This window comes from Neodothiora populina (assembly GCF_041146345.1).
Source record: "Neodothiora populina strain CPC 39397 chromosome Unknown canker_contig_3, whole genome shotgun sequence".
Classification (NCBI taxonomy): domain Eukaryota; kingdom Fungi; phylum Ascomycota; class Dothideomycetes; order Dothideales; family Dothioraceae; genus Neodothiora; species Neodothiora populina.
The window spans coordinates 1,045,541-1,981,150 of record NW_027191417.1 but is presented as its reverse complement, the minus strand read 5'-3'; the positions used below and the strand labels follow the sequence as shown (position 1 = coordinate 1,981,150).

The 935,610-nt window shown below is 51.1% G+C and overlaps 281 protein-coding genes across 337 annotated transcripts; 138 read left to right on the top strand and 143 right to left on the bottom strand.

The window, feature by feature from the left end:
• Nucleotides 1–5,519: 5,519 nt before the first annotated feature.
• On the bottom strand, nt 5,520–5,876 carry AAFC00_005039 (uncharacterized protein; the record flags this gene model as incomplete). Its single annotated transcript, XM_069344767.1, has 1 exon — nt 5,520–5,876. One exon carries the CDS (start codon nt 5,874–5,876, stop codon nt 5,520–5,522), a length of 357 nt encoding a protein of 118 aa, XP_069197205.1.
• Nucleotides 5,877–6,889: 1,013 nt separating this feature from the next.
• AAFC00_005038 (uncharacterized protein) lies at nt 6,890–8,451 on the top strand (the record flags this gene model as incomplete). Of its 2 annotated transcripts, none has more annotated exons than XM_069344766.1 (4): nt 6,890–6,911; nt 6,966–7,250; nt 7,300–7,674; nt 7,766–8,451. In XM_069344766.1, the coding sequence occupies 4 exons, from the start codon at nt 6,890–6,892 to the stop codon at nt 8,449–8,451; spliced, it is 1,368 nt and encodes a 455-aa protein (XP_069197203.1). The 2 variants fall into 2 exon arrangements, with proteins under 2 accessions (XP_069197203.1, XP_069197204.1); XM_069347787.1 differs by lacking the exon at nt 7,766–8,451 and adding an exon at nt 7,734–7,765.
• An 11,836-nt stretch (nt 8,452–20,287) lies between these two features.
• Nucleotides 20,288–21,137, top strand: AAFC00_005037 (uncharacterized protein; the record flags this gene model as incomplete). The annotated part of the gene is made up of 4 exons (XM_069344765.1): nt 20,288–20,372; nt 20,422–20,567; nt 20,626–20,898; nt 20,961–21,137. The coding sequence occupies 4 exons, from the start codon at nt 20,288–20,290 to the stop codon at nt 21,135–21,137; spliced, it is 681 nt and encodes a 226-aa protein (XP_069197202.1).
• Nucleotides 21,138–30,452: 9,315 nt separating this feature from the next.
• AAFC00_005036 (uncharacterized protein) lies at nt 30,453–31,712 on the top strand (the record flags this gene model as incomplete). The annotated part of the gene is made up of 3 exons (XM_069344763.1): nt 30,453–30,667; nt 30,721–31,090; nt 31,143–31,712. The coding sequence occupies 3 exons, from the start codon at nt 30,453–30,455 to the stop codon at nt 31,710–31,712; spliced, it is 1,155 nt and encodes a 384-aa protein (XP_069197201.1).
• Nucleotides 31,713–33,385: 1,673 nt separating this feature from the next.
• AAFC00_005035 (uncharacterized protein) lies at nt 33,386–33,948 on the bottom strand (the record flags this gene model as incomplete). Its single annotated transcript, XM_069344762.1, has 4 exons — nt 33,386–33,439; nt 33,503–33,550; nt 33,605–33,806; nt 33,902–33,948. 4 exons carry the CDS (start codon nt 33,946–33,948, stop codon nt 33,386–33,388), a joined length of 351 nt encoding a protein of 116 aa, XP_069197200.1.
• A 5,466-nt stretch (nt 33,949–39,414) lies between these two features.
• On the top strand, nt 39,415–42,614 carry AAFC00_005034 (uncharacterized protein; the record flags this gene model as incomplete). The annotated part of the gene is made up of 2 exons (XM_069344761.1): nt 39,415–41,466; nt 41,517–42,614. 2 exons carry the CDS (start codon nt 39,415–39,417, stop codon nt 42,612–42,614), a joined length of 3,150 nt encoding a protein of 1,049 aa, XP_069197199.1.
• Nucleotides 42,615–43,134: 520 nt separating this feature from the next.
• Nucleotides 43,135–43,644, bottom strand: AAFC00_005033 (uncharacterized protein; the record flags this gene model as incomplete). Its single annotated transcript, XM_069344760.1, has 2 exons — nt 43,135–43,536; nt 43,594–43,644. 2 exons carry the CDS (start codon nt 43,642–43,644, stop codon nt 43,135–43,137), a joined length of 453 nt encoding a protein of 150 aa, XP_069197198.1.
• A 1,037-nt stretch (nt 43,645–44,681) lies between these two features.
• AAFC00_005032 (uncharacterized protein) lies at nt 44,682–45,074 on the bottom strand (the record flags this gene model as incomplete). Its single annotated transcript, XM_069344759.1, has 2 exons — nt 44,682–44,793; nt 44,953–45,074. The coding sequence occupies 2 exons, from the start codon at nt 45,072–45,074 to the stop codon at nt 44,682–44,684; spliced, it is 234 nt and encodes a 77-aa protein (XP_069197197.1).
• A 719-nt stretch (nt 45,075–45,793) lies between these two features.
• AAFC00_005031 (uncharacterized protein) lies at nt 45,794–46,762 on the top strand (the record flags this gene model as incomplete). The annotated part of the gene is made up of 1 exon (XM_069344758.1): nt 45,794–46,762. The coding sequence occupies one exon, from the start codon at nt 45,794–45,796 to the stop codon at nt 46,760–46,762; it is 969 nt and encodes a 322-aa protein (XP_069197196.1).
• Nucleotides 46,763–47,406: 644 nt separating this feature from the next.
• Nucleotides 47,407–48,685, bottom strand: AAFC00_005030 (uncharacterized protein; the record flags this gene model as incomplete). Of its 2 annotated transcripts, none has more annotated exons than XM_069344757.1 (7): nt 47,407–47,555; nt 47,611–47,658; nt 47,715–47,875; nt 47,932–48,138; nt 48,194–48,467; nt 48,528–48,602; nt 48,655–48,685. In XM_069344757.1, 7 exons carry the CDS (start codon nt 48,683–48,685, stop codon nt 47,407–47,409), a joined length of 945 nt encoding a protein of 314 aa, XP_069197195.1. The 2 variants fall into 2 exon arrangements, with proteins under 2 accessions (XP_069197195.1, XP_069197194.1); XM_069344756.1 differs by having other exon boundaries at nt 47,407–47,564; nt 47,620–47,658.
• Nucleotides 48,686–50,492: 1,807 nt separating this feature from the next.
• Nucleotides 50,493–51,702, top strand: AAFC00_005029 (uncharacterized protein; the record flags this gene model as incomplete). The annotated part of the gene is made up of 5 exons (XM_069344755.1): nt 50,493–50,523; nt 50,584–50,769; nt 50,818–51,296; nt 51,345–51,400; nt 51,459–51,702. The coding sequence occupies 5 exons, from the start codon at nt 50,493–50,495 to the stop codon at nt 51,700–51,702; spliced, it is 996 nt and encodes a 331-aa protein (XP_069197193.1).
• A 926-nt stretch (nt 51,703–52,628) lies between these two features.
• AAFC00_005028 (uncharacterized protein) lies at nt 52,629–54,508 on the top strand (the record flags this gene model as incomplete). Its single annotated transcript, XM_069344754.1, has 6 exons — nt 52,629–52,825; nt 52,881–52,934; nt 52,995–53,456; nt 53,508–53,878; nt 53,929–54,216; nt 54,276–54,508. 6 exons carry the CDS (start codon nt 52,629–52,631, stop codon nt 54,506–54,508), a joined length of 1,605 nt encoding a protein of 534 aa, XP_069197192.1.
• Nucleotides 54,509–54,968: 460 nt separating this feature from the next.
• AAFC00_005027 (uncharacterized protein) lies at nt 54,969–56,251 on the bottom strand (the record flags this gene model as incomplete). Its single annotated transcript, XM_069348218.1, has 3 exons — nt 54,969–55,684; nt 55,732–56,051; nt 56,109–56,251. 3 exons carry the CDS (start codon nt 56,249–56,251, stop codon nt 54,969–54,971), a joined length of 1,179 nt encoding a protein of 392 aa, XP_069197191.1.
• Nucleotides 56,252–56,847: 596 nt separating this feature from the next.
• On the bottom strand, nt 56,848–57,709 carry AAFC00_005026 (uncharacterized protein; the record flags this gene model as incomplete). Its single annotated transcript, XM_069344753.1, has 3 exons — nt 56,848–56,866; nt 56,916–57,649; nt 57,701–57,709. 3 exons carry the CDS (start codon nt 57,707–57,709, stop codon nt 56,848–56,850), a joined length of 762 nt encoding a protein of 253 aa, XP_069197190.1.
• Nucleotides 57,710–58,679: 970 nt separating this feature from the next.
• AAFC00_005025 (uncharacterized protein) lies at nt 58,680–58,961 on the top strand (the record flags this gene model as incomplete). The annotated part of the gene is made up of 1 exon (XM_069348217.1): nt 58,680–58,961. One exon carries the CDS (start codon nt 58,680–58,682, stop codon nt 58,959–58,961), a length of 282 nt encoding a protein of 93 aa, XP_069197189.1.
• A 315-nt stretch (nt 58,962–59,276) lies between these two features.
• On the bottom strand, nt 59,277–60,621 carry AAFC00_005024 (uncharacterized protein; the record flags this gene model as incomplete). The annotated part of the gene is made up of 3 exons (XM_069344751.1): nt 59,277–59,477; nt 59,530–59,755; nt 59,816–60,621. The coding sequence occupies 3 exons, from the start codon at nt 60,619–60,621 to the stop codon at nt 59,277–59,279; spliced, it is 1,233 nt and encodes a 410-aa protein (XP_069197188.1).
• Nucleotides 60,622–62,101: 1,480 nt separating this feature from the next.
• Nucleotides 62,102–64,179, bottom strand: AAFC00_005023 (uncharacterized protein; the record flags this gene model as incomplete). Of its 2 annotated transcripts, none has more annotated exons than XM_069347786.1 (4): nt 62,102–62,918; nt 62,979–63,149; nt 63,204–63,945; nt 64,005–64,179. In XM_069347786.1, the coding sequence occupies 4 exons, from the start codon at nt 64,177–64,179 to the stop codon at nt 62,102–62,104; spliced, it is 1,905 nt and encodes a 634-aa protein (XP_069197186.1). The 2 variants fall into 2 exon arrangements, with proteins under 2 accessions (XP_069197186.1, XP_069197187.1); XM_069344750.1 differs by having other exon boundaries at nt 64,005–64,140.
• A 3,496-nt stretch (nt 64,180–67,675) lies between these two features.
• On the top strand, nt 67,676–68,472 carry AAFC00_005022 (uncharacterized protein; the record flags this gene model as incomplete). Its single annotated transcript, XM_069344749.1, has 2 exons — nt 67,676–68,277; nt 68,343–68,472. 2 exons carry the CDS (start codon nt 67,676–67,678, stop codon nt 68,470–68,472), a joined length of 732 nt encoding a protein of 243 aa, XP_069197185.1.
• Nucleotides 68,473–69,091: 619 nt separating this feature from the next.
• On the top strand, nt 69,092–70,577 carry AAFC00_005021 (uncharacterized protein; the record flags this gene model as incomplete). The annotated part of the gene is made up of 3 exons (XM_069344748.1): nt 69,092–69,628; nt 69,679–70,249; nt 70,309–70,577. The coding sequence occupies 3 exons, from the start codon at nt 69,092–69,094 to the stop codon at nt 70,575–70,577; spliced, it is 1,377 nt and encodes a 458-aa protein (XP_069197184.1).
• A 2,516-nt stretch (nt 70,578–73,093) lies between these two features.
• Nucleotides 73,094–74,005, bottom strand: AAFC00_005020 (uncharacterized protein; the record flags this gene model as incomplete). The annotated part of the gene is made up of 2 exons (XM_069344747.1): nt 73,094–73,617; nt 73,684–74,005. 2 exons carry the CDS (start codon nt 74,003–74,005, stop codon nt 73,094–73,096), a joined length of 846 nt encoding a protein of 281 aa, XP_069197183.1.
• Nucleotides 74,006–75,708: 1,703 nt separating this feature from the next.
• On the top strand, nt 75,709–77,346 carry AAFC00_005019 (uncharacterized protein; the record flags this gene model as incomplete). Its single annotated transcript, XM_069344746.1, has 1 exon — nt 75,709–77,346. One exon carries the CDS (start codon nt 75,709–75,711, stop codon nt 77,344–77,346), a length of 1,638 nt encoding a protein of 545 aa, XP_069197182.1.
• A 607-nt stretch (nt 77,347–77,953) lies between these two features.
• On the bottom strand, nt 77,954–79,190 carry AAFC00_005018 (uncharacterized protein; the record flags this gene model as incomplete). Its single annotated transcript, XM_069344745.1, has 3 exons — nt 77,954–78,292; nt 78,355–78,969; nt 79,053–79,190. The coding sequence occupies 3 exons, from the start codon at nt 79,188–79,190 to the stop codon at nt 77,954–77,956; spliced, it is 1,092 nt and encodes a 363-aa protein (XP_069197181.1).
• Nucleotides 79,191–82,244: 3,054 nt separating this feature from the next.
• Nucleotides 82,245–82,760, bottom strand: AAFC00_005017 (uncharacterized protein; the record flags this gene model as incomplete). Its single annotated transcript, XM_069344744.1, has 1 exon — nt 82,245–82,760. The coding sequence occupies one exon, from the start codon at nt 82,758–82,760 to the stop codon at nt 82,245–82,247; it is 516 nt and encodes a 171-aa protein (XP_069197180.1).
• Nucleotides 82,761–85,250: 2,490 nt separating this feature from the next.
• AAFC00_005016 (uncharacterized protein) lies at nt 85,251–90,811 on the bottom strand (the record flags this gene model as incomplete). Its single annotated transcript, XM_069344743.1, has 2 exons — nt 85,251–90,675; nt 90,729–90,811. The coding sequence occupies 2 exons, from the start codon at nt 90,809–90,811 to the stop codon at nt 85,251–85,253; spliced, it is 5,508 nt and encodes a 1,835-aa protein (XP_069197179.1).
• A 743-nt stretch (nt 90,812–91,554) lies between these two features.
• AAFC00_005015 (uncharacterized protein) lies at nt 91,555–93,870 on the top strand (the record flags this gene model as incomplete). The annotated part of the gene is made up of 1 exon (XM_069344742.1): nt 91,555–93,870. The coding sequence occupies one exon, from the start codon at nt 91,555–91,557 to the stop codon at nt 93,868–93,870; it is 2,316 nt and encodes a 771-aa protein (XP_069197178.1).
• A 3,284-nt stretch (nt 93,871–97,154) lies between these two features.
• Nucleotides 97,155–97,746, bottom strand: AAFC00_005014 (uncharacterized protein; the record flags this gene model as incomplete). Its single annotated transcript, XM_069344740.1, has 3 exons — nt 97,155–97,259; nt 97,396–97,520; nt 97,689–97,746. 3 exons carry the CDS (start codon nt 97,744–97,746, stop codon nt 97,155–97,157), a joined length of 288 nt encoding a protein of 95 aa, XP_069197177.1.
• Nucleotides 97,747–98,539: 793 nt separating this feature from the next.
• AAFC00_005013 (uncharacterized protein) lies at nt 98,540–100,999 on the top strand (the record flags this gene model as incomplete). The annotated part of the gene is made up of 2 exons (XM_069344739.1): nt 98,540–98,783; nt 99,144–100,999. The coding sequence occupies 2 exons, from the start codon at nt 98,540–98,542 to the stop codon at nt 100,997–100,999; spliced, it is 2,100 nt and encodes a 699-aa protein (XP_069197176.1).
• Nucleotides 101,000–102,188: 1,189 nt separating this feature from the next.
• On the bottom strand, nt 102,189–103,900 carry AAFC00_005012 (uncharacterized protein; the record flags this gene model as incomplete). Its single annotated transcript, XM_069344738.1, has 2 exons — nt 102,189–103,689; nt 103,788–103,900. 2 exons carry the CDS (start codon nt 103,898–103,900, stop codon nt 102,189–102,191), a joined length of 1,614 nt encoding a protein of 537 aa, XP_069197175.1.
• Nucleotides 103,901–104,879: 979 nt separating this feature from the next.
• Nucleotides 104,880–111,474, bottom strand: AAFC00_005011 (uncharacterized protein; the record flags this gene model as incomplete). The annotated part of the gene is made up of 5 exons (XM_069344737.1): nt 104,880–104,987; nt 105,048–106,955; nt 107,119–110,939; nt 111,023–111,127; nt 111,366–111,474. The coding sequence occupies 5 exons, from the start codon at nt 111,472–111,474 to the stop codon at nt 104,880–104,882; spliced, it is 6,051 nt and encodes a 2,016-aa protein (XP_069197174.1).
• Nucleotides 111,475–112,258: 784 nt separating this feature from the next.
• AAFC00_005010 (uncharacterized protein) lies at nt 112,259–113,885 on the bottom strand (the record flags this gene model as incomplete). The annotated part of the gene is made up of 4 exons (XM_069344736.1): nt 112,259–112,846; nt 112,898–113,152; nt 113,205–113,264; nt 113,322–113,885. 4 exons carry the CDS (start codon nt 113,883–113,885, stop codon nt 112,259–112,261), a joined length of 1,467 nt encoding a protein of 488 aa, XP_069197173.1.
• A 1,672-nt stretch (nt 113,886–115,557) lies between these two features.
• On the top strand, nt 115,558–116,721 carry AAFC00_005009 (uncharacterized protein; the record flags this gene model as incomplete). Its single annotated transcript, XM_069344735.1, has 2 exons — nt 115,558–115,611; nt 115,843–116,721. 2 exons carry the CDS (start codon nt 115,558–115,560, stop codon nt 116,719–116,721), a joined length of 933 nt encoding a protein of 310 aa, XP_069197172.1.
• An 851-nt stretch (nt 116,722–117,572) lies between these two features.
• On the bottom strand, nt 117,573–120,629 carry AAFC00_005008 (uncharacterized protein; the record flags this gene model as incomplete). Of its 2 annotated transcripts, none has more annotated exons than XM_069344734.1 (1): nt 117,573–120,629. In XM_069344734.1, one exon carries the CDS (start codon nt 120,627–120,629, stop codon nt 117,573–117,575), a length of 3,057 nt encoding a protein of 1,018 aa, XP_069197170.1. The 2 variants fall into 2 exon arrangements, with proteins under 2 accessions (XP_069197170.1, XP_069197171.1); XM_069344733.1 differs by having other exon boundaries at nt 117,573–120,326.
• A 1,649-nt stretch (nt 120,630–122,278) lies between these two features.
• AAFC00_005007 (uncharacterized protein) lies at nt 122,279–123,991 on the top strand (the record flags this gene model as incomplete). 2 transcript variants are annotated; one of them, XM_069344732.1, is made up of 1 exon in its annotated part: nt 122,279–123,991. In XM_069344732.1, one exon carries the CDS (start codon nt 122,279–122,281, stop codon nt 123,989–123,991), a length of 1,713 nt encoding a protein of 570 aa, XP_069197169.1. The 2 variants fall into 2 exon arrangements, with proteins under 2 accessions (XP_069197169.1, XP_069197168.1); XM_069344731.1 differs by having other exon boundaries at nt 122,630–123,991.
• Nucleotides 123,992–125,045: 1,054 nt separating this feature from the next.
• Nucleotides 125,046–126,657, bottom strand: AAFC00_005006 (uncharacterized protein; the record flags this gene model as incomplete). The annotated part of the gene is made up of 2 exons (XM_069344730.1): nt 125,046–125,828; nt 125,914–126,657. The coding sequence occupies 2 exons, from the start codon at nt 126,655–126,657 to the stop codon at nt 125,046–125,048; spliced, it is 1,527 nt and encodes a 508-aa protein (XP_069197167.1).
• A 1,221-nt stretch (nt 126,658–127,878) lies between these two features.
• AAFC00_005005 (uncharacterized protein) lies at nt 127,879–129,630 on the top strand (the record flags this gene model as incomplete). Of its 2 annotated transcripts, none has more annotated exons than XM_069344728.1 (4): nt 127,879–128,199; nt 128,289–128,495; nt 128,554–128,714; nt 128,766–129,630. In XM_069344728.1, the coding sequence occupies 4 exons, from the start codon at nt 127,879–127,881 to the stop codon at nt 129,628–129,630; spliced, it is 1,554 nt and encodes a 517-aa protein (XP_069197165.1). The 2 variants fall into 2 exon arrangements, with proteins under 2 accessions (XP_069197165.1, XP_069197166.1); XM_069344729.1 differs by having other exon boundaries at nt 128,757–129,630.
• Nucleotides 129,631–130,323: 693 nt separating this feature from the next.
• Nucleotides 130,324–132,729, top strand: AAFC00_005004 (uncharacterized protein; the record flags this gene model as incomplete). Of its 2 annotated transcripts, XM_069348216.1 has the most annotated exons (5): nt 130,324–130,508; nt 130,567–130,883; nt 130,929–131,803; nt 131,852–132,318; nt 132,375–132,729. In XM_069348216.1, the coding sequence occupies 5 exons, from the start codon at nt 130,324–130,326 to the stop codon at nt 132,727–132,729; spliced, it is 2,199 nt and encodes a 732-aa protein (XP_069197164.1). The 2 variants fall into 2 exon arrangements, with proteins under 2 accessions (XP_069197164.1, XP_069197163.1); XM_069347785.1 differs by having other exon boundaries at nt 130,567–131,803.
• Nucleotides 132,730–134,874: 2,145 nt separating this feature from the next.
• On the bottom strand, nt 134,875–135,474 carry AAFC00_005003 (uncharacterized protein; the record flags this gene model as incomplete). Its single annotated transcript, XM_069348588.1, has 2 exons — nt 134,875–135,259; nt 135,332–135,474. The coding sequence occupies 2 exons, from the start codon at nt 135,472–135,474 to the stop codon at nt 134,875–134,877; spliced, it is 528 nt and encodes a 175-aa protein (XP_069197162.1).
• A 2,425-nt stretch (nt 135,475–137,899) lies between these two features.
• Nucleotides 137,900–140,677, top strand: AAFC00_005002 (uncharacterized protein; the record flags this gene model as incomplete). 3 transcript variants are annotated; one of them, XM_069344725.1, is made up of 6 exons in its annotated part: nt 137,900–137,937; nt 137,987–138,530; nt 138,583–138,800; nt 138,853–139,044; nt 139,099–139,317; nt 139,375–140,677. In XM_069344725.1, the coding sequence occupies 6 exons, from the start codon at nt 137,900–137,902 to the stop codon at nt 140,675–140,677; spliced, it is 2,514 nt and encodes an 837-aa protein (XP_069197160.1). The 3 variants fall into 3 exon arrangements, with proteins under 3 accessions (XP_069197160.1, XP_069197161.1, XP_069197159.1); XM_069344726.1 differs by lacking the exon at nt 137,900–137,937 and having other exon boundaries at nt 138,000–138,530; XM_069348215.1 differs by lacking the exon at nt 137,900–137,937 and having other exon boundaries at nt 138,522–138,530.
• Nucleotides 140,678–146,510: 5,833 nt separating this feature from the next.
• Nucleotides 146,511–147,771, top strand: AAFC00_005001 (uncharacterized protein; the record flags this gene model as incomplete). Its single annotated transcript, XM_069344724.1, has 3 exons — nt 146,511–147,429; nt 147,485–147,678; nt 147,751–147,771. The coding sequence occupies 3 exons, from the start codon at nt 146,511–146,513 to the stop codon at nt 147,769–147,771; spliced, it is 1,134 nt and encodes a 377-aa protein (XP_069197158.1).
• Nucleotides 147,772–149,103: 1,332 nt separating this feature from the next.
• Nucleotides 149,104–150,573, top strand: AAFC00_005000 (uncharacterized protein; the record flags this gene model as incomplete). The annotated part of the gene is made up of 5 exons (XM_069344723.1): nt 149,104–149,110; nt 149,179–149,222; nt 149,406–149,552; nt 149,611–150,449; nt 150,516–150,573. 5 exons carry the CDS (start codon nt 149,104–149,106, stop codon nt 150,571–150,573), a joined length of 1,095 nt encoding a protein of 364 aa, XP_069197157.1.
• A 1,072-nt stretch (nt 150,574–151,645) lies between these two features.
• Nucleotides 151,646–153,258, top strand: AAFC00_004999 (uncharacterized protein; the record flags this gene model as incomplete). Its single annotated transcript, XM_069344722.1, has 2 exons — nt 151,646–151,979; nt 152,033–153,258. The coding sequence occupies 2 exons, from the start codon at nt 151,646–151,648 to the stop codon at nt 153,256–153,258; spliced, it is 1,560 nt and encodes a 519-aa protein (XP_069197156.1).
• Nucleotides 153,259–154,729: 1,471 nt separating this feature from the next.
• On the bottom strand, nt 154,730–156,559 carry AAFC00_004998 (uncharacterized protein; the record flags this gene model as incomplete). Its single annotated transcript, XM_069344721.1, has 1 exon — nt 154,730–156,559. The coding sequence occupies one exon, from the start codon at nt 156,557–156,559 to the stop codon at nt 154,730–154,732; it is 1,830 nt and encodes a 609-aa protein (XP_069197155.1).
• A 1,254-nt stretch (nt 156,560–157,813) lies between these two features.
• On the bottom strand, nt 157,814–159,446 carry AAFC00_004997 (uncharacterized protein; the record flags this gene model as incomplete). The annotated part of the gene is made up of 3 exons (XM_069344720.1): nt 157,814–158,305; nt 158,366–159,285; nt 159,356–159,446. 3 exons carry the CDS (start codon nt 159,444–159,446, stop codon nt 157,814–157,816), a joined length of 1,503 nt encoding a protein of 500 aa, XP_069197154.1.
• A 937-nt stretch (nt 159,447–160,383) lies between these two features.
• AAFC00_004996 (uncharacterized protein) lies at nt 160,384–162,823 on the top strand (the record flags this gene model as incomplete). The annotated part of the gene is made up of 4 exons (XM_069344719.1): nt 160,384–160,428; nt 160,500–160,526; nt 160,578–162,303; nt 162,366–162,823. The coding sequence occupies 4 exons, from the start codon at nt 160,384–160,386 to the stop codon at nt 162,821–162,823; spliced, it is 2,256 nt and encodes a 751-aa protein (XP_069197153.1).
• Nucleotides 162,824–163,081: 258 nt separating this feature from the next.
• On the bottom strand, nt 163,082–164,599 carry AAFC00_004995 (uncharacterized protein; the record flags this gene model as incomplete). The annotated part of the gene is made up of 3 exons (XM_069344718.1): nt 163,082–163,138; nt 163,266–163,973; nt 164,447–164,599. 3 exons carry the CDS (start codon nt 164,597–164,599, stop codon nt 163,082–163,084), a joined length of 918 nt encoding a protein of 305 aa, XP_069197152.1.
• A 257-nt stretch (nt 164,600–164,856) lies between these two features.
• On the bottom strand, nt 164,857–166,102 carry AAFC00_004994 (uncharacterized protein; the record flags this gene model as incomplete). 2 transcript variants are annotated; one of them, XM_069344715.1, is made up of 2 exons in its annotated part: nt 164,857–165,835; nt 165,891–166,102. In XM_069344715.1, the coding sequence occupies 2 exons, from the start codon at nt 166,100–166,102 to the stop codon at nt 164,857–164,859; spliced, it is 1,191 nt and encodes a 396-aa protein (XP_069197150.1). The 2 variants fall into 2 exon arrangements, with proteins under 2 accessions (XP_069197150.1, XP_069197151.1); XM_069344716.1 differs by having other exon boundaries at nt 165,891–166,084.
• A 2,735-nt stretch (nt 166,103–168,837) lies between these two features.
• AAFC00_004993 (uncharacterized protein) lies at nt 168,838–169,809 on the top strand (the record flags this gene model as incomplete). The annotated part of the gene is made up of 1 exon (XM_069344714.1): nt 168,838–169,809. One exon carries the CDS (start codon nt 168,838–168,840, stop codon nt 169,807–169,809), a length of 972 nt encoding a protein of 323 aa, XP_069197149.1.
• A 1,025-nt stretch (nt 169,810–170,834) lies between these two features.
• Nucleotides 170,835–171,771, bottom strand: AAFC00_004992 (uncharacterized protein; the record flags this gene model as incomplete). Its single annotated transcript, XM_069344713.1, has 2 exons — nt 170,835–171,332; nt 171,394–171,771. The coding sequence occupies 2 exons, from the start codon at nt 171,769–171,771 to the stop codon at nt 170,835–170,837; spliced, it is 876 nt and encodes a 291-aa protein (XP_069197148.1).
• Nucleotides 171,772–174,753: 2,982 nt separating this feature from the next.
• On the top strand, nt 174,754–176,392 carry AAFC00_004991 (uncharacterized protein; the record flags this gene model as incomplete). The annotated part of the gene is made up of 3 exons (XM_069344712.1): nt 174,754–175,029; nt 175,110–175,181; nt 175,235–176,392. 3 exons carry the CDS (start codon nt 174,754–174,756, stop codon nt 176,390–176,392), a joined length of 1,506 nt encoding a protein of 501 aa, XP_069197147.1.
• A 2,614-nt stretch (nt 176,393–179,006) lies between these two features.
• AAFC00_004990 (uncharacterized protein) lies at nt 179,007–180,228 on the top strand (the record flags this gene model as incomplete). 2 transcript variants are annotated; one of them, XM_069344711.1, is made up of 2 exons in its annotated part: nt 179,007–179,353; nt 179,565–180,228. In XM_069344711.1, 2 exons carry the CDS (start codon nt 179,007–179,009, stop codon nt 180,226–180,228), a joined length of 1,011 nt encoding a protein of 336 aa, XP_069197146.1. The 2 variants fall into 2 exon arrangements, with proteins under 2 accessions (XP_069197146.1, XP_069197145.1); XM_069344710.1 differs by having other exon boundaries at nt 179,163–179,353.
• Nucleotides 180,229–180,717: 489 nt separating this feature from the next.
• Nucleotides 180,718–182,019, bottom strand: AAFC00_004989 (uncharacterized protein; the record flags this gene model as incomplete). Its single annotated transcript, XM_069344709.1, has 2 exons — nt 180,718–181,671; nt 181,768–182,019. 2 exons carry the CDS (start codon nt 182,017–182,019, stop codon nt 180,718–180,720), a joined length of 1,206 nt encoding a protein of 401 aa, XP_069197144.1.
• Nucleotides 182,020–184,565: 2,546 nt separating this feature from the next.
• AAFC00_004988 (uncharacterized protein) lies at nt 184,566–186,093 on the bottom strand (the record flags this gene model as incomplete). The annotated part of the gene is made up of 4 exons (XM_069348587.1): nt 184,566–185,208; nt 185,280–185,508; nt 185,574–185,894; nt 186,009–186,093. 4 exons carry the CDS (start codon nt 186,091–186,093, stop codon nt 184,566–184,568), a joined length of 1,278 nt encoding a protein of 425 aa, XP_069197143.1.
• A 561-nt stretch (nt 186,094–186,654) lies between these two features.
• AAFC00_004987 (uncharacterized protein) lies at nt 186,655–188,386 on the top strand (the record flags this gene model as incomplete). The annotated part of the gene is made up of 3 exons (XM_069344708.1): nt 186,655–186,945; nt 187,137–188,216; nt 188,288–188,386. 3 exons carry the CDS (start codon nt 186,655–186,657, stop codon nt 188,384–188,386), a joined length of 1,470 nt encoding a protein of 489 aa, XP_069197142.1.
• Nucleotides 188,387–190,114: 1,728 nt separating this feature from the next.
• On the top strand, nt 190,115–193,118 carry AAFC00_004986 (uncharacterized protein; the record flags this gene model as incomplete). The annotated part of the gene is made up of 5 exons (XM_069344707.1): nt 190,115–190,191; nt 190,252–190,688; nt 190,746–191,065; nt 191,114–191,394; nt 191,498–193,118. 5 exons carry the CDS (start codon nt 190,115–190,117, stop codon nt 193,116–193,118), a joined length of 2,736 nt encoding a protein of 911 aa, XP_069197141.1.
• Nucleotides 193,119–193,492: 374 nt separating this feature from the next.
• Nucleotides 193,493–194,715, bottom strand: AAFC00_004985 (uncharacterized protein; the record flags this gene model as incomplete). Its single annotated transcript, XM_069344706.1, has 3 exons — nt 193,493–193,957; nt 194,048–194,517; nt 194,652–194,715. 3 exons carry the CDS (start codon nt 194,713–194,715, stop codon nt 193,493–193,495), a joined length of 999 nt encoding a protein of 332 aa, XP_069197140.1.
• Nucleotides 194,716–195,500: 785 nt separating this feature from the next.
• Nucleotides 195,501–196,593, top strand: AAFC00_004984 (uncharacterized protein; the record flags this gene model as incomplete). Its single annotated transcript, XM_069344705.1, has 2 exons — nt 195,501–195,852; nt 195,905–196,593. The coding sequence occupies 2 exons, from the start codon at nt 195,501–195,503 to the stop codon at nt 196,591–196,593; spliced, it is 1,041 nt and encodes a 346-aa protein (XP_069197139.1).
• Nucleotides 196,594–197,747: 1,154 nt separating this feature from the next.
• On the top strand, nt 197,748–199,226 carry AAFC00_004983 (uncharacterized protein; the record flags this gene model as incomplete). Its single annotated transcript, XM_069344702.1, has 2 exons — nt 197,748–197,977; nt 198,035–199,226. 2 exons carry the CDS (start codon nt 197,748–197,750, stop codon nt 199,224–199,226), a joined length of 1,422 nt encoding a protein of 473 aa, XP_069197138.1.
• Nucleotides 199,227–200,343: 1,117 nt separating this feature from the next.
• On the top strand, nt 200,344–201,846 carry AAFC00_004982 (uncharacterized protein; the record flags this gene model as incomplete). The annotated part of the gene is made up of 6 exons (XM_069344701.1): nt 200,344–200,362; nt 200,433–200,479; nt 200,546–200,692; nt 200,780–201,571; nt 201,627–201,704; nt 201,760–201,846. The coding sequence occupies 6 exons, from the start codon at nt 200,344–200,346 to the stop codon at nt 201,844–201,846; spliced, it is 1,170 nt and encodes a 389-aa protein (XP_069197137.1).
• A 2,980-nt stretch (nt 201,847–204,826) lies between these two features.
• On the top strand, nt 204,827–206,287 carry AAFC00_004981 (uncharacterized protein; the record flags this gene model as incomplete). Its single annotated transcript, XM_069344700.1, has 3 exons — nt 204,827–205,736; nt 205,794–206,191; nt 206,240–206,287. 3 exons carry the CDS (start codon nt 204,827–204,829, stop codon nt 206,285–206,287), a joined length of 1,356 nt encoding a protein of 451 aa, XP_069197136.1.
• A 2,061-nt stretch (nt 206,288–208,348) lies between these two features.
• On the top strand, nt 208,349–209,398 carry AAFC00_004980 (uncharacterized protein; the record flags this gene model as incomplete). Its single annotated transcript, XM_069344699.1, has 1 exon — nt 208,349–209,398. The coding sequence occupies one exon, from the start codon at nt 208,349–208,351 to the stop codon at nt 209,396–209,398; it is 1,050 nt and encodes a 349-aa protein (XP_069197135.1).
• A 468-nt stretch (nt 209,399–209,866) lies between these two features.
• Nucleotides 209,867–211,043, bottom strand: AAFC00_004979 (uncharacterized protein; the record flags this gene model as incomplete). Its single annotated transcript, XM_069344698.1, has 3 exons — nt 209,867–210,009; nt 210,071–210,852; nt 210,925–211,043. 3 exons carry the CDS (start codon nt 211,041–211,043, stop codon nt 209,867–209,869), a joined length of 1,044 nt encoding a protein of 347 aa, XP_069197134.1.
• Nucleotides 211,044–212,823: 1,780 nt separating this feature from the next.
• AAFC00_004978 (uncharacterized protein) lies at nt 212,824–214,526 on the bottom strand (the record flags this gene model as incomplete). The annotated part of the gene is made up of 4 exons (XM_069344697.1): nt 212,824–213,234; nt 213,316–214,262; nt 214,359–214,397; nt 214,454–214,526. 4 exons carry the CDS (start codon nt 214,524–214,526, stop codon nt 212,824–212,826), a joined length of 1,470 nt encoding a protein of 489 aa, XP_069197133.1.
• A 541-nt stretch (nt 214,527–215,067) lies between these two features.
• AAFC00_004977 (uncharacterized protein) lies at nt 215,068–216,093 on the top strand (the record flags this gene model as incomplete). The annotated part of the gene is made up of 1 exon (XM_069344696.1): nt 215,068–216,093. The coding sequence occupies one exon, from the start codon at nt 215,068–215,070 to the stop codon at nt 216,091–216,093; it is 1,026 nt and encodes a 341-aa protein (XP_069197132.1).
• Nucleotides 216,094–217,023: 930 nt separating this feature from the next.
• AAFC00_004976 (uncharacterized protein) lies at nt 217,024–218,857 on the bottom strand (the record flags this gene model as incomplete). Its single annotated transcript, XM_069348586.1, has 6 exons — nt 217,024–217,226; nt 217,279–217,742; nt 217,797–218,072; nt 218,123–218,426; nt 218,602–218,671; nt 218,732–218,857. 6 exons carry the CDS (start codon nt 218,855–218,857, stop codon nt 217,024–217,026), a joined length of 1,443 nt encoding a protein of 480 aa, XP_069197131.1.
• A 2,938-nt stretch (nt 218,858–221,795) lies between these two features.
• AAFC00_004975 (uncharacterized protein) lies at nt 221,796–222,985 on the top strand (the record flags this gene model as incomplete). Of its 2 annotated transcripts, none has more annotated exons than XM_069344695.1 (3): nt 221,796–221,922; nt 221,982–222,346; nt 222,449–222,985. In XM_069344695.1, 3 exons carry the CDS (start codon nt 221,796–221,798, stop codon nt 222,983–222,985), a joined length of 1,029 nt encoding a protein of 342 aa, XP_069197130.1. The 2 variants fall into 2 exon arrangements, with proteins under 2 accessions (XP_069197130.1, XP_069197129.1); XM_069344694.1 differs by having other exon boundaries at nt 221,877–221,922.
• Nucleotides 222,986–223,801: 816 nt separating this feature from the next.
• AAFC00_004974 (uncharacterized protein) lies at nt 223,802–225,136 on the top strand (the record flags this gene model as incomplete). Its single annotated transcript, XM_069344693.1, has 1 exon — nt 223,802–225,136. The coding sequence occupies one exon, from the start codon at nt 223,802–223,804 to the stop codon at nt 225,134–225,136; it is 1,335 nt and encodes a 444-aa protein (XP_069197128.1).
• Nucleotides 225,137–225,593: 457 nt separating this feature from the next.
• AAFC00_004973 (uncharacterized protein) lies at nt 225,594–226,900 on the bottom strand (the record flags this gene model as incomplete). Of its 2 annotated transcripts, XM_069344691.1 has the most annotated exons (5): nt 225,594–225,658; nt 225,713–225,922; nt 226,165–226,268; nt 226,360–226,559; nt 226,841–226,900. In XM_069344691.1, the coding sequence occupies 5 exons, from the start codon at nt 226,898–226,900 to the stop codon at nt 225,594–225,596; spliced, it is 639 nt and encodes a 212-aa protein (XP_069197126.1). The 2 variants fall into 2 exon arrangements, with proteins under 2 accessions (XP_069197126.1, XP_069197127.1); XM_069344692.1 differs by having other exon boundaries at nt 225,594–225,922.
• A 2,373-nt stretch (nt 226,901–229,273) lies between these two features.
• AAFC00_004972 (uncharacterized protein) lies at nt 229,274–230,267 on the top strand (the record flags this gene model as incomplete). Its single annotated transcript, XM_069348585.1, has 2 exons — nt 229,274–229,727; nt 229,792–230,267. The coding sequence occupies 2 exons, from the start codon at nt 229,274–229,276 to the stop codon at nt 230,265–230,267; spliced, it is 930 nt and encodes a 309-aa protein (XP_069197125.1).
• A 1,341-nt stretch (nt 230,268–231,608) lies between these two features.
• Nucleotides 231,609–233,048, bottom strand: AAFC00_004971 (uncharacterized protein; the record flags this gene model as incomplete). Its single annotated transcript, XM_069344689.1, has 3 exons — nt 231,609–231,641; nt 231,719–232,092; nt 232,151–233,048. 3 exons carry the CDS (start codon nt 233,046–233,048, stop codon nt 231,609–231,611), a joined length of 1,305 nt encoding a protein of 434 aa, XP_069197124.1.
• Nucleotides 233,049–234,805: 1,757 nt separating this feature from the next.
• AAFC00_004970 (uncharacterized protein) lies at nt 234,806–236,241 on the bottom strand (the record flags this gene model as incomplete). Of its 2 annotated transcripts, XM_069344688.1 has the most annotated exons (5): nt 234,806–234,812; nt 234,976–235,319; nt 235,378–235,636; nt 235,698–236,040; nt 236,115–236,241. In XM_069344688.1, the coding sequence occupies 5 exons, from the start codon at nt 236,239–236,241 to the stop codon at nt 234,806–234,808; spliced, it is 1,080 nt and encodes a 359-aa protein (XP_069197123.1). The 2 variants fall into 2 exon arrangements, with proteins under 2 accessions (XP_069197123.1, XP_069197122.1); XM_069344687.1 differs by lacking the exon at nt 234,806–234,812 and having other exon boundaries at nt 234,972–235,319.
• Nucleotides 236,242–240,414: 4,173 nt separating this feature from the next.
• On the bottom strand, nt 240,415–241,957 carry AAFC00_004969 (uncharacterized protein; the record flags this gene model as incomplete). The annotated part of the gene is made up of 2 exons (XM_069344686.1): nt 240,415–241,770; nt 241,853–241,957. The coding sequence occupies 2 exons, from the start codon at nt 241,955–241,957 to the stop codon at nt 240,415–240,417; spliced, it is 1,461 nt and encodes a 486-aa protein (XP_069197121.1).
• A 1,462-nt stretch (nt 241,958–243,419) lies between these two features.
• On the bottom strand, nt 243,420–243,800 carry AAFC00_004968 (uncharacterized protein; the record flags this gene model as incomplete). Its single annotated transcript, XM_069348584.1, has 3 exons — nt 243,420–243,518; nt 243,634–243,738; nt 243,798–243,800. The coding sequence occupies 3 exons, from the start codon at nt 243,798–243,800 to the stop codon at nt 243,420–243,422; spliced, it is 207 nt and encodes a 68-aa protein (XP_069197120.1).
• A 727-nt stretch (nt 243,801–244,527) lies between these two features.
• Nucleotides 244,528–245,998, top strand: AAFC00_004967 (uncharacterized protein; the record flags this gene model as incomplete). The annotated part of the gene is made up of 3 exons (XM_069344685.1): nt 244,528–244,558; nt 244,628–245,087; nt 245,200–245,998. 3 exons carry the CDS (start codon nt 244,528–244,530, stop codon nt 245,996–245,998), a joined length of 1,290 nt encoding a protein of 429 aa, XP_069197119.1.
• A 505-nt stretch (nt 245,999–246,503) lies between these two features.
• Nucleotides 246,504–247,595, bottom strand: AAFC00_004966 (uncharacterized protein; the record flags this gene model as incomplete). The annotated part of the gene is made up of 3 exons (XM_069344684.1): nt 246,504–247,183; nt 247,291–247,372; nt 247,425–247,595. 3 exons carry the CDS (start codon nt 247,593–247,595, stop codon nt 246,504–246,506), a joined length of 933 nt encoding a protein of 310 aa, XP_069197118.1.
• Nucleotides 247,596–248,244: 649 nt separating this feature from the next.
• AAFC00_004965 (uncharacterized protein) lies at nt 248,245–249,243 on the bottom strand (the record flags this gene model as incomplete). The annotated part of the gene is made up of 1 exon (XM_069344683.1): nt 248,245–249,243. The coding sequence occupies one exon, from the start codon at nt 249,241–249,243 to the stop codon at nt 248,245–248,247; it is 999 nt and encodes a 332-aa protein (XP_069197117.1).
• Nucleotides 249,244–254,324: 5,081 nt separating this feature from the next.
• On the bottom strand, nt 254,325–255,902 carry AAFC00_004964 (uncharacterized protein; the record flags this gene model as incomplete). The annotated part of the gene is made up of 2 exons (XM_069344682.1): nt 254,325–255,752; nt 255,807–255,902. 2 exons carry the CDS (start codon nt 255,900–255,902, stop codon nt 254,325–254,327), a joined length of 1,524 nt encoding a protein of 507 aa, XP_069197116.1.
• A 1,296-nt stretch (nt 255,903–257,198) lies between these two features.
• Nucleotides 257,199–260,676, top strand: AAFC00_004963 (uncharacterized protein; the record flags this gene model as incomplete). Its single annotated transcript, XM_069344681.1, has 2 exons — nt 257,199–257,538; nt 257,645–260,676. The coding sequence occupies 2 exons, from the start codon at nt 257,199–257,201 to the stop codon at nt 260,674–260,676; spliced, it is 3,372 nt and encodes a 1,123-aa protein (XP_069197115.1).
• Nucleotides 260,677–261,912: 1,236 nt separating this feature from the next.
• On the top strand, nt 261,913–264,231 carry AAFC00_004962 (uncharacterized protein; the record flags this gene model as incomplete). Its single annotated transcript, XM_069344680.1, has 2 exons — nt 261,913–264,017; nt 264,075–264,231. The coding sequence occupies 2 exons, from the start codon at nt 261,913–261,915 to the stop codon at nt 264,229–264,231; spliced, it is 2,262 nt and encodes a 753-aa protein (XP_069197114.1).
• Nucleotides 264,232–266,258: 2,027 nt separating this feature from the next.
• AAFC00_004961 (uncharacterized protein) lies at nt 266,259–268,127 on the top strand (the record flags this gene model as incomplete). Its single annotated transcript, XM_069344678.1, has 2 exons — nt 266,259–266,772; nt 266,851–268,127. The coding sequence occupies 2 exons, from the start codon at nt 266,259–266,261 to the stop codon at nt 268,125–268,127; spliced, it is 1,791 nt and encodes a 596-aa protein (XP_069197113.1).
• A 1,313-nt stretch (nt 268,128–269,440) lies between these two features.
• On the bottom strand, nt 269,441–270,964 carry AAFC00_004960 (uncharacterized protein; the record flags this gene model as incomplete). The annotated part of the gene is made up of 3 exons (XM_069344677.1): nt 269,441–269,484; nt 269,566–270,202; nt 270,335–270,964. The coding sequence occupies 3 exons, from the start codon at nt 270,962–270,964 to the stop codon at nt 269,441–269,443; spliced, it is 1,311 nt and encodes a 436-aa protein (XP_069197112.1).
• A 725-nt stretch (nt 270,965–271,689) lies between these two features.
• Nucleotides 271,690–273,456, bottom strand: AAFC00_004959 (uncharacterized protein; the record flags this gene model as incomplete). The annotated part of the gene is made up of 3 exons (XM_069344676.1): nt 271,690–271,807; nt 271,882–272,023; nt 272,079–273,456. The coding sequence occupies 3 exons, from the start codon at nt 273,454–273,456 to the stop codon at nt 271,690–271,692; spliced, it is 1,638 nt and encodes a 545-aa protein (XP_069197111.1).
• A 1,951-nt stretch (nt 273,457–275,407) lies between these two features.
• Nucleotides 275,408–279,787, top strand: AAFC00_004958 (uncharacterized protein; the record flags this gene model as incomplete). The annotated part of the gene is made up of 1 exon (XM_069344675.1): nt 275,408–279,787. One exon carries the CDS (start codon nt 275,408–275,410, stop codon nt 279,785–279,787), a length of 4,380 nt encoding a protein of 1,459 aa, XP_069197110.1.
• An 839-nt stretch (nt 279,788–280,626) lies between these two features.
• On the bottom strand, nt 280,627–281,115 carry AAFC00_004957 (uncharacterized protein; the record flags this gene model as incomplete). The annotated part of the gene is made up of 1 exon (XM_069344674.1): nt 280,627–281,115. One exon carries the CDS (start codon nt 281,113–281,115, stop codon nt 280,627–280,629), a length of 489 nt encoding a protein of 162 aa, XP_069197109.1.
• Nucleotides 281,116–281,591: 476 nt separating this feature from the next.
• On the bottom strand, nt 281,592–283,530 carry AAFC00_004956 (uncharacterized protein; the record flags this gene model as incomplete). Its single annotated transcript, XM_069344673.1, has 2 exons — nt 281,592–283,358; nt 283,477–283,530. The coding sequence occupies 2 exons, from the start codon at nt 283,528–283,530 to the stop codon at nt 281,592–281,594; spliced, it is 1,821 nt and encodes a 606-aa protein (XP_069197108.1).
• A 466-nt stretch (nt 283,531–283,996) lies between these two features.
• AAFC00_004955 (uncharacterized protein) lies at nt 283,997–285,562 on the bottom strand (the record flags this gene model as incomplete). Of its 2 annotated transcripts, none has more annotated exons than XM_069344672.1 (1): nt 283,997–285,562. In XM_069344672.1, one exon carries the CDS (start codon nt 285,560–285,562, stop codon nt 283,997–283,999), a length of 1,566 nt encoding a protein of 521 aa, XP_069197106.1. The 2 variants fall into 2 exon arrangements, with proteins under 2 accessions (XP_069197106.1, XP_069197107.1); XM_069344671.1 differs by having other exon boundaries at nt 283,997–284,524.
• Nucleotides 285,563–286,540: 978 nt separating this feature from the next.
• Nucleotides 286,541–288,040, top strand: AAFC00_004954 (uncharacterized protein; the record flags this gene model as incomplete). The annotated part of the gene is made up of 5 exons (XM_069344670.1): nt 286,541–286,576; nt 286,637–286,669; nt 286,727–286,821; nt 286,874–287,967; nt 288,018–288,040. The coding sequence occupies 5 exons, from the start codon at nt 286,541–286,543 to the stop codon at nt 288,038–288,040; spliced, it is 1,281 nt and encodes a 426-aa protein (XP_069197105.1).
• Nucleotides 288,041–299,033: 10,993 nt separating this feature from the next.
• On the top strand, nt 299,034–300,630 carry AAFC00_004953 (uncharacterized protein; the record flags this gene model as incomplete). Of its 2 annotated transcripts, XM_069344669.1 has the most annotated exons (3): nt 299,034–299,056; nt 299,114–300,468; nt 300,524–300,630. In XM_069344669.1, 3 exons carry the CDS (start codon nt 299,034–299,036, stop codon nt 300,628–300,630), a joined length of 1,485 nt encoding a protein of 494 aa, XP_069197103.1. The 2 variants fall into 2 exon arrangements, with proteins under 2 accessions (XP_069197103.1, XP_069197104.1); XM_069348213.1 differs by lacking the exon at nt 299,034–299,056 and having other exon boundaries at nt 299,196–300,468.
• Nucleotides 300,631–305,269: 4,639 nt separating this feature from the next.
• AAFC00_004952 (uncharacterized protein) lies at nt 305,270–307,598 on the bottom strand (the record flags this gene model as incomplete). Its single annotated transcript, XM_069344668.1, has 6 exons — nt 305,270–306,298; nt 306,356–306,941; nt 306,994–307,119; nt 307,169–307,317; nt 307,377–307,515; nt 307,588–307,598. The coding sequence occupies 6 exons, from the start codon at nt 307,596–307,598 to the stop codon at nt 305,270–305,272; spliced, it is 2,040 nt and encodes a 679-aa protein (XP_069197102.1).
• A 1,476-nt stretch (nt 307,599–309,074) lies between these two features.
• Nucleotides 309,075–309,874, top strand: AAFC00_004951 (uncharacterized protein; the record flags this gene model as incomplete). 2 transcript variants are annotated; one of them, XM_069344666.1, is made up of 2 exons in its annotated part: nt 309,075–309,277; nt 309,337–309,874. In XM_069344666.1, the coding sequence occupies 2 exons, from the start codon at nt 309,075–309,077 to the stop codon at nt 309,872–309,874; spliced, it is 741 nt and encodes a 246-aa protein (XP_069197100.1). The 2 variants fall into 2 exon arrangements, with proteins under 2 accessions (XP_069197100.1, XP_069197101.1); XM_069347784.1 differs by having other exon boundaries at nt 309,228–309,277.
• Nucleotides 309,875–310,484: 610 nt separating this feature from the next.
• Nucleotides 310,485–311,749, top strand: AAFC00_004950 (uncharacterized protein; the record flags this gene model as incomplete). Its single annotated transcript, XM_069344665.1, has 2 exons — nt 310,485–311,118; nt 311,181–311,749. 2 exons carry the CDS (start codon nt 310,485–310,487, stop codon nt 311,747–311,749), a joined length of 1,203 nt encoding a protein of 400 aa, XP_069197099.1.
• A 3,977-nt stretch (nt 311,750–315,726) lies between these two features.
• AAFC00_004949 (uncharacterized protein) lies at nt 315,727–316,218 on the top strand (the record flags this gene model as incomplete). Its single annotated transcript, XM_069344664.1, has 3 exons — nt 315,727–315,739; nt 315,791–315,931; nt 315,986–316,218. 3 exons carry the CDS (start codon nt 315,727–315,729, stop codon nt 316,216–316,218), a joined length of 387 nt encoding a protein of 128 aa, XP_069197098.1.
• A 1,670-nt stretch (nt 316,219–317,888) lies between these two features.
• Nucleotides 317,889–318,367, bottom strand: AAFC00_004948 (uncharacterized protein; the record flags this gene model as incomplete). Its single annotated transcript, XM_069344663.1, has 2 exons — nt 317,889–318,110; nt 318,260–318,367. 2 exons carry the CDS (start codon nt 318,365–318,367, stop codon nt 317,889–317,891), a joined length of 330 nt encoding a protein of 109 aa, XP_069197097.1.
• Nucleotides 318,368–320,811: 2,444 nt separating this feature from the next.
• AAFC00_004947 (uncharacterized protein) lies at nt 320,812–322,144 on the top strand (the record flags this gene model as incomplete). Its single annotated transcript, XM_069344662.1, has 2 exons — nt 320,812–320,857; nt 321,432–322,144. 2 exons carry the CDS (start codon nt 320,812–320,814, stop codon nt 322,142–322,144), a joined length of 759 nt encoding a protein of 252 aa, XP_069197096.1.
• Nucleotides 322,145–323,118: 974 nt separating this feature from the next.
• AAFC00_004946 (uncharacterized protein) lies at nt 323,119–324,060 on the bottom strand (the record flags this gene model as incomplete). The annotated part of the gene is made up of 3 exons (XM_069344661.1): nt 323,119–323,500; nt 323,568–323,919; nt 324,027–324,060. The coding sequence occupies 3 exons, from the start codon at nt 324,058–324,060 to the stop codon at nt 323,119–323,121; spliced, it is 768 nt and encodes a 255-aa protein (XP_069197095.1).
• A 1,184-nt stretch (nt 324,061–325,244) lies between these two features.
• On the top strand, nt 325,245–326,861 carry AAFC00_004945 (uncharacterized protein; the record flags this gene model as incomplete). Its single annotated transcript, XM_069344660.1, has 1 exon — nt 325,245–326,861. The coding sequence occupies one exon, from the start codon at nt 325,245–325,247 to the stop codon at nt 326,859–326,861; it is 1,617 nt and encodes a 538-aa protein (XP_069197094.1).
• Nucleotides 326,862–327,830: 969 nt separating this feature from the next.
• AAFC00_004944 (uncharacterized protein) lies at nt 327,831–330,164 on the top strand (the record flags this gene model as incomplete). Of its 2 annotated transcripts, none has more annotated exons than XM_069348212.1 (3): nt 327,831–328,192; nt 328,260–328,371; nt 328,437–330,164. In XM_069348212.1, the coding sequence occupies 3 exons, from the start codon at nt 327,831–327,833 to the stop codon at nt 330,162–330,164; spliced, it is 2,202 nt and encodes a 733-aa protein (XP_069197093.1). The 2 variants fall into 2 exon arrangements, with proteins under 2 accessions (XP_069197093.1, XP_069197092.1); XM_069344659.1 differs by having other exon boundaries at nt 327,981–328,192.
• A 1,419-nt stretch (nt 330,165–331,583) lies between these two features.
• Nucleotides 331,584–333,515, bottom strand: AAFC00_004943 (uncharacterized protein; the record flags this gene model as incomplete). The annotated part of the gene is made up of 1 exon (XM_069344658.1): nt 331,584–333,515. The coding sequence occupies one exon, from the start codon at nt 333,513–333,515 to the stop codon at nt 331,584–331,586; it is 1,932 nt and encodes a 643-aa protein (XP_069197091.1).
• A 1,252-nt stretch (nt 333,516–334,767) lies between these two features.
• Nucleotides 334,768–344,540, bottom strand: AAFC00_004942 (uncharacterized protein; the record flags this gene model as incomplete). The annotated part of the gene is made up of 2 exons (XM_069344657.1): nt 334,768–338,008; nt 338,065–344,540. The coding sequence occupies 2 exons, from the start codon at nt 344,538–344,540 to the stop codon at nt 334,768–334,770; spliced, it is 9,717 nt and encodes a 3,238-aa protein (XP_069197090.1).
• A 1,285-nt stretch (nt 344,541–345,825) lies between these two features.
• On the top strand, nt 345,826–346,999 carry AAFC00_004941 (uncharacterized protein; the record flags this gene model as incomplete). Its single annotated transcript, XM_069344656.1, has 3 exons — nt 345,826–346,194; nt 346,266–346,490; nt 346,559–346,999. The coding sequence occupies 3 exons, from the start codon at nt 345,826–345,828 to the stop codon at nt 346,997–346,999; spliced, it is 1,035 nt and encodes a 344-aa protein (XP_069197089.1).
• A 1,510-nt stretch (nt 347,000–348,509) lies between these two features.
• Nucleotides 348,510–350,404, top strand: AAFC00_004940 (uncharacterized protein; the record flags this gene model as incomplete). Its single annotated transcript, XM_069344655.1, has 4 exons — nt 348,510–348,799; nt 348,868–349,864; nt 349,918–350,082; nt 350,144–350,404. The coding sequence occupies 4 exons, from the start codon at nt 348,510–348,512 to the stop codon at nt 350,402–350,404; spliced, it is 1,713 nt and encodes a 570-aa protein (XP_069197088.1).
• Nucleotides 350,405–359,932: 9,528 nt separating this feature from the next.
• Nucleotides 359,933–362,287, top strand: AAFC00_004939 (uncharacterized protein; the record flags this gene model as incomplete). 2 transcript variants are annotated; one of them, XM_069344654.1, is made up of 2 exons in its annotated part: nt 359,933–361,393; nt 361,475–362,287. In XM_069344654.1, 2 exons carry the CDS (start codon nt 359,933–359,935, stop codon nt 362,285–362,287), a joined length of 2,274 nt encoding a protein of 757 aa, XP_069197086.1. The 2 variants fall into 2 exon arrangements, with proteins under 2 accessions (XP_069197086.1, XP_069197087.1); XM_069348652.1 differs by having other exon boundaries at nt 361,475–362,277.
• A 3,472-nt stretch (nt 362,288–365,759) lies between these two features.
• AAFC00_004938 (uncharacterized protein) lies at nt 365,760–367,046 on the top strand (the record flags this gene model as incomplete). The annotated part of the gene is made up of 1 exon (XM_069344653.1): nt 365,760–367,046. One exon carries the CDS (start codon nt 365,760–365,762, stop codon nt 367,044–367,046), a length of 1,287 nt encoding a protein of 428 aa, XP_069197085.1.
• Nucleotides 367,047–367,387: 341 nt separating this feature from the next.
• Nucleotides 367,388–368,372, bottom strand: AAFC00_004937 (uncharacterized protein; the record flags this gene model as incomplete). The annotated part of the gene is made up of 2 exons (XM_069344652.1): nt 367,388–368,262; nt 368,348–368,372. The coding sequence occupies 2 exons, from the start codon at nt 368,370–368,372 to the stop codon at nt 367,388–367,390; spliced, it is 900 nt and encodes a 299-aa protein (XP_069197084.1).
• Nucleotides 368,373–372,621: 4,249 nt separating this feature from the next.
• On the top strand, nt 372,622–374,393 carry AAFC00_004936 (uncharacterized protein; the record flags this gene model as incomplete). Its single annotated transcript, XM_069344651.1, has 3 exons — nt 372,622–372,730; nt 372,798–373,144; nt 373,200–374,393. 3 exons carry the CDS (start codon nt 372,622–372,624, stop codon nt 374,391–374,393), a joined length of 1,650 nt encoding a protein of 549 aa, XP_069197083.1.
• A 1,538-nt stretch (nt 374,394–375,931) lies between these two features.
• On the bottom strand, nt 375,932–376,957 carry AAFC00_004935 (uncharacterized protein; the record flags this gene model as incomplete). The annotated part of the gene is made up of 1 exon (XM_069344650.1): nt 375,932–376,957. The coding sequence occupies one exon, from the start codon at nt 376,955–376,957 to the stop codon at nt 375,932–375,934; it is 1,026 nt and encodes a 341-aa protein (XP_069197082.1).
• A 343-nt stretch (nt 376,958–377,300) lies between these two features.
• Nucleotides 377,301–377,957, bottom strand: AAFC00_004934 (uncharacterized protein; the record flags this gene model as incomplete). The annotated part of the gene is made up of 1 exon (XM_069344648.1): nt 377,301–377,957. One exon carries the CDS (start codon nt 377,955–377,957, stop codon nt 377,301–377,303), a length of 657 nt encoding a protein of 218 aa, XP_069197081.1.
• Nucleotides 377,958–379,078: 1,121 nt separating this feature from the next.
• Nucleotides 379,079–379,549, bottom strand: AAFC00_004933 (uncharacterized protein; the record flags this gene model as incomplete). Its single annotated transcript, XM_069344647.1, has 1 exon — nt 379,079–379,549. One exon carries the CDS (start codon nt 379,547–379,549, stop codon nt 379,079–379,081), a length of 471 nt encoding a protein of 156 aa, XP_069197080.1.
• Nucleotides 379,550–381,243: 1,694 nt separating this feature from the next.
• AAFC00_004932 (uncharacterized protein) lies at nt 381,244–382,211 on the top strand (the record flags this gene model as incomplete). 2 transcript variants are annotated; one of them, XM_069348211.1, is made up of 3 exons in its annotated part: nt 381,244–381,455; nt 381,506–382,087; nt 382,142–382,211. In XM_069348211.1, 3 exons carry the CDS (start codon nt 381,244–381,246, stop codon nt 382,209–382,211), a joined length of 864 nt encoding a protein of 287 aa, XP_069197079.1. The 2 variants fall into 2 exon arrangements, with proteins under 2 accessions (XP_069197079.1, XP_069197078.1); XM_069344646.1 differs by having other exon boundaries at nt 381,370–381,455.
• Nucleotides 382,212–387,892: 5,681 nt separating this feature from the next.
• AAFC00_004931 (uncharacterized protein) lies at nt 387,893–389,872 on the bottom strand (the record flags this gene model as incomplete). Its single annotated transcript, XM_069344645.1, has 4 exons — nt 387,893–388,084; nt 388,257–389,252; nt 389,311–389,507; nt 389,677–389,872. 4 exons carry the CDS (start codon nt 389,870–389,872, stop codon nt 387,893–387,895), a joined length of 1,581 nt encoding a protein of 526 aa, XP_069197077.1.
• A 1,333-nt stretch (nt 389,873–391,205) lies between these two features.
• AAFC00_004930 (uncharacterized protein) lies at nt 391,206–392,752 on the top strand (the record flags this gene model as incomplete). Its single annotated transcript, XM_069344644.1, has 10 exons — nt 391,206–391,292; nt 391,353–391,390; nt 391,445–391,515; nt 391,571–391,608; nt 391,671–391,689; nt 391,754–391,870; nt 391,931–391,953; nt 392,005–392,042; nt 392,097–392,234; nt 392,293–392,752. 10 exons carry the CDS (start codon nt 391,206–391,208, stop codon nt 392,750–392,752), a joined length of 1,029 nt encoding a protein of 342 aa, XP_069197076.1.
• A 1,115-nt stretch (nt 392,753–393,867) lies between these two features.
• Nucleotides 393,868–394,618, top strand: AAFC00_004929 (uncharacterized protein; the record flags this gene model as incomplete). Its single annotated transcript, XM_069344643.1, has 2 exons — nt 393,868–393,889; nt 393,951–394,618. 2 exons carry the CDS (start codon nt 393,868–393,870, stop codon nt 394,616–394,618), a joined length of 690 nt encoding a protein of 229 aa, XP_069197075.1.
• A 622-nt stretch (nt 394,619–395,240) lies between these two features.
• Nucleotides 395,241–397,508, top strand: AAFC00_004928 (uncharacterized protein; the record flags this gene model as incomplete). The annotated part of the gene is made up of 2 exons (XM_069344642.1): nt 395,241–396,125; nt 396,186–397,508. The coding sequence occupies 2 exons, from the start codon at nt 395,241–395,243 to the stop codon at nt 397,506–397,508; spliced, it is 2,208 nt and encodes a 735-aa protein (XP_069197074.1).
• A 3,464-nt stretch (nt 397,509–400,972) lies between these two features.
• Nucleotides 400,973–404,960, bottom strand: AAFC00_004927 (uncharacterized protein; the record flags this gene model as incomplete). The annotated part of the gene is made up of 5 exons (XM_069344641.1): nt 400,973–402,973; nt 403,028–404,124; nt 404,217–404,264; nt 404,375–404,454; nt 404,530–404,960. 5 exons carry the CDS (start codon nt 404,958–404,960, stop codon nt 400,973–400,975), a joined length of 3,657 nt encoding a protein of 1,218 aa, XP_069197073.1.
• A 1,049-nt stretch (nt 404,961–406,009) lies between these two features.
• Nucleotides 406,010–406,732, top strand: AAFC00_004926 (uncharacterized protein; the record flags this gene model as incomplete). The annotated part of the gene is made up of 4 exons (XM_069344640.1): nt 406,010–406,057; nt 406,163–406,259; nt 406,561–406,655; nt 406,712–406,732. The coding sequence occupies 4 exons, from the start codon at nt 406,010–406,012 to the stop codon at nt 406,730–406,732; spliced, it is 261 nt and encodes an 86-aa protein (XP_069197072.1).
• Nucleotides 406,733–409,937: 3,205 nt separating this feature from the next.
• On the bottom strand, nt 409,938–411,982 carry AAFC00_004925 (uncharacterized protein; the record flags this gene model as incomplete). Of its 3 annotated transcripts, XM_069344637.1 has the most annotated exons (9): nt 409,938–410,479; nt 410,530–410,978; nt 411,044–411,152; nt 411,212–411,264; nt 411,320–411,404; nt 411,458–411,600; nt 411,652–411,718; nt 411,779–411,849; nt 411,927–411,982. In XM_069344637.1, 9 exons carry the CDS (start codon nt 411,980–411,982, stop codon nt 409,938–409,940), a joined length of 1,575 nt encoding a protein of 524 aa, XP_069197069.1. The 3 variants fall into 3 exon arrangements, with proteins under 3 accessions (XP_069197069.1, XP_069197070.1, XP_069197071.1); XM_069348210.1 differs by lacking the exon at nt 411,927–411,982 and having other exon boundaries at nt 411,779–411,887; XM_069344638.1 differs by lacking the exon at nt 411,927–411,982 and having other exon boundaries at nt 411,779–411,863.
• A 6,782-nt stretch (nt 411,983–418,764) lies between these two features.
• Nucleotides 418,765–420,600, top strand: AAFC00_004924 (uncharacterized protein; the record flags this gene model as incomplete). Its single annotated transcript, XM_069344636.1, has 1 exon — nt 418,765–420,600. One exon carries the CDS (start codon nt 418,765–418,767, stop codon nt 420,598–420,600), a length of 1,836 nt encoding a protein of 611 aa, XP_069197068.1.
• Nucleotides 420,601–425,018: 4,418 nt separating this feature from the next.
• AAFC00_004923 (uncharacterized protein) lies at nt 425,019–425,772 on the top strand (the record flags this gene model as incomplete). Its single annotated transcript, XM_069344635.1, has 2 exons — nt 425,019–425,073; nt 425,147–425,772. 2 exons carry the CDS (start codon nt 425,019–425,021, stop codon nt 425,770–425,772), a joined length of 681 nt encoding a protein of 226 aa, XP_069197067.1.
• Nucleotides 425,773–426,054: 282 nt separating this feature from the next.
• On the bottom strand, nt 426,055–428,001 carry AAFC00_004922 (uncharacterized protein; the record flags this gene model as incomplete). Of its 2 annotated transcripts, XM_069344633.1 has the most annotated exons (5): nt 426,055–426,718; nt 426,794–426,825; nt 426,892–427,600; nt 427,678–427,715; nt 427,777–428,001. In XM_069344633.1, the coding sequence occupies 5 exons, from the start codon at nt 427,999–428,001 to the stop codon at nt 426,055–426,057; spliced, it is 1,668 nt and encodes a 555-aa protein (XP_069197065.1). The 2 variants fall into 2 exon arrangements, with proteins under 2 accessions (XP_069197065.1, XP_069197066.1); XM_069344634.1 differs by having other exon boundaries at nt 426,055–426,825.
• A 1,043-nt stretch (nt 428,002–429,044) lies between these two features.
• Nucleotides 429,045–429,720, bottom strand: AAFC00_004921 (uncharacterized protein; the record flags this gene model as incomplete). The annotated part of the gene is made up of 3 exons (XM_069344632.1): nt 429,045–429,385; nt 429,484–429,600; nt 429,678–429,720. The coding sequence occupies 3 exons, from the start codon at nt 429,718–429,720 to the stop codon at nt 429,045–429,047; spliced, it is 501 nt and encodes a 166-aa protein (XP_069197064.1).
• Nucleotides 429,721–431,676: 1,956 nt separating this feature from the next.
• On the bottom strand, nt 431,677–433,305 carry AAFC00_004920 (uncharacterized protein; the record flags this gene model as incomplete). Of its 2 annotated transcripts, none has more annotated exons than XM_069344630.1 (2): nt 431,677–432,229; nt 432,287–433,305. In XM_069344630.1, the coding sequence occupies 2 exons, from the start codon at nt 433,303–433,305 to the stop codon at nt 431,677–431,679; spliced, it is 1,572 nt and encodes a 523-aa protein (XP_069197062.1). The 2 variants fall into 2 exon arrangements, with proteins under 2 accessions (XP_069197062.1, XP_069197063.1); XM_069344631.1 differs by having other exon boundaries at nt 432,287–433,239.
• Nucleotides 433,306–437,679: 4,374 nt separating this feature from the next.
• AAFC00_004919 (uncharacterized protein) lies at nt 437,680–440,460 on the top strand (the record flags this gene model as incomplete). The annotated part of the gene is made up of 2 exons (XM_069344629.1): nt 437,680–440,304; nt 440,356–440,460. The coding sequence occupies 2 exons, from the start codon at nt 437,680–437,682 to the stop codon at nt 440,458–440,460; spliced, it is 2,730 nt and encodes a 909-aa protein (XP_069197061.1).
• Nucleotides 440,461–441,498: 1,038 nt separating this feature from the next.
• Nucleotides 441,499–442,982, bottom strand: AAFC00_004918 (uncharacterized protein; the record flags this gene model as incomplete). Its single annotated transcript, XM_069344628.1, has 2 exons — nt 441,499–442,847; nt 442,898–442,982. 2 exons carry the CDS (start codon nt 442,980–442,982, stop codon nt 441,499–441,501), a joined length of 1,434 nt encoding a protein of 477 aa, XP_069197060.1.
• A 4,137-nt stretch (nt 442,983–447,119) lies between these two features.
• Nucleotides 447,120–448,214, bottom strand: AAFC00_004917 (uncharacterized protein; the record flags this gene model as incomplete). The annotated part of the gene is made up of 3 exons (XM_069344627.1): nt 447,120–447,628; nt 447,678–448,099; nt 448,156–448,214. The coding sequence occupies 3 exons, from the start codon at nt 448,212–448,214 to the stop codon at nt 447,120–447,122; spliced, it is 990 nt and encodes a 329-aa protein (XP_069197059.1).
• Nucleotides 448,215–450,897: 2,683 nt separating this feature from the next.
• On the top strand, nt 450,898–452,205 carry AAFC00_004916 (uncharacterized protein; the record flags this gene model as incomplete). Its single annotated transcript, XM_069348209.1, has 1 exon — nt 450,898–452,205. The coding sequence occupies one exon, from the start codon at nt 450,898–450,900 to the stop codon at nt 452,203–452,205; it is 1,308 nt and encodes a 435-aa protein (XP_069197058.1).
• Nucleotides 452,206–454,308: 2,103 nt separating this feature from the next.
• Nucleotides 454,309–455,673, top strand: AAFC00_004915 (uncharacterized protein; the record flags this gene model as incomplete). Its single annotated transcript, XM_069344625.1, has 3 exons — nt 454,309–454,396; nt 454,471–455,046; nt 455,111–455,673. The coding sequence occupies 3 exons, from the start codon at nt 454,309–454,311 to the stop codon at nt 455,671–455,673; spliced, it is 1,227 nt and encodes a 408-aa protein (XP_069197057.1).
• A 333-nt stretch (nt 455,674–456,006) lies between these two features.
• AAFC00_004914 (uncharacterized protein) lies at nt 456,007–456,891 on the bottom strand (the record flags this gene model as incomplete). Its single annotated transcript, XM_069344624.1, has 1 exon — nt 456,007–456,891. One exon carries the CDS (start codon nt 456,889–456,891, stop codon nt 456,007–456,009), a length of 885 nt encoding a protein of 294 aa, XP_069197056.1.
• A 956-nt stretch (nt 456,892–457,847) lies between these two features.
• AAFC00_004913 (uncharacterized protein) lies at nt 457,848–459,076 on the bottom strand (the record flags this gene model as incomplete). Its single annotated transcript, XM_069348583.1, has 3 exons — nt 457,848–458,675; nt 458,742–458,837; nt 458,906–459,076. 3 exons carry the CDS (start codon nt 459,074–459,076, stop codon nt 457,848–457,850), a joined length of 1,095 nt encoding a protein of 364 aa, XP_069197055.1.
• A 1,276-nt stretch (nt 459,077–460,352) lies between these two features.
• Nucleotides 460,353–462,865, bottom strand: AAFC00_004912 (uncharacterized protein; the record flags this gene model as incomplete). Its single annotated transcript, XM_069344623.1, has 3 exons — nt 460,353–461,693; nt 461,756–462,024; nt 462,085–462,865. 3 exons carry the CDS (start codon nt 462,863–462,865, stop codon nt 460,353–460,355), a joined length of 2,391 nt encoding a protein of 796 aa, XP_069197054.1.
• Nucleotides 462,866–464,025: 1,160 nt separating this feature from the next.
• On the bottom strand, nt 464,026–465,594 carry AAFC00_004911 (uncharacterized protein; the record flags this gene model as incomplete). Its single annotated transcript, XM_069344622.1, has 3 exons — nt 464,026–464,913; nt 464,970–465,439; nt 465,591–465,594. The coding sequence occupies 3 exons, from the start codon at nt 465,592–465,594 to the stop codon at nt 464,026–464,028; spliced, it is 1,362 nt and encodes a 453-aa protein (XP_069197053.1).
• A 1,474-nt stretch (nt 465,595–467,068) lies between these two features.
• Nucleotides 467,069–468,228, bottom strand: AAFC00_004910 (uncharacterized protein; the record flags this gene model as incomplete). The annotated part of the gene is made up of 3 exons (XM_069348582.1): nt 467,069–467,553; nt 467,604–467,838; nt 467,893–468,228. The coding sequence occupies 3 exons, from the start codon at nt 468,226–468,228 to the stop codon at nt 467,069–467,071; spliced, it is 1,056 nt and encodes a 351-aa protein (XP_069197052.1).
• A 705-nt stretch (nt 468,229–468,933) lies between these two features.
• On the top strand, nt 468,934–469,887 carry AAFC00_004909 (uncharacterized protein; the record flags this gene model as incomplete). Its single annotated transcript, XM_069344621.1, has 1 exon — nt 468,934–469,887. The coding sequence occupies one exon, from the start codon at nt 468,934–468,936 to the stop codon at nt 469,885–469,887; it is 954 nt and encodes a 317-aa protein (XP_069197051.1).
• Nucleotides 469,888–470,156: 269 nt separating this feature from the next.
• Nucleotides 470,157–471,094, bottom strand: AAFC00_004908 (uncharacterized protein; the record flags this gene model as incomplete). Its single annotated transcript, XM_069344620.1, has 2 exons — nt 470,157–470,427; nt 470,481–471,094. The coding sequence occupies 2 exons, from the start codon at nt 471,092–471,094 to the stop codon at nt 470,157–470,159; spliced, it is 885 nt and encodes a 294-aa protein (XP_069197050.1).
• A 2,252-nt stretch (nt 471,095–473,346) lies between these two features.
• Nucleotides 473,347–474,114, top strand: AAFC00_004907 (uncharacterized protein; the record flags this gene model as incomplete). The annotated part of the gene is made up of 2 exons (XM_069344619.1): nt 473,347–473,520; nt 473,602–474,114. The coding sequence occupies 2 exons, from the start codon at nt 473,347–473,349 to the stop codon at nt 474,112–474,114; spliced, it is 687 nt and encodes a 228-aa protein (XP_069197049.1).
• A 2,052-nt stretch (nt 474,115–476,166) lies between these two features.
• On the top strand, nt 476,167–477,798 carry AAFC00_004906 (uncharacterized protein; the record flags this gene model as incomplete). The annotated part of the gene is made up of 1 exon (XM_069344618.1): nt 476,167–477,798. The coding sequence occupies one exon, from the start codon at nt 476,167–476,169 to the stop codon at nt 477,796–477,798; it is 1,632 nt and encodes a 543-aa protein (XP_069197048.1).
• A 928-nt stretch (nt 477,799–478,726) lies between these two features.
• Nucleotides 478,727–479,795, top strand: AAFC00_004905 (uncharacterized protein; the record flags this gene model as incomplete). The annotated part of the gene is made up of 2 exons (XM_069344616.1): nt 478,727–478,979; nt 479,128–479,795. The coding sequence occupies 2 exons, from the start codon at nt 478,727–478,729 to the stop codon at nt 479,793–479,795; spliced, it is 921 nt and encodes a 306-aa protein (XP_069197047.1).
• Nucleotides 479,796–483,137: 3,342 nt separating this feature from the next.
• On the bottom strand, nt 483,138–485,483 carry AAFC00_004904 (uncharacterized protein; the record flags this gene model as incomplete). The annotated part of the gene is made up of 1 exon (XM_069344615.1): nt 483,138–485,483. One exon carries the CDS (start codon nt 485,481–485,483, stop codon nt 483,138–483,140), a length of 2,346 nt encoding a protein of 781 aa, XP_069197046.1.
• Nucleotides 485,484–486,018: 535 nt separating this feature from the next.
• AAFC00_004903 (uncharacterized protein) lies at nt 486,019–488,436 on the bottom strand (the record flags this gene model as incomplete). 2 transcript variants are annotated; one of them, XM_069344614.1, is made up of 4 exons in its annotated part: nt 486,019–486,806; nt 486,864–486,962; nt 487,017–488,337; nt 488,434–488,436. In XM_069344614.1, 4 exons carry the CDS (start codon nt 488,434–488,436, stop codon nt 486,019–486,021), a joined length of 2,211 nt encoding a protein of 736 aa, XP_069197044.1. The 2 variants fall into 2 exon arrangements, with proteins under 2 accessions (XP_069197044.1, XP_069197045.1); XM_069348208.1 differs by lacking the exon at nt 488,434–488,436 and having other exon boundaries at nt 487,017–488,346.
• Nucleotides 488,437–489,564: 1,128 nt separating this feature from the next.
• On the bottom strand, nt 489,565–491,160 carry AAFC00_004902 (uncharacterized protein; the record flags this gene model as incomplete). The annotated part of the gene is made up of 5 exons (XM_069344613.1): nt 489,565–490,049; nt 490,118–490,844; nt 490,908–490,996; nt 491,053–491,073; nt 491,130–491,160. 5 exons carry the CDS (start codon nt 491,158–491,160, stop codon nt 489,565–489,567), a joined length of 1,353 nt encoding a protein of 450 aa, XP_069197043.1.
• A 999-nt stretch (nt 491,161–492,159) lies between these two features.
• AAFC00_004901 (uncharacterized protein) lies at nt 492,160–492,841 on the bottom strand (the record flags this gene model as incomplete). Its single annotated transcript, XM_069344612.1, has 2 exons — nt 492,160–492,469; nt 492,522–492,841. 2 exons carry the CDS (start codon nt 492,839–492,841, stop codon nt 492,160–492,162), a joined length of 630 nt encoding a protein of 209 aa, XP_069197042.1.
• A 917-nt stretch (nt 492,842–493,758) lies between these two features.
• Nucleotides 493,759–494,806, top strand: AAFC00_004900 (uncharacterized protein; the record flags this gene model as incomplete). The annotated part of the gene is made up of 2 exons (XM_069344611.1): nt 493,759–493,900; nt 493,959–494,806. 2 exons carry the CDS (start codon nt 493,759–493,761, stop codon nt 494,804–494,806), a joined length of 990 nt encoding a protein of 329 aa, XP_069197041.1.
• A 1,214-nt stretch (nt 494,807–496,020) lies between these two features.
• Nucleotides 496,021–496,754, top strand: AAFC00_004899 (uncharacterized protein; the record flags this gene model as incomplete). Its single annotated transcript, XM_069344610.1, has 3 exons — nt 496,021–496,114; nt 496,222–496,524; nt 496,600–496,754. 3 exons carry the CDS (start codon nt 496,021–496,023, stop codon nt 496,752–496,754), a joined length of 552 nt encoding a protein of 183 aa, XP_069197040.1.
• Nucleotides 496,755–497,811: 1,057 nt separating this feature from the next.
• Nucleotides 497,812–499,653, bottom strand: AAFC00_004898 (uncharacterized protein; the record flags this gene model as incomplete). Its single annotated transcript, XM_069344609.1, has 4 exons — nt 497,812–498,275; nt 498,695–499,117; nt 499,294–499,357; nt 499,546–499,653. The coding sequence occupies 4 exons, from the start codon at nt 499,651–499,653 to the stop codon at nt 497,812–497,814; spliced, it is 1,059 nt and encodes a 352-aa protein (XP_069197039.1).
• Nucleotides 499,654–501,726: 2,073 nt separating this feature from the next.
• Nucleotides 501,727–502,703, bottom strand: AAFC00_004897 (uncharacterized protein; the record flags this gene model as incomplete). Its single annotated transcript, XM_069348581.1, has 2 exons — nt 501,727–502,172; nt 502,220–502,703. The coding sequence occupies 2 exons, from the start codon at nt 502,701–502,703 to the stop codon at nt 501,727–501,729; spliced, it is 930 nt and encodes a 309-aa protein (XP_069197038.1).
• A 1,056-nt stretch (nt 502,704–503,759) lies between these two features.
• Nucleotides 503,760–504,192, top strand: AAFC00_004896 (uncharacterized protein; the record flags this gene model as incomplete). The annotated part of the gene is made up of 2 exons (XM_069348580.1): nt 503,760–503,981; nt 504,040–504,192. The coding sequence occupies 2 exons, from the start codon at nt 503,760–503,762 to the stop codon at nt 504,190–504,192; spliced, it is 375 nt and encodes a 124-aa protein (XP_069197037.1).
• Nucleotides 504,193–509,888: 5,696 nt separating this feature from the next.
• AAFC00_004895 (uncharacterized protein) lies at nt 509,889–512,611 on the top strand (the record flags this gene model as incomplete). Its single annotated transcript, XM_069344608.1, has 2 exons — nt 509,889–512,451; nt 512,508–512,611. 2 exons carry the CDS (start codon nt 509,889–509,891, stop codon nt 512,609–512,611), a joined length of 2,667 nt encoding a protein of 888 aa, XP_069197036.1.
• Nucleotides 512,612–519,160: 6,549 nt separating this feature from the next.
• Nucleotides 519,161–523,057, top strand: AAFC00_004894 (uncharacterized protein; the record flags this gene model as incomplete). Of its 2 annotated transcripts, XM_069344606.1 has the most annotated exons (2): nt 519,161–519,399; nt 519,493–523,057. In XM_069344606.1, 2 exons carry the CDS (start codon nt 519,161–519,163, stop codon nt 523,055–523,057), a joined length of 3,804 nt encoding a protein of 1,267 aa, XP_069197034.1. The 2 variants fall into 2 exon arrangements, with proteins under 2 accessions (XP_069197034.1, XP_069197035.1); XM_069344607.1 differs by having other exon boundaries at nt 519,161–523,057.
• A 1,115-nt stretch (nt 523,058–524,172) lies between these two features.
• Nucleotides 524,173–531,018, bottom strand: AAFC00_004893 (uncharacterized protein; the record flags this gene model as incomplete). Of its 3 annotated transcripts, none has more annotated exons than XM_069344603.1 (3): nt 524,173–524,321; nt 524,379–526,203; nt 526,255–531,018. In XM_069344603.1, the coding sequence occupies 3 exons, from the start codon at nt 531,016–531,018 to the stop codon at nt 524,173–524,175; spliced, it is 6,738 nt and encodes a 2,245-aa protein (XP_069197031.1). The 3 variants fall into 3 exon arrangements, with proteins under 3 accessions (XP_069197031.1, XP_069197033.1, XP_069197032.1); XM_069348207.1 differs by having other exon boundaries at nt 526,255–531,003; XM_069344604.1 differs by having other exon boundaries at nt 524,173–526,203.
• Nucleotides 531,019–532,832: 1,814 nt separating this feature from the next.
• AAFC00_004892 (uncharacterized protein) lies at nt 532,833–534,297 on the top strand (the record flags this gene model as incomplete). The annotated part of the gene is made up of 3 exons (XM_069344602.1): nt 532,833–532,895; nt 532,961–533,971; nt 534,031–534,297. 3 exons carry the CDS (start codon nt 532,833–532,835, stop codon nt 534,295–534,297), a joined length of 1,341 nt encoding a protein of 446 aa, XP_069197030.1.
• A 3,773-nt stretch (nt 534,298–538,070) lies between these two features.
• AAFC00_004891 (uncharacterized protein) lies at nt 538,071–539,626 on the top strand (the record flags this gene model as incomplete). Its single annotated transcript, XM_069348579.1, has 2 exons — nt 538,071–538,137; nt 538,194–539,626. The coding sequence occupies 2 exons, from the start codon at nt 538,071–538,073 to the stop codon at nt 539,624–539,626; spliced, it is 1,500 nt and encodes a 499-aa protein (XP_069197029.1).
• Nucleotides 539,627–539,940: 314 nt separating this feature from the next.
• On the bottom strand, nt 539,941–541,231 carry AAFC00_004890 (uncharacterized protein; the record flags this gene model as incomplete). 2 transcript variants are annotated; one of them, XM_069344601.1, is made up of 2 exons in its annotated part: nt 539,941–540,924; nt 541,220–541,231. In XM_069344601.1, 2 exons carry the CDS (start codon nt 541,229–541,231, stop codon nt 539,941–539,943), a joined length of 996 nt encoding a protein of 331 aa, XP_069197027.1. The 2 variants fall into 2 exon arrangements, with proteins under 2 accessions (XP_069197027.1, XP_069197028.1); XM_069348206.1 differs by lacking the exon at nt 541,220–541,231 and having other exon boundaries at nt 539,941–540,918.
• A 1,551-nt stretch (nt 541,232–542,782) lies between these two features.
• Nucleotides 542,783–544,190, top strand: AAFC00_004889 (uncharacterized protein; the record flags this gene model as incomplete). Its single annotated transcript, XM_069348578.1, has 4 exons — nt 542,783–542,845; nt 543,067–543,124; nt 543,366–543,898; nt 544,020–544,190. The coding sequence occupies 4 exons, from the start codon at nt 542,783–542,785 to the stop codon at nt 544,188–544,190; spliced, it is 825 nt and encodes a 274-aa protein (XP_069197026.1).
• Nucleotides 544,191–544,439: 249 nt separating this feature from the next.
• On the bottom strand, nt 544,440–545,296 carry AAFC00_004888 (uncharacterized protein; the record flags this gene model as incomplete). Its single annotated transcript, XM_069344600.1, has 4 exons — nt 544,440–544,595; nt 544,660–544,886; nt 544,941–545,120; nt 545,176–545,296. The coding sequence occupies 4 exons, from the start codon at nt 545,294–545,296 to the stop codon at nt 544,440–544,442; spliced, it is 684 nt and encodes a 227-aa protein (XP_069197025.1).
• An 840-nt stretch (nt 545,297–546,136) lies between these two features.
• On the bottom strand, nt 546,137–546,910 carry AAFC00_004887 (uncharacterized protein; the record flags this gene model as incomplete). 2 transcript variants are annotated; one of them, XM_069344598.1, is made up of 4 exons in its annotated part: nt 546,137–546,201; nt 546,264–546,380; nt 546,460–546,532; nt 546,596–546,910. In XM_069344598.1, 4 exons carry the CDS (start codon nt 546,908–546,910, stop codon nt 546,137–546,139), a joined length of 570 nt encoding a protein of 189 aa, XP_069197023.1. The 2 variants fall into 2 exon arrangements, with proteins under 2 accessions (XP_069197023.1, XP_069197024.1); XM_069344599.1 differs by having other exon boundaries at nt 546,460–546,910.
• A 478-nt stretch (nt 546,911–547,388) lies between these two features.
• On the bottom strand, nt 547,389–549,167 carry AAFC00_004886 (uncharacterized protein; the record flags this gene model as incomplete). Its single annotated transcript, XM_069344597.1, has 2 exons — nt 547,389–548,813; nt 549,027–549,167. The coding sequence occupies 2 exons, from the start codon at nt 549,165–549,167 to the stop codon at nt 547,389–547,391; spliced, it is 1,566 nt and encodes a 521-aa protein (XP_069197022.1).
• Nucleotides 549,168–549,694: 527 nt separating this feature from the next.
• On the top strand, nt 549,695–550,934 carry AAFC00_004885 (uncharacterized protein; the record flags this gene model as incomplete). Its single annotated transcript, XM_069344596.1, has 3 exons — nt 549,695–549,916; nt 549,983–550,242; nt 550,301–550,934. The coding sequence occupies 3 exons, from the start codon at nt 549,695–549,697 to the stop codon at nt 550,932–550,934; spliced, it is 1,116 nt and encodes a 371-aa protein (XP_069197021.1).
• A 433-nt stretch (nt 550,935–551,367) lies between these two features.
• Nucleotides 551,368–552,936, top strand: AAFC00_004884 (uncharacterized protein; the record flags this gene model as incomplete). Its single annotated transcript, XM_069344595.1, has 1 exon — nt 551,368–552,936. One exon carries the CDS (start codon nt 551,368–551,370, stop codon nt 552,934–552,936), a length of 1,569 nt encoding a protein of 522 aa, XP_069197020.1.
• A 466-nt stretch (nt 552,937–553,402) lies between these two features.
• On the top strand, nt 553,403–554,351 carry AAFC00_004883 (uncharacterized protein; the record flags this gene model as incomplete). Its single annotated transcript, XM_069344594.1, has 2 exons — nt 553,403–553,413; nt 553,472–554,351. 2 exons carry the CDS (start codon nt 553,403–553,405, stop codon nt 554,349–554,351), a joined length of 891 nt encoding a protein of 296 aa, XP_069197019.1.
• Nucleotides 554,352–554,918: 567 nt separating this feature from the next.
• Nucleotides 554,919–556,079, bottom strand: AAFC00_004882 (uncharacterized protein; the record flags this gene model as incomplete). Its single annotated transcript, XM_069344593.1, has 1 exon — nt 554,919–556,079. The coding sequence occupies one exon, from the start codon at nt 556,077–556,079 to the stop codon at nt 554,919–554,921; it is 1,161 nt and encodes a 386-aa protein (XP_069197018.1).
• Nucleotides 556,080–556,807: 728 nt separating this feature from the next.
• Nucleotides 556,808–561,666, top strand: AAFC00_004881 (uncharacterized protein; the record flags this gene model as incomplete). Its single annotated transcript, XM_069344590.1, has 2 exons — nt 556,808–561,250; nt 561,310–561,666. The coding sequence occupies 2 exons, from the start codon at nt 556,808–556,810 to the stop codon at nt 561,664–561,666; spliced, it is 4,800 nt and encodes a 1,599-aa protein (XP_069197017.1).
• Nucleotides 561,667–562,109: 443 nt separating this feature from the next.
• AAFC00_004880 (uncharacterized protein) lies at nt 562,110–564,925 on the top strand (the record flags this gene model as incomplete). The annotated part of the gene is made up of 4 exons (XM_069344589.1): nt 562,110–562,238; nt 562,368–562,682; nt 562,739–564,530; nt 564,582–564,925. The coding sequence occupies 4 exons, from the start codon at nt 562,110–562,112 to the stop codon at nt 564,923–564,925; spliced, it is 2,580 nt and encodes an 859-aa protein (XP_069197016.1).
• Nucleotides 564,926–565,625: 700 nt separating this feature from the next.
• Nucleotides 565,626–567,703, top strand: AAFC00_004879 (uncharacterized protein; the record flags this gene model as incomplete). The annotated part of the gene is made up of 8 exons (XM_069344588.1): nt 565,626–565,725; nt 565,931–566,064; nt 566,149–566,490; nt 566,547–566,628; nt 566,686–566,889; nt 566,943–567,109; nt 567,165–567,523; nt 567,607–567,703. The coding sequence occupies 8 exons, from the start codon at nt 565,626–565,628 to the stop codon at nt 567,701–567,703; spliced, it is 1,485 nt and encodes a 494-aa protein (XP_069197015.1).
• A 517-nt stretch (nt 567,704–568,220) lies between these two features.
• On the bottom strand, nt 568,221–571,283 carry AAFC00_004878 (uncharacterized protein; the record flags this gene model as incomplete). 2 transcript variants are annotated; one of them, XM_069344586.1, is made up of 1 exon in its annotated part: nt 568,221–571,283. In XM_069344586.1, the coding sequence occupies one exon, from the start codon at nt 571,281–571,283 to the stop codon at nt 568,221–568,223; it is 3,063 nt and encodes a 1,020-aa protein (XP_069197013.1). The 2 variants fall into 2 exon arrangements, with proteins under 2 accessions (XP_069197013.1, XP_069197014.1); XM_069344587.1 differs by having other exon boundaries at nt 568,221–569,684.
• Nucleotides 571,284–571,754: 471 nt separating this feature from the next.
• Nucleotides 571,755–572,175, top strand: AAFC00_004877 (mitochondrial 54S ribosomal protein mL41; the record flags this gene model as incomplete). Its single annotated transcript, XM_069344585.1, has 2 exons — nt 571,755–571,949; nt 572,056–572,175. The coding sequence occupies 2 exons, from the start codon at nt 571,755–571,757 to the stop codon at nt 572,173–572,175; spliced, it is 315 nt and encodes a 104-aa protein (XP_069197012.1).
• A 1,027-nt stretch (nt 572,176–573,202) lies between these two features.
• Nucleotides 573,203–576,180, bottom strand: AAFC00_004876 (uncharacterized protein; the record flags this gene model as incomplete). 2 transcript variants are annotated; one of them, XM_069344584.1, is made up of 3 exons in its annotated part: nt 573,203–573,969; nt 574,019–575,579; nt 575,749–576,180. In XM_069344584.1, 3 exons carry the CDS (start codon nt 576,178–576,180, stop codon nt 573,203–573,205), a joined length of 2,760 nt encoding a protein of 919 aa, XP_069197010.1. The 2 variants fall into 2 exon arrangements, with proteins under 2 accessions (XP_069197010.1, XP_069197011.1); XM_069344583.1 differs by lacking the exon at nt 575,749–576,180 and having other exon boundaries at nt 574,019–575,453.
• Nucleotides 576,181–578,235: 2,055 nt separating this feature from the next.
• AAFC00_004875 (uncharacterized protein) lies at nt 578,236–581,356 on the top strand (the record flags this gene model as incomplete). Its single annotated transcript, XM_069344582.1, has 2 exons — nt 578,236–578,504; nt 578,554–581,356. The coding sequence occupies 2 exons, from the start codon at nt 578,236–578,238 to the stop codon at nt 581,354–581,356; spliced, it is 3,072 nt and encodes a 1,023-aa protein (XP_069197009.1).
• Nucleotides 581,357–581,875: 519 nt separating this feature from the next.
• On the bottom strand, nt 581,876–583,638 carry AAFC00_004874 (uncharacterized protein; the record flags this gene model as incomplete). The annotated part of the gene is made up of 8 exons (XM_069344581.1): nt 581,876–581,917; nt 582,015–582,063; nt 582,156–582,209; nt 582,299–582,573; nt 582,646–582,826; nt 582,905–583,102; nt 583,163–583,474; nt 583,538–583,638. 8 exons carry the CDS (start codon nt 583,636–583,638, stop codon nt 581,876–581,878), a joined length of 1,212 nt encoding a protein of 403 aa, XP_069197008.1.
• A 1,220-nt stretch (nt 583,639–584,858) lies between these two features.
• On the top strand, nt 584,859–586,708 carry AAFC00_004873 (uncharacterized protein; the record flags this gene model as incomplete). The annotated part of the gene is made up of 2 exons (XM_069344580.1): nt 584,859–586,349; nt 586,415–586,708. The coding sequence occupies 2 exons, from the start codon at nt 584,859–584,861 to the stop codon at nt 586,706–586,708; spliced, it is 1,785 nt and encodes a 594-aa protein (XP_069197007.1).
• A 612-nt stretch (nt 586,709–587,320) lies between these two features.
• Nucleotides 587,321–588,579, top strand: AAFC00_004872 (uncharacterized protein; the record flags this gene model as incomplete). Its single annotated transcript, XM_069344578.1, has 3 exons — nt 587,321–587,488; nt 587,595–588,305; nt 588,472–588,579. 3 exons carry the CDS (start codon nt 587,321–587,323, stop codon nt 588,577–588,579), a joined length of 987 nt encoding a protein of 328 aa, XP_069197006.1.
• Nucleotides 588,580–590,097: 1,518 nt separating this feature from the next.
• Nucleotides 590,098–592,016, top strand: AAFC00_004871 (uncharacterized protein; the record flags this gene model as incomplete). Its single annotated transcript, XM_069344577.1, has 2 exons — nt 590,098–590,393; nt 590,471–592,016. The coding sequence occupies 2 exons, from the start codon at nt 590,098–590,100 to the stop codon at nt 592,014–592,016; spliced, it is 1,842 nt and encodes a 613-aa protein (XP_069197005.1).
• Nucleotides 592,017–593,680: 1,664 nt separating this feature from the next.
• AAFC00_004870 (uncharacterized protein) lies at nt 593,681–595,612 on the bottom strand (the record flags this gene model as incomplete). Its single annotated transcript, XM_069344576.1, has 4 exons — nt 593,681–595,035; nt 595,116–595,336; nt 595,400–595,469; nt 595,540–595,612. The coding sequence occupies 4 exons, from the start codon at nt 595,610–595,612 to the stop codon at nt 593,681–593,683; spliced, it is 1,719 nt and encodes a 572-aa protein (XP_069197004.1).
• A 1,465-nt stretch (nt 595,613–597,077) lies between these two features.
• Nucleotides 597,078–598,711, bottom strand: AAFC00_004869 (uncharacterized protein; the record flags this gene model as incomplete). Of its 3 annotated transcripts, none has more annotated exons than XM_069348205.1 (3): nt 597,078–597,887; nt 597,952–598,091; nt 598,153–598,711. In XM_069348205.1, the coding sequence occupies 3 exons, from the start codon at nt 598,709–598,711 to the stop codon at nt 597,078–597,080; spliced, it is 1,509 nt and encodes a 502-aa protein (XP_069197001.1). The 3 variants fall into 3 exon arrangements, with proteins under 3 accessions (XP_069197001.1, XP_069197002.1, XP_069197003.1); XM_069344575.1 differs by having other exon boundaries at nt 598,153–598,645; XM_069344574.1 differs by having other exon boundaries at nt 598,153–598,600.
• Nucleotides 598,712–608,600: 9,889 nt separating this feature from the next.
• On the top strand, nt 608,601–610,583 carry AAFC00_004868 (uncharacterized protein; the record flags this gene model as incomplete). Of its 2 annotated transcripts, none has more annotated exons than XM_069344572.1 (7): nt 608,601–608,769; nt 608,823–608,914; nt 608,968–609,378; nt 609,432–609,826; nt 609,887–610,002; nt 610,056–610,313; nt 610,375–610,583. In XM_069344572.1, 7 exons carry the CDS (start codon nt 608,601–608,603, stop codon nt 610,581–610,583), a joined length of 1,650 nt encoding a protein of 549 aa, XP_069196999.1. The 2 variants fall into 2 exon arrangements, with proteins under 2 accessions (XP_069196999.1, XP_069197000.1); XM_069344573.1 differs by having other exon boundaries at nt 608,637–608,769.
• A 245-nt stretch (nt 610,584–610,828) lies between these two features.
• AAFC00_004867 (uncharacterized protein) lies at nt 610,829–611,557 on the bottom strand (the record flags this gene model as incomplete). Its single annotated transcript, XM_069344571.1, has 2 exons — nt 610,829–611,191; nt 611,279–611,557. 2 exons carry the CDS (start codon nt 611,555–611,557, stop codon nt 610,829–610,831), a joined length of 642 nt encoding a protein of 213 aa, XP_069196998.1.
• Nucleotides 611,558–615,090: 3,533 nt separating this feature from the next.
• AAFC00_004866 (uncharacterized protein) lies at nt 615,091–615,773 on the top strand (the record flags this gene model as incomplete). The annotated part of the gene is made up of 2 exons (XM_069344570.1): nt 615,091–615,504; nt 615,573–615,773. 2 exons carry the CDS (start codon nt 615,091–615,093, stop codon nt 615,771–615,773), a joined length of 615 nt encoding a protein of 204 aa, XP_069196997.1.
• A 223-nt stretch (nt 615,774–615,996) lies between these two features.
• On the top strand, nt 615,997–616,824 carry AAFC00_004865 (uncharacterized protein; the record flags this gene model as incomplete). The annotated part of the gene is made up of 1 exon (XM_069344569.1): nt 615,997–616,824. One exon carries the CDS (start codon nt 615,997–615,999, stop codon nt 616,822–616,824), a length of 828 nt encoding a protein of 275 aa, XP_069196996.1.
• Nucleotides 616,825–617,105: 281 nt separating this feature from the next.
• Nucleotides 617,106–618,166, bottom strand: AAFC00_004864 (uncharacterized protein; the record flags this gene model as incomplete). Its single annotated transcript, XM_069344568.1, has 2 exons — nt 617,106–617,881; nt 617,944–618,166. 2 exons carry the CDS (start codon nt 618,164–618,166, stop codon nt 617,106–617,108), a joined length of 999 nt encoding a protein of 332 aa, XP_069196995.1.
• Nucleotides 618,167–618,940: 774 nt separating this feature from the next.
• AAFC00_004863 (mitochondrial 37S ribosomal protein mS37) lies at nt 618,941–619,355 on the bottom strand (the record flags this gene model as incomplete). The annotated part of the gene is made up of 3 exons (XM_069344567.1): nt 618,941–619,027; nt 619,087–619,166; nt 619,223–619,355. 3 exons carry the CDS (start codon nt 619,353–619,355, stop codon nt 618,941–618,943), a joined length of 300 nt encoding a protein of 99 aa, XP_069196994.1.
• Nucleotides 619,356–619,680: 325 nt separating this feature from the next.
• AAFC00_004862 (uncharacterized protein) lies at nt 619,681–622,369 on the top strand (the record flags this gene model as incomplete). Its single annotated transcript, XM_069344565.1, has 2 exons — nt 619,681–620,119; nt 620,178–622,369. 2 exons carry the CDS (start codon nt 619,681–619,683, stop codon nt 622,367–622,369), a joined length of 2,631 nt encoding a protein of 876 aa, XP_069196993.1.
• A 3,385-nt stretch (nt 622,370–625,754) lies between these two features.
• On the bottom strand, nt 625,755–627,317 carry AAFC00_004861 (uncharacterized protein; the record flags this gene model as incomplete). Its single annotated transcript, XM_069344564.1, has 2 exons — nt 625,755–625,924; nt 625,988–627,317. The coding sequence occupies 2 exons, from the start codon at nt 627,315–627,317 to the stop codon at nt 625,755–625,757; spliced, it is 1,500 nt and encodes a 499-aa protein (XP_069196992.1).
• Nucleotides 627,318–628,017: 700 nt separating this feature from the next.
• AAFC00_004860 (uncharacterized protein) lies at nt 628,018–629,151 on the bottom strand (the record flags this gene model as incomplete). Its single annotated transcript, XM_069344563.1, has 3 exons — nt 628,018–628,420; nt 628,524–628,820; nt 628,892–629,151. 3 exons carry the CDS (start codon nt 629,149–629,151, stop codon nt 628,018–628,020), a joined length of 960 nt encoding a protein of 319 aa, XP_069196991.1.
• Nucleotides 629,152–630,020: 869 nt separating this feature from the next.
• On the bottom strand, nt 630,021–633,412 carry AAFC00_004859 (uncharacterized protein; the record flags this gene model as incomplete). Its single annotated transcript, XM_069344562.1, has 4 exons — nt 630,021–630,568; nt 630,624–630,759; nt 630,813–633,095; nt 633,212–633,412. The coding sequence occupies 4 exons, from the start codon at nt 633,410–633,412 to the stop codon at nt 630,021–630,023; spliced, it is 3,168 nt and encodes a 1,055-aa protein (XP_069196990.1).
• An 853-nt stretch (nt 633,413–634,265) lies between these two features.
• Nucleotides 634,266–636,242, top strand: AAFC00_004858 (uncharacterized protein; the record flags this gene model as incomplete). Its single annotated transcript, XM_069344561.1, has 1 exon — nt 634,266–636,242. One exon carries the CDS (start codon nt 634,266–634,268, stop codon nt 636,240–636,242), a length of 1,977 nt encoding a protein of 658 aa, XP_069196989.1.
• Nucleotides 636,243–636,600: 358 nt separating this feature from the next.
• On the top strand, nt 636,601–637,714 carry AAFC00_004857 (60S ribosomal protein uL18; the record flags this gene model as incomplete). Its single annotated transcript, XM_069344560.1, has 3 exons — nt 636,601–636,609; nt 636,757–636,788; nt 636,853–637,714. 3 exons carry the CDS (start codon nt 636,601–636,603, stop codon nt 637,712–637,714), a joined length of 903 nt encoding a protein of 300 aa, XP_069196988.1.
• Nucleotides 637,715–639,132: 1,418 nt separating this feature from the next.
• AAFC00_004856 (uncharacterized protein) lies at nt 639,133–643,070 on the top strand (the record flags this gene model as incomplete). Of its 2 annotated transcripts, XM_069344559.1 has the most annotated exons (3): nt 639,133–639,199; nt 639,265–641,681; nt 641,739–643,070. In XM_069344559.1, the coding sequence occupies 3 exons, from the start codon at nt 639,133–639,135 to the stop codon at nt 643,068–643,070; spliced, it is 3,816 nt and encodes a 1,271-aa protein (XP_069196987.1). The 2 variants fall into 2 exon arrangements, with proteins under 2 accessions (XP_069196987.1, XP_069196986.1); XM_069348204.1 differs by lacking the exon at nt 639,133–639,199 and having other exon boundaries at nt 639,231–641,681.
• Nucleotides 643,071–644,655: 1,585 nt separating this feature from the next.
• AAFC00_004855 (uncharacterized protein) lies at nt 644,656–646,512 on the bottom strand (the record flags this gene model as incomplete). 2 transcript variants are annotated; one of them, XM_069344558.1, is made up of 1 exon in its annotated part: nt 644,656–646,512. In XM_069344558.1, the coding sequence occupies one exon, from the start codon at nt 646,510–646,512 to the stop codon at nt 644,656–644,658; it is 1,857 nt and encodes a 618-aa protein (XP_069196984.1). The 2 variants fall into 2 exon arrangements, with proteins under 2 accessions (XP_069196984.1, XP_069196985.1); XM_069348203.1 differs by having other exon boundaries at nt 644,656–646,227.
• Nucleotides 646,513–647,653: 1,141 nt separating this feature from the next.
• AAFC00_004854 (uncharacterized protein) lies at nt 647,654–650,202 on the bottom strand (the record flags this gene model as incomplete). Its single annotated transcript, XM_069344557.1, has 5 exons — nt 647,654–649,134; nt 649,191–649,485; nt 649,543–649,627; nt 649,805–649,947; nt 650,149–650,202. 5 exons carry the CDS (start codon nt 650,200–650,202, stop codon nt 647,654–647,656), a joined length of 2,058 nt encoding a protein of 685 aa, XP_069196983.1.
• Nucleotides 650,203–652,077: 1,875 nt separating this feature from the next.
• Nucleotides 652,078–654,222, bottom strand: AAFC00_004853 (uncharacterized protein; the record flags this gene model as incomplete). Of its 3 annotated transcripts, none has more annotated exons than XM_069344556.1 (1): nt 652,078–654,222. In XM_069344556.1, the coding sequence occupies one exon, from the start codon at nt 654,220–654,222 to the stop codon at nt 652,078–652,080; it is 2,145 nt and encodes a 714-aa protein (XP_069196980.1). The 3 variants fall into 3 exon arrangements, with proteins under 3 accessions (XP_069196980.1, XP_069196981.1, XP_069196982.1); XM_069344554.1 differs by having other exon boundaries at nt 652,078–654,180; XM_069344555.1 differs by having other exon boundaries at nt 652,078–653,166.
• Nucleotides 654,223–655,121: 899 nt separating this feature from the next.
• Nucleotides 655,122–656,081, bottom strand: AAFC00_004852 (uncharacterized protein; the record flags this gene model as incomplete). The annotated part of the gene is made up of 3 exons (XM_069344551.1): nt 655,122–655,651; nt 655,714–655,764; nt 655,826–656,081. 3 exons carry the CDS (start codon nt 656,079–656,081, stop codon nt 655,122–655,124), a joined length of 837 nt encoding a protein of 278 aa, XP_069196979.1.
• Nucleotides 656,082–657,297: 1,216 nt separating this feature from the next.
• On the bottom strand, nt 657,298–663,310 carry AAFC00_004851 (uncharacterized protein; the record flags this gene model as incomplete). The annotated part of the gene is made up of 2 exons (XM_069344550.1): nt 657,298–657,360; nt 657,416–663,310. The coding sequence occupies 2 exons, from the start codon at nt 663,308–663,310 to the stop codon at nt 657,298–657,300; spliced, it is 5,958 nt and encodes a 1,985-aa protein (XP_069196978.1).
• An 861-nt stretch (nt 663,311–664,171) lies between these two features.
• On the top strand, nt 664,172–664,983 carry AAFC00_004850 (uncharacterized protein; the record flags this gene model as incomplete). Its single annotated transcript, XM_069344549.1, has 6 exons — nt 664,172–664,213; nt 664,264–664,332; nt 664,384–664,442; nt 664,506–664,695; nt 664,753–664,861; nt 664,916–664,983. The coding sequence occupies 6 exons, from the start codon at nt 664,172–664,174 to the stop codon at nt 664,981–664,983; spliced, it is 537 nt and encodes a 178-aa protein (XP_069196977.1).
• Nucleotides 664,984–665,478: 495 nt separating this feature from the next.
• Nucleotides 665,479–666,628, bottom strand: AAFC00_004849 (60S ribosomal protein eL8; the record flags this gene model as incomplete). Its single annotated transcript, XM_069344548.1, has 4 exons — nt 665,479–665,679; nt 665,738–666,247; nt 666,310–666,387; nt 666,626–666,628. 4 exons carry the CDS (start codon nt 666,626–666,628, stop codon nt 665,479–665,481), a joined length of 792 nt encoding a protein of 263 aa, XP_069196976.1.
• A 1,054-nt stretch (nt 666,629–667,682) lies between these two features.
• AAFC00_004848 (uncharacterized protein) lies at nt 667,683–669,595 on the top strand (the record flags this gene model as incomplete). The annotated part of the gene is made up of 4 exons (XM_069344547.1): nt 667,683–667,917; nt 667,970–669,144; nt 669,196–669,470; nt 669,535–669,595. The coding sequence occupies 4 exons, from the start codon at nt 667,683–667,685 to the stop codon at nt 669,593–669,595; spliced, it is 1,746 nt and encodes a 581-aa protein (XP_069196975.1).
• A 377-nt stretch (nt 669,596–669,972) lies between these two features.
• On the bottom strand, nt 669,973–671,325 carry AAFC00_004847 (uncharacterized protein; the record flags this gene model as incomplete). The annotated part of the gene is made up of 1 exon (XM_069344546.1): nt 669,973–671,325. One exon carries the CDS (start codon nt 671,323–671,325, stop codon nt 669,973–669,975), a length of 1,353 nt encoding a protein of 450 aa, XP_069196974.1.
• Nucleotides 671,326–672,029: 704 nt separating this feature from the next.
• AAFC00_004846 (uncharacterized protein) lies at nt 672,030–674,112 on the top strand (the record flags this gene model as incomplete). Its single annotated transcript, XM_069344545.1, has 2 exons — nt 672,030–672,529; nt 672,714–674,112. 2 exons carry the CDS (start codon nt 672,030–672,032, stop codon nt 674,110–674,112), a joined length of 1,899 nt encoding a protein of 632 aa, XP_069196973.1.
• Nucleotides 674,113–674,246: 134 nt separating this feature from the next.
• AAFC00_004845 (uncharacterized protein) lies at nt 674,247–676,286 on the bottom strand (the record flags this gene model as incomplete). The annotated part of the gene is made up of 1 exon (XM_069344544.1): nt 674,247–676,286. The coding sequence occupies one exon, from the start codon at nt 676,284–676,286 to the stop codon at nt 674,247–674,249; it is 2,040 nt and encodes a 679-aa protein (XP_069196972.1).
• A 796-nt stretch (nt 676,287–677,082) lies between these two features.
• AAFC00_004844 (uncharacterized protein) lies at nt 677,083–678,479 on the top strand (the record flags this gene model as incomplete). Its single annotated transcript, XM_069344543.1, has 3 exons — nt 677,083–677,126; nt 677,189–677,483; nt 677,538–678,479. The coding sequence occupies 3 exons, from the start codon at nt 677,083–677,085 to the stop codon at nt 678,477–678,479; spliced, it is 1,281 nt and encodes a 426-aa protein (XP_069196971.1).
• An 829-nt stretch (nt 678,480–679,308) lies between these two features.
• On the bottom strand, nt 679,309–681,025 carry AAFC00_004843 (uncharacterized protein; the record flags this gene model as incomplete). The annotated part of the gene is made up of 2 exons (XM_069344542.1): nt 679,309–680,577; nt 680,627–681,025. The coding sequence occupies 2 exons, from the start codon at nt 681,023–681,025 to the stop codon at nt 679,309–679,311; spliced, it is 1,668 nt and encodes a 555-aa protein (XP_069196970.1).
• A 5,491-nt stretch (nt 681,026–686,516) lies between these two features.
• AAFC00_004842 (40S ribosomal eS12 domain-containing protein) lies at nt 686,517–687,237 on the bottom strand (the record flags this gene model as incomplete). Its single annotated transcript, XM_069344540.1, has 2 exons — nt 686,517–686,896; nt 686,964–687,237. 2 exons carry the CDS (start codon nt 687,235–687,237, stop codon nt 686,517–686,519), a joined length of 654 nt encoding a protein of 217 aa, XP_069196969.1.
• A 2,730-nt stretch (nt 687,238–689,967) lies between these two features.
• Nucleotides 689,968–690,958, top strand: AAFC00_004841 (uncharacterized protein; the record flags this gene model as incomplete). The annotated part of the gene is made up of 2 exons (XM_069344539.1): nt 689,968–690,172; nt 690,348–690,958. 2 exons carry the CDS (start codon nt 689,968–689,970, stop codon nt 690,956–690,958), a joined length of 816 nt encoding a protein of 271 aa, XP_069196968.1.
• Nucleotides 690,959–691,636: 678 nt separating this feature from the next.
• On the bottom strand, nt 691,637–693,100 carry AAFC00_004840 (uncharacterized protein; the record flags this gene model as incomplete). Its single annotated transcript, XM_069344538.1, has 1 exon — nt 691,637–693,100. The coding sequence occupies one exon, from the start codon at nt 693,098–693,100 to the stop codon at nt 691,637–691,639; it is 1,464 nt and encodes a 487-aa protein (XP_069196967.1).
• A 1,845-nt stretch (nt 693,101–694,945) lies between these two features.
• AAFC00_004839 (uncharacterized protein) lies at nt 694,946–696,661 on the top strand (the record flags this gene model as incomplete). The annotated part of the gene is made up of 1 exon (XM_069344537.1): nt 694,946–696,661. The coding sequence occupies one exon, from the start codon at nt 694,946–694,948 to the stop codon at nt 696,659–696,661; it is 1,716 nt and encodes a 571-aa protein (XP_069196966.1).
• A 1,605-nt stretch (nt 696,662–698,266) lies between these two features.
• AAFC00_004838 (uncharacterized protein) lies at nt 698,267–699,096 on the top strand (the record flags this gene model as incomplete). Its single annotated transcript, XM_069344536.1, has 2 exons — nt 698,267–698,377; nt 698,434–699,096. 2 exons carry the CDS (start codon nt 698,267–698,269, stop codon nt 699,094–699,096), a joined length of 774 nt encoding a protein of 257 aa, XP_069196965.1.
• A 2,062-nt stretch (nt 699,097–701,158) lies between these two features.
• On the top strand, nt 701,159–702,631 carry AAFC00_004837 (uncharacterized protein; the record flags this gene model as incomplete). The annotated part of the gene is made up of 1 exon (XM_069344535.1): nt 701,159–702,631. The coding sequence occupies one exon, from the start codon at nt 701,159–701,161 to the stop codon at nt 702,629–702,631; it is 1,473 nt and encodes a 490-aa protein (XP_069196964.1).
• A 953-nt stretch (nt 702,632–703,584) lies between these two features.
• Nucleotides 703,585–704,472, bottom strand: AAFC00_004836 (uncharacterized protein; the record flags this gene model as incomplete). Its single annotated transcript, XM_069344534.1, has 1 exon — nt 703,585–704,472. One exon carries the CDS (start codon nt 704,470–704,472, stop codon nt 703,585–703,587), a length of 888 nt encoding a protein of 295 aa, XP_069196963.1.
• A 785-nt stretch (nt 704,473–705,257) lies between these two features.
• AAFC00_004835 (uncharacterized protein) lies at nt 705,258–708,607 on the top strand (the record flags this gene model as incomplete). Its single annotated transcript, XM_069344533.1, has 2 exons — nt 705,258–705,562; nt 705,613–708,607. The coding sequence occupies 2 exons, from the start codon at nt 705,258–705,260 to the stop codon at nt 708,605–708,607; spliced, it is 3,300 nt and encodes a 1,099-aa protein (XP_069196962.1).
• A 4,644-nt stretch (nt 708,608–713,251) lies between these two features.
• AAFC00_004834 (uncharacterized protein) lies at nt 713,252–716,314 on the bottom strand (the record flags this gene model as incomplete). The annotated part of the gene is made up of 5 exons (XM_069344531.1): nt 713,252–713,444; nt 713,535–713,737; nt 713,797–714,185; nt 714,245–715,630; nt 715,762–716,314. 5 exons carry the CDS (start codon nt 716,312–716,314, stop codon nt 713,252–713,254), a joined length of 2,724 nt encoding a protein of 907 aa, XP_069196961.1.
• Nucleotides 716,315–718,484: 2,170 nt separating this feature from the next.
• Nucleotides 718,485–721,095, bottom strand: AAFC00_004833 (uncharacterized protein; the record flags this gene model as incomplete). Of its 2 annotated transcripts, none has more annotated exons than XM_069344530.1 (3): nt 718,485–720,658; nt 720,714–720,863; nt 720,930–721,095. In XM_069344530.1, the coding sequence occupies 3 exons, from the start codon at nt 721,093–721,095 to the stop codon at nt 718,485–718,487; spliced, it is 2,490 nt and encodes an 829-aa protein (XP_069196959.1). The 2 variants fall into 2 exon arrangements, with proteins under 2 accessions (XP_069196959.1, XP_069196960.1); XM_069347783.1 differs by having other exon boundaries at nt 720,930–721,065.
• A 1,552-nt stretch (nt 721,096–722,647) lies between these two features.
• Nucleotides 722,648–723,041, top strand: AAFC00_004832 (uncharacterized protein; the record flags this gene model as incomplete). Its single annotated transcript, XM_069344529.1, has 3 exons — nt 722,648–722,655; nt 722,715–722,784; nt 722,844–723,041. 3 exons carry the CDS (start codon nt 722,648–722,650, stop codon nt 723,039–723,041), a joined length of 276 nt encoding a protein of 91 aa, XP_069196958.1.
• A 1,089-nt stretch (nt 723,042–724,130) lies between these two features.
• Nucleotides 724,131–725,486, top strand: AAFC00_004831 (uncharacterized protein; the record flags this gene model as incomplete). Of its 2 annotated transcripts, none has more annotated exons than XM_069344527.1 (5): nt 724,131–724,214; nt 724,410–724,446; nt 724,528–724,581; nt 724,705–724,841; nt 725,073–725,486. In XM_069344527.1, the coding sequence occupies 5 exons, from the start codon at nt 724,131–724,133 to the stop codon at nt 725,484–725,486; spliced, it is 726 nt and encodes a 241-aa protein (XP_069196956.1). The 2 variants fall into 2 exon arrangements, with proteins under 2 accessions (XP_069196956.1, XP_069196957.1); XM_069344528.1 differs by having other exon boundaries at nt 724,410–724,450; nt 724,532–724,581.
• A 524-nt stretch (nt 725,487–726,010) lies between these two features.
• On the bottom strand, nt 726,011–728,040 carry AAFC00_004830 (uncharacterized protein; the record flags this gene model as incomplete). Of its 3 annotated transcripts, XM_069344526.1 has the most annotated exons (3): nt 726,011–726,392; nt 726,449–727,508; nt 727,566–728,040. In XM_069344526.1, 3 exons carry the CDS (start codon nt 728,038–728,040, stop codon nt 726,011–726,013), a joined length of 1,917 nt encoding a protein of 638 aa, XP_069196953.1. The 3 variants fall into 3 exon arrangements, with proteins under 3 accessions (XP_069196953.1, XP_069196954.1, XP_069196955.1); XM_069348651.1 differs by having other exon boundaries at nt 726,449–728,040; XM_069348577.1 differs by lacking the exon at nt 727,566–728,040 and having other exon boundaries at nt 726,449–726,906.
• Nucleotides 728,041–729,526: 1,486 nt separating this feature from the next.
• On the top strand, nt 729,527–730,857 carry AAFC00_004829 (uncharacterized protein; the record flags this gene model as incomplete). The annotated part of the gene is made up of 5 exons (XM_069344525.1): nt 729,527–729,593; nt 729,647–729,922; nt 729,983–730,022; nt 730,098–730,680; nt 730,753–730,857. The coding sequence occupies 5 exons, from the start codon at nt 729,527–729,529 to the stop codon at nt 730,855–730,857; spliced, it is 1,071 nt and encodes a 356-aa protein (XP_069196952.1).
• A 128-nt stretch (nt 730,858–730,985) lies between these two features.
• Nucleotides 730,986–731,971, bottom strand: AAFC00_004828 (uncharacterized protein; the record flags this gene model as incomplete). Its single annotated transcript, XM_069344524.1, has 2 exons — nt 730,986–731,849; nt 731,939–731,971. 2 exons carry the CDS (start codon nt 731,969–731,971, stop codon nt 730,986–730,988), a joined length of 897 nt encoding a protein of 298 aa, XP_069196951.1.
• A 1,386-nt stretch (nt 731,972–733,357) lies between these two features.
• AAFC00_004827 (uncharacterized protein) lies at nt 733,358–734,324 on the top strand (the record flags this gene model as incomplete). The annotated part of the gene is made up of 3 exons (XM_069344523.1): nt 733,358–733,634; nt 733,724–734,178; nt 734,238–734,324. The coding sequence occupies 3 exons, from the start codon at nt 733,358–733,360 to the stop codon at nt 734,322–734,324; spliced, it is 819 nt and encodes a 272-aa protein (XP_069196950.1).
• Nucleotides 734,325–734,388: 64 nt separating this feature from the next.
• On the bottom strand, nt 734,389–736,415 carry AAFC00_004826 (uncharacterized protein; the record flags this gene model as incomplete). Its single annotated transcript, XM_069344521.1, has 3 exons — nt 734,389–734,642; nt 734,697–736,133; nt 736,358–736,415. 3 exons carry the CDS (start codon nt 736,413–736,415, stop codon nt 734,389–734,391), a joined length of 1,749 nt encoding a protein of 582 aa, XP_069196949.1.
• A 714-nt stretch (nt 736,416–737,129) lies between these two features.
• On the top strand, nt 737,130–738,611 carry AAFC00_004825 (uncharacterized protein; the record flags this gene model as incomplete). Its single annotated transcript, XM_069344520.1, has 1 exon — nt 737,130–738,611. The coding sequence occupies one exon, from the start codon at nt 737,130–737,132 to the stop codon at nt 738,609–738,611; it is 1,482 nt and encodes a 493-aa protein (XP_069196948.1).
• A 187-nt stretch (nt 738,612–738,798) lies between these two features.
• Nucleotides 738,799–739,527, bottom strand: AAFC00_004824 (uncharacterized protein; the record flags this gene model as incomplete). Its single annotated transcript, XM_069344519.1, has 2 exons — nt 738,799–739,240; nt 739,382–739,527. 2 exons carry the CDS (start codon nt 739,525–739,527, stop codon nt 738,799–738,801), a joined length of 588 nt encoding a protein of 195 aa, XP_069196947.1.
• Nucleotides 739,528–739,930: 403 nt separating this feature from the next.
• Nucleotides 739,931–740,532, bottom strand: AAFC00_004823 (uncharacterized protein; the record flags this gene model as incomplete). The annotated part of the gene is made up of 2 exons (XM_069344518.1): nt 739,931–740,365; nt 740,431–740,532. The coding sequence occupies 2 exons, from the start codon at nt 740,530–740,532 to the stop codon at nt 739,931–739,933; spliced, it is 537 nt and encodes a 178-aa protein (XP_069196946.1).
• A 1,617-nt stretch (nt 740,533–742,149) lies between these two features.
• AAFC00_004822 (uncharacterized protein) lies at nt 742,150–743,202 on the top strand (the record flags this gene model as incomplete). Its single annotated transcript, XM_069344517.1, has 3 exons — nt 742,150–742,180; nt 742,252–742,818; nt 742,925–743,202. The coding sequence occupies 3 exons, from the start codon at nt 742,150–742,152 to the stop codon at nt 743,200–743,202; spliced, it is 876 nt and encodes a 291-aa protein (XP_069196945.1).
• A 1,139-nt stretch (nt 743,203–744,341) lies between these two features.
• Nucleotides 744,342–744,666, top strand: AAFC00_004821 (uncharacterized protein; the record flags this gene model as incomplete). The annotated part of the gene is made up of 3 exons (XM_069348201.1): nt 744,342–744,358; nt 744,453–744,587; nt 744,645–744,666. The coding sequence occupies 3 exons, from the start codon at nt 744,342–744,344 to the stop codon at nt 744,664–744,666; spliced, it is 174 nt and encodes a 57-aa protein (XP_069196944.1).
• A 423-nt stretch (nt 744,667–745,089) lies between these two features.
• AAFC00_004820 (uncharacterized protein) lies at nt 745,090–745,857 on the bottom strand (the record flags this gene model as incomplete). The annotated part of the gene is made up of 2 exons (XM_069344516.1): nt 745,090–745,726; nt 745,808–745,857. 2 exons carry the CDS (start codon nt 745,855–745,857, stop codon nt 745,090–745,092), a joined length of 687 nt encoding a protein of 228 aa, XP_069196943.1.
• Nucleotides 745,858–746,849: 992 nt separating this feature from the next.
• AAFC00_004819 (uncharacterized protein) lies at nt 746,850–748,026 on the top strand (the record flags this gene model as incomplete). Its single annotated transcript, XM_069344515.1, has 2 exons — nt 746,850–746,914; nt 746,967–748,026. 2 exons carry the CDS (start codon nt 746,850–746,852, stop codon nt 748,024–748,026), a joined length of 1,125 nt encoding a protein of 374 aa, XP_069196942.1.
• Nucleotides 748,027–748,628: 602 nt separating this feature from the next.
• AAFC00_004818 (uncharacterized protein) lies at nt 748,629–749,606 on the top strand (the record flags this gene model as incomplete). The annotated part of the gene is made up of 1 exon (XM_069344514.1): nt 748,629–749,606. One exon carries the CDS (start codon nt 748,629–748,631, stop codon nt 749,604–749,606), a length of 978 nt encoding a protein of 325 aa, XP_069196941.1.
• Nucleotides 749,607–750,222: 616 nt separating this feature from the next.
• On the bottom strand, nt 750,223–752,404 carry AAFC00_004817 (uncharacterized protein; the record flags this gene model as incomplete). The annotated part of the gene is made up of 2 exons (XM_069344513.1): nt 750,223–752,072; nt 752,221–752,404. The coding sequence occupies 2 exons, from the start codon at nt 752,402–752,404 to the stop codon at nt 750,223–750,225; spliced, it is 2,034 nt and encodes a 677-aa protein (XP_069196940.1).
• A 970-nt stretch (nt 752,405–753,374) lies between these two features.
• AAFC00_004816 (uncharacterized protein) lies at nt 753,375–754,713 on the top strand (the record flags this gene model as incomplete). The annotated part of the gene is made up of 2 exons (XM_069344512.1): nt 753,375–754,149; nt 754,247–754,713. The coding sequence occupies 2 exons, from the start codon at nt 753,375–753,377 to the stop codon at nt 754,711–754,713; spliced, it is 1,242 nt and encodes a 413-aa protein (XP_069196939.1).
• A 537-nt stretch (nt 754,714–755,250) lies between these two features.
• On the bottom strand, nt 755,251–756,897 carry AAFC00_004815 (uncharacterized protein; the record flags this gene model as incomplete). Its single annotated transcript, XM_069348200.1, has 6 exons — nt 755,251–755,401; nt 755,459–755,641; nt 755,699–756,242; nt 756,361–756,653; nt 756,723–756,732; nt 756,804–756,897. The coding sequence occupies 6 exons, from the start codon at nt 756,895–756,897 to the stop codon at nt 755,251–755,253; spliced, it is 1,275 nt and encodes a 424-aa protein (XP_069196938.1).
• A 1,312-nt stretch (nt 756,898–758,209) lies between these two features.
• AAFC00_004814 (uncharacterized protein) lies at nt 758,210–763,279 on the top strand (the record flags this gene model as incomplete). Its single annotated transcript, XM_069344510.1, has 4 exons — nt 758,210–758,387; nt 758,496–758,745; nt 758,812–761,956; nt 762,017–763,279. The coding sequence occupies 4 exons, from the start codon at nt 758,210–758,212 to the stop codon at nt 763,277–763,279; spliced, it is 4,836 nt and encodes a 1,611-aa protein (XP_069196937.1).
• Nucleotides 763,280–764,269: 990 nt separating this feature from the next.
• Nucleotides 764,270–765,655, bottom strand: AAFC00_004813 (uncharacterized protein; the record flags this gene model as incomplete). Its single annotated transcript, XM_069344509.1, has 1 exon — nt 764,270–765,655. One exon carries the CDS (start codon nt 765,653–765,655, stop codon nt 764,270–764,272), a length of 1,386 nt encoding a protein of 461 aa, XP_069196936.1.
• Nucleotides 765,656–766,475: 820 nt separating this feature from the next.
• AAFC00_004812 (60S ribosomal protein eL22) lies at nt 766,476–767,007 on the top strand (the record flags this gene model as incomplete). Its single annotated transcript, XM_069344508.1, has 2 exons — nt 766,476–766,490; nt 766,633–767,007. 2 exons carry the CDS (start codon nt 766,476–766,478, stop codon nt 767,005–767,007), a joined length of 390 nt encoding a protein of 129 aa, XP_069196935.1.
• Nucleotides 767,008–767,517: 510 nt separating this feature from the next.
• Nucleotides 767,518–769,674, bottom strand: AAFC00_004811 (uncharacterized protein; the record flags this gene model as incomplete). The annotated part of the gene is made up of 3 exons (XM_069344507.1): nt 767,518–768,887; nt 768,941–769,413; nt 769,475–769,674. The coding sequence occupies 3 exons, from the start codon at nt 769,672–769,674 to the stop codon at nt 767,518–767,520; spliced, it is 2,043 nt and encodes a 680-aa protein (XP_069196934.1).
• A 5,456-nt stretch (nt 769,675–775,130) lies between these two features.
• Nucleotides 775,131–777,030, bottom strand: AAFC00_004810 (uncharacterized protein; the record flags this gene model as incomplete). The annotated part of the gene is made up of 3 exons (XM_069344506.1): nt 775,131–776,270; nt 776,330–776,905; nt 776,974–777,030. The coding sequence occupies 3 exons, from the start codon at nt 777,028–777,030 to the stop codon at nt 775,131–775,133; spliced, it is 1,773 nt and encodes a 590-aa protein (XP_069196933.1).
• Nucleotides 777,031–777,595: 565 nt separating this feature from the next.
• AAFC00_004809 (uncharacterized protein) lies at nt 777,596–778,089 on the bottom strand (the record flags this gene model as incomplete). The annotated part of the gene is made up of 2 exons (XM_069344505.1): nt 777,596–777,715; nt 777,787–778,089. The coding sequence occupies 2 exons, from the start codon at nt 778,087–778,089 to the stop codon at nt 777,596–777,598; spliced, it is 423 nt and encodes a 140-aa protein (XP_069196932.1).
• Nucleotides 778,090–778,444: 355 nt separating this feature from the next.
• Nucleotides 778,445–780,811, top strand: AAFC00_004808 (uncharacterized protein; the record flags this gene model as incomplete). Its single annotated transcript, XM_069344504.1, has 5 exons — nt 778,445–778,875; nt 778,947–778,979; nt 779,035–780,461; nt 780,556–780,616; nt 780,718–780,811. The coding sequence occupies 5 exons, from the start codon at nt 778,445–778,447 to the stop codon at nt 780,809–780,811; spliced, it is 2,046 nt and encodes a 681-aa protein (XP_069196931.1).
• A 1,989-nt stretch (nt 780,812–782,800) lies between these two features.
• AAFC00_004807 (uncharacterized protein) lies at nt 782,801–784,727 on the top strand (the record flags this gene model as incomplete). 2 transcript variants are annotated; one of them, XM_069344503.1, is made up of 2 exons in its annotated part: nt 782,801–783,166; nt 783,219–784,727. In XM_069344503.1, 2 exons carry the CDS (start codon nt 782,801–782,803, stop codon nt 784,725–784,727), a joined length of 1,875 nt encoding a protein of 624 aa, XP_069196930.1. The 2 variants fall into 2 exon arrangements, with proteins under 2 accessions (XP_069196930.1, XP_069196929.1); XM_069344502.1 differs by having other exon boundaries at nt 783,125–783,166.
• A 765-nt stretch (nt 784,728–785,492) lies between these two features.
• AAFC00_004806 (uncharacterized protein) lies at nt 785,493–787,883 on the top strand (the record flags this gene model as incomplete). Its single annotated transcript, XM_069344500.1, has 2 exons — nt 785,493–785,522; nt 785,592–787,883. 2 exons carry the CDS (start codon nt 785,493–785,495, stop codon nt 787,881–787,883), a joined length of 2,322 nt encoding a protein of 773 aa, XP_069196928.1.
• An 813-nt stretch (nt 787,884–788,696) lies between these two features.
• AAFC00_004805 (uncharacterized protein) lies at nt 788,697–789,134 on the bottom strand (the record flags this gene model as incomplete). The annotated part of the gene is made up of 2 exons (XM_069344499.1): nt 788,697–789,010; nt 789,068–789,134. 2 exons carry the CDS (start codon nt 789,132–789,134, stop codon nt 788,697–788,699), a joined length of 381 nt encoding a protein of 126 aa, XP_069196927.1.
• Nucleotides 789,135–789,659: 525 nt separating this feature from the next.
• Nucleotides 789,660–790,644, top strand: AAFC00_004804 (uncharacterized protein; the record flags this gene model as incomplete). Of its 2 annotated transcripts, XM_069348199.1 has the most annotated exons (5): nt 789,660–789,676; nt 789,865–789,877; nt 789,991–790,120; nt 790,253–790,513; nt 790,574–790,644. In XM_069348199.1, 5 exons carry the CDS (start codon nt 789,660–789,662, stop codon nt 790,642–790,644), a joined length of 492 nt encoding a protein of 163 aa, XP_069196926.1. The 2 variants fall into 2 exon arrangements, with proteins under 2 accessions (XP_069196926.1, XP_069196925.1); XM_069344498.1 differs by lacking the exons at nt 789,660–789,676; nt 789,865–789,877 and adding an exon at nt 789,679–789,687.
• A 1,169-nt stretch (nt 790,645–791,813) lies between these two features.
• On the top strand, nt 791,814–793,208 carry AAFC00_004803 (uncharacterized protein; the record flags this gene model as incomplete). Its single annotated transcript, XM_069344497.1, has 3 exons — nt 791,814–792,097; nt 792,285–792,934; nt 792,988–793,208. 3 exons carry the CDS (start codon nt 791,814–791,816, stop codon nt 793,206–793,208), a joined length of 1,155 nt encoding a protein of 384 aa, XP_069196924.1.
• Nucleotides 793,209–794,289: 1,081 nt separating this feature from the next.
• AAFC00_004802 (uncharacterized protein) lies at nt 794,290–795,615 on the top strand (the record flags this gene model as incomplete). The annotated part of the gene is made up of 1 exon (XM_069344496.1): nt 794,290–795,615. One exon carries the CDS (start codon nt 794,290–794,292, stop codon nt 795,613–795,615), a length of 1,326 nt encoding a protein of 441 aa, XP_069196923.1.
• Nucleotides 795,616–796,509: 894 nt separating this feature from the next.
• AAFC00_004801 (uncharacterized protein) lies at nt 796,510–798,209 on the top strand (the record flags this gene model as incomplete). The annotated part of the gene is made up of 3 exons (XM_069344495.1): nt 796,510–796,778; nt 796,836–796,973; nt 797,027–798,209. 3 exons carry the CDS (start codon nt 796,510–796,512, stop codon nt 798,207–798,209), a joined length of 1,590 nt encoding a protein of 529 aa, XP_069196922.1.
• Nucleotides 798,210–798,512: 303 nt separating this feature from the next.
• On the bottom strand, nt 798,513–799,986 carry AAFC00_004800 (uncharacterized protein; the record flags this gene model as incomplete). The annotated part of the gene is made up of 2 exons (XM_069344494.1): nt 798,513–799,703; nt 799,810–799,986. 2 exons carry the CDS (start codon nt 799,984–799,986, stop codon nt 798,513–798,515), a joined length of 1,368 nt encoding a protein of 455 aa, XP_069196921.1.
• A 1,008-nt stretch (nt 799,987–800,994) lies between these two features.
• AAFC00_004799 (uncharacterized protein) lies at nt 800,995–804,148 on the top strand (the record flags this gene model as incomplete). 2 transcript variants are annotated; one of them, XM_069344492.1, is made up of 4 exons in its annotated part: nt 800,995–802,211; nt 802,275–802,984; nt 803,132–803,875; nt 804,051–804,148. In XM_069344492.1, the coding sequence occupies 4 exons, from the start codon at nt 800,995–800,997 to the stop codon at nt 804,146–804,148; spliced, it is 2,769 nt and encodes a 922-aa protein (XP_069196919.1). The 2 variants fall into 2 exon arrangements, with proteins under 2 accessions (XP_069196919.1, XP_069196920.1); XM_069344493.1 differs by having other exon boundaries at nt 802,275–803,875.
• Nucleotides 804,149–805,040: 892 nt separating this feature from the next.
• AAFC00_004798 (uncharacterized protein) lies at nt 805,041–807,344 on the bottom strand (the record flags this gene model as incomplete). 2 transcript variants are annotated; one of them, XM_069348198.1, is made up of 5 exons in its annotated part: nt 805,041–805,689; nt 805,746–805,911; nt 805,969–806,262; nt 806,345–806,932; nt 807,059–807,344. In XM_069348198.1, the coding sequence occupies 5 exons, from the start codon at nt 807,342–807,344 to the stop codon at nt 805,041–805,043; spliced, it is 1,983 nt and encodes a 660-aa protein (XP_069196918.1). The 2 variants fall into 2 exon arrangements, with proteins under 2 accessions (XP_069196918.1, XP_069196917.1); XM_069344491.1 differs by having other exon boundaries at nt 805,969–806,136.
• Nucleotides 807,345–807,947: 603 nt separating this feature from the next.
• Nucleotides 807,948–811,669, bottom strand: AAFC00_004797 (uncharacterized protein; the record flags this gene model as incomplete). Its single annotated transcript, XM_069344490.1, has 7 exons — nt 807,948–808,115; nt 808,177–808,268; nt 808,362–810,560; nt 810,617–811,040; nt 811,099–811,320; nt 811,384–811,428; nt 811,487–811,669. The coding sequence occupies 7 exons, from the start codon at nt 811,667–811,669 to the stop codon at nt 807,948–807,950; spliced, it is 3,333 nt and encodes a 1,110-aa protein (XP_069196916.1).
• A 1,034-nt stretch (nt 811,670–812,703) lies between these two features.
• AAFC00_004796 (uncharacterized protein) lies at nt 812,704–813,758 on the bottom strand (the record flags this gene model as incomplete). 2 transcript variants are annotated; one of them, XM_069344487.1, is made up of 2 exons in its annotated part: nt 812,704–813,566; nt 813,653–813,758. In XM_069344487.1, 2 exons carry the CDS (start codon nt 813,756–813,758, stop codon nt 812,704–812,706), a joined length of 969 nt encoding a protein of 322 aa, XP_069196914.1. The 2 variants fall into 2 exon arrangements, with proteins under 2 accessions (XP_069196914.1, XP_069196915.1); XM_069344486.1 differs by having other exon boundaries at nt 813,653–813,707.
• Nucleotides 813,759–815,743: 1,985 nt separating this feature from the next.
• On the bottom strand, nt 815,744–816,992 carry AAFC00_004795 (uncharacterized protein; the record flags this gene model as incomplete). The annotated part of the gene is made up of 4 exons (XM_069344485.1): nt 815,744–815,787; nt 815,840–816,396; nt 816,470–816,812; nt 816,875–816,992. 4 exons carry the CDS (start codon nt 816,990–816,992, stop codon nt 815,744–815,746), a joined length of 1,062 nt encoding a protein of 353 aa, XP_069196913.1.
• A 2,572-nt stretch (nt 816,993–819,564) lies between these two features.
• Nucleotides 819,565–821,749, bottom strand: AAFC00_004794 (uncharacterized protein; the record flags this gene model as incomplete). Its single annotated transcript, XM_069348197.1, has 3 exons — nt 819,565–819,923; nt 819,975–821,381; nt 821,437–821,749. The coding sequence occupies 3 exons, from the start codon at nt 821,747–821,749 to the stop codon at nt 819,565–819,567; spliced, it is 2,079 nt and encodes a 692-aa protein (XP_069196912.1).
• A 1,986-nt stretch (nt 821,750–823,735) lies between these two features.
• On the top strand, nt 823,736–825,501 carry AAFC00_004793 (uncharacterized protein; the record flags this gene model as incomplete). Its single annotated transcript, XM_069344484.1, has 4 exons — nt 823,736–823,988; nt 824,041–824,482; nt 824,537–825,314; nt 825,367–825,501. The coding sequence occupies 4 exons, from the start codon at nt 823,736–823,738 to the stop codon at nt 825,499–825,501; spliced, it is 1,608 nt and encodes a 535-aa protein (XP_069196911.1).
• Nucleotides 825,502–826,213: 712 nt separating this feature from the next.
• Nucleotides 826,214–827,222, top strand: AAFC00_004792 (uncharacterized protein; the record flags this gene model as incomplete). Its single annotated transcript, XM_069344483.1, has 2 exons — nt 826,214–826,504; nt 826,566–827,222. The coding sequence occupies 2 exons, from the start codon at nt 826,214–826,216 to the stop codon at nt 827,220–827,222; spliced, it is 948 nt and encodes a 315-aa protein (XP_069196910.1).
• Nucleotides 827,223–827,464: 242 nt separating this feature from the next.
• AAFC00_004791 (uncharacterized protein) lies at nt 827,465–828,478 on the bottom strand (the record flags this gene model as incomplete). Its single annotated transcript, XM_069344482.1, has 4 exons — nt 827,465–828,059; nt 828,179–828,239; nt 828,298–828,324; nt 828,382–828,478. 4 exons carry the CDS (start codon nt 828,476–828,478, stop codon nt 827,465–827,467), a joined length of 780 nt encoding a protein of 259 aa, XP_069196909.1.
• A 1,062-nt stretch (nt 828,479–829,540) lies between these two features.
• Nucleotides 829,541–831,396, bottom strand: AAFC00_004790 (uncharacterized protein; the record flags this gene model as incomplete). Its single annotated transcript, XM_069344481.1, has 3 exons — nt 829,541–830,342; nt 830,402–830,904; nt 830,968–831,396. The coding sequence occupies 3 exons, from the start codon at nt 831,394–831,396 to the stop codon at nt 829,541–829,543; spliced, it is 1,734 nt and encodes a 577-aa protein (XP_069196908.1).
• Nucleotides 831,397–833,832: 2,436 nt separating this feature from the next.
• AAFC00_004789 (uncharacterized protein) lies at nt 833,833–834,873 on the top strand (the record flags this gene model as incomplete). Its single annotated transcript, XM_069344480.1, has 1 exon — nt 833,833–834,873. The coding sequence occupies one exon, from the start codon at nt 833,833–833,835 to the stop codon at nt 834,871–834,873; it is 1,041 nt and encodes a 346-aa protein (XP_069196907.1).
• Nucleotides 834,874–837,015: 2,142 nt separating this feature from the next.
• On the bottom strand, nt 837,016–837,719 carry AAFC00_004788 (uncharacterized protein; the record flags this gene model as incomplete). The annotated part of the gene is made up of 2 exons (XM_069344479.1): nt 837,016–837,597; nt 837,654–837,719. The coding sequence occupies 2 exons, from the start codon at nt 837,717–837,719 to the stop codon at nt 837,016–837,018; spliced, it is 648 nt and encodes a 215-aa protein (XP_069196906.1).
• A 1,787-nt stretch (nt 837,720–839,506) lies between these two features.
• AAFC00_004787 (uncharacterized protein) lies at nt 839,507–843,724 on the top strand (the record flags this gene model as incomplete). Of its 3 annotated transcripts, XM_069344476.1 has the most annotated exons (4): nt 839,507–841,235; nt 841,317–841,630; nt 841,709–842,422; nt 842,906–843,724. In XM_069344476.1, 4 exons carry the CDS (start codon nt 839,507–839,509, stop codon nt 843,722–843,724), a joined length of 3,576 nt encoding a protein of 1,191 aa, XP_069196903.1. The 3 variants fall into 3 exon arrangements, with proteins under 3 accessions (XP_069196903.1, XP_069196904.1, XP_069196905.1); XM_069344477.1 differs by lacking the exon at nt 842,906–843,724 and having other exon boundaries at nt 841,709–842,467; XM_069344478.1 differs by lacking the exon at nt 842,906–843,724 and having other exon boundaries at nt 839,507–841,630; nt 841,709–842,467.
• Nucleotides 843,725–849,585: 5,861 nt separating this feature from the next.
• Nucleotides 849,586–850,182, bottom strand: AAFC00_004786 (uncharacterized protein; the record flags this gene model as incomplete). Its single annotated transcript, XM_069344473.1, has 1 exon — nt 849,586–850,182. The coding sequence occupies one exon, from the start codon at nt 850,180–850,182 to the stop codon at nt 849,586–849,588; it is 597 nt and encodes a 198-aa protein (XP_069196902.1).
• Nucleotides 850,183–853,039: 2,857 nt separating this feature from the next.
• On the bottom strand, nt 853,040–853,654 carry AAFC00_004785 (uncharacterized protein; the record flags this gene model as incomplete). Its single annotated transcript, XM_069348196.1, has 3 exons — nt 853,040–853,094; nt 853,147–853,324; nt 853,624–853,654. The coding sequence occupies 3 exons, from the start codon at nt 853,652–853,654 to the stop codon at nt 853,040–853,042; spliced, it is 264 nt and encodes an 87-aa protein (XP_069196901.1).
• Nucleotides 853,655–854,085: 431 nt separating this feature from the next.
• Nucleotides 854,086–855,002, top strand: AAFC00_004784 (uncharacterized protein; the record flags this gene model as incomplete). Its single annotated transcript, XM_069344472.1, has 2 exons — nt 854,086–854,412; nt 854,478–855,002. 2 exons carry the CDS (start codon nt 854,086–854,088, stop codon nt 855,000–855,002), a joined length of 852 nt encoding a protein of 283 aa, XP_069196900.1.
• A 292-nt stretch (nt 855,003–855,294) lies between these two features.
• Nucleotides 855,295–855,838, bottom strand: AAFC00_004783 (uncharacterized protein; the record flags this gene model as incomplete). Its single annotated transcript, XM_069344471.1, has 2 exons — nt 855,295–855,614; nt 855,676–855,838. 2 exons carry the CDS (start codon nt 855,836–855,838, stop codon nt 855,295–855,297), a joined length of 483 nt encoding a protein of 160 aa, XP_069196899.1.
• A 273-nt stretch (nt 855,839–856,111) lies between these two features.
• Nucleotides 856,112–856,956, top strand: AAFC00_004782 (uncharacterized protein; the record flags this gene model as incomplete). Its single annotated transcript, XM_069344470.1, has 3 exons — nt 856,112–856,292; nt 856,366–856,511; nt 856,567–856,956. The coding sequence occupies 3 exons, from the start codon at nt 856,112–856,114 to the stop codon at nt 856,954–856,956; spliced, it is 717 nt and encodes a 238-aa protein (XP_069196898.1).
• Nucleotides 856,957–857,825: 869 nt separating this feature from the next.
• Nucleotides 857,826–858,911, bottom strand: AAFC00_004781 (uncharacterized protein; the record flags this gene model as incomplete). The annotated part of the gene is made up of 3 exons (XM_069348195.1): nt 857,826–858,129; nt 858,195–858,376; nt 858,690–858,911. The coding sequence occupies 3 exons, from the start codon at nt 858,909–858,911 to the stop codon at nt 857,826–857,828; spliced, it is 708 nt and encodes a 235-aa protein (XP_069196897.1).
• A 1,309-nt stretch (nt 858,912–860,220) lies between these two features.
• On the bottom strand, nt 860,221–863,671 carry AAFC00_004780 (uncharacterized protein; the record flags this gene model as incomplete). 2 transcript variants are annotated; one of them, XM_069344469.1, is made up of 3 exons in its annotated part: nt 860,221–861,909; nt 861,968–862,774; nt 862,847–863,671. In XM_069344469.1, 3 exons carry the CDS (start codon nt 863,669–863,671, stop codon nt 860,221–860,223), a joined length of 3,321 nt encoding a protein of 1,106 aa, XP_069196895.1. The 2 variants fall into 2 exon arrangements, with proteins under 2 accessions (XP_069196895.1, XP_069196896.1); XM_069344468.1 differs by having other exon boundaries at nt 862,847–863,215.
• A 2,602-nt stretch (nt 863,672–866,273) lies between these two features.
• On the top strand, nt 866,274–868,890 carry AAFC00_004779 (uncharacterized protein; the record flags this gene model as incomplete). 3 transcript variants are annotated; one of them, XM_069344466.1, is made up of 3 exons in its annotated part: nt 866,331–866,565; nt 866,645–867,037; nt 867,083–868,890. In XM_069344466.1, 3 exons carry the CDS (start codon nt 866,331–866,333, stop codon nt 868,888–868,890), a joined length of 2,436 nt encoding a protein of 811 aa, XP_069196892.1. The 3 variants fall into 3 exon arrangements, with proteins under 3 accessions (XP_069196894.1, XP_069196892.1, XP_069196893.1); XM_069344467.1 differs by having other exon boundaries at nt 866,274–866,565; nt 866,645–868,890; XM_069347782.1 differs by having other exon boundaries at nt 866,645–868,890.
• A 1,655-nt stretch (nt 868,891–870,545) lies between these two features.
• AAFC00_004778 (uncharacterized protein) lies at nt 870,546–871,609 on the top strand (the record flags this gene model as incomplete). 2 transcript variants are annotated; one of them, XM_069344465.1, is made up of 2 exons in its annotated part: nt 870,546–870,570; nt 870,981–871,609. In XM_069344465.1, 2 exons carry the CDS (start codon nt 870,546–870,548, stop codon nt 871,607–871,609), a joined length of 654 nt encoding a protein of 217 aa, XP_069196890.1. The 2 variants fall into 2 exon arrangements, with proteins under 2 accessions (XP_069196890.1, XP_069196891.1); XM_069344464.1 differs by lacking the exon at nt 870,546–870,570 and adding an exon at nt 870,726–870,867.
• Nucleotides 871,610–874,798: 3,189 nt separating this feature from the next.
• AAFC00_004777 (uncharacterized protein) lies at nt 874,799–876,209 on the top strand (the record flags this gene model as incomplete). The annotated part of the gene is made up of 7 exons (XM_069344463.1): nt 874,799–874,919; nt 874,972–874,999; nt 875,061–875,281; nt 875,340–875,426; nt 875,483–875,524; nt 875,576–875,835; nt 875,889–876,209. The coding sequence occupies 7 exons, from the start codon at nt 874,799–874,801 to the stop codon at nt 876,207–876,209; spliced, it is 1,080 nt and encodes a 359-aa protein (XP_069196889.1).
• A 95-nt stretch (nt 876,210–876,304) lies between these two features.
• AAFC00_004776 (uncharacterized protein) lies at nt 876,305–877,846 on the bottom strand (the record flags this gene model as incomplete). The annotated part of the gene is made up of 3 exons (XM_069344462.1): nt 876,305–876,827; nt 876,880–877,483; nt 877,540–877,846. 3 exons carry the CDS (start codon nt 877,844–877,846, stop codon nt 876,305–876,307), a joined length of 1,434 nt encoding a protein of 477 aa, XP_069196888.1.
• A 1,529-nt stretch (nt 877,847–879,375) lies between these two features.
• Nucleotides 879,376–881,226, top strand: AAFC00_004775 (uncharacterized protein; the record flags this gene model as incomplete). Its single annotated transcript, XM_069344460.1, has 1 exon — nt 879,376–881,226. The coding sequence occupies one exon, from the start codon at nt 879,376–879,378 to the stop codon at nt 881,224–881,226; it is 1,851 nt and encodes a 616-aa protein (XP_069196887.1).
• Nucleotides 881,227–885,927: 4,701 nt separating this feature from the next.
• On the top strand, nt 885,928–887,022 carry AAFC00_004774 (uncharacterized protein; the record flags this gene model as incomplete). The annotated part of the gene is made up of 2 exons (XM_069344459.1): nt 885,928–886,263; nt 886,324–887,022. The coding sequence occupies 2 exons, from the start codon at nt 885,928–885,930 to the stop codon at nt 887,020–887,022; spliced, it is 1,035 nt and encodes a 344-aa protein (XP_069196886.1).
• A 569-nt stretch (nt 887,023–887,591) lies between these two features.
• AAFC00_004773 (uncharacterized protein) lies at nt 887,592–890,565 on the bottom strand (the record flags this gene model as incomplete). Its single annotated transcript, XM_069344458.1, has 3 exons — nt 887,592–888,466; nt 888,521–889,310; nt 889,369–890,565. The coding sequence occupies 3 exons, from the start codon at nt 890,563–890,565 to the stop codon at nt 887,592–887,594; spliced, it is 2,862 nt and encodes a 953-aa protein (XP_069196885.1).
• A 592-nt stretch (nt 890,566–891,157) lies between these two features.
• On the bottom strand, nt 891,158–893,178 carry AAFC00_004772 (uncharacterized protein; the record flags this gene model as incomplete). Its single annotated transcript, XM_069344457.1, has 7 exons — nt 891,158–891,241; nt 891,298–891,454; nt 891,508–891,611; nt 891,667–891,955; nt 892,008–892,024; nt 892,083–892,302; nt 892,358–893,178. 7 exons carry the CDS (start codon nt 893,176–893,178, stop codon nt 891,158–891,160), a joined length of 1,692 nt encoding a protein of 563 aa, XP_069196884.1.
• An 890-nt stretch (nt 893,179–894,068) lies between these two features.
• Nucleotides 894,069–895,655, bottom strand: AAFC00_004771 (uncharacterized protein; the record flags this gene model as incomplete). The annotated part of the gene is made up of 2 exons (XM_069344456.1): nt 894,069–895,222; nt 895,280–895,655. 2 exons carry the CDS (start codon nt 895,653–895,655, stop codon nt 894,069–894,071), a joined length of 1,530 nt encoding a protein of 509 aa, XP_069196883.1.
• A 529-nt stretch (nt 895,656–896,184) lies between these two features.
• AAFC00_004770 (uncharacterized protein) lies at nt 896,185–897,877 on the bottom strand (the record flags this gene model as incomplete). The annotated part of the gene is made up of 3 exons (XM_069344455.1): nt 896,185–897,514; nt 897,567–897,680; nt 897,741–897,877. The coding sequence occupies 3 exons, from the start codon at nt 897,875–897,877 to the stop codon at nt 896,185–896,187; spliced, it is 1,581 nt and encodes a 526-aa protein (XP_069196882.1).
• A 1,258-nt stretch (nt 897,878–899,135) lies between these two features.
• Nucleotides 899,136–900,179, top strand: AAFC00_004769 (uncharacterized protein; the record flags this gene model as incomplete). The annotated part of the gene is made up of 3 exons (XM_069344454.1): nt 899,136–899,557; nt 899,685–899,793; nt 899,895–900,179. The coding sequence occupies 3 exons, from the start codon at nt 899,136–899,138 to the stop codon at nt 900,177–900,179; spliced, it is 816 nt and encodes a 271-aa protein (XP_069196881.1).
• Nucleotides 900,180–900,810: 631 nt separating this feature from the next.
• AAFC00_004768 (uncharacterized protein) lies at nt 900,811–903,710 on the bottom strand (the record flags this gene model as incomplete). Its single annotated transcript, XM_069344453.1, has 3 exons — nt 900,811–900,846; nt 900,905–903,374; nt 903,445–903,710. The coding sequence occupies 3 exons, from the start codon at nt 903,708–903,710 to the stop codon at nt 900,811–900,813; spliced, it is 2,772 nt and encodes a 923-aa protein (XP_069196880.1).
• A 1,154-nt stretch (nt 903,711–904,864) lies between these two features.
• Nucleotides 904,865–906,420, top strand: AAFC00_004767 (uncharacterized protein; the record flags this gene model as incomplete). The annotated part of the gene is made up of 3 exons (XM_069344451.1): nt 904,865–904,902; nt 905,001–905,166; nt 905,254–906,420. 3 exons carry the CDS (start codon nt 904,865–904,867, stop codon nt 906,418–906,420), a joined length of 1,371 nt encoding a protein of 456 aa, XP_069196879.1.
• Nucleotides 906,421–907,831: 1,411 nt separating this feature from the next.
• On the bottom strand, nt 907,832–909,495 carry AAFC00_004766 (uncharacterized protein; the record flags this gene model as incomplete). The annotated part of the gene is made up of 8 exons (XM_069344450.1): nt 907,832–907,980; nt 908,083–908,241; nt 908,301–908,655; nt 908,761–908,834; nt 908,889–908,934; nt 908,986–909,115; nt 909,174–909,279; nt 909,330–909,495. The coding sequence occupies 8 exons, from the start codon at nt 909,493–909,495 to the stop codon at nt 907,832–907,834; spliced, it is 1,185 nt and encodes a 394-aa protein (XP_069196878.1).
• A 2,561-nt stretch (nt 909,496–912,056) lies between these two features.
• On the bottom strand, nt 912,057–913,016 carry AAFC00_004765 (uncharacterized protein; the record flags this gene model as incomplete). The annotated part of the gene is made up of 2 exons (XM_069344449.1): nt 912,057–912,808; nt 912,872–913,016. 2 exons carry the CDS (start codon nt 913,014–913,016, stop codon nt 912,057–912,059), a joined length of 897 nt encoding a protein of 298 aa, XP_069196877.1.
• Nucleotides 913,017–913,557: 541 nt separating this feature from the next.
• AAFC00_004764 (uncharacterized protein) lies at nt 913,558–914,040 on the top strand (the record flags this gene model as incomplete). Its single annotated transcript, XM_069344448.1, has 1 exon — nt 913,558–914,040. One exon carries the CDS (start codon nt 913,558–913,560, stop codon nt 914,038–914,040), a length of 483 nt encoding a protein of 160 aa, XP_069196876.1.
• A 77-nt stretch (nt 914,041–914,117) lies between these two features.
• AAFC00_004763 (uncharacterized protein) lies at nt 914,118–915,068 on the bottom strand (the record flags this gene model as incomplete). Of its 2 annotated transcripts, none has more annotated exons than XM_069344446.1 (4): nt 914,118–914,204; nt 914,415–914,639; nt 914,697–914,899; nt 914,957–915,068. In XM_069344446.1, 4 exons carry the CDS (start codon nt 915,066–915,068, stop codon nt 914,118–914,120), a joined length of 627 nt encoding a protein of 208 aa, XP_069196874.1. The 2 variants fall into 2 exon arrangements, with proteins under 2 accessions (XP_069196874.1, XP_069196875.1); XM_069344447.1 differs by having other exon boundaries at nt 914,957–914,963.
• Nucleotides 915,069–915,659: 591 nt separating this feature from the next.
• AAFC00_004762 (uncharacterized protein) lies at nt 915,660–916,488 on the bottom strand (the record flags this gene model as incomplete). Of its 2 annotated transcripts, none has more annotated exons than XM_069344445.1 (2): nt 915,660–916,140; nt 916,301–916,488. In XM_069344445.1, 2 exons carry the CDS (start codon nt 916,486–916,488, stop codon nt 915,660–915,662), a joined length of 669 nt encoding a protein of 222 aa, XP_069196872.1. The 2 variants fall into 2 exon arrangements, with proteins under 2 accessions (XP_069196872.1, XP_069196873.1); XM_069347781.1 differs by having other exon boundaries at nt 916,301–916,482.
• Nucleotides 916,489–917,233: 745 nt separating this feature from the next.
• On the top strand, nt 917,234–918,148 carry AAFC00_004761 (uncharacterized protein; the record flags this gene model as incomplete). Its single annotated transcript, XM_069344444.1, has 2 exons — nt 917,234–917,354; nt 917,457–918,148. The coding sequence occupies 2 exons, from the start codon at nt 917,234–917,236 to the stop codon at nt 918,146–918,148; spliced, it is 813 nt and encodes a 270-aa protein (XP_069196871.1).
• A 224-nt stretch (nt 918,149–918,372) lies between these two features.
• Nucleotides 918,373–919,859, bottom strand: AAFC00_004760 (mitochondrial 37S ribosomal protein uS7m; the record flags this gene model as incomplete). Its single annotated transcript, XM_069344443.1, has 3 exons — nt 918,373–918,734; nt 918,859–919,414; nt 919,575–919,859. 3 exons carry the CDS (start codon nt 919,857–919,859, stop codon nt 918,373–918,375), a joined length of 1,203 nt encoding a protein of 400 aa, XP_069196870.1.
• A 534-nt stretch (nt 919,860–920,393) lies between these two features.
• AAFC00_004759 (uncharacterized protein) lies at nt 920,394–927,712 on the bottom strand (the record flags this gene model as incomplete). Its single annotated transcript, XM_069344442.1, has 3 exons — nt 920,394–927,191; nt 927,249–927,423; nt 927,477–927,712. The coding sequence occupies 3 exons, from the start codon at nt 927,710–927,712 to the stop codon at nt 920,394–920,396; spliced, it is 7,209 nt and encodes a 2,402-aa protein (XP_069196869.1).
• Between the last annotated feature and the right edge of the window lie 7,898 nt (nt 927,713–935,610).

Below are 935,610 nucleotides of genomic sequence, written 5' to 3'. Positions count from 1 at the left end.
CCCTAACCCTAACCCTAACCCTAACCCCAACCCTAACCCTAACCCCAACCCTAACCCTAACCCCAACCCTAACCCTAACCCTAACCCTAACCCTAACCCCAATACCCTTAAATTTAAAGGAGAAACGTGGTAGTCCCTACTACACGGGACTTAGCGGCAGCATAAGGCGAGATATACTTTAAAGAACGGCCCGACACGAATACCACTACAGCCGTGAATAGCACCTTTATAGCAAGACCGGTCCACTTAGTGCGTTGCAGATATAAATAAAGTAAGGAGACAGCTACGTACAGCACAGAACTACGGGCCTATAATTGTGTATAACGACGCTTCCGTGCAGAATGAGGTAAGCGGGTGTGCAGTAGTAAGAAAGGTCGGTTCGTCCATAATACAAGTTGTAAACAAGGCGACTATCGGATGGGCTAAGACATGCTCGGTCCTATCTGCGGAGCTATAAGCGATAAAGATAGCGTTAGATCATATCCTAACCTTGCACGGTCCGAACCGTAAGCATGTAATTACCACAGACAGCTAAGAGGCACTTTAAGCTATAGTAAAGGGCAACGGTATTAAGCGAGGCAGGGAAGCACTTTAAGGCACCCTCTAAACGCTTCGAGACGCCGAACAGAGTAGACTTAACGTGACCTTTATTTAAGTACCAGCACATACAGGAAATGCAGGAAACGAATGTGCTCACTAAGCTGCTTAGACTACTACAGAGACAGGCACAAAACCATTTAGAAACTCCAACATCCGAATTAAGGAGAGCGGGGTAGTCTAAACACTCCTCATTAAGGACCTTGTAGAACAAAGGCGTTTAAAAGCCCAGACACTAAGAACGAACAAATAAGGTTAATACACATAAAGGCTAAATGCAGCTCTCTTAAGCAAGCACACGCTTAAGCTTTACGGAGCGCTAAACTCCGAGCAAGCGGGTATTCTTGTACAAGCAAGAACGAACTATACTCATCTCCGATCCTATTTAGCAAAGATCGGAGTCGAGGAAAGTAGTAAATGCAAATGCAGGCAGGAAGATAAGATAATAGCTTACGTGCTTCTCCGGTGCTAGCGCTAAACAAGTATATAAGCAGAACTTAAGCAGATAGGAGGGAACAGATAAAGTGACTTGTCCTTTCTACTAGGAGGGTATAGTAAGAAACGAGAAATGCACATAGATTAGCTAGTAGATAGCCCGCTCGAGTAGTAGAGACTGAATTTGAAAATGGTGAAAGCGACGGTCCGGTTTCTTTAACAGATAACTAGGATGGCAGCTATCCCTCTACAGTAACAGGAGGGTGGCGATTAAGGAACAAGGGGCGTTAAGGTTCTTCTTTTATTATCCGTGAGGCTAAGCAACAGACAAGAAAACGAGGGAACGACATTGGACAGCTCATACGGACGATAAGACCGTGAATAGCTTGATAGACTAATCAATACTGGGTAGAAGAATGAGTGTAGTGTAATAGGTTTCAAACTGAACCTGACGCAGCATTAGATGCAGCAACTATTAAGGCGCTGAGCTCTATCCGCCGATTGTCCACTTTCCTCCACCAGTCCCTCCGCATGTGCTTACTCCGCCTCCTTGATAGATACCAACAATATGTCCGTTTGGTCGAAAGAAGGTCACTGTAAGAGAGACCCCAGTCCCTACAACCCAGACGGATTCTGCATTGTCGATGTCGTTAGCGTCGTCAAACCACAGCGTGCCCCAGTAGACCCCTCCTCCTAAGGTGAACAAGCCGCCAAGCTGGGTATGCGCAGTCTTAACTCCCGCCTGGCCGCTCGCCTCGACTGTGACTGTCATCCAAGCTAGCGCGCACGCAGCTGTTGCTTTGATCTTCGTGATGGAATTCTTATACGCGAAGACAGCTGGAACTAGAGATGCAGCCATCTTATCCGCGACCCACGCACGACCGCCTTTAGTAGATATGAGTTGTTCCAGGAAATCTTCCTTCTCCTTTGTAGTGCTATGATCTTTGGCAGTCTTATGGTATTTGTTAAGATCGAATGATTGGATATTACCTTCCTTAGTAGGAAGGTCTGGATGTGATACAAGAGCTGTAGTAGGACCGCACATTGCGATTGTTTTGAGGAGTCGCTTGTCTTTGATCTTTGCAGAGGAAGTTGAGGGTGAAGGTAGTGTTTGAATATTCGTGGAATGTTCACGCATATTTATACGTCTGTGTATTCAGCTCATAGCAAGTGTGGCCGATCATTCACTTGTCCTAGTAGGCAAGTGGCAGCTGACTCTACGTGTGATGTTAGAATTAAATTTGTGGCTAGTTTAGTGAAGTAGAAGCGCTTGTCGCTTGTTCTTTTTTGCATATAAAGACGTATCCTGTCTGAGCACAAGGTTTATCGACTTAACTTTCAATCCTGTCTTAGCTAAATCAAATTTCAGCTGGATCGAATACATTCACTAGCTAGATAGGAGGATCAAATTCATAGTGTTAGAGCGAACGTAGGCTCACACTGTGTTCCCTGAACATCCTGTACAGTAGCTAGCTGAGATCATGCTTAGATCAAGGACCTATAACTCGATGTAGCTAGCTAAGAGCTTCTCCCTCGATAGTACGCACGTTTTGATCTGTGGACAGCTGAACGCTGTATCATTGTTGCAGACTACTAGAGTACCAGATTACTCCAACCACAAAGCTAATTCAGCAAATGGCTGTAGCTCTATATTTACATCAACATTTGCAGCACAGTCCCTGTGCTTGTGCTGAGAAGTATTCTGCCTGTAAGAGATCCAGTCAAAGGAGTTGAACTTCGAAGTCAATGATCTGGTCAGACGTTCTGATTCCTGTACAGCTTTTTAGGTCCGAAGTTGTATAAGCAACCTAAGGACTAGCAAGCTTCCTGGACTAAGATAGAAATAACATATTCTGCAGATGTCGTTCCAGTTGAATTCAAATACAAGCTATGTACAGGTTTACACAGAAATGAGCTGTCCTTAGAGCCTCCCTAGGAAGGCACACAACCTGATAGGATCGCCAGAATCCTTTCTGTGCTGACGCAAGAGACAATTCACGCTACTTGGCAATTTACTATCAGTACTTAAGAGTAAATCCTAATTTGAGACATGTAAATGAGATACGAGCATTCAGCTTTGTTGCTCGCTAGCGAGATCGCTTGACTGATTGAATGTCTCAAAACAGGTTGCAAACGCTCACTCCATCTGCTATAGCTGAGCAGAGCTGGAACATATCAGGCAGTACTGGAACATTGTGAGTCAGCTTAAGATAGCAAATAGTCTCTGCAAATCGCGCCTCTAATATACTCTAGACCAGTTCAGGTACTTATTGGGAGAGACCTAACTCAGCTATTCCACTCCAAATTCTGCAGGCTGATGATCAATTTATCAGCAACAGCTGTATCTGCTGAGACCTTATTTTCGAGAAGCTGATTTGTGAACTCTAGCTCGACACTATATCCAGGTTTCAAAGTTGAGCCTCCTGTTACTATAGTAACAGTATAGGCTGGGAGATTGTTGAGTCAGACTATAAAAGTGAGTATACTTGAAAGCTTGCTGCGAGTCACAAGCTTCTAGTGGATGTACTTTTTAGAAGATACTTCCGACATCCTGATAATTTTAAGTGACATACTATTGCCCTACTAGTCCTATATAAGGAAGCGTTAAGGGAGTGAACGACTATACTGGGGATCCTCTGTATGGGGACAGGAGCTGAACACTCGCGCTATTGAAATTCTTGCATAGCAGTTATATCTTCTGTTCCTAGCTATGAGCACACCTGCTATCTTACCTGCGCGTTCCTAACCAGTATCAGGCCAGTACTAACGATTAGACCTTCATTAGGAATTATTTCAAGAGATCTGGACCGAAAGCTAATATACATAGGTATGAGGGCCAATATTACCGCACTATGGTTTCAGTCGAGGCCATATAGTTCCCTGTTACCAAGGAGCTGTGGCTTGCATATTCAGCCTCTAACTGACATCTCCCTCAGACGCAAGCCTTTCTTTGCAATGATTGGCTACACAAGAAAGGGCTACGCAAATGTGGGGCAGTAATGCTGATAATTTTCGATCTAGCAGGCTTCGGAAGCACCATCTTGCATACGCGGCCTGCACATCTCTAAGAGTAACCGTTGATACTTCAGCTTGTCTCGGAGCAGGCGTACAGAACATGCATTGCTAATGTTCTAGATAGCCTAGACGCTGGCTGTCATGAGTACCAGCTCGAATGAATCTTAGAATTAGACGCTGCAGCTTGCTAATGGTCTAACAAACAAGCTTAGCCATTAGATACCACGCACATAAGTATGTCAATCGATATGTACAATGCAGATGTGTTTCTAGCCGACTTTTCCAGTTCAACCCACGAGCCACATCTGTAATGCCCTAGCCACATCCCAGCATCACTCACTTAGACTTGTAGCATCTACTTACATCCTTTGTCTGGCCTAGTGGACAAGTTGATATCGGTTTTGACATGGTGACACGGATATGTTTTGCAGTTGTATCGTAGATGAAGCTGTTTTATGTACACTGTAAGGAGGATTAATGCTTTTTCCTAGGACCCCGCAAAGGCGACCTGAGCGTTTAGATTGGATTCTATCAATTGTGTTTCAAGGTACCACTATATCATCCTGATCAGTACATGCCTCAAGCAGCGGGGACAGGCCTAGTGTAACACATCTCGGTGTTCTCAGGCAGCTGTAGAAGATTTCAGCGACTTTACTATATCGTCGTGACATGATGATAACAGCACTGATGTCTTGACCTCGCCTGTCTTACAAATCCTGAAAGGAGTCTATAAATATGGAAGCTGAGACATCGTGCTCGAATTAGCTGTATCTGACACTCAAGTCGCTCTGTTATGTAGGTCTTCAGTTGCCCGACCTCTATTAGGGGTGGGGATCCATCAGATACCGTTTGTCACGCTGTTCTTAGAGCATAAATTAGCATTTGCTGAGTCCTTGGCTGTCAGGGTTCGAAGCATACTGAGACAATGCTATGTGTCTACGATTCATGTCTGCTTCCTCGCAACATGTCGCTTCTATTATGCATCGATCATACACAGCCACCTAAATGTTGAGATCATACACGGCTTGAAGTACGTGCTTAAAACGCTCCGGTTTTGCAGGTATTCATGTAGTGAAGTTGAATTCCTAGCCCTCGTGGCCGCTGATACTATAGAGGAAAGCCGTGGGTTTGCCCTAAAGTCTTTGGGAATGCGGGTTTTCAAGGGAACACCGCAAGATTTAGTGCACTGACGCAGCTTCGTCACAGGTCTATCTGTAAAAAATTCTCGAGGTTGCCTCCAGATAATAGTACTTGTCTGTAATGGCAACGAAGGAACTAGGGATGAAATTTGGTTGTGCTATACTAGTGAGGTTAGAGTACTGGGTGGACAGGCGGTAGCGCTTATGCAGACTTAACTTTCTAGCATGTATATCTACACTAGTGCCAATGTCATCTTTTCCTTGACCAACGCTCCAGAACTAACAGTCCGTCCGCTATATGTATCATATATCATATGTCATGAGCACAACAGATCACAGATTCTCCTTGGCCTTCTTCCTCAACTCCTCCACAACGCGCTGTGCCTCCTTCACCTGATCGGCAGCTGTGGTGTCGTACTCCGCTGTAGCCAGCTTGGCATGCGTTGAATGCTTTTGAATCCATTCTTTAAGGCCAGGACTCTGAGGCTGTGAATTGACTTGCAGAACCACATTAAAGTTCTTAGTAGAAGGATTGTATCTGCCAGCATCGATCTGAAGGTCACAGAGATGATCTTGAGACCTCGGTGGAGCAATGCGACTTCCTTCAGGGGCGGAGGGGCTGAATTTGGATGGGAGATTCTTGATGCTGCTGATCAAGCCAATACCCTTGTCGACACCTTTACGTGACATGCTAGGACATTGTTAGCTTGAGATAAGACATTAGGATAGAGGGGTGATAAGACCTGTTCTAATTTTTATTTTTTTGATGTTTGAAACTCGATGAGCCGACAGAAGGATGTGAGCTTGAATGCGGTGAATAAGGCGGTGCGTACAGGCTCTACTTATACAGTCATGTAGGCGGATCCTGAGCAGTGATGAGATACCATCAGGTACCATTTGTCCAAAGTTATCATCGTAAGTTCAATGCTGCACCTAAAGATAGGGCCTACAATTCTATTGTTAGGGCATATAGAGCGCGCGCGAAGCTGCGTTCAATTAGGAGTCGACCGCCGTTCGCATGGTTCGTAACGTTTCTCTTTATGACTTGATTGAACCAATAGAACAATGTCGGAGCATCATTACTAGTGACTGGCTATCAGGCGCGCGCTTGACATGTCGCAAAGTGTGATAGTAAGTGATCTACGACTGTTGTATTGGCTACGAGCATTTACCGTGCGACATGTACATACAGGAAGATGGGCAGTGTTTCAGATCAAAGCTATGAACGTTCAGACAACAAGTCAGAGCGCTGAATATCAGAGCAAGATGCATCTTATGCGTTCACCCCTCAATCGATGTTATTCTGCCATGGTGAGATGCTGTGTCTAGAGTACGCTGATGGACCCTGCACTCGAATATCACGTGATCCTTGTTTAAGGTCAGCTTGTAAGCGCCGAAAATAAGCCCAGCCCTCGTACCTGCTTTCCGAACAACAATGTCAACCATTCGATTGACTTGCGTATAGATTGTTGTCGCCCCTCAATTTTTCCGAGGCAATATCATCATCAAACTTGCTAAGCGTATCCATCGTATGACTGGGGTGTAGTAATAACATGCATCTACGTCGAGTCGCTTGCTCTAATCATACTCCACTCATAAGACACAAGGGTCATCCTCGATCTGTGATCCAGTTCTTGTCGCGACGATGCTTGCTTGTCACACGTAGATTCATAAATCATAGCCAAGATCAAGTGCTTTCGCAGATGGATGGAACGCAATATCATGGTAAATATACCCAAGTCACATTCTTGCGTACGTGTCTTTCTGATATACGTCCAGTTCCCGAGCTCTACAATTACACCCGTGGCCGATGGCTGATTGACGACATATTGGAGCGAAATGCTCGATATATCTATTTCAACTACAGTGAGCTCTGTGCCTTGGTCATTACAAACTGTCCAGGTGCCGAGGGCATTACCAGCATTGAGAAGAAGGAAGGTAGCAATGCTCGAGTATTCTTGTTTACCCTTGACAATGGGGGAAAGGTGGTCGCTAAACTCCCAACTTCGGTGGCTGGGCCGAAGCGCCTGACAACAAGTTCAGAAGTGGCTACCCTTGAGTACAGTATGTTCATAGCGTACCACATGTTGAAGCGATACTGAATGATCTACAGTGCGACGCAAGGCAAATATACCAGGTCCAAAAATCCTCGCTTGGAGTGATGATGCCAACAATCCTATCGGATGCGAGTACATTCTTATGGACTTTGCAGCTGGTGTCGAACTGCGTAGAATCTGGTTCGAATTAGACAGCACTGTGCAGATTGATTGCATCGTCAAGATTACCGAGAAGTTAGCGGACATGGCGCGGTTAGCTTTCCCCGCTTATGGGAGCCTCTACCTACGAAGTTCATCGGCGATGGACTCTGAAAGCCTAGTCCCAATTGATGAAGAGTTCTGCATTGGGCCTATCTGCAACAAGACCTACTGGGATTGTACCGCCGGCGAGAACAGGTATTATGAGCACGTAGCTGCGGACCGTGGACCATGTAAGTGGTGGCTCTTTCTAATGTTGACCGCTCGCTGAGGGGTTCGGTTTCTTATACAGATGATGACTGGGTTCGCGCTTACAGCACATAGGGAATGATCTTTCTTCTTTCGTTGATGGCCTTATCAACGCTGGAGTATCAAGGCTACCGCCAACCGAGGGATGTGATCGCCGCGCTAGGCGAAGATGTCAAGGGTCGGTGTCAGAACATCGAGAGCTTTTACATGCAACACAAAGAGTATTACATAATATGCTGGATGATGCCCGCATACGTGATAACGCTACTCCAATCCTCGTGCATCCTGACCTTCACATGTCCAACATTTTTGTCATTCCCGATGATCCAACACAAATCACCTCGATCATAGACTGGCAATCTGCCAGTATCGAGCCTGCATTTTTGTGTTCGTTACCCATCTTGAACTTCGCCCTCCCCGCAGACTACTTGGCCTACATTGAAGAGACAGAGAAAGGTCGAGAGATGACGACCCCGCAAATATGGACCGCTACACTTGAAGCATGTTTGTACAACGTGCCACATATTGGACCACTCATGCAAATTGATAGCGAAATATTCGAGCTGTTCAGGACGTGCCATCGTACTTGGAGAGACGGGACAGCTCTTCTCACATCCGATCTCATTGACTTGACCAATCGATGGAAATCTCTAGGATTGCCGGGATCTTGCCATTACACTCTTCCTACGGGTGAAAAGCTGAAGGTCCATGAAGACCGGTGGGCTGAGTTCATGGACTTCCAAAGGCTTCGCCAGGAATGAAGCTCCAAGTTGGCAGCTGACGATGACGGCTGGGTGCCGGCCGAGCGCTGGGAAGCCACGCAAGAGATTCATAGATTGGCTTATGACACTATTATGGAGTCGACTAAGGAGCCAGATACAGACATGACAGAGGATGACTGGCGAGCAATATGGCCTTACGACACTCCGTACTAGATAGAGTGTCTCTAAGCTTAGAGCTTTGTTGAGGGTTTGGATCAAATCTGTATGCAAACTATCTGATTACTCTATATGACTTCTCCTTGTAACAGTGTTAACGAAGATACTATATGCGGATAATCCCGATCGGCATTTAAGTAAGCTCCATCCGGGAGCGACATCATAGGCTTGAGGGGCCCCGACAAATGGGGGAACATCACACGCCCCGCGGCTTCTGATCGTCGAGTAGGGCGTGTGCGAACTCATACTAGGGATGGGAGCCAGACTACCTTAAGTAAGCCTGCTTGTAATGCTCGCAGTTGAGTTCCAACATCAGAGACATAGACTCGGGATTTCGAATTACATTGGCGTCTCCAGAGTTTGGAGCCATCCAAGACTTTATTTAAGACTCTAATAAGAAAAGGTCTTTTGTGAGCGTATTGGATTAAAGAGCAGCCTTGAACCCTAATTCATTAACAAATGCAGTTTAACCTTGATCCGCAAAACCATGTATAGGGTGCTGGATGTGAGATTATCGGAATAAACAGAAGGTATACATCGAGTAACAAGATTATTGTATGATAGAATTATATAAAGACAGCTACGCTATCTGTAAACCTGATCGCCTCAATGTCTTGTTCCCCTATGTTTCACGTTGCTAATAAACTTTGGGGTCAACTGAGAAGGTTGTCTAAGCGACCCTAGACCATTTCGTTCTGTTCTGACTGGACATCGACTGAATTCAGCTGACTAGGCAGACATTTTCTGAGGATGTTGTCTAGATCTGAAGTGTATCAATTAGAAGGCATATCCTACATATTTTCAACGCTAAATAGGGTCCTTTATCTGGTCAGTCATCCGCAAGTATAAAGAAACTTGTGCGGTCAAGAAGGTGAAAGCTGTGAGCGATGTCACGATAGTGAATATGACTGCTACCTGTGTTAACGTCAACTTTGCCTCGAGAGGAATTGATTAAGAGATCAATCGCGGCCCTTAGCATTATGGTCCCACCAATGAGCCGTTGCATGAGCATGCCAAGTTGCACTCCATACAAGTATGAAAATGCCAATGACCATACACAGAGCGCTCAATAGTAGTAATATAACGCATAATTGCCATATGTAGATCTGCATTTTTCTTCGTACTTGACGACCTTGACAGTCAGGAATCTGACTTTTCAATACTCACCGGATACACTCAGCAGCATCGCGGTGGGAAGAAAGGCGATGAAGGCGGATTGTTTGATCTGCGGCTGTGAGGATAGATGCAAGCCCAAATATTATTCCGCAATACCAGCTACATTTCACAGACCATGGGTCAACCGACCCGCTAGGTAATATAGTTGGCCACGAGCCTGTTGAAGTAAGACAACCTGTGAACAGAGCGGCCTAATTTTGGCATTATTCTCTGAGCCATAGCTAATTTCAAGATGTATTACCACAATGCCAACAAAACTCAACTCGGCCAGCTTATGATCGCGCCACCTTCCGGTGAGTTCGTCTTGACGAGCAGCGCTTGGCTCATTCAACAGATGGAACATAGGTTCGTAGACAATGTTTCTTGAAGAGAAAACCCCATCATAAAAGAAATGCCAGAATGTGCGCCGAGAAGTCGTATATGTGACTCGAATATTGAATCGAGAAGCGACCTCCAACAGCCAAATTGGTGCTTGCCACGTCATATTCCTGGATTCACGTCCGTCTTGACCGCGAGCGCTGCAGACAACGGTTTACCCGAAAGGATGTTGGTGCAGGTTCAAGAGAACGTCAAGGCACTACTCAAGGTCGCGTCTACTTCCGAGAGAACCCATGTTTTTCTCGACAACTCGAGTGAACTGTCCTCAACAGATTTAGAAGGGAAATCAGAAGGCTGAACCCAAGCCGCAGTTCTGTCGACAGATTCAACCGTAACAACTTTCCCTCCCTTAGTGATCGATTTGATCACCTGACTAGACACGTAATTTGCTGACATGATTTGGAGCACAAGTCGTAAATGAAGGCAGAGAATGTGAAAATATGAAAGACGTGCAGCAGAATTCGCAGGCGAGGTTGATATGTGAAGTTTCGCCACCAGAACGAAGAGATTTGGAGACTGCACAAGAGTGAGGCGATGAGACAAAGTTGGAAATGGACTTCAGCAGGTTTGATGGAAAGCCGAAGATCACATTCTCTTTATGAAGCTGATTTATGTCAGATCAAGCCGCCCGACTGAAGAAGTGGTAGACAAACTCGTTATTGGCCGGCCGATCTCTTACTCTGCCGACATGGAGGGCCTCAAGGGTCTGCTAAGACACCTTGAAGATAGTCAGCATCCCCCCTTGTAGATTTCTCGTTCCGCCAGCGCTCCTCAGTAGTTCCCCGACATGATAACTACGACGCAGTCTTAGGTCATAAAGCATTTAAGGACAGCCGAGATTAGTATTTACGCAGTATATCGAGCACCGCGTAGCTGTAGCGTAGCTTCGGCGTAGCTTCAGCTCTCCTTGCTTGTACTCGATTCCGCACGTATATTGAATACAATACAACATCTGCAATATGACTTTTACAGAGATTTGCCGCAAAGGGTTTGAAAATAAGCTATTTATCACTCGTACCCATGAATTTCAAGGAAATCGGCTGAGAAAGTAGAATCAAGATAGGGTCAACGCAAAATTACGATGAGGGGACCCTCTCACACTCCCCCGCCGACCCGCGCCTGCGAAAAAGACACTTTGGGATTCACCGAAATTAGCGAAAGGGCTCGTCCTAATTTTACCTAGGGGTTGTCTGATTGTGTAAATTGTAGGCTTGTAATTAGGATGTAGTAGCTTTTCTTCTTTGAACTAACGATTTCTGTTCGACGAGATCTTGACTGTATGTTTGCTTGTCGCACCACTGTTCCCTGGCGTTCCTCAGCTAACTGTTTTAGATGCTATGTGGTATTTCAATAGTGCAGAGGTAGTCTATATAGTTTGTGGCGGTCGCGCTAGCCGACGGACCATACCGAGACGTTGACCTGACGTGTTGACGCCCGACTACGAGTGGGGAGAGTAGAGCTGAGAAGTTCTGACATACTATAGCTTACTGCAGCAATAGTATTGAAAGGGATTGCTCCGACTCTTGACCACAGTACTGCTATGTTTGGCTTAAAGTCCTGTAAGACACCATCACCTGCAAGCGAAGTAGGATATCAGTACTGTTAGAGCGAAAACAATGCACTTAAGGCGATAATGCATGGATCGAGCACCTTCGTACTTAATGTTGTATATCGTCGCAAGCACAGAGGGTCAGGCCAGCTGGGCAGCTGAGAAGCGTTGGCAGTGACTTTGTCTATCCCTATACACAGGTGCACTCGATATGGATCTTACCAGTGATTACAGTGAGCACTTACTAGCTCACAAGCAAACTTCTCAATCTGATACTTAGCTCACCTGTGAGATACGTGAGCTCTAGACACTCTCTATGTATATAATCGGTCAGTTTTTGCCCGTCTCTATAGTTTGTAGCCAACTCAAGTTATAGATCTCATATGTATATAAGATGAAATTGGCTACTCACATAGTAAGCCCCTACTTCGCTAGATGACCGCGAATTATCAGCAACAAGCGTTAGCAACAGGCGAGGGATACCCACGCTTATCGAGATGTATGAGCGCTGTCGCGCATTGCCACATCAAGCTAAAGCCCTGGTCTATCTAGACGCCGCTGTGGAATAGCTGTAACATAGAGTTTCGATATTCTACTGTAGTTGCAGCGACGGAACACGTTTGTATCGGATGCTTACCTTGAGCTATACTGTCCTTTAAGCCTCAATAGATTGACTATATTGCCGTTGGAGAGACCAGATTGAGACTGTGTCCAGGAACACCATATACAAATAGCAAGCTAGAAGGATTGAGGAAAGCTATACTATCGAGAACGTTGTTATCCCGTATATGACCGACTGCAGTACGAGAATATGTCTTCTTATATATTCATATGCTTTCCTAAACTATAAGGTCGAAGCAGAGCTCTCCTTTCTATCTAGAGGTCTATCTCAACTTCGCCTATCCCTACCCCCAAGTCGAATCTTGCTGTATTATTGGCATTAGTGTGCTTCGAATGCCTATAATCATGCCAGTCATGGTCTTCTATAAAGCCTTCTTCTATATACTCGGCCTATGTACGCTACTGGCTCAAGTATGTTGCTGGAAGTTCTTAGCTATCTGTTCCGAGACTGACGCGCTAGGCCATGCCCTTGGACCTAGGGCTAGTAGCCGCTACCAAAGTTGAACCTTGTGACTGCACTGGAACAAGAGATGAGGGTGTAGAGGGTATAGGTTATATCTGTGGTGATAGTCGCTTAGGCCCTGTAAATTTACCTAAAGATCAGCCCGTGTCAGATCTACTGTATCGCTACAGCCGTTTCGGGTCGTTAACGCCCGGCAAGTACCTTGACAAATGGTGGAATGACACGGCTCATGATTGGATATGGCCCGAGAAATCTGGGTATCTCCTGGACAAGGAACACGCGCCGATCAAGGCACGAGCGATCTTGAGGAAAGGAACGGCGATAGATAGATTTGGCGGCGAGACTGGTAAGGAAGTCCTCTATATCGCTAGTTCAAAGACTAACATCTCGCAGGAGTCTTCGTATCAGTGGCAAACTCCCCATACTCGCAACGAGCGCTTCCGCCTAACAAATTGAACAACGGCAGTGATCCTCGATTATATCCGAGCAATTATCACATATATCTTGTAATGGCGGACCTCGAGGTAGAGACAGGTCCAGTATTACCGTGGTTCGAGCAGCCTGGTCTTGGAGCACAATTCTTCTTAGGTCCACCTCTTGTCGATCACATATACGAACTAATTGAAGGTGGTCGACTCAAGAGGCTCCATGGCCCTGAGGAAGGCCAAGAGAGTTCTCAATGTAAAATATGAGCAAGTTCACAACAACATTTTACAACAAACTATGCTTAAGAAGATTACTATAGCTAGTGTTGAAGAATCTCCAATCTACGTAGCACTAGAAATTTCACATCGGACTTGACTCAAATCGCTGCAGAGGAAAGGAAAACCCATTGGAGAAGAACATCTATGGCTCTCTTTTTACCGTTTCTTATCTTAACACATCAGCTTTCCTCTCCATATTCATAGTCTTTAGTGTGTCACCATTCTGCTGATAGGTTAGTACAGTTGTTCTGATCTTAGGGCTCGATTGCACTTTGTTTACGGTGTTTCGAAAACCCCAGCCCTACCTCGCGGTGTAACGCGACCGCTATCACACCAGCAACCTATCTCCTCCAGTTGCTAGCTTTCAGTTCCCTTACCACCGATACCTAAAGCGCTGGCAAGTAAATAGGCGCCAGTGTGGCCCTTTCTCCACGGCGAGTCGTTCGGCTTTACACTTGCTTACCTAAGTTGGTCCACCGCTTTTCCTCCGGAAGGGTGCATAAGTACTACGATAGTGCTTCTTTATATCTCGCTCGTTCAAAGTGACTTTTGCACAGTGTGTATACCTAAAGCCATTCTTTAGCTTCAGGAACAGAAGAGCATCTTTATTTAGCAGGGGTACCGCGATTAGCTTATAAGCAGGGTCAATGAGACAGCAAGGTTGTTAGGACGGGAGTTTATTAATAAGAGCAGAAACGCTCGTACAAAGACCCTTGGAAAAAGGTGCAAAGTGATCGACAGGAAGGGAAGAGATGTGATTGGCGGTAAGCTCCCATGAGGGTAGGCGGGGATTTGGTATACAGTGGAGATCTCTAAAAATAGCAACAAGATCCTAGCTTGCCCTTAAGGCAGATCATACCGGAGCAAACCAGATAGCGGCTGATACACCCCACCAACGACGGTGTTTCCCACAAAAGAAGTCAAAGCTTGGATGATAAGGTCTCCAAGGTCACCCTCGGTCATAAAATCCGCCAATCGGGGGTAGGTACACCTGGCCGAAGATTGAACAGCTCTAGCCTTGCGATATCCACCCACCCGATGTTGCGAGTAGAAAAGCTCATCTGGGCGTGGGCGAACGTGTCTGCAAATCCGCTAAGTTGCATATTTGGAGGCCAGTAGTCGACTACAGCGCTGGGAAATGCATTCTGGAAGGCAGCTTGCTGTATATAAACGTTGATGCCGAACGCCGCACTTGCGTCTGCTCCTCCCGTGAGCTTCTTGTATCGCTCGTACGGCGATACAAATGTGTGATAGCCCATAGAGGTGAAATTGGCTGCGTGGAATCCATAGAGCATCGTATTCTGGTCAGTCGTTGAGAGAGGGGTGCCATCTTTATGTTGTGTATGTTCAACAAGTGACTGCGTGATTCAAGTATATTGGATTCTCAAGGCAAGGGTACCAAGTGCCTCTGCAAATACAGTCTTAGATTGCAGCTGTGTGAGTAAGACCGCCAAGAGGACATAAAGTCAATGGGGTATCGTGTATTTGATTGCAAGAGTGTTGACTCGAGTTCATTAATAAAGGTTGGCATATGGGATGAATAGCCCACCAGTGTTGGAGCAACTGCTTTATATGTCAGTCTGTGGTCAGACTGAAAGAGTCGAGAACGACCAAGCGCATTTCTCTTCCGTATTGCTTGATCAAGTCCAACCGCTCGTTGGTAGGATATTGACGCGGAGCTAAGGTGTCCGAGTCTAGATTCAAGTTCAAGCTTATGAGGTCATCGAAATGAACACACTTTGGGATCGCACGATCTAAAGTGTCAAGATTAGTGCGATCCCACGAAGAATTTCCAGCAGTAGACAATAGGTATAACAGTGGTTTTCCAGGCGTCGGACTGTCTCCATTCTTGCATCATCCATAGTTAATCCAAATAGAGCCACAAACTGCTGATTGTCGGCGACTCCGAGCAGCTGAAACTACATCAAGGGAATTTCAGCTACACTAGCTAAGACATCTTGTTGCAGCTAAGTGAAAGACTTCGAGACGACAGGATGAGATAATGATTGTATGCGCTGTATATCTTGGGAGTGAAATGGCTCGTACGTGCCGAATAACGGGGCAGCTCCCACGTTGCCGGGCACCGCCTTACAGTTCTCATAAATCGATGTCTGTATATATCGCAATACCGCTGGCTTACAGTACGCTCTAACAGATGAAAGGTTCCTACCAGTCTATGGTTAAGGTTCATGATAACGTTGAAGCCGTTGAGATCTCCACTGTGTAGCGGATCACGTTTCATAAGATGTATTAGGGTTAAGTCAAGCCTCAGCGGCCGTTGAAAAGATAAGACAAGTGCAATTGTCTCGAGGGATGATATGTCTTTCAGTGCGTTATAACTAACTACTTGCGAGAGCTCGTGGTGAGCCACGTGTATAAGGATCCCGCCTTGGTTTCCGGGTGTTATGGAAGTCTTCTGAAGCCAATAAACTTATCTTGTGCGAGACGGATCACTGCATATACTAGATAGGAATGTTCAGTGCGCCTTGCTCAATGACATGCTGGTTCTCATATGCTCCAATCTTCCGCTCCAGAGCCGAACAGGAAGCTAATGTTGATCATGATTCTACCCCTAGTATCGATCTTGGTCAACGTACTGAGACCAATATAGCGGTGCAGTGAGATGCTTGATAGTGTTGCTCAGTCCTTTCGATCTAAGCAGAGTAGGGCAAGTCGAGGTTGAATATCGCGTGGTGGTCTTGCGATTGATGCTCGACCTCTTCTACTCCTTGCTATCCCGCTCAAGTCGACTTTTAGTGTTATAGGCCTATCATCAAGAAACAGCGATTAGCCTCAATGGACAACATTGAGAATGGCCTCGGTAGTCACAGTGTACTCAATATAGGCGCTATGAGACCCTTCTCAATACGCCCACTATTGAGAGCTTCCAACTTCGGGGTATCATTCGCTGCTATAGTCACGAAATACCTCGGTAAGAGTATAAGGGTTTCCAACAAATCTACTGAGAAAGCCGCCTTTTTCATGTATCCAAATCATCCCGATTTTTGGGGGTTCTTTCCGTGACTGGACTGGATCTGCCCGCTTCGACACGAATGAGATAAGATCAGAAATCGGGTTTAACTATAATGGGGGAGGAGACTTTGTCAAAAGGCGCGATTAGCGTGCAAAAGTTGCGAGCTTTTCTCGGGATCCGGGCGTGTGGCTTGCGCTTCGTGCAAGTCACACCCGTGACATACCCTTCCTTAGTATCACAATGAGCATAGTCAGGCCGAAAGACATGCTCTCTCCCCCATGATCTTCTCCACCTGTCTATTTGGCGCATGTCGCATGGTGAGTACCATACAGATTAGCACTCTCACTACTAGACTCGACTCAAAATGGAGTATATGTCGTGATACTCAGGCCATGTTGTTACATGGATAAGCAATGCGCTCGTGAAATCGTTTCATTGAGAACCGCACAGACTCATCCTATCCTCCATGAGTGAGATAGGTCAGAAATTGGTGGTGATCTGAGGCAAAATCTTGTCTGAGTCTTACCAGTCTATGGTTGCTCACCATCACTCCTGCATCCATACTTACTATATCTGGCATAGTCGCAAAGTGGGGGTAAAGGCGCTGGATCCGCAGTAACTCAAAGCTACGAAGTCTCACCTATCGTACCTCGTATTGCCCATACAATATCAGTAGTAGCTGAAGAGGTGTATATGTCGGTAGCAACGGCACGCTTATCTTCAACATGTATGCGTGATGCTTAGGTGCTTAGGTGTAGGTTTTGGCCTGAAGTTTCCCTTAGCGCATGCGATTGATAATACTCAAGCACCACTCAGAGACAAGTTTCTTTGTCGGAATACAAACATCGCATATGGTTACCTGTGTGTGATTAGTGATCACAGCAATGCTGCTGTGGCGCATCTTGAAACATCAATCTTGCTACTGAATCTTGCTAGATACGATTTCATTAAGCTTAAGGAAACATCTTGCTAGGAAGATGAGATAGGTCTTATTAAAGGATCGCGATTGGCGGCAAAGTCCAAACTCCCCGGTGTTATCCTAATGTCAGTCTCCGAATCATAATCAAAGACTTAGCAAGTAAAAGTGACACTGGTCTGCTCACTTGCAGGTTTTCTTTCCTGTAAACACATCTTCAGTAAGAGTCACGAGCCGGACATTACCACATGGCATATAAGAGCGAGAAAATTAGAACAACAATGTAAGGGTCCGATATGGAAGACTTAAGCAAAACTCAAAGACTGATTAATACATCTGCATTCTGACATCCACCCCGGATAAACCCCCCTGGGAGCATCTGTGCCCCACTCATTGATCGTTTCTGACAAATTCAGACACTGTCCAAGGCCGAGAATTTCACTCCATTGCCATTCTTGACTTCCAACTTTGTGATGACGGTCAAGACCCCATTGATCTCAATTTGAAACTTGTCCTGGTTATTCTGAGTGACCTTAACATCCCAGGTGGATGAGTCTCCAGAATCGGCACCTTCGAATCAATCTTCAAGCTTGCTCCGATCTTGTTGCGATCGACCGTGGTTCCTGGCTCGAAAAGTCTAGTACCTACAAAGTAAGTGAGTCTAAGAAAGAGCTGACTGTCGAGATTGGGTTCCACTTCATAGGTCTGGATAGGGACCACATCGCGAGGGTGTTTGGGATCGTCGACGCCTACACCGATGTAGATGTTGTCTGTTGAAATCCGATCAGCATGCGAGAGACGATCTCATCCGTCCGAGAATGAGATGGGACTGACTATATGAAGTATATGTTTTCTGTATAATCATCATGAAAGTTGGCTTCCTCGTTGGACTTAGGCTCGTCGGGCACCGCATACCCAAAGCGAAACGATTTTTTGCGTTCTCCTTCGGCAAAAGAAAAATTGCGCTTCTCCGGCGAGGGATTGTAGCGAAACATTGAGTTTGGAGTTAATTGATCGTCCCAGAAGATGACAAACTAGATCCGTGTGAATAAAATTAACACAGCAAAGCTGGCAGAGAACAGTGTTACCTCATGTGATGGAGTTATTTGATCATCAGTGATCGTGACATGCACGTCAGAGTCCACGTAGATGGGGTCCCATCGGTTTACTCCAGTTTTGCACGCGCAAGAGGACCTCAGCGAGCTAGGTACACGGCCCAAAATGAAAGAATCAGCTGCAGATGCTTGTCCCTCTGCTCCCCCTTGGAAGTTTGAGGAAGCGACTGGTTGAGCTGCTTCAATTATTTCCCCAGTATACCTTGCTTCTTCCCCATACTGAATCCCAACGCCATTCGTGGACGCGGAGACCTTTCCAAGAATCAGTCTAGGAACAAAGACAAAAAGCAACCTAATACATCTTACATGAAGAAGAGGTTTATATGCTTTCGCACAGAATACCCGGAATTTGTCTTCCCATTCGAATCTATTGTAGACTTGCAGCTTTTCCTGCCGTCCAGTCTGATTGATCGAAGCGCCGAGAAAAACAGTGGTATATATATTATTGACTGGAACATTTGAGCTTCGGTGTTCAATACTTCATGCTGCATCTATTACCTTTCCGTGCAACACACAGGTTGTCTGATGGCCGTAGCTTCAAAATCTTCACATCTATCTGCAATTGCAAAGTATAGGTAGACATCGAGACAATTAAAGTGAGCTCTGAGCGAGATCGATCAAGGATACAGGCGGGGGTGCTGGAGACTGGGACAGTTAGGGATCTTGATACATCAGGCTCGGCCTCTAGCGAGCATCTGGCTTCTAGTAAATATTGACAATGATGCCGTTCCAGCCATCACTGATTCATATATTGAACGATTGCTGGGCCTCAATAGCGTTGGATTCTGAGAGAACGTTGTATGCATGATAAATGTTATCCAGCTGAGTTAACTAGTGGCTGCAAGATAGTTGCTACATGCCTGAAAAGCTCGAAAGAGTCATTGTAGCGTATTGATGCTCAGCCGTATGCGATGCTACTAGTTGTAACTGGGCTACAACAAGCTACATGATCCCTGAATGAGACTCGCGCTTTGGAATTGTTGGTCGTCGTACCGTTTTCTCTCTTGAGAAGTTGGCTGGCCTTGGCGGAAGCCTTGATTTCCCAGATCTCGATTGTCGTAGCTTTCCTTGACTCCATTCTTGAAGTCGATAAATTGCGCTAGGAGTATCGATATGATTTCGCTAATTGCATCCGGTGTTCACTGGCATTGGCTAAGTTGCCAACGCTGAGATATAGGGCTTTGAGACTAGCTCTAATAGGACTGCAGACTCTTTGATTCTCAGTCCGAGTGTCATACTGCTAATCTATGTCTGGACATCACAAGTCCCACTCGGCTACTAATACAGAACTCAGTACTCAGCTGATATCCCCAGCATTGAATTATTAGAATGGCTTTTCATATCATCTGGATCAAGTTCCAGACTATCACTGCAAGCGAGTACCGCAAGTTTGACCTAAGCTTGACTCTTCTCCTCACCTGTATCAAAACGTTCAGTGGCCTGGTCCAGTCAAGGTTCACTTCGATGATCACATCTCTCTGTCACCGAGCGAACAGACTTATCAGATCTCTTCTCAGAACGGCACATCTTGGACTATTGGATGTACTATTTATCGGGTGGCTGACTGGCTGAAGGTACTTCTACAAGAAATGATGCTTCGAATATCTCGAGACACCAAGTGATCGATAGATTGAGCAGCTATAAAGCCCAGGGCGACCCCCTCCGTTTACTCCATCAAACAAACCTGTTCCAACTTCAGAATATCAGCTACCAAGTCTCTGATCTTTTCTATAGCCTAGTCTCGTACCATCAAGTCACTCACAATGTCCAACTACACCTTCACCCTTCTTATTGACAGTCTCATCCTCAACGAAGGATCGAGTGACAACTTCTGTATCGCCAAGAAAGGTAAGCTCCAATTGGAGACAGTCGGGTAGCTTTTTTTGACTGGAGATAGTGGATGGAACCTTTACGACTGTCTTCCAGGATGCCGCGATCAAGCCAAAGAATACTGGTCAGAAGACCTTGATCACCCAAAATGACTTCCAGTGGCAGGATCGCTATCGCGTTTTTTGCACCGCCACGTACACTCATGGCATGCTGGTTAGCTCATCACACTGCTACAAAACATACCTGTAAGCTGACTATAGACTCTACAAAGGTCAGAAGCGCTACGAACAATGTCGAGGTTGCTTTTGGACAGGAAACTATCTACCAGGGTAACACATTTACCGATGCAGCGACCGCTAACAGAGACGATTTCATCAACGCCAGTGGTCTTCAATCCTATCAGGATTCATTCTTGGCCCAGAAAATTCCCAAGACACTTCATGCCGCTGTCGAGTGCTTTGTAGGTGGAGCTTGGGCATCGGTCTACGTCGATCCTGATAACCATGTTGGAACCATGGATAAGCAGTTGACTCCCATGAACGAGGTAAGTACATCGGTCATTTTACACAAGACAGGTTCAGCTTCAGAGTCGCTGATTTGTGTTAGTACATGTTGTTCTGGTCCAGTCGTGTTCAGACCAACTCTATGATCGACGAGAGCAAGTTTGAAACCCCGTTCACATTCAACTTCGACAACGGTGTGAAGAACAAAACCGTCCGTTACGGCTACGCAACTCCTGACAAGCCCAGCGCCAATGAGGACCCCAACTTCTACGCTGCTTAGGGCATTAGCTTCGAGGGTTTTGGCCAAAGACATGAACCTGCTATCTTTGACTTGGTATCCTTGACAGTTCCTGTTCTCAAAATAGCGAATAGCTTGCTCGACGTTTGACAGCGAGCTAGGGAAACAGTAATGCAAACCCTGAATTCTATTGATTTAATTTCTCTGCATCCTCGCTGTCCATTTTGCAGCATCTAGTGATCCTGGTCTCGAGATTGAATGCCTATATTCGAGATGAGCTTGTCGCGCACCTTTGGCATGTTCACAAACGGATTAGCGTTGGAATTCCAGGAGGTTGGTCCCACTGCAATGAGCTCTGTTTCAGACCTGAACTACCGAGAGGTGTGGCGCGATCTTGAAATGACTAAGATAGGCTGGGAGTTGCTATATACTGCGTAATGTCAGTACATATGTCAGACAAGTTTCAGAAGACGCAATTCTGCTTTCAACCCTCGACCGATCACACTAGAGACGCGTATCGTTAGGACCCAGACTATACATGATAGACATCATTGCCAAGGGCTGTGTCCAATCTTGGAAACAACGTAGGTTCTGAGTCGGATACAACGTTGATCCTGGGCCGTGCTGGAGCGGGGAAGCGGGACAAACACTCGCGTGCAAAAGTATCTGTTACGCCACGTTTCCTTGCGGCTGACGAACGTTTTGTCCTATGACTTTCCTGGACTACGCTTGATATTGTCCTGCAGTGTGTTCAGCTGGGCTGGAATGTCTCAGAAGCATATCTATCGAATCCCCACACAGGGTGAGGTCTTGTAGCTAGCTGACGCTTGTCTGAATATCTGCGCTATTGGCCGCAGAATCACCTATGCAGCTATTGCACTGTCTTGTGTATCGCTAATATGGCACATGTTTGATAGAATTACGTGCAGTCATAGTTCGGCATGAAGTTGGAACCAATAATCTACTGATGGTGAGCCTTATCTGGAGCTCTGGATCATGAACGAGGTCTGGCTGCATCCATATTCCTACACTACGGGACACGACGAGTATCCCGGTGTTGGTTACATTATTAGTAGTATCCAACGCTGTTCAGCTTCATAACGCAGATTTGTATAGAGGGTGTTTCAACAACAGGTAAAGTTCGACATGCTGTATCAATGAGTACGCTACTACTCAATAGTCCAGACACCACGGTCATCAAGAGGGCAAGAGATTCAGGAATTACTGTTCTCCATATCAGTTCTGTCAGACTGCATGTCTATGCCTTTACTGAGCTTCGACATGTTCCCTTACGATGCAATGTAGTACGAGAGTTCGGCCCCAACAAAGGTAAGGCAGATATAATTCCTTTCTAGAAGATATCACGCTTGCAATCAGGCTATTGCTTTTCCCTACGACGAGTCTGTCTTCACATCAGTATCGAGGCTGAGTACACAAAATCCTAAACTAGAGAAACGGCACTCCATCTTGTACTGTACTCTTCTATCGGCCGTTCCAGCTCTGGTAATGGCCTTTGCGTCAAGGCCATATTCGATCAGCTTTAGTCTGGATACTCCTTAATTTAATCGTGTATATCGATATTGCTAAAGCGGTAGCTCGATTTCCGTGCAGGCTAGATGTGCTCTTCATAGTGTATAGAGCTTAATTTTCAAACACAAGGCTGCCATGTTCCGAATACCTGCATGAAACCTGTTGCCAAAAGGATCTATCATAGAAGACTTTCTCGTCCCTTTACGATATAGGCTGCCGGTCATGACAAGAGTTTGATGACCGGTGTGGAAATGCACACCAAGCCCCTCATAATGTGATCCACGATCGTATAGCATGATACTGGGTCTAGGATTCGTTATTGGGCGTTTTACATACATTTTTCGAGTGGCTTAATAGAAGGCTCAGCATAGATGTAGCCAGCGCTGCACCAAAGATGTCTCAGCGCGCTTCCGTTGCGTGCACGAGTTCAACGAACCTTGTGGTATTTAATATCGGTAATGACCACCTGAGCACCGGCCTTCCCAGACTCGCGCCAGGCCATTGACTAGACCTGTCATGTTATAAGTTCGCCAATCCGTTAATGTATTGATTAAATCACCATTTCTACATTTTTGCTTTCACATTTTGCAAAGCTCCTGGAGCATTTTGAATATTCCATCGCTCAAAAATTTGATAACATGGCATCTTCCATGAGCGGAGGTGCAGAGGGCCCACGTATGTATCTCTAGTAGGACATCGGACAGTGGAGAGAATCGTGTTTCTACATCTGACCTTGTTTTTCGGTCTATGGCTTATTGTATATGGCTATCACTGACCACTGAATGCATGCAGAGCTCCCTATCGACCACAAAGTCGTGGAATTCTACCATGATCAAATACAAGAACAAGTCAAAGACGCTCTCGAGTCTAGTGGAAATCTACTGTGGACATCTTTCACCCTCACTCATACCAAGGGAGTTCCAACCATCAGAGTTACAGCAAAAGAGACTGATCACCCTGACTGGGAGAAACTGGTAAAGAACCTCCAGAATGCGGTCAAGTCCGCGCCTGAGGCTATTTCTGTGGAAGTGGTTCAAGCTGAGCTTGAGCTACTTACAACGCAGTCAGTCCCCTTCAAGCCTTTTGCTTTAGGTGATAGCACCGGTATCCAGGGTGTTCCAAAGGGTTCAGGAACTATAGGAGGATATCTTGCTCTGACAAGCCCTACGGGCGGCGCCGTATGTGCACACGTCGAGTGGAGATACAGCGCGACATGACTAAAGACCTCAACACAGCGCATCTATGGCTTGACCAACAATCATGTCGTCAATGTCTCACCGACTACTCAGAAACAGAGTAAGCAGGAATGTCGACCGTAACCTTTACTTTGGTTACTGATCTTCGATAATAGGTCCAGATCCAACTCAAGTCTACAACACAAATACAATCATTGTTCCGAGTAAGGAGGATTTGGACGAAACTGCAACAACGAACCCTGATACTCCCAAAGACAGCTTCAAGCTGGGAACCCTGAAATTCGCATCCGGAAGACAAGTTACGTCTGCAGCACCCTTTCACCTACTCGACTGGGCTCTTGTAGCCGTTAGTGACGGTGTCTATGATGCGGAAAGACTTGCGAACAAGAAGGTCTATAAAGTCAATTATCAACCTGCAAGTATACCACTTTTTGATCCTACTATTCTCTGCTGAATTTGGTCTACAGGGTCTCACTACGCGTGTCCCTACTATAACGGGCCCTGTCATAAACGTTGGGCAGATCCAGGGTGGCATGAGAGTATGGAAATACGGCCGTACGACCGCCATCACTGAGGGCTTGGTCAGTCAGACGCTTGTACAATTGGAAATCCCATCACTTGATATCTGGAAGGATCTTGATGTGACCAATTTGGGTCATGCTACAACGACATCTGAATACGTCGTGTACTTGCCCAATGGCGGCAGTGACTTTTGCCGAGCAGGGGATTCTGGATCCTGGGTTCTGGATGCCCAGGGCCTACTTGTCGGTCTGCTATGGGGTCAGATCAATGGCTATTGCCTCGTCACTGACATTCATGTTATTTTTGCGAGCATACTGAGCGTTCCACAATTAGCAGGCTACCAGATTGGAGTCCTTCTAAATTAGGGGCAACGTATTACAAAGATTCAAGGCTAAATGGCAAGTTCAGAGGATACTCCAGGGTAATGCGGTATTATGAACTGAACAGGAGACCTTCACGTTTCCTACAATTCCTACGTCCTGATCACAATAGTACTATGCTGTCAGATTCTCTTGAGACACTATATATCGGTCAGGGAGGGAGCTATACGAAGCCCTGGGCCTTTTGTTGTGAGCTTCTTCAGGGATCTTCTGATCTTCATGCGCCCTCTTGGTTACTGCACATCCATCTCTTTGAACATAAAGCTGCTGAGATCGTAGTCGTGCAGTCAAAATGGGAATGGAGAGAAGACTCATTTCTCTTGAGCGTGCGTCTGTGTTCCCCTTGTAGGTCACCGTCAACTCGAGATCATTATTCCTGCCTCGCTGAATCGCGACTAAGTAGGGGAATAAACCATTGACTAAGACGACCGACCGACAGCAATCGCTCGCTATAACTTTGCAACCAGATATGATCGCCCACACCCTTTGACGAATGCACACATGCAGTCGAAGAAGCAACATGTACCACAGTTTAAAGCAGAGCAGCATAAAATATGAAAGTCGTGGATGGATACAAAGTCTCTCAATGTACAGCGATGATGATCACGTCAACTCAGCTGTGTGAAGCTATGTCTCTTACATTAATGCGCATGAGCGAGGTTGTGCCTATCAAGCATGTCAGTACATCCGTGTAAAATTACGACAGCTACCACTTTCTTGCGCGCGAGCTTAACAACAAAACTGCAACAAACATAGTCTGGAGCCAGGCATTCTCTTATACACTGGTCATGAACGCTTTTTCCTAATCGCACATTGTAATTATCTCTTCTGAAACGTCCTTAGGTCTTCGTGCTGCCTAACGATCTATGTCCATCAAGTGTGTGCTGTCTTCGTCTCTGAACCACCATCGACATCCGCCCAATAAGATTGAAAAGGAATAGCACGAGCACCTGTAGTAGAAGATGGGAAAGGAAGGAAATTCTTATGGCTCTTATCATCGCAATTGGTTTGTATTGGTGCCATGGGGGATCATATGCAATACTGACTTCACCCTCGGATAGGCTAAGGTGCGGGCGAACGAGTTCCTTCCAAGTTACGGGTTAGCTCACTCTACACCACACACGCGGGAGATACGAGATGCCCGAGCACGAGTATGTCTTGAGTAATTTGATTATTAAGTCGTAATGTTTTCTGTGTTTCCTTTTGCTTATCGCGTAATTTAATAATCGTAGCATTATTTAGTAGGGATAAGTTCTGAGGGCAATCAGTCGGATAAAGATGTGGGCGAGGTGCTAAGCCAATGCCAGTCCTAAACGTTGCAATTCATGCGGTCGTGAACCCTCAATGACGCATGGTGGTTCTAGTCCATAAAGAAAACGCCGTTCATAAACGGTCGCCCTGATCCTACAACACTCCTGCCGAATCTGCACAGTTCGGTGCCTCAGTGAGTCTGGCAACCTGCTGACCGCCGAGAGCAAGAAAAGCAGACTCGTGCGATACGCTCTTTAGCCTTGAGTGATTACAGGTAGACAACAGAAAGCAATACATTCGCCGCACAAGTGTTAGACACTTTTTGAGAAGTGTGGCTTGCTAGGCGTTGTGCCCTAGCTACGCTAAGGCTTCCACCCGAAAGATCAATAGCATATTGGCCAGTACTGGTTGTCTGGTTAAGTCCGGCGGGATCCGGTGGGCTTACAAGCATTGACCCAGCTACCTTCTTTCTCTGACAGGAACGAACAGTCATGCGATTGGACCCATATCGACATTAGGTTGTGCTTCAGTAGTGCAAGGTTGGTATCTACCAGCGAAGATAATGTTTTGGCGAACAGTGCATCAAATCAGTTCACGATGGGTCCACATGGTATTTAGCAAGTGGTAACCACATAACAGCCATCATAAGTGCTCGGAAGAAAGTACCGGATGTCATGAACATGGTTAGAGAAGACGACTTTAATGGTCTTCTCAATAGCATGGTTCCACTACTGCGCTCTATCCTTCCCGAAAAGGTACTGCAGGGTAGCTTCCAGATGATTCGCCTCACAGCAGGACCAATCGTCAGCATAGGTGACCCTGTCATCTCTCCTGAATTCCTCGTTAAAGCCGTTGTCCCTATCAAGTTCGAGCGAGCTCAGCTGGACATGACACTGCGTCTGACCCCAGCAGGTAAAATCGTCTCCTTACGCCTCTCTCCGCAGCATGCTCTAGATCAAGGCTTATCTTGGCACCCTCCTGCTTACACCCAGCCATCAACATTCACAGAAGTCGATGTTAAACTTGGAAAACAAGGCTTCAAGGTGCCAGGCACATTGACTTTGCCAGATACTGTTGGAAGACACCCATGTGTTAATATGCTTCCGGGATCTGGACCATGCGACCGTGACTCGACAGTTGAATCAACGAAGCCCTTCAAGGATATCGCTTGGGGTCTCGCAAGGTCTGGTGTTGCGACGCTTCGCTTTGACAAGGTCACGTTCGCACGTAGAATGAAAGTCGCATTACTGCAAAAACACTTTACCATCAGCGATGCATACATGAACCACGCCCTTGATGCGGTGCGTCAAAGTCTTGTACATCCAAATGTCAAGCCGAAGTCAGTCTTCGTGCTCGGTCATAGTCTGGGCAGCCTGATAGCATCCCGCGTGGCCGCCACGGAGCCCGAAGTCTCAGGGTGTATACTTCTGGGACCTCCAGCCCTTGGTCTCCACCATTCTCTGCTTAAGCAGCTCCGCGCTTTTGCAGCAGAAGATGATCCATCCGGCAAGACACCGCAGCCCATCATTGATCAGCTAGCGCGTCAGGCAGAGTTCATAGACAGTCCTGATCTGACCTTGTCGACACCTGCGGCAGAACTGCCGCTTAACATTGGTCCCGCTTATTGGCTGGATCTGCGCAAGTATGATGCAATTGAGGACTGCAAGCATCTCGAGAAACCAATCTTGATCATGCAAGGTGCGACAGATTCTCAGGTCAGCCTGGAAGACCACTGTAGCAAATTCTCAAAGGAGCTCAAAGGAAAATTCAACGTTACCACTCGAGTGTATGAGGAGTGCAACCACCTCTTCATCGCCAGCAAAAGTTCTCTTGGGGCGATAGAACACAATCAAGCAGCTAACGTGGAGAAACAAGCTGTGCAGGATATTGCTAGATGGGTGACAGATCACTCCCACCTTGATCCGCACGTTTGCAATAGTGCTTGACTATCTCATGTGATGTTCGTCATGGATTATATTACTTCACTGTTGGGATAGAATTTTATAGAACCTTGCTCGATCATCCCTCGGAATCCACCTATTGCGCGCAGGACGTACTTGTCCTGAACCTGCACTCTAACCCATTCGCTCCATGTTTCTAAGCCCATATCTCTACAGACACTATTCTATATATGGATTGATAGAGTGCACTGATCAGAAATACAAAAGGCCCATCAGAAAGCATAGGCAGTCTGGACGATCTATTATAGATACGTGCTCGTTGAGCAGGCTGATAAGACAGGGTGACTAGAGGTATGTTTGTATCACAAGCTCGTACTAATGATATTGTAATAATCGTTCGATTAGGTGCCACCGTTGATATACCATGTACTTCGGATCACGGTCCATTGGGCACAGCTATTATACCAATCTATCGACATCCTTGTAACCGCGGAAGGTAACTTCACCCTCACATGGACTCTTCCAAGGCAGTGCAACAAAAGATATACGATCTCTGTGCCACGGTAGCTGCGTAGCTCAGGCCATAGTGATTTGGCTTACTCGTAGAAGCAATAGGGTACATGACCGAGGAACATGAGATATGTTGAAACTAGACCTACCTTGAGGTGGGGTGAGGTACGGTCCTCAAATTCTTTGTAATATAATCCTTCCGCATGGTTCAATTCGCAAGGCTGATCGAGGACGGAGATAAGTATCTCCGAATTGAGCTGTACCTCGGCAGCAAATGACGGTCTTGGCATCATTCCTTCTCAAGGTAGAATAAGGTACTGTATGTACGGATGTCGAGCAAGGTTCTGACGGCTAAGCACCGACGAGATCACAAGCTTTCTGTTGTTCTCTAGTTGCCATATGTGGGTTTACTTTACTAGACCACCTTCGACTCCTGCCTGGACTCAACTCAGATTGTCCAAATGACCGACCTCATCGAAAGCGCAAAAGGCAAGGGAGACGTTCGCGAACGTGTGTGGGAGGCTCTTCGCAAAGTCGCACGGCCAGATTCGCGGCATGACTTCGACTTCAGCAACTTCATCGCGGACTTCGATGGCTCGGCCAAAGCCACGGACCGACTTGTAGCTTTGCCGAGCTACAGACTTAGTGACATCCTCTTCATTACGCCAGATAATTGCCTCGAGGACCTTCGCGAACGGGCGCTTGATGACGGCAAGACAGTCCTGGTTACGACCTATGGCATCCGTCGAGGCTTCTGGATACTGGACCCCCGCGAGATGATTCCCCAAGATCATCGTTACGCGGCGATGTTGGACGGCATGGAACGTCTCGGCCACCCAGTGTCACTGCCTGAACTCGCGTCTCGTGGCTGGCATATACCACTCATGGTTACAGGCACTGGCGCTATCAACACTCAAGGAATACGTCTTGGGAAAGGTCATGGATTCTTTGACCTTGAGTGGGCGATGTTGTATAGCTTAGGTGTCGTCAACCAAGACACTGTTGCTGTCGCCGTAGTGCACGAATGTCAGGTGTTGCATGAAGATATGCACCCGGAACAATTTGACACGGTCTGTGATGTGATTGTGACTCCATCGAGGGTGGTTGAGATTGCAGATGTCTACAAGCCCACCTGTGGGATCATCTGGCCGCTGTTGCAAGCCGATATGATGAAGATGATACCTCCGCTGCAGGAGCTCAAGGCAATGCAATTGTGAGCATTTTCAAACTGCCACTGCACAGACTAGGTCGCGTTAGATTTTGATCAATCGAGAATACTGCAACCTCAACTTTCGGCCGATTAGTCTTGTGGCGATGTCGCATCGTCGCGGCCTCCTTGCTCTGCTTTGCATTGACCAGGCGCTATGTGGTAGTGATTCGGTATGAACGGCGTCTCTGCCTTTGACTTATAGTACTGTTCATGACACACCTACGCACTCTTTTCTTGAAGTGCCAGTGTACTCCGTAGAACAACATGTCTCCACTCCAGGTCTCTTGGTATCTGGTCTTGGCAATCTTGGCGGAAGTTTCGTATATAGTGCTTAATCCGTCTTGGGTAGTCGACACGCTCCCCCTTCGTCTTATTCTTATCGTATTCACGGGTGTTTGGAGGCATCTGCGATATTGTTTCAGCCTCATACCCCGGAGTACCGGGGAAATACAGGTATACTTCCAGCTTTTGACATGTACATAGGCAAACTTGGGTATCACAGACAGGCGTGCTGTTAGGATGAAGTGGTCCCAACTCAAGGCTAAAACATGAAACGAGCATTGTAACAAGGTAGGCTGACTCGCAGAGTCATGGATAGCGATCGTCGCTGTCGTCGTCACGCTCTCCACAAAACAACAATCTACTGCAATATTCCTGACCACGAGATTATGTCGGTGTAATCTTGGACTTTCTCATCCTTGTTCAGATCAGACCGAGTATGCAAGCGAGCTGTGGAGGCCACTACAAAGTAAACATATAAGACACGATCAGCATGGTAGAGCGCAGATGGTTCGGATTATCCTCATCAACATAATCGTTCTTTTCCAACTTTATACATTCTTTATCCAATTTTCATCATGAAGTACACGGGTCTCGCAGCTTCGGCCACTGCCTTGATGGCAGGCCTTGCTTCCGCCGCCTCGTCTGTGACGGGTGTTGTTGGTTCTCCCGAAGGCTTCGGTTCGGGCACCACAGGTGGTGGCAGCGCTTCGCCTGTGTACCCTTCCACCACGGACGAGCTGGTCTCGTACCTTGGTGACAGCTCACCTCGTGTCATTGTCCTGACGAAGACGTTAGTCACAAGCATCAGCGACCTTTTACATACCCCACTGACAGCAAGAACAGTTTCGACTTCACTGGCACTGAGGGCAAGACTACCGCCAGTGGCTGCTCACCCTGGGGCACTGGCTCTGGTTGCCAGCAAGCCATTAATAAGGATGACTGGTGCAAGAACTATGAGCCTGATGCTCCTACCGTTGGCTCTATCACTTACGATGCTGCTGGTACTCTTGGCATCACTGTCGCATCTGACAAGTCCCTCGTTGGACAAGGCAGTGCAGGTATTATTAAAGGCAAAGGACTCCGCATCGTGAACGGTGCCGAGAACGTCATTCTGCAGAATATCCAGATCTCGGACATCAACGAGGAGTATGTCTGGGGTGGCGACGCTATCACTCTTGACAAGACTAACAATGTCTGGATCGACCATGTCACTGTGAGTTAAATTATAACTACATAATGTTGCAAATACTGACATAATAATTTAGACCGCCAGAATCGGCCGCCAGCATATCGTTCTCGGTACCGAGGCTTCCGGCAGTGTTACTATCTCTAACTCTCACATTGACGGCTCTAGCAAGTGGTCTGCCACTTGCGACGGGCACCAGTACTGGGCTCTGTACTTTGATGGCTCTGGTGATCAGATTACCTTTAAGAACAACTACATTGATGCAACCTCTGGTCGCGCACCTAAGGTTCAGGGTAACACCCTTCTTCACGCTGTTAACAACTACTGGAGCGACAACTCTGGCCACGCTTTCGAGATTGGCACCGGTGGATATGTCCTTGCTGAGGGCAACGTCTTCGAGAGCGTCGACGCCCCTATCGAGTCCGGCGATGTTGGCAAGCTCTTCACCGCTGATGACGGCTCTGCATGTACCACCTACCTCGGCCGCACTTGCGAGGCCAACTCCCTCGTCAGCTCTGGTGCATTTAAGCAGGCCGATACCGACTTCCTTAGCGACTTCAAGGGCGCTAAGATCGCTAAGGCTACCGCAGCTTCCTCTGTGAAGTCCTACGTTACTTCTAACGCTGGTGTTGGCAAGCTTTCCCAGTAGATCACTTGCGCGAACCGGACCTGAGTCCGTGGTTGATCTGCTGTGAAGCGCGGACCACGATATAGCTCAGGGTTTACGTCCCAGACCATTTCTTGTGTTGCTTTTGTTCTTCAAGACTGGGCTTCTGTCCACGTATTATACCTTTGTACTTCATATCCACCGTCAAGACTCAAATCAAAGAGCATTGGTTTCAAAATAATCCTTCGTTCTATTGCCTTTTGCATCTTCAAAAAGTTCTTACTCATGTAGATACCACTATAAGGACTCACTTGATACAGCTAAGAAAATCATGCTTTCCAGTCGTGATGTGATAGCAACAAAATCACTTGTGCGCCAGACCATGAGACGTCTGGGAGCTTCCACTCATGTAATCCAAGCACACACGGTAAATCACGACCTTACTACTTCGAAACCAGCTACCTAGATATGTAGCAGAAAGAATTATCATTCAGTAGGCAGCAACGCAGTACGGGGTTTCAAAACACTAAAACAAGTTAGCCATGTAGCTCACGAATAACGACACGCCGAAAGCCGGAGAAATGATCTCTCGACATCCTCTGGCAGGACTTGATGATACATGAGAATCCTGAGCGGTATTTGTTATTCGGCTTTGTTATCAAGCATTGCTGAGAAGCTGATAGAGCTATTGTATCTAGAGCGTTGCCATGACATAGAATCTCTGACTAAGCTGGTTCATTCATCCTGGCAATGCTCCTGTATGAGGGTGACTGATCCACTGGAACGCGATATTGAAACATTTTCCGCAGACCCATGCTATGAGTGGTGCTTAGGTTTTAGATAGGCATGTCGCGGATTCTTCTTCTACGATACTCGCCTTCAGCTGGATTGGCTGTAAGAAAGCCTCGCATAAAAAATCCTAAGTCGAATCATATGCTGAAGCATTTGAAATGATGTGCTTGCATGCATGACCACTCGACCCTACGATACTTTGGGGATATTGGCTCGGCATATGTTCTGTCATGGATTGGCACACTTGGGCAATTATCAACATCATTGTAGTTTTTTCAATTTATAGCGATGATGAATGATTGATGACATTAATTGAAGTCTGGATGAATTACTCGGGTCCGATCAGGGATATAAAGCCCAGAGGTTGGCATGGTAGCAGTATATAGCAGTCAGTCCCCCGAGCTACACTTCTATTCTGTTTTGGGTACCATAGTCAGTATACTTGTGGTTCTGGGTGATGCTGTACTCCTTATACGGACATTAGACAAAGTAGTCATCAGGCAGGGTAGAGTTACTTGTTCAGTATAACTGTCTAACTTCATATACTGCTTGTCAAGTATAGGGTAGTGTCTAGCGGGAATTGCTCATTGAGACTTAGAAGCACTTTCACTTGACAAACGCTGAGCCATTTGCTAATATACATAGCTCGGGTATATAAGGCGACTTCGGGTGACAGTGAGTTCCTACACAGAGATCGCGACAGCGACATGGCCGATCTCCAGAATGCCGTCCTCGCAACCTCAGTAAGTTCTTCAAACTGAGTTAACCTCCATAACAACAGCGTCTTGACTGGATTAATCAAGAAGTGTCTTGTTTGAGTCGAGGTCCAAGTGTAGTACAGTTTGAACCTGAGAAACCATTTCTGCATGAGCAGCGCTGCTGATGATCCCATAGAACAACCGCTCAGTCGAGTGCCACGAGATCTAATCCGCCTCCGAGCCTTGAGCGCCACACTTCTTGTTGCAGTAATAGTTCATCTGAAATTCAAACACAGTCAGTTGATTGGCTTCGTATCGAAGTACTGCAGATAAAAAACTTACCTCATCGCCTCCGATGTGGCCAGCGGGAGACGAGCATTGAAATCCGTCCTACATTGGTCAGTCACTTTTGGAGTAATAGCATTTTTGTTTGGCGTATCTTACAAAAGCACAGTCAGGACACGTGTCCCACCATTTGCCTCCGGTATTGCGGGCTAGGTACATGTCACAGGCGCATTTTGTGGCATCCGGGAGGACTTCGTATCTCTTTGCCCAGTTATAACTGGGGCTGAAGCCAGTGCCTCCAATAGGAGCCGACTGTCGGCCTGTCACGCAGACAGCGACTTTGTGGGTATCTGCAGCGACCCTGCAACGAATGGATCAGTCGACGAAATGTCATGCATCAATTGATGTGGACGGAGAATGGACGGGTCGACGTAGAGTCGCACTGCTATTACTCACCCTAAGGAGAAGAGGGCAACAGCGAGAGAGACAATAGTCAATTTCATTTTTGTTGTGTGGTGGAACTGATGTTTGATAGACGAAGGATGGGAGCGAATTGTGACGGGATTTATAGCTTTTGCTCAAAAGGCGGCCTTGACTATACCTGTTTGTCTTATCTGGTGATATCCTTTACGATTGATGAACCATCACGTCAAACTCTATCGTGGCAGGGATATGGTCTGCGAAGTTGCCGTTTTGCAGACATAAGCTATACTCGTATACAAGCTCGGAGCTAGTACTCACGTTCCATAGCGATACTTGCTTCGCCTTCGATTTCTCAAAAGAGTTGACCGACGACTACAAATTGCGAAGGAATTGCGAACAAATAAAGAGCATCTTTGTGGATCAGCTGTATGATCTTGGCATATCTACGAAGATACTCCACCACTGATATATAAAGTGACAGTCTATGCCTCACTATCATCGCAACACATCTCAGAACTTCACAGGCTTCAGAACTACCGTCATTTCCTCAAGGAACTTCGTCAAAATGCACGCTTATATTCTTGCCGCAATCTCGCTCGCGGCTTCGATCACCGCATCCGCGACCCCCGCTCCGAACATTCCAAGCGATGTGCTCTCTGACAAAGTTATGTCACTTGATTCCGATCGTTAGTGACTACAAAGACCTTCCATGGAGCTTATTTTACTGACGAACATCAACACAGTGGGAACCGTTAGCAAGGAGGAATGGCTTTCCAAGCTTTCCGCCGCTGGTTTTCTCCTCGAGAAGCCCGAAATCGACAAGGAGTTTATGAACTTCACGGCCCCCGTCGATTTGTCGCCAGAGGGCTCTTTGGAAAAACGCCAGAGCTGTGAGAACACTATCTCTATCGTCACCGACAGGACTCAGAGGTTCGTGGACTGGGATGTGCAAATGTCCCCCGTGGCCTGCGCTACTGGAGCCATGGACATTAGTGTGACATCAGGCTGTAAGTCCAACAACATCACTTCCTACATGTAGCTCGGAGTATAAGTTAATTCTGGGCCAAAACGTGTAGTCTCCGTTGCCAACTCTGTCCAAGTCAATGGCGGAGGCAGCCCTACATTCATCAAGGATAGACTGGGAGCTTCTTTCGGCGTATCCTTTAGCCGTACCTGGACTACTACAACCTCGATCCTGACAAAGGGAACGGTCCCGGATGGTTCTTGTGGTGTGATGATTACCCAGCCTCTCACAACCCGCCGATATGGACGCACTTTCCAAGGCTGCATTGGTAGTACCAAGCAAATTGGTACCTGGATGGCAGACGACCATGGCAAGGGTAGCTATAACGGCGTTGAATGGATCTCCGGATCCATCGGTATGTGCGTCAAGAAGCAGACTTCTCCCCCTCTCACTCGCTGCAACGGATCAGGCGAATTTGAGTAAGCGATGGCCGACCCTAGTTCGCGTGCTTTGCTAGATACCTTCAGAGAGTCTGATCCTGAGTTTTCGGGTGCCGGATGGCTCTCTAGTATGTCGATGTTGGGCTTTAGGACGAAACAGATAATTGTATAGTTTACATTAGCTTACTGCGTACGGATGCCATGTCTAAGAGGATCACCATACTATTCATTGTCTACTGATGTTCTTGCCGGGTTTAGAACAAACTTACTTCGATGCCATATAAGGCAATGAGCTCCTCTGTATTGTCGTCGTCGTTGAATTAGACTTAGTAAATGACGGTGATGCTATAAAAATTGCTACCAAGACGTAGTACTTGATGCCACTTTTGTTCCACATGCAATATGGGTGGCGTACGTCAAGCTATATTTATAACCACTCAAAGTAGCATCTCATGTAGATAGAAAATCGCAATCTCACACCGAGATGCGCTAGGTCTTGGATTTCGCATAACCATAAAACAAGCTTTGCTTGGCTGACCACTTTAAATAAGAGGTATGGCTGTGGACGTCCTCGCAATCAGCCTAATGATAAGAGGCAACCAGAACACCACTCAAAGCTGATACAATGGGTCATTGTTGCTATGCGTCTTTTCCTAGCATAATTCCGGCAAAGGCTTACTTGTATAATCGTTCGACCTGGGGCCCCGGTTTCTGCGGCCGATTGATACTCGATGCTCTCCGGTACTTAGTTCTAGCGGTACAATGTCTACTGGATTCACTAGTGTTACTCCCGGTGCAAGGAGCGGGGGAGATACTACCGAAGCCATTACAACTGATGTCCACGAATGCTATCGTATCTGCGAGAGGTCAGCGATTGGGGCATTGATTCCTAGAATATTGGCACGCTATGTTCGCTCGCATCAGCCTTGTACTGTCTTGATAATATGGCGTGCTGATCCAAATGCTACAAACAGTATACTGGTGTGGCGTATCAATGCGTTGCTTCTGCATGGTTCTAGCTCGGTAAGATCTCCAGGGTCAAACACGCAAGAAGATGAGATGACTCAGGGCAGCACGGCAGTGTAAGGCAGTGGGAGGCAATGTAGGCGGTGGGCGGTTTCAGATAAGCGAATGTGATTGCGATTGCCAGCTTCGGAGGAGCCTTCGAAATACGAGGCATATCTGATTGGCGGAACATTTGGTTGAAACGATTGTGGCCGTTATACCAGGCGAGTTATAGACGCTACAGACGACTGTCGAGCCATGATTGGTTCGCTCTAGTATTCTTGGCGGCTGCTGCGCACGTGGCACGAAGCCGACGCCGCGACATTCCCAGTATTCACGAACACAGACACTGTGGACACGAGTAAGTGGCTTGCTATGGCATTGCTTGAGCACGTCTTGACACAAATTAAAGTCTGTGAGTTTGATACCCCATGCTTGTCAGCAGCGTTTCTACTGTACCAGTGGAAATGCTTTGACTAGATCCAAGACACCTGCAATATCTCAATCACGTGAGGATACAGTCAAACCCACCAAGCTAAAAGCTGAGCCCTCCATGCCGATATTATCCCCACCATGCCAAGCTACACCTTGCCAAGACCCCACCATAGCGGGAACCCACCCCACCAACACCTTCGAAAATGCTTCGATGTTCACACAAAACACCTTCAAACTACTTCCAAACCAGTTTGAAACTGTTTTTGACTACTTACAAGTGATTATTGAGGCCATATACACTCATTTGGACCCTCCATTCAATGAAGCTCCCTTCACTTTCGACTTACCTATTTATAAGGCACTTATGAAGTAATTGTCAAGAACATATTACGTTTACTAAGACAGTCGTTTCGGTAACACTCCCTTCACTTTCAACTGAATAAGACTATAAACCACTTTCTAACCAGTTCTAAACCATTTACAAACCGATTGCTAACACTACTATAAATCTGCTAACACCTTCTTTACCTTCACTTTCACGCTCAGTGTATAACACTTCCTTCACTTTCACCTGCTTTCTTATATATATAATCCTTTCTAAGCCACTTTCTCTTTCCTTTCTTTCCTCTCCACTACTGTAACGGAATAACTAAGTGTAGCAACGTATGGTCCTCCTATAGGAATAGATGTCCTATAAGATCAAGACTAATCGTTGCCTTCAATAGGCAATGAGGGGACACCCCTCTCATATAGTGAATACCGCGCATGCGGCCCGCATGCTACAAGCATGCGGTACTGTAAGCGGGGTTCGGACAAAAGGGTCGACGCCTAAGGCATCTAGACCCCTACTTAGCGACCCAAAGCACGGGTCACCTATGCTATTACAGGATGTGTCTGCAAGCCCTCGTTCTCGACGTATATACTCCCAATCTGCAATAGAAAGTGATGTAAATGAGTAATTAGATAACGATGGCTTAAGGAATTCGCACACTTTAGCGCCAGTACAAGTGTATTTTGTTCGTGTACAAGACTCATAATTCAGATATGGCGACTTGCACCCCTTTGGCCATACTGTTTTCTTCCGCGAAAGTTGTATCTAAATGGTTTGTAAATAGTTTGGAAATGGTTTGGAAGTGGTTTGAAACTTACATCTAAGTCCTTTGTGACATGATTGTCCTCTGTATTATGAAGGTCAATAAGGTATGCATAGCCATCCTGATGTGTCGCTGGATATTCTGGTAAGGTGACAACATGTTCAAGAATTCGAGCATATAAAGGATTACGAGTGCCGTTCGTAAGTGTTACAAGCTCTGGTTCAGGCTGAGGCTAGGTAAGATATTAGTTACAAACCAGTTTCAAACCAGTATCAAACCTATTACTAACTAGTTCTGGACCACAAACTTCTTGAAAGATATGTTCATTTCGCCATAAGGTATCTTCGCTTTCGATGTTAGCAGGGGTAGCTTCTACCGCTCTATTTTGTACAGAAGACATTTCAAACTAATTCATAACTAGTTTTCAAGTACTTTGTAAGTAATAAAGAGGACAAAAAGCAAGCTGAATTGAAAGTCAACCCCACCATGACTTTGAGCGACCCTTCCATGCCAAGATTTTGAAAAGCTGATCCCACCATGCCAAGCTACGTCTTGGCGCCAAGTATGGTGGGCTCAGCTTTTAGCTTGGTGGGGTTCACCGTGTCCTCCAATCACGTTGGCGTGGTGCGTGGCGTCTCGTTCCCATCTCATCTACGTCACCTCGCTTTTGCAGTGCACCTTGATGGTGTGATGTGGTATGGGCTCATGGGCCCTTGGATGTAGGATGACCTACCGACCACCTCAATGGTTTTGTGACTGATATCAATTACGTTGAGAACACTAACGGAAAATGATGCATACGCGAGCGACTACAAAGCTGTTAGTCTAATAGCAATCAACATATCGGTCCAGGGCCTCAATGCAGAGATGACTTAAAAGCTGTCCATAGGGAAATCATGCATTGATATCAACAAAATTGTCCCTGAAGCCTATGTCAATGCTTTCCATAAAAATGTAAAGTCTGTCTCTAAGGGTTCGCGTGTCGAGAAGGAATATCTGTCGCTACTTCGCAGTGGTCCTTCACTCGATATGAAGACAGAATCTGCAGTGTAGTGCGTGCACCAGAGATACACCTCAGTTGTGGATTTGTTTACAAACACCCCGTGCACTTCTTGCCTATTATCCGCACTATCAGGCACCTCATGAGGGTGGTCAGCCTGTCTGTAGTAGATAGTACGACGGTTCTCACGGCTTCAGGGCAGTCAGTGGATTCGTCTCGAACTCTGCATCACGCAATGTGGCACGATCGGTGCACATCAACGTGCCTACTCATCATCCGAGCGGATGATCTTGCATGGAGTGCTACGGAAGCCCCATGAATTTGGCTTATGAGATGGCGGGTAAAGGCGGAAGCGGAGAGATGGAGAGGCGGATTCGCGTCCGGAGGCGGCACAGGTATCCGCGTGCAATGAGGGGACATGGAGTTGAATAGGCGGGGTAAGGTATGCAGTATCCTCCCTTGACCACAGTACAGTGCCAGTATACCTGTGTGTATCACAGCAGGAATATGCGTAGTCAGCCAAAAATATAGTTGATACATCCGGTAGGATATATAAGCAGTGATTATGCTCTGTATAATCCACATACACGACTACTCGCAACGAAGAGATGGCCGCACAAATAGCACGACCCGCGGGCAACACGCCATACAGTGACAGTATCAGCACGAAACCCCATACATCGTTCATTGAAGACATCGACGCGGTCAATCCTCACAGCGAAAGTGTTGAGGCTATGATGCCTTCCACTGTCGATCAGCTCATCAGACTTCGTTCAAAACAGTTAGGACACGACCGTCCCATTGTGGCATATCCCGAAGATGGAACGAGATATACGAACTATACACCTGAGCAACTTGACCTAATGGTCGAGAGTATGGCAGTGCATTATTCTCAATCAGTCACTCAGCGATGTAGTTCAGACGATCCAGTTGAGGTCGTGGCTGTTCTAGGCCCATCTGATCTTGATTATATGATCAGTTTCCTGGCCATATCCAGACTTGGCCATTCTGTGCTCCTCCTGTCAACCAGAATCACCGATGAAGCACATATGTCCCTGCTTGAAGCAACGAAAGCCACGACCTTGTTGTACCATACTTCACATCAGTCGACTGCCGAGTCACTGCGTGTGCGCAGGGCAGACCTGGAGACAATCGAGATTCATCGATGCGCTGCTCTAAACACTCATACCAAGCTAGGCCCAGCATACATGGATCCGGCGCGGGAGTCTGGGAATATATCATTCATCATACACTCTAGTGGATCGACTGGCCTTCCGAAACCGATATACCAAACACATAAAGCGTCATTGTATGCTTATTCAGTGAGCTTCGAGAGAGTTGGCCATATCACTCTGCCGTTGTTCCACAATCATGGCTTGTGCTGCTTATTCAGAGCTATTTGGGCTCGGAAGAAGATCTACATCTATAATGCGCGGCTACCGCTGACCAGCAGCCACCTCGTGGCGACACTACAACAGCATCCCGATATCCGTATCCTTTACGCTGTCCCGTATGCTCTGAAATTGCTCAGTGAGACTGATGAAGGTGTTGCGCTCTTGCGCAGGTTGGACATCGTCATGTTTGGAGGCAGTGCCTGTCCGAAGCCGATTGGGGATAAGCTTGTCGAGAACGGCGTCAATCTAGTGGGTCACTATGGAGCGACCGAGCTAGGCCAGCTGATGACCTCTTTCCGTGATCATCCATCTGACAATGGATGGGACTGGCTGCGCGTCCCGTTGTATCTCAAGCCATATCTTCGTATGGAGAATCGCGGATCTAATCTCTACGAGTTGTGCATCAAAGATGGCTGGCCATCAAAGGTCGCCACCAATCGTGACGATGGCTCATATGCGACGAAAGACCTTTTTGAGCCTCATCCCGATAACCCTGATACGTGGAGATACTATGCTCGTCTAGACGACACGATCGTATTAGAAAATGGAGAGAAGGCGAACCCGTTGGCACACGAGGGTGCCATTCGGCAAGATGAGCAAGTCGCCGAGGCAATCGTCTTCGGGGCCAACAAAGCGCAGTTAGGTGCTTTTGTGATTCCGGCGCCCACCTCAACCATGGCCGAGCCAGAGCTCATAGATCGAATCATGATTCATGTAAAAGAGGGCAACAAATTGGCGCCCGCATACGCTCAGCTTTCAAGAGACATGATCCGAGTTCTTCCCCAGGATACCAACTATCGCCGAACCGATAAAGGCACTGTGATCCGAGTTGCGTTCTATCGCGATTTCGAAGATGAAATCAATGACATGTACACAGAGGAGCAGAGCGGATCGCTTGTGCTCCCCAGAGAAGAGCTGCTGGAATTTCTGCGGAACGAATTTTCTTCGAAGATCGCACTAAGGAGCAACGAATCGCTCTTGGATACAACAGATCTTTTCAGTTTGGGGATTGACTCTTTGCAAGCGATCCAGGCTCGAAGTTCTATTGTACGGTCCCTCAAAGTCAATGCAAAGGATCTCGGTAGGAATTTTGTCTTCGACTTTCCCACCTTGAGCTCCATGGCCGATGAGCTACTTCGCATTCAGTCTGGTGCGCCCAGATCACAAGAAAGGACTGTCGAGGAACTGATGGCAGACATGATCGAGAGATATAGTCAATTGAGCATACATCGGCCTGTTGAGAGAACAGCAGATGGTCACTACATCGTGCGTACAGAAACGCAGATTGCATTCGTTCCTCATGCTGATAGCTGTAGATTCTAACAGGAGTGACTGGTTCTTTAGGCGCACATGCAGTAGCGATACTGGCGCGCCATGAAAATGTCCGTCGAGTATATTGTCTTGTTAGAGCCTCGAGTGATCAGTCTGCACGAGAGCGCCTTGAACATTCACTTCGTGAACGACGTCTACTAAACACTCTTCCTTCGACGGCTATGATGAAGATGGTTGCCCTGCCATCTGACTTGAGCGAAACCCGGCTTGGTCTGACACCAGAACAATATGATACGATCTCCGATAATACTACCCACGTGCTCCATTTTGCGTGGTCTGTCAACTTCAACAAGGGGATATCGAGCTTCGAGAAGGACTGTATCGCTGGCGTGCACAATCTTATCAACCTATGTCTCGAAGTTAGGCGGCCAGTACCGGCATCATTTAACTTCTGTTCATCGGTGAGCGCTACAGTACGCACACCTGGTGGCTTCGTACCTGAAGCACTTCCCACGTCATTGAGTTATGCGCAGGGGATGGGCTATGCGCAGTCCAAACTCGTGGCTGAAAACCTCTGTAACATCGCTATGAAGCAGACTAATATGAAGGCTCGAGTGTTGCGTGTCGGTCAGATCATCGGGGACACTGCCAACGGTATCTGGAACGAGACAGAGGCGATCCCGTTGATTTTTCAAAGCGCCGAGTCCACGGCGTCGTTGCCGAACCTGGATGAGAATCCTGCTTGGCTGCCAGTCGATGATGTTGCTAAAACTTGCATTGAGATCACACTGTCAAGCGCTGGTAGTGGAGTCATGAATATTGCTAACCCTCGGACGTTCCACTGGACTCGAGATCTGCTTCCATTGCTTCGGTCGGCGGGGCTCAAATTCGACATAGTGGATCGAAGAGAATGGATTCGTCGACTGCGTGCCTCAAACCCTAACCCGAAGAAAAATCCCTCGATAAAGCTAGTGGAGTTCTTTTCTAGCAAGTATGATAACGATAACATACTGTCGTCTATCCAATACGCGACAGATTTGTCTAGAAAATTTTCTACCACGTTACAAGAAGCACGAGTCATCGACGCTACGTTGGTCCGAAAGATTGTTGAGTATTTGGAAGGTAGATGGAGTTCATGTTGATACATAGTGTTGATTGATAGTACAAGAGCTGCAGACTCGCAAATCATCATCGGGTGATAGTAGTGATCTATCAAGATCAAACTGAGGAATTTCTATTATAATTTACCTCTCCTGAATACTTGAACGACGCGTGTGCTGCAGATTCGCCTCTGTCTCTGGATACGAAGAGATGAGACCAACTTCCGGAGATTCGTATTCGACCTATTCGGCCTAATACCATCTATATATTGTGGTGACATCCTTCGAGTGCTCGATAGAAGGCTGAATAACAGACCTAAAACCAGCCTATGCGATGGACAATCATGCGTTACGGGAATCATGGTTGATCAGGTCATTTTCCAAGCTTGGGAGATTCCGTTCCATTGCACAACTAATTTTACAAAGTACATGACGGTAACAAAATTACATTTTTTGCCAATTGCACAACCATACTGAGAAGTTTCTGCCCTTGGATACGGAGAACATGAGCTGCCATTACCATAAGTAAGATATATTTTGTCAGTATTATGTATAGGAGGGATTATGAACTTGGTTCATTATAGAAAGAAAACGTATCCAGCTGGAGCCAGAGGTCTAGCTGAGCCGGAAAGTCAGACCCATAATCACTCTCGGGGAGAATAGATTCAATCAATCTCCCAGCTCCGTTGTCAACGGGAGCGCCGTATGTCGGTGCATCAGAGGACTGTGGGTTGTCTGGCAGTAACAAAGCAGATCGTACCTCCCGTTGTAGTTCCTCGAGGAGAATTCCATAGCGAAGACTGGGCGCATTGTACTGAGTCACATTTGCTAAATGTGCTTGTACGGTCTCAGCTAGCTTGAAGAGGGTAGTTTCGTCGTGACTGAACTGCACGCTCAGAAGCCGACCGTGCTTGCGTTGCATGATCCATACATAGGTTATAGATAGAGCATTGAACGTAACATACTGGACAGTACCACATTAGCATATGCTCATTCGTTCACATAGAGCCCGGCCACGAACTTGGGTGTTCCACAAGGCAGGATATAGATCGCTCTCCGCTACAAGATCCATAACAGTGTCGAATACAAATTTTGCCGCCGATAGACATTTCTCGACATACGGTTGGACTGAACTCGCCGATGCATCTGTTCTCAAAAGAAGGGGTCTATTAATAATCATAACTGCGTGAGCCTTAGCTAATTGGAGGACGTTCAACTGCCGCCGGAAGATTGGAATGAGGCTTGACGGATGAATGGACCCAGATAAGAATGTTGGTGTCTGTTCATCCCATGTATCTAAATCAAGATCCAACTTGCGTACTGCTTCCAATCGGTATTGCGGGTCTCGATGGTGAGTGGACGTCTGCTCTTTGAGTGCATCTTTGACTATACGAGTCAGCTTAGCGTGCATGACAGGTGCCGCTGAGACACAGTCCCTGGATATAGCATGTGTGATGAATGAGGTAGGGGTAATGTCTCTATCATCAACCTGTTCTGGGTACCTCTGGTCTACATATGAGTCGTTGACATATGGCGGTCGACCAAGCATGACACTGAGGTATGTGTCTAGGGTATGCACGACCCAGAAAGATCTCTTCTGACATTCTCTCAAGATGTTGTCAACCCGACCGGCATCGAAGGTATGCTTTCGATGTATACCAAGAGCCACGACAAGCTGATATGTGGTACCCAACGTGAACCAAGCCTGATTTAGTCGCGATGTGTTGAGCTGGTACAGTGAAGTAGCAAGTCTCGCCTGGACAGACTCCAGCCTAGCTCTACCCTGCTCCCCAACGATCATATTCTGTGCTGCTTGATAGTACCTCTCTCCGGCCTGTAGTGGCGAGTTGCTGCCACCGTCCGACTCGTGATAATCAGTAGCATCAGAAAGACAAGCTATAGCGAAGACCGTGAGTATCAACGCCTGACGTATAGGCCGTATCCTGCTAATGCCAGACGTCTGTTGTTCGTAGTAAACCTCCACCCACCTGTCAAAGGTAGGCCGATGTAGGAACCGGTAAGTCGGAGCCGCGAAATCAAAATAGCGGGCAATCCAACATTTAGCAACTCTACGGTCGGGCAACTCGAATACATCGAGGCTGAGGGTGGTCACAGATTTCCGATCGCCAAAGACGAACACAGAAGAGCTATCGTGCGGGTCCTGCTGTGCGTGTATCTCCGCCTCTGCGACACCAGATCTTCGCCATGCCCGGCGGAGGAACTAGCATTGATCAGTCAAATTACGCGATATTCTAACATCAGGGTTGGCAGCTTTGTAGATCGACTTTCGAAGTTGGTAAGAGTGATTCGCCTCTGGAATTGCTACGACCTGTGATCGGATGGCTCGAGAATTTTAGATCAACTTGCAAGATCAACTTACAGCAAATGGTGAGGTTGGCCCTTGGTATTGTCCAGTGGAAGTAATGTCTTCGCCGGTTGGTGATGCAGCACGAGACGGTAGGTTATAGGCATCCACTGCTTGCCGACAGTCGGTAAGGCCATTTGCTGAGTTATGTGAATGTTGACTATGCGCAGAAATGCTGGAAATTGTCTCTGTGTTCGCAGAATCCACCAAGTTCGCTGCGACAGCCTTTTGATGTCCATGAGTGGAGTCAAACCGACATTGCACCCGCTGGATGCGACATGATGAACAGGGTGCATCACCATCACAACGTCGCTTCCGTGATTTACATCGATCGCACGCTCGTTGAACCCTACGTCGCTTGTGCCTTGTTTCCACTGTCGCTGAGCTGTCTAAGTCAAGTGAACCAATCCGCCGTAGTGAAGAAGCTGGGAGGCTGCTTCGGTCACCTACATTGCCACGGTCAGTAGCGGCATCAAGTACCCTCGAGTGGGTTATGGACATCGGGTGCGGATGTCCACGCGGCGGTATTCGCAAGTCTGGCTGCGGCGGTGTGAGAAATTATTACTGATTGACCGCGATGCTACAGTAGCACCCCCGGTGGTGACGAATGTCGAGGCGGAATCTGAGGCGGAATCTGAGGCGGAAGTCGTGGCGGAAGTCGAGGCGGCGAAGCCCAACAATGCGGATGTAGGGCAACTACCCCTCATGTCCCCATGCGCAAGGGAAAAGTTATCCCCGCACTCTTCAGCATATCAATTCCGCGGCAACGCAAGTCCATGGTGTCTATAAGTAGGTATGACAGAGAATGGCTTTGTGTCTGTCGTCAATGTTCTCATACCTGTTTTAATCTCTCGCAATGCTGGCTGAAAGTTTCCCACTCAACACTGGGGCTAAGATACCAGCGGTCGGCTTCGGGACGTGGCAAGCTGCACCTCATGAAGTGGAGAAGGCTGTAGAAGAGGCATTGAAGCAAGGTTATCGCCATCTCGACTGTGCTGCGATATACCAAAACGAAAACGAAGTTGGCAGTGGTATCAAGGCATGCGGCGTAAACCGCGAGGAGATATTTGTCACCGGAAAGCTATGGAACACGAAGCACCGACCTGAGGATGTAGAAGCAGCTTTGGACGATTCACTCAAGGACTTGGGGCTCGCATATCTGGACTTGTACCTGATGCATTGGCCGGTCGCTTTAGCAGCGGGTGACAAATGGTTCCCCATCGACGAAGACGGTCTCTTCAAATTGGAGGACATTGATCCAGCCGAGACTTATAAGGCAATGGAAAAGCTGCTCACCACTGGAAAGGTCAAGGCTATCGGTGTCTCAAACTTCAACATACGGCGTCTAGAAGACCTGTTAAGCAAGGTCAACATTGTTCCTGCAGTGAACCAAGTGGAGGCGCATCCATATTTACAGCAGCCTGACTTGTTACAATATTGTCAAGACAAGGGCATTTTACTCGAAGCATACTCGCCTCTCGGCAATAATCAGACTGGAGAGCCCCGCACGGTTGATGATCCTTTAGTTCAATCATTAGGCCAGGAAATTGGAATGGACTCTGGCGTTCTACTCTGCAGCTGGGGTGTTCAGAGGGGCACTGTGGTCCTTCCCAAGAGTGTTACACCACACAGAATCGCATCAAACTTGAAGGTGCAAGAGCTTTCAGCAGATGTCTTTGATAAATTGAACGGGTTGGAGAGGCACAAGAGGTTCAATTTTCCAGCCCGTTGGGGCTTTGACATCTTCGATGAGATGGGCGAAGCAGAGGTGAAGCGAGCGGCTAAAGAGGCCGCACCTGCCAACAAAACAAAATTTAGTACTTGATCTATCCCGGACAGACAAGCAGAAGAGACGTGGGACAGAGAAGATTATGTAGCTTACTAGATATGACCTAACACATCGTTTCGTGCTCTCGGTGGGACAATTAAACATTGGTGTGTCGCGAACTGTTGCTTAGAGCGTATAACTTTGATTACTCAATTATCGAAGTCAAACATCTACCGTATCACATGTGGCGCCGCCAGAACAGTATCATATGAGGTAAGATCAAGAGTCCAAAATTTGGTGAATCTAGCGGCTATCGGACTTACTAACCTGACTCCTAGCATAAATTATCGAGTATCGCTTGCACGGCTATTCGCGTCGTCATTTGTTTGTGGGCTCGGTCTTTGTAGATATCATGAGCAGTGTCCTCTATAGTACCCGACTATCATATACAGATTCTGCCCATGTCGTACCTTGTAGGCTGGACGTATAACTCATTCACTATAGTGTATAATCATTCCCTCTGGCGGTTGCGGTTGCCCGTGTGGCTTTCTCTTCAAAGGCTGAAACTCCGTGACAGCTTCTTCTTTTCTTCGCTACAGCGGTGGTCAGCCGCCCACGTAATTGTTCACTGAACACCAAAGTTGTCGGCGGCTCGATGAGTGGTATACGTCGCTCGGTCGTTGTGAATCAGCGCAAAATACTCAGGTCAATTTTATGTTTGCCTTCTTCAGTGCTTCTTCTCGTGTAGCGGGCATAAGTGCACCAGGGGGTGGTGTGTTCTTGCTCTTGAATTCATCTGACATTTGCTCGAATGTCACCCACTCCACTCCTTCGTGCTTGTTGATGTGCTCTACGATGACTGTTAGCGAAATAGTAACATTAGGAAAGGAAGAAGGATCAGTTACCAATGATACGTTCGTGCATAAGTACGACGTGAGGTCTTCCACTGACATCTGAAGGTATCCATTAGCATTTGATCACATGGACCATGGATTCTAGCAAATCATACCGGGATGGATCGTCATTGGGAAGATGAACTCGTCAAATTCACGATAGTAGTAGTCAAAATGATCCATCCAGATCTGTTCGACGTCTCTTGGGTTCACCCAGCCGTGACTGTTTGCACTGCCCTTGATGAACATCATTGGAGGCAAATCGTCGATGTACCAACTGCCATCAGTCAGCATCTTCCATGAAGTTATGAATAGCCGTAGGCGAATTATTACCTGCCAGGGATCTCTACCAGGCCTGTTGTTTCACCCTGCACCAGAGGCTTCATCCATTCTTCGGCTTTCTTCGTGTAGTCTATCTTGGTCCAAGAATCGCCTGTTCGAAGCCAATACATCTGGCAATCTTCGTGGCTCATAGAGTGGTCGTACTCGATTCCGTAAGATAATAACAACTCTGTTCCCTCTTTGCTTGTTTCCCACCAACTTATGGAGTCAGCTTCGGGCAATGGCAGATATGTACCGGATCATAGCTACTCACGGGGCCACACTCCCACGTGGAGGCTTTCCACAAAACTCGGTGATCATCTTGTACGTCTTGTCCAGTACATCGCGTTGTTGTTCAAAAGTCATGTCCGCAGGGTTTTCGTGACTATAACCATGGAGTCCAATCTCGTGACCCGCATCTCTGACTGCGGCACAGTCTTCGGGAAAAGATTCCAAAGTATGGCCGGGAATGAACCAGGTGGCCTTGATTTTGTATTTATCGAACAGTCGTAGGACACGTTGAGTACCAATGGTGCCAGCCCAGATACCTGCCAGCCGATCATGAGCTCCGAATGATCACTAAGATTTGACTGGTATTCATGATTTACCTCTGCTGATATCGCTTGTCGAGTCCTCACCCCCGTAGCTGCCTAACCAGCCTGCTACTGCATCGATGTCCACACCTATACCAAGTCAGTGTGTGCATCTCATCGCTACCTTTGAGTAGATACCTACCATATCCAACGAGAACTCTCTTCTTGCCCATGGTGTCGCTAAAGTCCGAAATCAATCTCTGACAAAGATCCTTGGTTTGTTATGTATCGCTTAGCCACGTATCTTGTAGTATCTTACTCTGCAATGTAGGATAATCAAACTTGTTGATCAGAATCGAAAGAAAATGTTTACATAGTACACAAAACCCCACTGAGGGGTAGAGTTGATAAGAATAAAGTGGGGAATCCATCCGGGCCGCGCGCGAAGCTCCCCGCTCGCTTGGCGAGCTTCGCCGTGCGGAGCTTCGCTTGCGATCGTTCAGCGCTTCGGAGTGACAATTGCAGTGAGGCAAGTATGTCCCTGAAACATCGGATTGGGGGGCTTCCATATCCTCACAGTGGTTGCTGTCAGCTAACATGCACTGTCCGACGACTGCGCTCCTTATGCATTTGGTATACCGAAGGCATATTAGGTGTCTACGTAGGCAGGGGTTCGTTGGAGTAATCAGAGTATGCCTGTCCTTATCGTTATCTTCCAAGCCAAGGGTGGGGTGACTAAGGTATTGATTGATCTGCCGAGTCGTCGAGAGCTACAGTAGCTCGGGGTTCTGTACGTCATTACATTACTCGCTGCGCATCAAGGCACACTCGCGCGTCAATTGCGGCGTGCTGCTGCTGTAAGAGACAATGTGCATGTTTGCGTAGTGGAAATGGTTGGCGTTTGGGGTTTCGATGTTCTGCGCACAAGGACCGTCAAAAGCTGGTTCAGTTGTTCGCAAGTACACCAGCAGTCATAAGCGAGAGTTGCGTTTCTGCTATCGTCCGACGTCACTCAGGTAGATGACTGTTGATTCAGAGCTTTGACGAGAGTCGTTGAGCTGTCGATTCTCATTGCACAGCAAGCGGCCAAGAAAGAAGGCCTTGCAGTTGTCGTGATTCTTGTGTTCGCGAAGGCTCATCCAGTCGCCTCGTTGGAAACTTCAGAACGTTGCTCGTTCTATGGGGTAACGCAGATGCCCAGTGACTCGTGTAGAGTGATGAAATCGATTCGACTCCATGTTGCCTCCAATCTATTTGGGAAGAAAAGCCGGCACGAGAAGCGCTTCTTTGGCTTTTACTTCTCGGACAGACGTGCCTCGACCAATCGCGACATGTCGAAGCCAGAGACTCCGTACAACAAATCTGCTGAATGCTTGCCATCGACCTTCACAAGTTCTCTGCAATTCCTAGCTGAGTCTCGCTTCAATGTGTTGAACCCCGAATCTAGCTCGAGACCCAGCAACAACAATCTCCACGTGGCTCGGGCCGATCGGCGAACGTGTTGACGTTCAATACCTGCATAAGGTAGCCAGGATTGCGCTAAAGAGCCTGATTTGGCTCCCTTGTTCTGGGGAGCTTACTTCGACATGTTGTGAGTGCATCCCCCACTCTTCTTATCGCCTGCACTCACAACTCGCACGCAAAGCAGGACAGTAGAGGTTGCCTTCCTCGACGAGCATCTGGACATCACACCTTCTGACAAAGTACAATGAGACAGCGACATCCAATGAGCGTCGATAAGCCGATATGGAAATAATGAATGCCCGCATACTACCCCACGTACTGATAAATTCCCTGAGAAATCCGTAGTCCAGTCCCCATTTTTCTTCGAAGCTCGGGTTGAAATGGTTGCATCCACCTCAAGGCTGTTCGTATGAAACCCGTCATATAAACCAGCCGTGTAATTATTTTGTCTCGATAGCAACATCTATATATGAAAAAATCCTTTGCTCGAAACACTACTTCTACTGTCTCATAGTCGAACATCAATTGCCCTTCTATTTACATTAGTCGAGTTTGTAACATCCCAACATTGACATCATGCCTGCTCCACCTATTCTCGATTTCTCTCGTATGTAGTTGCTTTAATACAATTGCAATCGCATCCCTCGCCAAGCTAACATCCTGGCAGCGTTCTATGGAAACGATGAGGCAGCTAAAGCTAAACTTATCAATGAGGTCAGGAAATGTTGTTTGCACAACGGATTTTTCCAGATCGTCGGTCACAGAGTTCCCCTTGAGCTTCAAGATAAGGTCCTTCAACTGGTGAAGGACCTTTTCGCTATGCCTCAGGAGGAGAAGGAGAAAGTCCACAAGGGTAAGCTTCTCGTCGTAATCAAGGAACCAGGGCTTAACATATACACAGACAATACCACGTGGAATAGAGGTTACGAGCGTATGGGCTCGCAAATTCTCGAACAGGGAACTGCGCCAGATCTCAAGGAAGGCTACTATATCGGAGAGGAAATCTCGAAGGATCATCCCTATTTCGTGCAAAAGAAGCTCAATAGCGGTCCCAATCAATGGCCTGAATCCTTGCCCAATGTTGACGACTTCAAGAAGACATCTATGGAGTACTACCACGAGATGCACGCCTTAGCTCGTGACGTTCTTGCTGTCATTGCTCAGACTCTTCATCTCGATGCGGACTACTTTAAGGGCTTCTGTACAGATGCGGTCGCCACTCTCAGATATCTGCACTATCCTCCACAGCCTGCGGACTCAGATGAAAAGCTATCCCGGGGAATCGGAGCGCACACCGACTTCGGTTCTGTTACCCTTCTCATGCAAGGTGAAGTGGATGGTCTACAAGTCTATGAAAAAACGACAGACGAATGGCTCGACGTAAGTCTCGGCGTCCATCAGTGTAGAACGCATAGCTAAATGAGACAGGTCGTGCCAACAAGAGGGGCTTATGTAGTGAATCTCGGCAACATGTTCATGCGATGGTTAGTAGCTCCGACGGTCAAGTCCTCAGCGCGTCATTAGCACTAACAAAACCATCAGGGCGAACGACAAATACATCTCTAACCTGCACCGCGTGATCAACAAGTCAGGCAAAGAACGCTATTCGGTGCCTTTCTTCTACAGTGGCAATCCTGATTACACCATCGACTGCTTACCAAATTGCCAAAAAGATGATCAAGCCCCTAAGTATCCTCCCATAACTGTCATGGACTGCGTTGGCGGAAGTTACAAGGCTAGTTATGGTGCTGCGGAGGCATTCAAGAAGGTTGGAATAACCGCCTAGACGAGTTGCATCGTTATCGTTAGTAGCTCTGGGAGACAATACAAATTTGCGTTCTGGTTTCGTGTCATACTCGTCGTGTGGTGAAACACGGGAGCGGAAGAAATCATCACTTACCAAGATAGTCGTACATTGGTATCTAACGAGATATACATTTCTTGTCACACGACTTTGCCAAACCTTCACCACGCTGGTGACGTGAATAACTCTCAAGTAGATGAGGACACGACATCCTCTACGGTGAAAGACGATATGCATGCGCGAACTTCGCTTGTATAACTTGATACTATGGGTGGCGATGTAACTGCCACTCGGATTGGTGACAATTTGTGGGTGGTAATCAGCACATCTGGCCCTTTGCTACAACGATGTCGCTTCAAGGAGCATGTGGCTAGCAATATCGGACTATGAATGGCAGATACTCGCGATCGTGGGTTGTGTATCAACGACTATTGAGAAAGTATCATGCATCCATTTAGTAGTCTTGGTGCAGGAACAGGTGGGGCTCTTTCCCGTAGACCTTTGGCGCTCAGTCGTAACTACAACACTTAACTTTGGGACCGTAGCAAGAGTCTAGATGTACTGTGTATGAAAGCAAGAGTGGTGTCTGGTCAGCATTCTTTGTCATGGGATCTCGTACCAAGTACTAAGGTTGTTGGGTATCTCCTGGCGCCCAGATATTCCTCTCAGCTTAACTACTCCGAGCGTTACCACCCCCACCTTTCCAGGATCGAATTCTACATACGGACTGACTGAGTCGTACAGCTCCATTCTATTTGGCTCGATAATTTGATAACGAGTGATATCATCACAAAGGAGGTGCCGGCGCACGCAAGTCCTACTTGTCCTACTTATAAGACGTTCACCACAAGTCTTTCTCTGGAACGTTGGCTTGTTATTGACCTACTATCATCCCACGGCTCAGCACGATGGCATTCCAAGATCCCAAGAAACACCAGCTCAATGAAGAGAGCATAGAGACTCCTCCCACGTGTGAACTTGGTGTTATGACCGATATAAGCCAAGATCAGGGAGCGAAAGTGTTCTATGGTTCATCTATATCCGAGTCATATCGCATCAAATCTGAATTGGTCGGAAATGCCATGAACGAGATTGGCATGGGAAGGTAAGTCAATTGGTATGCTTCTTTGATACCATTCTGGAGCTGATCGTCTGCAAAGATATCAATGGGAATTGTTCGTCGTGAGTGGATTTGGTTGGATCACCGACAATTTGTGAGTTACCTCCCAGTCCGTGTGACACTGTCCCACAGTCATCCTCATAGTCATGCACAGCTGGTCTCAAGGCATTGGATCTATCCAGCCTTCTGTTGTTCTCGAGTTCGCCGGTGTTGGCAGAGTTAGCTACAGCTCCGTCGCATACTATGCTGGTCTGATCTGTGGAGCTTTCTTCTGGGGAACATCAAGCGACTTTATTGGACGCAAGCCTGCATTCAACGCTACACTATTCATTGGTGGAGTTTTTGCGTGTATCGTGGCAGGGATGAGTAACTTCGTCGCTTTCTGCGTCATGTGGGCCATAATTGGTACTGCAGCTGGTGGAAATGTGCCTGTGGACTCGATGATATTCTTGGAATTTGTCCCCGGCTCCCACCAGTACCTTCTAACGGCTCTTTCGGCATGGTGGAATCTAGGTCAGGTTATTGTCTCCCTAATATCCTGGGTGTTCCTTGCCAACTACACATGCCCAACAGACTCGACTCCGGAAACGTGTTCTCGAAAGGATAACATGGGATGGTAGGCGATAGCTTCATGGCCTACTTTTGCATCATTCTAATGTTCTCATAGGCGCTATACCATGATCACACTCGGCGCTTTGACCTTGACTTTCGCTTTGATTCGCATGTTTGTCTTCAAGATGCCTGAGTCGCCGCGCTTTCTTCTGTCCAAGGGCCGTGACGCAGAAGCTGTCGAGTCAGTCAACTATGTTGCCCGCCGAAATGGAAAACCCGAGCCCTTGACCCTCGAGATGCTACAAGATGTCGACAGATCTCTAGGTCATGATGTTTCTGGAGATGTCTCGGCTACAGGATTGACAAGGCGTGAGATCATCAAGGACAGTCTCAAAGAGTTCAAAGGAGTCAACTACAAGAATTTGTTTGCAAATCGTCTACTTGCACGTCATACCACAATTATCTGGCTCGTCTGGTTGACCATCGGTATGCAGAGGTGCATCTCATACTATCATTCGTGTTGCTGACTTGCACAGGTATTGCATACCCTCTCTATTTCAATTTCTTGCCTGTATACTTGGCCCAAAAGTTCACCGAGAACTCCTCTCTGTACCTTACGTACCGTAACTACTGTATCACATCCGTGGTCGGTGTAGTAGGGCCTATAACAGCTGCTTTTGCAGTGAATACGAAGGCTGGGCGCAGATGGATGATGGGTGGCTCTGCAATCGTCACCGGAATCTTTCTCTATGCCTATGTTGGCGCGACTAATCCCGCCGGCAATTTGGCGTTCTCGTGCATCACAGGGCTGTTCGCCAACTTTGGTTCGTACACTACGCCACATATTGATTGAGATCACATGCTAATAACTTTTCCATTCCAGAGTATGCTATCATGTACGCCTTTACCCCAGAGTCTTTCCCTGGGCCACATCGTGGTACTGGAACAGGAACCGCGGCCACTCTTCTGCGTCTCGGAGGATTGTGTGCAAGCTTGATTGGAACATACACCGATTTCTCTGTTGCTCCCATATATGTAAGCGCAAGTTTGTGGATCGTCGTTGGTCTGATCTCCTGTGGTTTACCATTTGAAACACACGGCCGCACGGCACTTTAGAGCTTGAATCTGTGCGACAGGGCAAAACTGTACGAGACAACAGCAGAACAATGACGAGAGATAGCGGATGGCTCGATGACGCTCTTAGGTAGACACATTGTGTATCGCTCGCGTGGAATTTGGAGGAAATCGGATTTTGCTCGCGTTGATAGTATATCACAACCTCGGGGGATCAATATACTCATGGATCTTCACATCAAACCATACTTTCGAGTCATCATATCAGGATATGATATACCTTCCTAGATAGTATTCAACTCTTGAGAGTATGCAGTAGAGGGATATCATAACCGGAATTGGACAGTGTCTGCAGAAATATGTCAACTATTTATTGTACTCTAACATGTCTGATTTGATATGACCCATGCAATCTTGGAAACTGGTCTTGATTATCTAGGGTCTCTACCTACCGCTTACTCGCGCTACTGGTTGGGACATCAGATTCTGTCCAAATCCTAACTCAAAGTCGCGCGACCCCGAATCCGTCGCGCTTTGCGACAGCCAGACTGCTTTGTCTTATGTTTCGGATATTGGTCACACCACTCAAGACCATAGTTCTGTATAATTCTCTCTCCAAGATATTCGCTACAGTCTCCACTCCCTTGCTGCCGTTGTAAGCAAGACCCCATAGGACTGGGCGGCCGATAAGGACGAGGTCTGCTCCCAGCGCCACGGCCTTGAAAACATCACTGCCTCGTCGCACGCCTCCATCGAAGACGACTGGGATTCGCCCACGAACAGCTTGAGCGATAGCAGGCAGAACTTCGATCGTTGATGGGATACCATCAAGCTGTCGACCACCATGGTTGGATACGATCAGTGCATCAGCTCCCCATTTGATAGCTAGCTCTGCGTCCTCCTCAGTCATGATTCCTTTGAGAATAATCTTCATATCAGTAACACTTCGCAACCATGAGATCGACTCATGCCATGTCAAACACGGGCTATGGAGAATCGGACCGGCCGTCTTGATGACCTCTTCCGCCTCGGCAGCGGTACGCGCGTCAAGGAGCAAGCGCTCATATGTTGGCCGCCGCGGAGTCGCGGAATCAGCATTCTCGGGAAAATTCGCGAGGCTCAACCCCTCTGGCAGTACCAGCGGTGTCTTACGCTCGTTGATCCGATTTCCTAGAATCGGTGTATCCACCGTGAGCACGAGTGCTTTGTATCCCATTGCTAGCATATATCAGCGTCATCTCTTCAATTTAAGTAGAGGAACTGACCAGAAGCTCGTTTGATGAGTGAGATGCTTTGCTGTGGATCCTTGGTCAAATAGAGCTGGAACCACTGGTCAGGGGCTTCTTGTTTTCGACAACGGATCTGAGCTATGTCTTCGAGGCTTGTTGTAGATTGAGATGAGAGCGTCATGTTTAGATTCAAGTTTGCAGCAGCTACGGCAACATCTGTCTCCCCCGCCGGACCAGCAAGCTTCTGCATGGCGCTTGGAGCGAAGGCGATAGGACAAGGATAATGTCTGCCAAACACTGATACTGAGGTATCAATATGTGATACATCCATCATTACTCGAGGTCGGATGAGCAACCTATATCCCTCAGTATTGGCACATCTGCAAGTTCCTATAGCCATCCTATAGCCATACCTGTCGAACATGGCTTGGTTCCGTGCCAGCGCTTTCTCTTCGTCGGCGCCGCACGCATAATAGTTGTAAACATTGCTTGGTAGCTTATGTTTAGCGATTCCTTGTATCTCGGCAACTGTTATAGGATCACCGGTTTCTTCCATATTGCACAATTATCGTCGACGAGGCGGAAAATAAACTTGACTTCCTCGAATAGCTGACTCTACAGTCCTTTTCGTGGATGAATGACACGAATATGTAGTACAGGATTCTCTAGATTACTGGTTTCGACCTAGATTGTACTTCTCTCATACTTGGGCTTCAACTGCTTACATCCTGGACTCTCAAACCCAGATAGGACCACCCCCCCCCCCACTTTTGGTCGATCAATTTGCTACACATGTTCACTGATCAGAAGCGACACATTCTAGTTCATAATAGCTGTGGATACGATCATCCCGCCCAATGAGTTCTTTCATGTCCCGTCAGCCCGCCAATTTAGTACGGTTCAAACATGCTATGCAGCCGTTTACGGAGTGCTGTACACCAGGAGGTCATCGGGGACATTTAAAGGAGCACAATCCTGCTAGGAAGCTCGGTCGTTACTATCTACGTGTTGCATAGCCATCGAGATTCCTACTACAGGATTGTGTCTAGCGCATAAAAAACGTGTTCATTCCATTGATTTTCCTGTGATCTCAGTCCCGAAAATATCACTATGTGCACAGCGATCACTATATCGATCCCAAGTATCCTCTTATTACCATTGTAGAACGCCCCTGGAAATAGTTAGCTTCCATGGCACCAACATCATCTCATGCGACGTACCCATCGATGACTATATCTTGACTAGTGATATAGCTGCTAGCGTCACTCGCTAGAAATACGCATGCTCCTCGCAGATCTTCCGGTACACCTACCCGGTCACTCATAATCTCCTTCCTCCAGGGTTCGAAGATGTGGGGGAAGGCTGCCGTCATTTCGGTCCGGATGTAACCAGGAGAGACAGAATTGACTCTGATCCCATACGGTGCCAGTTCGACCGCTACCGGAGGCACCATGGCCTTCACGGCACCCTTGGTAGCACAGTACGCGGATGAGCATTGCCCACGGATAGCCCTGTATGATGCAATCGATGCCACTACGATAATGGAGCCTTTTTTCGTTTTGTTTGCAATCATCATCTTGGCCGCCATCTGGGTAGTGAAGTAAACTCCTTTAAAATTGATGTTTGCAAGCCTGTCGAAATCCTGCGGCGTTGTGTCAAGGATGCCCACGTCTTTGTTCACACCAGCACATGGTACGCAAATGTCGAGAGCGCCGCCGAACTCCTCTTTGAACCGGGCGAAACCGGTTTCTAGACTCTCAGGCGAGCTGACATCTACGTGATAATGCGCGGTTTTAACTCCGTATTTCTTTGAGAATTCACCGAAGGCTGCATCCGGGTTTATAACATCGAAGATTGCTACATCTGCACCTGCTTCGGCAAGTGCCTCCGCGAATGCAAGGCCACATCCACGAGCGCCACCTGTGACGAGCGCCGTTCTTCCCTTCAATGAAAACTGCGTGGCGTTAGTCGCTTGTCAATTGTATATATAGGTGGTAAGCCCTACAGCAGACATGTTGTTATGGTGTGACTTGAGGCTGTATGTTTTCGACGTGAATTACCTTGAGGGAGTGCCTGTAACAATGAAGTATAAGAATTATTAATTATTTGTTGCATGTTGTCTTCTCGGTTTGGATCACAGTTGGGAGATCATGTCCCACTCTTGGAGCTCGGCTCCTACAATGCTTCTTCGGCGGTCAACATCTTGAGATGGGATACATGTCAATGAAGAGACCTGCTGCAATGTTTAAACACCATCTTTGCAAATCGTTATTGATTGACACGGCTACTATGGTACAAGGAGATACGTCGGGGAAGAAGTAGTAGAGCTACATGACTATAACCTTGTCCCTGTATTTTACTGGAAATCACGACTCCCAGGTTGCAGTAGACGGCCGCACATACAGTTCATACGATTGAGATGGCATCAGACAGTTTCCTATCCACGATGTGGCCGCAATTATGGTGCGGCTTATCAAAAATGGGGGCTCCTACACGATGGGCTGCTCGGCTTTACGCACAATCGCCGAACCAGGGTGAGGTTACGTGGGAGACATTCAACCAACAAGCTTCCCGACAAGAATGGGCAATGACTGTGGTTTCATGCTACTGACAGTGGGTGGAACTAACGATGCTAAGAAACCAATGTGCGGTGGTAGAAATGGATCCTCACATTTAATGAGTTGCTTGTCAACTTTGGGACTAAGCACTAACATTCGAGTCGTGCCTCACAATCGTGGTCTTCATATACAAGCATACCATATTTGACCAGCTACATACTCTTCAATTCATTGTACTCGATACTTTCATCCAAAAGTACGTTTTGTTCGATATAGTCTACGGATTATCCTTGGCTTATACATATGTTGACTTGTCCAGTGTCCGACCAATCGCAAATCACAGAGCTTCTGCACTCTTATGGCAGTGTACTAGCATCTCGTTCGATTCGAGAAGTCCTCTCTCTTTATACCACTGATGGTGTCCTCATGGCTCCAAACTACCAGCCGGCAGTCGGCCAAGAAGCTCTGAAGTCATCTTATGAGCGAATCTTCTCAACCATCAAGCTGGAGATCGATTTCACTATCGACGAGATCGTCATCATGGATGAATCCTGGGCTTTTGCCAGGACGACAGCAGAGGGAACTAAATTCTGGCTCAAGAAAGATACCCAGGAAAAGCATCACAACCAGGAAATCTTCATTTGCCAAAAGGTCGATGATAAGTGGAAGATCGCGCGGTACTGTTTCTCGAGTATGAAGCCTCTTTAGGTCAGGGGTTAGACTTATGACAGTATCCAAATCTACTTGCGGGCCTTTCAGTAGTTTTACCCAATCGAAGTTCTGTAAGACTGGGTGACTTTGACCACATACATGCATTCATCGCTCCGTAGACTCCATCATCACTGTAGAAGTGCTTTTAGATACATGTGCACTATGTAATTTCTAACAGATATCATGCCGCTTCGTGAAGCTTACATTCTCACCCATCATATGCTAAGTAAATGCTGGACACAAGCTGATCATTTTTCCAATCTTGTGTAATGATGTCCTGTTGGAGACAAGACCCCGATAGATGCAAAAGGTTTACCATGCCAGCTCCGGCTTGCTCATACAGCTCGACGCCTCGAGCTTGGAGCAGAACATTTCCTCCTCGCTCGTCTTTGACGTGTCGCCGTTTGCCGGTTTTGGTAACGCCGGCCAGATCTGTTGACCGCCCAACTGTTCTTCCATCTTCCGATGTTCCATCACCGCAGATCTCACAGAGTTCTGGAAATATATAGGTCCCTATTGCTAAAATCAGTGAGAGCACAGGACATCGCAGCATAGAGCGATTTACCGATTCTTTATCTGGGTGGAGCTCGCCATTGACGAAGACACCAGAGTTGAGGTTCTCTTGCGCGGCTGTGCAAAGATCCTTGTCTTCCTCCAAGACCTGCTTGTAGAATGCATTGATATTTGCAAATTCCTCATCAGTGGCATTTTTGTGGCGATAGACCTCATATTCGATTTTACTTGTCGTTGCAGTGACAGGTAGCATCCTTTGAATATAGAAAAAATTGTCGCTGTCGAGAGAGTCAATCCCCATCCTTCTGCAAGCCGTATGACATCGAGTACAAACTTACGTGATGGTCACCGACGTTGTCGGGTAGAAGAATGTGATAGCACGACGAAATTGGGCATCTGTCGCATTTTTGTTGAAGATATGATGTTGCATGTGTCCGTCCTTTGGCTCGACTCGGTATTTGGTGAGATCGGAAACTCCAGCAATGAGAGGATGTGACGTAGCGCAATGGTAGCATTCATTGTAATTGTCGATCAATGCTTTCCAATTCGCATTCACGTCCATCTCCCAGTAGTGATCGAAGGTGAATTCTTCGCCTATATCGAATTGTGCAAAATTTGGTTGTTCATCAACCCCTCGAAATCTGTCCTCCCATTTGATTTCTGGCTCGCCGGCTTGCAGGTTCACCCAGATGAAGCCCGCCTTATCGACATGAACATGGATGGGAAGTAGACTCTGTTGGCTCTTGTCGAAATCCTTAACTGTTTCGAATCTTGGAGCTTTGGACAAATTGCCTTTGAGGCCATATGACCAGCCGTGGTACTTGCAGCTGAGAATGCTGGAATTGCCAGATTGTGCTTGGACAACAGGGTAGGCGCGGTGGCGACACACATTGTGGAATCCATTGATCTTGCCATCGCGATCTCGGACCAAAAAGAAAGATATGTTTGCCTGGGAGAACGACATGTAATCACCCGCCTGACGGAATCTCAGAGAGTGTGTGAGAATTAGCCAATTCTTAGAGAAGATGGCACGGCGTTCGAGTTGATACATCTCAGGTGAGCGGTACCATGACGCAGGCAGACTTCGGGGTGCCTCCTCCTTAGCCTGCTCTTCTTGCGAGCCACGGGAGAATAATCGCCACATGATTGATCGTTGATTTTCTTTGCGACTGAGGGATCGATATAATGGCAGGCGAGAAGTTCAACTTGTATATTTGATATCTCGCGTCTAGCCAGGCCTCTACAGTATGCCCTGAAGTAGCTATCAAGTCGCTGACAGTCAGACAAGTCGATAATTAATTGATTGACACTGGGCATTAGTTCTCATGTCTTGAGACTATATCCTATGGAATTCGGACGGAATCACGCCAAGAGTGGGGATGATTGGGGGCATCCGGATAAGATGTCCCGCCACCGTGATAGGCAAGAATCTATTCAGCCACGATAACATTTGGTGTAGACAATACTTCTTTTAGTGATGACCAGGGGACCTGAGAATCACCTGTTAAGTCTAGTTCATCCCCATCGCATGCCGAGATCGAACCTTTAGTCCATCACTTGCCAGAACAAAACACCTACGTATACACTGCATGAGGGCAGAGTGGAACACAATTTAAACAAAGGTGCAGTGACAGCAACATGACTTGGCTCAATCAACCTATCCTGATCGAAACCACACATCTCATCTCAACATAGCTGGAAGCCGTGTTCACATACAATCGACCAAGGCAGAAATGTGGAACTTGTTTTGTAGAAACCTCATCGTTTTCGAGTTTTCTTGAAGTGAGGCAAGTGGTATTGAAAGACCGTCAAACTCAGTAGACTTAGCGAATCTTGCACATGTCACTCGATTAGTGATTATCATTTCTTCTAGAACGAAGGTTCAAAGAGAGAGAACAGCATATCGGATACTTCGCCAAGTTGCACTAGACCAAGCTTCCCCACTACTAAGCACGCCACACAGCCACCCGACTGTCGATCGACAGGTCTCCTACCGTGGAGGACACGCCCCCACTCTCGACGACAATGGTGGGCATCCAAATTTATCATGTATGCCACCACTTCACGGATGTTGACAGACGTACCCACAGCGTGATAAGGCATGGCGAATTAGAAACGTGAAGCAATTATTTTGCAAACAGGTAGGCATTATTTACATGCGAGTCTACATCTTCCACTTTTCGAAGAATGAAACACGCAAACTCCAAAACAACCAACGCCCAATGTAGGCAAAATAGGTGTCCTCGTTTGAATCATGCAGCCTGGCTAGCCCTCAACCGCTTTCATGGTTGAAGCCTTCTCATCGAAATGCTCCTATAAGCTCATATAACTGTCTTGGATTGGGGTATCTCGCAAAATCACAACTTATCTGCAATGTAACTTTTTTGGTCATTGGTTGTAACGTCGGACAGAAGCAATGTGTCTCTTCTTGTACGAGCTCTCAGTATTTAAATTTGGTCTCGATCAAGATTAAGCTAGAAAGAACATCCGGATAGTTCAGTATCATCAGACATCCGAAGAACGAGCCGCCTGCGGTTCGATTGTGGTCGTGCAGCGTCGACCGCTGGCTCATCGCGACGAGCGTCGCATCGTGGCCACTTCATCTCTCGGTATTATAGCTAGTGTTACCATAGAGATGGGAACATGTCAAGGCCTCCGAATTCAATTGGTGAAGAGGACAATATCTCGTTCAACCCGAGATCCATGAGACTCAACGTGGGATCTACCGTCGGCAATCCAGAATCTGTCTCACTTCCTGCTTTCTGGGTAGGCCCCTCTGAAGCAGATTTCTTTAATGATGTTGCCCAAGTTCTGAAGGAGCTGTAATTGGGCTCGATCACCTGATCCATGTGATCGCCCGGTGTAGTACCCTCAGCGCTGTTTAGGGGTTTTGCAGCGATCGCTAAAGCCTCTAGCACGGCTACCTCGGCTTTCGCACTGTCATTGCCCACCATCATCTCTTTTATCATATCCATTCCGTTCGTCAGAGTATCTTGGAGTTCGCAAGATTGTTCATTGAGCGCCTCAGCGATAATTGCTAGCAGAGCAGCTCGACAGGAGCTGAATTCGGTGTACGAAGACCCTGCTAGTCCAACGCTACCGCGCAACGATTCACAAAGCTTTACGATAGCGAGAGCACCGTTCACACAATCTTCGGCTAGCGATACCCAAGGACGAGACGTTCGAGCAGCTTGCATCGAATTGCAAGCAATGGTACGTTGTCTGTGGAACAAGAAAGGTCGACCCATATAAATCTGATTCAGGTGGTAACTCATCATAAGATGAACGTTAGGTCGAAAGAGAGGGTGCGTGGGGGTGAATTTGTTGTAAACGACTTCCTCTGGAAGGCTCTGCCACCAGCGTCCCATCTTTTCCTTCAGTCCGAGTAACCTCGAGATATACTCAGACTGGAGTGTTTTAGGACACCGCCGTAACAAGTTTCTGTGAGACTGTGAGATGGTGCTGTGCTCATAGGAAGGCGTTTGAAGACGTCTGACTTACATGGCATGAGAGATATCCTCCAGATAATTGGTCAGCTGTATTATTGCTGACAAATTTTGATACTTATTCGGGCCGAAGCATGTCTGGAATTCTGGAACGTCGACAGGAAACTCTGCGTCTACATCACTTTGAAGCACAGTTGCAGGTCGCCCATGCAAGATGCTGATACGTCTATATTGAAGTCAGATATTTTTGTATGTCTCAAAAGCGCGATGGATCACTTACTTGTCTAATGCATAGGCTGACCACCACAGTCGTCTTTGCAACTCCGTGGACTTCGCATCCAGATCAGATCCTGATAGCTTCCTGTGCATACCGTTCTGCACACACATCTTGACAGAGAGCCCGAGATAGGTGTACCCAAGACCTTGCGCATCAAGAGGTAATGTGTATGCGGCGAGTAAGAGAAATGCTTGAGCACTCTCCACAGAGGCAATTATTGTAATATCAGGGATGAGTTTACATGCTTCATGGTAAAAGCATACACCTATGCCCCCCTGGGGCGATTCCTCAGCCGTGCGGTCTTGTTGTTTTGTCATTCCTGAATCTTTAGGAGTGGCTTGGTCGAGATGTGCGAATTGTGTGCCAATCGCCAGAACCATCAGGAAAGTACAGAGCGTGGGTGTGTCATCTTTAGATACTACAAAAGTCTTGTCATAGAAGTCGTGCATCTTCCTGAACAACCACTCTTCCTGAGCGAAGAAGTGGTTGCTTTGTCCGACACGTAAGAAAATCCGAATGAGGAATTCAGCGATCGGTCGGGGTGGCAAGCAGGCAAGCGCATTCTGGGCTGTTGGACCCGGCAGGTGCAATTGGGAAGCTCTCCAATAGCCACGACTTGTAAGTGCCCTTTTCAATTCAAGACGAGGCTTCATAGGCATCTCAGCATCATCGCAAGTAGATCGCTGGTCAATTCTTTGCTGCACTCGTTGAGAAAAGTTCCAGTGTGAGAACTCTCCAGAGTAGTCTAACGTACTATTAGCTTTGGCACCATGATCACGATACCTTTGGCTCGAAACCACCCACGTGCGGTACTGCTAGACAGCTTTTTGACTGTGAATCTCTCCTCCGAGATATCAAGATTGTCGATCGGGTCTTGACCTACAGTTTCTCTAGGATCTTCTAGCTTCTCCGAGATGCGCCGTAGGCTAGGTACATCCATTGGCACACGGCCAAGGAAATGAGAGATGATATGCTCCATGTATGAGGACCTGATATCCACGACATTATTTCGTGGGGAAGATCTAGATTCACTAATCGCTAATCTCAATAATGATGAGCGTCGAGCCATAAAATCGGATATCTTACCCGTTCCCGATACCTCGGTCTTTAGACGTTGAGAGGCTCGATGCGGCACTATAAGTGCAGCTCCGTTGCAGGCGAGAACATCTCTGACATGGTGAACCACCACGACATCTTTCTTTGACGGCACGACAATTATCACACCTTTCCGCTGTTAGTCATACCCTCGAGGTGAGGATGCAAACCCTTACGCGCGGGTGGCCCTCTGGCGGTCCGATTCTGGTACTCTTGCTCGCGATCGTTTTCGACGTCTGAGCTGTTGATCGCTGCTGGTGTCTCCAAGGGATTTACCCGATTCCATCGACGAACACTTGACTTCTTCCATCGCTTCTTATTTAAAGTAGTAAGATACGTCAAGGTCATCTATGCATTAAGGGGGAGCAGAGCTCGAAGTCTTATGGTGGGGGAGAGTGTGGGGTTCGCCTATCGCGATAGGCCTCGTCTGCATATCTGTTGTGCAAACGTATGCATCAGGGTACAGTATACCTGGTCTTCATCACTCAACCATCAGTGCCCGATAAGGCTGTTCTTGCACAGGTATCTTTACGTATTGGCATATCTCTTGACTTTCGGAAATGCTAGGTTTCGTTATCTGGTGCTCTGACTGTTGTCTGCACAAGTGGTAGATTCAGATTTGTCTACCATAAGTGCTCCCAAAGATCACAAATGACATATAATAAAGAATGGATGCGATGTATCACTCACAGCCGCAGAAATACTACAGAAACGCGAAATGCCTCTAGACGTAATTTAATCATCATGTCATTCCATAGTCCAAATTCCCGTAACGTGGTGACTTGGCTTTAGCCAATGACGATGTCCTTGACCTTGGCCCAGACATCGGCTTTGCCTGCAGGCTCCCCGTTCTCTTTCTCGGCCTTCTCGATCTCTGCCCGTATGCGGTCTTCCTCGTCGAAGACAAGTGCATCCTTGAAATTCATCTCGGAAGGCTTGACGATCTTGGTGCGGTACCATAGCTAAGAGAGCAACAGTCAGTATATGGTCATACCAATATCATCGTACAATGATGAGCTCACCTTGTAACCAATATAGTCCACAATAAATAGGGGCACCGCTAGGTAAGAGGAGAAAAAGCTCGTGGCGGAGGGCTTTCCTCCTAGCGGCCACACGGAGAGGTAAAACTCGCAGCCGAAGATGAATAACAGAATCACTAATCCCAGGTATTGAAGGTATGGTGCACCATGCGAGATGAACGGCAGGGTTTTGTGTAACACTCCCTGGGCCTTGAGACCCTGACGGAATCGTATGTGGGAGATGTAAATGGTCGTCCATTGACAGAGCCCTGCAATAGCAGTCTACTTGGTGTCAGTAATGTCGCGTGTACCTTATCGGTAGGTAAACTCACCAATGCTGTGAACCAACCGTACACCTCCGTACCAGTTGAGTCACAGTTGAGATAGCAGAGTCCGCCTCCAATAGAAGCGCTTATCGTGAGTGCAACCCAAGGTCTACCTGCTTTGTCTTTGCGGCCAAATATCGGATGGATCAACTTGATGTCAGAAAGAGCAGTCAGACTGCGACTGGCGACATAAACACTTGTGATGCCACAGCTTATCACAGTGAGGAAAATGAAGCCATTGATGGCATGAGCCAACCCCATCACATTGGCTCTTTTGATGGCGATAACAAAAGGGCTACCAAGTGTGCCAGAATTGTTGATAAGATCCGGGTCATTGGCAGGTACGCACATGCCAACAAGCCATATGTTGACAACGAAGAAGAGAAGCATACGCCAGAAGACTGGCTTGACCGTCTTTTTGATCGTTCTTCTTGGGTCCTTGGCTTCTCCTGCGATGGTGGCAATGTGCTCGGCTGATTGAGATATTAGCCCAGAGTCAACTCACAACTAAGAATATTGACTTACCACCGCCGAAACTGAACGCGGCCTGAACAAATGCTTTCGCAATACCCTTAATTCCATTCTTGAAGGCGCCTGGGTACTTCCAGTAGGTAAACTCGATGGGGCCATGGGTAGCAGGAATGCCACCAGAGGTCATGATGAACATGAAGAATATGACAAGAATAATGGCTAAGCATTTGATAAAGGATAGCCACAGCTCAATATGCCCGTATATTCTGACGGGGAAGAGATTGGCAACGACGAGAACGAACAAGAAAATGGTGATATAAGCTGCCATGGGAACGACCTCGGTTTCTGGCCAGAACTTGAGGACCGATATAGCGGCTGTGATTTCAGCTGGGATAATCATCGTCCACTATATCGTAGTCAGCACCTGTCCCTATCCAATCAAGACAACTTTGGGGATCGTACAGCAAACCAGAAGTTGACTCCCTCAGCGAATCCAAAAGCAGGATCGACGTACTCCGCACATTGGCGGATAAATCCTCCGTGGACTGGTTTATATGCGGTCATCTCACCGATAGACATGTACTGGACGTAAACGATGATCCTACTGGAGTCAGTATCGCGTTGAGTAGCATATAAATCATACGTACGCAACGATACTGTATGCAACAGCAATGCCACTACATCAAGGGTCAGAACGGCTCAATGCAAGGACTGCTCTTGCTAAGACAACCATACCCTGGTCCCGCTATACAACAAGTCAGTGAAAGGCTACATTAACGTGATGAACCTGATGTATACCATATTTCAGTGCTGTTCCGGTTCCCACCCAGAGCCCTGTACCGATACTGGAGATGCAAGTAAGTATCGTGGTTGGCGACTCACGCATCTCTGGTAACACTCACCCAGCGCCGAATGTCATATACATGATCTGGCGTTTTCCCAGAGCCCTATGATATCCAGCCTGATCCACCAGGTTGGAAAGATCAGCTGTGGTACCATTCTCGCAGTCTACTACTTCTTCTGGTTGACTCTTTGTGGTGCTGTCGAAGGCATATTTCGAATCCATCCTGCGTTGTACTTCCTTTCCTTGTGATGATCTTGAGCTGGGAAAATTGACGAAGATGGAGGACTGAGATCAAGAGACAGGAAGGTGCTGAACAGCGCCTCTAAATGCTGGCTCTGATCAATCATAATGGCAGCACACTATCAGTGCTATCAGTAACTTCCACTTGGCTATGAATGCATGTACTGTATAACGCAGCATAATCATCCTGGCCAGTATTGGGAAAAGATGCACCGGCCCGGGTGCTCTGATAGTAATGGGTTCCTGGTGTCAATGCTAAAAGAATGGCCGGCATCTAAGGCGCGGCTCACCGGCCCGGGCTAGCTTGGTGATAGGGCAGGACCTACCTTATGATAGCTCGAGGCCTACTTCGATACCTTGCAATGATGGGGTACTTTAGGGAGACATTTAGTATAGATATAACTGTGTCTTGTGAAAGTTGCAGCTATCTTCCAATCCTGATAGTCAGATTTTATCAATATATTTTTACAAGATTGCAATATGTCCCCAACACAAAAGCACGTTGTTTTCGATATTGTTGGCACCCTTGTCAGCTACGACAGATTGTTCAATGCTATCGATACGCGACTCGGCGATCGACTGCGAGCAGAATGTATCAAGCCGAGCTTGCTTGGCTACACATGGATTGAGGTTGCCGAGAGAGAATACACATATCTCAGTCTTTCGGGTGTCTATAAGCCGTTTGCAGAGGTCTTTGAAGCTATCTGGTATCGAATGCTCTGGATGGCCGGTATCAGCAAGCCTCGAGAGTTCGCCACTGCTGACGATCTTGCGTTCATCATGACCGAGTATCAACAGCTTGAGATGAGACCCGGGGCTGCTGAATGCGTGCAGAAATTGAGAGATGGTGGCTTCACAGTGTGGGCTTTCACTGCCGCAGACATCAAGAGGGTGTCTGGGTACTTTGCACAAGCTGGAATCGAACTACCTTCCGAGAACTTGTTGTCTTGTGACACAGAAGGAGTGGGAAAACCAACATTGGACGCGTATGTCCCATTATTCAACAAACTCAAGCAAAGCAGCGATCAGGTTTGGTTCGCTGCTGGCCATCAATGGGATGTATCGGCTGCCTCAAGAGTCGGGTGAGTCGCCACGACCTACCTTCAATGCCGTGAGCACAAGAAATGGACTTACTGACAGATCTCAGCTTCAAATCGGCATACTGTACCATCTGGGAGCAAGAACCCTTGACAAATTTGTTTGGAGAAATGGATGTGACTGGAGTTACGTTGCCCGAGATGGCCGATAAGGTTGTGGCGGCAAGCTCGACTTCATGATAAACCCCGCTCTTGGCATTGAGAATATGATAAGGCATTTATCAAGGCACTAGGTAGTAGGGTCGTTCATATAATTCTGAAATAAACCAAACTCACTTTGTCTATCATGGCTATCAGACTTAGAAGCTGTTTTGTGGTTCACCCCAGGAATTTAAAATATAGGGCCTACGAAGAGTGCACACCGTAGGTCAACAACTTATTCTTGTCCTAAGGTAGTTGTCGCATCAAGCAAGATCGTCACAGTACGTTCTTAAGCAGCAAGGATAGGTAGCGATCAGTACTACAGATCACGTTCACGAACCTATATCGAGATGCACCTATCTATATCTTCGTTTTGATGTGGATATCTAGCAACACTTGTATCTCGCCCTCAGGGATGATGGTTGACACTTTATGCGGACAAGGTGGGGTACGAGATGTGAGCCACCGGGCCGGGTGGCGGCCTATCTTCAAAGACAGCCTGATAGGTCTGGGTAACGTCCAACCACACGTGAATCGGCTAAGTGTAGCAGGTGCAAGAGCAAATGATTCCATATATATGACAGCATTTTGAAAACGCGAAGAACGTATAATTACGTAGGTCACACCTGCCCAATAATTAGCATAGTTATCCGTCACAATGGTGTCTACTTCTTCGCCGCATCCAGATGGTATGGTGTCGTTCTGGCGGGGCAATCCGCATGCTCTAGATGACTATCGTTCAACACCGGATCTACCTGCGGAGATTGATGTGGTGATTATTGGTGCCGGCTATGCGGGAGCTTCGACCGCTTTCCACATTCTAGACCAGAGTACAAACCAGACGCCACCGTCGGTCTTGATCTTGGAAGCACGACAAGCATGCTCCGGGGCAACTGGAAGAAATGGAGGCCATCTGAAACCGGATCCTTACAACCATGTCGCCTCTATCGCGGCAGAGTATGGCTACGAAGCGGCTGCTGAGGTGGCAAATTTCGAGGCCAGCCATGTGCCGGCGCTGAAAGCTTTCATTGAGAAAGAGGAGATTGACTGTGACTTTGTCGTTACTAGAGCTATCGACGTACAGTTGAGTAGTGCACATCGCGAAAGATTGAAGGCTGGATACGAAAAGCTGCTCCATGCTGGTGTGGAAGCTACCAAGAATGTGTTCTATGCATCGGAATCTACAGCCGAGGGCGTAAGTTGGCGCAACCAACAGGCATCATGGGCGTGCTAACACTATAGCAGTTATCCGGAGTCAAAGGGGCAAAGGGTTGCTTCAGCTATCCAGCTGGTCATCTCTGGCCATACAAGTTGATAACGGGGATCCTTGCACGCGTTCTAGCCCGAGGAGTGAACCTGCAGACTCACACTCCAGTAAGCGCTGTTTCAGAACAGCAAGATGAAAGTGGTCGTTGGGTAGTTCAAACACCCCGAGGCACAGTGAGGGCGAAAAACATCGTCTTCGCCACCAACGCCTATACTTCGTCGATTCTACCACAGTACAAAAACAAAATTGTCCCAGTGCGAGGAATCTGCAGCAGAATCGTTGTGCCTGATCCGGCTCCGTTACTTTCATTTACGTATACGCTAAGGTGGGGCCCTGTCATGTACGACTATCTCATTCCCAGAGCAGACGGTAGTATTGTAGTCGGTGGCGCGCGGACTGCGTACCTGGAGAACCTAGACTCCTGGTACAATAACGCAGATGACAGTAAAGTCATCGAATCTGCAAAGTCGTACTTCGATGGCTACATGCAGAGGAACTTCAGAGGATGGGAGAACAGTGGAGCAAAGACCAACCAAGTCTGGACGGGAAGTAAGTTTTCTCCTTGTACACTCAAAGTAACACGAGTCCATGCTAACGCATAAGCATAGTCATGGGATATTCGTCCGACTCGCTACCACATATAGGCAAAGTACCAGGAAAATCGGGTCAATTCATTCTAGCTGGCTTCACTGGCCACGGAATGCCAGAGATCTTCTTGTCTGCCAAGGGGGTGGCCGCAATGCTTGTGAATGATACTTCCTTCGGGGAGACCGGCATTCCAAGACTGTATAAGACAACACAGGCACGTCTTGACAGCAGCGTGAACAAGATCCTAACTTCAGTCGAGGATGTCATTAAACCACAACCAAAGCTCTGATCACTTTGGGCGACGGAGCCGCTACTTAATAGCACATGTGTGGACAACTTGATCACCAAGAATCCAAGTAAGGTAGATTGAGAATACAACTGACCATCATGATACAAATCATTCACTCTTTGTCGTTTATTGCCAAGATGTGAACACATGTAATGGTATGTTGCCATGTTGTATTGTTAAAGGACAATCAAAGCTTTATACAGTTATAGAGGTATTCAGGCTATTGACGGGACATGGCAAGTGGAGAGAATATGCATAGAATCTTGGATATTGGAGGACAGACACGATCATGCCACTACAGTGACCAATGGAGACCCGGATTTCATTCTGGAGACAATATCAATGTGGATATCGAGATGAATTGTAAGCAGTGTAACCCCGTATACCACCGAAACGTCTTGCAATTATCCGTGTAGATTATAGGGACCGTTGCCAGATGGCAGTATGTGCCGGAGAATAGTAATTCAGACTTTTGTATCGATCTTGGCCATGGCGGAAATGATCCTTTGCACACTCACTTACAGTACAAAGTTTCCCCGGCATCGGAAGGTTCATCGTCTTGCATCAATGCCAACGTGAATTAAAAAGCACGCTTGACGACACCGAGCCCCACCAGGTTCGTATTCAGGTATCTGCCCTGGTATACGATCCAACGCAGACATGGTGCATTCAGGACTATCCCCAAATATCTCGACCCCATATTCTCCCCACACCAAAACTCGTATCCCCACGACCGAGGCTTTCCACATCCAGCGGAGATCTACAAACAAGGATGGAATTTTCGGTTATTCAAGACAACTTTTTTACAGGTACTGTACAAAGGTATAGTGATGTGGTAACTTTATATCTTGCATGACATCGATGTCGCATTGTGACTGCTGCAGTGACACGAGACGCAAGACACACGAGGCCCTGAACCTAAGGATACGAATACTGACGATAATACCATGAAGATCACAGCAGCATGCATGAGCATTCTGAGATGCAGCGAACAGATTCACCCGGCAGAATATGCTACTCTGTCGAGCAAGTGTTCAGTATATAGACTCACACGAGTCCCAAGTTCTTTCTTCAGATTAGAATCATCACATAATCTAAGAAGATGTTCGCTACCAAAGTCCTTACCAGTATTCTTGCGCTGGGCACAACCGGCACAGCATCAGTCATACGAAGACAAGACAACGATGCGAAAGTTAGCTATTTCTTTACTTCATTCCCCGTACAAGATGAAGCCATATACATGCATCTGCCCAATGGCAACGACCCTCACTCATACCAACGCCTGTCCATCGACGGGTCAGAAGCAATCCTTCGCAGCAATGTGGGCACCCAAGGAGTGCGCGACTCACATATTGTCTCCTCGCAAGACGGCAGCAAGTTCTGGCTCACAGCGACTGCCCTGAACGGCAATGGCTTCGGCAACGATTTCAACGCCGCGAGCAAATTCGGTGGTCGAGGAATCGTGATCTGGGAATCCACTGACCTCGCCACCTGGACAGGGCCTCGCCTGACAACCCCTCGTCAATGCGACCGCCGGCAATGCATGGGCTCCATAGTCATATTGGGAGCCATTGATGGATGCTTACGTTATCGTCTTCGCCTCTCGATTCTGGCCTGACTCCGACCCCCAACGCACCGGGCCCGTCCCGAACAACGTGCTGACGTCCGTCACCACGACGGATTTCCAGTCCTTCACCGAGGCTCAGACGTACCTGTCGCCCGGCTTTCCCGTCATCGACGCCACAATCCTGCATATGCCCGAAGAAGGCGCCAATGTGTGGTACCGATGGGTCAAGAGTGAAGTCGACTACAAGATCTTCCAGCAAAGGTCCACGAACGGCATCCTGGGCACGTGGACCAACGTGGGCGGTGCACCAGACGATGCGCGCGTGCAGTTTGCATCACAGTACGAGAACAACGAGGGACCGTTGATTTTCCGCGATAACCTCGATGGCTCCAAGTTCCACCTGTGGATCGATGAGAATACCCTCGACTCGTATATCCCTGGCTCGGCTGATACTCTCAACGATATCAATGCGTGGACTGCAGACGGGCTTTATGGTTTCCCGCAGCATGTCAAACACAGAAAGGTGTTTGCGGTCAATCAAGCGCAGTATGATGCGATCAAGACGCGATATACTGTGGTGGCATAGCAGAGTAATCGATTGATAGACTAACGAGAGTTGCCCAGGGTGGCGATGGACTTCCAAAAGGCACTGGGAAATATATGATCTGACTGAATGCCAAATCATACATGCCTGAAGTTGTTCTCCGATTTACTTATCCAATCTCCATCTTGATGAATGTTGTAAGCTTTAGCGTGAATCGAAATTTACATGTCCGGCAACGCAACTATTGCATATGCTAAGCTATCTCGATGTTGTATGCTGATGCTTGTGGAGCTCTACTGCAGTACCTTACGCTCATTATGAGAATTCTTTACAATAACGAGAACAAAGGGACAAGACACCAGTGAGCGCAGCATAGAGACAGTGTCTGATTTTGTATACATCAATTTACGGAATATCATCGTCCTCGCCGTGGAACAATCGCAGAATAGCAGCAGCGACCATCTCACCATCATGCTCGAGCTCAGCAGTCTCCTTGGATATCTCAGCATGCTCCTCATCCTTGATGCCTCCGTTCTCCACACGCATGTCAATCTGTCTTCGAACCATATCTTCGTCGAAACCCAAATGTCCTTGACTCGTGAACAATTTGTCCTTGAGATAGACGCCCTGGACCTGAGTCTTCTCCGTGCTTCCCCACACGTGGACTTTGCTGTTCTTGGGGAGCAGGTCAGTAGTGGACGGTGAAGGAGCGTTGGCGACGTGATCTTGATGCATTTGATGGAGATGCAGGATGTCTTCTGATGTTCGGAAAAGCTTTTGTCCAATTTCTGTCAACTTGACGGGTGTATGTGCTAGTTCCCATTCAGAGCCTTCTGTCGGCTCTACTGTTGAGCCGAGCAGACGACATAGTAGCTGGTGACCGAAGCACACTCCGCTGAATCTGATGTCTGGTCGATGGAGCCATAGTTCTGTATTATGATCAGTTGCTGGTTCAATTGACCATAGTTTTATTGCTCTACGTGTTCACGACTCACCTTTCAATAAATCTAGCAATTTCAGGATCCACTCATCGTCCCCATGAGCATCGTACATACTGCCAGTGATGAGAATGGCATGAACATCCGTCAAATCATCTAGCGAAGGAAGGGAGCCACCCTTTGGCTCTACCACAAAGCGCATTGCTGTCTCGATTTCTAAGGGTGGGGTATGGTTGTCTCCTGCGGTCTTGAACAGGCGATCGAATATTTGACCGAATGAGCCTTTGGTCTCTGTCGTGTCCGGATGAGGTTCGTCCGTTTCGAATACCATCATCCTTACTTTGTTGGGCGTCTCCGAGCCGGAGAAGTTGTGCGCCATCTTGCACTTTTTGAACACAGAAAGATGTACTATGTTATGTTTTGGATGTGGCTGCTACGGAGGTAGAGACAAGTCTTGTCCCGGGAATGAATTCTGCTCTCGAAAACTTGGACAGGTTGAATGAACAAGACTGTGATGAATGCCTCAACTGCAATGAATTTGATGATTTCAGTCTTGTTTCCTCTATTATCTCACAAATACAATACTCGCCTTAGGCAGGGGCCAGACGAGGAGGACATTGGAACAATGAGACAGAAAAACATCACTACGTCATCCATACCTAAATCCCACGTAAACACAATTTACGTAAAGGCCAAGCAAGTTCGTATGGACATGAAATGCTTGGGACCTGTTGCCAATGTGCTCCGAAAGGTTGTGTGACGGACAAGTGAGAGATCAAGATGATGGTGGCGGCTGGAGAATGACTACAAGTTGAAAGCGTGATATCAAATTTGACAGTGCCCGGTGGCGAGTGCAGTGACAAGTCTTACATGACTGCTATAGATTGCCGTCCAGGCGGACCTTTGAAAAGATGACCTTTTAAGCCGTTAACAGGACATGACCATCATGATTCGGCTCGTTCTTGCTACGATAAATATATCGTCGAAGCTGCCTTGGTGGTCGTGAATCCAACCCATACCAGGAAAGCCGGCCCTGGTTGTCAATGATCAAAGTGAGAGTTGTTGGCCAAAGATGCTGCCACAACAATTGCATATCATGACTCGTGACACCGACACACTCCTATGAAACAGGCCATCCTATGGAATAGACCATCCAGGCATCTGCAAGTTCTTGCATCCCAGACATCGAACAACTCAAACAGAGCCATGAATTCAAGCGTCGACACGCAACGGCCGAGTGAGAGAGAGAGACAGAGAGAGTGCGCACCGAATATCCCGTGTCCAAACGCCGCCGCCCTGGAATCACATTCAATTCTTGGCGCGCGGGAAATGCAGTCGCTCTCGGCGCTCGCAACGACGAGGTCACCAAACATCAAGGTCACATTCCCGCAATCTGCATGTGATGGCAAAAGACCTCTTCCGACGACCGGAAGGACACTCGTTACTGCTTGCAATGAATCCGCATCTCACTGTCGCATCTTCATGCCCCACGCTCGCTTGGCTTCGGATCCGCCGTGGGGTGGGGGCGGGCGAGAAGAGCCCCCATCTGTGTGGCTGTGGAACGAAAGAAGCCACTTCCGGGTGGTTTTCGTGTGATGGTTCGTCGGAAGTGAGCACACTGATAAAGATGGATTGACGATGTCTTTCGAGATCTAATCTGATTGAAATGGGAAGAGGGAAACCCGGGTGGACTGGTATAGCTACTCGATTCTTGTTATCTGACTTCCTTGCTGTACGACCTATAAAGAGTCCTGCCAGAGGAAGTAGTGCGCCTGTGCCTTGCGTGTGCTGCTGACGGTCCTGCATCCGATAAGATGTGACTCACCTTGCGTTGACTTATGCCTTTGCATTCTCTCGCTCCTACTTGTCGGCTTAGGGTTTCTCTTGGGTCAAGATACGTTTGTATAGATAGCCGCGCGTCGACGATCTGAGCCCTGAGTTGATCGAGGCAACAGGATCAGTAGTAGGTGGTAATAAAGGCGCATGCATCCTGCCTTGCAGACTCTAACGCTGCACTTCACATGAAAACTCATGCCAAAATAGCATCAGCAGTAACATATCATCAAGGTCATCTTCCATAACATGGGACGGCGGACACTGTTACTGCTGTCCGGACTGCCATGGCTGACTGCAGCAACTACTCTGCCTCAGCATAGAGAGAAAGATGTACCTAGTGCTAGCATTAGCAATGCTTACCATATCTTCAGCTCTATCCACGACTCAATGAGGCAGTTTGGATCCTCCTTGAACCATAATGGCATGGGAGTGTTTATCGCTCATGTTCCCGAGGGCACTGAGCTCTATCATGGCACCAGTAGTCCTTATCCTGTCAATGGAACTGAGTGGCTCGCATTTGAACCCGAACATGCTATGATATTCTCTCGTCCACGACGCCCACCACCAGGTGTAGGAGAACCGCCAGAGCATGGTCCTCCAAGGGACAAGTGTCCCCCGCGCCGTGATCCTCAGGAAGATGAAATGACGAAAAAGCATATGAAGCCCAAAGATCCGTCAATAGACGAAAATCCGCGTGGGATCATTGGTGCACTAGGACGACTCTTCGGACAGCAGACATCCTTCGAAGCCGAGGACGTAGCTGATACGCTCAACACCAAGGAAAAGAAAAATGACGACGAAGAGGAGAAGTTCGGCTACGTTCACACGTATCGCACGAAGCATGCATTACGTTTAATGTACCTCGACGGACAGTCGGCTGCGAAGTCCGACAAGGGCACTCTCGATGTCCAGGATATCGTCATCCGCAACGTGAGTGGTGCTTCACCTCACGGCATGTGGGAAGAAAAGCTGCGGGCGTCTGAGATGTGCCGCATGGCGCAAGCAGATTACCAGGGTCACATTGATGGCATATTGCGCATGGAAGGAGGGTTCGAGATTATTCTGTGTTCATTCGCTACGCACCTCGATGTCGTGCGCATCACAGCGGATAGAGGTAGTGGCGAGGGTTTCGGTGGTCACGATGGCAAGGCGGAAGACCTTTTCAGCTACTATGAGGCTGTCGCTGCAAGATACGATGGTATCGGAGCCGGGAGAGTAAGACTCGATTACGACAACCCTGTCACCTTGTTCGCTTATCCCGAGGCCATGTACTTCGACTCCACAGGTCGACCAAGAGTGGATAATAGATCGACCGAGACTCTCGAACGAGTGAGAGCAGACATCAAGAAGATGGTGCTCACACCTCACAGCAAGGACTCCGACCACGCACCGACGAATTGGCAAGACATTACGGACCAGATCATCGCCAGATACGCAGACAAGATCGAGTACATGACGTCTGGCAAGGTCGCAACACTGAAAGCTCTGAAGGGAAGCATCGATCAAGCCATGCGTCCCTTCATTGACTACAGTGCTCGAAACACCTCTCTGGAAATCGGGAGATGTACACGACAGTTCTGGCCGAGCGGAGTCGAGGCTTCATCGATTGCTAGTCTGGCAGTGCGAGACACGTATGAGCATCTGTGTTCCTCACTCGCCGCTGCCGCTGGCGAAGATGACTACGATGGCGCCCTTGCCACAGTCAAGGAGCTCAAGCAAAGTCTCGGCTGGACGACATGGAAAAGATGTCGTGGGTGTGGCGTTCACGAAATCTGCTTGCTTCCTATCTGGCCTGTTGGTTCGGAGGAAGACTTCATTCAGCCTCAATGTGTCTCGAGCGACACGATAGAAGATCGCCGTGGCAACTACTGGAGAGATCGGTAAAAAGGACCCTGCCATTCGCAGTGACGCGATGTGATGCAAATCAATGTATGGAACCAGATCTGTCCTGCTTAGACTCGAGATCCGGTGTCCGGCCTCGTAGATACAACCGATGATGCACTCCGTTCCCCTCTCCTGCTTGATTCGGGCGGAAGATGATTGCTTCTTGATTAGGCTAGTATTAAAGTTTCTAAGTTAACTGCAACAATTAGCGAATAATGTTGCGACGCCCGCTGCCCTCAGGCAAGCGGCGAAGTGGAAGAGAAATAAACCCTTTTACCCAACTCTGCCCGCTTATGAAGGTGTGAATATACAAATGAAGAAAATCCATCGAGTGCGAGGAATCAGAGGCTCCTCTTGCCCTTTTCCCGCTCATGATGGACCTAGACGCGGCCAATGCGGATATATCCTTCTCCCTGTATTTCTCCGTAACAAATACCCGCAAAACATTACACCCGTGAATTACTGCTTGGACAATTATTTTTTTCTTTGTCTAGTGGTGAGCGCGTTACCCTGTGGGTGAGCAGTAAGCCAGTACCATTTCTTTGCGACACCATCGGGCATGACATGACACTCGTTCCTGAAACCATCAACGGTCGTGCGTTCCATTCTACTTGCGCAGACCGAAGACAAGACCCAAGACGAGGGCGAGGATACAGCAGATGATGACGACGATCCAGAAGCACCACCACTTCATCTTCCTGGCACGGCGCGCGGATGCGATTCCCTTGTCGAGCTGTGCGTTACCGGCTTCGGTGTCCTTCTTGACGTTTTCGGTGTGCTCCTCGGCCTGCTGGACCATGGGTTCTTGGATGATGACAGCTTCGGCGAGATCCTCAAAGAGCTTGTTGAGCTCGATGAGAGTGCGCTCGATCTGTTGGATGTCGTTGTGACGGGCGCGGACAGCGCCAAGGACAGTGGATGCGGTGGCGGTGCGGTTCGTCTTGAGCTGCAGAGACACAGGGTATCAGTATCGTGAGGCGGTTCGCGAAGCTCAAGTCACAAACTTACAGCAGTCTGGAAGACGCCCTCGTTGCCCCAGTCGGCATTGGCAGCTTCCTGGACCTCGGTCTCGGTGGCTTCGGGGTTGACGATACGGTACTGCCTGGCGATTTGCTCACGGTATCTGCGCTCGTAAGAAGCCTCCTCGGTCCTGTACTCCTCCAATTGCTTCTTGAAACTGGTCTTGAGTTGGCCACTCTGGCTGTCCTTCATGTTGTTGCGTCCTGATCGCGCCGCATCGGTCTCAAGGAACTTGATCTGGTCCTTGATGGATGTGTTGAGGACTTGAGTCTGCGTGACAATTGACTCGAGAGCCGAGTTTGACGAACTGTCCGGGCTGGAAAGAGTGCGCTGGTGGGCGGAAGCGATCTGGCCAATGTACGAGGTGAGAGTGCGGATGTCTGCCTTGACAGCCTCGACACGAGCGAGGAAATCGGCGTTGGAGAGAACAGTCGACGTGTGTTGGTTCATGGGCGCCTGGCTGCCATGGGCTGGACCGGTCTGAGCGGGCACGGCTGACGCTGACTGAGAGACGGGGGCCTGATTGGAGCTGTAGCTGGAGTCTTGGGTAGCCTGCGAGTAGTTGGACTGCTCGTGGCGGATCGGAGGGGGTTGAAGCGCTCCCTGTGGAAATCAATTGTCAGCATCGCCGTGCGCAATTGCAGCACAACGCAAATCATCGTCGAGGATCAAAGGGTGCGACTCACCGTCTCGCCGTAGCCGTCTTGTTGACCGTAGCCATCGTTGGATCCGTAAGGGTTAGACGCGCCATAGCCTCCACCGGCGCTGTTGTTGTCCTGGCCATACGGGTTGCCGCCGTAGCCCGAATATTGATTGTAAGACATGTCGGCCTCTGCTGAGTGTCGCAATCCGAGTTGTTTGTGTTTGCAGTCGCGCGACGACGTATGCAGAGAATAGAATCAGAGTATCGATTGGATAAACTTATTGAATTTGCAGGTGGTCTGTAGACGGATTGATGCGACTGATGATGTTTGTTTCAGACGGCGAGATAGAGATTGATGGGGGGGGGGCTGGATTGGTGGAGATGGGGACTGAGATGAGATGATTAATTATCGTTGGTGTATGGGGGAGAGAGAGAAAGGCTTGGGATTAATTCAGAAAAAGCCAAGGATGGGAGCGACGTCGCGGGCGCTGATGTAACCGAGCAACCAGTAGACAGAAGAATGAAAAAAAAAAACAGCTACCGGGGACAGGGACTGAAGGGCAATTACGGTATTGATAAGGCGCGGTAGAGTGTCGCAAACCGACGGCGATGATGATGATGAAGTATCGACGGAAAGAGCGGAAGGGGAGAAGACAGAAGAGGGTTTAAGAGTGAGGCAGAGAGAGACTCAAGAATGGCGTGGGGAAGAGGCTGCCTAGACGACTTGAAGGCAGGGCGGCGCAGCAATAGTTGCAGTGAATACACCTCAGATGGAGAAGCAAAAAGTGTTCTCGACTGGTGGTATGGCAAAAGCAGTCCGGGGATTCGCTTAGCAAGAGATCGAGAAAGCAAATGGAGAATTTACCAAAGGGCTCTTCGCTCACCCTACAAGCAGCACAATATCACATTATTACAGCATTAGGCAGGGAGCGAGCACAATACACAAGAACCATACGCACATGCCCTTGCCTCTCCGTCCAGACCAGACCAGGCACACGCTTCCTCACGTTGCCCGTTGCCATGGGATCTACAACTTTGTGTCAATCACACCCACTCAAAACGTCGCTCGCTCAACTGCTCAGACCTCTTTTATTTGGCCCTCTCGTGTCGTGTCTGTCCCGCTTTTCACGGCCCTACCTTACTTTGTGCGACTCTTTTACTCTGTCGCGCCCTGCTTTGACTTTCATTTGCGTGAGGAAGCGCCAATCTCAATTCACCCATGAATCCACTCTCCCCACCACTGTCCAACTCTCCCCATCCGAAACGTCGTATTAGCCACCGCCACAACCTGCGCAATTTCCCGCGCCTCATCTCATCTCATCTCATCTCACAGCCTTATCTTTGTTGTTGGTCAAGCCGGATTTCTTCTCCATGACGGTTCCGTTAACGGAAGCCTCCAGGCCGACAGTATTCGCGACTCAAAATCGCCTCTATCGTTCCACTGTTGCATGTGTCTGCCCGATCAAGTATACTGTGCTGCAGCTTTACGAGAGGATCAGTGTTGCGAAATCTGTAGCCTGCAAAGAACAAGTGGGAGCCTGAGAGGTTGACGGCATTAAGGTGAAAGATTCAACAAACCTGGCCACGATCATGCCACTTTATGGTTGGTCGTTAGGAACTCTGTTTCAACAAATAAACCAACCTCAGAACTTTGCACAGCGTTGCTTTCTTGGTTTGACTTTACATGTACGGTCAAGCCACGAGAACGAAATGCGCATTGCAAAGGCAATATATTTGAGGTATGCCTAAGGTACCTCACTCTACTGTGCGCACAAGCACAAGCGCGAGTACAGAACCATCGTGACCTTGGCTTCGCATACAGAAGAAACAGTAGAGTGACCTTGGTCAGAGTGTAAGAAAAAGAAGCTGATAGTCGACCTGGCCTGGCAATCGTCGTGTACGATCCAGTAGTACTTGTATACTGACTGGCGCCTTTCGACCCGTAGCAAAGTACCGAAAACTGCCTTTGCTCTTATGCCCACCAACCAGCAAGGCCTGGACAAGTAAATCAAAAGCCGACTGATCGGCTACTTGCTAAGGTAGGTACGGTCCAAGTACCTTGAGGCGGCGGTACAAAAAAAGTTACTTTTATACCTTGTCTTCGAGAAGAGGTGACATGCTGGAAGCACGCGGAAGGAAAGAAGTCCAGAAGGAGTAAGGTAGTCGGGCCGGCATCTGATGTACAAGTAGCAGGACAGAGAGCCGGAGAGAGGGCAACGAGTGTAACAGCTTTGCTCTTTTCTTGTTCCAGACAAGGACAACGTCGTGTACATGCACAGTTACTGTAAGTACGTACGAGTTACATTTACACGCAACATGCTAAAACGCTGCCTCGGCACGAAGTCATTCTTCCTCTTCCGTTTCTACCTAGCCTTTTAGTGTCGTAATGATACTTGTATATGCGACGAACGCTTCTGGGAATAAATTAGGAAACCCACTGAGAAGCAAGTGGGGTGAGTGAGCGTGTGGTGCGAGTGCGGGTGCGACATTACCTTGAATTGGTCATGGATGTGAGATCGTACGTCACCACTCCGGTCCCACTGCCAGTCGAGTCGAGTCAAGTCAAGTCATTGGACCCTTTTCCTCCCTCACAAAAGTCGTAATCAATGCAATGAAAGAAAATAAATGGTTTTTTCAGGGCAGATGATTCACTAGTAGCAGATCATCACTCTCGCTGCCCCCCCCCCCCCAAGCCCCAAGCCCCAAGCTCTCGATAGAAAGTCGGATGGCCGAAAGAGATCGCCCAGGGAAAGGAAGAAGGGGAAAACACAAACTAAGTAGCATGTGAACAATCTAGTATATCATTTCTTGAGATGAGAAAATTACTACTTCGGAGGTCTACCACTACTACAGAAACAAGAAACAAAGGTGAACTAAGTATAAGCCATAAATATCCACCAGTCAATACCTTATATACAGAAAAGTGGTCATTGACAGAAAATGTACAGAACGGGGAATCCGCAGCAAAAGTCTTCCCTGTCGCTGCGTCATAGGTATGAGGCGACTTCTTCGTGCTCGCCCCACCCGCGATTAAAGAGACGCTGCAGAAGTGTAAGAAGAGAAGGTAGTCGCAGCCAGTGCTCCAGATCAAGGGTAATAACAGGGAGTAAGAAAACAAGAACCAAAAACAATCGTGCCATCGTGATGTATACCCGTGACGCCGTAACCCGCTCAGCGGTCGAACAATACTCATAAGCAAACCCCAGACGAAAAGATAATGATATCGTTCGGACGATCACATTTCAAATTCGCCCAGGTCGCGCATAAGCACAGCCATCTCCGCGCGTTTCGCAGCCTCTGCGAGAAGGTTGAATCCTTGCAAATAAGGTGCCGTTTCCGGCACGCCTCCGCCATGGCCTCCTCTCTGGCCCTGATAGCCAGGGAAAGCTTGCTGCTGGGGTTGTTGCGGTAATGATTGGAACTGCTGGTTGTTGAATGATTGAAATTGTTGGTTGTTAAAAGACTGTGCGGATGCTTGCATGGTAGGACCCTGCATGGGAGCGAAGTAGTTGTCGCCGCAACACGGTTGACGTTCTGCCGTGGGCGAGGGTAGAGGTGCTGAGCTCATTACTGGTGATTGTCGTGAATGCATGTTGGTTTGACTCGGCGATGTGCTTATCGAGCCCAACGATGAGAGGCTGGTTGTGCTTTGGAAGGTAGAGTGCATCGTGTTGGGAGAGTTGACTTGAGGATACGACGGCCTCGATGCCTCGGGATGAAGTTGGAAATTCTGGCTATATCTTGAATCCATTTCGAGTTGAGAGATGATATCGCAGCAAGTTTAGAGTTGGGTGGTGCTGGGTAGTGAGAAGTGTCGTGGAGATGGGACGTCAAGAGACGAAGTAGGAAAGTCTACAGCGTTTTGTAGAAGAAGGGTGTGCAGATGATCAGGAGTGATGACACCAAGCTGACAGCCACAGGGTGGTCAAGTGGGCGGTGATCGACGGCACAGAAGAGAGTAAATCGAAACGATAACCACCGGGTTCAGAACCGAAAAAGTGGGATGGGTGGCTGCGAGGTTGCTCTAGACTTGACAGGCGACAGGCGAACGGATGATAGTCGGATTGGGGTGACTGTTGCTTTTTTGGAGACCTTGAGGGGGTGCGGTGTAGCGGGCGCGGGGATCAAGTAGTTCAAAGACGGCAGAGATGGGCAAGAAGCAAGGTCCAAGGATGTAGGGGGAACTTGTATGATAGGCAGAAAGCAACTCCAGCAGAGGGTGTGATGGATGAATGGGGCTTGACGCGGCGTTTGATGGGCGACGACTTCCGACAGATCGGGGAAGAGTCTGGGGATCTGGGGTTTGGGTGATGCAGGCCAAGATAAGGCAAGTATCAATGTAGTTCCAATGGTTAAGAGTCACGGCAGGTAATGGACCGGTTAAAGTGGGCAAAAGATCAACAGGATAAAAAGGTGGTTTGATGGAGACGAGGAGGGTTACGAAGGCGAAGAAATGACGGAGGACTCTCTGAGAAAGGGACGAAGTAGGAAATGTGGAGGGAAATAGCAGCAGCAAATACTCACGCTATCCCCACATCTAGCCCCGACTTTTCTTCCAATCTCACGCGATTGGGGCCCACCGGGAGACTCGAGCTGCTTGTCGATGAGTCGCGGAAGAGGAATACGGGACCCGCTGTTCTCTGCGAAATCGACGGAGTACGACTCTGGTAGTTTCTCCAGCGAGACTACTCCGCTAGCGCAACGCTCAATTACCCGACACCGACCGAAGACCGAGGTGCATGCGTTACGGGCGGGCGGTTCCTCTCGGTCCGTCAGGGAAAAAGGCCAAGAAGAGATAAAAAGAGGGAGAAAAAAACGTCGTGGACGAAGTGTGGAGGTGAGCTGGGTAACACCGTACAGCCGCCTTGAGGTTCTGGGCACAAATTACCGTCCACAATGGCACGAATAGCCGGGTGTACACTACCATCGTAGCAGCACATTTCTCCGAGAGCACAATCTCCTCGCTGCTTAGCCTCGACGACCAACAGGGTCGCAGTGATCCGTACGTAAAACCCCGACAGAAGATGATGCTACCGAGGCTGCTCCAGCCGAGAGTTCTTTTGTTATGCCAATTCAAGCAATGTTTAGAGTCTATTGGCATTTTCCAGTAGGCGATGGTAATGATCATGATGACGATGATGTCGGAATATACAATAATCCAAGTCGCTACTGTTGAGGTGTTGACCTTCGAAAGGTACCTTAGATATCGCGGAAGGTATGGCAAGAGTGGAATCCGTATGCCAACTCTAAAGCACTTTTGGCCTGATGTTGGCACTTCTGAAGCAACGATGGAGCCAACAATAGCATCATTCAGATTGATGATGAATATGATAATGACATGTGTATGCGTATGTGTGATATAGCCACCTTGAGTAAGTCAGGGTTTCATTGAAGGAAGTAGCTCTTACGAGAACGAGAAAGAGGCCAGCTGAGAGTCTGTACACCGGCTCTTAAGCGATCTTGTCGTGATGTTTGCACTTTTGAAGTAACGATAATCTTGATTATACAGTACGTCTAAGCACACATACACTTGTGATCTAGCAACGCACCTTGGGTAAGGTACCGCAAGGGGAAGTGCCCCTCTCTTATGTTAAAGAATAAGGAATGTGTTCTTTGGGAATAAACCGTGGCAGCAAAAGAGTGTGTGCACTTTCCGTTTCAGCGAGAACCATGGAAGACGAGGTTCGAGCTTCAAGAAACCACATTTACGCGACCGAAAAATCCTTTTAACCATTAACATACCCATCTGTCGAGTTCAGAAAAGATATCGCAGCAATAAAATTGCTAAACAGCAGACTGCCTCGTTGGATAAATAGGATAATGATTGAAGAGGGCAAATTGTCATGTTGAGAACAGGGTCGCCCTCGAAATTCGGGGGGTTTGTCACATGGAAAATCATAACACTGACAAACATGGTAATGCTCATTTATATGTTCCAAAAAGGACTCTGTCATACACAGATAGAACAACCAGAAATGCAGACTTTCGAAAACGTGCTGAGAAAGCAAAGCAAAAAGAACGCCCAGCACCACGCTTTAGAGTAACATAATGCCATCCCTGCCTGCCCGCCGCAACACCGCATTCATCTCTCTTGATATGTCAGGGATATAACCCCTCTCGTCATGACTTTTGTTGTTCTGTATCTACTCATCTAAACTTCCAATGTGGTTTATTCAGAAACCTTTCGAGGAACGCATGAAATCATGGTACCATTCACTTGCGTACTGAGTCCACTTGCCAATTATCCAGTCAAGCACACCATAGCCGCCTCTAGCTCGGCCAGAACCCGCTCTTCAAGTCGGCTCTCGCCTTTGGACGCCGAAGCAGGCTTCTGCTTGGCCCATTCAGCTTCACGATCGCCAACGGGCACGACTCGGTCCCGTAACGATCTCCTCTCACTCAGCATGCTCTCGACTTCTTCTTTGGCGCCTGCTCGGTCGTATAGGAGACTGGGTACCTCGTCCGCATTGAGTCCGGCTGCGGGACCGACCACCTTGAGACGCTCAAAAATCAAGCTGATCAACGACAATGAATGAGTCTCAGCCGCCATGCCTAGCGTGACACTGCCAGCGAAAGGTTGGCGGATGGTTGGCTGCCTGTTTTCCAAGCCGGTCTCGGCACGCTTGAGCTGCTCTGGAAACGAATTCAGGAAGGCACCAACCTCAGCAGCAATTGGTGGTCCGACTGCCTCCAGAAGATTGAGACATAAGGGAACCAGACCTCGGGACCAGATACTGAACATTCTTGCTGGTTCATCAAACGGTCCTTTTCCGCCCGGTCTGCGGAAGTAGGAAGAGAGGTTTGCAGTGGAGATGCGCGACAACACGCCATCGACAGCCATTTGCTCGGCTATCAGGGGAACACTGCTGAGTTCGAGCATAAACAAAACACTCAGCTCGCCGTGCACAGGGTCTCCTGCCTGGGAAGCCGCAGCCAACTGGTCGGCCCACGAGTACAAGCTGGCAGCATATCGTGTAGTGCCTGCGCTCGCGAAGATGGCTGCAACAGAGGCGTGGGAAGCTGTCACGCCCGGCACGCGCAGTATACTCTGTATCAAGGCAGTCAATAGCACAAAGTCAGCCGGCTCGGTTGATGAGACATCTTCGTGGACAGCACCGCAAAGGGCGCGAAAGTTCACTGTGATGACTCTCTCAAGGATTTCAAGTAATGTCGGTATGGTGGATGGCGAGCCAGATTCGGCTTTGTTACCTGCAGTCGACTTTCCGGGACCTGCTTGCGGCGTGGGGTTGTAGATTTGAGGTTGGATGGCCAGAAAGAGTACACGAAGGAGGGTACGGTAGTAGTCTATTTCCTTGAGGGTTGAAACTGTCGCGAAATCTTCGCCGTGCGTTCTCACGGCATCCCAAGCAACTGCTAGCAAGTCTTTGACTCGTGACTCCGAGGACTTGATCACCGTCAGGCGCTGAAGTAGCACGAACGCCAAGTCGGCTCGTATTTGTGCAATGTCGCTGAACAGTGCGGTAGGAACCAAAGCTTCCATGTTCGCCTTCAAGCAGTTCGAAGCAACGATAGCCAAGTCGTTTTGGAGAGATGCGTTATCTGCAAGGAACTGTCCAAGTCCAATGGCAAGAGCCTTCCAGCTCTTGAGCAGATTCACTTGAGATTCCACAAGCGATAGGTTCACGTTTGCTCGTGCGAACTCATCATGGAAGCCAGAGCGGCGACCCCAAGAGGAATCAAAACCCAGCATCTCTCCAGCAATCTGGCAGTCATAGTAGTAGTCGCGTCCAAACTCGACGCCGCAGATGGTAGTGCGCTTGAATCCCTGTAGAGAGCATTGCGGGAACTTTGCGGTGAAGTTTTTGGCGAGATTTTGATGCAACGAGTGGTTGTAGCCATCGACAGACACGCCATTGTCACGAAGATAATGGAGCTTGGCCGCTACGGTCTTGGCAGTGGAAGTATCTCCTAGCTGGCGCGCGTTGTATAGATACCTCGCAAGAATGTCGACGATCAGAGCGGCCATCTGGTTCTCGTTGGCCACTCTAGTGACCGCCTCCATGTCTGTGGGACGAGTGTTGAGGGATAGATCAGCGATCCAACTAGTCATGTTGTTGATTGCCTCGGTGTGTCTGCCGATACCGTTCGTAGCCCATGACCAATGGTCCTGTGCGCGAGCGATGAAATTGAGGATAGCAATGGCTCGCTTGGGCGAGAGCATGTTGATGTTTGCCAGCTGGTCCAGAGCATGGGTGAAAAGAGGTTTCCGCACTTTCGTGGGAGAACTGTCCGCGGTCTTGTCCCTTAGCTTATCTCTAGGCGTTGAGCCGGTGAGTAGACACACGGCGAGCCATTGTTGCTTGTTGCTGACCACGGCCGAGAGCATATCCCAGATTGCTGCTTCGGTATCGACGTCTTGCACGGGCGAATCTAACTCTGCAATAACTGCGAGGAAGCACTTCATGGCTTCGGAGCCAAGATGGCCGAGGAGAGAAGCAGGTTCACCCTCGCCTGCGCCTAGATTACGGACGAGCGAAGTCATGAGCGTCGCGACGTGCTTTTTGAAATGATGGCGTGCAGCAAAAAGTCTGGAGATCAACGGCATCGTCTGCAGTAAATTCGTTGCGAGATATCGGATCTTGCGATTCGTCATCTGGCCGACGTCGAGAAGAGTAGAACAGAAAGACAAAGCCGAGATTGTCTGATCTCGATCGCGCTGCTCATTGGAGATATCTGATGTGATGTCCGAGTCTGCAATGGCAGACATGAGCACGGTGAGTATGGGGTGGAATGTCAGCTCGTGGGGGTTCTCTGTCAAGAAAGCCTTCAATACAACATCGGCGGCTTGGGCAAAGACACCGGTCAGTTTGGCGGAAACTGCCTCTTGATCGTCCACACCATATGCGTAGCGAAGCACGTTGTTCATGGCCCTCAGAATCCGGGTGTTGATCTCACATCGTTCAGACTCGAAGACAAACTTCCAGCTAGGCAAGCTCTGCAGCACGTCCAACATGACTCTCTGGAGGGCGGCAAGAGTAGTGCTCATCATCTTGTCCGGGGTCGATGCGGCAGGGCCACTGCGGGCCTCGAATCTGGTGATGGTCTTGGAAGTGCTCTTGCGCGAGACCGATCGCGCGAGACCGTCATGAATCAAGGCCTCATATAGACCGACGCAGCAGCGCAAGAAGTCGTACTGTCCGAGTGGAAGTTCGGAGGCGGTCACTATAGCCACCAGGGCACCAGAGCCATCGCTGTTCGATAACAACTTGGAGCGGTTGAGTAGCGACCAAATGCGCTCTGGATGCACGAACATGACGGACTGGAGGAAGCGTGCACAATGTACCAGAAGATACAGGGAACCTTCGGTGGCGGGTTGGTCGACTTGCACTTGCAGCTCTTCTTCGAAAATGTCGAAAACGACTCGTACGATGTCCTGGTTGGGGTTCAGACCATCGTTGAGAAGAGTCAGCACGCGAGCAGCGGTGGAGGTGTCATCCGAAGGTAGCGTTTCGCGCAGTAAAGAATCAGCCAAGGCGATGATCTCGGCTGCCGTCTCTTTGTCTACCGGAAGTTGAGTTGTGGCATCGACGGTGTTGGTACTCGACAGACGAGTGGACAAGAGCAAGCCCAGGTACTCGAGCGGCGAATGTTGTAATTGCCAGCGCACGACGAGGGGCTTTCCGGCGCTCAGGACAAGACCGATGGTACCTGCCGGGACGGAGTGAAGAAGGGTGCCGGTGGTGGTGCCGTCGTCGCCAGTTCCGGACAGCAGGGCTCGGTAGCCTTTTGAGCCCTGGAAGGTGAACAATGGTGAATCGGTGGTGAGCTGAATGCAATTATTGTACTCGTCCTCCTGCACGAGCTCGTAGCCCTCAAAGCCGAGGGGCAGAAGCTGAGTGAATGTAGGCATGGACTCGAGGATGGAAAGCGCTTCCGACGTGCCACCTGAATGGGAGGCTCTGCTCTGGCTGATGGACAGCAAACACTTTAGGAATGGTCGTAGCTCGTAGGCGTAGCGTTGCAGAAGCTGAACGAGGAAACGGCCTCTCGACACTTGAGTGTCGGCCAGGAAAGCCTTGACAGGCTGTGCAGGGCCGTGGGGTCGATGATGTAACAGGCTGGGAGGAAGGGTGTCGTAGGAAATGACGGAGAGGACAGCCTGGACCAGATCCGGACCATACTGGAAGAGGGGAGATCCTTCGCGGATCAGAGAGTATATGGCGAGCTTGGCGCAGATGACAATGTGAAGGTCGGAGGACGAGGGACAGGTCAGGAGCAGAGCCTCGGAGATGGAAGTCATTGTGTCGAAGGCCTGTAGCTCTCCGACTGCACTGTTGCCCATGATTTCGATGACATCATCTCCCGGCACTGTGTCTGTGATGAGGGCCAGACGGTCGGAGAAGTTTGTGGCAGGACCCCTCGAGCCTCGCATTGATGATCGTGTCGGCGGTCGCTCGTTGTCGCTCGAGTCTTCCAGTTGTCCCTCTGAGCGTGCGGCCAGATGGAAATCGCGGAGAGCCTGACAAACGATGCTCCAAGCCAGGATGGGCAGAGAGGCGTGTCTGATCTTCTGGGCGACAGCACCGAGGATGGTGTTTGTGATCAGCCGTACACATTGATCGTCGGACCAATATGACTTTGCGCCAGCGGAGGAGGCTTCCTTGGAGGGTGTCGTCGTGGACGAAGCGGATGTGCGCAAGAGTTCGATGATATCTCTGATTTTGATGATCGAGGTGGAGATGAGCGCGACGAGAGACTGCACGACAAGGAGAACGGCAGGGTCGTCGGCAGCAGGAGGGAGCTCCGAGAGGAAGAGGAATTGGTCCATCAGGTTGAACCAGGCGCTGACAGAATACGCATCGGTGATGTGAGGCGATCTGAAAGTCAAGATGAAAGCCATGCGCAGAATCGACACAATCTGACCAGACATGAACTTTGCATATAAAGTGGCGAGCTCGGGATTGTCAGCATACATCCTGGGCCACGACGCAGGATCGGCCAGCCCTGTCAAGCGCTGCCTGAGAGCATCGCAGCACTTGGCAAAGAAAGTAGAGGGTCCATCAGCGTCAGGATCTGATCTCTGAGCCTCCCAGATGTGTTGAGCGGCGCGCTTGAGGTGTGGACGAGAGAGGTTGGCGTCGACGGTCGGGTGGAAGTCCTGACCCAGGTGGTGGCCCAGAAGGGAGGCCGAGAGGGCCAGGAGACTCGTGGCTTCGGTGTATCTGGTGAGCAGCAATCGTGCGCGTCTCTGCTCCTGATTGTCAAAGGACGACGTCGTCTGACTCTCCTGGTCCAGGATTGGTTGTGTCGAGGCGCCGAAGGTGGCGTCGGCGGTGACGTTCTGCACACTGAGTCTCTCCTCTTCTGACCATTCCGACAGCAGTTGCGCCGCAGCTCTGTTCTGCCATTCCAGCATGACAATCCGCAGCGCGTCGACTTGGCCGATGTTGGCTTCTTTCGACAGCCACAGGGCGTCGTCCTTGATCTGGCTGATGTCGTAGTGGCCGTTGGACGAGGGCAGGACGTGGATGGCGGCCGTCTTGGTCTCGAAGTCGCTTTTCGTGTGCGGCGAGGGCGCGGCAAAGGCGTCCAGAGGATTCGACAGGACAGACAGCACAGTCGAGTCATCGAGGAAGGCATTGAGGGTCGAGGGCGAAGGGTCGGAGCCGAGGAGGGCGAATGTCCGGTATGCGGATTCCCATGATCTGTGCGCGTGTCAGTGACTTGACTCGGATGGAAAAGAAGGCGGCGCATGTACAATAACGGCTTCTCCCCGCTGAGGCATCGGTCCAGCGCAGGGAAATAGACGGCCGACGGAGACGGGGACGGAGACGGGGCCATGTTTGTGTTGGGATCAAGGAGAAGGAGAGGATCAAGTCGACATCAGAAAGAAAGAGATCTGTTGTTCTCTCTTCATCAAACCAGACTTGTTGACGCGGCACGACGCGACTTCCCGAATGATTTATTCCTGTGTCCGTATTCTCGGTGTCTCTCTCAATGTTCTGAAGGGTTGATGATGATGATGATGAGATGGAAAGAGACTCGGTGTTTCCTGTGTGAACCTGAGGTACAGTAATCAGTTGCGTCCGAAAGAGGCAGTAACACTCGAGTGAATGTCAAGGTCCAAGCTTGCTCTTGCCTTACTTTTCAAAGTATTGTTGATGGAGAAGGTAAGATGATACCCTTATATGACAGCGTGTAGAGATAGAATCGGCTGCCTCTTGCTCGTTGTTGATTGTAAGGCAAGTAGATACAAAGAAAGACTACCTAGTCTGTTGCTGTCGAGTGTGACCCGGTTTTGAGGACAGGGCATGCAATGTAAACCCACGGTGAGGTGTTTCTGTATACACGCAAAGGGAAGCTTCACTTTCACATTCAGCCCTACCGAGCATGGGTCAAGGAAGGAGCAAATATCAAAAAGAAGAAGCTGCGGGGAGATCCAGTCATCCCCGGCCCAATCAGGAAGGTATGCCGCCAATACCGTCACCAGAATCCAGAAACCTTTCCAATCCACCTCGACTATCTCTTTCTTTTGTCTCTCAATTGCTTTCAAAGGGAAAGGAAAACAAATCCAGAACAAAGCCATGTCCAGCCTCGAGCTGATCGATTATTCGCCTCAACACCCTTCGCCCGCCTCGCCCATCGCTACCGCCTCGAACCTCGTGCTGATCGACAACTATGATTCATTCACCTGGAATGTCTACCAATACCTCGTCCTAGAGGGCGCCAAAGTCACCGTCGTGCGCAACGATGAGATCACCCTCGAGGACCTCATTGCCAGAAACCCCACCCAATTGGTCGTGAGTCCCGGTCCCGGTCATCCAGAGACCGACTCTGGCATCAGCAAAGACGCCATCCGGCACTTCAGCGGCAAGATCCCCATCCTCGGAGTCTGCATGGGAGAGCAGTGCATCTTCTCGGTCTTTGGTGGAACTGTGGCCAAAACTGGCGAGATTCTCCACGGCAAAACCTCCCCGATCGCCCACGACGGCAAAGGTGTCTACGCCGGCGTTCCCCAGGACATTCCCGTCACCAGATACCACTCCCTCGCCGGCACTCACCCTACCCTTCCCGAATGCCTCGAAGTCTCTTCCTGGATCTCCAGCGGTCCCGACGGTGGAAAGGGCGTCATCATGGGCGTCCGACACAAGGAGTTTGCCATTGAGGGAGTCCAATTCCACCCGGAGAGCATTCTGACTCAGGAGGGAAGATTGATGATGAAGAACTTCCTTTACATGCAGGGAGGCACCTGGGCGGAGAACCAGCAGCTGCAGAGGAAGACGGCGGAGAAGGCGCAGTCGGACACTAACGGCGGGGGAAAGGTGGACAAGCAATCCTCGATCCTGGAAAAGATCTTTGCGCGCAGACGAGAGCGAGTGGCGGCGCAAAAAGAGGTTCCTTCCTTGAGACCCGTAGATCTGCAAGCCGCCTACGACTTGGACCTGTCGCCTCCTCTGATCTCCTTCCCTGACCGTCTTCGTCAATCTCCCTTCAAGCTCGCCCTCATGTCCGAGATTAAGCGCGCTTCTCCCTCAAAGGGCGTCATTTCGCTCACCACATGCGCCCCCGCCCAGGCTCGCATTTATGCTTTGGCCGGTGCCAGTGTCATTTCTGTTCTGACCGAGCCCGACTGGTTCAAGGGCAGCATCGACGATGTCAAGGCTGTGCGTGCCGCTCTTCAGGGCATGCCGAACCGCCCTGCCATCCTGCGCAAAGAGTTTGTCTTTGACGAGTACCAGATCCTCGAGGCCAGACTCGCCGGAGCGGATACCGTTTTGCTCATTGTCAAGATGATGACCCCCGAAGTGCTGGCGAGGCTCTACCACTACTCTTTGTCTCTGGGCATGGAACCCCTGGTCGAGGTGCAAAACGAAGAGGAGATGGAGATTGCCGTCAAGCTCGGCTCCAAGGTCATCGGTGTGAACAACCGCAACCTGGCCAACTTCGAGGTCGACCTCGATACCACTAGCAGACTCATGAGCATGGTGCCCAAGGAGACCATCGTCTGCGCACTCAGTGGCATCGCTTCTTCGAAGGATGTCGAGCCTTATCAAAAGAACGGCGTCGGAGCTGTCCTCGTTGGCGAAGCACTCATGAGAGCCGAAAACACCGCACAATTCATCTCAGATCTGTTAGGGGGAGACAAAGCTACACTCTCTCCACCTGCATCTGCAAAGTCTCCTCTGGTCAAAATCTGTGGCACTCGCACCCCCGAAGCCGCCGAGGCTGCCATCACCGCTGGTGCAGATCTGATCGGAATGATCCTCGTCAAGGGCCGGAAGAGATGTGTTTCAAATGACACTGCTTTGCAGATCTCCAAGACTGTGCATACGACCCCCAGAGCCGGCTCAGATCTCTCAGTCACATCAGAATCATCTGCTGTAAAAGCCACTAGCTTTTTCGAGCACACGGCGAAACACTGCTTCACTCACCCACGCCACGCACTGTTGGTCGGTGTCTTCCAAAACCAGCCTCTTGATTACATTCTAGAACAACAAAAACTATTGGATCTGGACATTGTACAACTACATGGATCCGAGCCGCTCGATTGGGCGTCGCAGATTCCTGTACCAGTCATCCGTGCATTCCACCCCGGTGACGCTGGCTTGGCGACCCGTGGCTACCACTCTGTGCCTCTCGTCGACTCTGGCGCTGGCGGAAGTGGAGAGCAAGTCGAGATCGCAAAGGTCAAGCATATGCTGAACACCGACGACGGTCTTCGCATTGCCCTCGCTGGCGGACTCAACCCGGATAATGTGCAGCAAGTTCTGAACGGTCTAGACAAGGCGAGAGATCAAGTCGCTGTGGTCGATGTCAGCAGCGGTGTCGAAGAGGCTGGTGAGCAGAGTGTGGCCAAGATCCGCGCATTTATCGCTGCCGTCAAGGCTAGATCAGTTTAGACCTATGTTTGGGTTCACGCATATGATATCGCAATACACTGCGTGCGAAAAGTTCGATTCCGTCTCTTGTATAGATTTCCACTTTGTTTCTTTTTTTCGTTCTTCTTCAGCTAGCTCAGAAGGTCTTGAGAACTTTACAGTCCCTGTTCACTTTCCTGCCATGTTTTGGACTTGCTTCGTGTGACCTTTTTTTCATCCTGTTCTGGATCGGCATCGTGCTTGTAGTCGTATCACCTCAAATTCTACTTGAGGTACAACACGCTGATCAGTGGAGATATAGAACTATCAGGTTGTTCACCGCAATGATATTGTCCATGCTATTGATCTCTGAGTGAGCAACCTGTCTTTGAAAAGTCTCCTTCCATCAGCAAGCGTTTTTGTCAGCCATTATGTGTACTGATTGTCCAGTGCTGGTCACCACCGCGCTCATTGCTGGCTTACTTCCACCAAATTTGAGTCGTTGATGCTTCAGAAACAGCCTAAGGTAGGTATCCGATCATGGAACAGTCGTTCTCAGTGACTCAAGGTTTCTCTCGTCTGGCGTTCACTTGTTCATTTCCTCCTCACTCCTCTACTATCACAATGGTACTCACGTCAACACTTTCGAACAGTCCTTCTCGCAGAACACTGTACTCGATCGACCATCGTTTGGCCTCACATCGACCTGCATAACAGATATTTTCCCCCAGTCCCTTATTCTCTCTCTTCTACATCTTCTTCCTGTTCATCATCAACATCCACATCCCCAAGACCGAACCTCAACACGGAACACCATCACCAAAGCAACTCAACATGGGCAAACACGCCACCCTGCTCAAGGGGGCCAATATAGTCATCACACCAAATCTACCAAATACCAAACAAGTCATCAAGCGATGGATCGAATCAGCCGGCGGAGCGTTACAGACTTCTGTCGTCTTTCCAGAAGATGACGACAACGACAACAGCACCACCCACTGTGTTGCTTCTGAGCAATGCTGGAAGGAGAAGAGCAGTCACGGTATTTCTACGTTCTGCTCTGGTCAACATTGGTGCAAAGAAACAGACTAACCACCTCCCTTTTCTTCCTTTCAATCAACAGTATCCGAGGCCCTGGAGAAGCCAGAAATCCACATAGTCAGCTACGACTGGCTCCACGAGACTCTGACCACCGGAAGCAAAAAGTCCGAGAAGCAACACTCCTGGCGGCGCATCGAGAAGTCGGCCAACAGAGGCCTTGCGCTGGAGCAGAAAGCGGCCGAAAAGGTCGAGAGAGCCGAGAGCCGCAAGAGGAAGAGACTCGAGGAAATGGAAGAGAAGAAAAAGAAGAGCGGGAGAATTGATTATGTCCAGGCGTTGGCTGAGCATGTGGATTTGTTCGTCGGTGAGGAGGAGAGGGACGAGAGGGCGCTGAAGGACAAGCTGCAGCGAAAGAAGGACATGGAGGCCGAAGTGCTGAAGATGAGAGAAAAGGAGGAGTTGAGGGAGAAGAGAAGGGAGGAGAAGACAGGGGGTGGCGAAGAGGAGACTTCCAAAGCTGAGAGTGAGTGTGGGTTTCCTGCTTCTTCTTTTCTTTTTCACCCGTCCTCCCTCTTCCTCCTCATACTCAGAGGACAGAGAACAGTACTGACGACCCGAACAGGATCCACCCCGACCCACCACATCTACAAAGACGAAGCCGGATATGAGTACGAGATCAACATCACACCACGCGCCACATCTTCATCTCCGACCTCGACCGATACCCACCCCCTCATCATCAGCGTAAGTATCAACTATATCTTTCCCTTTTGCCCGTCCGAAATTCAAAAACTCTGACCCATGTACCAAAGCTCTACGAATCCAACACCAGTAACCCACATACCTACGCAACCTGCACTCGAACCCTGCAGTCCCCTTCTACTCCTATTTCAGCTGCGTCCAAGTCAGCATCGAAGGCTTCAATCAAAGATTTCCCATCAACGCTCTCTTCGACTTTACCCACCGCCCTTCGAATCTTCAAGGCCAATTTCCAGGAATGCACTGGAGGCGTGGCATGGGAGGAACGCTTTGAGGTTTTCGGTGGTAAAAATGGTGGTCATCGTGATGGTGATGGTGCCATCGGAGAAGGCGGCAACGAAGAAGCGCTTGAAGAAAGCCGTTCAGCCACTGATGATCATCAGATCAAGGATTCTTTGGCTCGCGATGGTCGTCATGAGCAGTCGAGCACGCGTATACCTGGACTCGCATGGCAGAAGATGAGTAAAGCGACTGGTATGCAGATGCAGGACACAGAGAGAAAACAAATCCAGCAGGGTGCGAAAGTCGCCATAGACGCTGTCGCAGGAGGCAGAGTGACCAACAATGGAGACGACGAAACAGACGAAGACGACGACGATGGACCTGTCATGGCGGCCATGCGCAAGCGACAGAAAACAGGAAAGGAAGATGCGAACAGTCCACGGGTCGCCTATCCTGATCCCGGCAAGGACGACGAGGAAGAAGCACTCGAAGACGAAGACGAAGAAGAAAAAGGTACAGACTACAACAGTAGCCGCAGCGACGACGAGGATGACGGCAGCAGCAGCCATCAGGGACAGCAGTACACACACTCTCATGTCAACGACGATGAAAATGGCAAGAGTGACGAGGCGACGACTATGATTGAGGAGGACAAGATGGACCAAGACCAAGATGGCATCTTCGACCAGATCATGGCTGAAGTCACTGGTCATGACGGCCACGCCTTGGCTGGCGATGATTACAACGGCATGAATGCTGGTGAGGAGTGAGAAATTGAGATCATGAGAACAGAGACAAGGGAGATGATGGCTTGGGTCGGCTGAGAGCAGGCGGAAAGAACAAAGACAGCTGCTTGGACCAGAGTAACATCCAACACAGTAGTTGGCATATGTTATCTCGAGTTCCAGCCCGATGGACTGGTCTTGCTTCTTGACTTACGGTAGCCCCAGGAACTATAAGGTCCGGAATCAGACATGAGAAAAAGCGAAATGAAATCGATTTCCGACAGGACTTGAGTTTTTAGAACTTGATGTTTCGTTTTCGTTGACGACCTTCCACTCTCTCTCCCTTCTTTTACCGACGAACATGCTGGAGTAAGCACGGGTATCTTGACTGCAGGAGAGCCAGCCCAGCCCCTCGGTATATATGGGCAGAGATATATACACTCTTTTCTCACTCGTACATTGGGCAAGTACTTGGTGCTGCTGGTTCCTTCCCATCCAGACCCGATCAATTGATAGTATTCTTTTCTTTTCTTTTTTTCGTGTCTCTTTCCTCGCATAGCAAACCACTCGTGGTCCTTCTCAGTTGGATCTCTCACCACCCTTTGCAGCTCTGAGCTCGTCCATCTTGGCGACACGCTGCTTGAACTCCTCGTACTGGCACTTCTCGTAAGTGTGTCGCTCGTTCTGTTGGATGATAACCCCGAAGGGCTCGCATTAGTCTCCTTCTTTCTCCCGTGTCTCCCGGATTCAATCGCGTACGCGCGCACATAAAGTGTATCGATATGTACCAAGGACATCAGACAAAGAGGAAGAAACATACCTCGCACTTCCAGGGAAGGTAGTACTCCTCGTAGCGGCATCGGTTCAGAGGGATGAGGAGGTGTGCGCATGAGTCTCTGTAGGGAATTGGAAGTCTGGCCTCGGACATTTGACTCCTCGTTGCGGCTATTTTTGCCCAGTGTCAGCCTTGTCTTCTTTCGTTGAGTTTTTTCTGGTCATGCGATTATGAACAACAGCGACGACGAAACTTCGAGGTTCGGGAGGACGGAATGAAGTGAATAGTGGGTTGACAAGGACGCTGTTGCTGTACGGGAACGAGGCGGAGAGTTGTACGGTTTGAGGGACCATTGCCGAGCCCGACGGCGCTCTTGATGTCTTCGACGACAGTCATTTTGATTGTTGTTGTCGAGAGGGAGTGGTGATGAAGGTTGTGGTGGTGGTAACAGACTCAACAAGCCAATAGCATGCGTGGTGAATTGAATTACACTGCTGATGCTCCTTCCTCTACACTCCGACTTGACGTTCCCACAGGGCAAGAGCAGCTCGGGGCATGGACCAGGCCAGGGCAAGAGCGAGAGCAACAGGGCAGGAGCAGGGCTGGGTCGGCGCTTCGGAGGCTAGGTACTGTGCAACTGCACTATACAGCAAGGTACATCAAAGTCAGCCCTGTGCCCGCGGCGCGACACGTACCAAACACATCACTTTACGCGTCTTCCAGTCCCATCCCTCGATTCCATCATCGCTTCTGCAAGTGCTGCCGCTTTCCTGACTCCACCCTTTGACTCAAGATACCCACACTTGGACAACTCGGTCCAGTCGTCCCGCGTCTCTGGTAAGGCGCTGCAGGTAATGCATCGCCGTCCGTGCTCTTGATCGTATCGAGCCTGTCATCAACACATTGTGTGAGGTACTCTATTGTCATCTTCCACTATAGCCTTGCCCTTCTGCTTCTTGTCGCGCATATCGTCGACGACAAAGAGAAGGAACGAAGCATTCTTTGTTTCCTCTAGGATCTGGCAACAGAAGCGGCTTCCCACTTCTGGCCTGCCTCTTACCCAAGGCCCGTGTCGCACCTTCTTCGAATCGCTCAAATCAGCCACCACCTCGACGACCTCGACGACTGACGACTGCCCAAGTCGCGAGACAGACTTCTGCTCCTTCCCTTTTCTCTCATAGCCTTCACGATGCCACCCTCAACCGCCGCCCCGGACAATCGCATCTACTCGGCCACATACAGCAATGTGCCCGTGTACGAGTTCAATGTCGCTGGAAACCATGTCATGCGCAGACGATCAGACGACTGGATCAACGCAACCCACATTCTAAAAGTCGCCGATTTCGACAAGCCTGCGCGCACAAGGATCCTGGAGCGCGAGGTGCAGAAGGGTGTCCATGAGAAGGTGCAGGGTGGTTACGGCAAATATCAAGGTTGGTGCTTTTTCTTCTGCCTTTCGTATTGATTCTTATGCGATCATTGTTCTATGTCTGTTGCGTGACGCCCATCTTCCATTGTCCATCCAGTCTCCTAGTCGTATCATAAGAAGAGAAGGAGAGTGAGAAGAAAGAAAAAGGGAACAGACATGCCCATCCACGTCTTTGCTCCTCTGCCCGTCACTGCTCTCTTTCACCTTGCGCACTTGAAGATTCTCTCAAGACTTGTCATGTCTTGCATGCCTACCAATTATTCCCTAAACCGTCGATCTGTTGATCAGCGAAATCCCATTCTTGCTCTTGCACTTTCTAGAACCTGCCCACTTCCATAGACATTTCTTGACACCTCTCAAACAGGCACCTGGATCCCTCTTCCCGATGGCCGGAATCTTGCAGAACGCAACAACGTGCTCGAGAAGCTGCGCCCCATCTTCGATTACATCCCAGGCGACCGGAGCCCTCCACCTGCTCCCAAGCACGCCACTGCCTCTTCCAAACCCCGACAGAGCAGGCAACCAGCTGCGCAACGAAGGATGCCTGGTAAGTCATCTGCGGCTGCCCGGAAAAAGGCTGTCAACATTGGCCAAGAGCAAGCCTTGTCACACATCTCCGAAGACTTTGACCTTGCTTCCGAGACTCCTGATAATGTCACCATCGCCTCGGAATCTTTCATAGACGACTACGCCGAAGGCCCGCACTTCAACAGCACTCGCAAACGAAAGCGAGGCGATGACGTCTTGTCTATTCATGACCAGCAGCATCAGCTTTGGGCTGACGAGCTGCTGGACTACTTTATGCTCCAGGAGCCCGTGTCAGATCCCTTCCATCGGCCGCCTACCCCGCCTACTCATGTTGACCTCGACCGGCCAATTGACGACAAAGGTCATACCGCGCTTCATTGGGCTGCTGCCATGGGTGATTTGGACGTGGTCAAAAGTCTGATCCAACGAGGCGCGAGGATTGATTCTCCCAGCAACAATGGCGAGACACCGCTGATGCGTGCCGTCATTTTCACCAACAACTTCGACAAGAAAACCATGGACAAGCTCGCTGGCTGGCTGGTCGAGACTGTTCCTAGCGTCGAGTGGTTTGGTAGCACCGTCTTCCATCACATCGCTGCGACCACCTCAAGCAAGTCCAAGTACGCTTGCGCGAGGTACTACCTCGACTGCATTCTCAACAGAATGGCCGAACAGTACACTCCACAGTCCATCACAGACATCTTGAACAAACAAGATCGAAATGGAGACACGGCAATCACAATCGCTGCAAGAAACGGTGCGCGCAAATGTGTTCGTTCCCTCATCGGACGAAATGCCGCTGTCGATTTACCCAACGATCTGGGTGAAACGGCAGACGAGCTGATAGTTCAGCTGAACCACCGTCGCCGCAATCGCGCAATGTCTTCTTCTCCATTCCAACTCGACAACGGTCTGTCGCTTCTCAGCCAGAATACCGTTCTTTCTGATCCTGCACATCCTAATCCTCTGGCGTCATCGGTTATGTCAACGGCGACAATAATTCCCCAGCAAGTAGTCCCGCACAAGAGTGAGGCTGCGACAGCCTTGACTCAACAAATCTTCCCTCTACTTCTCTCCAAATCCGAGACACTAGCAAAAGCATTTGACGCTGAGATGGGTGAACGAGAGGTCGAGGTGGCAGAAGCGGAAAGAGTGGTCGCTCTCCGCAAGGAAGAGATCGAAACTCTGAAAAAGGCACGCATGGATCTAGCGGTACGGAACGCGCAGTCGGAACAAGAAGACGTCGATGTGGACGCACAACTCGAGCGAGAACTCGATCGCTTACGCGAAGAGTGCGAAGGGTGGATGGAAGAAGAACAAGTGCACGAACTGGAAAGCCTATTAAAGCAAGAACAAAGTCGACAGCAAAACCACAATCACAACAATAACGACGACGACATGGACATGAGCATAGACATGGACAGCAGCAACGGCATGAACAACGGCGACTCCAGCAGCAACATACAGGTTTCGTTGACATTACTCCGCCAGATCCAGTCGCTGTATCAAGACCGAATACGTCTCGTCAAAGAAGTCGTCGAGCACCAAGCAGCGGCGGGTCTGGGCGAGCGACAGGCGGATTACAGAAGATTGATCTCGGGGGCCCTGGGCGTCGAGGACAGAGATATCGAGGGCATGCTGGGCGACATCCTTGCTGAGCTCGAGGAGATCCACGGACTGGGCATCGCTTGATTTGATGCCTTGTTTGGGATCGAGTTGTGTCTCTGTTGCTTTTGCGTAGCGAATGGAAACGAACATTGTACAATGAACCTTTTCTCCTTCTCTTCTTGGTTTCTTGTTCTATTATCGCATGCGTGATTTGTTTTCAACAAGTATATGCGTGTGCAGTAGATTGTATGTATCAAGTATATATCTCTCTCCCCCCTGGATCTGGGGGGGGCCAACGATCATGTGTATCATGCGCTACATCTATCACGAGCAAGACAACAGAACGAATGAGAAATCGATGAGCAGAGAGGAGAATAGGAATCTCATAAAAGGTCTATGTTCTTGTGTTTTCCTTAACCTTTTCCTGTTCGCCTTCTGTTTCCAGACTTTGAGAGAAGCAGCATTCCCGAGTCTCTTCTATTCTTGGCCTTCTCCTCTTCATGCCTAGAACTTTTCTCATTTTGAACTGTTTTTTCTTCTGAGCAGAGAGCATCCTGTTGTTCCCTTTTCCTTCTTCTTTCTGTTCCTTATTGTTTCCATGTCCCTTCTCCTCCCCTGGCCTTGTACAGGATTTCCATGTTAGGAAGAGAAAAAAACAATGCGCCGCCAGTCTCCAGTTCGCCGAGTCCTGCGTATCCTGTTTCTTCCAAGTAGTTGCTCGGCCAAGGTCAAAACGACTATGAGAAAAGCCATCGTCCGTAAGACAGAATTGGGAGACGGAGCTAGAGTCGGTCGATGATTTGCCATGTGTATAGACATGGGTTCATGGCATTGTGTAGACTGCTTGGAGTCATGTAGCATCAGAACAGGCTCGAGTTAAGACGATTGTGGTGTCCATGTTGTCCAGGGTTTTCTTAGACTCTGTCCGAGAGACTCTGGGACTTTGTCCGAGAAGAGAACAAAGCAGTGTGAGAATCCAGGGTCGATGCCGGCCAGGCTGATGAAGTCCTGCGGCTGACCCATGTGCCTGACGTTATCGATCAGGCTTGTGGTCGAGCAGGTGAACCTGCGCAACGGCGTAGACTGTTGATACTCTCAATTATGCCGCGCATGTACAGGCGATATTGCCGTCGAGTATGCTCAACAAGGACATTTGGTTCTTGTCGTCAGAAACCAAAAGTCGAAGTAAAGTTCCATCTCAGAGTGACCATTCATCAGGGTGGGCGGCTATGCTGATCCGGTGATGGAATCACTGTCTCTTGCTTTCGAATCTTCATCCCATCCCGCCACCCCAACCAGGGTCTTGCTGTGGCGGCATCTGATACAACATCTGAGGATCGAGCATGGGATCGTTTCCAAACATCAAGTCCTGAGGCGACATCTGCGTCGGATGGTGTTGTTGCTGTTGCTGCTGCATCGCCGACCACTGCGGTGCTACGCCATTCGCTGATTGTGCGAACGAGCTAGCTTCCGTCATCGCCGGTAGATAAGGCGAAGCTTGCGTCGTAGATGGACCGCTGCTGTCACTGTTCCTGCTACCTCCACCACCGCCACCACCGCCACAGCATGACTTTGCGGCCGGTCTAAGAGCTGGCGGTGGCATTGATTGCGTTGCTTGCATCTGAGGTAATGTTTGCACAGCAGTAATGAAATCCTGCGCATCAAGGTGGCCATCTCGTCCGCAAGCACGTGACCACGCACCTCCGCGACCAACATCTTGCATGACCTCGGGACAATTCGTGCATGTACACATTGTAGAAGCGCAGCGAGGGCAGGGGAACTGTTGTGTGGGTGCTGATGCCGGGAAAAACATGTTTACTTGTGGTCTTGCTCTCTTGCTGGAACAACAAGACTGACTAAGATTTTCCATCGCCGCCGGCGGCTGTGCTGGATCAAATTGTGCTTGTAGAGACAAGTCTGCATCGAGAGTGAAGTCGTGTGTCATCGGAACAGGCTGGAAATATTGCGGCATTTGGTTTACAGTGGCAAATTGGCCTTGCAGATTTTGCGTCAAAAAGTCTTGATTTGTTTGATTAGGCATGACTCCAGGATCAAGGTGCATTTGCTCGAGACCAAGAGCTCCAAAATGTGCGTCGTGGACCGGGACAGAATGAGGTTGTTGGTAGGACATGTATTCAGGCCGAGGCTGGAGCCACGACATCTGAGAAGGTGATTGCTGAAGGATACCATTTCTTGCCATGTCAATCCGGGTGTTGCTGTTCGGCGGTCGATATAGCGCATTCGATGCTGCAAACTGTGTGTCGGACTGCGATAGGTTACGCGCCGGCGGATCCGATGGGAAGTGTGGGTTTACGCCAAAGATCGCTGCGGGCGGTGTCTCTGCAGGCCAGGGATACGAATCCGAGACGGGAGTTCCGTCATTGGCACGACTATCAGATCCAAATACGTTCAACGGCGTTGACAGCGGGGTCGACACTGAAGAGACAGATCCATTGTTGGTCAAAGACGTATCATGATCAGAATAGACCGACGAAGGCGCGTACGATATTGAGCGTCTGTTTTGAGCAGCATCCAGGTCCTCCCGGGTATCGTACATCTGGACAGATATTACTTGCCGTTGCTCGACTTGGTCCCATTGTTCGTTGGTCAGAACACAGCACAGTGTCCGCTTAGACAAACAGTCACACTGAGCGGATTTGGGATGGCCACACTGTCTGGCCGGTCTTCCCGGCGCAGGCCGTCTGAACATGATCTTCCCCCTGTGCTTCCTCGGGTCGCATAGTGGTGCACGATGTCCATCGATGCATGTTTTGCTGCGTTCAAGTCAGTAGACGTCGCGAGATACAACACGATACAGCGTGATAGAACCAAAGCAAGAAGAGTCATGTGATTTGTAGCGGGTGGCACTGACCAGGCGAATTTGTACACCTCGCCGTTGCGAGCATTTCTCAATGTGATGAGGTCTTTACCTGCAGGAACCTTGACTGCATCAGTTGGGTTGTCCTCCTTCTTCATAGCCACCATGACAAGGACGCCGCGAGTCGCATATACGATGATCAATGAATATGAGTGAGATTGAGTTAGAAGAGCTATAAGAGGGCGCGCAGCCCGCCTTCCGGTCTAGGGCAATATGAGTTGTTATTTCCCCCTTTACACAAAATCTAGTGACACTGCGTCAGAACAGGTGCCGAATAATCGTCGTATATGCAAGCCGTGAGGACGTGATTTTCATCCATCCAGGAGAGTTAATTCAGGCACGCATTCAAGAAGGGAGAATGACTATTCACGAGGCTGAAGATTAGGTGGGATGGAAACTTGCTCAAGTGCGGGCGCTATTTAGGCGGCATCCTACAATGTTCACGGTGAGACAACCGTTCTTAGCCGGGACCTGCCTGGATAGTCACTGGAATTTCGAATGGTACAGTATGTACGAACAGCATTCCTATATGTTTGCTTTCGATGCCCCTTTCGATCCGTATTGATGTAGTCAAGAGATCATGAGTACGTAGAGTAGAGGTGGTCGGTAGAAGACGGAGACCTTGATGGATCACCGAGGCCTCCCCGATTGGCTCAGATATTTATGCTTTCCCAAATTTAGAGCGGGGGGACTTCTTCTCGAAGCCACGCTCAACGGTTGACAGGACCTGGACCCTGACGAGCTTTGGATCCTACTCTCAGTTTCTTTTCTTGGCCTGCAGTAAGGTACCTCAGAGACATGGATTATCTGGACCAATTGCATGAAGATGATATACACAGAAAATTCCCAGCTTGCGGATCTCAGAAGAGGGCTTTCGATTTTAGAAATTCCTGGTTATGTGTCTTGCTCGGCTTTCTATTTACTATTACGATGAAGCATTGCGCGTCTCTTCGAGATGACCTACGTATACCTGCCACCAGCTCGGAGTCGATTACTCAGGTCGTTGTCACTGGTAGACTAGAATATCGTGTCATGCTCATAGCCACAAGAGATGCATCCACGTTAGCACTCCTCTCGACTTATCCCTCAAGCGACGATAGCCCTGTAGAATGCCGCACTCATTTCCGCGCCCTTCCTAGCATATCCATCTCCAGCGGTAGGCAAAGTGTCCAAGACGCCCTTGTCGAATCCACCCTGTGGATGCGGATTAGTCATGTTCTCTCGAAGGTGTCGGTACGGTCTCAAAGAGCTTACCTTTTCCTCTCTCGCAACCTTTTCGCTCTCGGTCCTGACGGCAGAGCTTACCAGTCCAACTGCGACTCTCTCTTCCAAATCCACGCGAGCCTTGTGTCTCACAGCAAGCATACCAGGTAGGGCTCTGGCGAGGCGCTCTAGTGTGTACTTCTTCTCCTGCAGATGCCTGTCTGTGCTTGTCTTCTCGAGACTCAGCAGGTGAACGTAGTCAAAGTATACCTGTCCGCCGAGCTCCCATCCTTCAATCTTGACGTCGGAACCAAGGCCTTCGAAGCTATCGAGGAGTATGCGCAGACTGTCGTACTCCTGTGCTACAACTGCGCGAGGGCCGACGATACGGCAGAGGACTTCGTGGGCCTCCTCGTAGGCATTAGCTCGGAGTAGGTAAGTTGCCTCGGCAGTGTGATCTTCTTCGACGGAGCGTGCATGGAGTGCACGAGCATGCCAAAGCCAAGGAGCTGGCAGCTTGAGATTGTCCGTCAATGCTGCAGGTAGAGCGTCTTTACTGGAGGCAGCATTCAGTGCCGGGGCATGGCGACAGAGCATTGAGCGGACATAGTCAACGCGGGCAACGGGTGCTGTGAGATGCAAGAGTGCCTTGAGTGCATACGTGAGCTCATCGTTGATCTCAAGCTGCGCTGAAAGAGACATAGTAAGGTCGTCCAGAGTCTCATCGGTGATGTCGGCTGGTGTGATGATGTCCTTGCTGCGTAGCAAGCTGGCGAGTTGCCAGGTCATGCGGCCGTCGAGTGGATTCCCTGATACCGAAGCTGGTGCAAGGAGATCTGTCACAAATGTACGTCCACCGACGCTGGGCTTTCTGGCGTAAAGCTTCAACAAACCAAATAAAATGTCTTCCCTGCTTTGTGAGTCCACATCATTCCATGCCGGAGCAACTTCCTTTTCCGTGAAGAATGGGACAGGAAGAACACTCTCTTTGCCGGACGCAACATCGTCGGCGTAAGAATGGACGGCATCCGCAAGCGCGTCGGGCTCGTGGTCACCATACCAGAGTCGAAGTCCGAATGAACGACGCCAGTCGAGACCAAATCTTGACGAGAGATTGAAGGTAGGGGCCCGGTCTTCGGATGCGCCTGTTTTGCCTTCACTGACGCAGACGTTGCCCGCTGCAAGGTCATATATTGCACGGATTGGTTCCGACATCTCGGAGAGAACATTCTGCGCTCTCCAGGAATTGAGCTGCTTCTTCATCATGCCTCTCGAAGCTCCATTGCCGGGCATCTGGGAGATGAGAGTAGCGAGGCGTAGGTCATCACCCTCAATAAGCGCAGATGTCGCCTTCTCAACATCGTTACCAGCTAAGTAGGCGAATGCCTTTTCTTCAGCCGAAGCTGCGTCTTTGGCCGCAATACCTGCGTCTTCTTTAACAAGCTCTGCCCAGTAGGCTGACAAGGCGTCGGATCGGATGCGACCTTCCAGGGATGAGATTTCCTCTTCCGATAGACCTCGAATGTAGGCGCTGCAAGAAACGGACACCGGATCAAACAAGATGGAAGCGACCCTCCACACAGCTTGCTCGTGTCTATTCTGCAGATTGTCGATCTCCACGACTCCAGCCAGTGCGGCAAAAGTCAGATCGCTCGGAGTCTCAGCCATCGGTGCTCCTGACACCGCCTCAACGCTTGTCTGATCCATCTGCAATTTAAGAGACGGTGTTACAGCGTTGTCGCCGGCAAACTTTGCGAACCGAACACCTTTGCCGTTGGACACTACAGGTTGCTTCGTGCGGGTCATGACTCCTGTCACAGACGACGTGCTGCCAGGAATCGCATAGACCAAAGTGTTGTCGGTCGCCCAGCTGGGTTTGAAGGAGGTATGGAAGTCTCGCTCTTTCTCGCTCATGTCGGCGAAAGCATCATCAAGCTTGGAACGTTTCGCATAGGGCCACTAGAATGGGATAAAACTTAGCATTTGGTCTGACTATGTATTCGAATAAAGTGATGAAGGAAGCAAACAGTAGTGACTACGAGTGCTGTACGTTGCAACATTATACAGCTCGAGTAAAAGCAAATTGTGTCAACGATAAAACTGGGGTGGGGGATAGTCAAACCTCAAAGCCTTTTGCTCCAGCCGAAGTCTTGAGCGGGTTCCCTGTCACAGATGCAGACGGCTCCCAGAGAGAGTTCATGATATCCATGGTGGTGCTGAAAGCTTTGCCTGCGACCGAAGCAGCAAAAGTAGCATTTTCTGGGGCACCTGCACCCATGACGCTGGCCTGGCGTTCGCGCAGGGCGTGTCGATCCCGCTTTTGGGGTGATACTGTCCGTTGCAATTGCTCGGCCCAGTCGTCGGTGAAAGCCAGGTCTTTCTTGGGTGTGCCAGGGGCAAAGAGAGTAGAGGTTTTAAGAATGGACTTGGGCATCATAGAAGCACCAAACCTTCCGTGTGGTCCAGGCTCGACGAGGGGACCGACGATGTCTTGTTCCGTGATCTCCTCCTCTATGGGACGATCTTCAGCCAGGACAGCCAGAGCAGCGGCATTGCCAGGGTTTGAGGAACGAAAGGGGTCCTCAAGCTCCGACATGCCGCGCTGCTCTAAAAAAGAGCTATCGTCGTCCTGAGCATCGGATTCGTCAGCCATGTCTTCATCGTCGTAGATTGACTGCTCGCCATCGAAGCCGCCCGGCAGGTTCTTAGACGGACCTTTTTTGAAATCGAATGTATCATCAGGGTTCGACTCCTCCGCACTCATGTCAGAAGTCTCGTCGTCGAGCGACACTGCCATCTGCGGCTTTGGGGTCGGGTCGGCTTCCATGGTGTATTCGGTCTCGCCTTCGTCATCTTCTTCGTCATCATCCAGACCGTAGGTGGTGAAATGGGGCACGCGGAAGATCCAGATACCAGTCTCAGGATCGTAGCTGATGAATTCGGTGTTGGTGACGCGCTTGAGACGGTCCAGGTGTTTGTCGTAGCGAGGACCTTTGCGTTCGTGCACAGGACGTCTGCCACCTTGAGATCGAGGCCAAGAGTTCTCGAGCGTGATCGTGGAAGGGACATTGAGGCCCTTGCCCACCGGTGGCTTGTTGACGCCATCCGAGTAAACTGTGGCGGAACGGACATTAAGCTTCACAAGACCGCCGGGGATCTCGTCGAGAGGCACAGTGGTAAGGTCGACGTCGTCGAACTCGATTTTGCCGACGCCGTTGCGACCAACGGTGAAGCCGTGCACCTTCTTGATCTGTTCCCTGGACAGGTTGCGGAGCTCCTGAAGATCTGGCGACATCCAGTATTCACCGGGGGTCTGATCTCTCTGCGACTTGGCAGTTTCTGCTGTCGCGTTACGAGAAGCCGCAGGGGCTGGCTCATCCTCCGGGACGGCATCAAGCTCGTTGCTGCGGATCTGCTCCATCTCCTGGCGCAAGGGAGTACCGTTCGTCTTCGAGCCGTTCGTCGCCGGAGGAGGAGAGCGCGCCGAGTCTTGGTCCTCGATCTCTTCAGGCTCGGTGGTTCTGACAAGAGCGCTGCTGGATGCGCTCTGAGGGAGACCGTTGGCGGTGTATCCCTTGCCGTCAGCGGCGCTGAAGCTCACGCGTTTCGGGTTCAGCGAGGAGGGCTCGCTAGACGTGCCGTCTCCGAATAAATCGGTTCGCAGGTTGCGGTCAATCTTCAACCTACGAATACTGCCGCCCGCATAAGGCCGACTGTTGGGGGTGAAAGCACCGGGTGCCAGGACACTGCTATTGTCGCCTTCGCTACCGTTCAGAGTGCTGCGCAGGTTATTTGTGCTGAAGCTCTTACCGAGCGAGCGACTCAAGCCACCGGACTGCAGAAGACTGCTGCCGAGACCGTTGGAGGTGAAGCTCTGGGCGCTACCCGGAGTGCCATATGACTGGTAGGAAAAGCCATATCCGTTGGATCGTTTCTGTGGTGTGAGCAAACGCAGGTTCGCACTCGGGTTGATCTTGAACTGAGGCAGAGGAGTGGGCTTCTTCGCCGACTTCTGGGCACCAGACAGAGGTGTTGCCAGAGGACCGACGGGTGCGGACGAGGCACCGAGATTCTGAAACAACTGGTCGTTGCCGTAAGGGTTGGTCAGGAGAGTTGCGGCGAGCGACTGTTGGCCTTGTTGTGAGTTGGCAAAGGCGCCGCCTTGCTGCTGATTGTTGCCGCCGCCACCAAAGAGAGAGCCGCCAGCATTGTTGTTCTGGTTAGTCGATCCCCCAAAGAGAGAAGAGCCTCCGGTGTTGTTCGTTGAAGTGTTGAGACTGCCGCCAAACAGGCCTCCAGGCTTCTGCTGGTTGTTGTTGCCACCGAACAGACCGCCGCCAGTATTCTGTTGCTGGTTATTTTGGCCGAGTCCTCCACCGAAGAGACCACCGCCTCCAGTGGTGCCGGTAGTGTTGTTGTTACCTGCACCGCCGAACAGACCGCCGGTAGCAGGCTTTTGACCGAAGAGACTACCGGTTGTGCCTGTCTGTTGGTTGTTTCCTCCGAAAAGACCACCGCCCGTGTTTTGCTGGGTCTGGTTGTTCTGTCCGCCGAAGAGGCCACCACCGGTGTTAGCTGTGCCTGCGCCTCCGCCGAACAGAGAAGGTTTCTGCTGGTTCTGCTGGTTGTTCTGTCCGAAGCCGCCAGTCGCACCACCGAAGAGACCACCTCCCGCGGCCGGCTGTTGCTGCTGTTGCTGCTGGTTGTTCTGCCCGAATGCTCCTCCGCCACCAAACAAACCGCCGCCAGTGCTAGGCTGCTGTTGTTGTTGGTTGTTGGTTGCGCCAAAGAGACCGCCGGTCGCGGCAGGCTGCTGCTGCTGCTGCTGGTTGTTGGCCGCACCGAAGAGGCCAGAGCTGGTCGAGGTGTTGTTGGCGCCACCAAAGCCAGTCGAGGGAGTGGCTGCGGCACCGAAGCCACCGGTGGGATTCGTCGAGGCGCCAAAGCCAGAGCCAAAGGCGGGCTTGTTCTGCTGCTGATTGTTGGCGCCGAAGAGACCGGTGCCCGTGTTTGCAGCGCCCGTGTTGGTCGAGCCAAATCCGCCAAAGCCAGTGCTGGGCGTGGTGTTACTAGCGCCTGCAGTGCCGAACAGGCCTCCGCCAGTGGTGCCAGAGGAGGCAGGAGCGCTGCCGAAGAGACCGCCTGTCGCAGGCTTTGGCGCACCGAACAAGCCACCGCCACCAGTGTTGCCACCAAAGCCTCCCGCAGCAGGGGCAGCGTTGCTCTGGCCAAAGGGAGAAGAAGCAGCGTTGTTGGAGCCAAACAGACCGGTGCCCGTGTTGGACGTGCTGGTGGCGCCGAAACCCGTGCTAGGGGTTGTGTTTGTTGCGCCAAAGCCCCCGAAGCCAGTGCTTGCACCAAAGGCGCCCGCTTGTCCATTGCTGTTGCCAAACCTGCGCCCGGCGTTGTAGTCTGCCAATCTCAGCTCTTCGAAACTAAAGGCCTGGTAAGGCTGCTGGAAGGTGATGGACTGGTAATGCGAGTTTGTGCTGGACGCGGCATCTTTCTCGACGTGTGCGGCGAAGGGAGTGGTGGCGGTGCCGTTGTTCTGTGGAGTCTGACCTGCGGCCGGAGCACCGAAGCCAGTGGCGCCGCCGAAGCCAGTGGTGGTGCCGGTGTTAGCAGCACCTCCAAAGCCGGTCCCTGTGTTTGTAGCAGCTCCTCCGAATAGACCTCCACCGCCTGTCGTGCCGCCAAAGGCAGGTTTGTTGGCTGTCGAGCCGAAGAGACCTCCTCCACCGGCGGCGCCGGTCGCTGAGCTGCCAAAGGCCGGTGTGGAAGCTGTGTTGGAGCCGCCGAAGCCTCCAAAGCCAGTGCCTGAAGTCGCCGTGTTGTTGGCGCTGCCGAACATGCCGCCTCCGGTAGTCGTCGTCGAGCCGCCGAACGCGGGCTTCGCTGCGCCGAAGGGAGATGAGTTGTTTGTGGTGGCGCCAAAGCCGCTGCCTGTAGTTTTGTCCGTCAGTCACGATCCTGGGAAGAGAGAGAAGAAGAAGAAGAAGAAGAAGACAAGAAAGAAGGCGACGTACCACCGAAACCACTGCCTGTGTTGGTGGCGCCTCCTCCGAACAGACTCGAGCCTGCCGCGGGTTGGTTGGTGTTACCGCCGAAACCGGTGTTTGTAGATCCAAAGCCTGAGGGGAAGCAGAGATGGCTGGTCAGCGCCCGTTATGGCTAGGATGGTCTGAGGATTGGCGGTGGAGATGTGGATGGAGGGTGTGAGGTCGAGGGCGAAGAGGGAGGGGTGAAAGTGAAGGTGAAGGTGAAAGACAAGCAGGAGAGGGGGAGAAAGTGCTCGTGTCTCGTGTCTGTCTCGTGTCTGTCTCGTGTCTGTCTCGTCTCTTTCTTGATCTGAATAAAATAAAGACTCACCACCAGTGCTGTTATTGTTGTTGGCCGGGCTGCCGAAACCACCAAAGCCAGTGCTCTGGTTGTTGGTCGAGCCGCCAAATCCACCGAATCCACCACCGCCGAAAGACATTGTCGACTCGGGACGCGCCTTCTCTTTCTGCTGCTACCTTCAGACGGCGAGTGCGAAGGAGTCAAAGGCGTGTCGAATGCGCCAGTTGTCAATATTAGTCGCGATTCAGAGTCCCGATCGACTAGTGACGCGTGGAAAAGAATGGACGATAACTGTGGAGGTGATGATGATGATGATGGCGAGGATGGAGCTCATTCGAGGACTGTGGTAGCCAGATCTTCCTTCCTTCCTCTGCTCGCCCTTGTGACTTCCCTCTTGCGAAAGTACGCAAGATCTATACAGAATCGACCAAGGAAAATGAGAATCAAACTGCGCGCGGCGACAAGGAGAGAAGAGTGGTGGTGTTGGTGTGGTGTATAAAGGTCACAGCTAGGTACAGAGTCGATAATTATCGGCTGGTGATCGCTTCACTGCGACTTCCTCACAAACTACTGCACCTTCCACTTTATGAACGCTCCGGTCTGTCTTGGCGTTGGCCGGACGCGGCCTGTGCTTTGCTCCTCTACCTGCTCTCTACTGTACCTTACCTTACTTATGACTGCCTCATGCTGCGGTATACAAAGCATTCCATTGGCCATCAATATTGTAGGATATCATTGGCATTTGTAATTGCATGAATGAATCGAATCGTCTAAACCCTGGCTTCTGCTTCGAAATGCGTCAAGGTAGGCATCTACACTGCTCTCAATCCACCAGGCTTCCGTAGGCAACAGCTGCTTCTCGTCATTCAAGGCAACTGCCCTCAATACTCTGCCTAGACCACCCCTTCCACTGATAAAGGCAATCACACGGTATATCTCCATCTCGCGTCCTCGTCTCCTTTCCAGTCCACCCCGTAACTGTCAACTTTCGCTTCCACCCCTGATGCCTCCCTTGCCTTATTCTCTCTCGCGAGCACCAGCCAGGTTATACCTGCTATGATTGCATTTGCAGCAATGTATCCCAGCGCGAAAGAGTGGCCGAGCAGATATCTGGGTGCTGTCTCTGTCCTGTACAGCTGCGTTCCTAGCACCGCTCCCAGATTTCCGATGGTGATCTGCATGGCGCATGCCGTTGCTCTCTTGGTCTGTCCACTCACGTTGATTGCCGGCCAGCTGAGCACGAGTGCCGTCGAGGGATATATTCCCGCTGCTGCGAAAAACGTTCCCACATACGACTGCGCTGGGTTTTGCTTGGGGTTCTTGTTCGTCAAAAGGATGATATAACCAATTGCAGCGGTCGCAGACGATATCATGATGAACAATCCACGCTTGCGGTACCGTTCCGAAATCACTGCCCAGATGACGGTGAGGATTGTAGCCAGAGCGTACGGTGGGATGGTCAGAAGCTGTGCCTGTGCCGCCGTGTACCCTAGCGCGGCGATGATGGATGGCTGCGACCGAGTTAGCCGTGTTCACTAGTCCATACCTCAGGGACTACTGACCAAGAACAGTGAGAGTGTGTAGAGCGGGAGACTGCACGTGTGGAACAAGGCGCAATACAACCAGCACTTTGGATCCTTGAATGCTTTGAAGACTTCGGACCAAGCAAAGGTCTCGCTGTTGACTGTGTCGCTGTCCGCACTGAGTCGCGCATTGAGGAGAGAGCGTTCGTCTACAGACAAAAACTTGACCTTGGCAGGCCAGTCTTCGATGAACCAGTACCCTGCAAAAGCCACCACGCAGGTCAGGATGCCTTCCTGTCAGGTTGTAAGCAAAGATTCATGGCGCTTCGACATGTATGCGGCTTACTATGATGAAAATCCATGCCCAGCCGCTCACGCCTGCAGTGCCTCGCATAAATCCGATGCCCTGTCGCATCCATTAGCCTTTCATGTATTCACACAGGTATACACATCATGTACTCACGTATGCCAGAATGCCGCCGAAAGCGCCTGCCAGAGACGCCGCGCTGAAGAACAACGCCACGCGATATGTTCGTTCGCTGCGCTTGTACCACATGGACAGGTAGAACACCACTCCTGGGAACAGCGCGCCTTCGGTGATACCCAGAAAGGTTCTCACGACATAGAAGCCCTCTTTACTGACGACTATACCCTGCAGAGTAGCAACAATACCCCATATGAATGTCACCAGAGGCAGCCATATCCTAGGACCGATACGTTTCAAGATAATGTTCCAAAGGACCTCGAAGGCGATGTAGCCGAGGAAGAAAACAGTGAGACCGGTCAGGTATTCGTTTCCTGTCATACCCAGATCCTTGGTCAAACCTTCGAGTCGTGCGTTGGCTACATTACTTCGGTCGAGGAAACTGAGAAGGTAGAGGACCGAGACGCCAGGAAGAAGCCTTCTGTCCAATTTTCGGAGCAGTCTTTTCTCGTCTGCAGTGTTGGGTATTATGTCGGTCTCAGAAGAAACACTAGACAAGGCCTGAGGAGAATCATCCTGTCGGTTCTTCTCGAGTTCTGCCATGACTGATGGGAGGAGCGAAAGCGAAAGCGTGGCACGTGGAAGATGAACAATCGATCTGCAACGAGACAGAAAAGACAGGATGCATACAATCTTATATATGAACCACCAACTACACGGCTGGGATATACTTTGCTGATTACCTCCATCTTAAGTCGACGACTGGAGGTCTAGACGAGCTGAGCAGCATGGGAAACCCGTCTCAGCGATAAGGGAGGCGCACCCATCTCAGCCCCAACCCATCAAACGCGTTAGGTCCCATGCTGGACAAGCATACAAGCAGCCAATCCGACGAGATTTTACGTCAAAATGACCTAAACAATTTCGTGCCTCGCAGGTGTCGCATGCTCGACGTTGGCAATGTCGTGATTTGACGATCTTCCCCATGGGTAAACTCAGTTTTGGTAAGCGACATCCGCCTGCGCCTTTGCGGACCATCTCCGACCGCTATGTGTCAATGAGATCTGTGGCTGCTTTGGCGGGATCGCACGTGTTGGATTCGATCGTAGCTGTTGCATCTCACGATATCCTTCCAGTCTGTGGAGCATTTGACAGATTTTGTCGGTTCTAGAACGTGTCGCTAAGGGGGGGGGTGGGGGGGCCGAGTCTGTCGCTGTATGGAGTGAGCAGTATCGCAGCATAAGGTATCTCTCGGCGCTGTGGCTTGGCACGACCTTCGCTACTGTTTCGTAAGAGGACAAGAAGTATTTTCAAGCAAGCACCTTACTCTATTGACTGTGCTGCATCTATGGTGTATGCAACCATCATATTGATACAAGACTGCGAGACGAGCAGGAAATCCTGAGTATATCCAAAGACAGTGGTTCAGCCGACAGTCAACATCCAAGGCATAATGAATGACAAAAAACTTCCTCTAGTTTGGTAGGCGGCGTATTGTCGGAGCTGCTCTTGTCAGACGACGATTGATGCCACTTTTTGCGAACTGGGATACGCCATTAGATGCTGATACACACGGTGTTCTTCGGACGGTACAGCGACTTGAACATGGCTGTATACTCTACTCTACAAGCACCATGGCTGCACTGTACCAGAATCCGCTAGCTAGGGGTCTCACGGCTAAATCTGAAGCTCAAGTCAAGACGCCGGTGGTCCCACTCTGACCCCACGATCTCTCCCGTCGCCCGCCATCTGGACAGAGGCGACTGCATATATCAACACCCACTGTACTAATTGCAGAGTACAGATGATGTCGAAGGCGAACTTGAGTATGCGAACGAATCTCAATATCCCTACCTGGAACTATCCAGTAGATCTCCACAGCGCAAAAGCTGTTTTGGCATTGATACAGCAAAGAAAGCAGATCGTAGAACCTCGGAACAATTCGTCATTCAATAAACCCCCCCACCCCCCCCCCCCCTGTCTATCCTGTATCCCGCCAAGAGCTTATCGCTTGCCTCGGTTGTTTGTTGCTTCAACTTCATGTCGTCGCTTTTATGATGGTCGATGGGATGGAGGACAATGTGATACAGTGGTTTCTTTTCTCTCTCGTATATATTGGAGATAGTTACATGATTACTTGACTTGTTGCTGGACATAATTGATCAAGTGGTGAGATCTAAGGTTGTCACGACTGTCCTTCTCGCGAGAAACGAGTACGATTCTTAAGTCCTTGGTCTTTTCTTTTCGTCGCTGTGAGATCAGTATATTGAGACATATGTCGTTGCCGCAAAGACCCAAAGTGGTCTTGTTTGATATTGGCGGGGTTTGTGTATGTCTCTACCCTTTTATTCTTTCGTGTTTCTAAGCAGATGAGATGATGATGGGAGAATGGAAGATGTACTGGGTGGATGTCCTTTCGTCCACCACTGCGATTGAAGCAAGAAGGTCACCTAAAGCAGAGACTATCTCCCCACATCCGCTCTACACATGCCCGTATCACTTTCCTTCCCATGCCCCTTGTATCACCACTCACCAGCTTAACAAGAAGAAAAAAAACCAGGTCGTCTCCCCCTTCCAAGCAATCCTGGACTACGAGATATCGCACTCCATCCCCCAAGGCTGGATAAACCACGCCATCTCGGCCTCGGCCCCAACCGGCAGCTGGCAGCGTCTCGAACGAGGAGAAATCCCGCTCGACGCGGCCTTTTTCCAAGGCTTTCTCTCCGATCTGACGGACGAGGCGGCGTGGACGGCGTTTCACCGCAAGCAGAAGCGACGACTGGGTGGTGATGAGGCGGGGACGATGCCGCCGGTGCCGAGGAACATCGATCCCGAATGGCTGTTCTGGGAAATGATGCGGGTTTCGCGCAGCCCGGATCCGAGCATGTTTCCTGCTCTCGAGAGACTGCGGAAACACGCCGACGCTCTTGTCTCGTCCTCCTCTTCACGACTGCAGAACGAAAGAGACCAGAAGCAGCCGCTCCTCATCGCCGCGCTGAGCAACACCGTCATTTTCCCTCCACACCACGTCTCCAACGACGCCAGCACGCCAGAAGGCAAGCACACGGCGTATCTAAAGTCTCTCTTCGACGTCTTTGTTTCGTCTGCGCATGTCGGGCTGCGCAAGCCTGACGCGGAGATATATACGTACACGATCGACAAATTGAACGAGTACGCTGTTGAGCGTGGCCTTTTTGCACCTGCCGAGGCTGAGACGGGTGGCGGTGGTGGTCAGAGGATCAGAGCGCAGGACATCGTCTTCCTAGATGATATTGGCTCTAATCTGCGCACGGCGAGGGCGCAGGGTATGAGGACTGTCAAGGTCACGCTTGGACGGGTGGGCGATGCGGTGAGGGAGCTGCAGGGGGTTGTGGGGGTCGATCTTTCTTCTTCGTCTGCTGGTTCTGATGATGATGCCGGGGTGAGATCGAAGTTATGATCGATTTTGTTCTTGGAAAGGAGGTCTGTGAAGATGGGGACTTGTGGCGGACAGAAGTAGGGTTGCTCGAGTGTATAGATACATTGCTGTTACTCTGGTAGACTCATGCACGACACGCTACTCCTGTAACGATCAAGTCTCCCGTCGATTCCTTCTCACCTTCTTGCTTTGCCATCAGAAGATCGAGTTTCAATCCAGCCACGAATGTGTGTCTCAAGCCAAAGTGCAAAAGAAGGAAAAGTAAAATAGTGGAAACGTCAACTAATAAGTGACAACGAACCAGAAGCCGTATGGAAAAAAGAAGAAGAAAGAGACAATGTACGGCGATGAAATACATCACGAACCCCCTACCTATTCCCTTCGCTTGCTCTGTTTTGATCAAAAGAAGAAGAAAATCATTGGCGATAAGGACATGAACGGAAGGAAAATCCAAGGATGAGACGAGTCTTTATGATACACAGGCGATTGCGGACTATACTGCCTTCCTATTTACTCCACTTCACCTAGACGTCCAAGTACCTTGGACACCTGCTCCATCCGAGAGAGGTGACTGCCTTGTTGTATAACTCCCAAATACCTTAACAAACCATAAGAAAGCGAGCTTTATTTTTCGCGCTCAAGCTAATCAATACTCCCTACTCTACGCCCTTGCAAACAATTCCCCGCTTGCGCGATCAAGACACCTTGTCTTCTTCTGCATGTTATTCGCCAAAACTTTCGCTTCTTGTCGTTATTCCATTAATCAAATCCCCACAGAAAAAAAGTCAAAAACATTACAGTAGAGAAACAGAAAAAAAGTTCGTGGTCTTCTGGATTTGTTTTCTTCACATGACACGCACGAATGCAGAGATCTAGTCTTGTAGACTTCCGTATCCACTGTCCTTTTCTTCGCCTTCGTCTTTCCAACCCCCTACACGCTTGCTGACCACAAGAGCCGCGTCGACCACGAGCCTTTTCTGGGACTTGCTCAATCCGGCGTGCTTGCCGGCTCGAGTCCCGATCCAGGTCCTCAGGCCACACGCCAAGTCGTCGACGCCGCGCTTGCCGGCGTTAAACAGCACAGTATCGTCGGTGAATATGCGGAGCACCTTGTGCGATGCAACGGCGGTGAGAAGAGTCAACGATCTCGGCGCGAGATGCATCGCTGAGACGGCAGATGCCGCGTGGACCCGAGCCGATGGCAGAGACGAGGGCGACGCCAGCGACAACACCTTGGCGAGGGTCAATGCAATGTGAATATCAGGTGACACCGGGGTGTGCGTGATCATGTTCGACGGAACAGCTGATGATCTCGTGTCTGAGAGTGCACACGAGCCGAGCGAGGGTTTGGCGGGGAGATTGGCGAGTGTCGCTGCGATGTTGGCCTCGCGGTCCGTGTCGCAGAGAACAGCCTTGACTGCGAGAGCACGAGTCTGCGTGGCCGAGACTGGAGGCGCGACCTTGTTGGCCAGCTCAACCAGGTACTCGACGTCACCTGCGGCATTGTTGTCGACATCGATGGCACGGGTCAGGGCGGCGTCGATGGTCGTCGTAGAAAACCAAGCAGCGATGGCATCGACCGGAGACCGTATCGCATGGTCCTCGACGACATTGTCCATGGTCAGGTTGGCGATGGTCTTCTCCGCGCTTGGTCTGTTCCATGCGAGGTTGTATGCTCGTTGGATGATGTCGTCTGTCAAGACATCGTCACAGCCGAGCTCGATGAGAGCGGCAAGATGGTCGGGTAACATGTCGATCTTGTCGTCAATGATCTGCTGTTCGGTGTACTCACCAGCAGCCAAGGCGTGCTGTTGGGCGCGTGCAGACTCCCAGTAGATCCGACCGACCTTTGCGGTGAAATCACGGAACATGAAGAGGTTGCCATATCCGGCATTGGCGAGCTCCCAGAAGAAGATGCGGAAGTGAACAGCCTTTTGCATGAGACGGATGGGCGAGTCAGGCAGAGTTCCCGAAACCATCAGGGTCAGTAACAGACGGTAATAGCTGACTTCAGCATCGCCGCCGGCAAGCTGAGCATCGATGGCAATGTCCCAAGCCTTGATGCGGGCAGCCTCGTCTTCCTTGTTGTTTCCAGAGATCATCGTGTAACTCTCGGAGCCTATGAGTCGACGGAGGCTGAGCTTCAGCATCTTGACGGCGACCGAGACAACTTCAAGTAAGAAGTGACGCGGCATCCAGACACTCTGAACCGCAGTGAGCCATGCTTTTCGACGCACTTCGACTGGAGAGGCAAGCGACGGAGCGGCACTGAGGCGCACATGCTGAGGCGCCTTGGTCTTGGTCCTCGGAGCGGAGGTGAGAAGCGGAAGCAGTATATAGAACATGGCACCAATGACGAGGCACATCTTGGCCATTGGGAAGAAGATTTGGGCGGTGGAAGCCTGTCCACTTCCGAACATGCTAGGCGCAGCGAACAGACCTCTGCTGGATGTCCCTTGACTGTTTTGCTCCTGCTCGTGGAATCCCTCCATGACCATCACACCAGCGAGAGAGCCGACCATGAGCTTGCCCATGAAGCCGTTGCCGCCTTGACCGTTGACCATGCGCTGTTGGCCGGCTTGGACAGTGTCGGCTTGAGCCTCGAAAGTAGGTGAGGTCTGTTGTTGTTGTTGTTGTTGTTGCTGCGACTGCTGCTGCTGCTGCTGCTGCTCTTGTTGCTGTTTCGGTTGATGCGGCTGTTGTTGTTGTTGTTGTTGTTGTTGTTGTTGTTGCTGTAGCTGCTGTTGCGCGTACTGTTCGGCTTGTGCTCGTCTTCCGGCAGCAGCCATGTGCGCGGTCGAGGGTTGTCTGGACCTGGTCATGGATGGTGTGAACAGGCCGTGCCCGGCAGCAGTCTGGAGATTCTGCACGGCGCTCGTCTTGGCGATGTTCTTCTCCAGCGTCAGAAGACGTGCCTTTAGCGCCTCCATCTCGTTTGTGACGTTTTTGTTGCGCTTCTCGAGATGTTTGATGTATTCGGTGGCCTTTGCCAGCACGGTGGCCTTGTTGAGCTTGTGGGCCGGGGTCAGACCCTCGAGATCCTCGGACTCGTCGGTGCCGCTCGGCCTCGACATGGCTCTCAGGCTGGGCACACTGTCGCGCAGCTCTTGGATCTTGTCGTTGAGGTTGTTGCGGTATCGCTTCTCGATGACGTTGTGCGATGTCTTCTTGACGGGCGGACCGTCTTCGGGCGAGACGTCGGGGAGGTGCTTGCTCTCGTCGTCACTCGACGACTTTCTCTTGCGTCCGCTCTTCTTGCGAGCAGGAGGCTGCTCGGGCGCAGGCGACATGGACGAGACGCTGGTGCGTGGTTGGGCAGTGGACGACGCCGGGCTGCTCTTGCCGGTCGTCGATGGTACGGTCGCGGCATAATTGGTGGAGAAGTCATTGCTCGGAAGTGAGAAGGGCGAGGTCTGGACCGGCTCAGAGGGTAGGGAGGGTGCAGGGAACAAGGGCTGATCATCATTGGCCTGGAGATGGTCCAGAATGGGCTGGAGGTTGGTCTCGGGATCTGCCGGCGGTTGTGCGAATTGCGTGTCTGGCGCGACAAGGGCGAATTGAGCAGTGTTGGTGGGCTTGAGGTCGTCAAAGTTGAAGTTGGGTTGGTCGAAAGAGAAATCAAACATTGTCGAGTCATCGCCGACGATCAAGGGTGGCGCCAGCGTCTCATCTCCGGGCAGGGAAGGGAATTGATCCGGATTGAAGCCCAGGTCCTGCATGGGGGAATTATTTGACGTCTTTGTCGAACTGTCGGGAGAGAAAGGTTCGGTTGTGGGATCCCATCGCAGCCATTCTTCCCAATCGTTGGGGTTGTTGTCCAGACCGTCCATGGAGACGCCAGGCGCGGCGGCTATACCAAGGTCCTCGAGGTTTGGCCAGTCATGCTGCAGCGCGTTGGCGGCCTGCTGCTGCTGCTGCTGCTGGTCCATTTTGATTGTTTGTTGGATCAGTGGATTTTGTCAGTGTCTCATGTCCTGATATTGTGGAAAAGGCGACAGCATGCGGATTGTATATCAAGAGTAGAAGAAACTAAAGGAAGAACAGAATAGAATCAGGTACGAGATGGGAGTTGCGAAACACCAAAGAACAAGAGAGCCGGCGCCGCCTAACGTCGCTCCGTCGATCATGCTGAAGTCAGACCATTTCCCATCTGCATCTGCCCATCTGCACTGTGACACGCCGCCGACAAGGGTCTAGGGGTTAGATTGGTGCAATTCAGATAAAACGATGACTCCTCGACCCTTGTTTTTCTCTGCCATACCCTGAACATACCCTGAACAAAGAATCAAAGAATCATCCCGATAAGAAACAGGCCATTCCACCGAAGGCTGCTGCGCCCCCCCACACACCCGTGCGTCGGAAGCTTCGATGCCGGCGCGACCCTTGTGGATGCTAAATGGTTGGACCATGACCACTTTTTTTTGGCAGCAGGCAGCAATCATGTACTTTATTCTGGTTGACTAGACTGTCCAGGCAGCAGAGTTAGACTGGAAGGTAAAGACAAACACACAGGATGGCATCAGCGGTCACCTTCTGATGACAGGCAAGATGTGGATTGCAGTACGCGACAACTGTGTCCCCAGCATGGCTTGGCAGAGAGGAATGACTCGCTGGACACGGTGAATCTTGCTCGTTTCAACTCGTCTGTGATTTGGTTGCTTTGATTGTATATTCGAGTCTGTTTCGGTCCCGACCGCCATGCTCGCACTCGCTGTTCTTCAAGACACGGATATATCGCAGGTGATTCGGCGGCTGAAACCACGCTGGTGAGAGGGGTTCTTGTCACCTTGTTTTGCAGCGTCTCTCAACGTTCTTTCTGGGACTCCACGACTAAAGTTGCAGGCTCCGAGTATCGTTTGTTATATACTATATAGTCTCTTTGACCTCGAATGGGTATCTGTAAACAACAAGACGTGAAAGAGAGAGGACGTTTCAATCTCCGAGCATGGATGCCCAACACAAGGTACCTTATGGTAGTGACTCGCGTGCTGTCCAGTCGAACGGACAGGGTTGCCCTCCGTGAAGGCAAAGAGACATAAAGCGGACGATGGTGGCGTCACAAGACAAGAAATATACGCATTCGCCAGACACGTGTGTCGTGACATTGGTTCTGGTCTTGTCCGTCTCGTCAAAAGCGAAGGGCTAACAATAATCGAACAGTTGTCTTTCTTTGCCCCCTTTGCGACGCGTGAAATGTGGCTGCGTGGCACTTTAGGGCCGACGTCAGCAGCCAATTACGAGCTGAAGTACACATGCACACGATTCAACAACATTGAGGAAAAGGGTCATTCGCATCTTATCTGTTTCTTTTTATCTTATCATCTGGCTCTACAGCATTTCATATCCGGCCATTCAGAGAGCTGGTCAGTCGAACAAGTGTGCGCGTGGGCAGTATACTATAGATAATAAATAGACAGGGTGGAGATGAACGGAGAATAGGTGTCTCACTGGCGGCTCCCCCCCCCTCTCCCTCTATCACTGTATCTGAGATACACACTATCTTTTCTCGCATACACACACTAGGGTTGCCCTTATCATATCTTAGGCACAAGTACCCTACCACCGCTAGACCGCTTGTATGCCTAGAGTCACTCCTCCGCCGCCACCTGCTCCTGGTCCTTCTCCCTCATTGTTACCACCGCCGCCATCTCAGCCACCACGCTCCTCCCCCTTGTTGGCCTCCTCCCTGCGCCCTTACTCTAATCAAGACGTCGAGTCGGCGTCCAGTAGCCTCGTGCACCTGTCGCAGTCGTCGAATGGACAGCCGCCTTCGAGGAACTCGAGTCCCTTTGTAGACCTGCCACACCCGGACCATTGGGCCGAAGGAGAAGAACAAGAAAGAGAGAGCGACCGAGACTCGCAGGACTCGCAGGACTCGCAGGACTCGCAGGACCACAGAGGCAGAGGCAGAGGCAGAGGCACAAGAGAAATGCCTTCAGATCTGAGACCCGCCGTTGACAGGCAAAAGGCGCATCCCAATCCACATTCCCATTCCCAGCCTTTATTGGCCGCAGACCGAGACAAATACCAGGACTACTCCTCTCCAGATGGCCCCGTCCTGCGCACCCGTCGCTCGACCTTCAGAGAACGAGACCCCGAGGTCGAGGCCCGCGCTGCCACGAGGAAGAAATACATCTACGCTGCCTGTTTCCTGATCATGAGTCTGATTTCCTTCACCATCCAGACCGAGACCGCCGTCTATATCCAGCACAATCTCAAGTGGAACAAGGCATACTGCATGCTCTACCTGACCCACGGCTCGTGGTCACTGCTCTATCCCACCCAGCTGCTCATCATCCGCCTGCAGAAATGGAGCATGCCGTGGGACGCATTCTGGCGCCGACACAAGCAGCTCTTGCGCCAGACCGCCCAGATGGTCGAGCACCAGACTCTGCACATCCCGCCTCATCTGCACAAGAAGTCGCCCGTGCCTTATTTTGTTCGCACCACCGCCTTTGTCACATGCGCCCTGACCGTGGCCGGAGGCAGCTGGTATGTCGCCGTCGATCTGACCACCGCCAGCGACTTGACCGCCATCTACAACTGCTCGGCCTTTTTCGCCTACGCCTTCGCCATCCCCATGCTGCACGAGAAGCTAAAGTGGAGCAAGATCTTCGCCGTCGGCGTCGCCATCGTCGGCGTCCTCGTCGTCGCCTACGGAGACAGCAGCCCGAGCAAACACGGCAGCAAGAGCGGCGGAGGCGCAGGCGGACCCGACGCCCCGGACAAGGACGAAGCCAGCAACCGCGCCCTGGGCAACATTGTCATCGGCGTCGGCAGCGTGCTCTACGGCTTTTACGAGGTTCTCTACAAGAAAGTCGCCTGTCCCCCCGAAGGCTGCAGTCCGGGCCGAGGCATGATCTTCGCAAACACCTTCGGCAGCATGATCGGCGTCTTCACCCTCTGCGTGCTCTGGATCCCCATTCCGATCCTGCACTACACGGGCATCGAGCCCTTTGCCCTGCCCCGCGGCGAAGCAGCCTGGATGCTGTTTATTTCCGTCCTCGCAAACGCCACCTTCTCGGGCTCCTTTCTCGTCTTGATCTCCCTGACCAGTCCCGTACTCAGCTCCGTCGCTGCACTGCTGACGATTTTCCTCGTCGCCGTCGTCGATCAATTGCTGCCTCCCCCGCTGAACAGCCCGCTGAGCGGCGCCGCCGTGGCGGGAGGTGTCCTGATCATCGCGGCCTTCTTGCTGCTCAGCTGGGCGACATATGCCGAGATGAGCGAGGAGAGGCGGAAAAAGGCCGACGAGGCCGACGTCGAGAGCGATATCGAGTCCGTGATCTGATGACTTTTCCTTTGTTGTTTCGTATCTTTTTGCATATTGAATGAATCTTCTTTATCTGCATCGGTCTTTTTTTTTTATTCTTACATTTGCATTTTGCATTACTCGCCAAGGAAAGGTGTCGGGGCTGCAAAACTCTCTCATATTTCCTGGCTGGTTCCTTCTGTTTGTTCATAAAGCATATCCCGGGGATGCATCTAGACAAAAGGGGAAGGAGCGCAGAGACAGAAAGAGGAGAGCGGGGTCCATGGGCACTTATCCCCTCCCCCCTCGAACCACAATCTTTCATTTCTTGTCGTTGAAGATAAAGGACACATACAGTACCCTTTCCCCAGGCGCAGGCGCTTGTTTGTTTTCTCGTTCACGCATGCAGTACATAAGGGTCGATCCCGAGGACGTTGTTCGCCTCGCCGCCTTTCCTCACACATAGGAGGGTACCTTACATGGCACATACCACATAATAGGTACATACCAAAAAATAAGAACGAACTATAGGGGAGATGGAACCAGATGGCTGTGCCTGTAAGGGTACACTTTCTTGGGTGACCTAAAGCTGTGTCTTGGGCTGGAGTCGAGTCGAATGGAGTACCTGAATTTGGAAGCTGAGGATAAGATCAGGATCCGTCGAGTATACTACGGTACCTTATGTACAAGAGTGATACAGACGCGACAGATAATGAGCAACATCTGCAGCCTTTGTACACTGCATCGACGTTCCTTTGTATACCAAGGTACTAGTAGTCAGTGCTTTGAGCTTCCTTCCGCCTTGCCTTCTCTTCTCCTTTTCCTTACTTTTTATCACTCTTGCCTAAACACACGTGAAGAAGTGAAATGAGAGATTTGGAGATGACTTGATGAATACTTGGTAATTCTGAAAGAAAAACCGGGTATATGAATATATAAGTAGATGGATATCATGAAAACGTGAACAATCTGCTTGGCATAAGCGTGCCCTCTCCTCTTCCCTTTCTCTTCCTCTCACCCAGCCACACTAACAACGCACGACCTGACAACGAATTAAAGGATAAAAGAAAAAAAAAAAGAACAAAAAAAGTCATTAAGCGGAAACAGACCAATCACTGTGATGCGGGCCCTTGGCGAACCTCCTGACTGGCTCCGTCTTGAGATCATACCCATGCGCACCAAAGCAGTCCAGCTGCGCCTCCATGAAGTTCGTCGGCAGCGTCTCGCAAGACATGTACTTCAGATACTCGAGCGACGCCCCGAGACAAGGAAGGTGGGCGTTGACCTCCAGTCCAGCAATGACGACCGACTTCAGCGCGGGCATGCAGCGGCGCAGATCGCGCGACACGTCCTCGCCGCACAGGGGGTGGACTTTCTTTGTTGAAGCCGAGTAGTGGCGCTCGAGGATGTCCGTGATGTAATCCGAGCGGATGATACAGCCGGCGCGCCAGACGTTGATGACGGAGGCAAAGTCGATGTTCCAGCCTTCGCGCTCGTCGGCGCGCGCCATGAGGTCGAGACCCTGTGCGAAACACGCCAGCACGGAGGCGTAGACTGCGTCATGCAATTTATCCAGGAAGGCGGCCTTTTGCTTCTCGCGCGGGTACATCTGCTCGGTTTCGAGGACGCCGATGTATGGCTTTATGGTGGCGCGCAGGGACATGTCCGAGGAGGCGAGGCGGAAGTTGTGCGCTGCGGCTAGGGAGGGCGCGGGGACATGTGCTGTGATGGCTTCTTCGTTGGCCCATACTCCTGTGCCCTCGGATTCGTTGGCGTCTTGCACTACTGCGTCCCGGATGTCTGATAGCAGGAATCCGCCTTTGCTGTTCTTGGTGCGGCAGATCGGTCCGCTGATTTCTACGAGGAAGTTGTTTTTCTGGTGTGGTTGTTGTGTCAGTCTGATCCATGAAGAGTAGGGAGAGTCATATCTGTTGTGGGTTGGGGTGAATTGCAAAACTTACCAGCGGCCCTTCTGCGCACCACGAATCAAACATGCTGCCAATGGCATCTCCATCCATGCCCACGCAAGTCATCAGCTCATACGCCTCGGCCAGCGCTGACATGATGCCGTGCTCGATGCCATTGTGGATCATCTTGACATAATGGCCACTGCCTCCCTGTCCGATGTGCGCAACACATGGACGGCCCTGGGGATCTCTGGCTGCAATTTTCTGCAACAGAGGAAGAAGCAGCGACACGGACGCCGTCGAGCCTCCAGGCATCATGGCAGGACCGTAGCGAGCACCGTTGAAGCCCCCCGAGATGCCCATGCCAACGTAGTGGACACCGTTGGGCTCGAGCATGGACTGCCGCTTCTGCGTGACACGGTAGTCTTCGTTGGATGCATCGACAACAATGTCTCCTGCCTGGAGATGGGGCGCCAGGGTCTGGACTACCCCGTTGCCGGGACCGCCGTGTGGCAGACTGAAGATAAAGACCTTGGGCGATCCGAGCGAGCTGCAAAGAGTGTCGTAGTCCTTGCAGACGATGATCTTGTCTGAGAGACCGGACTCCTTGGCCTTGGCAGCAGTGTTCTGCATGCTCTGTTCCGAGCGATCATGGATCGAGACTGTGATTCCGTTGGATGCAAGGAGAAGGGCAAACATGGAGCCCATGACTCCCGTGCCAATGACGCCGATCTTCTCGATGGTCTGAGGCAGGTGGCCATTGCCATTGGAGAAGTCGTTGCTTGTGAGGTGAACCATGATGTGCAATGGGTATCAGGGTACAATCTGATATGGATTTTCTTACAAGGCACAATAAATTTATGCCAGAAATAGTGCTTTGGATATGCTCTGAATGAACTTGAGATGAAATGGACTTACCCATTCACTTACTTGGCAACTTCAACATTATTATATCAATCACTACTAACCACCATCACCCCTCATGATTCAAGGATGAATGTCGACCTGTCGCCCTGTGATCGTGATCAAAAGAATCCTGCGCCGCAGCAGGGTGACGGTCGACTTGGTCGACAGTTGCCCATTGGGCGTCGTATCGGGATATCACGAAACTGTTGCAGATGCATCGAATCTTCCACCCCTTGGATCTCACTTCCTCTCGGGGTAGATGAGTGTGGGGATATGCGGAGGAGACACAGACCATCCTTCTGGGTCCGATGGGCTAAGTAATCAGTGGAAATGACACATGCCAAAACCTTATTCTTGGCGGGTGTGGAGTTGGGAGTGAGTCTGGGATGAGGCTGATATTATTGCAAGGGCCACTGTCGATTATGGAGGTGTCTCAATTGTGTACAATACTTGTAGAGACAAGCGGGTCTCTGCAGGTGGTCGAGATCACTTCTCGTCTATGTACATGAGCGGTCGTCATGGACCGTAGGCACTTGGATGGGTTTCTGCTATTCGCTTTCTTACAGGCATTCTTGACAAGCCGACATCTACTGTTGGGCAGGCCACTTCTTCGATTCCCATCACAAAATGCACAAGGCAAGGAAGGTACAGGAAGTAGTTGGCCGCAATTTTCCCCCACGGCTCACGTTTTCGGCCTGTTTGGTCTTGCAGTCTGGGACGAGCTAGTGCTTCTTGCAGTTTAGTGCTATACCCTTTTTCACGGGAAACATTTGCGGCGAGTGTTTCTACCGTCACGTGTAGTACCAAGACCAGCCGAATGCTTGGCCTGGGTGAGTCTGACCCTATCCAATAACGTCGGCTTGGGCGACTCCCACCCTAGTGGCCCATAGTACACAGTGGTACTATTCTAGATGCACGGTAAATCTGGTCTACACTTGCGGCCGTTCCGACCAGAGGTCCATGCAATGGGCCACGGCACTTGATACTATATAAACCGTGATAGTCCCCCCACGGGGTACTCCACTTTCTCCCCACCAGCATCTCCAGATTTTCTCTCTAAACAGATTGGCCCATTACTCGAGCAGAGGCGAATAAGCGAAAATCTCCACAGCAATGGCCGCCCCTACCAGCAATCCTGCTCTATCGGAGAAGGACGTCAACATTTCTGCAGAGAAAGATGGCGCTCTATTTTGCGAAGATGTGGCCTCGATCAACACTGCCAACAGGGTCCCCGAGCTGTTGAGGGATCTCGCCCCCGAGGAGCGACAGCGCCTGGAAAAGAAGTTGGTCCGCAGAATCGATCTTAGATTGCTACCAATGTTGGTTATTATGTACATTCTCAACTACCTCGACCGCAACAACATTGCCAGTGCCAAATTGGCAGGCAAAGTCGGCATGGTGGAGGATCTCAACATGACTTCAACTCAATTCAATGTATGTTTGCCACATCACCAAAAAGATAGGGGGAAAAAAGGAAAAGAAGAAAAAAGTCGTTGTGGGCATTTCCGCTGACCAGGAACCAGACCTGCGTTAGTATCCTCTTCGTCGGTTACATTCTTATGCAAGTTCCTTCGAACTTGTTGTTGAGCTACATGGGAAAGCCCGCAATCTACCTTCCTACCGTCATGATTGTTTGGGGTATCATCTCTGGATCAATCGCCGCAGCTCAGTCATATGGCGCAGTCGTTGCTATTAGATTCTGCTTGGGTTTCGTCGAAGCCGCCTACTTCGTGAGTCCATTCAATCGAGCTCATTTGTACCGATCACATTTGCTAACACCGAATTCAGCCTGGATGCTTGTTTTTCCTTTCCTGCTGGTACACCAGAAAAGAGCTTGCTTTGAGAACCGCAATGTTGTACGCTGGATCTCTCATCTCCGGAGCATTTTCTGGTCTCATTGCAGCCGGCATCTCCGATGGTATGGACGGAGTCAAGGGTCTTGGTGCCTGGTAAGAATCGCATGTCTCCCTACAATAGCTCCTTGCTAACAGCAGAAACAGGAGATGGCTGTTCATCATTGAGGGCGCTGTCACCGTCGCTGTCGCTTTCGCCGCATACTTCATCCTTCCCGACTTCCCCCACACCACTACCTGGCTCAGCGAGCAAGAGAGGCAGCTCGCAGTTTACCGCCTGCAAGAGGACGTCGGTGTTGCTGAGACTGAAGATGAGTCCGGTAGCTTCTTCCACGGCTTCGTTCTCTGCCTTAAGGACCCCAAGACATACATTCTTCTTTTCGTCCTTCTCGGCATCACTTCCAGCGCCAGTGTCACCAACTTCTTCCCGACAGTGGTCGCAACTCTCGGATACAGCCACGTCCACACTCTTCTACTGACCGCACCTCCTTACGTGCTCGCCTTCATCACCGCCTCATTTAACGCATGGCACGCGGATAAGACTGGAGAGAGATTTTACCACATCGTCCTCCCCCTTATTGTGTCTGTTGCCGCATTCATCCTTGCTGCCGCAACCACTGCTACCGCTCCTCGCTACGTTGCCATGATGTTGATGCCCGCATCTTTCTACATGTCTTTCGTGGTCACCCTGGCCTGGATCTCAAACACACTTATGCGCCCCAAGTCCAAGCGTGCTGCATCTCTCGCTCTTATCAACTGCTTGAGCAACACCACCAGTATTTACGCTAGTTACATGTACAAGGATACCATGGGTCCTCGCTACATTATTGCGTTCAGCGTCAACTGCAGCACTGCCGTCATCGCAATTGTTGCGGCTCTTGTCTTGAAGATCACCCTTACTAGACTAAACAAGAAGCTAGATCGCGGCGAGTACGTCGAGGGAGTCCCCATGGGAGGACCTGCTGCGGGCAACGGAGGCGGTGAACAGAAGGGTTTCCGCTTCTTGGTCTAGGGACATTACCCCACGCTATCACGTTCCATGTTTTCATCTTTACCTGCAATGACATTACGCATCGAGCCGCGTATATGAGTTATGTATATAGTCGAATGACGAGAATCATCTTTTGAGACCAACCTGAAGTCACTGCACGGCTCTGCTAGGTTCATCAGAAGTGCAAAATCTCATGTCGATATGTGCTGAATAAAGTTCTTCCGTCTGAGTAATCGAAGAAGGTCATGTTTCTCGTACCTTATCTCGTTCAAACACCGACACCGTATTCGTATCTCACTGCACATGTTGACAAGGACTTGAGGCTTAAACGCAGGCGAACCCTTATGTCACAAAGGCTATATCGGATGATGCTTAATCACGTTATAGGTGTGTGGCTCGACACCGTATTTCAGCAATATGTCATGGTAGTCTGCTGCCGCCGCCTCCGCTTGTCTATTTGCGAGCTTCCGCCATCACATTCGAACGACCTTTTGTCCAAATGATCAGCATGAGATTTGTTGCGCACTGCGACATTTGGTCGATCCCGAAGCCAACGTGATGGGTGGAAGGAGGACTCGGTATTGCCCCGCATTCTACCGTAGGGTCCATTGAATAGAGACAGTCGCGTGTCCGAGGGTGACTCTCACCCCCCGATCAGATGGACTCTATCGCCCTTGTATAACCAAATTGTGACAATAATTGGTCCGGCGCATCATGGCTACGCGCGCGACTCCTGCTCCTACGAAGCGGTCTGCGCATCAGGAAGATAACCTAGCTTGCAAGGAATGTCGTAGGCGCAAGGCGAATTGCGATCACAAGATACCCGAATGCTCGACTTGTAGACGTTACAGACGGCATTGCTTGTATGACAAACATAGCCGCACGCCTCTGACAAGGAAGTACGAACTTTTCAAGACGCTTATCGGATAGAATGATGGACTGATATGCCTGCAACAGACATCTCACAGAGGTTGAGCACCGTCTCCAGCGAGCCGAGGCCATCCTCAAAAGGCTGTATACGGAGGATCAGGTTACTTTTTTGCTTGATCAGGATGTGTCGGGAGATATACCCGTGCTTCCCCCATTACGCTCATCAGACAATGGGACACCAAGACAGTCAATGTCGGATGGGGGCCAGTTACATGCGACTCCAACCAACCAGCAGCATGATCATTCCATAGAGCCTGTGAAAATCGAGTCATCGCAGTCATGGTGGTCGACCCCTACAGAACATGAACCCTATGTTTCCTCGCCTTCGGTCAGACCGGATGCAAGTCCAGCAGGGGGTGAGGGTGTTTATCCATCAACTGACTACTCAGACGAAGAGTTCGAGTGGGATGAACAGGAACAGTCGTCTGCCGGTCTCGGATCAGGTGACTTTGCGCCACCGTCAGCAGGCGGAGAAGAGGGCGTGAAAAAAATCATGGATGGCATGGCTACTCTCACTGTAGATGCTGCTAACTACGGCTATCTGGGCACGGCCTCTGGAGCCTCGCATCTGCGGACTATGTGGATGGAGACGGGCAGAGGGCCAGCGTGGGATGCCGACTCCAGGAACGAGCGTCAGCAACATATGCAACAGCTGTTGAAACAGTCTCAGAAGGCGTCGATGACATCCATAGTCCATGCTCAGGCTTTGGTAACTCGGGCCATGTCGGACGCCTTTGTTGATGCATATTTCAGCCTGTATCATCCCACCTTTCCTGCACTGCATGAGCCGACATTCCGGGCACAGTATGCTAATGCTATTCCTCGTCCGAGCCAAGGCACATGGCTTGTCCTGGCGAACTTGGTTGCTGCGACTGGAGCCTTTGTATCCAGCACAAGTTCACAGGATGATACCGATATTGCCATTTTCAGGACTGCAAAGCAACATCTCTCGATGAACTGTCTAGAAATGGGAAATATTGCGATGGTACAGATCTTTGGTTTGACAGCGCACTATTTGCAGAAACGTAACAAGCCAAATAGCAGTTATAGCTATGGAGGTCTTGCCCTTCGTCTTGCGATTGGTTTGGGTCTTCACAAGGAGCTCGGGGGTCAGAAGATGACTACCTTGACTCGAGAGATGAGGCGGAGAATCTGGTGGTCTCTATGTGTGCTGGATGTAGGAGCAACGATTACTTACAGCCGACCGCTCACGTGGCCGCAAGAGGGCATAGATGCGGCACTGCCGAGTAATTCTCATGAAGATGTAAGTTTGTCAAACAATGCCGATTCTGACATGTGCTGACTCTCATAGCATCTTACCTCGGCCACAAATATGCTGCCAATTGAGGTACAGGAGGCGACTGTTGCAACGTACATTCGAGAGCAAGCTTCCTATCATCTACATACGATGATGATCTACAATCGCTTGATCAGCAATCCTCCACCGAAGGCCGATCAGCTTCTGTCACTTGACGATACTGCTACTCACACCTGGCTGCAGAAAGTGCCGCCGTACTTCACCGATGATGCTGGAATGACTATCGATCCTCGATTCGCCTTGGTACAAGGCATCAATGCTTGGCGTTTCAGAAATTTGAGAATCATTTGTTATCGACCATGCTTAGTACGATGGGCGCTTCAGGCCGAAAACGAAGTGCTTCCATGGGACGAACAAGCAGCCACTGACAGATGTCTCCAAGCTGCTCAGGAGTCCATTACTCACATACAGAACTTCTGGAACACCAAGTATCAGACTCGACTGACCGCCTTCTACGTGCTGTAAGTTCAATTTCTAGTTTTCTGTTGTGTTCAGTAACACTGATCGATGAATTTAGATACTTCCTCTTCCAGGCTGTCCTGATTCCAGTACATTGTCTCCGAAGTAAGCCGCAGTCACCGCTTGCACTGGGTTGGCGCTTGCAGATAGAGGCGACACTGGAGGTGATACAGTCAATGACAAGCATGAATCCGAGCGCAGGGAAATGTCGCGATGTGATCCTCAGCCTATGCGGTTCTCATCTCCGTGATTCGAATACTGAGATGTATGATCCATCCATGGCGTCCATCTTCGAACCTACGTGGGACGCCACCAGTTGGATGGCAGGATGCGCGCCGACCCTCATCAATGAAGACCTGTGGGCTGGAAGCCTAGATCACACCGAATTCAACTTTGGCAATCCGATCGGATAGAGCCACACGAGGACGAGGGCGAGCTTCAATTGCTATTGAGGACCTTTGAAGCATGTTCCAGCAGCAATATTGTTTCGATCAGCGCCTCTGGATTCATCTATGACAATGTCATAGAAAATAGACTTGCCAACCGGCTTGCCGTGTTCCTGCACGAAGCAGCTTACTGCAATGTTGAAGTCCGTGATGTTGAAATCCGCGAGGAGCTCACCTGCGATGCAACATCGGGCGGGTAGAGAAACAGGTCAATAATCATGGATACTTGACCTCACATCGTGTCACGTGCACTATGCCTTCACATGCAAGCAGTGACTGCCACGGAAGTGCGCTACGTCAATTACTACACTTCGAGTATACGTCCCCGACGGGCGTGCTGTGGTTGTTGGGCAGAATCGATGTCTCAGCTCTTACGAAAATGGTGATGCTGTTGTGGCTGTTCACATAAGAGGAAATACTGTACCGGAAGACAATCACTTTATTGCTTATGTAGATGTGTTGGTTGACCAAAGCAACTGTGGTATATTGACATGTATTGATGGAGGGAGGTCAGCAATAGGTCTCGAAGGATGTAGGCAAGATACTGTATATAACATGAACATTGACCGTTCAAGGCCGCTGTTCGACTCTAAGACAATGTGTACGAGTATGTGTATGGTCGCGGGCCGCCAATCTTGATGTCGAAGGCTGCATTGCTGGGCTTGCTGTGTTGATCATTTCTGTACATCGAAAGTGACATTTGGGCAACATCCCGGTTCTCGGATTAATATATTTCAGAAACCAGTAGGTCCGTAATCGCATACGAAGCTACACGGATGTTTCACCTTCTCGGCCCATCTAGATAAAATCAAGTATACCACAAGAGAAAAACAATAGTGACTGAGAGCAGAAAATTATTTTTACATATCAGACAAGCTACGTCTGAACATGAATCGCGCAAGGAGATGATTGACGCAGACTAAACCATTTGTTCTTACTCTGCATGGAAAACGCTGGATATCCCACGTGCTACACAAATGTACATCTCTAGACCCCGCGGAGGGACATGGAGAAAGTCGTTTGCATATTCCACGGTCACGCATTTCACCGAAGCATATAACATCCGGGACATGGAACAAATGATCTCTGCATTGACCCAACCTCCGCTTATCAGCAATACGCATCTCGACCCTCGACAGTAGTGCAGCAAAAGCTTCACAGAATAAGTGCAACCCACAACGGGGGAAGCTTCCACCATTCTTCTTTCTGTTTCTCACGCGTCGCGCGGAACTCTACTGTACCTTGGGTTTCTCTTCGTTTTAGAGTTTGATGAAGAGCACAGGATCCCGCTTTCACAGCACTAGTGGCTTTACCCCGGCGTATCACCGTCAGCCACCAACCAAGGTGGAAGGGGAAATCGAGCAGTTCGCCCGTAGCCCGCGGGAACCAGTTTTGGGCCCCGGGACCATTCTGTCGGGTCCTTGTACACAAATAAGGTGTAGTGAGACAATATCCTCGGTAGTTGATGTTTCTAGACCTTCATAGGGTTGCGCAGAGATGCATTACGAGAGGGATCTTGAGAGGGCGAAGAGCAATGCCGAGGTTTGAGTTCATAGCCTGGACAAAGATTATCGTTCGACCAGCAGAGTTATAATGGATCAGTGGGGACGACTCTTGAGACCCACGCGAAAGAGAGAGAGCGCTTGGCAGGACTGGTCGCTTGCAGGAGTGTGCGTATCTTGAGATACAGAAGGGAAGACCTCGTTTCGAGATGTCCAGGAAGTCCATGACGCACACTTCCTTGAAAATGATCGTTATGGTGTCGTGCTTGAGGTTATGCGAAGGCTATTCCTCTGCGTTCAGATATTTCCTTCAGCTGCCACGGAGCGGAAGGGAGGGGAGGCTGGATGCTTGACCATGACTCTTTGCGAAGCTATCGCGTCGGGTTCAGTTGCCTCAGTCTTGACTGATCTTCGAGGTGCGATGGAGTTGTTACTTGGAGGGAGATGTCGGGAGACACAGCAATCACATAGGACTGGAAAACTGGGTCGTGATGATTTTGATTCATTTGGTTATATACAAGGATACTGCAGTTGGCCACGCCAATCAAAAGAGATTAAAAAATTGTGTATGTGTGAAGCTAAAAGTGTTTTGACTGATACAGCTTGACCTTTACGGTGTCGTGACCGTTCTGTCGTCCCAGTCCTTGTCGTATACTTTCACACTGTCCACATCCTGACGGCTGTGGCTCTGAATATCGTATGTGGTCTGTACGTAGACTACGTTGTCCTTGCCCATACGGACAAGATTCTCCTGCGATGAAGTGCTATTCGCGCGCCTAGGAGTTATGCTCTTCACGGTTGTCGTGCCGAGTTCAACGTCACATCCGCTGAGACCAGATGATTTGTAGCGCTTGCTGTTCGTGGGACGCGAGCCCGCCGAAGGAGGAGACGAAGGATCGTATTTGCCCGAAGTCCAGAAGGTCCTCCTGAAAATTGGTCGCAGGATTGGGATGTTGATGGCGAACAGACCAATGATGGTTTCTCGAACTCCCCATCTGAGACAGTGTTAGGCAACTTTTCAAGTCAAGGGCTTCGTTTTCGCCCCATGCCTCTCACTTGAGACCCACCTGTTGATGTTACTGGCACTCGGTTCGGCGTCTAGCGAGTAGACGACACGAATGATAGCAGCTACGATGACGAAGACGCCGGACGAAAGAAGCAAGGAGATGATGAGCTTCTGGCGCAGGGGGATCTTCAGCTTCCAAAGCATTGGTGCAGGAACGGAAAGCAATGCGATATCAGTACCGATGTTGAGCGCAGCCACGACACCGAAGAGTTGAGGTCGGAATCTGCACTTCCATGGCGGTATAGGAACTACCTGCCAATTCAATTGTATCCTGTCGTGATTTTGGTAAGCCACACTGTGTCAAAGGAGTGGAAGTGGCTACTAACGGATAGCATCCTAAGGAAATAGTAAGGAATACTGCAATATATGCGGCTCCACAAACCCAGAACAAGTAGTTGACCAGTCGATTGTGCAAAGAGCCAAGGGTCAAACGTTTACTATACGGATAGTTAGTCTTAAAGACAGCTGGGTAGAAGGATTAAAAGCTCGCACTAGAAGAATAACATTGTGAACTTCATGCACCAAATGAGAGTCGTATAGCTGTACCTGTACCTAGCGATTTAGTGTATGTTCATTGAACGCAAGCAGGATTTCAGCATCATTCACCATGCCGTGAGCTCTATCCTACTGCCATATTCTAAGCGACTGATGTCGCTGGCCGTAAGGCTGGGTATCATGCTCTCGGTAACATCGATATTCTGACCCGTGTGAACTGGATTCCAATGCATTAGAGAAAAACCCATAGTTTGGAGTCCCTTCAAGCATTCGACTCACAGACAATGGTGACACACGCCGCGTCCAACGTATAGAATAACAGCGTCTGCAGGTTTGAGTCAGCTTCTCGCTATAACATGATAGATATCACTGTTTTGACATACAAGAATTGTTATGTAGTCATCGCCTTGGAAGCCTCTCAAGCCGACAGTCCTGATTCGGACAATGAATCGGCTAAGGATGATCAGAGCACCCAAGATGTACCATGTCTGCGCAAGCTTGGTCAGATACCTGTCAGGTAGGCAATGATTGTACAACGCTCACCCAGATTTCGTATAGCTCAGTATCCATTGTGAAGGCTGGGATCGAAGGCAGGAATCGAAGGGTACAAGAAGACCAAACAAATATTTGCACGCCTGCATAAACGGGTAAAATCCTCTCGAGGTGGGTAAAGATACGATATATGTAAAATATGAGAGCGTATCTGAAACGAACCACTGAGTGCCCTGCGAAGCACCTACCGCTTTGGTCTAGCGATACTTTCCACCCAGTAATGAGATGAGAAATCGACATCCCCGCTAGATGTGCCGTTGATACTGTGCAGTATAGATCTGTTCAAGGGCCCCACTCGAGATCTGCCTTTGAGCTAAAGCGGGAGTCGAAACGAAGGCGCATCAGTGCATCTGTCATTGGACTGTCCAATTGCAGTTCGTCCAGGGTACTAGTCAAAGCGTAAAGGCCTTCGTGAATAAGACTAGGTCTTTAGAGTTACTGTACCATATGGCAAGACCCATGGAAGGAGAGAAATTCGGTCATACTTCTTTCCACTTGCCGTTGGCGAAGGGAAAACGACGCACCCACCGTACTCGTACTGTTTCACGATGCATGAGGATTTCAATAATGCTTATAAGGCAACGCATACTTACGACAAAATTGAGACTTTTGTGGCACATTTTCACGACATGATGTAAGACCCTTTGTTCATTGTGTGCCTACCTTAGCTCTGATGTGGTGAAGTCAATCAGTTCATGTAGCCCGGCAACATGAACGTCGGTACGAGGCGTTACACGCAAGCCGCTAGGCTCGTATATCGGCTTGTGCAGAATATCCACGATGCGGTGATCGCCTAGGTGTAGATCGATTAGAGTCCGGGACCCTGGGTGCCGCAGTTGCCCGATCTTTCCTAAGGCTAAGTCTCCCGTGATTATGCTGAACAACATTCACAAGTCTTAATCTATTGCAATATTGGACCAGAGGGGTGTACAAATCGCAATGGTGCCTGGGTACTCCCAAATACGCTATAGTTAGATGTGCACTGCAGATGGAAGTTCCGAATGCGCTTTTATGCAACGTTTTTGTCTAACTTGTTACACAAACCACATTTAGCGAGCTGTGTCCTTAATCCGCAGATAGTCCCTGCTTAGTCCACGTGTATCTTATACTGTACCCACCCATGATCTTCAGGAACACTGAGTTTTTGCCTTATACTGCATTATAAAATGTCATGGCATGTAGCTAGAATCAAGGCACACGGTAGTTGAGTGTGATAATGAGATCGCATTATAGGTGAGTATGATGACATCATGACGACAGTGATCGACACTCCGCCTTCCGCGGTTTCCTCAAACGACTTCATGTTTGTACACAGTAATATGCAACGACTGCTATTGATGCTATCACACTAGGCAGCGTGTCGCATAAGGGAAATTTCACATCGACTACCCTGGTAATTGGGGTTTGCATTACGAGGAGTTTGCTCTATTCTGGACAGGCAACAGCACCTACAACTACAATCCGATCAAGCGTGGACCTGAGAACAACAGAAACTTTCCTTTGCCTAAGAGGCAATCCCGATATGGGCGTAAGCACGAATGAAAATTGCCTGTCCTCAAAGTGAAACCCTCTCAACCCTTGCAAACGGCTTTTTGCTGAATAGGAATAGGATAGAGAATGCAATGGGTCCAGCGCGCGAATGGCCTGCAGGCCTCCAGAATATATCTGCGTTCGTGGAATCTCTACAATCTGCAGCTGCTATGTTTGTGGGACACGATCTTGTTATGTTGCAAAACAAACCCTGGGCGCAGTTGCTGGGCACTCCTACTGAACAAGGAGGACCGCTGAAAGATGTAGTCCCTGAGGAACTTGCAGAAACATTACGATCAGCCATGAATGGAGACGTGCCTTCGAGTATGACCGTGCAAGCCTTTGATGTTGAGGGTAGACAGCACCTTCGAGATTGGCCTGTATTATACAGTCCATTCACCGTTGGTGAAGCGAATGGCATCGTAGTCCAAGTCATCCACCCACAAGGAGAACAACAAAACGCGGACAACCAATGTGATTCTGGTTGCCACATAGGTGGTCATGCAGAACAGCACATGCACGAGATGAATCCGTCGAAAGGAAACTTCGATTCCAGCCCAACAAATCAACGAATTTCTCTCGATCGTCAGCCATTCTTCCAGAAGTTTGCAGAGATGCTTCCGGTGCGATGCTCCTCGATTACTAGCCGTGGATATATGTTCTGACTATAGATAGACTGGACTGGCAATACTAGACCACCAAGCTGAGGCATTGTTTGTCAACCAACAATTTCATGAGTTGACTGTCCACGGAGGGACCGACAAATCATTCAAGAAATGGCCCAAAACCATCCATCCGCAAGACTATGATCGAGTCATGAATGCATACCGCGAGGCCTTCGAGTCTCGGACTGATCTATCTACCGAATTCAGAGCATATGGGAAGGAAGAACCGTAGGATATGCTTGCGACCGATCGCCATCCATGCAGCTAACATTGAGACCAGGTGGAGACTTTTCCTCATGCGTCCTCTTGAGGATGAAAATCTGGAGAAGGCTAGTCTGAAACGCTATGGTGGTTTCATCTGTGCTGTGGTCGACATTACAAAGATCAAGGCTGCCGAACTCTCGGAGAAGAAGGCAGCTCGGGACGCTCAAGAACGTAAGCGACAACAAGAGCGTTTCATCGACATGCTGAGGTGAGTGGAATAATACTTGCTAAACTTCTCGTCGTCTGATCTAAAGTCGTCCAGTCACGAAATCCGAAATCCGTTAGGCGCGGTACTCCATTGCCAGGAAGACATTCTTGAGGCGATTGATTATGGCAAGATCAGGTCCGACACGATAAACGTCGATGATATCGTAGAAGCTTGTGAGACTATATCGATATGTGTGGGACATCAGAAGACACTTGTCGACGATGTACTGTCCTTTTCGAAACTCGACGCCTCTATGTTATCACTTGCCCCAAAGTAAGCAGTAAAACTTGTCTAGTTGAGATACCAATAGACACTGATCTAAATAAATAGGGACACCCAGCCGAAGCGGCAGATGGCGGACTCGTTGAAGATTTTCCAACCCGAGCTGCGAAAACGCCACATAGGATTCGACTACCAACTTGATCCCTCCTACAATAAGCACAAGGTGGAATGGGTCAAGGCCGATCTCGTGAGGATCAGTCAAGTGCTTGTGAATCTGATGACCAATTCCATCAAGTTTACCGCTAAGAAAGAGGGGCCTAAAAAGATTGCTGTTGACGTTGGAGCATCCATCGAAAGACCAACGTCATATCCCCCTGATGTTGTGTATTTCGAGTTGGACGATCAAGTCACCCATATGGACTCGACACACAGCGCCGAATGGGGCAATGGAGAGGCATTGTATATCACGGTCGCGATACGTGATACGGGCATAGGAATTTCCAACGAGAACCAGACGAAGCTCTTTGATCGTTTCAGGCAGGCCACTCCGAAGACCGAGGAGATCTATGGCGGCAGTGGGCTTGGCCTAAATATCTCGCGGAAGATCTGTCAACTACATGGAGGAGAGATAGGTGTCAGCTCCAAGGAAGGAAGCGGTAGCACATTCGCGTTCTTTTTCCGTGTGCGACGATGCGAGACTACTCCTCCAGATGGGGCAAGTATGAATCAAGAAGAGATGCAGAACGGCCTGCACATTCCGGAGGAGATACAACAAAAGGACCTAAAGGACAAGGATGTGCCAGAATCCCTAAAATCGCCACGAGTGGAACCTTCGTCGAACAATGATGATAGATGGAGTCACACAGCAGACATTGTGTCCAACATCCCTCGAAAGCCCGACATCGATCAAAATGGGAAGAATGTCAAGGACAAGGATGGGGACACTTCGCGCAATCGCCGCACCCAACTGACAGATCGCACGAAAGGAGACCAGCCTTTCCTGAAGATCTTATTTGTTGAGGACAATCTCATCAACCAGAAAATTCTCAAACGCAAGATGCAATCAAAGGGCTTCGAAGTCGTGACTGCGAACAATGGCAAAGATGCTGTCGAATCTTACAAGGCCGCGATCGGCCCAGGCGCCACGTCGCCAGCGTTCGACTGCGTTTTGATGGACCAGGAGATGCCAATCATGGACGGCAATGCAGCTACGAAAGCTATTCGAGAATACGAGACCGAGAACTCCCTGCCCAGAGTTCGGATCATAGGCGTATCGGCGAACGTGCGACAAGAACAGCAGGCAGACATGAAAACGGCCGGCATGGACAGCGTGCTTTCCAAGCCTTTCAAGATTGACGAACTCGTCTCCAGGATCAGAGAGGTTTCCAAAGAGGCCGAAAACAAGACCTGATTAACATCCTAGCTGCACGCGTTCTATACCTGGAGAATCCCTACCCCAGAGGTACCATGCATGTAGGAGTAGACACACTTCACAGCGCTACGATATGAGTACACAGATACGACGTAAGACGATCGATACGACACGCAAGACTACAGCAGAACAAAACAGCCTGCTCTGGTCCTAAATCTAGAAAAGCGAATACCCAAAAAAAAAGCTCACATCACAGCTCAATACAGTATGACCAGCCAATAGATATGGATAGATTTTGTTTTCTTGGGAAATGTCATGTTTGATACTTGGCTTGTTCAGTTGTAAATACCTCGTTTGTATCATATTCGTCAATCTATTTGTCGATTAATTCGATATATGCTCTACTGTTTGGTGATGGCCAATTCTGGTCCACTTCGCATACAAGTAGACAAAACCTAGTGGTCGGAGACTCGGTACAGCAAGATGCATATGCTTGTTGAGAGACGCCCCCTCACAGTGATATATGATATATCACCACGGCATCGGGCGACCTGGGCAGTGGCGACGCACCAAACAGATAGTACAGCATCATTCAAGGCCAGAGTAGAAAAGGAAAGAATTACGGATATAAGCATATAAGCCCCCAATCTATCTCGAGATTCTAATCTGCTGCAACTGATCCCTAGCCTCATAATGGCCTTCCATGCGCCACCTCAAGCCATCATAATACGGCTGCAACGCAGCACCCACTTCCGCCTGCCACCACTTATCCTGCATACTCGCCACAGCGCCATTATCGCCGCCACGATTCGCGTGCGCGAAATGCAGATTCCACCTGGGGTTCAGGCGCTGCCAGGGCATGCTGCCGTCGGGAGCGTGGGCGTGGTTGAGCAGCTCCGTGCGGTCGTCGATGTGTTCTGTGTCGAAGATGTTGATGCGGTGGGGTTTGGGCTTTTGGTGCGCGGATAGCGATATGTAGTGCTTAAAGGCCTTCTCCGAGGGCCGCAGCAGCATGAAGCCTGTGTCGAATTCGTCGGCGTTTGGTCCTGCAATCGCGGCCAGTAGGTATCTCTGCGGTAGGTCTTCTTTGGAGTCGGCCTTTGTGGGTTTCGAGTCGATGGTCTTGCTCTCGTCGCTGTCGAAGACGCCATCAAGACATTCATTGACGATCGTCGCGGCGTCGAGGAATAAAACGCGATCGAAGCCTTCGAGCTGCCACGCGCGCAGCTTGGTCATCTCGTCTCGCCACTGCGGCGTCAACCTGCTGGCGTGCTCGGTGATAGTGACGTATTGGATTTCGACAACGTGGGCGCCGTCTCTGGCCAGGCGGATGCGCATCGCTCTGGGCACGTCTGGAGTGACGAGCACGATGAATGGGATCCTCGCTTGCGTTCTCGTGTCTGGTTGGTGCAGCAGTTGGTAGCCTAGGAGACGCGCTGCCACGAACCAGAAATTGCTATTATAGTCCTCCGCACCAGGCGTAGCATTGATCATGGTTCCTGAGAGGAAGGTGGCAAATGTCAGACGATGGTCTGTTTCATTCACTGCGTCTGTAGATTTGTCTACGGATATGGGTGTCGTGGAGCTCGTTTCAGCAGAAGAGACTTCAGAAGAGCCCTCGGCCTCGACTGCAGTTGGCTGGGCTTCGTTGCTATTGTCTGCTATTGATTCGACCTCGGGAGTTGGAGACGGTGGCGAATCCGACGGCAACGAGGCAGGAGGTGGTGTTTCGCCTTCCTGGTGCAATCCTCCTAGTTCTGCGCCTGCTTGCACCGCGTTGTGGACAATATCGACAGCATTCTGTTTCGCCGTTTCACTGACATAGCCCGAGTCCTTCAGCAGATAGATCGTGTAGATGCAGAGCACTACAGCCACCGACGACAACAGCATACGCCGAACGAATGGAATCATCATGCATAATGCGAACTACAAATGCGCGAGGACGGAGCCACGATATACGTTTGTTACTGCTTTTTCACTGAGCAGCGAACAGCATCGTACGCAGACTCTTCGCCGGATGAGTACCGTGAGACAAAATCGAAAGGCATTGCTCGGTATAGATAATAATGTTGCGATAAACGAGGTATCGGACAGGGGCGGTATTAACCTTTCTGCATAAACGTTATATTGTAAATTAGTATGGGGCAGATCTAACGTCGCTCTCCACTAGGCTAGAACACATCGCCCCATAATTGATCGTACAATATTGTTATCGCTTAGCTTTAAGTCCTAACATTCTTCTGATGTCGTTTTCCAGCTGCCCTTTATCTACACTAACCTTCGTTCTGTGCGAGTCGTTATTGGCAGCTGCTTGCGACCGCTTCTGCTTTCGTACAACGTCCAATATAGTCTTTCTTAGCTTAACGTCACTATCTCCCTTATCAATGTTATGCATCTCGGACTCTGTGTCCGAACCACTTATACTGGCTCGCGGTACTGTGCGATGCCCCACAGTTCTCCGTACACGTAGAGACCGCGTTCCGTGATTTCGTTTGTCGCGTGCCCGATCCCTTGTCTTTGCATATCCCGAATCTAGTCATGATACAGTCTTGCTGTGCGATAGCCTGGATGGCTCCGGTCCTTTCTGAGCATTATCGTGTAGATTATCAACACCGTCCTGGAGATCTTCAGATTCGATACCCGAGCTTCTCGATGTCGTCAAGCTGAGTCGACTGAATGGAACGTCAATCTTAGTCTGATTGAGCTGGTGAAGTTCGGGATTATGGGTATCATGAGTGTCCAGCGTCAGTGATATACCCACCTCAGAGAGGGCGCCAAAGTGGTCATTGTAGACTTCCTGGATTGAGGTAGCACCAGTCGGGTGATTGATGGCTTGTGGCATCGAATCAATAGTGCTTGGGATAGTACCAAAATCAGCGGCGCCGTCCCACGCAGCCTTCTCATCGAGAGACAGACTCGAATCTTTGGCAGTCGAAGCAGTCGGTCCGATGTAGAACTGAACGTGGTCTCCAGGAGAGACGACACTTCGCAGCGCAGATTCGGAATCTTCGAGCTCAGGATCAAGGAACGAGAGAAATGAGTCTTCCTGCTGGGCTTGTTCTTCGGGTGTATATGACGTGTCCGGATCAAGCGAGAGGAGTCCAGCCTTCTTGCCCCACCCACCTCCACCGGAAAGGACTTTATGCAGTCTGACTCGGTGTTGTAGTAATGATAATGGCGAGTGAGCCGCAGATTTGACCCAGCTTTGGTCATTGTCTTTCCACCGCCGCGTCAGATCCTGTGGGGCAAGAACATCGAGCATTGTGAGAGAGTAAGAGGCGAACACCTCCTTAGGAATCACGAGTGCCCAGACAGAGACAGTCTGAGGGGGAATACTGCGAGCCTTGAAGTAAGATTGCACCGAAGTTTCGAGCTCTTGAGATGCCAGAATGGTTTCGTCTGTTGACTCCGCTTTGGATACAGTCGCATTGGCTGATAATCGGCGGACAATGTTCCCCATACAAGCAACTATAGAACGCGCAGGAGTCAGAGGCACAAGCGGCGCAGTCAGTACCAGGTCATCGCTGTGTGCTGAGAATGGTAGCCGGATGGTCTGGTCATCGAGGTGTTGTGAGGATATTAGTTTGAGCTCTCCACTCTCTTCTCTGTCGTATCGACTATGGATCAGTGTCGAGGACAGTCCATTCTGGAAGACGGTGTTGGCCAAAGGCACTTGTACAGAGTATGACAGAGTTGAAGTCTCGGCCGATTTGCCTTGATTCTGCGAGGATTCCTTGTGTTTTCGATCGGTCGTAATGCTGAAGGTCAAACTCCGGCGAACTTGTAAGGAAGAGGCTAGGTCTCTAACGATGCGATCTGCTTGACCCACATGGAGGTCGAGAAGGCCAGGCGCATCACCAACATCGTCAGTGAACATGTAAGCAAGTCCTTCAGACCCAGCATCCTGCAGAGGACTCTGACGACAGGACGGGCGTGGCAGTCTATCGACAACAGATATGATGGTGTGTATCCCCTGTGTCGCCTCATGTCCACGGTCAGAGTATATCCGTTGCACAGTGCGCTCGAAAAGTTTCCTGTTCGTTTTCGCACTTTGTGCATAGGCTGGGGTGACAAGGAAAATGAAGAGGGCGAAGGACTTTTGAACCTGGTCAGGGGATAGTTGAGGGATTTGGTCACATAGTTGGGACAGCGCAGTGTTATGGGGATTCGCAGTCAGAATGGTACAGGCGCGATCCTTCTTGCCATAACGCCTTTGTCTATTCCGTAAAGAGGTATGCTGGGAATTGCCGGAGACGTTGTTGAACCCATGTTTCCCGTTGCTCTTCTTTACAGAAGACTTGAGGTTTCTGACAGTATATGATTTTTGCTTCCTGATCAGATCCGATCGAGCATTGAAGAGGCTTGTATACTCAAGACGATCGTCGACGGGAGTAGCCAGTCTTCTGCAAGCCGCGACAGAGAAGCGACGAGATATGGAAGCTGTGCATAAGGTCGAGTGCGCGCAGGAAGAAGCGCGGATGCTATTAGTCCATGTTGTAAGGCTCGTCGACATTCCCGCCGGCCTACACCTCGGCATTAAATGGGTAGCGGCGGTTGTGATAGATATAGGCTATTGTTTAAGGCAGGAATGCCGGAACAAGAGGCGCTCAGGGCAGTCGATAGCTGCAGTGTTTCGGTTTCGTGACGAGAACGGAAAGAGCGAGGCGATGGCAAAGCTGTGGTGTCACAAGTGCTCTATGTACGGATCTGCGTCTCTGGCTCGGGCAGGATAGTGATATCAGGTATCAAGGCATTATCATGAGGGAGAGCAGCAGCTAAAGATTCGTAACTCCGACACGTACTACTGTCTGTGAAGAGTTGAGAGGCACGGATGATGGAATCGCATAAGAAATCGAATCTCAATGGGTTGACTTTTCAGACATACAAGTACGTAATCATTGCTCCAATAGTAAGTATAGATTGTATAGCACCTCCGAAGCTGAATGCGGAATGGACCCAATTGTGATTCGCGCAGGCAGATGAACCCCGATATGCACGATTCATGGAATAGATGATGCCAAGGCCACATCTTATTTCGCCTCAGATTGAGCAGGGCCAAGACGAGTTTCAGCGACTGCGAGAGGCGACAAAGAGTCCAAAGAGAGACAGAAAGATGGTAGAGACGGGTTTCAGCATCAGCCCTACAGCTTTACTCCACACAATCTGCTGGTGCCTCGACATTGACACGTCTTTGGTCGGCAAAAGTCTACTGTATGGCCTGAGGCGTGCAGCAAAGAAGCTACTTGTATAATCAATCCCCTTGCGTTCCTAGTACAATAATTTGACCTTGTCTCTCCCCAGTCGACCAAGTGCGGAGTCTTCTTGCTAGTCACTTCAGGCATAAGGCTCGCAACAGCCGTAGCTCGTGAGATAGTCTTTTGCATCAGTAGCAGTAGCAGTAGCAGCAGCAGCAGCAGCAGCAGCATTCGAGCTGCTTGGGAAATGAGTTTGTCTTGCTCAACACTCGGATAGCAGCCAGCGCTCGGCTCCCCTTTTGCTGCCCTTTCAGTTCGTGACTGTTGTCAACACTTTCCAATCGCAATCAACCCACGCTGTAAGCACTAGCTCGACCCTCTTATATTCTCTCCTTGTTCTTGTTGTCGATATATATTTTTCTTGGTCGGGGTTTTGTCTTTTTCTTCTCCCTCGCTGTATTTTCTACATTGTCTTGATTACGTTTCACGATCCTCCATCTCCGCTGCAGCACAAGTACAACAGCTCTGGGTCAATCCATTTGTCCCATGTCTGGACGCTGACTTCCACAAAGCTTCGGCCCCCCCTCGACCGCGTCACCCTCGCCTCGTCCGTCCTCCTTCCTAATCCCTCACAACCTCACTGCTGGGCTCCTGCCTTTGCACCCGCCAGATCAATCATGGCGGTCGTGCGTTCGCTTCGTCGTACCAACCCAATCACCATTGTGCTGGCCGGTTTACTAGCCATTGGTTTCTTGATTTTCATTTTCTCCTCCGATTCGACCGCGCCTCTTCATGTGCCTGGCGCACGACAGCTACTAAAATCAAAGGATGCCGCGTCCAATGCGCTGTCGCCGCCGTCGCTGCCCTTCTTCAAGTCGACTCTCAAGGCTGGCGAAAGATCACCCCCGCCTCCTGTCGTGCATTATCACATGAACAATGTCACCAACACCGCCGATCCCATCGGCAAGAGCGAGAGCGTTCTCATTCTCACACCTCTTGCGCGCTTCTACCAAGAGTACTGGGACAACCTGCTTGCTCTCTCTTACCCTCACGAGTTGATCAGCCTGGGGTTCATCATTCCAAAGGGACGCGAGGGCAACGAAGCTACAAGGTTGCTACAAGAGCGCATCGCCAAAACCCAGTCAGGCCACAGCAGCAAGCGCTTCGCCTCCATCACCATCCTGCGTCAGGATGAGGAGCCGCCACTCTCGTCCCAGAGCGAGAGCGAGCGCCATGCCATGGCCAACCAAAAGGAGCGTCGCGCCGCCATGTCGCGCGCTCGCAACGCTCTCCTTTTCACCACACTCGGTCCTACAACGTCTTGGGTGCTCTGGCTCGACTCCGACATCATAGAGACACCCCCTACGTTGATTCAAGATCTCGCCAGTCACGACAAGCCCATCATTGTTCCCAACTGCTTCCAGAGATACTACAACAAGGAGAAAAGTGCCATGGACGTCAGACCTTATGACTTCAACAGCTGGATCGACAGCCAGACTGCGCAAAATCTTGCCAACAAGATGGGCCCAGACGAGATTTTGTTGGAAGGTTATGCCGAGATGGCGACCTACCGGAGTCTCATGGCTTACATGAGCAGTACGTGCATTCTCACGCCTTGTTCAGACTGATCATTGACTTGACATTTCTACAGATATGAACGGAGACCCTCGAGAGATCGTCAACCTTGACGGCGTTGGAGGCACAGCGCTTCTCGTCAAGGCCGACGTGCATCGCGACGGTGCAATGTTCCCTCCCTTTCCTTTCTACCACCTCATCGAGACTGAGGGATTTGCCAAAATGGCTAAGCGTCTAGGATGGAGTGCGTGGGGTGTGCCCAATTACTATGTAAGACGCCTTTTTCCCTGATGAACCTTTCTACATGTCGAAGGTACATGAACTGACTGTGCTGTCATCCAGGTATACCACTACAACGAATGATCGATCTAATAGAGAGTATATCGAACTACTTTCTGGTCTAGTGGCAGGCAAGCGAAGCAATGTTACCAGCGTGCGAATGCAAGATTGTTGATTATGGCAGCGATATACGCAGGGAGTCGAAGTTTTGACTTGGTCGCAAATTATGGTGCGGCGTTGCAAAGCATAGAACAAGCAATGGCGTGCATACACTCACGCGTACCTTGATACAGAACTATGCACACAACCGTGCGGGGCCGGAGGAGAAAAAATAAGCGAGCAACATGGATCGCTGCATTGTATAGATAGCCCCTGTCAGATATAAGGAAAAAAAGGATAAAAAAGAGTCAATAACGAAGAAGTCATTGAGTTGCAATTCATGTTGTGATTTCGTAATGCAGCGATGCGACTGTTTGAGTGCAGGTAGGTGCCTAAGCAGCTGTGCAGGTTGGCTTCACTGTAAACACAGCCCCTTTTATTTCGGGAGTGGAAGCAATCCAGCAGGGTGAGCGTCAGGAGACACAGTTCGGGCGACGTTACACTGCAAAGCAAAGAAAAGCAAGCGTCGCTTCCCGCATACGACTATTTCAGATCAATGGCGTGTTGAAGTGACGAGATGACGGGACTAGCCTCCTGCAAATACGAGATCTGGATACAAGGCGACCTCGAAAATGTCACGAGTAAGCAGACTTTCAGACTTTTTGGACAATGTGGTAAATTTAGAAGCAAGGGGTGGAACGGATGTACCGCAGCTGTAGTGTTAGTACTGCACTGTACCTTAGCAGGAAGCTTTACCTTCGTACCTACCTTAAAGCACCTTAGCGGCTAGGGTCGGTCGGCGGCGTAGCATATCTTGGGCCGGACTGGTGAGACTGGAATTGGGGACAGTACAGAACAGCTGGGCCTGAATCTGAATTTGAACTTTCTGTTAGAGCTACTTGTCCTGACTGAGCCTGACCTGTCGCTCGCCCCGAGTCTCTGCCCCCCAGTCCCTAGAAAAGCAGCAGAGAGAGGCGCCCCCCCAATTGCCCTTTGCCCTTTGCCCAAGGGGCCCACCGCTTGCCCACACGAGTCGTCAGCGCCATCCCGCCCCCCTTCTATTCAAATGCAACTTGTTGTCTCTCCACCCTCAACCCCCTTTGCCTTTTGAATCTTTTTCTGTTGTCTAAAGGAACCCAATTCTCCTCCTCCCACCGATTGACCATCCAATTCCATTTCCATTGTAATAATTCCGTACACTCTTTTCTGTCGCTTCATCTAGCTGCGATCAATCAATTATCTTACGGCTTGACCACTTTTCCCGTCACTGCGCTCTACACAACAAATACCCCGCTTAATCAATTCCATTTACTCAACATGAAGGGTAAGTTCCATGTCGTTGTTATGGAGGTTCTGCAATCACTCAATCATGTATGCTGATTGTGCTCCAAGCTCTCATTCTTGTCGGCGGTTTCGGTACCCGCCTCAGGCCTCTTGTACGTTGACACGCCTGCCGTCTGTCTGATGGTCAGATGCGCGCAAGCCAGACAGAGTCTCCTCATCTTCAGCAAGGAGAGAAAGCTTCAAGAGAGGAGACATGTCTGCCGTCCGCGCTCTTGACGCAGTCGGCCGAGCAATAGCCACCACAACATCCAAAACAGCGCTGACCAAATGGCAAGACCCTCACCCTTCCGAAGCCGCTGGTCGAGTTCGGAAACAAGCCCATGATTCTCCATCAAGTCGAGGCTCTTGCAGCTGCCGGCGTCACCGATATTGTTCTCGCTGTCAACTACAGACCCGAGATCATGACCGCAGCATTGAAGAAGGTAAGGAATCGGGAAATGTAGAGGACATCGCAACGCTCTCATACTGACCAATCGCTAGTATGAGGAGACGTACAACGTCAGGATCGAGTTCTCCGTGGAGACTGAGCCTCTCGGTACTGCGGGCCCCCTCAAGCTCGCCGAGAAGATCCTGGGCAAGGACGATACTCCTTTCTTCGTTCTCAACTCGGACGTCATCTGCGAATACCCCTTCCAGCAACTCGCAGACTTCCACAAGGCCCACGGCCAAGAGGGCACCATTGTCGTGACCAAGGTCGAGGAGCCCTCCAAGTACGGTGTCGTGGTCCACAAGCCCAACCACGCCTCAAGAATCGACCGTTTCGTCGAGAAGCCCATTGAGTTTGTTGGCAACCGTATCAACGCCGGTATCTACATCCTCAACCCCAGCGTTCTCAAGAGAATCGACCTCAGACCCACATCTATTGAGCAAGAGACTTTTCCCGCCATGACTCAGGATGGCGAGCTTCACTCTTTCGATCTCGAGGGCTTCTGGATGGATGTCGGTCAGCCCAAGGATTTCCTTTCCGGAACATGCCTCTACCTTTCATCTCTCGCTAAGAAGGGCTCCAAGGCCCTGACTTCCAACTCAGAGCACTTTGTCCACGGCGGCAATGTTATGATCGACCCTACCGCCAAGATTGGCAACAACTGCAAGATCGGCCCTAACGTGGTCATTGGCCCTAATGTGGTCATTGGCGACGGTGTGAGACTGCAACGCTGTGTGCTTCTCTCTGGCTCCAAGATTAAGGAACATGCATGGGTCAAGAGCACCATTGTAGGATGGAACAGCGTCGTCGGCAGATGGGCGAGACTGGAGAACATCACCGTGCTCGGAGACGACGTCACGATTGGTGACGAGATCTACGTCAACGGTGGAAGGTATGAACATTTGTCCCATGGTTTCAACTTTCGAGCGAAGCAGAGAACTAATTTTCATTGTCACAGTGTCCTTCCCCACAAGTCGATCAAGCAAAACGTCGAGATCCCTGCTATTATCATGTAAAGTAAAAGCACGGAAAAGGCAACAAACACACAATACCCAACCAGTATTATCTATTTTCATCATCTATAGCGTTATGGAAGCCCAGAAAAAAAATGGTCAAAAAGTCGTTTAAACTCTTACTCTGAGAAGTTGATTGGAGACATGGCTGTATGAGGGAAGATTCACACCAGCATATACGGAAGTCGGCGTTTGGGGAGGTCCTTCTGGAGAAGGGTTTCAATTGACTGGGACGAATCCGGTCGTCGGTTATTTTATTTCCCCGCTGGGTATATTGAATGTAGCATTCATACCTCTTCTGGTCCATTGCGTGTTTGCTACGCTAATCGTCTTTTTCTGTGAGTCTATCCTCTAGTCACTATCATTACTCGTGTGATAACAGAATGTGTGCAAATAACATTTAGTGTTGATGAAGACTCGGGTATTGACAGGGCTTGGCAAGGGGTACAAAAAGTCTAAACCATATAAACCTTTCGGATACAAGGCTCGCTACCTGGTCTCTTCTTCCACAAGTAGGACTTTGACCGTTGATGTCTCCACTGCTACTTGACTTCTGTACACTCTTTTTTGGGTCGATATGGACACACGAAGCAATACGAGATAGAGCATACCACTGAATCTTGTCAAATGAGTCATTGCATTGTGACAAAAGCATTCGGTCTCGTTCTTTAAATCAATCAGATGTCGTCTTCAAACTCTGTTCCTGCATAGTAAGTACAGCACTGAGGGCCATACTTTGGCCATTAGGGAGAGCCGTTACAGACGCTATGCATTGACTATTTGAGCACACATGCAACGGTTTCAGGAGTTAGAGATAGCTCTTGCCCCCTCCAGCCCAAGAAGGGGCTTTCTTGTAGAAGTAGACAGCTCTAGCAGCGACACGGCCGGTAAGAGAAGCTCGATCTTGGTGCGCTCTCGACTTTCTTCGCTCTTTCTTAAAGTCACAGGAGAGTTTTCCCTCTCTTATAGGTGCCCACGCGACACGATCTTCACTGTGCTCGTATAGTTCGACACCGGGTCCCTGTCTCATTCTTTTTTGTCGAAGCTGCGCAACGACACTTGGGGTCATATAATAATGTTTACGCTATCGTTGATCGCCTTGTCGCTGGCTCTGCCGACAGCGCTGGGTTCATCGCTCGAAAGCAGACTCGTGAATAGCACATCGCTCGTCTGCGCAACGAGGTATGCAGCAGCTCTACCATTCGGTGGGATACCTACTGCCACCGTCGATGGCGTATCCAACCATGGGCCGGTCATGTATCATATTACCTGGACATCGATTGTGACTTCGACTCCAAATGTGTTCTGGACCAGGTCCACCGAGTGCCGGACCAACACTACTTATGTTATTGAAGAACCGAGGACGGGAGTATATAACACGACTACAACGATATTCGAAACAAAAACCCGTAAGCTCTATCGCTATCGATTCATGCATGTGAGGTTGACATTCTGTGTCTAGTATGGGATCATGTGACGACTTCTGGCGTTGATACTGTTTTTATCACTGGTACCAGCAGGACGACAACTTGGGTGCCAGCTCCTACTGGATTCAAGCCCATCAGAGATACCAGAGGTGGCTGGCGGGATAGAGACAACCCTCGTCTAGGGCAAGCTCAGATTGGCCACCCGCACAAGGCGCGCGAGGAGCCTGCCAAAACAAGCAGCATTTCCACTAAATGTAGAAGACCGCTTGTCTCGAAATTTCCCGTTGCTGTGGAGTGTACGGAACTGGTTCAGCACTACACCAAGCAATATTTGATCGCCACTGCAGATTGGGCTAGCAAGTCAGTCTTGCCTGCTCAAACTTCGTACAGGGATACTACCACACTGTTCGCTGCGGAGACGTCAACGATCCTGAGAATGCCGAGAGTTAAGCCTACGAAGGCGTCTACTACCTCGTCGGAGACTTCTGCAGAAGCTTCATCATCGTCATCGTCGGCCGCAGCCGCTGAGGATGGTGCCCGTGACAACTACTCTGACCTGTTCCGCGAAATCGGACGCCGTAACCTAGATGAGGAATTGAACCACGCTGCACCAGCGCCTTCCAAAAGGTCGGAGCCCGAGTCAACCTCGATCATAACAAACACATTCACGACGACACAGACGCCATTTACTGTGAGGTCCACCTGGACCGGAAGTGAGATGCGAACGACGACCAAGTGGACGAATGCGACTCACACGGTGACGGCACTCGCAGCGTGTGCGCCCACCAACATGATGTACTTTAACCACAAGCACAAGCGTATCAACGGCATTGCCCCCAATATTCACGGCAGTCAAGTCGAACACGTGATACCCAGCGTTGCCAACGAGTACGACTGTTGTGCTGCTTGTGTCGGTGGTGATCTACCCTGCGCCTACTCGCTGTTTCAGCTGGAAGGAAGAGATAGAGGGAGATGTCTGTTGTACGTCTCCACGAGTTCGTCCTCTTCCGGTGCGCCGCTAGATCAATCCGTCGTGTCTGGTCGCGATGCAAAAGAAGCGAGGAGCGAGGGAAGTAGCGGTAGAGCAGTGGTAGTCAAAGACGAAGGGGAGGTCGGATCGGGCGGGTCGATGTGTAAGACCCAAGAGGAGAATTTTGGAGTTGTGACGTATAGAGGCAGGAATGGACAGGCTGGGTATGTGGCCAGTAATGGAGTTTGCGGGTACTTGGGAGATGGAGATTTGGTGTTTCCGTTGATGTGATTTTTTTTGATTTTTGATTTTCCCTTCTTCCTCTTCATCCTATTATCTAGCTATTATTTTCGAATCATACCCCTTTTATTTGTCTCTTGATTTATTTCCGAGTGTGTTACCATAACCCGATCTGAAGGTCCACTTGAGCGTGCCTTGGATGGAGAGTGAAGTGTATGATTCGCACCATTACCTGGCTGTATTTCGACCTCCGAACGAATATGTTTCCCGTCATTTTCTGTCATTTTCTGTCCTGACTTAACGCACCCACGCCACTTCAAAAGAAGTCCATCAGTCCAATAAACATCAGAAAGACGACACGAATTCAAAAGTCCTCTACGAAACCCCAATCTGGACCGAACAAAGAAAACGAGATCCGACCAGAGGGACAGACAGGGTCGCCCTCCATTCTCTTGTTATAGAGGAACCCCAGTATATGAGCTCAGGACACGAGAGCACAGCCATGCCCGCCCGCACAAGCAAGATACTTCTGTACGCACATCTCAAGCATCGACTCCGACACCAGAGACAGACGGATGGCAGGTGGTACAGTGCGTGAGTGATCTTATCTGCCCCCATTGGCGCTTGTGGAATTCCGCCTAGGATGTCGTGCGCATGCGGCGAGCGCGCGGAGCGATAGTTCTTCGATTGGAAACAAGTTTATAAGAGGTAGGAAATGCGAAAAAGCCATGAAGCAGGCCGCGTGGCCCAATGGCAAGGCGCTTGACTACGATTCGGCTGAGGAGCTTCGTGCTTCGGTTGAGGCGGTATCAAGAGATTCCAGGTTCGACCCCTGGCGCGGTCAATTCTTTTTTTCTTCCTCGCTCTACTTTTCTTTTGCTATGGATTTTCTGCTGCTATGGCGTTGTTGCCTTTTCTTCTGCTATGGCTTTCTTTGTTGATGTTGATGAGAAGAAAAAAAAGATGGGAGGTGGGTTTTGCACTGGTTGTTGGTTCTTCGCGGTCGGACTTTTGTTTCTGCGTCTTCTTTGACGGTTGGTCGAGGTGTGCTAATTGCTTGGATGGTGGTTCTCGTTTATTGGATGTGTTTATGTGATATATGCAGAAAGATAGACCATGCAGGGATATGTGATGATGGTCTTGGAGAGGCAACCTGTGTGGTGTTACCTTAGATATGCAGGTGATATATGTGAATATGTAGGTAGACAAGTAAGCTAGATATATAGATGGCATCTCTGAATTATGCTGCTTCTTTTACTTCTTTGGTTGCTTCCTTTCCCTGTTCTTGTCCCTTTCTCATGTTCGCTCCTCTTGATTACGTCTTGGTTCTCATGATCATAGTGAAGAACGACATGACAATGGACTCGGAGATTGAACGTCCATCCAATAAGTACTACCATTTCCTCCTTCCACTCTCTCCTTTTCCATCTTCCACATCAAGCGAGGTAAATGGGGGAAAAGAACTCCCCAAGAGGAGAACAATGCCAGTATTGCGTTTGACAACAGTATGCATGCATGACCACTACTTTTCGAAAGCAGATGGCGCCACAGCAATGACCACAGCCAGACTGGTCACGATCAAGCCCGCGCTCAGCACAGCGACAATGACGATACTGCCTCTGCTGGCGGGAAACTTGCCTCTTATCACATAATGCTGACTCTCGAAATATCGATGGAACCCCAGCGCTAGGATCAAGAGAGAGATGCCGAGAAAGGTCGCGCCGAGGGGTTTGCCTACTTGTCTGAGCCGGTGGTAATCGTACTTTGACGTCGACGAGTATTGCTCCCGCGGTAACAGCGCCAGAGGGTCTCGGAGGTTCGTGGCAGGGGTGAATTGGAGATGCGAGAAAGAAGAGCCTGCGGCACTCTTGTCTGCGATGGATGTGTTGAGTCGGAAAAGCTGCGTCACTGCTATGCCGATACTAGCGAAAGACAGCGACGTCCGAAGCCACGCCAGAAAAGTACGTTCGAGAGCTAAATGGTCGCGTGCGACACTTCCTTTGTTCTCGAGCTCGATGCTGCCGTAGAACTCGAACACGCTCTTCCACCACCCGGACCAGCCTTCTTCGTCTTCCCCGTCCTCTTCGTGGCCATTAGTCCCTGCTCCACCATCGCTGCTGATTCGTCTGTCCGACGCGCAAGAACCACCGTTCTTCGCCGCAGCTTTATTGGATGATCTTCGTCTTCGCTCTACTGGGCTCAGGTCTCGTGCCCCGGGTACTTCTTCCTCGGCTGCGCCCTCGTAGCCTGGAAATCGCACGTCTTCGTCATCATGCGTTTTGGCGAGCCCTGCGGAAGAAGGTATGGGCTGGACAGACATGTTCGTGCCATACCCCAAAGAGCTGGTGGCGCCGAAACCACTGCTTTTGTTGTTGTTGTTGTTGTTGTTGTTGTTGTTGACTCGTGAGAAGATGGCAGTGTTCTCATCCGCGCTGCTCTCGACGTCCTGATGGTCTGAGTCTTTCAAGAGGTCTTTGCGTGATGACCCGTGTGGGCTGATTGCCGGGCTGTCACGTTGTTTACGTGACATTGTATACGCGCTATAGACCCCTACACCTGTCTCAGGAGAAGGACGCAAAGAATGGGCAGGCGAAAAAGTTACGCTCCTGGTTCTCTCTGGAACAGCATAAGGTGACGAACTTGATGTGCTTGATACAAAAGCTGGCGCAGGAGAGGACGATATCCGATCCAATGGGTTGATGGGCCGCTGTCTCGGGCTATGTCGTGGGCTGAGTCCAGGGCTCGAATCGTCACGTAGTAGAGGACTTTTCCGTCGCACTTGAGTCTGCACAGACGAAGTGTTTCTCTTTACTCGTGGGCGGCGTCTGCTGCCACTTCCGTCACTGCTCCCTCCGGAGTGAGAGGTCTGGCTTTTGGTATAGACAGGTTGCTCTTCCTGGCCAGTCGGCAGAGTCGCAGCAGCTATATTTGCGTCTTGTGCCGTGTCTGTTACAGAACGGCCGTTGGAGTGTTCTTTGCCCGGCTCCGAGGCCCGCAAAGAATCCGAAGATTGCAGCCTCTGAGGAGGCCTATAGCCAGGGGGTAATTTAGGAGGAAATATTGGCTCCTCCCCGTCGTCCTCACTGGTAGTCGGATAGTGAAACTCCCTTTTCCCAGGTCGATCACTACTGTCCTTGGCCGCTGATTTCGACCACGATGCCTCGACCAAAGCAGGCAAGGGCGTCGACAACTCGGCAGAGGTACGTTTTACGGGATCAGATGGACCCGGTGTGGGAGTAATGAGATCGCCTTCCTGAGCATCTTCTGACTCTGAAGCCTCCGTTGCGGACTGGGACTGAGACGTTGTGTCTTCTCGCTCAGACATGGAGACGGGAGTGCATGGTAGAGGCATGACGTTGGATCAGAATATAAAGAAGCACGTGCGGGTAAGGCATGCAGGACAGACCGAACATGGAACTGGTGCCCTCGTGCTCGCCTAGCTGAACAAGGTGAAACAGATTCGAACTAGGTTTCGCTGCTGCTGCGTGATGAAAATTGGGGGATTTGCCCAGACTGGGCGATGTCGTCTTGCGTGTACCAAGGATCACAATGCAAAGCCGTGGTGGTGTGAGATTGCGTGATCGAGTTTATGCTTCCTGGGCTCGAATGTGGTGGCTGCTCGCTCATATAATAAAGTGAGGTAGAGTGCTCGCTTTAGATTCCAGATCTTTTGCGTAGATGCACAGCACAGCCAAATCAGATCGTTGGCAATTGAACAATGTATAGCACGTTGTTTCCACGTTTCGGCATCCCAAGGCAAGCCAACTGCTTCCCTGTTATTACTAATGCCAGATCGAGTATGTAGTCAGTCCCATCTACACTCGGCACAGATATATATCGACCAGAGAATCAGCTTCGCCGAGCAGCAAGCTTCGAAGTTGTCAGTATATAAGTCCCAAGTCCAATTCTGTATTCATATGTTGAACGGGAGGAGGTGATTTTCAATTGAGCGCAGAGAGAGAACACTGAACAAAGATTCGAGTGCGAACACTGCAACTAGTTTTGGTCGTCCACGGTACGCGTATAGGTTTCAGCAAAGAAGCGGATACGCGAGCGGATGTCGCTGATCTACGAACAGCAGATCCCCGCGTTTTCAGAGCAGCTGTCGGAGGAGGGAAGTCTGAAGATGCACATGCATAAAAAGTACAGTGATAAGCCCGACAAGCTCCCCCTCCCCCACTACGAACATCCATCCCACTACGATACGAAAAGATAAGAAACCGACTGGAACTCTCGCGAATCAGGAAATACTCTGCACATTAGTTGTGTCTTATTATGCTTTTCTGAGCTTGTTGAATCTAGCAGAAGACCACCAATCTCATAATCTTTTCAGATAAAGAAGCGGCCCGGCGCGCGCGGTCGCCCTTTCGAAATGTGTTGCCCGCGATGAGCTACGTAGACGATAGATGCATCTGTTAGTCTCCCGCTATCCCTCAAGGCGGTGAGTGTTCGTCGGCAACATAGCGACTACCACATGGCCCGAAGACCAGATGGGCGGATCGAAGGCGCTGCTATTGCTGTCCCATTGCGATGTATCGAGTCATGCTCCACCGTTCCGTCATTAAAACGCATCAGTCATGCTAGTGACGTAGCCACGATCAGGCTCCTAGCCCTCCATGCCAACCTCGGTGGTAGATTTGGAATTCCTCGAGCTCTTGATGATGGACTTGACCACGCGCTCGACCTCGTCCCAGTCTTCCGTGTCGAGTTTGGTGGGGTTGATGTGCAGTTCTTCGCAGATGGACTTGAACATGGACCAGCTCTGCTGGTCGTGTACGAGGGTCAGGGCGACACCGACTTTGCCGAAACGACCGGTACGACCGACGCGATGGAGGAAGGTTTCGGCGTCTGGAAGAGGGCGGCGACCACCCGAGGGGTCAGGTCGGTCGGGGATGTCGTAGTTGATGACCATGGTGACGGACTGCACGTCGATACCTCGGGCGAGGACGTTTGTGGTGATCAAGACCTTTGCCTTGCCCTCGCGGAAGCTGTCGATGACTCTATCACGTTCGACTCCCTCGAGGCCGCCGGTAAGTGTGACCACATGATGACCTTCACTCGTCATGCGTTGCTGTAGTTCGGCGGCGGTATCACGACGCTATACCGAAACATTAGCTTTTTTTCTCTTCCTGTGACATGTGACGGAAAACAAAAATACCTTGACGAAAATAATGGACGAGGCAATGGTCATCAATCCGTAGAACTTGATCAGAGCATCGTACTTGTCCGAGTCTTGGCTGACATCGAGATACATCTGCTTGATACCTTTGACGGTGAGTTCGGTCTGCTGCAAAGTGATGCGATTGGCATTGGGGGCGAAGAGCTCGGCGAAGGCCAGGACCTGCTGGGGGAAAGTGGCAGAGAAGAGGACGGTCTGGATGTTCCTCGGAAGCAGGCCCTTGACACGCTTGCACTGATTGCCCAGACCCTGCTGGTCGAGCATGTTGTCGGCCTCGTCGAGGACGAGGATCTTGATGGCCTGAGCCTTGAGTTGTTTCCGTCCGATCAGGTCCATGACGGTGCCAGGAGTGCCGACAATGACGTGACCGTGAACCTCCTTGCCGCGCATGCTGGGGTCAGGCACAGCCTGGTAGGTCTCGAGACCCTGCATGTGCTGACCCATGATTTGCACGACGCCGCAGATCTGTCTGGCCAGCTCACGCGAGGGGGCCAGGACGATGGCCTGGGGCGAGCGGAGAGTGAGGTCGACGCGAGAGAGGATATTCAGGACAAAGGCGGCCGTCTTGCCGGTACCGGATTGCGATTGACCGATGAGGTTGGTGGGAGGGTCCTTGAGCAGCAGGGGCAGAGCGCGCTCTTGGATCTTGGAGGGCTTGTGGAAGGAGAGAGTGGCGATGCCCTTTTGCAGGTCGTCGGAGAGATTCAGATCGCTAAAGTCCTTGATGGAGTACAGAGGGTCGTCGGGGTTGGCCTGAAGGTCGGTGAGCTTGACATTGACGTCGAACTCTGGCTCGAGGAGTCCGGTGCTGCCCAGCTGGAACTCTGATGCGCCATCTGCCTGTCCCTCCATGCTCTCTTCTGCCCAGTCGGTGACTTTGTCCGAGGTCAGGTTGCTAGCTGCAAGGTCGAGGGTGAGTCAGCGACATTGAGAGAAAGAGAAGGCAGGGTGAGACAGAAAGACACTGACTACCGGGAAAGGCCATGCGGTCACCCAGCGGAGGCGCTGCCGCTGCCGCCGCCGCAGCCGGAGCAGCGTCTGTCGCTCGCTGCTCAGACATTGGTGAGGTATGTGTGGATGTAGAGAATTGTGCAGTCGTATGCAATCGTGTGCAGATAGTGCACAGCGCAGTGGTTGGCCGACTCTGATTGTGTTTGTGAGGAGCGTGAGATTTTGTCTCAGCGGTCAGATGCAGAGTAATGCGCGCAGGGCGGGCGTGGGTTGATGAATGAGACAGAGAGATGGAAGGCGAGTATAGAAGATACAAAGGTTTTGTGTACAAAGTAATAATAAAGTGGGTTAGGGTACGAACACCTGCTGTAGCTAAGGTTACCTTTGGTAGATGGAGGGGCAGATAATTGCTTGTACACCTACAGAGGGAGCTATCTCGCTTCGCATTAAACAACAACTGGAACCAGCAGCAGCAATTGATCAACCAAGATGGACGGCAAAAGAGGGGTCTCGCCGGTGCTCACAGCTTCTTCTCCCTTTTCTGTTTCAGCTGTTGTTGGCAGTGACTGGTTTCGGCAGCTTCAAGATCATGATCAAGGTACAGTGGCTACGATAGAGTGCAATTCAAAGTAATTAGGTCAGGTATCCGTACAAGACTCCCCCGGAAGTCCAAGGGAAGACTAGACCATTCACAGTCAAGTCGGGCCGCAAAGCAACGCGAGATGGTGTAATGATTCCTTATAGGGCTCTCTCTCTGTCTCTCTGTCTCTCTGTGTGTCTCTGTGTGTCTCTGTGTGTCTCTGTGTCTCTGTGTCTGCCCCACTCCGCCTTGGAATCCCCGAGTCGGTGTTGGTCGTTGGCTGGACTGGATATAGACCAGAAGTGTGTCTGTCAATAACACCATAACATACGCCTCCTGAGAGTGTACATAGACTCTGCTCCACTCCACTCTTCTGTACTCTCTGTGATTCACCAATCGTACCCCGTCTCTTGTTTCATGCATGATATCAGATAGGTATCCCCGATAGAGGACGAGCGATTGTGTCATGGCGGAGATGGACATTGTGCCGCAGTTTGGCGCTGAATTGAAGGTTTGATATATATCCATAATACAATCGTAGGCGGTCTTCTGCATGTCTCTGACCTTCTTCTGTTCATACAGGATGGCTTCAAGCCCGTCAACAGCTGGGTAGTTTCTCTCACTTTTTCCCCCAATGAGCACTTCACTGACTCCTGCCAGGTGTCCAATGGCATAGCATGGCTCGACGACATGCAGTCCTTCTACCGCGAACGCAGCGCAATCGAAAAGGAATACAGCCAGAAGCTCTCCGCTCTGGCCAAAAAGTACTTTGAGAAGAAGATCCGCAAGTCGAGCACCCTCAGCGTCGGCGACACTCCCACCGTCACCCCGGGCTCCCTCGAGAGCGCATCCATGACCACCTGGACAGTCCAGCTCACCACGCTCGAGAACCGCGCCGAGCAGCATGATCGATTCGCCGCCCAGCTTGTCCAGAGTCTGGCCGACCCCATCAAGAACCTCGCCAACCGCTACGAAGACCTGCGCAAGCACCACGCCGACTACAACACCAAGTTGGAAAAAGAGAGAGATGGCTCCTACAACGACCTCAAGAAGACAAAGGCCAAGTACGACGGCGTCTGCCAGGAGGTCGAGAACAAGCGCAAGAAGATCGAGAGCAGTTTCGACCACGGCAAGAACAAGGCCCAGGCTTCGTACCAGCAGCAGCTGTCCGACATGCGCAACATCAAAAACACCTACCTCATCGCCATCAACGTCACCAACAAGCAGAAAGAGCGTTACTATCACGAATACGTCCCGGACCTACTCGATTCTCTGCAGAGTCTGTCCGAGACTCGTGTTGCCAAGCTCAACTCCTTTTGGCTGACTGCGGCGAGCCTCGAGACCCAGACCCTGACTCAGTCGACCGACCTGCTGAACCACTTGTCTTCCGAGATCCCTCGCAACAATCCCGTGCTCGACTCGATGATGTTTGTGCGCCACAATGCCTCCGACTGGCAGGACCCGCCCGATTTCCAGTTTGAGCCCTCTCCCGTCTGGCTCGACGACGACACCATGGCCGTCGATGAATCGAGCAAGACTTTCCTGCGCAACATTATTCTCAAGAGCAAATCCGATCTCAATCATCTGAGGCAGGAAGTCGAGGCCAAGCGACGGGAAGTGGAAGGAGCGAAACGTGTGCGACAGGCAATTCGGGAAGGCAAGGACAAGCGTGACGAAGTCGAGGTTGTCAGGGCTCAGTTTAATCTGCAAGAAATAATGCACGAGGCAGAGCGGAAAAAGATCACCGCCGAGGTCGAAGTCAGCACTATAGCTTCCGTCGTGGGAGACCTCAGCATAGGTGCCCAGAACCACGCCTTCAAGTCGCAGACCTTCAAGATCCCCACCAGTTGCGACTTGTGCGGAGAGCGCATCTGGGGCCTGTCGGCAAAGGGCTTCGAGTGCACGGATTGTGGCTTTACCTGTCACAACAAATGCCAGATGAAGGTGCCGGCCGACTGTCCTGGCGGGACGGACAAGGAGGGCAGGAAGAAGCTCAAGGCCACGCGCCAAGCCGCCGCCCAAGCTGCACCTTCGACTGTCGCTACTTCCAATGCCACTGGCTCTACCGATTCCGTCAACGATCTGCCCCGACTCGATAGAAGTGACACGATGGGCAGCATGAGCACTCTGAGCTCGGGTTACGCCCACAGTGCTCAACGAAGTGTCTCGGGAGCGACAATACCCACCACAGCCTCGACGCCAGGGAGATCAGACACGGTCAAGAGGAACCGCGTGCTTGCTCCTCCTCCGGAAGAGTATGCCAACGGCTCTTCTCATTCATCGTCAGGAGAAGCCAGAGGGAGAATGGTTTACTCGTTTGCCGGCAGCGGAGAAGGAGAGCTGAGCATCAACGAAGGGGACATAGTAACCATAGTCGAACCAGACGGTAAGCGCTTTTCGTTTCTTCTCCCCGTCCCCACAGCACTCATCTAACGCGCAAAACCACAGACGGAAGCGGCTGGGCCAAAGTCCGTTCATCGACGGCAGGCGAAGGCCTAGTGCCATCATCCTACATGGAAGTCCTCCCCGCGCAATCCACCTCTCCCTCGCCTTTCGGCGACGACCCCTCCCACAACAGCAACAACAACAACAACAACAACCACTCAGACCTCGCCATCCGGCCCCAATCAACAGCCAGCGCCTCGACCGTGTCTCTAACAGGCAGCATGAACTCCGGCGGAAAGAAGAAAGGCCCAGCAGTAGCGCCCAAGCGCGGCGCCAAGAAGATCAAGTATGTAGAAGCGCTGTACACGTATGCGGCCGCGGGCGAGGGCGAAGCGAGCATGGACGAAGGCGAGAAACTGGTGTTGATCGCGCCGGATGCTGGGGACGGGTGGTGCGAGGTCGAGAGGCAGGGGGATAAGACTAGGGGCGTTGTTCCTGCTGGGTGGGTCAGGGAGGTGTAGACCTTGGCGTCTGCCCCCATTTTTTCTTATTTTTCTTATTTTTTTCTGCTTTGGGGAAGAGGGGCTGTTGTTTGTTTGAGCTGGTTTCTTGTCTTATTCCCATGCTATCATCTGCTATCTCCTAGCAGCATTCCCCCCTTTCATCCATCATCAGTCTATATAGGCTTCGACTCGGGGTCTAACTCATCTTTTTCCTACAAGGACAACCCAATAAATATCCATCCATCAATCAGTGCTCATCACTCTCAAGGACAAGGTCTAGACGTGCTTCCACCTCAATTCGTAGCCGTATACTGTTCGTCGGAGTAGTTCGTCCTGTTTTTACATTAGTCTTGATGCAATGTGAGAAGCGGAGAAGAAGGGGGTCGATAGCATAGGAACAAGACGATGGGAGACAAGTAGAGGGAGGAATAGGGGAAGGAAGAGAAAAAAGAGAACTCACGCCACGGTCCTCCTCAAACATGACTTTATCCATGACCTTCTCGAAGATCTTCTCCACCACGAACGCATTTCCTTCATCTTTCTCCTCGCCCTTGTCAACACTACTATCGCCATTCTCAGCCGCGCCGCTAGAAGCGGCCAGCTCGAAGAACGAAAGGTCTTTCTCCAGTAGCCACGGCCTGTACGGCGTGAAGAAGACGAGTGCTCTGGCGTCTTCAGACCGAGTCAGCGTCTGCTGGACGGTTTGTAGCAGACGCGTGTGCTCGGAGTGGTTGAACAACAGGTCGGCTAGGATCAGGATGTCGAATTTTCTCTGGGGGGTTTCTGACTCGGTGGTTGTCGTCGTCGTTGTAGTGAAGGATGTTTTGTTTGAAGGTAGCATAGAAAGTAAAGGCTCGACGTTCGCGCCCCACAGATATCCTCGCGCCTCGATCCTCGATACCTCCCTTCCCGCCACTGCTGACGTCGTCCTCGTCGACTCATCAGCCACCCCCTTACAGTTCTCCTCAATATTAAACTCCAGATTCTCAATTAGGTCCGCGTCCGGGTAATCCGTCACCAGCACGTATTCGGCGCCCAAGATGGCAGACATGAGGGACGGAAGGCCGGCGCCGGCGCCGAGTTCGAGCACTGTTTTCGAGGCGATGGTCGAGGGGTGCGATTCTAGGTAGTTTGCGAATACCCGGCCGGCGTTCCAGAGGTGGTGGCCCTGTTTTTTTGTCTTTGGTTTGCATGGATGGCTTTGATATGGAAAGTCAAGGGGTGGAGAAATGATTGGTTTTGGTGGCGAAGGGCAAAAGGAAAATTGAAATGGTCTTGGATATTGTTCTTTCTTGTGCGAGCTTGGGGGTGTGATATGGCGTTTGGGAATAAAACAACGCCACGATGGCAAGAAAGAAATGGTAGATTGTCTTGAGAGCGAAACACATCTAGTGAAATAGATTCTCCTGCCATAGCAGCCAGGCATGGACTTCACCAAAGAAGATTGTGCAGTAAAAACATTGTCCCTCCAGGAAAGAGACGATTGTGATCATAGCGGAAACAAACGTTCATTACGATCAAAGCACAAAAATGGACAACTTCCTCCTTTTTCTGAATCACAAAGTCCGCTACGCAAGACGAAAAACCAAGAAAATCACAAAGAATGTGGAAAGAAAAACATAAAAATATAAAAGGACCTACCCATAGTGGATTATGCCCTACAAGGCGTAAGTTCAATTCTCGTCCACTCAATAACTTGTGAGACTCGAACGTCGGCTGTTTTTCAGGCTCATAAAAATCTTCTGGTTCGTGAAAGAGACCATTGTCCTCGACTTCGCTTGATGCGTCCGACATGGTGTCTTCCAAAACTTGCTCTGCAAGTGTTCTTTTATAAGATAGAAATGTACTGTATGATAGAAAAACCAAAAGAACTAAATTGATGGTCGGTTTAATTTTTGATGGAATCACTGCGATTGGGCTGTTTTTAGGTGTATTTTGCGGCAGTTCTTGGTCTTGGCAGACCCTAATCGGGTAGCATATATTTGAGGATGGTCCAATAGATCGACTACTACAGTCGATCTTTCAATTGAGTTTCGTTCAGATATGAATGTCTAGTTATGCTTCGGATAGACCGATAGTACACCTTGCGCGATGTTTGCTGCACCCAGCATGATGCCATCGGGACACTGAGGACCAGGCGCTGTCAGATAAGCATCCTCCACGAAACGATCCTGTATAGCTTGCCAGACGTGCATGCCGCCATCTTTAACGTCCAGTACCGCTTCGATATTCTCAGATTTGATCAAGCCGACGAACCGGGCGATATCGTCCAGCATGATTTCTCCACTACCGGCACATACCCAGACTTTGCATTGGATTATATCTTTCCATGAACGCCCATCGATCAGTGGACGGGAGAAGTCCGCATACCAAGAGGAGCTTCCTGCCTCTCCAACTACGACCCTCCCTTGCATTCCCAAGTCGTCCGCATCGACAAAATCGTTGTACTTGTTACGAACATATGAGCCACTTCTTGATGAACAGAGCACATCTATCCACGGAGACACAAGGATAACTCCAGCACCAGGACTGGGCAGACGGTGAGACGCCAGCATTGAGAGGAGACAGAGTGAAAGATGACCGCCTGCAGAATCTCCTTGAAAGGCGATTCTCGAGGCATCGACCCCAACCTCGCGGAGCAGATACTTGTAACCCGCTACAGCCTGATCAATAGGCTTCGGAAACTTCGCCTCGGGCGTAAGCGAATAGTTGAGTGACAGCACTCCAACAGAAATCCCCTTCGTGGCGAGAATTTCTGCAATTCGAAGAAACGACACGAGGGACGCATCACAAGCTCCGGTACGATAGGCGCCGCCGTGCATGTAGTAGATGACCAAGTCACAGGAGGCAGGGGCTACCGCCTTACCAGGCGGGCCCTTCAAGAGCCATTGTGCTGAAAAGTCCGCCTGTCGAACGTACTCATCGTGTACATTGGCCTTGTTCTCGCAAAAGCGTGGTTTCTCGAGGACCCCGGCTATATTGGGTGAAATCATAGCTCTTGATACCGTGATTGGAAAGTGGGGCAGGACACTGGGGACAATGTCAGGTCAAGTGCATTCGTCCCTGGGGTTGAGAGAAGTCTCACCTTCGGGCTAGCCAGGTAGCAAGGCCGCGCTTGAGTGAGTATTCATTATGGCCGATGTTACTAAGTCTATGCAATGTGAACACAGACAGCTGCCATGGCACTAGCAACAAGGCAAGTCCAGTCCAGGTCTTGTCTACGAGAGGCACGCAACCGAAGCCGGGATTTGGATCGTTGATCTCAGACTTATGCGACATGGTGGCAGTCAACGACATGTGTTTCTTGATGATGTCCTGATCTCTGTGTTTGCAGACGCACCATGAATGTCGTCGAGTTGTTGAGTTTCGCTCGTAAAGTCAATTCAGCTAGCCCACGTTTTCACGGGAAAAGCTGCTGCCTTGATGACGATTCGAGCTTGCATCCTTCAAGCATCTGGACCATCTTCAAAACGATGGTGGCTTCGGTCTTATCGACTTTCTGAACATCCATTGGGAATTACACATAGGACTGGACTCGTACATTTGAAATCCGCCAGACTTGCTTACTGGCAAGGATGCAATCCCAGATGTATTCCTATGTAGTACCGTTCGAATTATCTCCGATGAAAGGTCCGACAGTATACGCTAAGGTACCTGAACAGTCAACAACACTGTCATTATCCACAAAGATATAGATCAGCTTACTATTAGCAAACCTTACATACTTGGAAAAGGCAGTAATGCGAATATACGACTGCCTCGTATCACTGCCTTCCAATGATCCGACACCTCTCAACTCCCAATCACGCTAAGCCTGGGCACGTCGGTAAAGAGGTCTCGAGTTACTAGGGAACCTAAGAACGAACTGAAGTGTTACAAACGACAGTTCACCTGTCTACCCATGGCTGAGAACCACCTGAAAGTATCATAGGTCGGAGGCTACCCGATTCGAGGACGGCAGAGGGATTCTGTATAGCCGTCGCAATCACATACTAAAGAATAAAGTAGACGGTTTGTCAGAACTTGATTCTGATAGTGCAGACCATGCTGTTTGTTAAGGCTATCAATACATGCGCAAGCCACCCTGTCTTGCACTTTAAGTACCGGCGGCCTATTGTCCAAGGTTGAGTGGAGGGTCATCTATTATACAGTACTTGCCTAAAGCTACTTTGCCGCATTTCCCAGCAATAGAGATTGAGGACGACCCACCATCTATTGCTGCACGTATAACAATGATATATCAGCTGCAGTGCGGGATTATTATTTCTCGAAATGTGCCATGCACATCAGCAGATACACAAAACATGAGCGTTGTAGGATCAGACAAGTGAAGTGGATGAATAAGCTTCAAGCGAAAACATTCTCAGGTCGGGGGTTTACAATAAAGCCGACCTTCACTATGCCCGTACAAAGGCCGCAGTCCTCGGGGCGAGCTTTGTCGCTCACTGCGCTGGTGAATCTTCCCTGAAGAGGCAGCCGCATGTTATGTTTTCAACCGACTCGCTCGGGATGCTCTGCCGTTATCGCGCTCCGTTATGTGAACAGCATCACAGACAGTGGGTCGGTCAGTGTTGTTATTTCCCCTGATAGCTTTACTGTATCAGAGCTAGCTTCACTGGTGCGGTCCCTAGGCCGCAACTCCGCCGAGCGATTAATCTTCAACACTAGAGACCTTAAAGAAGTGCAATTATGCTTGAGCTTCGTCCATGCTTTTACAGTCTAGAACGGGAAGTCTCCCTCATACATCTCAACTCATCCGTGTACCTCTGATCAATACAGCCGTTCGAATGCTTCTTGCCGAGCGAGATCATGTGCAGCGGCCTCGCACACACTAAACATCTTGAGCAACTTCGTGGCATCTGCCTGGGCAGACATGGATATTAAATATTGAAGGTTATTGCATCACTCTCTCTCAGCCGTTCCTTAATGCCGTCGCAGTCTTAGCTCAAGCCAAGGGGGCCGAAGGCTGTATCTGAGACGACACTGATTCGAAGCAGAGCAGACCGCGGAGGGTCACGCTTGTTGGCGCTATATGCGTCTGGCGTGACAGAGGATTGGATGGAAGAAACACTACTCTAGGTGCGAGACGATCAATCTGAAACCCCACAGATGTCCTGCACACCAGACCCTGACTCGCAGATCCGCCATGATGCTGGGACCTTCGCAAGGATATCATTCTCGACCCCAACCTAGAAACCACTAGCCTCTGCTTCGAAAGTTCAATAAGTCAGGTCCTCTCCTCAGCAGTACAGACTACCCTTCGCTAGTCGATTACCTGCGGGCCGCACCATGTATCCAAAACTGGTGGCGGGGCCTCCTTGCACACTACCAGAATGCCCGATGGCCCCATCACATCTGGGCCGCTCACCACCTGCAAGCATTTTCTACCACTGCTGTCTCGTGAGTTACTATGGCCTTCTCGGCTCGCCGGCCTGTCGATGAGCTTCACCTCAATCTGACAAGACAACGCCGAGGACTTGAGGTGGGTCCTTAAGACATCTCTGCTATAGGCTATCCCCCCTACGAAACAAAGTGTGCTACATCCTTGAGCAAGCAAGATCTTTGAGACAAGCGTCCAGCAGCTGCATGAGGCGCTGCACGAGGTGAGTGTCTTTGATCTATTATCTTCTTTCCTCCTTCCATTCTCGATACAGACAATATTTGTCACCGTTTTCTTTCACCTAGAGTTCGAGTCTACATAGTCGTCTAGAGCGGTTGCTTCGTGAGGGCTGAAGTCCAGTAGCCATGGCCAACGCGCAGGAGGTTGTGCTTGCAGCGGCACCTCCAGAGCGAACGGTAGCAGCACCTAGGCAGTTTCATTTTAGGGTAGTCCGTTGTAAGCGAGCACATTGCAATACTCAGACTTCATCTATAACTTCATCAAAGAGATTGTCTAGATGTATAGAGGTGTGTCTGCTCTGTTGTATAAAAGGTAGGTTCATTCTGCTGTCTCAGATCGCTTCCTCTTGCTATCCTCATCCGCTCTACTCTTTGTCCATTCAGCATCTTTGAAGTAGCTGAAGTCTACCAAGATGCTTTTCTCTCTTCTCGCCGTCCCTCTGGCCCTGGCCTCGATGGTCGCTGGCTATGCTAATCCCATGGCTTGCTCTGGTGTGTGCACCAACACCCACGACCCTGCTCTCATCCGTCGTACTTCAGATGGAGAGTACTTCCGCTTTGCCACCGGTGGTGGTATTGCCATCCACAAGGCCTCGTCCCTGACTGGACCATGGGTCTACCAGGGTGAGGCTCTCTCGGGCGGCTCCAAGATTGACAACTCTGGCGCAAAGGACATGTGGGCACCGGATGTCTCCTATGTCGGCGGAACTTACTACATGTACTACGCCGTGTCAGCCTTCGGCACTCAGAACTCAGTGATCGGAGTCGCAACATCCAAGACCATGGAAGTCGGCAGCTGGACCGACCACGGCAGCGCAGGCATCTCATCCACGACCGGCAAGCCCTACAACGCCATCGACCCCAACCTCTACGTCGGCAGTGACGGCAAGTACTACATGCAATTCGGCAGTTTCTGGACCGACATCTTCCAGACGACGATGAAGTCCTCCCTCACCGGCACCAGCGGCTCAGGAGCAACCAACATCGCCTTCAACGGTTCTGGTACTCACTCCCTCGAGGGCTCCTACATGGTGTACCGCGACAACTACTACTACCTCTTCTTCTCGTCGGGCCAATGCTGCAACTACGACACGTCGCGCCCGGCCAAGGGCGACGAGTACAAGATCATGGTGTGCAGATCAACGAGTCCGACCAGCGGCTTCGTCGACAAGAACAAGGTGTCGTGCCTCAACGGCGGCGGCACCGAGGTCCTCGCTTCCCACGACCACGTCTACGGCCCCGGAGGCCAAGGTGTCTACAACGACCCCAAGAACGGCTGGGTGCTCTACTACCACTACGTCGACACCACCGTCAGCTACCTCGACGGCGACAAGAAGCTTGGTATCAACAAGATCAGCTGGAGCGGTGGCTGGCCCTCTGTTTAGGAGATTCAAGAGATTGGAACAAACATGAGAAAAAGACAACGTCGATATTGTTCTGGAGACACTGTCGTCTTGTCTGGCGTTCGTTCTCTTTGTGGATAACTTATTCTTCTTCTTCTTCTTCTTCTTCTTCTCTGCTATCTGGTTTTTGAGAAACAGACTCTTCGTTCCCTCGATGGGCCCCCCTGTCTTTACTTACACTATACGTATAGTATGCCGAGTTTGTCATAAGAAAAACATGACTTTGTGGATCCATGAGAATTGTTCCTGAGAAACGAAAAGAACCCTTCCCTCTTGTCTGCTATACTACCATTGTATTGCCAAAGTGATCACACTTGTCTGATGATGCCTTTTTATTCCTGCTACTCGAGTGTGATGTCTCAAAAGTAGAATGAATTCCCCCACGGACTTGCAGCAAGGTATTCTATTTCATGAAAGTGCGTGACTTCCCTTTCTGATCTCGACTTTCCTACCTGCCAGACCGTACCCGAAACTTGCGAGCACCCTCACTCGAACAACATCAAAGAGGAAAGAAAGGAAGGGTCTCGACTCCCAGATAATGGATAACAATCATTACAAGACAGTGCCTACTGAGGTATAAGAGAGACAGAAAAGGAAACAAAAAGGGACGCCATGGAAAAACGCCGTCGCTAGCTAAAATGCTTCGAGCTTGCTTCGAGTTTGCTGCCAAACCAATGTCTTCCAGAAGGGTAATAATAGCAAGAGAGAGAGAGAGATTCCCAGATACGTGATTCGTGTCTCCTGCTTTATTGCGTGCGGAGCTTTTCCTCGTGGGCTTTATCTCCCCTTTCTTGCTCTAGGAGGTGCGAGGTGATGCTGGAAATTCGTCGTGTCTTTGCGAGTCTCTCGTGCGATCATCCAAGTGGGTTGTGACAGGCAAACGCCCCGCCCTGGAGAAGACAGTGAGCACTGACAGGCGTGTCGATGGCCAATACGCCACAGCCGTCGAGGTAAGACCATATAGTAGTATAGGGAAAAAAGCCAAACAGCGTCAATCGGTTCAAAATTCATCCTAAGCAAATCCCCACAAACTCATCCCGACTGATCGCGCCATCGCCATCGAGATCGAATTCCTCGATCATGGCGATCAATTCCTCCTCCTGCAGGCCCTCGCCCAACTCGCGCGCCACTCTTCTCAGATCCGCGAGATTGATTGTGCCCTTGCCGTCTGCGTCGAAGAGATCAAAGGCGCGCAGGATTTCTTCTCGTGGGTCTCTGTCGTGGATGCGCTGGGCGGCTATCGCCACAAAGGCCGAGTGCGGGAGGACCAGGCGTGTAGGGCCCGAGAAGGTCGGTTTTGCATTTGGGTTGTTCGGTTGCGCGGCGGCTGCTGTGCCTCCTGCAGCAGCGGCTGGGTTCGCAGAGAGTGATGATGCGGGTATGCCGTGGGATTGCAGGATGGCTAAGATCTCTGATTTGGGCAGGTCGAAGCCGAGGGCTTTCAGGGCGACTTTGAGCTCGTGGTAGTCGATATGTGAGTCTTTGTCCAGGTCAAAGAGGGCGAACTGTGGGACTATTAGCCGCAAGTATTTGAGGAGAAAAAGAAAAAGAGGAAAAACAACTCACGGCTTCGTTGATCTCTTCTCTCTGCTCTTCACTCAGCGCCTCCAACACCCCTCTCTCCTCAATCTCCCTCCTCTCCCTCTCCGCCCTTTCGATCCTCTCGCGTTCCAACCGCGCCGCTTCCCTCTGTTGTTGGCTCTGCCCGCTCGCGCCGCCGAATGCGCCTCCGCTTCCCGCACTCCCGTAGACTCCACTGCCCACTGGACCATAGGGATTCGTGCTGGCTCCTACTCCCGAAGGTCCACCTGCGCCTGTGCCTTGCGCCGTGGGTGCCCCATACGGGTTTTGCTGCTGTGGATTCGAAGATGTGTTTGCTGCGCGCGCGCCGAGAGTCGAGGTGTAGGGCCGCGACGGGAATGTTGGATGTGCTGATGTCGCCATTGGCCAGGCGTGTCGATGTGTGTAGTTGCTCGTGAGGATGAGGGATGACTGAGACTTGCTTACTCGGGTCTTTTGCTGTCTTTAAAGGGCCAGGGTCACTCTGAGTCGTTTACTGGGAAAGCCTGCAGGTGAAGGTACTGACATGTGGTTCGGGGTGGCCAAGCAAGAGCATGTATACAGATCCGGAGATTGGGCCAAAGGTCAGTCTGATGGTTTCTGGTTTCTGATATGCAAGAGTTATTCTGTCTTGTTTTGGTGATTGTTTATGCGCGTCTCTTTCTATCGGATTGGCGTGTTGTGAAGTTGACGCGACTTTCTGCCAAGCCTGCTGAAGTGCTTCGCTTGCACTTGCCGATTCTGTCATTCCTATCAACCACCCACGCTTGCACTTGAGGAGCTGCTTTCTCCTACTTTTGATGACTACCTTACAGTACAACATGTTCTTGAACTTCGGAGTGAAGGCCTAGATGGCCGAATCATTTGTAGCTAATCAATTGACCTTGACCACCCCAGCTTCGTCACAACTGGCATCGCCTTCCTCAGCTGTGTCATTGCCTTGCTGCTTGCTCTATCCTTCTGCTTTTACCCACCGTACCGATATCAAAGGGCCTGTACCACGATAACAGACTATCTCCTATGACTCTGCTTCAGTCTAGCATTCTCTTGTCTCAACCTGCCAATCTCTAGCTCTCTGCTATGCAAGGTCTTTTTCATCTCTCCCAACGTAGTCTCCATTTCCCGAACATATCGCGTAGTCGCATCCTGCTCTGCAGAATGCCTCTCGTCGAATACATCCCGATACGATGTGTGAGAGTCACGATTATGCTTCAGCGAAGATGTAGATGTCGTGCCCATGTCATCACTCAGACTGCGCGCAGATATGAATGGGCTTTCTTGAACATCCGCTATCTCAGTTACCGCCTCCTGCTGAGATGAACGGCCACGATCGCGAATCCTGCCTCGCATGTCGATAAGAGTGATGCCGTCGGATGGTGTAACGTTCGCGAACATGCTCTTGCCTCGGTCTCTCACTGGCCGAGGTAGTGAGAAAGAGGTAGTGAGATCATTTTCCAGTTTCATCCGTTTATGATGTGGTGAAGCATGTGTATCGAACGGGACTCCCTGATATCCACTCCTCTCACCAGTGAAGTAGTATTTGCGACCTTGTCCCTTTTTGCCAACGAACACCCACCCGACTTCTTGGGGTCCACGGTCGTCGCCACGGTCGACCATCTGTCCTCCATCCTCGATAGAAACAAGCGCTGGGCGGCCTCTGTTGGGCCTAGCTTGCTTTACGGTACCCACGGTGGAGAAGTCGTGAGACCAAAATCTGCCACATTGCTTTGCGGTGTAGGCGCTACTCTGTATGATATCGTAACAAGCCTTGTCGTCCAATATGACATACTTGGGTGGCGAATTGGCATCGCCGCCTATAGGACCGACATCATGTTGAAGGAAGCGAAAGCGCTCCGCGTGACGAGTAGTACCAGGTAGCTCACCATTGCGCGAGCCGTCAAGATCACCAGGTTGCCAGATGTCGCGTAGCACACCTTTGAAATCACGATACACATGGCGCCGGGTCTGCGAATCTGTTCGAGACAGCTGGGTTGAGCTTGGCGAGGAGCGGTATGATCGTTTGCGAACAAGGCGATGGTCTTCCATCTGGCTACCTGTGTCCTTGGAAAATCCCGTCGAAGAGCGAGCGTCCAATGTAGTTGGCTGGGAACAGAGCATTAGCAGTCAACACGGGGTGGGGGCTTTCGGGGAGTGATCGAGGCTTGAGGTGTCACTCACGTTGTTTACGCCATGGTTGCTTCCTGTCTCAAGTTTGACATGGGTCCGTGGCGAGACCAGGGGCTCATATAGTGGTGACTTTCCATAAGGGAGATGCGCATCCAAAGGGACAGAGCCCAGCTCGCGATCACTCGCAAGTCTGCTGCTGTAGTTTCTTCCTCTCTTTTGATTGGTCAGAGGTTGTGGAGGACTCATAGGTTCAAATAGTGGTGACTGTGTAGAAGGGAGAGGTGGGTAGAAAGGAGCGGGCTCAAGGCCGTGACTAGGCTGAGAACGACGAGATCCTCGCGCCTGTTGTTCTCCAGCAGATCCCCCTCCTGTCGTCACTGCATCTGTGAAGTAAACCCCTGAAGCCATGCTGCTTATCCTTGATGTATGTGAGTGTGATCTAGGATGGACAGATCTGCTCTTGATAAAATAGGAAGTGCATGTACGGATATGAAGCTCTCGGATGACGAACTGAGAAGTAAATGATGTGACGTTGTAGAAAGAGAAAGGAAGCCCGCCGCGTAGAGCTCGTAGTGAGAGGAGAACATGTGTCACATTATACGTTTACCACTGAGATTAGTATATCTCGACATCGCGGCGGGGCACACACCAGCCAGGCAGCCTAGCAGGCCGGCGCAGCCTCAAACTTGAGATTTAAGACTTCAGGTTCACCACAAAAAGCACTCTACATGCGGTGAGATGAGCCAGACCCAACGCGCAGAGACTCACCGAAAAGTCACTCACACAGAATGTGCCCACTCATATAGGACAAGCATTGTCAAGGGAAAAAGTCCCTGGAGACAAGCTGCAGTCAATACATCATTGTATACAATCAATCGAAAGGATCCAGTTGCTACCGATCACGGTGCAAATATAGAGACATATATTTCTGATTCGCAACTCGATAACAACGAATGGGTGTTGCTATATCCCTGTGCATCGACATCGAATAAGCAGTCGAGCAGAGGTCAAGGACGTGATGATGACAAAAGCCGACCAATCAGAAGCTTGCAAATGTCGATGATGCATTGACCTCCAACCTTCTTCCCGGTGGCACTTTGGGAAGGCGGACATCGACATCGACATCGACATCGACCTCGACAACTGTGCACCCTCTCTCTACCACCACATCACGGTCAATTGACCACACCGAACTCTCTTCCATTCTCTCTGTCTCATCTTCATCTCATATTTGGCAAGATGTTATCTCGACAGGCACCGGCACAAGCCATTTCGGCGGCGTCGCACCGTATTCCCTCCTCCCTCTCCGCCACCTCCAAACTCGCCAGCGCACAATCCGCAAGAGGGCTCGCCACTGTCCAAGATGCTCCTCCCGTCAACCGATCACGAGGACTCAAGGATGAGGACCGCATCTTCCAGAACCTCTACGGCCACCACGGCACCGACCTCAAGAGCGCGATGAAGTATGGAGACTGGTACAAGACGAAGGAGATTGTTCTCAAGGGCCACGACTGGGTATGACTCGTCCTATATCAGATCAATCGTCATCAGAACGATTCAGAGAGAATACAACAGGTGCTGATATCAATCATTAGATCATCTCAGAGATCAAGGCCTCCGGTCTTCGTGGCCGTGGTGGAGCTGGTTTCCCTTCTGGCATGAAATGGGTATGTCATCTGTCTCACAAGCAACAAGACATGCACAACTGACACTGGCACAGTCATTCATGAACTTCAAGGACTGGGACAAGGACACCAAGCCCCGCTACCTCGTCATCAACGCCGACGAGGGCGAGCCCGGAACCTGCAAGGACCGCGAGATCATGCGCAAGGATCCCCACAAGCTCATCGAGGGATGTCTCGTCGCTGGCCGCGCCATGAACTGCACTGCTGCTTACATCTACATCCGTGGCGAGTTCTACCACGAAGCCACCGTCCTCCAGCGCGCCATCCAGGAGGCCTACCAAGCCGGTCTCATCGGAAAGAACGCATGTGGCACTGGCTACGATTTTGACGTCTACATTCACCGTGGTATGGGTGCCTACGTCTGCGGTGAGGAGACCTCCCTCATCGAGTCTCTCGAGGGAAAGCCCGGGAAGCCTCGTCTCAAGCCTCCATTCCCTGCCGCTGTCGGTCTTTTCGGATGCCCTTCCACCGTCACCAACGTAGAGACCGTCGCCGTCGCTCCCACCATCATCCGTCGTGGTGCCAACTGGTTCAACTCTTTCGGCCGTGAGCGCAACGCTGGAACCAAGCTTTTCTGTATCTCTGGCCACGTCAACAACCCTTGCACCGTCGAGGAGGAGATGTCCATTCCTCTCCGTGAGCTTATTGACAAGCACTGCGGTGGTGTCATCGGTGGCTGGGACAACCTCAAGGCCGTCATCCCCGGCGGCTCTTCCACTCCCATCCTTCCCCGACATGTCTGCGACGACCAACTCATGGACTTCGACGCCCTGAAGGACTCGCAGTCTGGTCTTGGTACGGCCGCCGTCATTGTCATGGACAAGAGCACCGACGTTGTCCGCGCCATTTCCCGTCTCTCCAAGTTCTACCACCACGAGTCATGCGGACAATGCACTCCTTGCAGAGAAGGTTCCAAGTGGACCGACCAGATCATGAAGCGTTTCGAGGCTGGCACCGCCCGATCCCGCGAGATCGACATGATGCAGGAACTCACCAAGCAGGTCGAGGGTCACACTATCTGCGCCTTGGGTGAGGCTTTCGCCTGGCCCATTCAGGGTCTGATCAGACACTTCAGACCCGAGCTTGAGGCAAGAATCGCCGACCACGCTCGACGAAGCGGCGGCGAGGCTCTTGCCGGTGGTTGGTCACATAACGCAGCCAAGGAGGGTCTCTTGATCGCTCCCGGACAGTAGGCTGTTCCTGTCTCCCGAACTTAAATGGAGTAGGAAGGAGGGAAAGAGCGAATGTGAAAACATGCACCGAAGGAGTTGACTGATGAATGCATAGGGCTCCTTGTAGATATCTCTTTTTTCTTGCGCGCGTTTTTTTCGAATAGTTTTGCTCACATAACATATGTATCAAAGGGCGTCTTTTCTCACTTTAAAGATATGTTTCCAGCTCATCCCATTCGACAAAACAGTCTTTATGGTCTTAATACGCCTACTCTCGAGACTTGCGATCTGGCTGGACAGGAGTATTGGAGGCGAAGAAATGCATAATCACGAAATGCAGGAATACAAGCCAGAACAGATAGACAATCCACACTGTCAATGTCGAGGAATCGCGGTTCTTTGACCGAAGTAGCATCACCGCCGGCAGCGACGCATTAGCTACGGAAAAGGCCTGCATCTTCCTCTGTGTTATAGTTTCTCGAGGGTCTGTCACAGCCACGGGGAATTCTTCTGGTTGATACCAGAGTATCTGTCGTTCGATTACCAAAAAAAAGTGCTGAAACGAATCAAAACTCTTTTTGTCATTATAGCTAGCTAGCTAGCTACCTTGCTGTCACCTCATGATCACCCAGTGCAGTGTTTGAGCACACTCTAGGTGTACTTAGAGTACCTTATCCCTCACGAGAGCCTATATGAGTTCACTGTGCGCGAGATCACACATTCCTACTCGGCAGAGTGAGGTGACGTCTGAGAGTGACAGCTCCTGTCAGCTGCATGAAGCAAGGCGAGCAACCACAGGTCCATCATCAACCCCGCACAAGAGCCAATTCTGCCATGTAGCGACCACGTGCTGTGTGTATCGTCAAGTCACGACACATGCAGAAGAGCAGAATCACGCTCAACGAGTAATTGATCCCCTCGAAGAAAGAAAAGTGAGCTGATTTGATGAGAAACATGAAAACCAAGCACGACGGACTCTAGCCCTGTCCCGATTCTGTTTTTTGTTTATCTTGCGATAAGAAGGAAGCAACATTAGAGTCTGGATCTGGCTGTTTGTTGTATCGTGAATCCTCTAGTGTCTTGTAAGGCGTTCCCTGCAGAAGATGGCTTTTGTCTTTTAGGCTTTTTTCAGACGCGGCACGACAGCTGCCATACTCATGCGCCCTTGTTGAATAAGGGCAACACAATGCGGCCGGCACTGATATGCTTAGTCGACCATCTCCCCCATTGCATACGCACAAGAAACTTAAAAGCGATAGGATGGACGGCAGTTGCTGTGACACACAGAAATACGATGCTGTTGCTGCATACTGCATGCAGATATCGCATACCTTATTCAGAGAGCTTGTTGTCTCATCATGCAATACAAACAATAATATACTCCGAGGTAGACTTTTGCCATCGTAAGCAACATGTTGAACCAGGCTGAAACGTGGGGGGCATTGTGCTAGCTGTGTGAGAAAGCTAAAAGTATGCCCCTACGAGTCCATTGCGACGTCGTCTGCTTCTATATCCGCACCGTACGAATACGAGCCCAAGTATAGAAACCAGAAACAATCGACGTGAACCAACGGATGTCCTGACCCGGATCGTCTGCGTTCCCACAGTTGATGGAGAGAAAGGTGCTATCAATCCATCTATGTTTCCGCCGTCGTGCGTAATCAGTAGGCGAAAAAAAAAAGAATCAACCCCGATAACACCGAGACAAGATCGGCACGCGAAACGGAACGAACGCTTCGATCCCAAGGCGGACTGCACTTCCGCCATGCTGTCGCAACAAAGTGTTTTACAGTAACTCCGTACCATTCGGCTGCGCAAGCGATGCGCGATAAACGGTGGACAAGTTTATCCTACTTTTGCTTATCCAATCACTCTATTTTGTAGTCACCACAACCACAAAAGACCAAAGTTTCCATTCCAGAGCTTATGACATGCGGCAAGCATACGCGGCGCACCGACACGCTCAGACTTGGTTTGGCTTGGGGTTCGTTGGAAGATGCCATCACTTTGTCTCGCCCCATCCTGGCATGACAGGACAATACTGTATCTCAAGGCCCGCCTTACCCAGCGAACCGGCGTTAGCGCCGGAGACGTTCGAAGAGAGTGCGGGATGCATTATGCAAACTACAGGGATTGTCCGATAGCAGAAAGCCATTGGAGGCGCTGACGTGACAACGCTTATATTCGACCCTCTAGGTCCGATCGGGGAGGGAGGGAGATGAGGCGGACTGCGGGATGGATGCACTTTTAGACAAGGGTCTGCGTTGGGTTGTCGCAGTGAGGTGGAGTAGGTGAGTCCCATGTCGTCGCACTAATCTACGGCCATTATTACCACCGCCGCTGCTACTATTGCCTGCTCGTTCTTCCTCTCTTGCAGTATTGCGTCTGCCTCTTTCCCTTCATCCGTTTCCTCGTCAGTGATATGCATAGTCCGCTATAGCCAGCCGATTCAAACCCCGAACACCCCGCGCGTGACACCAGTATATTGTAGCAGGCTACATACACGCTAATTATCACCTGCCCGATAACGATTGGGTGCGACCGCTCGTTCTCTACCATCCCTCCACCGCCACTCTATATCCTGTCGTCAGAGTCAGCAGAGAGCAAGAGTGCGAATCTCTGCGTCGGCATCCAGATGCCGCAAACGACCACCACAGTAGGCGCGTACGAGTATTCACGATCCCTGAGTGTCGCACACAAGCGACGTCTCATAGGGACGCATCGCCCGTCGCCGCAACAGGTGTCGCCGGTCAGCGACGCAGGATTTGACTACTACAGCAACGACAGCAAGATGAAAGTGGACAGCCCTAGCGCCGGCATGGAGAACGACAAAGCTTTAGTGTTTGATGATGAGCAAGCGATCGCCAGCGACTCTGAGCAGGACCCGGACTTCGACATAGAGGCGCCGCCGTATAAGCGTATTTGTCGAGGCACGGAAAGTGCCTTGTCTATGGCCTTGAGAGAGACGAACATGATGACCAGGTGCGTAACTTTCGGTCTTGTCGCATTCGTCGTATTTGTTCGTCTTTTGCTTGATTGCATCAATCACCGCCCAAATCCTGCCTGCCTCTCCCCACGGGGCAAGAATGTCAAATTCAGAACTGCCGTCCGCGGAGCTGGTATTTTGTGCTTCACCAGCAGCCTGACTCAAGATTTTATCATCTCAATACTGACTTATGTGAATTATCCACAGCTTTACTAAGCCCGTACTCATTCGCGTCGGTCCATCGAGTTCATCTCAGGACTTCCACATCCATGAAGCCCGCCTGGTGCAGAGCTCGCCTTTCTTCGCCGACGCCTTTGAGAAGCTCCGCCAGGGAACAGAGCAATCGGAATTGCTCGAACTCGAAGACGACAGTCCGATAGTGTTCCAATTATATGCGCAATATATCTACAATCCATCCAGCATCGCCGACCTCGACCTGACTGCGAACACAAAGAGTAGTCTCTACGAAACTTATGTCGATCTCCTCCAGGCATACATATTCGGCGAAAAGGTCCAGAACACCGACTTTCAGAATGAGGTCATGAACCGCATTTTACGATGCATGGGTGACATGCACCGAACAAGAACAATCTCGTCGTCGGAACAGATCGTGCGGCCCCTCATAGAGCTTCTCTATCCTTCTTTACCACCGGACTCGATCGGCAGAGGTCTCGCCGTCGAGACGTTCATAGTGCTGTGGAGCCATTCAGACAAATTGCAATTCTTCGTGCCTGATCTGAGTCGAGAACTCTTGACCGAGATTGCCGAGATGCTGTTGAGTGGTGACAAGGACCACATTCGTGATGCCTGGGCACAGGCTATCAATGGAGACTATTCGTACTATCATTCGGCGCGAAGTGATGAGCATTGACGGTCGTTCGACCTTCGGGCCTGTGGAGTGATCGATCTAAGTTTAACCTCATATGAATGAGCGATCTTTTGAGCGAAGGCGCAATGGTGTTTGGCGTGTTACTGGACGTGCGAATGATACCCTTGGGGCATTGTTTGGCTGTCGTCTTTCGGCTTTGAATTTACTACTTTTTCTTGGTGGATCACGATCTGAAGTATGCAGACAATATGGTCATGGGTGGAACACACAGACAACTGGAAAAGGCGAAACCAAAAAGATAGACCGCTGGATTTGTTGGATTTCATGACTGCACGACTGCACCACTGGCGTCAGATCGCTGTGTAGACCAACGACATCATTCCTGTCATATATATTGCCCGCCTGAACGCCCGCTCTTTTCGGGGTCTTCGGGACTTCTGCAACAACATCCCCTTGGTTCCCGCAACGAACGATGCATCAGGAAGCGCAGGCAGATCACAAGCCACGACTTCGCCTTCAAATCCAATTACTTCATCGAGTCTTCATCAGCCGCCTCAATTCCTCGGTGAAGACGGCTTTCCTCCGTTGGGCTGCCTCGTCATGCCTATTCTCGACGTATGGTGTACCGGCTCGTTGGTAGGCTGCGAAGTTGGCTTCCTTCAGACGGAGTACATCAAGCACAGCATCGTATTTTCCGGCCCTGGCAGCGATTTCCTGGCACCAAAAAGACCCATCTCGGTAGAGCTGCCTCGCGAGCAGTTTCGAGTTCTTAGTGTCGGAATCTGGGGCGCGACTGCTGTGTCCTGAATATGGGCAGGGTTCACATTCAAGCCTTACCACTTGCAGGTTGTGGCACAAGGCCAACGATGTCATGCCGGCATGGTTATAGGCTTTGTGAACGCCTCGGCCTTCGCCCCAGTGATGGACGACGAGCTCACGGAGTTGACTTCGCGTCTCGGGACCGAGTGTCGAGATGAAAGTATGCAGAGCGTACGTGTCTTCCAGGTGTATGGGTTGATGGTAGAGAAAGGTTATAGCCTCGTCGTGGATCTGACGGTTGACGGCCAAAAGAGCAGGACAGAGCCTTTTCTTCGGGATGTGGACCTGATCAGCTTGCTCGACAGAGCTCTGGTTCTGATTTTCATCGATGTCTTGTGCCTCAGTCATCTCCTGATCGACAGCCTTTTTCTGAGCTTCCTGGAAGTCGCGACGCTCGCGATCATAAGTCCAGAAGTGCTCGCTCTCGCCTCGCACCGCAACGCGACGAACATTTTTGTGTTCCCGAATAATCCGGAGCTCATCCTCGCCAGCCGTGAGACAGTGCTCATAGATCTCATTACGGAGTTCAGGCGGCAAGCTGAGGAAGGGGAACACGCCCTTTCGTTTCTTCTGATATTTGTTCTTGTTGTCCTTGACGGCGACGACTTTTCGCTTCTTGCTCTTCTTTGCTTTCTTGCCGAAGGGATGAGTGGGGTACTTTGGGTTCTTATACCCTTATTTAGTACGGATTTTTTTTGTAATACACATACATGCAGAGCATACGAAGTCATGATTGCTGGGCAGAGAAGATACATTACTTACAAACAATCTATGATCAACATGGTCCCCGACTTCATCTTCGTCTTCGTCGTCGTCTTCGTCATCCTTGGTTTCGTCCCCGTCGGTATCGATATCCATGTTATCTCCGTCCTCGTCAAGTGCGATGTTTGGCTCCTCGTAATACGAGACTTGGTTTCTCTTCCTCTTGCTTCTTCTCGTTGGCGTTGTCGTCGTTTCTATAGACGGCGGTGATGGATCGTTGGTGAGCATTGCGGTCGATAATAGTCCTTCCATTTCTGGAATTGGAGAAGGCAATCGATTGATTTGAGAAATATAATGTGCACGGTGATTTCCTCGTTTCTAAGTGAACCTCTGCGGTAGCAACTGCGACGAATTCTTCAATGGATCACAGACCAAAGCGATAGAAGCAGCGTAAAGCAAAGTAGAACAACAGCGCAGTATATACGTCAAGCCAGTATCAGATTCCAATGATATACCTAAAGATATGACAGTACAACATAGTAACACACAACAGAGCAGCAAGCAAGACTACCTTATATATACAACCCACCATACCACCGCCCCCCCTCGCACTAGACTAAGACGTCAAACAAGAGCCACCCCACTGACTCGAACCCACCCAGTAATCCCATTTCCTCGACTGGCAGCCTGCCAATCTGCGCCTTCTTGCCATTCTTAGACGCGGGCGTTATAGTAGATCAAGGCAGCAGCAGGCAGCCAAGCCCCGACCGGACGTCGCAGGGCTCATGTTGTCCCATATTAAGGTGAGGTAGACAGGGCCCTATAGGTAGCAGGCGTGGGTGAGTTGTCGCGTGGGCTAGGCGCGTGGGCTGGTTACCTTAGGCGTGGGTCGCGAGGCAGCAAGGCGGGTCGTGCGTGGCTGCGTGACTGCGCGTTTGGGCTCGCGTGCACTGGGGTCGCGCGGAGTCGCGCGTGTTTACCTTAGCTTATATACAATCACACTTATCGGCGAGTCGAGCGGGTGAAGTAATCGGGAGACAAACGACTATATGGTGTAAACAACACTACTTTGGCTACTGTCTCTGGACTTAATGCTAAGGTGTGGTGATATTGGTATGATTCTGCTGGGAGTGATTTTTGTGGATCGCTGAGTCACTGTTTTCCCTGCTTCGATATCAGATTCATGCGTGAGATATAGCTAGGTCTAGTGTGGTAGGCAGGCCTGAGGGAAATGGCCTCGAGTTAGAGATAGGGATATTTCTTGTTCAGAGTGAAAAGAGTGAGACAGGACGGATATTGATCTAAGGTAAGATGCAAAACAGGTAATCAATCGAGTCGATTCATTTCTGGTCAGCTGGACATATAAGGAAGTGCGAGCTGTTTCTCATTTGACAGACTGTTACCGAGTATGCGTAGTGAGTCTACCAGGTCTATCAAGTCCATGTTGTACCGAGAACGCGAGCAGGCACAAATGTAGTGGAAAACCGTCAGACGAAACACAGATTGCAGTGAAAAGAAGAGCATCAATCAGAAAATTGAAAGTAAAGAAGAATTGGACATTTCTCGTCTCCGCCGAAGATGCTGAAGCCGCAGAAGAAAAACCACGAACAGTCAAAAGCAAGAGCCTATCCCCAATCCATCATATTTACGCCCCTGAACAAAGTGTTCATCCCACCCAAAGTCAGAGAAATCAGTCCACGCGCAACATATGCCACACATCCCCCTTTCCTCCTCGAATCCCCTATGCCCCACCACATCCTCCCGTGAAGCCACGCAGAAAAGAAGAAATCCATCGCCGTTGACCTTGCACCATAAAACTCCATTGTTCGCCCGACTACTTGTATCGAATGCCCATGGTCATTGATCGTACCGCAAGTTGAAACGCCGTGCCGGATAAAAGAAAAGAAAAAAGATGCGAAATTACGAGATGCGACAGATCGGACTTCCACTTGGGGTCTCGTCATGCAATGGCTTGGACCATTGCCATGCGCACGTATCTGTCGTCGCTTTCTGTTTGCTATGCTGTGCTGTGCTGCAGCAATTCGTCCATGGTATCATGTGCTCGCGATGCTATGCGAGATGAAAATGCAAAACATCATTTGACTGGAACCGGAGAAATGCATGTTCCTTGATTGCAAGGATGAAACGTTGTACAGGTAGACTCGAGCGATCAAGACTGTCGCGTGCGAAGGGTCGAGCCGTGTGAGCCAACACGGCCACTTGTCTTGCGCACACTGGTCTTGCCTTCGGTGCTACGGCGGAGCGTGCTGCTCCTCTTGCCTACACTCAGACCACCGGGGCCGCTGTTGGTCTTGCTGCTTGGAGTCTTCGGCCGGCGTGAGGGAGATTCCGTGATCTGGGCAAGCTTGGCGTCTTCCCCGTCAACAAGACGATTCTCGACGTCGCTGTTCTCCATATCCCACTTCGTCATTGTGGTAGTGGTGGTGGTGCAGCTTACAGCTCTGCGTTTGCCGCTTCGGCTGACCGCGCTACGGGCGCCAGGGGACTGGCTCGGTTTTCGTGAAGTCGTGAGCATGCGCAGAGCGTACTCTTCCTCGCTCTCGCTGTCGCCAATGGTCGTTCGCTGCATGCTGACAATTTCGGTATCGGGGCGAACTTCGAAGGGCTCATTCTCGCTCTTCACGGCCTGCTTTCGCGAGCCGATGAGACCATACGCCTTGCTGGTCTTGCGTGGTTGGCCAGGTGTCGGGGCCGGAAGGTTTTCGTCGTTCACACCAAGGCTGCTGGCAAACGTCGACGGTTGCTGCTCGTTGACATGAGCGATTTCCCCAAGAGCGGAGCGCTTGCCACTGCCGCCGTTGGGAGGAGTGAAGGTTTGACCGTTGCTGGCAAGTCGTCTAGCAGCTGACCTGGTGGGCGTCGAAGGAACCATTGATGCTGCAATTTTTTTCGCGCATGGTGTCCTCGAACCACCACTCTCTGAAAGTGCCCTGGTTGAGGTGCAGCCAATGCTGCTGAGGACCGACGACCATTCCCGGGCGCATGAAGCGCATGTACGCAATGATCTCGTTGGCAGTGAATCCGTGTCTGTAAATGAGATAGGCACCAATAAGACAGCCAGTCCTGCCTAGACCTGCCTTGCAATGGACTGCGATGCCCTTGCGCCTCACGTTGATCATCTCATGCGCAAGGTTGACAAACTTCTTCACGAGGCTCAATGGTGGACAGGTACCGTCATCGAAGATCATATCCAGATGCTTGATGCCCAGAGATTGAAAGTATGAAGCAGAGTACAATTCAGAGTTCAGGCGAACGACAAGACCAATGCCACGCTCGACGAAATGCGACAGCACGTTCTTGAAAGGCTGAGGGATTGTAGTGTTGCGGTGTAGTGACGAAAGCGATCGAGGCAGGGTGGCGTAGAGGGGGTCGTTGGGTGTGATGAGGTGAGCTGGTTGATGTTGAGGCGATGCAAAGGCAAGGAAGTGTGGCGATATCCAGTTGAAGTCTCCCATGTCTACTCGCTCGTACTTCTCATATCTATAGATCACAGGTGTTAAAAGTGGCGTCCGCGTATTGAATTGATGCCAAGAGAATGAGGTCGCGCTTACTCTTCGAGGCTGAAGTCCTTGAGACCGCAGAGGCCGGCTTCCTTGGCCTTCCACACACCGTACACGACATCTTGGATAGTCAGACCATAATCGGCTTGACTGTAGCCGGCATCGCGGAACGGCATCGCTGGGGGATCCATCTGAGCGATTGGCGCAAGAGCCAGGTGTGGGGGCCAGTTCTGGATAAGAATCATATAACAGGCCAAGATGCATGCGGCGTTCGCACGACCTGCAATTGATCTCGGTCAGTACGATAAACAACGAGACAAAAATAAAGCGATGATGTTGACACACTTCTCGAGTCAGGGTTGCTCCAAAACACGACAGCCCGGTGCTCGTTCTCGGGATCGCCAAGCACTTCATGAAGCATAACTGCAAAGCGGTAAAGGTGACCAATGTGGAGTGGGCCAAAGTCGGCATGGAATGCATTGTAGAGGAGATGCTTGTCGACAGAGAAATAGACGGGAGGGTGTGATTGTGTAGAAGCCGGTGTTGCTGCGTGTTGAGCCCTGGACGAGCGCTTCGAGGGAGATCTGCTCTGCTTCGCAGCAGACGAGTAAGGGAAAGGTGTGTGAGCGTTGGGAGTATGCGTATATGCAGCCAGATAAAGTCGATCTGGTTTTATTCATCAGCCTCGTTAATTCATTGTGTTGATTGTTGCCTTGTGTTTTGTTGATAATATATGTGATGCTTCGCGCATCTTATCGAACACCGACACGACCGACCGACCTTGGATGTACTCGATCACTTGTCCATAACTAGTCGCGGCAGCTGGCGACTCATCCACCTGCGACGATTGACGCTGGTGACCCATGTTCAAATAATTCTTGCTTCACTGAGCAAGTCCTTGTTGCCTCTAGGTGGACAGCTCTGTATATCAAAATGCGACGATTGTTTGACCCTTGCAGACTCGCGACGGGAACGCGGGAGTGTAACTGAGCTGAGCGTGTGGCGGGGCAAAAGAAGGCGAAGTGAAAGCAGAGGAAGTCTAGCGCAGCATCAAGGAACTGAACCTGAATGTTTTAATCCTCCTGCTGATACCAAAGAATAGTAAGGATGGTTATGGAGAAGAGATATCTTGGAAGCGCTGCTCTCTTTGAGAAGATGTCAATGTTGTGCTTCTCGTTTGTTGTTGTAAACATCCGAGACCCATGCTTGACCTGCCAAGACCAATGGCGCCTCGACTTGCACATTCACCCGCCACGAGCTTTTGCCCCGTGCTGCCTCGTGCTCTTAGTTGCCTCTGCAACCACGATTCGATCAATCTCGAATTGCCTATCCACCGTCCTGCTACTGCATCTGCATACTTTACAGCCAAAACAACATCTCTCCTGTCGCCACACGTCATCGTCTGCTCAGACATCCGTGCTGCCTCATGATTCTCCAGGGCAAGACAGAGGGTTGGCTCAGATCGCCCGTTGACGCTCTGCCTGTCTGGGCTGCTTTTAATGGAGTTTCTTTCAACAACATAAAGATTGCCCCTATACCTGGCTTGGAGGACAGAGGCTCCACCGTCGTGGCTCAGCGTCAATTGACCGGCGGTTCTGAGCCACCGCTGATGGTAGTCCCACAAGACCTGATTCTGTCCCTAGAACGTATTCGCGAACATGCCAAAGCCGATGGCGACTTTCGTGCTGTACTAGAAGGCTTGGAAGACTTCGGCAGGGTAGGTCTAATATGCTCTCTTCTACCTTCCTCTTCTCGTCACATGTGTACATTGAACCCGGTGAAGCATCCTACATTATGGTCGTCGTCAGCGCAGACTATGTAGCGCATGCGTCCACGAGCGGCTTCAGCGCGTGGATGCAATGATATCACATCTGTATAAAGGACCAGGTCGGGCTGACCGCGCGTCAGACCGCTCGAGGCGCTATCCTCTCCTTCCTGCTCATGCAATCTTTCACTGTCTGCTCTTCGATGGAGCCGAGACGGGGAGTGTCCACCCCCTTCGCGGAATATGTCAAGTTTTTGCCGCTGGAGTTGCTCCCGACTTTCTGGAATGATTCCGAACGTGACTTGCTTCGTGGCACTACTCTTGCCCCCGCTATCAATGCGAAGTTGAACTCATTATACCGCGAATTTGACCGATTGCGCGCGGCCACCGCAGGTATCCCCTGGTGCGTAGAGTCATGGTGGAACGAGGTAGATGGGCTCCTATCCTTTGACGATTGGCTACAAGTCGACGCCATGTATCGCTCAAGAGCACTCGAGTTTCCAGGCGTAGGAGATTGCATGGTACCAGGTATTGATATGTCTAATCATGCAAGTGGAGAAAAGACCGGTGCTATCTACGAAGTTGATGATCAGGGAAATGCCTTGCTGTTGCTACGGGAAGGGACAACCATCAGTGCCGACAGCGAAATCACGATAACATACGGGGACAACAAAGGTGCCTGTGAAATGCTGTTCTCCTATGGCTTCATCGAAGACGATATGCACACCGCTCGGGAGCTGTTCCTAAGTCTATCGATACCCGAGGATGATCCTCTGGGGCATGCCAAGACGATTGTCGCCGACTGTCCTCCCGGCTTCAAGATCGTCGATACAGAAGATGGCATAGCATGGGAGGGCGACTATGTCTGGCTTCTTTGCGTCAACGAAGAAGACGGTTTATGCTTCAAGGTTCAGCAAACCGTCCAAGGCGAACGAGAGCTTGTGGCCACATGGAAGAACGAAGAAATTGATAGCTTCGCAAATCTGAAGGCCATCCTGGAAGAAGATGATATGTGGAATTTATTCCGTCTTCGAGCCACCGTCATCCTGCAGGAAAGGATAGCTACGCAGCTCACTGAACTCTATGGCTGCGAAGACAGGGTGAATCAAGTTGATCATGGCGAGGAAACCGAGGTGAGAACTAGAGTATGGCAGCTTACAATGAAACTTCGGGACCTGGAAGGGCAATTGATGGAGAAAGCATACAGCTATTTTGAGGATGTGGTACGTGCAGAAGTTCTTCAGACCCTGAACAAACAATTCGCGCCACGCAATTTACTGATGTTCCATGTTAGAAAAACGAGCTCGCACAGAGCAAGACTGTGGCTGAATACCTTGCCACCGTATCGTCATCTGCCAACCAGGTCGAAGAAGGGATCGAGGACTTTTCCTGATGCAGAAAGATCTCTGGGCTCTCAAGTGGCCAATGTGAGTCGTCGACAGTTGAAAAGGGTCACCTATAGTGTAGTACATGACCAGTAACGTAGCTGATAAAGTCGAATGAGATCTACCTGTACCTCACCATAAACGACGTTCCACTGCTGATCTGAGCAACGGCAAATGGAATTGTATATAACGGAGCTGGGACTGGAACTACCCCACATTAGTGCTCATAGTCTGCAACGGGGGACTGGTGGATCCACCCCGCAGGGGAAAGCTTGTCGCACATCAGAACCCTCTCTGGTGTACTTCCTATGGCACTGCAGCGCACAGCACAATACAAGGTTACCGGACGAAAATTGAGCACATATCTACTTTAAGTTATTCAATTCCTCGTGGAATTGGCACGCTGGTATCCGAACAAAATCGTACTCTTCTGTTCAGCTCTAGGCTCATTGGTCAGACTTCTAGAGAAGTGAAAGCAATGCATGCCTTATCTTGTGCCAGAACTCAGACTTGAATAGCTGCCAGGATTTCGCTGTACCATCACACGGACTAGAGGGTCAAAGGTCAAGCTAAGCGACCAAGATAGATACATTCACTACTAGGTTACCATATGGTACCAGTGGAGGTAGAGGGTACGTATTCTGTCACACGCATAACGGCCAGGAAGACAGGCCACTTAGACTCATAACTGGAGGATCGCGAACGAAAGGAAACGCACACAGTCAAGCCATGATTCGTGTTCAATGCCTAGAGCACGTGCGTATTTCGACTCCCTTTTGATCGAGCTGGCTACCTTACCTTATGATAAAACATAGATGGCATCTGACTAGGAATTGCAGGATATTCGCGATCTTCGCAGCATCGAGCAACAAGAACGCAGTGTGTACATGCGATAATGTCATCAGCTAATGGTTTATAGCCATACGTCCAGTACATGCACCATGTGGCTCCATGCACATCCGCCATATCGGGCAGCTACGGAGAGGTGGACCAGTGATAAGTGACAGAGGATCGTTTAAGCTCATCAGCTTGCGCGATTCGGAAACGAGTACCGGCCGACGAATAAGGGGGAACAGGCATATTCAGAGTTTCATAATCTTCGGCGCTGGACGCTGCATATCATCCCCGCAAGTACCAAGGAAAATGGAATGCTTTGTTCTGGTCAGCAGGCAGATCAGACCAATCACCCTTGCCTATTCTGATTCACCGATACAATTCCGAGGCTTCCCAGTGCCATATCGGGAATGGTCTCCCACATTTGCATTTACGCTAAAGCCAAATGGCGTCTGGGGCATCTGCGGCACTGACTCCCCCAGGTTTCTTCAGGAAAACGGCAAGGCGCAGATGATGGGCGATGCCCGTCGGACTATTAATCATTGAACTCTGCTCACCTCTTGACACGACCTCTTTTCTACGTTCTAGCTAGTCTGACTGTCCAGCTCGTCATATCTGACTCGCTCTCGATCGACTTTGTGTGGTTCCTCATTGAGAGTGAATTGAGAACCCAGAAACCTGAAAGGCTGCACATCATTACCAGCACCGAGGCAACCCCACCTGACTGGCCAGTGGTTATCGACCGCCCACCCTCGATAAGCACCGGCTTGTGGCCTCGATCTCTCAGCCCGTACCTTTAACTAAAACGTAACTTACACGAATGCGTAATTCCGTCTCTGTCTTTCCATACTCTTGTCCCTATACCTACCCTTTCCGTTTGACCCGCCTCGCACCTGCCCATCATGCCAGGCATACTCCCCATGAAGGTCATCAAGGTTGGCAATAACGCCCAAACGCGTATTGCTCAAGCCTGCGATAGGTAGGTTGCTGGCGCCTTCCACATTAACAATTAGTCTTGGTGCTTACTGCCAATCATCAGATGTCGAAGTAAGAAAATACGATGCGACGGCATCCGACCGTGTTGCTCGCAGTGTTCGAGTGTCGGTTTTGAGTGCAAGACCAGCGACAAGTTGAGTCGACGAGCCTTCCCGCGAGGATATACCGAGTCCCTCGAGGAAAGAGTACGTGCGCTGGAAACGGAGGTCAGAGAGTTGAAAGATCTTTTGGACGAAAAGGACGAGAAAATCGACATGCTCTCGAAACTACATTCACATTCTGCCGCGAGCACGTCAAATCATTCATCACAACGCTCATCGAAATCACCCCCGGCTGCGTCACCTGCACATCTTTCCTCTGCACAGATCCGGGAGACTCCGGCTAAGGAGTACATATTTCGGGTGCAGCAGTCACCGTACCTGGAAGGCCAGGGACCTATGTCGTACTTCACCGGAACGTCAAGCAGCAGGTCGTTCTTAGGTATGGCTCATTATTCGTTAAATTTCAGAAATTACTCGAAAATAACGGATTTTGTAGATGCGTTCAAGCAAAAGGCGCAGCAATGCGGGCGAGATACTTCCGATATCGTAGCAGACGGCTTACTGACAGACAATCGACCCATCAATGTGCGCGATCCGTTGTCAGAACCTGTCACTTGGAAAGCTCCCCCAAGACTTGAGTCTGATAGACTGATCGCTGTTTTCTTCCAAGAATGGGCACCGTTGTTTCCTGTGCTACATCGACCTTCTTTCCTCGAGCTCTATCAGAGATACATGCAAGAACCTGAAAGCATCACTGATAACTGCAGCCATGCACTGCTCAATCTCGTTTTCGGAATTGCTGCACTATCGACAGGCGTATGTCACATCTTGGAATTGTACCACACAGAGTACTGACAATAACAGATGCGGGATACCCCCGATTTTCTCTCCATGGAGGCACAATGGCAAGCCGCCATCGACTCCATCCTCACCCAGCACAGCATGTCTACCTTACAATGCTTGATCCTAGCTCAGATCTACTGCATTCAAAGAGGCGACTACGACAGGCTTCTGATGTACAAGGCCTTGGCCGTTCCTCTTTCATCAAGGCTTGGCCTGCACCAGTCTCAGACGCGTTTCGCCCTTGGCACACTGACTTGCGAGACTCGTAAAAAGGCGTTCTGGACTCTCTACACAATTGACTGGTAAGCAGGCCCGGAGTTTTGTCTTCTTGTCTTGCCCCGTGACCAACATTTTACCCCGCTTCGGATCCCCACACGTCAACGTTTGCTGACTCAAATCGATCAGCTTCTCGTCAATTACCCTTGGTCTTCCCAAGCTGCTCAAGGATGATGATGTTCACTGCGAATATCCTGTGGACGCCGATGAAGAGTATATCGAGGAGTCGGGCTTCAAGGCCCCCTGCCCAGGCGAACACACTAGACTTTCGAGTGCACTTGCTCTCTTCCGCGCCGCGCGGATCTTGTCCCGTGTGCTCGAAGAAGTCTATCCTGCCCTGCCTTCGTATAACCTGTCTCTACAGAAGTTGGCCTCCTTGAGTGAAGAACTCGATGAATGGCAGCAATCCTTGGCGCCTCATCTTCGCCTACCGTTCGCCCAGGATAGACCGAGCACTGGCACCACTAGCAGCCGGTCGCCTCTGCTTTCGCTCACCTATCATTTCATCCGGTCGCTTATCCACCGTCCTGCTGTGATTGCAGGTCTTGGCAGTCGAGCCTCCTCCTCAATGTTAGCCTTGTCATCATCCAGTAAACATATCATTCAGATTCTGGCCTTGCTGAATGAGCGTGGATTGGCCTTTACTTTCTGCCTTAACAAAGATGAGGTCATTGTGCTTTCCGGGCTTGGTCTGCTGTACCAGAGTATCGATCTCGATAGCAGTAGTAAGCTCTACAAGGACATGCAGAAAGTGATGGCGGCTGCATCTGGCATGCTCGAGACCAGCAAGTCTTCATGCGCAGCTCGCTTTGCTCGAATCACTCGAGCGCATCTGCCACTTCATGCGCCTGCTTCGAAACAGCCCCACCATTCACTATCACGCCATAACTCGGATGGCCACCTTCCAAGTCCGGATCTGTTCACAATATCTGGACCGGAACAGAACAAGCTACAGAAGGCCGCACGACGCCTTGGTATCCCAATTGATGGTCGTCGAGCAACCTTCCCGATCATTGCCATGTACAGCGAATCAGCTCAAGCACAGAGTCAGCCTAAACTGGCGGCAACTGCAACGCCAATCCAAATTGCCCGATCTGAGCCAGCTCGCAGTCCCTCTAGTCTCTTCGTCGCTCCTGAGGCGACTCGTCCTTCCGCACCTCCGGCTGTCAGTGCATCCGTACCGACGCCCCACCGCAAGATCAACCTGGACTACTTGTCTTTCAGCAACGCGCCGACTAGATTGCAGACTCCTGATCTCATTGGCGACGCTGGAAAGGCGCCTGGGCCGGCCATCAAAACCGAGCCTACCGACTGGGAGCGGCTCCTGGGTAGCATTGATGGTACTCACACTAATATCTTCGATAACATATATGGCGGACCAGCAGTCGAATTTCTAGCTACGCTAGATCAAAAACAGAAGGCAAACACATCGAACCCAGACATTGTCGAATCCGGGTCGACAGAGTCTCTTCCATGGGGCTCGCCAGCAGACCTTCAATGGCACATGAATACTGGAGCAGACGCGTCTCAAACCGGGTCGTTCGGCGAGTTCAAGGCTCAGCCGGAGAGCGTCTTCAGTATCAGTACCGACGACGGCTCTGGCAATAGCGGAGAGGAAATGTACCCTGGCGTCAGTGACTGGCCCAGCGTTGGCAGTTCCAACGACGCGTATCCTGGTATCATCATGCCTCACTTCGGCCCTTCCGATGATGCTCTGTTGGGAGGTTGGGAAGCTACCGCTGTGATGTGAGCGACGACGAGAGAACAAAAGGGCGAAGGGAGTGTGCGACGAAAACAAACAAATGTGGTAATGATCGATTTGGCGCTGTGGAATACTTTGACAATCGTTTCTGGTATAGGGGAACATGTGATATGGCAGGATTTGTTTCGGGTGGGGCGTTCATCGGGATGTTTGGATTGGCGTCCACTGGTTGAGATTCCCCCTTGAGATTGTCATATAATCTTCTCGCGCACATGTCAAAATACACTTGGTTATAACAAATCTCGTTCGTTCGTACATTGGTGCACTTGTAACGACTGGCTAGATCAGAGCGAGGTATGTAGGTATTTGTAGATTCAAATTGTTCGACATAAGGTCATGGGCTGCATTAAACTTGTACAAGATCAATCCTGCACGATCATACGCAGATCCACCCGTTCTGTCGAGTGTTGTTCTTGTTGCTGCCCAAGCTCATACGCCACAATCATATTCAACCACGTAGCCAACCTCAAAGCCGCCTTGCCCACCTGCGTCTCCACGATGCCAAACGCACCCTGCGCGTACCCATTCGTCAACAAATCAACTGCATCCGCACCTTTACTGTCGTCGCCATCGTCGCCTGGTCCACGAAGCATAAGGTACACATACTCGCACGTCCACCGATTCGACTCGCTAGCCCACTCCAGCGCACACTCGACCGGCGTCGCGGGGTCGGCGCAGGACAGCCATGTCTGCGACGGAGGAGGGTTGAAGTCGTCGGAACGGATGCGCGAGATCAGATGTGCGAAGAAGGGGGACAGGGAGTCGTGGGGGAAAGTCGTGTGCGGTGCGAGGTTCGCGTCGGAGTGGAGAATGTAGGAATCCCAGACCTTTTTGGCCGGCTTAGTCGTTGTCTTTCTTCTTCGCGGATCTGTGAGGGAAGAAGGGGAGAGGAAGGAGGTGGAGAAAGAAAGACTTACGGCGTGCAGTTCGGTGTTTTGACCTCCGTAGACGACTCGCACGAAATTACCTCCTGCTGCTCTGCCCGAGGCGTGCAGCGGCTGTGCGACATCGCCTATGAAATGCGTGACCCATTTGAGTGCTTGCGAGCACTGGATATCAGAGCCGTCGACAAGGTCTCCGGATATGGCGCGTGAGACACACCCGCGCAGTATCGCGGTCTGGTTGGCGATGGCCGCCACTACACATCCTTTGGGCGGACAATCACGGGCGAAGTCCAGACTACACAGGGAAGGCGGGTTGTCCTCGGAGTCGATCCAGTGCCAGGGGTAGGAGAAGCTGCCGTTAGCTGTGTGGGCGTAGCCGTCTGCCCACGCTGCTGCTCGGCCTATTGAGCCTTCGTAGTATGGCTCTAGGATTCTCTGGATGATTGCTGTTGTCTCCGGGGTGAGAAAGGCTTCTGCTGCGAGACCGATCTGGTTATGGACATCTGTGACTCTGGCGTGAGCGTGATGCTGGCAGGAGCAGCTTACGAAAGATTATGTGTTCTTATATGGCGGCATGGACGAGGAAGACAAGACAGAAAGAAAAGCAAAGTTGCTGGGGGAGACAATCGTTACCTACCTGTACCCCAGGCATTCACTGCAGAGACCAGGAATGTGGCGATAAGAACGGGCCTTGCAAGCATCTCGGGCAAGGTCGAGTATCTTTTGATACCTATGACTCGGAGTCGGATATGCTCGCGGTCAGGCTACTACAAGGAAGACGATATGTATGTCTTCCAGCGGTGGTACAATCTACCACTACAATTGAAGAGCGAAGCGAAATATGAATATAGTAGAAAGCCGATGCCCCCACAGCTATTCGATGTTGCTCTCGCACCACACTATCTTCTTCTATACGATTGTTCTGTGCCTTGTGACTGCAGTGGCAGATGTTGTTGTGACAGCACCCGTGTGTACCGGATGTGGGGTCGCTCCAGACAACGACGCACGCCAAGAGATTGTTACAACAGTGCAGAAGCTTAGCTCGCAGGATTCATGTCTCATATATCTCGCGTTCAACAACGCATTCTTCGCGCAAAACATGCATAGTATTAACTGATAGCGGGTCACAGATCAACAAATAATTCACAGCTCATGCGTTGTCTCGAGATGATGTTCCTCGACACGGGAGCATGGCGAAATTGATTTCTAAACACATAAGCAGGACTCGCAGAAGACGCTCGCTATCGCCATGTCATCATCTTATATCCGGCAAAGTCCACACAATATGCCGGACTTTATGATCGTCTCCGTCTTTACCCCACTTCCCCTCGTCGATATAAATGATTGTGCCGTCACCATTTACCGTCAGAAGACAAAGTAATTCATGCGAGTAACCTGTATCAGGCCAACCTCAGCACGTTTGATCTTCCGCAGCACTCTTGTCAATCTGCCCTCTAGTCGAAGAACAATCACACATAACAGCAACATGCTTATCACAGGAACCGGCAAGCCCAGGGTCATCCTGGGCACCATGACCTTTGGCCCCGACACCAACACCGGAGCCAGAGTGACTAGTCTTGACGAGTACAACAAGACTCTCGATTATCTGCAATCACAGGGCTATAACGAGATCGACACTGCCAGATCCTATGTTGGCGGCAAGCAAGAGGCTTGGACCAAGGATGCAAAATGGCAAGACAGAGGCTTGACTTTGGCCACCAAGTGCTATCCGCATGAGCCGGGTCAACACTCCGCTGAGCGCATCATTGCTTCCCTGGACAAGAGTTTGGAAGAGCTTGGCACGAAATGCGTGGATATCTTCTACCTGCACGCTGCTGGTAAGTACGGGAATCAGTTGGTGTTGGAGCTTTTATTGACGCTCTATCGCAGACAGGTCGGTTCCCTTCGCCGAGACTCTCGAGGCTGTGAATAAGGCTCACAAGGACGGCAAATTCGTCCAGTTGGGCCTGTCTAACTACACTGCCTTTGAGGTTGCAGAGGTCGTCATGACATGCAAGTACAACGGCTGGGTGAGGCCCTCTATCTACCAAGGCATGTACAACGCCATCACCAGATCGCTGGACGCAGAGCTCATCCCAGCCTGCCGCCGCTATGGTCTTGACATTGTCATCTACAACCCCATTGCTGGAGGCATCTTCTCCGGCAAGTACAAGTCCAGTGACGTTCCCACCGAAGGCAGATACAGCGATTCTGTCGGTAAGATGGGGCAAATGTACCGCGCAAGGTATTTCAAAGACGCGACTTGGGAGGCTCTGCGTGTCATTGAACCTGTGGTCAAGAAGCACAACCTCACCATGGTGGAGACTGCGTTCAGATGGTGTGTGCACCACAGCGGCCTCAACATCAAAGACGGTGGTAGGGACGGCATCATCATGGGTGTTAGTAGCTTAGATCAGCTCAAGACAAATTTGGCCGATTGCGAGAAGGGTCCATTACCGGAGGAGGTGGTCAAGGCCCTGGATGATGGGTGGCTGATCACAAAGGCTACGACGCCGAACTACTGGCATCTTGACCTCAAGTACACTTACGACACCCAGAAGGCCCTTTTCAAGGCATAGATACAGTACCTTGGCTACGATGCATAAATGACAAACATCACTCTTCACAGATAAAGTCTAAGTCGGATAAGATGATCCTAGGCTGTTTCACGACTTGTTGGCATTACGACAAGCATTACTTGGAGAAGTCTATGTGACCGTACCCTCTTACCCACCCTCGTGTCCTTCCAGGTTGTCTGCACAATGTGCCACTTGATAGACACTGTGGCTGAATTACCTCATTCGCTAATCCTACCTTACCTACAAACAACGATGATCGAAAACAAGCTACGAACCCGGGATAACGCAAGCCACAAACGCAGCAAAGAATAGCATGATCTTGCAGATCGGTGGCACCTGCAATTTCCGATTTCGATTTTTCACAGTGCTCCAAAACCTGAAAACAACCTCGATTGACGTACTCGCAGCCTCATATGGCATGTAAACATGACCCCCCTCAGACAGGGTTGCCCTCTGGATCGTGGCTGGTGAGTAGTCCGAGCTTATTGCCTCCTTATGACGCGCGTGGATCAAAAGTCTAGAAGCCGGCTTGGCCATCATGTCCGGGCTCAGCCAGGAACCACATCTCCAAAACAGGGACCGACCTACGCTAAGCCGTACCGAGCCACGCAACTCTACGTCAGGTAATCCACCTTTAGTTAGCGGTAGAGAATTGCAATTATGCTCCTCACAGGTAGGTCAAGTGTCTCAATGGTATTAGATGAGTAGTGCAATATGATCTCCTGGCCGAGGCGGTTCTTGTGGTACCGGCAAAGGCACTGGTCGAGGGGTAGCCGAGCGCGTGATCGCTGGGAGGAATGGTCGATATGGCGACATATACAGTACAGATGTCGAGCATAACAGGGAAAATAACCCCACAATTGTAAACGACGAACGTCTAGCTGGAACGCATCCCATTCTGCTCCATCGCCAAGAAATTGCATCACTTAGAGCGGGGATGACCACAAAAAACAGGATCACAGGTAGGTGAGGTATGACTGCATCTCGTTGTGAAGCAGCATGAGAATGGTTATATAAAGGGGGTGTCTTGGACCGTTCATCTCGGTTCTCATTCCATATCACAGAAGACATTCACAGTTCACAATCAAGCAACTTTCTACCTTTACACAAACAACACAAATACTCTTTCACAGTCAAATCACAACATCACAATCATGGGTTTCCTACAGAAAGTCGAGGAGAAGCTAGACCTCAAGTCCGAGGCAAAGAACGAGCAAAAGGCCGAGAAGTTCGAGCAAAAGGCCGCACAAGACAGCTCCCAGAAGAAGGAGCTGAAGGACGAGAAGAAGGCCGAGAAGTTCGAGCAAAAGGCCGAGAAGGCTGAGGACAAGTACGAGCGTGCTGCAGCCAAGGACAACCACGGTTCAACTGGTGTGAACACAGGGTAAGTCACTGTTAAAGAAGTTTTTTTCAAGGTCATGGTATTGACAGTATATCTCAGATACGGCAACACCACCACTGGTACTCACGGTACCACCCACAACAGCACACCTGGGTACGGCAACTCCACCACGGGCACCGGTCTCGACAACAACTCGGGATACGGCAACACCGCCACTGGCACACACGGTAGCGGCCTCACTGGCACCACTGGCACCACTGGCACTCACGGTAGTGGCCTCACTGGTACTCGCGGTACCGGCCTCGACAGCACTACTGGATACGGCAACACCACCAGTGGCACTCACGGTAGCGGCCTCACTGGTACCACTGGTACCCATGCCCCCTCGCACAACCCCATCAGCAACAACGGAGGCTTCAACACCAACCACAGCGACCACCTTCACGGCGAGGGACTTCACCAGACTGGTGGTCTCGGTGGCCCCGAGCATTTCGACCAGCACGCTGGCCACCCTACCAGAGACGACTTCAACGGCGGTGTCAACCCCTCGAAAATTGCCGGCTTGACCGAGCACTCCTCGGGAACTGGCATTCACACCATCGGTGGTGGACACGGAAGCACCCAGCACGGAATTGGTGGTACTCGCGACGAATTCAGCACTGGTACTCACCACCAGGGCGGTCTGACCGGCAACAGCGGATTGACTGGCAGCAGTGGCCTCACCGGCACTGGCCCCCACCACCAGAGTGGCCTCACTGGCAACAACGGTCTGACCGGTACTCACAACCAGAGTGGTCTTACTGGCAACGACGGTTTGAGCGGTACTGGCTCACACCACCAGAGTGGTCTTACTGGTAACCACAACCAAAGCGGTCTTACTGGTAACAATGGCTTGACCGGCACCCACAACCAGAGCGGTCTTACTGGCAACAACGGTTTGACCGGAACCAGCAACGAGTTCGGTAGCAACAAGCACCACCAGGGCGGTCTTACTGGCAACAACGGCCTGACCGGCACTGGCAACGAGTTCAGCACCAGCAACACCCACCACCAGGGCGGTCTGAGCGGTGCCAGCAACGAGATTAGAGGCGCTGAGCACAGCTTGAGTGGCAACCACAACCACCAGCAGGGTGGTCTCGGCCAGAGTGGACTCAACGAGACCAGGAACGAGTTCGGCGGTAAAAACAGCGGTGTCACTGGTGCTGGTCACCAGAACCACGGCGCTGGCTACGAGGCCGGCAGAGAGGTCGAGCGCGGTCTTGAGGGTCGCACCGACCGCCAGGGCTTCTAAACGCGAACCTTTTTGATATCCAGTCCACGAATTACGATGCATAGCATAGCTTGATAATCTTGTATATTTATATATATTTATATAAATAATTGTATGACTATACGTTCTGCATATTTTTACTTGACACGTTTCCCCTGCGAACACGGGTTTTGATGCACAGTGGGTGTTGGAAGTCGCGAACCCTAACATCAGAGACTGGCTCCATCTTTCCCTCACAAAAGCCGTATACAAACTGCAGAGAACGAAGATCGGAGGGCTTATCCAGTGGCATCAGGGGTCACGAACTCTGACACCCACTGTGATGGTTCGCACACTGATGTGATGGTTCGCACACTGATATGATCGTTCTGTTTTGACCCAGCTCATCACCATCAGCAGAGCTAGACAGTTGTGTACCTTATCAACAAGGATATAAATACGTGCATATAGATCACGGCTTGTATACACATAGTGCCCATCACGTCTTACGTCCAACACAAAATACGTGTAGCCAAATCTCTTCTTCAATTTCCTGTTGCGACAAAGCAACAGAGACAATCAATGAAAAGAACTCCAAACTCATGAGAGAGAAAAGAAGATCAGATGTGATAAGTTGTTCAAAAATTCCCTGCCGATCCGAAGACCAACAGAAGCAGTCAGTTGATAGTTTTCAACTAGCAAAAACACGATCTCGGACGAATCCTCACTGATACGCGTAATGCCCGTGCACTTGGATGAGAAAAGAAAGAAGAGAGAAGAGAGGAAGAGGAAGATGCAAATGCAGGTTTATATAGCCCCAGCGCGGAGGCTGCAGGGCTGAAAGATTCGGTCCGTGTGTCGGTCGATTTCGAAAAGCTTCCACTCACCGCCTTTGCCCCATTGGGAGGCTGCGACTTGGCGAGTCGGCTCAGGGCTGGGATGACGCGGGGCTTGGCACCAGACACCGACGTCCGGCGTCCAGCGTCCAGCGTCCAGCGGGGCGGCGGCTGGGGGTTCGTGGATGCAGTTGCATACCGTGGCTGTCGTCAAGTCAGGTGCTATACCATCTATCAAGACATTTGTTGATTGTTTGAATTGGCTCTCACTCTTTGAGCTGTGCTTCCTCTCTGCTCTTTCTTGTCACTGAAGAACACAAAACATGGCCGAGCTCCCAATTGGTACATTGCATCTGTCCCTTCAGCATTGCTGCCTGCCCTGACAGCTTGCTAACGCGTATACCTTATGCAGTTCTCGATGGAGGTACCGGTTTCCTCAAAGCTGGCTATGCCGGTCAGGTATGGAGCTGACATGTGTCTCACTGATGAAGAGTTGACAGTAATACTGAACGGACATGTCTATAGAACTTCCCGGACCACCAATTCCCCTCGATTGTCGGCCGACCCATCCTCCGAACGGAAGAGCAGACGTCGGGAGACATCCAGCTCAAGGACATCATGTGCGGTGACGAGGCAGCCGCTGCGAGGTCAATGCTACAAATCACTTATCCTGTATGCGCCTACCAACCTAGCAAAGAAGCAGAACAGTTGTCGTCTGGAAAGAGCCCCCTTCGAGACTAACCGAGCATCGAATCACAGATGGAGAATGGTATCGTGAAACGATGGGACGATATGCAACATCTCTGGGACTTTACTTTCTACGAAAAGATGAAGATCGACCCTACCGGCCGCAAGATCCTCCTCACCGAACCGCCCATGAACCCCCTCCGCAACCGAGAACAGATGGCCCAAGTCATGTTCGAACGCTACAACTTCGGCGGTGTCTATGTTGCCATCCAGGCCGTGTTGGCACTCTATGCCCAGGGTCTTTCCTCTGGTGTTGTTGTCGACAGTGGTGATGGCGTCACTCATATCGTCCCTGTGTACGAGAGCACCGTGCTCAACCATCTCACGAGAAGACTGGATGTCGCCGGAAGAGATGTCACACGTAACCTCATCTCGCTCCTCCTCCGAAGAGGGTATGCTCTCAACAGAACCGCCGACTTCGAGACCGTCAGAGCCATCAAGGAAAAGCTGTGCTACGTCTCATACGATCTCGCGCTGGATCAGCAGCTCAGCGAAGACACCACCGTGCTAGTCGAGTCATACACTCTTCCCGACGGTCGTGTCATCCGCGTTGGCTCCGAGAGATTCGAGGCCCCAGAGTGTCTGTTCCAGCCTCACTTGGTCGATGTGGAACAGCCTGGTATCGCCGAGTTCCTCTTCAACACCATCCAAGCAGCAGACGTCGACGTGCGATCCAGCTTGTACAAGGCAATTGTTCTATCTGGAGGTAGCAGCATGTATCCCGGTCTGCCAAGCCGACTGGAGAAGGAGCTCAAGCAACTGTGGTTGACGAGGGTACTGGGAGGAAACCCGGAGAGACTGAGCGTAAGCTTTCTTCTCTATGACATACAAGCTTCGACGATGCTGACGTGCTCTACAGAAATTCAAGGTCAGAATAGAAGACCCGCCGAGAAGAAGACACATGGTGTTTTTAGGTGGCGCAGTGCTCGCCAACATTGTAAGTCAAGACGACTCTAACACTATACATACAATCGCTGATGTTGCATCTGCAGATGGCCGACAAGGAGAGTATGTGGATATCAAAGGCCGAGTGGGAAGAGGAGGGTGCTCGAGCTCTAGAGAAGCTAGGCGCAAGATAAGACTGGTCCAGAGTAAGAAGAGATCATCTCCTTTGGTGTATCAGTCAGTGTGTCAGCAGATTTTGCAAAGGTGGAGAGAGGAAGAACATATCGATGCGATTGAAGGAGAGAGACGAAGCTTTCGGAAGAAAAAACCAAAGAGGCAGGCAAAAGCAGGCTACTGTAATTCGCATACAACCCCCCACCGCCTCCTATTTTTCTTGAAATTTGCTTCATAGAGCGACAAAGGACAGTATTAGAAAGTGGCATAAGCACGAGGTTCAAAGGTTTTGTCTTGAGGTTTGTAGCTGAGCTTCAATCAGCAGTGATGTGAGCGTTTCACTGCATTATCAATGCCATGCCTATAGGTATAGATAATCACTAGAACTCTGAAGATGCAACATATCTTGCGACAAATACGCATGATGTAACAGCAGCAGGTACTCGATACCATTATGCTACTCGGCACCAAAAGATACACAGTGATGCCACGGGGCTTATAAACAGGTCGCGTAGACGTAGCACATGACACGAAGTAGGGCGACCCTGTCCACCATATCAAGCATGATTACAGCAGGAGTGCCGCTCTTTCCAACCTACTCGTGCCAGCTCGAGCTGCTGTCTTAAGAGGGATCATCGATGCTTTATTTTACATGCTGAGTCAATACGTATCCACTTGAATAAAACAATCAACGTGTTATGATGAGATAGCAGGGCATCTAAGCCTCGGTCCTGTACGGCGAGGGGAGTAAAAATACTGAATATAAATGCTACATTTAAAGCAGCAACATTATGATGAAAACCCATAGAACAAGAAGGACAAGAGCATGCGTTCGAGAGCGCACACATACACGCAAGGTCCGACAAGTGGTCGGAAAACACGGATTGCGCATCGTCGAGCATAGTTAAAAACGAAACAAAAAGTCAGACTGGCCACTGCCCCCAAAAGACCCGCGACTGGCGTGTGGGCTAACCTCACGAACAAAAGGGATATAGGGATGTGCAGGTCGTGCTGTACTTGATGTGCTTGATGATCGTGACAGCAGGTGATTTTCTGGCCATCCCCCTCGGGGAAGGAGGAGGAAGAAGAAGAAGAAGAAGAAGAAGAAGAAGAAGAAGAAGAAGAAGAAGAAGAAGCGCAATTTGCAATTTCAGGATCTCGTGAGGCTGGCTGGCAAACTCGTGTGCGTGTGCGTGTTGATGATGACGAAAGCTGAGACAAATTTACTGTAGATGAACATCAGAGTTGATCTCTGCTGCTGTTGTTGCTAAGCCTTTTCTTCTTTTCCTCGTTGTTGTGATACACTTCTCGATACTTGACCCCTGCTATACCGATGTAAAACGGTGGCTTTTAGGGCTGCTGTTTTTTGTCTATATGTACGCCACGGATGACGATTCGGACAGGCATCATTATTGAGTAAAAAAACTCTCGACGCTCCGCGCCGTCAGCCGTATTAGCTCCACACACACTGCCCTCGTTCAATGGTAGACTTGTCGATCCGCATCAACCTCTGGGGCGCAGGGACACATTCCACGAATGTTCGCCAATTTTAGTATCTTGGAAGCATGGCAAACAGGGACAAGTGTGGAGTTCGCATCCACTCACAGCCGAGGCATCGCTCGAGAACGGGACCGTCATGCCAGAAGTATACATATATTGTACAATAGTCTGCCGCATGCCGCATGCATTTGCCCGCCTTGCTGCTACTGTCACTTTTCGGCATCTGTTGACCGTTTTTGCTCGACTCTTGAGAAAGACAAAGGGTCGTCAACATTTCAGATACAGGTGGGTTTCTGGCTCGGCTTGCATAAATTAGTCAGGAACAAGTCTGTTTGTGCAGGCGTGGCAGATCACTTTGATTGGTAGTGATCACATACAAACTTCGCGCCGTCGCTGATCGCGCCGTTGTTTGGGGAAATTTGCATCTCTTTGCCTTCGCAACCTCGAGCTGCATGTTATTGCTTCGATAGATGTATTGACAGTGTCACGCGGTTTCTCTGGTGGTCGACATTTGTGCACCAGATACAACGTTAGCCGTCACTATGCGATTAGTATGTCGTCAATCACAAAGACAGGTGAACTTGTAATGGATGGATGGAAGGTGTAAACAAAAAACAAGACCGAGACGTTGTTGTTTATCTCCAACCACGATTTGTTGCTCGCTTGACAGGATGGTGTCACGCAGAAGGTATATTGGACCGAAGTATAGCATGCATGCAAAGACCACACTCGACCTCGCCACGCACGCAACACATAGATCACTCACACAGCCGGCAATGAGTTCCAGAGCTTCTTACGAGTCACATCCCCCAGAAGGAAGTCAATTGGCAAGAAGGGCAGTGCATATGGCGATACGTGCCGACGATTTGCATGGCAGACGGGTCGAAGAGATTAGCTTGGCAGTTGTAGGCATGTACGCCTACCCCTTTCTGTAAGGTAGGTAGCATTAGACAATGGGACGATCGAGTCCATTTACCTTACTTGCACTACTATTCATTTTTGGCTTCTGGCTTCTCGATTCACCCATTCTCCCAACACTGGAAGCAAACGGTCTTCACAACATCAACCGTTGCGCTCCCGGAACTTTCTGTCGTTTCCGTTTCCCCCCTCTCAAACCGCCAATTCTCTTGACCCAAGACTTGCACCTTCCCTTTAATTCTCTTCTTTCCTTCTTTGTCGCGACCCGTCTCAAGCAAGTACGCATGTCGTAGGATCCAGTCCTTTCGCCCACCGCCCAGCGCTCACCTAACCACAGGACATTCCACCAGGAACAATCACCCATTGACGTTCCTATTCATTCTTTTGGAATAATCACCGCGATAATTCACGCCCACGCTCGTTACATTTCCAACACGAAACTCCCTTACAGGCCCACCGTCATTATCAACAACGACCTAATCACCACTTGACATACCTCGTCGCATTACCGGATCCTCGACACTTTGACCTTTCGCCCAACCACAGTAACCATCATTATTATATAATCCTTAGTGTTGAATCATGAAGAGCCAAATTGTTCTTCTTTCCGCAGCCATTGGCCTTGCTGCCGCTACTCAGCACCGCCATGGCCACCAACATGTTCATGAGAAGAAGGAAGCCACCCCAGTCGCCGATGTTGCTTACGTGCCCGGACCTACTGTTGTCATGTACTCTCTGAACGGACAGACCATCTCCGAGGATGAGGTCATGGAGGGCATCAAGAACGGCACTCTCATCTGGGCCAACGGCGCCCCTCAGCCTGCCAGCGAGGTTTCCAGCTCCTACTCGGCCTCCTCGACTGTCTCGAGCTGGTCCAGCAGCGCAGCCGCCAGCACCACTTTCGCCACCAGCGCTTCGGTCGCACAGTCAAGCTCCGCTGCCTGGTCGTCTTCGTCCAGCTTATCGTCCAGCTACTCGTCCAGCTACTCGTCCAGCACTTCGTCCAGCTCCGCCGCTGCAAAGTCGTCCAGTGCTTCTTACTCGACTTCATCGTCCGGCAGCTCTGGAGCGGACACTCCCTTTCCCGATGGAGAGATCGACTGCTCTGATTTCCCCTCGGATTACGGTGCCATTCACCTCGACTACCTTGGTCTCGGTGGTTGGACTGGTATCCAGGACCCTGGCGAGGGCCTTCTTCAGGGTTTCTCTGATATCATGACCATCGCCAGCGGTCAATGTACCGACGGCAGCTGCTGCAAGGAGGGCTACTACTGCTCCTACGCCTGCCCTCCCGGTTACCAGAAGTCTCAATGGCCCACGAAGCAGGGCTCTACTGGCCAGTCGGTCGGTGGACTCCTCTGCAAGAACGGCAAGCTTTTCAAGACCAACGAGGACTACGACACCATCTGTATCAAGGGTGCTTCCGCCGTCACTGTTCTTGTTCGCAACGAGATGGAGAAGGACTCTGCCGTCTGCCGTACCGATTACCCTGGTAAGAACAATACCTGAAGTGAATCATCGCGCTGCAAGACTAACAAATCCGTCACAGGCACTGAGTCCGAGACTGTTCCCCTTTCTGCTGAGGCTGGCTCTACCACTAACCTGACCTGTCCCGATGGCTCCAGCTACTACAAGTGGGGAAACTCCGCCACTTCTGCCCAGTACTACGTCAACCCTGCCGGTGTCTCCGTCAACGATGCTTGCCAATGGGGTTCCAACGCCAACCCCTGGGGTAACTTTGCTCCCGTCAACCTCGGTGTTGGTTACAGCAACGGTGCTGCATGGTTGTCCATCTTCCAGAACTACCCCACCACCTCTGCTGAGCTTGACTTCACCATTGAGATCGAGGCCACTGATGGCAACATGAGCGGCAAGTGCAGATACTCCAACGGCCAGTTCTGCAGTGGCTCCAACTACAACGACTGCAACACCAGATCTGGATGCACGGTATGTCTATGGAATCATTTTTATGACACATGTCGCTAACTTGTTCAGGTCTCCATGAGCTCTGGAACCGCCACCTTTGTTTTCTCTTCCTCTTAGAGAAGAGCACATCCCGTGCCACTGGGGGCCAAAGTCGACTATAGCGACATGTTTTGAACTTTTTATGTCATCTATCTTTTTCGCGCTGGGGACATCAAGTGCGCTGCCAACAACAACCTTCTCGATTACCATTTTCCGGATTTGATAAACCCATCTCAAAGTGGGAGTCTATACGTTTACAATCACACCAGCAATTCTCGTCTCGCCTCTACGGTTACGAGGTCGAGTGCAAATTAGTGAAACAGCTCGTGCCGAAGAAGCAATTCATATGTACTGTAAAGTTTGCAAGCTCTGACAGTCATACATGACCGTTGCAAGCATCTGTTGTGGTTACCAATCTCAGCACGGCGACCCAGCTCTACTAGGACCTGTGTGAGGAGGACATGTCTGTCTGCGACTTCGATGCCATGAGGGACCATCTGCAGGAATTTGCGTGTATGCCATATCGCCTAAGTTGTCTGCAGAGGAATATTTTCAACACTCAAGTCCTTTTGTTTATATGGAAGGTGTTTACTTTCCGTTTTCTTACTTTCCTGATGATGGGTTTCTTCTGACGGATCATACCGTTTTTTCGTTGCTGGCATACGCCTGCGACTGTTCTTTTCTCTATTTTTCTTTTCTGCCGCTGTTATACTGATGACCTACTACAATCTGTTTCTCTCTTTTGCCTGGGATAAATTTCCAGCTGCTGTTTCACCTTTGCCGCGCAACTTCTTTGCTTTGTCGAAATGTTTTCCTTTACCATCCTACGCAACACACGTACACACACATATCCGATCAGCAATCTTCATCATGTTGCTGTTTCGGTCGTCGGAAGTAGTAGTCGTTTCACTCTTCCGTCTGTCTCTGTATATAATGCTTTGAATCTGTAATGTGTTTCTGCTACTCTCTACTCTCACCCTTGCTGTCGGTCTTATTTGTTCAATGATGACTCATCGCAATAGTATATTCCTAACACTGTGAAGCTCTCGAGGACGATAGGGGGAGTATCAAGCGGGTTCCTGCCTCAGGACCATGAGGTACGCACGTGGGAGAATTGCATGCATGCGTGCGCGTGTGTCTGTCCTGCAGCTGCGCGTGTAGATCAGCGATACATGTCGTGGCACGAGGGAATGCAGGCACAAATGCATCTAATGCAGGATTGGGATGGAAGAGTGAGGCCAAGTCATCTAAGGTGCAGTACTACATAACGCAGATACACAGGTTCGAGTACAAGTGAGTGAAGCTGTCACCGAATGCGCTTGTGTGATTTACTATCATCTATGTTGTTCGATCCGTCTCTTGGGTTTCACGTTCGTACTGGGTCGTGGTAGAGTGCTTTGACCTATTTTAGCAATTGTGCTGCTTGATTGTTTACGAGCCACTTCTACATTCAATCGCAGCTGCTTTCGAGAGCCTCAGCTCAGTCTTCAATCACGTGAGCATACCTCTCGTCGCGTCCCTGAGGAGGCTATGAAGACAGCGTTCGCACTATACAACAAGAGGTCCATGGCCCTACGATAGAGCCGTGTCGATATACTCCTAGGACCACAACAGAGACAAAGAAAAGCAGCCGCGACCGCACAACAATCGAGCCTCGGAGTTACTGTAGCCTGCTGGGCACCTAGTATCTCCGACGAAACGTCATCTTTGGACGATTGAACCCCCACCGACCGCGTCGATGATGCACTACAATAATATCTATGTCCATCCACTACTACAATGATACTTTGGAAAAGCTACAGTAAGCTAAGCTACACAGCTAGGTACTCCACAACAGATTGATCTGCTTGAGGCGGTTCATAGAGTGATAGCAATAGACCTGATTTATGCTGACGTGATTGGTTGGTTTGTGCGTGCACTAGCTGTCATATGAGCTTGTTGACCGGTCTTGATGAAATTGTCTTACATCGTCGTGAACGGCTGCGCTAGGAAAATATATAGACTCGCTCCAGTGAACAGGACAGCCACTTGAGCTTACCGACAGCAGTATACTTACCTTGTTAGCGATTTAACAAGCAAAGTGATACATCATACGACCACCCCACAGAACAAAGAGCTGATCACAGAGCAACCGCCACAATGTCCACGACAGAGCAGTCTATAGGAGAAGAGCAACCGCAACAGCAGTTCGGCTGGTTCACATACGCAAAGTACAAGGCCGCAGCGCTGGCGATGCGAACGACGATAAACGTCGTAAGCGGGCCTCCAAACCCTCACCCAGATGCCACTATCCAAGTGCCCACACGCTCCGAAGGACGGACGATGAGCGTGAATGTATACTATCCGCCTGAGCTCACGCAAGCATCACCCGAAGCTCGGGGCGAAGCGGCAGAAGAGAAGACAGAGCAAGCGGCAAAGACCAAATACCCGATCCTGATCAACTACCACGGCAGCGGCTTCACGCTCCCGCGTCACGGCGAAGACGACGATTTCTGCCGCCTCATGTCTTCGCGCACGCAGCACATCGTCCTCGACTGTCCCTATCGCCTGGCGCCCGAGCACCCTTTCCCAGCCGGCGTCCACGACGTAGAGGACCTGATCCAATGGGTCCTGTCCCCGTCCTGCAGCACCTCATACCCGACATTCGACACGTCCAAACTCTCGATATCAGGCTTCAGCGCAGGCGGAAACTACGCCCTGGTCGCCTCATCCTGCGACGCCATCCCCTCGATCCCTCGCGACACCTTCCGCGCGACTCTGGTCTTCTACCCGTGCACGGAAATGAGCATGCCCGGCAGCGAAAAGAAAAAGGGCTTCGACGAGTCCATGGACCCCGCCATATCCCCCGGCATGAGCGATTTCCTCTATGACATGTACATGCCGCCCGACACGGACCGGAAAGACCCCAGACTGTCGCCCATGTACGTCGACGACATGAGCGGGTACCCCGGGACCGTACTTGTCATCACTGCCGCGGGCGACAGTCTGGGGCCTGAGGGCGAGAGGTTCGCGGATAGACTCATCGTGGCAGGAGGAGAAGCCAGTGAGAGGAAGGTCGTCGTCAAGCGCATGGAGAAGTGTAATCATGCTTTCGACAAGGCGCCTAAGCCTGGAAGTGTTGAGGAGAAGGCTAGGGATGAGGCGTATCAGTTGTGTATTGATACGTTGTTGGCGCTTGACCGTCAGTGATTGGTTCTCAGGCTCGTTTTCATACATTGGTCTTGTTCTTGGGGTTGGCCGAGTCCTGTTGGCGTTTACGTTCAGAGTGTTCCGCTGTAGCTCGCTTGAGCTCTTGGAATCGAAGTGTCTACGAGAAACGATGATGCAAGTTTCAAGACTGCCCTACCTCCTCCGTCAAGCGTTCCTTCCTGTTCGGGTGAAATCGTGCATGTGATGGATTCCCTGCACGAACCATTGGGGAAGTGGAAGCTTAATATGAAGAAGTGTCCAGTCTGCCAAAGGCACCGATCACAAGCAAGAAAAAGCAGAAAAGTCAAGGATTTTGGGTATATGTGGTTTCCATTGAAGGGTATCATTCAGCTAAGGAAAAAGAAAAATACCATGACACCTCTTGCTCTTTCTTCCTCACTAGCTAATAAAAAGCTAGATCACTATCATCCCATCATGGCGGTCCTTCTGCTGCTGCATTGCAGAGACCTATGATTGGTACTTCTTGTGAATGTCAATGACCTTCTGCACCTCATTGTAACTGCCCAAGAAGATACCAGACTTGTCGTGGATGTGCTCGGGGAGAATGGTCAACATGCGCTCCATCTTGCTGTTGACTGCTTGGCCACCGGCTGTAGGAAACAGAATGTCAGCGTTGGAAGTGCAGGCAAGAAAGAAGAAGACGAAACATACCTTGCTCGAAGACCATGGCCATGGGCGCGCACTCATACAAGATTCTCAGCTTGCCCTTTGCACTCTTCTTGTCCGCTGGATAGGCGAAAATGCCTCCGTACAGAAGAGTTCGGTAGGCATCTGCCACCATGGATCCAATGTATCTCGCGCTGTAGGGCTTTCCTGACGCCTGCGGCTGCTTCAACGATGCAATCCACTCGTTCACAGGGTCCGACCACCAGCACGAGTTACCCTCGTTGACCGAGTAGATGGCTCGCTCCTTGGGCATTCTCATGTCCGGGTGAGTGAGGATGAATTCGCCGAGCGACGCGTCCATAGTGAAGCCGTTGACGGGGCCGTTCTTCATCGTCATGACAAGCTGGGCTGAAGCACCGTACATGGTGAAACCTGCGGCGACGAGATCGGTGCCGGGCCTCAGTAGGTCCTCCTTGGTTCCCTTGGCGCCCTCGACGAGCTTGTAGATGCCGAAAATGGTACCGACCGACACACCAGCGTCGAGGTTGGAAGAGCCATCAATGGGGTCACAGGCGACGGCGTAGCGGGCATGAGGGTTCTCGGCAAACACAATGGGCTCTTCTTCCTCCTCCGAAACCAGGATTCTGACTCGGCCCGAGTTCCTCATCGCACTGATGAAAATGTCATTGCCGATGACATCGAGCTTCTTTTGGTCGTCGCCGGTGGCATTGGATGCACCCGCGAGACCCTCGAGGTTGATTAATGATGCTCGACGGATGTAGTATGCGATGGACTTGAAGGCAAATTGCAGGGCATGGCAAAGTAGACTGCGGGGTAGCGGGGCAACCAGAGGTCAGCATTTCGTGTGATTTCGGGATCAGAAGTCAGAAGAAACATACGTGAAGTCGCCGGTTGCCTCTTCGTGCTTGGTCTGCTCCTCAGTAAGGAAAGTTGTGAGAGTGGTGATGTTGGTGTTGACGGCCTCGTCGCCGACAGCTCCGCCTTTGTTTGCAGCCATGATGATCTAGATTTGATGAATGTTGCGGGGGAAAGACGTCGCGGGGTAATCTGAACTTGAGGTTCGAGAGAAATACGTGTAGATTGTAGTAGAGGACGAAGAAAGATGAACAATGGAACCAGAAAGTCACACTCTCGAGTTTTGTCAGGAAACAGTAGCAAGAGGTAAGATGAACGTCACAGCTGTTGTTGATCGATTTTGCGGATCCTTTGGTAACGTCAGAGTGGAGAAAGGGCAGGGAGATACAGCAAGCTCAATGTAAGACGATCACTCGATGACTTGGAACAGCAGAAATCAAATCAAGAAGAAAAGATGTCAGGGAGGTTGCAAGTAACAATATGTATATTCAGCTTCCGGAAGCAATCAGGAAGCTCTGGTAACTGTTCACAAACCCCCGACAACGACCTTTACCGAGGTCACCCATGATTTAAATGGTGGATAGAAGGGTACGGGGGCCACAGACGTCCGCCGGGTTCACGATGCGGGATTACTGGAGAAAGGCTGCTGCTCGGGCTGCTGTGGCACAGGAGTGGACAGGGCCAGTCTTACTCCCGTGTCCGTATCTTAGCTGCCACAGTACCGTGAAGCTACTTGTACGCTACGCTTGGCCTTACTCCGTAAACTTGGTAGGGAAAAGACACGGGGAAAATGGAAAATCACCGCCATGGGCCCCGGTTCATCCCGACTTGGAGACTTGTGGAGCATCGCTTTTGTGCTTGTCTGCCCTGTTCTCGACGATCTTTGGTTTGTTTTTCTGGTATGAAGAGGAGATAGAAAATCATCTTTCTCAGTCCATCAGTTTCATCTAAGCTATCATGGTAGCAATATTTGATGCTGCCATTGCTTCTTCTTCTTCTTCTTCTTCTTCTTCTTCTTCTTCTCACACAGTGGTCTATCGACTCGGTGTCTGTTGTCTTTCGGCGTCTGCTACACCGGCAGAGCGCAACGAAAGCACGGTCTCACTACTACCCGAGCAACAACCATCTTTATGCGTGCAGAAGCGCAGCGCAGCCCAGCAGTGGAAGAACTTCCGTCGTCGGCTAAATTCATTACAAGAAGCGGCGGCGCAAGAGCGTCTCGCGCCAACTCCCCTCCTCTGACCAGTTCTAGTGCAACGAAGGAACCATTCATTGACTTTTGCGGCGAGACATTTGAACATGTGCCTGAGGAGATCAGAGCAGCCGAAACTCGGGCCATTCGGGACTTGACAATGATAATAGTTCCGGATCCGAGACATGTCCATGTCTATGGTTGTCTCTTGCTGTGTACAGTACTGTATGCATGGCCTCATGATCAGGATAGCTGACTGTTCCAGAGGCAATTGACGGACGGTGACGATGCTGCTGCTGCCGGACAAGAGACTTCCGATGCTTGTGCTGCTTTCAAAGCTTCCAAGCTTCACTTTGGTCCATGCGTGCTTGTTTGCTGCTGCGGATTTGTCATTGCCAGCTTCTTGTGACGATGAGAGTAAAATGCATGTGAGTTGAGCGGACATTGTCACGGTCGATTGTACGAGATATGTATACAGGACGTGTTACTACTATAGTGAGGAGGGTCGCAACAAGACGAGAGCTTGTTAGAGAAGCTCATATTCAAAATACCAGACGCCCTATTCCGACTTGACGCGTTCTTCGTGGTATGGCACCAAACATCATGCATGATTCACATCTGAGATAAAACAACGCCGCGGAACGCCGAAAACACCTTGCCTGGACCCCCGGGTCCGAACGGTGGTGCACCGCTTCCCTGTGATAAAAAAGTCCTGACAGTGCATGACATACTACCTCCCGGTGACTCCATCTGTCCTTGCGTCGTCGCCATCATTCTCCGCCCCTGCGGAGCCGCCAGTCAGATAGTCTGCTTTCTCGGCGTCTTCATATTCCTTGCACAAATCCATTACCACTTCTCTTGCCGTGTCGAATTCACCCAGCCCGTCTCTGAATGGCTCCTCGCGCTTGTATTGCTCCAAAAAGGCATTTCTCTTGCGTAGACGATCGTACTGGAAAACAATTCGCTTGAATAACGTCGAGATACCAGTGTGGTTGGCGAGCATGAGACCGCTGACCTTTGGTGTGTACGGAGTTGCAGTGTAGGGAGAGGTTCGAGTGAGGGCTACTTGTATCGAAGCCGGTCCCCAAGGAATAAAGGTAGCGAGACGGCGTTCGCGGATGCGTAGGAGGGATTTGTGAACCTAAAGAGCAAAAGTCATGTCAGCTCCATTCGCTGTGGTAACGTGTGTCCACTGTAATGCTGCATAACATCAGATACTCACGTCAGTCGGGTCGGCTTCACCCATGATGATGTTCAAAATGGAAATGTAGCAGCTGTTCTTGCCAGGGCTGGCGCTGACCATCCTGTTCTTCGGCTGTAGAAGTCTTCGCATGACCTCCAGAACCGTCGTCCTTCTCACAGTCTTGGCAGCCTCGATGTTCTCGCCGGTGAAGGGAGTGTAGCTTGTCTGCAGGAAATGGCATCTGGGCGTTGGGATCAAGCTAGCCAGTATGCCGGCCAGATCGTTGTGCATGTATCCAGGGTATCGTAGAGTCGTGGTGCTCGCGCTCATGACTGTAGAGACCAGCTGGTTCGTCTGCTGGAAGCTAGGTTCTTGCACGTGAAGAGTGTCGGCTGCTATGCGACTGAGTGCTCCGTTGTCCAGAACGATGACGGAATCGGCATTTTGCGTGAGGCGACGAAGCGAGAGAAGAGAGTTGTATGGCTGGACAACGACGTCTCCTGAGTTTTGGGTATCAGGAAAGACGGAGTATGTCTGAATGATCTTCTTGGGAAAGCGGTCGTTCAGTCGCTCAAGCAGGAAAGAACCAAGACCACTTCCTGTACCACCAGCGATAGAGTGCAGCAGCATAAAGCCTTCGAGAGAATCACTTCCGTCTGCCTCGCGATCGATCATGTCGAGCACCTCGTCTTGCACGCTTTCTCCCATGGCATATCCTGCCGCCCAGTTGTTGCCTGCGCCTGTGCCATCCTTGTGCACGTAGAAGTTCTCGGGGTTGTAGATGTTCTTGTAGGCTCCGGTCTGAATACCATTGATGACACGCGGTTCTAGATCCAGAAGAATGGCACGTGGAATATATCGAGTGTCGTCGGATTGATAGAAGAAGACATCCTTTCGGTCGCCGCCCTCGGTTGCAAAGTCTTCGAGATTGCCGTCTTGGTTGATTCCGTGCTCGAGACACAGCTGTTGCCAGAATTGGGATCCCACTTGGAGGACAAGTCAGTACACTGTAACCTTTGCTCCACTCCAATGCTGTCCAGGAAAGCAGCAGCAGCAGAGGTGGTCTCTGTCACATGACATACCGCTATTGCCGCATTGGCCTGCTTGCAGTGTGATGATTTCTCTTCATTTGAGTCAGTATATGAAGTAAGGCGAGCTCGTAACACAAACTACTTACCGCGGCATAGCTGCTGTAGCGCATCGCAATTGATGATAATGTGATATGCTTCGTTTATCGCAAAGAAGTTCATTTTGGGGGAGACGCGTCTGAGCGCGCGCTTGCCAAACTCAACTTCCCCACATTGCCCAATCTGTCCATCTCACGACTCCCGTCTTAATCTCTCTCCTACCTTGATTAGACCGTGGCTTCTCACTGCATCATCGTACCTGTTATGCCTTGTTCTCTCTATTAAATTGCTTCGAGTCATGTCTCTCTGTGACATCTGATAGTCTTGTCCTCTTTTTCTCTTCGCTACACAGATACTGACTACCCTAGGGTCGAAAGAGACGTCACATCTCATATAGTGACCATGACCACAAAGTCGGGTAGATGCGCATAGTAGACGTGCACGGTACCTATGATCTCTACCATTTCCAAGGAGTCCGTTGTATACACATAAATGTATTATGTGACTCCAGGCATCCAGACATGCACGAAGGAACTGTAAAACACCTATGACGTATGAAAAGTGAAGCAGCCCGGAAGGATGCTACCACTTGTCTACCGTTTGACATATATGATTCTCGAAACCTCTCCTTGACACTGCTGCACTGTCTTGACATCGAACAATCATGCCTGCGCTCTGTCTCTCCGACGGCGCATCTCAAGTGCTAGAACAAAACTACCACACCAACACCGATCTTGGTAAATGGCGTCTCTACAGCATCATCAACACGACAGATGAGACCATGACTGAGCTCTGTGATGCCGCTTTGAAATCCTATAACGACGAGGTACTGCACATCCCCGAAGAAGAGCTCCAAGACCTTATATTCATCGAAACAGCCCACGAAAACCGACATTGCCCCGGAAAAGACGTCCAATTCATCTTCGATGCACATATCAAGTCACTCAAGACAATCCTTGAGCAAGACGACAATGGTGAGCCCGCAAATGACCACCAGATTTACCCTTTCGGGTTCGTGGCCATGACCAAACCAGACTGGCGAGAGAGCGGCCTCACAGTTGTCCACTGCGACAAAGACCGTGGCAAGTGGAAAGTCCGCCGCTGCACAGTTCCCTTCAAAGACTTCGGTCTTCCCCTAACAAGCCTCGCAATGGGCGACGAATACTTTGATGAAGTCATAGAGCAGTACCGCCACATGAGAGACTCCAACGAGGATCAAGACGATGGCCCCGACAACCAGGGCGGAGCAGTACCGTATGGTGAGTGGCAATTCGCCGTATTCGGATCCGCCGTGCCACCAGCTTTGTCAAGCGCGACAGCGCTTGGGGATCCTCGCGCCGATTCGTTTCCCATAGAGGAGCTGTCCCTTGATATGATTGGTGCTGGAAACATGACAGGAGAACAACTTCTGGAGAAATTCCCTGTGGATGTCGCGAGAGCGAATAACCCCATCTTGCCCAACGGGCGCACACGTCCGCTACAACGACATCCAAGTCTGTTCATCGACATTGACAAGTCTTTACCTGATGAAGATGGCGTCTTGATTGTCAAGATGGACTGGGACGAGGATGTGAGCAGATCAGAGGATCCTCTGAGAGAAGCTGGTCGAAACAGTCATGTCGAGACGCGGCAATGCGAAGCCAAGTTGGCATTGTCCACTATTCGAGCCATGGCCAATGAGGGCAAGTAGATATCTGCAGTAGGCTTTTGACGCGGCCACCACGTCGATGGGAAAAGGACTTGGTCTACTGGTGACAAAGAGCTCGTCTGTCTGCCGTCGGGTTAATGCCTACGTATGAAGCCCTGGACAGGTGCAAGACGCAATGCTATGATTGAATGATCTGCATTAGAAACTGTACTATCGTATAATATTAAACCTCCAGAGCTGAGAGTTTCCGTGAATCATGTTTGCCATAAATATGCTACCTTTTACCACAGCGTATCAAAATTACACCCCGTCAATGGCGACAGCTGGTGAAAACTCGATGCCTTACTTGGTCCTTCAACCAGTCGTCAAGTGTCTAGGCAGCTTGGGCTCGTCCTCCAGGTACGGCAGACTAGCCTTTCCACGCGCAAGATCATTGACCCACCGCCCATTACCTTCGAGCTTGTCACCCCTGCCTAGGGTATCCGCGAGATAGAACCACGACAGCGCATTTCCCACCGTGCCGACTTCGTCGCTGACGTGTGCAGAGGCATAGCCACTCATTTCCTTCCAACGCTTCTCATCAGTGAACAAAGTATGCAGGTGCTCGGCCACTGCCTTATGATCGCCTGGCTCGACGATGAATCCTGATTTCTTGTCCTCCACTTGCAGAGGTATGCCGCCCGCTTTTGTCGCGATGATGGGCACTCCTTTGTGTAGTGCCTCTGATACCTTGACTTCGAAGCCTTCTCTGGTGGAGAGCTGGAGAGCGACCTTGGCGTTGCTCATCAGCACATTCAAGTACTGGTCAACGGGCCCCAGCCGCATGACGGAGATGTCTTCGGCTAATTCGGGATATTCTGTCCCGATCAGGTCCATGGTTTGATCAAAGATCATGGATGCATCCGGGTCGTCGATTGCGCTGTGGCCTGCGAGTACGAGTTGAGGGATGTCTTTGATGTTGGCGTGCTTGTATTAGTTACGGCGTAGCTCGCCGTAGGCACGAACGACTGTGTCGATGCCCTTGGCGGGGTCGAATCGAGCGATCTGTACGATGTAGTCTCGGGCTGGGAATGCGAGCTGCGGCTGTTTGCTCTCAATGCAGTGGTTGTTGTACTCGCTCATATAAAAGATGGAGTCCTGAACCGAAAGCTCCTTGTTCAGACCATCAAGCCAGTCTAGTCGTCGTTAGCATAAAGTCAGTCTGATCCATCGAAAGTCCGGACTTACCTGTAGTTGCTGGGAGGTACAAGACCTTTTCCTTCGAGACCTTTGCAGGCACAAAAGCCTTGACTGGGTGAGCCACGAACAGGTCTGCGTACTTTGCGTACGACCATAGCCAATCAAAAACCTTTGCTGTTGGGCTGTCTGGTTCGTTGTCCACAAGATCTGCTCGAATCTGGATATGAGATCTGAATATGACAGGTCTATCGGGGTCGGCTTCCTTGGCCAATTTGCAGATATATGGCATCTGAGGATCGTCGACGATTACGATGTGAGCTCCGCCGTCCTTTACAGCTCGAAGAGGCCCCCGTTTACTGAGCCAGAATCGCTGCGCGTTCACCTCTGTCCAAGCACGAATCGTCTCCGCTTGATCGTCACTCAAGCATTCCTCTGGACTAGCAACGCCTTGGAGGATGTTATGGTTTGTCTTCGTGATGCGGAACACTTCCGGCTTTGGTTTGGGCACAAACCTATAAATTGTTTAGATTCGATTTATCGATGTTGTGCAGACTCGGTGTTCTTACCATTGCATATGGACTCCTGCGAGGCGTGCAAAGCGGACCAGAGCATGCCTCATCAAAGCGACGCCACCACCTTGGGGAGTGCTGTTGAAGAAAGCAATCCGGATCTGATCGCGCTTGAGACCCGAAATATAATGCTGTATTGCTTGCCAGGTACGTGGGCCCACAGACTTCTCATACTGCCCGATAGTCGCCAGCATTGCCTCGCCGCCAACATCAACGTCAACCTCGTTGCGAAGACCTATGGACAGACGTGGCTGGTTATTGGGACCGAAGCGACTGGAAATAAATTAATACCATGCTCCGAACTATGGTTACATGGGACTTACATGACACATTTTCGCGCCATTGAATCGGCTTGTTCATCAACATCGGCATCATACTGAAGTGCGTACGTCGGTTGCGTATAGTCAGGTCTGAAGACCAGCGTGACGATGTCCAGCTCTGCCCACATCCTAGCGGCCAGGCATGGACAGATCTCAAGTGTTCCATCAGTGAGCCCAGCGCCGAGGAACTTGTAGCGCTGCTCGGCCTCGTATTTGCGGAGACGGGCAATCACATAATCAGAGAGTTCTTCAGCAGCAGAGTGTTTCACGGGAATGCTATGCCATGCGTAGTCCATGTTGTAAGTACCTGAAGGACCATCAGCCTCCTTGCTTGACGCAGAATTCGTTTGTAATGCATCGTGTTCAATGCGAGGGAGAAGACCTCCAGATTAGTAGAATCAAACATTTGCCTTATCCTCCTTCTGCCAAAGTACGAAGTAGGAGGTCCTTGAGACAAGAGAAGTTGTTGAGAGCCGACGTACCATCGTGAACAGAGAAGCCGACATCAATAGTGCTGTCGAGTCGCTTTGCTACAACACCAAGATACATTTTCTGTGGATACATGTCAATATGATAACTGCCAAGGGTGATTCATGGAACGACAGAGCACACCTCGTATCGCACATCTTGAGTAGGCGCGTTCTCGTCCGGTCTCAAACCATAAAGTCTTTTGACCTGTTGTTCCGGGGGCTGTGCCTCGAAGTCATGGTGGACGTCCTTTACCTGTGTCTCGACCATCTTGCGGAGTCTGTCGATGAAAGTCTTCGCCAGTTGCTCAGATGCCTTCAAAGAGCTGATGTAATTGTATCATTAGTACTACATACAAGAGCTGCTAATGCTCTGATGAGGGAAGTAGAGAAGCTCGGAGGGAGCGATGGCTGCTGTCTTATAGCCAGCAGAGGAATGGGCATACCGTCCAGCGTTCCATTTCGAAGGTGGTAGATCCATGACTTCGGGTACGACTTGTGACGGTGTCTCGTTCGCCAAACGTGTCTGCTTGCTAATGGGGGACAGTTTGCTTGCTAATGAGGAATGGCGTTGGTAAATGATCTAGTACTAGGTAGATGGACAATACCCGGCAGACCAAAAAATGTGGTTTCAGATGTTAATCGGCAGTTTGCTAACCTTGCGGTCTGCACGAATTGTTATAAAAGTCCATGTGCTGCATACCTGCTAGGTGGAAAACAGGATTGTGTCAATGACATGTCATTTCGCGCTGACGTTTTAGTGAATCAAGCTCGTGAAGCCTGTGCGATCAGGAGATCTAAACTGCTGCTTCATGCGTGGATCACCATCCAATAAAAAGCCACAGCATGTGTCGAAGGAGTTGGTTGATGGAATACAGTGGAATGTGGAAGCAGGGCCCCGCGTTGCCAGCTTGGCAAATCACTCTTATTCCATTGTTATCGTCTATCGGATCCACCTAGCCATGAGTAGGTAGTAGATGGAGGAAATAATCATTACAAGGTAACACAGTAAGTAAGAGTAGCACACTGTAGAACAAAACACATGGATCTTCCGAGCCTCTTTGGACACAGTGATTGAGCTTCCGGGAAACGCCCCTCGAATGATGGAGCACATATTTGTATGGCTGGCATGATTTATGTGGCTGTACCTCACGATGTGGAGGGGAATATCTGCAATGTGAGGACTAGAATCTGAGCAATCTGAGTCTCCTGGCGGCGCTTCGGCACATCGAATCTTCGAATTCAGGTGTTTGCGATGGGATAGAAACCGTAGCAATTTATCGTGGAAAAGATTTGAGCTGCATTGGTCTCCTTCATGTGCAGAGCCGGCGAGCATGCAGGACATGTAAGGCTAGCTGATATTGCTGAGGTTCGCGACGGCCGCTTGAACCGTCTTTCTGCAACAGAATGGATGGACTGCATAGCGACCAAGAGAGTTACGTGTTTTTCGAGGTACCACAACACGAGCGTACGGAGACATGATTTCAACATGCACACTGATCCGAGCGCCTGCAGATTGTCCCCACGCGGCGCGCAGGTACGATACGACAACCGTATCTGCTGTGCAGCATATTTGGGATAATTCGGGCTCTAGAGTCGACGAATGCTAACACATCAGTCCACGCTCAGTGGAAATGCTTCTCTTCGCACCATTGCTATGTATTGCAAGGAATGTACTGCTTCCTCAAGAACGTCACGCATTCTCTGATAGCTGTGGCTCGATCGAGTATCTATCCTTGTAAGACGGCCTGCTCCATATCGCATCCTCGAGACGGCCTGATCTTCATCTCGGAGAATGCCATGGGTTGTGGCAACGGGATTCGGCATAAAGAACAAACAAGGATTCGGCTTTCCAGTTCGAGGGTGATCTCTTCCTGTATATAAGCCAGACCTACATGATCAGATTGTGCTCTGCGTTGTACATGCATAAGTGTGAGGTCAAACATCGGCGCCTATTGGGACGACTTGCACTTGAGCAAGAATGAACTGTCGGATTTCGGCGGCCGAAACATCATTATGCCGTTATCCGGTGACACAGAAGCTGCGTCAAAATCATTACTGTGTGTTTTTATTGTGAATGTTTATCTTTGAACACGTAATCTCTGATAGCCACATGACATTCAGGATTACTGAGTTGACCCCGCACGTGTTCAACTGCAAAGCAACACAATTTCTGATTCGCCCCAGCCGTGTGAGCTTACTGTACTATGGGTAGCAAGATACGATAGCTAAACCTTCGTGCGATCCTTCCTAGGATCCCTCGCCGCCCGCAGAGAAGCACTGGAAGACGCCTGCAGATACTTACTCTACTCAAGCCACCTTATGATAGTTGAAGGTGTAAGTGTTTCATCGCTTGGAATGTGAGACATGAATACAGCAGCAGTTGCTGATAGTGCGGGCGCCTGTTGAAACATATCGTTTTACTGCAGGGACGGCGAGCCGATAGTACTGTCCACATTTCGCAATGCTTTTTGGTAGGCTTTTGGTATCGAGCTCATTTGTGCCCCATGGATGGGACGTGGCGTGCGTGTTGCGATGTATGTGCGTTTACGACCCTTGTGTTAGGTACAGCACTAGGCAATCGCTTGGGCTGCGATCGAGGCTGCGGCGAAAGGTCTGATTCGTTGCAGAGAGGGCGTGCACTCATGCCGCCTATGGATGCTTAAAATCAACCATAAATACTAGCGTCGCGCCAAATCAGAGCTTAAATCATGTGGTCAGCCGCTCCTTAAAGGTCACTGACCGCCGTTCAATCGTTATTGTCTCAGGAGTTGCCGCCTTTTCAAACTGTGCTTCAAGTCGCAAGCCGTTTATAGGGACCGCTGGAGCCCTTTCTCTTTGAAATCTTCCTTTCATCATCTCCAACTTCTGCAGACTGGTCGCAGTTGCTTCCTCCATCTCTTTCGGGAACCCTCGATGTGACGTTAATAAAGTTGATGCGATTCCGGCCCAGGCTAGCTTTGGGGTAACAAGACGTTTCAAATACTGGCTACCCGCGACACATCCGTGTCATATAAGATTGAGAGGATATTGCACCTTTAACCATTACCTCTTCGATATATTAGCTATCCCACTCGGTAATCTCCACCTGCACGAGGTTCTCTTATATATCATTCCTCGCAGTCAATACGATAAGACAATTTCCTGGCTCTTTACAACTTTGGAAAAGCAGATACATATTATTCGTTAAGGCATCAGCATTCACAACAATGAATAGATCATTGGAGACAAAACCACTTCTGGACCAATTCTCTGCCTCAACTACTTACGTTCCTCTGGGAGCGCAAACAATGTCAGATCCATCGGGGCTGCGTCCTGATAAATCAATATCATCTTGTAAGTTGTTCTTGTCAGCCTTCCTATTTGAATCCGTATCAGTGCTTATAATCTTCTAGGCCCGTTTACTTCCACAAAATATAATCATGGACGGCAATTTCCCCAGGCTATCGCTCATCGCGGATACAAAGCAGCATATCCGGAAAATACCATGGGCGCGTTCGCAGGTGCTGTCTCAATAGGTGCACATGCGATCGAGACCGATGTACACATTACCAAAGACAATATTGTTGTATTATCACACGATGCTACTCTAAAGCGCTGCTTTGGTCGGCCGGAGAAGCTGCTGGATGTCGACTGGGACTTCGTCAGTACACTATGGACAGTCGACGAGCCTCGACAACGGATGCCGCGGCTTTTCGATCTCCTTCACTTCCTGGCGAAAAGCGAAAATGAACACATTTGGCTGGTTTTAGATCTAAAGGTCAGTCAGAATCTCTCTACCAAGGAACCCTTCATTTGCTCTTGATCATTTGATGGCACCCAATAAATCATGCGGCCTTACTGACTCCTGTCACTTATTCAGATGGACAATGATGCAGACAATCTAATGCGCCTAATCGCGAAAACAATCGCATCGGTCCCTGCAGCATTGCATAAGCCCTGGTCTCAGCGCATTGTACTAGGTTGCTGGGCAGCCAAGTATATCGACCTCTCTACACACTACATGCCCGGCTTTCCCATCACTCACATTGGTTTCAGTCTAGCCTACGCACGACAATTCCTAGCTGTACCGAACTTATCATTCAACATGCTGCTACCAATACTCATAGCACCAGGAGGCAAGAAATTCATCAGGGAATGCAAGAAAGCCAAACGGCCTGTGCTAGCCTGGACTGTGAATGCCGAGGACAAGATGAAGTGGTGTATCCATCACGAAATCGACGGTGTGCTGACAGACAATCCCAAACTGTTTCTGGACGTGTGCAGAAAGTATGATGGCAGGCAGGATGAATCACTTGGCTGGCGACTGTGGATTGATATCATCAAGGTTTGGATCCTCGCCTTCATATTTGGAGCCTTGTACAGGAATAGGTTCACTATAAAACAGCGCCTGCGATAGGAAAGGTCACTTGCTGAGCAAGTTCGAGCGTTGACGGCCGTATCGAATGAGATACTCACGACTGATGACTTTGATAGATCCGTTAGATTAGACTGACAATACAGAAGCCGAACATCACTGGTTCGGACACAGGCCATATGTTCTCGTTTTAATTCCAAATATAAAATTTATTCTGGTCTGGAAAGGACTCAGACGATACTTGAGACTACTTGCCTAATCTGAATATTTACTCAGCCCAGTGGTGTGGCTCTTCAATACGAAAGTGATAGAGATAGTGCTGTGGTACTTTGCTGTCTACACCTCTTCACCACTAAGTGAAAGAGTGAGTTTCCTCAACCAGAGGACAAAGTGAGCATCACTACCGACGCGTTCCAACGGCGAGTAGTGCTTAGGAATCTGCTGCGATCTAGCGAAGCGATAGCGAGGCATCACATCAGGCTCATTGCGACATAAGGGCGCGTTCCGGCATTATTCTCTCCATTGACCACACTCCCACTCACAAGCATCTATGTTTGTCACCCTGAATCTTTTGTCATCATACAATACAAAGGCCTTCTAGGACAAGCAACAGCATCGTCCTCACCAGGATCCAGGGCTGGCTTCCAGAGTTGTCTCCTCACTTCACGGAAGCAGTCCACGGCTTCACCCCGTCCATCACTTGACTACTACCATCTTCACTCTTTCTCTTCCTGCGTTCTTGCCTTTCCAGTAGGAAAAGCCCCGAAGCAACAGCCTAGACCCACAAAACTCACGCATGAAACAGATCCCCTGCCTTGCTCATCTCATCCATCCTTACCAGCTCCCTAAACCCGAAAAATGGCACTCTACGAACTCCGACAAGCAGGACCCATCGGGCTCGGCCTCTTCGCAAAGCGCGACATACCAGCCGGCACGCGCCTCATCGAAGAAGAACCCCTCCTCGCAGTCCCACGAGACGCAGGCATGACGAATCTCGTCCTGCGGAGCTTCTGGGACTTGACGCCCGAGCAGAGGGATATGTATATGATGCTTTTCGCTCGTGAGAAGGACGAGGACGAGGACGAGGGTGAGAATGGGACTGAGTGGAGTGATACGCGGGAGCTGGGGCTGGTTGACTCCGACGATGGGAAGGGGGCGGCTGTGCCTGGGTCTGAAGACTGTGGCGAGGAGGACGAGGTGGTGGTGGATGATGATTTATTGGAAGGTGCATTGGGGGTGTCTGATATGGGGAATGTCGCCGAGGTTGGGATGGAACCAGGTTCATCTCAGCTGGATGAATCCAAGCAAAGCGACATAGCCGTCGACTTGGATAGCGCACAGCATGGCGGTGTCGGCGACCTCCTGGCTTACGATGAGAGCCCAAAGCCATCTCACTCGGGCTCTGGCATCACGGATGCCTTCGAACCTCTATCAAAAAGCAACAACCCAGCCACAGCAGCATTCCCCTGCACTCAATCCCCCGACCCCCCACCAACCTGCCTAGCAGCAACAATACTAAACATATTCGAGACTAACGCCCTAGGCTGCGAAGTCACCCCACCCTCCACCTCCTCGGACCCAAGAACACCTCCCCGAATCTACGCCAACATCTGCCTCACAGCCTCGCGCCTCAACCACTCGTGCCTCCCCAACGTCTTCTGCTCCTACAACAACGCCAGCGGCACCCACGTCGTGCACGCGACGCGAGACATATCGCGTGACGAGCAGTTGCACAGCAGCTACATCCCGGGCACGTACCAAACGACGAGCTCCAGACGCGCGGCGTTGGCGAAATGGGGGTTTAGATGTGAGTGCCATGCGTGTTCTGATCCGAGGCGTGCGCGCAGTGATGGGCAGAGGGAGAGATTGCGGGAGTTGCAAGCTGTGTATGATGCCGAGAGACAGTCTTTCAACACCGATATGACGCAGGGAGGCGTGGGGCGCGCGATGGAGGCTTTGGAGGCGATGATAGGCATCATGGAAGCGGAAGGGCTGGTCGGGCCCGAGGTGGGCTATTTGTGTGGTCGGCTGGGGATTTGCTGTATCGCTGCTCGGAGAAGCCAGGAGGCTGTGCTTTGGTTGGGCAAGAAAGTTGAGATTTTGAGGTGTTGCTACGGGGAGGATAATCCGGTTTATTTCCGGGAGGCGAGGTTGCTCGATATCCTGCGTCTGAGACTGGGCAGTGACCTGTGAAGATGAGGATGGGGCGGATGCTGATACAGCTGGGGGGCGAGCTGCAATGGAAGTCATGCTTGGTGATCGTACGACTAGATGGGTTGCGCATGATGACAGCTGAGACTGCGGTCATGGCCGTCGGTCACTATCAATAGTGATTGAGACAGCTCGGTCAGAAAGCAGATAATGGTATATTGCTTTCTTATTTCAATTGGAGGAAGGTCTTACGTCATTATCAGATGAATACAACAATATTGTCGATGGTCGAAAGTCGATCACATAAGGTAGTTCTGAGTCTATAAGCTGTCTTTTACACATCAGCAAATGACAAGTGACGACCACACGTTCCAAGTATTATGAGATCAACGGCGCGGAGGGGGGAAGAGCAAAGACAGAAAGAAGACCAGATACCTTGGCCACCGTCTCAACCGACCAGCTCCGCCCAGACAGACAGACAAAATTCCATGATGGCAAATCACCTGATACTCCTGACCAACTCCCTCAACTCCCCGCCCTCAACCCAACTACTCTCTCCAGACCCTCCCGGTCCCACCGTACCACCGACCGCACCTCCAGTGCCTCCACTCCCAGCACCAATTCCCCAGCCCTCGCCGACTTCCCCAATCACTCTCCCTGGCTTGCCCGCCACAATACTCCCTGCGGGAATGACCATGTTGGGGGGCACGACTGTGCCGGGCAGGATCTTGACGTTTTCTTTGACGATTACGAAGGGCGATAGGATCGAGTTGGCGCCGATGTGCACGTGTGAAGATATTGAGATTGCCGAGATGTGTGAGTTCGGACCTATGGTGGGTTAATTTTGCTCACTTTCCTCTCCTTTCCATTTCTTTTTCAATCGATGGAATGGGAATTTCTGAAATGCTCTCAGAGGGATGTGTGACGAGAGAGGGCTTATCGGTAAATGACGGCAGGAAGAAAACGAGGGAAAGCGAAGATATCGTTGTAGAAGAGGGTTGCCCAAGGGATGGAGGTAACTAAGACCGCGAAGTAGACCAGGACATTGAGTAGACTTCTCGAGCACATACCTATAAAGACATTGTCGCCGATACGCATGGGGTAATAGCTCATCTGACCTCTACTGACACGAGCCGGAGGCCGGAGTGTGGTTCCAGTGGCGACCACCGTGTATCTGTAGGTGCACAGGATCAGTCATCCATCAACTCTTCAAGAAGCTTATAGCCTCTCTCGTGCTCCACGGATCTGACTGAACGCCAACTTACCGACCAATACTAATCGCAGTAGTAGGTGCTTGCTGCCCACCACTCCCAGCACCAACACCTCCTCCCTCGGCGGCAGAATTGGAGAAGCGATGCAAGTCTCCGCGCATGTATACATCTGCCATGATGACTGTGCGACCGCCGAGCATGATGTTCGGTTTGCCTTCGATCTTGGCTTTGCGCGAGATTTTGTTGCCCGTGTCCTGTGGGAAGGGAAGAAATGGAGGTACATATTAGTTGGGGTTTGAAATGGCTGGTGATTGTGGGTGGTGCAAGGAAAGTATAAAAAGTGTGTTTTGGTGCTCGAGGTATGGTTGCATTTCCTTCTTTTCTCCCAAGTTGGTGTACAACATCATGGCTGTTGTGTTCTTTCTGTTTCTGCAATGGAGACAAAACATGGACAGTCTCTGCATTTAACAGATCTTTCGCGGCGCAAGATAGATTGAGGTGGTGTTGTTTACTGAATAGTAAAATAAAAACCTACCGTTTCGATGTACTCGGACTTGGTCGACTTGCGCGCCATAGGCGCAGGACGAGAAGACATGGTATGTACCACCTGATGCAACGCCTTGTAATTTGCAATTGTGTGTTCACAGCTATACTACATCACTCTGACCATGTGAGAATTGTATCCGAGGAGATGCGCATGCTCTCGCCTACACGTTGTTTGGCATTAGTATGGAGAGCAGGAAGCGAGTCTTTGTCTCCATGCTTCGGTTGCAAGGTACAAGCACGTTAGCAACATGGCCTAAGGTGGCCAGCCACTGCGTCCTGACCGTTTCTTCTCGTCTCCGCGCCGCAATCAAGCGCAAGACAACGTGGAGCAAGAGGGCCCGCCAAGACCTGTGGCGCATCGCTAGTGGAGTCATTGGATATGGGACTACATTTGGTCGCTCGACAATGCATTGTGTTTGCTGAATCTCAACTCAACAAGAATCATCGCTGCTGTGTATTTGTGCTGGTATAGCAGTGCCGTCTGACTTCTATCTCGTGGGTGGCGAACTACTCCCGATGAAACAAGACTGTATTGACGATGCAATGACCATGCGATAGTCCTCGACTTACGACATTCGGTGATCGTGTACATGGGAGGAAGTGCACTGGTTCCAATTGATCATAACAAAGGCGACCCGCCGTAAATTGTATTTGGCGGCGCCTACTTTGAAAGTCGGGCTTCATACAGCGCCCGAGCAACCATTTGCCACATCAGTGCTCAGTTACCCAGCGCAGGTCGCAGCCATGATAGCAATGGCACCCACAAAACACTTCCAAAGTGTCTCGCTGGCCGAGAAAGGACTTTGTGAACCACAAGATTACTTAGACCAAGTGTCAAAGAAGAAACCTGCCAAGCCCGTCTTCAAACTCCAGAGCTGGATGGCTGAATTGGACGATAACTTGCCAGTCTCTGCGCTCTCAATACCCGGCACACATGACAGTGCAGCCTACACTTCGACCTTCCCGTTTGTGAGCACTCAGAACATGCCAATCAAAGCCCAGCTATATGCTGGAGTGCGCTACTTTGACTTTCGGTGCGGCCTCATCAATGGCTCGGTCGAGATGGTCCACGGTACAGCGACGTTGGGTCTGAAACTCGTAGATATACTGTCAACGATCTATACTTGGCTCGACGGTCACAAGTCAGAGGGCATAATAATACAGATCAAACAGGATCGCAAGTCCGAAGACAAGAACAATAACGGCAAGGATGGAGGGGGCGATCCAGTAGGCTTCGCGGATAGCATACGTGAGATCATCGCGGCGAGCGCAAAGTACTGGCGTACGGAATGCACGACGCCTTCACTAGGTGACTTACGTGGACGTATACAACTCTTCCGACGATTCAGATCCGAGGTTCGTAAAGACGGCATTGACAGTAGAGAGATGTACCGGGACGATGACACTTCATCTCTGTTGTTCTATGGCATCAATGTCACGCGATGGCAGGATAACCCCCCGCAGCCTTTTATGATTTACACAGGTCCAGGCCACGTGCTGCTCACGATACAAGACCACTACTCTCCGACCCCAGCCATGGCGTTGCCGCAGCTGGTTATACAAAAGGGTGGTGATGTGGCACATATGCTTGAGCTGGCGTCGAAGGATCCGGATCCCAGACACTGGTATGTCAACTTCGCATCGGCATACGAGTTCAATGTGTGGTATCAGATCAACCCACGACAGATTGCATTGGGTGCGTATTGGTACTTTAGGGGATGGGTGGACGGGATCAATGTTCGATTGTATGGCACGCTCAAAACACTGAGAGAGGATTGCGACGAGGGAATGACACGACGGTACGGTATCGTGGTCATGGACTTTCCGGAGTTGCCAGAAGATAAACTTATCGAGTGTGTGGTGGCGTCGAATTTCCCAGCGCCCGCTTGTACACCTCCACCTCCTGCGATGAGGAAGTGGGGTTTACTGTGCTTGCTGCTGTCAGCTGTAGCGGCAGTACTGCTACTTTTGCTGCTGCTATCCCCTACAATTGCTGGCGACAATATCTCAGGCAGTTTCGCGTGGCACTCGGGCAAGGGCAGGTGCATCTGAGGCGACTTTGCACGGATAGTCAGAAGTATGGACAATGTATACATGAGACCAAGCAGAGATGGGAAATGAAGAGTGATGTCATGTGGAGATCAGATGATGTTCGATATAGGTACTATAGTCAAGGGTGGATGGCCCGATTGCGGAAGACAGCGGTAGGCGCCGAGCGAGTTTGCATTCGGAGCAAACACAAGAATTCGTGATTATCTGCAATCTGCACCAAACCGGGCGGCAAGTGCTGCTGCTGCTGCTGTCACGATCACTCAATCACGGCCCCGACTGCTGTTCTTCCACTTGACACACCAACCAAGACTGTGTGCAAGAGAAGGAGAAGAAAAGATCGAAGGAGCAAACAGAACAGATCGGTCGAGCCATGTTCTCGTCACAACTCGGCCGCGTGACTCGCGCCGGAGCAGGCAGCTTCATACACGCCCTTCCGCACACCACGTCGACCGCCCGCAGCGTGAATGCCTGCGCCTGCGCCTGTCTGGCCACTTGCGCCACCTCGCCCTCTCTGCAGCCCAAGCAGAGACGTCTGTCTTCTTCGTCGTCGAAAGCCTCGTCTTCGTCGTCCAACAACGGCAACAGCAATGGCGCAAAACCCTTGACCACCGATTCTCCTGCTTCTTCGTCGAGCAAAGAGAGCGGCAACGAGACAAAGAGAAGGGCAGGCGGCAGAAGAGGCAGGGATGCTGCGGCGCTGAAGTCGAAGAAGTCGGTCGGAGCGGCGGCAATGGCAGAAGTGAGCGAGTCTGGAGAGGCTTCTGCTGACGCTGCCTTTGACGCATTACCGAGGGTTGCTGCCACCGCACATCTGCATCCCCAGGGTATGATTGACTCCCCTTCTCGTTTCTTGTATTCTTTTTGTTGGCCACTACTGACTCGTGACAGATCTCTCCCTCTCTTCCTTTTTCTCCCTCCACCGTCCTCTCGCCCTGTCGACGCCACTCCCGCCCATCACCACCCAAGAATCCTTTGCTGCCATCTTTGACTCCAAGGCCAAGCGTGCGTCCGCCGCGCAGAACCCCGGCGATGTCATCTACACCCTCTCCAACACCCTCGACGCTCTCGAGTCGCACACGGACCAGCAGCAGAGACAGGAGGACGCGGCAGATCTCCAGTGGCAGATCATCCAGGAGTCTCCATCCAACGCCGACGGCGTCAAACACCTCGACGGCGCACCCCGAGCCAAGACCCTCGAGGAGATGGTCGGCCAGCTCCGTCCCTTCATGACCCCCCTCCTCCGGCCGCTGCTGCCGCCGTGTCGAAATCCAACAAGCAAAAGGCTTCCAAGCAAGCGTCAAGCACCGCCGAAGACGTCGACGCCGACAACACGAAAAAGTCCTTCCAGACCACCATCACCGTGACCGAAAACACCTCGTCGGACGGCGTCAAATACTACACCGCCAGCACCTCGCCCATGGTCCGCATCGGCCTCGCTCCGTCATCACAACAGCAACAATCAAACACGCCCGTCCAAGACGCCCTGGCCCAGCGACAATACCGCCACCCTTTCCTCGAGCGCATGCGTGAGAGACAGCTCGAGTACGAGGACTACCGCGCCGAGCGCGACGAGGAGAGAAGCATGCAGCTGATCAGCGTCAAGCGCCAGAGGAAGCTCAAGATGAAGAAGCACAAGTACAAGAAGCTGATGAAGAGGACGAGAAACTTGAGACGGAGACTGGACAGGAACTGAGCGTTTTCTCTTTCGTTTTTTTTTTCGTTCCTCTGCTCTGACTCCTCTCTCTCTCTCTCTCTCTCTCTCTCTCTCTCTCTCTCTCTCTCTTCCTCTTTCCTCTTTCGCATCAACTAACATATATATAAACGCCAACATCCACCCGCCTACCGAAGTAGGCCGCTATAGACAGGACCAAGGAAGAGAATGTTCACCACACCACAAACACAATTGGAACACACACATGATAGCATTCCATCGTCATCGAAGGAGGGCATGGCAGTCGTACCCTATGCGCAACTCGTGATTCGCTTCTTGTCTCTTCCTTGGCTTAGCCCTGATGAGATTTCGTTTCGGTATTTGTTAGTAGAGTCAGGTAGGTATTAGGCAGTGAGGCCCCTCCTTCATTCGTGATGATTTAGTACCTGGGGAGACGCAAGGGAAGGAAGGAACATTCACTACCTCTCATCGGGTAAATTTGCTCCGTGCCTTCCCTCCAGGTACCTTAATTACCTGTTTACTTTACTGTATCAAGCCTACCTTAATCCGTCAACCATTGTTCATGGATCACATTGCATTGCCATCCGGCTTACAATCGTCCCATCTAGGAATAAAGAACTGGTCAATGCTGGGAGATCATAAAGATCCCTCAGATAAGTCAAGTATAGAAACACAAATCTCCGACCCACAGAATTTATATGCCAGCAGCAGCGAAAGTACAAAGCATGCGGAAAGTGCGTGATGAGAACTTTGTGTGTATATATTTCGATTATGGTTCCAGTGGATTTGTTTCGCCTCTGAAGACCTAGATAAGTGCATCTGACCAGTCGCCTATCAAGGTTCCAAGGTTTGGTATCTATTTTTCTTTCTACTTCTGTCCCCCCTTGCCTTCTCCTTGTATATATGGATCGGGTTGCTTGTGATCGTAGCCACAATCTCGAGGTTGCATATCGACAAAGTCCGCTTGTGGACGCAGGTAGCCCCTTTCATCTCTCTCGCTCTTTGGGCTCGTAAAGTTCGTCGGCGACTAGACTTATGAACTGAACATGTGTTTGAATTTCTCAATCTGTATTGTGAAGTTGTGTCAGCCATGAGCCCAGAGAAGACGGAAAGAGAAGAGGACACAAAAAAAAAGAGGCTTACTTTTGTGGAAATGTACTTTTCCACCTCCTTGCCCTGCACGCCCTCCTTACCCCCCGTCCTCCAAGCAAGCGGCACCATGCCGACCCTCTGTCTGACCAGTACCTCCTTGCCAGGCCCTTCGACCGCCCGCACCTTCTCAGGGTTGTTGGTAAGCAATCTGATTCCGCGCTCTCGTTCGCGACTGCCTAACGGTCCACCGAGACCGAGATCGACGAGCATGGCGGTCGCGAGGCCGTAGGATCGCGCGTCGGCCGGGTGGCGCAGGAGCAGGTTCGCTTGCAGGGTGTCGTGGCCCAGATCTTGGAGGTTGTAGGCTTTTAGTTTGGACAGGAGGCCGATGCCTCGTCCTTCTTGGCGGAGGTAGATGATGACGCCTGGAGTTTGTTAGCTGCGAGTCTTGTGGCTGAATGATTGAAAGAGAAAGAGACACACCTCCGTAAGGGGAAAGACTCATTAGTCTGGCTGCTTCGTCCAGTTGTTCTCCGCAGTCACATCGTGCTGACCACACGGTTTCGCCAGTGTAGCACTCGCTGTGGATGCGCACGAGCGGAGCCTCTTTCCAGGGATCCGTCGCTTCTTCCTTTTCCGCTTCCTTTTCTTCGTCGTCCTTCTGCGGGGCCTGCACGGGGCTCATAGGTAGAGTTCCCGCCGTATTGTCCGTCGCCTGTGCTGCTGCCGCCTGTCCATTGTTGTTCGGGACAGCAACACCGGCCTCCCGCTTCAGAGCCTCGATGCGCGAACTCGTCCTGCCCGGGAAAAGAGTCCCGACGTACGCACCTCTGATCATTCGATCCTTCTCCGTTTCGCCCTCGCGCGGTGCGTCGAGAGACTTGCTTCGCATGTATGGCCCAAAGACAATGGCCAGGTGCTCCTTGTTGTCTGCATTGTTATGGTAGAGATGGAGGAACATTTCCTGGCCCGTTGTCGTCGGGATGCGGGCGCGCACTTCGCACGACACTTCCGGCAGAGGGTCCAGCTTGGAATTGGTCGTGTCTTCAGGCGTCGAAGTAGCATCAGAGGAGGCGTGGGCGGCGGCGTCGGTCGTCAGAGAAGGATCTATTGGTGTAGACGAGGGCGGGGTGCTCAGATCCAGGGATCCACCGGGTGTGGTGGGAGGTGTGAACGCTGGACTTATGATGGGAGGCACAGAGTAGGATTGAGAGGGCGAAATGGGTGTAGGTTGGGCAATTGATGCGTCATGTCGCTCATAAGGCTTCACGCCCGCCTTGTCGGCGCTGTCTTCGGTCAGATCGTAGTCTGACACTGTACGGCCTAGAGAAGTGCTGTAGTCAGGCCGCGGCGAGGCGTGCGCTGGATATTGGGGCGACATTGTCTTTTTTTTTTGGGGGGGGGGGGGGGGGGTTGATTATTCGAACAGAGATTCGACGAAACCCGGCGCTTCTTTTGTTTTTGAAGAGGTTGAAGAACAGGCGCAGTGCAGGTATAGTATGGACAAGAAATCAACTCCGATAGCAGACAAGCGTGTACAGTCAGTATAATATGTGGCCCCCTTTCAGTTCTCTCGCGCGCAACTCCCGGGGCTCCGAGTGACGATACTTTGATCTGATGTCAGAGGCAAGAAACAGACAGATGACCAACCAAGTAACGTTAGGGAAGACAAGAAACTCAATTGAAGTGGATGGAAAGAGCAAAAGAATGGAAGAGGAAAACAATACAGTCACTCAAGACCAAGAAAGTGACGGAGTTGATCTTTTAGTAGTGCAGTATGGCGTGCGTTATGAGTATTACTGTACAATCTTTATATTACTGACGGTATGTAAGCAAGAGAAACGGAGAGGACCCTCCCATGTGACTAGACCCCAAACCTGACCGACCAAAGCACAATGGTCTACGGCTTTCGATAAGCGGCTACGGCCCCCCGGCTGCTAGGCATCCCTATTGCTAGTACTGATGGCGGGATTATACTATACGAGTACCTACCCGCGGATCTCGTCTGGTCTTCCTCCTCCTCGGTGTAGGCCAATAGCGGACATGATGCCGCGATGTCGCTGTACTATGAGTGTACAGCGTTACACTGCGCTGCGAAACTCCCCACTATCCCTCCCATCCCCCTCCCACCTTTGCCGCAGATCAGATAGAAAGACACCGAAACTCCGAGATGCCGGCCCTGGGCTTGTCTCGAGGCGAACCCTTAAAGCGATGAAGGCTGCGTGCTCTCACGCCGTTATCTGAAGTCTACTGACATCTTCATCGTTATATGCAGAACACAAAACAATTGACTCGTTGGTCAGCTTTTCGTCCCTTAATTGATCGTATTCCCTGGCCTATCGAGAAGCATGTGGAACACCAATTGTTCGTTAAGATTTCCGTAGTCTGCCTAAGCCCGCTTCCGATGACGAAGAACCAAAACGAAGGGGTGACCTAGGTAATTAGGGTCTTCTTCCCTCACGTTTTCCTTGCTGCGGCGTCTACGGCGACGGAATGTTTCATGGTCGTTGTGATGTGGTCTCATACACACGAGTGATCGATTCTAAAACGCCTTTCTATCCGATCATGTTTCTCACATGGCTCGGAGTATGCACAAGTGCGGTTTCACGCGTGGCACTGTCATCAGCTTGCTTACGAGCAAGGAGTAAACGGTTGTATATGCCATTTCCTTTTCGTGCGGTATGGCTCTTTACCACCAGACGGCCAGCGAAGAGAGGCAAGATGACTGAATGCCAAATGGATTTCGAAATTACTAGTACAAGGTTTTGTAAGGGTCATGGTGTCCAGATTGCGTCCCTGCATCCTCTCCTCATTGCCTATACTGAACCCCTTCCCCACTCCCAATATGGTACCTCAAGGTGCCCTTTGTTTTAATATAGGTAACAAATGATGCAAAAACAAACCACCCCTCCCCGCAAAACGACTCGACTGCATGCTTTCAAGGCAAGCAAAACCAAAGGAGACCATCCTTGGTGATCAAAACGCCTCTCCGACACCCGGAATATCCTTGACGGATTGCGCAGAAGAAAAAAACACTGGCTGATATTCCTAAAAAAAACCTGAGCGCCAAAAAATGCATACGAAAACGAAAGAGCAGAAACTCTGCAGATGTTGGTAGCCGCTTTTGCTTCCCAACGCTCAGGTTCTGTTCAAGTCAATGTGTGATTGCTCCAGATCATCGGTGAAAACAAACATATAGGCGTTATAGTGGCGCAATGGGACTAAGGTCAAGAAAACAAGGTTTCTACAAGAAGGGTGTGGTCATGGAAAGGACGAGGGTGGATGCATATGCATAAGAATGCACTCACAGCATCAGCGAATGCAGGTTTCGCTGTACAATCATGTCTTGCACGCTGCGCATCGTCTTCTCGAGCAGATTCGTGTCGGTGGCGTTGGTGTAGTGCACGTAGACCTCCTTGTTGTGGTCGCGCACCATGTTGCGGAACTTGTCTGCGAAGAACTTTTGTCCTGCTTGCACGTCGTCCTCGCTTCCCGTGTAGTCGGGAAAGTGCTCGCTGATTGGCGACCGTCCAGAGCCGACTTTTTCTGAGAAGAGATCGATCTTGTTGAGGAAAAGCACAAGACCTGACTTTTCAAAGTATTTGCTGTTCGCGATCGACTCGAAAAGCATCAGAGCTTCATGCATTTGATTCTGTAAAGCATTTGTGTCAGCCTCATCGGAGAGCGTACCGTTGTAGCAAATGCCTTACTCCATTCTTGTCTTCAATCAGCACATGGTCGTAACCGCTCACTGCCACCAGGAACAGCACAACTTGCACGTTGTCGAAGACATGGATCCACTTCTTTCTCTCTGATCGCTGTCCACCAACATCGAACATCTTGTAGATTAGGTTCCCGGTCTCGAAGATCGTCTCACTGATACCAGTCGTCCGCAAACGTGCGCGAAGGATGTCTTGGTCGTCGGGTAGATAGTCTTTGGCGAAGAGGCGGTTTAAGTCGTTGAGATAGCTAGAACAACATGTCAGCACGACTGACGATTCTCATGTCATCGCACAAGGTCTTGACTGACTATTCGAGGTTGTCATGAAGGGCGTATTCGTGACCCTTGGCAATTGCCGATTGCACTCCCTGATCCGCCCATAGTTGAGTGAAGGCATGCATGCAGTCCAATGGCATCGCATCGTTGGGTCCAATCTCAGGGTCGGCGCAGACAAGCTCCATGTATTTGATGTTCTCCGGAATTGCATATCGAACGTCGTGCTCCTCCATTGCTGCTTGTATGCACTGGAATGCATGTAGGAGATTGCTGAAGATGGTAACTTTCCACTGCTTACGTTCGGACGTCGGGAAGCCCTTGGTGTGGATCAATCGCATCTGCTTGAGCACTGTTGATTTACCACTCTCTCCAGCTCCTGTTGTACGGTGCACGAGTCAGTCCACTTATGCCTTCTGTGGAAATGATATTAGTTCTGCATTCTATACATACCTAGAAGTAGCATCTTCACTTCTCGCGCCTGGCGCTTCTGATCCGCCTTCAATTGCTTTTCGATCTCGGCATTTTTCCGCGCATCCGGATCATCTTGTTTTGAACTACCAAAGCACATGATGCCCATATGGCCGGTGTTGGTATCCTTGACGCTGGTCGAAGTCTGAAGTCGATAGCCGTAGCTTGTGTTGTAGTTCTCTCACACTACAATCTATGGGAAATTTTGACCGACTTGAGTGCTGATTGCTCAGGAATGTCGGACACTTCTAGCTGTGAAGCTGATTACTGCAGCCTTTTTTTTTTGTTATAACCAACGCTTGTTTTGCGGAGTTGGTTTATAGTCTAAGGATTGAACGGCGGCGAGGGAGGAAAATTGATAGCAGTAAGCCAATGGTAAGAAAGAGAGCAGTTCTGACAGATTATGAGCGTGAAAGCGAACAAAGAACGTAGACGAGAGACAGATGGATCGATGCGTGAATACAAGAAGAACGTGGATGGAATGCTTTACCAGCGAAGATGCGCTACATGTGGGGTTCTTCTCATACCCACCGTACCAGGGTCAAGGAGCTAAAGAAATGCAACGGGCGCACTCTAAATTGGCCTGCCGCGCCGTGCTCTCTTTGCCCGGTTATCGTGGTGTGAATTAGATTAATGGGTGAGCTTAATGGGAGAAATTTAAGTTGTGGCTAATCACACCCGCGCAGAGCTCAAACCACTTCAGCATGGCCTCTACCACGCATCCGACGCTTTGTGAATATTCATCTGATTGTTTTTGCCTTTTACGCTGCGACTTTGTCCTTCACCCTTTGTTGTTGATGTGTTTCAGGATGCAGGACTTCGAATACTCGTGACCATGACACCAGCAGCCTCCTGTCACTTGCTCCACAAGCTCTGACATCAGACACCACTGCGGTCACTTGCAGATGACCTGAAAGCCATGCGTCGACCTGCCAGATTGCGTGCTGTCTATACTAGTTGTGGCAGTGATCTACGCACGTGCATACGAACTAGAGTCATGTATGGCGATGTGATGGACATTAGAACATTCACCTGCAGTCCCGACAGGTACGACCGCCTATGATAGTGCTGACCAACCAGCCGCTGCCGAGGAATTGCCTTTTGAAATGCGGCGAGTCCGCCCTCAGAAGGTTTACTCCCACCGGCAAGGTCCCTGCATTTCTCTCAGCATCTTGGTAGCGGTCAATAGGCTCATACGGAAAGTCTTCTCGAACTGAGGAAGCTTTTGAAAAGAGCGTTTCATCTGCTGTATAGGGTCGTTCCCCGCCTGCGTAAGTGCGGTCAATCCAATTAATCGATACATCATTAATGGGCACCAAATTGCTGATGGATCTTCACATCCCAAAGCTTTCCACCTGGTATCTGCTCCTGTGTCCCTCACAGCAGGGTTCATTCTCAAAAGGAGGGAAGTCCTTTACAGGCTGTCGGGTCAAATGGGGACCACCCCCACACGGTGGGTACGTCCCGCTAGGAGTTTGAAGGTGGTACAATTCAGCTTTCCAAAATTGAGACACCACTTATGTCGCTGTGATCGGATCATCCGTCAATGACCGTGAGTATACCGGTAGTCTTGATGTTTTCTTTCGGGTCAAAGTGCTGCCAACTGTAATTCAGCCTTAGATCCGCACCCGCGAATTACAGGTGACATGACTTGTGCTCAACCCAGCATTGAGCAGTCAACCTTGTATTATACTAGGTCCGTTCGCTTAACTTTTTGATCCAATGAATAAGTGTCTCACCACATGCAGGCCTTCGCAACTGACAATGTATTTTGGGTTGTGACAAGCCGCCAAGGTGACGTTAATGGCCGCGCATATTTCACTGGCTGTGATATGAGGTTTCACGCAGAATTTGTTGTAGTGATGAGCCATCCAGTGATAGTGGAGCTTCAAGGGGCGGCTTGTTGCGATCTTGGTAGCATACAGTACCTAGGTTCACATGGCCAGCGTCGGCATGGTATTGACAGAAGAGTTACCGAGCACTCCTGATTGAGCGCTCTCAGCTCTGCCGTTACTGTCGTTGTTGCTGCTGCTTCTGAGAATCCAATAGAAATGCCCACGTCTCGCAATCCCAGTACCTAGACCTCACAGGTTCCTTGTCAAGTACTGGCCGACTGGTTCGAACAGGCGACTGCCGGTGACGCCCATGTTTCGCCCGAAGCATCGTCATGCTAAGGCCCACAGAAAGTCACCCTTGCGCCGGCTTCTGCGTTCGATCCAGTTTTCAGATAGAGTATTTCGCATTCAAAACGCGCTTCGGTGCTTATCAGACTAGTAGATCCTTCCGGCTTCCATGCAGCCACCACGTGCACCAAGCTCTGCCATACAGAGTCATGACCACGCTCGAGCTAACCACACAAGTGGCGCCGAGGGTCCGAAATGGTGAAAGCTCCCTACAAATAACGAAGGCTTCACCATCGAGACACAGGAAGATTTACATTGACACCTGAACATGGTTTAAGCACGCACAGCGGCGTCGCTCGATACTGCTTAGCGAAATGGCAGATGTTCTGTGGCGTGGGAATAGCCTCGGTAGAATGGTGCGTTGACTGCAATCAGCTAGAATGATTCAGCGATGAATCATGTTGATCCGGCGTAGAATACAGTCCACCCATCATCAGGAGATGTACGACATATAGCTCTTGTTTACACTCCGCACTACAAACCCATAGAACACACAAGTATGGACAACCCTTCCTTACAACCCAGACATCAGGCAGCACGATAGCGAACTCGCCAAAATTACACAATTCTTCATAGGCAATTTCCGAGGCCACAATCATTGCGTGTATGTCGAGTTGAGCATCGACACTGTCTTACTTGGCCAGCCATACCGGAGAACCGTATGTGCGTGCTCGTTTCCTGCGGATGATTTTCTCTTATTATCGAAATGGTCGATCTGTGAACAGGCCATTGGCCTACCGGTCGGTTTTTGGGGACGATCGTCTGGGTGGAGTGATGCCAGTGTCGTGGCGAGATATGCTCTCCTCATCCTCGGCCTCTACAGTACAAGCCACAGTCGCCCACATACCCACTTTGCGTGCGCATCGAGGTCGATTGGCTGATGCCTCCGGACTTATCTGGGTAGAATATTCAGCATCATCGAATCGTGAAACCCCTTGCTTCATGCCACTCCATGGTTCAATAGGCTTGCTATACACATCTATTAAAAGACGAATTTTGATCGTCCAGGTCGACTCTTGGAAGACCTTGTGTCTGTATCAGTATGAAACGGGGACCCTCATCATGAGGGGAAAGGTGCCCAAGTGATGGACATGGTCCCGACTGAGGCTCATGCTCACGCTATTCGTTCAATTTGTCATGACCTCTACTCTCGGTTGGCGAGTTCGGTCAGGACAGAAATCCCTGAACTCCAAATAGGCAAAGATCATGCTTGCAAGGGGGGGACTTGTTGCCCAATCGAGTCATCGTGTGCCGTGCGACAGTCGTCTAACCATACCTCGTAGGTTCGCGTAATTGGTATTTATACCATCCCAATTAAAATTCATGGGACCCAGGATGAACATGATGTGGTAGCTACCCATTGTGGAGTGACTGCGAGCTATATAGCCGCCGAGACGTTAAAATCATCAGCACGTGACACTATCCCGAATTTCAAACTCGGCTCAGCTTCGATAGTATAACGGTTAGTACGGAGGTCTCATATTATGCATGACTTGGTCCAAGACTAGGAAATCCTTAGATCTGAGTTCGATTCTCAGTCGAAGCAATATTTCTTTTGTCATGCAACTCTATACATCAGTAGAATTATGTCTTTTGGCAAAGCATGCCTTTTTTTCTTTTTTTCTTCTTTTCCATATCTTCAGCAATACATGTCGGCCATGTTGTTGACTATGTGAAAAAGTATGTGCTGGGCACACATACACAACGCGCACGATATTCAAGTCAGATCTGTGAAAAGTCTCGGTCTTCAAACTGTCACAGGAAGATGACAGAACGTGGTGCTTGCAAGGTGCTGCATTTATGCTTCCAGACTCTTGTATCGAGGATCATCGATACCACGAGGTACAGTACCAATGGGCGCTAAAAAGAGCAAAAGATTGCAAAAACATCAACCGCAAAACGTACGACAGCAGGGATTCCCAGGTAGTCACCTACCCTAGTACTAATCTGCCGGTCAACTGCTTATGTCTGGCAGAGCGGACGGGATGCCCAGTTCTCAGCTGCCTATGGTCGTACGTGACAGTAGGTGGAAAAAGCGGCTTCATAAGGCCTGGTTGTTTGAGATGTGTGGCGTCATCTACATTACTACTTCACTCTGATCATAGTTCGTCTCTCTTTCTGCTCGTTGGCGAACCTCTTGGTCTCAGTCTATACGCCATGACACCGTGTCTGGGTACCTCTGCAGTCACTGTACCCATGGCATCAACGACCCCGACATTCTTGCCGAACAAGATCGACTTATTGGCTGCAATACCGTCCGCAAAGCTAGTCTCAGTTGCGTTCCAGTAGTGGTTCGTAACATTCATTGCAGCCATGGTGCTGTTGCTTTCGAGAATCATGTTCGCAGTACTGTTTGGCATTCGGTTGGCCCAGAGGTCATACACGTCCCAGCTCTGCTTCACCTCGTCGGACTCGGCGCCGCCGCTGTCGACAAAGATGTCGGCAAGAGTGGCGTTCATGCTCATGGGTGAGTTTGCGCCGTTCAGCAGGACGAGGATGTAGTCGCCCTGGGAAAGACTACCGCTCCACATGCTGATTTCGCCCTCCCCGTTCTCATCTGGGTCAAGAAAGTAGCGCCACTTGCGAACGATTGATGAGCCGGAGGGGTCTTGGCTAATGGCTAGTATGGCCGGATTGGTGTATATACTGTATGCGTTTGCGTCCAGAGCTCTCACGTCTGTACCAATGATCATGGGTGATTTGGTTGCGGCCCACATAGTCATATGAAGTTTGTATTCCTCGTCGTTCATGCCACCGTTGCCAATCTCAAGCATATCTAGATCGGACCAGGCTCCGGGTTGAGACTTTGAAGGGAATGCGGCTTGCTTGTTGAGAATGTTCATGACACTGCAATGGAAGCCAGGGAGGTTGCAGTCGTAAGCCTCCGTGCAAGGGCATCGAGGATCGGGACGATTGAAGGAGTCGGTGATGTCGCCAGACATACGCCACGAGTTTGCTACTGTCTGTGCCCAATTCCAGGGGCTGTCCTCACCCCAATTGCACATGGAATAGAGGATGGGTCGCCCTGTAGCATTGAGCGCATTACTCATTGTCTTGTAGCGAGCCTGAGTGATCTGAGGGGTGCCGCTCTGACCTTCGTTATAGCAGTTGTCGTACTTCAAGTAATCTACGCCCCAGCTTGCAAAGGTCGCAGCATCCACGGTCTCGTGTCCGAGACTACCAGAGTACATACCGCAAGTATAGGCGCCAGCATCCGAGTACATGCCAAACCCCATCCCGAGGGAGTGGATATGGTCAGCGACATACTTCATGCCGTTTGGAAACTTTGTCTGATCCGGGTTGAGCATTTCATTACTCGTGCGACCATCTGACCAGCAGTCATCGAGAACGACGTAGTGATAGCCAGCGTCGCGGAAACCGAGATCAACTAGGGTTTGGGCTGTACTCAGGATCAATTCCTCGTCGACATCACAGGCGAACGTGTTCCATGTGTTCTGGCTTGATCGTCAGTCTTGGTGATTCATGTTTCAAAGTGATCACCATATTCAAGTCTGGAAGGTGTACGAAACAACTTACCCAGCCCATCTGCGGCGTCAGAGCGAGTCCATTTGTGACAAAGTTAGCAGCTGCGGCTTCACTCGCTAGCAGCGCAATGCTGCTCCAAAGCACCTTGGTAAACATGACGACAATATCTTAAGTGCAAAGTCTTGAACTTGACCGCCAGAAGAGGGCGCTCTTCGCTTCTTATATGCTGCATCTGTGGTGTGACTGGTGTATACAAACCCACATTATGGCGGGGTAGGAACAGGCGGGGCAGTAACATGCATAGTGGGTTCTGACCGGATCATCCAGTATATCGGTCCGAGTGTGTCATTGAGGATAGAGGAGGCTGGAAAGGAAGACCTGATCGACAGTCGCGCACGAGGCAAGTCAAGGTACACCTTGAATGACCCACATGTAAAGGCTAATTGGAGATGGGTATTGAATAGAAATGACTGTCACATACAAGACACCAGAAACTTCAGTAGTGATTAGTGAGAGTTGAGAGTTCTGCAGGTCGCATGGTAAGTGCTTTCCGCTGTCTCGCGTTCCCAATGATTGATTGATGAGACTCCCAATCACCATGTACAAATTTATTCTGCCATGGACATCTACTGTCGATCTCGGCATGGCATTTATCCTTACCAGGTACCATAGTGACGTAGTACATGCCAGGTGACCTTGTGGGGTAAGATCTCGGGAGATCCTTGTGGGGGAAGTGGGGATTTGTTCGCGGAGAATCGAGAATATATTTGTCCTGCGGAGGTCTTTCGCGAAAGTAGGACCGGACGACCCATGGTCGTCTTAAAAACCTGCAAGACAGTGGGTCCGGGACTTCAGTGTTGTAGGCGGTCAAGGAAAGCCAGAATCTACTAATCGTTGTGCTCACGATTTGTATCCTGAAGCAAGCTTGTTCTTCGTAGATCTAGTTGTAGTATATCTCGCCATGAGCGAAGCTACCTCGTTTATACTTGGAGACTAAAGCATACTCCAGGTTCGCCTGATATGCGTTCAAGGTCTAGAAGCCATGAGTCTTCAAGGACTTTATGCCGAGACTGCAAACACCGAGGTGAAAGGTTCTTGAGCTAGCAAGTAGACCTGAACTTCTGACAATCATCTATCTAATATTCTTTTCTTTACCCGTGATCCATCAGCATGTTCTGATACTCCATGTTCTGGTCTCAGATACAGGCCGTCAACGCACTTGCCTGCAAACACATTGCCATCACTCTAAAAGTCGCATGACTCAGCAATCAATTGTGCAAGTTGCTCCAACGCTGTCTGATCATCCTGATCGAATCCACTTTTCACAGCGCAGTCGATGTCGATGATGGCAACGACCTAAACATCTTAGTCAAGGCTACCTTGGAACATGATATCCCGGCATGAGAACCATACCTTTCCGTTCTGTATGACAGGAACGACAATTTCACTTTGTGAGTCGCCGTCGCATGCAATATGTCCAGGGAAGTCGTCTACGTCCGGCACCAGCTGCGTTTTCGCTTCCTTTGCAGCAGCCCCACATACACCTCGCCCGAAAGCGATGGTCTGGCATGCGACTTTACCTTGGAAAGGACCCAGTATCAAGTTACTTGGGTTGGATTTATCCAGCACATAGAATCCAGCCCAGTTCACCGCATTCGATGGCGCAGGTAGAGCGTGCAGGGCGTGCCAGAGAAGGGAAGCTGCATTTGCAAGATTGCTATGAAATCCAGTCAGTTATGTGATTCAGGCACGCATTCCTAAGTCGACGACATACCAGACCTAGGTTCAGTCAGCTTCTGTTTCTGCGTCTGTAGAGTTCACTGCTGACTTACCCAATTTCTCTGTTCGAAAAACAGCGCCCGCGCTTGCTCTAGAACCTGAGCATACGCATCCTTCTTGCTCACGTTGGTGTCAAAATTCGAGGCATCTGCGTGTACCTTTACGATTCAGCCAAGTCTTCCTGGTATTAATGTTATATTGGTTCCGAAACCCGTACCATTTTTGTCAACGATGTCTGCCTTGTGTGCCTGGCGCAAGCATAAATTTGAGAGGTGAAGATTCACATGAGAAATGAAGCAAGCTTGGCGTCGGCGTCAGGTCGGCCGGCTTCACACATCTGATCACCTCACAAGACGCTTCGCTGATCGCAGACACATGAGATATCGAGTCAACCAATAACATTGACTCGGTTTATTCCATGTAAATAGGTGACTGCAAGTACGACGAGCACCATGAATGCAATCTTGTCCCCCCTGGATTGTATGGGGATTTGGTCACTGCATTTTCTCATCCTGTCGAATTTTGTCGCCATCAATGAGGTCGCAACACAATAACGCTGGATTACGAGACTGGGGCGCTCCACGCTACGATTTATCTCCCGGACACATGTTAATTCAAACGCTGCTCGGTTCAGAGAAGACGGTTCATTGAGAGCTATAGGGAAATAGAGTGAACGAGGATGGCCTCAGGCGTCTACCGAAGACAGGGCTTGGCGGTCATATGAAGCCGAGGCGCCTCGGTCATCGACTCTCCACACTCCCTCCACACTAGAAAGAGAGATACATCATCATCCCCGGACTGTCACAAGCGCGCAAGGAGGGACAGAAAGTACAGTAGTAGAGTTGATTATCTTTGTTTTCCTATCCTCATCTGCTTTCTCTCATCCATACATTCTTCCTCCACTTTTACCTTTTTCCATTTCAACGAGTTCAAGTATAAACGTCAATATGGCCAACCAGACAGGCAAACCTAGCATGGGTAAGAACGACCACTGATCAGTTCCGTGTCGAACTATATACCGAAGCTCAGTCTGATCTCGTACGATAGCTCAAGAGCGACTGTCTCAAGTTTCTTCACATCTTCGTGCTTCCGAGGTAGATCTGCCTCCAAACAAGAAAGCCATCCTAGAGAAGCACCCAGACGACATTGTCGTCACCGCATGTCTAAGGACTCCCCTCACCAAGGGCGGCAAGGGTGGATTCAAGGACACAGCGGCGGCGGACTTACTACAAGGCGCATTCAAGGCTCTGATCGAGCGTAGCAAGATGGACCCTTCTCTCGTGGAAGACATAGCGGTCGGTTCTGTGCTCCCTCCAGGTGGAGGCGCGACTGAGTTCAGAGCTGCCGCTTTGGCTGCTGGGTTTCCAGATACCGCTGCAGTGCACTCCTTGAACAGACAGTGCAGCAGTGGTTTGCAGGCTTGCGTTGAGATTGCAAACGCGATCAAATGCGGCATGATTGAGATTGGCGTTGGCGCGGGCGTCGAGAGCATGAGCTCGCAATATGGGTTCGTTATTTTACCTTTTTCTTTTTGTCCTCTTTTACTTTCCCTTCCAGCTCGTCATCACTCTCCATGCTCAACATATACCCCTGTGCAGTCTGCTTACCAACCGTCACAGCCCTGGCGCAGTCACCGAGTTCTCGGATCTTCTAAACAACAACAAGTCCGCCGCGGAATGCAAGGTACCCATGGGCGTGCTCTCGGAGCACATGGCCAAAGACAAGCAGATCACACGCAAAGACCAAGACGAGTTCGCCGCCTCGTCATACGCCAAAGCCGCCGCAGCGCAAACGGGCGGCCTGTTCGACGAGGAAATCGTGCCCCTGACAGTCAAATATACGGACCCCAAGACGGACGAAGAAACGACCCTAACCGTCAGCAAAGACGACGGCGTACGTCCCGGCGTGACGGCCGAGTCTCTCTCCAAGATCCGGCCCGCGTTCGCCAAAGACGGCAGCATCCACGGCGGCAACGCCTCGCAGATCAGCGACGGCGCCGCCGCGGTCCTGCTCATGAAGCGCAGCACAGCGGTGAAGCTCGGCCAGCAGATCATCGGCAAATACGTGACCGCAAGTGTCGTCGGCGTGCCTCCTCTGCTCATGGGCATCGGACCGTGGAAAGCCATCCCCGTGGCGCTGGAGAAGGCAGGCATCGCCAAGGACGACGTCGACGTCTGGGAGATCAACGAGGCGTTCGCCAGTCAGTGCCTGTTCTGCGTCAGGGAGCTGGGCATCGATATGGCCAAGGTCAATCCCAAGGGCGGCGCCATTGCGCTCGGTCACCCGCTTGGTTGCACGGGTGCAAGACAGGTCAGTACGTTGCTGTATGAGCTCAAGAGGAGAAAGGAGCAGATTGGTGTGACTAGTATGTGTGTGGGTACCGGTATGGGAATGGCTGCTGTCTGGGTTGCCGAGTAGTAGTGACAGCAGGCGACTACATGGGCCTCCATTACTAGTCTTCTGCAAACGGTTCATCGACCCTCGGTATCATTAGACTCCTCGACAGATACGTTGCGTATATAACATGGTTTTGACAACGACCGACGTGTGATGAGAACACCCAACCTCCATTCTCGAGTGCATGATGCAAGTGAAAAAGGTGGGCGTGTCGATTCGCCTTCTATGTTCCCGCCTAGGGATGCGTGCAAAAGAATTACATGTAAGATCCCAGTCTGCCTGTAGCTCCAGAACTCAGGCGTGAGTGATTGGGGACGAAAAACGCCCGGTGGGTATCCATTCCTTCGCTATACCAAGTGTTGATGCAAGATAAGTCATGTCTCTAAGCGTTCTGCGAACTTCTATCTGGTGTTCGAGGCCGAGCGTGCGAGATGTTGTCTCTGAATGATGATCCGTGTCGCTTTCGGTAGAAGGATGTCCCGGTCATGTTGCTGGTTGCAGTGTCGAAGCACGTGTGATGTGTCTCTCACATCAACCCCAAACCCATCATGCGGCCCCTCCCTCTAGCCAGCGCCCCAGGCCCACCATCGCCATCTCTTGCATCCCCAGCAGCACCATCTCTCCTCTCTCCTCCTCCTCCTCCTCCTCCTCCTCCTCCTCCTCCTCCCTCCTCGTCACTCCCGCTCTCATCACTACTATCCCAATCGCCGCCGTGCCCGTTCCCATCCTCCCACCCAGCCATACGTCGCAATATCCTATTCTCCTCTCTGAGCCCCTGCAAGCGGCGTCGATTCTTCGTCTCGCCCTCGCCAACCTCCTTATACGCGCTGCGAACCCCCTCAGCCAGCCTTCCCAACCCCGCCTGCCAGGCCTGATGCACGAGCTGCGCCTGCACCGTCTCGTTGCGCGCCTGCTCGAGCAGCGAGTTATAGTGAGCGTGCAGCGCGATGGTGTGCGACTGGGCTTCGTAGGCGTGCTGGCGCAGGCGCGCCGTCGTCTCTTGCAGCGCGGACTCGTAGGCGCTCAGAAGCGAGTCTTGCGATGTGGATTGGGTCTCGAGGTCGGCGATGGCGGTCTGCGCGTGCGCTAGGGCGTTGTTCAGGTAGGCGATCTGCGCTTGTTGTGGTTGTTGCGGTTGTTGGCTGGCGTTGGTGGTGGTGGTTCTGGTTGTTGAGGTCGAGGGTGACTGCTGCTGGGGGTGTGATGCTGTGAGAGGGTTGGCGCGTCAGTAGGCTGCAAGGCATGGCATGCTGCGAGGTTCCAGCATGTGTCGTGGTAGTGGTGAGCTGGATCAAAGGACAGCAGTAGCATACCAGAGTCTCCATTGACGAGTCCATTCTCCTGCGGCGGCAGGAGCGAGAGGTGCTGCACTTGCACTTGCGCTTGCGGTCTGGTCTGTGACAGAGATTAAGATCAAACACCGGTCAGAAAGTGCAATACCGCATACCTGTGCCCTCGCGATACTCTCCCTCAAGTCCTCGTATTTCTGCCGGTTCTCCTGCAGTTGACTGCTCAATTCCTCGACCAGCTTCCATATGTGCTGCACGTCGTTGTGGTGGCCTGCGTTTGGCAGTATCCCGCCTCCTGGCGCATATGGGACCCCCACCCCGGGGTTCATGCCGTTGGGTGCTGCCATCATTTGGTGCTTGTTGTTGTTGTTGTTGTTGTTCTTGTTGGGCTTTCACGGTCCCTTGTCATATGAGTGGCTATGGAGAGGGGTGAGAGAATGAACGGGGTCTGGAGAAGTGCAAGCAGAAGCACGCGGGTGGTCAACAGAGATGTATGTTCAATATAAGATCATCTTTACTCTGGAAACTAGTCAAGTAGTGACAGATGGTCGGGCCAGAGTCGAGATTCGGAGTCTGGGGTTTAGCTAATTAATTACTGCTAGTTGAGGTCGACCCTCGTGTTGAGTTTCAACTTCGCCTCTGAGCTGAATCACATCCATAGCAACTGTACTGTCAGAGCCATTTGGACCGACGGGCGAGATGCATCCAGCATGACGAATCATCACATCCGCTTGGCCTTGTTGTTCTATCATTCGCTGAATTAATCATTTATTAATGCTATGGATTCTCCACGAATCACTGAATCTCCTTGGCAGCGACTAACCCACCATCTAACCCATCGTCTTTTACTCATATAGCCACTCCGAGTGCTGCTTTCTGCCCGCCACCTCACCTTCAGCTGTGACTTGTACAACCGAGCCACTAGGACTTGTGATCACCGCCAGTCCGTCACAAGCCATATCTGCTGTGATGGATTGCCTACGTAGACTTCGTGTCCGCTCTGGCCTGGCCAAGACCGCTTGCATCGATCTCTGCTAAGGTATCGTAACGACTTCGCGAAGCCTCATCTCTCGCGCCATGCCCGGCAGTGTCGTCTACCTCTTGTTCCGAATGCGCTGTATGTAGGTCTTCCTCATCTATGACTTGTCCCTCGACAGAGTCATTGTCCTCGATCTCCCTGACATCCACCTGCAAGCTTCTCCTGCGCCTTGGCATGGGGCTTGCGTAGCCACCATGCTCCTCCTCCTGCGCGTGAGCTCGTTCTTTGCCCTTGCCTAGGACTGGGACAGGTGTAGTTATGGACGAGTCTCGGGATCTGCTACCTGCGAATGAGCCTCTCCTACTTCTTGGCATCATACCTTTGCCCGTGATAGAGTTGTGGTCACGACCAGCAGGCGGACCATGCAAGACCAGGGAGAGCAAGTCATCAGAAGCAAGCTCTCTTGACTTATATCCTCGTGCGCGCAGCTTCTCGTCTTCCAACATCACCCGGTCCGACTTGTCTGAATTATTGCTCTCTCGCAACTCCTTGGCGACTCGTCGGAAGTACGCCGTATCCTCCTCGTTGTGGCTCTTGTTCCGCATCGCTCTTCTCATTTGTGTCTGCAGATCACCTTCGAGGTTTTCCAGCAGCGTGTCGTTGGCAACAGCCTCGTTGTCAGTGAGAGGTACTTCGTCCTTACAGGCGGCGCGCTCTCGAGCTAGACGACGTTGCATATCCTGCATGAGTTGAGCATCTTCGTGGGGTGCTACTTCACGAACCGTTTGCGACATCTCGCCTTCCGTCGCCGGAGGTGGAGGTACATCATCCTCATAGCTTGGAGGGGATGTCTCCAAACCCCCAGATGTAGACATTGGAATATTGGCCCGATCATCAGCAGTTCTGTGTGCATCTTCCCATCTCTCGCTCTTGTTTCTGGTCAGCACGTTTCTCACCGAATGAGCTAGTTTCTTTCCTTTCTCTCTCAGGTCGTGCATGTCGATGGGGATTTTTGACAATGGCTCGCCATCAGATGGGTTTATCCTTCCAGATCGCAGCCGAGAATTGCTCGGCCCTTCCATAGGATCACTAGGGCCGCGTGTGCGAACAAGTGGTGGTCGTCCAGAGGGTGAATTCATCTGACTTGTCGATGGTCCACTGGAGGAGCTTCGAGATCGTAAGCCTTGTAGTCTACGTCGGAAGCTCAAAAACCGCTTCCCATGATCAAAAGTATCTGGGCTTCTGGCTTCATCGCGAAGGATCCTGTCAAGCTCATCACTGTTACGACCGTATAGTCGCCCAAGATCCCACTCGATCGGATCGATGGGTGGCGCCTCGCCGTGGTATGACCCATCCTTAGCGCTCCGTCTCGGGCCATAGTGCCGAACATATTCTCCGTAATGCATCCTGGCAGGGTCTGCCTCGTGAATAGTGTACTCGTCCGGTGGACTACTCACTTTCTTTACCGATGTAGTGCTGGTTCCCCTGCCTTTTCCTTTCCATCTAGCACAACTGGGTGGAGTAGCAATGACTTCGTGCCCGCGGCGAGGTCCTGACAATAACCTTGTGCCATACAACGCACCAGATCTCCCAAGCGACCCTCCGATTGAGCTACTCTTTATGTGACCGGAGCGTGGTGAGCCAGAAGATCGTTCAATCCCTACGATTGACACGCGTTCGTTAGGTTCAATAATTTGACTCCTTGCTCCTTCTTCTTCGTCACCGTAGCGTAGAAATTGTCCGACATCTGCAACAGCAAATCGCCGAGAGATCCTCGTATCGAACGGTGGACTTGTAGACTGGTCGAGGATTCTCGCTTGCGAATGTGTCACTGTGTGGAATGTGTCTTCTTCCGCTTCATCTTCGTTTTCGGTATCACTGATGCAGTTCTGGGCATTCTCGTCATGGTCGGAGTCTTGGTAGTTTGAAAATTGTTCTGCTCCGCCCCGAAGTCTTCGAAGCTGAGACCACTGTACAGTACCGGTGATCCTGCCTGATGATTGCGGACCGGTCGACGTGTCCAGATCCAATGAGGGCTCCTCGAAAGACTGATCGTAAGTGCCTCCTCTCAAGTGAGCATGTCGGTTTCTGTTCACTCGGTTCTCTGTGCAGGGTATTCCCAGATACCAGATACTGAACGAACCGTCCGGCTGGTGAACCACCGTTCCTCGTTCAAGGTAGGTACGTGCACTATTGTCCGTAGGTATCGTTCCACCGTATAACGATGTGCGAGAATCAGACAGACTGCCAGCCCTAGAATGCATGTCTTCCCGAGAGTTCGCCAAAGCCGAATCTGGCTCGTTATGACTATGATCAATCACTTGTGATGCAAGAGCAGCGCCGTCACTACCAGAAAAAGCCGAGTCGATGCCTCTGGAGGCAGTATCATCTCTTGTCCATTCTAGAAACCTTGAAGGAAGAGGCGATGACGATGCTGCATTAAACGATGGCGGGCCCGGACTACCACTCCACTGTCCGCTGACTCGTCTCCTCATCCGAATCGTCCTCATGCCTTGTCTTCTAGACCCAGGGCTTGCCTGGAATTCGTTCGATCGTGGAGGAGATGACTCTGGAGTGTGAGGCAGAATGGATCCTTGCGACAGATTCCGATATTGTGGACGAGATTGATCTCTTCGTGGCTCTGGGAAAATCTCATCGCGGACATTGGTCGAATCAGTCTGATTTTGTGTAACACTGGTGAGCACCAATGAGGCATATTCCTCGTCATTAGGTTCTATCCTCTCTGGACACAGGTCATGTCCAGGACCATTTCGGGATACTGAGGCACGAATGATTGCTTGCAATGGACTTGAAAGTGGCGAGTATTCTTCCGTGGAAACAGTGTCTTTGCTTGCCGCAGAGAGATTGATTGCGGTACTGCGTCGATGCATGAGATGTGGCCTAGTCGCCTCATCGGTTTGTGTAGACATCATTGGTTGTTCGTCTTGCATAGGAGACGTGGCTATACTTGGCATATCGACTCCAGGTAGACTCCCAGCGCATGACCCTTCAGCAACAACCTCTGTCTCCAGGATTGAGCGCAGCGTGATCGTGATCGCATCTGGTGAGCCAACAAGCGTGGTCAATTTGGTAGCTTTTGTTATACTTGGATTATGAGCAAGAGTCTGACCACAGGCCCTGGTTCTCATGTATGGACTGTGTAGGGCTGAAGAAGACCCAAGACCTGGTGTGTGTATACCCAGAGGTCTGGCAGAACGATCAAGTCGCTGCATGTCTACCTTAACCTTGCCTGTGTCTAATGCTTCTTGAGAGATTTGGCTTTCGCGTGCTCTAGGTTCATTGGATCTACGTGAGTGCTTACTCTCGACTTTTCCTATGCGCTTACTTTGCCTCAAGTTGGCGGAGACCCTGGTCGAATGATTGATCTGAGACCTACTGTGGGACTTCAGAGCCCTGTTGCCTGAGTGATACCGCAGTCGTTCCGAGGTGGGCTTGTCGAGAGCAGCTGGTATGTCGCTCGATCTTCCAGACAAGGCGTCGTCATCTGCAATGTCGTGGGGGCTTCCTGACCTGGTTGTCTGCAAGGTTGCCGTGACTTGTGAAGGTCCAACAGCGACATCATCAAATGATTGTGGGTGCATGACTGGCTCAGGAATCATACTTTTGCGATGGTGTTGTACCTCAGTTCGCTCAGACAATGCGCTGCGCCTGTGAGCCTTCTTAGCCAACAGAGGACTTCGCTGGAGTGTTTTATTTGAGGTTAGATCCGAGGCTTTTGTGCGTGCCGCAGGTGTCGCTTCAGTCCGTTTCCTTCTGACTCGGTCTCCTCCAGCATATAGCGATCTGAAAGGCGATACCCTGGGGCTTGCGTCGGGCAGAGCAGAGGATTGCGCAGCCTTAGGCTCTTGACGGGACAGTAGGTTCGTTTCAGTGCCGTCCTGGCTAGTATTTTGCTCAGTGTCGATAGAGGTTTGTGACATTTCGCGCCTCAAATTATCACTCTGAGCTAATGTTTTTTGCCTTGCCATTTCTCGACCGTAGACAACTTCTGCGGATGGCAAAGTAGCTCGTTCATGGACGGATACTCGTTGGGCTGCATTCGGAGAGGGCTCTCTCTTCACCAGTTGCTCTAAGATATTTTCTGGTGACAATTCAAGTTCGGTATCAGGTATGGGAGCATGAATCCATCCTCCTTCATGATCCGAGGATTGGTTCTCTTGCAATGGATTCCTTTCCGTACGAGCACTTGTTTTTCGACGATGATCCTTCTTCGACAGTGGGTCGTGGGTGATTACATCTCTGTCTATGAAGGATTTGGGCTTTGACTGTGGAACATCGGCCACTCCCAGAGGGGAAGGCAGACTAAGCACGACATTTGGAGGCGCTAGTTTCTGAGCGGAATCCGTTGAACTCAAGGAGTCTGCGCTTGTGTCGCTATGCGCATCACTGTCTGTTTCCCAAGACTCGCTTTCGTGTTCTACACGTGACCGTAACGGACGTTCCTCATCAGATGGGGTCAGAGCCTCTTCCCAGAACCCAGGCGAGAGCTCATCACTCGAGCCACTCATTGCTTTGAGATTTGGTTTTGAATGTGGGCTCACGATGCTGACGTTTCTGACGTGACTGCACGTAACATGCGCCTTCTCACTGGCTTGTTCTTTAGGCTGTGGAAGATCGTTCTGGGCGGCGTAAAGTGCCTTCGTGAGTAGGGACGGGAATTGTGATATGGCACGTGAAGCTTCTCTTTTGCGTGCTTCAGTGTGGTCTTCTTCCTGAAACGGCTCTCCTTGCCACGTTGAATCGTGTCGGTCGTCGGGAAATTTTGCAGTCACGGCTTTCTGTTTACCTCTGCGCTTTTCGCTCATGGGCTCAGGGGCCACCGGAAGACTCGGTGCAACACTCTCTTGTGCTGCAATGGCACCACGTCGAAGCTGAACATAGTTGACATTCGAACCCGGGCCCGTCAACGTGAGGGGTGGTGAAGTAGGCCGAACGCTATCAGCGCCGGCCGTTTTCGAGGCCACTCTGGAGCATGACGCGGTAGTTGCAGGGGCGCTTAATTGCTTTCCTTTCCTGACTTCATACTCGATCAGAGCCTCTCTGAACGGCGGTTGAACAATTTCGGGACATGGAATGGATGGAGAACCCCAATCCTCATCGTTCTGTGGACGATGCTAGAAGCCCCGGGTGACGATGGACAGATTTTCCGGAATCAGGTTTACGGGACCTGCTCGTTTCAGATGTCTCAACAACGTTCTTAAGGTTGCGCTGATAATGTCGAAAGACGATGTAACTGGCAGATCGTCCATAGAATCCTCCAAATACCTATGGTCATTGCGTTTAATCGTCGAGCCTGGTGGATGACCCTCAAGCCATTCACTCAGCGACGATACTGCTCGGCTGATGGGGTTTCGAGTTTGTTGTATGGCAGATGTAGATTGATCGAGAGGTAAAGCTTGTGCTGCATCACGAGCAGTCCTTTCGTCTAAGCTAGTTGGTTCGAGAAACATCGGATGACCGTTTCGCCGTTTCGTGAGGTGGATGAGTAAGGACAAGGATGTATCTGTTTATAAAGGGTGTATGCAACTTGAATATGCTTTGTAACGAATATGTGTTGTATCAATTTTGCTGTGATATTATGAATGGTGTATGCTATGGGCTATATTCAGAGATACGGGGACATCTGCACTTGAGAAGACTTACAAACACCTGGCATCAGAGTGACCACCTGCATCGAGGCAAGAACGACCTACAACTCCTGCTGAGCTCGTCAAAAGTGACCTTGGAGTACAACCTTACGTACGTGACCGGATTATGCCTAAATACCTACAGTAGGTAAGGTAGGTAGGATACCCGAATAGCTAATACTTTCGGACCGCCCTGCGCACGCAAATACTCGCAGATCAAGGTGCCTGATCTACCTGTACCAAGATTAGTGAGGAGACGCATGGATGGCAGGCGGTAATGTTACTGAGTTGCACCATTACACATGGACTATCTCGACACATCAATCAGCGGTTGAATGTCGATTCGTGCAGCAGTATATAGTCGTCTCGTCACCAGATCTGAACAGCTTGATCTCTCTGGATGTGAAGAATTGATCATCAACCATCCCTTTTCAGTCGACATTTCGGCTGCTGCTCTTTCGACCCCATACCTCGTCTACGTCCGCTTTGCCTTTAGTTTCTGGTACCCTCCATACAACAAATACAAAAAATATCGCGGCGAGTCCGGCAAAGACAAAGTATACTTTGCCTTTCCCGAGCTTCTCGTTGACGATAGGAAAGAACTGTGCCACAACAAAAGTTGCTATCCAATTGGCTGCCAATGCCCAGCTCTGCGTTGCTCCCACGGCCTTTGAGTCGACGAGTTCTGATGACAATATGAAAGGAATTGGCCCGAGGCCGATTCCAAATGAACCGACGAAGGTCAAGACAGCGATGGCAGAAAGCACCTCCAGGCTCTTCATGATACCAATGGCAAGCAGTAAGGACGAGATACCCATGCCGGTGATACTGAGCAGAAGGCAAGTCTTTCGACCTAACTTGTCCGGAAGTGGTGCAGCGGCAGTAGTGATGATGATATTGAAGCCAGCAACTGCTACAGTCAGGAGGGCAGCATTGGCTTTCAGTAGATCGGATAGTAGGGACACGCCGTACATGACAATGCTGTTGATACCCAGCAGCTGTTGTGCGACCATGATGCCCATGACTGCAAATACAGCGGGTCGCGATTCAGGACTCATCAAGACGCCTATGACACCGATCATCTCTCTTTCTGCTTCGTTTCCAACATCCTTCATTGTCGTCTGAGAAGCTGCACTTGGCTGGGCATTAGGGTTGCTCGGCTCACGTTCTTCGTTATGCAAGAGACTCTGCTCCTCATCATGCATATCTTCGGCGCTTTGGAGGCCCCAGCCAGTGATCTCCTCGTCCACATCAGCCTCGTGGCCGCGGATTTTTCGGAGGATGGCCTTTGCCTTTTTACCCTCGCCTCGTTCGGCAAGCCATTTCGGACTCTCCTGACCTGCAAGGGCAAGACCGATGGCTTGTGCTAACCCAATTGCGCCTCCGACAGCGAGGATGATTCGCCACATTTGCCCTTTGCTCAAGAAATAGCCAAGTAGCTGCGCAATGAATATACCCATGTTGATCATGATCTGGGTGAAGGCGCCAAAGAACCCTTTCTCCTCAGGTGGTGCGATTTCCGAGATGTAGAGAGGCACGATTACCACAGCCGATCCAGCACCCAGTCCGCTTATGAGTCGACCAGCTATGAGCAGACCGATGTTGCTCGCGAAAAGGCTTAGCACTGGCCCAATGACGAATGGTATCGTGGTCATCAACATCGTCCTGTAGCGGCCATAGCGGGCGGAAACAGGACCTGAAGCTAGGGCTCCTAGTAATCCTCCTAGTGTAAATATCGAGGAAACAAGTCCAAATTCGCCAGAGTTCATAGGTATGCATTGCGGTAAAGATGGAGAAATAGCCAAGGATAGCGACTTCTTCTTGCAAGTAATGACATCTTGGGGTGCATTGAGCTCAGCCTGGCGAGTTTCATTAGATGATGCTCATCGAGTCATACTAGCACAATCACCTACAAGATGATACCCGAACAGAAGAGGTCCAAGGGTAGAAACAAGAAGTAGTAAGATGAAGTAAGCTGTGAGGTCCTTGAACCACGACTCTGGATTCATAGCTTCGAGAAAGTATGATGAAGCCTTAGCTACCTTTCTATCAAACAAACGGCCAGCAAGAAACAGCTAGGTAGATTGCTCAGCAGGGCGGACAGTTAATCAATTCTTGTGCATTCTTACATCGGATGACAAGTCCAATTCCCACTCGAGTCGTGGTTGTAACTCAAATTCCGATTGTTGTCGTTCCAATTCGAGGTACGACAGCACTAATAGAAGCAAAGTAGAGTGAAGCTACTTGGACAGGTAGGGTAATTATGGTAAGATCGGCCACGCTCCTTTATAATGTACCTCGGTATCACATACCCTCGTAGTGACGTGTGTGCTCGAACAGTCTGGGGCAAGTCACCTTTCTACTCAGGACCGTCAGGTCATCTTGTTTAATCTGCACAACTGCTTTTGGTCAATTTCCTCTATTCTACTTTGACCATAGATAAGATATTCTTACCTCCTTGCTACCTATTTTAAATATTCCCAGGGTAAATTGCATTGGTCTAGGCCTACGTACAGATTCACTGCTGATACGGAGGTCACCGGGTCAAGCGCCGATTAAGGGACGACAAGTCGTTCTCTGCTGCTTATAATTACCTACATACTGTAAGTAGACGCCACGGTCGACCTTCGTAGATATTGTCATCAAAGTGTGTGAATGCGCATAATGTATATATAGAACAGACAGACTTCAGGACATTATTGCGACGAGTTGAGCCGCCAAAGTCAACATGGATAGATATACTGGCAGGTGCTACGTTAAGCATACAGCTAATCTCAGTATCACCAAGCCGTACGGGGTTTCGCTCTTCGTTGGCAGTAATGGACACTGGGGCTAGCACTTCATTAGACGCACTTTCTGTTGATCGCTTGCTTCTCTATCTCATTGCTCGGCCTTATAGTTCTATGGTTAGATCGCCGCGGCAGTCGACTTCTAAGCGCCCAGAAGAACGCCATGCATATGTCACAACAAACAGAGGATTTGATTGGCCGTCTTACTTGCAGCATCTCACCACTATCCCTCCCGTACATCCACTTTCTGACGGGTGTTTTGCAACAAGCCAAAATAGCAACAATGTCCGTCCTTGTCGCTTGTTGGACTTCTTTAGCCAATAAAATGATCTGTAGGTCATCTCGCCATACATATCCGGTTGCATGAAGAAAGCTTGTTCGACAAACAAGGCCATAATAAGATGCGCGCCATAACGCGTACTTTGCCTTCTCTACTTGTGGCAGGGTCACTGTCTCTTCCGCCTCTATTACTCTTTTCCTCCCAAGTAGAAGGATTGAGGTTTGCAAACGACTAATATGAGCAACCAATATGATGGTCGTCCTTCACCAACTCAATTGAACAGTGGCTTCTCATCGCATGGACGCCAGCAAACTGGACCATCACGCTTGATGACTACGATAATTGACAGAGCTCATGGACCTCTGTCGAATTTATCCACTCAGGAACCACATGCTGGAACTCCTCTAAGCCCGATGTTCTCTCCGTCGCGGCCTCATTTCGACGAATCTGCATATACGTCGTCAAGAACGTATAACCCAGGGCAGTGGTCCCACCCAGGTTATGCAGAAAGCTCGCGAGCTGGCTCTGGCGCCTCCGCATCCAGAGGGAGCACAAGAGATGCTACTGGCATGGAGAGTAAGTCACCATAGTTCTTTTGTCTCTCGATACTCTCTCGTTATATTGAGGCTCCGAATACTTCTTAGCGTGACATTCATGTTAGTTCTATTGTGACTTGTTTTAGCTTCAATGCCTTCTCCGCCACCCCCTTATACACCTCCGGCGGGCAATGATGCTACTCGACCGCAGCGGGCGTCGACATTTGGTAATGAAGTCCACGTATCCTCGCCACTTGCAAATAGTTTCACGACGACTCATCCTAGCAACCCGCGTTCATCTCCCCAGTTGCAGACACGTGCAGAGTTTCCACCACCTCCATCAACGTCGATCCGAAATGATCGGGACTCATCTCGCTCTAGGTTCAGGTTTCAAACCTTGACAGCCATGGTCAAACGTCCAGAAACTCATGAATCGCCTTCGCAGCCAAGCTCACCGATGATGCCTACAACAGATTACAACCCAAGGCCCCCAGCAGGACGCAGGGCGATATCTGCTGGAGCCATCAGTCTACCGAGATCCTCCGTTTCAGGAGGTGACAACCAGCCTTTCAATCGAGTATCTCCCGATTCTGGTCGGTGGGAACCAGGAATGCCTCTGCCACCACCACCGCCAGGACCGCCACCAGCTATTTCTGTGAGATCACACAGTCTGAATCGCTTCGGCCAACAGCCATCCACTGAGTTTCCTGACACGCAGTCAGTGGCGAGATCAACGGCTCCTTATAGGACATCCAACACGGGTGTGTTACCCACTGTTCCACCGACTCCAGCTGGCTGGGTAGAGGATGATCCTATTCCAGACTCGATGGTGAGAGCTGAAGTTGCACCAATAGCTGCTCAACCAGATCCAGCGCCTCAGCAACCAATTTCTTTGATCAGACGGCCGGCTAGGAGGGACCCTAGTGCTGACAGCATTCTAGAAAGGAGGTCAAAAAGTAGAGCTGGCAAGGACATCTCTACAGATACCGAGTCAGGTTCTAGTGGTGTACGCAGGAGCCCAGCTATCGAAGGGCCAGCATTCCGCAAGCCTAAGAATCTTGTTCTTTCCTCGGCGGATCCGCTGCTGGAAAGAAGACTTGCCGAGCGCGAAGAGCGGTCATCCCCTCAATCTGGCGGACGTTCTAAAGCGCCTTTGAGTATCACAGCCCTTACGCCCCCATATACGCCTAGCCCCGATCTACAACGGCGACAAGCAAAGGCTGTAACTTCTGGTATCGCTCACCAAGATGTAACTACTCCAGGTTCGGATGCCTTTGCTCAAGCCAGTCTGGAGAGGTTTCACATGTTCATACAGCAAGAAGCATCTTCTCCCACCGACAGGATTCGGCTGGAGCTCTTTGCAAATTTCATGGTCCAGGAATCGCGCATCAGACGAGATCGTTACAATCATGCATTTGGTTCAATGGCGGGCGAGATCATGGAATTGACTAGAGATATGTGGAGGTCGACCATTGGCCATAGTTCTCCAAAGCAACGTCAATCGCTGGATGAGCTGGTGCACGAGGTCAGTCGTATGGCGGCCTCACCAGGAAGCGCCCATAACTCTGCCGCCATGGGTGACAGCTCTTGCTCGTCCGCAACGGAGCTTACACCTGCAACGGACACTGACTCGTTGTACGATGCGGATGAACGACCCGAAAGTCGAGCACCCCCCGCATCATGGGGAGAAAGATTCCAGCCATCACTTTCGCCGATACGCTCAGTACCTAGTATGGCCATGAGCACTGTGGTAGGTGAAGAAGGATCACGTGGACGCTCAGCCAGTCGATGGTGGGAGGGGAGTGGTGAGGGATCGGTTGGCAATGGTGGTCGCAAGTTGGAGATGACGAAGCAAGAGAGCAAATATATGAGTCTTCACCCCGATGAGCTTATACTGGCCGCTCAACCTTCGCCGAGTCAGGGCACACCCACACCGGGTACTAACGACAAGTCGTTCGGGTATGCGCCTGAAGAGTATCCCCCAGAAAAGACGAACCTAGGGGAAGGGAGCCCCGCCACCCTTGCCAGGCTCGATCATGTTGATATGACACCGTCAAGAGTGTTACATGCACCTGGAAAGCAGTCGCTCATTCCCTCATTAGATGTTTCAAGGCTTGTGACACTACCTCCGCCGTACCCGCGTCATTATCCTGCACTTCAGAATAATCATCCGTCGCTAAGTAACCTCCGGGCAAAGCATCGCGAGATTGCAGAAATAATTAAAATGCGGCAATCCAGCCCGCAAGTCGAGCACGCCTGGCAGCATACTGCGTATACTGAAGTGGTAGAGTCCTGCGAGGCAAGCATCAGAGAGCTGGTCAGACAACTCGATGAATCCTGGAACACTCAACAAGGGGTTGTTGTGGCACAAATCGAAGGGGACGAACGGCCGGAGCTGCTCGAACAGCTCACGTTGCTCAAATGGCTCTTCGAAGCAAGAGAACAGCTTCGGAGGCAAGAGTATGATCAGGCGACGCAGGAGATGAGAAGGCGGTCCCAAGTCTACATTGAGCAATGCCGGGCAGCAGGTGAACATCGACGGCAGGCTGAAGAAGAGGGGAGGTTAGGCTACCACCTACAACAAGCCCAACTCTATTTCGCCAGGCACGCGAAGCAGCGCTTTGATCAGCTTTTGGAGATCGTAGACCAACATGTTGGTCGCGGAGTTGAGATCCAGCTCTCTGCATTCTGGGACATTGCACCTGCACTGGGCGAGGTGGTACAAAAGATCCCTGCTCAGGACAATTATTCTCTCGCAACTTTGAGAATAGCGATCCCTCCCGAAGAATTTGTCGATAATCCAGGTTATCAACATTATCCGCTACAGTACCTGATGCAAACACTCACGCATGCGAAGAAGAGCGCGTATCAATTCATCGAAAATCAGACCAACCTCTTGTGTCTATTACATGAGGTGCGCACTGCAGCAATAGCGGCGGAGACCAAGTTTTCAGAAATTGGCAGGGTCGTGAACGGCGAGAGGGTAGATGTAGTAAAGGCAGAACTTACAGAGGTCAGGAGACGTAGAGAGGAGCATGAAACAGGCGTGCTACAAGAGAGGGTTGCTTGTCTAGAGGATCAGTGGGATAGTGCGCTAGGCAAGGACATTACAGCTGTCATGGGGAAAGCAAAAGCTGTCTTACAGGAGCAAGGAGGCTGGGAAGATATTGATGTTTGACAAGATCCGTTAGGATGATTTGTTCATGGCACTTTTTCATCACTTAACAGACAGCGAGGACGGCATCGTTTTGTTGGATACTATCTGTAACACAATAGACTGAGCGCAGGCTCGCTCGTGATTATGATGTACAGGATCATAGGACGGATTTGAAGATAAGACAATAACATCTTTCTCGAGAGCACACTATGGTGATCAGTCACATTTCATGTGGGTGCTAGAGCGCGCTGACCACTGCAGCTTCCTAATTCGCCAAGTGGTGCTGCTTCCTCGCTACGGTTATAGTTCAGCACATGCAGTAAAGAAGAGAGGAAGCGTCACATTCCACCGCCAACCACAACAAAGACCGGTTCTGGTTTGAAGTCATTGTTGAAATAATTGACATGCGGAAAAGGAAGAAAAAGGCCAGCCATCTGGACAGATAGGATGTACAAATAACACGAAATACATGAAATACAGGTCGGCGACAAAGAAGCCAGGCGAGGAAACCAGCATCACATGATTACTTGGCGGTAGGTCATAAAAAGCCAGATGGTCCAAGCGTCCCAAAGCAGCACAGTTTGGAGAGGATGATTTTTCTTTGAGCAGACTTCGTTTCTTTCACGCAAGTCATATCCACATCCCTCAAGGTACACACGCTCCAGTGCTTCTTTGCACTTCTTCCCCTTTTCTTAAGACTCGTAACATCCCAAAAAAAATTTGAAAAGAAAACCAGAAAAGCCCATTACTTCTGCAACGCCTGTTGTTAGAAGGTTCCCATCACCCAAACACACGAGTCGCTTCGGAAAGGATCACTTTTTTAACCTCAATATAAAAAAGGTGCGCATATCATAGACGTGTCCACGATCGGCGAAGCTTTTGCGAGGACATCAAACATGAGAATAATAGTCGAGCTTTCACTCGAGAATGGCAATGGTCTTCGTCCAAGACAGTGCGCGCACTTGCACAATCATCCCCGCGATCAGCGGTCGGGTTCCTGATGAAGGAGAAATTCTTCATCTGGGTGCAGGCAGCCATGGCCTTGAGTGCCTTGATTTGGCAGTAGCCACGCACCTGCCTGTGAACTGCCACTGCTATTATTGTCTTTTTGCATTCTCCGCAACTGAGCAGTCTTCGCAGGATGTCGAAGCTTGATTTTGTTTCTACGCTTGGTTCGCACACAGTCTTATGCAATTTACTGACATTTGACAATTGATCAGAAAATCGATACTTTTTAGAAAATCAAAAAAATCCACAATGTCTGACGTCCAAGCCGCAACTTCCCCAGCAGGCGCTGCTGCGCAGCCCGTCTCTCCTGCCGCCGATGTCAACGGCAGCGCTCACGCAAGTTCCGGCGACAATGCATCGGCCGCTCCTTCCACCGCTCACTCCAACTCGGCCTCGCTTTACGTCGGTGAGCTCGACACGTCCGTCACCGAGGCTATGCTCTTCGAGCTCTTCTCTTCCATCGGCCAAGTCGCTTCTATCCGTGTCTGCCGTGACGCCGTCACTCGTCGCTCTCTCGGATACGCCTACGTCAACTACAACAGCTCTGACGACGGCGAGCGCGCCCTCGAGGAGCTCAACTACACCCTTATCAAGGGCAGACCCTGCCGCATCATGTGGTCTCAGCGTGATCCCGCCCTCCGCAAGACCGGCCAGGGCAACGTCTTCATCAAGAACCTCGATGCCGCCATTGACAACAAGGCTCTTCATGACACCTTTGCTGCCTTTGGCAACATTCTCTCCTGCAAGGTCGCCGTGGACGAGCACGGAAACTCCAAGGGATACGGCTTCGTCCACTACGAGACCGCCGAGGCTGCCAACAGCGCCATCAAGAGCGTCAACGGCATGCTTCTGAACGAGAAGAAGGTCTTTGTCGGCCACCACATCCCCAAGAAGGACCGCATGAGCAAGTTCGAGGAGATGAAGGCCAACTTCACCAACATCTACGTCAAGAACATTGACAGCGAGGCCACCGAGGACGAGTTCCGCGCTCTCTTCGAGAAGTACGGCGAGATCACCTCGGCCTCCCTCGCCCGTGACCAGGAGGGCAAGAGCCGCGGCTTCGGTTTCGTCAACTACGCAAACCACGAGCATGCCTCCAAGGCCGTCGACGAGCTCAACGAACTCGACTTCAAGGGACAGAAGCTTTACGTTGGCCGCGCCCAGAAGAAGCACGAGCGTGAGGAGGAGCTCCGCAGACAGTACGAGGCCGCTCGTCAGGAGAAGGTCACCAAGTACCAGGGCGTCAACCTCTACGTCAAGAACTTGGCCGACGACATCGACGACGAGGAGCTCCGCAAGATCTTCGAGCCCTACGGCTCCATCACTTCGGCCAAGGTCATGCGCGACACCCAGCCCGCCGACCGCGTCGCTTCCCCCGCCTCCAAGGATGGTGAGGAGAAGAGCGAGGGCGAGGAAGAGAAGAAGACCGAGGAGAAGACCGAGGAGAAGGCCGAGGAGAAGACCGAGAGTGAGGAGAAGAAGGACGAGGACGACAATGTTGACGGCCTCACCAAGGACATGGACAAGGTCAAGATTGGCGGCGAGCTCCGCATCCTCGGCAAGTCCAAGGGCTTCGGTTTCGTCTGCTTCAGCAACCCCGACGAGGCCACCAAAGCTGTCACCGAGCTCAACCAGAAGATGATCCACAACAAGCCTCTCTATGTTGCTCTCGCCCAGCGCAAGGACGTCCGCAAGAGCCAGCTCGAGGCCTCCATCCAGGCCCGCAACCAGGTCCGCATGCAGCAGCAGGCCGCCGCCTCTGGTGGTATGCCTCCCCAGTTCATGCAACCCCAGATGTTCTTCGGTCCCGGTGGCCAGCCCATCATGCCCGCCCGTGGCCAGATGCCATTCGTCCAGGGTGCTCCCGCCGGACAGCGCTTCCCCCCTCAGGCCGGCCGTGGCGCTCCTAACGCCCAGCAGATGCCCCAGATCCCTTACGGTGTCCCTCCAATGCAAAACTTCCCTCCCCAAGCATACGCCAACCCCCAGGCCTATGCTCAGCTCATGCAGGCCACCCAGGCTGCCATGGGTGGTCGCGGCGCCGGACGTGGCGCTCCTATGCCCGGCATGATGCCCGGTATGCCCCCTAACATGATGGGTCCCGGTGGTCCTCAGCGCGGCGGCATGGCTCCTCGCGGTGGCATGGCTCCTCGCGGAAACTTCCCTCCTCAGCAGCGTGCCTCTATGCCTCAGCCTGCTGTTGACATGAACGCCCTCAACGCCGCTCCTCCTGCTCAGCAGAAGCAGATGCTCGGTGAGGCTCTTTACCCCAAGATCCACGAGCAGCAGCCCGAGCTTGCCGGCAAGATCACCGGTATGCTCCTCGAGATGGACAACGCCGAGCTCCTTGAGCTGTAAGTTTTACCTTTTGCTATTGCCGTTTTCTCACAATGATGCTAATGCTTTGACAGTACCACCGATGAGGCCGCCCTCCGTAACAAGGTTGACGAGGCCATGCGTGTCTACAACGAGTACGTCACCACCCAGAACCCCGAGGACGGTGCCGCTCCCACCAACGGTGAGAACGCTGCCCCTGCCGCTGAGGAGGGTGCCGAGAAGGCCGAGTAAAGCAGCGACCGGCACATCGGACTGCGTGCGCGCTCGTCGGTCCGGTCAAAAGCGTGACCCGGCGTGGAGCTAGGCACTCCATCAAAAGTTACATTCTCTCTGCAATGATTATGGCGGACGTATCCTTGTTTTTTATTTAAAGGCGTCTATGATTGCACGATACCCCAAACACTTTTATGACGACCGACTTTCCCATTCTATTCTCTTTTTCTCCAACAACGTTGAATGTGCTGGCGATTGTTTGTACTCCATGAGAGCAGCCCGACCGGATCAGACCGTGACTGGATCTTCAGCGCAGGCGATTCCGATCTCGGCCGTCTTTTCATGGGTTTCCTTGTGGCTCTGGAGTTTACGGCACATTCAACACCGCGGTCGGTGGTGGCGTCTATGGTTTTCATTGTCGTCCTCGCAGAGTACAGCTTTGCAGACCATTGCACAGATCAGAAAAAGGGACCATGTCTGTTAGCACATGTTTTCGGCTTTCTGGCTTTGGACTTGGATGCGACTGTACTCGCAGGCGTCATCGCATAACACTGAGGACATGCGCAATGGGGATATTCTTTCTAACGGTCTCATATTTCCTCTATCGTACTTGGCAAGAGATGGAAGATGGTGATATCCTTAACATTTCATATCTACCACACGGTGTGACTTGAGATGGGCAGTAAAACTATCAGAGCATCATGTCAAAGCGGAGGGTTCACGACGGGATTCGGCACGATTTCCTCCAGAATGGTCAATCAACATTTGTACAGTCTTATTCGCAGGTCCATTGCAATGTGAGATGTCGTTCGATGACAAAGCTATGTGGCCGAGTACACTTGCACTCCGTGAGACACTTCCCTGACACGGTCCAGGATGTGCAGTCAAATCTGATGCGGCTCATGTACGATGATGATGACTGATTAGCTGTGCGGCGGGAAATGCTAATAACCGTTAAAGTGGAGTAGCGGAGGATGCACATGTCAGTGCTGTGGCGGCACTGGGCCATGATAATGGCGATTACAACGATGTCACATTAGACCGACACGAGGAGCAGAAGCGGAAGGTAAGGTTTGAGAATGGTGCCAGACACCATTGAGCTAGAGCTGCGACACTTCCCCGCCATACTTCGACCGACTTGAACTTCTTCCAGCAGCCCACGAGAAAGTCGACATTGTCTCGAGCGAGTGTTTGCTGCTGACGTGCATGATACAGTGCTTGTACGGTGATGCAGCCACATGTCAGGTACGGTGAAACAAGAGGGCGTAGGGTCCAGAGGATGGACAGGGTCATAGGTCCAAAGTTGCCAGATATCATGGCGAAACGGAGTTTTGGCCTGTCGATCTCAGCTAACCTTGCATGCCAACACTCAGACGGCCCCGGGCCGCGAGTGGCTGGGAGGCTATCACAAACCATCCCAAGCGCATGGGACTAAGAGAGGGGTCGGACTGGTCAGTACAGGACGGTGGCAGCAGTAAGGTAAGGTAAGGTAGGTCCCCCGGGGCATCTCGCACTTTTCTAATCTCCTCTCTTGATCATCCTTCGATCTTCTTTTCTTCTTCTTCCCGCATCGATATCGCTACAATTGCAATCATTCAAAGTAATAGGTGAACCCGCGTTTATATATCAAAGCTTTCCTCTTAAGTCCCCATTCGTCGTCCACGAGGCTGCCGTGTCACTTTCGCGATCGCGTGTACCCTTATCGCCGGCGCATGCGCATCAACCACGAGTCACTCGTCAACTTGGACTATTCGTGTCGCATCGCATAGCGCCATATCGAATCCCCTGATCCTCTCCCGATCTTTTTTCTCTTTGTTCCAACTACACTTTTCCGTCTCTTTGTGCGATCGACAATCAAACAACACGGTCGTCGTCGTCTTCGTCGTTGCTATCAGTCATCGCTACCACCACCCTTCCTATAGCTACCCCACAAATCAAATCAAGCGTCAACCAAGCAATCAATCAATCAATCAATCCATCTATCTATCAATCAGTCAAAGAAGAAATCCCCCTCTCACCGCTTTCCCGTTGCCTAACATTATAGCATGACCACAAGCACAAGGCTTCTCTACGATTCGCATCCATCGGTGACAGCTTCAATGGAAGACTTTGAATCGCGCGACATGTCTCCCGATCTGCTGAATGTCACGTCCAACTCGCGTCTCCAGTTCCGGAGTCCCGTCACTTCAGTGTACTCCGACATGTCCGAAGACATCCACCGAGGCTGGTCACCGCCTCCGTGGCGCAAGCACGGAACAGGGTGGTATCAGCATCAGTCCGGACTAAAGTCACCGCCGCGGAGTCGTGAGACCAGTCCACTACCAGAAGAGGATGAATGCATCGTCGACGAAGATGATGATGATGAGGACGTCTCCATGACTGCAGCTCGTATCGCCTTACCCGAAAGTCCACTCAAGGGCAGAACTCCTGAGCGCGATTATAGTCCTGCAATAAAATCCATTCCAACCAAGACCGACTATCTCACTCCGCCGCTCAGTCAAGAAACAAGACATGACTCAGAACCACCACGATGGCAAAACACGGAAAATAACAACAACTGTATGTCGCACTCGTGAGAGAAACATGACCCAAGACATAGACCTCAGAGGCTGATATGTGCGTTTGTGTGACTGATAGATATACGCTTCTCAGTGCGCGCCGATGTGCAACACCGCACCGAACCCATTGAAGCTGCAGTGACCTACGTTCGCAAGACGTATTCCAACATGACCAAGTCCAAGTATTCTACCTTTCTCACCTTCGTCGGCGCTCTGCTGGCCATCACTATTGCCCGCGCACTCTTTCGAGAACCCGCTCAGCAACCCCAACCTGATCTCGTCAGGGTTGCCGGATTGGCCAAGTCGTTCGAACCTCTCATGTATTACAGTGAGAATGGACACACTCAGGTCGTTCAGTTAGGCGAGACTGGCGTTGCTGTTTGGGACCTTGGCGAATCTGTGCGCTCCACGAACATGACTTCTGGACCCATCATCGTGCGCGAGCTGGACGAGCTGTCGGAGAGTTTGAAGTCTTTGGCTCAAGAATTGACGCGCTTTTTCGCTTCGGTCGATGGCGATGTGGATAGCATCCTCATTGTCATGGAATGGGCTCAGCGCGAACTCAACAAGCTATCCGCAGCCAATGGCCATTCCGCATCGCATCTCTCTCTTGCCTTTTCGAACTTGCACACTCTGCTCTCACGTCTGGGGATTTTCGAAAAAGCAAGCACCGGCGAACCTACCGCACTCGGTGCTCTTGTCACCGATTTGTTCGGTCGTACAAAGGCGCAGACCACCCGCGCCACCCTACATCGAACATTCAATGAGTTCCTGTCTGTCTTGGAAGAGGGCATTAACAACGAATTGACTGCAAGCATATCGCTATTTGCACATTTCGAAGCCATTGACCGTCAGTTCCTGAATCTCCAACGTACCGTGATTCGCGAGACCGACGCTCAGGAACGAGAAGAATCCGAGCTCCTCGCTTCCCTGTGGGCACGCGTGATTGGACCCAACAGCAGTCGCCTGCGCAAGTTTGACCGAAACAAGGCGCTTCTGTCTTCGCTGCGTGAACGCACAATCACCAACAAGCATGTCCTGGTCGACCACAACGGTCGTTTGCTTCAACTCCGCAGCAATCTCGAGATTCTGCGTAAGAAGCTTGTGTCACCACTAGTCAGAGCGAATGACAGCAGCACTTTGACCGTCGAGGAACAGATCGAGGGGCTGAGAGGGACGTACGAAGGCCTGAGAGGAGCAAGAGAAGCACAGAAGAGTAGACTCATGGGTGCCATCCACGAAGCTGCCATTGCAAATTTCCCAAAGAGGATCGTCTCCGAAAGGGAAGCTTATGGCAGTGGTGCCGCTTCCTCGACTGTTGGAGATGGCTACGCAATTGACGGCAGACGCGGCTGAGACTACGAGCGATGATGTGACTAATGAAGGTTTTACTTCTGGATCGCATCAAGTGGTCTGCTTTGCGATTTCCCCGACTCGGCATTCGACTTGGCTGCGGAAGCTAAACGTCTCTGCGGTCCCACGACCATTCTCTGGATATCGATATATCGGAGGTTTCTTGTGCGGCTTCATCAACGAATTTGTTTCGCCATTTTCCTGAACCTGTTTCGGTCTGGCAGTAGCAATAGTGGTGTACAGAAAAAGCGTTGAGATTCTGTGGCATGGGAGATTGATTCGTCATCTTGGCCCATGGCGATCGAGGGAGTTTCGTCCAGGCGAAGATTTCACCGTCATCCTTTCTGAGCAGGTGTTTTTGGCTATCTTCTTTTCTTTTGTTCTTTCCTTCTCGCATGGAGTGGAGTTCAAAGGAAGCAAAAAGAGAACCAGGCATTCTGCACTTTCTGATAAGGTATCATGCGCATCGCATGGGATGGATGGTTGATTTGAATATCGATTTGGTCAACTATCCCAAACGGCGTATGCATCGGCACAGCGAGCCGAAAGGGTATTACGAGGTGTTGTGTACGGAAAAGTGGGTGTTACGTGGTTGTGAATCACTTCACTTCCAAATCATCTTCAGCGGCGGAGTCACAGAGGGTGTGTTTCGCATCGCATTGCATCGCATGCATTTCAAGGTCGGATGGATCCCCTTCACATGGTTGGAGTTTTCCGCGCTTCGCGTTTGGATATTCCTCGCTTTGCAGATGACGGGAATTAGGTACGTCTGGATATGGACAGTACAGTACAGGACAGTACATGACAGCAAGGTAAGGTGCAAGTGGGGCGTGGGGAACGCTGGGATCAGGGGACTGGAGTACTCGGCGCTTTGTTTTTTAGATTTGTTTTTCATTGAAATTCTGTCGGGGGGGCACTTGTGGCGTTTGATTAGGTGTTTTGGGATTGTTACCGGACTCGTCTACTATCCTGTGACATGTCCCGAGCTCGCATTATCGAATGAATGAAACACTTCAATCAAGTCTTCCTCTTTCGTTCCTCTTTTGTGATAAAATGACGACACTCGTGACGTTTCACTCGTCCGATGGGTCCAGTGAAGAGAGCAATTGCCTGCTCTCGTGAAGGTAGACGTTATTATATCGATAAAACAATACGATACAGTAAGCACATGCATGCCTGCTCTGTCACGCCGCTCGATAGATGCATATATGTTCAAGCAATAGCCCTTCCTAACCCGTTAATGATATCAGTCCTCGACCACACAATTATTTTCATCTTCGCCCTCATCCACACTCAAGCAGCATCACGGCGGCCCGTCACTTCTTGATCTCAGAAACAATAGCCATCATAGCCGCAACAACTGCACGCATCAAAGTCAGCTAACCCTTTGCTCGAATGGGGAAAATAAGTCACAACGGAACCAAAAAGCAAGGACACTTACTCCCGCCCGTAGTAGCAATATAAGTAGCAACGACCCAACTCATCTCGATCCTCTCCGTGCCCTCCCAGTCCGTCGAGTTGAGTCCCAGTCCGACCGCGAAACTGATGAGAACAGGCAGGAAAACCACGACTGCGATGCGCCGCGGCGACCACGCTAGGATGATCTCCAGCGAGTAATGTGGGTGGGGTCGGAGTTCTTCGCTGTCGTCGTCGGTGATGTTTTTGTTGTCTTTGTGGGCTGCGGTGGTGGTGGTGGTGGTGGTGGTAGAGGAGGGGAATCTACCCAGTGCAGCGCAAGGATCGCGGTTGCTTCCGTTCAGGGCCTCGTGGATCCATTTCGCCCACTCGGTGTTGAGTTTGCGAGCGTCTGGATCGTTGTGTTTGCTTTTCCGGCCTCGGCTCCACCACTGCTTTTTGGGTTCTTTTTCGTTGCTGGACTCGGAGGTGTTGTGGTGGTTGAGGGACGAGAGAAATCGAAAGGGAGAGGTCAGGCACTGGATGAATGAGGGCAACGAGGGGTGGTCGAAGATGTCGGTCCATGATGCCCAGGAGGAATATGCGAGCTGGAACTTGTGCAGGGCGTCTATGGATGTGGCATCGAGTTTTATGCGGTGGTGCACGCCGGTTTGGGGATCACACTGGGTACGGTTTGTATCTTTAGTTTCTGCTGCTGGGGTTCGTCCTTTGCAGTCTCTCTTGCCCTCACAGGTAGGAGATACAAAGAACGGGCAAGGTATGGTTGATAAGGAGGAGAAAATGGAAAAACTTACGCTGAACACCTTGAAATACTTGACGTCCTTGAGACTAAAAAACGCCGCCAGCCCTCTCAACCGAATGATAGAGCAGTAGACACTACAAAACAACCTCGCATCATCTCTGATATCCACCAGTATCTCCTGCGGCCGTCCATCGACACGGTTGAAGATACCCAAGACAACATATTTCCCAGCATCTTCCGTCTCTCGCTGCTTTCTGGCTGCTGACGCAGAAGAAGACGAAGATGGCGAAAGTGAGGTAGCGATGGCAGTACCCTCGTCGGATCCGTCACCGCGGAATAGGGGAAGCTGCTGGGCCTCTGTAGCTTCCACGAGGCGTGGGCGTGGTCGGTTCGACACCCTGCAACAGCGCGAAGTGCGTTCGCGGTCGAAGGTCGGCGCATGTTTCAGTGTCGTCACCGGGACCATATTCTCGTCTTCGTCGTTGTCGTTTTGCGTGTCGCTGTCGTTCTTGTTGAAGTGGTGGGTTTTGACACTCCCGCTTATAGAGGATCTCTCCTGCCTCATCGGCGCCGACTGACTGGCATTGTATGGACTGGGACTCTTGGAGTCGTTTGTTCTTGATGGACCGCCTGGCGATATGGGAGACGGCACGTAGAAATCTTGGGTCTGTGGCATGGACATCTTCTTTTTGTTTTTTCAGGCGCAATTGGAGGAAGATTGAGGGAAAGGAAACAATCAGAGTATACAATGACTTACGCAGTATATGCTGAGCTACGTAGAAACACAAGAAAATTGCCTGTCTTATACCTCATTCTGGTGGCTTTGGACAATGATCCCATGGTATGTCCACCCTAGGCCTTCCATCGATAGTATGCAGATATAGAGATCTACCAGACTCCAGGAATAAGGCAACTGCAGCTACATGACCCCCCGAAAGAGAATGTGGCTCCAGAAGCCACACGACTTACAGCCTACATCCATCCATGTGACGATGTCTCGACAGCCAAAATAGCAACATTATTAGCACGCAGGTAGTGTTGGCTGCATCGCCTACAAGTTGAGGCTGCTGATTATAGTATCTACAGCGCGCAGGGGCTTGGCGATCCCTTGGCAGACATATACTTGTATGCGGTGAAACCCCTCACATGTGGGGGCCTGAGGATGCAGAAAATGGGTGGCCTTATTGAAGGATCACTTTTGCAGGTCCCGATATGAAGGCCTCAGCTTTGCCTGATTAGATGTTTGCAATCTTCGACACTTTACCCTTATCCATAGTCATAGGGCACGGCCAACTTTTACTTGATCAACAGTATCTAATCCATCTGGGAGCTCACATGACGAATAGCTTCACAGTGGTCGATATTTAGTTCTGTACCTAAGTTTTTATACTATATATACTGAATTGTCTAGATGGCAGGTGCTGTCCATGCGTCCCTCCTGATCTTCATGAGGTTGCTTTGTTTATGAGGAAAGCTGATTTCCCTTTCCTTGAAGAAACCCACGTCTTCGCAATATCTCTTGAGTCTGTGTATCCGTTAGCAGACTGGTCTCAAATACGAATAGGCAATCAAAACAAATGATCTGTCAACATGACTCACTTTACGTTATCAACTCTCGGCTCGAGCATGACACACTCTGTGCGGGAATCGGCTAGAAAGCAGAGGTGCACAAGAGCAGAAAGCCAGACCTTGACTCTGTGGGGTCCTCTGAAAGATTGCTCGCCTACTAGAACATGTATACCTATTCTTGTGTCAGCAAGCGAAGGACAGTATAGGCCTTGTCCTGAGCGGCTCACCTCTGTCCCAGTCGTTGACATTACCACCAAGATAGCTGCCGAGTCTGTCCTCCTTGACCCAATAGATTTCAAAATAGCCGAACGGCTGACCATCAAACAGTCCAATCACAGGGAAAGAGTGCCTGCTCTGTAAATTGTGCTTAAGAAACTCTTCTTGGTGACTCAACGGACCTTCCTCGCCCCACGAGTAAGCAACTCGCGGATCGTTCATCCATCTATGCAGGAGCTCAGAATCGGTCAAGTCATGACTGAGCGCTCCCAGAGTGGGTACGTGAGAATCAGATGCATAACTCGGGCTGCTGACGGTCGACGACCCATTTGGCAGTGCGGGACCCCCAGACGGTAACGCCGGTTTAGCAACTGGTCCGGCATGAAAGATAGGACGCGAGGAGCTGCTCGCAACACGGAAAGACAAATACTCGTCCAATGATGCAATGTACCGAGTGTAGAACGTCTCACCTTGCCGTTGGGCCTTTGGTCTAAGCGGGTGGCGGACGTTGTTAGTGAAGATATACTGAGCCGGCGCAGGAGGATAATAAGTCGGGAGGTGAGAGGAAGACTTGAACTGGCCCGGTGGCTGCCACAGCCCAGATCTTACAGCAGTCGGGGACGTAGGGGTCTTGTCTACAGATGCATCTGACTTGTGCCCACGAGGCTGGCTGGAGCTAGCAAGAGGTTCTCCAGGTGCCGAAGATCTGACTTGAGGAGAGAGAGTGAATAGATAGATGCGTGGATCCAACTGCCAGAAGTGTCTACGAGAGACAAACATCTTTGACCATCCCTCAGGAGTGTTGGGGTCCGTTTCCAGTCCGACGCTAGTTTCCTCTGTAGCGATCAAGCCCATATGTTCGAGTTTCTGCATGAGTTGGCGACCCTTGAAAATGCCTTCGCGGCTGATGTTGAGCCGCCATTCACCTCTGGGTCGACCATCCTCGGGCGTATCTTTCGAAGTAGGGTTGATCATACGTGCGTCTGGCTCAGGCTGGTGGAAGTACCAGTACAAGGTAGCCCACAGCATCATCGCTATCTGACGAGTCGGGGAGGAAGCAGGGAAAAGTTTCGATTTAGATTCGCTCGAGGCGGGATTAGAGATGGAAGAAAAGAAAAGATGGTCATTTTGCAGCGTGGGTTTCCGATAAGCATGAACATGATGCTTGCGCTTCACGGAACCAGAGAATGGATCTATGGTTCCAAGGTCATCACCAGACTGGTCGTCTTCGTCCCGGGGTTCATCCTGAGTGCTTATGAAGATGGTCCAACCCGGGGGAAAAGGACAGTCTTGGGTATTGGCATCTAACGATTTGAAATAGAGACCTCCGAAGACGGGGGTGACAGTCAGATTGTAGCCATTAGGGAGACGCACAACACCTGGAGCCATAGCTATCGAGCTTGACAAGAAAACAGTCTTTGTAAACTTCGAGCCTGGGAATGAACCTGGTTGCGGTGCTTGTGAACTCGATCGGGCGGCGATCGATAGGCACAATCACGACAAGCTACAGTGCTGTGGCTTGGCAAGATGTCGAGGGAGGTTAGATAAGGTATGTAGATAGCCCACGCATACACACTAACTGATGGAGGACGTCGACGAGGATTAACTTCCGAAAAGAGACACATTCAGCTGTACGTTCACTGTAAAAATTTGCAGGACGATCAACGCCCAGCCAGATAACTAATAGGCCTGTCTTGTATGGTTGAGAAGAAGTTCGCTCCGCAAATTGATCGGCGGGGTTCATCAGTGACGAAACTTGGAGCTTTGGCCTCTTTGGACGTTTTCGTTAACCCACCCAAGGTTCGACGCGACGGCTGTGGGTGCGGGTGCAGTTGGTGTAACCGCGATCCAGAAGATAAGGTACTGCGGCAGTGATGGGAGACGGGAGTGGCTAAGACTTAAATGCTTGTGTGGGTGCCCTGGTGATCAGCCAAAGCACAGTTAGAGAAACGATGATTCGAGCTGTTCTGGCCGGGTAAATTGGTTGTAAGTTGTGTGTCGATAATTCCGTCTCAGCAATTGCACATGCTCGGCCACCGCTATAGTTTGTAGAGAGCATACTTGATCTTTACAGTGCTTACAGTAGACTAACGCAACTATCTCGTGTCTGGACATGGCGCTCTCTTGTAATGAGCCACAAGGCTAGGGCGGGCGGGACGGTCGGGCGCTGGGAGTCTTCTCTTTCCAGCACACCTCATTCGGGCAGACTACACTGCGCTGTACACTAGGCCAAGAGGGCCGGAAGCCCAAGGGCACACATGGTGGTGGAGAGAGTTGGGGTACGTGACATGACGCGGTGACACTGGATCGGGATGCGGGAGAAGGCAGACATCAGTATCACTCATCATTCTCCCATTGCAGCAGGCATTTGTCGCCTCGCAGGGATCAACAGGACAGGGAAGTTGGCTGATTGATAAGTTACCGCACAGCTAGCTGCAGCAAGGTTTCGATCACAGAATGATGAATCGTGAATGCTGGATCAAGATACGGTAGGTGACGGGTCTGTGACTTGTGCTCCGGCAGTGGTGGCAGAGCAGGGCGCGGAAGGTGGAGTGAGCACAAAAGCACAGGCATCTTTGGCTGCAAGTACTGTACAGTAGTCGCTTCGCAACTTACGAGGACTATTTTTGTGTTCAGTAAGTGTTACGGGAATCGAGCAAGCATTGTTCAAGCAAGCAAGCAATACTGGAGCGTGCTAGCTAGGTAGGTACCTTACCTTACAGTGCCTTGGTTGCATTCATTCGTCAACATTATTGCACGGCCACCACTGTTCTATTGTTTTCTGTCACAACATGTCATTGCAGTATAATCGGGTTGCTAATGCGCAATAGTCCAGAGGCGCATTCATGCACAAAGCATTGTACTTTATAAGCATCATTTAGGTTCTCGGTCCCGATAAAACTACAGGTGCTTGTACCAGGCGGGGCAGAAAAAGGTCTCGTCTAACACGTTCTTCCCATATCTCACTAAAAGCGGCCTGCGAGTTTCACATGCAGCCAAGGGTGTTGTCGAGCATATTCCAATCCGGACAGAGGGTGAGGTGTGGATCCCTGTACTCGTAGCATCAGATTACATTTTCGCCTGGCTCGAGTTCGACTCTACGCTTTCTCGCTCAGCAGCCAGCGAGTGTTGTTGAAGCGCAAAACCAACGAAACAGAAACAAGAAACGCGACCTGCCTGCCTTGGTTTTCTGTATCCGTCGGTGCCGCATCCATTAATTTGAGCGGCGGTTGTCTGACTTGGATCGATACACGCGAGAGTGATGTCTCTACCGAGGAATTCAACGCATCCGAATGTCCATTCCAATGCATTTTCCTCTGAAATCAGAGACCGACACATCATGGGCTTCTGGCGCACTCCGCAAATGTATCCGTCGGCCACAGGGAACAATAACGTTGAACAACAGCAACAGCAGCAGAGATATATGAGTGATAATAATAACAATAATCATCACCATCTATATCAATATCAATATCAATATCAATATCAATATCAACGTCATCAACATGAATCTGGCAGTCACGACTACGAGGACCAAGACGACAATGATCATCATTATGATCGCCATGATCACCGCGACCACGGCGGCCAACAATATCAGCATTCTCAGTCGCCGTCGACCTCTTCTGTTTCGCAATTTCCCCCCATCCTCCCTCCAATACCGCGTGTGGCCTCTCAGCTCGACTCATCAACCTCGTCCGATGCACGACACGACTACAAGTCTGGCCAAGAGCAAGCTCGTCTCCCGACGACGGCGGAAGAGAACAGTCGCGATAGCATGTTCGGCCACAGACTGTCGTTTGACCAATCAGCAGCACTATCACCGCCATCACTACTGCAGCAAGCATCAAGGACATCGTCACTGTCACCCGCACAATCATCGCCGTCGCTTGCCTCGGACGGAACATGGTCACATTATCCCTTGGACCAGACACAGAGCCACAGCCAGCAGAGCTACCATCACACAATGAACGACCCACCAAGATTGACTCGTCGATCCATCACCAGCCCCGACTTTTCTCTTTCCTTCAAGAGTGATCATAATCTCCTCCACACACAGTCCCCGCGGGACTCGGTCTCGCCCAGCTCGGCGCGGTCGGCCAGCTCCACCACTCTCGGTGTGCCCTACAATTCCACCACGGCGAGGGAAAAGCCTCGTTCTGGACAGCGGCCTCTTGCTGCCACTGCGACCGTCAACGGCGTTCCTCAGCACTTGAGCAAGACGACAACAACAACGACACTGGCCCCCAACACCTCCCGCCATGAAGCTCCTCCGCCCTCCAAGAGCAGAAGAGGGCTGAATCTACTGAATCCTGTCAACCTGCTCATGCGGAGACGCTCGAGTCAGCAGGTTGAACCAAGCGGAGACAAGGCTCCGGCCAAGAGTCTTGTTGTGCCTCCCATGGACCTGCCCGACGATTACGACCCTAGGATCAAAGGCAAGGGGGTCCACGACTTCAGCGCTCCCCGAGGGCCGCGACGTAATCTGTCATACAATGATGCTGTTGGTGGTGCTTCGCCACAACTTGACTCCAGCAAGGACGATCATTCCACCTCCCTTGATCCCATCCAGCAATCGCCTCCCAGCCATTTCTCGGCTGCGTTTGACCAATACACTCACCAGAGGGCCAAGTCGGCTCAACACACCCCTGTCTTTGTTGAGAACTTCGAGTCGCCTTCGGATGAGCGGGGTCCTTCCGCAGTACACGCGGAGCTACTGGCGAGCAATGCCTTCTTGGCACGCAACTCATGGCAGAACAACCAGGCAGAAACCCCTGTAGGACCGCCGCCATTCGGCAGGAAGAGCCAGCAGCTGGACGACAAGCAGATTGGTCCTATCTTGCAGTCTAACAATCGTTTCAGCAACCCCGTCTCTGTGTCTTCCGATGGATCCGACACCAATCCCTTCGATGCTTCTCAATCTACCACTGCTAGAACTTCGGCACAAAGTCGCACCTCCCCAGAGACGCTGCCAACAACTAGCTCGAGGCCCGATAGTGGTGAGACTCGCAACCACGAACAGCAAGCAGGCTCGACATCATCTCGACGCTCGTCGTCTTCGCCCCCACAGCGCGAATCACCGGACCTGCGGAGTGGTGAGATTGCAGACCGCGAGAGTCGTAAGTCTGGTCACCTTCGCCATCTACCCAGCAGCGCCTCTCGCTTCAGTTTCCAGATTGCGAGTATGGATTCTCTGGCTGAGGAAAAACTGCTCGAAGACAAACACAAACAGCGTCATTCGACCCAGCAGACATTTCCTGCTGTCGTCGACGTAGACTCTGACGAGGATGAAGACGACTTCTTCGACGAGGATGCCATGTATGACCACGATGAAATGGAGGATTTCAACGAGCCCGAAGTGCTTGGTGGAAATAATGTTTTCCAGACTACTCACAATCGGCCTGATCCTGCATCGGGTCTCGCTGTCGATCTGTCAGGCCTGCACTTTTCCGAGCCAGGCTCTTCCCTGTCAAACAATTCACCACGAGCATCGCAGCAACTCACTTCTCCAGCTACACCGAAAGATTCCAACCGCTTGTCCGAGCAACAACTGGCCGTGCACACAGCAAGGTCGCCTCCCTTTCAGCTTGCCTCTCCCGATATTCCCGCGAAACCTGCCAGCCCCATGTCTCCCAACTCTTTCTACTTTGACGATGGCATGATTGATGACCTTGAAGACGTCCGCGAAGGGCCACATGATCGAGACGGCAACGTCTTTGACGAGGATAGATTTGATGACGATACATTTTTGAAGCGACCACCACCTGAAGAAACTCCCGAGATTACCATTCCACCACCTCACAAACTCGATGCAACCTCGAGTACTTATAACATTAACGGTTACGATTTTCTAATGCATAATCCCCGCGACCCGCGTCTCGGGCACTTTACTTCAGACTCGCCCTGTTCCGAGCCGTCACCGCAAAGAGACGAGCGAGCTGCCTCCGCTCTGCCTGGTGGTAGACAAAGCACTTATGGTCAAGACGGTCGGGGACCAAGTCCACAAGACAGCTTGTCGGCATATCACAGTGCTCTGGCAGAGGCAGCGCAAAAGGCTGCTGCTGCGGGTCGCTTTATTCGACACCCGAGTACAGCAACATCAGCCTCCAGACAATCTCTCACCGACGATGAACCATCAGAGGTTGCTGAGAGGTCAGAGAACAATTCGAGCAACTACGATCACGATCGTTTGTCATCGGCCTCGACCTTCCAGACAGATGAGAGAGAACCTGCACGGGTCAACTTCGATTTCGGTTTCCAGAACCAGAACAACAACATGCGCAACTCCACCTTTTACGACACAATGTTGTCATCTGAGGTACCCACCGATGCGTATGACTACCAGTTCCAGCCTGGCGACGACTACGATGACTTTGACGATGCAGATCTCATCGCTGCGGCGAACGCCGAGGCGCTGTCTGCTGATGATAGCGGCATGTACAGTCAAGAGTTTGGCTTTTATGCAAAGCCTCGTCCCGGCGGTGCAGAAGGCGAGAGCGACGTTCACGGCGGCTACTTTGGCCAACCAGGGATTGACATTCAGCGACAGAAGAGTCTCAGGGAACCCAATCTGACTCCGATCACCGAGCGGAGCGAATTCAGCACACGCAATAGCTATATTGCAGGGGGCAGCATCATGGGCGGACCTTGGTCGCCGACATCCTACGCTGGCAGCGCACAGGGTATGCCGAGTCCTGCTCTTTCGGCTACCATGAGCCTCGCCCAACAGCGCGGCATGAGTCCTCACTCACGAAGTCGCGTGCCGGACACAGACAACTTGACGCTGGCGGAGATTCGAAAGGGACTACATGCCAATGCCTATGCTGGGAGCGTGGGCAGTCTTAACAGTGACTTTGGACCAGCTTTGTCTTCTCCTGTCGCCGAGTTTGCAGGTCGCCCATACAGTCCCGCTTTTCAGAACGCAGCGCCAAACTTGTCAGCTGGAGCCAATTACTATATGCCACCACCTCGCAGTGGCATGCCCTTGGTCAGCGGTGTACCTATGGCATGGCAACGCAGCACAGACAGTAATTCTTCCTTGTCTTCGTCGAGTCCTGGTGGCCCTGGCTCACCACCTGCGCCTGCCACTGCCGCATCGACATCACCGCAGGTCACACAAGCACAGGCATTTTCCTTTTTCGACGGCCACGATGCGCCTCCGCCCCCCACGAACGGCGGTAGTTTCTTGAGTGTTGTCAACGAGGAGCACGACAACAGTGTGACGCCGAGAAAGCAGCAAGAAAAGGCACCGTTTTCTCCGTCTTCGTCGCCGGCAGGTTTAGGACCGCCCGCACAGCCTCAGACACCAACAACAGCACGCAAAGCTCCGCCGGCTGCTATCTCCACGCCTGCGTATGCCAGCATGTCCAAGGCTTCTCAGGGGTCGCCGTTGAGACCAGATGGTTATTCTGGGGATCCTCCTCCGTACTCGGTGTTGGCTCCGAGGTCAGCCAACGAGCAGCAGATGCATCGACCCGAGCAGCAGCAAGACCACGAGCAGGCGTGTTACTCTCCACTTGCGTCTCCGCGTAGCGTGACGAGCGGACAAGGCCATGGACACAAGAGAGCAAGCAGCGCGGCAGCCGACACGGTGACGTACGTGCAGGAAAAGGATGCGACGACGGGCACGAAGAGATGGGTGATTGAGCGGAGGAGGACCAGCCAGCAGGGGTTTCCTGAGTTGATTCACAGGGAGATTGTCGAGGGCGGACGGATATAGGAGTGCGTGGCTACAGTGCTGCAATGGATCGAAGACGTCGTCGATGTCTGATCTTAGGTTTCGCCGACGTTCTGGTAAACGACGATAAATATGCTGCCGGGCTTGTTGTTGTTGTTGTTGTTGTTGTTGTTGTTGTTGTGGTGGTGTTGGTGGATGTTGTTCGTGTTCTTGTTCGAAAACAAATGGATGAAAGGAGGGAAAAGAGGAAAAGTACACACTCGAAAGATTGATCGAAGACCTATTGTCGCAACGATCGATTGATTTGATTCATCCATCCGAATTTGTGGATTTTCCTCTTTATTTCTTTTTCTCGGGTGTTGTTTTACAACTCATCTCACAGGCGAAACCCTCTCCATTTCTTCTCTGATTTCTATCAGTCTTTCCAATGCAAGCGAGCGAGCGAGTCTTTTTTCTTCTTAGTTTCTGCTGCTGTTGTTGCTGTAATCTGTTCAAAGGAAAGAAAGAGAGAGAGAAGGATGAATAATACACCCCTCTGCCCCTGTCCAGTCTGCTACCATCTCTGATTCTCTCGGTTGTTGCTGTGGTCGTTGGAGGATTTGGAATACATAGATTTACTCGGTTGTTTTTATTTTTATCACGTATAAATAATATGGGAAATGTATGTATACATGCTAATCACCAACACCTGTACTTCGACCTCTCTTTCTTTGTAGGGTTCGGGTAACAACAATGAAGATGATGAAGACAATGGTATATACCAAGACCCAAAGTGATGGTTCATCCACGTCTTCGGTTAGTCGATCGGACATTCCGTCTCTGATTTTCTCTCTCTCTCTCTCTCTCTCTCTCTCTCTCTCTCTCTCTCTCTCTCTCTCGTTCTATTTATCAACCTCAACAGGCAACTCCATGCCCACGCGCCTCGCAGAAAGCCTAACCCTCTCCTCCTCATCCATGTTCGCGCCAGGATTATACCGCTCCAGCAAACTCAAATACTCTCTCTGCGCCTGGACATAGCTCACGAACTGCTCTGCCTCGTGCAGTCGCTGCGCCTGCGTCTTGGCGTGGATCCCGCTCTCGGCGTTGAATTTACTGCTTGGAGACAAGGGGTCGGAGAGGGTGGCGGTCGTCAGGGGGGAGGTCGGCGTGGTGCGCTGGTCTGCTGCGCTCGCTGGGGATGAGGTTGAGGGCGGGGAAAGCAGAGTCGTGCGGATGTGGGTTTGGAGTGGCGAGGGGTGCGACAGTAACGAGGCGGGCCCGGTTCTTTTGTTTGAGGGAGTGAGTGAGACGCGGTGGTGCGAGGGGAGTTCGCGGAGCAGGCGGCGGTAGAGCGAGCGCAGGTGCGATTGCGCTGCTGCTGCTGTTGCCATATTCTGTGGGTTTTGTGCTGTTGGTTGGTTGGGCGCGGGTTTGTGTTTTGGGGTGGTTGTTTTCTTCTAAAGCGGCGGGTAAGAAGGTCAAGGTCGGTGGTATAGAGTCGTCTTCAACTGTCTTTGGCTATTGTAGTCCGAATCCAATGTAGATTGAGAGTAGAGAGAGATATCCAGCGACTTGGCAGCCCGATTCGTCGTGTTGTTGTTGTTGTTGTTGTTGTTGGTGGTGTTGTGTATTTCTAGAGATCATTGGCTCATTGTAGCATCGGAAAAGCCCGCCAAGAAAGACTTGATCGTCTCACTTGCGGAGGTGAAGCTCGGACATAAGAGACATAAAGAAGTGAATAGCAGAATATCAGAATATCAGAAAAAAAGGTGTAGGTGGTCTTTACGACTGTCGTGGTCATCATATCAGTAGTAGGGAGACAAGAAGAAAGATGGGACTGGGCATCAAAGATACGCGAGACGAACGATCAACTGTAGAACCCTTCGTCTCCTCCTGCATCTGCAGCACTACTTCCCACAACACCGACGCTCCCCAAGTCCAGCCCTGATCCTCGTGCAATCTTCCTGCTGAGTGCCATCTTCAAAAACAGCTCTCGAGCGAGACCTCGAGTCAGCCTGGTGAAATCAGCCGCGCCGACCCTGCCGGCGCCGACAGCCCTCTGCAGAACCCACAGCAACTCCCTCAAGGCGGCCGTGTCGGCCTCGAGGTCCCAGAGCTGGTTGTGAACCAGAGTCGGCGCAACGAGGACATGGTCAATGTCTGGCTCTGCCATCTTGGCGCCGTCTGCCATCAACACGTCACACTGCTCCATCGACGCGCGCAGAATGGCTTCGTTGGAGCTCAGCGTGCGGTCGAGATGTTCCAGCTGTGCTTGTTCCGATTGCAGACGGTGGCTGGCTTCTTGCATCGCTACTCCCTGGGCTCGGAGGGCGGGCACGGCAGTGGCATTTTGTTGCATCTGCGCCTGCGCTTGACTGACGAGAGACTGCGACAGCAGCTGGAGAAGATGTTCCTTTTCTGGATTCGGCGGGATTGGTGGGGGTGGTCCCGTCTGTGCGGGTTGGGTCGGCAGAGTGACCTCGAATGGATCTGTCAACAGGTCTGGAGGTGGTCTGGCCGGCTGCGTGATGGGGTTAGGTTGCTGGTATATCTGTTGTCGAGGTAGCTGAGACAAAGGAGGCTGCGGAGGGTATTGCTGGGATGGGTACTGCTGGGGTGGCTGATGCTGATACTGCGCTTGCTGCTGCTGCTGCTGATAGTGTTGCTGTTGCGGCTGCTGATAGGGGAGTTGTTGTTGCTGCAATTGCTGCTGGTTAGGGAAAAGGGGCGGCGGCGGCTGCTGTTGACCATGTTGTGCGTATTGCTGCATCTTGTCCGCTCCACTTGATGGCGTCAACGGAGACACGGGACTGTCCCTGGCATAAGCATACATGTCCCTCGGCTGAGCCTGGGGAGGTACAGGCGGTAGAGGAGGGCCATCCATCCCAACGCCAGGACCAGGGGAAGGTATAGGAGTAGACTGATACTGTTGGTGCTGCTGCTGATGATGCAACTGTGGTGAATGATATCCCTGTGTGTTCCTTTCGTGTGGAAGGGGTGGTAGAGGTGGACCATTCCCGTCCGTCTGCCGCAACGGCGTTCCTGCTCTTACTTGTTGTCCAGGCTTGGGTGGCTTGGGCGGCGGATTGGGAGGAACGGGCATCTCTACCGGTGCAGGGTGAGCCACACTCCCTGACCTCTCTTTCGGAGGCGGCGGCGGTCTCTGGGTCGGAGACGAGAGTAATTGTCGCTGCTGCTGCTGTTGCAATTGTTGTTGCTGTTGCAGCGGTCTGGCGACGACCGGCGGCTCCCTGGCAAACACGTCCTGCAACACCCTCAAAAACTCGACGATACTAGATCTCTGAGGCCTGACGCTCCAATCCCTGAGATAAGGATGATAGACTCTGCCATCGACACTGACGTGCTGACCGGGCCTGATCATCATATTCTCGCCCGGCACGACAAACACCAAGATGCCCTCGACATCCTGCGGGTGACCCTGCGGCACCCAGATCTTGATCGGGAACCTGTACACGGTGCCGCGAAAGCTCACGGGCAAGGTGCCGGAGAGACACAGCAGCAGAGCCGGCTGGCCGTTGTTGTAAGTGTAGACGTCCGTCCGTGGCTGCAGCGAGGGAAACGCAGAGAGGGCGGACACGGCGTCTGAGTAGGTGGCTTGCGCATTGCGGTATTCCTGCACGAGTACGAAAAAACGAATTCTTCTCTTAGCTTCTTGCTTTTTGATGTAGCGGCAACTGCTCTTTTATAGATGGGACGAGAAGAGAAAAGCAAAGAAATGAAAGTGCAATTACATTCTGAAGTGCATTCCAGAGCCATCGTAGCAGCCCGTCGGGCAGCTGGGCCATGACTACTACACCGACCTCTTATCTCCTGCGACACGCTTTGCACTGTCTTTGTTCTCCGACAATCAAACACGATCATGTCACGTCGGTCGCTTCATTGGCTTTTTGGGACGAGTCAATTGTTCTGGTAATTGCTGATCGTCATGTAAAGCTACCTTGGACATATCTACCTCAAGTAAGGCGGGCGGAGGTCAACTTGGCGGGGGCGGCGGCGGCGTGGGGAAGTGGAGGCCATTCTTGTCATACAACCTCTACCCACTCCTTTATTGATTTATGAGACAGAAGACAAGAATGCTGGATGAGATAGAGCTCTGTGTTTTCTCCATTATCGTACATGTATCAAAAGTAAACCAATTCGTCATCCCGGGTATGCTTTGCTTTGCTTCTTGCTTGCTACAATGACCGTGTCCCCTTCTCTTAACGCCAAACATAAATCCGCTCGGACCACACATCCGCGACCTCTGTGTTTTTAGTGCTGGCTCCACTCGATCGTGTTGAGATCGACGCCCTCCTGCACCAGCTCCCACAGGGGACTGAGCTCGCGCAAAAACGTCACTCGCTCCTGCACAGCCTTGAGCACGTAATCGATCTCCTCATCCGTGGTGAACCTTCCGATGCCGAATCGGATACTGGAGTGTGCGCTCTCGTCACTGCTTCCGAGCGCGCGCAGCACGTACGAAGGCTCGAGAGACGCACTGGTGCAGGCAGATCCAGAGGAAAGAGCAATGTCCTTGAGCGCCATGAGAAGCGACTCTCCCTCGACGTAGGCGAAAGAAACGTTGACGCAGCCAGGGTAGTGGTGCTCGGGCGATCCGTTGAGCGTCGTGTGTTCCATGGACAGGAGACCGTCTTCAAGACGCTTGGAAAGCGCAGAGATGCGCTTGGTGTCGTACTCCATCTCCTCCTTGCAGATCCTGGCAGCCTCTCCGAATCCAATGACAAGAGGCGGCGCAATGGTTCCACTCCTCAGACCTCTCTCCTGTCCGCCACCGGACATGATGGGCTCGAGTCTGACTCTCGGTCGTCTCCTGACGTAGCAAGCACCGATGCCCTTGGGACCGTATATCTTGTGGCCAGAGATGGACATAAGATCAATGTTCATCTTGTTGACATCGAGAGGGATCTTGCCCACAGCTTGGGCGCCGTCGGTGTGGAAGAAGATCTTCTTGGAGCGACACAGCTTTCCAATCTCCTCGACTGGCTGCACCACTCCGATCTCGTTGTTGACGGTCATGATAGACACAAGCATGGTCTCGGGCTTCATGGCCTTCTCCAGCTCGGCCATGTCGATGCGTCCATCCGACTGGACGGGCAGATATGTGATTTCGTAGCCCTCGTCCTGTAGGTATCGGCAGCTGTCGAGGACACACTTGTGCTCGGTCTGGCAGGTGATGATGTGGTTCTTCTTTCCGCTGCGCTTGAAGAAGCGAGCGACTCCCTTGATGCTCATGTTGTTTGACTCGGTGGCGCCAGAGGTGAAGATGATCTCTTTGGGGTCGGCTCCGATGAGTGCGGCGATGTGGGCTCTGGCCTTCTCGACGGCCGAGTCCGTCTCCCAACCGTAGGCGTGGGTGCGCGAGTGGGGGTTTCCGTAGAGACCGGTGAAGTATGGAAGCATGGCGTCCAAGACACGAGGGTCGGTGGGAGTGGTGGCCTGCATGTCGAGATAGATGGGACGGCTGCCCTCGTCCATGATGGTGGCCTGCTTGAGAATGCCGGCGGTAGGGCTCATCATGGCATCGGCGCTCATGCCGGTGGTGGGCATGGTGGCGTCCTTGGGCTTGATGCCGGTCTCGGCGAGGAAAGCCTTCTGGTCTGCCTTGATGGTCGACTCGACACTGACAGAGGCATTCTTGGAGCTGCTCTCGCTGACATAGGTCCTGCGGTCGGCGAAGCGCGAGGTGGCGGCGAGCCTGGGTGCCTGGTGTGCCTGGTGTGCCTGGTGTGCCGGGTGTGCCCATGCATTTGTGGTTGAGAGACGTCTGGATGAGTGGCGGAGGGCCTGCCTCGCCACCGAAGACACACTCTGTGACATTTTGGTGGATGTCGTTGTTGTTGTTGTTGTTGTTGTTGTTGTTGTTGTTGTTGTTGTGGTATTTGATGAACAAAATCCAGGATAGATGTGAAGAAGGCGACAAAACAATATGCTTTGTACGAGTAGTTGCAGACAGACAGGCCCAGATAAGGTAAGCTTCCACAGTTCCCTGACAATTGCGCTTTGCTGCTAAGCTACTTTGGGCGACGAGGCTTTGCTTCAGCTTTCCATTACGCACCGCGCATCATTACCTGACTACTTCATTGGGTAGGTGGATACAAGTACTACAGGAACTTCGGACTTTGACCTTCCGTCCGTCGGTCTCCGAGTCGCCGTTTTCGGTTCATCTTGCTGTCTATTTCACCTGTGCACTAATTACAGTACTGCCAGAGACAAAAGACAGGAGGATAAAGCTGTTAGAGAAAGGAATGGACGAGTGATATGACGTGATGCCAAGTCAGACAGCCCACCATACCTTGCCTGTGTCAGTTTACCTTAACAAACGGCAGCCAAGACATCCCGGAAGACGGGCATCAACTGCAAATATTAATATCAATAGGTGCCAATTCGAGGCACATACGGCATGAAAGTAATGTGTGTTCCGCCGGATAGTCTTTCACTATACCTACCTAAGGTAGTCATAGTCATAGTCATACTTGTAGTCGCTGCCTGCCTCAGCAACGCCCAGTCTCCAGTCTGCGCCGAGTCGATCCTACACATCATCGTCATAACCCAAAACGCATAACAGATACCTGAACCTGAGCCAAGATAACATAGACTCCGCCCCATAAACCTACCTAACTTTACTGCACATTCCAACCCGCAACATCACATCTTGCTTCGCATCTTGCCCTTGATTTTCTTTTGATTCTTTGCCATTGCTCCCGCAGCAGAGCACATCTACACACAAACACACCCACAGTCATAGCCCTCGACTTCCACGCGCCTCGACGGCTTGAACCGCATTGAGCCGTCACAATGAGTTGGAAGGGCTTCTCCAAGAGTGTTGTGCGGGTATGACTTGCGACGACACCTCCTCGGATGGAGAGCATTCGACTGACTCACTCGTTCTAGGCACCGCAAACATTCAAGCAGAGGTTTAACATGGTACTGCCCCCCTCTCTTTCTCACTCTCTCCTTCGCCTGTTGACGCGTTGATCGCAGGGAGAAATCACCAAAGATGCCGTCTACGTCGACGCCGAGCGTCGCTTCCAAGAGTTGGAGGTCGAGACAAAGAAGCTGCACGATGAATCTCAAAAGTCCGCCGCCCTTGGCCAGAAATCCAGAGAGAAAAAGCTCACCTTTCCGCAGATACTTCACCTCGATCAATGGCATGCTCGACCATCAGATCGAGTTCTCAAAGGCCTGCGCCGAGATCTACAAGCCCATATCTGGCCGCATGTCCGATCCGGACTCGTACGTCGTCGATGGCAATCCGGAAGGTATCCGCGCCTGCGAAGAGTACGAAGCCATTGTGCGCGACCTCAAAGCCGCCCTACAGCCAGAGCTCGAGATGATCGAGAACCGTGTCGTCCGTCCCGCAGATGAGCTATTGGTCATCATCAAGCAAGTCCGTAAAATGGCTACCAAGCGCGACCACAAGCAGCTCGACTACGACCGGCACCGAGCCTCGCTCAAGAAGCTGCAGGACAAGAAAGACAAGTCGCTCAAGGACGAAAAAGCTCTGTACAAGGCCGAGAACGACGTCGATGTTGCCACACAGGAATACGAGCACTTCAACGATCTCCTTAAGAACGAGCTCCCGGAGCTTTTCCGTCTCGAGCGCGAGTTCATCATCCCCCTGTTCCAGAGCTTCTACTACATGCAGCTGAACGTCTTCTACACTTTGCACGAGAAGATGCAGAGCATCGACATTGGATACTTTGATCTCACCCTCGACATCGAGGGCGCCTTCGAGAAGAAACGTGAGGGCATTCAAGAGAAGGCCGAGGCTTTGACAATCGTCCATTTCAAGACCAAGGGTTTGGGCAAGACCCCTGGCGGCAAGCTCGCACTCGGCCCGGGAACGAGCAAGTACGGCGAGAACAAATACGCCACCAAGGCCTCCGAGGCTGCTGGCACTGGCACTGGCGCATCGAGTCCTCTACGGGATAGCTACGACAACCCTCCGCCGCCCTACACTGCGCCTAGCGTTATAAGTCCGCAGAACAGCGGTCTCGCAGCAGCTGCCAAGGCAAAGGCCGCTCCGCCACCCCCCAAGAAACCCAGCAGATTCAGCGGCGTGCCTCAGGCCGAGACTGTCACTGCCTTGTATGACTACGAAGCCCAGGCCGAGGGAGATCTGAGCTTCAGCGCTGGTGATGTTATTGAAATCATCCAAAGAACGAGCAATGACAACGAATGGTGGACGGGCAAGATTGCCGGAAGGTCGGGACAATTCCCAGGTGAGTTTTCTTCTGCTGATCATGGCATTGTTGATCTAACATCTACCCAGGTAATTATGTGAAATTAAACTAGACTGTCCGACTCGCCCGCTTGTTCTGCTTCTTTCACCCATCGACTTGGGCCCTGCATATATGTTTCCTGCTGGGTCATTCCCCAATAATCTAGTCGCTTTGTATCCAGTCAAGCCATTATTTCAAGCTTTCCATCTAGATATTGGCAAGTCTTCGGGACGCTGAAGCCCTTTATTACTATCACTTATCCGTGTCTTTTATCATTGTTTATTCATTCGACAAACCTGCCAAGGTCGATGACCAGCATTGTTTGGTGTCGCTTGTTCTATCGATCTGCTTAATACTCTTACCTGCCACAAGATAGCACTTGGGCGTTGTCGGGAATTGGTACAGTGAAAACATATTTGACCAATGAGCATATGATAACTCATGCATGGCCCTGGCGACGCGGCCATTAGAACTAAATAATGGAAGAGAAAAGCGCATTTATTTACATGACTACCGCATGATAGTACAGCAATGACCACGAAAGACAATCTCACAAACTTCAGTCAAAAGTGGTCGCTTCGTGTGGCAACATCATTTATACACGCCTCGATGAGGCTTCCTCATAACGGCCTAGCGCGGCACTGCCGAGGATGACTAAGCCTGAAAGCTTGGGCCCGACCCGCAACGCTTGCATACAAAATTCAGCTGCAACTTTTCCTCAACATCATCAACACACCATTGTCCATCAACAGGCGCGACTGAAAAATCTCGCATAAGCCCTGCATGGCAATGGTGTGGTCGCCTGATCAATTCGTAAGTTCCTCACGTCTCCGCTCGCAATTCACTTGCCTGCCCTGTCCTCCCACACAACATCACGATGATTTTGTATACCGCATAAACTAGAGTCTTTGATCTCCATTGGAGAACTGAAACGCATTTGCAAGCACGTCAGTCTGATCGATGCTCGATATATGTTGCTCGTCACTGTTCACTCGACCAAGGCTTGAGTATTTACTGACAGAGTCTTCATCAGATCAGAGCAAAGCTTGGCTTCATCTAAGAGTTGGAACGTTGTGGGGATGAGAATCCATGTCGACTCGAGTCTTCACTCAAAGTGCAGCTCGCTTCTCCACTCATTTGTGTTCATCATGTGAATGCTGTGCCTTTTGTTAGGTCAACAGCTAGAACCACTTGCTCATGGCAACCGCATATGTCGCTGGCTTGCCCTGAGACAACATCATAAAGGTACGCGTACACTGCATCTACTATTCAGCCCACTACCCCCTTCTGAGGATGAACAATTGTGTATTATATACGCTGGAAATTACCGACCGAGATCCTCGGATCGCTGGCGATATCAAATGGCTATTTCTGATCTTTACTATTCGCATCACTATTTTTACTGCTCAATTCATCTTTTGGGCCTTGACTAATAGCTAGAATAGGTATGCAGACCACACTCGTCCATCATCTTTCCTTCTTGTGATGAAACGGCACTGGGCTCCGACACAAACCACATGAGCCGATATGCCTATTTTGTGACAGGCCTAGAAAACCTCGTCCACTGATTACCTCAATCTTACCACTACCTTTTGCTATTGACCTATTTTGGGCCAAAGCTGACGTGAATTGGATTCAGTATGGAACGGCAATCGTCATTTTGTCCATGTAAGCATGCGAACGGACACCCTGGTCCTGCAAGGTGCATACGAACAGCGTGTTACCTCTATTTGCGTCCATTGAATTGCTTGATGGCCTTCAACCGGCCGTCACTTGACGCAGTTGTGCTCGCATCTTCGTCTTGCTATTCAGCTCACTAGCTGGCAAGCGCGGGCACGGCATCTCAAATGGTAAGCTAAAATTGTTTGCACATGCTTTCTCCTTTTTTTATGATGAACCCTTTAGATGACGAGTCGTATCCGCGTTAGCGATGCCGACACAATCTTTTTTTTTAACCATTCATGCCTAACTGATATTCTCTGTTGCACTACTTTCTATCGTTGATCTTTCGAGTATGCATGAAGCTTACAGTTATTGTAGGATTATCTCGAGAGCAACAACGTCTTTTCTATACTGGTGATGTGGGTGATCCCTTAGCCAGTGTATATAATTACTGAAATGGTATGGAGTTTCCTCTTCCCTTCTGCCTTTACTCTTCATGATGATATAAATATACCAATGACAAGCATATGTCCGACCACCTTGACCGGTGGATAAGACGAGAGTGTTTTGTCTGATTGACATCAATTAATTGATGCTCTGCACGCAAATTGGTTGTGACCACGTCGCTGACCCGATTCACAGTTTTTCCTTCACCACCTTGACTTCAGGCTATGTTCCATGTCTGATCTGCACCTAATGGTAAGCCCACCCCTTTTCCATTTCTTCTCATGCACGCTTCAAATGATGAACAATTTTCAATCATCTCACGACGGTCAACGTAGCCACAAGTTGGACATTGACGAAATCAGCCTGTGACAAGGCTTTAACCTGACACTTTTTGCCCTTTCTTCTCCAGTCAAACCGTCAGATACATGTGCAAGGGGTGCATATGCTAACATCATTCGCAGTGTCTTTTGTTCTCTGACAGGGAGCATATGTGCAGGGAAGGACGTGGCTTTTGGTTTAGGTAAATGATAATGTTATTCCTGTTCTTCCACTCGACATGATCCATTTGTAATTGTTCCTAGAAACACGACAAGTCCCCGTGCTTTAGTTGTTGCTCATATATGTAGGCTGTTTCTTTGTGCATTCGATACTTGTGTATGTGTTAGCATGTATGTGCATGTTGTTAGCCGTATATGACATGAACCTTGATGAATGAATATACCACAACAGTTAAAGGAGCACCAGAATCTACTGTACTTTTCTTCTGATGGACCTGGACAAACATCCATAAGAGCCGAAGCCTTACTCTCAACTCCATCGAAGTCTTCAGCTCACAAAGATAGTAGTCGAGTGTCACTACACGGTATACTGCTTGTTGATATTCTCCAGACATCTCGTGTCCAAAGTCAGTATCGTGCGAATCGAGGGACAGGGTCGCCCAGCTTCCATCCCTCGCATGCATATATGTTCCAGAATATGTATCGGCGTGAATTATCTCTCTGCAATTCCTGTCAAACATAATGCCTGTGCCACGATGCCTTTCGGATTATCGCACTATATAGGTCATCTATGCAAGCGTCTGGACACTCTTGGTGGATATGTTCTCTGGAATGCGTCGGGACGACATCTCATAGTGCTGATTTCGGGATATCCAGTAGCTTTTGTTTCACTGTTAACTGCTCGACAGGGGAAACTCTGGCTATCGCATAGGACTTCATTATGATGAAACCGGAATGTCCCTTACTCGAGCAGCGTGAGCTCTTCTGCACCTTGCTAAAAGTAGATACAGGTATATTCTCCATGCTCAATCCCTCCCCCCTCATGTCAAAATCAAGCAAGGATAGCTACTACAACACTGACCGATGCATGGAGAAGCCATGCAGCACCGAATCATTCATGTTCGAGTCCTATACCAAACCCTTTCCCCGGAGTAGAGGGTGTAATTGCCTTGTTTCTACGATTGACTTCAAGTCCTGCAGGTGAGCTGACCCTCGACCTCGAGTGCGAGGTCGAAGAGAGGGGGAGACTGAACGAACGATACCTATCCGTCTCTCTGCCAGCATAGACACGCTTGTGCATGAAATACTGCCAGTGCTCGCACACTGGAAACAACCACAAATTGCACCAGACGTACTTGCACTCTGTTCCGCAATCTCGATCCTTCCTAGCGGACATCCGACATCGACAGCTCCGAGTACTTTACTGTAGGACGATGGATCCACCGCTCATCCCACTATACCCACGCTAAATGACTGTGGTATCAGAACAGGAAGGTCTACAAAGCACGTACGTACCTACACATACTTACACCGGCAAGAAGAGCACACACAGAAACACGCTCACGACTATTTCCACAAACTTCACACACGACGCGATTCATGAACCACGAGCCATGCAGACACCGTCCGTCCCTGCAGGATGAAGTAGGCAAGATACGGTAGGTAGGTAGGTAGGTAGATAGGTAGGTAGCTAGGTAGGCAGAGGTTAATTCTGCACTCGAACGCCATGCCATGCCATCCTTCATCCCACGCGAAGAACTTCCCGCCATCGCCCACATACCGTACAAGTACATACAGTAGCTCAAATGGCGATAGCAGGCAAGACAACGCGAGGACCAAGGGGTCCTCGTCCGCGCCACCACAACGGGTAGACCAGTGCAGTGCAGTACAGTAGTTATTCCCTCTCATCGTTATTCCCCCCTAGATGCAACCCTCGAAAAACCTCACCCTGTGGCGTGGTGCAGCAGCCGTCTCCACCAAACGTCCATGTATTGGAAGCAGTTGAACCACATAACCCCGACAGGAGGAAAGAAGCCAGTGCCTCACGCGTCATCGCTGTGGGTTGGGCGGCGCATATACCTTGCCTTAGCTGCAAGACAGGAATAAGGTAAGGTATATACTGTACGTTGGTTTTAATATGCGTGAAAGAATAGGCGGAACTAGTAGGATCAGTCATGCAGACTACAGAGTTCGGAGAAATCATGTTACGCCGACCAATTGATCGAGAGAGAGATAGGCCTACTTACCTTACCTTGCTTTCATGATCAGGATGAAGAAAGGGGTGATGGACTTGCAGTAAGGTACATTTGGGAGGCACACAAAACTTTGGCATACTATTGTCTTACGGCGTGCGCCCCGTTCCCGGGTTTCGCTTAAATGGCAGAAAGATGTTTCTCGGTTTCTGTTGTACAGAGGGCATTGTACAGATGGCGCGGTATGGCGACGTGTGTTATGAGGGTTCAGATCGCAAATGCTAAAGCTCCCCACTTCCCCTTTCCCTTTCATCTAGGCTGCTGGGACAAAGGACTTTGGGTGGCTACTCTATCTCATACCGTAGCCTACTGTGCCTCTTGGAATCGTGATGTTTAGATCTGGTAACACGGTAACCCTCTCTTCTGTCTCTTCTCTTCACGTAAGCCCCACAAAGGTATAATATAGTACATCATCTACACTTCCCAACGCAGAGAATTGCGATCAACACTCTGTCATAGTAGCAGCGATATGAAGAGGTGTAAGCAATGATGCCGCCAAGAGGAAGTCTTCCTTGCAACGCAAAGTCGTGGCTGACCTTCTTTTTCCCACGAGATCTACAGTTCGACGTTTCGCCAGCGAGAGTGGATAACGACAGTGCCGCGCCAGCAGCGCATTTCAGTTGTATCGTCGACTCGAGTTGCACATTTGGCGAAACAATCTCTTCTCGCGCTCCAATCTCTCTTCAGTTTCCCGTTGTTTGTAATCAACTGCACTTACAGCACAGTAGTTGGCTCAGCTGATAGGAAACAGTACTCCGTACCGACTTGCGAATGAACACAGGACAAACAAGGCCTACGTAAGCACAGGAACAGACAGATGATCGCAAGTCCGTCTTGCCGATCAGATCCAGTTCCGCGCTTCACGTACGACGGTACGAACTCCACTCTGATTGTCGTTCCGATTCGAATCGTGCCATCTAGATGTTGCGACGGCATGACTCTCTTGCTCCCCTTTTTCTTCTTTCTCGCTCTCGCCCACCAACTCACCTCTTCGAGACACCCAGATCAACCATGATCAGCGATCTGAGTACTTGGTACCTGTATAGTCAGACACGGCCTGTGATTCGCGAGTCATTCCCGTCATACCGATGAGGCCGGCTTTCTGTGCTTCTACAAGCACCCTTTCCTTTATTATTTCTAGTTCTCGGGAAATAAAATGAAACGGCACTGGTGGCATGTGGCCAATTGACAAACGCTCTCACTAGCTCGTGGAGGAAAGCCGAAAAAGGGTCCAGCGGATGGGAATGTGGCGTCGAGGCCGTTCGCGGTAGTGCGTGTCTCAGGGAATTGCCATACTGGAAGGGATCACCATCAGCAGACTGGAACAAGCAGAACAATGTCGAGGGTGAATTGGCTGTCACATGTCTTGTTGGCAATGACTACTGTTGTCTTGTACTCGTCAGCGTTAAACAATGAGCCCATGTGTAAAAGCACCATGACGATGATGTCTGTTCGATACAGTATGGCAGTGGGGCTCGGCCCATATCGGCTGCTGTCAACCGACCGGACCCCTTCGTGCTCCCTCTAATAATCTTCTTTCGCTGTTGCCCCATTGGAAGGCGAGACAGCTGTTTTGAGGAATACTGTAGCACCTCGATACGGTCCATAGTACCGAGGCACCAGAGGACAGATCATTCGACTTGTTCTTTCAGCAAGTTCCACAGCTTGCCACGTCCTCGCAGTCCAAAAGGCAGGGAGGATTGGCAGCGCAAGCCTGTTCATAAGCGTGAGCACGGCTCACATGGCGGATTCATGCATTTCCGTTCTAGGCAGATCTGACATCTCTTGGTCTCACATGTGGAAGTCGTCCTTCTCAGGGTCTGTTGCATTTTCCTTTGGCGTGTATACCTTATGTATGGCTCGCAAGCACGGATCTCCGTTGCAGATGCCCAAGTGTGCTGTACCTGAACCCAATGGCGGTCCGAGATTAGCGGAAAGCGCTGTCTCTGGCCTTTGTGCTTATCACAAGGCATTTTGGAGACCATGACCAGGTTCTGTATTCGTGCTTTTTCCACACCCAAGAAACGCCCTGAATCGTGTGGCCACGTTGAATCCCGCATATAATTGTACTGTCGATTCTAGCTTTCTTTTTGTCTCTTGTTTATCCATCTTCACGTACGTCACATTACCATCAAACAACTAGCGCACGACTCGCGGGAATAGACGTGATAATGGGAAAAAGCAAATGAGTCGGGTTGTGCGGTGATCCTTGCCCGTCTTGGTATCTCCAGTGCCTAAAGAAGCGAACAGGAAAACAACCGCCCGCGGGCTCGAGTAAGAGGTCTGTCACAGCCGTTTTGCCTGTCCACTACTTTGTTCATGGAAGACGAGCAGACTGGTTGCAAGGAAAATCCGTGGGGGGACTTATTGGACACGCGGAGGCCGTCGTCGGTGCTCACATGAATGTAGACCAAAAGATCATAGATTAAAAAAAGCATGAGCGACATCGCAGTGAATCAGGTTCCATTCATTAGCACTGCGACCGGGCGTCGTCTTAACATTTGTGGACCATGATTTCAGCAAAGCGTGGATCAATGAGATTCAAGATCCCATGCTTCTTTGATCAGCTCACCACTCGTGCCATGTTTGTAGTATTCGTCTGCAGCGTCAAGGTGTGGGCCTGAGCCATCCGTGCTTGACACCGGACTTTCTAGATGGAAGATGGGGCAAAGACTCCAAGCGTGATCCTGGGTGTACTGCTGACACAGACGCCCGTGGCCCCAATCATGAAGCCCCGCAAAGGGTGCAGAAAGGTAATCTCGCCCCCTCTGGCTTAGTTAGATGATGCAGCCATCACGGGATCGCCGGCAATCGCAATGTGCGACCAGGGGGTACAGCGTAGGGGAAAAGGATACGCGTGCAAAGTACAAGTAAGGTTAACGGCAAGACGATAGTGAAGATATGAAACGTCGACGCTCAAAGTAACACAGTCGAGATGTACAGTACGGTACTAGAAGAGCCACAGACACTCTTCTTCTTCACCGATAGTCAGCTGCGGCAGTGTCACCATGAGTGGTATAAACAGGGTATTTTTGTACTTTGGGAAGGAACAGATCTCAGATCATTTTGATCTCGCCCGATCGTAGAACGTGTACCTTGGTGATCGTGAGTGGTGACCCCGGATCATAGCAGTGATCTGGTGAGATACTTTTCTCTGACACACATGTCGACCGCGAGATTCCGACCTGGTAGATCGCAGCAGCTCGCAAGCATGTCCCTATTCTAAGCGAGGGACGATGTATGGGTCACATCGACACGGCGAAGGTGTGGATCTCGCTGGAAGAGAGATGCCGAGGTCATTAACAATAGGTTGGCAAGGAACACACAGTCCATGGACTATTAGACTGTCCTTCCACATGCATGAAAATGTCCGATACGGTTTGCGGCAGTGGCTGAATCGAATCGCTATTGCGATCGGGGTTCGAAATCTGGAGGAAGACGACCGTTGCGAGACAATAAAACCCTGAGAGATCAAAGTTTCGAGTACGTACTGTATAGGTAAATAAGCAAGAACGTGGCGTAAACCATATGGTGGCGAGCACACACCCTGGACGTAGGTTCTCTTGTATTCGCTACTATCGTCTCCCATACCGCTGTAACATGCTAGAGTCCAGGGGACTCAACGACTAGTTTACATGTCTCAGCGATGAAGTAGTTGGTGGCAGGAAGAGTCTGGATACTCTAGCCGAGTACGATAGAAGTACACGGAGAGGTGAGACATTTGCCTGCGTGGCTAGTTCATCTATGGAAATACAGAAACGAAATGCGAGAGTTTCGAAACGTTCACAGACGTCGTATTCGTGGAACTACTGCAACGCGCTTAACATGTCCCACGACAGGCGGAGCATCATCAAGGAGAAGGAAACTCTACGCAATGCAGAAGAGGGCGGTATTGCCTCCGGGCTCTCGAAAGCAGGTCAGGACAATTGAGCGACAAGGGCAATTGTGCGTAAAGTTTTGCGAGGAAGGTTTGTTGCTGCCATTGCATTGAAATGCGTTCAGACACTGCGATGATACCTCGACACAAGATGGACCAGTATCAAGTGCACTGGTAGTGAGTATCGCGGAACGAGAGGTTAGGATCACCATTTGATCATGTTTAAAATTGATCATTGAACTTGTATCGAGCACGGAAACACTCAAAATCGTGTAGATTGTGTCGAGAAGAGGTGGAATGCTGCAAGCAGGCCCCACGCCCCACACGTGTGGTCTGCGGTACGGAGATCTGGATCGTGCTTATAGAGTTTATGAAGCAGCATCGCTCGAGGTGATTTGGTCTTAACTATGCCACAGGCCAGCTTCCAGAAAGCAACTGGAATCTGCAGCGAGTGCTATAGGTGGCGTGACGACACCTATCATGGAGGCACGGGGACTTCGCCCGTGTTACATCTTCGGATTTACGACATAGTGTAGAGTATGGGCACCAGGGACGGATTGCGGAAGAAGACAAATGGGAAAAGGTAGCGACCGAGCTGATTGAGCCTTGACGAGAGCTAGGAGCGTGCTGTAAGCACGTGGGACCGATTCACGCTTGACCACTATTGGACTGACATGTCGCTGTGGCTTCATGAGCACTGGTAATCCTACCACAGCATTAGCACCCGGGTTCTGTCAAGGGATGGCGTTTACTAGAAAGCGGTCCGTCCGAATGACTCGAAACGGGAAGAAGGATATACTTGGAGAAACCTCGGGTGGCTGTCGACCTGAAACCATGTCGAGAATCGAACGCAAAGCGCTTGCATGAGCATTATGTGCAACGTTGCACTTGAAAGGAATAACGTCCTTCCCTCAGGAGCGTAGATGTGCACAATGGTTGCGGCAACTGCAACGAATTGCCGACGATCTTGTGATGAAATCTACCTCAAGTGCCAGTCTAGCGGGGTCTGCTACCTCGTCATTGGTAGAGAACGCCCAGCTGCCACACAAGCCCCATTTTATTAGGGACGCCATCTGGCAGCTGCATGCACGGGTAAAGCAGTGTTAGATGGGCTCGATCGGACAGCGATGCGCTCTCGTCCATGCGATGCTCCGCTCCGCCTAGCTACGGAACGGCGTGATCCGTCCATTGAGAGGCCCGCTTTCGTCGAAGAGGACGTCAGCGTTGCCGCTAGATCAGATCACCGATCTCGCACTAGCACGTTTGGAGATAGCGAGCGTAGCAAGCCAACACAAGTGGACGCGGAATTGGCAAGATTGACCCTGCAGTGGCACGCAACGGCGGTTGCGGCCCATTGTCCTTTTCTCATGACAAACCTTAGTAAATTCGGTTGCCAGATGTTGACCAACGAATGTATACGAAGTATATGAAGGGGAGCATGACCGGCAATTCGGAAGAAAGTAGCAAGATAAGCGCGACACCTGTATAGAACTGTACGGAAAATTGAGCAGATCCAAGATCGCAATCGTGCTCTTGACTCGAACGGGTCGCATGTACGACTAAGGTTCGCTGGTGGCCTGGCGGAGCCGATTGGGTGTCGATGGTGGAGTAATGATCTAAGATACTCAGATACCAAATGAAGAACGTGTTTTACACGGCCGCTGGTGCATCATACAGAGGCAAGCGAGAGACATCCGGCAACTTTTGCCTTCCAACACTAAAAACGTTCACAGGCCAATCTATGTACCGTCGTGCTTCATACATTAGCACCGGAAGCCCTTTTTTTCTTTACCATCTGGTCACCTAAGATCCTCCTGTATGCTGGTTTGGACCCCGACCAGGTCCGCGCACGATATAGTTGACGCCAACCGTCTGTCAATCCCTGTCCTCCTGGTTGATCCACTCGGCCTGTCGCATTCTTGCATTATTGCCTGTGCGGACACTACTCACCTAGTACTCTACTTTGGAACTCTGGCTTGCGGTCGGTACCCTTGCCCGGGCCTTACTCGACCTACTACCTGGACGCTTAAACGTGATCGTTTTCCCGTTCATCGTGATCGCTCAGCCTGCTGTAAGTACCTTGCTGTGTACACGCTACCACTCGAGCCAACTGCACTTGCATTGCTCTGCACTGTACGAGTACATCCTGGCTTGTCATCCTCCGCATCTGCATCAATCATTCTCTCTCCCTCGCAGAACTTTGTTCCGCAGTTGCATTTCACATTGTTACGATTCGCCTGCGGCCCTTCGAAACCCACTCACTTTTTATCACTCTCTTTTCCGAAGAGCCGAATTGACTCGTCACAAATCTACAGCCTTCCTATCTTGACATATCGGGAAAACTCGAGCGTGCTTGTGATGACTCGTGATCTCTTCGCGACTGCATCATAGCGCTATACTCAAAGTCCGAAAGCACTTCCAAGTGTCAAATCTGGCCCCCAATTCTCGTTACTTCTAGGTAGCAACAGTACGGTGTCTGTGGTGCTGTCTGATTACCAAAACACTGAAAACTCTCACGTCACGGCCACTGGAATTGGTTCTTTCATACCTATGGATACCGCCGACCAACATAGGTAGGCAATTGTTGCATTTTCCTCACCATCCAATATTCGCCTGACCACAGTGCACAGGGCTTCTTTGCCCCCATTGAAACATTTCGATTTTGATAAATTGAAGCGAGAGGAACACGACTACCAGAGTCGAAACACGAATATGACACCCGTCACTGCCACGCCATCGTCGACGGTCCCGAGTCCATCTTACCAATATCCGACTGGTCCTCCACCGCCTTACAGCCACCCTACCTCTCAGAACTCTCATAGTGCTCCACACACTCCACCGGATGCACGTAGATCGTCTGGCGACGATGTCCATGCCAAACAGTCATTGCCGTCAATACACGAGGCCCTTGGTGTGGAGCAACCACGTTCTTTCCCATCACAACCTTCGTACTCTTCCGCGCCTCAGCAAGCCTATGCGGCGCCCGCGCCGCCTTCGCCGCCTATCTCGCGGAAATCTTTTGCCATGGAACCTCCGCCTCTACCTGCCCATCCTGCTTCCCATGCCTCTTCGTACTCAGCTGCCCGTCGCAGCCCTAATCCTCAGTATCCTCCGGAAGTCAGCCCACGAACCGCACAAGATCACTTCGAGAGAGTTCGCCCGCCCTACATGGCTGCACCTCCTCCGCCAGTAGTGACGGCTTCGCGCAATGAATATTCACCTGTGCCCCTACCTAACTCCTACCCTCAGCCCTTTCAAGCTGCCGATCCTTCTCCTGCCGCTGAGCGCACATCGCAACATGCCTTGTCGATGCCGCCCCCTCCCCCGCCGTCGGCCCCAGCACCCTTCTCTTTTGGCTACTCCAGCTATCAACAACATCGTCCAGCCTATACTGCCCCATATGCCGCGCCTTCATCGGGATCTATATACCAGCCATCAGTATCACAACCTGCTCCTGCGCACCCTATCACAACTCGACCGAACTTGGCCGACCCTGATCGCGTGTATGGCGAGTCTGTGAAGCGCCATCTAGACATGTACGACTTTGAGGCTGCTCTAAACGAAATTGCCGATGGCAGCAGTCGAACACTTGATTTCAGCAGACAACTGGGAGCCAAGATGCACCAAGCTCAAAGATCGGGTCCAATCGCCGGTACTCTACCTAGTCTACACGAGATTGACGATATGATGGCAAGATCTCGCAACACGCTTGATTGTCTCGGCCGTATGCGCGAGACCGTTGTAGCCCAGGAGGCTGCGTATTGCTATGCCCAGGAGCAGCATCAGTACAAGTCCCAGGATGAAAGCAAGCGTGACTCCGTGCATGACGAGTCAAAGCTCGGCGGATTCGCTGGCCCCGAAGCCAAGAAACGCAGAGGTCGTGCTGCTCCTCCCGGTCGCTGTCACAGTTGTCAACGTGCGGAAACACCCGAATGGAGAAGAGGCCCAGATGGTGCCAGAACACTTTGCAACGCGTGCGGTCTTCGTAAGCTACTCCCTTCACGACGGATCAATTAACGAGCATGACTAACAATCGTCAGATTACGCAAAGCTGACCAGGAAACAAGGCACCCAGAAGGCTGCCATGGGTGGCTCTAGCTTGCGCCCCAAAGCTGGCTCTTCGGAACAACCAGACGCGAGCAATTAAATCATCTAGCCCACTTACTTAGAGTCCATAAGTCGTTGGGCAAAATCGATACATGCCTCTGCCAACAACCCCGGCGAGCGGCAAGATCAGCATCAGATTATTTACTGCTGGCCTGATCTTTGTACAAACCTCATTCGACAATCAGCACACATTTTACGGAGTCAAAATAAGCGTGTCTGGTCTTATTAGAGGCCACGGAAATCCTTCCTCAAAAGGCCTTTTTAGAGGCTCTCATCAAGCGACATTAGCGAGCGTGGGGTTATTAGACCTTTGACATTTCATTGCGTTTTTATGATGGGGCACGGAACTATACACGCATCATGGCCAGCTTTTAGGCTGCGCCCTTTTCAACGACGATACCTTGCATTTGGGAGAAAGAACTTGGCGTTACGGACAGTGGGTTTACATTCGACGGGCCTGGACGATTGGAGGCCTGAGATTTCTAGCAGGATATGTTCTTTGGTTTACCGTTCCCATGAATCGAACATGCGATCTTCGGACACGCGTCGGCTTGACTTTTTATTAGCATAGTGAATGATGACACCCAAAAACCTTGACCAGTGTGGTCCTGCTTCATCTGCTTGCTTCCGACGAAAATGTTCAGCTCTAAAATCATACTTACCAACGACACCACACTCGTCTTCCGGCTCTGCTTGTTGAATCGCACACCTTCACAATGATTATCACTGGGCGCATGATACTTGCCAGCAATTCATTCAGACCCAGAGCTGCGGGTCTACCATTTGGGAATGGAGCAGGCATAGTGGTCTGCATGGCCACTCTTGCCCAGCCAGCTTCTCAACTCGTCAGAGCTTGCATGAATTAATCTAATCCCGCCACCCCTCTTTCCCTCGAAACGGAAGTGACAGCCGTCAAATGGAAAACCCCCTTGTGCTCACTTCGAAGGCAATCGTTGCCGGTGCATATCTTAGCTGTCGTTAATAATCCACGCAACTGCCGACAAATGCTTCACGCACGTGAAGGACTATAATAAAAAAAAATAAACGCAGAAGCGTATGCATATACAATACTCCGCTATAAGCCGCGTGGTTGTGTTTCCAATCATTGCCTATTTTATTACCGGAGCCAGCTGCTGCTGTTTCTTCATTCGCCATTTTGAGTATTGCTATCATTATCGGATGTGCGCTTATAGTCCAACGGGATTGCTGCATGCTTGCTCGTGTGCTGGTTCGAAACGATCCACTTGTCATAGGTGTTTGGGAGGGGGTCTGCCTTCTTCCGCCCTCCAGACGAGCCGAACGCGAAAACCCGAGCTTTTGCTTACCTACAGTACCTGTCCTGTGTCTTTGATATTCGCAAGCCACGAATTTCATCATATCGACCGAGTTACGACCATTGCCTTCCTCCCAAGAAAACCCCAAGACAAGCACCAGAATGTGGTGCCTCCAAAGGCAACCGATCTTACGACCGCAGAATCCACAACTTTTTATTGCTATTATGATATATGAAGCCAATCAAAAGTGTAACTCTAATCTTACCCACCCGGATACACATCCGCACTCAGATCAAGTGAACCACCATCCGGACCGGGGAATTTTTTTCCTTTGTTCGAATAGATGAAGAAGGAATATGAGCGGACGCACCAATCTGTGGTAGCACCTCGTCAAAGCTTGCCTGGTCGTCGGCCAATCATTAATGAATCCATCGCAGATCGATAGAAATGAAGCGCAGAAGCATCGAGGAGGGTGTGTGGGACACTCAGCGAATGAACGCGAGACAAGGAAATAAACAACTGCCGTATTGTGAACGGCTTCGCGCGTGCAGTAGTCTCAGATCTCGTAATCTCTGTATGATCTTGATGCTTAGCTCGATTGGCACCGATGTTGCACTTTTAAGGGAAGAAATGTGGGCAGCACTATTTACCATGAATCTTAAATCTCGCGTTCATATCTCGATTTAAGCTTCACTGTGCTTATAGAAGTTGTCAAAGTCAAAGTCGAAGTAAGATGATCGTGACTCGAACGTTAAACACAGAGAGTTTCACGGCAGCTTGCGCTAGACGCTATTGCTCATCACGAATCGAAGGTGTACAGTTGACGTACATCTAGTGCGTGGTGTCAAAGCAAATTGAAGTGGAACTGGTCATGTAATCGGAGAATCACGAGTTGTGCAAGGTACTCCGTACTCATGGGTTGCATAAAGGATCCCTTGGGCATCGGCAGACGTCAGGGTCACGACGGACGGTTAACGGCAGGCAGCGACTCGCAGGCAGCACGAGGAAGCCAGCGATCCCATCCATGCCTTCGCGCGTGGCGAATGAGATCCAAAATGGCGTCGCTGTTCATGGTAAGCCGGCTTTAAACAAGCCTTGTTACTGTTTAATGCGGTACGAGTACCATATACGGGCGCCTCCCGCTTACTGGTCCGATTATTCCCACTTTGTCGACACAGTGTTCGATAATCATATACCCTGGCGAGCCTGGGATGGCGTCCCCCATGTCTTCTTTCTAGACAATCAAAGCCTTCCGAGGTCTCCGAGTGCTGGGTCAGTCGCCCACTTTCAATGTACCCCTCACCGCGGCAGCTCGGTCTCACCAGCTCGAAGCGACTCTGTTCTCAACAGGCGACGGCGGTCATTCCGAACCATGGCTTTGGGACCTCGCAACTCTGTTCGCGAGAACTCTGGCTGCTCTCTAGCATGTGTGAAAAAGATGGCTGATGATGGGACTTCTTAACGACATCGATTATGCCTGCTCCGACATGGGGTTCTGCAAACCCTGTATCATTTGTCAACGGAGGTCGTCCGAACAGTAAGGTAAGGTATGTGCGGAGTCGATGACGCTACCAATATGTGAGGAAGGTCGCTTAGCTCACCTCTCGTATCTCATGTGCGCTCCTTCCTCACTATTTCCTGCCATCTATTTTCTTATCTCTCTCGAGGGCATCGTGTGGATCTCATCTCGGGCAAGGGTAAGATTGAACGGACACAGTGCCTTGCAGCAGTCGGCCCCCCCTCACCAACGCGAAGGAGCACTACGGAATCTTATCTCTGCTGCCACATGCTAAAGCCATAATGACAAGGCACAAGGGCTGAGTAGGTATTGTACAAGTATCTCGACGACTAGTCACTATCTAAGGTACCCCTTGCACGTGTAGACGTGTAGACAAGTAGGTACTGTACCTAGGTAGTCTTTGTGTTCGCTTGGAAGCGCCACAGCCGTAGAATCATAGAAATGGAATGCAAGCATGCCACGCTTCGCGCTACCACCACTAATGGCCTGTCAAGTCTCGAATTAACGAGAGAAACCAACGACCCAGGTATGCCACGGCTGTAATCTAACCAAGTGGACGGTACCATAACACCAAACGGAGGCGGTAACGCCCTCCGCTTCTCACTGAAATACACTCAACTCGCGACCGCCGAGACCGAAAGACGGACCTCGTCATAGGCGGCCTGAACTCCAACTCTGCGAGAGCGCTGCGTTCTAACATGGAGCAGCCATGTTCAGTATGCATCACAGCTTGCTGTCACACCGCTTAAAACAACTGTGTACTCCTGAACAGTGGCTCCTGAAGGGCAACAAGCTACTGAAGACTCGTGTTCGTGGTTTACGGTATGCAGCCGAGCGTAATCGGAAGATAGCAATCCCGATGATCTTTGCGAGGACGATGAAGAGGAAAATAAATCTCCGTATTTTGCGACCTGCATTCTGCGTCCTGCGACATAAACCGTAATGGCATGGATCACATATGTCTGAAAGATCAAATGCAGTAAGCGAGCCATAGAGGACCATGCATGAGTCACAAATAGCCGCTCCTTACATAGGTATGTGAGGTCTGCTCACCCGGAGAACTGGAGCAGAAAAGTCGGAAGACCAGAAACCATGCGAGGTGGGAGTTGCGACAAGGGAGCAAACAACCCAGTGATTTGTCACAAAACCAGCAAATCTGGCCACGGTGGTTCTTATTACAAATTCCTGACCGACACCTTGTCCCGAGGGAAAAATGATGATGCTGCTGCTGCTGCTGCTATGAGTAATATAAGAGCTGGCTGCAGCGTGCGCTATATGGCATGCATCAGACTCCTTACTCTCGCATGCATGACTGCTTGCGAGACAGCTTCAAACCAAATAGAGATGCGGGGCGAACACCCCTCTGACCCCCGTTACTTTCGCTTTTCTGTTTCCCGTGCTCAGTCTGCGAGATACTGGGTTTAAGGTGTGCTTATACATACGCACCACTGCATGAGCCGGGACCTCAACGCCTCACATTCCAAAACACTGGGTTGACACGTGTAGTTGATGCGTGTCGATTTGCATCCTGCAGTCGATGCTCGGTACTGCCAGCGCTTACCTTCGCAGACGCGCGCGAGTATGTAGGTATGGGACGTTAGCGTGTTCCTTTCATAAGAAAGTAAACCGACATACAGTAGATCAGTCGCTCGTGGAGACAAAAATTATTCCACACCGGAAATGAAAGATATGTCCAATTCGTGTGGGAAGGCACCGCTGTAGCTACTAACGTGTAAAGGGAAAATAATGGATACTCTCCTCGCCCAGGTATAGTACTTCAAGTGCAATGAAGCACCAATCTAACGGACAAAGACTCTAGGGGAAAGCGCTGGACGCAGGGTTATGCATGCTTTTAATCGCGAATAAATGTCGGCCCTCTATGCCACTCAGGGCGAGTTGCAAGGTGTTCTTGCTTTGCCGAGCATCTCAAGTCCTAAGCCGTCTCGGCCTTCATTCACAGTGATTTCCTCGACTGCTTTCACCAAATCATAGCTGACGTTCTCGCTCACTACACTGTCCTTCTTGTACTCTGGGTGGTCATGGACGAACTGCCTGATCCACTTGGATGCCGTCCACAAGGACCCATTGGCACGGCCTCTGATGAGTGCAAGATACTTTGCAATCTCGCAGCGGGTCTCAACGTCAACATTCATGCTGCTCAGGTAGCTTTCGATAAGCGGAATTAGGCCTGGGAACCCGCCGTGTCTACCAGAGGTGCCGTTACTACTCGTGCCATTGGTATTGTTCTGGCCGTTGATGATTTCATCCACAGTCATGAGCTCGTATTCGTCGTCTACAGAAAGCTGTGGCGTTTGCGGTCGGCTCATGGGGTTTGGAGTCGATGTACCAGAGCCACCTGATCTTGGCTGTCTAGGTGGCAGAGGGTTTTTCCTGAAGTAGAACTTCTGAGTGTTCACCGCATCTCGAATGTGCGCAGTCTCCATATTCTCGGTGGTGCGCGGTATGGGGATATAAAAGTTCAGATCAAAGCTGAGGATGGCTCGTGTGATGAGTACAAGGAAGACAGCAAAAGCGGCGTTCTCGAAATCAGTGATTTGGATCTCCATAGGTCGGAACTCCACACGCCAGCCAATGTCGTTTCCTGGAGGTGGCGGTTTGAAACGCATGTGCTGCCAATTAGTGGACTGAAGGTTTTCGAAATGGTCTACCTTGTCGAGATCGAGATGCTCAAGATCTTCATTAAAAACCACAATCGGATCGCGGATGAAAAGATGAGCAAAGTGCGTTGCAAGACGATCGTCCATGCCGCCGTCCATGAGCTTGCGCTTCATGTCTTCGTCAATGACAAGATCCGGGTCCAGATACTCCTTTCGCAGACGAGGGTCTTGTGATATGTACGTGGAGTTTGAAGCATATCTTGATTTCGGAATGCGCCAGCGGTCGTTCTTTAGGGGCTATGAAATGTCAGTAGGAGATCTCCACCAGGGGCACCATACTATGGCTATGCGTACCTTTTCGCCCAACTCCTCAGGTGTTCGATCGTCGACTGCTCTGCTGATCTGGTTCCATCTGACATCTGTGTCTGCAAGAAAGCCTTTATATATCGGCGTTGCAGCGGTCAGAGCAAGCATGATGGGTCCGATGGGACTGAGCTGGTCATACATCTTTCGACCTTCTTCAATGTTTTTCGCCTGGAATGTTATCTGGAGGCAACAGCTACCCATGCCGAAAGCCATGGCATCCATATAAATGTGGTTGTCCTTCACAGCTCCATTACGAACATCATCGTCCTCGGGCCACTGATGCAGGCCAAAGTCCACTGTGGGATCCTTGAATGGCCAGACAGTCTTTTCATCTCTGAAAACAGGCACATTGATCTCCACTTTCCTTCCTCTTCGTGACCTGATGTTGGCAGCTAGTGTGGGAAATCGAATATGAGGGTTGGCAATCTCGTCCGGAAGGAATTGTGACCTTAGCTTGTCGCCGTTCAAAGGGTACTCGGGCGTAATCGATCTGTCTTTTTGACCTAGCCTTGGGAATGTAGTCAGAGTAATAGGGAACTCGCTAGGTTCCATATGCTCTTTTGCGATGACTCGTCTAGCGCTATCAATAACGTGAACTCAATATATCTGCGGCCAGTCTTGCTCACCTCCATTTCATGTCTTTCTCCACATCAAGGAGATCCCTGAACTCTATGCCCCATGGCTTGCCGGGAGTGGTCTCAAGCATGAAGCGGCCAAACTCTGGGTGGAAAACAGGTGCGGTCTTGCCTTTCCTGTGTCAAGTTTAGTCACGTATCACAGTAATCGCGAATTGACCCTTACTTGGCCTCTCCACATTGCAGGTCAGGCACGCCTCCGCCCTGTGCAAGGAGTTTTTCGTCCTTAGCAAGGGCCTCCAGAATATCAGCCTGGCGTAACGAGAGCCTGACTTCGTGCTTCTCATCATCGTAACAAACAACCAGGTATTCGATCTGAGGAATCGTCAGTGGTTGTGATGGATGGATAAGTATCTTATCCATGTGCAACACACCTCATCACCCCATAGCATCGCATCTCGTTCCTTGCCCTTGGCCCTGTTCCATGTTGCCAACAATTGTTCAATTCCCCACTCTCTTACTTGGCCAGCAACCTTCTTCGCTTCAGGCCATTCCAGCGGCGTTCCTAATGCTCTGGCAGAAGAATATGATCAGTGAACCGAGTCTACGGTACCACTTATACAAGGGAGGGTCGTGGCTGCTTACAAAAGACCCATGTTTATGGAGTTCTAGATCTGCCGCGCCAATAGTGATGTGAAAGTAGGAAGGAACGAAGTAATTCACAGGTTGAAGTGTCGCGTCAATGTTCCTCCGACTGGAACGAATGTCTGTTGCCAGACCCAGTACTTCGAATACAGGGAACAGCCAGTTTTGGCTCAACTAACTGGCATGCTACCGCTACCGCATGATATCTCGTGTGAAGTTGAGGTAGCGGGGTTCACTTGAGATTTTCTTCAGAGCGTTATTCAGGGTACAGTGATTCACAAGCGCATCTCCGACATGCGCAGGTGTAGGTGTATGGATAATGTGCGATCGAGAAACACACTCGTACAAATGTAAATAAAACGATCGGATACAGACACAAACCACGAGATCACAAACGTGGGTCTCTAAAGATGCCTGAGGCTTACAAATGTTTTTTTTCTGTATGTCGTGATGATGCAATCCAATCTAGACCGTGGTTGGTCAGGTTTCCCTGCGTTGGCGAGGGTAAAGCTGCCTATTCTGCCTTATCAGTGAGCGGTCGGTAACTGTCTACGGCCTCGGCCAACAGAGTACGGTATGATTGATAAATGCCTCTATTCCATAAACTACCGTCACTGAATACACTGTGCTTCACTCGGAGAATTTCCTAATCATATGAAACCCACCCAACTGTTTTCTCAGGATCTGCCCGACATGCAAAGAACAATCGCAGTTCTCACACATCGTCTGCATTGCGATGCGTGGAGCACGCCTAACAGAAGTGTGACCGATAGGTACTGCACACGTGATAGCTCTACTCCCAGTACAGTAGAAGGTGCCAAGCACAAGGTGGGTGGGGCGGACGTCGGTGCCATGTCCGTAGCGGTCGCCCGTGGATCCTCTTCGTTGTCGTTCTACAAGCGTCCAATAAAGCTAACGTGAATCTCGTCCTTCATGTCTACCTTACCTCACGGGTGATTAAGAGATCGCCTATGGTGTTGACATCGTCAAGGTGATCTCCCTGCATACAAATTCTCGTCACTCTAGCCGACCATAGATTGAGTGAGCCCACAATCATTTGAGTCCTTCATCTCCTTCCTCTGCCTTGGAGTTCAAGCATCGATATTGCCAACAGTAACGCAGAAATGTTTTCCAGCACGACTCGATAGTATTTAAGATTCTCTCACCCTGTTTTAGCATCCGGATTGTGGCAAGATAAGTATGCATGATACTCGGAGGTCATCATACGCCCTTCGACCGGAACACTTTAGTCATACATCCGATTGTCATCATCATCCTCCGCGGCCAAGCTGCGATCCGGAGGTAGGCGGCTGCAAATCACACATGACCAATTCCTATACTGTCCGATCTGATTCGAGTGCGTACGTCGCGATGGTGCTTAGATATAATGTCAGATCAGGCTGTCGGTTTGAACCATTTCACTTCTCTTGACCTTTGTGATCGGCCTCTGCGGATCTTCTAAGCCTTGCCAGTTCTGCTCTGATCATATGTCTGCCTTCTCTCTCGCAAGAAACTGTACTTCTCATCTGGTGGTACAGCCAGTTGATCTAAAGTTGAACCCACCGGAGAGTTACTTCTTCATTCAAGATGGTCTCATCATCTCCTGCGGAGCTGTTTATGCTCTGTGCTACTTGTTCTATATGAGCCGAACGTACCGGGACAAAACATGTGCGGGCGCCATCGAATATACGTACGTTGAACGTATGATAGAAACCAAATCGTCCCGCAGCTGACAATGCTCGGGCATAGTTGCGGGACTATGGCATACGAGCTTTTCTATGCATTCGCTACCACGTCTACACGGTTTGAACTCTTGAGCTTTCTAATGTGGTTCATCCTGGATTTCTCCTTTGCTTCAGTGGCCATCTCATCATCCATACCACCCGCGAGGAGGCGGACTGTTGCGACTAGGATGGTCTTCGGGGTGTTAATAGGTATATGCATCTTATATCAATTGACCCAGATGTTCCCAGACGAGCGTGAGCAGAAGACCGCTTACTGGACTGGCATCCTGCTACAGTTTCCTATAGGATGGGGAAGTGTCTATCTTCTGCTTAAGCATCGCAGTACGAAAGGGCATTCGCTAGAGATTTGGGTGACCCGCTACCTAGGATGTTACACTGCCTATGGCGTGTTCATCTGGCGCTATTTGAACAACCCCGAAGGCTGGACTTACGTCGGTTCTCCCTGGAGCTGGTGGATAATAGTCCTGACGTTGATCCCTGAGACCATATATCCCTTCGTCTACTTATGGGTTCACAAGCAAGAGAAGGTGAAGATGGCATAAGTTGAACACAGGCCAGATATGATATACACTCACAGTTCAACATTATTGCAACGAATGGACGTACGGCTCACGCATCATGATGATTCCGCCAGTATCGAGACTCGACCCAGATGGAAGAACTCATGCTATATATGCAGAACCCTGACCACAAACTCCAGTGTAGCCAACCAACGCACCACATTTCTCCTACGCCGATTTTTTGGTCACCAAATCGACCTCTTACCGTTGCTTTCGATGCCAGTCCGATCTCCTTTGTGCGAACCGAGTGGAGCACTGTACTGTATCGCACCGTGTACGGTCCTCCTACAACGTCCTCATAGATCCGAGGGCTCATGCCAGGTATATGAAAGTAGGCAACCTTAATCTCCCTGCGACGTGTGCAAAGTGAATCGGCACTTGGGTTTGCCATACAACGTATAAGTGTGCATGCTCTAGATCGAACTGCCGTTGATCAATTTCGCCTATGGCTATGCGGGGCAACGAAGAACCCCGCTTGCTTGCTGATGGCTTGCGTTGCCCTATGCTGCCCGAGCCTCTATATATCTATACGAGAAGTGACAACACAGACCTTTTGAGAGTACTCTAATCTCACACTCAAGAGACAATAAAAATGTCTGCTCCACGTAATCCTCCATTTCGTGCAGAGCACCTGGGCTCTCTGCTCCGACCACAATTTCTCCTTAACAAGCGTCACGCAGTAGTGGCGAAGAAAGCATCACAGAGCGAACTCGGCCCGCTCGAAGACGAAGCTGTCAAGGAAGCTCTCGCATTACAGAAGGACTGCGGTTTCCATGCTCCAAGTGATGGAGAATATCGTAGACATATGTTCTGGGGTAGCTTTTTCCCCAGTCTCCATGGATTCAAGGAGATCAATGGACCAGATCCAGGCATCTTCCGACAATACGCACCTGATATTGCTGCCTTCTTGGAAGAAAATCATGTTCCCGGAGAAACCGTCATCTGCACGGGAAAAATTAGTCATACTGGAGAAAGCAGTTACATGAGGGAATTGACATATACGAAAAGTCAGGTCCCAGAAAGTGAATGGGGAAATATCAAACTTACCTTGGCGGCTCCGAATTGGTATCATTTCAGATACAAGGAGGGCCTGGCGTATCCCAAGGACGTGTATTCCACAGATGACGAGTACTTTGCCGACATAGCCAAAGCTTACAGACAGGAGCTTCAGATCCTATATGATGCTGGACTTCGCAATGCTCAGGTCGATGACCCCAATCTCGCTTGTATGAATCGCCATGAACTCAAGCGTACAATTATACGACTAATCATGGGACTTTGACTTTAGATTTCTGCTCAGAAGCTATGCTCGAGGGCTGGGCGAAAGACCCTTTGAACACCAAGACTGCCGATGAAATGTTCGACGCTTATGTGAAGTTCTATAACTCTTGCTTCGAACGACCTGCAGGCTTTCATCTGGGTATCCACCTTTGCAGAGGTAACTTTGTCAACTCGCGCCACTTTAGCGAAGGTGGATATGATCGCATCGCGACTAAACTTTTCACTGAACTCAATGTTGGCACGTTCTACCTCGAGTATGACACGCCTCGCGCTGGTGGCTTCGAGCCCCTCAAGGTGCTGCCCAAGGACAAGAATGCTATACTTGGCGTAGTGACATCGAAGTTTCCGGAGCTGGAAGACCACAAGAAGATGGTCGAGAAGGTCTACCAGGCTGCGGATATCGTGGCCGAGGGCAGTGGGCAGACTAGAGAGCAGGCTTTACAAAGAATGGGTGTCTCTCCTCAGTGCGGATTTGCTTCTCATTCCGACGGAAACCTACTGAGTTGGGACGATATGAGGAAGAAGCTCAAGCTTGTCCGAGCAGTTGCTGATGAGGTTTGGCCTGGTCAACCATGATCAATCAGAATCAGGCCGTCCAGCACTGTTGACTATACTCTGAATTGACCCTTCCCTAGAGGAAAAGCCAGTTCTGTAGTGACATACATTTTGGAACAAACACACATTTGCGTGGGACAGTCAATGCATCTTGGAAATTATTGTACATACTGTAGCATCAGTGATCGAAGGCTATGAGACTTTGATGTGCAAGACCTCCATCTGAAGAACTCTTAACGTATCAATGTGGCGAGGAAGAATAGTGCAGAGAACCCGCAGCCTGTCGCGGGGATGATCGAGGAGACGCAACCTAGCGGATAGTGCGGATCTTGGTCAGAAAATGTATTTGCACTACTGCACGGCAATGAAGCAAACTCGGCCCATGTCGGTCCTGATGAATCGAGTAAAAAGTATGCGAGTGTGATAGTCAACGCAGAATGTGCGGTGTGCAGTTTTTGCATGGGTGGGTAATCAGTTTCCTCGTATCCATATACTCGTCGCGGATGATGTGTTGTGCAGAACTACTGATAGATTCGGACCCTCTCGACCCCACTGGTTCGTCAACATATTGTCTATCAGGGTTTTTTGAACCAATGATTGTGAAACACATGATCCTCATTTTGAGTTGTGGATCTTGGTCGAGCCATGAGCTAGGCTCACAATGGTCTGTTTGAGTGCGCAGCTCTATGCGAAGTCTCAGGGAGACACAAGGTGTATCATCCACCATGGACGTGACAATAGACGCACCTATTGTACTTGATAGCCGAAGCTCAAGTACAGTATACGATTCAGTATGCAAAGTGCGCGGACTTGATCGAAACCCTGCCCATTCTGCTTTATGGATCAAACTATCGATATTCGACCAAGTGCTGTTTCCAACCACAGTACAATATCCAACCCTGGAAGCGAACGACGCAATGTATACCATGACTGCTAGAAAGTTTTCACAGATCTGATAATACCTTAGTCTTCTCGAGCCAGCAGAGAAAGCACGTAGAAGTGATGCTGACTGTGTTCTACGTTGGTACAAGTATATCTCTATGACGTTAATCGTGCTAAGCTTTCATCCCTCAGTCCTGCCCTCCAGCAACATCCGGCGTTGCCGCTTAAATTTCGTCAAAGTTATCTTTTGTTTCTTATGTACTCATAAGTCCATTTCGGACTGATGTCAAGGGATGCGGATGGTATGATGATTGTCATGAGCCCTGCGGTCCGCCGCGGACTCCCGTGCGGAAATTTTGATCTTAAGACTGCCCCTTTCCTCACATCAGTGTAGACCAGGTAATTTCATGATATACCGTGCTGTGTCGCATCCTGTTCAACCAGTTCAATCGCCCCTCTTATCAGCATATTGTCGAATCAAACGTTGAGCGTGCCGACGGACCTGTGAACCTCTGCTTGGAAGTTGGATATCCTGATCTTGAAGGGAAATTATCTTGTCGTGCTCGCCTTCATACTCCAACCAAACATGACAGCCGATGCGACCGCAACATCAGGGACGCACAGACGGAGTCCCGTCAACACCAGACTACATCGACAGCGGGTCCTCCTAACGAATGGCAGTTTCCCCGTAGCTATTGACCTAGCTCGACAACTGCATTCGGCGGGTCACATCGTTTATGTCGTGGATCCCCTAGATTATCATCTCTGCAAGTTTTCAACTGCCGTGCGCAGGAGCAAACAGGTAGTTGCGCCTCATGATGATCCCAAACTATACATACAGGGCGTAAAGGATGCTGTGCAAAGATGGAGGATCGACCTCATTGTTCCGATCCACGAGGAAGTGTTCTATCTTGCGGACAGCCAAGATCCGGAAATCTTAGATATCCTTTTCGCTCCTCGCTTCGAGTTACTGACGAGATTACATGACAAGTGGGAGTATCACAAGCTCATGCAGCGCCATGGGATGGATGTCCCTAAGGCTTACCTATGTAAGAGCTGGGAGGACGTGGAAAGGCTCCCAGTATCAAAGTACAGTAATGGACTTGTCCTGAGACCCTGTCTTGGACACGCCTCATCCACGGTCTACCACTTGGCGCCCGACGCGCAGTTGCCCGATAGTATTGACATCGGCAATCACAATTGGCACATTGCGCAAGAAAGGATGACAGGCAAGCAATTCTGTAGCTACAGTATTGTCCGACAGGGTAAGGTCATGGCCACTGGCGTCTACCCTGTTCTCGAGACTGCCGACAGCACTTCATCAAAAATCTTCGACGAGACAAAGCATGCCGGGATATGCAATTACGTCGACACGATCGTTTCAAAACTCGGCGAGTTCAGTGGCCAGCTTTCATTCGACTTTGTCGAGGTCGGAGATCGACTACTCACACTTAGATGCATCCCGCGTTCCACAGCTGGCTTACATCTATGGACTGGAAAATCCGATCTCGCACGAGTAATCACCGACCCAACACAACAACATTCGAACCTCCCAATCGTTCCTCCAAAATGTAACCTTAACCGCCAACGTAATGCACAAACTACGCCGGGCATGTTGATGTGGGGCCATGAGGATGCCACCTTCTCTACCTATGTTCGACATATGCTACATTTTCTGGGCACCAAAGATGTGGTTTGGAAGACGGGAGACATGCTCCCAGCAATAGCCCGACCTTTCTTATTGACAAAATACTACTGGATGTGCCACGAAGCAGGGTTGCAACTGCCAGAGCTTTTTCAACGATATGTCTTGTGGGAGCCAGAATGGGACGAGCGCGATCCAGATGGTTGCCAGCTGGGTGACGTTAGAAATCTGATGCTCAGAGCAGACGAAGAGGAGGAGGGTAGTCGAAAGACAAAAGGAAAAGACAAGGAAAAGGGAAGTGGCCGTAGTTCGCCGGCTCAAAGTGATGCAACGACTCTGTTTGATACCGATCAACCTGCTGTTTTGCCAGAGGCCCACGAGGATTGGAATAGCATGAGAGCTAGGATGCGGCGTTCGGAGTCGGCAAAGCGGCGATCATTGTACAACAACGGCATCGCCATGCCGCTCCCCGTGCATTGAGTTTACTACATAATTACAACGAAAAGCATACATGAAATAACGATAATAGTAATCATGATATTAATGAAACCCACACACCGGTGTGTGATATATTACCCAGCATCAGCATCTTCATCTGCTCGTCGCCAAGTGTACTTGCACGTGTCTTACGCAAGACGATACTTGTAGCGACACTGACCGGTGGCCTATTCGCAACTTTTGAGCGAGGCAGATGAAGCCGAGGCGTGCACGCCTGCGCCACACTCAGGGGCGGCAGCAGAACGCCACAAACGCTCGATGAGCTTGTCAGAGCTTGTGCTCTGTAGACTTTCTTGGAAGGATGCTTTTTGCAGATAAGCTCTCTCAGACCTTGGCGCGATCTGTGCCATGCGCGGGGCTGTGTGTGATGATGAAACCTTTGTTTACTGGTCTACGTAGCTGTCATCTATACGATATCGGCTTGCAACTGGCCAGCGTTCCAGGTTGCCAATCTGGAGCTTCTCTACATGTAGAGCGTGTCTGAGCAAGCGACGGTGATCCTGACCGGTCCATTGGCCTGTGATGCTAGACTCCGCAGGTCGATGAAATCATAAACCATGGTTGCGCCGGCTGGCGAACCCTAACTTGCACTTGATTTGTACGTATAGCATGAGTTAGGTCGCTGTGTAAAACGCCCTCTGCGGGGCTTGGCTATGGATCCACGTCATGTGTGGCTTCAAACACAAACGACAGTTGTCGCCTTCGTCACGAAGCAGGGTTCTCTTTGGTTCTAGGCGCTCACCGCAATTGCTCCTGGTGATGTGCTGATAATCCACTCCTGGTGGGCTTGGTGGGGCAGCTGTTACAAAGCTAAGGTCAGGTACAGGATACCTTTTAGCTCAAGGACGAGTACATAAACCTCGTTGACAGCAGCTCAAGGCTCTTTCTTCTTTTCCATCACACAGCATCATACAGCTACCAAACACATCTCTACACATCACTCAACCCCAAAACTACCAAAACTACCATCATAATGTTCGGCTGGGGTGAGTTGGGATGAACACGTTAGCTCTCGAGGCAGCCACTGACCTTGACAGATAACTCCAAGGACTCTTACGAGCAGGCCTACAATGACGACGGCCAGCCCAAGAACGAGAGCTCCCTCTCCCACGAGGTCCTCGCCGGTGGTGCATCTTTCGCTGCCATGAAGGCATTCGAGGACCGCCAGCGTTCTGAGGGTATGTCTATCTCATGACTATTGTGTATATTGTACTGACATATTAACTCCTTAGGCAAGCCTATCGAGCACCAGTTCGCCAAAGAGCTCATTGCTGGATTCGCCGGTGCCGAGATTGACAAGCTCGCCGAGACCAAGGGCGAGGACGAGTGGGACAAGCAGAAGGCTAAGCACGATGCTAAAAAGAACGCTGAGGCCATGTACGATGAGCAGTACGGCCAGTACGATCAGTACGACCCCAACTCTCAGCAGCCCCACGAGAACATGCAGAAGTATGGCAACTGGTAAATGCGTTGATCGCACACCAGAATCTCATCTGATAGTTAGCCTTGATGGTTGACGCAGAGCTGCAATGAGTCGAAAGGAAATGATATCATGACCAACAAGATTCGAATCTAGCCTCGCAACTATATGTTGCTGAGTGAGAATGAAAGATGAACTTCAAAAACCACCACTACTCAAATATCTTGATATCACATGTCTTGGCTCGTATTTCTCCGCAATCTGTAAACCTACCCTACCAACGCCTAGGATCGTTGCTTCCTGACCTGTTGTACCATGACTGCTCGTATCGTATATTGCGAAAGCAATCGCTTGTGTGAGAAGAGACATCTCCGTTATGTGCCATGTACATCAACTTCAGTAACTGTCATTTCGGCCAAGAGTTCAGAACACGCCCACAGTCACTTGAAACATACTCCTACAGATTGACATCACTACTACGAGACCATGACAATATTGTCATTGTGCTCCGACTGCTGTACATTGTGGTCTTGGCTTCTCAGAAGCAGGCCCAAATGACTAAATATCGGTCTCTCCAGATACACTTGGATCTGGCAGAAATTGGACAACTCTGCCTCATTCAGGCGAACATATAGCATACGTGTTGTTTTCTAAGCACAGCGTTCCCGCGGCCATTGTGTGCATACAAGCACGCAAGGCTTTGATGTTGTGTACGCAGAGAAGCGTACTGTGATATTTTCCATGGCAATCACAGAGCTACATCATGGCCTTTCTTTGACATGGTTGACGTTGCACAGGTGTAGCCAGAGGACGGCGACAGTGGTCAGACATGTAAGCGCTATCGAGGTATGAGAGATCGGCGTCTTGTCAAGTCCTACGGCCAACTTTTCGTTCTCATTGTCGAATCGGTCGATCTGTCAGGAGGTCAACAATTCCATTTCGCGATTTGAGGGCCACGGTCGAGAACGCCGCACAGCGATGCAGCGAGATATGCCAGGTTTATGCAACGAAGCCGGTGATATGATGTGACGTCGGAGCCATCGAAGCCATCGAAGCATTATTCACATTTGCCTATCCGGTCATTCAGCACTATGGTATGGGGGCGAGAAGATAACGCTGATGACTTCATCTTCGATCTGATCTCGTCGACGTTTCATACTGTAGATGGTCGTCGTTCAGGCGTACTGCGTGATGCATGCGCGGCTCACGTGCCCTCATGTGATGCCAACTTGGGTTTTGTTAGTCAAGCAATGTCAGACCACAATGCCTCAGGAGCATTGGTCACGCATGCATGGCGAAAAAGGTCATACAAGGGTGACCAGTGAGATTGGCAGGATGATTGCTGAGATAGAGGCGACGACCGCGAAAGACGTGTTGAGAAGACCAGCATTCCAGCCAGGCGGATCGGCTCTCGACGCCCTCGTCGGTAGACCAGATCTCAAACAGTCCACGGTGCGTTGCCTTACAGATGTCACCAGCGTATAGATTAAACACATCCCGAGCTGCGAAGCAGTGGACCATGGTAATGGGATGCTTCCATTCCTTGTTTTACGTGACCAACCCATGATCTGCTAAGCTCATTTGGATGGTTTGCGCCCTTATATAGAAATATGAGGCATCCAAAGCGGTAGAGCGTCTCCGAATGATAATTTGCTATGCTGGCTACCCGATTATAATCGCTACCGTGGACTTGGTCCTTCCGACGAAATCGACGTTCAGGCCTCTGCAGGCGCTTCGAAGTACATGGTAAGTGGAGGACGCTCAGCCTTCCCCTTGACAACTTCCTTGAGCGCAAAGTGGGCCTGGCATTCTTCGTCATAGTACTTCATATCTTCCAAGCTCGCGAAACTTGTCTGGGCGCAGATAGAGTATCCTTGAGTGCGAGGATCATCGAGAGTTTTGCCGGCCACGCAACGCAGTATGTAGTTCTTGCCACCCTGGCAATAATGTCAGATCGGTTCCAAAGCCCGTCAGAGAGTGGCACGACAGACACGCACGAGGCAATGACGAGTATGTGAAACTCGGCGGGCCATTGCTCGAGCGCGTGGCTTTCTGCTGCAAGGGAGGGGAAAGGGCAGGGTCACACCTTAGTCGCTTTTTGCTGCAGCTGTGTGTACTGATCCATAATCGGCTGGATGTTCGCAGGCTCCGGGATCTTGAACATCGTCACTCGGTGAATGATTTTCGAAGCCATTTTCGATTCTGTGCTATATGATGATCTGGGAGACGTTGCAATCTCCTTTCTTTCCCTCAAGGTGTTGTGAAGAGTGGCGTCACGGTCGTACAATGCAACAAAAGCAGGTCACAAGGTTGAAGAAATGCAGACTGGGTTATATCCAACGACAGGCACACAGTGCTTTCTTACATCTTCAGTGTCAAGTGTCAGCACTCACGGGTAGCCATGGTCCACCCCACCATTTCCCCCGCTTTCCGAGACCAGTGGCCGAGTTCGGGATGTCTCGGAATATCCCTCAGCGAGCGATTGATAGGAGTCACTCCAGGACCGGATTCACAATTCTCCACACGATCATAGCCTTCGTGAAGACAGTCATTATCTGCACTTCCTGATTGTTCATGTCCTGTGCTTCTTTGTTGAGGTTCAAGAAGTGATCTGTCACTTTCATACAGTATTTGACCTGCGACGGCGGCACTGCCTCTTGCTTAAGCGGAGATCTAGCCGAGCGTCTAGCAATATGACTACTGCCCATCTCACGATCCTCGACATAACGTTGGCGCTGCGAGGGGTACACACCGCTTTTCAGGCATACACTAGCTTGGCTGCTCGCAGTCCCCTCAGACTCGAATGAGCACTACCATGAAGGATGTACAATGCTGTGTATGATGTTGCTCTCTTCCTCCGCCAGACCAGCGAGAAACCTTCGCCAGGTTGTAGCATGAGCTATATACAGATGTTTCAGTAACTGCTCACGACAATGCAAGCAACCGCATGCGCGTGAATGATGCATTTCCTGTATCGCCACTTCATGCACCATCAGAGTACCTGACAAATCACGGCTCATGGCCATATTGGCTGGAGTCACCGCTTTGCACGAGGGAGGCTGATGGCAGAGATGATCTCCACCCAGGTCTCGACATTGCATTGGCAACTTGGACGATTTGGATAGTCTTGGCCTCAGGCCGCGACGGCCCCTACTCACTCGACCACGAAGACAACTTTATGAGGTCCTACTCAGCAGAAAGCTTGCCAAGGCGAGAGAGAGAGCTCTCCAATGGCCTGTTGTGCCGCAGTGCCTCGATATCGACCGTGACTGCCAACACACGCTTGCGTCGTGAATACATGTCACTCAGATCACGTAGCCGGTCGCACGCGAATCACACGACTGTGCATCATCCCACTGCCCAAAGCATACGTTGACTTGGAAGCCCATTGTTATGTACCTTGCGAAAGCTATTGACTAACAAGCAGCCATATTGCACGGCGAACGTCCAATCGTCTTCAGGACTAGTTGACCGGTGCACCAAGTATGCTGACTCGGTAACGATCCGAAGATCTTTTCGAGGTTATCTCTTCCAATACTTTCCATGCATTGCAGTAGCTCCCGTAGGATCCCATGCTTCCGCCGAAATAGCACGCACCTTGGTCCTTTTCGGCTGCCTGACGAGTAAGCGCACCTTACGTACACCCCAACAGCTGTCACTCTGCATCACTCTCCTCCCTCTCTGCTGTCCTGCACTGCTCGGGTTGGATTGCAGCAACGGTAGCAGCAACGGCAGCAGCAGGTGCAATTTGCATGCACATCATTCCCGCAGTACTGCTTGTGTGCTGCGCACGCTTCATTTGGGCCACGTACTGGGGGCAAGCGGCCCATACTGCGAGGCATGTGCAAGGATGTGGATCGGCACGCCCACCCATGCCCACTCTCTACGTCGTACTACATGAGGCAGCTCGAGCAGTGACCACGAGTAAGTCGGTCGAGAATCGAGAAGAGGACATACCTCTCTGGCTGACCTCGCGACCGCCAACACATCGTTTCCTCCGGCTGGTATCAGAGCTTTTCTCTTGTTGTCGCAAATGCAGCAATGGTGTGAATCTTGCTTCACGCATGACAAGATTTGAGTGGTCCTTCAATTTGCGAGATGCAGGAGAAGGGGTAGGTTCGGGAGGTAAGAGAAGCATGCTGTATCATTGCCAAGTCCCCCTCGAAGAAGACCGTTTCTCTGTTGTCGCTGCTGCTGCTGCTGCTGCAAGCTATTACAATCTTTCTAAGCATCTGCCTCATCCGTTGCCTATTTCTAGTCCGTCCTGCATCATGACTTTATCAATCGAGTTTTGTAGGCATTGACACATGGGGCCGCCTCTTCTTCCGCAAGCCCATTGCTGAAAAAGATTCTCTCTACATTTGCTGGACACCAGTGTGGTTACCCATCTCGTCACTACTCACTTACTCTATCAAGCCACTCCCGTTCGCCTCTTGGGCCTCTTTGCTGCTGTGTGACTACTGGAGGTAGTCGATTGCCCAATTCGAGCCCAATCTCGACAATAGTTCCTCGTATACAGGACGCCTGCTTTGTCCATCATCGCCCAAGATCATAAGCCACCGAAGCGCTGGGAGCCCGAAGCGGTGCCCGAAGACCAGGTTGTTGGCACTCGATCGAGTACAAATCACCAGATTCACCATGAGTCTCGAGTGCGAACGTGGGTTCTACCAGATGTATCTTGGCGGTAAGCTTTATACATTTCTTTTTGCTTTTTTGCTATTTGTCTTCTGCTCTTGTTCGTCGATGCATGCCATCCGTTCGAGCATTGTCCGATCGCCGGTCCCCTGAGCGAGAGTGGAGATTGACACGATCCGTACACCTGGGGGTCTATGCACTTCCACGTGGACACCCAGCGCTCCCCACGTGGCAATGCACGAGAAGCCCTGCAATTTATGGTCAAGATGGCAAAGCAGCGCTGTTATTGCTGCGCACCGACATCATTCCTGAGGGTTTGTGTCAATTGAGTTTTGTTCTTTTGGCGATCCGGCTCGCTGTATACTGCAATATGCTTCCAATCTGTCTCAAACGACGCTATGTTCGTTACACAATGCGAGTCACTTTCCATGTTTGTCTCATCGGCATCAATGCATGATTGAAGAGCCCGGATAGGGCAAGAACGAAGCCAACCCTCCAAAGACCAATATCTACCCAGTCCCCAGAACACTGGGTTCGACTCGCAAATCCCCGCTCGCTTGCTCTATCATATCAACAAACCCCTAGATCGTACATCTTCGCTGACACATCAATGAAATGGACAGGTCTATGCGATCGACGCGCGTGGCCAAAACCGTACTACCAAGCCCACCAGCCACAGCCAGGCTACTGGACCTGCATCGTGCGGGTCAACAACCGCGAGTACAGCACCGATGTGGCATACGCTCGCAAAGACCTGGCGCAGGAATCCGCCGCCACGCGCGCTTACATGATTTGCCGCAACTTTAGCGTCAACGACGGCATGTATCCGGGCCAGAGACTCGAGGCTGGCGCGCAGGGTATGCCCGTCGCTATCGGGGCAGGACGCAAGACAGCAAAACAAACCACTGCTGCTCCCAATGGACCAAGCACAACAACTTCTGGGCGAGCGTTGACGGGTACAGGAGGTAGCGGCGGGACAGGGTCATATGTACAGCTACTCGAACAATCGACGCGTTGTGCAGACGGGAATCCAAACAGACTAGGAGGAGGCAAGAAAAGAGACAGCTACGACAACTACAGCGAGCACATGAGCAGCAGGGATCGATCGTCGACCAGCGGCTCGTCATCATCTGCAGGCGGCGAGAGCCCAAGGAGTGTGGACAGCGCCATTGCATTCGGCAAACAACACCAATTGAATGCTGCGGTCGCCGCCGCTTCGTCTGCTGCCACGACGAATGCTCCACCACAGCCGCCTTGTCGATGTCGCAGGGGTCTTGCGGTCTATAAACATGGCATGTGCTGCATGTGCCTGAGAGATGCGGGCTGGCGGGCGTGAAAGGATGGGGACGAAACGGGACTGTTCCCCTGCATCACAGATGCAAAAGGATAGGGGAGATATCTATTCGTGAATGGGGTCAGGGGTATGACGTATATTGGCTCACGCTCGTCCCGGCGACACCCAATTTTCTGTTCTTTCTGTTTGACGATGGCATAACGACAACGACTTGATACATGAAATTACGATCACGACGGCATGAATTACCTAGGATGTGGCGAATGGAAGGGTTTTCCGAGTTTGCTGATAGGTCCGGGATATTCAGGGCGTGCTCGTTGGAGGGGACAAGAAGAGAATACGATCTGAAGTTCGTTCGCTTCACAAGTCATGGCTTGCTCCCATTATGTTGCTTCGGGCGGTTTCGTTCCTTCCGATTCGTGCTTGCTCCTCATTCGTGAAGCGCATTCAGGTACGGCACGTGCTTACCTCCGATAGTCAAGGTAAGGTATCTTAGGTAGGTAGTGGTTAGTATTCGATGTTGGCTCTCTCTGTTCTCTCCTTTGAAGACCTAGTGTCAATGGAAACATGTCCGAAGACTGAACACTTTTCTTTCCTTCCTTCCGTAATCTGCGGGACAAGCATTTTACGTGTATTGAGAGTCGGATACGGTACGTAGATTTTGTGGATAAGACTCTCAATATTGAAGTATTACAATTACACAAAAGACGAGAAACAACAGCCGACACATACAATACAAGTTCTCGACAGTGTGTCCAGATGTGTCCTTGCCTCTGGTATGTTACATGAAGTATACAAACAAATTTCTCGCTTCTTTTTCCACACCAAAAGCCGTCTCCTATACTAGATCCAACACGAAAAGAAAAGAAAAGCAAAAACATTGGGTATCTGCAAAACGGGCTGGAGTGCTTCCCTACTCCTCCATCACCAAACATGCATGGAAGAAACGAAGAAAGAAAGAAAAAGACGAAAAACCAAGAAACCCAGTGCAGCAGCAGGACTGCGGCTCACAAGCCTTAACGGAAGCAGGACTTGAGAAGATAGAAAATCTTCTTCGCGAGCGGCATGTATTTCTTGGCCTCGCCAGCATAGTCGAAATGTTCCTGCGGCCCCTGCTGTTGCTGGTGATGCTGCTGTTGTTGGCCGCCATACTGCGGGTTTCCACCGAGGGGATAAGCGGTCTGGTATTGAGGCTGGCCGTATTGCTGCTGGTCGTAGTTCTGAGGCGCGCCTCCGTAGTTGGTCGGAGGTCTGGCTTGGCCGCCGGTTAAATCGACGTAGATGCGGCCTTCGTTTTGCTCCGTGTGGTAGTTGAGCCCGAGGTCTTTGCAGATGTTCTCGACGGCAGGCTTGATCTTTTGGATGTGGTTCGCTGAGTGGTTTCCTTTGCCTACGATGCTGCAGAAGGAACATCAGTAAGAGAAGGGAGAAGAGGTGAGGGATTGCTTGGAATGTGATGACTTACACGTGCAGGTGGCTCTGTCCCGTCTGCTGAGCGTACTTGATGCGCTGCGTCACAATCTCCTCGGCTTCCTCGACAAACTGGCCGTGCAAGTCAATCGTATCGCCATCGACGCGACCGACAGCATTGTTCTCCCGAAAGATATAATCGGAGGCCTGTTTGTTGTATTCGTCGGCCTTTGCAGCGTACTGCTTCGACTTTGTAGACATTTCGTGCGCGGTCGCGCCATCGCCTCGCTCGTATGCTTTGCGTGCCTCGGCTGCGTAATGTTGATGCTGAGATTGTTCGCTGCGCGCCTGGTCGCGCAGGCGGTCGTATGCTGCTTCTGCGTCTGCGGATTGAGAGTGGTTGAAGGCTGTGTGAATTGAGGTGTTTCGTCAGTTCAATGGGCTCACATATCCAGGTGTATATATACATCTATTCGCAGCGCAGCAAATGCGCCGGGAGCGAGGGCCAGCTTACCGCTTCCGCCAATGCGAGTGGGTGCGTGCGACATGATAGCGATACCGATCACAGAGGGAGCAAAATGTGAATTGCAACAAACGAAGAAAAAGACTGTAAGAAATACTCGAGCGAGCGCAAAAAGGAAAAAACCAAGTTTCAGTTTGCTGGTCTCTTGTCTCGTCGAAGGCCGACAGAGCTCTGGTCACCGTTGATCATTTAAAACCAACAAGCGAGGCTGAGCTTAAATCTACATCTCGCCCGCTCCCGGTCCATGAACCAATCATGCTATACTGCGCCGCCGCATGCTTCTCTCTAGATCGAGCCTACTCTAGATCGAGAGAGACAGAGAGAGAGAGAGCCACAATGCCTTAGCCACACCGGTATGCGGGGAAAAGAGCCAGAGAGACAGAGAAGAGCTTGGCCTCAACCTGTCGTCGTTCGTCTCTCACAGCCACTCTGACACGGCCTCCCCGAACGTTCGCCAGGGTTCATGGTTCATCACCGGTGTCTCGAGCTCTACGCCTCACGTCGTGGCACGGTCTTGGGGGACCTTATGACAGTTCTTGCCATGTGCATGGAGCCACCAATCCACATGGGATCCGGGTGCATGCGAGCCTCAAGATCCACAAGTCCGACTCTTTGCACAGTCATGTCCGTCGAAGGGCGGAAGCTGGGAACCACGGAAGCATACTCGGCATACATGGACAACCGAACAATCAGCAAGCATATTTGCCGAACGAATGCTCTCCGGGCTTTAACGGACTTTGTAGCGAGAACAGGGTCTCTCGAGTGTGTCGCATGACGAACCAACCCAACCCCGTTTGCGACTTTTCTGTCGGAACGTTGATCACAATAGCAATAATCGCAGACATATCTTACTCATAATCACCTATCTACCATTCATTGTATCTTTATTTGGGGGCTTTGTGCAAGCATACTCTCGAAGTCTGCACCGGAGAGTTCTGCTTGTCTGTCTACTCTCGTTGTCTGTCTTCTTCACGTGCTGCCCAGAGATTGCATACGATAATAGCAGCCCGACAACTAAACAAAGGGATGGGCTCTTTGGCGCTAGGACAACAATACTAACAGAGAGCATCGATACTCGAACCTTGTGTCATTCAACCCAGTCACCTCAACCTTATGCCACTCACAAACTCCGGTCGCAGAAAGGTCCTTTTCGCACGCAAAGCCTCAACCACACCACGCTACAACGACAACAAGAACGACGACGACGGAATGTCGTCGGAGACAGCGACGCCTTCGTCGCCGAGCAGGCAACTGGCAGCGCTGTTAGAAACCAACGCCCGCATAGAAGAGCTGTCGTCTGCTTCGGAGAACGAGGCCGCCGCACAAGTCCTCAAGGGGGAAGTGGTGGAGCCAGACAATCAGAACACAGAAGAGCATGACGAGTTCGAGGACGACTTCACAGACGAGGACGAAGACGAAGACGAAGACAAAACGTTCGGCGGACAGAACATACACGCTTGGATGGCGGCCAAAATACCCTATACCCATGTCCCTCACCTCTTCTCGCACCCTTCCCTGCTGCAGGACTCGCTCGTCACGGAATCGTCTACGAAACAGCAAAAAGTCATGCGCGAGTGCATCAACATTTTGACAAATACGTCGGAAGCGCAAGAGATCCAAGACCCGAATTCGCATCGTCTGCCTAAGCTGCAGCGACAGAAACACATCAAATTCCTCAGAAATGTCCTGGGAGATTACCCGCCGCCTTTCCAGGTCATGGATGCCAGCAGACCATGGCTGTTATATTGGGCACTCGCCGGATTGAGTAGTCTGGGCGTCAATGTCAAGACATACAAAAAGCGTTGCATGGCGACCTTTGCCCCTTTACAAAACCCAGACGGCGGCTTCGGAGGTGGTCACGGGCAGATGAGCCATTGCGCCGCCAGCTACGCCGCTGTGCTGTCGCTGGCAATAGTCGGTGGCCTGGAGATGGTGGACAGACGAGGCATGTGGCGATGGCTGGGCAGCGTCAAGGGCAGCGATGGCAGCTTCACCATGGCCGTCGGGGGAGAAAAAGATGTCAGAGGCGCCTATTGCGCAATGACGATACACACGCTACTGCATCTGCCTCTGGATCTCCCACCGGACTCGCCCGCAAGGAAGATAGGCGGCGTGACTACATTCACAGACAACCTGGGAGAATGGCTCGGTCAATGTCAGACGTACGAAGGCGGCATAGGCGGCGCACCAACAAACGAAGCACATGGCGCCTACGCCTTTTGCTGTCTCGCCTGTCTCTGCATCCTCGATGCTCCTTACCGCTCCATTCCCCGTTATCTCAACCTTCCTCGTCTCGTTTCGTGGCTCACATCACGGCAATCAGCTCCCGAAGGATCATTTGCCGGTCGAACGAACAAGCTCGTCGACGCCTGCTACTCACACTGGGTCGGCGGATGTTGGAGCCTCGTCGAAGCCGCCGTCGCTGGCCCTACCGGTGAAAGCAAGAAAGCAGATGAGCAAAGACTCGGCCTGTGGAGCAGAGAAGGCCTGGTGCGTTACTCCCTCGCCATCTCACAGACGAAAAAGGGCGGGCTGAGAGATAAGCCCGGCACCAGACCCGATGGTTACCACACGTGTTACTCGCTGGCTGGGCTCTCGGCCGCTCAGAACCACTATGTTTACGATCAAGGACTAGAAAGCGGGACGGTCTCGGATGAGTTGTCTGCTGCATTCAACTGGCGCGCCGAGAAGGCGACCGAAGCAGAGCGCAAAGCATGGTGTTTTGACGAGGGTGATGTGGTGGGATTTGTGCATCCTGTCTTCGTCGTGCCTATGGAAGCGGTTGAGAAGAAGAGGCTGCAATTTCAGGACAAGGTTGGATTCTGAGGCAGATACGTCCGCGTATAGATAGCTCTGCGTATTCTTGGTCAAATCTGCCATGTCATAGACCAAGTAAGAACACAATAACCATGAGCTAGCGCGTCAGATCATCCATCCCCGCTAAAACGATGCAGAATCTCTTGGCGAACGCAAGATCCAAGATGTGTTCCTCTCCCCTCGTGACCAGGCGCGTTCTCGCGTCTCGTCTCGTCTCGTGCGGGTACGTGTCCGAAGTACCGTAGCCGTACCGTAACTTGCAAAAAGAGGCGTTCCTTCTTACCACACTCACTCACACCGCCTTTAGATATGCTTTACGACAAGACGGGTTGAGAAGAAAATCTGTCCTGGTTGAAAATATAGATCTAGATTGGTGGTTTGAAGAGGTAAAATAGATGTGATGGATCCATCAGAAATGCAGTCCTCGAACGTGACAGCGCACGTTCTTCCGTGGAGTCTTGTGCAGTACAGGTCGTTATTTATGCTGTGTCGATAGTGGCCGCCAGAGTGGGGATATGCAACTAGGTGCCTACAGTAGATAGGTAGAAGAGAGACACGGACAGAGAAAGAGAAAGGAGTAATAGGCACAGACAGCAAGGTAGAAAGGGTCCCGCTCTCGGAATCTTGGAACGGGGCACTGGGCGAATCGTCGTCGCGTCGTCCTTTCTGGGGGCGCGTCCAGCGTCGGACCCCAAAGTCTCTCCATAGATTACGAGCTAGACAGGCACAACTCGCGGTTGTGGTTCTTCCTTCCACGCGAACACTGGATTACTTTTTTCAGTTGCACGATAGAAGAACAGAGAGACGAGGTTGTATCATCGTGGTATTTGTCGTTGATCACTCGCTTTTTCCTGCCTCGGTCTCCATTCATAGTCCATAACGTGGTTCGTCGTTGACCGCGCGTAGGCGAGTGTGTGAGGGCAGCAGCGATTAGAGAAGACAGAAAGAGGAAACCGCGACTTCCTCAATCTCGCCAATATGGCAACAACAGCAATCGCCACAGCAGGAGGCACTGCTTCTACCTCTGCCTCTGCCACCATCACTGCTCCCCCACCATCATCATCATCATCATCATCATCATCATCATCATCATCATCATCATCAACAGCAGACCAGATTGCAGCAGACATGGACGATGGAGACGAGAGAACGACACGACCAGTCTCCATCTCGCCTCCGAGTCTGGCTCAAGACCCCAACCTCAATGCCATTCGCGAAAAAGCATCAGAACCAGGATCTAAATATGCGTTTCTTGTTCACTCTACCGACTCGCTCAAAAATGGAGAGGATCCCAGTATCGATAACAAGCCGCTTGCCAGACAGAAGAGGAGACGGACGAGGTAATTTGAATTGAATTATGGAGTAAATCCCAAGTCTCTTGTACTGATATACGACTACCAAACATAGTCCAGAGGACCAAGCAGTACTAGAAGCATCATTCTTGCAAAACCCCAAACCCGACAAGGCGGCGCGTATGGCATTGGTAGACAGAGTAGCATTGGGCGAGAAGGAAGTCCAGGTAAAAACCCACAAACATTGGGAGAAAGTCCTAGCTCTGTTACTTACACGCGTCGTGAACACCAGATCTGGTTCCAGAATCGTCGACAAAGTACACGTCGGAAACAACGTCCATTGGAAGCACACGAGATTCCCGCCCTGGCGTATGGCGCCAATTACAGCTCACCATACAGTAGCACAACTCCCGGAACGATATCAAAGTCGACACGCGAAGACGGTGCTTTTATAGATGATAGTCCCGCTGCGAGACTGCCGCGAGGTCCCAGAGCTGATGGCGATGTGACCACCAAAGATAAAGAAGAGGCAGGCGCCGAAACAGACGCGTCAGCTCAAAAGACAGACGACCAAAAGGCATCGACTTCCTTTTCTGACCTCCCTGCTGGCTCACAATCCTTCTTCCCGCCTTCGTCGCAGGAGTCAAATAGCGGCCGCTGGCTGTCGAGTCGAAGAAGTGCTGCGCCGTTCAGGTCATTCCACGAGAGCATGTCACAAGTCACCGAGTCGGATTCGTTGCCTGCGAGTCAAGAAAGCAACATGGATCCACCACGCCACGGGCCCAAGAAGTTCATCTCCGCCATCCGTCTGTCTTTTGGTGCCGACGGAAGTGCAATCCTCAGAAACGGCGACTCGCCATCCCCTCCACGAAAGCTGCTTCCTCCACCGGCGAACCCTGGCGAAGTGATCCCTGGTCCGAAGCTGCACCTCACCCAGAGCTCTGCGAGTCTAGTCGAATCTGGTAGTCAGGACAGCGCCAAGTCTCAGTCTCTTCGACGCGTCTCAAGTTTCCGCAGCCACGATTCGAGAACATGGGAGTTTTTCTGTGATCGCGATGTCCGTGGCGAGCTCGAAGAACGCGCCGAGCAGGAACAGAGTGGGTCGGCTGCAGACGCCATTAAGCTGGCTCGTTCGAACAGTGGCAAAGTTCTACGAAGATCGCTGTCCAACAAACGGACCATCACACCCTATGCCGAAGTCAGTTCGGCAAAGCGGGTCAAGATAGCTGCTGCGGCTCCTGTACCTGCTACCACATCACCAACCCAAGAGCCAACATCGACAACAACATCGCCTGCTCTGCATCCTCACACTACTCCCTACAAAGAAAATCACTCGGTACAACCACTTCAACCCAAGAGTGCATCGGCACGCAACCCCCGACGTTCTCTTCCATCGTCTCAAACACCAGGGCACAACAAACTTTCATCTTCTGTCCAACAGCACAAGACGCCCAAACTCAAGCAGACACCCACATTCGAGTTCCCAACCACGGATTCGGACAAGGAAAACTGGAGCCCTGAACGTCATCTGCATTTTATCAATAGCATGATCACCTCTCCTGCCGTGCCCCCTACGACTACCTCGAAGCGCAATAGAAGTAACATCGGTGCTGCGGCGAACACACCCCTCCGCAGGGGAATCACGCCGAGCAAAGCTAGCGTCGTCGGACGTGGCGGCGTTGAGCGAAGTAGTGGCGTAGGTCGACGACGCGAGAAAGGGTCCGCTGCCGCCGTCGCCGCCGCTGCTGCTGCTGCAGCCGCTTCGAGGCACGAAGATCACAACGCACACGAAGGTGACGACACCTCGGAGAACGACGAATACGACCATGAACATGGCGACGACGACGAAGTCACGAGATTCATGAGCGGCAGTGGTCGTGCCGGCAGCAGAGCAGCAAGTCAGAGCGGTGGCGGACACTACGAAAGGAGCGGGAGGAAGAAGAGCGACAGCGTCAGTGAAGAGGAAGACCTGGATTGCGTTCAGGGATTATTGAGTCTCAGCCAGGGTGCTTGGAGATGATGATGATGATGATGTTGACGAAGATGACGATGACAATCAGGATTTCTGTTTTCTAGTCTTGTCTCTGCCGTCTCTGGTTTTGCTTCATTTGCTCAGTGGGCTAGTCTTTTTTATTTTGTCATAGGTGGGCGGCTCTGTTGTTGTTCATCTGTCGATATTCGGCTGTTTGAACTCATGAGTGGAAGACGGATCATTTTTGTTACTTTTCTGTTCGGATGGTGATTGGAGAGGGAAAGGGAATGAGGGGGACGGAGGCTTGGAAGGAAGGAAGGATGGCAGCATGTACTTGATGCTTATCATCGAGCCGGACGTGAAAGACGAGGCGAGGAGGGATACAAGACCCGGTCCTCACGACAGGCGGATGAAGAACGATTCATCCTTTGCGCCTTCTGACTTGGCATAGTCGATGTCGTGGGAGAGGTTTATAGATGATCAGTACACAAAGCACATGCATGCAGCACGAATCACAGCAGCATGGATCAGCTCGTTGCACGAATCAGCATGAGTTTAGATGGCGGCTTAGCATAGTAGGATATCAGAATAATCAGATGTGAGGATCATCAGCCATAGGTAGACTATCTACCTCTGTTCTTTCTTCAATTACCACTGTCATCGCCGCTGCCACTACTGAAGATCACCTGACGAGACCCGAGTCTCTCTACTCTACTCCACTCGAAGTCGAAGTCGATTCACGGTTAGACTTGAAGGTTCAAGAATCCGAAGAAGCGAGACTCGGTCATCTTCGCTTCCAGACATTCACTCACTCACTCACTTACTGCATGTCAAAGACATTCATGACCAGAAGTCGTCTTTTTCAATCGCTTTGACATCTGTTTCCTTCGTCGATAAGACTACTTTCTTTCATTATGTTGATTGATTGACCGATATATCATAAGACACATGACATACACATACACATACACATACAGCCGAGTAAATAAAGAACAAAACAAGAAGAGAAACATCCTCGCGTCTCGGCTAGTTGATGATCGCCGCGCCCTTGCTTTCGAGAGCCGAAAATAGGAAGCCCACGGGCCCGCCTGATAAGACGAAGTTTGTCAGTGAGAAGTCGGTTGCTGCTGCTGCTGCTGCTGCTGGATTGGCGATGTTGGTCTTGTTCTTGTCATTACTGTTGCTGCTGCTGTTGTTGACATTAACGCCAGCGTTGGCCATGACGCTGTTCTTGTCGTCTTTGTCGGCGTCTCCGTTGCCGTCGAGATCATCGTCGATGGCAGCAGCAGCAGCAGCAGCGGTGTCCGTCTCTCCGTCAAGAACCTCTGCACTGTCAAAGCTTGCATCTTCGTCACCTCCTGCACCACTTTCCCCAACCCGCTCGTTCTCGCCGTGGGGACTAGGTGTCTTTCTCGGCGTCACGGTGTACAAATCATCGTCGTCGTCATCATCGTCTTCATCCTCGGTTCATTCCTTGATCTTTCCCTTTTCCGATGAAGCGTCTTTCGCTGCTGCTGCTGTTGCTGCTGGCGCTTTGTCTGCGTTATCGTTAGGAGTAGCGGCGGCGGCGGCGGCGGCGGCATCCTTCTTTGCCGATCTCGACTCGAGTTTTCGTGGTTTCTTCTTCTCGCCTGTGCTCTGCTCGATCAACTTCTTCGGTGGTGGTCTGTTCGTCGGTCTTGGTTTGCTTGGGGTGGAAGAAGCTGCAGCAGCAGCTGCTGCATTTGTTGGTGTTGACGACGACGACGCAGACTTGGGGGTGTCGGTGGGTTTCTTCTTGCTTGCTATCGGTGATGCAGGGCTTGGTTTATTCCTTTTCGTCTCCGGCTTCTTGTCTTCTGTGGCGTCTCCATCGCTGTTTGACAAGGAAATTTTGTCTGGCTGGACAGATGATCGCTTCGACCCTGACGCTGTCGACGAACCCAGTTTCTTCGGGTTGGCTTTCCTCGGTCTCTTAGTTGCCGGCCGCGCCGCTTTCGCATCTTTCTTCCCACTCTCCTCGACGTCGTCTTCAGAGTCGCTTTCGGGCGTTTCGACGATGAAATGTCCGTCGTTGATCTTCATCTCCTTTCCGTTGATGGGGATCAGGTCTTGAGGGCAGGCACTCATGACGACAACGACATCCCTCTCGGCGCGCATCTTCACGTATCCGCCCTTCTTGACCAGACCCTCGGGACTAGCGAAGCCGAGCTCGCCCTTTTCGCCTCCCCATGGTACATACATAAACAGGTTCAGCGCAGCAGGGATGGAGTTGATGGTGACATCAGCCCCGATCCCCTTGGCGCCCTTGAGTCCCGCACGTTCGTTGAGCTCTTTGAGCGCTAGCACAAGATTCTCGGCGCAGGAGCCGTGCTCTTCCCAGTTCTCGATGCCCATCTCTCGGTAGCGCTGGGGGTCGCAAGCGGCCATCAGGGTGTCGTGCACGCCGCCGCTTGTGTCTTCTGTCAGTGTCAGGAGTTTGTTGCGCAGATTCGAGACGAGTGCATCTCCGGGACGCGGGACCAGATGCGCATTCGCCGCTCGTGTGTGAGGCAACGACAAGTACTCGGTGGAAGGATAATCGTTACGTGTCGAGTTCCACGCGCTATACCCTGCGTAGAGAGAACTCGCAGTGCCTGATCCTGTCAGCGCAGAAAGCGAGGCGGCGCCCACGGGAGTCTTGGTGAAGTCGGCGAGCTGCTCTGTGTAGGACTTTGACGTGTCTCGTTGGTGTGTAGAAGCAAAGGCAGAGATGGCGCTCTTGCCTGGTAGATAAGAAGTGAAGCCCTGTCCTGTAGACAGATAACTGCCCCATGTGCGAGAGTTTTGTTTCTGTTGCGCGTCGGTTGTCTCTTCCTCTGTTTCTGTGCCGGTTGCCTTCTCAGCCTCGTCGCCCGCGGGTGCTGCTGCTGCTGCATCTTGCTTCTTGCCGCCACCGCGCAGAGAAGGCAAGTACGACGACCATCCCGCTTTCTGAGCCTTATTGCCCTCTGGGTGTTGGACTTGCAGCTGCTCATTCTCGCCGATGCCTTTTGCAGTCGCTGCTTCTGCCTCTTCCTGCGAGGGCAATCCCATGTCCTTGCTCTGACGACCCTTCTTCACATTCGCGGACTCGGGGGCGGCTTTCTTGACACTATCCTTTTCTTTCGCCTCATCCCGCCCCTTGGCTTTCTCTGCCGCGTCTCCCTCCTTCTCGTCCTTGTCTTCTTCCACCTCGCCATTCAGCCCTCTCCTAACGCCCGACGAGTCCTTGAGCGACTCCGGTGGGTCGGGAAGTGCAAACGCCCAAGTATCAATCACTTGAGTCCCGGAGGTGCAGAAAATCTTTATCGTACTGCCTTTTGGCACAAAGGTAGCTGTGCCGTGCCTGGCGGGGATAGCCTGCAGGTTGCTGTGATCTTCTTCTGACGACGACGACATGGTGTTTCTTCGTATATGGATGCTCCTGTAAATAAAATGTGAAGAGATGACTCGGGAAATGGTTTGGGTGGCGTTGGACTTGGTGAATAGCTGTCACACCGACGAAGACTGAAATAAGAAAAGGAGTTTTGGGAAGGAAAGAGACAAGAAAGAGATGCGAGGCAGGTATGCAGGCAGGACATTAGAATAAAAACAGGGTCACAGACGACAATGATGGAACCGACCATGACCACCACCACCACTTGGGCAAGCTAAGGCGCGAGCTACAGCACAGTACACCCGTACGTACTGTACAGCAGAGCTAGTTCCAACCCTGGAGTCCACAACAACACACTACCCGTACGGAGAACACTCTTCTGTCGCCTCCAACCCTACGGGAGTGTGCGTGACGGACGGACACTATAGTGTGCTCTCTCGATAGATTAGCTGACAAACCACTCGATGTGCGACAATTACATCCATCCGTCCTTTCCTATACGATCCGATGCTACACTCGCACGCAATGCGATAGAGAGAGAGAGAGACACACAGCTGTGGCTTGCCCGCCTCTGGTGCGGAGAGAGAGCCAGAACAGTCGCTGCACAGCTAGCTACCTAGGTACCTAGCTGCAAACCCGTTTCCCTGCACTACTACGCAATTGTGCGTCGGGAGATCGGCTCATCTTGCAGGGGTGGTGTTTGCAGGGATCCATTCGGCGATGGAAGGATTTGTGTAGTGCAGGGCAGGTGGTTTCCTACACAGATCTTGGACACACTGGAATGGCGAGAGCTGACGTGCCTTGGCTATGACGTGGGAAGCTATCCGGCATTCAGATTCGGATCTACTCTGCACTGTACCTCGCCATACTGTATCTTAGGCTTAGGCATGCTCTGGGCCGCTGCGGCTTGCTCGACTGTGGAGCCGTAACCGACACCCTTCATATAGTGATCATATAACAAATTGCACTGCACCGAGTATGCTCGTTTACGGTACGGTCAACGCAAGCACTGAAGATCCGAAAAAGCTATACGACAGTAAAACAAGTTGAAACTTTATCTAAGAGAATACTACAGAACAACAGAACAACAAACAGAAAATACACCTCAATTGCCAGTCGCTATGCCTCAAGGAAAAGCCATCAGAAACTCATGGTGTTGTCGCCAGTCTCTTAACGCATGCAATCATCAGATCATGGTTCTTGTCCCTGGCTGATATGGTCTGGTCTTGTCGTGTCCCAAAAACTCTGATACCAGAAAGAGCCTCATTCAATCTCTCAACTCTTGGCGTTCCACCTCTCGTTGTAAGCGTTGACTGCAATGGCGACTTGCTTATAAAGCCAGTTCCTGCTCTGCTCATCCGCAACCGGAATGAACGGCCCATTGTTGCCTCCTTTGCACACAATGCTCATCCCCGTGCGCTCTTTGCTGATCGTCTGAATATCCTTGAGCAACACCTCCCATTCCGTTGTCAATTTCTTCGTTTGCACGAGCATGATGCCATTGTAGGTCAGCATCACCATCCGCGGTGTTCCGGCTTGCGTATCACCTCTTCCACTGCCACGGCCGGTCTGCTGCTGAGAGGCTGCACCACTTGCGGCGCCCGACTGTAGTTCCAGATGAGCAATGTAGTCCTCGTTGAAGTACTTGCCATTGTCGAGCGTCTTCAGCCAGAACTGACCGAGCGACTCGCGCTGACTGTAAGGGCGAACAATTCCGTCACGGCCAATGTAGCGAGTCAATCTGACACGATCCAGACCCTCTTGATCGAAGACTGTTGTCGTGTTTCTCACCCCCTCGGCAACGTTAGATGCGAGGTCGAAGGCTCCTAATGCAGGTTTGGTTGCCAGACCGAGAAGGCCTTTGCCGACACCCTTGGCAAATCCACCGAGTCCTTCCCTCTCAGCACCCTCCAACGGGTGCCGGGCCAAACCGCCAATGCCACTTGCTAAACTGTTCGCAAAGGCATTGCCACCAGACGTGATACCGTACAATGCATGCTTGGGCCTGTTGCGAGAGCGCGACATGCGGCGCTGATCCTGGAACTCCTTGTCCATCGAAGCCGCTGCAAGTCCCTTACTGATACTTCCCGTGAATTTAGCCATGCTGTCAGAGAAACCAAAGACACTCTTCTTGACGAAGCTGCTAGCACCCTTGGCGATGCCAAGACCAAGATCTTGAGGTCGGTCGGTCATGACCAGACCATTGTATGGCTCATAGAAAATGTCCGCAACACCCGAACTGATGTTGTTGAAGAGGCCGACTGGGTTGCCCAAGAAGTCCGCTGAACCAAGCACAATGTGAACTTGGCTCAAAGACTCCTGAACGTAGTGATTCTTGATGTTGGCAATCAATGTGTCCACAGAGACACGCGCGTTCTCCAACAAGAGAGCATTGTAACGGATAGGTGCATCGTTCACGTTACCGATGGACATGGTCAAGACGTTGACAGCAAACATCAGAGGGTTTGATGATGAGCTTCCAGTGTCCTCGGCGTTGATACGCTCAGTTCGAACGAATGAAAGATCGAACTGCATTGGCTGGAGATGCAGTAGCTCAAAGTAGATGTCTTGTCCCGACTGCTCTTGCTTTGGTTCTGGAATGTCCAGCGAGTCATCCGCCAATGTACCTTCCTTCTCCTCAGCTTGCAATCCAGGAATCTTGGTAAAGTCCAACATTGCGAAGATGAAATCCTCGTCTATCTCGATTGTCATTTGTTGCATAAGGAAAGTAAAGTACTTGATGTAGGTCACACCATAAGAATCGTCCTTCACGCGAGTAATGGCTGCCTTGAAAATAGGATGCGCTTCCATCTCTTTACCAGTCTTCGGCACCACACTGGGATAGAAGAGCAAAGGAAAGATGCCGCCATACAATTGGTTGTCAATCTGTATCCACTTGATCGTGGACGATACAGTCTGATACAGCGGTGAGTCCTTGTAGGAAAGATCAATGTCGCGGAAGGTGATGTAAATGAGCTCTCGGAGCTGTCTGTTGATGAGTGAGATGCCAATGCCCGAGAATCGGATCTGCGCACTAAGTGTGACATGGTCGTCGAGATCCTTGACTTCGAAGCCAGTAGCAGTGGACGCGTTTGCCGAGCCAGCCCGCTGTTTGTACAGACTCTTCGAAGGCTTGTAGTTCGACATGACAAGAGTCTGTGTGGGCCCATCGGCAACAACGTTGAGGTCAATAACCTTTTGTCTCTGCTGTTCACCAGTGGGCGGCAGCTTCATGGGGATGAGATTACCGATTTCAGCTAGCTTCACATATCTTTCTTTGCCTCTGGCAGATATCACGAGGTTCTTATTCCTCGTAGCTGGATAGTCCCACGCGTATGGCATGATACTTCGGGGCGGCAGGCGGTAACGGATCGGCTTCCAGCCTGAGTTTCGATCCTCCTCATCTTCGTCCACATTGGGGTTGGCTTGCCAAAAGACATATTCCACGTCGCTCTCGTTGCGCATGGAGAAAGGCCAGTGTTTTGTCTCGTTACTAATGTGCAGGAAGATCGTGGCATCCTCCATGAGGACCTCGATCCTGATGAGCTTCTGACGCTCCCCAGCCTTGGAAAGCTTGACGTGAACGCTACCGACGTTGCCAATGTTGAACGGAGAAGACCAGTTGTTGTTTACGCCAGGCCAGCAGAGGCATAGTTGCTGTCCGGTGGTTTGCTTCAAGAACCTGAGAGGGTGCAGCTCACCAGTCTTCAACGTGGTCATATCAGATGATCCTGGCTCGCGTATGTTGATGTCTTGACCTAACCTGTTGTTCACTACGAATCGAGGTGCTATTGTAACAACCTTGGTGAGCTTGTACTTGCCCTCACCTTCTTCAACTGTAAGTCCGCAGTGCATCTCTGCTCGTCCAGACTCTGCCGGAAGGCCTATGGCGGTTGTCGATCCAATGGCGTCGAAGCTGACAGGTTTGCTCCAGGCGGAGCTGCCTACTTTGATCATAGCACGATTCTTCTTGTCGTCCGTCGGGAAGGAGAACATGAACGGAACCGGCTTGCGAGGCTCATCGTTTCGGCCACCATCGTCAGTATTAACGAATGTGGCTTGCTGACCAGCAGCCGATTTCGTGGCACCAAGGAAGGCCTTGCTCCGGACGTCCAGTTCTAGTCCAGTCCTGTTAAGAACAACATATGGACTGTAGACAGTGAGCTTGAAGGCACCGCCACTGTTTGGAATGTTGAAGTAGTGAAGCTTGAGTCTCAGGGAAAGACCGTTGTTGTCTTTTACAACCAATGTCCTTTCCCGGCGGAAGTCGTCTCTCTCAGAAGAATTGATGATTCCAAAGTCGCTCTGTTTGAAGGGTGTGTCTTGCATGTCGATACTGAGTAGAAGCAAATGTGATAGCTCTACCACATGGACTGGGCTCACTCCACCCTTGCGAAGGAAGTTTGTCCAATCCTTCTTCGTGTTCTTGTCATAGATGCGGTACTTGAAGTCGAAAGGTAGCAGATTCTGTATCTCGACTGGAGCGGAGAGACGGATACGCATGTATGGGTACACACTGGCTCAGAGTTAGCTTACTTCAGCATGCAATACAGCGAAACAAAAGAAACTTACGCGGTCAATGGGTCAGTCTTATCGAAGACAGCCTGCATCTGGAAATAGAACGGAGGACCTTGATCGCTCTCTTCACCTTGGCAAGTGATTGTACGGACGGGCCGCTTGAGAAGGTCCTTCCAGAACAAGCGCTCGTTCGACCAAGTATAGCCGAAGCCCTCGCCGGGGCGTACGACAAGCGAGTGCATAAAGGCGGCACCGACAGGAGCCGGACGACCCTCTCCTGGAGCAATCTTTTCAATCTTTAGCAAGTGACCTTCTTCAGGGCTGTATATGCCGAGCTCTATGGGAATCTGGGTGTGATTTTCGACGTGTAGTGGGGAACGTAAAGTAATGTACTTGACGTTGTCCGCGCCGAGTTTGACTTCGACGAGCAGACGATGTTGCACCTTCTCTTTGCGAGGCTTGAGATTGAAGAGTGTCTCGCCCTCACGTTGGACGGGGATCTTGTCAATGCTGTCGAATCCGCTGCCCTCCAGTCTCACACCTACGACACCAGTGGCGCCTTCGGGAGATAGTGTCTCTCTGGTAGTTGTAGGGTCTTCGAAGCGCCACGCTATCTCTTCGCCGTCGTCCATCTTAGCAGCTGCACCATCTTCATCACCATCGGTTTGAGCCCACACGTTTACCTCGAAACCAGTATAGTTCCGAATGCGATATGGAGCGTCAGCGCCACGAGGTTTTGATAAGATGTCCTCTTCTGTGTTTAGATAGGTAAGGGCTTTGGTTGCCAGATCTATTGTCGCAGATGTGACTGTTACCTCCATGGACTTTCTTGAGTAGAGCTCCACGGCCAGCTTATCAGGATGGAGATTCTTCGCCATGTGGAAGCCCAGAGACCATGGCTCGATGATAGGCTCCCAGGTGGACTTGGAGAAGTTGTAAACGTTGATAAAAGTGTCCATTGCCGTGTCTGCAGTCATCGAACCACTCCAATCGCGAACTTCAACAGCAAATTTCTTCACGCTCCAGTCAAGTATGGGCAGCTCGTGTAGGTCACCAATAAGAACGACTCGAACACCTTCCATAGAAACAGTCATCTCCTCTCTCTTGAGCACTGCAGAGTCTTGTGGCTCGGGTGCATCCCGGATCGCCTTCGTGGCCGATGATTTGTTCGTGGCAATCGTCTTCGCTAGAGGTTTGGAAGATGCGGGCTTAGCAGACTTAGGCTTCGTCGAAGGTGCCTTCACCTGATCTATCTTTGAAGGACCCTCTTTGGCTAATTGATTGTCATCGTCACCGCCGGAAAGCGCTGAGGCTCGGTTGACAATCTGCTGTACCAACAGAATATCACGCAATGCAAGACGAAGGACAAGAGGTTCGATGTCAACGTTGATGCTCATCAGAGAAGATTGCTTGTCCTGGGTACGCATGTCGATCGAAGTCTGGATACTGAAGTCGTCAAGAATCCTGAGTTTGTTCTTTTCGAATTGATCCATTCGGCAGAGGAACATGCCAAGCTTGTCAACCTGTAGCGTAGTCACATGCTGCTGAGACACAAGAACCTGTTTTGTCCCTAGCACTATTGCCTCCGACGTCGTTATCGATGGGTTGGCAATGAGAATGAACTGCGCATCAACAACGTTGACGCGGTAGGATATATTCATCGGGCTCTGCTGCTGACCAGTAGTATCGGCCTCCGCAGGGACGTTAAGGTCGTTGGGCGATTGAGTCGAGAGGCTCGCAATCTCGCTTTCATCGCCCATGATTGACGCTTCTTCCTCATCTCCGACCTCGAGAGGCTCGTCAACTGCAAGTCCTGCGGTGATGAAGCCTTGAATGGCAAACAAGTAGTCGAGGGAAATGATCACCCTCGGGCTGTCTATTGTCAGGAGTGCAATCAGGTTTCGCTCTTTGCCGCCCGATATAGACACGCTAGCCATGAATTGCTGCTTCACATCAGTATTGATCAGTGACATGATCTTGCGGAACTTGTTCTTGTCACGAGTCCTGGTATCGGTGATGGTGAACGACTGAACGAGTAGTTCCGACTCCATTGATCCATCGCTGACCATGCGTAGCTTAACACTGGTTTCGTTAAGCGAGAACTTGGACAGACTTGCGGCCGCGACATCGCCAACCGGCTTGTCGGACTTCCCAGAAACGAGCTCGAGTCCAACCGCGCCGACTTTGAAGACAAGATCTAGCTTTGTCCATGCATCTTCTGGCGAGCCAATCTCGGGTCCGAGGTTTGCGGGAGATTGCGCTTCTTCTGGACTCTTGTCGTTATCTTCCGCAGCTCCATCTGTGAGTGCTCGTGCATTCTGAACCGTGGTGCTAGGAAGCTCTTCTTGGAGCTCTTCCACGACATCATCGTCAGTGTCGGTAGCGAAGGCTGCAGGAACCGATCGGGACAGCTCAAGCATGAACTTAAGCTGCGCTTCCGTCACTCTCAGGTTGATATTCGACATCGATCCTTCAATCTCAGTGTCTGGTCTTTTGCTTCCGGCCACGTGTTCAGCGCTTGTGATCTTGAAGTCAAGATCTACCTTGTCGATCAATTCGAGCTCCTCTTCCCCGTCATCACCATAGCTGAATTTCGAGGTCAGCCTGATGTTGTTTACGCCAGCAGACAACTTATTGGCGACTGGTGAATGCTCAGAATCGTCCAGAGGTAGAAATTCGTTCTTGGCATAGAGCTCTCCAAGGTATGCTGTCATCACATCGTGTCCTGGGGTATCGGTGACAACCATTCGAGGGAAGGCCACGATTGGAGTGTTAATCCTAATGTCAAAATGCATTTTACTGGCTCGCTGCTGTATATTCTCAGCATTCTGAGCCGCGGCCTGGCGCGCAGCATTGAAGATGGCCTGCATTTTGCCAAACTTGATTCCAAACTCCATGATCTTGCGGAAAGGTTCAGTCACGAAGTTGACCTTGATGGAACCTGACTTGAGATACACAGACGAATCGTAGCCAGGGTAGGCTTCAGACTCAGCATCGAAAGTTTCGTAGCGGAAATCAGCAAGCTCGTCTCCCTGGATCGAGACAAGTTGTCGTAACGATGACTCTTCAGATACGCCTTGATTCACATCGTCGATCAAGGAGAGGTTTCCAAGCCTTGCACCGACCCTCATGGATTTGCCCATCAGAAACACACCGACCTCGGCCGAGTTGAGTGTCAGCGTGGCTAGGCGAATGCCGTCGTTGTTGAGGATGATTGCGATACGCTTGAGCTGAGCCTTGACGCGGATCTTATCACTATCTTGGGCTGGAGCAGGCTCCTCAACTTCGTCGGGTACGTCCTCCACCTGCTGTGTCTGAGGAGCATCCGGATTGGTGAAAGTAATCATGACAAAATCGAGCAAGGTGAGCAGAGTCTTTCTGGTGACCAGCAAGTTGATAGTGGACATCGTAGCATCAATGTTGGTGGCAATACCCTCATACTTGGACATGAACTCTGGCGAGTCTTTATTGACCTTGACAAATTTGAGTGAAAAGAGATCCTCTTTGTTATCAGTGGACAAATCTTCGGACGAGATCAGATTCCTGAACTCTGGGGTCGGGTTCTCTTCAACGTGATCCTCGACAGCCAAAGTGCGCAAACGCACATCAGCTACCATGTCGAATTGTCTCTGATAAAACTCCAGGTCAAAGTGTTCCGCGATGAGATCCACAAGGAGCTGATCAGGCATCTTGCCCTCAGGGTCGGATCTGTAGAGAGAGCCCTGCAACTTGTCTACAGTAAATTTGAACTCGAAATTTCTTTGATGGATGTTGGGCTGGCTGCCTTGCTGTGCGTCCTTGAAAATGTCGCTCTTGGTTGCAGTCTCATGCTCGCCTTCTTCCTCCATGACAAGTTCGTGCTGTTGAGCCGAAAATTGGAAGGACTTCGATCGCGGTCTCCCGCTTACTTCCTTATCGATCACGCTCTTGGATCGGGGTCTGTTAGTTTGCTGTTGCGGAGTAGTCCTTGACTCTTCGTCGCTGTCGAATTTGGGGATAGCGACGTCGAGAAGCTTCATGAGCCGTTTGTACTTGGAATCGGATACGGAAGCGTGTAGCACAGGAAGGTGTCCGTTGATGCGGAATTTGGTCAGGTCTACGGCTTTGGGCACGATGCATGTCTCCACCGTGAAGTCCATGTTGATGCGATCAATTATGTGTAAGCTCCTGTCACTATGATCCACATCAAGTTGCTTCTTGGTCTCCTCGATGGAAGAGCCCAAAAGGACTTGCGTCGAGTGCAGCTTGACTCGGAACTTGTCGTACATGAGCTGTTCGAGACGTTTGTAGTCCTCCTCGCTGTATTGTTGCGCCTGCTTTGATTGAATCTCGTTCAAAGTATCCTTGTCAATCAGATCACTACGCACACTGATGTGACCCGCGTCAAGAATCATGCATATCGAAGCAGACTTGGTGACGGAGTCCGGAACGATGATAAGAGGGGCCTGTAGATCTAGCTTGACATCAACAGTCTTGTGCTCTTGCAGTGCGTACTCGAGTCCTGCTCGTGTTTGTTGACGGATGCCTTCGACAGTCGCGCCAGCCGTCTCCATTAGAGCACCGATTGACTCCATATGGCGCTCTGGAGGCTTGAAGAATTTGGCAACTTCCGACACAAACCTAGGGTTGTGGACGAATTCCATACCCTTTAGCTTGACAGTAAGCGCGCTGTCCGCGTGGCCGTCCAGGGGATTCTTTTCGAAGGCAAGAGCGAAGAACGGATCAGGAGCATCCTCACTATCATCATCCTCGTCGTCGTCTTGGTCCTCCTTGAGCTGCTTTGCGCTGTTGGGGTCACCAGAAGACCCGTCTTCCGGAAGCTCGTGGAACCTCTCGTCGTCTGGCACAGGGGATTCCTGCTTGATGTGTAGCATCTGAGTGAAAAGATTGCCCTCAGTTGTACCATCGATCAATTTCATTGTCTCGAGACTGAGCTCGGCAAACATGGAGTCTGTCCTCTGGAGGAACTTGGTATCGAATCCCTGGAAAATCAGCTGAAGCATCTCGTTGGCCCTGCCATGAGGGTCACGCTTCAAGGTGAAGCTTCCTTCGCGCAGACTCATGTCGACCTGCAGCTTGACGGCCTCCTTGGGCATATCTACAGCGTCGGTGATGGTTTTCTTTTCATCGAAATCAATAGCATCGTAGAGCTCCTTGCGTTGTTCCTCGGTCATCTGAGTCTCATCGTCGTGTTGCTCCTGTTGACCCTTGCCACCCCACACCCACGACGTCCAAGACTGTTTGGCGGCAGGCTTGACACCAACATTCTCCTTGCGCAGTTGTGAGCGAGCAAGGGAACGCCAAAAGCGAAGGTCTTCGTAGGTCAATTTCCGTTCGAGGGCATCCATGTCCTGGGACTCTTCGGGGGTGAACTTTTCCTCCTTTTTCTTCTTTTTGAAGAGAGCAATGTACTGGTTGCGGTCATCGCGACGTTCCTTGAAGTAGTCCCAGCTCCAGCGGCGATTGCGATCATGGATCTTGTCGAGAACTGCCTTACCAGCGAAATGCAACCAAGCTTTTGGGTCTTCCTTTGGCGACTTGACCGGTTGCAGCCTTCGGTATTCTTGATGTCTGATGAAGTAATGGAACAAGTCGACCAGCATCAGGGCATCGCGATACTGGTGATCGTCGAGGACAAAGCCGAGTTCGTTAAACAACAACCTGGCCTTGACTTTTGGCCTGTCTGTCTTGCCCGTCTTGTCCATTTCCAGTCCTGCGCGACCAGTGACGGGCTTCAGGATGTACTGATGGCTGCTCAAGTCCGTATCATCCTTCTTGGCTATCATGTCCTTGAACTTCTGGAGGATGTCGTCATGATCGATGCCTTGCTCTTCCGATGTCTGCGAGCCCTTGCCCGAGCCGAGCAGGGTGGTGTCAGTATCCCAGTAAACGGCGAGAGCGCCGAGTGTCGCAAGCTTGTGAGTGGTGGCAGATGCGGTCTGGATGAAGGTGGGCTTCCAGTTCTCGTCGGTGCTGACAGCGCTGAGCTCTGAGAGAGTCAAACCAGCAGCGAAAGGATGGCCGGGGGCAGAAATGGAGTCTTCGTAACGGATATGTACGTTCTTGACGGAGATCTGGAGATTGTCGACGATGGCGGTGACAAGACTGGCCGTGAAGGTCTGGTTTTTCTGTTGCTCTTCGGCGCTCATGCCTTCGGTATTGCGCTCCTTCAACAACTCGACGCTGTCCAGCTTCTCCATCTTGAGAGCATGGGCGCGTTTGTCCTCCTCTTCAGCATTGTATTCTTGGTCCTCTTTGGGCGCGGCGAGGACGTAGACATCTTCTATCCTCACATGCACGGGTTTGCCTCTGAGGTTGGACCACGGGATGGACAGGGTCAGCTGGCCGAGATGGCCTTCGATGACATTCAGAGGCAGATGTAGCTGATCCAGCGCTTCTCTCCTCAGCTCGAGGTTCTTGAGTTTGACATCGCCAGACCAGATACCGACGTTGAGCTGCTTCGGATCAAAGTTCCGGACGTACATGCCCAGGAACCTGTTGAGCAGGTTCGCCACGAGTCCTTCCAACATCTTGTCGCACGATGGCCGTCACCCTGGCCGGGGTGCAACGAGTGTGGATTGGTCAGTATATTGTAACGGAAGCCAGATCGCTAATCCAGGTTGTCAGCCGATACTGTCGACGATGGCTTTGAGATCTGTCCGGACTAGAAAATGGAGTTCGTCTATTTCTTCCTGGGTGCTGGAAATACAGACTGTGTTTGTATCGTAGAATGCAGCTGCAGCCTGTAACGACCCGAGGAGGGCAGGTGCCCGAATATGAGGTCACTTCACCTTGAGGCAGGCTAAGGTACCTTACCTTACAAGTACAAGTACACAGGCATGTACTGACTCGAATACGACGGAGCGTTGACTTGTGCGGTTGCACAAACAAAAGATCTTGGGTTTGGCCGTGGAATGATATATGATCAATCTTCTTGAGTGGAATCGTGTGACTACGTGTAGACGGAATACAAGTCCAGCAAAAACAACACGACTTATACCAATATCCAGAAACAGGTTGGACAATTAACTCATCGTTGTTTCCTTTCTTGAAACGCCGCCTGACCTGATTCGAGCCCCCCACCAACTCAATTGCGCTTTCCCACTTTGTACCCTAGTGTCCAGTGTGCCGCACACAGCGTGGCCGTGAGCTTTACAGTCCACACCGATCAATGGTGTGAGCTGCAATCGTCCGCTAGGGCACGCCCGGGCAAGATACTTCACAAAGTTATGCGTAGAAGCGAGCAAAGTACGCCTCTTGACCTCAAGTACTTCATGACTTGAGGTCATGCTGGCGCATCAAGCCTGCCATCTGCAAGATTCCAAGACGAGGCTCACTCTGCGTGCTGTCAAGCCGGAAATCGTCTCCACGCACACGCGGTTCTGACGTCATGGATATCGCGTCCAACGAGCTTGAGCACGGGCGCATCAAAGTGACGAAAGCAAAACACCTTGACCCCTCAGCATCCGGGCACTCGCTTGGGGGTGAGTTTTGGAGTTGCAAGAGAGGAAATAAGTGCAGCAGCAGGTGCTTTTCTAGTACTGGACACTGAAGCTAGTAGTAGTAGCTGTCTAGGTGGACCTTATGTAAACTGAAGCAATTCTTCCCATCGCATTAACCTCGTCCTACTTTCGTATACCCCGCCAGCCACTCTATACCTTACCATACCTTACCTCATCTCACCCTACCTTGACTTACTCGCCATAACTTCTCGCGTGCCTGTCACTGGTGAACCTGTTTCTCTTCTCATTGTCTCTGCTACAACGATTGACTTATCGTGAATTTGGTACCATACCTTCTTGCGCGACGCTCATAATGCTCCGAACAAGTGCTCCGAGATCGGCCGTTCGCGCGCTCAACTCCATCACCACCGCCTCGACTCGATCATCCATCAATGCATCTCTCCGACCTACCCAGTTCACATCGAGGCTGTGTACTATCAGCAAAGCGCGTCCCAATGCAGCCGTCAAACCATTGACCATGGCAATGGCGCGTCACCAGTCGGGTCCGCCATACGACAAAGTCGACAAGAAGGCGGAAGAGAGCCTGGCGGAGAAAGCCCTCAAGGCTACCCCAGAGACCGTCTCCGTTGACTCTTCCACTCACCCTGTCTTCGGAGAGGTCGGTCTCAAGGAGGAAAAGGACAAGGACGCCGACATGATGGCCGGTGTCAAGGCTGATCTGGTTCGTCCCCTACATGACTGTTGCTGTGGACATTTTCGCCCTACTCATGCTTATCGTGATCGTTGTTCTAGGCGACTATCAGAGAAACCTTCTCCCTGCAGGATGTGCCCAGACAGGCCTATGTTGTCGGCATGGCCGGTGTTTTGCCCTACCTTGCTACTTCTCTTTCCACCGTATTTTGCGCATACGAGATCAACCATGCCCACGCTCATGGCTCGGGTGTTCTGCTGAGCGATCAGACCGCCGAGCTTCTTCTTCATGTCATCGAGCCTTTGCAGGTCGGATATGGTGCAGTGGTGAGTATTATCCCCTCTTCCCACAGTCTTTCTATTCAGCGATCGGGCTGCTGCTGACTTTCGCACAGATCATCTCTTTCCTCGGCGCCATCCACTGGGGTCTCGAGTGGGCCGGTTTCGGCGGCCACCAGGGATATCCAAGATATGCCATCGGCATCGTTGCACCCGCCGTCGCATGGCCCACGATCCTCATGCCGGTAGAGCAGGCTCTCATCACCCAATTTTTGGCATTTGTCTTCCTCTACTACACCGACAGTCGTGCTGCCCAACGAGGATGGGCGCCCTCGTGGTACTCTGTGTACAGATTCGTCCTCACCTTCATCGTAGGCGCATCCATTGTCATCTCGCTGGTGGGCAGAGGGCAGATTGCGGACAGGGTAGGCAAGCTGCCGGGACCAGCCGACCGCATCAAGGCTCTCAGAGACTCTCAGACCATGCAGGCGGAGAAAGAGGAGGCAGAGAAGAGAGCAAAGCAGATTGCTGCAGACGAGGCTGAAGATGAGGAGTAGAAGTCCCAACATCGCAGGCCTCGTCACTCTCGTCCGAAGGAGAAATTGTCTCGCGCCCGTGATTCGAGCGAAAAGTAGACGTTATCAGCCCCCTTGGGTCGAGCGTCTGCATTTGTATCCTATGTATAGCTGAATCCGAAGTCCCATGATCAATAATTCAATTTTTGCCCCCCTGTCTGTAATTTGGAACTGACGCCTGTCCGGAGAAATTAGTCCAAGAGGCACAGCACTGGACTGTCGGGGGGAAGTGCGGCGGCGCTCTCGAACCCTCGATGCACGACTTCGTTGGGCTCTATCTGGATAAAATACAATGACTTTTGTATCATGGGACTATCATTGGTCGAAACTCGGGGCAGCAATCAACTCGTCTTTCTCCTTCTGGCGCTCCCGACGGCTGTTCTTGTGACTCTGGTCTCTCTCCCGTCCTGCGCCGTATCTTACCACCGTGCGTCGAAACGGTTTCGACGATCCTACTGATCGGCGCTCGTCTCTGCGGCGCCAGCAAATTTTGGTTCTCTGCTGATCACCGAACCTGGGGTACCGAGCGCGCGTTTGTTGGTGCAGCAGAGGAAGAGAAGGAAAAAAGTGTACACGCGTACGGCAGTTCAGTAGTGCAGACGGCGAGCAAGCGACGGGCTTGGAACTTTTCACAATAACCTTGCCTTGTCGACTAACAGCTCACAGAAGTGTACACATGACTGAACACACAGACATTTTTAATATTGGACTCGCTGGCATCTTACGGGGTGGTGCTTGTGTACAGTAGGTACAGTGTGCACCCGGCAATTTCTCCAGATGCCAGATCCGACCGCACCGCTCGCGGCTTTGCGGGCTCCACAGATACAACAATCCATGGGTGATTGTCTCCGGACGGAGGTACAGTAGTAGAGCACGAAGATACAGTACCTTAGTGTGCAGTAAAAGTAGTAGAACGTTCGCGGAGCCTCCTCGCGCGCCGGCCGAATTCATCCTTCCCCATGGAGCGCCGCCGCCATCTCCAGAGAAGGACCGAAGCAAAGGGCAGAAATCCGAAATCAGGATTGGGTTTGGCTCCTGCTTTTTGGCTTTGGCTTTGGCCTATGGCTTTGGCGGGGCTCGTGGGTATCTTTTGGTGGGGGATTTCATCATACCTTGATCACTGAAATACCAGGTCCACTGTCCACTCTGTCCATTATTCGTACAAAACCAAAAATCGGTCCCTTCCCTCCCTGTCAATCCGTGTTTCTTATTATTCATTCCTCCTTGCATGATACCCTTTCTCTCCTAAATTTTTCCGCTTTGTCCGCCAACCTTCTGCCTCCGTATAAACATCTTAAACAGGGTTTCACTGTTTCAGCGCATACTGCTCTGCAATTTTCGCACGGGGTTCACACAAGTACATCTAGTCGTTTTTCCACACATAAGACTCGCTCTGCTGCACTGCTGTCGTCTTCTGTATCTCATATTGAAACTAAGCGATCCAACGCGAAAAGTTCATCTGTACAGCTCTTGTCCTTGTAGAATAGACACAATGGACGGCTCACATGCCATTCCCATCTTGGGAGGCAGTCAGGAGATCGACCATGACTTGACCAAGGCCGGCGCGGGCACGAAGAAGCCCAAGATCAGAACAGAATCGCACAGCGCAACCAGACCGCCGTTGAACAGATTCACTACCAGCCATGAGAATATTCTTCAAGAGTACTTCATCGGTGCCATTGATCAAGGTACCACGAGTACCCGGTTCATCATCTTCAATGGCACTGGTGAGCCCGTGGCGATGCACCAGCTAGAGTTCAAGCAAATATATCCCGAGTCTGGGTAAGTTTCTCTGATGTGTTTGTCGACTCAATGTATAGAAGTGTGGTTGACTAAGACCATGACAACAGCTGGCACGAACACGACCCTTATGAGTTGATCAGCACGGTGAATGAGTGTGTCGAGATTGCGACCAAGAAGTTCGTTGAGATGGGTCACACGGTTCAGGATATCAAGGCAATTGGTATCACTAACCAAAGAGAAACCACTCTGGTGTGGGACCGTGAGACTGGTGAACCGCTACATAACGCCATTGCCTGGCCCGATACCAGGGTGGCACACCTTGTCCGCGAGTACAAGGCGAAGAAGGGTGACAAGGACCTGTCTCAAATCTGTGGTCTGCCATTGTCAACCTACCCTTCCGCCATGAAGTTGGTCTGGCTGTTGGAACACGTTGGGAAGGTCAAGGAAGCATACGACGCTGGCCGTCTCTGCTTCGGAACGGTAGACACCTGGCTGGTTTACAACCTCAATGGCGGTAAGGAGAAGAATGTCTACGTGACGGACTCGACCAATGCCTCGAGAACAATGTTCATGAACCTCCACACTGTCAAGTATGACGACGAGCTCCTTGGCTTCTTCGGTCTCGACCGCGAATTGCTCAATCTGCCCAAGATCGTGCCTTCTTCCTGCCCCGACTCTTACGGTACCATGGCATACGGCCCACTCAAGGGTCTGAAGATTGCTGGTGTCCTCGGCGACCAGTCTGCGGCGCTGGTGGGCCAACAAGGCTTCACCCCAGGCTCGGCCAAGAACACATATGGAACAGGTTGCTTCCTTCTCTACAACGTTGGAGAAAAGCCCACGATATCTTCACACGGCCTGCTTGCAACTATCGCATACGACTTTGGCAGAGCACGAAAACCCGTGTACGCTCTCGAAGGATCAGTCGCAGTCGCCGGTTCTGGTGTCAAGTTTCTGATGAACAACTTGGGCTTCATCGCACATTCAGACAAGGTTTCCGAACTGGCCGCAACTGTTGACGATAATGGAGGTTGCGTGTTTGTTACCGCTTTCTCGGGTCTCTTCGCACCTTACTGGATCGATGATGCCAAGGGTACCATCTTTGTACGTCATTCGGAAGTCATCACATATACTGGCAGTCACTGATTATAGCGCAGGGCATCACTCAGTTCACGCAGCGTGGCCACATTGCACGCGCAACGCTCGAGGCAACATGCTTCCAGACAAAGGCTATTCTGGATGCTATGGAGTTGGACAGCGGACACACTCTCAGCAACCTGGCTGTCGATGGTGGCATGTGCAATTCTGATATTTGCATGCAGGTTCGTTCCATATCACGCTCCTTTTTGCACTTGCCTCTCCGTGCTGACATTTGAACTTCAGACACAAGCGAACATCATTGGCATCCCGGTGGATCGCCCATCCATGCGTGAAACCACCGCCCTCGGAGCCGCTATTGCCGCAGGCTTCGCCGTGGACATCTGGTCCGAGTTTAGCGAGCTGAAGGCCATCAACCAGAAGGACCGAACTATTTTCGAGCCCAACACGTCGCCAGAAGAGAGTGAGAAGATGTTCAAGAAGTGGGAGCGTGCCGTCAGCATGTGCCGTGGCTGGCTAGACGTCGACGATGAGGAGAACAATTAAGACAACCTAAGATATATACTCAAGAGGTGGTAGAGGAAGTCTGATTTACTGGTGGAGCGTTTAATGTTGGAAACATGTCTTCTTAGGATACCCAACTGGTCGGTAATGCTGGTGTCTTGGTCGAGTAGAAGCCGATGAGCGGCTGTTAGAAACATCTGTGAATTGTGTCGAAACTATTGTCATGAACAAACACGCTGCCCTGCACCTCACTCTCATCATCGCGAGTCTTGCGTCTCGAAATCCCCCTGATAGACGGTGGAGATGTTGGAGCTAGTTCAGTCAAGACGTGCATGCTGTATACTTGCGACAGCTGGACGTTGAAGTTAACTTGAAGTCTTGGCTTTGACATGAAACAGCGGTCTACATGGGATAGCATACCGCGAAACTCAAACACTGCTATTCGATCTGTGTGACCAAAGTAGGCTCTACCCCCGTCACGATCCGCATCTTTTGTTGATTCGGAATGGCACCCGACGGATATTGCGCTTGCTCTCTCCATGGCATCAGGCTGGGATCCACCCTGCTTGGCCAGCAGCAAACTTCGTCTCGTTCCATCTGGGAACGACAGCTCGCAAATCAATTCCACCAACCGAGTGCGCGATCTCGGCGCAGCCCATCCAGCAGGGCACACGCTGCGTACAGTACTGCAGGTGGGTCGATCACCAAATGTCCGACGACCCCATTGTAATCCTGGGGTCCTTGGGTCCCCAGCTTCATGGGTGCCGCTGCCGCTGCTGCTGCGAGCACATCGCAGAGTGAAAACAGAAACGTGTACACCAACGTGCCACGAAATCATTATCGACGACATGTCACGTCACACGTTGGCGTTGTTGTCGCACGCTGTCACAGATACCGCGACAAGGCAGATTATCCAGCAAACAAGCGACACCTTTTGGCTCTTTCCCACGATCTGCCCAATCAATAACTCTATATTGGCTAATCGCGCCATTTCGATTCACCTACAGACCGTGATCCACCTGCTGGTACTGAGCCCAGCTTCGCAATGTCGCATTTACGGGACTCCTGATTCCTGGAGTGCTGGCCTCTGCTGGCCGCACTCGTGGTTTCCACCCGTTCCATCACTGCCCCTCTTCCAGACCCTCTCTCTGTCTTTGGCCCCGCCATATCGCCGGTGGTCATCTTCGGACATATGATCAATCACTTGTAACGATCGCGAAACCGGATACAGGCTGTCGTACGCATCAACTCGGTTTCATACCCCATGAGCACTAGACCATACGTGGCGTCCGCGGTTCTCACTTCCGCAATTGTCAGGGATTTCTATCCACCGTTATCGATCAGAGTTGCAGTACTAGGGGCGACAGGTAGGTATGAAAGGTTGGACCGGAAACTTTCTTATATCCCTATGCTCCGCAGCCTCGTTGCAGAGAAGGATATATCTCAAGAGACCTGTATACGCTGATTCGTAGTCTGACACCGAAATCACATTTTCCTTTTCAATCACATTCTTCTTCCTGCAGCATCGCTTTTTTGCTATCCCGAAAGAAGTCTACAAAGCAAAGTCGCACCGCATACGCCAGTCATCATGTGCGATTACACTCAAGTCGAGTTCAGATGCCGCCACTGCCGTTATACTGTGCGAGCCTGGTGTGTCAAGTATCAAGAAACGCACAAGCGCTGTCCACCAAACATCGTCGCCATGTATGTTTTCCTTACATCATGCCGTCATTGCATTACGATGTCCCTTGCATATGCTAGCCCCGCAGCTAACATGGAGATCAACAGTGAATACCGACTCGAAGAACTCTGCAGTAAATACTCCCAACTTTTTTTTCTTATTAGCCTCATCGTTCTTGGCAATATCCGAATAGTGCGAGAGAGCATGTTGAACTGATCACGACTTTCTCAGGCGACTGCAAACCCCCCTCGAAGCCGAAATACCCTAGAGAAAGCGTACGCTCGCCAAAGGGCAAACGGACATGACAAGAAGAACGCGATCTCGCAGGGCCTAGTTGTCCTTGTGACGAGGATTCGCAGATCATGGACAATGATCCCGATAGTTGTTCGATAAGTCATTCGCTATTTATATTTTGTATTACCTAGATGTTAGATGTTGTATACCCAATTTTTATTTTGCTTCGTTAAAAGATACTGTGTTTTCGCTGTCATACGCGATGCCGTTTGTGATTCCCGTTCCCCTAGTATTACGGATCTGTTCTCTCCCGAGATGATAGATTGATACGGTAGTCCTTGTGATACAGCGCGATACCCACAAGCTATAACAGGATGGATATAAGACGAGCGGTCTTGGCTCAAGCTCATGCCCCTCCTCCTCCTCGAATGAGTCGATCGAAAGCTAAAATCTTTTGGAATGTCGCCTCCCGTTATACCTTTTCTCCTTCCTTCCTCCCGCTCTCCCAAGCAATCTGCCTCAGATATATTAAACGCTCTGACTCAAAGTAAGTGGATCCAGATATCCTCAAGCTTGCAAAAGCATGTCGGAATACGTTCGACAGAGGACATCCGGAAGCATGCTTGGTACGTACTCGAGGAAGCATAGGCAAGATACCTTACCTACACTGCAAATACAATGCACAGATGATGAACGATGTCCGACCGCAGCGGATCGCCCTAAGAAACAGCCCAGCCAGCCTTATGAGGAGTCAGGGACGGGAGAGAAAGCAAGGGGACCGAAGGGCCGGCTCGTCCGCTCGATCGCGCGCGTGCGGGATTGCGGATGCAGGTCCCGGGCTGCGCCACCGCTCGAAGCGTCCCGTCCGGGACTTTTTATTCTGGGTCTGTATTGCATGTACGTGTGTATGTGCATCGCATGTGTGCATGCATTGTTGTTAAGGCAAGGCAAGGTAAGGCAGGTAATCAGGTACAAACCCGATTCCACAGACTTGCTCCTCTGGCGGCTCTGGATAGGCTCGCACCTTTTCTTCCTACTACTGACCTTCGGTCAATTTGAAACTTCGATCTCGAGGGCTGATCTGTCTTGGGTAGGAAGAGGTCGCGTGCTTCACTATAGTGATGTGATAAGAACGATGTAAGGTTTTCCACGTCTGTTCTTTTTGGCTCTGTCTTGGTATCTGCGCTGAACCTCGGTAGTTGTAGTGATCATTCTCACGCGATCAGCAAGACAAAAAAAGGGAGGGGCAAATGTGACGGATCTCTTTCTTTTTCTCTTTGCCTTCTGTTGTTATGTCTATCTGCCGAACCCCAGTGCTTACGTGCATGGGTCAATGGGTATATTGTGCCCTATACTACATCCGCATTCCGTGTACAAGTAACGCATTGTGGACTTCGCAAACATGGACGACGCATGAATGCGAATCCTAATAAGGCACGATTGATGTCTAACTTTTGCCAATTCGGACATGGCTGCCGGCACTTGTTCGCATTACATGAGGAAAAACAGCAAGATCAGGGGAGACGGATGGCCGGTGTCAAGTGTGGTCTTTGCTGCGAGTGTGTCAGATATCCCATCTATGCGAGTGCAGGCGCATCCGCTGCTTTCCTTCCGCACGTACGAACGGTATATGCACAGTCACTATACAGGGAAGGAAGGCCTGCAGGCATCATCTTTATCGAACTACAACGAGATACAGTACGTATACATTACTGGTTACCAGGTTTCGTCGAGAGACATAACCAGGTCGTTGGGTCATTTCCTACTCCTTCTCATTCCCTCCTACATTGCATTGCATTACATTGCCTACTTTGTTGCGTCTCGGATGAATCCTACCGCTTGTTTCTGCTTCTGTCTTGGTTCATCGGCGCCGGATTTCTGGAAAGACGTAGCCACGCGGCCGTGCTGTCGGGAGCTTTCTCGGTCCTGTATACCGATGTTTCTATGATAGAAGGCGTTCGTCATCACGACGAGGATCCCTGTCATCTTAGGCATGCCCCCATGCAGTGATTTTCATCGTATATTGTATTCGGGGGTCCGAGTACCTGGAGATTTCGAGAGGCCGAGACACGGCGGCGCGCGCGCATGCACGCACGCTCTTTGAGCAAGTCGATGCCAATGCGATGGATGCAGAACGATGACTACTCTCCATGCTTAGATGCAACGGGAATTGCGGGATGGCTCGCTGGCTTGCTCACCTGCTTGCTGTCGTGGGACGTGTGATTCGACATCGGCATCGTGGCTGATGGGGCGATCCAACATGCGGTCTGACATGGACTGAACCATCGACTCTTGCTTTCGCTAATGCACGTCATCCGTGTTGCTACGCCTTTCGTGTTCACTTTTCTTGTGCCGAGTTTATGCGGTCAGGAAATGTCTGATCCGCAGTGGCGTTCGGTCGATCGCGCAAGCATGTCCATATACCTACTTCACTTCATGCTGAAACCTCTGTTTCGAAAATCGCATCATCAATAGGGAAGATTGGAGCAGTTCACATTACATGAACTTTTGGCTCGTTCGTCAATGCACTTCTATACCATACGAAGCAGCAATCAACCGCTACTCCATCCCGGCCGAATGTCACTTCCCTCGAATCATCTTGATACACGTACAGAATACTGCTATGGAAACCGGATACTTACATTTCCCAGCGCGTGCACACATCCGTTCGTTTTCACCGTCCGTCCCTCTAGTCCTGCACCACGATAGAATCAGTCCTTTTGCCTCGGGAACATATACCGAAGCATAAAAGCCGAGAGACCCGCGACGTCAGACTACTTACCTGCCTTGATATACATATATACACAATAGTAGCAGTAACAGCAGAGCCTCGCGACGGGTGATTACATGCCTCAGAAAGGTCGACCCCTCGGCTCGCGGTCTCCCTTCAGTTCCTTTTTCTCGTCGCGATGGGAGGAATTGGAAGAGGGTCGGGGTGTAGGCCTCTATGTATGAGCAGGGATCTTCGGATCAGACTCCTTGAGGTATCGTGCTGACTGCTCGAGATAGACCTATCAGCACACGTTGACTTGGCAGAGAGGTGTGGGAGGGAAGTTGGGTAAGTGTTTCGCACACGCGCAGGTGTGAGACAAGATGATGGCGTAGAGCCAGAGAAAGCAAAGCGTAATCGGTAAGTTCCAAGCGTTCCAAAGGCGGATGTATGCTCAAGTTGGTACCGAGTTGCGTAGGATCTGTTTCTGTTGATCTTTCGTGTATGAGACGTACCTTCAATTGACAACGATACCTTAACATCACTTTGTAGAGATGATCGGACGGTTGTAACTTAGACGATGGTGCATGACGGCTGTGGCTGTATAGGGTGGTGTTCTGCTAGTGCTGGCGAGGACTACTTGTAGTTATTTGTGTCTTCGCCAGGTACCCTTCACGCATGGCCGTATCATATATTGAAGAAAAAAACTTTCTTCTCACTGTGGCTTCCATAAGTTCGTAATCGCATGATTTGTGAATATGCAGTGTAGAGAGGAAGCATTATAAGGCTGCGAAATGGAAGTGGTGCAATATGCTTTCCAAGGGGACTGCTAATGTGGTTTCGGTGCAACATGCTTTCCAGAAAGACTGTCGATAATCAAGATCGCAGGAATCTGTCTTCTTTGCTTCTTGAGAGCGTGAAGGGCCGACTAGAGGCAGGAGTTGCTTAGTTGCTGAGGCTGGACGAATGAGCATGACATGACAATATACTGTAGGTGGTGGTTCATGATAGAGCTGTCATCATATATACCTTCAATGTGTCCTTTCACGAGTCCGAGTGACAATTTGTTTGAGTTGCAATAGACGTGAGTCTACAATTAGTTTTATCGCTGAGCTCAATGATATATATACCTGATCTTACATACCTGATCTTACACCATCATCCTGCCCTTCTTAACTCTGCACTACTTACTTTTGAAGACATACAAACCAATTCATCATCCATAAACAAAACATCAATCACTCTCACTTTGCACCCATACCAACCAGCAGATATGCCACACATATACCGCCGCCAGAAGTCCCTGCCAGGCTTCGAGCAAAGGTGTCGCAGCTGCGGCAAGCTGGACCACAACCGCCTCGTGACGCGCCACATCTCAACACCTGCGCCCAGACCAGACAAGGACCTTCTGACCGCCACGCTGATGCTCAAGACGATATCCATGGAGACGACCATAATCGACAACTACACGCTCGCACGAGTGATGTTGCTCAACAGCCGCAGGGAAGTAATCTGGGACACGTACGTCTACGACTTTACAAAACCTCTGCGAGAGATCAGGTGTGTTGTGCACAAGAAGACCGGCGTCGAGATATGCAAATTGCAGGCTTGCAATGGAGCTGTTGCTTTCAACGTCGTCAAGGATAGAATGATGGATCTTATGCGCGGACATACTATCGTCACCCACGGAGGTAAGAATGATCTTTCAGCTCTACGCATCGGAGCTTCTGATTTCGCGGCGATGAAACTCCGCGGCTGGCGCGATACCCAGCAGTTTGTAGCTTACAGAGATGAGAAAGACAAACGTGTCCCTGGCGCAGGCTTCAAAGCCATGTTCTTGAGGAGCAAGAGAGTCTATATTCACCGTGCTGTTCATGATGCACGCGCGGATGCGATCGATACCTTGGACTGCTACCGTTTTGGTAGAGAGCAAATCGAATTGCAGCAGAGGGATATGCATGAGCATTTCGAGCTATACATGCGTGGTGGATGGGTTGAAAGAGCTTGCAAGGGAGATCTGGACTGTGTTGTTGGTGGGCGGGTTTTCTGGGATGCTGTTGAGCTCAACGTCAATATCGATTCCAGTGATAATGATGAGGACTGCAGGCAATTTGGACTGGATAAGCAGGAACTTCAGACGGCCGATCTCTCACCCACAGTGTTGAAGCTTGAAGTCATGAACAACGAAGTTCAATATGACTTGCGCCAGCCCTGCGAGCGATGTATCCCAGATAACTTTCAGGTCGTCTCGTACAAGAGGAACAAGAGCGTGAGACAGACGGCATGGTCGGAACCAGGAGTCGGCATTGTGGCATAGCTTTCTGAAGCTCAAGAACATTGATTGCTATTCTTTGCACGCATGTACAGAGTCTGCTTCCTTCCATTACTGTTAGCCTTTCTCCTATTGAAGCCGCATATAGCTCAGTCGATAGTTCTCTTGTCCGGCTGTATGATTTGCCTTCCGCGAGACATTATAATGCAGTATAGCACGTATATTAACGTTGGGAAGTGAGCTTCCAGGTCACTTGACCTTCAGACATGTACAAGGAACGTTCGACGCTATCGCTATACTCGCCTAGGTGGTCGTTGTTGCGTTGGCGGCTCTAACGTGAATAGAATTTTTCTTTCTTTTCCATCCGCTCGGTCCTTATTTAAAGGCACATTTCAGTGCATGACTCGAGAATGTGGAACGACGTTGGTTTTTAATGATCAGCCGCGGCAGCGAGGCGAAGCAGCACGGTGGTCAAGACTGTCCTCTGGTAATATGGAGCCAGGACCGTCTGCCCCAGGAGCCTGTGCGATTCCGAGAGCACCATATTGGATGACATGAAACGCGAGCAGCCAATGTTAATCTTGATGCGGATGGGTATGATGCGGCATTGACTGGTCCTTCCATAGAGTCTAAGATGTTTGAACAGGCCCGATCGGCCGACGGGTAGTCGAATTGATTAAATTCGTTCCAGTCTGAAGCAGGCCTTATGAGACATGGTGAGCTCAGGCATCTGGCAGCGCTGTAACAGTATAGCGTTGGCAATGCATGCCAGACCGCTCTCGAAAGAAAAATATTGAAGTGATACTGCAGAATAGGCCGAGTGTTGTCCTTGACCATGACAAAGACTCCATTAATTCAAGTACCACCGAGACCGCACCCTGCCACACTCGCTCGAGTGCTAGTAAACTTCTGGGGCGAGAATCTAGTGATTCCTGCTCGCGGATTTGGAGCGCGAGACGGTGAAGTGTGATACAAACGATGTTGTGTTACCACATGGAAGAGTTGATGTCTCGACACATTTTGTGGCGTGGTAAATTGATTACCTACCGAAGCTACGCTAGTCGCGGACACTACTAGCAGTCTGTGAGTCTTGCGGCGATATGCCAATGACTTGCCCAATGCGTACATGGCATTTGTAAGGTGACACGGTCTGCGAATTCGAGCTTGATATCAGTATCATATCTCTAGCCTCTGATCGTCAGAGGATTTCATTAAAATCATAGTTGGTGAGAGAAGCTCAAAGACAATCCACGAACGATCTCTGGCGTTGACCATTCCTGCAAATTCGAGATCGACGATGTCCACTTGCGTCACTTGGGTCCTCGGGGCGTTGCTTAGTCTTTGCATTGTACTATAGCAGTGGTGGGGCCTGTTCACGACGTCTGTGTAAAAGTCTAGACCAGTGCGAAGCCATTGTGTGATTTTCTGAACCCAAGGCAGGTTTTACAGTCGAACACACTCAACACCGTTCCTCCAGAGTGGAAAGTCGACCCGCCAGCATACACTGGACCTCAGGTACTGTATGTTGTCCTGATTGCTATACTTGACTCATGATGCTACCTTAATCATGGAGAAATGACTTGCGCGGCTGCCCCTTTTGCACGTGCTTGCTTGAAGCTTCCTATGAATAGCATTGTCGCTGCGCCGCGGAAGGTGGAAATTCGTAGACGCGTCGCAAGCAGTCAGCAGAGACCAACCTGAGGCTTGGATCCATCCACGTGGTGAAAAAAAGTCATTTGAAAAAGATTGCCAACGAAGCGATACGACATTAATAATCGACAAGCTTGTCGCCAGTGAGCTGGTATGCGAATTGGTAGGACCGCGGTTCACGGTTCATTATTGATGATCCTCAAGGCGCATGTGCAAGCTGCAGCGAACCCCACATTCTGGCAGCCCAAAACAAGCGAGCCGCTTGAGGAAAGAGTCGAGTAAGAAAGCCACAATTGCCACGCCGGTTGTGGCCACATCCGGCAATAACAGGTCTCGGATAAAGGCACAAGGTACACAACCCTGCATGTCAGTCAGGTATCTTACTCGAGTATCGCATCGCTGTATACCTGTGTTTGACTTCATACTACAGTTCAATAATCTCTACTTTGCTCGCAGAGATCAACTCCAGAAGCAGGATAAATGTCCACTACTTTTTCCAATCTCGTCTACCCCAAGCCGGAGACGGGTGTTATGGTTCCAACCGGTGTTCGCCCCGGTCTTATGCCGGTCCCTTTGGAAAAGCGTTCGAAAACAGTGGTCCCGTCTCCAGATCTTGGTGAACAGTGCGAAGCTATTGGCCCTATCCATATCAAACCCTGAGAAAACAACGCGCGCATGGCACCGCTAGATCCGGGTTTGACAGATTTCCTGCGTATGCGACCTTAAAGTCGAAAGAGGGGGGCTCTGCCTATTTCATATGGAGTTCTTATCACTCCACTGCATGTGTCTTTCCTTACTTCGTGGTGAATTACTCCTTCGCTTTTTTCGCTTCCATGTCCTCGTGTCCTCGAGTCCCTGAAACTCTCTTTGCCGGATCGAAACGGGACAGTTGATTTACATTGTCATGTCTGTCACGGCGTGCCAGTAATCCTTTTTTTTGTATTTGTTCATGTTGAGAGCTGCGCTTTCGATTCTAAAAGTACCCCAACAAACATACCTTACTCACAGTAATTGACCCCCAACATGGAGTCAAACCCGTTTGGGGATGAGAGGGCCACATCTTCGGCCCACTCCTCGGACACTGCAGTCGATGCGGACAGTCCGGTCAACCCTGAGACACATCCCGCACGCTCAGATCAAGCAACAACTGCAACACAATCAGGGGGCGTTCAAGAAGACGCCACCCAAACAGACAATGCACAAGCAAAGACAACTACCCACACAGATGAGACCCAGACGAATTTTACAAGCAACCCCAACGAGGAACAAGCAAATTCGTCTCAATCACAGTCACAGGAGGCACAACCAAGCCGGTCCAAAGTAGACCTAACATTGGAGCTGCCAAGACCATTTGTGAACCGAAGTACAACATTTCCACCTCCTTTGAGTGGTGGTGCTCCTAATGAAGCAGAGAATGAAAACAAGGAGGAAACCGCCACCCGTCGTCGGGGAGCAACATTGTCCTCGGTGAGACATTCCATGGAACCTGGAGACAGACTTGATGCCATTCATGAAAATCATGCTATGAATAATGCGCAGGCGGAGACAGGCTCAGTCAAGAGCTCATCGATGGGAAGTCGAGTGGCTGGCGGTCGCAGCGCTTCCGGCATCAGTCGGCGTCGTACCAGAGGCTTTACCCTCAATCGGGCGCCGACTAGTCTTGTTCGTCGGCCCACAGCAATCGCATCTGGTCGTGCTCCGTCTATGATCTCGGACCAAGAGATCCCAGGCGGTTTCACGTTGGCAGGACCAGATATCCAAGCAGCCCAGAATCAGCCATATATTGACCCAGCCTATGCAGCCCTCAATCCTGCCTATGTTCAGCCAACCAACAACCGTCCAGTATGGGGTCTGGCCAAACCCTTACCCCGTGTGTTGCGACCAGGCATGGTGCCTACGCCGTCAGAGTTGAATCTGAGTGGACCTGGTGAGAGCGGGCAACAACAGCAGCAGCAGCAGCAACCGGCAGAAAGTAGCGCGTCCCAGTGGGATGTGGATGACATCGAGAAGGGAAAGCCTTCGCTACGACGCGCTGGTACTTTCCAGGCTGTCAGTGATCTGACCGCCCAGCGTGAAGCGCGGCTGCTCCGCCGTGGTACAATCACCTCAGACGCGCGGACGTCTGTCGATGAGCAAGGCGGTCGATCCAACAATGGTGTGGAACCATTCCCGAGCTTCCCACAGTCTTTCCCACAGGCAATGCCTACGCCCATCCAGGAGACCGAGGAGGAAGGTCCAAATTACTTTGAACGGATGAACTCTCAACCATATTCCTTCAACCAGAGCGCGCGCCGCCCGACCATAACAAGGTTCGACGACAACGTCTCCGAAGCCGACACGGCCATGGAGAACGACGAGGAATGGCCGGCTCTTACTCCATATGATATCAAAATGGGAAACCCAGATGATGAGATTCACAATCATCATACCCATTGGTCAATCATTCGGACGAGGTACAGAGAGCCACTTGCGGAATTTCTTGGTGTAAGTGATTCGACTTTTTCGTCATCCTCTTCCGTCCTACTCACACTATGACTTGTCGCTGATCATTGTGTGTGTTTACAGGCTCTCGTGCAACTCACCATCGCCTTTTGCGCCGATCTGTCAGTCACCGTCTCCAATAACCCCAACAACTTCTCTGCCTCCTATGCCTGGGGTTTCGCGTCCATGACCGGCATCTACATCGCTGGTGGAATATCTGGTGCTCATCTCAACCCTGCCATCTCTCTTTTGCTGTGGGTCTACCGAGGCTTCCCTCTGCGCAAAGTACCCGCATACATATTCGCCCAAGTACTTGCGGCTTTCCTCGCAGGCTTGATAGCATTTGGTCTCTACCGATCAGCCATCATCGAGTATGCAGCTGGACTCAACCTCGGCGCATCCGGGACCGCAGATTCATTCATCACAAGTCGAAGACACGGGACTGTGGACGCGGCGACGGCTTTCTTCAATGAGTTCGTCGCCACTGCATTCCTCGCAGTCGCTGTTCTTGCCATGGGAGATGACAGTAATGCACCGCCTGGAGCGGGTATGTCGGCTCTCGTCCTCGGTCTTGTCATCACAGTCCTCTGCATGGCTTTCGGATACAACACTGGCGCAGCAATGAACCCTAGCCGAGACTTTGGTCCGCGACTCGCTCTTCTCGCAGTCGGATACGGTGGTCACTTGTTCAGGAATGGCTACTGGGTCTATGGGCCATGGGTGGCAACCATTCTAGGTGCACTCGTAGGAGGAGGCATGTACGACATTGCCATCTTCGTCGGTGGTGAGAGTCCGATCAACTATCCTCGCAAGAGAATCTGGAGAGCAGGACACAAGTTCAAGAAGAGAATGCACAAGAGGCTTAGGCGCGAAGAGATTCCTGATGCGTTGCGTTGAGTCTGTTCGCTGCCTTTGTATTTCTTGTATCGCACAATCTTCTTTTTGCTTATACCCCTGTGATCCTGCACAGCCATGGTTCAATCTAGCCTAATCTCATCTCGACGTCACCGTCGGGGGTTTGTCTCACAAGAGTCGACTTCAGACCTCAAATGTTCACTGTCATCCACGTCAACATCAACATCATCAGCATAAAAAACACCGACTCAAACGATTGCATGCCCGGCTGGTCCGGAGCAGCATCAAAAACCTCGTCATTACTGCACTGCTTCCACCGTGGAACCTCCACTGCTCCCATCACCACCAAAAGGAAGGACAAGACTTGCTCATAGAAAGATTTGAGCATGAGCAAAAGCCACCAAAAGCGTCGCCCCTCTTCTCCTCGGACTTTTGGAAGATCGCACACCAGACACATTGGATTTGTCAAAGATTGTCTGCCAAAATCATTTCGTATTTCTTTTTCTCTCGTCACTAGACTGTCAGCATGCGATAAATCCCCTAGACTGTTTTGACTTTCACTCCAAATCGCCATTCCTCCAGACTGTTATTCTTTTCTTCGCCAGAGGGGCAAACGTCTAAAAAGATTGCTATCAGTTCGTTGTTTGTTTGTTCTTCGGTGGTTCCACTCCTGGCACTGAAGCCACCGCCACCACCACCACCACCACTCAAAATTACACGTTCTTTTGCCTGTTTAATCTGCCTGTCTTATCTGCTTGTCTTTTTATTGTCGTGATAACACGTCGTGTGCTTTCTGTCGTCTATCTCTAGACACAATCCTCTCTCTGCATCTGTCTTTACTTGGTCCATCATTTAGCGTTGCCGCTTGCTCGCTATCGTCACTCTCTCTTGGTTTTACTTTTACTCGGCTTGTTATAATGACTCTCTCGCGCTCACTTTACATCTCTTTCCATTCTTGTTCTTCTGCTCTAGATTGTTACGATACTTAGATAGAAAGAACGACTGATTTCTCCTCCCACTTGATTTTAAGAGGGGAGGCGTGGAGAACTAGACTCTTTGTGTTCCCTTTTGGATTTCTGCTGGTGATGTGTACATGGTTACTCATTTGTGCGAGTAAGTGGGTGAGTGAGTAGGTGACTTGAATATTCAGGCGATCTGAGATGTGTATACGTATGCATGTTCTTTTTCTGTTGTCTATATTACACATACACACCGCGGTGTGTTTCCATATCGACCTTCGACTCTTTGTCTACATCTACATCTAGCTCCAAATCCATCTCTATCTCTATCTCTAAACCCCTCCACATCCATCCACCCCATCCCCACTTTCCAACATCATCCAAGGAAACCTCTAACACCATCCCAAAAAAGAAAGAAAAAACAGGAGTCCAACTTATTTCCCAAAACAGTAATTCTAGGAAGCAGAAGGCGCAGGCGGCGGCATAGGCTTATCAGGCAAATCATGTCTCCGCACCCCATTCCCACCGCCATTCGCGGTGGTCCTTGTTTCGTGACGGAAGATATCAGCGTCTTCGAGACCTTTGCTCAGCGCCGTCGATGCGGCTGTCGAGATGTTTTTTGACGTTGCTTCCTTTGATGTTGTAGATAGAAGCGAAGAGTGGGAAGAAGTGGAAGAAGTAGAAGAAGAGGGAATAGCGAGATAAATAGCTAATGGACTCGCTATTATGAGTGTAGACAGCAGGGGTCGGCGAGAGAGGTTTAGGAGGAGGGAGGACATTCTGTTTCTCTTTTTTCTTCTTATCGCCTTCTTGCTAGGTGGAAGGGGCAATGGATGAGTTATGGTTTTGGTGGATCTTCTGACTTGATGTCTTTCAACACAGAGAAACTGCGTCGAGCTGCGAGTTTGATCTCGAGGCTGTTTAGTCCTTCTAGTCCTTTAGAGAGTAGTTTTTGGGGGATTGGTTCAAGTGGGCTTGGTCTCGTCTGGGTTTTTTCCCTTCCTTGTGGAGATAAAAGAACAGTAGACTTGTGATTCAAGCGATAGACTGCCGTATCGACTATGTCTCAATGGTCGTCGTGGATGTTCTTCGTGTACTTTCACGCAGCCCAGAGCAAGCAATTGTGAAGATTCAATCGCCTGCCAGTTCAAGGAGCCTCGACTAGAAGAGGGTCTATTCAGAGGAGTACCCGAGTGAATACAATAGAGAGACAAGATTGGCTATTGTTCAAACTGGTCGTAGAAGCAGTGAGTAATAGTAAAGCGTGCAGGGGCAGCGTAGATGAGATTAGATTCCTCTGGCTTGAAAGGTCTAACAGTAGTAAAGATGTGTCAGGAACGGATATCTGGAGACTAATTCGCGTCTAGCCTCTAGAACCACTGTATCCTTTCATCGTCTTCTGTCGCGAACCTTTGTTTTGACTCAATAACCAGAGTCACTTTCAGGCATCTCGGTTTGAACCGGAGAAATAGGTTACGGCACGTCCCCAAGACAAGAGCGGACGTCTCGGCGGAACGTCCATGCATACGCCACACCCGACGCCAGGGTTCTGTCCTCTCCGTTCCAAACCTTTTTCTTCCTACCTTACACTAGCAAGGAAAAAAATCGATGATTGGCAGAAAGAAAAAGAATGTTTCAAGAGCAGGCTTTAGTAATTAGGAATAGCCGAAGGCGGGGCTCGAACCCGCGACCTTGAGGTTGTCTCTTCATAAGAGCCACACGCTCTACCGATTGAGCTACCCCGGCAGGTCATTTGATCTAGTTCTCTGTGAGAACTGGCTGCTTGCTGCTTGATGGTTGTTATGCTGTTGCCAGAGTATATATACCTTTGTTTTAGTGATGCCAGGGTCTCGCAAGGTGGCCATCACCCCTTGTCCATGGCTAACATGTCACTCGACCTCATGCGACGAGTGTCATGTCGTCGATTGGACTGGACTGGAGAAAGGTCTGTGACTCGCAGTCGACTACTGGTAGGCAGGAAAGGCTATCGTTGTGGCGGATCAGGGTATTGGCAACAGCTGATGCTGATAGTCCGAGACTCAATGCTCTGTGTCGTGATACTGAGTCTTGGTTCAGCAGACGATGCATTCACTTGCAGAATCGACGAGTATCTGGTTAGGTTTCCCGTGTGGTCTCATGTGGAAGGATGAGACATGTGGTAGTGATAGTGGCTAGATAGTCAAGTAAGCAGTCAGAGCCGCCTCCTGGTATGCAGTGTGCTCAATCGCTATGACTAGGAAGCCCATGAGACGGACCCGCTGTTGGTCGACATGACTAATCATCATATATCTTGACAAGAGCGTGAGTTGAGTATATCGCTGGTGTTCCATGTCTGTGTGGTGATGAGGTACAGATGGGTGTGCAATCACAAGTAGATGACGACGTCGGCGTTAGTGAGCATGCAATCCCCGAGTGCTTGGCACAACCATTTCGAGGTATCGATAGCAGAATGCCTGAGGCAGACAGAAGCTATACTCTGAATTGTTGATCCCCCTCCTTGTTTCTTTGTCTGGCTCTTGTCTGTGTGAGTGTGTATTGCAAAAGTGAACAAGAAGATGCCGACAGCAGTGTCACCCCCCGACAAGCAAAAGGTGCCCGACCTCAGCGCACAGCTACCAAAACTCGTCCCACGTCGACGGCCCAAAGCATCACAAGAACCACCACTGAACCCCCCACCTCCGACGCCAGCACTGGTCGCTGCTCCTTCAGAAGAAGAGTTGAGAGAGTGGAGATTCCTCAAGCCGACTAGACGTATTCTATCCCCAAAGGACCACGAGTTGTTCCTCAAATCATCCACCAATGATCTCGTGACGGCATTTGTCTTCACCCTGTCCGACTCGATCCAAGACACGACCATCAGCCAAGTCAAACAGAGACCGCAGGACGCCATCATCGACACTCTGCTGCACATGCTCGATGAAGCAGAGCAGATAGTAGCAGAGTGTCCGCCCGAAGACACGGGCTCCCGATTCGGCAACCCAGCCTTCCGCAGCTTCCTCGACAAGACCGAGACCAAACTCCCCGAATGGCACTCGGCACACCTGCATCTGCCTTCTGAGCCCTGCATGCAAGAAGTCCAGACCTACCTCCAGCACTCGTTCGGCAACTGGACCAGAATCGACTACGGCAGCGGGCACGAGCTGAATTTCATGTTATGGCTCCTATGCCTGAACCGCCTGCACCTCCTCCCCTCGACCACCTTCCCGCACCTCGCCCTGATCGTCTTCCCGCGCTATGTCGCCCTGATGCGCAAGATCCAAACAACATACTACCTCGAGCCCGCCGGCTCGCACGGCGTCTGGGGGCTCGACGACTACCAATTCCTGCCCTTCCTGTTCGGCTCCAGCCAACTCTTACACCACCCGCACATCCGGCCCATGTCCATCCACACGCAAATGATCCTCGAGGAGTGCGGCAAAGACTACCTGTATCTCGACCAGGTGTCCTTCGTCAACAGCGTCAAGAACGTCGACGGGCTGCGCTGGCACTCGCCTATGCTCGACGACATCTCGAGCGCCAAGAACTGGGAGAAGGTCGATGCGGGCATGCGCCGCATGTTCGTCGCCGAGGTCCTGGGCAAGTTGCCTGTCATGCAGCATTTTTGGTTCGGCAGTTTGGTGCCTGCTGTTGAGGGCATGAGTTCTGAACATGGTGATGAGGCGGGAGCGGTGCACAGTCATGTTCACGCTGATGGGTCTACGCATATTGTCGGTGCTGGGGGAGAAGAGCGCAAGACGTGGGATGATTGCTGTGGTATCAAGGTGCCGAGCGCTGTGGGCGCCATGGGTGAATTGAAGAGGTCGGGTCAGGATATGGGACTGAGGCGGTTGCCGTTTGATTAGTCGTGTCTGGTCTGACTCCTCTTTCCTCATGTAAAACTTCTAGGGGAGAGTAGGAAAAACATCACGATTTCATGAACCATTTGTCTCCTGTTCTTGTCTGTGTCTGTCTGCATCTGTCTGCATCGACACTTACCCCACCTTCCTTCTCGATTCGTCCTTGTCTTGGTCGATGTATACCTTGCATTTGCAGCAACATTGATCCATTTTTACAAATCAAATTGCGTATAGAATATCACGCCACATGTAAAGTCGGGTTGATAGGCAGGTGGTTCATCTTCATTCTTTCAATCTTTGACTGTTGTTGTCGTCCATTCTTTTTCGTTCTGCTCCCTTCAAACAAGCTAAACCTCGAACTTAGGCATGTATTTACCGCGCGCGAGCTCAAAAGCCTGCTTCTTCTCCACCAAGCCCCTCGACACCTCCGTCTCCGGGTCCAGCTTTGTCCTGATCTCCTCGCACTTGGCCTCGTCACCAAGAATGCTGTAGAGAACAAGCGCATTAGCCAGCGCATCCTGGTTCTTGGGTTCCTTCTCCAACGCCGTCTGCAGCGCGACCTCAGCCTCGGGGTAACGACCGAGATGCAGCTCCGACACGGCCTGAGACACCAGACTGGCCACGCTCGTCTGCGAGGGCGACTGCGCCAGTTCCTCGAACACATAAAACGCCTGCTGGTATTTCTGCTCGCCGCCCTCGCGCATGCCGATCCAGCTCTCGGCCAGATTGACGAGCAGGGCGTCTTGGGCGAATGAGCGCGCGCCGCGGGCTTCCTTTGCGGCTAGGTCGGGCCGGTTCTGCGAGAGGTGGATCTGGATGATCAGGGCGACGGCGTCGAGGGATCCATCGTGGTGCGCGAGCAGAGCCAGCGCCTTTTCGGGCTCTGAGGCTGCTGCCAGAAGGGTTCCGCACAGCAGTTGCACGCTCAGATTGTCGCTGTGTGATTCCGACAGCGTCTCGGCTGCGGATAGGGCGGCGCTGCTGTCTTCTTCTGGAGAAAGATACTCGGCCAATGCGCGCACGGCGGCCAGATCGGGAGTGGACTTTGCCTCGGACGCTGAGACGGACGATAACACTTCACTGTACTGTTGGAGAGCGAGTTGTGCACGCAATTGGAGAATGCGCACGGCGAGGTCGTTGTCGGCGCTGAAGGATGATGTGTCAAAGTCGATCACTTCTTGGTATTGTGACTGGTGGAAGGCTGTGTGGATGTTGACCAGCTCTTCAAGGGGGGCAAGTCAGTATTCTTGTCTCAGATTTGCTGTCTTTATATATGTCGTTTGTTTCTTTTCCTGATCTCTACTAACCTCCTTCTGCCGAGTAGGGATCCATCTTTGGTTGTGTACCGGGGAGGGGAAGGTGCTGGAGGTGGTGTATGTGTCAACCTTCAGTGACTTGATCCGATGCAACTTCTTCTGCAATCTCGGACTTTCAATGCAGCTACTATCGATCAATGAGAGATTCGCGATTTGAAAAAGGGTCAATGATGTTCTGTGTATATTATATCTATACCTAATCAGGCCAAGTATAGGAGTCGGGGAAGAAGGACGACGTGGAAGTCAATAATAAAAACAAACGCTGCAAACAATCTACATCTTATCTTATCGCCGCAAACTCGCATTCTGGCACTGGAGCAACCCTGTCCAAAGCGTGGACTTGCACTCTATGATGATGCATCTATTGTGCCTTTCCAATCGGAGGTTCATTTTGGGTACAATTCACATTCGCAATCGAAAGCTTAGCTGGGTGATGGATTGACGACATGGGGTGTCCAGACCTGGTGTAGTCGAAGACCTGGCAAATGAGCACGAGCAGTATGGTGATTAAACTACAGCATACATACAGTACCTAGCCTGGAACAGGATTAGGTCAATGCCCAGAGCACATCGCTGCCAACGACTCCTGTACGGCACGAAAGGCACTCCATACTTGAGCTATCGAGTATTTTCCATTGTAATAATAAACCACAATTTTTCCGAGCCAGATGGTCGTCTACGGCAAGATCTACTCATTGACCGGGTGTTCCATCGCGTACTGTACAATCATCTTGCGAGATACGGTATGGTCCCATTCATCTTTCATGTATACTGTATAGTACTTGTAGGTACAGTACTGTAGCACAGCTTGTCATCCATGAATCAGCGTCATGCACCGTCCTGATCGTGTCAGCATGACTCAAAAACGAACCAATCCGGGTCCACAGATGCTACTATAGCGCCCAAGCACACGATGTTATCACAACCACAGTGCCTCAGTAGCGCAGACAAACCCATGGGCCCCCCTACTCCAGCCAAGTGAAAGCATGGGGATTTTGTCTCCCATCGATGGGCCTTCTGATGCCGACATATACCTTGCTTTGCAATCTACGATATACTTCTCCGATCCCACGTGGATTTGCTGCTACTGCTACTGCGTCCCACTTCCGAAAACAATATGCGGGAGCAGCATGCGGTAAAGAGAACCAAAAGCCCCACAATTACATGGCGAGATATCTTAAGGCAAGGTATCAATGCCCCAACAACTCTGCCTATAGTTGCCCCATGGGAAAAGAAAACAGGACAACCCCACCAAACTGGGGAACATAAACTACATCGGCTCATAACGTGCGCTGTGTGATGCCACCCCCAGATGTGGTGGTATTGAAGCGGTCTGTCGGAACCAGACTGCGAGAAGAACTCGGAACGAGGTCGCGTCGTTGCGCGGGAGCTAGTATAGTACGATGTGGAGTCGCATGCAGACTCACATGATAATCTCAGGCATTGAAGAGCCTCTTGCGAGGGACTCGACACCGCCGGCAATGTGAACCCCATGGGTTCTCCTAAACCGTCAGGTACATCCGAACTTGGTCCAAGGTTCACCGAGCGAACGTCCTTGTCTTTTGGTCCGCAATGTCATGACATCCCTCCACGAGGTTAACCTCCTCCACGGGGAAACCCACACACCGGCACGTGGAACGAAGGGCCAATTTTGGCGAGCGATGCGAAGTATAGGTTTACCGTATGATCGCAGAGCCTGCTTGACCCAGTGTTGCAATAGTATGACAGTAGTGGGGCGCACGGACCCATTTCGCTGCAACAATCATTCAAAAACCTATGATCGTAGGCAAGCAGCGGCGAACCAAGACACTCGCGCGACCAGCGGAGGAGCAAAAATTGGAAGGATGCCGTCGCGACAAAGCATGCCTCCACTTAGTCTGCATCCCCAGAGGATTCACTGAGGGGCGCGAGGGGGGAGTCCTATCTGTGGAGACAGAGATCAGTCGATAATCCGGAGTCCCCAAGATATTTTCAATGTCGCCGCGAAAGCGCCGTGCGAGGCGTAGAAACAATCCAAACTTTGGCCGCATGGTTGGTGAGTCTCCACGGGACAACAATCATGGGGCCCCGAATCGCTCGAAAGTATGCGAATGAAAAATGTTTTTATTGCGGAGATGGCCATTCTCCACGACACTAAATAATGTCCGTGAACTCGACTAGTGATTCGAAGGGGTGGAAAGGCCACGCCATCTAAACAGTCTACGCGAACACATGCTGAAGCACGGGATGTAGGGCAAGATCTCGTTTTTTTATTGTCTCTCCCACTCCACCTGGGGACCCCTCGATCAGAAAACACGCGAGGGAGGGAAAGGATTGTGGAGATTGAGTGCGGATTGACGAAAAAAATGGGGCACCTCTCCGCCATCCTTGATTCAGTGTCAGTAGTGGCGAAAGAGAACCCCGTCTGTCATACCAACCTCACCTGCTTCTTTGTCAGATGTGACCACGCGACAGGCGCAAACGGGCGGCAATCTAAGACTGTCCTACACTCAAGCCTAGAGAAGCAGTGGCGTGCATAACAACCTCTGCCAAGATAAATCTTGACCAAATGCTTGACAGAGAACAAACCTGTCGGGACGCCGAACAGCGAGGAAGAGAAGCATTACTCCGAGAAGCAGGCAAGACAAGGCGGAGGGGGCGTCGGCGTAGAGAGAGAACAAGAAATGCACGGTCCTGGCCATCGATCCCGACCAAGAGGGCTAAGGTAACTGCTCATAATGAAACGCAGAGTTTACGTGGTCATTTTCCTAAATGTCTTAATTTGTTCTCGAAAAACCGTCAACCTTATCAGCCTTTCGCTGTCCATATCGAGAAGAATTGGAAATCAAAAGCACGCTCCATAACCGTGAAGTGAACAAGATGTGTGGTCACGACATGATCGAGTCACAAATGGCCTGGGAGCTTGTGTCTTGTGTCGCGTGCCCCACGGGACGGTGGTCCTCCGCCCCGAAGCCTCATAGGCGTTTGGCCAGACCTGGGGCTAACTTCTTTCTTCCAGGGGTGTACCCCAGCTCATCGCCCAATGCACGGCTGGGGCTTCTCCTCAGCGACGGTACTCCAACCTGCTGCCGGCCGTAAAATGTCATTTGTATCATTTGAGGAGATCCAGACACAAGTACATTGACTAAATCGATTTTGCTTACACGGAATGATGTGCTTCTGCGTTGGAAATAAGCTTGTGCGTTTAGAATGCCTAGAAGATGACGATATGATCTCAAATGACTGAAGTTTGGCTCCCAGCTCATCTATCTTCCGGACTCGAATTAACCTAGATGGAGTCAAAGACATTATTGCAGAACACCAACGTCCTTCGCGACTCTTCCATTCGCCCCCACTTTTTCTGAGATGGAGCCATGGCCGAATGCGAGATGAACAGTGCCCCCATACTACTTTGGTGCAGCCGCCCTTAGCAACAGAAAAAGGACTCGGAAGCTAATATTGTGGGTAAGTTTACGCTGACCACAAACGTCGCATCCAATCCTCTTCGGCCCTAATGGTCGGTCACTCATGCCGTCTCTGCCATCCGAGGACAAGGTGGCTGGCGCCTCCATGCGTTGTTGCTCCACGCTTTGCCTGGGAGGCTGCGGATGAACATGTGCTTGCATGCTTTTGATCTATATCCGAAAAAAATAAGTGACTTCGGTTTGCGCTGCATTCGTATACCAAAATAGTCGTGATCACGGAACTTGGGTGGCATGGTAAGACGGCAACGGTACCCTCTTGGCATTAGCCGGTGCAATTGCATTTTACCTGAAGCAGTAAGTTTCCGGTGCTTGATCTTTGTGCCTAGATCGGTCAGCACTTCTTGTTTCCAGGAACCAAAGTGTATCCGCCTCACTCGCAGAGGATCACCAACCCCATGCAAAATCAAAATAATGTTCGAGGTCTGGGGGATCCGATTACGGCGGGCTCTAGAATTACGAGAACGAAGCGAGAGGATTTGAGACCAAGTCGCTGAGTGCATGACCCATCTAGGTGAGGGCACGGTTCGTTAGTGTGTATTTGGCGCGGAATAAGTAATGCAATTCAAGGTTTCGGCTGGCGTGTATTCCAAAACTTTGGTACCGGCGCATGTTGTCGAGACCCCAAACGCAAGTACAGGCCCCGTTCACTAGCGGAGTTACCCACAAATCCACAGCGATCGATGCGGGCCCCCTCGAAATCTAGTCGATGTTGCGGCAGTTTATATAGCTGGGCATGGTCGCTCTTTCCCTCTTCTCATCATCCCACTTTCACAACTTCGATCATTCAGTAACACCGCAATCATGCCAGGCGGAGCAGTTACTGGTCTCGCTACCACTGACGATGTCAACCGCATCGAGGCTCCAGTCACCTGGAAGGCCTACCTCATCTGTGCCTTTGCTTCCTTTGGAGGTATGCAACATCATCGTCGCCATCTGTGTCGATGCGGGCAACCTTGCTGACTTTGGTTCTTCTTCAGGTATCTTCTTCGGATATGACTCTGGATACATCAACGGTGTCCTTGGTTCATCCGAGTTCATTCATGTCGTCCAGGGTGGCAATGCCACTGAGTTGACTTCTTCCAACACTTCTCTTATTACTGCTATCTTGTCCGCTGGTACCTTCTTCGGTGCTCTCATCGCCGGTGATGTAGCCGAGATGATCGGTCGTCGTCCTACTGTCATTATCGGCTGCGGTATCTACATCATCGGTGTTATTCTCCAGACTGCTACCAATGGTCTTGGTCTTATCGTTGCTGGTCGTCTCATTGCTGGTCTCGGAGTCGGTTTCGAGTCTGCCATTGTCATCCTTTACATGTCTGAAATCGTAAGTAAACTCAACTCCTGGCTTGTCTCTCAGCATAGTCTAACGGACAAAATAGTGCCCCAAGAAGGTTCGTGGAGCTTTGGTGTCTGGTTACCAATTCGCCATTACTCTCGGTCTTTTGCTCGCATCCTGCGTCGACTATGCCGTCCAGGACCGCACTGACAGCGGTGGTTACCGTATCCCCATCGCTATCCAATTTGCCTGGGGTCTCATTCTTGCCACTGGTCTCTTCTTCCTCCCTGACTCCCCTCGCTACTTCGTCAAGAGAGGTAGAGTCGATGCTGCCCGTAATGCCCTTTGCAGACTACGCGGTCAGCCTGAGGACTCCGAGTACATCGAGGCTGAGCTTTCTGAAATCGTCGCCAACGAGGAGTACGAGCGCATTGCTATTCCCTCTTCCGGCTGGGCCAGCTCCTGGCTCAACTGCTTCAAGGGTTCTCTCTGGCAGCAGAAGTCCGCCATCCGCCGTACCATTCTCGGAACCTCTCTCCAGATGATGCAACAGTGGACCGGTGTTAACTTCATCTTCTACTACTCCACTCCCTTCCTCAAGTCTACCGGTGCTATCAGCAACACCTTCTTGATCTCGCTCATCTTCACTCTCGTCAACGTCTGCTCTACCCCCATCTCCTTCTACACTGTTGAGAAGTTCGGTCGTCGTCCTCTCCTCGTCTGGGGTGCCTTCGGTATGTTGATCTGCCAGTTCCTCGTTGCCATCATCGGTGTCACTGTCGGATTCAACCACACCCACCCCGACGCCAACGGTGACCCAATTGCCGACAACGTCGCCGCTGTCAACGCCCAGATTGCATTCATTGCCATCTTCATCTTCTTCTTCGCCTCCACCTGGGGTCCTGGCGCTTGGGTTCTCATCGGCGAGATCTTCCCTCTTCCCATCCGTTCGCGCGGTGTTGCTCTCTCCACCGCCTCCAACTGGTTGTGGAACACCATCATCGCTGTCATTACCCCTTACATGGTCGGCAGCGACTACGGCAACCTGAAGTCGTCCGTCTTCTTCGTGTGGGGCGGTCTCTGCACCTGTGCCTTCGTCTACGCCTACTTCCTCGTTCCCGAGACTAAGGGTCTTTCTCTCGAGCAAGTCGACAAGATGATGGAGGAGACCACTCCCCGCAACTCTTCCAAGTGGAAGCCCCACAAGACCTTTGCTTCCGAGATGTCGACCAACGAGCCCGGAAAGCTTGACGTCGAGCTCATCCAGGATGTCGAGCGCAAGGGCTCCATCTACTAGAGCGTAGGCGATCTCATTTGACGACGATAATCTGTTGAAATGATATGACAAGACGAAATGTCTTTGTATATACGGTTCTTTCTTCCTTGACTCTTCCGAAACCCGGACGGAGCGGCGGCGACGGCGTTGTTGCTACTACCACTACATGTTGATATCAAGACACGCGGAACGAAGAAATGGCGGGTCAGTCTTTTTATGGTATAGCATTTTCTCTCTCAAAGGGGTGGGGTGGTGGTAACAGGAGGTTTAATCCAGATGAAAAAGTATACTTCTACTTGCATCGCGAGATGGACTTGATCCCGGATAGACTATGTTCAATAGACATGTCTGCAATCTCCAATTTTATTCACATTCACAACACTTTGCCCTCGTTTCGTGTCTTGGGTTTCGTTTGCAGTGTCTCATCTCCATGCTGTTGTGTTGTTTTCATTATTCGCCTCGACGCGGGTCGTTGTAGTTTCATCGCATCGCAAACAGTGTAATGTGCAAAGTATCATCGGTCCGCGGCGGATAAGCTTTTGCGTCGTGTAGTGCGTCTTGTCCTCGGCGATGGTGGTACAGTACAGGAAGGTAAGGTACCTCACCTTACAGCAGTACAGCAGTCGTCCACGTCAATTTAATCTTTTGACCATCTGACGTCTAGACTTGGTTTTCTTTTTGCCATGATCGATTGACGTCCGAACAAACATTGTTCTACTCAGATCCAACGAGATCCATTTTTTAGGAAAATAAAAAAACGGGACCGAAACGGAACATTGACAAAAAGGTTCCAGATCGTGGAACACCGGAGCGGCACAGACTCGAGAGTGGTTCGGGTGGTGGTGTGCGTCAGCATCTAGATTCGTGCAGAGTGTTTGTACTGTTTGTTTGTGTGGATATCGTGGGACTTTTTGTGCTGTGAAACCTGATGGAGGTTGCACACTCAAGGTCCCTTATTTCCTGTGTGTGTGGGGGACGCTGTGAGACCTTCTCGAGTCTTGTTCGATCGTTCGGTTACTCGTTCGGTCATTTGTTTGTTCATTCGTTCATCGAGTGCGATGGACGATTAGGTTGGTGATGCAGGGTGATGTGCACACGGTACATTATCTCAGGTACTGTATGTACTGTAGGTACCTCTTAGGTAAAGCATGGTATGGTCGTCGTGATTCTGGCCATGGTCTTTGACGAAGGCGCTGGAAGTCTATCTTGCCGTTCTATTGCCTTTTCATTCTTGTTTGGGTTTTCCTGGGAGGTCATGAGGTGGGTTGTGATTGAGTCTGTCGTGCTTGGGTTCTTGATTCGGTGTTGTTGGACTTGACGGGGAGAAGAGTTTCTTGGCAGACGGTTTCCTGTTTTGTCGGTTTCAGTGATGTGCTCATGAGAATGGTTTGGTACAGTAGACAGGTATTTCAATGTGATGAACTGGAGCATTTTCTCGTTCGTGTTTTTATTTGCTTCTCGATATAGGGTACTCGAGAGGAGAAAAGGTGTAGATAATACAGTCAAGATGAAGAGTTGAGAGTCATCAATAATTAAGTGATGAACACTCCAAAAGCAGCTCAAAACCGCAACTTGGGCCCTACGAAAACAAGCAGGAAACAAACGAGCCAGAGCGCGCCAATGATGGCATATAATTTAATCCTGCCCCACCAGCCCTGGCCTTCGGTCATTTTCCTCAGCGTGCCCATTCTGCGGCCTGCGCTCTCCATGCCCAATTCGTTTTTGGATAGACCCGACTCTGCGCGCGCCAGGACTTCCTTTTCCGCGGCGAGGGATTGCTGGAAGGTCAGAGACGAGGACTTGAGAGATGCTGCGAGGGAGACGAGTGAGGAAGTCAGAAGGGCTTGGTCGCGGTCCGAGGATTCAAGTATCGCTGTTGTGGTGTTGGTTTTTGGTGATTCTTCTCGACGGTTGCCGAACAGAGCTGTTGTCGTTGCTTTTGTCGCTTGCTCTCTGTTCGTTTCTTGCATCGATGGTGTGGCGCGTGCTCGTAGCCCTTCTGCTCCTCCGGCTGTAGCAGTAGTAGCTGTCGGTAACCCTTTCAGTCCCGCCGTGATCAACGGATCGATGTCCAAGCCCCCATTCGCCTGTTGCGCGGGTGCAAACTCCCTCGGAGCATTCTCCTTTCTGGCTCCTCGTCCATCCTCGTCCTCTTCGTCTTCTGAAGACGACGACGACGACGACGACGACGACGACGACGACGAAGAATCCTCATCATCGCTGTCCAACTCATTCAGCTCCAACAACCTCTGATTCAACCTCTTGATCAAGTCGCGCTTCCCAGCCAGATCATCCTGAGCAGCAGCTTTGCGGCTCCCGGTCTTGATCCCCGTGGACGCGTGTTCGAGCCGCAGCAGCAGCGTGCGCGCGTACTCTATATTCGTGCCGATTCGCGCGCGGTCGTAGGCCGAGTGTGTGAGGAGCGCCGAGGTTCCCGAGGAAGATGTGAGCAGTTGGGTTTCTAGTCGGGAGAGCAGTCGGGAGAGATCGATGCTTAGGCTTTCTGGTGTGCTGGGGTGCGGGGACGGCGAAGTTCTGCGGATTGAGGATGATGCCGCTCTGGGTGCTGGTAATGTTGCTGCCATTGTGTGTTTTTGGGTTGGGGTAATGGATGTTGGATCAAATGTTGGTGACTTGTCCTGAAACTTGAGTTGTGAACTTGATGCGATGGATTTACGGAGATAAGATCGGCCCGAGGCAGCTTCACTTTACTTGTTCTGATGTCACAAACCATACAATCTTGACAACCTGAAGCCAACTGCTATATTGTGTTGGCATGCAAATATGCTGTGTCGGTTGCTGGTATATAAGATGCTTATGATACAGTCATGTAGACAACCGCCATCGCCATAGTGCATAAACAAAAACAAATCATGACGGTCATGTTTCATTACATCCTCCTAGACGTTTGACAACTCGAGCCCTTGCTCAAGACGAAGTCTCGCCACCAAGTGCATCAAACGAGTTGCTCACGGCGCCTTTGTTCTTGTCTCCCATACCAGCATCCTCGATGGGCTCGGCAGCTCTCGTCTGAAAGTTACCAAGTGCAGCACGGCCAGGATCATTCTTGCCACCGATGTCGTTGTTGAAGCTTGCATTAGGTCCGTCGCTGTCGAAGCCACCCTCGGTCAAGTTCTTGCCGTGAGGTCCGCCCGTCGCGCCGCCAGCGTTTACATAAGACGGTGCGGCGCCGACGTTGGCTCCGCTGCCTGTCGTCGTGTTGTATGAGCCGTCGCCCGGTGCAGGAGCGCCAGGAGCCCATGTTGGGCCGCGGCCTGCTGTCTTTCCCAGACCGATGCCAGCATTCAGTTGAGATGTCTCGGACCAGCTCTCTTGCGCTTGACGAGCTTCGGCGTCGGGAGCGGCGTCCAGCACCGTGGCGCCGGAAATGTCTGTCGTGTTGCTCGTTGTTGAGCTCGAGGGCTGGTTGAGAACACTGGGGTTTGTGTTGCTGGCAAAGTCTCCGCCTGACTTTGCCGATTCTCCAGCGAGAGAGTCAGATGTGACGGTTCCAGGCTTCTCGACCTTTGGGTCATTGAGAGCTTGAGGGTCCTTGGTGACCTTGGTGCCCGCTGAAGTCGACATGATGATGTACTTGTTTGCGCTGCTTGGAGGCAATAGATTTATGATATAGGTTCTATGTTTGACTTGCGAACAGTGATAGAGAGTACAGAGGTAGATATGTTTGATATGTGAGTGTTACAGACGCAAGAGAAGAGCTCCCCTCGTTTTGTCCTCTATGAGATGGACTCGGTACCCACTTGTCTTGCTCAGCTTAGCTACGGTATGTTCTGGGTACGCGCATCACTACTACATCATCCGACGGCGATTATGCCAGGATCCCGAGGTTGTCATAGGTCCACTAGGACCAATTGTGGGAGCTTTCAGCTGTGAAGCTCCTCCTTGAGGAAGGGATGGGCACAGCATGTACGTCATAAGTATGCTCGTATCTTACCTTATCGATAAGAAGTGGGGGGTTCTGTTTCCACAAAATGTTTTCCTGGTCTTTGCCTTGTTCAATCCCTCCAGCATCAACGTCGGACCTTTTCCGGGGAATGCAGTTCAGTGGAACGGCATAAGCTCCGCATCGTTGAAGGGTTGTCATGTATTGCTTGTACGAGGATAGGGCCGAATTAGCTAAGTACAGTTGCAGTCACTGTATAGTGTGGGGCAAGGCAACTAAAGCCAACCGAGGTGTTACATATTTCTTGATGTTGGACATGTATTCGCTCTTGGGTGTAAGACAAAGTCACGAGAATGCATTTCCGCATGTATCAATGGTCGAAACTGCCTCGTGTCGATGGCGAGACCATGATCGACGAGCTTGATTATGGCATATCCATGCTGCGTTATGTACAACATGCTATAATCGAAGGTCACTGCTCATGGAAGGGATAAACGTATAGTCGACACAATTGTGGTGGTATCTTGAATGTTATTATTTTCATTCGTAGTGAATATCACTAATCTCATAGATGAGACCTAACTCCATTGAAATGCTGCGCGCTCTTTCGCAGACTTGTTCGTTTTTGAATCATGCCTCATCCAAATGCATACGTCCAATCCAAGTCGCGTACGAAGGAAGAACTTTGCAGAGAAAGCCAGTCGGCATAGATGCCATGCTTGTGACTGTAAGAAGGATAGAGGAGTCCAGCTCCATCACAGATCCGATGACGAATCATTCTTCAGACATTTCATCGTGCTTCTTAGTTGGTGGTGTTGGCAAGACCAGCCTTGCCCTTGGCTTCCCTCGTGACAGCGTCGTTAGGGAGGCCATTGAGGCCGTCAGCACCCTCACGACCGACACCCTGGCCGAGAGTGTTGACACCGTTGGCAGCACCATCAGTGCGAACAGCGCTGTCGCCGGCGGCGGGCTCACGGAGTCCGCCGTTGCCCTTGGAGATGGGCTCCTCGAAGCGGCCGGAACCAACGTTGACGGTCGATGCATCGGCAGAGTTGAAGTCAGATGCAACGGGAGGCTGCTCGGGAAGAGGAAGGTTGGATTTGCGCTCGTCAATGATCTGAGCCTTATCCTTGTCTGCCTGGTCTACAACAGACTGAATGGCGGCAGCGGCTGAGTCTGCGGGAACTTGACCGCCGTGTGCTGCGGACTCCTTCTGCTCCATTCTGCGGACGTCCTCCTTGGTGTAGTGGAAAGTTTGCTCGGTGCCGGACATTTTGATATACGTAGATTTCTAAATATAAAGTTTAGTATAGCGTCTAGCTTGAGAGTATAACTTATCTGGAAACAAACCTTTCTGAGAAAGTGGATGAGATTTGGATGTGTTTTAGAGTGCTTTTGATGAAGAGTAGCTTCTGAATATCTCTGAAAATGTGAATGGATTATAAAAGTACTTGAGGAGTTCTCACGAACACTTTTTGTATAGCATCGTGGTTGCTGGTAAATCATACGTCACATCACCGTCACATTTCCATACACACCCCACTATCTCACCCACCGAGTTTCTGCCTTTTGATGAAATGATCTCCGAGCCTCAATAAGAACAGTGCGTACATATTTTGTCGTCACTCATTGGGGAAACGACTCCATCGTGCTTACAATAATGCGCTCCGGTCCTGGTTCCTACTCCACTTGTGAACGCCTTCACATCGTGTACCTGTACTTCAGTACAGTGAATCGCTGATGTCGTCGATTTTCTCCGATGCAAAGACTCGATGTGATGGTGATCTGCGCTATTTGCCCCTCGGACCTTAAGCGACAATCTTCTATACTGTACTATTAGTGTCGACAGGTGCTCAACGATACCTTACTCTGCATTGTGGTGTTCGTAATATGTCACATTTCGCTGCTTCGCTCCGGACATGAGTACTGAGAAATCTCTGCCCGAAAATTCCCTGGCAGGCATGCAAGCATCCTGCTGTACCCTGATCTATCCTCTGATCTCATGTGTCACACAGCGCATGACACAATTTTTCCAATTGTAGTAGTGTCTCTTGTTTGCGTATGTCAAATCGAGCGGGCGCGAATTACTTTACGGCAGAGGTAACGCTATGCCAAGAATCCACTTCAGGCGCTACTGTATGGAGACGTAACTCACCTCAAGCATACAACACCTTCTCACTTCTAGCACTTCAAGTCTACGGTGTTGGCGATCCAATATGTGCAAGTCTAGTAGCACACTCATAAGCGCCCTGCCATCACACTATTCGGACTTTTCGAGATAATGGCAGGCCCGTCAGATTATCCTTACCGATCTGCTGGGTATCCTGTATTTGAACAGCGATTAATACAGAAGCTTGCGGGCGCTTAAACCAGTCAATGTTGGTATGCCACTACTCTGCCGAGTAAGTCAAAAAGGCTCTTCAGTCAGCTTTAGCGCTTGGTCTTCATCCGTTTCCAATATATCCAGGGAAGGAATAGACAATGCTCATGCTATCATCTGTACCAGGCGGCTACCAAGAGTATTTACCGCGGGGCATTTCGGAAAGCCCCCAATGACATTAATCACAAGAACGCTCTTGGATTGGTTCATTATCGTCTGGTGTTGACGACCTCTACGATAGAGATAAATGTAGCTTCATATACGGGAAAGCGAGCCTGATGGAGGTAGCACTATCTTGGAAGACTCAAGTTCTTCCTGCAATGCTGATATATTCCGTCTGCGACCTCCGTGGTTTAGCTATGAGTCTTTCCCATTCCCACGGTATTGTGATGTCCATGGCGACGCCCTTTCTATCTTTGGTCCGAATCAAGAAGTTGATGAAGCCAATTGCGCGAATACTTCTTGAAGTGTCCTTTGCAGGCTTGCTATGGGCATTGATACATTATGAGGCACTTCCGACGGCGAAGATATGGCCTCAAATTTCTGGACTCAACTTGGTGTCCTTCCAAGATGCACTAGATCACGGCATGTCTAGATTAGGTGTAGATCAAGTGCCCGAAGTGAATGAGAACTCTGAATCAGAACCTATTCTCTCGGCATTGAGAAGCAGCAGCACATTGGTAGGAGCACCAGCTGCTGCATCACCCACAACTATGTCCCAGGATGTCACCTATGACAAGACTGTGGTTATCGGTACGCTGGAAAGCGAGGACACTGCATGGGTTGACAAATTGACGAAGTACGTTCGACGATACATGTCAAGTCAAAGTACTTATCACAAACGTGTAGCTGGCACCCCGCGGTATACCACGTCGAGAATACTACGATGCCGCTGCACACGGCTGCAAACAAAGGTCGCGAAGCGAACGTGTACCTTACCTATATCATCGATAACTACGACCGTCTTCCTGTGACTATTGCTTTTGTGCATAGCCACGAGGACGGCTACCCCCGAGCCTGGCATACGGATGCCAAAGACCATTCGAACGCACAAAGCCTGAATTCATTGAACATCGACTTCGTCCAGAGGAACGGCTACACCAACTTATGTTGCATAGCAACCCCAGGATGCCCAGATGAACTGCAGCCTTTCAGGCAGCATAGCCAGGGCCTTTGCGATGATCATTGTGAGGCCGAAAAGGTCTATGCGGCTGCTTGGCGACATATCTTTGAGAATGATGAGGTACCAACAATTATCGGCACTCCGAGCTGCGCCCAATTTGCTGTTTCTCGAGAACAGGTGCTAGAGAGGCCAAGGGTGTTGTACATGCGCGCTCATCAGTGGCTGATGGCAACAGACCTGGAAGATTCGATTAGTGGGAGGGTGTTCGAGTATATGTGGCATATCATGTTTGGACAAGAGGCAGTCAAGTAAGCATATTCTACTTCAAGCGAGGTTGGAGCCGTGGTATTAACTGTCTTTAGCTGTTACTCCTTATCTCAGTGCTATCAGGACGTTTACAACAGATCTTACAAGGAGAAAGCTCGGTCATAGCTGGCATCGTAGCATCTATGGCGATTTGCGATCTAGTATGTACTGAGATACGACAAGAACGCGAAGCTCTTTCAATGGACACTCACTCACCATGGAGGCTGTGATAAAATTCGCCATATAACACGGAGCGACAGCGGCGAGAACTTCTGATGCCTGTCTATTGCCATTTGTTGAGTCTCTGATAAAAGACGCATACCAAGTAAAATCAACTCCCTCGCCGTATCTCTTGTCTAACGGTCAACATTCAAGTTCAAGGAGCCCATCCCGGCATCACTACTCATAGGTGTCAGCTTAGGGCCATCAGCCGGACCTTCCGAATTGTCCATTGCAGCGATCACTGTAAAGGTATGAAGTTCGCGCTTTGTCAAGGATACGCGGAGTAGATACGGGTTCAAGCAATAGCGACCATTATATGACCTGTATGCTCAATGGGTATGGGCCGTGCATAGTTGGCAGCGATTGCGTAGAATTTGAGCACCACGACTATGCTGGATATCACCGCCTGATTGCAAAGGTACTGTACGTGTTGATCAAGAACGTTCATTGATCTCATGCTGATCTCTGTAGCTCCATCTGCCATTCTCAGGACAAGACCTTGTTGTATCGCCTGGTCGCACGTTTCATAAGCATATCCTGCCAGATCAGGTCGTATCGGAAAATAGTCTCCTGGAGACACATGGTAATGCGCGGATGTGATGTGGTATCTTATTGCCTGCAGCACCGTGCTCTTATGCAGGCACAAGGCGATACTGCAGCAACGTTGTCGGAGATTTACAATTCGACTTGACGGCTCGCTCGGAGGGCTCATGTGGCCGTTGTGAGGTGTAGGCAGGCATGGAAAATATCAGAGAAACAACGATCAAAGGATAGTTATGAACCGAGGTGTTTTCCATAGGGTTCCACAAGTTTTCCAATATAAAGTTGATCTTGTCGATATTGCAGATTTAGATCGGAAGAATGGCCCACTGGCGATGTGCCTTTTGCCGAACCTCGGAATGCCACTTGTATCGTACATTGGAGCAATAAATCAATCACGCAGTAGCATGAGGCAGTAGCATGAGGCGCAGCCATGTTAGTATACCATCGCCTTGTCTATAATATGGAGGCTCCCAATTGATCATACATAGGAGAGGGGATCCACAACCGGTGAAACTTCTAATTGCAGCCCCCCAATGTCGTGCAACCGAAGTAGTGCAATCTCGAGAAGGATGAGCAACGCCAGACTATGTGCATCTCACGAAACCATAGATCCAAATAGTCGGTTCCGACGGAGTATCCTCGAGTCTGCGGACAAGGCTTGTGATGCAAGATCGGAGAGAAATGGTTCCAAGTGAACAGCGATGCAGTATGGCGTACGCTTAAAGTTGTCGCTTAACAGCAACCACGGGAAAAGTAGCGGCGTTTCTTCTCAGGCCCTCTTACCCCACGGATAACGGAAGACAAAATGGGCGCTATGATCAATAGATGCATGCGTACCTCTATAAACCACTCAAGGGTCAGTCAGACGGTGAAAAGATCTTTATTCTACCACGTACAATTCCCACAGCCACACCGGGAGTAGTCAGGGAGACCGTACTGACAGCATGCACAGATGCAGGCTTGTAGAAGCGACACGTCTCAGCTATCATGCATAGGTAGATAGATATCCCCTGCATGTGCTAGTGTGACGCTCACAGGAAAAGCGAGACAAATGGGCAACGACATTGAATTTAAGCTGCATTTCCGAAAAAGGCAATGTAGGCGAACCCAGCCTTCATGGATACTCCGGACGACCCACTCTTGATATCAGTGGGAAACCGAAACAGAGACAGTGGAGTAACAGTACGCATTCACTTCTCAAGCGACTTTGAGTCGGGCACTGGCATCGAGACAGCGTGGGCTGTAAATAGTATGCTTACCGGTTCGTGTTTCGAATGCGTGGTGCTGGAAGAAAAGTCGCTCCATCAGTGGATAACCCACTTCATGGTAGCGGCGCATCGGACGTGTCGGGGCTCGTACTACACGGTCCGCCAGCTCGGAAACATTTTACCCCATCTCGAACCTATCATGCTGATTTAGGCGCCGGTGAGCATATCCGTGAGCATATCCGAGTGTGCCCCTTTATGGTATGCTGACACGAAGCGTGCGAATTTGCAGAACGCGAGAGTACCCGCACAGCGCGAAGCGTGGAAGAGTCATCTAGAAGTGTCTAAATTAGGACCATAAGTCTGCTACACTCGGTCTTTCAACGGCTCATGATAATCAATAATACATAGTCGGAATTGTCGGCGGAATGTAAAGAGCAATAACATTCTGTCCGAAGGCTGTAGAATAGTTTTCCGTGAAAGCTCAGCGGCCGGGGTGCTCAAACAACATTATGAAATGGCCTGATACACAACTCAGGTATGGCAAGGTGCAAACACAGTGTTTGCGGAACCAATCGGAGTCTACGGAACTGAGTGTGATATTCAAAGGCATTGCTGTGGCAGTGGAAAAAAGCCTTGCGGCTGCATCCATCGCGCATGTCGTCCTAAGGTAATGATTAGCGTCGGGTGACTCCTGTGCTCAGGACATCGGCAGATTTTATCGCGAATCATGTAAGCATCTGCAGCATCCGACAGGGTTTGCTGTTTGGACTCTCCACAACAAGCGTATCCGCGCTCTCCCACGGTGTTCAGTCAACCCAAATTAAGTGAAACGAGCTAGATCCGTGAACCGTTCCTCAAAGCTTGACGCAAGCTCTGAAATATATAATGAAGCCTGAAGCAGGTCGATTTCGTCGATCCCATGCCTAGTCGACGCACGAAGAACTTTTCTTTTGACAACAGCCGCCCTGCCTTCGTCCTTCTCTAGCATCGACGCTCACTAATACAATCCGACAGCGCGATATCAAAAATGTCTGTTACTTCTAAGGCTCCATTGCCTATGTTCAACTCTCCTCACGTTTTCATCTGTGATGGGGGATTAGAGACAGATCTTATTTTCAAGCATGGATTCGATCTTCCTTACTTTGCTGCTTGGCCGCTCCTTGAAAACATGAAGGGTAGAACGGCTATCCGGGATCACTACATCGACTACGTCAAAGTTGCACTCAGGCACAAAACCGGCATTGTCCTGGAGACGGCAACCTGGCGAGCTTCGAGTCCCTGGTTTCCCAGGCTAGGTTATTCCGCTGCAAATGTACCCTCCATCAACCGATCAGCCGTGCACATGCTCGAGGAGATCAAGCATGGCTTCGAGTCATCAACGACGCCAATTGTCATCAGTGGATGCATAGGCCCTCTGAGAGATGCCTACAAGTCAGGGACTGAGAACACTGCATTCTTCGCAAAGGAAAGCTACTACGAGCAAGTCCACGCGCTCGCACAAGCAGGTGTAGACATGCTCAGCCTTATGAGTGCTGTGGACATCAGTGAGGCCAAAGCAGTGGTCCGCCTTGCTCAGGAACACAAATTGCCCATTGCCGTCTCATTCTCCTTAGAGAGCAATGGCCGACTTTTGAGTGGCCGAACACTTTCTGACGCCATTAACGAAGTGGACAGAACCACTAACGGCTACGTCTCCTACTTTGGCGTAAACTGTGCTCATCCTTGTCACTTCATGGATACGTTACGAAGCATGGATCGTAGTGTTCTAGAACGAATCGGCTCAATCCGTGCGAACGCTACTAGACAGTCCCACGACGAGCTAGAGACGAGCACTTTCCTAGACCGTGAAGATGTCAAGAGTCTCGCGCAGAGCCTTCACGAACTTCGCGACCTTCTACCAAATCTCCGTGTTGTAGGTGGGTGCTGTGGTACCGATGAGGAGCACGCATCAACCATTGCATCGCGGTTTAGTGCGACAAGGCATGAAGGCTACCGTCCCGTTGAAGTCCCCTCATTATGAACTGCCGATGAGGACCTAGCACATCATCGGTTGCTAGCATATATGATAGGATTCTCATCGTCGGAGCGCGACCACCCATGACACTCGACAAAAAAATATGTCGAATCACTGCTTGACTAGTGTAACACTCAGTCAATAGCTACATCGTTGTGGAATCTGGCATGCGCTGCTAGTACGACTCCGATCCGCCCAGCGACCGTTTCGAATCCGCGCGCAAGCAGCGCTTGCATATACGATACCAGAGGGGAGAGCACTGGGGAAGTCACAGTACATCCAAGAGGCTACGACGATCTGTGCCCGAGCCTGTTTTTCCTAGCTGCACCACCGATGTGAGATGGTGCTCAAACCTCCCTCCGCACGTGGGGGCCCTCACGCCTAGAAGAGGCCTCAAAGACTACAGCAAGGACGCCATATTGAGCCGGATATGTTGTTCCTTCCCATCACTAGTACCCAATGCCACAGGCGAAAGGTTGGCAAGTATGTTGTGGAGTAGAAGCAACATGCTTGTGTGTCTATCTTGTTCTTGTCTTTCGATCGCCTAATGATTACGACCATGATGATCGTTGATGATATGTGTTCCGAGATGGAAGTGCAGATGCTGCGTACACCTATCTCGTGACGAGCACAAGAACGACTTCATGAATTACATCCTTGTAATATAACACTCTAGCTATAGTATAATATATCTTCTATTCTCACTTTGTGTTTATTCAGTGTTTATTCATCATTGTGATTAGGATAGCTTCCATCTTGTGCGCGCTCCGCATGCAGTCATCCTCATCCTACCAAGCGAAGACGAATAGTAGCGTCCTTGAGCGGAAGTGAAACTTTGACAAGCACTATCGCAACACAAACAGCATCTCGACTGAACGACTACATGGTCATACGACGCGAAGACAGGTGATTGACAAAGGTATATATATGTGTGGTTGCCCCACCATTTCACAATTGGGCTTGTAGCGCAGTGGTAGCGCGTCTGCTTTGCATGCTGAAGGTCTTGGGTTCGATCCCCAACAAGTCCAACTTTTTGCATCTCTCCGACCATATCCTATCTTCACTCTGCATAATTCCATTTTAGACTATACTGTTCTTAGACAACCAGTAAAGAGGCATCACTTGAAACGTGCATCCCCTGATTCTTGGCGACCATGACCCGGGGAGGACTCGAGAGATTCGGTGGTGTGACACGAGGAGAATAAACCGCCCGCATCCATCTTTTCGTTTACTTGCGGACGGATCTACTGTTCCACCTTGCTCTGCTGTTTTTTTGTTTTTTCTCCTCATTATGCCCCTGTCGTGCGCCCCGCTCTGTGCGGGAATGGCTTGCGGGACATGAAAATGTCGGAGTGGCTTTACTGTATATATTGCGGGAGGAGGGCGGCTATCTTAAGGTACAAGTGCCATCTTTTTTGTGGACCAGGGGGACCTACCTGTAGCACGTGGCCTGAATGAATGACCGACCCGACCGTAAGCGCCCGAGATTTTTCTTTTCTGTGCGCAACTATGTCATTCCGAGATGTTTAGACCTGGTTGTAAATTGGGCTGTCTTAAGGCTCAGATTATTCGACTACTGTAAGGTAGGTAGTGGATCACGAGGCTTTGATGATCCTTGCGCTGTCTCTCTTTCTTCGCTAGGTTCTGACTATGGAAAATCGCAATTGCACATCACAGATATCCCCCTCCGGCAAGGCAGTCATGTCTCTATGTGTATCTAGGCTTTCCGAAAATAACGCAAAAGCAACTTCGCAGACGTGTGACCGAGTCCATGCGTTCCTGGGCCGAAGCAGGGATGTCGTTATGGTCATGGCATTTCCTTATTCGTCCGGCGCACCTGGTAAGGCAGAAGCGTCGCCGAAATAGACATGGCTGTCGGTCTCCCGGTCAGATGTCGACTCTTGACGCCGAGTGACTCGGAATAGCATGTCTGTATGCAAAAAGAATCCGACGCAGCGCTCGACGAAGGGCTTAGCGAGACTGAGAGGCTGGAGTTCGAACCGGAGAAGAGTCTGTGCAACGTGAGACTGGTCAGCTGAAGGAAATATGATGTTCCCCGGATATATCTTGTTTATACTTCCGGCTTGAAACTTCGTGGCAGTGTCGTATGACAACATCATGGTAGATGGACATGGAAGTCAAGGTGGGGTAAAGAGAACATGATCAGAAAGGGAGGGCGCTTACCTCTATGATGCCCTTGTTTAGTTCTTGCATTGCAACACCTCTGCCCAGGCATCCGAACCGTCCGTACCCGAAGACCAGACCCACGGTCTCCGTCATGCGCGCAACACGTGCTTGCTCCGCGTCGCTGTTGTCTTTGGCAAGCCATCTCTCCGGCCTGAATATCTCGCAATCTACCCCGAAGATCGCTTTGTCATGCATGATGCCCCACGAGTTCCATGCGATCTGGGTGCCGCCAGGAACGAACTTACCATCGATCTTAGTGCCCTCTGGAGGCGCTGCCTTGGCCAGGAGACCGGTCACGGGCGGATACATACGGAGACCTTCCTTGATGCAAGCTTGGAGATAAGGTAGCTTTCTTGCTTCAGCATCCCGAATGACTGGTCTCGAGACCTTACCAGCAGCATGAGCAGTGTGAAACTCGTTCAGAAGCCGGGTTTGTACAGAAGGCGTGGTCACGACGAAGTGCAGTGTCATTCGTAATGCCGTGGACGTACTGTCTGAGCCAGCAGTGATCTGTGTCAGTGTCTCGGACTCCAGTTGCTCCTTGGACAAGCCACGCTTGATGAATGAGTTCAGCATGTCCTGTCTCACGATTGGCTTTTCTCCGAAACGCTCGCCGACACGGTCTTTAGCAAAGCCCATGACGCGACCCAAGCCACGTTTATCAGTCTTCTTTGGGGCCAAAAACTTCATAAATGGGAGACGAAGAATTTGCGTCAACTCCGGGTAAGCGCCGAACAAGATGATAGCTGGAAGGAACTCTTGCAGATTGTCAATGTATCCAAAGGGATCATCATCTGCCTCGATGAATCCGAAGGCTTCTCCAAAAGCTACACTTGAGATAACATCAAGAGTGAAGTATGACATGGTCTTGGAGAGATCCAGAGGACGAAAGTCTTGATCAGTAGACAAATACTTGTTCTCGATCAAGTCATAGAGCTGAAGGAGACGATCGTCGATGTCCTGTTCAATATGGATATTCTCCTTTCCGGAGTACTGAAGATGAGGAGCCTTCATTAGCATATGACAATATCCATAGTCGAGGTTGACTCACGCCCGGAGCCATTTTGTTGCGGAAATCCGCATGGACAGACTCATCTATGACAGATGTGATGTTGTCACGGGTAGGATGGAGTCTGAGACCTGTATACCATATGCTCCTAACGAAAGGACTACGGACGGCATTCATACGCTTGACGAGCTCAGCATCCTTTGTGAGCAGCATATTAGGGGCTACCCTGGCGGTTGACCCTGAATTGTGTTAGTATCATCGTACTGCCGAAATCCTTCACTTCGTATGCCAGCGTGTTCCAGTGGTATGGTAAATTGATAGGATCAAGAAGTGGTAAATTTAAGCGACATTACGAGTGAATGAAGCTGCACATGATAGTAATGAAGGACGAGACATGTCAATGCATACCATACTGATCATTGATCGCGGTGAAAGCCTTGTTCATCATCCCAGAGCTATTTGCGCGAAGGAGCCATAGCCTGGTGAAGGCAGCCACGCGGGGTCCATCGAAGTCCTTTAAGGCATTGTATTGACGGATGGTACAGACAATGATGTAGACAGTCAATACAACACCGGTGGCAACAAACAACACCAATGAGAGCATTGTCGAACGGGATGTTCAAGCACCGTCACGGCGTCGTCGTACTACACGTCGAGGATTCTCGAGTACTCTTCAGGTTTGTTGCAGCTTCCTACGAGCGAGAACCACTCCTTCGGGTCTGAATTGGCTAGGAATAACAGGCACACTCTCGATGATGACAAAAAAGCCAACACTATAGTTAGCTGACGAAAGCGCGACCAGGGTTCGTGCGACGACTAAAGGGGTCAGTGATTGCGTGGTATATACCGAATCGCCTTGTGATCAACAGGAAAGTCGAAAACGAGCGGTCCACCTTTATGTCGGACTACCGACCCATTGCATCAACTGCATTTCCCCTCTTTATAGTGAGACTCAATAACGGGAGAATAGCTATCCGAGGTGTACTGTATCTGATGTGCAATCGGAAAGTAAAAATCAACATATCTGTTCATATGCTGCCATGCTCGTGGCTTGCCCTCAAGAGTGCTACGAAGCGAACTAAATGCTCCCACCCGCGCGCTAATGAGGCATCGCGGTCGGAAACAGACACCACCCAGGGCTAGTCATGCACCTCTGAAGATCCCAGCGAGTAACTCTCCTATGAGCATCGCCAGATAGCTTATAGGTCTCACGCGAGAGTGGAGACGATTGTTATCGCTTCGCCAATGCCACATATTACACTTTGCAGTGCCGCTCCATAGATGGTGCAACTAAAACTCTGAGTGTGGTGCGTGCATTGAGGAATCATGTTCATGGAAGCGTGGAACGTCGAAGCTGCGCCGCTAAGGAGCTGCTTCGCGGGCTGTGTTGTCTTCGCTATCTCTCTCGACACGAGGCAGCACATTGTGGCACCAGCGCCTGGATCGATGACTGCAGTATCATGAGCATGTGGACGCATTGAACCACAATACTCTTACGTCGTCGAGGTTTTGCATCACAGCATATCAACAAAGGATTTTCAGAGCATGTGTCAATGCTTGGGAAGGTAGCGGGGCGGGACGAAAGCCGGCTGTACCTTACTTCTATATTTCAGGTCAACAAGGTTCGAGCTTTAGTCTGTGAGCACATAAATCCAGTCGGTGTTCTATGTCTGAATAAGACAACTTAGATTTCCACCACTTTACTTCTATTACATACTTTAGGCAAAGAACATCGACCCATTCATATGTGAAGTCGCATGTATCAATATTGTATATAATTTGTTCAATATTCTCGGACCTCCGGATTGATCATCCTGAATCGGTGCTTCCGTCGAGGCTCACCAACCGAGTACTAGAGCGGCCCTAGAATCATCATCGTCGGCATCTTGACATTTGCCATTCAGAAAAGGCTGGTTATCACCTGAAGTATATGCTTGATGGCTACTCCCTCGGACACGCAAGACAATTCGTCCATAGATCAGACTTCGATTGATCATGCTAGAGAGCAAAGTCTTGAGATAGATGTGAGTACAACGTGTGATGCAATTGCAAAGTAGAGCGTCGATATTGATCCTGAGATCTAGGAACATAGCGATGTGGACTCTGCATTAGGGGATGATACGTATGTCGAAGGGGCTTCGAGACCGACATATGAGCCGCTGCTGAATGGAAGTAGTCAAAGTCGCACAACGTCTCTGACGGAGTCTATATACAATTATCGTCAAGAGTTCGGCAGAACTTATCATGGTTAGTCTCATGATAATGACTAAATTAGTCTATGCTTTCCCTGACATCCAGCCAGCATACAAAGATGGACAATACGTCTTTCCAAACGACGAGGTAAGTTGCTGGAGCACACCAACGGAAGCATGTGGCTGATGTATAATGATGAAAACTCATAGCGAGAGTCTGATAGACTTGGTGAGTAGAGACGGCTATGTGGTCGTATATCAGTATGTCCTTGCTGTCTCTGACACTGCCATAGATCTTCAGAGTCACATCCTCAACTTGACCTACAGAAGATTGCATTTTGCGCCACTGGAGCATCCGAGACATGCGCTGGACATCGGAGCTGGCACCGGGATCTGGGCTATGGACTTTGGTGAGCAGTTCTCGATGAGTCAAAAGAGGAAGCATAAATACTGATCAGGCCTGGCGACAGCGGACCTATACCCTGAATGTCAAGTAAGTACAGTGTGGACAGACAAATTGACAAAAGTCTAATCTCTGCTCAAGGTAATCGGAATCGATCTGAGCCCTGGCCAACCAGCATTGTGCGTGTATACCCTTGTCCTGACAAGTAGCGACTTGATACTGATCGTCCTTAGCGTCCCGCCGAATCTGAAGTTCGTTATTGACGATGCTGAAGATGAATGGATATATGATCATAAATTCGATTATGTCCACTGCCGCCTGATGGCGGGTTGTTTTGCTGATGTCGAGAAGCTCATCGAGCAAGCCTATAAGTAAGTACTGGCTCTGACGACGGTGTTTAGTCGGCGCATGCGCTGAGTGCTCGTACAGCAACCTTGAGCCGGGCGGCTGGCTCGAATTCCAGGACTACGGTCTGCCGCTTAAGAGCAGCGACGGTACCCTCGAAGGCACCTCATTACAACAGTGGGGTGAGCTGATGTGCGAAGCGGCGCGAAAAATCGGGCGTCCGATGGGATCCGAAGTGAGCGGCAGATATAGTGAATGGATGCAAGCAGCTGGATTCGTCGACATCGAGGAGAAGAATTTCATGTGGCCGTCCAACACGTGGCCTCGAGACAAATACATGAAGGAGCTCGGCCATTGGAACATGATCAACATCACAGAAGGTCTGGAAGGCTTCTGCCTCCAGCTACTCACACGTGGATTGGGATGGCAGAAAGAGGAGATTGATATTCTTGTTGCCAAAGTGACAGCAGACATCAAGGATAGGCGGATACATGCCTACTATCCTATGCCTGTGATCTGGGGCCGCAAGCCGTTGCACGCGTGAGGCTCCAGACAAGATGTGATCTGATTGCGAATAACAAGGCGCCCTGGTATCACCAAAGAAATGACTTTATGAAGACTGTGTTGCAAGTTGTCGTGCTCTTCAACTCTGAACGTTATCATGTCCGGACGAGTTGAGCTTACCTTATCGTTAGCGATGCGAAGTCGGGCGTCAACGCGACACTCGATAGAGGCTGTTAGGTACGCGAGTCCGCCCGCCCCAATATGGATTCGGCCACTGAATCATGAAAGACTTTAGTGGGACTTGGAGGAATATGCGGTAGTATAAATTCAATCACTGTCCATTTGTGTTTACAGCTACTTGTAGTATTTCTCACCTTATGTTTTCAAGTGCTCATCAATACCTTAACGAATATGCGGTGGCTGCGAACAATCTCGCTGCAAACGGTTGCTTCAGTGTTTTGGTGAGACAAGGAAGACCACCTTGGTGGTCACGAGATGACGCCACGATCCCCGCACAGACCCACTTGACTCTGGGGATGGAGATAAGGAACAACACTGGACTCAAGTGCTGAGGTGAAGGCGATGGTGAGAGCATTGTAAAGGTGTCGTCGGTTTGCCACACCTCTCGCTGCAGGCAAAAGTGACAAGGTAGAAAGAAAACCCGGTGAAAATACTGTATGCGAAAGAGGCGTCGTTTAGTTCGTGATTTGAAAGCTCTTCCTTGGATACAATCTCTCAATACAATAGGGTGGCCGCCTATCAGAACGTTCGTGAAGATTCCGTCATTGGCCGGTGGCACTCCTCAGCTTTGGAACCCACCAGCGCCCGATAGCGTCGTACTGGGCTGGGTTTGCTTCATGGAGGGAGAGTGAACGTGCTGGACAAGGTAAGGTACCTAGTCTGCCTAAAGTGTTGACATAAGCACCTCATTAAGGCAAAGCTCAGCCACCCGCTCGTGCTCACTCTTGACTCCGACCTCATTCCTGCCCTCTTCGGCCCATACATAAGCCCTCCTTCCTTCCATCTCCGACCTTTTCCACTCTTCTATCTTACCACCAATACCAAACACACATCCGCTTGGATTTCATCAGCGACTCTGATCACATTTCACATCAGACATACACATTTTCAATAAACCTATACACTTGATCCAACATGCAGATCTTCGTCAAGACCCGTAAGTCGATTACCCCGCTTTCCCGCCACCCTGCGCCTGCAGTCACTAACACCCGTATCAGTCACCGGTAAGACCATCACCCTTGAGGTTGAGTCTTCCGACACCATCGACAACGTCAAGAGCAAGATCCAGGACAAGGAGGGCATTCCTCCTGACCAACAGCGCCTCATTTTCGCCGGAAAGCAGCTCGAAGACGGCCGCACCTTGAGCGACTACAACATCCAGAAGGAGTCCACCCTCCATCTCGTTCTCCGTCTCCGCGGTGGTATGCAGATCTTTGTCAAGACGCTCACCGGCAAGACCATCACTCTCGAGGTTGAGTCTTCCGACACCATCGACAATGTCAAATCCAAGATTCAGGACAAGGAGGGTATCCCCCCAGACCAACAGCGCTTGATCTTCGCCGGAAAGCAGCTTGAGGATGGTCGCACTCTCTCAGACTACAACATTCAGAAGGAGTCCACTCTTCATCTCGTCCTCCGCCTTCGTGGTGGTATGCAAATCTTCGTCAAAACCCTCACCGGAAAGACCATCACGCTGGAAGTCGAGTCATCAGACACGATCGACAACGTCAAGTCTAAGATTCAAGACAAGGAGGGTATTCCTCCTGACCAACAGCGTCTCATCTTCGCTGGCAAGCAACTGGAGGACGGTCGCACGCTCTCCGACTACAACATCCAGAAGGAGTCGACGCTCCACTTGGTGCTCAGACTTCGTGGTGGTCAGTAAGCGTTGCTTTTGATGATACTCTTTTACGATGGGTCCCGGCGTTTTCCTCTCTTTGATTGACAAGACTACATTCTTGATCATCTTGTTCTCTAGTCTACATTACAAGCCATGATGGCATCTAGTGGAACCCATTGCTGCATCGGCTGCAGCGGTGGTAACCAAATGAAACCATATTTGTTCATCAAGTATCTGATACCTCTGATGCCACTCTACCTGTGTCTCTTCGTCTGTCATCATTGTTCCTTCTCTTGTCCGTTGCGCAATGTCGATCCCAATGTCCATATATGATCTATAAAGCGATGCTTACCTACACTTTCTCCATCTTGGAAAAAGGCGTCATATCTCCCTCAGGATTGCAACCAACCTGTCCTTTTCTGTCTCGCATGTGACTCTCCTGTATTATAGCTTATTGTAAGAAGACGTGAAGTATAACGAGGGTGCGATGAGCAGGTTCTTGTCTATTTTCTATCGGCGATGGCAACGCACGTGACAGTTGGTGGCACTCCTTTACTGATTTGGCCCTCCATGTCCGTCTTTCTTCCACTATAAACCGTCACACAACTGATGAATAATGTGATCCTACTGGTGGTGTTGTAGGTAACCTGATATCTTGCAGACTGTGATGCCGTCTTATTTCTTTCACCTCAAGCTCGAGCTGTATTCTTCGAAAAGTGCTGCGACGTCTGTTGGCTCTCACGCCGCTCTGTCCACCCCACCATCGCATATATTTATACCGCCGCCTACCACCGACATCTTCAAGAGCACGCTACCTGGTCATAAATACACAAAGTGGTCTTCTCACCCTTTCGAAACAAAACACGATCGACAGTTCTCCTCGGAGTCTAATTCCGACGTCGGCACACCGCGTAGTAGACCGCAGTCATCGGGAGCTCGACCAGAGTCGCATGGCGATGCGTTGCTCCTTCCTGAGAGGAACGTTGCACTGAAAAAGGACAGCGCTTCGCCCGCCTTGTCATTAGCGAAGCCCAATTCGGAAGTTGCGAGTCGTGACTGGCGATTCGGTCCAGTCAGTATTGAGAGTATTGACATGACGATTTCGCCAGTAAATGATCAAGCAAAAGACAAGACAATGAATAAGGACGGCAAGGTATCAAATAGTGGGCTCCATACCAAGGCGGTCTACCTGCCCTCGGAGCCAAAGACTACTGATGTCGGGTGGGGAGTTGTACATCTCTATAGAGACTCACAAGAGGCGCCGGCACTGGACGTGGATAAATACATAAGCAAGCACGCACATGATCAAGATGGCAACACCGTCAGTCTTGATGATTGCTCCACGCTATGCATCCTTGCTGTTCCGTCATGGATGATGCCCAGTGATCTTCTCGGCTTTGTTGGCGATCAGACTAGAGAGGATGTTAGTCACTTCCGACTGATAAGAACCGGACGGGCAAATAAATACATGGTCTTGATGAAGTTCCGGAGCGCTAAGAAAGCACGAGAATGGCAAAAAGCCTGGAACGGCAAGCTATTCTCGGCGATGGAGGTGTGTCTCACTATCGCTTGAGTGATGTTGCAACATAATCGTATGCTGACAAGAACCCAGCCGGAGAATTGCCATGTTGTTTTCATCAAATCCGTCGAATTTCTTACTCCTTCTGATCACAACATCAACGATCCGTCTACCTTTCCTCATAACACGAATGATCCATTTACTCTCTCGGCAGCACAGAAGAAGGCCCACTCAAACGGATCCAACTCGCTAACAGCCAAACCACGTGCCCCACCAACGCCGTCGTTGATCGAGCTGCCTACTTGTCCCGTCTGCCTTGAGCGTATGGATGAAACGACAGGTCTGCTGACCATACTTTGTCAACATGTCTTCCATTGCGCCTGCCTTGAAAAGTGGCGAGGTAGTGGGTGTCCGGTATGCCGCTACACCCAGGCGCCCTCCTTCACCTTTCCATTCCCTCGTCCCAGCAACGGTGGTGAGAACGACAGCTCGGCACCATCAGAACCTACGTGCTCAGTCTGCAGTACAACTAGTAACCTGTGGATTTGCCTGATCTGTGGAAACACCGCTTGCGGAAGATATGATGAAGCGCACGCATACGCGCATTACGAGGAGAGTAGTCACTGTTACGCTATGGATATCAATACCCAACACGTTTGGGACTATGCCGGGGATGGCTATGTGCACCGATTGATTCAGAACAAGCCTGATAATCGTATGATTGATCTTCCATCCGAAGGCAGCACCCACCGAGGCAGCGTCAGCAACAATGGCGGCGCAGGAAAAGACCGCCATCCAAACGCAGCATTCAGAGAAGAACTGAGGGAAGGCGAAGACATGGTTCCCCGAGAGAAAATGGACAGTATGGCAAACGAATACACTTTTCTCTTGACCTCACAATTAGAGGGTCAAAGACGATATTACGAAGAGCAACTCGAACGGGCCGTGGACAAGGCATCTTCAGCATCTTCAAAGGCAGAAGAAGCATCTCTCTCAGCCTCGAAAGCTACCGAACAATTGTCTGCAGTGTACCAACAGAACAAAGACATTACCGATAGTGTGGCACGTCTCGAAAAGGCGTTGGAGAAGTCGACGACACGAGCAGACAAATTCGAAAAGATGGCCCGTGAGATGGGTGATCGATGGCGTGAAGAGAAACTCATGAACGACGGACTTTTGGCGAGGATACGCGTCGCCGAGGACAAGACCAAACTTGCCAGCGAGGAAACGGAAAAGTTGCGGGCGGAGAAAATGGAATTGGAAGATATGAATCGGGACTTGACGATTTTCATCTCGAGTCAGGAAAAGGTCAAGGAGTTGCAGGCCCAAGGGAATGAGGTGGAGATGGGCAGCGTCAGTGTGCCCGAGCAGTCGCAGTCGCAGAAGAAGAAAAAGGGCAAAGGTAGGAAGAAGTAGTGGAGTTTGTGTGTCACTATTGACAATGTCCGTCCTTTGCGTCAGTTCAGTATGACGGACTGGTTTCATGCGATAAAGTGAAAGATACCCCCCTCTGTTTTCGTTAGTTCATTACGTTCATTATTCTTCGCCTTCTACAATCAGTCTTATGGTCCATTCACTGAGTCTCCCAAGCAACTCTTCCATACTGTTTACTCTTATTGTATTAGACGTCTTGTAACATTCCAAAATGATTTTGCAATCAGTAAGGTATGTAATGTGACTTAGCACTCCCGACAGTACACATAAATCTCTTAGACTCGAGCAGCAACAACTCTGAACTGCGCATGCACTCGGCCAATATGACACAATGGAGTAGCAAAATATCCATGATGCCAAACTTAAGAGGTGAACAACCCAAGTACGATCTCTAGTTCTGCATTGTTCTTCTATCGACAGCAGCTATCGAGTCTAAATACGATTAGTAGAGATGACGCCAAAAAATATCGGAAGCGAAAAAGTGCAAAAGAATTGACCGCGCCAGGGGTCGAACCTGGAATCTCTTGATTTCGCATCCGTGGAAGTGGAATCGTAGTCAAGCGCCTTGCCATTGGGCCACGCGGCCTGCTTGATGCTGCTTATGCTTGCTTTGGCACTATATATAATCTCTTGCCAGGCTTCGGTGGTTCGAAGGCTGATGTAAGGGTGTTCTACTAGTAGGAATTGTCGGCAAGGACTACGCGTTTGCTGTCCACCGCTGTAGCAGAATCGCTTAATCACGAGAGACATATAGTCACAGTTTTATGATGATATTGATAGATACTACCGTTCTGTTACATCAAGAAGTCTTCGGTTCTGCTTACTATGCTTCCAGGCGATTAGAGGCACTGTGTAATACCAAGCACAAGAAGTTGTGCTCATCGCGAACATCATGTTACCATCGCTCTCTCAATTTAGACTCTTTATATCTCTATACTCTGCATCAGTCATCTATCCTAGGTCTAGATTTTCAGCAAGACGAGTGGTACCCGTCCTTTCTCGATCAATACAAACGCATTAGCAGGTCGAACCAGAGCACATCCCTCTAACTACGAGAATTGAGGAAGAGACTTTGCCTGATTATCGGCCAGGGAGATACTTCCCGATCGAAACCGGAGATGTCTTCCAATCGAGGTCTGGTTTGAAGTACAAGGCGAACACGGCTCCTTTCCCTTCCTACTCTATCCGCCCTGCTGGAGAAGATCTAGACGAAGTCATGCACATGTATGAAGACAATAAGTTCGACGACGGGCTCCTCAAAGCTGCAGTCAGAGACGTTTTGGTAGGCATGGACTTTTTACATACTGCCAACGTCGTACATACTGGTGAGTCCCGACCTGTGTCGTATCGGGGCAAAGTTACTTATATACCGATCTTAATGCGAACAACATCCTCCTCGGTATCGGCGAAGGATCGATATTATCGGAACTAGAACCTGCGGGTTTATCCAGTCCTTCGGCACGAAAGATCATCTCGGATCGCACCATATATGTCTCTCGCTACATGCTCGTGACGTCTGGGCGCCCATTAACTGCCGATCTGGGTGAGGCGCGACTAGCGCCCGTGAAACAGACAGGTCTGATCATGCCTGACATATATCGGGCTCCCGAGGTTATGTTAGGTATGGGCTGAGACCAAAAAGTCGACATCTGGGCGATTGGTCAGACTGTAAGTCTATGGCTTTGTTGACACCATTGCTGTGATTCCCGATCCTTTCTAATGCAGTGTAGATATGGTCTCTGTTCCATGGCAGCCACTTGTTTCGCCATAGAGACTCTTTAGATCTCGAAGGTCGTGCTAGACGATTGGCTGAGATGATTTGCCTGCTGGGCCCTCCATCAGTTGAGTTCCTCAAGCGCAGCCCAGATACACTGACTTATTGGCACGAAGATGGTAGGGTTCTTATGCATTGTGTTCCGTACCATGAGTGTATGGCTCTTTTCCATGAGTGCTGAAAATCAGCAGGAACTTGGAGGAACGTCGTGCCGATCCCAACCGACGAGACTTTTGAAACTGGTGAAAAGCGTCTGACAGGAAGCGACAAAGCCAACTTTCTCGACATCATCCGCAAGACCCTACAATGGCTTCCAGAAGACAGACCGACGGCAGAAAAATTGGTGTTCGACAGTTGGGTCAGAGGTGACCTCTACTGAGGATGAGCAGAACCCCAGCTCGGTGGTATCCAGCGAGTAGCACACGTATATCAGCTCCATTCCTCTTTTGTCTCCCAATAAGTACAAGCCTAGAATATACATCAAGGCTATCGGTGTACGATGATGAAAAACGCGGACAGGGTCCCCCGATCATCACAGTATGAGTTTCGCGTATCCGGCCTAACTCTAAGAGGTAGGATGTCTGTTCTTGTAGCTCTTCTATCAAGATAGTTTCATGCATTATCTTCCCATTCTGTAATAATACCAGAACTAAAATTCGCATCTGGGATAGACATGTGGTTCCAGTCCAGCCTCAATCATTTCAGTCAGTGTAGTCAATACCAACATCCATTCGAATATAAAGTGTAAAATATTCACTTCCCCCGCTTATCCCTGCCTTCCTGATACAGAAGTGAATAGGGGGGAACAAATTGACGAGCAAACGCATATATCACACATTAACCGTGCTGAGAGAAAGGGAGGATCTTGCCATCCACGCCGCATCAAAAAACCGCCGTGACGACCAGGGTCGCCCTCTGAGCGGATGGACTCATGCAGATAAGTACAATCAAACAGGAACTCATGTGGCAATGGCAAGGTCTCACCATCATCTCTTTCCAACGCAGAGCTTTTCGCATGCGAGTATTTGCAGCTATATAGGTGGGTCATCATAAAACAAAGAGTGTCTGTTTCGCACACTCGGATACATGTTTTTGGAGATTTCAGTTGTAATTCCACTGTATATCAATCATACTTTATGTGTCGATTGATTTTCTGCAGCATGAGGTTCCTTTCTTGTTTCTCTTTCTTGTAGCCTGATCGTGTGAAATGATACAACTACCAATCTGTGTCATTTTCCTCTTCTTCGTCAATCACACACGGAGCAACCATAGTCCAAGCGGCCAACGCGCAAAGTCCACACTGACAGTATCGCGTCCTGATTGTGTGAAAGAAGCAGAAGTGGCGTGCGCACCCGTCCAACAGGTAAGCCAGACGAGCCGAAACAACATCGAGGAATCAAGCAAGGAGCAAAAGCATCTCTTTGGGGAGAACAACATATATCCGAAAAGGCCGCCGTCTCAATATAACCCGAGAAAAGCACCGTATCTCGCCCCCCTTTCCATTTGGTATCAAGTAATAAGAATGCACCCATACCCCATCAAATAGAACGCCGTTGGTCGAAACTAGGCCACGCGCACGCGTCCCAATTTTGTATATCGCTGTGTCTTCCAGTCCATGTTCGGGCCAAGCAAAGTTATTGCTTCCGATAGTATTCGGCATGGACTTTCGCACTCACGCGTCTTCGTCCATGTCTTCGTCTGCGTCCGCGTCTGGCTCATCCTCGTAGTCTTCCTCGTCCTCATCTGCCTGTGCAGCGGCTGCTTCGAGTTGGGCTTGTAAGATGGCATCGGCATCCATGTCAGAGTCTGCATCAGCGTCAGCGTCTGCGTCATCTTCGCCCTCTGCGTCGTCCTCTTCTCCTTCTGCATCGATCTCCTCTCCTTCAGCATCAATATCCTCTCCTTCTGCGTCAACCTCCTCGCCTTCGGCATCTTCATCGTGGCCATCATTTCTATCGGGCTGATTGGGTTCGTTATGATCAACCGCGTCATCATGATCTTTTTTACTCGCTGCAGCTTCGCTGCCTGTGATGTCGCTTGTCCCTCTCGTTCTGCGTCTGCTGACCATTGGAGTGTTTTCTTGTACTTGCTCCTGACCATGTCCGCCTTCTCCTTCGTCATCACCGTTGATGGTGACGACCTCGCCAAGCTTGGATCTAGTTCGAGCTGCACTTCTCCTTCTAGTCGTACCTGGTGAACGATCATTGTTGGATCTTCTAGGTGTCCCGAATGTGTTCCTCCGAGTCCTAGAACCAAAAGGTCGTCCAGGCCGACGTTTGGCTCCAGCCATTCCAGGAACGGGAGGAAATATCTCGAATCGAGTTGGAGGAATCTTGTCTTTCTCATCGCCAGACAAGGACGGCGGACCTGTGCTCCCGCTGACCATCGATGATTCGATTGAACTAGCAGTCTCGCGGAGGCCTTTCATAACATCTTCGACGCTTTCAGGAAGCTCGGGGGGTCCGCTCTCCTCGGAGTTGAGGTGAGCTGGCAACTTGTCTTTCGATTTGCCAATCTTAGTGCCGGGACCACTCAGTGCAGAGGACGGCTGTGGCATTGAGACAACGTTCTTTGGCTGCTTGCGCGATGATCTTGGAGACAACGCTTGATCATCCTCGTCGATCTCCTTGATATCAACGTCGACATTAACACCCTCTTGAACCCGGACTTCGTTTAGATCCCGAGATGGACCATCATTCACTCCGTTAGCGAGAGCCATCTGAACGCCTTCCTCCGGGCGGGCAGCGATAAGATCTTCTTTCTCCTCGCGCGGTGCCTTTGTGGAGATGTGGTGCTGGACATTAGCTTCTTCACCGAGAGCGAAATACGTCGTTGGCCGTCCCATAACATAAGGCGTCCAGATGAGTCGTTCAGATTTGATGTCGATATGCGGACGTTTGTTGAACTTCTCGACGTACTCAGCCATATACTCATAGTCCAAGCGCAGAGCATAAGTCTTTGTCACTGGGTCTCTAACAAGAAATCGCAAGGCTTCGAGAGTAGCAATTATATCATCCGGCGTCATGCCAGTCTCTCGGGCGATGGATGTGATGCTGGGCTGCCTCAGTGCCGCAGATGCGCTGTGATCTTTGTATCTCAACAGCAACTGACAAAGTACACCTCTCCAATATGAGCGATATGACACAAGTCCCATGTCCGAGAGTGGCTTTTCAGGGCTACCTGTCCTACCTTCAACCTTGGTGAGTAGATATGAGAATTCGATCAATGTCCTTCCGAAACCGCGACGCATGTGGACCGGTAGGACGAGGATGCAGGAAACATTGTTGCCAGGGTTACTCAAAGCTACTGCATCTTCGCTCTGCTGCAACGAGGCACTTTCGCGCAGCTGTGAGTCGTCATCAAAGGATGTGTGCGGAAGCGGAGGCGGGATTGGAGACAGTCCGCGCTTCTCTTTGGAGAAATAACCAACAAAGTGACAGCCAAATTCATCGTTCTCGGTCATGACGTAGAACAAGAAGGGTTCAACATCATAGTAAAGCGTCTTGGAGCCTAGGAATAGTTTTGCAAGCAGGCAGAGATTTTGACAGTATAGCGGATTGCGACGGCCATCAACCTCGAAGAAAGACAGCGTTTTCTTCTTACCAGTATCAGGAACAGTGATGGTGTCACGATAGATCTCGTCTCCAGGCGGGTGCTTGAAAGGGCATTTGAGCTGGTGATTGTCAACAAAGGTGAAACATGCAGACATTGATCGAGGATGACATACCTTGTGTCGCCAAGCCACGTAATCCGAGTTCATATACTTCAAACAGAATTCGCAGATGTAAAGCACTTTGTTGCGACTGTATTCTTCGGGGTAGGGTGCAGCATGCCACGTATCGATTTCGAAACCACCAAAGTTGATGCATTTGATTTTACTAGGAGGTCCGGCAGCCTTCTGCCGTGCGGGCGTAGGCTCGAGCATGTTCGCAGCTTCTTGTCGTCTTCGCCAGTCTTCCTCAGCCTTGCGACGCGCAACTTCAAAAACCTCACGGTCGGCGTTCTGCGGGTAAGTCTTACTCGTGTCGGCCTCGGCGTCAGTGAGGATGCCGCCATAGGGCTTCCCTTTAAGCTCGTCGGTTTCCCTGTCGGGGAAGGCATAGAAGGGGTTAGCATACATTGTGGTAGCTATTGATGGGTAATGAGACGGTGGCTCTTCGTCCTCGACAATTTCTCGCTGTGGTCGGGTGTTCCGAGCACGTCGGGCTCTATCTCTTTCTCGTCGCCGCCACTTTTTGGCGGCCACACGCTCGATGTTCTCAAGTGCTGCCGCACTGACGGAGATGCCAACGACAAGACTTTTAATCTCACCAGCAGTGTCGCTAGAAACTATCCGGGCGAGCTCAGCAGTCTTTTTCGACGCTCGCTTTCGGACCGAGCGAAGTCCGTGAGAGTCAGCATCAGCGGCAGCAGTAGCAGCTTCACCTTCACCTTCACCTTCACCATCACCATCGGAGACGGCAGTACCGTTCAATTGAATAGCCACGGGTCTTGGGGTGACGGTAATATTGTCATCATCGGAGCGTGAAGATACCCTCCGACGTTTACGACTCAAGGGTCGCTGCGTGTCGTTGTCCTCTGGAGAGGTAGTCTTGCGCTTCCTAAGCGACCGAGAACCGTCCAGCGGATCGTCATCGAGGATCAAGTTGTTAAACACAGAATGAGAGTCAGGTTTGATGCCACCCCTGGCAGCAGGCAATAAGTCACGAGCGAGCTTCGGCACCGAAGAGCGACGACGTGCAGCGATGCCACTGACATCTTTCAGATTGACTTCTGGTTGAAGGTTGTGTTCGACGCAGCCTTTGCAACGCCATGCCGAGACATCTGTAGCCGAAAGGAAGAGTAAGCATTAAATCTATCTGAGTACAGTACCGTACTAGTGACATGGCCAGGGACGGTTGTTGATCTTATCGTACCTTCTTCGGAATTAAGCGCACTAGCGTTTCTGGCGCATTGCTTGTGGGCTGCAGGAACGTATAAATCAGCCAGGACCCTTGCCAAACTTTACTTTGTCCAAACATTTCCGAATAGTCTGTAATAAAGTGTCTGGACATTGATGAATATAACAACTCACCGTGATCACCGCAAACTGCACAAGATAAGTATTCTTCATACTCTTCGCTAGGATCGTTGTCTTCACTTTCTCCACAAAATCTGCCAAGACAGACGTCAGCCAATGTTTTGTTTTCGTGAGCGGTGTGAGTTGGTGATGGTCAATCGGCGACTTACACGCAGCGACTCTGTCCGACTATGTCAACATCAGCATCTTCGTCTGCGTCGCTCTCGGCGTCCCACTCGTTCTCGTTTTCGGCGCTGGATTCGCTTTCGGCGTCTGAGTTGACATCAGCGGCAGAGACAGATTCATCGTCTTCGGCCTTGACTCTTCTCGAATGACTTCTTGTGCTCGGTCTCCGCTTCACGGCACCGACAAGCTCTCCATCGTCTTCGTCTTGATCATCGACATTCTCCCCTTCAGCATCCTCTTCTGAATCAGCGTCAACAATCTCCCCTTCAGCATCAGCATCGGCATCGGCATCGGCATCGGCATCGGCGTCAGCGTCTGCTTCTGCGTCCAGCTCGTCCTCATCCTGAGCATCTTCCATGTCAACGTCTTCATCCTCATTGGCTTTGGCATCGATACTGCCGTTGCGGAGGTGCATGTTGTAGGGCGAGATCGCTCCTCTGGCGCGAAGCCGCGAAGGCGTATGCGCCGGAGGTCGCAGCACCGCGGCCGCCAGCTTTAGCGTCTGGCGGAGTTGTGTTACTTATTATTGTAGACTCCAAGGTCAAGGGTAATAGGCGCGTCGCATGCGTCGCATACCCATCCAACGTGTATTTCTCGTTTTGTTGTTATGGCCTTGTAAGCAGTAGCGGTCTAGCCTTGGCGCGTCTGGTATAGGTAGAAGATGGGCCTTGTCCTGTAGCTCTATTGCAAGCGACGCGTGAGACGAGATCGATGCAGGTGGAAGATGTCGCGTGAAGCGGTGGTCGATCTGTTGACACGTGGATTGCGCTCGTTGTAGTAGGCGCGCTATAGACGTGATGCGGAAATGAAGCAGCAGCGCTGGCGTCGGGGAGGAAGGTGCGGACTGGATGAAGCAGGAGCAGCAGCTGAACAGCAACTGTGGCTTTTGACTGGTCGTGGTGCGACTCAAGTGGAGGAGATGATGAAGGCGAAATCGATACAAGTCCTGGCGAAATGAAGGAAGATTTGGTAGAATTAATGAGCTTCGCAGACGAGCTTGCTCCTTGTGTTTGCTCTACCTCCGGCTTGTCTTCCCAGCGTGCTATGATCCTATGAGCCTCTCACTGTACTGTACGTCGCTCTGTCCCTCCGGCCAACAATCAAGGGGGAACCCGCCACAACACTGGGGTAAAGGATGCCAAGAAAGGCCTCCATCCCGCCTTCCACTACTGGCTCCATTGCCCGGTCAGAGGCTCCGAGGCTCCACAAGTTGAGTTGATTGAGAACGGGAAGTGCCGTGGATTCTGTCTTGGCGAATGGCTGTAGAGGATAAGCGGAGCAAAGCAGAACAGCAGCTTGAGGCTGCGGAAAGCGGTGGTGGTCAGCAAAGCACTGACTGACGTCGGGGTCCAATTACAGACCAGCAACACCAGCGATACCGAGTGTCCACGCAGAGTAACAACCATTCGCTCCATTGAGCTCAATTCCACATCTGTTCCTCATTCGCTCTATACCGCCGTCACAATGGGTGTTCCTTTCGAGGCTTTGATGCCTTACGCCATCTGCCTGGCCGTATGTGACCCGTTCCTGCCCCCTCTTGCGCTCGGCACTGCGGCTGTGTCGCGGTCGAAGCACCGCAATAGTCACGGTGGAACATGATACTAATGACGAGCACAGTTCTTCGGAGTCACTGGTGCTGGTATGTCCAAGATCAGACACATGCAGAACGGTGGAAAGCGTTCCAGACATTCCGTCGATCAATGGGACAGGCAAAGTACGACATTTTCTTCACTTCCTCAATTAAGACACAGCGAGCAGAGGTGGCAGCGGCATTGGGACATCTGGAAGACACGTAGTAATTTTAGGAGAGGACGGCAAGAAAAAGGAAACCCAGAGAGATGGAGACTTTGATCGGCAATGTGTCATTCACGGACATCGTTGATGGTTGGTTCATATGCAAAAGAAATGGTCGCCGCTGCTGCTTGGACACCTCTTCCACATATAGAAGGACTGACGATCCGTCTACCTGTTGTCTATTACCAGAAAAGTAATGTGCTAACGAATTGCTGTCACAGTGATGGATCGCGACCGACGCCTTACCGGTTACCTCAGAGGCCAGACCGACAGACCCATTGCACCCGCTGGTTTCGAGTTCAGCAACGGATGGAGGGTACGTTGACATGGAGACAAATTGGTGTATATCACTGCTAACCTGCAATTGCACAGGTCGAGAAGGGCATCATCTAAATCATTTCCATACACCAAAATCATATCATACCCAAACCTCGAAAATACTGCTAGTCAACCTTTCTTCTGTACATTGCGCAACCCAGCCGGTTTCCACCGTCGCATTAGGCTGGACTTGGGACCCGTGATCTCGAGTAGCACAGCTTCCCTACGTGGCAGTTGCGCTGACCAGCGACACTGCATTATTGACCCGTACTTGCCCTTCTAGTCAACCAGGCTACCTCCCGCAAATATGCATACCGACCGGAGAGGTGTAGTATACTCCCTTGAATTGCAAGACCTTCGCTCCATCTTGTTTCTCAGCTTCTTGATCCGCTCGTAGAAGACCCAGGAGCATTCACACATGAATTGCCAGGTTTGACAAGATGAATCCTTCCCCAGTATCGTGTCACTGCACTGAGCTTCGTCTCGTCGCTGAAGTGCACCCTATTCCAAGAATGCACTACTGCCCATGCATGAATCTATGCACACCCGTGCATGCATAAGAAGTCAATCCGCAATAGCACAAAAGCTATCGGACCTAGTCAGAAGCCAATCACTGCCCCTGTGCTTGCTATATCGCAACCTTACCCACATACCATACTGTGCAACAAATGACCAATGCGTCTTGTTTGTTTGACCGTGAGTACTCGCAAATAGACACGATTGCATTTCCCGCTCATGCAAGTTGCCACCCTGCCGAGAACCTATTTAGCTGTCGCGTGTCGTGTCGAGCTTTTCGCCTTTACCTTTTTACTCGCTTACGCACATGCAGGGGTTTGCCTTGTACGCGTGCGCGTATACCGATTTTAGTACATATCAATGCACGACAAGTTCTATTTCAACGTCGACTCCTTCACTCTCGATTTCCATTGCCATGGCACGCACTCACATGTATCTTACACACATACGCGCTGCACACACACGCACATATAGACAAGTGGCTCTGTCTTCCCGGTAAGGTCGATCACATTTCTGCACAATCGGATATCTCATTTCCAGTGCTTCGTTCGCTTTCTGCAGTCGATGCTGCTGCCGCCTTGCACCATGCTCGCATACCTCACCGCCGCATGCTCTGACTGCCTGTCATCTGTCTTCCTGCCCACTTTCATGCTATGCCCCTCGCCGCTGCTATAAACGGATCACCTGGTCGCCGGTTCCACACGCATCTTTTCACGTGTCTCATCCCATCTCGCTTAGAGCCTCGAGCGCTTGAATCCTCGATCTCTGTTGGGGGTCGTCATCTCGCTTCTGCCTTTGTCATACCATTGGCATTCGCGTACGTTGTGATGTGTTCTTTCTCAGCATGGACATGGGCCATTGTCTGTCTGTAGACTCAATAGGTGCCCGAACGCATGGGATGTATCGATAATGTCGGCGTTACCGACTCGTTTTGTTTGTGCTGATCTTGACGTCGCTGCTGGTGCTGGTGCTCCTCATGCTCCAGGCCGCCTCAGGTTCCCTTGCAGCCTGTCGAAATGACATGAAACCACCGCACTCAGACAGTAGTATCCTCATACAGCTGACTCGTTCTCCATCATGGTCCCCGTTGCATCGTCCCACTAGACGCCAGAGACCAGGGTCACTCCTACTCAGAAACAAAGTAAATAGATCATTCTCTCTGCTCGTCTGTAAAGTGATATGTCATAGAATACGACAAGAAGACGGATTTACTGTGTGAAGAGACGAATCGACATGAGTTTAGTATCTTCCGAGCCTTCTCATCTACACTTCATCTTTTCTAAATGCAAATGCAAATGCAAATGTAAATGTAAAGGTAAAGGTGAATATGTAGACGCTGTTAGCCGTACGTGTGGATACTGCCGATCGGGAGGATAAGACCTTACAGCCCATTCGAAGTCGAGACCTTTCAAGCTTTTGTGGAGGACAATACACGTAAAGGTAGGTAGGTAGGGTGCTTTGCTACGTGCGTACGATATTGTGGCCACAGCAGACACAGTCCACGAAGTTGCCTCGGCCCGAGTCTTTCGGCCCGAGTAGCTGTTGTGTTTCTTTCCTTCGTAAAGTGTCAAGGTAGAGACAAAAGACCAAAAAGTCTACTCGAGCTTAAGTGGGCACGAAATATCGTTGAGGTATATACAGTCACAGACGATCCAAGGAGAGGAGGGAGAGAAAGGGGTTGTTTTCGTTCTAATCCATTTCTGATAATGGATTAGAAGGCGATGCTAAATCGAAAGGATTAAAAAATAAACTAAAGCAGGATGATATTCCAAGGGTATATGGTGTGTCAAAGATGTATGTTTGATGATAATGCCCGCCCCACTCCCTCTTCCCTCGACCAAGGACGCCTTCGCTCGTTATTCCTTTTCCAGAAGCTTGAACAGCGAGGGCTGTAAGCGATGAACAAAGCCAAAAGGGTGGAGCTGGAGGTCGAGAGCATCCACTGAAGTCATTCATTGTTTTCTCTCATCCGTTCCACCGAGAAGGCTCCTGGTTCCCTAAAGCCACTGCTTTTCTCTTGTCGTCGTCTATCGATGCCTTTCCTCCACGTGGGTGGTCGAACGTAAATGTCTTATCGCGTTACCGATAGTGCGGTTCGTTGACATATCCATTGAATCCACAACTTGTGTGCCGAGCTCTTGCATAAGCCGTGTCCCCCTAATCTCAACACATGTGGTTGGCCCGCATGGTTCAAGGCCCACATGGCAAGCGAGCGTGGAGTGATCCTGGGAAAAGGGAAGCACATGCATGCTATGGCAACAACGATGCGTCCCATACTTTCATAAAACCTTGAAAAGACCCGTCTTCTCTTTCTGGCATAAGAGCGTTATCGTAACGTCCGAAATGTGACCCTATGTCACTGATTATGAATTCATCGTTGCGTATCATTCCCGACTGATTGGGTCGGGCTTGATGGTCCGTGTCATATCGTATCGCCGTCATCGCATCGTATCATTGCGCTCTGTCCTAGTAGCAGAAGATCTGGCTCTGCTACGATCATTCGCACTCGTCGCGCGTATCCAGTTCCAAGTACATCGTGAAGTGCTCGGACATTGCTTCGATGCGACTCAACCCACTCATCTTCCTCGGCGGCCTGAAGCATAGTATAATCCGAGAAATATTCCCCGTGCGCGTGCTTTCGCAGCCCTTCAAGACACAAGACCGAGGATCAGAAGAGTGCAGTTGACGCAAGAGGTATAGCACGGGGTCCTATGCGTCCAAAGAGTGTCTGCGCATTATTGCGCAAGACCATTTCGTTACAACACTAAGAGCCGTAGTGTTGCCAGTGCTGGCCATAGGGATCATTAGGATCCGGAGGTCGTTGTTGATGCGGTGTCGTCAGCGGCTGTGTAAGGTGTGGCAATGTCGTCGACGGAGACTGTTGATATGCTTGTTGTTGATGTTGTTCGGGATGCTGCGCATAATGCTGCGGTGCTTGTTGGGGATATCCGAAAGGTTGCGTATCTGCGAGAGACCCGTACACATGCGAGGACGCTGGGTGGGATGGAAGATGTTGTGATTGAAGGCTGAAAGACTGTGCTGAAGAGTTGAGCGCCGGTGCTTTTCCTGACGTTGGCGTGTGAGCGCTAGTAGAGCTGCCGCCGGTCGCAGATACCATTGGAGAGGGCATGCTTGGATGCTGGTAAAGGGACGCTGAACCACTACCTGCTGATTGGCCAGTAGGTGCTGAGAATATCGGCTGCCCACCACTTTGGTAGCTCTCCGTAGGTGTACCCACAACTCCTGGCGCCATTCCTGAGCCACTGTAGCTATCTGCAGATCTCCGTGCGAAGTATTCGCTTTGGTCTGGTACCGTCAGAGGGTGTCTATTTCCATAAGTGATGCTGCAGACAAACCTGGATTCATACCACTTCCTTGATACGCAAAGGCACTCCCGCCGGAAGTCACTTGCGGCTGTCGACTGCTGGACTCGAGCCTCGAGCCCGAAGGACCGGGCTGACCGTGTGGGAAATAAGCTGGCGCAGAAGTGCTAGAACTAGGTTGTTGCTGAAATCCGTATGCTGATTGTGGTGACTGTCTAGGCGCTGGTTGTTGCACCGAATAATTGATCATACTTGATAAAGCAGGGTTGAACTCGCGATGCGCATATCCAGGGACTGCTCTTTCTGCGCCATACATGCTTTGCTGACTGAAGTCATCTGATCGTTGGCGTTTCGGCAGACCTTCAGCGAAACCATAGTGAGAGCTGACAGGGCTAGCGCCATAGGCCGAGCCTGCTTGCTCACTCGCAGCAGACGATGGCCCTGGTTGAGGATCTTGTAGGGACTGATAATTGCGTTTTTGACTGTCATCAGACGCGAATGTCAGTAATCGTCCGTTGATAAGCAGGTGTATTTAGAAGTGACTTACCTCATGGTACGATTTTCCTTGCGCAATCTCAATCGCACACCCTGGTCTGAGAATGCTCTGGAGAGGTATGTCGACTCTTCAAGCCCACGCCAATGTTTTTGGGGCACAACTGTTTTGATCAGCAAGAATTCAACAGTAGCAAGCCCGTACTGTGCTAGTTCCACTCACCATTAAAGGGATCCGAAAGGATGGATCGTAAACTGATGACGCGACCTTCATCCCTGGGCAGGGTCAGCCGCTGCATGAGATTGAATCGCAAAATCTCAGAACACTCACTTTTGTAGCTCCATGAGAGTGAACCTTAGTCTATGAGTTCCTGGTATCTTCACAGAAATATCCCCGAAAACGAAGAAGCCTCCATCTGTTTAGGAAGTCAGTTACCCATCGGGACGCTGGAATCATGGATCAAATAACCTTCGTTGTTGATGTCTTTGAGTCTGTGAAGAGATGAGCTGATCGAGCCTATGAGGCCCTCTTTCGCATCTTGAGAAGATATTGATGTGTCTGTTGGTTCGAGATGGCACATCATGAAGAGATAGGGACTCTGTAGGAATTGGCTTCATCTAGGTCAGTCTTATAACTTTGGCAGGGTTCAAAGGTTGCCATACCGGATCGGGTCCTTCACCTCAGGGACTTGAAGTTGAACGATCGGAGGTGGGTCAATCGGTTTCCGGTCTGTTAAACGAGCGCAATTAGTACAGCTACGGTCAATCTCGAGGATGCAGAGAAACCAACTCTTCTCCTTGCCCGGTTGGGCTACAAGAGCCTCTTTGGGCTGTTGCCGAACAATAAGCTCATAATCACCGCTATAAATCAACATCATTAGTGGGTTGTCTTGTATCATCGTAGCGCAAAAGCTCGGTTCGACTGCAGGCAGCCTTACCTATCCAGCCGAGAAAAGCTGGAACTTGGTGGCTCTGGATGAAGATAGAAGTTCATCAGAGAGCAGCCTTACGGTGCCTTCTGATGGAACCACGGACGCCGCACGGCTTGCGCTGGAGTTTTCGAAGCTCGATGTTAAACAAGCGAGGGGGAGCCTGTATCAACAAGTACGATTTCTCGGTAAGTGGAGGCTTCGGGTACCAGAGACCACTGATTTAGTGACCAAGGCTGATTTGAAAGAAGGATCGAGCGAAGTTCCTGCGAAGTTCCCTCGGATCCAGACAGAGCTTAAGAGCTGTCTGACGTAGAAGTGCGCGCGAAAACAAAGAGACAAGCGAGTGCGGTCCGCTACTGTGGCTTCAATGCGGCAAGAGAGTACCGGAGTGACAAGACTATGTCGTCGCGCAGGCTTCCAGGCGATGAGCGATGTAGCTGGAATGCTTCCACACAGTTTGTGAGAAGCACTTGCGTCTTACGGACAACTTGTAATGTTGATCAAGGCCCGTTTAGCAGGACAACAATCGCATACACAATGTGGAGAAAACGGCTCGGCTGGTCCTGCAAATATGTGGTATGCTGACCTTTGGTAGAGGCTATCAGACGTTCGAGCTTTGCCGGGTAGGTCGACGTTACCAAAGCTTCCGAAGATATAGAGGGATGCGTGAAGCCTTAAGCTCTGTGAGAGACTATCTAAAGCGCGGAGGGCTTAACAGCACGAAATTGTCCAGGCTTGTCGAAGCAAATTCTAACGCGAGCCCCGGGATGGATGCAGCCTTGTAGAGACGGAGTGATGCAGGGGAAAGATTGACAAGATCGTGCGGCGGGACAGAAGCCGAATGAAAGTCTCTTTGGTTGCCGCCCAAAGCTACCCCGTGCTCGATGCGAAATTGCTCCGATGTAAAGTAAGAAAATAAAAAAATGCGCCTCTGATGCAGTCGCGGGTGCGAGAAATCAAAGGAAGTGGGTTGAGAGTCCAAGAATGTCGAGGTTGGAAGGCCGAAGTGTGAGCTTACTTCTGGGCCTTTGAGGTGCGTGTCATGTCAGTACTTCAGTAAGTGGTAAGTTCGAAAAGATTATGGACTAACCGCGTGGCGATCTTGAGAAAGATGCGGATACCGGATTTCGTTGGCCGCCGAGTGACCCAAAGTTGCTTTGCTCCCGCTGACGATGTCTTTCGCTACCAGATTTGCAAAGTCGAAGTCCCTTGCAAGCGTTCCCCGACAGGCTCACTCGAACCATATAACTAAATATCACCCACGCTGAGGGATTGCGCAAGCACTCGTAGATGTCTTGGATTTTATCTGACAAAAAGTGTCTCAGTCACACGAGCGCACTAGACAAGCTTGATCCAGCGCTTTTTATGACAATGTGGCGCCCTGTTCCAGATGGTATAACGGTTTCTTCTCTGCCAGCCTTACACGTCCGTTCTCAGGCGAGCGTAGGGCAGGGCCGCTTTGCGGAGTCAATCAAACGGGACAAGGTGCGCGATGGAATAGGGGAGCTTCGGGAGTTTGTGCAATGGTGCCGCACGGCAGGGACGATTTATTGAATGACCATGGTCATAGTAGGTCGCGCTTCATGACAATATGGATGGCAGCTCGCATGCACTGCGATGCGCGCCTGCCCCTAGATAATGTACATAATAGGGTACACGGCTCATGGCGCCCTGGTCAGTCACGCTTTGCGGAAACCTACCGATTGTGGAGGTTGGCTACTGGCAAGGACCGAGGGAATCCCAGGCTGCACGAAAGAAATATTGCAGAAATAGCTTTCCCTCAATGCATGATTGGGGATGGTATCAGCGACCTTCATTTGCACTGCAGCCGCTAAAGTCTGCGTTGCGGCGCGTCAAAACCCTCGAGAGCGCGAGCCGAACTCGGTCCCAGCGCTGGACCGTCCGTGTCATGCAAGCATGCAAGACATGATGACCGTTGACCTTTTATTTTCGGCGGTCTTGAAGTCTTTCCTTCTAATACTAGGCCTCTTTCAAGTGTGATCGTGGCCCGAACAGACACTCAGGCCCCATCCCAAGGCGCTCTTGCCTTGCGATATGCACCACAGACATCGTATCGCGTTCACGGTGATCGATGCGGATAGACATGCCCTCACATCACTCAATACTGCCTGCTTGTCGGTGGCTTGAACTCTTATTTTGCATTGCGGAGTCCACGACCCCGTGTCAATGGACGTTGTACAGTATGTGCATAGGTCGCACAAGCCACGTTCTAAGCGGCCAGCCGCAGGCGTCTGTCGCGTGGCATCCTGGCTCATTAAACAAACTCCTGCATGCAAGGCCGAATAATCATAACGCCGTGTTTTTTTCCTTCTGAGACATTGTACAAGGTCCCACGTGGAGCTGACCATAGACGTGAGCCTCTTCTGTCATGCTCGAACGGTCGACGGCGTTCGGGTAGTCTGTCTTGCTCCCATGCCTCTTCCAGACACTCTGACCTTTCCTCTTGCGCCATCTGTGCCGGTCATTGGACCAAAACGGATCGAAGGTCAATGCTGAGAGTGACCCTGAGTTCCGCAAAAAACGTGGCTGATCATTACCCGGTAGCATATGAGCTTGAGCCCCAGGCCTGGGTCAGTCGTCCCAGAACGGCAGCTGGTTCGATTAATATAACACCCGTATTGTTATGCTGCCTCTATTACCAGCTTGCATGGAATGCGCAGCGCAGACGGTGCAGCTGCAGATTATCAAGTTCTCGAATCAGGTTTACCAGTACATTGTGACAACCTGCAAGTAAGGCTTGTCGCCGAAGCTTGCTTAGCGCCTTTGGCATTACCGTACAAAGTCAAGTGAATGTACGTATAAGAGGTGGGCACGTACCTACGCTGATTAGAGGATGATCATGATCAGACAATCACACTTAGCGGTTTCGTATCCACCCGAATCGTGATAAGGCTTGAGAAGTTTGACTGTGGTTGTATACAGTAGCTGTCGTGGAAGATGGTGCGTATCTCAATGACCACGCCTACTGATTCAATGTTCTCGCATCAATACCGATCTCGGAACGGGAAGGATAGAGACGCATCTTACCCTGCATGATCCTCACAAATAGCTTCCCGGACGTGCCAGATGCACTTTCATGTACACGAGATTCTGGCAAGCAGGGTTGCTCTGATCTATTACGGGTACATCATAGCAGCGTCGAGCGCTTTAGCCGAAGCACCCTTGCGCAAGCAGATCATAGAGCGCAATGTTGTCCATCAGCACTCCGACACACTTTTCCCTCGATGCGGATTCCATACTAGCCTGTCTGCGCCTAATCTTGCTCAGTACATCATCTTGTTTTGCTTATGGTCACATGGCTCGAAACATAGTGAGATTGCAACTTCCACCTTGAGGGCTACGCCTTGAAGGTCGAAAGGATACAGCCCGGAAGAGGTAAGGTCACAAGCCTATCTCAACGCCCACAGCTTCCTGCAATCAGAAGGTAAAACCTCAGGTAAAACCTCCTTGCGGCCGTTAATCGCGCAGCAAGGTTGCCGGCAATGGACGCCAAGAAGCTGAATCTCACCAATGATTACCGCCAAGATGACGACCTACGTTTTCCGCAGTCATCCTCGATACTTCTCCTCGCAAATGTTTAACAGCATGTCTCACCTCCCACATATCCGGGATAATGCAGAGTCATTCGCTGATATCATCCAATCTCTCAGACAGAATCAATTCGGTTCAGTCGGAAGCTACAATACCGCCCGCGGTAGTTTGAGACATTACCGGTGCACACTGCGTGAATGGAACTTTTGCTACGGCGCCCCTCTTCGAAGCCATGATTCCGTCCACCCCATCTTCGCATACCACGATGTTTTCCTTCTACGAGCCAATGTCTCAGCCCTTCAGTCACCCGGGTTCTTCGCCGCGCCGCTTGGTGAGACCTGCTGAGCCACGAGGATCAAGCAACACGGTGAGTTTTCTCCGATGAGTTGGGCGTCGGTGGCAACCCGCCGTTCTCTGAAGCCTTCTCATGGATCTTGGATCGACCACGTGGTGACCGGCATCACGAACCACGTTCTGACAGCTTTTCTACATGAAGGCGTTCCGCCATACTTTTTGAATCTGGCGAATCTTGGATCAACGGAGTGTGGGAGCATTTGTGATGCCTGTCACCAAGTCTAATTGATTTGCTTGCGGCAAGCTCTTGAAGTCAATTGCTGGTCACCTGGACGAGTTACAAATCAGGAACATGCGGATCTCCCTTTAAGAAACATGCGGATCTCCCCTTTGCACCATCCGAGTCACATGGGCCGACAGGTCTTAGATTGATTCTCGTCTCGGCCGAGTGCTGACTAAGCCATGTTAGATTCGTCTCCCACCCCAAGTACACACATGTGTACGGGAACATTAAGTGGTTCATTTTGAGCTAGTGGGAATCGCGACCTTTTGACGCGACACGCACGCGGATTTACTCTCGGAGACACTTAACGTAAATGTCCAAGCCGCGCACGGTAAGACGCCCTGTCTCTTCGTCACGAGCCTGTCTAGGTAGGGTAAAAATCGAAGGTCTGCCCGCGTGTGAGGCACTATGCTCAGCGCAGAAATGACCGACGAGCCGATTGTTGAGTCGTCTGAAAGTGTCACTTTGCGACTAGCATTCATCGCATGCTTTCAGCATTTTACTCGCTGCTGTACACTTCTTTTGCCTCGGCTTGGGCCAAATTTAGCGACGTCGCAGTCAAGCGCTCTTGTCCAGCACGACTCTACCGCACACCCGCGCATGTCACTTTGGTCGGAAATTGTTGTTCCAGACTGAAAAATCGTACCTTGGTGAATATATTGCCATCTACGACTGCGGGGATAACCAGGCAGATTGCGCCGATCCATACAGAAGCACGTAGAGGCACGCGAAAGGCTCCCAAACACAGTATTGGCAAGGACGCACATAGACTACACCATCACTTTGCCATTTGCTCATAGGGCCTCTGCCACGAAAGCCACACTTTTTGCGCTCTAGCCTAGGACGATCGCTCCTTGGTGTAGATCACGTGCTTGTTGGGGTACATCGGCATGTTCTCCAATACGTGGGTATACAGCGCAGTGATCGAAGCTTCCCGTCAATTTTGAAAGTAAAGCGAGCAAGGTAACACACGCATTCGGTCTACTGTACGATCGAGGTGCTCACATCTAGGCGATCCCCCTGTCCATTCTGACCTTGTGGTCATGCATCTATCGTCTCATAATTTACAATGGTATGCCTGCCAATAGAGCTGGATTTCGAGGATGCTCGAGGATGCGGGATAGGAAGACTAGAGCACAAGTACACTAGAGTCACCCTCTACTTTCGAAAGTACAAGCTGAGGTAACTTCATACAAGAGGCTAACATAGTCTTGCAGCAAAACCGGTAGGCATCTTGAGCAGGCCCCCTCTTCAGACAGACAGCATTCTCCGGCTATATGAAGCCCTTGCAAAGTCACATGAGGACGACAATGACGAACTTCTATGTGCTCATAGCTGTATAGCATCCGAGACGGTGTGAACACGTGGCCATGAGAACAGCGAGGTGTAGAATGGAAGCTGGCTTGCAATCGCGTGCTATCCATTTCCTTATGCAGTTTTCAAGCCTTACTAATTGATTGGCGATCGCCCACGACTCTGTCTCTGGACTCTAATGTATAAGCCACCTGCCTAAATGAATTGCATTGATTCTCGAATGTATTTTTGAGTAGTAAGTACCCAAGGATGACCCTTGTAGGTTGTCTTTGCATCATCAAATCTACTATATAGTGTCTAGCCCGAGTACCACGCAGCATGACGCAGAGGTTTTCGACAGAATGCACAAAATCTCCCCCGAGGTGTTCGTAACCGCGGTATGCGTCACGTTTTGCAGGAGAGTAGCAGATCTCGATTGCTAGTAGAGTTCAAGGGGGTTTCCCGACATACTTCGAATACATCTACAACATTCCCGTGCCGGCTCGAATCACAGAGACCATACATGAGATCGGCAGGAACGCTCGACGACTTTCTACTTCTAAGAGAAGTCGTCATGTATTTGCTAGTGGATTTCTTAGACTACAAACGTACAAGGATGTTCTCTTGATTGCAGTACATGAAGGGCGCCGAAAGTCACAGTAGTGTGAGAACCTGATGTGTCTTCTGGGGAGGTACAACTACTGGTCTACTCGAACACCATGTTCAGCTAGTAGATGTACATAAGTACTTTCTATAACCGGGATGGCCTGCATAACCAGCTAAGATATGTACAAATATGCTCACAGTCTGGGCATTGCACATTCCACCATTGTATGCGTGGAAGTCTTCTTTTGGCAAGTCGTTATTGCATCTTCTCGATCATCCCCGATCAGATTTTGTATGCTTGCTTTTGTCGCAGCTTACTGCACACCCTTAATTTACCTTACATAGTAGGTGTTTACATGTTTCTTTGTCGTATCAGTACCTTACTTTAGGTAAATGTAGGTGACTCAAACGATAAACTTACGAAAGATGACACGGACATAACTTGCGACGTGGATTAGTGCCAAGGATATACAATTAAGATAGTTGTCACAGTCATCGTATGAGTCTGCAAAGATTGGATAGATATGTCTTGTCAAAGATTTGCTGGCATAGCCAGACACTGATATGTCAACGTGTAATCATACTGCTAGGCATCAGCGTGGCGGGGAGTGTCTCCGGAGCGGTCGGTCTGTGGAGAGTTTTGTTTCTCGCATGAATATCATTGCGTCACTTGTGACTTTCATTCCGGACCTACAACAATAGTTGACTCACGTGTATAGGCGAGAAGGCAATATTTATCTACACTCTCTACGATGCTGATTTGAATTATCGTACCATCTACAAATAGCGCTTCTGGATCTAAAAGGCGAGCATACAATGCTGGCGGATCTCCCGACGGAGCTGCTCAATCACATTATCGAAAATTCCTCGGCAAGCTCGATCAGTAACCTGTCGCAAAGTTCGCGCGCCTTGCATGGGTTCGTAGAGACTGAAGGATGGCGAACGTTCAACCAGACGAACTTTCCGTCGTACAACTATCCACCCTATTGGAGGTCTGCAGCTCACACCTTAACAACGCTGTCACGTAACTGGCAGCGACGAGCTTTCATTGCACAGTATTTGCAACCGGGAGGCGATATCAGTGCCGTTTCCACGGGCCTACCGATCAAAAAATGGAAACGACCCGGGGGTCAGACAATGGGGTTTCAGTCTACGGTTGACAGTTATCAACAGCACATCGGTGACAAGTGGCATCATCGGCGTGAGGTGGTCGCCTGGAGTGCTGGCGCGGAATTAGTAGTGAGAATACGACTACGAACCACAGCTACGGAAAAGGCCTTTCGTGATGCCTCGCCACAAGATCGACAAGAGAAGTATGATTCATGTGGCACAAGGATTCGATGGTGGTCATATCGGCCTTTCAGCGCGGTAGAAGGACGAGATGATATCACAAGTATCAAATTAGTGAAGCCTGATACATCAAAATGTCTCGACGCAGACGTCTCTGATCTAGATGACGAGGTGGTCATCGGGACCGCAAACGGCGACTTGCAATTGTTGCGAATACCAGCTGAGGAGGACGGTCCTGTCAAGACCTATTTTGTCACAAATGGAGTGCCAGTGCGGTCCACTTCACTGTGTCCTGCAGCTGGCCTTGATGGAGACAACGGATCGCTGTTGGCTGCTAATTTATCCGACACGAAGCTTGCGCTGTATAAAATGGAAAAGGACATGTTCAAGATTGCTCCTATATGCGAGGTTGATGTTATGCCTCAAGAACGGAAAGGCGCGAGAATCTGGTCCACCCGCTTCCTCAATCCGAGACTGCTAGCTGTCGGTCTTGGCCCCTCTGTGGAGCCTATTTCCATCTTCACGATAAGACCTGAAGGCATCGTAGCAGAACCGGCCCGAAAACTCAACCTGAACGAAGACACTGAGTCTATCGAATCTGCTAGGGCGTCTGCGGTCTACCCAATCGAGCCGCTGGTGGACGACAATGGCGACTCAGGCGAAACCAACGTGTTCCTCAGCGGTGGCTACGATGGTGTCGTTCGATTACATGACCTGCGCTCACCATCAGCATACGAAAGGGCGTATCGTGATCCGACGGATGACGCTGCAGTCTACTCGCTACTCTCGCGAGGCCGAGACAAGTTTGTGGCAGGTTCTTCAAGGCATTGCCTATTGAAGGTATTTGATCTTCGCGTTTCTGGCAGCAGTCCGTATGACTATGCCAACCTTGGGGGTGACAGTCAGAAAAGCAGCCGGGCGAGTGACTGGAACATCTTCATCAACCCTCGAGAGCACTACGCCAACTCTTCATGGCGAGGCCCGGACAGCTGGATGAGAAGAAGCGCCGAGGGATCAGTGTACAATTTGAGTTCACCCTCTTCAACTTCACCATTCGTGTATGCTGGCGTTGAGAACGCTGTGGTCGAGTTCAATTTCTCCGCCGTACATGATCGCCATCCCGATCCGATCTTTTCACCACTGGAAGACACTTTGAAGTCCAGGCGTGTCAAGGACCGCAAGCAAACACTGTTCAAGAACAAGCGTGACGTGCTGAATCTGGCCATGTACACACAAGGCAACGACGGCAGCATTGGGGCCATGAAGTTACGCTTTCAGCGAAGTGTCGATGACCCCGCCGCTCAGCGTCAATCGCTAGCCGGACTAGACGAGCGATGGCATGAAGTTCCTCCGGCGACGTGAACATTATTGCCGTCTGGCCGTATGTAACATACTGCAGAGCCGGGCGCAAGCCAAATCAAATGCACACACAATATATATTTATCACCTTGTAGCGAGTACGCCGTACCGATAGGTAGATTTCACAGCCTGATGAGAAAGGACTCAACAAAAGCTATACAAAGTTGACATGCTGCACTGATCGCCTCATCTGCATTATAGGCCTAACCGGCAAGGTCAACACCTGCAGGAGCCCCTTATCGATTTTCGGACAGGTTGGGTCTGACCAGGATTAGAAAGACGTCGGAATAAGCGAGGGCCACAAGCGCGTTTCATGATAGGTTCCGTGATGCTGCATCTCTGCATGACGGATGACTATCTCTTTCCCCCTTTGTCAAGCTTCTGGGATTATCGTTGCTTATCTTGACACTTCCTCAAATGGTTCTACTCATGGGGTTTCTAGCACTCTTGATTCTGCACAGTGTTGATTTCGACTGGGTAATGGTCATGAGTGACATGTTGAAGCGACAGACTGTACCCAGGACGTCTGATACACGAATCCAAACATACTACATACACCGTGTATCATATCTGTATACAGGAGTCGTGGATTCCTACGTCGCATGCATATCGCCCTGCCGGAGCGTTATGACTTCTGCCAAAACACGAATCCAACCACGAATTCATCATCTACCAGCACTGGGGATGCTGACCAAGCTCAAACACAACAACTCGCTGCTACAAAAGCCGTTGTTTGACTGACAATGGCACAGCTCTAGAGAGACAGGACATCCAGCACCGCTGGATCAAACTCCGTCTTTATGCCCGCCGCCTTGTGACGAATATATGTGTGCAGGCACGTTGTCGACCAACGTGCACACAGTATGTCGAAGTTTCAAAACCTACCCAGTAAGTGACACCTGGTAAGTCCAGGAGGACAGACTCCTATATCATGCATGTATGGGAATTTCAAGCATCAGGTCAGTGGTGACACAAGATTCCTTTGTGTTGATTGTCTGCTCGCGGAAGGGTATAAAGCAGATGAGGTCTTGACACTTTGATTCTTTTGCGTCCATCTTGTTTCGATATCTCACACACTCTTTTTAAAGCAATCCCACGCTCATTTCTCAGCAAATCATGCATTCAGCATATCCACTCTCATTTCTTGTGCCATCTGTACTTCTGCTCTGTAGTAGTAGCAACGCCCAAATGAATGGGTATGGAGTCTATACGCCGCCTACGCCGCCGACGTCTTATCCAGTACCAGTGACATCAGGATTCAACCCAGGTGGCCCCATCATACCTATCAGCAATTTCAGTATCCCGATTGTGGGAACCAGCGTGTCGAGCCTTCTCTCCCCAATCCTGGCCTCGCCTGTTCCATCCAACATCACCCTGTCTGTACCGAGTTATACTGCCGGGCCAGTCATCGTCACGGGCATCTCATCGACTAGTCCTTCTGCCACCTCCGGCGACCCTCCGTACGGTAACCGCACGAGCAGCGCAGTGCTGCAGCCGACGGCCCCTTCCGGCAGCGGGTACGGACCATACAGCTTCCCGAACGCCTCGAGCATCGCCGCAGGAGCAGGGTCTGGCACAGGACTGCCAAGTATCTCTGCGACCTTTTACTCGTCCTCATCTGTTGCAGCGAGCGCCACGCTCACAGGCTATCAATCAGGAAATGCCGGTCCGGTGCTCGCCAGCACTACCCTGCCATCTACCTTGTCTACCGAGACGTTGAGGTCGACACTGACCAGTTACGAAAGCGTCACTGTCACCAGCACTGCTGTTGCTACGCAGTCGTCTCCTGCGGCGCTTCCTCCGTACTACCAGGGCGAGAACTGGTTGGCACAGCTGCTCGCGTGGGCGCAGAACACAGTCGCGTCTCTGCGTCGCCAGCGTGTGCCTCGTCAAGGGAGGATTCAGCGAGAATAACGGGACATTTAAAATGGCATGGTCAGGGATGAGAAGATAGGCTCAGGGTATTATGTCCGTATGGCACTCACAAGTGTACGACTTACGGGTAGATTGTTCTCGCAATACAATTATTTCTTACCTTGCGTCGCAGGATGGATTGATCGATTGACACCAGTACTCGTTAGGTTCTTCAATTCAGTGGACGCCCAGCAGCACGCTCGAGTAAGATATTAGGTTGGTACTGTCTTGATCTTTTCAGATGACGGGACCGTCGTTACGCCCGTAGGTTTCCCCGGTAGACTTCCTTTCGTCGTTGCGAGCGTTTAGACGTAGCGTCGCGCGCCTGGCGAGAGGCAAACGAGCCCTGTCACATTCTCATCGTGTGTTGCCGTCATCCTTCGTTGCAACGAAAGAGTATTAATAAGTAAATGGTAAGAGATGGCAGCTAGTCTCAAACCGTGAAACACGCTGCGATTTCCGCAGATTTGTCACGTTCTCGATGCCCAACGGTGGATTGTCATCCCGGCTACATGGTTAGTTCGGTGTCAAACTATAAGCTTTCCGATTCACTTTCTACTAGTAGTCCTTGGAGCGTTGAGGTCATGGTTTAGTGACGGAGCTGCCTGTGGATGACTATAACCACTTCGGATGACACCGTAGGCTACGGTTTATCATGATGAAGCTTCCGGTCTTTCTGGCTGGAGCGACCTAATCTGTCGTTCGCGCCGCTTGTGTTGAAGGTTTGGGAGCATATTACTGTATACCGCGGCCATCGAGGTCTTACGTCACAGCATGCAGTGGTTATGCGACTGAATTTGACATGACCGAACCCTGGTTCTGCCGCTGTTGCATCCCGATGCCCCCAAGTCTCCAGATGCGTGATGAACGTGACACTTTCGGAGTCATACCGAAGGCGATTTCGGTGGAGGATCGTCTGAAGTATATATTGGGGAATATGAGTCGTTACTATGATAGAGAGAGATACGTATGATGTGTTCTCCCTTCGGCGTTATTGCCGTACAGGAATGTTGTGTATGTTGCATTCGATGGCAGTGTTGAGCAGGGAGTTTCATTTCAGTCACTAGGGCTGCTGGGCTCGAGTCTTTTGTGAAGAGGTGCTCATCTCCACGGGGGATTTAACGACACCTAGGCGTGTACGAAAGCACTCGTCTTGCTGCATCGGACTATCACTACATCTAGACGGCATTGCAGTCTCTCAGCCAGCGTCTTCCCCGCGGCGGAAGGTCTTATGTGCAGAGTGTGGAGGATTAAAGCATCAGCAAATCAATGTCAGGCACGGAGAGACCATCATCAGTAAAGCAAGATAGGATAACAACATGGCTTGTCGTAACATGGATTTCCAGGTACTATACAGACAGACCGAGAATGTGCTATGCTATAACATCGCCAAGTATTCACTGGTACGAACACGGTGGTGATGGTTGTAGTAGTGGTGCACCACATCACATCCATACCGAAAAGAGTAAGTGCGGTGAAAGCGCAAGTGAAAAGCGCAAAAGAGAAGAAGAAGGAATAGACGATTAATTTTGCGTGTACTCCCGCCCACTGAACCCCCATTTATCACAGCTTGCTTTTCACAAAGCTCAAAGGATCTAGAAAGAGTAGAAAGACGCAAGAGTAAAAGGTAAAAAGTGCCTTAGCCGACAGTAACGGCGAGCGCGGGACAGGTTTTGGAGGATTTCGGCAGGTCGGGCAGCGGGCGATTCGGCGTGTCGGTTGTCGCTGTCGTCGGTGATATGTTCAAGGATTCAGGACGGAGGATACAGGACGAGCAGAGAGCCAGGCCAGGAGCCTCTTGCAGACGAGTGTCTGACCTGTGTAGCGAGAACAGAAAGTCGTGGTATAACAGGCTTACCAAGCCCAATAGCACATTTTACTACTACTGTGCACACACCTGCTAGCGTTTGTAGAGAAAGACCCTTGAGTCAGCAAAATAATAATCATCATGACCCCGAACGTCGGCTTATACAATCAGATTTCAATGCGGAAATGCATGCGCGAGTTGGATCAGTGGCTGACTTATTATACTCATGTTTGTAGGTTTACAGATGTGTAGACATGTACTCTGTACTGTAGCCTCTAGGTTCATCTCGAGCTACCCTTTTAATTGCTAATAAGTGATAAGGTGGTTAATCTTTTTTGTCTTTTGTTTCTCGTGGACCGATGATACAATATTGTGCCTTTTACCCTTTGCTTGACCCCACCAAAAGATCATCTATCGTTGCATCCATATCTACTGTACTTTGACTCAGTCTTCAAAACATCCCACCTTGACATTTTTCTTTATTTGCTATTCATCTTATACCACATCCGAGCTATTTTTTTGTGTCAGAGTCATAATAATTCAAGATCTATTCGCCAATCGGTCACATCTCCGACACCGCAATCCGCCCAGTTGGCTCGACTCGATCCGACAACAAGACATAAAAAGAGTCACACACACAAGAGCGAGCGACAGTAACAATCTCAAGACCGAAAACAAACACACACATACACAAGAAGCCATGGCAGACTCAACCCTCCAATTCGACGCCATCCGGGACGCAATCGCAGCCTTTGGTAAGTCCCGCAGCACAACCCAAACCGCACCTGCCAAATCTATCCCGACTAACCACCTCTCCCCGCACCATAGCCCGCGGCGACTTCCTAATCGTGCTGGACTCGCCGTTGCGAGAAAACGAAGGCGACCTAATCATCTCGGCCGCGCACCTGACGCCCTCGAAAGCCTCCTTCCTGATCCACCACAGCTCAGGCTACCTGTGCGCAGCGCTGCCCTCGCGCCTAGCCGACGCCCTCGACCTGCCGCCCATGGTGCCCGCGTCCGCGAACCAAGACAAGAACCGCACCGCGTACACCGTCACCGTCGACGCGGCCGAGGGCGTCACGACGGGCATCAGCGCCACCGATCGCGCGCTGACCTGCAGGTTGCTGGGCGACAAGAGCAGCTCCGCGGCGACGTTCCGGAGGCCCGGGCATGTGGTGCCGCTCAGGGCTGTCGAGGGCGGCGTGAGGGCTAGGCAGGGACACACGGAGGCCGCGGTCGAGTTCTCGAGGCTGGCGGGCTTGGAGCCTGCGGTTGGGATTATTGCTGAGGTTGTCGAGACGCCGACGGATGTCGAGGGTAAGGGCGGGGAGATGACGGGTGAGCATATGATGAGAGGCCCCGCACTCGTGCAGTTTGGGAGGAAGTATGGCATTCTGGTGGTTACCATCGAGGATCTGAAGAAGTATGTCGAGGAGAAGGAGGGGAAGCTTTGATTTTTTTTTTTGGTGAAAGAGCAAGAGAAGAATGAATGAGAAAGAAAGAGACAATTAGAGACAAAGAAACGAGGCCTCTGGCTCTCGCGAGCATGGGTGAATGGACGGATTGTTTTTCATAGACATGTCATTTACAGAGCCGTGGGCGTTGAAAACACTGCATCAGAAACAACAAACGAGGAGAGGAAATGACTTTTCGCTCAACCGATAATCACATCTCAAACGCATTCGCCAAATTGCAACTCTATACCGAAAGCGACCCGATTCACCACTATTCCTCCATCACTCCCTCCCCCTGCCCTCCTCGCCCCCACAAATCCTCTCGGCAACCCCATCCCCACTCCACCAGGCCCCCGTGCTCGTGCCCAGCGCGACAAACGGCGCAGTATGCTCTCCAGCGAACCAAACCCCTCTCTCAGGCAGCCCCCTTCTGAGCGTCTCGATACACCCATCCCCGTTCTCCAACCCGACCTGGAAATTACAATAAGACCCGTACCCCGCGAACTCGTCGCTGACCCAGTTGGTGGCGAGCACGGCCGAGGGCTTGCATGCTGGGGAGGCCGGGTCGTAGTTTGGCAGGCGAGAGAAGTAGGGCTCGAAATACTCTAGTAGTGCAGAGTCGGCTGCCGCGGGGGACGACGACGAGGAGATGAGAGAGCCGATGTGCGAGGCGCAGGGCCCGTATAGGTAGAAGAGGAAGGTCGGGTGTGCGCACGAGGGCGGCAGAGCGGCGAGGTTCATCGCTTCGGCTTGCCAGTTGTGCGCGTTGTGAGGGTTGTAGGTCGGTGATAGCCATGTGGTGAAGCCTGGGTATTTGGTCGATGGCGTTGTTGACGCGTCGCTGTTTGGTGATTGGTGCAGGGGCTGTGTCGTTGCTGTCACGTTTGGAGTGGTGTGTTTTGGGTCCAAGGCGCCGTTGCTGCTGCTGCTGCTGCTGCTGCTGCTGCTGCTTGTGGTATTGCTGATGGGCTGTGATAGCTTCGAACCATTGGGAAACTGTGTTTCTGGTGTCGTGTCTGACTCCCAAAAAGCCTCGGGGAATGTCACATAGACCTGCGTATCATGTCAGAGGAGTGTTGTGACATGGATATGCAAATGAAAAACCATGTCAGGACTCACCTTATCTAATGATCCGTACCCCAGCGACTCAATTGCATTCACCATCTCAGGGGTCAATGCCGGCTTGAACACCTGCATGTTCCTCTTCAACCATCCCAGTGGCGTTGTGACAACAACTTCATCAAACGCCTCAGTCTGACCTCCCTTGACAGTAATTCTCGGCATATTCCCAGATTGCTCGTCCGCGCCATGCACCTCAGTGACGACACTTTCATATCTAACCTCCGCTCCTTCGAGAGCAGGTCTAGCGACGTGCTCGAGTATCTTCTCATAAGTACCCGCCACGAAAGGATTCTCGCCCTCGATACACTCTTCGAGCCAGAAATACTTCAGACTCTGCTTGAACACGGGACTTCCCACATACGAGCCCCAGAACTCACATACATGTAACAGAGTCTGCCGTTTCTTCTCTGCTTCTGCAGCAGGCAAGTCTGTGAACAGTCCCTTGACTTCGGACTTGAAATAGTCTAGTAATGAAGTGTTCGGGTCGATGGTCTCGCTTTGGGACCGGCTGTACTTGAACGCCGAAGCTATCAGGCCGTCGTCCCAGATCAGTGCTCCGTACTCGCCTGCTTCTTCTGTAGAGAGCAGCTGGCCGTCCGGACTGTATATTTGTTGTCTCTCGTCCCAGTCGTGTAGTGTGGTGTTTGTTTCTTTTGCGAGTTTGAGCATGGGATTCGATTTCGTGCCGTGGATCCAGTTGGGACCGCTGGAAAAGAAGGGTTTGATCTTAGATGACTGTTTCTTTCTAAGGGCAAAAGGAGAGGCAGAGTGAGAAGCACTTACAGATCAACCGCGTGGCCTAAATGTTTACTTTGTCCCACCTGAAACACATATCAGAACTCGACTCCCCTACCATCATCGCTCTATTCTATTGACACTCACCCTGCCCCCAACACGACCCTTGGCTTCGAAGATGGTGACCTTGTGTCCGCGGCTCAACAGCACATCCGCACATCTCAGGCCCGCGAATCCAGCTCCCACGATGCCAACATGCAACTTTCTGGTCCCCTTGGCTACCGCATTACGAAGCATGTCTCTGGATTGTGTATCTGAATCTTGATCGCTGGAGCTCAATCCGTTGGGTATTGCCATGTTCTTGCCCCACATGCTGTATATTGCAAAAAGAAGAGGCAGATATGTCAGTGTGTGGCAGTCTGGCCAACGGTGTGTATATATATATGTGTGTGTGTGTGTGTGTGTATATACGTGTATTACAAAGAAGCAAAGGACAGACGATGGAGAAGTTTGGGCGAGAAAGAGAGGATTATATATAAAGTACAGGTAAAGCGGATCTGCAAAGCAACAGCGCAGCAAAGACTCGGTACAACAATTCAGAAAGACATAAACACTTGCGACGAGCCGCCGCCTGCTTGACGCGAGGTACAGCAAGGAGAGCTCGAATATATAGCACAAGAGAACCAATGCTGAAACAGGAACATGTCGTGCAACACTTACGAAGTCCTCTCTATCGTTCGTCTCCACAAGCTTGGAAATCTTGATTAGGTCCGGTGGTGTATACCAAACACACGTGATGAAGGCACTGTTACAGTAGTAACGTGAAATAACCTTCGTGGCTACTGACTGTGCAGGTAGACATTGAACCAGGTAAGGTCTCTTATGTCTAATGGTGAATTCTGCGTAGCCTACTGTACAGTTTGACAGGGTGGTCGACTGAGGAACAACCTTATACCCAATATGTGCGGTTGAAGCTTGAGTCATGCAGCGCGCCCGATGTCTCTGAGGTCAGCATACAGTAGCCAAAAAACTACGTCGCATGTAATGGATCATTGTCTGAAAAGATAAGGGAGTGTGGAAAAGAGCTACATAGATGAGGTGACAAGAGTATCACAGGTGAATGTGTGACGTGCAACAATCTCATCATCTCAAAGATAAAGGTTTCAAATCAAAGTATGCCTTCCTCATGCGACACTGTTACTTGTTGGGAACGAGCAGTGGGTTATCTGTGTTTGGCCTTTTGAGCGTATAGTAGCGAGAGGCACTCGCTACTATGTGATGACATGTCCAAGGCAAAGCCTCGTCTGATGCAACTCGAGAGTCGCCGTGGAATTCATGTCATTTCGTCCTCGCGCTCCAGCTCTTGCTTCGTGCATGCGCGCCTCCCCCCTGGATCCCTATCCTCTGCCTCCCGTCTACTTCAGCGCCCTGAGAATAGGCTCCTTGAGCGACTCAGGCTTGGTGGTGCTGGCCCATCTCTGCAGGACCTTACCGTCCTTTCCGATCAAGAACTTCTCGAAGTTCCACTTGACGCGCTTGAGGCCCATGACGCCGGGCTGTTCCTTCTTCATCCACTCGAACACGGGCTCGGCCTTGTCGCCGTTGACGTCCGTCTTGCCCAGCACGGGGAAACTGACACCGTAGTTCAGCTGGCAGAATTCTTGGATCGTGTCGTTGGAGCCCGGGTCTTGACCGCCGAACTGGTTGCAGGGGAAGCCGAGGAACTCGACGTCGTTGGGGTGGGCGGCCTTGAGTTCTGTAGATGAAGCAGGCACGTCAGTCTTTGTCAACAGTGTCTCCACGTGCGTCCGTCTGGATGGGCAGTGCTGGGAGGATATGTCATCGAGCGCATACCTTTGTAGAGCTTCTCGAGGCCGTCAAACTGAGGAGTGAAGCCGCACTTGGAGGCGGTGTTGACAACGAGGACAACCTTGCCCTTGAGCTGGTTCAGGTCATAGGCCTGTCCCTTCTCTGCGGAACGAAAAAAGCTCGTCAGTCATATTCTGTCGCATGGTGCTCGCTATACAGCGCAGAAAGACAACACTCACTGTCGAGGGGCTTGAAGTCGTAGAATGAAGTGGCAGAAGACATGTTTGACGCTTTCGTGTTGATCGTGAAGAATGTCCTTGTGTAGCTTGGATGATGTTTGTATGGAAGAGTATTAAAAGATCTTAAACTCTCGGTCACAAAATGACGACGAGGCGAATGGAAAACGGTCGAAGACGATGACAGTGACTTGGTGAGATTACGGGTAGCTGTAGTGCAGCAGCGACTATTCATGGACAGAGACTAAGGTGAGGTAGGTATAGCACACAAGATTATCACAAGTACTACAGAAAACATTACACCACACGGATAGATCGACACCCGGCCAGGCCAGACACTCTCGTGTCCAGTGATCAGAGGTAAGCAGGGCAATTACAATAACACAATATTTTAGACTTTGGGCATTTACTGAGACGAAAAAAAAAAGCCGAGGCAGGAGTCCCTGTCACATCACTATGCGGTACCATGCCATACAAGAACAAGGCCGAGAATCGGCATCGCCCCTCCCACCTCGCAACTATGACCATTTTCGCATGTGAAATGGGGGGGGGGGGGCGGGGCGGCGGGGGAAAGAGAAGAGTGAGCGACCATGCAACCAACCTGCACCACCACACCACACAAAACACACGCGCAGTTCAGCAACGCCATCCCTCCAACTGCAAAGATATGCGCGATACGCAGCGAGGAAGCACAGCGCGCGGATAAGCCCGTGTGTCCAAAGCTTGCTGACGGATACTTGTACAATATCTTAGCAGCTCTTTCTTATTAGCGGGTACGTGTGGGACGGGAGTGAGGTCTCAGCAAGGTAACTGTTTCTCTTCATCAAGTCACCTCCAGTCTTTCTGTTCGGGTCTTGCTTGCGACTGGCGATTAGGGTGCGGGGCCCCCCCCCCCACCACTTTGCTCACATCTTTTCGCAAGGTTTACTGTTTCTGGGCATGTACTACTGTATGTTGTACTAGACATGTAACCGCCGAGGCACTGTATCTGTATACCTACAGTACCGTGATTTACATGGCTCTGTCGCGAGATCCTTGTACAACTCCATATATTCTTCGAGCCAGGCACAAGACAGATGGCTCGCTCGCTCGCTTGCTTGCCTTCCATACATAGTCCCGACGAGATATAAAGGAGAGAACAGTATGCCAAAAAGACAAAAAACCCAATCTGGCAATCTATGTACTGTACTGTAGTTATATAGCAAATAAAAGGGGTCGGGAAAAGCAGAGCAGAGCAAATCGACCGCCTTACACAAAAATCCAATCTGTGAAAAAATCCAACTACGCTTCCTCCTTCTGTGTGTATCCTTATGGTTCAGTAGAACCACTGTCTATCTGTTCTGTTCCTCGATTTCCTTTTCTTTAATATCTCATCGACTTTGAAGGCGGAGAAGGCGAAATGTCCACGGCCAATTAAGACTGAACGACGACGACAGATCACGTTGGCTCCTTCGATACCATCTTGGTTTCATCGTCTGCTAGCAGAACCGAAACCTCCATTCCGGGATTGTTTTCCTCCCTCGCACTGCCCTGTGACACGGCATCGAATGCGCTCCTCGCTGCTATTCAGCAAGGTCGCTCGAAACAAATGCGAGCCTTCATATCCCTCTCTGTCCCCTCAACTTCCGCATCATAGGGGCGCGAAGAAGATGACGGAACGCTCATGATTGTCCCCAGTGTTTCATGGGTAAAATCAATAAGACTGCAAGTTTTCCTCTCTCTCTCTCTCTCTCTCTCTCACACACACGGCTCCTGGCCATGTCATGTCATGTCCTATTCCTGATCTGTCCTGTTCACTATATCGTCCTGGCGAGTCTCCTCAGATAGAAGCATGGAGTGGGGGGTTTCCATCCTCCTTTTGGGGGGTCCATGGCTAAGAGTTTCTCCTCATAGGTTCCGGGCGGTAAGGGTAGTTTTGGTCCTGTCTCTCTAGGTCACGGCTCATGTTTCTCTTTTCTCACTCTCTGTTCACATGTAACGAAGCAGAAACCAAAAGAGTCATTCAGTGGAAGCCGTGGCTGACTTCCTGACCAAAGTGATGCACCACCTGGCTGCTGTGCTCACGCTCCTCCATGCGGCGCAGCTGCTGCTGGTATTTATCCTTGCACGCACTGAGGTCGGCCCATTCCTGGCTCGCCAACGTTGAGGTCGGCGAGGCCACCGCCGCCTGTCTGCGGTTCGAGATGGATCTCTTGTGTCCGTTGCTGCTGTCGGACTTCCTCTTGCGGACTTTGCTGTTGTTGTCCGCCTTGGTGGATCGCTTGCTGGAGCTGGAGCCTGGGGTGCCTGGACGCGTCTCCTCCGCCGGGTGCCGGTGAACTCGCTTCATGTGGTCCATGAGGTTGTAGTTCCGTGGGAAGCCATTGCCGGGGATGGAACGCTCGCACTTGTCGTACTTGCAGAGGTATGGCTTCTGGCCGTGGCCGTGGAGACCATGAGCTTCGCGCTCGTGGCGCAGAAGACACGCGGTCGAGGAGAATCGGTTCTCGTTGTCAGCTCCCTTGCAGCCGGGCTGCTTGCAGACGAAGGGCTTCAGGTGGGAGTCGATGTACTTGCTGTTTCACATATCAGCATCGCGAGGCATCGTAATTGACAACAATCAAAAAACTTACTCGTAGTTGCACTTGAGCTTTGTCGGCTTGTGCGAGCACTTCTCTTTCGTAGCATATGGGCAGTGGTAGTGTCCATCTGCAAGTGGCTTTGCTGTTGTGTAGTACTTGTGAGAGCGAGGCTTTCCTTCGCTGTCCTCACTTCGGGCACGCGAAGAGACCGGGCTGCTAGGGACAAAGGGACCTTCGAGTTTGACCGGAACGCCATTGGTGGAAGAAGACAGCATGGAGCTGACGGTTCCTGCATTGGAAACCATGGATGACCTATGGGGGCCATGTACAGACACAGGGCCGGATGCTACTGCGTACGCATTTGCAGCGCGATCGCTTTCTTCTGCAGACCATGCTCCTGAAGGGTTCACGGCAACGGATAATCTACGGGGTCGCGACTCCTGGATCTCCTGGGCTTGCACTTGTTGGGGAAATGCTCCGGATTGTCCTTGGTATTGAGGTCCTTGCATTTGAGCAGACGATAGCTGCTCGACATTGTGGCTGGGCAGTCCGGCAGTCCGGTAGTAGGAGCTACCTTGGGTACTGGGCACAAGCGGTGCACTACCTACAAAGCCCGCAATCTGAGGGCCTACAGTCGAAATCTCCGGCATCTGTCCTTGGGCTGGTTCCATCTGGAAGTACTGCTCAAAGTTCACTTCTGAAGGGGTGTACCATGACTGATATCCGGTATGAGGAATCTCGGGCTGAATACTCTCGGGCATGGGGAAGAAACTGCCTTGCTCCATGAACGTCGACTCATCAATATATGAGCGACCAGGCAGCTCAGCGGGCCAGCCCGCCGAGGCATAAGCGTCTGCTACAGGCATGTCTTGCGAAGTGGCCGACCTTAGGAAGTCAAAGCTAGCCTCAGATGTGGGAAGGCCTGCATCCAATTCCGGGGAGAATGGGGCGTTTCCTGAAATCTGGGATTCCAACCAGATACCGGTTTGGTAAGGCTCAGTCATGGCATTTGTTACTGCGTCCAACGACCACCTGTCGGATCTCTTGGTGCTCTGATATGTGTGTTCCATGCTATGATTGCTCGACGTCTCGCTTATGTCAAAGACGGATCCTGCGAATTGACTTGACACCTCCGACGGATCCTCCAGTGACTCCGGGGATGAATATGACTCCTCAACGGACGAGTTCCAGTGGCAGATCTCAGACGGTGAAGAAAAGAGATACTTTTGTGTATCACTGGGGAATAATAGACTATTGAGGGGGTCGGTCAGTTTTGGACGGTCGCCTACACGTGAGCGACGAGAGCATATCATGTGAAACAAGAAAGAGCAGGAGCACAGCCTATCTGACGTTAGCTTTGCACAGTTGAAAAGCCATGGTGGTATGCAAACCAATTAGAATGCCAGAGGATAGGAATCCTTGTGGTGCCACACAGGATTCCATTCGGTAGTCATGAGCCAGTCCAAGCGGTGCCGAGGTTTGTGAGTATCTAAAAGCAGAGCGGAGAATCCTTGGATAGCGGAGTGAATTTCGATCCGGAAGTATCTCAGGGGTCAAGTCATGCTACATTGAACGACTGCCATGACAGACACTTCTCACATCAGTTTTGATTCACTCGCAGATGTTTGGCTTCAATTTGGAAGCACGTACAGCTTTGACTGATCCTGGGACAGAGTCCGACGAGTCGTGGGTACATCCAGATGTGGTATAGCCGGCGGTACAAATGGTACAATCCACGGAAAACATGAGGCAGAACATGAACAACAACCGGTGCTGGTGAATAAGAAAGCAAAGCACAAGCATTGGATGCGTGCCAGCGGCTCAATTCCATGCGGCGATAGTGTCCAGAAAGGAGGGTTTGTCTAGTCCATTGCGGCAGGTGCGCGTCTCCAATGACGTTGATCGGGAAGAGTCCAATTCCAACCGGAGGTAAACTGGCGGAAGACGCAAAAAGCAACTTGTCAGACCATTTCACAGAGCGATTTACTCATACATATAGAGTGAACGTAACTGCATATTGCGTCATGACAGTGCACTAAAAGCGCGTTGTCTACATCATGCTGCAAAAGAAACAAAGGCCAAGGTCCAGAATGAGGCTTACGTCGAGAAGGCCTTCAGATACTTACAAGCACATCAGGAGATGAGGTCGTCCTTTACAAGTTGATCCGGCGGGGAACAGTGTTCATAGATCCATCCATTCGGCAAGGTCCTTCCTGGGTAGAGACAATCCATGGGCAAAAACTCCTCGGCTGATTGATATCCTTGGTATGGTCCAAATGGCATCCTAGATGGGCTGGCTCCAAGCATGAAAACAAAACGGTGCAACAGTGCAAAGAAAATAAAAGCAAAACAGAAAACATTGCGAGAACATGGACCCGGTGTGTTACACATCCGATGGTACAGGTGCAGAAAAAGGACAAGAATCACAAATGAGGTTCAAAAGTACCTGTCGTCCGAAGAATCCACGCGGGTGCGCTGTGTCATCCTGAAAAGATGTAGTATTGTGGTATAGAAAAGGCTCAGATAGAAGCCTGCCACAGTTGATCCCAAAGGGGGAAAGCTCAAGCAAGACAGTTGCAAAGCAAACGGGGTGGGGTTTGCAGTGGTTCGAGATGAGCGACTTGCGAGAATGGTGCACGGTATGAATGGGTGTAAGTAAGGTAGGAAGATGCAGGAGAGTTGGGCATCAAAGGTCGAGGGGGATGATCCGGTTCATAAAGCAGCAGGATTGACAGGTCATGCCACGCTCACTGAGCGGGGAAGCAGGAGGCATGCGTGCACACCATATTCCTGGGACAAGATTGGCCGAAGACAGGTGCACAGATAACGAAATGTGTTCGCTGGCAGCGCCGTGCTGCGGTGATTTGAACAATTTTTTCTCTGCGGTTGGACAGAGGTGCAGTAGCGTGTGATATCCGTGCATATCAGAACCTGTTTTTGGCAAGTAAGATTGTCATCTTGTCAGCTCACCGACTGCAACGACGAATAGGATATGCCATGCGGTGAGCACACGCAAAGGATTGAAACTCGTTGAGCAGTCGCAATCAAAATATTGGAGAGTATTGTCGACATGGCCGCCAGTCACATTCGCCGTCACAGCAAACGCTGTATGTGTTGTATGTATGGAGTGCTGAGTGGCTGACGGAGGCAGTCGGATGGCATGGTAGATTGCACGAAGCGTACTCGAAACAAGGCTTCGTAAAGAGTCACCATGACAGAGCCAATGAGAAGGGCTCACTAGGAAACATCTCGCGGACAATGATGCTCGGCCCCAAATTAGACGCGACGTCATTGTTTACGACGGCTATATGTCTTACCTAAAGGCAAGTTAAGGAGAGTGCGATCATCTCTCCCAGCGCAGACGGCAGTCGTATGATTGTATCAGAAGCTGCGCATCACACACCTTCAACAAGTTCTGATACTGAAATTGACTGGACGAGGAGCGTCAACAGAAGGCTGCCTTACACCACTGCAGGTTACAGTGCGCTTGTAGGCTGGCGTCGCTGCCAAGATTGAGAATAGAGGATCTTTTGCCGAAGACGGATTTGGATTGCGAGTAACCGACATGCAAATCAGGCTGATGATCATCATAGTTTCCGATATAAATAAATGATGACAAGTTTTGATACTGATGTGCGGTATGTGGATCAGGATTATTGCTGTATTTCAAATTGTAGGTGATTCTGGAAATTCGTGGACATCAAAGGCTCTGCTCCAAGTAGTAGCTGGAGCAGTGATCGAACTTGACACGAGCAACGAAGCATTGTCGACAAACGCTGCAAAATAGGGTTTCTTTCGAGCTTCTCGCTACCGAGCAGAATGCTGCAGACCTGACTTGTACTGCATGATATGCTCCACTTTGTTCACGCATGGCTTCTTCACACAACAAGAGCGGTGAAGAGTCGATGTAGCTGTCCAGCAAGCGTCTGCTCAGTCACGCGCACGCATGGCATGTGAGGGGCGGCAAGTTGCATGTCGTTTGCGCTGTCGGGGGCGCAGAGAGAATTGCTGTGGAGCATTTTTGCAGTGGACGCACAGGTCGAAATGTCTTATGATGTGATGTGTGTGTGGGTAAATCTAATCTGACGGATATCTCAGTGATCTATACCTACCTTACCTTAGGTAGTGAACAGGCTCCGTGAACAGGGTGACATCTCAACGGGTGTCGACTTGGCAATAAGAATTGATAGGGCGCGTTAGAGTACCGATCCCCCATCGCAGTTATGGTAAGGTATCTACGAGATTAACGCCATCTACAAATACGAGCATGTCGAATGTCAGCGCAAATAAATGATGCCACAGGAGAACAATTACGGATGATATCTACTGTAGGTTCAGTATCAAGGTTCAACAGCTAATGGGTATCGGTAGGGCTGAGCACTACAGCCAATTTCCTGAACACGAAGCAACTCCTCGGATCGTATAAGTAAAAGGCAGAGGCACTCCAGAAAGTAAGCAACGTTTTTTGTTGTGTCCCACTCGCGTATACGAGCAGCAATGCCTTGGTCGACTCGTGACTAAAAATATTGTGCACATGCTGTCTTGCCATCCCTTACTGTACAATTGGGGGGGATGATTTTGCCAAGCATCTACTGCATGTCCTTGGAATGAGGGAAATCTCCGGCACGCAGTACTTGTAAGCTACCTACCAGCCACGATGAGGCTGTGCGGCCACAGTGTCACTCGAAGGACAGAAGACAAGAAGAGGCTGTAGAGGGATGCTTCGGTCTGTTATGAGATGATATAGTCAACCGAATAAGGCAATACAATCGAAGGGTTATGACATGCTCGAGCCTCCAGACAAACAGGGGGCGAGTAGTCCAGGGCTGGACAGGGAAAGGTGTTGATATTAACTCGGTGCAAGGGTCCTCTAGCAGTCCTTGGGGGGTAAACAGCGCGTGCATCTGCCGCGTAGTGCTGTTAATCGCAATGGTCTAGGGTTAGCGGGATGAGATATTGTTGCACTGCGAGACGCGCCCCTAATTTGACCTGATCAAAGAGATCTCTCCGGTCAATTGGACAAATCTTTCGTTTGTAGAATACATTCACTCATTTGGGTAGTCGAACAACAGGCTGCATACAGCTGTCGAGTTTCTGGTTGCCTGTGTCGCGATATTGCATCTCAGAGTGAAAGCGGTGTATTCCGAGTCTCGCAGCGCAGAGCGTAAGGAACCTTCCCTCAGATATCAGGCCCCTCCATAAAGCTTCCAAAACAACACCGCGAATCGGGTGAACGATAACAAGGAAGGAGCCTGCTCGATCGCGCTTTCCTTGCTCGTGAAGGGCGAAAATTCGTTCATTTCTCCTTCTCTCAGCTTCTCTTCCCTCCGACTTTCTTTCTCTCCTTCCGGCAGCAGCCTACGGGAATCTCACGCACATCTCTTCTCGTCTGACCGTCGTCTTTGTCCTTTGGCCCCCCGATCCTCGAATCCCGGTCGAAGGAGATGCAGCTGGCCACACCGCCGAGTCAGGTGCATCGTCCTGCCCCTCTGAATGGAATATTAGGACCTCACGAGTTCCCCTCGACCTCCTTCCTTGACAACCCCAGCACTCCCGGCTACAGCGACAGCGATTGGAAGAACATGGCGCCGGTCAACAGCGGCATCTCGAATCCCTCGAACATGTCGAATCCCTCCGCCTTCAGCCCGACCTTTTCCAGTCCCGGTCCGAGACCGTTGACGCCAAAGACCGACTCATTCAGCTCTAGTGATGTTGTGTCGAAACATCTCCTCGTAGAGACTGCGCTGTTGGACAGCTCCAAGTTCGACATCCTTCCCATCGATGAGGTCGACTCACTCAAGAAAGAGAAGCAGAAGGTGGATGCGCGCATAGAATCGGCTCGCAGGAAACTGGCCATGGAACACAAGGTGCGCGATGCCGCACAGTCACTACATCGCTTGTATTCTGGCAAAGGACAGCCAAAGGTTCAGAGGAGGCCCAGTCTGTTCGGCGGAGGAGCCAGGGACAGAACAGGTAGCGGCGGCAGCACAAACAGCAACAACAGCAATGGCAGCAACAATCACGGCCAGACAGCCAACCAGGCAGAAGACGAGCTGTCATCCAGCGTCAAGAAGATCGATGAGCTTGTGCAGATTCTGATCGGGCTGGAGAACAGGAGGCAATACGTCGAGAGCAGACTGCTGCGTCATACCGCTGCTGTGCTACAGGCCGCTCATGGCGAGCGTGAGGCTGAGATGAGCCAGTCTCTGCAGGATTCGGGATTCAGCGACAAGGACTACGACGACAGCATCTTTGACCGGGTCGATGACATGCAGGGACTGCGACTTCACAAATCGGAGAAACGTCTGTCAGGGTCGAGGGCGACGCAGAACACGAAACAGCTGAGCGATGTGAACCTGCGACTGCAGATGCTGAACGGACAGTTGAGGTCGTTGATCTCCCAGGCGAAACGAGGAAGATCGGGGAGCGTAGACTCGAACTCGCCCGATGACATCCCTTCTGCCTATCCCGAAGACGAGGATGCCTCTCTTCGCCTCGACAGACAGCTCGAGCACATGCAGGACAGCATCATTACTCTGCTCCAAGAGCACAAGCACATGAAGGAGAGCCGCGAGGCTTCGGATAACAAAATCAAGCACGATTTGCACGCTCTCGAAGGCCGCATCGAGACGGCCAATTCTCAGCTCTATAACATAGTTTCCACCTCCACTTCCGCTGCCGCCGATGCTCAGAACATGTACGATCTACACCCTCCACCAGAAGCCACCGGACAAGGAGCGCACGAGCAGATGGCATATCTCGAGGAGACGCTCTTGACCGTCGAGCAGATTATGCAGCAATCCGACCACATTCGCGATTCTCATGACTATCTCTCCAAAGAAATGGAGGATCTACGAGTCAAGCACGACGGCCACCGCGGAAAGGCCGCTCACTATGAAACCACCGTCACCGGTTTATGGGATATACTGTCTTCTGACGATCCCAATCAGCACGCTCACGATGATAGTGACGATGAGGACGGTGAGAGCCGTTCGGGCCCGCCAGTCAAGGAATCCTTCACCTTGCCAGCCTTCAGTAACAAGGTCCAACATCTGTTTGAGCGCGTGACCCACCTTGATCGGCAGAACGACACTTTGCGACGACAGATCCAGCAACAGCGCGACCTGGCCGGAAAAGCCGAAGCCGACGAGACCAGTGCCCGCGAGCTCGAGGACGCCAAGGTCAGGGAGCAGGAGGCGCTGCACGAGTTGGAAGAGCATCGGTCTCGCCTCGAGCAGCTACAGGATCACATTGCCGAGCTAGAAGCTGCCATTTCCGACCACCAAGATGACGCTCGCATCGCAGAGACGGAAATGCAGGCCAAGGACCACGAGTACCGCGAGCGACTTGCCGAGTTGACGTCTTCTCTCGAAGATGCAAATGCTGCCAGAGAAAAGGCCGAAGGCCTTCTTAGCGACAAGGAAGCCGAAATGATCGAGCTCGAGTCGGAGGTTGTGCGACTCTCCACAGAGCTCACGATGGCTCGCGCCGAACTCGATGGAGCCTACGGCAGTCGTGGCGACCGGGCCAAGGACGTTGCCAACAATCCGGAGATCCAGGCTCAGCTCAGCCGTCTTGAGCAGCTCAATAAGGTCAACCAGAGCATCGTCGCCGAGCTGGAACAGTTGCGTATGGAGAAGCTCGCCCAAGGTAATGAGCTGCAGGACCTTATGGCTCGCCACCAAGACCTTCAGATGCGTAGTGCCACAATGGAGGAAGAACTGTCCGCGGCGTTGACGCAAGCCGCCGCTTCTGCCAAAGACGACTCACGCACACGCGCACTCGAAAAGGAGCTCAGGGACATGACCTCGGACTACCAAGAGCTCACCCGCGAGACAATCGAGGTTGAGAAGGAGCGCGAGAAGGTCGAGCGCGTTGTCGATGCCCTGCGTGAGAGGGTCGAGACTCTGGAGTCTCAGCTTAGCGACGAGAAGATGAGGTGGCTAGGTGTCAACAGAGTCGGCACGCCCGAGCCTGGCGCGAGAGAAATGACGAGCACAATGGTAATGAGGACTGAGTTTAAGAAGATGATGAGGGAAGCTCGGGCAGAGGGTGTGAGGGCTTTGAGGGTGAGTTATCTGATGGTTCTATACCTAGACCGTTCACTGACGAGACTGTAGGTCGAACAAGAAGCCAGGAGAAGGCTCGAAGCCGATATGAGGACGCTGAGACGCGAAAAGACACCCGGTGCTGCTTTGAGTCCTAATCTGGCAAGAGCATCGTAGGCTCTTTGTCTCGGAGACACGGCACCCGTCACGACAGAGTATCGACCTCACAGTCCTTGACTCGTCACCGAGGACTTGCTTCACATTGAGTGTGTCCATCTACTCACATCTGTACAATTATCTATCTTCTTTCGTTTCTTTGTCTTGGCACTTCAAGACACTTTTACTGTTTTCGAGATGCATGGCAAATGGAGTTTGTTCTTTCGCAGGGTCATCTTGCTGATGGGCGATCTTGTATTCATGGCATAGCTGCATATATATCATATAGCTACACTGGTAGACAAGGGGCAGGGGCAGGGAAGCTGCCTGTTCTTGTATTTGTTTCGAATTTCTCTTTGCATAGCAGAGGTCAATGGGACCGGCACTGGCATGAGTTTGGGTCTGGTTTGGCGCATGGGTATGGAGACAACTGGGGAAGTTTTGCATCGGGAAATTTACCGCAGTACTCTTGATCAGACGATATCGAAAATGTGTCCCGCAGCCAATGAAATGGCTCGCCCTAATTTCGAACCTATTCCCAGCATGTATCTTGCGCTATCGATGAAGACCACATACTCTCCCAGAACATCCGTCATGCTTCATTCTTCTCGCCGCTAGTCTGACGGCATGTGCGTAAGCAAATGGATGCAAGCTCACACGAATAATAACGACAGGAGATTCTGATGTGAAAGATTTAATATCTATCATATCATATCATGAGTGGATGAATTCTGCGGTTCGCAGTCACCGTGTACTTACTTACTACCTAGCTCCTTCGTGGCCCGATGACCATTCGTCATAAATCCTAAGACCATGCCGCCCTTTAACGCCAATTTACTGGAATGAAACAAACACCCATCTCCAAGCTGTTGATGGGATTCATTTCTATAGGTCAAGGTTTGCAGTCTGCACGACCTAAGAAGAAGAAGGATATGTAGAAGGATATATAGAAGGAGGAAAGACAATGGCAGGGACAACAAGCATGTGTAAAATGATGTATGTCTATGTATGCACGTGTGAAAGCACCCAAGCAGTGATGCCCTCAGTCAATAAACCGAATTAAAGCAGACGAGCGGCGCCCAAAGCCAGCCCGCCAGCAATCCACAATCCCCTGGCGGCGCCCTCGGTCGGATTCGCAGCAACAGCAGCAGCATTAGTCTTCGCGGGCGGCAAAGGCGTCTGTTGAACAACAGTGGCCGACGCCGACGCCAGACTCGTGATGACACTTGTGGGCGAAGCGGTCGCGGACGTGGCGATGACGACCTCGCTGCCCTTTTTCAGCGGTGGCGCTTCGTCGATGAGCAGCGCTTGCGTGACTTCCAGCGCGGACAACTGCTGGCCGATGCCGTACGTGCCGTCGAAGGCGTCGAGGTACCAGCGTGCGCCGCAGGTGACGCCGTCTGAGGGGCCGGAGCACGCTTTCGCAGCAGCTTGGGCGGACGAGGTCAGCAGAGGCATGATGGCGGCGCGGGTGAAGGGGGCCAGAATGGCGGTTTTGCCCATCCAGCGCGCGAGGTAGGCTTTGAAACTCCATTGGTCGTTGTTACATGTGTAGTAGGGTTCGCACGCTTGCTCGATCATGATGCCTGTGGAGTTCTCGAGGGCGTTGAAGAAGACGCTCTCGGCGCGGTTTAGGAGGGCTGTGGTGCGGTCTGCCCAGAGCGCGCTGCCGTTTGTGTAGTTGTAGAGTGCGGCCGCGCCGTACAGCATCATGCCGCTGTTGTAGGTCCACTCGATTTGGTTCAGCTCGGTGCAATTCAGCAGATCATCGGAGCCGTCGAAGACTTCACCGGCCGGGGTCGTGAGACCGATGGTCGTTAGCCAGTCCCATGTTTTCTCCGCCCACTCATAGTAAGTCGCGTTGCCTGTGAAGCGGGCCAGACGCGCACTGATCTGGAAGAAACCAGCGTTCGATATCGTCTGCTTGTAGTCGAAGCCAGGGTTTTGGGGAAACACCTGCCATTTGAGACCTCCTGCGCATTGAGTGGTGTTCCAGCGTCGCACGAGGTTGTTGAACACGGCCTCGGAGAGAGACTGCCATGTTGGGTTGCCGGCAGTGCCATTTGGCGGCTCAGGAAAGCCGTACTCAAGCGCCGAGAGGGCCGCGCAGGCCCAGAAGGCTTGATCATCGTTGCCCATACTGCCAGCGTAGAAAGATGGCATGAAGTCATTGTTCTCGCCGCGCTGGGCAACCAGGGCTTGGCTGACAGTTTCCACATATGTAGTGTCTCCAGTATAGGCCCAGTAATCTATGAGTCCACCCCAAGCTGCGCCAGCCTCCCACCAATACCAGATTGCCAGTGGTGGTGAGAAAGTACCGATTTCATAAGCCACCGTGTCGGTTTTGTTGTTATTATAATAGTTCATCAAGCCATGCGCGATCGTGCTAGCAGCTCTTCTGATGGAGTCTTCTCAAGTCAGCCTACGAGTCTGTCCACATCCGTAGGAGACTAAATACCTGGCGAAGCTACATCAAGCGTAAGAGAATGCGCAACCTGCAGTCCAGCTGCGGCTGCTATCAAGAGTCTTGAGAAGTTCTTCATGTTCTCGTGCGCCCAATGAGTAGGTCTGTCTTGCCGCTACACCTCGTGCTTTCGAATAGATTGTATTTGAGTCCCCTGGAACCGGCTGTGCCTTGAAAAAAGAGCCAGATGACAACCGCAAGACACCAAGAAGAATGGCAGCACTACGCAATGCAAGGCGCTTAATGACGCTGTACAAACAAGACGAAAAGTCGCGAGCAAAGGAATGGAAAAGTGCAATGTTTCAGCAGCAGGAAACTTGTTGAATGTTATCGATAATCCAGACGATTGTGTATTACTTTAGTTGAACCCAAACAACGGTTGGTGGAATCGTATACGGAAGCCGTTATACTACCACCCTATACTAACTTACCTTGATCCACAAAAGTCTCATTTCCACTGCGAGGGCGGTGGCGCTGGTAACTACGCGACACGAAAGGGGGACCTCACACATATACGAGAGGAGTACGCTCACTTCTTCGTTACTAACCTACTAGAGTAGTGATGGAGGCATTCGGTCATGAAGGCGTCCCATGACTTCAGGTTCTTGCCTCGTGTAAAACAAGATTGGCTGTAAACAGACACATGACCGACGAACTTGTGGCCAAGTCAACAAACGCCAAGGATTGCCTTTTCTCCCCCACGATTCCGCCCACAATCTTACAGTAGGTACCTGTACGTACAGCAAGCGCTGTACAGTAATTTACGAGTAGATCGGCCAGATCTCTCAGCGTCTTGTTCCAAATTTAGTAACATCGCGGTCCTCAACGTGAAGCAAGGCACGCGAGAATCCAAACATGCTTGAAGATTAAATCTAACATCTCAACGTCGCACATACTAATGTGCCTCATCGCAGAAAGCAAAACGGGACCTTGCTTGAGAGATCATTACATATTCGCCTGGAATGCAAGTTACCGCCCGTCTGCATGACGTATGCTTACCTTATTTTTTAAGGTGCAGCAGCTGCTGGATGTGTGTGTCCTCCTTCAACCCTAATCTAATCTGGTGTTGAAGAGGAGGCTTCAGGCAGCTAGTGTGATAGTATCCTTGTGCTCGTACTTACTAGAGTGACTTTTTAAAGGTGAGTCAATGCCAACTTACGGATATGTCTATCTAGAAATACTGCTTCAAACTCAAGTCTCATTGTACTGCTTCTGGTGAAGGTTACGGAGACGACTTTTGGGACAATGCTAGACAGACACCAACCCTGTCCTGCACTCGGCTGTGCTCCACAACGCGCAAGCAAAGTGAGGTATCGCAAGACAGCTGTCGGACAAATCGATTGAATGTTATCGATTCTCTGGTTTGAATCGTTGCTTGGAAGTGTTGGAGCACAATAATAAGCATCAAAACGAGTATATAACAAATACCTACTTCTGCTCGTAAATGAATCTGCCTTCGAGTCTGAGCTCCTGGCAAATCATAGTACAGTATCATACTTGCATGAGAGTGATGTGAGATGAAACCGATTTTCACGTAGCTCAAAGATGTTGCTGTGGTGGAACCAGTATTTCGCCGTCTTCGAGTGGTCAACAAGCACAGCAACGGCATGATGTCCGGACGGCTGGGTACTGGGAAGGCACGCTCTTTCTGATTGCAGGAAACGATACTAGCATGCGCGTCGGTCAGATAACTAGTTGGAGATAACAGACAGCCTCGACTATCTCGTCGAAGATGGATTTGGAAAGCCACTTGTCTACATCCTCCAAGTAGACAAGCATGGTATCGCGCCGACGGATCAATGGCTACCTCAATCCTCGGGATTGATAATGAGGTATTCGCAATATTCAGCGTACGGTGACTGTATCTAAGATGATTCGATCAAGTCAGTATTGCATCATATAGACCTGGTGTAGCTTACCAGATTCCACGCGTACAAAACAGGGGACAGAAGTAGATATTTGAGCATTCCCACCAATTGAAAGTGCCGGGCGCATATCTAGCAAGATACTTGGTTACGGTACAGCCTAGCAGTTCGGGTACGGCAAACCAGGGACCTGCAAGTATCGCATCCCTACCCGGCGGAACCAGTGATTAGGGCGGGTCCACCAGTCCGATCCACTGAGATTATTGATCCACCACAACATGGGGCGTTTGCTGCGAACATGCCACGAATCAGGTGGCTGGTGGGGTGGGCAAAAGGTAGCGACGACACGGGAGAATAGAGAACTAGAACAACCCTAGAACAGTCGTGGATGTCTTGTTGAAGTAGACGATGCACGATGTCTGTTTAATGGGACTTCACATGTCGATATGCTTTTTGGCCCCACCCCCCACTAAGCAAGTGTCAGTATTGTCTTAACCGTATCGTGGACCACTTTCGCACATGTCTAGTAGTAGTAGTAGTAGTAGTCCGAGTGGATCCTGGTGCACTCATGGCCCGAACATGGAGGCCACCTACACTTCATATACCGCCGGCATATGTCGCTAGCAAATATGTCTGTGTGCTGTGGAGAACAGAGCAGGTTGTCGAGTGACCGATTGTGAGTGTCCATGCAAGATAAACTTCAGGCAGATCAAGATGTCGGTGGTTTAGGTTTGGACAAAGTCCATATTTTGATTTATTCGCAGCTGCGGATTGGTGCGTTACGAATGGTCAGTGCATGATGGGGCTCTCGAAGAAAAAGAACACTCTTGTATAGAGTACGTGGTCCTCGGTATGCGGTTGCAAGCAGGATTGTGGAGCGGATGCAGGATTCACATCCCCGGCGATGATCCACAGCTGACCAGTACAGAACATGTCATTGCCGAGGCTACAAGCGTGACCTGTAGTGCACAGTAGTAACAATGTTCGGACCCCTTGAGACATCGAGCACAGGTGTGTTATCTCAGCCTAATAAAGTATCGTACTGTATGTACTTCTACGTGCGACGCTGCCTTGCTTGTGGATGCCGAACATGGAGTAGCAATGCTCAAGGCATTAAGGACACAGGAACTATAATTCTGAAGGAGGACTCTCACCCCCAACGTTTCTCGGTTGGAACCTAGTCGCGGAAAGAAGGCATCTACTTGCCGTAAATGCAGAACCAAGGAAGTGACGCAATATGGTTAGTCGATCACGATCATGATATGCAGGAGATGCAGGAGATGCAGAAGAAATATATCATATCACAGACCCTTCGTATGGCTGGCTTGTCTACGTACAGTAGGTCTCTAGCGTCCAGTTCAGAGTACAGCTGTATACCCAGTGATCTATCTCAGCTTGACCAGTACGTTAGCCAAGGCTGTTATGGTAAGGTGGATAAGTCGTTGCGAGGCACGAATGTAAGTTCATGCTCCTCGGAGTGTGCAGGTCACCTTGACTGCTTTAAGACACGCTACAGCTATAACCTTGAGGTACTTGTAAGCCCAAGTTTCAGGACTAGGGCTATACGTGGAACGATAGATTTTGAGCTTGGAAAAGGTCATGATCTTGGTCATGACCTTGGTCATCTGATATGGCTTCAGATGCTCCAAAAGTTGCTCTGGAAGTTCTGGTGGCTCATCTATATTGCGCTCAAGATAGGATAATCAAGTGATGTTTCTAAGGCATCTAGAGGAACCACTCGGAAACACCACCATGTTTTGCATGGGACCTTCGGAGTTGATACCGTGTAATTCCCGATCGAGGTACGACGACTAGGGAACGTGCCCGAAGCCTATCCTTCCTGCTCCTGCAGGGCGGCCTCGTCGACGAGATAGAGTTGACTTCGATGTCACCGACATACAAATGTACAGTACACCAGAGCTTCTGACGAGCTGACTCCTTTTGAACCATGCCTTCACTCGATATGTGAAGCAAATCCTTCATCAGGCGCCTTAACCGAAATCCTGCGGAAGTCGCAGCTCAGGAAACACTAGACCATTACAGCACAACCTGTGGACCGCACTATGGCACATCATAGCTTCCTCGGTCTCATCACTGCGGAATGTATTGATCTTTATGGCGCTAAAAGGCATTGCACACACGGGCGTACAGAAGCGATTACCAAAGCGAATGTAAGCATGAATGGGAAACGATGAGGATGGTCCCAATTTCTGATTTTTACTTTGGTAGAGGGTATCTGTCGTTTGCTTTATGGCCTCGCCAATTTTCAAATGCCATAGGTTCCACTCTGCTCACAATAGCTCGTGATACGTAGGGCTCCACGATAATGCTGCATCCTGGTCTTCATCATTTTAGAAAGTGCTAGGCTTATGGTGTGTAGGTGAACTTTCGCGCGCAAAGAAAGGTTCGCTGCCGTTCTTCCGAGCAGCATGGTAATCGACGGATAGAATTATACGCGTGAGGAGGCCGTCCAGGCCCAGCTGCGCCAGACCACCTCTAATGCGCACCAGGTGGACAAGACCCAGCATATGAAATTTGTAGGCTTCGGCCTGATCTTCACCCCAGAACGCTTCGAAATGTACCATAGCTAGGATGGCCGCGATAAGCTGATCACTTCCAGACTTAATGGGATCCTCGAGCGAATCGTTGATGGCGCGGATAGTCATGCCTTTGAGTTGAAGTAGGTCGATGGTGTGCGTTCGATGATTGGGGCGGGATTCGTACAATGATGCTGCAACAAGCAGAGTTGCATGTAGTAGCGCTGCATCAGTCATTATGAAGGGCATCCAACGAGTGCGGAGTAAGTCCAAGGTAGCGGCATCTTGGGTGTTAAGTATGTCACTTGTGATGCTGTACAGATCTGACACCCTGTCAGTCAGGTAACAATCTTCAAGGCACGCTTCACTCACATGTATCGAGTGCTATCGTTATGTGAGGCTGCCATGATGCAGGGTATAATTGTCTTGGATCTAGCTTGCCGACTAATGGAGAGGGCGAGCGAGTGACGAATGAAGAGGTGGGCGAGACAGGTGAAGCTGGCTTGGTATATGACGATGACATATCCTCGGATTGAGCAGAGATAGGTAATACCCCTCCCTTGGTCGTGACCATGGGCTTCGGCATGTTGTAGGGCGAGCTTGCTGTTCTCTCCATATATGGAAGCCAGGGATTTTGAACAGCATGCAATTGCGGCATACTGTGAGTTCGTCGAGCCAACGCCGTTGCTGTAATCGCCGTGCCATGGTCATGTCTTTCCTTGTGATGTTGCTTTCGAGTGACATGGCTCCGGACAGCTTTCCTTGTTCGTTGGTCTTTTGCTTCTTCGGGATGACTATCCAAGCGCAATGGTTACTCGAAGCCGACCTATCTGGTCGTAACCAAGCATACCTGAAATTGAGGAACTGGAAACCAGTCCAAGGCTCCGCAGAGGCAGACTTTCTTCTCATGATATAAGGCTAGTCTCATAGATAATCAATTGGTCGAGAAGGGTAGAGTAGTGACCCTGTGGGACATCCAGACACAAGAAAACGATGGGCGAAGAACATAAATAATGTCCGAGCCGAGTCAGCATCCATCTCGGCGAATGCAGAGGGTTCACTATTTGCAGTTACGTTTTACTTGCTGCAGATCTGGCTAGTCGGATTGGGGGCGCTGCGATGGCAATCAAGACACTGGGGACAGGTCGACGTAAGAGGCTAACCGGACGAAGCAAACCGTGAGCCATAGCAGAGTGAGGCCCTGTGCCACAAGAGATTGACTGCCGCAACACATCAGAACATCCCGAGAGGTACAGTAAATCACTACGTTAGAGGGGAGGTCAGATCCACAGACCCTGCAGGCTCTGGTAGAAAATATGATCCAGGAGATCGACCATGAAGACGACTGTTCGATGCACTGCCGTCAAGTAGCGGCATGTCAATCTCGCTATAGTCACTTCCGAGGTGTGGATCATCCTAAGACTATTCGAGGTGACGAACCCACATCTAGCTCTCGTCTCAGTCCTAATTGGCACGGAACGGAGTGTTCATGCGGGGCTTCTGCATGAGGGTGCATACCGTCAAATCCGAGTGGGTGGAGATCTCACACCCTTTGAGTTGTGGCACTTGAATTTGGCTTTTCGTCTCAACGTAAGCTGATTTGACCAATGCTGTAGACTAAACGTTCCACGCACCTTTCACTGAAGACCTGCTATGGTATTGTATCTTGAAGACGGTAAATGGTCTACAAAGTCAAAAATGCCCCACACCCCATCTCACCGATGTCAAATCGAGTCATGGTTTGACTCTTCCGAGCATAGCATTGAAGTGCACCGTGTCATGAGTGTCCTAGACTTTTCATAAACCCGTATGGTCGGCTGGAAGAGTTAAGGTAATTACTGTACAAAGTGAGGAGCGTCCGGTCTTATCTCTCGCTTCGTGCAAGCCTTATAACGGACCTCGCCGATACATTGCAATATAATGATGCGGCGACGCGCACCTGTACCGAGATCTGAGATCACGCAAGCTGGGACGATTTAGTACATACGGGTAGATACCTTACAAGCAGGCAAACTAAGCGATACCGAAGAACTGGTTCCTACATGTGCTGATACGTAATTCTATCTATCACCCATCATACGGAGAGAAGGCCATCAGATGCACCTCGGTTGCTCGTTGTCCCTGGAACTTCTCGATTGCTTATCCTATGTCATCACTATCGCCTTCATCTTTGCTTGGAAAGGACGTTCTGCTAAGGAAACAATCCTCAAAAGCCGACCGCACTTGTCCTCATTGACGAGCATGGTGCTTGGTACCGTTGTTCTCTCAAGCCATGCTTACTTCTCTAGATTTCGTCCGACGTCGTCACAACGAACTCCATCTAAGGTCTCCGTGTTCTCCAGACCTTGCCTTGCAGCTTCCTTCGCAACATGCCTGGAGATGAAACCCCCAGCGATTATGAAGATGGCAGTCAGAAGCAGCATCAAGAAGACAAGTGCTACTCGAATGCCGAGAGTCCCAGTAATGGGATTGATGGCAACGTCGTGGTCAAAGGCAGCTACCACTCCATATATGGCACGAACCATCAAGGGGACAAGTGCAGCGCACAAGGCCAGATACTGTTGAAAGATGTTGGGGTAGATCACCGAACGGATGGACGATATCAACCACGCCGTGACCAAGACTAAGACAATGCATGCAACAAGCAGCAGTACTGCCCCTGTCTCTTGATACGTCTGGTAATGAGACACATCTTCTGCCGTGATTCCCGACCCTGCCAGGTTTGATGCTCCCGTAGCAGCAAGAGCTATGCCGGTGATAGCCATTGTATGTACTGAGACATATAATGCTATTGAAAGAGCCCGAGCCTTCATACCGAGACAGTGAAGATGATGCTGGATCTCATGGAGCACACCACCAACACACAGTACCAATGGGCTCAAGCCAACTGAGTCGATCACGGCGCCGGCAGTGGACCGTGGCTTTCCTTCGTTATATGCGGCGACCTGGATTGCTGCGGCGATGATACGAAGGGTGACGAAGATGGTCAGGTATAGGTACGCAACAATGCCGTACTTTCCGTGTTGCACCAAAACGTATATTACGAGAGGAAGCATGAGAAAGTATATGATGAGCTCTGCTACCGCGAGGCTTGTTGTATCGTCGAGAGCCATGACTACGGCTGATGCCTGATCGAATTGTGGTTTCGTTACGCTATAATTCGAACGATGGAATTTTGCAAATATGTGACCGAAGATGTGGTGGTAGTGATGAATTCTATCGACCCACGCTGATACTTATACTCCTTAACCTGCACCTACCTTGCATCGAGACCGCTTCCCTACTTGACATGGTGAAGTGCAATTTCATGTTGATGGATCAGATAGGTTGCTACGTACAAGTCCAGCCTCAATTTTTACTTGGTCTCGTAGATGAAAGGACGAAACCGAAACCGAGACCGAGTGCCAAGGGACCAATCAAGGTGATAGCCCCACTATTTCCGAGAAGAAGGATGCGCTCCTGTCACTTACAGCTACAGTAGTATCAGGCAAGGCTGCCTACGAATTTCTGACTTACCTTAGCTTAACGATATTCATGGAGTGCGATCTTTCATGGAGGGACTTGAACGACTAGCCAAACTCATGTCATTCCTATGCCACCGAGATTGAATCATCGAAAGTCCCGGACAGGGTGTACCACATGTAAACAGCGCAAGATCAAATGCGATGAGCGGAAGCCTGATTGCACTGCATGTCTGCGCCACAGGGTGAAGTGCACATACGACATCTCGTTACCGCCGCGTAGAGACAAGATCGCTGCGAACAGCTCAAGCAGAGGGAGCACCGACGCCTCACCAAACTTAGTTGACAGCGTCACGGCTGACCCTAATGGAAGTCATGAAGCCAATCTTTTGGACATTAGCGGGTTGCAACGCAAGCAATTAGAGCTGTTCTTGTTACATCGCTTTATCTCTGCGGTCTCATTGACGTTTCCAGCAGCAGAGGATCCGGAATTGCGGTATCTGTATCCAAGAGATGCAGTTGAGCTTTCCTTTTCATTTCCGTTCCTCCAGAATACCATTCTTGCCATCACTGCGCTTCACACGGCTGTACTTAGACTGAGTCCTCAATTAAATCAGGATGAGGATGAGGCCCCCTCTACCAAACTGCCTGCAGCCTTTCAAGGCATGGATTTTGCACAGATACACCGCTTTTATTTGAATCTTGCTTTGCACCAACAAAGGACAGAATTGGCATCTATCAGTAACGATAACGGAGAAGCTTTGACTTTGGCTTCAGTCATGCTCGCCATGATTGCGAACAGGCTGTTGTCCCCCATTGACTCTGAGCACTCGAGGGAGAATTCCTACTCTCCTCCGATCCAAGCTCTCTATATTTCTCAAGCGACTGGTCCCATCATTCAGGCTGCCATGCCATACATCTCAGATCAGACTCATCTCAGCAGAATGATTCGGTGGGGACGAGACAAGTTTTCGGTGGTTTTCTCGGACACAAGGCCGGACGGAACTTCGACAGCCTTGGGCTTGAGCGTGAAGCCCCCGTTTTCGCAGTTGCTTGAATTTGAGGATGCTGCCGAAGCCGAAGATTCAGATAGCGATACTGTCGCAGCTTATGCGAAGACCGTGACATATGTCAACGAGCTACACTCCGGTGTCCTACGCGGTGACAGTTCCCGCGAGCTCTGTCGGAGTGCCATGGCGTTTGCACCGGTGGTTCCGAGGAGATTCATTGGCTTACTGGCAGAGGAGCGACCTCGAGCGCTGGCTATATATGCCCATTACATGGCTCTTGTCAAGCGAGTAGAGCAATATTGGTGGTTTGCGGGTGCGGCCGAGCGCGAAGTTTTTGGGGTCAATTCCATCATGCCAGACTCCTGGAGATGGGCCATGGCATGGCCTTTGGAAATGATTTCACGTTTCGATACAGCGAACGCGGCTTGACGTTGTCGAGGCTGAGTGATGGAACCTCACGCGGGTTCTGATTCTAATCTAGAGACAACGCAAGGCTTCGCAGCGACTTGATGCCAATCATATACAACACTACCTTTGCGATTCTATCGAATCGACAGTAGATCCTTCCTCCGCATACTTTCATAAAACAGAAAAGCATATAGATCAGTGACATTAGTTGCAGCGCAAACGAAACCGAATGCGGATGCGGGTACGAAACCGAATCCGAATCCGAAAGCGAGCGCGAATGCAATAAGCAGTAGGCTGTGTGTCTACCTAGGTGGTACAACGTTAATTATAGGCACTGTTTGTGTTGGGCTTAGGTTACAAAGGATGACATCTGCATAGAACTATGTAGACTCGATTGACATAAGTATGGTGCGATTCCCCACCTCATGAGCACTGATTTTTCTTCCCATATCAACCCATCAATCTGTCAATTCATATATCTTTCTACCTATCCATATCCACAGCGTAACCTCATCAGCATATTTGCAACCATATTTCACCTGCAACCATACAATCTTACATAACCACGTCTCAACCCAACTACACTTATCCAACACAATGGCACGAATAATCTGCAGAGGTCTAGATCGAAGCGACAGAGCCTACTCGACCGTGTACTACGGCCCCGCATATCCTACGTACGCAGCACAGCCCGTCATGATCAACAAAGTACGCGGTCGACGAGACCGTCCACAAGGTCTGATAGGCCTCGCCGTGACCGCTGGCGTCGATCTCTACAAGCATCGTCGAGACAGAAAGGCACATGACGCTTCTTTAGTGCAGCAGCAACGCCAGGCATATGAGCACGCCTCGATTGCTAGGAATGGCAGTGACTCGTATGAGGCGTATCTGAGAGATATGGATGCTGCTCATCAGCGTGCTGCAGCGTCGTCGTCGTCGTCGTCTGCAGGGGCTCGTGAAAATAATGATACGGCAGAGCTGAGATCCTCAGATCCGTCGTGTTCCAAGACTAGGAGCAACGAAGTTCGCGTGCATGAGTCGCAGCCTCCTGCTTATGATCAAGCAGTGAGAGGTGGACCATCGAGGCAACAGTAGAAATTCAAGAAAGTTAACATGGAGGGGAACGGCATCAGTGAAGGAGATGGTAGTAGAAGAAACAGGATGAAGGGGGGAGATGTCGCACTGCTCAGCACGAACTTGGAAAGAGTCAATGTAGGGATGGGTATTAGGAACAGCGTATGAATTTCACTTTTGAAATAAATTTGATTTTGCTAATAGAACTGAAGTGTCTCGCGTGCCCACAGTGACTGTCTGGTTGTATCTTGTGTACAAATTGCCTACTAATATGCGATAAACACCTACCAGGGACAACCTCTGCAAGTCTATACGACCAGTATAAGTCGATGACATTCAGATCGCATGATCACCTAGACTTTATCATTGTCAGCGATAAGCTTGCAAGTGTTGCTGAGATATAGACATGAAGTAAAAGTGTAAAAGTCAGAAGTAGATTCGCGTTCTTCTCAATCGCAATTTTGCGTCGAAGTGAGCTGGGTGTAACGAAATGGTTGGTTCATCCTGTTGAGGAAAGGCCAATGGAGATGAGAGAATAGTGTTACATACCAGGTGAGAGCTACAACAAGGTTGGCGACATTGGAAGGCGTCTTGTGTCTCTAATGTCTGTGAGAAAGATAGCTGAGGTCTTCCGAGGATAGGGTGCAGGGATTTTTATAGCAGGTGCCGGGGCACGGTCAAGTCGTCGGAAGAATGAACCTCCGTGTCCGACGCCTGCCCTTGAAATAGTAGCAGCGCAGAGCTTAGCGAATTGAGCAGATAGACACCACAGGCAGATGTCTTCTTCTCTCGCCAGACTAACACTCGATCAATCGAGAAGTAACGAAATCTTTGACCTTAATAGCTCAGAGCAATAACACTAGACAAACTACACAGTATGTTCAGTATCAAGATTATATAAGAAACAGGACTCGACACAGCTAAATTGCGGAGCTGGCTGCGGAGGTGAGCTCGGGCCAACTGTTTCAGGTGCCTGGCGGGCGTCCCTCGTCCAGCTGGCCTCATACTTGAACATGTTCATGATAGATCTTGTAGACCCCGTTGCCAGCGATGAATGGGTTCACCGACTCAGGCCTCGACGAGAGTGCCTTTGGTGAGAACAAGGCCTCGAGCATTGTACAGGCTTTCGACGCTTTTCGTAGGTTTCACCCCTTACAGCGGCCATATATAGACACATATACCCTTGATACTTCCACTAATCATAAAATCCAGCCAAGACGAAACCTTCTTATCAGACCAAGACGACCTCCGGTGGAGTGTGGACAGCATGGGTTGTTGTGATTTCTCTCTTTCTTGCAACTACAGAACTGCAGCGATGGTGGGTGGGAGACACAACGCACTCGTTCAGTGTAGAGAAGGGGATCAGTCATGACCTGCAGATAAACATAGACATGGTTGTGGCGATGAGATGTGAAGACATCCACATAAATGTGCAAGACGCGTCTGGGGATCTCATCCTTGCCGCACAAGCGCTGACGAAGCACCCTACGCGCTGGTCGCAGTGGCAGGACAACAAGGGCGTGCATGCGCTGGGCATGAGTGAGGCCGAGAGGAAGGAAGCCGAAGGACGAAAGGCCAGCACTTATGCCGAAGAAGACGTGCATGACTATCTGGGTGCTGCAAAGAGGCGAAAGAAGTTCGCAAAGACGCCGAAGCTGCCACGCAAACTCCTGCCGGACAGTTGTAGAGTGTTTGGCATTCTTGACGGCAACAAAGTGCAGGGTGACTTTCACATCACGGCAAGAGGACACGGGTACAGAGAGTTTGGCCAACATTTGGACCACAAGAGTGAGTATCTCTGTTATGGAAGGATTAGTCCGGAAACGTGATATCTAATAAGGACCCCCTACAGCCTTCAACTTCTCCCACATCATCACGGAGCTCTCCTTCGGCCCATTCTATCCCGGCCTTTCCAACCCCCTCGACAATACGCGCACAACCACCGATGCCCACTTTGAGAAATACCAGTACTTCCTGTCCGTCGTGCCGACAATCTACACGACAGACGCTAAAGCCCTGGCGCGCATAAACCCGACCATATCGCCCAGTTCATCCGACGAAGCAAGCGAGAAGAACTCTCTAGTCAGGTGGGGCCACAACACCGTGTTCACGAATCAGTACGCCGTGACCGAGCAGAGCCGTCCGGTGCCTGAGAACCAGGTGCCTGGCGTCTTCGTCAAGTACGACATTGAGCCTATTCTGTTGACTATTGCTGAGGAATGGGATGGGTTCTTGGGGCTGATCGTGCGCCTTGTCAATGTTGTCAGTGGTGTCCTAGTCGCGGGCGGCTGGTGCTTCCAGCTGTCTGAGCGCGCAAAGGAGATCATGGGACGCAGGAGAAAGAGAGCCATGTCTGAGGGTGTGCTGCATGGCAGGTCCAACTTCGAGGACGAGAAGAAGGCTTCTTTCGCTTGAGTGGGCTAGCTTTGCGGTTTTTTCTTTTCCTCTTTCAAAAACATATAAAATTGTTTTTTCCTTCTTTCTTCCATTACCACCTTTTGTATAGGTCTCGTCCTTACATAGAGCGATTTCATATCATTATCAAAAGAATAGTGGTATCTTTTTTGATATAACGTGAGCTTGGTCATAATCTCCCACATTCAGGAGCTTCTATACGCTCCCACTAGTCCTCTCATCTACAGCGAATCTATCTATATACACTCTAAAAGTCTTCCGTCTCCCTTAACATCATACCATTACACATGACATCTAAAAAGTTCTCCTCGTAACAGCAGTCTTCACTCCACACTAATACTCGTCATCCTCCAACCTCAATGACCCATCTCCCTGCCCGCCCATGCGTTCAACAGCCTCGGTAACCACACTTCCCTCTCCCTCAAAGAGAAACGCATCATACGTGACAGCACCGACCAGACATCCCACAACGGGCACAAAAAGCGGCACCAAAAAGTAATAACCAGCAGCAGTGAAAACCTCTTTACCATAAACAATAGCGGAGAACAATCTCGGACCAAAATCACGTGCCGGATTGACCGCATAGCCCGTCTGCCAGCCGAGCGCAGCACCGATAGCAACAAGCAACAAGAACATACTCAGCTGGGGCGCAGCGAAGCGTCTGGGGCCGTTGGCGCCCGCGTCGCCGATACTCAGACATCCAAACATGAGCACGGCGGATCCCAGACCTTCTTGCAGCGCGGCTTCCCAGTTCGAGGAGTACGCTGCAGACGGGTATGTCGCGAAAATGCCGGCCGAGTGATGTCCGCGCGGAGACAGGATGCTGCCGCCTGGGATGGTGTATTCGGGGTCCCAGGCGCGGATGGCCGAGTAGTACTCGAGGTAGACGAGGGCGGCGCCGATGAAGGCGCCGAGGAACTGCGCGAGGAGTTTACCGGGTAGCTGACGCCATTGGGCGGGACTCGGGCGCAGGAAGGCGTTGGTTATGCTCACTGCTGGGTTGATGGTCGGGGATGGGTCGGATAGGAAGGAGCTTAGCGAGACCGCGGCTGCCCAGGCGATGTTGATGCTTAGCCATGTTCCGTACGTGTAGTCTGAAAGCAGACATTGCGCGACTACGCCGTCGCCTATCACGATCAGAAGCGCCGTGCCGAGGAACTCTGCTATGTAGGGTTTCATGGCCCGTCGGGACGGGAGACGGGGCACACGGATTGCCATTGTGAGGGTGATTCGGGGGATGAATCGTGAGCAAGTATGTGTTTTGCGTAACGGTGACTCGAAAGGAAATGACAAAAGAGAGTTGAATCGAAGACGAAGAAGCAACAAGAGAACTCGGTTGCGGTGTGAATAGATAACAGAAACGTCAGATCTAGTCTTTGATTGCGTAGATGATGTACTAAAGAAATTGTGCACGTATCTACACACAAAACACATGTACCGTATAATCTCCTGCGAAAGCACGAGCTGCAAATCTACCAAAATCCACGGAAAACATCTCCACAATTTGCACAACCCTTCCCGATGATTTACAATGATCGACCACGACGACGATGGCACGATGACAACGGACGCATCACATCACATCATACGGAATGTCGACAATGGCGTGGGGAGAAGCTCTCAGCCAAGTTTTCTTGTTTCTTCGCCATGCTGTGCTGTCCTGCGCTACACTGCTTTGTATCCACTGATGATCATTCACATAAAAGAAGAGATAACTAGTCGGTCTGTTTGAGCGTGTATTTGTGTACAGGGTAAACATATCTTGACCCGCATTTTTCGGGCCGAATAATCGAGTCCTTGTCGTCATTTCTTAATTCTGCCCTTATCTTTGGACGTTCAAGCCCCGGTTTGGTGGGATACGGTATTAGGTCGGCGCTGAGAAGTCCGAATTGTGACATGAGGGTAACCCTGTTCTGTAAGTATATACTCGAGTATCTTTAAACAAAGGTCAATGGATGGGGTATGCACGTTTCCGTTGTAGAGCGGTGATAATCTGATGCCACAGTCGTCAAGAAATAGTATATTTGTAAGACCGTGACCTGTCTGATTTGGGCGTGGTAAGATGAAATGTAGAAATATGCGCTGATAAATCGCTACAGAACAATCAAAGTGTATAGCAGTCCGCTCTACTTTTGAACTATGAGGCCGGCTCCAAGAAAGAAGTGTAAAGCGCTTTAGATGTGTTGTTGATGCACAGGAATACTGGATTGGAAGGTAGTGCCCTTCTCTGCGTCGACCGGATCATGCGAGTCCGCTGTCGTGACCTGAGTAACTGTCTGGCAAGTGGATGGGTCAGGCAATAGTCCAAGTCTCCCCATCCATTTCTTTTCGGAAGTCGTCTTCTCTTTTGGTAGTGACGTTCCACCACTACTTTCAGTCGACGAAGCGAGCAATGTGCGCGAGCTTCTCGCTCTGTTAAACACTTGCCTCACCCTCTTTAGCATGATCCCTCCGAGCGGCCTCAGCGCCATCATGCTCAAACACATCAGTCCAATGCCGACCTCTGTAATGCTCGTCACAGCGATGGCTGTTTCCGATCCAAATGCTCCCGGCAGAGCCTTCAAGGGGTGCAGTACTAGTGGTATGCGCACAACTGAAATGACACTGCCGAATGTCGCGAGCACAGTGATCCCGCACACTGCTGCTTTAGTCTTCGCAGGCATCAAGGGCTGGCGCAGAAAAAGAAAGATGAGCATGGTAGCAAATATCCAGTCCACGACAGCGTTCAGGACGGTATGTGTCAGGCTGAGGGCTAGCTCTGCACGCTCGAATGCAGGGCAGCTTCTGGTGTAGAAGGCTGTGGTTGTTGCGTTGTCTCTAAATCCACAGCGAAAGAAAAAGGCGCCTGAGACCGAGATGCTGAACAGGGCATAGAGCACGCATGTGGCAACGAGAAGGGCTCTCTCCAGAGTATTTGGCGTGATGCGATAGAACGAAGTCGCAAGTGCTGCTTTGAGCGCTGCCTGGGATAAGAAATAGATGCTGAAGAAGTAAACTTCGAGCTGAAGGAAGCAGGACCAGAAGTTAGTGTCTTGTGTTGTCCCTTTGACCAGCAAGTGTTCACATACTTTACAGAGGAGAAGGATATTTGCAGGTGTGCCCTCTTGCGTTGCTGCCACCCAATTCTGGTATATGTAGACGCTACAGTCTAGGGCAAAGAATGACTACGTGTTGTACATGTCAGCGCCTGGCTCAGTCTCACGCTGCGGTCAAACCGCATCTCAAGACTCACGAATGCAACGAGTAGAAGCCAGTCGTCAAGCCCAAATCCATTCGTCAGATGTACGCGACTATAAATCCGTAGGATCACAGTGATGAATGCCAGGACGCATAACACACAGGCGACTGCGATTAGCTTGTGTGGGTCATTGATGAATTCCTTCGTAGTATTAATTGGGATCATACTAGCAACAATCAAGAGTGGTGGTAAGGGACAATCGAGAGTGGTAGTAAGAGTAAGCGGCAATGCCGCTCATATTCCTGGTAGATATGGGCAGCAGGCTCTTATTGAATGTCTTTCCAAGGCCGGGATATGAGAAAGACATCGATCAATGCCATCAGCTGGCAAAGCATCACCCAGCATGGTTCATCGAAGACTATCCAACTGCATGACGGTTACTCAGGCCAGGCTCACTTTGTACTGATCTGTCGAATCACTGTCAGCAATAGCGACCGTTGAAAGCAGTCGACAACGTGTTTACGCCTCATGAACTCGTACGGGAAGCCGAACGACTGACATCGGCCATGAAGCTCAGCGGTGATTTCCAGGACGGGTCAACGTTGCTATGCCATGCAGGCTCATGTAGAACATATGAGAGACAACCCCTCGTGGCATGATCAGCAGAGTGAAGCAGCCGTTGTGCGACTGAACATGTTGGTCCGCACACTACTGCATGAGCAGTGTGCATATCGGGAAGTGGGCCACAAATGAGAGACATCAAACCTTGAAAGGCCTAAAAGCATTCACACGCGTATCATTCAGCATTGTAATGAACCAGATCAGAACGTTGAACATGACGATAGCGTCTAGATCCACGTTGGTCAAGGTCCACGACGGTTTTAGGGCAGGATCGCATGGTCCAAAAGAGGGCGAAAGGGCAGCAACTGGAATGTGTCTCAGGAACATGCCCTAAATATTGGAGAAGGTCCAAGAGGCAACCTTATATGCTTCGGACAGTACCTTAGCTTATTATCCCATTATATCTGTACTTTCACAGCGCAGCTGTGCAGGTAGAAAACGACGAGCTGCTAAAGAGCGTGCTTTCCTTTTCAGCCGACAACGGTCGTGATTGAGACACGGCATGTGGACCCAGCCTGTTCGAAAGTACCTGTAGCCTTGACAGTGCGATACATGACGCTGCTTCTGAGTCATGCATGGGCTCAAGAGGTAAAATATATAGATGCAAGATAACGTGGCTTGTGTCGACGTGGATCCGGTGAGAGTACGCAAGGTTGAATATAGTAGACGGTTGCTGTCAGAGGATCGCTACATGACATGGTACACACTCTGGTCATATATATGCTTCGGTCATTTGAAAGATCTATAGGAATTATGGGTACGAAATATGCACATGCTGGATGGTATCAATGCCTACTACTGAATTCTTCATACCCAATTGTGGACAGATGACTGGCGCCGTCGCTCGTTCTACATCTCTCTTGCCGTTGTCTTCTTGCTTCTACACATCCTTTCTCCGTTCTTCGATTACTTCCTCATCTTCATCGTCGACCTCTCCGTCCACATCTGCATCAGCTAGCTCCCATCCACCCTCGCCTTCGACCATGTCTTCGCTCCTGCGCCGTCGGCCACGTTCTCTCATGGCCCCTCTGATCTTCTTGCTGACCTCATCCATCGAGTCTTTCGAGTTTATCGTAGTCATACCTAGATCACCTCCACCCACTCCGAGACCACTGCTTCTTCTGCGAAGGGGCGCGCCATTCGCATCCTTGCTGCTTCCACTGTCACTCCGCGCTCTACTGCGCGAGCGATTGGGCGTGCCTGGTCTGGTAGCGAATATACCAATTCCACCGAGGTTTCCGAAACTTTCGTTGCGTGGTAGGTGACTACTGCCAATGCCGCTGCCACCGCCAATGCCTGCGCCGGGTGTCTGACTCGGCTTCGAATTGGTAGGACTAGATGCAGACAAACCTAGAGGATTGAATCCGTAGCTCTCGCTGCGTCTACCACCAGTTCCCGGTCTCGGAGTCTGAGGACGAGACACGGACGGCGACAGAGGATGGTAAGGATCGTTCACGATCCGCTGGTGATCAAAATCGGGGTATAGTTCTGGGCCGAGTTCGTTGATGACTTCAGTAACCTCCTCAACCAGACGCTGACGCTTCTGACGGAGGCGGAACATGGTGTTGTGACTAGTAGGTCCTAGAGAAAGAACCAAAGGTCGGAGCGATTTGGCAATGTCCATTCCCACCTCGCCGAAACGCAGCGCCATGTAAGTGATCATTGGGAAGAAGATGTAGCCAAACACCACAATGCTCCAAAGCGGAACGCGTTCGGACATATATCCCTGAATCCGGTTCCGGTGGGCCCAGTACGTTAGGATAGCGGTATACCAAGTATACAAGACCGGAGCCAAGGCCATTGAGACCAGGAGTTTCCATGTTGCCATGACATCCTTACCCTGAATCTTGACAGTACTGGCGGCTAGGGCTTCGCGTGACTTTTTGATACTAATGGTCTTGCCGGCGATGAAGACAGGGGCGAAGAGAACCAATCCGGGAAGCACGGCAGTAGTTAGGACCGCTAGCTTGGCAAGACGGTAAAGAAGGGTAAAGACGACCTTGGGAATACTGAAACGGGCATAGCTGATTTGATGATCACGAATGTTGAGCATCATCAGCTCCTTGTTATAGCTAAGGACGGACTTCTTCAGGCTGATGATTCGCGGATCGTCCTTATAAGTCGTGTAGCCCTTGACAAGCCGTCTATTCAGCTCAACGATCATTGGCAGAGGAAGCTTCTTGCCCTTGGGGTTGTACAAGCGGCGAACAGCTTGAATGAGCTGTTTCAAGGTTAGCATCAAAGGGCTGTAAGGATGAATTTCAGAGCTGGGTCTTAGTTTACCATGAGGGTGTCGTAATCCGGACTGGTGACAGTGACAGTGATCAGACCTTGATAGACGGTGTCCAGAACCTGGGCTACAGCTTCGCGACGTCCACCGTTCTTGTACATTTGCACGGTCTCGGGAGGAATCTCAATGGGTGTTCCGAACTCTACAACAGCTCTCGAGCGGAACTTGTGAGCGTGGAAGTAGTTCATGCCACAGGGCACGATCTTGACACCGCAGTCAGGATTCTCGGCCAGAGCCCCCAGAGCCATAATAGCCACACCGGCTGTCAAGACGTCAGTGAAATTCCAAGGTGCACACTACCAACATACATTGAATCACGTACCTTTCAGAGGAAGAAGTTCGGTGCGATCGTGACTTCCGCCTTCGGGGAAAATGCCAATACAACCACCATCGTGCAGCTTTTTGAACACAGCTTCGTAGACTTTGGACTGGTCGACATGCGGGGCGACACTGAATTTGGAGCCTTGGTAGCCCTCGACATACTTGTTGTCCGGTTTCTCGGCGATGCCCTCCTTGGTTCCCTGGACATAGACCTCTTGTCCGGTAAGTTGTCTCAGTGCAGCGTTTCCCTTGAAAGGCTTCTTCAGTCTGATTTCGTTCTCGCTGATGATCTCTTTGATTTCGGCGTTGGCGGCTTCGTTGCTCACGGTGGGCAAAACCAGAAGGCCTCCGATCTGGTAGGTCTTGGAATCGGTAAAGTCCACACCGGTGCCTCTGATGATGTCCGGCGCGCCTTCTGGATCAGGAAGGTAAATCGCGCCTTCCACAGCTTTCTTCTTGTCCAGAGCTCTGCCAACTGGCACAGCGCCAACCATTCTCGATCCCCATCCGACGAAAGGCCTTTTCGTACTCTTTTCCGCAATCAGGAAACACACACGACGCTTGCAATCGTGTCGCAAGACGCGCATAAGAATCAGAGGGTCAACAAACTGATTGGCGTGGGGCGCGGCGACGATGAGAACGGGGCCTTGACGGGGAACCTTCCATGATGAACGAGGATGGACCTCGCGGAAGAACAGGTCGATGAGAACACTGAATGTCCAGAGCCAGGCGTCGTAGATGAAGTCGCTCCAGAACCTGGATTTATTTGGGTTGGTCGCCATATTGGCGGTGTGCGGAATGCGTGCCTGCCAACACAGGCGTGGTCAACTTATTATCTCTGCCTATGCTTTGTCGTATCAAGTTGCGTGACTCATACTATGGCAGTATGTATCACTCGGGCGTCTATAACTCTGATGTGGAGGGGAAGATGATAATACTCTTTGAGAGGTCGAATGCGAGTCGGTTGAGAGTAAAGTGGGACAAGGCTGTACTTGGAGGAGGGGGCGGGTTTTTGGGTCTTCCTCATGCACTACCAAAATATTATAAAATATTATGCCTGAGGTTTCCCCAGCTTGAAACGTCTCCGATCGAGCCTGTTCCCCATTGATTGATTTTGTTCTTACGTAGCTAATATAACAAGATGGACGGATCCACAAAGCGAAGAACGGATTTAAGGCTGCCGCATCCCGCTCGCTGCCGTCCATCCCACCTCGAGTCAAGACGTCAATGTTTAGTGAAAGAGCTCTAACACCTGGATGAATACCTACTCATATTGCGATGTGCTCTTCAACAAAACAACCGTATCACAAAACTACAGCCAATATAGCATACCGTCTTCTCCACATCTGCTGTGCTGCATGCATCACGTACATAGTCAAGTGTTGAAAAACGTGGAGAAGGCAAAGGTACCTCAGGTCTCCGTGCTGCTCATGCATATGCTGAGGCGCTTCCCCATCCCAACATTCACCTTTCGTAGAGTCGCCGTTTTTCTTCCTGCTTTGGTAGGTATCTAAGCTATCCCTACTTTCAGATGTACTTGTATCTGCATGAGGGATCCTGTATCGTTTCTTGGCGTAGCGGGGCATTTGATACTGTGGAGAAAGCTCAATGTACAAGTACCTCATGTATGGTTACCTTAGGTCAGACAAGGTCCACATTATGCTCCCCTCGAGAGCATTGTCTCATACATTTCACGCTCAAGCTTGAAGAGAGCTCACCGTTCTTGTGCGACGAACGTACACCTCGGACATGCCTTGTACATAGTAAAATTGAGATACTGCTATAAGAAAATAAGTTGAGAGCTCTCATGAGCTTTTCTACCTCTGCCGAGGCAAAGGTCCACCTGCGCCCGATACCCCACAGAGAGATCAGCTAGCTGCAGCTTTGATCTGCTGTTTGCGCTCGTCTACTCTGCCTCGCTCGCTCTCCGACGAGCGTCCTTTTAGTTGCTCTTGACACCGGGGACACCAGCATCATCGGGGTACACGTAGAATGCCAGTGCAATGATGATATAAGTGCCCAAGCACATTGCGCCTTCGAGGTAGTTGCTCTTACCGTCCTGGATGAGGTAATTAACCACAAGGATACTGACAAAGAATGTGACGGTCTCAAAGACTTGGAAGTTGAGCGTCATGGGCTGTCCAATGATCCAGCCGAGAATAACCAGGAAAGGAGTGACGAATAGTGCAATCTGCATCGAGGAACCGATGGCGACTCCGATGGCCAAGTCCATCTTGTTCTTGTAGGCCACGACACAGGCAGTGACGTGCTCGGCTGCATTGCCAACGATAGGGAGAAGAATCAGACCAATGAAAGTCTTGGAAATGTGTGCCTCTTCGACAATGGCATCAATCGAGTCAACCAGGTACTCTGCACAGACAGCAACGAGGAGGGTGACCAGAAGAAGCGCAATGCCAGCAGGTATGGGAGTTAGGACTTCCGGCTCTTTCGCGTCAGCCCCTTCCTCCTGCTCCTCCTCATCAAACAGACTTGCATGAGTCTTCAGCTGGAAGAAAAGGTAGAGACAGTAAAGGATAAGCAGGATGATCGCTGTTCCGTGGGACAATATGAGAATGTTGTCAGTGGACGATGACTTGGAGTTCGCGAGCACTGCGTAGAGCGTAGCAGGAATGATCAGCGAAGCAGAGGCTACTGCCATAAGCGAAGACATAGTAGATGCGACTGTCGAGTTGAATGACTGTTCATGGTATCTCCATCCACCAACGACGAAGCAGCACCCGAGCACGAGGAGAATGTTAGATAGAATACTTCCAAGCATGCTGGCCTGAACGATGCGAATCTCGCCCTGACGAAGGGCAACGATCGAGACCTATCAGGTTCATTAGCGTTGCTGTCCATTTCAGCTCCAATGTGATCGATACTGACAATAAGTTCGACAGCATTTCCAAAAGTTGCGTTCATGAGACCACCGAGAGTTTGACCCAGTTTGACACTCAGTTCTTCGGTCGCGAAACTAAGCAATGCGGCAAGCGGAACAATGGCCAGGAAGTTGACAATGAACGTGGCAGTAGGGTTGACGTTAAGGACGCCGAGTACGATTCCGGCAGGGACAAAGACAAGTAGGAAATTAACGTAGTTGCTCGCCAGAACAGCCCATGTGGTGCTGATGAAGCGCATAGGGTAGCGAATCCAAGCCCTTTCGTCATCATCATACGCATTCACATTGAGATGCGGTCTTCTGCTGTTGAGGTTCCCAAGACTTTCGCGGGCCCCTTGCATCAGCGGAGTGTGCTCAGTAGAGCCATTGCCGACACCGTCGCCGTTCATAGTGTTGCTGCGACTGCCCCAATCGTTGGAGCCACGGCCGTGTTTGTGGAATGAGCTTTTGACTCTATCTGCGCATTCCTTTAGTACGGCGTTCGGCACAGGGCGAGCAATCGGGCACAAGCGATCGCAATATTGTAAGAGCTCGGCTCGAACTCGAAACACTCGCAAGGACTGCTGAGCGGTGACGGAATTTGGGGATATGTACTGGAGCGCACTTACTCATGTTGAGGGAAGAAAAAGAACGTAAGATGGGACAAAAGCCTTCTGGCTGAATATAGATACGAACGAGGTAAGACGGCGAGCCAAGAGGTTTGAGAAGAAATCAAACGTTCCGTGTATTGGATCCAACCCTGCTAGCAACAATGGGACCCGGCGTGTGAATTCTGAGCAATTGATTGGGGAAATGCAGATAGTCTGTCGCCAAGCAGCTTCAAGAAGTAAAATTTTCTCAGAAAACGATTGCTCAATGAAATGAAAGGAAAAAGAGAAAGATCGGGTACCACACTTCTACGAGGAGGCGCAAGCAAGAAAGAGCTCAAGTTACGGAATGCGTAGGTTGTAGCTCCACGAGAAGCCGTGTGCAGGACAGCATCGCGTGCGTGCTCACAAGAGCTCTGAAACAAACCAATGACGTTGATCTTCTCAAGTGAAATGCACTGCCTCAATCTTGGCATTGGCCGATAAACAAGATATACTTGATTGGGAAAACCTTATGCTTAATCCACACCTTGCCTAGCATGAGATCTGCTTTTGAGATATGGATATACTTCGTGGCGAGCGAACCACAAGAACGACACAAGCCTCCCAGACAAGTACACTACCATAAGACCCCGCAATGGCGGTATGCGCAAGACACAACCAAGGTAATATCTCAATTCCAAGTGTACGACCATCGCCGGAGCCATTGCGGTACGCACGGTTGTAACGTCGTCGCATTTGCAAATCTATCATCCACGGATCATCCTCTATATGCTCATCTGCCGAGGACACACCTCTCAAATCTACGGTATGACCACACGCCAGCGAGGTGCGAAGCACCTGTCATCGACCCACTAATATACAAGGTAATATTTATTACCAACAATGGCGACTTGGGTGTCATGTCGAGACCGAGAAACGGCAGCTTCTCAGCTGGCTTTGTATTCCTGCTACAGCTTCGATCGTCCTCTAATCCTTTTTACTGGATCAGTAGACATACCTGAAGCCCTCACCCCTGGTGTCGCCAGCCTCTTCTCTGTGACCATCCGTGCTCTCCATTGCCTCTAGTTTCTTATTCTCTCGGGCATGCATCCATCTCAAGACCAATGCCAGGATTCCCACTGACACGCTTATCGCTGCATTGGCGCTGCCTCCAGGTATGTATTGCGGCGCTGCGGATGCTGGGTACATATAACTACCGTAAATGCTCGCCGTGTTGCCAATCATGTTGCATATGGCAATTGACGCCGATCGCTTGACCAAAGGACGTGGGAACGAATTGGCCACCCAGGAGACAATGATCTGGTATGCTGATACCGCACCCATTGGCATAAGGAACATTGCCACGAAGCGTGCCGCAGTGGACGTTGTCCCTGTCGCTATTGCATTACCTGCCGCGGCAATGAGCATCAGGACTACTATGTGCAAGCTCCGATCTCCAGTAATACTACTTGTGTAGGTCACAACTACTGATAGCAAGAAAGTGGCGAATCAGACTGTCAAGACTCTGTCAGCATAGGCACCATTTTGCGACACTGGTTATGAGCGAGGGCATACTGACCAGGTACTGTCAAGAGAAGAGTCTCGATCTTTCCAAAGCCGAGAGTGGCCACAATACTCGGGAAAAAGTATTGAAAGGTTTGCGAGAGCAAGCTCAGGTGCTGTAGCAACAGAAAGTAATAAAGACGATAGTCTTTGACAGCGAGCTTAACACCCTGCCAAACGCATGCTGAGTGCTGGTCATCAGACTCTTTGATTTCATCCGCCAATCGCCAGGCAGCGAAGGCGCGCTCTTCCTCACTCAACCAGCGTGTGGTGGAGGGATAATCAGGCAAGAAGAACCCGGAGAGAATTGCTAAAAAGATAGTTATGCTTCCTTCGATAATAAACAGCCAGCGCCAACCAGCGATACCCATGGCGCCATCGAGGTTCCCTAGGATACCAGCTGCAAGCAAACCGCCAAACATATTGGCCAAGGAGCTTCCTAGACAAATGTGAGCGCCATGTCAGGCTTGACGACCACGTCACTCTTACCGGAATAGAACCAGGCGATACGTCGCGTCAGTTCAGCTCTGGTGTACCAACTTGACATGAGGAAAACGGCTCCAGGGAAGAAAGGTGCCTCGACAAATCCCAGGAAGAAGCGGACAACTACGAGACCAGTGAAATTGTGGGTGGCGGCATTGCAGGTTGATACAACGCCCCACAAGCACATGGCTGTCGCAAGATAAATCGAAGGCTTGACTCTCGTGATAAGAACATTGGATGGCTAGACTTCGTCAGTGAAGCAGCAAAGATGTACAAAAGGCCTTCCTTGACATACCAGCTGCATGAGAAGATAGCCAACGAATAAGATGCTAGTCGCAAGATTGAAGTCTGTGCCTTTCATGTACAGATCTTCTTCTAGCGAGCCCTGTCGTGCTTGAGCCAAATTGCTTCGGTCCAAGAAGTTCATAAGGTACATGGCGATCAGGAATGGCAGCAGATGCATGTCAACCTTTCGCAAGAGCTTTTTCGTATGTGTGGCCTTCCATTCCTCGTCCTGAGCTACAAAAGCATGGTGTATGGCTTGCTCGTCTCCCGCTACCTTGGGAATCTTGAGATCAAGCTCCAGCTCGACGTGCTCAGCATGCTCATCCTTCTTGAAGTCTGTAGCCATCTTGGGGTTCAATAACGAGGGAAGGTAGTGACATGTGAATCGTAGCGAAAGTGAGTTCTTGATATATTTCGGGGGCCAGGCAAGAAATTCATACGAAGCCGCCTGGGCTCCATTGATTCAAATCTCACCCAAATAGTTCACCGTTTCTCGCCTCAAGAATAGACCGAGCACTGAATCATCCAGGTTGATGTATTATTTAAAGCACAAAGATAGGCTATTGGATTAACCATGTTGAGGCATCCGAGGACAATACTCCGGGGTTGTGGGGCCTGCCCGCTTCCCCAGAGCGCCCCGCAAGAGGTATGTGTGGCACCCGATGCAGATCTGCCTTGTTACAAGTATAGAGGGGCTCCACAGGCAGAGGCTCCTGCTGTACGGAGCTACGCAACATCGGCAACTCGGATGTTGTGATGTTATAACGTAGGATTGTGCACGGCGGAAGTGACGAAAAGATCAGCTACCGCTCGGTCTATGACTTGCACCGATGGCACGGAAAGAAGACCGTATCATTACTTATGGTTGACCATAAAGCACTCGTACACTACTGCTGGTTGGATCAACCCCACATCACTATATCCTTGTAATCAGATAACCAAGTTTTGTGCTGGTGACGCGCAACAGCACTCCAACCAAGAGACTTATCACCTCCCTTTCATCACGCAAAAAAGGGTTGTGAACATTGAAACTCGACTTCGAAATCACAGTATGAAGATCCTAATCACTGGTGCCGGCGGCTTTGTTGGCCAGATGCTCGCGGAGCATCTCTTGAATGCATCACACAACGTCGTCTTAGTGGACATCTTTGAACCACCCGTTCCACCCAAAGCAGAGAGCAATAAACAAAATGCTAAATGCGTCAAGGCCGATCTCTACGAAGACCCCGAAGCTGTTCTTGCACCTGACCTCGACACCATTTTCATCTTCCATGGAATCATGTCCGCCGGCTCAGAAGCTGACTTTGACCTCGGATATCGAGTGAATCTGCATAGCACACTACGTCTGCTCGAAGCCATTCGCAAGACATGTCCGGGCACGAGAGTCATCTATGCTTCGAGCACAGCCATCTATGGCCAACCTTTACCGGAGGCACCCTCGGAAGCGACGGTACCGACGCCCGGCTCTTCGTACGGTACACAGAAAAGCATGATCGAGTATGTCATCAACGACTACACCCGCCGCAACCTCATCAATGGGTTCTCTCTTCGTTTTCCTACTATTTCAGTCAGGCCCGGCAAACCCACTAAGGCAGCTTCGTCCTGGATGTCAGGAATCATCCGTGAGCCATTACAGGGCAAGGAGAGTGTATTGCCGTGCGACGATGGCTTCCAGGCATGGCTCTGTTCACCTCGTACACTGGTCAATAATCTCATGCACTCCTTGACTCTACAGAGAGATTGTCTGCCGGTGCACATCAGACAAGTGAATTTGCCTGGTATTACAGCGAACGTCGCAGAGATGCTCAACGCTCTCAGGGAGGTAGGCGGAGACAAAGCTGTGGCCTTGGTGAAGAGAGAAAAGGCATCTCAGGAGATCAAGGATATGTTAGAGAGTTGGCCGATCCGCTTCGACATCACGAAGGCCCTCAGCCTGGGATTCAAGGCGGACTCGAGTTTCAAACAGGCTGTAGAGGACTTTGCAGAGTCTTTGAAAGAGCACTGAGTCACTAGAGACCTCCATATATCGACTCACTCTGTCAAATCCAAATATATAAAATCCATGTGTTCCAAGTGGTCGTTTCTCCAGTGTGGAAAGAACAGTGGATACATAAGCATATGCTTTCAAGCTATGGCTTTGCCCTATCCCTTTTTTCCCAAATTTATCTCACGTCTGATGTGAAGAGTAGTCTGGATATAACCCTATACATGCCAAATCAGATTGGGTGGATGGAGCTTTCTTCGAGCTAAATATGTATCAACAAATGGATACATTTAGTATTTCCCTGAGCATCCCATAGCATCCATCCAACCCTCACACTGTGCCTGAATCTTGGCCGTTCCGGTCTCCAATAGTTCCGTCAGGGGTACCTTGCCGGTGTTTGCATTCACATACTCAAAGTAGTCGGACAAGACCATCTTGTTGACATTGACTCTGGTAACGCCGCGTTCGATGCATTCGTTCAAGATCTCAGGGATGAACTCGTTGGTTCCGTGCAAGACCACCTGCACCCGACCCTTGGACTTTTCGTGAATCGAGGCAAGCCTACAGCGCATTAGCATTCTCGTTTAGTACAGCTAGATCTTGACTCGTCATACCTGTCGTAGTCGAGGTGAATGTTCTCAACACCATGGTAATCGCCGTGGACGTTTCCGAACGCAGGGGCAAGAAAGTCAATACCCGTGGCAATGAAATCATCCACTTCCTCCGCCGTGGTCATCATTCCTTGGAGCTCAGCAGTGTCCTTGACACCATCCTCGCCACCCTCAATTCTACCTGGCTCGGCTTCCGTTGCGATGCCGCGACTGTGACATAGCTTGACGAGTTCGGTCGTCTTAGCCAGGTTTTCCTCCTTCTCGTAATGGCTCATGTCGACCATGATGGAGTCAAATGCGGGAGATCCATCAGGTGCCTTGATTTGGGACGCACGATCGATTATCTCGGGCTCTTGCGCATGGTCCATATGTACCGTCACAGGAACAGACGCTGATCTCGCGGCATGCACTGCAAAGTCGACAAAGAGCGGAGAGAACTTCAGAGCCCATGGGAATAGTAGGATCTGTAGAGGGGCTCGTTTGGCTTCTGCTGCACGTATTGCTCCAATGATCGTTTCCATATTGTACGACACCACACCTAAGACGCCATATTTTCCCTCCGCAGCAGCATTGAGCATCTGAACCGCCCGGTTGGAAGTGAGTTTGTTAAGCGTCATGGTCAGAGTGCCTTGAGAATTTGATTGATCGACTGATTGACTGATCGATGATCTATATGGTACAAGAAATAGAGATGTTGAAAACATGGACGTTGTATCTGCTAACATGTCATTTGAAGTGTGGAACACACAGGTGCAGCGTCGGCATCTACCTCGAGTCTCACGATTGCCGCATCGTCATTCTCTCCGCTTATAGCCCCGCATATGTGCCATCCCCACATAAACAAACATGTTCTCGGTTTAATGTGTCCCGAATAAATCATCTGTACACAGTTACATTTTCGTGTACCTGGGATGGACCTTCCCGCATAGAAGCTCTACCGTATGCAGATCACTGTGAGTACGTGCTGTTTGGCAAGGTAAGCTTCGGCTTGACAGAATGATATGCAGTGCAGCTGTGCAGCACAATCCAGCAGCATGCTGATGCTCACGTCATTCCGTACATCATTCGGTTGATGTGACGAAAAATTAGATCTTCGTGATAGCGAGCGTTCTGCAATATGATCCTGGATTTGAAGATGCTTATTGTCAGGAAACAAGCTCTTTGATCCATTAAAATTCCAGACATATATGCCAAGCTCCTCAGTGTATGTATACAATGGTAGGGCTGTCCGCTTCTCGAAAACTGCCCAGTATGAAGTATCAAGGAGCATATAGCAGAATCATTGCTTCTCTCGGAATTCACAGGATGTCCCAGAACCGGTCTTAAGATGTATGTGCGCCATGTGCCCCTTGATCTAAAGCACTTAATTACCATGTCGAACACAGCTACACCGGAAAATGTAAATGAGGCTCTCTATGGTGCCAAGCATCCACAGTCGAGCATACTGATTGCTCACGATTTCGCGGCTTCGCGATCGATTGGTATTGACAGATAATTCGACCCAGTGTTCGGGAACAGCTATTATACTTCGCCTAAGTTGTGTCCGCCTCTTCGTAATGATCACAGATGCTCAAGGCATGACTCGAATAAGAGTTCCCGAGATATCTAAGCGCAAGTCAAGCCTTGCAACATGTTTGACTTTTGAGAGGAAAGCAAATTTGCTTGTTGCAGATTGCGAGAGAACACTACCAGCACTGGAAGGCGATCTGAGACGAAAACAAGCAATGACTCGGAGACAGCCATCAGTCAAGAAGTTGAAGGAACGACACAAAGCTCCTGACATCAACAGCGCCGACATCCACTTCGGATCAGAAAGAATATTGCCTCAAGAGTAATGGATCAGAACCGACCATATCGGCATACCAGGAACTCGCGATAGAGCGAGTCAAGGAAGTATAGATGACAAATTGGTGACATGGCTTCTTCTGAAAGAGCGCAATGCTGGGTTCTGCATGTGGTGCTCTTCTGACTGGCCGCCTGAGTTGTCCCTTTTGGAAGAGAATGAGACGAGCTACCGTACACCATTGCATCGGAGATCGTCGATAGCAAGTTGAGTATAAGTCAGAAAGATATCTGTGTTAACCATGTACGGATTACCTCGCCTGCACCCATACATGACGCTAGAAGCAAGCGTGACATGTGGAGCGTGCAAGGGGCTTGATGCATGCTGGTTGCACGGCATGGATGTGCGAAGAGAACGTGGTGAGCAGGGATTCCACATGAAACGTGTGAAGCGACCTCAAGGGGAGGGCGAACCCCCTCGCACTTGCTATACAATTGTAGACTGCGTCGGAGGCAGCGAACATCCCATCGCCTGTAGCTTCATGTCCTTCGCAATGTCTGAGGATAGCGCATGAGCCTCCTCTCCGGTGTCTAGTCGTCGCTCTGATACTTGCAGTCGATCCAATGGTACGGAAGGTTTTGCCCGAGCCCTAAGATGGAGGAAGAGCCCTGGTCTCAGGCTTTATTTCACGGACCACCACCATCAGCATCAACAGCTCAGCATCGCCAATCAATCTTGCGCATCCGGTTGAACCCCGTCTACAATTGCATGCACGCTACGGTTGTGATGGACTGAGGTCTGGATGAGGCTTCGCTTGCCATATTATCAAACCAACGAGTTGGCATGAAGCTGTTCATAAGGACAGCTAGCTCCCCAGTTTTGATCAACATCGATAGCCGCCCTAGATGAAATTGAAAAAACCATACTGACTAGTTCACTGTCTGTTCCTGATAAGATCCAGTGTTTGCATTATCTGTTGAGAGTACTCTGCGTGTGAGAATATCCAGCATGACACCATCTGCTGTGTCTCGGCCATCTTACATGTCTAACACGTCTTCCTCTTCTACGTCCACATACGATTCAGAGATGACAGTCGATGATCAAAACCGACTCCCTCCCGAATCACGAGTGATCGAAGCAGGTGAACTGCCCGTTTTCGATAGCGATGGCAAACCGCACAAATTCAGAAGTCTGTGGGATCGCAGGGAGCCCACAGAGAGGCGCAATATTATCGTGTTCATCCGACACTTCTTCTGCGGGGTAATTTGAATCCGCGCACGACCACTGACGGAAGTCGATGACAGTCGCATGTAGAAACCATCACTAACTCTGTAACGACAGATGTGTCAAGAGTATGTGAGAGCGCTGTCTTCACATATCTCGCCCGCTGGACTCTACTTGCGCAATCCACCGACGACACTGACCATCATTGGCTGCGGTGATCCTTCCCTCATCAACGACTTCATTCGCAATACGAACTGCAAGTACGACGTCTTTACGGATCCTACGCGCGCACTTCACATATCTCTAGGCATGACGTCAAGTCTGGCATTAGGAGATAGAAAGCCGGATTATATCAAGCAGAGCTTTCTTGGGTCCGTGGCTGCAGGTGTCTGGCAAGGCTTGAGCAATATCACGGTAAACCCAGGGAAAAAGAGTCAGAATGGAGGTGAGTGGATATTTGTGGATGGCGATCTGAAATGGTGTAGGAGGATGAGACATACCAGAGATCATACAGAGATTGAGGAATTGAAAAAGATATTGGACAGCCAGAAGGAAACGGGTGATAGAGACGGCAAGTACGCTGAAGTATATCGCGACTCCATGGCTGTGGACGAAGTTTACGACAAGTGAGACGCGAATCAGCTGAGGACAGGCTGCTTCTGATCAGCGTAGTGTTCTTTACAGGAATGACTGACGTCGCATCCCGATTTGACAAACTTTTAATTCTGGCATTTGCTACCTGTATACGAACTGATATAGACACCTGAGATTGGTTGCTTCATGTTGCAGGATTTTGACATGGAGTTGATCGAGCTCATCAATGTACATTTAAGCAAAGGAAGCAAGATCTGATTACGACATCCACGTGGATTGATACTGAATAGATTCCACGTCTCGAAGTGTTTCAAGCATACTACTGTGACTACTTTAAGCTGGACACATCCACTTCACAGAGCCATACTGGCTCGGCATATCAAGCAACGATTTCAATGACGAAAAACGTACGAGGACGCCATACGTTTTATGTACACGCAATCGTTGCACCCTTAGAAACGGCTTCGAAGATCGCACTTTGCTTCCCGTGTAGTATCAAGTTGACAGGTGGTGTATCAGGATCAGCAAGGAATTGCTGCCTTGCTTCGTTTCAAGTTCACGAGTGCGGAGGATCGGCAAACTAGTAAGCTGAGACAAACGACATGCGCACAAAAGTCGACCGCGTTTACGACCCTTACGGTGAAACAATTACACCACCATCCCACTGCCATGCATCTATCTTTATGCCATATTCACATGCACACGTCGCAATTATGACTACCGGCGGATAGTAGCTGTGCAGCGCGGATCTTCAGAGGTTCCGGTTGGCTCGTTAAGCAAGTACCATCAGAGATGCATAGACACCCGGATTGGATGTGAGCCGACCGATCTAAATCCGGCGAGAGCACGAGAGATGCTCCAGAGCAGAACGTTGCGGTTTCTGTTGTCTAAAACAGCGAGACAGCCACATCTACAATAGGTCTGAGGCCAAGAGATGAGTTCTCAATGAATAGCATACCGTTATAGAAGTCAATCTAAGAAGTCATTTCATGCTGGACCAAACCATGGTCCGTTGCGTAGCAGCCCAGATGTTCTCCGTATTGCTGGAAATGACTCCTGAAACTGCTCCAACTTTCACTGGTCGAAACCTATCACACGCTTGAGCTTAGCACTGGGTGGACCCTTGCACTTGAGTCCAATCAGCAACGTGGAAGGCGAAGATTGGCCAACGCGCCAAGGGATTTGGCTACGGACAAAAACAGCCCAGGGGACAAGAGCGGATCGCGCTTTCCAATTTGTATGCTTCTTTCTTCGCCCACCGCACCTCAGCTCTTGTTTCTGTTCTCCCACCTTCACTCCACGCTTGACCGTCTCTCCTTCCTTTTTGCTGCCTTGCTCTACTGGCTGCATCGTCTCATCTTTCAATATCAGCCAGCAACATTTGCCTGTACTCTTAATTACTCTCCCGCCTGGACGCGTCCCTGTTGCTAACTGCTGTTGCCGACTTTCTCTGTGGCACTGTAAAGCAACCTCACAACCCCTCTTCCCCCTCTCTTTGCAAGTATCAATCCAGCATCATTGCTTGCCTTGAAACAAAGGAAGACCTTCGAGAGAAGTTTTTTTTATTGTCTTTGTCTGCGCAGTCAGCATCGACCGCGCCTGTTGCGTTCTTTGATTGATTGATTTCGCTTTGCGTGCAAACTATCTTATCACACTACACTAAAAAGAGAACATCGGAGTCTACACAACACAACATTTTTCGACGATCAAAGCAGAGATTGCCTGCAAACTCTTGCGTTGCTTTATACTATTAGCAGTACCTCAAAGGCTCTTACACTTCACATTTGGTTACTAAACCCTTGTAATCCAACGCCTTGTGATTTCAAGCATCGCTGCTGCCTTCCTGTCAAGCACCACGCGAATCACTTACACCAGGCGAATTCTTCTACTTCTTTCATTACTCACCAGGACCGGTCTTCCATCACAATTAGGTTGACTTTGCCCGATTCATCACCTTTTCTGCTGCCAGAATTTTTTTCATCAGAGCAGCACTTCTTTCTTGACGACGGTACATTTTAACGAGATTCAAACTTAACATCAACACGCGCCTACGCACAAAATCCCAAATAAACCTGTAATAAACACGAGATGGACACTGGTGGTCTCGCTCAGATGACTTTTAACGGCTTTTCTTCCAATGGCCTCGGCGTCCCGGGGTCTGGTTTTGCTTCTCGCAACAGAAACACCAACAACTCGAAGCGCTTGAGTCTCGCCCTCCCCCCCAAGGTGAACTCGATCAGTGAGCATCAGGCTGATCCTAACCCCACTCCACGCACGAGCCGTGCTCATATGCTTTCTGGTCTTCGCACTCAGCCCAAGACGCCGGCTGCCCCGGCTTCTGCGCCTTATGATCAGAATCAATATCAGTATCAGACACAGGACAACCAGTATGGCGAGAATGGCATGTACAATGCCTACATGCAAGGCGTACCCCAGACAGCTACTGGTAGCGGATATTCGGGTGCTCAGTATTCTGGTAACAACTCGCGTCACAGCCAAATGTTCACCATGCCCGAGCAAGTTCTGGCTCCTCCCACGTTCTACTCTGGTCAGGACTCTGACATGGATCCATCTGTTATGGAGCAGCTGCAGCTCACAAGCTATTTCCTAGCTGAGCGTCAGCGTCAGCTACAACAGCAGCTGGCTAGCATCACGGCTGCCGCTCAAGTCCAGGCCCAGTTTCAAGGACTTAACTTGGGTCAGTTCCAGCAAGGACCCATGACCCCAATCTCTCCCCAGAACGGTTATGGTCAGCAACAGCAAAAGGCACAATCTCCTATGGAGGTCCCTGGCCAGCCTGGACTTTTCGCAGTCTATAACCCGATGACTGGTCAGTACCAGTACATGGTAGACAGCGGTTCCCAGCAGCAGACGTCTTTGGGCTACAACAATGGCAACACAGCAGACAAATCGTCTGACTACTCTCAGCGGGCTCCCGCTTTCCGTGCGGAAATTTCTCCGCCCCCAAGCGAGCGTCCGACGCCCAACACCTCCCGCTCCATTACACCCCCAAAGAAGACACCTTCTCCGACATCGAACCTTGCTCATGTCGAACCGCTTCCACCCCCATCCGCCAACGCTTTCCGTCGGGGACATAAGAAGGCTTCCTCGCTCGCCATCAATCCTATGAATGGTGCTTTGAGCGATGGCCCCAAGACCGCTGCCGTTAATGGATCGGCTCGCTCAGTCTTTCCTCCTACGCCAATGACTGGAGGCTTTGGACCTGGTGCCGCCCGTGCCGGAGAGCATCCCATTCGCCAGCCTCGCAACCCCCCCAACCTGGAAGAGCTCGTTGCTGCCCCCACTGCCAAGCACGAAGGCAGCAAGAACTTCGCAACCCGTCAGCGTCGCGCCGCCTTGACTAACCTCATGCGCGCCGGCTCCGTCCGCCGCGCGGTCAGCGGCTCTTCGCGTAGCAGCCCCGTGAGCGAGAGGGAGCTTACCTTCCGTGCCGATCTGGATGACTCTACCTATCGCAAGCAGAGTCCGATTGGTTTCGAGCGCCATGCGCAGAAGGGTTCGAACGGCAGCCTTGAAGGCCTTGGCGCATATGGTAGCGCTGTCCAGACGCCAAATAGCGAGAAGAGCCAGAGCGATGCATTTGACATGTCCAACTTCGTCAGACAACTGCCTAGTCCAATTCAGCAAGGACAAGAGAGGAGACGCAACATGCTTGGAGGCCTGATGAGCGCTGCTGAGAAGAGACGAACGATCTTTTGAGGAATAAGACGGCGGTACGGCTGCCGAAGATGCTGGGCTTTTTCACTTCTGTTCAACGACTTTTATTGATTCTCTTTTGGGGGACTGGACATTGCGCATCATCTGCAACGGAAAGGGCTGGACATGCTAAATCGAAAATCAACGGCAGTGCTTTAGTCTTGAGGCTGCGCCTTATAGGACTGAAGCATCTGCGCTGTTGAATCATCATAATGTAGCGTGTTCACTGGTATTTCTGCAGTGTCATATCCATTCCGATTTCCACGCTTGGCCTTTGATTTCATCGGTGTTGTGACGATGACACAGATGCATGCTCCAGGAGGATCGTGACGCAGCCTCCTCTGCCATCAAGTGGTGACCTACTTTGTCTGAAGAATGAACTTTGGTGCAATCTAGCCTATGCTGCAGTAATGTTCACCTTTCTTTGCTCTTATGATCTGCCTAGGCTGTCTTCGTCCTTTAATACTGTACCACAACAGAGCCCATTAATCTAGACGACTAGCTGATAGATCCACTTACTGTATTACCGTGAGGCGGAGCAATTGAATTGTCCGAAGTTGCAATGTATGATTGGCTCGTGTAGGGCCCAAACGCGCGCCCATAATCCGCCACCGACCACGGGAGGAATCAATACCGCTGCTGTATTGGGTTACCTCTAATAAATTGTAGACTACTACACACCCACCAATAGATGAGATGCCCACAGTCGAATGGCCGGCGTATCTACACGTACCGGGAGAAATGGTCTGATATTCGTTCTTGTAGATTGCACTAGGTGCTATAAGTACTGCATGGCATCCCCCACATGATCATCCTATGCTCCAAAACCTATATATAAACGGTTGAGATATACCTGAACAATTCCCGACTTCCAAGCTTAGGTACTTTGAGAATCACACCCAGTCAGAATCGATATCTTCCTGCTCAGAAAATGTCTGTCGGCGGTCTCAAACCTTGCTGTGCAACCGGCTCCCTGCACACCGGAGCCCCCACGGGCGAAGTCAGCAAGCTTCATGGGTTCGACACGTATATAGCTGTGCCGCCGGGCGGCGTGGAAGCCGCAAAGGGCATTGTGGTGGTTCTTCCGGATATCTTTGGTTGGACGTTCCCTAACAATCGTATCTTAGCGGATGATTATGCCAGGAAGGGGGGATTTTCGGTCTTGCTTCCTGATTTTATGGATGGTGAGTCTTTATTCTGCTCTTTGGTGTTGTGTGTTTCTTCTTGACATGCAGTGTGGCTTGGCTTGCCTGCTGTTCAGAGCAGAGGACCTCAATATTGGGAAGTTCTTCACTTGAGCATTGACAAGCGGAGACTGATCTTTCGAAATAGGCTGTGTCGTTCCAAGCTATCTAGCAGAATGGCTATCCACACTCGAGGCCACAGGTCCTACAGGGTTCATCAAGAAGCTCTACGCTTACGGACTGTTCGCATACCACATCATACCCTTCTTCTGGAGCAACACCCAGAAAAAAGTCCATCCAGGAGTCATAGAGTTCTTCCGTGGCCTCAAGATATCCCACCCAAATCTTCCCGTTGGAGCAGCAGGGTTCTGCTGGGGCGGCCTGTACACGCTGAAGTTATGCTCTGCCATCGACCGCGCCACTCCACCCGTCAGCCAGGCGCAGCCGCAGAGTCCAGGTCAGAGCGGCGGGACCGGTGAACCCTTAGTTGTTTGCGGTTTCACAGCCCATCCCTCCATGTTGTCCTACCCTGCCAGTATCGAAGCTGTGGAGTTGCCGCTTTCGGTTGCGGCTGCGGGCAGGCTTGATCCTCAGATGAGTCGCGAGCAAGGGGAGCTGACGAGGGAGATCCTGGAGAAGAAGACGCAGAGCGTCGATGGCGCTCAGCATGAGTTCATCTGGTACGAGGGCGCCACTCATGGTTTCGCTGTCCGCGCGGATGAGAATGATGTTGAAGAGGCGCAGAGAGGAAAGCAGGCGGAAGCGCAGGCTATCAGGTGGTTCACCAAGTGGTTTGCCGCTGCTGGGAAGGCGTGAATCTGAGCCGATATGTGACTAGAGAGATGAATTGCGAACGGTCTACAGCACGGTGATGACGAATCAGACGATCGGGATTCCGACGTCCATCAGAGAATGGGTAAATTATTTGTACGAGGTTTCGACGACCCGCACTATACTTATCCTACACTCTCCCTTGTTCTAGAGGCGAACAGGATCAAAGTAAGTAATGAATCTACAGTAAAATACGAAGACTTGCTAGATAAATCACCACTAGCTGTTCTACGACTCCTCAACAACTCATAGAACGGAGTCAGAAGACTCCTTTTTCCCAACACAGCTGTGCGCAGTCTGTCACACTACTGTATACAGTCCTTTCCACTACACTTTCTTCAACTCCTGCCTCCTCGCTGACCCCCAATGTCTTTGTCGCAACCATGGACGCCGCAATCACATTTCCAGTTGTCATTCTAGGTACACCCGAGAATCTCGGAGTTAGTTGGATTTCGGTCGCTCTCATCTGTCAAATCACAGTTGCCTTTTCGTCTTCTGTCCAGAACAGAGAATATTATGCACATGGTAAGCAAGAAAATGCCCACGTAGGTACTCTTGTTGCTCAATTTCCCGTACTTGAAAATGTATTACAACTCTACTGACACGCAGCAAATGGTCAGGATCATGTTGAGATCTACAATACAACAACTTCGGTTGGTCACACATCGCTCAAGTCCAGCTCTCGATGAGAGGTGGCAAAAAGCTCAAGTCACATAATGCAAATGCACCAACAATGGAGCTGTAAAAGATATGACACATTGTATGCGTCGACATGATTGGCATGCAACAAGCTATTTGGATTGTGACAAGAAAAGTGTAATGGAGACTCTCTCCGCATCAGGCAGAAAGACTGTCATTCATCCAGGCCAACTATCATTCCCAACCAACCAGAACCGTGGTGGAATCAAGACACCCGAGCAATGACCCCACAGCGGAAATTGACCTTTAAGCGGAAAAAACCAGGTGTGGCGACATCGAACTGTATAAAAGGAGGGAGTCAGCCATAAGACTCAGTGGATTGCCCAGTGCCATTCAGACATAATAACATTAAAAAATGTTCTCATCAACTCCCGCAAGCGGGATCAGATTTGTACCCGTTTGTTCATCATCAGCAGAGCACACCCACCTGAGTAACACAGGAGGACAACGTCAAGGCTTGTGATGTTGTTCGGGCAAGGACTGAAACACGGCACATCATCAGCAGAAAACAGCCCTGCTCGAGCAACACAGGACGAAAGCGTTAGAGACCTATGATGACAAGTTCACTCCATCCAAGTAATATCCCAGGCTCAACCGGACGCGGGGGAACACTCGAGATTCCTGCCTTGGAGAGTGACCTGAGGTCACAGGAGTCGTTATGGGCATTGATCTTCCTGCAAAGAACAAGCGCATCAGATTGGAGGAAGCAAAAGACTGGTGTGGAAACACCTTGTTCTGACACAAGTCCGGGCTGCTTGCTGATGACCTATGATGATTTCCTCCTAATAGCTCGTCGTGATTGACTGCACTGTACTTGGTTCCGGCCGAGTGTAGGTGGTCCTCGACTGAGTATGGAAGCTGAGGATGAACATCGGAGGCAGCATAGGACGATTCTCTTGAGGACAGAGTGTGTCTGTGAGGCGGCTATGCATTGGATCTTCGAAGTCGTTGTTTTGTGAAGGGGACTCGGGCCGATGGTCGTGATGAGCCAATGCTGTGCATGGCATGATGGACAAGTGCACTCGAGTTACTTTGATAGGGAGACGACAAGAAGGAGATGGACGTCCAAAGATGATGACAAGAATTACCGTGATGGAGGAAGAGTAACAATAAGAACACATCAACTCACAGAAGACAGATGAAAGATGATGGACGAGGTTGTTGATGAAAAGGAAGAGAAGAGTGGCCAGGCATCAGGTACTTATGCAAAGCGAAGAGACCATTGGATTTCGCTAACACTAATAAACTATGGAAGGAACTGACAGTATCGTGATCATGATGATGGATGGCTCTCTGGCTATGCATTGGGAGGCCAAAGACGTAGCAGCAACCCGTCCCTTGACAACCAAAATTTGTTGAGATGATTTCGTGGTATAGCAAGAGCGATCCGTCCCACGACGACCGCAACTTTTCGAGATGAACGTATAGCATACTCGAGAGAGCAGTCACAGATATTGAATTGCGTCAGTTGCGAACCACTGCATCATCGAGACCGGCCTGTAGCCTAGGTAGTAAGTAGCACCGATGTATCGTCAGGCTAATACTACAGGACGTCAACTCCCATTGCCTCCAGAGGATCGAACGACAATACAACCTGCTCACAATCCACCAACATTCCAGCGCCGCAAGATTCTTTGCAGAATCGTGTATCCAGAGTCCTTTCTTTCACATCATGGCTCCCACGCCGGCGTCATGGCTCGCGGAACACGGATCACTCATCATTGCGGATATGTCAGAGACACTCCTATACGTTCATATGAATACCACAAGTGCATAACCACGGAGCCAGCACGAAAATGCGACAGAGCCTTCCACTGACCTTAACACGGCCTGTCCGTCGGATATCAAACTCTGTACCACCCAACGATTACAGATACCTGACCAACATGTCCGACATTCTCTCGCCGAGACTCGCCGAGAACCAGCCCCCTTCCCTCGTACAGCCAAGCAAAGAAACCATCGATACCAAACAGCGGACCATCTCCGTCCAAATCGATACCAAACAGCGGACCATCTCAGTCCAAATCGATACCAGACCGAAGATGCATTGCAATTCCAATCTCGTCTCCCTCACCCTCTGAGCTCCCTCAACTACATGCCTGGACCTAGACGGGAGAGACGGATGACCAGATGTGGAAGGACAAGGGCCCTCTGTCTCATGGGTGCATCATGCAAAGACACGAGATATATTTCAGATGTACATTCACTCTCCTCTTATATAGTCATGTAATCACCTTAGCTATACAGTAAATAGAGAAATACAAGCACGAAATCTATAGAAGAAACTGTACAGCGCCTTTCCCTCGCCTTCACAGTGAGCAGAGTGAGAACTCACTTCTCACTTATCCTCGTTTTCTTCGAATGCGACGGGAAGACTTTTGTCTGCAGTGTAACCCAGGAAAGAATTCAACGTGTTAATGAACGGGTATATATGGGCTATGAGATATCGATTGGAAATTGAGATCGGAGACAGAGTCCTTTATTGGTATCTTAATTCTTCGTCTCCATAAGCAGAGGGGTCAGATGATAAACAGTGCAGTGAAAATGCACAGGACAGCACAGCGCAGCTTCCGCATACGCTTAGACGTAGCACGACAATCTGACCTGGATACTGGCTCCAATCTATCTTCATCGTCCCTCCGCGCGAGCAAGCAACTCCTCGCCCAAGTGGACAGGTTCAAACTTCCCCTTTTCGCCCTTCTTCTGAGCCCATATGACGTCTCCCTTGAGATACACAACAACGCCACCTTTGCCCGTCGCGCTAGCGGTCATTCTAAAGAGCGGCAATCCCGTGCCCGTGTGGGCCTCGCGCAGCGGCACAAGCGTGAGATCTTCCTCCGCGCACCACGTCTCGACAGAGTCCTTGAACGTGGGCTCTTCTTGATTTCTGAGCAGTTCTTTCTTGCGGGCGGCGGAGTCTTCTTCTTCGCGGAGACGGCGCTGCACGCTTGGGTCTGTGGCGATGGGGCGAGAGGGCCCCGCGGCGGGCGGCGGGAGCTCGGACATGCTGCGGCCTTGTCCTTGGAGTTTGACCGCAGAGCCGATCATTTCTGCGCCTCTGGCCCATTGCGTCTGCACGTCGGGCATGGCGTTGACGGGCGGCGGGAGTTGCGCCTTCCACCATGCGAACCACTGGTCGATCTCGTCGAAGTCGGCGCCTTCAAGGCGAAGCCAGCGGTGCAGGGCGTGCAGAAGCTTGGGGAAGAACTCGGCGACCATGAGGCGCGCCATTACGGCGGGAGTGAAGAAGTCTTGCCATGCGAGGACGTTTTCGAGAGGAGAGAGATCCTGGTCTGAGGGCTCGATCTCGAAGTTGGCGGATAGGTGAGATGCGAGACGGGGCAGGAGATGTCGGGTTAGTGAGTTTTCGAGGTCGGATTTGAGCAGGACGCGCCATTCGGACAGAGCGGGCACGACGCCACGGGATAGATCGCAGGTGTCGAGGACGGCGCGGAATTTGCGCTTGACGTCGCTGAGCAGACCGGTTGGTGCTTTGGGGTCGAGATGGTAAGGAGCGAGGTATGGTAGCCAGGGGAACAGCCACAGATGCGGAGGCGTGTTTCTGCCACTCTTGCTCTTCGACTTGCTTGATAGCTTCGGACTCCAAGCCGAAAGAGCGGACGTCAGTCTCGGCATGACCAACTGGTCTGTGAGGTTACTGTACACAAAGGCGGGCAGGAGGGGTCGCCATGCTTGTACAAGAGTAATCAGTGATTGCGGGTCGTAGACGTCCCATTTGGTGACGGTCGATCTCATCTTCGGTAACCACACGGTGTAGATGAGTGTCTCGTATGGTGTAGTCGTCTTTTGCCGACGATATTTGCGAAGTCCAGCATCGATGTTGCCATTGTTAGTCGTAAGATCGGTTGTGCTGTCCAAGCCCAGGATTGGGCGTAACCTCGTGAGTCCCGCGACTAGATGTACTGCAGGATCCAGCAGCGGCTCCCAATCCTCCATCTCCATACTGAAAATCGGATTCAGAGCAGCGACGGCCGCCTCGCCCAGATTCTGACTCTCAATCTCATGCTTGCAATCCTCTTGCACTTTCTCCAGCTCCTCGATTTTCGTGGTCCAAAGTCCCTTCCTGACCTCGTCGTCGCCCAGATTGACCAAGCCCTTGAGCGCAAGCCTTTCCACTTGCTGAACCAAGGCGCGCATCCTCTCAATCTCATCAAGCATATTCTGCATCTCCATGGCCAACTGACCCTCGTGTTCCTCGACGACGATTTTTCTCTCCTGCAGACCGTGCCAAGCGTCAATGAAAGCGTTCAGCTCGAGCGCCTCCCTCTTCTTGATTTTCTCTTCTTCAGTCTGGCTAGGAACAAGAGCGCCCGCGCTCATCAAGCCCGCAGCGCTAGTCAACAACTTGTTTTCAGCGCCCGTCGCATCCACGATGGCGCTCAACATAGCCTTTGGCACTTCGAGTCCCGGCGCCGCAGCCCTGACGTCCTCGACCGTCTTGAACTTGGTCTTTCTCCTGCCTCCAGCACCAGCACCACCAGAAGCACCCATCTTCCTCTCCCTAGCAGCCTCCTTCCTCTTCCGTCTCGCCGTCCTCTCCTCATCACTACTGTCCTCATAAACCTCACCCTTGGCCTCCTTCCGCCGCCGCTCCTCTTGCTTATACTGCTCCGTGCGCTCCTTGACAGCGCCGACTCCCGCGCCCTGTGGCCGTAGTTTGACTTCTATCGGATTAATGATTCCCTCGCCTTCTTTGCCCAGTCCCTGGCCTTGCCTGTAGCCCATTTTGGCCATCATACGCTGCGCGAACGTCATTTTGCCGCCGCCGCCGCCGCCGCCGCCGCTGTTGCTCCTGCCACCACTGGGTCCGGGTGTGGTGCGCGAGTCTGTTTTGGCGCTTTTGCGACTGTAGTTGTTCATGTCGCCTGTTGTCGTCGAGGATGTCACGTCGTCGGCTTTGCGCTTGAACCCGCCGAACGAGGCGCGAGGGAGCTCGTCGTCTTCAGAGTCCATCTTGTCTTATCTTCTGTTCATCAGATATGTGACAAGAGGCGAAACTTGGTCTCTTGCCCTCTGGAACAGGGAGGGCGAGATGTGATGCGCGCGTTGATGATTAAATGAATGGTAAAGCTTTGTCGCTCCTGCTCTTTACTCCAACTTTTGGGGGCAAGAGGTGAAGTCATTTCGTCCCTTCCTTCCCTTTAAACCCCATCTTCTTGGCGTTTGCGGAGGAGAGAGAATGCATTTCCGCAGCTTCACCACTCTATCATTGCAACACTTGAGCATATACATGACTGTCTGACGATCTCACTGGTCAGACAATAGAGATAAAGCAGAAGAGGGTATCTTGATTCTACTTCTAGCAATGTCGAGTCGACAGTGCCGTGACTCATGCTTGTCCATCATACTTCAGGGCATGTCCACTAGCGGCTGCCTGTATTAAAAAACCGTATCCATATCAAAAGCTTTTCGTATGCCAATCCTGGCCATTCGGTCGTGGAAGTAAAGCGATGCTCCATGCCCTGCATCCTGCGCATCTTCATCTTCATCATAGCCACATGGCTATTCCACCGAGCGTCACCGCGACCCACCCGAACAGAGAAGACTGATCGAGCTCTCTCATGCCCGCCATGCCCGATGACGAGCTTGGAGTCGCAGTCGCCGTGTACACACCCACCGGAGCCACGGTCGTCGTCGTCGCTGATGAAGACTTGCTTCCAGAACTCGCAGAACTCGAAGTAGACGTCGCACTGGTGATGGGTGTCCCTGGTCTTCCACCCGTGATTGAGCTCTTGGGAGCCACATAGTCATCTTCGTCCTTGTACCACACGCCGGCTTTGACCACACCCTTGCCAGCAATCATGTCGGCCACGTTGTCCTCCGTACACGTATCATTGATGCCCCTGAGCCAGCAGGTTGGCGACGGCTGCGATGGCGCCGAATTCGTGTGTGTTGCGTTTTGTGGTCCCGTCGAAGTGAAGTTGAGCGCATTGATGGGTTCGCCTGTGCTAATGTCGGTGCCATCGATGATACGCGCAAACACTGTGAATGCTGTTTCCGGCTGATAATATGGCACTGTGTGTCCAGCGTCGTAAATCCTACTGAAGGAAAGATTGCCCCATTGACGGACTGCGCCGCCCACGTAGCTGCTGTTCACCACGATATCCGCCCATCCCGCCGAGTTGAATCCAGAGAGATACGTGACTGGGGAAGACGTAGCTGATGACACAGCAGAGGTGTCTGAGCTCGTCGATATTGACGTCGCATTCACTGAGGGGTAGTCGGGTAGTTGCGCGGCTACTGCGAATGCTACTGCCTGTCCACCAAGCCAATTGCCTACGAGAGAATGTCAGTAATGATACTTGGTCGCCAAGGAACGCCGTCTTTGCTCACAGATGTAGTCCGCATCACCATAGATGAGCGCAACCCGAACACCCATGCGGAGGAGATTGGCGATATCTTCTAGTTGCCCGCCTCGGACGGAGTCACCGGCTGTCGAGCGAGTCAGCATTGGACGCCTGGATCAGCAATGGCGATACTTCTCACTGGAAAGAAAAGCGCGCTGTACAAAGCTATTCGACTCCGTGTAGTTCACCCGCGCCCCAACAGCAGCCTGCACCGGTGCAGAATTGAGGTATTCCTGGTACGCCAAAGGAGGATAAGGCGTCGGGTCCTTGACGCGAACATCGTACACGTCACGTCCACTCTCAACATAGAGTGCGTCAATCATGTTACAGGCGCTGGCGGCAATTTTGCAGAGCTGATTCGTCGCATCGACGTCCCCCTCATTATCCGGATCTGTACTGTTGACTGCAGAGCGACATGCCATGACCGAGTCATGACAACCGTTAAGCCCTGAATACAACCCCAATCCGTTCAGTTCGTCCGTTTGGTCAAACGCCTGTATCTCGTACGTGTTGTTGTACGCGTATATTGAATTCCAGTAGCTCTGGATCAGCTGGTCGACCATGCCATTGACGATACCCACAGACGACAGCGATATCTCGAGCGTGCTGTTTGGCGCTAGGGTTCCATTTCGGCGCTTTGCATTTTGTTCTTCAAACAGATTGGCGAACACTGGACCGTACTTGCCGCCATAGCTTTCAGCGAAAAGATTGACTCCAGTGGTAGAGATGTTTGAGCTATTGGGCCGCGTTCCAGGGTTATACTGAGGGAATGCTGCCAGAAAACTCTGGAGGAAATGCCAGGTTGCATGGGCCGCAGTCTCGGTGGTATTAGATGTACCCCATGCGGCTTGTGAGCCAAAGGTGCCGTTCAGGAAAGTGTACGCAGGCTGGCCCGCCGGTACTGGCCCCGGGCTCGCATACTCTTGAGTAAGAAGATTGTAAGACTTATTAGTAAGTGAATCATAAGAAAAGCCGACTTGGGCAGGTTGGTCAATAAAGAGGACATTGGAGCTTCTGTCCCATCCCCACATGCGAGGTTGAGTGCCATAGGAGCCATCGGCAAGCTGCACGACTTCACAAGGACCCAGTTCCTGGAACAATCCAATCATGCTGCTGCTTCCAGGTCCACCATTGAGCCATATCGTCAGAGGAGCCGTTTCCGGATTCTGACGAGCCTCGAAGAACCAGAAGAATGTGTTGATGCTATAATTTTGTTGTATCGGAGCAAGTGTGTAGGGTGGAATGCCGATGTATCCTGAATATTGCTTTTGTGTATTGAATACAGTATTACATGTCCCCGCTTCTGGCTGCTTGTATGCAATGGTAATATTGGGATCAATAGGCGAGGTGAGAATATGAGAATAGTCCGCGGCCGGGGGATATTGAGCAGATACAAAAGTCGGCAGGACCGCTGCTGCTGATGCTGCGCTCAACGCGAGGATGCGCGGAATTGTGAAATACTGCGACATGACATGAGTATCTGGCCGGTAATGCGATGACTTTTGACAACAGCGACACAGTCGCCAGTCTTTGGATTAGATTAATATGATACGCACCATCTCTTAGAGAAGCAGAGACGAAGAAAAAAAAGCGCGCATGTGTGGTTCGCTCAGACGAGGAAAGTGCGGCCGTGGATCTGTCCTGCAACATACAACAACGTGACAAGAGAGTGACTGTCGAGATGTCAAACGACTACGACTACGACTACGACGACTGGCAAAGGAATGTAGATAGATGAAAATCAGTCGACGTCGTTAAATCGACTCTGCGGACGACTACATTTCCGTCCTTTTCGTCGAGGATGACTACCTATCACCAAGACTACCTTGCCGAGAACAGTGGAACTAGGATGCTCGGGAGGGCTCAGCGCTGCTTGCGCGTTGATGCGGAGACTCGGCGGCTCTTCATCCTCCTCCTCCTCCACAACAGACGGGATCCACCTGTTCTCTGCTTGTCCACCCGCCGCCAATGCAAGCCTCGATGGGCGTTCCTTGAACTTGGCAACGTCGTTGATCTACTGTACTTGTACCTACTATCAATTTTTCTTCATGCAATGGTATACAACAGTATAAGGTATTGTTATTAGCACTTTGTTGACAAGTCTCGCTTTGCGCACAAAGTTGTCAAAGAACCTTGCTCATGAACATGGCAGCCCTGATCCTCCAAGAGAATGTGGTAAGGCTGACTCGCTGTCTAATCTTCTGTCAAGCCTGTGCCGCACCACTGTATAGAGGCCTGCCCCGTGCATAATATCATTCGCATCGAATGGCACGGTCCCAGAGCTCACGCTTACAGCTTCACACGAGGATGCTCACCATACAAGACTTGCTGTCGCGTCCATCTCGTCCATCTGAGTGCTTGCGAGTCCATATGTTACGTTGCACAACAATTCTGCAGTCTATCGAGGAATGTCGGCGCATCGTCCCCTAAAACCCCGGTCGACGAGGTAATGCATATGGACGGCCCCCACGACGCGTCATTCATCTTGAAGCCTCTCGGGTCGTACACCATCACGAATACTAGACTTAACAGAGGCCCGAAGTGACATACAAGCCAAAGCATTGGTTTTCGATTACTTGGTCATTAGATTGGCTACGGTTCCTGCAATTCATAGCTCATGCTAATTAGATAAAGAAATTTCAAGTAAGTTCGTGATAGAAGGGAAAATAAGTAGTGCATGTCCACATTTAGATCTTAGCACTCTCCTTACTGCTCTCGCCTCCGAGCTCACAGAAGGCTTTGAACGTGACCAGCGGCTCGTCACCTTCGGACTCGATGACGAGCTTGGCCGTCGCGCCCACGAAGTAAACCCATCCTTCCTGAATCTCTTCCACCTTGGGTCCCACACTGATCTTGCCCTTGCCCTGTGTGCAGATGACAATTGACGGACCATCAATGGACTCAAAGCTTGCCTTTGCTCCGGCCTTGTTGAGATCAGTCTTGACAACGCTGAATTCTTCGATAGGCGGGTCGTAGAGCGTTGTCGTGGACTGTGAGGTGTATGCGGTGGTATTGAGCGTGCAGTAAGGATAGTCTGTCGGAGCCATTTTCTGTTCGCTGATGGGCGCGTACGAATACGTCAGCATCGACGTCAATGTGGGCACGTCCTTGTATTTGGGAGTGAAGCCTGCGCGAACAACATTGTCGCTTGAGGCCATGCATTCGATGATGTCTGTTTTCCAAAAGTGTCAGCAATAAGAGTCTCGGCAACTGTGTTAATATCATCGCTTGTCAACATACCCCCAGACAGATATGCGTGGATATCGTCAGCCTTTAGAAACATGGCCTCGCCAACCTCGAGCTTCACGTAATTGAGGAAGAATGAGACAAATAGACCAATATCGCCGGGAAATTGGCCATCGAGTCTGACCATCAGATCCGCAAGCTCCTTGCCGCTACTGCTCTCTGTGCCACCGTTGGCGAACTTGTCACCTTCGCTCTTGGCTTGCTGGATCAAGTCCCTTGCCAATCTCTCCACCTCTTCTGGCTTTGCGTTCATAAGGGCAGTAAAGGCGTCCGCGAGAGCCTTCTTGTTTTCATCTGTCTTGCTGTCGTCGCTCTCTTGGCCCTTGATCGTGGACTGGAACTTCTTTGCCTCCTCTTCGCCGACGAGTTCTCTCAAGCTGGGGATACCATCAAGGAAGTGGCTGATTTCTGCCAGAGGTCTAAATCCGCAGAGGCCGTCGAAGGGAGTGACGGCGATGGTCATCTCGGGCTTGTGATTATCGTCGGGATAATTTCTGGGGTCTTTTGAGTGGAGCTGCTCGGCCAGCTTTTTGTTCGGGTGCGCTTGTATGGAGAGGGCTTTGTTGATCGAGAGGATCTTGAAGAGGAAAGGGAGCTTCTTCTCGTATTTGTCGGTGATGTCGTGGCCCATCAATTGGGCATTGTCTTGTACGAGGTCGAGAAGTGTTCGTTGTGTCTGAAGATCCTTGGAAGGGTTGCTTGGGTGTGTGCCCATCCATAGCTGTATGCGCTTCTTGTAAGTATCACGATCCAGGAATCTTCTCTCTTTTGCAAGCTCACGAACCTCTGCGTATGGCTTGTCTTCTTGGATGCTAAAGTCAGAGGGCGTTGCTGCGGCGAAGCGCGCTGCTGCTGAGTCCTTGCCAACCTTACCTGTCGCATGCTATCAGTCCCGAGGGTGTTTTCGAGTCTTTGTGTTCGTGACCTACCCCATTCATAACTATTGCAGCCTATGTATTTATTAGTACTGCTGCTCTCTGCTCGCACAACATGAGGACACACATACCACACTGCAGACGAATCAACGGAACCTGCATTCTGCTTTTGTGAGATGATTAGAGATGAAGTCACAGCCGTGGAATGTGAAATTTGTCTATAGATCTGAATGTAGAGAAAAGCAGACTTCTATGTTATTCAGGAGTAAGTCTTCTCTCCTTAAAAGGTGTTTCCTAAGAAAAGTTTGGGTTGACGTTACGATTTAGGAATCCACAAACGTTCCTTCCATTGTTGGCGTTCAAAAAGCTGCCTGCGCCTGCCCCTCCTACACACGTCACCAATGGAAATCGACAACATTGCATGACCGCAGCGTGACCTGACATGGACCCGAACCCCGTATTATTGCTCACGCTTTGTTAGGAAACTGCTCCAGATCCTCTCTCCTCCGCCCCGCTGTTTGACCTGCGGTACGCCGTGCTAGTACCTCGTATTTTGTCCTTTGAGATATTTTTATGGTTACTATTCTTATCTGGACACGCAAGAATAGCATTGCATCTTTCTATCAGTATAGCTTTACAGAAATATTGTCTCTTTGTCAATTTGATCGGCTTTTGTGATTGCTCGGTGGAGCAGAGTATGCTTTCCCGATCCTACACTGGTCATGCACCTGGCGGGTAGAAAGATTGTAGCCCCTGACCCCTATACTCATTATGTGCAAAGTGAGTCACCGGAAACATAGAAGGGTGCTGTATGAAGTCTATTATATGTCGCCCTGTGCACTGCTTTTGTTTCAATATGTTGTCGACAAAGAAGTGAGAGATAATGTGCGACCCTCACGAGGTAGTAGGTCCCATAAGACAAGGCCAGGGTCTCCCCAGATCGAAAGGCAACAGCCCACTCTTTTTGACTGAGTTTGAGCCCGCTTTCATCACTTAATAACAATCGGACGTCTTCAGAACATTTGATAGCGAATATAGTATTCAGATATTCGGATGTGATCGTATAATAAAATTACATAGAGCCGGGCAAAAGTCCGTGTCGTCATGAACGTGATCAGTATGTTACTGGATAGCTCCACCTTTCAGAAAGGACACAGAGATTCAAACCACTGTCCCTGCAGCCTCGGAGTAATCGCACATATCGCTCGAGTCAACAGCGACCTTCCTCCACTTGACCACACCCTGCGAGTCAACTGCGAACCCACCCGAATTCTGCCATCTCCACGATCCCTTGCCCGTAGGCGTTAGGTCGATGCCATCCGATTCCTTTAGTGACTTGAGCGCCCCCATGACGTTACCATTCACCATGCCAGTCCATGGTAGGACACCAATGCCCCATGCTGCGTAAAGCTCACGCGATGGGTCGGCGATCAGAGTGTATCTTGAGCTGTCTGTGAAAGCTGCTTTCGCTCTGCAAACAGTTTTAGTAGAGATCGTGTAGCTTGAACAGAGTAGACACTTACCCAATTCTCTCGAACCATTCCTCGGTCTCTTTCTCCTCACTGTGCTGCACGATAATGACGTGCAGGTTCTTATGTTTCTTGGTTTCTTCCGCCAGTAATTTTGCCTCTTTCTCTGCAAATGGACATCCGCAGTGTCTCACAAAGGCAACAAGTGTGGGTGTACCCTGGGACTTTCCTCTGGTGATCAGATCACCGCCATCTGTGCCTGGAAGGGCTGGCGCTTGTGCGCCAATCTCTGGAAGTGGTGCTGCCGAAGGACCTGAACGCGGCAGGATTGATTGGAGAACTGGCACCCATGATTGGAGGTACGCGGCTGCCATGATGATCTGTTCTGATTTTGTCTGCGTTCGTTGGTTTGATCTTTTGATTATAGAAATAATCCAAATGCTTAAATCATGAGTGCATGGACCGGGAATAAGCAGGCGAATCTGTGGCCTTGCCAATTCCAGCGCTTGGTGTATGGGTCCGAGGACAAATGCTCTCTGGATATCAATGAAACACGTTCACGTCGTCGGTAGCGTCGAGATGATCGAATTGAAGTAGTCTAGTGCGAAAGGCAGGTAAATATGCTCGAGCATAGTAGGTATGGTATTTACTTTATATAACTGGGTAGGATTGACGTCAGATAGCAACTTTATCATACTCCTCCAGCTACTTTGATGTAGCCTTTCCTCCGGGTGTACACGCATCGACACCTGTAGTTGAATCGCGTCTCCATCGCTTTGGCAGATCTGAGATTATGCAAGTTGCGAGTGAACATCATTCGCGACAAGGATATCGACATATGTGTTATAAACTCGTTGTTGTCTCGCCAACAACATGCTGTACGTGCCCATGAGGCTTAAATGAATAGCAACTCTAAGCAACGACTCTTCGCTGAACATTCGGAAAACCTCTATTCGAATATTGAAACATAATCGCTCCTTACAATATCAATTATGGTCGGACAAGAGAGCTCGGTCATTAGCATACAGCACTGCTGTGGACAATCGAGGTCTAAACAATAATAATTCCCCAATGCTAAGATACCTTAGTGCATATCTCAAGCCAGAAACAGCGACGTCATGTCCTATCTCCGTTGCAAAGTCCGATGCTGACCTTTAGTTTTCTAACCTAGCTCGGACTTTCGTGTATGTCACCAGTGTCAAAACGTTCTTTTGGAGTGTTTAGATATCGAAGTTGAGGATCCAGGAATGATTGAGCTGGAGCAATTCAGTGGCAAGCATATCCTGAACCAATGTCCGCAACTTCGGATGCTGCGTCCCGGGACCTACAGATGAGCCAGCAAAATGGAGGCGGTAATAATGAAAAGCCCAAATCAAAAGGCAACTACAAGGGCTTCGTCGCGGGTGTCTTCAGTGGTATTGCTAAATTGAGTGGTACGCGATATCCATCCACTATTCGTTGGCCTCGAGTATGTTCTAACGAACCTCTCAGTCGGTCACCCGTTTGACACGATCAAAGTACGACTACAAACCTCGGATTCAACCCGCTTCAAAGGTCCCCTGGATTGTTTGATGCAGACACTGAGAAAAGAGGGACCAGCAGGATTGTACAAGGGTGCAACACCACCACTGGTGGGATGGATGTTTATGGACAGTATCATGCTGGGCAGTCTGACGCTATATCGTCGGCTACTTCATGAGAATGTGTTTGAGCCAATCTATCGTGCTCGTGCAGTGAGCGAGGCATACGGTCTGCCACCTGCTGAGAACAAGCTGCCAGTCCTGGGTCATGCCATGGCAGGCGTCATGGCCGGAGCCACTGTCTCGTTCATCGCTGCTCCCGTCGAACACATCAAGGCGCGACTTCAGATTCAGTATGCTGCGGACAAATCTAAACGTCTTTATGCCGGACCGATCGATGCTCTGAAGAAGATATATGGCCAACATGGTCTCCGTGGGGTATATCATGGTCTCGGGGCCACACTTCTTTTCCGTGGATTCTTCTTCTTCTGGTGGGGTTCCTATGATTTATTCACGCGTGGACTGAATCAATACACTTCCCTATCTACACCGGCAGTGAATTTCTGGGCAGGTGGATTGTCCGCACAAATATTCTGGATCACGAGCTATCCCTCGGATGTGGTCAAGCAGCGCATTATGACAGATGACTTGGGTCCGAACCGGAGATTTAAGCGATGGAGGGACGCAGCATACGCAGTGGGGCAAGAGAAGGGGTGGAGAGGCTACTGGAGGGGCTTTGTACCGTGCTTCTTGCGGGCGTTTCCAGCGAACGCGATGGCGCTGGTAGCATTTGAAGGCGTCCTGAGATTTCTCGGTTGAGAATCGAAGTGTTTCGGTATGCACTTGTACAACTATACTGCCCGTCGGATTCGGGTCCGCAGTCACTATAGAATGGGCAACTCACCGCTCCGATGTTGCGTGAGGCGTGGGGACGAAACTTCTGGTAGATCTGTGTTGGTATGTACAAACTTCCCTAAGATAGATTCCAAGTGCCGATAGGGCTCGCATAGATATTGATATTGTATATTATAGAGTGTGATTTAGGCTGTGCTCTTGTATTGCGACTAAAATATGAGTTTCACTTCTCGGTGCTCCTCGAAGCTTAAAACACAATGAACATCCTCGCGAAACACAGGACGACAATGTCGCTTTCTCTGTCATGACGGTCATGATGCATCTATCGGGACTTCAGGTCCCTTGCGGCAAACAAATGCAGCGGCGCATTGGCCCGCGTCGGAAAGCTTCACTCTGAAACGGAGATTGCAGTGTCTTGGCCGCGGTCTTTTCAGCCAGAGGATTGGCTGCATGCAATAGGGGTACCAATTCATGAAGCAACCCTCGTGAGATTGGTGAAATTGGCTCTGCTCAGGATGGGACAGAGCAATCTAATCAGAGTTATATGTGCCCCTCAATCTAGCTAGGCGGGCGGCTGCATGAGACGACGGACGACCACTCCTGAATCATCTAAAAAGTCTTGATTATTCTCTCAGAGCTCAACCCTCCGACGGCCTCTTCTCAATCGCACGATACCGTAGCTCCCTGACAGCAACCAAACAGCTGATGTGCAATTCGTGACGATCAATCACCACGACCGGTAACGTAGAACGAACAAACGAACCCGAGCGCGTGCCTTTTTTCTCCACGAGACGATCAACGCACGTTTTTAGAATTGCCTTTTAGTCTGATACTTTCATACTTTCTGCCCCTGGACTCCGAGATCCTAAAGCTTCGCTGCAGTTGAGCCTCGCTCTCTCTCTGACACCCACCCCAAGCAAGCCACGAGAAAGACAAACAGGAAACACAACGTCTGCACAGCGACCGTTGGACACCTGACTGACCCTTAATTTTCTGGCCATCTTGAAACTTGACATATTTCCTACTAGCCCACTTTTTGCGCAGAAGTCGATTGGAAAGAACGACCTGCGCGACTTCGACATACTCTTTTCTGCACTCAAGCAACACCAAATCAGCCCTTTCTCACCAAAACTTTACCTTAATTCACCGTGGGCCGATAGCTCAACAAAGACTTCAAAATGGGTGGTTCCATATCAAAAATGATGGCCAAGATCTTCGGATCCAAGGAGATGCGATTGCTCATGCTGGGCCTTGATGCTGCTGGAAAGACGAGTAAGTCGTAACTGCCTTGAATAGCTCCTTCCTGTTTCAGGGACTCGACGACCCTCTCGAAGACTGCCAATAGGACGTCAGCTGACAAGTCCTGTCTTCTTACACAGCAATCCTTTACAAGCTCAAACTCGATCAAGATGTGACGACCATCCCCACTGTCGGCTTCAACGTGGAGACAGTCACCTACAAGAACACAAAGTTCAACGTCTGGGACGTCGGTGGCCAGGACAAGATCCGTCCTCTATGGCGCCATTACTTCTCCGGCACTCAGGGCCTGATCTTCGTCATTGACAGCAATGACCGCGACAGGATGGAAGAAGCCAAGACTGAGTTGACGAGGATTATCCAGGATCGCGAAATGAGGGATGCGCTCCTGCTGGTTTTCGCCAACAAGCAAGACATCAACGGAGGTAAGTTCGAATATGCTATAGCAGCGCCATGAAACCTTCGACAAGCACGCGCTGACATCGTGTGTCTAATTGCAGCGATGAGCCCCAAAGACGTGTCTGACGCCCTGAACCTCAACACCGTGGCTAAGAACCACATCTGGAAGGTCGAGCCAAGCTGCGCCACTACGGGCGAAGGTATCTTTGAGGGTCTCGCCTGGTTGAGCAGCCACGTCAAGGTCCCTGCGAAGTGAGCATACCCGGGTACAAACACATCCCTTTGCCAGATCCGGTCGTCGGCCGAGTATGCAAACTGCAGCTTCACGATCTGGCATCTGCTATGGCTGTGTAATCCTGCGACTTCTCCAACGCTACGATTATCGGCCTAGACTATTATACGGCTTTCCTGGAAGACACAAGATGTCCCATTTCCTATGATACCCCGGGACCCTTTCTCTATCGCTACACCTTGCGTCTGTCCAGAAGTCCAATTTCTTGAGGCATGCCTGCAATTGTTTTCTTGGAGGATGCGAAGGAAACAACGAGCAGGCACTGCGACAATTTCGTCTTCCAAAGCGCTTTCGTTGCGGGTTTTCCTTGTTCTCATCTCCACGGCATTCGCCTATTCCCTTTTCTTTTTCCCGCTATACCCCAGATAAAATTGTAATTATACGAAAGGAGAGAAACTGGAGGGTAGCATGTAACGACGGGTCGTTGACTTACCTATCAAAGAGAACCATGCCCGATGAGCCCGATATAGCCATCAGGTAAGGCTAAGCTGGCGTTGTCTAGGTGGCTAGAAAGGACAATGGTGGACCAGGCTTTTTGTACTTGGTTCATATAATAATACTTCGATAATATAGAAAACATGGTCTCACGAGGCAAGTGGACGTATCTCAGTCTATCATGAAGAAGGTCGCGCCTACATCGTGGAGGCTAGGGCTTTCTCTTCTAAAACTTGCGTGTATATCAAGGTGAATGTTGTATATGTTACTCGTCCGCAACCACTGGTTATCTGTCTTGTTTGATGTGACCGGACAGACCGACCGCTGTCCAGTGACGCAAGACAGACAGCCATTCTCATGCTCGCCCAAAGCTCGACTCGGCGAATCGGCAATGCACAGGCCAGATCCCTGAAGAGAAGAGGCAGGCCAAAAGCCAACCTCCCAGGCTCCGGCTCAGCCCAGAATGCAAAGGATCCAGGCCCTTGCAAACGCAAATCTCGACCTGACCCGTCCAACCCGCTAGCGCAATACCGTCTTACCAAAATCCACACCCCTCAGCAGACTCTGTCGCAAACGCCAGTGGAAGTCATTTATCAGCCAGGACGAACCTCCTCTCGACCTCCTGCCAGATGCCTTCCTCCTGTTCGCCCTCGAATCTCAATCTCACGTACTGCCCACGGCATCCATCTTTGCTCTCATTCAAGTCCTTAGCGCGCCAATGCGCGCTGACCTCAGCCTTATAGAACGTCGTCGTGTCCGGGTATTGCGCCAGGACGCCACGACCCTTAGGCAGATCGCCGAGTCCGTCGTTACTTCGTGGGATAGGGACGAGATGAGCGACAGAGGCGCGGTAAGGGGCCGGTAGGTCGCCTGTGGTCGGGTCGGGCTCTGGGTCGGCGTCTTGGATCTCGTAGCGGCGTTGTTTGCCTTCGCCTATGACAGACGTCACGCGGCAGAGGATGCCTTCGCCTTCAGAGGCGCGCGTTTTGGTCTTGTAGAAGACCATGGCGCCCAGGGCGAGGGTCAGACGGCGCGAGGGTTCGGAAGGTGCTGTGCGGGATGAGGCTTGTGTGAGTCTTTGGTCTTCGGTTTGGTTTATGATGAGTGCGTGTGTGATGGGGTGTTTTATGGGCAGTTTCAGACCGCGGTGGGCTAGAGCTGAAGCGGGGGTGTATAGAGACATTCTTGTGGGGGATGAGGGGGAAAGAGGATCTATGAGACGGGTTTTCTGCTTTGACTGCACTTCGTATGTAGAAGGGAGAGAATAAGATATGGATGCAATGACGAGTGGTGAAGTGCCTCATCTGTCCCGATGGCGCTCTGTCTACTGCAGAAGGGAAAGGCCGAAGGTTCCCAGAGCGACAGGATTATGACGTGAAGGAGGGAGGGCATGAGTGAATGTGAGACTCGTATGACGTTCAGAAAGAATACCGATGTGTGGGAGAGCATAAAGATCACAATGCACTTACGTTTAGATCCTTCGACACTGCTGGTAGCACTCTCTGCTCCATCTTCAATCTTCACGCTCACCTCTCGCGTACTTGGCACACTACCTCCCCTTTTCTCCTTCTTCTCGACCCCTAATCTCTCTCTGCTGCCATTACCAGGCCGCGGACTCGGCGCAGCACTGCCATCTTCGCCATCTTCGCTCACCCCAAGTTTTCTTTTTAGTGTCGTACTCCGTGATTTGCTGTTTGAAAGATTGAGAGAATGGCGGGAAGCTTCCTCTGACGCGTCACGAAGCCCTGCCAGGATGTTGATGGAGTCTAGTAGATTCATCTCCGAGGACATGCCCTCGATGATATGCTGGGCTGCTTCACTCAGTTTTAGGTTTTCACGATAGAGACTCTCCAACCGGCTATCTAGCTCTGCTGAGGCGAGGTCCTCGGTTTCTGGAGACGGATCGTAAGTATCATTCTCGGGATAAAAAGGAGATTGGACATCGCCAGAGATGGCAGCAAGTCGAGTAGGACAAGAATTGAGACTCAATGGTCCATCATGTAAGATCACCGTCTTTTTATTGTACCTCGGCTTGCCGAAAGACGCGGTACGAGGGCTTCATACATACCAACAATAGCAGCTTGTTGCTTCTCAACTTCAACGATTTCGTTGCACAATTCGGCTGACTTGTTCTACGTGATATGTAAGCGGTTTATCTATTGTGCTCGCATTTCAACAAACTAGAGCTAATCGTCGGGCCATATGGTCTTGGGGCGCAAGAACGTGGCGGATATGACAATCGATGTGGTACGACAGGGAGCGAGACTTGCGCGGGTACTCTGCAATTCAATCCCTCGTGAACGCAGATTGATGAACATACCACCATAGTATCGATCTTCTTCGCGTTAGCTCGAATCTCATTCCATAGTCGACGCTCCTCGTCCGCGTCCTGATTATGATTTGGGCGTTGTCGGTGACGTGACGACATGATTGTGACAATTGTTCAGATAAACCTCTGAGCGCAGTTTGTCGTCCAAGCAAGTTCAGAAACCAAGATAGAAATCCGAAGGAGGAGGTTTCGGGCCGTGATAGAAGGTTTCAACGGCAGCGGGTGTTGTGAGTACTCGAAGGATACAGGCAATGTCGGATCTGTTGGAACAAGGTCGATATACTCGAAGGTGGTGAATCAAGGCTAGTGTTGAATACCTTGTTTGACAACTTATTATCCAATTTCCATTGATTGTGCGGTAACGATCGAATGACAATACGAGTCTATTGAATTATATTGGGGAACCTATACATATTGCGACCAGACGTGTACATCGCAGCGCATGTCTACCGGCTAATAGTGATGAACAACGTATATATATTCCAGAAACCTCCAGAACAATATAAGCTCATCTTTGTTGGTCTAGTGGTCATGATTTCCGCTTGTCATTCGATTCGTCGACTACAAGCGCGGGAGACCGGGGTTCGATTCCCCGACAGAGAGCTCAACTTTTTGCCCTCCCACCATCATGTAACGCCGGTCATATAGCATTATACCAATAGCAAGGCATATCTACCGTCTTACTCTATACTCAATGATTGGGATTGTAGGCTTAGTAGGACATCTGCTGTAGCTTTTGCGCGTATCTCGCCATTGATTCTACTCTGTATCATTATGCCAACTTCCGTAGATGTTCAAAGAGTGTGGAGAGTGCTGTTTGGCCCCATTGTCATAACCAGCAATAGTCCAGTAGACGTGTTTGGACAAATTCAAGACGTGCCTCTCATCTTGCTTCCAAATACACCTCCATCTTCTATTTTTTCTATTCGTGCTCTATGAATTTCATGCATAACACGACTCTATAACCTCAACTCATGTTCTTGCTCCGGCGAGCAAGCTGAAACACGATGCTCGGATTACTTTCTCCACAGCAGTCGTGCTATGATGACCGCGACTCAGCTGAAGGGAGACATAAGAGTGATGAGCTGACTCAAGGCTAGGGTGAGAATGTTGTGCATTAAGTGATCATTGTCTCAAAGACCTCGGCTTCACAATGCTGTAGCCATGCTGCCTGATTGATACGAGCCCATGATCATGTTGTAGGGTTTTGCAACTCGTCATCTGACAAGCCGTCTCCAAGTTAGTACGATCTGGCGCATGGAAAGGAGACGTGAGAGTCGAATTTCCTCGACAATGACAAAGAGACCTGGCACATCCTGGACCAAACCTCGGGTGGTAAGCCTGAATATGCAAGTCATCGTACGAGAGGGGTCAAATCCTCCCATGTCATAAGTGCAGGTCAGCATATCCCTCAAAGGCGACTCCTTGCATCTACTGCCAGATCACTCGCAGCGGTCCCGCTGTGTTCCGTCGCGTCTGCCTTGGGACTCGTGTAACAGCAGACTGACATTATGAGGCTACCAGCGGAGGTTCGCTTTTTGGAAGCAATATTTCTGGACTGTGTGCAGATCTCACCGGTGACCCTTACAACACGAACCATGTCAAATGTGTTGTTTGAAACAACTGTGCGCTCATGAGTGCGTTTATGATATCAAGTGCATGATCAATAATATATGAGGTGACGTGCCTGAATAGACAGACCTCACAGCCTCTCGATCGAGGTACTATGGCATGCTGGCTGTGCATGCATTGACTGTCCTAGGAGGAGAGCATAGTTGAGGGGGATCCTAGTTGTAGTGCTGGACACAAGCTTTTGATGCGTTGTTGGCCAATATAATCAATTACAGTATGATGTCCACCTTGTGCCGACCCACTATATTTTGACTCAATGAGGCTCAGCTGAGGTACTAAGATTCAATCAATTACAAAACCCTACCAGTAGTGAGATCGGAGACCGACTGACATTCGTGATGCGAAACATGTCTCAGTAAATCAAACTACTGAAGCGCATTCATTTATCGTTACTTGTGGTGTTGATCTGAAATATAGTTTCAGATGGTTTGACAGCATGTTCGGCGAGCTTTGTAGAAGCGTGCCGCCAAGTCGTCTTACTGTTCCATTCTTGCTCTTGATATCGTACTGGTACGATACTCTAGAAGGGTAATCTATCTATCAAGGACAACGCCATACGTAATACTCCGCCATCGCAAACCACGCATCCTCGAAAGGTTCAACGATTTTGTCCGGCCAGTCTTCCGTTCGCCACTCGTGACTGACTTCCACCCCATAACACATCTTACCATATTCCCAATACTCAGGATACCAACCTGCTTGCTCCCAGTCTATGATGGCCTCGATAGTTTGGTAGCCAGATTTCTTGGAGACCATGATATTGCCCAGCGTAAGGTCCCCGTGAGTGAAGTAGACGCTTCCGGTATCAGGAAGCAAGTTGCGATACATCTCGGGAAGGTCCAGGCCAGAGATACCCTCTGGTCCAGGCCTCTGACGAGTCGCAGCAGCGAATACCCAATCGTTGAAAGACTTGATGTTGAAGAATGGACCAGCCTCGTAATCAGTCTTGAAGAACCTATCTTGCACCGTACCTCGATTGACAGATGCTATAACCAAATTAGCTGTATTTCAGCGCAAGGGTGGGTGGTAGTACCGATTACAGGAGGTGCATCCTGAGTGATCCGCCTTAACCTCATGATAATCTGTCTGAGGTCACTCTGGATTGATAGTTTGTTATCTTCGGTGAGCGACGGCCATGCTACTCGCAATGTTTCCCCGTGGATCAGACTCATGTAGATGAAGACTTGGCCGTTGTATCTTCTCCACCCGAAGACTTCAGGAACAGGGATCTCGCCATTTGGAAACATCTGTCGCATCGCGCACATCGTCTGGGCCTCTTCCAACCTTAAGTAAGTCGCTTGATCAATCTTGACCGCGATATTCAAGTCGGGGATTTTAATAACGGAAACTCCTTGGTCTCCACCTTTCTCCAATATAGAGGCAGGAGTCGGAAGCTCGCGCTTGGGGGAGTCGTCCGACTGAAAGAACGAGGAGTCAACAAGGTCCATGTCCGATTTCGAGATGTCGGGTAGTGTAAGGATATCCAAATGCGGCTGTCTAGATTCATTCGACGACATTGTCAATATTGGTTGGTAGCGGACGGATGAGGCCGATACAGGCAAAATCTCAGAAGGTCTTACACATAAGACTCATGGTTAAGGTACCCATTGGCCTTTGATCATCGCTCGCTTGTGTATACATCAGGTACACGCGCGCATACTGTGACAGGGGAAGGTGCTAAGCCGCCAAGCTAAGCCCCAGTTTGCGCCTGAATGAGGCTGTCGAACGACTTCCTACCACATGGCACATTGAACACTGCAATATTCTGCAATATCGTTCCCTTGTCTATATTATAGATCTACTGGAGTGACCTCATGCATGACTGTCAAAGACCACAGTGCTGTTTTACTTCTTATCACTTGTCATTCAAATTACCTAATGAACATTAGTCTGATAAGTTATAAGCTTGTAGGACATTTGCATCTTGTATGCCTTAATCGAACCAGCACTTGGAAATACTTTAGCTGTCATGGATATCTAAATCATACAATGCCCTCGTTAAACCAGATTGAGTACTCGTCTATAGGCGGATGGGTTCTATCTTGGTCTTAACGCCGAGTACAACTCAAGTAGCTCATGCGCCGACATGTCGTTCATCGAGCGCCAAACGATGAGATATGGAATGTCTGCCATTGGTTCATGTCTTCTGTCGCGTGTGCTCGATACGCCGCATGTATTGAGAAATCACTCGTCCATTAAAAATAGCAATGGGTCAGACGAAGACATCGTTGCATCCCGTCGAGGAAAGCGGCTACCTCTTTGTCTATATAAGACTCGGCCTCCCTCCGGGCTCTACCTGTGCCCATACAAGCATCAATTAAGCAGCCTATTCCTCGATACCGACCAAATATACTGCCATATACTTCCATATATACATTACAAATCTCGATCTCCATCATGGCACGTCGTTCTTTTTATCTAGCTAGATATGGCGGACTTGGCGGAGCCAGGCCTCAACGCGCCCATTTTGCCATCTTGATCCCCAACGCCAATTGTGACAGACACACTCTCAGCCAAGATTTCAGGACTGGACCATCCTTGGGAACCATCATCCATGTCGTTGGAGACCAGTAATGGCAGGATATAGGCTCGAGATTAAGAGGAATTATGATTGCTCTCCTTCGCAGGATTTGAGGTCCTTGGTTCTGCTTGGTGATGTTGATGTGGTCAACATCCACGAACCAACCTCGAAAGCCTTTGTCAGAGGAGATATCGCCAGAGGTACTTTGGAGCGCCAGGCTGCGACAATTCCTCCTCCGCCAAAGGGGCAGAATATCAGGGCACCTGTGGATGGTGTAAGTAAATTTTCGAGCAAAGAGGATGCTCATGCTATAAGTGATTGACAAGTATCAGATAAACACCAAACGATGCCAAGAATGGACTATGGACTTCTTGAACGATCTTGTGAGGAGGAATCTTATAGGTGCTGGAGCTGTCGAAATCGCGCAGCGGGAGCGAGATCCGCCTACACATGGCATTTTCGATTATAACCAAGCAAGGCCATAGAATCAACACGACTGGCCGAGGTTCGAGGATACCGATACGTGCTCCTTGTTGTTATCAGGAATGGTAGCAGGTGGTGATATCATGTGGTGTGGGTCGGGTATGGGTATGGTATAGGTATGGGTGTTTTTTGATTTGTAGAAGATGGCGTATGTTACCTAGAGGTCCCTTTATCATTGATTCACGCAGTGAATTAAAATCATCATGTGTTTCTACACATCGATATCAATTACAAGAGACAAGGAGCCTACTTGAATTTCATTCCTTTCTCACTTCACTTTCACTATACCCCTGCTCAACAATCTGTTGAATTTTGCTGAACCCTCACTTGATATGCAGGTCACATCCACCGCGTATCATGTGGTTTTCAGCTAAAGTTCACACAGCTTCTATACAACATGCATTTGGTACCAACATAGATCTCTTCCAGTATTCGTACAGCTCTATGAGCATTCATATAGGGCTCGTTCATATTTCATACAGTACCTATACGCCACAACTGAGTGTTCCTGTAGGATTCGGTCGTGGAATTTCCCTTAGTGTTAATCTGCTTTCCACTTAGATCACTCTTGTCTCGTACTCAAAGCATGATCATCGTATGCCCACTCAGCATATGCGATAGCGGTTACCAACTCCATACGTGCGCCCTCCGTGGTATGGATAAGAAGCTACAGGGCGATGAAGGGTAGTGACAGACACACCGGACAGTGGAGCCATGTTAAGTGAACATTCCACGCTACCTTCTTTAATGTACTACTTTGGTGAAATCGAGTAGTATGGATGGCATGACCAGAAAGCAAGAAGACAGTGGATTGTCACGTGTTTTGCCTGGTAGAAAAAAGCAAAGAAAAAAGCAAGTGTCATACCTCAGTGGAAGTGTGAACCATCTACATTTGCGACACCATTTCGATCAATCACAGCCTCCGGGTCTGTCGGTATTTGAACGTCCGAAAATATCCGTCCGTCAGGAGAGAAATACCGAAGCTGGTCCAGGACAGATGGTATAGCGTAGAGCATAGCTGAGTGCCTCCCTTGCGGGATGCATGCCATCTAGACTCAACCATGGCGTCCAAGAGACGGTCAAGCAAGTGGTCGGTCAGATGAATTGAATATACAGGCTTCAGTCTTTCGAATCACCTGCAAGTCAGCGAATAGGAGTCTGTAGAGCGATCAATGGTGTGGTTTGAATCGGAGACTGCAACATCGTATAGCATCGACCCCCTGTATCATCGTAGAACTACCACGGGAATGGTCGCTATACGTGTCGATGATCGCAGTCTCCTCATAAGTTGATATGTCGTCTGGGGCAACATATGCGTGGTGAAATCATGGGAAGGTATACCACCTCGGTTCCACATTTCTCAATCGGACCAGCTTTCCAGAGACTCTAGCGCCTCAGGTATCCATACCATCTAGGCCATCTCTTCGCCAAGTCAGAAGGTGGAAGAACCTACCATCACAATATAATGGAATGACGTGCGCGGATAGACCTCTCAACCAAGGCATTGAGACATGCTGGCGATCGGATGGATGCATTGACTCCCTACAGCAATGGATAGCTGAGGAGGTAGACTATGATAATTAACTCAAGCTTCTGGCGTGCTGTCTGTCTCAGACTGCTTGTTGTTGTTCATCTTGAACTAAACCTCCATGGCTCGACACCGTGAGGCTCAGCCAAGGTGCTAAGGTTATTAAGAAAATAATCCCCACCTTGTGAGACAAGAGACAGGCTAGCAAAAGTGATACGATACGAACAGCCTTCGAGAGACGACGGGCTGTGACAGACATGGAGGGGCAGTGGGGTCTTGCTGGATGGAGTTTCTCTTTCGATGGCGAAACATGGGTCATCTGCTCCATCCTACTGCTTGCATGATCATGATTGGCTTTGATAAGACCGAACCATAACAATTCAGGGTCTGATTTCGTTTTGTGTGTAGTACGCACGCCATCATCTGGTTGAAAATCACGTGTAGTGGTGCTAGCTTCTCGTTGTCGTAATTCTCAGGGACTACTATGTCGATGATCTTTGCACGTACAAGTAGTGTTCATTTCGAGTGGAGGACGACAGTTGAGCTTTGGCCCAATGAAAGGAGCTCGGTAACTTTGACCTCCAGCACTTCCGGACTTACTGGATGTGGAGGTGACTTTTAGAGCATCTGGACTGTAAGTGCAGATACTTGTGTCGAGCACTGTTTACATCCGACAGCGCCAGTAACAGACAGACGAGCAAGAGATAATGCCGCTCCATTGCGGCGCAAAAGCCGTGAGGGGCATTGAGTGCTAGTCGCAGGAATGGCGCCAGTAATTCGCATCTGATGTTGTATCGGCCTATCACAGTATGATACTGGCAAGATGTGCGGAGGTCTGAGTTTTGTGCAGCTTTACACGCCACAGATAAGCTAGGCAATGACTTTGCATACAGTGAAGTCCTTGACGCAGGAGATATACTGGAAGTGCAAATCATGACAAGTGCTTGTGCATCTTCGAATAAAAAGTCGGCATCATAGAGAAGATTGGGTCCAAGCGAGCGAACATTGGCTTTTGTGGATCGACCTTGTGGACCTTTTCAGGAGAAAGTCAAGGCGCGGCTATGCTGCTGTAAAGTAGAGCGAATATAGTACAAAAGCCCCGCTTCTAGGCTGTGATCGTTTAGAGCGATCAGTGGTATGCCAATAATGTGCAGATCGATCGTACTCTGACCTATGCAAGTGGGTACGGCTACAAGCTGCCATCCGTATTTCGTCTCACGAGTCAAAGAGCGGCATGAAATTCATCAGTTCCTGCGTTGATCGGGGTACTAAGATGGGACCCTCACTCACCAGATTAAAATGGCCTCGATCCAGAATGGCTGCGGTCATGCGTCGGTCACAAGGTACAGCAAGAGGTACTGTACTGGTCCTTTCGTTGAGATGGAGACAGAGGGAGTGATTTCCCGGTGGGTCTTCTCCACCTTGGATTAGCACTTCTTGTTCGAGAATGGGCAGTGTACTGTATTGTGCAAGTGCGATGTACGATCGAGTGGGCATTGACTACGGAGGTAGAGTTGTATCCACTCGGTCCGTACCGATAGTGAGCCCCTCTTCGACCTCAACGAACAAAGACAGAATAGACCATCAATTGCCGAAGCGAGAAGTAATATACAGTAGTAGCATGACGTGGGGCAGCACCTTACCGCAGGGTCGCTTCCTTCTTTCGCCATAAAGGCCCGTTCGGCGGAGAAAAGATGCTATTTGTTTACTTCTCGGTTGACCAGCGACCATTGATGACGAGAATTAGAGACGTGGATCAACGCACTTGGACTATGAATAATCTGATCGAAACCACCCACAGTCATCTATTGTTACCAGAATTGAGCGTCATCTACTATACCATGAGCTTAGCATGCGCAGGTCTTCGTGGCGATGTCGTCAAATGTTTCCCGAACCCTCGATAGCAGGGTAGCGGCCAGGCGCCAAGTTTTAGTGGATATCGGCTTGGTAGTCACTCCCTGGCACGGCTAAACACTCGGCCGGCGGGCTCGCACGAGTTTGCGCAGGATGGATTGTAAGGTCGTTCATGGATGCAGCGAACGATCTCTGAATTTCCATATCACGAGGTCGCTTCGCCCGTTACAAGGTAAAATGACATGAGGTAAGTGGATAGCGGAGAAGAAGCCGTTAGGCGCCAGCGTGGGAAGCAAGGATGCGTGCCCAATGGCCAGGTGCGTTCTACTGCAACTCGATCATGTACAGGTAACTTACAGGGGTGGTGCGGTACGATGCGAACCGCAAATGGCACGCTTACATGTCCCTGTATGTGAATGTGTACATACTGTAAGTGGGTGTGTATACGACTCGCGATCAAAGTGTAGTTCCGCCGAATATACACTCACGTATAGAATCAATGCGCCTTAGCTTGGTATGTACTGTACACACAGTCGTAAAACAACACGTAGTACTCTTATCTTAGCGTTGCAATGAGATACGAGACAGTAGAGTGCAAAGTTATTCCCGTACCTGGAGTGTCTCCACTGATCACCGGACTGCGATTGCCAAATGCTGAAAAGACCAAGCACAGCGGAAAGGGGACCGAACTTCGGCAATCACCTTACAGTCAGCGTACTTTGGTAGGTATACAGCACATCTCAAGGAACAAAGTCCAAATTGGGTTTTTTTCGTCTACAATAAGGCGAGTATTTCGTCAATGAAGATTGGTGGATCATCCGGTCCGCATGACATGAGTGACACTTACTGCAAGACAGCGTGCATGGACATCGAAGCCATAGTCAATATTCATGCATGGCTGTGGTCGTCTACTAGTGTGGCGCAATGTTGAAGAGATCAACGACATGGTGAAGGGCTAAATGGTGCGTTATCATTCGCGGAACGATGCGATGTACCTTTCGTTTTCCCTTTTTCCGCGCCAAATTTGCACAGTACGTGACCTCGAGGTCGAGAGTCTCCTTGCATAGCTCTACTTAGTCGTACTACAGCAGTGGTAGGAATATGCACTACATGGCGGAAACATGTGATATGGTCATGGAATGTGTCCCTGATTCAGTGTTTGTGCCGATTGGATCGCGAGCTATTGTACACGTGGGGGGCACTTATGCAGACGAAGCTGTGAAGCATAAACCAGGCGGACCTTAAAAGCGAAAGGAGTTGCCTGATCCTGCTGTACCGAATTGCTGCCGCTGTCCGTCGTGCCGTCTTGACTCGTTTGTCCGATAGCGCGAAGAAAAGAGTTTCAAAGAAAATAATGATTGATATGGAGAACGACTGAACCCTGAGTTAAAGTGCTGTACGTTATGAGGCTGGTGGTTCCTAGGTTCTCGGCATTGACACGATTCAAGGACCGGCCTGTGATCAGCATCCGAGGCCGCCTGAGCAGCCCGTGTTCTGTGCGGTGGAATTTCAGTACAGAAGCTCGAGTTGGCTCGGGGTTTTGTAACGGGGGCGTTGGAGAGCAAGGCAATGGAACGTAACGAAGGCTTAGACCCTGATTGTATTCATCGTTTATCAAGAAGCTCGTCCGACGATGTGCGTGCAACGCAGCACAGCGCAGGGCGAGGAGGGGTCTTGCGCGTGAGAGGGCAGGGTAGGTAGTGTAGGTGCTGTAAGCACGACTGTAGGTACTTGCGGCACCCTTGTCGGCTTCTTCCCTCACTCACCCATGGCCATGGCATGGCCGTCGGTCGCGCATGTCGGACGAGACGACCAAGCAACAAGAACGGCAAGCGTGAGGTGATGGTCAGCCGCGGCGGCGATACACAACAGGCAGGGCCACGCCTCGGAGGGGTATATGGGTCCATTTGATCCATTGATCCAATATCGCCTTTGGGAAAAGACGTAGCAAGTGAGCAGACTAGAGGTTGTCGTGCATTAGGTCTATGCATGGCGCCATTAATTAGCGGCCATTGGCTGGTGGGTGCTCCTTGCACACCGCAACTTCGCTCTTCACCATCGGGTGCAGGGCACGCAAGTTGCGCGGGGCAGCACAGTACAACCCTGCTTACTCCGCTGATTCTTGTACTGCCTGTGTCCCATCTTCACTCAAGTCACGGCGGTCAAGGTCGAAACCCTCGTCGCTGCTGACCTCGTCGAATTTCCGCCGCCACGACAATTTTCCCCCTGCCCACGCTGGCAGAATCCACCTGATCCGATTGTTTGATTACTTGCGATATAGTGATCACCTAATCGAACAAAGAAAGAAGAAAAGCCATGGACAACCTTGACTTTACTTCGCCGGATAATCTGTTGGCGTATGCTGACTTTACCGATTCCCGCAACGTCGCGAACAACAACTCCACGACCAGCACCGGATATCCTCAATCCTCACTGATCCCCGCAAATTGGCCATTTGAGCTCGAATCCCTCGAGCAAGAACACGGTCTGGGCCAACAAATGCTGCAACACTCACAACAGCAGCAGCAACAACAACAACAACATCAACATCAGCAGCAGCAACCGCAGCAACATCAACATCAACATCAATATCAGCCCCACCAGCAGCCCCAACATCAACATCAGCACCAGCAACAGCAACAGGACCACTCTCAAAATTCTCACTCTGAATACAGAGATTTCATGTCAAGCCAGCATCGACGAAATCATCAACACACGTTGTCGAATGCTTCTCATCCCGCTCTGCAATCCGCTGCCATCGGACTCGGCTACGCTCAGAACATGGCTCACACTAACGGCCCGAACTTGCTAAATCCCGAGTGGCAATTTTCGTATTCGCCTGCCAATCAGGCATTTACTCACGACAACACTTTGGATCGTGCATTTGACCATTCGTATGGAGCTCCTCTGCAGGGCGCCACTGTCGACTACCTGCCTGTCACCGCCTCGGACTTGCAACATGGCATGCAACTGGGCCCGGAGATGCACTCGAGTGCTTTCATGACGATGGCTGGGCCTATGGACTCGATGAATGCCCTGGCCTATCCATTGCCTGACTACCAAAGCGAGGTCATGTTCCACATGGGCATGCAGAACCTCGGTCACCAACACGGTGAATATGTACAGTCTAGCCTGCCCGGTAGCTCGCCGACGGGATCTTACCTCGAGATTCGCTCTCTGTCGAGCAGTGACAACGGCTGGACTGCAGTCGACTTCCCTGTTTCCAGACACAGTGTTGAGTATCCTACCACCACGAATGCAGTTTTCAACCCGGGGCAAACGCTCCACATCCGCTCTACGTCGGACTCTTCTTTCGAAGATTCTTCTAGCTCCGTTCAATTGTCCGGCAGCTACGAGGACATCCCCTTCCCCATGTACTCACCACTTTCTGAGGGTTACCCTACAGTAGACCATGTCCACCACGAGGTGTCTCACTCTCGTCACAGCTCTGACTTTGAGCACGACAGCACCTGTGGTATCTCACATGAGCACTCGCCTTCTTCGTCATCGCCTGCTGTGAGCCCGGTGGCCGCTGCTGCCGCCGCTGCTGCTGCGTCCAATGCTGTGACTGTGCCTCAGCCTTCGACAACTTCGTCGAGTGCCTCCAGCCCCATTTCGCCGCCCACGAGAAGACGCAAGAGCCCTACCAATGCGTCGACCAAGAACACCAAGGCAGTCATCAAGAAAGCCGCCTCTCCTCCTGGACGCAAGGACGGCACTAACGGTGAGAAGAGAGTTGGCCGTCGTCGTGGCCCTCTTCGACCTGATCAGCGTCAGCAAGCACACGAGATCAGGAAGCTCCGTGCTTGCTTGCGTTGCAAGTTCCTCAAGAAGACCTGTGACAAGGGTGACCCTTGCGGTGGTTGCCGACCCTCTCACGCTAGGCTGTGGCAGGTTCCGTGTACTCGTATCGACATCAAAGACATTGGTTTCTTCATGAAGGACTGGAAGGCCGATTACGAACGTCACATCAGTCTAGGCTTCTCTATCGGCAACATTAAGGGGTTCTCGCAGACCGAGCGTCTCATTTACGTCACCCACGGCTATGGCCACTATCTGCCCATCAACGCTCGTGAGATCTACGTACGCGACGACAAATGCTTCAGCATGGACTGGATGGAGAAGACCACGGAGCCAGTTCAGTTCGAGGTTCCTACCGCCAAGTTGTCTGCCGGGATGGAAGGTGTCTCGACTAGTCTTCTGTCCGAGTACCTTGACCGTCACCTCGAGAAGGGCTTTGACTACTTTGTTGATGAACACTTTGAGGGTACTCCATTCTTGACCGAGATGCTCAAGACTGCTCACCGTTACTGGAAGAACTCCAAGTCTCAGGTCATCCGCAAGGCTCTCAAGCTTGTTGTTGCCTACAACCTGACTCTTCAGGTGACCATGGTCGAGGGTCTCAGCGAGGAGGAGCTGGCCAATGGTAAGATTGAGGACGAGGAGAGCAAGTTCAATGGAAAGACCATGGCACCAGTCATGATCAACTTTCAAGTCAAGTGTGCCTTGGCGGACATGTGGCGCGACCTGCAAAAGGACATTTTGGAGGAGTTGTCGTCGCTCTACTCTTCCGTGTACAGCGGAGAGAAGCTCAAGAATTGGCCTACGATCTTCATGTTGGCTGCAATCCTCCTTGCAATCTGGGAGGAGATGCAGTTCGATGCTCACTACCGCACCCCCGACGAGGAGGCGGTGAACAAGTTCTGCAACGACATGGAGACGACCCCTGTTGGTGTTATTGTTGGTCTTTTCCAGGCCATCAGCCAGAAGTTGCCGACGTTCATGGAATGGGACACTCGCAAGCACCACCACCTCCTCGGTTCGAACCCAGCCATCTGCGATGCATTGACTGAAGTTAAAGAGCATGTGATCAAGCATGGTAAGTCTGATATCAAAGAGCATTTAATTTTGCATGACTGACTTATGTTGGAATAGAAAAATACCTTCGCAGCAGATCTACTGAAGCCAAGTTTGATCGGACCAACTTCGACTGTCTCTCGAACAAGTTTCTGTCGAAGCTCGTCATCCGCGCCAACTAAATCTTGCAACTCCCTTTCCGATAACGTCCTCACGGCTCTCGTACGAGTATGAATTTAACGGCCTCTTGATGCGAATGACCAGCACGCCACCAGCTCCCATCATTTCACGCCTCACGACCCTCGGTCCTTTTCCTGTTTTTCTCTATTTTTGACGACGCAACAATTTCCAGTCTCAGCAAACTCACTATTAGCCAAGCTCGTTCCTTGTTTCAAACCGCCATCCCCTCCCTTGCCCCTGTAGATAGATAGATTCCCCTGTTGTCAATTTTTGTTTTTACGTTTCTTCGGTTTATGAGCCTAGTCTCATTCCCTGATGTCTTATGTATGAAGAGAACCACGGCTTATCATTGTCATTGCCACTTGCTTGCATTTCAGTATAGGCTGAAGAAGAACAGTCACTTGTCGAAAATTGGAAATGAATTTTGTCTTTTATTTCTGCATGTATCTTTTGTTTTGCCAGCTTTTCATCTAGGAAATTAGAATGATCTTTTCTGTCACGGTCCAAGAATGAAATCAATACACGATCTGAAAACAATAAGAAGTTGTGTCTTGTGTGCACGAGTGAATTGTCATATGAAGAAGGGATTGTTGCAACGCCACCACTAGAGAACAAAAAGTCCATGAGAGCGGAGCATGGCATAGCACAGCATAGCGTACCGTCCCTTGCAGTAGGCTCATGCATTGAAGTATAAGGTATGCACGTGTGCACCCTTCAGACGTATGTGTCCACAGTAAAAGAGAGAATAGGTTCCATGGCTCGGTCACACCCATGCCAGATTTTCGCCAGATGAGCCCCATGCTTAGATCGGGGGGTTGGAGGTGGTCAAAGCTACATAATGGAGAGTTGAGAGCCGTGCTTCCCGATGGTAACATGAGGTTCCGAACGGATGCTTTTTGCGAGACCGACGGCGGATCAACGTTTTGTCAGTTTGTGGGTAAGCGGTAATTAGTGGAAAGGTTGTGGGTTTATTTCGTTGTCGGCTTGTTAGATTGTGATTTCTGATACTCGATTTTTGTATACGAAGATGTAATCTGTTATTGTTGTTGTTATAGTAGTAGTGATAGCAGTGGAAGATAGCAGTAGAAGTAGTAGCAGCAATCGCAATAGTAGGTAGTGTATAAGGTAAGCATCGCAAACGAATTGGTAGACGAACGGGTGTTTGACTCGGCTAAAGTATCGAAAGGTATGAACAACACCAGTCGCAAACACTTTCTACTTCTCTAAGCTCTTGTATCTAAACGATCCTCTTAAAAGCAGGAGGGTGCAAATATCCTCTGACTAGAAAATACTATCAACATAGCTTTGGATTTTTCCGTCTGGAATCCCGTCTCTCTATCTATAGTCGCTAACGTCTTCGTTTCTGTTATAATGACCGTATTGCTAAGCAACTTTGAGCTAAAGAGGATCTTAAGTCTTTCGGTCTCATGCTGTACTCGCTTCTCTAACACATCTAGTCGAGGAAGTTGGTGTTATAACGCGAGTACAGCATTGAATACCCGGGTTCTACCTCGCAGCTTTCAGCTGAGATCTAAACAGATCACTCACTAGCGAGGAAGTACTTAAGGTGGCTATGATGGCCTTTTACTCTCTGAATGCACAAGCAAGTACAGTGAAATGCACCACAGATTGCTTTGTCGACGTTTACTGCCCGAGCAAATACGATATTACACAATAACACCAGAAGAGCAAGTGTAATCGGCGAACGTGACTCTTCAGTAGCATTAGTAGTACACCAAGTCTCTTTTTCTGCTCGTCTGGACTTCACTTTCACCTTTGTGGCTTACTTGACCTATATTTTTTCTTGCTTCTTCACTTTACTTTGCTCTGATATATCCTTTGCATCCATCCTTCTTCTTCTACACACTTACACATACAGTTTCTTCATATCTATCTCTCTCACACTCCCACTCACTCTTCATTAAGCGTCAGCGCTTAGCATCTACACACGCACATCAGTCCCCTCGACCCTCTGTTCTCTCTACATAACACTTTGACGAAGAAAGCGAAGGAAAGAAGAGAGAACAAGATGCCACACGGCAGTCACTGGACAGAAAAAGACGAGCGTGACCTCCTCATGGCCATGATCCAAGCCAACGGTAGCTCGTCTTCTTTTGACTGGAAAGAAGTCGGTCTAAGAGTTGGCAAGAGCAAGGAAGCTGTTCGGTATGTTTTTCTTTTCTATTTCCCTTTTCTTCCTCTCTCCTCTTCCCTCCCAGTTCACTCCCTTCCTGCCGTGCTCTGTGTTTTCTCTCCCTAGAAACCAATAAAGATCTGACCCTTAACTCCCTTGGTAGCCAACACTTTGCCAAAATGCAAAAAGCCCACGACTCCGACCACAACAACCAAGCCGCAAAACCAAAGCTCGTGGCCAAAAGTCGTAAATGCAGCCTTAGGGCAGCGGATCCACTCTCCAATAACAAGACCCCAAAAGATCAGAACCCTAGTATCGATAGCAAGACCAAGCGCACTCATGTGGCCCCCACCGGCGACGGCGGCAGTCGTGCCGATGAAAAGATCGAGGGATCTATCAGAAACGAAGACCTCGGCCCCGACTACGACCACGACGACAACGCCTCGGAGCTGGAAACCGAAATCGACGAGAAACCTTTCGTGAGCATTCCTCGTGAGCAGCTCGGTCGTCGTGGCGCTGTTTCCGCGAACGATACTACCGGGACTTCTGGAGTTGGTGGACGTGCAAGTGAACGGGAACACGGCAATGGATCTGGACTTGCAGGAAAGCAGAAGGTCAAACGGTCTATTTTCGATGATGATGACGAGGGAGAGGTCTGAGCTGTTCTCTGGTGAGGTCGAGTAGTGATGGTTGAGAAGGATGGATGCAGGAGCGAGATGTGGCGGGGAGATGAGTGTAGAAGTCGAGTTCATGGAACACGTCTGGAGGAGAGGCAATTCCACATGCGGTGTGACCACCGGACTTTTTCATGAAGGCTGGGTTCTCTCTGCGCCAGAACTCATGGCGAGGGGCTGAGATATTGGTGTTCTCACTTTAATAGGGAGGAGTCGTTTCTCGGCCTGACCTGGCGGCCGGAGAAGCGTATATCGGACAAGGAAACGGATGGCTTTCTGGTATTCTGCTTCAGACCACACACGACACAAGCAAATATTGATGAGTTGGTTCTATGGATATTTGGTTCGGGCAAGCGATGGCGTTGTTTTCTCATTCTCCCATCAGCCGCATGTTGTTACATGGTCAGGAACTGCTGGGTAGAACGGGACAACGAGCAGAATGCAACGTTAAATGGAGTCCAACATAGCATTGAACACATACCCAACTGGAGTTCTATCATTGGTGCTAGATGAATTGAACTTGGAGACTATGTGAAAGTAGCCGGCCCTCCCCCTCTCTTCGCCCCTACTGTAGATATCTCCCTGCCAAAGAGATAAGTCGTTCTCTCGTGTGTCATTCCTTGCCTGATTTGACTATTCCTTCCCCATCTTGTCGAGACCTGATCTAAAAAAGAAAAGCAGAGACTTGATATGCCCGCGCGGGCGTACACAGTAGGATCCACTTCGAGATTTATCGACCTCTGGAAAGGAAAATCGAGCAATCACTCGCACTTGATCTAATCGGATCCGGTCTTGACCTCGAGCCATGAATTGACCGAAGCATACCACATCAATGCCTTTGGCCGTGTGCGTCAAGTCCAGCTTCCTGTGTATGACCAATATCTGCGAGACAAAGCGTCTCGTGGCGTAACAAGACGGCGAGACAATAGACAAAGCATGACATGTTTGAACACAAAGCTGTCTGCATCGCCATATCGTCGCCAATGATGAAACCACAACGCCAGCCTCTAATTTCAGGACTGATGAAGGACACCTACATGATCAGAAAGCCAACCATATGCAATGTCAAATGTGATGTATGCATACATATATGCGCCTTCTGGTGCACGGCATTGGAATTGCAGTCCAGTCGCCGGCTTCATGCAGCGGGACGAAGTGACATGGGGAGGGGGCGTGGGGGTGCGCGAGGCATAACACGCCAAGTCAGCCTCGCGGCGCCCAGGTACAATACTCATATACAGTACGTGCATACAAGCCATCATAGACATGGTCACACAAGACGTCGTCACGTTCGGCAAACGTCAACGCAGACATAGACGAGCGACCCAAGAAGCGAGCGCGGTTCGTTATCTCGCATGTTCTCGCCTGGTGACAAGAACCTGGGCGTGGGTTGATTGGGGTCCCGAAGACAATTGAAAGGAAGGAATATACAAGGATGCGTGTGTTGTAGGGATGAGGTGTAGCTGGTAAGGATAAGAGAAGTGTGAATTGATGGGGTGGTCATATATTATATATAAGAATGCTTTCGGGCAGGGTTCGTCATTCGTCAATATGATCAGCGGGAGGAGGCGATAAGTGAGGTAAATAAGGTACTGACCAGTATGCGATTGTGACGGAAAGCAAGCGGAATTGAGGCTTGATATCGAGGAAATGTGACATTTGGCTGTGTTGAAAGTGTGGTGTGGTTGGGAATACAACAATCGAGATGATAGGCCTTAAGCACAGGTCTGTCTCGACCAAAGACGATCACAGCTAATACCGGCGTCGATCAGAAAGACAAGAGATAATCCGCAGTGTGCGACGGACGACAAAGGCTTCGCTGAACGCGCCAGCTTATCTCATGCAGGCAAATTATAGGCAATATGCACACATGCATGCACGCATGATTGACATGAACAAGAAGGTTTATCTCGGAGTTCTAAGTGGCTGAGATGAAGCTGGATGCTGCTGTTGCTGCTGCAACGGCTCCTCGCGGTCCGGAAGTGAAAAGAAAAAGTTAAGATAAGAGCAAAGCAGAGTAGACTATCTGTCAATCGACTCGAGCCGCAGTGATCAAGGATCTCAGCAAGGATGAGAAAACAAGTCGAGCGGGCGGGTAAATCGGTTTACGGCCTGAACAGGTATCGTGTTATTGGCTTCGCGATCGGCAAATGTTTGGGAAATTGACAAGGATAAAGCAAGGGTGGTGTACCTTGCAGTCGAGAGTGGAATTTTGTATCAGCATGGCTTGTGCCTGGGGACAGAGATTCAGGGCAATTATTATGTCCTGTCCTGAGCATAGACAGCACAGCACGCCCATGCCGTTATGGAACCTTTTCCGCCGGCGTCGACACAGACACAAGACGCGGACGCGGGGCAGAGGCATTTTGACACCTCACCTCAGACAAGCATGCGTGGGAGTTTCAGATTGCCATAAGACAATAACAAAGTCTAATGGCAGTGATGCAATGGCGAGGTAAGACACCCTACTCTATAATACGTGTACCTTGAAAGACCAGGGAGAAGTAGTCGAAGCAGTGCGCGTTCGCGTTGTTTCGCGACGCTGCGTGGAAAGAGGCGTGTGTACAAGTATCCCGTCAAGATAAGATAGCGAAAAACGGTGTGATGCACAGTCTGTGGTGCAGTGCGTAGAATGGCGCTCGTGAGACCATGTCGTAATGAGGCTGCAGTGCGGACTGAACACAGACTGCAGGTGGTCACGATACAAGAAGATCACCTCTACCATACTATATCTCTCACTTGGAAATGTCTCTGATTTGTCCCCATCGAGATGTCTGTATTCCTGTTGTTGGAAGAACAGTACAGACAGAAGCAGGACAGCAGAACAGGAACAGCGCGTGGTCGAAACACAAGCAGCAGAGTTAGCGTGTAAAATTGCACATGGTTATTGGATTAGGGCGGCGTGCTATTTTCGGGTGAGTTTTACCCAAAAGGCCCAAGAGACCGGGGGGGGGGGGCGTCCTTGAAGGCTGGCCAGGGCAAGGCAAATCGGCGGTACGCTTGAACACAAACAGGACGATCCCCGTGTGCGATGTGCAAGATGCTTGGAGCTGGTATTTGTTTAGTTCCAGTATATGCTGAACAGGAACCAAGGGGAGAGATAAGAGGGTGAGAGGGACAGGATATGTACTGGACATGTCTCGCCGAGCATCGAGTCGAGTCTTGATTCCTTGTCGACCACTTTTTCTGTTGCCGCCATCCAAGTTCAAGAGTCAACGGTCCCTGGAGATTTGCTTGTTTCCCACCTGAGACCTGTTTAGGCCTTGCTCTTTTTTTTTTACTCTTGTCAGTACAGTACTGTAGATGTCTCTCGCGAAGAAAGAGATGATGCACAAGACACTGACGTGAAGCGATAGCGACAGTAATAATACCTTACAACTGCACTCCTACCATTACTGCGCCACAGAAGGTCATTCCTTTCTCCCACTATTATCTCGACTCATTCCGAGTGGTCCAAAAATACCTTACCCTGCCTTGGCCTGCACGATTGCTAAGTCACGTCCCGCGTTTCCCACGTCCCTCGTTAGCATATACCGTATACCGCACACGGATACGAGGGGCACCAGCAGCGCAGCGCAGCACAGTACGGAGCAGTGCAGTACCAGTAGTGATAGCAGTCGCTGGTAATTGCATGTTGCATGTTGCATATTGTATTGTACAGTAGCATTATACTTGTACCCAACTGCAATCAACCAGCACTGCAATACATATGCATATTGCGAACCGATTCAAAGTTACTAAAAATGGAGGGTCGGGTCGCGCCTTCTACGACGTTCCGGCCTGAGCTGGCGCCTCTACGCACCGTGTCAGCCGAAGGCAGCGTCAGCATTCGCTCTCCTGTTCCCGACCTACAAACCATGCACGGAGCCTATGTCAAAAACATAGAGAAACTGGAGCAGTCGGCCGAAGAGTTGAGTCAGGGAGGCTCGGACATTGGAGATGAGATCCGCAAGATGAAACAAGAGCAGGACAGAGCGTCGTCGTTTGGCTTCCAGTCCCGCCGCTCGTCTTCTTCTTCTTCTTCCCATCATCATAATCATCATCCTCATCATCATCTCCATCGAACATCAACTAGAGACGCCTCGAGAGAAGGAAGAAGGCGAGGCAGCGGCGAGAGTGGTGTCAGTGTGTCTGCAGCGTCCGCCTTCATCTACACGACCAACTCGACTCATCCGAACAACAACAACAACAACAACAACAACCTCAACCGCAGTCGAAACGCCTCGACCAGCTCCTACTCCAACTCCATCGTCGACGTCAACACCGCCGCTCGCTGGGGTGGCTACTCTCCCGGAGGATACGTCACGAGTCCGTCGGTGTCGAGAGTGTCGAGTTTCCACCGTCCCGCCGGCCTCCCCGAACCAGTGCAGGAAGGCAGACCTCTCGACTCGCCCCTCGCCTCTCCCACGTCGTACTTCTCGCCCACCCGTCGACCCTCGCAGCAGTCCATGGCCCGCACCGAGGACGTCATGTCGGAAGCCCTCGACCATGCCGCCGAGATTCGAGAGGAAAGAGAAGAACACCCAGACCACAGAGACGAGGACAGACAAGAGCATCATGAGCACTTTGAGGAGCAACAACAAGAGCAGCAGCAGCACGAGGAGCACAGAGAAGACTTCCACGACGAGCCCCTCGATCGGCATGACGCAGACCTTGACACTCGCCAACACGGAGAGCATGATGAGCAACACGCTCAGCCGCAAGAACACCCTCACTTCCAAAACTACCAAGACGCCCTGCACTACATCCCTCCCTTCGAAGACTTCCGCTCCGGCACCCCCGACACCTACCGCCAGGCCCGCTCCCTCTTCCGAGACTTTGACGGCGTGCACTTCTCTCCCACTACGGAAAACTTCGTCGAGTACGACGACGAGGGCAACGAGGTCAACCGTCTGACGTCGGAAGAGTACAGGGAACAGGTCGAGCGTCAGCAACATCATCAGCAGCAGCAACAGCAGAGCAGGATGTCCCGAATGTCCCGCATGACCATGGGCGGCCGTCCAATGTCATACGCCCACCCTCCTCCCGGAGAGAACATGACCTTCTATCCTGCCCCCGTCCCGCGAATGCTGAATCTGCCCAAGCGTTTGTCCCAACTCCCTGCCGCCAAGATCAACCCTCAGCGTCACTCGTATATGCCGTCCGCTCCCGCTGCTGCTCCTCCACCCGCCGCCGAAGAAAGAAGGAGTGTGGCCTGGCTTCCCGCTCTCGACTTCGAACACGAACACGAGGGCCAGCATTCGCACCCGCAGTCACCGAACGAACACCCTGAGCATCAAGAAGAGGCGGAAGACGCCGACGTGCACTCGCCTCTGCACTCCGCACCACCGCTGAAGCAGAGACAGAGCTACATGGACCCCCGCCTGAGCAGGATGAACATGGCCAATCTGCCGCCTCAGCTGCGCGCTTCTGTCTTCTTCGATCCGCCTTCTGTCCAGCACGACGTCAAGGTCAGAGAGTCGGCCGGTGCCACCCTCGACGGTATCCTTGCCGCCTCGGTCAATGCCCCCGTCAACGTCTTCACTGACCATCCCTTCGCCGGTCCTGTCGGCGCCGAGGTCTATGCAAAGTCGCCGCCGACTAATCGCAGGAGTTCTACTCTTATTGACTTTGCCAAGTCCGCCGACGCCGCCAATTCACAGCCCATGCCTGAACAGCAGCACAAGCGGTCCACGAGTGCCACTGTCGGAGCTCCACTGCAGAAGCGGAACAGCATCGTCAGCATGTTGACCGACCTGGGCAATCCCGGCGGAAACAAGCTGAAGAAGAGAAACAGCAGGTTGAGTCTGGCCACCGACCTCGGCTTGGCCAGAGTAGAAGATGGTCCTGCTGCAGACGAGCCAGTCACCGAAGCCGAGCTCGAGGCCCACGCTGCTGCGCGTCAACGGGACATCGCCGCTCTGCGCTCTTCTGCCAATGGCGGCGACCAGGACGCCGGAGCAGACGAAGAGGACTACGAAGAGCGGCAATTCGAAGAGAAATATCCTTTCTTTGCCCAACCCACCACCCTCCTCGCCGAACTGCAAGCCCGCAAAGCCCAGCAGAAGACTCGCAACCGAACCGCTTTCGACGTCGGCCCTAACGGTATGCACAGCACACTTCTGCAGATGGACGCCGTCGCGCAGATCGAAAGGTCCAAGAAGCAGAAACAGAGAACTCGCCTCGCGTGGGAAGATCCGCTCCTGCAGGAGCAAGACCAGCAAGAAGAAGAAGAGGACGAAGACGTCCCTCTCGGCGTCCTGTTCCCCGAACGCAATGGTCTCGTCAACCGTGGCAGGGCAGGGCAGAAGCAGGCCAACGACTGGAACAAGCCTCTTGGACTGATGGAGAGACGAGAGCTCGAAGACAACGAACCCCTGGCTCGCAGACGCAATCGACTTCGCGGTATCAGTCCCGATCACCATCTCAGAATACGTGCGCAGCAGCAGGCGCTCCTTCGCCAGCAGCAGGAGGCCGAGTTCGCCGCCGCAAACATCCCTCTGCCCTCGGACGACGACGAAGACGAGGCCCAGCACGCCAACGAGACGCTCGGCGAGCGGCTGAAGCGCCTCAGACGAGAACAAGTCTTGAACTCTGCTCTGGGCGACCTCGCTGGCGAGGATGAAACAAAGCGCATGTCTGTCTTTTCTGATGATGTTCTCGGCCAGTTCGGCACTCTGAATGAGGCCAAGGACGAGCCCGCGGATCCCAAACCCACGGCAGAAAGTCTTGCTGTCAAGCCGGTGACGACCGACAATGCTCAGGAGCACGAAGGCGAAACACTAGGCCAGAGACGCGCAAGACTACAGAGAGAACGTGCCGGGCTGTCCCAGGAGCAGAGGAATGTTTCTAACCCAGAGTCGGCTGATGCCAGTACCGTTCGTCCACCTCTGCGTACATCCGTTTCGCTCGCAAACCTTCTCGCTGTACACCCTGTCGGCGCCAACTCTGGCATCGGTAGATTCAGTCACGAGGCCGCACCCGACTCGCTGCTCGGTAAGAACAGCAAGGCAGAGAAGGAAGCCCGGAGCAAGCTCATGGCGCAGAATGCACGCTCAACTTCATACAATCACCCGCCTCCTAGACCTGGCTTGTTCCCAAGCAAGAGCACACCCAATGGTCTGGCTACCGCTCAAGCGCCCAGCTCTGCGCAAGGATACCAATCTCAGATGCGTTATCCTCAACAGCAACAGTACCCTCAACAGCAGCAGCAACAAGTCTACCCTCAAATGCAATCAGGAACGGGAATGCCAATGGGTGGCATGGGTATGGGTATGGGCCTGGGAATGCACACCGTGCCGCAACAGCAGAACTCCATGTACAACATGTATCCCCAATTCGCACAACCTACCGCCTACGCAGGCATGGGCGGCATGGGCATGGGCATGGGCATGAACGTGGGCATGAACCAAAACGCCGGCCTCATGCAACAACAGCAGCAACAGAGCATGTACGGTGGCTACAACAACAATTCCGCATATATGATGCAGAACTACGGCGTCCCTGGCTTCGGCGGTGCTCACCTTCAACACCAAATGAACGGTGGTGGATATGCGCCACAACAACAGCAACAGCAGCAGCTGCAACATTTCGATGAGCCACAGTACGAGCAGGGTCAGCGGGATCTCGTCGATCGCTGGAGACTCAGTATCGCGCGATAGGATAGCGTGTGGGGTCCAGCCGGTGCCCGAGAGGGCATTTAGATTTTGTTCTCTTTTTTTTTCCAAAACAGTCTTTATTCTCGTCAATTTTTCCCGAGGATTGTAATTAGCTAAGCGATATCTTGATACCTTTCTTTAGCATGCATGGCATTGGATAGCGAGAAGGAAAGCGAAAAAGGAAATTAGATTATGATTGTCGAGGCTTTTGCCCAATTGTGTTTTTGTAGTTTCCGTTTCCTCTGGTCTTCCTCTGGTCTTTTCCTCAGCGCGAGTAGAGAGAAAGACAGAGAAAAGGAGCAGGAGTTTTCCCATTGGATTATGCTTATGACGAACAAGGGGCAATGGATTCGAGCATTTCTCACTCAGCATAGTAATAGCGTATCAGCCGTATTTTCAGCATGAGCATATTTGTCAGCTCATATACAGTACATAACCGAGTGGATCTTCATGGAGACAGCTCTTCTTTCTTCTTCTTCTTTCTTTTGGGAACAACAGATGTGTTCTGGGGATGGTGACGAAGATCGGTATTGTATTGTACTGAATATCACGAGTCTTTTTGCCTTGAGATTGAGATTGAGATTGCTGGAGGTGATGGTAGCTCGATGATTACTGTAAGGTACCTTACGTTCCTGAACAGGACAGGACAGGACAGGACAGGACAGGACAGGACAGGTATAAAACGAAGTGAAGGTAGTGGTCTTCGTGGGTCAGTGGTTCACTTTCCTGATGATGCCAGTGTTTGCATGGATCAACCAAAGCAAAGAAAGGTCACAAGAGGATTAGATCAGAGTGGACAGTGTAAGTAGATCGGATCAAGACTGACCAGTACAGTACTTGTGAGAAAGGCGCAATGGAGCAAAGAGTGGACGGACGATAGATGAGACAGAAAAGGAAAATGGGGTTTTTTTTAGTGAAGTTCGATGACTACTGACTAGTGATTGAGCAACTGACTAGTCTTTTCTCCTCGATTACGATTTGCATACCCTCCTTCTTCACATTTCGGAATTCTTGGTTTCCTAGCAGTCTGCTCACGTCTCTGTCGCATACTGGGACCAGCGGAGTCATCCCCTCCTTTTCTTGCACATTCTTTTCTCCTCTGCTTTCACACTCTCATTCTATGAACCTCCCGCGGCACCACCGGGTCCACCTCCACCTCTGATCCTCTTGCCTGAGCCATCGTCACCTCCCTCGTGAGGACGCTTGTTGCCCGCTTGCTGGGCACCACTGTTCGGGACGAATTGTCTGGCGGCGGCGTTCATGTTGCCTGCTGCGGCTCCAGGTGGGCTACCTGCTGCTGCTGCTGCTGCTGCTGCTGCGCCACCTCGTGCACCACCACGGCCGCCTCTTCCGATGCCGCCTCCGCCACGCGGTAGACCAGAAAGCGCACCTCCACCTCGTGCGTTTGCGGCGCCTTGGATGGACATGTTCTGCTGGCCGGGCTGCTGTTGCGGGCCGCCGGCAATACCGCCGCCTCGCGCGCCACCGCGGAATGAAGCACCGCCTCGGGGTAGCATGCTACTGCCACCTCGGGGAATGCCTGTCCCAAATCCGCCTCTAGCGACTGGGAGTCCGGTTGTGGGTCTTGCTTGGGCGGGAGCACCGTCTCCTTGGTTGGGCATTTGAGCGCTAGGTCTACGTGCTGGCTGAGCCAAGGGACCACTTTGAGCCGTCTGTGGGATTGGCTGGGCAACCTGTGCTGCTGGTTGAGGCTGGAACGGTGATGGTGCCTCTGCTGGAGCCAGTTGACCGGGTGCAAAGCTTGGCTGGCCGAAGGTCGTGGCTGGGACTGAGGGTGCGCCAAACTTCTGAAGTCTTGCTTGCATCTTGTCCTGTCCCGCTTCCTGCTGCTGGGATGCTACTGCAACCGGCTGTTGCTGTTGTATCGGAGCGGCTGGCGTAGGAGGCTTTGGCGATTGGACACTTGGTGACTGAAAGCCATTAGCACCAGGCTTGACTGGCGATGCTGCTCCGCCCTGAGGCGCATTTTGCGCAGGCTTCGGTGCTTGTGCTGGAGTTGGTGGAGGAGCCCTCGTGACTTTGGCAATCTCCCAGACCTCAACAACAGGCTTCTGTGGTGTCTCCATTGCCGCCTTCTCTACCACATCCAGCTTGGCCTTTGCTGTCCTAGTTTGACCTTCAGCCATGCCGAGCTTGGCCTTCTGCTTCATCGTCTCCATGGCCACTGCCTTCGCAATCGCCTGCTCGCGCTCTTTCTTGGCTTCTTCAGTCTTCTCTTGTACCGCTCCTTCGTTCGCCTTTTTAGCTTCTTCAATACCCTGCTGCAACGCCTCTTTCTTCTCTTTTTGCACAGCCTCCAGCTTCTCCTGCATCGCTTTTTCGTGTTCCTCCTTTAACCTTGCAGCTTCGGCGCTGATCTTGTTTCGTATGTTATTAGAGACGATGTTCCGGATGATGGCGTTCTTTCCCACAAGCTCGCGGGCTTGCTGATCAGTAAACGTAAGTTGAGACACGTCGAGTGCAGTAGTGCTAGCAGGTTCGCTGGGTTTCTCAGACGCTTGTTCTTCCTGCTTAGTCTCGACACCCTCAGCCTTCGTCTGCTGTGATTGGGCCTTCTCCATGGCGGCCTGGCCTTCCTTAGTAAGACGCTCGACCACTGCTTGGTGCTCTTCCTTGAGCCTTTGGACAGCAGCCTCATGCTCAGCCCGCAGCTTCTGCAACTCTTCAGAGTGCTTAGCAATAGCTTCGTTACGGCCTTCTTCCTTGAACTTCTCCTTCATTTCCTTGAATTTGTCGTTCAGTTTCTTCTTCATGTCAGCAACCTTTTGGCTGAAGGCCTCGTCGAGTCCCTTCTTGCTGAGCTCATGTTGAGCTTGCAATTCTTCTTTGAATGCCTGCACCTGCTCAGCGACTTGGTCGGCCACAGACTTGCCCCGTTCAGCATTGTCCGATGGGGCGTTTTCGGGCTCCATCGATGTAGTTGTGGCAACGACGCCACTGGCAGCAACAGTAACAGCGGCGGCCTTCAAAGCTTCAATCTCCTGCTGTGCAGTCGCAAGATTCTCTTTTAAGCTCTCGAGGTGCTCCGCGTCCCCGTCACTGGGTGCAGAAGCAGTCTCAGGCTGAGGTTGGTTCTGCAATTCAGTGAGACTAGCATTGCTTGACTCGAGGCTTTGCTGGAGTGAGTTCTGCCTTTGGTTAGTGTCGTATTCTCTCGATGAGAGGTTCATAAGACTCACAATCTGGTTCTCCAACCCCTGGACTCGAGCTTGCAGTGTCTGAACCTCATTGCTTAGTTCTTCGGCCCTAGCAGCTTCCTCAGCCGCTTTTGCTTCAGTCGCTTCGAGCTGTGCAGCAGTTGCCGCGTTGTTGTCCACTTGCATCTCATCGACCTGACCTTCTTCATTGTCGTCATTACGTTCGGCCTGCTGTGCTTCGACAGCATCTGCCTTGGCAACAGCCTCATCTCGCTCGCTTTGCGCGGCATCGAGAGCTTTCTTCGTCTGTGCGACTTCTTGAACCAGAGCGTCGTGCTCGGCACGCAAGTCGGTGAGTTGCTGGTTCAATTCTCTAATTTTGCCAGCCTGCTCACGAGACCTACCCTTGGCCTGTTCGATGAACTTGGTCTTCTGCTCCTGCCATGCCTTTTCAGATTGCGACTTCACTTCCTCGATTTGTCCAGGGATTGCATCGATTTGCTCTTGAAGTTGCTTCTTTTCTTCGTTCAGCTGGTCGCGCTCTGAGCTCAAGTCGGTGATTTGAGTCTTAAGAGCCTCCATCTCCGCAGGGTCGACACGATCATACTTGGAGATGATGTTCTGAGTCCTCTCTCGCCATCTGTCACGATCCTCCTGCATGAGCTTGAGTTCACCCTCTTTAGTCTCCAGCTCGCCCTCGACCTCGTTCGTGCGGTCCTGAAGTGGCTGTATCTGTGCAGTCAAAGCTTCAACTTCCTTGATCTTCTCGGCGAGTTGTGCTTGAGCTTGTCTGGCCTCGTGACGAAGAGTAGTACTACTTTCGCGGAAGAGGTTTAGTTCATTGATGGTCTGCATCAATTTGGTATGGCTGGCAGCATTGACCTCCTTGTCCGCCTGGTCCTGGCGTTCTTCGCTGAGTTTATGGCGAGCCTCGTCGAGCTGTGACTGGGCATATTCGAGTTGCTGGCGGAGCCGTCTACCCTCCTGGACCGACAATTCGTATTGCACGTCCACAATTTCCTTCTCGCGCCTTAGGTATTTGATAACCTCCTGGAGGTTCTCAAACTCCGAGCCGGCAGGAGCATTGTCTTCGTCATCGTTGGTTGAGGTCTTCTTCTGCTGCAACGTAGAGATCTGGGAGCTGACGGACTCAAGCTGTTCGTGTAGCAGCTTGTTCTGTGACTTCATGTCCTCTCGACTCAGTCGAAGCTCGGTCAATTCTCGCTCATAACGTTCGCGCACTTCAGACCAGTTCTCCTCGCTCTGCAACAGACTAGTCTTCGAAGCCTCGGCCTCAGCCTTGATAGCGGCGACCTCTGTCCGAAGTTGGTTGTATTCTGTTCGCACAGCCTGCAAGTTCTTTGCTGCGTCTGCGTGCTTGACGAGTTCATCCTCGTAGCTTTGCTGAGCCTGCTGCGCGATCTCGGCCTGTGCTTTGAGGTCCTCTTGATGAAGTTTTGCCGTTTCTGCATACCGCTCAGAGTCATCTCGCAGACGAGCAATCTCAGATTCGAGCATCGCCTTTTGCTCCTCCAGACGAATCTCGTTCTCTTCGTGCTGAGTGCGAAGAGTGGAAAGTTCGGTGTTGGTGGTGGACAACTCGTCGGCAAGTTCCTGTAGACGATGCTCCAGATCTTGGATCTTCTCATCCTTCTCGGAAATGATACGGTCCATTTCTTCACGGTATTGATCGTTCGTGTCGTTAATGCTTTGCAGCTCCTCCTCCGAGGCCTGGCTGATGGCTTTGTATTGCTCCACTTGGGACTTGGCGTTCTCCAGTTCACCCCGAGTCAGATCAAGATCACGCTTGAGATCAGTGACCTCAAGTGCGAGTTCTTGTTCTCGTGACAGTGCGTTCTCGTCACCGTCTCCATGTTCTTCGGTACTTTGGTCGTTCTCGGCTCTGGGGGTGGGTCGGGGCTGTAGAGCTTGCGCGCGCTCTTCCGCAGTACGAAGATCAATCTTGAGCTCTTCAACTCTGGTCTGAAGCTGATCGCGGGTAGTCTTTGCAGCAACCAGCTCCTCACGTACGTTGGACAGACTCTTGACAAGGTCGTCGATTCTTGTTCGGCTCTGGTCCTGGTCATATTCGCGGCGAAGAGCAGCCTTCCTTGCTTCGTCAATCTCAGCCTCAAGCTTCTTCTTGGTCGAGTCCAGCTCCGATTCTAGAGTCTCGACTCTGCTCTGTAGTCTGCGTCTAGTCTCGGACTCGGCCAACTCGCGCTCGTTCTGTAGCGATTGGAGATCGGCGGTCATCTTGTTCAGGCGACTCTTTTCATCCATCAATGCCCGGTTGTCCTCGGTCAAACGAGACTCGATCTTCTTCCACAGTTCACGTTCCGCTTTGAGATTTGCGGTGTCGGTACGCATGCTGTCAGCAAGAGCGCGAGCCTCGACGAGCTCCTCGGCGACCTGTTGCGTGCGTAGATCTTGCTTAGCAGCCATTTCAGCTAGCGATTGCGAACGCTTCTGGAGCTCTCCATTCTCCGTCTTGAGCATTCCGTAGTTGGCTTGAAGCATTTCATAACGTTCATGCGCAAGTGAAATCTGACCGTGCGTACGAGCAATCTCGCCCTGCAGCTCGCTCTTCTCTCTTGCAAGGCTGTCGACCTGTTTCTTCAAGGTGCCATGATCCGTGGCTGCTTCCTGGCGATATGCGTCGAAGTGGCTCTGCATGTCCTTGAGTAGTCTTGAATAGTCCGAGAGTTCCTTGGAGTGCGGCGTCTGCTCGACGTTCATCGATGCGCCTGGCCTTTGGGGTGTAGATGGGGTTCCGGCACGGCCGTCCATGGATTGTCCAAACATCGACTGTACATCGGCTCCAGGAGGCAATTGACCTCGGTGAGACAACATTCGTCTGAACATGTCACGTTCCCGAATAATACTCTCGGTCTGTGTAGTCATCGATTTGATCTCGTCTTGATGTCTCTGCACGCGGTCTCTGAGTTCATCTAGCTCCTGTAGGGCAGACTCCTGCTCGGCTTCGCGTTCCTTGGCTGCTTGACCTTCCATCCTGTCAGCAAGACCCCTGTTGAGTTTCAACAGCTGCACATTCTGATCCTGGAGCTCGCTGATATTGCGGAACAGGAGCAGTCTCTGGCTGATCAGCGCGCCTGCAGAGGTCTCATCACCGGCAGAATTGTCATCGAGCTCGCCGTTGGCGAGCATCTGAAGCTGCACCTGAGCAGCGGCATCGAGCGACTCGAGGCCTTGATCCCGCGCTTGCATCTCCACAAGCAGGATTTTGATCTGTGCACTGAGGTCACGAAGTTGTTGACGCAAGATGTCACCCTCTCTCGTGAGGCCATCGAATTGGCCACTGAGCGTGCGAGCCTCCTTACGAGCCTCGTCGCGTTCAGCGGTAACAGCGTCCAGCATCGAAGACATATCGACAATCTCGGCCTCGACTCGTTCCTTCTCTTGACGCAACTCTTCTTGCTCTGGGCCTCTGTTCTCGAGGTCACGAATCATCTCGTCAAGCTCGGAGCTGAGTTGGAAGTTCCTGCGTTTCTCGACCTCAAGCTGGGACTTGACGGTGCTATATTCGCTGTAAAGTTGAGTGAAGGTCAAATTGCCCTTGGCGCGGATGGTAGCCGGAGTGCCAAAAGGTGAACCAGCTCGGCCAGGTGTTCCGGCCAGCATACCATTCATACTGCGTCTAGGTGTGGCGGGCAGTGAAGGTTCAACGGGGTGAGACGGCGCTGCTTGTTGTAACTGCTCCACCTCAAGCTCGAGTTCGGCTAGCTTTTGCTCAACAGCCTCCCGGTGAGTCCTCTCCGTCTCGACCTCGGCTTGCAACTGACCCACCTCGTCCGCAGCGCTGTCCTTGATCTGGTCGATGGTGTCCTGTAGATCTTGCAGTCTCGCTTTTGCCGTGTCCGCACTCTGTTTCTGGAGGTCGGCGAGACGGCGAGCACTGTCCAGTTCGACGCGGAAGGATTCCTCGGCCTTGGAAGCACCCTCTTGCATCTGTTGGATCTTAGCAAAGGCGTCCTCTGCCTTTTGACCGAGCTGTTCGAGACGCTGGCGAAGAGCGGCCTCGGTGCGTTTCATGGTCTCAATGGTCGTGTTCGCATCTTCATTGGCGCGTTGCAGTTCGGAAATCCTAGCGTTCTTCTCTTTACGGAACTTGGTCTGTTCTGCAGCGCGTGTCTTGAGTTCATTGTCCTGCCATTCGTTGTTGCGCTTGAGCAGGTCGACTTCTTGCTGGAGTGACTGCTCCTTGAATTTGGCCGCAGACGCGGCATTCTCCAGGGTCTGGTTCTTGTCCTCCAGAGCGGAAATGTCGCGGCGCAGAGAGATGACCTTCTGGTGTTGCGTGGCAAGCTCTTCGGCAAGTTTGTCGTGGGAGGTCGACTTTGACTCGAGCACAGATAGCGTTTCGCGATTCGAGGCTTCCAAAGAGGCGACTCTTGCTCGCAAGGTGTCGAGTTCCGTAGATGAATCGGTGGACGAAGCATTCAGCGAGGCGAGTTCTGTCTGTAACTCGGCGCGCGCATTCTCCTGCTCGTCAAGTTTCTTGCGCAATTCCTCGATCTCTTGTAGACCCTTGTTCACGGTTGCCTTGAGACTCTTGACGCGCGACTCGCTGCTCCGGACAGTGTTCTCCAATTCGACATCAGAGCGTAGTTTGTCGGCCTTGAGAGTGTCAAACTCCTTGGCTTTGTCGGTCAGAGCAGTCAGGAAATCCTTGATGAGATCTTGGGTCGGCGCGTCCAGAAGCTGGTCCAGAGTGGGCTCTGGAACACCAAAAGCTGCCGTGATGAGGGCGGTATCCACCGCACCTACCATGGCGCGCGTCCTCATGTGTGAGGGCGATCAGCGCAGCATTAATGGAGTAGATATTCAGTGCCGTGAGAGGCAAGAGGTGACTGTACTGTGAGGCCAGATGTAAGCCAACCGAGCGAGGAAGGCAGAAAACTGGGATGATGGAAACGTTGTAGCTGTGTTCGGTATGGATGAGATCAGATCTTCATTCCTGGTGTTGGATCCATCGATCGTCCAGCAACGATGGCTTCTGCGCCCCTACTTTTGTCTTCTGAATGAAAGTGGAAGGGAGACTTACGGAAAGAGGAAAGAGCGACGATGTGTTGGAGTATCTTGGGATACCTTGAAAAATGGTGGTTGACGCGTGCCTGCACCTTGATGCTCGGTGCTTCTGTCCAGAGACACAGGACTGTGATATCCGCGAACAGAACGCAGCTACTAGTGGTACTTAGTGTACCTTGCTTTACCTTATTGTACCTTAACAAATCCAAGGTAGGTGTGTTTGATGCACAAACATCACTCCAAGACTCTGGGGGACGCGAGCTCAGCCCTATACAGTACAGTAGGTTGTGCGACACAGATGCAATACAGATAACTACTGGCTGGTCTGCCGACGAAAGCGGCAGAAGAGGCCTCAGGGCTGAATGCGTCGGACGGCTTTGACGCTTTGTTTTGCCCGTGTGCCTGATCATCTACTGTGCATTCTATAGTTTATATGTACCTCCGTACACCATGTCACACCGTCTTCGTACTAACCACAATGCACACCAAGTATCCCACAGCCTTACTTAGCAAAGCAGCAAGCGAGAAAGACAATGTACCGGTCAGGTCACAAATTCTTCGCTAGCCTTGTATATTGACCTATATCTTATACAGGATAGAGGAAGGTAGAGCTTACTTCAAGTACTGCAGTGCAGACTCGAGGATGGAACCACCTAGAGCTAGCTGAAAATCCTACTCACATGACTGGTACTCTTTGGTACTATGTACTTGGGGGTCGCCTTACCTTATAAATCCAACTCTGTTGCTGCTATTGACTTTCTACGAAACGATCACAAGGTTCATTGAAGGATTATGTAGATTTCAGCGAGGCGATGGCGACCGTTCGCAAGTGTTCCAGGGACGTATAGAACAAGCTGCATTAACAGCGCCGATACTTAACATACCTTCTATAAAATAAAAGTGATCCATGTCTGCCGCGGTAAACGCCTACAGGGTCTCTCTCTCTGTGTGCAACTCTATTCGTCCTGTACAAGTATTCCGATCGTCACTTATCCCACACACCGCGCACGCGGTCTGATTGCTTGAGTCATTCAACTCCCCATGGCTACTCGACTCTCTTCATCTTGTCATTGTAAGCATTATACCAAAGCATCCAGGATTGCGGGGTTGACTTTTATAACCTTCGTTGACCGTTTGCTCGGCAGTCTTGACCCTGTCGTCACCATTATCTTTTTATACGGTAATCCCCCGGTGTTTGTCAGTGTCATGCACGCGTCCAAGCCACACCGCCGCGGGAAAGGGAGATCTCCAGGATCCTCCCCGCGCTTGCCATGCGTCGACCAAGTTTATCCTTATATCTAGTACTTGATCAATGTCGATGGCGACTTTCGGTGCAATCTCCTGGTTCTGAAACCCAATCTCTGTCTCTGTCTCTTTCTTACATGTACCACTATTCTCCAGCATAGCATCCTGTGCGTCTTTTTCCATCGTGAATTTGTTTATTACTGCATCTTCACCCTCTTTCATCGCCTGGTCGGGTCCTGGTCTTGGTCTTGGTCTCATCCTGTAATAAACCTCCTAGAACCCGGAATCTTGTCGACTACACATGACCTGCGCGAGCCATGCCTGCCATGGACTCTCGCCGTGCACCTCAAGTATGGGGTGTTAGCATTAAACATCTCTCTTTGATCACAGTGGGTGCTCATGTCTTTACTTTCACTCGAGTACTGAAGTGTCTGCTGACTATCTTGATTCGCAGTTGACCTTTCAAAACTCTGCATTGATCCTGATCATGCACTATTCTCGCGTCATGCCTACAGTGGGCGGCCATCGCTACTACACATCCACCGCAGTCTTTCTTAACGAGGTCATAAAACTAGCCATATCCATCACCATGGCACTGTACGACCTGTCTGCCTCTGCGCATTCTTCTCTACCAGCCACGTCCCTATTCAAGGAGCTCTTACGACTTGTCTTCACTGGGGATAGCTGGCAGCTGGCTATTCCGGCTATACTATATACCCTGCAAAACTCGCTTCAGTTCCTAGCCGTCAGCAACTTGAATGCTGCTACCTTCCAGGTCACATACCAAATGAAGATCCTCACCACCGCCATCTTCAGTGTGACAATGCTCGGCATGTCGTTGAGTCTGAGAAAGTGGCTGTCCTTGGTGCTCTTGATGGTGGGTGTGGCTATTGTCCAAATACCTTCTGAACCTGATGTCCCAACCTTAAAAGATCTCAAGGAAGGCCACACCGGCTTCCATTTCCCACGGTCCATTACAGGCTTGCGCGATCTAGGCAGAGCCGCCAACAATATACACAAACGGTCGGCCACATACGAGGGGATTGAACAAGACTTTGCAATGCAACACCCACAACTCAACGGTTCCGTTGGTCTGGCTGCTGTAATCACTGCGTGTGTTATATCTGGACTGGCAGGCGTTTATTTTGAGAAAATTCTCAAGAACACTGCCACGCCCGCATCCGTGTGGGTTCGCAATGTGCAACTATCGTTCTACTCTTTGTTTCCGGCCCTTTTCATTGGAGTCATCTTCAAGGATGGAGCAGATATCGCAAGAGACGGGTTCTTCAGTGGTTATAATTGGGCCGTGTGGACCACTATTACCCTTCAGGCATTTGGAGGCGTCGTTGTAGCGCTGGTCGTCAACTACGCTCACAATATTGCCAAGAATTTTGCGACAAGTATCAGTATTGTCGTCAGTCTTCTTGCCAGCGTCTGGTTCTTTGATTTCGAAATCACCGCGAGCGTAAGTCTTTTCCCGGAAAAGAAAAACACAGAAGCTCCTTCCACTGACCTTCCTTGCAGTTCGTTGTTGGCACTGCTGTCGTATTGCTCGCAACCTATCTTTACAGCAGTGACGCACAATCTCACCGTCCTGCTCCGATCTCGATAGCGGAGTACGAGAAAACGACGATTGGCGGCGGTCGATCTTCTCTCGACGTGCAGGCCAACCCTCCAAAGAATCTCAGGTCACCGATGCGCGGGGAAGCACACACGACGAGTAGACCGGGTACGCCTACCTTTGAACGACGCCACTTTAGTAGTGGCAGTTTCTCGAAAAGAGAGGAGTAGGTAGCAACTATGTCACTCCTGCTGAATGAAACGTCATGATACTCTCTACATCTTTTCTCACTTGCCTATCTTGAACATGCAGCACTGACTGTCTTTTGATGTGGTAAGCCATTAAAATCAGTCGGCACGTAGACATACTTTGAGGGAGGAACGAAATTCAGAAGTCCGATATGTCTCTATATAAGGTAGCGGGTGTTCTCGGTCGCCGAACCTAATTGCCTGCTGCCTTGCGGAAGGAGCGATGCTATCGCGGCTCATTGGAGAAGTCTGAGGTTGGCTCAATGGTTTTGGAAGTCACGCTTATTCTTCCATTTATAAGCGCCCGTTTTCTTCCCCTCGAATCGAACATCCACTATTCAGACGATATCAAGACGATGGGCGACTCCATGTTTGATGCACTAGATCGCCTCCAGCGAAACTCCTTGTGTCCGGAATATGCCAACGATGAAGCAGCATATTCAGGAAGCATAGTTGCCCCAGCTGTACCGCATCAACGTCCACAGCTTCCGTACGAGGATCACTACCACGAGCAAGAACCCTACCAAGCCAACGATCTTGTTTTGGAGGAGCCTTACGAGCTGGATGATTTTGGTCAGTATCGTTGGATGAATCGCTCCGTCAAGTCTAACGCTGAGCAGATCGAGAATTGCTTAGACAGCCAGACGTCACCTCTAGGCAGGCCCGGGCTGCTGCCGGTCGAGCTTGCATGTCACTACCACATGAACCATTCGGCCACGCAGGTCACGTACAGCCAATCCCACGCATTGGCAATAGACATGCAGAACATGTACCTCCCTTCGGTTTGTGTATACAATCCCGAATAGCATGCATTTTCATGATGTTGACCAGAAGCAGCCCGAGTGATGCACGAACCAATCGATAGTTTGGTCGAATGTCCGTCTTCCGGCATCGTGACACTTACTAGTCCAGCATACCAAGCGAGTAATAGACGTCTTCCGAAAGAATATGCCAGTGCTCAGTCTCTCGACGATACAAGATGTCGAGAGGTACATCTGGATGACCCATCTGCACAACTCAGACCTCCCGCCGGTGGTAATATTGAAGCCCATCGTAATTCAGCGCAACCGATCGTGCAGGGTATCAGACTTGTTTTGCTAAATGTACTTCCGGATCGATTCCGTACAATCTTTCCATATCGGTTCTTCAATGCTGTACAATCCAAATGCTTTGCGAGTATCTACGAGACCAGCCATAACTTCGTACTATCTTCGCCAACAGGTAGTGGTAAGACGGTCATTTTCGAGCTTGCCATCTGTCGACTCGTACATTCGTGGAACGTTGGCACTTTCAAAGTGGTGTACATGGCTCCTACAAAAGCATTGTGTGCCGAAAGAAGGCAGGACTGGAAGACCAAATTCTCAGTCATTGGTTTACAGTGCGAGGAATTGACCGGAGATTCAGATGCGGTTGCTCTGCGCAACGTCCAGTCTGTAGACATCATTGTCACAACCCCTGAGAAGTGGGACAGTATGACTCGAAAATGGAGAGATCACGAGAAGTTGGTCCGACTCATCAAGCTGTTTCTCATCGATGAGGTCCACATTCTCGGCAAAGATCGGGGTGCTACGCTTGAGGCTGTCGTCTCGCGTATGAAGTCGATCGGGTCCGACATACGCTTCGTAGCTCTATCGGCGACTGTGCCCAACTCACACGATATCGCCACCTGGCTGGGACGAGATCCCACAAACTCAAGCATTCCTGCAACGCGCGAGAGATTTGGCGAGGAATTTCGACCAGTACGCTTACAGAAGCATGTTTGCGGCTACCAATCCAGCTCCAACGCATTCGCATTCGATTCATTTTTGAACAAGAAGTATCTCGATCTGCACTGCTGAAGACTGAGTCATAACTAATCTTGTTGTTGCGTAGGCTGCCAGAGGTAATAGTCAGGTATTCACAGAAGAAGCCTATCATGATATTTTGCTTCACCAGAAAGTCCTCTTCTGAGGCAGCGAAGTCGCTTTCACAATGGTGGACTACTCTCGGTCCGAACCAAAGATACTGGGCTGCCCCAAGTGGTACGGTCAAAGTGGAGGACAGGGACCTCCAAAGTTGGTACCTCTTTGCCCAGGTCATGTGCCTGCTAACGTTCCAGATACTCTTGCCGCCGGAGTTGCCGTTCATCACGGTGGTCTGAGTCAAAACGATCGTATGACGATTGAACGAGCTTATCTTGATGGGAGTATCAACGTCCTATGTTGCACGTCTACCCTCAGCGTTGGAGTGAACCTGCCGTGTCATATGGTCATTATCAAGAACACTTGCGGCTACGAAGGCAATAGCATCAAAGAGTATTCTGATCTTGACATCATGCAAATGATCGGCCGAGCAGGACGTCCGCAGTTTGACCATAGTGCGGTGTCCGTGATCATGACGAAGATGACACAGGTTCGTCACTACGAGCAAATGGTAAGTGGACAGGAGCAATTAGAGAGCTGGTAAGTTTGCCTTGTGGACAAGGGCAACAGCAAGACAGCTGAATAAACTCATAGCCTGCATTTGAATCTCATAGAGCACCTGAATGCTGAAATTGGACTCGGAACCGTGAAGAACCTACAGTCAGCAAAGATATGGCTTCACGGGACTTTTCTACGCGTCCGTCTGTGCGAAAATCCGCGTCATTACAACATCCAAGGAGACACGGCAGGGGATTCCCTGGATGACAGACTCGAGAAGATATGCCGTACAGCTATTGCTCAATTGACGGACAATAACCTTGCTATCGACAACTTTGATTTGAAGTTAACCGAGTATGGCGAAGCTATGGCGCGCTACTATGTCAATCTAGACACCATGGTCGGCATAATGAGTATTCCAGAAAAGCCGAAGACTTCAGAAATCGTAAGTGAGCGGTTGTTTTGCTCTGCAGGCTTTCCTTGCTGACGTGTACTCAGCTATCGACACTGGCTCAAGCGTGTGAATTTCGAGAGATACGTCTCCGGTCTGGAGAAAAGCAGCTCTATAAAGAGATAAACAAAGCTCCCGGCATGCGCTTTCCCATCAAAGTCGACATCGCCTTAACAGCACACAAGGTCACTTTATTGATACAGGCGATATTGGGCGGTGTCGAGACCTCCTTGAATGACACAATCCACCGAAGTCAATATACACTTGATCAAAACTTGATTTTTCAGCATGTTCACCGGTTGGTAAGGTGTATCGTTGATTGCCAGACATACCAAGAAGATGCTGTAGGTATCCGCAATTCCCTGTTACTTTCACGGAGCTTCGCAGCAAAAGTATGGGATGACTCACCACTCGTGCTGCGACAAATTGACCAACTCGGGCCTGTTGCTGTCAAGAAACTCGTTGCTGCCGATATCAACAGCATTGAAGACCTAGTGCTCACTGATTCCGGACGGATTGAGCGAGCATTGGGCAAAAATCCAGCTTTTGTGCATAGGATTCTCAATGATGCGAAGTCATTTCCTCAACTCAGACTAAACATACGAACTCATGGTCAATATGTAAGATTCTTGGCCGCTTTGAAGTGAACACAATATTGATTCCCACAGATGATCAGAAGGGGGGACTGCGTTACGATTGATCTAGCAATCGATGTGGGCTTTCTTAATGACAAGCCTCCGATTTACTTTCGAAAAAAGCCTGTCTTTGTAATCATACTTGCAGAGACGTCAGACGGCCGGAGTTTGCATTTCTGCCGTATCAGGTATATGCTCCTCAGGATAAGACTCTCGTTCTGGCTAATTCGCACACGCAGTGCGCAGAAGATCGATAAGGCAGGCCCGATCATGTTCAAGGCGAAGCTCAAGCGGGCGACGCATTTCATGAATTGCTCTGCAATGTGTGACGAATTAGGTAGGCGCTCAATGCCGCAATCATCCTCTCCGTTCACTGATTTGCTACTTTCAAAGCTGGAACCTTGAAGCAAGTGAGGATAGATCCAGCTATACCAACAGATGCCTTTCAATCGATTGAAGAAGTGTACGATCCTCGCTTCACTTCACAAGCCGTACCCAACAGCAATCCTTCAGCTGGTTATACGGTCAAAGGTACGTCTGCGCTTCCACACAACTCTGACAACAGGATCGAGGAGTGGGACGATGGTGGTATCGATGATGCTGAGTTCGAGAAAGCTGCCGAAGGTGGAGACGAGTTTGGTGACGTTGATGAGTTCGAAAGTGATGCTGGTGGACATGAAGAGACACATTCGAAGCCATTGACCCGGCTGGCAAACGGTAAATGGGCGTGCAGCCATCATTGCAAAGACAAGACTTCCTGCGCACATCTCTGCTGTAGAGAAGGGCTCAGTGGCAAGCCGAAGTCGAAGTCGAAGTCGAAGCCGGAGCCGAAGACGAAACCGAAGCCTAAGGCTTCAACTGGTGTCAATCAAGGCTTAAGGAAGATCAGTGAGAAACTGGGGAGCAAAACACAATCAAAACTTGTCTTGAAGTCACAGAAACGAAAGCCTCAAGCTGGAACTACATCAGCCCAACTAGAGCACATTGATCTTTCCAAGGCCAGTCCTGCCAACAGGCGACACCCCATTCCGACATCGTCTTCGGTAACGAGTCTGTCACTCCTACACAAGAACACAGCTAGCACGAATCGCATCCCTACATTGAGAGACCAGAAGTCGCCTCAACAAGCGATGCTTGACAATGGTACGGGGTTGAATTCTCCTAATGAGTACGACGACCCTTTTCCTGATGACTTCTTCGATATTGCAATGGTGGATGATCTTCCCGATCCGAGCACTTTCCCACGCAATCGTGGAGATCGTGAGATGGAAGCACAACGGCGAGACGTTACAACTGCCGAGTCTGCCTATGTGGAGGATGACTCAGATCTGCTCGATGCAGCCTTGATTGGGGCAGAAGACTCACATAAACTACAAGAGTTGAGTGATGCAGCAGGAAGTCCATCCACCATTGATCGTGACATCGGCTGTTCCATGCGCTCAGATCACGAAACTCGGTGTACTTTCCCCGTGCCATCCAGCGATTCTTGTCTGTTCGTCTCGCAGCAAAGGTCTGGCGCTGTTCCTTACTTGCCACCCTCAAGCTCGAGTCTATATCTCCTAGCGGTGGACCCCGAGAAGCGTAAGGCACCAGACGAGGCTGGTTGTGCTATCGAGGCGAAAAGACCCAAAGGTGATGACCCTACTGTTTTTCAAAGTGGAATACCTCGATTCGGTAGATCTATGATCACCGCCAGCCACGACTCGCCTCTTCCCTCGAACATGGTTGATCCTAGCGTGGCCAAAGATGCTGAAATGGAAGAACTCAGAAAATGGCTCGCCGAGGAATTTGGCGATTCCATTGAGCTTGTCGAATCTATGGACTGAACGGATCCGGGTGTTGCAACGAGCGGGTATATCTAAGTATAATGGACTGGGGAAAAGAGGAAGGTTTCGAAGCATCTGCTCCGAGTTTCCATGGATTTACGGAAGCGTGAAGATTGCACTCCATGTTTGCGCAATACCAATATGTCTATTAGTCTTGTCATGAACATTTCAGCTACGCATGAACTCCAGTCGTCAGAGGTTGCTGACGTAGAGATAATCTGCAGAACTGTGAGTAGACACGCAATAGCGCTGTGTAGTCGAAGAAGTCCATTGTTCGATAATTATTAGAGCTACTAGTGGGCTATCAATCTCCCTCAAGTAAGAACGACAATCTTGCCCCCAGCACCATTAGAATCCATGAGCTCGTGTGCCTTCTCGATCTCATCGAGTTTGAAAGTCTTTCCGATCGCCAACTTCATCTTACCATCTCCGATCTGATCCGCCAGCTCCTGAAGTGGGGTTTGCTTGAACTCTTCAGTGCCGCCACTATACGCAGTCAAGCACACGCCCAAAGGTATGAACTCCATAGGGTTCACCTCCTCGAGCGTCCACTTGTTCCCTACGATGCCAGTCATGCAACAGATACCGCCCTGGCGCGTGCACTTCAGAGAGTCCTTGAGCGTAGTGACACCAATGAGTTCGAGCGTCTTGTCCACTCCCCCAGGATACTTTTTCGTGACCTGCTCAGCGATAGATCCGTCATCGACAAAGACATAGTCAGCGCCATTATCCAACAGGGCCTGTCTCTTCGACTCAGACCTAGTCGTCGCCGCCACCGTAACGCCATGAGCCTTCGCGATCGCCGTCGCCGCAAGACCGACCGACGTCGTGCCTCCACGAACAAGCAACGACTCTCCCTCCTTCAGCTGCATCGCCAGGAACAAACTCCCCCAAGCCGTCTGCAACATCTCAGGCATGGCGCCCAAAACCTCCCACGAGAGCTTGTTGCGCTCGTTGTCAATAACCTGCACCTGCGCCGCGGGCACAACAGTATACTCAGCATACCCACCATCGAAGACTCGACCCATGCCTCCCATGGCAGTCGCCACTGTGGCGCCCTCGTGAACTTCAGTCCCGGGACAGGACGCCACGACGCCCACGGCTTCGATGCCTAGGATTCGGCCTGGCTTGATCCCTGGCGAGTGGCCTTGTCGCGTGAAGAGCTCGGAGCGGTTCAGTCCGAAGGCTTTCACGCGGATTAGAACTTGGCCTTTCTGCGGCGTTGGGATGGGTTTGTTTTGGATTTGGAGGACCGAGGGCCCGCCGAAGGAGGTTAGGATTGCGGCTTTCATTTGTTTCTGAAGGGGGGATGGGTTGTTAGTTTCGGGTGTCTGTTTTCTTGTTCATCGAATTTAGAGAAAGTTAAGGAGTATAGAGATCCCTTTTTAATCCTTGTGAGGGAGTCTCTGTTGGATGAGAAAGAGAATGAGATTTATCGAAAATCAAGGGTGATACATGAACATCCTCGACAACTTCGAGACCGCAAAAGGCGCAATATAGACTGGCAAAAATGCGAATATCTCGTAAAAACGCAGGGGAGACGCAATGTGTATGCTACAGAAAAGAAAGAGATATGAAGACAGCACTACTCACAGTTTCGCCCATTGTGTAATATCTGCTGCTCGAGCAAGAAAATAGACGCAGCTGATTATATCCGCTCTGTGTCCAGATCCGTCTGCACGGCAGTCTAATAGCAGTAGTAAAAGTAGCTTGAGCCGAGAGAGCACGAACAGACATGCGACGTCGACCACGAGGCGAACGAAGATCTTGGTCGATTCGAGGGATTATAATAACAAGAAGCCAAGCAACAAGGATAAAGAAGCAGAAGCAGATCAGACTCGAAGATGACTTATGCTTATATCACAAAAGGGATTACAAAGGCGGTCTTGACAAGATGCTGATCGATGGACTATACTGTGGCAGTGATTCTCTCGTTTATTCATCCGTTGCTTACGACCTTCTGATGTCGTTAGTTCCGCGAACACCCTGTTTACTCTTATCCCACCTATAGCTCTAAGCACGATGGTGGGCCTTGCGCTTAGATATCTTTGCTTCCCTATTCCTTTTGTCCCCCGCTTGTTTGCAGACTTGCGTAGTCGCGATTTCTGAAATGGTCGCTCATACTCGACTATGTTATTCTCTTAATCGAAAGGACTAACTCAGGTGTACATCTCAGGTTGCAGATGCTAAAGAGTTGTGATAGTTAGACGAGTGATGTCATTAGAGAAAGTCCCTTTATAGTTAATTAATCATAATTCTTCTTTTATACAAGTCAAAGTGTTTCCTCACGAGATCGATACTCGAAGTCATGCAGTCACCATGCCTATCTTACTGCGATGTCATGATGGACCAAGTTACGTGGCTAAGGCTGAGAACGGATGCAATTGTGCCTCGCGCTGTATGAATCTGTGGTGTAAAGCATATTAAACGGATCATGCCTTTGGATAGGTGAATACTAGAGAAGTGAAGACACGCAAGTAAAAGCACATTGAGCTCTACAGCAATAGATGACATTTCCAAACAGCATATATGTAGACATCTTTAAATGCCATCATATATGTTGTTTCAGCACTGCTTCGAAAGATCGAGTCAAGGAGTGAGATACCAATTTTCAGAACACTATAACAATCCAAGACCATCCAAGGCCCTCATGACAACAGCAACATCAACCAGAGAAACAAATCGTGACACTGCCGTATACCAATGATAATTACACTTCCCAGTCCTGATCAAAGGTTTTTCTACACTGCCTACCCGAATACATTTGAGTACAAAAGATTGACCTCTTGATGACTATGAATATAACAAGCACTGTTCGCAGCACAGTACAATCGGGCGAGACAGCTAGAAGTACAGTAGGCTTTCCGGCCCAGCGACGACCTCGGGTAATACTATACTTTACACTTGTACCATATCATACCATGCTGCACCTCCGACACGGTGACACCTGCGCTGGGCTCGCCAGTATCTATCCTCATTCTCAAGCCATTTCCACCCTATCAATACCACATGAGATTGTAGAGGCGAACAAACGACGAAGAAGTGTTAATCAAACTCCAAACGTCTACGGACGAGAGGAAAGTTGACCACGTCCCTCCCCGTCCAAAGAACAACCCGAGCGAAATCGGCACCCAACCAACCAACCAACCAAACAGAATGGACGAGGCATTCTCTCGCCAGGTACGGGAGCTGGCGAGTGGAGAGTATAGTGCTTGCGATGTATGTCCGTTCCTTATACACCCGTCATGTACCGCTTGTCGAGTCTGGAGAGTGACCCTGTCCTTGCACCTACAATGCGTTCGTTTGTTCTCCTGCTTGATCGGTCGTTTTTCACTGCCTTCCCAAAATCCGTTCGGGGGGAAGGGATTTGTTTCTTGGTGCTGGGTGTATGGAAGATGTATGAAAGAGGGTCAGCTGATTGGGATTGAAAAAATCGATAGATCTCGGATTGTCTCTTGAAACTAAAAGTCCCTGGGGCTGGGTTCTTGCCTGATATCGGTATGTGGTTTTCGTGTTTTCTTACTTCTGGTATTTATCTACTTTCGCAATGTTGTATACCCCTATGCCGTGAGATCACATACATACACCTGATTTATTCCCCACTCTCAATGCCGCGGACCCACAAGACGACATATTTCTTGCATGATCGGGAGAACACGACACCATGTTCGAGTTCACCATCTTCATCAGACGTGAAGATTCAAACATATCCATCTAACGCGAAAAAAAAACCTCCCAGTCCCCCTCCCCATATCCTCATTTCCACAATCCCAAGCCCAAGACCCAACAACAGCAATAACAGTCGCGCCCATAAGCACCGTCCTCTTCACACCCCTCCATTGCCCCCCTTCCTCATCCTCGCCCGAAGAACCAAATCCAGGCCCAGAAGCATCGACCAAATCCAACATCTCTCCCGAAACGCACTGGACCGACCTCCCCACCCCTCACTCGATCTGCGTGATCCAACAGCCTCCGAACCAAAGCTGTGCCGTGGTAGGCGACATCCTCGCCACGCGGCTGAAGCTCAGAGGTGTCAGGGGCGTTGTGGTCGATGGGCGGGTTAGGGATTTGAGGGCGCTTGGGCGGTGGAGTTGTGGGTCTTCGACGACGCAACGAGGAGGGGATGGGGAGGGAGAGGAAGGAGGAAAGAGAGACGAGGACGAAGGGTTTGTGGTCTGGAGTAAAGGGACTAGTACTGTTGGGTCGGGACTGCAGGCTAAGGCGTTTGCGGTGGGAGTCAGGCTCAGGATTGGGGTTGTCGGCGTCGATGAGGTATGTCTGTTCTTTACTCTCTGTTCCTCTCCCTTCTGCGTTCTGTACTCATGCCTTGACTGCGTCGCCCATATGGGGAGAATGAGTAGAAGGGGCTGACTGTTGTGGGGTGACTTCTCAGGGTGACATCTTATTCGCCGACGCCTCTGAGAGAGGTGTAGTGGTCATTCCAAGGAACAGGCTCTCCGAACTGCTGGAAATGCTACCCGCGGTCAAAGCAGCTGATGATGCCGTTTTTGCTGATGTCGAGGCTGGTGTCAGTGTTCAAGAGGCATTCAGGCGACATCGTTGAGGGTCAATATTCACGGGAAAACGTCGAGTAAAGTTGATTTAAAGCGACATGAGGTATTTCACAAAATGGACTTCGATGAGATACTTTTTGAGCTGGAATTATTAGATCTTTTTATTGTTCTGTACAGACGTCAATACTACCTCGATAACGTGATACGTGTCATGCGATACCAAGTCTGCTTCAAAAGCCGAATTGAAATCGAAGCTCAGAGTTCGACTCTGCCGCTGCCTCGCTTCCTTCTCATGCATTCTACAGGAAGCGCTTCTCAGCCGCCTTCCAGTTGACAACATCCCAGATGGCCTTGAAGTACTCGGCCTTGCGGTTCTCGTACTGAAGGTAGTAGGCGTGCTCCCAGGCGTCAATACCGAGGATGGGTCTGAATTGGCCAACGACGGAGTCTTGGTTCTGCATGGATCCGCGACATTAGCTAGGCTTCGCTTTGGGGGAGAAAACACTAGAAACAACTTACGGCGTAGGTTCTGATCTGAAGAGCACCAGTCTGGGTGTCCTGGACCAGCCAAGCCCAACCACTACCCTGAATACCAGCAAGGGCAGTGTTGAACTTCTCCTTCAACGAGTCGAGGCTGCCGTAGCTGGTGTCGATGGCCTTGGAAAGAGAGCCGCTGGGAGGCTCACCACCGCCCTGGGACTTGGGTGCGAGGTTCTCCCAGAAGAGAGAGTGGTTAACGTGACCACCTGCATGTCTAGAGTCAATTCCCCGGTCCTCTCATCCATCCTTGATTGACTGACCTCCGTGGAAGTTGATCAGAGGCTGAAGAGCAATCTGGGCAGACACATCACCACTGTGACGGGCCTCCTCCATCTTGTCGGATGCAGCGTTGAGCGATGTGACGTAGGTGTTGTGGTGCTTGGAGTGGTGGAGCTCCATAATCTTGCCGCTAATGGCAGGCTCGAGTTCGCCATAGCCGTCTGGACAAAGTCAACCTAGCTGGTTCGACTGCATGGCGTATCTCAAAAGACTTACAAGGAAGGTCGGGCAGAGTAGCCTTGCCGCGTGTGAAGGATGTGCTGGTGAGAGCTGCACGCGGTGCACTTGCCCTCAATGCAGAGCGGACAGCAGAGTTGCGGAGCATAGCGGTCGACATTGCTTTTGATTATATGTGAGGTGTAGATAAGGGTGTGTGATGTAGAGTCGATGGAGTGTGGATTGGAAACCGGGGAACTACAATTGTGTTTTTAAAGTACCTTGGATAAAGCTACGGTACTCACTGATTGCAAGGGCGGAGGGACGAGGTCCTGCTGTTATTATTGATAATCCTCCCTCCTTCCCTCCTCTCTGCCGGAGAGCCTGCACCTGCCTGCACAGAGCTCCTGCTCTTTCTCTCCCTCATCCGAGGCTTTGACGTCATGGCACACTTTCTCTGCGCTTCCACTTGCTGTGAACTCACAGTATGCAGCTGCGCACCTACCAACGAAGCTTTTATAGGGAAAATGATTCCGGGAACACGCGGCGGATCCGATAAATGTCAACATGCATGTCGCAGTCAAGAAATATTCAGGCGAGTACGCAAAGGGTATCGTTGACTGTATGTCATGTACGATTGGACCTCCAATTGGTCCACCGGATGTCACGACCGCAGCAATATGGAGGGCATCCCAACATTCCCAAGTCCTACGAGCGTCTAGTGAATGTTAAAAAGGTATAAAAGTGACGCTTTTGCTACGTCTTCGTGATTGTTATAAGTTAAAAGTGTGATGCTCCAAAAAGCAGTCTTTGCATAAAGTACCTATGCTACACGCTCCCACCGCTTGCTGGAGACATCGAGTCGAGACAATAGTACAGAGAGGGTTGTAAAGGGTTGTACAGGAGTGTGCTGTGAATGACGATGACCCCAATATCCTCCTTCACTTGGTGTTTGACATGGCAGTGTTGTGGAATATGACGGAGCCGACATCAGATTGAGATCGGAATCCCGACCAAGCATCTATCGAAGGGCCTTGAAGAGCTTGGGGGCGGCGCAGTTGGTTGCGCAGTGCATGAGGTGGAAGACTAGTCAACATATCAGTGCCCGCAATGATCTCAAGTTTGTCTTTGTCGCAGAATCAACTCACATTCCTCGACACAGTCCTCGCTGGCCTTTCCGTTCTCCTCTTGCTGCTTCTCGACACGCTCGACACAGTGATCGTAGTGGTGCTTGGCGGGGGCGCATTCGGCGGATGCAATGCACTCTGTGATGTCCGAGTCAGCCGTGATCTCTTGTATTGTCGCAGTGTAGTTGCAGTGAAGAGAAAAAGATAGGATACATACCTTCCTCGAACTTGGGCTTGAGGTCAACGGGCTCGTCGTCCTCTTCCTCTTCTTCCTCCTCCTCTTCCTCATCCTGAGCATCGTCGTCAGTCTTTCCAACGGGTCCGCCATGAGGTCCAGCGTTAGCAGCACCCACCTGTCCACTGCCCTCGCCGCCGTCGCCGGGGGTGTGGCCCTTTTCGCCGCTGCCGCCAGACGTCTTGGCGTCGGCCTTGTTCACTTCGGCCTCGTCGCTGCTCTCCTCGTCGGTGCCCGAGGCAGGAGTGGAAGTGCTGGCACCACCGCCGGTGGCAGCACCGCCTCTCTGCTGGGCCGTTCCTGTGCCGCCGGTCTGATCCTTGGACGAGTTGAAGTCTCCCGAGGCGTACTTTTGGTCCTCGCTAGCCTCAGCCTCGACGGTCTGAATGCTCAATGAGGAGTACATGTCCGAGACGTAATCGAAGAAACCCATGATTGCGGTGATTGAACTGGCGATACAATTGCAGGACCAGGTGTTGCGCTGTTTCCGATGGCGAGCAGCTCAAAAGAGTCGCTGTTGCGTTGCCGCGCACGAGATTTGGTCGGCCGCCATTGTCGCCGGTCTTGGCGTTTTGTTCCTGACCAATCACGTGGCGTATACTAAGTAATGCTTTATTTCATGACTTTCGTTCAGCTCATCCACTCTGTATCATGACAGGTTTGCTTTATTGTAATATTATGTTCATGTTTTTCATACGCAGTGTTGGGAAAGTCAACTGCTGATCATAAAGCCCGAGAATTCTATGCAATAATCAAGCTACCTGAAAAAGAATGGGTATATCGATCTGAAACGCTAACAATAACACAAAAATGTCGGCAAACGCGCTCCACAGTCATGTATCATCAGTATTGTCAGTGCAATGTTGTGCACATCCTCCAGCCGTCTACGTACACTTTTTAACTTCGAAATCTCAATGCGCCGCACTGGTCTGTTGATAGACCGACGACTGCAACAATGTCATGGCTTGCTCCATGGAGTAGCCGATGAAGACAGGACCATTGAACACCATTTGAGGCGCTCCTTTTGACTGTTCGTCCGCTTTCATGGGAGCTTGTGGGTTGATGAACGTAGGCTGCGGCATGTTCTTGCTCTTGGGAGGCCTGGCTGTGTAATCACCTGTGGCCTTTTCCGTACGTCTATCTACTGGCTTGTCAAAACTAAAGGGGCATTTCCCTTTCGGTTTTTCCACTGGACCATCAGCATTTGGAGCTGCCTCGGTTGTCACCGGTGCAGGTACCGGTGCCGGTGCTGGTGCTGGCGCCGCAACACTGAATGTTTCTTCTTCGTGTCCATCATCTGAATATACCGGGACCTGAATGCCCCAGGGTCTACTGGGACTCTCACCAAGACGGACATCCTTCAGTGGGCGGTCGAAATGCGGTTGCCTGTCGTCGTCGTCGTCGTCGTCGTCGTCATCATCATCACCGTCATGACCATTGACCACATCGCCATTAGGATCGATATTTGCCGGGTCTGTGTTTATTGACCTTGCCCAGTTCCTTATCTTTTCGTCGCTCAAGCGGTCGGAGTCGTCGGTCTCATCTTCGTCGCCGATCTTTTCCGGCAGCAAGGGAGTGTGCTTTTGACCGAGTCCAGTGATCATGCTGACAAGATTCCCGTATTTGGCGTCGAGCTCCTTGACGCTCTCTTCGTTGCTCTGATAACGCTTGACACATATCTCGTGACTCCTGGGTAGTTCATGTTTGTGCAGTTCAAAATACGCAGCAACTTCTTCGGGAGAATGTTGGTCCAGAAAGCGTATGGGACATACTCCAGCTGAGGCCTGGGCGCAGGATTCTGCATCATGAGGCTTGCCCGTGGACTCCATGCCACAGATCTCGGCCTTGATGGGATCTGTTATAGATGCCTTTGTAACAGACGAGTCTCGCCCGTTGATACGCGACACCGAGCTCCTGGGAGTCTCCGCACCAGAAGTGCCCGGGCGGTAGCGTGAGACTATCGAAGCAGCATGTGCGCTCAACCTCCTGTTTGTCATGGATGCGAATGGGCATCCAAGCTTACTGGGGGTGCCTTCGACGGTGAAATCTTGCTCGAGTGGAGACTCCGAGATGGAGGGCATGGTCGACGTGGGAGCGGAAGCTCTATCGGCAGAGGTGCCGTTGTGGATGGCTACACCATTCGGGGTGATTCGAAATTTGGATTGAATCTGCTGACTCAAGCGACAGGCAGCTGTGATCTTGTTGCGTCGTGTGGCATCAGCTATGTCGGAGAAAACCATTGGCTGGGAGGAAGAGAAGTCATCGGTGACTCTGGAAGGGTCGGGCAGGTCGAGAGGCTCAGCTTGATGTGGACATTGGCTGGTCAAGCCTTCGTACTGCATGCGAAGTCAGCAAGGTAACAGCCATGATCAGATGGCTGATAAAGTATGAAGAAACAAATGTGTGCTCAGAGTCAATCTGAAAGTCTTTCAGGGCTGCTTTCGACAGCTAAAGGTCTAGAGCTAATGGGTTGTTCATCGAGGCAATGTGACAGTGGGGCGTCTCTGAAAGAGTCAGGAGCGAGCGGGGTAGAGGATGTGTTGACGAACCCGTGTTTTCACAGTCTCGAGATTGGTCTCAAGCACTCGACAACGACCATAGAGTCGTTGGTATTCCTCTTGTAAGGCATCGAAGCCTGCTGCTAGTGACTGGATCTGCTTATCCAGGATCGAGGTGGTTGATATCGGCATGTCGTTCGGTATCATGCAAGAAATCCCAGTCCGCGCCCTGCTGTTCAACACGTCCGGGCCACGCCCATGTGATGCAGGAAGGTACTTGTGATGCGAGGGTGAGTGATGCCTCAAAGATGGTATTAGGTGCGCACGATAAGGTAGGGTATCGTGACCGATGAATGATATACGAGTCTGGCTGGGTGATGATTGGTGATCTTGGGTGACGAAGGCAAGGTACATTTCACCAACCCTGGGGCAGTCGGGATTTAAACATTGTCTCGGCCCGTCTTCCCCAGACCCTGGAAGCGGCCAAACGTGGCACCTAAAGTCCGATGATCCGACGGGATGACGAGGTCCTTGCCCTGTCCTCCGTACAGCTGGATTGTACCAAGAAAAGAAGACGCGTTCTCCAGAGGCTGAAGCTGAAGCCAGTCTTATGTTCGCTATATTGGGATATATTTATACCTTTGCACATGGACTTCTGATAAGTACAGTACTGTATCTCGGTCTGGAAACGGTGTTGCACATCGTACTAGCTCCTGAAAATGTCTTCGGCTCATCTGAGCAGTCTGGGACGATGGGTGTTGAGTTCCCCTCCCGTAGACTGGGCATTTCAACAACTACGTGAACTTCTTATAGGTGCTCTCCGGCAGGGGCCTATCCCACAACATGTCGCCTTTGTCATGGATGGCAACCGTCGCTATGCGAGAGACCACAAGATTGAGACGGTGGAAGGCCATCACTTGGGATTCGAGGCCCTGGCTAGGGTATGCTAAACCTCGAATATATATGCTGTACTGACGGGCGTCCAAGGGCTGATAACAAATGAACAGATCCTGGAAGTTTGCTACAAGTCTGGAGTCAAGGTTGTCACGATATATGCATTCAGCATTGAAAACTTCAAGCGCTCCAAATTCGAGGTCGATGCTCTCATGGACATGGCCAAAGTCAAGCTCACTCAGATCTCGCAACACGGTGAGCTTCTCGACCGCTATGGCACGCGCATACAGATCCTGGGTGATCGGTCGCTTGTCAGGGATGATGTGTTGGAGTCTATCGACAAGGCCTGCGACATGACCCGCAACAATAACCAGTTCGTTTTTATGATGGATCTACCTTGCTACCTCGCAGCCCATACTGATCAAACGCAGGGCTGTGCTGAACGTATGCTTTCCTTACACTTCAAGGAATGAGATAACTTGCGCGGTGCGTGAGACGGTGCGCGAATACTCAAAACCTTTGCGACCTGGTACCAAACGTCCGTTTTCCGAGACCCACATCGCCCGCAACATCAGAGTCAGACATTTGAGCAGCGTCGCAGAAGAACAATCCCAGCTTCCCTCAAGGATCGGCGACGACAGGAACACGATCGCCGAAGACACGGAAGAGTCGAATTTCAGCAACGCTTCGACCGAGGATATCGCTCCGTCTTCACGCACTTCGGCGTCGAGTGTCCCTGCTTCGAAGCTGTCTCGGTCCGCAAACGCCTACCCAGATCCCGAGAAAATCACCTCGGATACCATTACTTCTCATACCTTTACCGCAGACGCGCCCCCTTGCGACCTGCTCGTTCGCACTTCAGGAGTTCAACGCCTCAGCGACTTCATGTTGTGGCAATGCCATCAGGACACGTCCATCGTATTCTTAAGTTGTCTCTGGCCCGAATTCGATCTGTGGCAGTTCCTTCCGGTATTGGTGGAATGGCAATGGAAGCAACGGAAGATGGCCGAGTCAGGCCGATCTGCCGGCTCAGCAGGAGATTCGCGTGCTCTCAAGGAAGAATGATCCTCTTTTGTCTGTTTCCTCATCCCTACCAAGTTCTTTCTCTCTTGAAACTACGCATGATACCCATTGGTCAAAAAGCGACGACGAATCATACACTAATAACTCAAATCAAGTCCTGCAAGTCGTGGCGCATTGGTTGCAATTGTGCATTCTCCTGCTTGATGAAGTGATTGGTCGTTCTCGGCGCTTAACCAAGTGAATGCCAAGCTTAAAGCATGCACACTTGAACGGAGCAGACCAAAGTCTCACAACTACACTAATGCAAGGTCCCAATTTGTGATTATTGTCACTCGGCGCTTCCAGCCTGTGTAGAGGTTATGGCTCGACTCTTAAGCTCGTCGCTGCCGACTCGCTCGGTGGGATGAGTTGTTTTCTACCAAACCCACTTGCGCAGTCGGCGCCCGACAAGTATACTCATGATTGATTCTCGAGCATGGGCAGCATTGCAACTTCCTTTGCTCTGATTGTTTTCGTTCTTCTGCAACACACGGTCTTGAGCGAAGCTAGTATTTGGGACGTTGATATTGATGAGAGTCCGGCACCCTCGCCTGGAGACGGACCACCGTTTTCTGCTCACGCCTCGAGAGATCGTGCCTTGCTGCCTGCCCAGATTGGTGGTATAGTCGGTGCATACCTTGCGAGCGCAACGATTGTAGGCACTTTACTCTTGACCATTGGAAGACAACGTCGACGGCGGGCGCAGGCCATCTTTCGTGACACACAGCTCGAGATGGTCAAACCGGTCATGGCATTTGATGAGGCAATGGGAAGCCCGGCCTCTCAGCCATCCTGGTACTCTCCACGCAAGTTCAAGAAACGCAGCAGAGCGAGTAGTACTCGAAGCGATGGAAACCCTGGCAGTCCCCGAGCCCCGAGTATGACTTCGTTCAATCACAGTGTGCTCGAGGCGGACAGAGCGGCTCGGGAACAGGAGCTCGAGAATCTGTACGCAGCTGCGTTGGCGGAGGAAGAGAGCAAGTCGCAGACGATAGAATCGTGCGAAGTCGGTGCCACAGACAACGCTGCATTGGCACAGCGAGAAGCTCGTCGACCGCCCAAACTGATGACGACTGCTCTGTCGGCAGGACATCTCTTGCCCAGCCCGCACAGCCCCAATACAACGAGGAGTCCCATTCGGGCAATATATCCTCCTGATTCGACAAAGCATGGTCAAACGACCTCGCCTCCCATCTCGCCTATGCACGCGGGGCATCCTCCCACGCCACGCAGCGGACGCTATCCAGTATCCCCTCTTCCTCCGGCTTCGCCCAGTCGCTTGTCTCATTCGTCCTCCCTGCGATCGCAAGCCAGTGGACACGGCAAGCGGTTCAGGCGGACATTACGAAACTTGTACATCAACAACCCGATGCCGGCCTCCCCTGGTGACTCTTCTGACCAAGAGGCACGCACGCCTCTGACTCCACGATATCCCGCAGAGCCCGACTTTCCTCCCAGCCCACAGAGTCGAAGCGAAGCTCCCACCACACCAGCAACCTACAGAAGCTCAGTCTACGAGGAGCGCAACGCAACGGAGACTCTAAACCAGATTCGCGACGTCCCATTACCGGCTCCACAGCGTAAAAGCAGCTATCAGAATCAATTTGCGTTACCAAGTGCGACAAGCGCAAAGTCACGAGTGAACGGTCTAGAGCTTCCCGAACATGCCACGACTTCGACGTCTACGATAGGTACTCTGCCGTTCCGAGCCATGTCCAGCCAGAATCAACAGCAGCCACCCAGCTCGGCAAGAGCACTCCAGTCTCCCGGCTTCAGCACGAAAGTGACATATCTGGAGCGTCGGAGGGATATGCTCAACCCACCTAGGACGGGACAGGCGACTCCGTATAGCCCTTATATGCCCTTCACGCCAGTCACGCCCGTGACGCCACATCTGACGAGTCGGGCGGAGAGGAAGCAGAGGAGAAAGGAGATGGCGAGGAGGGCGCCTGCGGAGGAGGATCGGGTGCCAGAGGAGGGCGAGCTGTGGGGGAGTGGCTACTGAGGGGGTGTTTCCTGTCTCTGCGGTTTTGAATTACCAATCCTGTATACGACATCTTGTATAGAAAGCAATGTGATGGAGACGAGTCCACATTATCTTGATCAAGTGACCTCGTCTCGGTAGAGTAATTATAAGCGAACGTCGTCATGCTCTTGGCGGCGTCAGGTAAGGGTTGCGGCGTTCATATGTCAACCTGGAATCTAATCACATGTTCCACTTCTGCGCTGTTATAGGTATTACTGTGCAGCACTTACTTTCTTGTCCTTCATCTACTTAACCTGATACCCTCATCTCGAGACACGAATTGACGTTTTCCTCTTTTCACGATAACGATTCTTCCCTGATTGATGAAAAGCGGACTTGGGCCTACGATAAGAAATTCCAGACAACCACTGCTATCATTAAAAGACGAACGCAGTACTTCGTATCTCAGCGAGTCGCAGATAGCAGAGTAGAGCATACCGTCATCATGTCTATCAAGTAAATCTTCCAGAGCCAAGAATCGCAGCGACAGCAGAACTAACCACGACTCACACAGCTGGGTAATGCTAACAACGACACACCCACCAAGATTCACGCCTCTCCCGAACGAATCCACCCTCTACACGTCCCCGCCACGAACGACGCTATCCCTCGCCTCGATAGCCAAATTCCCCTCTCAGCAACCCTTCTCATTATCCTGCAGTCAAGGAACCCTCTACCTGACCAACCGCCGCCTGATCTACCTCCCCGCGACGCCCTCAAAAGACTTCCAATCCTTCGCCGCGCCCATCCTGAATACTCATGACTCACACGTCGTCGCGCCATGGATAGGCCCCAACGTCTGGACCGCGCTCATCCAGCCCGTGCAAGGCGGGGGCATCCCGATCCCGTCGTCGTCGCAATCCGCGTCGGCGGCAGCCATCGAGTGCAAAATAACCTTCAAGGAAGGCGGCGCGTATGATTTCCACGGGCGCTACGAGAGAGTCAAGGAGAGGCTGCGGCAGGCCGTCGAGGTCGCGCGTGAGAGTGGGCATTTCGGGGGCGGGCAGAGTGGCGATGGCAGTGAGATTGGGAGGGGCAGAGGGGGCGGGTCGTTGGCCGGCGTTGATGTCGCTGGTGTGCATCTGGATGATCTGCCGCGGTATGAAGAGGCCGCTGCGCCGGCTGCACCGGGTGTTTCTGTGCTGCCGCCGCAGGGGCTGGCAGTAGCGCCGCAACAAGAGGTGCAGACACAGCCTCCGCCGACGAAGTCAAGTCAAGATAGCGCGGGAGCAGAAACGAGCGCTCAGACGAGAACGACAGCGACGACGACGGCGACGCAAGACCGACAGTCTACCTCGTTCAATCCACTGGCCGAGCCACCGCCAGGGTACGAAGAGGTGCAGAGGGAAACGGTGCAAGACGAGCTAGAGAGGAGAATGAACGGGCGGACATGAACGCTTCTTCTGGCTCGTCGTTGTCGTACGTTTTGCATGGCGATACATACATGAATAAGGCACACTTTATTATTACAGGAGGAGGTCTATGAAGGATAAGAGTGGGACACAGCACCGACGACGACGAGGCACAAGACTAAAACGAAATGGAAATGAAATGACATTGACGATACCCCACCCTTTTCCCTTCTCTGGATTCCAACTAATTCTTTCATTTCTTATGTTTCGACCCTAGAAAGAATGAGAAGAGTAACGAGTAAAAGCAGAGCCCTAGAAAAGCCACTCACGGTGAGAACAGAAAAAGTAAAGAACCGAGAACCGAACATGTCTACTAGGACTTGTATGACTTTTTTTTCTTTTTGATCTTTATTTCGATGATACGAGATGTCTATGATATAGCGCGTTTCAGACAAAAAGCCCCTTCCCGCCTAACTGTGGACAAAGAGATCCAAAAGTCAAGATCTAAGCTCCAAAAGTAAGAAAAGAAAAGAAAAGAAAAGAAGAAACGCCAACACCACTGCGTCCTCAAACCCTCGCAAAAGGGAGAGAAAGAGAGGGACAAGGAAACTAATCCTCAAACTTGAAACCCTTGACATCGAAATCAATCTTACCCCCACGATAACTGCCTCTCTTGCCCTTATTCTTCGCCTTGGTGAACGCCTTGCCCTTGGTCACAATCAGCGCCTCATGCGCTTTGTTCGCGTAGTCGTACGCGACATAGGCGTTGGACGACAGGCGTGGATCAACGTATTGGTCCTTGGGGATGCGCGAGAAGGGCACGTTGTCCTTTTTTAGACGCTTGAGGTTCTCTTGCGTCGCGGGGATCGCGGTCGTTTGTGACTCTGCGGCGGGCGCGGTGAAGTCGTCGCCGAGTTTGCGCTTGCGGCTCGGGTGCATGTGTTCGGCGGGGTCAGAGGGCTCGGCGGCGGCGAGGGATGAGGTGGGGACTAGGAGAGTGTCTTCGGGCGAGTCTTTCGCGGATGACGAGGAATCGGATTCCAGGGTTGCGCTGCTCGAGGAACTGCTCGACGTGGCAGTGGGCTTGACCGAGACTTTGGCTTTGACGGTCTTGGTCTTTTTGGTGGGCTTCTTGTCGGAGTCGCTGTCGTCGGAGGAGGAGGAGCTGTCGTCGTCGCTTTCGCTTTCACTCTCGCTGGACTCCTCGGAGGAAGAAGAGCTGTCGTCGTCGCTGTCTTCTGACTCGGATGACTCGTCGTCGGAATCATCGCTTGACGAATCCTCGGCCTCTGAAGAAGCGGCACTGCTGGATGGTGCGGGCGATGCAGCCTTCTTGCTGGTCTTGGACTTTTTGGCTGGGGGAGCGGCGTCCTCGCTATCGGAATCTGAAGAGTCGTCGTCGGAAGAGTCGTCGGAAGAAGATTCCTCGGAGGATGCGTCGGACGAGTCGTCGTCCTTCTTGGCCTCGTCGGCCTTGCGCTTCTTGGAGGGCTTCTTGTCGGCCTCGCTCTCCGAGTCGCTGGACTCAGACTCGGAGCTGGACTCGGAGCTGCTCTCCTCGGACGTCTTCTCCTCGCCAGACGTCGCAGCAGGCTTCTGGGCCTGGTAGGCCTCGAAGACGGCAGTCAAGTCGCCCTCGTCGCCGGACAGTGTGATCCCCTGCTCTTTGACCTGCTTCTGCAGTTGCTTGGCAGCCTTGTCGTATCCATTGCCAGCGAGGAAGTTGCTGACGAGTGCGAGCAACCCGGTGGGGGGCGTCGACGGAGCCATTGTGTGCGATGGTGGGTATTGTGAAAAGTTCGAGTGGAATAATCTCGCAGACATGGATTTTTTTTGGTTTGAGAGATGGAGAAAAGTCGAAAGCGTCAAGCCGTGCAACAAGCTGTGGTCTGTGCTTTTGGCGGGAGGGCGAGCCCGCATGAGAGTCTAGGCAGCTTTGGGGATTAGTGCGGAACCTTTGGAGACTTTTCTTGGTAAAACCGAACAGGCAGAAGCTGCCCAGGTGTGCTGTGCCAGAGTCAGGCTCGTCAGGGGCTGGCTCTCTGTTAAGATGTACTGTGTTGTACTCTACAACGTGAGGAGAAAAGGTGTCACTGGAGTGCAAAGTATAACCTCTGTGGCTTCTGTGTCAGTCAGGCATCCATGAACGCGCCAAGAGTTGCTATACTTACCTTAGCCACACTGTGACTGCCCTACATTACCTTACCTTACGCTTCGTGTTGTTGTCGAGCAGTTACCTACCATACTTGTATTCGGTTCTCCATATTATATCTATCCGCGTCCTCGACCATGGATCGCGTCGATTGCTGATTCGATTGACTTTCTGTATCGACAGACAAGCCACAGATGTTGTGTTTCCACTGGTCCTAGCTGCACATTGCACTGGCTCTGGCTCGCTCCATCCGACTTGTACTTCTGTAGTCGAGGCGGTCGTCGCAGTCCCGCCCCTCTTGTTTCCCTTTCGAGTATACTGTTTCACCACACACCAATCAAGCGACATGAACGGGAACCACCATGGCTATTCTCCGCAGCCGCGCATCCCCTCCGATGTCCCCTCCCAGAGCTCTCGACGGCCCAGCCAGACCCCCATGGCCTCATCACACACGACGGGCATGAGCCGCGCCGAACGCTTCGAGGACGAGAAGCGACGCCTGATCGAGACTTGTTTCTCCAAGGTCGACTCCAGCGGCCAACTGTCCGAGTCGTACATCACACATATCCGCGTGCAGGAAGATGCCGCTCACCCCTCGACTCCTGCGCCCCCGACTTCCGACCCCAAGAACAAGAAGCCTCGAGTCGTCGTCATCGCCGTCAGGAGCTCTGGTCGCGTGCGCATGCACAAGGCCAGAGAGAACAGCAATGCCTCCTTTTCCATTGGAAAGACCTGGAACCTCGAGGATCTGACTGCAATCGAGTCCTTCACCCACCAGCAACCGCACCAGGACCCCCGCCGCGAGCAGTATCGAGAATGGGCCGGCGCGATAGGCTTCGTCGTCACCATCTCCAAGCCCTACTACTGGCAGGCCGGCACCTCCAAGGAGAAAGACTTCTTCATCGCGAGCTTGGTCAAGATCTACAGAAAGTACACAAAGGGGCAGGTTCCAGAGCTGAAGGGCTTCACCGACCGCGAGATCGAGGCCGTCTTGGGTCTCATGCCTGGCCAGCAGCCTTCTCCACGACCGACGGCGGATCCCAGAGCTGCTGCTGCTGCTTCTGCTGCTGCCGGTGGCCCGCCACCACCGCGGTTGCCGTATGCCGAATCCAATCGCACCGGCTCTAGTGACTCCCGTGACCCTCGCCAGAGACCGATGAACAGAGAGCCCCCACCACGACCCCCACCAGAGTCTCGACAGCTGCATTCACAGGACACATCTGCACACCCTTCCTCACGATATGAGTCGCCGAATGACCCGGCACGACGGCCCCGTCGCCTCAACTCAAAGGACCAAGGCCTACGACAGGCTCCCAGCCGTGAACGTCTGGCGCGACCCAGTGGAGAGCAGCTTCGACCACCACCGAGTCGAGATGCTGCACGCCCTTCTTCCAACCAATCTTCTGCCTCTGGACCGTTTGGGCATCTCCCTCCCTCTGGTGCGAGATTGACACCAAAGTCCTCCCACTCGGAGCTGCGTCCAATTCCAATGCATGGCAACTCGCCAGCCCCATCCACCACTTCCTCCTCCATCTCGCGCCTGACCACGCCGCAGACCCAGCCCCATCCTCCGCCCCCGCACCCTCTGCCTCTGAAGCCCGTCGAGCGTCAGATGACGAACCCGAGCACCGAATCGCTCCCCACTCCCAACACAGCCATGGGCGCATCCCTGTTCAATGCCACTGTTGATCGATGGAAGCCCTCCACTTCACCTCAGCCTTCACCGACTGACCTGTCCCCGCAGCGCCAACGACCCCGCCCATTGGAAGAACAACCCCAACCCCAACCCATGCCTCTTCAACTACGGGAGCCCGGCCCACCGACTCCGAGCGGACGAGAGTTTTCTTACGAGGTGCAAGCGCCTCCGGAGCGGAAAAGACCACCCATGCAGACTCGGGACTACAACCCCCTGCAGAGAACGCCGACCTCCGAGTCTGCCGACCTGAGGCCTCCCCCGTTAGCCATGAACAGACCCTCTTCGGCGGGCCGGAATCAGCCCCCAAGCCCTGCTGCTCCTGTGCCTGAGCAGATGCCTGGCGCCTTTCACGAGACACCTCCTGTGTCTGCCCAACCCACCCCACAGCCACAGCCGGAATCTGCGAGAGATCCTATGGATGACAGACCACCCACGGCTTCAGGACCGCCACTTCCTCCTCCAGTGTTACCTGATGAACGCCCTTCCACCTCTGGCGCGGACTCTTTGGATGGCGCCGCTAACACCGACTCTGACGAAGCACATCGTCCTGGTCTGGGCCCGATGATAAAGAAAAAGGCAGACACGGCCAGGCCTGAGCTGTCGAGCAAGTTCCGTTCGGCTGCTAAGGCTTACAACGCCTTTAAGCCCCGTGCTGGGGGTGCAGGTGAGCGACTGGCCAAGGAGACAAACGGGGACGGACCCGATGGCATCAATGCAGTCGTACCGGCTCCACTTAGGAAGGCGACTGTGGACGAGCCAAAGCTGGAGCCGCCTGCTCCTCTCACTCTGGTCACGACCCCACCGACTACCGCTGATGCGGCTGCCATCGCCGAAGTCTCTAGTCCCACGACCATGTCTGTCCGAGAGGAACCATCTCAAACCGGTTCCGAGGCGCCTCGCGTCGAGATATCTCAGCACGGCCAGGAAGGGGTCGAACTTCAGGATGTCGGACCTGTGCTGCAGAAAGTCGAGTCTGCTCAGTCTTCCCAGTCTGAGGTTCAAATGCCTCCCACACCCGAGCCGCGACGACCGAAACGACGATCGGCAAACCAAGAGAACTACTTGCGATCATTGGACGTTGATCCTCGGTTACTCGACGGCCGAGGTGTTGCTTTCGAGTCTATTCTTACAGACTTCGGGTGGGGTGCGAATATTCTCAAGGGTCGACAATTAGAGGACCTCGAGGCTGATCTCAAAAGAGAGCTCGGTCGCGTCGAGGCCGGCAGCTGGCTGGGTCACTTGGAGCAAAAGGATGACCGAGTCGAGGTCGTGGACCAGATGCTCGATCGAGCGATAGCCGAGTGCGACGAGCTCGAGGGCCTGTTGACGTTGTATGCTGTTGAGTTGGGCAGCTTGAATGACGACATCGCATACATTGAAGCACAATCACAGGGTCTGCAGGTTCAAACTGCAAACCAGAAGATCCTACACGCCGAGCTCTCCAAGCTCGTGGACACCATCTCTCTTTCACGTAATGAGCTACAGCCTCTCCGTCATGGCGACTTGTCCACCTCGCAAGGACTTTCGGAAATCGAATCCTCTCTCTTGTTGCTCTACAAGGCTATGGTCACCATTGACCCAAGCATCCGCTCTCAGAACGGTCTGGCGGCATCTTATATCAGCAGAGGTAATGGTCTCGAAGGTACTGCGATTGCTTCAATGCAGGCCCTGCAGGAGAAAAGGCAAGCATACCTACAGGAAAGCACTGCTTTCTGCCAGCGTGTGTTGAGACATCTGGACACCATATTTGATGCGACGTTGCAGAGAGCCAAGCCCGCCCTGCGTTCCTCGAATACCCCCAGTGCTTCTCCCTTGAAGCTCAATGGCCCGGCGTACAACCAGGCAAGGGAGAATTTGTGGCAATACAGTCCACTGATCCTCTTCACGAAAGAAATCAACCAGCAGGCTTGGGAGGGATTGTTCAGGATGTATCAATCAAAGGCCCGGCCGCTATACAGCGAGGTCTTCCGCGGCAATGCCGAGTCTTGGAGGAAGGGTGTACGCAAGAACACCGGCGAGGCCGCCGAGCTGCTGTTCACATCCTCTGTCGAGAAAGAACCTTCCGAGGGGCTCAGCAGCACTGCGCGGAGGATCACCGTCAAGCGATCTCAGACGCTTGCCAAGTTCCGTGCAGCCAGTGGAGATAAGCCCGCTAACACCAACGATGTCAGACAGGCACAAGCTGGTCGTCTCATGCCTTGTGAGGTCTTCGCTGGTGTCCTGGAAGAACAGATACCGCTGGTCGGAATGGAGCAGAACTTTATTGTTGGCCTGTTCCACGCCACCAGTCTGGACACGGTTGACTTTGCGGATGCAGTAATGGCGGCAACACCCGCTGCTCGTATCAGTCCTGATCTGGGTGCACGCAGACTGATGGAACCCGACAGAAATGTGGCCAGGCGAGTCTCGGATATCATGGAAGAGCTCTTCGGATTCTGGTCTACCGAGATGAAGACATTGATGGAATGGGCCGTGGCTGAAGACCCTATCCAAGGGGTGGGAATTCTCACCACGCTTGCTATCCAGTCATCTCAATTCCAAGAGACGTCTCAGGAGTATGCCCTTCACAACTTGACATCGCTTTCCCAGCGACTCGCCACATTGTTTCAAAAGTTTGTCGATGATCAGATACGGGCAATCGAGGACACAAAGGTCAAGATCAAGAAGCGTAAGGGCGTCATTGCATTCATGAAGATATTCCCGCCCTTTGCTGGGGCGGTTGAGAATGTATACCACGGAGCTGCAGGTCGTTTGGACGGCACCCCTGCTGTTGCTGCTGCTCGTCACATGATCGATGAGGCCTACGTACGCATAAACAAGGCCATGTGGGACAGCTTGAAGGTCATCGCCAGGGAGTCCCCCACAGCAACAGCCATCACTGCAGCACAGGGGGTCGACCCTGAGGACAAGGAGATTCTGAACTACCATATCTTGTTGATAGAGAACATGCATCACTACATCGAAGAAGTCGATGATGGTGGCAAGGAAGGGTCGGTGCTAGCCGAGTGGAAAGGCAAGGCACTCATGGATCGAGCTGAACATATGGAAGAGTACGTCATTCGGGTCGTCCGCAGACCTTTGGGCAAGATCATGGTAAGTGTGATGCTGCGGCCATATGAAGATAGAACATGTGCTGATTCGATCTATTGCAGGACTTTTTGGAAGCAACGGAGACACTTTTGTCCCAGAACATGTCCGGCCCGAGCATTGCCGCTCGACCCTCGTACTCACGCAGCACGACCAAAAAGCTTCTGGCTGCCCACGACTCCAAAGAGATCAGGCGAAGTATCGAGACACTGCGCAAGCGTATCGAGAAGCACTTTGGCGAGTCAGACGAAGAACAGTTGTCGCGGCAATTGGTGGTCATGGTTTGCAAGGAGTGCGAGCGAAGATACGAACACATTTTGGATAGTTTACAGCGGGTGTGTAAGGAATTGTACAAAGAGGAAGAGAAGAGTGTTGTTATTGATTGGACCAAAGAGGACATCAGGTCTGGATTCAAGATGTAGTGGTTTTTGTGTTTTCAAGCAAAAGACATGGGAGAACCGTCGGCAGGATACTGAGGTGCAGGCTCATTGTTATAGGCAGCTTGAAGAAGATGGTATCATGCTTGCAACAGGTTTATTCTCACCTGGATACTCACCCTACCTCTGTCCTATCGAGTAATGATTTGTTTCATCTACTAAGGTAGGTAAGGTATCTAGATGTGTGAATGTAAGCACTCCATCACGTGACGTGCTACAGCAGGCGTGGTCTTGGCGCAAGCGTCATTCAAGCATTGGAACATCCAGCGTCAACGTAGTGTAGGCAGCTCCAGAGAAGCTGTTCTTGCACAAACAAAACACACCAGGAGTGTTTCTTTCCCTCCAACCCTCTTATCCTTTTCATCTGGTTCCTTGCTTCGGCGGCAGAGAAAGGCCTCTCCAGGAGAAAAGCCCTCGACACCGTCATCATGGCGCCACCAAAGGATACCCTCTTCCGCTCTGCGGACATGTCCTTGACGCAGCTGTACATTGCCAATGAGATCGGGCGCGAGGTCGTCAGCGCTCTGGGCGAATTGGGCATCATGGACTTTAGAGATGTGAGTGGTCCAAGCTATGTTGTGGGCATATTGGGTTGGGGTCGTGGGGATTGGACCGCAAGAGACGCGATTAGAGACCGACTTGACGGAGGAGGCGACGACAGTGGCTGACTTTCCTGTTTCAAACAGCTCAACAGCGAGACCTCGGCCTTCCAGCGCACCTTCACTCAAGAGATCCGCCGCCTGGACAACGTCGAGCGACAGCTTCGCTACTTCCAGGCTCAGATGGAGAAGGAGGAGATCCCCATGCGGTCCATCTACGAGATCGACAACAGACTCGCCGCTCCTTCGGCTTCCGAGATTGACGAGCTGGCCGACCGCAGTCAGCAGCTCGAGCAGAGGATTTCGTCGCTGAACGACAGCTATGAGACGCTCAGGAAAAGAGAGATGGAGTTGAGCGAGTGGCGTTGGGTCTTGAGAGAGGCTGGCGGCTTCTTTGACAGAGTGAGGGAGGCTTTCGCCTGATCAGAAACAAGCAGGGTTGCTGACATGCCACACAGGCTCGCGGCCAGACAGACGAGATCCGACAGTCGCTCGACGACGACGACGCACCTCTGCTGAGAAACGTCGAAGAGGCTGGGCAGAATGGCGACGCACACCAGGATCGTTCATTCTCCGTCATGAACATTGGCTTCGTTGCCGGTGTCATTCCCCGCGAGCGCATCGCCGCATTCGAGCGGATTCTCTGGAGGACTCTCCGTGGCAATCTCTACATGAACCAGTCCGAGATCCCGGAGCCGATCATCAACCCCGAAAACAACGAGGAGATGAACAAGAACGTCTTCGTCATCTTCGCTCACGGCAAGGAAATCATCAACAAGATCAGGAAGATCTCCGAGTCTCTCGGCGCCGACATTTACAACGTTGACGAGAACAGCGAGCTGCGCAGAGATCAGATCCAGGAGGTCAACACTCGTCTCACCGATCTCGCCAACGTCCTGGACAACACCAAGCGCACTCTCGACGCCGAACTCACTCAGATCGGTCGCAGCCTGGCAGCATGGATGATCATCATCAAGAAGGAGAAGGCCGTCTACCAGACCTTGAATCGCTTTTCCTACGATCAGCAGCGCAAGACTTTGATTGCCGAGGCATGGTGTCCCTCCAACTCGCTTGCTCTTGTCAAGTCCACCCTTCAAGATGTCAACGACCGCGCTGGTCTCTCCGTCCCTACCATCGTCAACCACATCAAGACCTCCAAGACCCCACCGACCTACGTCAAGACGAACAAGTTCACCCTTGGTTTCCAGACCATCATTGACGCCTATGGTACTGCCAAGTACACCGAAGTCAACCCTGGTCTTCCCACAGTCGTCACTTTTCCTTTCCTGTTCGCCGTCATGTTCGGTGACTTTGGTCACGGTTTCATCATGACCTGTGCTGCCGTGGCTATGATCTACTTCGAGAAGCCTCTGCTGCGCTCCAAGCAAGACGAGCTTTTCTCCATGGCTTTCTACGGTCGATACATCATGTTGATGATGGGTATCTTCTCCATGTACACCGGTCTCATCTACTGTGATGCTTTCTCCAAGGAGCTGGCTCTTTTCCCCTCCATGTGGGAAGTGCCCGACTTCAAGGAAGGCGAGACGGTCACCTTTACTCGCAAGGAAGGTTACACCTATCCTTTTGGTATGGACTGGAGATGGCACGACACGGACAACGACCTCTTGTTCTCCAACAGTTACAAGATGAAACTGAGTATCCTGTTGGGTTGGGCACACATGACCTACTCTCTCTGCCTCTCTTACATCAATGCTCGTCACTTCAAGTCTCCTATCGACATCTTCGGCAACTTCATCCCTGGCATGGTTTTCTTCCAGTCCATCTTCGGTTATCTGGTCTTCACCATCATCTACAAGTGGTGTGTTGACTGGTACGCCATCGGCGAGCAACCTCCGGGTCTGCTCAACATGTTGATCTACATGTTCTTGCAACCTGGTACAATTGAGGAGCAGCTCTACCCTGGACAGGGAACTGTGCAGGTTATCCTGTTGCTCGCCGCCCTGGTGTGTGTACCCATCATGCTTTTCCTCAAGCCGTTCTACCTTCGCTGGGAGCACAACAGAGCCCGCGCCCTTGGCTACAGAGGTATCGGTGAGAGCACCAGAGTCAGCGCACTTGATGATGATGAGGACGAGGAACACCAAGGCATGAACGGCAACGGCAGACCCAGCTTCGCCGACAGTGAAGACGGAGCCGCCATGATCACTCAGGACATTGGAGGTGGCGACGAAGAGCACGAAGAATTCGAGTTCTCCGAGGAGATGATCCACCAAGTCATCCACACCATCGGTATGTCCATCTGGCACCCATTTCATGTTTTTATTGCTAACTTTATCGCAGAGTTCTGTCTCAATTGTGTCTCTCACACTGCTTCTTACCTTCGTCTCTGGGCTCTTTCGCTTGCCCATCAACAGCTGTCCATCGTGCTCTGGAACATGACTCTGAAAATCGCCTTCGGTTTCAGCGGTGTCGCTGGTGCTTTTGTCATCTTCATCTTCTTCACCGTCTGGTTTTTCCTCACCATCGCTGTTTTGGTTGTCATGGAGGGTACTTCGGCCATGTTGCACTCTCTGAGATTGCACTGGGTCGAAGCCATGAGCAAGCATTTCATCGGAGACGGTGTTCCATTCGAGCCTTTTAGTTTCGAAACCATGTTGGAGGAGGAAATGGCTGATATGAAATAAGTTTGCTGGAAAAAAGGTCTTGTAGATAGTTCGTTTGTATACACTAGAGTTCTTGTACTATCCTGTCGTACTGTTCAATAACGAGCACGTGAGCCAAGCAACACAAGCCATCTGGTGACTTCGGGACCATGTACGTCCCGACGGGGGAGGCTCACGTCTGGCCAATCTCGGCCGTTCATCATAAGCGAGTGGCCGGGAGGCTGCATTTACCGCATAGGTAAGCACTACAAAGGGATATAATGTCATTGCAGACATCGAAGGGAAACCTCGAGCGAATATTCGTAATTTAGCATTTTCCAAATTGTTGTTTTTGTTTCTTACTTTCCATATATCAGACCAAAACGATCATCGCACCGCTTACCTCATCGGTCGGCCGTTCCCGGAAGTCTACACCCAACTGCTTGCTTGCTTGCTTGCTTGCTTGTTGGTGACGATGGCTGTTGCAAGCTTACCTTTTTGCCATTGAGCTTGTTTTAATAAAGGCCAACTTTGTTTGGACTCCATATATTTGCAGGCTCGGGAGACTGTTGGAGTTGTTCCTATACTTTAATCTTCTCTTCTTCGCCTTGTTCGCGGACCTATTCCTAGGACTACGTGGAGGTGCACATCTTCCGCACCAAGCAGTCAATCGAGATATCAACCTGACCGACCCGGAACTATTCGATTGAAGCGCCATTCGACAGGATAATCGCTGCTCAAGATGGGTCGTGCTAGTTTCTCTGCTTCGGATCTCCCGATCAATCACAGCAAGGGATACAAGGAGAGGCGATTCTCGCACAGCAAGGATCCTACTGACAGTGGTGAGTCTTTTCTTTTTTCTTCTCTTTGATAGCCGTCGGGCACTGATGCTGGAACGACATCATGATCCGCAAGAAATGGCTTTCTTTGTTGGGGATTGCCTCGTCTTCACCGCATGCTTCTCTTCCCCAGCTTTTGCAGTCTCCATATTTTCCCAGAATCGAGAAAGACAGTGGACAAAGCACTGACATCATCGATGAGCAACAGAGTTGAATTCGACGATTCATCGCCAGTTCAGAAATGCTCATGAGGGGCACCGTCCGCACGCTGGACTCGATCCCTCGAGAGCTTCTACTGGTGTTGTTTGGACTACTGAGCGTGCTTATGAGCATGGTTTCGCTGTATGTTTGTTCTTCTAGTTGCATACTTGTGGCGTGTGCAGACTGCTTGCTGTTACATGGAGGTGCTAAACTGCCAAACTACAGGACCACCCGGAACTATGGGCGAACCTTGGACAAGGCGCACCAGAAGTCGACGACGAGATCGAAGGATGCTTCGAACGCCCTCATTCTATCGATGTAAGCATGACTGGGCGTGAATACGGCCCCACTGCTGGTATCAAACCCCTGAGGGAAGCGGTGGCAAACCTCTACAACGAACACCATCGTCAGGGCAAAGCTAGCAAGTACACATATGAGAATGTGTGTATTGTGCCTGGTGGTAGAGCGGGGTTGATCCGTATCGCTGCTGTCATTGGCAATGCATATCTGGGGTTCTTCATTCCTGATTATACTGCCTACAATGAGATGTTGAGTCTGTTCCGTAATGTGAGTTTTGCGTCCTTTCGTCGAGAGGTATGTCAACTAATGGGCGAGCAAAACAGTTTTCGGCAATCCCGATTCCTCTGTCGAAACAGGATGGATACCACATGCATGCAGACAAGATTGCGGAGGAGATTGCTCGAGGTGAGTTTTGTCTCTGTCACAACCCTTTATGCCCAATTTGACGGCGTAAATCTACAGGAACCAGCGTTATCTTGACTTCTAACCCTCGTAACCCGACGGGTCAAGTTCTGACAAACCCTGAACTCGCCCAGATCCAGGACATTTGCCGTGATCGCGCTACATTGATCATGGACGAATTCTATTGTGGATACAACTACACCAGCGACTGTGACGGAACCGTCATTTCTGCCGCGGACAACATTGATGATGTTGACGAGGATGGTGAGCAGTGTTTCTTGCTCTTACTGAGTGAGACCTCGCTGACTTGTACACAGACGTCTTGATCATCGATGGCCTGACGAAGCGTTTCCGTCTTCCGGGCTGGCGTGTAGCATGGATCGTGGGACCGAAGGAGTTCATCAAAGCAATTGGATCATGTGGATCTTATCTCGACGGAGGCACCAATGTTCCATTCCAAGAAGCAGCAGTGAAGATGCTCGAGGCGAGTTTCTTTTTTCATAGCAAACGAGAGCAAGCAAACTGACGGGAGACAAAAGCCCACCAAAGTCGCCAACGAGATGCGTGCCCTGCAGACACATTTCCGCGACAAGCGCGACTACGTCCTCGACCGCCTGACCAGCATGGGCTTCAAACTGCCATACACGCCCAACTCGACATTCTACCTCTGGCTCGACCTCTCCTCGCTTCCAGACGGCATCAATGACGGTCTCAATTTCTTCAACGCATGTCTGCTGGAAAAAGTCATCGTCGTGCCGGGCATCTTCTTCGATCTCAACCCTTCGAAGCGCAGAGATCTGTTCGATTCGCCTTGTCATCACTTTGTCCGGCTTTCGTACGGGCCGAAGATGGAGGTGCTCAAGATGGGTCTGGATGCTATTGAGAGGGTCGTGCACAAGTGAGTCGTTTCTTCTTTCTCTTCTCCTATTTTGACTTTTAGTGCTATTGGGACTATTTTGTTCATTCGCTGACTGTGGAAAGACACTCGAACCGCGCCGACAAGCCTCGTCACCCGAAACAGGAAGGACCCAATAGCGTTGCAGTAGATGATGGGCATGGCGCACATGTCGGTGCTTGAAGTCGAGGATAGGTAGCTAGTCTCCTGATTTTCTATCTTTTCCGCTCTGTTGTAAATGTGTACGTATAGACTGTATGAGCAAGAACAAGACAACAAGAAGAAAAGACGCGATGAGGAAAGGGGCGTGTAGAACACGGTTACAGCAGACCTAGACATGGAACAAGAATATCCTCAGAATCTCCCTGACACAGTAAAACAGAATGCACTTGCTAAGCTCTTCGGTTCTAACGCGTTAAGGGGTGATAGGCGAGAAAGTTTCGTCATTGCTTTGAGAACTCTACTTTTGATATCTATGACTTGCGTCTATTGGGGAAAGAGAGGCTCCACGCAGTGGCGCCGTCCGCGCAGGACAATCACCTTCCCTCACGGTGAGATAACAACACCAGCTTAAGTATCGCTTTAGGAGAAGTAAGAGAAGCTCCACGCAGTGGCGCCGTCCGCGCAGGACAACCGCCTTTCTCCCAGTGGAAAGACAATCTATTCCGGCGATGGTCTACACGAGGCAGAAGGAAACAGACTAAACAAGCGGCTTCTCCATAGCCTCGATGACCGTGCCGCGTTTAGTGACGACCCTCGGCCTCGTAGCGCTCTGATGCGTCTCCTTCGTGACCCACTCCGGGCCCATGGGAATCCGCAGCGAGCGCTCGTACTGGTCGCCTCTCTCGAACTCATGCGGTAGCGAGGTGGCGAGGTATTTCTTGCCCTTGCGCTGCTGGGCTTCGCTGATGATGACGTTTTTGAGGGTCGCGTCGCGGCGGTCTTGGGCGCGCGAGAGCGGCTTTCCGGAGGCGGTTATGGTGCTTGGCGAAATGGTTTTGAATAAGGGGTTGTGCGCTATGCGCGCGTTGTGCTTGCGCGTCGCTTTGGAGAGCCCGGTTCCCGCCCAGCTGCCCCAGCCTGGGAGGTGGGTGGAGGTTTCTTGTGGCCCTTCGAGGGTGGCCATGTCGGCCTTTTCGTCCGCGAAGGTGCTGGCGGTCGTGTCGTCGTGGGCGAAGGCGCGCGCGTGGAAGGCCGCTTGTTGGCTGGAGTGGGAGAGCATGGGGTTGCTGGTTTCGGGGTCTTCTGCTGCGGAGTCTTTGGGCGGAGCAGTGGTGGCGGAGGCGTTGGGGTGAGGGATGTATGTCCAGCCGTCTGTGGATGCTGCTGCGGCTGCGGCTTTGGACTGCTTCTTGCCGCCGGCGGCGGCAGGTACGGCTTTCGTCGACACGATGACGGCGTCCTCGTTGGTTTTGTTCTTGTTCTTCTTGTTGGACTTTTTGATCGATGTCGACAGCCACTCGTTGGCGTCGTCGTCGCCGTTGGTCTCGGGCTCCTTGGGCGCGGCGTTTGTTGGCTTCGTGGCCATCAGAGGTCGGGCTTTGCGTGCCTTGGCTGCTGATGCACTGTTGGTGGCAGGACGGTCGACGATGATCTCTGCTTCGCCGTTGTCGTCGGCGATAACTCTGGTGTCTTCTTCGTCGGAAGCAAGATTCTCCTCCATTTCTGTGCGGGCGGGCTGGGGCTCTGCAGCGACCGCACCGTTCTTGGCCTTTGGCCCGAAAGTGCGGCGGCCCACGGTCGTGTCGGCGTCTTCCTTGTCGCTGGCCGAGTCCATGTCGGCGAGTTCGCGCTTCAGACGCTGGATCTCTTCCTCGTTCTGTGCCCGTCTGGCCGCGTCCGCGCGCTGCATGAACAGCATGTTGCCGAGCCTCGAGTGCTCCTTGTCGCCTTGGCCGAGCTTCTCGAGGTTCTTGGACAGGCGCTTCCGGGACGCCTCGTCGTCGTCCATGTCGTCGTCGTCGTCCTCGTCGTCGTCCTCGTCGCTCACGTCCGAGTCATCACTGTCACGCTCGCGCACGTCCTTGCCTTCGATTCTCTTTCGTAGATGCTCGTTGCGACGGGCGAGTTCCATCATGCTGTCGCGAGCATCGTCGTCCCACACGGTACGCCCGGACTTCTTCATGCCCTTGGCCCACTTGCTGTCGCGGTGCTTGGTGCTCATTCTCTCTTCTGCACGCTTCCTGTCTCGCTTTTCCTGTTCGTCCTCGTCGGTCTCGATGCCCTCGGCGTCTTTGAATTCCTGGTCCTTGGCGGCGTCTCGCTCGCGCTCTCTGCGGTGCACTCTTCGGTAGGCCTTGGACTTGATCTTCTTGATGCGCTTGGCTTTTGCCTCTTCGCGGAAGAGCAGCTCTCTGGCTTTGCGCAGGTCGGCACGGCGAGCCATGACTTCTTCGATCGGGATCTTGTTCATCTTGAGCTCTTCGAATTCCTGCATCTGTGCTTCTTCTTCGCCGCGCTTGCCCTTGGCTCCCAGACCGCTCTCGACGAGGATGTTCTGGATGGCGCTCTCGAGGTCGTTCTGCGGCTGTGTCTGCTGCACGGCGATCATCGTCTTCTTGCCCAGCGGCTCTGAAGCATTGGGGTCCTTGAGGGGAAACTGCAGGAACTCGGCCCGACGGTTGTGGATGACCGTGTCGCGCCATTTGTCGAGTTCTTCTTTTGCTTTCTTGGTCGCTGCCTCTCTGTCCAGCTTGTCCTGCTGGCGCTTGGGGAGCGGAGCATCGAGTTTGCCGGGGCCGGCAGAGCGTTTCGAGGGCTTGTCGGAGGAAAGAAGCTTGAGAGACTTGCGCAGGGAAGGGTCGGTGACGGTGGGAAGGAGGTCGGAGATTTTCAGTTTTTGCGTGGCAGAGAGACCGAATGCGGACGGTTGCTGTGACTCGTGGACGTCCGGGGCGCGGTTCGCCAGACGCTTCTCTGGCTGGTCGGCGTCGAGAGATGCGATCAGGTCCTGCAGTTTTGATAGTTTGCTCGGGTCTGCGTCGTCGTCTGATTCGGCCTCGGAGGGGGGCTCGTCGTCGGAGTCTTGGTCTTCTTCTTCTTCGTCGTCGTCGTCGTCGTCGTCCTCTTCATCATCGGCGGCGGAAGAAACATCATCGTCATCGTCTCGGGTCTTCTTTGATTTCTTCTTGGGCTGCTCGTCCTCTTCCTCGCTGTTGTAGTCGAGCATAGTAGCCAGATCGACGCCCTCGTCGCCAAAGTCATCATCTTCGTCATCTTCCCCGTCGTCGCCACTGCTTCCCTCGTCCAGATCCATTTCAGCAGAGACACGACGAGCCTTGCTCTGTTTCTTTTTCTTCACATCCTTCTTCGAAGCCGCGCTTCCTCTGAAAGTGAATCCCTCGAATCTCTCTTCGTCGCTCTCTCCAAAAGCCTCGTCCGAGTTGAGACTGCTATCGCTGTCGTCGCCGATAGGGCCTCCGATGCGCCACTCGTTGCCCTCACTGTCACTTCCCTCTTCGATGTCGTCATCCGCTCCATATCTAGTTCTCCTCTTCCCTCCGCGTCCATTTTCGTCCTCATCCTCGTCGTCGTTGTCGTCGTCGTTGTCGTCGTCGTCATCCTGCACGCGTCTCCGCTTGCGCGGCTGTCCGTCGCTGACGGCCTCGCCTAGTCTGCTTTTCCTGCCCTTTGGCTTTTCGAGGAACTGGTGAGCGGCGATGGAGAAGGCATCGAGGGTGCGCTTCTGGGACTTTTGACGGGCGTTTTTGGGTTTCGAGGAGGTTGCGGCCGTCGAGGCGCGTGATTGTCTGCCGGGAGGCATCTTTTTTTTTTCGTTCTGCACTTGCTTTTTTTTTCCTGTTTCGCTTGATTATCCTAGATTATGAGCTGGCCGGAAAGATGAGAAAACAGCATATGTGAGAGTCATGCAATGAAAACGCAATGCTCTGTGCCAGGCAAGATGATAGTCGATAAATAATCTTTTCTCCAAAAATTATTCTTTTGCCCGCGGGAAAGAGACAGAGAGAGAGAAATCTTGGCGCCCGTCGATTATCTGCGGCCAACCTTGCACTCCCGCGCAGTCCGTGCGCTCAGCTGTACACCACCACCACCACCACCACCACCACCACCACCACCGCCGACTGCAGCGGAGCGGAGCGGAGGGGAATTCGAGAAAGTCCACTCGATCACATCCACAATATCATCCATCATCTATCCACAATAACCCCCGACTCGACCACTCCCGTCGCCCACAACAACACATCACGAGCCCAGAAAGAAACAAAACAACGCAATGGGTCCCTTCAGCCCCACCCAGCCCCTGCAGCGCGCCCTGCGCCGCCTGGCCCTGACGACCAAATCCGCCCGCAAAGGCTTCTACAAGGGAACCGGCAGCGGCGCAATGGGCTCGCACACCAAATGGGGCGGCTACAAGATCGACTACTCCAAGGTGCGCACGTACGTCGTGCCCGACCTGACGGATTTCCAGGTATGTGTGAATTGTCATGCCCAGTGTGGGCAGATGAAATGGAGAAGGAAAAGAAACGAAAGAGGGAGAGGAAACAGTGCTGATGGCTTTTGCGTGTGTGCTGCAGCTCACGCCGTTCGTGGCGAAGAATATCGAAAAGGCAAAGGGGACATTCGGCCGGGGCTTGAGCCCGCGCTCTGGAAAGCTCTATCTCAATCAGTGGAAGGCTGAGGGCGGCGATTTCTGATCTCTCTCTCTCTCTCTCTCTCTCTCGCGAAACTCCATTTTTCGTCTCCTACGACGACGGAGAGCAAAGGAGACATTGAGGAGGTTTGTGAACTCTTTACGAAGACTGGGGAGGGGAAGATGGCGGAAGTTGGGTTAGAACCGAGAGGTCGAGGAAGGCCTCGAATCGTGTATACCATTGCACCTACCGGGCATGATGCGCAACTCAGGAGAGATCAAACGACATCCGCCGAGCTCCGAGCCAGCAGGAGAGCCATAGTGTAACTACGCAAGCAATGCTCGAATGACGCGCTGTAGACGAGACGCAAAACCACCAACGACGAAGAGATATCCTACCCCATCCTTGCTCAAGATCGAGATGGAAGGTCTTTGACTAGAGGTTCCGAAAATTTGGGGGGATTTGGAGCAGAGCAAAGGCAAAGAACACTCAACCTTTTCTTTTAGGGCCTTGCTTGAGAATGTAACATAAAAAGGAAAAAAGACACCGACGGCGCTATATCGATATACCCTCATTGCTGTACGACTTATACAGCTCTACCACTGTACAAAATACACGTGAAAATTCATTACTTTTCACATTGCATTTCACATTTCCAGCCAACCTTGCCGCTCGGGCTTTTCGCCCTTCGTTGTGTAACGTATAAAGGAGAGAAGAAACGAGTGAGATTGTTACTGCAACAAATCAAGATATCGCGAGAAATGTTCTAAATTCCCAAGGAAAAAAGCAATGCCGCGCCCCCGTGTTGTGCATCAATCTATCATTATATGCGTCCATCCATAGCATCCATCCATCCGGAAAGAGTAACCTCGCCGACCTGCCTCTTGTTGATTTGATATATCCCGTCTCTCTACCTGTCCCGACACCAGATCCACATTGCCGAGATATATTTTTTTCTCTTTCATGTGTGTCTCATCCCTCCCATATTCTATCCAGCATCGTAAGCACATGATTCATGAGTCGGCTTCTATCTCTTGAATTATCGCCTCACGCACCTTGGAAACCCTAGCCAGCCACTTGGAGCCTCATCTCACTCCGTAGCATCGGCAGCGGCAGCGGCAGGCGACCCTCCCATCGCCGCCGACCAAGTCAAATACCACGTCAGACTCGCCCCGCCGTCCAAGAGACTCATGTCGAAGTTCGGCCTCGAGAAGAAGAGGTAGCTCGTTCTTGGGTCGATGATCGCGAGATTGGCATACAACATGCCTCTCCATCCGCCAGCCACGGAATCAGCACGTCCAGACGAAAAATACTTGTCCCACTCTTCCGACACGAACTTTTGTGTGCGTGTGAGTGTGCTGAACGGCATCAGAGGCAGCATGTGGATGCCCTCGATGTACTCGGCGTTGCTCCCGAAGTACGTCGTGTGGTCGATCTTGTTCTCGAACAGGATTCCGCTGACTTTATTGCCGATGAAGCGAGCGGGCTCGACGGGGTTGTCGGACGTGTACAGGAAATACTTCTGGAAGCTCCTGGCTTGCATCGCTAACATCAAATTGCCCCTTGCTTCCATTGCGGCGTCGTTGATACTGCGTCCCCACATCTTGATGGCGTAGCTTGCCATGGCGTCTTCGCTGCTCGACTCTTCGTCTTTGCCGTCGCCGCTCTCGAACAGTCCCTTTGCCCACGAGTGTCCGTGGTACCAATCGAACGACCGTGAAAAAGGAAAGTACGTGTCGTTGGATATGGGGTTGGCATAATCGCGGACCAGCATATTGACCCATGCCTTGTTACTTCCCGTGTTCAGCCAGTTTGGATCGAGGTATCCTATGACGGCCGCCGCGTACACAAAGTATCCTGTACTAGTCAGCTACAATTCTAGTCGTATGAATCCATCAAAACATACCATAGTGGAAATGATGGTCGTTGTAGTATGTATTGCCAAAGTCCAGGCCCGAATCACCGGTACGATACGTGCCGGACGATACCACACCACCCCATGCCGACTCGTAGACCAACGGGTTAATTTGTGTGTTGTTCACAAATGCCGCAAAAGCGGTCTCGAGCTTCTGCAGTCCAGTAGCGGACAGACTTGTATTGCCGACAATATCATGTAGGGAGTATACTATCGCAGCAAACTTGGCAAGAGCTTTTCCGCTATAATACATACTGTCCAGGTATGTCTGACCATGAATGTCCTGGCTCAGTTCTGAAGAACCCGCCGAATTGATCATTGTCGCAGCAGTTGACGATACGGAGTTGATGCTTCTTCGCGCGGGCGACCATGGCGCGAAGCCCATGTCTACCGGGAGGTCAGGCTCAGTAATAGTCCAAGAGTTTCCGACAACAGCAGTCGCTAGACCTTTGGTAGTCGTCGTGAGTTGTATGTCAGTCACATTTACCCCTGATCTGGACAAGACTTCAACATGATGCGGAAGGGCGAACATCATCAGAGGTCGGCTGGTGATTCCACCTTTGGTCCAGGTGAAGCCATACGTGCCTGACGTGCCCGAGACAGATCCACTAACGGATGCGGAAGTGGGGTACGTCCCTGCTGATGCATCGTAAAGGCGCTGTGCATCACTACTCGCATTCCCAGTGGGTTGTTTCGCAACTTGTATAAACCCATTGAAGCCAACCGCGCCCTGAAGCCGATATGAGCTTACCAGTGAGAAGGCATTGACTGGATAGCCCGCTTGAGACGTCGTGACGTATATGTACCATGTTGTACCATCACCTAAGCTTGCCTGGTATTTGTAGGTAGAGTTGGAAGCCACAGCTCCAATGTAGGCAACGCTGAGGAAAGCTACGCTACTTTCGATCTTTGGAGTTGCATTCGAATAGACGCCAGTGACAAAAGCCATCCCTTGCACCAATGGAAAGGATATGGCAGGCAACTTACCGCTGGCCGGCAGAAGGTTAACGTTGACACTGAACGCATCGAGCGAGTCAGTCGTAAGATTGGTGGTCTGATTCAGCTCATTCGCCGACAGGATCAAAGACTGTATGCCAATTGGATTGATGAAATATCCCGCTGGGTCTCCTGGACCATATGCCAGCTGGGAGCGCTCGATATGAGAAACAGAGAGTCCCCAGCTTCCTGCCGCACCAGACCCTTTGGACCATGAGACGGAGTATGGATGAGTGAATGACGAGCTGGCTTGTGAGCCCAGAAAGAAATTCGCATAGAATTTATTCGTCTCAAGTTTTGTAGTCTGGTTCGCAATGCCAAGCCGACCGACAGGATGATCAGCTCTCTGGGTCACCTGGGAAGGAGGTGCTCCACTCTGGATAGAAGTGAAGATGTTGTTGACGGACAACGCACTTGCCATGACAGTCATTGTTGGCTCTGGCACTGAAGTACTTGCTGTATCGATCAGTGACAACGGAGTATATTTGCTGACAGGAATAGTCGGGAATGGCAAAAATCCTGGTTCGCCAGCTGTTTCGAGTGAGGTAATTATGGACTGATCGTATATTTAGCAATAGCCTAGACAGGGTTTGTTTTGCTGTGTTTGCGAAAGCAGCTCGATCCCAATTATGTGTAGTGTTACTCTTGTCCACGACACGAGTAGACCAAACAATCATGGCATTCTCTGTCGAAGAAGGAGTGAAATATGCAGGGATGTAACTTACTCCGTAGGTTTCCACTGTCTTACTATCAGAGATACTATATACTGCGGGAGTTGTCAATGATGTAGAAGCACTAGTTAGAGGACTTGTATAGGAAGAGGTGTATGAAGGCCACGCCGATGGGGAAAATGCTTCCGAGTTCTGAGGTACACTTGTCGAGCTCGGTGTTTCTTGGCTTGTCGTCCGAGAAGGTGCAAATTCTGGATCGTGAGGTTCACCACTGGCACTTGTATACCCTGTATAGGTCGAATATATTACGTAGACTTGACCGTCACTAGCTTCTAGAACAGTCGCAGCAGGTTCGCCTATTGATGAAGTGGACGTTGTAGTATCGCATTCGTAACTTGTAACAGTAATGATGGGAGCGGCGAAAGAGTTCTGGAATTGAGATATGATCAGTAAGATGTACAATACTCGAACACATCGGGAAATCATGGTGTGTATATATAGTGCAGAAGCAAGAGTGATTAGCGGCAACTGGGCAGCCGCGGTTGCGTCTTGTCGCGTATATTGTGGCTCTTTGGTCGTTGATGACCGTCCAATGTATGCTCCGATGTCGTTCAGGCCGTCCACTATATGAAATGGCGTAGGTCTTGTGGCATAGAATAGCTGTTGCTCTTAGGTAATGAGAAGATCGGTTTCGAGGTAAGACGTTACTACAACAATAACAGGCGTAGATGGTAGTAAAACGGAGCTACTTGCACATAGAGCTGACGATCAACTTCACTGCAACTAAAAAGTGAAGTATAGATGTTCCTCCTCGAAGTATGTGCAAGACATCCCACAGGGAAGCCAGCGACTGGGCCACACAATACATCATGTGTATGGTCCAGGTTGCAAAGATTGGTTACCTCGGTGATGGTAAGAGGTCTTCTACGCTCGAACGATCGGATTGTGCAGACAAAGCTACATGAGGAATGTCGTTCTTTCGTGCTGATGGGCAGTTCACCTGGTCAAATGTCTCGAAGGAGGTCTGTGCTTTTGATATTGAGGCATGACCTCCTGACATTCTAAGTGTACCTTTGGCGTTCGTGTTACACCAGCCACGTGCGTTTGGGTACTGAAGAGGCTTCCGTACAGTAGGAATGTACATGAGAACTCCTAGCCAGGAACATGCGATCAAGACTTGGAAGAGTCTATTCGTATATGAGCGAGATCGACCTCTAGACAGCGCTCGTCAATGGAAGAAGACCGAGTCGGTCTCCTGACTTCCAGAGTTCTTGCAATCATAAGTGGTTGACTGCGATGCCATTGTCCAAAAGATCTATCGTTACATTCAAATATTCCGGTCATTTGACTGTATGAGGTGTGTCAAGTCAATCGAGAACCGCGTGAGGTTTGCTGCGCACCGGACCTTGCCGCAATGTGCTCATGACATAGATTGGCCCCGATATGGGCATTGAAGCATGGTTCCATACCTCAAGCTGCTGTAAAGTGGAATTGATAACTCACATAGAAAGACTTGACCACCGATATGATTTGTCAAGTCATGATGTAGAGGATGTGAGGCTATGGCTGAGCTCTCAGGTGGAACCTTTCACTGATGATCCGGGGTACTCAAAACAGTGTGGGAGATACAGTAGGTACCTACTTACGGAGCTGAGGACTTCTGCTAGCACGTAGCCTATTGTTGTACTGTATCCTTCTGCATGAGGTCAAGGTAGACACAACAATGCTTCTGGATCGCTTCAAAAAGACAAGGCACAGTAACTCCCAGTAAGACCAAGGTATTTGGACCAAATTTCTTTGGGCTGTCCATATTACCTACAGCAGAGCATTTTGACTTGCCTTTACCGTACAGTACTTGTTAACAAAGCAGCCCGCGGTCTCCCCTCCCTGGTATCTGGACTTCACGCGCAAGCTGTCTACTAGTACTTTGATCTGCTTTGGATACCTCGCTTCCTTAAAGTAAGGTAGATCATGCTGTGCTGCTGACACAATGGAATGTATAGTAGCACAGTAGCTTGCACACCGACTTCCCATCCAGGAGTAAACAGAAAGAAGGCCATGTTCATGTGCTATATCCAGAGTATGTACTGTAGCTCGCTTCGATGCGTATACCTGATTCCAGCAATATGGCTACAAGCCATCTATGCGGTACGCGCTATATGCACGTACGCGCTCTGTATCGTGCGACCGTACAAGTACCTCGCTACGTCAAACTGGGGAGCTCTTGCTAAGGTACTGTAGGTACTTTCCATTGTCTTCGAAGCTTGCTACTCTTTTCCATCACGTTTGCTGCAAGTATCAAACAATTACCCTTCAGACATAAATATCCACTTGAATCATCATTACTGCCAGAATATCTCATGATATCGCATTCGCTTCTGCTCGATCGAGTCACATTCTTAGTAGCAGACATTCACTTCAGACCCGAAGCCTGCATACACTATTCGTTACATCCAGAGGCTAGTCAGACTCGACCTTGAGGTGATCTCGTTTCCGTCCTAATCCACGCATCTTGCCCTTTCTGCCACTAGCTCTGCAGATATGTCAAACGAAGCACGTGGTGGTGGACGGTCCCGCGGCGGTCGAGGTGATGGCCGTGGTAGCTCCCAGAGAGGTGGCTTCCAGATCAGAGGCAATGATGGCGGAAATACCCAGCGAGGAGGACATCGAGGACCAGACGAGTCCCGAGGCGGATCAAGTAGCCGAGGTGGGACCAACACCAGAGGAGGTAATAGTGGTCAGGCCCGCGGTCGTGGAGGCTCCCATTCAGTGGCAATGCGCGGCGGTAGACCCGCACCGGAGATCTATCGGTCAGACTCCTAGCTCTTATTTGGTTAATTGATCTAATTCCAGGTGCAGACCCAACGACGTACCACCGCCAGATCCAGCTGTGGGCGCTGCTGAAGACCACCGCGCGAAAGAAACGCGTAGCCAGACCATTGAAGGCTTTCCAGGCAGACCAGATCATGGGACCAAGGGTAGGCGGATTATTCTGCGAGCCAACTACTTCCCACTAGAGCCTGCCCGTGGAGCGACCAATTTTGGTACTCGTCTGTATCGTTACACAGTATCGGTTACCGATCCCCAATTAAGCAAGGCCAAGAGTAAGGTCATGATAAATGCCATTGTCCGTTTGCCTCTCTTCGATGGCGTTGTATGGGCAACTGATTACCGTAACATAATCGTCACCACCAAGAAGCTCGGCTTCGGGCCCAGATCTTTTGAGCAAGATATTCAAGTAGTTGATGCGGATCAGCCCACAACACAGCCGCTTCCTTCAGATCCGGTCCATGTCCAGCAGGCCAGAGCACGTCGATCCAAGCGTTTCAGACTCCAAGCTTCGGGCGATTACTCCGTCGATGATCTCGTACTTGCTCTTCGTTCGAATGCCCCTGGCGCGGTCTATATTGCTAAAGCCGAGGTTGTACAATTGCTCAACGTTATCATTTCGAAGAGTCCGAGTACTGCATTGAACATATACAGACCTGGTCAAAATGTTTTCTATCCTGACGGGCATATTCTGACCAGGGATCTGGACCTGCCAGGTGGTCTGAGAGCTTTAAGAGGCTACTATTCGAGCGTAAGGACTTCGACGCATCGCATCTTACTGAATCTCAATGTCACCAGTGCAGCATTCTACAAGCCAGTAGCCTTGAGAGAGCTTATCATTCAGTTCTTAGACAATACTAGCAGGAGATGGTTCGACAGAGATCTGACCAACTTGGAAGTTTTCTTGCGTCATCTGCGTGTCGAAACTGGCTACTTGGAACGCCGCGACGTCCAAGGAAAGACGATACGGGATCAAAGTGGCAAGCCTGTAAGGGTACGTCAGAAAAAGACTATTCTCGGATTCAGTTATAGCCCACGTTTTGGCAGTGCGAGGCAGGTTCACTTCTCTCACCACGACCCCTTGAATCCAGAAGCACCCCAAAGACGCACTTCCGTTTTGGATTACTTTCGGACTACTCACAATAAGAATTTGACGTATCCAGACGACCCTGTGGTCAATGTTGGAAGCCGGAATGATCCAATATACCTCCCAATTGAGCTGTGTTCAGTCATGCCAGGACAAGCTGTGAAGAAATTCCTCACCGGCCCACAGACAGCTTCAATGATCAGATTCGCATCCCGTTCTCCTAGCGATAACGCGTTATCTATCGCTGGTACAGATAATCAACCAGGTGATGGATTGGCAGTGATGGGACTTACACTTCCTGCTCAAGAGTCCATCTTACACCCCTTTGGTCTTCGCGTCGGAACAACAATGATAACCGTTCCGGGCAGAATCTTGCCGTGGCCAGAATTGAAATATCTGGATCAGGCCAAGCAGCGTCCAAGAATAGGATCATGGAATTTGGCAAACGCTCGCTTCATACGGCCTGGGGGATTCACTAATTGGAGCTGCTTGGTCATCAACTATCACGGTAATCAAGGAAACGTCTTCCCGTCTGCCAATGTCAGAGAGCAGTTGTTGCAAAACTTTGCCGGACAGTTGCAGGGCTACGGTCTAGTCATGGGTCAACGGCTACCGACCCAGGAAACCACCATAGATCGCCCACGTCCCGAGATCCGAGATACCATCGACACTGAACTCAAAGAGTTGTTCTCAAGAGCAGCGCAGCGCAACATAGAGATTTTACTTGTCATACTTCAGGAAGCTGATAAATGGCTTTACGCTCGCATCAAACTACATGGAGATGTCAATTACGGCGTTCAAACTGTATGTGCAGTCGGCAACAAGATCCAGAAGGAAGCAGGTCAGCCTATGTACCTTGGCAACCTCGCGCTCAAATTCAATATCAAGGGAGGGGGTGTTTCCCACATAATTGATTCCAAGACGATGCCTCCATTGGACGAGAAATTGATGCTAGTCGGCATCGATGTCACTCACCCATCTCCTGGAAGCGCGGATGGTTCGCCATCTATCGCTGCTGTGGTTTCCAACATTGACATGATGCTGCATCAATGGCCCGGCTCCATAAGAAGACAGACTGGGCGCGCAGAGATGGTGGAAACTCTGACCGAAATGATGATTGAGCGCCTCACTTTGTGGCGTAAGAAACACCGAGCTTTGCCTAACAAGATGATCATTTACCGTGACGGCGTGTCTGAAGGCCAGTATCGGCTTGTACTTGAAACAGAATTGCCTGCCATCCAAGAAGCCTTCAAGCGTCTCTACGGGCAAGAGAATAAATGGCCAAAGGTCACGATTGTAGTTGTCGGCAAACGCCATCACACCCGATTCTATCCTACCAAGCAGGAGGATACTGATGGAAAAAGTGGAAATCCGATGCCAGGGACCGTGGTCGATCGAGGCGTGACAGACCATTACCTCTGGGACTTTTTCCTGCAAGCACACCAAGGACTTCAAGGCACCGCCCGTCCAGCCCATTACGTTGTCATTATGGACCAGAACCAATTTAATCAGGACCGCCTAGAGGCCTTCACACACAGCATGTGCTACCTGTTCAACAGAGCTACCAAAGCGGTCTCAATCTGCCCGCCTGCATATTACGCCGACCTCCTCTGCGAGCGTGGCAGGGCGTACTTGTACAGTACGCTCAACGAGAACAGCTCTGGCGGTAACGCTTACAACGCGAACACTGCCGAGTGGAGGGACGTCATCCACGAGAGGGTAAGAGACAAGACTTTCTACATCTAGCAAGTCTGACTATCGATGGAAAGCCATACTTTACTGGTAAAAAGTCCAGGCCCATCTCTGTTAAAGGATGAAACGGACTGATGAGTGATCAAAATCCAGATTGGAGATGGAACACAAATTGAACACAGATGACGATGAAGAAATGAGATGCAGGACTCCAAATTGATATGGTTATGACTTTACGACATTGGCGTTTTTGGGGGGCTTTTCTTTTGGTTGGAACAGAACAATCGCTATATGCCAATTATCTTTTTCGGCTGAGAAAGGAAAGAGAATCACTAACAGGTCTTTCCTTCACAAAGAATGTTGCTGAGTAGCTGCACTTTCAAAATAGTAGTAACATAAATTAAACGATTTCTTTGTCACTTTCACCTGTGCTCATTTGTGGGAAGAACAGGGTTTGTCGAACTGAGAAAAGAATGTCGAGGCTCGCGTAAAATATGTTATTCGCGAATTTCATACCATCCTGTCTCGCACCCAATTGTCGTCTCATTTCGTTCTTGCATCGTCATAATGCCGTCAGTGAACCGACGCCATGACCTGCTCCATCCAGGGGTAGACCTATATCGAGAATATGTCAGTAAGTGCACTTCTCCCTTGTCATTCGAGTCTCTCATAGTATCTTCAACGACAAGACCATGGGGGGATGTTGACGTACATATGCGTTTGCTTCGGGGTATCCCATGTGTAATCTCCCCGTAATGTATCTGTTGTGCGTCAGTCTTACAATGTAACAAGAGAGGTGGGAGTATGCAGTCTTGTCCGTCCAGCAGGTCTGAAGTGCGAGGAGTGTGTATACCTTGATTCCTTGGGCGAGCCGTATTCGCTCATCAACATGCTGTCTTCGATGGGCCTGTTGAGGAACACTCCAAATCAGTAATTGTGTTTTATACCCAAGCAGTAAAGGAACCTGTCAAAGCAAATGCGAAAGGAAAAACTCACATCAACCCGTCATGAGTGCCATTAATAAGCAACAGCCTACAACTCTTCATCTCCACAACACCAGTCTCGACGAGCGACCACGTAGCCTGTGCCTTATCCATGAACTCGTCGGGAGAGGAGTAGCCGTACTTTGCGGTCAGCGCTGGCAGGGCGTTCCAGGGGTACTCGTGGTTCTGGGCCTTTTCTAGCCACTCGCGGGAGAAGAAGTGGTGGGTTCCTGCGCCCTGCGCTATGCTGCCTGCGAGACGTGTGTGGTGCGTGTGGGCTATTCTGACCTATGTGCCGGAATTGTTAACAATAGTCATCAACGGGAAATATCTTAGTGTGATGTGTCAAGATGTACTCACTGCGTTGTGACCACCGGCACTGAGACCCCATGCGAGGACACGTTTCATGTCAAAGACGCCTTCTTTGGCCATCCAGTCTAGAATACTGGTCCAGAGACGATCAGCGCCCTCGGGATCTTTGCGGTCGGCGGGACAATCGGCAGTTCCTGGGATATCTGTGATTACAGAGGCCCATCCGCGGCTTGAGAACGATGTGGTCAGCATGACAAGAGGAAGGACGCCTGTTCTTGCACCTTCGGGTCTCACAAGGGATGCTTACGCAAGAAACTCATCACTTCTGGTTGTGTTGTCGGGTCTGTGACCGTCCAAGCCGGTGATGAGAAGTACGACGCCGCAAGGTTTGGTCTTGGATGCATCCTTGGGCAAGCGGACGTAGAGCGGAATGGAGTCCCCTTCATCGGCGGAGGTCCCGGAGGTGTGAGGGATGACTACGTCCTTGATCGGACATTCCCATAGACTACACATTTGTGCATCACGTCAGACAAGATGCGAGTCGCTACGGGGAGGTGAGATATACCTTGCAGCTTTGAGGTACGCTTCCTTCTGCGCATCATACACCTGTTTCTTGTAAAGTGAATTGATATATGGGAAGCGTGCAATACGGTATACAGTGCACGCTCTGAGATACAAATCCGAGGCTTGTTTTGGGCTAGATTGAGCAAGCTTATCCGCCTCAGCGACAAGGCGCTCAGCAGTCGGGATAAAGACCCGGGTATACTCGTCAGTATATCCAGAATCGATTTTCTTGGAGATGAGCTCCTCGAATACTGGTTCAAAATCCTCAAACTTGCCGTCGTGGAAAGGATACAAGGACTTGGTACAGGGAAATCTAGAATTTAGAGCGTAAGGACAAATGTAGTGGCAGGCACGAACAGTCGATATAGGCACTCACTTCCACTTCTTGTTCCACAAAGCTTCGATCGAGTCTAAGTGTGGATGGACAGACTCGAACTGGTCTCCGAGGTTCCATTTGTGCGCCGTTGGTGCAGACATGACGGGGTGATGGATGATGTGGTAAACTTGAGAAATGCGGGTAAAGAGATCTTACATATTCTAGGTGGCAGAGAACCGGTGTTATATGTGACTTACTGCTTGCTTACTCTATGCATCTCGGGTTGCACTGCTTGGACTACACTTCTGTAGCAGAGAGAAGTTCGCTGCCCTAATTGCGTGGTCATATTTTGGGATCGGAAGTGAGGAGAGTGCCGAAAAGGCGCGTTGACAAGACCTATGTGAAAGCTAGATGACCGCATCGGAACTTTTGTTTGGTACACTGGTATCTCCATGATTTCGAAGACCCGAAGGAGAACAGATATTGTATGAAGGTTCATATTGTTAAGCCAGCAGTATATGATCGTGTTGGTAGGAGTAGGGGCATGGAGAGGCACTGTGGCAGCTCCTCCTTGATGGCTACTGTGCGAGGTATGAAGATTGCGGAGAATTGCCACGAGGGTGTGTGGGGTAGTAATAGGCAGGAGCGGGTGGTGCAACCTTCATGACGCCTGCATAAAAGCAAGCCGCGCGAGGGAAGTCTGTGTAAGTTAATGGTAAAAGAGGGCGCACTGAATCGTAAAAGCTCCGACAAGACGACTTTCCTCAAATATCTGTATGGCTTCTGCTGTGTCAATGCTAAGGTAAGGTACTGTACAAAGCGTGTGTCTGGGCTTTATGCTGCACTGCACTTGTACTCGCCTTGTCCACACTAGGTGATCCCATCCATCACCTCCTAGTGCGCTTTCTCCACCACGACGATGCTGGGCATTTCTTCACTCTTCTGCCATGGTGCCCCGCGCCGAGAGCTCGTTGATGCTAAGCGTTGATGCACTCGCGTGATAGCCTTGTCAAGTCTTCCTTTCGTCTCTCGTCTTCTTACCTTGACTTTCATCTCTCTTCTTCTCATTTCATATATCTCAATATTCTCAGTCCCCCTCTCACCGCATCAGGGTGACAGCTGCACCTCAACCCCTCACAGTCAGACCAGCATCACACAACCCTTAAGCGGCAGTCGGCAGACATAAGAGTGGGTCCAACGTCGACGTCGCCGGCTCTTTTTGACGTAGCGTGTCGGAAACGGAGATAGGCACGACAACATTGCGATTCCCTGTTGACTCGTGACTGGCTGGACCTCTGCAACAGGTGTCGCATATTCTGTCGCATAGTCTGGTACAGAGCAGCACTACGCCACCCGCACACAAATCACCGATCAAAGCATAATGGCAACTCCCAACCCACGACTCGGTACGGCAGCGCACGGCGATTCCTTGCTCTCCGCCCTCGAAGCCGATGCCCGCGAACACCGGGAGTCTTTCTCTGGCAGACGTCTCTCCACCTCCACCATTGCTCCACCTCCGGCCCCCACTGTCCACAAAGGCCCCCCGACTTCTCTATTCGACGCTCTCGAAGACGACGCCAGAGAATTGCGCGCCGAGGCAGCTTCCACCCCTAGAAGGAGTTCTATTTCTCTGTCCCATCCTTCCGCTTCTGCTTCTCCCACCACAACCCGCAAGCCAAACGCCATGGCTAGCGTCTTTGGGAAAGCGAAAATCGCATTGCCTGGAGATCTCGGTCCATCCGATCCGAGACGAGCTGCTTTGGAGAAAGACAATGCGAGTGTCAAGTCCCGCAATTCTGCTCGCAGCTTGAGTCCTCGAGGCGCAGCTCAGCGCAAGTCCGTCACCGAGCGTCGTCGCATGTCTAATGCCGAGGGCAAGGTCGGACAGCTCGCTCAAAGCACCTCCGAAGCTCCAGATGGTGGTGTGAGACTAAGGAAGGATTATGATGCCGAGTCCGGTAGCAGCGACGAGGACGACGACGAGGACGATGACAACGACTCTGGCGCAGACACCGACAGAAGTAACGACAGAGGTAGGGGTCGCGCAAGAGTTGGCAAATCCGTCGGTCTGGCAGACGAGAGTGAGGAAGACTTACCTGTCAGAGGTCGCCAGGGCTCGACCAGTACAGACAACTCGGCCGCAGCCGATCCCAAGATAACCGTCACCCCACCTCTCGCTGCCACTGCCCATAGCACTCACAAGAGCGAGCGCGACGATGTTCATCCCAGTACCGCCTTCGATGCCGTTCCTTCTGGCACTTCCACTCCCGTGCATTCCGACGATGAGGAGCACCTTTCTGATCTACGACGTGCCCAGCGCCTATCCTTGACCATTTCACCTATACACAGCACGCCTTCTGCCCATCGCGTCATCCGCCAGGTCATTCGCGGTGATTACACCCATTTCCAGCGCGAGGCGGAAGAAGGTCGCCGACGACAGCGCGTCTACCTCGTAGCCACAGATCTTTCCTCCGAGGCCGAGTACGCGCTCGAGTGGACCATTGGCACGGTGCTGAGAGATGGAGACACTCTGCTCGCAGTCTATGCTGTAGACGAAGAGGGCGGTAATGTCGGAGGATCAGAAGGTGTGGAGATTGGCCACGGTGCCGATGTCGTCGCTGAGACGGCTAGCATTGTTCGCTCCCTGACAGCTGAGAATGTCACTCAGGGCGCTGTGTCACAAGATGGAAGCACGGCGCGTGTGGCCTACGGTGAACGGGAGGGCATGAGCAAGGCTGAACGAGAGCGGTTCCGCGCTGCTGAGGATATCAGCCAACGCTGCGTGAGGCTACTCAGGAAGACCCGTCTTCAGGTCCGTGTGGTTGTGGAGGTGTTTCACTGCAAGAGTCCAAGGCACATGATCACCGAAGTGGTAAGTTCTTATGTCACTGATCACCAATTTGCCAATGGAAGCATACTAAAGTTTCTCATCACCAGATCGACTTCCTGTCACCCACTCTGACGATCCTCGGTTCGCGAGGACGTTCTGCCCTCAAGGGCGTGTTACTCGGTTCATTTAGTAATTACCTTGTCACAAAATCTAGCGTACCTGTCATGGTCGCTCGTAAACGTTTGCGGAAGCATTCAAAGCAACGTCTACACAAAGATGGTCTTCCCATCGCTGGAACAGGAGACGGACGCATGCGCTACGGTCGCATGAGTAATGTTTTGGAAGCGCCAGGTGGCCCCGGCAAACGAGGCAACAGACTCATAGGGGCCAAGGTCGATTAGGACATTTACATGATAGATCTGGCATTTCTTTGCCAGCATGAGAAGTGTCGACGATTATTAGCAACGCGATCACGATGTATGAAACAGCGAATGCATCGAGCTGGGAGCCCCGGCACGGTTTACATAACTCGAAAATTCCAATTCACCTTCATTGTTCACCTTACTTCCTCTGCGTCGGCCTTTGATACGGAGTTTCATCCTCCGCCGGACAAATAACCCTCCTTCTGTCAGGTTCAGACCCCTAGCTTTTGTGCTACTGCTTCGCATTTCTGGGGGGCCGCCAGAGGACCTCCTCTACGGTTGTGGTCGGAGTCGGATTAGTTTTCCCCCGCAATGTCGTCACCGGGGCCATTTGTTGTGAGGTGCATGAGCTTGACTCTGAACTAGAGTTCACCACTCTTCCTGGCAATCGAGCAATCGAGTTCTTTATCGGGAACCGTTGATGTTAGGAGTTGAGAATGGCATATATATCCGCCCTAAGAAGAGCAATGCGCTCAGCACACACGACATTTTCAACACTTTGACCTACAACTGCACTGCACATCTTTGGTCCGCCTGCAGTTTTCTGTCTCGGTCAGAAACTGGGAAGGTTATCACTGTCTACTACTCAACATGACTGTCCTCAATGCCATGCTTCAATTGAGTAACTTCAAGAACCCATTCCTGAGGACTTTGATACCTTGTATTGGGACAGCGTATGCCATCCAGGCAGGCGTCGCCATCCCCAGTATTCTTGCACAGACCGAGAGGTTTTATGATCTGTCGGGATCATTGACTTATGTGAGCTTTAATCCTTGATCCTTATGAATGGTGCCCATGTTAGAGCCCGTCCTCATTGTCTCCGGGGTGCGAGAGTGACCATCCACTAATTTGGCATTTTCGAAAGATCTCGTGCACTGCCTTGAGTCTAGCACTACCCACTCTCCGCGCCAGAGCTGCAGCATACAGCGCCGGAGGTCCTCTGCCACCTTGGCCTAGTCTCCTTGCTAGTCTTACCAGCAAAGGCGGTGTTTCCGTCTGGAATTGGCGTCAGGTACTTCTCAGTACCGCGGTGACCATATGGGCCACTCGTCTCGGCACCTTCCTCTTCAAGCGCATCACGGCCGAAGATGGACAAGACTCGCGCTTCGAGAACATTCGTAATTCACCACCCAAATTCCTTGGTGCATTCTTTGCTCAGGCAACATGGGTATCTCTGTGCCTGCTTCCTGTGTTGGCGGTCAATGCTGTGCCCGCCACTACTCTGGCTGCTCTTCCTTTCATCACTTTGACCGACCTATTGGGCTTCTCGCTTTTCATAGGTGGCATCACGTTCGAGGCCACAGCAGACAGACAGAAGAGCGAATGGATGCGTGAGAAGAAGGAAAAGAAGCACAGCGAAGACTTTCTGACTCGAGGCTTATGGAGCAAAAGTCGCCATCCCAACTACTTCGGCGAGTCAACGCTGTGGACAGGCATTGCGACCGTTGCCGCTGGTGTTCTTGCCAGCCATGTCGGCCAGATGGGTATGGGCTTCTCTGGTGGTGTAGTTGGTAGAATGGGTGCGATCGCTATGGCGGCTGTGAGCCCTGCTTTCGTCACATTCCTACTTTTCAAGGTATGTTATAACACTGTACTCCTCGGTTGAAAGTCGGACTACTTTTTCCCATCGATGCCAGTCAAGGTTTAAATGGGGCGGAATAAAGAGTATGCGAGCTGGGAAGAAAACGATTCCTTCGACTGGCCTGACTGGCCTTTTCCTTTGCTGACCCTATGCTCCGCAGGTCTCGGGCATTCCCCTTAGCGAGGAAAAGTACGACAAACGCTACGGCGATCGAAAGGACTACCAGCAGTGGAAGAAGGATACACCTATGTTCTTCCCGAAATTTTAATCGCAGCGGCTGAAGTCTAACACCGCCATGTGGCTTGCTATATTGCCACTATTCCTCCCAAAGATAGGGTCTGTGTAAAAGTCACGGGCGTGAAAGAGAAAAACATTTGATTACAGGTGACCCAAGTACATCTCCAAGAAGTTTAGCCACATCCCCTAGTCATGCACACCTCATATCACGATTCAGTTTATGGCTGCAAGAGGGAATCCAGAAATTCTATGACGAAAAGTGAGTTGTTACCTCATTATGTGTACCTCATCCGAATGAAAACTACGGTATCCTGCCGAGTGCCCGCGTGCTTTCCTACCATCAGGTCTCGGGTACACCTGAGAAGAACAAACAAACATCGTTGGGAAACTGCTCAACTACTTCTGCCATTCTGCTGAACCCGTGATAAAAACAATCTTCGGTACTCCGAGTCAGTGATACAGGCATACAGATACATCCTACAGTGGTGATGAGTTACTGTCTGTCGGGATCTTGGTCCCAGCTAACGTTTGCAGAGTCACGTCCGGAGCATTCTCCCTACCTAGGTACCCACGTAAATTCGTGGAGCCAAGCACGTGCCAAGTATCTAGTCCAACTGCAAACGCGGCTGCATGGACTAGCACGATCCTCCGTGGGCCTAAACATGCGACCATTTGCAATCGGATCATCAGATAAAACCAATCTACTTGTTCGACAACTGTTCTAATACAAGGTCCGACTCCACTTCATCTGATCTTCACCTCTTTGCTCGCCCGTCTCAACGCTGCTACAGTCAGCCACTAACGCCTAACGCGTCCTGTCACAAGAGCTTTGTGTCAGGAAACCGCCTTTATTTCTGTCTTTTCCTCCCCTTTCACGTTTGCACCCGCCTTGGTATCGAGAAGTCGACCATGCTTGTGGCGACTCAGCTCCCTGAAAGATCCGAGCTCGCTTTTGGGAGCGCACTTTGCTGTCTAGGCGAAGTCGCTAGAGGCATGAAGCTACTAACGACAGAGTGATTCTGAACATGTGCCCTGATAATACACCTCTCTGTGGCCAAACAAACTCCAGCACATCAATCAAGTGACCACGAAAACTTCTCTTACCGACTCCAGCTTGGAGGAAGACCGTGTGAGCACAAAGATCAGATTAATGGGTCCCACTACTCTGGATGAGGGGCATCCCGTCAACCCGAGGGATAGACGTTGAGAGTTCGAACGAAGGAACTCTCGATTGCGGATCTTCGCGCCGCTAGAGGCGTCGAGGCCCGCAGAAAATAATTGACTGTAGGTGGTACAGATGTATTATTGGTCTAGTGAGCCTATATGCTCCGATTGGGCACGAAACCTTTGTCCCCTTGCAGCCAAGACCGCTGCATACATGCATAGTACATAAGTAATCTTCCTCCGTGTTCAATATGATCTCCTTTCTTATCTTATCCATCTGCATATCACTTCACTGAGGTAGAAAGTGCATCTCAGCTCTTCCTCTTCCTCTTCACATTTTCTTCTCTCTTAGCAAAACTCGCTTGGAGTTCGGTCTTCTTCCACCATGAGGTTCAGACTCCGTGGACTAGCCAAGCACATTGCTGGCACAGACGAGAGGGAGGCAAACAGCGAAATTGTCGATGCGATAGGCAACTCTCGAACATCATCGGGCACTGACATCGAGTCGGGTGACCCAGAGAAGCGCTCATCAAAGGAAGCTGGCATTGTCAATGCTGATGATGTGACCGACGAGAAGGCCAGTGACGCCTCCATTGACGCCTCCGCTCAGCATGGTACTCAGGCTGTTGAGGCCATGACCCATGTCTGGGGAAAGAAGGAATTGATCCTTGTATACGTCCTGTAAGTCTCTTGGATATCTGCTCCTAGTGCGAGATGGACAAGAAATGAGCAAGAACCTGGCTAACGATGATAAAAAGCATTTGGATCATCTACTTCATCATGGCCTTCTCCTCTGGTATCGTCGGTGTTCTTACTCCCTACGTCACCAGTGCATTCGAATCGCACTCTCTGACTCCCGTCGTCGACATCATCTCGACACTCATTGCTGGTCTCTGGAAGCTCCCCTACGCCAAAATCCTCGATATCTGGGGAAGACCACAGGGTTTCGCATGCATGGTCGCCTCAATGACCCTTGGTCTCATTATGATGGCGGCCTGCAATAACGTCAAGACATACGCAGCAGCCCAGGTTTTCTACTATGTAGGATGGAACGGCATTGATTTCTCCTTCACCATCTTTATCGCCGATACCTCGAAGCTCCGTCACAGAGCCTTCGCCCTTGCATTTGTTTCGTCTCCTTACATCGCAACGACTTGGGCATCCGGCCCCGCTGCCGAACGCATCCTCGCAACTATCGGTTTCAGATGGGGATTCGGTATCTGGGCAATCATTATGCCTGTCGTCTGCGCGCCTCTCTTCCTCATCTTCTGGTTCAACCACCTGAAAGCCGATAAGATGGGACTCATCCCCAAGCGCCCCAGCCGAGGCGACTTCCTCCAGACTGTCCTCTACTACGGCAAGGAATTTGATGTCATCGGTCTACTGCTCCTCAGCACCGGTCTCTCACTTTTCCTTCTGAGTTTCTCCATCTACACCTACCAGGCTGAGGGCTGGAAATCGCCCATGATCATCTGCTTCATCGTCTTCGGTATCCTCCTGACTGTGGCTTTCGCCGTCTGGGAGCGCTTCGCCCCTACCACCTTTGTCCCCTGGTACCTTCTCAAGGACCGCACCGTCATCTTCACATATGTCATGGCAGGCAGTCTTTACACCGCATGGTACATCTGGAACTCATACTTCTATTCGCTCCTGATCGTCCTCTTCGATGAGTCCGTCACCAACGCAACCTATATCGGCAACATCTACACCATCGGCTCGTGCGCCTGGACTCTTCTCCTTGGCGTCATGATGCGCTACTACGGCAGAGTCAAGCACTACGCCCTCTTCTTCGGTGTTCCCGTGACCATCCTTGGTGTGGGCCTCATGATCAAGTTCCGCCAGCCCGACGTCAACATCGGCTTCATCGTCATGACCCAAATCTTCATCGCTTTCGGCGGCGGCACCCTCGTCATCTGCGAGCAGATCACCGTCATGGCCGTGTGCGCACACAACGCCGTCTCCGCCGTCTTGGCCTGCGAGGCCGTCGTCGCATCCATTGGATCCTCCATCGGTCTCGCCATCGCCGGCGCAATGTGGACCTCCATTTTCCCCGTCAAGCTCGCCCAGAACTTGCCTGCCGATAGCCTCGCTGATCTCGACTCCATCTACGGGGACATCACGGTGCAGTCCAGCTATCCTATGGGATCCCCCACCAGAGATGCCATCAACCTGTCTTATGGCCAGACCCAGAGACTCATGCTCATCACCGCCACTTGCCTGTACAGCATCACGCTTGTGTCGACGATGTTCTGGAGGGACATTGATGTCAAGAAGATGAAGCAGAGAGAGAAGGGTTTGATATAGTCTTTCTCCTTCTTCGCTGTTATCTTCTCCGTCCTAGAACACAAAATCAGAAGAGACAAAAAAAAAGACAAAAAAAGACAAAAAAAAACGAACGAACAGAACGAAAAGCCAAGATGATCAAATATACCAGGAATGGCAGTGTTCGCACTAATTTCTATTTTTATTTCACTCCTCGCGCTTTCAAGGACTAGCTACGCAAGACACGGGGTCATTTGTCACTTCGCATTTACGAGTTCAGAGTATGTGTGTCATGCACGATCCATGAAATAAGGGTTTATCTAGCGGAACAGTTGTAATTTTAATGGCACGAATAAGCACGAGAGTTCTTCAACAGCCTCCACTCTCCGTTTCCTTTCCTTTTTCTCCTTGAGCTGTGAATGTTCTATGCTCTTTCTGCAGAAAGAATCCATTCGTCTTGTTGAGTCTGGTGATCTGATCTGGCGATCTGATATGATATGATATGATATAATCCAGTTCATAGATAAGATAACTCCATGCTCACCTACGCACTTCGTCCATCAACGTCCCTACAACTCTACAGTGTTTACTGCTGTAGACATTGTACAGAGCCCCTCAGGAGCATTAGTGGTCCAACTCGATCCTCAGCCCTCTACTATCAGACGATAACATATACCGTCTCGCTATCTACTTCAAATGTCAAAGGATACACCTAGCCCCTAGCATGAAGGCGACACAGCCCAGTCTACGACCCTACCCAGCCCTTGACCGTCCAAGAACAACATCCTAACAATCCAAGAGTCCAAAGCGGTGCCTTGGTTGACAATTGTGAGTTCGGGTGAGTATTGGCATGGTCTTCTTTCGACATGGTCGACCCGCTCGATAAAGTCATGTGCTGAGACTTGTTCGCTGTCCGATATGATATGCTGAGTGACTGTGCCTCTGTGTTTTTTAATTGAACACCTGCAGGGCCTACTTCCTTTTATCCAGATGGCTGGTTAGGGGATGCATAGCGTCGACTGCATTTTCTAGTCCACAGAGGCGTTTATTTCTGGATCTTGATTTGACGCAGCCAACGGCATATATTCAGGGCATACACCATGTGAATGGCGACAAGAAACAAAAAGCAGAGAAAGTGGAACAGATTATAGAAATCAAGATTTATACAATAATTTGTCTGTCTGTCCGTCTCTCTGATCCCTACGTAGGAGTTGTAAATGAGCTGAAATAGATATATCCTCCGATCGTCACTGGTTCTGGTTTTCAATAATCAAGAGAAGCAAAGAGAAAAAAAGGGAAAATGAAAACACCTTTCTGGTCGAAGTTGATATTGCTTTAGAGCAAACAGTTCCATTTGCCGAATTCATTTTGTTCCATAGATCTCTCTGTCTTCAGCAAGTTCTGCCGAACTTCCCATGTACCATCCATACCACCACCACCACCGGTTGACGCACTAGACACAATAAAGACCATTAAAAAAGAAAACTTGCATTATGAGACTCGCACGGTCTGTAAAAGATAAAAGAAGGCTTTCGGTTTGTAGAAGTGGATATATAAAGCAAATGCAGCCGAGCAAACAACAAAAGCCAAGAAGGGGGAAAAGAAGCGAGACACAGAGGGCGGAGTTAAACCGAGAGGTTTTGACCGTGAAAATGACAGAAAGAAAGCAAGAACGGTTGAACGAGTCTATGAGGGAACCGTCGTCATCACAGGTCGATGAGACTGCCATTTTGACCCCCCTGTTGGTATTGTTGTTGCTGCGGCTGCTGTCTCTGGCCTCCGAACGGATTGGACGATCCAAAGGCGCCGGCGGGTCCCGTCTGAGCGGGGAACTGCTGTTGCGGCATGCCGGTGTATTGTTGGTGGAGGAAGGGGTTGTTGCCCGTGCGAGACGCCTCGAGTTGGCCCATACTTCCGGCACCTGCACTGTTGACAAAGGTGCCAGGAGCTGTGTGCTGCGCGGGTATGCGCAGGTTTCCGACGTTGCCAAAGGTGTCTTGACCCTCGCCGGCAGCCAGAAGAGCGCTGAGCTGGGCGCGATGGGGATCGAGCTCCTGGGCAGTGTGTACGGGTCGCTGCGCCGGTGCTTGTTGTGGGGCCTGGAAGGAAGTGATGGGGTTGTATGAGGGCTGGTTGACTTGCGTCGCGGTCTTCTGCTCTTGTAGCGTTGATAGTGTAGGAGCGCGGTGGGTCTGCGTTTGGGGACGGCTGAAAGAAGAGGCGAAGGGGTTGTTCGAGCCGGTGGGCTGTGCCTGAATGGAGTTCTGGGCAGGCTGAGGAGACGCGCTGGCCCAGGGGTTGTTGGATCCGGCGGCTGTAGCCTGGGGCTGCAATTGCTGCTGGTTCTGATCGAAGCCATTCATCTGAGAAGCCCAGGGATTGTACGCGGTCTGCTGCGGCTGTAAGAACTGCTGCTGAGGCTGCTGCTGTTGCTGGAACATCTGGTCAAAACCGGTCTGCTGAGGCTGCTGGAATGCGCCGTAGCCATAACCGTTCTGGTAACCGGTGGGCTGGGCCACCACAGGCTGCTGGTTGTAAGCATTGTTCAGGTAGCCAGTGCTCTGGGGCTGCTGTTGCTGCTGCTGCTGCTGCTGTTGCTCAACAGGGTTGCCAAACCAATCAACGGCTGGCTGCTGCTGGTAGCCTTGGTTGATTCCGGTCGGCTGGGTGGGCAGATCATCAAACAACGAGCTGGCGTTCGCCTCCTCGAGTTCTCTCTTTCGCAGCTCTTCCTCTTCTTTGCTCAGCTTCAAGGCCTTGGCCAAATCGTCGTCCGTTTCCGTTGTCACGTGCGTCTTATGAGCGCGTCTTCTCGCATCCTCCTCGGCCTCGTTCTTGCTGGCCTCCAATGCCAGTCTGTACTCCAGGTCGTCATCGTCGTTCCTGCGTTGTCGCTCACGTCGTGGCGTCGTCGCGTGACTACCGCCACTGAAGTTGTCCATGCCTTGCATGTCCTCGAGTCCGGTCACTCGAGATTTCCATGAGTGGCGGTTCTGGCGTTCGTTGCGCAGGCGTTCTTCGTCCATGATGAGACTGGTCAATTCTTTCGCCGAAACACGAACTGGGATCTGGTCAGCTTGTGCGACTTGAGGGTTGCGACCAGCGCAGGATGAGCCAAGGAATCGGCGCGCGGCTACGTACTGTTCTGACCAACATCGCGCCCCTCTTCGTCCAAGTAGATGAACTCGCGCAGTGTCCTGATGATGTAGATGTTCTTCCTCGCCCAAGTGACCACGAGTTCGGAGCCTTCGTGGAGACAGTAGTCGAGCACTTTGAGCGACTTCAGCACGTGGCGCCAGTTCTTGCCCTTGTCGTTGAGACGCTTGTCGAGCATGTCCATGACCTCGTAGAAGTCGCTCGAGCTGCGACTGCATTAGCCGCACCCTTCTGAAAGTCCGCCACACATGTCTGCTCGTATGCGATACCTATTGAAGGTGATTTTGGCAATCTCGGCCATGTCCGTGCCGGTCGGCCCCCAGGGGTCGTTACTCGTCGCTGTTTGACACACGCATTAATGTCTGTCTCTTCCATTGACCACTGCAGGTGAGTTTACGCTGATACATACCATTTCTGACTTTCACCTGTACTGAAGAGTAGCCTTTGGTGACATTCTTGACGCTTCTCAAAACCCCCGACATGATGGCTCTGTGTTTCTAAAGGAGTGCGCCTGTTGAGATCGGCTTAGTTGCGGAACGCGAGGAATGAGATGAAGATGCTCGGATAGATGCTGCGAGGTTTGCCACTGAGTCCAAATCGGAGTCTTCGGACAGGAAAGTGCGTGGAAGTGGAAAGTGTGACTACGGGTGACGGGGCAGGTACGTAGCGATCAGGCGTTCGGGGAGGCAGGCGCGGATACCTTGTGCTCTTGGCGCTGTGTGACGGTCCTCGGAGTCTTTGTCACAATTGCGAATGCCAGGCAGGTGCTTGCTAGATTTGAAATATGACTGGCTTCGTTCTCTCGAACAACTCGGTGGGATTGCGCTTCGAATGACTTGTGAGGACAGAGTTCGGTGAGTGAGAAGAAGGCAGGTAACCTCAAGGAATGCGGTCGTGGATCTTGTGGGTGGTCTCTGGCATCAGCGGCTCATCGTCATTACAGCTTGGCAACTTCCTGCGCACGTCCGTTCGTTCCCTCGTGCATGTGGCTTTCCGTCACTGTCAAAAGGAGAGCGCGGAGCCACACCTGGGACAAGGGGACGGCCGACTGTGGATTGAGGCCCAGCACGGCAACCTTCGCTCAGACCTGACTGCGGTACTTCTTGTCCTACATGCTTCTTGTCCCTGCAGAACGTGTACCGTAGATTGTTCTTGACATGCAGTAAGGGTCACTGGATACCTAAACGCTGCCTGTACCTGACTACATGTCTCTGTTTCGTCATTGTTGTATGCGGCGCCCCAGGAAAAAAATGTCAAAAGTCCTTCTATCTCCGCTGCGTGCCATACAAGAAATCCGCTCCATTCCGCTCTTATAACATTAGACTTTCACTTTTGATTGCTTCCCTTCGCAATTCATGTGTTACCCAGTGATTTGTCGAAACATTCGCCTCATTGACCGAAGATTTGGTATTGCTTGTTGAGGTAATAGCTAAGGCATGAGGAGCATGGCGGCCATCTGCTCGCATAATCGCACAGTCTATGATATAGTTACAGGAGACATCAAGTCATTACCTTATTACTCCTCCAGCAAGCTTCGCCATCACTGTGTTTCCTTCTCACTCCACAAAATCTCGAAAAAGCCTCGCCGCCGCCATGCACGCAAAATCACAAAACAAAAGAGCCAAAGAGCAAAAACACCGTTCCCTTCCAATCCTCCCCATTTGTCGCCGCTTCGCCGTACCGAAAACTCCTTTTGCCCATGAAGAGATACTACTACTTGACACCGAGCAGCCAGTCGGCTGAAACGCCTGCGTATGTTCGCGAAACCCCTTGCTAATGTGTCCAGCAAAGAAACAAATCAACACCCGTGCGCCTTCAATGGCTGTGAACATCTCGTGATCCTTGTCTCTTTCAAAGGCTCAACGCCACGTCTTTTCTTTTTATGAATCTCCTCCAGCGTGTTCTTAAGTTACAAGATCCGACCTAGTACGTGGCCTTGGCGGTCAGTCACTGCGGATGCTGAGTCCACAGTTCCTGAGGCATACGCTGGGTCTGGTATGTCTCAATAGGATCAGTGCTCTGCGGGCGACGCAGAGTCTGATTCTGGTAATACAGGCTCTGAGCATTCTGCACATATTGCTGTGTGTTCGGGTCGGGGTAAGAGTAGTCAGTCTGCTGGGCACCAGGGAGAGACTGGTGTGCAGGAGACTGCCAGCCCGATCCGGCAATGTGGGGGCTACCATTGACGCTGCCGTTCTGGCTGGGCGGGTTGGTGGTGGGAGGCTCAAGAGTCGAGGGGAGGGGGTATGCAGTCGGGTGAGACGTCATGTGCTGACGCTGCTGGCTGGCATTGCTAGGCATCGAGTAATGCGAGTTGGCAGGGCTTGGCGCTCTTGGGCTGTGACCCTGCATCTCGGCTCTCAGATGGGGAGGCATGGGCATACCACCATTCATGGCATTCATGTAGTAGTCAGACGTCTGTCTCTGGAGTCCCGGTACACCGTTCATAGTACCCGCAGGCGACACAGAGACGGGACGGTCATGAGGAGACGGTGTGGGCATGGGCGACTTGTGATCCGAGTAGTCCTCGCCATCCGAACGACCACCACGGGCCGACTGCAGAGAAGCTCTCGTTGCCAGCGCCGCAGCTGTGGCTGCAGCGGATTCTTCGATTGTACCCGTGTGGTGGTTTTGATGACGCGTCAGAGTGGTGCGGCGGGTGAAGGTCTTCTGGCAGTCCGCGTACGGGCATTTGTATGGCCTTTTGCCCGAGTGAATTCTGCGATGTCTCGCAAGCGATGAGGAATCACTAAAGGGCTATAAAGGGGACGTGTCAGTCCATGTCCAAACAACAAAATGCGTAGGGAAATGATTGACTGACCTTGCCGCAACGCTCACACATGTGAGGCTTCTCACCGGTGTGGACACGCGAGTGCACCGTGAGAGCCGAGCGTTGGATGAACTGCTTGCCGCAGCCAGGGTAGTCGCAGACGTGGGGACGGACACCACTGTGGATGCGCTCTGGTAGGAATGAGTGTTAGCTTCGATGACGCGTCTGTAAAGTTTGACAAGGCTTGCGAACCGTGTCTGGCCAGGTCACTTCTTCGGGCGAAACCCTTGCCGCAAGTAGAACAGGCAAAGGCTTTAGGTAGGCCGCTTCCGGTTGTGCGGACGCCGTCTTGCTGCTGCTGCTGTTGTTGCTGCTGTTGCTGTTGCGGGTCATGAACCTGGGGTGCTGCGTTCATGGGTTGCTGGACGAATGTAGCGTCCTGAGGCGGATTCGGGTGATAGCTGTGCTGGATCATGGGCATGGGCTGATGCATCTGCGAGGGAGAAGGGTATCGCATGGCAGCGGGCATGCTGTTCATGGGCTGTGGGTAAGCGGCATGAAGGGTTGAGGGAGCCTGTGAAGAGTAACGCGAAGAGGGGTCCGAGGGGTGGGGGGAAACGCCGCGTTCAGAACCATTTTCCGACTTGATTCTATTGTTGTTCGGCACATAGAGGTTCTGGGGGTATTGCGGAGCCGACATGTCATGCGGCGTAGGGTAATGCGGGACCTCGTATTGGGTCTGCATGTTTCTTGCGTATTGCGAATCTTCTGAAGGCCAATTGTTAGTATTCAAGATGCTATTCAACTTCATTTTGCCAACTGCGCCGGCGCTGTCCCTCCTCGTGCTGGGCCACAACAACGAATCGATTCGAGGAAGCAACATCCGTGGTGCGTGTACGTGTGGGGGTTGGTGTGCTTGACGCGCAACCTCCCTACCACTGCACAATGAAAAGGCTCCGGCACGCGGCTGGTACGATACTACTGACTGAAGAGGCAGATTTATTCACCGTCCCTAGACTCTTGCTGACCCAGATAACGCGTGTTTTTCTTGGGTGTCAGGCACAAGGAGTTCAAAACGGGTTCTGATGAATGGGAGAAGAGGCGTAAAGGAAGGCGAGAGCGTGGAGATTGAGTGTGGTGACGCGTAAAAGGAGGAAGACGCGGATGAGGATGCTGAGAGTGTTTTCTGCTGTAGAGAGAAAAAGTCACGTCAGTCATGGCTCTCAAGACGAGTAAGGTAGAATGGCGAGAAATGTCCGGTGGTGTTCGGAGATGGTGGTATCATGATGGGAAAAGAAAAGCGAAAGCGAATGATTGTACATGTGACTGTTGTATATGTCGCAGCAATGACGGTGGTGATGGTGATGACGATAAGAAAAGATGTGAAGATGATTATTGTAGGCGATGATGATTGTGGGCAGATGCAAATGTACAGATTTGGTATACACTTGGTTCCTTCCCTGTCGACGCCATCGCCCTGTGCCCGCAGTTGGTCGGTCGAAGCGCGTCGTTGGACTTGGGAAAAGGGTCGAAGGTTGCAATGAGAGCCGTGCGGACGCGTGATGGATGGGTGTGGATGATGGAGGGGAGGGGGAAAGATGGATTGTTGCAACTCTCGTCGCGGGTGGCAACTCTGCAGCAGCGGTATACGCATAGACTCGTACGTACCTTGGTGGTTCTGACCGTGACAATAGAATCCTCCGCGTTAATGACACAAAGAAAAAAAGACAGGAATCAAATAGAGAGAGTGATTTGATGCTGTCTCTCTCTTTTGCTGTTTGGAGAGGACGGAAGGCGCTGGCTGAAGAGATTGCAGGAGCCTCAGGAGGGTCACCGCTTTTTGCCAAGATGTCCTTGGCGCTCTGGCTAGCGCGTTCGCTGATGTGGCTCAACCACTGCGCTTTCGGCACAAAACACTCTATTCTTGGGTCGGCACTCTCCAATTTGCTGTGCACCAAACCTCTCTGGTTGATTCAAGTCGGGTCCACCGTTTCAGGATGCCTTCTGGAAACCTTCTTCTTCCGATCAGACGAGTATGCCCTTTTCTTCTACTCGCTGATCGCTGCCAGTGGTTAATTACCGGCTTCTTCTCCTTGTCCACACCGCTTCCTGTGCCTTGCTTTTGTAGCAGGTCCAAGTCAATCTGTAGTGGATTGCTACCTGTGCCTGCACAGTCCTGCACAGTATAGATCGTCCGAACCCCACGATACTGCCTGTCTTCCGTGGCTTTTGCTCCTGCTTCTGCGCGATTTCCTATTGCACTTGTGCACTTTCTGTTGCAAGTTATCGGTGACAACAACCACGACGACGACGACGTATCACACCGACAAGTGTCCGTGACCGCCCGAGATCTTTCTTTGTTGCAACGCTCTTGTGTTTTGGAGAATAGCCTCTTTCCTCACAAAGCCACTGTATTTTGTGCTCGACTGTCTCTCGGCTTCGTCAGGAGTCAGTCCCCGGCTGCTTTTGATTCCGAGTTTACCTCCTGTTGCTGATTGGAGGACCTGTCCCGTAATCTCGTTCGTCCGGGAGGGGTTGTGCGTCGCCGCTGATGTGATGACACGATGATGTAGCCCTTCCCTCGTAATATGCGACGCGGTAAGGTACAGTGACCCTAGTGCCTACTATATCGATGCCGAATTCCTTCTCGAACTTCGGTCGTTGCAGTGGCCCTGGAAATTATGCTGTGCCTTGGATTGTTACTAATCTCTATTCGCTGATGTCAGTCTTTCACGTGGTGACCATCACTACTTCGAGTACACCTGAGCACATACCGAGACCTGCCAGTTGCTGTACCCCTCGTTATGCACAACACACTGAGGGTGCAGCAGCGATGGTTATTGACGATTGTGGCAGTGCTAGTCGGGCTATGTTCTGTTTTCCCTATGACCGCAATCTCGTTGTAGAAAGGCCGTTGGTAAAGTCGATCTTTGTCAAGTGCCGCTCTCCGCGAAATGACAATCTCCCCTGGCGCCCAACTACAGAGGTTGTGATTATGTGATTATGTGATTATGTGATTCAATGGACACAGCTATGGCCCTTGGGTATCGTTCACACGGTGTGGGAGTGTTATGATGAGAGAAGTACGGTGTACAAAGTGTCTCGAGAGTAGGGGGAGGGGTTTGTCTCGAAGTGATAATCTAGAAAAACGAATGGCTCTCTGATCTGTAGTTATGGAGATCCAACACCGATAAAAGCAATGGCATTTCAAACATCATCATACTTGTCGCTGCCCCATATATGCTGTGCTGCGAACTGATCTGAGCGTAAGGTACCCCCCTGTCGACCATCACCAGGCCGCCTTGCAATAGGCATGCAACTACTGTACGCCCGAAATGCCAATAGGCTTCCCAAGTGCGCAGATGGTACAGTGCGCATCTGATACCACCTGCCGCGATTGGTCTATGGCTCGGACTCGACTGTGTGGGCCAGCCCCTCAGCACGCTCTCTTTCCCCTTCCGTACCTTTGCTCGGTGCACATCCAATCAGATGCCGTCTGGCGTGGCTTGGTGTACGGCTTGGACATCGTTAAAAGAGACTTTTGGCAGACTCCAGGGCGACCTTTGCACGACCAGCGACCCAATTGGGCGATTTGATAAGTAGCCGTACCGTCCACATGGTAGCATGGCTAATGCTCCTTCCTGCGCGTGGACAAATCATCGTCTGCCAGAGGTACCTTGGGTACTGCGTACCTTGCTTGAGCATTGATGGCCACTGCAAGAGGCGGATCGGACCAGCCCTCGTGCATCCGGCCGTCAGGAGATCCCACCCGAAAAGGACGTGCTATTCCTCTTAGTCTTCCCAAGTGACCTCGCGGGGGCGCGTCAGTGCATTGGCTTTCACGATATGGTTAAAGGATTACTGCGGCATCCTTCAAGGTTGCTGATCATCTGTGTCTATCGCATCCATACAATGTGACGCTTGTTGCATCTCTATCTGCTTCTTCGGTCGACTTGCATTAGTAGGCCAGGTTTGGTGGACGTGATTCCTGGATAAACCACATTGCGAAGAAGATATCCATGACTAGACTTTGACTGACGGAAGCCTATGGCGGTACATAACGCTTGGTACCATGCTCATCAAAATATCATCTACCTCTCCTCGCCATATATCACCTGTAAACATTGCACTGCATATCAGCCCCACCCATATTAAATCTGCTCATCTTGCATCCACGGATCAATGACTCTGCAAACACATATATGCTTTGGTTCGCCGACCAGGAAGCAAGTTGCAGCCCACACTAACCAACAGTCTTGTTTGAGCCTTGTCGGTTTTGCCATAGTCCTCGACACGCGGCGTATCTTGTGGAGTAAGTACCAAAGTCGGACAGACAGAGTTAATCTCAAATATGTCATTGAGATCTTAGGCATACTCTGAAAAAGGCAGGGATAGGGTCTGGGACCGTGCAACGAAACAGTCTCCAGCAGGAGCTTTGCGATCTCATGCATTGCCACAGTTCACCGTGCACAGTTGCAGCGTGCAGCATTAGGGGCTAGTGACGCCAACGTCTGTCAAGCGGCAGGGCGGAAAAGCCAGGGACGACGAAAGGCTGATGGATGGCGTGCAGCAATGGAGCAGCTGTGACTTGAAGAGAAGCGCATTGGTCTCCCTTAGTCCCCACAGGGCTAACCAGGTAGTTGGAAACGGCGAAAGCAGAACCGTCTCTTCCCCGATCACTATTTGAAGTGTATATCAATGACCTTTCTTGTCCTGCGAATCTTCGCACAATTAAATCATTTCGCCGCGGCCGCTGGAGAAGTCTCGGACCGTCAGTGACCTACTACAAAAACAAAAGTGTATCTGAACATCTGAAGCGATGTGTTCTGTCACATCATTGGACGATGAGTCTCGACTGCAGCCCGCTGTAGCCACCACCGAGATGATCGCCATATACCCGAGAACCTGCATGCACGATCGCCTATTCGCCTAACCATCGACAAGGGACTATCCTTCAGTCAACAGGTGCAATAGTCAATTGCGTGTTTCCTTCGCTTCGGCCAGAGCAGTCTCACATCGTATCATCGTGCACACTAGCATCTCTGACGACATGTGAAGAAGCGACATGTGCTTAGCAGTGCCGACCAAGAAAGACCAATTGTCTAAGAACGTTGAGAGTAGGCAGTCTGCATTACAATCGAAAGGGCTCTCGGATTCAGACTGTTCATTACCATCCGTCGGCATGTGTTTGCTGTAGCAGAATAAAGCCTTGAGACAATATCCATCGTAGCATTATTACAATTTCACAAAACGCTGTTATGTATCTGAGTTATGGTGGTCTCAAAATATGAAACGAAGAGTCGTCTACTCATACTTGTGCTATACAGGCACGAAGAGGGTGTGGTCATCTATTCACTAGGACAATCGCGTGATTCACCACAAAGTGCGCCCTGAAGTTTAGCGATCGGTCGGTATTTCCACAACGAGCAAGCTTGATGCGGTATTAGATTCGGTGTGCGCTCCGACTTGATCTAAGCAAAGTACCTGAGCTATACGTACTCTACATGTACAGCGCGGCAACCCACGCAAGCGCTGCGTCCAGGCAGTAGAACACGCTATGGTGGTTGGTTCCGTGTGAAGACCATGTCTCTAGTATTGTACTGCTTGTATACTTGCAGTCATGTGGGCAATTCAAGCTACAGCGTGAGCTAGACGTCTGAGTCGTTACAAAACTCGTTGCGCAACCTTCTCGTTTCCGAAACCATGCGTTGGTCGAACCGGTCCTCGCTGGATGTTACCCGCGCTTGAGAGATGGCTTACACCAGTGCAACGGCTTTGTTACTGCACATCGACGGGGCCGATTGCACAGGCCAGATGTGGCTGCGCGGAATGACTTTTGTATTTAGCCTCTATTCATGTAGCCCTATCAGGATTCCACTCCACAGCTGCGGCCCATTAGGAAAGGTGGAGACACTACAAATCACTATTTAGTCCGTCTTGTCAAAAGCCCGCTATCCACATGAGCTATTCAGGAAATACCGCAATCTAATTCTTGTGACCTGGACGCCTAGTCGCTGATCATCTCGTTCCTGACCTGCACAAGTATCTGGATGCACAGATGCATAGGCAGGTCACTTTGTAGCTTTGGTACGATGGGGCCGGGGATGCAGATGTGAAGGATACATCCTACGAATACCCATCACTGCCAGTTCTTCGATCTTCGAAATGGGACAAGTCGGTTACCCATATTTTGGCAGGCCGCTTGCTAGTCTGGCAGATCTGGGTATGCCATCTGCTGTCTCGATGAGCCCAGCCAAAGACATGTACGGTATGCCTGACACTGTAGCGCTAATATAGACATGTTGGCAAAGGCCAGATATGTGATGAATTGCAAATACGACACTCTATTTGTAAGTGATGATTTGGCAGTCAACAGTTGTATACAAACTTTGAGCAGACTTGTCGATCAACAGGAAGCACAGCTAACCATCATCCAGGCAAGCGTAGCCACCTCGCACCTTACTGTAGAAAATCAGTAATTACTGCCGACCTATCCGCGTCATTCAATACAAGCCATGCTCTGATTGCTGTTGTTCTCCCCAACGCGAGAGTTCCTTTGATAAAACTCCGCTTGACCGAATCTCTGTTCTGGCTAAGAAGGCTAGGTAATTGCGCTATGGATCCTTTCGTTCAGCAGGACATTCTGGCGGTGACTCGGCTTTCGTCTTTGGCGTTAGCATCATACACAATACATGTTCCAGGTTCGCTTGCACAACGAGACATGACTCGGTGCCGATAACAATATATTATCGGGGTGTCGGCGCTCTATCGGGGACTCGCGTCCTAGACAGCATTCTTGACCTGTCAATGGTTACCCATCCGAACCTTGGCTTCAAATACCGAATCCCGGCTTCTCTTTGGGGGACACTATTGTTACCAACAGGAAATCAGATTGAGGCACAATTGTGACGAGCATGGAGCCTAGATGCAGATGCAGAGTGGCACTACCTTAGCTTGCGTATCTCAAGTGGCCGTTTGTCAGGCACTCGTCAGCTGATCACCTGCCTTAAGTTGGTATAGAGTGAACAGTATGCTTCGTTCTCGGCGGCCTGTAGTTATACGCGATGGGTTGTGGCCACTATCAATTTTTGACAGAGCCACAATTGCGAGCTCATGAGCCAATGAACGCCAAGCAAATCTCGAAGCCTCGCTTCGACCTTCCTCGGCCATCGTACACGTTGACCCGTACGAAGCGTATGCGGGAACAGGACCGAGTCCGAACGGAGACCAGTAATGCTCAACATGTCGGCAAAGGTACCGGCCTATCTAAGAATGACATTCACGTCCTGCTATTCGCGTTTGCGAAGACAAGGCGAAAGGGCCCATCTGGTTCCAGCATTCGATCGACCTCAAAGAACCTAAAACCAACTTACTTGCAATCGCCCTTGATCTTGAGTACTGGCTTGATCTCTTGGATACCGTGTTGCCTCAAGGTATCCACCAGACTATGAGAGGCCTCGACCACATCTGGTAGACCTCTGATACACTATAACGGAAAAGTGACTGTCACTCCCCGTCTCGAGGCGACAGTGGTCATTGTGGAGGAAGAGCGAGTCTTCCGCAGGACCGCTGAGGAACAACTCGCCACGAGTGTTTGCGGTTGAACGGTACACTGCTCATCGGTCCGTGAACTAGGTTCTGGGTGCTGTATGATTGACAGTGATGAAGATCATAACAAAGGCAATCAGCGCTGAGGTCTACTTTGCGTGAAAATATGGCTTCCGCTAGCCAGTGCATGGAGTCTCCACCACATAAACAGGTTTTCGACTGCCGCTATCTCCAGCCATCCTACAATTCTTTAGCTTGGGTCGCCTACAAAGTACGTCCTGATACCACCTCGGCGGTTGACATCACAAGCTGAGGCTGTTTCTGTCTTATGCTGCAGCTCCTAATCTGATGGTTGCAGGCGGAAAAACTCTAGCTGGCCTCAAGAAAGAGCACTTGGCTCGTCCAAAGCAACACACATGTGCAGGCAAGAACAGCTGGCTCTCTGACTGTGTGTTGGCTGCCCAGCTGCACAATTGTTGCGCCTTGCACGCCCAGCTTTCGCCATTGATGCATAACTCCTCTTAATTGCTTGACTTAGCGAACATGACCCCAAATCGCTACTGTTCAAACCGCCTATAGACTTTGATGATCAAAGAGGATAGCAAACTTGCTCTGGCCCTTCCTGAGCATTACGACATAGAAACCCGCGTTGGAGGTATCTCATGAGAGGCATGATCAGATCGATCGGTAGATGATCATCTTCTTGGCTCTAATGAATGCCTTGCCCGGTGTGATGGCTCAGTGGGGGAAACCCGGGGCCGGCATGAAGTACAGGCATCGATCCGAGCATGACAGGTCTAGTCACGCCACAGGATTCGTAGGCTCATAACGCCGTACTTGCATCTGTGGACCCTGTCTCACCTGTGGACAAACGCCACAACAAACTCGAGTAAATATTATCGACACTACGGTAATATCTCTACCACCGTCGACGGCTTTCGCTCATGACGTTTCTGTAATCCCAGCTGCATAGGGGTATTGAAGCGTCCTCACGAACGCGGCCTCTTTCAATTCAGTCAATGCGCTTTGCTAATAGCGTTAGTGGTTGACCATGCAATCAAAATGTGCTGACATGTGTCAAAACAAAGGACCGGTTGTCATTCCGTTTGCGAGATAAAGTGTAGATTGTTCGAGGATTTCCAAGATCTTGCTGCATCCAGCTGACGTACAGGCCAGCCACTATAACCAGAATCGCAACATCCCCAATTCGTACATGCAATTCTTCAAAGTATGAACGGGGTTCACACGATTCATGCATGTACGGCTACCGGCATTGTCAATTTATGCCTACTAATATGCATACGAGGTACTCTAGCGCACACGTGCTCGATGGATGGAGGCAGCTCCTCTGACTGATTTATTGGTCCTTACTGCCCAATACCGTCCAGCTTGTGGTGGATTAACGTCTGGTCTGCGCCACAAGTCCTGCTTTTGACCCTACCGGACCCTACGGACCGTTGTACAATTCTAGCGCTGGCGTGTGAAGTCGCAGAATTTGGGGTTTCATGACAGTCTCAACAAGTGAAACCATGCAGCCTTGCAGCCGGGTGTCGCATCCGTGGCAGGAGTCATGGTACACACCGCTGATCAAATATATGATTCTCGATGGCTAAGCGATGTCTGGATCAGGGGGAGGGGATTTCTGGATTGGGGGAAGGGGATCACTCTCCTGCCTACCAACTTTTGCTCGTTCTTTGATGCCTCCTGGGTCTTTGTTCCCCCCTCATGGAGTCTCCTGGATGTTCAACACTAGCCCACGCATTCGATCATCGTGGCTTCTCTCGAGTTCCTCTGGGATCGCGAAGCCCTGATGTAAGCCTCAATGGCGAGTGTTCACCAAATTGCATATGATGATCGTGGAAGACTATGCTTGCTGCATGCGCCTATCAGGCTTGTGTTCCCATCCAACGATAGCCTTGACTTTCGAATGAAGGGCGACACTTCGGCTCATGTTAGTATGTAGAGAGCAATTCGCAGGACGGACCGATAAGTATTTCACATTGCGAGAAACCGAGGGGAACCCTGTCCACTATTACCTCTTAAACATCAAACTCTGGACTCTATACTTTTGTACACCCAACATAACATAGTCCAACCCAAATCTCGCCATTCAGTAAGATGACTTCACTTTTCTATCATTTCTTGTTCGATCATCTATTCTGTCAGTCGGAGGTGAAATGTCACACTGAGTCTTTCCTTATGAGCTGGAGACCAAATAATTAAGCCAACAATTGCAAGACAATTGTTCACCCCACGACTGGAACAAGACATGCTCATCCGAGATCATGTGATCCCGCCAGCGAAAGTACCACCTCCTCCATTATCCATCCTCCTAGAATGTGAGCTTACCTTAGCTACCAAACCTCTGCCGCCCCGCCCCGTCTCACACCTCCAGACGCAAATGACAATGCCCCAGCCCGCGAAAAGACTATATAGACACATATCCAATCACACGTCGAGAAGTCCCGCTGAAACACTATAGCTGTGGGAAAAAGCGCGCAAGATATGTGCATTATCCAGCCTGCTGGGATTTCTCCTGGTCATTCTGCTCTGGAAAAGCTTGTTGGTTGCTTTTAGCTTTTTGGCTTTAGAGAGAAGTGAGGAAGGTGAGGAAGGTGAGGAAGGGAAGGTGAGTGGAGAAGGGCAGCTTGGCTGCTGCAGTACTTCATGGTCTCGTTGATGGGCGGTCTCAGTCTGGCTGTTATCGGGAATCAGAGGGATGGAAAGAGAGAGAGAGAGTTGTAAGTATGGACGTCATGTGGTGGAGAGATGAAGAAATCGGCGTCAGACAAGAGGGTTCGTCGAAACCCCGACTTTACCAGCACCGGGGTCCAGTCCATTGCCATGACCAGTCGCTGTCAATTGGCCGAAGTAGTAAGAGGGAAAAAGGTAAATGCACCGAAACATAACAGAATGGACTTTACTACCAACCTCTGCTGGAAAAATGTGGATACGCCAAGTTCTATCTACCTACCTACTTACATTACGCTTGCTGCCATTGTAAATGACTTCTGGATTAGATATTATTGTGGGAAAAAGGGACAGTATAAAATCTCTCTGCCCCTCTTTTTTCTTTCATCTTTGCTTGAATTGACCAACGATAACGATCAGTGTAACCTACCTGGACATATCTGAAAGAAAGAAAAAGCAAAATGAATCATCCTAGGGGACGAGTAGACAGCACCGAAATGTCAGAAGGGATCGAGATGAAGAAAGTAGAATCTCCTGAGGCGATTGCGATCGAGCGCACTCAGACCGCGACCACCGAGGGGCGGGATTCAAGTCCAGGTCTCCACGATAGGAAAGAGTTGAAGTTCGAAGGTACGTCTCGACTATTGCTTCATGTGGTCCGCAAGAAGCTAACAGTCTCATAGATGGCGACAACAGGAAATACACGGCTTTCGAATGGTCGAGCGCGAAGAAGTGGAGGGTGTTGATTATTACTGCTATCATTCAATGCAGCATGGTTCGCATGATACCGCAGCCGACTTAAACGAACATGATTTTAACACCTACCAGAATTTCAACGCTAGCGTCTATCCCAACGCTATTGGTGCCATTACCAAGGAATTCGGAGTCTCTGTGCCCGCGGCCAGGACAGGGCAGATGGGCTTCTTGATAGCCTACGCCTTCGGCTGCGAACTCTGGGCTCCGTGGTCAGAGGAGATTGGGCGCAAGCCGACTCTTCAGTCGTCTCTCTTCCTGGTCAATATCTTCCAGATCCCGGCTGCGCTTGCGCCAAATATTGGTACCATGGTTGCCGCTCGTACATTGGGTGGCCTATCCTCTGCTGGGGGTTCTGTCACACTGGGTATGGTGGCCGACATGTTTCAACCACACGAACATCAGTATGCCGTTGCCCATGTTGTTTTTGCTTCCGTCGGTGGTGCATTGCTTGGACCTATCGTCGGAGGCTTCGTTGGCTACTATGTGAGTTCTTTTCACCGGTATATCCAGACGGTCATGGGCTAACGTCTCTATAGCTGGCTTGGAGATGGCTCTTCTGGGTCCAGCTAGCTTTTGGTGCTTTCACTCAGCTTCTCCACCTTACCTGCATCCCGGAGACTCGCTCTGATGTTCTTCTCGACCGTGAGGCCCGCCGTCGTCGCAATTTACCAAGTGATGATGAGGACTATGGCCCTGTCATTTATGGTCCAAACGAGATTCACGGGACCTTGGCAGTGCGTATGACCTGGTCAAAGCTAAGCAGCATTTGGTTCCGGCCTTTCAAGATGCTTCTGACAGAGCCGATCGTCTTCGCGCTTTCGTTGCTCAGTGGCTTCAGCGACGCCCTGATCTTCACCTTTCTAGAGTCCTTCGGTCTGGTCTTTCGACAGTGGAAATTTAATCAATGGCAAGTCGGTCTTTGTTTTGTCCCGTAAGTACCCATCATTAGCAAAGTTGTGCAAAGGGATAAAGCTGACCACAGTGCTAACAGACTGCTCATCGGATACATCATAGCATGGCTGTTATACCTCCCTTGCTTCGCAGCCGACTCAAAGAAGCGACGTCGAGATGGTCCCGAATCAGTCAGTCCCGAACGCCGCTTGTATCGTAAGAATCTCCACTTCGTTGCATACCTTAAGACATATACTAAGGTGTGGTAGTTCTCATGTGGCTCGCGACTCTGCTCCCGATAGGCATCTTTGGTTTCGCTTGGACGAGCCTTGGTCCGGCATATGGCGTGCACTGGATCGCTCCACTGATCTTCGCGACATTCATCGGAGTCGCAAATTGGGCAATCTATTTCGCAAGTATTGATTACATGGTAGCGGCGTATGGCGAGTTCGCTGCTTCCGCGACCGGAGGCAATGGCTTCTGCCGCGATCTGCTCGCTGGTATTGCTGCAATGTACTCGACGCCCTGTAAGTTTTTTGAGCATGTTTTTTTCTCTCATGCACTAAGCATATCACTAACGACTTTTAGTGTATGAGCTGTTCCCGACCCACCCACTCGAGTACGCGTCAACAATGCTGGGATGTATTGCAATTGCCATTGTGGTTCCCGTTTTCCTGATCTACTTTAACGGTCAAAAACTTCGAGAAAAGTCCCCGTTTGCGAAGCAGCAAGAACAGATCATCAGGCAGAGGACAAAGACCAGCGACCAGAATGTGCAGATGGAGGAGCGTGTATAGATGGACGCTTGCGGAGAAACTTGATCCTCTCTGGACTTAAACGATACCCCGCGGAATGGTAGAGGAAGAACTGGCGATGGCGTGAGTTGTGTTGGCAATAAGAGCGCTGGTATAACTCGTTCATATGCAGTCCACCAAAAGTGGCGTTTTGGCGATTAAGCAAGGCCGAAGGATCATTTAGTCGTTGGATAATAATGCGTATACGAACAATTTCTGACGCGACACAATTCAAGTTCCTCTGTCTCTCAGTCTTCCTTCTTAGTCCTCCCATGTCTCTCACGCCACTTCTTCACACCTTGATCAATGACATTTCGAGAGACTCCGTCGTTGACTAGCTTCATGGTGACGCCGAGGGGCTCGACATTCTTGTTGCGACTCTCGTCGTCGAAAAAAAGCATCTCCTCATACGGCAACCCCGAACTCTTGTGCAATTTGGCGAAATGTGTCGTTTTGCTTCCCGGATAGATCTCGAGATAGTCGAAGGCCGAGATTGCTTTTGGCACGTCTGGCGGTGAAGACGGGAGACGGAGATAGGAGAGCATCTCCCTCGCCAGATCTGGAGCACCAGTCCTGGATGCCGCGCCTAGCTCTATGCCTTTTTCTTTGATCTGTCGTATGTGCACCATTATCAGTAATCTGGACATTTGTTATACATATCTCTCTGTGTTGAGAGGACAGCGAGAAAGACACCGTACCGAGACCAAAATCCCCGCAACATCGGTGTAGAACCCATAGGACTCGTTGTACCGATCCCTGACCACCAGACCGTCCTTTGTCGGTTTCAATGGTGAATTGACGTGTGTATCTACCCAGAACGGCCAGAGGGTGTAGTCTAAGTCAAAGACGATAAGTTTGGGCAAGGGGAGTCCGTCATTGAACGTCGAAGGGGGAGGGATTTCTGATGCAGGCAGAGTTGTCGTCGTTGTTGCATCGCCCGTGTCAACGTTCGAGGTTCGGCCGTGGCGTTTGACCATTGTGGTGGCTATCAGGAGTTGTACAAGGAAGACAATGAGTAATATGACCTTCGAGGTCAGCGAGTGTCGGATGGGAGTCGTCCTTGTGAGTTTTTAGAACGCGAAAGTCACTCTATCATGCAATCTAAAGGTAAGTTAAGATGTTGAGCAAGGACTATAACCAGATTTCTACAAGAAGAAAATAACAGGTAAGAAGTATATATCACTAGGCTCTTGTATAGGCTACCACTGGCAACTTTGAGAGGATGAATCACAGATAGCGGATTGACGTCATCAGCCACCAAAATGTCCTCGAAAAAAATACTTATTTTATAATGCATTCTGGGACTCATCATGGTTGATATTGCTCTAGGTTCAGCTTGAGCAATTAGTAGTTAGCCCCACGAAGACGAGTCAAGGCAACCTAGCTAAGGTCGGTACCTTAGCATATAAAGATGCAAAAGTAGACGCCCGCGATAGTGCAGCTGCAGGGCCGAGGCAGCAGCCTTCAGTGACTAGATTTAATAGTCAACACATCCAGCAGCCACAAGCATCATCAGGATCTGCGAACTCTCGTCTTTTCTCCTCCATTCCAATTCGCTCCTCAGCGTTTCCCTCTTCTGACCCCATGCAAATGCAGCTCGTTGCTGTTGCGGCTCGAGAATGTAGAGGTGGTGGGGTTCCATGACGAGGCTCAGAATCTGCATACACACTGGCAAAGGCCATTGACAGCGAAGGCTGACGTCGCGATAACCGTCGCTTTGACCTCCCTGCTCGCGCTTAATCTCGCGCATGTGGTTGATCTGCCAATTTACATAGGCATGTTTGCAATCATCTCCTCCACTGGACCTGTCACAGATCTGGGATGGGCTTGCTGAATGAGACCATGGCCACGAATCTCCTTGAAGCTTTGAATCATCTGGAGTGACGCAGTCGTCACGGTGGGCACTTGATGGACTCGTATCTCTCTTGTTCGCCTGAACATGAGACATGTTGGCAATGTCCACGACAGCTGCTTCCGGCTCTGCCGAGTCGTGCGACGAGGTCTTCCTCAGTGTTGCAGCATAAGATCGCTTCGAACCGCACTCTTCGATCGCTGGCAGATTCTTTCGTGGCGACAAGTATTCCAATGCATTCTTGATATTATCAAGTGAGGCAAATGATCCAGTCATCTCCGATGAGTCGCCGTCACCTCCATTCGTTCTTTCGATTATGCTTGCGGAGAAACGGGGTTCGGGCGCAATTGAGTAGATCAAGCGAGAGTAGGCAATCGCTTCCGACGCTGCATGCCAAAGCTCAACGCTGCGACAACCGGACTGAACCAGGGTATTGCGCTGAATCTTCTTTCTTGCACTGTTGAGGTCAGACTTATCGTGGTAGCCAGATTCGAGGGATTGAATAGACCGCAAGCTGGAGTGTCGTACACTCCCATTCAGTGACCTTCTGTAAGGCACAGTGAGTAAATTCTCACGTATTGATATCTCAAAAAACTCACTTGACAGCTGGCTGCTCTAGGGCATCAGAGGCTCGCACAAGCTCGTATGCAGAGCTCGTGAGACTGTCAGTATCTCCCAGGACATACGTAGCCCTGAATTTCTCGGCGCTCTGAAGTAAATGATTTCCGTCTTTACCAAGGGTTTCGACATTGTGATCGTAGTTTATACCTTTCAAATTTGCGTCCTGTCGATACGTTTGCGTGGAATTGCTCGCATCGGTCGCGTTGATCTCGCTGATAAGTTGAGTAGGATAGTAATGTTGTTCGACCACGTAAGAGAGGAAAAGAGCTCCAATGTCGTCAAGACCGACATTCATCAATGTCAAGTATGGCAGCGACCTCAGACCACGCCGATAGCCCAGATTCCACGTATCAGCAAGTGTTCTGCCATTTGCGCATCGTGGCATGTATTCATCGTCCTCATCCGTATACGTGTCGCCATCTGCTCCAGAATCTGCATCTGCAGCTGCATTCAAGGTCTCTTCATCCGGCAGAGTGATGGTAGAAGTGGCGCCGGTAGCTGGAAGTGGATCAACAAGGGGCTCACGGCAGTATACGCGAGCCAGGACTTCAAAAGCCCATGACCCAAGAGACGAGTTGTCACTAAGATCGAGCCTTCTCAGCGTCATGCAATCGTGGAACGAGGACAAGAAGCATTCCCACTCCTGCGCTTGTGTTGCGGTTGTGACTTTAATCTTGTTCCCAGAAAGATCGAGTGTTTGGAGGTTGAACTTGGACTGGCGTATGATGGGAGCTAGTCGAGCAAGAGAGCGGGTGCTAAGTTCATTGCCGGCAGCATTGAAGTCAACAAGTGCAAGATCCAGACATGAGTTCAAGGCATTCTCTAATCCATCACATAACAGCGAAAAGCCTTCGTCGCCCAGGTATTTACTGGGCACACGTAAATCCAGTTTGTGTATGTCGTGTCTAGATGCGTCTTGACCACCTTTGATCCCATCAGACTCTGCAGAGTGATCCCCGTTAGTCCTGACCGTATAGACTGTCGGTTCTGATGCTGTCTTTGCTGCTGTTTTGACGGCTTCGCGTTGTTTCTTGTCGGCTCTTTTGACGAGGTTAGCGGCGATGCTCCTTCCCAACTTGGGTCCAGACGACGTGCGCTGGTGGGAATTTAGTGATCATTGAATATAGCGATGATACGCGTGAGCTTGGCTTACTCCAGTATAATCAAACTTGTTGGACTTGACCATCTTGTCTGATGTGAGGTCGAGGAATGCGCGAGTTTTTACATATGCGGTTCTCGTTGGGTCGGAGGTGTTGTTCGGAGTCAAAGAAGAGAAGGAAAGGGAAAGTGGCATGGATGACTTATGTTGAAGAAGTGACTTGCAAACAAGGAAGCTGCCCCTTCCACGAAACACCTCACCTCCACTTCTGGAAATTGACAACATGACTGTACGACGTGAACACACGCCATCGAAGGTGATAGAAAGGATACAAGACCGTCAGTCGTATCATAGAGAAGCGGATCGTTGTAGCTCTTCCTTACCGTTCCCTACTATCTTATGATCCAGGGGCGAAGGAAAACGAGGTTCGCAGACAAAGGACATGCACCTACCCTCACCGCCAATGCACACAACGCAAGCTGCGTGTTGGCAAGACATGGCAAGCAAGACATGGGGCTCACTAAGATTGCGTCGCTTTCTCAAACAGATTCCACAATCGCTGGAATGTACCTGTACCGTAGGTAACTCAGAAGGAGGGAAGGGTAATGATTCCGATAAGCCAGACTCAAAGCTAGCTGCCAGGTATGCCTGCCCGGACTGACACTGATTTATCCCTCGGCTGCTTTTCTCTACTGTTCGAGTCCGTACACAAACATCGCGAAAACCATCGAATGACATTAGGGAAAGACTCGATCAGATGAAGTGGAAGTCAAGCACGAGCGTCTGAACGCCCGAGATTCGCTCCGCACGTGTCCCACTTTCTAGGCCTGCAAATCGCACCTCCACCTTCCTGATATAAAGGTACATAAATTACTGTAATAATTCAGCGAGCGGCGCATTAGCTGGGAAAGTAGCATTCAGCTTCGCTGCCGAACCAAATGGCGAGTGCAACAACATCTCGTCGTCAACAGCCAACAAGTGGGACATCGTCTCGTCCAACTGCCGCAGCACTTCCAAAACCACCATGCACTATTCATCCATCTGCCACAGTCTCAGACAAGGCAATCATAACGGGATCCCATCCTGTGACCATCGATGAAGGCTGTGTGATACACCCATTTGCCAAGATCACGTCTACCATTGCACCTGTGCGGATAGGAAAACATTGCATCATAGCAGAGCGGACCTCGACTGGACTAAGCACCGAAAGTGCCGCCTCTGAGAATTCAGTCGTTGTCATCGAAGACAATGTCAGTATCGAGAGCGGAGCTGTTGTGGAAGCAGCACGCGTAGGGGCTGGTAGCGTTGTGGAGGTCAATGCCAGACTGGGTCCACGAGCAGTTGTCGGCAAGGTAATCACAAATTCAAGATATCGATGTTCAACTACAGCTGTTGTTGAGACTGACAAAACATATCAAAGCACTGCAAGATATCTGCACTCTGTAACATATACGATGAAGTCCCGGACTACACAGTCGTCTTTGGCGAGAACACAAGACGTATAGATACGACTTCCAAGTCTCGCGCAGACATTAGGGATCTGAAGATCAAAAGTCACCACTTGCACATCGAAACGCTGAAGCGATTGATACCAAGTAACGCTGCCAAATGGGCCTCTTGAGTCGCAATGGCTGCGGTTGTTTTACAGTAGCTTGACATGTTCAGAGTTAATGCTCCCCGGGAAATGTTTCAACTAACGCAGTCAAGATGATGGCTACGTCATTGACTAACAATTTACATTTTGTGCTCCACCGTCGACGAGCACAGGATGGGTTTGTCTTATCGCAATGTTGTATAGCAACTATATTCGAAGGATACCCTGCCGGCAAATTCAATTCTTCATCATGGCTGAACCGAAGCGTACCTATGCATCCATGTTTGCTGGCGCGGGCTCGCAGTCGAACCCATCCAGCAACAACGACAGTTCCAAGTCAATTCCACCAACCACAAAACAGTCCACTACTTCAAAACCGCAACCGAGTAACAACCAGGATGGCCCGACCAAGGCCTCAAACGGCCCCTCCATTTCAAGACAAGCAAAGTATACCAGGCCCAAGCAACAACAACAAGAGCCAAACAATCACTACATCCCCGAGACCCAACGCACCAACACCCACGGCTCATCGAGAAAGGACTCCACTGTCTACGTCCTCACATTTCTTACCTCAAAATCGCACCACGACACGATGACGTCCTTACGAAAAAAGTACTTCCCACCACACCTGAACAAACTCGACGCCCACCTGACTCTGTTCCACGCGCTACCAGGCGACGCACTGTCATCAGACATAATCCCGACTCTGCAATCCGTGGCGAGATCCACCTCTCCTTTCCCTCTGAATGCGTCCCGCCCTTTCATGCTAGGAAAGCACGGCATAGCCATCGCAGTGCCGAAGACCAAAGGCGGGGAGCCAGCGGCGCAGATCCACGAGACGCTGCAAGCCGAGTGGATGGAGATGTTGTCGCCTCAGGATGCGGCGAAGGGAGGGTTCAGAGCGCATTATACCGTCATGAATAAAGTGGACGATGAGAGTGTTGTGCAGAAGGGGTTCGAGGAGATCAAGGGTGGTTGGGAGGGGTGTGAGGGGGTCGTTGAGGGATTGAGTCTGTTTCGGTATGAGAGGGGGAGGTGGGTTCGTTTCGAGGATTATAAGTTCGAGGGGCCAGAGTGAGAGATGGGGTTCCTTACTTCTTGCATCTGGAAGGACCATCTAGTGTTGTGTTCCGTCATGTCTTTTGTAGAATTTTAGATGAGCTCTCATTTCATGGCTCTCTATCATGCGCACGTGTCACACGATTGACGTGCCTCGATTACTGATGTTTTGTGTTTTTTTCTTCATCGTATCTAACCGTAAATGTAGTAGGATTTATCTCTTCTGCTTTTCTTTCTTCCGCATCGAATTCTCGCGACTCTCCTTCTCTATATATAAGCCCCAGATGGAAAAGAACCCAACTAGAGCACGATGCCTACACCAAACGTCAACTTGATACTTCTGACATAGTACTCGTCCCAATTCCTCTGACTAGCCTCCTCCTGCCCAACGGGGATCCCCTGCCAATCCGCACGCATAATCGTGACAGCATCGACATTATTCTGCTCGAACTTCAAGCGCAGCGTACTGTAATGGCCCCGAGGCCACTGGGCGAGTCTCCACTTCTGCTCGATGGACGTCGGCGGCGACAGCGCCGTGTACTCGCCGCTGACGTTTCCGCCGAACAGCTCGAACTTGCCGCCTGGGTGGGCGCCGTCGAAGACGCGTGGCGGCGAGCGCGTGAAGGCCGCGATTCGGCCCGCGTCGGTGAAGATTGAGTAGAGCGTTGCGGCGTCGCAGCGGAATTCTTGCTGGTCGCTTAGGCTGGTCACGTTGATGGCTTTCGCGCCTGTGGTCGAGGTCGCTGCGGATGAGGAGGCGGAGCCGTCGTCCTTTGCGTTGGCGGCGCTGTTGATCGACGAGCTCGAGTAGACGGTCGCGGGCTTGAAGGCTGTTTGGTGGTCTGCGCCGTGTTGCAGGTCTTTGGCGTGGGTGTCCATGAGTGCCGGAGCGATCTTCTGCAAGTGCGTGCGCAGCTGAGGGGTGATTTCTGCCTTGACGAGGTCCTTGACGGGCGTCTTGGTCGCTGACTCGGAGTAGATTTCAATGTCGAAGACGTAGTCGTCTTCGTCTGTGTCGTGGGCGACTTCGGGGATGTTGATGGTGCCGCTGACGTCCTCGCCGTCCTTGGTCTTGCCTGTCGGGGGGCGCGGGTTCAGCAAGATAGGATTGTTTGCTTCTTCTTGCACGATTGCTCACCTGTGTATTCAAGTTGCAGCTTCAGGTCAAAGATGGTGATGACCTTGCCCTTGCGCTGGGCAACCTCGGCATCGCCTTCCTGCGAGAGCAATTTGGAAATCTCGGCCGAGGCGCCGTCCCTCTCCGCCTTGATGCCGACGAGGTCCTTTTCGAGATATTCTTTCGTCCATGATGTGACGTCCTTGTTGACCCAGTGCCAGTTGTTTGGGTTGTGGAGAACCATTGTGGGTAATGATTGTTGTGGATGATTGGGAAGATCAATGTCTTTTTGTGGTCAGTCGAAAACGGGCTCAAGTCATGAAATGTGAAACACATGTGTCATGTATAAGGTATTCATTGTTCTTTGTAGAAGTTGTGACCCCTCTCTTCTTCTTTGTGTGTGTTGAAGGTGAACGGTGAACGAGAAGAACTGACCTTGGCTACAGGAGATGACTATTTCGCAGGGACAGGCTTGGACGGCTACAACAGTGTGAACAAGGAGCGGGCTATGTATGATACCTTATGGTGTGGCAGTAATTGACCAAAGAGAACCCAAGGAATCATCTAGAAAGTGGGATGGATATGTCTTTACAGCAGAGCCGCATCACTCCCGAACTCCGCAATGGAGATGCCAAGACTTGGCTCTGTAGACAAAAATATATCGTGGACAATCGATGCTCTTCATCAGAAGAGACCGTGTGAGAGTCAGATGCTGTAGACGGAGCAGATCGGACTCGGCACTTCCGGCTCTTTGCCAGCCAGCATCGGAACCATAGGACTGGCAGGGATATGAATATTTTTGACGTGAAATAAAATCTTGTATTCCCATTCGTACACCAAAGACGCCTGTATGCGGTCTTGTCGAGCGCGCATCCCAACCCGATATACTCCGTGCGATGCTTCGTGTCCATCTTGACCGTCCAAGGCTCTGCTACAAGGCTCTGCTACACTGCCATGTGGATGGTGTGGGCAGAGTAGACCAAAAATGCATAGTACATGTAAACCCGGCGCGACCGGTCTACCTTCGCTTGTGAGGGCCGACGATCTGGGGGTATAGTCTGGAAAGATGGTAGTTGATGGTGCTCTTCTTGTTCGATTGGGCTTTCTGTGCGCAAGTGTCAGTGATGGGTGACCAAGTCGAGGAGAGTGCGACCGATGGCGTACGGGAGCGTCCATGCATGCCCTTAGCTGTTGCTCCAATGCCGCGCATCCCTGGGCGCTGTATCCGGACGATGCCCAGCATCCTGACAGGAAGAGTCAGCGATATACAGAAACAAGATGTGCTGATCACGCTCCATACCAAGAACCGAAGACATGACGCCGATGCAAGGGTTTGCGTTGGCCTGGTCGGGTCTGCGGACTCGGAGCTTGGGAAGAGGTGGAAGGCGAGGGGCAGTGGCCCGCGTGACGGCCTGAGAGTTCTTGACGACCATTGTTGCGGTGACGGTATATGAACATGAGACTATCGTCAGATGTCGCCGTGGATCTGGTGTGTCTCTAGCCGTCGTCTTCCAATCTTCGAGTCGCGGGCTGCTTCCGCTCACGTGACCACAGCTGTGGCGGCCAAGTGTGGTCACAAGAGCTGGTCCAAGCGTCGCCAAACACGCGACACAACTGCAAGAGGAAGTGACGGTGGAGGGATTTGTTTGATTGTTTGGTTGTTTACTGCGGGCAGTCCACCTGCGCGTGTTCCACTCTGTGTCTCCACCCCCAGTACATACACAGATATTCACACATTCTCTTATCTTTGTGCGCGCAATGGAGAAGGCAACAGTACCACTGGACACCAACAGTAGTCAGTCCGACGACAATCCACCTCAAATACACCGACAGTCACAAGAATTCGGAGCGACATGGGACCCCACCGACTCTGCACATCTACTTCCCGCTCTCCGACTCAAACATATACCACGCGCCTGGGAGCGTAAAGCGCAGTCGCCTGCTATCAAGCATCGTATCGCCCGTAAGGTATGGCATCGCCACGACTTTCCGCAATCTCATGTCGTCACCGCCTCCTCGTCGACCTCCGTCACGGACAGACCAAAGTTCCTCAACAATGCTCGCATGACCCGGATAAAGAACCTGATCGCTGCCTCTCCATCCCCGAAGAAAGTCGTCAAGAAGCGCTGCGTCAATACCGGATTTGGCCAGAGCGCGACGGCAAACCATTGGGACATGGTGGCGGCGACTCCCCTACGTATGTGGTTCATGATACCCAGTGAAGCGACCGTGTCACTAATCTCTTGCCACTCTAGGCAAGAGAGCCCATAAACATGTTGTTCATGCGCAGTCACCACTAAGATATTCGAAGAAATCGGCCATGGTGCCCGAGATACATGCATCAGCACCGGATGAGCCTCTGGTCGAGGTCCAAGCCGACGACAGCGAGAAGTCCGACAAGGGAGACTGGTCAGATGTCGCGTCAGAAGAAGACCAGGTTGAGGAGGAGCCAGAGACGCAATCAAACGGTGGTGTTACGCCACAACAAAGCGTAGATGTGAACGTCTCAGACGATGCAATGCCCGAGACACAGGAAGATTCGCCCTCACCACAGGACGACCAACTCATCATCGACATTCCCGAAGTCAGCGAGACCTGTGAAAGTGTTGTGTCACCAGTGGTAGATCTGCAGAACCTGCCTTCGAGTCCTACTTTGCTGGATGTTTCAATCCACTCACCGATCCACCGCTCTGTTTCTGCCCCACCCGCCGGAGCCGAATCTGCAGAAGCTCGTCAGAAACCTAGGATATCAGATGACACCGCCATTCTCCACGCCTTCTTGAACCGCGCAGCAGCCAGCAAAAAGCCCTCCATTTCTATCGGTAGACGGGAGTCCTTGACCAACCGGAGAGACTCTGACGTAGTCCGCCAAGCCCTCGCATCGCCCGCAAAAGTCGACATTCTGGGAGATCTGGATCCTAACAGCCCAATGCCTAGGAAGTCCGTTGCTGTTGTCGAGGACGTGGCGTGCGAGAACGAGTCCGAAAGCTCTCTTGAGCCAAGTGAAGAAACACCGGAAACACTCCCTGAACCTGCCGTTGAGAACGAAGCAGCGGCAACCGATGCGAAACCGACACGACGAAGCATAAGAAGCCGCAATCGTGTCGTTCAGCTTGGTCCATTGGCTGCCTCTCCTTCTAAATATGCCAAAGGTCCTAATAAGATCACCATACGCAGTACCGGCACTCCAGTCGCCATCAAGCGAACAGACGCGCAAGAGCTGTCTCTGCTGACTCGAGCAAACACTCGCAAGAACAAGGGCGGTAGTATCATGCCGGTCGTTCGCCTATGTGAACTAGCCACCGAGCCAGCTTCTCGCGAACCATCCGAAGAGAGCAGTGGTGCTCCAGCGGAGAAGGTTGGAGATGGCGCCGCGGATAATGTCAAGGGCGTACGCTGGGATGTCAATCTCGCATACTACCAAGAGTTCGAAGACGACGCAGATTCTCAGGAAGCAAGAAGATCCGTTCCGTGTCAGGCAACCATGGAGGAAGAAGCAGAGAGGGAGGCAGAAAAGGCGGCGGCGGCGGCAGCAGCAGCTCAGGCTCCCACACCAGTCAAATCTAAAGTGCGTCGACCACGAACGCCCAGCAAAGCGAGTCAGAATGCTGCAGCACTGAGTGTCGGGAGTGAGGTCGAGGCAGATGAAATTGAGCCTCAAAGCGCAACGACGGCAACGGAAGAAACGACGTCCAAAGCAGCAGCTGCACCAGCATCGCTGCCGAAGAAACGGAAATCGCGCATCGCCACACCAGCCAAAGGTCTTCTATCGTCTGCTGCATCACTTCTTCCAGCGGAAGTGGCAGCCTCGCGCACCGGAACGACCACATCTGATGCTGCTCCAGCCTCTACTGCTCCTGCGGCATCTACAGCTTCCACAACAGCCACCGGAAGCAGGACAAGAAAGCATTCAACGAGAAGTCTTCCAACGCCCAAGAAGTTGAACTTTGAAGCTCTGGGACCCTCAAGTTCTTCGTCTTCATCATCAACAAAGACCACAAAGACAACAGCAAAGAGCACCTCTGCGAAGCCGGCTGCAGGCAGTATAGCGACAACAACACCACCAACATCCAGACTAGGTCTCCACCCCGCACCCAAATTGCCCGCCGCCAACCCATCCAGTAACACGGAGAACAAGCTCACCAAAAAACCAAGTTCTGCCGCACCTTCCTTATCAACAATCTCCGTCTCAGCAGCAACAACAACAACCACAACGGTGACACCAGGCCTAGCATCCCCAGCAAAGAAAAGGCCAAAAACCATCGTCGGAACAAGTCTATTACCCCGAACCGCCTCCGCCGCGGGGCACCACTCGAACAACACCAAGTCCAGCACTGCCGGATCAGCAGACGACGCCGACGAGAGAGACAGCAAGACGATAGCGCTGAGCATGCCGCCGGGGCTTGCGTCGCCTGCTAAGAGGCGCGTCAGGCCGAGGGTTTTGTAGAAAAGGAGGGTTCATGTGATTATCGAATTGCTTCTTTTTCCTTTTTACTGCACTTGTCTCTGTGGGAAAGAAATAGGCTGCTATTGGAGAACGGGATGTGCACTTTACGTGGTGTTGTATAGAAGCGAACAAGCAAGCAAGGACACGGTACATATGGGAACCGAGGCGAAATGCGAAGCCTCGACGTGGAATCGTTTGTTGTTATTTTTTTTTCATTCTTCGCGTTGCGTTGCGTTGCGATGAGCTGGGCTGGGCTGCGCTGCGCTGCGCTGCTTACTGCGAAGATGAATGGATGGGGAATGCTTTATACCAATATTTGGATTTTAGGAGTTTATTCTTCGCCGTCGTGTATCTATGCGATTCTTGTCCCTTATCCATCTTTTTCTGGCTGTACCTCTTCTCGTTGGCCTTTTCGTTCCTTGCAGGGCTAGGGCGGTCACTTCGCGGTGTCAATGGATGGGGAACGAAAACACCGTCTCCAGACATTTGATGTCATGTCGATATTGAATATCCGACAATCTCCATCATCTCTGTGATTATTGTGTTGGCAGAAGCTCATGTTTATTTCGTTGTGCTCTGCTTAACTTACCATAGTCGCCTTTCGCACCTTTGCCACGCTTTGATTTACTTGCCTACATCCTTGCTACTGAGAATGGATGCATGAATATGCTGTTCAAAGTACAATTATTCTTCTTGATGATATGAAAGAGGGGGAAGAAGACTTCTGATGAACACAAGACTCTCGGTTCATAGGGGCGTATGCTCCAACGACCTCCACGACACACGTCTCGGCGCCTGCTCCTCGGTGTTCTCGTCACAATCATCGACTTTTCCTGCGCAAAAACATTCTTGATTCCTCCAGCCTCTCAGACCTGTCTTGAGCTTCGCCTTGACTCTGCACTTCCAGCACTGCGTCTTTCCTTTAGCTATGCTGCTCTCTGCTGCTTTTGTCGAGCTGTTCCGAGTACGAGTACGCTTGGCTCGCCTGATGCCACCGCTCAAGTTCCTGACGCCGTTCGAATGGCTCACGACATCTTCATCAGTGAGAGCTGCAGCTTGCAAGTGCGGACACAAACGACCTAGGTATGTCACAGTAGCCGGCACGATTGTAGCCTGTCCACTACTGTCTCGACTGCCGCTGTGACGAAAGACTGCGCGATCCGCGGCTGCTCTGCTGGGACGTCTGTATAAAGGTATGTTCAAGGTGAGTGCTTGGCCTGGCTTGACAGAGGTCAGAGGCTCGCCACGCTCGTGGTTGACGATAGTGTCGAGTCGCTCGCGATCGTGACTGGTCACGGATGCCGAATCAGGCCGATAAATAGGTGTTCCATATAAAGAATATCTCGAATTCGCCTCTCCACGGATCGGTGGTGTACACATGCCGGCGGCTGCATCGTCTTCGGTCTGCTATTCCGAGTCTGAGCTTCCTTGACGAAGGTCGACTTCGCGTGCGTTCTGAAGACAAGTGGTCGGCACGTCAGATCTGCAGAGGTGTGATGTACTGCCGCGCTGTATGTCACCAGCATTGAGGTTGAGTGATGAGTAAGAGATTGCTTCAGGGCTCTCCATAAATCCAACAACGGATGAGGATCGCGGCTTCGGTGCAAAAACAGGCAGCGGTCCTCGGATGTTGCGAAAAGGTTTGGCTCCGTCCCATACTGGTGGAGGCGGAAACTTCTGAATCACGTCAAGCGTATTCACAGTGTCGGATGAAGATGCATGACTTAGAAGCTGAGAGGCTCTCTCTTGAGATATGACGGACGGTACTGGCTTTCGTTTGATCGCCCTTTCAGGTATGGTGACCGTCCTGGGCTGCATGAGCAAAAGATCTTGGAGTAGACTGACCGGTATCGCATTGCCGCTCAAGGAGCTCAGAGCTCGCTGCGCGGAGCTCGCACTGTACGAGCGAACGTGAGCTCGTTCTCGAGGTCGAGGAGTATCGACATGTACTGGGTCTGATGTTGCTGGAGGGGAAGGTGCAGGCTGTCGGCTGATATCACTGGCTGGACCAATTGTGGCTAGGGGTACGTTCTGGAATGGATGTTGTAACAAGTCATCGTGTCCACTTGTGAAATGACCACTTCCGGGAGGGCGCCATGGTCGTAGCACTGGCTGGGATCTATGGCCCAGTCCTCGACGAACAAAACCTACTAGTGCCCGCCGTAGTTGCACTGTCTTGCCGTTGAAAAGCCTTCTTGAAACTTGCCTCAATCTAGATGTTGACCCGGTTGTGGCTTGTTGAGGCGAAATGGGCTCGTCCGGCCACCGACGAATACCGTCAGGTGTTTTGCATCGATACGGAGGATCATACGGTGGCTGCAATGGCCTATGTTGATGCGCTGGTGTGCCAGGCATGCTCGTGAGGCCGGAATCACTTGATTGAATGCCACATTTTACAAGTGGAGGAAGGGGAGTGATGTCGTCTGCACTGGCAGCTTTAGGGCCCCTCACTATGACATCGGTCCCGATGCCCCCTTTCGCAGAGGGAGTGACCTGCGTAGCGCGTATTGTGAAAGCGAGACTTGACGCCTTCGATTTCAGTGTTGCGAGCGACCGCTGTTCGATGATGGTGAACAGGGGCGTCCCATTAGGTCTGTTCACGAAACGAGCTATGTGCGGTGCAGGGACAATCTTGATCACGGCATCTTGCTCCTGTACTGGAGGTATGAGGGTAGTCATGGCAGGGCAAGAGCCTTCCCTTTGCCCACCATTTTCCTTTCCCGCATTGGGAAGTGCATTGTCGTTTGATGATAAGGCGAGTGATGCTTCATATACAGAACTTGCACCGCTACAGGTTATATCGGACTTCAGATTCCATCGAGAAGGAGCACTTTGTAGGTTATGCTGCGTAGGATCGCGCTCGCGCTCCTGCGACCTTGAGACATGTTGCTTAATGCTGCTAAACAAGGATGATTGCTGTGTAGCCCCCAAACGAATCATGATGACAAGGTGGCTACAGCAGTGTATAGGATGCTACCAGAGTTGAACGATGAACGATATTTCTGCCGCGATGATAGAAGCAGTATGGGGTTGTGTATATGTGTATTTCTCGAAAGTGGCAATACACGGAAAGTACGATGGACGTCACAGAACTAACTGCTCGGGTATCAGTCTTTCCTCGCACTGACTGTCTGCCTCAAGGTATAGTGAAAATTATACACTTACCTCATTATAACAATCGCCCTAAGTCTTGCTGCACTGACCTCGCCTACCAAGCACCCACACATCTGGTCAGCGCAATAACGGCAATGCCTCTGAGCAGCGGGACGTCCGCACGTATATCATTCGATCCGTCATAGAAGTTTGGCGAAAATGAAATGATCCGAAAAAGCTCAGGTCGGTTGTATATTTCCACATAAATTGTTGTATCTTTACATTGCACCTTTTAATTTGGATCCTTCTTCCGCCCAAACCAATCCTTAATAAGGTCTTTGAATCCATACTGTGGCTTCACTTCATCATATACTCTGGCTTGTGATCCAACGAAATTCTCCAATCGGCTGACTGGTCTAGTCGTTATGTTTATGGGATTGTTCTTTGGTGCATTGGCTCGATCTGTGACAGGTTAGTCTACGCTCTGAGTACGTTACATTGAAAGGCATAGATGAGTGATCGTACCTTCAATCTCTTTGGCAATCAGTGGTGCCACATCAGCATAGCAGGAATTAAGCTCGCGCTGAAGATCAAAGTATGGTCTCTGTGCTAGCTGCGGACACATGAGATTATAAGACCGAGTAAGGGCATTGAGTTCGTCGATTGCCAGCTTCTGATATGATAGTTCAGTTTGCAGCCAATCCGCGTCTCTGAAGGGAGGGACGGTTGAGGTCCGCGGTTGAGTTTCGACAACGGAGGCTTGAGCTTGGTCAACTATCGGTGTCACAGTGGTATCCTCTTCGCGTTCAGTCCCGATGACCTTGCCGGACTCGTCAATTGCTTGTTCGGTGATCTTGAGCTCCACCGGGGTTTGTGCCCCTGGTGTGGCTTTGTCAGCTGTCAGCTCGCCCGCGAGCGTGATTTGAGAGAGATGGCCACTCTCATCTACAGTATTGATCTTCTCTTTCTTGTTAGATTGAGGATTATGAACCGCTTCGGCAAAGGCATATTCTTCCGCGAGAGCCATTTGTGAAGCAAGGCCTCCTCCTTTGGAAGCGATGGACCTCGCAACATGTCTTCGCCAATCAGCTCGCAAGCGGCCCCTGAATCGCGCTGCAGTCGATACAAGTTCTTGCTGCTTGTCGATCCATGGCGGCACGATGTCCTGGCGTTGTATGATGCCATTGAGTAGGTACTCTGTGGTATTGATGAAAGGACTACTCGCATTGTGATCCCTTTCGATCTTCTTTCCACGAGGCAAGTTCTTAAATTTTCCTCGAGCGATCGCATCCTCAATCCTTTCATTCGCGAGTGACTCGAGGCCTCTGACGGACACTGGGGCGGATCTAGCAGCCGGCGAGAACCTCTCCTTCATCTCCTTGCGGAATTGTTCTCTCTCATCCTCCGGCAGGTCTTTCAGACTTGCATACACTGATGTTTGGTCCCGGGCATTGGCCAGCCTGGTCCCAGTCTTCGGCCCGGCCCTCGAGCGTCCAGTGTCAATCTTGGTCGGTATCCTAATCGGAGGCGCCCTGATGGCTCTTGACGAACCACCACTACCTTTCATGGGCTTTATAGAGTCATCAAGCATACGTAACGCAGCATCCTCGAGGCTCTCCTCTCCATCCCATGCTCTAGCGCCCGCGATATCTCTTGTGCCCTTTCCAGCACTAGAGGGCATATTCACCTGAGCAAACGCACTGGCATACTCACTTTTAAAGCTGGCGTTCTTTATGCGTTCCTCTAATTGGCGCTTCAAATCCTCATCGAAGCCAGACTCTTCCACCATCTTTGCCGCTCGTCGTCCGCTGTTCTCAAGTCCCTCTTCACTCAGCTGCGCAAGGCGTCGAGACATGGCTCCGCCGTTGTCTTCTGCCTGCGAGGATTGCGCACCGCTCGATTCATAAGTCTCGCCATCTCTGACTTTATGCGACTGGGACGCTTCATTCCTGGTGGGGACAGAAGTGGTGAATTGTCGCTCTGCTGCTGCTCGACTTGACCTGCCGCGGATGGAGCGCCGAGCGGCGATCAAGTCGCGTCTGGCTATACAGCGAAGACATGTGAAGGGGATTGCGATCGTCGGTGGCTGCATACAGATTCAGAGGTGGATTGTGCGTTGTGAGGTGGAAAGATGAGATATGTCAATGGTGGCGTTGATCCGAGATACAAAAGTTAAGGTGTTGTGGATGTCCCACTGTATGACGGAGTATTCCTCGGATATAGGAGTGTTATCCCCGTTTGGTACATGTTGTAATATGAAGTACCGTAAGGTTGTGCAGTAATGTAGTACCACGTCCTGCACTATCTGAGGTACTCGTGCATGCCTACCGTACATGCATCACCTACAGTGAGGTACTAGGTTACTGAGACGCCGAGTCTTGCATATTCCAAGTGATGTTCGCTCTTCGATCTGGAGTTCGACATGTCCGTGTTTCTATCGCTAGCTCTAGATCTACCGTTGTAGTCTTCCGGAACACCAATCTAAGTTCTAGTATATCTCATAGTGTACTTTATCCATGATCACACACTCTCTCTTCTTCTCTCAAACCTCTCAATCATAGCTTCGCCTTGAACGCGGCATTCTCATCGCTCAACGGAGCCGCGACCCCATCGCCCGCATCTTTCGGCTTGCCAGGCTTACCACTCTTCTTGGGCGCAGCATGATATCCACCCTTGACGTTATCCGAATTCGTGATACGGCCATCGGCATCCCTCGAGATACCCAACTCGAGCAACTTTGCGAAAGCGGCGGCGAAGTCCTTGTAGAAGAGGTCCTTGTCCTTTGCGTATTTCTTGACCCAGGGCGCAAAGGCCTCGTCGTGGATCAGGGCGAGATCGGTCGGCAGCATCATTATTTCCTCGTCGAGATCTTCGTCGTAGTGCACGAATTGCTTGACGCCGTTGGAGAGGGTTTTCTCTTTCCATTCCCATTCTAGCATTATGCGGAAGTATTGGTTCCTGGTTTCGTCTCCCATTAGATGGGGTTTGCGCTTGTGATGAAGGTGAAGTGAAGAGAGGCCTTTTTTTGCAAAAGGGGAGGAGATTGGTGAGAAAGACTTACGAGAATCTAGTCGGGTTAGGCACCCATGGACCATGAAAACCGGAGCGGTCCATGTGGCCTCTTCCGAGGTTATGTGCACCACTCAGCGCCACGATCTCCTGGTCTGTGAATCCCATACGGTAGAAGATCCAGCGGATGTGGTCTGCGCCCTGAGCGGCATCGGGCAGTCGACCGCGAGGAGGCAACTTGCTGTCGTCGACGTAGTCCGTCCTGCCTGGCTTCCATGGGATCTCAGGGCCACCCATCTCTTTGACTGCTACCACGCCGGCTAACGTCCACAAGTCCGCGTATGTGATCCTGACGGGCCATCAGTCGAGAAACGTTCTCTAGCAACCCCAAGAACCATAAAAGATCAGAAAAATACTCACCATGAATGCTTCGCCTTAACAGTCTCCAAAAACACCCTGGCATGCTGCAACCCAGCATTCGCAGGATCGCCGCCCTCGGCCTCGTATCTCATGCCCGCGCCGTTCGAGCCACCCGTGTCCGTCTCGGCACAATACGTGCCGGCACTGTGCCATGCCAGGCGCAATAGCACGGGTCCTGCGCTGCCGTCGTCGTACTCAGGTTGGTGCAGAAGGGTTTTGATGTCTGCGGCTACCGCTTCGAAGTCCCCTGGTTTGGACATGTTTGTGGGGCAAGGCGGAGGAGGCGGAGGAGATGGAGGAGGAAGGGGGAGGAAGGGGGAGGGCACGTGGAGTGGATGTGGCTCTATATGTTGCCGGGCTTCTAGCCGATGTGTGTTGAGAAAGACTTGTTATCAGATAATCGTCGTAATGATGGAAGATGAAGAACAGAAAAGCAAATCCCGATCAAATCTAGAGGAATGCAAGACACGAATAAAACCACAGGATCGCCACGAGACGAACGATGATGTCGCCTATGGTTATAACCCACATGTGAACGTCTGAGATACCTCGGCATTTCGGCATTCAGAAACAAACAGTCTTTTCTCCATATTGACTTCTTATCTCACTGATAACCTTACTGACAAATATGGGGGTGGGCATTGGATACAAGGCCATTCTCCTTTGGAAATAACAGACATCAAAGCATCATGATAATATTTTATTTTCTAGGACCCCGTTTTATACTTCGTGTCAATGACAGTCCCCTGCAGCCGCGTGCATCGAGGTACTATACCTTAGTATTGTATTTGTACTGTACCTGTACTTTGCGCAGCATAAGGTAACAAGTACCGGAGGCATGGTTCCACAAGGCATGGGAACGCCCCAAATCGGCCACTGCTCCGTCATCCACCCGGATGCTTTAATGCCGAGGTACAACGTCTCCTGACCTCACATCTTGCTTTGGCTGCATACCTCAGTACATTTCACAGCAAGATAAAATATATCACAACACGGCAAAACTCCATGCCCAGTGTACAATAAGGGAAAAAAAAGCTATAAACATGTACAGTTACAAAAATCTCCCTAGAGCACCCCGTGCATCATTTGAGGTATTATTCTCTGGAGTGACGCTGAAAAAAATGCAGATTTACTCGCCCTTGAGCTGCTTCTGCTCGACGCTGAAAGCCTCGGCGAGCAGGTCCTGTTCTTCCTTCAAGTGACTGGCCTTGAGACCGGTTGCAACACTTGCGCTGGGGTTTCTTCCGGCGTACAGGACGTGTCTTCTGTTGTGATGCTCCGTCTCGTTCAATAGAGTCTCGATACGGGGCTGTGTGAAGCTCCAGGCACCGGCGTTCAGGGGCTCCTCCTGGGCCCAGACAATGTGCTTGGCGTTAGAGTACGAGTCGAGGTTCTCCTTGAGCTGTGCCCATGGGAAGGGGTTCAGCTGCTCGACACGAGTAATGGCGGTGTTTGTAATGTTGTTCTGTTGGCGGTACTTGTGCAGAGCAGTGTAGACCTGGCCGGTACAGAGGATGACACGCTCAATCTCCTCCTTGGGCTTGATCTGGAACTCTGCGTCGGTGTGTGCAGTGTCGGGGATGATCCACTGGAAGTGAGAGTCACCGGTGAAGTCCTCGATGCTGGAGCGAGCGAGGGGGTGACGGAGAAGGGACTTCGAGAAGAAGAGGATGAGAGCTAGATCGACGGCTTTAGCAATAGTCTTACGGATAACGTGGCACAATAGACTTACGCTTTCTGAACTGTCTGTTCATTTGTCTGCGGAGAAGATGGAAGGTGTTTGCGGGAGTTGTGCAGTATGCGATCTGCATGTTGCAGTCTTGGTGCTGGCGATCAAGCTTGTCGGCAGCAGGGAAGACACGGGGATCCTAAATTTCAATGTCAACTTGTGATCACTATATCCCATGCGATGACAGCATACCTCGTTGGAAAGCAACAAGAATCTCTCCATTCTGCCCGAGGAGTGCTCCGGTCCTTGTCCATCATAACCGTGGGGCAAGCTCATGACGAGACCAGATCTCTGGAGCCACTTGACTTCACCGGAGGCGATGAACTGATCGATAATGCATTGAGCGTTGTTGGCAAAGTCACCGAATTGGGCCTCCCACATGACAAGAGCGGATGGGGAGGAGAGGGAGTAACCGTACTCGAAGCCGAGGGCACCGTACTCGCTCAAACTGGAGTTAGCAATGACGAAGCTACCCTGGTCCTTGCTCAGGTCCTTGAGGGGAGTGTAGGTATCCTCACTCTCCTGGTCGTGCAAGACGGCGTGACGCTGAGAGAAGGTACCACGCTCAACATCTTGTCCAGCAACTCTGACGTGGTGACCCTCGAGACACAAACTTCCGAAGGCAAGTGCCTCACCAGTGCTCATGTCAATGTTCTTGCCCTCCTGAACAGTCTTGGTGCGGTTGTTCAAGATACGCTTGAGGTTGCGGTGCACGTTGAAGCCATCTGGGGGAGTTCCGATCTTGTCACCGATCTTGCGGAGGACATCGAGCTCGACGGCGGTAGGAAGATGGGGAAGAACCTCGGTCGCAAGCTCCTTGGGACTCTTAAATCCGTTCCAGGCGCTGGTGAGCCACTCCTTGGCGGTAGGCTGGTAGTCCTTGCTGCGAGCGAAGGACTCCTCGAGCATACCCCAGACCCACTTCTTGTGCTCATCGATGTCGTCCTTGGTGAAGGTCTTGTCCTCGATCAGCTGGTTGGCGTACTTGTCGATGACGGGCTTCTGCTCGGCAATGCGCTTGTACATCAGAGGCTGGGTGAAAGAAGGCTGATCGGTCTCGTTGTGTCCCTGCTTGCGGTAGCAGACAATGTCGATGACGACATCCTTCTTGAACTCGGCACGCCAGTCGGCAGCAAGCTGGCAGACGAAGTTGACGGCCTCGACATCATCACCGTTGACGTGGAAGACGGGAGCGTCGATGGCCTTGGCGATATCGGAACAGTAAGGGGTGGAACGAGCGAAACGAGGGTCGGTAGTGAAACCGATCTGGTTGTTCACAACAATGTGGATGGTGCCGCCGGTCTGGTAGGCGGGGAGAGCGTAGAAACCCATGGTCTCGTAAACGATACCCTGGGCCGCGAAAGCAGCGTCACCGTGGAGGAGAACACCCATGGCGCTCTTGGCCTCCTTCTCGTCTCCGTTGTAGTGCAGGATGGCCCTGGTCTTTCCGAGAACGACGGGGTCCTCGGCCTCCAAGTGAGAGGGGTTGGCGACGAGAGAAAGCTGGACACGCTTGCCAGATGGAGTGGGGCGCTCGAAGTTCATACCGAGATGGTACTTGACATCACCGGATCCCTCGTCAGAGGGCTCGGCAGAGCCACCGAACTCGCTGAAGATGGACTCGTTGGGCTTGCGGACGACGTTGGAAAGAACGTTGAGACGACCACGGTGAGGCATACCGATGACGATGTCCTTGACACCGTAGTCGACGCTGCGGTCGATGAGGGCCTTCATACCGGGGATCAGAGTCTCACCACCCTCGAGACCGAAACGCTTGTCGTTGGGGTACTTGGTGGCGAGGAAGCTCTCGAAGCTGGAACTCCAGATGAGACGGTCGAGGATCCTGCGCTTCTCGTCGACCGAGTACTTGTAAGGGGTGGGGATCTCGATGCGCTGACGGAGCCAGTCGCATTGGGTCCTGTCGGGAATGTGGATGTATTCGACACCGTAGCTGCCGCAGTAGAGCCTCTCGCATGCGGCAATGATGTCCTTGAGCTTCATCTTGTCCTTGCCTTCGGTCTTGAAGCGGGGGAGAATACCAGGGCCGAGAGAGAACTCCTGCTCCATATCGGCCTCAGAGAAGTTGTAGGTCTCAAGGTTGAGCTCAGGAGGGTGGCTGTAGCCGAAAGTGTCGGCCTCTTGGCGGATACCGAGGGGGTCGATCTTGGCCTTGTGGTGACCGCGGGACTGATAGGCACGGACGAGCAGCTGTACCTTCAAGTGGTTGGTGACATCTGAACCCTCACCAATGGCCATGGCAGCTCCGGGAGAGAAACCAGCAGCACCGCCTTGAGGTGCGGGAACGATGGTGGGAGGAGGCTGGAAAGCTTGAGACATGGGCATGGATCCAGATTCCATGTTCTTGAAGTACACGCGCCATGATACGTGGACGGACTCGGGATCGCGCTTCCATTCCGAGTACATTTCATCGATGTAGTTTGCAGTGTTGCCGGAGAGGAAAGAATCGCTGGGATCCTAGAAGGGAAGGAGCGGCGTCAGAGGAGAAACGGAGCAGATAGTCTGAGAACATGCAGCAAAAAACACTGTTACATGCATCATCTCGCAAGTGACAGAAATGGAATACCACTCACCACACCCTTATTGGTGTCCTCGGCAGCAACAGCATAGCTGCGGCGGACAGCCTTCTGGCTCACGAGGGCAAGGTGTCTCCTCCTTGAGGAGAGAGCAGAGGTGCGGCTCTCTCCAATGGCTGTGGAGAAAGCTGCTCTCTGCGAGGCGGCGGCATTGCCAGCCAACCGCCTACCGCATTGTTTTAACGACGCACTCAGCATTGTGTATGCTCGCCAACTAGAAAAATACTAATTAAAGGCGAAGACAGGCTTCATGGATCAAGGAAGAAGCTCGAACAGAAGAATACAAGAACAAGGTAGAAAGGTTTCGCAAATTAGAATTAGGACGCGAGAAAGGGTAAGTGCCACAAGACTTGACCTGCTGCCAACGTCAGGACGGGAAGTTGCGGAGTGTGTTTGCTGTTTGCATCCCATATGATTGGCCGCAGCCCGATCCGCCTCACCTCGGGTTTTGTGTCTGCCGTACCGTTAGGGAGACGACTGCGAACAGACAGCAGTGACACGCAGCAGTAAGGTAAGGTAAGCACAGCACTTGCCGCATCTTGCACTTCGGATACCCGTGCGGCTTTGACTACCTACATTATATCCTTGAGCCGAACATGTCTTCTGTGCTGGTGACTGATTGATTGATTGACTATTCTCGTGTCCCCCGACCCCTTTTGCTTCGTCTGTCTAATTTGGGACAAGACCACTTTATCTGTAGCTTCTCTTTCTGTTGCTTCGCGGCTTCACTATGGACTCTCCACAAACTGAATAAGGCAAGTGCTGTAAGAGCTGTTGAAGTAAGGCATTTGCTGTGAGGTAAGGTAAGGCGATGACGGCATAGCAGACTCACACCTCCGACGCCTAAACGTGCATGAAATCAAATGTATTATTGTTCGTTGTTGATTGACTGCTGCGTCCAGCATGGTCAACTTGGTCCAAACAAAAAATATACAAGAAGAAAATCGGCATTAACATAATTTGAGATTGTAGTGAATCTGGGTCGAACTTACATAATTATTCTCATTTGATTCATGGGCGCGCCTGCCCTAAACACCTGCCTCGTATCAAAATGTCAACTGCTGCGGTGACCACCTACAAGAAGAAGACCGGCAGCCTAGCAGTAGACAGCAACTCGACTGATCTAACGTGGACGCCATCTGAGCCGCCCAATGCCTCGCCTACTGTCACTATAGCTGTCAAGGACATCACCAATCTGCAGCAAACTCCTGCCACTATTCCAAGAGTCGCCCTCAAAGTCCTCGTCCAGCCTCCAGGCGCACCGGCTCCCAAAGACCATGTCTTCTTCTTCACATCTACCACAGCCGCCCGGCCGGACCAAGAAGCCATAACAGACAACCTACGCAATGCGATAGCCGCTCTGAAGAACCCCACACCTTCTCGTCCGACTCCTGTGCCCCCCCGGACAGAGAAAGCAAATGCTGACGGCCAACCTGCGGCTCTGGCAATCGCGCATGCCGTCTCTGCCGCTGTCACAAAATCTGCCGATGGCTGGTACGACGATGCGCGATTGAAATCAGACATAGAATTACAGAGGTCCCTACTGGACGCAAATCCTGTCTTACGGCAGCGCTTCAACGAGAGTCTCCGGGACAAACCAGAATCCATTAGCATCACTCAGTTCTCCACACAGTTCTGGGCGACTCGACTACATCTGCTTCGTGCTCATGCTATCGAAAAGGCGCAGAGCCAAGGCGACTACAATGTCCTGCCAGAAATCAAGTTCAAGAGAGTTGCTGCAGAAAAGGAGGGCGAGCCGGACAAGTTGATGCTCAACCTTGCGAAAGAGCAGGTCAAGCTCATCTTCAGACAGTATCCTATCGTGCGAGAGGCGTACAACGCGAATGTGCCGCAAATCGATCAGAATGCATTCTGGTCGCGCTTCTTCATGAGCAGATTACTGAAAAAGCTGAAAGGAGAGAAAATCACCGATGCCGATGCCGCGGATCCAGTCTTTGACAGGTATCTGTCCTACCGAGAAAAGGGCCCGGCCAACATGGGTCACGTCCCTAATTTCATAGACCTGGAAGGCAACGAGCAAGATCACAGTCAACGGAGAGGCAACAGGCCTGATGAGACGATGCGACCGGGTTCTTTCGACAAAGTCCCTATCCTACGAGTCCTGAACAATCTCTCCGAGAAGATTATGGCGCAAGTCGCCCCCGCTGACGGCGAAGCCCACGGTCCTATCGGAATGGATGAAGAAACGCATAACGAATTGCAGTTGCGAGACTTGCAAGGACAAGCCGACGACAACCGCGTGACGCTGAACATCAAGGACCAGCAGCGCTTGTTGGCAGGCGAGCGAGTGGACAAATTGTCCACTGAAGCCGCTTTATATGAGAGACAATCTCCTGACGACGTGCTCACATTATTGCAAAAAGACTTGCAGCCCCATAGTCCCGCAAGTTTTGGTATTGGAAACCTCAGTCTTGACAGAGCGATCGGAGTGCAGGAGGATGATGACGACTCTGATGATGAAGCAGACGACAAAGCCAATGGTGCAGGTAGAGAAGGGCAATCCTATAAGATCGGTAGCACAATCGCGCTTGCAGAGGCTTCGCAAGATATTCTTTCGTCTATCGTGGCTCGACGCGCTGCAGCAGCTAGCGATCCATCCTCTACGCTTGACCTTTCTCATACTACCTTTGACACGGTGACGATGACGCACAACACAACGATCGAGTTCTTACACTATTTCTGGACGCTTTTCATCTCAGGAGATGGATCACGAAGTAACGAGCTCGCCAAGCTTGTCGAGACATTGGAAAACTCAGTAGACCGACTTCACGCAGCAGGCAAAGCCGCAGAAGACGAGAAGATACGTAGGACTGAGCATCTCAAGAAACAGATGCAGACACTGAACGAGAGGTCGAACAAGAGGCGCAGACTCGAACTTGACCTGTCGAGCATTGGTGGAGGCAGGAGGGTTGTTGAAGAGATGACGGCGCCGACGCTGAAGGCTCTGGCCACCGCGACGGCGCAATACCGCAAGACGTTCGAAGAGCAAAGCGCTTTGGCAGGATAGATACCCACAGCGGCTCGGTTAGCTTGAATTGAATATATATGTATGCCTTTACGTATCAATTATGAATAAGATATAATTTGTACCATCCACTTGAAGAGCACTTGTGATACACTATCGAAGTACAGTGAATGGTAATGGTAATGCCGCCGTTTTCCCGCACAAGCGCTGCAGCAGCAAAAGCAGCAAAAGCAGCAGGAGCAGTCCTGCCCCCCACGTCGCCAGAGGCTGTACCAACCGCGCCAAGGCTGGCTTTGGAACACAATCTGCCGCACACTGGTCAAAATTGCGTGGAGACAAATCCAATCCTCTTTTTCTTTCCTTCAGCCCCGCGACACCTATCGACAGGCCAACCGTCAAGATGCCTTTCGTGAGTATCATCATCATCGTCCCCTTCTTTCCAGCATGAGAGTTGTAGACACAGACAATCGCGCTCTGCGCTTGATGAGAGTCTCTGCAAGATGCTTCGGAAATGTTTTCTGAAGCGACAATTGCTGACTCGTGGATGAAATTATAGACCAAGCTGGTCAAGAACTCCGCGTACTTCTCGTAAGTGACACTGTTGCAATTTTGATCGAGAAAATGAGGAACAGAAAACTGACTTATCCTTCAGGCGCTACCAAGTCAAGTACAAGCGCAGAAGATCCGGAAAGACCGACTACTACGCTCGTAAGCGCCTCATCACCCAGGCCAAGAACAAGTACAACGCACCAAAGTACAGACTGGTCGTCCGCTTCACCAACCGCGACATTGTCTGCCAGATCGTCACCTCTGAGATCACCGGCGACAAGGTTTTCGCCGCTGCCTACGCCCACGAGCTCAAGGCTTACGGCATCACCCACGGTCTTACCAACTGGGCTGCCGCTTACTCCACCGGTCTTCTCCTTGCCCGCCGTGCTCTCAAGAAGCTCAACCTCGACGAGGCCTTCACTGGTGTCGAGGAGGCTGACGGTGAGTTCCAGCTCACCGAGGAGGCTGAGGTCGACGGCGAGACCCGCCGCCCCTTCAAGTGCTTCCTCGATGTCGGTCTTACCCGTACCTCGACTGGTGCCCGTGTCTTCGGTGCCATGAAGGGTGCTTCTGACGGTGGTCTCTACATCCCCCACTCCGAGAAGCGTTTCCCCGGTTACGACATTGAGTCCAAGGAGCTCGATGCCGAGACCCTCCGCAAGTACATCTTCGGTGGCCACGTCGCCGAGTACATGGAGACCCTCGCCGATGACGATGAGGAGCGTTACAAGTCCCAGTTCCAGGGCTACATCGATGAGGAGATCGAGGCCGACGGTCTTGAGGAGCTCTACCAGGAGGCCCACAAGGCCATCCGCGAGGACCCCTTCAAGAAGGAGGAGTCTGACTCCCCCAAGAAGACCAAGGAGGAGTGGAAGGCCGAGAGCAAGAAGTTCAGACAGGTCAAGCTCACCAAGGCCGAGCGCGAGGAGAAGGTCCAGAAGAAGATCCAGGCCCTTGCTGCTTAAGCGCTTTGTCGTTTACCAACACCTTTCATGACAATCACAAAAGTTGCTTCAGACGGACGATGGGGTTGATGGTGACATGCGGCGTTAACGGCCTTGCTTTGGGAGGGAAACATTGGGTCAAGTGCTACGGCATTTGCTGGTCTTTTTACTACATGTTAATTGAAAACTTCGACAAAGCAAGGTCATTACCATCATTTCCTATTGCTTCTGCTAGCGTGTCTGTTGTGGGCTCCGTGAGACCGCGCTTCGTCTTCCCTTTGCATGTTACCAGTGTCGACGAGACGCATGTGATATGTCCGACTTAGCCTGGCCGTGTCGTATATGTACGCAACAATGCAACGAAATCCAGTGCCCTATAATAGGCAGTGTGCTTCGCTCCTTGTGTGCCAATAATGTTTCTTACCCACGCAAACCCCGAGTCCGACAACGCTCGATCTGGAACAGGTCAGGTCTCCGGCGGCGTTCGTTAGCAAGAACTGTGAGGTCAACAGCGTGATAGCTTCCGGCCTTTTGTGGTCATACCGCCTCTTCTGCCCACAAGCTTTTGCGACACATGTGTAGATGACGATCATCATGCAGAGGTCAGGAAGAATGTCTAGTGAAGCAGCAAGTGCGCACACTAGTATCGCAATCAAGCTCATCGCGCTCACCCATCGGAGTCGGCGTGGTGATTTAGCTGCCACGGTCGGTAGTGCTGCCAAGGTGACGAAGCGACTACAAGTATAGGCTAGTCGAGCCCACGGACCAAATGCTTGAGCTTTTGCCGGGGAAAAAGTATAATCTGTGGTACAGCAAAGTACTGTAGGACGTACAACAGCAGGCTGATTTAATAATCCCATCCCAGCACCAGAAGCACGGGGAACGAACGGGGTTGCACAAGACTCTCACAGGTTGAGTATTGGAAGCGTTTAGGCATTGGCAGAAAAGCCACCGATCGAGCCTTCAAGCGACTATAAGAGCACCAGTAGGTCGAGGAGATGATAGCACGTTATGGCCGCTGCAGGCGTCACCTCACAGAATCAGACTTTACTTGAGACCATCACTCTATGCCCGCCTCCCACCATTTGACCAACCCCGCTCATCAGTGGCCTAGAAGCTGATCTCAAAGCGGCGAAACAAGGCCCTAGGTTCACCCTCACACACGCGGGTACCTTGTCTCGAGTTGCTGCTTGCTAAAGTTTCCTTTTTATCATCATGAAATATCCTCCCTTGCCCTGTGACACGATAACTCTTCCTCCCTCCATACCAAGACTCACGGCGCGGTATCTTGCCAAGAACCACAGGACGAATGGCGCAGCGATAACCGTTGCGATTCTCAAAATCCACATATCTCGTCCCTTCTTCTTGTATCATATATTGCTTGCTCGTGGTAGCTCTGCTCAGCTATAGCAGCTGCATAGAAGCAGAACCCTTGTGTAATGGACCATCTCCACCAGGTCCACGGGGTTGATGTTTCCTGGACGCATCGGCCCACCCCTCCCAAAGGTGACTTTTGTCGCAAGCACTGTGACGTTTAATGTATAGTGAAAAAAGTACTCATCAGAAGACAGAGCAACTCCAGCCTCACACGTCGCCTGGTCTTGCGACTGATGTTCGACCACCCATATCTACCCACGGCCACGGCGCAAGACCGCCACCAGCAACAAAAGAAGCGAAATCAGCTAACCAGCAAGACGTAAAGTCTCTTGCAGCTCAAGCGTCAACACCGTCGTCGTCGCAAGCGGCTGCGGTGAGCGCGAGTATAACTCCTGCGACACCCACCCCATCTAATGAGCAGTCTCCGGCGCAAAAGACACCTACGCGACGACCTGGTCTTTTGAACCGAAATAGCTCGAATCAAAATCCAAATGGCGACAGATCTTCACGACGCGGCTCCTGGATATCCAATCTGAGCTCGAAATTCTCCTCCCAGCCCCCGCCTTCACCCAGCACTCCCCAGACATCGAGGTCCAGCGTCAATGGAGTCAACGCTGGACCATCAGCGCAGAGCGCAAAGGACGTTCTGCCTCTTGCTGCAAGACCCAAAGACACGTCAGATCGCGAAACGGAAGAGCTGCAACCCTACGTACCACAGAAACCGAAGGAGACCAACAGCTCCTTCTTTTCAAATCTGACTCGGCGTCTATCCTCGGGGCAAGCGAATGCTTCGGGCAAGATGTATGAGAATGGAGGGGTCTGTCCTCGAAGAGTCCTCAATGTCGACAAGAACCGAGAAAGATGCCTGGTGCCAGAGTTGGACTTGGCCAAGTTACGGCGAGTCGCCTTCTCTGTGGACGTGGAGATCGCTGGTGGACCGCGCTACAAGGACGAAGGCCCCACTGCGTCCAAGCAACAAAAGAATCGAGACCGCAAAGTAAAAGAAAGAGCCGAAGGCGAAGCACTGAAGCATCCTGAGATTGTCAAGGAAAAGGCTGATGCTACTGATGGCGCTCCCGACGATGTTGTCGCCGGTTCGGACCAACCGTCTCCCCTTGAATCGCCTCCTGCAGTGGACGGCAAGGCTGAAAGTCCGGACGAAAAGCCTGGGAAGAAGCCCAAGACCGAGGAGGAACGCAGGGAAAAGGAAGAGAGAAAGAGGAGGAAAGCAGAGGAGAACGGTGTTGTGCCTGTCGAACTCGCCAGAGAAAGTCCGTCTTCGCCTCCGGTTGACGTACGACCCACTACTCCGGCTTCTGGCACAGCTACACCCAGGACTCAGGACAGACCGACTACAGACCCTGTCCGCATATACAGACGATGCTGCCAATTGCGCGAATCGCCCATCTTGAAGCGCATTACCGAGCAGCTCATGTCGCCGAGCTGCATCATGCCGGACGATCCAGGAGTCGTGGCCGAGCTCCGCTTGAGCGGCTCACGGATGCAGCTCGCTGATGTTTTCAGTCTGGGCGACTGGCTCGCCATCGTTCCTGTCAAGCGCCTGTTGTTGGAAGACGCTGACCTTAGCGACGAAGGGGTGCGAGTCATCCTCGCTGGCTTGCTGGCTGCCAAGAAGCCCGACTACTTCAAACGTCGCAATGGCGCTCGACACGGGCAGGCGTCCAGTGGTATCATCGAGAAGCTGACGTTGAAAAACAATCCGAGAATCACAAAGGCTGGCTGGAAGTACATTTCTTTGTTTCTCTACATGTGCCGCTCGATCAAGGCGGTGGATGTCTCGATGATCCAGTTCCCTGCAAATTCGCCATCGATCAGTAACGAAACACCTGTCAAGGTCTTCAACGGCCGTACGAAGACGACTCAAGACGACATCGATGCCTCACAAACTCTATGCAAGGCATTGTCTGAGCGAAAGGGCGGTTCTCAGTTGGAAGAATTGACCATGGCAGAGTGCGGTCTCACCGCCGCGCAAATTCGCAAGGTCGTCGACGGTGCTGTCGTTAGTGGGATATCTCGACTGGGCTTTGCCGGGAACAACCTAGATGATGAAGGCTTTGACCATGTCTTGCATTATGTCCGTTCAGGCGTCTGTCACGCACTCGATCTAGGTAGCAACGACCTGCGACACAGACTCGGTCTTCTTGCTGCAGCTCTTACCTCCAGGCCTGACTGTCCTGTCTGGGGTCTGTCCCTGGCAGGTTGTAATCTGAGCACAGCATCCTTGGAAGAGCTTTTCCCTTCTCTGATTGCACTTCGCGATTTTCGCTTCCTCGACCTTAGCCATAATGCTGGGTTGTTTGACGGCAGCGCTCGCGCTCTGAAACTATTACGAAGGAATTTGCCGAAATTGACCAACATCAAGAGGATACATCTTAGGGACGTTGGGCTTGATGTCAAGCAAACTATATCATTGGCAGAAGTCGTACCCGAGGTCGAGAACCTTGCACATCTTACTCTGCTGGAGAATCCTCAGATCACAGCTCTTGCAGCGGCGACAGATGAGAGGAGTCAGGAAGAGGCTTGTGCACTATATGCATCCTTGACCGCCGCCGCTCGTATCTCAAAATCGATTGTGTGTATAGATATCGAGGTGAGTCTGTGTCTTATCTGACCAACAATACATGCTCGCAACTAACGTGATACTTAGGTACCGTCTCCTGAGAATGGCGATGTCGTCAAGGCTCTTGCCAAACAAGTCGTCGCTTATTGTCTTCGTAATATGGATCGCACCATGTCGCAAACACTCACGGGTCCGTTGGCTGCTTCTCTGTCTAAGCCTCACGGTGTGGACGATGCGAGACTTGTTGCAGTGCCGGATGTGTTGATCCATCTTGTGGGTAACCTGGAAAACGATCCAAACGTCGAAGACGACGGCGAAGTCGGCCCGGAGCAAGACTACATCGTCGGTGGCAACGGCCTCGTCAAAGCACTGCAATACTTTCTGTCCGAAGAGACAATCGACCTACGGAGAGGCAGTGTCACGGCTTCAGGCACGACAACACCTCGACTTAACCAGGAGCAAGCAGGTCACGACATCCGACGAAAAGGCAAAGCAAAGGAGGTCAGCAAAGAACTACTGGAGAGTGCACGCAAGATACGCAATCGCCTGCAGCCTGCACTAGTCAAGGAACTCACGAACGGAGATGAGATTCAATATCGACGCCTTATGTTCCTCGACGACACGCTCAAGGGTATCATCCAGCGCTTTGAAGACGAATACCCAGAAACCAGAATCACACCTCCTGGATCGTTGCTGCTTCGACAAAATGATTTGCTGCTCGAAGCCCCCTCTCTTTCTTCCTCCGTCGAGTCGTCGACGGCAAATTTTGCTCCTTTGTCCATCACGCCCGACAATGAGAGTAGTTCAGACTCTGTATCTACAACGACGCCTCTCTCGGCAGTAAACGAATCATTAATGACAACCCACCCATTCTACGACTCAGACGACGAAATGAACCGGCCCACTTCCCGCCTCGGCGGCGCAGCAGCAGCAAATCTCCCATCAAGCCGTAAAAACAGCGACGTCAGTCTCGCTTCTCGCGCACTGAGTCTAGAAGAAGGTCGAATCCACCGCATCGGCCAAAAAGTCCGCCAGGATCTCGTGACAAAGTCGTCATCATTATCGACACCAGCCAAGCCTCTCGACGCCTCTGCGTGGGCCGAAGGCTCTCGCATGTCCGAGATGATCAATACAATGACCGAGACGTCTGGACCCGAGCTGCGCGAAATTCTGGAACGAGGCGGATGGGAAGAGGTCATGGAGCGATTGGGCGCCAATCTGGAAGAAATCAGACAGTTGCAGATGAAAGATCCTGTTGGCTGGGAGCAGTTCAAGGAGAGCCAGATCAAGGCGCTCAAGAACAGGGAGATTGGCATCAGTGGTGGTGGCGTTGGCGGTGTTGCTGGCGGTAATGCGCCGCTGCGTGGATTCGAACATTTGCAGGGGACGGGAATCAGTGACGGAAGCGCCATTGAGTGAAAATGACTCTCCGGTTGCTTATTTTCCCCCCTGGCCGCAGTCTCGAATCCACTCACCTTGTTCAATTTTTCGTTTCTTTCTTCACCCGACACCTTGTCCGATATGCCCTCTCCCTGCCGCCTAGTGAACGGAAACGGGAAACTTGTAATCATTCACGCTTTATGAAACGGATGACTTATTTCGCAATACCCCCCCCCCTCCCTTTTCTCTCTTTTCTTGTTTTCTGGCTACATAGTAATCTCAACGCTATAACGAAAACGCAGATACGAATGCAACGGAGGATGAATGGATTTCTTTCCCACTTATATCAGTTTGCCTTTCATCGTCGTTGTTGTATGCACCCCACTGTATGCAGGGTTGGTTTGCATTAAGTCGACCTGGCTTGCTTGCTTGTTCGGCTGGCTGGCTCGCTGGGCTGGTCATGGGGACAGTTCTCTTACAGTAGCGTTCTGCTTTCTGCTATATAGGATCAATGCATTGAGCAACACCAATCAGAGCAACCCTTTTTCCCCCTCTGAATCCATGCTCCTTGCGTGATTTCATGGTTGTGATGAATATATCAAACCTACGCATGCAACGCCTCTTGCATCTCTAAAATATATATACAGCCCAGCCCACCTGCTAACCATCGACGAATCAGACAAGACGCCGTCACAGAGTAACCATGGGGAATAGACTGCGTCAAGTAAATGGCAGAGTAGAGGTAGAGACGGAGTTCTTATGGTGGCTTTACTATCATCTACCACTAGCTTCCCGGCAGATAGGATGTTGATTTTAGGGGAGACCCTGTCCTCAATCAAAAGCAGTCGCTGGATCCTAGCGATACTGATAGCAAATGCAACAAAGTCGAGTGTTGCGCGCCTGATTACTTTGACGCTTTCGTGGGCCCTGCGCACTAATTATAAGAGAAAGAGAGAGTGCGAGAGAGAGTGCATGCATAGACAGGTACTATGCGTTGCAGAGGCAGTGGCGCTTACTCGCCGCCGCTGTGTGTGAGCAGCGTCAGGGCAAGCAATACACGCACCACACGCACTGTTGGCATTATAAGCACAGTGAGAAGAAGAAGCACTACTGGAAGCAATAGTAGAGATGACAAAAGCCCTCAGGAGTGAATACGATTGGATTACAAGTGAAATAGGTGGGCTCATTTCACATTGTCTATACCACTTGTACAGCTGGCGAGTACGCTTTTACTCAGGTGGCAGCAGGAGCAATATATACAAGACACTCACAATAATGGATTTGCTGTTAGCTATTCTAGGGAGATCTGGAACGCAGAGGCGAGGAAGAGAGAGGAAAAAAGGTCCAGAGAACTGGCGCATTCGCTATGCTATGCTATGCTATGCTGCGTGAAGCTGTACTGAGAACAGCGATTGCTATTTTCTTTTCTCTATGTTATCCAAGTAATCTCTTTTGCGCTTTTTCTTCTGAAAGAATTAGTGTGTGTAGACAGGAATAGAAATGTCGAGTTCTACAGTCCTCTCATGACCACACGATGAGATGAAGACGGCTGAGGATCTCCGGCACGAGTCGTAGCAGTACCACCACCAGCAGTATGACTGAGCGAAGCAGCACTGCCATCTAGTCATGCCATGCTACTAGACCCCGAATACCCGGAGTCTTTCACACTGCTACTGCTTTCATCGACGAATTCATCGTCGTCAAAGTCGATATCAAACACCGGTTCGCCCGCTCGTCGCTGTCCCGCTTTGCCACCGTACGTGTCCTCGTCCTCGTCGTCGACCTCGTCTTCTTCTTCTGTGATTTCATCTGTTTCGCCAGCACCGACGCGGATCGTCCCGGCGGACTTTCGGTTGCTCTTGCCGTCCCAGCCCATTTGGTCCGCGGCGCGGGTGTTCCATCGCAGAGTGCGACTGATGGCGTCGAACCACTCCATGGGCTGGGACAAGACGGTGGGGAAGGGGTATCGGGAGGCTCTGACGACGACTTCGTCTCCCCTTCCCAGCTCGACTCGGCCCTTGCCGTCGAAACTGACAAAGGCGCTTCCGCGGCCTTTGGAGGGCACGCTGACTTTCAACTCCATACTGTCGTTCAGGATCATGGGCCGGAAGGACAATGTGTGTGGACAGATGGGAGTCAGGAGGATGGCGGGGATGTCCGGGTAGATTAGCGAGCCTCCTGCCGATAGAGAATATGCTGTGCTTCCCGTCGGTGTACTTAGGATTATTCCGTCGGCGGATATGCGTGTGAGCAGGCTGTCGTTGCCGTAAAGGTCGAGAGACGAGATATATGACGATGGGCCTCGATCGATGACGAGTTCGTTCAAGACCTCGTGAGTCTCACCCTCGATCTTCGAGGTTTGTGACTGTGGCGGATGTGATGTGGATTTGCCTAGTGGTGCGTCCGAAGATGCGACTGTGCTTAATGATGCCGAAGAGGTGCGTGAGTGAGCGGCGCGGTAGACGGTGCATGTGAAACGCATGCGCATCGTCACCCGCATGCCTCCGTCTCCCATGATGACGTTTAGCTGTTCCTTGAATTGCTTGAACTGGAAGTTGGTGAGGAATCCTAAAGACCCGAGGGAAAAAGACATGACCGGCGGGACGATACGCTGGAATAGCCAGGAGGTGAACAAGACAGTGCCATCTCCGCCGAGAGTGACTACCAGATCAAACAGTTCGGGAGATGCAAAACATAGATTCGGGGTCCAGTAGCGTAACATGGTCTGGAAGCGTACGTCTTTGTCGACGAGACTCTGAGCATCGAATCTCTTGGACCGGCGAAGTTTGGAATCGACATATACATTTATGCCGACGTTCCTGCCGTATCGGGGCTCGGTGAGCAACCACTCGGCCAGTTCCCTCGTCAAGCCGACAAGACTGTTGTCCCTCGCCTTTGTGACAATCATGACATTTCTGACGGCTTGTTTCGTCGATCTCCTCTGCAACTGCCTCGAGACCTCGCGGACACTGGCGGCCGTCTGCATGAGGCGGCTGTGAGAGATGTGATCGTCCTCCTGGATCTCCTCAATCACCTTTTCGAAATTGACAGCATCTCCGAAGCGCTTGTGGAAATAACAAGGGCTGTTGAGAGCGGCCTGGATCTGAGAGAGCGAAGAGGGCGACGAGGTTGGCTGCTTGGATAATTCGGTTATAGCGGCCGAAATGTCGTGTGATGAGGGCGCGAAGCGGTGCATTTGGTCGGGAGTCAGGATGCCGAGTCCGCTACTCGAGGGACTCGCTGCGCCTGGGAGACTATTGCGTCTTCTGTACGAGTCTTTCCTGCCCGGAGGTGGCATGAGCACTGTATTCGGGCCTGTCGTGACTCCATGGTGTTCTATTGTTTGCTCCTTGGGACTGCTGATTTGGCTGTGTACGTGTAACTCTCGAGCGGCACTGCGCGGCTGCTGTGATTGTTGTGTCTGGTGAAGTACTTGTGGATGAGGCTGCGGATGCTGGTTGAGGTGATACTGCCTCTCCATCCTTGGGTTATATGTATCGGTTTATGATGCAGCAGGGCGGCAAGAGTATACTAGTTCCAGGCCGTTGTCTTTGTTTTGATCATGTGGGTTTGTATGTTGTGAGCGCAAAAGAATATGTAAAAAAGACCGAGAGATAGGAATATTGTCGTGATAGCAAAACAGAGCCGGGGGACAGCAGTGGGATATAGGATATAATACAGTGGGCTATTAAAGGTGTGTACTGTACAAGTATGTCTCGGACCGGCTTAGAATATCATCAATGATGGAGATAAGCAACTATCCGCCCTTGGTTTTGGCTGCCTCTATGCAACATGTACAGTACGGAACTGTGCTGCACTGGTTTTTTTTATCGTAGCAATAATGCAGGATCCCGTAAGCAGCGTCGCCCCTGATCTGCTGTAGATAGCAAATGAGATTTGCACTCACTAAAGATCTTCCGTCGAGCGACCGTGACTGACTGGACTGGCAGTGGTCGCGATGGAACAAATACCTATGGGAATAGACAAGGCTGAAGCCATACACTCTTCACCAACTGCATCCCTGCGAGCTTGCCTCGCCGTCTCCGTCATACTTATGTCCGGCTAAATCCAAAAGACCCAAGGAACGGCAATTGTACGAAACTATGACTACGACACCTTAGGTTGTATGCACTCCCCCAAAGACACCCACCACTTGCCGCGCCCCCACATTTGCTACCTACGAGTACCTACTCTAAGCGTGCCGTCTGCGGACTCCGTAATCGTCCCACGCCCGAAACTCTGCTGCACTAATAATGAACAGCCCGCGACTACTTTACAGTATGTCAAGGTTAGCCGAACCGATACTGCTCGCACCATTGTGTTCCGCCCCCACGTCGGCCGTGGCTCCCCCCATTTTTGATCATCACGTGTTTCGACTGCATCTTACCTCGGCGGTCTCGTATGACGACTATACGCTACGTTGCACACTACAAGATGCACACGAGTAGACAATAGCAAAAGAAAGGCAACAGCAAAAGAGAATTTGGTATCGTGTCTCCATTTCATTCTATGTAAAAATTTCATAGCAGGGCATCACTCCTCCCTTAAGGAGGAAGTCTCAATGCCTTTTTACTGCCTGCTGCATTCATCAACATCCCACACTCACCGCATCATCTACAAATCTAGATGAGCTGGAGGAAGGCGCGCTGGAGAGGAGAGCGCAGGGGCTTGACGTCCTTGTAGAAGTCAATGGTGGCAAGGGCACGCTTGGAGATGCCCTCAGGGGTGAACTCGAACTTGGCGTACACCTCCTTGTAAGGTCCGGAAGCACCGAATCTGTTGAGACCGAATTGCTCGTGAGAGTACTTCTCCCAGCCAAGCGTCGACATGACCTCGACGGAAAGGGCAGGGATACCGTCGGGGATGACGGACAGTCTGTAGTCCTTGTCCTGGGCGTCAAAGACCTCGACGCAAGGCATCGACACGACACGGGCAGCGGTGTTGTGCTTCTCCTTGAGGTACTTGACGGCCTCGAGACAGATGCCGACCTCGGAACCGGTGGACACAAGGGTGACCTTGGCGTCCTTGTCCTCGAGGGCGACGTAACCACCCTTGATGGCCTTCTCGAGCGTGGAACCCTCGAGTTGAGGAAGGTTCTGGCGAGTGAGGGCGAGGATGGAGGGGGTGTTCTTGCTGGTAAGGGCAACGTAGTATGCGGCCGAGCACTCGTTACCGTCAGCGGGACGCCAGACCATCATGTTGGGCAGAGCACGGAAGTGTGCGAGCGTCTCGATAGGCTGGTGAGTAGGGCCGTCCTCTCCGAGACCGATGGAGTCGTGCGTGGCAATGTAGAGCACACGCTGGTGGGAGAGCGACGAGAGACGCACGGCACCGGCAGCGTATGAGACAAAGTTGAGGAAAGTACCACCGGCGGGGATGATGGTACCGTAGGCGGCCATACCGTTCATGAGGGCAGCCATGGCGTGCTCGCGCACACCGTAACGCATGTAGCGACCGGACCACTCACCGATTCCGGTGTTGGGGGGCTGGAAGTCGACGGCCTTCTTCCAGCGGGTGTTGTTGGAGCCAGTCAGATCGGCAGAGCCGGACATGAGCTCGGGAACGTGCTCGTAGATGGCCTCGAGGACCGACTCGGAAAGCTTGCGGGATGCGATGGCAGGGTCCGAAGGCTTGTATGTAGGGAGCTTGTCTTGCCAGCCCTCGGGGAGGGCACCGCTCAAACGACGCTTGAGGTCCTTGTACTGTTCGGGGTACTCCTTGCCGTACTTCTCGAAGAGCTTGTTCCACTCCTCCTCGGCAGCGGCACCCTCGGCGGCGTGCTTGTGGTAGGTGTCGTAGACCTCCTGGGGAACGACGAAAGTCTTCTCGGGGTCGAAGCCGAAGAGAGACTTGACGTGCTTGATGTCGTCAGGCTTGAGGGGGTTGCCGTGGACACCGCCGGTACCCTGGAGCTGGGAACCGAAACCAATGGTGGTGGTGAGCTTGATGACGGAAGGCTTGTCCTTGACCTCCTGGGCCTTCTTGATGGCCTCGGCCATGGCGTTGAGGTCGTTGTCACCGTCCTTGACCCACTGAGTGTGCCAGCCGTAGGCCTCGAAACGCTTCATGACATCCTCGGTGAACGAGCACTTGGTGTCACCATCTGAATGGGTTGTTAGCGTGCGGCAATCGAAGACAAAGAGACTTTGTGGGGCTTACCGATGGAAATGTGGTTGTCGTCGTAGATCATGATGAGGTTACCGAGCTGCAAATGACCGGCAGTGGAGGCAGCCTCGGAGGCAATACCCTCCTGGGCACAACCGTCACCGAAGAAGCAGTAGGTGTAGTTGTCGACAAGGTCGTAGCCGGGCTTGTTGAAGGTGGCAGCGGTGTGTGCCTGAGCAACAGCAAGACCAACGGCGTTACCGAAACCCTGACCGAGAGGACCAGTGGTGACCTCGATTCCGGGAGTGTCGTGAGCCTCAGGGTGACCGGGGGTGATCGAGTCAAGAGCCTGTGTGCATTGGTTAATCTACTGCACCAAAGTGCTGGTGCTTCGTCTTTTGCTTACTCTGAAGTTCTTCAGGTCGTCCATGCTGACGGCGTAGCCGAAAAGGTGGAGAAGAGCATACTGGAGCATGCAAGCGTGACCGTTCCTGTAGGGCGATTGACATCAGCAACTCGATCTCATATTTGAACTCGGTGATTGTGCCCTTAAGATTACAGCTGTAGCTATGACTCGATATCCCGGGGGACAGGCCGAGTGAAGCTCCAAACTGCATCTCTGGACTCGATGAAAGCATTGCAACAAACGGGAAAGCGGTGAGTCTTACGAGAGAACGAATCTGTCACGGTTGAGCCAGCTAGGGTTCTTGGGGTTGAACTTCATGAACTTGTTGAAAAGAACGTGAGCAATGGGAGCCATGCCCATTGGCGCACCGGGGTGGCCGGAGTTGGCCTTGGCGGTCGCATCGACCTTGGATAGAGTGTCAGTATGGTCATACTAAGCATCTCGAATGGATGGTTGTGGCAAGAACGAGTGAAAGTGGAAGGTCCGAAGCTCCCTGGCAGGAAGGAGGGGGGTCGGTGAGGGGCGGCGGGAGCAACAGCAGCAGCAGCAGCAGAAACAGCTTCGAAGCAGCTTAATGCCTGACAGAAACAACGGGGAGATACTCACGGCGAGCGTCCTGATGGTGTTGATGCACAACTGGTCGATATCGCTGTTACCCATGATTGCTGGATGTATAGCGAAAATTAAATGGTATGAGGAAAAGGATAGAGAGGGTTTTGGGAAGGGATAAGAAAGGTAGAAGAACACAAGGACCACGGATGAATCTGGAAAAGCTTCTGCTGATGTCGTTGAGGTTGACCGACGTAATGGGTTGATTGTCACTTGGCGCTTTGCTCAACTCCAAGAGGTCTGTGGTGGGCTAAAATGGAGGGGCAACCAAGACCAAGGGCCAGGACCACGCCGCTGTAGCTTTCTGCTTCCACCACTATCTGCCAGTATCTGCCAGTATCTGCCACTCACGGACGACTGATGCCCACACTTTTTCGTGCCCCGTCTGAGTAGGGCCGCTCATAGGCCGGAGGCAAATCGTCATTGCTACTGCATTGTAACTCTGTAACAGTCAGAGTCGTTTTCCCATTGCCGCTTTCCAGACCACTAGTCCTCCGCTGCCGCCAGTACAATACTGCAGTCTGTGTTTTTGTTCTCCAATGTCTCGCCATGTTGACCGCTCCAACATCTAGTCTTTTGACAAAAAAATCCAAGTACAGTATATTCAAAACACTTCTGCAGCACTTGGTCGAAAAACAAACCCATATCATCCTCTATCCATCGCCCTGCTCACACATGGGGGACGAAACATGTCAGACTACACAGATTTACCCGGGTCCCTGAACATAATATTCTACACAATCTCTTTTGAAAATAAAACACATGCCAGTGTCCCCGGGAGGCGGTAAGCTGAGAGAAGTACCTCTCTCTTCGTTTCGGCGTTTCATCCACCCCTCCCCGCGTAGCCAGTCTTCTGTCGGCTGAATACCTAGGGTATGGTACAGTACTGCAGTAAGCCCGCCAGGCAGGGGAGCAACGCCGGTCCAATTCTGATTCAAACGCCGAGCTCGGTGAGCGTGTGAAGAGAGCCAGCCAGCCCAGTGCATGGAGCTTTGCCCCTCCTCCCCACCCCTCCTTGACTTCCTCTGTCGCTCGTCTCGGAGTGCAGTGGTCCGCCCATCCCAAGCCCGGCGCGCCGATTTCTGGAACACTGAAGAATCGTGGGACAGTGCTTGATCGTCCGGACGGGTCTTGAGAAATGGTCTGCTTTTTCCGGAAAGGAGGGTCTCTGTAGCCCTCCGCTCTACGACTACCTTTTTTTTTCTTTCCATATGTCGTGATTATTGAATTTACAGGTACGGTAAGGTATGCTCTCCGCAATGGTCGGTTGCTTCGGTCTGTCGGTCCGTGTGTATGTGTCTGGCAGTCTGTTCCTTTTTATCTCTGTTTCTTCCGCTTTACCTTGTTGGCATTTGTTTATCTTTCCTATCGCATCGTACCTGTACAATACTACTGCTACCCTCTGCCCAATGCATTATCATATATGCTACTCATATGTTTTGGGGGTGTCGAGATGCAGTACAGTAGCGGTGTAATGCAGTGTTGTCCGATCTCTTTTTATCTCTTGTATCTCATTATATCTCAGAGTCGCCATTGCAAAAGCAGATAGCCATCATTCTTTCTGGGTATACTATGGTAAGGTAAGGTACAGTAAGGTAAGGTGAGGAGCCGGATCGTGTTCTTTATCCATGTATTTGCTTCGATTTCTCAATCTAATTCTCCTTGATTTAATGTACACTGGTTGAAACATTCTCCTCCCCCTCGAATGTATATCTGGGTATCATTGTTCATTGTTGCGTTCGACCCGATCGCTCTAATACGCCTGAAAATGCTTGGAACGACCGCAAAAGAAAAGGACTGAAGGGTTGCTTTAGAAACGATGGGACAAGGAGGACAGAAAAGAAAAGAGAAGGATAGTCGGGCAAACGAAGGAAACATTGGTCCCGTCAAAAGACGTCAGACCTGCAAACCAGTAAAACCAAAAGTTCAATGGACAGAAATGAACAAATCGTCCCCTCTCTTGCTCGGCGTCAACTCCGGCTCCCACAACGGACTCTTGATCACCAAGTCCGGACTCAGCTGCGACGACGGCAAGACGCTGTTCTTGTGCTTGTGACCGGCTCTCGACGGCGAGCCCAGCTCCCCGACGCGCAGACCACGGAGCGCAGAGTTCTGTGAGTAGACACTACTGCCTCGCATGGCGGCGTGCTCGTGTCCCGCCACGTAAAGTCGCTGCTCCAGATCCAGCTGCACATCCTCGCCTCGCCGCTTCGTGAGCAGAGTCTGTTGTTTCTCGTCTGCGTGCGCGACGTCAGGCGAGAACGAAGTGAATTTGAACCCCGGCGAAGCCTGTCTCTCGTGCGCAGACGAGGGCGAGAACGCCGTCGACGATGCGGTCCATCTAGATACTGGAGGCGATCGCGGAACCGCCTGGTTCGACGGCCGGGGTATTTTGGGGTAGCGTAGCGTCGAGATGGGACTTTCCGCCACGTCGGAGAGCCGCTTGTTCGTTTCTTCTGGAGGCGTCACTTCTTCGGGATCGACGGACTCGAAGTCGGTCGTGTCGGAGGCGTAAGACATGTGTGATGGCTTCGGTGGTGGTAGTCTTGGCATCGGATCCGCCGCACTGAGCCTATAGGGGCTACGGAAAGCGATGACCGGCGTGCGGCTGTCGTTGCTGGTATAGTAAGCTGGAAGATAACTGATTGCGCTATTGGGCGGCATCGATATGCGGTTGGACCTCCTGCGCATCATCGACGGTGAATCCGGAGTCAACTGAGTTGGTGAGGGCAAGGGATGAGAATTGATCGCGCCTCCTTCCGGCATCGGGGGTATCTCTAAAGAAAGACTGGGGTGGTACATCTCTTCTGGAGAAAGCGTGTACTGCTCTGCGAACCGTGGCTTCATCGTCGGCCTGGTGTTAGGTCGTATAACCATCAAGGGTGAAGAGGGCAAGCTAGGAATGTGTTTAGATTGACGCATCTTGCCATCCTCTTCGAACATGGTAAACGTCGTGGCATTGCTGTCAGGTCTAGGAGGTCTCGGGGGCTTCCACTTGGCTCCTACTGGGCTCATCGTCTGTCCCAAGGATGGTTCCTTCTGCGCTGGCCACTGTGTGACTGGACGATAGACCGGGATCGGCGGGACTGGCTTATCGACGAGAGAGACTCGTTGCTTCGACGTGTTGGGAGCAGGTGGGGGTGGTGGCGGGGTTCGGTAGACACGATTATGCTGTATGGTTTCTTCGGGAACCCGAACGGGATCGTGGCGTTGCCCGCGGATCACATATGCAGAGGGCGGAAACGCCGCGTCTGGCGAGGGTGACTTGTCAACAAAGTCAAATGAGCCGTGATTCCTCTTCTCCTTTTTCTCTTTTCTTTCCTTCTTTCGTCTGATGCAGACACAGCAGAAAATGAGTGCTATCAAAAAGCCCACACCAGCGATGGTGCCGAGAGACACTTCGACTGCTTGTCCCCCGGTCAGCGTGCCAGACGAATGTGACTCGGGGGAAGTGCTTGTGGTATAATCAGATGATGTCGCCGAAGCTGTAACCAACGGGGAATTATCTGAAGTAGATTGACTCGACGAAAGCGGAGAAGTCGTGACAGTACTAGTGACCAAAATAGATGCGTGAGTAGATGCCGAACTCGACAAAGACGTGGCCGTCGAGGTGCTTCGTGATGAAAGAGTCGAAGAACCAATCGTAGTAGCCGTGACCGAAGAGCTCAGCAGTGTCTGGCTCACAGTCTCAGAGGCAATAGTCGTAGACACAGTGAGGACCCCACTATGCGTAGGAGAAACGGCTTTCGTCTGCCCAGAGCACACGCTATACGCACTCGCGCTATATGCACCCATGCTCGCGGGCTTGTCGGCGGCTTCCTGCTTGCATCCATTATTGAGGCAGATGAGAGCGGTCTCCCCCAGCGTCAATCCTTGCACACTGTAATGCGAGCATAAGCACCCCAGATCGGAAGGACTTGAGCAGACGGTGGAGTTGAAGTTTTGTTGGATCGCAGTGGCGACACACTGCTGTGCACATGACGGTATGCCTTTCAATGAATCGCTAGGTGATGTGTTTCGCTTGACCATTTGGTCTTGTGCTCGAGTGTGGAAAAACGTAGGTAATAGCATGATGCGTGAATCTGGAAGGTCATCAGGAAATGTATGTCTTTGACCGGATAAGACACCATCAAGACATGCTGAGTGAGATGATATATCCTACCGTATTAAGAGGACCGGCCTGTTCTCGGTGTTGAATGCATTAAAATGTAATACTCTGTCAATTGTAACAATAAGACAATAACCGACCAGCGGTAGAAGGGTAATAGGAATTAAGTAAGAAAAAAAGGAGCAAGGAAATGTATTGACAGAGAGCAGACAATAGGGAAGGAAGTGAAGAGATGAAACAACCAAGGAGGAAGTTGATGTGAGTATACATCGACCTACTCTTAAGGCGCGAAGGAAATATTGTACGCAACCGCCCGACTGTCGTCATTGTACCGATGCAAGGCAGATGAGCGCAGCAAAGCGCCTAGATGCTATATTTCGCCATCCCATCGACATGATGGGAGTTACTCTTCGCTCGAGGCCGGGCGCTTGGAGAAACCTCATGCACAGCACGGGCCCTGCGAGTCGCTGCTCGAAGCCAACAGGAGTAACACTCGCTTGAGCCCACATGTGACTGTCGCAATCATGTACGTGGGCGTAGATGATAGAGGTATGAAATCTGAATCTCACGATAGAGAAAGAGGTGGAAGGAAAATGATGAAGAGAAAGAACAAAGCACAAAAGTGCCTCGCCGCTCAAATAATGGGGTATCCTGCTGTCAACAAACAAAGTGAACATCTTGTACCCTAATCTACTCCCAAGACCCGAAAACAGTCGTGATCATGTACGTCGACATCTCTCGTTCTGCGCTCGATCCGTTAAATTCCTAACGTCGCCCTCTCGAAACCATGCCGGAGGCGCCCATGTCAAAACGCCAAACCCAAATCCAACTCCGAATCCACAAAAGAACAATTTTCCACAGTTCAGACTGCAATGGCGAAAAGAGTGTTTTCCCTCAGATCTTCGACCAGATCAGCAACGTTACTCAGGTATTGACCGAGCATTTGTTGTTTCTCTTCTGTCGTTCTTATAGAGCGCACGTCCACTTGACCAGGCGGGCCGGCCTTTATTGGGACATGCTTGCTCGGGCGTCTCTGATGTCCCGGTCTTTCAGGATTTGACGACGTTTCGGGCATCAGATAGAAATATAGGAACTCGACGACTTTCATCTTGACTTCCTTGGATGTCCCTCTCGACTTGAACAGGCTTGCGACGGTGAGTAAACCGTCCATCTGTTCGAAAGTGCGGGTACTTTCAGGCGTTGCCAGGAGTGCCGTCACGAGGACCAGAAGTGTCTGTGCTTGTATAGCCGGAGGGTTGGTAGCGTCAAGGAGGTCAAGGAGAAGCATCATGAATATCTCGCGTCGGAACAGCGCGCGTGAAGGAGGATGTAGAAGAAGTATGCCTTGGAGAAGATCGAGTGCGGAAAGAATAAGCTGGTTGGATTGGGTGCCTGCGCAAGTATAATTAGTCAATCGTAATGCTTATGAACGTCCTTTGCTTCATGCCACTTACCATTCGGCATCCCTAGTAGTGTCTCGAGACATGTGATGAGTTGCGATGAAACTAAAGAGTCCAGATAAGCGGATGAACGTCAATTGAGGCTATAGCCGAAGAGCAGCAATACCATTCCACTCGAAGCTTTCCTGCAATCTAAAGAATTCTCTGAACGCGGGATCCTCTGCGACCTGCTGCAGACTCATAGGCACCGTGCTATCGCTCAACACTTGAGTGGAAGGTCGTCTCTTCTCCTTCGCTCTGGGCGCCGGATTCGGAAGACATATTTGTGCCAAGAGTCCCTCGATCTGACGGATGCCTTTGCGGATCTTGAGACCATCCTTGGACGAGAGGTTGTCAAACGCGAGTGAAAGTAGCGCCTCCATGACTGCTTCTGCGCCGGACGCGCAAGCGCTGTGGATAGTAAAGAAAACAAAGGAAGTTTGACGAGTCAGCAGGAGATCAACAACCGCGGTTGACCCAACAGCAATACGAGGAAGAGTAAGAGAATACAGAAAGCAGAGGACCAGAGTGGATAGAAGAAACAATAAAAATACACCCGAGGTCAAGGATGGATCAAGGTGTGGCTACTGCTGTTGCAGTTGGGCGGCCATGGGAAAAGAGATCGGGCTGCGAGAGGCTGGCGACAGAACAGCTAATGTCAGAGTAAGGTATAGAGAAGAGGATCAACCCTGATGATTGTTCCTATCTCCGCACATGCCTTGAAGATGATGACTATTATTATTTATCGAGCCGTTCGCCCAAAGTCATCAAACAAAGTTGGCAAAGCAACACGGACCCTTTGTTGATTCGAGACAATCGGGCAAATCACCGTCCTGCTCGCCATTAATTTACCACTAGCGGTCACTTCGTCGCTCATCCTGGTCTGGGGAAGTGACTTTTCTCTGGCATGTTAAATGAATATATACCTGATTGCCGAGATATAACTAAGACAAGACCTTAGATAGTCGACGGCGATTGCGCCATGGTCGAGGTCATTCTATTACTAGGGATCTTTAGGTTGTAGAGCGACACATCTGAGGCAGGGCTTAGCGTGGCTGGCCAGAGCTGAGGTACCTTAAGGCGGGCATCTTAGGTACACAACACGATACGTCATGTTGGCTTCTTACCATTACTTTTGCATCTTCTTGAATTGCGGTATGGTAAGGTAGGTAAGTGTGTACCTCAGGTACTTGTACTCCACCAGGTGGCCACACCTTTTGAGTACCTAAGGCAACCAACCGGTCAATACACTTAGACCGCCTGTCAATCTCGGTGTAGTCGCGCTGTGACTTGTATATATTTTTGTCTTGTTCTCTCTAATATTTGCTCGTTGCGCCGCAGAGAGCTTCTGCTACTTTATCACTGTTCTACATATCTTCCGGGCAATGGCGACAACAGAGCGACCGCCGGTGTTGCGAGTTGGGGAAGACATGCATTTCGAGCGATTGCTTTTCTATCCCAAGTTGTAGCGGTGGTGATACAAGAAATCCGAAGCGACTTGCGCACTTGAGCAGCAACAAAACGTCTGCGACTATGGGTGTAGTATTCCGTCCATCCTCGCCATGCCGAACCAGGCCAAGTATTTGAAATTTCATTGCACTAAGCAAAATAACTCTTCCAAAGCACGCCCTCGAGATCCTCCAGTTGTTCGGGACTGAAAGCCTGTGATTTTGTGTTAGTTGTGTTTTGCTTCGTCTCATGATTATACTTTATATACCTTCACATCGACATGCCAGGTATCCTGCCTGGTCTTCTTGAATTCGCTGAGGATGGCCTTGACACTCTTGCCAACCATACCCGGGTCGTTTGCCGCCTTCATGGCCAGCGTAGCAAGCACCTCTGGAAGCCAGCCTGGTGGGGGACTTGCGTACGGAAAGGCTTGCACAAGCGCTCCCAGGCCCAGAGCAGCAGCGTGTCGGTTCAAAGCGACCTTGTTCTGCTCGGGTGTGGAAGTGCCAGGAGGTCCGGCAAGTCTGTTGCGCTTGGGTAAAGGATTGTCCACCAGCAGCTTGGTGAAGTGCTTAATAAGTGCCGAGACAGTACGCTCCCGGAACGCTGTCGGGGAGCATCTGATCATGCCCGAGATGGTTTGCGCTGCACCTGCACGCACCTCTATCTGGACATCGTGCAACATTCCAGTAACACAATCAAGGAGTTCTTGGGCCTGGTGCTGCTTCATGAGGAAGATGTGGCGGAAAAAGATCACCTGGATATTAATCAAGACTCGTAGACGCTGATGCCATGACGTACTGGTCTTGCCAATGTGAATGAGGCTCTCGATGAAAGCCTTGTCCTCCTCAGATCGATGGGGGATGTTTGGCAGATGACGGAAGACAAGATACGCCAGTGCCTGGAGCTCCGGGTCCTCCTTGATGTCCATCATGTGAAGAAGCTGTTTCATGAAAACATCAGGGAAAAAGCTGACGAGTGAGGTACACTCGAAGCTGTTCAGTGCAGTTTCTAACCAGAGCAACACAGTCTTGCTGGCCTGGGTGTAAGAAGTTGGTGTTTGGATGCCAGCGGGGCGCTCAATACGCCACTTTTCAAGGCGCTCGAAGACGTCTGTGATCATGTCTGTGAACTCCGGAGTAGGCTGATAAGGTTTCGTGCCGATGGAGGAAGCCTGCTTCTGCGCATCGAGTAGCGTTCTGGTGTCCTTATAGGACTCATGATATCTTGTCCTGAAGATGGTTGCCAGCGTTAATCCCATCTGCTCTCGCACACCCTTGTAAGGATGATCAATGTGTTTCAGGAAGTCCTCAACAATTGGCTTCTCCATCTGGAAATGCCAACCCTGATTGTTAATCACGCTATTGAGTAATTGGATTCTTGAACTCTCCTTGAAAGCTGCATTTGTTTCCATGTCGAGCCTGAAGCCAGCCAGCCAGTCGATGAGTGGCCACGTCCTTCGTGGATCTTTGCCACTGATGACCAGATTCAGGAAAGCAGACCAGTAGGACAGATTCTCTGGTGTGAGACCTTCTTGGAAGATGCGGCGCACAATGGGAAAGGCAAACTCCCACACTTGCTCTCTGATGGAAGGCCGGAAGTCTTCCGCAGTCGTCATCAAGGCTCCGAGGATCTCTGCCGTGGCGCGATGCTGATGCCTGTCACTACCATCACCAAAGGTTGCCTTGGTGAGGTCCTGGATGTCTTCAAACGTCGTTGGAGTGAGCCCATCAAATACAAGGTCAAAAGCAAACGCAATTGTCATGGCATTTGTCATCCTGAACCTATCCCAATGGGTATCTTTGGGCTCTTGCTTGAAGTATGAGAAAAGCGTCGAGAACCAGCGACGATCAAGCACTTTCCCGATCTTTGTGCGCATATTCTTCTCCACGTCGTCATAGCTGAGTTCGCCCATATGTGTCTTGTAAACCTTCATAGTGTCATTCCACACAAGCCATCCAGGAAAGTCATTATCGACATAGTAGTCTGCCTGAGGCTTCGCGAAAGATTCGAGATGTCGCGAAGTCCAGCTAGGATCATCCTTTCCGGTAGGCACAGTCAAGCGATCAGAGGGGAACTGCCTGTCCATCAGATAGTTTTCGTATTTGTGTCCCGTCAAGGCCCTTGTCTGGATAAGGTTGAAGATGGCCAGAAGGGAATTGAAGTACAGCTGTCGGAGTGAAGGATGCGGGTCGATTGCACCGTTGACGATGAGACCTAACATGCCATCTGATGCGATGGTCTCGTACCGATAGTCTAGGCTGACAACGAGGAGAGCGATTCGACTGGCTTTCTTCCAATGCGAGTCTTTGATCATCGTTACGAGTTCTCCAGCTAATTCTGCTTTCCTTCTCTCGATCACGGCTCTACGCCTCTTGATGCGCTCCTGCTTGGGAGGCAACATAGCCTTGGCATCTTCGATGGAAGAAGCGATGGTAGGTGTATTACTCCCTGCCTGCTTATGCTCGGCGGGCCAGATATTGTCGACTATTTGTTCATCCAAGACGACCATGCGATCCAATGCTTTGCACATATCAGAAACCTGGAAGCTAGCGTTTCCAATTAGCTTCTGTATACTTGGCTTGTCTGCTTCTGACACTCTGATGAAAAGCCTGATCAATCTTGGTGTGAATCTCCAGTTTCGTCCAATCGGCTTTGCGAGACTGCCAAAGAGCAACGAAAAGACGGCGCCTTTGATGCGCGAGAAATCACCCGCCTCTACTGCACTCTCTAGCGCATCCAGAAGCGAAGGTATGACCAGCGGCTTCGATCCGATAATGCACTTGACGGCGGCCTCGGCGGCGGTTTGAGCTGTACGTCGGATATCTGTGTAAACAGACACACTAGATTGTGCTAGATCTAGTAGTAAAGTCTTGTCCAGATCGGACGCGGCTCGAGGGGATTCGTTGTAGCGTAGTCGCTGGAAGTGATAGACATTTGCTCGCTTGACAAGCAAAGGACGGGGGTAAACTTTTCGAGTTCCACTAAACTTAAAGGGGTGGATATCTGCAGCCAATAGGCGCGTCAATCTATCGAGCACGTGGGCAGATCGTTCGATTCCTATGTCGATGAACCACGAACGATATGCCATATATAGAGCGTTGAAGGAAAGGACGTCGTCTTCTTGATTGCGCACCAAGAACTCGTGAACACGGTGCAGAGCTTCACCTGCCTGGCGCCTCAAGGAGTGAACAGCTTCGTATTGGGAGCTATTCGAATCCAGTGGGTATCCAGTAGGATAGTGGAATGTCTTTCTGATCTTGTCATCATCTGGCTCAGCCAAGTCGTCAGAGCTTTCTTGTGCTTCAGGCTTTTGCACGTGGCCGTTCATGCTCGTGTCTTGGAATGTTGTTGGCGTGACAGTCTCGTCGTCTGAGCGGAAGAAGCACGAGACGCCGGATATGACGAGTCGCAACAGCACTAGATTGCGCGAGACTTCATCAGACCACTCCTTTCCTGTGCCATCTCGCTTGACTGGTGAATCGTCGCCCGTCAACGCCTTGAGTGCTTCGATAGAGCGACCACCTTGGGACTCGAAGATTTTGACAGCAAAATTGATCTCAGCTGCATTCGGAACATGCCATTCAATGTTCAGAGACTTGGGGTCGACGATCTTACCCCAGTCCTTTGGGGCCAAACCTCGTTCGAGGTCACTCTTCTCATATAATGACAAGTCAGTAGTATACGTCACTGTGAGATTTAGCAGCAGATGATGCACAAAGTTTGAGACATGTACGAGCGGAATACCCTTGCACTTGTCCTGCATGTACCCAGCGATGCCAAGAAGCTCTCCCTGGAAATCTAACACATCGGACCCGACATGTACCACGCACATGCTCAGCAAGCTGATGTTCCACACAAGAGCGCGATCTCTTGGGAGAATTTCGGAGCCTGATGTGCGGCTAGACCCAGCACCGTTCTCATCAATCTCGGTACGAATGCTGGATAGCAGATCTGGTAGTAGCCTTGCCAAAGCCTTCTTCGGCGACACTTTGACCAGTGCATTACAGATAAATGCCATCGCGTCTCGAGCCTGATGCACCACATGATTCGTTATGAACTTGGCCACTTGTTGCAGAGCAATGTCATAAAGCTCGGGTGATAAGGCAGCGAGCAGTGGCGAGAATGCTGCTGGCAGGGTGTTAACCACATTTTCCTCGGGAGATCCACTCTTGACACGAGAGGCATCCGGTAGGTTTTGTAGTAAGGTAAAGACGCGGCCCAGGAAAGAAATCAGGAATTCGGCGAATCCGGCTGTAGACGAGCGGAGAATCATCTCTTCTTCTGCATCTGTGAGTTCGGCCTCGTAGTCGACGCTGATAAGAGCTCCTTCGCTTTCGAATCGTTCCACCTGTTGTGTTACCCATTCCACTGCTACAGCCGTCCCGCCAGCAAGGACTGCGGCTTCCTCGCCATCGACATCCATGTCACCATCGGTCTGCGCCGATTTTGTTTTTGTGAGATCGTGTAAGGGGATGTTGTAACAAACGGACTGAATGAATGCGAGGGAGTTCATAGTCTTGTCCAGATCATTGGCATCAATACCGGGCAGGGACAAGCCAAGCAAGGTAGTGAGGTGACACCTGTAGCCCTTGGTGCGTGCCATGATCTTGGATAGCATCTGCAGTGCTCTGATAGATGAGATTGTCCTGTGGACTTCTACTAATCCTTGCATTGCCGGATAGATGCGTTGCAATGCGCCGGGGAGGATCAGATTTGGTTCGAGGTACGCAAGGCTCTGCAGGGTAGAAAGGGAGTAGTTGACGGCTGTACCGCTCTTGGCATATATGCCCATGAAAACAACTTCACGTAAACACAAGACAAATCGCCGCCTCACAGCTTCATTGAGTCTTCGATCTTCCGGCACCTCGTACTCTCCACTCGCTTCCCTGTTCCAGCGCATGACAAAGAAATCTGCGAGGTAGTAAACAAGCTGCGACAGTGACTTGGTCCATGCGCCCGAATTGGAGGGATGGAAGAATGTCTCTATGCCCTGGATGAGACCTTCGAGGTGGTGAAGAACGGACTTCTCTTTGGCCTCAATACACGCCGGGGACAGTGACATGACGATCCATCTGGCAATACTATGTGCGGTGGGGTGCTTGCGTTGATCGCGCTCGAGCAACACAGATAGTCCAGCGTTCGCGTCGACATGGACACTGTACGGTGAAGAGGACTGTCCGACGGGGATCTCGAGCAACCTCAGGATCGACGTGAATATCAGGGACGATTGCTCGGGGGTGAAGATGCCACTTTCGGTGAAGGGAATATGCTCAGCAACGAGGCAGTCGCGAGCGAGGCGTGAGAAGAGGTCGATGAAGCGCTGATCCACGAGCATTGAGCGACCCACTATCGACCACAGATGGAACAAAGTAGGCAGGTATGCCTGGGGTTGTATCTCCTTCACATCTGGAGGTGGGGCGGTGGTGGGCAATGTGAGGTTGAGCAGAGCCAAAACCACGAAAGCATGCTCCGGGAAAGACATGCTGAAGAATGGGAGATACTCCTCCAGCATTAGAGGTATTTCTTTGGGGTCGAAGAATATCTGGGCAAATGTACATATTTTGGTAAGAGTGCGGATGTTACGCTTGCTGGAGAAGGTGTTCTGAGTGGCGAACTCGCTGGGAAGCACAAAGACCTTGATCTCCTTGTAAAGTGGTCTCCAGTCCAGAGTGAGGTCTTTGCCCGGGCGTAGGTAATGCTTGCGTTTAGTCAAAACCATAAACATACTGGCAAACCGCTCTGCAACAGCATATTCGAGCCCTGGGGCAAGAGCGAGTTCGTAGTATAATTTGACCAGAGCAGTCCTTTGTTGCTTGGTTAGGTCGAACTTCAACGACATCCAGCCACGGATCTCCCTCGTCCAGTGCACCGCTCCAGGAACAAAGTCGCCTCCTGCCACAGCTATGTATAGGTGTTTGATCATCTCGTCCACATCCTGTTCTCTTTGCGCGCGAGACTCGGTCTCATACGGCAGGTATTTGGTGTATGGAAAGACGCGCGGTCTCAGACGCCCGAGTGGTGATGTCTGTTCGTCGCTGGCATCGCTCATGATACTCTCGCTGCCGCTCGGAGTCGCCACCTGGTCACCGGCAAGTAGACCATTTGATCTGACCCCGAGCCCATGCCCCTGTGAGTGCTGTTGCTCATGATTCGAAACCATGATGGGCAATGTTTGGAGTGAAGTCACGACAAGCACTCATTGATGACCAACGCAGAACAAATCGTGAAGCACTTTTCGTCTGTAGCCGTGGTCAGGAACGGTCCGGTACGCTATGCAGTAGTTCGTTCTGTATGCAAGGTAGGGGGATGGGGGGGCGAATTAAACACTCACACGACACACTCTGTAGCTGATGTAGCACCAGCTTTAGTTCGTCCCGTCCCTCTGGTGAACAGCGGCTGGGCGCTGAAGTCTCACAAACACTTCGGCGAGATCAAAAAGTGAATGTTTTACGGTGTGTTTTATGCGTATATTGTTGTAGGAGAATGACACTGTGGGGTGTATGCAATGGTTTCTAATCAACGCTATGTTGCTTATTCGATGGCTGCTTGCTGGATGATGATGATGTCGCTTTCGCGCTAAGATTCGAGTGTCAAAGCTCCAGTTTGCTACGAGTCCAGTGCAAGTGCGAGTGTATTACCCCAGGCCGAGATGAAGTTGATAGATTGATAGCCAGAAATAGGCTTGGACGCGTTTCCGTCGCGTCGCCTTGTCGAGTATCACTTTTATCTAAAGACTCCAAGATCTATATGAATATACTCGTCAGTTGCGGAAAGCAGTCGTGATAATCCAGAAGGAACGCCAAATTATAGGCTAGAAGCAAGCGACAAGAAGCAGGTGCAAGATATATCGTATGTCCTTTCTAGGCTGTCACAGGTGTACGCAAGTCCTAGAGGGAAGGCGCAGGAACCTTACCAAATCTCGGCTGCTCGCCTCCAAGGCTTCCGAAACAACTCATCGCCATTGCCTCGGGAGTCCTATTCCTGTTACTCGGGTCATCTGACCTTGCTAATTGCCTCTTTCATGGCCTACTACAATATTGATGCCATCTTGACTGATGCCCAAGTATGTTCAGAACATGGTTCTCGATGGAGCTTTGCTGACCGAATGCGCAGAAAGTACCTTGCACATTCGAGCTGACTGTCCCAGGATTGGGCTATCTCCAGGGCAATGCAGGCGAGGATGTCAGTATGCCCAGCGTATAGGACTGTGAACGACTCCTGACCCCGTCACAGATGAAACAAGGCACCAAAGTGGACCTACCACTGTGGTTAGGCGAGATGCTTGCTGTCAGGTAGGCACATCCATAGACGAATGATGCACCTTTACGACCCCACCGTGGACTGATGAACCGCAGTAATCCTGGAGGTTCTTCGTCGTTGGCAACATTGGATCTCCCCGCTGCGCTATCACACCGTGTCATGAATGCGCTCAAAGCAGATCCAAAGACAGTCGACCTCAGAGCACAAGCGCCGCATTTCTACAATGTGGGCGCGCGCATGCTTGAGCTGTTCGAGGAAGAGGATATGGTGGATATCCTGACCGATGTATGCTTTGTTTTCCTCATATGTATGCACTATTGCCTCTCACTGACGATTGCAAAGACATTCAAGCAGCGTGCTGCCGAAATAGCAGATCAGGCACACAATCCCCGGAGTGTGCTAGGTGAGGGCGCAGAATTTACAAAAGGGCTAGAAGAGAACGAAAGGCAATGTAAGTTGAGGTTTGGGATCACTGAGACCGAGGGAGTTGATTAACATAATCTAGTATTCCGATCAGCCCACGATGGGGCAAATGCTGTCAAGAAATGGTTCGAGACGGCTCAAAAGACTTGAAGACATGGAATGCCCATGACTTCAACGATGACAAATCTTCCGACGAGTGCAGCTTGCGCTCATGTCGCCGTTACATCATGCTCGCTCGTAAGGTGTATAGACCTAGCATCAGAAAACACTACGCGACAGCTCCAACGGAACCGTGGCATTGATGGCAAGACCAAAACACCAGCGAATCTAGAGCAGGAACCCGGCACGAGACCCATGCAATCACGATATCCATAGATGATTAGAAAGATAATAGCATTACACCAAGCATATTTTTGGAGAGCAACGATCACTGTCACAAGGCGGAACACAGTATCCAAGAGCACATGCATGATCGATAACGGCAACCCAGGACTGAAATATCAAAGTCGGGTATCATTGTGAATCATCATAAGTAGCCTTAAATCTGAAGGCTGGAAAATGCCATTTGCCAATACGAAAAGCTTTTTCCGCTGCCCCTTTGCAGATAACGCCAGAAAGTCTCAACCAACCTGTCAATCAAAACGCTTAGATCTTGATGGCAGACTCGAGAGCCTTTCTCTTCTTCTCCTGGCGAGCGTTGGCCTTGGCACCCATGATACCACCACCCCAGTGACGCTTGGACTCCTCGGTCTTCTCGAGGTATCCCTCCTTGACGGCGGAGACGAGCTTGGAGAGCTCGGAGCTGTCCTCGGAGCGGACCTCGGTGATGGCGAGGACGGCGGCGGTCTGGGATTGGAAGTTAGTTTCACAGCTCCTGGAAAAGGCTTCGACTTTGGAAACATACCTTCTTGTGGACGACCGTGCCGAGTCTCGCCTTGCCCTTCACAATGGCGTAAGGGACACCCATCTTACGGCAGAGAGCGGGAAGGAAGATGACGAGCTCGATGGGGTCGACATCGTTGGGGATGAGGACGAGAGAAGCCTTCTTGTTCTCAATGAGGCCGACAACGTGGTTAAGACCGTACTTGACGGTGTAGGGCTTGGAGGAGACATCCTCCTTCTTCTTGCCCTCCTTGATGGCGGTGGCCTCCTTGGTGAGACGCTCCTTCTTGTCGGCCTTGGTCTCAGGGCGGTACTTGTTGAGGAGCTTGAAAGCCTGGGCAGCAGTGTTGCGGTCAAGAACCTGCTGGAACTGGGCGATCGCTGGGGGGACCTTGAGGCGCATGTTCAAGATCTTGCGCTGGCGCTGGAGGCGGACATACTCGGGCCATCGCACCATGCGCGAGAGGTTGCGCTTGGGCTGGATGTCCTGGCCGATACCGAAGTTGCGGGAACGCTTCTCGATGAGAGGGTTCTGATCCATGTCAGAATCGTCGTGGGTATGCAAAGGAAAGGAAGGGGAAATCAGCAACATACCTTAGGGGCCTTCTTCGAGTTGCCAGCCTTGCCCTGGGGGAAGGGGGCGGCCGCGGCCTTCTTTCCTGACTTTGGAGGCTATCATTGAGAAAACCAATCAGCAAATGCTCATGCTTGATTGTTTTGTCTCTAGAGGGTCGCACTGAGTATTTCTACTGCAGATACAAAAACCCAAGCCATTGATCATTGCCCATCCTCGCGAAGAGGTACGACTAAAAGTCTGCTGCTGCGACAGACACGTGCAGATTTTCATCTGGACATGCTGCGCTGCGAGCGCACGCATTCAATGCTCTTTCGAGAGTCATTTGTAGCTTACCATTTTGATTGACTTGACGAATGAAAGTCGGCGGTCGATTGTCTGGAGTCGCAGCTGAACAAAAGAAAGATCTCTGTAAATTCCAGCGTTCGAATTTGAAGATGTGCGCCAAGTCTGTGCACGGGCGGATGCGGTATACTGTATCACGTGATGGCTGAGTCCGACGAAATCTTGGCATCACGGCTTTGGGCTCTAGTGCAGATCCTGTTTATCGACGCTTCGTCGCTTAAGAGAGTACGTACCTGTCGTGGTCATGCTGGTCCATATCTCACCTTGACCTCCAGATCTGTTCAATGTTGATTAGTAGGTTATGTTGAGGTAGCTATCAGTAGAGCGAAGCAATGTGAATCAGCAAGCCAAACCCGACCATTGCTTGTAGAACTTCATAAAGCTTTTTCGCGACGACCGCCTCTACGGCACATCTCCTGCCGAACCTTGGCGATGAGAGACTGCCTACCCCTCATGCACCAAAGACAGACTCCCACGATCGTGGTAAGGGAGTATCTTCTTGCCGAATCGGAGAGAGTCATATCTATCGGCTACGAAAGTCCGCAAATAGTCAGAGCGGTCGCTTGCACTTCGACCTGCTGCATGACTTTGGTGGGGCTTGTTGGTAGATGAGCCCATGGCTATAACGCTGCGTCCAATCGCACAACGGCATGGCAGCACCAGTTCGCTCATGCAATCTTGAACCGGACTTGCCTCCACAATTCGTCGCACAACCCTGAGCGCCCTCCATTTTGGTGCGGAATAACCTCGAGCCATGCATCATGGGTGCCGTCCATACAGATGCCCTACGCTGTGCTCTGATCGGAGACCATCCTGTTCCAAAGCACGTGTAAAGCTTGACGTTGACTATTGGCATGCGGGGCCAATTAAGCTTCGTGCTTCATTGAGGTACTGAACATTTGGTTCATGCAGGCCTTAGTGCAAGAACACATCATTCGTCAACCACAACTTACCTCGCCTAGCCTGTACCTATGATGTTATGATGCTTGACAGCAGTATGGGAATCGAGAAGATCCGTACGAGGTTGCAGACGGGACCACAGTATATAATGTTAGGTTTACCCGCGGCCTCCAACACACCCAGGCAACGCTTCGCCACTCGTCTACTATTCATCGTCCAAGTAGCTCTTGCCATTGGTTCAATTGGCTTCTTCGTTATGCTCTACAAGTCATTCGCCTGGGGTGCCATAGCTACCTGCGTCAATGCCGCTGCGGTAGCGAGGCAGGAGTCGTCCTCGAGTTCGGTGCCTCAGTACTTCCAGACTCAACCCATGCTATACCCGGGTAGGTAAATGAACGCTGAACCAGAAACCCGCTCATACTCATTGTCCTAAAGGTCCAACACCTACTGGTGATCCGGCTTTTCTTGCTGAGACCAATGCCGCTCCATTCTCTGGCACTAGTTACATCCCAAACACTCCATTGGAGACACAGGTGCCCATCGCTGGTAACACCAACAGTGGAAATATCTTCCAAATGATGGGCCAATTGAGCCATTATTTTCCAAATCCAGATGGATTCGGTGTGGATGAGTATCCCTTACCATCAGGTGCAAAGATTGTTCAATTGAACATGCTTTCTCGTCATGGTTCACGTTACCCAACCACCGGCTCAGGCGCATCCAACTTTGGCGCCAAGCACTTCAACATGACTGGAAAAGCTAACTACACCGGGGATCTCTCATTCCTGAATGACTGGACCTACAAGCTTGGGGCCGAGATTCTTGTGCCTGTAGGAAAGCAGGAACTTTTTGACTCTGGAACGCTTCACCAGATTATGTATGGCCATCTGTATCCCAACAACGGCTCGAAGATTATTGCTCGTAGTACGACCCAAAGCCGCATGACCGAGTCGGCCGAGTACTTCCTTGCTGGATTTTTTGGACTACAGTGGCAGCACAATGCAACACTCGAACTTATCATTGAGAACACCACGGGCGTGTGGAACAACACGCTTGCTGGCTATTACAATTGCAATAACTCCAACACATATCGCAACAGTGCAGGAACAAATGCTACAAATGAATGGGCCAGCATCTATCTTGCAAACGCCACTGCACGACTACGGGAGCTCGCTCCTGGATTCAATTGGACTGTGACCGACACTTATAATGCTCAGAGTCTCTGTGCCTACGAGACAGTCGCTCTGGGCTATTCGGCCTTTTGTGGTCTGTTCACTTACGACGAGTGGCAAGGATATGAGTACTCCATCGATATCAGCTTCAGTGGAAACAATGCATTCCAGAGTCCAACTGGCCGAGCTGTTGGTATCGGCTACGTTCAAGAACTTCTCGCACGCCTCACCAAGCACACTATCGACAGCCCAGCGGGCCAGCTCAACTTCACGCTCGACAACATGACAAGTACTTTCCCTCTCGACCAAAGTCTGAACTTCGACTTCTCGCATGACACCAACATCATGGCCATATTGACAGCTATGGGTTTCACCCAGTTCGACACCTTCTTGCCTGCCACACATATGGTTCCCCATGACCTCGTTGTCTCCCACCTCGTAAGTGAAGTCAAACCATGTTTGCTCATACTGTTCTCACAAATCGCACAGGAGCCTTTCGGCGCGCGTCTCGACATGGAAGTCATCAACACCCCTGCTCCCCTCAACGCTTCCCGGAACGCCACAGATACATACATTAACGGACCACCCACGACCTACGTCCATTTCATCCTGAATCAGCGTACTCTGCCAATGTTCAAGTCTTTCCCCGTCTGCGGCGTTCGAGACGACGGCTGGTGCGAGCTGTCAACTTTCGTCGAGGTTCTGAGCAGCAAACTCGAAGAGGCGCAATATGACTTCTCTTGCAACGGAGATTATCCCACCAAGTAAGCCCATCATGACTACTCACTGTGTTTTCCGATGACGGCGACGACTGACTTGCCTTTCCAGCCCCTATGGTACTGTGACCAACGGTGTTCCTCTTGAGCGTGACACGACTTTTGCCGTATAGACTGGCTTTGTACAATCAGGGGGATATGCATAGACAAAAATGTAGCTCCTACGACCGGCGCGCCGATCAAACAGTACAATAATATGTAAATTAGTTATAACCACATATGCCGGCTACAATGATTTGCACGTATTACCTCTCAGACTTTTCCACATCGTATTATATAGTGGTCACTAGTGCATGGGTCTCGCATTTTGCAGCAATTAGTGAAGGTGACAGGTGAACGTGCTGTCAAAGCAGTACTTCTCGTTCGCAGACCATGATTCAAGAGGCGCCAAGCTCTTTGCAGTGATTTATTTGCTGAAACATTGAGAACATATGTATCGTTTACCATATCACAAAGCAAGCCTGACTTCAAGAGCATTGCCGAAGCAGCCTCAAAAGTTCTCGACAAAGGTACCAATATCAAGCTCTTTCGCCAGCCTCACCAGCTCAGCTCCAATGACAACATCCATTAGTCCCAAGCCTACAGACTTGTAAATGACATTACCCTGAAACAGCCACTCCTTGAGACCAGACGAGTTATCGACCTGGATTCCACCTTCATCGCCCTCGCTGCCCTGGCCCATTTCCTTGGCTTGCTTGGCCGCTTCCTTACGCAACATGACTAGTTCGCCTAGCTCGACCACTTGGTCCGGCTGCAGACCGGCTTGGATGACCTCGCCCGCTTCTTGCAGACAAGCCTCCACGCTGTCCACGATGACAGCGCCGCCTTCCTTCTGGTGCTTGTGGTAATGACGGTGTTCATGGTGGGGCGCGACCGCGCTTCTCAGCACGTCCGGGTGCAGCTCTAGCATGTGGGGCTTGTACGATCCGATAAGTGCGATGTAGCGCGCTTTCTGCCTTCCGCCTGGGTTGAGCAGGTAGGAGGCTGGGAAAAGAGGTTGCGTGCTCGGGGTACAGCAGAATATCACGTTTGCGTCTCGCACGTATTTCTTCATCAGGCGGCCATACTCTCCGTGTCCAGGGGTCAGGATTGATGTTTTCGTCTTGGTGTTGTACTTGTGCCCGATGAGGTTGTCAAATTCTGGATCGTTTGGGAATGGATTATAGATGGACATCAGCAGTTGTCGAGCTCGGTCAAAGGACCTGTTGACAACGTTTAGGTGATGGATGTCAGTGCCTCGGAGAAGCATGGCCAGACGGACGTGCCAGTATGCTTGCTTTCCGGCGCCAAACACGGTAATATCGTGAACGCTCTTGCGCTTCTTCATCAACATGGTGCTCGCCAGTGCTGTTCGGAATGCTGTCAGTTCCTCGCAGTTGATCATGGCACTCGGGTTCCCGACAGCATCGAATAGAGTGACGGATCCACGAGGGGTGGTAATAATTGATGTCGCTGTTGATGGACGACTGATCTTTTCCAAAGAAGAGCTGGTAGATATCGAGTTCGCCCGAGAAGACTTGGCATCACTACTAGCTGTAGAGGACAAGGACAACCTCTTCAAGTTCAAGGGGACAGTGGGTTCTTCAGGTGTGTCCAAGGTAATGATCTTGACGCCCAAGCCATTGTTGCTGCTCGCAGGCATAAAAAGAGTTGTCTTGCCATCGGCACGTTTTAGTGATGTTCGGTGGGGTTGATAACTTGAGCAACGTCCATCTTCCTCTCCAGCCATGGAGTATTGGTGCAACGCATCTGCCAAAGTTTGCTGAAGGTCTTCGATATCTTTCTTATCCAACAAATGCAACACTCTCCGCACGTTCTCGTCGGTGAGCACGGTCAAAGTCATCGTGATAGATGATATTTAACCCTGAGCAAAAAAAAATGAAACGCGCGAAAAAAAGCAGTCTTTCAAAGAGTTCGAGATGATGAAGATAGGGAAATATATGTTGATTGCCAAAGACCGGTAGATATGTTCCTCGCCCGTCCTTATCAACCTCGGACGATATGTAGAGCTCACAACACGGCTTGCTTGCCAGCTGACCCAAGTTTGTCACTAGCGAAGAAGGCCAAGGCCGAGTCGAGGTCCGTCTCTTGGTTTAGGACGTAGTATATTCCTGTATTTGTTTGTCACACGTTACAAGCTGGAGATTAGTCTGCTGTTGGTGTAGTTCTGTTTACGTCTACGGTAGATTACGGAAGCAAGGCTAAGGTACGGTTGTCCTGTTAGCCTTTGCCACCTGACTATTCTCCTACAAGCTTGGTAGGATACAGTCACTAGAGCTCTTCGTCCTGGCCATCCTCCCACATTTTTCCCTACTCAGCCTCGCAAGCCTCGTATAGGACATGCGAGTCAGTGCCAAGTGGTGCGGGTTTAGCGGTACCTCGAGGTGGAGTAAAGGTCGGACCAATGACGTACGCTTAATTGTCGTGTCTTTGAAGCACAAAATATGTCGTTTCCGAGAAACATTATAAGGTACAAAAATCTGTGTTGTAAATTTGAATGTGTACACTATTGGCAACCGTCTCGGGCCCGAGTGAAACTGAATAGCAATGGCTTCACTCAAACTGGAAAGATTGGTGAAATGGTTCATTGACAATGGCGGCTATCTACATCCTTCCATCATTCTTTCATACGATGAGCAGCTTGGTGCGCACTTTCGATGCTCAGCAGATGTCGCGCCGGGCACACATGTTTTGACTGTTCCACATCACTTGGCGATATCGAATCTGAATGCTCAGGTAGATGATGCGTTTCCCGTCTTCAGATCTCATGCGAAGCAATTCACTGTAGAAGCTTTGACTTTCTTCTATCTTTGTGCGCAATATATCAACATTGAGACGTCTTTTTGGAGGCCTTACTTGGAAAGCCTACCTTCTCCTGCATCGGGCTATGATACCCCGTTGTGGTTTGCTGATGATGACCGGAAATGGTTAGAAGGAACTGATCTTCAACCAACATCACTTGCAAGAGAAGCAGTGTGGAGAACTTACTGGCAAGATGGCATCAAGATCCTCGAGTCGGAAGGTATCGACGTTGACCCCTATACTTGGTAAGTTCTGTCGTAATGATAGGAAGACAGCGAGAGTGGATAGCTACGACGTCTATCCATACGTCCCATTTGTTGGTGTGTGGTGAGTAAAACTAACGATGTCTACCAATGAAGAAACATCAGCAGGGGCGCTGGGTCGTTAGCACAAATAGAGATGTTATAGCATGACTGATCGCCTCCACAGGGACCTTTTCAAGTGGGCAGCTACTGTATACACTTCCCGGAGCTTCAATTCACAGACTGTCCGTCCACAAGATAGTAAATATTGGACGGCGTACAAGTACACGCCGCAGGGCAGGCAGACTGCGCTTTTAGACCTCAGTAATTATTCGCAGGATTGGAAAGACTTCTCGATATTGTTCCCTGTCATGGATGCTGGCAACCATAATCCTAATGCTAGAGTAGACTGGGCATATGACCCAGGCCGCTTCAGCTTCACCGTATCCGATGGAGTGAAAGCTGGCGAAGAGGTATTCAACAACTACGGACCAAAAGGCAATGATGAGCTTCTCATGGGTTATGGATTTTGCGCCGCCGATAACCCTCACGACGGCATTCTCCTATCGATGAGGCCCCCGCCGCCACCGTTGCAGGAGATGCTACGAGTCATTCATCCCGGCTATTTCAAGACATCAGGCGAATGGAACTCAGAAGCAGCCACTTTCCGACTTCTGCGCTGGCAGCTCCATGACACGTCTGATTTTAGTGCATTCAGTAAAGCATGGGCACCTATACCTGAGCCTCTAGCAGAGCTCTTTTGCTACATTGTCCAGTTCGAACGAGGTGTAGAAGTCACACCAGTGGAGACGCCAGAAGATTATCTGTACCGTGGCTACGGACAAAGATATCTTCCGCGAATCGCGTTGTACATCATGATGTCGCTTCTGCCGAAGATCCAACGACTAGAGCAATCCAATGATGCTCTTCCCGAAGAGCCACAAAACTCACGCCAGGCCATGGCCGCTATATACCGAGAGGGCCAAATCGAAGTCCTCGACGATGTACAAGAGCGCATGGCAGCATACCTCAAATCACTCGTGATGGAACCGCCCGTGGACTCACAAGCCATGCAACCGCGGTCCGCCATCTGGACGCTCGAGGGCGCTCTAGACATTGTACTCCAGGAGGCGCCCGTGGCTCACAAAGCATTCATGGGAGGAGTCAAGTATTGCGCAGGAACCACAAAGCTCCGGAAGCTCCGCGGGACGGACCAGGAGGAGTTCATGTGGACGATTCTCTTATGTTTCATGTATCTACATTATCGCAAATGCGTCGCAAATGGGGAGACCAACGACAACAGTATCCTGTGGAAGTGGATGCGGAATCTGGAGTCCGAGTATGGCGCACCAGTGATCGAGGCAGACGCTGCCGAGGAGGAAGCCGATGAAGATGCTGCGGTGTATCTGGATCGCGTGAAGAAGGCAGCTATGTTCTTGCCTGGATCGGTCTGGAAAAGCTCCTTTTGGACAAGGGACTTTGTGCTGGATTGGGGTATGCGCCTTACCAAGTCACAAGGCACTTATATGGATGTTGGAGATGAAGATATGAGATACGTCATGTATCTGCATATTGATGGCGCATGATATCGCTTAGGCATAAAAAAAGAATTATGGGATGCATCTTCTCGGTCACCCTGAGTGGCCCAATCGTAACCGTGTCCCTTGTGATGCCGCTTGCTAACAAGGAGTCTCAAAATGCACTCTCACAACCATAGACCTCAATCCCGTATATTCGCCCTCTTCGCAGAACCTTCTCCAGACTCTTCGCCATGGATCTGTATCCTCTGTCTTTTGACGTCCGCTGCTCCCCCACCGAGTACTCGGCTTTCTTTTGCTGATGGCTGCGTGTCCGGGGGTAGAGGCGGCATCAGCCTACCATTATCGATCGTGAAGCCATCCCTCTTCAAGTCTTCCCAGCGCTTCTTTACAGCAAATCTGACCAACTCGCCGGTAGCGCGAGCATCTTCCGCCGAATCGTGACCGTTCGCCCCGCCCATCTGGATGTCGCGGTCCAATCGCTGCTTTGTTAGCATCTTGAGCCCATACCGGATCGGCAAGCCCTTGGGATGTGGGAATAATAGTACGGTGTCGATGATCCGCGGATGACACAAGCGGACAACGTTTAGATCGTTTTCTAAGGCGTGACCGATTAGAGGAGTCAAGGGCGTGATATAAGAGCAGAGCAGATCACGAGCTGCAGCGGGGCTATCGACGATTGGCATCGGGTCACCAATGTGAGCGGGGATGGGTGCGACCTCGCTTCCTGGTGGTGGAGATGGCAAGAGCGAGTCGAGACCCGATGAGACTCCATATGGGATCGACGCGCCGTACGCTTCGGGTGATATGCCGGAAAAGCGAGTGTTGAAGTCCAGAATGGCACCTTGTGGTCTGACCAGAACGTCGATACAAGGATCGCCTTCTGGCCACGTCACGGCTGTCAGCCGCATAAGCTCGAAACCGCAGACTGTGTAACCCATCTCGCAGTCGAATGTTAATGCGGCTGGGACCTTGCCGTTTGGTGCCTTCTTCGGATTGGTATTTTCGGGAGTGTTCATGAATGGCAAGACAGAGGCAAGACGCTTCGCATCGTTGATCTTGAAGACGTGAGTCTCTAATTTGGTACATCCTCTAGTACCCAAAGATTCGCCACAGCAGCTGTACACTGTTTCTCTGCCTCCTTTGATTGCATCTACCCTTTCACGCTTTGGATATGCCGGTCTACCCCAGTGATGAACGCATGGGCCGTTGGTCGTTAGAGCACCGTCTTCCTCGCGGCGATCCGGGAAGACTCGAAAGCGTGATTTGCATCGATCACAAACCTCGTAGTTCAAAGATGCCGCCACTGCCGCTCTGGCCTCTACCATTTCGTTCTCGCTAGGTGGTATAGGCACGTAGCCATGTTTGGCCAGGTCAGATTGATCTGCAATGAATTGGTCCAGAAACAGGTATTCTTGATGAAGGGGAAGCCCTGTATTTAGCGGCTCGAATTTCTTAGGCGCCGTATCTTCCTCCGCGGGCTTGACGAATGTCGTTAATACATGCTTGACCCAGTCATCCACTTTCATCTTCTTGTATGCCGCGACACGGTTTTTGATGATGTTCGCATAGACGGTTGAGTTACCGTTAGCGATATTCTCCTCCTCATCCAAGGCAGCCTTTATGAGTTCATCGTCTGTCAGGGAGAGTGAAGCCTTGTCTGGATGGCCACCCTTTTTGACTCCTTCATTCAACCGAGACATCTCTAGATGCATGTACTTGAGAAATAGAGTACGTTTAGCGTGACCAGCAGGATCGCGAGCCACCTTCCGGGGATTCAGTGTTTCCTTTGCCACTGGCTTGCTTGACACTGGCTGACTTTTCGCCGCAGTAGTTGGCTTTGTTGACTTCTGCAGAATTGGAGGCGTGACTGTTCTCTGAAGAGTGATCGGAGCCTTGCGAGTAACACTCGAAATGGTGGAAGAAATCGGTGTCACATCCGACTTCGCCATAGGGCCCTTGTATGAGCCATTGCTCGAGGTTTGGGGTAGGTCTGAGTTTTTTTTCAGAATCGATTCTTGAGATCGAGACTCAGTACTAGAGTCCGTGAGTTTTCGTCTTTTCCGATCATGATCATTTCCAGCTTCGTATAGAGAGGCTGCCTCCGCTGTTTTATCTGATGTTTTAGGTCGCAACTCATGCGAGAATATGCAAGCTGTGATGGCACAGCTTTCCCCTTCCGGACACGGGATGCTCTTAAAGAGCCCTGTCGTCGAGAACATGGCTTTGACGGATATGACAATCCAAGTATGAGATCATGAGCTGTACATGGTCACTCGATTTATATTCCCTTGGTAGTTGCTACGATATGGCCGCTCTTCGAAGTGTGGGCTCAGTGAATCGAGTCTTTACCGAGTGAAGGCAAAGCAAATTTATGCTACTACTCAGTGCAGTCTTTTACGTAGACTCTGGAATAGTGACTACTGTTGAGCGAGGATCTCAAATCCTGATTCTTTAGTCTCTAAACTGAAATGCTGAATGAGTCCATGTGGCTCCTTATGAAAGAACGTCGGTAACAAAGCGTAGTTGGCTTGGCATTAGTGCGTGGATGACAGCTTCCTCAATTGAGACAAGTAAGGTAATTACGGAAGACAATAATTGAGATTCTGATGGCGGCTCTTCATTTTGTGCGAACAGATCATTCATTCCAACCTAGGTCAACACGGATGTCTCTTGTAAGAGTGATTATTATTCACATAGGCTTACTGTACAGTACAAGGGTTGGCGTTCTCGTTACTGTTAGAGAATCACAAAGCCCTTGCGGCTCTGCGATGATTTGCTTCTAACCGGCGGCTCAAGAAGGCAAATGCTCGCGGAGGCAAGATTAGCCCGATTCCGAGCACTAGCAACGAGCGGCGGACGTCATCACATCGCAAGTGGATTCATTGTTAGGTATAAGGGTGTATATCAGCAGCAACAATGATTACAGGCCACAGTATACTAATTTTGCCTCAATCTTCACTTAGGCGGAAAGGGGTGCCGTCACCAGAAGTGAAACGGCTTCTTGATCCTTGAATCATGAGCTCCACAGCAGCCGATCACCTTTGTGTTCTTGTTCATGGGTGAGGCAATCTTTATTGCTTCTCAAATTGCTTTCCTACTCCATAACTTACACGTAACATAGACTCTGGGGCAACCCTTCACATCTTTCATACCTAGAGACCACGATCCAGGAAGCTTATCCTGATCTGTATGTGCTCGTGGCGAAGAGTAATGCGAACAGTTACACTTATGATGGGATTGAGCTGGGTGGAGAGAGGATTGCTCATGAGATCGAAAAGAAGATCGAAGATCTAGAAGAGGAGGGGCATGATATCAAAAAGATCAGTATAATAGGATATTCTTTGGGGGGACTTGTCGCACGCTATGCGATCGGCCTGCTCTACTCCAACAACTTGTTCGACACCATACAACCTGTGGTACGCACTTCTTCACCTCTACAAGACAAAGTGTTGTTGCTTATTAATGTCTAGAATTTCACAACCTTTGCAACGCCGCATCTTGGTGTTAGGACTCCCAGCGTGGGGCCACACTCATACTTGTGGAATATCCTGGGCGCGCGCACGTTAAGCACCTCTGGCAATCAGCTCTTCACTGTCGACTCCTTCAGGGACACCGGGCGACCATTGCTATCAGTCATGGCTGACCCTAACAGCATTTTCTTAAAGGCCCTCTCCCAATTCAAACATCGATCGCTGTACTGCAATATTATCAATGACAGAAGCGCCGTCTACTATACGACTGGAATTACTAACAAAGATCCATACGTGGACCTCGATGCAGTGAAGCTTCGACCCTTGCCAGGCTACGATGGGGTTATCTTGCGCCCTGAAGAGCCTGTACGACCGAAGCCGCACCAGTCAGTAAGCGCACTGGAAAGACTGCGCGTCACCGGGATTCGAACGTTGAAGACGTTACCACTTGCTGCTCTCTTCGTGGTACTGATTCCTATTGGCAGCGTTTTATTCCTTATGAACAGCGGGTACCAGACCATTCGATCGGCCCAACGAATAAAACTGCACGAAGGTGGCCATGGTGGATTCAGCATCGATAGATATCGTCTTCCGTTGATCGAAGAAGCGAGACATATATCAGATCGAGTCTACGAGCGTCTGACGACTGGCCAGAGCGAGGAGTATTTGCCCACGCCTCCATCAGAAGCTGAAGGCGCAGTGGTTCAGGGCGAGAAAGGAGTAAAGAAGGTGAAAGGGCAAGACAAATTCCCCACTTTAGCACTCACGCCCGAACAATTCTCTATGATAGAGGCGCTGGATGAAGTGGGATTTGTCAAATACCCAGTACACATTTCAAAAGTCAGACACTCGCATGCGGCTATGATTGTTAGGAGTCAGCGGAAAGGTTTCTCCGAAGGCAAAATCGTTGTTGGTCATTGGATCGAGAATTTCGAAATCTAGATACGTGTAAGATGAGATGGACGAATGTAATGATTCCTAAGCTCCTGCATGCTCTTGAAGGATTCATTTGATGCGTTATCTTCGAGTAAAGACGCTGCTTGATTAGTTATCATGCATGCATCACACGCGGAAGACCGGCAACCGCGTGGAGCGTGGAATAATCCGATCTCCCTAGTGCTTGACTGACTCAATATAACCAGATGGGCAGCCGCAGAATCAGACAAGCACAGCACTGCTCGCAACACAAAACCAACAGAACATTGCGAATACCTGATTCAAGCCCTCAGCCAACCAATGTGACCTCGTAGTTGCCGCCGCAATCGGTGTCGCGCGTCATGTCCAGCTACCTACTCACGCCCTATGTCAAACGTGAAGTAAAGCTATGACATTATTCGACCGTGGCTTCGTGACACATTCAAGCACCGTCGTCTCTGCCTTTCTTTACTTCAGTTGCAACTCCGGTCGATCGAAATTATCTTACTATATCGCACACGATTTCAATATTAATGGACAATGACATGCAAGGTGGTCTGTCCTGGTGCCAGTGTTGGGAACATTGTCTGGGGCTGTGCCACCGGCATTTGAAGGCGACTCCAGAGACTTAGCTTCACAAAGCAATTGGCGAGACATGTAGAACCTATACTCTCAAGCACTTATGTCACGAATTGGAGCAAATATAGAAGGTAAAGTAATCTAGTACTGAAATAATCATTTTTCGTCTGTGTTCTACAAGTTTTTTATCAACTGTAACGACAGGGATATCATAGTGCGCTCCCCAGGACAAAACCTGACCCATATATACATTATCATTCATGTCTTTCATTGACATCTAAGCAATCCAGAACCAGACCTTCTCGATGAAGTTTCTGGGGACTTGCTCAGGCCAGACCTCAGCATCAAGTGCAGCCTTGCCAGTCCAGATATCAGCGTTCTCAGGCTTGACGAAGCTGGTGCGCTTGAAAATGCGCCAGAAAGCGTAGAGAGCGAAGTAGATGGGGATACCGACGTATGCGGTGACAAAGTCTGAAACGGCCCAGTTGCCACGAGTGAACACGGCAAACCCGTTGAAAAGGATGATGATGACGAAGTAGAAGAGAGCGAAGTATGCAGTGTATGGCTGGAACCTGCCCTTGAAGACAAGGTCGTTACGGTTCACACCCTGGGCAATGAGTGCCTTGCGGTACTGGATGTATGCAACGCAAATGGAGACCCAGGTGAAGAGATTGGCAATGGTGGTAAGGTTCTGGAACCAAGCAAAGACGTTGTTGGCACCTGATGACACACTCATGTAAGTGAGAAGGGAGATGGACGCGGTGAGCATGACTGCGTAGTATGGGACACCGGTCTTGGAGCACTTGAGGAAGACCTTGGGTGCTTGACCGTTCTGGGAAAGGGCGAAAAGGTATCTGGAGCCGCTGTAGAGGAAAGCGTTGGCTGAGGAAGAGGCGGAAGTCAAGATGACGGCGTTGATGATGTGGGGAAGAACGGGGATACCAGCGCGGTAGATGGCGATGACCCAGGGGGAGTGGGCAGCACCAGCACCACCGTGAAGGAGATCCGGAGCGTTGGAAGGAACGCAGACGCCAATGGCAAGGGAACCAAGAACGTAGAAGAAAAGAATACGCCAGAAGACACGGCGGATGGCCTTGGGGATGTTCTTCCTGGGGTTCTCAGCCTCACCAGCGGCGACAGCGACCATCTCGACACCACCGTAGGAGAAAGCGGCGTTGACGAGGGTGGAGAAAAGACCGAGGAAACGACCAGTGCTGCCAACACCAATGTACTCCTTCATGGCGCCAGGGTTCTTCCAGTAACGGAAGCCGAGACGGTCATGGCTAGGAGCACCGCCAAGGTCGATGACGAGTGCGACAAGGAGCAGACCGACGATGGTCACGATCTTGATACTGGCGAAAATGAACTCGGCTTCTCCGTAGATGGAGACGGCGAAGATGTTGAGGCAGATGACAAGTACAATGATGATGGAGATCCACGCCGCCTGGTTGATCTCATCATTCCAGAATCCAATGACAATGGCGGCGGCAGAAATCTCAGCACAAAGAGTGATGGCACTGTTGTACCAGTTGTTCCAACCGACAGCCTATACGTCATTAGCTTAAGCCTTGCATGATGGAGAGGATTCAACTTACAAATCCCATAGCAGGATCGACATAACGAGCGCAGTATTGAGGAATAGCACCAGGGAGAGGCAACCATGTAGCCATCTCACCAAGACATTGCATCATGGCCCAGATGGCGACACCAGTACCAGAGTAACCAAGGAGGACAGAAAGAGGACCAGCGCGAGCAAAAGCACTTCCGATACCCAGGAACAGACCAGTACCAATGGTACCACCAAGGGCGATGAACTGGATGTGACGGGATTTCAGACCCCTCTCGACGTAGCCATAAGTCTCAGCAGTCTGGATATCGCCATAGAGATCGGCAGCTTCGCCGATGGCTTTGTGACCATCTCGGTTGTCCTTCTCGCCGCTGGACACGGTTGTGGCCTCGACGTTATAGTCGGGCTTCTCCTCGTAGACTGACATCGTGTTGGTTGTCCTAGAGACTGATAAAGGAGTGAACGACGATGGGTGAGACTAATAGTCTCTTTGACACCCTATGAACGAATGAGGGTTGGTCAGAAGATAGGATTGGTGGTTGGATGCCACTCGAACCTCGTGGGCATTCATCAATCTTATATGATACTCAACGAAGGGAGCAAGGCGAGACCACCGGTCGCTCACATTCACCAAAAAGCATAGATGCCCCAAGCGCCTATTGGTATCGCATATTTGCCCTGTGCTACGGTCCATTGCGAACCCCGGAGGCCTGGACTGGGCATAGCGGAAACTCAAAAGGCGCGCAGCTGCGGCTAGCTTACATTGTCAGATAGTGGCACAACGCGAACCACTCACAGGACGAAAATATATGCTTGATTATACTTTCAATTGCGTTGCTTGGACGGCATGAAGATGGTATTCAGGCACGCGACACTCACGATTGGTACGTCCTTGACTTTGCATAATTGGTTTTTGCGCCTCGGTATCTGATCCGTCAGTCGCCACGCATCCCGTGACATTTCGAGATCTTCAAGGTCCTACAGTCGCATTTGCCTTCAATTGCAAGTTTGCCACTCGCGCATCATCCAAGAGCTACTCGTCGAACACTCTCAATCGCAAGATCATCTTGTAACCTTGCTATCTGGAAGTACCACGATGTTCCCCATCTGAGCGTTCCCGTCTCCACTACGATAGGGCTATTGGGAGGTCGCCGGTGCAAGTTTTACGCTTTCGTATTATATATGATTTTGTGACAGTGAGGGCGAAAGGGTTGGCATTACCCCTGCGAAATAGAAAGATCTGGCTAATCTTGTGTTGTATCGGGTTGCATACCGTTACCCCAGGCAAGACTGCAGCCAACTTTGGAGACGTTCTGGAAGGCCCTGATGCACAGAAGAATTTACGCGACCATACAGTTACCATGTCTGGAGATATCAGGGCAGAAAGATAAGCTCATGCCAATGTCAACCAATCACTTGTCGAGCTTGTCTCAACGACTACCAAGCATGGACACATTCGCTACTGCTAGGGCCACATTGCACGGTGTTCCCGATTGGCGCGTTGCATTGGATATTCCAATCTGATATGAATGTAGCGCAGTACCTTCTTCAAGTACTTTATACGATACCTCGTACGATAACGCAAAGACTGCTTTGGGATGTAGAACAGAAAAAAAAACTCGCAAGCAGCTGCACGGCTACATCATGTCGCAGATCGCCACCCGCACCGAGTTTTTCAAGGAGATGATAATCGTTGAAGCAAGAAGCAAAAGGCACAGAAGTAAATGTCAATGGTACTTGTATCTGGCGGTTGATGGTCTCGTATGAGCGACGACACATGATTCAATGGACCAGCGGCCCCACCGCACGTTCTTTTGCTACTGTACTTCCTGGAGTAAACTCATATTCTCTCCAAACTTCGAGGGGCGGGGAGCACTTGATACTAGCCGACCACGACACGTTTATTCCTACGCAAACTATTACATAAGAACAACATAGGGACAGAACCGTGCACATATGATGGTTATGGGATTGGAGCATCTCCAGATCAACCCCGCAAATCGATATATGGAGGATTACAGTGCTCGTGGTGAACAATATATGCTCGCGTGATGAATATGCATGTGCTGGGCATGAAATCTAGATCAATACTGATCCGACGATAGCCGTCCTCACACTCGACTGTGCCGAGTCTGATAAGATGATATGTCGCGAAGAGCAACTAGCAAGACCTCCTCCTGGCTTGAGTAGCGCCGAATCTCGCCAAGTGACACGATTGAATACGCGCGCAACGAGGCAGCCTCCCGCAACTCTCAAACAAGGTTGTGGACTGACCTCCTTCCTCGTCACACCAGATACGATCACGATGCGCTGAACCAGTGTTTTGTACAAAGGGTCGGTTGAACGGTTTGCACGAACCGAGACAGAACGCCGACATGAATTCGCCGAAGCCACCTACAATCACTAGCCGTCTGAGTATCATGATTGATGATCAATTTCCCGTTATCTGTATCTCAAAGTATCCCCGCGTGCAATTGTGGGATGTTATGTAAGAAATAGCTTGCGTGTCGACTCGGACACCTGTTGTATCGCTTTCTGAGACATACATAACTTGCGGTTAACCCCTGACTGACTTACAGCAGTCGATAAGCAATTGGAGAAACTCTTTCTGACGAATGGAACCGGCGAACCCGTTCAGTGGACAGCCATGATCATGACCTGTTTGCATTCCATGAGATTATTGGCACGGTAAAAGTAGGTGAAGGGTCGCTGCAACGTGACCAGATCCTTCGTGATAATACTGAGAGCACATGTCTGAGATATATATACCTACAGACATCGCGATTCCATCAGCGAACAGCAGCCAGTCTTCAAAGAAGACTAGATCTGACCTTGCCGGGGTAGCTCAATCGGTAGAGCGTGTGGCTCTTACGTAGAGACAACCTCAAGGTCGCGGGTTCGAGCCCCGCCTTCGGCTATTCCTAAATCAAGCTGTCGCTCCTCTTTTTGTACTTTTGCTACTTCACAAGATGACATTCTGCGTAGCACTTTTTCTTTTGCTTAGTGGTTGCAATGAGCACGTTCTGGGCTCACTCGTAATGTTGCCGTCCATGCTCGTAGTGGTAGTGCAATTGGACGACGCGTATTTATACGATGAAAGTGCCAGGAAATGCATCATTCATTCATCATCACGAAGTGAATGTACAGAGCCCTTTTCACGGCTATTAATAGGATATTCACAAGATGGGTAGGCCAAGATAGGCCAAGGCACAATCCACAAATGATGCTTTCAGACGAAGAATCATTCGAGTTTGGCAAACGCAGACCGAATAGTACAATACACGTTGGAAACCGGCGCTATATACAGCGAATATAGGCGGATGAGCTGAGCCGGTAGTCGACATCGGCGCCCAGGGCTTGGGGGGTCAGGATGCGGGGCCCTTCCTCTGATCATATTCCCAAGTCCCAAGCGATTTTCACATGTGAGAGCGGAGTAGAAGGAAGAATCGTTTCTTGGTGTGTTACGTAGATGTACTGTAGATAATAGGTAGCTGGTTCGCAACCCCTCTTTTCTTATACAGCGCTATAGAGCATATACGGCTACTTGCATCGTCGTCTGCTGACCCGTTCGGGACTGATACATCTGGAGAAGAGGGGAAATACATTGTCGTTTCTGGGTAACAAAGATATAATAACCCCATCAATTGTTACCCGACGAGAAACTACCTCTCGTCGTCGTTCACAGGCTTTGCGTCACGCGGCTACATGCGGGAAGTCTATTGTACTGTAATATTGTTGCCTGGGTCTCGACACGTTCTTCTGTCTTACAAGGGAAGCAGCGCAAGGACTCGAGTGTGTCAGGAATCAGCAAAGTGGTATAGATAGCTCTTCGAGGTTGATCTATCGAGACCCTGGGAGCTGGAAAGAATGGTCTCGACAGACGCCTCTGCAGGCGCATTATCACCATCTCCACAGTTCGCACAGAAAAGCACAACCCACAACACCAATGGTCTGAACGGCCATGGCAGCTCTCAAAAGCCCTTTCGAGTCGACGACCCGATGAACTACTCGTCTGGTGATGGCGTGCCATACCACAACGACGCTTCCTCGACACCACACCCTGTCCGCGCCCCGACGCGATCAGACACTGTGTCCAGCATTCCCGAGGATCAGATCTACCAGTGGAATGGAACGTGGTCGGATGATAAAGAGAAGGTTCTGCTTGGGCCGTTTGACTACATGTACGGTCATCCGGGGAAGGATGTCAGATCACAATTCATAGCCGCATTCAACGTGTGGCTGAAAGTGCCAGACGAGAGTCTGGCCATCATCACCAAAGTCGTTGGCATGCTACATACCGCCTCGTTGTTAATAGATGATGTCGAGGACTCGTCAGTGCTACGGCGTGGTGTGCCTGTCGCGCACAACATCTTTGGCACAGCGCAGACGATAAATTCGGCCAACTATGTCTATTTTTGCGCCCTGCAGGAGCTGTTCAAACTCGACAACCCCAGCGCAGTCAAGATATATACGGACGAGTTGTTGAATCTTCATCGTGGCCAGGGCATGGATCTCTTCTGGCGCGACACGCTGACGTGTCCCTCCGAAGACGATTATCTGGAAATGGTGGGCAACAAGACCGGAGGTCTCTTCCGTCTTGCCATCAAGCTCATGCAGGTCGGGAGCAGCAGTGATGTGGACTGTGTGCCGCTTGTCAATACAATGGGTCTGATCTTCCAGATCCAAGACGACTATCGCAACCTTTCCGACACAAGCTACACGGTCAACAAAGGTCTATGTGAAGACCTCACCGAGGGCAAGTTCTCGTTTCCCGTAATTCACAGCATCCGCTCGGACCCAAGTAACTTGGTTCTCATCAACATCCTGAAGCAAAAGACCCAAGACGAAGTCGTCAAGCGGTATGCGCTGTCCTACATGGAGAAGACAGGTAGCTTCGCCTACACACGTAGGGTGTTACGCGGCTTGACGAAGAAAGCCCTGACAATGGTGGACGAGCTAGACGGCGGCGATGGCACAGGCGAGGGCATAAGGGTCATTCTGGAGAAATTGAAGATTGACAAATCGCCTCCTTCTTCCTCTTCCTCTTCGTCGTCGTCATCTTCTTCATCATCGTCGCCGACGCCAACTCAATCAAGCGATGCGGCGGGGGCATCAACAGAGTCATAAGGTGGATTACATACGGCATCAACAAGCGGAACAGAACGATACCCCAGGGAGAGCTCTTAGCATGGCGTTTTCATGGTTTACTGTCCGAGATATTACTGGTTTCGAATACCTTCTATTATGGGTTGCTCGTGTCCGGGATGGTCACCTGGTGGGGGGTTTTGGTCAGGAGTGGCCCAGACGAGACACATGGTCTTTTCGTTTTTAATACTACACGCACCTGAAAAGGATCCGGCCCTGTTGCAACGGTGGCTGCACATACCTTAATGCCGTTCGCTTTCCTGACGTGCCTTCCTCTTATGAAGGCAGTTCAATCGACAGGACACAGCACAGAGCACCTGATTTGAGATACTATTACGTCGAATATGAAGTGGAAGGTGCGGTAATGCTTTGAAGTTTTTTGTCATACGCGGAATTCTCTGGTCAATAAAAGACTTGTTGTAACTGCTGTCAAAGGCAGACGAGAATATCTCTCTTCTCTTTTCTTCATCTTCCTTGCATCCCATGGTCTTTTTTTGCCCCGTTTATATCAATCGCCCTAAAAAAACGCCAGACTCACAATGCAAGCCGTATCCCCTAAACGAAGACACCTGAACGATATAAAAGAAATTATGTCAATGCTCGCAGCAGCAGCGCAAACCCATTTCCCTCTGCTGCTCAACGTGTTCAAGACAAAGCCTCTCCGTTCAATATCTCTTCCTGCTTTACTCATAATCGAACAAGAACCTTTTTTGCTGAAACCGAACGCGCGATGCTTCCTTTTCGTTAACAAGGCGAGACCTTCAATTCTGCCTCTAAACCTTGACGTGCTGGCCCTGCTTGACAACGAGCTTGTTCAACTCCTTGTAAGCCTCGTCCCAGTCGGCATCGACCTCGTCGCCGGCCTTGGGCTTGCCACCGGCCTTGGGGGTGACCATGACGACACTGGTAGGTCTCTTTGTGCTACCTGCGGCGCCGAGCTCGGCGCGCGAGGTCAAGAAGACGTAAGGAATGTTGTGGTCCTCGCACAAGACGGGGATGTGAGAGATGACATCCATGGGAGAGATGTCGGCTGCGAGAACAACGATTCCAGAGGGAAGCGCCGAGGCAGGGGTGGTGGGGTTTCCGACGGGGGTCTTGCGGACTGCCTTGACGACTTCCTTGACACCACGCTTGAGGCACTTTTGCTTGGCGGCTAGAGTTGTGAGTCAGTTCGGATGTTCTTTCTTTATACGCTGCATAGCTACAGGAAGGAGACGTACCCTTCTTGACGGACTTGAGCACCTTCTTGCCGGCCTTGTCGTCGCACAATGGGTTCGCGAAAGGCACAAGAGCGCCTAGAGGGACAGTGGCAGCGGCGGTATCAACCTCGACATCGACAACAACATCACCGTCGGCATCGACGGCGACATCCTCGACGGCGTTCAGGATTGCGGTGGCATCGCTGGTGCGCTTTTCCTTCTTCTCTTTCTTGACTCCGTCTACCGACTTGCGCTTCTCCTTCTTCTCCTTCTTCTCCGATCGGTCCTTGGCCATGATGTGTATGTGAAGGGGTCTGTTGTATTCGTGTAATAAAAACACGAAGAAGGAGGTGATATGGGTTGGTTCTTTGATCAATTGAAAAGCCTCAGAGTTCTCTTCTTTCTATGTTCTGGCAGCTTCCGTTGCTTCGAATAATTTTCTGAGACCCTGTCGACCTCTGACGCCAAGTTCTTTTTGCGCCAAGACCTTTGCCGAATTCTCTGTCCAGGCAGCCAGGCAGCCAGCTTCTTCTCATTGAAACGCTTGTTACCAATTTCTTCATAGCATATCTTCGATTCTGACAATGCGAGTACATCGCTGGGTAACCGCTTTGCATACGCTTTGTGTTCGAGTGGTTGGACATTGCATTGACTTGGCAACAATGCTCAGCGTTCGATGGCTGGACATTTTGCAATGAAGCAGACAAACGATGTCTTTTCCGATACCTACTTGCGTACCATGACAATGACGACTTGCTTTGATCATAATCCCGTCCTGTTGTCATTGACTACCTTACCTTACTTTAGACCTGTAGTCATCTTGGATACCCCGCGCCGTTGCTGTTATACCTTCCCGGAAAGTGCTCCATAGTAAGTGACTGGTCTTCAAGTAAGCCCCAATGTCATGCACCTCAAAGCGTTTACTGTTGCAAATGTCAAGGAACCTTGCGCTCAGCTCTACATACAGTAGTCGATCGCCTAGTCCATATGGTACCGCGGAACAAAGTGCACCTTTACTTATGTCCTACTCAGATGCAATTGGCCTATTCACTGATCCCTGTTGGTCGCAGCTATACGCTTGCACCTTACCATCTCATACTCTCGGAATCTTATTAACAAAGACCCAAGTCGCAGCTGAAAGGTAGTCATCTTCAGCACAGCGAAAGTCTTGCAAGACTGCATGCACGCCTGTTGCGTGCCTTGTCTTCCGATAAAAATCGCTATAACATCGATCGTACTTACTCCCAGCTGCACGTTGCTGCTGCTGTTCCAGGGAAGCCAACCCGGTTCTGCGTGCACATCACGAGACCATGATTGATGATAATGCCTGCACCTTGCTTCACACGCATGTTGCAATGCTGCTATCCGTTGTATCTCTTGAATGTCGTGAAATTGTTTGCGCTGGAGCCAACGTAGCGGACGCTTGAAGCACGATACTGTTTCCGGGGCAGAGACTCATCGCATGTATGCATGTTCTCGTGTCAGCTGCTCGTATGGGTATGCGTCAAGACTCTAGCTAATCGATAGTTGGGAGTATCACTGTCTAGGCACAAGTGGTAGGATTGCGATGAATGACCTTTGGTATCCAAGGCGATAGCCATGACGATGAATGGACGGCCGAGGTGTGACCTTTTCTTGCATTTTTGTTCTTTCGCTGGTTACAAGTACATGTTGCTCAAGAAATTTCTCAAGCTCGCCTACCCCACTCGGATCCACTGTTTGGACGATTCAGTCCGCCCTGCGATGTGAGCCATCTACTCGGTCCAATTCTTGCAATCTCCGTTGCGCGGTTCGTCGGTCACCCGCACCTGGCCATCTGCCCCAGCCAAACTCCAGATGCTGGCAACGGCGACCTCAGTCATACCCTGTCGATCTGACATGGGAGACATATGCAGGAACGTTCTCAAGTCTCACACACAGGGCTGATTCGAAGTGTGAAGAACTTACAACCACAGCAGCAACAGTGTTTGATCATGCAATAAAAGTGGCACCAAGCTGCGAATAGCCGACTGGGAGATGAAATCTTTCTGTTCCCACATGAGTGGATTCGCTATTCTTGCTTGCAAGCATACGCTACGAACAATCCCGAGCGGTAGAGCCTCGTTCCGACAGGGTTGCCCGCGTGCCCGGCTATTGTTGGACCATTCTTCGATCTGGTTGCAACGACCGATTATTTCGTCGTCTGACAAACGCCAAAGCGCATAGGATCGCAAGCAACACTCGACCGTTTCATCGGACTTTGACCTCAAGCTTATGAAACTCTGTCTCCCGCGAGATTTGGACGGCGGCTAAGTACTTGAAAGAAAGGCGGCGGGTGGTCTTTCGAGGACTAGCATCCCTGGAGCGATGTCTCTAAAGCTAGACCTTTTTTCGCAAGTGCAACAACCCGTCTGGCACGCACATTTCTTGATAATGGACTGAGGCTAGGCTCAGTCATGGCACAATACTTGCGACTTCCCGCCTCTTTGATTAAATTGGCATGTCCCCATTGGAACTAATAATCTCCTCGACTATGACCAAGGTGGGAGAAATCATGCCAGTCCGGCCTGTTTTACCGGTGCCTGACCGCCACAGGATTGCTTAGCGCAAAAACTAAGCTTTCGCTTAGGTCTTGAATGGTCCAGTGCGAGACACCCCGGCGCTTTGAACATGGCGCCTATGTCAGTGTTTGGCTCACTAAAGAAAGACATTTGGTGATATACAGAGTACTTTCATCTATTTTACTTGGTACTGTTTCTATTCACCATTAACAAATATACAAGTACAGGTTTATTTGTTTCCGACCTTCTGTGCTTTCTCCCCTCACCTACAAGTACTTTGTGATCGCCATAGTGTCGGTCGGACCTCTCCTCGGTCAGTATAGTAATCACTAGTCTTCGGGGCATCTCTCACCACCAAAGTATCATTCATTCAAGTCGTTGAATACCGCTCTTTTCCCTTCTTACCCTCGTTTCTCTCGTGTCTGTATATCTGTCACAATACCCTATACCAATCCTTTCTGCACACCAATTTCTTCTTCCCCAAAATGGTTCACTTCACCCGTCATTTAGCCATTGCTGCCACCCTCGGTGCCACAGCTCAAGCCTTTGAGTCTCTCTCAGTTCCAGATGCCATCACTGCTGGTGAAGAGTTCACTCTCACAGTCACCGCTGGCGATGCTGATGACGCTTACTCTTCATACCGTGTCTACCTTGACACCACTCCTCCTGGTTACAAGGGTGGACCTAGCTGTAAGTTCTTATATACACCCACAAAGAGAGATGTGAGAGGAACTAAGGTCACATCTTATGTACTTCATTCGAAGCGAATAGACCTATAAGCAAGAGAAGAACAGTTTGAATGCAATGCCGCAATGGAAACAATCATGTAAAAAGACCAAAGACATACTGACAAAAGATAATCCAGGCTACCTAGGAAACACAACCTCAACCACAACTCTGACCCTCTCCGACCTCTCCATCCCGCCAGACTTTGGCCCGGACGGCTCCTTCTACTCCCTCTCGACAATCGAATACCACTCCAACGCCTCATCCGAAGACGTCGACTACAACAACACCAAAACAACCTCCTCAGACACCTTCAACCTAACCGCCGCGACAGGCAACTGGTCAGCATACGAAAACACTCTCCAAGGCGCACCCCTATGGCCCGCCGACGACCTGCCCTGCTCAGCATACTCCTGCGCGCGCAAGTGTGCCATGGACTCATACCCGCAGGACAAGACGTCCGGCAGCGACGCCCAGAGCACGATGAAGTCGTGCATCATGAAATGTCCCGGCGTGTCCAGACCCACGACGACTTCTAGCGTGAGCAGCGCGACTGCGACGCCGACTTCGAGCAAGGGAAGTAGTGCAAGCAGTGCTACTGCGGCGTCGAGCACGACGGCTGGGTCTTCTGCGTCTGGAACTGCGTCTGGGAGCGCGGCGACAGGCACGAATACTGGTGCTGCGTCTTCGCTTGACGTCGTTCCTGTGGCGTTCGTTGCTGCTGGAGGCCTTTTTGCACTGTTCGTCTAGAGAGCGAGAACGGAAATCGATCCTGTCCTGTTTCTTCCCCTTCGATTGGGAGGAGATTTTGCAGAGCTCGCTCGCGCATGCGAGAAAAGTTGCCAAACTATATGTCGATGCGAAACGGAACAGGGGAGATGAGATTTTACTTTTTTTGTGCCGTTTCACAGCTTGGATATGATCTACACGGGAACATGCTATACATGCACGCATACGTAACAGGATAAAAACATTTGTTGTACCTATATTCACACACATCTTCTTCATGTTCTTCTGCAAAGAAGAGAAAGAAAGAGAGAAAGACTACGACGGGAAAGGGGTTATATAGTAATGGTTTGGTCTCTCATAATTCCAATTATTCGATTCAATGATGTCGAGGGACGGCTTGATGATCAAGTTTTGTTTTCATGACTGTAATTGCAGCTTGGTGGATACCGGGGTTCTTTTCGTCTTTTCGAAGGTCACGAAGACATCATGTCTGTGATTCACATTGAATACTGGTACTCGTAGCATAGGATACAAGTGGTGGTCTGCGCCAGGCTCATGTTGGTGGCGTGTCCCCAACGGAACTGTGACGAGTCCTTCATCCCTATCTAGGAGGTATCGCGACTGAACCCCATACACACACCAACGCCAAGAGCAAGTCAGGTACATTCGCAGAAGCACAACTCAGTCGTGCCCAGCACTTCACCTCCCATACGCCAAGCGCGGGTAATCGTCCCAGTCTACTTCGAAGTCCTGCGCAATAGCGGACGTAGACCAAGTACCTTCCCTCTCGCCTTCGAACTCAATGTCTTCCCCATTCATCAAGCCGTAGAAGACTCCGCGTACGAGGCCATCGCCATCGAATTCGATGGTCCCATCACAACCGCTCCCGAACTTGAGACTGCCGTCATACTCGTCTGTGGCGCGCCAGCCGAAGGAAGTTGCGTTTCTGTTCGCGGCGCTGGGGATGTCGCTGATTAGGATGATGCCGGTTTTGAGAGAGAAGTCGAAGCGGCCCCAGATTTTGCCATTCGGGTTGTCGACTATGAGATCGAATCGCAGCCTGCTACCTGGTGCTTGCTCTTCGATTCGTGGCACGTGCAAGGTGTATGATCCAGAGATGGTGATAGTGCGAGGTTCGTTGCGACTCTGGAAGTCGTCGTGGTAAGCGCCGGAGTCGTCATCGTACACGTCACTGTCTCGATCGTACATCTCGGAATTGACATCGTAGCATTGGGAGTCATCGAACTCGGTGTGCGCCGGCGGTGGGTCATAAGGTAAATTGTTTTCACGAGCAAAACGTGCCGCGTCGAGGACGGAAGAGGGAGCGGTTTGTTTCTTCTTTGTAGCTGTCTTAGGATTTGAGGCTTTGGTCGTCGTCGACGATATCTTGGACGACGATTTGCTTTCAGACTTCAGATCGGCTTTAGCAGAAGACGCTTTCTTGCTGGCAGCAAGCTTGTCCTTGGGTGCTGGCTTCTCCTTAGGAGCAGGCTTTGCCTTCGGAGCTGGTTTGTCCTTTGGGTCTGGCTTGTCCTTTGGAGCGGGCTTATCCTTTCCAGTAGGCTTGTCCTTGGGAGTGGGCTTTGCCTTCGGGTCAGGCTTCACGCTGTCCGCCTTTTGTTTCTTGACATTGGATCGATCAGTAGTAGAGGTCTTGTTGGCTTTACTTTTCAATTGTTCAATGTCAAAAGTCACATCACCGACTTTGACCTTGATCGACGTCTTGGTGCTAGCTGCATGCTCAGCTTCATCCTGCTTACGTTTTTTGCCTTTGGCCGGAGTCTTCTCAGCAGAGGATGCGTTTTGCACTTTCTCCAGAGCTTTAGCTTTACGTTGTGCTGCGGTGTACTCCTTTCTCATCTCAGTTTCGATGCCCCGGATGTTAGCTGGTACGGTCAATGAACCCTGATTTAGAGCTTGCAACAGCCGCATCTTGGCCGTGTTCTTGTCCTTTGACCTAGGCAATCCATAGTGGAGTAGCTGAGCTTCATACCAATGGCCAACTTGGTCTTTGGCGGCATTGCTTTTCTGCGCGGTTTCAGGACGAAGAAGGGTGGTCAATTCCGCGACTGAAGCTCGTGGATGACGCTTCAGAACACCAACACTAGCAAAGAATGCATCATGAAAAACAAATTCACCTCTGACTATTTCTGGAACGCTCATTTTCGTACATGTGAATTGGCGAATACGAGGTTAGTGGAGTCATGTACAGGATAGCAGTCACAGCGCAGCAGTCTTACATGCGTAGGCATGTGATCAGGCGGTGCTTGCGTGGTCTGCGTTGCGGTGCACAGACGAAACTCTTATCAACTTTGGTATCGATAATACCGATAATAAGACCATACACCAAGTACCTAGATCATTGGCAGAGTCGGCACAAATTAGGTCGTAAGAGGGCGAACGCAGAAAAGGCAGAGTCATTTTCTTCCTTGGCAAGGAAAGCACAGCTGTCGTGTACAGTAGATGGAAAGATACAAGTCTTACGCGTGACACGAGGTCCAGGACAAGGCCGCGGTGGATCGAAAGCTTACGTTTTCGTACACAATACTTGCACAAGCAGGTACTGTATTTTAGGCCATGACAATGCTCGCCATTCTGTTGCTCCGAATGTCTGAGTCCCATAGCAGCAAAACACAATATCTGTAGAAAAGCAAGAACGTGGTAACGGCAGTGACATGATACGATGAATCGGGACCGGCACTTTGCATGCTGCATTACCACATGCATATGATATAATGGGACGACGGGTTTATGCGAGCTTGACGGTCATGATACACGAGAAGTTCAAGAAGGATCTGAGTGATCGAGGTGTTGTGGTGGCCAGACCACAGTATAAACGTAAGGCCAAGCTTCGTAGTTCGCCCAAGGATGAGGCCGATTCTGCCGGCGGAGGGGCATCTCTGCTACGATTGGTAGAGTGATCGAGGATGCCACGGAGCACCGGCAGAAGAGGGGCCTCTATACTTAGGATATGCACAGCCAGCCTGCTGCACCGCAGCATCGGGTGCTTGTCGTGAGTGCACACGTCGAGAACAGCAGACAAGGATTGTCGGCCTTTTGCAGCCTCGAAACGTCTTGACTGGGGAAAAAGTCCTGTCGATACGCTTCGATTTGTAACCGTTTTGGGTGGGGAAAGTCCTTGCTTTCTGCAGGACGGGATAACGTCAAGGGCATGTTGTGCCGTCACGTTGAGTAAGCACCGTGCGCGTCGGATGCTATGGATGTCATCGCGAGAAATTAATCCTGGTGTGATCGTGGAAAGTCCATGCTGATGGTCTTCATGGATGACTATGCTGGGAAAAGGCAAAGGAAATAAAGCGAAAGGTCGATACCGACTACAGCGAGCGGTTATACTATATCTGGGGAAGACTACTCTCGAACCAATGTTGAGATAGACAGGTACCAAGTCACGATCGTCCGCAAGAGAAAAGCGGACAAGGTGCAAGCATCATCCAGTGACGTTGCATACTAGCAATGGCCAAGGTCTTCCCATTGTCCATGATTCGTCAACAAGGCAGCGCGAGGCCATAGTTGACCTACGCTAATACTAAGGTTAGACCGTGTGGCGCACGCATTCCGTGCCGTGAACTTTCCATGCTCGTCGTCGAGAAAGTCATCCTTGGGTACTTTTGGCTATTTTCCCAACTCGTGAATACTTTTGTTTCCTGCATTTTTATTCGCTTCAATCACCACTGTCGCTTGTGATATTCATATAATCAAATTGCTCTGCATTTGTCGACCCAGGCACTGTACGGTACTACCATTACTGTGCCATCGCAAAGCCACAGATCGACCGTTAGGGCTGTCAAAGCATTGTATCAAATAGTATAGCTTCGGGCTTATTGCAACCAAGTCTACTCCTGGCGGGTTTCCTTGTTCGCATCCTGGGCGGTTTAATACCTCATAAGTCGGTTCTCATTTCCTTGGTAACCACTTTCTCATGGCCTAACATTCTACACAGCCGACCTACGACCTCTGTTTACTGGACACCGGCCATATCGCCCTACGATGCCATCCGTTCGTTCGCTTCTCCTAGTCGGGGCTCAATGTATGTTCATTGCCTTGGCGCAAGGCCAACCGGAGCCTAGCGAATCTAAGCTGGACTTTTCGACCACCGGCGATTTCAGAGAGCTTCTGGATGTCTTACCGGCCGAGTCACTCCACGCTGCACTGGAGGGACACCTTGGTCCCAAGTATCAGGATGGAATATTCGAGGCGGACCAGCGAGCGCTGGAACATATTCATGAGGAGAACCCAACCCTGGCTTCGAGACTGGTGGAAATCGCCAAACACGACGTCGCCGTGAGGGTCGAGCTACGGAAGAGACAGGTTTCGAACTCTACCGTGGTGTCGAGCTCAAGCTCAGATGCTCCAACGAGCACCGATGGAACCTCGACTGTCCCTATTCTGGTTACTGACTCTTCCACTTCGGCCTTGTCCTTTACCACCGAGTCGCCTTCTTCAACCGCCTCCCCTACGTCCACTGCGGAGACTACTACTACAGGTGAGAGCAGCAGTGTGTCTTCCCAGTCCGATTCTTCCGCGTCGTCGTCGGCGTCCTCGCAAGCTACAGCGAGTTCGTCTGTTTCCGTGCAAGTGTCAAGTTCGGCCTCTACTGTGCAGGGCTCGTCTCCGTCCACTGTATCGACCGACTCGTCTTCTGCTTCTTCCTCCGATGCGTCTTCTGCTTCTTCGTCCGATGTCTCCTCCGCTGCTTCGTCCTCTGCTTCGTCTGCTGCTTCTTCTGTTGCTTCATCGTCTGGTACCGCTTCGTCTTCTGGCACCAGCTCATCTGCCTTAGGCTCTTCTTCTTCTTCTTCTTCTTCTGAGCAGGCCAGCTCCATCTCATCAACAGTTGTTCCTGTCACGACCACGAATTCTCAAGGAAGCACAACTGCATCCTCGGTCACGGTGTCGTCCGCCATCTCTGTTCCCGATTCGACCACGGCCACAACCACCAACTCTGCAGGCAGCAGCACTGTTAGTACTGGAGCTGTCATCTCTTCTGGTACTTTATCTGGTTCATCCAGCTCGAGGGAAGCAAGTGGCATCATCGTTCCATTGGTCATCGCCACAACCAACTCCGAAGGCAATACCGTGTCAGCTACAACTTCTGCTCTGCAAGCTTCCGCCTCGGTCAGTGTGGACCAGACCTACACCACAACAAACTCAAGAGGCGAGACTATCACTACCTCTTCTCGTTTCCCAGGTGTTGTCGTCACCACAACAAACGCTCAGGGCTCTGTGGTCATGACCACCTCTGCTGTAGCTAGTGTCAGACTCGCAAACGGTGGCTCCGTCATCACCGAAGCCGCGGCCCCCAAGTCTTCCGGCGCCTCGAGCAACGATGTGCCCGATGTTACGACCACAGACTCTCTAGGAAACACTGTTGTTCTCTCTGACGCAAGCTATGGCGCAGTTATTACAGCCACAGACGCCAGGGGCAGTACCTTTATCACCACATACACCCCGAGAGGTGGTGCGGTCAGTTCGCTTGTCCTCGAGACTGTCACCGCAGCCGATGGACAACACAGCACTGTTACCTCTTTTGCTATCATCGGCGGAGCTGCTGCGGCGACAGCCACAAGTGAAGCTGCTCCGGCATCTTCTACCTCCGCTCCACCACCCGCCCTTCAGACCGGCGCTGCCACTGCGACTAGAGGCTACGCAAAGGAAATCGTGGCGCTCTTGGGTGGTGCTGTCGGTGTGGCCTACCTTTTGTAATCCACCTTAACTTTCAAAGTTATCTTGTCACAACTCACGAGACCAAAGACACGAAAACAAAATTGCTACTGTTCGTTGCCTCCTCCTCCTCCCTCCTTCCGAGGTAGAAGAAACAAGGGTCTCATTGCAAGCAATTGCAAACCCTTCATTTTACGCCAACTTAAAGATTACCTTCAATGGACGATCATATGATCACGACTCTCCTTTATATACAGCATTAACAGTTCAAAATAACAAGCATAGCGATCGTTTAGTATTTTTGCATGGAAAGGGCGTTTTGATCAGATAGCGGACGGGTTCACATTAATCCAAATACCGTAATACAACGAGTTTTCAGCTCTCGAAAATTGTACCTCATTATCACAGTGAACGCGCATTGTGTGATGATCATGGACAACTACATCTTCAAAATAAGGGGCAAGGAGGTACCTTGCTGTAGCTTGCCTTGGGCGCTCAAAGTATGTGCTATTGAGGAAGTCGCGTTGGATTACCGGAGTCCGAGTATGCCACAGTTTTGAACATGATTGCCCTCGATATCCCAATACTACATCTAACAGGACCACCTCCATCGCCTCATTCCTAATCTCGACCTACCTCCCACTGAAACATGATCTTCTCCTTCAACTCCGTCGCCGTCTGGAGATAGACTCTACGGTTCTGGCGCAACATGCGCGTCTCGCCCATCGCGACGTACTTCGTCTACAAGTGCACCGGCTATGCAGATCAAGGAACTTTCGCTGGAATGACAATTTCGGACTTTGTCGGTGTTTGGACGCCGTATAACAATAACACGGAGCCCAAGGATATACTTGGTCGGACGAAGAAGAATGTGAGGTGGGTTTTATCTCGTTGTTGACTATCGAGTTGCAGATGGACAGGGTTGCCCTACAAGGGCTCGAAAGGATAATCTAGCGATCGTAGATGACTTGCTGACGAGTCGCAGACGCAAGCACACGTGCATGAATCCCAAGTGCACCAGATGGCACGTCTGAGGTTCAGGAAATAGCTCCCGAGAGTTGCCCCATGATGCGCATTCGCATCTGTCCTATACATGGACGCGCCGCCTACATGATATGGAGAGTCCAGGCTTCACGTTCAGCGCTACATCTTACTAGATCGCCTAGAGAAAACAAACGTTTTCGTAGTACACTGCACTCGAGAACGTCAGAGCTATCGCGGGTAGTGCTCTAGCTGTAGTGGATGTTTGCGTTATGTTGCAAGTTCATGGCAGGTAGGTACTCATTTCACAATTGCTCAACATCATCTCCACCTTGATGGAGACTGACGGCGTCACAGAAGACAACGAGGAGTACGGCTACAAGTATGGTTGCAACAAACGAAGAAGCGCTTCCGTATCAATGATAGAGCGTGTTGTCCAGGAAATGATGTATCGTGTACCACAGGATCAGAGGTCAATATTGCAGAGAAGAGGTCAATAGAACAAGTAATTCCACACATGTAATCTTGTACTTTTTGGCGTAGGCGGAGCCCGCCGCTCCTCGCCTACAAAGTTATCGTACATATTCTATTCACTCCAGCCATAGAAATATTTTTTCAATCAAATCATAACATCGCAACAAGCGTACTCCAGCGACAGTAGGCAAGATGACACAACTATCGCATCCCTCGCGCTCGATACTCATTATCAATCCGAACTCAACGAGCTCTATGACAAATGCGCTCAAGCCTCTGGTGGAACTACTAGGCTTCTCAACAGTGCGTATAGCGAAATCATAACATTGAACAAAACAAAGGCTAAGTTAGCAAAATAGACCGAACACTCATACTTCACGGCATCATCAGGACCAAAATCAATCAACAATGAAGACGATGCTGCAGAATCAGCCAAACACTGTCTGCCAGAAATGATTCCTCTGCTGGACAAGCACGATGCATTTCTCGTCTGCTGCTACTCGCAGCACCCATTAGTGCCCATCTTGAAAAGCCGAACCGAGATCCTAAAGTCTAACAAGCTGGTGACGGGCATTTTCGAAGCGTCTGTGAGCACGAGTCTGCAAGCCATCCACCCCGATGAGCGATTCGGCATCGTGAGCACAGGCAAGGTCTGGGAGGAGATACTCACCGATGCAGTCATGGCCTACCTGGGCGTCGACGGCGGAACAGTCAAGCAGCGCTTTGCAGGCGTTGAGACGACGGGCCTCAGTGCGATTGAGTTGCATGATACGCCGGCCGAAGAGGTTCGCAGGCGCATGAAAGATGCCGTGACGCGATTGCTGCGATCTGGTGCAAGGGATGGCAAGGGGGAAGTGGGTGCTATCTGTCTTGGTTGCGCAGGCATGGCAGGCATGGACGAGATGGTCAGAGAGGCATGCGTTGAAGAACTGGGAGAGGCCAAAGGCAAAAGGGTCAGGATTGTGGATGGTGTTGTGAGTGGCGTGGCATGGCTCGAGGGTGCAATCAGATCAGGCATATGATCGTGACCATCTGATCTATGAGGCAAAGGTCCGACCAGATCAAGCAAATCAAATCATGTCATTTTGTTGAGTCTGTAAATTGAATTCGCCTTACAATGAACATATGCCTCGTTGCTCATCTCCTCTTAACGCATTTGTAGACGAGGTCCTTGGGGCCTCGTTAAGCACGTTGATCGGAGCTTGGGTGGGTGCGATACCTACCTCAATAGACTAGCAAGTTGTTCCTTCGGCGACATTGTGATTTTCAGTCGCACGCCGACTTAAGCTTCAAGGAACCGCGAATGGCGAAAGTAGCCCATCACCATCGTCACTGGAGCGTCTATCGGACACGCTATCGGAAAGATGCTGCGTGGATATTTAGAGGATGAAAGATCTAGATGCTATGAGCATCCCCCTATGAGCACTAGAGTACAGGCAGCAGCTACGAACAAAGATCAGGAGATACAACAATTCATTCAGACAGAGCCCTACTCTCCGTCAATCCTATGCGACTCATAGCACTCATGAGCAGACAGAGAAGCGGTGTCCAGTGTGAGCAGCAAATCAGACCCGCCGTACTTGCGACGGACGACAGCGGTGGTCGATGATCTCACACCTTTGATGCAACCTCAATTGGGACTGCTACATGTCACAAATGCAATGGTCCAGCAAAGTAGCCTGTTTTCGTGTGACCGGAGATAGCTCGTTCCGTGCGAAGCCGGCGCAGAGACATCGTGATCAAAGTAGAGGGGTATCCAGAGGAATCACAGCTGACGGCGACTGAGCGTGTGGCAAGAAGAAGGCATGAAGAACCAACAAGCAGCGATTGCCTTTGCAACGCAGTCACTATAAGTCTGATGTAAATGTATTCGCAGTACAGTGCAATCGGCACGAGTGCACAACTACCTTACCTAGCTTGACTACGGTGCTTGTACAGATTTTATGGCAAGAACACTACAGTACAAGAACGCGCGCATGCAAGCACATGGCTCGTGCGGCCTCGAGTTTCTGGAAGCAGTGATCGACGCGGGATCTGGATCTCGCATCTGTCAATTGGATCAGGGTAAAAAGCATGTCATGCGGGCGCGTTGACACTGCCGAATCACTAATTTATATTGGCTTTGCAGCACGAAAGCCTTTGTACTGTAAAACTACCTCACCTCCGTGTGTCATGTTGCTTACACTGAATTTAGCCACCTTCAACCGCAAAGCCATGGGGGGATATTTCTCATCCACGAGGTATATGACAGATAGCGCCGATTCTGATGAGACGCTGCTATGTGACGCATGACTATTCACAGTCAAGAAAGAGGATGGTATGACGGTGAAGGCTACAAGGTCCGGCTCTCTAGGCTTATGAAACGCTTCTCTTTTACCGACAACCCCGCCACTGCCGAACTCGGCCTTGACTTTTTACATGATGCTTTCTCAGCAATCACCTTTTCCAACGAGTGACTGGCCTGATTTCGAATATCCACTCGGCCTTTCGTTCTGCTAACTCCTGTGTCCCCTCTTTCGCTCAGCCCCGCATCAGCCCGGTGTGCCTGTAATAAATCGACCAAAGTGTGCGATCTCGACGCATTCGTAATTGCCTCCACCCGGACATAAAAAAAGTAGTTTAACCATTCATCATAGAACGGACTTGCCTCGCATCCGCTACCGCCCCCAAATAATACTAACCCCTCCCCCACCATCAACAAACTTGCCTTTGCGAAAGTACTTGTATTGTACCGTCCAGACTCGAGCCAAAACATCCTCTTGTCCATTTCGCCTGAGCCAACCAAAACAAATCGTTCAACAATCTACGGTGCCCCCCCCCCACGGCCTCTCAATCTCAAACTTTTTTCTGTCTACCCCACGCTGTATACCGTACCCCGCCGGGACAGTTATCTTTCTGCTACTGTAGCACGAGACCAGTCTCCGGTCCCCCGGTAACACATCACAACACATAACTCGGCGAGAGAGCTAGCGCAAGAAACAGTACTGGATACTCGCACGATCCCATCTACACCTCCGACTGCATCAACGCAAAAGCATCCGAGCATATAGGCATTCTGGGCTTGCCACCCCTTGAATCTCTTCGATGATACCCTCAATCCCTCGATTGGCCGACTATGATGTCTCCGAGTTGTATGGGTTCCTTCCTTCAGAGTGCCCGTTAGAGATCCTACCGGACTCTTACTATCGACCATGGGAGAATGTGGTCCGCAACCTACAAGCACTCATCCTCAGCAAACGATTACGAGGCGTGATCGACGACCTACGGGTGTTATCCACAGACCGGCTACGCACGGATGCAGAATGGCGACGAGCGTACATGATGCTGGCCTTCATGTCTCATGCCTACATCTGGGGTGGCGATCGCCCTCTCAACATCGTACCACAGAGCATATCGATACCATTCGTAGCCACGTGCAAGAGACTGGAACTGCCTGTCGTCGCCACCTATGCCGGTGTTGTACTTTGGAATTACCGACCTCTGTTCGACGAGGAACCAATCGACTCATTAGAGAACCTAGCAACCCTCACCACATTCACCGGTTCGTTAGACGAGTCGTGGTTTTATCTCATATCAGTCGCCATCGAAGCGCGGAGTGGACCCATCATCCCGTTGATGCTGCACGCCATCCAAGCCGCACGAAATGGAGACAAGCACACAGTGACAGAGTGTCTACGGTCATTCGCCGAGCGTCTAGACGAGCTAGGTTCCATGCTAGTACGCATGTATGAGAACTGCGACCCGCACATCTTCTACCACCGTATCCGACCATTCCTGGCCGGCAGCAAGAACATGGCCGAAGCTGGTCTTCCCGATGGCGTGCTCTTCGATACTGGTAGCCCTTCAGACAAATACGTGCAATACAGCGGTGGCAGCAATGCTCAATCCTCTGTGATTCAATTCTTCGACCTCGTCTTGGGAGTCGAGCACCGTCCCACAGGCACCAACGCCAACACCCCTCCTGCTGTGCAAAAGCCCTCGTCAAACTTTCTTCTGGACATGCGAACGTACATGCCGGGCCCACACGCCCGCTTCCTTGAGCAAGTCTCAAGCATCGCCAACATCCGCGAGTTCGTCACGCGCAACCGCCACGATCGCGGTCTTGCGACTGCGTACGACGCATGTCTAGCCATGCTGCGCGCCTTCCGCGACAAGCACATCCAGATGGTGTCACGATACATCATCGTCAAATCACGAGAGTCAGCGCGCTCGTCCTCGCCCCCGTCCGCGTCGTCACAAACAACCATGCCCAGACGGGAGAAGATCAACATCGCAACAGTAAAGACAGACAGTAACGACAACGCCAGCACACGAAAGAACCTCCGAGGCACAGGCGGCACGGCCTTGATTCCGTTTTTGAAACAAGCGCGCGACGAAACCGGAGAGCCAGCCATCGACGCGTGGGCCAGGAGACTGCTCAACAACGGACCCGGGTTCGTCGAGCCGGGAGTCAGGCTGGGCAAAGTCGGGGAGAAGGGCAGCGGGGAGGTGCAGGTGTTGGGACTCGCGGGCGTGTGGTCGATGGACGACAGTGATGGTGGGATCTGTCATTGGTAGTTGTTTTCGAGCGGACCAGACCGGCACATTGTTTATTTGCAAGATATGGCAGAGAGAGTCATCTCTGCTCACCCGAGCTTGATCATGGCGGGTACAAAAAGAGGGGTAGAGGGGGGTTATTGTGGAAATTTAATGATATACAAAAGAAGCGGCTGAGGGGTAAAGAAACAGGAGGAAAGCGATTTCCACGGGGAGTTTTCTTTGTTTTCATTCACTGTAGTCCATATACAACTACAGTACACTACACTACACTACAAGCCTTTCACAAAAAGAGAAGACGGAGAGAAGACGGAGAGAGAGAGAGAGAGAGAGAGAGAGAGAGAGAGAGAGAGAGAGAGAGAGAGAGAGAGAGAGAGAGAGAGAGAGAGAGAGCGATGGTTACGAGTATCCCATGCCTTTATTACTCGTCGTAGGTCTAGTGCTCTGCCGTTGTTCGTATCTCTCTCTTTCTTGATTCTTCGCTGACCATCGTTATTGCCCATCCCTGCCTCTCTTTCGACCGCCATCCTCGGCCTCTGTTCGGTCAGTCCACCGCTGTACACGGCCCTGCATGCACCGCCGTAGACCGCCGACAGCGCGAAGTGACGAACCCGGCAATTGTTCGATACTCCATCTTTCCGTGAAAAGGTATTTTCCCATGTTTCTTGTTGTTTCGGAGAAGGGCAGACAGATTGCCCAGAAGGGAGGAGTGGTTGCGACGCCTTTGTCGGCTCGAGGGCATGTGTTGACGACGACGGCGGGTGGGAATGTCTCTGTCTCTGCGTTTGGGGTTGGGTTGGCGGTTGGCGGTTGGCTGCTGCTGCTGCTGCTGCCCGTCGTGGTCCTCGTCGTTCCTCGGGTTGTCGTGCCATGGTATATAGTATAGAGCTGCGACTCTGGTTCATGACGAGGTGTGGGTATCGTTGGATGGTGCTGCTGAGAAGGAAAAAAAAAACATTTGGTTGCGTCGATCATCACAGATAGTCCTTTTTCCTGCTGGTGCGGGTGTATTGGTTCATGTGCCACTCGACGTCGCCGTCCTTGTTCTCGAGCGTGCCGCCTCGGATCTCAAAGAGCCTCATGGTCATCCTGGGGCCGACCTCGGCGAGCTCGACGCTCTGGTGTCCCGTCTTGACGAAGACGTGGTGTCGGACCTCGATGCTGTCGTCGATGTTTTTGAACGTCACCACTCTGCTGCCGAGCTGGGTCGAGGGCTCTCGCGGAGGAAAAAGGTGCTGCAGGATCTTGACGATGCGTTTGCCGAGGGGCGTGGTGAAGCCCTCGAAGATGAGGTGGGGGTAGCTCTCGCTGACGGTGCCGCGCGAGGCATTGGGGATGTCGGCGCGCAGAACGACGTTGTGCAGAGAGAAGGAGGCGGTGGGCCCGTGGGGGAAATGTGAGACGGTCATGGCGGTCGGAGTGCCTCTGTGTTCGTGCAGCAGGATCATGTCCGACAGACCCGAGCTCTTGGCCGAACCCACCAGATTGGGCAGGATGAGGTTTCCGCGGTTGAGACGCACGGCGCCGGGACACAGGAGACGGATCTCTTTGGAGAAGGAAGCGAGACGGGTCGAGGGATCGCGAGAGGTGGTGACTAGGATGCGAGGATCCACGACGCCGGAGAGATGCGAGTACTCGTCGTCCAGCTCCAGCTCTTCAGCCGTCGAGCGGTCGGCTCTTGACTCGTCGAACTTGTAGTCGGTGCGTAGCGACTTGTCGTTTGCGATGGAGGGATCGAGGGCTTTTCCAGAGGCCAGCGAAGCCTTGAGTTTGGCTCTCTTTTCTGCAATCTCGGCATCGCGCAGCGTCAGAGCACGGCGGTAGATGTAGTCGCGACGCTCGCGAGCCTGTCGACGGAGCATGATTGTCGGTCGGTGAGAGGAGCCGTCTTTTTTCTTGATGTGATGACTATTCTTCTATGCGCGAGGCTCGGTCAGAGAGATGAAAATGATATTTTGTTGATTGTAATTTATCGACGATATTTTGAATCTTCGGTGTTTGCCTGCCGTGTTTGCAGGTGTCGCGAGTCACGAGGCTGTGGCGGAGACTTGCAGAATTACTCATGTTCAACCAGCATTACTTGTACCTTACCTGACCTTGGGCCAATGAATGCTTCGAGCAAGGTACAAGTGATTGATTGATTATTAGTACCTTTACCTGTGCCTTCTTTGATACGCTGCAGGTGCAACTGCAACAAGTTGACCTTATTTGGTCCCTTTCACGCAGCAACTCTCGGCTTGTCCAGAACAAGTCTCATTGCTTTGTCGGTCATTACATACATCTCTTGTATCTCTTGCACCACAACACTTCCTTGACTGCCGTGACAGTCTGTCTGGACTTTTCCAAACTGGCACCGCACGCACTAGTGCAACCCCGCGCCACACAATTATTATACTGCACTGTACTTTGTAAGGTACATCACCAACGGCAAGGTAAGGTAGCCAGCCCTGCAACTGGACACTAACACAAGTACTGTTAGCTCTCGCTGCCACCACCATTACCAGTCCTGAATTAACGGGTTTGCAGAGCTTCGCCTGCTCCATCGCAAACAGCATCACGACTACACTCCCTCAGCACACACGCCTGGAGTAGTGAGTGCATCACAGGGCCAGCGAAAGAGGCAGAACAGGCAGCAAGGGCTTCGGCCATGGAAGGCGCCTTCACCCACCTGGGCAACCATCTCATCTCCGATTCCGCCAGTGCAATCAACGCCGGAGACGACCTGTCCACCATCGACGCCGACGAGGCTGCCCTCGACAGGGAATACGGCCGCGGCAACCTGACTGGCGGGCCTCGCAGACGCAGGGTCGGCGATGAGGATGATGAGACAGAGGTCTACGACGACGACGACGACCTCGATAGTCTGGCCAGCGCTGTTGTGAACGGTGGCGCAGATGCACAGCAAGAAAACCCAAAGGAAGAGCAGGTCGAGCTGCCCGATCATGCTTGCGCGTAAGTCTTGCTTTTGCTTCCCTACTCAATCACACACACTGACCCCACAGCTACTGCGGCATCCACAACCCGAGCAGCGTCGTCAAATGTCTGTCCTGCAACAAATGGTTCTGCAGCGCCCGTGGCAACACCTCTTCCTCGCACATCATCAACCATCTGGTGAGAGCGCGCCACAAGGAGGTCCAGCTGCACCCTTCCTCGCCTCTCGGGGACACCGTGCTCGAGTGCTACAACTGCGGCACCAAGAACGTCTTCCTTCTCGGCTTCATTCCCGCAAAGTCCGACACCGTCGTCGTCCTCCTCTGTCGCCAGCCCTGTGCCGCAATGCCTTCCTCCAAAGACATGAACTGGGACACCTCCCGCTGGCAACCTCTCATCGAAGATCGCTCCTTCCTGCCCTGGCTCGTGTCTTGGCCCAGCGACCAAGAGCAGATGCGCGCGCGCCACCTGCTCCCTCAGATGATTGCGAGGTTGGAAGAGATGTGGAAGGACAATGCCACCGCCACCATTGCCGACCTCGAAAAGGGTGCCGGAGTCGACGATGAGCCCGCCCCTGTCCTGCTGCGCTACGACGACGCATACCAGTACCAAAACGTCTTTGGTCCTCTGGTCAAGATCGAGGCCGACTACGACCGCAAACTCAAGGAGGCTCAGTCCCAGGATGGACTCATCGTGCGCTGGGACTACGGCCTGAACAACAAGCATCTGGCCAGCTTCGTCCTGCCCAAGCTCGAGCTCGGCGACGTCAAGCTCGCCGTCGGTGACGAGATGCGCCTGCGCTACACTGGCGAGCTCAGACCTCACTGGGAGGGCGTGGGTTATGTCATCAAAATCCCAAACAACCAGTCCGACGAAGTCAGCATCGAGTTGAGATCAAAGGGCGACCACAAGTCCGTCCCCACCGAGTGCACCCACAACTTCAGCGCCGATTATGTCTGGAAGGCCACTTCTTTCGACCGCATGCAGCACGCCATGAAGACCTTTGCCGTCGACGAGATGAGCGTTTCTGGCTACATCTTCCACCGTCTCCTTGGTCACGAGGTCGCTGCTGCCCCCATGAAGACGCAGCTTCCCCGCAAGTTCAGTGTTCCCGGTCTGCCCGAACTCAACGGCAGTCAGATCAACGCTGTCAAGAGTGTGCTGCAGAAGCCTCTGAGCTTGATCCAAGGTCCTCCCGGTACTGGCAAAACCGTCACTTCGGCCACCATCATCTACCACCTTGCTAGAATCAACGGCGGTCAGGTTCTCGTGTGCGCGCCCTCCAACGTCGCTGTTGACCAACTCTGTGAGCGCATCCACCGCACCGGTCTCAAGACGGTGCGCGTCACGGCCAAGTCTCGTGAGGATGTCGAGTCTCCGGTCGGCTTTTTGTCTCTGCACGAGCAGGTCCGCATGAACGACACCAATGTCGAGCTCAACAAGCTTAACCAGCTCAAGGGCGAACTCGGAGAGCTTTCCAGTCAGGACGAGAAGAAATACAAGCAGCTCGTGCGCAACGCCGAGCGCGAGATCTTGCAGAACGCCCATGTCATCTGCTGCACCTGTGTCGGTGCCGGCGACCCACGCTTGGCCAAACTCAAGTTCCGCACCGTTCTCATCGACGAGTCCACCCAGTCGGCCGAGCCCGAGTGTATGATTCCTCTTGTCCTCGGATGCAAGCAAGTCGTCCTTGTTGGCGATCACCAGCAGCTTGGCCCCGTCATCATGAACAAGAAGGCCGCAAAGGCCGGGCTCAACCAGTCCCTCTTCGAGCGTCTGGTCATCCTTGGCTGTGCTCCCATCCGTCTCCAGGTCCAGTACCGCATGCACCCTTGCTTGTCCGAGTTCCCCTCCAACATGTTCTACGAGGGCTCTCTCCAGAACGGTGTCACTATGCATCAGCGTCTCAGGAAGGAAGTCGACTTTCCATGGCCAGTCGTCGATTCGCCCATGATGTTCTGGTCGAACCTGGGTAATGAGGAGATCTCGGCGTCCGGGACCTCTTATCTCAACCGTACCGAAGCCCAGAACGTCGAGAAGATTGTCACTCGCTTCTTCAAGGCCGGAGTCCAGCCTCAAGACATCGGTATCATTACTCCATACGAGGGACAGCGCTCGTACGTCGTCTCTTCTATGCAAGCATCGGGCACGTTCAAGAAGGAGCACTACAAGGAGATCGAAGTCGCCTCCGTCGATGCCTTCCAAGGTCGCGAGAAGGATTTCATCGTCCTCTCCTGCGTCCGTTCCAACGACCACCAGGGTATTGGTTTCTTGTCGGACCCTCGTCGTCTCAATGTCGCTCTGACCCGTGCCAAGTACGGTCTGGTCATCCTGGGTAACCCCAAGGTCCTGAGCAAGCACCCGCTTTGGCACTATCTTTTGCTGCACTTCAAGGAGCGCAATTGCCTGGTCGAGGGTCCGCTCACCAACCTCCAGGTGTCGCTCCTCCAGTTCAGTCGTCCCAAGACCACCTACCGCGGTCCTCAGCGCTACCAGATGGCTTACCAACACGCTACCAACATGGCAGCTGCGAGCAACCGCGATGCTCGTCAGAACGGCCGTCCGAGAGACAATGGCTACAACGACAACGGCTCTGTCGTGGGTTACATTCCTGATGACGTGTCATCGGTGCACTCGTCTGCGCTCGGTGGCGCCGCTCTCCCATCCAATTATCCGCCCATGTTCCAGAACTTCACCGAGGCGTGGCCAACCCTTCCAGGCCGCAATGGTGGCCATGGTGTCCCCGGCAAGCGCGACAACGCCGCCGAGAGCGTTGCCGGTGAGAGTGTAGCAGCCAGCGAGATCACCGACATCACGACCACCACAGCCGCCAACGGTGTCAACGGCAAGCATGGTGCGCCCGGTCAAGGTGGCGTCTCGCTCGCCGGGCTCAGTATCAATGATCTCGGCAAGCAAGCCTCACTCAGTCAATCGGACCGTCTCAAGCGCTACGTCGAGGGCGGTGGTGCACCAAGCACCCGTGGCGGTAGTCGTCTCGATGACGACGATGCTAGAAGCATCAGCACTGCGTTCGCAAGTCAAGTCGGTCTGGGCGCTTATGACTGATGTGTCGGATGATTTTTTCTTCTTCTTCTTCTTCTTGTTCCCGTCTTTCTCATCGAAATGAGGGAGGGCATGCATCCGCCCCGAGTCTTTTTCTCCCGCCACATCAATTCGAACGGTGTCAATCCGCGAGGGGATTTTGTCCTCGCACCCTCAGGGACAATTCTTGCTACACCGAAGATACGAAGAATCATCGCCGCCAATGACGATCGTTTGTGTATGCATGCGACGCAGAACAACAGGACCACAAATTTGGATCCCCATGAGCTTTTCTCTCCGCAGGACTTTACTCCCCGATCACTTGAAGTAGCGAAAGTGGATCCGTAGACAAGAACAAAAGGGGGCAAGGGCAGCGTAGGAGGTAGATATGCATGCCCCTGGATCATTCCTCGACTCGAGCAGCGTGTCATGCATCATCCGCTGGTGATCAAGACGTCAGCGACATCTTGAATATCGTCGGCGGAATGAGGGCACGAAGGAAGTTTCTTGCTTGCGTCTCCCTCTTTCGACTGCCGCTCCTCTTCCGCTTCTTGCTAGCTAGCATCAACGGACGAAACGTGACAGCAAGCGAGTGGCGAGTTCTGCGAAAGGAGAGTAGTGCAGGCGAACCGAAGGGCCGTGTAGCCAGCCAGCAGTAGAAAAATTCTCCACCACCCCTCCAGCGACGGGCTTCTGAAGAAGGGAGGGGTGGCAGCAGGGGGGACTGCTTCGAGGCCTTTATCGTCTCTTTCGAGCAGTGGTGCTTTGCTGATAGCTGTTCTTATTGTCTTTTTCTTGTTTCTATTTTTGCTCGAGTCTTTTCGTCTCTCTGATTTTTGTCTTGCTGTGATCGAACTCCTTCCCCTAGATCTTGGTCCTGCTTTTTTTTCCCCCTACTTCTCACTCCTTCTTTGTTGCTGCTTATCTCATACAGTGGTAGTCGCGACGGGAAGGAAGGAACTGTGGGGGTTTTGTTTCTTTCCTTGGTCGAAGGGGGGCTCTACAGGGTTTCTATTCACAAATGACAGATTTGATTGATTGACTGAAGCTTTCTCTCGTTCGTGATTTATCATTGTTCTCGTAATACTCTATATCAGCACCGTTGTCATACGCTTTTGAGAGATATGATGATCTCTGATTCAATCGAGAATTGAAGCTTTCCTTCTCCGGCTGCATGTGCACGCCCAGATATGCTCGTTTTTGAGGTAGCAGCTAGTAGTGTACAGAAAGAAGAAAAGTAGAGAAAAAGGAGAAGACCATGCATGCGTTGGGTTAAGCATGTCGAAGAAGAGACTGATAGTACTGTTACAATGCAGGTGACCCACTGCTCTACATGTCCGCGGCAACAACATCATACACCTATACTCTCTTCCACTGCACAACACCTGGGTCATGGTGGCACTCCATCTCCCACGCCTCAGCGTCGAACGCAGGTTCAATCACTCTGGCCAGATTATCGAACCCGACGTCCGAAGTGGCGAAAGAGTCGAGTTCTGCCCATCTGTCGTCCAGGTGGTCCAGGTCGGGTGGGAGAGGAGGGCGAGTCAATCTGTACCATCGCAGCATTGGCTCGTATGCATCTTCGACCTCTTGCCAGCAGTCGCTGAGATCTGCCCTGCCGATCTTGTCGCTCGTGGCCCAGTGTGGGTCAGTGGCCATGTTTGGCGACAATTGAATCCTGATGTGCTTGAGTCCTGGACAGGGAAGAGTGTCTTCGCTGGTGGGCCTGAGGAGAGAGTATGGCCACTGAACTGCATCCTGGACATGATTGGTGAATGGGAATATAGCACGATACGAAAAAGATGTCAGATCTGACATGGTAAGGTAAATATTGCTGGACCCAGTACCAAATATACTAGGGGGTTGTTTGAGGAAGTATTCATAAGTGCTGTAGACGCTCAGGAAGGAGCCCTCATTGAGAGTTATGCTCGTCCAGGGACGCTTCTTGATGAGTGTGCTCCCATTTCTTTGCTGGATATCGTATAGGGTCTGGGATGATGACGGAAAAGATGGTCTGGATAATCCCAAAACCTGATGGCTCATGCCTGTAAATGCCCAAGAGTCATCCATGTGAATAGGGGATTCTACGAGACAGGCGAGCGCGCCGGGTGGCGCCAGCAGGATCACGGCACTCGGATCAATGATTTGAAACAACAAGTTCCAGAAAGCACCCACTCCGTGAGTGAAGAAAGGGTCGTCTTGAAAGTGCGGACTGTCGTATATTTCTCCTCTTATCATGAGAGTAAAGCTTTGCACCACTCTGGCAATACCATCGTTGCTGCTGCGCTTGTGATCAGGGGCGGCTACAGTAGAGGACGACAAGAACGACGAGAAGTCCGAGAACGTGCGACCAAGGCATTGGATCCACGCGGCAGCTCTTGTCGAAGGGCAAGGTTCCTCTTCTTGTGCAAGATCAAGTTCAATATATCTAACCCAGTCTATACCTGTGTCAGTGCTAATATCTTTGCTTGTGGATTCTGGCACGTTGTCATGATCCATCGCTGTTGACGAAATCTTGAAAGGCGATGAACAATGACTCGTGGTGCCTTCATATTTTCTCCAATTTATCCTCATCCGGCAACAGCGAAATAATGCCTCACGGGTTAAACGGCACCATGCCTTTGAGACGAGAGAGAGACTCTTTAACGGCGTCGCATCCACACAGCACCATGATACCAGAAGGGACGGGTCTTGCTCATGCCATCCAGCTGAAGGTGGCGAGGTGTCGAGAAAGGATACGATGTGGAGCTTCAGCTCTTCGGGCAGTGCATCCATGACAAACAATGTGCTAGACTAAGCTGCTGTTGAAGCTGCAGGTCTACTGGCACGAAATGAGATCGAGCAACGTTCAATGCAATGGTTGGGAGGTAAGGGACGTCAATCACTAAGCTGTATCACAGTCCCTGTAGTGCAGGCTTAGTACGACATTGGATGGTTCTCATGTTCGTAAGGCATGAAGAGCAATCAGGTTGGTACAGCATATGAAGTGTTGTAGTGTTAAGCTCTCCTACAGGGCAAGCCGAAGCGGGAAAGAGCCACACGTCACAGCGAGCTATCGCAACTTCCATTCTTCACCAAATATGTTTTCGGTGAACATTAACACAATAGGGCAGGTAGCACGACATCTTCAACAGAGCAAAGATGTATCTCTGTCATCACATGTCGTTCCTCTGCACGTGCTTATCGCCAGATGTTCTCCTGACATAATTTACCACATCCCGACAACCAGAGACCAGGGCTTCCCAAGTGTGGGACCTGTAACAGTATGCGTCTCGACGTTTACAGATCACCTAGGTTGTCCCATGCTTTGCAGTTCCGACGTCTCTGGACTCTGCTATCTGCGTGCCATATCATGGGTCAGAAGCTGCCCGCAGCATACGCGTGTATGGATACCTGCGCCTGAATGTGAAAACACACAAGAAGCGGTGCAGATATGGCAATTCCTTACACCTTTCCATGGTCGAGGAATAGTAGACACAAGATTACCTTATTTATCGATGTTCGTCTCCGTGATGCTTCTTCTCAGGCGAAGTGTGTACAGCATTGTGCTCCTGATCTTCAATATTGTATCACGACTGCAATATGTCACAGCTCACTCATCTTCTCACCTTATCTTGCCTTTGATCAACGTTCGATCGTATGACCCTAAAGACTATGAGCCCTCCAGGATAAGTAGCTAGGGCTCTCGAAAATGGTACCTTGTACAGTAAGATGAATAAAAGACACACAGTAACACCGAACCCACCCACATCAAAACCCAGAAAGGCTCACACCACTCACTCCACCAATCGCCTTACCACCGAGCACGTCAGCTACACGGCAACAACTAAAAATATCCCCCGCATAAGGTTTGTACATACAAGTGCATGTGAAGAGATGATAAGGTGAGTTTACCTCCGGTACCTCAGGTGAGTAAACAAATACGGAGACGCCGGAAGTGACCTTGCTACACTTGCTTGGCCTTCTAGAAACATCAAGGTACACTTATCAGAGGTCATATCTCGCGGACTATACGAATGCATATGTCTCTTATCCGAGGACACAGACCGTAGAGAAACTCTGCTCTTGCCTCCCTGACATCAATACGGATAGAACCATATACACACGTCGGTAAGGTACAACGCACGTACGCACGCCACATGTGAAGAACCTGTCTGCAGATGTGGCTTGACAGGGATGTCGAGCCTTTTCTTTGTTATTGTTGTCAGGCCAATATGAAAGTGACTTTTGTGCGTGCATACAAGCCTGGGTCAGTCTCCGGTACACCTGCATGGTCTAAGTCATCAAGAAAGCATAAAACTGGATCGAGGCAGCAAAGCAGGACGATCGATGAAGAAATAGAAAAGAGAGATTCGATGGTGAATTAACGTCTAAAAGGAGATCATGAGTAGTCGTCATGTGCCTGTAAATCTATGTAACGCCGGTCAAAGAGTCCAGTCCCGAGTCTGTCGTATCTTGAGTGTGTGTGAGTGTGTGTGAGAGAGAGAGAAACGCTGAGCAAAGGAAAACCCAAAAGGACAAGGAATGAAGCAGCCATTATTTTTGTTTCCATCATTAGATAGACCCCGCCAACCATAAAAAAGAAAAAACGAAGGGGACCACCTTTTTCGAGTAAAAGAAGAAAAACGCCTTAGTGCGATGCAGCCACCGTATGTGGTGGTCATGAGTTTAAAACGAAAACAGTCCACTCCTCCTCTTGCCCATGGGATAAACGACGATAGCGCTCAAGAACAATCCGACCGTGATGCCAATGGCAACCTGGATGACGGAATAGCCGACGTTAAATGCAATGTTGTTGAGACTGCCTGCTACCACGGGATCGGTGCTGTTAACGACTGTGGTACCGTTCGTAGCGTTACCCCTAAATCAAGTGTTAGAACTAGTGGTACTTCAAATGCTCCATGGCTTCCGACGCAAGACTGGAAGAACAGGAAAGACTGATGTAACCTACGAAATCTGGTTTGCAGCAGCTATACCGGATACCAATGATCCAGACACGGCCAGCCCACTAGGCACCTGCACAAAGATAGCAGGTAACATGGCAGCAGCCGCTAAACCGTAGCCCACCTTGCGCGTATGCCTGATAAACATTGCACTTTCGCCATCACCAATAATGCCAGTCTCGGCGTCAGGCGTCTCAAGCTTGATGGAAGGCTGTTGCGACTGTCAGTATCATGTGTCTCTCGCGAATAATGTGTCAATAGGTCACATACGTTATTTCTCGACCTGTTCCCCCTGAAAGCACGAAGGACTCTGTGCCAGATGGGTCGGAGACGATCTTCCCAGATATCAAGGCATTTATTCTCCATCCGCGATCCCATGCGGGAGTACACATTGGCCATTACACCGATGGCCAAAGCACCAAGCGTATTACTGACTTGAGTGTTGCCTGCGAAGCGTAAAGAGCTGTAGAAGTTGACAATATACCCCCCAAAAGCAATTATAAGCATTATCGGTGCTTGACGCCATTTGGCTTGGTTGATGACGATCAAACACATGGAGAATATCGGGACTGCGATGAAGAAGTAGTGATGTCCAATCGGGTTCTTGCAAGTCGTTTCAGAACTGGCGTTTTTATCAAAAATCCCATAGATGGCAGTGCCTATCGTACTCAAAGTCAGCGAGACATTCAAATTAGAGAGGCCCACAAATTTGACGTACCGATGGTAATACCAAAACCCAGAAATAGTGTGTAGATAATGGCATATACCATACGTACACTACCGGCGACAAGTGACCTGGACTGGAGCTCCAACGACGCGCAAAGCACCGTGTAACCGGGTAGGATGAGCGCGATCGACGATTGTGCAAGCGCAGAGAAGCAGAAGACATTGCCTCCCGCTATCGATCCAAAGGCACGGGCGAGGAATGATGTTATGACAGCAGCGCCGACCTCGAAGACGTTGGCATAAAGGTCCGATCTTGGTGTGACGATGAGTTGCAGAAAACCGACAATGCATCCAAGAAAGAAGGCGATGGGAAGATCGATGGCTCTCGCGTTGAACGCAAATGGCCCGACCGCAGCAGAAGCCAGGCCATATACGGGGATCAGAGCCCACTTGTTGTGCTTGTTAGGCTTCTTCATGACCTCTTCTAACCTCTTCGTAGCCTCTTCCACGCCAAGCCGATCATGGACAACCTCTTTATACACCTCATGCGTATCAGCAAGCTTGCCGAGATCAAGACCCTGAGCCACCTTGACGAGCTTAACCTCGGTGGTATGGGTGGATTGATCGTCAAACGACATGATCATCGAGCCAGGAATGTAGAGAAATTGAGCATCTATCTCCAGAACTCTAGCACTCATCTTCATGTATTCCTCCAAACGATGTGTTGGTGCCCCGTATTGCATCAACGCTTTACATAGCTTGAGCAAATACCTTTGGCGGGCAATCGTTTCGGCGATATGGATAGTGATCCTGATTTCGTCTTCGAGTCGTGGTCGGCTATGTCTTCCAAACATATTCGAGCTGCTTCGTCTCTTCATATTTGGACGCTTCTTCTCTGCTTGCTGCTGTCTTAGACGTTCTGAAACCTGTTCCCCAAGTCCCATAACGGGCGATGCGCCAGCAAGCGAACCACTGACCAGGTGTGCTAAGGAAGACGTCGAGCTGTTGCCATGTTGGTGTTTGAAGGGAGATGTCCAAGACCTGGCGGATCTTCCGCCTATAGGTGTCGAAGCGCCAGAACCTGGAGGCGATGCCGCTGGTGTCGTCGCGCCACTATCCCAGCCACTGAAACTGCTTCCCAACCGGTGGTGAGCTCCCCGAGGCATGTTGGGAGACCGGCTCCCTCTTGGTGATCCCGACTGATCATTGTATAGCTTCAACAAAGATCCGAGAACACCGCCTCTGTAACGATCCGGCTTAGGCACATACATGTCGAAATTTCTCTTGTCTTCGATGGGAGTCACTGCTCCAGATGCATGGCCGCTGGATTCTGCTCCTTGGTCGTGGTGCAGGACATGAGAAGCTTTGTTGGTGTGCAGTTGTACTAGCCTGTGAACTTCCTTGTGAAGGGCATCGGACTTGGGAAAAGTTGCTTCTTCTGTTTGATGTTAGCCGTCTGCTGTTCGCTGGATATGGTATACAAGCTTGCGAGATCGCCTAGCTCATGAATGTAGCGTAGAGCGTCTCTGGTCTGCAAACGACAAGCAGTAGGAATAATATTAGACGTACCTTCATCGTCGCTATGCACGGCGATTTCCTCCAGTGGGATGTCACTGGCCAGGAAGCTCGGTCGCAGTCGTCGGTTAGGTGAAGGGCGTCTCGAAGTCGGTGCTGATCTGACACGTTCGTCGTGCTCTAATCGTTTCCCACGTTCGTGAGCCTCTCTTGCTCGCATATCCTGAACCGTATCCAGATAATCCGGCGTTAGAGAGCTGACAGAATCACCACGTCGAAGAACAGGCCTCGGTTTGGGTACTGGGTTACTCGTGAAAGCAGCACGGATCTGATCGGTGACTTCTGCAGAGACATGAGGTAGATGAGCGCGACCTGGATCCGGTCGTGAATCGGAGGGGATCAATGCGTCATTGCTATTGCTTCGCGAGTGGTCTCCTGTTCCCATGAAACTCTCGGTCGGAGAGTACACTGTAGGACTCAGGTCTGGCGGAGATAGAGTATGTCGCGCTGGAAGGATAATGCCAATAGGTCTCTCCTTGCGCGCCGGTTCTGATTGGTCTGGAGTAAAGCCGACTCGCTTCTTCTTTGGAGGAGTATTACTCTCCATAATGATTTTATCTAAACAGAAGGCTTTTTGGTTTGAAGATCAATATACTGTTCTCACAGATATAGTAAAATCTATTATCGTACTCGACGGTTGTCAGCTCAATTGCTGGAAATCATAGGATGACGATGATAACGGCTTTGCACATACAGAATCACCCAGAGTGGGGGAACAAATCAGTTTCACACGACCAAGACAGACCCGACGGTCATTGTCTGAAGGAAATTGCAGCTGTACGCTCTTGGGAAAGCGCGAAGAGAGGAACACAACAACGAAGATTACAGATAGTGGAAAAGGAAAACGCTTTCAGGAAACAATGGCAATGTAAGGGACACAAAAGCTTCGAGGTTCCGAAGCCAGATCCGAGACGTAAAGGAACAAGAAACAAAGTCAAACTCTGAGTCGGGAAAGATAGGACGAAAGTAAACAACGGTGATGAGAGAGAGGCGAGGAATGGACTTGCAGTTTCCTACAGTCAAGACATTGAGGTCGACTACTCGACATATAATAATTGCCTCCTTTCCAAGAGCCCCAAGGGGAGGGTGGGCCCTATGATGGCATTTGTTAACAGCAAGCGCCTTTCTCTCCATATCAAAGCGCTTTGAACGGCCAAAAGAACAATCGCGCCCAGTTATCGAGGACCCACTTTGGTCCAGGTAAGCTGATTTGTCCCAGTCTAGCTGACGTGACAGCCCTAGAGCTATGGGATCGAGAAGCGTTACCTATCGTGCTTGGAAAGGAATTTCGCGGACGGTCAGCCGGAGGAAGCGATAGTGCGAGAAGGTTTGAGAGGAAAAAACCGTATCGACGGACCGTTCCAGCGGCGGCGTTTGCATGTAGCCTACCTAACACACTATCACTCCTGGCCTTGCACTAGGTTCACTTCCCGACGGATTACCAGAAGCAGTCGCATGTTGTGCGCATCAACAGTACCAAGACCATAGCGTAGACGGAACAGAGACATGGTAGTCGTCGTGCCATTCCGGTTACTAGATGTACGACGTTCGTTTTGAGTAGGACAGGCAGCAATCTTCATCAATGCAAGACACTGGACCCTGTATCCGCAAGGCAGTGACCAGACACGAATGCACATAGCCTCTGACGTCGCGGCGTCTTCATAAGGAATGCTGACGAAGCTGGGGCGGTAAACGGTCGTGCTAGCCCTGGGTTGAGCCATCCCACGTGTCGTGCTCAAAGGCCCGATACGATCAGAGAGTGGCTCATTAAAGAAGTTCAAAAAGTAATAATGCCATGGTTTGGGAAATCCCAAACGTAAAGACAAGGTCACGGGTGGCTTTGCCGGACGCGGCTCCTGCTTCTGGCGGGCTCAACCCCCGAAAAGGTTAAAACACAGGTAAGGTCCCTCACTAGAGGATGAGGCACAGTAAGGTAAGGCAAGGTACTGTACTGTGCTGTAGACTCTCGGGTCGATCAGATCCGCTCCAGTCTCTGTTAATAGAGTTTCTCCAAGCGCAAATGATTCGATGGCCAAAGCCAACTGCAAACGACATACTGGGAATTACAGGTGACAAGACCTCCTACTGCATGGTAATTCTACACACATATGCAATGGCCTGCACAGAACGGTCTTACCCCGCTTGAACCGACTCTACATATCTGCACGACCGTACAAACTCCTGGATCATGTGTTCGACGGTGAAAAGGCTGGGATAATCTCCAGTCACGACCGACCCCAACTTCTCGTACAGTGTCAACACACTTCCTGAACGGCTCCCAAAAAAGCTACAGCTTCGGACATTCGCTTCACCGACGTCTCGTAATACTCCTCAGACTCAGACAGGGGCCTTACCAGGGTTTGCTGCGGGAAGTGTACTCGTGTCGACCGAGATACATCCATCGTCCTTGGGCGGCAGGGGTAATGAGAGCAGCTTTAATTTTTATACGGATCTGCCGAAGTCTGAGCTTTGTTCGCTGCTGATCAACAAAAGTCGAGGTCAATGCGACATCAGATACCCCATACCCACATCTCCGCAGTTCCTATTTATGAAATTCTTCCTAGTGGATTTGGGATGACAAGGACGTAATACAGGGCTTAGACTTGCGCGGACACGTTTGATCGACGCCCCTGTGACTGTTTGAAGTGCGCGACAATTGTACAAGACATGGTAAAAGGACGACAAGATGCTTATACAATCTACTATGAGTGCGGAGATCAAGCTGGCTTCTGCTCATCTTCTTCCTCCAACGTTTCTTCAAGCTTGTCCACATCCGATCGCGCAGAAGCTCGACTACGTTGCCGTGGTACGTCGATGCTCTTGCCTCGCACCTCTAACGCAAGACTCTGTCTGGAGAGATTCGCGTCCATCTTGGAGGGTGAACGTGCCCTCTGTTTCTCATCTTGTCGCTCCTTTCGCTCGGCGATCTTCCCGCGGATCCATGACATCGGTCCCTTCTTACGCTCATCACCGTCAGACAACACTCCCTCTGCAGGTTCCGTCGCAGCATGCGATGGTCCAGCTAGGTCTTGCGAATTTCGACGAGGTCGACCACCAGCACCACTGCTACCAACCGTAGATTTGCTTTGATCGGCGCCAGTCAAGTTGCCAATGTTTCGTTGTGGGGACTGCATGACCTGGTCTGCAGCGTCCCGACTACGGGTCGGCGGTTGCGAAATTCTCCAACGGCGTTTCTTCTTGCCTGCATCTGCAGGGGTACCGGAGGACCCATGGGTGGCATCTGTAGCATAATCTGCGTCCGACATGTCCGTCATATCATGGTCCGTGTGGAACGAGTGTGAAGGTGACAGTGCAGGTCGCAGCGTCGAATCTGTCTGCGTCCGCTGTGGAGTTGCCATGCGAGGGGACGTCTGAGCTGTGGCATACGTTGAGCCTTCCAAGCCGTGCTCATGGTCATACTCTCCAGGTTTTGCGTCGAACGTTGGCGACCCCGGGGAGATCAGACGCTGCTCATCGGTTCCATCTGTGCCGTGCTGGAGCGAGTGCGCGGAGCTTTGCGCGCTTGACAATGAACTTCCAGGAATGCGCTTCTTCTGCAGCTTACGGCGACCTTCTCTCCGACCATCATCACTGCTTGTCGGGGACGGCTTGAAAATGTCAAGGAATGCACGAGTCGGGGTCGCATTGCCCGACGGAGAGCGTTCTCTCGCGTCTTCATGGATGACGGCAACTGGACTCAGTGCAGAGCTTTTGGGAGTTGCAGCCAAGGGGTGGGCAATCCTCTCGACGATCTGGTGTTCCGGAGAAGTCAGTCTCGCGGTTGACGAAGCGTCACTATCAGCGGTTGCGAGGGGCGTTGTGGCCTCGCTAGAAGACGCCGAAATCACCTCTGGGGGTGCTGGTGCTGCAGTCGCTGCGACCAATGATTCGAGACCAGATGGAGGGACGGTTGCGATAGGTGTGCTCTCGTCAGATTCGTTGCTCCTAGGCAATGTCGTATTTACGGTTGGGTGGACGCTGGGACTAGGTGTTGAAGGTGAGTCGACATGTTTCTCGCGATGGTGGAATCGTGACGAAGCACCAGATCTTTTGGATGGCACAGTGTTACTGCGACCCAACCCTCCAGAAACGTTCGCGGGGATCGCAGTCGGGGTGACAGGCGTCTTGTTGACAGTGGAATGTTTCGATGTCTTTGAAGATACGGATACGTTTCGTCGCAAGTTACCAAACCTTCGGACACTGTCCGCGCCTGCGCTAGCATTCGACCCAGACCGACCAATGACGGTCTTGGATCTCTGGGGTGTGGTCGGGGAAGAGTTTCTGGGGCTCTGGGAAGCGCTTTGCACGTCCCTCACAGTCTTCTCGTCGGCCTCTGTGCCGTGCATACCAATTAGGAAGTGATCCTGGTTCTCGATGAGGAAGATGAGGACGTCCTGGCTCAACCTGTATTCCGCCGGGGCCATGTCATGCTGACGATGCGATAAGATGCCAGGCTGGAAGATGGCGGCGAGATTGGCGGTGGTCATCTTGTTTTGATCGGACTTGGAGGCGAAGACAGCGAGCAGGTCAAGAATGTATAGAAGAAGTTGACGGTTGAGAGAAGGCAGTTCGGTGATGTACATCTGGTAAGCGCGGATTGCTTCGGCCGGGTCGAAGTGGCCGATGCTGGGCGCCTGGAGATCCATTGGTCCAACAGCTTGCGCCTGGTGATTGCGTAGAGGGTCTCGAAAGCGCTCGTAGAAATCAAGAGGGATGATGGGCTCTGGCAGCTGATTGAAATATCTCCGGAGGATGTTTGCGGCATCGTGCACAGTGTATCCAGTCCAGTCGAGTCCTTTGCCATATCTGTCTGGGGAATCGAAAGCGAGCTTCAACTCCTTGATGCGCTTCTCGGAGCCGCTGAGTCGAAAGATGCCCTCGACATCGGTAGCTACGCAATTCGTCAGGCGAGGGTATAAATATAAGTCAGGAACGTCACGCCTCACCCTTCTCTTTGAGGAAGACACCGCACTTGGCGACGACGATGGGCACGTAACCGTAGATGTAGCTTTCACCTTCATCGTTGAACAAGGAGATGGCGACATTGGCGTATCTTATACTCTGATGGAGCGGCACACCGAAGATGCCTTGAAGGCCTGCGCGTGTGGAATGTGGTCAGCCGGTGTACAAGTATGATGAGGATGGACTGTGATGGATCTTACCCTTGTCTTCTTGCGGTCTCGAAGGGTTGCCACGCTTAAAGGTCCTCCACCACGAAGTCAGATCGCGCTTGGACTGAGCGACTTCCGGCGTCGACGTGACGGTAGGCCTAGGTCCAGGCGTGGTGGGTTGTGCCATGGTTGCCGGCGTCGTATGCCCAGTGGTCATGCCGGGTTCAGACCTGGCGCACTATTGCGCGGTTGCGATGCAGCTCGTCTCAGACGATGCCGTCCACGAAGAAGCGGATTGCCGGCACGACGACAACGACCACGACGGACGTTGTTGATTTGGTGGGAGGTGGAGAGGGGTCAGAGGTGGATATATCTGCATGTGCAAGGTCTCGAGTGAATAAAAGTATCGAACAATGGATCGATGATGACGGACGACCGGCGGCGCAACGAGTCAAGTGCAGGTGAGAATGGGCCAGGAGCTGCGAGGGGATTGTCGTGGTACTGGAGATGTTGTCGCAAAACACCAGAGCAGATGAGACAAAGACGGGTCAAGGCGTTGGTTCGCGGGCCGTCAAAGCGTGAAATGAAAGAAATCGGAGGGAAAGGGAAGATTGGTTCAGGAAGTGCGACTTGACTTGGCTTGACTCTGAGTGAGTGAGGTGGTTGAGCGACTGACGTCTGCTCGCGTCAAGAGTCGACAAGTACAGCAACAGGAACAAGAACAGGAACCAGAACGAGAACGAGAACAAGAAATCCAAGCGACGTCGCTTGCGCTTCGTTGAGGTTTGAGGAGATTTGTCCCGTCAGAGGTCGTCGTTTATATTTGGCTTGGCGGCACGTACGTGCACCGAACCGAGAGATGGCTTTATCGATGAAGCGCAGCGATCATGAGGATTTGTGATTTTTGGTCGGATCCTCGAACTCGAAGAGCTGCTCTGGGCTCTTTTCCCCCAAGGTGTATACAGCAACACTCAACTCACGCAAGACGAGGTCAAAGCCCTGCTGAGCTTAGCCAGGCTACTGGGTTTGACTTGATGTCAGGAATGCGGAGAAGAGTGTGGAGGAAATTGAGAGAAGAGAGACAATAATACAGTACAGTACTCTCTGGCCTACTTGTTCCCCCTATCGCGAGGCACTGCACAGCCTGAACGCTGGCATTAGCTCCCCTCGAGCAGCGCGTGCAGGGCGTGCAACTATAAAAATAGACCCACTTCGACCCCGTGACGCAGTCTAAATCTGACCGAGATCCTGAACCTGATCCTGATGCCGATGTCGAGGAAGGAGCATTATCTTACACAGCAATCTGTGAATATACACTGTGAGATCATCGGATGGGGCTCGATCTGGAACATGAATTGCGAGTGCAGCTGGATCATTTGTTGTACAGTACAGTATGTATAATTACCTCATACTTGTGCAGAAGCGATGATGTGCACCTCGGTGCTGTCCCTCGCTCCTTGGTGTATATTAATTACTGGAACCTTGCTCCATCATCTACTCTATCATGTGTACCTTAGCTAGATAATGCTGTGGCGTATTGTCCGGTCACTAAAGCCACCACACCGTTGTCGTATATTGCGGTAGTCCGTGGTCATAATTGGTCCGAGCACTGCAGCTTCCGTCACTCGAAGTCTGCAAGTGCAACATGAACTTTTGGCATCCCGTGCCAAGCTCTATACCATTTATTGTGCTGTGAAAGAGGTCAACCTACAAGCTTCTCAACACTACTATTTCTCGCGACAAATAATCGTGACACGCAAACTCTCATAATGGATCAGTGAGTATCCACCACACACGCCACACTCCGAGGGCAGATATTGACTCTCTGGGTGTTAGACTCAACAACCAAGAGCAGCGCGAGCTACAAATGCGCATGGAGAAGAAGCAGATGTCTCAATTCATGAACGCAAGTCCTCCTTGTTGCTCTCTTTCACTGTCTGTGTAGAGTCTGACTCAAGCCCATAGATGTACTCCAATCTGGTCCAGAAGTGCTTCGAGAGCTGCGTCGACGACTTCACCTCAGCAAAGGTCACCTCTAAGGAAGAGAGCTGCGTCATGCGCTGCGTCGACAAGTCTCTCAAGAGCTCCGAGCGCCTCGGACAGAGGTTCCAGGAACAGAACGCTGCCATGGCTCAGTCTGGCGGTCTCATGGGTGGCAGGTAAACTGCTCGATAGCGCCTACCGCTCTTGTCTACCTATGATGTGCAGCAAAGACTGCAGCATCAAGAAAGATTCTGTATAAAAACAATCAACCAATCACGACCCTCGTGTGTCGATGTCCAGCGCTGTCATGTTTCGAAACTGCTTCAGGAGATGTGGGTATGCTTTGGTCGGATATGGTCGGAAACGGATTCAGGCGCAGGTCGCAGGTCGCGGGCTTCTGGCACAAATCCCCTCTCACACTTATGGCGTTCTTGTGTATCTTACGGCGATGTCTTCGGAGGGAGAACTCTCCTCAAGAGAATACATTCACATCCATGATGTGGAGATGGACCGCTCGATCATATCTATGAGCTCGTTTCGATCTGCCCAGCTATGCCGTGTCGCTCGCAACGGGGCAATGGCAATCTCTATTCGGCTCGGTCTCAAAAGACTGACAGGCGTCGTCTCATGTGTGAAGACTCAAGGAAAACCTACTGGACCTTCGCCTGTTCGTACAATCTCCCCCGAGTATTGTCTTGTGACCTCAAGTCCTGCATCGAAAGGCTGCTGATGAGAGCCTCCGTATACTGCTTCCAAGCAGAGACTCTTATCGCGATCTACCTGTGGTTCAAATGCTTGTCATCGTGATAATGGATTTGCAAGTTCAAAGCTTTATGATGATACCTCTGACTAGGTGATGTACTGTACGTCTGTTCTAAGGCAGGCACTCCGAGATGTTTGCAACTCATCTCCGGTCCGGTTAGAGGATACCGCAACAATCACTTGACTCTCGCATGTCCCACTCCTGTACACTCTCATCATTACCGAATTCAGGATAATGCCATATTCATGTATAAACCAGAAACCATAAATCATCATCATCATCATTGTCTCAGCCAGCCTACCTTGACATTTTTCTCCAAAACGCGGAGAAAAAAAATCCCAAGAACGACGTCCGCCAAGCCATACAGTAAACCATCTCCAACTTGCTGTGTCTGACAATATACCTTGAGGCCACTTGATACGAACCCAGTAGAAATATCTCCACAAATACATACTACTCGAAGTCAAACAAACCGAAAGAGACGAAAAGGCCGAGCGAGAGGAAACATGGCGAACACGCAGGGTATGCTACAACCTCAGATCTTTGAGAGTCTGCAGCAGAAGATCGACGAAGACACTGCAGTCAGAGATGTAAGTTTTTTTAATGAATGCGTTTATAAGAAAGTCTGGGCCATGATGGCCAGGAGATTGAAAGACTTCGGGTTGTTGCAATATGTATCCACACAAGTCAGGCCAATGTCTACTGCTTGAGCCTATGAATCCGGGTGCTTTTCTTTTGTTTGTTCTGCTCTTGTCTCTACAGAGAAATGTGCTGATCGAATATAGTCGCTACGTGAGATTGTACAGACGCTTGAGAAACAAGGCAAGTACAGATATGGCCATGAGAGCCCATCTCATTGGCAATGGTCGAGCATGAATTACTGACGCAGTCTGCGTGTTCCAGACAGAGCCACCCAAGCGATCCTTTCGAGAGCGCATTCGTCTTCGTCGGCAGAGTGTAAGTGTCCCCAATGCCACTCTTCCCTCGAGGGACTTTCAAGGTTGCCCGGCTATCATGAACACAAGCATTGTCGGTAAATTCTCTCAAATGTCTAACGTCTCATTTGTGGCAATGATATAGTGTCGAATGTGGTCTCGGCTGCAGAAGAATCAGTCACCAAGCATGAGGTAGACTCGATTCAGAAGCTATCCAAGGCGGCATCTAAGTATCCTTACTACAAGTACAATGGCATGTGGACGCGCCAGGTCCAAGACGCTGTAGGTTTTTTTTTGTCTCTTTCCTTCCCCAGCTGTCGCCACGCTATATTCTGTTCTTCTTCAATAGTGTCTGCTAAACCTCGACTACTTTCTTTTCTCTCTTGACTCGAGTTCGAAGCAATGAAGATAGGTTGCTTCGCCACGATCGATGCGAAGAAGAATGACCAAATATACATCGAGAGTCGAAGACAAAGAAGTCAGTCAAGCTAACAAATCCCCGCCAACAAAAAGTCCTTCTCCATCCTCTTCACCGGCTACCTAGGCGGCTTCAACGACGCCACCTCGACCAGCAGCAGCAGCGGCAGCGGCAAACTCCTCACAATCGACCAAGTCGGCGCCATCATGGGCGTCCCCGTAAACCTCAAAACCACCGACTCCTTCCACCTAACCATAGAAGAATACCTGCAGTCTCTGATCTCGCTGATCGACGAGCTATCGCGTCTGGCGCGCAACTGCGTGACGCAAGGCGACTACACCATGCCCGTGGCCATTGCGTCGTTTATCAAGAACGTGCACGCGGGCTTCCAGATTCTGAACCTCAAGAATGATGCGCTGAGGAAGAGGAGTGATGGCGTCAAGTATAGAGTCAAGGAGGTCGAGGATGTGGTTTATGATTTGAGTCTTAGGGGCTTGGTTCAGAAGTAGTCTTCTTTCCGTGTTGTTTCTCACTATTCTTTGTTGGTAGCTAAGGGGTTTCAAAAGTATAGCTTGTCAACTTTATGGGGTTCGTGTCATCCATTGGAGGAATAGACAAGGGTGTCTGTTTTGACCAACAAGACGGAGGGCGCAGAAGGAAAGCACCAAAAAATCAAAAATACCATGTGGAAACCCACGAATAGGGCCTGTTATTACCGCGTCACTTCGACATCACCCCGTATCGTGCATGATAAGCCAGGTACCATTTGTTCGAGACCCTACTCTGAAAACAAAATGGGGGTCCTCGCGTGGTTTGCATGTTATCATGGTAATTTTTATTCTAATTTTAGCCCCTCGTTGCGCCTCTTTACTCATAATCTGTAGTGGGCTCTGGACAGTGACTCTTGACGGCTTTGTCTGTACATTTGTTCATCGTCTTGCACCCCGAATCAGTCGAGAGGACTGTTCCCATTCTCGCCTTGGTTTCGGACCCGTCTCATGTCACGTTTCCTCTTTTCTTTCTTCTTGGCACTTTACTCGTTGAGCAAAGGCAGAGGAGAAGGTCGTCTCTCATCCTTTATTTGCACGTCATCAACGAGGTCAGGGAACGCGTTTCTGAACGGTGTTCCCAAGCTCCAATTGCCCAGGTTCCTCAGATGGCTTTCGAAGACCGGGTTGATGGAAAACTCTTCGCCATCGAGGACATTGTCGATGGCGGCGCCTCCGGCTGCAGGAGATGCGTTGTTCTCAAGGCCGGGAGTGGAGCCTGCGGAAGCGGTTTTGGTGGGCAGAAGACACGAGTCAGGCTCATAAGGCCAATTCAGCGAAAGAGTGGTGGTGAAAGGGATGAAGAAGGAGTCGAAATGATAGGTGGTCAGGGATTGAGTGCGTGTCATTCGATCTCGCATGAGGGGCCTAATGCACAAGTCAGAGTCAGGAAATATCGAGGAGAAGACAGGAGAAGAACAAACCAGGGAAGATGGTCTATCCAGGCAGGATGAGCTATCTCTAGCTGACTCCGCACTGGACGCGCCCAAGGGGGCAACCTCTCGAAATTCTCCTGGGTAGGAGCGATATGCCAGCGCATGATGAGAAACATGATGTAAAGCACGGCGACCTGCTCAGGAACGCCGCTGATACTTGGAAATTTGCTGAGGATGTCTGTGAAGACCTTGCTGAGGGGATGCGAGTGGGAGGCGCGTTCAGGGTTGAGTAGCGAGGAGATTGAGGGATAAGCAGGTCCGACAAGAGAGGCAGCGGGAGTGCCGGACTGTGCAGCGCGGCGTCGCTCAGCCTCGAAGCCTTTGAGGACACCGTCGAGAGTGCACGTCGGTTCGGTATTCAGTGGAAGTCGGGTGTAGAGGGATTCATCGTTGGACACAGGTGCCAAGTCACGTCTGCGCTCCTCGACGGTCACGGGACTCGACATGCTCGACTGATCGTCGGCCGGATAATTTGATGCGTAAATTTGTTGATGTTGTTGTTGCTGTTGTTGTTGCTGTTGTTGTGAAAGACCTTGTGAGGGATATTGTAGGGGATGTGGGGCGACGGTGCTTGGGGCGATGGAAGGTGACCACCTCCTCATTTCATGCTGGACATGTCCATTAGTCGGCGGTGCCAGAGGACGTTGAGGGGTAGGAGAGGAGGAGGTGGAGGAGGTGTGATTATTATTTCGGAGATCGGGATGGAGGTGATTTTGATTCTGAGAAAAAGGGTTCTCGTACTGGAGCTGCTGCTGCTGCTGTTGTTGTTGTTGTTGGTGTTGTTGTGCCTGTTGCGCCTGATGTTGCGCCTGCTGCTGTTGCTGTGATTGAGTCATGGGGGGTGGTGGCTGCTGCTGCTGCTGCTGCTGCTGCTGCTGCTGCTGGAGGAGTGAGGCAGTGTGTGAGTGAGACTGAGGCGGCGGCGGTTGTTGCGGCTGTGACTGCTGTGGCTGCTGTTGAGGTTGTTGCGGAGTGTGATACATGGGAGCGTGAGGAGGCGGCGGTGGCATGGGCAAAGGGCTCTGTCGTGCGGTGGCAGCAGCGAGATCTGAGCCAGAAAGGTCAGCGAGAGCAAGAAGGGCGTTGTTTGTCTGCCGCGACTGACCGTTCAGTCCCTGTGAAGCCGCCAATGGCTGCAGCAGAGTCAGGATGCTCTGCATGCGGCGTTTGAGTTCATCGTTCTCTGCCTGCACCGCATCTCTAGAGCGGATGACGTTCTGCAGTTCCTGGAAAGGCTGCTGGCTCTCGAGTTCCTTGATTCGTCGCTCGAGACTCTCGATTGTGTTCTTGGTTCTCTCGCGGATCGCCCGTTGTGCCTCCCTGTCGTTGGCTCGTTTCTTGGCCAATTGCTCGGGAGTGAGGTTTGCCACGCCACGCGACGACGTGCCATCTGCTTTCCTCTTGCGCCCGTTCTGCACAGGCATGTAGGGAGAGGAGACTTCGTTGACGGCGGCAGACGCGGCGGCGGCGGTCGAGGCGGCAGCTGCGGGAGTTGTCGTGCCTGAGGCACTCCCGTCACCCTCATGGGTGCCTGGAGGCGTCGTCTCGTAGGATGCCGAAGAGGGATTCAAGGCAGCCATTGCGGAGAAGAGAAAAGACAAGAGACGCAATGTGCAGCGCAGGCGCAGCGCAGCGCAGCTCAGCTTTTGTTATCTTGTTTGTCGGTATCTATCTTGTCAGACGGTCGAGTCATGCAGTGGTCAAGCTTGCTGGCACAAGGTGAGTGTGTTTGACACGTCCACACGGCTGCGTGCAATTGTCGCGTTTGCTGGTCCTTGAGGTGGAATGGGTCAATTTTGGTTCTGGGGAAATAACACACACGCGACGGAATCTGCACCTGGCTACCGAGCGTCGTGGTGGAAGTTGCGACTGGACGAAGAAAATCAAGAAAGGAAGAAGCAGCAGGGGATAGTGAAGGCAGGCGTCGAGTCAGGTTCATCGACTTTACTTTGGAGCACAGAATAGCGCAAGTAGCGCAAGCAGCACAAGCAGCACAACACCAGCATCAGAGTCCACCGTCTCACACGTCCTTTCCACTCTCTTCCTTTCTCTGCCGATCTTTACCCTGGGGCGCTCGAATCTCGGTCATGTCAAGCCAGCCAGCCCAGACAACCTGACTGTGCGCCAATCAAGTCAGTGCCGTTGGCGTCTGTGCGTCCTTCCATTGCGGCTTTTCCGCGCTTCTGGCGTCTGCCTTGTGTCTTCGTGTTCTGTGGGCAGATGTTCCCCAACTCCACTTGTCGCATTGCATACAAGTACAAGCCTGAGTCCATTGAACCTTTTGTGCGGCCGTCTCGGGGATAAACCTGAACATCACTGCATACAAGCCTTTCACAAACCACTCGGCTCTCTCGCTGCCATCTGCCCTCGATGCGGATTCGCGCGGAACACCACCTCGGCTCTCTCTGACTCGCGTCGGTAGGTCCGAGCGAGCCTTCCGCCGCTACTGCCGGCCTGCAGCAGCCCAATCACGAAAGCAGAGCCGCTCGATGTGCCTCGGCCAATTTCCAGATCCTGTGAATCGCGTCAGACTGCTCGTGGTAACACACAAGTAAGGTACCTACCGAGCTCTCCACGCACAACGTCTAATCATGCCGCACAAGAATCGGCAGTTATACGTGAACATCGCTCTGGCTGGACGCGGGGCGGCCCTATAGCTCTATAATTGATCTACGCTCCGAGGCTCAAACAGCACTGTACTCTTCCTGAAATGTAAAGCCCCATCTTGTCAGCCTGCCATGGTAGTCACTGAACGTTATCTGACATGGCGGTTATGCGTATACCTAATGTAAGCTGATTTGACATGAGAACGCCAAAACCTAATTGTTTGTGACGAACATGCCCTCAGCATGCACCAATGACCCGGTGCGGGGTGATGTCCTACCATTATTATACCTGTACAGCTCCTCTCGCAGTATGCTGCTGCCATTGCCGTCTCTAGCACAATTCTCTTCTTGAGTCTATGTGCCATACACTGTATAACACACCAGCGTGACACTGCTCTCTCGATCTACGGTAGTATCGCTTGAGAACGCTGTATACCTACCTTGCAGTGGCCCTGCAGACATGGCACCTGCTCCTCCAGCTACTCTGTTCGACAAGCTCGATCTCTTCAGTGTTCTTCTCAAAACAAGTGATTTCTTTACATTCCTCTTTTGTGTCTACCTCTGATTCTTGCCCTTCCAGCTGTTGTAGCATTGACCCGTCTTCTCTCGGCCCCAGTCCGCTCAGGTTCTCGTCCTACCGGACTGTTCAAGGATGTCGTATACGCAGCTCTTCGATACCAGATGTCGAATGTGACTCTCACCCAAGAAAAGTGGATGAATCCAGATACCCAGGCGAACTACCTGGACTTGGCCAAGCAGAGGAACTTCCAGCCGGACACGTTGCTCCTCTCATCGGGATGCAAGGCTCACTGGCTTGGTGACAAGACTGCTGAGAAGACCATTGTGTACTTCCATGGTATCGAGCCTTTCAGCTTTGCATATATTTCCAGACTCTGAATCGCTGACTCGGTCAAAGGTGGCGGTTATGTCCTCCCCTGCTCCCCTGGTCATTTCAGGTAAGCAAATTCCAGCGTGTGCTTGACTTTCGTCCGTAGCAGTCGTAGCAGCAGTGACTGAGCCGTCGACATTAGATGGCTTCTTGACCTCTCTAAAGACCTGGCAATGTCAACCTCCATCTCCAGTGTCGTCTTGCACTACACCTGTGCTCCAGAAGGCCAGTATCCGACCCAGCTCCGCCAAGCGGTCGAGCTGCTCGACCACCTCATCAACAAGGAGGGTCGCAGGCCGAGCAACATCATCATAGCAGGCGACTCTGCAGGCGCAAATCTCGCCATGTGCGTTTTGTCACACGTCTTGCATCCGCACCCAGACATATCCACCAAGCTCGAACTGTCGGAGCCCTTCAGAGCGGCATTGTTAATCTCGCCTTACGTTGACTTCGACGTCGACCAGACGAGTTTCAATCGCAACCAAGGGCTGGACTTCGTCACGAAGGAAGTCGGGGTTCGTTGGTCCTCTGCTTTCGTAGGCAATGCGCCCAAAGACGCCTATTTCCAGCCTCTGCTCGCCGACGACGCTTGGTTCAGCAAGCTCGACACCGCCATCAGTGATTTGCTGATCTGGGGCGGCAGTGGCGAGGTTCTGATCGATTCCATTCGCAGACTCGCTGATAAGCTGAAGCGCGGTTTCCCCAAGGCTGAGCTGATTATAGAGGTAAGTGGTGAATCGCCGTCATGCTCCTCCCTTTAAGACGTCTGCGTCTGTTGGTTCTGACCATTTATTTAGCCTGGAGCTGCACACGAGGAGTTCATCATTGAGAGACTACTGGGGTATAATCACAAAGCTCAGGGAGCCCAGGTTATTGAGTCGTGGCTTTCTGCTCGTCTCTAAGGGGATAAGTGAAAGATGGGTGCCTATAACCTACGTGTTAACCAGACTAGTGAGCACCATGTTTTTGTACGAGCGTAATAATAGTATCGTCATTTCGTGTTAATCTGCTTTTTATGTGTCAAGAGAACTTAAACATACTGCGCGACCACCTTGACAAGCTCCTCCTCAGACAGGCTCTTGACGCCCAACAACTCGTTGTCGTTCTTCTCAAACAGACCACCGTAGCCGTCTCTGAAAATGGACACGATGATGAACCCGATCATAGCCTCGCCGATGTTGGCATCCTTACCTTGACCGAGAATGCCATACGAGTTCTTCTCCACATCAGCAGTGTCGACGGCCTTCCTGACAACCTTCAGACCCGGCTTGATCTTCTGCGCGATATCGAGCAGCTGGTTCTGAGACACGGCAGCACTCTGGATGTAAAGCGCCTTGTTCTTTGTTTCCTCGGGATGATTCAAAACGCCGACGACGGCTTTGCCCACGTCGCTCAGCAGCGTCATACTCCTCTTCCTGTCGCCGTCGTCGTAGATTTTGTTCTCGGCCTCGTCCTTGGGGCTGATGACGAACCCGACCATGATGCCCCAGTCCAAGAACGCTCCATTGATGACAAACGAATACGAGATCTGATCTTTCTTCGAGGCGAGGTACTCCTGCGTCTTGACCTTGCCTCCGAACACGGGCAGCTTGCGCGCGTTCTCGTTGCCGAAGCTGTCGGATCCGAACTCGGAGGGGATGAAGCGCGATACGCCTGCCTCGATGGCGGCGTCAATGAGCGCGGGCTGCGAGTCGAAGTCGGAGATGACGGAGACAAGGGCGTCGTGGCCTTTTAGCGCCGACACGAGAGAGCTGTGCGAGCTGTAGTCGACTTGGGCCACCGTGACGCCTGAAGGCAGGTTCGGGATCGTGGCCTTGCGGGAGAGGACGGTGATCTTGAAGGTTCCTGCTGCTGCTAGGGCGTTGAGGACTGATGGGCCTAGGTTACCTGTAGCCTATGTGTTGTGAAGAGAATCCTATTAGTCGATTGAGGATGACGAATGAAGGGAGGGGCAAGGTCAATGTGGGGTATGGAAACACCTACCCCTGCGATTGCTACTGTCTGGTATGCGGACATGGTTGCGAGTGGTGTATGAAGTGGTTCAGTGAAACAAGAATGATGTGTGAACGAGGTGAGTGAGAAAGTGTTGTAGTGAAACCTGATATAGCAGTATGCCAGTGATGTCTTTTGAAGCTGTGGAGAGAACAGAGAGAGAAAGAAAGCTGGTCGGCATATATAATCTCCAAATCAATACGAAAGCTTACCTACCTTACCTTGGCCCTACACATGTCTTACTGTTCATGGTCTGTCATTTTCCAATCAACTGCCGTTGACAATTCGCGAAAACGGATTGTCAGCCCTGCATCATCACGCAATCCGTACCCAACGTAGGTAGATTCGCAATACGACAAAAAGGCTTGGAAGTTAGAGTATCAAAGCAAAGCAAAGCTCGAGAATTATTGATAAGCCACAAAGATGCAGAGCACATTATGACAATTGGGGTGCGGAATTACTTCCGTCCCCCCCCCCTCGGTCCCCTACGTTCCGGGCCCTCCCTCGGTACTTTGCTACCCAGAGCCAGTCAAGGTTCGGTTGTCGAGAAGCCTCGAGGTGAAGATTTGTGATGGTAGTGGTGGTGGTGTGATGCAATGTTGTGTAAGCAATGAAAGGCTGTCGTTCTGCATCGTTCATGGATGGTGCGATACGTGCAGTAGAGGGGAAAGATAAGGTACAGTAGATGACATCTAGTGAGGAGAAGTTGTGAGCTCGGTAAGATACATGTACGACTCCTAGAACGATAATTACGTGCAACACCTACAGTACTGTAAATACATGCAAATGCCGTCAGTGTGCCCTGAAACAATATGGAGCAAACACCCGCATATTCCCTCACTGTTCATGTGTTCGACGCATGCATAAGGCCATTATGTTCGAGTCAGCGCTGTGGAGCACATCGCTACTTTCGTCCACTTGCGCACATACACACACGTCCACGGACGGACCTATCACTACAAGACGCTCGTTCACCAACGATAAAAGTGTAAATTTATTAGGTGTATTCAGTAATACTAGAGATCTGTTGCCCTTGCACCAAGGCAGAAGACGGCGCGAGAGACTCCAAGATCGTTCGGTAGTCGGGCCTGAACGAAGCGTTCCTCGGTGGACGGTTAAAGGACTCCAGCCCTCACCTCGGGCCGATCTCCCGGACTACTTCCTACTCAAGTTCGCGCCATACATCGTGTCAAACACAAACATGACTCTGGTTTCGTGCCTGGGGACTATGAAACAGCCATGTTTGTTTCGGCTTGCGAGTGCATGCATGTCCTCTGCAATAGTAAGGTAGGCCCCTTTGACTTATATGTGTCGTGAGATATGATTGAAATGTTGTCTTCGATTTTATGATCTTCTCCTTTGAAGGTAATTGCTATGCCATCTCCCATCGTTCTTTCTCCATAATTAAACATGTCATCACTTGATTATTTCCGCCGGAAAGGCACCAATAAGCAACACTATGATCAAGTTGCAGAGGAAGAAGAAGAAGACAAAATGCTACCAAAAGAGCAAAATCAAGTCAGCGACAGGAAATTGCTCGAGTTGGAGAGAGCAAACAGGAACCTGAGGTGGATATTGGGAATATTCTCTGCAACATTCGTGCTCTTCGGTGCCCTCGTAGCGTTCCGCAGCATCAGATACGATGGTCTCCTGCTTCCACAGATACTACGCACGCCCGTGCCACCAAGTATGTATATCCAGAACAAACCTCTCTCCATCAACAAAGGTTCAGCGTCAGAGTGACGTTCCTGACTAACATCGTCCTAACCAAAACAGTGCCAATGAACATTCACATCTTCGAGAGAAACGAAAAATACGCCTCCCGCCCCTCTCTCGAAAGCGACATAGCATGGGACGACCTGCTCCCCAACGGCCGTGGCTTCGTCTATGTCCCAGACTCAAAAAAGTACGGTCTGCCGCCTGGCGAATCCACGTATTTCGGCGAGATCTACTCGGTCGCCATGTTCCACCAGCTGCATTGTCTGGGTCAGCTGAGAAAGTATCACTGGATGCTCGTCGACGGTGTGGTGGCGAATGATACGGAGGGGCTGAAGAAGATGACGGATTCGCTGTTGGGTCCTGATGGTGAGCATGTGCATCATTGCTTTGATTACTTGAGGCAGACTCTGCAGTGTGCTGGGGATATGGCGCTTGAGTGGCCGAGAGAGGAAGAGGATGGAAAGAGGTATGCGGTTGATGGTTGGGGTATCCCACATGAGTGTAGGAGCTGGGTGAGTATCGCAAACCGTTTTTAAAATGTTGATATCTTACTGATCTGTTTTGCTTACAGGATCATATTCGGGAGTATATGGTGGAGCATCACTTCAACGGATCGACAAATTCCCATATAGCGCCGGACCATCCTATGATGGCTTAATTTCTATGGCTCTTCAATGAAAATATACGGCAATCCATGGCTGGCCCATCTAAATCTATATTATCTACATTGAAAGTATCCTTGCGAAGTATCTATGCATCTCAGTGCTTGCATCCTCTGCCGTCAAATCTATCATCGTACCCACCCATCCATCTGGCCTCAGTATCACCGCTACAGGACTGGACGTGTTGATGCCGTAACGTTGATGAGCACCGCTCGACTGATCATATAGAACTCTGCCGAATGGATCCATCTCTAACAGCTCATACGCTGATGGGCCGCTTTTAGCAAGTATCGTCAGCCAAGACACTTTGGCACCTAAGACTCAAGTCAGCAATACTCTACAACGCATGACGGCAATGCTTTACTGACCGAGCGAAAGCAGCTGACCGTGCCATTGCTGTACAGTAGTCTTGAAGCGACGCAGACAGCCCCGTGTTGTTGCTGCGTCTCCGGCGAACACAGCGACATAAAACTTCGCCCGGTTCGGTGTCTGTTGTATCAGTCTAGTCGTCTCCATCGTACCAGGCTTCTGTAGCTCGACATCCGGTGCTCTTTTACCAGGCCTGACAGCTTCGAGCTCCTCTTCGCACGCAAAGCTACCCATTACGCTGAGTGGATTCGACTTTTCCATTTCATAGTAGATGCCCAGTCCGCTGCTGAAAGTGCCTGCTTCCTTCATGACCTCTCCCAGTATCTCGTTCGGGTCGGCTCTCGGATCACCCATCCAGCCTTCAGGCAACTGAAGACTCATCAGCCTGGAGATGTCTTTGTCGTACTTGATCAGTTTCTCCACATTCGGCAATCGCTCCCTCCGATATGTCTCCAGGATATCCGGGTTCATCACTCCCTTCAATACAAGGGCAAGCTTCCAAGCCAGATTAACCGAGTCGTGTATTCCCGTGTTCATACCTTGCGCGGCGCCCGAAGAATGCGTATGACATGCGTCACCGGCGAGGAAGACGCAGTCGTTTACGAAGAAGCTCTCTGCGACTCGCTGGCCGACAGAGTATAGCGTCCACCAATCGACCTGCTTGAAGCGCAGATCAAACGGCTTGACAGACGCGATCGCCTCTTTCACCGCAGCCGCCTCGTCGAAATCTGCGTACCGACTCGCGCGCTCTGCAGTGAACGCATAGCCTATTCGCGTGGCGCCGTGGTCCAGGGCAGCCCATAACACATTTCCATGTGTAGGAGACTCGATAGCGCAGTATGTCCTCGGACGAGGCACGTTTGTCTCGACGACGCCATCGACACGCACCCAGCGGTCCTCAGTACTTGTCCCCACAAACGGGATATTCATGAGTCTGCGCACCGTAGACCTGCCTCCATCACACCCAACCAGATACCTACACCTGACGCGCTCCTCAGACCCATCCCTTTTCCGTATCGTAGCGGTAATCCGATACCCGCCCTTCGGCTGCTCCGCATCAATAGAGACCCCCACCAGCGTCTTCTCCGACTCGAGCTCAACCCCACCCTCATCCCGCAGCGCACTCCTGAACACTTCCTCCTGATATCGCTGCCTCAGCACGAGCGCAAAGTCCCACTTCGTGTCCTTCATGTTCTCCATGAAATGCCAGCCGCGGCCGTGGACTTCTCGGCCCAAGGCGTCGTAGCTGGCAGTCTCGCGGCATGCGAAACATGTTTGCGCTAGGGTGTCGGCGAGTGAGAGCTGGTCTAGTAGTTCGGATGTGCGTGGGTACAGTGTGATTGCTCGACCGTAGGTGTCTTGGGTTGATTTGTTGTGGTGCTCGATGATGGAGACGGAGGTACCGAATTTGGAAAGTTGGTAGGCGGTTATCAGACCTGGTTTTTATTATTAGTTCTGTTACGAAAAAGGAAGAGTGCCGAATAGATGTCTAGGGGTTCTCTGTATTAAATGACTACATCATTCACATCCATATAGCAGTCTGTATTACCATCGGTCCTGCGGAGTGTTTTCTTATGCCACGTCGAACAACCCCACATAACTTCAAAGGATAGAACGCATAGTGCAGTGGAAAGTCAACAAAAAAGAGGAATCCACCTACCCACAGGTCCCCCACCAACAACCAAAGTATCCACACAACGAATCGACCCGTTCTCCATATCGTCTTGCTACGAGACCAAGGAAAGCACAACAATGCACAGGAACAAGAATGATCATGCGCGCTCACTTACATAACCATTACGAGCCAGCTAGTACGCATGCATATACGCATCCTATAATCATCACAACCCTCCGGCGACGGCGCGCGGCGCTGCTAGAGCTCGCGAGATCTAATCGAGCAGGAGATAGATAGACCTACTAATTGCACAGTAAGGTACTGTTATGGCGCAAACACCCGTACAAAGATAAGTACCCGGATCAACCATGCTGCAGTATTGGACGGCCGTCTAGTAGCATTAAGAATAGATACAGTAGGTAGTAGGGCAAGGTACAGTACAGTGAGCAAAAGGCACGAAGTGGGGGTTTACCTTATCGATTGGTTACTTAGTCAAAGTGTATTGGTTAAACAACTACCCAAATGGGGATCGCGGGGTAAATGATAAGATAGGGTGAGGACAAGGGCAAACAGGACGCGATAGGCGTCTGGACTTTGTGCACTCATTGTAGCAATCTTATCGGTATCTATGGACAAGGTTGGATGAGGGGGAAAAGAAATGGACATTGTTGTGGTTCACTTATCGGCTCGATGGATGGGATGCGGGTTTTGTGGCGTTCTTGGAGGTATTGTTGTTAGATGTGTTAGATCAAGTAAACACGTAGTCTCTTATACTCTACAAGTGATGAACGAATAGTGAATACAAAATACATGAAGAATGACGGAAGACTACGATCTAATCATCATCAACGGCGTAGTAGCGACTCCAGAATCGAGTCAAGCCTTGGACATCGGGATCAAAGATTCCAAAATCAAGACCCTCGCCGCACCAGGCCAGCTGAAGGACTCGACCGCAAAACGAACCATTGATGCACAAGGAGCATATGTCACGCCCGGCGGAGTAGACGCCCATGTGCACCTCGAAGAACCGCCATTGTTCGGCAAGGGGTCGAGCGCAGACACCTACGAAACCGGCTCACGGAGCGCGATATGCGGTGGCACGACGACGATGATCACGTTTGCGCCACAGCAAAAGTCAATGGACTCGTTGCTTTCTACGTTATCCACTTGTCACGAGAAAGCGGACCGGAAATGCTACGTCGATTACTCGTTCCATTTACTGGTTTCAAACCCCTCGGCCACTGCGTTAGCTGAGTTTGCAACGCTGAGGGAAAAGGGCATATCGAGTCTTAAGATCTATATGACTTATGCTGCACTCCAGCTTGACGACGGTCAGATCTTGGATGTCCTGCTCGAGGCGCGCAAGCAGGGTATCACGACGATGATACACGCCGAGAATGGAGCCGTGATCGATTGGATGACGAAGAAACTCGAGGAGAAGCAATTGTTCGCGCCGAAATGGCACGTCACTTCTCACCCACCTGTCGCCGAGGTCGAAGCCACGTATCGTGCCATCAGTCTTGCCGAGTTCCTAGACGTGCCCATTCTGATTGTGCACGTAAGCAGTCCTGGGGCTGCGAAGCACATTCGTGAGGCGCAGGGGAGGGGCTTGCCTGTGTATGCCGAGACGTGTCCCCAATACCTGTTCCTGACACGCAAGGATCTCGACAGGGATGGCTTCGAAGGTGCAAAGTACTGCTGTTCACCACCGCCCAGAGAGGGCGAGGCAGACCATGAGGCTATCTGGAGAGGGCTGGAAGATGGCACTTTCACGGTGCTGTCAAGTGATCATTGTCCGTTCCTGTACGACGACGCAGTGACGGGTAAGAAACGCTGTATCAGTGACGATTTCCCTGTTGGGCACTTCAAATATGTTCCGAATGGGCTACCTGGCATCGAAACAAGGTTACCATTGGCCATGAGCGCTAGCAGATTGAATATCTGCAAATTCGTAGAGGTAACAAGCACTAATGCTGCGAAGCTATATGGTCTGTACCCCAGAAAAGGAACGATCCTCGAAGAGGTTTCGGATGCAGATCTGGTCGTCTGGTACCCGGGAGGTGAGATGGAATCATTCGAACTGAAGAACGAAATGTTGCATCACGCGGTGGACCATACGCCGTATGAGGGTCGAACGCTGTCTCAATGGCCACGTTATACAATACTCCGGGGCCACGTGGCTTGGGACAGAGATAATGGTGGTCTTATTGGCGGCAAAGACGGTGTCTTTCTACCGAGGGGACCTAGTTCACTCAAAGGAAGTCTGAGTGAGAGGGAATGGGATGTGAGAGATTTCTGAAACGGCTTGCATATGATATATGTTACGATGCTATGCCAGATTTAATGCAAGGATTTGCGCGCCTCAAGAACACAGCCTAATCCGATTGTGTAGCCAAAGCATGCCCCAGTGGATCTGTCAAATTAGAAGTCAGCACAACGAGGTCGTAGACGTACTGAAATGACTCACACGGAACAAGCACATTAGTTCAAGGACCATCAGCGCCATATTTCTTGACCATCTCCCCAACATCCAAAGCGACCAAGAATCGACTGACACAATTATATGCAGCTACAGTCGCCGTGATCTCCGTGACTTCTCTTTCCGAAAACATGTTCTCCAACCGCACGAAGACTGGGTTGGGGACCACGCACCCGATGGTCATGGCATCCGTATAGTCCAACACAGCAGCATGCTGTTCATCCAGTAAATCCTGTGACTCTCCTGTCCGGCATGCTTCTTCGTGTACGGGCTTGCTGCGCAGATACGAGATTGCGTCTTTGGACACGGCTCCCGTGGCCTCGAGGATGGGCAGGTGAGCGTCCCATTCGTACCAGGCCTTGTTCAGGACAGCGATGCGACAGATGGCCAATTCGCGAATCGAATCGGGGATTGTGGTCTTGGTACGGATGGAGTCGAGGAAAGAGTTCCTGTACGAATACAGAAAAGAGGCGGGGATTATTTCAGCTATTTTGTATCTTTATATTTGTCTTCGTTTCCTTCCTTACGAATCACTTGTTCATTCTTTCCTCTGCTTTCTTTGGAATTGTAAACACATTGAGCGATCTTACCATCCATCTGCCACTGGCGGAGCATTCAGCAGTGCTCGATCTAATGCGATGAGATTTCCACCACGGCGCTCCTTGACTCGCTCGACAACAGCTTGGTCATTTGGGTCCAAAAATTTGGGAGTCTCTTCGACGTAAGGTAAACGCATCTTGTAATATAGCAGCCGAAATGATTGTATACCTAAATTTGTAGTATTTAAATTGTGATGAATCCGAGCAGACAAAAGTAGACATTCATCGAGTACAAACGTATTGTTGTGCTTGTTCCCCACACAACCCCCACATCGAAAAGGGTGCTAGTAGAATCACTCTACAAAGGTACATATAACTTATCAAGTCATTTGACCATATCTGGGAAAATTCACATGGCAGGAAGGGAAAGATCAAGTAAAGGTTGATGTAAAGGTTGTCATTTCAAAAACAATCAAGAATCGTAGCAATCGTTACGCATAGTGGTATCATCCCAAATCCTCTGCAAGCCATTGCAACCACAAGTCTCCTAACTTGTTCCCATGCATGTATGCGTCAAAATCGTCCGCGCACATAGTTGCCCTAGTGCTTCTGAGCCTCGGCCTGCTTCTGGAGCTCAGCCTCGACACCACGCTGCGAGGTCTTGCCCAAGTCGTGCTGGTTTTCGTAGGCAGCTTTGGCCTGGTCATTACCAGTCAGGCCAGCGACAGCACCACCGACGGTGCCAGTGACGCGGTCATGGACACCCTTGCCGAAGTCACTGATCTGACCCTGGGCCTCCTGGCCCTTGCCCTCCTGGTTCTGCTTGATGCCCTCTTGCTTGAGTCCCTCGGCACCGATGAGACCGCCGACAGTCTCCTTGGCCGCGCCCACCGTCTGGTTCCACGAGCCTTCAGTGCGGTCCTCGTTCTTTGCGTTGACTCCGGAGGCGGAGACGTCGAATGGACCAACTGATCCACCGGCGTGGGAGAGATCCTTCTTGGCCTCGGCCTGATCCTTCTTCTGCTCGCCTTGGACCTGAAAGGCACAGTGTGAGTGGCCTGGTATGTATCTACCAAGAGTTGAAAAGACGGGTAGCTTACCTTGTCACCGTTGGTGCCCATAAGGCTGCCGAGGGCAGATTGCGCTGCGCCAGAAGCAGAGTCAATGTATGACTGTAGGGTGGAGGTCTGCTTGTCGGACATGATGAACTTGTTGGTGTTGGATGAAGTTGTTGATGAAACGTTGTTTTGTAGAAGGCTTCAGGTGAGTTTATATCTTGTAGATTGATTGTGATGATTAAAAGTAAATGACTGTGGCATCAAGGTGTTTACAAGGGAGCTATATATTGAAGGGTCTTGTGCCGCTGGCATGTGAACGCTACGTCATTACACCAACTCTAGACCCCTCCAAATCCTGCCCTGCCTTGGCTGTGTTATGTGGGGAGTCCCCTTCTCATGGGCCCGGACCGCGTCCAGTGACGCCAATTTGAGCGCCAATGATTTCATTTCTCTATCACAGTATGACGGAGCGCCTTGGCCATACCTTATGTTTAGAACAGAATCGTACCTTCCAGTAATGGAGCAACAAGCGGATGAAGCGGGTAGGAGAACACTAAGGTGCCTACTGAACTGTACTGTACAGTAGCGAGATATTCAGTCGCCCACGCGTGACGCTTCATGGCTCGTGTCAATGATCGTGGGGAACCCTGTCCATCCAATGTTACTGCTTAAGCGAATACCACAAGTTTTACGAGCTCGTTCCCTACAACTCCCTTACGGTAAATCCTCACCTCCTCGATCATTCAGGCATAGCCGGTGGTATCGGTGGTAGCAGTATAACCTGTACATCTCATTGACTGCCCGTCTCCTCCGCAAGCTCGGCCCACATCTGATTCCACGCTGTAGTGCTGTGTTGATAAATCGTTTCTTCTGAGAAGACTCCGTGCGTGGGCTCATTCTCACCGGCATTGCCAACATGCCTGCCTGCCAACAGCGAGTCTTTGTGGGGTTCGAACAATTGAATCATGCGACCTGCGACTGTCTTGGCCAAGATAGCATCCCAAGTCCAGATATATCGGTCGCCTCCCTGCAGACGTGATAGTGCCTTACCATATGGTGGATGATTGCCAACGTTCAGGTCGAGGAAATGAAAACTAGGTACCTTGCCTTGCCGATACATGGGTACAGAACAGACTTCCCAAGCTTGGTCTCTCTGGGAAATGATTTGGTCACAGGGATTCCTCGCTGCAGCAACGGAGACAACATACCACTTTCTGGATCTGTGGCAAAACTTCGTCAGATATCAATATTGCTGTAGGTCTCGAGCAAGACCCTAGTACCTGGATTCAGATTGTCAGGTTGATCCACGTACCAATTTCTATCATTAGTGTTGGTTACTATTGCCACACTAGGTGCATCTGCCATGTTTGATTGACAATGGAAGCTCTACACATTCCTGTGATTGCGTACAGAACATCATTGGCCGAGGTACGCTGAGGTTGTACCGTATGAGGTGGAAGCGCGGGGACTGCTTCCCGATGCTCTCCCGAAAAGGCAGGCCGAAGCGATAATAAATTATTGTCACCAAAAATGCCCCGCCATGCATCGTCGCCAAGCGCTGGAGCCCAGCGGTGGGAGAAAAATTCAGGTCGCAACAAGAGCATTTCACACCACCGACTTGCTTTACTTTACCTGCACTCTGTCACCATAGCATTCCATATCTCTCGAATTTACCATCGTCTGTCAGCGCTTAATTGTCGTCTGTCAGCACCAATTTGCCAACCCTACAGGTCCTATCACAACACACCAAGCCACTTCAAGATGAGCGAGATCACTCACCCCACCATCAAGGGTATGCGGCAGTGACGACAATAATCTCCCCCATGGTTTTCTCTCGCTCCAATACTTACTTGTAGTTCATAGATGGCTGGTTCCGCGAGATCAGTCACATGTGGCCTGGCCAGGCTATGACCCTCAAGGTCAACCAGGTCATCCACCACGAGAAGTCCCTCTACCAGGATGTCCTCATCTTTGAGTCGACCGACTACGGCATGGTCCTCGTCCTCGACAATGTCATTCAGGCCACCGAGCGCGACGAGTTCTCCTACCAGGAGATGATCACCCACCTCGCCATGAACTCTCACCCCAACCCCAAGAAGGTTCTTGTCATCGGCGGTGGTGACGGCGGTGTCCTCCGCGAGGTTGTCAAGCACGAGTGCGTCGAGGAGGCTGTCCTCTGCGACATTGACGAGGCCGTCATCCGTCTCAGCAAGAAGTACCTCCCCGGTATGGCCGTTGGTTACCAGCACCCTGCCGTCAAGACTCACATCGGCGACGGCTTCAAGTTTCTCGAGGAGAAGAAGGGACAGTTCGATGTCATCATCACTGACAGCTCCGACCCCGATGGTCCTGCCGAGAGCCTTTTCCAGAAGCCTTACTTCCAACTCCTCCACGATGCTCTCCGTGAGGGAGGTGTCATTACCACCCAAGGTTGTAAGCACTTTTTCATTACATCTTACTATTATTTGCTTCACCATGTTTTTTCGTCCATCTTATCGCAATTCATATCTCGTGCTAACTCAAATCACCTGCACAGCCGAGAACCAGTGGCTCCACCTTCCTCTGATCACTCAGCTCAAGAAGGACTGCAAGACCATCTTCCCTAACGTCGAGTATGCTTACACCACCATCCCCACCTACCCCTCGGGACAGATTGGCTTCATGGTCTGCTGCAAGGACGCCAACCGCGACCTCAAGACCCCTCTCCGCTCCTGGTCCGCCGAGGAGGAGGAGAAGCTCTGCAAGTACTACAACAAGGAGATCCACTCCGCTGCCTATGTCCTCCCCAACTTCGCCCGTAAGGCTCTGCAATAGGATGCAGCAAAACTGGAAAGAGATGGACGAGGACAGTGGCAGTTTCTGTAGTCACTCCCACGAAGGATACCAAAAGTGCTCACACCGCTTGAATAGTATATAGAAAGTCGGATGCGAATTCATGAGATATGGCTTGAAAGGAAACTTGATACAACTCCATCTTTCCGGACCCTGTGGAAAAGTCGAGTGACGTACAATTATCGTGAGGGTCGTGCGTCCATGGTGGTGCCTGGATAGCTACTTGTGCCTACTTTGTTGCACCGCCACAGGACAGATGCCGTGCTGTCCAGCAAGCCTTGGTACGGCCCTGACGATCTTTCTGCGATACACATATATTCAGTGGAGCCTTCGCAAGCAGTGCGGAGAAGCGGCTGAGCAGAATCATGCGCCACAGTATTGACGCATCGCGTGCATAGCTCAAACGCTGCAGGTGAATCGCCATTTGCGGTCAGTCGCATCAATCACGACAATCAAATTGAGCCATATGGGATTCTCGGGGTACTGCGGAAAGTTCGGACTGGCAGCCAAGCGAAGCTCGAAGCGCCACCACTTTACTGTACCTCTTACAGGAGACTTTTACTCATCCACGCCCCGGTATCAGGCAACCAGTGATTTGACAGGTAAATTCAGGATTGTTTGGTAGGTTCTCCTAGCCAACTGCAGCACCTTGTAGCTCCACTCATTAGATTATCATCGTAGTACAATATCAGTGTAATACAGTTGTATGATGGAGCGACAATACTGTACATTGCAGGAGGCGGCTCCAGCCTCATGTCTCATGAGTTTCACATACAGGAATCGAGCAGGGCAGCACCTAGTTTAGGAATTAGCTTAATTATTCATTATTAGCAGCATAAACTAACTTACCTTAACTCTGCAAATGGCGCAGTTCTTTCCGGCCGCCAGATCACAAGTTCTGGTCTGTAATCCTGATCTTGGCACTGCGTTTTTCCAGCTTGGACGCAGATACGTCATTTCCGTTTACCGGCCACTGATATAATAAGTAGGCGCTTGCACCCAACCACCTCCGCTCCCATACATTCTCTGAACCGATAGCACATCTCTTGCTTTCCTCAACTTACACCATACACTACAATAATTAAGACCTTCCGTCTCCAAATCACTCAAACACCGCCAAAATGCCTTTCACCGGATCGTAAGTACTTTGCGCTCTTCATCCGGCGCTCATCCAGAGCGAGGGAGAGAGCTATGGAGCCGCGGATCGAGTTTTCGCTGACAATGCCTCCTAGCGACATCATCAAAATCATCCTCGCCATCGTCCTTCCTCCGGTCGGTGTGTTCCTCGAGCGTGGCTGCGGTGCAGACTTGCTCATCAACATCCTCTTGACCATCCTTGGTTACATTCCCGGCATCATCCACGCCCTGTACGTCTTTGTTAATCTGAGTCCTCTGTCGTGTACGCGTGACTAACAAAAGTCCAGGTACATTATCCTCAAATATTAGGTGTCGAACAAGCGCCTGCTGTTCACCGGTCATTAAAATCTCCACTGATGGCTTGAGTGTGTACTTGACCCCGACCATGCTTTCTATACCCGATACCTTCTTGCGATACCCTCATCGCGCGTTACAGATGCGCACCCAATCATAATCAACCTACATCCGACATTGGCTTTCCTTATCTTCATCTTACCTCTCAAATCCTGCGTCTCCGGCCCGGATGAGGTCTGGTTCAGCTCCATTAGCGACTACATGCAACCCTGGGTTTCTGGCTGTTGACAACCAATTACAGCTAGTTGGTGGTCAGGAGCTGCAGACGGACTCGTCTAGGTCACGATAATGGTTGTACTTTATAGCATACCCACTAATTGAAACGATTCGCATATTCCATTACAAGTTCCGCTTAGGCTTCTCGTCGCTTTGGCACTCTCAGCTGCTTTCCTTGATGACCTGTTCCAACGCCTTCCTGTAGTCCTCGACTTCCCTGCATCCTTCGAACGTAAAATCGCGCCTCTTCCCTTCAATATTAATATGAGGCACTGCATCAACGCCGTTGCCGGCTTGCTCTCTGACTGCCAGCTTCGTGTCGAGCAGGCCTTCATCCTCGTCATCGATGAAAGTCTTTGCTTCCTGCTCTGGGATCCCAGCTTCAGTTGTCGCCTTCAGGAGGGTCTGTGGACTGCTTGGATGTCGCTCTTCTTCGAAGTACTGCCGGTAAAGTGACGAGACGATCTTATTCGCCGCCTCAGGCCCTTTGTCCTCTTGGAAGTGTTGAATGAGACGATGCGCATTCATCGTGTTGGCCACAGTGCCACCGAATTTGTATTCGATGCCTGCCGATTTGCCATACGCGGACATGAGAGTGATGTACATGTTCATCTTCTCATCACTGTCGCCATACCGAGATTTCTTATACCACTCGTATTTGTCTTCGCCAGCCTGTGTCGCTTCTGGGTAGAGCTGATAAGGTAGATATTTGACTGTGAAATTCACTGGAAGCGGCGAAGCCGAAGAGGACAAGACTTCATCGAGTGCTTTCTCGAGACGGCGTTTGGCTAGATACGTCCTGAGACGTTCCCTGTTTCAGCGCTGCATGGTATGCTACAGAGGTTTGTTTTTGTCTCTGAAAAGTGAGTAGGCTGCTCACCAGGGACATATTGTGTCTAGCGTGAATGATATCTGGGACTCGTAGACCATGTTTACCCTGTGATTGCAACTGACCACAAAGTTGTCTTAATCTGCGGCAGTCTCGAGGCGAGCTCTTGAATGACAAGGTTGATGTTTCCTCAGCACGGCTGCAGGTATACAGTACACTGGAATTGGAGTGCTACAGGTTCACAGTGAAGCAAGACGCGGATGCGGTCGTTTGGGGTGAACACAACTACCTCTGAACCAATTGAGCTCTCGGCCCAGAGGAGACGAACCCCGCTTACATCAGATTCGTGATGTCGAACCTTGGAAAGCATCTTGGAAAGTATAAGAGAGCTACCTCAATTAAAGTATTACATTTATGACGAGCCATGAGATCCACGGCCGAGACGAGGTGGGGAACGATCGTTGCCAAGCTCGTGGTTCTTCACTGCCAGCCAGCAGCAACTTTAACCAGCACGGCCAGGATTGCACTTCAACCTAGAAGACATCCCTCCTGCAATCTTACACCAAACCATCACTAGGAAGATTCACTTGAATCACTAATCGTGTACTGTACCCCGGCTGCTCACCTACCTTATACATCTGTGTTTGAGGGTTGCATGCGACTGTCCAAGGGCGCTGTGCTACACACCTGTCATATAACCATATTCTCGAGCAGCATGAAGCCGTTTTGGACAAACGGGTTTCCCATGCCTCTGCCAGCCTTCTGGTACAAACGGTCGGCGGTAGTTTGTGAGACTGCCGGCCATGCATTTATTTAACGGAAGAGAAGATAAGGTACGAGTAAGGTAAGTCTGAAAACACATGGTGAGGAAGGAGCGTCAGTATAAATGTACCATAACCCCTCTGTATCGTCGTTACAAGTACCTGCCTCGTAACGGACTTGCCTTGATCTCTGCGAATCGAGTGCTTGCCTTCCACTCATTTGACCTCTTATAACACGTTTGACCAACCTGCTCTCTCTTTCTCTTATTTACTACGCTATCATTCTTCAAGCGAGATCCTTTGCTTCGAGACCACTGTCAGACATACTCAGAATGAAGTTCAACACTCTTTCTAATATTGTCTCATTGGCGGCATTAAGCTTGGCTCAGATCACAGTGTAAGTCATAATAAGACCTGTGTCGGCGGACACATACTGATGATAATCACAGTCACTCTGACGGTAGTTACTCATGTGCTATTGCAAATGCAGCCTACTGTGCGAGTACTACACTCAACAACAACATAATCATCCGCTGCACCAACGGCGTGGGCCAAGCTGGCAATTGCAACGACAATCTTGCCGGAGAGTACCCCGTCGGAGTCAAGTGGGCACCTTGCTGGCAGTCATCGCCCACAGCCGGAGATGCTGCTTGCAGTAAGAACGGTACCGTGTACCCCGAATCTGGTGTCAATTACAATGACACCACTCCTTTCCCTATCCCTGGCTCCATTGTGTCTTCCGGCAATGCTAGCAGCATTGCTACGAGCAGTCTTGGTATCATCACGTCAACCAGTACCCGTACTCGCACACACACTCGCACTACCACAGTCTCTACGACTGTGACCACGAGGATCAGTAACAACAGTACCTCGTCAGGGGTGACACCTACAACCATGACCACTTCAAGCTCTTCGAGTACCTCTAGCGAAGTTGCTGAGCCTAGCGCGTCCATGACGTATACTGCCTTTGCATCTTCTGGTCATGGCGTGGTGCATACCAGCGTAGTCACAACTCTCAATGAGACAATATGTCCAGAGAGCATGACTACGACTGCTGCATCAACTTTAAGCCTAAGTTCGAGTACGATCACTACATCACCTGCTGCAATTTTCCATCCCTCAGCTGCCGTTTTCCCGTTGCCATTAAATACGACGATTATCAACCTGGGACCTGGTCCCGTCTCAGTCCACAGTACGATCAGTTACACTACTTCTGGCACCTCGTTGAGAGCTCCGTACAATAATGGACCGGCAGTGTTGTCTAACGGCATTACTGGACCTGTGAATGAGACTGCGTCAGGGGTTCACAGCACTTTGCAGACAACCACTACTAGCTACGCTTCCCTTACAAGCGCTGGCGTCAATGGCTACAGGAACAGCTCGACAGTCAAATCGCCGATGACTGCAGCCACTGGCATGATGACATATACTGGTGTTGCAGGCAATAGTAACAGCATCAATATACTTTCACTGGTCGCTTACAGTATTCTTGCTGTCGTATTGACCTGATGATGTTGAGCTGTGCTCTTCGAACCACCGTACTGGATGCAGTGGTACTGCTATTATCCATTTCTGCCTCTTCGGTAGGGTGCAGTATATGGACCGAGATTGTTCTATCCACTGCTCGCGAGTGGTGGGATGACTACAAGCATCTGTTTTTGTCTGGGTTCTATGGTTTATCAGGAGTATGAGGCGCGACGAAGATACCCCCTTCAGCTTTGACTGCGATCTGGCCCGAACAGAAAAGTCGACGTACTTTCTTTTGTGAGCGGAGCAACACATGTAGCTGGCTATCATGTATATCTATATAATGTAATTACGTTTTTGCGAATCAAATGCATTGGTTGTGATGAGTCTGTGAAAAGATAAAATCATGGACTATACCTTTCCCAAGAGATTTGCAAACGAGGCGGAGTATCATCCACGATTCACGATTGACCTTTTGGCGTCATCTTTGAGCGTCATAATTTATTCTTTTATTCTTTTATTGTTATCAATGCAGCCTTGACGAAATGGACGAAATCAGACACGACTCCCACATAACGCCACTATTGAATCGATTGCAAAGTCGAGAGTCTTCGTCTTCATCTTCGACATCTGCGGAAGAAACCATGTCGACGAACCCAGGCATCATCACGAGCGAAACACCTCGATCCACACATCCCACGGCAGCATCCCAAACGCCAGACCCGACCACGAACCCAGACGCAAGCCCAGACCAAACCAACCCCCAACCCCCAGCGCTAGAACCCAGCATCCACACCCCGCCCTCCCCCTTCAACCCCTCCGATCTCGTCCTCCTGACCCAAGGCGCCGAAGCCCTCGTATACCGCACAACCTACCTGACGCCCACGACCAAATGCGCCCTGAAATACCGCCCCAAGAAGCCCTGGCGCCACAGGACTCTGGACGTGCGACTGACTCGCGCGCGCATCCTCGCCGAGGCTAGAGTGCTGGTCAAGTGTCGGCGGGAGATGAGCATCAGTGGCAGTATCGGCAGTGGTAGCGAAGGTGCGCAGCAGCAACGCAGTAGTGTGCCTGCAGTGCTGGGCCTGGATTGGGAAGAGGGCTGGTTGGCGCTCGAGTGGATCGAGGGGTGGACTGTTCGGCGGGTATTGGATTGGTGGAGGAATGAGAGGGGGACGATACCACAAGGCGCAGAAGGAGGCGATGCACACGAACTGAAAGGCTTCCTGGAGAGAATCGGAAAGACCATCGGCGCACTGCATGCCTCGGGCGTCGTGCATGGCGATTTAACCACTAGCAACCTCATGCTGCGTCCCTTTACCTCTCCTCCACCTTCTGTTTCCGCTTTCAACGACCAACGACATATCCAGCAAATTCAATCCCTGGCGGGCGACATCGTCCTGATCGACTTCGGCCTCGCGCAACAAACCGTACAGGAAGAAGACAGAGCAGTCGACCTGTACGTGCTCGAACGAGCCTTTGCGTCCACGCATCCGTGGGCCGAAGAAGCGTTCAAGGACGTCCTGGAGGCGTATGGGACGAGCTACAAGGGCGGGAAAGTCGTGTTGAAGAAACTTGAGGATGTGAGAATGAGGGGACGGAAGAAGAGTATGCTGGGTTGAGAATCTTTTCTTTTATTCAACGATTCGGGTCTCTGAGTTGGGGAAAGAGATAGTGGGTCGAAGTCTGCTCTTCTCCTTTCTGCACCATGGACGCCTTGACATTCGTTCTCCAGAAATCTGCCGTCGAGATGCCATACGTGTAACCGCACCCGGAAAAGCTCACAGTGTAGAGGTCATGCTTTGCCTGTTTTGTGCGCGAGATTGTGCTTATACATGCAGAAGAGGTAACAATGTCTGTTACACTCTTGTGCGCCGGCCAAAGATCACGCGCGCCGATGGTATACGGCGTAGGAATGCTCACGTTCGTGTACGAGAACGACGCCTTTCTGTGTACACTAGACACTACGCCCTCCAGGCCTGCGCTGCGAACAGGAACGCTTTTCGCCGCTAGGCTGAAGGCGCTCGCATATGTGAGTTGAAAAAGAGAGGGAGAACAGCCTCAGTGACCGTCGTATCGAACCATGTAGTTGATTATCTACATAGTTGACGACACGCTTTCACGCTTTCTGTCTCCGAGTCCCATCATACAAGCCAATGCTATCAACAAGAAGTCTTCATGCCTTCATTAACTTTTCGCTACTGCTACCGCCGCTCCTATAATTCATACACTTCCTCTTCACTTTTTCCTTGTCTTTCCTGTTCTTGTGCTCGCAGCAGCTTTGCCATTACTTGCAGCCTCAGCCACCGGCGCCGTCGGAAGCTCATACGGATCCTCGTCAAAAAGCTCGCCAGCCAAGATGCTCTGCGTGAGAATATCTTTGTGGTAGACACAGATCGACTTCTCCTGCAACTCCACAAGATGCGCATCATCCTTTTCCGAAGCAAGATAGAAGTCAACTTCAACATTCTTCGGTATCCTCGTCGGAGCACAACTGACTATCGTAGCCCCGGTCTGCTTGATGATGGCTTGGATGTCGTCCCAGCCTTTCCCGTAGTCTTTGCGTAGCTTCGGTGTGAAGTACATGACTACATCTCCAAACATTTGTGACCGATCCTTGTCTTTGCTTGCTTTCAAGTCAGTGGGCAAGAATGGACCTGTATCCAGTAGTTGCTTCGCAACGATGGACTTGGACACCCAATCGTCGGTGACAATTGTCTTACCGTGAACTAGACTGATCAAAAGCTTGGCTGTTGTCTTCAATTCTCCTTGGTCTACACAGAATATGTCGAATGACTTTGGGTTTTGATCTTTCGCTTCCTTGACGTGATGGTCTTTGAGGAATCGCATATGAACAGCAAGACTCTTTACTCTGCTCACAGATGGAAATAATATCCTGAGCTGCTTGTTAGTCTTTTGGCTACGTTCGGATGAAACTGCAGACGGAGAAGGTGAATCTGCCCTCTGCGAAGCCGAGAGTCTTGAGGATGTTCGTCGTGCGCTCTCTTCAGATCTCGCTACTGAAGGCGAGTCATCGCGAGTGGATTCATTTGAGAGTATGGGCATCTTTGGCTCTGTAGTAGTTTTCTTGCGCTTCGAAGTGCTGTTGTGTTGTCCTGATTTGCCGTATGTGACAATCTTACGTTTTCTGCCCTGAGGCCCAGGTTCTGGTGTCTGAGCCTCGACGTGAGGCATGGCTGCGTCTGGAGAGTCATCATGTTCAAGATGGTTTTGGCGTGCGTCGTCCGAACCAGCTGATGGTGTGGGAGGATGATTCGGATTCGGGTCCGCTTTACTGGACAATGTATCCGCCTCGGGACTGTGATCAAGCCAGTTTTCGTCTCCGGTTCGGCCATCATCCGTCATACCGATATCATACTGCGCGGAGACATTGGAGTGCTCAACTGATGACAGCACTGATCTGCCGACTCGCCGAGATCTCCTCTCTACTTGCGATTCACCCAGGCTATCTGATGCTTGCTTCTCTGGCATCATCGCGAAAGGTGACTGCATCCCGGTCGCACGCTCTCCAATGAGGCTGCTAAATGGTAGGCTTTCGGCTACCCTGGATATAGTCGACGCTTGTTGGTGCATTGTAGGACGAATCGGAGATTCTTGAATGATTTGTGATGGGCGTGTGATCCCAGCAGTGGGACTTCTGTGAGGTGATGCAGAAAGCCGTTCGAGTCCAGTAGAGTAAGGGTCTTGTGTATCCTCTCCAACAGGTCTAGCTTCTGTTGCTGTTGGATCTTGAGGTCCAGTTAGATCACCAGCTAGCATATGGTCCTTGTTTCCATATTCGCCACCTGCGGCTACATGCTTGACTGGTGAAATGTGGACCGCTGAGGATCTCACTTCAATGTTTGGATCATGCTTGGCCACCTGAACAAGCGCGACCTTCAATTGCACGCACTGCTCCTTGAACTCGACAATGTCATCGGGGCGTAATAAGGCTACATATCTCGATTTCTCTCCAGACGTAGGCAGATCGAAGTAAAGCGTTTGGTGTACCCCTTCCTTAAAGGGTGGCTGCCTGATCCTGATGCCATCGATCTCCGAGGTGAACCCTGCTGAACCTGTCTTGATCTCTGCCTGTTGTCAGCTCTCCATGGAGTCATTCAGCAACGAGGTGTGTGAATGATGGAAGATATACGACGAGAGGTAGCATCAGGGATATCAATCACTGTCTATGATCTCGCCAAGTGGGTAGATTAAGACAAAGAAAATGGAACACACCGATATCGCAGATGTAGTCGTTCTTAGCCTGAGTATCGTCTCCGAATTGAGTGAAGTGCCATGACGAGGTGTTGCTCAAAATCCCTTCTATATGCAGCAATTGAATGTCTTCATGCATGTCGACATCATGGCTTTCAATACTCACGCCACTGGCGTCTTCGAGCACGAACCGCCAGCAAAACATTGTGAGTTCCTACTGGCAGATCACTTGATGCATCATTATGCAGAATGGACGAATGTCAACAGACAAAAAGGAAATCAGATGTTATCTTCTAGGCAGAACTCCTAGTCTAAGAGCATGAGTCGTGACTACTATATATGATAGAACGCGACAGTAGTCGGTTAAAGTTGCCAAGAAGCTTCTACGATACAACAACATCATCTTCTTCTGTTATATTCCCACAAGGCACCCTACCGACCACAAATGACCAACACAAAGTGATATCCTATCAAGCGGCGGGCATGCTTTTATGAATAGCCACCACATCAAATGATGAGAATAGACAAAGAACCTTGCAGCCCTGCAGATTGAGGTTGCGTCCGTACGTTAGCGTCCATCATGAGAACAATACTAAGAAAGGACGAATGAGACACCTCGATCTCATACCCCCCCTAGCACCAACAATGAAGCAGAATCATCATCATGTAGGTATCTATCGTATTCTCTCATGTTTCAGCTTCAGCTTCACATTCGCAAGTCATCTCGATAGTGCACTCAGCCATACTTAACGAAGCATAGGTGAATATACATATGCTACCATTGTTTCCTCATCACTGCGCACTTAGTCCTTCTTGCGACTGAGAAGTGGTGAATATCCTGCTTTAGTATTGATCCCATATCGTCCTCGAGAAGATTGTCCTTGTCCACACTCATACATTGATCTATCTGCATCGTGTCCAGAGCATATTGTACATATGATATTGTCCTTTGCCCTTACTTCCTTCTTGTCTTTGCTTCTGTTCACGAGATTTCTATCCTTCTAGCAAAGATCTATTACTTCCATTCCGTCTCTCAATACCTCTCTGCCATCAGCCAAAAGTATCTTCCACGGTCCAGCCCTTTGGACCATCGAAGGGATTTCCACATCAGCACGAGACAATCGTCCTCTCAGCTATCAACCAATTCTCTTTTCAAAGCAACAGTAACCCTCAACATGTCCACTGCACCTCTTGGACCCCTAGTATACACGCTGGCAGATGTCAGTCATCAGTCAATCCAGCTGACAGACCGCTACAATACCACTTTTGACATTGGACTGTCGGACATAGCGTACTATGTCAACTACGGCGTGATAAGCGGCATCATCTATGCCTCCCAAATCGGAGCCTGTCTCGCAGTCTTGATCATCCTCCTCATGCTCACCAAAGCGGAGAAGCAGAAATCGCCAGTCTTCATCCTCAACAGTGCTTCGCTGCTGTTCAACACCCTCGGTGCCCTGATGCAATGCCTCTACTTCACAGGACCCTGGTTCAGTCCGTATGTGTACCTGTCGGGAGACTACTTGGTTGTCCCTGGATATGCGAAACGGATCAGTATCGCACCCGGAACCTTCATCATACTTGTCACCGTAGCCATTGAAGCTTCGCTGGTTCTGCAGTTGAAAGTCGTTTGTGTGACTCTGAAGCCAATGCAGAGACTCCTCGTCACTTTGGTATCCATGGTGGTAGCTTTCATCGCGATCGGATTTCGCATTGCCCAAGTTGCACTCAATACTCAATGCAATATCGTCAAGGCGGCGCGATGCACCGAGTATCTCTGGGTGTACAAAGCCATGGCCATCACGACGACGACGAGCATCTGTTTCTTTAGCTTTGCATTTTGCCTCAAATTAGGCTGGTCGCTGTATCAGCGGAAAAAGATGGGTCTTACGCAATTTGGTCCGATGCAGATCATTTTCATCGGAGGGTTCCAGACCTTGATCATTCCAGGTAGGCGTGCTTCCTGTCTCTTCTCCCTATCCTCTCTTTTCACCATATCACCTTGAACTCATATCAGTACCACTAACATAGACCAACCAAACAATAGTCATCTTCGCAATCCTCCAATTCGCAGTCTCAGTCCCAGAGATAAGCTCCAACATCCTCACAGTGACAGCCATATCTCTCCCCTTGTCGTCCCTGTGGGCTTCCGGCTCAGCAAAAAATCCGTCAGCGGGTGCACGTGGTCCGGATGCCCACCGTAAATTCATCGTTGACAGCAGTACTGGCACCAGCAGTAGCGGTGGTGGCGGCATCGCATCCAGAAACAAAAGTATCGGCGAGACCTACGGCGCGGCGGGCAGCCATGATGAAAGTGCTGCTCTGGCGGGCGGAGGCGGAGTGGCGTATGGTAGGAACAGGACTGGTGGCAAGGTCGGCGTGCTGAGTTCGACCGGAAGTGGAGAGTATAGCGTCGATGACGGTGATGGGCGTACACCTCGATCCGGACGGTTTGGCACACAGGAAGGGTTGGTGGAGAAGGATTTGGAGATGCAGGATTTGAGGTTCAAGTGAAGTGACTTGAAGTGAAGAAAATCTGGAGACGAGTTCAACCAGATGTTGATGGAGTTAGTGGTCGCGGGGAGAGCTGGTGGGCTTCGATTCGTATGCGCACAATAAGGTAGTTTTTCATTCGCTTCTCTAATATCGGTCGTGGGCGGACATGCTTGTATGCTTTACTACTTCCGCTTTCCATTCAGCTCAATCGTATGCGCCATCTCAGTCTTACGAGAGGGTTCATTTCCCCACTCTTCCTCATCGCGTATTAATGACGACCTCTTGAATTCGATCAGAAGATCGGAATGTATTGAATTGCAATTACGGTCTTCTGATGGCAAGGGCGTAGTTTCTAATAATGGTCTTTTTGTATTGGGTATCTGCGCAGACAAGCAAATGGCCACTTCCGAATCCATTAGTCTCTACAGTCCGTGTGCTGGTGGTGGTGCTAAAGCACATGAAACGCCGAACACTGTCACCGGTGCGAACCACTCTTATCATGGCACTATTTATCGCGATGAAAGGAACCAGGAAGGGCAAGGTGAGAGGTTCCATTTATGCGCGACCAACCTTGAACGATAAAATGTCGTTTTTCCCCACCGATACGAGATCATCCTCGCTTACCCTCATGCCACCGACCGTCTCGACGTAGGCCAGCGGTGCGTCGCCCATGACTTTTCTGTACACATCGCCTACGGTTGAGCCCCTGAGTCACGTCAGTCAGTATCGATTCATGAGAGGCGACGAAAGAACGGAGACTTACTTCTTGACTAGTACACAGTCTCTGAAAACACCGCTGTCGCGATCACCAGAGGCATATGTGCCGATGTTGCGGACAGGGAAGACAGGAGTGAGACCTAGTAGTTCTGCTGCTCGGGTGAGGACTTGATTCACACCTGTGCTACCAAATCTGTAGAGGACTAGATCTTTGAGGTTCTCGATGCGACTATAGGAGATTCGTTAGCATTTCGGAGCGCGTGAGGAAAAGGTCAAGTGAGCTCACGCTTTGAGCTTCTCATCCATCTCCTTTAAACCACCTCCATCCGGGTCGCCCTCTTCTATCAAGTCTTCTCGGGTGTCGACAAACTCGCTACCTTCTGTGTATTTAATGAAGCCTTGCTTGGCCAGTCTCCGTAGGAACACCTCACTGATGGCTGAGCACAAAACCAAGGTCTTGGGGTCGTTTGCTTTTGCAATTTTTGCGACGTTCTTGTCAGCATCGGGATGGTCCATCTTGTTCAACGCAACCACTGTCGGGAATTTCTCGTCGACAAAGGTATTGACAACCTGCTCGACAAGTTCATCGCTCCACTGATCCAGAGGTTCCTTTATGCCGAGCTTGTCGATGACCCGCGCAACGATATCTCTATTGGCACCATATCCGGAAAATTGTGCGCGCAGAGTCTCTACGTTGTTTCCTTTGATGGAGGCATGGCGACGTTTTATAGAGCCCCACTTCTCCATTAGGTTTCCTTGAATCCAGCGGACGATCTCCGAGCGGAGCCATACTATGTCTTGACTGGGGTCGTAGCCTCTTGTCGCTTTGCCTGATGATCGTAGCCAAGTCAGCTCATCTCTTGCTTCGTCCAAATCCTCGCATTGTTCTCTTCAAGTTCTATCATCCATCGGCTGCCCATCGTGCTCCACATTTCTTTCTCGACTCACCTTCAGCATCCGTTGTACCAGACACGTCTACGACATGCACCAGAGCATCCGCATGTCTCAGGTCGTCCAGAAAGCGGTTTCCCAATCCCTTGCCCTCATGCGCACCCGGTACCAATCCAGCGACATCGAGCAGTTCGATGGGAACACTCCTGGTCCCGTTCAGACAGGTTCCGTAATTCGGCCGGCATCGTTCAGAGAGTGGCTTATCCGTAGGGTTGGGTAGGCCTGGTCGAGAACAGGCACATTGTATTTGGAGATAGCCTACAGCGCGGTTTGGATCGATGGTGGTGAATCTATAGTATGACTCATGCGTGGTCAGAAAAGGACCTGGTGGGAAGGCAAGTCAAGCAGTTCAAGCATACGGGAAGTTGCCTAGGTACAGAGCGAAGATCAGTGGATGTTCTTCAAAAGGGAAGGCGCATGTGCTGGGGTGGACGGCGAACCTGCCTTGGCCGTGGCATCCGTCAAAGAGTTCAAAGTGGTACTTTTGCCTGATGAAGGCTTGCCCACAAGGGCTATTAACGGATCACGACCCATGATAATGTACTAGTAGAATTGTCTTATACAGACGGGAGATCAGAGTCTAATGTTCAGGTATGGTAGAAAAGGTATGGCAAGAGCTAGTACAAAGGGTATGGTATCACATATGCTAAATCTGTGCATGTCACACAACGCCAATGTCGTCAGGGTCCCATGTGGCTAAATGTAAGAATATGCACGGCTGTGGCGTATGGAGATCCACCACAAAAAGTCCACAACTAAGGTTTCTAGTAAGAGTAAGGTACCTAATGGTAAGGTGAGAGTAAGATTCTCGGCAAGCCATGCATCAACAGCATGCGTCGAAGGTCGAAGGATCAAGAAAGGACGTGCGTGCACGTTGCGGTCGTGGTGTGTGTGCTCTGTGCTTTCGTGCCCACAGCCATAAAACGTCAGTGCTCATTGCTTTTACGGTGTGGTGTTTTGTTGTCGGGCGTGATTATCGTGTTGCTGGTGCTGGCCTACCTCGGGACCATAGGATAGGCATCGCCATCACAGTACGAATATGCATGGGCGGCCCGTCTTTTGGCGTAAACAGGGTAAGCCTTAGTTACTGCACTGCACAGTAGACACGCAGGTAGTGAGAGACCAAGGAGGGGTACTGTGAGATAGTCCAATGCACACCATCCAGATCTACAATACCTGATGTATGCACATAAAAAAGTAGCTTTTGTCATCCCAGATATAGCCTTGGAACAATCGAGGCTCACCAAGGCAAACCGCCGATATCTCTCTGCCACTGACTCTGTTTCCGCCTTTGCCCTGTACTCCCGGCTGGATATCAACGGGTCAAGCTTTCCTCAGTGAACGTGCGCCCGTCGCTATACTCGTTTAGAAACAAAAGGGCAATAATACAATCTAACGACCTGACCGTGTATTCGACCTGGTGCACGCATGGACAAAGCCAATTATTGTGATAGCTCCCCCTCCTTTCGTAATTATTTCCACGTCGCCGCCTTGTTAGAGCATCATTGTCCGCGCCCACAGACAGGCCTCAGCGTATGCGACACTCTTCAGCTCAGAGACGTTGGATCAGCGGACCGAATCTCCGTCATGTCGACTTGAACCCCTTCGTCGAGTAGGGTCTCTTTGGCGGAAGTAAAGGGGAGAAATACCAGAAAGTCGACAAACAATTCTGCCAACACCCGCCGAGAGCATTGGAGACGGCCCTTGCCACCGTATCCCTCTCATCACAGATGTGCAGAGCCCCTCGTGTCAGCTTTCTTCACTCTCTTGAGCTGCTAGCCGGTTGTCATAGCGTCGTCGGACCCTAGCATTGTTTGTTGTATACATTGATCCCTCTGGCGCCAGTATGGAGGTCGCTTCTCGCGTTCAGACCAGGTCGAAGGCACAACAGCAACAGCAGCAGCAACAACAGCAGCAGCAGCAACAACATCAGCAGCAGCAACAACATCAGCAGCAACAACAGCCATCGTACTTTGGCAATAGCAAGGATAAACAGACTCCGGCAGAAGAGTCGAGCACCGAGAGTGAGCCCTGTCCCCGTCCTCGAGTCTCCGCACTGTTGCTACCCGAATCCCTAATTCTCGCAAAAACCATCTGGGTTCGTAATGTAAAATGACTGACTTACTTTGTAGCCGAGTCTCGCGCCCGGAGGAAGTTCCAGCGCGCATCAAATGACGCAAATGATAATGCCTATTCTTTTCGAAAGCCCAGTCTACCTGCCTCCGCTGCAAGGACAACATCCAATTCCACTTCCACCTCCACTTCAACTCCTAGCGCCGCTGCCGAATCGAGACATATTTCTTTGACCAGTCGACGGAAGATCTCGCTTAAGGAGAATAGAGCGCCCCTTGGACCTCGTCCATATGAGTCTCCGTCGAAACGGTGTGTGACAAGACAATCGTATTCATCATGCATTCTTCGTGACTTGCAGCTGACCAACGTTGATAGTGTGGTGAGCGACAATTTCAGCAACGCCAGTCGCTCCTTCTTACCCACGAGTGCATCCGAACCCAATTTCGACAAGAACGGAAAGAGCAATGATAGCAGCAACAACTACAGCTTTGGTCGGACGGTAAACAAGTCAGATATCTCAAACGATAGCAACAACAAGAACATGAATTCTCGCTCTGCACATGCTCCTGCAGCCAGCCTCGGGTCTTTCAGTTTCCTACCTCCTGTTAGTTTCGATGACTTCCAGACGAGCCTTGAAACTTACGAATCCGAGCCCAAACTGAGTGACTTCCCGGCTCCCGGCGCTGGAGGAGGCAGTATCTTCACCAACAAGAGCAGCAGGCGGAGGTCAATGGCAACCACGCACAGCACAGGGCAGGAAGACTCGTCGGGATCAGATGTGCCTCCTGTTCCTTCGATCAACGGTGGCAATGCATCCCAGCAACAACAACAACAACATTTCCCTCGCCGGTACAGTAATGCCACCCGGGCCAAACAGATGTCTGCTGAAACATCCAGCAATGTACCCCCGTTGCCAAGGACCCAGGATGCCACACTCTCTCTACGAACGCGTCGCCAGACCCAGGCCACTCCTCAGTCCATGTCGAGCGCTGCTGCTTCGGTTGCTACACGTCAACCTAGAAAGTCGATTGGGTCGGGAGTGCTGGGCAATATGCTACAGGGCAGACGAAACCAGCAAGAGCAATCAAGCGCAAATCCTCCAGCGCAGCAGTCGAATGTTTCACGTACGCCCTCTTTTTCCAAAACCAATCATTCACGTCGTCGACTTACAGTCAATGGCTTGCAACCTGCTCTGGATATGCCCAAATCTAATGCCATGAAACCTACGACAGCCTCCAAACTCAAGTCTATCCATGCTCTGCCACGCCATCACACCCTTCCCGACTTGAACCGACCAATTGAGCAGCAAGGCCAGACTGTCAAGGCCACAGTGAAGCCAAAGAGTGCAAGATCGGAGACTCCCACATCGATTGACAAGAGAAAGTCAGGGAGGATAAGTGGTTTGGGTGCCCGCACCATCAGTCCCACGGATACTGCACGCCTAAGGCGTCTATCCATGAAAGCTCCACAACCACCGTCATCACCGACGAAAGACTCCAGCAGAGATATCGCGGCAGCCGCCTCGAGGTCCCCCTCTTTGATACCCAGGATGCCAAGTGTGACGCCTTCTGCCAGCAATACTCCCGAGCCCAACCATCGTATGCATTTGCCATCACTTTCTCTGTCCAGGAGCTCTAGTTACCAGTCTCTCCGTGCGCCGAGCGCGTCAGGTTCCAATCGCCTTGGGCAAAGCGCGTCCACGTCGAAGCTCCCGACACCGAAGCAGAGAAACGTTTACAGCTCTGCAGAACGTCATGAAGGCCAAGAGCTCGTCCCTCCGGTTCCGGCAATTCCAAAGGCTTATGAGTCTCCCAAGGACCGACTGGACACGACTGTACCTTTCTTTGCAGGTGTCAAGACACCAAGTTCCGGGAGCTTGCCTGGAAGTCTGGATTCTAACGACAGCGCTCTTCCGAGACCGGTGCACAAAGGTCGATCTGACAATCCAGCCACACCTTCCTCCGAGAAGAAGAGCCATCGACGCGAGAAGACGGCGTCCTCAGGGGTGCCCGTCGAGAATCCACCTGCATTGCCACATGTGAACAAGAAGTCGCTGCAACCAATGCGACTCCCGCCACTGAGTTTGCAGCCACTGAGCACCCCGACTGCAGTGAGAATAAATTCGCTGGCCAACTCAGCGCCGGAAGACGACCAAGAACAGATGACTCCGCCGCCGAGGCGGTATTTCGCCAAGACCCCGAGCACGCCCATGACAGCCTCCAAGGCTACTTTCTACAGACGTGATGATGATGAACCTCCTGTACCTCCTAATCTTCGCAGTACCAGCTCGCACTACACTTTCAGAAACGCAGGATACGAAGAGCCGGATAATGGTATACCTTTACAGTCCCCTACCTCGACCAAGCGCGGCATTACGCCGTTCACCTCCGGCTCCCTTCCCAAGTCTGGTGCAAATTTCACCAACTTCAAGCCGAGACTGCCTGACGAATTTACGCTCGGCAATGTCGAGAGCGAACCTGTTGCTGCGAAGCCAATGGGCCCGCGCTCACGTGCAACATCGAAGTCCACTGTGAAGGATTCAGCATCAATCAAGACCATTTCTTCCAGTGAGGATCAGGAAGCTCCATCCTCGTCTAATTCCCTCCGCAGAAAACTCAGCTTGGGATGGCGAAGGACCTCGTCAAAGCTCCCACCTACTCCTTCGTCCATCGAGTTACCTCAAGCAAGCCCGCAGAAGTATGACATGCCTCCACCCAAAATACCTGCGTCGGCCACCTTTGCGGATTTTGGATCGACGAAACAGCCTCAGCAGGAGGCCAACAGACCCTCACTGGAGACTTCGCGGAGAAAGCCTTCTGATGGATCCAGTATCAGCGCCACTCCTGTCAAAGAAACACCTTCAAAGCCTGTCATGGCCAGCACGGCCGCTATCCGCCAAGTCAACACCCAGACGCAACGCTCGACGTCTTGGTCCATCTTGGGATCGAATTACCGAAATGCCTCGACTAGGCAACCTTCCGTCCCTGCAAAGACTCAAAGTAAGCCCGCAAGCCAGCTCGACAAAGATGATATCTTGGCCAATGAGGAGATGAGGCGGCTATCGGCGAAGAGGCGCGACGTTGAGACTGCAGCCAAAGAAACCGATGAGCTTCGTCGACATGCAACGCGTAAAGACCGAATGTCACCGGCTCAGGCTATACAGTCATCGGCGGGCTTGTTGAATATATTCGAGAAGGGCGAAATTGTTGATTACAAAGAAGGTGTTTACTTCTGTGGAAGAAAAGACGCTAAGAAACATGTCGGGGACATTTCATCCGGGAGCACGAACAACTTTGGATATGATGATGAGAGGGGCGATTACAACATTGTCATGGGCGATCACCTCGCATACCGGTACGAGGTAATAGACGTGCTTGGCAAGGGCAGTTTCGGTCAGGTCGTGAGGTGCATTGATCACAAGCACGGTGGACTATGTGCTATCAAGATTATTCGCAATAAGAAGCGCTTCCACCAGCAGGCACTGGTCGAGGTCAACATCCTGAACAAGTTGAGGGAATGGGTGAGTGCCAGACACCTGTTCGTCTTGTGTAGCTCGATCAACATGCTGACATTGCTCTAGGATCCTGATGGAGATCATGCCACGCTTACAATCACGTCCTCGTTTTACTTCCGGTCACATCTCTGCATCACCTCGCCCTGTCTCAGCATCAACTTGTATGAGTTAATCCGCGCTCATGGATTCACGGGCTTTTCCTTGAACATCATCCGTCGTTTCTCTCGCCAGCTCTTGACCTGTCTGTGTTTGCTTCAGACCAAGCGAATCATCCACTGCGACTTGAAGCCCGAAAACATCCTTCTCTGCGACCCTCGGAGGGCCGACGTTCGAGTGATCGACTTCGGTTCATCGTGCAAGGCGGACGAAAAGGTGTATACCTATATTCAGTCTCGCTTTTATCGCAGCCCTGAAGTTATTCTCGGAAGTGAATATGGCATTGGCATCGATATGTGGAGTGTCGGGTGCATCTTGGCAGAGCTATATACGGGCTACCCCATATTCCCTGGCGAGAACGAGCAGGAGCAACTCGCCTGCATCATGGAGATCTTCGGGCCCCCTCCTCGCGACATCATTGAGAAGTGTACCCGGAGGAAGTTGTTCTTCGACTCATCCCTTAAGCCTCGTGTCACCGTCTCGAGCAAAGGCCGGCGCAGGAGACCAAGCAGCAAGACACTCAGTGGAGCACTGAAATGTGATGATGAAGCCTTCTTGGATTTCCTGAACCAATGTCTGCGATGGGATCCTGAGAAGCGAATTCGCCCTGATCAAGCCTTGGCACACCCTTTCATCACTAATGAGCCCATACGTCGTGAGCGGTTGCGCGTAAGGGCGTCTGCGACGACGAACGGTACGAGTACGACCTCAACCATAGCGTCCTCCAACAGCCCTGTAAAACGTCTACCGATCGCGCAGAGTGCAACAACAACTGCAGCATCTACAAGCACTCCGTTTCGATCTCGCCCGCTTCCAGAGACACCAGCCACAGCAATGAAGAACACTGCACCGACCACGAATACGAATAGTCCGTTGAGGGTAGCCGTTCCTCAAACTAGTCGACGTCAAAGCCTCGCACCTGGCTCAACATCTTCCAATCAGGACAACACGACCCGCCTGCCAAGTGGAAACATGAGCCACATGGTCGCAGGAAGCAAGCGTGCTAGCAACGGAGCGTTACTTGCCGAACGCCATCAACAGCACATGCAGAGCGTAGGCTACGGTGCCGCTGGCATAGGCAGCTCAGGCCTACCACGAGTGGCAAGTGGCAAAGTTGACTTGGCAGGTGCAGCAGCAAGAGAAAGCATGGGCGCTGGTTCGAAATGGCGATGATCAATGGTCAGGCTGAGCGATGAAATGTTTTCCCTCTTCTTGTTTACCATCAACGACCTTCTACACATGTGTTAGTACCCTATGCGCAGCGACTAAGGAGCTGCGTTTTGAATAGCTGTCATGCTATTGTAAGTTAGGGCTACTGAAGAGTTTGATGTGTCATATCTTAGGCACGAGATTCATCCTCATCTACCACCTGTTTTATCTACTGTGCATTGGGGTGTGTCTGTTCTGGGAAGGCGAAGTATGGCGCATGAGGCGTTGAGCATGTGAAAGAAGAAGTTTGCATCAAGGAAGAACGGTCGAGGAAGAAGAAAAGGCATCAATAATAAGAGAGAAGACCTGATGAGATGTCACGTAAGACGAAGGCGGAAAGAGGTGTCACGATTAACAAGGATAGTAAGAGAGAGACACACAAGACAGCAAGTGGAGGATCTCCTGTTCTGGCAACTGCTTTGCTCGAGGGTGTCCTGTTCCTTCGAGTAGTCGGCGAGGAAGCGGCAGGGCACAAGAACCAGAGTCCAGTCCTGTCGCCTCTGAAAGTTTTCGAAGGTCTTTTGCATAAGGGGCTATGGAGAGATGGGAAGTGCGTGGCCTTCATAGGCCATCTTCTACACCTCGTCGAGCATACCCTATCTGGTGTTTTTGCGTTGTGCGTTGTGCATTTTCTTTTGTTTTCCCTGTTCCTCACTTATGGCAGGGTGACTTTTGTCCTTTTTCCCCCATGGAAATGTCATGAATAGGTCTCGAAAGGGGCGTCGGTAGGGGCGAGAATCTTTTTGTACATATAATAGCTAATATATGACCTACGAGATACACACAAACCACGTCAAAACGCGCTGCAGACGCGTATGTACAACACTTTTTCCCGGCCCAGATAGTATCTCCTTCGATCTGTTGCATGCAGAAAAAGTTCAGACGTGTGAGTCGGACAGAGTTGTATTAGTATCATGAGAAGTCAAGGTGACTGGTCAAGGTCTTTAGCAGTGTCTACTTCGACCTCCTACTACTCCTCCTACTTGTGCCGATATCTTCCATGTCCGGTAAGGTGTTCTCGAGAGCAGCCCCGGTGGTAGTGCCCGTACCGATAAGCGGCACATCGAGCCCAGGCGCACTCTCGTCTGCTTTTTCCTCCTTGATCAGAAGTTCCTTCTCTTCTTTTACTTCTACGGCGTCTTGGTCTTGGTCGTCTTCTTCCTTCTTGACAGTCCGTCTTTTCCCCTTGACGACGACTTCCTTCTTGACAACAGCAGCAGGACACAAGCCCTCGACAGCGAGCGTGCAAGATCCGCATTTCCTACCGATAGGCAAACAAATCGTCTGTCCGAAGCCGACGAGCAAGTGGTTGATATCATGCCATTTGTCTCTAGGCAGCCATTCCTGCAGCGTCATGCGCGTCTCCTCGGGCGTGCGCGTCTTGTGCCAGCCCCACAGGTTCGTGATGCGGTGCACGTGCACGTCGACGCCTATGCCTTCGTCGCGGCCCCATGCGGCCGACATGCACAGGTAGGCCATTTTGGGCCCGACGCCGGGGAGCGAGATCAGCCCTTCGATGGTGTCGGGTATGTCGCCTGCGAAGCTATCGCGTAGGATCTCGGCTGTTGCTTTGATGAAGCGCGTTTTGTTGTTGTGGAAGCCGACTTGCCAGATGAGGTTGTTGAGGAGGTCCGGCTCGACGTCCAGGAGGGATTGTAGGGTCAGACCGCCGGGGAGTTGGGTTTGCAGGTTGCGCATCGCCACGGCGTTGATGGTGTCTTTGGTTTGGGAGGATAGCATTAGGGAGATGAGGGTTTGTAGACGTTGGTCTTTGGGGCTGCGGTGTTCTTCTGCCAATGATTCGCAGCCCATGGTGTCTACTGGGGCGAGGACTCTTTTGCGCATTTCGGCGGTCAGAGAGTACATCTGTTCCCAGTTTGCTGGGGGTTCAATCTTGATCTCTGTGCTGGTGCCATTTTCCACTTTGATGTGTTTAGCAGGCTGACGTCGAGCCTTTCTGGGCGGCTTCGAGGCAGGGTCACGAGCGGACTTGCTAGTAAGCGCAGGTGTTGACGTCTCTGTCTTGATATGTGTGCTTTTGGCAGCGGGTTTCCCACGCTTGCGTTTACGAGAACCCGACGGCGACACATTCTCCTCGTCTCCGTCGCCTTCGAACTCTGATTCACTTATGGCAGGACTACTCGGCGCACTGGAAAGCTCAGAACTGGCATCTCTGTCAGATGTCGCTGCCGTGGTAGATTTCACGTCAGTGGCAAATGTCGATGGGTCCGAGGCGTGAACGTATTGGCCAAATTGCCGAAGGGATCGACGGGTTGGACGACCACTAGATAATGAGTTGATGATGCGAGTTGTGTCGCGGGATATCCTCGAGGTTTTCATTCTTTACTTTTGGCGAACAAATGCACTTTTGGTGGGTTTATGTTACATTTACTTGCATGATGTAAACAGGCAATGATTGCTGACCATTACATTATTTGGAGTTGGGGGGGAACATGTGGGGAAATGTGGAAAGTCTGCCGATCGGTTTGTCCCTAGATGATCGTAAAGTGTAAAATTGAAGCAGCAGAATGAATATAATTCGATGCAACTGGTGCGAAGGAGGTTCAAGCAGTTGTGGTAAAAGAATCGTAGACTATGGATAAGAGGATCTTTGCTGATAGCAAGGACTTACTACTTGTGATGGGCCCTTACTGTATATCGTTGCGTGCAAGTGTCTACTCACATTAGATTTAGCGCTTGTTGAGGCAAATTGCATGTACAGTAGCTGCCACAAAGAAAAGAAACACGTGCCGTGCTTTTCATATGAGCAGTAGCTCCAGAGAGCTAAGTAGAAAGAAGGAAGCACACGTTGACGAAGATAAAGCAAGTATATTTGGGGGGAGTAAGATACAACAGAGTGTCAGAGTAAGATACTGTACAGTGTTGCGAGAGGTACTGTAGTCAGGTTACAACAGGCAGTCTCTCTGACTCGCTACGTGGACGTGAGAAATCATGCGAATAATTGAGAACACACGCTGCAGCGGCAGCAACCGACGCCAAGAGATCGAATCTTCACACAAAGTCTCCACCGTGCGCCGAATTCTTCAACTTTTCCTCCCTTTGAAAGACAAAGATCATTTCCAGGCGTAGGATACACATTTCTTTGCGACCTTATTCACCAGAAACTCCTCCTCCTCCAAACAAAAAAAACTCCATCAAAATGGTTCAGGGAACTGTACGTTGAATCGAAAAAAATCCACCCGCTTTGCTGTCCGCTTTTTCTTGCGCCTCGAGCAAAAGACAGAAATGTCCTTTTCTTCTGCTGGCTGCACACAAATAGCATAAGAACAGTAGGCTGAGACAAAATCATGTTATAGAAGAAACCTCAGGCCGCTGGTGCCAAGAAGAGCCAGAAGATCACCAAGAAGTACATCATCAACGCCCAGCAGCCCACCAACGACAAGATCTTCGACCCCTTCGCCTTCACCACCTTCCTGCAGTCGCGCATCAAGGTCGAGGGCCTCACCGGCAACCTCGGCGAGAAGATCCTCGTCAACGACCTCAAGGACGGTCGCATCGAGGTCGTCGCCCACCAGGAGTTCTCCGGTCGCTACCTCAAGTACCTGACCAAGAAGTTCCTCAAGAAGCAGCAGCTCCGTGACTGGCTCCGTGTCGTCAGCACCTCCAAGGGTGTCTACGAGCTCCGCTTCTACAACGTCGTCGGCGACAACGACGACGAGGACGAGGAGTAAATTTCTCCTTCTTGAGAAATTAGATGGAATGGAGATGGAACCACCTCTACATGTCGCACAGCATCTCTTGAGATACTCTTTTTTTTCTCTTCTTAATTGAAAAGGAAGAAAGGGACAAAAAAGACAAGAGCAATGCGTGTCTTGTGAAAAGTTTTCGTTCAATCATCCTCAATGGCGAGATAATTGGCCGGACGCGAAATTTAGATACCCTCTTGTTCGTAACTTGACAAAATCCGAGTCTTTTACCGCCACACTTCCCTTGTCCCGTGAAGTAACCATGTTACGCGCCTTGTGTATACTGAACATAGAATGTGATTATAATTGTGTGACATATACAAGCGGGCGTAGTATTTATCTAGTTGCATATGCAGTGAAAATGTAGTCGCTTTGATCCCATGATATCTTACCAAGACGCCAAACTGTTTGTCCAACAACGAAAGCAAATACCCCCTTTGCAGATCTCGAGAAGTCCGAGTCGTCGCATACCAAAGAATAGAAAAAGGAAAAACATTAGTGCTGCCCACTCTTCTCGTCTCGCGGGTAGCCATGATTATCGAGGGTATTGCCGCCCACGACGTAACTCGGCGGCAGCGTGGGCCTCGAATGCGGATTATTCGCCAACGTGCCCTCCTCGCCCTCGGCCCAGCTCTGTCGTCGCGAGTCCGGCATCTCATGCACCTCGCTGCCCATCATTTCGTAAATCGGCTCGTTGTTGCCCTCGACCTCGCTGAGGTGACTCTGCCACGTTCCCGTTCCCGTGCCCGTGTATGTGCCCGTGCCGGATCCCGACCATGTGCCTGTGCTGTCGACTGCTGAGCCCGGCACGCCGAGTTTGGGCTGGCCGTCGGGCCCGTAGTACTCGTATGGTTGCTGGCCTTCCATTTCGGACGCTTGCGGCTTCTGCACCGCTTGCATTTCGTGGATCTCGCCGTCGCCGCCGAGTTCTTGGCCTAGAGATTGCGAGATGAATGGCTTGCTCGCGCTGTCCCCTGCGAATGCCGTGTCACTGCTGCTGCTATTGGTGTCGCTGACGGTCATCCCGCCACGAGTGTAACCGCTCGATCCTGCGGCGAGAGTGGCGTTCTTGCTTTCCAGCTCCGCAAGCTTCTGTTTCTCCGTACGCCGCTTGCGCATGAAGAACCAGATCGCTGCTGCTACGAGAGCGAGACCTCCGATGACTCCGATGACGATTCCCGCGATTGCGCCGCCACTGATGCCGCCACCACTGTTGCTGTCACCAGATTGTGCGGCCTCGGAATCCGGAGATAAGATGGTCTTGATGTCAGCTATCGGATTTTCCTCCCATGCGCATGGCGCAACAGTGAAGTTGCGACGCTCATAGTCCGCAATCACGTATGCCTCTTGCAGAAAAGTCCTCCCAAGAGTGTACTGGGTCGAGTTGGCTGCGCGCTTCAGAGGGAAGTAGTGGGTGCTGTTTCCCACCACGATTGGATAGGAAACTTCGAGGTCGAAAGCCGCGTATGGGAGCACTACTTCGACAGTCTCGCCACCAGACGCGGACTCTCCGAGAGTGAAAGTAACGTTGGCATCTCGAGCTAGAAGGTCGTCGTGAAGCGTATCGTTCACGAGATAAAGCTCCGTCTCGTCGTCCCAGACCAGTCCAAATACGTCCTCGAAAGCCTGACATACGGACTCGGGGAGCCACAGATAAGGTAATGTGCTGTCGATGAACGCATAAAATCCACCAGATGTACTTGTGAGTACATCCGACGAAGACGACGATTGCGTCGAGATAGATTGCACGCCAATCAAGAGGTCGCGAGAGATATCAGCTCCGAGTGGAATGGTAACATTCGTTGGCGTGAACTTGGATTGGTCGTAACCACCAAGTGTCAGACTGCCAAATACACCGGAGAAGCCTGCATGACATCAGTAATCCACCATACTCAAACACCCTTAACATGAAGCTCACGGTATTGGTTTCCAGCGGTATAGGCCCAAGATAAGCTAGGAATGGTATTGTTGTTCTTCATCGTCTGCATGAAACTCGGCTGCGGATCGTTGAGGGTCGAGAAGTTTGTGGGTGTGGGATTAAGGCCAAAAATGCCATACCAGAACGTGTTAAATCCAAGATTGGCAATGACCATGTGTTCTGCCGTAGGTAGTCCGGAACCTTGCCAGCCCAGGGTCACTGTATCGAATCCATAGTCGGCAGCATCATCCAGATCCAGATTGATCTCCAATCCCAAGTCCCAGATTGAATTTGGCACCCACGTGAGTGACTCGTTTGTGTAAAAAGGCTGTCCACGGCTGTCTTCACATCCAACTATTGTTCCATTCGAACATCCTGTTTTCGCATTGATCGTCCAAGTGTTGAAGCCGGCTGTCGAGACCATGACTCGTATATTCTGCTTCGGTGTGCCCACCTGAAGTGGGAAAGTCGACCTGGATATCTCTCAGTATTGCTGCGCGTTACAAATCTTGCTTGTTTTTTCCGTCCACTGACCATAGCCCATCATTGCCCTCCCAGTATTGCGATGGCTCGACACTGATTGGGGTCGGTAGCACTGTGCTGCTGGCGCTGCCGCTATCCGCTCTCCGTGCTATCGTTGGAACTTCGAGATCATTGACTGCTACATCGGGAGTGCTTGCTGAAGCCACCGAGTCCAGGAAAGATGCGACCAGGGCAACATACTGTGGTCGCATCGCGGTCGATCAATTGCTCCGTGTGTTACCGCGCAATGATACAATAATTACGGAAGGATATTAGTATGTAAGAGATTGACGAATCAAGAAAGAAAAAACGAATGGTATGCACTGGAATAAGATAGCAGTTGTAGGAGAGCAGAGGTGGTGGCAACGACGAAAAAGAACGGTTAACTGATGAGGAAACACGAGACAACCTTGGAGTTTGTCTAGCAGAACTTACTTACAGCGACCGACAGGCCATATACAGCACGGGGACACTCTTCTTTACCTTAGTCCTTCCTCATTGCTCGGCACGAGAAGGTCGAACCGTTCCTAGTGCACTTGCGCTGGCACGGAGGAGAGCCCCCAGATCTTCGTTGTTAGACACTTCAACCGGTCGATGGGTTTTTTAAGTTCCATCTTTTGACAAGTGCCCAGCCGGGCGCAGGGTTCGATTTGCGCAAAGCAGGGGCCCGGGCAACAGTAAATAAATTGACACCGAACGCGCATTGCAGACCAGATAGCTGCTGCAGAAATGGTCAGCACTTACGGAGTACATCCTCTCAGATCTGATCGCTTTACTTACACCGTCTGCCTACATCCTCGGCCACAGGAGATTTGCTACCATCTCGTCGTCGTCGCATGTACTTCACCAGCCTCGGCTATTCTGGATCTGGATACGAAACACTGACGCAGGCCAAGTCTCGATACCAGAAAATGGAAAAAGGGGTCTCTGAACCTTCCCAATTATAGGTACGGGTGATGGTTAGTAACCATAATTTCAAGATATTTTGACATTCCATACGATCGACCTACAGTATGTATATCATATCGAAAACACCCCCTTTTTAGCAATACTCAATTGCACTGCATCTGTATTGCCATAAGAGCGGAATGAAGCCTGTGTGATTACGTGAGACAAGATACACGCTAGAATGCAGTTCCACCCCACCTCATCTGTGGACTATTGTAAGGCTCTGAGGTTGTAATGCTATGATGTCTGGCAAATGCTGCCGCATGCAAACAGAGATCTTGATCCTGTAGACAAGCTAGACAGCCATGCTATTGTCTGTAATGTTGTCATGCATAGTCTACATCCCGTAAGCAGCGTTGATGGTGCTGGAGTTTGCTTAGTGCTTGCGCTGAGGTCGCCGCTGCTTGAACAACGCTTGGTTCAAGTATCTCATCTAGGATGCTGCTTAGCTGGCCACGTTCCTCACGAGAGGCCACCCCGCGTCCCTCGCGCACGCAAACGAAATGCTCCCAATAAGCCGTTCGCGAGTCCAAAATTCGGCTTCGGGGACATGCGCTTGCTTGATATCATGAGACCAAATATATGGACCTTCTTGCCCACTCATAACAAAATCCGAGAAGTCGTCTTTGATTATGCGTTTCCCAAGGAACCACACCACAAGTCTCTTTCAATACATTCATGCGTCATGTCGTTTCCCAGCACTCTCGGGATGGCCGGTAAAAATCGCAATGCCTCTGACTTCATGTTGAATTACCACATCGACGGTAAAGATGGACTTGATAACGCATGTTCTCCAGATCGATGGGATAATTGAGTCCTTCCTGTAGTCGGAACCATCTTGAGTCATCTCCAACGAGTTTTTCCCATCGCGTAACAGACACCGCATCACCCTTGATGCCAGCAGCGGGCAACAAGGTGTGATCAAGTAGCCATTGCATAGGATATTTCTTCTCGGCGCCATTGATTGCGACAGCAGAATAGCTTCCTGGGCTATCGACAACTAGTAATAAGGCACCTGGCTTCATGCAAGAAGTAAGATTGTGGAGTAAACGCTGTGCCTTTGGTATGGATGCCGAATAAAGCTCATTGAGCGTGAACATGATCGTCACAAGGTCTGTGTCTGAGTAGAGTAGCCTCATAGTTTTTGTATCTAGATTCAGAACATCGTGTCGCTGGAAACGAACATTGAAGTCTGCAGATGATTGCACTGCAACGTTTGCGGCAATTGCTGCGGGTGAGGCGTGCTTGGACAGCTTCGGCGGTACGACACAGCAATCATATAGGCCTTGAACGACCGCGTCCCAGTCGGCAATGTCCTGGCATAAGATCTCGATTGCGCTTGGAAACTTTGGCACAGATGTTTGTGCTTGCGGAGAATTGTTGGATCTCGATGCTTTGAGCCAGCCAGCCAATCCCACAATCTCTGCACCAGCGCCTCCGCCTATACATGCGATCTTGTACGCGGAGGAGGCTTTTGTGGATGCATGATTGTTGTCGGTAGACTGGACGTTGCTGTGTGCTACGTGATCGGACAATTTGCCATCATCATTGCCGCCTTCTGGAGAGCCTGATATGAGGCTGTTCTGCTCACTTGAAGTTGTCTCTGCGACTGTCGTACGAGCAAGATCTGCAGTCACTGTTGCCACTGTTCTGCGGTCATCCTCAGGAGTCGGACTCGTAGCAGCAACATAAACCTTGCTAGTGTCCCTTGATATTGAAGAGTCGACAAGATTGCCCGCATGTAATGGAGCCGGGACAGACTCTAGAATGTGACGTTCGATGTCACGAAAGACGTGAGCATATCCCAAGGCTCTGCTTGGACTCCATCTTGCAGCATAGGCTTTCAAGTAGGATTCTTTGCCAAATGCAGCTGCAAAATCACGATTGTACAAATGTCCTTTGACCTCTTGGAGATTTGACTCGACTTCAGCAAGTTGACCAGCAACGCAAGCATCTTGAAAGATATTAAGGAGAACTTGCTGAAGATCAAACGGCAATTGATCGTCTGTTTGGGATGCCGAAGTTTTGTTTTCTCGTACTGTGATCTTTGATCGTGCCGGCTTCGGAGCTGGCTTCCTAGCAGTTTTTCCTTGGACCATTCTAAGAGATGATTATTTGCTGTGGGATCAATTTATGTATATTGGTGGTTGAGCAAAAGCGTAAGTACGCTGACTAAGGATTTTTAAATAGGCGATTTTGCAGGATCGAGTCTGAGTTCTGCTATTTTGTGGGGATGGGACGTCTGTCTTGCGTCTATCCAGAACCTCCAAATTCGCGAACAGGACTGGTCAAGACTACGTTCATTGTCTTTCGATTTGAGCAAAAGCAAGATGTCAAGCATAGGACATATAAGGTCGCGATGTGCCTGATCGTCAAGTGTGGCCGCTGTTATCCATCACTGCATACCCTCTCACCCCAACCGGCGCTGCTCGAGACACTGAGGATCATCCTGAGGTGATGAATCTCGACTTATTCCAAAGTCATGATACAGGATTGTGATTGTTTGACAGAGACTTCAAGGACTTCTTGTAGCTTCTCAATCCAACAAGTATGGAAAAGGGTATTTAGCTTGCTAACATTTAGGTCCTATGATGCAGTCGCATATGTGTCCTTCCTGTAAGTGTAGTGGATTTTGCTCATACCAGGGAATACAGATGCAAAGAGGGTAGAATGAGCAGTTACCGATAAAGACTTGAATCAGAATAGCGGAGCTCAAACAATGAACGGTTTGTCCTGGCAGATTTAGCTAAGAGTAAGTACAGCTCTTGTGGCATTACACAGATTGAAGCACTCGGTTGTCAATGCCCATCTGCTCCTTGACTTTTGTTTGTTCTTTACCTCTTGATCATTCAGCATCACAAGAAACCCTGGTTGTGGCGGTTCTACAGAACAGGTACCCAGGGTGGATGTAGTACTATATCGTCGTCAAAGACATCTACCATCCAGCCTCACTCACCCTGTATATCTTGCATTCTATTCACATTCGCTCAGCTCTGCGTGTCTGCCCTTGCATCCTGCTCTCGGACACTTATCCTGCTTCTGTATGCGATTTGATGTTCCACAATTTTTCCCTTGGCCTCACACATATCAAAACCTACCATCCTAGTCACGCTTGAGCGTTACCACAGAAGATCAATAAGTGTGTCCTATCACTCAAAAGCTCTCCAACATGTCTGGAAATGAGGACGTCAGTCGCAAGGCGAAGCGCGCCAGGAAGAAGTACGAAAAGAAGAAAGACAGGACCAAAGGGACCTCAAACCCATCAGAGCACAAAGGAGCCACCATGATCACGGCCCCAGGGACTCGTTCAAACGACACCCATCCAGACGCACCACCCAAGCTCCCAGCCATGTTGATAAGTCCCAAATTCACACAAGCCCACCAATTGCGCCTTCTAGACCTCAAGCCCACCCTGGCCCCATTCTTCGAGCTCCCCACCGCAGACGAAACAGCGCGCATCTACCGAACCTCCGAATTCACGCGCGCCTTCCAAGATTACACGCAAATCCTCGAAGACGAAGGCGTATACACCGCACACACGGGCAGCCGGCACGCCGTGTCCGCGGTGCTCGCGGGCCTGCGCGACGACTTCTGGGGCGTCATCGCCTACAAGACGAAAGCGTACGAGGTCGTCGCGGCGCATTACGGGCTCGGTCACTGGCTGACGCAGGACCACCGGGCCGAGCTCGAGACGCTGTGGAAGTGCGAGTACGACGCCACGACGCTGGGTGATTTTACCGGTCTGCATGGGCTGCTTTGGTACGGGAGGGCGTTGCAGTTGCAGAGGGCTGAGTATATGGGGTGGGAGCTGGAGGATCCGCTTGCGAGGCAGATTTCGGCTTCTTTTCACGCGGTTGCTGGGGCGAACTCTTACGCTGTCAAGGAGGCTGAGCGACTGCTTTTAGCTAGGGGAAGGTCGTTGAGTACTTATATGTCGTCAGTTCCAGCTTGATGAATTCCAAGGAGCGCAAAGCCTGGAGCTTTAGGTCCGGTTGGTTTCCTTGAACACTCAGCATAGCTCCAATCTTCCACCTTGCTTCCCGCCTTCCCTGTTTTCCTATCTAAATATACATGACGTGCCAGTAGCACTCCCCTCTGCCTCACCCAGCACAACACCGATACAAGATTTGCTCTACTCTCGTCTTTTCACATCTCTACAGTCTCATCTTCATCTCATCCAAGGTTTGTCCCTTTCATTTCACGCAAGTGATATCACATTTTAGTATACGAGGCCAGAAACAGACGCGAAGATGGTTAGGGATGACAGAAGGAGATACAGCACAACAGAGGGAGCTATGCCAGAGGAGTCATGCCATAGACAGACATGCCATAGACTGACATGATAGAGAGAAAGAATAGCCGCGGTCGGAGAGCAGAGAAAGGAAAGGCCCCACGCAGTGGCGCTGTCCGCGCAGGACTATCTACTCTCACTTCAAGAGATGACCGATAGCCTTGGCTTCCTGGCGGGAATGGACTGTGCTGGAGCTGGCGTTTAGTGGGTAGCAGGGAACCGTGGTCTCGGCAGACGGTGGCAGAAAGGCAGCTGAATGCTGTCAAGATGTATAAGGGACGGAAGGGCGAGAATGGAAAGCAATATTATGTATTGTTTTCGTCTGCTAGGAGTACTAGTCGACGACCAAGTTTCTATCTGCGCAACGTCTCAGTGATGCGTCGCATGGCGTTTTCTTCTTCCTCCGCGTGTCGTCGTGCATTCGTTCGTTCATACATCAAAGACGGGTCCAGTCCACGCATTCCCGCCGAGCCCGCCCTGACGCATATCCACGAGATCGACTCTCCAGCCCCTCCACTGATCCAGGCCGCGCTTGACTTCCTTGATGCGCTCGATCCTGCGTTTGCCCTCTTCCTCTTGCGCTTCTCTGAAGGCGTCTTCATCGAACCCATCTTCTGAGAGCAGGCCGAGTGATTGGCCTCGGGATCTTCCTGATGACTTTTCTCCCGTGACGGACATGCGTCGGTCTTTGCCTGTAAATGCGGAAATGCCGGACTGCAGGACGTCTTGGAAGGAGCTGCCTTGTCTGCCGGGCATGCCGGCTCGCGCTGCTGCTGCAGTGACGGAGGCGTAGGGATTCGAGCCATTGAGGTCGATGTCCTCGTATCCGGGACTGGTGGCGCCGCCGTCGTCTTCCAGGCCTGGCTGCAACGCTTGTCTCGTCTCGCGCCAGATACCGCGCTTGAGGTCAAAGTTCTCGGCCTCGAGCTCGCGGATGCGATTCACCATCTTCTCGCGCTCCTCGTCTTCCAGGTCCGACAACGACTCCTCGGCGTCGTCGGGCTTTGGCGACTTTTTGGTCTGTAGGCTGGTGATGTTGCTCTTGAGCTCTGAGAGTTCTTTTTCTTGCGAGCTAGATGTGGCGGTGGCGTCCTTGTGTAATTTGGTCAAGGCGTCGATCTTTTGCTCCAGACTCGTTGCGCGCTGGGCGGCTTCCGTGGCGCTGTTCTGGGCAGTGCGCAGATCAGATTCGAGCACGGCGATACGCTGTTGCAGTGCTGCTGGATCTTCGTCGGGTGTCTTGTCTTTGCTCTCTTCGGCCGTCTTGGAGAGCGAATCTTTGAGTGTTTCCACTTCTTGCTTTGCGGCTTCGGATGCAGCCTCTGCGGACTGAACTCGTTGCTCCAACTCGGTGATGGTGACCTGAGACGCTTCGTTTGTGGATTGAGAGATGTGATACTGATTGCGCAGATTGGATAGTTCGAGTTCTAATGACTCGATGGTAGACGTCTTTTGCGACAGCTGCTCCTGAACCTCGCGCGACGGGCTGGCGTTTGATTTCCGTCGTTTCTCGTTGGCAGCTTGTTGTGCTTGTGTGCATTGTCGTTGTAGCGACGTGACTTCGGCGTTCTGTTGCATTGTTAGTTGTCTAGATCAGTGAAGGGAGGGCATGCTGAACAAGCGCATACCAGTTTCTCGACCTCTTTCGTCTTTTCGTCTGCAACTGCAGCCCTCGACTTGAACTCGGCAATCTCAGCATTGCTCTCCCTCAGCTTCTCAATCTCCTCGTCGGCCTTCTGGAGTTTTGTCATGTGCTCGAGCTCTGCCCCTTTCAAAGCCTTGTTGTCCTTCTCGAGCTCTTCTATACGAGCATGCTGCTTGCGATAGATGTCTTGCACCTCGTCTTCGGCACTGATTGAGGGTAGACCCGGAGACTTCAACTGCGCAGGAGACGATATAGATGCTTGCCTGAAGGATTCGGAGCGTTGACGCGACTGGGCACTCTGCGACTCCTTGCGCGCGTGGCCTGGTCGCTGTGACGAAGGAGACGGCGAGGTCGAAGTCGGGGGCTCCTCCTCGGTGGGAGAAGCAACTATGTCTGCCGTCGTCTCAGGGGTAGCTTCTGGGGCTTCTGATGCTTCAGTTGGCTCTGCAGGAGCTGCTGCTTCTTCCTTTTCCTCCTTGGCTGCTGCATCCTCGCTCTTCTCTTCCTTGCTCTTGGCGCCCTTCTTGCCCTTCTTCTGCTGTTTCTTGAGTTGCTCGAACTGTGATGATGGCTCAATCAGTAACGTCGCTAGTGGTGAATGGGTCTGGTCAGTATTGGGTAACATACACGCTTCTTGGCCGCGGCCAGCTTCTCTGCTTTCTCCTTGTCTTCTGCGTCGGCCATTGTGATGTTTGTATGGTATGTGTATGTGTGTTTGTGTGCGAAGTGGACAGTTTCACGTTGGTGTTATTGTGTTTAATTGCGGGGATACAAGTAATCAACATCATTGCAGTATAGTAATACTTGTATACAGCTGCGGTATGCAAACACATCAAACATTCGAATGCCTGCGTTTATAGGGGCAGGTAGAGATGCTTCATATCGTACAGTAGCTACGACATGCTCCCAGGCAACAGCAATATACAATCCTTGGTTTCTGAAGCTATGCCTTCATGTCAGTCTTGCTCACAGAGGTCGTACATATGCGCCTCTGCACTGTGTCTACACTGACCACCCGAGATTGAGCTAGAGATGCCATCCTCCGTGTTGTTCCTGTTCCTGCAATATCTCCCATCTTCATGTTTTCGTATGTGAGATATGTACAATATCTAGTCCTCGAACCTCATGTGATAGGAACCTCGCCTGCCCGATAGATGGCAGCTCTGTCCCATTGTGAACCGTATGAACGCCTTGCTAAATTCCTCAAAGTCATGCTCCGCCGTATGAATCGCATAAACAACAGCAGACGTTAGCCGGGTCCGATTCTGGGCATGTCGTGGTGCTCGCTGAGAGTGCTCAGGTATTTGTTCAGATGCTCCACTCTCTCCTTGTGCGTCTTGACGCCCTCGCGCTTGAGACGTTCGTCTAACTGCAGAGAAGACAAATAGATCAGTATACGCAAGCAAAGATGGCTTGTGATGTATCCTGGATATCCCTTACTCGTTTCCTCCTCATCTCTTCATGTCTGATCTCGGCCTCGGTCTTGCCTCTGGTCTCGGGTTCGCGACTCAAGGCGCTGCGCTCCCTCTCGCTGCCATCGCCGCTCGTTCCCCCGTGCTGTGCCACACTTTGCTCTCCGTCAGGCAGCGCTTCAGCATCTGCTGTTTCTCCCGCTTTCTTGTCTGCGGTCGTGTGAGTGGACTTTTCTTTTTTGCTCTTCTTGCGCTTCTTGTCAATGCCCGCTGATTTGGCGCCTTTCAACTTCAGCCCGCCACCTGCTGAGGTGTAATCTGACGACGGCATTGCGAGTCGCTTGCACCGCTTGTCGATTCCGATGTCAAGTGATTACTGTACAGTGGTCTAGGTGAGTCTGTCTGTCCAGATTAACACATACAACATAGTAAGGATACCTCCATTTAATTAAGCTCGGCATCACATGCTCTCGGCGAAAGTCTAGCCGACTCACTCTTGGTCGGTTACACTTACCCTTATATATGCAAATGACGACGATTGGCGGGGCTGGTACAACTCGAATATATTTCTAAACACAACACTCGGTGGACATAAGGCGACTTATATTTCACATCCACGTTGTCAAATCCACAGCAGGATCCATTCTAGACGACTCGTTCACAGATGAGAGATCAGCAACCTCAAAATGACACCGCTGGACATACCTGCATTTGCGGACAGACAGCTCAAGCTGCTCTCGGATGAGCTCAAGGCAGAGACTGAAGAGACAGGCATCCTGACCGCAACCCATGCCCCGAGCACTCTCGCGCGCGCTGGTCTTGCCCTCTTGAACTTGACTGTGGCTTCTCAGCGCACAGGTCTAGGTGGTAAAACGTTACTAGAGCTCTCCCTGGATAGTGCCGTCGCTGGTGAGAGCAAGGAACTGCCGGAACATGGCCTCAGGGTGGGAGACATCGTCGGAGTCTCGGAACAGCCTAAGGGTGCCGAGAAGAAGAAAGCGAGAGAAGAGATGGAAAAGCGCATGGTTCAGGGCGTCACCACCAAAGTGTCCAAGGATGTGCTTGTTGTGGCTTTGGACAAAGATGAGGTCGAGATTCCCTCTGGACGTCTGTGGATGTGGGTTGTATCGTCTCGATGTATGAGAGAAGGCTGGCAGAGCGCATGGCTGATTCTCTTCGTGTATATAGTGTCAAACTTGCAAACGATGTCACCTACAAGAGGTATCCCTGTGTCCGCGCCGTGACGTGACAGTCTCCCGTACTGATTCCAGATCAGGATGAACCAGTCCATGACCCATCTGCAGAAGATGGGAGATAGTGAAATCTCACCCTTGATTCGTGTCATATTTGGCCAGTCGTCGCCTGCACCTATACAGCCCCGGAATCTTAGCAAGACAGTAGAGTGGGTAGACCCATCACTCAACGACTCACAGAAAGACGCCATCAAGTTCTCCCTGGCCTCTAGTGATATAGCCTTGATCCATGGCCCGCCAGGAACTGGAAAGACGCACACGCTCATCGAACTGATACTCCAGTTCCTAGAACAAGGCAAGAGACTACTGGTCTGCGGACCGAGCAACATATCCGTCGACAACATCGTCGAGAGACTCGCCCCACACAAGGTGCCCATGATACGTCTGGGGCACCCTGCGCGCTTGCTCCCAGGAGTCCTTAATCACAGTCTGGACATCCTGACCCGGACAAGTGAAGCCGCGGAGATAGTCAAGGACATCAGGAACGAGATGGACGCGAAACAAGCCAGCATTCGCAAAACACGAAATGGTCGAGAGCGCAAGGCAATCTACGGGGAAATGAAAGAATTACGGAAGGAATATCGAGAGCGGGAAGGTCGATGCATCGACGACCTGATCAGGGGAAGTAAAGTCGTGTGCTCGACACTACACGGAGCTGGTGGCTTCCATCTCAAACATCAAAGATTCGATGTGCTCATTATTGATGAGGCTTCACAGGCTCTCGAGGCCCAGAGCTGGGTAGCGATATTGGCCAGCCGTGCAGACAAAGTCATTCTCGCCGGAGATCACTTACAGCTACCACCCACCATCAAGAGTCTGAACTCGAAGACTAACAAAAAGGAAGCCAGGAAGTCCAGAGAGGACGATGTCAGACTCGAGACGACCCTCTTCGACCGCATGCTGACTTTGCATGGCGAAGACATCAAAAGAATGCTGACAACACAGTATCGCATGCATGAGACGATTAATGCATTCCCGTCTGCCGCCTTGTACGAGTCAAAGCTGGTAGCTGCCGAAGCTGTAAAAGCGAGATTACTTGTAGACTTGCCCTACGAAGTGAAGGATAGTGACGACACAAGGGAGCCGCTAGTCTTCTGGGATACTCAAGGTGGCGACTTTCCTGAGAAGACCGAAGATGATGAAGAAGCAAAGTCCAAGAGCAGCCTAATGGGGGAGAGCAAAAGCAATGAGCACGAGGCGGCAATCGCCCAGATGCACGTACAAAACCTTGTAGATGCTGGAGTGAAGCCTGAAGACATAGCTGTCGTCACTCCTTACAACGGCCAGCTCGCAATACTCTCCCAGCTCTTGAAAGAACGATTCAAGGGTATAGAATTAGGCAGTATTGACGGCTTCCAGGGTAGAGAAAAAGAGGCTGTGATCGTCACTTTAGTGCGTAGCAATGCCCAGCGTGAAGTCGGGTTCCTAAGCGAGAAGCGTCGTCTGAACGGTATGTACTACTCCCTTGCCCCTGTCTATAGCATAATTGTGCACGTATACCATGCTGCACAAGCTCTTTGCGATGTTAAGCTGACGGCTTCCAGTGGCCATGACGCGACCCAAGCGGCATTTGTGCATTATCGGAGATTCAGATACAGTCAGTCAGTAAGTGTTGCAGTATACGTTCGCTGTATGCGGCAAGAGTGGACCTCACGAAGCCGTTTCAGTGCAGCCGCATGCATGTATTTCGACTAACATCGCCGCAGGGGAAATGCATTTCTAAAGTCCTGGATGGAGTTTCTTGGGGAGAACTCGGATCTGCGCTACCCGAGTCTATCTGATGCTTTGCAAGTAGGGTAAATAGAGTCCTTACTGGGTGACATCCACCATCGCCATTCTGGGGCCATTGCCGCCGCTCTGCCACGGCAAGTCATGGACGCGCGATGGAGCGTCGGGTGGCTGAACGTACGGGCGGATTGTGGTCTGCGAAGTCCAAAGTTCCGACAAACCAAGCGAGGGCTTCGGCTGATCCATGGGCAAACTGAGGGTCATACATTACACGTACCATACAACAATGCTACCTTTCGTGCGGTGAGAAAGAGTATAGACCTTAGCGCGAATCAAAGATATTTTGTGCTTTGTCCTGGAACATGGAAATCAGGAGCCGCCACTCTTCAACGTGGTCCTTGTAATTGAAGGCATGTCGTCCCCAGAATCCTTGCGAATAGCTTTGATAAACAGACCACTTGCAAATCTTGGTACGGAGTTTTCAAGCGAGTCCCGGTAGCGGATCACTTTCCTTTGCGGCATTGCTTCGTCTAGTTTGAAGCAATCAGACCCGGAAACGCCTCAACTTCACGCAGCACCTTACCCAAGAAGGTCTTTCGCGCGAACCCTAGGTCACAAAGAATGTCTTGGTGTGCCTGTGCGGCGCAAGAATCATGGCGTTGCGCCATCTTTATCGCTGTTCGTGATAGAATGGTGCAAGCGAATTGAGAGCAGCGACTGGTCCGTGGGTGACTTGCCGATTTCTGATAGAGAGGGGGTACGAAGTTCTCCACATTGCGAGATTACAAGCGGAGCTCTGCGGCACCCTCCTTAAAGCTTCTATGATGGATACCGTCATTCGACACGAGGATGTGGGAAATCAGGCACCTTATGTGGTACTAGCAATAACTCTCAACCTTGGTGAGCAGGCAAGCCGAGATCGAGTTCCGGATTTCGATCAATGGATTGTTTACCTTATACAGAATGCTCTAAGGACAAGTGGTGCCTCGTCGACTCGCGATATCACTTGCAATTATACCTTCAGGACCGGCAGATGCATGCTGAACATGCACATGCAATCGCAAGGAGTCTTCTGCGTCTCAAATGCACTAGGCCAGATCTACCGCGTGGTATGTAGGGACAATTGCGTGACAATCGAGCAAGAGAAAGAGGGTCCGTGGTTGCTTTACAAGTCAAAATTAGGGTTCGCTTGAAGTAAATTGGCTCCAAATTTTAGGTTGTGACTGGCCGAGCCGATCAGCCAGTTCTCGTCGTTGGAACGTCTCCGAGGCCTGATACACTAAGATACCTTACTTCCAGTTCGACAAGGATAACAATAGCGTCAGGTGCAACGCTGACAGGGGTGTGGTTCCTTTACTTTTCAGCCACTACTAAGTGCACCATGCAAAACCTAACGTACTATAAAAAAAAATCCCAAATCGCATCGCTACTTGGCACGTCAAAAGGCTGTCACGCCGCAGCGCCAACACGAGTCAATGGACTGCCTGAAACAGGTTGCGACGATAACTACTGTAATGCAAAAGCTAGTGCAGGCAGAGCATACGCCACTCTGCGCACTCGACCACATACACCCCGCGCAAGGGCAGTGCTCATGATACTCATAGTAGATCAGTAGCTGTCGCAGGCCGACAATGCTTACCCTATTAGCTTCGGCCTTCGACCCTGATCGGTCTATGTTTACGGATGCTCGCCCGCTTGCGGTTCAGGTTGTATATGCCTGCATCTGCCCTCAGTGATTTTGGGTCTTTAGTTCTGATCCTCCTCGTCGTTCTTTGATCACTTCGCAGGGCGTATTCGTTCACCCAGCTTCGGCTGGTTTATTGATTGTGTCGATTATCATTCAGGGGAGAGAGTGTGTTTCTTACAACTACTGCTTCTACTACTAACTTCTTTCTTGTGTTATCACTCGTCACTCATTCTGCACGACTTCAGCTATTTCCACCGTCGTTCTTTTCTCCCGAGAATATTCAGTTCTAGCGGCAACAGTAGCATCATCACTCTCAATCTAACGTTATAGAAAGCCGTATTTGAAAACTTCGAAGGCATCATCTATATGGCTCTATGGATGGACATCGGAACGAAGACCGAGCTCGTACAGAGCCCGTACGGCCCCCTAGGCCTAGCCAATCTTTAGATATAGGACACCGCTCTCAGCCATGCCCACGCCTTTCGTCAGACCTGCCGTCACGGTTGAGAAAACGTATATCCAACAACAAACTCCGGAGCACGAGTCAGCTGCGAAATGAGATCTCTCCGGCACCAGCCCCAACGTTTCGCTACTCGGGAGCCGAGTCTACGTCCACTTCGACAAGGTCAGGGTCTTTCCGGAAAGTCGTGCGCAAGTTGTTTGGGAGAAGGACAAAGGAGAGCCATCAGGCTGTGGAAATGTCCAAACCCTCTCCTCCTCGACATGGCTATCATATGAGTGTACGTGCAATGCGAGTCTAAATTCAGGAAGCATTCACTGACTCCCTGAAAGGACCCTGGCCAATTCATGAAGACCAAGGCGCCGCCTGTGCAAGCAATCCATCGACCAGTCTCGCCATTGCCGCTTTCTCCTCCGGTCTTTTCTGCGCCAGACCTCATCGAGCCACGCTCGCGTCGATCTCCGTCATTGGGAGCAAGATCACCAGGAACTCTGCAATTCCCCAGGAGCGCGCAGCTCAAGCCGTTGGATCTGGGCAACCCATTCTACCACAGACCGAACAATGGGACTAGGAGAAGAGCCACACTGCCTACTTTGAATGTCACGCAGACCAATACTGCCACTATTGGAACAGCATTAGGATCACCACCAGACTCCGGAATGGGTGATATGGGCACTGGAACATACGCGGATGTCCCCGAGTCCGAGATCGGGCTGGCCATCACAAGCACACCTCTCGCTGAAAAACGTAGGTCACGCAGTGCCAATGACCTGAGCGAGGCCATACTACAACGTCCATCAACGCGGAACCGAAGCGAGGAGATAAAATTTTGGAGAGAAAGCTGTGCTGGGACTGTTCTGCTGAATCCAGACACACCAAGTCGTGCACCTGCAGACGCTGAGATTGCTGATGATTCTTTCGATGCTGATGACACAGTTGCGCATGGTGATGATGATGCGCATGCCGCTTCCGCAAAGTTTCTGGGCCATGCCGTGGCGGGACAACGGGCTGTTTCCGAGGGCAAGGCTTCTTCACCCATACTCGGGGCTTCGCGCCCGGTGACAGCAGGCGCAGATCGTTCCGAAGATCTCGAGCGTCGGGTTGCGAACTTGGAATCAAGCCTGTTCGAATTTCAATCTTCTCTTGAGCGACTGACTGCAGGAAGCCGCACCAACACACTGAGTCCGCCGTCTGATATACACCGCGCTCGCCGTCAACACACGCCGAGTGTCCTAATAGACACACTGCAAGATCCCTCTTGGCGACCAGCATCATTGCCAGGGTCGCCAGACCATGCAACATACGAAGATGGCATCAACATACCAGATCGAAGCTGGAACGACAGCAGCGCAAGCTACAATCTTTCTGGGAGTCCATACCCCCGTCCAAGGACGTCTTCCGGTACCGTTCGTCAGCTGTACGATGTGTTGGCCGAGGAGCGTGCTGCTCGTCAACTCCTGGAGGGTCAGTTACATGACCTCCAGCGCGAAGTGACGACGATGGCGACTCGGCTTGAGCGTGGTTCCTGGAACAGTTACTCTGCGCCCCCACTGGGATTCCCGTTGCATCATCGCCCTCGTACGCCTGACGAGAGCGTGCGCGGGGCGAGCAGCCACAGTGGCGCCTACGAACCTCGCATGATCAGTCGATTCAGTGGCAGTGACAGTATCGTGGAAAGCGAAATCTACGGCTTAAGCGACAGCAGGCAGAGTCAGCTGACCTCGCGACCAGTGGAAGAGGAAAGAGAAGAGGAAGAGATGCAGACTCCATATGAAACTTATCGAACACCCTTGGAGGAGCGAGGGCCTCTCAGCTACCGCTCAGACGAGGACATGTTCTGACTTCGGCCATTGCCTCCTGTATATTTTCTTTTCCTTCTTCTTTACTTCATCTGGTCTCGCCTTGACTTCCTTTCCTGGTTCGCTTTTTCTTACTTGCATTCTTTGTAATGTGTTTATATAACGATACATGGTACGAGAACCACGGCTGCCGAGCATAACTTATCACCATCACACAGATCATTCTTCGCGTCAGTTGTACATTAGCGCCGTCTACCTTGCCTTGTTCTTCTTCTGGATGACGATACCCAGATTCTTTTGTTTAGTATATAAAGCACACATTTAGCTAGACAGTCATACTAGATTTCCACCAAATATGCCGCCTCTCCGCCATTTGTACTTGTAGGTGCTTGTATTTGTTCTGACGCGGAGCGAAGATACAGAGTATTGGTACAAGTAAGGTAGTAGGGGAAGTTATGAGTAAGTCGGAGGTCGGGGTTTCAGGGATTAGACATGGAAGGCGGCAGAATGAAACGATTGGAAGGCGTCATGGCTTGGCTTCGGTCTTCCAATGGCGTGTGTGTTGTACGTAGAGTAATAATACCTTACTTGCATTACTGTGTCTGGAGTGATCGCTACATCCTTTACTATCTATCTCTCTCTCTCACACATTCATTGCGTCTCAGATTTTTCGTTACTGTGCAGGTAGTAGCATTTTGAGGGGGAAGTCATCCACGTCTGCGCTCTACCTTACCCAGGCAACACTCGACTGCGGTTCAGCCCTTCCTTCCTTGCGGCCGTGTCCGCTCTTTCTACATTCGTATCATCATGGCCACCCAGGCTCCAGCGATGCTGCAGGTGCGTTCACTCATCCATTCAATGTCTACTTTAGATAAAGACAAGACTCGCTGACACTTCTGTTCGCAGAGCATCGCCGCCACATCCACAAGGGGCCTCTGGCCAGGCATGTCTGCCGTCTTCAGCACATCGTGGCGACAGATGGCAGTCCCCCTCCAGCCTCTTCGCCGTCTCGCCGGTAGTCCTCTTGCTCGCAACAACTTCCACCAATCTCCGCGTCACCTCTCTACTACCATCAATCGCCGTCCGTTCATCAAAGCCATATCCTCTGCACGTCTCAGCAATGTCGGCCTCATGCATCACCGTAATATCTTCGGCTCAAGCTCGAACACTTCTCAGAGTCTTCTTGCGCACATGGAACAAACTGCCAACAACAATCCTCAATCTGCAACCGCCCAGAACGCCTTCTACTCCGCCCTGCTCCGCGCCAACATGCCTGAGATTCTGGTGGAGCGCTACAACACCAACCGCTTCGCCACCAGTCCTGCTTGTGAGCAGCTCTATCTCCGCGCGCTCGAGAGAGTAGGTGCGGCCGAGAGCGGCGCGGTTGGACAGGCTGCTGGCGGCAACAACGCTATCAATGGTGAGCAACTCCAGGCTATCGGTCAGGCCGTCGCTGCGCGCGGACAAGGAGGTAACATTTCAATCTCTCGTCAAGGATCTGGAGCCAAGAAGGAGCCTCTCTATGTCGTCGTTGACGAGTCTCTCGGAAACACCATCTTCAAATGGGTCAAGTTCCTGCTCGTCTTTGGTCTCGTCTGCTACATGTCACTCGTCGTCTTCACCCTCTTCATCGAGGCTACCGGTGTCATCAAAAAGGTCGGAGGCACCCAAAATGCCGAAGCAAAGCCGGAACTGCAAAAGACTCGCTTCAGTGATGTCCACGGATGCGATGAGGCCAAGGAAGAATTGCAAGAGCTGGTCGAATTCCTCAAGGCTCCCGAGAAGTTCTCTACACTAGGTGGCAAACTTCCCAAGGGTGTCCTTCTCGTTGGTCCTCCTGGTACTGGTAAAACTCTCTTGGCTCGCGCGGTCGCTGGCGAAGCCGGCGTTCCTTTCTTCTACATGTCGGGATCCGAATTCGATGAAGTCTATGTAGGTGTTGGCGCGAAACGTGTCCGCGACCTCTTCAGCGCTGCCCGTGGAAAGTCACCCGCCATCATCTTCATTGACGAATTGGATGCCATAGGAAGCAAGCGCCACGAACGTGACGCTGCCTACGCCAAGCAGACTCTGAATCAGCTCCTCACAGAATTGGACGGTTTTGATCAGGACACGGGCGTTGTCATCATCGGTGCTACCAACTTCCCTCAATCGCTTGACAAGGCCTTGACTCGCCCCGGTCGTTTTGATCGCAACGTCACTGTCGGCCTTCCCGACGTGCGCGGTCGTGTCTCTATCCTCAAGCATCATCTCAAGAACATCCGCGTGGATACCGAAGTCGACGCCACTGTACTCGCCCGTGGCACTCCCGGATTCTCTGGCGCCGAACTGGAGAACATTGTCAACCAAGCCGCCGTGCACGCCTCCAAGAACAAGGCCAAGAAAGTCACCATGGAAGATCTCACTTGGGCCAAGGACAAGGTCCTCATGGGAGCTGAACGCCGTAGTGCTGTCATCCAACAGAAAGACAAAGTCATGACTGCTTACCACGAAGGTGGTCATGCTCTTGTCGCCATGCTTACCAAGAACACAACCCCTCTATACAAGGCCACAATCATGCCCCGAGGTCACGCCCTAGGTCTAACGCAGATGCTTCCGGAACTCGATAAGGTGTCTGAGACCAAGAAAGAGATGATGGCTCAGATTGACGTTTGCATGGGTGGCAAGGTGGCTGAAGAGCTGATTTATGGACCCGACAACGTCACCACTGGAGCATCTTCCGACATCCAGAGCGCAACGAGGATAGCCTACATGATGGTCACGCAGGCCGGCATGAGTGACAAACTCGGCAACATTGACTTGTCCTCTGACTACGCCCGCCTTTCCTCCGAGACGAAACAAGAGATCGAAGGAGAGGTCAGGAGACTGGTCGAGGAAGGCAAGGAGCGTGCGATGAAGCTGCTCACGACCAACCGTGTTCAGCTCGAGCGCCTCGCCAATGCCCTCGTCGAGTTCGAAACCCTCGGCAAAGACGAGATGGAGGCTGTCGTGCGTGGCGAGAAGCTCCCAAACAAGCTCAAGGCCGCGACAGACGCCCCCATCAAAGTGCCGGATCTACCCCTCCCGCCTTCGGTCGGCCTACCGCCGCCGTTTGGCGGCAGCTCAGGTAGTCAAGGTGACGGCCCAGGCGGCGCGCCTCCGGGTCTCGGTGGTAGTGATGATTCCGGACCGAGACCCTATCCTGCAGGCTCGCCGTGAGAAAGCAAGACGTCAACACGTTAGATATGAATATACTTGGTGAAGATCGAGTGAGCAGGTGACTATTCAGTGGCTGCAACGATCTGATCTCACAGGCGATGGTATCACCAAATTACCGTCCCCAAGTGGACATTCACTAGCTGATGAGCCGGTGCCACTGACCTGGCTCGTCCCAGCTGAGCAGTTATGCGAACTCACAGGGGTCAATGGCATGAGGGAGGTAGGACGTGGTCGGGAGGAACCACAGCATAATAGCGTTTTCTCAGACAAGAAGGAAGACTTGTCGCACCCATTTTCCGCAGTGGAGGAATGAAAGGGAAGGGAAGGCGAGGGAGAGGTGTATTTTCCTCTTCAATGTACTTTATTTTTCTATTTCTCTTTTCTATAACTATCTTATGAGAGAAAAAGACTACGATAGCAGGCAAGCATGGAAAGACATGGCTCTGTTTTCTTCTTCATGCTCGTCCGTGGGTTATGCGCGAAAGGAGAGCACGATGAAATCAGGTTCTCTCATGATGACGATGATGATTTTTCTTTGGGTTGCGAAACGTGGATTGGTCTCTTTCATTCTGCGGTTTCATGTATGAACTATATCGGCTCCTCTGAGGATAGGGTTGTAGACTTCTTCTCATAGTCTCGAGAAACAGCTTCAAGATGGACCAAGTTTCCATCGCCAGCATTCTGAGAGCATCCAGAATCAAATCCTTAGCTCTCTTCCATCTTTTTCTTTTCTTTTCATATCCTCCAGTTTTCTCTCCCGCTTGGCTCTCGGCCTCGTATCTGGCCGGTCGACTAACAAATAGCAAAACGAGCTTAGATCATAAGACGCTCGACCTTGTCCTTGAGGGCGCGGATCTGGTTCATGAGATCGGAAGCCTCGTTGGTGGTGATGGAGCAAGCGATGACGGCGCGGGAAACACCGCAGGCGCGGCCGAGAGCCATCTTGGAGGGCACATAGACGTAAGGCACGTTCTTGTCCTCGCACAGCAGGGGCAAGTGCATGAGGATGGCCAGAGGAGCAGTGTCGGCGGCGAGGAGGATGACCTCGGCGACACCGCGGTTCAGCGTCTTGGTGGCCTCGTTGGCTCCCTTCTTCAGTTGGCGGTAGTGAGAGGCCTGTTGGACGACTGTTGTTCTCGTCAGTGCATGTTCTTTTCTTTTTCGGACTGCAAGGGGAAACTCACGGTCAAGGATCTCCTGGGAGAGGGCGGCGTCGGCGACGGGCCATGCAGCGTTTGCGTCTTGGGACATGGTTGTTGGAAAAAGTGGTTACGGTCTCAGGCTCGCCCGGGTATCGAAGTCTATGTGTTTTTGGGTGGGTTCCCTGCCTTCACGGACGTAGGAAGAGGAGATGGGGGCTGAGTTGCTAGGGAATGCGAGCAGTTGACTTTGTGAAGAGAGAAAGAAAAAAAGAATTGTAAAGCTTTGCGATCAGAGAATATTGTGAAGAGGCACACAGAACGGGCAAGTGACAAGTCTTGGCGGAGAGGACGACTTCGCCAAATCCTTCCTTCCATCTTTCTTGCTTCTTGCTCTTGCCTCTTGCCGATCACGTGACTTGCAAGCTTGGGGACGGGAAGACAACGTCGAGTGGCTATCGTCACCACAAGCAAAGCAAAGCAAAGCTACGCCAGTCTATCTCGCCGCCTCACCACATCCATCAACCATCTCCAACACCTCCTTCAGCCTCCTTCTTCCCATCTCCAAAGTCGTCTAGACAGGCATTCAATCGGTTTCGATTACACCAGACAATCTCACACACACACATCAGTTATCATGTCTTCGGATCTCTGGTATGTTGACCGTTCTTCCTCGACCTCCATCACTGTCCTCTTGCCGTATACAGCACCTGCTGCAGATGCTTGTCCATAATCAGCGACAGAGGCGTCGTCTCGTCCTGCTGGAGTATATGCGCATTGCATATTGCACAGTCCTCGGTGATATGCAAGAGTCTTTCAGCTGACCATGTCTCTTCGAACAGCCCCGTTTACGCCGTAAGTCTTCCGCGACGCCCCTCGACTCCGTCTGCAACATGTCTACTCGAGAAGCCTCCATATGCCTCGCTACAGTCTATATACTCGAACCACACGCTTACCATGAATCGCAGCCCTTCTTCGGTGCCATGGGCTGCACCTCCGCCATTGTCTTCACCTGCTTTGGCGCCGCCTACGGTACTGCCAAGGCCGGTGTTGGTATCTCGGCCATGGGTGTCCTTCGTCCTGATCTGATCGTCAAGAGTGAGTTCTAGTCGCGAGCTCGACGCGCTTTTCCACATCGTGTCAATCCACAGAGCGCTACTGCACGACATGGAAAAAGGATCTCCGGCTACGCATCTGTACACATGAAACAATTCTGATCGGTGACTCTAGACATCATTCCCGTCATTATGGCTGGTATCATTGCCATTTACGGTCTCGTCGTCTCTGTCCTCATCTCCAACAACCTCACACAACAGCTCTCTCTCTTCACCGGCTTCATTCAGCTCGGTGCTGGTCTGTCCGTCGGTCTTGCTGGTCTCGCCGCCGGTTTCGCTATTGGTATTGTCGGTGATGCTGGTGTCCGCGGTACTGCCCAACAGCCCAGACTCTTCGTCGGAATGATTCTTATCCTCATTTTCGCTGAAGTCTTGGGTAAGTCTCCATCCCGGTTTCACTCGCTTGATGCGGCATTATATATTGACATCTGCACAGGTCTCTACGGTCTCATTGTCGCCCTTCTCATGAACTCCAGAGGAGCCGACTCCACCTGCTCCTACAACTAAATGCGCTGATTGAACGTGCATGCGTGGCCTATACAGACAATCGCCACCACGCGCATGCTGCATGATGCGAACAAGTTGTACGAGAGAGTGAGAGGGTGAGAAAGCAAGCATTTGGGAAGAGGGAAAATTGGTCAAGAGGAGAAGAAAGATTGACAAAAGCAATCGAGTGCTCCACACTGCGCGGTGGAGTGCCGTTGACCGTCTTGCACGAGGCCAGCAAGATATATGTCTTTATCATGTACTTGTATCACTGCGTGTGTTTGGTGTAAGGAAGCGTTTTACGCTGGTGGAGGGAAGAGCGGCTCGCTTCGTATTTAGACCTTAATGAGCCAGTACATGTCCATAAACTCGCATTTCCGTCTCAGATTTCGTGATATGCTTCCTGTGTAGCTTACCTTACCACTATTGCGATCACGCCCGTCTCAGTACTTGACACAAACCTCAAATGAGTCCACATGCGGATGTGATACTAGCTGTACATACAGAGGAGTCATCGAAGCACTCCAGAGGGGAAGCAAGGTGATTTGAGAAGCGGAGTCCTCGGGAGTGGTATTAATGTAGTCACCCAAACCGGACAGGTACTGGACATATCTCGGAACATTCTCGATCCTCCTGACGTCTGTAGAGAGCAGTGACAACGACCTTGGCTTTCGCACTAGGCTACCCTATGTGGCGTAGGCAACGCTCGACAAGCCCTCCGATCCTTGTTCTCAGCAGTTTTACTTGTATAAGGCCATTGTGAGAGAGAGCTATAGCCAATCTCTGATGTCAGAGGACGCAAATTCCTACACCTTCGTGGCAGTAAAAGCGTTCCTCTGACCAGCATAAGGTAGTAGTGCGAGTTGGGCCTTCGGGCCTTGCGCTCTTGACCGCAGTTGTTGTCCTAATCCGGACTCTTTGCTACCTTACTCAGTCCGAAATATCTCCTATCCACCGAGTTTTGGTGAGCTTGGCGCAGCGTCAGACCAGAAACAGCCCCTCGTACCCCGCTGCCCGGCCAAATACCTTAGACATTACAAAGGTACCCAGATAATTCCGCTATCGTTGAATCGTTTTCGCTACGACCTTTTGTCTACTAAAGGTGACTCCTCCCCTAGCAGCTTGATCATATTCTCCTGTTCTATCTTCTCCTCCTCTTCATACAACCTCACAAACACCCGAACACAAACATGTCCACCGTCGGAAAGACCATCACCTGCAAGGCCGCCGTTGCCTGGGAAGCCGGCAAGGACCTCACCATCGAAGACATCGAGGTTGCACCCCCAAAGGCACACGAAGTCAGAATCCAGATCTACTACACCGGTGTCTGCCACACCGATGCATACACTCTGTCCGGCAAGGACCCCGAGGGTGCCTTCCCCATCGTTCTCGGTCACGAGGGTGCTGGTATCGTCGAGAGTGTCGGTGAGGGCGTCACGAACGTGAAGGTTGGTGACAACGTCGTTGCCCTATAGTGAGTTGTTTGCTTTTCTCTTCCACCCCTTCTTCGGCAATGTGCGGAACGTCCATCGTTCCAGAGCTGCCGATCTGTCCTTCGATCATGTGTTGCTGCTGTGCAGTTTACATACTGTCAGTCAGAATTGGAACTGTCGAAAGTGGGGGAACTCAATTGTAGGTCAATCTGCTAATACAATCTATAGCACCCCCGAGTGTGGTGAGTGCAAGTTCTGCAAGTCAGGCAAGACCAACCTCTGCGGTAAGATCCGCGCAACCCAAGGAAAGGGTGTCATGCCCGATGGCACTTCTCGCTTCAAGTGCAAGGGCAAGGACCTCCTCCACTTCATGGGTACCTCGACCTTCTCTCAGTACACTGTCGTCGCCGACATCTCCGTCGTCCAGATCACCGACAAGGCCCCCATGGACCGCACCTGCCTGCTCGGCTGTGGTATCACCACTGGCTACGGTGCCGCTGTCATCACCGCCGGCAAGGGTGGTGTTGAGAAGGGCAGCAACTGCGCCATCTTCGGTGCTGGCTGTGTCGGTCTCTCCGTCATTCAGGGTTGCGTCAAGAACGGTGCTGGCAAGATCATCGTCGTCGATGTCAACGACAGCAAGAAGGAGTGGTCTGAGAAGTTCGGTGCCACCGACTTTGTCAACCCCATGCACCTCAAGGATGGCCAGACCATCCAGGAGAAGCTTATCGAGATGACTGACGGAGGTTGCGACTACACATTCGACTGCACTGGTAACGTGCACGTCATGAGAAGCGCCCTCGAGGCCTGCCACAAGGGCTGGGGTGAGAGCATCATCATCGGTGTCGCTGCCGCTGGACAGGAGATTAGCACAAGACGTAAGTGTTCCCAGGACTACCTGATCTGACATCAGCTAAAATGATTACCACAGCATTCCAACTCGTCACTGGCCGTGTGTGGAAGGGATGTGCCTTCGGTGGTGTCAAGGGCCGCTCTCAGCTTCCTTCCCTCGTCGACGACTACATGAGCGGCCAGCTCAAGGTTGACGAGTTCATCACTCACAGACAACCCCTTTCCGCGATCACCCAAGCTTTCAACGACATGAAGGCAGGTGACTGCATCCGTTGCGTTGTCGACATGAAGGACGAGTAAGAAAAGCTCAATGACTAATCAAAATACCTCATGTGTTTGGAAACGACAACTCGGAGAAGGGAGTTGGCTTCTTAGCATCGAAACAAAAAGGACACTCATCGTAGTGTCCAATCATACCAGTTTGCAGTATATAATTGAAGCTATCACGTCTTGGAATGAACACTTTGGAATTTTTCGCCCACCCCCAATCCTGTTTTGCTGGATCCTGAATCTGACCTACGACATCTGAAGCTCCTTATTATCCTCAGACTCTCCTGGTAGCCTATAATTCCACCTACATGCATATATAGGCTCTGTGCAACAAAATCAGAGAGTGGTATTGGACGATGACATCAAGCTACTGTAAGTGCTTCGGGGATACCTAGCGTGAGTACTGTACTGTACCTCTCATTTAAGCAAATAATGGAGGGTTTGTAAGCGACAGCACTCTAAAAGCTAAGCCTCCTTGCTTTTCCCCAGAAAAGATTCATCGACAATTTCCGAAACAAGCTAGTCAACTTCCGAGTGAGCGCAACCTCAATAGAGAAAAAATAAAGGTGGGTAAAGGTAGATTCTCGAAGCAGCCAAACCAGCAGAACGCGCAGGTCGTTGCCGGCAGTGGGACAGTAATGACGTATCTGTCGGTGTGTATTCCCCTCGTCGTTGTCGGCGTTGGGTCACAGTTACCGTACTGCGACCTTGTGGCACTATACGTAAACGAACAACCGTGCTTCCTCATGCGTTTCCACATTTTCCTAAAGAGTCGTGTGCCGTCTGGTAGGCCCGCTCTATCAGTGTCTTTCTCATTCTTCCGCCGAGGTAAGATGTTCGTGTCGTTCGATGTCTGCAGTGAGGTTTGTAAGCTGGGGTCTGAGCGGTCAAAGCAGGCGCGCCACTCCACCCTATGCTGGCTGCTGCCCCGGTTGTGCGTTCGTGCTGTAAGTGTAGGGTATATAGTGCCATTGCCACATGATACAAGTGCCGGTAAGTTGCTAGGTCTTTTTGGTTCCTTATATCTTTGTCTACACTTTGTTTCACTTTCTCAATCGACTACTTCCTACCAATCCGCTTTTACCCTTCACATCCGCCAATACCATTCACAATGACTCGCTACGAATCCGAGAAAGTCGACGTCTCGCCATTGGGACAACCCCTCCACTTCGAGTTCTCAGGCCGCGATGCGCCGAACCGTTTCATCAAGGGTGCTATGACTGAGCGTCTCTCGTCCTGGGATCCCGAGAACTTGCCCGCACGTGGTGTCCCGTCCAAGGAGCTCGTCAACCTCTACAAGCGCTGGGGCGAGGGCCAGATTGGTGTGATCCTCTCCGGAAATGTCATGATCGAGTACGACCACCTCGAGGCTGCGGGAAACCCTATCATCCCTCGTGATGCCAAGTACGAGGGTGAGCGGTTCAAGGGATTCATGGACATGGCTACCGCAGCCAAGGCACATGGCATGCTCGCTGTTGCCCAGGTCTCCCACCCCGGTCGCCAGGTCGAGAGCAAGATCCAGCAGAACCCCATCTCTGCCTCTGATGTTCAGCTCGGGGCTGTGATGGGCATGACCTTCTCCAAGCCTCGCCCTGCCACGGAAGAAGACATCAAGAACATTATCGAGGGCTTCGCTCACGCCGCGGAGTACTTGGAGAAAGCTGGCTGGGACGGCATCGAGCTCCACGGCGCACACGGATACCTCCTCGCACAGTTTTTGTCGCCCACCACCAACAAACGTACCGACAAGTATGGTGGCTCAATCGAGAACCGTTGCCGCCTGGTCACTGAGATCTCGACTGAGATCCGCAAGCGTACCTCGCCGAACTTCATCGTCGGCATCAAGCTCAACAGCGTCGAGTTCCAGGACAAGGGTTTCACCCCTGAAGACGCCAAGACCTTCTGCCAGATCCTGGAGAAGCACAACTTCGACTTTGTCGAACTTTCCGGTGGCACCTACGAGAACATTGGTTTCGGCCACAAGCGCGAGAGCACCAAGAAGCGCGAAGGTTTCTTCTTGGAGTTCGCTGAACTCATCGCCCCTGCTCTGACCAAGACCAAGGTCTACGTCACCGGAGGCTTCAAGACCGCCGGCGCAATGATCAACGCTCTGAAGTCCACCGACGGCGTCGGTCTCGCCCGTCCTCTCTGTCAGGAGCCCAGCCTCTGCGCTGACATCCTCAGCGGTAAGGTCCTCGGCGCACAGGTCATCCTGTTCGACGACAATGACTTCGGCATGGGCACTGTTGTCGCCGGTGCACAGATGCGACAGATGGGCAAGGGTCAAGAGCCCATCGACCTCAGCGAGGAAAACAACGTGAAGCCTTTCCTCGCCGATGTGGGTATCTGGCAGAAGAAGTTGGGCGGAAGCAGCGCAGAGTATGGCTTTGCAGACCTCAGCTCGGCCGCCGCCGCGTACGGAGCTCCTGTCTTGTAAATGCATTCAGCATGATTGTCAGGGCTGGTTGATGTCGCGTTGCCATTAGTAGAGCATGGCTTCGCGTGAAGACATTTAGAAGCGTTTATATACACCGGTTGCTTTTAGATTTATAGATTCATGAATGAATGAAAGACACTTATAGACCATAATGTTTCACCCTTTTTACCTACGTGAGTTATACTTTTTTGTGTCCTTTCGGTTCAAAAGTCTGTGTTGGTGATTACAGGGCGACCCTGGCCTTGGGCGGGCAACGTGATCGTTGGGAATTGAGTCACATCCCATCACATGCTGTGCTTTACCCATCCCCTATAACCGACCTTCGGTTGACTCTGGCGCAGATATGACCAAGTTACCTGAACGCGTGATATCCGTGTGGTAAATGACTAGACGCAGTCTTACCGTCTACGCTATAGTGCTGTGTTTTCGGTTTAGTAATCTAGTAGCAATAGAGCACTTTATAAAACACCCATGAGACAGCAAGCACCTGTGCTCGTCACTCTTTATGTGTTATTCACTTGTTGAGATACATGATGAGAAAAAGATCAAATTGTCGGAGCACGCTGCACATACATAAATCTATGACGAGTATGGTTATAGTTTATAGTGCTTATATTACCTACCTTGCCTTACTTTGGGATCACTGTGTATACTGAGGTGACAAACGCCGCAAACAAAGCCGCCTTGACTTACATGTGACAGTGACGTTACACCACTGGACGTCCCCGCAGGCGTGCGTTTCCACCAACTCCACCCTATATTGCTTGATATCGCGCCGCATCGTCTTCGTAGGAACAATATATAGTTTTCGGCTATACACTGAAGTCTCTGACCATACTCGAAAAGCCAGCAGAGCATGCAAACGACATAACAGTATTAGTCCGGCATCTAACCATGGACGACGACTACTCGAACACCGGCTCCATCGCCAACCGCGGTGAGGCCATACCGGTCATACGCTTCCCCCGAGCAGACGACGAAGTTCCGGAAACGAGCAACACAACGACATCGTGGCCCTCGAGTGGTGAGGCTGGCGGCAGCAAGAAGCCCAGGAAGCGAGATGTCTGGCGACAGGAAGCCGAGAAGCTTCGTGGGAAATTACATGATGCGAATGCGCATTATAAAGCTTCTCATGCCAGTGTTCAGGAGAGGCTGGTGAACTCGTAATTTTGTTTCGGAAATATGTCTGAAGAAGTTTCATATGCTGATACATGGCAAAGATTACTGGAGCAGGTCTTTCCTAATGAGGTTGATGAAGACGGCCATCCCAAAAAGGATCGAAGGTCGAGACAATATGTCGATCGGCCTAACTTCAGCTTGCCGATGATGTCTAGTAATTTTCGACGTTTCAATGCAAGGTAGGTACTGCAAATGAGGATAGAGGTAGGTTCCTGGTCTAATTGAGCGGTAGAATCGGAATCGTTTTTGTGTTTCAGAATGAACTGATTCGCCTCTTTACTTGGGTGGTCCCATCACATACGCTCTCGTTTCTGGCCGTCTATACGCTGGTCTGTCTTCAGCCGAATCTTATTCCGATCGTGCCTCTGGCAGCGGTACTATTCTTCGTGATGGTGCCGTCTTTCCTAGCTCGACACCCTCCACCTCCTTCAGCCAAGCCCCCATCCTCCAATGCAGCTGCAGCGGAGCAATACGCCAATTATGGCTACTCGGGTCCAGCAGTCGCGCCGCCGCAACGGGTCAAGCCTGCGCCAGAAATGAGCAAAGACTTCTTTCGCAACATGCGTGACTTGCAGAACTGCATGGAAGACTTCTCGCGAGCCCACGATGCTGCCATTGCACTCGTTACGCCATTCACAGACTTCAGTGACGAACCCCTCTCCTCCACGGTCTTTCTGGCTGTCACGCTAGTATGCAGTGCCGCCTTCATCGCTTCGCATCTGATCCCGTGGCGAGCAGTAGCACTTGTGACTGGTTGGCTTGCCACAGGCGCGGGTCACCCAGAAGCGCAGGAGCTGCTGCTCAGCGCGTCTTCGCTCGAGCAATTCAAGCTCTGGCGAGAGCAGGCTTCTGCGCGCCTCAGAGAATGGACAATCAAAGACATTGTCCTGGATGAGCCACCGGAGATCCGCGAGGTGGAGATATTCGAGCTGCAGAAGCGACGAAACAGCTACCAGGGCCTCACCAGCTCGAAGAAGGATAACGAATGGGAACCCTGGCTGTTCACGACCAGTCCATATGACCCCATGTCGCCATCACGCATTGCCGGCGCCAGAGCAGTAGGCACACAGTTCTTCGAGGAAGTCCAGGCGCCGCCCGGATGGCGATGGCGTGACAAGAAGTGGATGTTAGATCTGTACAGCCGAGAATGGGTCGAAGAAAGATGTGTTACCGGCGTCGAAGTCGAGACCGAAGGCGAGCATTGGGTCTATGATATCACTTATCCTGATACGGCACCGGGCGCCTACGCCTTCGGGTCCCCCCTTAATTCTTCCTTCAAGAGTAGCAAGGGCAAGCATGCGACTTCAAAAAGCCTGGACGAAGGCGCAGGCGTGGGCAAAAGAGGCGATTGGAGACGACGGAGATGGGTCCGCCTTGTCGAAAGAAAAGTGGTCAAGGTCAGTCTTGACAGCTAAGGCGATATGTGTCTTCCGTATTTTCCACATGCGGAAATGTTTCTAAGAGCAAAATATCGAAGAGTGTTTAAGAACTAATGGTTACATGTTACAGCTGCCGCCAACAATCCCTATCCCCAGTCCTTTGCGGACAATCGACTCTGGCATCTTGGTACCCGGCGCTATGCATGCCGCAACGGTCTCCTAAACCACTATTTTCGGATTCTTGAATGGAGAGGTTCCGCATGAGACATCCTGGCAGCTTTTATATTCGTGGATGTTTGTCTGGTTTCATAACAACGAAAAACAGATCGACATGATCATCTAGATACCAAGCACCTCCCAGAGTCGCTTGAGACCCTCTTGAATAACCTCTGATTCTTGAGAGAAGATAAGTCTGAACCAGCCCGCCTCTTCAGCATTCATACTGCCTCCGTCATTGAGATATATCTTCTTCTGGCCCATTCTCCTGACGAGTTCTCTTTCCCTTGCCCATGCATCGCTGGGCTCGATTTCCTCATCTTTTTCGTTTCCAAGAGGCAAGAATGGTCGCAAGTCTACCCAGATGAAGAAACCCGCATTACTCCCTTTACTGTACGCGATACCTTTGCCATCGAGAACATCGCGAGCGAGCCGACTTCGCTCCGCCAATGTCTTTTGCGACTTCTGGATGAACGAATCAAGCCACTCTTCGTCTTCAAGCATCAGGTAGGCAAACGTCTGGTTGAGTGCGCCGGACCAGGCGAATTGGGTTATCGCACCGACTGCAGCCATCAGAGCTTCGCTGCGCGTGTATATGCAGCCGAGTCGAAGACCGCCACATGCAAAGTCCTTGCTGAAGCCGTAGAGCACATGGAGCAGATCTGTGGGGATGTATGGGGTGGTGTCGAAGGACAATACTGAGCAGAACGGCAACGGTGGTTGCGAACTGGTGTTGTTATCATCTGGTCCTGCTGTTGCTGTTTCGGCCGTAGATGACGAAGAGGGGGACGACGATGATGATGCAACATCGTAAACGGAAAGAGCGTAGATCTCATCGGATATCAGATGAATGTTGCGGCGCTGACAAAACCGCATCAAAGCGATTATCGTCTCCCTCGAATAACATTGGCCGAGGGGATTATGCGGGTTGCAGAGCAGCAAGGCTCGGACCTTGACGCCCTCGCTCTCAGCCTTTTCCAGAGCTTGCTCATACTTTTCTACACAAGCAGGAGAGAACTGGTCGACACCATGGAAAGGGGTGAAGATGCATTTCACTTCTGCTTTGGCACCAAAGTCGGTCGCAAAGGCCTGATATACCGGAGTAGGAAAAAGAATGCCTTCGCCCGGTTGGCAAAGGTTCCAGCCCAAGAGCTCACAAATGGAGGTGAGACCGTTCGCAAAGAGGATATCGTCCGGGACTATGGGGTTGACAGAGCGGAAGTACTTGGTCATGTGTCTCGCCATGGCGATGCGCAAGCGCTCACTACCCCAGGGCCCGCTGCCATAGGTGAAGGTCTGCGCCACGGTGGTCATCTGTGGGGAACAAAAACGAATTAAAAAAGTGGGTTTTTTTTTCCACAAAATCTTTTTTCTCTTCTGATAGGAGTTTCACGCGGCTTTGCGCTTTTCTTTTTCATACATGTTTGTTGGCAAAGCCCGAGATGTCGCTCGTCATGTTGTAGTTTTCTGCCGTGCCCATGTCTACCCAGCCGTCTGGGTTGCTGGATGGGTTGTAACGGTCGGCTAGGATCGGGCTCAGTATCGATCTCATGCTCGTTGCTGCCGTCGCTCGGCCGCGGTCTGACAGGGTGTCCATGGTGCGAGATGATGTGGATGAGGGCTACTCGACACAGTGAGTGACTGGCAGGCAGGCGTTTCTTTACTTTGTTTTCGAGGCGGACATTATATGCGACTGCCTTATATGGGAGCCTTGTTCCACACAAGAAATGGATGCCCAGCAGGCGGCAGAATGTATCTTGTTTCGAGATGCCTTCTGCCTTTATCTACTGTACAGTAGAGACAAAGAAATGTCTGACAGATAAGAAAAGCATGGCGGAGATAGTACGTGTTAATGCCGACGGCCATGACTGACTCGAGGGAAGATCAGTATTCACGTCTTCATGCAGCGGTCAGCTGTGAATAAAGCGTCCGTATGGGCCAAGGGACGGTTGTATTGTTCAGGGTCGGATTCATTGCTCCATAGAGGGAGTTACTGGATGCTTGCGAAGACGGCTGGCTGCCTCAGGAGACAATAGCAGAAAGTGTGCTGGGTCTGTACGTCATGAAGCATGATTTGCACATGAATCAGTGCTGACACCAAGGAAAGATCGGGCCGAGTAGTGGACGAGGACGAGTACCTTAGATTGAGGTGTGTGGGCGTGGAGGTGGAGCAGGCGGGCGTCTTTGTCTTTGTCTTTGTACAGAACAGTGCGGTACCTTACTTTGTACCCTAAGGTAGGTAAGGTATGGTACTACTATACGGTACTACTGTACTGTACCTTATGCAGCTGTTCTTTCCCTCTTTCTTTCATTCAGTCTGTTCCACAACCATTTACATTTACATTTGATCCACTTTATCACTCGCTTCCGAAACCTCCACCTTCTCCAAATGCCAGACTTCACCGTGAATATGACATAGCCACAAGCCATAAATCGTCCCCCTCTCCGATCGACCTTTTCTTCTCCTCGTCTTCGCCGGCAGCAGAACAACGGTCCCGGACAAGGACAAGCTCGGTGTCGCATCGCCGCCGCCGCCGCAGCAGCAGCAGCACTCTGTGTATCACCACCCTTTACGCTCCACCTACAGCAAGTAGACGAGATCAAAATGCCTCCCGCCGCGTCGGCACGCAAGGGCTCGACGGCAACAGACACCAACAGACGACAGTCTGGTCGCCAGCCTCGCACCAGCACCTCGCGACCCATCAACTACTATGCCCGTCCCTACGGCAGCCTCAGCGGTCCCGTCGACGAGCCCCAGGAACAAGATCCTCCGGGCTTCTTCCCCGCCATCACTTACTTCGCCGACGCAGTCAGCGCCCTGCCGAAAGAGGTCCAGCGACACGTCTCGCTGATGAAAGAGGTCGAGGCCAAAGTCTATGGACCCACCGAGGCCCTCAAGACTCTGTCGGCCAACATCCTGGCATTGCCTGCTCCGCCGCGAAGAAATGCAGACCCCTCGACTCAAGGCCTGCTGTCTTTCACCGCCTCCAACAGCGCCACCGCCAGTCTGAATGGATCCGTCATCAACGGCATCGCCCCGAACCCCGACCGCGTCTCTGATGTCCTCGACGCCGCCAATTCTCGCATCGACCAGCAGGCCGACCTCGCCAGGCGCTCGAACGTCCGGGATCTGCGCCATCTCATCGGCAACATGATTGTCAATCTCGACGAGAAGAACAACGTCATGGCCGAGGCCAACCGCGTCCTTTCGCAGCAGCTGTCGCGCATGGACAGCGTCATGCCGCACGTCGAGGCCGAGATCAGCGAAGAGGCCAGACTGGGCAGCCTGACACATTGGGCCTACGCCGAGAACAGAGTCAAGAAGCAGCCTGCCCCCGCACACGAACGCGCCAGGAGAGACGTCGCCGCCACATCCAATCTGGCTGCCGCTGCCGCTGCCGTTCACGACAACGACATTGCCGCCGCGAGAGGCCAGGCCACGCGCGAAAGCAAGAAGAGCAAGCACCACCACCACCACCACCACCACAACAACAACAACAACAACAACAACAACAACAACCACCACCACCACGCCGAGTCCGACTTTGACGACAAGCCCGTCCAGAAGAGAGCAGCCCCCGCAAAGGCTCGCAAGGAAGCGGCAGACGGCAAAGTCGCCGGGTTGGGAATCACAGAAGGCGCGCCCGCCAAGAGAAGAAAGGTCGACAAGGTGGCCACTCCGGCAATGGAACGGTCTGCCAGCGCTCTGAAGAATGGAAGAGGAGGAAACACAACGCCAAGATCCACCCCTCAGGCCGAACCCGCCGCCAAACAGAAGAAGAAGCCAGGTCCCGCGCCGGGCTTTGTGCCCGTCAAGAAGCGGTATGTTCCAGCGACACTGACGAGAATCAGACAATCCTCCGCTGACACCTTTCTGCCTCACAGCAACCAAGCAGCTGCCGCCCTCAACTCCGGCGACAATTCACCAGTCGTGGCTTCTTCTCCATTGCTGAACAACGTGCAGGCTGAGCTGGCCAGCGCACAACGACCGGCGTCTTCGCGCAACCGTCAGAACTCGTCGACTTCGAACCTGCAGTACTCACTGCTGGCGGGCGGGCACGGCGCAGAGGAAGAGCGCGAGCGCAGCAGCCAACCCACTTCTGCGCCCAAGAGTCGCACCACTAACAGCGCCAGTGGAGCCAGTGGCACCAATGGTGCAATCAACATCAACAACAACAACAATAACAACAACCATGACATTCAGCGCTCTACTGAGCAAGCTAATACTGCACTAGCGGCAAGTGAGGACAAGATGGACATTGATCGCGAACAAGAGCTGGAAAACAACAAGTCGGCAGATCGCAAACAGGGCCTCAAGCAAGAAGAGATGGCCACATCCGACGCACAGCAGCAGCAGCAGCAGCGACAGAAGCAAGACCAAGAAGCGCAAGCACAAGCACAAGCACAAACACAAGCACAAGAACAATCGCACTCTCGACCACCAGAGCAACCCACACGCGCACGCGCACCCAAGACGTCGACACCTCTGGCTCATGCCGCAGCGCCAGACAGTCCTGTGCCCGGCAGCGCCACCATGGTCCGCACGCGCTCAAACCGCGGCACCAATTCGCGCACCGATGTTGCCGACAAGAATGGTACAGCCTCCACCCGACCCTCCCAATCCCAAACTCCCGAAGCCTCGAGTGCTGTTGGCGGCGACTCGCAAAAGAAGAAAACACATCATCGAAAAAGTTCTGGCGCGCATATTCTCAAGCAGATCGCTAGTTTTAACCGCTCGCCAGATATGGACCGCCACCGCTCCGTGCCCGGCCAGCCCACGTCCGACGCGGACTCGGACGACGAAGAGCGCAACCAAGTGCGCGAGGGCGTCACCCGTGGCGCCACTGGCAGCGCTTCCACGAGTGGGAGTGTCAGTGGGGGAGGGGGAGGTGCTGGTCATCACGGTGCGAGGAGCAGCAGCAGGAGGTCTGCTCCGCGCACCGTCGCGTCCGTCTCCGCCGCCGCCGCCGCCGCCGCCGCCGCTGTCATTGCCGGCAACGCATCGATGGGTGGTCGATCGAGCCGCGCTTCGCGTCAACGGGGTCGCGACACCGAACCCCCTCGTTCCGCCCCGCATTCGCGCTCCCGCAACATCACTCCCGAAGCCCAGCAGATTCCGCCGCTCGAAGCCGACCACGACGACCAAGAGGAGGACGGAGACGAACGAGTCGGCGGTCGAGGCTCCGAGCGCGCCGCCGCCATTGCCGTCGACGATCATCGTCACAACCAGCAGCAGCAGCAGCAGCAGGACGTGGCGGCGACGGTGGCGGATACGAGACGACATCGAAAGCAGCAAGAGCCGGTCAGTCAGCAGGTGGACGACGAAGAAGAAGAGGAAGAGGAAGAGGACGACCCCAACGAGCCTCGGTACTGCTATTGCGGCAGGGGAAGTTGGGGCGAGATGATTGCCTGCGATAACCCCAATTGCACGATGGAATGGTTCCATTTGACCTGCACCGGTCTGAGGAGTGTGCCGGCGGACAATGGTGAGTTTTTGTTCTGCGCTTCTGTCTCTATTTACATTTCCCCGCTATCCGTCAACCGTATCCTGCGAGTCTTGCCTCATATGACATCTTCCTCCGCCATCAACCACCTACGGCTTTCCTCGACCACTTTATGTCTACTCAAGTGCACGGATCGATATACTGACCTTGACCACAGTGAAATGGTTCTGCGACATGTGCAAAAGCTCAATGGGCCACAACGGACGAGGCAAGAAGGGCAGACCGGGGTCCAGACACGCTGCATCGGGCCACTGATTTGTCTTTCTTTTTTCTTTCTTTTTTCTCTCTCGACGAAAAACACAACATGAACAGAACAAGAGAGACGGTGGAGCCTGGAGAAGAGAGCGAGACGAAGCGAGAGTCGAGAAGACAGAAGTGAAGAAAGAAGAGATGACTAGAAACCCCCTTATCTCTTCCACAGCGCCAGTCTGACGTTCGAATGCATATCATGTAGACAATAACGAATGAACCCGAGCAAACCCCAACAATTCCACTCTCGGTGGTCAGCTACCTACCTACCTACCTACCTACCTGACCCAGCCCATCAGCTGTGAATTCACGCCGGAGATGGCCAAAAAGAAATCTTCCACCCCTGCCGACGACTTGTTCATTTTTGCCTGTGCCTTTTTTTTTCCCTATTGCTCTGTGCCTTGTCGTGCGATTGCGGGGGTTACACAAGTAGAGGTATTGTCCGTGAACGGAGTGGATGGATGGATGGATGCAAGGCTAGAATTGGAAGGACACGCAACCCAACTCAAATAAATAGAGGAAACAAGAACGAAAGAGCGAACGAAAGCACGAAGCGATGAATCCGCAACAGAAAGACGGAGGACCGATGAACGGCGTTGGAAACCGATGGCTAAATGGATGGTTGGAAACGAATGGGGTATCTGAATCAATCAGAAAACATCCTCTTCCGGCCCCCTCTCTCTTACGTGGCTAAAGGCGTGGTGTGGATGGTGTGCAGACACGGCGCTACCAGGAACCAAGTGACAGAACTAATCCAAGCTAGGGTAGACAACCGATTCTCTCATTCTGTCCCTTCCTACTCGTGCATGAATGACTGTGCCTGAACCGCGCCAGTTCGTTCCTATACTCTATCCCAATACAATGCAATACAATACAATACAATAGCGCAAAAACCCTTTCATGCTGCTTTGCTACCATTGCCTCTCCCTCCCTTTCTCTCCTGTTGCCGAGAAGAATGCTGCTGCTGCTGCTGCTGCTGCTGCTGCTGCTGTTGTTGTTGTTGTTGTTGTTGTCGATTATGATGCAGAACCCTGCCGAGGCTCCTGAGCGCGTCCAGAGCATCGACCGGTGCCGAACTCGCCGTTCCAGTCGCAGACGCACTCTTCTCCCTGAGAAGCTTTGCTTTCTCTTCGAGTCTGTGCGCGCCAGAGGCCAGGATCTTGTCCGCCGCGAGATCGGCTGTCTGGCGGTATTGCTCCATTCTGTGCGCGCTGTCTGCGAATTGGTCGATTTTGAATTCTAGGTTCTTTGTCAGGGCGCTGACGCGTCGTCGAGGTGATGATTTGGAGCCAATTGTTGTTGCTGTTGACGTTGTTGTTGTTGCCGGGTTGGTGTCTTCGCCAGACTCGAGTTTTGTCATCTCGTGGCTATGTGAGTCTGTAGATAGTCTCGACAGAAGAGTGTTCAGAATGTCGGTCTGCGATGGGTCCAAAAGCGAAGTATCTATGCTTGCGGCATCCAGTGTCATCGGAGTCTCTAGCTCTGTGGTACTGGGTCCTGCCGTCGAAGCGATCAGATCGTCCCAGCTTCGCTTCTCTTCTTGCAGTCTGCCAACTCTGGTCAGCACGTCGCATCATGACAACAAACAAACAAACCGACATACCGAGCTAGTTCACCCTCGAGTTGCTGCAGCTTCTCCGCGTTCTGAACGTTCCTCGGGTTGGGTTTCTTCACCAGCACTGCTGGCGCGTCATCTTCCCGGTCGAACCACGAACTCAACTCGTGTTTACTGCCGAATTCGTTCAACAGCTCTACTTGAATCACTCGAGCTAGCAGATCGTGTCAGCTTGAGAACCATAAAGAGCAAACTTTCTGGAGACTCGTACCCGCGTGCATGGCCGCACTCTCGGCAGCATCCAGTTGGCCACCAGGCTTCTCCGGTAGTGCTCTGCTGCCACACCACACCAGCAATTGCCGCATGCGCTTGATTTCGATCAGATCCTGGGAGATGTGTTTATAGAGCTCTTTTGTTTCCACCTCGGAGTGTGGTACTGCTGTTTCAAAGGAAAAGTCCCCGTCAGTCAAAGTTCTTTGCGCTTCTGATTTGTTGTCATCTTTTCTCGTAGGCAAATCGCCACCGCCTTGGTACTCGGGCACGGCTTCGACGTCGCGGTCGGAGCCTAGACACGCGCGAGTCCTTGATTAGGGAGGCTGAAGAAGCAGAGACGAAAAAAGGCACGAAGAACAGAATGGGATACGCACCATGTGAGGTCCCCGCGTCTATCAGAGAAGATGCACGCCTGCCGCGCATGCCCGAGGAAGATCGCCTCGAATTGTCGGCCGTGGTCTTTCTCATTTCCTTGTTCCGTCGGATTATCGGAGTGTCGGCGAACGGAAGAGGGATTTTCGTGAGTCGTCGCTTCTTGTCGACATGTAAGCCCTGCTCGTCCTGACCAGGCTGGAGCTGCGGGCTGTCGTCATTTTGGTCATGTTGTTGTTGCGCAGGTGAGTCGTGTGCGTGTCTGGGAGTAGTCACCGCGGGTTGCGGTTCCGGTATGGCAGCCTCATGCGCGGGCTGCCGAGTGTCGCTAGACAAACGTTTCGAGCGTCTCCGTGGCGCGTCTTTTTGCACTTTGGACTGGTCCGGTGACACGGGTAAAGTCTTTCTCGGTTTGCGTTTCGACTGTGGTTTCGCGGCAGGTGCTGGCTCGACGCGTGCAGGTTCGGATGGCGCTTCAGGCTCGGGTGCAGCAGGCTTGGGCGCTGGTTCTGGAGGCTGCGGTGGCCGTCCCTTCAGTCTCTTGGATCGCGTGCGGGAGAATGCAAAGCCGTCCTCGTCTTCGTCGTATGCTGTTTTTGGACGTGTCAGCTCGGTCGCGCGTCCTATTCACCCCCCCCCCCTCGATGATCCTTTGCTCTCGTTCGTTCCGCCTCGACGCGTCTCTCTCGTCCCGCGACCCTCCCCGAACCACTCACATTTCTTTGCAGCTCTTGTCTTGACCGTGGCCGTGGAGGTATTCGATCGCGTGGCGGCGGTCCTGCTCGTATTCGCAGTGTTGTTGTTGTTGTTGTTTGCTGACGCGGTGCGGGCGGCGGTAGAGGTAGCAGTGGCAGCGTCCGGCTTGGTCCTCTTGCTGGGCGGGGCATTGTCTTCGGGATCGAAAGCTAGGCGGGTGCTCTTTCGCTTGGTGCCGTTGGTTTGTGCTCCGCTCATGCTCAGTGGATGTAAAGGTGGCCGGGCGATGATGGCGGTGAAGGACATGGGAAGAATGGGTCAAGCAAGCACCTGCACCTTCCTCGGCTGATGGGGTTGGAAGCCGGTGGCTGCGCGTCCCGTGTGGGGGTGTGGATGTTTGATCTAACGCTTCGGGTGGCTCAGATGATCTGTTGCTGTTGCATAGTCCTGTAGGAAAGCCGGGTTCCGCGATGGTGATGATGCGCGCGTGGTTGTCGTTGTATAGAGGCTTACGGGCCTTGTTGTTGTCGTTGTTGTTGCAAGCGAGACTTGCACTGCGCTACGCGGGGGAACGGGAACGGGAACGGGAACTTCATCATCTCGAGGTAAACATTGAGTCCAAGGGTATTCTTGACATAATCTTGGCATACGCTTGGCTTGTTCCAGCACCCGATGTCACGTGCGATGATAGAAGTGGAACACAGCTACAATAGACAACTCGTGTGAGGAAAGCATGAGTGAGTGCCAGTTGATGGTCTGACTCGGCGGATAGAGGGTATTACCCATGATAAAAGTATCCCCAAACAAAGCTGGTCGTGTCTCGTGCACCCATGTACATCACCTGCTCGGCCCGAGACTCACATCACCCGGTGCCTCGATGCTGCCGACGTCGTCTTCTTGTTCTTCTTCTCACTGCATACTGGCTGCCGCCGACACGTCGCCATTGTGCGGTGCAAAGCTGCCCTCGATCCTGCGCTTCGCGTCTTGCTTCTCCGCCATGCTCGGGTTGTCTTTGCGCATGTCCGGCGTGTGCGGTGCGGAATTGGGACTGTGCCCTATCGACATGCCGACCCTGATCTGTCGCACATCTTGTCAGTACCCGCTTCCCAGCCTTTTGAATCAATCCTCTGTCACTCACCAATGTCTCCAGCGCGCCTTGCGAGTTGTCTACCAGGTCCGCATCGTACACCATCTTTCCTGGCTCGAACAACAAGAGCAGTGTGCTGCCACCTGTGACTGCGTGTTAGCACGACTCTCACAATCCCGTACTGCTTGACCCAGTGTTCCTGGCATTGATTCCCCAGTCACGCATCGACAACTCACCAAACTTGAAATACCCGAGCTCTTCCGCTCTCGACACCCTCTCGCCCGCTCGCCTCGTGATGACCGTACTACCTACCATCATCGCACCCACGCAGATCACCATCACCCTTCCGTGCTTCTCGCTGTCGATGGGCACCACGACCCTGACGTTCTCTCCATACACATCCAGCGCGCTGCGGATCGCCATGGGGTTGACCGTGTAGTACTCTCCCTCGATGAGCTTGGCTTCGCCCATTATGCCATCGACAGGGATGTGGAAGCGATGGTAGTCTTGCGGTGCCAGCCTGAATATTCCGAGCGAGCCGCCTTCGTATCGCTTTGCGTCCTCTGGATAGGCATTGCCCAGGAGTCGTTCGACAGAGAACTCTCGTCCCTTGACCCAGATGCGTTGCGCCTCTTCCATCTTGTTGAAGACGACCGATCGGCAATCCGCCGGCGATGTGACTATCTCGGGTCGATCCGGTGCAGAGCAGGGCCTCGCCGACGCTTTCAGTTCCCGGTAGAAAAACTCGTTGAATGTCTTGAACTCTGACACAGGCCGAAGCACCTCGGACATGTCGAGCTGATGGAAGTTGATGAACCCCTCGATCTGCGCCGCCGACGCTGGATCATCGTACTTGCGACCCTGCTTGAAGGAAAGCGAACGCAGTAGCTTGCGGATCCTCTTCTTCTCCATGCTGTTGCTCTTGAGGCCCTTGTAGAGCAGACGGATACCGAGGCGGACGTACACGCTCATCCGCTCTTCGTTGATCTGCCCAGTGATGCGGTCCTGCACCAAGATGTTTGCACTGTTGGCTCCCAATTTGTATCCGCCGTAGCCAATCTTGGTGATGACTTTGCTGTACCACTTCCTCTGCGCCTGGCTGCTCGTGACAAAACCGCCCATAACAATGTTGTTGACCGCGCGCCAGTCCTGAGAGGCACACGTGGCTACGTGTGTGATGATGTCCGCCTCGCTGTTCTTCTTGTCGAGACGTGGCTGGTGGCAGATGGGGCACTCATGGATCTCTATGACGTGCTCCTCGCCCCTTTCTTCGTCTGCCAGATCGTCAGACGGGAGCGCATCACCTTCTTCTCCGCCTTCGTTGGTCAGATCCGACACCTCGAGCGCCGGTATTATCGACGATTCGGATCGATTGTTCAAGGGCGTGCTAGTTGTCGAGCTATAGATCGAAGGAGAAATGTTGCCCGGTGTGCTCTCACCATTGCTGACGGTCGTGAACCTCGAGGTCAGGCTGTCCGGAAGATGACCACGGATAGTGTCGCCCATGGATCGCGCTTGGTACTGCTGCAGTTGATCTTCCAAACATATCACCGCCTGATCCATGGTAAGGTATTCCTCGCCGCCATTGACGTCAGAGAAACGAGCAAAAAACGAATCGATGGTCGACTCATGCAGCGTCGAACCAAGCGTGTCGAGCATGGTCGTCAATTCGACCTTATCGAGTTTCCCACTCTCGTCGGCATCGTAATGTCTGAGCATTGCTCGCCAGAATTGCTGTCTCAAGGCTTGGTATGGCAGGTACTTTGCCAACACATGAAGCGTTGGGCTGTGCTTGTCTTCCCAGCGTTCCTTGTGCTTGAGCTCGAGCGGAATGGCATAGTACCTAAGATCGGGGTCGTCGGCATCCTCGGCAGTCAGTTGAACGGCTGGTATGCCTTGTGGACGACTCGAGCTTGAAGCAGATGGCAAGTCAGATTGTAGATCACCCATATTCAAGGACTCCCCGGATGCTTCGGATCGCAAGTCGGGTCTGCTGTAGCTGTTGTTCGACTGTGTCCTTGACAATCTGCTCAGATTACTCGAAGAGGTGTTGCGCGAGTACCTGTTCACCGAGGGCGACCGCGACGTTGGTAGCTTGAACCGTGACCGTCGGTATTCTGGAGGAGATGTTCCGGCAGTGGTCTCAAAGGGTTCCGGACAATTGTAGAGGCCAGTCTCCGGATCAGCTTCTGGTTGCACAGCCACGGCTGTTTGCAGGGCGAAGTTGGCAGTTCCAACGAAGTCATTACCCGAGAGCTTGTCTCGATCTATAACGGTAAAGTTGAGCGAATAGTTGGTCTCATGACGAAGGACCTGGAACACCATCTTCTCCTCGAACACGGGGTTCAGGTTGTGCTTCACGACGCGGGTTCGGTAGGTCTTTTTACCCAGCGAGGACACAACAAAGGGGTCCATGTCGAAAGACGTCCTCGTCACTATGAAGCGTCAGTAAGTTCACGCATTCAGACATCACCTGATCATATCAACTCACCATTGCGCTCAGGGGGAAGGTCTGTGACTTTTTGGATTTCGAGGAAGAGAACGCCGGCGACAGCACTGAGTCCGTTGAACTCGTAGGCCTTGAGCTTCGTCTTACGCTTGAGCCGGGCCAGTCTGTGCCTCTTCTTCTTCCTCCTCTCTGCCTGCTCAGGCTTGCGAGTGCCATCATCGTCAAAGTCCGGGTCGAAGTCGTCGTCTTCGTCAAGGTCTGCGGTATCGGTACGGTTGAGGTCGTCTAGATCATCGTCTCCTTCTGTCGGTTCGAGAGCTACAATACTGAAGAACTTTTGTAAGACCTGCTGCGCGGAAGCGGTGGGGTCCGCTGGGTCGAAGATGGAGAAGCGGATCAGAATGTCGCCAGATGCAGTGCTCTTCTTCTTGCCGGTCTTCTTAGACTTGAGCTGGTACCATTGGGGCTATCACACACAGTCAGACAATATGCGAGATGGGGGCCGGATGGGCGCGGAGGCTTGCCTCTTGGATGGTCTGGCCGTTGGCAAAGATGTCCTCAATGGCAACGTCGAACTCGCCCATGTAGTCTTTGCCAAAGCGGTCTTTGTCCCAGCACACAGCTTCGAGAAGCAAGCTATCGACGCCCGTGATGGGCAGATCGAATGACTCGTTCCATTCCGGGTTGAGGCTCTTGGATACCGAAGACGTGGCTGCTCTGGCATCACCGATAGTGACTACGAGGTACTGTGTTTTGCATGTCAGCCCATGCGTCTCGCCCACTGTCGTCTATAGTCATGCTGAACGAACCGGATCACTGGTGCCATTCTTGTCTTTGGGTGCGAGATTCCTGCCCTGCGTGAAAGTGTCAGCATCCCGCCCGTCTGCCACGCCACCCTGCTGAGTGGAATACCTTCATGACCTGCACCCGCAGAGTGAGGTTCACGTTCTTGTGGTCGCCTTTCTCCATTGCTGCCCTGTTCGGACTGACGCTCCTGCTGTTGACCTGGCTGCTGGGGTTGAGCGAGGTGGAGGAGCCATTGTGATTGCGGAAGCGCTGAATGGACAGGTGTGAAGCGATGCGGGGCCTGGGCATGGCGATGCAGACGATCGGAGAGTGGGTGGATTAGTGGGATTAGTCGCGGCGGGCAAGTGCCAAGGGCGTTTATATGCTGTGCGATAGAGAAGCTGCAGTTGCCTCTTCCAAGGTTGCCGACCGACGAATGAGACTTAGGGAATCGTAGGTGGGACTGTCGAGTCAGGCGTGCTGCTGGCTCTGCTGCTGGACCGGCCAGCAATTGAGCCTCCTGTTTCTAAACGGAGCAAATAGAGGAAAGTGGGAGAGCAGAGGGAAAGGCTAGGCGTGATAGTAGGTGGGCTGGTGATGTGCAGTGGTGGAGGGACTCTTGGTAGACAGATGGTGTACTGTACAGTCTCCGTACAAGTATCTTTAGGCTGGTCCACCACGTCAGTCCAACAGCGGCGGGACTCTCTGACTACCTGCTACTCTGCTAGTGTACCTCACTTTTGTTGCTGGATCACGGCAGCGGGGCAAACCATTCGCTTCTGCAAGCCCCAATTGGTTCGGCTCTCGGACCTTGCGACACCCAGAAGTACGAGGTTTGTTTACTGTGTTGCCTGACCGCAACTACTCTCAAGCCTGTGGATGTACGGATGTTTCGCAGTACAAGTAGAGGTCCAGGGGTCGACAGTCGGACGATCTTCGAGTTTCGCTGGAGCACATGGCAAATGGTGATTTCCCGCCTTTAATGTATAGCTGTCGTCAATGTCTCACAAGGCGAAAGGTGCATATGGGGAACAGAAGCCTTGTCCCCACGAAATCCACACATGGTAAATTCCCATGGTTCAGCTTACCTGTAAACGTTTCCATGCACAAGTCGATGGGTGTACGGATCTTTGCGACCGCTCTAACTCCAGCATGATGCATTGATCGATCGAATGAATTCTTTCACATATCTGTCATATTCTTCGTCATCTTCAATTATATCCTTGGGGCTGCCCTAAAATGCTGTGCGCCTGCCGCATGCTGTGTATCATCTTCCATGCCTATGACTCTCCCCATGGTCGGTGTACGGAACGAATCATCAAAGAAAAACAAACCCCCACCGCCTATGCTTGGACCGAAACTCCCTCCTGTACTGGCTTGAGCTCGGAGAATGTCTCGGGCCAGATGAACACCTTCTCTTCCCTCGGCGTCATAGACGCGAAAATTGGCACCGACTTCTTGCTCGATGCCCTGCGCCACATGTTTGCGCGAGGGTTGAAGATGGATGGCAGTCCTTCGCCCTTGGTCTTCTCTTCATCAGCCTTGGCAATCTTGGAGATCTCCTTCTGGATATCAGCAAAGGTGTCGAAGGGGATATAAGGTAGCTTGTGCTCGACGCAGTATTCCTCCAACCGCAGCCCACGGCGGGCGAACAGAACGTCCGAGTGACGAGCTGCCGGTAGGTCAGATACGCCATCACCGATGAAGATGATCATGGGAATCGTGCCGTCTTCACTCTCCAGCTGGGCAGACTCCTTGTACTCGGCGATGGACAGAGACTTGTCGTGACCCAGATCATTATCGTGGCGCCAGACAGGCTTCCACTGACTACCATCCTCAGAGATCTCCGCGTCATTGGCCACAATATCAATATTGCTGGCTGCCTCCTCGCCAATGAAGTGATCGAGCACGCTGCGGAGCACAGGCTTGAGTCCAGCCGAGATGACGTTGAAGGGAATGTTGTTGTTGAGACAGAACTGATGGAACTCTTTGAAAGCAGGGTCGATCTCGAGTCCATCTTTCAACGCCTCAAAGCCATCTGCAAACGGGACGTTCAAAGAACCCCACATTTCCTCGGAGACATCCCGAAAGGATCGTTCGCCAGACTTAATCTGTTCGTCGAGAAGTTCGCGCTGCTCGCTGCCGCAGCCGTGTGCGTTGAACAGAATATGACCGGTATCTTGCATGAAGATTGTGCCATCGAAATCTAGTTAGATCGCACATGTTCGTTAGTTGAACATTCGGATAGTCGATGTCTCCAAGAAGAGAAGAATGCTCATGACCACAGCGTACCCGAGAAACAGATCAGCTTGCGCTTAGTACCAAGCGAAGCAGTAGTAGTAGGCATTGTGGTCTTGGGAGCCTTGAGGCCGGAGTCCTTTGCTGTCGTAGTTGACATAGTTGTCTATAGAAAATTTCCCAGAAGAACCTGCGTTGTGTCGAAGGCTTGGAATATATAACCACTGAACAAGGCCCTTCAGAGGTAAAAGTGGACCAGATAGGAGCAAAAGAAATAAAGTGGGGATTATGAGGTATTGTTGTGTAGTGAATCGAAGATGCAACCAGTAGATAGTATGAATGTCACGGAGAAACAACAGCGACAGCAACACACACAGCAATCGATTGGCGAAGAACAAAACCCAGTCATGAGGGGGAAACCCCAACCTTTTTATACTTACCTTACTTCGATCAACGCCAGTAGCGGCAAGGTTGGAAATCGCGATGAGAGCATCGTCATCTCTCTACCACGCCCATCGCCCAACCCACAACCCTCATCCGGAGCCATCGCAACTGTTGAGCGCGCAAGAAAGCCTCTTCCGCCCAAGACAAGCGCGATGCAAGCAACCAGAGGGAGGGGCCAAACCAAAAAAAAAAAAAAAAAAGGGCCAGGACGCGATAATGCGGCTCAACTGATGTCTACGTCGGTGGCGATCGTTTGTAGCCGCCCGCCCACCGCCCATGGGAAAAGAGGCACCACCCAATATCTGCGGAGGCCCCTCCTCTCACATGCTTCCTCCCCCAGCCCAGCAGAAACCAAAACTATGGGGCTCCAGAATGGTGGGGCAACGACAAGCGAGGGTTCGTTGTAGAGGCTTGAGCCTCCTACCCGCTGTGCTACTGCGCAAACGGTCGGCCTGGTGCTGTTTCTGCTGCTGCTGGTGATGCTGACACTTGTCTGGACGCGACTCCTGAATCAGAAATGGTGCTCGTTTTGATGCACTGTGGTTGTGCCGAGTATTGGCAGGACGTCGACGCGCGGGTACGTTCATGGTGTAATGTGCCATACTCGTGCGAATGATCCGATCCTACACCAAAAGCTGCGGTGCTGATGGTGATGCCCGACTACCTTACCTCAGGTACTCAAGACTTGGCATCATAAAGAGGCAAGGTACAAGTACTTGTACTAATTATGGACTGATGTACTAAGGTAGGTATGTACTGGGGGGTGCCAACTCAAATTTTAGACTTTGAGCAAATAGCAAGTGCATAGTAGGTAATACCACAAATTGCGAAATCTACGGCCCTGGAATCCGGCAATGTAAAGAGCAGTGCTTTTCCTGCCCTGACGATCTGGATCGAGGCTTTGCACCAGAACAGGGATGTGCTTCTGTCAGCTCTGTCCCTCTCTCCACACACACTTGTGCTGGTGCATTTCCCGTTACGGAAAGCCTCAGGCCACGACAACCGTCCATGACTTGTTGAAGACCTATTGCAATATCTCTTTCTAACATCTGACTGAACGAGGTACACTGCTATTTTTCACAATCAACATTTCATGGAAAGTCATGCATACTTGGATGTGCAATTGCTCCCCGTTTCTTATAATCCACATGATGAAGGCAAACGTAGCACCTGCATATGACACATTCGGTAATCGATCATTGAAGGATAAAGAAACGATTATAGCATTGTGAGATACATGGTGAAAAGGGCCAACAGATAGGGAATCATGCTTTGAACAGAAAAGGAGAAAAGAAAAAGAAAAAGTGGAAAGAAGGATGACGCTGGCCTTCGCTTTGCCAGCACTGAGCTATGCTGCCGCCGCTGCGCCGTCATGGATCAGGTGCGAAGGAATATGACCGCCCATGAGAAGCGACAGCCCAAGTCGCATTGATAGCTCCCACTGCCACGGACAGGTCTGCTCTGTTGACCGTCCTTTTGCTTTAAGCTAATGATTAAAATGTACCGTGGGAAACATGTGCGGCGGGCCCTTATCGCCGGCGAGGCCGCCGATGCCTGGTCGACTCGCTGTCCTCCATCGGAATCGTAGCAGGACAAATTATAAAAACCCTATTCTGCGCTCTGAGATGGTATACTTTTATGCCTTTTGGATCTGAGATCGAGAAGAGACGTTCCCGACCTCCTGAACAGTGAGAAGCCCTATTATATCAGACCGGCCAGCCGGAGGTTCTCTTGAATAATGATATCTGTGATGCTTGTTAGACATTGAAACGTGCAATAGGGACTCTGAAGACGTACCATTGACAGCGGCCATGACGAAACGGATCTGCATCGTATCCGTTGCGCAGGTGAAGTGGGTATAGATCTGCTTGGTTTCGTGCTGGTTGAGGCTCACGAATCGGTTCAGGATGTAGTCACATGCAGCAGCGTAATCCGGACCTCCCTCGTAGTCGGGGAAGTAGTTCTTCATGGGGCTGACAGGAAGCTTCTCCTTGAAGCGATCGATCTTGTTGAGGAAGAGAATTATGCTGGTCTTGACGAACCAGCGTGAGTTGCAAATGCTGTCGAAGAGGGTCAAAGCTTCTTGCATACGGTTGACCGTTTCGTCCTCGAAGAGCAGCTGGTCGTATTCTGAAATGGCGACCAAGAAGAGAATTGTGGTGACGTTCTCGAAGCAGTGAATCCACTTCTTACGTTCAGATCGTTGTCCACCAACATCGAACATTCGGTAGGTCAGATCGCCAATGATGAAGGTGGTCTCGGTGATACCCGTGGTCTTGACTCTTGATCTGAGGACATCTTGATCGTTGGGGATGTAGTCAGGCTGAGCGATACGGTCTATGGAGTCGAAGTAGCTGTAACAAAGAGATTAGACATTTTGTCCCAAAAGTCCGCGTGGGCAGCGGCACGGTCACAAAGATGACGTACTATTTGGCCGAGTCGTTCAACTGGTATTCTCTCGACCTTTGGAAGCATTGTTGAACACCGGCATCCTTCCAGAGCACGGCAATGGCATTTCCGACCTCCGGAGGAAGGTTGTCGCCTTCGATCTGTGCGGGCTGCATGAAGATGGTCTGGACGTGATATTCGGCTCTCTGGTCGTCAAGCGGCAGTTCGAGCGACTCCATAGCTTCAAGGATCACACGCATCGACTGGACGGTGTTGCTGAAGATGATCTCCTTGAATGACTCCCTCTCGTCCCGCGAATAACCTCCCTCGTGGATGAGTTTCATCTGTTTGAGAATGGTCGATTTTCCAGACTCTCCGGCACCTGTCAAGCCGTGTTAGCAAGAAGCGCCGCTCGCAGGGCTGCAAGGCGACCGCGCGACGGACCTAGTAGTAGCATCTTGATCTCGTTCCTTTGCATCATGCGGTCCTTCTTCAACTGATTCTCGATCTCCTCGTTCCTCTGCTTCCCCTCCTTGTCCTCTGTGCTCATTCCGCAACCCATTTTAGCGTGGCGGACGACGATCGGCGGGTGTTGCGCGTGATTACTGAGACGCTGTCAAGGTCAAAAGAGTCAGCACGCGTCATGCGCCTTTGCGAGATCAATTGTCGTTGGATTGGAAATGTGAAGTTGTAAAATGAGATCGAGGGTCGGCGGCTCGGATCGCAGCGAAGATGAGATAGGAAGGAACAGTCAAAGCGGCAACAGTACCAGAACTGAAAAGACACGGTGTAAAAAGCAAGCGCCGTCACCCCCCAAGGACACAAGCGCGTTCGCTGGCTGGAGAAAAACGTCTCGCGCGTCTTATGCACGGACTGGACCAGGCGAAAACGGCCAGGCTGTTGACACAATGCTATACGAGTGGAGGCTAGAAGGAGATATGAACAATTACCGACCTTGGTCTGCGACAGCTGATGGTACTACAAAAGAGTCGACTTGTGCGCCGCAATTCAATGCTGTAGCGCAGCGACGCGGCAGAAGTAGATGCGGGATGGTTAGAAACTACTGTTGATACAGCAGGATGGTTGAAGGACCTCTGAAGCGTGGATCGATGTGGTGAGACCCGAATGTGGCGGACGATGACGGCGAGAACGGAGAGGAAACGTGAGAATAGAAGACAGAGATAGAGAGAGAGAGAATCAGATAGGTAGTGAGGGCAGAGCCGCAACGGCGAAAAGACAAAAAAAGTGTCAAAAAGGTCAAGTATAGTGTGATACAAGAATCAAAAGCAGAAAGACACAAAAACCAGACTGTGGGTTCAGTGGTAGTTGGTTTGTAGTGGAGAGAAACGGACGGGCTGGACTGTCGGATAGCGCAGAGGCAAGGAAGACAGAGGCTGGGTCTCTCTGCTGCAGTGCAACCTCCAAACAGAACGGACGAATCTCAATCGGCGAACGGACAATGGTTGGCTCTTCACTTGCTGCCTCTCACTGACCCTCACTACTGCTTTCACTGGCCTTCTCTTCTCAAAAGGGGCTGCTTGCCGAATTGCGCGCTAGCTGAAGTGTGAAACGCCGCGCCGATCGCTCTTCACCCGCAAGTCGAACTCCTCAAGCGTGAGCTAATACTCTAGTAGTCCATGTACTCGAGTGCCATCAATTTATGCAGCCTGTCCATCACCACTGCAGCTTGACTATTCCAGTCGATTGCCCTGTGTACGCCTGCAGCACAGTACATGCTGTTACTGCCAGGCAGGAGAGACTATTATTAACCCTCGATCATGGTGTCATGTTCTGTACGCCTGTTTCCGATGTTGATCCGCCCGGCCCATGTAATTACCTATAACACGACTGCTATATTGTATCTACACCCCGATGCTCCAGACTGTGCACCACCAAATTGTGTCGCTGTGCATATCCACTTTCCTGACCAAAAGATCACGCCCAGCACTGGATGAGCCCTATCGAGGGAGATGGCACGGAGGCTGATTTTTTCCCACTACGACTATACGAGTAAATTGGTCGCGCTCAGTAAGATGGCGAACCACATTTGCGTGTGCTCCATCGTAAATGTGGCTTCCTTGTTTAATTTCCAGAGCTCGGACTTTCGGTCTTGAAAAGTTTATAGCACCACCTCTTCCCACAAGACCGTCTCGAATCCTGCTTAGTCCAGCCATTGAACATGTGTTGACTCGGCACCAGGTCTTTCTAGAAAGCGCAGTCTACGCCCTAGTTGACTCGATACGATTCATTCGAAATTATCTCTTGTCACTTGCCGCGGCGAATTGGCCCATGTAATCTTCTGTCAGTGACCTTATCGACCCTCGGACTTTAGCTGACATTTAGCTCCACTGGGTATACTGCGGTTCTCAGGACTCTGTCCGAAACGCACCGAGCATTGACTTGTCTCGTCTTCAAATTCATCATCGTGATACAGTATCTCTTGCTTCATCTGCGCTACGTTGTGATTCGCTATCTCCGGGAATGGGTTATCCAGTGCATCTTACGATACGACCCTGAGACATTCGCCAAGTCATCCTTGCTCGAACGCTTTGTCGATCGACCTAGCTGTCGTCTCTTATACTGCACGTCTAAATAGACTTGATACTGCTATGACATGTTGCTGTCCCGCCTTCCAACAGGGTTTAAGAGGTCTGTAATGTTGTCGTTGTACCAGTGTTGTGACTCTATAGTCGTCACTTCAGGTCTATGCACGCGACGCGGTAGATACTGTATGTTGCAAAACAATTGAGCGTTCGTGTAATACGAGATCAAGAGAAATCTGACTTGGCAATTTGCTAGTAGTTATGGTGGTTCGATATGAGTTCTAGTCAATGAGACATTATGCTATGTTTAAGTCGCAATGTTGAAAGTTGAAACAATACATGTAATCGCACCGAGCCGGCCATGCATATAACAGGGGTATCTTAGAAGTGAAACAAAATGAAGGCGAGAACATAAGCAAGCCTCGGGCCAGGTCCGAGGACACAAATGAAAAGAGAGAGGGTTGTCGAAAGATAACATCGTCCAGCGGGTGTCGAAATGGCAAAAGAAAGGCTTGCTGGAACGAAAAATGTAGTAAATGATACTCGGACGTTAGATCTTGAATGCAATGCTCTGAAATGCATCTCACGTCATCATAGGCCAGGTCCCATCATCATAAGTCTTGTTGTTCTGCGCTCCATGTTTCTCTTGGGTCCGAGTCCTTCTTGGCGGCGGAGTTCCGTGAATGCATGCTGTTCACAATAGACGGTGCCGGCAATCTCGAAGTAATCGTCACTGAGCACTTTATGGCAGCAATGGCATGTGAAACAGTCCAGATGAAACTTCTTCTGTCCTTGTTGGGTCTCCAGATAGGGACCTTCAATGCCAAGATTGCATTTTGAACATAGCGATCCGTTGAGCTGATGGTAATGTTGCTCGCAGTACGGATCGTTGTTGATGACATAGAAATCCGCAGTTGCAAAAGGAGATTGGCAAGTTTTGCAGACAAAACCTACATACGTTAGCAATCGTCTACGCTTTCTGCTCGTGTGCAGGTACTTACAGTGCTTGTGATAACGGCCTGTCAGACGTCCGTCAGCTGCTTTGACGGACTTTCCCACAATCGGCTCTTTGCAGCCTCTACAATGGTGCTTTGTCGCTGTGCCCGGTCGTTTGGCTGAGGACGGCCTCTGCACGTTTAGGCCGTCAATGGATACATCTGGGTTTCCTGGTCCTCGCGACAAAGGTATGAGCGGCAAGGGGCTCGAAGGTGCCGGTGAAGGGCTTCGTGAGTGGTTCCAAGTGCCGTGAGACGCAGGTACAGATACAACAGGTGATCCGGGAAGCTCGAGGCGTTCAGCCATAGGGAAAGACGGTGCATTGAAGTGCGGTGCGAGTGGCTCGGGCATCTTCCTTGCTTCAGCGCTCCCATCATGCAATAGTATCGATTGGCTTGTCGAGGTCAAATCTGTAATCATTATGGAGGGATCTTGTTCAAAAGAAAGGTCCCCGAGTGTTGACGAAAGCATTGATACGCTGGAAGTTGCTGAGATTGGAGGGCTCAAGTCGGACCTAAAACCGCTACCAGTGTAACTCCTTGTGGACGAGGTAGAAGAAGCAGAATCCGATGGAGTGTGCACAGTGTTCTTGTACGAGAGTGCTTGTACTGTAGACAGGGGTGGCAAGGGTGATACGACATCTTGCTTTCGAGTACTTGACTCCACAGTAAGAGCTGTACCATTGGCTTGTACTGCTGGGGGTGTTGTCCTGGATCGAGAGCTCGGTCGAGCCATGTCTACTGCTGCTACCTTAGGCATTCCCTCTGATTCGGCTTTAAGCATGGCTAGAAATCCATCCAGAGGCTCGGGCCGCACTGGTCGCTGAGGTACCGGCTTTCCTTCGCTGTTCGTAGGGGGTGCTACGGCTACAAAAGCAGGAGCTGTATGTTGTCGAGATAGGCCATATTGCGATGTGCTCGGCGTGCCAACCACTTCTTTTTCCGAGACGGTCGGACTAGAGACCTGCACCAATGACGGCGATTTTGATTTGTTGCTCGATGCTTCATCACTCGCGCGACGTCTGGCATCAAAGGGTCCATGAGCGATGGTATTAAGCCTCTGCACCACATCCGCGCCTCCTGTCAACCTTGGACTTCTCGGTCCGATGTAAGTTTCGGGCTCTGCATGGAGTGTCGTGGAGTAATCTGAGCCCCCTCCTTGACCGGACGCGTTCGTCTTGCTTGGCTTCGGAGTCGACGATGATCGGCTAGTTGGGAACGGAGGGAAAGCGCAGTCTAGGTTCGAAGAGAGTTGGGGTGATTTCGATCGAGGTCTGTGGATCTGCGGCACAGGGCTCGTAAGACTTCGCATTGGCGGCGGCCGAGTGAATCCATGAGGACTTCTAGGAGATCTAGCACCAGCAATCGCTTGGTCTTCGGGTCTAAGTGAGTCGCCTCGCATATATGGCTTATCTGAACACATCTGAGTCAGCGGATATTGTCCACGCTACATTGGAGTCATACGCACTTGCTGCAGCCGAATCGATTCTTGGTGGGCCAACCCTCGGAGGTCTCACCCGAGTTGGGCTTGCGTTACTGATCGTAGGGGAAGTTGTGCGTTGATAGCTTTGTTTTTCTGGAGACGATGCTAATATAGGAATGTCTGAGGAAGGGCCCGGGTGTTGTTGTGCATTCGAGACCATGACATCCAATGGTCCTACATCCAGTGCATTCCCTCGCGAAGTAGAACACACATGCTCGCCCATCGATGAGATCTCTATCTCTTCTCCGCAGGTGGAGCATTTTATTGCGGGCAGAATGCTTGTTGGACGAGTTTCCATCATGCCCTGCCTGACCAACCGAGTCACACGACCTTCGGTACCAATGCGATATCAAGTCCTCTGTTGCTCGTACGTGTATATCTCACGGCAAAGAAATGGGAACTGGTCAATGATGTCGAACACCCTTGTAGAGTAGCCTTACACAAAGACCGCAAACAAAACAACAGCTCGACTGCCACGAGGGTGTCGCTGGAGGAAGTAACTGTTCCTGAACCGTTGAAACTTGTATGCCGTGTGCTGTGCTTCACCCCTAGCTTCGTATAAACCAGAAATGCTGAACGGTGCGGAGACTCGACCGAATTACGTGCAAAGAAACATTAAAGAATACTCTGGACAAAGATTAGAGAACAAATATAGGAAATAGAGTATGCAACACCACAAATTAGAGACTAAGGAAAATGGCAAGTGAGATACAGATGTGAGATATCAGTAGCGGAGGGAGAAGCAGCAATTAGAATATGAATATCAGATCTGTGGCACAATACCTTCCTTACTCTCACGGCCAGAGGCGCGAAATAGCTCAAGAACAATTGAGGACTGTCGCATGTGCAGATGCCAACAACATTGGGTTTAGAACGTCCAATTTCATTTCCTGTAAATTGCATTGGTGCTTGGTCAAAGCCTTGAGCTTTGGCCCTTTTGCTCACAGTGGCATTGCTAGCTTGAGTAATGCTGAGATTTAAGCAGTAAATCAGGGTCTGAATCTTCTGTGCTCCTGAATATCACCTGTGATCGCTTGTTGATCTCGCGAAATGATACCATGACTCCACACAGTGATTGGACTAATGGAAGGCCGGTTGATTCACGTTCAAGCAGTGTACCGAGTCTTCGACTATCTGTAGTAGTCATGCAGGCTTAATATATATTGTTGACTGGAGCAGTGTAGAGCCAATTATGACGACTCATTTCATGGCGTCGTCTGGGAAGCGCCAAAACCTCTATCAATCCGCGAAAAGGGCGCCTAAGGCACGGGATGTCAACGTTCACGGTTCCTTATGCGGCGCCACAAGACATCGGCCGCCGAATACGGACGCTGATGCTGATTGGTTATCTTATATTGCCACCGTCGTGTACTTCGTGTACCTTTATATGGTTGCCAATTACCACGAGTATGCATCACGTGCAAATATGTATGCAGGTCTAGCCTGGGCTCATCTGCATAAGTGCCTTTCAGTGCATGATAATGTTACTCATGAGGAAGACAGAGAGGAGGCGGGAGGAAGAGAAGAAGGGGTTTTGTAGAGGGGATACGATTTCTGTGCATACGTGAGAGATCAGGGACAACATATCGAAGTTCCATATCGAAGTTCTGCCTTCAACATACTGTACCTCAAGAGACCCTGCTTGATCCTTGTGACGATGCTTCTTGGCGACCAGAATAAGACTTTTCATTCTTGTGCCCAAGACACTTTACTCATGCTGGCATGATGCCTTCTCAACAAAGAATGGTCAACATCAATCTTGCTCAGGTCCCGGCAACTGAAAACCCGAGCCGAGTGGGTCTCGCAACGTGTGCCATATCCGCATAACCACACACGTCCATGAATCGTAAGGACGCGGGGAGATGCGGAGGCAAGTCAACGCGGGGGACCGCCCCAGGTGAACGTTCGATTGACTGGTGCCTGAATACCTATATGTTCCTTTAAAGACCCCCAGAACCCTTCCGCCTCCTCCGGAATCACCCAAACCACAAGACATCCAGAAAATCTACAGAATCCCAAAGCTCTTAGCAGCTCCAGAAAACACCTTTCAATCAGTCTAAGGGTCATCAACGACCCTGTCGCAAAGACGTTTTCCAATCTTCTAAACTCGTAGGAAGCGTCTACTCCCTGCTCGTAGTATGTGAGACTGACCGTAACAGCGTTCACCACCCCTTTGCAGGCCGTCGCACTTCCCCTGCCGGAGGCGCGTCGGATTGTCCATACGTCAAGTAAGGCATATTGTCAAATATTGACATATACTTGAACAAAGACTTGGACTTTGAAAATGGCACCGCACGCCGATGACGGCCCTGTGCAGGGCTTGCAAGGGGTGGAGTCGAAGCGTCCTCTCTTCGTGGTGCAGTCACCTAACGTGACCTACACTGATGATGAGATTCGAAGCAAGTATCGCTACAGAACTACCGATGTCTCTCGTGGTGATAATGGCCAGTACATTGCTATCCCGAAGGAGGTAGCGTATGATTTCAAGGTCGACCGTAAAGTAGGCAAGGTTGGCATGATGCTTGTCGGTTGGGGAGGTTCGTGCACCCGTGACTTGTGAAGTTTCATCTATCTCATGGCATCCTATAGGAAACAACGGGTCTACTGTGACCGCTGGTATCATCGCCAATCGTGATGGCCTCACCTGGGCTACGCGCACAGGGGAGCAAGCGGCGAACTACTATGGTTCTGTCGTTATGGCTTCTACTATCAAACTTGGTACAGATGCAAAGACCGGTGCAGAGATCAATGTCCCTTTTCACGATCTTCTTCCAATGGTCCATCCTAACGATCTCGCCATCGGAGGCTGGGATATCAGCAGCATGAATCTTGCAGATTCTATGGACCGAGCTGCCGTCCTCGAACCAACCCTCAAAAGCCTTGTTCGCGAGGAGATGGCTGCCATGAAGCCACTCCCAAGCATCTACTATCCTGACTTCATTGCTGCTAATCAAGAGGATCGTGCCGACAACTGCATTGCCGGCTCAAAGGCCAGCATGGCTCATGTCGAGCAGATCCGCAAGGATATTCGGTAAGTTCCCAAATATGATGAGGGAACTGTCAGTGAAACTTACAATACCTGCAGCGATTTCAGGTCGGCAAATGGGTTGGACAGGGTTATTGTCCAGTGGACTGCCAACACAGAGCGCTATGCCGAAATCGTAGATGGTGTCAACGACACTGCTGCGAACTTGATGAAGGCGGTCGGAAATGGCCACAGTGAAGTCTCACCCTCGACCATATTTGCAATTGCTTGTATCCTCGAGGGTGCACCATTCATCAACGGCTCTCCTCAGAACACGTTCGTTCCTGGTGCTATCGAGCTTGCTGAACAATACGGAGCATTCATCGGGGGTGATGATTTCAAGTCTGGGCAGACAAAGATGAAGTCAGCCTTGGTCGATTTCCTGATCAATGCTGGTATCAAGCTTACCTCGATCTCGTCTTACAACCACCTCGGTAACAATGACGGCAAGAACTTGAGCTCGCAAAAGCAGTTCAGATCCAAGGAGATCTCCAAGTCCAATGTTGTGGATGACATGGTTGCCGCGAACAATATCCTATACAAGGAAGGTGAACATCCGGACCACTGCGTTGTCATCAAGTACATGCCCGCTGTTGGTGACAACAAAAGGGCTCTAGACGAGTACTACGCTGAGATCTTCATGGGTGGACACCAGACCATCAGTTTGTTCAACGTATGCGAAGATTCCCTTCTGGCATCTCCGTTGATCATTGACCTCGTGGTCATTGCCGAGATGATGACTCGCATCCAGTGGCGTGTGGCTGGCGAAGACGCCAATGGAGCGCCTTCCTACAAGGGCTTCCATAGCGTGCTCAGCATTCTCAGTTACATGCTTAAGGTACGTTCTACTTGTTTATCTATGGCTGCAGGATTTCACTAACGATGTGTAGGCTCCTCTCACTCCTCCCGGTACTCCCGTCGTGAACGCTCTTGCCAAGCAGCGTGGAGCTCTTACCAACATCTTCCGAGCATGTGTTGGCCTGGAGCCTGAAAGCGATATGACTCTTGAGCACAAGCTCTTCTGAGTCATCTGCGAGTGTGTCGTTGCTCATTGAATATCGAGTGTTGAGGCTCAACCCAAGTGAAGACACTCACGCATTGGCTGCATCCAACATGTAATTGTGCCGCTCGAAGTTGTTTTTCGTCGTTTTAGTTTCTGACCATAGTCATTCATTGAATCACACCAATTTGCAATCTGCTCGAGCGTGTTTCGTACTTGACAATCTGACGTGAGAGGCTATTGCGTCCTACTTTTCCATGTTCGCTATGCTTGAGTTCTCGTATTTTGGAAGAACAAGGCGTTATGAACATTGGCAAGGAGCCACAGATGCTAGTCATGCATCTGACCGGCATATTTCATTCTTCCTTGAAAGGTTGTGGCCTGCTTTGCACGAAATTGTCCTATTATCCATCGACCATATGGCTGGTGCTACTATTTCGTCAGTACCAACTAGGTCATTCTAAATTCTTCAGACAGCACAAGTGTCCCCTTATGCTGGTGCTAGAGAAAGAGATATATATGTATACATATACATAGCTGTAGCATTGTATAAGTTGACTCGTACAAGGTATACATGATGTTGGCTCTCCTGGTAGGACAGGGTCGCCATCGGTGAATATGCGTCGGCGATCGGAGCGACCAAGACCCGCGCAATGACGAAGCCTCGGAAATTGTAATTACATGTTTAGCCAAAGGCGGGCATTCGACGTTTTTAGTTCTACAGTACAACATGGATCATGCCGCAAGATGCTGCTGCTGCTCATGAAGCCACTCGGGAGGAGGGGCATTCGTCGCCCAGACGAGCACGAGATGGAAGTGGCAAAGCACGAGATTGGCGCGACAGGATCGGCGTACCAGAGCCGGTGAAGAAAGTCTTCAGCAAGTTTCCGCTCGTGACATATGGAGAGAATAGTCTGCCTATCACATCTCCTCGACGGCGTGACGAGCATTGCTTGTGGATCTGGACGACTCCGGAAGGTGCGGAAGAGGGTGCTCTGTCGTTCAACCCAACATGTCTGAAGTGGCAGGTAAGTCCTCGAATGTCTCCCCTCTCTTACGACTGCAGTTGCTGATCGAATACATCACTAGGTCTATCTTAAATTCAGAAATGTCTCCTATCGCACTCTGGCATCCAATAACCATGCCTCTCCATCCGGAAGTCTCCCATTCCTCACAGCTGCGGAGGTATTCACACGTACAGACAAACTACGGGCCTCTCCCATTCCATCATCGAAGATCCGCAATTGGGCTCTGGAGCAGAACAGCCAAAAGGATGACCATGACCTGCCTTTACGTGCCGAGACCTACATGGCACTCATAGATGACCGCATCCGTCGCGCCTGGTTGTATATGCTCTACCTCGACAAGACAAACTTCGCCGCGGTCGCGTGTAGGTTGTACGTGCAGCCGTCGTCTTCTAATCTGCTGGTCAACTCCGCTATTGCATATCAGTTGCGCAAAGCGGCGCAGGACGAGTTGAGCAAGACGAATCCGTGTGTGGATGCAGAAGAGCTCATGATTGCGGCCACGGAGGCATTCGAAGCCTTGAGCACGCTGCTGGGCGAGGATGAGTGGTTCTTCGCGCAGACGGAGCCTGGCCTGTTTGATGCGAGCCTCTTTGCGTATACATATCTGTTGCTGGATGAAAACATGGGGTGGCAGAGGAACGAGCTGGACCAGGCACTAATTAGTCACGCGAATCTTGTACAGCACCGCGATCGTATATTGAGTCGCTACTTTCTCTAAAGTTTCATTGTCACAATATGGCCTTTCGAATTGAGACGCTGCGCCTTTCGGGCCGAGTATTTTTCCTGCTTTTGTCTTTCCTATTATTATATTCCTGTCCTGTATATCTATATTCCAATGTATTTGCTGTCGCACATTCAGCCAGGGGTAAGATGACAACACACTAATCCATCTGCTGACAGCTAGTATATGTTTATCTGGGCCGCATCATTCCATTTCTGGAGTTTCGGTCTCACACTCCCTCACAGTGGTTTGCGACCCCAAACCACAACGATATAGTTCCAAGGCTTCAGCTTGCGAGACTCCATCTCATCTTTGCACTCGTTAACAAGGGCTTGACACTGTTCCGGGGTCCAGCCGATAGCACTCAGGTTTCTGAGCGTGAAGCCTTCCATTGCATTGATCATGTTGAGCAACTGCCACGTGCCCAACTTCTCCTGAAGTGGGTCCTCGTTGTTCCAAGGACCAATCGGCAGCACGAATTTTTTCTCCTCGACGTCCTCGAACCCTATCTCACGCAGCCAGCGCGCATAGTGCTGTACGTTGTTCAGAGGCCGCCCGCGCTTGATGGCTGCCTCGATCGTCACTCCGCCCCAGCGCACGAACGCACTCGTGCTGCTGTCCGGCTGCGGCTCATTGGCGAACCCCATTGGCATTTCCCAGTCCTGAAGCTCGAGGATACCACCTGGTTCGAGCGCATCGTATGCCTTGCGGAAAATGGATAGAGGGTCTTCGAAGCAGGAGAACACTACTCGGACGTGGATGTAGGAGAAAGGCTCCGTGAATGACCAGTCGTCCTCGGCGTCCTCCATGATGAATTTACAGTTCTTGGGAGCTCTGTGTATGGGTCCACGATCAGAATCCTATGTCCGTCTAATGTGCGCTGCTCGCATAGGTGCTGCCAGTTCGTGGAAAGATGGGGCAGGGCATGAAGAAGGAGGAAACCAGAGCCTTACCCTTGGTGACTCACAGGACTTAAATCGGTGCCTGTGATGTGTGCGAAAGGGTACTTCTTGGCTGCGAAGGAGTGTCAATCACATATTCTGGATGTGTCGGTCGTTGCAATGGATCTTACCGAACTCTATCGCCCAGATCCCAGTCCCTAGCAATACTGTCAGTGGATGTTCTCGACCGTGAGAAGAAGCAGGAAGGCATCTACCTGTGGCTAAGTCGAGAACATTGTGCAGTTTGTTCTCATCCAGCGGTGCAAGATGAAGCTTGTCACCGATCAGTTGAACAATAATTGAGTGTTGCATATCTGTCAGAGGATAGTCGCATCAGCCAAGTCGTGAGGTTTACGAGATGGGAAGCACTTTGTCCAAAGATGTAGCGATCTTCCGTCTCACTCGGTTCATGTGCCATCATCCATACAACAATGCAGGAGGAGGTTACTTCATAGACGTACCGAGGCGATCTTGCTCCGTCTGTGAGCTGACAGGTCAACCAACGACAATTCACAGAAAGCGTTTTGTTCCATCGGCATGCCAGATGCATTCACGCACCTCGTCATTGGGCAAGATATATTCTGTCACGGAACCTCATCAGCGACGGTTCTACCTCGTTGTTCATTCTTGACACATTCAAGGGAAAGACAAGACAATACTGACTGCCGTGCTTGAAAGAATGGTACGTCCGACCATTCTCCTCCACATTGTCGTTATGATTAGTCGAGCGTGTAGTAGACATGATGGAGAAGGCTTTTAAATAATTCAATTTCTTTCACGTAGTAGCAATTCGTGGAAATTTCCCAGTGCAAGTAAACAAATAGTTGTCACGTTTATTTTTTCAAAGTACAGAAACAAAAACCTCAGAAAACAAACAGCGACAACAAAACGATCGTACAAAGGAAAAAGTAACAGGGAGAGCGATCCAATTTACGTTATGAGCTGTGGTCTCGCACTCGCACTCGCCGAACTTCCCTTCGTTGGGTGTGATCATCTCTTATATATGTAAGGCTGATATCTGATCCACACACCGCGCTGAGATCAATTTAAAACAAGCCACGCTAGGGGAACACTCGTTCAGATAGCCCGTAGAGAGGGAGCTTGGAAGACATGGAGCTTTGTCCATTTTCAGTTGGGGGTTTGCGAGATGTCGGCAAATTACATGGGGATGCTGGGCAGCAAATAAAGCACGCTTTGTAGAGTGACATTAGGCGGAGGTCAGATGTACAAGATTTAAAGCAAGGTACAGTAAGAAAACGCGAAACGGAACACTTCACCATTAACGCCCCATTTATTCTTTTCGTCCCCCACAACTCTCGCTCCTATGGATGTAACTCCGCCTCCTCTTCCGCACTCCCTCACCCCCCATTATTTTTAATTGACGCCGAGTCCAAGCAGAACCAGCAGTGCAACGTTCATAATAACAATAAGGCCCCAGATAACAATAGCGCAGGCGGTAGTGAACCAATTGTTCTTCATCTTGACGGTCTGGCTGTCGCCCGAATCATCCTCGGTCCTAGAGGTCATGGTCATGAATTTATTACGACAAGTGAAGTAGAGTAGTGGTGCGCTGACGAAGGGCAGGATCACACTCAGCGCAACCTGAGACGCTTCCAGTGCGGTCGAAAGCCCATCCCTCCCAACAGCGCCAGCGATGATGATGGAGGGCGTGATAGAAATAGACCGAGTCATTAGTCTCCGAACCCATGGCTTGACAGACCACGAAAGCTGACCTTCGCTGATCATTTGTCCGGCAATCGTACAAACGATGCCCGCGGAGATGCCAGACAGAAGCAGAGCCAGGGCGAAGATTGTTCCAGCAACGGATGCCAGTTCCCTCGACAGGAGATCATGAATGCCGAAGAGATCAGCATCCGCAGCGGAAGTGCCAGAGAGTGAAGCACCGGCAACGATTAGGATCGCACTGTTAACGAATAGCGCGAATATAAATAGCGAAATAGCAAGCTCAATTATGGAATACTTCATGCAAGATCGTACAGCAACGATTGACGGCTGGTACTTTTGCTCAATGTCGTCGTCGCCTTGAGATGGAGGGGCGTGTCCGGTGTTGTTCTTTTCGTCGAAGTCCTTGAGCCGGGATTGTACGATTCCAGAACCTAGGTAGAGCGAGTGGGGCATAACAGTTGCACCTAGAATGCCACATGATTGATAGAGACTGGATCAATCAGCATGCGTGACTTCAACTCGAATCGTAAACCAGGACAGAGTACTCACCCTTGTGACTCAATGATGGCCCTTGAAGGCAAGTAACCACGAAAAACTTCGCCTACGCTTGTATTCTGAATCAGAGATAGTTGGAAGCAGAAGCATACGACAACGCCCAAGACTAGAAGAGCCACGAAGAACTCGAAGGCACGCAGACCGCGCATTGACCCGTTAGGGTGGTAGAAGAGAAGGATGAAAAGAACATCCGCAATGGATATAGCGCAACCGGCCACAAGCGGGATGTGAAACAGTAAGTTGAGGGCAATGGCAGTGCCAATGACTTCGGCTATATCAGTCGCTATTATCGCAGCTTCTCCAAGAATGTAGAGAGTGATGTTGAGCCATCTTGGACAGTTGGCCTTGATCATTTCTGCGAGGTTCAACCCAGTTACTGACCCCATCTTGATGCACAAGGATTGCAGGAAGATGGCGAAGATATTGGACACCATTACCATGACTAGCAATTTAAAACGATAGGTCGCACCCGCAGCGACATCTGTCGCATAATTTCCCTTTGCATTTGTCAGTATGCGAAATCTCTGTGCAATCTGAACTACTGCTTGAGGCCATCTTACCGGATCGATATATGCAACTGATACCATCATACCGGGTCCCACGAAACTGAGGAATTTGGCCAACACTTCGATGGTGCGTTGGTACGCACGCGTTACCCACGAACCGCGCCTATTGATTGGAGAATCTGAAGATGTAATACTGAGTATTTCGTGACTACCTGCTGCAGAAACCCCTCCAGTGCTAGCAGCTCCGTTTCGTGGGAGCGAGTGCTCGTCTTTTTCCTTGCCATGGACAGTAACGAGTTCGTACGGCGGTGATTCTTGTATACCATCCATTTCCTCGTGGTCAAGTCGACGAGCTCTATGCCTTCTAGAATTGACATTTCCTATGAGATCCTCTCTAGTAACAAGATCATTAGAGAAGTGGCGGGGTGATTGGTTGTACTCGGGATGATCCACGAGTTCATCTGTCCTCGATGGCTTGTTCATGATTATGCAGTCCCAATTCCCAATATCAATCGCTTTTGAAACATAAAATGTAGCACTCAAATAAAAAGATGGAAAGCAAGAGGTGACAGGGTGACTACCTTACGATGATATCACGAGTGCAGGCGCAGCAGATTTACGATCGCCAAACACCCAAGTGGTCAAATTGAGGAGACTCTGATTCATTGTCCCTCACGCTTCGGAGAAAAACGGACCGAGGCAAAAAGGGGTCTGCCATCCATCCAGCCAAGGTCTCGATCCCGGGGAACAGGCCGGTGAGAATGTCTCGCGTCCTTATAGCCACCCACGCAGCATTTACGCCACCTCATGGTCTCAACGTGCTGATGGATATCTGACGGTTATTGGGATTTGAACTATGTCCGTATATCGACAGAATGAATATTGCTGTATAGACTAAAGCAGCAGAAGGGTTGTAAGTACTTGGGTTGCGGCGCAATGCTAGTGAATCTGGAATAATTGCCAAGCGAATAATTGTCCGCCGTGGGTAGAGATATACTTGTACAGCTAATATGTGTTATCGAAATGGTATTTGAATTCTCAATGCAACGTACATGCTGACTTTGTACCCTCCCAAATCGTGGCCCGATATCTACAGAGCGCTTTATGCTACGTCTAGCCATTGATTCCATAGGCGCCTGGTTTCAATGAAAAGAAACTGGCGGCTGTCGAAACTGGTACAGATGAAGACCAGGATTATAGATCTGTATCTGTTGTTTCTCACACATGATCATATGCCGGTGTAGCCACTGTCCAACTCATAACGTTCACAGGACTACCTTACCTGAGGCACACAGCTAGTTTAGTGCCTTAAGTCTAGCAGTTGCAAAATGGGCTAACGTATTAGATGGATAAGGCATGGAGGGACATGCTAGCATTTACGATTATGCTCGCACAGCTGGTAGGTTGGACTAGGTTGTAGTTGATGTTCATCGAAAAGCATATGTTCTCCTATAAGCGCGGGGTACGATTGACATGCATGACTTGTATCCCTGACTCTACCAGCATTCTGGTTAACCAGTGGTACGCGGTCCGGAATGTAGGCGCCTCCACAGGAGCCCAAAACTCAGGCATCTAGCTCGAGTCCTTGGCGACGCTGTGTCTCCGGACCAAAACCGCTCATGGTACAGTCTACTGTACGAGCCAGAGCAGCTCATGATACTATACTACATTTATCGGATTTTTAATGGCCAAAATGCATCAGTTGGGCTGTCATTGCGAGCAGCTGAATATTTACACTATCCTTACACTATACTTATGCAAGAAAGAGACGAAAGACCGCCCGCTTTTGAGCGTGCAAAACGTCTCTTTAATGAGCAGTACGAGTACTTCGCCTCTTCTGGGGGCCTGACCGTTGCATAACGTTTAGCAGCCAGCTGTAAAGCAGTGCGCTATCCCTTTCGTAGGGGGCGACGTTTCCAAGTTTCGACTGAAAGCAGCGAGCGGACGACTGATTTTACCTTTGACAGTTTCAACGTATACTCCTGGCTGTGAGAGTCGTGTGAAGTCTGGCCTTGAAGTGGAAAGGCAATGGAGCGTAGCAAGCTGTTGCGGTTGTCGCCGATCGTGGTGCAGCCGCCGCCCTCGTCTCCTACGCGACAAGCCCATACTATTGGATCACCATCATCATGCCTTTGACGCTCTAAAGGGCGATCATGTATAGCGACATGATGCAGTTCAGCGATATGAAACGCAAGATGATCTAGAAGCAATGTCTCGAAATAAAGAGTGGGCAGTGTCTTGCAGCGCCTGTGTGACCACGCGCTCGAAAGTCTTGCACCTTATCCTTTCGCGCCATTATAGCCTATCGGTGAACATTCTCACACCAGCCGTGAGATCCAGAAACGGTGACCTTCAGGGTCAACCTCCCTTCGTACGTTGCTGTGCCTTGCCTTTGAAATCCTGCCAGGGGGAGATAAGTATCACCTGCCTCGCTGCTGGTCACGATAACTTTCATTTCATTTATCTCAATACATTCAACGGCCAACCAGCCCACCACCACATTCTCTTCCACATCCCTTCGTCAGGAACGTTTGCCCAACGCCTCTAACTTCTTGTGGCCACCCTCCTTCATCGAACCAGCAACGACACGGGTCACTAGCAGTCACAGTACTGGTTCCGTTTGATTAAACGGGCCTGCTACATTTTACCTTGTCCGCCGGTCGGCATATCTCTACAACTATCGTTTACGTCTTCCCCATTCATATAGAGACAAATATCCCCTTCCCAAGTTCTACAATACGCATCTCAATCAATCTGCTTCTGGATCGGTCCCTTGTCTACTCGAACTCACTCTTCGCAAGATATACCACTGGAGCCTGGCCAATCATTTTAATCTATTGAGCTCTGCAATCTACACATCACAACTTATCTACTTGTCAACAAAGCTAGTCTGATATACCACATCACATACAACCCACTATGGTTTACTCAATGGCAACGCCGGAGCAGAACGCCGAGGCTCTTAATCATTTCATCTATCAGCCGGTCTCACAGGATATGGTGCAATACCTAGCAGTGAGAGCATCAGAGGTCATCCGATGCGAAGGAACCCCAGTAACAGAGAAGCAAATGCTCATGACTCCACCGGCCACTCCTACAGAGCACTCATCAAAGTCAACCAATGAGGCTCCCTTGCCTTCCGTCGAGAGATTCATTCAATCATTGGTCGAGAGGTCGTCTGTACAAGTCCCCACCCTCATGACCTCCCTTGTCTACCTCGAGCGTCTTCAACAGCGTCTTCCCAATCAGGCAAAGGGCATGAAATGCACTACGCACCGTATCTTTCTCGCTGCCCTGATTCTCGCAGCCAAGAACCTCAACGACTCATCGCCGAAGAACAAACACTGGGCTCGCTACACTGCCGTGAAGGGTTACGAAGGGTTCGGCTTCAGCTTGGTCGAAGTGAACCTCATGGAGAAGCAGCTGATCGGTCTCCTGGGCTGGGATCTCAACGTCCGCGAGGAAGACCTCTACCGTACTCTCGAGCCTTTCCTTGCTCCCATCAGATTATGGCAGACCCGTCAAGCCGAGAAGGCCAAGCTCGCCCAGCTTCGCGAGGAGCGTCTCCTCCAGCAACGCCAACAAGAGTACGCCGAGCAAATGCGCAAGAGATCGAGAGTCGACCTCCGCAGGGCCGTCTGCGATACTCCTCAGAGCTACATGTCTGCCGCATCTCGCACACCATCTTTGTCACCGCCCACCAGCCGCAGTCGATCTGTCGCGTCCAGTGTCTCAGCCGGAACATCCCCCAGCTCGATTGCATCGTCGGTTGATGCTACTTACGAGGACTGCCCTGTGCGTGTCCAGCGCTACGATGACCACCACGTGCCCTCGATTGTCGGCATTCAGCAAACCAAGGGCCACGATCTCTCTCTCGACCTGTATGAACAGCAGCCAGCCAAGAAGCTGAAGACCAGTAACATCTTTGCCCGCTTCCTTAATACCGGTGTTGCCCACTAAAGTGGCAACCCACCAGCAACTCTTTACAACACGCTACCCAGGAAGGTGGATTAGATAATATTGCCGGAATTCACTACCCTTGGCACGCTTTGCAGGAACGAGGCTTGCCATCATTCATTCAATTTTTCACTTCACAACAACAACACCCACCATTGTCACATTGGTGGATTTTATTTTTAACCTTATTATCACATAGCCACGGCGTTTCTGGGATCAGATTTGTTTATTTTGTCACATTATATAACCATTATTCACACAAGCATTCCAAAGCTGGCTACTAGCGAGCCGCTTCTGAGAATGGCTTGACGGAGAGGGAAGATCTGGCTCTAGCCTCTAGAAGAAGGAGAGCAGATATGGGGAGGAGAAGAAGAAGAAGAAGAAGAAGAAGAAGAAGAAGAAGAAGAAGAAGATTGGCTTGGTTAGATAGACCCTAGTTTAGTTTAGAACACAGATCCTCCTAAAAGAGAGTGACACTGTCCGAAATATCAAATCAAATATCAGAAAGCAAAAAAAAAGGTCCGCCACAGAAGCCTGCAGTATCACAAATCACCAACGAAAGACAACAACTCTCCTGCTGTGGTTTCACGTAAATCTCCACTGACTTTCCAGCCAACCCTTGCTTTGCGTCAAGAACCTTACGACACTTTGTCCTCATTCCAGCTGAAAGCCGCAGAATGACGGCATCAGCAATTTCTCCGAGATTACCATCATGACGATCTGGCCTCTCGAGAAACGTGGGAAAAGAAATGAGTGAGACCTTCCCAGTGACACAAGGATTTGACCGGTTGCGGTGGGGAACCACGCCTAGGCCAGGCCTTCAAAGAGCCCGAGGATGGAAGAAAAAGGAAAAGGAAAAACACTACCTTTGCCTATTACACATGCTTTGCTGCGCTGTCTTGTCTAGGTAACGGACGTTTGGAAGAAAAGGCGAGCGAGGACCCAGTGAAGCCCTGCCCGCCGTGGCCGCCCGTATCTCTGGGAAAATAACAAGGGCCAGAAAAGTCCACAACGGTCGACTATTGAAGGAGAAGGGAGGGGGGCACAACGGCTTTTCCCCCTTCGTTCTAGGTGGGAATTGCGATCAGCTACAATTACTTGTACTTGTCCATTACCTCAAGGTTCTGATTCTGCTATTGCACAAAAAAGGTTCTCGATAAGCTCGCGAAACAAGAACAATGATCGACTCAGATCGTTGCCGGTGAGCCAAAATGCAACCGAGACCTTGTTTCGCCTCACTGCTTAATGCACAATGAGGCGAGATAGAATGGAAAAACGTGCTGTGACTGACCGTTCATGCCGTGGCGCTGGCTTGGTCCTTATAAGTCGTCATGATCCTTACAGAGGCGTACATGTGGGCTGGATTGGCACTGCTACTCTCACTATGCTCTCTCACATTCCAGGGGTATAGGAAATCTGGGGGTACTGTGCTGTGTATGCTGGGACGAGTGAGGTAGGTGGCATTCTATTGATTCACTCTTGCTTCTTCCTTGAGCTCCACACTACACAATAACTGTAGCATTGCCCTGGAAGGCTGCGAATAATGTGGCTACATTCGTGTGAGACAAAACGTGACGTAGAAAACGTGATGTAGAAATGGTGTTTTGCTACAAGTCTTGTTCAGGGCAGGAGAACTGAGACTCGCTATTAAAGCAGAAAGAGGCATTCGTTCAGTGACTTGGCCAGTCCAGTCCAGGTGCTAGTGTTGTACACTCAAACGACCCAGAGAGTACCATTCGGGGTCTTCGAATGTCCTCAAGTTTTGAAGCCAATTCCGGGCGTTCGGAAAATGGTTGCTTCAAGGGTTAGTGTAGTAGCTTCAGAGCATACGTTGACATTGTCCTTCAGCTGTCCACATGAGCATGCTTTTCATCAGGCTTTACCAACATCACGTATTTCAAGACGGCCTTGAGGCCACGATGCAAATCTGCAGTGCTGCACGGCATGTGATGAGGATCGCTACACGAATTCGAGAGGTGGCAAGCAAGTCGCATGGTCCAATACAAAAGTCGGCATTAGTGAGAACCGTGCGTGAGTAGTAAAGGTAACCAGGTCGGTTTGCCGGGCAGCGCAGTCGCCAGGGTATAAAGCAAAATAGTCATGAGATCGTGAGAAAAGCATATGCCGGTCGATGGCAATGGACCCTTAGCCAGCAGCCTCCTTGACCTTGTTCTGCACAGGCGGATCGTCGATGAATTGAGGTGGAGCACTTTGATCCATAAGAAAGCCGGGCATAGATTCGCCAGTCTCACCAAGTCCCTCGCCCAGATCTACCTCTTCGCCCAAGGCTTCAAGCTCAGCGTCGAGTTCTGCCTCATCGACATCATCAGGAATGTCGTAACTCCTGCTGATGCTCTCCTGAATCTCATTGCCAATGTCCATCAGATCGGCCATCTCATCCTGCAGCTTGTCTATCTGGTCAATGTTGACCTTACCATACTGCTTCTTCAACTCCTTTGTAGTCGTCTTCATAGCATCGACAGTGGTCATAGTGTTGCGCAAGTTATCTTGCATCATGCCAGCCTGTTCCATGTTCCACGACTGGCTCATGAGTTGATCTTTCTGACTCTCATACATGCGTCGTCGCTCAAGACACGCTTTGGCACGGGATCTGATGGCGTTCTTGCCTGGCCCATCTCGCATGCGCGATAGCTTTTGCTGGTAGGTGCCTAGTTCTCCATTGATTTTCGCAATCTGAACATCAATATTGTCGAGACGTGTTTGTACCTGACAGACGGTCAGCAGTGGAGTCACAAGCATTGTGCGCATGACTGAGAACTCACATTGCCAATGGCATCGTTCAGGCTGGGCTTCGGGGCGTTGCTCTTGCCGCCAAAGAGACGATTCATGGTGACTTGCTTCTGCTGATGTGTAGAATCTTCTGTATGGTCAATATTCGTGAAGCAACAGTAATGATGTTGTAATTGCTGTGTCAAAGGCGGTGTTTGGAGGAAGGACCGTGCCGGTCGAGAACGGGCTTATGGTGTTTATTGTACTCGTTCAGAAGGAAGGTATAGCGTATCTGGCTGCCTTGCCTTGCACAGAAGGTACGTGCGGTGCGCGCGTGGTCAGTCAGATCGCAGAAGCTTATATGCTGCAAGGTACAGTATGGGACGGCACAATCGAGTGATGCTTCTACATACAATAAAAGAACACACTGTAAAGAGGATATTATATCTATCGTTTGTGAGTACCTGTTTGATTACCTCACAGTACCGATCATTAAAATGATAGGGCTAGATCAGCGAGCCGAGGCCAGGACAACCTCAAAGGGTGGATCCCGCCGCATTGCAGATACTGTAATATAGTGAATTAAGTACCTTACCTCACTGTGTTACTGGGCTCTCTCGAGAGTCCATGCCCTGCTCCTGACTCGGGTCTTGTCTACTATTGCTCGAGGGATACATTGTCCAGCTCCGGGCTGCGCAATAAATGTAAGGTCCCCTGAAAAGTACTTAGGGCACGAATGATTCTCTCGAATCATGTCTCGGAAGCGTCCGTATCGAGAAATGGGGACCGCCTGTGTGGTACCTCAACTGTCTTGTATCACAGAGGGCAACAACTGAGAAGGCAACCACTCTTCCGAACTCGAGTGCCTGCCCCGTAAAATATTGCAGTAAAACAGGTAAGATACTGGAAGATACTGGACTATCATGGTAAGGTAGCCAGGCATCTCTCCGCCCAAACCTAAGTCAGTTGTAAGCCCTGCTTTTCTCGCCTCACATCGTGTGCTTGCAACTGCGCGGCCACAGTAGATATACACAATAAAGACAAGCAAACACTGCCAGCAGGCAGCACTGCACAGCAGTCCAGTCGAGCACATGTGCACAGACCCATTTGTTCGTGAAAACAGTATTCGACATTCGTGATTCGTGATTGATACACCCGCTGATCTCGTCCGTGACACCAATTCATTAAATACCTGACTTTGCGTGCCCTTTCGCTGCCTGATAGCTCGGTAGTGCGTCGCCTCAATATACACATTTCCCCCACACTGAAGCGTCACAGCAGCAGTCGTCGACTCTAGATCTTTACCTCAGCCATCGCGTTGCGACCAGCTGTGCGCTTGTCATCTTGGCCATCCGACCTGCCTGTGTCCACTAATTCCATCCTCCGGTCATCCTCCTCATCACTCCTGCTGCGAAGGCTTAATTCGGCCAAAAAGGGCAGACGGACCATTTGTCCCACTGGTAGGACATCAGCCGCTTTGTCGTTACAACCGTATATACATCAACTTCGGCCTTACGTTCCATCCATCTCGCATACGACCATTAATGAAATGTAAGCTATATACTACTGCTGTTACTGCCGTTGCCACTGCTGCTGCCGTCGCCACCACTGCTGCTGCCCCGTTTGTTCCATCGCCACCCCTGGCGCATCGCCATACTTTGCTCTCTCGCTCACAGCACCTGCGACGCTATCGTGTCAATCCCCCTGGCTGGCCTTTACTGACCAACCCCTTAGGATTTGAGCAGAATCAGCGTTGCGCTCCTTCCCTTTCAGTCTCACTGATCCCCGATATTTCCATCTTTGGCATGACAATAACTTCTCCATTCGCCCACAAAACTCACCCATATTGCATCCACAGACGGCACTTTCTTGATCAGGAGTCTGGAATCACATAGAATCCGCAATCATGTTTTGGCGTTTTGGCGGCTATGCCAACATATCTTCCATTGATAATATACTCGACAAGCCCGATGTCACCCTCGAAGAACTGCTAGACGAGAGCGATCTCATCCAGGAGTTGAAGCAGCAGAACTCCAAATTAGTCGAGTTCCTGAGAGAAGAACCAGTGCTGCACAACCTGCTGCGATATGTTGTCGCCGACAAGCCTCTGGAGGGCTCCGTGACTTCCAATTCGCTTGATGACTCAGAGGAGAAGAGCACAGGCATCAGATTCTTCGGCAGGAACAAGTCACGATCACGGTCCAAGTCCGTCAATAAGTCATCCCTGACGGACGACGAAGAAGAAGACAGAAACGAAGCTCAGCGCAAGAAGTATGCCTATGTCGCATGCGAGGTCCTTTCTTCAGAGGTCTGGTCCATCACTGAAGCCATTGTTGAAGATCAAGATCACCTCCGAGAGTTCTGGGATTACATGAAACGTCCCGCTCCACTTGACGCGCTCCAAGCCGGCTACTTTACGAAGGTCAACGAGGCCCTGTTTGACAAGAAGACCGAGGAAATGATGGTCTTTTTCAAGTCTCTCCACAACATTATCCCGAACATGTTGCAACACGTAGAGTGTCCAATGATCATGGATCTTCTTCTCAAGATTGTCACTCTCGAGAAGTGCGAAGGCGGACAGGGCATCGTCGACTGGCTGCAGGCTCAAGACTTGATCCCACATCTACTCGCTTATCTGGGCCCCGAGCATACACTTGCCACCCAGACCGCTGCTGGCGACTTTTTGAAAGCCATCATTACCATCTCAGCCAACGCGACGACTCAAGACCAAACCGTCATCGGCCCCAACGAACTCACCAGGCAGCTAGTATCCGAGCCTTGTATCGGAATCCTGATCCGAGACATGCTCAAGGGTGGAAACCCCCTTACGGTCGGCGTCGGCATCGTTATTGAAGTGATTCGCAAGAACAACTCGGACTACGATATAGATAACCAAGTCGGCCAGGAGCCAAAGACTTCCGATCCTATTTACCTTGGAACTCTATTGCGCGAATTTGCCCGCCATGTTCCAGACTTCATGCGACTGGTCCGCAGTCCCTCATCCAAAAAGCCAGATCTCAAGGCGGCCTTCGGCGAGAGCATCGAGCCACTCGGTTTCGACCGTTTCAAGACCTGTGAGCTGATGGCAGAACTGCTGCATTGCAGCAACATGGGTCTCTTGAACGAGCGTGGCGCAGATGCCGACATCAGACAACGTGATATGCAGAGAGAGAAACTGAAGGCGGCGGGAAGACTTGGTTCCCAACAAACGCCCGATATAGAGCAGGAGCCTTTTGCTAGCAGCGTTGACAGTCACGGATTCCACCACGCTGAGCGACCGCATGACGATCTGAGTGGTTCTCCCGAAGAGATTAAGAGACTAGAGGTGCAGAACGCTTCTGACGAAGACGGCTTCGAAAAGGTCGCAGTACCGGATGCCGAGGCACTCCCCGATGAGCCTACCTTTGACGACTTGAGCGAAAAGTTCGAAGAGGCAAGCATACCTCCTCTTGCAAAATCTGATGATCCGTCTAGCACACCCAACAGCTCCTCAGAGTCAGGGACTGCGCGACCGCAGACTCCTGAGCATCAGTCCCAACCAGATGAAGAGCAAAGCAGTCCTGCAACACCAACTGCACTTCAGCAGCAAGTCAGCGAGTTGAATCTCGATGAATCAGAAGAGCCTTCTGTAGAGGGTAAGCGTCGCGTTTCGTTGTTGACCCAGCAGCTCCAACAGCAGATTCAAGAATCAGAGTCTGAGCTCAGTGAGCCTTCAGGTCAATCGAAAGTCGCCAGGACCCCGGGCGAAGATGTCGACATGTTGTCTCACCCGGAGGACAAACCTGCACCCCTGTTCGCCAGCAAGGGTAGTCCCACCAAGCAAAAGGAAACAGAACCGACCTCTTCGGCAACGGAGGAAGAAGCGGATTCTCCAAGTCAAAGTACTGCCACGCTGCAGCCTAGCAATCAGCAGCACACGAGTGCCTCAGACGATAATCATCTGTGGGAGGCCGACACGGATGGTACACCTGTGGTCGGAGACTTGCTCAAGATAAAGTTCGTTGAGCACCAAGTTGTGCCTACTATCCTTGTAAGTTGTCCTTCCATGTTGGAAAATTATTCTCGATCGAATCCTAAATATGGCTTTTATCTTACCGGTGATTCGTAGGACTTCTTCTTCCGCTTCCCATGGAACAACTTTCTGCACAACGTTGTGTACGACGTCGTGCAGCAAGTCTTTAATGGCAGTTTTGAGCGTGGCCACAACAGGACACTCGCAATAGACCTTTTCTGCCAATCCAGCAGCACTGAGCTGAGGTCCCAAGCTGACATCACACAAAGAATTCTAGACGGACAGGCTGCATCAGACAAGTCCCAACAGGAGAAGGGCATGCGCCTTGGATACATGGGCCACCTCACTCTTATCGCAGAAGAGGTATTGAAGCTTCATGACCGTCAACCTCCAGAGTTGTTAGGAGAGCAGATCATGGAGCGAATAAACCGCGAAGACTGGGTGCAGTATCTTGATGGAATCCTCACCGAAACCAGGGACAGAGACAACGCAGTGCTAGGAGGGGTGAAACCCGAAAATGCCATGAGTGCCCGCCAGATGGGCATGGGTGGCGGGCTGATGAATCAGAGCGGTTTTTCCAACTCCAGCGCCTTATCAGATGCTGGCCTCGGTGGCGTGCCAGCTGACAGCATGGCACTTCAAGAGTCGGGTGATGGAAGCGGCGGCTACAGTGTGACTGGCGGCAACGCCGGATTGCTCAGCGGCTTTGGTAACGGCGACGATGAAGAAGACATGGACGACGGCGACAATGGCGAAGTGGACGCGTCTTCGAACGAGCGATTGGAAAAGACGGTCAGCGACGATGAGCAGGTCGGTGAACTCTCGTTTGACGATGTCGACATCAACTTCCGATAAGTCATGCATATGTGCCGGTGTCCTTCCCAGCCTCTCCTCGAATCGGTTTTGCTTTTCAATACACCAAACTTCCATCCATGTCGTTTCCACTGTACACAACTATGCCATTACCTAGCAAGAGATGGAAAGGCGCCGGGCACAAACACGTGGACCGGAGACGAGAGGAATAGAAGACTCGCTATCTTTACATGCATCGACTGGCGCCAGTCCTCTGAATGTGTATAATATCGGATGCGCAAGCCCACTAGTGTACAGGACTGTTTTTCCCCATCGACTGCATGTCATTTGTCTTTTCTGTCATTGCCTGCCCATTCGCTACAATACACCCAGTGCACGATGTTGCTTCCAATCCACATGACTATCCCCTACTCGCACAAGAGGCACAGGTACGCATGCTTATCGTGCAAGATCACCAGTACTAATCTAACATTCTTGCAGGCCTCGATCATATCGACCTCTCCTTCTGCAGTAGCTCCAGCTCCTCTGAGCATAGCTCCCTCGCGTGCTCGAACGAGACTTGCCATGCGGCTCGCCGCTCGCCGGAAGGAGATAGAAGACTCGGATCAACCGAGTGAGTCGCTGTCGGATGTCGACCCGGATGCCGAAGATCATATGGCGATGGAAACGGCTTCCGAGCTCCCAATGGAGCCCCTAGGGAATGCTCCTCTTGACTTCGATATTGAGCCGGGTAGCACCAACGATCGATCGCGAAGAGGCAGCAGCGGTCTACAGGTCAGTGGAATTAGGCTAGGCGGGCCTGGTGGCGGAAGAATGTCAGAACGCCTGGACGACGTCGTCAGTGCGTTTGAGGATGCATTGTCGTCTTCGTCTGAATCGACATCATCCCGCTCTCCACAGTCCTCGGACGACGAAGACGAGCACAAGGACGACGACTCTCCTTCGAGCAAACGGAGGATTAGGAGGAGTACCGAGGGACAGGAGACTCAAGACGGTGAAATGAATGATGGCAGTGGAAAGGCTGCCGGTAGCGGACACTTGCATAGACGGCCCAGTACAACCGAGGCCAAACATCGCATTCCGTTGGACGAAGACGACGAGGACTCGAATTTGAGTTTGTCGCTCGAGTCGATATCTCTTGACTCAAGCTCGACCGGAGTTGACCCTCCATCCACTTCTGCCTATAATCCATGGCAAGGACTGTCAGAGGCACACGACGACGACGATGATGATGATGATGACAGCAGTGACGAGGGAGATGTTGTTGAGATCAAGCCTCGACGATCCCACTTCTCCTGAGCCAAGCACGACGACCAGGCTGATGATCGAGACGAATGAATGCCCCTTCATCCCGCAACTACGACCACACATGACCATGATGAGGAATTCAGTATACAGGGAAATGGACAACGATACGCGGGATGGAACTTTCAGGACGCGTGTATATGCATTACCAAAGGAGGCGATACGAACGAGGGCGAGCTGAAACCGAGGGCTATTCGGCTTTAGAAAGTGAAGCGTGTATTTTCTGATCATTCTCTGGCCAATTTCGGCCCGAACTCGCATATTTATGCTATCTTCTGGCGGCGTTGATCACTGTACTTCTGTTTTTGTTGTTGTGTTTTTCGAAGGAACGAGTATGTTGATACAGCTCGCTTCTGTCGCGCTGCTTTTTAAGTCTATATGAATGGACAGCTACGACAAGACAGGGTATGATAGATAGGGAATCGCGAACATGATCGTTATTTGTACCTATTTGTCTCAGGTGTCGTTCATGACTGTGTTTTAATTAAGGAGACACCTTTCAGAAGGTTCAGTCTATGCTATAAATGCTATTCCGGTTCACTTACTTCCCCAGCACAAGAATTATATAATCTTCTCCCGATATGATGAGGAACTAAACAAATCGACGCCATACAGGAGCGAGAAGAAATTACTTGCTTCCCTGCGTATCCTTTGCCCTTCCGTTCCTTTGCCACCATCCTCTGTGTGCAACCTTGTCTTGTCTGTGCACCACTTGTGCGTTATCCTATCAGTTGATAGCCTCTAGAACTATCATTAGTAATAACGTAGACCTGCGAGGCTAGCCAGGGACATAGTCGGTATAATGAGCTATAGGACCCGTGACGTGGTTCAGTCATTAATATATTGTGTAAGAGGAGTGAGTGAAGTTGTTCGAGTGTGGAAGTAGCTTACATGGCTATCACTTCCTATAGATATTGAGGAGAGAGAGTAGTAGCATAGGTGCATGGCAATGCGATGGAATGCATCCTTTTTCCTTCCTCCTTTGCCGGATCTGCCGTGTCACGATACAACCTACCCGATATCGCTCTGAGAAAATGAGTCGTCCTATTACTTACTGTATTTCCATACGAGCCTCTAGTTGGCTCATCATGCTATAGGTAGATTCAAACATAATAAGAATCTGCACATCGTCCGACTACTACATGTCTATGCGATGGAGCAAGAGACTTCAGTTCAAAAACAAAATGACGGACAAGGCCTCGTCTCGCACCTTATCATCGTCTTCTCTACGTATGCATTTTTTTCGTGTCTCGGCGAAGCAACAGCAGTCGGATGGTCTTACTTCAGCACTACACCAACGAGCCTTCTCCTACTCTGCCCACTCTCGCACGCGTTCGGTATCAACGTGGCTGCTCAGTCGCAACTTTTGCGACGCATCTACAGCCCAGAGCACCAGCATCAAAGCCATCCTACTCGTTGGGTTGAGGTACTCCGTACGACACGGTTCTGGTACTGGTACGGCAGGCAGGGACAGTATAGATGGCAAGGTAGACACCCGAACCCGGATGCAACCAGCTTCCGCTCCTGGAGGACGAAAGAATAGGAATGGAACGTCCAGTGAGCGAAACAAGGCAAGGAAATCATAGAACGGACAAGGTAAGGTAAGCTACCTCCTAGCGCTCTACAAGGCCTGTTTGACCGAGAAAAAGAGAAATTCTACCGTACTCTCAGAACGGATTGGTCGTGTTATGAAAATTAGGTACCTTGCTGTTGGTACTGTAAGCACAAGATAAGGTGATGTTTCTCGTATCTGATGTTTGGATCGTGTCGGTCTATTCTTAGATTTCCTTGGTGCTTCAGGCCCGCCACAAAAAACACTGGAAGAAGGGAAAAGAAGTTCAGGGGAAGGTTTTAGGCGTCTGTTTCATCGCAAGGTTTCTTGTTCAACGATTTGCTTAGGATTAAAACAGTAGACTTTCTTCGTGTCTGGTCAAATTTGAGGTCGTTTCTTGCGCAAAGCTGGAGTGCAGAGCAGGGTGGGTTAGGAGAAAAGACTAAACCTACGGCACCACTTTCTTTGTTTCGGGGTCTTGTGTATCGTATCGCCTAAGCAAGAACACGTTTCAAAGTGAAAGATCGGAATGGATCCGAACCTTGTTGAGCTCTGCCTACTCGGGTCTATACTCAGGTTCAGGTGGGCTTGAATGACATGAGGGTAGATATGGTTGTAATGGGATACTCTACCGAGTACTATGGTATGTATGAACTTACAGCCGTGAGCTGGACGACACCATCCTCGTCTTAGGTATGTGTGCATAGTGATGATCAAGAAGAATTGAATATCACCGCCGTTGTACTGGATGCACCACCAAGTGCAGTACAACTATTTCGTTTTCCATCGCCTGGTCATTAATTCACGGTACAATACATTTTTAATGCATCACCTTGCCAGTAGTGCAGGTCGTGCTCTTGTGACTACTAACAAACGTGTCTCTCGAGCATTGCTTTGTCCTCAGTAGGTGCCCGACCTCTTTCCTCCTCATCAACATCTCCTTTTCCTCATTTTCTTCACCGAACCTCAACGTTCAGATCTCTCAAATACCCAAACGCAAAATAAGACACACGAGGCCCGCACAGGAAGCAGCAAGTTGCGGATCCACCGAAACTGTTTGACCTGCCTCTCGGGGGCTTCTGGATCAGCAGCACGCACCCCTTTTAGGGGGGATAGACCCTCTACGGGGACCGAACCCATCGGAAGGGGGTAAAGTAGAACTAGACCAGACTAGCATATGGCTTTATCTCAGGTCGTGTCTTCGAGACACAGAGCAAGACGGGCTTCGAGAAGGTCACAGAGCAAGACGGGCTTCGAGAAGGTCACAGAAACAAAGCAGCAGCGAAAACCAAACGCGAGGAGCAGCAGTTGCAAATCCCGCGCGAGGTGTTTGACCTCAGGATGGCTTTTCGTGGGTTTAGTGCTTCTGCCTTGTACATCTATCATTACCTTTGGCTTTCGGGGGGAAGTGCCTGTGTGGACTACTAGACTAGCTGATGGTCTTCGCCTCATCTTCTTTGCGTTTCTGATTCGGAAAGACAGGAGATGATGCCTCTATGTGCCCGTGGCATTTCTCTTTCTTTGACTGCGTTTGATCACTGTGCTTCTGCGTGCCTTTTCTGTTTCTGTGGATTTCCGAGTCTTGTCTCGGGTGTATTGTCCCCCCGGACCGAAGAGAAACGAAAAGAGTGGAGAAAGAGAAGGCGTCGTTTATCGTTCTCGAAGGTGTTTTATGTGTCGAGTGTCGTCGTGTCTGTGTGGCATTAGGTTGATTAATTGTAGCTCTTGGCTTTTTGTGTTGCACATTTGTATGTTTGTTATTACCTTGATATCATGGTAATCTTACTCGATCTTTGACTACACAATGCCTAATGTATTGAAGTAACATGTAAAGAATTGAGCAGGACTCCTGCGGCTTGCACAGATCATCATAACAATTACAAAACCCAAGAACTGGCAACTACACCTGTAGTATCAGCCCCTGTAAGCCTCCAAAGAACGGGAATAAGTCCGTAAACCACACAATAACCCACACTTGGCCCACGACTCGACCTACCTACCCTGCGGTAAGATGGCAGTGCAGTCACATACAAGCGACCGAACCACAAGGTTCATCACCTCGCAACTAGTTCCACCACAGCCAGCCCATCCATTTATTCGTCTATCAAAGCAAGTGACAACTACTACACATACGCATAACACACAGAGCAAGTGATGACGACTGACTCGGGGTCCCACAAGTTTTTGGGCTGCTGTAGATTAGGTATACAGCACAGCACACGCGCCGCACACTGTATAGCTTGGCCTTGGGTGCACGTACTGAACTTGCGCTCGCGCTCGCACTCACCACTGGCTCTGGCTCTGGATATGGCGATGCTCTGTGGCTCTGCTATCATTGCGCGCATGCTAGACGACGTCAAAAAAGTGGAATCGGTGCTCTGTTTACTCTGTTGCTCCCACTCGTACTACAACATACTTGTACAGCGCACTAGGTGTACTGCTACAGCTACGGTACATCAAGCTACTGTAGCAAGCAGGCAACAGACAGCCGTTCAACAGTGATACAAGATCTAAGCACCAACTAAGCACAAGAGACGGCAGTAATCGTCTCTCCATTTCTTTCCCGTAAGACGAAGAGATTGCCTAAAAAGAGGGGAAAAAGGTATCACTCTCTCAGCAGATCAAAGAAACCCAACCGCAGATCTCTGTTCCCGCCTTCTCTCTCTTTTTGTGATTCAATCAAGACAAGGCAGGGCAGTTCTGTTGTCCGGGTTGTTCAGAAACGGAACCTCCTTTCATAAGTCCAGATAGCTGGAGAAACGGACCTTAGGCATAAGACACAACAAGGACACGACACGACCAAGTAAACAGCATACACACCGTATGAATGATTCAATAGTAGTTCGGACACCATCATCGACGACGACTGAGCTTCGTCCCTGTGCTTCTGTCGCTCAGACCCGCTTTGACTCCGTACTGTACTCGTACCGTACCTTAAGCGAACGTGGAAAAAAGTGGTCGATCTCGGTAATATGCACATATGTGCTGTAGCATCTGTGAAAGTGGGTCCGGTCGCGATAGCGTTATTACAATACAGCAGAGTAGATAAGCAGAAGAGGCGCAGAGATGATCGCGACGACACCACAGCACTAAGCAGCACTTGCGATCAGAAGGCAATCGGTAGACAAAGAACAAACAGGGCAAATTGAACCAGAGAAAACTCGTGCGGCGATGCGACCGGCAAATTTGGCCTTGACTTGTCGTTGTCAGTGCATGCTTTTCTTATCTGTCGGATTTTCTAGAGAGATGATGGGTTTCTAAAGATATCTTTCTTTCAACCGTTGGCTTGGTGCTGGTGCTATCAACCTCGTATACGGTGATAGGCTGGCTGGTTGGTTGGCTGGTTGGTTTGATTGGCGCATTTACTGGATTCCCAGTAATTGGGCAATCACTTAGTCAATCAATTGAATCGGCAGATTTCTCTTGTGAGCGAGAAAGGGAAACCGGCCGACCGACTAGGTAACCATTAATTGATCGAAAAAGAATGACGTGAAGAGTAAAATAAAACGAGTGATGCAATCACGGCTACTCTACCTTAGTGTTATCAGATCAGAATTGAAACGAATGACTCGTGTGCAGCGGAGGTAAGACCGACGAGTCAATCGCGCTGGTCGCCACCCATGGAGACGGAGAAATTGATGGACGAATGACGAAGTTGTGACCACTGGACAGAAATGAGGTGCGGTTCAGGCAGATTGCCAGCAATGCAATGCATATATTGAATATTCTTAACCGAGAAGATAAAATGCAGACTTCCCCTGCTCTAGCCCGGGTGGACCGGTCGGTTCATTTTGGTATTGTCTGTCCAACGATGCATGTGATCTGCCCTTGCATCTATGGTCTGGTTGTCCTTGTCGACCATGTCGCTATTTCCAGCCACCCTAATGCGAAATTTCTACATGACAAAATGTGAAAATGTGACTTGGGTAAACACAGATGCAAAATAAAAAAAAGTGAAATCAAAGAAAATATAGCCATGAGCGACGACTTTCCTCAAGGAAGGAGAATCGACCCTTGGTCATTGACCTCGTGGGATCGAGATCGGGTATATGTAAGAACGATAAAGCGAGTGTCGAGATGTAAACGACTCCAGAACATATTTGTTTTGGAATTTGCCGAACAAGGCAGATAGGTCCGAGATATGATGGATGTCGATCAATCATTGCAAGTTTTTGTCCGTTTGTGGCAACAATGCCATGGTAGTAGCCGCCGTCCATCCTGTAAGACCGTGATGCAATAAGAAACGCCGTCGCTGTGCAAGGTAACAATAATTTTGTGGGTTCATGAGAATGACAACGGCATATCAATTGCCGAGGATGGGAGGGTCTTGGGGGGCCTTTGCCGACTCAGCGCTCCGGAGAGCCTCTTGCTGAATGAGCTTCTCGACGAGATCGTTCTGCTGGCCGGCGGCTTTGGCTCCTGCCAATAAATAACCATCGTGGCCCTCTAGTTCCAAGGGTGTCACGGGACCGGGACTGCCAAGTGGCTCAAGACGGGGGCTCAGTGGCTTCTCGCGAGTGGGTATGAGGCCTGCATGGGCAGCCAGGGTCTCTCTTTGGAACATGTATAACTGCTTCTGGGCTTGACTGTATAGACGTTGCTGCTGCATGGGAGAGGTGGGAGCCTGAGGGCTGTTGGGTCCTGATGCGGGTGTGTTGGCGGCAGACGAATGTTGAGATGGATAGTTTGCAGGGTGGAAGCGAGGCAGAGAAGGTAGTTTCATGTTCAATGATGAGCCGGGTCGATGTCGACGAGACGAGGCAGTGGCGGCTGATCGAGGGTGTAGTCCACAGGCCCGAGGAGAGGAAGGCTGCATCGAGTCATACCTCGAGGCAGCATCGAAGCGTGGTGAAAGAGGAGATTGCGGTCTGATGGCAGGAGACAGACGTGGCGAATGCATGTTGCTGGCTTTGCTTGTACTGTTGTGACTAACAAAGGGAGAGTGTGGACGACGGATGAATGGTGGCGAGGGAGTGGAAGATGCGGCAGAGGTGGGAGTACTTGTAATCGCAGCAGCGACGGGAGAGGTAAACACCTCCGACGACACCAGGATATTGCTCGTACTCGTACGTTTGGTAGATAGGGAGGAGTGAAACATTCGATCCACTTTTCAAGGGAAATAACTTCTTTCAGATCTCGGAGCACTTGAGAATGACGGAAAATGTGGGGGACGCTTAAGTCACGCCGTCGAGTGGGTCTTTTGGGTCGTGGGTAGCGGAGGCCGTTGGAACCTTTATGCAACTATGCAATCGTCCGCTCGTACCACATAGACAAGTACGTTTTTTTTTAATTCGATCACTTGTTCTCTGACATGGCGAATACAGCCAAGAAAGGTCCAAGAGCGACGAAGGGAGAGACTAATAATGCAACTAATTAAGCTGGGGTGATCCCAAGTCGAGCACTCGATAGACTCACCTCTGCCCTCTTGTTTTCCTAACCACATCGTCAAATCCTTAGCTTTTTGCATGAACACTATCGCAGTACTGTACCTTCGAACACGCCTACCCCCGTCCTTCTACGAAAGAGCTGAGCCACGGGAGAGGCTTACGGTTCAAAGAAGTTAGACACGGGATCGAGCTAGTTCGAACCGCAGCGCGTGGGCGACGAGGGTCTGTTGCGCAAAGTACTCTACCCGTTGTTTTCGCAGCTATGGTACTTGTGCAGTACGCCGGGATGTACTGCCTCATCGACCCCTCAGGCTAACCCGCAAGGTACTGCGTGTCCCTGGACCCAAAGGATTGCATGGGTTCATGACGGTCTGTTATGGGCCAGGATCTTGACTATACCTATTCTTATGCTTTTACACGAGGCACGTGGGATTATGTACGAGTTACTGCTTGGCTCGACTGCTTGTTGTCACTTCTCCTGCGTTCCCCCTCGGACTCCAAGCTCTCAGCCTATGCCGGATCCGAGTTGTCGCTGGAAGTGAGTGTCTCCCGATTATGTATTAAACCAAATGGCGACAGCGACGTGTGATGCATAAGGTATGTCGCAATCGTGGAGCTAGTCGATTGCAGTGACGTCTTGTACAAGGATGACACTTTCGAGCACGGCTATCCTTGCTCGAGCGGCAAGTCTTCTTCGCGACTGATTGCCGATCGAATGCAAAAATGATGGACAGAGAAAGTAAAGCAGGGGTGGCTCAACTCACGCAGGTCAAGACGTTGATAGGAAGAGACAGAGACAAGAGAAGAAGACGGCTACCGGCAAAACCGTTTGGCTCCCTTGCATATCGTCATTATCTTTTGTCCTCATACAGCGAGTGCGTTGCCAATCCCCAGCCCGCGAGCGCTTCTTAGTTCGCAGTGTTCAAAGTTAGCGTTCCGTCCTTCTCAGCCTCATTGTTGCCAGCGGTCCAATTGGACGATTAGACACAGACTCGTTATGGGTTGGCCGATTGCTCGACTCACGTGATCTGCCGTCATCCTGTCACTCAATATTGCAATGACCAATCGAAAAGTCAAGAGGCGATATATGGGGTACTTTACCATTATTGTATTCGATCGTCATGACAAGGGAGTGCGTTATATGCTTTACGATATCATTGGCTCGAACGTATATCGATTCCTGGTGCCCAAGGTAAGGTAAGAGTAACTTCGCTTCTATTGCCTCGCGAGGTGCTGTCCTTCGTGGAGCAATTTCATGCTCCTCACTACTGCTGGCATTGTACGGAGATGCTATTGGCTGATCACCTAGGCTATGTGTCCAGTAGACAATTTATGCTTTTGAATACAGCAGATGTGTTCTGGTCGTGGCAGTCGATAGTCGGTACCGAGTTCTGCATCACAGACAGGAAGGACTCTCGGACGGGATTATGTCCGAAGCTGAGCTCGATGGCAGAAAAGTTGACAATCGCTAGATCATGGGTGTGCGCTTACGATTCATGTACGGCGTTCTATTGTTACTGCTATATGCACAGATAAATGCAGGTCATGCGAACCAGCCAAGACCGTTTCCAGTATCACTGCTGAGAAAGATCTACCTCGATCGGCGATTCAAATATGCGGTTGACAAGCAGTAAGAAGCACAAGTGGTGTCAGATGCGGAAACAGAGAACAAGCACACCCGGGGCCAAAGACCGAGGAGACCATGCGTAGAGGGACTTGGCAGTAGATGAAATGATGCACCAATCAGCTCACATATACAATCTCACATGGTTTTTATGCATGTGTAGGCACATGTCTTTCACTTTCACTCGGCCATCACGATTGCCGTACATATACCGGAACATGGAAGTCGTAACGGAACGGCTGTCAACAAGGTGTGGCCCACGAGCATGTATTCGGGACAAAGGGGCACGAAGAGGCGGGATCGGACGATACATCCATTTCTAGCATGCAAGTGATCATGCAACGATCAGAGACTGGGACCCGTGAGTGGTTGGAAGTCGTGTAGGATGACTTGTCTCCTGTGCTCGCAATTCGGTTGCAAATAGTGTGGGGATGCAGTCCACGGCTACAAACGGAAAAAAGAGGACGATTTAATGATTCAGTGTTTCAAAGTGACGACCCTCCACGTCCAAGGCAGATGACGGGACGCTCGGACGCGAGACTCTGCTGGATGCTGTGAGATGTGTTTTTCCTTCGCTTGTGAATGTGTCCTTCCGATGTTGAATTTGAGCATGATCTGGTGGACGGCAGGAGTGTCATGTGGGTGTTGTTACATTGAAGCTATGGGAAATTGCTGCTGTACAATGCATGCTTGGTAGAAGGAACGGCCATGTCCGGTGTGGCAGAGAGCGATCTGAACACAACCATTTATTCCTCATCGGCGTAGAGAGCGCGGCCCTCCTTGGAGTTGAGGTACTCGTTTCTGCGCATTCGGTCAGCGACTGGCTTTTTGTCAAGGATGTGGCAAGACGCACCTCTCGGTAGCCCAGTTCATGATCTCGTATCCGAGGAGGATGGGGATACCCCAGTATAGGATTTGACCCTTGGTTCTTCGGAAAACGTTGAAGACGGCGGCATGTGCGTTACCAGCAAGAGGGCGCTGGCGGTTTGGGGAGACAGCGTAGGTGATGAGACCTTTCTGAGTAGGAGAGCCTGAGGAGAAGAGGAAGAGGTTAGATCGAGGATTGGCGGTCGAAGAGGAGGAAAGCAGGTGTGGCGAGTTGTAGAGGCGAGGAAGGTGTCAAGATGCGCAATTCATCTCATCGCAGGAGACGTCGGAAAGGAGTGGACTTTACCAAGGTTACCCCACCAGCCCATGTATCTATCAGAAACGGTCAGCAATTGAGTCTCTGGGAGTGCAGGCATGCATATCGCAGTCGCAGCTCGGTCGGTGGTTGGCGCGAGCATTCAATTGAACTGCTCGACACAAGTCGGCAGCCGGGAGGACTCACTGGCCAGGCTTTTTTCTCCGCCGCCACCCATTATGACAGACTCTTGGTTACTTGGAGAAAGGGAGGGAGATGTAGTCGAAGAGAGGATGTGCGGGTGGTGATGGGCGAATCGCAATTGAATTGTCGGACGTGTTTTGTTGCAATCGCTGCGGCTTCACTTTCGAGATTGAAGTCGTAGTCGTCGGGGCTTCGGTCAGCAGCAGCCGGGTGTGTGATTGGTCGACCGGATTTGGCTGGGAGCACGGGAGGTTCCGTCTCTTTCCTAAGCTGCATCGAGGTACTCGAGGTACTACTGTGAGTGTGCATCACCACTTTGTGACGCTGTAGAGGACCGTAGTAATCTATCGGCATTTCTGTATCTATCCTAATCACCACTCCACATATCCTCTCCCGTCTTGGACATCTGGAAAGTGCATAATTCAAAATTCAAAATCCTCGACTCGACCAGACTAGACCACAGAAATGTCCGCCGCCAACGCTCTGGGAGCAATCTACAAGTGGGCAGTCCCCGCCGCCCTCGCCCTCTCGTTCGCAAACGCCTCCATCTACGACGTCAAGGGAGGAACGCGCGCTGTCATCTTCGACCGTCTCGGCGGTGTCAAGGAGCAGGTCGTCAACGAGGGAACCCACTTCCTCATCCCATGGCTGCAGAAGAGCATCATCTACGATGTGCGCACCAGACCGAGAAACATCAGCACCACGACCGGATCCAAGGATTTGCAGATGGTCAGCCTGACTCTGAGAGTCTTGCACCGTCCCGAGGTCAAGAACCTTCCCAAGATCTACCAGGTATGTACAATTCGCCGCTTTCCGTTCCATGTAATGCCAAGACCATCGCTGACTGACCACCACAGAACCTCGGTCAAGACTACGATGAGCGTGTCCTGCCTTCGATCGGAAACGAGGTGCTCAAGGCCATCGTCGCCCAGTTCGACGCCGCCGAGCTCATCACCCAGCGTGAGGCTGTCTCGAACCGCATCAGAGCCGACCTTCTGCTCCGCGCCTCCGAGTTCAACATCGCCCTCGAGGATGTCTCCATCACCCACATGACTTTCGGCAAGGAGTTCACCAGAGCCGTCGAGGACAAGCAGATCGCACAACAGGAGGCCGAGCGCGCACGCTTCATCGTCGAGAAGGCCGAGCAAGAGAGGCAGGCCAGCGTCATCCGCGCCGAGGGAGAGGCCGAGGCGGCAGACACCATCAGCAAGGCCGTGGCCAAGAGCGGTGACGGTCTGATCCAGATCCGAAGAATCGAGACGCAAAAGGAGATTGCACAGATGATGTCCAACAACCCCAACGTCACCTATCTGCCCGGTGGCGGCCACGGCGAGGGCAAGAGCAACGGTGGCGGCAACTTCTTGCTCGGACTCAGGTCATAAGCTTGGAACAAGTCGTAAGCTTGTATATTTGGTGACAGCTCGACTCGGGACTGTGATTCGGGGGGCGGGCTACAGGCGTTTCGAGGGCTGCGGCTGTACAGCTTCTATGGACTTGACATTTCTTTTTTGTGGGGGCAGCATAGCATGGCATGAGAACAACAAAATCCTCCTCTTCTTCTGTATATCATCAAACATGGACATGAACATGAAATTTGTCACCACGATTACTTTTGACTCCCGCAGATGTTGGTATACATGAACGGTGGTGTGAGTGAAAAGGAACGAAGAAACATCATCTGGACTGCCATCTCTCGGTCTGAGTATAATGTCTTATCAGAGCGTCTGCACCCACTCGATCTCCCTGTCTCAACAGCTGGGCAATGTCGATATTCAGCGGCGAGTCTGGTTCGGGCGCCGTCAAGAGCTGGTGGATCGAGTCCAACGTCGAAGATATCGTGTAGGCAGGCGACCAAGCGGTCTTGAGCAGATCCAGACAGATCTCGCCCGTGCGGAAATGCACGTTCGGGTGGCAGATGGGTGTGACGAAGCGAATGGTGGGAGCGACATTGGGGTAGCCGTCGGGGATCTGTATATCGAGCTGCCACAGCCCTCCTACGACACGACGACTGAGTTACAGAGAGCTATATATCTGGGTTGTCTTTTGGTATCTGACCTTGATAAGGGGTGCCGTCTACGCCTTTCATCACCGCGTTCCAATGCATGAGATCGTCGTCGTGGACGGGAGCGAGGTGAAGCAGAGCTTCGCTCGGTCCTCGCTCGTACCTTTGCAGCTCATTCAGGAGTCTGCGTGTGCTGCTCGAGGCTTTTCCTGCCATCTTCTTCCGACTATTCTTGTAAGGCTGTTATCTGGCTATGTTTTGATATATATTCCAGACTACCTTTGTACAGTATACAATCCATACTTACAACCTCGGAGGTGCCCTGAGGCGCCTCACTTCGAGTGGGCGAAGAATGTGGGGAAGGCAGCCAGTCTTGGCGCCAGCCTCAGGCCGAAAGACATGTGAAACGTCATTTTCCGAATTTATTTGTCCATTTGTTCATTCGACAATCGTCAAGAACATATGATAGAAAAAAATCGAAATCCAACAATGACGGTCCCTACAGCACAGCTATCTCAGCTGCACAGAGCAGATGGCTCGGCGACTTATTCTTCGGGCGGATACACCGTCATTGCTGCCGTAAATGGCCCAATCGAGGTGCAAAGAAGAGATGAGCTCCCCGAGGAAGCTGCCATTGAGGTTAACGTGAGACCTGCTTCTGGCGTGGGCAGTATGAATGCCTATCACTCAAGACTATATCGTCGATGAAGAGAAGAAAAAACTGATCTTATACTCCGCTCCAGGCCCCAAGGAACGCCATCTCGAGTCTATTGTCCTGTCAACTCTGCGCCACATCATCCTGACGCACAACCATCCACGCACCCTGATCCAGGTCACTCTGCAGGTCATCAGCACCCCGCTGGACGAGTCTCTGCTGCCGCCATCTTTTGTAAGAAGACTTTGTTTACCACGCTCAATGCCCAAGACTGACCTCAGACTGCCAGGCTCCCCCCATCCTCCCGGCTCTTCTCCAGGCCTCTGTGCTCTCTCTTCTTTCTGCATCCATCCCGCTCTCCGCCACCCTCAACGCCGTCACCATAGCCGCGCTGTCTTCCGGCTCTCTCATCCTCGATCCCACTCCCAAGCAACTCACCCAGGCAGCTTCCACGCACACCTTGGCATTCTCCTCGCATGGCGAGCTCATAATGGAGGAAAGCGAGGGCTCCTTCGACATGGCTACCTGGCACAGCGTCTACGACGAGGCTGAGAAAGCCTGCTGCAAGCCCGACGACAGCGACATGCAAGAGGATAGGAAGCAGGTCGACATGCAGACCTTTGTCGAGAGAGTGATCGAGGCCAATGTCGAGGCTGAGAGGGGCTGGAAGAACGACTGAAGGGCCTGACGAGAAAGAACCAAGATCGAATCCAGGAGACGAAGATCACGACTGTGACATGCCGAGGACACGCACCACCAGACTCAGCATGACATCCATTATTGGCATTATGTGCACTATCGCTGCGCCATATAAGCGGGAGAATGTCGCACTGGGATGCCGCACGCAGGGCCCAGATCGCGCAGACTGTGGCGCCGATTCACAGCGACAGCGTAACATATCCGCAGCTGTTCGATCGTTGCGTACCACATTTGGCACGCTACGGACATTTGATGGATATACACCCTTGACAGAAAGGAAGGGTGAACCTCCGCATCGGGCTGTGGTAGTGCCTCGAAAGGGCGGCTTTTCTGACTAGGCAGACCCGTGTCTGTCGCGACGACATGCAAAGCGGGACAAGCATGCTCTTTTCAGTAGGGATACCTGCCTAGTGTGTCAGAACGGGACTGCTGTATATCGATATGATGATATTCGCAATGCCGTATGAGGCTTGCATACAATCCGCCATTTCAGGGATATGCCGCCGCTTCCTTAAATCTACTTCCACTAGATATTTCACATCCGCAGCTGAACGTGACACCATCCGAATCCAAGAACAATAGTACGTGTTCTCGGCTACTTGACTGCATCAGACAATCCGGATTGCCTCGCTCACACGAGCTTTTCTTACAATTTACTCTTTCCCGCCGCCTTGCCCTCCCACTGCTTGACCCTCGCCTCTCTCGCTCTAGCCTCTTTAGCCAGCACGAGCGCCCTGTTAAACTTCTTCCCATCCTCCTCCCCATACGTCTCCAAAAACCCCAGACTCTCCCTCCACATCTCCGCCTTGAGCAGCCCAAAAACGCCCTTGTCCGTCTTCTCCACCAACTTCATCTCATCGACAAACGCCAGCGTCTCGTCCAACCCCCCGTCGAATCAATGATCCCCTCCTTGAGCGCCTCGAGCGCTTTATATCTCCTCGCCTCGAGCAGCAACGTCCTGTATGTCTGCGGACTGCACTTCTGGCGGAAGACAGACGACATGGCGGCCGAGAGGGGCACGCCGAGCTCGACTTCGTTCAGGCACACGTAGCCGCGGTGCGGGTTCATGATGCGGTAGTCGTGGTACATTGCTAGCATCAGCGCGCCGGCGAAGCAGTGGCCGTTCATCAGCGCTATGGTCGGCATTGGACAGCTTTTTGGCTTCTCAGTCTCTCGTCTGTGTCTGCAAGCCGGATCGCAGGGGAGGGAGATACGCACGTCAACAGCCGCTTCCACAACGCATACAGCGTCTGGCTCCAGAAACCTGGCGTGAAGGTCGCATGCTCGAGGTCTAGGCCGTTGGAGTAGAACTTGGGGATTCCGGACGTGGTGATGAGCACGCCTGGTTGGTATTTTGTTTCGATGATGTCGAGCGCTGTGAGGAGGGCTTGACAGAATGGCTTGTTTTTTTTTTTACAACGTGTCAGCTAGAGGGCATCTTCGTCTTTTGCTTCTCGCTATTGGAGTGAGATAAGTCAGTGAGTGGGGAGTGAGTGTGACATGGACAATGTGATGGTATGCAACGACGAAGAAAGGCAAGACAGGGTGCCCCCCTCCCTTCCTTCCACCTCAAAACCTAAATGCCATACATCACACTATTTTCCATGAACTCATCCACTCGTCCCTCGTGGAAAGAATCCACAACAGAAAAAGAACGAGGAAAGCAAAGAACAAGAGCAAGGAACACACATCGGAAAGAGAAAAGAAACATACGGTAGTCAACCGATTATCCGGCCCAGCACTAAACTCCAGCACATAGACTCTGTGCGCCGGTCTATAGCAGACCACGCGGCCTGGACTGTTACTGTTACTGCTGTTTTCTTTCTTCGCTCCCTCCGCTACCTTTCCCGCTGCGCCTGGCGCGAGTAAGACTTCAATCGGCAGCGTGAACAACACCTCCGACCTGGCTTTCGTGCTTGGAGATGCAGTCGTCATAATCCCCTTCTTTCCCAGTAGGCTTTGTCTAAGCCTCTACTGAGCTCTCTCAATCTGCACCCGAGTAGCCTTTATCTTATTCAAGAACTCGATAAAGGGTACGCTGGATAGATAGATAGTGGACAGAAAACAACAGAAACAGAACAGTTCATACAAGGCGCGGAGGCGCGAGATGAGTGCTTGATGATGATATGATGATGCGTAAGGTTCATACTTTACGTACTGTACGTGCAAGTACGCGGGTCAGGTACTGTACCTTTTAGGTACCGGTACTGTTGTTCTTGGGGTGAATAGCACATCGTCCTTATCGTGAACATGCGAAATTGTTGAACGAAATTTAATGGTGGAAAAGAGGTTCGTTAATAATCACTTATCCTACTTGTCTATAGTCTTTGTCTAGTACAAGAAAGAAAACCCCTCGAGATGTAGGCAGCCATCGCGGCGAATATTGTCTCGTACAAGAATGTGAATGTTCACATGTGTATATCTTGGTTGGTAGATTGTGAGACCGAAGTATTGTCAGAAGAAGAGTATACATGTTCCCAAAGTTAATCGATTACATGAGCATCATACAAGACAGAGGAGATGAAAGACGAACATGAAATATAAATTGGAACAAAGGAAAAAGGTTGCATTTGAACCTATCGATATGGATATCTTTTCCCCCTCCCACCTGAATCTTTTAGTAAGATGTTGAAACCCCTTAAACTGCACTGATAAATAGGAAACAGGTCGCGAACATCAGATAGAAAACGCAAAGGAAAAAAGCCCACATTTCTTCCACCTTGCCATGCAGAAAAAGAAACCAAATGCCATGCCCTGCTTTCCTTTTCCTCCCTCACAGAACAGAAAGTCGACCTTGACGCCAGGAGCAGTTAACAAAGGAGAAGAGGGCGTCATCCCGTCAGAAAACAAAATGCCAAAAACAAAAATAGGTCATCCATCAATCATAAAGCCATTCATAATATAGGAGCCATGCAGATACCGTGTTGCAGCTGGGTATCTTGAGTCCCTTTGTAGTAAGGTGAAATCCTTGCCATGCAGATGGAATATCAGGCTCTCACTTGGCCACAACTCAGTGCGAGTTAGTGCTCGCCACTATCAAACGCCTGATGGACTCCCGTACGCCAATTGCTGAATATCACCGACGCCGTGAGGTGCTGAATCTTGGATGGTGCTTTCGGTTCTCGTTGCGCATATATTTGTGCTGATAGACAAAGGCCAAGGCACGTATGCCCCACACATCCAGGTTGAAACATCCAAGCTCCTCAGAGATGCTGAAAGTGGGAAGAAGAAAAGTTCGACATAATCATTGACAGAACAATTCAATCTCACCCATGCCACCGAGACCTTCTCCACGCTGCTCTCGCCAAGTCTCAAACGCGGTCTGAACATCTTCATCGCTCTGTATGCTGACATAGTCGTCCTCATCGAGGTACTTGAGCTTGACTTGATGATTAGTGCGATCAGTCAGGCTGATGTTGGTGCTTCGCTGAAGCTTCGCGTCGATACGGTCCTTCAACGACTGGAAGGAAATATTCAGAGGAACGACCAGAGTCAAGACTTGACCAGCAGCTGTGGCGTGAACCTTGACTTTCAGTTGTGATGGAGATGCAATGTCGGATGATGGTGACAGTGTAGTAGCAGAGGACGGCGGCGGAGACACTGCTGTATCGATGCGATGGAATTGCGTAGGAGTGTTGCTCCGGGTCTGTATAAGCGGCGTTAAGCGTGGATCTGCACGTGCGGCCGCAGCGTGTTCGTATGAAGCGTAGGCTGGCTCCAACATGCCACTTTGCGGGTTGCGAGCGAGCTTGGCTGACTGTGGTCCCGATCGTCCTACCATCGAGCTGGGCAAATTAGGAGAATTGCTCTGGCTTCTTGGGCTACCATACTGCACGCTGGAGAATGAAGGCATGGGACCTTCAGGCATTGGAGGTCGGGGTGCGCTCAACGCACGCAGCTGAGCATGGATATCGGGACTACTGGCGGACCTGTTGCGAGCCAGTGGGACCTGTTGCGAGCTATGCATACCTGCACCCGCGGGAAAAGACGGGCGTGGTCCAGTACCTCGAGCGATGCTCGCTGCGGAAGTGTTCTCGCGCGACGCAGTTCGACTCATGACTGGAGCCGTATAGCGACCATGGCCTTCCTCATAATATGTGTTTGCGGGTATAGGCTGGCGAGGGAAGGGGAACATGTTTGAAGAAGCACTGGTTCGGGAGGACATTGGCGTATCTATGACGGGAGAGAAGTACGACTCGGCAAACTTTTCCGAGGGTGAAGGCATGTAGCCTGGGGATTGCGTCCGGAGGCTGAGTGACTGCGAGCCGATGCTGCCGGACGGGAAACGAGGTGGCTGTATGCGAGAGGTGACTGCCCCTCCTACTGGAGGGCCGCTCTCCCCAGTGGTCGAGCGTGAGCGTAGACTCGTGTTTGATCCGTTACGGCTCGCTGGGAACTCAGAACTGTAAGCTGGGAAAGGGACGCCGTGCGCGACGCTGTCGGCATCGTCGTCTTCATCATCGTCTGTCTGACGATAAGGGTTCTCTATGGCCGGCTGATCGCGCATGTATGTGAACTCTGTGGCAGATGTACCAGAAGGTCGGTGGCTATGAGCTATCGACGCCGCTGACGTCGATGTTGTTGATGCCACCGTTGGTGCTGTAGGCGCGCCTTGCGAGGTGACGCCATCCCATAGTTTCTTCTGTTCAAGCAGTTTTGTGTACCACTTGCCCATGGTCTCTTCAGAGGCGAATCGGATGGTGAAGTTCTCGATACCCGGGTCACCTTTCCAGAAGATCTGACAGGTATATGTGCCTGACTTGGACGCTTTGATGATATCGGTGACATTCTGCATGAAGATGCGACCCTTGAGTTGCATCTTAGGCTTGCCCTTCTTGTCGACAAGCGGACGTGACGACATTTTGTTCTTGGGCTTGTTACGGTCAATGTCCTTGCAGCAAAGAAGGATAGATTCGAAAAAGTAAATGTGATACTGGCGCGCGCGTCATGTCAATAAAGCGAGAACAATAACTGGATTTCAATGGACTCACCTCTCGTTCTTGGTCCTTGCCAGGAGCGCTATCGCTCTTGAGCACAGTATATGTGCCAAACAATAGAAGACTGCCGAATCCATCAACCCGATGGCCCTTCCAGTCTTCGACTCGACCTTTCAGTTCCTCAACAGCCTCCAGCTTATCTTCATTTTCAATGGCGGTGTTGGTTCGGGTAAGTATAGTCGTCGCGCATTCTTTGCCCAGTAGCAAGTCTTCCTTGCGCTCTTCGTCGTAGTCACCCTTGCGAAACAGCTCGTTCAGAAGCAAGGGATATTTGGACAGTCGCTGGAATGGCTTCATGAGGAAACCGTACAGTGTCGGAGGTGATTCTACCATCTGGCGCATCTCGATTGGGCCACCAGCCTCTTTCAGCTTGTTAAACTCCTTCATGACCGTCTCTTCACAAAGTTTCTGGTTGGCAATATATGGCTCGTACACGGAAAAGGACGTGCTGAAGGTCGTGAACACTTTGCCCCAGTTTTGATCCTCCTCGGCCAGCGAATTTGTCTGCTCAACGCGGATGAGGAATCGACGTTGGAAATTCAATAGAGAGTCCAGGTTGTGGAAGATGCGATGGCTGACGTCTCCGGTGATGACACCTTTGCTCTCACAAAGCTGCTTGAAAGCTTGCAGGAGTTCGAGGTGCTGGACATATGTGCGTTCGGTGTTCACGAGCTCGGCAACAATGTGCTGGCGCTGACTTCGCTTGGTCGCTGCGCTGGCGCCTGCTTCGTCCGGACGGCTGTCCTCGATGAGTCCTTTTTCCACCATGAGGTCGAGCAGTCTGGACACCATCTTGGTGACCTGTCACAAGCGCGTCAGTATGTCGGTCATGATCATGTGAGAGGAGCAAGAAGAAGCGGCGGGTCGACTCACCTTGACAAAGCCAGTGGTATCATCTCCGTAGAGATCGTAAATGATGAAACAGTCCTCGACCGCAAAGTGAAGTTCGTTGATACAGTAGCGCAGGAAACTGGAAGTCAGTGCCTTGCCTTGCTTCTCTGGATTGTATCTGGACACATCGGCGGTGATTGGCTGATCAGGTCTCAACGTGTCGTACAAGGCGACGAGAGGTCGTCCTTTACGGAATGTGCGCCACAGTAAAGTGACGATATCGACATCATCGTCGGCGGCCTGCTCTTGATCGTGTAGGAAGGCATCGAAGCCCTCGACGGCTGACAAGCGCTGCCGCAGAGTCATGCATATCTGAAACAACGACGTCTCCTTGTCGGCAACCTTGTTCATGACATTCTTGGTGGGTTCGATGGGAGCGCCATTGTTGGGCGCTCCAGCAGACGAAGAGGGAGCGGAGGAGGAAGATGGACCCGGGGTCGAGGTGGGTGTAGGGAGAGGGGGCGGGAAGAGAGTGGAGGCGGTGGTGCCTTGGGTTGTATCCGAGTCCCTCGACGAGGGAACAGACTGGATCGAGTATGAAGAACCGGTGTGGGCCTGGGACTGAACGAGAGACGGAGGCTTTGAGGCGGAAGTGTGCATCTTCGCGTGGTGTGACTGAGGATGAGGCGTGGTGTAGGCTCTCGACATTGACCCATGGGAGGCAAACTGCATCGTCGTCGTGGTTGTCGTCGTGGTCGTCGTCGTATCGTCGGCCGTCGTCGCTCGACCACTGCCAGCACCGAGATCAGAACCAGGTTCGAGATCAGAATCAAGATCGGGATCGGGGCCAGGACCGGGTGTGAGCATAGGCACAGGCGCAAGCAGGCTTATGCAGTGCAAGTGCAGTGCAGTGCAGAGCGGTGCGGTGCGGTGCGGTGCAATGCAGTACAGAGCCCTTTTGGAAGGTACGGTGCGGTGCAGAGCAGGAGCGGTGTTAAGAGAAGGCGGCGAGCGGGGCTACCTCTACCTCTACTTCTACCTCTACCTCTACCGAGACTCACTTGGTCGTTGCACGTCTGGACGACCGACTTCAAGGACCAAGGACCCGACTGACTGACCACAGAAACAGAAGCTGGAAATCCAAGACCCGAGTCTTTCTCTTTGCGGTGATGTCGACGTCGATATGTCTCTGCCAGTGTCTTTCTGTTTTGACTACGCTCAGGTGAAGACGACACACAGCGACGCAGTTGAAATGAGTGGAAATGGGATGAAACGCAATCTTGCCCGCCCTTTCTCACGACACGACACACTACCTGCACACGCACTTTCAGACAAATGGGTTGTTCAAAGTCAATGCTGGGGGAATTGGCGTTGGTGGGTGCGCGCGCGAGGGTCTTCAAGGTTTCCCGTGGCCGTCTTAGTCTGGCGCGCTTAGTGCTTTTTGCTCTTTAATCACCCTTGACGGGGTGCTTGACTGGGTTGGCTGCTCTCTGGTGATGCCGTAGCAAAAGTGTGCTACTTGTTCCCTTTCCGCACTACTGTGCAGTATCTTCTGCGCTGCTGCACTGTCCAAGGACAAGCTTCGGGCATGGACATGGGAAAGCGCAGATGGCAAAAGGCAAAAGGCAAAGGGCCAAATGGTGCAGAGCTAGCGAGTCGGGAGAAGAAAGGGATGCGCTGATGCACTGATGCAGCACTGATGCGTGATGTTCCTTGACCACTACCGATTACTACCCACGCGCTATCCTACACATGTTACAGGGTAGAACCATAAAAAACGAGGGAAGACCGCCCCACCCCATGTGTGCACGAGCCCAATTCGCCTGATAAAGTCACGTCTGCTGTACGGGGGGCGTAGCCCGGGCCTGACGAGCCAACCAAACTTTCGCTTTGTTCTTTGCACGCTCTTGTCGCATCCACCCCGTCGATCCACTTGTACTCGATGCAACCCTCCTGTACAGAAGATACCTAATCGAAGGTCTCCTGCTTCTCCTGCCGCTGCCCACACCGAAGAGCCTCGAGATGTACTATAAGACAGGCTTCCATCTATCGTAGTATAACAAAATAGCATATATTAGAATGATGCGTGACCTACTATACAAGATTGATTCCCTATCAGGCAGGTCGAGCTTTCCGCTGGGTCGTTGCAAGACAATGTTGGCAGAGGTATAAGGTTACCTTGCTAGCAGTCTCACAAAGAAGCTAGGCAGATTTACGTTCTATATACAGTACCACTGCTGGACTGGCTCATTCGGTATTGGATGAACAGTATGTAGTCAGATTGCGATTCTCGAAACCACACCTAATTAAGGCACTCAATACAATACCAAATAAGGATAACAGGACGGGACAACTCACCTGTGTTCCTGTCAACATGTTCCCTCGACAAATCTTGCTGGGGACTGCTGCGTCGAGTCCTCGCTCCGTCCTTGATATTCATTCCTTCAAGATTCCTCAGGTCACAACAACTCTCGCCGGCTCAACGCATATCTCACCTTACTAATATGTTATCACTCTGTCGAGAGGAACGAAGATTCTCCAGACCTATTCAGGCCGCGGCAACCGAACTCAGCTATAATGGAAAGAAAGAATTGCCGCGATTTGCAGCTTTAATCTGCTTGTAACAAGCCGAGTTCCAGCGATCAGCGAACGATTATAATGCTTGACAATAACGATCGCTTTGCGAGACATTACGATGACATCAGGTAATGTGTTGCTCACCCAGCCAGCGGAACTGCACACATTTCCAGTTGTCCGCCCAGTCTTCGATTCGCCGTCTCAAAGTTCCATCCGTCTCGAAGCGCGCTTTTAGTTCAGTGCCGTCTGTGTCAGAGTTGTTGTCAGTTACAGGTCGCTGGATGCTCTGGTCCAAGCACATCGGATAAACGATCCGCAACTCCCTCGCGCCGCCGTGCTTATGTGCTACAAGACCATGTACTGTACTTGTAGCACAGTGAAGTAATTGCCTCATTCCCACACCGCCCGTAGCATCGCGTCGAGCCTTGCCTTAGGTTCAGGCATTGACAGCGTTCTCGGTTATGTCCCGTAGCTCGGGGCCGTACCGAAGACCGCCTGCCATAAGCTGTTCGGAGCAGATCCGCCATGATTTGCCTTAGAATCCCTAATTCTGCCCTGTTTCTGTCATGCAAAGAGTGAGAACGCATCGAATACACCAAACGCTGTGCTGCAGAATTGCCTCGACTCATGTGCTTTGTCAAGATACAACAATTACATGCAGTCTATTCTATACATCCAAAATAGAGGAGAAGACGAGTGCATTTCTTCATGTTTCGTTTCAGTAGTCTTTCCGTAACCAAACCTGATTGGACCCTGCGGATTAATAACAGTAAACATCTCCTGAATCGTGTGCGGCACGAGTAGTAGTGTAGCAACAAACATCCCACTCTGTATCTCCACGCTTCTCCATTTTCTCAACATCACCATCCTCAGCCCAGCTTCATGACGCCTTATGCGTGAATCACCTTCCCCCACAACCTCACTCACGAGTGCGCCCTCTCCATCTGCCATGTCGCGCGACACACCCGAGTCAAGGTTGGATGAAGGATACTCGGGCGGCTCTGAAGAAACCCGGAGCCTATCAGGCAGTGACGCTAGTATGCGACTCGAAGCGGACACAGACATGGACAAGATGCAGCTCGTCAATAGCAACCTTATCAACCACCTCATGAGCTTGCCTGCTGAGGACAGGGCTGCTCTTGCTGCAACAATCATCCTCGGGTTGCCAGAGACCGAGAAATCCGGTACTTAATAAATGCTCCTACCGCTTTTGTCCATGAGTTCTTTCCACGACTGTACATGCTGACACATTGTTCCCTAAAGATGCTGCCTATGCTGTGATCAGATCGCTCCGTACATCATCCATCGCATCAATTGTGGAGCGCCTCAATCCTCTGCTGCACAAAGACCCGGCCATGACCTTACCACCAGAAATTACTGCTCTTATTTTCTTGTACCTTCCCCCGGTCGATCTACTCAGATCCGCCATCTCTTCCAAAGCTTGGCGAGAGCGAGCGTTGGACAGTAATCTATGGAGAGTGCTCTTCACACGGGAGGGATGGTCCGCCAATATGAACCAAGTCAGAGCAGCCGAGGCGATGGAGGCGAGACGTCGTGCCACTCTCACACGACACACATCACCGAAGGCCCCCCGAAGGAAACGCGACCTGGACTCGGAGGGGACTGGGAGCACCAAGCGTGCCAGGGAATCCTCGAGTCACCAGACGATCAGTGGAGGACCCGGCGAATCGGCGTCTGAAGGATGGCGGGAACAACATGGCACGCTTGAGGCAGACGAAGACTTTGTCATGCTTGAATACCAGCCAAACGACTCTGAGGAGATTCGCAACGACGCCGACAGTGTTTCCGGCTCGAATGCTCGGGCATGTCTGTCTCCTACCTTACACCCTGAGCTCTTCACACCTGACACCCTGTTCCCGCGTATCAATTGGCTCTATCTCTATAAACAGCGACGCCGCCTGGAGGACAATTGGCACAAAGGTCGATACGTGACTTTCCAGCTTCCGCACCCTGACCATCTTGACGAGGCACATGAAGAATGTGTCTACACGATACAACATTCCAGTAAGTGGGTTGTAAGTGGCAGTCGAGACAAAACCATCGCCATCTGGGACTTGGCTACCCAACGTCGTGTCAGGACCCTTTCTGGAGCCCACCATGCGTCTGTGCTATGCCTACAATTTGATGAGAGCGAATCCGAAGATATTGTCGTGTCTGGAGGAAGTGACTCCTTCGTAGTCATCTGGCGTTTCTCAACGGGCGAGATTATTCGAAAACTGGATCAAGCCCACACGGAATCTGTTCTCAACTTACGCTTCGATCACCGATATCTAATCACATGCTCCAAGGACAAGACCATCAAAATCTGGAACCGCCGCGAAGTGTTTGTTAACAATCCCATCGTGCCAGCTGTTGCTCGTCGTCAAATCGAAGTCGGTGGTCCCAACCTCATCTCGGAGTATAATCTTTTGGTCACTCTCGAGGGACATGGCGCTGCAGTGAACGCTATCCAAGTGTATGAAGGGCAGATTGTGTCTGCCTCCGGAGACCGTACAATAAAGGCCTGGGACATAAACACCGGCTACTGCCTCAGAACATATACTGGGCATACAAAAGGAATAGCGTGTGTGCAGTATGATGGTCGAAGGATCGTTAGCGGCAGTAGCGACAATACTGTGCGCATTTTTGACGCCGCCACATCTGCAGAGGTTGCTTGCCTTCCTGGACACACGAATCTTGTGCGCACTGTGCAGGCACGATTCGGAGACATGCAAGATACAGATCAGGACCTCGAAGCGGCAGCGCGCGCCGTGGATCAGGCGTTCCACGATGCCCGCACGACTGGCCAAACCCCCGACGCGCGACGACGTCGTGGACTCGGGAACGCTGGCTCTAGCAATCCGAATGATGTCTGCGCATTAGGTGCCAAAATCCCACCTGGAGGAGGCGGTAATGCTTGGAGTCGTATAGTTTCCGGCTCGTACGACGAGACTATCATTATCTGGCGTAAAGACGTTGACGGCAAATGGGTTCCCAGCAGGCGTTTGCATCAGGACGAAATCTTGTCGCCAAGACACCGAAGGACTCGTCCAATCCACCCGCAACCTCTTGGTTTCGATGACATTCCTATACAAAGCAATGTTCCACCCGCGACACGTCATCGACCGGCCGACACCAACAACGGTAGCACAGCTCAGAGTACAGCAGGAGCTGTTGCTGGCGTACAAACCAATACCACGAACGTCCGACAAGCACAAGTCGGTGAAGCATCCACGACTGCTAACGGCGTGCCTCCAGCCGCAGCCGCGAGACCAGATGCTGCGGCGCAACCACGCCCATTTCAGCAAGTCCGACCCCCCGGTGCTGGCGTTCACGTTCACCGTCAACAGCGCCTCAGAGAGCTCGAGACGAATCGGGTCTTTAAGCTGCAATTCGATAGTCGACGCATCATATCTTGTTCACAGAACAGGATTATCGTAGGGTGGGACTTTGCCGCCGGTGACGCTGAACTGGCAGAGGCGAGTCGTTTCTTTGGTGAGACGAATTAAGCGACCCGTTCGATACCCTGACTGTGTTATGTAGCGTACGATACTATAATTAATGAAGCACGCTACTTCTCCTTTGGCACATCTGCTCAAGAAGTTCGGCAAATGAAGTTGTGGATGCCATTGAGAGGAAGCTACAGTTACACTTCAAGGACATGGCGAGCCACGTGAGACCCTCCTGTCTTATGAAAGCTCCAATGGCCTGCGAACGTGGCATGATGCATATTGTGTCGAAGCACTTGGTCTGGTCCAAGGCCATTGCCCTCCGGATCCGTTACATTTGCCAGAAATGGGCTAGTGCAATGGAACATATCAAATATGGGCCGCTTCACCGACAGTACCTAGGGCTGCTTGAGTCGGGCCTCACATGCCCGAGTTTTGGTATAGCAGATTGACATCCGAGTAGACAACCCTGCAGTGCCCCACCGCTGTTATAGCACGATCTTACGTTGAAACATGTACCACTTGATCTGGATGGAAAGACCACACTGCTGTGAACGATCGTAGATACTTGTACACTTGCACATTCACAATGATCCCACGTGAATCATCCATGGCAAGTGATATCGACACTCTCCGGGTGCCACAAACGTCTAAGGTAAGGTACATATTGCAATGTATAGAAGACGAGAGCGAGGCTAGAAGACGTAAGCTTGGGTAAGCGGAGGCGGAAGCGGCATCCCGCAATATTCGGAGGTCGTCGAGTCCTTCTCCCGTGTTTTCTACTCGTAGATCCAGTCAAGACGAGATCTGATTCAAGGGGTTGGCAGACTTGTGGTATCTGGGGCACTTGCCGTCACCTGATAAAAAGTGGGACTCGTGCCGCCGATGTATCAATGTTATTATAAAGAAGGGGTCTCGCTGAATGCACGCTGACTTCTGGTCGTGAACACGAGGATCCTGTCTGTCGCTGAGTCGCAAAGTCCCGCATGATATTATGGAGGCAGGCATCTCCGGTGTCTCGAGAGCGTGCATCGAGTATACAAGCTCAAGGGACAAGCACAAGGGTACCTGAAGGGGCCTCGTTCTAGCGCCCACGCTTTGTGATCCGTTCCTGAGCAACTTACTATATCTCAGTTGTTAGATGCACTTGATATATTAGCGGATCTAAGTCCGCATCTATGCCGCAGAGACGCCTTTGGTCGTTGGTGGGGGACAGGCGGGTCTTCGAACAGCCTCAAAGGCGTCGGTAATGTTTGCGGAGTCCGCAAAGGCACGCCTGCCTACGGTAAGGTACGTCCGGTCATCAGGCCTGACCACCCGCCTTCCCTCGACGCGACGGTGCGAGTTGAGGGTATAGCTTGAGCTCGGGGATGTGATAAGGACAGACAAGACACTCGATCGACTCGCGTCTTCGCAAGCATCTCTCGCACTTGCTGACCGCCAACGATATTAATCGGAAATCATCGAAGACACTCTTACGCTTTCCAAAGCTTCCGCGGTCAGCTTGGACATACACTCAACCGACTCGAGGATCCTCAGGGTCCGAGAGATAGCCGCATATGTTCAGTTAAATACCAGCTGTCCCATCTCCCATCAGCGTTGTGTTTGCCATCTGCTACCGATCTATTCTACTTCTGCTATTGTTCTTGTTGAAGTCCAGAGTGATTTGCCTTTACAAACAGCCGACTATCTCGAAAGAAAGAGCGTTTTTTGGCATGTCCGGAATTAGTCAAGTGCAAGGTGCGTTAAATCTTTCTACCACAGCTCGACTCAGACCCGCCATTCTCTCCGGGGGTCATGACCGTCGAATTTTTTTGTCTTCAACATCTTCTCGTCTTTAGCATCTATCCTCGTTGTTTCCAATCCCGTTTCTCTCTTCCCCATCACCACCTATTATGCGACCGGGCCTATGCTTCGGTCTTCGGACGTGGTGTCCCAGCAGGACGGCCAGGCTGAGGCCGAGTCATGCTCAACGCTTTTTCCATTTCTCGGCGCCTGTCTATACCAATGACGCACACCACCACAAAGGACCGCAGAGTACTATTTATCCCCCACATCCCTCGCAAATTTTCCCAACCAACCTCTCACACTTTACACATCAACACCCGCAAACATGTCCTCGGCAACTAACACCAAGATCCCTCTTCCAGATGGCTTCGCCCACACCCTCTCACAGCGCGTCGCCAAGTGGAGCGACGAGACGGCGGCAAGCGACCCCGAGTTCTTTGAGCGCTGTGCTGCAGGCCAAGCGCCCAAGATCTTGTGGATCGGCTGCGCAGACTCTCGCATTCCTGAAACGACGATCCTCGGCTTGAAGCCTGGTGAGGTCTTTGTGCACCGCAACATTGCCAACATCGTCACCACCACCGACATCAACTCGCTTTCCGTCATCGAGTACGCCGTCGCTCACCTCAAGGTCGAGCACATCCTCGTCTGCGGCCACACCAAGTGCGGTGGTGTCAACGCCGCCCTCGGCAACTCGAGACTTGGCCTGCTCGACATCTGGCTGCAGCCTATGCGCAAGCTCCGCATGGACCACACCGAGGAGCTCGACAGCCTCGACCACGACCACAAGGGCAACAAGCTGAGCGAGTACAACATTCTCCGTAGCTTGGAGGTTCTGCGCATGAACCCCACCGTCATCGACGCCATGAAGACTAGAGGTCTCGACCTCCACGGCGTCATTTACAACGTCGAGAACGGCCGTCTCGAGGTCGTCGAGAGTTCCGAGGACGAGACCACGCTCAAGAAGCGCCTCGCCGCCTTCACCACCGAGTAGCACCCGGGTTACGATATATTGTAGCACAAGTAAAGAAAGCGTTGGCGCCATGGGTGATTTGCAGTTTATTTTCGGACCCGCGGATGGGAAGTCTGGCTTTGGGGGCTCCGCCCCGCTACGGGCTATGCATCTCAGACGGTTCGGAGGGGCCAGAGGGTTTGACACACAGAGTCAGAGAGTCTTCGACCAGTCGTCGAAGAGGGATGTTCATTTCGTTTTTGTTTATAGTCGTACATGAGAAAAATTATTAGATTGACAGACTAGAACCAGTGCACTGTCAACGAAGCCAAACCTACCAACTCTCTGTTTCTCGTCTTTTCGTCGGTTTCTTTTGTGCACACTCAGACAGCGAAGAGACCGTCCCCTTGCCCGATGGACTCGGCCTCTCTCTACTGATAAGAACATCCCTCGCTCGCTCACCCAGCCGAAGTCTTCCGCTCGACCCGCGCCTTTTCATATCTCCATCCTTATATCTCTCATATTCATTCATTACCTCCCTACCGTACATCTGTGCACACTTTCCTCCCCGGCAAGCGTGTATTACTTCGGTGACATGGCCCACATCGAGCCGTGCTGCAGGCCTGCGCTCTTGCCTCGCCTTGTTTTGCTTTCTCTTTTTCTACTGCCTTTGCACTTCAAGTGATGTGTATGTATTTGTTACTTATGGGAATAGTACTTGTAGATGGGTGTATGGTTTATGGCTACTTGCCGGTTCTTTTGCACATGTAGATGCTGGCATGTTTACCTTACCCGCGGTAGGAAAGCGGGTGGGGGGGGGGGGGGGGGGCGGGAGAACAGGAGACGACTCGAGACGAGGCAAGGCAAGGCAATGGAGAATGGAGACTCGCTCTGCTTATCTCGCTTAGTACTGGTCCTACGAGTTCTGTTCTGTGTTTCTGTCTACGTGAAGAATCGCTGCTTTCGAGTCTCGAGCTTGCTTTTCTTCGTCCTTCGTTCTCTCGTTTCAGCGGAAGAGGGTCTTGACAAAGAGGGAGACCTTTTTGCGTGATGAACTGTGAGACCACGACGGAGACGGATGTGTTTCCGCTCGCTTGACTCGTTGCTTCAAGACGATAGTGCTGTGGTTCCTCTTTCTTCTAGACTTACAGTATAGTGCATACATACAGGACACATCTCGCATGCTGTCTGCAAATACACACCGCTTTCGGGTCTGGTCGGCCACTCGCTTCGGTCAATCGGATCTCCACCATTCACGAGTAAGTCGGTGCATCATCATCATCTCTGTTGCTGTGTTTGCTTGACTCTTGTATCTTGCTGCATTTTACACGTACTCGGGTTACTGCACGGAAATGTCTCTCTAGCTCGTGTCCGGAGGGGTCTTGCTCGCGCAAGTCTTGGTGGTATACCCTGACCTGTCATTCTTTGTCCCCCTTGCGAGTGGACGCTCGCGGGTGCAGGCGTTTCCGATATTGGGGATACGAGAAGACAGAGACAGACAGGAAGCGCGAATGGAGACGAAAACATGCCTTGCCTTGCCTTACGTACTGTGACTGCTGCTGCTGCTGCTGTTGCGCGGAAATGTTGATCCTGTAGATCTCGTCCGTGTTCCTGCGGAATAGCGTCTTGCTCTTTCTTGTACGAGTAATTGCACACGCTGCGTACGGTGCGTGCTTGAGACATGGCCTGCCGGATGGTCTCTCGTACCTTGCAGTAGTAGCGATGATAGTAAAAGACGCCGAGGCAACAATCCCGTTCATCCGTATAAGTACTCGCATCAAAGCTCGCGATAGGCTAAATGGGTAGGGCGGCTTTTCTGGAATATTGGTAGCGTAATTCGTAGATTGCTTTTCTCTCCCGGAAGCCCTGAGATAGATTGATTAATCGCACGCTCGGGCCCTTTCCGCTGAGAGATGGTGGATCCTGGGAACCCGGCACACATAAGATACACCCGGACAACTACAGTCTGTGGTGACGGCAGCTTTTCCCTCGCTCTCCCCCCTTTTCCATGTGTGCGCGCACTACCACCACCATCATCATCGTCAATCACAACTCGTTCGTAATCGGCATACGCTGCCGTGTGCCGCGTGCAGCCGTCACGACATCACTATCGCCGCTTTTCATCATCGATCTTTGACCACCATCTGTGTAATCCTCTGTCGTGTTCGTCGTCGTCAACATTCTGTCGTCGTCGTCGATGTTCATCAATCATAGCCCACAGATCGCCTGGTCGCTCTTCCTTACCCGTGAGCAAATTGATCGGTTCCGAAACGCAACGACGTCGATTCTCGAAACATTAGTTGTTCTTCTAGGCTCGGGCCTCGCTCGCTTTTCCTCGCTAATTCCCTTTTATGGCGGCGAGAAGCACGACGAGATGGAGGACCTGCTATATGGAGATAGCGGATGTCAGAACATTCAATTGAGGCTTTTTATTCTGGATCCCCGTAATGTCCAGCTAGAACGGATGGAAAGTGCTTGTGGATCCTTCGTTGTGCGGCAAACGCATGAATATGAACATGTATTCGAGATCGAGAGAGTACTTGACAGATCCGGCACGCTTTGCACATGACGCCGAAGTGCTTACCCGGGCCCCTTATCCGCAGTATCCATTGACGTTCATGAACGACCTGCCTCTCATTTCCCTAATGCCTCGCTTGTGTGAGGCTGAGTTTGAGCCCCTGATTGATCTCTTCGCTATCGTAGCACGATGCAATAATGGTGGTCTCTGCCTCCAAGCACGTCTTGTGTAGCAGCTCTGCGGTGTCGGTGATCTGTTGAATATCTACCGGACTTCAGGCACGGTAATTACTGTATGAACAAAGTGTTTGACCAAGGAAACCCATCTTGGGAAACACTCCGGCCTCGTGTCACATGCATGGCTAGAGTGAGGGGTAACATCGCGGGGTCCCCGCTTCCCCATGAATCTGCCCCAGGTTTGGTGACGCGCTATATGTCGAGCAGTGTTTGATCCGGGTATCGTGCAGGACCAAGAAAGAACCCGTAGCTATACCGCAATGCTTTTCCAGATGTAGGATCTCGGCCATGCGCTGAAGTGGAGCCATTTCAGAGGATCATCAGTCGATGAGGGGAAATGGTAGCTACAGTAGGTTGTCTTGCTTGGCCTGGTCAACAAAATAGATTCATGCCTCCTTCCCTTGTGTTCGTCGTACACAACTCTACAGCACCCTTCATACGTGGATTTGTTTTGCCATCATCGTCACACTCGTCAAGATGATGCGCGCTGCAAGATACCACGGCAAAGAAGACATTCGAATCGAACAAATCCCACGAGAACAATGTGGACCTGGTCAGATACGGGTCGAGCCTGCTTTTGTTGGAATATGCGGGACTGGTAATTTCATCTTGTATCGCAAAGACTGACCATTTGTCTGACATTTCTTAAGATCTACATGAGTTCCTTGGAGGTCCATGGTACACCTCGCCTTGCTGAGCCCAGACCGAGAAAAGGACACTATCACTGATTCGCCTGTAGCTTTGCACCTCTCACACCACATCCAGTCACCGGGGAAGCAGTACCTATTGGTATGGGACATGAGTTCAGTGGCACTATTGCCGAAGTCGGATCCCAGGTGAGCCAGTTCAAGGTTGGACAGAAAGTCGCCGTTCAGCCGACGATCTATTGTGGAAGCTGTGGCGCCTGTCGACATGGTGTTGAGAATGCATGTGCCAATGGAGGATTCATTGGCTTGAGTGGTGAGTCTGACAACTATATGGCGAGCATGTAACATCAAGCTGACATCATATCGCACAGGTGGCGGTGGTGGCCTCAGTGATGAAATCGTTGTTCCGCATGAAGCTTGCCATCTACTGCCGGACAACATTGAGCTTGATATTGGAGGTCTGTCGAGATGTGTTGTAAATTCTTGGAGGACCAGGATTGACAAAGTCATGTAGCTCTTGTTGAGCCACTGGCGGTTGCGTGGCATGCTGTCAATGGTAGTAACCACCGATGATTATCTATTGATCTCTTTTACTGACCTTGGTCAGTATCTTCACTGCAGCGTATTGGACCCGAGAAGGCGAATGTGCTAGTATTGGGAGGCGGACCCATTGGACTTGCCGTTGTGCAAGTACTGGTTGCGCTGAGCACGAAAAAGATCATCATGTCTGAAGTTGCCGCATCTCGACAGGCATTTGCAAGAGAGTTCGGGGCGCACCATGTCCTCGACCCTGGGACCTACGACCTGGCTGCAGTGTCACGAGAACTATCCGGTGGAAACGGTCCTGATATTGTCTTCGACTGCGCAGTAAGTCTTAGATTACTCCCACTCTACAGTGGCCACACGCTGACGCTATATAGGGCGTGACTGCGAGTCTCGAAACCGCGTGCAAAGCCATCAGACCTCGTGGTACTGTTGTGAATGTCGCCATATGGGAAAAGGCTGTACCATTCAATCCAAATATGCTTGTCTTCAAGGAAGGAAAATATGTAGCTGTTCTTGGCTATCAACGCCAGGACTTCGAAGCCGTTATACGTGCTCTTGCCGATGGGAAGCTGAAGCCTCAGAGAATGATCACAAGCAAGATTCCCATGGACGCTCTGGTGGAGAAGGGTATCTTGGCATTGGTGAAAGAGAAGGACAAGCATGTGAAGATTCTCGTAGATGTTAAGGGTCGATGAGCGACAAGCTTTGTTCTATCCAGTCGCTGGGTCCAAGAAACCGAAGCACAGATAAAGATTTTGCTGATTGCTTTTGGCGTTATAGTCGAAGCAACCTAGGCGGGTGGCATGAAACTAGCATATAGTCCATCTTGCACGATCGCATAAATGACCATGCTACTGACTACGACTCGTTGAACGCTTCTCTTCTTACCATAGGCAACCAGCGTGGTAGTCATCTGGTTTATCGTTCTGTTGATACCGGGACTTGGTATAGCTGCAATGGGCGCGTCGTTGGTGGTAATCGCAATTGCCAGTACGAGATACCAAACAGGATAGGCACTCGAGAGCCGATTGATAATTTGCACGTGGAAGTTGAATAGAGCGAGCAAGGCGAGGGCAGCTTGAGGTAAAGCAAAGAGGCGCATGCATCTAACATAGCGCAGCCTATCGGCGTCATGGAGATCCTCGGCCAACTTCGGAGTTGATGGCTTGTCAACTTTCTTTGCTATTGACAACAGCAGTATAGGTTGGAACACCGCGATCAAGGCTGTGGTCGATAACAGAGCAAGCATAGGAATTGCGAGTGCAAAGAGGGGAATGTTTGACAGCGTCCAATATCTCAGAAACCCATTGTTCCTACGTCAGTTTATCAGCACATTTACATGACTAGGAGGACTGGATCAAGTACCAGTAGTGAGCTTGAACGTATGTATAAATGCTGGGTGGTATGCGCGAACACCAGATTGGGATCTGCACTGTGCTGTCTTGAGGGCAAAATTGCTGGTACCCTATCCATTGCGGAAGAGCATTACCGAGCGCGACCGTCAGGCCGGCCACAAGTGTGGCCAGTAGCTCCTGACAAACCTCAAGGCTGCGAAGTGACCCTAGCAAGCCCAGAGCGTGGGACAGCAAGATCAGACCGTTGAGCAGTCCGTTGCCTCGCACAGTCGATGCAAGACCCCAGCACACTCCAGAAGCGAGGACTGATATACATCTCCTTACCATACCTGAGGATCCATGATAGACATGCGCGTAGCATAGCATACCGAGGAAAGTAAGACACGCGAAGAGGCTCTCGGAATATGGCGCAGAAAGAAAGACACCGGCGGGTGATACAATGTGCAGCATAGCGGCAACAAAAGCGATATCATCGCGTTGTGGCGATTTTGTAGGAACGATGCTCTTTGCAAGTTGGAAGAGAAGCAAGACAGACAGGAGATGGCAAGCATGAGAAATGAGTATTCCTGCAAGAGCTTCTACGAGCAAAGGATGTCTAACCAGCGAGGAGAGAACTGAGAGACGACTTAGCCTATCTTGTTGAACGAACCATGAGGTGTCAGAATCGCACCTTTGGCTCCAAGATGAATTGATTTAGTCCAACCAAAACCCCAGGCCCATTCCTGCTCGAAGACATGACCACGCTGAGCGACGCGAACAAAGTATAGCGCGTCCCATCGCACAAGTCTTGAAGCAATGTGACCAAGTAGTTTTATTGACGATGCTTCAGTCTGAGATGTACCGGACGCCAATAACAGCTGTGTCGAAGTATCGTATCCAGGGCCTGGGCTAGCACACGCGATACACAATAGCAGAGCCTTCCAGATCACGAATGCAAGGAGCAGCAACCTCACTGAGCTGACATTGTTGTCAGGCATCGTGTATTATTGCTCAGCGAGCAAGGTCAGGAGAAGCTGGTGGCAGAACGTTTCAGGGGAGACGGAAAGTGATTAAGGAGCGTCACGATACCGATTGTGGCTGTTCATGTGTCAATGATTAGTTTTATTGCTCAGCGGTGTATACTGGCTCAATTTGTCGGCGGTATGCGGCAGGACGGCATGAACAATGAGATGTATGTGTTTGCCGTAAGTTGCAAAACCAGTGCCAGCACACACGAACAGCGTGGCTGAGATGGGGCTTTGGCCAAGCACCAAAATCGAGTAGGGCGAGTCGGATCCAGCAAGATCCGGTACCGAATCACATGGCACATCTGGAGCAATCCCAGCACCCTGAAAGGTTTACGCTTGCGGCACCAGCCTTGCAAGGCGAGGGAGATCTTCTTGGCAATCGATCAGTGCAGAGTGATCTGAGTGATGCATGCCAAGCCCAAGCCGGGTCGGCCGGTTCGACTCCGACAACGAGCCCCACCATAACAATGGTAAGCCAGGGCAATTGACTTGTTGTAGACGAAAGCAATTGGGGAAACTGCAGCAACGGGCTTACATGTGGTGAATTGGCGGGGGCTGATTAGCTCTTGTACGAGCCGTGAAGGAAGACACGGGATGCGCTATCGATCAGTCCAGACGTGTTTTGAAGGAGTTGGAAAGCGATCCTTTCGTCACTTCCTTGCTTGCATTGTGCACAACATCGAAGGTCTCGCAAGGCAAGGTAAATCCGAATCGGGCGCCGAGGTCCTGTGGTGACCTGACCGGCATCGAATGGAAGGATGCGGGCGCTCGGTACGAATATCAAATCCCGCATGACATACCTTTTGCAGAGACTATGGCTAGGACCACAACACCAAGCACAACACATGACCAGTACAGCAAGGAGATTTGCAGAGTCCAAGCACTTTTGCAATCAAGCAAACCCTGTGTTTGTCGAGTACATCTGTACAAAAGCGGCAGCACCTCATGAAGTGGGATGTACAGTATCGTCGTTCTAACTATAGAAAGGCCGGGATGGACGCTTCGAGATTTACTTTGAGAGGTGGCTATGGCGTTAATGACTCTGGCAAATAGCGTAACGTCGGACTCGTACTGTAGCAAATATACTGGCTGAGGGGCACGATACATAAGCAGAAGGAATCACGTTTTCGCAAAGAGCGGTCTCCTTGTCCATACTGTACTGTAGGAATCCGTATATTGCAATGCTTGCGCGCCAAGGAAGACATCGACCCACTTTCTCTCAAACGGACGTACTGTATTACTGTATGTACGAGGTGCACAACAAGCTCAGTCCTAGCAGCCGAAGTGACGAGGATCTACAGAGCGACAAGGCTTAGAAGTTGGAGTCAGGTTGTTGTGTCTTTCTTCTTTTCTTTCCTGCCACCCGTAGCGGGTCATCCGCTTGCGGACTTTGCCTTCGTTTTGCATATAACTCTTTCTTTGTGTTGATCATCGAGGCTTTATTCATCCATTTCCTTCTGGCTTGACCACCTACCTTACCATTTACCGCACAATTGGCCATGGAGACCCAGCAGCGACTCGCTGTCTCCATCCCTTCGATGCTAATGACCTACCTGACCGGCTCAGGCACGTCGACAACAGCCGAAGACGGAGCCATACCGTCAACGACGATAACGAAAATCAAATCGACATCATCAGATTCCGACACTGACAATGCCAACACGAAACCCGACGGCGCTGCTGTGCAGCGGAACTCCACTTCAGATGTCAAGCACCTTGCCCCTCCGTTTCACCGTAAATCTCATCTGGTCATGTTCGACGACTCGGATCTCATGTCTCGTGCCAGTGGAGATCTATCGAGGGAGGGGTCGTTCAACAGCACAAATCCGCGAGCCCGGAAGCGACTGTCCAAACCGAGGACATCCTATAGTATCCTCCAGCCTCCGCCGAAACCCTCGGCCCGTCAAAAGATTCATGTCAAATCGAGGCCCCTACTGCAGTTACATCTTCTCAATGCTTCGGCAAGGCCAAAGCCTGCCTTCGAGCTTCTCCATTCTGCCATCTTCTCGCCCTCTCTCTCGCGCGCCATCTCGAAGGCCTTTCCTAAAAAGCATGGCCCCAGTCCTAACGACCTCGCAATTGTTAGAGCGGAGACATATCACCAACACGAGGCCTCCAACCACAGTGATGAAGATGAGACGCGCGATGTGCTTGCCGTCATCAGCAAAAGCCGCAAAGGAGACGGATCAGGATCCGGTAAAGCGAAAATTTACCTGGATGACGGCAGCGAATGGGACGCTTTTGCCTCGTCTAATGGCGGATACGAGTTCGTCTCGACAGATACTCACGGCCTGACCACAACTGTGCGCTGGGTGCTGAAGCGTCCTCGTGCACGCAGGAGTCAGTCGGCTACTGACGTGGAAAGTCCGCGCATTGATACAACAACGAAGAAGTTCAACTTCAGCACAATATCGCCCAATTCCCGTCGACACCCCATCATCGCGAACCTTACAAGCACAACTCTTGACATCAACGACTCGTACACTATGCCCTCCCCAGTCGGCTCTGCTTCACCTCCTGGTGAGTCAGAAAGTCGCATATCAGGAGACTTCATGCAAACAACACCCGCACTACGGACCTTGATTACAGCTACTGCGGTCTGGATCGCCGTACGCGAAGGCTGGAGTCCCGGATATCGCTACGACGACTCCATGGTGCGATCGCCCTCGACCAGGCTCAGTGTCTCGCCATCCAAACTTGCAGGTGAATCGAATGATGCTTTCAAGGAAGGCGAGCCGCGGAGAAGTACTAGTATCGCGCACATGTTCCGCACCTCAACCGCGATGAAACGACTTTCGAATGCTTCTGCACCGGCGAATTCATCGGCAGAAGACATTGCCATGTCCCGCAACTCGAGTCTGCGTAGTGTGTCGGGATCTCGACGGAGAAGGCCCCGGGCAGAGTCGACCAGCACCGTGATCCATCGAGCAACGCTGCCTCGCCCCGACTTCAGGAATATGCGTACACACACGATGACCACCGCAGCATCGAATAACAGTCATGGTCAAGACTACGATAAGGAGATGACCGAAGAAGGAGAGAGCGAGAGCGGTAGCGGTAGCGCATCAGAAGACTCTGTTGCCACTCCATCCAAAGAGATTCTAGCTTCAGGTTCTGTCTTGCCTGTGATGGCGTCTATTGAACCCCAGGACGAGCCCATTGTTGAGCAGCCTAGAGAAGTCGAGAGACACAGAAAAGAAGTGTTTGCGGATAACAAGATCCTCAAGCAAGAGAAGAGATATAGCTCAGCCACCGACACCACCACCGAGTCCAGGAAGGCCGAGGAGAAACCTAGCCATAGGCGTAAGAGGAGGAAGGCCCTGAGGGTGTTGCTTTGTGGAATGGCCTGAGTGGATTCTCGTTGTATCAGAAGAGTCTTGTGCGAGATGTGCGCCAGGAAAAAGTCCGCTGGTCGGCTTGACCTGGCAAAGTCTTGCTACCCAGTCGATGTTAGAAGCAAGCAGTAGAAAGCAAGCGACAACATGACGTTTTACGTAGCCACCATAGCACTGCGTTTGCATTTCATTTGGTCGTTAGCGATTACGGAGTACCCAGAAATGATTCCATTCCCACGTGCTTGTGGCTGTCCAAGTATGATTATGTATGACGGATTCTCCTGGAGGCGCAGGACCATACAAAGGTAGCTTACCTTGTGTACATTGATTTTCGTTTCTGCAAGGTACTGTACGTACGCGCTGTGGAAAGTGTTCAGCACCTTAGCCTTACTTGGTGGCGCACTACTTGACCACACACAGCATGATTTGCAAGTCGTGCCTGGTAACAATGCATGCATACCTCCTCAAGCACCGCTAATGAGCACATCAGACCATCGGCTATCAAGCATGGCCGCATTTTTGTCGCCGTGATTGTCCATCTGCTGCAACTGCTAGGACTAGTACGGCACCAAGGTATATGATGAAGGTGGTGTCGACGGATAACAAACAATGGGAACGAGAACGAAAATGACGGCCTCCTTTAGGGGTGATTAGGTAGCCGCCGTTCCTCTCCCCTGGCGACTCCGGGTAGACGTCCCCTTTGCGCCGAATATGGTAAATGGGACGGCGTGGTATATCACTTTGCGGGACAGCAGACTGTGTGTGATTGTGACGGCATAGACGATCCTCCCTGGCTGTCACAGGCACAGTATTTCATACTATTGTATCGTATGCAGGCACGGCACGACCTGGCTGGCTGGCTACCTTACCTACCCATCTACCTAGCTAGCTGGCCGAGCTGAGCAGAGCATAGCACATGGGCGCTTAACATACACACCCTTACTTTTCTGTGGAGATAGTGGGCGTCTAGATACGACGTTCAATTCGACACTTCAACAACGCATGTTGATCACAGATTCCCTTGTCTGTCGGTGTAGAGACTTGTAGGTCTGGGGGTGCTCGTGTGGTTCTGTGATATATACTCCGTAGACGCCTCTCGTTTTCACGTTCGTTGGGATCTATGCATTTAGGATATGGTAAAAAGAACACAGATAAGATAGAGAAAGACATCCAGAAACATGTCGCTGCATCTGTTCCCTGTAGAGCCCAGAGAGCCCAGACCTGCGATGCTCAAGGGTGCGCGGTCGACGTCGCCAACATCTACATTGACGACATCACCAAAGACGCCATCGAGTAACACTGCATCACCAAAGTCATCGAGAGCAGCTGGATCGCCGACACCGTTGTTTCTTCTCGATTCTGTACCTGGGATCGTCGAGCATTCGCAAGCGGGCTCGCCTACTTCAAGAACGACGATCAGATCGACGACTAGGTCGTCAGGAGCAGCGAAAGCAACAGCGCCACCACCACCATTGCCTTCGAGAGAGGAAAGATCCTTATTCCCAGTCTATGACCACAGCCTACCGCTATCAAAACAGCACTACTATCCCACGACGCGGCATGTCTTGATCTCAGACATTGAGTCTCTGGTTATTACATCAGACAGGCCCGAGCTCCAGAACGAGAAAGATGGTCGAGAAGCAAGCTATGCAGCTTACAATCCCGAACTGAACAAAGGATACTACTTCTTTGGACCCCCGGGCGGTAGAGGAACAGAAGAGACACAACTCAAGCAATGGCGCATCTCCGCCACCAAGGAGTCATCAGCGGTAGCAGCAACAGGGCGCGAAAAGCCATTACCTGCTCTCCCGCCGCCGTCATCAAGAAGAGCAAAGAGCAAATCACCCTTGTTGACAAGAGTCATATTGAAACTTATTGGTTTCTCGTTCGATGCTATTGCTTGGTTGATTGGCATGGGATTCAGAGTGGCGACGAGGGTTGCTAAGAAGATTACTTGAGGTTTATAAGTTTCGTGATGGCTCATGAGGGGAAGGGTAATGATGATGGTCATGATAACGATATGGTTTTGATGGGCTATTCCGTTCTTTTGGTGCTGGATCATCGGTGCTGGCCACCTTATGAGATTGATTTCTACCTTCTTTTCTATCCTTTTTATGTTTATAGAGCAAGGAGAACCAACACCTCGTCAATAATGGCACGCTTCAATAAGTCCAGGTGTCAGATCTCTTGCACAAGCTGAGCGCAGATCTCATAAGCCAGACGATGTTGAGAAGGCTGGATGGACTCGAACCTTCTTGACAGATCTACAAGGAGGTTGGGGATCGAGTAGCTAGTGTATATAGTCAAGGATCTTCTCCCTTCCTTAGGAAGGGTAAGGACAATGATACCCCATCAAGATATCCCTACATACCATACTTCAACAGACGAACCATTGCTCTTTATTTCGATTATTAGTTTCCTTACCGAGTGAAGACATCTTCCACTCACTTTGTGGAAACCTACTCGATGCTTGACGGCATGATTCGATGTACAAAGTAACAGACATGATGCTGAAGATGCACGATGAGCAAATAGACAGATCTAACCTCTTTGGGCTAGCTTCGTCATCGACGAGGATAGTACACCATCTCGCAAGCAAGTCATCTGCGACTGAATAAGCAAGTGTCGATAGCCACAATAAATGACTAGATATTGTACTATGAGTAGACATTTGCACGAACTGTATAGACATTACTCCTCATCGCGATCCCAGCTTTTTTGATCAATAAATGTCGTGCTTTACATCACTGCGAGTCTGGCGGAAGATATTCTTCCTCGACAGCAATATGTTTCCACTTGTGTCCACCAGCGGTAGATCTGTGTGTTTCGCCTCTTCCCTTAGTTGTTGGCCCGATGAAGCTCGCAACCCAGTCCACAGCCCTCTGTAATTTCGCTGCCACCTGGCGAGAGAGCATGTGTTCGGGAGGATCTTCGGGAGGAAGATCCTTACCTACAGCCTCGGCTTTCACTACTACAGTCATCCTAGTCATAGCCCTGGATAGTCTTCGATTGAGGCTTTGACCGAATACCAGGCCTTTGAAAGAGCTGAGAGCAAGCTGTTCGATCAATACAACATCCTGCGGTCGAAGACTCCTGAGGGTTACACGAAGAGGATCAGGTCGTTTTTGAGAGTCATCGGGCATGTGCCAGGAAGTGACGGTGAACCCAGCCTTTGATTCATCCCCCAAGACCAGCTCTATGATGTCCATATCATAGTTCCCGCGGCGGACTCTGACAGTTCTGGTGGGAGCGACACTGATCACACCAGCAATGATGTTGACAGTCATGGTTTGCGGCTGGAGTCTCTGCAGATGTTCGGCCGTTGGCATGGCTCTGATATTCGTTATTGGCCCGGAAAATTGATGGTATGCTGAGATCAAGGGCGGAATTTCTGTGTTGGAAAGAGTGCTAGCATCTGCTAAGACGGTTGTGTCAGAGTCGAGCGCACTGTCGTCTGTAACAAAAGTCGAGATTTCCTCATCTTCCGAATGGGAAGAGCTCGTCAACGCCGAGGATTTGATATCCGCATGCACAGCGAACGAGTGCTCGAGGAAGTCATCGTCGTCATCTTCGTCTTGCTCGTCTAGCAGCTCCCCAGTCAGTCGCTCCTCGAGTCGATGCTGCTGCACTTTTGTGTTAGGGCTCTGATAGAACAGCTTATCTTTCAAAGAAATGCCCCGCCAATTGGAGGAGATCTGAGTGGATGGTATCGGTGGCTGTCTCTGCTGAGGACTCAAGAAGCTTTGCACTCGTAGATCGAAGTCCTGCTCCAATTCTGACTCGGACCAGTTCAAAGTGGCAGATATTGGGGCTCCTGCAAGGAATATGCATTGAGGGTGTGACATTATGGTGGTCTCAATACCTCCGATGGCTACAAGAGCAAGTCATCGTAAGCATCATATCGAACCAATCACAAGCTTGGATTGTCATTTATCAATGACAACGCTACTGACTCGAGAGCAGATTGTGATAAGTGGCTATGAGATTAACGTGGTTGGTGGACAGATGCATGGCCGCCCAAGCCTTCACGCGTTCCTGACAATCCCGGCCGCTGCTGCCGCCCGGTCTTTGTCGGGGTTAAAGACTTCTGAATAGGCCGCCTGCTCACGGAGGGTTGATCCAGTATAACACGAGCACGACGTGCCATGTATGAGCGAACAATCAATGTCAGTGTCTTGCAACAAAAGCCTGATTGACTACATCACTCTCTCGAGGTGGCCGGTGAGGACTGTTAGCTGTCAAATTGTGCCTTGTCGAGAATACCTTACCTTGCCTTAGGAATGGATGCGGATTGTGGGGTCTACAGTACGTGAGTAAGCAATCAAATCAGCGTGTAGGACTAAGACATCAACTCGGTGACCGAAAAGTCCGATGCGAATTCCGACGAAGGCATCACAATAAGATGGTGCAATGTTTTCTGAACGTAGTTCAAGTCGAAGGTCTTGACAAGGACCGGCTCTCTCTGTCTCTGAGATATTCTCTCCCGTGTATAATAGCCGCGAAAGCAAGAGAGAAAAGTGGCTGTTGAACAAGTTCGGATATACAGTAATATTATCCTCAAAGGGTTGACCACAAACGGAACTCGGCCGAAGCGGAAACGAAAGCGAAAGTCTATCTTATAAGATTGATAAACCCCACCAACGCCATTCGATGATGCATTCTCAAGTCCGCAGCAGCAGCAAGAATAACAATCGCAATTCCACTTTCAAACCCAAGATGGCGTCCTTACTGCGTGGATTGTCGTCTCGCTTCCTGACACCGCAACCGACCGGGCAAGGATTCCAGAAAGCGTCTGATGCTGCACAGCTGTTCCCCAAGACCGACCCGGCCGTGGACGGCGAGGATTGTTTACACGATTGCCAGACCTGCACCATCACTTATCCCCGGAAATTCAACATCGACGAGGACGATAAATTATATGGCCATGTCACCGGGTGGAATACGCACATGGTCGTGGCGACGGGCAAGACTGACTGGGTGAGAGATGTGCAGGACGAAAAGGACAGTGTCATGCAGGCTGTGGGAAAGTCCAAAGTGCAGCCCACGAATGGAGTGAGTAAATGATTTAAGTATACATTTATTGAGATTACAAACTGACCATCTGCACTAAAGAAAATGATGCTCTCGGCCTCGAACATGCCTGTGCCGGACCACTCCTCGACAGAGACGACAGTGCTTCTCCTACCCGCATTCAAGTATATCGACAACGTCACGCCCGCATCCGTCCCAGACCTGATCCAGTCCTGCATCGACCAAGGACCCACAAACACCAGTCCTCTGAAACGCGTCTCGCAAGCACCTTCAGACGCTACCAACGGGGACACAGACCCGCATCAAGAAGCAGAACCCGTCGCAACGACAACCATTCCCACCACTCTCCCAGCCGGCCTTACGATGCGCAACTGCCCGCACAAATACCTCGTCCTGCTCTGCTCACACGCCACGCGTGACGCCCGCTGCGGCCAATCCGCGCCCCTACTGCGCCGCGAATTCGAGCGCCATTTGCGCCCAATGGGTCTCTATCGCGACCTCGACGACGAGCGACCCGGCGGCGTGGGCATCTACTTCATCAACCATGTCGGAGGCCACAAGTACTCGGCCAACGCCATGATATACCGTCGGGGCGCGACGGGACAAGCAGGAGAAGAAGAGACGGAACAAGAGGCCGCGCAGTGTATTTGGATGGCGAGGATCAAGCCGGCCGACGTCGAGAACCTGGTCAGATATACTCTTCTGCAAGGCAAAATGGTCGATCCGCAAAGGCAGTTGAGAGGCGGCTTTGATCGCGTGAGGCAGCTCACGAGTTGGTAACCCCTCGTCCGCTTTCAAGTGTCGTCCTTTTTCCTGTTTCAGCGTGAGGGACTGATCTCTCGAGTTTTACTTCAACTTATCTGCCGCTGCACAAGCAGATGGTGCATCCATAGATGATATGAGAAAGCCCGCATCAGGTCAAGGTTTATAACTAAACCCCATAGAAGTAATAAATTTTGTTCCCCTATCAACGGAAGGAGCAAGTCCACGTGCATATGTTTCGTTCCTTCCTCGCTTCCCTAAGTGTACACCTTTACTCCTTGATGAAAATTGAACTGGAAAAAGGGGAACACGAAGTATACCCAAACGCCGGAAGACGCCTGCGACGCCCCTCAATGCAGACTCAAAACTATCCTTGTCCGAATTCGATGCGATTACTGCGCAGGCTCGTGTAGAGGGTAAAGAGGAGAGAATGCAGCAAAGCAAGAAGCAATGAGAAGAAGGGTCGGGAATAGTGCGAGCCAGAGAAATTGAAACGTTGTCATCGTAAGTCATTAATAAAGGTGTAAGGGTATGTGTGTGTGGCATCGGCGGCACACAGCACCCCCGTCCTTCTCCTTCTCCTCTTTTCACATCAGCCATCCATCATCATCATCACCAGCAGCACCCTCTTTTGTCGTCATCAATGTGCCGCCTGCTAGTCCATCGCCAAGACTCCCACTCGCGCCTCCAAGACCGATACTCAACTTCGGAATGTCGAGAACCGGAACAGCCAATTGCGGTGGCGGCTCGGTCTTCTTGGGACTCTTTCTTGGACTCATGGCCGCCGCTTCCTCCTGCGTAGGACCGTATCTCACATACTCTATATCCCAGTCGTCTTCGAGCGCGGCCGCGATCCAGCTCTGTAGGCCGCCGTGCACGCCGCAGTAGAATTTCTCTTTGCACGTGCGCAACGTGGCGCCCATGACTTTCTCCCAGCCACTGTCTTTGAGCTCGCTGCGGAGCGTGTTGCGCTCTTGTCGCGTGGGGAGAGAAGCCACAAGGCCGTTGAGAAGGTCCAGGTGCGCTGTCATGTAGGTCGTTGCGTCCCATTCTACACCTCCGATATACGGCGCTGCTGGCACTGGTGGGCGATCTCCTGGGAAGTGGCGTTTGGCATATGATTGCGACCGAGAATGGGGTGGGTTAGAGTCTTGGCCTCTGCTCCTGCTTTGATTCTCGTTGTTGCCATTATCCGTTCTTGCTTGGTTCTCCATGTCGTCTCCGGCTTGGGGCAAGGGAATTACGTTCAGGTGGTGCAGGAAGATCCAGAATACCTCCCTGGTCACATTGTTCACTTCGTTGCACCATACTCTATATGGTCGTGGCTTGTGCATCTCCAGGACGAAAGAGACTGGCTGTGCGTCTTCAGGTTTCTTCGGGCCGCAGAGATACTTCAACACTGATCGTGCGCGTCGAGCCAGTGCTTCGGGACCTCGCTCAGACGCTGCGCTCAAGTGCGCAACTACCCTTTTTGTCAGCAAAAACGTCAAGCGCTTTGGCCCGAGGTCAAACTTACAGATCACATTGATGATGATGCCACGGGTGTTGAACTCGCTCGGTCCCTTTTTCTCCTCGTCGAACAACAACGCCAGCAGACTGGTGAAAAGAGTATCTGCAACGTCTTCCAGCTTGGCTAGGGCAACCTCTGTTGTGCACAGCCCTTTCAAGCAGAGAAGGGTTTCGTGCAGCAACTGATCTTCATGTTCTTCGCGCCACTCGATGGCCATGATACGATGGAGCAAGTCAACCACCTCGGTCATGCCGCCGAGAGATATGAAGTAGTCCACCCATGCCACGGTCTCATTACGCAAGAGCAGTCTCAGTTTATGCAGACGGCCGACCTCAACTTGAGTAGGATCGCGCGTACTCTTGAGGTAGCAGACAAACTCCTGCGGATCCGCAGGCTGGGGACCGCGTTGCGAGTTCCCAGACGGCGTCCTCGGAGATGGCAGCGGCGACGTGCCCGTGAATGTCGACTTCGGAATGTGGATCGAGTTCGGTCTAGAGTCTGCCTTGTGCTTCTTCGAGGAGTCGTTCTTGCTGAATGCAAAAGTCTTGCTCCTCGCTCGTGATTTCTTGGTCTCGGTCAATGCTTCTTCGGCCACAATGATCTCTTCCTGTGGTGGTGGGGTTGGAGCAGCGGCTCTCTCAGACTCTTGACTAGCCCACAATGACTGTCTGGAAGTTGACTTGGTCGGACTGGTCGGGATAGTAGCTCCACGGTCCTGTTTAATGAAATCGGCTTTCACGCGCAGAGTCAATGTACGCATGCGCTGTCGCATGTTTTCGGGGATATTCCTTGAATCCTGAAAGGGGGCGAGGGTTAGCTCATTCACGGATCTTTGGCGGTAGGGGACTGCCTACCAATACAGCCTCGAAAGCGGCATCAACCGACTTCGGGTCAAGCGTTGGCTCCTGAGTCTGAAGGCTTGCCTCTTGTGCTTTACCATTCCAAGCTGCCACAGCAGCCATGACACGAGAGCCACGCTTTGTAATGTTGAGCGTCTGACTTGGGAGTGCTTGTTCGTTGCTGGAAGAGCTAACATTTCTGTCCACTTGATGCTGCGCCCAGGTGTAAGATTGTGGTTCCGTGGTTAACAATTTGCTGTCCCTATTGCTCGAAGTCGGCCTTCCGTCCCTACCGCTGGAAGTGGGTCTGGCCCGGTCACTGTCCTTGGATGTTGGTCTTGATTTGTCGTTGCCATGCCTCCCAGTGATAGCACTGACAAAGGCAGAAGTCCCAGGGATCAGTGCGCTCTTGGGCCGGGATGAGGACTTTGGGCGTCCGGACGAGGTTGGCCGGTCTGATGAGGGTGGGCGTTGTAGAGATGGGCCTCCATTGGCGGAAAAGTCTCTTTGCTTTGAGGGGGAATAGTTGACGGGGGTATATCTAGCAATTTCTGCTTCGACCGGGGTAGTATCAATATCGAGCAAAGGCAGCACAGGTGACGGTAAAATTGGGGCTGTGGCGAATTGTGACCATATAGGAGTATCGACTGGCTGCGCAGAAACTGGAGATGGAGTAAGGTTCTCTTTGTCGTACTGAACCTGAGACTGGCTCAGATCTTTGGACGATCTGTTCTTGGTGAAGAGGCCACGAAGACTGGTCGTTGACTTTGTTTTCTTGAATCTCCTGCGGCTGTTGTTGTCGTCGCCATCTCCTATTGCTTGCTTGTCCCTGCGACTCTTCTTTTCCTTTTTCTCTTCGCCGTCCTTGTCTTTCGATCTCCCCAGTGACTTCAGTGACACCGTACTCTTGGACCGCCTGTGTTTTTCCGGAACTGGATTCTCCTTTGATATCGAAGATGGTCGTCCGACTCTAGGATCCTCGGTGCCTCCTGTGCCTGTCCTTGGTGGTGGAGCGAATGTCTCGTGGGCTGGCAATAAGGGCACGCTGACACCCTGAAGATCCGGATTCGACATGTATCCCATTTCGTTTCCTCCTAGTTGTCGAATGTCTGATCGCTGGTTATCTTTGTTTGGGATGATGGACCTGAGCACGCCATACGATTTCCTAGGCGAGTTGTTGCCGGACCGCTGTGCCGCGGCTGTCATGTCCATTGTTTTGATGAAGTAGTCAGGACACAGATTGGGGTGGTTGTGGATGCTACCTAGAAAGTCTAACCAGCAGAGTAATGTGAAAGGTGCCGGCTCAATTCAATCATAACAAGCAGAAGAGAAAAGAACAATCGTAGAACGCCTTCACCGTCATTTGTTCTCTTTGGGTTATGGGGGGGGGGGGGGGTGTTTGGAGGCGAGTACATTTGTTGCATGCATTGTGTCTGTGTTTCGAACCCCCGGGCAATCAACAACATCGATTATCTCCACGACAACGCCGCCGCTCTGGTCCGCAACTCCGACTTTAGACGTGGAGTACAGTATTACAGTGTCTGCTCTAGGTCATCTATCACTGTGGCTAAGCATATGCTATTATTACCACTAAATCAACACTTGACCACGTGAACGAGCGCCAGATGTGATTCATGTTGCCAAGTTTCTCAACCTCGACATCTCACCGACTATATTACTTTGCCTGCTGTATATTCTACGCGTATTCCCGAAAAGCTACGCCAGTGCGTTTTGCTCCTCAAAACAACAAGCAGCGCCACTGTTGACACGCACGACCTTTGTTGCCACCAGCATGCTTGTATGATCATAGTCGCGACTGGCGGGCCTCGCTGTCCCCGACCTCTTTCTTAGCAAGCTCTCTCAAGTCCTTGCGCAATATCTTTCCGGACTGTTTCGATCTTCATCAGAATCACAATCTTGCATAAATACTACTCTGCTACTTACAGGGTTCTTTGGTATCGAGGCAATGAATGCGACACCTCCAGCGAGGCGCTTGTGCCTTGCAACTCTACTCTTCATGAATTCGTGGATTTCGGACGCGCTAAGAGAGTCTGCGCCCACTTGTCGAACCAGGTAGGCTCGTGGCAGCTCTTCGCCGTTTCTGCATTTATGTTACTTCAAAATGTTCCCGAAGACTGGGCAGGCGGTACTTACATCGTCACACCCACTACTGCAGCATCTGCCACGCTGGGGTGTTCCAGCAGCAAGGCCTCGAGCTCTGCCGGAGCCACCTGATTGCCTTTGACTTTGATGAGCTCCTATGCCAGAGTTAGTTCGCAAAGGACACCAATTGTTGGTATGTTTTGCTCTGACCTTCTTGCGGTCGACGATGAACAATAGTCCTTGCTCGTCAAGATAGGCGATATCTCCTGTCTTTAGCCATCCATCACTCGTCAAGGTTTCCTTTGTCGCCTCGGGCTTCCGCCAATATCCTTTCATCACGACTGGACCTCTGATCCAAAGCTCGCCTCGTTGTCCTCTCGGTACTTCGCGCTCGGTAATGTCATCGACGATCTGGCCCTCGATGTTACCCACCAATTCTCCCACAGCATTGGACGTCGACGTCTGCGTTGGGTCCCATGCGCATGCCGTGCAGGTCACTCTGTGATTCGTCAGTACGCAAACACTGTGTCGTTGGAACCCGGCTCGCCTACTCTGTCATTCCCCATCCCTATTACGGAGCGTTAGCAGACTATCAAAGCCTCCAGCATTTCTGCACTGGTACTTGCCTGTTTCATATTCATGACACCGGCGGGCCACAGTTGCTCGACTTCTACACTGACTTCGCGTCCTAGTGGAGCTGCACCTGATGACACACTACGTATGCTACTCAGATCGTATTTCTTGACGTCGGGATGTTTTGCTAGTAAGACGGCTATCGGAGGCACCATGGTCAAGTCTGTGATCCGATACTTTTGGATGTGCCCCAACAGCTTGATAAAGTCAAATCTTTTGAACGATTGGTTAGCGCTGGTCGTAACGAAACGAAATGACAGAGACGTACTTTTGCATAATGTAAGTAGGGGTGTTTCGAACAGCCGACGTAACACAATAGTAAGTCTGCCCGTACGCATGGTACATGGGCAGGAAACACATCCATCGAGCCTCGGCTCGCAGTCTTTCGTGGTCTGGCATCAAAGTACCATTGTGTAGAACCTGGGCGCAATTTGAAACATAGTTCTTGTGCGTGATCATCACTCCCTTTGGTACACCAGTCGTTCCCGAGGAATAGTTCAAAGTGACGGTCTGGTTCAAGTCATCTTCAGTCGCCGCATCCTCCCAAGCGAATTTAGCCGCCAGATCTGGCGATGCAAGTAAGCGACTCCAATGCTGTACCTTCCCCACACTCTCCCCCACATTGTCAAAAGTGTCATATCCGCTGTCAAACACAAACATCTGCTCTTGGGGAAAGCCAATACTCTCGGCCGCCGCAAGTGAAGTCTTGAGGCTCGCTTCCGAAGTCATCAAGAACCGAGCTCCAGAGTCTTGTAGCTGATAAGCCAATTCTCTGGCCACGTACGTCGGGTTCGCGCCCGTGAAGATGCCCCCGGCCATGATGACGCCGTTGAACACCACGGGAAAGAAGAGCGTGTTCCCGGAGAAGAGCAGCACGCGATCGCCTTTTTGCAACCCAGCATTCTGCAGACCGAGAGCCAGGCGCTGACTCCACAAACGGAACGTCGAGTGAGAGAGCCAGTACCCGTCAGAGCGCTCGGCGTCAATCAACAGTGGCGTCGTTCCTAACTCTGCGGTCGGCGACCCGAAGACGTAGGATGGGACTGTGAGTTTTGGTATGTCTACCGTCCAGCGTGACTTCCACGGCATGTTTGATGGTGGGTAGTCGAGCTTCGACTATAAGAATAGGTTCGATATGAAAGACTATCCTCGGCTTAGAAGGGTGGGATTGATCTCCAAAGTATATCTTCAGAGAGAAAGAAAAGCAGGAGGAAGACCGAGAAGTATTGAGCGTCGAAATGGTGGTGTCGAGTAAGACCTAGGTATACTGCTTCCGTCTCCAACGACCAACTGACCGAGGCATAATAGACTATAATGTACAGGTATCTCATACGAAACCCTAGTCGGAGAGTCGCCCGGGTCTCGTGTGCCGCTTCTACCGTGCGTACTGTATGCAGAGAAGCGGAAATAATTCACCGTTGACTGTACCTTGTCCGTGGGTTTTTCTCATGCATAAGCATGACTCGGTTCTGTTTTGCGCTGTTGCTGTGTGCTGCACGTATCCGAGTGGAGTCAATTTTTACTCCAAAAAAAAGGCGGGGTTGGATAAAATGCCTCGGTCTTTTTTCTGGTCTCACCGTTCGATGGATGGTACCATCGCGTTCTCGCTTGCTTCGCCGATTATATTGTCCTGAATAGAACTGCTCTGAGGTAACCGGATAATGCTTTCTTTACTTGAGGCCCGAAGTCCCAAAGGGAGTGAAATTTTGACACCCGGAGAGATCCTGAAGATCTCAGACACTGAAAGGAAGAAAGAATAAGATACAGATTATTTACAAGATGACTGTAAGGTGGTGTAACGTAATGCAATGCTGTGAGTCAGGCCCACCTCGTCTCTATATTACCATCGCAAGAGTCTCCCCTGTTATCTGAATTGTTGGCGGCCATTCTATGCTGGTGGCAATCTCTGACTCGCATCCACGAACTTGGTCTCGCGAAAAGTATCGTTTGACAATCACTCTATGCCTCGCAGCCAACGACTATTTGTCCGCCTTTTTCTTGCTCTTCTTGTCGTCATCATCCTCGTCGTCCTCTTCTTCCTTGCCGTTATTCTTCTTCCGTTCATTCCTGAGCGCCTCGGCTACTTTGTCGTCGCCCTCTTCTAGTCGTTCGTCCCAGTCTACATCATACTCGTCGGCGACCATCTTGATCTCCCGACGCAGCCTGTTGCCCTCTTCCATGAGGCTTTCCCATTTGCCGAGATCAAAGCCGCGTTGCTCGTACAGTTTGCTCTGCCTTCTGCTGATGGTGAAGTTCATGGCGGAGCGGTAGCTCACTTCGCGGTTGTGGTAAAGAAACCACATGTAACCACCAATCAAGGTACTCAGGCCAACGAGGTATGTGACGGGTTCCATGACATCCCAACCAAGCTCGGTCTCGAAGGTAAGTCGATAGACGAGGTACCACCAGCCTACGAGGATTGCAAATCCGCCTTGGGCGACTCGTTGAGCTCCGCGATGAGCCAGGTTGTCGCATTCGGTCTTGATGTCTGCCAATGAGGCAATCTGTTTGGCGGTTTTGCGTAGGCGAAGACGGAGATAATATGTCCTGTCTTTGAACGAAGGCACCGCGATGAAAATGGGAGTCGGGGCGCCCTCGATCTCGATACTGAACTCCTTCCCTCGTGCGGCGTCTCGGATGAAGTCGCCAATCTCGGTGCTGGGACTCCATCGAACAAAGTACTGGCGATGGCCTAGTTGCTTCTGAGATGGTTCTTCTTGAGGCGGTTGCTCGACAGCGGGCTCGGCTTCTGACTTGTCTTCTGACTTGTTCTTTGAGCCACTGATCTTACCCGTGCGCTCGACTTTTCCATCAATCGTTGTCTCATCAGCATTCTCCACGTTGTCTTCATGTTGAGGGTCATCGTTTTCGTCCGGGCTTTTCTTTTCGGCAGATATACCGTCTTCTCCAAGATCTTCGGCGCGGAAGTGCACCGCCGGGATTTTCTCGTGACCCTGGTCGTCTTTCAAGACTGGGAGCTCGGACTGGATGAGGCGTTCGAGGTAGCTCAGTGGTTGTTGTGGGTGTACAAGAAGCGCCAATGGCTCAAGATCCTTGCGGTCTTTGTTCACGTCTTTGGTGCTCAGTGGGAGGATGAGTTTAAGCATACGAGAGGGTGTAGTGAGTAATTTGCCTGCGGTATTGTATCAGCGATCAGATGCCCGTGGTATATTGAACAACATCCGCCTACCCTTAGTCATAGCTCCAGCTGAGCGTTGCCGCGCGACCGGAGGCTTATCGCTTCCTTCATGCATCCAAGGAGAGCGCATCTGACTCTCCTTGCTGTGCTCAAGCACTTCCTCATAGTGCAGCTTCTCTTCCTTGCTCACGTTCTGGCTGACTTTATGGGCGGGTTGGGCGTTGGCGCCCACTCGATGATCTAGATCTTCTTTCTTCTGTAGTGATCGTCGTGAACAGGTCGCGAAGGCACGTGAGCGCTCTGAGAAATATCCTGATCCATGCGGGATGCAGGTGGTGTAAGTATCATCTAATAAGGCAGAAACCAATTGCTGCCTCGCTCTAGATCCGGCCGGACCGAATAGGGTGCCTGATATTAGAGGCTTCATGGTTCGCGGAACACACTTTTTTGTATTCTCGTACTATCGCACAGGCATGGCAGAGAAGACCAGGGGAAGAGTCAAATCCTCACTGAAATATAATCAAGCCTAGCACCAGAGATTACAAGGCATTGCAAGTTTCTCTCTGCTCGATTCGACAAGGTACTGTAGTCTACTTAGCCACTTCCAAGTGTCTCGCACATCTCCTGTGATGTCATTGTTGTCATTCATCTAAATACCAGGGTTCACATTGGCGGCAACACCGCTCAGCCACAAACACCTACGCGCCAAGGGCTAGAGAGCACTGGAAATGGATGCTTACATCCTATACAAACTGGAAGCTACAGTGCTTTGCCGTACATCATTCACTACAAGAAGTGTGTATTGCTTCATACCGTGTGCTCACTTCAAGAACGCTCGCACGAATTTGTATGGTCAAGTCGTGGTGAAGGCCATAATGTACTGCATGCGGTAATTGGATTTGATTCTATTTGGCTTATCTGACGCCACGAGAACGCACTATATCTTGACGACTGATCTAGGCATAAGTTGCAAAGAACTTGACACTTTTTCCTGTCCTCTCATACACAGGAGATGTGTCGCCCTTCGAGCCACGCCATGAGTTCTGTCCTTGACCTTGCTGGAACAAACGGAGACCACTGATACCGTCTGTAGAGAACTCAAGGTGGCACCATGGGGAAAAGTCCTGACCGGAAATTGCAAGACCAAGGTGATCACCCTCGGTCACTGTTGCGTTGCTGCTCACCTGCACAGTCACGGTATCGAATGTGTACGACGTTTGGTTCGCATTCAGTGAGACACTCCCTAGCTTCGTCCACTTATAATTGGGGGCATAAATATCGTTGTAAGTGCCAAATTTGAACACAGTCAGCGACAGTGGAACGGTTTGGGACCCTCTTGCGACATTGAGCGAGACGCTTTGTAACTCACCAGACTTTGACGCGATCCAAGTCTGGTAGAGCAAGAACGAATCAGAGTCGCACACCGGAGCATACACTGCCAGAGCAGGAGTTGCATCGACAGCCTTGGTCGCCTTTCCTTTGGTCGTAGTGGCATTGCCCTTTTTGAAGGGAACACTGAACGAAGCATCATCTGAGCAGTCTAGTTCTTGTGCGTTACCCGTGCCGTCGAATATCAGAGGCTGGAAGATGTGTCCTCCCCAACCGGTACGGACACCACCAGGCACAGTCGTGGAATGCCACACATTAGTGGTGTTACCAGTCTCGGGATCTGATAATTGGAGAACACCTTCGACCTGACCATTGCATGAGTAACCCGCCAAGATTTGTCTGGTCCAGGGACCTTCGATGCTGTATGAGCGATACAAAAGTCCTATGGAGCCGTTGCAATAACCACACGTATTGCTAGCCGAAATGTATAAGCTGCCATCATGCTTGAAGATGTCGGGAGACTCAGCCGCGTCATCGATCAGATCATCAGCGGTAGAAGCGACTGGATACGAGATCATGGTGGTATTCATCAAGTCATCCGTCAGCTCACTGATGTGTAAGGTCTGTGTGACTGGCGGCCAGATACTTCCAGCACTGGGGTCCATGAAGTTGAGAGCAGAAAAGACGATGTAGCCTTTCCCATCGACAATCTCAACGGTAAAATCTGCCGGCTGCAGGCCATTGAATTGAGGGTCAATAGCAGTCGTGATGTTCGAGAACTCGAAGGGACCAGTCGGCCTGCTCGCCGAAGCGACGACATAGCCACTGCTCCCTGCATTGGCCCAAAGGATGTACTGCTTTGTATTCGGATTGTAGACAATGTGTGGGCGACCGCACGCTCCAGATCCTTGGCATACAGTCACCTCTTCAGGATTGAATATGAACCCATTGTAGGTCCTGTTCGCGATCAGCACACAGCCCATCAGAGTCTTACGATTCCTGCCCTTACCAAGATTCGAGATCGACAGAGGAGTAGGACTTTATGCCAAAGGCCTCTCCCTTTGTGCTGAAACTATTGCCGTACAGGTAGTATTCGTTTTCGAAAAAGCTGACTTTGCTTCCACTATGCGCCCGGCAGTGTCAGTCGATGCCACTGATCTTCAAGCTTTGATTATCTACTTACTAGGCATCTACCTGATTGCCATCGGTATCAAACAAGAGTCTTCGGGTGTTTGTGAAAATTGCTGTGGACGACAAGGGAGTTGACAATGTACCGAGAGCTAGCCACAGGACTACGACGATCCCACGTGTTACACCCATCTTGGAAAATATTCCGTTTGAAGGAAAGTTTCTGTGAATGACATTGGGGCATCTGAGAGCAGTACCATCGTAATTTATTGCAGTGGCGATTCAGAACAGTTCGTCACAAATCATGCTCGTTGATTCGGATCCGCCTCATTTACCTACCAAGACGACAAGCTTTCGACAGTCTGGTCCGTAAGTGAAGCCAAACGGAGCTTGTATGTTAAGCAACGTTACAATATCGTGTAACTCCGAATTTTGGGTTAGTATGTGAGGCAGTGGCTTGGTATTTGAGGGCACAGCGCATCCTACAAGGCGCTCCTGAATCACATGAGAGGAGAGGTGAGTATCATTTCAATTGATAATTCTTTACCAGCACGCTACGGTTCTCGGCACTAGTGCCTGACTAGAAGATGTCTCGGTTGTATTCCTCGGACCTGCATCCTCACCCCACATTCGAGTCGTCTTGCGAATCTCTCACTACTTGTAAAGGGCATCCTAGTTGAGGAACACGAAGAGTAAAGTAATCAGTGCAGTACTCCGTAAAGGATCACGTTTACGACCAATGCACGTACCTCTAGACAATTGATCGTTGTGACGAGATCAGGATAGCGTATCAAGCGATGCTGTGTATGCAGCTGAACCAATCCTCGTGTGATATTCCTTGTGTAAGATGTCTCTTGTGTGTTTCATGTCATCGTACCCGCAATATGGAGCTTATCGTCAGTGTTCCTGGCGTATCTTGGTACGAGGTACCCTGTGCGCGCAGTAGCTTAAGGTACCTCACCCTATGTCGAGGCATGCTTGTGCTTTGTTTAGTGCACGTTAAACCAACCCTATGATGACTGCTGTACTTCGCTCGTAGCCACTCGACCTGCGACGTGCTTGGACATTTAGGTTTTATACACTACAGCGCTCCGATAGTCCGCGACTAAGGTACTATATATTGCATCGCACGGTGACGATCATTTGTCTCTAACACCAACATCGAAGAAGAAGGTCGAAAGGCCTTGGCGGGATCATTCGCTGCCGGTGTTGGCCGCTTCACAAATGCAATTGACCGTTCGCTATCTGTAGATGTAGGCCAGCTGCACTCTATCTGTCATGTGTAAAGACGTGTTAAGACCATTTCAGGCAAAACATACTCGGGCAACGATCGAGTGTTTCGAGGTATAAAAGCCGTTGTTTCCGAACCCAGGTAGGTCCATCAGTGTATCAACATCACCATACCATAACTCTATACTCGAGCTTTGGAGCTATAATCTCGTTTTCGGGCATGGGTCTCATCCGCACTCTGTCGCCGCTGGCTCTGGTGGCGCTGTCACTATCCGACACAGTACTCGCTGGGTCGCCCGCCGTATGCCCCCTCGGATCCTCGGCACCTTTGTCCTGCCAGTCCACCTCGTCCAACACGTGCTGCACCGAGGTGCAAGGCCAAGTGCTCCAGGTGCAGTTCTGGGACACCAAGCCAGCGACTGGCCCGGAAGACCACTGGACCATCCATGGCCTCTGGCCTGACTACTGCGATGGAAGCTACACGTCGACGTGCGACAAGAACAGGCAGTACACGAACATCTCATGCATCCTTGAATCAGCGGGCAGGGACGACCTCTTGGATCTGATGCAGACGTACTGGAAAGACCAGAGCGGAGGCGACGAGAGCTTCTGGGAGCACGAGTGGGGAAAGCACGGAACATGGTAAGAAGAGGAACAACAGAGGACCCCGTTGTCGCGCGCCACCCTTTTCGACACGGGCTCTTATATGAGCACTTGTACTGTATATATGGGAACCTATCGAACTGACTCGTCGGCCGCAAATCAACAGCTACTCGACTCTGAATCCTTCGTGTTACACAGACTACACGGCGCAAGAAGAAGTCGTGGATTTCTTCCAGCAGACCGTCGACCTATTCCAGTCTCTGCCCACCTACGACGTAAGAGTTCCCTTTGTTTTGCTTTCTCTGTCTCCATCCATACCCACATTCAAGATAAAAAATAAAATAAAAAGGAACATGACTAACCAGTGCCATTAAAGTATCTCGCCTCGGCCGGAATCTACCCCAGCTCCACGCAAAACTACACAGAGACGGAAATCCTCGCCGCGCTTCGAGCCGGCCACGGCGCCGCCGCCTCGCTGTCCTGCGACGGCCACGAGCTGTACCAGGTCGAGTACACGTTCAACGTGCGGGGCAGCGTGGCCAATGGCGTCTTTGTGCCTGTGGAGCCCGTGGGCGAGGGTGATGGGTGTCCGGCGGAGATTATGTATTTACCCAAGGACATGAGTTCGGTGCCCAAGGTTAAGGGCGCTGCTACTTGTTAGGTGGATCGTTGGTTGGCGTGGCATGACTTGGGGTCATGTGTAGGGGATGTAGTGTCGTTGTGCATGGCATGGGAGAAATATGAGGTTTTGGGAATTGTCATCTGCGAAAGCAACCGGGGGTGACCCTGTCTTTCGTGTCACTTGAACAATGTCATGCAGTGAATCCGACATCATCCTGTTGTCGGTGGTTCGCGGAAACTCAAGAACTTCGTACTCTACATTTCCCTTCCGATTGACATGGCGAACGAACATGTAAAAGTACAAGAGAACGTTAGCAAAGCTCGTGGCGGATGGCATCAAAAGTGAGTCCCAACAAATGCGTGGGTCAAACGAGACAGAGTGGTATATAATCCAAGGAGAAGGAAGAAAAAGAAACATCCCCTCCAAACTCCATAAGCCCGGAGTAAAAAGAAATGCATGCGTGGGAAACATGAAGAAGGAGGGCAAAAGTTCTGCACCCCGACCACAAAAAAGCTTTCCCCTTCTACACTGTCGAAGAAGCTTATGAGGACTCCGATTTCATCCCGCGTGTCAGATACGGACATTTCATGCATGGAATCCACACCAGAACTCCTATGCCAATGCCACCACGTTCGATCACAATAATACATTAGACTCAACCGGTCTGCTTTTACGCATGTCGGTTCGCCAGGCTGGCTTGCTTGGCCTGATGCGTAGTTAGTCAAAGGCCTGCACTAGAACGACAAGCAAGCAAATTCACTCACCTTCATCATCTCAATCCTGGCCTTCAAGTTCTGTGTCACCTCAGCCGCACGCCTCCAGCTCTCGACTCCATCGCTCGATGTCCTAGACATGGAACTTCTTGCCTCGGGCGCAGCACCGCCGTTGGCGCCAGCCAATATGCTACCTCCAAGGGACGCCGGACTGTTGCGCCCACTGCTGGAGTGATCGCGCGAGTGACCATTCGATCCCGCTCGTGAAGCTAAGAGGCCGTATGTAGGGCTGAGTTTGCGTTGTGGCTGCGAAGACTCCTGGTTATCAGAATCGTCTGGTATATTCTCCTTGCCCTCCGAAGTAGACTCGTGATCACGGGAGCCGAAAGAGTTGTGACTTTGTTGGTAGCTGCTTTTGGTGCCGCCGTATGAAGGTCGGCCGAGGTTGGCGCCGAAGCCGCCGCCATCAAAGCGCATACTACCATTCATGCCGTTAGAGTGATCATGCGCGTATGCGTCCTCTCGTTCTTGCCTGCCTAGTCGACCGACCTCGCGCTTGAGGCGCTCGACTTCGCGCGTCAGTGCGGACGCCCGTTCCTCTGCCGCCTCGGCATCACTCCTGGCGCGAACGAGCTGAGTCTCTTTGGCCTTGATGCCGAGCACATCGCGAGTGTGGTCCTCGATGAGCTGAGCATTCTGGTTTTGTAGCTCGTGGATCTGACTGCCAAGTTTGAGTTTGTCGGTCCGCAGATCGCTATTCTGCTGACGGAGGTATTCAACTTCGGATCGCAGATCAGAAAGCTCTGCGCGTTCTGCATTGCTCAATGTCGAGTTATGGGTAGGTGGTTGTGGGGCTTGCTCAATTGGAGGCGTGTCAATGCTTTGGCCAAAGTTGGGCTTGCCCAATGGTCGTGCTGCAAGGCTGCGTCCGGGAGCCGCAACGCGAGGCGCTGGCGTAGGCGGGTCTTCCTCGACTGGTGCAGCTGGTTGCGCAGGCTTTCTTGGAGAAGCAATTGAGGAGCCAGGCTTTTTCAGTCCTCCAATGCCAGGTCTTTGCAAGCCCTTGGGGGCCAGCTTTGTGGCTGGTCGGCTGGTAGGTCTGGCTGCTAATGGTGTAGTCGCAGGTGCAGGCTCCTCTGGCTCTTCCATAGGTGTGACAGGTCTTCGTACCGGAGGAGCTGCTTTCTTCGCAACGGGAGCTGGTCTCTTGCCGAGTGCGGGTTTCTTTGCAGCAGGGGCTGCTGCAGGCTTGGGAGGTGGAGCGGCCTTGGGCTTCCACTTTGACTTGACCTCAGCCTGGTCGCAGTACTCCTTGACTTTGGTTTTCCTGATTTCATCCAAACCGTCGAGATGAGCGAGCATGTTTCTATCTCCCATGATCTTCCACAGCACACCGAGCACCTCAGCACCGGCATTTCGAGTCGTTTCTAAGGATTCCGTCAACAATTTGATTGCGGCGTCGGCCATAGGCTTGATCTCAGGGGGGTTCGGTGCCTGTTTGGTAGCCTTAAGTGAGCGAGTGAGGAAGCGGGCGGTCTCGAGCTTGACGAGAGGATTCTTGTGCTTCATAAACTCCAGGATCTCCTCGATGTTGTCCTGGATGCTTGTAGCGGCAGCGACTGCATCTAAGGCGGCTGCCAACGCATCGGTGACGGACTGCTTCTTCTCCTTGAATCGCTCAAGTATGGGCGAGACGATGGAAGATCTATATTTGGCGAATGATTTCTTGAGACCGTTTGCAAGTATCTCGACAATGTTCGCTGCTATGGTGACGACGGCAATGTTGGCGTCCTTCATACTTTTCGCTAGACCCCGAATCAAGTCATCGAAAGGACCTTCTTGAATAGCGGGATGGTTGACCGCGGTGTGAACCTCTTCGAGCACTTCTTTTCTGTCCTTCCACTTTGATGAGCCCAAGCGCTCGTTGAGATCCTTGGGCATCTTTGCAAAAACATCGACGGCTTCGAACTCGGGCTCGAGGTCGACAGCTGCTTCGTCGTCTTCTGCTTCATCTTCCACCTGGCCTGCAGATGGATCTTCGGCAGCCATCTCGGCGGCTTCTTGTTGAGATCGCAGCAGCCTCTCCTGCTTGGGTGGCGGTTCATCCTTGACCTTTTCGAACAACTTCTCCAGGTCGGTCTGCTGGACAGGCTTGAGCTCGCCCCAGAAGAGGGGTTTCATGGCATCCTTCAGCCATCGGTAGAGCTCCACGGTCAGATTCTGGGCTTCTGCTCGGACGTTTTTATCGGCATGGCCATAAGGTTTGGGCAAGAGCTTGATGACGGGCTTGGGTTCTACTGTCTTGACTCCGTAGGCATGGTAGACTGCAGTCAAGGCCGCTAGAGCAGCGGTGGTGACCTTGGGTTGTTTGTGGGTCATGAAAGGAAGGAGCTCTTCCATGACGGGCTCGGCCTTGTCCAGCTCTATAAGTAGCAGAAGAGCCTCCAAGGCAGCCGCTTTAGCTGCCGGTCTACCCGTAAGGCCTTTTTCGACTATCGGTTGGATGGTATGTGAGCGCGTGCTATGAGCAGGTATGTCAGTAACCATCTTTCCAAGCGACGTAGCTGCACGCGTGGTGAGATAAGAATTACCGGGAGGCGCCATTAGGTCCGGCGATCTCCAGGAATGCGCCATATGCGATGAGAGCTTCTTGTTGCGCAGCGACGTTGGAGTCGGCAACAGCGGCCTTCCATAGACCTGAATCCTGGGTGAACTCTCGCACAATGGGAGAGTTGGGTTGAGCGGTCTTGAATTCTTTGGTGGCTGCCTCATAGGCTTCCTTGCGCACCTTCCATACTTTATGTGCAAAGCGCTCGGGCAGCGGTAGGTTGCTGAAGTCTTCCTCTTTGTCACCCATGACAGGCTGTGCAGGTGGGGTCGAGGAGGAACGATTGGAAAGGCAGTATCCGAGGGTGTCCCAGACTGTTGTTTGCGACAGGGATCAGGAAGCGTGTTTATCTCTATTTATTTATTCATTCACGCCAAGGTGTTTTTGTGCGTCGAGGGGTGGGCGCAGTGACGTGCTTGCCGATGATGAGGTCGACAAGTTAACTCAGGGAAGTTGTCGACAGGTTGCGACGTTTATGTCCAGTCAAAGATCCAGATCACTGAGCTTCTTATTTCTTACCGTGATGCAAGACGGAAGAGAGTGGGCGGATCGGGGTAATAGTGGAGTGAAAAGTGGCTAGAGTAGGGTTGTGAGAGTGAGAGAGGATAACAACAAATGCTGTAAACACGCATGTATACAAAGCATATACTGCAGTGAACCTAAGTCCGTCCCCCGCTGTGCATTTATTATTATTTGTGCATTTGTTTTCTAATTGGGTGCCGACGCCGAGCATTGACACCATCTGCCTTGCTGCACGCCCAAAGGGCATCAACAACGAATAATAATGATAACAATAATGATAATTCCCTTAGTAGTGTACCTGCGTATATTGTGTACGGTATTTGTTTGTCTCTGGGCTGTATATTGCTGTACCTGACTCACTCATACTGTCATACCGACAGTCTACAACCAAAAGAAGTGCGAATACGGTACGGAGGAATACCTTGAGGTATCAAGTCTCAGACTTGCCTCACAGCCTACTGTACCTACGCAGGGCATATAATAATTGCCATCCCATCTGCTATACCTCCTTCTACTACTTCTCGATCAGTCGTAATAGCTTTCTCGCTGTCGTTATACTGCAGCAATTGGGTATCGTTGCGCCCCCGTCATCTGCTGCCACCTCCGCAACCCCGCCAATCGCCGCAACTGCCCTTATTCACCTTTGTTGAACCGCACTCGGCAGGACTCAGGGTGAGGAGAAGTGTATTGTGGTTGCTTCACATTGTTCTTATTCTTGCTGCAGGTTCAGTCATAGATTCGGGCACAGCGCGTGTGTGCTTCCCTGAGTCGTCTCGCAGCACTTGATTCTCGTGTCGCGCACCTTGCCTGTACCGCCCCTAGCCATTGTTTTCTTGGCCAGGCGCCGTCTCCGTATACAAAACATTACAGCGCACAACAACATGACGAACCTTTTGACACAAAGACAGGCTGATGAGCTGTAAGTCATCGCCTCTTCTATCGCCTCTTCTTTGCGAGCCCTTCTTTTCCTCTTCCGCTGCTGCTCTGTGTCGAAGCCAAAGGCTGATGTGCTGATAGCCACAAGTCTCTCATCGCCTATCTCACCGCCGCAAATCTACCCAACACTGCTGCAGCACTCAGAGAAGAGCTGAACATTGGCGACTCCTTTGACGAGTCTACCCGCAAGAAATATGAAGGTCTCCTGGAGAAGAAATGGACGAGTGTGGTGCGCTTGCAGAAGAAGGTGTGTGCCCCAACAACTTACCACTCACCATGTCCTGTCTGTCCACAAAGCCATTGCCTCTACTAAAGCACAAGTACCCGGTTCCAGATCATGGATCTCGAGTCGCGAACCAACTCTCTACAATCAGAGTTAGATTCTGCCACTCCCACCTCTTTGTCTCGCCGGAATCAGGACCCTCTTTCATGGCTGCCTCGAGCTCCTGCCCGTCACACGCTCCAATCGCATAGACAACCGGTCACCTGCGTTGCATTCCACCCCGTCTTTTCATCACTGGCTTCTGGCTCCGAAGATACGACTATCAAGATCTGGGACTGGGAACTCGGTGAACTCGAGCGTACCGTCAAGGGCCACACAAAGGGTGTCCTGGACGTCGACTATGGAGGTCCAAGGGGTGCTACATTGCTGGCGAGCTGCAGTTCAGATCTAACAATCAAGCTATGGGACCCGAGTGATGAGTACAAGAATATACGCACCCTACCAGGCCATGATCACAGTGTCTCCGCAGTGCGATTCATCCCTTCGGGCGCCGCTGGAGCACCTACTTCCGGCAATTTACTGGCCAGTGCGAGTCGAGACAAGTCCATTCGTATATGGGACGTCACAACAGGTTACTGTGTCAAAACTATCAGAGGTCATGCCGACTGGGTGCGCGATGTTGCCCCCAGCTTTGACGGAAGATGGCTTCTTTCGGTCTCCAACGATCAGACTGCTAGGTTGTGGGACGCTGCCTCGGGTGATGCCAAGGTTACATTCGTTGGTCACGAGCATGTCATCGAGTGTTGCGCATTCGCACCTCCCACCGCTTACACACACCTGGCTACCCTCGCTGGTCTCAAGAAACCCCCGTCGTCGGCCAGTTCCGCCGAATTTGTAGCTACTGCTGGCAGGGATAAACTTATCAAATTGTGGGATTGCAGAGGCACTCTGATCAAGACTCTCGTTGGTCACGACAATTGGGTCCGAGCATTGGTCTTTCACCCGGGAGGCAAATATCTGCTCAGCTGTAGCGACGACAAGACCATACGCTGCTGGGATCTTGCTCAAGAGGGCAAGTGTGTCAAGACCGTTGAAGATGCCCACGGCCATTTTGTGAGCAGCATGCGATGGGCGCCGGGTGTCATCAAAGACGTGCCCCCGACGAACGGAGACTCGGCTGTCAAATCGAAAACCGAGGACGATGTGGCCAAGGTCAGCATACGATGTGTCATTGCCACCGGCAGTGTGGACTTGAATGTCAGAGTGTTTGCATCTTGAGCTTCGTTCTCCTCTTGCTTGCCATCTCTTCTCTCTCTCGCCTCTTGACACTGCCACGGCCCCCTCACGGCATCTGGTCATGGCATATGTACATACCACTCGACTTGAGAGGTGTTGTCGTGCCTCGTCACGCATTGAATCCAGCGAGCAGTGCCTTGGCCCGGCAAATTTGGCTTGAGTGTCCGAGCCCGACTGCTGGATTTACAGTACCGAGGACCATGTGTGCAAAGTCAGGCATATCCTGTCAAGAACAGACTATCCATGGCCAGATGGCTGTATAGTGCCGGGACGCATACTCGCGGAGGTATCGTCTGGTGCACCTCAGGTCAAGCAAGCAGATACCCTCTGTTTGCCTGGTACAACTTCAGACGAATCGCTGCGTCAATTACGCTTGATGATGTCAGTGTAGTGCTTGCGCACCGAAATCATCATGCAGCGCGGTAGGCGGGCTTCGCTGTCCACTTCACTAAAGAAGTGCAGTTTTATTCTTTCTTCACTAGCCCCTGGAAAGACCTCGGTATAATGCTCCAATGAAACAGGACAAGTCAAATCCTCTTCTATCATTTGCTATTGCCACGTACCTTTGCCTCATGCGTCCCTAGCCCCTTCATCTCTCTCTGTGTGCCTTTCCCTGATCTTGATGTTCTGATTGCCATCCCGGTACTCAACCATCACTACCGAAACCCCAGCCAAGGCGCCGTACAGTAAGCGTGCCTCATCGTGTCGTGAACCGTCCTTCTAGACTGCCCGAGAAAAGACATACCTGAGCCTTTTCTTTTCGATGCTCGCATGCACATGCCATGCCATGCCAGGAAGACGAAGCCGTCCAACCCCCCCGAAGATCTCGATTGCATTGTAGATGTGCTGTAAATGCTTGAGACTTGGACGATAGGTCGAAGAGAGGAAAATGAGGCTAAGGAGAGATTATGCATGTATATTTATATTCACAAACACGCGTTATTGATCTGAGGGGTTCAGAAGTCTTTCCGTTGCGTCCGCTTCGGAGGCTCGGTAATGTTGGGGTATACCCATGGTCAGCAGTATACACATACGTATAGGTACTCAGGGGTATACACATCAGTCATATTTTCTAGGAGAACAAAAAAAAAGGAAATCACATCTGAGTGTACGATGAAGCAAAGAGATATCTCGTCGAGTAACACTGCAAATATGCGGTAGACTAGAGCTTCAAAACAGACGGAAGATCGAAAAAGACCATCTTAGACGAATCGATTAGCAGCCACCGCCCGAGAAGACCGGTTTTTCCATTGAAAGCCGCACGAAAGACGCAAATAGGAAGGCAAGAGATGTGCGAGGCGCCGAAGGACAGCGAACTATCTGCATAGTGAGCTCAGCTCAAGCCCTGTTTCTTTGACTTCTCTCCACTTCCCAGAAGACAAGAAATACTTCATCACTTCATCACACCGCCCTTGATACGACAGATGGACGCAGACGCCGTGGGCACAAAAGTGCTCGTCACGGTGATGGTCTGCGTGCGCGTAGAGGTCGCAACCGTTGTTGTCAGGACTGTGTATCTGGTCTTGGTGACGGTTGGTGTTGCTGCAAGGGGTGGTTGGATTAGTAATTTGTGGTTTTTCATATGCACGGGATTGGAATGAAGTTTGACGAGAAGAGGCAAAGGAGAAGAGAAAAATAACTTACCCGCTGTGACGGTCACGACGGGAAGAGTGGTCTTGCCGCTCTGGACTGTAGTCGTGGTGGTCAGAGTCGTGGTGATGGACGCCGCCACAGTGATGCTCATGGTCGAGGTCGGCGCCGTCGAGGTCGTCGTCGTGGTGATGTAATCGGCAGTGTTGGTGTCTAGAAAGATTACTTTAGTCAGGCAAGCTTATACAAAAACGGATCAGAGGATCATATACCAGTGACAGTGACAGTGGCAGCGTCGGGAGTGCGCTTCGCAATAGCTCTCCTCTCGGCCAGACGAGCCTTTCTCTCCGCAATACGGGTGTCACGGTCGAGAATGGCGATGGCGTCCGGCACACGACGGAATTTGGCCTTCGCTGCGTCGGTCTGAAGAGCTGCGGCCGTGACCAATGTCGGGGTGATTGTGCAAGTAGGATCGGGGAAGGTTTGTCTAGCAGGGATCGAGCAAGTCGCTGTGCGAGACTTGGTGACGATGCTGGGTATGACAACACGAGCAGTCTTTTTGACTGTGCCAACGGTCTTGGTGATAGTGGTGGTGACCTTGGACGGAGTAGAAGTGACTGTTGGGGACTACTCCACGTTAGTCTTGTCTTATAGGACAACCGAGATACCTTTACTGAAAAGCCGTTCTTGTTCAAGGGAAACTCTTAGCAGGGTCTAGCTTCAGACACTTACATATGTCTTGGATGGGACAGTGGTAGTGACGGTACTGGTCGTGGTAAACGTCTGAGTGTCCGTGCTGGTGACATCTGGTGGACTGTTAGTCACCGATAAGGGTAAGTGGTTTGATCAGAGAAACCCACTGAGGATGGGGGTAGTCACAGCAGTAAGTGTGAGGGTTGGGGTAAACTGTAATCCTTATCAGTAACCACCAAGTCCGAAGATCCGAAGTGAACTTACAGTATAGGTTTGCGGTACACCAACGGAGACATAAAAGTCACGTTCGTACGCAATAGGGTCTGAGTCTCCGTTGTTGGAAATTATGATCACTGACCAATCACCCGTGAACATGTCGTCCTTTTGCATCGGGCTACCTTGTGTCAGTCAAGTTGTAAATGTGTTAAACGAGAGGACGAGAGATGGTTTACCAAGTTGCCATTTGGTTGGTATCGTCTGGCTGTAGAGGTGTATCTGTACACTGATACTCATCTCCATTGGGGTCAACAAGGATGTTGTTGGCAACATCATCCTGGCCTTTTCAGATGTAAGCATATGGCCATAACATGACACAAGGCATCACATACACCCTTCGAATACGGAAACAAACGAAAAGTCATCGGTAGAGCTTATGTTCTGGAAGTATGATCCACCGCTTTGGAAGTCAACACCATAGGATACACATGACTGTGCGAGCGTCCGAGTAGACAATAGTGCCGAGGCAAGGAACGCAGCCTTGGTGAGAAGAGCCATTGCTGCACGACGTAGGAAAGATAGTTATGTACCACAGGAGGGTAGTACGACGAGATATAGATGTCTTATGAGTGGATGATGGCGAGTATATGCAAAGGGAAGGGAAGTGACTGCAGGTGAGGCTCGATGACTACGTGATGCCACGGACGATGATGGAGGGTGCATGGGCTTGTTTTAAAGGTCGGATGCATCTCGAGCAGTATGCCCGGAGCCGCAGGAGGGCCTTCAACCCGGTGCAGGATCCCACGATTCGCCATATCTGGAGATCGAACGTGGCGAGTATCTGGTTCTCCGACATGGCTTGCATTCGTCTTGAGTCGCAGCCTGAGCGGACCGGACAATAGAAGGGCTGAAGGAGGGAATCTACCAGTAAACACCCATCGTACTAGCTGGCGCCTCCTCAGTATCACTTTTGCATAGTGAAACTTTGTCCACCAACAAGCTGCTGCGGCTGCTACACTGGCTTTTGGCATCGGTTGAGAGCAAGTCGGCGTTCCCGGGTACTTCGTAAGAATAGATGTGCCATGTGCATGGCCACACGTCACTTGCGTCCGACTTACTGTAGGCGGAGGCAGGACCGCGGGGGTTAACGGTCTGCAGAACTCGCTCATGTATGGTTGGCTATGCCACGATGATGCTGTCGTACAACCAGCAGCATAGACCGCATGACGACGCCGATTATAGTATCAGAGCTTGTGTTCGTGCCTGCGTTGTCGAGGACGAGAAGTCAACTGTAAGGCCCCACGTATCTTCCGTCCAGGGTACTTTTGGTCCTTGCATGAAGCATGCAGATAAGCCAGAACACTATCCGTATCTGGACATCTGTCAGTCTCAAAAGGTGAATGTGAGCATCCGCAAGTGGCAGCTCGCACGACTCTTCCGTGGCCCTACATCTACAAAACCCGAGAGCTCGAATTGAGGCTCCGGGTAGATCTAAGCCACGTGCGACGGATTAAGCAAGCGTACGGCAAAGATGTCTGCCGATCGGGAACTCGTCGTCTGCTAGTTGCGATCCTCTGGGCCAGGCGGTAGATGTGGATCTCGTCTGAGACAATCGCGTGTCTGGACTTCAAGTGTGGATATCACGGAGGAGTAACGAGAGTGGAAGCTCAGTGGTATGCAGAGAAGTAGGGCTTATGGTGGAGTATTTCGGACCCGGCAGCGGGGAGCCATCAAAATGTTCGCCCTCACCAATGCAGCTGTGAGGCTTTCGAGTGCGCAGAGCGGATCAATGGCACATGGACGACCACGAAGAACGCGGCCGGAATAGCCAATTGCTGCCCAGGTCACTGTTTGGCTTACAACTATTGAAGTGAAAGCCAAGCATTAGACAGTGCATTGTCAAGATGCAGAATGCGCAGGATACCATATCGGTTGGAATTTCCGGTGGCACTCACAAGGTTGGCACATGTTCGGATGCGCGCTGGTGATCAGATCACAAGCCGAGGCCATAGATGAGATCTGCTCGAGACAGAGGCATATATATTGACAGCTGCGAAGCATCAGTCACAAGTCAGGCAGGTGTCCATGGGATAACTTCAACTGAGCCACATGTCTTGACAGTCGAGGCGACCGTGCGCTTCCGAGCCCAAGGTACCTAGGTACCTCATGATACATAAAGTTCATGTACGAAGTGACTGCGACTCAACTACAAGTCTCTTACTACTCTACCTCATGCATAGAACCTGGACCTGGCTGTCTAATCAAGACCTGTTCACCTTATGCAGAGTACACAAGAGATCGTCAGTGATGATTCAATTCACTTTCACAGCTTACAGCATGCGTATGCCTGCTTCCAGGTGCTCTGCATGCATTACTGCTTACAGGGTCATCTGCACAGAGACGTCCGATGCGGCCTCGCTTAAAGCCTAGTGTGCTCTTCTGTAGCATTGGTGTGAATAATTGTATTGTGCTATATCTGTGCTATATCGGGCAATTTCGACTGTAAAATGTCCGCTTGCATCCTTACAAGTACTCGCACCCTTGCCCCAAATCCTATGCGGCACGTCTTGTGCCGTTATCGTGACTGTCATGCGCGTCGGTTGGGGGTATCCTGAGCCAGCATGAGATGGCAGCAGGAATGATGCTCTGGTGGTTTGCTTGACAGCAAGCGACGATTATGGTCTCTCGCCCTTTCGGTCGCAATAAACCCAAGTCATGCTTACCATACAGGCAAGATGATCCTTGGACGAACATGTCGCTAAGAGCTCTGTTATTGACTTACCCCTGCGATCCAACACCATATATAGCGCCGGATTTGAGATCTGTCTACACACGCTATTGCTTTGAGATATAGGTGTATGCGTATGCAACGAGCCTATGGTCGCTTCTCTCGGCAAACGGAGATCAAGGTTATACTTCTGCAGGTAGCCTGATTGCATGCTTGTAGAGTCTCATTGGGTCTCTGCTCGCAGAGAGAGGTGAAGATCAGAGTAAAGCCAAGGGCCACAGCTGTCAATGTTCAGTCCGCGAATTTAACCATATCCATCAGCGCGACAATTGAAGTAAAAACGGGAGGTGAATCGAGTACGACGGCGCGTCTCGGAAAAAGCGGCATTCAATCACTTTGTTTTTCTCGATTTCTTTGCCGTAGCCTGGAAAGCCTCTTCCGGCGGTTCGTCGAGCGGCTCGGCTCTCTTTTTGCCGTTCTTCTTCCTGGATGGAGCGGCATATTTGGCTTCGAGGTCGGCGAGAAAGTTGTCCGACCTTCCCTTCTGCCTTTGCTGAATCAGTGCGGCAAGCGCGTCTTCGCTGCCTCGATCTGATTTCTTGCCTGATTTCTTTGGGTTGTTCTTGGTGAATAGCTGGTCATGCACGCCCAGCTCTTTGGCATATTCTTCCGCTTCGTTGCCTTCGTCTTTGGCCGCCTTGATGCGAGCTTTGATGCTCTTTTTCGTTTCTTTCGTGAACGTTGGGAAAGACTCAATCCCGCCTTCCTCGATAGCGGCGTTGAGGATGTCGCGGAAGCGCTCGTCGTCATCGGCGGGATTGCTGACCATTACATACTCGTAGACCTGATCCATGTCGCCCTCGAAGTCAGTGTAGGCAGCTAGCAGAGCCTCCCGCTCTTCATCACTGCCTTTGTACTCCTGGCTGAATCTGGCAATAGAGTCTGGGTTGATGACATCTGCAAACTGCTCTCGGTAGAAGGATGCCCAGTCGAAGTCGTCGTCGTCGAGATCGAGAGATTCGTCGGTGCGGCCGGTGGCATCGTAGCGCTTGCGTCGTGTCGGATCGCTCAGGACAGCATATGCAAGGGCGATTTCTTGGAACCGGGTATGAGCCTGTTGTTTGTCCTCGTCCTTTGCTTTGTCTGTACCAAGGTTGATCAGTATGCCGGGTACAAGGTATGCATGTTTGGCATGAGATCACATACCTGGATGCGACTTGAGTGCTGCTCTTCGATATGCAGACTTGACTTGCTCGGGCGTAGCCGATTTGTCTAGTCCGAGGACTTTGTAGGGATCGATGACGGGAGGTTCGCCGACTTCGAGATGGTCAATTTCTGGCGAAGACGACATACCTGGAGAAGTTGACGGATCACACAGACTTGGTTGTCTTATCCTCAAACACTATGTTGGCAAGATATGTGTTTCGCGGACTGATGAAGACTGGTCGGTACGAAAGTGCTTTGATCTGTTGCAGAAAGTGATATACGCGTGGACGTCATCCGAAGACGCGACGACGCGTGCCGAGGCCTAGCGGGTCAATTTACTACATCACTTTACTACTCCGTGTACCTACTGTACTGCCGCAATACATCTTTGGGCTCACTCGCCCAGATTGCAGTCTACACACCATGATATAACGGAGAGTAGCACTTGTACATCACAAGTGTGTGTCATACTGCTCTCGTGGTGAAGATAGATGATCAGAAAATCGAATACCCAGACCGCTTTAGCTTGTCCCCACCGAAGGAGGGGTGCAAAGGGTCTGGAAGATTCAGTAGACTTGGTGTAATTAATCATTCACAAATCTACTTCTATCCACATTCTTCTGTCCTTCACACATCACCACATCAACGGAACAAAACACCAGAAGAACAGAAACTCCAATTCAGCCATGACGAGCCACGAGCACTACATGCGCCTCGCCCTATCCGAAGCCAAAAAGTCACCACCAAAGCCGACAAACTTCTGTGTCGGCGCCCTGCTCGTCTCGCCGTCCGCCGCATCTCCCGTGCTGGCGACTGGCTACACACTCGAGCTGCCAGGCAATACCCATGCCGAGCAATGCTGTTTTGCCAAATTCGCCACCGACCGCGGTGTCGCCGAGGCTGACATGGCTTCTGTGCTTCCTGATGATGCGGTGCTGTATACTACTATGGAACCGTGCAATCTGCGGCTGAGCGGCAATTTGCCTTGTGTGGATCGGGTGCTGCAGGCGAAGATTCGTACCGTGTGTATTGGAGTCAATGAGCCCGAGAAATTCGTGGGAGAGAATCAGGGTCGGCGTAAACTCGAGGATGCTCGGGTCAAGGTCATTCATGTTTCTGGTCTCGAAGACGAGATCCTCAGTGTGGCCACGGCGGGTCATCAGACATAAGTATAGAATACAGGAGCTACTATGCTGTACTAGAGCTGGTCTCCTTCATGCTCTACGCCAAGTCCTTGCAAATGCTCCTAGTTGCCCTTCTTAGCATCTTCTGCGTCGCTCTTGGGGACGTTGATCATCTTGGGCACCGTCACGGCGTTGAGACGTCGGAAAGCCTGCGAGAAATCGTACATTAGCGACGATTCATCCAGATCAGAAACGGCACATTTTTCTGTTTCTATCCTCAGGCACACGACGAAGAGAAGCGAAATGGCCCTCACCATCCAGATTCTAGTGTACCACACAAAACTCCAACACCAAAAGGCCCATCCAATCGCATAATTGATCCACCATACGGGGCTCAACAGCTGGGAGAGAGAACTCACATTCTTGAATGCACTGTCGGGCAGCTGGCCGTCCCACTTATCCTCGACTTTCTCGATCTTGCCCTCGCTGTTGACGAAGATGTTGACCACCGACGCAATGGTCTGCTCCTTGCTGATGCCCTTGACGACGTAGCGGGTCTTCATGTCCATGGTGATGGGGTTTCCGGACGAGTTGACTTGATGCGAGATGCGTTCGATCTCGCTGAAGGCGGCACGCAGACCGTACTGTTACCGGGACGTCAGCGTACGGACACTGATTTCAACAAATGGTCAACTGCATACCCATTGCGGCTCATACTTGTCTCGGCCCTTGGCTATAGTGATAGGGTCCTCGAATGTGCCATCGTCGGTCCAGAGCTGGAGCTTCTCCTTGCTGGGTCGACCGGCGAAGAGGTCAAGCACGCAGCCCACGAGCAGCTTCTGACGGTCGTCTAGACTGACACCGGGTGCGGTGTTGATGTTTGTGTTTTCGATCTGAGGAGTGGCTGTATCTTGACGTTGGTATTGGATCAATCAACAAGAGATCGAGTGCAACTACATACTAGACATGGCTGAAGTCTGCTGTAAGGGTACTGAAGGTGAGAATCCGAGACTTGCTGGTTTACTGAGTAGTCGAAGGCTTCTTTGGATATAAGCTGGGGTGAATGAACGCATGTATGGGTTTTTTTTTCCGTCAATGGTGTTGGAGAAAGATGTATGCCAATGTGAGCAAGTGGGATTCGAGGATATAAAACAATGAAACGTATTTCCATTCAACTCGTCACTGTTACGACGGACATGATTATTGCACTAGCTGAGGCGAGGGGTAAATCTCGTCCGTAGTCGTCCTGTCGGGGTTTGGCTCGAGCATCTGACGGTTTATACTGATGTCATAATGTGGGCGGCGCTACAACCCATACGGAGGAACCATTTTCGGGAGGGATAGATCTGCTCTTACACTCCACAATCGTCCTTCCAATCACCGGACGGATCTGAGATCCGTTCCACGATCTGAACTCTCTGAGCCTCGTGGTGTTTTCATAGCCTACAGATCTGATCGGCAACGGGCGCTTGTCCGAACGAACACTTTTGGAAGTGGTTTTCATGTATGGATGGATTTGTGACGGAGAAGAAATATATACATCGTCTCCATCCTCGTTACGCGTGCTCGTTATGCTTCGTTGCTTCATTATATACATCACTGCGTTTGGTTTCTGACATGCCTCGTGATGCTCACATTGCGAACCCGGCGTCCGATTGTCTTCATCAAGTCGCCAAATGAAATAGAACCACGCTCGCGACACCGATCAACATCCTGGTGTCGCTGAGGATCCTGGTGCCTGCGCTCAACACCAGAATCGTCCCGCAATCGCCTGCCCTCGTCGTGGGCAGGTTGCCCCCGTTCGCATACAGTGTAGAGCAATAAGCCCCGTAGACGTTCTGGGTAGTCGTCTGCTGTTGCAGGTACTGCGACGACACCGTGGACACGCCATTGGTCACCACGAGTCCTCCATACACTGTTGTCGTCGGTATCGCAGTGGTGACATAGTGCGTCGAAGGTTGCCAGTAAGTCGTGGTCGGCGCCCAGGTACTCGTCTGAGGCCAGACCGTCGTGGTGGTTTGTTGCCATCCGCCTCCTCCAGCGTCCCAATTATCAATGGAGCCTGAGCACGTCTGTCCGTTCGGACAACATCCCACTGCTTGTTGGTCGCTGGTATAGGCGCAATAATTCCCAGACGGACAGCAGCTTTTGGTTTTGTGTCACATGTCAATCAACAGTCCACTCAAGTCTGTGCGTCATGGATGGTGGAAGTGGCATGCGGGGAAGATTGCTTCCGTGAGGGGAGAATGCTTGGGGGCAAGCAGACAGACAGGCAGGCTGTGGGAAGAGAGCTGGGTATACTTACTTGTTGGCCATTCCTATGGATGAGCAGGATACTGGATTCGCTGCTGGACATCCTGCTTGCACTGCTGCGCTAAGGCCTACTGCACCACATGTCCACCCGCCTGCGAGCACCGGCTCGACGATGCAGATGAGGAAGAGAATGGCGACGGCGAAAAACGTAGGCCATGTCGGCGCTATCGGCATGTGCATCGTTCTAGGGAATCACTAGATCGACGTGACAGCAATATCGCAAGGGCTCGAAATGATGGTACAGTATATACAGATATACAGAGAGCAAGAACAAGCAGATTGCGAAAGCGATGAATCGGTAAGCGAATGTTGGGTATTATGTCGTGACAGCGCACATCAGTGAAATATGCCGAGATGGTAAAGGAAGTCACGCTGAGCACAGGACTTGTATCTACTATATTAATGCACCTCAGACAGGGATGCCTTGGAACTCGTTGTAAAGATCAAGGACAAATCGGAAGACGGAACAGACGGGCAGGCAGGCTTTACACTGCGCCAGCTGGCGCTATCGTGATGCATGCGTGCATGTGGCTTCAGCATTTGGGTATCGGTATATGCTGAAGATGCGAACATTGACCACAGGTGTACTTTGGATCTCGAGGAAAAGTGCCATATCTTGTAATGAGGAGCAATGCTCTCCAGCCAAGCATATGTATCGTGCTCTGTCGGAATGAGGTACTGTATAGCGCCAAAGGAAGAGTTGATAGAAAATACCAAAGAAGTCTAATGAATCACATGACTGCGCGACGCCTCCATGCGTCTTGTCCCCATCATCCACCGCGTATAATAATTAAACAATGACATGCATCTGATCATCTCCCTCACCGAGCTTTATCTCTATTCTTCATATACACCATGAAGCCCATGAATCTGTAGTCACACGCAATCATGGGATCCTTTTCCGCTCCACCGTCGACGACACCCAATGACTCGCCCCAACACCATCTACCCAGCCAGATTCTTCCCCGCGTCGGCGACATATGACAAATGGGTCAAGCTCACGATAGCAGACGTGCACGCATTGCGCACTGAGCCCGGGTTCGAAGGTGAATACAAGAAGAAGAACCGTCTCTACTCCTATCCACTGCGTCAGAGAGAAACAAAAGCACAGCAAGAACGAAAAGTCACTGAGAGAGAGAAACCAAAAGGACAGGGCATCTACTTCCACCTCAACCACCCGATAAAATACGTCTACCTCGTAGCGACCCTAGTGGGCATCGAAGACGTGCACCGCACGTTCTCCCTCTTGACGCTCGACGACGGCAGTGGCGCCTGTATCGACGTCAAACTCCCCCGAGTCCTGCCCGCTTCTTCTTCTTCTTCTTCTTCTTCTTCTTCTTCTTCTACAACTCCCGCGCCGGCGCCACCACCAACACCACCGACATCAAACCCCTCCAACACCACAGTCGCCAACGTCAATATCAGATCGAGTCTCGGCACATTCGACGTGCTCATCGATGGCACCCTCGCCGACATTGGCGCCGTGCTGAAGGCCAAATGCACAATCGGCTCCTGGGCGGGCATGCGACAGCTGGACCTCAAGCGCGCCAGCATCATCCGCGACACGAACGAGGAGGTCGGCGCGTGGAAGGCGATTGCGGCGTTCAAACGCGAGGTGCTCGCGGCGCCGTGGGTGTTGACTGTGGAGGAGCAAGACAAGATGGACGAGGAGAGGCGGAGGGCGGAGAGGAGGGCTGGGGCGCTCGCCAAGGCGCGCAAGGAGAAGAGGGAGAGGTATGAGGAGATGAGAGAAACACATTATCGGAAGGCGGAGATCAAGAGGCGCGAGGTCGAGAGGAGGATGAATGCCGGTGCGTTGCCGGGCACGGATCGCATCTGATACTTATCTCTGTGGCATGTCCAGCTATATTGCTGTGTTCTTGGATACTACCCTCACGAATCGGGTCTCGTGTACGGACAGGAGCTAGAGCATGTGCACTTTCACAGAGGTAAACGAGAAGAAAGAAAAAGAACCAGGCACGAAGAGAAAAAGGCACTGGTATACAAGAAAAGAAAAAAGTGTACAAAGACAAGTCACGAGCTCTGAAAAGCTCCACGACGCATCTATCGCCTCCCACCCTTGCCGAAAGTCAAATTACTTCTGGCGGTAGTAGCAAGCTTATGCACACCCGTCCTCTTCTCCCATGCCGAGCTCTTGCCCTCGACAACGGCGACAATCTCCTCTGCGACGCGGGTCGCGAACATGGCGTTTCCGCTTCCTCGGCTCTTGCGCTTCGACGCCGAGTCCAGGATCCAAGTCATGGCCTGGCGACGGCGCTGACGCAGACCCAGAGGCACGGGGATCTGCAGCGCTACACCTCCGCCTGCCGCGCCTCTTTGTGAGCGGATGCGGAGCAGCGGGGCGATGCTGTCGAGCGCGAGAGTGAGGTAGAGGGTGGGATTTAGAGGGAGGTGGGACGCCGGCGCTGTGGTTTGTATCTTTTGTCAGTCTTGATTCGGAAGGAAACAACAGATTCTCCAAGTGTATTTCAAGGACAAGAATATGTCAAAAGAAAAAGACAAGAGGCAAGGAAAGTTGTTGAAACGTACGTGCGCCCGGAAGGAGAGGTCTGGCGGGGTTGTATGTAGGTGCGGGTGCTGTGCGCAAGTGCTGCAGAATCAAGCTCATGTTCTTCTGGGCGACGCTGAGTTTGCCGTCGCGCATGAGCAGGTTGGTGACTTGCTTGACGACGGGGTCGTAGCGGTAGTCTTTGTGTGCGTTGCTGGGGAGAGGAAGGGTGGGGAGAGGAAACTTGTGACCGCGGGCGACCAAGGAATTGCTTCCTTCTGCTTCTGCTTCTGCTTCTCCTTCTAACGACTCTGCTGCGGCGAAAGGGGATGATGATGGTTGTGATGATGAAGACTGTGATGATGCTGAAGCGATGCTGTTCTGCTGAGTTTCACTGACCGACGACATGGAGAAGACGGGAGGATCGAGCGAGGCAGCAGGTCTGCCGCTGGCCTGACCGGCTTCCACTTCCTGTCGGCGACGGGCGTAGGTGGAGAATGTGCGCGTCTGGGGCTTCGGCGGCGTCTGGTTCTTCTTGATGCTGTCCTTGAGCACCTGGGGAGCGTGCTTTTGCGCCTCGGGGTCGTTCTTGAGGAGCTGTGCGTGGTGACGTTGTCAGCAATTGCTCTTTCTTCCTCTGATCCAATCACACATCTTCTCTGCCCGATTCTTCCCCAATCAATCTCCTCCATTCCCGCCATCAAAGCACACAGCCAATCGCCCACCAACTGAAAGAAAAAAAAGAAAAAGAACATACATCCTGAACCGGCGTTCCCTGCGAGAGATCCGGCCCCTCTCCACCAGTGATATTAGCCATCTTGGCCGCCTCCTCGCTGACGTGCTCCTGCTGGTGCATGTTCGGCCCTGCGGGCTCGCTCTTGTCCGCCACAGGCAAGTCCCTCGACGGGTCCGAGGCGTATGTTCGGCGGTTGCATTGCTGGCTCTGCTGCTGCTGGGTGAGCGGGCGGAGAGTCTGCGCGGCGACACCTGCGCGTGGGCGGTAGGCCAGCGCTTGGCTGAGGAGGTTTATTCTCGGAGGCATTGTTGTTGTTGTTGTCTCCGAGAAGGGTGTGGCTGTTGGTGTTGTGTCTGAAAGGACTACAACTCGACGAGTGTATGACCTACGACATAATTATTACATTGTTCTGATGTCCTGTTTCTGGATCTTGGCATTCCGAGAGGCTCAAGGGTCACGTGACGCTGCTTCCGCTCAGCCGTCCATCAATCTGCAACACCACCACCAACCAATACTTCACAATCGCTATCATCAATCACAGAGGACACAAGGCACATGGCACTTTCTCGCTAAAGTCTATCTCATCAATTCAATTCCATTCTAGAAAGGGTATATACCACCAGTCGACACGTAGCGCTATTACAAAAATTCTTATCCCAGATAAGGCTCCCGACCATGCTATGCTAGAGAAGCAATCCTTTTTGCTTGTGGAAAGAAAGACATGAAACAATATAGATGATTGGATCACAATCCGATATCCGAAGAGAAAAAGTAATAAGAAACAGAAACAAAAAATCCCTCCCAGATATATACGCCGAGACAGTCGTGCAATTGTGCCACCTAAGGCTTGCTGAGTTGTTCCTTGCGGAAGAATGTGAAGAACCCTGCACACACGATCAACTGGAAGATCAGGCAGATCCAGAAGTCGTACTGCGCGAGCCCGCTTCTCCAGTCTACGGAGAAATCGGGGAAGACATGTCCGGGGCCCGTGGCGTCCGGAGATGCGCCTCTTGCGAGAATCGTTGCTATTGATCCAATCACTTGTGCAGCCACCAAGGTAAAGGTGATGTGGAAACGAGTCAGCGTCTGCAACAAGATCATACCGAACCCGACACCTTGTACGGAGTCGAGCACACCGAGCCAGAGCCAGAGACCGCGACCTATCAGTGCGGAAGCGATCGGACCACCGGCCCATGGCAGATAGAATCCAATGTTGGACGTCGACCACAAGATCTGGCACCATCTCGGAGCTCCTAGTCCAACGGCAAACATGGGGATGATCCAGGAGTGTGTCACCGAAAGGTGTGAGAAGAGCCAGATCAGTGCGGCCCAGACAATGATGAAGAAGAAAATGACTAGCACCACGATCGACCACGCAGGTGCATGCTTGGAGGACCACAGGTATTTCCAGTTGCGACCCGTCAGCGAGGACATGAAGTAGTTCTGCAAGAAAACAGCGATGAAGAACCACACGATGATCTTACGACGCATGACTGCAGTATAGAAGGAAGGAACGCCACCGGGCTTCTGGCGATAGTAAGCTGGCAGACCAAAGTACAACGCCAGGCCGACCAGCCAAAGGAAAACGGCGACAGGGACACCGGCCGCCGTCATGCGTGTTCCGTACGACACTGATTTTCCGGAATCCGTCAGGGCAGTGTTGTGGTCTCCCCACCACCACAGCGCGACGAGGTAGATCTGCTGCGTTCCTTGGATCATACAAGCGCGGAATCCCCACGACTTGACTGGTGCCGACCCAGTGCTACCGAAGTTCTGGGCGAAGAAGAAAGATCCTGCCGCAGAGGCGAAGGAGTAGAATCCTGTCGCCGTGTACTGAATCCATTCTCGGGCGTGTGGAGTAGAGCCCAAAGGAGCCATGCCAAGCAGGAAGAATGCCAGACCAAAGAAGAACCATGGCAGAGTCATTGTGTACAAGGAGGCGAAGCGACGGAACATGAACCACCACACCAACGACGCACCAAGATAGATACAGGCGATGGTGTAGAGCTCCGAGGCCGGCTGACCGACTTGACCGGTCAACAACGTGACTTGGTACGAGTTGGCCGAGATGATCTGCCCGAGAGCAATCAAGAACGAGTACACAGGCCAGTCGCCAATCTTGGTGGCCATGAGACGACGGAGTCCAGTTGGCGCGACGTAGTTCTCTGGAAGCAGGAATTGATCCATTGTTTCTTTCTCTGCGTCAAATGCCTCCTCCTTGAGAGGCGAGCTTTTGAACGGGCGCTTCGATGTCGTTTCATCGGCCTTGGTCATCTTGGCGTCGTGGAGGCGGTTGAACCATTGCTTCTCACTCTTCTCGAGATACTCCTCGATACAGAGCTGAGTCTCAGACGTCTTGCCGTCCAGGTTCTCCAACTTGCGCTCGAATGTCTTGTAGTACAGACCCGTAGGGTCGGTGAAGAAGGGCTGGAGATCTTGCGGCTGCTTGTCTGTCTTCTCGTTAAGCACTTGGCTCAAGTCTACCTGAGACTTGCTCCCAGGCGTGGGCAAGAAGGGCGTTGAGCCTGCCGGTGATGCAGCACCTGGAGTAGATACCGCCGAAAAGTAGTCACCACGGCCGGAGTCATACGGATCGTGAGCAAGGAATGGGAACGGCTGTCTTGCCTCGTACTGCGCCTGCTCGCGTGCGTACTGTGCATCTTCAGCTGACATGTGTACCTCCTCCTCGTCCTCAATGCGGCCCAGGCGGGGTCTGTTGCCATTAGGCTCAAGTGAGTTTCTGCGAGATGGAGTCGGTCTAGCATTGAAACTATGCATCTGATGTCCGGGGCCTGCTCGAGTGCCCAAAGAGAACGAGTTGTTGCGAGACATTACCGGAGAGCTCTCCGCGGTGCCGCGGACGGGCGAAGGAGGTCGAGTGTTGGGACGTGAAGCGTTCGGGGTATTACCACCCCATGGAGTAGATGGCGCGACTGGAGTTGCCCAGCCGCTACGAGGGGTCATCCATCCAGGAAGGTTGGGAGTATTCCACCCACTGCCGAAAGGTGTGGTTGCAGTAGAGTTGAGCCCGTTCTTCCTCTTGGCTACCCGCTTGTCATGGATCTTGATAGAGTTCGATTGCAAGATTTCCAGGTCCTCCTTCCACTGCGCGACGGGGAATCTCTGTTTGGCTGATCTAGCTCTCATGGTAGCACGGGTCTCGTAACTAGACTTGAGTGCTCCGTTGATAGCTTGCTTGAATTGATGCATCTGATGCTTCGTGGTGGTGGACTCGATAGTGTACCACCATCCAGGCATTTGACCTAGACCTCCTACTCGAGAGCCTACACCGAGCGCTCCCTTACGACCGAATTCCACAGCGACCAAACCGAAAGGCTCATCTCTACTTGGAATCAGAGCGAACTCTGCACCAGAGAAGATGAAGGGAGGAAGTGCCGTGAACTCTGGCTTCGAGTAGACGCGTCCGGGATACTTCTTGACCATCTGCTCGAGCTTCAGCGCAGCAAATTTACCGTAAAGATCAATGGTAGGGCCAACGCAGAGAAGTTGTGTGTTAGGATACTGCTCCAGAATACCGGGGAAGACATCCGCGATCAGGTCAACGCCCTTTTGCATACTCCAGCGACCAACAAAGACGAAAAGATCCGCATTAGGGTCGACCTTCAAGCCAGCCCATTCCTGGGCTTGACGTCGCAGTCCACCTCTAGACGCTTCGTATACCTCGTCGATTACAATGTCCTTAGGATCGGCCAGTTTCTTATCCCATTCAGCTACATCGGACGGATCGGGGTTGGGCAGGGCGCCAATGCCCTTCAAGCCCCAGAAAATTGGGTAGCGAGCCCATGAACGTTTTCCGTATTTTTTGCTAACGCCGACCGCGCCGAAGCCCTTCTGATGCAGGCGGAGGATACTGGCGCCAGCGTGGAGAAGATTGAAGATCTCGCCAAATTGAACATAGCGGGCGACGACTGATTCTGGCAGATTGAAGACGGAACAGATCTCGGCGACCTCTCTTGGATTCCTCATGGGCCATAGACCCTGGAACTCAGCGTTGTGGAGAGAAAGACAACAGGGGATGGTCTGAGGAAGCAGATACAGAGGAGCAACCGTACCGTGGTAGTCGTTGATGTGGTACAAATCAATTGGGAAGCGGCGACAAGCTTCAGCAATACACTGGTTCCATGCCGAATAGTAAATGGCACTATCCAAGTCGTCCATACGCGCTGGGTAAGGTTCCTTTGAGGACTGTTGACGGAACACTGGTGCATCGAGGAGCATGTAAGTGATGTTCTCGAGCTTGTGGTACTGGACCTGCACCTCGTATGTCTTGCCGAGGATCGTGACATCGACAGGTTCACCAGGTGTGTCCACAGGATAGTCGATACCGCCAACACATGGCACGACCCAGACGAGATCCTGGTGTTGCAGGTTCTTGCCCATTAGCTGGGCCATGACACCCAATCCACCAATCTTGATTTTGATGTTCCAATCAGAAATATCATACTCCATAGTGCCAATAAGGACGGTGCGACGCTTTCCGCTCAGGGCTGCTCCAATAGGTACGTCTGCCGACATGCTTGTCAGACCGTCTAGAACATACGATGGGCCTACGCTCTCCGAGGAGCTCCCGCCTGCGGGAGTAGAGTTCAGACTGTCCTTCTCCTTGACATTTTCGCCCTTGTGGAAATGCTTCGTGATGGCCATGGGAAGGATACCCTTGGCCTCGGACAATCCAATTTGGTTGAATTTGACTTGATAGAAGGCCCGGAGATATGCCCACACACCCAAGACAGCCGTAATTGGGGGGATGACGGCGAGCATGATCCAGATAGCAAGTTGACGCCAGCGGTTACCAGCCGGGATGAGGGTGTATCTGTAACTTCCATCATCGAAGTGGATTTTCCATGCCAGATAAGGCGATTCAGGCCCAAGATTGGTGATGTTGACCACACTCATCTCAAGAGACACCGGAGAGATACGATCCAGGACCGTGTCGTTGTCCACATCTCCAAATGCGTACGTGACATCCGGTTCGCCATCTTCCGTCATGCCCCAAACGTTGACCTGGAACTGGGTAGGCCATTCGGCCAGGAAGTCGTATTCCCAAGTTCCATTACCAGTGTGCTTCATCTCATTCTGGAACCCGGAATCGTATCCATACTCGTTGAAGGAGCCGTGAATGAACAGGTGAGGGAAGCGGCGAATATGCACGTCTGATCCAAACAACTCACCCTCCTGGACATGATCACTACTGCCAGTAGCACGGGACCAATACTGCAGTTTGACGTGTTCGCCACTCCATTTCTGCACCTTGGTGCCGGTCCATACTTGCTTGTCAAGCGTCACGTTGCCACCAGTGTAGTCCATCCAGTCTGACCACTCGGAGCCCCAGGTCATTGAGTACCGCCATTTATCGGCGCCCGCAGCTTTGTGGTTGACATATAACCCATCTGCAGACTCTGTTGCTCGCTTTGTATTGTCCTGCTTGAACAGGATGGTGCTGCTGTAATTGGCGGCGAAGGGGAAGACCATAGGGTTCTCAGTCGTACCGATACGGAACATGAGATGATCCTTGGATCCAGTTGACATCGTGTTGGTGGAGTCCGAAGCGTTGTTGATGGTGATGACATGGATACCGTCTGCGATGTTGGTGATGCTCGTCTTCCATCTCCAGATACTTGGGACACCTCCGTTGAGAAGAGGCATATCGTCCGGATCAACGGTCAAGCAGTCTGTACTATCGGTGTCGATAATTGCGGTGGTGTTCTGCTCTGTAGTAGAAGAAATAGTGACCGATCTGCGTACGGAGTCGCAGTCCATCTCCGAGGAGAAACGCAGCTCCATAGTCATTGACTGGTTGAGGCCAGTCCTGTCAACAGAGACGATTCTCTGGTCATGCCCGACGAATGTGTCATTCAAGATGAGTTTGGTGATTACTGGGGAGGGGTGCTGCCAGAGCTCAGTGGGGACAAAGGCCTTGAAGCCATAACCGGTCATGTCCATCCTTGGCACACAACCATTGTACTTGTCAGACCCATTGAGACCTAGTTTCTGAGGGGAGTCTTCCAAGATCCACTCATCAAATGGGTAGAACAAGTTTTTGACGGTTGTACCACTATCGAATGGGGAGATGATGGCAGACTCGTTGTCCGAACAGTCGAACTCATAAACGATCGAGCCATTGTAATTGCTGTGCACCAGCCAGACAGGGTGATTACCAGCTCCACCGGCAGTAGAAAGATCCTGGGCTCCTTCGAACTCGCCACGCAGAACACTCCAAATACCAGTCTCGGTCTCGGCTCCAAAAGATCCGGCAAGAGTGTAGTTGAAGGTCTGGTCCGAAAGTTGACGCAACAAAAAGCCATCGTTGAGGACAGGAAAACGTCTTCTCATCTCGAAGGTCATTTTGTAGATGTTGTAGACGGGGTGGGTAGGATCCCTGTGGTCGAGAGACACCGAATCGTCCTTACAGCCAACCAAGGAGCTGTTGGCAGGGAATGTGCTCAAATTTTCGTCGCCGACATAGTAACAGCCATGCATCTGCCACGCTTGGGCGGAGCTCATAGCTTGACGTCCGTAGACATAGTTGGCTGCGGTGTTGTCGAGGACGTAGAAGGCCTGCTCCTCACCCCACGACATGAGCGAAATACCGGGCATCAATAAGGTTGTGACAAAGGCGCCGAGTACTTGTCTCTCTGTGCCGTTGATCAATCCAGGCCATCTTACAACATCCTGGTTACTGACTCCGTGCATGTGACGGGGATCGTACTTTCCGTTGTTGGCATTGAATAGGTCGTTGGTTTGCATCATCACTTCCCAAGCTTGCTGAAAGTTGACAGGCGCATCGTTGGCGGCCAGGAGATCACCGTCAAGGCCCAGGTATCTCATCAGGCCGCGATAAGTGGAGTAGTGGAATGCAGCTGCGTCAAGCGCATGGTGAGCATCGTCTCTCAGATATGTCGAATTCGTAGTGGCTGCTTCTGTGATGTTGTCGACTCTCATGGAGGGCTCTTTGCCTCTGCCGAGATAGACTGCTCCGTTCGCATTGCCGTTCACAATTTCTCCGGGAATGAAGAAATTGTGCTTGCCAAGGTCGCTCGCGCATTCCCTCATCGCGTGCGAGAAGTTAGCCTGACCCTCAACGGTAACCTGCATGGCCTTGTCGATTCGAAATCCATCAATGTCCAGAGCTTGGATAATCATACAAGAGAACTTTTGCATCTTTTCTTGCACCGAGGGGACCCAATCTCGAAGTCGATCTTGTACACCGTTGAACTTGCTGAGTTGCTTCTCCCATTCTGGATAAGTTCCGAAAGCACCGACATCACCATATTGATTGAACTCGCTGTCCATGCATCCGACCATAGCTGCGGTGTTGTTGTCCTGGATAAGATGTCCGCCCTGGTCCCAGAACTTAGGATACTCCCACGGACATTCTTCGTGATACTCGTTACCAAAGCTCCAGTCATAGTATCGCTCGGCAGATTTCCATCCAGCTTTGTGTTCATTGAACCAGAATGGAGTACTTCCGTTCAGGTAGTTATCAAAGACGATGAGATCACCCATAGTAGCCATTGTGTTGTCCAATATGACATACATACCGCGATCATGGATTTCCTGGATAGCCGCGCGCCATTGCTGGATTGTGCCGAAATGCTGGTCAATAAGAGTATGGTCCTAATTCGAGTTAGAGAACGGCCAGACGTCTACTTGCAGAAATTACTCTGTACTCACCAATGGACTGTATGAGTCCGATGCCCAAGGCAGATTGTAGAGGATACTTCCGGCCAAATATATTCCTCTGATACCAAGGCCATGTAGGTAATCCAGAGAATCTACCAGGCCGGCCACATCTCCTCCGTGACGCAATTGGGTGCCCATAATATCATGCTCCCACTGCGTACCGTTACTGTGTCAATGGTTAGAGACGCTCCAACTCGACTTCTTTTGCCATTCACTTACATGTTATCATTAGTAGGATCGCCATTCACAAAACGATCCATAAAAAAGCTGTAAAATGGCATGCGCCAATTTTCAGGACTGGGATGATATGTGTGGTTCTCGTAGGTAGTATAGTATTCTAAAGGAGACGCCGCGTTCGGGTTCATGTTCAGATTCCAGTCCTCATAGCGATCCTGGTACCATACGGCTTGCACTCCTGAGAGAGCCGCCAAAGGCAGCAGCCACAGGCCGCGCATATTGGTAGCGTGTATTTTGATGCTCGAACGAGTGTCCAACGCCGCAAAGGGCGAGTCGTTACGGGAGTCTGATTATTATAAAGACAGCATGAGATGGCCAGGAGGGTATGAGCGAGTGTCACCCGTAATGGCTGGACGGGAAGGGTGACGAAATATGCAAGGCTCGTCTGTAACACGCAACTTCTCGTAATACGAGGGACACAAGAACAAGAATAGAGAGGGCTGTGGAGAGAAGAAAAGTAGTCTTGACCCGGCAAGTACGGGGATATGGCACTGCACGCAATGCAAATCACTACCTGAAGAAGAACGGTCAAGATGGGCAAAAGAGGGTATCTAAAAGATCGCGAAAAGAGCGTGCCGTCCTCCAACGACCTGATGGACTAGTTCATCGGAGCTACTGGGGTAAACAGAATGCACTGCTTATCTTGGACAGACTTTGGGTCAGTGTCTACGTCTGAACGCGAGTCACTCCACGACGGGAGGCTCAACGGCAGTGGACACAGACCAGGATACTACTTTAGTGTCATGCATGATACAAGTTTCGTAAATAGAGGAGTCCCAGCAAGGGTTTGATAGCACGTCGCCGGGCATAGACCAGCCACAGGATGGTGCGGCGTTATGTTGAGATTATTTGCTGCAGGTTTAACAGGGAAATGGCAAACCGACCCACCCTCTATGAAGCTCAGAGTTATCCCGGACAGACGAAGCTTGCCTTCGAAGAGTTGCTGGGCGATCGAGACAAGCATGGCACGATGGCGTATGCCGTCACCGTCAGAACGGAAAACCGGAGCCAAAAGCGCGGTCGCGCCCATCTGAAACAGACAAGCGAGCTACTGATGATGAACGACAAGTTATTTGGACAGAATATTGAGCGAGCGCCAAAGAGGAAAAGTCCTGTGCACCTGCTCCAATACTTTATGCATTTGATGGATAGTACAGCACAGCAGTATAATTTGAGATATGTCGGCTGTTCTGTGCCTGATTACAGATCGAATATCTACGCGATCAACACATGTGAAACCCACATACATCGCGCATATCTTTCGCTACAGCTCGATAGGGACCTTCCACAGGTCGGCACCCTGCAATCTTCTGATCCGGTTGATCCCTTCACATGCTTAGAGTTCTGACGGCTGGGTTTGAAAAGATCTGTTCCATGCAGTTTTCACTGTCGTCGTAAGTAGTACCTCAGGTACCTGAACGTTATTCCATGTACCTTGCGTTTCAGCGGTTGTGGCAGAAGGGAGTATCCGCAACGCTGTCACTAAGGCCCTAGCGCCGGAATTCACTCATCAGAGTTCTCTTCCGTTGTGCTTGTATCGGGTACCTTAACCTTCGACGCCTTGCAAGGTCAACCTTACCTCAATACATCGGGCAACCCTGCGTCTGATTGATGAAAAAGCTGCAGACATCCTGGCCAGTGGAACACAATTTGTTCTCGAAAGTCGCCACAATCGGGATTGTCTTCTCTTGCCTTGCCACCACTTGGCTAGAGATTACGATATGTACTGTAGTAGTTGCCCTGGAACACGAAGTCTGGCTGGATCTGGCCGTAGACTCTAAGCGACGGCTTGCGGTTTGGTTCTCGCCAAGGACGCAGTAGATTATTAAAGGTGTTATCAGTGCTTTGTGTGAGACCAGTGCTATTTCCCACACATCTGGGCATTGATATCGCTATATTGGATATACACCGCAACGATCCTTCATTTTGGCGTAGATAGTGTTCGTCCACTTACACGATAATCAGGATTACGCGAAGGATGGCATGTATCGAGGTGCTTGCGAGGTCGCTATGGCAGTAGAGTGCTCCACAACTGTCCTCAACTTGGGGTCCGCTAGCCTCGACGCTGGCTGTGCAATCTGAGACAAGCAGCTCGGCGAAGCCACTCAACGAGGTCGTTAATCTTGCACCTCGTAGATCTCTTATGATAACCGTCGGAACCCGGCTGTGTTTGATAAAGTCTTAGCATCGCTGGCCCTCCGACGAATTTGAGTCCAAGTTCCGTCTATATCATGCTGTTCGGTGGCTGCGTGGCTGCACGGCTTGATCCTACCACCCGAAGAGCATCCGGGAGGCGCCGCTCGCAGTTCCTTGACTCGTCAAGGCAAGTCAGATGTTGCATTGTGCACATAGAAAGGTAAAGTCAGATATCGTTCCTCCATCGTTCTGAGCGCGACATTTGCTGCACACTTGTGAGGTTCTGGATCTTTGCTTGAGTCTAGGAGAAACGCTTGCTTGATCACTGACCAGATTCGGACCGCAACACGCTGATCGCACGCCTTAACCACCCAATGCGTTGCACTTGTGAGGAGCTAACCCTCGGATTCATGTCGATCGGAAGTGAGACAAACTGCGATCGACCCGATCATTGACTGCGTTGACAAACCAGCGGTGTTGTCAAGTGTCCGGAAGCCGGACGAGGTAGCACCTGGCTACGACATTGCCACTGTCTTACTCCTAGATCACAGAACGATGAAATTCGGAAACAGAAGCTGATGTCGAACATATCAAAACTATGGATTAAAGGTGATTGCATCATCCGAGGTAGGATCAAACTCCAACCCCCAACCCACACCATACCGTTGATGTAGCTTATCCATGGTTCATCAGTCGGTCTTGTCAGGCAGGACACTTGAAGGCCATATCACGGCGAAATGTATAGACTCGAGAACTATCGAATTCTGGCAACCTCGATAGTGTTTGCAGATCAATCTTGACAGCTATAATGGGATGCACAGCTCTAGTTGTTCATGCTCTCACCGCTGTGTAGCCTAACTGAAGTTCACCGGCTGACCGTCCAGTATGCAGTATCAAGACCTCAAGCGTTTATTATTCGTACGGTCAAGAAGTCCGTTGATTATTTATTTGTAGATCATCCGTGCGCGTTTGGTTCGTGAGTCGACCATATACCTTACTGTACTGTACAAGTACAGATACTTCTGTGCAGGTTGCCATCCTCTGGTCATCGCTGCGTCCCGCATGTTTTATATGACCTTCGTCACTCCATAATGTGCATGTAACGAAACGACGTAATTGTATGATCTTCGAAGTCATGTGTTAGGGCACGCATCTTAGATGCAGAACAAATCTACCTACCGGCGTCGTTCACGCTTCAATGTTATGACACAAGTGACCCGCGCCGCGGACCTTCATGGCGTGCAATCGATCTGTCTACGTTATGTATCCCCCTCAAAGTCCTCGGCGAGCTTAGGCGCTTTTGCTTCGAGTAAGACTAGAAGCAAGGGAATCTTTCGGTCGAGAATATTCCAGTCGAAGGGATCAATACCGAAAGGTCAGGTAGTTAAGTTGTGTTGGCTTGCAGACTTATTTTGTGTACTATTAAGCTCTCGCTATCGTCAGATTAACGCTTTTGCAGTTTTGTGCTTCTGCTGGCTCTTTTTTACTCACTCTATCATGCCCAAGGTTCTCAGCTGTATAGCATTTCTCATTCATTTGTTACTTTCTTTATAGTATATTGAATACAAGCTTCTTAGTCATAACATGAAGAGCGCGAGACTTGATAGTGATGCCTCAACTTTATGGAAACAACAGTAAGGGACTCGGCAATTCAACAAGCATAATATTCTAATCGAGTCAGTGCAGTCAGACAGCATTGCATCTCGACTTCAATTACATACCTTACGAAGTACACGACTCTTAACACCTCACTGGAGCACTTCTGTCTATCACAGTGGTACGACCAATGCTACCATCCGCATTTATACTATAACCACACAATCAGATAAATGATAGATACCTTAAGCAGCGAACATGAGAGATACTTTTCCATTTAAACGGGAAGTGGCAGATGACGACGGCCTGCCTTAGCAGTGCATCGTGCATCCATCCGTAAATAGGTAACATGACAACAGTGAGGCTGTGCAACACTTCCTCTCTGATGGGCTGGACCTACCTCACAGCGGAGTAACCTCACAGCGGAGTTCGTCTCAAGGCTTGGAGCGTGCCACGATATCTTACACTTGTCGCACGATCTCCCACATGATCTTTAGTACGATAATTGCAGGAATACAACCTATAGCCTTTGCCTCACGCTGCTCGGTGCATGACAGCGACGTTGAGCCCCGACACGCCGCCTAATGTTTATCTGCTTGTGTAAATCTTCTGGCTGATCATGACTTCTTCGGGTTGGAGCTGCCCACGCTGCCCCAAATAGCTGCCTCAACGGGTCTATACCGCCTGCGGCACAGTGTACGACCTTGCCCTGCTGGCTCGGTAGAGACAGTCTCGAATAGTGTCGCAATATTGCTACACAGCTGATGTTCCGATCAGCACCGAAACCCCCCACGATGGTGCCATGCGCGGATCTCGTTCGTCTCGGTCGACGCAGTAAGCTCCTGGCACTAGGCAACTCACTCGGCCTGCATTGGAGGTGAGTGAGCTCTCCTCTGATTTCGGCGTCATTGGGCGTCCAGTACGTGTAACATAATGTTTGATATATGTATAAACAAACACGTGCGGATCCCCACTACACCATCCTGTGTATTTGAAAGGAGATGACCAATCCTGGTTGAGACCCACTCATAAACACCCCCACCCAGCCCCCATACATGAGATGAGCATTGGCGCATTCAATCTCGTCAAGGCGAATATCGTCAAGGCGAGTGTGTCTCCAGCCACTGTTCTTCTCTGCTCGGCGGTCCTCCGGGGAGTGTCGCAGAATGAGTGAGAGAGAGAGCACATTACATAGCTATCGTGCCGTGCCACAGTAAGCTTACACCTAGTCCCATGCTATGCCAATTCCTTTGACAGAATCTTCGTACTGTTCCTGCATAGGCGTATGCACAGCGCAGGAGATAAAGGAGCTTCGGAAAATGTCGAGGAAAATGTCATCTCTGTACCGAAAGCATCGTCCGGTTTATTCGAGGCCTAGATAACGATGATCGACGCATGCCTCTACTGCAGCAGCCCGCCTTTACATGGACACTAATCGAAGCAGCTAGTCCCTCGCACGGTACGCGTTCAACTTTCACCGAGCAGAGGGATCAGTTGCCATGTCAGTTGCTCCACCTTCGTGGGCTTGATATGCGCAGATAGACACTATACAGATCAGAATTTCCATTTTCGAGCATTGCAAAAATGGACTGCCGTGCACATCACTATCGCAGCACTAAGAATTACCGCGGTAGATCACTACAGTACGTTGGACGATAGACACACCGCGATTCCAATCAGTCGCGGGACAGATCACACAAATTTGGAAACATGCGCAAGTGCCTTGTCCAGAGGTCTTATTTCCGTTTCTTGCTATTCATGTCTTGTATCTCTATAAAGGTCGCCAGCAAGCTTAGTCTTTACCGCAGTTTACATGCGATAAGCTACACTGGAGTCCGCCCCTTTACCATCTGGCCCATCATCGGTGCACTATAGCCGTTGTCGCTTAGAAGAAAGAGAGTCGACGACCATGATATTCACTAGTCTTGCATTCTGATGGGGACGCTATCGACGACGGCCAAACACCACTACACCTCCTCTGCTATATCCTTGTCGTTATTACAGTGGGAAGGCATAGACGAAGAACGTTCAGCAAGAGCGAATGAAATCCCAACAATACGTCTGTCTCTTCATTAGCGATGCATACGCAGTATCATAGCAAGTGGCATGATGCCGTTGAGCGAGCCATCAACGGTGATCTGCTGTCTACCCGAGCCGGTAAGTTCTGCGACAACAGATCGCCTGTTGAGACTGTTTGTGGGTTTCCCTTGCAACGAAGAAGTTTATATGGGCCATGCACATGAGCAGTGGGGAAAGGGCGGAGGACTGGGGGCGCGATGAGAGACAAACTAGAGGCTGGACAACGTACAGCAGTGAGCCGGGTGTGTGGGTCTGCCCACCTCACCTTGCCTTGCCTCACCTGTCAACCTGCTTTAGCAAACAAAGAACCACGCCAGAAAGGCGCAAAACACGATGTAACGCATAACGGCTCTACATGCATGCATGCGCGTGTCATTACACATTTGGATTTTTGCACCGATCTGATACTGTTGTCATGATTCTGTCAGTGATCAAGGCGCAGATACAGCACGACAACAACATCATCTATGCATAGGAAGAAAAATGGTAAAACATTCAATGGTGGGTAAAATCGCAGGAAAGCAGCGACGAGCAAGACGAGGCGAGAAACGCAAGCGTTTGAGCGTTGGCGGTTGGACCGCCCGCGCTGGGCAACGATGAGGCGACAAGTGCGGCTCGGGGCGGTCGTCCGTTGTGTTTCTTGTTTTTCCCTCCCTCTTACGACACGATGCGTGCCACGATTCGAAGCAAAACGCGGCCGTTACAGACCGTTGGCGTTTTGGAAACCACCGTCTTTTTTTTTCTGGGGGCTGTGGCATGTCTCAACGACATGCTGTGCTGCTGTAGTGCTGTTCGTGGGCTGTACGTGGGGTGAACGACTTGTGAACGACATACTCGAGCATTGATGGGTAAATATGCGGGTAATTGATTTTTATCTTGCGCACTGTATGCACGACTACCGCGACTCTCTCCCTCTCTCTTCCTTTGCTGATTTTAAATTCGCCCGTTTCGAGATTCGAGTTTTGTTTGCTGGGATCTTTTACCTTTACAGGGCTGCGCGACGAAGATTCAGGTAGGGAAAGATGAGTGCCGTGCCGGCGTTTACGACAGGAACCCGGGATCAATGACAAAAAGAACGTCAGAGCGGGCTACGATTGCTGAATCCGCGCGTTGTTCGAGTAATTTGTAAAGTCTATGTCTCTAGGCGACGAGGTAATATGGAAGGAAAAGTCCTGCTTGTTGTCGTATGGTCAGACTCAAAGTAGGTATATTGTTACCAAGACAAAATGGTACCCTAAGGTATGTATATATGTATATACTGTACTGTACTATACTGCATTGTACTATACTGTACAAGATGCACGACAACTACTTTAAGGTCATGTCTTATTCCATTGTCTCATACTCTGTCGTAGGCCTTTTTAGGCCAGTCGAGCTTTAGCTACAACAGTCCTTTTCGTCCCTATGTCTCGTCTCTTCTTAATCCGACGTATCTCACAGATACAATGACAAGATCCGTAAGACAGTAAGGTCCTAAACAGTTATGATGCCACCACCTTCTCATTCGCTACATGTTTTACCTTCTTATCTACACGATTCCTCATCTCCCTCACTACGCTCGTCTCTTTCTGCGCACGGCGGAGAAACAGCAGTCGGGTTTAAGAGGGAAGGAAATGAACTGTTCTTGAAAGAAAGCGAATAGGTAACACCGCGGGGTCCTGCGACAGCATAGTAAGAATGGAAGGCAAGCAATGCAAGAGAGTAGAGTCCATAAAACAAGACGAAAGACGAAAGACGAAAGACGAAAGACGATGGTGGCGCGGCGTGGCGTGGCGTGAGGTCTTAGGCGTGAGGTCTCGGGCGTGTGTCCCGACGTCTGAGGAGTCGATTAATGGACGGATGGATGAAGCTATTGTGGCTCTCTTCCAGAGTCTTGTCAGGAATTGACTTTCTTTGTCTTTGTCTGAGATAACTTCACAGGAGCGGGCGCAGACATAATGTCGAAGTTAGCAGAGGGCGGCATAAGCGTTATGCGGTCATGAGCATGGACTTCGACGAGACATGGGCTGAAATAACTTTGTACTCTATAGAAAGATACTTTTGTATAGGTGGTGAAGTCAAGCAGGGTCAAGAAAAGTGAGCTCTCTGTCGTGTGAGACATCTACTCTGTTCTGTTCAGCTCAGCTTCCCCTCTCTCCTCCTTCTCCCTTCTCCGGTCCCGGTCACCTAGATCTTGATTCACTATCGACCTATTCATTTATTCTAAGGCAGTCAGGTAGGAAGGTACAGGCGAATGGGCAGGAAGGGCAAGTAAGCGATCGGTAGGCAGACAAACAGGCAAGGAAGGTAAAGTGATGGAAAGAGA